The sequence below is a fragment of the Elgaria multicarinata genome, chromosome 3 (genome assembly GCF_023053635.1).
Source record: "Elgaria multicarinata webbii isolate HBS135686 ecotype San Diego chromosome 3, rElgMul1.1.pri, whole genome shotgun sequence".
Classification (NCBI taxonomy): domain Eukaryota; kingdom Metazoa; phylum Chordata; class Lepidosauria; order Squamata; family Anguidae; genus Elgaria; species Elgaria multicarinata.
The window spans coordinates 76732266-77885698 of NC_086173.1; the positions used below are offsets into that span (position 1 = coordinate 76732266).

The 1153433-nt window shown below is 42.2% G+C and overlaps 12 protein-coding genes and 1 pseudogene across 35 annotated transcripts; 9 read left to right on the top strand and 4 right to left on the bottom strand.

Moving 5' to 3' along the window:
- The first annotated feature begins 16764 nt into the window (after window positions 1-16764).
- PPP2R2B (protein phosphatase 2 regulatory subunit Bbeta) lies at window positions 16765-280520 on the top strand. 3 transcript variants are annotated; one of them, XM_063120655.1, is made up of 11 exons: window positions 16765-16865; window positions 17024-17101; window positions 28164-28259; window positions 207264-207361; window positions 210128-210293; window positions 216623-216735; window positions 249707-249884; window positions 267801-267965; window positions 275315-275484; window positions 277773-277864; window positions 279464-280520. In XM_063120655.1, exons 1-11 carry the CDS (start codon window positions 16856-16858, stop codon window positions 279741-279743), a joined length of 1446 nt encoding a protein of 481 aa, XP_062976725.1. In that variant the 5' UTR covers window positions 16765-16855; the 3' UTR covers window positions 279744-280520. The 3 variants fall into 3 exon arrangements, with proteins under 3 accessions (XP_062976725.1, XP_062976726.1, XP_062976727.1); XM_063120656.1 differs by lacking the exon at window positions 28164-28259; XM_063120657.1 differs by lacking the exons at window positions 16765-16865; window positions 28164-28259 and adding an exon at window positions 105787-105981 and having other exon boundaries at window positions 17032-17101.
- On the top strand, window positions 219108-598927 carry LARS1 (leucyl-tRNA synthetase 1). 2 transcript variants are annotated; one of them, XM_063120653.1, is made up of 32 exons: window positions 539737-539824; window positions 542403-542512; window positions 544330-544417; window positions 553509-553589; window positions 555103-555240; window positions 555805-555966; window positions 556529-556641; window positions 557593-557656; window positions 559036-559103; window positions 559772-559997; window positions 560595-560682; window positions 562288-562364; window positions 563913-563966; window positions 565674-565814; window positions 567685-567762; window positions 571369-571454; window positions 571661-571726; window positions 571814-571896; window positions 572526-572664; window positions 574651-574863; window positions 576002-576059; window positions 576968-577031; window positions 577553-577736; window positions 577919-578009; window positions 579273-579413; window positions 579804-579944; window positions 580122-580232; window positions 582754-582864; window positions 588437-588541; window positions 589323-589418; window positions 592509-592641; window positions 598541-598927. In XM_063120653.1, the coding sequence occupies exons 1-32, from the start codon at window positions 539819-539821 to the stop codon at window positions 598744-598746; spliced, it is 3522 nt and encodes a 1173-aa protein (XP_062976723.1). In that variant the 5' UTR covers window positions 539737-539818; the 3' UTR covers window positions 598747-598927. The 2 variants fall into 2 exon arrangements, with proteins under 2 accessions (XP_062976724.1, XP_062976723.1); XM_063120654.1 differs by lacking the exons at window positions 539737-539824; window positions 542403-542512; window positions 544330-544417; window positions 553509-553589; window positions 555103-555240 and adding an exon at window positions 219108-219113 and having other exon boundaries at window positions 555801-555966.
- LOC134395383 (uncharacterized) lies at window positions 323925-330087 on the top strand. Its single transcript, XM_063121546.1, has 5 exons — window positions 323925-324374; window positions 324588-325322; window positions 327416-327952; window positions 328631-329308; window positions 330073-330087. Exons 1-5 carry the CDS (start codon window positions 323925-323927, stop codon window positions 330085-330087), a joined length of 2415 nt encoding a protein of 804 aa, XP_062977616.1.
- On the top strand, window positions 330977-332227 carry GPR151 (G protein-coupled receptor 151). Its single transcript, XM_063121547.1, has one exon. The coding sequence runs from the start codon at window positions 330977-330979 to the stop codon at window positions 332225-332227; it is 1251 nt and encodes a 416-aa protein (XP_062977617.1).
- TCERG1 (transcription elongation regulator 1) lies at window positions 339733-386929 on the bottom strand. Of its 15 annotated transcripts, none has more exons than XM_063120643.1 (23): window positions 386828-386901; window positions 384003-384094; window positions 383280-383505; window positions 380975-381127; window positions 380493-380754; window positions 377068-377310; window positions 372639-372701; window positions 371054-371254; window positions 369697-369812; window positions 366366-366457; window positions 364441-364601; window positions 360946-361012; window positions 360646-360781; window positions 357961-358050; window positions 356759-356877; window positions 354438-354588; window positions 354098-354166; window positions 348567-348731; window positions 345907-346089; window positions 344795-344974; window positions 344013-344096; window positions 342409-342509; window positions 339733-340904 (listed from the first exon to the last, which is right to left on the bottom strand). In XM_063120643.1, the coding sequence occupies exons 3-23, from the start codon at window positions 383502-383504 to the stop codon at window positions 340703-340705; spliced, it is 3063 nt and encodes a 1020-aa protein (XP_062976713.1). In that variant the 5' UTR covers window position 383505; window positions 384003-384094; window positions 386828-386901; the 3' UTR covers window positions 339733-340702. The 15 variants fall into 15 exon arrangements, with proteins under 15 accessions (XP_062976713.1, XP_062976711.1, XP_062976706.1 ...); XM_063120641.1 differs by having other exon boundaries at window positions 366366-366490; XM_063120636.1 differs by having other exon boundaries at window positions 366366-366490; window positions 369664-369812.
- Window positions 445810-447126, bottom strand: POU4F3 (POU class 4 homeobox 3). Its single transcript, XM_063123293.1, has 2 exons — window positions 447094-447126; window positions 445810-446763 (listed from the first exon to the last, which is right to left on the bottom strand). The coding sequence occupies exons 1-2, from the start codon at window positions 447121-447123 to the stop codon at window positions 445810-445812; spliced, it is 984 nt and encodes a 327-aa protein (XP_062979363.1). The 5' UTR covers window positions 447124-447126.
- Window positions 474148-478581, top strand: LOC134395385 (uncharacterized; the record flags this gene model as incomplete). Its single annotated transcript, XM_063121548.1, is given in 4 exon segments — window positions 474148-474277; window positions 474280-475444; window positions 475577-476378; window positions 478447-478581. Coding segments are annotated over 4 exon segments (2232 nt in total), but the record flags the coding sequence as incomplete, so codon positions are not given.
- On the bottom strand, window positions 489445-536329 carry RBM27 (RNA binding motif protein 27). 4 transcript variants are annotated; one of them, XM_063120650.1, is made up of 22 exons: window positions 536153-536329; window positions 531860-531978; window positions 530191-530315; window positions 526168-526308; window positions 525121-525212; window positions 523800-524011; window positions 522840-523100; window positions 521322-521552; window positions 517433-517567; window positions 512381-512530; window positions 509899-510046; window positions 507186-507336; window positions 503803-504066; window positions 503518-503658; window positions 500634-500753; window positions 499310-499384; window positions 499027-499191; window positions 497156-497260; window positions 496858-497049; window positions 494023-494109; window positions 493528-493638; window positions 489445-492725 (listed from the first exon to the last, which is right to left on the bottom strand). In XM_063120650.1, the coding sequence occupies exons 1-22, from the start codon at window positions 536209-536211 to the stop codon at window positions 492639-492641; spliced, it is 3171 nt and encodes a 1056-aa protein (XP_062976720.1). In that variant the 5' UTR covers window positions 536212-536329; the 3' UTR covers window positions 489445-492638. The 4 variants fall into 4 exon arrangements, with proteins under 4 accessions (XP_062976720.1, XP_062976718.1, XP_062976722.1 ...); XM_063120648.1 differs by having other exon boundaries at window positions 522840-523103; XM_063120652.1 differs by lacking the exon at window positions 526168-526308.
- Window positions 598928-612529: 13602 nt separating the features above from the next.
- PLAC8L1 (PLAC8 like 1) lies at window positions 612530-625267 on the top strand. Its single transcript, XM_063123294.1, has 4 exons — window positions 612530-612657; window positions 620177-620319; window positions 621176-621312; window positions 625106-625267. The coding sequence occupies exons 1-4, from the start codon at window positions 612530-612532 to the stop codon at window positions 625256-625258; spliced, it is 561 nt and encodes a 186-aa protein (XP_062979364.1). The 3' UTR covers window positions 625259-625267.
- Window positions 625268-639123: 13856 nt separating this feature from the next.
- On the bottom strand, window positions 639124-737272 carry SH3RF2 (SH3 domain containing ring finger 2). Of its 2 annotated transcripts, none has more exons than XM_063120659.1 (10): window positions 737181-737272; window positions 735520-736049; window positions 694878-695147; window positions 689329-689424; window positions 687338-687664; window positions 656181-656275; window positions 655064-655234; window positions 645313-645548; window positions 641360-641715; window positions 639124-639692 (listed from the first exon to the last, which is right to left on the bottom strand). In XM_063120659.1, the coding sequence occupies exons 2-10, from the start codon at window positions 735898-735900 to the stop codon at window positions 639411-639413; spliced, it is 2214 nt and encodes a 737-aa protein (XP_062976729.1). In that variant the 5' UTR covers window positions 735901-736049; window positions 737181-737272; the 3' UTR covers window positions 639124-639410. The 2 variants fall into 2 exon arrangements, with proteins under 2 accessions (XP_062976729.1, XP_062976728.1); XM_063120658.1 differs by lacking the exon at window positions 737181-737272 and adding an exon at window positions 737042-737085.
- Window positions 737273-751856: 14584 nt separating this feature from the next.
- GRXCR2 (glutaredoxin and cysteine rich domain containing 2) lies at window positions 751857-758729 on the top strand. The gene is made up of 3 exons (XM_063123295.1): window positions 751857-752207; window positions 753537-753764; window positions 758550-758729. Exons 1-3 carry the CDS (start codon window positions 751857-751859, stop codon window positions 758727-758729), a joined length of 759 nt encoding a protein of 252 aa, XP_062979365.1.
- Window positions 758730-767294: 8565 nt separating this feature from the next.
- PRELID2 (PRELI domain containing 2) lies at window positions 767295-810490 on the top strand. 3 transcript variants are annotated; one of them, XM_063120660.1, is made up of 7 exons: window positions 767295-767417; window positions 782002-782059; window positions 784882-784955; window positions 785824-785984; window positions 796747-796852; window positions 807147-807212; window positions 808540-810490. In XM_063120660.1, exons 1-6 carry the CDS (start codon window positions 767343-767345, stop codon window positions 807201-807203), a joined length of 531 nt encoding a protein of 176 aa, XP_062976730.1. In that variant the 5' UTR covers window positions 767295-767342; the 3' UTR covers window positions 807204-807212; window positions 808540-810490. The 3 variants fall into 3 exon arrangements, with proteins under 3 accessions (XP_062976730.1, XP_062976731.1, XP_062976732.1); XM_063120661.1 differs by having other exon boundaries at window positions 808543-810490; XM_063120662.1 differs by lacking the exons at window positions 767295-767417; window positions 782002-782059 and adding an exon at window positions 783463-783659.
- Window positions 810491-1061202: 250712 nt separating this feature from the next.
- LOC134395386 (NFATC2-interacting protein-like) lies at window positions 1061203-1061996 on the top strand (annotated as a pseudogene).
- The last annotated feature ends 91437 nt before the right edge of the window (window positions 1061997-1153433 follow it).

Genomic DNA, 1153433 nt, shown 5'->3' on the forward strand with positions numbered 1-1153433 from the left:
TCATATTTCCAGTCAAATGCCTTTATTATGCAAACTACAGACAGATGAGTATTGGCTCAGACTACAGACATAGTCTACACACAGCAATTCACACAGACTTCACTTCCTGGCTTTGCATAACACATAAGTTATATTTAGCTATCCTGGGGTACAACATTATGAGAGATGCAACAAAATGCCACGAGCTGCTCTGAGCATCCCATCACAACCTCAGTGGGCTATTAAGTCTTGCCTGCTAGGTGGGTCTTTCTAGGGGGTCACCTCCCTGGCTACAAGCCTCTTAGAACATCTCATGACTATGCATTGCTCCTCCCTTTTCATCTGATTTGGGTCCCTTACTCCCAGTCTATCCTCCTTGTTAGGAACCCACACTCCCATGAGTTCAAAGGGCGCTGGCTGGCTGTCCTCCAGATGATTAGGCTCCAGCTGAGCATCCTCCTCTGTCACTGTTATTCTCAAAGATCTCCTGCTCCTGCAACCGTGATGAGTCAAGAACACTTGCCCCTTCTCCTCCCAATCAGACTCAAAATTGGCTGCCATGTCTACTTGGAGTGCATCTACAGAGGTAAGGGGCCCAATCCCTACTCTACCATTTAAGAAGGTTGCTGAAAACATTGTTGTTTTAAAGCATTGTCTTTTTATCTATTCTATATGTGATTTTAAAAAGCATTTTTATTATCATCAAATTTAGTTTCACTGATTTTTTAAAAATTGAGATGCAGGATATAAAAAAGTAAAATGAAATAAAGTAATAAATAAAGGACTCATGTACAGGGAAAAGACAGTTCTTCTTCGTGGTCTCTATGCATCACACATATGGGCTTTGCGCCTGCGCAGAGACCAGACCGGAACCTTCTATAGCTGAGTGGAACGTTTTTGGCGGGAACCCCTCCCCCACGCTACTGTGCATGTCCATGGGGTTCCCGCCCTTACCTCAGTTCTTCGTCGTCCGCCATTGTGCACAGACCTGTTTAACCGAACCTCTAGCGTTTTTCTTATTAACTTTATTTTCTCTTTTACGATCTTCTTCGTTTTTCGATCTTTTTCTAAGACTCTTCTTACTACTTTTCTTATATTAAAAAAAAAAAAAAATTATTGTAGATAGTTTTCCTCAGCGACTTCGGTCGCGTGAGGCCTGTATGGCAGTTGAAGCCCCGTTTACGAAGTGTGTGAAGTGTGGGGCCAAGCTTCCACCTATTGACGGACACTCCCTCTGTGTCCTTTGTTTGTGCTAAGGCCATATCGTTGAGGCCTGCCATCATTGCATGTCGTTTACAAAACAAACGAGGAAAAGCAGAGCTGACGACCTCCCTCCATCTTGGGGGGGGAAAGCTCTCAGAGCCACGGAGGCTCCTACTATGGATAAAACGGCAGTCAGTAAGTCCGTTACCGACAAAACAGCAGCGAGTAAGTCCGTTACCGACAAAACGGCAGCCAGTAAGACCGTTGATGACCGTTGCACTGAGGTGCCTGAGAATTCCAGAGCGGCTAATAGGGCTCAGATACCCCTAACGCCTGGACGGTCACTGGTGAGTTCCGCGGCCAGGAAAATCTCCAAAAGGGCCCGGACTCCCAAATCTTCGATGATGGACAAAACGGCAGCCAGTAAGTCCGTTGATGACCGTTGCACTGAGGTGCCTGAATATTCCAGAGCGGCTAATAGGGCTCAGATACCCCTAACGCCTGGACGGTCACTGGCGAGTTCCGCGGCCAGGAAAATCTCCAAAAAAGGCCCGGGCTCCCAAATCTTCGACGATCGACAAAACGGCAGCCAGTAAGTCCGTTGATGACCGTTGCACTGAGGTGCCTGAGAATTCCAGAGCGGCTAATAGGGCTCAGATACCCCTAACGCCTGGACGGTCACTGGCGAGTTCCGCGGCCAGGAAAATCTTCAAAAGGGCCCGGACTCCCAAATCTTCGATGATGGACAAAACGGCAGCCAGTAAGTCCGTTGATGACCGTTGCACTGAGGTGCCTGAATATTCCAGAGCGGCTAATAGGGCTCAGATACCCCTAACGCCTGGACGGTCACTGGCGAGTCCCGCGGCCAGGAAAATCTCCAAAAAAGGCCCGGACTCCCAAATCTTCTTCGGAAATGGAGCGGCGGAACCGGCTAGGAGTCACTCTACTCCTCCTGCCATACCGACCGCTTCGATACCGAGGCCTCCCTCGGTATCGAGATTCCAGCCGCTACCGATGGCTACGGTACCGACGCAGCCTCCCAGTCTATCGGAGGGCGAGTTGCGGGATTCGGTTTCAGCGGCCTCTTTCCGAGAGCCTACCAGGCCGTGAGAGGTTCAGGGACTAATCCCTCTACCGCCTTCGGAATGGGATCGATATCGCCCACTTCCAGGGTGACCACCAGTACCCTCAAGAAGAGTATTATGCGCACCCTTCGCTTACATCGAGGGTGTGTCATCTACCGCTGCCTCCACCGCCCGCCCACCAATGTCCACAGTGTCGACGCCTCGACACCGTACACAGCCATCGGCATCGACTGCCGCGGTTACCACGATACCGACGGAGCATGTAGACCTCCAGGTGGTTACAGTATCCTTGCCTGAAGAAAATTATTCATCGGATTCTGAATTGGGGTTGTCGGCTACTCCATCGATGCCTTCACCATAAGATGAGGTTCATGACAATGACCCTTCTTCCCCTTCCGACGATATGGTCAGATCTTCTGACCATATGCTTAGAATGGCTCAGGCATTAGGACTGGTGATCCAGCACCACATGCTTTAAAGCAAATGGCTCAATTATTCTGGAAAACACCGGCTATGTCTCAAGCCACATCGTAAAGGCTAGAGACCCTCTATCGAGTCTAACAAGAAAATGTACAGTTTCTGGTCCAACATCCCAAACCTAATTTGATCGTAGGGAGTCGGCTCAAGGCCGCTCACAGAAGGCACATTCTGCACCCGTGGACAGAGAGGGCAGAAAGTTGGACCTTACGGGCCGGAGGATTTACTCCTCTGCTTCTTTGGGCATCAGCCTACGAGGCTACCATGGCACGATACCAGCTCTTCCTCTGGGAGAAAATAGGATCACTATGTGAACATCTCCCAGAGGACAAAAAAGAGCGGGCACGAGTCTTCCAAAGTGAAGCTTCAGCCATAGCCAGGCAGCAAGTGTCGACAGCGCGACACCAAGTTGACTGCCATTCCAAGTCGATGATGGGACCCGTGTCCTTGAGGAGACATGCTTGGCTCCGCTCCGCTAATCTGGCTCATGACACCAAAGCCAGGATTGAGAACATGCCTTACGATGGCGAGGGCTTGTTTAATAGCAAGACGGACAAGACCTTGGACTCTATATACAAGGCTTGCACAACAGCCAAGAAAATAAGTTTCTCTGCCCAGCCTGCCCAATACAAGCTGAGACGGTGAACAAGACCGCCTGCTCAACAACAACAGCAGCGGCCCTACTATCAAAGCCAACAGAGGCAGCAACAACAACAACTCCAGAGTAAGCGGCCATATCAGTCTACATTTCAACAAGACAAGCGTCAGCCTGACTTCACCAAGAAGCAGCGACTTTGACTTCTTTGTCCCACGTCCACCTCCCTTTGCGAACCGCCTAGCACCCCATTACCATCAATGGGAGTCAATGACATCAGACTCCTGCGTGCTCACTATCATCAACTCGGGGTATGCCATCGAGCTCGATGTCCTTCCTCCTTCTTCGGGGGTGAAAGTAACGGCGCCATCCCTTCCTCTGCTTCCGGAGGTACAGACCTCTGCTATCGAAGAGAGCCATCTCTCCCGTACCCGCAGAGGAACTCAACCAGGGTTTTTTCTCGCGCTACTTCACGGTCTCGAAGAAATATGAGGTCTTCGGCCGATCATGGACTTAAAGCAGTTAAACAAATTCATCATTCCAAGGAAGTTCCGTATGACAACGGTTACTTTTATTCTGCAGCTCCTACACTTGGACGATTGGCTTCTGGTAGCGGACAGCAGTTGCACGCTCCAGAAGGACATTTCAACCACCTTCAACCTGTTGGACTTGTTGGGTTTGTGGGTCAACGAGGAGAAATCCATCTTGACCCCACATCAGAAGCTCGACTTTATAGGGGTAACTCTGTCGTCTCGAGATGTGAGAGCATACTTACCGTCGACCAGAGCGAACACCTTACAGCAGTTAGCCATCGATACCGAGAGCCGCCGAAAAGTTTCGGCATGGACAATTCAGAGACTATTAGGCTTGATGCAGTCATCAGGTTTGCAAGACTCAGAATGAGAATATTGCAAGCCTGGGTTTTAAGAACTTTCGATCTTCGAAACACTCCTTCGGTAACGATCACAACGGATGCATCGTTGATCGGATGGGGAGCACACTGCGACTCCCTCACAACTCAGGGCCGTTGGCCTCCTTCACAGAGGGAACATCATATCTACCACCTAGAACTGCTAGCGGTGGAGAATGCAATAAGAACTTTTTCACAATTGATCGAGGGCTGAATCGTCCTGATCGCAACAGACAACACCACAGTAGTGGCGTACATCAACAGACAAGGTGGGACAAGGTCTCATCCTCTGAATCGATCGGCACTCAGGATTTGGAACTGGTGCATAAAGAGAAATACTCACCTGACGGCGACCCATGTAGCGGGCAATGAAAACATCATCGCGGACGCCTTCAGCAGGTCTTTCCACGTCGACCACGAATGGGAGCTCGATACCAAAGTAAGAGATGTTCTCTTTCGGTACTGGAGCCTCCCTGCTGTCGATGTCTTCGCTACCGAAGAAAACGCAGCTTGTTCCAGGTTCTGCAGCAGAGCAGGAAGAGGAAAGCACTCGCTAGGAGATGCTTTCACCAGAACCTGGAAAGGAAATCTTCTTTACATCTTTCCTCTGTTTCCACTGTTGACGAAGGTGCTGGCCAAAATCCAGTCGGACAGGTCGGACTGCATCTTTATCACACCGTGGTGGCCTCGACAGACGTGGTTCTCCACGCCCTTCGACTGTCGGACGGGAATTACATCAGACTCCCGCCGATACCGACACTGTTGTCTCGACACCAGGGCAGGGTTCGACACGCAAACCCGTCGACCCTCAAGATGATGGCATGGAGAATATCATCCACTCCTCCTCTCGTATCAAAGATTTATCTGTAGACCATATATTTTTGGCATCACTAAAGCCTTCAACAAGAAAATCTTTTGCGGCAAAGTGGCAAAGATTTCAAACTTTTGCCTTGGAAAACGATCAAGCACCTGAATCTTGCCCTTCAGCGTTAATCCTCAAATACCTACTGACACTTTATCAGCAGGGACTCGAACTCACTTCCATCAGAGTTCACTTAGCAGCTATTACGTCTTTCATCGAGGCATGATTGGTTTTACACCTTTTGTGCATCCAACATCGAGGAAATTTTTAAAAGGGCTTAAAAATATGATACCGACAGTAAAGAGTATCGTTCCACCATGGAGCCTATCAGTGGTGTTACAGGCATTGACAAAGAAGCCCTTCGAGCCCATGGCCTTATCTGACCTTAGGCTTCTAACATTCAATACAGTCTTTTTAGTAGCCATCACTTTTGCTAGACGTGCAAGTGAGCTTAGAGCTTTCAAGATAGTTGCTCCTTACACTATCTTTCACAAAGATAAGGTTGTGTTACGCACAGACCCTGCCTTCTTGCCTAAGGTAGTGTCAACCTTTCATCTGTCCCAATATATCACTCTACCAGCTTTCTTTCCGAATCCTACATCACCTGTAGAGTCTGCTTTACATACACTTGATGTAAGGAGAACTCTTGCCTTTTACAAGGCTAGGACAGGGAATTTTAGAAAAACAAAGCAATTGTTTATTTGTTATGGAGAGCCTTATAAGGGACTCCCTGTTTCATGCCGGCGTCTGTCATGCTGGATTGTAGAGACAATTGAACTTGCCTACTCTATCTCTAAACTAGAACTGGTGAAACCTGTGACAGCTCATTCTACCAGAGCCGTCACAACATCTGTGGTTTTCGGCAAAGGTGTTCCTTTGACAGAAGTCTGTACAGCTGCAACGTGGTCCACTCCATCCACGTTTGTTAGGCACTACAGTTTGGGCACCCGTGCGAGGCAGGACTGCTCATTTGAAGGACAGTGCTCTCGGAGATCTTCAGATGATGCACCAACCCACCTCCAAATATATGTCAGCTTGCTACTCGCCCATATGTGTGATGCATAGAGACCACGAAGAAGAAATGCAGGTTGCTTACCTGTAACTGTAGTTCTTCGAGTGGTCATCTATGCATTCACACAACCCACCCACCATCCCCACTTGGTGGTGTGAGACTTATAAATGACACAGTTATATGTGGAATGTACTTGTATTTTATTTACACTCATGTTTATGGGGGCACAATGTCGGACTCCTGTAAACTGAGGTAAGGGCGGGAACCCCATGGACATGCACAGTAGCGTGGGGGAGGGGTTCCCGCCAAAAACGTTCCACTCAGCTATAGAAGGTTCCGGTCTGGTCTCTGCGCAGGCGCAAAGCCCATATGTGTGAATGCATAGATGACCACTCGAAGAACTACAGTTACAGGTAAGCAACCTGCATTTCTTTCCTTATGAAACTTCCCAGTATAGCGCAAGGAAGGAAATGTTTTAACTTCATGGTGCACACCGCCAATCAATATGGGCTTCAGTAGGCCAATTCCATCTCTCAGTTTGCCGTTTTCCTCGCTGCATGCCCACCCTTTTGACCTGACATCCTGAACAACTATTAGGAGCAGCTATGTGTAAGTATTGTTTTTAAAAGCATTATTTCCATTTTCTATAGATTTTTTTTTAGATTTGTCAGGAATACATCAGAATTACTATGTATTACTTTGAAAGTTCCTTATTTGCATTTTGTAGCTCAATTCTGATAGGATACTTGGTTGTATGTAAATTGTAATATGCATATTTAATCTTATATCTGGTTTGTTTTTATGGATGTACTTTTACCTTATTTCCCTGTGCATTGGCAACACTAATCCTAGCTTGCTGTCCTTTTCCTGTGTGCTTCATTGTTTTTTTACAGTTGTTTTTGATTCTCCTTTTTTGTTTACCAACAATTATTTATTTGTAAAATGTATTACTTACTTTTCATGGTAAAATAATTCCACAGCAGGTACAATTATTAATAAAACACAGTAAAGTCATACAATTATAGACGAATAAAACAGGGGAGAACACAAAAACAAATCAATAGTTTACAGGATGCAGCAACACAGATTTAAACAAAAGCCTGATAAACAGTAATACAGAATCCTGACACATAGGATGAACAGAGGACAAGGGGGTATAAGAAACTAAATCATTGAGATTGACTAACATCCATAATTGACATAAGCATTTCATGCCAGTGAACACATAGCTTCAGCTACTGGGCGGTCTAAAAATGTAATAAATAAATAAATAAATAAATACTGTTTTTCACATCCACCCCTTACCAAGGGAGCCTCATATTTGCTCGGGTGCCTTCTGATCCTGAAAAACGGTCAGTTTCTTCCAAATTATTCAATCCAGTCCAAAAATTGTCCAAAGATAAATCTAAGATCCAGTTCTACAGAAAACAACAACACAGTTTAAGATTCTTGGCACAGAATTAGTATAAACAAAAACTTATTCATCTGGACCTCACATATCTATCTGCTTGTCCCCTCCAAACCTCCTAGATATTATATTCCTCCAATAAGACTGATTCTACTCATATAGTATCCTGCATATTTCCAAAGACACAAATATCCCCAACATTCCTAAGAAATAATACTTTTGCTGGCTCTGGCAGGTTAAATTATTTGTGATGTCATATGAGAGAACTGAGAAAAAGATCAGGAAGTTCTGGTTGCTCACCTGTTTCTAAGTGAGAACAAATTTGGTGTAAAGAAGTAGCTATATCCTACTTTGAGTTAAACTCAAGCCATTTCATATTTTATGATATTACACTGATTTAACTCAAGAGTACCTTCTGACTTACTGCTACAGAATTTATAGCAAAGAGTTCAATACTAAGCACACTATCAAAAGCATTCTACCAGGGACTTACCAGCTTCTCTGTACAATGATCATCCAGGTCAAAGCAATATGACTGGCTAAACCAGAAGCTGCAGAGGACACAAGTACTAATCCAATAGCTGCAAATTGTTTTTAGGAACCTGATTTTAACTAAAATCCCGAGTTGGGAAAGAGCAGTTTCAGAAAGTTATGCCCCCATAGCTGCTGCCTGTCGAGTATGGTCCTAGCAAGAGCAACAATCATGCTTACTAGCTGCTAGGTGCTGTTTCTTCGAGACTTAAGTCATTTCTTTCTATCCAAAAGAGGCCAGAATGAGGCCAAGAAGTATTACTTCCTGCTCCTGCCCTCACTCTGAAGATCCATGATGTTGCCACATAATAACTAGAAGAATTGAAGAAATGGCACCCTGCAGCAGATGTGTCTATTGCCAGAAGAAAGTGGGAAATACTTTTTGTGCTTCCCAAATTGCTGAAATGCCCCCTCCCAATGTCACACCCTGTAACAGTGTAAAAATGTAGGGGTGGGGGAGGGATGTTGAGCATTAGCAAATACACAAGACTCTGATATAAAACCTCAACTCCCAGATAAAGAAAGGACATCTTGGCATTTAATATTTTTAATTATACTTAACTATAAGCATTCTACAGAGGTTGTAATATTTTTATTTCTGTTTCTTTTGTCAATTCAACTACTCTAGTATTGCATTCCCAGTAATATGCCATCAGATAGCGTCAATTATTGTACTGTTGGAAATATTTTCCCTCTGTGCATGTTTGTTTAAAAATATTTTGTTTATATAGCCAATAGCTCTGCCAACCTTGGGATAAATGTTCTCTGCAATATTTCCTGCAATCAATTTTTAGCTAATAGTTTTAAGGAATAAGAAAGCAATCAACAGATAAATAAGGGGGAAATATGTCTAATCTTTGTAACCTGCCCAGAGAGTTTCAGCTGTGGGGCAATACAGAAATAATAATAATAATAATAATAATAATAATAATAATAATATTAAAAAAATATGCTGTGAATGTAATACCTGTTTTGAGGAAGTGTCCCCTACATATACATAAAAAAGACTTATACAACTTACTTTTTCCTCAATGCTAGCAAATGTTACTAACTCTGTAAATCTATATGTCTTGCAAAACTTTAATGCTTCATTCCAAGTCCTCTTTTCATTTGTCTCTAGGCAATAACAATTTTCATTCCAGTAGTGCCAACAGGGGGCTTGAGGACAATTCAGTTTGAACCTGGCTTTAGATTAAAAAGAGCGAGGGGGGGGGAGATGTAAAATGATAATATTCTAACTAAATTGAAGCTGTTTAATTTATACCGCCCTCTTATTCGTCTTGAAACTCTAATGCCATTTTTAAAAACCAAAATGGATTGTGATGGCCTTTGGCTATATGTAAAAAAGTTTGTAACAAGTAAAATTGTGCCAGAGCACTAACCCACACCAAGCTGTTTCAGAGAACAGCCCCACTTATTTGTATATCACATTTTCCAAATACCTTCAGCTGAAGGGCACAGAATAAACAAATGCAAGAGCTATAATTATAAACATTACAGTATAACATTAACAACTCAATTAAAACATATCAAAGTTTTAATTTTTTAATATTTTTAATGTTTACTGTTTTTAACTTTTATAAACCGCCCAGAAAGCTTCAGCTATGGGGCGGTATATAAATGTAATAAATAAAAAAAATGAATGAGCCTAAGATATACCAACTGGTCAGTTAACAATCACCAATACTAACATTATACTCATATTACACTCATTTTGCAAAATACAACAGCCAGATTGCTTTCAGGTGCACACTGTAAGAACATAAGATCCTAAGAAGAGCCATGCTGGATCAGACCAAGGGTCCATCTAGTCTAGCATTCTGTTCACACAGTGGCCAACCAGCCACAGGCCAGGGACCAACAAGGCAGGACACGGTACAACAGCACCCTCCCACCCATGTTCCCCAGCAACTGGTGCATACAGGCTTACTGCCTCAAATACTGGAGATAGCACATAACCATCAGGGCTAGTAGCCATTGATAGCCTTCGCCTCCAGGAATTTATCCAACCTTCCTTTTAAAGCCGTCCAAATTGGTGGCCATAGTTGTTTTCCATATTACACCAATCTTGTATCAACTGCACTAGCTGCAAATCAGTTGCAAGGCACAATTCAAGGCTCTTACCTCTAAAGACCTTAAGGCTGAAAGACTGTCTCACCCCACATGAAGCTGGCTGTAATTTAATACCGTCTTTGGACGTCCTTCTGCATTGTCCCACCACCAAAAAAGGTTAAGTTGGTGGGGAACTGGAGATCGGGCTATCTCTGTGACATCACCCCAACTCTCTTCCAAAAGCAGCTAGGTTAGTCACTTATTTGTTCAGTTTTAAGTGAGCTGTTAAAACCTATTTTGTTCCATATGGCTTTTTAATATTTTAAATTTTTTAGCTCTGCGCTCTGTTTTTAAGATTCACTCCTGCTCTCAATTTCTGCTGTTGGTGCTGTTTTAAAGCATTCTAATTGTTTTTAAAGTTTTATTTTTAATTGTTTAAATTGTTGCAAGTTTTATCTTTAAGACAGTCTAGGGGCCCTATTTGGACTGAAAAGTGACTCGTAAATTTATAAATAAATAAATTAAGCAATTCATTAAACAGTTTGTATTAAGAGAAACCTAACATAAGGTAACTTGCCCACATCAAAATAAAGCAAAATAACAAAGCACCTCAGTCAGCCCACCCTCAAGCTGACTGCCCCCCACCCCAAAATAATAAGCTCCCCACCGTTGCACCACACTGGATTAGCGCTTTACGCTTTGAATATTAGCAGAAGTTTACGCGTGTTTACTCGGAAGCAATTCTCGCTGTACTCAATGGGACTTACTCCCAGGAAAACGGGCTTGGGATGCAAAATTACGCCTTTACCGCTTTCCATATCCACACTGGTGGTTTCTGGTTTGTTAAAACGTCCACAGCACATTGTTATATCCGCGCCCCTTGGCTACTTACCTTCAGCTTCCCAAGTATCACCCGGCTGCATTTGCAAGTATATAATGAGGAGGAGGAAGAAAACGGAAGCCATGGCGATTTTACTACACGCGCCCGCAACCGCCTGCTTCTGCTTCAACTACCCGCCGCGGACTGAGTCGGCGCATGACCGCCAACGCTTTCCCTCAGGAACCCTCTCCTGCCCCAGTCTCAATGGCAGCCTTATGAAACCCTCATCATTCCTTCACATCTGCCAATTCAAGTTCCCCGACGTTCTATTCAGGAACCCCAATCCCCATTATCTTCCTCCCCTCATCCCCCACTAAATCCTATTAACCCCAGGAACCCCCTTCCTGTAGTTATGTGTTACATTTATATACCGCCCCACAGCCGAAGCTTGGTTTACAAAGATTTTCTGCATGAGACACACATTCCTCTCAGGAACCTCCACCAATCCCTATTCTTTTTTTCAGACGCCCCCACCCCCAGTCATATCCCCTATTAAATTCCCATTTTTCTCCTGAGACACCTCACCCAAGTCCCCATTTTCCAATTCAAAAACCTATCTGTATGCCCACAGGATAGCCCCAAATATCCACTACCACCAATAGCCTTTTATAGTTATTTTCAATACTATTTGGGCATTCCTTTCATCACATCCCACCCCACCGCCAACCCTACTAAGTTGGTTTAATAAGGGGAAATGTCCAATGAAAGCAATGGGATTCCAAGTAAATAATGGATGTGCAACCTGCACATCTGTGTTTGGATATTGTAGTGATGGATTTATGGTATTTTATCATATATTTGTAATCTCAGAGTTATGATTTTAATAACGTTCATGTGTTTTATCATTTTTAAATGGATTGTTAGCCACCTTGAGCCTCTTGTAGGGTAGTGTGGTATATAAATACCAGTGGCAATTTTTTATTATTATTATTAATAATAATAATAATAATAATAATAATAATAATAATAATAATAATAATTTATTGCATTTTTTATACCGCCCAACAGCCAAACCTCCCTGGGTGGTTCACAAACCACATTGGTGGTTTGTGAGTTGATGTGAACACACAAAAGCTGGGAAATCATTTTTGCAGCCATAATACCAGCCCCCTTTCAAATCACATATGCCTTGGGCAAAGGGACCAGCACATATGTGGCAAGTGACATAGGGCAGGAGCACACTGGGATGCACACATGACTGTTGAGCCACAGGGCTCTGGGATCTTATCAATCAACAGCCTGAGTGCTCAAACCTGTGAAAACAGTGAGGAAACTGGTGTTTATCAACACTGGAGCTGTAAAGGAAGATATCCCCACATTTAGAGCATGGCGACACACACACACAATAGGTTTGCTCAGAAGAATACCATAATCACAATAGATTCCATCTCTAAGGCATAGTTCTGGAGGTGAGAGCTCCAGACTGGGGGTACTGGTTTAGGGAGCAGCTCATGCCTTGGTCTGCTGGGTGAGGATTTGTGTGTTAGGGATAGGTGTCTGGGATCAGGCTTATGCCACGGGCTGTCAGGGGATGGGGGTTCATGCTGGGGGTTTGGGGTCTAGGGTCTCTGGGCTGGGGTGGCAGTTGGAAGGGCGGTTTGCAGGGTTTGTTGGCAGGTCTCAGCAGTAGAGGCTCATGGCCAATGTAACTGGTGGAGCAGAAAGGGGGGGTCACTGGAGGTGGACCCAGGGGCACCTGTTTTGCTATACACACAGCTCTTGCTACACAGTTCAAGCCACCGACCACCTCTCACAGACATTTCTCCAGAATGAGAAACAACTGTAGATTAGTGTGTCGTTTGAACTCAGTCAGAGAAAGTGGTTTGTGGCAGAAACCACTTATCGAAAGCAGGGGGTGGTCAGAAGAAATCCATTTCATACACAGGCAAACTAAATCAGCAGGCAATTAAAGTCAATGACTTCAAGAGAGAGAATCAGAGAGTATGTCACTACACAGAAAAAGTCAATTATAGACAAGTCCACTTCTCCAAGATTTTAATGAAAGGGAGATGGGACACCAGGAAACCTGTTACACACAGAGACAAACTGAGTTAGCAAACAAGTAAGAGTCAATAACTAAGCGAGAGAGTTTGGGTTACATAATCCCAGTTGTTTTTTAAGTGTGGCCCAGCAAACACTAAACAATCAGAATTTAGCCAGGAATATGTATTAAGGGAAGAAAGGATTTTTAAAACCACATGTTCACAATGTGACTCAGATTCATTATAAAGCAAAACAAAATGAATTCAAAGCCCAAATTTACATATTGTTCAACCCACCTCACCTCCCCCGCAAATGTATCCAGAGTAACAGCACAAATAAAGCAATTCCTAGCAGAACCAGCTTCTCCAACACTGAAAGCAAGTGGGAGAGGGGGGGAAACCATTTCTCACACAGATACGCATGCTTACCTGGAAGTAAGTCCACTGTATTCAGTGAGATGTACTTCTGAGTAGACCTACATAGGATTGCTGTACGTATCCCATCATTTAAAAGCACTTGGCACACACAAGCAAATAATGCCAATGTATATTCTATCACGATGATGATGTATAATCTTAAATTGCAGCACCATAAATTGAAAAGGATTATAGTATTAAGGATAAAATCCACCCACACCAAGCACTATATACAAACAGACACATGTAAGAATTTTATCAGTTTGGAAATCCCGCCCAGCCCAAATACACTGTTATACAACATGGCAGCGCAGACTTAAACGTATTCCCCTATTTATTCAGTCACAAACCCATGGAAACAAAAAATGTGATTCAACAACCCTTCTGCAGGGGCGGGGCCTCTCCCTGATGTAAAACTCAATTGGATCAAGCTGTTCTGCTGTGGGACTCCAGAGGCCCATTAAAACCCTCCACCCTCTGGCTGCATACCACAGCTCAATGCAAACATTTTGGAATCTCATAGGGACTTTCCTCAACACAAACAAATTAGTTTTTTGTGGGGAAGCTCTTATCTTCCTAATTAGGGTGAAAAGGAGGACAGGGCCCTTGTATCTTTACCAGTTGCATAGAAAAGGGAATTACAGCAGCTCTCTCTTTTTTTTTTTTATTATTATTATTATCATCATCATCATCATCATCCCACCTTTTGCTCAATACTGGGCCTCAAGGTGATCTTACAAAGTTTAAAGCATACATTGTAAAACCTAGGAAAAGAAATGAATAAATATATATATATATATATATATATATATATATATATATATAGTTTAAAATACACACAAAAAAATATAAGTCATTAACATAGATGGAGGACCAAATTACTCTCCAATGGCCTGCTGGGACAAACAAGTTTTAGCCTGCCTCAGAAAGCCCTTCAAGGAGGGAGCCAGTCTAGCTTCCCCGGGAAGAGAGTTCCAAAGCACTGGAGCAACCACCAAGAAGGCCCTCTCCCATGTTCCCATCAAGCACGCCTGTGAAGATGGTGGGACTGAAAGAAGGGCTTCTCCAGAAGATCCTAAAGCATGGGCAGGCTCATAAGGGAGAATATGGTCTTTCAAATAACCTGGACCCAAGCCATTTAGGGCTTTATAGGTCATAACCAGCACTTTGAATTGTGCCCGGAAACAGAATGGAAGCCAGTTGAGCTGTTGTATGCTCCCTGTAACCAGCTCCGGTCAACAATCTGGCTGCAGCTCTTTGAACCAGCTGGAGTTTCTGAACACTCTTTAAAGGAAGCCCCACGTAGAGTGTGTTACAGTAATCCAATCGGGATGTAACTAAGGCATGTGTCACTGTGGCCAGGTCTGACATCTCTAGGAACGGGCGCAGCTAGTGCACTAGCTTTAACTGTGCAAATGCACTCCCTCTTTAAATCTGATCACTTAGTATAGCTCCTGCACTTTAACTGTTGTGATGAAGAGAGAATTTCACCAGGTTCTCCATATATACAAATTACACCTGCTGAAATTCCCTTTTCTATGCGACTGTTGAAGATACAGGAGCCCTGTCCTCCTTTTCATATGGTCTCCATATTCCTTGACCAATCTTGCCGGATTTCAACCTCATATTTTGCATGACAGGTGGTTGGTCATGCTTGTTCATGCATTTTTCTTGAATTTCCACACCCAAAAAAATTCTATGAAAGCCTATACACTATAAGAACTCCCCATGGGCCTATATCTATCTATGAGGTCCTATATGGGTGGCTAATCCTTTTCCCCTATAGCATCCCATAATAAGCCTTGTTATGCATCAAACCTAGCTATGTGCAAAATTTGAGGGAGATGGGACAAGCTATGCCCCAAGACCTGACTTTTTGCCCCTATGGGAAACATGAAAAATGGTGTTCCCAACGATAACTATGGCAGAACGGGGCAGTTCAGCAGAGTTCGCAGTTGTTTGTGTTGAGGGGAGCTCCGCTGACTTATCCCCATATGAAAATGAACAATCCACCCATTTACAGGTTGTTTTTAAAAACGGCTCTTCCCCATTGCACAAGCCGTGGGACTTGCAAACACAACAAAACCAGTGGTGTGGCCCCATTGGATACTGCCCAGAATATAAGTAAAATAAATAATTCTAGTACATATTTAGCCAGAGACACCACATTTAATAGAAAAGTCTTGTATCTCAAAATGAAGGACAATAACATGTACATAGGTGGCCACTTATGAATCACCAAAATAGAGAACAGGGGATATTAATTGGCATAACATTTATGTGTGCTAATGGATAAGTATAGACGCAAATTTAGAATTATAATTTAAATAGAAATATAGTACATCTTACCATAGTATGGAACGCTCTGATTAAGTGGCCGGTGTGCCTTGCTCAGTCTCGAGGTGCTGTAGATGGGCAACATCAAGGCCCAGCTCTTCTTTTAGAGGGTTATTTATTTTTATGCTGGACTTGGACAGGTCAGCCCTTCCAACAAAGGCCTGTCCTCTGTAAAAGAAAGAAAAAAAGAAGAGATGGTCATCCCACATGCCCCCCCCCAATAGTTAATTTTACTTCAACGTTACCTAAAAAGCTACAATTTGTGTGGTCTCTTCCTAATTTTACTTCCTTTCATAGCTGGAATGCACCCTTCCCATGTACAGTGGTGCCATCCAGACAGGACTTTGGGCAGGAGTCCAGGGCTCAACTCATCTAAATTAGCAGAAAGGGCTCCAAAGACTGGTTTACCGCATTTTGAAATAAGTGTGTGTGTAAAAGGTGTGTGTGTAAGGCCACTAAATCTTGAATATAAAATTAGTTACATTACTGCTTATGCGGATGCCCTACACATTTGGGTGTGATAATGCAGGTGCCGGGTGTATAATAGCACACCTGCTCTTTATAGAGCATTTCACTGAGCAACATTATCTGTCTCGAGGGCCTCTTCGGGTCAAATGATGCATATAAATGTGAAAATAAAAACAATAATAAAAAAGACATGTCTCTGAACCACCAACATAGCAATTTAACTTTTGCTGGTGTTTGTGTGCATGTGTGTACTCAAGGAAGGGAGAGGCAAGAATCACCAAGAGCAGAGTGAGGGAATGGATTCTTTAAATATAATTTTAGTTTAATTCTATAAAGATAATTCAGCTGTTTAATTCAATATAGAAGAATGCCATTTTGTTGTACTAAAAAAAAAGAAAAGAACACTCATCAGATGGAACAGACATGACTGTGTGTGTATTAGTATTCTGATGAAGAGAGGCTGTGATAAAGAATGTGACTGCTGGCCTCCTGACTCCTCAGTGATGTTGCCAATGATGTATTGGGAGCTGACTCCGATTGCACCATTTTCAAAATAGCCTCAGATGGCACACAGAAAACAAACAGAGAGGCAATTCACAATGTGACCATAATGTTGCCGCTTCCCCAGGGGGCTAGGTTATCACTTTGCATTGCAGAATGATTCCAGGTGAGTAGTTTTCCTTAATTCTATTCAGAGCAAAGTGAGGATTGTACTGTATATATAGATGTATGTTTTTGTTATTTTTTAAAAGGAAAATCCTAATCACCCTGCTCATTTTATCTCTTTTTTTATTTGGGGTGGGTGGGGCATTTGTTTACCTGCAGGTTTTGAGAACTTCATGCAAGATGTACTGTGGTGCTTCAGTCAAGTGAAAGGAACTACTGACATCGGTCTGATAGAAGGTAGGTTTACTTTTATTCTTAGAATCAATTTCTTGTTGCCCAGTCAATGATGGCATTGTTTCTGTTCACATGCTGATAATGTATGCTGTGAACAGGTAGCATGGATTGGTTTCCTTTTTGGGGTGTGTTTCTTAAAGAAGCATCTCAATTAGCTTGTCCATAAAATGAGAACACCACGAACAGCTTCCATTCACAGCTTCTATGCAGAATAATGATTCAGTGCATTAATCATCAAGGCAGAAATCCTCTCCCCACCATTTCTGTCTTTTGGGGGGCGGGTGGGAGTATGCTTCTGTTTTGTTATGGAGACCATTCTAACATATTTAGTGTTGCACTGCATAAATTTTATTGCACTTCTTGTTGTAAGATAGGGGACAGGAAATGTGCTCAGGAATTACAGGTGTTGAAGGACTCACAAAAATCTTTTGCCTAGGTCTTCTGGGCCCAATAAAATCCCGTCCCCATCACTCTTAAGCTCAACATGCCATCTGCTTTTAACAGATGTGGGAACAAGCTGTGGGACAGGAATAACGGTGCCACTCGTTGCCCACCCTTTTTAAATAGCTGGCTAGATGTATGCTTCCAAACTGGAGCTCTGCCAGCCACCAGCCACAAGACTGCACATTCCAGGTGATTTTAGAGGGTTCTTTCTCTCTCTTCAAGTTAAACTGCTCATTATCACAAATATTTCATTTCCAACTATTTGTTGTTGTTGTTGTTGTTTCAATAAATTGCTCAACCAAGAAATTAACAAGGAGCTTGTTCTCCCCTCCCTCTCCCAAAAACTACTGGATTAGAATGTATTTGAATATCGCTGTTTCCAAATTCCTGGTACTGAACAGAATAGTTTCATGCTTACAGGCCTCAGTACATGGGCAATAGAGAAGGGCAGCAAGCCAGAGCTACTCTCAAGCAAACCCCATTTATAACAATGCACTGTGTAAGTTCATTGGCACTATTATCTTCTCCAATTCCCAGCCATTGAATATTGAAACTAGCCTGCTTATCTCAGGTCTTAGATCCTGGAAGCTCAGTCATCAGTGAGTGATGAGAGCAATCTGAGGGAATCTGGGAATCCTATCCAAATGTACCCATGTATGCAATATCAAAAAAATCAGCATAACCTGAATTTCTTAAAGCTGGCCAGTCTATGACACATTTCTTTTTATTTTACAATATAAATTAGGCTTTACTGATTAATACTTTATACTGTTAGTTTTACCCTACCCAGTGCCTGTTTACCCTACCCTGTGCCTGTTTGCATTCTCTTCCCCTCCTTATTGTTTTATTATGATTTTATTAGAATGTAAGCCTATGCGGCAGGGTCTTGCTATTTACTGTTTTACTCTGTACAGCACCATGTACATTGATGGTGCTATATAAATAAATAAATAAATAAATAAATAATAATTAACCTTTACTCTCCTCAGCTTCTAAATTTTCAAGAGAATAATACTCTAATCCTCTGAAAACCCCAAAGAACAGAAACAAACAAGTCTCTTTCATCTCCATTAAAATTATCAGATTTACTGTGGCATAAGCTTTCATGGACTAGAGTCCACTTCATCAGATGCATGAAATGTTATCCTAAATTGCAGGTGTATATATACACATTGGGAAGGAGGGAAGTTTAAATAGTACAGTCAAAGGGACATGAAATACAGAAAATATAGACAGTCACAAATATGTTAAAACATACAGATGACTATTTACAATCAATGCTGATAACAAAAACATCCTGGCATTTGTAAACTAATTGATATGTGTAGTGCAATAGAAAACCATTGTCCCGATTCAAGCCACAAGTAATAGAACTGAACTTCTTGATAAATTCTAATTCAGCAGTTTCATGCCTCAGTCTCCCTTTGAAGTCTTCCCCCCCGCCCCATTTTTTATATTTATTTATTTATTTATTTATTTAATTACATTTATATACTGCCCCACAGCCGAAGCTCTCTGGGCGGTTTACAACATTTAAAAATAGTAAACATTAAAAGTATACAATTTAAAAACACACACACACACACACACACACACACACACACACACAAAAACAGTATAAAAACAACAGTATCCATTTAAAAACAACAATTGTGGGGTCCATTAAAAACAAACTTAACATTGTTAAATGCTGTTAAAAATGCCTGGGAGAAGAGAAAAGTCTTGACCTGGCGCCGAAAAGATAACAATGTTGGCGCCAGGCGAGCCTCATCGGGGAGATCATTCCACAGTCGGGGGGCCACCACTGAAAAGGCCCTCTCCCTTGTTGCCATCCTCCGAGCTTCCCTTGGAGTAGGCACTCGGAGGAGGACCTTAGATGTTGAGCGCAGTGTACGGGTAGGTTCATGTCGGGAGAGGCGTTCCATCAGGTATTGTGGTCCCAAGCCATGTAGGGCTTTATAGGTTAAGACCAGCACCTTGAATTGGGCTCGGAAACATATAGGCAGCCAATGCAAGCGGGCCAGAATCGGCGTTACATGCTCAAACCTCCCTGTTCCAGCTATCAATCTGGCCGCCGCATTTTGCACAAGCTGCAGCTTCCGGACCGTCTTCAAAGGCAGCCCCATGTAGAGGGCATATTTATATTTATTCAACATAGAAGTTGTTTTCTTTTTTCTGCAACAAACTAACAAGACTGGAAACTATTCCAATGAATAAATGTAGCAGAGTTGTATTCACACAGTGTATTTTATCTTAATTCTTTTGGAATATTTTTTGAAGGACTCAAGGGCTTTGATCCCTCAGTTCTTAAGGTTCTGGAGAAATTAGGACACCACTCTTAATTTCCTTAACTGTTAGGAGTTTTGTATGTAACAAGGTTGTAATTTGCACTAGCTTTTGTGGGTTAAATGGAAGGGATATTGAATGGATGTAGCCCTTCCCCTTTCCTATCTTGAGGGCTTGGAAGATTTTAAAAGTAGGTCAGAGTAGGGAATTAAAATGGGGAGCATTACTACTGTCTTGCTACTGTCTGAGGAGGCTCTCACATGCATTATAGAGGATAATCATGTTAATCAATAATATTGAATGCAGGCTATTCATTTATATTAACTTTATGATATGTCGGGCCAATTGAGGAAAAAGCAAGTAACTACAAATAGACTGGTGTGCAGACTAGAGGTATACAGCCCATTTATTTATTTATTGCGATTCACCCACTAGTCAAATACAGCATAGTAGAACCACAAAATACAGCATAAAATACAATGTAAAACTACAGTAAAGAAGTACAACTAGAATAAAACCTAGCAGCAATGCAAAGATTTAAAGTACAATAGCAAATTTAAAACAACAAAGCTAAAAAACTAAATTTTAGAATTCTAAAATGCCTGGGAAAATAAAAAGGTCTTCACTTGTGTCGTAAGGGCATAACGTAGATGCCAGATGAACCTCTCCTTCAGATAACCTGGTCCCAAGCCATCTAGGGCTTTAAATGTTAGCACTAATTCTTTGAATCAGGCTCTGATATGGACTGGCAGACAGTACAGCTGGAAAAGTACTGGCATAATATGATCATGTTGGCCAGACCCCATTAAGAATCTTGCTGCCCTGTTTTGGACCAGCTGAAGTTTCTGAACTTTTTTCAAAGACAGCCCCATGTATAACACATTATAGTAATCCAGACAAGAGTTTATCAGAGCATGGATAACTGCAGAAATGGGCATAGTTGATATATCAGCCGAAGCAGATAAAAGGTACTCCATGCCACTGAGTCTACCTGTGCCTCAAGTGACAGTTCTGGGTCCAAGACTACCCCCAAACTATGAACCTGACCCTTTATGGGGAGTGCAACCTCCTCCAGAACAGGTTGAATATCACCTAGCCAGGTAGATGGCTCATCCAGTAAGTGTACCTCCGACTTCTCTGGATTGAATCTCAATTTATTTGCCCTTACCCAGTCCATTACCATGCCCGGGCACTGATTCAGAACAGCCACTTCCTCACCTAAATTTGATGAAAAAGTGAAGTAGAGCTGGGTGTCACTTGCATATTAATGACACCTCAGGATAACCTCCCCACAGCAGTTTCATGTAGATGTTGAACAGCATGGGTATAAAATAGTTCCCTGTGGAGCCCCGTAGCATAGTTGCCAAGGCATAGAGCAATAATCTCCCAGCAGCACTTTCTGGAATCGTCCATCCAAGTAGGATCAGAACCAGCGCAGTGCCTCCAACTCCCTGCCCAGCCAACCTGTCCAGAAGGATACCATGGTCGATGGTATTGAAAGCTGCTGAGAGGTTCAAGAGAATCAATAGGGTTGCACTCCCCCCATCCCTCTACCAGGAAAGGTCATCCCACAGGGGACTAAGGCACTTCTAAAGCATGATTGAAATGGATCTAGATAATCCGTTTCCTTCAAGAGTGCCTGGAGTTGTCCAGCAACCACCTGCCATTTTTAACGAGGCCACTCAGGCCAGCACAACTCCTCTCATTGAGGAGTTAACAATCTCCTGCACCCAGCTGGACATTCGCTCCTTATTAGATCTGATAAGCCATGAAGGGCAAGGGTCAAGCGCAGAAGTGTTTGACTGGATTTGGTCAAGCACCTTGTCCACAACTTTGGCTCAATAAGTCTTATATGCTCCTGAACTATTTTTATTTTAATGTCTACTACCCATCTTTATTTCTCTACCTACCACAGTTTCTAGGAAGAAGAAACCCCGTTGTACATTTTTGCTATGACTTTAGGGGATAAGCCCCACAACTGTTACCTGTTGTTGTTACAAAATTGTTTGAAGAGGTTAACTCTCAACCTCACACCCAATTCTGAGATAATTTCATGGACTGGGGAGTGTTTCCATTGGTTGAGCATTGTCTTCCCGTTGTTGTCTTGTCCTGCTTTTGATCAGAAATGCACAGGGCACTATGGAGCAATACAGTATGGAAAGTTTCAAATGAGTAACCTGTCTTAAAGTTTAAGACTGGGGCTTTAGCTTGGAGTCCTTTCTGACATGTCTCTCCAGACATGTAGCCAGGTTGATATGGGGAAGGAGGTCCCAGGAATGAAAGGAGTTGTTTCCTTGTGCAGACCCTGAGAGTACAGACTTCAGAGGTTCTGATTTAGTAACCATTGCTCAAGAGCCCACCTGGGCTCTGGTCTGGTTATTATGCTGGGGGCCGGGTTGTTTTCTAGCGCCTCATGTCACAGGACAAGTTGTGGCCCTCCAGATGTTTTTGCTTTCAACTTCCATGATCCCTCACCATTGACTATGCTGCTAAGGGCTGATGGGAGGCAAAGACCGAAACATCTGGAGAACCACTGGTCTAATGGATTTGGCCAGTCCCCCCTCCTCCTCATAGTCAGAACCCAGGCTGCTCAAGATATGGTCCCGAAAGTTGTTTCGAGTGCAGAAGCCCCTCTAAAGATGTCTATTCATAATTCTGCTATCAGCCCTTCCTGACAGGCTAGTTCCAATACCTGCTGCAACCTGTTGGCATTTGCTTTATTTTTTTCCAAAAGTACTGGAATTCTGAGGAATAAAATAGGGAGGTGCACTAAAGGAGTGATTGGGAAAGCTTAACAAAAGGTAGGGTAGAAGACTATTGTCAACAATTCTGCACCTCCATATATTTTAAGTGTGCAATCCTATGCATGTTTAGGGAGAAATAATTCCTACGAGCATTCCCCAGTCAGCCATGTTGGCTGGGGAATACTGGGAATTGTATGGGGTTTTTTTCTGTCTAAACATTCATAAGATAGTGCCCTAAAACAACTTTTTCCCAGCTGAGTCATCATTAGCAGTTAAGAAGAAAAGCTAAAATGTCTTTGGTTTATGAAGGCCTTTGGGATTTGCAACCTAGAACCATCATTGTTTAAAAGTACAATCAAGATGAGAGTAATTTCCCCCTGTTTGTAGGTGATGGCACAGGGAAACATTTTGTTCTTCATGAGCTATTCTTTTCCAAGAAGATCATAATGAGATTCAGGGATGCTTATTAACTTATCACCCAAATAGCAAGTGTTATTGGGTACTAACATTACAGCTTGTTGAATTACTCCTTTCAAGTATAAAACTGTTAAAGCATCCCAGGGACCATAAGATTGTTTGGAGTTCCCCTCCCAAGGCCATAAACATTTCTATAACCTTTAGAGGGGGACTCTGAGTTCAGATCCCCAGCCCCTTAAAACCACTGCAGAAAAAACTGAACTGTATGCTCCTTGATGTTGCAAATATGGCCTCAGAGAGAGAGAAATGGTGGCATTTAGATAGGTGGAGAGATAAGGGTCAGTATTCACAGCATCCCATGGCCTCTCTAGCCCTGGCTGGACCCTGCCAGTGGCCTTCTCTGGGTGGGCTCAAAGGAAATCAAATTATTGTGGATTCCAGTTCCTATTCAGGCCACCATAACTTTAAGGATTCATATAACCATGCAAACTTATTACTTGCTTCTTCCCAGGGATCTCCTGCAAACTATAGCTGTGTAAGAGAAGTTAGGATCTCTATTAGATTCTCAGCATCCTTATCAAACTAAATCTTCCAGGATTCCATGGGAGAAACCATTAATAGTTAAAACTTGTATAAAACCAATATAAATTTATGGTGGTGACGTGCCCCAAGACTGCTAGAGTAGAAACTTTTCCAATGCCCTGCACTTGTTTTGCAGATTGTGCCTTATATTTAGCATCTGGAGGATGCCTTTTGATTGTTAGTGCCAGCCCTGCCCCGCCCCGCCCCGCCCCGCCCCACCCCGCCCCATATGCTTGGAATAGGGTGACCATATGAAAAGGAGGACAGGGATCCTGTATCTTTAACAGTTGCATTGAAAAGGGAATTTCAGCAGGTGTCATTTGTATATATGAAGAACCTGGGAAAATTTCCTCTTCATCACAACAGCTAAAGCTGCAGGTGCCCTGCCCTCTTTTAAATCTGTCGCTCTAATATAGCTCCTGCACCTTTAACTGTTGTGATGAAGACGGAATTTCCCCAGGTTCTCCATATATACAAATGACACCTGCTGAAATTCCCTTTTCTATGCAACTATTAAAGATACAGGAGCCCTGTCCTCCTTTTCATATGGTCACCCTAGCTTGGAAGCACCCACTGAGGCCATGTGGCTTGAGAAGCAACATTTTCATTTTGTTCTTTAAACAAAAAAACACACACCATAATCTGAATCTACTAAATGTACTTACTTTTCATTATGTTTTCTTCTAGTACTACTTCCTCTCCCACTCTTTTTTCAAAGATACATTTCAAAGCAATTTCCCCCAAACAATGGCATAAACAACATGTTAGGAAAGTCTTTTTTAGCATTTTCCGTTGATCAAATACTGCAGGTAATTTCAAAGCTGACAATGCTAAACAAATGAGATTCAAGCAGCGATAATTTCCTTGAATTGATATTACACATTTATTTGTCAGGAAAGCTGGAGGCAATGTCATGAGTAGTACTAGAAGGAGAAGAAAAAGAAATTGAATGTCATCGTTCTATATAATTCCTTACCCAGGTTTATATAAAATATTTCAAATGCTCTGTGTGAAGTACAACATGCCAATTCAAGGAAAATTAATACTTGGTTTATTGCAGAGTTGTTCTTTTAATCAGATTTCTTCTTATGCTTGCATACATACTAAACACAGTATGTGGCTATAGATTTGTCACATTACAGATTGTGTCAGGTTAACCCTGAAAATTGTCAACATGCCTTGAATCATGAACTGTTATTTTCAAAAGGGAGGTGAATGCCTTAGGGCCAAACTAGATGTGATTTCATTTTCGCTTTCTCTATCACCATGATCCTGATCCCCCCTGAAAAAAATTCCCCCAAACTGCTATTAGCTTCAGAGAGGAATTAATTAGTGCTTGAAGACAGGTTTCCTAATATGGGAATATTAGTTCTAAAACAAACACCATCGTGTGTGTGAATTAGAGTAATAGTCCATCACATCCCAACATTACAAAAAGTCCTATTGCATCTCACTCAGAATCCAAACTATGCTAGTTTTTCAGTTAGCAAGTAGGTAAGATAGGACACCAATTGTTCATTTCCTTTGCACAGGACTATTAACTGTTTCTCTAGATTTAGGATGCACAATGGATTTGTGGTAGTGGATGCCATGTTCTGCCATACTCGTGTGATATTCTAGAGCCTATATTTGAGGATACCTTCACAAAATTTGTCTAGTTCTGGGTGGTTAAAATTCATGAATTATTTTCATGAAGCACAGCAAAAGGTAGCAATTTTTGTTCCAAGGCTGCAATCCTATGCACATTTACTTGGAAATAAGAACCATTGAAACTGGTGTTTTTTATAACCACACAGACATTATTAGGAAAGGATTTCATAAAAGAACTTTGTAACTGGCAAAAACTTAAAAGCCACATATCTAGAATAGACTTTGGTCATGTGTTACTCCTGTCCTCCACCATGTCCTTGCAGAAATGCTTAAATTGTACTATTGTTTCAAGAAAAATAACAGTAGAGTAAAAGTTATTTCCATAAAATATTTTTAGGAGGGGGCTTTTGATATTTATTTATTATTTATTGATTGCATTTTTATACCGCCCAATAGCCGAAGCTCCCTGGGCGGTTCACAAACACTAAAACCATTCGAAGTATAAAACAAACAGTATAAAAACATCATGTAAAATGCTCATTAAAACTGATTAAAAACATACCATACATGATTAAAACATCCTAAAAACATTCTAAAACCATCGAGTTAATATATTGGCTTAGAATGTAAGCTAGGATTCCTTGTTCAAACTCTTACCTTGGCCCCCATAGGTGGCAAGTCAGTGGATGTGTTTGTATCACTTTAAGCCATGCATTATAGATTTATAAACCAGAATTTGAACAAGCTTATGCATGCAGTCCTGCTTTTCCCCTCCCGTCACATAAATTGTTTGTTTATCTAAACCAGGAAAGTGAGAACTTTGCATAAACCCAAGTTTATGGTTTATTGTGCCCAACAAGCCAGGATGTGTAAGCCAACAACAAATACTGCTCAATGTAGGATTCCTGCATTGAGCAGGGGATTGGACTCGATGGCCTTATAGGCCCCTTCCAACTCTACTATTCTATGATTCTACTGGTTTAAAGCTGTTTTACAATCCTAGCATGCTTGGACACAATAATCTATAATCACAGTTTTGACATCACACAAAGATCTCATTTTTCTTATTTGTTGGCTTACACAAAGGATGTGTGTGCATGTGCAAATAGGCCACATGCACTAGCATATTGCTCTTTCACATTCTGTCTTATTAAGCCATAATTTAAGTCTTAAAGTGATGTGCAAATGTAGTGACTATCTCTCAGCTTTAATGCCCCATCCATATTATGGAAATAATAATACTGACCTACTCTATATGGTAAGATTACTGCGGAAATGTATGTGAAACACTTTAAATATGCGAAAAGTGTTACATTAAATGTGATTATTTCTGCTCCCTCGTCCAAAAATGTAGTGCTAAAAGAAACTAGGGCTGTAATCCTATAATCACTTACCTGAGAGTAAAACCTATTGAACTTAAACTGAACAGACATGTGCTGTAAGGCTGCAATCCTATAAACACCTGAAAGCCACATTGAACTCAGTAGGTCTTACTTCTGAGTAGTTATGGATAGGACTGCACTGTTAGGCTGCAATCCTATGGCCCATTCCTGGGTGTAAGCCTCATTGAATACAATAGAACTTAGTTTTGAGTAGGGTGACCATATGGAAAGGAGGACAGGGCTCCTGTATCTTTAACAGTTGTATAGAAAAGGGAATTTCAGCAGGTGTCATTTGTATGCATGCAGCACCTGATGAAATTCCTTCATTTCAACAGTTAAAGCTGCAGGAGCCCTACCCTCTTTTGTATCTGGTCACTCTAGTATAGCTCCTGCAGCTTTAACTGTTGTGATGAAGAGGGAATTTCCTCAGGTGCCGCATGCATACAAATGACACCTGCTGAAATTGCCTTTTCTCTACAACTGTTAAAAATACAGGAGCCCTGTCGTCCTTTTTATATGGTCACTCTAGTTTTGAGTAAACATGCAGAAGATTGTGCTGCATAACTATGTCCCATGTACAAGTACTTGGGAATAAGCTCTGTTCAACTCATTATGCTCAACTACTACATTTCCTAGTACAAGTGAATGTGGTGAAAGGTAGTTCACTCTAAGCAACTGCTTTTGTTGGGCAGGTGTACAAAAAAACTCAGTCTGGTTATTAAAAATTATGTTATTAATAATTAAGAGAAAAACAAACAGTAAGAAAAGTTGAGAAGAGAGCTACTTTTAATTCAGCTACATGCAATCCTATGGACATCTACTCGGAAGTAAGTCTCAATGGGATCAGGTAAGGGTTTTTACGATTGCAGCCCTAACGACCTTTTAACACGGAGATCTGCGGACCTTTTCTTTTTCAGCTTTGTAGCAGCTTTTGTGACTAGCCAACCCCCCTCCCCCCGTGACACTGCGGGGAAAGGGGGCGGGTGAGAACGCCTTTTACAACGCAAACCTAACCATGCTTACTTAGAGGCTGAGTTCGGACGACACGCTAATCAACGGGGGTGGGGGCTGTTAATAGGAACAGAATGGGAAACAACCGTTGATTAGCGTGTCGTCCGAACTCAGCCTGGAGTACGTCCCACTGAGTTCCTATATTACTTACTTCACCCTAAATGCGCCTAGGATTGCAGCCTCACTTTCTAAGGAGCTCTGCAGAGTTTGGGATGCTCTTCAGCGCCCTGCGCTATTAACGGTCGTTCTCCCAAAGAAGCAACGCTGGCGATTATTGCACGCAGCCTCCTTCAGTGTGTGTGTGCGTGTGCATGTTTACAGGCGGGAGGGACTTAGTCAGCAAATCCTGTTCTGATGAGCTTCAGCCAATGAGGAGCCGCGCCCTGCTTGCCTGGGGGCTTCAGAGTTGGAGCTGGATGCATGCAGAAATGCGAGGCGGTTCTTGCTGGTGTTGATGGCAAAATGGGGTCCGGCTACAGAGGTTACTTAGCTCTCCCAGCTCTGCAGCTCATGGAGGGATTGTGTAATGCACCCATCATGTAGCCTGCCTTGCAAGCTTGAGGATTCCTCATGGATTGAGGAGACTGTTTATCCCTTATTTTTATATAGATATATTTTGCTGGAAGATGAAATGCTTTTCTCGTTACCTGCCTTACCTCTTCAGACCTCCGAACACCATCCTCTCTTCCAGCTGCCACACTGAAGGTACAGATCAGAGAGGAGAGGGGCAGGATGATGGGTGGTACACAAGGTACAGATCAGAGCCGAGAGGAGGGGAAAGATGAAAAGTGGGAGGAGAACGTGGCTCCCCCTCCCAGTCGCTGCTGACATTGCCTTTTGCAGGCAGTGCGGGAGCGCGGGGGAGGGGGGGTACAAGCAAAAAGCTGGTCTTGTGACAAGATTTCAGGAATCAGCGTGGCCTTGTAGAAAGCCCGTTATTACGGGGGGAGTCAAGTCATTGATCAAGGTGAATGGTGCAAAACATGACAGTATTGAGAATGTCTTCCGGGCCCTTCAACGGCTCCAGGCGTGTTTTGTGTTTTGTTTTTAGAAAGGCGTGCATCGATGTTGCTATTAAGTTTTGTATGTATGTTTCATGTTTTCCCCCAAAAAGAAAGAAGTAGCGAAAATCGATTTTAAAATCCGCACTACAAAAGTGAATGTGTGTCACTATTTTCGTTTTTCTTTCATTCACATGCGCTTTTTTCAAAAAATACATTTGGTTTTCACTTATTCATACAAGTCTGTTTTCAGATCTCAAAGGGGGTGGGGCAGAAAAGCTGTGCAGGTCAGGTAATATACAATATATTTTAGTAAGGCTCAAACGTGATAGACGAGGTGAAAGCTATTCAGGGCCTGGGAGAATCCTATAAAGTTCTGGGCAAGTTTCTCCACTACTGATTTGCATGATGTACTTCTGTGTGTGAGAGGGAGATGTCAGGCGGTTTTGTGAATGATCATTGATGCCACATTCTAAAAGTTTGCATAGAGCTTACAGGAAGTATTATTGAAATGGTTATCATACACTATTAAAAAAAGGGCAGTGGGGAGAGCTCATGTACAAAAGCCGTAAGTAAAACATGCTTGTAAGAAGTAATCTAAGATCTATAATGATTTCTAAAGTGTAAGTGTTGTAGCAACTTTTGTGACTACCCAACCATCCCAGTGACACTGCCAGGTGGGGAGGGAAGAATGCCTTTTGTAATGCAAACCCTCTGTATAATTGAGATCAGCATCCATCTCTGTGGAAATTTTAAATGAGTTAAGTATTACTGTGATTGATACTGTCAAACCAGTTGCATAGTGCAAGGCGTGCAGGCACATCATCTAGCATATTATTAGAAGTAATTAAATGTTAAAGCAGTAGTACGGAGAGAACAATCCAATACTGAGTTGTCTTTAATCTATGTCTTCTAAAGCCATTTCATTTTAGCTGGATAATTTATGATTGGAACATGAGAGCATATAACAGGCAATACATTGGCATTTACTTGGCCCCATAGTTGTCATAGCATTCAAAAATGTGTCTGAAACAAGTTACTGAGGCCACCTGGTTATAATCCAATAAGACTGATTTTTACTGTTTCATATAGGAACCAGAGGGTTGGATGGCATTTCCATGCATTGGACTTTGGTTCATAGTTTGCAAGAACGCTTTACGCAAACAATATTAATTCAGTAAAACAATGTACTGTTATTAAACGATGACTAATCAGTATACTAAAGTTGTTGGGCTTTTTCCTTGCACAGGATCATTTTCTTTAACTATTAATTTCTGATCCACTAGTGCAAATCCCGTGTTGCCATGGGGATTAGTAGTCTGAGAATGATTGGATAAAAATATGTTTGCCCATTTCCCTTGCGACTTGAACAACTTTACATTTTTGAAATAAATGTACTACAAATGAACAGGCAAAGGCGAAAACAAAAAGTGTTCTTTTTAAAAAGATTGTTTACTATTTTTTGAAGTTTAAGGTCAAAAATTCGTGATGTAAGGTTTTTTCTCTCTCTCTTCCCTCTGGTGTCTTTTCAGCATTTCCCCCTCAGCTTCTCTTCCTCTTCCTCTGTCACCAACAGCCTTTTCTTCAGGCCCTTTCCCAAGGCACTCTAAGAACTCACAGGAGTAAGCATAATTACACATGCATAAACACACTGTGTCACATGTTACATTACAGGCACAGTGTGGGAGCATATGCATTAACTTCCCCTTTGCCTCATCCCTCTCCCTTGTTGAACTGCCCAAACTGAACTTTGGACTTTTTTGAAGTTTTAACATTTTGCGCATGTATACACTACTCAAGCTTCAGTTTAAAACAAAAATTAGCAAAATCGGTCTGGTAGATCTCGAGTAATAAGCCCGACACCACCGTATTATATAAGAAGATTTGTCTAAAAAAGACCTATAGTGTGTGTCCAAAGTTTGCTTATAACCCAAACCTGTCCTAGTGAATTCCCTAACTAATCCTCAGCTCCATCTTCTACCCTTCCATCTTGTCTCCCTTCTGTTGAAATTTTGATTGTAAACTCCTCAAGGCAGGACTTCTCTTTTTGCTTATGTTGTTCTCTAAGGACCGTGCATATTGATATGGCTGTATATTATTTATTTATTAACATCTACCCTGCTTTTCAGATAAATTGGCTCCCCAAGTGGCTTACAACATTAAAATCAATGCATACAAAGCAACCATTTTAAATATACCATAATAACGTAAAAGAAAACACCTTGATTATCCCCAAGGTTACCTAGGGGCAGTCCAGGTAGTAGTCAGTTTGGATCTGGAAATGTCATACTAAAACAAAACAGTAGTATGTCTATGGATTCACACATGTCCTTTAGTCTGCTAAAAGGGGGAAAAAGCCTCTAAAATATCAAGATGGCTATAGATGTTTTCATACCTGAAGCACAAAAATCAATTGACATTCTATGTTCATTGTTAAATAACAGATAGATGGTAGAGGCGGGGAAATGGTGTCCCCTTTGGAATCTGAAATCTGAAGCAACTGAATTATATTATCTCATGGAAGTAGCTAGTTTTCACATAAGGAGCCCCAAAAACATAATAAAAAATGTAAAAAAGTGGAGGTACAGAGTGCATTCCGCTTCTTCCTCCTTGTCCAAACAACACATTACTAAAAACTAGGGTGACCAGATGAAAAGGAGAACAGGGTTCCTGTATCTTTAATAGTTGTCTAGAAAAGGGAATTTCAGCATGTGTCATTTGTATGCATGCTGTACCTGATGAAATTCCCTCTTCATCACAACAGTTAAAGCTGCAGGAGTCCTGCCCTCTTTTGTATCTGGTCACTGACCAGATACAAGGATTAGTATCTGACCAGGATTAATTGTTAGGGTTGACAACAAGCAAAGAAATTTGACTTGAAAGTTTTCAAATACTTCTCTGTTGCTATGCAGCCCTTATAGATGCACCAGCTTCTTCCTTCTTGCATGTATTTGCTGAAAAGGAAACTTACCGTACAATCCTATATGTTTTTGCTTGGAAGTAAATCCCACTGAACGCAATGAAGTTTAACCCCAGGTAAGTGGGTATAGGATTATAGCCTTAGGGGGCAATCCTGTGCACACTAAACAAGTGCATAGAATTGTGCTGTTAATTATGTTTTTTTAATTTCATATGTTTCCAAAGTTAGCCCTAAGTTTGTCTTTAAAGCTGAAACCACTTTCTTTTAGACAACAAACATTGTTTATGAATCTAGATCTTCCACTATATTCCTGGTGATAGACCTTAACTTCTGTACAGCACCATGTACACTGATGGTACTATATAAATAAATGATAATAATAATTTAAAATAGTTTTCATGAGTTACGGAATAGTGACTATTCTAATTCCCAAATTAGATGGAGAAGAAAGTGTTAAAAGTTTTTTTTTGTAGCCAATAATAGGTTTTTTAAAAAAAATAAACATTTTTTTAAAAAATCCAAAGTCCATAGTTAAGACATACCTTTATTAGGGCCAACTAAAATTCCACAAAAGTATGCAAGCTTTTGTGTTTTCTAGAACTCTTAATAAGGTTGGGTGGGACAAAAGGGGATATGGGAAGAAATATATTTTGCCCAGATGTTGTGGCTATGAGGTCTGCAGTTGGAGCCCAGTCTCAAAACTGGGATTGCAGACTGATAAATTGGTAGGTGTATTCTGGGAGAGCGAAGCAATGGCTATTCTCTATAACTAGTCATCTTATACTTAGGAAAAACATGCCCACTCCTTCAGAATTCTCAAAATGGCTTCTTCATTGAGATTCAATGTAAGTTAATTATAATTGATAAATCAATTAATTTTATGAAAGTGAACAAGTTATTTAATTAAGGGTGCAATGCTGTGCATGTTTAGACAGAAAAAAGTCCATGCTGGCTGGAGAATGCTGGGAGTTGTAGGACTTTTTTTCTGTGTAAACATGCATAGGATTGCTCCCTAAGCAATCCTTCATTTCATCAACAACAATAATCATAAAACCTAGTTGACTGAATACTTTCAATATTCCTCTGATAGTACATTCCATTTTCCGTTCCATTTCAGAATCACAACCTTAGTTGATTGAGGCATCTTTCAGTGCAATCCTATCTATACTCAGAAGTAAGCCCCATTTTCAGTGGAGCATCAGATTACAGTCCTAGAGTGTTATTCTATGCCTGCTAAAAGTCCTGCAACTCTCAGCACTCCCAGCCAGACATTAGTTTGAAATGCTTATGTGTTTTTGAAGTATTTTTTTTCTTTACTGAAATGTAATCTTTGTACTTACATAGATTCTAAAACCAAATGTGCTATATACCTAGTTGGTTCAAGCGATGATCTGAGGCCACAGTGTTTATGTGAGTCTTAGCCTTGTATTGTTTTTCTTGTTTATCAGACAACCTTTGGAGGCCCATGAAATCCTATTAGTTCAGAAAGTTTGTCAAGTCCTTTGGATGGGAACCATCAAGATAATTTGCTGCTGGTCATATCTAGAATGACACATATAATGACTTTAGATGAGAGAAATCTGGGAAATTTGTGTATGCCATTGTGGAGGGAAGAGAAAAAATGTTTCAAGTTGATATATTAGGTGATGTATGTGCCATGCGAACCCAAGGGAATTCTTGAAGAAGAGCATAGCTATCTGAAGGTTTTTTAATAAGGGGGGAAATCTTTTGTCGAATTCTTTAATCTAAACCACTAAGTCACACTTCATGAATATGGTTATCATAAGCAAAATGATTCTAGACCAAATACTGAAGTGACATGTTTGCATGGCTTTGATTGGAGACAGCTTTGCTTTTACCAATCTCTGTAGACCTAATTAAAGGCATATTATGATGACTCCCACACCCTCCCACAAAGCTATGGCATGAATGAACCACTGAAAATGTTGTCTTTTGGAAGAGTATGTCATCCCAAGAGGCTAAAGGGGGATGTGTTGATGTGGAGAACATATTCATGTAGATATGGAGAATATAATGATACCCCACAACTTACCGTATTGATCCTTGTCCTGATGTATAGGAATAAAATCCAAATTGGTAGGGTGAGCAGATGCACATAAATGTCAGGTGTTTGTTTACTCCACAAAAAGCCCTAAGTGCCCTGGTCCAGATATCACAGTAACAAACTAAGAATGTGACATTTATAGGTTTTTGCTAGAAACGAGAAACAGCTCATGTGCGACACTCATCCCCACAGTTCATTGTTAATTAATCCACCATTACAAGTGAACAAGGTCTATGAAGTTTATCTATAGAAAGAAACTGTTGGCAATCTCCAGAGGACACAGTGGTATTCTATTACATTATTCCTAGGGTGGCCATATGAAAAGGAGGGCAGGGCTCCTGTATCTTTAACAGTTGTATTGAAAAGGAAATTTCAGCAGGTGTCATTTGTATATATGGGGAACCTGGTGAAATTTCCTCTTCATCACAACAGTTAAAGGTGGAGGTGCCCTGCCCTCTTTTAAATCTGGTCACGCTAGTATACCTCCTGCACCTTTAACTGTTGTGATGAAGAGGGAATTTCACCAGGTTCTCCATATACACATTTTTATTTATAGCATTTTATGCAACTCCTGAGCCAAATAGGCTCCCAGAGCGGCTTACATATTATCAATTAAACAAGACAGTCCCTCCCCACAGGCTTACAATCTAAAATCACATGAAACATAATGAAAAACGAAAGGGGATGGAAGACCGGGGGCGGTGGGGGGGATAGTTCTTTTAGCCAGACTTGGGAGTGGCTCTGCTCTCTTTCTCAACTCCCTCTGTTCAGCCTACTGGTATGGCCGCTGAACAAGTGACACCTGCTGAAATTTCCTTTTCAATACAACTGTTAAAGATACAAGAGCCCTGTCCTCCTTTTCATATGGTCACCCTAGATTTGTGCTTTTGCCTTCGGTTTGTGCCACAACAAAACACATCTTGAGTTGTAATCCTGTGTACATATATTTGATTGTAAGTGCTCTTGAATTCTGTGGGACTTAATGCATAGACTCAGGATGCATTCATCTAAAGATAATACAAGGAATTGAGGATTCACCTTCAGCTCTTTCCACATCTCTGAAGTTGTTATAATTGTAGTTAAAAATAATTTATGGATTGTCCTGGAATCCACAAAATGTGCTTCTTTGCCTTTTTGTGTCTGCAAAATACAGACACAAAAGTGAAAAGTAAAAAAATGGTATGTGGGACTAGATTAAGAACACACATGCATGGGAGTAAGCCCCATTTAACTCAATAGGACTTATTTCTGAGTAATATGGTTACTTTTGAAGTCTCACTGAATACAGTGGGACTTATTTCTGAGTAAACATATAGAATCAGGCTGTTAAATAACTCATTAATGCCAAAGTTTTTATCTCTATAAAAATAAAGAGATAAAACAAAAATCAATAGTCAACTTAAGCTCTTTCAAATCCCATATTTCTAATTCTCCCATTGATGTTAATGCAGTTCGAAAGGCATTGTCTTTGGTAAGATCATGCCCATTAATAATATAAAATTGCTTTTCACATGGAGGTTTCAATTTAGCGTCAGACTAAATTTGGGATTAGAAGAACACATTTCCATCATATAAGAGAAAAAGACAATAAGAAGCTGACCCCTCCAAGGAAAAAAAGCACATTAGGGTGCTTATTAAGACCCTTAATAAGATCTAAGGGCGTAAAATTCATCCAAAGAGCTGTTTTGATTTGAGAGTCAATGAGATTTACTTCTGATTAAACATATATAGTTTGACCTGCATATGTTCCATTAATTTCAATGGATTCCTATATATGTCTACTCTGAAATAACATCCACTGGTACTTACTCTCAAGTAAGTGTGCATAGGTTTGCCCCATCAAGCATGTGGTTAATTCTAAGTAGGAATTAGTAGGACAAAGCTAATTAACCATAATTGGATTGTTCTTAAGTCTTTTAACAACTAAATTTAAGTTACAAATGCTGTTACTGAAACCATCATGTAAATCAGAGAAAGGCAACTAGCTATCGCATAAGCTAGAGCCAGCTCCCTCAAAGTAATTTTGTTTGTTTATTTAGTAGATTTATATCCCATGCTTTGACTCCTCCGAGCAGCTCGCACTTATAATTATAAAATACAATGGGTACTTTAAGAGGAAGAGAGCCCCCTTCCCCACAAGAAGAATAGAGAGCTAGGGAAGGCTGGTATAACAGTCCTAACTGAAATAGACAGAATCTAGTGGGGTGCTTGTGCCTCCGCTGATTTTCTTAAAGCCACACTAATTCCTGTCCACAAGCAGCCCCTACTGCTTGCACAATGAAGATTTAGAGATTCTGGGGCAACTGGAAATGAGCGAAAACTCTTGACACTCCAGGTCTCCCTTTGGGAAGCATTACATCTCTATTGTGCAAGTGATGGGTCCCGCTTGTGCAACAGAATGTGCAAGGCACAGAAAAATCGGTGGAGGTATAAATACCCTGATTCCTCCCAAAGCTTATACTGAAGCAGGTGCTTCAGGGATGTATTTCAATTTCTAACCTGCCTATCCCCATAGGCTCAGAGCGGGTAACAATATTGGAAATTAAAGTTTAATTAAAACAATAACATGAACATATATCTTGAAATAAAACTAACATAAAACCTCCCCCACTTCTGTTATCCATGATCAATTTTTTTTGCTTCAAATAGAGTTTGTAGAGCTTTTTGAATAAACTCTTCAGAGCTTGGATGATGGAGGAAGTTCTAGAGCTTGGAAGATGTCGCAGAAATATATGTCCCTACATGTCTTTCCTGTTTCAACTTGTTAACGTTAGGAGGCCATTCCTAGCAACCCATGATGTGACAAGAGAAAGAGATGGTTTGTAGAGCTGCTTTGAAATGGTGCTGGTGACTCCTGAGCTGGTTCCATGAGATCTACGTTATATTTGAACTTTGATCCCCATATAATATTTTCATTGATTCTGCTATTTCTGTATTTTTTTAAAACTGGACATTTCATCAGTGATTGAGAGAAAGTATTATTGTCACATACTCTCTCACACACATATGTGAAATGGCAAATAACTATCACAGCAATAAATACAAATTGTTTTTGCATTAATGCAGTTGCTTCATGTCAGTACTGATATATCCATCCTACTAACATTCCATATTCAAACACCTTTGTGAGCAAAATCTCGTCTATATAGCTCAGTGTGATAAGCACATGCAGAAGGTCCCAGATTCGATCCCCAGCTTCTCCAGGTAAGGTAAGGAAATGAATACCATCTGAAACCCTTGAGAGCCACTGCCAGTCAAATGTCAACAGTACTGGGCTAGGTGGACCAAGAGTTTGACTCATTATAAGCCAGCTTGCTATGTTCTAATATTCAGCTATAAAACAGCTGCTTGACTGAATAGCCAAATAGATGTTCATAGACTTGGTTCCAATGTCTTCCGCTAGTACTCACTGCCCGAGTAAATCCCTTTATATATCCTTTTTAGTATTTAAATCTGGTACACCTGGAAGAATGGTAAGGATAGCACAATGTAGCTCTACAATGCATATGTCTATATACTGAACCACAGAATAATTCAGAGGCTTTATTTTGTTTTGTTTATTTATTTGTGCCATTTATAAATCACTGAGTATAGTAAAATATCTCAGTGGTTCACAATATTAAATTATAATACGCAGTTTGTTAGTGGTACAAGAGAACCAAACAAAGTTGTCAGATGAGATGGCATACCACGAATAAGTGCTAGTTGCTGTTCTAGGTTTGCAAGAGCAAGTGAAAAGCCATGAAACAAGGAACAAGACTACAGCAGAGTTGAGATCAAGAACAGAACAAAATTGGAGAGAAGAAAAGGTTACCATCCACTGTAGCAGGAAGGGATTCCAGTGGTGCTTTGTTATATCCCACAGATCAATCAATTGTGCACAAGGCCTCCCTAATCCTCAGAAACACCAATGGTACTTAAGGACCTATGGAAAATGTGGGCTTAGCCTCTCCACGTTGAGAAAGGCTGCTGGTGGAGTATCTTCCTAACCTGTTGTGGACATGATGCAGCTTACGTCCACCTCACAGCATGCTTTGGGCTGGAGTATGATGTCTGCTGCAAGTGCCTTCAGCTGTTCATTCATTTGTCTTCTTAAAATCATCACTCTTGTAAATTGCTTTGATCGTGGCACAGCAGTTATTTAAATATTTATGGCCATTTTGCTCCAGTATTGAGCAGAAAACACTAGAGGGGAGTTTAATAAATGGATGGAAGCCAGTTAGCCGAATATATATATCTGTGTTAGAAAAATATAAGCATTATTTTAAGGGTTTTGAAAAATCAGAGGCATTGGTACCTCAGAATCATTTCTCTGGCAGGAACAATAGCTTTCAAATGGAAACAGCCAATTGATTGTTATCTGCATCCTATTTGAGAGCTGGTATTTTCAGAACTCAGTGCTGAATAGCACAGCTTCAGAGTCTTCTAGGGACTCTAGAGTGGCCATGTGTCCTCTTTTACAGAGAACACTCCTCTGTTAGAAGAGCTGCCAGAGCTGTCTTCTATTTTGAAGGCATCTTCTGTTTGAAGGGCTGTTCAGTCCAAGCTTGGTTTAAAGATAAAGAACCATCAGAAGAAAGAGTTGGGCCTTGAAGAAGTTGCCCTCAACAGCACCAGGACAACAGATTGATGAAGGCACACAAGTCACCTGGTCATAGTCTCACACTGAAGAGATGTACTGTATTTCTACTTTAATGTCAGTCTTTTTTTTCTAAATTTCCTTCTATAAATATCAATTAGCATAGGCAAATTTCATGCAAATTTTGTGAGTAACCAAACTGAATCAAAAGACAAATGCTTCTTCAGTCTATGATCAAAGGTTAGGGCGGTGCAAGTGAATTGGTCCCATTCGCCCTTCTACACATTCACCATATTAAGTTAAATCCAAATATATTTTTCTGGCGACAGTGCCTTCAAAACCCCAGGATCATTCAGGCCTGAGTTAGCTTTTGTTGATCCTGATTATTTCTGTGAGTACAGGAGTGTCAGACTCTGATTTTTCTGCCAAGTTGGGGGCGAAGGGCCTTTGAGACAAAGGGTAGCAAACAGAGTCCCCTTGTTGCTCACTGAGGAGAGCTAATTTGATCCAGAAGCTTTGATGGCGTGCCCTGTGACACAAGCACACCCACCTACATGTACTGTGGGGCCAGACAGAAGCCTGTTGGCTCTAGGAAAGCTGGACATGTGAGCAACAAGAAGTTACGCAGGAGATATGATAACAGCAATAACTCACTCCAGGTTGCAACCCGGCAATCACCTGCAGAAATCTTCCATTGTATTGTTTGAGCTTGCTGCTCATAATTAAAAAAAGTGGTGAACTATTCTTTTTCTGATGACAGAGAAAAGAGGTAATGGGTTTGGTTAAGGGGTGACGAACATGTGGCCCTCCACATGTTGCTGGGCTGCAACTCCCATTATCCCTCACTATTGACTATGCTGGCAGGGGTGATGGGAATTGCAGTCCATTTGGAGGACCATGCGATCCCCATCTCAGATGCGGATCTTCCTAACCGTAAAAGCACAGGGCAAGGGAACATGGTAGCAGCAATCTCCATCTTTGATTCCAAATTCGCAGTCAGGCCTTTATTAGGATCACGTACATAGGTACAAAATTATGGGATTGCTTTCAAGATCTGTAGACCTCTTAATCAAGCAAGATAGTATAAAAAGAAAGTTGTGGTAAAGGAGGGGGAGGCGGGAAGCAGACTTGACATTCCTCATCGCTGAATTAGGGTCTGCCAAATGTTATGCAGGTTTCAGGTTAGAGACAAATTCATTGGTTGATCCCGAATTCTAATATTATGAGAGAGGAAGACCAAAAGAAAAGTCTGCCTGTGAATCCTTTTTTCAGTGTGTTACTTATATTGGCTTTGCTGGTTTATAAAGTGTTTGTTTCAATTTTTTATTGTGTAGCTGATGTTTTGTTGTTGCCTTGGTCCATGCAGTTTGGAAAGGGGCTGAATACGTTTTGTAAGAAATACATTTCTGTTGTTTCCTCCTCCGACTGATTAAGGCTACATAAAATCTGGTTCTTTTACAGTTTAAAAATGTCCAAAAAAACAAGGTGATAAATGCTTCAGCACAAGAGCCTGAGGGCCGAATTCCATTTCAAAGAAATTGGGGTGGGGGGTGGGGTCTGCATTCCAGTGGTAAGGGGGGCTGAAGGCAAAAGTAACAGGGCCAAAAATACCAGCCTATGTTAGCTTAAAGCTGTTACTGCCAGTAACTAAGGAGAGGCATTTTAGAACGGGGGAGAAGGCTGTGGCCTTCTGGCAGTGCTGGATTTAGGGACAAGCCAAGTAAGCCATGTCTCAGGGCCTCATATTTCATAAAATGTGTTGTTGTTTATTCGTTCAGTCGTTTCCGACTCTTCGTGACTTCATGGACCAGCCCACACCAGAGCTTTCTGTCGGCCGTCGCCACCCCCAGCTTCCCCAAGGTCAAGTCTGTCACCTCCAGAATATCATCCATCCATCTTGCCCTTGGTCGGCCCCTCTTCCTTTTGCCTTCCACTTTCCCTAGCATCAGCCTCTTCTCCAGGGTATCCTGTCTTCTCATTATGTGGCCAAAGTACTTCAGTTTTGCCTTTAATACCATTCCCTCAAGTGAGCAGTCTGGCTTTACTTCCTGGAGTATGGACTGGTTTGATCTTCTTGCAGTCCAAGGCACTCTCAGAATTTTCCTCCAACACCACAGTTCAAAAGCATCTATCTTCCTTCGCTCAGCCTTCCTTATGGTCCAGCTCTCGCAGCCATAGGTTACTACGGGGAATACCATTGCTTTAACTATGCGGACCTTTGTTGTCAGTGTGGTGTCTCTGCTCTTAACTATTTTATCGAGATTTGTCATTGCTCTCCTCCCAAGAAGTAAACGTCTTCTGATTTCCTGGCTGCAGTCAGCGTCTGCAGTAATCTTTGCGCCCAGAAATACAAAGTCTGTCACTGCCTCCACGTTTTCTCCCTCTGTTTGCCAGTTATCAATCAAGCTGGTTGCCATAATCTTGGTTTTTTTGAGGTTTAACTGCAACCCAGCTTTTGCACTTCCTTCTTTCACCTTTGTCATAAAGCTCCTCAGCTCCTCCTCGCTTTCAGCCATCAAAGTGGTGTCATCTGTATATCTGAGATTGTTAATGTTTCTTCCTGCAATTTTAACTCCAGCCTTGGATTCGTCAAGCCCAGCACGTCACATGATGTGTTCTGCATACAAGTTGAATAGGTAAGGTGAGAGTATACAGCCCTGCCGTACTCCTTTCCCAATCTTAAACCAGTCCGTTGTTCCGTGGTCTGTTCTTACCGTTGCTACTTGTTCGTTATACAGATTCCTCAGGAGGCAGACAAGATGATACCACCAAGAACTTGCCACAGTTTGTTATGATCCACACAGTCAAAGGCTTTAGAATAGTCAATAAAAGAGAAATAGATGTTTTTCTGGAACTCCCTGGCTTTCTCCATTATCCAGCAGATATTGGCAATTTGGTCTCTAGTTCCTCTGCCTTTTCTAAACCCAGCTTGTACATCTGGCAATTCTCGCTCCATGAATTGCTGGAGTCTACCTTGCAGGATCTTGAGCATTACCTTGCTGGCATGTGAATGACAGACCTCTAAATCCTTCGGAGATAACTAAGATTTAGTGTAATTGAAATTTCTTTGGCTTAAATAACATTCCAAAAGAAGTATATTTTATTTAGTTGTTTTGCATTGTATCTTTGACTACGTATATCTGCAAATATAATGGTTTGGATTTCTATTATAATGTAGTACACTTTTTTCTCTTTATTTTTCTACGGCATGGGGCCTCTGAATCTTGACATGGCTTAGGGCCTTGGCATGTTTCAATCTGGCCCTGCCCTCTGGAGAACCCTGCAGTGCCACTTTGGGACCCTGGAGGGCCAGTTTTGACCTCTTGGACATGAGGTGCCACAACCCTGATTTAGGGCCTTCAGAGGAATAGCATCTACATATTTAGGCCAGTATCTTTACATTTAATTTAAATTTTGCTCTCCCCTTCTTTGGTTGTCCTGATTCCAAGCCCTCCTGCTGGGATGTGAGACTTTAAGGCGGTCTAATAAACATCTCCTCACACCTGAAGGGAGTGAGAATGCTAGGAGCTTTCCTCAAAGCTTAATTAGACTAAGCTAGGCAATTGCCCTTTCAATTAAAAGGGAGAGTTTCCTGCACAGTCCAAGAACCACTTTAGCTCAGGGAGGGTCTTTCTGGAGAACTCTTCGGTAAGTGGCTAGCCTCCCACTCACCTGCTCACAACTTGTCTCGCTTTTCCCTGTGGCGGATTCCAGAATCTGTCAACTCCGGAGTCCCCTCTCTCCCTGACAAAAGCTGAGTTCCCAGGGACCGGTGGAGGATGGGCTCTCAGTTATTGGCATTCCCTCCATAAGTTCCTGGGAAGACCCTTAACTCCTGAAGATACTTGGAGGATCTCCTCCTCTGCTTCCTGTCTTGGCTGGTAAATTTCTACTCCTGCTTCTTCTTCTTCTGAGTCTGATTGGCTTCTTGAAAGCCATTTCCCCGCACTAGGGAGAACAGGCTTGATCCTGACAACAGTACTAATGTTTATACATTTCATGTTCATGTGTGGCCTTGGTTTTCAATCTTTCCCCTCTCTTAACTTATGTTTAATATGCACAGTTGCATCTGTTCACTCACTCAGTCCTAAATCAATTTGTTGTTACGTGCCAAAAAATGGAGAAAGACTTGGGCATTTTTACATGAGGCATGTATCACGCACTCTTGGTTCATTCATGGTGCCTCTCTGATCGTTTTTTAGGTTTATTCCACCATTTATAAATCACCGAAAATGCAGTAACACCCGCCCCCCCCGCCAAAACCCACCATCAAAGAGGTGGTGTAATTCAAGAATCATGTGATATTGTGGAAATCTTTTAGTGCCATCTACTGACTATATAAATGAAGCATATGAAAAGTGCCCACAAAGGAACTGGGGGGAAAACAAAGCGCAGGGAGGGGCGTGCATGTATCCACAACATAATCGGTACATTAAGCAAAAACCCGGTAAGGCTGTGGGATTTTTGCTTAATGTAGAGAAGCCCAAAACTTCCGAAGGGATCATGAAATATCTAGCTTCCAAGATTGTGAAATAGCCAAGATTAGCTTTTTCCAAAAGCAATTGAGTATGTGGGTTAGGGTAACTAGGTTCAAAAGAGGACAGGGCTAATGATTGTGCAGAAGAAGGCACTTCAGCAGATGTAGTTCATGACTTCAACACAAGTATTAATGGAAAAGGAGGCCTATCTAGCCATGCTACCCCTAATGTGGGAACATGGGTGTGAGTAGGTACAAATGCAACATAAAAATTAAGATGAAAGATAACGAGCGGAATAGAGTGAAAGAACAGACATTAGGGAGGACAGCTTTAAAATTCTGTCTAAACTAATTATTTGAAGGTTTCATCTCTAACAATGTACATGTTTTTATTCAAAAATCCTAAACAGGTAGTAGAACGTGTAACCTTTATGGATACTGTGAAGTCTGTTCCACTTCTGTGAACAAATATCTGTAACAGATCCTGCAAACACAAACACACATACACACACACACAACCTGCCAGTCTGGATGCACCCTTAGGGCCTATTTAGGCTGATTAAGGATTCCAAATGAGAACACAACTCTTTTGTGAAATCATTAAAGCTCTGACATTTTATGAAGTCTTCTCATCTGATTGCAGCACAGGGGAACTTACTTTGCTGGATATTATTGACTGTAAATTAAGGGGCAATGACAGACCCAGCTTCAGGAATAAAAACTGCTGGAAAAGAGCCAAATTTGGAAGCCGAGCTTAGATGTAGAGCTCTTTGGGGCATTGGCTCATTCTGCTAGAGGAAGAATGCAAAAGCTCCAGTATGGAAATCTCGTAGTTGAAAGCCGTCATCTGGATCCAAAAAGAAGCCCTTGTATGTTTCCTGATAAGTACAGTCTCCCTGTTTGCCTTGGTTTGGTCTGGGGAGCCACCACCAGTTCTGCTGGAAGGGGTTGTGTCGCAGAGTAGGGTTTAGTTTTTCTTCATTTTGTCTTTCCCCATAATGTAGCAATCTGGATGAGAGAATTGGATAGCCACATGAGATTTTATTTTAACGGTGAGTGAACAAAGGCTTAGCAGCCTAACTGCTTTGAATCACACTTCAAGTGCCTCATAGACTGCAATGCTAAATTATAATGTGTTGTACTTCATAGACTATTTTAAAAATACATGCACATTGGTTATTTTTTTAGCGTACAGGTTTGATCACTTCAAATTCCTTTCTACATTGTTTTCAGTATAACGACACTATTGATCCCATATGTTTGAATAGAAGTAGCTTATAAATAAAAAACATCATGACAGATGCTGGATAGTGGGAGTGCACTCTTTTGCAATAAACATTCAAAATGGAAATTAAGAGAGACAAAGAACTAATTAGCTTTGGGATCCAAAATTAATCAAGAAATCAGAGTTTCTCCTGCTGATTCTGCCTGCTATCTAGCTGGTGGAAGTGAGAATTGCACACACAGTCAAATGTTCCTTGGGGTCTTCAGTGCAGTCCTTTGAAATCAGTTTATGTGATGAAGCCATAGCTGTTCATCAGCTCAAATGTCTTCAGAAAGCATGTAGAAATGACCTCCTTTCTTCTTTTTTTCCTTCGCCATTGGATATCTTCTTCAGAAGCAGGATATCTTTCCAGCTCCAGAAATATGCCTCGCACATGCGTACGTCATGCCACCAGTGATGTAGGAGCTACTTCTTTTAGGGATAATGATGACGCAATCGTGTCGAGAGAGTCATTTGCATGTATTTCTGTTACCCTACACTGTCCTTGCCCTCAGTTGTGAGTTTGCAGCACAGGGATGTGGGGCCTATTAGTGATGGGGGAATCTATCAATTTTGTATCTCTGATCCTCATTTTCCCAAGCTTAAGTTCATTCCGTCTTGTCTCCACATCAGTTTGCAATGTTCCAAAAAAGTCTTCATGAAGATTCATACACATTTTCACATGCGTATCTACTAATGTATGCATTTTGCATGTAATTTTACTGAAAGTACACAATTTTTGCTTGCGGTTTTCCCAAATGCATTTTTGAACGTTCTTTTCATTTGTATATACATTTTTTGCACCTTTTTTTTTAACAGACTCATTTTTGTATGCGTTTAATCGGAGAACCATCGCAACTTTGAGAAAAGTGCAAAGTGAACAGCCCAGAGAGCTTTGGCTACGGGGCGGTATAAAAATGTAATAAATAAATAAATAAAAAGTGCAAATGAAAGACAAATCCCGCCTCCCCCCTCATCCCTAGTTTTTGTGCTGCTACAGTAGCATATGAATGGAACTAAATGTCTTGTCTCTTTTTAGAGAGTCTCAAACTTTGGTTGCCATCTTTTAAGACTACATCTTTATTCAGGTCCTTCATACAAGAAGGCAGAAGTTAAAGTTTTAAACAGAATCCTAGATAGTTGCCACCGATGTCAACTATCCCATTCAGTCAACAGCCATATCATCAGAAATTATCCACCACTACCTTTTGGGGTATGTCAGCTTGAGAGATACGTATTTAAAGGTAACCCATAAAGCTGATTGAATAGGCATTTTTCAACCATTATGTGCCAGATTCAAACCTAACACTTTATCCATGGATCAGAAACCTACTCATAGAATCCTAGAATAATAGGATAGTAGAGTTGGAAGGGGCCTACAAGGCCATCGAGTCCCACCTCCTCTTCAGTTTTTAGGCATAAAGAACTATATCCCTGCACTATTGTTAAATCCATAGGAGCTTAATCACTGCCTTTGTTTGGGAATGGATTAATGTGAACTTTGTGTTGGTCTGGAGTGGGCTTTCCCTGCAATAAAGCAGAAGGAAGTGGATTTCTCACTGGCTAAGCTTAGTAGAGGTATGGAATGATGAGTGAAGTAAAGTGAAGTCACTCTTCGCTAAGAACAAGTAAAATTATAGCTGTGTTTATGCGTGCTGACTCTTCGAATTCCTATTTGTGGCTTTAGGAAGCTGTAAGACTTCTTTTGAAAATATACAGTGTGGCAGAATTAGTTGCTGACCGTTGTGTATTCAGTCTTGCAGAACAAAACAAAATGGAGTCTGCTGAAGAGAAGGAAGTACTTCATATTTTTTGTCTTGGTGTCATATGCAGAGCATTACTTAACAGGATTTGTTTGCTAGTGTTACCTAAGACATCCACAGGGTGGTGGTGTTCATTAACATTCAATGATCATTCTAGAGTCTGTCCTTGCCATCTTACAAATACCTCAATTGTTCTTTGTTAGCAACATTCTGCCAAAAGGAAAGAAACGTATTCTACAATTTTTGTATTCAGAAAAAAGAAAGAAAAAATGTAGATTTCTTGTTACTATTAGATGTAGAGTAAATGACATTTTAGAAGGATGAGATTTTTTTTTAAAAAGGAAAATCTGTTATGCCCAAAATGAATTAACCAATTTGTAAACATGACGTTTCCTGCATCTTCATCTTTAAAACATTAGCCCGTGGGGCAAATGATTAGCATTTTCCCTTGACACTGGCATTGATACCTTAGCTGACTTGGCTGAGCCAGTAAATGCCTTGGCTGTTGCAAGAAGTTCGCTTTTTTAATGGCTGCACACTGCTAGAAAGGACTAGCACCATTCAGAGAAGCCAAAAGTGTGGAAATAATATATTGGCAGCTCATTTAATAAGGCAAACAAATAAGGCTACCTTAATCCTGGGAGCTGGCCCAGAGAGGCGGCAGCAAGCAAGGAATGCACCCTGCTGTGAAAATGTTTTCATAAAAGTGCTCTGAGCAGAAACATTATGATGACTTGTCAATATTGCTCTTTCAGGGAAAATAACAGCATTCATGCATTTTGTATAAGGGAGGTAGATCAAACAGACGATCAAAGTCATTTTATTATGTATAAGCTTTCCTCCTGTGTTGTTTTTAATGTCAGATGCTCAGGCATTGGAGAATGGGCTCATTTGCCCACAGTTACGATCAGTGTCATATTTCTGTGCCACCAAGGAAACTATTAAGTCTTTTAAGGCTGTATTTTGTCCATTTCTGCCCCATCCATCCAAATAACTGAATCTTTTCCAGTGACTTTAGCTGGGGTCCTTAAAAGAAGATCTTGTGCTGCAGAAAAAGTTTCACCGTACAGCACAATCCTATGCATGTCTGCGCAGAATTAAGTTTCATTGAGTTCAATAGGACTTTCCCCCAGGCAAGTGTATCTAGAATTGTAGTCTTAGTTTTTATTTGCACCTGTTGATATTCCATGGTTCTTAACCAGGGTGGGCAACCTGTGGCCCTCCAGATGTTTTGGCCTACAACTCCCATCAGCCAGCATAGCTAATGGTAAGGGATGATGGGAGTTGTAAGCGAAAACATCTGGAAGGCCACAAATTGCCCACCCTTCATTCTAAACTAGCAGTGTCTTAGTCCCATGCTATTTCCTCATACAGGAGCCTGGCTTCCCCCCCCCCCCCGACCCCCCGAAGGAGTGAATTGTTTCTTGACTGATTTCTAGCAGCCTCAAAGGAACGTTCATTTTAAAAGGTCCTGGTGTGGATGAGAAATACCTAGATGAGCAGTTCCTAAAATGATGCAGTACTGAAATCTGGAGCGGTCCCAGTGCCCTCTCTTATACATACTCAGCGGCACATACTCAGCAATATACGGCACTTATTTGCAGCAGAAGCATATGCTTACTCAGCGTTCCATCTGGCCTATTGCAAGAGGCTGGCTAAAAACGGAAAGCCTCCTTTCCCTTCGAAAGCTCAGCAGTTATAATGCTTTAAAAAAATCTCGTTCACACAGCAGCGTACGTTAGGGCCTTTTTAGATGCTGCTTCCCCTGTGTGCAGGCTAGGGTAAAAGCCTCGCTCGCCACAATGGTAAATGTTGGTAGAATAACATGTGAAAGAGTAAGATGTGTAGGAATCCTTAGCAAGTCTCCCGTCTGCCCACCAGTGCTGCGGCCTCAGCAGTAGCAGCACTGACGTGCAGCTGCTGTATGGGCTGTGATCGCATACATCTTTTAAACATATCTCTCTCTCTCTGCTTGTGGTGTCATCATGGATTGAGGGCTTTCTCCCTGTGCATGAAGGGCAAGTGAAGTCTAAACCAGCCAGACTATTTGACCTTTGGGCTTGGGACAGATTGCTTGCAGAGTCCATTCTGGCCTGCAGTGAAAGGTGGCAGGAGAAACCTCTCAGCTGTGTCAGGTTGCAGTTGTGGTTGCTGCTGGATAAAGGATAATTTAAAACGCAGAAAGAAATTCTGCTGGATTTTTACACGCAAATCTGGTAGTAATCTCTGCAAAAAAAGCAAACAAACCCAAAACTATGGTGGCAGTTTAATAATGTGGCATCCTATGACACTCCTATGGCCCAAGAAAGCTATAAAGACTGATCTCTTCTGGCAGGCCTATCCAGTGGAATTTTAAGATGTTTTTAGAATGTTTTTGAGGATGTTTTAACAATGTATATTATGTTTTAATTCAGTTTTATGTATTTTACCGTTTACTGTTGTTCCCCGCCTTGGTCAAAATGGAGAGGTGGGTAAGAAATAAAATGATGATGATGACGACAGGGTTGGGAATTTGTGACCCTCCAGATATTCTTGGACTGCAACTTACATCATTCCTCACTAATGGCTATGCTGGTTAGGGCTGATGGGAATTACAGTCCAACAACCTCTGGAAGGCCACATGTTATCCACCCTTAGACTTCAAGACAAAGTGTGTTCCTTCATTTTTCTTCTTCAACCTTAATGGCTTGTATCCTACCTGCACATATCTCATTACAATTTTAAAGATCAACCAAGAGATCAACCATATGTCTTCAGGATGTATCCGTGTATCATGGTTGCACAACAGCGGGTTGTGGAGGGACTTACCTGGCAGTTGCCTCCAAATTATGACAATCCCATGAAGAAACTTTGCAAGCTCAGGATCCCAAATATTTTAGGGGAAATAATCAAGTCATACTTTTTTTCTTTTTTCTTTTTTGGCTTGGCTTATAGTAGTTGGAGTAGGCATGTGTTATGCATGAAAGAAGAGTTTTAATTAAGCTAGTTTTTTTTATCTAGTGTTATGCTTTTTTCTTCTTATTTTAAAAGTGATCTCTGTGTTGTGGTTCTAAAAAATAAATGCAATATTGTGATGTGCCCTGAGATCTTAGTAAAGAGGAGGATAGAAAGTCAATTAAAACATAAATTAAAATTAAACACTTTTTTTTTGCTACTGTTAATGAGAATTCCATAATGTAAGCTGTGTAATGCAGCATGAGCTCTAATTAGCTTCTGGCTATATACAAGCACCTATGAATGTCATCACAATGTGCCATTGGAGACTGAAATCCAACCCCTACAGTTGGCAGAAGTCCCTGTCCTCCGAGATGAAAATGATTATGCATTGAATGCGGAGTTGTGCACTTTAGATTATATCCAGCAGAGGGCAAGAGCATTGATGTATTGTAATCAAATTGTGATGTTGTAGTACTTTCTATTTGTACAGCATGTTTAATTTGTATTGCATTGGACATATTTGGAAATTTATTTAAAATAGCAATGAGTACATAGTAATAACTAACTGGAGAGGATGGGGTTAATTTGGAGATCTACTTAGCACTTACAACCAGTAATATTGCATAGAACTACTTGCAGAGGAAGAATAGCCATATGTCTGTTTGCCTCTAGGCTATAATAAGGATATGATTGGTCAGGGTTCTTAATCTCTGCTTATCCCTAAACATCCCAGAAATTGGGTGATGTTCAGTTTGGAACTATTGGTGCAACTAAGGGTCAAAGACTATTCCAGAATTGGTACATGGAGATGCTGGTGCCAATTTCACAAGCGTGTTAATTTTGTTGAAAAGACCTCAAGGATGGTTCACTTGAAAATTTGTAAAAAGTCTTTGAGATTACCTAATGGATGAAACTTGTCCTTCAGCATATACAGGCAAATGCGCCTATCAGTCAAATCTCATTTGTTATTGTTGTGGCACTAATCATTATACATTGCGTTTAACAGAGGGCCATAAACAATAGACAGGCCCCTGCCCTGAGGAGCTAATGGAATCTAAGTTTAGGCTGGGGTGGAGAGAGAAAAGCATCATGGGGAGAGGAGGGAGAGGCAAAGCTGACAGGTTGGCATTTCTTTTTCTCTGCATTTTATTTCTATTTGTACCATGCTTAGCCATCCTGAGAGACCATTCCCTAATAAACTGAGAAAACACCTCAAAGTGGTTTTGCTAAAGTTTTGAATTGGTGAGCATTTGCAGCTGCTGTGGCTCCAGTTGCTTTCAGCGTCACTTGTGAAAGTGCTTGCAATTCTGCGTCTTTCCCCTTAGCTGTCCATATCCTTTGGTTTCATCGCCTCTCCGTAGAACACAAAAATCAGAAGACAGGTACTAAGAGGGCCAGTAGAAGGTCAAGGCTAGCAGCACCCTGTTTTCTCTGCACAAATGCATGTGGCCTCTTTAAACTTTCCAATTGTAGCATCGACTACTTGATATCCATCTAACACATGGCTCTCTCCCCTTGCACTTTGAATGATTTTCTAATTTGGATTAGAATGAGAAACAGACTGCCATAGGCTAATCTAGCTCGATTTGGGAAGCAAATGTATTATCAGCTTTATAAAAATCCATGGCAGGTTTATTCGTGATCAGCTATTCCATTCAAATGCAAGTTCACGGCTCTTGGTAATAAATTTTCCAGTACGCAACTCTGCGTGTTTTTACCCCCCTCACGTGACTCAGCAGGGCTCTGCTTGGTGTAATTTTTTACACTGACCATTGTTTGCTCAGTGCATGGACTGAAATATTACTTATCATTTACATTCGTGGTTCCCCAGCGACTGCTGCCTGCTTTATCTGTAATTTTTGACGCACCAGAGATTCATCACTGTAGGTGCTTCCCTGCCCCCCATCCCTTGCACAGCCTGTATAGATCCAAGCTGCATAATTACATTCAGATTTGATCCTGGTTTCGTATCTAATTGGTGAGCAAAAGAAATGCATTGCTAGTTGACTGTTTACTTTTGCTGATGGTGGAGTTTCCCTTCTCAGCACTGTCCTGATGGTGTTGGGAAGAGGGAGCAAGTGACTATGGGGCTGTCTTCATGGTGCTGGGTTGGCACCGTCGACCTCCAAAACCCCACGGTTTCCCTCTTGCGGGGTGGCGTCGGGTAATCCTGATGCCGAGGAGAGAAAGCAGGGTTTCTGGGCAGCCATACGAGTACTGGAGCCGCCCCTGGCCTTTTCCTGGTGGAAGGCAACCAATTGCTGGTCACCTTCCATCAGGCACCGCCCCTGGATTGGCCCTGGATAAATAAATAAATTGTACTGACGTCACTTTGATTGAGGCTAAACCTACGAGAAGTGGAGCACACTAGCCTTGCCTCTTCCTCCATTGCCCTGTACCTGCAGAAGGTGAAGTTCTGAAGAGGACTCCTTTCTTATATGTGGAGGCTCTCTATGCAATTGACAACACTGATTTCTCTAGTGCCATGGAGAGCTTCCATGGATGCAGGGGGCTCTCCTCTTAAAATGTCACTTTCCATGGGCACAGGGCGATGGATACATGGGAGGAGGGGGTGGGGCTAGTGCACTCTTTCTCCTCGCATGTGTAGCCTACTCAGATGGAGAGCACCAGAACAGGGCTTGAAAGTCAGACAGTTGTCGAATGAATAAAGTAACCAACCAGATACAGCGGAGAACAGGGCTTCTGTAGCCTTTAACAGTTGCATAGAAAAGAGAACTTGGGCTGCTTCGTTATATCATGTTGAAAAAAAGCAGGAAGCAAGCACTGGAATTTAATCTTTAAACTTTTTATTAAAAGTACAGAAGTTGTGCCCTGTTCTATTTTGCAATCTAGTCATCAAATAATTTATGTACACATTTAAAAATTGTAACTTGAAGGAATTACACTGCTTAACCGTGTGTATACCATGTCTTTGATCCATGCGACTCCACGTTCTGTGACATCTTAGCATGTATTTTTGAAAGTTATGGTTAATATATATTTACGATATTTCAGAAATATTACATACCAATTATCAAAAATGACCTTCTTATTTTACTAACCTCCACTTCCCTTCTGTCCTCTCAAAACATAAATAGTTAATAAAATAAACAGGCGACTGTGTGCTTGGAAAAAGCCGCCTGCTGATTGCAGTTCACAGGGTGTCCTGCAAACAGGACTGATCAATATGTTTGAGATGGAGCTAATCCAATGAGGAATGGTAAGCAACCTTTGTTGCTATTTTTAGCCTGAAAGGTGAATGAGTATTTTCCCAAGGTAAAATGCATTTTAAGTAAATAGTCTAAAAAAACCACCATTCCTTGAACAGATAATTTGCAAAATTGCCAGTCAAAGCAACAAACATATATACTTATCTTAAGAAAATGGTTTTTAAACTGTCAATATACATGTATGATTCCTTTCTATCCTCCCCCCCCACCACCACCACTACAATATGGCAAACAGATCTTCCCAGACAGCAATTACCTCCATGCTAAAGGCCATATGCTAAGGAGCCTTGAATGCCTGCTTCTCCCACTGACGTCACTGGGACCTCATTATCTCTTAGTATTTGATCTGAAATTCCTCCAGGGCATTCTGCAGCAAGCCTACTAGTTTTCTACTAAGTTATAATGGGGGGGAATATATGAAATCAGGCTCACCATCAATAGGGCAAAACATGTGTGTGTCTTTGTACACTGGCCCCTACCACAACAATGGTTTGATGATTTGATGCTACATCTTTCGTTTTCTGGCCCTTTCCGTGCATTCTGTCGAATCACATAGCACTTGAATTCCACACTTGATAGTGAAGATTGTGAATTTAAGCCTCATTAGTCTTGCAAGTTATTTGGCTATAACTTGCTTATTTATGTAGCGTATGACCCCAAAAGGATAGTGACCAAATCTTGCCCCAGAACTGCAGTGGAAAAGGGAGGAGACAGAGCCTCTTAGAAGTGCATCCTCTGCAAGCTAATCTTGCCTGGGAAAAGCCGAAACCCAAAGGGTGGTGTGGGACAACCTGCTGAGTGGCACACTTTATTGCTCCTTTGAGCTCAAGCCACCTACATGCCCCCACCATCTGCTTGCTGCTGTGCAGGCAACATATGTGCTAGCAGGAGGAGTTGGAGAAGGAAGAGGGAGGGGGCTAAATATGGCACTTCTTGTGAAGACCCCATTCCCTTGGGGGACACGGTGAGTGAGTCGGTGTATTAGCTAGACATGTCTTCTAGCACTCTCCTGGGTGTGATGGAAAGAAAGCCTTTCTGGCAGCCGTGATGTAAGGCAACACTTTGCATATGGAGATTCTAGCTGCCTGGTGTGTGGTGTGTTCTGTTTTCTAACTAGGGGCATCCTCCAATACGGAGGTAAGTAGCAGTAACAGTTAAGCAGTGCCTGGAGATGGTCCATCAAATACAGTTTCTTGAAGGGTCATGCAGGTTCACACTGAGTTTACTGTCAGCCCCTGCTTCAGATTAATTTGAAGAAAATTCTAAGACCACAGAATTTGCATCAGATTTATACCTTGTGGGAGTTTGCTAATAAAGATGGGAGTTTTACTATTAAGCTGTGCTATTTCTTTTTCTTTCCCCCCTTTTCTGTTTGTATTACTATGTCAGATCCTTATGGACCTGGGTCATGCAAGTGGTTGTGTTACACACGAGAGACAGTGTGGTGTAGTGGCTAGAGTGTCAGACTGGGAGTTGGGAGATCCTAGTCCCCACTTGGAGGTTCTAGTCCCCACTTGGCCATGGAAACCCACTGGGTAACTTTGGGCCAGTCACAGACTCTCAGCTTAACCCACCTCACAGGGTTGTTGTGAGGATAAAGTGGAGAGGAGGAGGATTATGTATGCCGCCTTGGGTTCCTTGCAGGAAAAAAGGCGGGATATAAATGTAAAAATAAATAAATAAATAAAATTTACATCCACCATAGTGTCTGCAGGTTTCAAAAACCTGATTTACCACAACACATCATTTCCCTGGACTGGATTGTGTGTGGAGTTTTTTTCCTTAGCCCTGTTCCATGTGGCGTCTTCCATATAATGAGCAAAATGGACTCTGCCATATTGACCCCAAGGCTTTACCTCCATTTCCCCCCTTTATTTTGACAGAAATATATTAAAATATTTCTGGGTCATTGGTGTATGTGCTGAGCTTTAAATTCCCAGTTTGCGATCCAGAGATTGCATGTTTATTTTTAACAATGGATGTGATGCAACTACACCTCCCAGCCCATTCTTCTCTGGGTTACATTGGTCATTGTCTTTCTCTGTCTGCTCTGGGACAAAAACAAAAGCCATTTTCTTCAGGTGGGGATAAACAATAGGACCCCAAAGGGAAGGGGTGGGAAGTGGCAGCAGCTCTCTCCAGCTGTCCTTTGCCAACTCCCAAACCGCCATCCAGGTAGATTCTTGCCTGCCCTGTATGACTCCAGCCTGTCCCCAGTGGAGCTCGACCCACTCTTGAAACCCTCACTCAGCAAAGGACACTCCTGCTGCATATGCATTGTTAAAGGCCTGATCTCTTGCGTATGTTATGGAAAGAGAGACACTGATATGTTTGCTCCATGTACAAAAAAAGAATGTGTCTTCATGCTGTTATGTGCCCTGTCTCAACCAGAAAAGTCTACAGGTTTGGTTTTGAATTCAGTCTAGCATTAGCTGCATTAGATGACACCTTGTAGTAGAGACAGACAGACATGATCAGTTTTCATGTAATGACGCCACACATCCCTAGAACGACAGCAATGTTTAATCCCCGATTAGATTACACAGGAAGTAAAGACTCAAAGATACAAATTTAAGGACAACGAACTAAGTAATCCAATGAAAGTCATGGAGGTGCTTCAGATGTTCAACCAGATGCTTTAGAATAGGAATTGATGGCAGAGGCTGCAGGAAGTACTTGTGGAAGAAAACTTTCCAAGGGTATGAATATTCAAGATTGAGGAACAATCTGTACTATTGATGTCTGCTTATGGTTCATCAGTCATCACATAACAGATGATGCAGCTTCTGACACCTACAAATACATCCACACCTTTGCTGGTTGTAATGGTGATGATGATGATGATGTAGATGTGTTTTTCTTCAACTGAAAATTTTCAAGATATAAATTCAAATTGCAAAGGGAAAAAGTACTGTTCTCAAACTGAAACAAAGGAAGCAAGATACCATAATCTTGCTAGTCAAACCTTAGAGGGAAAGCATAATAGAATATTTATTAATACCATATTTCTCATTTCTGACTAAATTTAAATGGCAAGGCAAAAAGCTAGTAGTTTGTTTTAAATATGTATAATTTATTTGTATTCTTCACCAGCAGCAACTAGAAAGTTCTTACCCAATTCCCCTCCTCCTCAACCAGTTAAAGAAATTGGACTATTTTCTTCTTCTTCCCCCTTATTTCCAACCCCCCCAAAGCCTGGGGACATCATCACCATGGTTACCTGGATACCTGTTTAGAGGAGGATGTGCTGTAGCAATTTAGCTATTGAAACATCTTGTCATTTTGTCTTTAAATAGAAATTCGTCAATACCACCATGGGTTTAAATGAATGGCTGTCTAAGCAATGTTTATACTAAACCACAATATATTCTTATCAAGAACTATAAAAACTGAAATGAGTTTGGATCATTACTGGTCATTGATTAACTAGCTTTTTCAGTGGCACAGAGAGGTGGGAAAATTATAAGGTTAACATTATGGATAATGCCATGGGCAATTATGTAGGAGCCAACTTGGGCAGGTGGTAATGTAGTAGCTTTCTTTTGCTATTACTCTATCCTTTATGTTTCACACTAAAAAAACAGATATGCTTGTTTTACACATCACATCACTTTTGTGGGAAAGGCAAACAAAAGACAGCTTTAACATACTCTAAGGATTAACATTCTGCATTTCCTCATAATGAGAAATATTGCAAAGGAAATTTTAGCATTTTCTTTTGTGCTGCTGGTGTACATGGTAAAGATGCACAAAATTATGCATGGGTCCTCTCTTGAAGCTGATTGAGGGGAGATTCACAACAGATACATGAAAATACTTCTTCATGCAGTGCATAAACTATGGAATTTGCTACCACAAGACCTAGTGATGATCACCAGTTTGGATGGCTTTAAAAGGGGGTTAGACAAATTCATGGAGAAGAAGGCTATCAATGGCTACTAGTCCTGATGGCTATATGCTACCTCCAGTATTAGAGGAAGTATGCTGGGGGACATGGGTGGAAGGCTGCTGTTGTACTCATATCTTGCTTGTGGGTTTCCTATGGGCAGCTGGATGGCCACTGTGAACAGAATATTTAACTAGATGGACCCTTGGTCTGATCCAGCATAGGTTTTCTTATGTTATTAAAACCTTTCACATTTTCTTGTAAAGCATGGTCTTTTCTTTTGCTATTTGGCTAATGAAAAGTTATCTTTTTTCTCACCCCCTTCCTCTTCCCATAGTCTTGAACCAAATTTTGGACAAAGACAAATGCCTAATGATTTGTCTTGTGAATGAATCAGTGTGTAGTGGTTCCAGAAAAGTGAGAAGGAAGGGTTCGGCAAAAGGTAATGTAGGTGTCGGAAGGACTACATGCAATACTGAGTGTATCACTGAGAGACCCTGTGTCATCTCTGTTAGTATTACAACTCTTCCATCTAAATGGCTATTTTAGCATATAGATTAAAAGTGAAGTACTTTAAAGTCTCATTGATTTCAGTGGGTTGCTTGCTCAATGCTACCCCTGAAATAATCTAAGTCTCATTCATTTCAATGGGCCTACTCTAAGTATGTTGGACTTTACCCTATGTGTACTTAATATGGCTGGATTGTGCCCAACTTTCATCCAAAAAGTTTTAAGAATGTTTCAATGCTCAAATTATACAGGGGGCCTGGGGGTGGGGGCAGCCACCTTTCTTGATTGCTATTGTTTTTAGGAGGCTACCACAGAGCCATGTTTTCTCTAAAATTTCTCTTAAATGTTTTGAGCTAGGGCTTGTAAATTTCATTTAGGGCCTTCCTGCCTTTCCACCCATAATTTGAGCACTGTTTGCACTCTGTATGTCCCTCATGGAGTGTATTTCAGTAGTCTACAGTAGAGCTAGAATTGACCAGGACACCTCAGCATGTGTACATTTTGGCATAAGTGCATTTTCAGGCCATCTATTAAAAAGCAGCCTTTGTAGAAAAAAAGGGGGGGGGTATTTTTCAGTCGGAATAGGGAAACACTAGTGTTTCCTTTTTCATGCAACCCCCAGCAACTCCACAGTTTAAAAAGAACTTATTGGAAATCTTGAAAAGCTGCTGCCAGAGTAGATAATTAGTAATATTTGCCCCCTCCATCTCTTACCCTAAGGTACCCTGAAAAATCATTACATGGGGTGGTGGGTGAACCTCATTTTGGTTCAGTTATGGGCTAGGGTTAATTCACCTTTACAGGTAGGGCTTTTTATTATTATTATTATTATTTATTTATATAGCACCATCGATGTACATGGTGCTGTACAGATAACACAGTAAATAGCAAGACCCTGCCGCATAGGCTTACAATCTAATAAAGTTGTAGTAAACAATAAGAAGGGAAGGAGAATGCAAACAGGCACAGGGAAGTGTAAACAGGCACCGGGAAGGGTGAAGCTAACAGTATAGAGTCAGAACAAACTCAAAGTTTAAAAGCTATAGGGAAAAGAAAAGTTTTTAGCTGTGTTTTAAAAGCTGTGATTGAGTTGGTAGTTCTCAGGTGTTCTGGAAGAGCATTCCAGGCATGAGGGGCAGCAGAGGAAAATGGACGAAGCCGAGCAAGGGAAGTAGAGACCCTTGGGCAGGCAAGAAGCATGGCATCAGAGGAGCGAAGAGCACGAGCGGGGCAATAGTGTGAGATGAGAGAGGAGAGATAGGCAGGAGCTAGACCGTGAAAAGCTTTGAAGGTCAACAGGAGAAGTTTATATTGGATTCTGGAATGAATTGGGAGCCAATGAAGAGATTTCAGAAGCGGAGTGACATGGTCAGAGCGGCGGGCCAGGAAGATGATCTTAGCAGCAGAGTGGTGGACAGAGACCAGCGGACTGATGTGAGATGAGGGGAGGCCAGAGAGGAGGAGGTTGCAGTAGTCCAACCGAGAGATAACCAGTGCGTGAACGAGAGTCTTGGCAGAAGAGACAGACAAAAATGGTCGAATCCTGGCAATATTATACAGGAAGAAACGACAAGATTTAGCTACTGCCTCGATATGAGGAATAAAGGAGAGCGAGGAATCAAATATAAAGCCAAGGCTACGAGTTTCCTTGACCGGAGTAAGCATGACATCGTTGACAGTAAGAGAGAATGAGAGATGAGGAGAAGGTTTAGGAGGAAAAACAAGCAGTTCAGTTTTTGCCATATTGAGTTTCAAACGGCGATGAAGCAGCCAGGCTGAGATATCTGAAAGACATGCTGAGATACGATCGTGGACATCAGGAGAAAGTTCCGGAGATGAGAGGTATAGTTGTGTGTCATCGGCATACAGGTGATATTGGAGGCCATGAGATTGAATAAGTTTACCCAAGGGCAGCATGTATAGAGAAAACAGCAGCGGGCCAAGCACCGAGCCTTGCGGAACCCCTACTGAAAGGAGAAAGGAGGAGGACGAGCTGCCGTTAGCCGACACGCTGAAAGAGCGACCCTCTAGATAGGAGGCGAACCAGTTATAGACAGAGCCACAGAGTCCAAGGTCATGGAGGGAATCTAAGAGAAGATCGTGATCAACCGTGTCAAAGGCTGCAGTTAGATCAAGGAGAATAAGGACGGAATAATGGCCCTTAGACTTGGCAGTGAGAAGATCATTGGTGATCTTGGTAAGGGCTGTTTCAGTGGAATGCAAAGGACGGAATCCAGATTGAAAGGGATCCAGAGCAGAGTTACTAGAGAGAAAGTCAAGACAGCGAGAGTAGACCACACGTTCCAGAATCTTTGAGACAAGGGGCAACAGAGAGACAGGTCGGTAGTTAGACAGAGAAAGTCGATCAAGAGTGGGTTTTTTGAGAATGGGAGAGACAGTAGCATGTTTAAAAGCAGAGGGAAATGAGCCAGAGGACAGAGAAGAATTAATTATGTGAAGCAAGGACGGGAGGATAGCGGGGATAAGATTAATAAAGACGCGAGAGGGAATTGGATCACGGGAACAAGTGGAAGGCTTCGACGAGCGCAGTATTTTAGACAGTTCATCAGCTGAGACTGAGGGGAACGCCGAGAGAGTTGCAGGAGGAACTGACAGGTGAGGCACAGGAGCTGGGAGCGGAGCAGAGCTGGCCAGATCGGAGCGAATAGTTTGGATTTTAGCATTGAAGAAAGAGGCAAAGTCATTGGCAGACAGAGAGGCGGGGAGAGATGGTGGATTAGGTTTCAGGAGAGAATTGAAGGACTTGAAGAGCCGCTGAGGGTGTCTAGCATTTGACTGGATCAGCGTTGAGTAGTTTGGTTTGGTTTGGTTTGCATTTTGAACCTCCTCCCGTCTTAAATTTTGTCTAGACAATATTGGGCTAGATAGACAAATGATCTGACTCAGTATGAGACAGCTTCTTGTGTTGATATGTCTGGGGTGGTGGCTCATATATTGTGGGATGTGCTGATATATATATTTCTCACACAAGTCATCCTACTAGTCTCTGTGTATGTGATAGTTTGAATCACATTGAGAGCCGGTGTGGTGTAATGGTTAGAGTGTTGGAGTAGGGAGACCTGGGTGACTCTGGGTCAGTCACTGACACTCAGCACAACCTACCTCACAGGATTGTTATGAGGATAAAATGGAGAGGAGGAGGGTCATGTTGTATACCACTTTTGGCTCTTTGGAGGAAAAAGCCAGACTACTAATATAATATAAATAATAAACTGGGAGAAATGATGGTTGGGATGGCAGCAAGTGTTTCTGCAATCTTGAAGGTAGTGTTTTGCATCTCTGTTCCTGGAAGTCATTGATGGCCTATAAACACAATTGCCTGATACGTGCATTTGCACGTATGAGCGTTCATTTGGGGGTGGCCAAGATAACTTTCATGAACAAAAAAACAATATCTGTATCTAGGCTATAGGCCAGGACAACTGAGAATCAGATCCCATATCAGCGCTGATAAGTAACTCTTTGCATGCATTCACACAGCTTTGAAGGACTTCACTGCTCCAGTACAGTATTGTACGTGTTAAAGAAGGCTGATACTTTTTAAAAAAAATCATTTGTATCTCTGCAATCCTACTTCCATTCCTTATTTTGAATATCAAAGCCACTGCAGAGAATTGAGAGAAGTTGCATTGTTTGAGCAGCACTTTGAAAAATTCCAGCATTGACTACTTGTTTCTGAAGCCTCATATTCAGTATAATTCTAACAACAGCTGAAAGGAAAATTAAGTCCCCTGCTTATTGGCATCCCCTCAGCACCAAAGGTCAGCTATATACCAATGAGCCAGAAAGCAGTGTGTGATCAAACATATGTTTGCTCATTTTTGCCATTCATTTTTGAGGTAAAGGAGGCGGGATGGTGTCAATCTTCATTTTCCCTTGAGAGGACCACTTTCCACTCCTTATGAAGTCAGTAAATTATTCTCACAAATGCTTGCTCCAAGTCTTGTATCCATGAAAGAGCTAGAAATACAAAGCCTCTGTCAATTTTTACAGCTGTTTTGTTTTTAGATCTCTTGGAAACATCTCTGAGAAAAAAAAAGCTTCTCCATTATGGTTCTGGTGTTTGCTTCATTCATTTGGACAATTGTTTTGCCTGCAGTTCACATACCTTATAAAAGTGAACCATTTTATATGGAAGGGAAATTTCCAGTCTCTCTCACCACGTCCTAAATTTGCCAAGGGGAGGAATGGAAATTGGACACAGGGTCCAATTGGACACCGGCCATTTTTGGTAGCAATACATGGTCAGTCTGACTTCTAATTCTGTACCTCATAGTGATGTGCAATGATGGAATTTCCTTCCCCTCCTCTGTTCACCCAAAGTTTAGCATAATTTGGCATGCTAGCTTACTTTATTGAATGGAATTTGGAATTTTTATTTGTTATATGTCAGGAACTGGCAAGATCATAAACAATGTAAGGAGAGGAACACTTGGACAGCCATAGCATGAGGGTGCGATGTTGGGAGAAAGACTAGGGAGCAGGGAAAACCCACTTCACTGCTGCTTCTTACTCTACTTTCATCAGCCATGGAAACTATTGAACTCTGAAGTGGTCAGGCTGGAGGTGAACATTGGATCATGATGCGCCTTTAACCCTTCCAGTTGGACGTCGGCGGTTACAGTCCCCCATTGTTTCACTTTCTGAGGCAACATGCATTTTTGGTATTATTCTGTCATAGTTGCCACATTCTCTGAACGCTAATACAGTTGTTAAAGCTATAGGCATAATTATCCAGGCTGCCAATATTCAAGGAAATGTGTCCACACCCATGCTGTTTGGCGCCACTTTGAAGCTGCTGGCTGAGATCATGTGGAGCAGCAGTTCTCAACCTGTGGGTCGGGACCCCTTTGGGGGTCGAATGACCCTTTCACAGGGGTCGCCTAAGACCATCGGAAAACACATATTTCCAATGATCTTAGGAAACTGTATTGACTGAACTATGTCATGTATCATCTTTTGTATTATTAAAGCTATTGTTATGTATTATTTTCATTAGCAAACCATCCCATGACAATGGATCGTGTAGAGAAGAACGAAAATAATTTTATGGTTGGGGGTCACCACAACATGAGGAACTGTATTAAAGGGTCGCGGCATTAGGAAGGTTGAGAACCACTGATGTGGAGCTTTGGAACGTGGGTGCTATCATGCAGCTAACACTCAGCTCTAAATTTCGTTAATTAAGCAACCAGAAGTTGCTGTTTTGGTGACAAACCAGTGTTGGGAGATGGTAAGGAAAAGGAACATGTGCACAGAGAGAGAGAGAGAGAGAGAGAGAGATCTATTCAGATCTGAAACTGCAACGGGAAAGAGGGCTTCTAGGTAGGAAGATGATTTATAAATATTTTAATCAATTAAAAATGTAGAATTTCAACAGCAAATTTGGAACTACTTGGGGAGTAGTTCCCAAAGAACTACTTTGGGAAGGAGATGTTATCTTTTTGTATGTGTTGTTCTTCTGCAAATCTGTGACCTCTGAGCTTTCAAAGAACTTGGCAACTGCTTCAGAATGGCCTCCACACTGTAAAATCAAATCAGAAATACAATGGAGATTAAGTTTATTACACATCTAAATAGAAAGCTCTGGAGGTTCCTTGCAGCAGTGTTGCTTGGCATGTGTGTGTGTGTTGTGTGCACGAATTCCCCTTACCCAACATGCTATCTTTATTTCTCTTTAATCTGGTTTCTTAGTAACATTCCTTAAGTGGAAATTTCAGAACAAAACCAAGTGGCCACTAATAGCTTCAAGAAGAAAGGTTTCTAAGAAGGTTTGCCCCCCTTTCAATTGTCAACTGACTCCAACCAGAGAATAAGAGAAATTTGGAAGCAGAAATGAAGCAGTAAACCTGATTACAAAACCATCAAGGTATATTTTTACATCCTACTTGATCATTAAAATGGGTTTGCTGCACTGAAACAGATTAAGTGATGTAATTTAATCACAGTTTAGGTCCCTAAATAGGGTCCAATATTTTAATCAGAAATCTAAAAGCAGCAGAATGATGGGTTTGGAAACAATTCAAATTATAAAATCAGTATTAGTTCTTTTTGGCATTCTTAGCTGTTTAAAGAAGACTTAGGATACAAGACCAAGAGCAGAGTGTGTGGGCCAAAGTAAAATGGGCCGGGACAGATATATTCATAGCAATTTTCTTCGGCTGCCCCTTACGCCTGGAACGCTCTTCCAGAACATTTGAGAACTACAAGTTCAATCGCAGCTTTTAAAGCTCAGCTAAAACCTTTTCTTTTTCCTAAAGCTTTTAAAACTTGATTTTGTTCTGACTTTTATACTGCCTGTTTGGTGCATTCTCTTCCCCTCCTTATTGTTTTATTATGACTTTATTAGAATGTAAGCCTATGCGGCAGGGTCCTGCTATTTATTGTTTTACTCTGTACAGCACCATGTACATTGATGGTGCTATGTAAATAAATAAATAAATAAATAAATAATAATAATAATAATAATAATAATTTGGACTTTTGCCTGGCAAGCATACAACCCACAGCTCATATCTAGGCATGCTCTCCTCAGGAATTAACCCCAATGCAAGAGCTTTCGGGCATGCAAAGTACAGCTCAATTCTAAAATGCAAAGGTATTTCATACTACTTTGGGGGCTACTGCTGGTGGGAACACTCCTGGCAGTAGATTTACACCTGTGGAGCTTTCTGCGTGTGTATTTGCTCTCTCTCACGCCTCCCCCCCAGCTGGTAGAACTCCTTTCCATTGGCAGAGGGGCACATCTGCCCCATCCTAACCTCCACTAGCTAGTGGATCTAGATCAGTGGTTCCCAAAGTGGGCGGTATTGCCCCCTTGGGGGTGGTGGGATTGCATAGGGGGGCGTTAAGAGGCAAAGGGATGGCAGGGGGGCGCTGGCAGGGGGCACTAACAGGCAAAAGGGTGGCAGGGGGGCGCTCGACGTGGTCTCTCCAGAAGGTCCTAAAACCCAGGGACCGAGCAGGAAAGAGCTGCAAATTCAGCTGCTCTCCCCACACCACTCCTGCTCAGGAAGGACTTTCTCACTCACGCAGCCGCTCTCTCCTCCTATCTCAAGCCCACAGTGGCCCCACCAGAAGTAGGGGGTGGGGGAAGCGCCCACAGGAGGCAGCAGAGCAGGAAACAGCGGCAAATTCAGCTGCTCTGCCCACTCTTCTCCTGCCTAGGAGGGCCCAGGGCTTCTTTCCTGCTGGAGCCACCGCCGCCTGCTTGCTTGCTTGCTCGCTCGCTCCCTCGGCCAGAGCTGCTCCCTCCTACAAGCTGCCCCGGCAGACCTCTCACGATAGTTGCAGCACAAGGCGGGACCAGCAGCCATGTGGCGGAGAGGAAGGAGCATGTGGAGGACGGCGGGCGGCAGAGCAGCTCCCAAGAACAGCAGTCAGTGGGCAGGCTGGGTGGGGAGCAGGACTGCTTGTGCTGCTGCAAGGCATCACCAGGCTCCCTTCCCCTGTCAGGAGTTGCAGATTGGGGCCATCTCCCCTCTGAGCTGCTGCCCTCCTGTCATAATCAGCCCAGCAGCTATTGTGAGGCTTGGGGGGAGGGGGGGTTGGAGAGAGGGGGGGGGCTTGGAGGGAGGGGGGTTGGAGAGAGAGAGCTGCTGTGTGTCTGTGTGTGTGTTCCCACCCCCCAAAAAATCTGGACTATAACAGGATTGGGATTGAAAAGAAAAGGGGGAGGGAGAGAGAATCGCAATTCCCCAGGTCCTTCCTGGCTAAAGAAGATTCAGCAGCACCTTTTTCCAGAATGCTTGCTGAAACCATTCCTATCTGCCCTTGCTTATTTCAGGGTGTCCAACCCCCTTTTTTCAAGCGTTCTTTTGGTAAACATGGTATGTGTGTATCTTGTGTCACCATAAAAACAGAGCTGCAGCACAATCCTAAGTATGTCTACTCAGAAGTAAGCCCCACTGAGATCAATAGAACTTACTCTGAGGTAAATGTGCATAGGATTCATCCTGAAAATGAAGAGAGGGTGAAGAAAAGACAGGAGAAAATGAATTGTATTAATAGAATAGCAAGGTAACTGTGCCTCCCTAACTTATTTTACTGTACAATAAGTACAGTAAAATTAGTGCCCCTCTACTTCAGTCTCAGCCAGGTTTTCCATAGGAAAACTCTGTACCAGGTGACAGATAATTATTTTAAAATTTTAATTAAAATACATTATCCTTTCCTATAACAAAATGGTGCTTACTCCTAAGTAAGTGTGTTCCACTGAAGAAGGAAATCCTATTTGATTCCTGTATTCATGCTAGTGTGACATGATAAGTTAAAGGCACAATTTTATGCATGTTTAGACAGAAAAAAGTCCTTCAACTCCTAGAATCACCTCTAAATGGGAAGCACCCGCCCCAGGCTTGCCGAGGGAGGGAGGGAAAAGAGAGCGAACGCCTCTGTTTGCAGCCAGCATGGCGGGGCACACCAATTTGATTTTGAATAAAGTATTCAATTAATTGTTACTATTTTGAATTTTATTGTTATTATCTTCCTTGGTGGGTCGTTGAAAACCACTATTCTGAATAATGATTTTTATAGTGTAGGGTAGGGGGGCGCTGGGCATGAGTTTGTGGAACCAAGGGGGCGGTGACCTGAAAAAGTTTGGGAACCACTGATGTTAGGATTGTATCCCCGATCTATTTCTATAAGAAAGGATAAAAGCAAATTCCAGAATCTGCAATTTGGGCAAGATATATTCTGTACAAATTTGAACACAGTTCACTAGCCTCTGCTGTTTCTAGAGACTCTGTCGAACTTGGCAGGATTCACATGCAGATCCAAAAGTCAGCATTTAACTCTAGGAAGTCTACATGTCTGTTTTTCCCCTCAAATCATGCACGCATGTATAGCAAGCCCCTCCCCTCTCCAACAGTGTAAGTTTATATCTCCTTTCTGCTAGACCACATTTAGATCAGTTTTGCTGACTGGGCAGCTTTGCATGGGCAGTTGTCCTTGAGAGTGAAAGCAATCCTGGTCGTCAAATGTGCCACTTCAGCCTCCGTGTTACCTGTACTTAAAAGCCATAAAGATTATGCTCATAATATTCCATGTGTGCAAAGCAGAGCAAGAAGACTATTTTGTGGCATGTATTTATTTATTTATTTATTTATTTATTTATTACATTTTTATACCGCCCAATAGCCGAAGCTCTCTGGGCGGTTCACAAAAATGTACATGCCATATTTCTGAAAGGCTAGAGAAAAGAATGAGCGGATTTGTGTTTTATTTTGTTTTCATGTGATATATAGTTTTTACTACATAGTGCATGCCATCAATTGGAAACAGACATCTTCCAGAAGCAGGTTTGGGATGGTCTTCTTTTTGCTGATTAAGAAGTATGAGTTTGTTTAGAGGGGTGAGGAAAGAAAGAAGAAATGTGTAAAAAAAAAAATTGTATTGAAGGAATGACTTGAAAACAACAGGATTAATTTTGCAGGATATTCAGTTTAAAACAGAATACCAATTAAAATGGTGGTGGTCAGTTGAGGAATACTTCCTAGAAAATAGTTGGTTTCAGGAGGCTCCAGAAGCAGCACAGTGTTGGCATCTGCCTGACCTCCAGGGGCAGGGAGTTCCACAGAGAAGGGGCTACCGCACTAAAGGCCCTTATCCTGGTGGACTCTAGTAGGGCCAGAGGTCCATGCGGAACCACTATAAGCATGCCCTCGACCTCAGTGACCGGGCAGGTTGATAAGAGAAGGTGCTTTTTCTGGTACCCTGGTCCCACATATTTTAGCCCTTAAACATGAAATATTAAAGAAATCCAGAATTTCAACCCCATTTTATTACATAGACCTTCCTGAGTGCATACTGTGCTAATATATTCTGCTTTGGAATTCAAATGAGGAGTAGTATATAAATATTGCAAATAAATAAACAAACAAACATTATAGAAGCCTTTGTGTTAACTTTTCTAATCTACTGTGTTCTTTTTCATCTGTATCTCTATATATCTGTATCTTTCTGTGTATATATCTCATATCTATTAAAATACAATGTAGATGCATATATACCTTTGGGACCTCCTCTGTACTATATCGCATTCTTCAAGACTGACTAAACGTTCCAGCCAGGTTCATATAACAAAGGTGGGAAACCATCCTCCGTGGCTGGTCAGCAACGACAACAACAGAATGATTAAATTAAACAGGTGGGAGAAAGCAGGTTTGTAGTTCACTACATTTTACATTCCTGTGGGATAGGGTTGCCTAGAAATGGAGATGTATCTATGCTTGTATATGTATGTGTGTATACAAACGCACACACTTACATGATACCTTTTTGTATCACCTTTCCTTGAAAGAATGCAGTCTTCCAAAGTACATGGGACTTTGCTCAGGGAGAAGAAAAACACACACAGAAGAAGGTGCAGCAATTTTAGGCAGGAGTTGAACTTACATGCAAACCAATTTTAAAGTTGAGGTTAATGTTACTTGTCACATTGGATTAAACAAACCAGATTAACATCTGTGCAAAGAGAATGGGATATAATGTTGTTTGACAGAGAAGTTATGATTGTCTGGCTATGCCAAACAATCATAACTGTTGTTGTATACTGTTGTTTTATACTTTGAATGTTTTTAATTTTTGTGAACCGCCCAGAGAGCTCCGGCTATTGGGCAGTATAGAAATGTAATAAATAAATAAATAAATGCCATTTCAGGAAAGAAAATTGTGTTGGCCGTAAAGAGTAAAAAGGATTGATAAAATATTAGTGATTGTGTAATTTGTATTGAATATTGGCTTCCTATGATGTGTTGTCTATATGCAGAAGACAGCTGTATTTGCAGTATACTAAAATTATTTGACAATGGTAGCATGTGTAAATCAGGATATATGAGTGGATATATACGTGTGTGTGGATATACAAATTATGTGATAAAAGGGATTGTTGCTTGATTCCTGATCTAGCTGGAGCTATTAGATTTTCTTCCCTGAGGCATTTGATAATCGGTTTAACGGAATATAGTCATTTGTCTTGTTTGCTGACTACATAACAGATGGATTTGTGATTTTAGTAATTATGATATGAACATTAATAAGACGTGATATCTTTTATTAATTAACACTTTTCAATGTTTGTTCCCCCCCCCAAGTGATAAAGCTGCACACAAATACTGATAACATATGAATATTAGATTTATAAATTACAATTTGGAAAAGGGCTATTTTTTTTTTAAAAAAAAACACAGTTCAGAACATTACAGTACAATCCTATTGACATGCAATGCACCCCTCATTTGCTAAGCTCAGGTTCCAGAACCTACTAGTTATCTGAATTCACAAAGCTGAATTCACTTGACCTGAAGGAATAATGCTCAGGGTTTAGGATATCCTTAATCAAGGTACCCATTTCATTTGATTAATATCACTTGTCAGAACATGATGAGGCAAGTTCAAGTTTACAACCCTTTCTGTACACTAACAATATCCCCAAAGAATGATGTATTTCGCCACACAGCTAGTTTTAATAAGGATTCAGTCAACCCATGTCTGGATGCAGAATTGCACCACACATCTCCCTTGTCAATGTAAGCTTATGTAAATAGCACTCCTTTATATTCAGACTTTGATTACCCTGTAAGAGTACCCATGTTACCTGATTGCAGCAACATTCAAAGATTTCTGTGCCTTTTTGGCAGCTTAATCTGTGGGGTTTTTTTGTTTTTGTTTCTTTAATGGCTGCTTCTAGTTGTTGGCTGCATGAACCAGCCAATCAGGTGTGGTGACGTGATCAAGACACTATGTAGTCAGTGTTACAAAGCCCATTCAGAGTGAGGGCCAGAGGTAATTTCTTTTTAAGGGTGCATTGATGAGAAAGCCCATTATTTCTCCCTTCCAGAGAGAAGAACAAATCACTTGCCAGCTTTCTGTCTCCTCCTCCTCCTCCTCCCTTCACTCCCTGTAGAATTTTTCTAAGGTAGCAGCAGGCAGGTCCAGTAGGATTGCTGTGTCAGATTTCCATATGTGTTCCTTGTCTGTTCCTCCAAAGCCAATCAGGGCCAGGTATTTGCATCTGAAATGGGCAGACCTTCAAGATGCCCATAGCCAATCAGTTTGGGCTTTTATTTATTATTTCTGTGTCGCCTGGGGCAGAGAAAGAGGCTGAGATTGGAGAGAAGGAAGCAGAAGGAGCTGCAACCACAAGTTAAATTGCTTGCTTCTTCAATTTTAGTTGTGGAGGAGGGGGTTTGGAGCCCCTGGCTATTTTGCAACTTTAGAAAATTGTATGTCTATTTAAACTAGAGGTGTGGGGGCATGTAAGTAATCATGGTCAGGCCTTCTTCCAAACCCTTGTTTCCCCCCCTCCACCCCCATTTTCTTCTTCTTCTCTCTCTCTCCCTCTCTTTTTTATGGCCACCTAGGAGTCCGGGAGCAATTGTGTGTGTGTTTATAAGAGCCTCCACTATATTTCCCGGTTTTTCCATTTTTCTTCCCCCCCCCCCTATTTTTTTAGTTTGCTTTGCACTCATGATCCTGAAGTTACTTGCCAGAATTTCACTTTTTCTGTGCATTGGGCTCATGGTAGAACAGAAGAATGTGGGTTCGGAGGAATGCTTTATTGTGTTGCTGTGTGGGTCTCCCTTGCCTTCCGCATTGCGTGCATGATCTTGAAATTACTTGTAGTAGCTTGCCTTTTTCTGTGCAGTGGGTTGCTGGTGTATCCCACTTCCTCTCCACATGCCATGTAGGGGGTTAGAGATATACGATGAGCCATGAGTAACACCTCTGGATTCTCTATCACCATTCCTCTAAACGATCCTGACAGCAGCAGCATTAGTTGTCATTCTCCTGTTCCCATAAATACGCAGAAGGGCTGTATTTGTCATATCACCTATCTGCTCTGGGTAATTCAAGGAACTTTTCCTCATTTATTAGAGTTGCAATAATGGTGGCAGCTAAATTAGCAAGTACAAAGTTTTCTGAAAATATATTCAGGGAGAAGTTGAATGGCTGCTTATCATTTTTGTGGATGGCATAAAACTGTTGGCACAGTGATGAGGCCAGGGAAGATACACAGAGCAACTTGCAGTGCTAATTAACCAATCTGATTCCAGCAGCATTGGTCTTAATGTAGCCAAACTTAATAAAGCTAAATGGAATAGAGCCATCCCTGAGCTCACATATGGATTCTGCAACAAAAGAGGTCAGGATCATTAAGCTGAATGGTGATAGAGAATCCAGAGGTGTTACTCATGGCTCATAGTATATCTCTAACCCTCTACATGACATGTGGAGAGGAAGTGGAATCTTAGTAGGCCAATGTAGGGCTAACCCAATAAAGTCCAATCAAGAGTACAGAGAGGGAGCAAAGGTAGGTATTGACCCTGTTCAGATGACACACTAAGCTGTAACCCTTGGGTCGGTACCCAGGGCCGGGTTCTATGTCTAGGGGTTGTTTGTTTTTCCCTTAAGGTTAGCTCAGGCTCAAGCCCCCACCCAGGAAACCAGGGCCACCAATTTAGAGATGTCTGAGTAGCAACCTCACCCACACACCTGAGGTATAAGTACTGGTATTTATTCAGTTTGACAACAAGCAACAAAAATAGAACATGGGAAACAACCTTTTGATTAACACATTTCCCTCCCAAGGTCTAGGTAGGCTGATGGAAGCCTGTGTCCTTTAGCCTTATTCACAAGCCCAGGAGACAGTGAATGAATAGGGATCCTCCAGGCATGCAATAAGGTGGATGGTAGGTGGCAGCAACCGGAACTGGAGTGCGCTGCAAAGAGAGCTGATTCAGCAGCATCAGGAACTGGGGTGTGCTGCAAAGAGAACTGATTCAGTAGGCCCAAACCAGGAAATGGGGTGCGCTGCAAAAGAGAGCTGATTCAGCAGGCCCAAAAACAGGAACCACTTCCAACACTAACAATGTCGAAATTCAGCTCCTCCTTCTGCAGCAAGAGACTGTTGCATGCACAACACTGTATGCAAATGAGCTCCTTCATGTTAGGGCATGTTTTCCCTGCTCCCCCCCCCCCCCACCGGGTGGCGTGTACTCATTTCTCTACTGCTTTACAAAGCCACGGTGATTAAGCATTTTGAGTTAACCATGAACGCTTAGCGTGTCTCGTTTAGGGTGTTTTCCTAACCATGGTTGCTACATACCCACAGTTTAACCACCTCCACTAACCACATGCTGCAACAGGGTTAGCAGCCCTAACTGTGGCTTAGAGTGTTGACTGTAAGGGCCCTTGGTTAAATCAATGCTACCATAGAACTCCGCAGCAAGAACGGCCAAAATCGGCCAGGCTGCTCTGTCCAGCCAGTGGGATCTCTGCTGCCAAGATCTGCATAGCAGCTCTGAACATGCTGGTCACCATTTCATGTAATGGCTCTTGTAATGGCCGCTGGAAGCCATAGCAGGTCTTGTAGTGGGTGCTCGTGGGTGCCATAGCCTCAACATGGCCACCAGCAACAGCCAGGAAATGGCTACCCAGGGCTGTGCATGCCGCAAGGGATACTGGGATGCAGAACGGACCAGTTCGAGGACTACTGGGATTAGCAGAGAGGTACATGGTTAGTGTGTGGTAAGACAAACCATGCAGTGGGGTGTCGTTCCATCATGGTCGTGTGGCAGCAGCAATAGGAACGGTTAGTGATAGTCACTTTAACTGTGGTTAGCATAATGACGTTGCCCAAAGTGTCGTCTGAACAGGGTCATTGGTATGCTCTGTTTCTTTCCCTGAGTTGGCACTCTAGGCAGCAGTGCAAGACTCAATTAAGGGTGCAATCCTATGCCTGTTTCAACAGAAAGAAGACCTACAACTTACAGCATTCTTCAGCTGGCGAGGTTGGCTGGGGAATGTTGGGAATTGTATGACTTTTTTCTGACGAAACATGCATAGAGTTGCACCCTAAGAGGCAAACTAGGCTGCATCCTACTGGATGCAAGGAATCATATAAATCTGGGATGTTGATTTGAACTCTTTTTTCCTTTAAGTGTGAATTGGAATTGTCAAGTAACAGAAAGACATGAGGAACCATTGTAACAAACTTGACTGATTAAGATAACAACTGGAAAATAATAATTTGAAATAAATTCAAAATTAGAAATCCATTTACACCGACGATCAATTCTGAGGGAGTATTAATACCAAAATGATAGAAAATATTGAGTTACAAAATGCTTTAACAAAATGCTAATTAAAACAGGGGACTTTAAAGTAAACTAATGCAATATGCAATTAGGCTGTTTTATAAGTGATGGAGAAAACGAAGTCCTTTCAAATCAGCTGCCCAGGTGTAAGAGGAAAATTAGATTCTTGCTAAGCTAGTTATATTCAGATCCTTCTAAAGATCAGAGAGCATCTTAGAGCTAATTAAAATGCACCGGAAAATCATGTGATACATGTCTCCTGGGACTGTACCACTTCAGACTGCAATTAGGGGGTTGTATATTCGGATGTTCCCTTGCAAGAAAAACTCTGTGCTCATGAAAACCTCCTAGATTGAGGAGAAGGATTTGAGTTTAAACTAGTCTCTGACATGTTGACTTTTCAGACTTTGGTGGTTGTTGTAAAGGGGAGGAGCACTGAAACTTGCAATCCCAAGCTGCAGGATTCTGGTTCATTACTAGGGTTGTGCCAAATACGTGCTGAGTTTAAGAGCTATTACAGCCTCGTGTGGCGCAGAGTGGTAAGCGGCAGTTACTGCAGCCGAAACTCTCCCCACGGCCTGAGTTCGATCCCAGCGGAAGCTGGTTCTCAGGCAGCTGGCTCAGGTCGACTCAGCCTTCCATCTTTCCGAGGTTGATAAAATGAGTACCCAGCTAGCTGGGGGAAAGGTAACTGCCACTGGGGAAGGCAACGGCAAACCACCCCACAAAGTCTGCCAAGAAAATGTCAGCGAAAGCAGGCGTCCCTCTAGGAGTCAGCAATGACTCAAGTGCTTGCACGAGAGGTTCCTTTCCTTTCCCTTAAGAGCTATTAAAAGCTGTATTAAAATACTCAACTCACTGCACTTTCACACTGAATGCTACTCAGCACGCTTTTGTTCCCCTTTGCTTCCCCTCAGCCCTATTTTATGTACTTTTTAATATGACCTCACTGTCCTGGGCTTCATTTCCCTGACTGCCATTTAATCCAATTGGCTGTGGCAATTCACATGATTTTGTCTCCGGCCCCTCTGTACTGCCACTACATAAGACAGCCTTCCCTGACCTGGTGTCCTCCAGATGTGTTGGACTGTAACTCCCAGCATTCTTACCCAGCATGATGGGAGTTGTAGTCCTACTCATTTGGATGCACCAGTTTGAGGAAGGCTGACATAAGATGCAGCATTGTGAAATTATTGGCTGTGGTGGCCTGTACGATGTTATCAATATCAATCAGATCAAACTGTAGCAAGGACAAACGTGGCTGAAAGCACTGAAGAAGAAGTTGCCTTTTATTGATCCAACCTGGAATCTTCTAAAAGAATACGGTAGTGTGACGCTTATTTACTTGAGATCCACAAGAATGATTTTGCTCAATTTTGTTTTAAACTGTAACTTGTGCAGTGTAGACATGCAGAAGTTTTTGAAAGTGCAAAAGAAGTTCTAATAGCAGTTAATTTTCTCTGTGGCAAACAGAAAAGGCAGTCCTTCTGCCAGCGGGATGACGGATAGCCCTGCTTGGCTTATCAATGTGGCACAAATGCGAGTCCCAAAATCCGGCTTGAAAGAGATAAATTTAAATATTCCCATCTTTTTATATCAACAACAATTTTCCCCCATAACACTCCATAGTTAACCTTATAAAGTGATGATCCTCCCTAAGCTCACATTTCTCTTTTATGTACTCCCTCTGGAAATATCAATTGGATGCTTTAAAAGATAGCAGGCTAGGACTGAAAATTTTATTTTCAAAAGTAAGAAACCTTGGGTGTCAAAGACATCCCGATATAGAACAATGACAGAGGGAGGGTGAAGTATTCCACAATTACGACTTTATTATGAAGCTTATCAGCTTTGACATCTATTGACATTTATGGCTGATAATCAAAATAACCATTAGTCAAATATCGAAATGGCTTTATTAAATCAAGAAAATGCTCATTCCATTTGTTAAAAAGGAACTTAAAAGAAATTTAATGAACCAAAATTCTGGCATACTCCTAATATTTAAGATCTGGAAATGTCATAAAGAACAATTAACGCCAGGAATATCACCTTTGATTCTGATCCATATTCATCCCAAACTCAAAAACAAAGATAGGAAAATTAAGGCAAAACCACAACAGAACCTATATAGATTAAGAGATTATTATGAAAACCTGCAGCCATAGCATAAGAGACTTGGAGGCTTCAGTTACAACAATATAACACAAATTGGCTAATGTGGTACCAGTTGAGTACCTTTATAAGGCAACCCAATATTAAAGAACAAGGAATCAAGCCCCTTACTCAGTCTTCTGAAGATGCGGAAAAGGGATTAATCTCCGTGATTTGTGATATTTTTCTGAGTATAGATATGGGCTCTATGAACAATTTTTTAAAAGTATGGGAAAGAGACTGGAATATTGAAATTAAACAGGAGGAATGGTCTTATCTTTGGGTGCAATTTCGCTACAAGTCCACATCAGCCATGTTTCGAGAAAGATCAATAAAAATAGCTCAGAAATAGTATCTCACCCCTTTGAGGATTTCTTATATGTCTAGGAACAGTTCTTCTAAATGTTGGCAGGGCTGTGATATGGCGGGGTCATTCCCATATATGTGGTGTGACTATAAAAAGATCTCAGATTTTTGGGACCAAGTATTTTTTGGAAATTTCAAACATAATGGGAATAACTATAACTAAATCTCCAGAAATGGTGCTTCTAAACTTATTCCATGACCAACATAAAGGCCTATTACATAAGGAACTGGCGGGATATCTATTAATACCAGCGCGAGTGCTTATTGCCAGATACTGGAAAGATTTACAAGGAATCTCGATTACTAAATGGTACAATAAGGTATGGGAAATAGCACTAATAGAAAAACTGACTCAAAAGTTACGTATAGCAAAAGGACAAAAAAATCAGATATGTTTGCTGCTGAGTGGGGGACTTTTATTACATATATGAATAAAGATTGTAATACTCATCTAGTCTCAAAAGCCTTCAGAAATATTTGGTTCTCTCAAGATATCATCATTCCTTTAAATACAGCATCTATGTTTATATTGGTGTGTGTGATATCCCCCTAAGATTTTTATTTTATCTTCCATGACCATGTTCTGTACTAAATATCCATATGTTGTTTGAATTACTGTGGTATCTTGTTTTCTCTCTCTGCCCCCCTTTTCTTTTTTCTTTCTCCCCCCTCCTTTTCTCACTTTTGTCTCTCTCTTTGCGTGTGTATACATTTTCTTGGTCATTTTCATTGTATTTCATGTCTATTGTCAATAAAATAAAAATAAAAAAACATAAAAAAACAAAGGTGAGCCCCAGGTGCAGCTACCGGGGAAGGGGACAGAGGTGGCAGTGACACACTGCCTGCAAATTTCGGAAGGGGGGTTCACTATGCATGAGCCACATTTACATTATTCATGAGCCCCTCTGTGGTGAGGGGACTGAGTGGCAACAAAAGTGAGAAAGGAGTACACTTTTGGGCTTTACACTAGCTGTAGTGTAAGACCTGGGTTGGTCGATTGATTCTGGAAAGACAGTGACCTTTCTCTACCAGCTAAAAGTACCTGGGAAATCTGCCAAAGGTGAATTCTACTCTGTGCCAGTTAATTTTACTGCAAGTCTTTCTTCTTTTTATTCCTCCTTGTTGCCTCATGGCAAAATCCCAGCACTTTAGCACCTCTTGGCTGAAGTATCACAGTTCTGCATTGCATCACACTGTATGCACTTAGGAAGAGGAAGCCAGAATTTATCTCATGCGAACTGCCGTATGCATTGCCTGTCTATGCACTTATTAAGCAGCATTGTTCTAAAAGGGGTCGGGTTGGCAGTGTGATGGTATAATAGTGGTAAAGCATTCCAGATCTGAGGTCAGAGAAAGCATGAAGCAATTGATTCTATTCCCCCTTTATTCTATTCCCCCCCATTTTGCAGTATCAAGGAGACTGGCAAATAAATAGAGAAAGCAAAAAGCCTCATTTGTGGAAGTGCTTAGAAAGGGCAATTTGAAAGCAAAAGATAAGCTTCTGCTAAGGAACCTATGTTTCAGCCATTCAAATGCACACAGGGACAACAGCATATGGCTTTGCGCTTTGCAAATAGCAAATCCTATTTACTATATAAGTAGTTAAGCTAATTACTGTTCTGATGCAAGGGTGTGTGTGACAGGGGTTTGCACTATCCCCTCTAAAAGACATTAAAGTGCTGTTTGATCCACTGGAAACATTCCATATTTCATTCTCTTGATTAGCAAGGATTATATGCTTTTTGCAGCACAGAACCAGCTACAACAAGCCGGAAACGAACACACTTTGTATAATTCTATATACAGTCGTGTTGATAATATGTTTAAAAGTAGCATTCTTTACCTAGCCTACATGGTTTGTTAAAACCAAAAAGATGTTTGCATTTTGTCTCTCAGTCATGTTGGAGATCTTTATGTGGCATGGTTTAGTTAAGAGAATGTTGGACTTGGAACAATTGAATTCAACTCCTTGGTTAGATATGAAGATCAGTGCTGGCCTTCGTTCCCAGTATCTCTCAACCTGACATAAGTATGACATGGGATAAGCCATCTGTCGTTATTGCTATTGTTATTATTTCTATACAGCCTCATAACAGTTTACAAAGATTTTATCTGTAGTGTACTGAGCTCCTTAGAATCATAGAATCACAGAATAGTAGAGTCGGAAGGGGCCTATAATGCCATCAAGTTGAACCCCCTGCTGAATGCAGGAATCTACATTAAAGCATACCTGACAGATGACTGTGTAGCTGCCTCTTGAATGTCTCTAGTGTGGGAGAGACCATGGTCTTCCTAGGTCATTCGTTCCATTGTCATACTGCTCTAACAGGAAGTTTTTCCTGATGTCCATCCGGAATCTAGCTTCCTGTAATTTGAGCCCATTATTCTGTGTGCTGCACTCTGGGATAATCAAGAAGAGATTCTGGCCCTCCTCTGTGTGACAACCTTTCAAGTATTTGAAGAGTGCTATCATGTCTCCCCACAGTCTTCGCTTCTCCAGGCTAAACATGCCCAGTTCTTTCAGTCTTTCCTCATAGAACCATCTTTGTCACTTGAGGCTCAGGTGGCCTCGGTGGCACGGAGTGCTTTCTACCAACTTCGGTTGGTGGCCCAGCTACGCCCCTATCTGGACAGGGATAACCTAGCTTCAGTTGTCCATACTCTAGTAACTTCCAAATTAGATTACTGCAATGCCCTCTACATGGGGCAGCCTTTGAAGACGGTCCGGAAGCTGCAGCTTGTGCAAAATGCGGCGGCCAGATTGATAGCTGGAACAGGGAGGTTTGAGCATGTAACACCGATTCTGGCCCGCTTGCATTGGCTGCCTATATGTTTCCGAGCCCAATTCAAGGTGCTGGTCTTAACCTATAAAGCCCTACATGGCTTGGGACCACAATACCTGGTGGAACGCCTCTCCCGACATGAACCTACCCGTACACTGCGCTCAACATCTAAGGTCCTCCTCCGAGTGCCTACTCCAAGGGAAGCTCGGAGGATGGCAACAAGGGAGAGGGCCTTTTCAGTGGTGGCCCCCCGACTGTGGAATGATCTCCCCGATGAGGCTCGCCTGGCGCCAACATTGTTATCTTTTCGGCGCCAGGTCAAGACTTTTCTCTTCTCCCAGGCATTTTTAACAGCATTTTAACAGCATTTAACAACGTTAAGTTTGTTTTTAATGGACCCCACAATTGTTGTTTTAAATGGATACTGTTGTTTTTATACTGTTTGTTTATGTGTGTGTGTGTGTGTGTTTTAAATTGTATACTTTTAATGTTTACTATTTTTAAATGTTGTAAACCGCCCAGAGAGCTTCGGCTGTGGGGCGGTATATAAATGTAAATAAATAAATAAATAAATAAATAAATAAATAAATAGGGCTTTGTTTCCAGACCCATGGTCGTCCTTGTTGCCCTCCTTTGAACACGCTCCAGCTTGTCTGCATCCTTCTTGAAGTGTGGTGTCCAGAACTGGATGCAATCCTCAAGATGAGGCCTAACCAGTGCTGAATAGATTGGAACCAGTCCCCTCCAAGTCATTAATAAAAATGCTGAAGAGCACTGGGCCCAGGACTGAGCCCTGCGGTACCCTGCTCGTTATCTCCCCCCAGTTTGAGAAGGTACCACTGATAAGCACTGTTTGAATCCAATTCTGTAGCCAACTGTGGATCCACCTAATACAGTTGTTCCATCTAGCCCACTTTTAGCTAGTTTGCTGGTCAGAATGTCACAGGGTACTTTGTCAACAGCTTTGCTGAAGTCAAGATATATTATGTCCACAGCATTCCCACAGTCCACAAGGGAGGTTACCTGATCAAAGAATGAGATCAGATTAGTCTGGCAGGATTTGTTCTTGACAAATCCATGCTGGCTTCTAGCAATCACTGCATTGTTTTCAAGGTGCTTACAGACTGACTTTATAATCTACTCCAAAAATTTCCCAGGGATTGATGTGAGACTAACCGAGCACTTCACCTGTCTTCCATGATTTTGCAAAGATAATAGACCCTATAGTTTATATTCCTGGTGGGCAATATATATTTAAAATTTTATTATTCCTATTTAGGACTGTTATAATCATTATTGTTTTCTTGATCTGTAGGGTAATTAGTTTTGCTCTGGCTGATGTGTGTTCTTATCTGACTTTGTGATGACTGTGAGTATAATAAAGATTGTTTCATTCACAGTTATTCCCATTTCAAAGATGGTGAATTGAGGCTCAGAAAGAATTATGTGCTGAAAGTGTAAAATGGCTGAGGTAAAATTTGAACTCAGATTTTTGAGACCTAATTGTAGTACTTTTGGTAAATCAGTAAATTCACTCAGGCATGCACAATTGCTCTAAGCCAATAATATCAACTTAGCCAGCTCTATCCCTTTCCTCTGTCCCTTCATGTTTCAAACTTTAATTACATCTTGCCTCAAAATAACATGCCTAACTTAGTTCCCAACCTCTATTCTATCAATGAAAATTGAAAATAATACCAAGTGCTTTCAGTGAATGATCTGCATTTCTTTTCTCTGTGTTACATCCTATACGCCTTCATGTAGATAACTATTGCTCTCTGACTGGGCTGGGCTGGGCTGTATAGTCCAGGGTTATAGTCTGCCAATTTTTCAGCCACCCTAAATGCAAAGAGCCCAACTTGCTTTGATCAGGACTCCGATATTTATGCCTATTTAGGGCTACATCTAAACAGAAGGCTTGATTTATATTTGATGTAGGATTCTAAAAACATAAATGAAATGATAATCTGTGATACAATACAGAACAGAGATCACAGAACAGAGATTACAAAATGCAAAAGAGCAAAAAGTGACATTATCAAGCAAGCAAGTTTGCCAATAATATCAGTCAAGCAATAAAACATTCTGCAGATTGAGATACCCTTAAATAAAGAGTAGATACAAAACTGTTATACCTAATGTATGTAGAATGAACAAAAAAGGCAACAGAATTTAGACAATAGAAAAGCTTCCTCCAAACTGGAGCCCTCCAGATGTTCTGGACTATAACTCCCAGCATTTCTGAGCATTGACTATGCAGTCTGGGACTGATGGGAGTTGAAGTCCAAAGCATCTGGTGGGCTCCAAGCTGGGGAAGGCTGCAAATTATAACATTATACAGTACTTAAGCATCCTGCCTTAAACAAAAGACTTGTACAAATCGGTTCAAGCCACTCCATCCATCCATCATTCTCCACAGTTAGATTGTAAGCCTATGCGGCAGGGTCTTGCTATTTACTGTGTAATCTGTACAGCACCATGTACATTGATGGTGCTATATAAATAAATAAATAATAATAATAATAATAATAATAATAATAATAATAATAATAATAATAATTTTGGTCATGGCTGTAGCTATGTTGAAAGCAAGCAATGTGGCCCACACACTGTGTCATGGTGCCTGCTTTTTATGTGGGATAGAGTAAGAAGGCTTCTGGAAGGAATATCAGATTAAGTCTGTTATCAAAAGGATTTTTTGCCAATGGACATGGACTTCGTCTGGGTACATTTTCTCTGGGGAAGCAATTATGATTTTGATGGGTTTCACAGGCTAGGAGATAGCAACCTGAAAAAAGGGAACATTGCAGATTGCATCCTTTACTGCTGCTTTAATGATGATTCTCTCTTTTTTTTTTACATACCATTATCACTACTCTAGTCTCTCACCATTGTTTCATGCCAATTCTACATGTGACGATAATAACTGCATGTGTGGGTAATAATCACAGCCACATTTCATGATGGATTGGATGGAAAAAACTATCATCATCTGCACAGTACAGTGCTAATGGAAATCACATTGGCCCATCCACATTTTTGTGATGTATTTTCGCAAATGAGGTGGTATAGACATGTTAATAAACAAATATATCTGCACTTGTTTGCACATATTGCAAAGATCTCTTCCATGTGCAGTCCCATGTCAACAGATATGCTCTGAAGATACATCCACTCTACCTCTCCGTGTACATGGGACATAGTACATTTCCGTGCATGGAATAGCTATTCTGCCTGGGCCGACCTTCTTCTATGTGAGTAATGGTACAATCCCATATACATCTACTTATACGTAAGCCCCATTAAGGCTAAACAGCCATGACTTTAAATCCGTGTCTAGCAGTTATGTCTTTTTTTGTATTCATTTTTACTCTAGAGTAGGTTAAGGGGGCCCAATCTAGATCTTAAAAGCCCCCCCCCTTATTTTCCCACACTAGGATCCCATTCCAGATTAGGCCCACTGCATTTACCCTAGAATAAAAATGGGAGACCAGGAACTATTGCTGCTAAACACAGATTTAAAGTAATGTCTTGTTTGGGCTTGAGTTCAATGGCACGTACTCCCAGGTAAGTGCGTGTATGGGTTTCGGCTGGATTGGGGCAATTGGCACTGTGTTCAAGATGTTATGAGAAAAGATGCTATTTTGTTAACAGTCCATTAAACTATCATTTATTTCATTATTTTAATTCATATGACACCTTTCCACTCAGTTTGCTGCCCAGGGCAGCTTGCTTTGCTCCACCCCTTAATATCACAGTAATTAAAAACAGCCTTATAAAGGTAATAAAGTATCAGCAAAGCTGGCAACTTGAGAGAAGCATCGTGTGAATAGCAAAGTATGCTCTGGAAATCCGCTTTGATAAAATGTTTGTTAAAAAAATGGGTTTTATACTAGAAGGTACAATATATCAATTAGCAATTGAGCTTTGAAATAAAGGTGGTGCTGCTGCTGCTGGTGAAAATACTTTTTTAAATGCTAAAATAAATCTGCAGTGGTAATGACTTTGACTGTATATCACTGGGAGAAAAATCTTGTAGCACATTACTTAATGTGAGAGCCTGTGTGGTATAGTGGTTGGAACATTGGACTGAGATGTGAGTTCTAGTCCTCACTCAGCCATGAAGCTCATTTGGGTGACTTTGGGCCTGACACTGACTCTCAGCCTGACCTACTTCACAGTGTTGTTGTTGTTGTGAGGATAAATTGGATAGGAGGAGGACCAGATAAGCCTCTTTGGGTTCCTTGCAAGAGGAAAAAAGGCAGGGTGTGAGTGTGATCAATAATAATTGTAACAACAACAACAACATTTATCATTTCTTTCTAGTGGTACAAATATCTGAATCACTAATAAATTGTGATTTCATTCTTTCTCAGTCTGAACATTTCCTTTGCGATCCCCACCCCCCAGTCCCCAATCTTAAAAGGACGATTTTGTCATTAAATGGCATGTCTCTTCTGAATCTATAATGAGGTATGATCTCTGACTAAATCTTTTTGTTGTTGCTGCTGCAAAACTTTAACCGTTTCACCCACATGGGTAAGTTAATAATAACATATAATAAAGCATGGACTACTTTATAATAAACTAGTATCAAATAACTGGCTGGTTTAGTTCAAAACAATATGGAAAATTCATTTCCACCCACAACTTGTTGTTGTTGTTGTCTTGATGGTTCCTTTGTAGTAGGCAAGTCAGAAGGCTGCAGTGAAAGTCCAAGCCGTAAGGGGCAGAATTTTCCTTCCAGGGTCTAAACTCTTGATGTAGTGGCAGTAGGACTCATTCATCTCCCTGGCTCAGAATCCTAGCCTGCCCATCTTCTACCTGCCGATAATCATATCCCGTCTTGTCTCTAGGCTCAATGTATCTTTCATATATTTATTTAGAATACATATCCTACTTTATAGCTGCAAGGGCTCCCAAAATGGCTTATAAAAGGTGTTTCCAACACTACCACATTCTGATACTGAACAGAAATCCAGTATCAGAGGCAGTAGGCCTATATACACCAGTTGCTGGGGAACATGGGTGCTGTTGCACCTTGACCTACTTGTCGTTCGACTGCTAGATGGCCACTGTGTCAACAGAGTGCTGAACTAGATGGACCCATGGTCTGATCCAGCACGGCTCTTCTTACGTTCTTATGATAGAAAATGGTATTCCTGTAATATTTCATGCCCAGTTTTCTGCCAGTCCTATTTTCTTCTTAATTTGTTTTTTTCTTTAACTCTTTGTTTCCCTAGATTCCTGTTCTTCAGGTTCCTCCTGCTTACTTTATTCCAGCTACCATAGCACCCCTCTCACCACCCCCCATAGCATATAGTTCCATCTGATCTTAAGTGCTTTGTTGTTGTTTTTTGAGATCCTTCTCTGATTAGCCATTTTTGCTTCAGCTCCCTGCCTCCTTTGCCCACCGTAACAAGCCTTATTCTCTTTCTCCTTATTCTTCCTTTCCTTTACTTCGGGTTCTTGTTTCTCAGCCCAGTATCTACTTCATACCTTTCCTTCATCCTCCTTGCCTCTGGGCTCTCTGCCTCCTGAGACCTCTTTCCATTCCTTAGTCATCCCTTGTGTGACATTTTAATTGCAATTCCCCTTCCTTTTCAGAAGCTGGACTGCAAACCACTTTGTTCCCTATGCAACTGAACATTTGGAGTCAGCTCAGCCAATCAGTGTCAGAGGCTTAATGGGCAGAAGCATAACATATTTAAATAATAATAAATGCAGTAAAAACATCAACATAAAATGCAGAAATGAGAATAAGAATTCTTCTATCCCACCCACCCACAAAACTTCTAATTCTAGGACACGGTCTGAGAATCCCTGGCTATGGGCTGAAAACATGTGATACAGAAACCTTACTAAAGATAACCAAGTCTGAGTCTGACCAGTTCCTGAATCAAAGACTTTTTGGAAACCTTTTGCACGTTGCCTTGGTTCCATGATGGAGGAATGGTGGGATATAAATGAAATAAATAATTCAGACACATTATTTCATAGCCACTTCTCTTGTACATATTCTCAATAATTATTAATGCCTGTTTTATAATATTCCCTTCGTAGAATATTACAAGTATCTAAATAGCTGTGCTGAGTTCTTTACAGTGCAATCCTATACATGTCTACCCCGAAGTAAGAAGTGATTGTAGTTCAGGGGTTGAGCACCAGCTTTACATGTGGAAGATCCCGGGTTCAGTTTCAGGCTTCTCCAGGTAGGGCTGGAAAAACCTGGAGAGTTGCTGCCAGTCTATGTCAACAATACTGGGCCAGATGGACCAATGGTCTGACTCTTGTAAAAGGCAACTTCCTCAGTAATGAACCCATTGAGCTCAATTGGACATACTTCTATGTAATTGCACATAGGATTGAAGTTTTAACCTTGTTTGTAAACATAACAGTGCCTTTTGGACACTGAATTTACTTTCATTTTAAGACTTGATGCCAAACTGACACATGTTTTTTGTATTTGTTTTCTGCTGTACAGAAAACATGATGATGGGTGGTATTAAAATGTTTTCAATAAATAAAAATCAATAAATGATATGTCCCTTTCCTTTCTGTAAAGGTGCAGAGTAAACAAATAGCCTTGAGCCTCACTCACACACACACACACCAACAATTCTTGACTGTGATAGTTTAGAATGACCTAAATAAGTGGAAGATTAACCTATGAAAGGCCTTTGCAGAAAGACCTCAAAGACCTTTGGAAAACATTATCGGAGCTTGTGGGTTGCCCATCTGTTGCAGTCCACAGTGTAACTCTTTAGGTCAGGTGAGCATTTATTACACATAATAGGTAAGAGGAATGGTATTCTTAAGGTGAGCCTTCTGAATGATGTCAGAACTGTCAGAAATTGATTTTGTGGGGTGAACGAAGGTTTTGCAGGCTATTTGTGCATGGAAGACATCTTCAAACATGGCAAAGAGAGAACGCTGTTCAGGGCTGTAAATCCTTTAAATGTACATTCAACCAAGAGGGATGGATCAGACTAATGGGGTGTAGCCCATTTTTGTGAACTGCCCAGAGAGCTTTGGCTGTTGGGCAGTATAGAAATGCAATAAATAAATAAATAGATAGATAGATAGACTCTTTTCTAAAGGGATCCACCAGCTTTCAGATTTGATCTCCCCTGGATGTAACATATATTTTGCCTTCTGTGCTGCATCTTCCTCCCCTGCTGATAGTCTCTCAGTGGATCTCTGACTCCCTTGACACTCTGATATGCCCTGGCTTCATCACATAGGAGTAACTAGCACCACAAGGCTGCACTGGTGTTTGTCATGTAAGGGAGCGACAGGATGAATGCTAATATGTACCATAACTAGAGCCCAGAAATGGAAATTAAAACAATAAAGGTCTTCAGGAGATCCAAAACAACTTCTATCGAATGTTGATTCTTGCCACCCTTGATAGAATGTTGATTGCCAGATCAAATGTGGCTAAACTACATGGCAAAGTTGTTAGCCAGCTAAGGATAAAAGAATAGAGTGGAACCTTGATGTGTTAATGGGAAATCTGTTCAGGATTGCTGTAGAATAAGTCATTTGATCGCATGCATAACCCAGGAATGGATGATTACAAATGAAGAAAGGCATGAAAAAAATGTCACAGGACAATGGTCAGCTTAATTGAAGTTTGTAATAAACTCTCCAAGACTGTGACTCCACTGAGCCAGGGCAGTGGTGAGTCCATAATGGTGTTCATTAACTGGATACTGTTTATCGTAGGCAACTTGTGACTGTGAAGTTGTTCTAGTTATCATATGACCTTTGGGAGGTAGAAAATCTGTACCTATTTTGCATTCAATGAACTGATTTTTTTCTTATGCTGTTTGAAGGTCCTGACCCTCATTCTTCTTCTCATCCATGAAGAAGAAGAAGTACTTCGGCTCTCTCCTTTTGTGTGACTTGTCTTCCTAATTTTGCTAATCTCGGGCCTGACTATGAGATACTGAGTGATTTTGGAAATGTCACTGAAAATCAGTCATGCTGTTGGTCTGTGTACTAGGGGATTTCGGTTCACTAAGTTTCCACCCTTTTGTTCTTCCCGTACTATAAAACTAGAGATGAAATTAGAGCCCCAGCATTCAGTAATGATATTAGAAAACTCATATTCCATGTTCTGAATGTACTGCTTCAGAACTTGAAGGGCAAGGATACATACTATAAAGCATTCATGAGAACCTTAGACATTTTGTTATTTATAAAATGATTTGTACGTGCACTTAGTTCTGAATCATACTCATCAAACGCTTTACCCCTCCCTCGCGACTGGGTACTTACAGATCTTAGCAGGTCAGTTTGACAACACAGTGATCTTGCCGCACATCACCCGCTCCATTTCCCTGTTTTCATGTCTTAAAAATAAGCCACACAAAACCCGACTTTTTTGAAATATGTCGGGATTTCCTGCTGTGTACTATAGGGTGCTGTTCCTATTGTTCTGTAGGGAACATGTGATCTCTGTGCACTCCCCTATGTAATTTGAGCTTGTCCCCAATGTGGAAGTGAAGCGGGGAGCAGAGCAACAGCACGTGACGGTAGGGAAATGTGATTTCCCCCCATCTGATGATCCTCTTAGAATGTATAACCAACCTCTTTCAAATATTAAAAATCCCTGTAGCTACTAACAGGCCAAATTGTTACCCTTTGCATCCTTGTAGGGAATGCCACTTCCTTGAACTGAATTTGCATAAGGGAAAACCAGTGAAGACTGCTGTAATGGTGGGAGGACTGTTCTCGTCCTATTTTTTCCATCTGGAAATGAATTGTACCCAGCTCATATATTATCTAAGCACTGTGTGAGCTGTACTTGCTTTGCACACCACTCCAGGCTAATGGTTTAAGGGAAGGAATCCTGTGGACTGGTTGAATGGTATGGTTACTTCCCCAGCTAACAAGTGGGGTAAATGCTGAAGTGGGAAGTGCCACTCACCAGATCTCTTCCATTCAAATTCAATACATAACACAATACATAACACTGAACTGTGTGCATGCCCATCCGTTATTGTGGCATTCACATTGATTTGAATTCTTCTGCTTTATGGCAACTCTTTCCATCACTGTTGCTTGAACCTGAGTTCTTTACCCGTATTTTAGCATCTAGGTGACTGCTCCCCGTTGGGTTTCAATGAAAGATCACTTAGGTTATAGAGGAAGCAGCAGCCAGGCACCTCTCCACCGTGCCTGGGTCCAGCTCCAGCTGGGAGCCCCCTCCCTCCTGCTACCAACTGTCTCTGCAGAGGCCACCAGTGAGGGAGGAAGCAGCAGCCAGGCACCTCTCCACCGTGCCTGGGTCCAGCTCCAGCTGAGAGCCCCCTCCCTCCTGCTACCAACTGTCTCTGCAGAGGCCACCAGTGAGGGAGGAAGCAGCAGCCAGGCACCTCTCCACCGTGCCTGGGTCCAGCTCCAGCTGAGAGCCCCCTCCCTCCTGCTGTCACCTGTAACTGCTGAACTTTCCAACTAAGATTGTAGTGCCTGAATTTGCTTTCCTTTTCCCCCTCCTCCTCCTCCCTCCCAATCCCCTTTCCTTTTGTGTCATGTCTTTTAGATTGTAAGCCTGTGGGCAGGGACTGTCAAGAAATACTTTTGTAAGCCGCCATGAGAGCCTTTTTTTGGCTGAATGGCGGCATAAAAATCCTTAAATAAATAAATAAATAAATAAATAAAAGGTTTGTAATTGATTAACTGATTAATCAATTACTGTTGCCGCCTTATGCACACTGAACTGGGAGTAAGTTTCATTGAGCATTCAAGTAAACCTGTATAGGATTGCATGTATGTATGTATGTATGTATGTATGTATTGTATTTATATACCGCCCCATAGCTGAAGCACTCTGGGCGGTTTACAAAAGTTAAAAACAGTAAACATTAAAAACAAATATACAAAGTTTAAAAACATAAAAAGCATAAAAACAACAGTATCCTTATAAAAACAGCTATTCTGGGGTCCGTTAAAAACAAACTCATTGTATTGCATTGTAACTATTGTAACACTAATTTTAAGATTAGAAGAACCAGCCACTCAATCTTGCAAATGTAAATTAGTTTTCTTGAAAAACTAGGGTGACCATATGAAAAGGAGGACAGGGCTCTTGTATCTTTAACAGTTGCATAGAAAAGGGAATTTCAGCAGGTGTCATTTGTATATATGGAGAACCTGGTGAAATTCCCTCTTCATCACACCAGTTAAAGCTGAGTGACCAGATTTAAAAGAGGCCATGGCACATGCAGCTTTAACTGGTGTGATGAAGAGGAAATTTCACCAGGTTCTCCATATATGCAAATGACTCCTGAAATTCCCTTTTCAGTATAACTGTTAAAGATACAGGAGCCCTGTCCTCCTTTTCATATGGTCACCCTAGAAAAACTAAATAAAAAATTAACCAGGCTCAAAGGTGGCAGTGCTAATACTATAGTCTGTAGGGGGAGGGGAATTATAGGCAGTTAAGAAGGGTAGATACTCAAGCAAGCAGGTTTGACTTTTTAGTACAAAATATTTCTGCATATTGGTGGGGGCTCCTTTTTTTGAAGACCCATTTGTGTGTGTCTGCACGTGCATTCATGCGCCCTTTTCCGATACCTAGTCTAGTCAGCTTTGTGCCTATGATCCTTGAGACATGCCCTTGAGCATGGCCATTAACTCAAAAACATTGTGATCCTTTGTACACAGATACTGTCATTGCAATGTTGCTTCGATTTAAGCTTACTATCCAGTCAGTTAATTGTCTTTGATGCTAACGTGCTCAGCAAACTGCAGTCACAGAACATAAGGAATTAGTTTTAGGAATTAGTGTGTGCACGCTTGGGAAGAGCATAGGAATCACACTATTTAAAGGTGAGCCTTCTAGTGTGATTTTTACCCATTCTAAAAAGGGGGTCTTAGTAAGTGTTCCATTCTATTAACTATCTACATAATCCCCATGTCATGCCACTGCTTACATTACTGAAGCATGTGTGGTGGGTGGCTTCCTGGTGCTCCTGCGACTCCTAATTCATTCAAATATGGTTAATATAAACTCGGGTGATTAACATCTGCACTTTATAATTCACTTTGAAAATATTCTAGTTCTGCTTGGTTGAGAGTCTTCCTTGTACTCAGCTACGTTTTCAAAGCTACAGTTTCATTTGAGGTGGTGAAAGTCAATATTGGTTTAAAATGATTGTATTGCTTTATGAAATAATAATTGGTGCAATGAATGTCAGGAATTCTAATTAATTTACATACGCATTAGAGTCCACTATCATGAAAGACCTTACTTGGCTTTCCAACACATGAAATTAAATATTTATTCCTGTTGTGATTTCATATATACAGAGTTAATACTTCTCCTCCAGTACCACCTGCTCACCACCATATGTCATATACCTTAAAGATCATATGTAACACAACCTAATGGCATTAAGGCTAACATGTTCCTGGAACGAGAACAGACAATTAGGTGAAATTGCTCTGATCTTCAGGATATATCTACTTACATTATACTAGTTCACAGAAGTATAAAAAACCCGCTGAAAGCCTCAGGACACGATTATCTACAAGCCACTTCAACTAAGATATTTGCACTTAATTTGATTTATGGTTCATGCTCCTATGAACTGCTATATTGGGATAGCTGAGCATAATGTTGGCGTTATGGGTCTTAGCACCCATGAGAGAGCACAATATGGCCCCAACATAGCCATAAGGCAGCAGGCTATGCCCCCACTATAGCCAAAGCCTGTTGGACTGGATTTCATATCCTATGGAAGGCAATTAAGTTAATGTATTTTACATGTACCTACACATTTTTAAGCGGTTAGGGCGCAATCCTATTGTTTCCGCCCTCGATGATCGTAGGCCTCAGAATTTGGAGGTTTCTGATCATCCAGTGCAGAGTGGGAAATGCGGTGGAGGCAATCTTTGTTTCCTCGTTCTCCCGCTCTGCATTTTCGCTAAATGGGCTTTTTTTTGCCCATCTAGCTGTTGCATTTCAGAGAGGGAGAGAAGGAGCCTGGAGAGGCGTCAGGATATCTCGTATTCTGGCCTCGCCTGTCTCCTCTCCTCCCCACTGACCTTGAACAGCAGCTGGTGCATTTGTTTTCTATACTGGCTGCAATGGAGAGGGAGAACTTTTTAAGAGAAAAGGTTGTGTTGGCACCTATCAGGAAAACTTTAGGAATGGACGGTGAGAAGGCAGACTCACTGAGGGAGGAAGCCCATTGAGGGTGTCTTTACCAAGCCCCCCAAAAAACTTGGAGCTGGCATTGCATGAGTGTCCAAGACCAGAGGCCTTAAAGATGAGGTCTCCATTGCTATTGAAAAGAATAGTTCCAAGAGGCATTTGGAGTTTAATTTCCCCCCTAAAAGCAATGGATGTGCCTGACCATGCAAGCACCTAGTCAATGTAAGCACCTAGTCCTTCAGCACAGTCCTTTGCATGTCTACTCAGGAGTGAGTTCCACTGTGTTCAAGAGGGCTTGCTCCCAAGTAAGTGTGCATAGAATTGCAGCCTGATTCCTTCAGTGGCAAACACTTTTCGCAGATTAAGAAAGGCCAGCACATTGCAGAGGATGGAATGGTGACAATTAAGTCTTTGAAATAGAAGAGAAGCATTGGAAACAATGCATAAATGGGAAGAAAAATACCCTAAATATTTTTTGCTAATCTAGAATAATCTTCCTTCGCTTGTTTCAATTGGATTTATTCCACAAGGTAGAAAAATATATTGTGAGTATGGAAAGTAAAAAGCAGATTGGTTGAGGTAATTTGTCACCTGTCTTTTAGTGAAAAGGGTGAAATGCTGGAGCTCTTTACATGTGTTGAACTGGAAGTTAAAATAATGATTTGATTGCACTATTTTAGCCCTATGCAAGATAATACACAAAGGCTCTTAAAGCTAATCTAAATAGAGGTTAAAACCACTGGAGTGAAAACTGCCCCCAATCTTCAAGATATGCCAAAGAATGGGACATGGTGGACACCTGGGGAGGTTGGACAACAGTGACAGCTACATGCTGACCTTTAGTGAATTTTAATCTGCAAATGCATTTGTGCCTAGAACGGCTAATGCTTTTAGTTACTGTCAAGGCTTGTTCCTTGATTTTTAGAGAGCTGAGAATAAATGAATTTCAAGAATCAGCACTATGCATGTTGCATAACAAACAGGTTGACCATGGCTATATCCAAGTTATATGGAGGCTTGATTCAAAGCCTTTGGTAGGCAATGGAAATGGTTTCTATTAAATTGAATGGATGGAGGTTTATGAATGTTAGAAAACAAGAAGCCACATAGAATTTACAAATATTGCCCAATTATGCGAACAGTTCAAGGTGGAAGAATATTGTAGACAGAAACTTGTAGAAAGGGTAGGAGGTGGGTGAGGGAGGGGGACCCATTTCCCAACAATAACCCATGAGTTATTTGAGGGTTGCTGCCCCCTCAAACAAGCCATGCTGCCTGGGTTCAGATGACACGGCAAGCTGTGCTAGTGAGGGTAATTAGGAAAATCTGGCTGGCGGCAGGCACAGTGGGGGAAATAAGTCACCATGATTTGTTAATCACACTGTGGTTATTGTGTGTGTGTGTTTGATTAATCAATGTATAGATTGCTTACCATATCTAAAAGACATCTTGTCATGCTTTACAGTACAAAAAAGGAAATACAAACCATTAAAATAATTAAAATAAAGCAACTACCACCATTAAACTAGGAAGCAGAATCAATCGGGGAGGGCTTGGGAAGAGAGAGGTTTCCAACTGGTCCCTAAATCAAGCCACAGTTGGTGCCTCTCAAATGCCAGGGGAAGGCATTCTACAAAATGGATGCTTCCAGACTGCCACTGGATGGCAATCTGTAGGACACAGTACAAAGCAGCAAGGGTTCCATCTTAGCTATTCCAGTGGGCTATATCAGAGAAGGCAATGTGCCAGGTTCAGGGCTTTATTTGTTCTTGTACAAAGGTGGACTACAATCTTGCAAATCATTAGGCTGCTCATATCCTATTGACTTCAGTGTGTGTGCAATAGCCCCTATAATCTCCATGCAGGAAAAACATCAGATGTGAAAATTGGTTGGCTTCTATATCTCTTACAGATTATCTGTTAAATTCCTGAGTTGATGCCACTGATTTCAGTGGCCTTCTGTCTTTAGTAGGAATTCCTTAGTAGAGCAGTATTTTTTTGCAAAATGTTTCTCATATTACAAAATGAGGGCTTTTGCTTACAGGCACCCAAGCACAAGGTGACTGTAATGGGATTCTTTAAATAAACTGATCAATATTTAATGACGGATGTGGTAGTAAGTGCAAGATACACAAATTATATCTCTTAATAACCAATGCACAATTTTGCAAATGAACAAAATACCCATTAAAATCTATTTTTCAGTGTGCTTCTAGATGGAGGCATTCTAGTGATAAAAATGCTCAAATAAATAAATAAATAAATAAACTAAGCCAGCACTATGCAAGAATTGCCACCTTCCCCCCACCCAAACAGATTTTCTGGGGTACAGATACAGGAAAAGTGGTGGGAAAACAAGGAAGGTTATGAGTAGAAGATGTTGTCTGGACAGTGGACACACATACACCCCTCCAAAAGAAAGAAAAAAATCCATGAATGAGTCAAGATCATTAAAATCCCCACCTGGAAGCATCCAAGATCCATATTAGAATTAGGGGTTCCTATTCCTTTAATAGTGTCAAAAAGAGACTTTCTGCAGGTGTAACATGTCATGTCAAGGTGCTTAAAGGATGAAAAAATATCTACCTTCCAAAGTTACTTCAGCTACACTACATAAGGGTAGGTTCTTTCAGCATTAAATAGTATGGGACAGATATGAATGATATTGAGATTAATCTCACACGACTCCAAATTTACATTAGCACAAATATCAACAGAATGTATTCCTAAACAGGACTATATCCATTGTGCTTTGAGTACCTGCTGACTGATTTTCATCAGTGATCAAACATGGATTTTGTGGCATGTGAAATTTCTGTCTTGGGGTTTATGAGGTGGAACACCTCCAGAAGGATACTTACGGTTTGCCATGTCAGTAATTTTGATATTACAAAATCCCTGAATGTGAAATGGCACGATCACCTAATAAATCCTTAAAACTATAACGGCCATTAACAGGTCAAGGTGAACTGGGCACAGTTTTATACTACACCATGTTAATGTACAATTAAAGGATATACAAAGGGGGAAATATGATGGGGGGTTTTCCTATGAGAAGGGTATGACAGACTGCTCCTTCTGACATGCACTGAATGCTGTTCAAAGAAATCCATTTCACAAAGCATAATGTTATGGCCAGAAAGAAGGTATGTTTTATTGTTGGTCCATGTGTACTAGATTTCTTAAGCCCTTAGAGTTGGCAACCATTTCCTGATTTGCCTCTTAAATAGGTGGGTGATTCATTCCTGCAGTTTATCAATAGATTATTACAATCCAGCAGTAAGTCTCATAGCCACGTATGACCAGCGATGCTGGTCATATGTGGCATCTGGTTGTGACTTTGGCATTATCCTTATCATGGTGGCAAGCTACCTAGGAGACTGCTGTAGAAGTTAAAGCCCTGGAGTGAATCATTTGATTCTGAGGTCTCTTAGAAACAGCTGTCTCCAATGTGAAATTGTATCATGTGCAGGCTAGACCTCAGCGTTAAAGAGACGTGCAGCTAAAAGATACCTGATAGTTACCAGTAAGTGTACCAGCAGTGACATGGTCAAGTATCAGTTAGAAGTCTCTGCCATTTTGTGATGAGGTCAACACATACAGTTTATTGCAAAGTTATGCTGTATTTCCAGAAGCTAGAAACCACAACTTGCTATGTGGAACAAATAATAGGGCTGCTAGGGCAGGATAGGTGCAGTGTAGCAAAGAGTTCTCTCTTTCACCCCGGACCTCTTCATGCAGTATAGTATTTATTTATTTATTTATTTATTTATTTATTGCATTTCTATACCGCCCAATAGCCAAAGCTCTCTGGGCGGTTTACAAAATTAAAACAATTCAAAACGAAACAACAGTATAAAACCATCATATAAAATACAATATGAAAGCACAACAGCAGCAATGCAAAAATACAAATTTAAAATACAAATTTAAAACAGCAAGGTTAAGATTGTTAAAATACTGGGAGAATAAAAAGGTCTTCACCTGGCGTCTAAAAGAATATAATGTAGGTGCCAAGTGAACCTCCTTAGGGAGCTCATTCCACAGCAGAGAAGGCCCTCCTCCTGGTAGCCACCTGCCTCACCTCCTTTGGCAGGGACTCACGGAGAAGGACCCCTGAGGATGACTTTAGGGTCCGGGCAGGTACATATGGGAGGAGGCGTTCCTTCAGATAGCCTGGCCCCAAGCCGTTTAGGGCTTTAAATGTTAATACCAGCACTTTGAATTGGGCCCGGACCTGGACTGGCAGCCAATGAAGCTGGAAGAGGACTGGCGTGATGTGGTGCAGAAGATCTTTACTGCAGAAGATCACCCATAACTACTAGAAACAAAGAGAAAAGAGGGAAAGTTTTGAGAAAATTTATTTATTTATTTATTACATTTTTATACTGCCCAATAGCCAAAGCTCTCTGGGCACAGTTTTTCGGGTTTAGAACATTGAAGGCTATATTTAAAATGTTAGCTCAGGTCTTCTCCCTGCAGCAGTGCCACAAGCAGTGGCATAGTGGAGCCTGGGCTCACAGGGGTGCAGCACCAGCACTTCCTTTGTTAGCAGAGATGCTGATGTCATCTGCCACCCTCCTCAGAATTCCCTGTTCCTTGTAGTAAAGTTAAATATTTGGGGGGTGATTGCGCTTGAATGGGCAATTAAGACCCATTGGCTTTACAAATCACTTGCTCCTAGCATATGAAAACTCCTAGAACTGGTTTGCTGATATGGGGAGCTACACAGTGGCCTGCAATTTTGGATCATCCTTAGGGGTGGGTACGTGGCTATGGGACTGTCATGATGCCCCCCTGCAAAATTTACCATTACACCAGACCACAAGTAGCATTCAGCTGCTGGAATAATTGTAAAAATATGTCCAGAATAACAGAAAGGGCAGAATCCAAGGGGGCTCTTATGCCTCTGCCGATTTGTTTGCTCCCCGCTGAATCCCTTCTGCAAGCAGGACCCACTGCATACGCAAGGGAGATTTTGCACTTCCCAAAGGAAGCCCTGAAACAAGTGGAAATGGTTGTTTCTGGAAAGAGGCAGGTCAATCAATAGTGATGCCAAGGGTCTCTAGCCAAATGGTTTCCCTGATTGTCATGTGGCGACATTCCATAATGCACTCAACTTTCAAAGGACACACTAGCTAGGAATGAAATGTCACCGTTTGAGTACTAGGCAAATGTGATTTCACATTTACAGATGCAGTTGAACAACATAGGAACATAGGAAGCTGCCTTATACAGTGTCAGACCCATGGTCCAGCTATCCCTGTATTATCAACATTGACTTTCAGCTGTTGTCCAGGGTATCAGGTAGGATTCTTTCCTAGCTCCACCTGGAGATGCCAGGTATTGAACCTGGGAGCTTCTGTATGCAAAACAGGGGCTCTACCACTAAGCTACTGCCTCCATGCCACATCACTACTTAGTAACTACTACACATACTTTTTGCTAAAAGAACATCATTTGGAAGGGACCGTTGACAATCATAATGTCTTGCACACCAGCTCTATTGCAAAGTTATGAGGCATAGGTGCTTAGAAAGGGGAAATGAATTCTTTCCAACTATTCTTCTACACATGATAGCAAGAAAGACATATTTGAATAATTAACTTCCATCAGAGCCCTCTTTGGCACCGTGCTTTAAGAGTGTGCAATAAATAGATTCCGAAACAGGAATATCTGGCATGGCAATATCATTTGAATTAGAATGCCCAAGGCTCTTGTGGTGTTAAGCTCAAATTTTGACAGTCTAGCTAGATGTAAGATCAACTTCTTTCCCCCTGGAGTTTGGCGATGAATAATGGCGGGGTGGGGGGAACAGTGGAAGAAATAGTGCTCTGGCAGAAAGAGGAAGCATATAGACTGGGCTTGCAAAAACTGACTTGAAAGATAATATACCAAAACCTAATGACAATTTGCAACTGATGAAAATTCCACTGAAAGCAGACTTGACAATTTTATCTCTTTGTTTGTTGCTGTTGTAAATTCATTCAGGATTAGAAATGAAGCAAAGGAAAGGAAACATAGATTGACACTCGTAGCGTCTTCAGAGGTCTTGCGTCTTTGACCTTAGCACTCCAGAAGTCATTGGTAAACTATATATTGAGCGAGGAATAGAAACTCTTAGTATTGGGGAGAGCTCATTGGGTTACAGAGTTGTGACTGCCAGCTTCTAGTTTCTGACCACCCACCTAACAATCCCGAAGAGTTATCATACCCTTTCACAGTAACTTGGCTAAAATAACAAAATACATTCAGATAAGATAGGATAAGCTTCCTACCAAATCAGAAGTTTTTCTTCATCAAGAATTTAGGCATGTGATTTAGCACAAGGAACATAGTTTTGAAGTTGAAAAGCTCAAGAACAAACTTTGTTCCAACATGCCTGAAATACAGTCACAGGCAGGCAGTTTATAACTTACTTCATTTGAGACAATCCATAGCAAGCAGTAAAGATGTGGGAAACCTTCCCTTTATTTCTACAGTTTTTGTTCCCATTGCTCTATTTACAGAACAGCTGCAGACCAGAGTGTCTCCCACATATTATTGCATTTCTGAACAATTTATGTGCATATGGGATATTGCTTTTTGTTCTCATGAAAATGCTGTCAGAGGCAGTAAGCCTATATACAGCAGTTGCTGGGGAACATGGGTGGGAGGGTGCTGTTGCACTGTGCCCTGCTTGTGGGTCCCTAATCAGCAGCTCATTGGCCACTCTGTGAGCAGAGTGCTGGATTAGATGGACCCTTCATCTGATCCAGCATGGCTCTTCTTATGTTTTTATCTTCTTATCAGAGGCTGCACAAATTATATCAGTAGACTAGTACATGTGAGTTGATCATTGTGGATGGGGACACACACCCCATTGAAAGTAATGCAATGCTGACAAACATCTGCATTTGGATGCCTTTCCGATGTGCATTTGGTCTCTCTCTTCCCTGCTCTGTTGCTTCCACAAGAGTTTACATATCTAGCTGTCAGTTATTATTTTACCCAATAAAAAGTAAATGAGACAGAATCAGACAGAAGGAAGATTCAGGATAATTGTCTGCCTCAGCAGAAGAGCAATATTTGCATCAGAACTGTGGCATCCCTAGCAAGAATCAAGAGCTCCCAAGTTGGAAATCTAACAATTGCTCTGCCAAGAATGGTACAGCATCAAAGCCAGTGGCCAGGCATGGCTTTATCCAGCTCCATGACTGGAGAGCCGTGTAGAAACAACCTTGACTATTCTGGGAAATTAACTCTAAGGCACAATGAGATCTAGGGAAGCCAACAATAGACATAGCAAGTGTGGGCTTGTCCTAGCAGGCAGTGCACCTCAGGAGTTGTTTTGGCACTGTCTGAGTTTATCAGGAACAAAAGGCAGGAAAAGATAGGGGTTCGTTGCTAGGAGCAGACCTTAGCTATGTGTCATGTAGCCCCCTTGTTGTCAAACTTGTGAAATGTAGGGTTACAGATGGATAAGCTCTGACCTGCACCACCATCACCACCCGCATTGGTAAGATAACTCAGATCATTTTTCCAAGCCTATCAGAGATCTGGAAAAATGACATCTCTGTCCTCCCAGCCCAGCCCCTTCCCTAGCAAACAGCAGTGGGAATAGACACACAGGGAGAGGAGAGGGAGTTTGTCCCTTTCCTCCCTCCATACATCTTCATTACTCTGGTCCTCTGATTAGTAGTATACTGGACTGCAAGGCCCATGAGGCCCATGGGAGACATAGTCCTGATAGTATAGTAGCCCTCCCTCATTTTTTCCTCACTGCTACTTCTGCCACCACTTACCAAGAAAGGGAATGGGAGAGATGTTTTGGGTGGGTGCTGGCTGTGATGCTTCAGAAGATGGGGAGGATTGGTGGGAATTGGGATGGAGAAGGAGGGAATTCTTCTTAGGCTTGGATCTTGAACTCAGGCGGAAAATAATTTAGAGGTTTTAAACACTTTCCTCCTGTTTGAGGCAAGCTTTTAACAATCTCCACATTTCTTTTCCAAGGCTCACCTAGGAAAATTTCTCAAAGAAGGTCTATTTAGGATGAGTCAATCTAAGGAAAGAAGGACAGTTGTCTAGCAGAGGGTGATGCATACTTAAGCAGGGAATATCTGGAGGCAATTTATGTCTCACAGGAGAACTGAATGGATAAGGAATTTATGCAATGCACATGTGGAAGGAAAACATAGTAGCCCGGACTGGCAAGGTGAAACTTAACCCTGAGCTCTAGCATACCTTTAAGTTGTACTTTGGGCAAGAGGAATACCAAACGGACCATAAGAAAGAGCATATATACCTTCTCTGCCACAGCTACACACACACCCTTTCCACACACAAGTCACGGTAAAGGAATTGTGGCAATTTGCAGTGGAAAATTGATTGCAGTCAGACCCTGAAGAGAAAAGCAGCAGCCTGAAATCGGGAAGACTACTCTCTGACCAGTCTTTGTTACTGGTAGCTTCCTCTGTTTCCTAACGGCCTAGTTTTGCTCCCGATTTCCCTTTCCTTGTTCAATTAAGCCATTGATCCCAGAAACTTCCTTGTTGGATATCTTGTTAATGACCTGGGATCTCTAACTGCTTCCTGGGATTTCCTTCTTATGTACCGAATGAATAGCTTTCATAGAGCCTGCATAATATTCATTTCTCCATGAGCAACAAGAGCTTTTTCTCCCCAATTAGTACTGCTGTAACACTGGCTCTGCTTCTACAACAGTTGTGTTCTCACTGTACAAATGTAATTGGGGTCAAAGCGGGGTGGGGGTGGGAATGAAGCTTCAGTGCTGTACGTCAGCCTTTCCGTGGAGCAATGCCTCATTCAGATCTTTTAAAAGGGAGAGTGAAGATCATCACTCTATGACCCGAAGAGGAAATAAATATCTTTCAAAGGGAAAAAAAAGCACTGATTAAAATGCGAGGTCACTGCTGTGGAAGGATTGCCTTGCATCTTTTCCTTTTCCTGTTGAAAGCTACATGAGTAAGAGAGCTGTGGGTAAGCGAGCTCACCCTCTACTGAAATAAATGCCGTCCCCCGTGCAGATTTTATAAAGCCTTTACAGTCTATTCCAAGTCTATGGGATCAGGGAGAGAACAGGCCTGTTCAGAAAAGATGCTAAGCCATGGTTAAGCTGCTAACCCTTTGCAGCACAGGGTTAGTAAGTGTGTTTAAATAATGCTTATGTAGCTACTATGGTTAGGAATGGTTCACACAATACGCTAAGTCATGGTTCACGTGACATGCTAAGCCATAATGTTTAGCTCAAATTGCTTAACCACCATGGCTTTGCATGTCATCTGAACAGGGTCAATGTGTCATCATCACAGGTACTGTCCAACTGGTACCCAGTCATGTTCCTGGCTCTTCACTGCCACTTCTACCACTCACCAGAGACATTGCTGAGGAGGAGATGGGGTGGCCTGACTGCAGCCAACGGTGCCTAGAACTGACATCACGTGGTAGCTGCAGAAGGGGCCTGAGCTGGAAGCCATGGCCTGGAGGGCCAAAGATGAAGCTGACTGGTGGGGGCACATAAAAGGTCAGAGTAGGAGTAGGGAACGGTCCGCCAGGCCAAAGCTCCTGGCAGAGTATTTATTTATTTATTTATTACGTTTTTGAATCACCACTCCACTCAGTTGAGTGCTCAAAGTGATTGACAATAAAATATTTACAGACAAACAAACAAACCCTAAAACAAAAGTGATAAAATAATGCATTGCAACAAAATGGGAACCTTCTAAAATTAGAGTGGCTGCATTAATCACTAAAAGCTCAGCAAAACACTAGAGATCATCTTCCTGTAGGGAAAATGCCAGGTGTGAAGCTACTCTGATTTATTGCTGATACTGATTCAGTTTGCCACCATACAGCAGGGCCTTCTCTGCTGTGGCACCCCGGCTGTGGAATGAGCTCCCTAAGGAGGCTCACTTGGCACCTACACTATATGCTTTTAGACGCCAGGTGAAGACCTTTTTATTCTCCCAGCATTTTAACAGTCTATAAATAAATTTTAACTTGGTGTTTTAAATTTGTAATTTTGCATTGCTGCTGTTTTTATCTGGTTGAGCTTTTATATTGTATTTTATGTTATGGTTTTATACTGTTGTTTTATACTTTGAATGGTTTTAATTTTTGTGAACCGCCCAGAGAAATCCAGCTATTGGGCGGTATAGAAATGTAATAAATAAATAAATAAATAAATGTTCAGGACAAACCCTGTAACCACTGTTGGTATGCTGTTTAGTCTTTACCCAAGTAACCTTGTTGACACCCATTGAAGTACCCCACCACCAGTACTCCCCTCCAGATGGCTTCAAATTATTATTAGAGCTCATAGGTATGCGCATAGATTTCTGGGTTTGTTTTGGCTGGAAGTTTTAGTCCAAATGCCCAGCCATGGAAGTTGTTTTTCCAGTATGGCATCTGGTTCCTTGGCACTCACACCTGGCTTGGATAGAAGTAGGGACACTTAGCACACTGGCTACCCACTTAGTAACCATTAAAAGGAAATGAATACTGCATTGTGTTGGCCTCATGCCTGTTATTTATTATAATAGCTGCTGGGATACAATCTATAGGAGGGCTGAGATAAGGACTGGCTATAGAACAGAAAGGCCCTTCCATGATTTAGCAAGAATCCTTCTAAGGGTCGCAGATGCTAAATAGCATCTTTTCAATGATGACAGCCCACATTAACCATATCCTCCTCTAGAGGCAGGTGCAACAGGCAGGAGATTCCATGGCTTTTACTGTGTTCATTTTGGCACACTAGAAATTCAAGGACTGAAACTCTTGACTACACTGTGATGATACACAAGACGCTGGAGGCTGGAATACTCTTCCTATTTTCCTAAGGAATGTAACTTTATCTGTGCACATCCCTCACAGATACTAAAGTTCACCTGTTTTGGAAGTGTGGTTCTGGTGGTCTGCATTATGTCACTGCATATCCTTTTCCAGTGGGGCCTAGTTTGTAATATGTTGGATATCACTAGAATCAGGTGGCAAGCTACAGTTATCCATGCTCTGATAACCTCTTGTTTGGATTACTGCAATGCGTTATACGTGGGGCTGCCTTTGAAAATGGTCCAGAAACTTCAGCTGGTACAAAACAGGGCAGCCCGTTTACTAACAGGGACTGGCCAGCGAGACCACATCACACCAGTCCTTCTACAACTTCATTGGCTGCCAGTCCAGGTCCAGGCCCGATTCAAAGTGCTGGTACTAACATTCAAAGCCCTAAATGGCTTGGAGCCAGGTTATTTGAAGGAACGCCTCCTCCCATATGTACCTGTCTGGACCTTAAGATCATCCACAGGGGTCCTTCTCCGTGAGCCTCTACCAAAGGAAGTGAGGCAGGTGGCTACTAGGAGGAGGGCCTTCTCTGCTGTGACACCCTGGCTGTGGAATGAGCTCCCCAGAGAGGTTTGCCTGGTGCCTACACTGTATTCCTTCCATCGCCAGGTGACCTTTAAATTTTCTCAGTATTTTAACACCTAATTTAACTTAAATTTAAACTTCGCTGTTTTAATTCTGTATTTTAATCTATATCAGTTGTGCTTTTTATATTGTATTTTGTATTTGTGTTTTTAGACAGTTGGTCGTTTTATTATGCTTTTCATGGTTTTAATTTTTGTGAACCGCCCAGAGAGCATCGGCTATTGGGCGGTATAAAAATGTAATAAATAAATAAATATAAGCCGCTTCAAAACAAATAAACACCTCCTCCAGCAGCCACCATTTCATAGTTTGTATGTGTGTATTGGCTTTTCTATGAAGGGCCCAGATCATGCTCAGTGGTAGAGCAGGTCCCAGGTTCAGTCTGCATCTCCAGGTAGGTTTGGGAAAACCTTAAATTCTGGAGAGCTTCTGCCTGTGAATGTAAACAGTACTGCACTACATGGACTTTGACTCAGTACAAGGCAACTTCTATGCTCCATGGTTTCAGTCAATGTGATAACCCTGAAGTGCTGCAGCTCCTGGGCAATTTAGTATGTCAAGATTGGGAAACCTGTGGCTTTCCAGGTGATACATTCCAATGCCCATCAACCCCAGGTAATGGCCAGGGGATGATGGAACTTGTAGGTTGACAACATCAGGATGGGCCACACATTCCCCACCCCTGCACCATGTAGCCTAGCAAGAGCTTCTTTACCCCAACTGCTTTCAGCACCATCAATTACAAGGTTTCTTTGGACAGCTCCCTATTTTCAAGTGCTGATGTTAGGTCATCAGCAGCCATGATAGTCAGCTCTGACTAGAATTACTATTGCCATTCTTTCGGTTCTCTCCGCCCTTTCTTTGCCTGGAAGGGCAGGAGCGCAGTCTGCTGTTGGGTCTTACTCTCCCTTTCACACATTCATTGTTGTTCTTAAAATCACCCTTTCTCCTCCGCTGGCTTCCATATTCTTTGATTACATGCTGTGGGGTGTGGCTCTCCAGGAATGACAGAAAATCCCAGTCATGTTAATATTTTGGTTCTCCTGTTTTATTTGTCAATACAGATTTACACCCTGCCCTTTAGCATGGATACTATCAGGATGGCCAACACTAAAAAACAAAGTAAAGAATTCACAATAAAACAATCATTATTAAATACAGTAGATTTAAAAAACAGAGCAGCAGATAAATGAATTTCATACACATTTATTCCAGTGTATTAGGAAGCCAAGTGCTGGAACATCTGAATATGAGCAGAGGAAGAAAAAGGATCCCTCCCCGCCCCAATGTTCAAAATGATTCCCATTGTTAAAAGTACAGTTTCTCCAGCCTATTAATAAAATACCCATGTAAATCACAGAGGTGACATTTTTGTGGAAATTCTCCCAACAGAGTTGTGTGGCATAATTGCTGACTCACAGCTGAATAATGATTCTGAATAAAAGGTGAAGTTGCAAGAGCCAGACCATTTGTCCATTCAGCCCTGTCATCTACTCCAACTGGTAGTATAACTCCAAAGCTTCTGGCTGAGGTTCCTTTTAACTGGAGATGCCAGGAACTAAACCTAACATTTCATGAATGCCAAAACATGTGCTCTACCACATGCCTAATAATAATAATAATATAGGGAAAGGTTCACAGATTTATATGTCATACTTGAGTAGTGGATATGTTGTATCATCCCAAGTATATGTGCTGCTGAAGCAAGCATAATCAGTGTTTTTAGGTGTTTGTTTCTAATACGTAACAATTATAAAATTTATTAAATAATCAATATCTCAACTTACATTTCCCACTTAAATTATGGTTCTGCACAGTGTAGTTTCAGATGAGAGCTTGAAAGTTTAAAAAGCAATTAACACTGCAATTCTTTATACGTCTACACAGACGTAAGTCCCATTGAGTTCAATGGGGCTTGCTCCCAGATAAGGTGATAAAGGATTACAGCCAAAGTAATCCTCTGTCATTTGGTGATAATACTGGCACAAGCCTCTGGTGATCTTTAAATCACATCCTCCAGTTTTACTGCATGTGGAGCTCTAAGTGAAACCTTTAAAGAGGTCAACTGCATTCAAAGTAACTGCAGTATTAGACCCTCAAGCCACAAAACTGCAGGCAAACATTTCTGCTATAAGTAGCAGAGCCACAATGCCTCATGATTTGTTCTTTTTAGTTAATTAAAAACAATGATTAAAGTGAATTCAGTAATGCCACTTTTTCAATGAAAAATGACTATTATTCTGCTACAGTGTGCATCACAAACACACAGGCAAACAATTGCAACAAATTATATGACACAGCACACCCTGTGACTGATAACAGTGTTGGTTTGGTCAAAAATGGAGGGCAACTCTTAGGATGCAATCCTATCGGGATGCCCATCAGCTTTCTAACTCGGATGCTGACGAGCACCCTATGCAGGGAAGAAGGTGTGCGGAAGCCCCTGTGCTCCTCTCACCCAACATTTTTGCTGGATTGGTGATTTTGCCTGTCTAGCTGGGGCTCTGTGAAACAGGAAGGAAGGAGCGGCTGGAGGATTCTTGGTGAACTGGCTGCCCCAGTTTCCTCCCCTCCTACAGAACCTCCCCCTTTCCCTTCTCTCTGAGCTTGTGTTTGTGACCTGGTAGAGGCAGCCGGATCGGTTCTCCCTGCGCTGGCAGTGAGGGGGAGGGAACAGGGAGCCTAGAACGCCTGGGTCCAAGGTCGGAGTGTTGTGACTTGAATCCAGGAATACGAAGTATCCTATGCCTCTCCCAACTCTGTCTAGCGGCCATAGGATTGGTGTTTGCATTAGCAGTTAAATGTAATATTAAATAGCAGCAGACAGAAATGTTAAAATGTTCAAAAAGACAGAAAATGTGAGTAGTAGAGAGAATCTGTTATTTCATGTTCCCTACTTTCCTGACTGGTGAATTTGGGCAACCCTTTCTTTGCAAGCTTTGACTTTTTACTTAAATGATAATGTGATGGACTGTTTGTTTCCTTAATGGAAGTGGTTATTGTTTTCTAACAACTTGACAGATATAGAAGAACATGGAAAGTCGGCATTCTTTGCTTGGTAAGATGCTGTGCTTTCACTGGGACTTGCAATCCACTAGATCAGTGGTTCTCAACCTTCCTAATGCCGCGACCCTTTAATACAGTTCCTCATGTTGTGGTGACCCCCAACCATAAAATTATTTTCGTTCTTCTCTACACGATCCATTGTCATGGGATGGTTTGCTAATGAAAATAATACATAACAATAGCTTTAATAATACAAAAGATGATACATGACATAGTTCAGTCAATACAGTTTCCTAAGACCATCGGAAATATGTGTTTTCCGATGGTCTTAGGTGACCCCTGTGAAAGGGTCATTCGACCCCCAAAGGGGTCCCGACCCACAGGTTGAGAACCGCTGCACTAGATGGACCAGCCTGCCTTGTGTAGCATTTACAACCATTTTAGAACATGAGATCTAGCCTGCGAGGGGAGCCTCATTTTGACTTTTAATTTCAAGTGTGGAAATATCTGAGGCCAACACGGCCTTGCAATCTTCCAGGCAGCAATTTTCATCAACATGTAGGACTCTCATCTTTCTGGGTGAGGTTGGATGGTTGGCAATGGGGAGGAGTTTAAAATGTAGCCCAACAATACAATCCTATGCATGTCTAGTCCGAAGTAAGACTCACTGCAGAAGGTCACAGGTTCAGTTCATGGCATCTCCAGTTAGGGCAGAAAATATTCCTGCCTGAAACCCTGGAGAGCTGCTGCCAGTCAGTGTTGATAGCACTGGCCTAGATGAATCAATGGACTGCCTCAACATAAGGCAAGCTTCCTTGGTTTCTAAGTGGGGATAGGATTGTGCCCAAAGGCTGAAACCCTACGCATGTTTGGAGAAAGAAAAAAAAACATTTCCCAAAATTTCTCTCTCTAAACATGCATAGGATTGCACCATTAGAAGTGTTCTTAAAAATCCTCCTCCTTAAGGTTTCGCAGATACACCTCTTAAATATAACAGAAACAATTCCAAACACCTGAAGATGCAGATATGTAAAAATGTTCACACACAAGTAATAAATATGGAGAAACGTCTAACTCGGGAAGGCTAAGATTTTTTCTTGCCAAAAGTGGCCAACACATTTCAAAACCTTTTGGCTGCTTAAGTCCCACTGCTGGGTTTGGGGGTGGGGGACATTCTGCAAGAAGAGCCCTTGTGCAGAAAATACAAGTGCATTTAGATGAATATCGAACCTGGCTTTGCTCAAGATTTTGGACTTCCTTCTTTCGTTTAGTGCAGCATTCCCCTCCAGGCGCTTTGGACTTCTGCTCCCATGAGCCCCAGCCCGCACGGCCAATGTTCAGGAATGCTGGGAGCTGCAGTCCAAAACATCTGGAGAGCCCCGGGTCGAAGACGGTACCTTCAGCATTTCTGTTCTCTGTTAACCAAACGCGGGAGGCAGCGGGAAGAGCCCTTCACACGACAGCCTTGCCTCGTCGCGCCTCCGCCGAGACTCCTCCACGTGAACCGCCTGATCGCTCGAGACCCTCTCGCCTGGGGCGCCACCTCGCCTCCCCAGCCCCCCCCCCTTGACTCTGCCCTGGCGCCCTTCGCCCTTCCCTCTCGCTCGCCGGCCTCCCCCCGTGTCTTTCTCGCGCCTCCTTCGAGTTTGTCCCTCCGGGGGTGGTCCTGGGAAGCTCCACTGCAGCAGAAAAAGCTGCTCCCGCTGCCGAGGGAGAGTCCCCAGGCCGCCGCCGCCGCGGTTGGCCAAAGCCGAACTGTATGGGAGGAGCCTGGGCTTTAATGCACCATAAGGTTCCAGCAAGCCGCCGCCGCCGCCGTTCCCGCACAAGCCTGAACAGCCTCCTGCAGCAACAGCAGCAGCAGCAGCAGCACCACCACGCTCTCCCTCCGCCAGCCTGTGCTTCTCAGCGGCGCTTTGCAGCAGAGGCGAGCCAAGCCCGCGGCACCCGCCTAGCCTGCCGCAGCGGCGCCAGTCCTGCCCCTTGAGAGAGACGCCCCCTCCCTCCGCGGCCGCACCGCACAGGGCCCAGGCTTCCCGGCGCAGTCCGCCCCCTCCCCGCTGAAATCCCCCCCGCCCCGAGAGAGAAAGAGCATTGACGCCGGAGCTGTGATCTTTGCAGTAACGGACACCATTTTGTGGCTAGCGGTTTCTTGACTTGGGCAGCCCCGGGAATTGCTGCATGCGGAGGAGAGCTCGCCAGCCACAAGGGGAACCTGTTGGGCGTCGCGATCGGGAAGTAGCCCAGCTGCGGCACTTCGCCTTGGAATTGGGGGTTGCTGCAGCGTCGCTGGGAATCGGATCGTGCGCGGCAGCGGCAGCCTTGGGAGGAGGGAATTTGGAGCTTGTGCAGCAGCAACCGCAACTGCAGCGGCGGCGGCAACAGCAGCAGCAGGCGAAGGGGAATTGGACCTTGCGCATCCCTATTCCTGGGTGGAGACGAAGGAGATTTGCCCCTTTGCGTCAACGGCAAGAAGAGAAAGGGATTTGGACCTTTGCGACAGCAGCGTCCCTGGCAGGAGGAGGAGGAGGTGAAAGCTTGCTTGCATTTTTTTTTTTTTTTAGTTTTATTTTTTCTTGCAGGGCAGGAGCATGTTGGCCTCAATGCAGCTCCCCTTCCCTCCTCTCCGCTGATCCCAGTCGTGGTGAGGCGATGATGGATACTTGCCTGCTTGTTCTCACTTCCCACAAAAGTAAGCCCGCTGTCAATGGAGGAGGACATTGATACCCGCAAGATAAACAACAGTTTCCTGCGCGATCACAGCTATGCAACAGAAGGTAATGGAAGGCCCCGGGAGGGGGGGGGAATAAAAAATTTAAAAAGCAACCCCATTCCACTGCGGGGAGGCGCCTTGCCAAAGCTCAACCCAAAGGCACGGATCCTGCAGTAGAATGGCGTTGTGCTGGTTGACGATCCAACCTAGGGCAAATCGCAGGGCGGCGGCGGAATTAGGGAAGCGTCTTGGAGTTGTACCGGGAAGACACGCCATAACGCAGCGATGCCTGGAGAGGTTGGGCCCCCAGCAGCAGGTGGATCAAGACGGAAGGTCCCTCGGGCACTATGAGCACTTCCCTCCCTGGGTGATGTCAGCTCCGATTCATTTGGGCCCTGATCACACCTTGATGTGTCAGCAGCAGCCTAGCCTCTCCCTACTCCCCAGGTGTCGACAGCCTCCCTTGAAATCAGCACTTGCACTTTTGCTTACTCTTATTGCTCAGGGAAGTATCAGTCAATTGATGGTTGCTTACAGGCAGGGTTTATGCCAATTCTCTCTTCTGGCTTGGTACCTCAGCAATGCAACAATCCCCCCCCCCCTTCCCCAGCAAAGCCTTGGATGCTTCATGATGGTGACAGATCAAAGCTGTGTCCAATGAAACAGCAAAAGAGCTTTAAGACAGGTGGTGACATGTTTCTGGAAGAAGAATGCCATGGTGATTCTGCAGCAGTCGATTCTGCTGAATCAACTGCGAGCGGAAATGAATGTGGGGGCTAAAGTGAGCAATCTGCTGAGAAGTGTCATGAAAGGAAGAAAAAGAGGCCTGGGTGTGCGGTGGAAGGGATAGCTTCGCTGGGCCTGGGTTGTTTTTTTTTTTTTTTTGGTTTTTTTTTTGCTGATGATGAGTTGCTCTTGTCTTGTTCACCCACTGATCAGCCTTGTGTGAACGAGGACTGAAGATTTTTAGCCTTGGCATGGAGGATAAAATGGAGAGGAAGGGTGATCATGAGGGCAAGACAAGAATGTACCTGGAATGGGATGGGAAATATAATTTGGTATCATGTGAAATATCTGTCATTTGTCTAATCTGCAAATAAAGATCAGAACTAGGGCTTGGGGAATTCACAAATGTGGATGAATATGGTGCTCTCTTGTGCTTCAGTAGTCATAGAAATTAATGTGCTTCCTAAGTGTGTAAACTCACCACTGAGCCATATGCTGTGATGAAACAGAAACAGGATCTGATGTAAGAAAATGGAACTAGTATTTCCCACCCACCCCACCCCGCCCCCTGAATTCAGTTGAAATCTGTAGGGTTTAGCCAAAAATTTTAGATTGTCAGTGGAGTTGGTGGCAGACTGCTAAGTTGCTTTAACTAGGGTAAATGCTGAACTAGATACATTAACCACTTTGAACTATTTTGCACTGTGTAACATTCTATTCTTTTAGTGTGTGCTACAATTGTTGGCCTGAAGGAACTAGCTGCTAGCTTTTAATGCTTCACTTATCCATCTATAAAATGGGTGCAATAATAAGATGCAATAATAAAATGTGTATGGTGCTCTTCAAAGGCTGTAAAATATTTTGTCATATGGTGGCCTAGCTATGTTTATTTGCTATTGTGGTCTATAGGACATTGCAGGAGGACATAATTATAACATGAATTGAAAACTTTTGTTTTTCTTTATGGTATATGTAGGGCATAAATGGGAAATTTATTGTGAAGAACATAGCTACCTCATCTGCACAATATAGAAACCCATTGGGCCAAAAGCTACATTCTTCTGCTTGGAATAAATGTTTATTTTCCAAGACAAGGAGCTTCAAAAAAAAGTCCTCAGATGCCACAATATCTGGGCTTCTAAACATTTAAGTTAGCACATGGGCAAGTTTGAAAGGTTCTATGAACATTTGGTTCAGTCATCTAAAAGAAATGATGTTTGGTTTTTTGGGGGGCAGGGGGGTTAAAGGAGCTTTGCCAGAGATGTTTGTAAGAATTGCAAATGGAGAAAGGATCACTCTTGTAGGCAGCTTAGGATCACTAGCCTTATGATCTATTTGTGAAAGTGATTTCCCTACCATTGCTTCTTAACCATTTAAAAAAACAGGACCACTAGTGCCACTGAATTTTTCATTGTGGGCAATGTTAATGGGCTTTGTTTGTTCCAAGCAAACTATAGTTAACTACAAACCCTGGGTTATGAAGCTGGTTTGTTTCAATAAACTATAGTGAAGATTAATTATAGTTTGTCAGCTTCAGACATAAAGCAAAGTTGTGGTTTTTTTAAAAATGAAGTGGAAGCTTCCAATCTCCCTGCCATTTCAGAGGAGGAGAGAGAAGAGAAGGATAGTTCCATGGTTTATTGTGACATTGAAATTGAAATGCAGACATATAGAACTTTTAAAGCATGATTTGTCAGCTGAAATTAGATCACGACTGAAATCTTCCATGGGTTTAGATCAGGGATTCCCAAACTTTTTGGGTCAGTGGACACTTTGGAAATACTACAAGTATTTTGGGTGCTCTCACAAAATGACTGCTGGAGGGTGGGGCTTGGCCATTCATAAAATGGTTGCCCTGGTAGGCATGGCCAGTCACAAAGCACTCATTTCCCAGAAGGCAAACTGGTGAGACTAAAAGAAAAATAACTTGCTCAAGAACCTATGAACAAGGCAGAGGTAGGGTCTGAGCTTCAAAACAGAGAACCACACTGTTGAAACCAAATAAACTTGGTGTTGGAGGGATGGAGGCCACACTTTGCTTTGTAGAATGGCAGCCTCCCAGTAACTTTTTGTAAAAAAAATCTTAAGGAATAAAATTTAAATCAGGAGGGGCAGGGTGCCTGGTGGCCACCAAGAGAGGTGTCAATAGCACAACGATGCCCTTGAACACCACATTGGAGACCCCAGGTGTAGATGAAGTGGCTTCTTGGAGGCAGTTTTATGTAGGCAAGTCATAATATTCCATTTAAAACTTCATAGTTAATTGGGCAATATTTAAATGGGTGATCTTCAAGTGATCTTGTGATTCTGCTTTGGACACCAAGAAGGGCATAATCTGCACTTGAATCTCCTAAGTCATCTCCTCCTTCTAGTACTTGGCAGGTTCTCCCAAGGGATGTTCTAAGAACTAAAAGAGGGAGAACTGTAGTATAGGGCATTTCTTTCCTAGGAATCAATTTCTTATCGTCCATTTCTGCAGTGATTTTAAATGACAACTCTGAATATCCTGTACCTATTAAATGTCTGGATATTAGCTAATGTATGTATGCCTGCCGCTTACGAATACTGCCTGCTGCTTACGAATACTGAACAATGTTGCAGTTCAGTATTTTAGCAGTTTCTTGACCATGACAATGAAAGGAAAAAATCCAATGAATTCAGTATTTTCCCTTGCTGCATAGAGTCAGATTGATACATCAGCTTCCAGTGAATGCTTTTCGATAGTGGTTCTGTAGGAAGAATTGGTTTTTGAATGAAGGTGCCCACATTGTATTAACAAAGGAGCATATTGTAGTTTTCTTTGGTAACTGGTTGAATAATATGAGAATTGTTGATTGTACTTAAGGCATACCTTGAATGCTAACTTTCTGTGTAGTGCTGAAAATGGATAGACCATAAGCATTCATGGGTAATAGTTACAATCATACCTTTAAGTAAATCCATCCATTTTCAGTGGAAGCCCTGCCTGTCCTGTCTGACTTGGTTCAAGGCACACAGAGGTGCTAAAACTAGCAATGCACATGAAGGGAAGACTTGACAAGTGAGGTCAGATCAGGTCAAGTCAAATCCAGTTCGAGGTGCTGAACAGCCAGGCACGTTAGACCACGTGGAGTCTTCCAGGACCTTGGCCAGTTGCATGTTAGCTGAGACTCAAGCAAGAGAAGCTGTTGACTCAGCATCAGTCAAAGGCTTTCTGAAGCTTTATAAAGGCCAGCACCTCAAAACCTGCAGTTAACTCCACCCCTTCAGAGAAGCAGTTTGTTTCTTAAAGAGCTATTGCTTATTTGTAGCTGCTGGCTCCTACGGGTGGAGGTAGTGAAGGCTGTAATATAGGAGTGTCCTCTGCATCTGAGGAGTCAGGCAGAGGCACGTCCTCTGGTCTTTTTGGATTAATGGAGGGAATCTCCTCTTCCTCCGAGTCCTCCTCAGAGCCAGAAGATGGGTCAAGGCTGGGGAGCATGGCTACACTGCCCACATCGATGTAGTTACATAATGCCACAGGGATTTTATCAATGGAGGCAGAAAATGTACCTTTTAAAGCTTGGAAGTCTTTACAGGTCTCTCTGAAACTCACATGTCTCAATGAAATGCAGCAGATATTGCTTTGGTCCCTAGAGGCTCATCTCATTTCCTTTTTGTTTTGTTTTTGGTATACTTCAGATCACATTTGGCATTAATGAAATAAATGCATCTGCACTGTAAAACTTCAGATCTCTTCTCTTATATCCATAATCTCCATATCCAGGATATTTCATACCATGAAGCAAAAATAGAATAATTTCATTTATGGGAGGGGTAGGAAGAGCGACAGAGTGGTTTAGATCTGGATCTTCTGGTAGATCTCTGGATGGTTTTCAGTAGATCAGCAAATATTTCTGATTCCCAGTAGTTCAACAACAAAAACCCACCTCCCCTCCCCTGCCTGTAGAATTATACTGCTGAAATAAAGAAATCTTACAGCAACCAAAAGTGGATATTTGTGAGGAAGGGCTGTGAGCTCCATCAACTTCTAGTACTCCAAACAAATTCCTTGGGTCAGAATTCTTTAAATATAAGCGTATATCTTGCACCTGTTTTTGATTGGTCGACCTCAAAGTTCTAGGAAGAAACAAAGAAAATTCCACAGGTCTGAAGCCACCCATGTTCTAGTGTATGCATTAATGTATTTCATTTCTTTCTTGCTCCCAAAGTGGCTTACAATAAAAACCACTGTCGATTGACCCAGTACCATCTTGGATAAATTTGCAGCTACTTTTTAGGCACACTCTGTGTCCTACTGCTGCAGTTAGTGGTCTGAATCATCTTAATAACGATGATGCAGGAACGATGAACAGGTATTTGTGCTTGTCCTTCTAACTGCTACGTATGTTATCCCTCTCTCCAGTTCTGGTGCAGCAAAGAGGAAGGCCTCTTAACTCGTTCAGGGTAGTTAGTTGTTATCCATGTGGATGCTTTCCTAATTTTAAGCCTGTGAAAGCAACTATTCTCCAGAACCAAGCATTCTTCTCAGTACATGCGGGTCATTAATGCTTATCAAATAGCCTCATGACACTCAAAACCCTGAGGTCACATATGTATATGTGGCTGTTAGTTGTGACTCAGAAACTAGCACATTTTCCAAATAGACAATGCAGAGCTTTAGATCATTTAGTCAGCTGTCAGTGCTCAGAATAGTATGAGGTAAGCAGCATATAACCCCAATTTGTCTTGGCTTAGCTTATAGTTTCCACCATCATACTCAGCATATTTTCACTGTTGTTGCCCAAACTGCAACCAAGAGAGGAATCTTAACATTCACAGAGCTAATAGGGCAGCAAACATCATCAGTGTGTCTAGGATGCTGCAGGGTGTAGCAGAAAAAACATTACAAAATGATAGAAAAGTGTGTTTATAGGACTTTTTAGCAGAATTTAGTAGCTTAACAAAATGGCGACAAATTGGCTGACTTCCACTAAGGAAATAGTTGAAATGTCCATGAATTGTTACTAAAGTTTACAGATCAAAATTTTAGTTCCTGGGTAGACATTGGATACGATAATCTGAAGAACATGATTGGTTTGTTTTTAAGGATTTGTATCCCACCTTTTAAGATAAAACCCACCCACGATAGCTAACAAGAGTTAATAAATAATGACTATTAATCATATATAATAAAATGTTTGCCTGAAATAAGAGTCAATAAAATACCAAGCAACAAGGCATTAAACACACACTGGACAAAAAAAGTTAAAATCCACTTTAGAATCATCAGTGAGGGGCCATACACACTTGTGGGGGAGGATATTCCAAAGATGTGGGGCCACCACTGAAAAGCCTCTGTCCATGGTACCTTTAATCTTGTCCTCCATTCTCACAAATTGAGTATAAGTGCAAATTTATTTATTTATTTTTATTTAAGGATTTTTATGCCGCCATTCAGCCAAAAAAGGCTCTCACGCGGCTTACAAAAGTATTTCTTGACAGTCCCTGCCCACAGGCTTACAATCTAAAAGACATGACAAAAGGAAAGGGGATTGGTAGGGAGGAGGAGGAGGAGGAGGAGGAGGGGGAAAAGGAAAGCAAATTCAGGCACTACAATCTTAGTTGCAAAGTTCAGCAGTTACAGTTGACAGCAGGAGGGAGGGGGCTCTCAGCTGGAGCTGGACCCAGGCACGGTGGAGAGGTGCCTGGCTGCTGCTTCCTCCCTCACTGGTGGCCTCTGCAGAGACAGTTGGTAGCAGGAGGGAGGGGGCTCTCAGCTGGAGCTGGACCCAGGCACGGTGGAGAGGTGCCTGGGTGGTGCTTCCTCCCTCACTGGTGGCCTCTGCAGAGACAGTTGGTAGCAGGAGGGAGGGGGCTCTCAGCTGGAGCTGGACCCAGGCACGGTGGAGAGGTGCCTGGCTGCTGCTTCCTCCCTCACTGGTGGCCTCTGCAGAGACAGTTGACAGCAGGAGGGAGGGGGCTCTCAGCTGGAGCTGGACCCAGGCATGGTGGAGAGGTGCCTGGCTGCTGCTTCCTCCCTCACTGGTGGCCTCTGTAGAGACAGTTGACAGCAGGAGGGAGGGGGCTCTCAACTGGAGCTAGACCCAGGCATGGTGGAGAGGTGCCTGGCTGCTGCTTCCTCCCTCACTGGTGGCCTCTGCAGAGACAGTTGGTAGCAGGAAGGAGGGGGCTCTCAACTGGAGCTGGACCCAGGCACGGTGGAGAGGTGCCTGGGTGCTGCTTCCTCCCTCACTGGTGGCCTCTGCAGTGACAGTTGGTAGCAGGAGGGAGGGGGCTCTCAACTGGAGCTGGACCCAGGCACGGTGGAGAGGTGCCTGGCTGCTGCTTCCTCCCTCACTGGTGGCCTCTGTAGAGACAGTTGACAGCAGGAGGGAGGGGGCTCTCAACTGGAGCTGGACCCAGGCATGGTGGAGAGGTGCCTGGCTGCTGCTTCCTCCCTCACTGGTGGCCTCTGCAGAGACAATTGACAGCAGGAGGGAGGGGGCTCTCAACTGGAGCTGGACCCAGGCATGGTGGAGAGGTGCCTGGCTGCTGCTTCCTCCCTCACTGGTGGCCTCTGCAGAGACAGTTGGTAGCAGGAGGGAGGGGGCTCTCAACTGGAGCTGGACCCAGGCACGGTGGAGAGGTGCCTGGGTGGTGCTTCCTCCCTCACTGGTGGCCTCTGCAGTGACAGTTGGTCGTAGGAGGGAGGGGGCTCTCAGCTGGAGCTGGACCCAGGCACGGTGGAGAGGTGCCTGGCTGCTGCTTCCTCCCTCACTGGTGGCCTCTGCAGTCTCTCCCCTCTAACTGATTTTGGGGTGGTGTTTTTTAAAATGGGGTCTTTAAGAAGATTTTAGGATCCACCAGCCTGAGTCTTATAGTCCCCATTCATGCTTGGACCAGGAGGAGTTGGCACCCCTAGAGGGAACTCTGGGACCGCATTGATAGAAGAAATGACACCAAGCCCATGAAATGATATACACACCATTCCCCATGCTACTTACCCTATGCTATAGGATCAGCTACAATGACATTCTGGATACCAATAACACAACCAACAAAGATAGAGAGTTTATCTGAGAGCACAGAGCCTATTTTTCACAAGCTCTGTTCTGAAGGTGAGGGTGAGACTTTGATGTAAGTGCTGCCAGGATCAGGGCCTCTACAGATGTGCCAGGAAGGATGCAAGTCTTGAATCTAAGAATTCTCAGCTGCTGCTTGGCTGGTGTTGTTACAGTACCTTTTCTGTCCAGCTCTTTGTCTTGTGCAATGGCTTCAGCTATCTGGCCAGACATCTCCCTTGGTTTCTCAGGGCCAAATCACATGTGATGACAGGAGATCTGTGACACACCCCTCCGTCCCCAATATTAAAGCAAATTTGAATTGGGGCTGCAGTGCTGGGGAGGAGGGCTTAACCCTTTCCTTCTTGTGCTCTTCTAAACCATCTCCCCAACCTCAGGGCTTTTGCCCCGAACAGAAAAAAAGATATAGGCAGCATAGCCTGTAGCTTTGCCCTCAGCAACCTTGCCTTGGAACCTGCTCGTTGCACTGGTGGACAGTGCTAATGTTCATGGGAATAGGGCAGAAGAAGATAAAAGTGTGCTCTTATATCAGGAGTTTCCAGGCTTGGGAACAAATGCGGACCAAACACTCGGAGTAGAATCCTGGAAGGTTTTGCCATCACCTGCCTATTTTGTGGTCTGTCAGGAAGCACGTTACCATGTTTGTGCCAATGCCAAGAAATCATATCTGAAACAATAAACCTTTTCTCTTCTGTTCAACTCTCAAGCAGCTGTCCAGAATAATCATTTTTGGCAAGGGCTCGCAGAATGAGTAGCACGCTGAGGCACTGGGCGAATTATGAGTAAATTGAGGAGTGAGGGTATCATGGAAGCAATTCTAGGTATAGCTGACATCTTTGGGGGAAAGAGCTATTATGAGCTTAGTAAGGAGTAAATTGATATTTTATGGAAGCAACCACTAGGTGGCCCTTCTGGAGGTAGTCTGGTCCCTGCCAATATAATTTTATTGGGGATTCAGAACATATAATCCAAATGCAGAACCCCAGCTGTTATTGTGGGTGTTTTCTTAGTATATATTCCAATAAATATCCTTCCACTTCTGTTTTGTTGCAGGGTTTTTTTAAAAAGGAAATCAAACCAAACCCACAGTTTGTCTCCCAAGACTGGATTGAATGTGGTACACGATTGCTTCTGCCACATGAGTACTTCAGAGTGATTCATGTGGGAACACATGTGGAAGATGTTGCATTGGGTTGAACAAGCTGTGTGGACTTTTTAGGAAGCATCTGGGAACAGAAGCCTTTTCAAAGCACTTTCATAATAGAAAAATGTTACATTGGAATTGGCCCAGAGAGCAGGAGTTGGGAAGGTGTGGCCCTCCAGGTGTTGCTTAACTGCAACTCCCATCATCCTTCACATTGGCTGTGTTGGCTGGGACTGATGGGAATTGCAGCCCAACAGCAGCTGGACGGTCACACATTCCCCACCACTGCTACAGAGTTTGTTATATGTGAGAAATTGGCACTTACTCTTTGCTGGTTTAAATCCCAATACTTATTTCACCCCACGTCTGTGCTGTTATAAATGTCGGGTAATTTAATATTTGTTGAGTTGTGCTGATCTGAGAGGAGCATTGGCACTTGCGTATCAGTTAGTTGAGCCACAATAAACTCAAGCGTGTTCTGCAGGCATTACTCTTGCTTCCTTTCATAAAAGAACTTCACCCAGAGAAAATAAGTTTCAGGAAAAGGTCAGCAATGCACATGGACAACTTTGAAATGTTTAAGAGTATGACAGAAGAGGGAGGACAATTGTTAACCATATTTGCTGAGCAGTATATAAAGGAGTCAGTTTAAGATACGTGAAATGAGGAAAAAAAATCAAGAGTCTCAATGAAGAAACATTTTAATGGTAGCTCACAGGTTTTGTTTTGTTTATATCATTCTTTTCTAATTTTAAGGGGATTCTGGACAGGATTGGCTAAAGAGTTCTTAAGCTATAGGGTAATCAACCTCAGGGAAACCAATTTGGATGCCCCTTCTTATTCCCTGCTGATAGGACTCTTCCTCCAATTTTCCTTTTGCTCAAATATTCTGCAATTGAATGCGCTCACTTTAACATTTTTATCTTTCTCTTGCAATCTGCTGCAAAGCCTAATCTTTCACGTTTAATCCAGCCGTTTTCTTCTGAGTCCCTCATTTTCTCATCTTAATTCTTGACCTGTTTGAGCTAAATGTTCTAGTTTTGTTGAGAAAGCTTTCATAACATGCATTCCCCCTTCCTCTGACCCTTCCTACCATCAGATGCTTCTGAGCAACCTTTAAAACATCTACTTAGAATTTGTTCTCACATTGAGGGTGGCTCAAGTTATCCTTAACCTGTCAGAAACACAATCTTCCCCTCACATATTGTAAAGGACAGCTTTAGATACTATGATTCTGGCAAGAGAATAAAGTCATCTGCAAGTCATCTGTGGTTGAACAGCCATCATTTTTTTGAAGATAGCAGCTACTGAGACTATAGCATTTGTGCTGTGCTGCATGTACCCTTCTAAATTGCCCGGCAACCTTGCTAGCCATCGATTCTGTTAGCTTGTGTTGCATCTATTGCTGCTGGCAGGCATTCTAGGATGTTCTGCAGAGAGCAAATTAATGCACTTCCCTTACATTGACAGAATTTTAAAATGATTATTCTTCTAAAAGGGGTTGGATTTTGCTGCGCTGGAAACTTTAAAGCTTTTTACTTTGGGAGCTGACTTGAAAAGAGCTTTCTCTGGCTATGATAGCAACTTCTTCCTTTTAAAGAAGCCTGCCTCTGCAAAATCTTATATTAACTTTCTCTTTTTCATATTTTTGAATTGAAGGGCAGAGCTGTGTGACTGCAGTTCCTTAATAATTATATAACTCAAGAAGGTTATTTCCATTTTAATCTCCCTTTTCTGCCTGAAGATCATTTCTGTGGATCTCCCAGCTTGCACAGTCTCAAATAACAGAAATACACCCTGTTTCATGTATTTGTAAGTCCCATATAAACCCAGGGCTGTGTGTATTCCACAATTCTACTATGTAAGTGTATTCTCTTTAGAATGCAACATCCTGAGGATTTAGCGTTTTCTAAAAAAAGAAAGTAAAACATTTCCTAGATCTTAAGGCTGGAAAGATAGGGGGGATCTACACTACTGCTTTAAAGTGCTTTATAACAGTTTTGACAACTGTTGGGGTCCAGCACACACTGCATATACAGGTTTCAAAACGTTTTCAAAGCGCTTTAAAAGCAGTAGTGTAGATCCCCCCAGGATTTAAAATGTGTAGGCAATTGGTAAGGAAATCCCAGAAGGCCGAGAAGAGCTAAGTAGGACTTCCACAGGCCAGGGGAATGGGGCTTCACTGCACTTCATAATCTCTTACTTTGCCCCATGTCTTGGAGGAACAGAATAAATTATGCAGAATAAGGAACTCTGTACACAGTTTTGCTTATTTTATACAGGCCAGAGAATTTAACTTTCTTGATGCAGATTTGTGTGTTTTTTAAAAGCACAGAATATACATAGACGTCTATAACCCTTACTGAAATTAATTGGGATTGTGTGGCTGCAGAAGGAGAAAGAGGAAGTAGAGAACAGCAACAAACGAAAAGGTGACAAAAAAGGAAAGAAGTAAAGCCTTTTAAGTGCTGAAAAATGTGTTTATTTACATAATCATCCCACCCTGTGTGAGCTCCCAACTTTCTTTCTCCCAAAATAATCTACCTTGAGAACTAACTGACACTGCCTTCTTTTTTGTATTGTGTAGTAGCCACCATGGCTGGTCCTTCTGGATTGGGTTTCATTACCAGATGCCCAGGTCATGGCTGTAACCAGAAAAGCTTTTTACCAGTTATTTCTACTACCAACTAAAAAAATAAGGATCTTGACACATACCTTTCTTAAAACCTTCAGTTGCACTCTATCAGCTAATCCTATCCATGTTTATCTGAAACATCTATCAATTTCAATAGGTCTGAATTCCAAGGGCATGTTTATAAAATAGTAGGCTTTGTGGAATTTGCTCTTGAAGATTAGCACATATGGCACGTAGTGGTTACCTGCTTTTTAGCTGATATGGGCTATAGACCTGATATTGCACCTGCTCTATCATTGGCAGTACATTATTTTACAGGCACGATTCAAGGTTCTGGTTTGGAATTTTAAAGCTGAAAATGTCAACATCTCAATATATCTTGGCTTTCTGCTTTGGCTTGTGCTGGAGATTAAAATTTCCAGGAGTCAATGCAATAAAGCACATGAATGGTAGCATATTCTAACATTAGGAGCCTGGAGAAAACTCTCAGAAAACAGGCACACTTTTTCTGGAGGCTCACCAAGAAAGCTCGTAAATATGTCAGACCAGTTACACATTTAGCTTATCAATAATTGCTGAAGTTGGATTATGGGTAGTATTTGTTTAGGGGTGATCACACACAGCAACAAAATATATTCATATGTTTCCCACACTTAGCAGGTGAAAGTGATGATACTAGAAAAGCTATTTGCAAATCTCGGCTTTCACTTCAAGATTGTGGGGAATGGGCTGGTCCAGGTTGTTAAGACAGGAGCTGTGGAGGTGGTGATGCTGCTGTTCCCCACATTGCCATGGGAAATGCTGGAGAGGATGCAGCAGAAAACCTTGCTTGCCCTAAGCCTTGGTCAATCTGCCATGGATAGGATCAGGCAGGCAGAAGTAATTCAGCTCTTTTACAGGTCTCTTTAGATACCAGCTATTTGGCATCAAGCCAAACAGATGTTATATCAAATAGCTTGGCTTTGGGGGTCTGAGTAGTGGATAAAAGGATTGATAAAATTAGTTTGCTTGCATTGCCTGAAGGCCACCCTGCATCCATGGATGAACGGAGTAAGAACATTGTCACCCAGCACTTTGTGTAGTGTCAAAACTGGCAGGAAATCTGTTTTCAGCCAATCTTTTAACAGCTTCTTCACTTCCAGATAAGCTATGGAAATATCTATCATCATTAACGTTTTTGTTCTGGTTGAGGAAAAGCTAGGAAATTGCAGAAATGGAGGAGTTGATTAGAATTGGACTTTCAAAGGGAAGGAAGAACATGTGTGGAAGCAAATATGAATAAAGAGAATTTTGAATATTGGCAATACACATTCAATTCATGCATTAACTTTCTTTTAATTAATAATTTCAACATGTAAACACAAAGAATTATTAGTTTTTAAAACACTGGTCTTAAGAAAACATTGATCTTTAACAAAATATAAAGATTTTGCAATTGCCTACCTACGGTATCAAGGTTGCTATGCTTTTCAATTCAAGGAATGGAAGGTGATAGAATTTTTATCTTACAAATTCTCATAGCACGCCTATCAGGAATGTCATTATTATTCCCGTTTTACAGATGAGGAATGTAGGTGGACAGAGGATAAAAAACAACTTGCTCAAACTAGATCCATGTCTAAGATGGCTTTTGACTTTAGATACTGAAGACACAACTACGCCCAATTTCTATTCACTGGGCCATTTTGCTCCCACATACAAGGTGTATGGCAAATTACTGGAGTAGTCTATACCAGGCACTGCCAGTTCCACCAATACATGCCTGTAACTAAAATTAACTTTGCTGAGTAAGTTTTATGTTCCTGAGAGCTGCAAAGTGAGCTACAGTAGTGCAGTTCACACAACAAAACAGAAATAAAGCTTCAGTAAGCATGGCAGATTACTGATTAGTTTGCTAAAAATAGATGCATCTACATCTTCTTTTTATACAATTTGGATATGGCTGTCGATGGGCCGTATAATTGGCTGGCAAGGGTTTGCTGAGCAACACAGAAAACTGTAGTATAGGACTAGGTTAAAATGTAGCAATACATCTGTCCATGTATATCAGCCTTTCTCAACCTGGGGCGCTCCAGATGTGTTGGACTACAACTCCCAGAATGCCCCAGCCAGCTCTGGCTGGGGCATTCTGGGAGATGCAGTCCAACACATCTGGAGTGCCCCAGGTTGAGAAAGGCTGGTGTATATGCTGATACAGGGCAGTCAGTAACTTCTGAGGCAGTCAGTGAGAGTTTGCAACTGATATAAGATTCTGAAGAAGGAAAGTAGCACCAAATTTTATGACCTTTGGAGGGAATTGTCATTGGCAAACGTGCTGTACAATTTTAAAATGTTGGTAAACCTCCCAAAATACCGGACTCAGATTTGTCATTTTCTTTCCATTGTTGCTGCAGTCCTAGCAACAAAAATGGTGCACATCACCGTTCAGCCAATCACAGCTAATACATGGAGATTAACTATGGACACAGTGTCTCAGTGCTTTCGCTTGAAAGATGCTTCTGTGTCTTTAAGAGCTGCACAAGTGGGCAAAGCTGGACAGAGGTAGCTGGCACAAAATAAATGGTATCTGCTGAACTTCTGCTTGCCATGCAAGTCTACAGGCAACCTTCCTTTCATCTTTTCGCTCTGCACATCTCCATGTCAGCATTGTTTCTAATAATGCTGACATTATTAGAATATCCTTCCGGAGCCAGGTTAAGAGTTTCCTCTTTGCCCAGGCATATGGCGGCACATCCTAATTACCCACATGTTTAGTTTTTAATCGGTTTTTAATGCTTTATGTGTGTATGTTCTGTGTTTTAGAGTTTTAAATTTTGTATACTTGTTTTTACCTCAATTTTAGAATTTCTGTAAACCGCCCAGAGAGCCCTGGCTATGGGAGCGGTATATAAGTTTAATAAATAAATAAATAAACTCGGATTTGGAAGCCAATTGTCCAAAAGTAAGATAATGGTCCTGTCCCTGCACTATAGAGGAAAAGGGAAAGGGGAAAAGGAACCTCCTTCCCCATTCTCCAAAATTTGGAGGAGGCAGTCTCTAAATGGCTGTACCCTACCATGAAACTATGCTGGCAGAGGCTGACAACACAGCTCAAGTGTTCCACGAAATGAGGCCTGGCTCTTCTTTCCTTCTGCAAGGACTGAATAAGAGAGCCAGTGTGGTGTAGTGGCTAAAGTGTTGGACTGGGAGTCGGGAGATCTGGGTTCTAGTCCCCACTTGGCCATGGAAGCCTACTGGGTGACTTTGGGCCAGTCACACACTCTCAGCCCAACCCACCTCACAGGGTTATTGTTGTGAGGTAGAATGGAGAGGAGGAGGAAGTACACCGCCTTGGGTTCCTTGGAGGAAAAAAGACAGGATATAAATGCAATAATAAATAAATAAGTTGCCTTGTGTGCCGCCTATGAACTGAATTGTCCATCCTGCACCCCACTCCATAAAATCACATATGAATTCATCTGTATTTAAGTCAATGTTGCATTCTCTAATACAGACACATAATAGAGCCATTAGGGTTGGTATCCCCTTCTGAGCAATTATTCTGTTGGAGTTTTTGTTCCTTATATTGTGTGCTTGATTTCTTGAGGGGAAACACTTTGAAGCAGCTGTAATTCCCATGATTTAGAGGTTTTGTTCTCCATTTTGCCACTCCTTAATGATAGGGAGAGGTCATCACAGATGTGCAATGAATAACATCCTGTTGCCTTGGCGTTACACTGTATTAGGAATGTTGACATAAGTGCTTAGTGCCTTTACACCAGTCAAATAAACAGAGCTTGAGGAGAGGGTGAAGTATGGCTATTCTTTGGTTCGAAGGGGAAAGTGGTGAGGGACAGCAGGGAGAAAGCCAGCCCCAAGGGGCTCAGGTAACTATTGCCTTCTATCACTGTCTTCAAAAACCAATTGTAAAAAAAAGCATTTATTTTTCCAACCAAAGTGTGAATTAAAAATGTCTAATGTAATAGATTAGCTATTGTAATCCTTTAAAAACTCCTAAGAAAAAGAATCTGCTACCTTGGGAAATGTTTCTTGTGACTTAGAAGGATGTACAAAGAATTATTTTGCTTGCATTTATATGCTTTAAAGTACTTTAGTAGGATAGCCCTGAAGAAAAGCTCAGATTTGTTATGATTTCTGCCCCCCACCTCACCCTGGTTCCCATTTTGGGCAGTAAATACTTTAATTGAAACTTTGGTTTTATTGGCTTTGATTGGCTGGCATTTGCTGGTGTGTGTGTGTGTAATTTGTCTCATACATCCTTCAATGGTCAGCAACCTGTAGTACTAGTTAGTTGCCATAGCAACACCCAGAAGGTTTTCGGAGCCTGGAGTCCTAGAGCACTGGTCAACCTCTGCCTAAAGCCAAAGTGTGTGTGTGTGTGTGTGTGTGTGTGTAAAACATCAGAGGGGAGGCTTCATAAAAGCAATACAGATAGCACAGCAGCTCACAGACATGCTTCAACTGCAGGGGTAAGACAGAGCACTTGCTCACATGATATGTACATCCCATTCCCTCCTCCTTTTGTATAGCTATGACTATGTTCAACATATAAAATCTCAATGTGATGTGTGTGTCCCCACAAAAAAAACCCCAACAACAGCAACAACGAAGGAGTAAAAAAGGAAAATTCAACATTTCCAACCCTCATTCTTCTGCATGTCTACCTGACAAATAACTGTGATGTTTCTATGTGAATGTAATATCTATGTGGAATTCAGTTTCTGAGAATTTTATTTTCTACTGAAATAAATATCAGCTGATTTCAGGGCCATGCTTTTATTGAAATGTATAGGCCATGTCTGAAGAACAAAAATCCCAGAGACTTGAGTCCCTCTCTGTGAAAGTATCAGATCCTATTCGTTTCAAGGAGTTTATGCAGTAACCTCTTTGTGGGTTGTGCCTGTTGTCAGCAAGGGTGATTTGGGGCCAAGTTACATGGTATGATCAATGCATAGAATGAGCTTTGCCTTCCAATTTAGAATCATAGAATTGGAAGGGGCCTACAAGGCCATCGAGTCCAACCCCATTACATGGGGTTCCCAGGTAGCCACCCCTCCAGAAACTGACCATGCCTAGACCATGCCATCACACCAGATATTTCTTATTAGTAATTGCAAGCAGAGGGGCAGTTTTGAGGGGAATGCTTGGGCAGGGGTGGTTTATCCTTTCACAGCCATGTCCCCTGAAAATCCCTCCCCCCTGGGGGGTGGGAATAGAAACATTAGTTAAGAAAATCCCATTGGTGCCAGTGGGAACTGCCTTATCCATGTCCTTTAGTATGCCAGCAATTACTTAAAGAGAGCCAAAAGGCAAAGCTGCATGCTTTGCTTTAAGGATAATCTATAGCTTGGTCCTAAGCATTTGTTCTTGGGAGCCTTGAGCTGGATTGCCTTTATGCATCAGAATTCTTTTACATTTGAAGGGATTGTAGGAACGTACAGTTGCCTCCAGTCAAGATGTGAGAAGAGGGTTCAGCTTTCATCCGTGAACGTTATGAACAGATTATGAATAATTTTCAAGTCAGTATCAGGTTTCCATTGTCTCTGAGACTAAACTTCATATTGTCCTTATACAGCCCAGTGAAGCCACAGAATATTAGACCCTTGGATTTTATGGAAACTCGAGAACGACTATGCATCCTTAAGCGTGTCTCTACCTGCATTTAGACAATTCATTCTCGCCTCTGGCGCTCTGAGTTATGGAGTTCACTTTGTATTTTATTTTTAAACTATTTTCTTTGCCTGCAGAGACATTAGTGGCACATGTGGTGTGTAAAACTGAGAGGCATTATGAAGTTAGCTATACAAATATACTAATAGCTTTTGGATACCTGCATATCATTTTTTTTTACAAGCCCTCAAGCTGTTCTTTTAGCAAGCAAGCCAAGATTATGCCATTTTTGGAACCTGCCCTTTCGGTTTTCCTCTATTCCAGAGCATTCATTGGCATAATTGTCACTTTAATCATTTTGTTCTCCTTGCTGGTATAGCAAAGTGGCTGTTTAGATAACAAGCCATGAGCATTACTCTGAAGCTGCAGTAATTCCCCATGCAAAGGCAAGTGTATCTCACAAAAATCTAACCAAAGAATTGTTTCACCCTTAATGACAGCAAACTTCTCAATTTGATCTTTGTTTTACGGCATTTGGGCTGGCCTCTGTGCAGTCATAAAACACAGCTATTATCTGAGCCTTCTGAATATCTGAACAAATTACTGCAACTTTCCTACGCTTGGTTCGGTCTCTGTCTGTAGTCTCTGAATAACAATAAAATGTTAATGGAGATAAATACAGTTATCTCCCTGATGTCTAGTTTGTCAGTGGAATAACAGTTTCAGATATTGGAAGTGCATGAATTTATATTGCTTGGACAGCTCAGCAAAAATATAAATCTACTGTACTGAGCACAGTAACATCTTGCATCACACACATGGTTAGGTTCAAAATATAAGGGGAGGGTTGATATTATGTTCAGGGTCTAAACTGATCAGCAGTTTGCAGATGTGGAAGGAATAATTCCAACATTTTAAATTGGGCTGTCTCTGTCTTCTCTGCATGGAGTAGTCCTACTTTAGTTCCACACTGACAACTTCAAAGTGTCCCGTGGGTTATTGGCAGTAAATACGCCCGATGGGCATTTTTACATGCACAGAAGATCATAGGGTGATGCTTCAGTAGAAGAATATTAAAGTAGGAGATTTTGACAAAAAATACCAATGAGTAATTTGTTTAGTAAAGGTAGGTAAACATTTAGGGTGTGTGCAAGGTAAGTATTTTACTAATTAAGTTTGAGAGGGTGTAGAGGGGTGAGAAGAAGGTGCGCCTTGTTTTGTTTTTATTTATTTATTACATTTTTATATTGCCCAATACCCAAGGTTCTCTGGGCAGTTCACAATTAAAACCATAAAATACAGCATGTCAAGACCCAATAAAAAGTTTGTAAGTACCACATAAAAACAAGATCCATGCAGGGAAGGCCAAAACAGACATCACCCCAAATATATGTCTGGCAGTTTCGTCTCCCTTCCACTCCCATTCTAGATCAGGTGCAGCCCCCCTACTTCCCAGTCTGGACTGGGGACCCCGCACCTTCTCCAGAGTAAAAACGAAAAGAAGACATAACTGCTAATCACACATCTAAGGTAATGTCCGATTCAGACCAGAGCCTACCTTGCTTTATGTAGATTGATAATGACTCCAATGAAACAAATATTATTAAACAGCAAATTGTTCATCAGTTTGATGATCTGCATCTGCAAGAGGAAGTGTGCTGTTGCCCCTGGCCTTACCCTCAGCTGTGGAAGCTGCCAGGGGGGCTGCAGAAGCAGAGTAATTGCAGTCTCCTTCTCTAAAGCCTTTGCCATCACATGGCAGGCATTGGAGAACCAAGGATTTCCCCATCTCCCCTCACTGCCATTCAGCAACCTGGAAAAGGGGGGAAGCATCAAGATGTATCAGATGCATCATCCCTTGATTATGCTCACACCTCCAGTCTTCATAGCCCCCTAGAGGACCGAGGAGCACATTAATTGGAAAGCCAGCAGGATCAAGGAACTGAAGCCAGAAACCTGCTTTTACATATGGTAATAAACAGTGATCATGTTTGAACAGTATCTTGCTAAGATGGCTAAAATCATAGTATGGGCAGGGTAAGATTGCAGATAAATTATGCTTCTAGAAGCCTAACCCAAAGACTTTATTTATTCATTCATTTTCTTACACTTATATTCCACTTTTCCATATGTAATGCACAAGGTGACTAAAAAACCCTATGTTAAAACGCATAACAGTAAACAAATCCAATCAACATTACAATGAACATAGCAACATTTTTATTTAAACAAGCCTTCCTTGACTAACCAGCCACGGTTTTATTGGTACAATCTGATTTTAAAGGTTTTAGTTCTGTATTCCAATTATTGTTACTATTTTCTCCCTTTTTGTTCTCTGCTTAGATATTTTATTGGACATAGAACCATATGTAAATCATGTGAATAAATAATAAACAAACAAATAAATGGTAGCATAATAAAATAATATAACAATTAAATAAGGACATATAAAACAACAGCTAGTTGAAAACATATTAAGCTGTAAATTAAAATGCATGTTAAAATACAGAGCAGCAGGAACAAGAGTAAATAATCTCAGGGTACAATCCTATGCATGTTTGCACATAAATAAGTCCTACAAGACCCAGCATACCACAGCCGCTCATGCTGCCTGAGGAATGCTGGAAGTTGTAGGACTTATTTCTGTCTAAACATGGATAGGATTGCACCTTCAATTACTGCATTTATATCCCGCCTTTTTTCCTCCAAGGATCCAAAGGCAGCATACATAATCCTCCTCTCCATTTTATCCTCACAACAACAACCCTGTGAGGTAGGTTGACCTGAGAGGCTGTGACTGGCCCAAAGTCACCCAGTGGGTTTCCATGGTCAAATGGGGACTAGATCTCCTGACTCCCAGTCCAACACTTTAGCCACTACACCACACTGAATTCTGTTTTGAGCCTCCAGCGGAAGCAAATTTTACACTGCAAACCTGTACCTATAAGAGGAAAATTAGTTGAATGCAAGATGACTGAGATATCCTGCATGCCTCTGAAGTGGACTCACTGGAGTATGCAATAGACTGGCAAAACCTTAATTACAGAGCAGTGCTTTTTATATGACCTGTTCCCTACTGGAAATTTTTGGCTGACAAAAAAATGGGATGGCAGATGTCTGCTTGTGATTATCTTTGGTCCTGAAGGACAGTTTGGAAGGAGCCCTCTCCGCTGGAGAATGTAAATAATGCACATACCAAGGCTCTTATTGGTTGGCACAGCCAAAGTTCTGTAGAGTGGTCCTGTCTAAATAATTATAACTATCTCCTTCGAGTTGACCATAATTATTTAGATACTCCTCTGATGAACAAGGATGAATATCTGTATAAATGGTGAAATGCTTTGACATGCTGTGTTGGTCCATGTCTGCAGGAATTTATCTGAGCCAGGATCTACACTACTGCTTTAAAACAGTTTAGACCAGTAGTGACAACTCCATATACAGTGGGACACACTCCATATACAGTTTTCAAAATATTTTTAAAGTGTTATATCTGCTTGGTGTAGCTCTGGCTCCAGTTGTTTAGTGGAAAGTAGACTAAGGCTGCAGTCTTCCAGATTCAGTGGGTCTTAATTCGGAGTAAATGTGCATAGGACCTTAGGGATTCTACTAGCAGTGAAACATGTCTTAAGAGCCCTTACCTAGGATGGAGGTGGGGGTATGACAGGCTATTTACCCTTGTTGTTCCAAGCACACACACACCTTGGCATTGACCTTGGAGGCTGCTGGGGTGCAAGCGGCAGGTTAGTTCCTCCCATTTTATATTGTGTGTGTGGGAGGAGATGAACGCATCAGAGTATACCATCCTGTCTTGTTTCCAAAGGCCTTCAGACCACATGATCAACGGGGTGGGTGGGTGTCACAGCACATGTGACGTCTCCATTAACACCTGCGTTTTGAAGCCACCACTTGGATCAGAATCCTCCTTCTATTAGCTGTACCACCTTGGACAGAACAATTAGAGAATTTGTCCATCCTGCCCAGTATTGGCTATTCTTACTGGCAGTGGTTCTCCAGGATCTCCAGCAGACAAGGGTCTTTACCATCACCTGATGCTTCATGCTTTTACCTGGTAATGCCAGAGATTGAACATGGGATGTTCCGTATGTAAAGCATGTGCTGAAGTGAAGCAAGTCTGGTACCTCTATGGAAAACTGTCTAGGAATCATGAATGCCATCTTCCATCATGGAAGAAAGACAGGATATAAATGGAAAAAGTAAAATTTTAAACCCTGCACTGGGTCATTTGTTTTTTTGAACCCTGTTTTTCTGGGACAATGTGCACATCCATGCTGTATCCCTTGTTTTGACTTATAAAGCCTTACATGGCTAGGGATCGCAATACTTGATGGAGTGCCTCTTCCAGCATGGACCTATCCATATGCTACACTCATTGTCTAAGGTCCCCATCCAGGTGCCTCCTCCAAGGAAGGCTTGGAAGGCGGCACTGCCTTCTCAGTGGCAGCCCCCCAATTATGGAATGAACTCCTCAGTGAGGCCCACCTGGTACCTACCGTTTCAGTGCCAGATCAAGACTTTCCTCTACTCCCAGGCATTTGCAAGCATATTATAGGTTTTTACCAGGTCATGGGATATTGTTTGTATATATGGGTATGTGTGTTTGCTCTTTATATTTTTGGAGCTAAACTGTTTTTATGTTATGCATAATAAACCCAAAGAGCTTTGGCTATTGGGTGGTATAGGAATGTAATAAATGAAATAAAATGAAATGTATCCCAACTTGCTTCATGCCCTGTACTGCACTAGTGATGTGTAGGCCTTGTTTGTTTCCAGCAGGTTTAGCCAACTGTTGTTTGACCGAAACTGACATAACAAGAAATGCGCCCATTAGTATCCTTCAGACTGTAGATATATTTGTGCAGTTGTGTGCGAGAGGGACAATCTAATGGTTGTATTATTGTTTATGAACTTGCTTGTGACCTGGTGCAGTATAAAACTGACCTTGGGGCCTGTCTCTCTTGCTGGCTCCCAGTGGGAATTCCTCCCACAGAATGACAGCAAAATCTGGCCATTAGTTGAAAAAGCAAATGGATGGAATGGTTCCAAAAATAATAATAATAACAATGCTGCAAGTTGCCTTCCATACTGATTTCCCAAATGGGCGAAACAGCTAGCCATCAACATGCATCATGCATTTTTAATGGCTCAAGATTCGTTGTCTCAATTTTGTCTTGTCATTTTGTTTGGACAGGCAGGGCCAGCTGCTACATCAGTTGACATTAAGTTTCTATATGTGTGGGACTCCAGTGACTTATTCTAGTAGAGTGAGTTCTGGATTAAAATAAGTAAGAGCTGAATATGTCCCACCGAAGGCTGACCTAGTTGTTCAGCAGCAGAGCAGGGTCTGAAAACATCCCCTCCCCCACCAATTTTTTTTGCAGCTGCATAGCAGTATCCTGGTTTTCATGAGTCTGGTCTGCCTCTCAACATCTAGCTCGACCTGTCTCCATTGGGAAAGGTGACAGTTATTTAGAACTCAAATGGCTGAAGTTCGATTTCTTTGAAAATGTGAATTGTGTATAGAAAAAGCACATGTGCTCCAAAGCTGCCAATCTTGGTCCACCTGCTTTATCTTTGGACAGGACTTCATATCCTATGACTGATTTCAAAAATTACAATTTTAAAAAAGTTTGGTGGCATATTGTTTAAATTACGAGTCGCTACATTTGTGTTTAGTTTTGGACCACAACAACAGGAGAAAAAAGCCTCTTTAAAAATTGGAAAAGGAAGTGTTTGATATTGCTCTTGTATTTTTTTAAAAAAACTTTAATCCCAAATTTTGCAACAAATTCACAAGAGTAATTAAGTACTTACTTACTCATAGGCAATTGATTGACACTACAGCTGGCATCTTTCCCACCATAATAGTATGGTATTCCTTTAGTATTTTTCATTTCTTTGGCAGACACCAGTAGGGATGTTCTGTCTACATCCTATCTGCCTTCCTTTTCTTGAAAAATAAGCTGGCAGACCTATTACTCTTTGTTAGGTTGGTAGAGATCCAAACTGTTGATTAGATTGGATGTTAATCTACTTGAAGCTTTGAGTTACCAAGTTGAGAATATGCCCGGTCATTTGAAGACTCCTCATTGTCACAGACAACTGCCTGGCCATCTGACAAAGGGCTCTTTTTCAAAGTACTCGTCCAAGATTTTAATATGGTCTAAGAACAAGAGAGCCCTGCTGAATCCGACCAAAGGCGTATTTAGACCAGCATTCTGTTCACACAGTGGCCAGTTAGCTGTCTGTGAGAAGCCCACAAGTAAGATGTGAGTACCGTAGCACTCTCCTGCTCATATTGCCCTGCAAAGAGTATATAGAAGCATAGTGCCTTCAAATCAGGAGGTAATATATAGCCTGTCATGTCTAACCCTACTGCCCCTGTTTCGGGAGAAGGGGTTTCAGGTAATCAATCAGAATCAGATTCAGAACTAGAAGACGCAGCGCCAGACACCAGCCAGACCATACCAGTGGGGGAGGAAACTCTCACAGGAGATTCCTCAGCTGGGAATCAGCCCACTCCAGAGCTTATCTCCTTAAGGCCAATTCCTACACCCTCAGAGGGAAACGAGGGAGCTTCCGGGAGTGAGCATTCTGAAACACTAACTGATGCTAGAATCCGCCGGAAGCTCAAACGCACAGCACGTAAAGAAGACGTGAGAAAGTCGGAGAGATTGGTCCAGAACCTACCACTGCCCTTTGAAGTATGGGCATTTGAGAAGTAACTTCTCTGTCTCTCTCTTCTTGAACGGACAATTGTCTTGCTTAGTTTGCATAGTAATTGCTTAAGGCGTCATTACAAAGAGGTAAACTCTATTCAAGTTAAAGAGATGTTTGTTGCTTAATAAAAGCTTTGTGGATTACTTAGCAAACCTCATCATTTGCCTCCCATTTATAGCATTTTTCTCTATGAATCTGTCTTAACCTTTTAAAGCCATACAAATTGGTGCCCATCACTACATCTTGTGGTGGCAAATTCCATAGTTTAACTATGTGCTATGTGAAGAAGCTTCACCGGATGACCATAGGAAATGTTGACCATAGGAAATGATGACCATAGGAAACCATCGCCCTTTTGTTGCTGTGAAGAAATGTTTAACGATCTGATATCATCCCAGGGATAAAATCTTTCTTGGAAGAGAGCAGGGTCAGCATCAGGGATTGGAATTGTTGGGTATCTGACAAGGCCCACACTCCAGTAAGGGGTCCAGTGCCATTCCCTGGACTCTCTTAGTTCTGCTGCTGCTCCTCTTTGTTGTTGCTGCCTGTTCACCTGCCCTCAGCAGCAAGCAGGGGGAGGTGCCAGCAGGACCTGGAATTCTGCTCATCTTCTCCTCTCCTTCTGGCAAGTGATACAGATTGGTTCCAGAGGGAGAAGAAAGTGAATGGACAGCAGCAACAGTACTGAGGAGGTGGGCTTACTCAGAGAGTGGGGCCCACTGAGGGCATCTTGCCCAAGGGCCTCAAAAACATATAACTGTCATTAGAAGAAGACCTATCTCTATGTGTACTCAGTAAATCAACTAGCCTCTGTGTATGCTCTCGGTAGCATATAGAGCACCAGGCTTGGATGTACATAGCTTGTTTCCCTTGAGATTGGTTGAGGATTTGCTATGTTTACTTAGCATCTAGAAGGGTTGGGTATTAGTTGACTGTAAGTTAACAAAACCCATTTCCCCCCTTTGTCTGTAACATCCGATGGTTTTCATTCAGACTTTTGAGTCCAGACTGTTCCTGTAGTGTAGGTTATTTTGTTAATTTATATTTCTTGGAAGTGATAATGCTTGGAACAGTCCAAGAGGAAATGATCCTGCCTTAATATATCATCTTGAAGGAGTGCCAGAATTCCAGAACAGATGGAACACTCTGAAGTGAAGTTTAACAGTAATTGATAACAGCTCACTCATAGCTAGTTTTGACATTCAGCCTGATGATAAGATCTATACATAGTAATGAGACACCCTGGGTTCTGGGAACATTTGCACTCACGATCACACAAATGAATCATGTGTGGACTGGGTGTCCAGTGAACTTGCAATTCATCCAGTAACACTGATCCTTTCAGTTGTTTGGGAAAAAGAAACAATGATAGGTGTCAGGTGAATTGCTGGTGGGTGTGAACATCCAACTTTCCCATCACATCATTTGTAGAGATATGGGCATGCATATTCCTAAGGACCAGACTTTCCTCCATCATTTGTAGGACCTTATTTTTGGACCAAATGTGTTCACTGGCCGTAAGGATCAGGTGGAAAAAAAAATCTGTTCTGTACTATGACGTGTGTATTTTCCAAATAGAAGCCTAGGCAGATCCTCTTTCACAGGTTTGCTTCACAACTTGGTATAATTATTTCTTTAAAGTGCAACAAGACATGCACAGCCTTAACAAACTGATGAAGTGAGTTTGGTCAATGGCTATCTATTCTGTCTTACATAAATGCCGAAACATAATGCCAAAACATCCCCTCTAATGCATTACTTAGTGGAAATAACTGGTCTAAGAGGCATTATTTTGATCCGCAAACTGTTTAATTTGCTGAAGTCTCTGTATTAAAAGTAGCTTGGAAGCTTTCACATCCCCCCTGATTAGTTTTTCCCACTGGGAGGCTTTACCATTTAATTTTAATAGTCCTATAATGCAGAGTGGGCAACTTGTGAACTTCCAGAAATTCTGGCCTGCAGCTCGCATCATTCATCACCATTGGCTATGCTGGAGGGTCACAAGTTGCCTATTCATGTCCTAATGGAAATTATTTTTTTAAAGCAGCCAGTGTATGTTTATAGTAAATTTCAATCAAGAATGTGACATGCATTTTCATCCAGCAGAACCTATTGACCTTCTAAGATTCCATCCAGATGGCTTATGGTACTTGGTTGGGAACTGAAGGTGCAGATATATCTTCACACCCTTCTATAAAAGCAGCTGCTTGGTAGTTGGAAGGAATGACTGGTTCCGGAGTTGTGCGGTTTCAGATTAATATATGGTATTTTTAGTTTCCCATTTTATGATGGGATAGGGATGCATCATCTTATTGGCAGCAAGTCAGTCAATGCATTATTTCCATCCATCTGCTTGTCTATTCCATGCTCATGCCTCTCATTTGGAAATAAGAAGTATATACCAGCAGCTATTATTAGCTAAATCCTGCAGCAATCTGCTACCACAGATGGTATTCAGAGTTTTTGAAGCCCAAAGCCATAGAAAATGATTACAAATAAAGAAAGATGGTTATGACCCTTCCCCATGCAGGTGCAGCACCTGTACAAGCAGCATTCCCTGTAGGGCTCAATAGAGCCTTCAGTCTTTCTTCCCTCCTCAGTCACAAGTGCAGGAAGTATTATGAGACCGTTACAGGGAATGGGAGACCTGTGCATATTTCCCATATTCCCCTACAGCCCTCCGTCTCCACACATTGTACATGGAATTGCTTTCTTTGGAAAATAATGTGTCGAGAAGATGTTTTTGCTCTATAAATGTATACTACATATCATAAGGTGATACGATTCTGAAAAGGAATGAGAGAGAAATTCCTGTCAAGACAGTAACTTCTCAAGGACTAAAATCAAAAGCTGGTTCATAAGAAATGAGAATGAAAGTTGACCTCATGCATGTCAAAACTAGCTAGTTAACATTTCTTCGATGAGGCTTGCCTTATTACCAGCCCATTATTTGCCCCAAGAGTGACCATGCTAGATAAACTGCTCCCACTTGGCTTAAAGTTGCACATGTGAAATATGACTTTCAGTTATGTCAGCTATATTTTATTGCATTCTTTTATGCAGGGAGGAAACCCACTGTGTTTCTGCCCTTTGAGATTTATTTTAGAATAGTTTCAGCAAGAGAGTCTTTATATTCCACTTCTGAAATGTCGTGTGGTGAAAACTAGGGCCTGTTCTTAGAAGCAAATCAACCACTTACTTTCTCCATGTGATCTCTTCCATGCATGGGGCCACACAGAGAAACATCACTGTTAACCAAAATAAATGGATGTCCCACTGGTCATTTCAGTTCATATACAAAATATTGCTCTTTTGCAAATGCAAACAAATTCCAGTTAAATGAAACGTAAATTCCAGTTAAGTGAAGACTTGTTAGTTCATTGTGTTCTAAGGCAGCTGTGCTTGAGATGTTTTGGATCACAACTCTAATATGTCCCAGCCAGCATGGCCTATGGTCAGGGATTATGGAAGCTGTAGTCCAAAACATCTGGAGGGCACCAAGTTGGCTTGAATTACCTCTGAACTAAGGCTATGAGAGGGTGACTTAAGTGCCTGTCTAATGGCTTAGCTGACTTCAGATGACAATTCTTGGGTTGGTTCTCACAAAGTTGGAAACTTTGGGCTGCATGCCTGCTACAATTTGCACATTCCTATATAGAATTCCAATTATCCTTCCACCATAGAAGAAAAATATGCATATTACACCTATATGTTCACTCATATACCCAATGCATATCAAATGTCTTACGTGATTGCATGCGTGCCCCATCACAAATGAAGTATTTCTACATTTCTGGCCATATGAGTTAGCCCTTTAATGGGCTGTCTTAAAGCTGGAATTTTACAAAAAGTTAACAATCAAGAATGTGACGTGCATTAATTTTGTTAATTATTTTAGGATTTTCTTACTGCTTGTATTATATTCAATTGCTGTAATATTAGCTCTTACTCTCAGTCTCTGTTGTGATAATAATGTTGTTAAATTTCGGGTTGACTTCATCTATTTAAGCTACATCTTGGAATGTTGGAGCTCATGTTCCAGTACCATGGACAGCTCAATGACAGTAATTCCTGTGCCTTGTAGAGCACAGCGTATCAATCCATTTGATAATAATTTTCAGGGAGAGTGAGAAATTCCTTGGAATCTAACAAATCCAGAGATCTGTAAACACCTCCCTTGATTATAAAACAAAAACAAAGGCAGATCCTCCAGGAACAGAAGCCATTGAAAACACTTCTGCTATGTTTGCTGGACTTGCACAGATTTCAGTGAATTCTTGGTCACAACATGATGTTCCTCTAAGCAGCTGAGGGTGTCCCTGATCACTAGTGTTCTGAATGGGACTTCATCAATAGACATTGCAGGTAGACATAGATCTAGGCTTAGAATTTCCCTCTGCTTTCAGTGGACTATCTGCTACTATATTCTTTGTGAAGACCAGTAATACTGGTGTGAGTCCAAAGGAGAGGGGTACTAGCACTATATTCATGAAAAGGTGAATCACAGTTACCTGTTATAGGCCAACAACATTGGAATATTTAGGTAGGCTTTGGTCTGTGGGGGTAGAACTGGCAGAGGAACTCTAGAAGACATGCATAGAGCGGGCCAAGAGGAATGAAAGTTGTGGCATCTACTTTCAATAGGACCAATGTATTAATTTTCTTATTCAGCAGGGAGAACAGTCAGCAGGAACTGGGAGCTTAGGACTTAACTCTGCCTGGGAGTCTGTAAGCCAATGCAAAATAGAAGTTGTGTGTTTGTGGTGGTGGGAGATGGAAAAGAATACTCATGTGAGGCAGGTTCATTTCAGAATTAGCCCTAGAAATTTCTCCAAGCCGGCTCAGAAAGGGAAGGATCTGGGTTCCTTGAGGCAAGGAAAATGCCTCCCTTGAGAGTTTTGATTCCCTCATCCAGAGGAGAGGTACCATTCTGTAGCTGGGAGTGAAATGGTTCTTGAAACTTAGGTAAGGGCACACATTAGCTCCTGCCCAAACTCATAGGCACTGACTTTGAGACTAATTTTTTAGCCCTGTGGGCTTAATCATGGCTGCCCTGTAACACTCAAGTTGATGGCATTCAAGAGGTACCTTCCTCCACAATAAATCTGAGGGTTCCTTTCCTAACATCGCAGAGAACCTCTTAAGAAATCCTTCATCCTTTGCCCCATTCTGAGCCTAGAGATTTAAGGAAATACTTAGTTTGCAAGTGCTGTGCTTTTTAGTTCTCTGCATCTCTCCCACGTTGGAGGGTGAAATCACTGGACCAATTTATGTTTTCATAGCTGGCTAGGAGTAACGATAAAGATCAACTTGCAGCTGTCCCCGACAAAGTCTTGACATGTCTCCAGAGCATCCACACAACATCTGAATGCATATTGGGAGCAAAAAGCTGTATCTGAAGAGGAGGATAATACTATACCAGTTGTTTTGATCTCTGTTGACAGACATGTTTCCTTGCAGCAGAGAACTTCATTTTAATGATGCATACTACTTCCCTCTTAATTTCTGGAATGACCGTTTCACAAGCAACCCAAAGTATTTGTTTTAAATAGATTGAAATGTGAGAGTTTACATCTAGGAGTGTTCGAACTTGCTTTTATCTGCTTTTATCTCAGGATATAGGAAAGCTATTTGCATCCATTGCTGGCATGAAAAAAATTAAATGAATAGTTGGCAGGATCGTGGAATAACACAGTTTAAAGCCTTTTTGTTTTCACTGTAGTTATCCAGCCAACCCTTTCATTTCTTCATTTGATAGGTTAAAAAAAGGATAGGCTATGAAGCTGGGAATTCCATCTCCATTGTGGAAATGATACAACTAATATTTGTCTAAGAACATAGTCTTCTATAGTCATTTTTTTATGGTAGTAGGGTGGCAGTCCACAACAATAGTTTACTTTTTGTCCCTGTTCCTATTATTATCCAGTTTTTATCAAGTTATACACCCAAAGATTTCTGTACAAGTTCATGATTACAGGAAGATCCCCAAAATTCATTACCTGATAGGTTCCCCCCTTTAAATATGTTCTCACTGCTAAAATAGGACCCAGAGTTCTGATAAATGGGAGTTTATTTTGGTATAATTGTACTATATGAGATACGTGTTAGATAAATTCTGAACTTTATTAACTAGTTATTTGGGGTATGTGTGTAACATGCTTGGGTTCTTCTGGGTTTTGTAGTACTTTGGAAATGACCAACGTCTGATACTAAGAGATGAATATATGTAAAATGAGGAAGACATCAATATATTGTCCTAATTCCTTCATCATTTTTATGCCAATGAGAAAAATGTTCAAAGCTGAAGCATCCATTTGAAGAAGTGGATGATCTTAGATGTCTCTTTAAGAAATCGATTATTAGTATGGTGTAATAGGCACTAGTCCTTTAAAAGCTCTAAGACAAATTTGGGGAGGAGGCCATAGCTCGGTGGTAGAGCATCTGCATTGCATGTAGAAAGTCACAGGTTCCATCCCTGGCATCTCCAGGTAGCGCTAGGAAAACATCCTGCCTGAAACCCTGGACAGCCACTGGCTAGTCATTATTGACAATAATTGGGCTAGCTGGACCAATGGTCTGACTTAGTGGCTGAGTTCAGACAATCAGCGAGGAAAACAATGCATTGTTGGTTGTTTCCCCCACCCCACCCCACACACTAGTTGTGCAACCGGGATTACCCTAATTACCTGTGCCACAGGTTGCCATATCATCTGAGCATGGCTTAGGTGTAGTTCATTTTCACCCACTCTACAACCTGTGTCTTGCATTATGAGTTGTAGAATGGGTGAAAATGAACTATGTCCATGCCAGATTCAGACAACATGGCAACTTGTGACACATGTGGCTAATTAGGGTAATCTCAGGTGTGTGACCAGCAGGGGCAGGGGGAAGCAACCAAAGTTGAATTGTTCCTCCCTCTGATCATCCGATTTCACTCAGTATAAGGCAGCTTCTTGCGTCCCTAAATTGCCACCTGTAGAAATAAGCTGTGGCTTGTTCTCCTAGCAGTATTGGGGACTGCATATTTTATGGGGGTTGATGGTAGCCAAAAAAAGTTCACCCTGTCTAGCATGTTGCATGCAGAAAGCAACAGCTGTTCCTCTTTTTAGCTGCCAAGCCCAATCGTTTTTCTCCTTTGGTGATACAATTGGAGATATATATAAAAAAACCTCACCATATTGGAACCATTACTATGAGAACATTGTGAAATGAGAGGAACAGAATATCCATATAAATAGAAGACTTCAGGTACTGATTGTACTATTCATATTCATGTTTTAATTTAATACAACCTACCCCTTATTAAATCTAAATGGGGCTGCTGCACAATATCTAACCCTCTGCAGTGGAGCACATTAGTACCGAAGGACCTGGCTTGTGTATTTTGGGTCTAAATGAGTCTGAAATATGAACCAGATCTGGGGTATTGGACAGTGCTTAGACTTGTTCTTAGTTTCAATGGCCTAATAGATCCATTAGTTTCATATTAGGATACAATTACGCTGCTATCTTGCATTAAAAGGAGGAAACACATCATGAGGCATCCAAATGAGCTGCAAATCAGAGCTGCACAACAGCTGAACTCATCATCTTTGTCTTTTTGTTGTTGTTCTTTCCCCATTTTCAAACATTATGGCTATAGCTTCCAAGCTACCCTGATCTTAGGACAGAGAGAAATATCACTAGAAATTTCAAAAACGAATTGTCCTTTATATGGTTTGTAAAGATTTGAAGCAATATCCATTGATTGCATTGTGTATGATTGCTGCCTCATTTTGGCTACATTATATTAAAAAAAAATTGGGGGATAAAGGACCAAAAATAGATCAGTATAATGTGATGGAGAAAAGGATTTTTTTGGTCATGGCAGTGGAATGATTAGATGTGGGAAGCAGACTAATCCAAAGAGCTAGTTAACTCAGACTCTGAAAGTTGGCTAATTTGCAGATCTCTGTGGTACTGAGAAAAGTAGAAGGGTGTTGATGAGCTATGCGGGGAATCATGTTTGCCAAGACAGAATGAGCTGGGAGACCAACAGACGGCAGGTAAAATCATGTGGTCAGACAGCAGGAAGTGTGATCACACTCCGTTCATAGAGAAAGAACCTCATTGTGAAATTGCCAGAGAATTGGCATGTATTGAGGAATCTGAGGACACCCTGAGAACAAGACTTTTAAAAATTTAATGCTTTGTTAAATGAAGGAAAATAAATTTTGATTGTATCTATTCACCCCTGCAACTTCTCTTGGTGCTATAAAACAGAGATATCATTCTGATGCTTATACTTTTATGGCTTGCAGAACCCATTCCAGCTGTAAAGAGCAGCAGGGGAGAATGTTCATTTGTACACATTTAGTTGAAACTAGAAAAAGCACCATCTTTTCTTGAAACTCTTCCTGGAGAGATCAGATGTTGTGCTTGGGTAGCCTTCTAGGGAAACATAGTTGTCATCAGTTCTTCCTAGCCCCTTAATGTATTCATTTCTTGAACTATTTTTCTTGAGATTGCACCATGTCTTTTTCCTGTCTTCTTCCCCAATTTATTTTCCCTTTGGGGTGGGTTTCTTATTTTTGTTCTTCTTGATAACTTGATATGGGGAGAGTATTCCATATTTGGATCACCACAACAGAGAATACTCCCTTGTCACTGTATATTTCTCCTAATGAGAGTACTTGGAGAAGAGCCTGTCCTGCAGATCATCAGACACAGGCAAGCTGTTATAGGGAAAGGTGCTCTCTTTGGGTTCCAAGCCATTTAAGGCTTATAAAGTAGCCACATTTGAATTTGGCTCAGAAATGAATAGGCAGTCAGTGCAGTGCCTTCAGAATCAATGTAACATGATTCCACCAGGCTGCATGAGTTCAGTTTCTTGTAGCCGTGCACAGAATTATCCAAAGCTTCTGAGACAACTTCAAGGAAGACTCCACATTTACTGTATTAACAGTAATCCAATTGGGAGGTTACCAGAGTGCAGTTCACCACAGCTAGACTATCCCTGCCTGGGAATGGTCATAACTTTCAAACCAGCCAAACCTGGTAAAGGGCACACCAAACCACAGGGCCTTAAGTGACAAGGCTGGATCAAGGAGTGCACACAAGTTACATACCTGCTCTTTCAGGAGGGGAGATAATCCCATCTAGAATAGGTTTCACACCCATTGCTGGAGATGAGAACTACTTAGCCACTGTGTCTCCATCTTATCAGGATTCAGTATCCAATCTTGAATTCCAAGAGTCTGCTAATGCCTTGCGATACATGTTTGTGCACTTGTATCCACAGATTAAGGTGTATGCAGGGATTTGCCTCCCCACACATAGACCTAAAGTTGCACTTGCAATCCCTACCTCCAAACATCCTCATGCCCCCAGCTGCCTTGAAGATCTTTCTGCATTGAGTGCAAAGATATGAAGGGGGCTTTGTAAGTGTGTTCAACTGAATGTGCTTACAAAGCTCCTATGATCAGAAACCTTGATAAGGCAGGGGCCTGTCTAGCCCTAGGTTCCCAGGGGAACCAAACTGAAGCAGTTGCGCTTATTGGAAGCATGAAGCAGAGTCAAGTCGAGCCAATCAGGATGGCCAGGGCAGATCTTTCAGGACCCTGGACAGCTGTACGCTGGCTGGAACTCACTCAGGAAGTGTTGCTGCCTCAGCAAAATGGAGGGTCCTTCTGGTTGGCAGTCTGGCCCTGTGCTTAACTCCACCTCCTCTGAGGATGTGTGTATTGATTTAAGTGCCATTGGCTCTTTATGACATGGGTCCTCTGAGTCTGAGGAGTCCAATAAAGCCATGTCTTCCAGCCTGGAAGGTCCTAAAGCAATAGTAGGAGGTTTCATTAGGACCAGTTGATGAAGCCGCCTCCCCCTCTGAGCCTTCCTCTAACCCAGAAGGGAAATTGAGGCGGATATTTTACTGTGTTGGGAAGCCTTTGATAAACAAAAGCACCGTGAGTTAGTGCTCCACTGCTGCTTTTCTGCATGTGAAAAGTACAGTGCAAAAGAACATATTTTAAAAAGAGATTGCCAACAGTAACTGCGTGCAACAAATGACGGTTCGTTTTATTGAAGTATAAAAATTCTTTCATTACAAAAGTGGTTTTTTGTTTTCGTTGCTGATTGTGAAGAACTGTAATTTCAGCTGAGGAGTGTTTTTTTTTTTAATTTTAAGTCTGCCAATTTTCAGAATGGTCTGACCTGTCTTTCTCTTGTCATAGTTTGGTACCGTTAGGTCCTCTAATTTCAGAAACTGCCAAATATGGAGCAGAGTTCTCCATTGTGAACTGAGTTGGAGTGAGTGCCAGGGAACCATTCATCTGGAAGGGAGAATGGCCCACTCTGATGCTGCATTGATGCATTTGCTGGGCTTTAGAACATTCTGCTCTTGTGTTGTAGAGTTCAGATGGTGCAGAAAAACCACATTCCAAAAATACCAAAAAACAAACAAAAAAACCCACATGCATATCCCCCGCCCCATTACTTCTTCTTTGATTCCAGCATTGAACATAAATCCATGGGCATAAACTAGAGTTGCTGCCATTACAATTTTTAAAAATGCATTTTCTAAATACAAAGTGTGTATAAATATAGAAAACTATATACCAACTGATGTGTTCCATGGTGGACATCTATCGCCATGTGGAAGGCTGCTCATTTGCAGCTTTCATCCACATTATGAGGATAACTGGACCATAGGTCCATAATTCATCAGAAATGTGGGGCATCAGGCAATAGGTAAAATTATCTCATCCCATAGGCAGATGTTGCTATAACAAGTAGCTTGTCTTATAGTTGTATGCCCACTAGGATATCTTGCTACTTGATAAGTGGCTGCTTATTTTACTCTGTATATTTTGAAATAGGAAGGCCTTTTATTTTCTGGTAAACTTCCCCCATCTCCCACCCCACGACTTGTTACATGCAAAAGTAAAGTAGCAGTATATGTACCAAAGATAGGACAAGATGCATGAGCTTATTCCTTTCCAGACATTAACTTTCTGCACCTTCTATTTTAAATTCCTCCACATGGTGATGCAGCATTCTTAAAACTTTTCACCATATCTACATGATAAGGCAGATAGTTTATTACTCTCCTTATCTGAGATCTAAATCTTTAATTCTTTAATTCTTTGTTTTCACCTCCTGCAATACCTCTTGCCTTGTCTTAGAAGTTAAAATGCCGCCTAGGGTATTTTGTATATAGGCGGGATATAAATTGAATCAGAAATAATAAATAATAATACAATTCTAATGCACAGGTATTTGCATCCTTTGTACCACAAGTCCTTACTTAATCGGCAATCTTTCCTGTCTGAAACGCCTATATGAATTCCTAGAATTGACATTGAACAAACATTTCAGATAGGTTTGTATTTGTCTTAGCCATTTTATAGCTAGACAGACATTACAAGCATTCTCTTTTGATCATGTAGGATAAGAAACTTCTGCAGATTTAGATGTTTCTGTGCCCTGTTTGGCAGCCGCTCTCCTAAATGTACTGCAAAGGGTTTGTTCAGGTTTGTAGGTGTCGCTGTTCATTAGCTTTGTACCCAGACTGCCGCTAGTGCCCCTATACAGTTCTACATATGAATGACTGCCTCTGGGCTCAAACCTATTACTTCCTCTTAATTTTATTGATTTAACTTGCAGCAATTCTCCAGGTGTCCCTTAATCCTCTCTGGGTTAATTAATAGGCACAGCTCAGCTTATCATATGACCATTGCATAGATAGGTAATTTCTTCCCCCTAAGAAACCTAAGTTATTTCATGTCCATTACATCTTGGTTTTCAATCCCAATTTAAGAGAATGAAAAGCAACATGGAAACCTGCAGTTGTGCGAGAAGGATTTATTTTGTGTGTGGGGAGATACTATTTTCCGAAAATGGAAGAGGCAAGGCGATTATCAAATAGAAGAATGGTATAAAGAAGTATGGGATATTGCTATTAATGATAAGTTAACGTGTTGTATTAAAGTTAAAAGAGGATTATTGAATCCAAATGAATTTGAAGAGATATGAAGATTATTTGTAGAGTTTGTTTTAATAAAGGGGGAAGGGTGCACACCTTCACAAGAGTCGTTACAATTTTGGAAAGTAGAATAATGGTCCCGGGGGTGGGGTGCACTTATTATTATCATTAATTATTACTATTATTATCATTTATTATTACTGTTTTGTGTTTATGTGTAAGATTTATCTGTTTGTCATATAATGTTAAAAAATTAAATAAAATCAAAAGAGAAAAGCAATTTGGATGGCAATTTTGGGTTGTAAAATGGTAAGCAGTACCTGCTCTCATTCTTTTGTAAAACAAAGCAAAACACCATCCTCTCACGGAGCTATTTTTCATTTAAAATCAAGTTTGGGAGACAGATACAGGCATTGGTCATATAAAGTCAAGGTTGTTTTTGAAGCTTAATGGAAGTTGGGGAACTAGATACACTTTATTCATTATTGAGATCCTGGTTTGGGAAGTGTTTGCAGTAGGATTTCTTCTGGGAAGGTTATCCTGTCAGCAGAAACAGTTGCAGAAAGCATTGTTCTAAATCAGCCTTCTTCGACCTGGGGGGCTGTCTATACATGGGGAAAGCCATGCAGTCACTATGGATAATCTTCACAGCCACTGTGGGGCTTTCTCCCAGTGCTGGGATATGAAAAAGTCAGGGATTTACCTGGATTTTTTTCAAAGGGAGCGCTGTCAACACTGTGCTTTGGCAATGTGACAGCGCTCCAGGGTCAACCTGCAGGGCAGGCCTAGTGGAAGGCGATCAGCAATTGGTCGCCTTCCACCAGGAAGAGGGCGGGTGCGGCTCCAGGACCTGGATGGCCATCTAGAAACCCCATGTTCCCTCCTCAGCGTCGGGATTACCTGACATCTCCCTGGAAGTGGGAGTGAAGAGGGAGGCAGCACGAACCTGGTACTGTGAAGACAGCCCCCTGTTGTTGGACTACAACTCACATCATCCCTACCCAGTATGGCCATTTAAGCTGGACTTAATAGTTCCTTGTTAACAACTTGATATCTTTTTCTCCCCATTGTGGTTTACTTATACATAATAAATAGCATCTTTGGCTAAGGTATCTTACTCAAAGTTTTTTTTTAAAAAATTATTCTTATATTTGAACTCTTATCTTAAGTGGAGGTGTATTTTTGCTATGGCAGGTGAATTATTCCCCCTCCCCACAATATCATTAGTCATTCATTTACTGAGAAAGTAATTCTGTAGACTTCTATGGTCGGATTTAAGGCCGATCTTGATGTTATGAAAGGTGTTTGATTCCCTTCCACCCAAAATGGCTGGCGAGGTGGAGGAACCCAGAGCACAATGACAGTACCTTACAATTTTCTTTTACTACGTTAGTGGTGGGGAGAAGTCAAGGAGGCTTGTTTCTTAACGGCAGGTAGCCACATATCTTCTATAGCGTCTAGTTCCTCCCTTTAAAACACAAGTAAACAAAAAGAAATCTAAAATGTTGCCTTTCCTCTCAGTGTGTGTTGTTTGTTTTTATACTTGTTTTCAGTCTTGGTACTCAGTTCTCTCTCTTTTGTAAAGGCAGAAGATGCGGTTGTTACATTTTCTGCACTGTGGCTCTGTACATTTTTAAAGCAATAAAAGTTGCATTGACATTTACATTACCTGAGACTTATGGATTGGATGTTACAAAATAGGGCTCAATTCATTAACTTTGTTGCTAACTGGAGTTATTGCAGCACAATGTGAACATATGTTCCACTGTGAATAGTCTTGCAAAGAAGACGTTGACCACTAGTTGTCACTAGTAGAAAAACTGCGGGGAAAACTTGACAGTGTGTCTGTGATTGATTAGGCAGGTTTTTTACTTCCAAGTAAAATATGAATGGAAAAAAATAGGGTTACATTCAGTGTGCGAGATCATCTCATTGCTAGCAATCAATATTTATTTGTTTATTAAAAGTTTCAGATCCTATCGGCCTTTCTGTTAACATATGCTCAGGGTGTATCACAATCACAAATATTTTATATTTATTTGTTATTACATTTATATCCTTCCCTTCCCTTCTTATTTGTTATTACATTTATATCCTTCCTCTCCCAAGGAACTCAAATCAGCTTACACAGTCCTCCACTTCATTTTATCCTTACAACAACAACCTTGTGAGGTAGGTTAGGCTGACAGGCAGTAAGTGTCTCAAAGTCACCCAGTGAGCTTCATGGCTATGTGGGGACTAGAACCCAGATCTCCTGAGTGCCAGTCCAACTCTCTAACCACTGCACCACACTGGCTGTTTTAAAGATTAAAAATAATGGGTGAGATTCAGACTAAATCATCCTTTGAATACACCCATTGAAATAAATGGAATGTAGGTCAGTCATGACTGAACTAAGTACTATTGATTTCAGTAAGCATACTCTAACCCATTCAATCTAAAAACAGCAGCAACAGAAGAAAAGGAAAACAATCAGGAACTACTGGGCAATAGGAATTAAATGAAGCCAGTTGCTTTCCTAAAAAGCCAAGTTTTAACTGCTCGCCAAAGGAAAAGTCAGGTGGCAAAAGAGAGGCAAAATATACCTCCTTGGATACACGTTTTACGCTGTTGGAAAACATGACAGGTTTTGTGGGAAAACCTGTCATGTGTCCCCTTCTGCCAAACATCACACAGTGGAGGCATCAGGCTGTTGAGCAGAGCTCCATACAGAAGGTGATCCTTGAAGCTTCAGACTAGCACTTTAAATTGAGCCTGGATGATTAGATGAAATAACACTGGACCTTTGTTGTTCTTAATTCCATTATTATTCTTAACAATCATTAATTTCTGCAACAGCACCAGACTGGAAAACATTCTTTTCCAAACAAATCCACTACAAATCCATAGAAACCATCTCTCAAGCTCTAGCACCTGCCCACCCACCTCCACTATGGAACAATACTTGAAGCTGCAGGTTGTTACTGGTTATGAAGTAGCAGGTTGTTACTGGTTTGCCCTGCCTAGCTTAGGCTCATGGTTTTGCTGATATCAAATGTCTCCCAATACAATGCCTATACCCACCCACCCCTCCAGGCTTTGAGTTTTTTGTCTGTTTAAAACAAACTGCTAGAACTGCAAACTGAGCACAGTTTGTTCTATGCTTGCATTGATCAGGAGCACTTTCCTAATCACTTCCTGTAATTAAATTCTTCGAAGCAATAAAGTTAATCTTCTTAGTGCATGTAAAAAGCTGACCCACAGCTTGAACTGGAAGAATCACAGTTGTTTATAGGCATGCTTTTTCAGGCCCAACAGTTTCATTCTACACCAGAAGCAATTAATATAATCAAGTTCATTTCCCTCTGCCAGAGATATGGTAGCAGTAATACTTTCTGCTGATGATGCAGGTCTTGTACTTCTGAACTCTTGGGACAGGTAAATGTCATTCAGCAGTTTTATAGGTTGGTGAAGGGTGAAACAACACAGGATGCTGAGAAGCTAAGCCTGAAAGACCTATATACTTTGTAGGCATTGGCAACAAGATCAGTTTACATATGAAAGCCATGCATCTCCCCTTCCTGCCATGAATACAGGTAAATAAGCCTGTAGAGAAACATTAGTGGAAATGATGGTATAGTAAAATTGTCACAGTGATTCTTATGAGTGTAGTGGATGGGGGAAAGGCTCAAAGTTACCTGTGAATCTATGATACAGTAGTGACTGAGCCCTGCTTCATGCATAGCCTGCAATAGCATGGGTTCTACTGCCCTATGGTGCTCCTGCAACATGAGCAACTTCTACTGATTTGTTTAGGCTGGATTGCTTGATATATATGATGCTATTCCATACCATGAGAGTATATGCCTTTAATACTGTGATTTATATAATCACATGATCTTTATTGACTTCTTCGGCAGAAATTGCCTAGGCTATTATCAGCAGCACGGGATTAGTTTCAGGTCAGTGGCAACATATAGAATAAATTTGTGTCTTTGGATCATTGATGGTGTCTGGTTTTATAACTGTTATTCCCTTGTCCCACAAGGGACATATTCTCCTGTGTTGCCCATTAATACTAGGAAGAAGTGCAGCCCATCTGTGTAACACATCATTTCTCCGTCGAGAAGCAGAATATTTACATTGGTGAGTCTTAGTTGCCAATTTTGATTTAGAGAGTCAAAGTCCTTGATACCTCCAACCCACCTCTCTCCCTCTGATGACTAGTATATTCCATTTAGCCAACTTTACTTGCTTCAAATGTTCAGCTATAGGTTGCATAACTCTTGCATAGGCATTTTGTGTACTTTTCTCACCGTCTCCAGCCCCAAAAGAGTCGTGAAGTGTGAAAGCTCGTCTAACTCTTCAAACTATGCAAATAGTCAATATTCTTTATACCTTGGAATTACTTCCTCGAGGATACCTCACATTGCAATTAAGCCAAATCATTGGGAATCAACACCTTTTAATTCCAAGCCTACAAAGTATTTTGTAGATAGCAAATAGTTTATGGCGTTGCAGCTATGTTTGTCCTACAGGCTGAGCCCTACAAACAGTAGTAATTGTATACTTCATTTATAGGGGTTTGCTAACTTACTAATTTTAGGAAAGCCTCCCTGTATTTTCTGATATGTGTTGGCCACATATCGCCTGCAAATAGCAAGGAATTATGGGTGTACTGAGGATGTTTACTTCTTTATGCAGCATGCTGGCCACTTCACTGTCACCCCACGTGAACTCCGAACATAAAGCCCGCAGCTTTGCATTTTAGGTAATGGTAATCAGTACTGATAGGCATGTTGCCTTCAGTGAAGCTTGTCTACAGCATTACTGATATTCCCATTTAGGAACCCCTGATGAACTACTGGTTCCCCCTCCCCTTATTTCTTTTTCTTTCTTCTTTGCAAAAGGTAGTCTGAAAACTACTGTCCTCTTTGTACCAACTAGCACTTCAAAAGGTTTCTCTCTCTTTTTTAGGGTGGGGGGAGCTTTGAAAGGTTCTACTTCAGGCAAAGTTGTTTAGAGCAAAAATCAAGTAAGATGGTGGAGAACTAAGGAAATGTCTGAGAAGTTGTGTTTTGTTGAATCTGCTCCAGTCTATAGGCTTTGTCTAAAGAACTGCTATAATTGTGTACTCTATGCCTTTTTTCCAGTCAAGTGACAGGGTGATCTACTATGAGAAGATACGATTGGCAACGCTGAGGGATCCCATCTTATTTCCAGGTCATGTGAACTAGATCTAGATATGAAACTAAGATTGGATCAATCGTATCTGCCAATATTACAGATCTTCTGATTTCCATTATGACTAATAGGAAAGTGGTTGAGTTGGTAGATAGCGCAGTCTGTGCTGCGATTATACCTCAAATAGTTTATAATCATTGACGAAGAAAATAGTTAAACAATCCTGTCACATCCAATCAATTCTCCTTCCCCTGTTTTGCATCCTTTCAACCGGGTCTGAGTAAGTGGTTGGTATTTTGTTGCATGATACTGCATTCAGTAAAGTTCTGAGGACAGAACTAGTGGAATGCAGCCAAGCACGTAGTGAAACATAGCCAAGGCTATGTGTCAAGACTCAAGGACGGTTTGTCCCATCTGCTGGCACTCCAAACCAAACTTGTAAAATGCTGTTCTAGGACAGAGGCTTAGAGGCTTGAAGCAGAATGGGGCAGGAGTGGGCAGGAAGTGGTGACGGTGTGTGTGTGTGTGTGTGTCTTGGCGGTAGGCCATTGGATTCAAACGGTGCATCTTAGCAACCCTTTGTTCACTGAGTGGACTCAACACAGTGCCAAGAATTTTCTGTAGTAAAGGCTATTTCAGGACTTCTTTTTCACTGCAGGTGAGATGAAGGGTCATGATTCTGCCCTGCTTGATTAGCACAAAACCATGCTCCAACTGCAGCAGCACACACACGTCTGTTTAGCATCGCAGCGGCTGAAAAGGTCTGGGTAGGAGATGTGGGCTGCAGTTCTGGCAGGGAGTGTGTTTCAGAAGTGATTTTAACGCTGAGCTGTCTGAAGGCATCTGCAGTAAAGGCTGCTGAATAATTCATAAGAACTAATATATTCTATAAATTTCAGTAGATTATTCCTTCTGTGTTCTTCCAGGGATGTATTCATTATTTACCAAATCACTTTTATAGACCCTACTTGTTTTGTATCTCATTTAGTAGCAAATTGATGAACTAGTGGATGGCTAAAATCTGAACAATTTATTAGTATTTATTTCATTTTTAGACTGCCCCTCCTTTTAACTGAGGGCAACACCCATGGTTCTCCCCTATGCATGTTATCCTCACAACAAACTTGTGATGTAGGTTAGGCTGTGTGTCAGCATTTTTACGAGCATTGCATTTAGAGAGAATGTTAGTGATTTGGGGGGAGGGAAGGTGAATAATGTCTTCCTGTGAATAATCTTGCTCAGAGAGCATTGTTGAGCAACAAAAGTGGCAGATTTTCACTTTTTTCCCCCTACACTGTATTTTTGGAATGAAAGTATAGAAAAACTTTTGCTACTTTCCTTCGTGTGTATGAAAACCTGCTCATAAACTCATTGATCAAATCTTCGCTGCATTTGGAATTAAATTTCCTCTTGGTAACTAATCTCAACCATATGTTTTGGTCCCAAAGCTTCAGGAAAGGTTCAGAAGCGCCTGTTTGCATAATCTGAGGCATTTGAAATTCTGAGTGCTAATGATTTGTGCATAATTTATTACTCTTGCTGTGGAGCTCCATCACACCTACTCCCCCGCCCCGGTTTTCCTCCGCAATTTTTAGCTCCATTTCATTAGCGTATTAAGCGAATGTCCCCTTTCACGTGGGTTTGTGGTATCGTGCTATACTGATGAAATGTCCCTTTTGCTTGTTTGCTCTTCCATTCCGCCCCACCCCGCCCCGCCTCTTCTCCTTCCGCCTCCAGTTCATTGGTTGTAACATTATGATGGGTATGGGATCCTTCCCCCCTTCCCTCTGGCTTTGTTGTCTACCTATTTACTAACACAGTGCTGGAGGAGGAGAACTGCCCCATCCTCCCCTTTCATCAGCAAGCTCTCCCTTCAAAGCATATGCCCCCAACAAAGGAAATAGTGAGACGACGGCACTACATTGGGGCTGAAGGGTGCTTTAATTCCGTTTGGGGGAAATAATCCTGACTTCCCTTGCTCTAGGAAAACACAAAAAAGGGAGGGGGAAAGGTGGGGTGTCTACAGGACAGGCATGACATCACCTGAGTGCTGTGCTGGAAAACTGCAAACCAGGCATGACAAGAGTGCGATAAAACACTGGTGTGACGGAGCCCGTAATTTTGCTTGTATTGTAACTTGCTTTCGATATACCTTTAATGAGATGGTTGGTTCCAGATTTGTTGTCTGCAAACTTGCACCCACCCACCCACACAGAGCCACGAAGAAGTCTAGAACTTGAATTGTGATTTTTTCACAATTTTTGTTGCATTTTTGTTAAGTTTTAGAAAAACGTACAGTGAAGCTTGCATAAAAATGGCAAGTTGGTAACCCTGTTACCTGAATCATTGATTAGTCTTTCATGCAACAGATATTTCACTTGACATTTCAAGGTGCATCATGCAGCTATAAAGGCAGAATTGATTAGAATTTTAGCAGAATGGAGTGTTAGCATTGGAATAGTATAATTTCTTACAACAAAGCATTACAGATTCAACGGACACAATCCAGTAAACATTTATATGCCATCACTTCATGACACTGAAAATTGAAGAAAAGTGGAATAAATAATTCTTATGTTATACAGAACCATACTCCATTCTGTCTCAATTCCAATTTGTTGCAAATGGATCTGATAGTAATATCAAATTCCAATCAATCCCATTGCTAATCAATAATAGAGTATGTTTCCATATTTGCTTGCTTCTCAACTTCAGGCTTAGTTTTTTAAACTGATTTCTAAACATGATTGATCCTCTTCACAGATGCAAATTCAAACAGTGCTCATCAGCCTTTAATATGTGTACAGTAAAAAGTCATTTTCATAGCAATTATATTTAGCATTTGAATTATCCTCACAATGGATAATTGTAAATGAACATTGTAAAAGTTACAATGCTAGTATAGCATATATGCTGGAATCAGGAGTATGCTACTTATTTACCCCTGAAATTGAATGTAATCATTGCTTCAATATTCCATATTTCTCCTTTTTCTCAAGAGCTTAGTTTTCTTCCTACTCAGTCCTTCCCTACATAATGAACTATCATATAGAGCAATGGGGAACTGTTCTCCTAATCTGCATCCCTCCAATCATTTTGAGGATGCTAATGAACAATGCTAGGGAGACGTCAACCATTATGGTACACAGGGCCTGAATAAATCAGTGTGCATGGATCATTGACCATCTTTGTTGTAAAACAAATGGCCTGTGGTCAGTTAATCATATAAAGAAACATGTGGGGTGGGGGCGGGAGACATTCTGTGTAAGCCCCAGATCATCTTGTAGTTTTATAAACACAACAGCTGTTAAAACATGGAGACACTACAGTTACACATTATTGATACAAATGCAATCCTTGCTGATTGATGAGGTTGCCGTATTAGCATTTGATTTTCGGAGTAGCCTTTTCCCTCCCCTCCAATTCATGCTTTATCTTTGGAACTACCTTAGTCAGTCATTGACATCTCTTTATCTCCAAGGTTTAAATGCAGAAAAGATACTCTGATCTTGCAATTATGGGAACACTATCAGTTGAGAAGTGGCCAGCCTCATTCCCTCTTGCTTGCTGGCCAGAGGCCCGAAAACAAGTATTTAGCTTGCTCAGCCTTAAGTAGCCTGAAGCAAGATTTCCTTATTGACCTTGGATGCTAATGCACCATGAACTGGCTTTACAGACTTAGCCAAGTTGAAATTCTATGTTTTGTTGATGTTCATGTAGCCTTCAGGTACAATTAACCTTCTGGTTTAACATCTTATGGGAGTTCATGCTGTTGGTGTGTGAACCTTTGCGGATTTGATTTTTCTCTTTGGTTATGTGTTGTTTTTTTCATTTAGATGGAATTATTTTGCTTACCAACGAACTCCTTTTTGTTGTCTCTCTTGTGTCTTCGTCATTCATGTTAAAGATCTGCAGGCACATTGATGGGCATTTAAAGGTCACCAGCTCTGACAATGAAATTAATTAAATACGTCTGTTATCATCTGCTTAAAAGTAGGCTTTGTAACTTACAAATATATATATATATATATATATATATATATATATATATATCCAGTGCAATGCAGTCACATGAATGGGATTTATTTCCCTCTGTAGGTTAGGCCAACCTTTCCTAACCTGTTTCCCTCCAGATGTTTTAAACTACAACTACCATCAGCCCCAGCCAACAGTGCCAGTGGTTGGGGTGATGGGAGTTGTAGTCTAAAATATCTGGAGAGCACCTGGTTGGGGAAGGCTGGGTTAGGCTGCATGCCCAGAAAACCGAAAGGGTCAATCCAATGCTTGGGTGCACAGTTCATGTAGGATTCTTCTCCTCTCCCTTTTAAGAAGAGTTTGGGTGAATTGATTGGTCCTGATAACTAAATAAGGCCTGTCTACATATACACCATGGAGTGAGAATTATGTGGTGTACTGTAGAAATTGTAAAATGGATTGTGTCACTTTAACCTTAAGGTAGGATGATTGCATTTTTAATGCCTGTGTTTGTTGTTTAAAGAGGAGAACCCTGCAAGTAGAAAACTGGTATAGGATGGCCTCTGGAAGGATCAAACTAGGCTAAAAGCTCTCTCCTTGGAATACTAATTTTCTGTTTGCCCAGAGTCTTTTACATGGGCAAACACTCCACCCTGACTCTCTTGTATCTGTAGTAAACCAAGCCTTGGCCCTTCAGCTTAACGGTTAAGTGTCCTTGTTTTGGTGTACACAGCAGACGGTATTCTCTAAAAGACAAAAGCAAGACGTGTTGGCAAAGTGTTTTCTCAGCCCATCAGATGATATTGCTCCTTCTATTCTTGGGAGAATAATTGAAAAATTTCCCTATTTTCCACAAATTTCCAACTACAAAACTTGGTACTGCTGTGCCTACTACCTGCAAAACAATGTTGAGCAATGTGCCTGCATTACCAATGTGCCTGCATTACCATTACTGAAGGACCATTCCCACAGCCATCCAAGGAGGGCTTAATTGAACGGATGCTTTTTCTCACTAAATTAGTCCTGTGAATTTGATCCATGCTGTAGGAATCCTGGCGATAAAGACTGGAGGTTCTTTACAACCTTTTTCACAACCGGGAGCTTGAAAGCTTTGGAGATGAGAGGCATGATTCCCCCCCTCCCTTTGGGCAAAATTTCTTCTCTCCCATCCATGAAAGGGGTCCTAAAATTCCCAGAGTCACTGGAGGGGATACATCCCACCTACTGAAAATAAAGGGAGGCAGCAAGGCCAAACTAATCAGTGGTGCCCTGAGGCTTTTTCAGTTCCTGTGACAAATTAAAAGAGGTGAGGGGTGAGCTGCAGAGGGGGGACTGGAGGGGATTGTAGGAGATGAGGCAGCAGAGTGTAAAAAGTTTGGGCAAATTAGGTTGCCTGAAAGATCCAATTTGCATGTTGAAGAGGCATGAAAGGATCAGAGGGTGAAAGCCAATTAACAGATCAAAGGCAGGGGAAACAACCCCACCCCCTACCCCTAGAATGGTAGTTGGTGGAAGAAGTTACGGACAGGAGTAAGATGTGGTCTTAAAAAATGCGTTGGTCTCTTCATATGGTAGAACAGAATAAATGCTGAGAGGATTTCTGGATTAAAGAGCATCCGTTGCTGGGTACATCCTTCTTCAAGCTTACACGCTGAACTTGTTCCAGCTGGACATCCATATTCATGCCAATCCCTTGGTGTGAGTAACTGTACAGCTAATGTACTGGGCAAACCTAGAGTTACTAGCGCAGTAGGTTTACTCAGGCTATAGCTGTTTAACATAAACTTCTGGCTGGCAGCCCAATTTTCAGGGATCAAGGGAAGGAACAAAATAAGGGGGAAAGAACATGAGATGGATTTCAAATACAGGACCTCTCCCTTTTCTGCTGTGTATATTTCAAGACAGGTGAGGTCTACACTTGATACATTCCATAACAACAACAACAACAACAAATCCCTATGAAACATTTTTTTGAAAATGGAGCAGGGTGAGGAGAGAGACATTTATTAAACACACACTGAAGCTATTCTTAATTGTGGGCCATAACTATCATTATATGGTGAAACACCCATGGGTGGATGGGAGGGTAAACCTTCCCTATATGAACCTTCTCTAACCTTGTGCCTTCCAAATGTTCATGACCTCAGGAATAGCATAGAGGTAGCTGATGGAGGTTGGGAAAAAGACGTGGGGGATAGGGGAACTGTTAGGGCAAGAGAAAGGTATAAATGTGGTAAATAGGCTTTGATGGGAAGAGGAAAGAGGGGTAAGTGAAAGGAAATGAATTAAGTTAATCGGGAACAAAGTAGGATAACACGCATATCAAAATTTGAAAGGGCGGAGAAAGACTCCTTGGCCATCTGATGACCTCTCTGGTCCTCACAACAAACCTAACTAAAGTAATCTCTCTTCAGCCTGTCATATCCTTCTGACACAGTTGAATAATCCTTCCAGTCAATCCCTAGTGCTCTTTTATTTTATTTTCCTAAGCATTGAACCTGGTTCCTACCCAACATGTATTCTGTATAACAGTCCAGATTAGGCCCCAGTAATGAACATTTGATACTGGTTATGATGCAGTCACTGCCATTACCTCACAGCAGCCTGCCCTTTGCCAAGGCTAGCCCATGTTCTGGCCAACCCTTCACACCACAGCACACTGATGTGCATTAATGTAAAGTGGCATTGATAGTACCATGTGCTGAATTCGGGTATTTTACTATCCCTGAAATGCCCTTCATAAATACATCTCTGCCTCCAAGGAGACCACAAAATTGTAACAGTCAGTGCATCAGCTTTGATAGGGCCAGAAGGAAATCTGGCCCTATCAAAGGTATCTTGGTAATTGTGCTTTAAAAGAACTTCAGTTTTTAGTTTGTTTTGGGTTGTGGTTGGGGGGCGGCAGTAGGCTGTGTTCCATACTGCAGCACAGAATGGTGTCAAACATGATTATGGCAAAAGCTTTGCCTCTGGTTGCTGGCAGTCCAAAGAACACACACACTAATTAGTAGAAATAATTATGCCCATGAATAGCAAATAGCAAACCTCCAAAGCAGTGTACCTTGAAGTTTTAGATGCTGATTGTTGGATGTTACATTTTTGGTCCAAAGTTTTTTGAGCACCAGCCCTGGAGTCTGTAGTGTCATGCTAATCATGTGAAATGCTTCAGTATGTTGTGCCAGTGCAGCAGCATGGGTCACTGCTGGAACGTTACGCTGGCAACAGCCAACCTGCCAGATGGTGGCATGGTGGCTTTTGCAAAGTTGTTTATCTAGCACAGAATAGAGAAGAGATGGGTGGGGGGGAAGTCAGGCCTAAATACGATGGGGAAAAAGAGTGATGAGAGAGAGATTTAACAAGCAAGAGACCAAAACAGTCTGCAGTACTTAAATCTAGCAATGGACAAACTTACCCCATAGAAATTCTAACTTACGTTTAAGTTACGAATTCCTCTGTCTAACCTCAGATTAATGGTTCTCCATTATTCCAATACCTCATTGTGTATATATGAATTGTTGGCCATGTGCATCAACAAGGTGTGTTTTGGGAACTGCTATCCCCTCTGATTGGTTCTTATCATGTATCCTACTGTCAGTATGGAATCAATGGAGCTGAGAAAAAGCCACTTCCATCCGCCAAAGCCCAGTTCTCCCCCTTGCCTGCCAGTTTCTCAGGGCTGCACCACTCTCCTCCTGACTTCCTCCTCAGATTTTCTTTCCAGTGAGTGTCCCTCACAGTGCCACCTATCAGCACCCAGGTCTTAAAGCAAACTTTTACTTGCCAAACAAGAGAAATAATTCTGTCTAATACTAAAAAGAAATGGCCTTGGTTAACTAGCTGGCCACAGAAAGGAAACAAAGACATGAATGAAAAAGAAATGTTGAACAAAAGGTGCATTCCAACCTAGATGGCTGTTTCTTTGGATTTTACACTGTTTGGTTTGGAAAACTAACTAAAGGGACTTCATTCCATGAACACGAGCCTTGCAAATGGGATGTTTACATTTCCCACAGGAAGTGAAGGGTTAAATCAATCAATAGTAGGACTTTTGCAGAAATGGTGGAGTTTAGATGCTTTTGAATGCAGTGCTATGCATGTTTAGACAAAAAAAAGTCCTACTGGCTGGGGAATGCTGGGAATTGTAGGACTTTTTTTCTGTCTAAACATGCATAGGATTGTGCCTTTGGTCATGCAGAGTGGGCAGGCTTTTGTAATCAATGTCAGTTTGAATAACAAAAATATGAAAGTTATTTAGATAGCCAGCCAAGCTTAGGACACATAGGGGCATTATGAACATAACATCCTACCAGTGAACTAATTTTGAATTTTGGCGACATCCAGTTTAAACCACATATAATTATTTTCCTTTTTTTGCCAAATGAATCTCCTTTCCATGTCTAAATTCAGTTTTCTGCGATTACAAAGGTTGGTTTCCCTTTTCTTGTTTTATTCTTTCTCTGCTTTACAGAAGTGGAAACCTACAACCAAATGGTCCAGTGTACTCTCAACTCCTAACAAGAATACATCTGTTCAAGGCTCTAGCCACCCTGGGAGCCTTATAGTGCTGTTGAAAGCTTGCCAGGGGTCGGAGAATCAGTGTCAGAAAGGAAAAAAAGTCACCTTCTTTTCTTTCCCACCTTCCTCAAACCTGCCCCTATTGTGCTAAATCACTACCTTGTCTGTGGGTGATCTTCACTTCACTGCTCTAAATTATGCAAAAGCCTCTAAGTTTGGTTAGAAGGAATTACACTGACAAATATTTCACCTTACATACTTGGATATTCTTGGGGTACCGGAGGACAGACAAAGTCCTACAAAGTACCCTTATGTGAGATCTGAGATCTTTTAACTTTTTTGGTTTCTGGAATTGACTATACTTATAATTTTCTAGGTTTAATTAATTATCATGGGCAATCAATTATCCACATGAGGAACTGATTTTATTATATTAGATGACAGCCCATCTTAGCATTTGTTAAAACTCTCTTGAATAGATAATGTTAGTGTATGCATGGAGTCTTTCACTTGCTTTTTGTTCATTATTAAAGTGGTATGAAAAATGTACTATGTGCTATTGATTCATATTGATCAATACAAGACCCAGTAATAATTAGGAATCCAGTCTTTTTCTCTTTGACTAGCCCACTTCTTTCCCCTTATGTCTTTGTACAATTGATCTCGTTACTTTTTCCACCATGATTAAAATCTCTTAAGTGTGGCCACCTCAATTTACAGTTCACATTTCAAGAAGGGGTCTCTTATGTCTTGCCAGTCCTCTGCATGTTCACTCATTAAATTATACATATGCTAATGAAGTGTGAAAATCAGCCAAATAACAACTCTCTGTAATCGCTTAATGTCCCCAGAGCACTGTGGCTTTTTTATTATTATCTTATGATTTGCAACCTATTCTGAGTCACTTTTAGGGCGTCATTCCAACAGCTGAGGTTAATTAGCATTTTCACTCTTACCCCTTCGGAGAGAAGCTCAGCTGAGTGCTAGTCGTCACCCACCAAACTGTTCACGTTTTCCATTTTGAATTGACAATCTATTCTAGCCTGCAATGGCTTCCTGCTGTGGTGACAGGGTGCTGCTCTCTGCTTGAGCCTGAGGGTATTCAGTTTGGTGGGCAAGTTAAAATACTTAGCATTTTTAAGGTCATTTATTTATTTTGATCGAAATTTCTTTGGAATATACTTCCCTCCTTCACCTTGCTAACAATAGAATGATCGCTTTTAAAATTCAAATATGTATAGCTACCACCCCAGAAATAACTCGACGATCATACTGTATTGAATATTTAAATCTTTTAGCTGTATTTTCATAGAAAGTTTAATACATGTCACTTACAATTTGGCTTGAATTTTACTGGTCTGGAATGTTATGAAGGTTATTTACAACTTTACACACCCCTTCGTACACTGCTGTAATCCTGCCAGATTTTGCAGGTTTCTGTGTGAATCTCCTGCCCTCCTCCAAAAAATTTATTATAGTTGTGCCTGGTAGCCTCTTCTCATACCTCAAGCTAACGTTCAGGAAAATACATGTTCAAATCGTCTTAACTTAAAGGATCCCCTAGGAGAAATGCTATGAGTGACATATGAAGTGCAGGTTACACTTGATGGGGATGGCACTGAAAATAGCCAGTATTCTAAGCCCATACTGCTAAGAATTATCCACATAGCTCAGGAAGCCAGGAACCTGCTCCTAACCCAGGTTCCTGGCTGGTTGTAGCGGTGTGGGAATTTGTAATACAGTGGTGACAACCTATGTATCAAGTCATTCTAAATCTTACATTCCAAGACAAGGTAATCCGTTGGGCTTTGCCATGTGCATTGCGTATGACACTTATTTCCATTTCCTACTCACTCAGTCTCTGTCTTTTAACTTATATAAAGCTTAGCGTTTTTGTTTCACGACTGCTGTAATACTTCAGAACTTTGCATCAGCGTTTCCCTTTGTGGAAACTGGTCCTATAGTGGATATCTGGAACATTCCTTCAGTTTGGTAAGAGGTAACATAATAGAACTTCCTTTCCTAGGGGTACCCTAATTCCCAGTACCCTTTTAAATATCATTTTGTCCTGGAAGTAATTGCTTGTATATGCATCATATTGATGGGATTGCAAAGCATAAGATGGAATTGTACTAGAACTTTACACAATGCTGAAAATAGACCACCTTGTATAATGATGGTCCTATATTTAGCGCTATGTTGATTTGCATTGGAGGCAGAACCATCAATATTCTTCCACACTCCCATGAATGCCCTTTAGTCCTTAAAATTGCAATGCATTGACTCGTGTGAGGAATTGAATTTGGTTTATCCCTTTTCAGCTAGATCTATGATAGGTCAGTATCTGAAAGAGTTTAGACTCTAAACCTTAGAACAAGGTGTGAATATCAGCCATTATCTCCCTTTTAGGTCCATGGAAAAGTGTGAAAAAAGGAGAGCTTCAGAGAGCACTGAAACATTTCTTTGCCTGCTATACTAGACGGTCAAACTCTAGCTAGCATATTGGTCAGAGGTACTCTTGGGCTCTGAACTGTTCACATGCCTGCTAATCTTCTACTTCAGGCTGCCGTCCCTGGGACATTGCTCCAGCAGACCGACTTACAAAGGCATTGCTTGGGGCCTTGTAAGTTATTTACATTTTCTCTGTGTGTGAGCTTGATTTCTCTCTATGTACACACATCCATTCATTCCTCCCCAGGGTAAATCTGCCGAATGCCCTCATGTGCACACTGATGGAATGGAGCCCAGTTTTCTCTTGCAGTTGCTACACAAGCATTTGAGATATGGTATTGATGAGCCATTTGGTCTCTTCTTCTCTCTATCTTTCTGATTAAGAATGATGGGCTTTACATTCTTAACAGCACTAATGTCTTTTGAGAATGGCCATTATATTCCTTAGAAGAGCAGCCATTTGCCAAAATTCAAATGCTGCTGATAACCCACCTGACAGCACCTGAGGCAACTTCAACGTTTCACAGAACTGCCTGAGGCACAATAGGCATGGGAGAGGTTGGCTGGCCAGCTGGATATAGAGCTGCTTTCTGTTCCACTCCTCAGTTACTACCCAGATCAGGGGAGAGAATAGGATTAAAAAAAATGATCCTCTGCCATCATAGTAAGTGTTTTTCTCTTTAGTCTAAATTGTCCAAAAAAAACACCCCACATCCATTTTTTATTACATTCCTTTTCTTCCAGGTCCCCTTCTGTAAAATGGGAATTATTAGTAGTATAAGGTAGGTACCTTTTATCAAACGAAAAGTGACCCCACTGACCTGTTACTTTTCGTTTGATGAAAGGTACCTACCTTATACTACTGTTATTTTCTCATGCAATTTGTGATAAGGAGAAATGGTTTACACTCCTGTTTACTCTCACGTAAGATGCAAAGAATTCAGCAGGCTGTACTCCCTAACCTGGAAAATTAGTTTGAAAAGTGGAAGATAAATGACCTAAGGCTGAATCCTATGAACATTTAGACAGAACAAGTCCTACAATTCCTTCCATTCCCCAGGCAATCAAGCTGGCTGAGGGAATGCTGGTAGGACTTTTTTCAGTCTAAAAGTTCATAGGATTGTGCCCTTAAACAAGTAAGCAAACGTAGGACTGCAGGCTCACAGCTCAGTCTTTAGTTTCCTCAGAAATATATCTTTCTGAATTCACTGGTAAGCCTGCTTAAGATGTCAACCTTAATATTGTAAAGCACTTGGAACAGTAACATGCCACATTGATAATTAAAAAATTAGAACTCTTCATTATTCCCACAACTGCTTACAAAGTGCCGATAGCGCTAAAACTCCATGGCTACCACAGAAAGAAATCATTTATGAGCCATCTACTTTTAATGTTGAATGGAAACTTGCTTCTTTGGGAGTGGGAGCTGATGCAGGGAAACCTGCAAAGTAAGCTTTGGCTGCATGCGTAGTCTGTTCTTGTAAATGACTAATTTGGATCCCAGCCGAAATGCGTTTAATGGATGCCATATGAATCCATCACCTTCTACTTTTATAAAGCCAGCTAACTGACCAAGTCCTTGAAACGCTAATGTTCCAGAATAATGTGGTTCCCGCAATATAAAGGGCATTAAAAATTAAAATGGTTTTCTTTTATTCACTCTAGAAATACCACAGTTGCAATGTCATAGGCCAGGCTAGGTGTATTTCAGAAAAAAGGCATCAAGGAATGTGTCTTCAACTTGCCCTTGTGAAAATCCTCTGTAGCTTTTCTATTTGACATGATAAATTTCCAACTCCCTGGTTACATGTTGTAAAATGGTGTGTAAAATGACAAGTCTCTGTGCAGCTAAGAAGCTTGCTTATTCTGACCATCTTCATAAGACCTTTATCTTTAGAATTCACAGCAACCTCTGGTTATTTCAGCCTTCCAGCAGGGATCACACAGTGTAACAGGAGATCACTTGCCTAGTCACACATGGGCCAGATGTCTTGCGTCCTTCTTAGCTTGTCTGTTACCTATGTGAAAGTGAGAACAGAGCAAATTGCCTCCTGGCTCAGGAAAGAAAATCTAGAGTGTTTTTCTCTTGACGCTTGTTGCCATTTTTGTATCCAGCAAAGATAAGAAGAATAACATAGGTTATACTTTAAAAAAGAAAGAAAGGAAAAGGAATCTGAAAATTCTGGAAAGGACTTGTACTGCAGTGAACTATAATTTCTACATGAGTAGCTTGCCTAGGACAGGTGCATTAGCTGCATTTTAACTGGAGAGTTTATGATTGCAGTATCTGCCTGGGGAAATGATTACAGCGTCTTACAGAAGTTGCTGGGAAATATACTATGGTGCGTTCTCAGTACATGCAGAGCACAAGCCACTGCTGAGCCTCAGTGTTTCCCTATTTGAATGTGGACGCATGCTAGAATACACCCAACATCCCTCCCTTGCAGTTGAGCAGTGCAAAGAAAATATCAGCATTGGTGGGCAAGGTATCTTTTAGGGGCAATTGTCTGCCATTATTGCACTTTTCATTGAGGAACACTTGAGAGGCTACTGAGGAACCCCAGAGCTCCATGGTACATGTTTTGGAAACGTGTCTATGTTTATGTAGAAGCACACTCCTTGGATCATATTAGCATCCTATCCAACCTAGTATGGGAAGGCCCCGTAACTTTGCTGTAGAGCACCTGCTTTGGATTCAGTCCCAGGTTGAATCTTTGGCATCTCCCAGTAGGGCTGGAGAAACATGGAGAGCCACTGCCAGTCAGTGTCGACAGTACTGGGCTAGATGGATCAATGGTCTGACTTGGCATAAGGCACTTTCCTGTGTTCCTATCCTATCTAAAGAAAGTATGCAAACATATTATTAGCTCAGGCATGATATTCCTCATCTTCTTTTATCCATACTCTGCTTCTAACACTTTATGATAGCATGTTTCATAGAATATATTTACCAAGTCATTGTTATCCCTTTATTGCAATTCTTATTCTTCACCAGTTTGGGAAAACTTGTTGTTGTTGTTGTTGTTGTTGTTGTTGTTGTTATTATTATTATTATTATTATTATTATTACAATTGTGGGGCAGGGTTCCTTTTGGAAATATTTTAGTAAGCTGTTAATATACTGTATAATAGCTTCATCTTATTTCTCTGGTTCTATTGTAGGAAGTTACATGACTGTAGCTCTTTTTATTTTGAATATATTGATAGTCATTGGCATTCTGAATTGCATGACTTGGAAATAAATCCCATGTATTTCAGTGAAATTCACTTCTATAGCTGTGTGCTTAGAATTGCTGCTTTAGTTGTTGCTTGGTTTATCCAGACCTCTGACGCCATCTAAAGAAGCTGTCTTACTGTGTTCCCATGACTATTCTGTGTTTTCAGAATTTATCTTCTCTTTAGTGCAAGACCAGGAGTAATTAGAGGATAAGTGTTATGAGGCTCTACATGCTGTAGATTTCTATCATTAGTTGCTACTGACCAATGTTTTATTGGAACAAATTATAATCTTTGGAAATACAGAGAAAATACTTGTCTACCTTTCTTCTGTGACATGGCCTTAACCCTTGGGAAATTACATTTTATATTCTGTGCACAGTGCATAGCAAAAAGAGAATCTCTTTATGCAAAGCATATGAGGCTTTCAGTGGGAGCCTTGGAAGAGCTTCCATTTAAGTCTAGCTAATTATGACTTGCAACCTGTGCCATAAATTAAAGCTCACGATGAGCTCATGACCAGTCAAGGTCTGTAATGTTTACAAGTCGTAAGGTCATGGTGGAAAACAGCAAGGAACAGCCATTTAATAGGCTGTTGGCCTAGCTGTCAAAATTATTAATTAAATTTTATCTCCTCTCCTACATGCTTGAGTGCCACCAGTATGAATCTTCAGACACGAGGAACCCATGCACAGTAATAATTGGGTGCTTATCACAGGCCAAGCAGTCTTTTAATATGATCCTTTGTTTGACAGCTATCATAATGCACTGATGGAAGATATCAAGATTTCTGAAAATGCCAATAGAATGCATCACTGTGCATCAGACCCTCAGGTTTTAGATCTTAGGATAAAGAAGGCAACTAAGAATCAATAGAATGTGAACTAATACATTTATCCATAATTAGCTTCAGGGGGAAAAATAACTCCCAGTGAGAGCACCAAGGGCATCGCCTACAATTTGTCTTATGCAGGGAGAGGTGCTTTTTTTAAATATAGAATTGGCATACCAGCAGGAATGACTGTGTTGCTGTTCCTTTTGCATGCCTTTTTAGATGGATTTTTAAAAAGACTTGTCCTACCCATGCCCCATTTTAACCGACTAGTTATCACTGATCAGGAAAAGCTCTTATCTCCAATCAGCAGCTGTTTGGAGATAACAACATTTGCCTGTGGATAAGGAGCAGGGCGAAGAAGAAGAAGCTGGCAGGCCACCTTCCATGGACTAGAGGTTCCCTATGTCTGTGTTAACAGAATGATCTAAAGTCAGATTCAATTAGAAAACTGTAATAGCCACAAAGCCTTTCCTCAGAAGGTTTATTTGCTAGCTGCACTACAGCAATGTTTGACACAGTACTGCCTATTGGACAGAGCAGGTCTGCACAACTTTGATCCATTAATCTCAATGCAGCCAATTAGGAAAATTGCTGTTATGGGTGCTGTTATGTATAGCTGCACCCTACCCCTCAAAGGCTCAATAAACCTGCTATGTTTACTGAGTTTTGTTGCCTGCCTAAGACTGAACAAATAGATGTGTTGTCCTGAGTTTGGGAGGCCATTATACATTGCTAGTGGGAAGCTTTTGACTTAGTGGGACACAAGATGGAATTGAGCATTAGATTTGGGCCTGGGTGCTACTCTGGATTTCCACCACATACTCAGGTAAGTTTCAAGCTTTGCCCAGATCCAGTAAAACAGGTTGTAATTTGCACTTTCTGTTTTCCCACAGTTGATTAATATTCAGCCACTTTTAGAATGTTTAAAAGTTCTGGGTGAAAAATCATCTTAGGATTTATATCCTGCTCTTCTTCTGAGGAGTTCAGGATGGCATACATGCTGCAACAGCAGGAAACATGTGAATTGCACTTCCTGGCTCCTTCATCCTCATGATAATCCTGTGAGGTAGGTCAAGCTGAGCAACTGACTCAAGGTCACCTGCTGAGCTGAATGTCTGAGTGGGAATTTGAATCTGGATCTCCACAGTACACAACTCTAAATACTTCACCATGCAGGTTTTCAAGCTTGCGCACTTCCATCTCACAAATTCCTGTACAAACATTACTCATGCCACACTAAAATAAGAACAAGGATTCATAGGACGGTCGAAATAGTTCTGCGTGCCCAAGAGGACTTATTTTTCTTAGGCAGCAGTCCTTCCATTCCATGTGGCAAACTGATTTTTCAACTGAGGGGAACTTCAAAAGTATTTTGAGTCACTTATGCAGAGAAAAAGAGAATTAAAGAGTTGTACTGTGATAATGTGGTTTTAAATGTGGTTTTGTATTTTGGGCGGGGTGGCTATATCGGGGGCTTGCTTTGAGCTTCTGGAAACATATTGTGAAAATATTTTAATAAATACAACTAATAAAAAGGCTAATGCAAGCTCTTTGCATATGCCTAAGTAACCCCTTGGATCATACCAGGAAGTGCAATTCACATGCTTCCTGTTGTTGCAGCACTAGATAAACATCTGACCAGTTCCCTTCCTTGTTTCATTTTAAGCTTCAGTCCCCCATTTGTTAAATAAGAACAGGAAGGACCCACTCAGAGAGATACTGCAAATCACACACACGATCGCGTAATGCATTTGCACATTAAACATGCTGTATAAATAACTTATAGTAATAAATACAAAGAGGCTTGGCCATTCGTTTCAAATCAGACACTGTAAGTAATGAGATAAGAGCTGCATACCCTTGAAATGGTGAATCTTTCCATAGCTCCTTCATAATTCATGTCCAAGTGTCTGTCCCTGGGATTGGTTATTTGGATGGAACTGCCAGAAACATCTCATTTTCTAGGTCATCTAAGAAGCTGCACAAATGCAGCTGATACCTTCCAACTTCTGCAGACTCTGAAAATCCTGGGTGAGTAAATATGACAGAGGAATGTAGTACATGGAAGGGCAAGGGTGACCTCTGCTTCTAGTCAAGTGGTAATAGAATAGCCCCCCTTTATGGCTTCTGACTCACTGATCCAATTCACCTAATCAAGTTGTGTTTGGTGGTGTTGGTCAACTCAAGGCTAGTTTTGCAGAAGACTTCCTCAATGCCAGTATGAGAATGGACAGGCTGTGCTGCCAGTAATAATCTTATAGGTGACATCCATAGGTGACATAGCATGAAGCATCGAACCTAAAACACGGCCAAACAAGCCACAGGGTTCTATAGTATGTCAGTGTAATAGTGGAACACGGTGGGTTTTCAAGTTACAGCTATGATACTACAGTTGGTTCAGCAAGAATTGTCCCAATTTGTTGTATGGCTTTATACCAGGGGTGGGCTACATGTGGCCCTCCAGATGATGATGCACTGCAACTCCCATCATCCATCAGAATTAGCTATGCTGGGTGGGGACAATGGGAATTGCTATCCAACAACATCTGGAGGGCCACAAGTTGTCAGTCTCCAGTTTGTGAAAATGTGGAGGCTTACTTTCAGTGGAATCTATAGATTATTTATTTATTTATTTATTTATTTATTTATTTATTTATTTATTGCATTTATATCCTAACTTTTTTCCTCCAAGGAACCCAAGGCGGCATACGTAATCCTCCTCCTCTCCATTTTATCCTCACAACAATAACCCTGTGAGGTAGATCGGGCTGAGAGTCTGTAACTGGCCCAAAGTCACCCAGTGGGTTTCCATGGCCGAGTGGAGACTAGAACCCGGATCTCCTGACTCCCAGTCCAACACTTTAGCCACTACACCACATAATAGGTCCAGTTATAACAAATGGTGACATTTAGAACTTGATCTATTTTAGATGTGTATCCTTTTACCCCTACTGCTTTAGTCAAAGGGATAATTTGTTAGCCATATAGCAGGCCTTTGTGTCGCAAGACAGTTTCCGTTCCATTCTGCAGGAGGAAGCAGTGGTGTGTAAACCAATTGAATACGATATCTTTTCTATCAGTTTTCTTGTTCCTTTCCCACCTCAGTGACTATTGGATCAGAAAATCCACACGCTAATTTACAATACATCTGTCACTCTCCTCTCGTAATGAGTTGGCAGCTGATGCAGCAGCAAGCTTGAGAAGGTCTTTTAGATTCCAAGGTGCCCTCCTAGAGGAGCACTGAATGCTCAGTATGATTTCATTAGCCTCTTGGGGCTCTGAATTTGCTAGTTTATTGTCAGTGGTGCTGTCATGGCGACTGTGTAGCAAACCTTTTAAGAGTACCTTTGCTGATTAGTATCTGTGTGGCCAGGTCTGGGCCACAGCGCCGAGGAACTGATGCTGATGAGAAGCTGATGTTGACATTTCACACCTGTTCCATCCTGGCCCAGTTTCTTTACAGTGCTGTTCTAACAATTCATCATTGAAGTAACAGCATAGAGACTTGCTCAGCAAGCACATGCATTTAAACAGATGACAGGGATTAAGAGTGAAATACAATATTACAAGCTGTGTGCATTACCATCCATGCCTGGCCCTGCTAACCTTTACTTAATGCAATCCATTCATAGTAGTCCCATTGAAATCATAAGCACAGCCCATGTGGGCACCTGAGAGTTAAGCACCATTCCTAGAATACAAATAGCGGAGCAAATAATGGTCATTACCCACAATCCATTGTGTCTTTCCAAGTCCCTATCATCAGCTCAGTAATACTGTTTAATCCCTTACGCAGATTTAAAAATTCCATCAGAGGAAAGTAATGTGTTTCTGTTCTGGGGTTTACTCTGGTAAAAACATTACTGGATTAACTTTATCTTTGCTATTACAGAGGTCTTTTAGGAGTACCGCAGACTTTAAAAAATATGAAAACTGGATAACATAAAAAGTACAAGCAAACTGGTAATATCTGCAGGTGCCTATCAGTGGGAAATGCACTTTACTTGAATCAATTTCAAATGTTTACATAGATCCTATTTGTACTCCAGAGAATGGCTACTATTAAATTTTTATTTATTTATTTATTTCATTTTTATACTGCCCAATAGCCGAAGCTCTCTGGGCGGTTCACAAAAAAGAAAAAAAGAAAGAACTAGCAATTTTCTTTGCTTATAATAAATCCATAAATAAACCTGGATTAGTTAAGTTTATGCCCATGTTGTGGCTTGCTAAACATGTTCTAGACCAGTGGTTCTTAACCTTTTTTGAGTCACGGACCCCTTTGAAAATCTGGTGAAAGCTATGGACCCCGTCCCTAGAAAAATGCACATAAGCACAACTTTGCATGCAATGAATATACTTTATTTTATTGAAAATTAATTGCCTCATACAGTGTATGACATACACAAAGTATGAATAAATTTATTTGACTTTCACGGACCCCCTGAAGCCAGGTTAAGAACTCCTATTCTAGACAGATCCAACATTTTCATAAAAACTTTCCCATTTTGTTTGTTTACAGAATTGGACCCCATTTTCTGAACTCTATTTGTCCAAAATACCTGATAAAATAATATTCACAATGTGTTCCTCATACCGTCCAATGTCCACATAACACTAAGAATAAGACTACTTATGCTTGAGAACTCAACTAAGCTAAGAAATATGCCTGGTTCTTTTTGTGCAAATCCTGCCATATTCCCTATATCCACAGTTATAGTTCAGTGCAGTTCATTTACTTTCCACCATTTGTTCTGTGAGACAAAAGAAACCCTGTCCTTCACCTCTGACACTAGCGTTTCCAGGAGCAATGCACAGCTTTATCCTCCCCACACACCCTTCACTCCAAAGGTATCCCCAGGTTTGGCCTTTATTTATATGGATGGGAGCTAGTGCTGCACTTGAGGATTCTGTATTGGAGGTGGAAAACATGCCACTGACATTGGATGGTCCCCCCAAATGCTGTATCAAGGGGGCTGAGGTCAAACATATGCCTCTGCCATTACATTTTGTTAGTAGGTAAATCAGGGGTGGACAACTGTGAGAGGTCCAGGGGCCATTTTCTCCCCCTGGATTCCTCTTGTGGGCTGCACCCACACACAAGCACCCAATTTTTTAAAATGGCATTTGTAGCAACTATGGAGTGCCAGAAGGGTAAAATTTAGCATGTTTGCAAGCTAAATTTGATGCTTTTGGTGCTCTGTAGCTGAAATTTTAGATGCAGGGGTGGGGGACTGCATGCAGTCTGCAGGCTGTGTGTTGCCCACCCCTGAGATAAATAATATCAATTTTGGGTGGAGGAGACAAGAAAGAGTTCTACATTCAGAATATTGTTTTGCCATGCCCACTAGCAGAAGGAGTGATTGAGCATCATGTACTACCATGTTGGCTTGTCCACAGCAATCTCAGGCCCTAAAATAAGGCCTGGGTTGTTGTCCTTATATATGGACCAGGCCAGCTTCCTTGAGCTCCATCAGATGAGCATTTTATTGCATGCTCATTACTGCATTTTATTGCATGCTCATTACTGCATTTTATTGCATGCTCACAGATTTTTGCGGATCCCTCTCATGACGTCGTCTGCCTCCCATGCACCTTCCTCCCCTTCTAGCCTTCTTCGCCTGACAAAATAACACCCCAGTAAGTCTTATTTTTAAAGACGGAAGTTGCTGCTATCCCCTGCTGTGTGCAGGAGAAGCAGCGCGATCAAAACGTCCCACTGAGTGGCCACATGCAAGTTGTTTACTTCCTCTTTTGAAAGAGGAAGTAATGAAAGACAAACGTGCGGGCGGAGAAGCGATGGTAAGCAAATGCTCTTAGTGAAAGAAAGATTTCTGAAGGATACCCAGGAAGCTGCTGCAGTCTTAGTTGAGCTTTCCAACAAGAAACAAGGTGGCAGCTTGCAAATGACAGTGGAGCACTCAGGGATGCACCAGCAATCTGTTGCAAGTTGGCTTGAGATAAAACTACTATGCTCTTGGTAAAGATCAAATAATTTCCTTCATTCCGTTCCTTCATTGTTCTGTGGGTTCACTCTGCCTTGCATTTACATTCCTTCTGAATTTAGGCTTAACTTGTACTAAAAAAAGATCAGATCTGGAACTGAAGCATGCATCACTTGCTGCAGTCCTTACTTCTTTCATATGTTCCCTTCTGTGCTGATGCAGACCTGTGCATGGATAAAACATTCTATGATGTTATCATTATACATATAATTGCTTCAAGCTACTTTTTTTGCCAACTTTTCAAGTATTTGAAGAATGCTATCATGTTTCCCCTCAATCTTCTCTTCTCCAGGCTAAACATGCTCAGTTCTTTCGGTCTCTCTTCATAGGGCTTTGTTTTCAGAACCCTGATCATCCTTGTAGCCCTCCAGCTTGCCTGCATCCTTCTTGAAGTGTGGTGCCCAGAACTGGATGCAATACTTAAGCCAAGGCCTAACTGGTGCTGAATAGAGGGGAACCAGTACTTTGCGCAATATGGAAGCTATACTTCTAGTAATGCATCCCAAAATAGCATTTGCTTTTTTTGCAGCCACATCAACTGTTCGCTCATATTCAGCTTGTGATCTACAATAATTCCAAGATCCTTCTTGCTTGTAGTATTGCTGAGCCAAGTATCCCCCACCTTGTAACTGTGCATTTGGTTTCTTTTTCCTAGGTGTAGAACTTGGCATTTAGCCCTATTAAATTTCATTTTGTGGTTTTCAGCCCAGTGCTCCAGCCTATCAAGATCACTTTGAAGTTTGCTTCTGTCTTCTGGGGTATTAGCTATCCCACCCAATTTTGTGTCATCTGCAAATTTGATAAGCATTCCCTGCACCTCCTCATCCAAATCATTAATAAAAATGTTGAAGAGCACTGGGCCCAGGACTGAGCCCTGTGGTACCCCACTTGCTACCTCACCCCAGTTTGAGAAGGTTCCATTGATAAGCACTATTTAAATCTGATTCTGTAGCCAATTGTGGATCCACCTAATAGTTGTTCCATCTAGCCCACTTTTAGCTAGTTTGTTGCTCACAACTACACATGAATATTGCTAAAACAAAAACATACTTTAAAAAAAGCTGCACATTGTAATGCGTAGTGTGTTTGTGTGTGTGTGTGTGTGTGTGTGAGTGAAGAAAATAAAAGCTACAGAACTTGGTACAATATTTAGGAAAAACAACACAAAATGGAACAGTGGAGAATTCCTAATGTGTTGCTTCTGTTTCAGAAACAATACCAAGGAATTCAGAAACAGAGTTTGGGGAGTAATTCAGATTCTGAGAATTTCAGAAGCATCCCTAGCTCTTGATGCTATGGCATGTGTTTTAAAAACTTTTTCAAATGTTTGGGTCCAGTTTAGGGATTGGCCTAAATTTTGCCCTGGTTAGAATCTATGCAGGAACTCTAGCAGGGCTCTGTGCATTCCTAGAATGGATTGTTGTATCCTGTCCATCTTCTGCACTCCACTCTGGAGTTTGGCAGTTCCTCCCCCAAACATTTTGTAACTAAAGTCTATGTAGAACACCAGGGTTTTTTTTTGGAAATCCAAGGGGTAGAGATGATTTTTAAAAAATGTGTGAAAAAGGTTTGCAAAGGAGACTGGCAGTAATACAACTTAGTTCAAATGGAAATCTATGGACGTAGCACCTTCTCCTCATGGTGGAACTTCCTCATGAAGTACTGCAACTGTCAATAGAAAGTTCACATTGATTAAATGAGCAGCAAGTTGGGGACAAAGTTATAAGCATCTCTAATCCAAACAGGAACATCTCTTTTTAAAGGCAAATGACCTCTGTTTGTACACACATTGTTATGCCATAGTTTTACTTCCAAATAGCTAAGCTATATCATTGTTCCTATCCATGTACTTTCTGAGTGTTTAAGCTACTTTGAAATTGGCAGAATTTACTTGGAAGGCGGCCATAATGGAGGCAGGGTTGGGTTAAACAAGAGTTCTTTTTAAATGCGTAAAGAAAGCCTTATTTTGCATTCTCTTTCAGTCTTTGGAAGGGACAAGGGTGCAGGTGTATATGCTGTATGGTGAGATCAAAGTAAACAGAAGGGGAACTATTGAAAGTTAGATAGTTGTGATCCATTCAATGGAATTCTTGCGCAGCAGGCTTTATTGTAACCACCCTTTGCCTTACCGCAGACACCTCTCACTTTCTGCTTTGAGATGGAGATTAAAAGTGGATTCTGACATCTCTTCCAGAGCAATGAGCTTTAGTTAAAACAGGCAGTGTGCAGTTGCTGTAAGATTTATTGCACAGTAGCTCTAGATAAGTTCTCTCTCCTTTTTTTTCCTCTTTGAAAATGCTTTACTTTTGGCAGGCGTATTAATAAGAAAATCGGCCTTTCTGTATTCAAGATGGAATTCATTTCCATGGACAAAGGCCCTTTGTTGAGAGCTGGCTCTTTTCCTGAAGACGCGATAGAGATTATTCTGAAGATAACATTGATTTTTGTCCTTCAGAAGCCTCTAGTAAGAGTAAGAATTTTTGTTATTTTTGGATTACTTTAAAGGTCTGATGCAGCAAGTTGAAAAGAAAATTGTTGTTCAAAGTTCAAATCTATAGGCTGGTAGACTACATATAGGAGGACAGAACCATCTGATGCACAACTTCCATCAGCAGCTCCAAGAAGCTGTGTGAGTGTAGTGCTGATGTTTTAATCTGATCAACAATATCTTTGTCACTCATCTCGGTGTGTTAACGTGCCAAAATGCAACTGACATTAAATGAGGTCAGGAATAAACTCCCTATTCTAGGAAACTACTGCCACCTTTCAAGAGGATGCCTTGTGCTTCTACTAGCAGAGAAAAATACCTTATCATCGACTTCCAGGTTGTCAAGGCATTTAATCATAACCTTTGAGATGTGCCCACTCGCACTCCGCTGGTGCAAAGAGCCATGAATGAGTATCAAATAAGCATTTCACTTGCTGTTTTCAATCTTCTTATCCATTGATGAACCCTGGTCTATTGGATTAGGCCTTTCCCCAGGAATATTAGCAACGGGGAGTTTAAGGTTTGAGATGTAAGATAATAACCTTTTACCCACTTGCTTTACCAGCTGATGTTATCTGCAGGCTAATCTGCAATGCTTCTATTTTATTCAGGCTATCTCCTTTGTAACAGGAAGCATAGGGAAAAGACTGGCAAGATTTTGCAGGTACAATGTAAAAGAAACAAATCCACTGTTAACACTGGAGACTCAACAGTGCCAAACAAGATGAGAGCAAAACGGAGATTAGTTTAAGAAAGAAATGTGCAACATTTAATTTTTTTTCTGGATGGTCTGCTGAGGGGGAAAATCTTTCTGAAAATGTTTGGAGGACCAGGGTTAGAAGAGAGGATGTGCAGGAATGCCCCACTGCTATTTCAGATTAATCTCTGCAGTATTTGAATTTTGAATGACGTTCTGGTGAGATTAGTTCAGGACAAGTTGTAGGCATTTGCCTTTCTCGGGAGCAGGGAAGAATGATAGTTCTTTAAGTATCCACAGAAAATACAGGTCGTTTGAGAATCTTTCCACAATAGCAACCAACCAAATCTATCATCTTGACAGTTCAGAGGCAAACAGCAACTCTCCAAGGGAACGGGTCCAAGTCCCACTGAAATTTTTTCCACTGAGTCTAATGGATATTGCACTAGCTCCTCAGATGCCTTCCAAAATCAAATTGTGTGTCTCCTAAAGCCTCTGCAGCAGAAATGGTAAAACCTCCTTGCCCCATTTCTTACATATTTTTTTCTAGTCTCAAAAGGGTATATCTGGGTGAAGTGGCAAAATTTCAAGCAGCTAGCGGCGCATTTCCTGGTCATGGGCCCTCCATCCAGAGATCAATCCAGTTGGTTGCTATGGATGCAGCCCACACACAACCTTGCTTCAACTTTCTTGGTCTGGGTGGGTGCAGGATGCTTTCTGTTTTGATTCAACATAGTGGACACACTTCATCCCATTCTGCATGCATGATGTCTGAGAGAAGAACGTAACTCCACAAAGGAAGTGTGAAGGTGTGATCAACATTCATCATACCTGGCAAAATATACGAGTAATAGGAATGGAACTTTTGCCCTTTCCTATTATTAAACTCACCGGCAAGTCTTGAGTTTCTGCTTTAATCATAATTGCACCTGCTTGAATGAAAACAATCTTTGGAGTCAATTTGCAGGTGAACATTTCATTAGAGATGCAGAATACATCTCTGACTGCTCACATTTTTTACCTGCTGCTATTTTTAAAGCAGCGATTTAAAACCTGCGCATAGGCTTACACTGGACACACATGGCAACTACTCTGCAGTTTCTCAATTTAACGGCACCATTGAGAAGACAGGATACCCTGGAGAAGAGGCTGATGCTAGGGAAAGTGGAAGGCAAAAGGAAGAGGGGCCGACCAAGGGCAAGATGGATGGATGATATTCTGCAGGTGACAGACTTGACCTTGGGGGAGCTAGGGGTGGCGACAGCCGACAGAAAGCTCTGGCGTGGGCTGGTCCATGAAGTCACGAAGAGTCGGAAACGACTGAACGAATAAACAACAACAACCCCCTTGGAATTAGGAAATCTTTGAATACATAATGCATCTTTCTCATGCATCCTAATTAACTTTGAGGTGGTTCAAAAGTAACAATAAGATTTCACCAGAGGCAACCAGATCAAACTGACAGTGGAGATTCCTGATGTGTGGTTAGCAAGCAAGGATGTGCTTACATTGGTCTAACAACTTTGCCGCAGTGCTTTTATACTAATAGTGACTGAGGAAGCTCTATGTTTAGATTCAGAGCTGCATTCCCCAACACCAGCAGTGAAGCTTCCAGCAAAGCTCTTTAATTCCTTGTCAGAAGGAACTTAATTAAATCCCCTCTGGTTTTTTTTTAAGTAATCTAATAAATATGCAAGTCTAAATTAGTAAATTCATTATATTCTACATTTTATTGTATAGCTTTCCTCAGTAAGGCAAATAATTGCGCCATCTCCTCCTTCCCTACCTTATCCTGCAATTTATGAGTAATTATTTTAAAGGAAAAGAAATATCCAGAAACAAGTCATGCGTTCTTGTGTGGGTGGGATAGGCACATGTAATCCATAGCACTGAGATGAGCTAAAAATGGAATGCAAATCAACACTTCGGATTTGTAGGATTGACATTTTAAGCTCAGAGTTTCTGAGGTATAGTGCATGTTTAAAATAGGGGCAAACTCCTTACTCCAGTCATACAGGAAGTAGGTCGCCGTGCAGCTGGCCCAGTGAAAAAAGATTAAAAAGAATTTTGCCTTCCGCAGTTAGTCAAGGGGCAAAATATTAATAAGTACTTGCAGCCTCTTTGCACAGCATGATTTAAAGGCATGGCAAGTAATGCCAAGATACATGACAATGTAAAGAGAGATGTATAATATATCCACCTATCTTATTATTAAAATTGATTTATTGCTGAAGCGCCTCTTAAATTCAGGATTCAAGTTTGACACAAGTCCTGTGAGATTGGACAGCAAGCAGCCTTAATGGAGATGCTTTCCATTTTCCCTGCTACTGTACTTCTTGCTCAATGATAGAAGGGATCCTAGCAACCAATTCTTTGCAATTGTCTGTAGGGAATCTTTTCCTGTCCCAACATTCTCAGCTGCTTCTGAGGTTCCCAGCAGAGATAGCTTCAGTGAACTGTGCTTCCCCTTCCCGTGTGTGTGTGTGTCTGTTAGACAGGGTATATATTCTTCCTCCATGTTGGAACCATGGGGAGAGGAAGCACTAGTAACTCATGCTTCCTCTCTTATTCCATCTGTTAAAAGTCCAAAGCAGGTTTAAGGTGGTGCTGATGCTGACTGAGAAAGGGAAGAGGGCACTCTGCAATACCTTGGCATTGTAGCAGATCTTTAAAACTTTCACCAGTTTCTGAATCCTCTGAAACAGTAACATTAACATTGGCTTGTTTTACATTTGTACATTGCCCAACAGCTAAAGCTCTCTGGGGGTTCACAACAAGGTTCACTGTTGCCATCAGTGGGGGAGGGAGTAGCAGCCAGGCACCTCTCCATCGTGCCTGGGTCCAGCACCAGCTGAGAGCCCCCTCCCTCCTGCTACCAATGGTCTCTGCAGAGGCCACCAGTGAAGGAGGAAGCAGCAGCCAGGCACCTCTCCATCATGCCTGGGTCCAGCTCCAGCTGAGAGCCTCCTGCTACCAATGGTCTCTGCAGAGGCCACCAGTGAGGGAGGAAGCAGCAGCCAGGCACCTCTCCATCGTGCCTGGGTCCAGCTCCAGCTAAGAGCCCCCTCCCTCCTGCTGCCAACTGCCAACTGTAACTGCTGAACTTTGCAACTAAGATTGTAGTGCCTGAATTTGCTTTCCTTTCCCCCCTCCTCCTCCCTCCTGATCCCCTTTCCTTTTGTGTCATGTCTTTTAGATTGTAAGCCTGTGGGTAGGAACTGTCAAGAAATACTTTTGTCAGCCGCCATGAGAGCCTTTTTTGGCTGAATGGCGGCATAAAAATGCTTAAATAAATAAAATAAATAAAAATCTTCCAGACTATCACAGCCTCCTAAGTAGTTGTTTTGGCTGGGAAGCGGAGTAGAAATACAAATAATAAATAAATATAAAATAAATAAGTGATATGCCACTCTGTTTATTTACTAGCCTGCCTACCCATAAATATTATTAGTGGTGCCCAGAAAAAGAAACAGCCCTCTTCCAGCAAAAACATCTTTGCTTGCTTGCCTGGAGGTGACTCATACTTGGTACATGCGATTGGAAGAGTGGCTGTTTACAAGCCTGTACAAGCAGGGTAGGCAACACGTTGCCCGTGGACTACTTGCGGATCAATGTGGCCATTTGTGCAGACTCCACCTGGTCCCTGCTGCCTCCCCTGAGAGCCTAGTGTGCACCTTATTTCCCAGCAGAATGGGCTTCCCAAGAGGTGGGCTTTTGTGAGTGCGATTCTGCTAGGAACAAGGCATGTGCTTCCTTTCTGCCTTATTTCTCAGCAGACTCACTGGCAGATGCTTCTGCCAGAAGCATTACGGAAGAGTGTGGCTTCTCTCAGGGTTCTGGGGTGGGCATTGCAGCCTCCCCAAACCTCTGAAGCTCACCCCTGCTGTATTGTTTCATTAAGCAGAAGTTTATGAAGGTATAAAGTGGATTAACCTTGTGCTCTGTTTGCTATCAAACCTTTCCATATTTTGTGCTTTGTAATAGACTCTTTCCCCCAACTCTAAGATAATGTTGAAGAGTACATTTGGTCCACTAATTCTAGAATTCCCCAGTTGTTTAAGATGGATTCCTGTTATCACAGTCCGCAGATCCTAACAACAGCATGACCCATGACCTCTCCATTTGAAATATGGGGGAATAGAGGGTTTTTTAATACGATTTCTTTCTGGATAAACATAAAGGATACTGTATTAGGTTCTTATCTAAATCAGAAATAACAGTAGTGCAGTAGATTGATCCTTGTGTTTTTGGATCTGTTTGGGTAGTTTTGGAGACTTTTAAAATAAATAATATATAGTTTGTTCGTTTAGGATGGGAAAGCAGTTCTTGCCTAAATAGCTGAGGGAAAAATCCTTTTGTGGTTAGAGAGTTAATGCATTACAACCAAGTAGATCTTAAGTATGTCAGTACAGACAGTTCTGATGTATTTTAAAAAAGTGCTTCTGAATATATGTTAATTAAAGAGGTTCCACCCACCCACCCCCAAAAACTTCTTGAAATGTTACACCAAGGGTGGCCCAGGTGTGGCCTACAAACAGCACCTGGTGTGTGACATTGTTTTTCCTGGACCTTTTGCTCAAATCTGTGGCTCCTGAGGGAGAAATACCTCAGCTTCCACTTTCTGTTCTGAATTTGACTTCACCGTGGTTAAAGCCATGGTTTAAGGTGTCTTCTGAACAGAGCCAAAATGTCACACAGGGACAAAGGAGATTGTACAGCAGGCAGGGTGGTTATGAGGATGAAGTCTCATCAAGTGGCCTTGCCTAGTAAAGGAGCAGTTTACCCATAGGTGGTGGCAGTAGTGGGAAGAGGAAATCCCCCATAGCGACCATATGCAATATATCTGGATGAATAGAGACATTCCGCTGAGGAGCTTGATAAATACATTATGAACTGGTTCATTGTTTTAACAATGAAGGGGGAAAAGAGGTCAGCTTTAGGAGGAGTTACCAGATGATATTAAGTTGCAGATGTTTCGACCAAAAATAAATAAAATCCCTTTTGAACATTCTTTTACTTGTTGTAGCTCCAGACGTTGGCTAAGCTGCTTTTAGCTGATTAAATTCAAATCTAAGCAGAAAAATCTGGTATCTCTCTCTGTAGCTTTAGACTTACCCCTAAAATATAGATTTGTGATATTGTGCATATCCTCACACAAATTAGCATTATTTGAAATGCAGATTATTGTTGTGATTGCTGAACTAGTGTCTGTGCGACAACAAAAAAGTTTGCCTTTTTTCAAATGAATTCCATGCATCCCTTTCCATTTATTTCCCATTTAGATTGGTGATTGATGAAGCAATTTCTTTCAGATTCACTTTAATTCACTGGGGTTTCCTCACTTCTGCCCCTGGTATCTAACTATATTTCCAGCTTCTACTAAGGATTTTAGAATACAAACTTTCTAAAATGAATATGCCTCTGGCGCTAAAGTCTATTAGCTAGACTTTAGGCAAACGGCTGTCACTGTGGCACTGAATTGGGCAAAGGTGGATCTATTGAACTCCTCGCTGAGATACAAATATTAAAACTATTAAGCTTGGATACCATCCCTACTTGGCCCATGTTTCTTTCCCTTGTTAGGGTGAACACACAGGATCATGTTATTTTATTCTAGAGTTAATTACTATGGAATAATTAAGAACAGCAATAAGTTGGAATTATTATTAAAAAATAAAATCAATTCCATGAATATCCCTTTCTGTTCCTATGCTGTGCTGTTGTTAACCCTAGGCCCACAGGATAGGATGGAGGATATAAATACTGTAAAAATGAGGAACTTGTGAAATTGTTAAATGATCTTTTAAATTGTGAAGGACATTCTCCTTTAAAACTTACAAGCATCCTTCGTATACTTGCAGGTGTGTGGAGGAAACTAGCTCAGAAAAAGTGCAAAAGAGCATTCTCTTGAGGCCAGTTCACCTATGGATCCTGTAAACTGCAAAAAAGGCGATCTTCCCCCTCCCCCCAGTTTAAGAGATTCTTTGTTGGGAGGGGAGGAACAGCTGGCATATTCTGCGGCCAATTCCTCCATGACCCATGATCTTTTAATAAACTCTGAAAGAGCACTCCCCCCTTGCAGCTTAAAGGATCCTATTGAGAGATAGTGAAATTAAGGCTCAGGGGGATATGCAGCCTCTAATCTCAGTTCTCCCCTAAAGCATTGAAGCAGGAAGCGGGAAGATCTCCTCAGAGTTTAAGATATCGTTCTGGGATGGGTGGAAATTGGGTGCAAGGACCAACCCCAATTCTTTCCCTCCAGGTGTGGACACAATTCAGAGTACTGGTATTAATATTTAAAGCCCTAAACGGCTTGGGGCCAGGCTATCTGAAGGGACACCTCCTCCCATATGTACCTGCCCAGACCCTAAGGACATCCTCAGGTGTCCTTCTCTGTGAGCCCCTGCCGAAGGAAGTGAGCAGGTGGCTACCAGGAGGAGGGCCTTCTCTGCTGTGGGCACCATGGCTGTGGAATGAGCTCTCTAAAGAGGTTCGCCTGGTACCTACACTATACTCTTTTAGACCCTTTTTATTTTCTCTGCATTTTAACAGTCTAGCAACTTAATTTCAACTTTGCTGTTTTAAATTTGTATTTTAAACCTGAATTAAATATCTGCATTGGTGCTTGATTTTATCCCGGTTGTGTTTTTATATTGTATTTTATATTATGCTTTTATACTGTTTGTTTTATATTTTGAATGGTTTTTATGGTTTTAATTTTTGTAAATGGCTTCAGTTATGGGGCAGTATAAAAATGCAATAAATAAATAAATAAATAAATTTGAGGCCCCAGGCTGAAGGGAAGCAAGCCCAACTGCCAGGTCTGTCTTGCTGTGGGCCTGCTGCTCTCTGCTAACGTAGTTCTCTGGCAGTATGAGAGCAAGTTGTACAGCCATCAGCTTCCAGTGGTTTGAGATGTGTGTGTCTGTAATTCTGACCTTCCCAATGGTTTTGTACGAGGGAAGAGATCGCCTCCTCCCATGTCTTTCCCCCCAATCATGTCTACACACTCAACATTCACTTATACTAAATATAAGAAGATTTGGGGTTTTTGTTTTTTAAAAATGCCTAACAGTAGTGTAGAAGCCACGTATTGACAGTGCTCCTTCCCATGCCAGAGGGATGTGAACCCATCCCTAAAATAGATGCCTACCCATTAGCACTATGCAAGTATTTACAATTCTGCAAAATTTGCAGAACTCTCAAACCTTCTGTTAAATAGGATGCATGCTATAGAGACAGTGATGCTTTGCACTCTAAAGAGTAAGCAAAACTACTCAGCTGTCTGAAAGTTGCTATATGAAACATACAGCCAGAGGTTGTTCAAATGCTTCTCATCTCTATATCCCCTGCCCGCCCCACTATTGAGCAAGTTCAGATTCTTTTAGAGAGAGTATATGTTTTTCTGGCAAAGTTGTTGTACTTCTTATGGGGCCCTAATGTAGAGAAACCACATTAATTGATTTCACACAGATTAGCAGTGTAATTCTATACATGTCTGCTTAGAAGTGAGCCCCATTAAGTTCAATGGAATATACACCCAGATAAGTGTGCATAGGATTGCTCTATAAGACTGCCGTCCTGCAATTGCACTGTTAATCTGTGCACATTTCACTGGGAGTAAACTCTGCTGAACACAGTGCGACTTAACATCTGAGTAATAAGCATATGCTTGCCTTGTATGGCTTGCAGCCATAGGGTTTCAGATCACTTTATTACCACATTTAGACACAAAGGATGATATTAAAAGTACTGGGCTGGGGAATGTTACCAAACCATCTTGGAGAAAAGGTGGGAGGAGATGGAAGAAATCAAATTATGCTAACAGAACAAATAAAAGCTAAACCTTGTGTGAATAAAACCAATAGGATGGAAGAAGCAAAGGAATCTTTTCATTTACTGCACCATGATGTGTTAGTTATAATTCTATCAGAGACATCCTAATCCATTGGATAGAACTTTAGAAACTGGTTCCATCTCATCTTTGGACTTGCTAAGTCAGAACTTCAATAAGTTACCATCGTACAATCTCTTATTTATTTATTTATTTATTTATTTATTTATTGCATTTATATACCGCTCCATAGCTGAAGCTCTCTGAGCGGTTTACAAAAGTTAAAAACAGTAAACATCAAAACAAATATATAAAGTTTAAAAACATAAAAAGCATAAAAACACAGTATCCTTATAAAAACAGGTTATATAACCTGTGTAGACCTTCCTCGTAGGTTTGTTGTGAGGATAAACAAACCACAGGCTTAGTGTTGATTAAGTAACACAAACTAATAATAATCACTACTTCATAATAAAATTTATTTCATAATTAAGGGTATGCACTTTTCTTGAATCTCCTACAGACGCCTTTATTTTTAAGTGTATTATTATTTTTAAAAATAGCATTGCATAAATATCTGCATTTGTCCTTAAAACTACATGCCATGTGCTTCAAAATGGAATGAATATTCATTCAAAATGGAATGAATTTTCCATATAATGTGGAAAAGAAGATGGCATCAGTGTAAAATGATAGCAATCAAATGCTAAAAACAGCTGCTGGATATGAGAGGAAGGTGGCTGCTTCCAAATTTTAACACACTTACTTAGCTGACATTTGGGTACGACTCATTAAAATGTTTAGAAAATCAATAGGTTTTGCCTGATAAGCTACCAGATGGCTTCACTTGGATAGCCAAAAGACAGCCTCCATGGCAAACACTAAAACCTGGAACAATATATAAAAACCTTGACAGCTATAGATTGCCCATGCTGTGGTACATGTGCTTAAGTTTTCATGCTGTAGCTAAACAAAATGATATAAACCAGGAGTTATAGCTGGCCAGGACATAATTCCTTATGTTCATAGGACATGACCTTTAGAGATCAATTTCATTTCCTCTCATATAGATGCAATTTTATAGAGCAGATAAATTGTAGAATCCACTGCAGATGCTGTGCAAATAACAGAAGTGGGATATCCAGCCATTTCTCTTTGTTTTCCCAGGAAACGTAAAAATCTATCTCCTCCTATCAGCACTTTTAGAAAGTGGAAACTAGTTTACATGAAAATGTAGCTTTGCACCCAAACGTTAAAGGCTAAACTGAAAAAGGGATCTCAGGGAGACAGATTTTCTTTATATAGAGCTTTTCTGAAATGCATCATATTGTCTCAATAATCCTTAGAACCACCATAAAAGGTAGGTCAGTATCATTATCTCAGTTGTGTGTCTGAAGACTGGGGCTGAGATACAGTAGCTTACCTAAGGGTTGAGATTTGAATTGGGGAATTCCAGCTCATGACCTTAATTGCTAAAGTGGAATGGGTGTTCAGCATGGAAATTGCAGGAATGCAGTTTGAATGTAGGCATGAGGCTTAGTGGTGGCGCACATGCTTTGCATGGAGAGAGTACTAGGTTCAATCCCTGGTATCTTCATTTCAAAGGACCAGGAAGCAGGGGATGTGGAAGACTTGTGCAGGAGACCCAGGGCTCTTCCACACGTCGTTCTCGGGGCGCTTCCATCCGCCCCCAGTGCACCCCGAGAACGATCGTGTAACTTGCCTGGTGAAGAGACGAGGAAGACACGTCCTTGCCGCCGCCGCCACCCAGCTTCCTCCGCGCCGGCCAGCTCGGAGAGCTCTTTTTGAAGAAGGTGGGGTGGAGAGCTTCTTCCGCTCTCCACCCCGCCTTCTTCCGCCGAGCTATTCGTCCCGTCCGGCACAGAGGAAGCTGGGTGGCAGCGGTGCCAGCGAGGACGTGTCTTCCTCGTCTCTTCACCAGGCAAGTTACACGATCGTTCTCGGGGTGCACTGGGGGCGGATGGAAGCGCCCCGAGAACAACGTGTGGAAGAGCCCCCAAAAGCACTGTCATCAGAGTAGTATTGGGCTAGCTGAACAAATAGTCTGACTTGGTATAAGGCAGCTTCCAGTTATATCAGTCCTGCGTAAACACATACTAACCAGAAATTTGCCTTTAGAAATCAGGAATGAAAAGCCTAATAAGAGAAGAATAATTTCTTTGGAATTTTTTTTTGCAAGTTCTAAAGGTGTTGCCCTAAGAAACTATGGGAAATTCAAATATATGGAGCATGTCATAGAAGTTGAAAGGAGTTTCTTATGACATGAAATTTGCTGGAGGGAAATGTAACTGTCCTTTCCTGGAGAAAACAGATCTAGCCACTGTTGTACACATGTCTTAATAATATCCAGTTTAGATAACTGAAATGCAGTATATGCGGAGTTGCTCTTGAAAAGTGTCTGGAAACTGCAGCAATTGCAAAATACTGCAGCCAGAATTTGTGGTAGTACAGAATTTGTGGTAGTCTGCTGTACTACGGTCACTTTTCTGACTGTAGTACATCAGACATTTTTAATTGGCTTCCAGTTTTGTTTCTGAGCCCAATTCAAGATGACCTTAAAAAGTCTGAAACAGCCTGAGACCAGGATTATTTCTGTTGCCTAGTGAGGTGCGATTGGTAGGGACATGAGACAGGGTCTTTTCAGTGGTGGTACCCCCATTGTAGAACTCCCTCCCAATGGAAGTTAGATTGTCTGTCTTTTAAGTAGGCAGCTAAGCCTCTACCAAACTTTTAGTATATTTTAATATTGGTTTCCTAAATGCTCTCTTGTTTTCAGTTCCAATGTTATTTAGTTGTATTTTATATTCTTGTATTTTTCTTGCTATGAACTGAAAGGTGGTATATAAATATTTTTACAAATTTTAAATGATTATCTCTAACACACTTTACCAATAGCAGAGCCAAGAACAAAGTCCTGAGTCTGTTTCTTCTCTGGCCTTTTGTAAATTGTAGATAAAAGTTCTCTCCTTCTTTGTTGAGGCAAGATGACATGATAGTAACCATTTCTCACCTCTAAGATTGGGGGAAAGGTCTGTTTTGAAATTTAGGTCATTATCAATAGGATTGCCATTTTCTCTGACAAAGTACTTTGACTTTAATAGCGGCATAGCAGGCAGAAGTTCAGGAAGGTGCAGCTTTCGTATCACTATGACCTGGTCCGGACGTAACACTAACTTATGTTTTATTCAAACCACGGTTTGTTCCCCTACCCAGAATTTGCCTGACAGACAATTTAACAAACTCTGGTTTTTTTTCTCAATCCCTGGACTGTTTGTTTCCCTACTACATCACTTGCTCCCTCCCTATATCATGTAGAGTGGCTGGTGTTTGTGTTTGTGTGTGTTTACCACTCTTGCCTTCTGCCTCTGGAGTAAAAACCTATGAACAACCTATGCTTCTTGGTTTACACATAAGGACAAGCTGTCGTTTAAACAACACAGAGTTCACCACCCAACAACAAACCATGTGTTCTCTTTTTGGGTTGTTCATGGTTAACAAACCATGGTTTATTAGCCCGGCTAGATTTGCACATCCTGACAAAACAGAATTCAACAACCTTTGGATTAAATAAACCATGGATTCGGATTATATGCAAATCAGGTCTATATCTTTTTGATCGGGATGCTGTACTCGCACAATTCTTAAAGGACCAGGAGTCCTCCCCAGCAAAAAGAAAAAAGGTAAGAACCATGCTTATAAAGGTGCCTGACTTGACCCTAAAACTTGAAAATACTAAGGAAAATGATTTGCTCAAAGTCACAGTGACATAGTAGAGAACAGACCCAAGAGAGATTAATTCACAGGCATTAGTTTATGGAAAAGATTGCTTTCCCTCCTATCTCAAGATGTGGCACCTCAAAATCAGTAAGAAAGCATATTGAGTGTACTGTGGATAAACACAAAGTTTCACCAGTGCCAGCCAGCCTTGTCCTGCAAAATCTGGAATTCAGTTAATAATTCGTATTTCTGAAAATACTTATAGAAAGCTCATATGTTCTTCTTCAAAGTACTGTGAGAATAGTTGCTGTTTTAAATATACAGCCCATTTTTAAACAGCAATTATTGCAGTATGACTTAAATTGTGGTCAGTCAACCAGAAGATGTGCTGCAACTAAATCCTGGATACGTTCTGTCCATAAACAAAACATGCATGCCTTTCATGGACAATTGCAAAGGTGTTCTTGTATTCTGACTACCTTGACAGTGTCTTTCATAAGTATTGAATGCTATTAAAGGTCTATGTAAAATCAAATAAAAAATAGTAAGCAAAAAAACCAAGATTCTACTGCCGATCTCCATTGCATGGGTTGCTGAGTAACTTAAAATTTGGTGCAAAAGTGGAAGGGATCAGTATACCCTTCATTCAGCTTACCAGTGCAGTGGGGCAAATCAAAACATACCGATAAATAAGAGCCACTTCGAATACCAAAGAACTAATGTGATACTTCATCACTTGCCAAACAGATTTCCCCTAATTTGTGTGGATATGCATGAAAGAGAGAAAAATGTAACAGAGGAAATTACAAAATAAAAGTGATATAAAATGGATTTTCATAATTGTGCAATTAATCATTTGTTTCAAATTTACCGCATTACGGAGAACATATTTTCTCATTATGCTAAGCATACATACAGTAAGAATGTCTCTGTGGTTATGCATTATCAGGACAGCACATTCTTTAAAGTTTTGTGTTCAGCATTAGATGTCTTTGGCATTGTAAATCAGATGTATCATTTCCCATGCCTTGTATTATATTTTTAAACTTTGCCAAATGCATTCTGTGTGGTTCTACACTGGACTTGCTAAATTTGCAGGACAAAGAATCTAAGCTCTGATCTACATGCATCCAAATAAGGTGGGACAATGGATTGTACCACATCAAACCTTAGGTGTGAATTTTTGAGGAAAACCACTCTGCCTGTTAATTTAAAAACAAAACAAAATGCCTAGCACATCATTGAGAGAAGGTCTACCTCAGCCTACTTCCTTCTGTGCTAATTTTTGCAAAAAGGAATTATTCAAAAATATGATCCCATCCACCAGCAGACTGAAGTAATAAGTTCCTTCTATCCTCCCAGGACTTTGCCACCTTAAAGCAGGCTTCATGTTCTCTACTACAAGAGCAGGTAGTCATGGTTAAATACAGAAATTAAATACTGTACGTATTTTAAAACTTTCATTGTATAGCCTTATGAGAATATCGATTGATTTAAATCAGGCCTTGTAAAATGGCCTTCCCTCATGGCCAAAAGGAATAAGAAAAAGGACCAAAATCAGTTGTGCTCCAGCATTCACCGCTCAGACCAGCCACAGGAAGAGACGCATATGACTCAATAGCTCTATGTAGGTGGCAAACTCAGAAAGGGCAACTCACCCCTTGGAAACCGAATGCTGGACTAGAGGAACCTTAGTCAGATCCAACACGTTAGCTATTGAGTTTATGTGGTCTCTAGCCATTATCTGTGGTCTGCTAAGAACCTTGCAGAGTAAAACATCTTAATTTAAGGATTGGCAACTGCATCTACTGGGGTGGGAGGGGTTTTTCATTGGGACTGCTCTGTGTAGGGAGAAGAGATCTAACCAATTCCTTCTCTTCCCGCCCCCTCCTCCATGCAGTTCCAATGAAAGTCTCTCCCAAGCTATTAACACTGGAAGGGAAACTTCCATTGGTGCCAATGGAGGCATCCCAAACAGGGCTAATAGGTGGTGGTGGGTTAATTGAGATGGCTGTTTAAGACAGATAAGCAGGACCAGGGTTTTGGTGGCAACCGTAGGATTATCATGAGTGATGATGGTACGTGCATTGATTTTACTGAATGTCTATCTGCTGCCATACTGTTGTTCCTTGTGTAATATAATCACATGTAATGTTCTGCAGGTAGGTTGCATGATGATTCCTAGATGGAACTGCTTTGAGTGTAGGAAGTTTGACGCAGTCATTATCTCTAGACCATATTGTTAAAAAATTTACTGCTTCTTGTGGAGGTAATAAAAACTAGTAAAAGCCTACCCATTAATGGCATGAAAAGGGGAAATAACATTGTAAGGGCAAAACTGAGTGCATTTTTAGCCTTGTCCAGGGATTATTAATACCTTTATGCTACAATGACTAGCTGAAAAAAGGTACATTAAACTGAACTGTCATTAGCGGCCTTCTTGGATGGGTTTAAATTCTCTCTGGCTAAACACAGTGCTGAAGATAACATAAAATACTTCCCAGATTGAGTTTTGCCCATCTTGCTTTTAGAAATCTCTTTGCAGTGGTCTAAAAACGTACATCACTCATTCCTTGCCATGAGGCAACTATTGAGCCAAATCAGGACCTTGCGATGGTTTCCTGGACTCCACACAATAGGATTGATTCAAAATAAAAATAAATGAGGCTAATACTTCTTAGCAGATATTATTTCTCCCTATCATAAGAAGATGTACCGCTCACTTGATTCCAGTCTGATTTCAGGTTTCACACCCACAGAGATTTTAAACACTAAGAGGCAGCCATTAATTCCTCCCACAAAGATGGATTCTCCATAGCATAAAGAAGATTCACCAGGTTCCCATTCCAGTTCACTTGGTTTAACAGAATGTTCACTTAAAATAGAGGTGATGGATAATAACATTATCCATGGCCTGGCCAATTATCCAAAAAGCTAGCATGTTGCATGTTTTAAATGTGAAAGTTAAGACAATCTTCCATGACAAGTACATATCTGAAAGCAGTGTGGAACCGTGGCAACACAATTGTATATCCCACCTTTTGCCCAGTAGATTGCCAGTTAGTAATTGTAGGTCTCCATCATTTCCTGACAAAGGGAAGTAGAAGGAAGGGAGGCAAAGAGAACAAGAGGCTTAATAAAAAATGAATTCTGTAGTCTCAACCCTTGGCCTCCTGACCTCTTGATCTCTTTAGCACAGTCTGTGTTTGTTTAATGAAGGAACATATGTATAGCCTGGAGACACGTGCTTTACATCCTGAAGGGGCTGGTAGATTTGAAAGGACCAAAGCCCATATACTCAGTGGAGTGGAGGTGGGCGGGGGCACATAGGGAAATCCAAGAAGAAACTGAGATAGAAATAATTCAAGGCATGCAGTAGGGACCTAGCTGGGTGTTCCATGCACTTGAACATGCCACCATCATGGGGCCTAAATCTGAACTCTTTGCAAACCTGGCCCAGAAGCCTAAGAAAAAATAGACAACTACTCATGGTATGATTGGTCAATGACTCCTTTTCTGGGGTGGGGGGGGGGAACACATTCTATTTTACAGGAATTTATAATTTTTCTCTTAATTATCAAATGATCTCACCATTTAAACTTAATTTTTAAAATAAAATAATACAAATGGGTGTTGTTCCCCCCACCCAAATCTCACTTTCTATTGCTTATTTTGGCCCTGGTGTATTTTCATTTCTTCACTGTTCAGAACCGCATGCATTAAATAAAGTTAGGCAGCAATCCTATGCACACTTTCCTGGGACTAAGCAAGGAGACCTACTTCTGAATGCACAGAATGGCACCTTGCTATAGTAAATTATGCAAATTAAGCTAAGCATGCTTCCTTGGTCTGCATCATTCTTTCTACTTCTTCTAGTCATAAGTAATTACAAGGAGTTCTGCCTGACAGTAAACCCCATTCGCCTGGACAATTGGATATCCTACTCCATTTTTGTTAACCTCTTCTGTCTTTGGATATGTATTTTGTAACGGGTGAGGATTGGGCCTCTCTGACCTTGTGTGAGACAGAAAATATTTTAGCAAAGTTCTGTGGTACTCAAACTCATCCTCTATCATCTTCATCCTCATCATATTTCCATCCTATGTTTTGTACAATTGACCATTTACAATAAAAACAAAAGAGGACAAATCATTTAGGGAAATCGAAAGTGAATGTGTGAATTTAGACTGGAATTTTGTAGGATACATCCACAAAATGCATTTCCGATTATATATCGTCAGGAATTTTTGACCAAGGATCCAAACTTCTTTCACAGCTTGCAGGTATTTACCATTTTGAATGCTTCATTGTGTGACATTATATTTGGCATTAGAATGAAAATTCTTCAGAGTTCACCAAGTCTAATTAGGAGATTCGGTAGCAGTAGCAAGCAGAACGGTATGTATATACACATACTCGCACATCGTTGGGGTTGGGCAATGATGTTTTGAGCCATTTTTGCTGATGAGACCAGATGCATAGAGAGTTTAATGCAGTGGAATTGATTTCTGTTTGCTAGCCTATCATTCCCCTCAGCAGGGGAAAATCAATACAGATCAATCATGTGTGATTTTGCATGCCATTAGATCCTGATTTAACCTCTGTAGCCCCCTCCCCTACTGCGGACCACACAGTTTGAAAGAAGATTGATTGCTTCAGATAATCTGGGCATGACCCTTCCATTGAAACAGTGGGCATTGTTCCTTCATTTCCTAATACTTTTTAACCTAGTTATTTATACATAGGTCTCCTGAAATGATGCCCTTCCACTCTGACTAACTTGGAATTGTGGGCAGAAATCAAAGCGGGCAATGAGGGTGTATTAACCCTGAAAATGAAATTCACCTTTGTATAAAGAAGGGTTAATTTTACTAACCCCCAGACCCTATCAGCCTGACCCTAACAGCTTTCTACACTACATATTGTCATGGCCCCTGAGATAAGCTTATATAGCAGTTTGAGTTGCTTATCCCTCTGTGAAGTTTGTAGTACTTAACAGTATCTTACAAAAACATTTTAAGGCTTGACTTAAACATATTAGGCTTGACTTTTGAGGACCAAGAATAATCTATGTGACTTTAATTAGGGCTACATGTTTTAAGCAATTAATCATTCTGACTAGCAAGGACTTGGATGTTTTAAAGGAGCAGTTGCCATGCAGGCCACACTGAAATACAATCTCCCTTCTTTCTAAGTCAAATTTGGTAAAAAAAAAAAAAAAGAATAATAGTAAAGGTGACATTTTCTTCCAGTTTTATCTAAAATGATCAGATGAATTTGCTTCTCAGGGTGATACGTCTATGACTTTCCCCCTAATAAGTGTAATAAGACAACTGAACATAGCAGTGCTTGTTTGTGTGTGTGTGGGGGGGAGGGTTTAATATGTTTTTTAAAGACCTGGATCTTCCATAATGCTGTCAGACATTTAAACTTGTTTATTTTGAGGACAGCTTGGATCTGAATTATTACTGTAATAGGAAATATTATATATTTCCAAATTATTGAAAATTAATAATTATCATTTACATTTATACATTAATAATTATCATTTACATTTATTACATTATACAAATGTGTGATACCTTTAATTTGTTAAATTGTAAGTAAGTGTACACTGAAGAGAAGTTATCCCTTTCAATTTTCTACGAACTATGTAAATAGCATACATTATTGTAATGCAATGTTCGTTGTGGTCTGATGGAATTTGAAGTGGGGGCCTTCTAGTCTACATGCAGGTATTCTTTATGTGGAGGGGAAAGCGGCAGCATTGTCCTGTGCAGGTTCCAGCATGGTTCTACTGGCCCCTCTCCAAGCACTCCATTAATTTCCCCTCACATAACCTGGATACATGCTTCCAAGTCATAACTTAAGTCTTTACCTGGACAACAGATAGCATCTCCATCTGGGTACCAGCCATCTGTATTTTGTTCCTCTTGCGTTTTGACCCTGGCTTGTAAATGACTTTGTTTGTGCTGTCCTTTCTGTGTGATGCCTTGAACATCTTCAGAATGACTCCTAAAGCTCCCTGGCAATGCACAGATAGTCTACCTGTATCTCCTTTGGCTTCCGATGTGGCCCAACCCTTATCCCATCAGTGAAGGATACTGATACAGCATTCCATTTTGTTATATTTTGCATGTGTTCACCTGTCTCATGGCAATTATCACTAGGATGATTGTTCATGTATTTCTTCTTTAAGTAACTACTGCTCATGAGGGTGGAATCACATTTAGGAAAGTGCCTGCAAAAAGAGATGAGACGAGCAGCATATCCTGTATGTTTGGGCCACAGATGATGATTATAAGTGTCGGGGGCCACATGTGGAAACCTGAAAACACATTCTGTAGTTCAGACCAGTGCCAGGACTTTAAAATGCCTCACTGGTAAACTCTGAATTATTACTCACAAGCTCTTTGCAGAAGCATGAACATCATTTTCAAATGCTTTGACATATGGCCTTTGTTTCCTATTGCTGGCATTCAACTCAATATCTCTTCCTTTTTAAGAATGTCTTTTAAGAAAAGTTTTATGGGAGAGAATGAATATGTATCTTTTTGAGTAAGTGTTTTAAAAAAAAATCTGGCAATTTCATAAACTCTGCAGAGACGCTTCTGATCTATGCCTGCAGATCTTCAGAGCTGTCTTATACTGGCATTTGAACCACAGAAACTTCAAAGATTTATTCTGGTTTTATATATCTATTTTTTCATTTGGGAATTCCATAGTCACCTAGGCCCTTTCTACACCTAAGGATTATCCCAGGAAAATGAAGGGATTGTCCCTGCCTTCTCCTGGGATCCCCTGTGTGGCATTTGGATGCACAGGGATGATCCTGGGGGAAATGGGAGGTGTAGAAATCATCATTGAATACGGGTATATTCTAAGAATCTGTGGTGGCCTGTGTCAAGAGTCCTGCAGCCCTGACTGTTGTTCCTGTCCATTCCCTGTAAATTTTCCTTTACCTCCATGTTTTTTTTAAGCCATCATGATGCCACGAAGGCTGTGTCTAATTTAAATTCCCTTCTGCAGTTGCTGAAACTCTACAACATCTCATTGGTTGCCTTTATTACAAACAGAGTAGGCCTGGGACATGGAGGGGTTATAGTATAATAACTCACCCTGGTCAGTGTAGCATCCCTATTCTATAATAAATCTGTCATTGACCTTTTTCTATTTGGTGAGCTTGTGTGTGTGTGTGTGCGCGCGTGCCCATTTGCAATGAGTTATTATCCCACACTTATCAGCATTAAACTGGATTTGACAACTCATAGCTTGGGATTTGAATGATCTAAATCCTCTATCATTTAGCAGCCCAGTTTTATTTTTTTTTAAAAAAATGGTACTTCTCAATTTATCATCTGCTGATTTGGAATCCTTACTTAAGGTGTACATTTGTAATAAAAAAAAGAAGGAGTTTTTGAGGGCTGAAATCTAGAGGGAGGTTACTTTGCAATCTTTTCTGAAGAGATCAAGTCCATAGTAAAGATCAGCTTCAGACATTATGAAATGGGGCCGACTTAAAACAAGTGAATCACGCTTCCTATTTAACCTCCAGAGCAGAACTCCCACATCTTTTCCTCATTGTGAAACCTCAAAACTCCAGATGCAAAGGCTTTCTTCTCCAGGGAGAGAAGTACAAGTTCTTATTCTTTGGACACTACTACAACGTGTGGGAAGAGGAAGCATGGATCTTTCAATTCTCTGCATAACAACTGAAACTAATTTTAGAAATATACCCGTAACTCTACTTTAGACAGCTTATTCTATTTTTGACCTGTTCTTATACCTGTTTCCTAGTATACATGCTTGAAACCTTAGGCTTAAGCAGTTTCCCCAAGATTTCACTAAGCCCAAAAGACTCCTAGTGCAAAACAATGCTTCATGTCCTCTTCCATTGTAGACATTTACATCTTCCCCTAGATCATGACTTGTGTCTATTGGTAACTCTTTGTTACAGAGGTTGATGTAATTTTCTTCATGTATCTGGCAATGTTACAAATAAAATACAGATTTAAAAAAAAAATTGGCAAAGGATGTGTGGACTACCAGTTGAAATTTTAAATGGTTTTATTGTTGCGACTTGATTGGTATATTTTAACATCTTGTACACTAATTTGTGTGCTGCTTTGGTGGCAGAGAATGCAGTATAGAACTGCTAGGAATTATGTTGGGGGTGGCAACCCTATTAATCTGAATAAACATATTCATAATATATTTGGGGTACTGTGCTGTAGTGGGTAATTTTAAATGTGAACCCCTGGTTTTTATTGATGTGAGCTAGCTGATAATTAAAATGGGACAGCAATAACATCAATTTATTGCATTGAAATACGCATTGCAATACCTTGAAAATCTATGAAATCCAGACACCTGTGGTCCTTCATAAAAAAGGGGCAGGGATTGTGCAATGTGCAATTCTGGTGATTCCACCATGCATTGTATGCTATAAATGTCAACTCATCCCCATTGAGTTGAATGGGATTTGCTCTCAGGTAAGTATGTATAGAATTGAAGCCTAAGACAGCAACTCTATATACATTTGTGTTAAAGCACGTCTCACTGATCAAAACAGGACTGATTTCTGAGTAAACATGTTTAGGATTAGACTGTTAATGGGCAATAATCCTGTTTCCAGTTCTTTGTGTTCCTCCTTGTTGCCAGCCTGCCCTAATTTTGTCATGGTGCTAATTACTAGATGTGTGTGTGTGTGTGTGTGTTGTTGTTGTTGTTTTTTACAAAACTATTCAGTTTTTTAATGAGTACATTAATAAAATATGGTTATTTGACTACCTAATAATGATGAGGCTGACAGTTGAGCCAGCTGCTATAAAACATGTTGCCTATTTAAAATGGAAGCATTTATTAGCAACTTTTTTGCTCTTTGGCTTTGATGGCCACCAATCTGGATGACTTTAAAAGGGGGCTAGACAGATTCCTGGAGAAGGCTATCAATGGCTGCTAGTCTTGATGGTTAGGTGCTTCCCCCAGTATCAGAGGCCTAATCTACACCAAGAGGGATATAGCACTATGAAAGTGGTATATAAAAGGCAGGAGGCACACTACTGCTTTATAGCGGCACTGAAGTGCACTTTGGGGCCCTTTGATACATACCATATACCGCTTTCATACCGCTATATCCTGTTTGGTGTGCCTCCTGCCTTTTATATACCGCTTTCATACCACTTTCATAGTGCAGTGTCCTGCTTGGTGTAGATTAGGCCAGAGTCTGTATGCCTATATACACCACTTGCTGGGAACATGGATGGGAGGGAGCTGTTGCACTTGTGTCTTGCTTGTGGGTTTCTGGTCGACAGCTGGTTGGCCACATGGGCAGGATCTACACTACACTTTTGTGAACCACCCAGAGAGCTTCAGCTATTGGGCGGTATAAAAATGTAAACAATAAATAAATAAATAAATACTGATTTATAATAGTTTATAGCAGTTTTGACAACTGTTCAGGCCCAGGACACATTACATATACCATTTTCAAAGTGTTATATCCTGCTTGGTGTAGATCTGGCCTGGGTGAACAGAATGCTGGACTAGATGGATCCTGGGTCTGATCCAGCAGGATCAGACCCAGGATCTGATCCTGCTGGATTTGTAAGAACATCAGGATCGTATGTTCTTACAAATGCCCTTTCCCCTCCTCTCTCTCTCTCTCTCTCTGTGTGTGAGAGAGAGAGTGTGTGAGTGAGTGAGTGAGTGTGTTTATGCTTATTTATTATTACTGTTGCTTTTGAAATGTTTGCAATACCATAAATTCCAATGTGTTAATCCTACTGTACAGGAATGGATGGGGGCTAGCAAGCTTAAACACAATCTGGATAAGATGGAGGTGCTACTAACCAAGAATAGTTAAACCTGTTCTTGATGAGATTGGACTCCCCCTGAAAGTGTAGTTTGGGAGGTGGGTGCTTTTGGATCCATCACTTTCCCAGGATGACCAAGTGGCAGCAGTCACTGGGAAGTCCTTTTATTAACATTAGCTGCTGCCTTTTGTCTGGCAGCCATAAGATGGAATATATATATATATATATATATATATATATATATATATATATATATATATATATCATCCTTTGTCAGTTCCATTGACTTCTTACTTGATTCTTGGCCTGATTCAAAGAACTGGTTTGGGGATTTACAGCTGTAAATGGACCAGGTTACCTTAAGTACCCCCTACTCCTATATAAGCCTGCCTGGGCATTGCGGTCAATCTCAGCTCTGGAATACTCCCATGATTAAGGTCTGTCAGTCCCCTGTCTTTGAGCCTTTTTCAAGGCATTTTTATTTCAAAGGGCTTTTAGCATGTAATTTTAGATTTTACAGTGATACCTACTGTGTTATGTACCATCTGCTTTCTATTGTTGTTTTTAGTTAATTGTGTATTTGTATTGAATACTAGCTGATATGCCTGGTCTAATAATAATTCCTTCATCCTCATGGAAGTTAGATAGCTAGGCATCTTAAGAATATACTTACCTTGTACTGCACAGTTCTAATGCAAGCAAGTTACATTTTGATCAGTTTTCATGAGGTCAGGATTACATTTCATTAGGGTTATTTGCAATAGTGATTGGAGAAGGAGGATTGCTGATAGCCATCCCTTAAAGATATTTTTTCTGAATGTGGTGCCAGCCATCTTGTTTGCCTTCAACATTCGTTAATTTGAATTATTCTAGCTCTGAACTCAGAGGTTCCACTTAGCTGCAAAGCACCAGGCACTACTGGCAAGATATATGTAATAATTGAGGATATTTAAAGCCCAGGCTTCTCTTTCTAATGGTGACTAAAACCATATGCTACCATAATAGTGAACAAAAGGCTAACAAAGTTCATAAAAGCAAAAGAACACCCTGAATATCAGGCTATGTGGCATTAATAAGCATTAATATTGTTTGCAGCAGTGCAATAGCTGTATTTTGAGCCTCATTGTTGCATTAAACTAAAAATGCTGCAGTGTGTGTTATTATCACCGCTACTATACCCCATCTAATCACTGTCTGCAAATGGTTGGTTTGGTTTTCCAGCCCAAAGTACCACAACAAAGACATACCTCAGATCAGAACAAAGGTATGTGGTGACTACTCAGCAAAGCGTCACATGACCAACATCAACACCTAAACTAAGCAGTGTCTCACACGTGTTCCTGTTACTATGATGATAATCTGCTTTGTTTGTGCCACAGAGAGTTAGGATGCAACAGGTTAAATGGTAGAAACTTTTACATCAATTAAATCAATCAATAAGAAACTGTTTATAGTCTGAAAGTCTATGTCTTTCACACATACACTCAACCTGTCTTTCTGGGGGCAAAACGTGCATGGTGCTTATTTAGGGTGACCATATGGGCAGGGCTCCTGCAGCTTTAACTATGGTGGTGAAGAGAGAATTTCACCAGGTTCTGCATATATATACAAATGACATCTGCTGAAATTCCCTTTTCTATGCAACTGTTAAGGATACAGGAGCCCTGTACTTCTTTCCATATGGTCATCCTAGTTATTAGTGGTTGAACTTCGGTTTATCCTATTCCCAATATCCTAAAACAAATACTGTCACTGTCTCAGTTTTGCCAGAAGGGTCCTATGAATACGCAAACATGTCTTTTAGTAAAGGTTTTCTCTTGAATTTAGAAAAAGTTAGGATTCCTTTCTGGATTTCAAGCTGCATATTCTGCAAGGGGAGCAGGGACAGAATCCCTCTTGTGAATCTCCAAATTATTTCAGCCCATACCCATACATTCCACCTCCCTCCTCCTAACCCCAGATCCCATTCTCCCCATGATCCTAATCCCCTAATCTTTTCCCCTCTCTCTTAATCCCAGAACTACATTTCTTTCCATGCTGCTCCTAACCTCCAACCCTAAGGTACAGTATAGATTGAAGAAAAATACTTTATATTCAAAAAGATTGCATAAAATTTAGTAACTTATTTTTCAAATTGTGGTATCAGTATCAGAGTCAGAGATAAAAACTTCATTTAAAAGTGTTAAAACTGTCAAAGTACCAAAGTATACATGGACAAGAATATTATAAGAAAGCTGCCAGTTTAACAAAATTAAAAACAAGGCATGAAGGAAATTGCAGCCTTTGCAAATGAGTTGAGGGTTATTTATTAGTATAACAATGCAATCCTATACACGGTCACTGAGATCTATGCACAGTGACGCTTATTCTCCGGAAAGTATGCATAGCACAGCCACCTTAGATTTCTTACAATACGTGATTGTCTTCATTTTTCTTTAGCCTTTGAGGGTTCAAACAAACGTTACATGCAAAGGTATCTAAGAAAATCCAACCATCTGTTTCCCTCTTTTATAGTATAAAGTGATTTTGAAAGGGGTGATTTGGAGTGGGAAATCAGCAAGGAGGTTGCTTAACCCAATCCATCACAAGATTTTCCTAATTGCCAAATAATTTCCATAGTGTACAAATTTGGGGGACTGGAATATGGCAACCCTTTGTAAGAGGGGTGCATCGTCTCTCCTTTTGCACTCTTTCAAGTTTCTGTAGAAAAATTGGTGCAAATATTCATAGAGTGCAAGCCTCAGTTCAGTTCAGCTCTATTTGCAGATAAGCAAATATGAATGGGCAGTTTTTCACAGTCAAGACCTCTCTAGGACAGCCCAAATGTAGCCCCGTCCACTTTACCACCCGAGGGCATGGGATGGGCCACCCTTGTTGTATTTTTTGCCTGAAATAAAAAGACATTTTTCATGCTGAGTTCTAAGTCTACTTTTTACTTTCCATCTCCCCCGCCCCCTTCCTGATAAAAATGTATTGCTCCGGAGGAAATCAAATCCAATCTTCAATATATTTAGCATGAAAGCAATAAAGAACATTAATGCACTTCAGAAAAGGAGAGAACTGTGGGCTGGTATCATCTGCCACTTGGAGAAGGAAGGATCACCATGGAAACTGTTTTCATTGAAAGCCATGCACTCCAGGCACTGAATGTAGAGGAAAGCAAGTAGAAGGGGCGGGGTAGAAGAAAGAAGGAAATTTCTTGTTTCCCCCCCCCCTCCTCTGTTGCCACAAAACAGCTATTGGAGCCTTACGAGGCAGAATAATTAATTATAGATAATGCAATTATAAAACATGCACGAATTCGAATTAATATTATACTGCATTGGCTTTTAACGGGGGTGGGTTTGAAGTAGCAGGCGAAAAGCAGAATTATACTATAAAGTTAACCTGAAAAATAGCAATCCCTTGGCAGGAGCTTGTCTGCATTTTAATGATTTGCAGATATATCACTTAAAACAGCCTTCCCCAACTTGGTGCCCGCCAGATGTACTGGACCACAACTCTCAGTATGCCCACATGCCCCAGCCAGCCATGGTGGCTGGGGCATGCTAAGAGTTGCAGGCCAACACATCTGGAAGGTACCAGGTTGGGGAAGGCTGACTTAGGGCAGGTCTAGACCTGCCGATATCCTGGGGATTGCTCTGAGATCATCCCTGTGTGTGGGGTGGTGGTGGGGAGTGGGAAGATTTATTTATTTTTTTAAAAAAATACCTTACTGTTTGCATTCAAGCACTTGTGCGCTCTTTTTCAATAAAAAACAAAACAAAATGGCAGGCGTGACGTCCTCTTCCTCCCAGGACATTGCGCGCTGTGTGTAGACACAGGGCAACGATCCCTGAAGTAGGTAAGTCTGGGGTTGCCTCCTCTCTAGCCTTCTACATGTGTAGGTGTAGACATACCCATAGAAGAATCGAGAATAATTTCCAAACTAAGCAGGAGAGGAAATTGTAAATAGCAGAAAGACCACCTCTGCCCCTCTGGGGGTTGTGCACTGCCTTGTACGTCTCCCAAAGATGAGAACAACCTCAGTCGCTTGGTCTCTCTCACCTGCTCTTTTCCAGTGTAACAAGAAAGATGTAGCCAAAGAGGAACTGGGGTAGATCAATACAGGGTTTTCCCCTCTTCCTCTTTGTGCATTGTGTAAGGGTGACTGTCTGCCCTACTACAACTGGGAATTCCCAGTCACACCTCAACCTTTTTAAATAGTTCTTCTATTTAAAAACTATGTTGATACCTGCAGTTCCAAACAGCTACATGTCTCCTTAGCTGCATTTTTCTAGCTGCATCCTTCTCCAGTCTTCCACACCTGTGCAAACAGTGCTAAACCATTTAGAAAGAAAGTACAGTACTTCAAAGGTTGTGTGTCTAGATAAACAGTAAGGCACATCCTATTTTGGAGGGGCTGTTTACACATTGCACTCTGTTTTCTCTGTAGCATCTAGCTGTTACATTTATGGCAGCTGGCAAATTTCTGTAAGTCCTTCTTACAGAATTGTCAAGTTTTTCACTAGTATGATAATCATTCAGTGAAGAAAAACATTCATATCCAGCAGCCCAAGAAAGACTTTTTCACATGCTTTTGCAGAATGTTTGAAATGAGACTGAGTTTCATTTAAGCAAGTTTTGTGGGTCATGTAGGATGCTGGCGAGTGTGTTCCTTTAAGGATCTTATCCAGAAAGCACTCATTTTGTTGATAATTGACTTGACATAAAATATGGATTCTCTGATAATTGTTTCTTTGTTCCTATGAAAGTTGGTAATCCATTTCATATTGCTGGGCCTTGGTGTCCCATTTGTATCACAGGTCTGAAGCTCTTCAGATATTTTGGATTTCAATTATCTTCCATTTGACTTGGCAAACGATACTAATTTCATGATAATGACTATGTATTCACAAATGCTACCTATGGGCCACTCTGTATTCCGTGAACGACAGTATAGTTGATTCCAATGACGTTTGTGTACAGCTGATGCAAACTATAGTGGAATGTGGCCATTCAGTCAGTCCCTCTTACCAGATATAGGCCCTGTTCAGACAACACGCTAAACCATGCTGCTTAACCGCAAAATGGTTAATGGACTGCATTAAGGTTAATGCAGATGGTGCCATAGTGGCAGATGGTTTGCATAACCCTGATGAAACAGAATCCTTCAGTTCAATGAAACTTTTCAGTTCAACAGGTCCTCTTCCTATGCATTCACACATTTTTTTGTTCAGATAGGTGTGTATAAATTCTACTGCAACCCTCATGGGTGTCTCAGCTGTTGTCATAGTCCTGCCTAGAATGAAATTGTCTTCCTAAATCTATTCACAGCAAGCAAATGCTGTAAATTAGTTAAGACAAACTTCAGAACGCATTCATGTCTTGGTAAATATGCTTAGTGCTGAAGAGACAGGGCAATATGGAGAAAATTGTGCAAATATTAATAGAGGCAGCATGGAGCTCATTATTCACCTGCCTGATGCCATCTGGATGTTCATGGCCCAGCAAACATTGCAGGGGGGAAGAAAGTGGGGAGTGGGCTTCTTGCATAGAGAGTGGATGGATCTATGCAAAGTGGATCATAAAAAGAGTGAGTTGAAATGTATTCTTAAGAACACAAAACAATAGATGTAAATGGAAATCATGCTAGAGATTAACATGGGCTATCATCAACCAAGTGTAACTTGCTACAGTTACAGGTAACCACGTGGGGAGCCAATCATCTGTTAATGTCCCACCTAGTGGAGCAGAAGTGTATCACCTCTCTGCTTCTCTGTATTTCTGAGAGCAAAACTAGATATCATTAAGTAGGGATGTATTAGAATTTCATTTATGTTCACAAATCTTGCAAATGTGTCGCATCAGCAATGCTGAATGTAAGTAGGAGAGCATGTTCTCTGAAAATATTTGCAAATTCCTGAACTTGTATCCAGATTCAAAAAAATGTGCACTTTAAAATGAGCATTTTTTCAAAAATGTGCATTTTCATGCTTTATGGTGGGAAAATGTGCATTTGGGTGCACTTTACTAAAAAAGAAAGAAAGAAAAAAAAGTGCATTTTCCCCACTCAAATGAAACAACAAAAAAGAGCACAATTGAAGACAGGAAACAAGGGAAGGCAAGCTTCAGGTTGCATTAGGAGAGTCTTAGCAGTCACGAAATTCACTTGCTTGCTTGTTCCTATTATGAAGTACACTGGTGTGCAATTGCTTCGTGTCATGTCTCATTTCAGTAAGTAAAATTTTATTTATTTATTTATAAAAAAAATTCTGAGTTGCTTTTCAACTCAAAAAGTACCCTAAGCCAACTTACAATTTTAAACTTTTAAATCAGTTTAAAAACTTTAAAATATCACACACAGCAGCATTAGGAGCTGGAGAAAAATGAATTCATTGTGTTCTTCAGCCTTGCCTTCATCACTTATTATATGAGGCAGGAGTGGGGCATTGCACAATCTGAGGACGCCATATCACACAATGGCTGTGTTCAGACCACATGATAGTCTCAACGGTGGGGTAATGATCAGCTCAACAGTTGTTTATCCAGGGGGTACTCCCCACACAACATGATAATAATCAACCATATTGTGGATGAGGATCAGCATTGAGTTGACTATTAGTCCACCCGGAGTTAACTCACTCATTCCTCACTCTCTCTCTGCCCCCTCAGTCAGTCCTCCTGCTAGTATCCCATCAGTCATTGCTGCCAAAAAACTACCCTGCTGGCTGGATGAGAGCAGCAGCCACCTCTTTGTCCACTCTTGCCTTGCAACTCTGTGGCTGAGGAAATAACCAACGGTGCCCTCCATACAACATGATAACCAATGGTGGTTCAAATAGCCAACTCTGCACACTGTTGGTTATTTTGGCCAAATAACGAATTGTTGGTTTAAGAACTCTCTTCACACAACTCGACAACCCATAGTGGGTTAAATAACTAACCGTTGATTATTTAAACCACCATTGCTTCCGAGATCAGACGAGATTGGCCGTGTTCAAGGTAGTATGGCCGTAGGCGAAACCACCATTGGTTATCGTATTGTCTGAATCTAGTCAGTGCGTTACAATAAACCAGACTTCCCCAACCTGCTGTCCTCGAGAAGTGTTGGACTGCGATTCCCAGCCAGCGTGGACAATGTTCATGTTGGGAGGATATGTTTGGCATTTTAGTCCCGTCTGAAGGCCACTAGGTTGGGAGAGGCTGCAGTAGATATTAAGGGTAGGAGCACAGTGTCTCTCATAACATCTAGTTACACTCTTTAACAATATCCTGACAGTTGTGTCTTTTATGTTTTTTAGAGCAAGCGGCTTTGGGAGGGGGTGATTTAGAGTGCATGTTTGCACTACATTCCTAGTTAAAGTGCAAAAAAGTAGTGTGTTTTCAGAATATGTGTTTTGATTATGTTGCCATTTAATCAACACATTGCAAACAATTTCTTTTTTACCAAAGGTTTTGTGCTTTTGAATTGTTTTTCATTATATGTGCATAAACCTGTGACTTACAAAGACAAGATGCCAGAAATGCTAGTCCTATGTAGATAGAAATTGGCACTGTAAACGTTTTTACTGGTGTAATGAAAATAACAATTTTTACTGGTGTTATGAAAATAGCCATCTGATAGCAAGGCAGCACAATGAACCAGCTGGGGAGGAAGTAATATGTTGAAGAAAAAAACCAACAGATTGAAACATGATCACCAAAGTGAGAAATTACAACTCAAATCAAATTCATGTGGCCAGATGAAGTGGTACCAAGTGGTATGCTTATTTTAGCTGCTTCTCTATTGGCAGATATTACTGTATATGATTTTAAGAACTATCCATGCACAATAACAGCTGCTCCATCATGGCCAGGTACTAAGACTCTAATCTACTGTGCAAGATACAAAATTAATTGTTTGTAGTCAATATGTAGAACTAGTAAGCTGACTAGTGGTGCTTCTGGCTTGGTTTAACCATGGTTTAAACCAAGGGCCCATGGGCACTTTTTTTTTTTGTCTTGAAATTTAATTTTATTTTGAAATGAAGTTAACAAAGTAAAGGCAACAAAAAGAAGGGCATACATAATATTAAATCAAGCTCACTAAAGAAGCAACAGAATTCAGTGTTTATAATCTTAGCCTATAAACAATATGCTTATGGAACATCTACAGTAAAATGGCCTAAGTATGAGCTCATATCTAATAAAAGAATAAAAAATAAGATTTATACGTCATATAAAAGGAGTGTGAGCAAGTTTGTGTTATTATGTGTGTGTGTTAGGAAAAAACCAGACAACTCTACCTGGTTGGAATTTGATCAAATGTTTGGACTTCAACATGAAAATAAATGGAAACCATAGTGCCATAATGACTCAGTTCAGACAACACGTTTCTCTACACAGTGGGAAGACTCCACCCAGTGGTTGAATTTTTAGGAGGTACCACACAACGGTTGCGTTCAGATGACACTTTTGACATTGGTGGGTAGAGCAATCAACCCCTGATTGTTTTTTTGCTGGGTACTCCTCACACGACATGTTGCCACGTCCCGTGGAGGGGTTGAGGCTTGCGTGGAGTGAACTCAACCTGGCATTTGATTGACACAGCCTATGCCCCTCTCCTCGTCCAGTCCTCCTGATGCTATCCCATCAGCCATTGCTGAAGAAAAACAATCCCAGTGGCTCTCTTCACTGCCCTTTCCAGAGAACTCTGTAGCCAGTGGGAAAAGTTAACTCAGTGCAATGGAAAACTCAATGGAGCCCTCCACACAACACAATGGTTGTGCAGAAATTCTCCTCTGCATAGTGTGGATATTCAGCATGGGGTGGAGTTTTCCCTTCAGACAACACAAAAACTCCACTGTGGAGTTCTAAAACCACCATTCAGACAACCTCCGTGTTGTCTGAACTGAGCCAATATCTTTCTTAAGGTTAGGATTCTAAGATTGCTGCACTTGCTGGGTATGTTTATACATAGCTATAGTCTCTGAAATTATATGAACACACTGCTCTTCAGTTGGTTGCTTTAGAGACTTCCAATTCAGTTGGTTGCTTTGGAGACTTCCAATTACATGCTATACTTCCAATTACATGCTATACATGCTATACAATTACATGCTATTCAGTTCGTTGCTTTAGAGACTTCCAATTCAGTTGGTTGCTTTGGAGACTTCCAATTACATGCTATACATGACTTTGGAGCTGGATACAATTATAGTTGTTTACAATACATGACTTTATAGCTATATACAATTGCTTAAGATGGTTTTTATGCAGAAATCCAGTATCATTAGGTTCAAAAGCATAGCCTTAGGAGTTACCAGTGGTCTAATGTGAAGAAATTACGGCAGTAATTAGCAAGCATGTTCCAAAACTCTTGCATCATTGAACATTCCCACCAAAGATGAAAGCATGAACCAATCTAACCACACCCTTTCCAACAATATTGACTATAATTCAGATGTATTAGGTGAAGCCTTGCAGTGATAATCACTACCCCCCGAGCACATTTGGCAATTTGATCAACTGTCGTGGGCAACACCAGATATGGCTGCCATGTGAGGTGTGGCTAGTTACAAGGGACCAGTAACATGCCCCCAAAAACTGAGTACAAGGTAAAGATGGGGTCTGAGATTCAACATACTAAACAATTCTTTTGAACCCACAGTTTCAGAACCAATAGAAACCTATTTCTCCCCACACCCTCTGCCAGCCAACTCATTTCCTTATATCTCCTTTTCTCTCATTCTGGATCACCATTCACAAACTCTCTCTCTCTCTCTCTCTCTCACACACACACACACACACACACACACACTCCAGTGGTTGGAGGCCCTCACTTTTCTTTGAAGCAATTCCAGCTGCTAGTAAGAAAATCTGTTAATTAAAAAAAAAAGTGGGAAGAGTAGGCTACCTAGGTGGGTGCCAAGAAAGGGACTTGTGGGCACACTGGTGCACATGGGCATTATGTTGCCTACACTTGGTTTAAACTTTAAACTAACCACAGTTCTTTGAGTTTAGATAGGGAGCTGTGGTTAATTTTAAACCAGAAGCACCTGCTTCCTGTCTCCTTGTGGCCACACCACACAAGGGGAAAACAGGTGAGGGCATAGCACTTGGGTCCAAGGCTTGTGCTGAGTTTTTCACATAAACCAGTGGAGCAGAACGTGTCAACTTCCAGATGTTGTTGGACTGCTATCAACATGGTCAATGGACAGGGATGATGGGAGTTGCAGTCCAACAATATTTGGAGGGCCACACCTTCCCCATCCCTGATGTAAACCATAGTTTAGCCTTGCATCTGAACAAGCCCATAGTCTGAAATGTTTGTTGGGGAGGGCTTCTGCTTCTTTCCCACCCTCCCAAAAGGTTCAGAATCAGGAAATGTCCTTCATTGCAGGGCAATCATTCAGCATCTACTCATGTTTTTATGTTAGGCCTGAATATGCAAGCCATTGTGTGTATTCCTACATTCTTTGTAACAACAATACAGTAAGCTTGTGAAGAAACTGAGAAAGCTTATGTAAATCAGGGACTGAAAATAAACTATAGCAGCATTAAACCTAGTCTATAACACAATGGAAATGGATGGTAAAAGGTAAAAATGTGTAAAAGCATTCCTTTTTTAAAAGGAAACCCCTTACTGCTGTGTTGGAAGCCATTTTTTTCCTTCCTAGTCTTGCTTTGCATTCACTGCAAACTGCATTCAGATGCAATTGCTGAAGACAGTGTGAGGGTAATTGCAATGGAATTAACCTATGACATTTGTTTCTAAAAATAGCCCTGATAAATCCACCCGTCAGCAGGTTACCTGCTTACTTTGCTACATATTTTATTCTACCTATTTAAAGTGCAACGTTTGTAAGTTAACCATTCTCTGCACAAGGATCTGCCTGTCTTAGTAAATGTATTTGTATATTCCATTATATTTTTGTTTTAGAGATATTAAATATTTTTTAAGAATAATATGTTTCTAGTCACTGCACTAGGAAATTAGATTTGGGATGTGGATAAAATTGAGTGGCAGTCTTAGAACTTTAAATGTTGAAATGTTTGTAAAACATATTCTTGTGGATTACAAGAAAAAGCAAAGACATAGTGGAACAGGGACTAGACAATGTGATCATATTATGCCAGAACCTTTCCAGCTACATGGGTTGCCAGCACATTTGCAGGCCCAATTCCATGTGCTGGTATTAACATTCAAAACCCTAAACAGTCTGGGGACAGGTTATCTGAAGGATCATCTCTCCCATATGTACCGGCCTGCACCCTAAGATCATCTTCAGGGGTCCATCTTTTGGAGCCCCTGCTAAAGGAAGTGAGGTGGATGGCAACCAGGAAGAGGGCTGTGGAACCCTGGCCGTGGAATGAGCTCCCTAGAGAGGTTCTCTTGGCACCTACGTTGTATTCCTTTAAGTGCTATGTGAAGAGCTTTTTATTCCCCCAGGAATTTTAGCATTCTGGGGGGGGGGGAATCTACACTACTGCTTTTAAAGCGCTTTAAAGCGCTTAGAAAACGTTTTGAAACCTGTATATGCAGTGTGTCCTGGGCCTCAACAGTTGTCAAAACTGTTATAAAGCGCTTTAAAGCAGTAGTGTAGATCCCCCCCTAGTCTCTTAGCTCTGTTGTGTTAAGTTTGTTACTGTATTTTAAATCTCTGCCTTGCTGATAGCTTTTACTTTGGTCGTACTTTTATACTGTAGTTTTAAGCTTTTATACTAATGCTGGTTTTAATTTTTGTGAACTGCCCAGAGAGCTTCAGCTATTGGGTGATATAGAAATGTAATAACATACATACATACATACATACATACATACATACATATATGTGTAGTATCTGAGCAGCAATTTTAAGTACTAGGTCCCTGGTCTTCACTGCAAGGTCCGCGGGCCACTTGCAAACATGTCCAAGTGTGGCCCCTCTGACTCTCCATCCCTCTCTCTCTCTGTTCGATTTGACAGAAGCAGTGCCAGCCTCTCTGCTGCAGCCTTCCTGTCTCAGCAACTACAGTGCTCCCATGATTTTGCTGCTGCTAGTCCTTTGCTGCCAGGGCCCCATTGTTTCACCCACCTTCTCCTGTGCCTTAAGCCAGCTACAGAGCCACCTCCTCTGTTGCTGGCTGCCTTGTTGTGTTAATGTGGCTCTCACTTGAAAAATAGTGAAGACCCCCGCACTAGGAAGTAAATCACATTGAACTCAATGGACTTGAACATGTTTTGTTTCGCGCTGCATGCCTATATTTGGAAGATATGCTAGAAACCTGGTATGAGGTTCGTGACTGGTTCCAACTTTGTGGGGAGCCTCAAGTGGGAAATCTTTGTTGGGACAGTCTTCCTCTGTTTGGCTTCATAACCCCACAGTTTATCACTTTACCACTCCAGTGTGCTCTGTTCCCACCATTTGCATCTCCTCAGCTCTGCCTTTTTTTCTAGAGCAGAGGGCTGCCTATATGCTCTGAAAGCCCTGCAGTAGGTGCGCAGTGGCGCTGTGTCAGTTATATGCTGTAGCAGCCACATTGTAGCTATCGCAGGACTTTTCCGCGAAGCTGCGATTTAAAAAAGTCAGGGATTTAACCTGACTTTTTTGCCAGAGCGAGATGGTGTCACGGCAGAGGCATTCCCCAGGCAGATGGTGACCCCTAATTGGTTGCCATCTGCCAGGGCAAGGGGCAGGCCCAGTGAGCCAAAAGGCCACCAGAAACCCTGTGCCCTCCCTCTGCATTGGGATTAGCCTCCGCCACTCCACAGCAGAGAAAGCTCAGGGTTCTGTTTAACATGACAGTAACCCAGTGCCATATAGACAGCCCCCTGGTACTAGAGCATAGGAGCTTCTGCTCATTCCACCTTTTCATCCCTACCCTTCCAGGCTGAAGCCAAGGTTGCAGTAACTATGGTGGTGGATGGAAGGGAAAACTTGGAGTGCAACATTCTTGCTCTCTTTTTGGCCCTACCAGTGCTTACGTTGTTTGAAACAAAAAACTGGTGAAAGCAAGACCAAAAATAAGAAGAGTCATGCTCCACTCTCTCTGCTGACACCAGATGCCCTTTCCACTGGAAATGGGAGATCCACCGAGATGTCCCTGCAGAATTACCAAAAAGGTTCTTTGTTCCCTATTAGAATGAGAGAGAGAAAATGATAATGGGGACCTGTCTATACCGTTCCCATTAATAATACATTTTAATTAAAATATTAAATGGCCGTGTACACCCCCTTTGGTTTTCAGCATGTCCATTATATTGAACAGCATGATTTTTGAGACAAGATATTGGAGTGAAGCCAGGTGGTGGAATACAGTGATATCAGAGAGCATTCATTAATATTGTCTAAGGCTGTATTTTACCTGTTGCTGATTCCTGAGAATCTAAATGAAAGGCAGGGATAAATGGCACAGCTTTCCATTTTGCTTCACGGTTAAGTCTGAGGTCTGAGGAAGGGATATATATTTGCTGCGGGAGACATAAAGTCTTCCTACATCTGGGCCTGTGTTAATGTATTAGATTCTCTCCCCCTTTTTTATCTGTTACTGGGTTTTAAAAAAATAATAATTTGTTTTTAATTTTACTGTAGGTTTAATTCTATTTTAACTTTTGTACATTTATATTTATATGTTTAAATTGCACATGTTTTAATTTTGTAAAATGCCTTGAGTCCTAGTACTGGGGAAAAACTGGGATATAAATAAATAAATATAATAATAATAATAATAATAATAATAATAATAATAATAATAATTTTTAGCACAAGAAAGGTGCAGTTTTTACTCAGTTATTATAAGGTTTCCAGGTGTCCTTCTCCTAGAAAGTACCTCCATTGCAAACGCATTGCATTCTGTCAAACAGTAACCTTTCAAAACACAGGAAAATGTTGGCTGTGATTGTAATTGCAGTGTGAAATGTAGCTGCACAAATCTCAGGTGCCATGTTGTTTAGTAGCTGTGAGATGGCCTGCTCTTTCTTGGCACCATTTTATCAACATTTAAATGTGTTCTATAATTCCGTTACTGGGATTGCAGGAGCATTGACATAGCCATTAGAACAAGCGATTGAAGTGCTAAAGTGCAAGGCTTCTCCTTCATTTTCGGCAACACCCTGCTATGTCAGTGATACTTCACTTTTTCTCTCTTTTTAAAAAAATGGTAACAGCATTTAATGGCTGTATACTCCTCCTTTACAAAATACATACTTCCCTAGATACATATTTTTTAAGTGAAGAACAGACAATCCACTTGCAGGAAATGTATCTTCCCTCCCCCTATAGCAAGGCTCCAATGAGGTGGGATATTGCACCACTGGCTAGCACTAGTCCAGTGCGGTCTGTAAAGCAGGGATGGGGAATGTGTGGCCCTCCAGGTGTTATTAGACTGCCGCTCCCATCACCATTGGCTACTCTGCCTAGAGCTGATGGGGTTTGCAGTCGAGCAACATCTGGAGGGCCATACATTTCCCATCCCTGCTGTAAGACCCCACACGTTCTCCTCCCATCAGGCCCTCAGCCGACATTAACACTCCAAACTGATGACAAAAGAGGGAACGTAATGTCCAACTATTGAAGGTGTTCATGTGGAGTTTTAAATCCTGACAATTCTTTACTAATGATGACGTTTTTGAATTCCCTTAACGATATTCAAGTACAATAGAGGATCTAAGTGCTCCCTAGAAATTCCACTGGGAAGGCAAAGCCCTGACAGTAGTTGTTCCTGTAACCATATAGGCAACGAAGCCTTTAGATGCCTGCGCAAAGCCAGTCTGCAGTTAACTTAAATTGCCTTTGTCTTTTTCTTTTCAGCTGACATTATCTCTACAGTAGAATTCAACCACACAGGAGAATTACTAGCGACAGGGGACAAGGGGGGTCGCGTTGTAATATTTCAGCGTGAGCAGGAGGTAAGTGCTGGTGAATGCAAAAATGCCCATTTTTATCCTTTTAAAAGAAGCTTCCCGCTGCTGCCTAATCTTTGTGTGTCACTCTTCACCCTGCTTCTCTTCTAGCAAACTAAAAATTGCAAAAAAGGCCATTAACATCAATAGGCCAGTTTCTGTCTCAAAAAGCACCCTGCAAATGCTGGTTCCCCACCCCCCCTTCTGCATCCTTTTACTTTCCTTTAACAGTCATTGCAGGCTGAGAATCTAATGTAAAATGAATAGTGCTGAAACATCATAAATTCAGAGAGACCCAACTGCTTTATTTGCCCAGAGAAGTCATGCCTTTAAAGTCTGGTTTGTTTAATCATCAGCAGGACTCCCCACCCTCAACATACACAACTGGCTTTGCTTCGCATAGGTATGCATTGTTCCATTATGGTATATGCTGATGCAGGGCCCTAAACACTAATGGTGATGCTCTTGATTTATGCCATATATATATATATATATATATATATATATATATAATCAGAAAAAAGTATGCAAAGCTTTTATATCTAACTAAACACCACAGTGGGAGCACAGCAGTGCCGATTATTATTTTATTTATATAATTTATCACTGAAAAGGTACATTTCCCTTGTTTTTTGGCACATCTGTGTATGGGAGTGAAAGAAATTATGTTGTATTTGCTGAATCACACACAGACTCATACACAGCTTGGGCTTGTAGGTAGTATGCTCATGTGTCTTCCCCCACTATGTGTACATCTTTAATATGGGGTGGGGCATATGTGTGCAGGCCCCACCATATAATGTATCCACTGCAAACAATATGTTGATGGATTGTGAGCAAAGCCAGTTGGGGAAGTCATGTACTCTGGTTCTCACTGAACACAGTGGAAGAGGACATATGAGCCTGAAAGTCCAATCTACATGGCCAGGCTGAGTTTGAACTGACCCTTAGTAGTGGACGTATTGGTTGTAGGCTGTATATAAATCAGAGTTAGTTATGGAAAAGTTGGCCATAGATCACAATGCTTGCTGCTTTGTTTAACAGTTGTTATGATCAACTAAACATCCCTGAAACAATTATGTGAATTCTAGGTGATATATTACAAAACTAAGAATAGTTACATGTGTGATTGTTTTGGAGAATCCTTACCATCACACCCCAGGAGTCACCAGTAAACCAAGTAAGAATTGATTATTTCAGGGCTAATGTTATACCATAAAATATATTATAAATGGATACAGTTACTGAATCAGAAGTCTAGATGATCTCAAACTCCTTGGGCTTTCCAATATCTATCTACATTATCCATTATAGTACTATGGGCATGATCCAGGTAGAATTATATACTTTTAAGGCTCACTGATTTATATATGATTGTTAAGAATGTGCTTAAATATTTCCCATTGTAACCAATAAGACCTGAAGATCCTTATTGTGCTTGGATTGTATCCCCTGAGGGAGACTGAGCTTTTTAATTAGAATCACATCACGGGATGTATCTGTCATTACTCCCGATCCTTCCAGCACACCCACTCTGGGAAACTGACACAGGAATAGTAAGACTTCTTTATTTCAGGAAACGGTATGGCAAAAACTTTATGGTTGCACTCTTCAGAAATTGTATAGCTGGTGGCCAGTAGCTATAGGCACCATGTAATTCCAGAACAGTCAAAAACTAAAACTACAACCATGACACATTTCCCCATTGAAATCTCCAAGTCGCAAAACACAGGAGAGGAGTAGGCTGAAAGTTCCTGGAGTCAACCTTCCAAAGCAATCGAGGACAACAGTCAGTAACGAGAATAATGCGAGGGTCTGCCATTTGGAAGTGCTTTGCAATACTGTTCATCAGCCCTTTTGAGGATAAAGGCATCTCTGAGCCATTTTGCACTTCGAATTTAGGTATGGTGGTAATAATAATAATAATAATAATAATAATAATAATAATAATAATAGACAAAAAAGAAAAGCGCACATACATCATTGGTATAGCAATACCTAATAACAAAAGTGTTGTAGAAAAGGAAAAGAGAAAAATATACGCCACTGGCCATGGAAGTTAAAGAACTATGGCAACAGGAAAAAGTTACAACTATTCTGTTAATCACATCAGTCACCAGCATCACATCAATTTTATTTTTATTTTTTTACAAAAAACCTTCGGAAACTGGGCATACCAAAATACATCCACACTAACATCCAGAAAGGAGTCATAAAACATGCTCAATAGTCAGGAAATTCCGGAATCAGTAAAAGACAGCATGACTTGGCAAAGTCCGTCATGTCCATCTAGAAAAACTGCCACGAACAAGAAAAGAGATGAATAATAATAATAATAATAATAATAATAATTTGCTAAACTTTTGTAGAGTTGTAGTCAAAACCTGATCACTTTGTATTGGTCTGCATGGAGCTGATGCTATACGTAAGCCAAGTAGGATTTGTGCCTTGATTTGTGCCATTATCGCATCTTGCCAATTTGTCTCGGAGATAAATGATAGGGAGGCCTTCATTCATTCTTGAAACAAAACAAAACAAAGGTGCTCTTCCTGCTTCCTATCACCAGCCTGCAGAGAAACTGACACACGAGGAGAATGCATTGTGCAGGGAAGATCTCTTGTGCCTGCTTTGATATCTAAACTGTAATGTGTCACCATAATCAGACATTTCCCTGTCTTTTAACAATCCTCAGAGAACAAAAGAATCAATTGAAAATTTGCTAGCTCTGCCTCTTTTACGAATCCCTTTATTGTTTCTTTCCCACTCCCGCAGAGCAAAAATCAGCCCCATCGCAGGGGAGAATATAATGTTTACAGCACATTCCAGAGCCATGAACCTGAGTTCGATTACCTGAAGAGCTTAGAGATAGAGGAGAAGATCAATAAAATACGATGGCTCCCACAGCAAAATGCAGCCTACTTTCTTCTCTCTACCAATGGTACGTTGTGATCATGACAGGTAATTCTTTGCTTTCCAGCCAAATAGCCTGCAATTCTTTTCTGGCTTGCAATAATTCACATTTGTAATCCCACTACAAGGGCAGGTAAGTATTGCTCTATCTGTTGTACAATAGAGCAAGTGATAGTTTGTAAGAACACAAGACAACAGCAGTAGCTGAAATAAAGTATTTTTATGAAATAAGTCAACAGTGCATTGATATCAGATCTCACAAGGAAATGCTAAGTAGCTCTTTCCTCTGTAACATGTATTCTGGGTCCTAATGTCATCTAATTGTGCCTTTCTTCATCCCGTAAGTAACATTCAATGATGTGAAGTAGAGAAGGGGATGAGATGCAGTGTGTAGATGCATGATATATTTTAGGATACCTTACAGAAGGAGGACAAAGTGACATGAGATTTCCATATAATATGGAAGACTAGGGCTGCACTTAGTGCTCAGCAAAATGCACCCTGCTTATGCTCAGAAGTCCCCTTTCTCCTTCAGGAATTATTTCTAGGGTTTCCAACCAGCAAAATTTGACTGGACAGCTCAGAATTTCATCATCCCTAGTAGATGATAGAAATAAAAGCATCTTTATAATTTCCTTTCTACAGAATAAGGGGACTCCCTCCTTACACTGATTTCTTTTAAACAGCTGTTGACATACTGAGTGACAATTGGCCCTTGGGTCCTTAAAAATAATGAAATGTTGTCCTTCTTGGAGGAAAGTGTGTCTGCACATGCTTAGAGGCATTCAGCTTGAAGCAGCAACTTTTATTTAACACCCCCAATTACTTCACATGAGCAAACATTAAAACTTGTGAGAACAAAATTCCAGGCTATACCTCGGCATTATTATTCTATGCAAAAAACCACCACCACCACACACACAGAGGTACATTTTAATGGGTATATTTCAATTATACAGGCATGAAGGGACTCAAACGTGATTTCTGAAAGAAACAAACCTGAGAAATAAACTTTTGGCTTCTACCTGCAGAGCAACAAGTCTTGAGGATTTTGTTTTTAGGAGCTGCGTTTGTGAGGTGGGAGTAGTTTTACATGTGGGGGAAGGAACAGAGCATGCTTAGACCCTTCTAATTTTTTTTAGCGTCATACTATCAAATTCAATGTAATTTAAATTAAGGGGTAGGATTGCGGGAAATACAAATACCTATCCCTGGCAGAGAGTAAGCCCTCATCTCAACAGAATTCCAAGGGACTTGGAGAATCCTTTCAGTGAATGGGAAAGAGAACAGAGGATGGGTGGTTGAATGATTATTAGCAGTGGCTGCTTTTAAGGAACTTTTCCATTCTCTTTTTCAACAAAGTTCTAAAAACACACAGACAGACCCAGGCCAAGAGCTCAGCTCCTCCTTATCAGCTGCCATTGGGGTTATGTTAAAGGCACAGCAAGGCAAATCTGTTGCAGGCTGCTAACTAATCTCCTTTCCCCCAAAGAAGTTTGGAAAATAGTCCTAGGAAAACAAAAGGACAACTTGTGTAACAATGTGAAGGGCGTACTAGATTCGGCTTGAGTGGGTTGTGCTTCCTGGGAGGAATCGGGAAATGGTTGAGGGCAACATCCACTGCTTCTGATGCAAGTCAGGTTTTCGCAGCAAAACTATTAATCCTGCATCCTGCTCTAGCTCAATACTTTACCACCAGTAAGCTGTTCCCCACCCCTTCCTTCTCTACCAGACCAATTAGAAGGAGAGGGTGGAAGGCAGACCTATACACCAGCCAGTATGAGCACATGGATGAGGGAAAGAGGGAAGCCCTGGGTCACCTCCTCTCCTTTGCTGCAGAAATCAAGGAGCAATGCCAGTGGTCGTAGCTTCTAGAACCTGGCAGGCAGCTGTTCTTGCAATCAAAGCCTGACAGTAGGCTTCTCCTTCTGGCAAGTAGAGCAATGTAACAGCTAATGGCTGGAAAAGGAGGCACCTGGTCTCTCTTACATTGAAATTATATGTGTTGCTGTATGGCTGACAACCACCACACTTTAATCTAAGAAAGGAGAGCAAGCTGCCAGCAGACATGGAGCAACAGAGAGACACTCATTTTTTGTTTTTGTGTTTTGCTTCTTCTTTTTTTGGCAACAGGTGAGCACCGAGCAGCTAGGGGAAGCAGTGAGGAATGAGTTCTCCCCCCACCCCCAAAAGTGCCGTTCTCGCCAAGTCTGCTGCTTGATACTGTATAAACCCTTCACCTTGCTTCTTGAGAGTGCTGGCCCTGCACTTTTCTTAGCTCTCTAGTACATGCCCAACCTGCTCTATTACAACAACAGAAAGCAACATGCCTTTGACAGCTCAGATATAAGAAAATGACCCACACATTCCGATTTTGTCCTGATGCATTTTCTAATATGCCATTAGGTTTAAACACATAATGCAGTGATGCTAATCTAGTGATAACATCAGTAAGGTTCTTTGACTTCATGACTGTGCAAGGGAGACTATGGCGGAATTAGATTCCTCTGGTATAATGGAGCGGGCAGAAGTATTCCTAATTTGTTTCAGTTTTCAGTTGTGTTAAGCTTATGCTTCATGTTATGTTCAGATAAATATCATGAGGATCCAGTGATGTGACTAGGATGAATGAAACCTTAAGATGGATGTGACTTAATTACAACAGGGGGAAAAGGAGGGTCTAATTATCTTTCATAGTCAACTTACTTTGTGTTACAGAATTTAGCCTATTGATCATTGTAATAAAATTCTAAGAGTTATTAAACTCATTTGAGGGGAAGACTCACTGAAACACAATGAAGATTAATTATGTAGCCTAATGTTCTGTTAATTGAGTTTTTAAATAGTTTTTTGATTAACAGGGGTATTATCTTTCTATTCCGGAAAGTGTTTTCATATGCTAGAAAGACCTCAAAATGATTCAGATTTTCTCCTCCTACCATTTGCCTCCAAATATTCCTACATTATTTCAAAAATAACAAAATATGTGGAAGGCTCCTTAAATCAAAATAACTTAATCCAACAAAATTAATGAGAGTCAACTGGAATTCCCAGAAATGGGTGTGTGTGTGTGTGTGTGGAATGAAGATGAATAAGATTGTCTTTAAAGGCTGGTGGGAGCAATGACAAACTGCTGATAGAACACCCGCCAGGAGGGGGAAAAGAAAACACCATTATTCAGAATAAAAGCCACATGTTCCTGAGGCTCTTTCCCTAAAGGACTTCATGGCACACAATAAATGGGATGACAGCAAAATGATGAAGCCAATGGAAATATCCACCTGCCAGGCAAGCTGGCAATTGTGGAATTTAGCATGGATTCACAGTCAATGATAAAATGTCAGGTTTTATTCCTTTCACTGGAAGGAGGAAGTTGAAACTGACTTTTGAGTAAATTACAGACATGATTGGGCTCCTTTCTGGGTCCTACTTTGTCACCCTTTGCACTTGCAATGTAATCTGTCGCAATCAAAGCTCAGCTAAAGCAGTTAGCACTCATGTAACTCTTAAATTGCTTTTATGGGATATTGTGCATGCTAGTTTTCATGTCTGAGCTGTTCCCACTGCCTGGACCAAAGCAGAATTAATTTAGCTTGACATATGCAATGTACGAGTTGTTCAGTTTTAGAGTCCAGATTACAATAAGCAGCCTTTTGCAGACAGACACTGGAATTTAGCTTTGTGGTTTACTGTTTCAAAATCTGTTTGAAATCTTCAGAGACATGATAAGTAGACTGAGCAGGGATGAATGTTGTTCTTCCTTTTGCCAAATGGCAAGAATAACTGGTATGTGGGTATGTAGAAAACCAAAGATGAGTTTCTTGTAATTGTTCCTTTTAATTTTACACGAGAGTACTTTTATGCCTATGCTTAAATAAGATCAAATGTTTCATCCCACTAAGACCCCCTACCTAGAGAATTGCATGTGCAGTGAGTTCAGATCACTACTCTTGGATCAAAGTGTAAACACTTACAAACTTCGATTTGGAAGTTTGTATTGGTCTAAACAGTCTGCAAACTTTCCTGGAGAACTAGCTGTGTTTAATTAAATATACAGGAAGTAAAATTCTACATTGGAACCTTTATATGAATTATTTTAATGGTGGAAAAAAGATACATAAGGGACATAAATGAGAAAAATGTCCACAACTGGCTATTTTTTCTTATTAAATGGAAGGTTCTCATTTTAAGAATTTCCATATGTGCCCTAGCACCTGTATCTGAAGCTTCTATCGACCTTAGGCTACATCTAATTCAGCAAAAAAAAAGTTTCAGGTTTATTTAGTGGCAGCCTCACCTCTAACCGAGTGGGCCAGGAACAAGACACCTCTAGGAACAGGAAGGTTGCTGGGCACATGTAGGCCTGAGCTATGCATTCTGGTAGCCATCTAGCCAAAGAGGCTGCAGAGACTTTCCTAGCCCAGGATCTCTCTCTCTCTCTCTCTCTCTCTCTCTCTCTCTCTCTCTCTCTCTCTCTCTCTCTCTCTCTCTCTCTCTCTCTCACACACACACACACACACACACACACACACACACACACACACACACAGATTATGCTGCTGAATTGATTTCATTCTGTTACTGTAGAACTTGTGTGCCCTGTATGTACGAAGTATGTGCCATTCTCTCTCTAGAGAAGAAATAGAATAGGGGCAAAATGAAGGTAGGATCAGCCTTTGTGAAAGACTGAATTAATGTTTTCTTGAAACCAGAGTTAGGGTGAAGAATTACTTTGCCCCTGTGATTAATACATACATAAATTATCACTTTGGGGAGCTTCATTTTTTCTTACAATAGGATGCTCTGAGGCTGAGGAGGGTGCTCTTGATCACAAAAGCATCAAACACCCTACGCAGAGATGCCTCAGCCTTTCTGTTGAGCTGGTCTATGGGAAGTTTGTCTGATACTGAGGGAAATAGGTGCTTTCGATGTCAGAGCAGTCCACAGAGCATCCACGTTAGGAGTGTTGGAAACAGAACTTGCCATAAAACCTGTCATGGAGCATTAATTTAGAATGCCTTTGCAGTTCATTGTGGGGAATAGCATCAAAACTGGCTGGAACCAGGATAGATGGAGCTGAAGGAGGAGAGGCAAAGAAGGCCAAAGCAGTACCTCTTGGTTTAGACTGAGAGGCTAGTGGCTTTGGAGGTCCTTCTGTTGGCTCAGGGTGGAGGAACTCCACAGCTCTGGCCATCAGCTTGGGAAAACACTCCTAGGGGAAATGTCTTCCCTGTGCAGGTTTGTCCTTCACATTCTCTTCTTCACATATGCTTCCTTTTTTCTTTTTCTTTTTTCAGGGAAGCTTCAGATCTAATCAAGGTGAAGGACTAGAGGGAAGGTGGGAAAGAGGGAAGGAAGATTTGGATAGGAAGGTTAAGTTGTTTATGGGATTCTCCATGGGGAGTGTAGGGCTTGGACTACATACAGTGCGTGTTTGCTTCAACAGTATTTGGATTTGGAATGGCTGCATAAGTAGCAGCAATCTCTGGATCTGCTGTATTCCCTATACCTGTGGCAACGGCAGGAATGTTTGTGTCTGTTTTTAGAGTAATGGGGTGGAGTTGCTTGGCTGGAGCGAAGATGGCTGAGGCCTTTTCTCTTTCTGTTTTCTATGAGGTATTGTGTGCCTGCAACTCAAACACATGTATGGGCTGTCCACTGGGGTTGCCTAGCAGTGTGTGTGTGTGTGTGTGTGTGTGTGTGTGTGTGAGAGAGAGAGAGAGAGAGAGAGAGAGAGAGAGAGAGAGACCGACCTAAAGGACATCTCCTTCACCAGGTCAGGAATACCTCTTAAATCTCCTCTGTACGTATGCGTGCTGCTGTTCTTTTGTTTTTTTTTGTTCATTTGGGGTTGAGCTCATGGAAAGGCTGGGATCCCTGCTAAAGGGGAGAAGCTCCTCATTCTCTGGCTATGGAAGGGGAAGCTAGCTTTCCCCATGGTAGCTGGACACTTTGAAGGGTGAATATCAAAGTAATACTCTTTGACCCATAAAAGCTTTTGGATGAAGCAAGGAGATGATCTGTTTCTGCATCCCCCACAGAGCCCCTGGCCTTCAACTCTATGGAAGCTGGGTCTGATAAGGTAGTCCAGTAGGCAAAATTTTGGACATGCACCTTTTATGAGATTTTATTTTTCTTTAGCCATTGATTCTCTTGGTGGCCCTGGACAAGCCACTGTCCTTCAACCACAATTTCCCATCTATAAAATAATGATGATAAAGTAACATGATAACAAAAAGCTGTGTACATATAATGAGTTACGTAAATAAAACATTTAATAACAAATTGATAATTATTCAATTGTGTTCAGTATCTCTTCAGACAGTTTTTCAGCTGGATGTTTCTGTTCTCTTCCAGATAAAACTGTGAAACTATGGAAAGTCAGTGAACGAGACAAAAGACCAGAGGGCTACAATCTTAAAGATGAAGATGGACGGCTCCGAGACCCCTCTACAATTACCACACTACGGGTAAGGCAAATAAGACTTTCCTGCTTTTTTTCACCAAAAAAAAAAAGGTAGAATTTAACACTTTGTTTCTGGTAGCAGGTATCCTCACAGAAGGCACTCCTGTCTGAAGTACTCTGTTTCTTTACATATTATGTATATGTAGCATGAACCAATTGTTAATTGCCTATGTCATAGCCATAAAATAGTGTTTGATGACACTGTAGCTATTACTTGAAGCTGTCCTCCCCCAAATCTGTGAATTCTTTGGACTGTGGTAAATTTAACAATCACAGTGAGGTTGAAAGCAACAAGCACGAGGCTGTTTTGGATTCCCAGCTAGCTTCAGTCTCATGTTCTAGTTATCAGGGGCTATTTTTATTTGGAGTTGTTGGTCAACTCATTGAAAGCAAGTGGAACATCAGTGTCCACCATTCCTGACTGGTAGAGTAAAAGGTAGTTTCATACACAACTGTTTTCTTACATGGAGATTATCTCCATGAGCTGGCTCCCTGATTGGAGCACTCATATTTTCCAACATTGATACGTATCTGGTTGTAGAAGGTTTTGCTATGCATAGCAGAGGAAAGGTTCAGCATAAGGAATAGTAGTTCTTGTCTCAGCAAGACAGAAGGTATGTCAGTACTAATGGGATGGAGCATTTGGTTGCTATGGTACTAGAACCTCTCAAGAGAGATAGGTGGCTGGTTTGGGTTGCCAACACCTGACATAATGTGGCAATATAGTGGTAAGAACCCCTTCAGGACGTTTTAGCAGCAATTTACACTTCATTCCAAGTAATTAAGATAGCACATGGTTGCCTTTGTTGCTTTATTCAAAGTGTATTAGTGTTAACTGAATGACACTGTTGTGTATTATATGACCTCCTTTCCGTGTCAGTCAGTGGAGCTTTTGCTTTATTTTTCTATGGAAGAATGATGGTTAAAGAATAGTGAAGCAGTATGTTTGCTGCGGCTGGGCACTTGTTTGATTAGGATCTGAAGCTTAATCAGTGGTGGTTTGGGTTTCAGTGTTCACAAACCAACCTTTGTACTTTGTCTAACTACCACTGCCAGGAGAAGCTTTGAACTAGAAAGTGTACCATGGCATTTAAAGGATGTAGTTACATTTTTTCAGACTATTGTGAGATGTGTTTCGTAGTCCCATTACCTCGTATCGTACAAAATGGCTGGTTTAGTACTAGCCATAAGTCTAGCATATATTAATGTGGTTGCAAAATATTAATTTTGAACAGTTTTATATGTGGTGCTATGATTACTCTGGCTTGGCTTTTAGCTTCTGGTTTCATTGTCTTCCAGGCTAGCAAGGACATTTAATAACCTCAGACAGCTAATTAATTCCCACTAAGAAACAAATGGTTTCCATATTGCATTGTCCTTTCTTGCTAGTAGGTACATTGTTCAAGGCTGAGAAAATGGTTTTACTTTACTACAGTGCCTTTGCTTTCATTCATAGGGCCCATTAAAAGAATTTATCAAAGATTCTGTATGTCTGGACCAGTTTGTTGGGCCAACAATTGCTACTAGCTTGTTTTGTGTCTCTTAAAAGCTCTGTCAAAAGGTTATTACCCAAAGGCTGCCTTCCTCTATGTCTTAGTGCATTAGAGAAACTGAATCTAGTATGTAAAAGGCAAGGTCATGGCACAGTGGTACCGAACTGGAATGTTTTCTTTGTCTAAATCCAAATGGATATTCTCCATATTACAGAAGTGCCTGTTTGAGCCCGGGTGATACTGTTGTACTGACCTATTCCCGCAACGTCAAGAAGTGAACTCTTCCTAGACAATGTCTCTTTAAGACATACTGAATAGAGTGGGATTTACTTCAGAGTAAACATGCGTAGGCTTGTGAGACCTGACTGAATGTGAAGGAAATCACACACCCTTTAACTTGACACAGCATGCATCGGGTTGACTGTACTGCATTCTGTTTATTGTTTTTAATGTTCATTTTGGATGCCATTAAGGGTAATGGAGGGGAAGAGAGATGGATCTTGTGGGACACAATCCACAATCTAATGAAGGTTGTGAAGCCTCAGTTAAATGTATATTATTTAAATACTCAGTTAAATACTATTTTGTATTTTAAACAAACAAATAGAGGGGGAGTATACACACTGTTCCGAAGGCGCCCCGAAGCCCCTTGAGGACGCCCCGAAAACGTTCGTGTACTATGTACCTTAATCGTCCCCAGAAGAGAAGGAGGAGGAGGCGTGCTTCGGCATTCCGAAGGGCGAGGAAAGGGGGGGCGGCAGCGGCGGCCCCTGTGCGGTCCCGGGGGCGGGGGAGGTGCCCTCCCCTTTCCTCGCTCGTCCGCTCTCTTCCCTCCCATGACCCAGCCCCGCTGCTGGGAGCTCTCGCAGGGCCTGCTGGCTAAAGGGAAACGGAGCCTGGAGCAGCCCGCCTGCAGTCTGCGCTGCCGAAGCACGCCTCCTCCTCCTCCTCTTCTGGGGACGATTAAGGTACATAGTACACGAGCGTTTTCGGGGCGCCCTCAAGGGGCTTCGGGGAGCCTTCGGAACGGTGTGTAGACTCCCCCAGAGAGTAATATAATCAAAATGCTTCTATTCACTATTGATGTCATTGTGTACCTGCCTGTTGTGTTTTCAAATAGTCCTTAGGTTGCTCTAGGCCAACCTAATCTAATTTCCTCTTCCCTTCTTATCTGCTTTTTATTCTGATTTCATGGACCAATGAAAGAGAATTCGAGACACAAAATATGTGTTTTCTAGTAAGATTCACTGTGTCTACAGCAAGCTTAGAATGAACATAGGCCAGTTGTATTCACATGTCCTGGTTTGCTCATAACAGGCCCACCTGGGAGTGAGCAAGTGCATGGCCTCCTGCCTGCTTGCCACTTCGACTTTGCTTCCGGTTTAGAAAACAACCTATTCTTGAGTTATTTGGTGTGATGGAACTCTGGATGCTTGTTTCAATTCAACAGCAAACCATGGATTAAAGCGGAAGTGGAAAGCAGGTGGCGTGCATGCTCGCTCCTGCACCGCCCCCAAAACAATCCATAGGTTGCCATTATGTTTGAACCGGGCCAGAATCTGTACATGTACAAGAGTAGTTTTGAGAATGTCCTATTTGGCAGCTGCCCATGAAACCCCAAACTGCACTGCATCACTATCCAAAGATCGTTATGTTCATCATGTCGGTATCACTCATACAGCTACCCTTATCTATGGTATTTAAACGTTTCATTTCTGCAGATAGTTTTTAGGTTCTAGAATGTGAGGTTTAATGTTAGCAAAGGAGAAGAATATGAGGATATGAAGCCTTTCACCTTTTCCTGAGATTAGACTGTCATCACTAGCTTCTTGCTTTTCATAGTTGTGGACTGAGCTTTGAAATCTGTAACAAAAGCAGATTTTCATGTGAGCTTGTTCAGTGAATAGGCAAAACACACACACACACACACACACACCTGTGATTTCAGTTAGTAGAATTCCACCCACCCCCTTACCATGGTATACTTTTAGATTCTTCTTATATGACTTTTACCTTTTCTTAACCTTTTTTTTTTAACAGCCATTAAATTATCTGGAGGTTTGGGACCTGTGAAGGTCAAAGAGTTGGAAGAGAAACTGTGCCGTAGAGTACAGGGATTTTTCATGCCTGTGAGTTCAGTGATTTATCATTGTCGAAAAGATCTCTCCCACTGACCAAGGTGAACTTTTTCTGAATAACGAATGTGATATATTGGAAAAAGTTCTCAATCTTTCTGGCTGTTAAACCAGTAAAGAAGGAGCATGCTGTCTGCTGGACCAGTGCAGCTTTATGATATGTGAGGTATCATTAATGTTGCATGGAAAAGAATGGCATGTCACAAAGTACAGTCCAGAAATGGGCAAGGATGGAGTAAAAAAGAGCACATATCCAGAGATTCCTTTGGACCCTCTATGGATCCTGTTATTATTTATTTATTTACAATATTTATATACTGCTCCATATCTAAAATAGATTCTGAAGCAATGCATATATGAATGAAACAGGAAAAAGAAAGAAGATTAAAAGCAGCAAATTAAAATTGTTCAATTTAAAACAAAGCACCAATAAAAGCAGTGCCTGGTCAATTGAGGAATACTTCCTGGAAAAGAGTTGTTTTCAGGACGTGCTGGAAGTAGTACAGTGTTGGCGCCTGCCTGAGCTGCAGGGGCAGGAAGTCCCAAAGAGAAGGGGCCACCACACTAAAGGCTCTTCTCCTGGTGGACTCCAATCGGGTCAAAGGTCCATGCGTAACCACCAGGAGCATGCCCTCCAGTGACGTCAGTTATGCTTGGTACAATCTTATACATACTTGGTATGTATAGAATTATAGCTAATATGAGTTGATATTCTCAATTGCATGTTGTGATTTATTGTGAAATAGATGTTGGTGTGGATATATTTCGGTAGGCCTAGTTTCTGAAGGTTTTCTGTATAGTTTTTTTGATGTGATGTGAGTAACTGAATAATTGTGACCTTTTCCTGTTGCCATAGTTCTTTGACTTCCATGGCCAGCGGTGTATATTTTTCCTCTTCCTTTTAAAAAACATTTTTGTCATTCGGTATTGCTATGTTGCTGAGGCATGCGTGTTTTTCTTTTTTGTCTATGACCCTTATGTCTGGTCGGTTGCAAGGTATTGTTTTGTCAGTATGAATTGTTCTGTCCCAGTATATTTTAAGATCTGCATTTTCCAAGATTGTTTCGGGTGATTATGTATAGTATGGTGTAGGTTGTTTGATACGGTTGAATTTGATGGCCAGTTCTTGCTGAATTTTTTTTGCAGCTGTATTGTGTCTGTCCATATAGTCCATTCCTGCCAGAATTTTACATCCTCCTGTTACATGGTTTATTGTTTCTTGGAATTGATGGCATTTCCTGCATTGGTCTGTTGTTACATTGTTATCTTTTATTATGTATTTTTGGTAGTTCTTGGTTGCTATAACTTGACCCTGTATAGCTATTAGGAATCCTTCTGTTTCTGGAAATAGCTCACCCTTCCTGAGCCATTCGTACGATTGTTCTTTGTTTATTTGTGGGTTCTGTATTATGTTGTAGTATTTCCCATCGAGTGCTTTTTGTGCCCATTTTTATTTTTTCTATGTGAGTGAGAGTGGTTGTGTTTGATCTTTGTAGTGCTAGATAGAGTGGGGTGTAGTTTTTATCTGCTTTTACTATGGCTTTATGGATGGGGGTGTTTCTAGTGTGGAATTATTATTGTTGTTGTTGTTGTTGTTGTTGTTGTTGTTATTATGGGACTCAAGGCGGCAACATTGGCATGCAACCATTTGGCAACAACATTGTTGTCTGGATTCTCCATAATATCTAAGTGAGCAAATTCTATCAATTCCTGAGGAAGTGGGAGCACTTGTTCTCAAAAAATAGACTGGAGGAACGGTTACTCTGATTCAGAAAGGCTGTTCTTATGTGTCTATAGTTTAATGCCAAATCCTGTTTTGAGAAGATATATAATGCACTTTTAGCGTTGGAGTAGCATTTTTTAAGTTTTAAAAACAAACAGATGCATGAAATGTTAAACTTCTGGTGGCAAGTATATATGGGTGTTGAGGGGGGAAATGTAATCTGTAAAGTCAGATAAAAATTAAATGTAGAAATACAGTCTGTGACAATTGCATTAAAACAAATGTATGCAAAATAAGCACAGTAACTGTTAACGACAGGAGGAACTGATGACGAGAAAACATTCTAGCATTGCTAAGTAGGTTAAGAAATCATTATCATGATTCTGGCCATAGGTGATGGAATTGAACTTTTTGATACCTGCTAACTGAGGGTAGCACTTCATGCATTGCATTTAGTGGACAATAGTTTATGAAAGCTTATGCCATAATCAATTTGTTATCTTTAAGGTATTATTTTTGCTGCCATAGACTGATACAACCACCTTTCTGAAAATTTAAAGCTTTAATAATGCTTTTAATGCATTTATACATAACACAATTCTAACACGATCAGACTGGCATTTACTGTCTATATTTTCCCCTCCTAACATATATTGTATAGCAAGTTCCTATAATTTCCTGTTATTTGTAGCAGCCAACCCTAAGGGAATGCATAAACTCCTATATTAAAGCACTTTCAAGAAGCAGTGCACTTTCTAAATCCTAAGTCTGACAGTGCTTATTATGTGGCACAGGTGATGTCATCAATCTGTACAAGTAAAAGATCAGGATCTTTTTAAGCAAACCGTACTTTCCTGTTCTGTGGCTTACAGAAAGCAATAGATATTTAAGCCTATTTAGCTACTTTGCTGTTATTGCCTTTTTATATGGAGGTGTCTTTCAGGGATCTCATCTTCCACAGAGATCAAGAACAGCATGAGAGCTTTCTTAAACAAACCTCTCACTTCACTGCAGCAGGCTTTTACCCGTTGTTCCCAAGGATACCCATTTATTTGCAAAGCTCTGTTTTCCCCAAAGACTTAAATATAAATAAAGGTTTCTGCAAAGTTTTAGTATTTTTAGTGCCTTTTTGTTATCAGTAGCAAAGTCCATTTATTTAGCTATAACCATAATTTCAGTTGCTTAGAGATGCTTCAAACGTGACCAGGTCTCTAACTGCTATATGGAGATAATTCAGTGTAGGAAAAATGTGTATGTTACCTCTCATGGGAAATAGTGAGTGTTTATTTGCTGTACACAGATTGGGAAACCAATGTGTACAGCACTTTGATGACCATATACTTGTGATAAACACTGAGAACTCATTGAAAATGGCCATTTTTATGTGCAGCAGCAGTGAAAAGGGGAAATTCTATGTTAAATTTTTTTAAGGAAAGGTATTCAAAATAAAGCAGTCAATAGCATGATGCTTTAATATTAATTTATGGCACAACCCCCACTAGCAGAGTAAATTGTCTGCCCCATCCTAACCCCTGCTAGCTAGTGGATCTGGAGGTTAGGATTGCTCTGTTAGCTGGGAGAAACTCCCATTGAACTCAGGAAGACTTACCTCCAAGGAGACAAGCCTAGGGGAACATGTCTAAGGGTGTGTGAGGGACATAATACAGGTATATACCATTATGAATGGTGTGGGGAAAGTGAATAGAGATAAATATGTTACCCTCTTTATAACCTTCAGCCTGGCTTTATCCTGTGGAATTAATTGGCAGTGGGTTCAGGACAGTTTAAAGTAATTCACAGAATGAATGCATAATTAACTTACACAATTCTCTGCCACAAGATATGGTGACAACCACTAACCTTGGTGGATTTTTTTTTAAAGTATTAGACAAATTCATGGATGGCAGCTATTAACCAATGGCTATTAGCTATTAGGTAAATGGATCATCCATGTTTAGAGGCAGTATATCTTAGAGCTTGTAAAGCTTCCCACAGGCATCAAATTGCCCAGTGTTAGAAACAGAATGCTAAGTTAGATGGGCATTTGATCTGTTCCTGCATGACTCTGCTTATGTTCCTAGGTTGCATTTCTTATACAGGAATACAGTAGTGCAAGGCTTACTACTCGAGATTTACCAGACTGATTTTGCTGATTTTTGTTTTAAACTGAAGCTTGACGTACAGAAAATTTTGGAAATTTGAAAAAGTTCAAAGCTTGAGCTTTAATAGCAATTACTTTCTTCCATGCCAAACAAGTAGGGCAGCCCCTCAGGCAGTGGGATGACGGACAGCTCTGATCGGCCAATCAATGTGGTGTGAAGGTGGGTGCCAGGTGCAGCTGCATGGTTAGGCTGTTGCCATCAGCAGGGAGGGGGAAGGGGACGGAGATGGCTAATCAGAGCGCACAAGGAAGGGGTGGGGGTCAAACCACATGCACATTTCGGAGGGGAGAATTCACTATGCATGAGCCAAATTTGCATTATTCATGAGCCCCTCCGTGGTGAGGGGACTGAGGAGCAAAAAAGTAAAGAAGGAGTAGGACTACTAGTGTACATGGTGACATGGACTTTAGACTAATACATATATATCCCACACAGATAACGTTTCCATGTGGGAAAACTTCATTTGTGTGTGTGCGTGAATCCAAGCCACAATACATTTTATTGCTACGTTATTAATATATTATATAGAATCATAGAATAGCAGAGTTGGAAGGGGCCTACAAGGCCATCGAGTCCAACCCCCTGCTCAGTGCAGGAATCCACCCTAAAGCATCCCTGACAGATGATTGTCCAGCTGCCTCTTGAAGGCCTCTAGTGTGGGAGAGCCCACAACCTCCCTAGGTAACTGATTCCATTGTCGCACTGCTCTAACAGTCAGGAAGTTTTTCCTGATGTCCAACTGGAATCTGGCTTCCTTTAACTTGAGCCCGTTATTCCGTGTCCTGCACTCTGGGAGGATCGAGAAGAGATCCTGGCCCTCCTCTGTGTGACAACCTTTTAAGTATTTGAAGAGTGCTATCATGTCTCCCCTCAATCTTCCCTTCTCCAGGCTAAACATGCCCAGTTCTTTCAGTCTCTCTTCAAAGGGCTTTGTTTCCAGACCCCTGGTCATCCTGGTTGCCCTCCTCTGAACACGCTCCAGCTTGTCTGCACATGGCCCACCTACAGGCCCACCTATGGCTGTTTTTTTGTGGGTCCCCTTTGCCCTGTTGCCACAGAAATTCAGTGGCGGGGCAGGATCCAGGCAGGGCAATGAGGCCTTTCAACTCCTAGACGTCGCCCACTTTTTTGGTTATATTTCACCTTTCTGTAAAAATATGCAAGATGACAATAACAACAGTAATACAAACCATACAGAGATTAAAAGCAGTTGCATCCCAAATGTTTTAGGAATTTGAAACAGCATTTTAAAAAATCAGTTTCATAACAGCAGTAATCAAGCTTCATTTTAAAAGGCAGCGACGAGGAAATCCCATTGAAAAAATGTATGTCTTATCTGCTCTTTGGAAGGCAGGTAACGGGGACAGTCAGACATCTCAGCAGCTTCTAGGGACCAAATGAAAAAGGTCCTGTTCCTCATTCTTAACCCCTCATAAAGGGGGAGTGGGGGAAAAACCCAGGAAATAACAGAAGAGTGGCAAAATGAAGCTAGGAGTAAACAGGGGAGAGATATGCTGCTATTACAGGGAGTTGTTAACTTACAGTAGGGCATAGGAATTAGAGAGTTTGTGCCAAAACCGTCACAGAAAAGATGGCTTGGTCTGTGCTGTAAAGATATGAGCCACCGTGGCTTCTTGCATTTCTCCTCTGTAGAAGCAGCCCTAAAATCTTTGCTACGGGATTATGCCAGAACTCGGTTTAGCATAGTTGGGAGTCTCTAAAGTCTGCATGTGGTTTCATATATACTAGGGGATGTTTGCAATGAACAATTAGCACAAATAACGTCTAGGATTTAAATCTCTTTAAAGAAGAAATGTTTTGGCTTTGATCCTTGCACTCTGCAAATCAAGGTTCCACTGAAGCAGTGATAGAAGTATTTCCCCCTCACTTTTAACTACCCTTCCAGTTAGAAGAGAAGGTTTGCAAATGTCCCCCTGGGGTGCTTTGCACAGCAAGATGCTTTCTGTTTCCTTTGATGAATAAAAAAAGGGGGATATATGGGGCAAAACAACTTCCAGGACTAGTAGCAGCACATCTGATTTTGAAAATAATGAAAAGAAAGCAAGCCTTATTTTCTATATATTTTTCTATGTTTTATTTTGATGGCAAGTTGCATTTTCCAGAAGTGACAGTTGATTGACTCTCTCTCTCTCTCTGTGTGTGTGTGTGTGTGTGTGTGTGTGTGTGTGTGTGTGTGTGTGTGTGTATATATAAAATGCCTCAATCCTACAAAGGACTAATTGTTTTGAAGTTCACACTCTCTGATCCTGCACTAAAATCCTTCTGTATATATGTGCAGTTGATGCAGAGAATTTAATCCACTTACATATTGCTTTTGGGGCTGAGATATTTGGACAAATCTTGGAGAAAATGGCAAAACAATAGATGTAAACATGGCTCATAGTCAGTCTTACATTTTCTTCCTCCACCACCCCTCCTGATGGCAACTCTACCACATACCTATTATTATTACAGTTTTTTAGAAAGTGATAGCTTCTGCTGAATATCCTAAGTTGTGTCTCATTGTGAGCCTTCCTATCAGCAAGACTGATCTTTTTTTAAAAAAATTGGAATAAGTAGTACTGGCTAAAAGCAGAGACAGGATATTAGTTGTGGTAGTTCCATTATAGTCTCACTGGAGCATCACTGGAAAAATGTTTTCTGAATCACAGATCTTTAATGAAAATCCCGATCATAACAAAAGCATAACACACGAGATATAACTACAGATGTGCATGAGATATTAATGGGGTGGGGTGAAGTGGGGAAAAACAGGCCTTGAGATCACATCAAGGATCAAAGGTGATCTGTTAGGACATGGTCTATCTAATTACTATGCAAGGAGACTTAGATCAACAGGACTAGATAAATGGTGCACATTGTTAGGTTCTGCTCCTAAGGAGAACAGAACAATGTTTCTGTCATCGAAGGCAGACTTCCTCAATGTGATGTCCTCCAGATTTTTAACATTACAACTCCTGTCAGCCCCAATCAGGATGGTAAATGGATCAGGAATGCTGGGAGTTGTAGTGCAAAATATCTGGAGGGTGCCCGTAATTTCCATTCCTCCTGATAATAATAAAGATTCTCCTTAAACTTTCTTCAGAGAAAATTCTCCCTACAACTCAGCCTAGTAGGGTAGACAGCAAAGTTGCAGACAGCCTTTTAATTTGATGAAACAAATGTCATCCAATCAGCTGAACAAGCGTACCTATCAGTCTCATGTCACGGTGCAGTTCCTGTAGGCTCCTGGCCTTGTCTGAGCATGTGAAACATCAAGACGCCCAGGGTTCTGAGGTGAACTTTGGTGTCACTTACTGAATTGTTTGAAGGGCCTTGGAAGCTGACAGCTGGCCATTACACAAAGGGAGAGATAAGCTTCCGATTAGTTCGTGAGCCTCACCGAAGCTCAAGATGCAACATGCGTGTCAAAAAGGCCTGCAACATATAAATCATCATCTCAATTTTCTGTGCAATGTCACAGACTCAGACCAAAAAAAAAAGGAAAGGAAAAAAGAGACGTTTCTGAGGTTGACTGGTAGTGGGTAACCTTATTAAAAAGTCTTCAGTTTCCTTTTTAAACCAAGGGTTTGTCCATTATTGAAGCAAGGTTTGCCGCCTCTAGGAAGACAGAGATGAATGTCCATTGGTTTGTTTTCTGAGCCGTTTGTTTCTGTGACATTTACTAACAGCCAGTGTTGGATGCGAATGACTGACCACAACAGCTAAACCATCGCAATAGCAAACAAAGAGGCAGTACCACATAGAATTTTCCTGATTCTTGGTTCAGTCATGTCCCTAAAAAGGTTCCTAAAATACAGCAAAACCCCTCTTTTCAGCAAGGCAACTGTTTTGTACAGTAAATATTTCATTAGTTGAACATGTTTTCCTCGAGGTTGAACTTCTGTTGTGGGGATATTCCCAGCACTGGATGTGCTACAGTTTGTACTGTGGACATTCAAAATGTGGGTGGAGGGGAGCGTGTGTGCGTTGTTCTTTTGTATTTTTGAAGAGGGAGAATCCCCTTGGGCTTTCTTGGCAGTGAGAGGCAGCCGCACTCAGAGCAGCCCTAGTGACTGAGCACCAAGTGACTGAGTCTCAATGGATTTTAACATCCCAAAGTGATGCTATGATCACAGTGAGATCAAAGTGATCACAGGCATTGTGGAAAATTAATATGGCAGGTAGCTGCCCAAAATGCTACTGGGGTAGGGCAGGAAAAGGGGCAGACAGCTGGACAACCGTCTGTCTGGTATGCTTTAGGCGGATTCCTGCATTGAGCAGGGGGTTGGACTCGATGGCCTTACAGGCCCCTTCCAACTCTACTATTCTATGATTCTATGATGTCAGCACTGGGCCCTGCTGGGGTGCTGGGGCCCAGATAGCTGCTCAAGGAGCTGGTGCTGGCCTTGCACAGAATATTTCCAGGTTTAATTCCTTGCCCCTGCCTTGTCAACAGCTGTTCTGGGTTCTGATCACAGCAGTAGAACTCTGGATTTATAAGCTGATTGGCCAGCCAAAAAGCACTTTCATGATTTATTACAGAGAAGTTTTTTGCTACTGTAACCAGTTTACTATCAAAATGAGAGGGGCTCTCAGAGGGCATAGCTAGACCAGCCGATATCCCGGGCATTGCCCCGGGATCATCCCTGTGCGTCCAGATGATGCACAGGGCATCCCAGGAGCAGGGAGGGATGATCCCTCTCTTGCCCCGGGATATTGGCAGGCCAAGGAACTGGGACCCAGGCACAGGGCACAAAGCTCCTTCCGTGATTTTTTTTAACTTACAATTTTGGTGGAGTGCTTGTGTGTTTCTGTTTCTTTAAGAAAAATAAATTCAAAATGGTGGCCACGATGTCGCACACCGCGTGTAGATGAGGGCAACAATCTCACGATCATAAAATCATGAGATCGTTGCCGTACAACCCCCTTGTCTAGCCATGGCCAAAGTGTTTTTACTGACTAAAGACTGTGTTCTCATAGGTAGCTTATAGGAATACAGAAGATAGAATAATAGGTGAGTGCTGGGTGACAACGTTTCAGAGTTGCAACTAGCTGCACGCTCATGGTGATTGTAATGGCTTTGCTCAATTCACTTTCAGTTTCAGAAGGACACAAAGAAGTACAGTAGCAAAGGAATGTGATTTTCAAAATGACAACAACATGAAACCCCAGTTTGTTCATACATTTCATGCTTTTTAGTAGGGGTTGGCTCTGGAGATATGGTTTGAGTGCATTGCATCTACCCCCTATTGTGTAATCTTCTCATATTGGTTTTCGTTGGGACTGGGTTACAAAAGAGAACAATAGAAAGCCAAATGTCCTGTGTGGGCTGCACTGTAGATCTTTTGGACATTGGAGAGGAAGCTGTGGCTGCATCCTTCCTTGACTTCCTTCCTCAATTAAGGGCTAAACTACATGCTACGTTAAGTACATAGCACACAGCTGATCTTCACCTTTTTCTTTACCTCTGAGTAAGCATGCAGACATCCAATCTGGATCAGGACCAGTCTGCATGGGCAGGGAAGATTTAAACCTTCCACTTAGCTACTTCACCACTAAATTCTTCCCCCCACCGCTTCAAAGTCTAAAATACAGAGGAAGCCTCCAGTTAGACCAATGGTTCCCCACCCCCACCCCGTTTCCTTAGTCCCCACTAGAAAGGCCTTGCATTGCTTCTGTCTCAGTAGTGATTGCAATCATTACAATTCATCAAGCTTTGATGAATCAGTTTGCATTTAGGTTGATGGCTCTAGAAGAAAGGAGAGTAAATTCATCCTCTCCACTTTTCCTTGTGCCATGCAATGGCTCCCAAGCAAATCACCATGCCAGTGCACCTATACAAAGGAGGGCACATGAAGGGAGGATGTGCTTTCATTCTCCTTGTCATTGCATTTGCTCTCCTTGCCTTAAAATATCTCAGAAACCCATCCTGCTGCCAGTGGAATCCTCTGGGACAGAAGGAAGAAATGAAAAGTAGGTTATACTAATGCAGTGAAAATACAACACCACATAATCTGGAGAGACAGATCAGATGAGTGAGCAAGTAATACATTTTCTTTGCAATAGAACAGAAACATTGCCTGCTCTGCCTAAGTACAAGAGAAGGGTATTCCCTTGCCAGTAAGAGAGGAGATTTCCAAACCTCACTTGTGCACTCGAACCTATGCATGTTTACTGAGAAATACGTTGCAATGTGTTCAGTGGAGCTTACTCCCAAGTAAGTAAGTGTAAGTAAGAGTGTAGTGTTCATTCCCCTGCCTTTGTCAGCAGTTTCCCTAGGATAGGACAGGCAGTGAAGAATTCCTCTTCACAGTCCAGAAACCTTCTTTTCAAACCAGCTCAGCATCCAGTGTGTACTTTCAGAGGAGCTCAGGTTTTCTCAGGCAGTGTACACCCAACAGAGTAGCAGAGTTGGTATCGTAGAAGCATCATTGCCTAGTACCCACTCTTCTTGTTTCTTTCATGGTAGCAACAGAGGGAGCTGCCTTATATTGAGTCAGATCATTGGTGCATCTAGCTTAGTATTGTCTATTCTATACAAACTGGCAGTGGCTCTCTAGACAATTTAGGGAGATTGAGTCCTATGTTTGTCAGCGAAACCTTCACAGTTGGCAAGGGGTATCCACTATCCCAATAATGTGGACCAGTTAATGGTTGACAAGTCTTCTGAGGGCTAGGAATGGAAAAGGTTTATGAAGAACCAGTCATGGAAAAACAATTTTACCTTTGTAGCAACAGCAGATTAACATAAGCAAGGGAAACCATGATGGCAACTAGACAGAAACTATCTCTTGCATCTTGGGCCTATAAAAACCAGGAGCTGGCTAGGCCAGCCTTTAGCAATTTGGCCAATATGAGTCAGGTACATGAAACATATGCATAGTCTCACATTCCTTGGAACGTCTACTGCCTGTTGTAGTGAGAATATTTGATTGGAAACTGACACTTGATCCTCTCAAACCTGCAGTATCTGCCCTACAGTCTCTTTCTCTTGTCTGTATATCTCTTCTTGCCCAAGCATGCATTTCTCCTAGAATTAATAAGTCTCCCCCTTCTCCCACACACAACCATATAAAAACAGTTTAGATAATTCACTGTTTGTTGTATATTTTGGAAACTCATGCACACACCCCACCAGATTTTGTTCACACTCGTACAAAGGATGCTATGACTAAAAATGGTCATGTTGGAAGAAATATGGCTTTGTCTCCCCCACCCCACCCCAGTAGAGCATTTATTCTGCAGCACAGAAATGTATCTCCCCCCGCCCATATTCTCAGTAACATTATCATTTTAATGACAGATAGGGTAATTTGAAACATTTGGCTTTAAAAAAAACGAAGTGCCATAAAACCCATGTGGCAGAACTAATCAATTTTGAATGATCAGATCATCATCAAACCATTGCAACAAAAGTAATTAAAAAGAAAAAAAGGTTTCTTCCATTTGCAGCAAGCACTTAAAATGGTTCTAAAAGTGTTCAGTGGGCACCATTTGTATGCTCAACTGATCTCATCTAGAAATCCAATCCTTGCAAATATGCATTTTGTGGTCTATATCAGACTCATGCAAATATCTATTCTATGTGATGATTCTGGCCCACTTGATGTATCTTGAAAATTCATTTTGGAAGCAGCAAAGCTATAAGTCCTATGTGTATTTATTTTCTGTCACCTAGATAACAGTTGGCCAAACTCTCTGTTTCAACCTACACTTAAACATCCTGTTGTGCTATATGGTATTGTTACGTTGCTTTAATATGAAAAATTGCAAAGGAAATAATGCCTAGGAAGTTAAGAGAAAAGTAGGAATGGCCCGTTTGGTGTTGATGGCAACCGGAAAACCCACTGAGTGTGCAAGCATAGGAGGCTGATAAATATCCTTGTTTCCCACATGCAAACAGAAGCAAAGTTCTTCAATATTGAAGTTGATTATCTTGGGCCTTAGCTAGACCTTAGGTTTATCCCAGGATCTTCCCGGGGTTGTCCCTGCCTGCTCCCAGGATCCCCTGTGTGTCATTTACATGAACAGGGATGACCCCGGGACGATCCCGGGATAAACCTTAGGTCTAGCTAAGGCCTTGGTCAGGAAATAGCTAAGTATCTTAATTCAAGGCTTCATGACCATGTGAACTGCATGCTAAGTTTCTTCCAGACAAGGTTTTTATTGTGCAAGCTCCCTGCCTCAACATGGAATTTTATTAAATCTCCAGATGTCATCATCCATCTGTAACCCTCCTTTGTTTTCCCACTTCTTCTTGCATCTTTTTTCTCCCCCCCCCCCCGAAAAAATAGCCTTGAATAGTAGCGCTAGGAGCTGTTTGTGTGGAAGCACCTTTTGGGTACTAAAGGAACTTACTTATGTACTCAGAATCTCTCTTTCATTTTTTAAAAATATCCTGGGGAACACAGTACTGGTACCAAAGTACTGGAAACAAGCAAATGTTCTCCCTGACTTCAAAAAGGGAAATGTGAAGATCTGGGAAACTTTAGGCTTGCCAGTCTGACTTTGATACCATGGAAGATACTAGATGAGATTATAAATCAATCCATTTTAGGCTCTTGATAACAGTGCAATGGTTGGTAGGGCCCACTATGGATTTGTCAAGAATAAATCCTGCCAGGCTAACCTTATCTCTTTTAAATTGGGTTACTGATGTAATGGATTGTGGGGATGCTGGGGACATAATTTATCTTGATTTCAGGATACATTTGACAAAGTTCTTGTGCTATATTGGGTTATTAAGCTGGTTAAATGTGGACTGGATTATAATATGCTATGTGGTTTCATGGCTGGTTGGGAAACCATACTTGAAGACTGTTCATTAATGGTTCATAATCTGGAGAGAGATTTCAAGTGGGGTGCACAGGGCTTTATCCTGGGCCCATGATACTCTTCAACATTTTTGTCAGTGAAAGATGAAAGGATCCTTGCCCCCGTCCCTCTCTGCTGGTCTTTCTCTACCCCAAAATTTACCCTGCCAATTGGGGAGGGGGTGACAACAGCAGGGAGAGCTGATGTGGAGGGTTTCAGCAACTGCAAAGGCCTGGTCACTCTTGGATTCTTCTGAACATGCCATCATGAGGATTCACAGAATCATAGAATAGCAGAGTTGGAAGGGGCCTACAAGGCCATCTAGTCCAACCCCCTGCTCAATGCAGGAATCCACCCTAAAGCATCCCCGACAGATGGTTGTCCAGCTGCCTCTTGAATGCCTCTAGTGTGGGAGAGCCCACAACCTCCCTAGGTAACTGATTCCACCGTCGCACTGCTCTAACAGTCAGGAAGTTTTTCCTGATATCCAGCCGGAATCTGGCTTCCTTTAACTTGAGCCTGTTATTCCGTGTCCTGCACTCTGGGAGGATCAAGAAGAGATCCTGGCCCTCCTCTGTGTGACAACCTTTTAAGTATTTGAAGAGTGTTATCATGTCTCCCCTCAATCTTCTCTTCTCCAGGCTAAACATGCCCAGTTCTTTCAGTCTCTCTTCATAGGGCTTTGTTTCTAGACCCCTGATCATCTTGGTTGCCCTCCTCTGAACACGCTCCAGCTTGTCTGCATCCTTCTTGAATTGTGGAGCCCAGAACTGGACACAATACTCTAGATGAGGCCTAACCAGGGACGAATAGAGAGGAACCAGTACCTCACGTGATTTGGAAGCTATACTTCTATTAATGCAGCCCAAAATAGCATTTGCCTTTCTTGCAGCCATATCACACTGTTGGCTCATATTCAGTTTGCGATCTACAACAATTCCAAGATCTTTCTCGTTTGTAGTATTGCTGAGCCAAGTGTCCTCCATCTTGTAACTGTGCATTTGGTTTCTATTCCCTAAATGTAGAACTTGGCATTTATCCCTATTAAATTTCATTCTGTTGTTTTCAGCCCAGCACTCCAGCCTATCAAGATCACTTTGAAGTTTGTTTCTGTCTTCCAGGGTATTAGCTATCCCACCCAATTTTGTGTCATCTGCAAATTTGATCAGCGTTCCGTGCACCTCCTCGTCCAAATCATTAATAAAAATGTTGAAGAGCACTGGGCCCAGGACTGAGCCCTGCGGTACCCCACTCGTTGCCTCTCCCCAGTTTGAGAAGGTTCCATTGATAAGTACTCTTTGAGTCCGATTCTGTAGCCAACTGTGAATGCACCTAATAGTTGTTCCATCTAGCCCACTTTTAGCTAGTTTGTTAATCAGAATGTCATGTGGTACTTTGTCAAAAGCTTTGCTGCATTTTAAATAAGGCTTCTTACTGAGTAGGTGTACACTGTATATTTCGTAGTGAATACCATATTGGCATATCCTGTCAGTCGTAGAGAGATTACAATATTATCGATTTTTTTTATTTTTAGTTCCAGTTTTAACAAGAATGCAAAAAGCTTACTTGATAGGAATGCTCTTGAAAACAGATTCCCAGTGGAGGTTAAACAAACAAACAAACAGTCTGGAAATGTTTTAGGAATTTATCATGAAACCCCTTCAGAGAACTAGTCTGAGAGGAAGAGCATTCTTATCAATATATATACAACTTTGTAGGTGTTGATTTTAATTTTACAGCACCCATAGGTAACACTAAGGGCTCATCTACACCAAGCAGGATATTCCACTATGAAAGCAGTATATAAAAAGCAGGAGCCACACTACTGCTTTATAGTGGTATTGAAGTGCACTGAGAACTGTTGGGACCCAGTGACACATACCATATACCACTTTCATACCACTTTCATTGTTATATCCTGCTTGGGGTAGATGTGTCGTGGGCCCCAACAGTTGTCAGTGCACTTCAGTACCACTATAAAGCAGTAGTGTGGCTCCTGCATTTTATATACTGCTTTCATAGTGGAATATCCTGCTTGGTGTAGATGAGCCCATAGTCTCAGGTTGCAAATTCAAGAAACTGGTAGATAATTTGTCTTTTGTTAATAAGTTCCAATTTCCCCCCAAAACACAGGTCATGTCATAGATGGTGGAGGAGCTTTTTTTAGAAGTCAAATTGAATAAGCATTTATTGAATATGTTTGGGCCATTATTAACCACTATTTGTGGTGTTGAGTCTGGGATTTTGACAGCAACCCCAGTACCACAGGGACAAAGTTTGGAAGAAATTAATGAATTGAAGTTAGTGAGTGTAGCATCAGACTCAATGTCAAACTCCCTCCGGGCTCTATTACATATATTGAAAACAACTTGTAAAGATATTCTAAAGGGATGGAACATTGGTGAGTGATAATTGCAAGAAGGGGCATGCTCATATTCCAGATACGGGAAACCCAGCTAGGAAGTGTTGAGGAGCCCAACACTTGGTCCTCTGGTCCTCCCCTCCCATTTTCTTTCCAAAACACAGGAGAGGAGAGGTTCAGGAAAGAGGAGTTTCTAAAACCTTTTGCCTTCTGTTTCATTTGCTTGTTTTACTAGATATCACATTGCTTTTCATCTTCCAGGTGAAATGATACAAGTACCTATATCTTTGTGAGTACGTGTGTGCACACGCGCATACATTTATTTTACCATATGCTGTGGGATCATTTTATGTGCACTGCAGTTGTGTTTTCATGCTTTTTCTTGCAATTACAAGGGCTAGAAATTAATGTTAGCGAGGATTATCAGGGGAGGGAGGGAGCACCAAATGCCCATAGTTTTGCAGAAGGGGCACTGAGGTCGACCCTTTTCTGATGCATGATTTTACATACTGATATTTCTCTTCCAGCTTCACTTGCTTCTTTTGTAAAATAAAGAAGCATATTATACCAATATGAATAATAACTAGAACTGTGAAATTTGTATTTCAGAAAAAAGAAGGGAGAAAAAGAGGTTTTTATTGCCTCTTCGCATTTTTTATTGGCTCTTGCCCTTGTCATGAGCTGGAGCTTTTCTCCACTACATGCTTATTATTCATCCATTTAATATTTGTAAACTCAGCTTGGAGCTTCGATGACCAGAACTGACCTCCTGGAATTTTTCTCCTATTCATCTGATTTTCCACAGCAATTACACTGTCGGTATCTGTGTCTAGGCATACTGTAAAAACAATGTGCCCAACAGAATTATCAAGTGGAATTAGATTGCTATGACTTTGCATTTGATAACACAATTGGGCTTTTGCATAATTCTCCCTGATTAGTGAAACGAGAGGAAACTATCAATCTGGCAGATGAGTTTCCGTCTGCTGGCTCTTTTTGGATAGGAGAAATATATCAGTGAGATCATTTGAAAGAATCATGCCTTTTAGGGTCTGAATTGCTAAACAGTCCATAAATCTGTAGCTGTCGGGGGTGTGGGAGGAGAAGTGGCTCCAGTTGCTACATAACAGTGAAATTTTAGAATGTGAGAAGATACAGTAAAAATCGCCTGTAACTATCCTAAATCAATAAGAGGAATGTGAGGTATGTCTGAATGAAGCTTTCCAAAGTATAGATGAAAGCATTCAGCCCTTCCGTTTCCTCAGTCCACATGTGCTGGAGATTCAGCTCTTGCTTGGTCTGCCACCTGTCTGTATTGCTGAAGGGGGCTATTTTCTTTATTTTCATGCTAACGTTAGTTCCCCACCCCCATCTTTTTAAATATATATTTTAAAATGGTGTTTAAGTGTTTAGCTTTCCAATTCAAGAGAGCCATTGTGTACCTCCAGATAAAGCTCTTATTGTGCTATCGTGCTGCCTCATTCATAGAATTTTAGGGTGTGTGTGTGTGTGTGTGTGTGTGTGTGTGTGTGTAAGTAAGTCCACCTGATAGCTTCCATGGAAAGATGGAATAGCTTTCCATCTTTCCATGACCAGGTTCAGACAGTTGCGGGGGAAAAGAACCCATTGTCGGTTCTTCCCCTACCACCAACACGTGCCAGTTAGAATAATAGAATAGTAGAGTTGGAAGGGGCCTATAAGGCCATCGACACCAACCCCCTGCTCAATGCAGGAATCCACCTTAAAGTTGTATGACTGTGATTTACATAATTACCTACAATGCATTGCAGGTTGCCAAGTCATCCTAACCTGGAGCATGACGTGGCAGGGGTGGCTTGCTAACCACCCTACAATGCACAATTTGCAATAGCTACCCTTTGTTCCCTGATTGCTGACTTGGATCTTCTTGATCTCTGCTTGGGTTTCTGTTGTAGAACCTGACCCCATCCTGTTGTGAAACACACATGTGTTTCTGACCCAGTTGGACTGATAGCCAGGTTCCTTCTCCAACTCCACACTTTGACCGCCAAGAATGTGAACTTTGCCAAAGCCAAGCATTTGGTCACTCCACCCTTTTCCCCCTGCACAGAGCCATTACTCTTTCTAATTCCACTGCATAAAGTAGAGTGCAGCCTACAAAATGATATGCTACCATCCCACCCACCCCCACCCCCAAAAGAAGATCCTATTAATCTCTAAAGTACTTTTTGGTCATCCTTTATATTTAACATAAAGCAGTTCATTGCAGTGATTATTTCAACTTTTCTTTTATTTAAAACTAATAGAACAAATGACCACTCTCCACATTTTCATGGCTGGTAGCACCATTGCATCACACTCTCTTTAGCCCTGTTTTTGCTAGATAGGCTTAACTGCAGGGCTCAGAGATTAGCCTATGCTACTGAACATCTGTGTGGGAAGGCTTCAGAGACGTCAAAAGAGAAAGGAAACACAAGGGGCTAAGAACATCAAACCAAAGCGAAAGGACCCTTTTGAAAATTCATGACAGTGAAGAGTTTTTAGTGAAAGCTTCTCTTCAAGTAATGGGAGGACTTCAGTTGATGTTTGAGAGGCTCTGAAACACTGCAGGGGGCCAAAGACGAGAACTACAATGCCTGAGCTGTAATTGCTTGCAGTATTTTGGTCTGTAGAAAAGGGATTCTGAATGCAATATTCTCTTTAATATGGAGGAGCATAAATTCTGTGTGCCTTGAAGAGGAATGTGGGTCAGCAGAGTGGGATGCAGTAGATGGGGATGGGGGGGCACTCCAGCTCCTGGGGGCATATTATGGCATAGGGCTCCACGTGACTGTTTCGCCTCAGAATGCATGTGAGGGATCTTTTTCACAGTGAGGTTTTGCCTTCTTTCGAATGTGATTAAGGACATTTTTAATTGAGCAAACCCACACACGCATTTTGAGGCGGCACAGTTGTGAGGCAGACCCTGCCACATTCCCCTCTCCAACACACATGCAGTTATATTGGAATCAGCTCTTGAAGATCTTACCAGACATCAGCTCATTGCCTCAGGCTGTGTACAAAGTGACTACAGTGTCTAAACATGTGTGTTGCAGTATATTTTGGATTAATTAATCTACTCTAAATGATAGCCTAGGATGGTTTAACAATTTGCATTCCACTCATTAGCAAGCATTGTGTGATGCATCTTCAAGAAGGGCTGGATTATGTATGTTTATATAAGTGTGTCTCCATATATAACTACAGTTTTAAAATTCCCTGCTTGTGGTGTCTTGTGATAAATTTTTGTGAACCGCCCAGAGAGCTTCGGCTATTGGGCGGTATAAAAATGCAATAAATAAATAAATAGAATAAATAATAAATAAATACTCTCCTGTTTGTGCAGTGTACTGTTAAGCACCGTATACTGCACCACCTATAGTTATATTTGTTCCTAGAAAAGCCATTAATTGACCTTTGAATAAATATGTAGATGTTAAGGCCTAAGAAAAACAAAGATCTACCAGGCACTTTCATGTTGGAATATCCTGCTTGGTGTAGATGAGCCCTTAGCGATATGCTCTTCAAAATGATTTTTTACATCTTTTATTGTCTGCTTGCATCTCCTTTGTGCAAGTTTGTGCTCCCTGGTGTTCTTTTCGTCTGGACAAGTCTGCTATTTTCTGAAGAAAGCCTTATTTCTAATAGGTACCATGGCACTGCTTGTTAACCATGCTGGTGACTTCTTGGATTTGGTGCTACCTACCTAACCTGTGGTACATATTGTAGCTGAGCTTCTATTATTGTGGTGTTTAGTAACCTACAAACATTCTGTAGGAACTTAACCTTCTTGATGCCCCCTTTCAACTTCCTTTTTACAGCTTCTCTCATTTTAGAGAAGTTTCTTTTTTGGGAGTAAAACGTGACTGTGTTGGACTTCCTTGACAATTTCCCACTTATATATATATATTAAATCTGATAGCACCATGGTCACTGTTTCCAACTGGTTCAGCAACACTGAGAGCCAGTGTGGTGTAGTGGTTAGAGTGTTGGACTGGGACTTCGGAGGTCTGGATTCTAGTCCCCACTTGGTCATGAAGCTCACGCAGTGACTTTGGACTAGTCATTGACTCTCAGCCTAGACTACCTCAGTTGTTGTGGGGATAATATGGGGATAATATGGAGAGGGGGGAGGACCATGTAAACCGTCTTGGGTTCCTTGCAAGAGGAAAAAAGCCAGGATATAAATGTAATAATAAATAAATAAATAAATAAATAAATAAATAAATAACACATCTCTTACTAGGTCCTGGGTGACAGCACTTAGTAAATAATGCTATGTATGCATATTTTATACTCATTAATTGGTATAAAATATTGAAATGATCATGAGACTCTTCAGTAATATTACAATATTTTCAGTGAAAAATAACACAAAAGACTACTTCCTACCCCTACTCTAGAATAATCCAGTGTGAGCCTGGACTGACAGTGCAGGTTGATGGTGAGCAAGCAAGAGCTATGCAAATCTTCGTACTTCACTTTTCAATCGTGTCCCAGCACATCCTATTGGGCTGTGCATTACAGGAGGCCAGTTTGGGGCAAAAAGAGAGAAATGCCGCCTTCTTCTGTTTTAATTTTATTAGCTGTAGGTGTGCCCTGAATATCTGCCTGTGTTCCAAAGCTGGAGCAGTTCAGTGCGCTAGGAGCCCGCTCTGTAGTGAAATGGTAATTGAAAAGCTCAACAGGACTCCTGCTGGTAGGTCTGTCAAGAACTGCTAAGCACATTCATTAAAGCAAACAATGCTCCTTCTTCTGCTCGGCTTCACCATCCTTATTGTGTGCTTGGCAACTGTGGCTGCAGTCAGAAAAGGGCATATTGGAAGACTCAATCTATCAACCAAGCTCAGGTGGTTGTTCCCAGATAAATGCGATATATATATGCCTCTCTCTGCACACAAAAACTCTGTTCTGCTTTTAACCTCACCTTTCCCTTTCTGAACTATGAAGGTTTATAAATAGAAGAGTTTATCAGTTTTTTTTTTATCAGTTTATGATGTAATTTAATCCTTCCTATTGTTGATAGAGATTAATTAACATTCTACTTGGGGAAAGATGACGAAATAGTGGAAGGAATCTGCGCTAAAGACACACACACGCACACAGCCATTTTGGTATGGCTGTATTCATGCTGTGTTAAACATGTAAGGGCTTCTGGAGAGTTGTAAAACTTCGTTCAGGATGGGCATGCTGACTTGAAATGCATGATGATCTCTTCGATGGCCAGTTCATCAAATGCACCATTAGCTTTGTTGACATAAACTTTGGGTCAAATTCTACGTACATTAATTGCGTAGTGTGTAGCTGAGGCATATCTCTTTTTTCTTTTTTTCTCTAGAGTACATCCTCCTGGCTCCACTTCAGATTGGGACCAACAAGTACCAGAAGGGGTTTTTAAACATTCCCTCCCTCCACTGTTTGCTTTCCAAAATCTCTCCCACAGGGGGTTAAAAACAGTGGAGGGAACCCTCCATTAACACCAATGGAGACATCTAATTTTTGTTTAAACCCCTGCTTGTGTGTATGTGTGTGTAGAATTTTGGGAACTTTGGTGGGATTTAATCCTCCCCTCTGAGTCCATGGTGCTACCAATTCAACTCAAAGCTGCACACACTTTAAAAAGATAAGCCTTAGTTACATGCTATGCAATTAACATAATATGTAGTTTGACCCTTGTTGACTCTCAAGTAGGGTTGAACAGATTTCCTTAGTTTTGTTCCATGGGTTTCTTTGATTCAGCATTATGCTCTGTCTTCCTTCCAATGTGGATAATTTCTAAAATTAATTCCAGAGTGGGCTCATGTGCAATGTGCTGCAGCTTTCATTTCCTTCTGTTTGGAAACATTCTGGTCTGTATTCCCCTCTACCTTGTGCATAAGAGATAACTGATAAAAGCAACAGTGTGTATAGTCAGATGAGCATACAAACTCCTGAATTCTTTAAGATTCTATTTATTCATTTATGTATTAAAAATGTTTAAAAATGTATCTCACTTTAGGCAGCTAACATAAAAATTAAACCACCAACACCAGCAAGCAGAATAATATAATAAAGGAATGCAACAGCAGTCAGAAAAACACCCATCACAGCTACAGTAAAGTTCCCACTCAGCCTCCAACCCCACCAAAATCTCATTTTAAAAAAGCCCCTCACAACTTTAGCCAGACGGTCAAATATATAAAGATGGGGCCTGGTGAGCTTTCCTGGGGAAGGCTTTCTAAAGCAATGCTGCCATTACTGAAAAAGTCCTACTTCTTGTACCCATCACCGTCAGCAGGGGGCGCAAAACAGAACCTCTGGTGTTAGCTGGAGTACGTGGGAGAGAATATATAAGAAAAAGCAGTCCTTAAGATATCCTGATCCCAAGGCATTTAGTTCTTTATTAAAAGTAAGACTTTTTTTGCATAGTGTTTTACCTGTTTGTACACGTGTGCTTATGCATATTTGTAAGGGAGAAGGGAGAAAAGATTAAAGCATTTGGAAGTAAAGTTGTGGCAAACTGCATATGTTCAATGGTCTCTACAAAATTTAGAAATTAAAATGAAAGATGATGGATTCATGAGGGAATGATCCAAATCCTCAAGATCATGTAAATCAGAATCCTAAAGTCTGGAGAGAAATTTAGATTTGGAGAATATTGTATTTCTACTCCCAAGCTGTCATGTGTAGGTCTATTCACACTTCCAATCTAGTGTGCCTTCTTCTCAAGTTGCTGTCAGTAAACTTTGGATCAGGAACTTTGAGGGTGAGGGGTCTTCTCCTCTCAGTTGGGTGAATCAACCATCAAAGCAATAACAGCCTAAACACGCTCATCAGAGACTTTCTGTATTCTATAATGACACAACAATTTTAAAACTGCAAGCAAAAAATTACAGAAGAAGAAATAGCACTAGACTGAATGTGTGAGTTTAGAAGGAAGAAGAATGCCTGGGGAAACCAGGGGCTGGTAATTAGATTGCAAGTTTATCTTTGTGCAAGAAGGTGTCTTCTTTCACTTCATAGGGACAGCCCAGTAAGGCAGAAACACAGAGAGTGTGAAATTGTAAGCCTACCATGATAATAGTCTTTGATGAATACTCTGTCTGCAAAATATTAATCCTCCGGCAGCACTGGGCAGTTATTTCTACGGTTGGTAGCCTAGGCTGTGACTTCTGGAAAGAGAAAGGGAGAGGGAAAGACAGAGAAAATGGGGACTTAGTACCTACATCTGCACTGGAAGTTGCTACTCACTAGGTGACTTTTTACTTGTGCTTTGTGATGTTTGAGAAATTTGCTACAATTTGTTTCTGATCAGGATTTACACAGTTTGCATCTTCTGGATCGAACATGGACTCGGACGCAATCTGTCCATGGGAGAAGAAAGTGTACATTTCAAAGATGGGCACAATTGATGTATATATTTGGGGATATGCACATGGATTTTCCCATGAAAAAACAAAGTAAAAAACACAACTCACAACCTGATACGGACTGGAGGGAGAATGACCTTTGAGATGGAATTCGGAGAACCCAAGTTTTGACAATTTGCACATCCCTACGTATACTACAATAAAAAGATTCAGTTGAGTGTGGCAGGAGGGGGTATTATTTATTGTTGAATATCCAAAGCCATTTTCTGTAGGCATACTAAGTACTGAGTTCATGGCTGCACGTGGCTTGCTCCGCTGATGTTAATGGGGTCAAAATAAAGCTCAATAGGAGCTTGATCAATGCCATCTGGTGGCAAGCAGATCGATGATTGTACCGAGTGCTGCATTGTTTTTTAAAAATGGGTGCACTTTCACATGTTATTCTTGCAGCTAAAAATACATGTAGATGTAAATTGAGAGTGACAGTACATAAAACTAGGTAGCTGCAAAAGAAGTCTCATGAACAGTGAGATTCTAGAAGCATCTTTGAAGTTCGTTGACTCTTTCTCTTCGATGTTGTCATTCTCACGTTGTGTTTACATCCCTCAATTTTAAAATGTATGATGCTGGGTTTCAGAGGAAAAACAGTGTTTCTTCTCACAGAGATGCTATACACAGCAAAGAGGTACTGTGTGTCAAGTAGAATATGTAAGCACAACAATGAAATGGCTTGGACAAAGCCACACAGGAAATCTTGTGAGCAGATTTTAAAACTCAGAACAAAAGTAATAGAACAACAGTGATTACCCTGATTGGTTTGAGGGCTCCCCACCCCCTCCAATAGCTTTTCCCCTTTCAATTTGGGGTTGACTAAAGAAATGCAGTTCTGATAGGAGCAAATAGACCAGCTCCTTTGCTATTTGAACCACATCCACCATTGAACCATAGCGAAAAAATGAATTTTTGCAGCTCTAAAGAGCATTAGCGCTTCATTAACTTTGGAAGGGGGGACGCCTTCACTATACAGAAGGAAGGCACTGAAAGCTTCATGTGTATTGGTGGCATGTGATCATCACCTGCATGGAAAAATTCTTTTATTGGTATAATATTTTTGTCACTTTTTTTTTTTTAAAAAAAATAAGACATATATATTTAAATTTGAAAAATGGTTGCCATTTTTGACCCCTCCTGAAAACACAACATAATATAATTTGTTGGTTGTTTTATTTTATTTGACAGATTACATAGGTTCTTGATTTGGTTTGTTACACTGAATTACCCTTTAATAATGAGCATATAGAATACCAGATATCGCCCCCAGGTTACTCTTGTAATTGAATAAGGGAAGTGTTTAAGGAGCTGTCTGTATTGGTTAAGACTGTCATGATAATAGTACTAAGAGATGGGTGACTTTAAGTAGAAACGGAATGATTAAAGTGGTATGCTAAATAAGTATTAATTGTTATCCAATAAACACCATTTTACTTGTGACTGTCATTGGATTTTGCAAAATACTATGGGTGTGAGAGCCATTTCATATGCTAAGACACAATGACCCTGTTTGTATGATCACGACATAGTTAACAAGCCATGCTGGCTTGTTAGCCCTACCACATATGAGGGCTCAATTTCCCTAATTACACTTCCTGGTGCAGCTTGCTGTGTCATCGGAACCCAGTCAGCATGGCTTGTTTGAGGGGGCAGCAACCCTCAAATAACTCACAGGGTGTTGTTGGATTATTTGAGGGCTGCTGTCCCCTGCCTGCAACAAGCCATGCTATCTGGATTCAGACAACACAGCAAGCCACACCAGCAAGGGTAAGTAGGGAAACCCAGCCAGCATGCAACCGGCACGCACAGTGGGGAAAATAAGCTACTGTGACTTACTTCCCTCACTGTGATGGGGAAAAGAAGAGGAATAAAACTCAGCAGGAGAATGGGGACTGAAGTGTCTGCACAAAGAAGAAAACTGTGCTATTTTTCTGGGGCAGATTTTTAAATTGTTGCTATTTACACATCACATTTTACATGTTTTTCCCCCAACACAAATATCCCTCTCTGTACTGGAAATTTGTGACATGGCTTTCAGAGCCAAAGGAGATATGACAGGGGCGGACATGTTTGTTGGTCACATTTCTACCCTATTCATATCATAAGTGGAGGTGAGGGCTCAACTTTTTATATATAAAAAAAGAAAAAAAGAGGCATGTGGGTGAAGGGAGCTGAACTCTCCTCCCTCCCCACCTTCCCTTCCCACACGCCACCACTGTAGGCACTGCGTGTTGAATGGCGTCTGTGAGCATGGCCATACCTGCTGACATCCCCATATGCATTTTGCCTTTCTCCAGGTTGGAAAAGGCACCTCTCTCAGCACGGAGAAAGGGACTCAGCTTGTGCTGGAAGGAATAGCCACAAGTCACTGGCTTCAAGCAGTGTGGGAAGATTGAATGTTCCTCCCAATGTCATCTTAGTCCCACAACCCTGCTGCTATCTCCAGTCTCAGATCCGAGATAACAGTGGGGGTTTCTGGAGAGACAGGGCTTGGAGGCCACAGCCTGCCTCTTGGAAGAACCCAAGGAGGCTCCGTGAGCTGGATGTGGAACTTCTAAGGGCAGGAGGTTCCACATCCATGTATTAATAAGTTGGTTTTTTTAAGCAAAGAAACAAACAAATTGGGTTCTAGACACTCGCCATAATGTTCTAAATTCACGTATAAATGAACACTGTCCTGTATTTTTTTATTAGAGACCGGAACTTTTATTTAACATGTTATGCATGTGTATGTTCAGATTTGCTAAATTTTATTTATTTATTAAATGTATATACCGCCCCATAACCGAAGCTCTCTGGGCGGTTTACAAAAGTTAAAAACAGTGGACATTAAAAAAAAAATGTCGCAAAATGTGGAAGTTACAGTTTCTTTTTCTTGCTACCATTGATTTGTGGTCACATGCATTGTTCTTATAAGGAACCAGGCAAACTGCCTGCTATTGATTCTTATATTGCTACTCTAAAAACTTGCTTTACCTCTTTGTTGCCATTGACAAAGGACATTGAATTCTCCCATGGCACTAGGACAAGATGTTGTTGGACTGCAATGCCCATCATCCCTCATTGGCTATGCTGCCTAGGGTTGATGGGAGTTATAGTCCAGCAACAACTGGATGGCGACAAGTTGACCACCCCTGCACTAAAACTGGGGTTTTATGCTTGCAGCCATCACTGGATTAGTCACAAACAGCACAAATTACCCTGATATGCATTTACCTTCCCTAGACCTTTCACAGATGCTAAGAACAGCTGGTCACAGGGCATGCTATGAAGTCAGATGATTCAGAAAATGTGCTAAATCTAAGCAGTGTCTGGAATGTTTCCTACATAGAATTCACCCTATTAACATTTTTTGTTACGCAGTTACCGTATTGGATAAGAAAATGCATTCAAAAATGTGTATATTAGGGGAAAGTGCATACAAAAAGTTTGCATATTAAAGGAAAATGCATATACAAAAATTGCTTGAAAAGAATGTATATACTAGGAAAAATTGCATATTAGGTGAAATTCATACAAAAATGTGTAATTCTTTTATGAGGCCTTTTAAAATAATTTCAAAAAATAATACAGACATATGATGGAATGCATTTGAAAAAATGAGAAACTCAGAAAAAACTGAAAATGGCACATCCATCTATTCTTAGTCCTAGAGAACATTGTTGATCTGCCCACCATCACCCCCATCAATATTGATCATGGCAACTGCACAGATCAAACTCATCAGTATCCATTAATTTTAGTAAACCAATGCATGCCATTATGAGGGGCAGGATGTGTCTGGAGGGATGACCTGTACCTACTCACACACACCATGCATCTATGTATACTCTAAACATAGAGGCTCCACAACGTTGAGGAGGAGGTGTTGCCCCCACCCCCTGCAACACTGGCCTTAATTGCGGCATGTTACTTTTCTCCATAGAGGTGATTGGTAGCTATGCATTTACATGGGATGAGTTAAAGAGGTGCACTTTGGGACACCATTTGGGTGAAAAGCCTGTCTCCTGCCCCTGGTGACCCCGTGTGTCTTAGAACAAGAGCTGAGAGCTGAAGTAACTCCTGTCTGCATAGCTTCATAATTTCTCTATCCTGGACTCCATTTCTTGGTGTGAAACTAGAATGGAGGGACTCTCCAGGACAACCATAGCAATACCAATCAGCCACTTCCAGTCCCAACAAATGAAATCTTCCCTATAGCAGATATTTGGTTGAAGGTTTTGCACATTAGTCTTGCTGAAGTGATTTTTGACACATTTTTGTCAAATACTGCCTTGGCAACATCATCCAAATTTCTGTTCATCCTCTGTACCTGTCAGAACATTTGTAATTTGGCCATCCTTGTAGAAGTCTGAACACAATCCATGCTTTTGGCATATAGAAAGAGGCCTATACCCAGCTCCAGTATAAAATGTAGGTATAGACTGGCTCATTTGCCAGTGTATGTACTACTTTTAAGTTAATTTGCCCACCCTGCTCACTGATAGATTGCCTCTCATTAATTGTGGCAGACTCTGCTTTTGAGTGAATGTTTGGCCAGACCATGTGAGAAACTAGTTAAGATGTTCCTCTCCCAAATAGCTTTACAGAGCCGCATGAAATCTCATACCAAAACCTTTAATTTGGCTCTCTTGCTTTCTAGGGAAATCTGGTAGGTCTGTAGAACCCTTTACCTTTTGAAAACCACCATGTTTCTGACAGTCTGAGTGACTGCATGCTCCCTGCAGTCTGTGGGCAAAATGCTAGGCCAGGTCCCCAGATGGCTGAGCCAAGTCCTTCAACAGCAAACGATGCATCATTGAATATGTCAGGCTGAATTAGAAAGCAGGCTCATCACATTAATCTCAGACTCTGAGCTGGCAGTTCCTATGTTCTAGTGTCACTTGATCCTGGCTGTCATACTCCTGTCTCCACCGCCACAGCTATGGGAAATCTCCCTGGGCAGCAAACAGACAATAATGCACGGTAATGAAGTTGCCGGAGGAAATACTTTACTGGCACTGGCCACTATTGGCTGACACCTTTCCATTATATTAAGTTGCCTTATGGTGTTATGTAGCTGAAGGTATTATTTACGCTTCTACTCCTGTCTTCTGTCGCTGACCATCTCTGTTCATTGACTGGTACCTTATTGAATTATACTTAAGAAACATAAAGGGGAAAACATTATGCGGTGTGGTTATGTGTCCTCTCCCCCCACAAATTCTGGACAACCTTCCCCCTGAATTCTTAATACTGTGTTGCGCCTCCCTCCCCCTGAATTCTATCCACCCTCCCAATTTTGCATCCTCTTCTTCTTTTTGACTATCCCGACATCATGAGATAATGGAACTGCGGGTTAGTGAGAAGGGATAGAATCTATGTTAGCTTTAGTGTAGTTCCCTCAAAAATAAGTAATAACAGATGATGAAGGAAAAAATGATCTAAAATTACTTTGACTACTTGGGCAAAGGTCTGTAGCCTTTTCTGTCTCTTCCAGGGTTTTTCTTTTTGCAGTAATGCTTGCTTGTGTTTAGAAGAAATTTGAAAATCGCCATTAATAACCCACAGATAAGCAGATCCCTGCGCAGAATGAGCCCTATACAGATGTAGCACTTTGGATATGCCACCTCAAGTTTAACATAGAGAACCTAAGGTGGACTGACTTGGAGATGTCAAGATGGACTTGAGCACAGGATCGGAATTTTAGGGCTGTGCTCAAACTTGCATCTCCAGTTAGAAGGATCTCAGCGAGCAGAGTTCTGCCCAACAGGCAACTGCAGAGCTGGCCTGGATAGATTAACCCTGGGCAAACCAATGCTCTGACTCAATAAGATGTAATGTTTGTCAAATTTCTATCCCGCCTTTCCATCAAATGGTGTTTGAGGCGGCTAATACAAATACATAAAAATAATAAAGTACAGTAAAACAGCAATAAAACAAGAAGTAAAAACTCAGAAGCAGGGCAGGTAAAGCACACCAACAAAACCAATAAAATCAATTAAATTAATTGCACTGATTTGCAGTGGCAGCTGCTTTTGTTTTTAGTTTTTTGTATTTTTTATCCATAATGTTTTTAATTTTTAGTTTTTTGTATTTTTTATCCATGATGTTTTTAGTTTTTTGTATTTTTTATCCGTGATGTTTTTATTGAATTTGAATTTGTTGGCTGTATTGAACTTTTAAGAAATGGCAAAGTAAAAATATTTTAAATAAAATAAATAAAAGGAATACTTGATATATATAGGTTATTACTGCAATGCTAGAAATAATGTTCCAGTATTCTTGCTGTTCAGCTTATATTTTACTTCCATGGTATACAATCCTTCTTGTTATGCCATATATCGTCCACTGCTGTATTACTTTATGCTTTATGTCCCCCTCTCTTAAGACATCCCTTCACTGAAGACAAAGGGGTTAACTACACATTATGCGTAGACTCTTGTGATACAGCCCCGATGCTGTTACTTGTTTATTGAAGAAAAACTGTGGAAGGAGGAGGTTTTGAGGAGAAAAGTAGCAGGGGAGAGGTGCTTGACCCTTTGCCCACCTACTATTTCTACATTCAAATTTACTCCCTCTCTCACGGTGGCCTTTTCTTCTGCAGAATTCAGAACATGAGTAAACAAATATATGTGTTTGCATATAGAACAGATTTCATCTGAACTGAACAAAATTAATGGGAACTAAAGATGGTGATGCATATATATACATACTTTGTTATCTATTGTGTTCAAAATTTCAGGTGTAAGATAGGAATCTGAGAGCCATAGTTGTAAATTAGAGGCAAAATGGTTGCACAGCAGTTCACTGTGTGATACATCCTTTGATAATAGAATATATCTATTCTCTTTGATTAACTTCTTTTGTTTCTTGTCTTTGCCAGGTACCTGTACTAAGGCCCATGGATTTAATGGTGGAGGCAACTCCCAGGAGAGTATTCGCAAATGCACACACATATCACATCAACTCTATATCTGTGAACAGTGACTATGAAACCTACATGTCAGCAGATGACTTGAGGATAAACTTATGGAACTTTGAAATAACCAATCAAAGTTTTAGTATCCTTTGCTTCATGAATGTGGCTGGAGTTACCATCCAATCAGAAGAGCCCTGTTTTGAGAAGAAGCAGCTTGCTTGAACCTCCAGTTTCCATCTCTTGAATGGCTGGTTTGTTGCGTTCTACATTTCTACTTGTCCCTGTCCCACACCCACGTTTAGCATGTAGACACAGGTTTATTCAAAAATGTGACAAAGTTTGAGGTTCCAAGTTCAATGTGGGTCCATTAATTTGCTTATTGTCTTTTTTCTTGTTACGATTCTTCACAGAGTATGGTTTAATGCAGAATAGACAGTTTTTCTTCTCAGGAGCCAAATGCATTTGTTCCATACGAAGGTTGCACTAAGAAATGCAGGAAGAAAGGCAGAGCACTTTTAGGAGATCCTCTATGTAATAAGTATGGAGGGAGTCACCTGTATTTTTGCTTTGCATTTCAACCCTTCCAATAACACATACAAGTAGAGGCTGGATGATGAATAAAGTATTCATCATGCTGGTGGGCAAATGTTCCCATGCAATGAGTGACTTGACAGCTTTGCACAAGTGGCTAAAGAATACCCACAGTCTTGGTATTGGCTATATACTAACCATTTAAGGGTTGATTTCAATTCTGTGAAAGTACAGTTTGGTTATTCATAGGCATTCCATGGCACAAGCTCTTCCACACATTGGTCCAAACCAATGTATTCTTATGGCGAAGGCAGGCAAAGAAAAGGGCTGCATTCACATTTACCTTTAGTGACATACGAGCTGCATCATGGTTCTTCCTTTCTGGTTATTGCCCTCGTTTGTTGATTGGTGTTGGTCACCTAAGTCTTGTATGGCAGGGCTACCAAAGTTGAGAATCTGAGTGTGAACACTTTTGCACTCTTGTATGCAGCTATATACGAATTCAGTTCAGTGTTAGAACATCAGAACGTAAGAAGGGCCATGCTGGATCAACCAAGGCTCCATCCAGTCCAGCACTCCATCCCACAAGCAGGACACAAGTGAAACAGCACCCTCCTGCCTATATTCCCCACCAACTGGTACATATAGGCATACTGCCTCTGATCCTGGTGGTAGCACGTAGGCATCAGGACTAGCAGCCATTCATAGCCTTCCCTTCCAAGAATTTATCCACCCCCCTTTTAAAGCCATCCAAATTGGTGGCCATCACCACATCTTGTGGTAGTGAATTCCATAGTTTAACTATGAACTGTGTGAAGAAATACTTCCTTTTATCTGTCCTGAGTCCCCCACCAATCAGTTTCATTACCCCGGGTTCTAGTATTATGAGAGAGGAAGAATCCACATTCTCCCTATCCACATTCTCTACACAATGCATAATTTTGTACACCTCTATCAGGTCTCCCCTTACCCTCCTTTTTTCAAAGCTAAACAATCCCAGCAGTTGTAACCTTCCCTCAAAGGGGAGACGCTCCAGCCCATTGATCATTTTAGTTGTCATTTTCTTCACTTTTTTCCAGCTCTACCCAATTGTGGTTCCAAAATTAGTGTGGCCCTAATTTTGGTACCAACTATTTTTGTTGGAAAGGTTTCAGAGAAGCAGTTCCTAGCATGGCTTGGGTCAAGCTAAAGGGTAAGTGGGGAAATAGGCTGGATAGTTGGGAAAGGGACATTCCCCCCCTTCGCTGGAGCAGTTGTTATTGAGTGTGTCCCCCCTCTTGCATAGCGACCTCTTTGGGAAATTCTGGACTGAAGCACTGAAGAAGTGGTGTGGAAAAGTGCATTGTTTTGGCTACCTTAGATAAGGAATAGCTGGGGGATATGGCAGCCATGTGCTTCCAAGGCATTTTCTGGAGGTGAGGTGGTTTGTGCTTCTGTGAGAAAAAGAGAAGATGGTGCCAGAGCAGGCAGAGATTGGAGTTTTACTCTTTCCCCATCATACAGAGTTACGTTATGAGTGGGGATGTGCAAATTAGCAAAACTGGAGCGTGCCAAAATTCTCTGAATTCCATCTCAAAGCTCGTTCCGACTTGAGTCCATATCAGATTGCAAGCTTTTTGATTTGTTTTGTTTTCATGCGAAAATTTGTGCATATTTTTGTCCATATTTTTTTTCAAAATCTATGCATTAGTTGTGCAAATCTTTGGAATATATGCATTCTTCTCCCATTGATTTAAGCATATTTGGGTGCATTTCCAAAAGTGCACATGTTACCATGCACATTTTTCAAACATACACATACATTTTCAAGGGGGGGGGGGGTTTCTCCCACAAATCACATTGCAAATTTAGAAATGTATGGACTTCCAACCACAGATTGCATCCCAGTCCATGTCCGATACAGAAGGTGTGAACTGGTTAAATCCTGTTCAAAACCAAACTGAAACAAATTTCTCATGCATCCTTAGTTATGAATTATGAGAATTCTGAGGCTCTGGTACAAAGTTTCCCAGTTGATAATCAGGCAACGCTGCTTATTCAAATAATTGCCAGAGCAGTGTGGGAAGAGGTTACAGGGAAGCAGCTCCCACGCTGCTATGAATGGGGCTTAGTAACTTCAGATTTCACTCACAGTAGAATAAGACGCCTTGGCTGCTCTGAGCACTTCAGATAAAATGCTCTATGCCAAGCATATTGATAGTATTTTTATTAGCTTATCATATAATGCTATACTTTAAATTTGTATCCACATATTGGTTGAACAATTTGGGTGTCAAGTCTGCAGTCCCACACACATTTAGCTGAAGGGCTTATCCCTGACATCAGGCATACCTGCATCTTTGATTGTATTGCACTTGTGGCAACAGCACATGTATCACGGACAAGGTAAAATGGATGAAGAAGGGTGAGCCAGCATTGATAGCACATGCATTCGGGAAGAGGGAAGTGAGAGAGAAAGAGAAAGACCACATTCGGACAACACAATAGTCAATGCCGATTTAATAGTCAACTCCACAGTTGATTATCAAGGTGGTACTCCCCACACGACATGACTATAATCAACTATGGTGTGGATTAAGGCAACATCAAGTTGACTATTAGTCAACTGTGTGTTTGATTGACACATCCCCCCTCTTTCCCCCCATAGTCCTCCTGCTGGTATCCCATCAGCCATTGCAAGTTTGGCTGGCTGGACTAGACCAGCACCTGTCGCTTTGGCCAGTCTTGCCAGGGCACTCTGTAGTTGCTGAAAATAACCAACTATGTGCAACAAAGTAGTCAATAGTGCCCGACATGCAACACAATAACCAACAGTTGGCCAAATAGTTAGCTCTGCAGAGCGTTGGTTATTTGTGTTAGTTATTTCGGCCAAGTAATCAACCGTGGTGTGAAAAAGTCCTGACAGACAACACAATAACCCACCATTGACTATTTAACCCACCGTTGGTCATCGTGTGGTCAAAACCCAGTCAAAGAGAGAGAAAGATGGAGGATGATAGGGAGAGGGAAAGAGTAGGGCTGGAGATAAGGATCTTGAGGTAGGAATAAGGGAAAGAGGGGACTGGGAATTAAGAGTCAGTGGGAGAGACAGAGCGAGAGCGAGCACAACATGCAATTGGGTGGAGGGGATACTCTCCAATGGTTACTGCTTGGGGAGAAGCATATTCTACATGTAGGTATATATTTACCGAAAAGCTTGGCTGCAGACTTCCTCCTGTATTTACAACAGAGTGCAATTGCTAGAGGTCTTTCTCTTTTCTTTAGTTGTGTTTATATTAAGTGGCCCTGATTTTAAAATGTTAATTTCCTTGCACATGTGTGGTCTTTCTACTGACCACAGCTAGGTTCCCACTTCCTATAGCCAGGAATCTGAATGCAGCTCAGCTTAGCTGCTCATTATCACAAGGTGCTGCTTTCCAGCTCAGTTGACAAGTTGTTGGATTTTGCATACAGGATCAGCATCAGAGGTGGGTGGGGGAGGGTAATTGCAAGGTGTAATTTAGAAGACAGGTGCCTTTGGGGAGCATGTGGAGAAGAAATATTAATAGGTAGCTTTCATTGCATGCTACAGATGCATGACAGGCTGCCAGAAACATAAAACTATGCCAGTCATCTTTATAAAGCCACAACAGGAATAATGATAGGACCAATGGAAATTATTCACTTATATCAAGTGTGCCCAAAACATGACTGGAATACTTCAAACTGCTTTTAGACAGTGTTGCTCTCAAGTAAACAGATAAATGTAGGTTTCCTTTGTGGGTCTTGAAGATTAAGAAACAACAACGCTGACTCTCCTGGTGTTAGATGGGTTCATAAATCCTTCCTTAGTCATGAGTGAGTGTGTGCTTCTTCCTTCTCGTCTTCCAGCCAATGGCTTGGGGATTTGCCTGGATGGTATATCATCTCCTTCTCAGAAAATGGGGTACAATCAATGGGGTGAAGAGAGATGAAAGGATCAGTTGTCAAGAAATGCTGTCAGGGGAGAGTCGGAAATGAAGAACTAAACGACGTCCAGCTTATAACTAAGATGTGAGGTCTTAATTTACATGAATGCATCTTGAAATGTGGGTAGTCAGTCCACAGTGAAGCAATCATCTGATTTTACCATGTCAAGCCAACGGTCTGCAGACTTGTTTGCAAGTGCACAGTTTAAGCCTGCCGTGATACGCTTGCCACAGCATACTTTTTACGGTGCACCTTGACATTTCTTAAGCCTACAGTTGTCTCTCACACACTTCCTTTTCTCTGGGTCTGATTTTTGCACAAAGTGTACTGCAGCAACTACATCACCTCAGGCTTCAGTTGGCCACTTCAGACAAAAGAAAGGATTCTCTGCAGCACTAGAAAGATAAGACATCAGAAGGAGGACACATGCTTACATTACTGACCCAAAGGACCCAGCACTGTGTATTAATCTAGAACCTCATTTATTGCTTGAGTTTTGCTATTCATTGCATGCATTATTTTGTCCTTAAGAATTATCTATCTTTTGAAAGGGGTGGAGGTGGGGGTGTCCCAGTTGCTTTGATTTCCAAATCTGTTTTGGCCCTCTGTATCCATTTTAAGCAATAACAAGGGTGGAGAGTGTAGGTCTTGTGGTTTAGTAAAATCTTGTGGTGAAGCTGCAACACTTTATTCTTGGTAAGAACTGTAACAGCCCATCTTTTATCAACCTGGTATATTCTAAATGAAGGAGGCCTTCTGGTCTGTCAGTGAGTTATAGATGGAACATGTCAGCATGTGACAAATCCTATCCCATCGCTAAAGTGGCTGCCTGGCTACAGTGGTTTGAGTGTATAGATGCCTAGTTGAATTCTGTCCACTGGAGGACAGCAGACAGTTGCAAAATTGCCACTTACTTCTTTTTAGAAGAGGGAAAATACGTAATGGATATTGTATGTGATTTAGCCAAAGCTAAGCACTTTTAATAATTTATACAGCATCAAGGGTGAAGGCATAGTTATCTAAAAGATCCAGTTACTATATAAAAAATGAAAGCTTTATGCACGTACCTCAGGGTTTCTTCTTTATTAGGATTGTGGCCCATATGCTTCTGTGAAGTGGGTATATAGCTCTCACCAAACTCATTTGAAAACACCTCTTTTAGCCAATTTTAATATTTGGAGCGAGGAAAGACATGTATTCTAGACTCCAGAAGTGGTTACACTGGGGAAGGTACATGATGTCCTGTTTCTCTCTCCTTCCCCTCACCCCACCCTCACGTTGCAGCCATTTTAGAACTGTTCCACACGGCAGCCTATTTGCAGGGGCATTCATTCCACTAGTGTTTGCCATAGTAAGTGAGTAATGTTGAACAGCGTGTGTGTTTGCGCGCATGCATGCGTCTCTGAACATGATCTGGGCATGCACTGCGGGAGTGTAGCCAGTTGCACCTTTGGGAATCCAGTTGCTGCTCCTTAGATGTTTATGCAAGCAGCAAAAGAAGGAGGTTTATCAAGCCGTGGGTGGGTCACAAATTGTGCAAGCCTGTTCTATGTGTTGATGGCAACAAACCTGCAATTCTCACTCATACTTAGGATCCAGTGAAATAGCCTCAGCATCAGATCGAGAGTCCAGGCCATCACTTTGCTCTAGCATTTGTTCTGGACTGGATATACTAATTACAAAAATAGCTGCAGTTCTCTTGTCCATGTGATCCTTTTGCTCTTACAGTTGGGCCCACCACTTCCTGCTGAGTTTAAACAAACAGGCCTGCCACCACACATAGTGTAAGCCTGAGACAGAATGTTGGTTTAGCTGCAGCGGCACATGTCTCTGTTAACAATCCATCAATCATAAATATGTGTGTTATTAACATATGGGGGGGTGCAGACCAACTTTGGAAGCTGCATTATATTGAGTCAGATCATTGGCTTTACTTGTTCAGGATTGGGTGCACCAGGAGTCAGCAACCCAGCACCAACAGGTGCCATGACACCCCACCCCCAGGACCACCGTATATGCTTCCCCGGGACCTCCATTCCCCATCTCCACTCAACTTCACTGCTGCTTCTGCTGTCGCTGCTTCCTACCGTGCTCAGCAGCAAAGAAGCAGGAAATTGGCAGAGTTCCTGCTTCCTCATTCCTGAGGTAAATGCAGCATTAGGAAGAAATGGTAGGTGATGGAACCAGTGGCAGCAGAAGCATGCGGAGTGGCTTGGGGCGGTGAGTGGGCATGCGGCAGACTCTGCACTGATGGACAGCAGCTCTCCAGGTTTTCACACAGGGGCCTTTCCCAGCCATACCTAGATAAGCTGGGAATTGAATCTGGGTGGGGGTTTTATGCTCGTAAAACATGTGCTCTGTCACTGAGCTACAACCCTTCCCCTAAGTGTGTGTGTGTGTGTGTCCATTTGTGTGTGCCTGCTTGGAGATAGTGGTCACAGAACTGCAATTGCCAAACCACTTACAACCAGTTAGTCCTATTGAAGACAGTGAGTTGAAGATTTCAGTCTCAGGACTGCATCATGTGTATGGGCAGCTTGTCTTTGACTGATTGCAGTTCTGTTTAACAAGGTCTAAATTTCCCAGGGGCAGAAACATGCAGGGGTTAATGAACCTCCCCTTTATCCCTTACAAATCCAGGCCCAAATCCGACTTAAGTTGTAGGTGAAAATTATGTTATGGGGAAAGGTTCATTCTGATTAAGATTTGGTGTGTGTCATAAAACCTCCTTCATATGATTTGTTGTAGACAGTTTTAGCGAACCAAAACAGATTGACAAAGCTTCACAGGCCCATAATAATAATGCTATCTGACTTTTCTGAAGTTTTGGTGTAAGATCACAAATATTTTAAACTCTCTACAAAAGCTATATCTAATATCCACTAAAATAACTTCTTCCAGAGTAGTCTTACTGAAGTTTGTGAGGCTGCTCTATGTTACATAGCTTGAGAAGTGAAATCAAAGTGACTGTAGGCAGAATTCTAACACAGAATAAACAACTTCATTTCATTCTTAGCGCTATCAGTGACTTCCTATGTGATGTGCAACCGTGACTTCCTCTTTCTGGGCATTGGTTTTATTCCTGGATATTAGAAATATGAGCCTTTGTGATTTGTTGTGAGCAAAACTGACCAAAAGAAGTACTTGATGAAAGCAGTTTGTAGAATAAATGACTCCATATTTAAACATGCCAGTAGTAATGGAAATGGTGTAACTAAGGGAATTTTTTGGCTGTCTGGGTAAAGAGCCCATATTTTCTTAGTTTCTTGACTTGTGATTTTAATCACAGTCCTTCCAACTGACAGGAGAACTGGCAGCAGAGGTATTAAAGGCAAGTACTGAAGTATATTAGCAAGACTGGTTGGCTATAGGCAGGCTACGCAGTGGCACTGTTTGCTGGTCTAAACGTTATCATCTTCCCTTTTAGAAGCAACTTAAAACATGAGCTTGACCAGCATTACATGAAGTGTTTCCGCAACACCAAGCAGGATATGACACTTTGAAAACGCTTTGTGAACTGTACATGGAGTGTGTCCTGGGGCCCAACAGTTGTCACTACTGTTATAAACTGTTTTAAAGCAGTAGTGCAGATCCTGCCCAAGTCATGTAGCAGTGGTATGGAGGCACTATATGTGAAGGCGCATGGCACATTACAGCCACTGTGTGGAGCAGCCCACGGAGAGAGTGTTTTAAGGGGTTTCCCCTGAATAGTTAGTGTTCCTGGAAATTCAAAGCCATTTCCCACCCATTATCTCAGTACTCCTTAACAACAATGTAATATAGGTCAGTGTGATTATTCCAGTCTTGCAGCTGGGGGGATGAAAAAGAATGAATTGCTTATGACTACCTAATGACTCAGTGGTTAATTAAGATTTGAACTGGTGACTCCGCTGTACCAGTGTATACTTCATATTTCTAAAGCTCATAACGGTTTACTTGTCATTATCTCCATATTACATATTTGTGCTGGGGGGTGGAACTGAGGCTCAGTGGCTTGCCTCAGTGCATTGTGTATTCACAACTCAGTTTCTTAGGCTGCAATCCTATACACATTTCCTTGGGAATAAGTCCCATTGAACTCAAGAGACCCTTTGAAGTCAATGACACTAACCTCTGAGTAAATTGCGCTGTCAGCTGCAATGCTACATTGGTTTTCATGAGGGACTTAATGGACAGACTAGCCTTATTCATGTCTAAGACCAGTTGCTTTAGAATATGGCATGGCCACATGCCTTTTTACATGGGCCTGATTGATGTAACCTGTAGTAAAAAACACAAAAGCATGAGAAGAGCCCTGTTTGGTCAGATCAAGAGCCTATTTTGCCCAAAATCCTATTTCCCATAGTGGCCAACCAAATGCTCCTTGATCTAACCGCAGCCTTTGACACGGTTGATCACGATCTTCTCTTAGATTCCCTCCATGACCTTGGACTCTGTGGCTCTGTCTATAACTGGTTCGCCTCCTATCTAGAGGGTCGCTCTTTCAGCGTGTCGGCTAACGGCAGCTCGTCCTCCTCTTTTCCCCTTTCAGTTGGGGTTCCGCAAGGCTCGGTGCTTGGCCCATTGTTGTTCTCTCTATACATGCTGCCCTTGGGCAAGCTTATTCAATCTCACGGCCTCCAATATCACCTGTATGCCGATGATACACAATTATATCTTTCATCTCCGGAACTTTCTCCAGATGTTCACGATCGTATCTCGGCATGTCTTTCAATTATCTCAGCCTGGCTGCTTCATCGTCGTTTGAAACTTAACATGGCAAAGACTGAATTGCTTGTTTTTCCTCCTAAACCTTCTCCTCACCTCTCATTCTCTCTTACTGTCAACGATGTCACGCTTACTCCGGTCAAGGAAGCTCGTAGTCTTGGCTTTATATTTGACTCCTCGCTCTCCTTTACTCCTCACATCGAGGCAGTAGCTAAATCCTGTCGTTTCTTCCTATATAATATTGCCAGGATTCGACCATTTTTGTCTGTCTCTTCTGCCAAGACTCTCGTTCACGCACTGGTTATCTCTCGGCTGGACTACTGCAACCTTCTTCTCTCTGGCCTTCCTTCGTCTCACATCAGTCCGCTGGTCTCTGTCCACCACTCTGCCGCTAAGATCATCTTCCTGGCCCGCCGCTCTGACCATGTCACTCCACTTCTGAAATCTCTTCATTGGCTTCCAACTCACTCCAGAATCCAATATAAACTTCTCCTGCTGACCTTCAAAGCTCTTCACGGTCTAGCTCCTGCCTATCTCTCCTCTCTCATCTCACACTATCGCCCCGCTCGGGCTCTCCGCTCCTCTGATGCCATGCTTCTCGCCTGCCCAAGGACCTCCACTTCCCTTACTCGGCTTCGTCCTTTTTCTTCTGCTGCCCCTTACGCCTGGAACGCTCTTCCAGAACACTTGAGAACTACAAACTCAATCACTGCTTTTAAAACTCAGCTAAAAACTTTTCTTTCCCCTATAGCCTTCAAATATTGAGTTTGTTCTGACTCTATACTGTTAGCTTCACCCTACCCGGTGCCTGTTTACACTTCCCTGTGCCTGTTTGCATTCTCCTTCCCTCTTTATTGTTTACTACAACTTATTAGATTGTAAGCCTATGCGGCAGGGTCTTGCTATTTACTGTGTTATCTGTACAGCACCATGTACATTGATGGTGCTATATAAATAATAATAATAATAATAATAATAATAATAATAATAATAATTGCCTACAGGATATGAAGTGCACAACAGGATATGAAGGAAATAGACCTCTCCCATTATTATTCTCCTGACTATCATGACTTGTATTATTATTATTATTATTTATTTATTTATATAGCACCATCAATGTACATGGTGCTGTAAAGATTACACAGTAAATAGCAAGACCCTGCCGCATAGGCTTACAATCTAATAAAGTTGAAGTAAACGATAAGGAGGGAAAGAGAATGCAAACAGGCACAGGGAAGTGTAAACAGGCACTGGGTGGGGTGAAGCTAAACTGTATAGAGTCAGAACAAACTCAATATTTAAAAGCTATAGGGAACAGAAAAGTTTTTAACTGAGTTTTAAAAGCTGTGATTGAGTTTGTAGTTCTCAAGTGTTCTGGAAGAGCGTTCCAGGCGTAAGGGGCAGCAGAAGAAAAAGGACGAAGCCGAGTAAGGGAAGAAGAGGTCCTTGGGCAGGCGAGAAGCATGGCATCAGAGGAGCGGAGAGCACGAGCGGGGCAATAGTGTGAGATGAGAGAGGAAAGATAGGCAGGAGCTAGACCATGAAAAGCTTTGAAGGTCAACAGGAGAAGTTTATATTGGATTCTGGAATGAATTGGAAGCCAATGAAGAGATTTCAGAAGTGGAGTGACATGGTCAGAGCAGTGGGCCAAGAAGATGATCTTAGCGGCAGAGTGGTGGACAGAGACCAGCGGACTGATGTGAGATGAAGGAAGGCCAGAGAGAAGAAGGTTGCAGTAGTCCAACCGAGAGATAACCAGTGCGTGAACGAGAGTCTTGGCAGAAGAGACAGACAAAAATGGTCGAATCCTGGCAATATTATACAGGAAGAAACGACAGGATTTAGCTACTGCCTCGATATGAGGAATAAAGGAGAGCGAGGAATCAAATATAAAGCCAAGACTACAAGCTTCCTTGACCGGAGTAAGCGTGACATCGTTGACAGTAAGAGAGAATGAGAGGTGAGGAGAAGGTTTAGGAGGAAAAACAAGCAGTTCAGTTTTTGCCATATTAAGTTTCAAACGACGATGAAGCAGCCAAGCTTGTAGCCATTGATAGCCTAGTCTTCCATGAATTGGTCTAATCCCCTTTTAAAGCAGGTGAACATCACCACAGTTTAGGGTAGGAAATTCCATAGTTTAACTATGTGCTGCTTGAAGAAAAGTGTCCTGAATCTCCCACCAATCAGTTTCATTGGATGACCCTGGGTTCTAGTAATATGGGAGTGAGAGTGAGTTAAGAGTTCTCTCTATCCACTTTCTCCACCTCATGCAAAATTTTACAAACTTCACCTACTGGGCGGTATAGAAATGTAATAAATAAATAAATAAACCTCTGCCTTATGCTCCCTACTTGCTTTCCTAAATTAAAATGTCCCAAACACGGTAAACTTTCCTTGTAGAAGAATTGTTCCAGCCCAATGATAATTGTGGTTGCCTTTTTCTGCACCTTTCACACCTCTACAATACTTTTTTTGAGACGCAGTAACCAGAACTGTATACAGAGCTCCAAGTGTGTTCATGCCATAGCTTCGTACAAAAGCATTATATATACTGGAAGTTTTATTTTCAGTCCCTTTCCTAATGAACCTTAATATGACATGCCCTTTTTCACTGCACACCAGGTTGTCTTCTCATTGAGGTATCCACCGTGAACCCAAGATCCCTCAGTGACAACTGAGACCCATTATGCATCACTTTCCACATTCTTACAGCTCTTCACAACTGCTTTTGATTTTTAACCACCCTAGCCACTTTACTGCTCATCTCTAATTCTAAATCATTTATTACCTTAAAAAGCACTTGTTCCAACACAGATCCTTGAGGGATCCCACTTCTTAACTCCCTTCATTGTGAGAACTTCCCTTTTATTTCTACTTTCTACTTCCTGTTCTAACCAGTTACCAATCCATAAGAAGCCCCATTTTCTTATCCCAGGCTAATTTTACTCAGGAGCTTTTGTGAGCAACTTTGTCAAAAGCTTTTTAAAAGTCCAAATATAGAATGTCTACTGCGTTACCCATATGCACATACTTGTAGAGATTCTCAAAGAGCTAAGAGAAGTCTATTTATTTAAGTATTATTGGGCAGTATCCAGTATAGCTGCTACACCTTTGCTCACTCTGTTGCACTCATGGGACCAATCGCTAGTGCAACAGGAACTATAGCGCCTCCTAAAATAAATAAATAATGGATTGATGAAACACTATTTTCCAGAATGGAACAGGTCAGAACTCCCTTCTGTTTTTAAAATCCTGTCGTCAACTTCTAGCTTCTCATTGTGCTACCAATAGATACCACTAGCATTTGTAGCACTGGATATTGCCATTATTATTATTGTTGTTGTTGTTGTTGTTGTTGTTGAACATATACTCCATTTCCCCCCCAGAAAAGAAGTCACTCATACACTTTTATATTAATATATACTTTTATAGTTATATAAAAAGTATAAAAACAAAAATTAAAACACTTTTGCCATAAGCATGTAATTTCCTGAATCCATTTTTAAAAATTGGCATTACATTGGCTGCTTCATAGTCCTCAAGTACAGAGGCCAATTTTGGGGACTTTTTTTATTGGAAGATCAGCAATTTCGCTTATGTTTTCTTTAAGAACTTTTAGGTGGATATCATCTGAACCTCTTGATTGGTTATTTTTTTATTTATCCATAAGGCCTACAACTGGTAAACCCACTTGTTCATTCCAGTAGGTCTCATGCAGGGGACATGCTCGAGACCTACTGGAATTGGATCCCTTATCTCTCTCAAACAGAGTTTTCATTTGTGAGAGGATGAGGAGGGAGGTATATCCAACTATCCAATTTCCCCATCATATCACATTAAGGAAAGTATTTTTTCCACACAACCACATTTTCTCAGTAATCCCTACAGGAATGGGATGTTCCCACCCTCCCATTCCTCCTGTTAACAGCAGGGACGTAATTTGTTTTCCATATGGGGCAAAGGAAGCCTCTGTGCTTTTCTCTCCTCCCCTTCTTTCTCCAAACTAAGGCCTCACAAAGCCAATAGAATTGCCCCATGCTGGGTTTTTTGTAGTGTGAAATCTAAAACTGCTTGACACCAGTAGTCACCATCTCAAAGCGTGACTGAGGGAGCCAATCTTCAAAAGATCATCTGTACTAATCAGGGCTTTTGCTCTGAATAGTAAAGGCAACTAAAAATACCTAAATATCTAAGATAGCCTGAATCTTAGAATTATTTTCACCTGTGATTGTCTTGGATCAAAATTTGAAAGCAAAACCACCAATCCCAACAACAATTATTAACACTGGAAATTGCTTCTTGAATGATGCAATTTTATTTGTACTTTTATTTTGCTCCAAAGAAAAAAAAACAACAAAATCATGACTCTTCAGTCCTGGATTTATAATCTGAAGCAGTTGTAATCTTAAAGCCAGCAGATAATGTAGGGGAGATGAGATTTCCTGAACTCTTATTTTTACTGCTGGCTTTCTTTGTACTAAAATCAATAAAGAAGCACAGGCTAAGATTTAATTAGCATGGGCACTAACATCCCCATGAGACTTACTTTAAAAAAATCCTAGCCAATTTTCTGTTCTAGTGTACTTATTTTTCTTGGAAATAATATGGCCTGGAATCACCACATTGCATCCTGAAAATACCGTTCTTTTTCTTCTTCTTTTTTTCTTTGTCGTGGTTTTCATCATGAAATCTCAAAATACTCAAAACCTATTCCCAGCCACAATCTGAATGGTGCTGCAAATCTTTCTTGAGACAGTTGTAGCTCCTCTGCAAATGAATGGTTAACAACGCTCTTACCTCTGCTTCAGTGTATTGTGGTCTGGTGATTTAGCTCTTCTTAGACCTCGCTGTCTTTCACTGCCCTGCATTTTACGTTTTTGCCATACATATGCACTTCATCCTCCCCGCAAAAAGCTAAATTTGCGCCCAGGCAGCCAATTTTGATGGTGTGGAAAAGGGAAGAGTAGGAGGGAACCTTGACATATTTCTATGGGGTTGTGAACTAACTAGGATGTGCAAGGTTAAAAAATATCCTTCTCCCCTACTGAAAAGGAAATGAAGGATATAGTTTTAGGCACACTTACTAGGCAGTAAGCCCCACTGGACACAGGATTCCGCTATAATTAAAAGAAGCAATTCACCAAGTTTCTGTGGCGAATGAGCAGATATGAGCAAAGGGAAACTGCTTGGATAATGGAAGAATGTAACAAGCAAAACATTAACTGTTCAAGCTAAGCACAAGGAACAACACTGTGGAAAGTGTTGTTTCTTTGGGGCTCCTACAAAGAAATCTGGGCAGGGTCATGTGATGAAGAGAGGGCTGTATAAGGTATTCTTGGCACAAATTGCACAAACATTTGCTGGTATGGAATGCTCTAAGGTTAGTGTGTCTTCCTTCACAAATGACTGACTTCCCCACTTCTCTCTGTTGCTGTGTAGTCAGGACATTCTCCATTGGCTTTGCACAATGTTCCTTGAAGCTGTGCTATTCATAGGCATAGCACTGGCCATTAGAATCAAGCATCTTCTGGTTTATATTTATTTATTACACTTATATACCGCCCCCATAGCCAGGGCTCTCTGGGCGGTTTACAGAAATTCTAAAATTAAGATAAAAATGAGTATACAAAATTTAAAATTCTAAAACACAGAACATACACACATAAAGCATTAAAAACCGTTAAAAAAACCCTAAACATGTGGGTGATTAAGATGTGCCGCCCCTGAGCAAAGAGGAAAGCTTAACCGGGCGCAGGAAAGATAGCAGCATTGGTGCCAGGTGAGCCTCATCATGGAGATCATTCTATAGTCTGGGGGCCACCACCGAAAAGGCCCTGTCCCTTGTTGCCACACTCCGAGCCTCTCTCAGAGTAGGCATCCGGAGGAGGACCTTAGATGTTGAACGTAGTGACCAGGTATATTCACATCGAGAGAGGCGTTCCATCAGGTTTATAAAACCTTTGCCAGCAAAGATGTTCCTTTAGGACAGAAGGAGGAGGAGATCATGGACACAAGGGGAAAACAGGAAGGATCTGTTTGTTGGCCTGTCAAGGAAAACCATATTTTTAATCTTCCATCAGGTTTAAAACTTTTTCCAGTCCCAAATAGAGCACAAAACAAAGCATTTAAAGTTTCCTTTCAGCCAAAATGTTTGTCAAGGATAAACTATCCACCTGAAAGTTGGTTGTGGGTTGTTGTTGTTTTTACATGGAACATTCCATCACATTCTGATATTAATAAATTCATATTAGATTCTGTGAATCAAGGCCATAAGGGACACTTAACACACTGTGATCAGTGATCATCATTTCAACTGGTACACTTGATATGCCTTCTGTTTTTTACTACTATCTAGCTAATGAGCACTATTATATCATTGCTACTAAGCATATGTATGAAAAAGCATAAATTGCCTTCTTTTTTCAGTAGAAAAAAAATCCAAAATCCACGGTAGAACAATAGTTTTATTGGGATCAACCAGAATGTCAACATAGTGAGCAAAATTTCAAATTCTTCAATTTTTTTTTTTTTACTTAATATTTAGTCTGATTAAGAATTCTGGAAGCCGATTTTCTATTCTGTAACCTTTTGTTTGGTCCTAACAAAGGTATTGCCCTACTGTGGATTAAGCGTACAAGATTCCACAAGAAAATGGCATTGTACCCAGCCTTTTGTTATGAAAAGATTTTCATCCTAAAACTTCTCAGTGGGTATGATATAAATCAATGTGAAACATTGGACAAGTGAAAAGTAACTTTCGGTGAACTAACCAGACTTTAGTCTAATTGAGTAAATTTCCTGGTTCTGTGAAGCTAAACACTTGAAGGAACAATGTGGTTAATGTAAACCAAGATGTTTGCTAAGAGGAAAAGAAGGAAGGACACACTTAATAACATATAGCAGCACACCAAGTAGTACTTCGTTGAATGATTAAGATTATGAATGCTATATAGTAGTTCCCATATCCTAGTCAAAGCATCCTAGTCACTAGCATATCCTAGTCAAAGTAGTTCCCATATCCTAGTCAAGGCTTTGGTGTGATGGGCACCTCACTCTCTGTACAGCTTTAAAATCACCAGAATCTCCTCCCATTGAGGATATATGGAAATTTTACCCTACATATGCTAGGAGTTGCTAGCAGAAAATGGACAGTAGGCAATGTCAGCCAAGTATAAGACACAGGAAATGCAGGGGACAAGGGAGAAAAAACAGGAGCTAATAACTCCTAATTTTCATGAGGGTAAATGACTGGTATTTATGTGGCTTACCTCTCCCTTTCATTACCTCTGACCACCTTGTTTATTTTCTTCAGACAATTTCCCCTGGTGTTTCAGATTGATTTTGTTTTCTGAATTAGAAAATCTATTGCGCACCTACCATCAGCCAGGGGGCAACCTAGTTGACTAATGAGTTAGGAGCAATTTTGAATCAATGCCTAGCACATATTTGATGGCCAATAAAGTGAACGGTTTGTAAACCAGCATTCTCGCTAGCACCACTGGATGAGAAAGCAGGAGGATGCCAAGAGGCGAAATGATATACATTCCACCTGAAAAGTATGGAGCCAGGAAAACCCGTGGGTCCAGAAGGCGAGATTAAGGTGTGCCCAGATTTCTGAAGGGTACTGCCACATGCCCTCTGTGTTAATTAATACTTTTGTAATTAAGAAATACTTTTGTAAGCCACCATGAGAGCCTTTTTTGGCTGAACGGCGACATAAAAATCCTTAAATAAATAAAAATAAAAATAAATAATGTGGTACAACTAATAGTCCCTGTTCCCTGTGGTGCAGGTTAGAATCCCTATCCAATTCACCTACATATATTGAAGGAGTGAAAAATCTGTTTCATTTTTGCTGTCCTTTTACCAACCTGGTTGTGAACAGAAAAAGGAGAATGAACGGTAACCAATCTGTGTTAACTAAATATGAGTATGAAGTTTCTGTAGAATGGCTCAATGTGGGAAATCCTTTTCCTGGGACAAGAAAAGGAAAGAGGGCCATGGAAATAAGGGGTTGCTGAGAAGTGTGATTTATTTATTTTATTTACTTACAACATTTGTATGTTGCTCCATATTTGAAACAGATTCTGGAGTGGTGAACATAAGAAGAAAAACATTAAAAGATACAAAGATTAAAATATTATTAGAATTACACTTTTAAAAAATGCCAAAACAACAACACCACATGCCTGTCAGTTAAGGAACGCTTCCTGGACTAGAGCTGCTTTCAGGAGGTGCCAGAAGCAATACAGTTTTGACGCCTGCCTGACATCTGGGGGCAGGGAGTTCCAAAGGAAGGGGGCCATCACAGTGAAAGCTTTTCTCCAGTTGGACTCCACTAGGGCCAGAAGTCCATGTGGGATCGCCAGGATCATATCCTCTGATGACCTCAGTGAATGTATTTGAATCTCCATTGCTGTAAAGGGTTATGCCTATTACAGATCATTGTTTACTCACCCCTTCAATAAAATGTAGGCAATGACTCTTACACAAGAAATTCCCATAAAAAGTGTTGAAGGATGCTCTTTTCTAACGTGAAGTTGCAGCTATTTGAAAAGGGACAGTCCAGAACTTCAGCCAGATTTTAAATCCATTACACAAATAGGCTTTGAGGATAGCTGAAAACATGCTACTTCTCTTTTGGTCACTTATTCCATCTTATGCTCATAACACCCCTGTGAGGTTGGTTAGTCTGAGAGATAGTAACTGGTCCAGGGTTATCTGGTCAATTTTATGAATGGACATGAAGTTGAACCTAGTTCTTCCCAATCCAAATTTGACACTCTTTATCTCCTACACCACCCCGGATCTTAATGTTGAGAACCCCTACTTCTGTGCTGTTTGTTTTGCCTTGATTCACTTTTGCCAGATATTGTAGATATAAAACCAGCAAACATGGAGGAGCTGACAGAAGTGATTACAGCTGCAGAGTTCCATCCACACCACTGCAACACCTTTGTCTACAGCAGCAGCAAGGGGACGATAAGACTGTGTGACATGCGAGCATCCGCCCTGTGTGACAGGCACTCCAAATGTGAGTATTTCCTGGTCCTTCCACATGGAGGGAGGAATGGGGAGAATGTACTATGATAGGATCTCTCCTCCCATACAAAAGGAAGGAGGAGAAATATCCTTTATGATCAATTATTTAGTTTTCCTGGGACAAATTATACCAGCAGGAAGTTAATAGAATACATCCTTTCGTTGACCTGCTTCCTGTGGCCTGTTGCTTCTCCAAGGTCAAGAAAGCAACCTCAGAGAGATGGTTAGAGGCTTATTTGTGGCATTTATATACTGTTGAGTATAGTAAAATCTCTCAACAGTTCACAATATTAAAATACAATATTAAAAACACTTTCAACTGCAGTAAAAAAAAATCAACTAACAGTAAGATGGAGCAGCATAATTAATTTACTTACAGCCCAAGGAAAGCCTGTTACACCTGAACTGAGCCCAGGACTTCTCAGCTTTCTTCTCTTTTTCACTGACTCTTTACTACATGCTTTTATTTCTGCTTCCTGAAGTGGGACCATACTGACTTTTACTAATATTTAATGATCCCATTCTGTAAATATTATCCATTTCACAATGGTTTTGTGATAGCCAGTTCAAATTAGAACATTCTCCTATATATTGGTGTGTGTTTCTTTTATAAAATCAAATTCTAATGTATTTTATTTCCATCTTAAAGTGCAGGTGAGATATGAAATTGTTTCTTTTCAGAGGCTTTAAACCCGAAAGGTGATGTCCTCGTAGAAAACATCATTTTCCACCATCCATGATGCTGCAGTAGCTTGCTCTGGCTTTTTACTATTGAATCAATCCCTAACCCCTAATACCTGGGTTACAAAAATGACCCCTCCAGTCTTATCTCCTCCACTTAGTGCGAAATGTCATAGAAGCCAATTATTTAACAGTTCCAAGTCTATGATTATTCCTGATATCTATCACTAGAGTTTATTGAATAGCCACTATTTTTTTTTCATTCATTCCTCCCAGTGTCTGATTATTGCACCACACTAGAGTACAGCTCAGAATCATAATATATGTATTAAGAAGCAAGCCAGATTCATTTCTTTTGCTTTCCTGTACTGTAGACCTTGGCTTGGTTTGCTCCTTTGTTCTGCTGCTGCAGTGTCCTTTAGAGCGCATACAAGGCAATTCTGAAAACAAGTTCAATTTGACCTCTCCCTTGACGTCTGATATTGATTTTTCTCCATCCTTCAGAAGCATTGGCCCTCAGTCAATTGTGGTTCAGCAGACATACATGTCAGAATGGAGGCAGTTCATCAGGGTTCAAAACAAAAAGCAACTCTGGCGTTTAAAGATTAATCTCTTCAATAGAAAGATTTAATAACAGTTAATGTTTAATCAAAATGCAGATGATATTGCAGCACATCCTAATCATGGGTGTAATACACATGGGTGTAATACACCGGCTATGGGATGTGGGTATGGCAATGTAAACTGAACCTCTCCATGCTTTAGCAGAGTAGCGCAGTAGCATAAAATAGTTAGCAAAAGAAACCCTCTGCCTGTGGACATTGAAGCAACTCTATTGCTCAGCTTTCCTTATCCCATATTGTTCTGGTAGTAGCTCTTAGAGAGAAATCACTCTTTGGAGAACTGTTTCTTTCTTGGCAGGTAGCCATTGTAGAGGGAATAGTGGCGTAAAAAGTATAGCCAGATTTCCTGGCCTGTGCTATTCAAGTAGTATCAAAGAGACCTCGGGATATGTTTGTGAGAGCAGCCTTCCCCAACCTGGTGCCCTCCAGATGTTTTGGATTACAATTCCCAGCATTCCTGACCATTGGCCATCCAACCTGGGGCGAACTCCAAAATGTCTAGCTGGCACCAGGTTGGGAAAAGCTGTGTTAGAGAAATAAGACTCTTGGAAAAGTTCCAGTTGTCATGTTTCTAAGCCCTCCTACCAAGGTGTGAGACAATAAAGAGGTCTGCTGTGCAATCCACCAAAGCTTTATTCAGTAAATAGACACCTCTTTACACCTGAAGGGATGTGAATGCTAGGAGCTATACTCTAAGCTTAATTAGCTTATTAAAGCAAGGCAGTTACCTGTCAACTAAATGGACGGTTTCTGCTGTGCTCGACGGGCTTTTACCGGACCCCTCCTTCAGGGAGGGTCTTCAAGGTGTATCCTCTGCTGTGTGGCTATTCTAGTGGATTGCCTCCCAGCTTCTCTCAACTTCACCCACTGGACTCTGCAGTGGACTCTGGGATTTGTCAGTTCCGATGCTCCCTCTCCTCCAACAAGGACTGAGTTCCCAGGGAGGGGAGACGGGGGAAGATGATCTCTGAACTTGGGCCTCCTGTTCGATAAGCTTACCACTATTACTCAAAAGCTCTTTGTATTAGGACCAAAGCAGTCCCTTATTGTCTCAATTGGGGACTACTACCTGTATGGAATGGCAGCCTCCTCTGCCCAGAAAGACCCCCCCCCAATTGGAGTAGGCATCCATATTCATCCATTAGTATTTGATGATAAAGCCTTCCTATGTGCCAGTTGTCATGGTACCATCAAGTCTCCAAGCGTAAGAGTTTTTTGAGTGAAGGAGCACCATCTGGTCTTTGATAACAAGACAGTTCGCAGATTTCTGTATTTCCAATTTTCACTTTGCAGCGGTAGTAATTGCAGATAATGAAGATGGGAAATGTGGGAAGGAAGGTCTTTTATGTCATTCTTTTGATGAGTAAAGCACAAAGCAGGCATTGTTTCAAAGTGGCCTTGACTAAACATCTTGTTAAGAGGGGCTTTTGGAGCGGAGTTTGGATGGAAGCCCAATTTAAGGAGGTCTACATCCAAGCCCATTTCTCCATCCTGCTATCTGTACATGTAATTCTCATTCTGGACTGCTAGGCTGGGTGTAAAATGACATGCTGGCAAGTGGGCCTTGCACGTGTGTGTTTGTCATTTTACAACATTGTCCCTGTTACTTGAATCTTTTGCATAGCACCGCCATTTACCTGAGTGCCTAATTTTTAAGAATGATCTAACTTACACTACTTGCATATATGCACACACAATCTCATAAATAAAAACCAAGCAAGCATGACTGAAAGATGGGTGGATGCCTCTATTTTTTTAGATCAGGAAGATAAAGTGGGGAGGGGAGGATTAACCTAACCCCCTCCCCAGTGCTTCTGTTCCTATCAAATTCAGAGCCCCCAATTAAAAGAAAAATAGAAATGATCAGGAGATGTCACCGCAAAACATGTAGATGTTCCTACGTTTTTCACAAGCTCTAAGTTTAGACGCTTCGGTGGTGGTTGCAAATGTTCACTTTTCCCTCCCCATCAGCAGCCGTCAGCCCTACTATCATTTCAGAGCACTGCCAAGCTTGACTCTAGCTTACACATAGCAACTCAAAGAAAATATGCAGCTGTTAAAAATTCCTCCCAAATCATTCCCCCTGGTGTGCCAGAGCCCATAATTATTACAGCAGCGACAAGCTCTCGTGGAAGTTAGATGCTTTGCACAAGCCAGCTCAGATCTTGATTTTTTCCCCCTGGTTGTTGATGTTTTTATTTTCAAAAATCCCTTAAGTCATCAGATTTCCTGCTGGCAGCAAAGGACCTCAAGCTGGAGACTGCTGTGAGCAATGCCATTTCAGATTTGTAGAGAGATCATTTATCCTAGCGCCTTAGATTCCCCCCCCCCCCCCCTGCATATACCATATTCCAAAATTCAGGAGTTCATAGCTCAGCATTCAGTTAGGCTGTACTGTTAGCGGTTAATAAAGCTAACCAAATGTTTGTTGAGAAAGGAAATCCTGTTTTGGTGGGGGGTTGCAGTTTTTTCAAGATGGGAGGTTCCCCCCCCCCCCCCAGATTCAGATTTCCTTTTTTATTTTAATTGTCAAGTGTGTCCTTATCCTTCCAAGGGGATTGCAGCTGTTTCATATAACTTTACACTACGTATGCAGCTCAGAAGAAATGCTGATGTTACTGGCAAATTTTCTTACGCTTCATCTTGTTTTATCCACACTTCACATCTCCTGTCTCAGCCACAGAAATGTGATAGAGCCACTTTGACTGCTCTAGCCTTGCGACCCAGGGGCCAATGAAATGGCCAACAGTGGCTGAGGAAATAACCAATGGTGCCCTCCAAACAACATAATAACCAATGGTGGTTCAAATAGCAAACTCTGCACAGCGTTTGTTCTTTTTTGGCGGTTGTTTTGGCCAAATCACCAACCATTGGTTAAAAAAATCCCTCCACACAACCTAACTCACAGTGGGTTAAATAACCAACCATCAACTATTTAAATCACCGTTGGTTATTATGTTGTCTGAACCCAGTCACTGTGTTTTTGTGATGTAAAGTTTATTTACACACATATACAGGTTGAGCATAAGAAAAGCCAACTACGAGTCCATCTAGCCCAGCACTCTGTTCACACTGTGGCCAACCAGCTGTCAACTAGGAACCCACAAGAAGGGCACAAGTGAAACAGCACCCTCCCACCCATGTTCCCCAGCAACTGGTGTATGTAGGCTTACTGCTTCTGATAATGGAGGTAGCGCATAGCCATCAGGACTAGTAGCCTTTGAGAGTCTGTTCCTCTATGGAATCTGCCTAATCTCCTTTTAAAGCCATCCAAATTGGTTACCACCAATAATGATGATGATAATAATGATGATGATGATGATGATAATGATAATAATAATAATAATAATAATAATAATAATAATAATAGTAATAATTTATTTCTTACCCGCCTCTCCATTCTGATCGAGGCGGGGAACAACAGCAAATATAAAATACATAAAACTGAATTAAAACATAATATACATTGTTAAAACATCCTAAAATTGGATAGGCCTGCTGGAAGAGATCTTGTAGTAGCAAATTCCATAATTAAATTCTATAGTTTAATACAGTATGCACTGTGTGAAGAAGTACTCCCTTTTATCTGTCCTGAATCTCCCAGCAATCAGCTTCATGTCAGGTCACCCCTTAGCCTCCTTTTTTCCAAGCTCAACAATCCCAGCTGTTGTAACCTTCCCTCAAAGGGGAGATGCTCCAGCCCCCTTGATCGTTTTCGTTGCCCTGTTCTCTACTTTTCCCAGATTTACTCCAAAAATTTTTTAGTTGTGTTGATTAGAATTGTACGCAGTATTCTATAGAATTGTATGCTATTCTATATGCTATTGGCACTTTTGTTCTCATAAGCATAAGATGAGGGTCCACAACATTAACACTCCCCGCAGATCCCGTCCCCCCATCAGCTGTCTCTGGGACCCCATGGTGCCATAGGGCTCCCTGCAGAGAGCAAAGTCAGCCCTGTGTCTCCTTTTCAATCTAGTCACAGCACAGACTGACTGCTACATCTACAGCTTGTTTCCATTGTTCTCACAGACCACTGAGTTAACATCTTCCTTAGAGAAGGAGGAGAGGAAGGTAAGCCCCCTTCCAGAACCATCTACCTGAGGCCATCTCTTAGGATAGACACCACTGAGCTAATCTCCATAACCCTGTGGGGAAGAAGATGCGAGGGAGACTGGAGCAGGCAGGCACCATCAGGGCCTGCTTCAGTTGGACCCCCCCCCCCCCACAGGACTAACATCTTCACCTTGTGGGGAAGAAGGAGCTGTTGGTTTGCCCCTCCATTGGGAGATGAGAGGACGGAGCAGGGCCTTCCCACCAGGCTAAACAGTCTCCTTAATTTCTTTTTATTTTCTCCCTCTTCCCTCCCCATCCACTTTTCCTTGTGTGTCACGTCTTTTTTTTAGAATGTAAGCCTGAGGGTAGGGACTGTCTTCTTTATTGATACATTGTAAGCCGCTCCGAGAACCTTTTGGCTGAGGTGCGGGATAAAAATACTCTAAATAAATAAATAAATAAATAAATAAATAAATAAATAAATAAATAACAGTAGGGAATCCTCCAGGTTAAGGTTATGCAACTGGTTGGCTTGCTCTAGTAGTGTCTTTTCACAACCACAGACTTTTCACAATCACAGACAGGGTTGGGGGAATCCTTGAGTGATCGTTCAGGTTAACCCCAACACTATCTTGAGGACATGACGCAAGTTCTGTGCTTGCTCACATGAAAGCAAAGGCTGGCATATGGGCGGGCAGTTCAGTGAAGCAAGGCAAATGGGAGTGGAAGACTTAGGGAAGAAGGTCAGAAAGGTAGGGTGAAGAAGTCTGGGGTGTCAGGCAGGGTGGGATCACTCTAGCACAGAAGGATTTCTGTAAGCAACCTCAACAGAGCCTCTGCAATTACAGAGTAAGCTAGGAAGATTCAGTGCTTCTAAGCCTTGCATCATGCTGAATGGCTGTGGCCTCTGCCTTCTGGCACAGAGGACCTATGTTTGGTCTCTTAGAACCTAGCATAGCCAGTCAGATAAAGTGAGTTGCATTCATACTGCTTTTGAATCCCATGGTGGTTCTTTGCCTTGGATTGCTTCCAGCCATGCAGTCAGAGCCCAGGTGAAAGCTCATTTTGTACTGATGCATTTTAATTTAAGAAATTAATATTTTATACTCCAAGGTTGCTGCTTTTTTAATGACACTGAAGAGGACTGCCTTGTACGAAAATATTGAAATGCAAATAAAGCTAGCGTGATGGAGTTTGAGACTGTCAGATGAAGGAAAAGAGCATCAGCCATCTCTCTGGCAATTATACTTTAGGGGCTGCAAAACAAGATCTTGTTAAGACTTCAGTGTCACCACTAGTTTCTCTCCCCACCCCACCCACCCTGCTTTGTCATCAGGCAGGAGTTTGCAAAGAAGCTCGACTTTTTTTTTTTAAGGGAGGGGGAAACACCCACAACTTGTTTTTTTTATTTTTTATTTTTAAACCTTTTGGGTTTGTACTAAACTCAGAACGTTTAGGGTACATTTCACAAAATCATATAGTTTTTGTTAAAATAAAAACAAAACCATTATTTATTATTGTCCTTACTTAGAGGCATCTAGAATTTACTCACACGATATATATTTTTTAAAAGAGAGTTTATCTTTTTGTGTTGAGCTTGTTAAAATATACAGATCATCCTTCAATAAAACCTCCAGAACAACTTAAATTGTGACAGCACAATTCTGTATGATTCTATATTCAGAAGTAAGTTCCTCTAAGTTCAGTGAGACTTATTCCCAGGTAACTATATGTAGGATTACAGTATTAGTTGCATTATTTTTACGGGATTATGTCCACATTGTGTTCTCTTTCTTTCTGTGAAATGGCAGCTACTATATTATATCCGAATGCTATGTTAAACATTCACAATATGCCATTAAATATTTTTGCATGTAGAAACACGAACACTTTTTATTTACCACACTGACCCCAGACCTATTGACTTCTGTCTTGACCATGTTTTATTTTATGTTGCTTATTTTTTGTGTGTGTTGTGCAGTTTTCGAAGAGCCCGAGGACCCAAGTAACAGGTCATTTTTTTCTGAGATCATCTCTTCAATTTCTGATGTTAAGTTCAGTCACAGTGGGAGATACATCATGACCAGGGACTATCTCACCGTCAAAGTGTGGGACTTGAACATGGAGAATAGGCCTATTGAGACATACCAGGTACTTAACTCTTGCGGTTACTATGGTGCTGGGAATGAATGGGAGGGGAACGAAAGATAATGTATGTAAAACACTTTGAAACGTTCTAAAATGCTCTATAACTCCATATCTATTTACTGCTACTAATGTGGGATCTCTGAATTCACATATGCACATTGTTCAGGACCTTTCTTTCTATGAGGGAAATCATGAAGGTCTTTGCCATTGCTTTCAATGAGCGAAAATCTGTCACATCTGAATGTCATGGGAAGAGAAATAATTTAAGTGTGTTTGTAGAACACTATATTCAACCTAAGATTATAGAATTGACTGAGAAGATATTCGAATCAGAATACAGTTATATTTTCTGCCTAATAGTGTTGCTGCACCTTTGGGGTCCCTGAAGAAACATTTATTTGAAAGTTGAATCATATATGAAACAGCCTCTCACGCGGAGTCAGACCAGTGGTCCGTCAAGCCCAATATTGTCTACTTTGACTGGCAGCCCTATCGAAGGTCTCAGGCAAATATCTTTCCTAGCCTTGCTATCTGGCGTTCTTTAACTGGGATTACTGGGATTGAGTCTAGGGTCTTGTGCATGCTAAGCACATGTTCTACCATTGAGCCATGGAGTCTTTCGATGACTCAAAAGATTCTGATCGATTGAGATGCCATGGAATCCAAAGGTGGTGATGTTATAACTAGTGCTGGGCCGAATCCTACCCCCTATTTTGGGGAACTTTCTCTCTCCCTGCAAAAGAGGCATTGTTGTTTTTCTGCCTCTTTCATGAGGTGGGGGATTCGGAGAATTTTCTCCTTGGGTAGGGGGACAGGGTTTCCACATATCTTTTTTAAGTGTAGCTGATTGCTGAGGGACGTTTTTCCTATTTTTTAGGTTTTTTAAAAACAACAACAACAACAACAACAACCCCTTCCCCAAGCATTTGAAGGAGCCCAACAATTCTTAGTAAATGCCTGTTGGAGACCATGGCCTCATCTACACCAAGCAGGATATTGCAGTATGAAAGTGGTATATAAAAGGCAGGAGCCACACTACTGCTTAATAGTGGTATTGAAGTGCACTGACAACTGTTGCACTTCAATACCACTATGGGCCCATTGACATAGATCATATACCACTTTCATACCACTATATCCTGCTTGGTGTAGCTCCTGCCTTTTATATACTGCTTTCATAGTGCAATATCCTGCTTGGTGTAGATGAGGCCTAAGTGACCTCTCCCTCTCCAATAAGCATTCAGGAAGAACTCCTGGGCTCCTGAAAATTCCAGAGGTGTTTTTAAAAATGAAGAAGTAAGAAAGAAGACCCTTCAAAAACCAGCTACTTTTAAAAAGGCAAGTGGAAACCCTGTCACCCTTCCCCAAGGGGAATATTCTCTGAAATTATCACTTCTCCCAACCTCTTTTGCATGAGTTTTCGTTTTTTCCCCTTCCCCCCTTGAAATGCCGAAAATGGAATGGTTGGAATTCTTGGCACAGCACTAGTTACGATGTTCTGTACCTGCTGAAAATTCTGTTTCAAGCTTTCTAGGAAGAGGGAGGGGTATGTCTCCTTCTTGGGTTTCTTAATGACTTCCTCAATACCTCAGGTGCTTGATGGTGACAACTGAAGCTTCCAGAACAGAGAGTGGTGTGTGCAGCTTCTTCCACCACTGAATCTTTCTACTACCTAAATAAGATCTTCGAGTGGTTTCGTTCCTCCTTCTTTCCCCCATTGGCAAATTATTTTTGAGGTTTCCTACTCCTTTTCTTCACTTAGGTAATGGGGCTGCTCAATTCTTCCCAAGTATTTTAGTCACAAGCATAATTCCTTTGATTCATGTTTCTGGGTGAGGAATGAACTGCTTAATCTATCCACTGTACAACAAGAATCTAGATCTGTAAGATGCTAGCATGTGGAGAACTGGGGGAGTATCCAATTGTGTCATTCTGTTAGGGCAAATGACATTATGCTAGTGGAAACTAGGTTCGGAACTACGCACAAGAGAAGAATCCAACAAAAGTTACATTTGCTCAAGTGGTTGTGCATTATGCATGTGCAACCAGTTGCGCATAACTTTTGTGCAACTCGTGCAACCGGTTGGGCAAGTGTTATGGGCATCTGCTTGCACAACAGAAATATTCAATGGATCTCTGCTAGTGCTATTTGAGTTTGTGGAATGTCACAGCTAGATACTGCCCGTGGTTACAGTGGTTTGGTTCTTGACTGCTAGAAATCAAGCTTTAGCATGTGATTCCCACTGAACGCTATTTTCCTTTCCCTCTTTGTGTCTATGTCTCTTTCTTAGGTTCATGATTACCTCCGCAGCAAGCTGTGCTCCCTCTATGAAAACGATTGCATTTTTGATAAATTTGAATGTGTGTGGAATGGGTCTGACAGGTGAGGAGCTTCATCAATGGTTACACGGAAGATTTTCTTTTCATTTGGTGGTTCCTCAAGCTTCCCCTTGGTTCACACTCTCTTGCCTTTTATTTCTTTTGCTTCATGGGATGCGATGTAGAGGTAGATAGATTTAAACATGAAGCTGAATGAAACCATAACACTTCCAGGTGGCAGTTCTTCTAGTGACCTAGAGCGGCAATACAGGAAATGCAGCAGGAAGCACCTTGAAGCAGAGAGGCTTCCTTGGGCAGGGGGTTGGAGCTTGGGCGGCTGGGCTAGATGCTACTGATGCTTTGCCACCCATGTTGATCCTGCTGGTTGATTTGTTGTAGGACTGGTCAGCTTGGGGAATAACACAGTCCCAGTGTGATTTGTTGGCTGAAGTGTGCCTCACATATGTACTGTATCGAAAAATGCTTTTATTGTACTTATTCATCATTGGGTACGTGTTTTTTACCCCCTCAAACAGATCTTACGTTGATTTCTATCAGAATTTTAAAAATTCCTAGGCATGCAAAGCCAGTGTTAAATTGGCCATTCTTAAAATATACGTAATGTAGAATTGGAACTGACATGATCCATATGATGCTTTTCTAACTCTACTTTAACAAGTATTGCTAATTAAATTGGCACCTTTTTGGTCAACACGTAGCTCCTTTTTGTTTAAAATGTTCCTCATTAGAAAACTGAACTTTGGGAGTCCTGATTTTTAATGAATTAGGTGTCCTTCATCAAATCTGTCTCATCATCTAGAGCGTAAAATCAAACATGGAATTAGCTTGCTACTGTAATTCACTTTTTCGTTTTCAGTTATTGGGCTGGGCTTGCAACTGCTGCTTAGGGTTGTGAGGACAGGGACATTGCTCTGGATTCTCTAGTCATGGGAAAAGTCCTAGTTTCACAAAAGGTGCTGTGTCTTCAGATCCCCCCTTGTTTCCAAGCAGTGGACACCCTGATCCAGATATCTATGTGTGGCAGAAGATAGCATGTCAGCAACTGAGTTTGCTGGACCTACTAGTCTGTGTCCATGTCACTGCTATCTTAACTGATGGTTTATTATAACTCATGGTTATATGGATTGGAATGAAAGCATGCAAGAAAGTATGCAGCAAATCACTACACCTTGCCTCCCTGCAACCTTCTTGCATTACTGTAAGCCAGCTGCTCCCTGCTAGCTCCTTGTAGAACTAAAGCTTCCTCAGTCAGGAGCCAGGAAGTACAGCTCAGTAGCAACTGGTTCCTTCCCCCAATTCCTGGAGGCTTTTAAGTGGAGATCCAAGCTGCAGGAACCCAAGAGGTGAGACTTTTCTCAGCTGTGCATGTGCTGGCTGGACCCATCTCAATCATTAAGGGGAATTTTGACTGCCCCCAAAATTGGAAGGCAGCAAGCTCCGCCCATACCCTCAATATGCCTCCTTGTACCCCCTTTCTTGTTGGAGAAGCCTGGAGAGCTGGTACCATCAAGAAAGTGGGTGTGGCAGCAGATGTTTGGGAGGGGAAAGAATAAGATGCTGGGAGACTGGAAAAGGCTTTACATTTTACCTGGCATGACATATGGTACGATTTTTTTATCCACCCTCTTTGCTTGCTTCTCAGTGTCATCATGACCGGCTCATACAACAATTTCTTTAGAATGTTTGATCGCAACACCAAGCGAGATGTGACCCTGGAGGCCTCAAGGGAAAACAGCAAACCACGTGCCATCCTGAAGCCCCGCAAAGTTTGCGTGGGGGGCAAACGGAGGAAAGATGAAATTAGCGTGGACAGTCTGGACTTTAGCAAAAAGATCCTGCATACAGCTTGGCATCCTTCAGAAAATATCATAGCAGTGGCAGCAACAAATAACCTGTATATATTTCAGGACAAGGTTAACTAGGAGGGGAAAAAAAGATAATTCCTTAGGAATCTTATGTACTGAATACTAGCAAACACAAGTTTTTAAGTGTTTCTTCTGTTTTCTTCTCTTCCTCCTCCTTCTCCTCCTCCTCTTTGTTTATTTCATTATTCCTCTGCAGACATTAATTATGCAGAGGTAAGCATTCAGATTCCAGTGTCTATTGATTTTCCCCAAATCTTAAGAAATTGGGTTGGTAAAGCCCTATTAGGAACATTTGACTTCTCAGTATTGAGAGCTATCAAGTTACACCATTAATTCAACAGCAGGCTTGAATTACTTATGCTTTCATTTTACCCAGTACGCGCTAGTAGGTTTAGTTCCTTTACAAATATTGTTCTAGAGACACCTGCCAATTTATAATGCAGTTAAGATTATAGTAATATATTTACAAAAAAAAAATCCATCAAGGCCATAAACAAGGATGTATTGCATTAAGCTCTCCTATTTTTGATTTTGGAAATATCCTTTTGTTCTACGCCTACCCCCAAAGAGGAATTAAATTTCCTTTGCCAGTTCATTTCTTGTAATTGACCTTTCCCCTTTTTTACCTGGCATATTCCTTTTGTCAACTCAGGGCCTTTCCAGATGACTATTTATTGTGTACATTTATCACACAATGAGCATTTTACTGTAACTCAGTTGTTATGAGAAGTGCATATGTATTTTTGCCCCAGCTGGCTATTTTTGTCTGGGAAAATGCAATTTACATTCCCACTCCCCCACAACTAGAGGACTCGTCGTATTTTGAAGTACTATGTGTACTGTAGTTGCACGAGTGTCACAGACACCTATTGGCTAATAACTGTGACATCAGTGGTGACCAGTGACACTCTCCTCCACCATGGCCACAATATTGATTCCCCCCCCCCCCCCACTGCCCGAGGATACAATCCAGGCAACGCTAAAGCCTTTTAAGCACCATTGATGACAATGAGTCAGATTTAAGCATGTTGTTAACTCTTCCTTTGAAATCAGTAGGCTGCAAAAGTGCTTATGTTTGGTTGGATCTGAATGTTTGAGAGGCTGAATCCTCGCCCTCTACACCAATCAAGTCAGTGCCCTAGACTTTTCTTTAAAGAACTGGCAAACACCAGCAAGGCCAAGTTAGCCCTCTCCACACCCCACACCCCTTTAAATTTAGTTCCATTCTGTTAATTCTTCTGTTCTGGTGCTGGAGTGTAAATACAACCTTATTTAAACACACACCCTTTAAGAAAAAAATATCCGGCAAAATATATCTGTCCCTCCTGTACCAAGAGTCCCTTCCATTGCATGTGGACAGGATACTGCACTCCTGGTGCGGGATTCAGGCTTGGGCTGCTGCTAGTGCTGCTAAAGGGAAAAAAGCCCCCTTTTTGTTGTCTGGAAAGGCCCTCAGACAGGAAAAACAAAGACAAGTCGGAAGGAGCAGGTTTGCAGTAGGGACCTTTAAACTTCTCATTCATGAAGTACCATGTATGCTACTGAAGGCTGTTACCTTCCTCCATCACCCACCCACCCTCCACAAATGGCCTCTCATGGATTTCTCTGTGTTGATCCTGTGGTGCCTTTTGCTGGTATACAAAATACCTTAGAAACAATGCTTCCAAAATGCGATACTTGCAAACCAAAACGAATCTGAGCTTTCTTCTGCAATTCCTGTCACTTTAATTTATTTTTTTAATGTTACTTTTGCTTTGGATGAGAGAGCTGAAATTTGTTCTCTTTTATTCTCTTGCATGTCATAAATATGTATTTGTGGGGTTACTTTTCCTTTTTTTTTTTTTTTAGTAGTGAATTTTAAAAGTATTGTTTATTTATTTATTTATTCATTCATTCATTCCGACAGACATCTCTCCCCCCTTCTCCTTTTGGGGAACAAAAGAATTCTTAAGTTGCTAATTTATGGCATTTAAAACAACTCAAACAAAAATAACCACCAAGCCAACATGTTATGCTATTATCGCCTGGCTGCTTTTTAAGAGAGGTTGTCCATGGTTCTGCGGTATGAAGATTAGCTACAATAGCTCTTCGTCTTTGCATGGTAAACTGTCCTGTTCTACTACAAGGATAATCCCGGTCCCGCCTTTATTTGATCGGTTTGGGGGGGAAATTAAAATATAAATAAAAAATACAATCAGAGAACAGATCCTACAAGAAATAAACTCAATACTTTCTCTGACAAGGTGGATATTTGAGGATCAGTGTGCTGTGCATTTTCTCTGATTGTGAAAAGTGGAGCAATAGTTCCAACCTTTGTGATCGTTGCCATGAAGCATGCAAGAATTTCCAAATACACTCTCCAGTAAAGGATGATTGAAAGCCCAGCCTTTTCCTGTGGTGGCCCCTACCATACCAACTCTTACATCTTATAAGTGAGACTGTGACTCAAGAGACATCAAAATGCCACAAGGCTGCACAGATCCTGGGGAGGGGACATTGATTTAATAGTGCTGGGAACAAGAGGATGTTCAAATATTTTGGATCAAAGCTTTTAATTGTCACTAGACTTACTTAACACCCTGTCTGCTCTTCACAAGACTGCTCAGAACAGGGGGAAATTAGATGTTTGCCTTGTTTAAAGGAATGATTACAGGGGGGGGGGGAAGTATGCTGGCTTATACATTTATTACAAGTAATGAATATCAGGAGCAACTTCTTTTTTTACAAAAATAATAATCAAATGATAAAAATGGCAAGGGGTTAATGAGTCATTTTTCTTTTATTGTTTTTTTTTAAAAGCCTACACTCTGGAATCAGAAGTAAAATTGTCTCCAAGATGTTCTGATGTGGAGTTGCTCATTTCCAAATGCTGAGGTAACAGACCCCACACCATTGGCATTAAGATTGCCCACTGGCAGACTCAATGGGCTTGTTCAGACCAAGTATAATGTCTAGATTAAGATCTTCCTAATTGATTCTCACATTTGTTTCTGTGAGCAGAGAGGTGACACACTTTAAGGGGGTGGGGGTGGGGGGGATTTCCTTTCTGAATGTCAGAGGTTAATCCAGTCCAGCATTCAGCTATGGAAGCTTGTAAACCAAGTCATTGAAAGTAATAGCCACTCCATTTGTCACTAGTATTTGGTATTTTTATTTTATTATTGCATTTATATCCATCCTCTTCATTTTGTCCTCGCAACAACCCTGTGGGGTAGGTTAGGCTGAGAGTCAGAGACTGGGCCAAAATCACCCAGTGAGCTTCATGGCCAAATGGAGACTAGAACCTGAATCTCCTGAGTCCCAGTGCAGTACTCTAGCCACTACACTACACGGGCTCTCAGAGGCATACTGCCTGTGTACTAGGAAGTTAGAAACTGATAGAAGTGTTAATGATTATGATCCAGCAAAGGTTTTGGATGTGTGCAATGGTATTTCAGTTGCCTCCCCCCGTACACACACACACACACACACACACACACACACTCTATTAACATGAGTTCCTTTTGCTGTATCATAAATCACTTTTGAAACTCAATTTTTTTAAAAAAAAGCAGCTTGTCAAACTGTGCTGTGTTGTTGCCAAAATATTTAATAAGAATTAGAAGATCCATCGCATGGAAAGGGTTAACTGGACAGTTCTACGGTTCCCATCATGCACATATGTCCTTGGTGATACACAGTTCCATCGTGCACTACTGGATCCAGATTGTCTCCCATCATCCATTTCCTTTCAAGGGTCCCCCAGAGAACATAACACACACAAGCACTCAGGGACTATGAAAAATCCAAGGATATGTGACCACAGAGTGGGAAAGGATGACTCATATGTGAGCATGGGCACTATGATGTCAAGCAGTTTGAAGCTTTCTTCATACTCTTTTCTTCTTCTTATGCCATGATGATGCTCAAGTTTCCATGTGCCGGCAAACAGCAGAGCTGGGAAGATTCTTGATGATTGCAAACTAGACTCTCTGTTTCATCAGGGGTAGCTTATGCACCAGGTGGACATTTCTAGCTCGCAAGTGTCAAGCACTATTCCCTTTCCTCAGGGCTAGTCAAAAGATTTCCCACTTATGGATACAATTCTATGGGCATGAGAAGTAGGAAGGAAATCACTTAGGGCTAGCTCTCACGGCCACAGTCTTTAGGATTGTTTCTGACCATCTCTTGCCATTGCATCATCCCACAGCCTGCTAAAGCTGGATAGCCCCATGTAATAATAAATGGGGCTATCCAACTTTACTGGTGACAGCAGAACTAGTCAGGGTGAGCTCTTGAAGATTTCCCACTTATGGATAAAATTCTATGGGCATGAGAAGTAGGAAGGAAATCACTTAGGGGTGGAAGAAGCCCACCGCGTTCACAGAAAGTCCAGAGCACGGCTTGGATGACGGACTAGTGGAAGAGAAGCCTGGAGGAATAACTAATATGGGAATCAATGGATCTGATGTAGCCCAGGCATTTGAGGAGGATGTTTGAGGGGAGTGCATACCCTAGAGACCGTGTCTGTAGTTCTTAAAGCGATAATTATGGTCTTTGGGCAGGACCCTGCCAATTGGACCCTCGGGTAATAGCCTATTCTTGTCTGCCAAGAACAGCTTTGCAATTTCAAATACCGTAAGATCCTATCCATGAAGTTGGGCCAATTGATACATTGTATTAGACCACACTGCTGTGACTAATGTCTTTTTCGAGCAATTGGAAGGGATCGAACAATTACTGCAGTGGAAATCAATCTGAGGATTTTCCAGGTTTTTAATAAGGTGACTGGGCCGTATCCTACCACAGCTTGCTGGCATCATGGTTTGCTTTGAGAATACTTGTTCAAAGAAGTTGGTAGAATAGCTAGAGGGGTTCAGGAGCAACACCAGCTCTCATTTTTTGAATGTGGCTGCTTCTTTACTCTTGAGAAGTATGAACTTGCTCTGTCACCGGAATTTCTGACTCACTGCCGTGGGAGTGGATGGTTCCCTTGAGTCAGGGCCATACAAAAATCCATCAAAGTTTTGATAAGAGCATTAGGTAACAGTCCCGGACAGGCCATGTTTGAGGAGTTTGTAGGTTAATTTCTTGAATGCTTGCCTTATTCCAGAAGAGCTACAGAGATCTTTAAGAAGTGTACTAAAGAAGGACGGCCATCGCTCTCTTATGGCTGTTTTAGATAATGCAGCACATGAGGGATGTGGCATGATTCATTGTTGAAGACAACCTACTGGAGTGCCCAAGCCATGACAGCTCACAATCAATATGGTGCTCACTGATGCAGGAAGCAACATTAACACATCCTAGATACTACCCCTATAGCCCAGCCTCAGCACTAAATATCTCCAAGAACAAGGCTATGTGAAGTGACAAGGGCTATTATTTTTAACCCGCAGTCTAAACCTCTCTGAAAAGCTGAGCTGCCAAAATCTTCCATTTGAGTTTATCCGGGGACGCCTCCTCAGCCCCCTCATAATCCCACGTCAGGAGTCAAATGCTTGCCTAACACAGCCAAGATTGGCAGTTCTATTTAGTTGGGTTGCCATACAGCACGTTTGGTTGATGAGAGAGGTGAAATGTGGGATTTCTTTTATGGTGTTTGTAATCATCTTCTACAAGATGGAACTTTGATTTCAATGTATCAGGGAAAATGTACTCTAATAAATGAAACCTTCTCCCAGCTTGGGTTCATTATTTTGATTGTAGTGTCTGCCCTATGAATAAAAGTTATAGCCAGTCAAAAAAGAAAACCAACACTGTCCGCTGAACATGAAATAAAAAAGAATCAGTTCTACAGTACAAACCATGAACACAAATATCTCTGAAACCTTATGCATTTGTTTTAGTTCAGTCTAATCTTTTTACACAGGATTAAAATTTCAAACACACACACACACACACACACACTTGTATTCAAAATCTGATTTTGCAACTACTGAGATTGCCTGTTGTAATTTTCAGTGTATTGAGTAGTTACATGGATAAACATCATGATATTGAAAACATTCTGAAACTTCTAAAGATTGGGCTCCTTATAAGACTGTTTCCATTAATACACATTGACCTAGTTTGTATGTAACGGCAGGAGTTAATTAACCCATGATTTGTTGCAGCATGTGCTGAATGCGTTCCCCCACCATTTTGCATATGCAGCCTCCAATCGGGCCTATCAGAGGTTGCTACATGACATCCAAACTCAAACACTATAGGCTAATTGTGGGTTAACCTACAGTTCACCTATAGTGTCTGGGTTCAGACATCCTCTGTCTTGTCCAGTCGGAGATTGCTTATGCAAAGTGGTGGCAAAACTCACCTGGCATGCGCCACAGCACATTGTGAGTTAATTAACCCATGATTTGCATGTGAACAGGCCCAGTATCCTCTAAAGAGTGCGCACACCCGCCGCCACAATCCAGAACCAAAATTTACCTAACTGCACCACTGAGTCTGCAAGCTGTTTGTTCAAAGGTGATGCCTTAGGACAAAGATGTTTAAGTGGACATTCATGACTGTGTACACTCGTTTAGGAACATTGTAGGTTGACATCCCAGGTCAGAATACTTGTCCATCTAGGACAGTCTTGTCTTCTGTGGCAGCTGCTTCCCAGGGTCTCAGGTGGAGGCAAAGCAAAGGTATTTCCCATCACCCATTTCTACCTGAGATCATTTTAACTGGAGATGCCAAAAATTGAATCTGGATCCTTCATCATGCAAAGCATGTGTTCCATCACAGTTTTGGACAGCTTTTTAAAAAGCCTTTTCTGGTTTTGATTTGGGATTTTAAATGAATTTACGCCAAGCTCAAGTATCAGCATTTGATGGGGAATGTTCCGCAGGATGGGCTAATAAGTGTGCAATCTTGGGAATTGAAAAGGATGGGTGTGGTGGGAGAGGATCCCATTGGGTAAGAAGCCAGAAGTGAGTGAGCTTGGGTTAGAGACTGGCTGCACTTCTTCCTTTGAAGGTTGAGATAAGTATGAGCTATTAAAGAGGGAGGGCTGAATGGCAAAGAGTGGGAGTTTCCCCTTGTGAGAGGCAGGAGAGTGGTGGGAGAGAAGATCCTGGATAGAGTACTGGTGTTCCTTTAATGTATAAATGAAAACAAGGAAGTTGAGGAAACAGGTAAAAAATGCAATTTTATATACTGAAATATAATGTTAAAAATAATATACACAGAGCATTTCACAAGTACAATAATACAACAAGACAATCAGAATGCTAGACAGAAAATGCTCAGTAAACTTGACCATTTGGCCAGACGCGTTTCGACCCTTGGTCTTCCTCAATGGCCAGTTTGCCAAGCTGATTAGGTGATTTTCTCCCGTGGGTAACTTAAAAATTCCAAAAATTAAACAAAATCAGATGTCACTCCCCACAATATACGGAATGAGTCCAAATATTCAAAGGAAGCCCATGGAAGGTATTCCAAACAGCCATTGCTCGCAAACACAATAATGCTGGTATCTAACATTATATTTTAGTATATAAAATTGCATTTTTACCTGTTTCCTTAACTTCTTTGTTTTCATTTATACTGTGTTAGGTTAAGGTTATCACCTCTTTGTTGCAGTTGTTCCTTTAACGTAGCCTTTTATTTTCTGTAAGCAGATATAATAATGATGATCATGTGTGTGTGTGTGTGTGTCAACTCAAACCAAGTGTGGTTTACAGCAGGGGTGTAAAACCTCAGGCCCCGGGGGCCAATGCTGACCCAATATGGCCCCCAGAAGGCCATGGCCCCTTCTCTGGCTCCACCCCCTTGTCTCCAATTGAATGGTAGTTTTCCAGCTTTTGTGTAGTTTCCTCCCCTATGTTAAAAGATTGAAATGCCTCTCCTAAGCTTTTGCTAAGGTTTAAGCGAAGATTGACTGGTGTCTGGGGTATTTTGGCGTCACCCTTTTTGCCTTCAGTCCTACCCACCATTGGAATACAGCCGCTAAAATCTTCTCCAGAATGGAATTCGGCCCACGAACTGCAAGTGGTTCAACACTTCTGGTTTACATCTTCGACATGAAAGAATATGGCAAACTTCACTTAATAACATCCGGGTTAATAATAGGAATGGAAAGAAGTTCAAGGAATGAACAACAGCCAGGGTCCCAAGCACCCCTTGAAGGAGCTTCTATGTATTAACCAGGATTGTGGAGGCTTCCATGCCTAGCACAGCCTTCCAACAAACAGGATGATCAAAAGGGCAGTGGAGCCCTGCATGCAGGTACTACAGAAGCAAACGAATTCCCACAGGAGAAAAGGTATGTTCAAATGTGAAGCATATGCGGTGTCTTGTGCTGCATAGAGTAGTAGGGCTGGCTTTTACTCCCCATCTGCATACTTGCTCATTCCTACAGGTCCAGGGTTGCCAGCGTGGCACCCGTGAGTCCCATGATGCCCGCTGCCACCTCCAAGGATGTCCACAAAGTTCTCCACTCCTTGTCCTCCTTCAAAAAACCCAAAAACATACTGAATACACAAAAACATACATCTAAAAACAACTATAAGCTGCCAGCCGAACCTAAAAACAGATCTGGGGTTGGTTAAGCTCATCACATATTGCTAAATGCCTGGGAAAAGAGAAAAGTATTGACCTGGTGCTGAAAAGATAGCACTGTTAGCACCAGGTGGGCCTCATTGGGGAGATCATTCCATAATTGGAGGGCCACCACAGAGAAGGCCCTTTCCCTTGTTACTGTCTTCCGAGCCTCCCTCAGAGTAGGCACCTGGAGGAGGACCTTAGATGTTGAGCATAGTGTTTGGGTAGGTTCATGTTAGGAAAGGCATTCTGTCAGGTATTGTTCCCCTTTATAATGCAAAGAATTTTGGGATGGCCTGGTCTTGAATGGGCAATTAAGGGCCTTTAGCTTTACAAAAGATGTGCTTCTGGTGGGGGTGAAAACTGCTATAACTGGTTTGTTGATATCGATCAACACAGCTGCCTACACTTTTGGACTCTCCTTGGGGGCGTGACTGGGGGAAGGGCTGTCATGATGAGTGCCTACACTGCAAAACTTACCACTAAACACTGCACAGGGGTAACACTGAAATGCTCCCATCATATGGCTGGCTACAGTGGGTAAAAGATAACCACCGCATCAGTCCTTCCATCCACCAGGAGACAAAGCAGATCAGCCACCTGCAATACCCAGGCAGTGCACAAACAGCAAATGAAGCAACATTTATTTCCTAAGCCGCTAACCCATCCATCAGGTAAAATACCTGGGGTTCTAACTGCTGTGCACCTGGGGAATATCTGTTTGTAGGACCTGTTTGCTTTCCTGATCTGGATTCATTTATAATAATCTGAAATATCTGAATTCCGCAATAAAGTCATGACTATTAATGGCTTCTGTCCAAATATGCTTCACTTCCATCTCTGTGGCAAATTTCTCTATTCTTCCTTGCACAGTTACGAATCCAGTGAATACTTTGCCCGACTAATGATGATTCTTCACAGTGAATGGATAATGTGAATGTCCAGTTGGGATTTCAGACAGGTGAACCTGAAAAAAGCCTATTTGTTGATAAGAGCTGCATGTCTCCTGGTTCCATTTGAAGGCTGTATGAGCTCTGTCGCATTTTCCCCAAGTTAAAAAGAAAATGCTTCAAAATTCTGATCGCATTCATTTTGAATGCCTTGTGAGGTAGATGCGATTGTGAGAGATCGTAATTTGCCCAAAGCCGACTATGAATATCACACATGGGTCTTTAACTCCCAAACAAAGCACTCTGCCACCTGCATCTGGTGACAGATGTCAGTGGGGTGATGAAGCACCATGGATAGCTCCTTTAGAGTTCTGACTGAAACCCAGAGCACAGCCAATGCCCCACTCACCAGCCTCCACTGCCTGCATCACCCTGGCCCTGGTGATGGCACCTGTTCCCATGGAACCAGTGTGATTCTATAAGCCAGTGTGCCGGCAAAGAGATGTTTGGATTGGGTGCAAGGGCTTCGGTTAACAATGGGTTGGATGATCCAGGGATGATGCTTTTCCTAGCAGAGATCCTCTTGCACATGTTCATAGCAGGGCTTTTCCCAGCAAGGCATGAAAAAAGTGATCCCGACTGTTCCGTAAGACTTTGCACATGCTCATTCTTGAGCTCCTCCCACCGATGAAATGGCTTCCATCCGCAGATCAGGGAGCAAAACCTTCTCCCCCTGCAGCTCCCTGCACAAATTCAAAATTTGTTCCAGAGGGTTGGGGACCCCCAAGAACATATTCTTGGAGGCGCGGGGTGGGGGAATGAGTTGCTCAAGTGGAAGCCCACTCGCGTGATGTTGGAATTTGTTCAGTAAATGTAGTCTTTAAAGCTTCAAATGTTTTCCCAGGTGTAGAGTTAGGGCAAGAGTCCCCAACTTTTTGGGACCCGTGGGCACATGTGGGAATTTGAAAAACTGCTGTGGGCACCACTACAAAATGGCTCCCATGGAAGATGTGGCTAGTCACATGATGGCTACCGTCAGGGCCTGGCTAGTCAAAAGTGAGCTAAAGGAATGTATGTGTGGAAGAAATAGCAAGGTTAGAGGCTGGGAGTCGAGAGAAACAGCACGATAAAGGGGTAAGTGGAAGGGCAAGAGCAAGGCCCAGATGGGGAAGGGAGAGAAAGAACAAGGAGAGAAATAGCAAGCGTATGTAGAATTGCTAGAAAGATGTGTTTTTATACATAAGCATTTCATATGTATTCATTGCTATGGATATATACAAATCCATGTATATAAAACCGTCATTTTCTTTTTAAGAAAAAGCTTTGCAGGTACCCTCCTGAGACAGACTGTTAAGCAACTCTAACCATACAGAAGCTTCTCCTAATGTTTAGCTGAAATCTACTTCCCTGCAATTGGCACCCATTGATTCTAGTCCTGCCCTCCAGAGTGACAGAGAACCAAGTCTGCTCTGTCTTCTCCATGATAGCCCTTCAGATATTTGAGAACAGCTCTCATGTCTCCCTTTAATTTCATATAGGATTGGAGGAAGGGCTTCTGCAACCACAGCAATAGCTGTTGCTATGCCAGAATGAGGAATTGGGGTGGTTCCCAGCACCAAAGCAGAGGAGCAAATAGTCCTTTTGCACCAATTGCTCAGATCCTTATGCATGTGCTAATTAGATTATAGGCTGAGACTTTAGGAAGAAAAAACTTCTTGTAGATACTGACCTGATTTGTGCAATCATGGCAGCTCACCATGGCTTATGTAAGCCATGGTGGGTTGTGGCACATGCTGGCAGCCATTTTGAATATCCAAGCAACAGTGGGTTGTCACCATGGCTTATAGTGTCATGCAAACCCAGTAAGGTGGGTTGTTGGTGCAGATAACAAGCCACCCACAATCTATGGGCTGTATTTAGGTTTGGGTGGTTTGCTAACCATGCCAACAACCCACTCTTGCCAGGTTCAGATGCCACCATAAGCTACAGCGATTGCTTGGCATGGCTTATTCAAAATGGCCACTGGCATGCACCACAACCTACTGTGGCTTAAATAAGCCATGGTAGACAGTGGCAATCATGTGAACTGGCCTACTTTGTCAAAAGGTCTGTAGAATTGGACAAAGGAACAGTCAATTGCTGTATTACATCTTTCAATTGCCCTCTTTACTTTCTCAAACAGGATTTCAAAACAGCCATTGCAGCATTTCTTCCCCTATGATTGTAGGAGAAGTGGCTTCTGAATTGAAATTCCAGAGCTGTTCCAGTAAGTTACAGGATGTTTGTTACATTCGTGAAATGTTCATTGCATCAAGGTCAAAATACAGTCCATGGGTAAGCTTCACAATTAACTTCACTTGGATCAAGTGGCATCAGATTCTCTTCAAATGGAGCTGTGTTAATTCAAGTATCCTTGGATATAGAGAATCACATTGACTCTGGGTGGGATTTCTGCTTTTTGAGATTGCATTGAGGATGTGTGAAATCTATTACTAATGGATGAAAAATAATTCTTTTGGAAAGTAGCATTGCTCAACACAATGGGCCTGTGCGTGACTATATTCTGAGGTGCGGACGCTCGGTATATTGTGGCTGCATCACATTGGAACAGCTGCCAGTCTCAGAGCAGCAGAGGCACTGGTGTGGAAAGTCACCACATCGCACAACCTTCTCACATGACGGACCCATTAATGATGCTACCGGAGAAGCATCCAGGGTGGCCACTTACGCATCACCAGATAAAAGGAAATGTATCACCAAAACAAAGGACCAAAGAAGCCATAGATTTGCACGTTTGCCTATGCTGATTTTTGTGCTGTAATACGTATAGATCCAAATGTAGAAATACAATGTTTGAAATACATCTTGCCACAGTGAGATAGACTGTGACCAGGTGACCTGTGTGCTTGCTTAGTCTGTTGTCCAGATGCTAACTCAGGAGCGGGTGTGTGCATACTGCCTCTCTGAGTTGTACCCTTGCCTCCTGCCACCACCAAATTTGCCGTCAAAATTTTTACAGGAGAGGCAAAAATGAACCCCCCCCTTGCTTTTAAATTCCCTGCTCTGCTTCTTTCTAAGTAAACTTGCAGGGTTTTTTTTCCCCTGCCACCAATATGGCAAACCCAGTGGCATGAGGCCTGCATGCAGCTTATGGGCTACATGTTGCTCACCCCATAGCTCAGTGTGATAGAGCACTTGCTTTGCATGCAAAAAATCCCAAGTTCGATCCCTAGTTTCTCCAGGTAGGGAAAAGAAAATAATCCGGCCTGAAAACTTGGAGAGCCATTGCTGCCAGTCAGTATCGACAATGCTGGGCTAGATGGACCAAGGGTCTGACTCGGTATAAGGTAGATTCTTATGTTGCTTGACCTTCAAAGGGTTCTTGATCATTCAACTAGACTTGGCCTGGAAGCCCTTAGAATAAAGGACACCTTTAAATATAGGAATGCCCTCTGTAAAGTAGGATGCCTGGCCACCTTCGCTCAGGTATGAGGAGCAGCCAGGGCTGGCCCAAGGTATTTGGCTGCTGGAGGCAAAGAACAGGATGGCGCCATCCCTCCCCATTCCAGGCACAGAAGCCGACTGAATTGTACCTTAACACGGGTGAGTGGACAGCGTTTCCCACCACATTTGAGGGCAGCAGTTAGGCTGCCTGACATACCCAGCTCCATCCTCACACATTTCACCTGTGCTCCTGCCCCTCGCATTCACCGCCTGAGGTGGCTGCCCTGTTCCGCCTCATGCTAGGGCTGGTCATGGAAGCAGCCACGTGTAGAATCATAGAATCATAGATTCATAGAATAGCAGAGTTGGAAGGGGCCTACAAGGCCATTGAGTCCAACCCCCTGCTCAATGCAGGAATCCACCCTAAAGCATCCCCGACAGATGCTTGTCCAGCTGCCTCATGTAATAGGCAACAGTGGCATGGGGGAAAGGGGGAATCTGGCTTTGTAATATTGAAATAATCTATCGTTTCAGATCTCAAAAGGTGGCCCACCTATGCCAAAGTGCTCCTGGAATCTTAGCCTGTGCTTTCTCTTCTTTGTGATTAGATATGGGATGTGTTTTATTCAGGCTTCTCGAGGAAGGAAATCCTTCCTTGGTTTGGTGAAGTTCTGAGCAGCAGTTCAACAATTATTGAGGATTTCTCTCCTATGGTAAACTGCCCAGAGAGCTTCGGATATGGGGTGGTATATAAATGTAATAAATAAATAAATAAATAAATAAATAAATAAATAAATAAGGTAGCAAAGTTTTTTTCATGCAGGCTCAGTTTCATTCTGAAACTAGATTGCTGCCAGTACTCCCTTGTTTTTATAAAGATTCTATGCTGCTGAGGGAATCTAGCGGATTCTATGTGCAATGCCTATTTCTTTCGTTATAGAATGTGATCTCTTGGGTCAAACTCTATCCTACTATGTAGATTGGGACCCCAGCATGGGAGAGGGAGGGAGCTTTAACCCTTTGCTCCCTGCTATGTTCCCAATCTTGGTCACTCTCTCTCTCTCTCTCTCTCTCTCTCTCTCTCTCTCTCTCTCTCTCTCTCTCTCTCTCACTCACTCACACACACACACCCTGCAAATTACATTGCCCCCAAATGATCCAATTGTAATATAAATTGTAGGTACAGGGCCCCAGTACCAATCCACATTGGGGAACTTTCACATACTTTTGAGGGGAGGGGGAGATGTAGCTACTAGTTCCATCTTTAAAGTAATCTGTAATTAGGAGGTAGGTAATGCACAGGTGAGGGAAGTGGAAGGATCAGGGCTTCATGCTACCTTTTGCAAACAGAGATGGAGCATAAAGGTCCCAATCCCTGCTCTTCCCTTCTGTCTGGTGGGAAAAGTCAGTGTGCATTTTTGGAAGGTAGAAATACACAGGATTTTCAGACAGGTGAAAAAAATCTCATTTCCTTAATGACACTGTGCTTCCTGCTTCTCTTATGCAATAGGGACGAGCAGAATCACAGGGGGAAGAAAGCAGTGACCATGTGGCCCATTGAGTTTAGTGACAGTGTGAGGGTCTTGAGCTCTGCCGTTCCTTCCTGCATGGTGGGAAAAGGGATCAGGACTTACACTAGGAATCTCTACACATTACACTGAGTTTGTAATGTTCAAAGAAAATAGTAATAATAGATTAATAGGTAAGTACATGCCTAGCTGATGGCATTTGCTTGGATAAAACTGGGCTGCTTACATCACTTTAGAGATCCAAGGTTTATTAAGGGTTCTACCATGAAATGCTGATTACCCCCTTGAATGTTTTTTGTAGCTTTACATGCGGGTGTATGAATCAAAGCAAATAAGCTTTTAATGAGGGGATGTCACAGAGGGCAGGTGGGGGCCCTTTGAAGTTGCCTGTAATTCATTCCCACCCTTGGGCTAGAACTGACGGGCTGTCGAAAATGATTTGTGCTCCTCGGTGAGAAGGACGACGAATACACCTTTAATTTTGAGAAACACATTGCTTCGATTTATTCACTCTTGAGTTTGGCCAGTATTTCCTTGAACCTGGGGGGAAGAACATGACGTCCTCTTTCAATGCAGCCATCATAAACTGTATAGGGCCTGGGTACCCTTCTGCTTCCTCGCTAAAATTTGAGCGCTGACAGTGTGTAAAAACAATCTGTTGTCCAGAAATATAGCTGCTCCTGAGGAATAACCACACATGGTCTGAAATATGGGTGGGGGCAGCACTTTGATGCCACCCTCCCCCAGGAGGGCTCCTAAGGACGTTGGAAGAAGTTGCTGGGATTGGAGAGAAGAAAGCAGCCTTACCCAACCTGGGGACTACAACACCCAACCTTCCTGACTGGCTGAGGCTGATGGGAGCTGAAGTCCAAAACATCTGGAGGGCATCAGGTTTTGGGTGGCTGGAATAAAGGATCTCAGCTACGCTGCACACCCCACCCATGATGGGAGAACTAATATGAACTTGGCTTGATGTAATCGATTCAGACTTATTCCTCCTGGAGACCACCTCTCGGTTTCTCCATTTGCTTCTGGCGGTGCCATTTCCTTTGCATGGATGCCGCCTGCATCTCCATGACTAATCTAATGTGAAAGCTGGCTGCCTCTGTTGCACTTGACACCCTAGCCTAAAGCTGAGGTGGTCCATCACCCATCGGTGACAGGGATGCAGTAAGCACCGCTGGTTTGTTTTTAATTTGCAGGCCTTCGCTTTCTCATCCCTCCCTTAATGCAATTTGTCACTGGAGTAAGATTGCTGCGCCAGGCATAAGTGACATAACATATAACAAGTATTAAGCTCTCTATCATCCAAGCAGCTGGGTGATCAATTCTAATGCCAGCTTCTCCTCCCTGCCCCCTTTCGCCAGGTTTAAGCCCCAATTGCTGCCCACAGAGGAGATTGAGGAGATGGATTTGGGAATTGGAGACACTTCTACCACCTGCCCTGAGATATATATGTGTGTGTGTGTGTGTGTGTGTGTGTGTGTGTGTGTGAAGAGACAGCCTTGGGCTGACAGAAGGACCTTATCATCATGCAACATTATCAGTCAAATTTCCAGAGGATTTTAGGCTATGTAGCATCTTGTTAAGGCTCCCCAGGGAATCCCATGTCAGGCGGCCCCTGCTATTCCCCGTGATGTATGCGCTTCTCTTCTCCCATTAGGCTTTGCTCTTCTTCCTGCCCTACCAAGGAAAGAAATGGCAGATTGACGGCCCTTCGTTGCCATTACTCAGCTTGGAAAGGGACAGTTTGGTTTCACTGGCAGGCATCCTTAGTCTCCTTTTCATTTTGACAATATTTTCAGAGTGGATTAAGGACTGATGGACTCTTAGAGGCTATCTGTGGAATCATTTTTTTCCCTATATAGTAAAGTTACTTGCGATTCATTTGTTGTTCCCTCAAGATAGCAGGTTAAATATCACTTTTCCCCCCCTTTTCCTTTTCCTTTCCTTTTTGCCAGCACTTAAACCACAATATTTTGTCCCTGGAAAAAAAATGAGATTTACTTCTCTGACTAGTGAAATTTTGTCTTCTGGGGCACTCCCTCCCCCTGCAGATTTGGAGGGTGGAGAGGGATGTGCAGGGAGGAGCAGAGGACACGCAAGGCCTGGCCTGCAAGTGGTATTCTCTGTTTGCAGTATCAAGAGGCTAGATTCAATCCTGTGTTGGCAAATACTGTGAAGGATGTGTATCAGTAAGTGTCATCAGCTTCTATTGGATAGTGCCTGTGACATCATTGGTGAGAAGCAACACAATTCATTTCAAAACGTTGTTGTTATTCCATCGATTTGCACCACAATTTATATAGTGTTATTCCATCGATTTGCACCACAATTTATATTTATATATATAGCAGGTTGGGCCTAGTCTCACTTTGCATGTGTCTGGATGAGCCAGTCCAGTCTTCCTCCATTGGTCACAAACTCTGATCGTGGGTCCTCAATGGCAGAAGTACTTTCCCAAGTCTCTGTGTGTGCCTCCTCTGAGATGTTCTCTACAGTGGTTGCTGGCATGTTACGTCCAAACAGGAGCTTCTCCAACACAAGCTGCCCGTCCACTCTCCTCCCTCCACCTTCTTGCTTGACTACTAGAGCCCGATTTGCATATGCGAGCAGCTTCCGAAGCTGATAAATGTTTCTAATTTGTTCTTGAATGTCAGCATTTCAGTGCTGCTCACTGCCCTGGTGCTTGTAAAGATGAAGTTTTATGCTATTTGTTTTTTTAATTAGGGCCCTATATTTGAGAAACAAATAACTTGTATTTAATTAAAAATCACTCATGCGCCTCCATCAGCTGAAACTTGCTGAAAACGAGACTCCCAGACGGACCTGGGGCAGATTGATAACCAGAAGGAGAAGAAGATATCAGCGTCTTGTTATAGAGAAATAATTAAGAGATTAATAGTGAAAGTTGCTGCAGTGATGGGACTGGAAAGTGTGCATCATTCATCGCAGGACGTCAGGGGCAGGTCCATTACAATACTGCCACCCACTGTATTATTACAGCTAATCGTTTCTGTAGTATTTTAATGATGCTTTGCAATGCTGCTCTCATAACTAATAAGAAAATGATTATTCACATTTTTCAAAGGGGAAAGAGAAGCAGAGAGATGACCTGCTAAGACTACCCAGAGAGCTCCGGGCTGTGAAGGGAATTGAACCCAAGCCTTATAAATTCTACCATCTAATTGTTGGACCACACTGGAGTACAAATCAGTGTGCCCTCCTGCCCTAAGTATGATGTTTTTGCTTTACTCTCCACTTACCGAAAACATTAGGTTCTGGGAAGCAAACAGAGGGTTTCATTCCTGGTGCTAGTTATCCCCTGTCACAATCCATCCATCCATCTGTGGACACTAATGTTCTATTAAAAGGCTCAAACAACACACTTGAACCAAGAAGATATAGCACTCCATCACACCAGCGGTTTGTCACATTCCCGACATGCCTGGTTTGCTGTTTTGCAGCGCGGCACTCACATGATGTCATGCCTGTCTTGCATTCACCCCGCTTCTTCCCCTCCATTTTTTGCGTTTTTCTAAAGTGGGGAAAGTCTGATTTACTTCCTCCATGTGGGATTACAGCACCTTTCAGCCCCAAAGTATTGCGGTCCTCATGCTATGTCCTTTGTTGGGGGAGTGTGCTTTGAAGGAGGTCTTGCTGATGAAAGAGGAGAGCGGGGCGGTTCTCCTTCTCCAGCATGCTGTGTCGAATGAATGGGCTTGTGCTGAGTCAGTTGAATGGACTTTCACTGCTCCAAAATGCTTACAGCTCCCTCAGTTTTAAATATAAAGAGATGAAACTTGGCACCATGATAGCTCTTAAGTAGGGCTTTAGGCATGCCAAGTTTGAAGCAGGGGCCTTCATTTGTTAATTTTTAATGGATTTCTTAAAAAAACCCCACCCTCAAACCATTCCACCCCATAAACACACACACACCTCTGATTCTGCATTAATCCACCTTTGCTCATTTATGGAGGGAACTTTTATTTACTTTGCTGATGCATATCACAGGGGGAAAGTAGGTGTGATGGAGTTGATGATTGTTTCATTGGGCATTTGTCTGGCAAGAACAAACCAGCCTCGATTCAAGTGGGTGATTGGGAAGATGTGCTGAGATGGAAGAAAGAGAGAAAGAGAGCATGTGATACCTCTGCCGGTGTAGTGATCCTATGTTGTTAAGTGTTATTTATTGGGATTGGGAGAGTGGGGATAAAATGTCTAGGGTGTGGAGCATGAAAACAGGTGATGCGCTGAGATCTTTAAATGCCAAACAAGGGGCAGGGGACAGCCTTTGCAATGCTTTTCCAACAAGGCATGGAGAAAAGAGCGTGTGAAAGTTGGGGAGCTGGCTTGACATTAAGCAAAGAGGTGGCGAAAAAAGTCACCCATGTGCTGTCAGGAGGACTCTGTGCCTGGTTTAAAGTCCTCTTCGCTCCCCCTCCCCACATGCTTCCTAAACACTTTGGGGACTTCTGCGACATAAGAAAGTCCCTACCTGGTTATCAATCTGCCCACGTCCATCACTGGACAAGAACCAATGAACTGGAGAGGGAAGGAGAAGCGGCAGGCACAATAACGGGAGAGCAAACAAGTTGAAAGAGAGTCCCCTAGTATAGCAATGATCATGAAAGGGACCAGCCCTTGCCAAGTGAATGAAATGGAGGTCAAAATCACAGGTGCATACCAGGGGAAAAAAGTAGGTGTGATGATGCTCATAGTTCAAAAGCCAGCAGCATAAAAGGGAATATAGTTTAATAACAAAAGTTGCCCGTTAGCCTTGGTATTCTAGGTCCTAGCTTTTCTTTAGCATTCAGCTGCCTATCAGTACTCTACCTGCCCCAGCGTGACATCAGAGCATCTAAACCAATAGAATTGCGACAGCTCTGCCTGCCCACTGTGACATCAGAGCAGATCACAAAATTATACACCTTGACCATCTTATTTAAAAGTCATTGATATTACTATGGCATATGAATTTCTCTGCTCTCTGTTTTAAAGAGACCAATAGTTGCTTACTATATGCATTGGAGAGCACAGACTTCTGAAGATTACTGGATTGTCTGAAAGCAAATTGTGTTTCATTTAAGGCTATGGTTATTTCATCAGAGGTACCATATTTTCTATTATGGGGGGGAGTTTTCTAATTAATTCTTTACAAGCCATTCATAATCTCACACGCCTCTGTCTTATCCACTGGTAGGTTTTCTATTCTAAGCTGAAGAAATAATATTCCATTATTCTCTTTGAATAAAGCATATATGCTGCTATAGATAGAGCATTGGACTTGGTGACTACAGAGACCTAATTTTAAAATACGAAGAATTATAGAGCAATCCTACCTATGTATGTCTGCGATCATGAGTTCAATGGGACTTACTCCCAGGCACGTTTGTATACGATTGCAGCTTTTCTGTCTGAATTTGCTTGTTTTCCAGTTCTTTTCCCATCCCTTTTCCTCTGTTATCAAGTCTATTATCCCAATCCACATTTTTATGGTGCATTGGGCAAGTGGCCTCATAAGCACTGCCAAAAAAGAGGACAAAAGAGGGCACCAATTTGCCTAAAATATGCATATGCTTCTATGTATAGATGCATTTTTTTAAAGTCATTTAACTAGAAATACCATCCATCTCTTCATAGTAGGGGAGACTATGGCTCCATTCAGACAACACGCTAAACCATGCTGCATTCCATTAACCATTTTGTGGTTAAGCAGCGTGGTTTAGCATGTTGTCTGAACCAGCCCTATGACTGGGTGACCTGTGTGTCTCCTCAGTCTACTGTCCAGATGCTAACTTTGAATGGGCAGCTTCAGGTCTCCTGCTCCCCTTTCCATTGGCTCTTGAGCTTTAAATCAGACTTGGGTGGGACCATCCTTCAAAGAGAGGGCACTTTCAAGTAGAGGATTGTCTTATTTTTATTTATTTATTTTTATTTATTTATTTATTTATTTATTTATTTATTTATTTATTACATTTATAGCCTGCCCTTTTGTTGCCTCTTGCAAGGAACCCAAGGCAGGTTACATGCCCCCACTCCTCCTATTTTATTCTCACAACAATGCTGTTAAGGTAAGTTAGGCTGGGAGTCAGCGACTGGCCCAAACACACACACAGTGAGCTGCATGGCTAAGTGGGGTTTGTATAGTTTTGTAACACGATAAAACATAGAGATAAAATAGGAGAGAAAAGCTGACAGATAGCCCAGCTGAGGTTGATTAAAATGAGGTGTCTGTGAGTGTGAACATAAAAACATAAGAAGAGTCATGGTGGATCAAGCCAAGGGTCCATCTAGTCCAGTATTCTGTTAACACAGTGGCCAACCAGCTGCCGATGGAAAACCCAAAAGCCAGACACAAGTGCAACAGCACCCTCCCACCCATGTTCCCCAGCAACTGATGTACATAGCCATATTGCTACTAGCTGCAGCATATAGCCATTCATACTAGTAGTCTTCAAAAACCATGGATTTGTCCAGTCCCCTTTTGAAGCCGTCCAAATTGCCTGGAGTGAAGGAAACAAAGGGACAGACTGCAATTTGAGACCTAGCTTGGATCCAGATTTAGGCATGTGCAACTGGGCTGCGCACCCACCATCTACCACCACAGCATTCCCCCCCTCCCCAAAGGAAGGTTAGGGAGACTCTGCTTAATGGAGTGAGCTATGATCTGGGAAAGAAAGATCCCCAAAAAACAGGTGTAGGCACCTTCTGTGAGTGGAGCCCTCCATGCAAGAATCCAAGCCAGAAGCTAAGGAGGGTACGGAGAGCTTGGTTTGGGTCTGAGTAAGCTAACAGTAATTTGAAGAATTACTTCTCCCTGGAGATCTGATGCGAGAGTAGCGGCTTTTGGCTTCAGCCTTCCCCAACCCAACTCCCACCACCCCATCCAGCAGTCCATTGACCATGCTACCTAGGGATGCTGGGGACTTGAGTCCAATACCTCTGAAAGGCACTCTGAAAGGCTAGAAACTACACCTTTGTTCAACCCATATAGCTATGTAAAAGTGGTGAATTGCCACCACCAAATGTCAGCTTCAAATCACTGCTTTCCCCTATTGCCCTAGCAAGCATTAGCTATGTGATGTCATTTATGTTAGCGTTGGGGCATAGTTGGACCCTTCCCATTGGTGTGTAACTGGAGCCCTGTTTGGGCATTAGCAACTCACACATTGACCATTGTGTAAGGGTGGAGAATGATGGGGATGCACTTATTGGGCCTCCCACACCATTGGATCAAGTTCCTGCTTCCCACATGTTGGCTGAGAAGGTCTGAAGTAGAGAACATAGGTGGACCACATGCTTTAGAACTCTGCACCACCTGAGCTTTAGATCATGCAGGAAGTCCAGACACCCGGCACTAGCTTCTTTCTTCAGTGCATGGACTGTGGTGGGACTAGGCTGGTGGGGATGCAATGGGAAAAGTGGAACCAGCAAACATGGCCCCATTGTTCACAATCATGTGAACAACTAACTCCTGAATAGGACAAAGTACTTAAACCTTCCTAGTGAGTTCTGTGCAGCTAAAGAGTCTTGAAATTGAATGGCTCCAGCCACTAATGCAAAATTTGTATCCAAGGTCATCCTGAGGTTAATGCACTATTTGGAGCTCTTTAATTAAGACTAATACATTTATGCATTTGTTGGGCATCCAAAGTAGCACTGAAGCTAAATATTAGCCAAAACTATCTGTGCATAAAATGCTGTTGATGTGATTTCTTTGCTCCATATTTTACTCATCAAGAAATTATATGAACCTTAATTAGCATTAGTTTCTTAGCATGGTATAAGGGCAGAATTTATGAACTGAAAATTAACTGAGTGACCCTTGTCATTGGTGCCATTCATTTCAGTATTACGGCCTAAGGATGCGGCTTGGGGCACTTGGCTCATCCAGTTGGATCATCTGGAGGTCTTCGTTATCCTCTGGTTATAAACAACCCTTTGATCTTCATCTTCAAGACTAGGGTGAATCTATAGAAATTCCAACCTAGTATGTTACCTTTTTGCCTCGCTAAGTCCTATATTCAAAGAGCACCTTTTCCAGAGAAACAAAATAGAACAGAAGATGGTAAGCATGTAGAATGCTTCAAAGATTATATTAGTTGTGGGAAATCACCCCATGCTGGAAACATGATATCTTTCAACTAAGTCAACTGCCCAACTAAGTTCATGGAAAACAATAGAGGTAGAAAACAAGAAGGGAGAACTCTATCAAACCATCAGAACATCTGCAATCGTTATTGGTAAAGGCTAAGGTATGCCATTCAATCAATCAATCAGAGAATCAAATCTAATATGTTTTTTTTAAATGACATGAGGACATTCTCAATCCTTTTTTTGGCCTATCTTGATTCCATTTTGATGTGCTCAACTAATTCAGTGGCAAACCAGAGCAATTGCTGGACAATGGAGGAGGTGAGAAGGAGGGAAGAGCAGATGCCCCCGCTTACGTGTTCCTTAGCTCTCTGCCTGTCAAGCAAGCAAGTGGGAGTGAGGATGAGGATGAGGGCCAGGAGGGATCATAGCTGATGACAATGACAATGAGAAGATAGACTCAATGAAGGAGGGGGCCCATGGAGGGGGCCCCAAAGACCAGAAGCTGGCACTGCTTAGGATTGCAAGAGGTCCTCAGTGAAAAACTTTAAATCCCTGCTATAATGAAAGTGATGCTCCCATTTTGATCTCCTTGTAGTCCACATGGCAGATGAAGAGAGCCATGGCATGCAGGTGGATGAGTTCACAAAATGTCGAAAGGCGCAAAACCCTGCACTATATATAAATAGTGTCTCTTCCTATGTTTTTGGTGGAGCACTTTAGAGCATTGCACTAGGAACATGGGAAGCTTAGGTGAGATCAGGCTTTTTAACTTATACATTCGAACTGGGTATTTAGATGCAGATTTGCAACTCAGTACTTTTCTCTAATACCTGCAGTCTGGGATAATTGAGGACTCAATCCCTGGTGATTGCATCATGACGTTTAATTCAAACCTACGTTTTCAGAACAGGTTTGTTCTAAGGGCAGCATTGGCACTGGTCACCAATGATTACCCCCCCCCCCCCACAAACCCTTTCCTGTCTTTATAGAACTTCCAACAAGTCCAGCCAATAACCTACTCTGGTCTCCAATTATTCACAGTGATCAGGAACCTGGGGTGGGGTGTGGGAATGGAAACAGTTAGCGTATGACATGCACAGACTGTTCTTAGAAGGAGACCAGTCGGCAGCTAATGGGGGAGGAAACGGGCATGCAAAACACCATGACCGTCCAGATGCTATACTGGCTGAAAGGCAGAGAGTATTTTAATTTTAAATAATATGATATATTTATTTTGTAAGTGAAATATGCACCTGTCACGTAACTCCCTAGGGGCATTTGAAGGCTAACACACATAACTCACCGGCCAGCATGAATGGTTAGAGGCTCCTATCTCTCAGAGTAAATTATGTGCCTAGCCTATAACCTCCTCCCTGGGGTGAAAGCCTGCATGGGCAGATAGATCGCTCACTCTGTTCGGATGGCAACAAATCAAGGAGGACAGGGAGCAAATTCCAGAGCCAAAGGTGCTTGCAGGCATGTCCCACCCCTGCTTCCAGATGTTCAATTGTAAGGACTGTTTGAATGCCATTGATTTTACTGGTGTGCATGGGGGTGGGGGAGAATGGGGAGACAGTGATCCTGGTGGGGCTGTGTTCTGTCAGATAACCAGGGCTCAGTCGATGTATTTCTAAACTCTTGTGATAATTTATTGCTGCAGGGAAAGACATGGATGGAACCCATTTACAGAGCATGGGATGGGAGGCTATTAAAGTGGCTGTGTGTGATCAAAATAGGACAGAAGATGGAGGGTTACCCACAAAATGCTTTATACTTTCCAAGTTGGCTGGTGATCGATAAATCTTTCTTTCCTATATCATTCTTCCTCCAAGGAGCTCAGGTGAACATTGGATTTACTTTGTTATCCTCACAACAACCATCTGAGGTAGGTTAGGCTGGGTGACTGATCCATGGTCACCCCAGGGAGTTTCATAGCTGAGCAGGCATTTGAACTTGGGTCTCTCTCTTCCATGTCCTCTATCCACTCATGCACCCTGATTATCATTTATTTCAGACGATAGAGGAGGACAAATGTGGTGTTGGTTAAACAGAGAGAGACCCATCAAAAACCATATCCACAGGAGCTGTGACTGGAATTGTTTTTCACAACGGGCATGTTTGCAGGGCACCCTGGTCATAAATGCATGGAGGATTTTTTTCCCATATAATGGCCACCACCAAAGTGACATAACCATGCAATGACACCCCACCCACCCCAATATATATGCATGCATCCCTTGCCCTATAGGGAACAATGGAAGAGTTTGTGGTGCCCAACTGCACCATGAACAGTGTGTTTAGGATACAGATGTAGCTCTCATTAACACAATGGGTGTTTCAAGGTGGGTGGATTTTTTTAATGCTCCTATTGCCCTGCCTCATTCACAGAATTTTACAGGGGGATCCAGATGCTGCTGCTTTCCAGGAGCTGTCCATCTGGAAACATCCTATGTCTGCATGGATGCAGGTACACAAGCTTAAGGTGTTTTGGATCTAACTGCACATCAGAGTTCCTTGTCTGCAGAAATAGCTGATTTTTTAAGGTATCATATGTAAATTCTTCCTGGAAATTAGCCTGCAGACATCAGTGAGGTGATGGAGCTCAGAATTTGCGACCCTTGGCAAATCCTGCTACTTGAACCTCTTGAAAGCTGCTTCCTTTCAAAATTGTCTTTTCCTCCCCTAAAATGATTTTCACTTAAATCCCAATCTATTTGCCCATTTTCTGATAGATGAAATAGTAAATAATATCTATGATTATCAAGGAATGAGCTGGCAGGACTATTTCCCTTTAGGGGTAGTTTAGATAATGCAACACTCATTTTGAATACTGGACGGGTGATCCAGAGAAATGCTGCATGAAATGATATGGCAAAGATCCTCCTAGGCACATGGTTTCATTCCTCAGTTTGAGCAAGTGGCAAAGATGAACTTCTACGAGGAGTCACAATGCCATTGTACAGAATGGAGCTCATGAAGTACTCTAAATTTAGGAACGCATTAGGACCGGGCAAAGATACATGATTGATGCACAGTCTGTCTATATTTGATTCATTAAAAAGAAATAAGAAATAAAACCTGCACTCAGAGCCAGGTGGTCTGACTTCCACATGGAACTCCATACAAGTAAAGGATTTTCTATTTGGCTTAATGGAGAAGCAGAGGTTTTGCACATTTCCCAGGGAGTTTGGAATGGAAACCACACTATGTACACATACTCTGTTTTCTGCCGACAGAGCACTTCTATAATTGGATCGGATCTAGACTAACTATGAGCAGAGCTCCGCTCATGGGATGCTCCCGCCAAAAGAAGAGTAGCAGGGGTGTAGTGGAACAACAATTTCCTCAGCAGTAATATATCTTTCCCTGTTCTGATGCAAAATATTTTGTGATGGCTTAGGCTTGAATGGACAACTAAGACCTCTTAGCTTTACAAAAGATCTGCTCATGCTGGAGATGAAAAGTGCTAGAACTGGTTCATAGAATCATAGGATAGTAGAGTTGGAAGGGGCCTACAAGGCCATCGAGTCCAACCCCCTGCTCAATGCAGGGGGGTTGTTGATATGGATCAACCCAGCTGCCTGCATTTTTGGTTTCTCCTTGGGGGTGTGACATGGGGTGGCTGTGACGATGAGTGCCTGCACTTCAAAATTTACTGCTACATTATGGAAAGGTGTGGCGAGCCTATGTCTCTCAATCCTCCTTATTTCTGGGGTCCTTTGCGTCACAGTTATGGAGTTCAGGGGTGGGCAACTTTGGCCCTCCAGATGTTTCAGCCTACACCTCCAATCAGCCCTAGCTGGCTTAGACAATGGTAAGGGATATTGACAGCTGCAGGCCAAAACATCTGAGGACCGCACTTTGCTCACCTGTGCTGTAGGTGGTTTCACCTGTTTCTCTGCTTCCAGTGGTGTGGTAATGAAGCCACTCCCCAAAACACTAATTGTGAGACTCACTCGTCTGAGCCTTGCCTCACATTCTTACCTCATGTAGCCCACACAGGGATCCCAGACACACATCTTACACAGTAAGCAAACAACAAAATGTGGTTTGGGGCTCTTTTGATCAGTACCTGAAAACAACTAAGAGAGCAGACCATGGAGCCTAATAAAGAGTCACATTTCTATCTAGGTCTAGAGCTGTGGCAAAACCAGTGAAAGCTATTGTCAGGGTTCCATGGCCCCTGGATAGATACACAGAGACACATCTTGGTGTCAAAACGCAAAGGCCCTTCCTTAAGGTGGTCTTTCTGAAGCTTACATGTGCCTTGGAAAGCACCAGGGCACCAGTCTTCAGAAACAGTTTCGGTACTTAGGGCCCGTGAGTGTCTTTGTTTCACCCATGGCATGATTTAGCCAGAAGTAACTGTTGCATTTTCATCCTAAGACCTCCAAACCTACCTCTCTGGCAGGCTTACACAGCCTCAGATCTACTGAGCCAAATGCAGCTGGGTGAACAATCATGGAAGAGTCCTTGTCATGAACTCTCCTCCAACTGTCCAGTTAACACATGGAGACAGGGCAGCCACTTGTGAATTGCCAAAAAAAAAAAGATGACAAAAGATGACATCTACTTTCCTACAATTTGTATATGCTCAGTTATATGTATAGATACAAATTTAGAAATATGGACAGCAATTTTAATAGAAATACAGTACATCTCACCATAGTGTGGAAGATGGTGGCCATGTGACCTGTATCCTTTGCCCAGTCTGCTGTCCAGGTGCCAATTGTTGAACAACTGAAGGCCCAGCTCTTCCTTTTGATGATTCTTTATCTTGAAACGGGGCATGGATTGGACAGTCCTTCCAATAGAAGGCACCTTCAAAATAGAGGATAGTCCTCTGACAGCTCTTCAAATAGAGGACTTTGCTCTGTAAAAGAGTCCACCCAGAGGAGAGTGGTACTGTGGCTGGTCTACTGCTAAGAAGAATAAAACTATGCTCATATAACTCTGCACAGTTGGGAACCCTGGACATGGCAGCTTTGCCATGGCAGCACTTACTCACGTTAGGGTGGCCACATGTCCCACTTTACAGTGCACAGTCCTCTCTTTGAAAGCATCCTCTCTTTGAAGGGCTATTTAGTCCAAGTCTGGTTCTAAAGATAAAGAACCATCAGAAGGGAGAGCAGAGAGGGGCCTTGAAGTCAACACCTGGACAGCAGTCTGAGCAGGAACACAGGACACCTCGTCAGAGTCTTCCACACTACGGTCCAATAAATGTATTGGATTTCTCTTTAAAGTATAGTCATTATTTCCAAGTGGGCATCTATATGCATCAATTAGCATATGCAAACTTCATGCAAATTGGCACCCTTCTTTGTCTTTCTTTTTGTGACGATGCATTTCCTCTTTCTTGGTGATGTGTAAGGGGCCACTCTAAGTGATGTACAGTTGTATATGCTTCAGACCCATTCTGGCAAGCTACCCAATGTACAGAGGTCAGGGGCAGGTCTATTTGGCACATTCCTGCTCCACTCCAGGTGTTGAATGAGAATGTGAGGGGACAATACAGGAAGAGGATTATCACAATCAAAGGCAAATAGCAGCGAAAGGTTTATTTTTGCACGATATGCAAAAGGAGCCCTGCTTTTTTGGGTGCGGGGTGGGGGGTGGACATAGCAGTCCTAGTAAAAGCCAACTAGTGTAGGGTGAAATTACTTTATGCAAGGTTAAACACCATCAAAAAATTCACGGGAAGAGCAGCAAACTAACCCCTGTAATATGCCGTAAAACATACATATCTCATACATAAAATAATAATCTTTATGTGCTATCACAATCTTCTAAAAATGGCTACTGCAGCATTATCAAATTGGACAAATCAGTCCACAGCCAGCTGATGTATTTTGACCATTGGTCTTCATCAGCATTGTGCCTACAACCAGTCAAGTAATATTATTCAGAGCACACCCAGGAATCCCAAGTGTGAGAATTTTTACATAACAGTACATGAAAATTGATGCTTTGCTTATGGTGTCTTGATGAAATCAGTATGGGCAAATAAATTAATGGTGTAGTATAGTTTATTGTTAACCCTAATTTTGAATTTTTTAGAAAATAACTCAAAATTTTTATTCCCCCAAGTTCTTGATATTGTTCCTCCTTTTATGCCACGAGGACTCTCACCGATACAATGAAAAATCCCACAGAAAGATTTTATTTCTGCTAATGGACTGTGCAGTCCAAAATGGCAATGGCTCCCTGGGCATGAAACACGGCATATTTTACATAATTGGTTTAGCTGCAAAATAAGCAGATAAATAAATGTTAATGAACAGCTGGTCTCAATAAACAAGATAAATTAAAATTAATAATAATCTTATTCATTTAATGAACATGCTAACCATATTTTTAAAGGCAGGAATAAAAAATGCATGAACTCCTGCGAGGAGGTGCAAAGCGAAGCGAAAGAAATGTGTTTACAGGCACTCTAGGCCTCCCTTTGAGCTTCAGAGGGAGTAGGCATTTTGCCAAGAGCTTTGGGTTTTGGGGATTTTTTTAAAAAAAATCCCCAGTGGGGATGGCTGTAGGAGATTTGCTATTTCACTTTTTAGTTAGCATTTCCCTACCAAATCTATTAAATCATATATAAAATAAACTGGGTTATTTATTTATTTTAAAGCTTTATAAGCCACTTTTTAGGGAGAAGCTTTCCAAGCTGACCTATCAAAATTTTCAAACATGAAGCACAATAAAACAATGATAACAATAAAATCATGAGTAACAATTAAAACTAGATGACACCATCTACCACAATGGTACCCAACAAAGCTTTGACTCAATTATAGGCCAAATAAATAAGTTTTTAGGCCCTGCTTGAAGGCCTGTAATGATGGGACTGGTGGATATCAATTGGAACAGAGTTTCAAAAGTGGGCGGGGGGTCACTACTGAGAAGGCTCTGCCCCTTCTGCCTCTCAGCCTAATTGCTCTGACAGGCAAGCACACGAATAAAGCCTCTGATGTTGACCTTAGAATGGGGGAATGTTGGTATGGGTGAAAATGGTTCTTCAAGTAACTTGGAACCAAACCACTGAAGGTTTTAAAGGCTATTACTAGCACTTGAAACTTGAAACAGTTGAGTAGTTATGAGTGGGAAAAGATATGGAACCAACGTTTATTAAAGACTATGTTGGTAAGAATAAAGGAAAATTATTATAAATTGATATGGAGGTGGTATTTAACACCAGTAAGACTACACCAAATGGATAAAAAGTATTCCGTATATTGCTGAAGAGGTTGTCAGGAAAAAGGCACTTATTTCCATATGTGGTGGACTTGTGAAGTTATTCAGAGGTTTTGGCAAATGGTTTTCAAAGAGATAAATGATATAATGGGATGGAAGGTTAAGTTAGGGCCAAGGACAGCACTGTTATCAATACATGAAAGGGTTAAATGTACACAAAATAGTAAAGAATTAATAAACAATTTATTAACTGCAGCTAGATTAATAATTGCCAGGAATTGGAAGGAACAAAGGGATTATCAAATAGAAGAATGGTACAAAGACGTCTGGGATATACGTAGCTATTAATGACAAACTTACGTGCAGTATTAAAGTTAAGAGAGGATTATTGAAACGAAATGACTTTGATGAGGTTTGGAGCCCATTGTTAAATTTGTACTGGAAAAAGGGAAAGAGAGTAAACCGGTGCAGGATACATTACAATTTTGGAAAGGCGAATAAGGGTCCCGGGGGCGTGGGGTGCACGAGATAGTTCTATATTACTTTATCTAGTTTTTAAAATTTTATTATTGTGGTATATTAAGTTGATGTAACGTGATTATTGTATGTGTAATAAAATTCAAATAAAAACTATTATTAGAGAGCTTCGGCTATTGGGCGGTATAAAAATGTAATAAATAAAATAAAAATAAAATAAATTAAAAGAAAAAAAAAAGAAAGAAACTGGGCCCAGAAAGGTACTGGCAACGGGTGCAGTTGATACAATATAGGTGTCACATGATCCACCTGTACTTGAGTGGCCACATTTTGTAGCAGTTTCCAAACTATCTTTAAAGGCACCCCCCCCCCCCCCAGAGTGCATTATAGTAATCCAGCCTGGATGTTACTCAACTCTGATATCGAGAGGATGGAGAACTGAAACAAGGTCCATCCTCTCCAGATAGGGTTGCAGTTCAGCCTAAGCTGATAAAAGCACTCCCGGCCACTGTCACCACCTAAGATTTCCCAGTTAGCGCTGTATCCAAGTGAACTCCTAAACTGCATATTTCATCGTTCAAGGGGAGTGCAACCTGCACAAAGTATTCCCAGCTTGTCCTCCATCCCAAAAGTGCATTCCAGAGCACCACAAACTCCTTGGGATGAGAAAATGGAAATGCACCCTCCCTTTTAATTTTTTGTTTGTTTGATTTTTTGTTTGGTTTGGTTTTACAGATCCTGCTCTTGTGCATTTAGCAGCTGAAATGTTGCCCATCATTTATCTCCAGCCCAGGTAAAGCTCAGCCTACTTAATTTCTCTTTGTTGGGCTTCCTTTACAAGAGGCCCAGAGGGTGTTTTGGACTACTGTTCCCATCTGCACCCAGCCAGCATAGTCAATAGCCAGGGATCTTGGCCTCACTGATGGGGCATCTTGGGATGAACCGAACTGCTTTGAACTCACGTTTGACAAGTTCTGACACAATGAAGTAGGGGCGCTGACCCTCAGAATCCCCAGGCCAAAGCCAGCCTGCCTGGTTTCCCCAGATGGCCACACTCCTTCCCCCGTTCCGCATTTAGTGGTTTCATGGCATTTGCACAATTTCTTCGATTGTAAGAGGTTGAAATATTTCTCCTGAGGCTTCTTTATGGGCAGTTAGAACTTTAAACTAAAAGGTGCTGATATTTTTGGTATTTTGCCCCACCTCCCTTTGCCCTGTCCTGTTTTGCCTTTGGCCATGCCCACCTTTGGAATGAATCCCCCCCCTCCTGTTATGACAGGGTAGCATACTTTGATTTTTGAATTAGAAGATTGATGTTTGGCACGCTAATTTATGCAATGCTGGTTCTTGACATTGTCAGTGGATTTCACCCCAGGGCATGGGAAATTGAAAGACACTGATCTATTTGTATAGCAGTACATTGCTGCTTGAGTTGATTGCAGCTTTCTAAGTCCCTGATCAGCAATAGAACTCAATGGTTTCTTAATGAACTAATTGATTTGCCCTTCAACTAGTGCATTTAAAATTGGCACTAGTCTGGTTAACCAATGGTAATCCTGGGTCATCCTAGCAGAAAGGCAGGAACTGACAGAGGCTGAGATTCTTTTAGCATAATCACAATGGCAAGTTACTAATTAGAAGTTTATCAGTAGGTGTTGGTAGTAAAAGAGAGAGAGAGAGAGAAAACAGAGAGTGAGAAAGTAGGAAAACCAGAATTGACCTAATAATGAAGATAAATTAACAGAAGCCCTGAGAAGGTTGTGATTATGTAAATCAACTAGGTTATGATTGATATTTTTCAAGGAAATGATACCTTGTCATCATTGTCAGAAAAAAATATCCTGAAACAAACCTTGGACTTTACACGAAATTGAAACTGGTTTTGGGCTCTTGTGTACCCAGGGCGTGGCACAATGACAGAAGATCCATTGAAATCAATGGAACAATCCACAGTGAGATGCTTAACAGTCCAAATACAATTGTTGTCGGCACATAATAGTTGCTGTCTGAACATAGCACATAATTAACCCATGATTTACTGCAGCATGTACTGGATGCATTCTGCAGCTGTTTTTAATGGGCCGATCAGGGGTTGCTATGTGACTACTACAATTAGTAGTTAGGTTAACTGTGGATTGATTAACCTATAATTTCCAGGTTTGGACATCAAGTAGCAAGGAGTTGAATATTTTAAAAGGCTGTGGAATGTGCCCTGTACACACTGCAGCAAACCGTGGGTTAACCCAGGATTGGCCACTTCTATGTGCAAACCAAATCTTATGCACCTCACTACTTATGGAAACAGAGTTTTAAAGAGAGATTTTTAAGTGGTTTGGGAGAGGCTTTGCTTCCCATATTATAGTTTTATTCTGCCCTCCCTCCTTCCAAGGAGTTTAGGGTGGGATACATGTTTCATCCCTCCCTCTTGCCACTTTATTCTTACTAGGGCTGTGCACGGACCCCCTGATCCGCTCCTCACCCGATCCGCCCCAGATCGATTTGCCTATGGTCCGGTCCGCTCCGCTGCGGAGCTCCGACTCTGAATCGGAGCTCCACAGCGGCGGTGGCGGCGCCAGGTAAGCACCCCCTCTCTCCTTATCTGAGTCCATCGCATTCTGGCGGCTGCTTCAACTGAGCCCAAGGACTCAAATAGGAAGACCAGGCCGCAGTCGCGGCCTGGTCTTCCGGTTTGAATCCTCGAGCTCACTTGAAGCCGCTGGTGGAATGCAATGGACACAGGTAAGACCCTTCCCCCTGCCCACTTACCTGGCTCTGCTGCCGGCGCCGCATGGACTGCGGTGGCACTGGTGCCAGGTAAGGCCCCCTTTCCTCTTTACCTGCATCCGTTGTGGCCCGTCACCAGCTTCACTTCAGCCTGCAGCTCAACCCGGAACTGTAGGCCCCGCTTGGGGCCTACACTTCCGGGTTGAGCCGTGAGCTCAAGTGAAGCCAGTGACGGACCCCAACGGACCAGGTAAGACCCCCCCTGCCCACTTACCTGGCTCAGCCACCGTCGCTGCACAGGCGGCGGCGGCAGGGCCAGGTAACCCCCCTCATGCACACCACTTACCTGGTCTGTCGCGGCCCGTCGCCAGCTTCATTTCAGCCCGCAGCTCAACCCGGAACTGTGGGCCCCGCTTGGGTTGAGCCACGAACTCAAGTGAAGCCAGTGACAGGCTGCGATGGACCAGGTAAGACCCCCTCTCCCCTTATCTGGCTCTGCCACCGTCCCTGCACTTTTTTCAGAGCTCCGGATCGAGGTGAAGGATCCGCCTTCATCTCGATCCACTCCGTGACGCTCCGCTGCCCCCCCCGATCCTCTTCGCCGCCTTAAGGGGAGGCAAAGCATCCTGATCGGCTTCTGCTTCTTCGATCTGAAGAGAAGCAGAGCACAGCTCTAATTCTTACAACAACCCTGTGAGATGGGTTAGGCTGAGAGAGAAAGGGAGAGAGAGAGACTGGTTCATCATCACTTAGTGAGCTTCATACCTGAGTGAAGACTTGGCACTTGGGTTGGCTCAGTCCTAGTCTGACACTCTAACTCAGGCGTGTTGAAACTCCAGTTTACCTGGGGTCCCAGTTCGTCATTCTCAAGGTGGCCATCCCCCCCCCCTTTCCCCTTGAAAGCCGGTCATTTAGTGTTTTTCCAAACTGGGAATTTTTTCCCCATTCTGAAAGGTTGAAATGCTTCCTCTAAGGCTTCATTACTGGCAGTAAGTGCTCTAAACTAATATAATATGTTTGTGTTTTGGCTCCACCTCTTTTGATTTAGCCCCACCCTTTTTGACTTCACCCCCCACCCACAACTGGAATATGGCTCCCAAGAGTTTCTCTGGAATGGGATTCTGTTCCGGATGAAAGAAGTTCCCTTCGCCTGCCTTACATCATGACCGGACCCTGTTGTTTTCATGCACGTCCCTGTCCCAGGATGAGCCTACAGAGGGAGGAATTTAAAATAAATCTCAAATCCTCCCAAGGGTTGGACAAGCAATGGTTTAGCAAGGGAGCATGGAAGGTCCTCATTTATATGGGCAGACTCAAGCCCTACTGCTGTGGTTGCTTAACTCAGGTCCCTTGCTATCTTCTCTGAATCGGGAAGAATTCCCCCTCATTGCCCCATTATTGCCAGTGACTGCACTGGCATGTGTAATATATTTAAAAGGTGGGGGGAAGGAAAAGGAGGCGTCTCTTGTTTATACAGCCCAGCTAACTCTTTCTCTTCCCCATCTCCCCTCCCTCTCCATCAGTACAGATTAATGAGAATCATCATGGCAGGTCAAACCTGAGACAAAGTACTTGATGGTTTCTTTTTAAGTGCAGCAATTCGATTACAGATACCGCACTTTGCCGGTTTTCCATCTTCTTCGCCGCCTTTGTAGAAGCTAAAAATATCGCAATCGCTGAAGAGGGATACTTTTGATCGGAGAGCTTTGTGTTATTTTGAATAGGCTGAATTTAACTGGTTTAGCTGCCACAAAGGGGATGCAAAATATCAACCTAGTTATCTCCAATTGCATGGCTGGACCACATCACTGGAGGAGACTTGATTGGTGTAGCCACAATATGGATTATGCTGTCCCGTGTAAAGGAAAGTAATTAACACATGGTGTTAAGAACCTAGAATGGGATCTTGGGAGGGACGCACTATAATTATAAATGTACACTGGAAATCTTTGCTATGGCAGACACCAATTAATTTAACCTGAAAACCACCATTAATAACTTCCCAAGGAAACAAACACAACCTATGGGTCAGATGCTAATTAAAGCTAGGGCTGAAAAATGATCCAGAGGTACCACCTTGATGCTAAATCCCAGCATTTGGCATTCTAACTCAGCCTTCCTCACCCTGGAACTCTCCAGATGTTTTGTACTTCAACTCCTATCAGCCCCAGCTAGCTTGCCCAAAACATCTGGAGGACACGTTGGGGAATGCTGCTCTAACTTAATGATTCCATGTCATATTTTCACTTTGAACAGTGATTTTTGTACCGAACGCCTAAAACTTGGCATTTGATTAGAATTATTATATGAGGTGTGAAATCAGGGCCAAGTCCCTGGTTTAATGCTACTGTGGAAGTCAGAGCAAAAATTGTCACTTGTTTCAGTAGGTTCTCTGTATCATTCCTTACCAAATGTCAGAGACTCTTTATGTGCACCACGAATATATCAAAAGATGAAATGAGGTGCTCTTGGTTTAAATTGTCTGATGTTACTGTGCCCGTGAGACTAGAATTCCAAATTACTAGGTTGGATCCAGGCTTAGTCAAACTTAAACGTAGGGCCACTGAAATCAATGGGGACAAGTGAGTCATGATTCATTAAGTCCCATTAATTTCAATGGATATACATATTCTAAGCGTTAGATACACAGGATCTCCCTTCTCCAAGAGGAAGGGATCTGCTTGCAGAACGTCCCCCCACCTGATTTTTGGGGATCCTGCCCCCCTCCCCATAGATCACCCCAGCAGGGCCTCCTGACTCCCCGTGGAGCATTTTCAGGGGGCTGGAGAAGCTGCTGTGGGAAGTAGGAGTGGGGAAGTCCACTTCTTCCAGCGCAGTTGATCCAGCGTAAATCTAGATCCAACCTGAAGTCTGGATCCAACCAATGGCTTTGTAGCTATCAGAAATTTTCCTTGGACACTTCGAAATTATTAGGTTAAAAAAAAGTATTTACTTCAATTTGTAAAGGGCACATTTACCTTTCCATTGGCTAGTTTCATGCCCTGATGCTGGCAGTGCCCACCTTTGATGTCGCTCTCAAGTCTGCGGCCTAAATGCATTCCTCTCTGTCACAAATCTATGAAGAAACTCTGCCATCTAGTGGATTTCTTTTGCTCATAAAACCAGAGCATGTTCTCCTAGAGCAGATTCTAGCCAGCTAGCAGCAAAAGCAAGAAAGACAAATAATTGAAAAATGGTTGGTCTTTAAGACTGTTTGTTATTGCCTTTCCTAGATCATAGATCCTCAAGCTTTGCCACAGTGTACCTGTTCACTTGAGCGAAGTAAGGCTGTCGAAGTAAGCAACGGAGGGCTCACCATGTGCTTGCATGGTCATGTGATGATGGCTAAACCTCATGTTCAGCACTATCATAAAGCTGCCAGGGACGGGCACAATAAATATGACCAGAGTCAGTCACTCACCCAAGCAATCATTGGATCTCCGATATCTTATCCTAAGCCGGAATGTTGTGGGCACTACTCCGGCAAGGAGCATAAATACAGCATCAATAAGTGAGAAGTCCCCATGGCATAACAGTACTTAAGAATGTCTGAGTGAGGGGGTACAAGGTCACCTGTCATTGTTTGGACATACTGGAGAGCAGCCTTCCTCAGCCTGTTGCTCGCCAGATGTTTGGATCACAATGCCTAGCATTCCTGACTGTTGGCCATGTTGGCTTGGGCTGATGGGAGTTGAAGTTCAAAATATCTGGAGACCCCCCATTTGGGAAGAGTGCTGAACAGGTTGGAGCAAATAAAAACATGGGCTTTATTTCTCAAAGGCTTATTTATTTACATATTTATCTGTTTATTTACTATCTATCTATCTTTACACACACACACACACACACACACACACTATTTCTACTTCTAGGTCAACTAACAATGTAGTTTTTTTTAAAAAAAATGTAAGTGACATATTAAAAGAACAAATAAACCCATTAAAGCAGCAGACACAGCGGGCTGATTCACATGACATGACAGCCCACCACGAGTTAATAGACCTGCAGGGGCTGTCATGTTATGCCGAGCGCTCATGAGCTTATTTTATTGCTTAGCCAGAGGAAGGCAGAGCACGAGGCAGAGGCAGACTACAGTGGATTTGGCCAGGCCAAATCTAGCTCCCCTAGAGCCTTAACAATGTTGTTCTGGGCCTCATGGTTCATCCGTTTGAACTGCTCTATTTTGACGGTTTCCTCTGGGGGGTGTTGGGCAGCCTGAATTAGGCTATCAAATTAGGGAACAATGACTCTTTTCCAGTCAGTCAATGGAGGCCTTAGAGCAGGGCTGGGGAACTTCTTTCCGCCTGAGGGCAGAACTCAATTTCATAGAAGGCAAAGGGACAAAAATACAAACAACACCAGCAACATTGTAGCTTAAAGCTCTTACTGCCAGTAACTAAGCCTTAGGAGAGATAATTTGACATATGGAATGTGGAAAATACACAATAGCTGGGAAGCCCCACAATGACCAACGGTTGGGAAAAAAGGGGCAGGGCCATTTTCTAGTGGGTCAGACTGGGTGTCCCAGGAAAGCCAAATTTGCCCCTTGGGTCTGAAGTCCCCTAGCCCTGCCTCAGAGAAAGTCCATTGTAGTTGATGGGAAATAGAATCATAGAATAGTAGAGATGGAAGGGGTCTAAAAGGTCATCGAGTCCAACCCCCTGCTCAATGCAGGAATCCACCCTACAGCGTACTTGACAGATGGTTGTCCAGCTGCCTCTTGAATGCCTCTAGTGTGGGAGAGTCCACAACCTCCCTAGGTAACTGGTTCCATTGTCATACTGCTCTAACATATATATATCTAATTCATATATACATATCTATCTATCTAATTCACAGATTTTAAAGTTCATTCTAAGATTGTAGTGCCTGAGTTTGCTTTCCTTTTCCCCCTCCTCCTCCTCCCTCCCAATCCCCTTTCCTTTTGTGTCATGTCTTTTAGATTGTAAGCCTGTGGGCAGGGACTGTCAAGAAATACTTTTGTAAGCCGCCATGAGAGCCTTTTTTGGCTGAATGGCGGCATAAAAATCCTTAAATAAATAAATAAATAAATAAATTCTAACCTTGATGCAACCCTGAGAAGAATCCTACCTTGTCTTGAGTGTCCATGGAAAATGGAGACGTCCCTCAGTCTCCTTCCTTATCCTGGTGCCCTCCAGATGTTTTAGACTAAACTCCCAGAATAAGCCCAGCCAGCCTTGGGAATCTGGAAGTTGTAGTCCAACACCCCTGGAGGACACCAGGCTGGGGAACACTAGTCTAAGATATAAAAAACTACAATAGAAATGAAGTCTTTTTTTTTTTAAAAAAAATTGTGGCCTCTCAGTGAGGAGAAAAATCTGCAGAAGAGGCACCTGAGCTGTATGGGATATGCCAGTTGCTGGGGAACATCGGTGGGACGGTGGTGTTGCACTGTGTCCTGCTTGTGCGCCCCTGGTAGACAGCTGGTCGGCCACTATGTGAATGGAATGCTGGACTGGATGGACCCTTGGTCTGATCCAGTATGGCTTTTATGTTCTTATGTCTATGACCATTAGAAGGAAACCAATCAGGAAGGTGCTTGTCCCATGCCTTGGCACCTAAGTGAAGATATAGCTCAGTATTCAGCCATTGGTGTAGTGGCAAATTTTTGGAATGCAGGAGGTCATAGCAGTCCCCCTGGCCACCCTCCTCTCAAGGAGAGTCCAAAGATTCAGGAAGCTCTGTTGATCCTTCTCAACAAACTAGTTCTAGAACAGCGTATTTCTAGCATAAGCAGAGTCTAGAAGAGTATTCTATTACAGAAGCCAATAATGGGCATTGGACAACAACATATAATGGATGGATCGGCCCAGAGATAAGACTATGCTGAAAGAAGGAGGAAGAAGATTCATTTATGCCCATTCCTTTATTAGTTGCATTTATAGCCTGCTTTTCCTCCAAGGAGCCCATGGTGGTGTACACAATCCTCTTCCTCACCTTTCCATTTTATCCTCACATCAAGCCTGTGGGGTAGGTTAGACTGAGAGTTTGTGACTTGCCCAGAGTCACCTAGTGAGCTGCAAGACCGAGCAGGGGCTAAAAGCTGGGTCTCCCAAGTCCCAGTCCAACACTCAAACCACTGCGCTGCACTGACTTTCTCCGTCTTACCATGTTTCCTCACAGCAGCATGGATCCATTTCTTTCAAACATTTCTTTCATACACACACTATCTCACACACTATTTCCAGTCATACTGGAGTGTTATGGAAAAGTAATGCAATCTTTCATGTGCAAATTTCAATCAAACTATTATTTTTAAAAGGTATCACTACTTCATAACAAAGTAAGATCATGATTGCTGTCGGAGTAATCAGACTTGCTTATATGCTTTAATGGCATATATTTAGTGTTCTTTTTCTTTTTTTAAAGAATGTGTTATTACATGTATTTGAGTCAAACATGCATTGCTATGGAATATTTTATTGCATTGTATGTGAGTGCATAAAAGTTCTGCATTATGAAAATCAAAGATTCCGTCCCCACTATGCTAATGTTGCTGCATCAGGTTGAAATTCAAATTTTCTGTAAAAGAAACCTCTTACCTGCAATCTTTTTGGGGGTGCTGGGGGTGGGAAGAGAGGGACAGAAATAAGCACATTGGCACTATTCTTGAGGAAAAGTGTCTGTTGAGAAATGAAGCCACTGACTCATCAATACACTTGGGAATATGAGCCATGCTCTCACAAACCACCATCTGCACCTTCAGTTTCAGGCAAAATATTGTGCGCAAAAATGAGCAGCAGGTAGCGCTGCCTCGGCTTTCTAAGGAGAAATGAATTACATACACACTAAACATGCTGCAACGAGAATAATGTCCCTTGTCACTGGGGAAAAAGTGGCTCATTTGTAACACCAGCTGGGGAGCAAAGAGTGAATAATAAATAGATAATCCACTTCACTTTATTCCCTGGATCAGGAGTGAAAAGAATCCTTCCTTCCTTCCTTCCTTCTGTGATCCCTTCAGTAGAGGTAGGAAGAGCAAGCCATGCGACACTGACAGCCTTATTAAAATAATGGCAGCAGACATGGCCCTTTCACAGGCATGACCAAAGCCTCATTTTCTACCCATTTGTTTTTCCACATGATACTCAGTATTAGTTCTTAGCAGGACTGAACTGGTTAAGCATATTAATAAGAACAAATATCACACCAATAGGACTGGTATGGACCAGCCCAGAGTGAAGATTGACCACAGAGGCCCTTGCTAATATTCCCGTTGTTAGGATCAACTACAAGGGTGGGCAACAGGCACCCCTGTCCTCTTCAGTGGCCCCTGCTGACACTGAATTTGGCAGCAAATTATTATTGTTGTTGTTGTTGTTGTTGTTGTTGTTGTTGAGAAATCTACACCACTGTATATTGAAGTTAAAGAACTATGGCAACAGGAAAAGGTCACAATTATTCCGTTAGTCACATCAGTCACTGGCATCACATCAAAAAACTATACCGAAAATCTTCAGAAACTGAGCCTACCAAAATACATTTAACCAAACATCCAGAAAGCAGTCATATTTAAAACAGGCTCAATAGTCAGGAAATTCTAGAATCAGTAAAAGACAGCATGGCTTAGCAAAGCCTGTCATGTCCGTTTAGAAAAACTGCCACGAGCAAGAAGAGAGAGATGATGATGATGATCATCATCAGTTTGCTGCTAAAATTTGGTGGCAAACTGCTACAGAATCTTAGAAAGGTTGTTTTCTAGCAAAGTTTGGCTTTTCTAAAATTCTGTAGTGGTTTGCTGCCAAATTTCAGCAGCAAACCATCCATTTTTCATCCTAGTCAGCAGGAGTGCAGCTCGTGGGCTGTAGGATATGGCTGGGGTTGGCAGGTGATGTCAGCACCCTGGCTAATCGAAAGGTCCCAGCGTATGACCCTGTGAGCCCCGGCTCCACGACGACACGACACCTAGTTTCAGCTTTCGCACTCAAGCAGAAGTCTCAGCTCCTACAATATCATCCAAAAGGAAAGCTCTTGCAGCAGGGGGCTTTGGAAATGTTCCTTGGTAGGGCATAGATGAATTTGTGGAAGATGGAACATCTTTTGTTATTCATACCCATAATCCTTCCCACTTGAGCTCTGTCTAGGAAAGAGTCATGAGTGAATGCTTTGTTATACAAATCCGCTAAGAAGAAACATGGCTGGGGCAATGAATGTTCCCAAAGGGTTTGAGGGGCCAGTTTCAAATCCTAGTTCCTTGGAGGGCTTCTGTGTAGCTTGGCTGCAGCCATGGAGCTAGTGTAGCACAGCTCCAACCTGTCAGGTTTTCGTGTTAACCTTAACAGTAATTAAGGTTAGATTATTGGCTGAGACTTGCAAGCTCAGCACACCTGTTGGTGTTTGAATGAAGGGAGTAAAAAGCTCGCTCTTTCACACCAATATGCAGTCAGCCAGTGGAGGTTTGAGGGTATGGCGTAAGCTGCTGCCGCTGCCAGAAAAAGGAGTATGCTGTTTTGATGCAAAGCCAACTTTTGTCAAGGAGAACCGTAAAGCTGTTATGCTTACTTTGATTTATGGTGAGACAATTGCTTTGTTATAATTTGCTGCTACAAGCCTGGTTGTTTTGTTTTGAAGAACTTCTCTAAATAAATTGCGTTGAAGATTCAAAACTCACGCTTGCATTTATCTGCATGGAGGAATTTGTACAACAATACTTATTTCCCCCAACATCTCCCCCAGGAGAAGAATTTTGAACTTTAATGCAGTCCCAGGAGAAGATTTCTGGAACCTTGGATGCTGTACCAGAGAGGCTTCGGGACGGCAGAGTGAGTTTGTTGAAACGTGAGTGCTGGACATTTGGCTGCTCTTCTGGCTACTGTTTAATTGCTTGATTGCTGGCTGTTAATGCAAGGCTCAATGGCGGAACGTAAAGACAGCGGCTTTTATTTCCCTCAGCTTGATGACTCCAATTTCTCTATTTGGTGTTACCGGATGGAGGCATATCTGGTTAAAGAAAAAGTTTGGAGAGTCATAGCAGAAGATCCTCCCGCACCCGTTACGCAGGCATGGAGTAATGATGACGCCAAAGCAAAGGCTCTAATTATTTTGGCTGTCTCAGACCAACAATTGGTTAATATCCGTGGAAAACAAACTGCAAAACTAATGTGGACAGCATTAGAGACAATTCATCTTCGTCGTGGAACAGGGTCGACCATTGTGTATTTTAAACAAATGTATCGAGCTGAACTTGCTCCAGATGGTGACCTAGCTAAACATCTGAGGAATTTAAGGTCGCTCCGAGATGAGTTATTACGACGTGAAATAGAAATTCCTGACCGGCAATTCTGCTACGTTGTATTGAGCAGTTTAAATGAAAGTTATGAAAGTATCGCTGCTCAATTAGCTGCTTTGCCCCCAGCACAGCTGACTCTTGAACTTATTCAAGCAAGGCTCATGGCTGAAGTAGATAGGTGTGTGGCTTCCAGGTGTAATGATGCAGTTGCAACTTCACAAAAGCACATATCAAACAGCAGGAGTAATTTAACTGCTGAGAGTGAGAAGATAGCGGCACTAAAAGTACGTCGTTGTTTTTCTTGTGGAGAGATAGGGCATCTACGTAGCAATTGTAAAAAAAGGAATAAACAAGGACAAGGAAAACAGCAAGGGGTGTTTAAGCGACAAGTTAAAGCGCTTGTTGCTGTGTCCACTTCAAAGAAAAGGTGGGACCATTTTGTGATAGACAGTGGTGCTACCCGCAATATGTGCAAAGATAAGAGTTTGTTTACAGGTTTAACTAAACAAAAGGGGAATATCCATCTTGCCAATGGGGAAGTAATTGAGAGTAAAGGGCTTGGAACTGTGTTCCTTAAAAGCCTAAATGCCTCAATTAAGAACGTACTATATGCTCCGGAGTTATCTGAAAATTTATTGAGTGTGTCACAACTAACTGAGCAAAATGTTGTTGTTAAATTCTCAAAGTTCAAATGTGAATTGATAAAAAACAACAAAGTGATTTTGTATGCTAAAAAGAGAAATGGGCTGTTTCTATTATCATACTGGAAAGAAAAAGAGGAGGATGATAGTCAGTGTCGTGAGGTTAAAACTTTGAAATCAAAGTCAAATGCTCAATTACATGATAATTGTATTTACTCTTATCATAGGCTGTTTGGTCATTTAAATTTTAAAGCGGTATCCAAAATGCAGCCTATAGTAGAAGGGATGAAACTGAAAAGTTGTAAGTACCACATGAAATGTGTATCTTGTGCAAAGCATAAGGTTAAGCAAGCCCCTAAGGGAAAAATGACAAATAGAAAAGCTGAAAAAACATTTCAGATTGTTCATGGAGATCTTGTTGGACCCCTTAAGGTTTCCAGAGGTGGAGCAAATTACTTTATGGTCCTCATAGATCAATATACGAGATATTCTTTTGTATATATGCTTCAGAAGAAAAATGAGGCATTTGAAAAGTTTAAATCATTTTGTGCTTGGGTTAATAATAAGCATAATACCCAAGTCACCTGTTTTTTCACTGATAGAGGTGGAGAATTCTGCTCTGCAGAATTTGAAAGTTTTCTTTCACAGTAGGGGATAGGGCACATGATTGCCACCCCACGTTCTCCATGGCAAAACGGTTTGTGTGAGAGAATGAACCAAACCCTGTTGCAGGGGTTAAAAACACTTCTGCACGATGCCAACTTAGGAGATGAGTTCTGGGCGGAGGCACTGAACTGTTTTAACTATGTGCGTAATAGAAGCATAAGTTCAGTAATAGAGTGCACTCCTTATCAAAAATTGTACAACAAAAAACCTTCTGTGAGTCATTTTAAGATTTTTGGATCTGGCATGTGGGTGCATACACCACAAAGTCAGAAGTTACAAGAAAAAGGTCAACATGGAATATTTCTTGGTTATGAAAAAGGGTCATATAGAGTGCTAATGACAAATACTCAAAATATAAGATTAACAAGGAGTGTTGAGTATAATGTTAATTGGGAACGAGTTGGAATTTTCCAATCCACTCCTGTTGACGAAAGTGAAACAGAAAGTGAGGATAGTGATAGTGATGAAAGTGGGGATAGCAGTAATGAAAGGGACAGTTTAAAACAATCAGAAGAATCAGGGAGTGATGCAGAAGATAAAAAACCATTGCATACTATGGACACAGTGGAAAAGGATAGTGATGCTGATAGTTCTAAGGATGAGCATGTTGTAGTGCGTAAGTCAGAACGTTCTACCAAAGGTATACCTCCTGTGAGATACTCTGATGAATTTGCTGGTAGAGCCATTTATGAACCTCAAAGTTATAAAGATGTACAGAAACTGAAGAAAAAGCTAAACCTTGGCTTCAAGCCATGCAAACTGAATTAAATTCACTAGATAAGAATAAAACCTGGAGGTTGGTTAAAAAACAACCTTTCATGGAACTTCTTGACAGCAGGTGGATTTTTAAAGTAAAAACTGATCAATTTGGAAAAATAGTATGCCACAAGGCAAGGTTAGTTGCTCGTGGTTTCGCCCAAATAGAAGGGCAAGATTATCATGAAATTTTTGCCCCTACAATACGCTTTGAAAGCATAAGAATGATGTTTAAACTTGCTGCACAAAAAAATATGCAAGTATCACATCAAGATGTAACTACCGCATATTTAAATGCAAAACTTGATGAGGATATTTACATGTTACCACCTGAAGGTGTTAAAGTTGACAAAGACATTGTATGCAAACTGGAAAAATGCCTTTATGGATTGAAACAGTCTGCAAGAGCATGGAATGCTAAATTGTCAAAAACACTCAGAGACATGGGATTTAAGCAAGGGCAAGCAGATCAATGTTTATTTGTTAAACATGAAAAAGAGCACAAGTTGTATGTATTGTGTTATGTTGATGATTTGTTAATATTTTGGTCTGATAAAGAAAAATATAACAGGTTTGTACAAAATTTAAAAGAACAATTTGAGTTAAAAGACTTGGGTAATGTAACTAATTATCTTTCTTTAGAAGTAGAAAAAGACCAAGAGGGCAATATTTATTTGCATCAATCAAAGAAAATAAGGGATGTAATTGACAAACTTAATTTGCAGAATGCTAATTCTGTCGATACTCCAATGGTGCAGAATTTCCAAGCAGATGGTCAAAGTAAACATTTTGAAAATGCTACCTTGTACAGAAGTATACTAGGGCAACTAAGTTTTATTGCCAATGCTACCCGACCAGATATTTCTGTGAGTGTAAATTTATTGAGTAGGCAAACTGCTAAACCCACAGAACACACTTGGAAAGCTATGAAGCGAATAGCACGTTATTTAAAGGGCACTTTGAACTACAGGCTGAAGTTCACAAAGGAATGCACTGGAGGTTTAGAAATTCATGTGGATGCTAGTTTTGGAGATGATATAAATGACAGAAAAAGTACATCTGGAGTTTGTTACATGTTAAATCACAGTTTATTTGATTGGTCCTGTAAAAAACAGTCTACAGTTTCATTAAGTTCTTGTGAAGCAGAACTGAATGCTTTTAACTATGCCATTGTAAACATTGAATGGTTATTACAATTGTTAATGGATGCCGAGATTGATGTACCAAAACCTGTTGTTTATCAAGACAATCAATCAAGTATCTCTATCTTAAAAACTGATAGTTGTAAGCAAAGAACCAAATATTTGCAAATCAAATTGTGTCATGCAAAAGAATGTATAAGAAATGGTTTATTGCAAGTTCAATATTTAGCTGGAAAAGGCATTCCTGCGGATTTGTTGTCTAAACCGATAAGTAAGGAACAACATCAGAAGTTGACAAAATACTTACAATTAAATGAGGTAATTACTGTATTGGTGTCCACAAAAAGCAGGGGGATGTCAGGTTTTCGTGTTAACCTTAACAGTAATTAAGGTTAGATTATTGGCTGAGACTTGCAAGCTCAGCACACCTGTTGGTGTTTGAATGAAGGGAGTAAAAAGCTCGCTCTTTCACACCAATATGCAGTCAGCCAGTGGAGGTTTAAGGGTATGGCGTAAGCTGCTGCCGCTGCCAGAGAAAGGAGTATGCTGTTTTGATGCAAAGCCAACTTTTGTCAAGGAGAACCGTAAAGCTGTTATGCTTACTTTGATTTATGGTGAGACAATTGCTTTGTTATAATTTGCTGCTACAAGCCTGGTTGTTTTGTTTTGAAGAACTTCTCTAAATAAACTGCGTTGAAGATTCAAAACTCACGCTTGCGTTTATTTGCGAGCTGCGGAGGAATTTGTACAACAATACTTATTTCCCCCAACACAACCCTCACCTTAGGCAAACCGCTCAGCCTCAGAGCCTCCTCTCTTTTGTGTAATACGGGCATGATCTTACTACTGGCCTACCTAGAACCAAATATATCCATCCACTGTTAAGAGAGTTGAAGGGAAGGCGACCCCTTGTTTCCTATTGTCTGAGAAATTTCTTGCCAACGCTCTGCAAATACGTTGCAAAAATAGAGACAAGCTCTGGTGCTGATGAAAATTCTTATCTTTAATAATTTCTTCAATAGGCTCAACGTTTCGGATAAAAAGCCTTCCTCAGGAACTGAAGAGAGATGCAATCTACTATAATGTACACTAATAAAAAGAATAGTAATAGTTAAAAAGTCCTCTGCTTTTTCTTGCTCTTTCGGGTGTCCCCCGCCGAGAGCTGCGTTATCTGAGAGAATTCTGACTACTGGCCTACCTATTCACGCACTGCTAGAATGCTCTGCTTATAATGATCTTAGAACCAAATATATCCATCCGCTGTTAAGATAGTTGAAGGGAAGGCCACCCCTTGTTAAGGCTTGTTTCCTATTATCTGAAAAATAGGAAACAAGCCTTAACAAGGGGTGGCCTTGTTAAGCCTATTATCTACAAATATGTGCCATAAAGTTTAAAGGCTGTACGGAAAATTATTCAACTCCTAATGGTCTAAGTAGAGTTCTAAATTGTATCGTTCCCACCCTCCACCTGTGTTTGTGTATAATGGCGCTTGGCTAAGACACAATAAACTATGATTGATTGATTGAAATAATGGCCTACCTTATAGCATTAGTGTAACATTTACGGAGGTATTTGCACATCCAGAAAGCAGGGGCAACTGGTGGCTCTGATTTCAGTGGGGCTGTGATTCCGCTCAGGGTTTCAGTCAGAACTCTGTTGGAGCTGTACAGGGTGCTGAACCTGGACAGTTCTTTTGGAGTTCTGACTGAAACCCAGAGCAGATTTACAGCCCCGCTGAAATGGGAGTCGCCAGCCTCCACTGCCCCAAAGTAATAATAAAGTGCTAAAATGTTACCACCTCCAGCAAAGGAGATCGTTACCTTGTCGTGGTGCTGGAGCTTGAGCACCTCAAGGATGCCATGAGCTAAACCGTGAAGGGACACCCAAGACGGGAAGGTCATGGTAGAGAGGTCAGACTAAATACGATCCCTGGGGAAGGTAATGGTAACCCACCCCAGTACTCTTGCCATGAAAACTAAATGGATCAGTACAACCAGAGATATGTCAGTATACCATCGGAAGATGGGACCCCCAGGTTGGAAGATGGTCAAAATGCTACTGGGGAGGAACAGAGGATAAGTTCAACTAGCCCCAGACGTGATGACGCAGCTAGCTCAAAGCTGAAAGGACGGCTAGCGGCCGACAGTGCTGGTGGTGAACGACGAATCCGATGTTCTAAAGGTCAACACACCATAGGAACCTGGAATGTAAGATCTATGAGCCAGGGCAAATTGGACGTGGTGATTGGTGAGATGTCAAGATTAAATATAGATATATTGGGTGTCAGCGAACTGAAATGGACCGGAATGGGCCACTTCACATCAGATCAGCACCAGATCTACTACTGTGGACAAGAGGATCACAGAAGAAACGGAGTAGCCTTCATAATTAATAATAAAGTGGCTAAAGCAGTGCTTGGATATAATCCAAAAAATGATAGAATGATCTCAATTCGAATTCAGGGTAAGCCATTTAACATCACAGTGATCCAAATATATGCCCCAACCACAGATGCTGAAGAAGTAGAAGTAGATCAGTTCTATGAGGATCTGCAGCACCTACTGGATAATACACCAAAAAGAGATGTTATTTTCGTTACAGGAGACTGGAACGCTAAGGTGGGCAGTCAAATGACATCTGGAATTACAGGTAAGCATGGTCTAGGAGAACAAAATGAAGCGGGACATAGGCTGATAGAATTCTGCCAGGACAACTCACTGTGCATAACAAACACTCTCTTCCAACAACCTAAAAGATGGCTTTATACATGGACTTCACCAGATGGCCGACACCGAAATCAGATTGACTACATCCTTTGCAGCCAAAGGTGGCGGACATCTATACAGACAGTAAAAACAAGACCTGGAGCTGACTGTAGTTCAGATCACGAACTTCTTATTGCACAATTTAGAAGCAAACTAAAGAGAACAGGGAAGACCCACAGATCAGTTAGATATGAGCTCACTAATATTCCTAATGAATATGCAGTGGAAGTGAAGAACAGATTTAAGGGGCTAGATTTAGTAGACAGGGTCCCGGAAGAACTATGGACAGAAGTTCGCAACATTGTCCAAGAGGTGGCAACAGAAAACATCCCAAAGAAAAAGAAAACCAAGAAGGCAAGATGGCTGTCTGCTGAGACACTGGAAGTAGCCCAAGAAAGAAGGAATGCAAAAGGCAACAGTGATAGGGGGAGATATGCCCAATTAAATGCAAAATTCCAGAGGTTAGCCAGAAGAGATAAGGAATTATTTTTAAACAAGCAATGTGTGGAAGTGGAAGAAGACAATAGAATAGGAAGGACAAGAGACCTCTTCCAGAAAATTAGAAACATTGGAGGTAAATTCCAGGCAAAAATGGGTATGATCAAAAACAAAGATGGCAAGGACCTAACAGAAACAGAAGAGATCAAGAAAAGGTGGCAAGAATATACGGAAGATCTGTATAGGAAGGATAATAACATCGGGGATAGCTCAGACGGTGTGGTCAGTGAGTTAGAGCCAGACATCCTGAAGAGTGAGGTCGAATGGGCCTTAAGAAGCATTGCTAATAACAAGGCAGCAGGAGACGACGGTATCCCAGCTGAACTGTTTACATTATTGCAAGATGATGCTGTCAAGGTGATGCATGCCATATGCCAGCAAATTTGGAAAACACAAGAATGGCCATCAGACTGGAAAAAATCAACTTATATTCCCATACCAAAAAAGGGAAACACTAAAGAATGTTCCAACTATCGTACAGTGGCACTTATTTCACATGCCAGCAAGGTAATGCTCAAGATCCTGCAAGGTAGACTCCAGCAATTCATGGAGCGAGAATTGCCAGATGTACAAGCTGGGTTTAGAAAAGGCAGAGGAACTAGAGACCAAATTGCCAATATCTGCTGGATAATGGAGAAAGCCAGGGAGTTCCAGAAAAACATCTATTTCTGTTTTATCGACTATTCTAAAGCCTTTGACTGTGTGGATCATAACAAACTGTGGCAAGTTATTGGTGGTATGGGGATACCAAGTCATCTTGTCTGCCTCCTGAGGAATCTGTATAACGAACAAGTAGCAACGGTAAGAACAGACCACGGAACAACAGACTGGTTTAAGATTGGGAAAGGAATACGGCAAGGTTGTATACTCTCACCTTACCTATTCAACTTGTATGCAGAACACATCATGCGACGTGCTGAGCTTGACGAATCCAAGGCTGGAGTTAAAATCGCAGGAAGAAACATTAACAATCTCAGATATGCAGATGACACCACTTTGATGGCTGAAAGCGAGGAGGAGCTGAGGAGCCTTATGACAAAGGTGAAAGAAGAAAGTGCAAAAGCCGGGTTGCAGTTAAACCTCAAAAAAACCAAGATTATGGCAACTAGCTTGATTGATAACTGGCAAATAGAGGGAGAAAACGTGGACACAGTGACAGACTTTGTATTTCTGGGCGCAAAGATTACTGCAGACGCTGACTGCAGCCAGGAAATCAGAAGACGTTTACTTCTTGGGAGGAGAGCAATGACAAATCTTGATAAAATAGTTAAGAGCAGAGACACCACACTGACAACAAAGGTCCACATAGTTAAAGCAATGGTATTCCCCGTAGTAACCTATGGCTGCGAGAGCTGGACCATAAGGAAAGCTGAGCGAAGGAAGATAGATGCTTCTGAACTGTGGTGTTGGAGGAAAATTCTGAGAGTGCCTTGGACTGCAAGATGATCAAACCAGTCCATACTCCAGGAAATAAAGCCAGACTGCTCACTTGAGGGAATGATATTAAAGGCAAAACTGAAGTACTTTGGCCACATAACGAGAAGACAGGATACCCTGGAGAAGAGGCTGATGCTAGGGAAAGTGGAAGGCAAAAGGAAGAGGGGCCGACCAAGGGCAAGATGGATGGATGATATTCTGGAGGTGACAGACTTGACCTTGGGGAAGCTGGGGGTGGCGACAGCCGACAGAAAGCTCTGGCGTGGGCTGGTCCATGAAGTCACGAAGAGTCGGAAACGACTGAACGAATAAACAACAAACAAACAAAATGTTACCACACCCATTCTAACAATGCTTCATTCTTATAGCAACATCAGGCTTAAAATATCAGAGAGGTCTGGTCACAAATAAGACCTCTTTACAAACCCGCCAACCTGTGGAAGCACCTGCATATGTCCCATGTAAAGCAAAAGGGCAAATCTGTAACCTGGGAAGCTTTCCAAATAATCGGAACAGCTGTCAGCTGCCTCTTTTCTCTCACGGGGTTGAAACTATTGACATGAGGTAACAAAAGATACAATTAAAAAAATAATAATCCTGGAAGAAAGCTAGAACTAGCTGTTCCTCAGAGTCAAATGTTGCTTAAATGCCTTCAAAAGGGTGAGCTTGCGCAACAACAACAACGCCCCGATCATTAAATCTCCCACCGAGGCAATTTTTTGCAAAGCCAAATGAGGTTTGCACCTGTAGCACCTGGAGTGGAGCTTTGCCATTTCTGACATGATCAGAATTACTTTGGGCTGTGGTCTATGTTTAAATTAGCACCAAAATTAGAGAACTATTCAGTCCCACTGTTTCCTCTAATAAATGTCTAGAACCGACATAAATTACTTTTAAAAAAGGGGGGGGGGAGGACGACCAGGCACAGTATTTTTTGAGTTTTACATCATTTATAGAAGAATCATTTTAATTACTCCATGGGGCTGCTACACTGGTTATTAGACTTGCTAATAAGCAGCAGGCTATGTGCTCACACTGGGGGACTGTCAATCAAAGCGGTAGCAGTTATATAGCAACGAGAAGGTCTGGCTAGTTCCACATGTATTGTATCGAGGCTTCTTGCAGAGGTTTTGTATTCCATGCGGAATGACAGATCTGTTTCAACCACAGAGGGTTTAGAAAAGACAGAACGGAGAAAGAAGCGATTTGAGTCTCATTGGCGCGCATCAACAACAGCAGATGCTTACCGCAAGACAATCTTCTTTCAGCATCATGAACAGCTCTCTGGCTCAACCACTCCATTATGCAGGAGGCTACGAACCCCAAGATTCCAAGGAGTGGAAGGTGGTGATCCCAGCCTTCTTGGGGGTGATCTGCCTGGCTGGTTTTGCAGGGAATGTGTGTGTCATTGGAATCCTACTGTACAACTCAAAGAAAGGGAAACCTTCCATGATCCACTCCTTGATCCTCAACCTCAGCCTGGCAGATCTGTTCCTTATCCTCTTTGTGGTGCCCTTCAGGGCTGCTGCATACTCCAAGGGAGCCTGGTACCTGGGCTGGTTTCTTTGCAAAACCTCTGACTGGTTCCGACACGCCTGCATGGCAGCCAAGAGCTTGACCATTGCGGTGGTAGCCAAGACGTGCTTCATGTATGCAAACAACCCGGCTAAACAGGTGAACATTAAGTGGCACACCATCTGTGCAGTGCTGTTGGCCATTTGGCTGGTGGCCTTGGGGATTCCGCTGCCCTTGTGGTTCTTCAGCAGCCTCTGGCAGCCAGAGGCTGGCTCAGCTCTGTGCATCGTGGTCATTCCAGCCCATGCTCACGAGTTCATGTCAGCCTTCGTCAAGTTCTATCCCCTGCTGGTATTTTTCATACCCCTCACCTTTGCTTTCTTTTATTTCTGGAGAGCTTATGGCAGATGCCAGCGCAGGGGGACCAAGACTCAAAACCTGAGGAATCAAATCCGATCCAGGTGCCTGACTATGATGCTGCTGAGCATTACTATCACCTCTGCTGTGATGTGGCTTCCCGACTGGATATCTTGGCTGTGGCTCTGGCACCTGAAGAAGGACAGCCCTGCTCCTCCGCAAGGGTTTATGGCCACTACGCAAGTCTTGATGTTTGCCATCTCTTCAGCCAATCCTCTTATCTTCGTACTTATGTCCGAAGAGTTCAGAGAGGGTTTTAAAGGCTTGTGGAAACGGCTTACTCTGAAAAAGCCTCCGCCTACCCCAGAAGACGAGGAGGAAACAGCAGCCGATAACTTGGAGGGAGTGCCAGATACCACCCCTTCACCAGAGGCAGTGACTCCTGATCAAGAGGAAGAGACTCCACCACTCCCCCATACCTCAGAAAGCATGGAAATAAAGAAGGAAATGCCTATTTTTCCAGATGTTGAGCAATTCTGGCATGATCGGGAAGCAGTCCCTGATGCTCAAGACAATGACCCTATTCCTTGGGAACATGAAGAACAAGAGACAGTAGGTTGTGATAAAAAGACCCTGAAATTAGAAAGTTGAAAAGGCAAGCAAAAAATAAAAATAAAATAGGGTTAGTTTCAGACTTAGTCATACTTAAAGTAGACTGAATTAAATAAATGGGACTTGAGTTAATTATTAATTTAAGTCCCATTGAAATTAATGAGTCTATGTATGCCTACATCTGGATCCAACCTAATATAATTTTGTTGCTTCCTTGGGGTAATGTTCAACTGGTATGTGAGGCATGTATAGCATTGTTAAATTGTCTTTAGATCTTTGCATATGTTTAGTAGTGCTTGGGACTTATCAAGTTCCACAAAATTCACGTTATGTACAAATGCAGCAATCATTGCAGCCCCTCTGCTCTTAACGTTTTATGAATCATCGTACTTAAAATTCATGTTCTGCACTTTCAGGAGACGAATTAAGTTAAAATTTCAGAAGGGGAAAAAGCTTTAAATTGGTTAAATTTGCAAAGTAGCTTTGCTTCAATAAGTGAGCTGAAACTGCATGATCTGACTATAAAGCAGGAGGGCTTTTGTGCTTCTTTGTAATACACATATAGCAGGTTTTGTGTGCATGCTTTGGGTGAAAAGTTAGGGTTTTGAACAGGTTTTCTACAATTCAAATAGGTGCAGAGCAAAGGTATAATTTGTTTTTTTGCTTATGAAAGAGTATGCATTACAGGTTTTCTTGCAATTACTGCACCAAATATGCATTAAATGTGCTCAAAGAAAGAGTGGATCATTTTTTTCTGGTAAAACATCATCAACCTTTTTACCATGGTAGCTGCCCTACTGCTGTACGTGAGTGACAGAGGTGGGCTTTATATTTAAGATACCATGTTCCAAGACGGATGTGAAGAAATATTTCTACCCTGCATTATGATTAGTAGACAACTACAGAATTAGATATTAGGTAATTATGTAATATTTGCAGCTGTCAGTAAGGCTAAGTTTGAACAGGAAGAAAAATCAAGTTATTTTGTTATGGGTGGTATCACTTCAAGTTGCATCAAAATGCTCAAGGATTTCACATTAAGCAATTAAAAAGTCCCCCACCCCAAAACTACACCATAAAGTTATAGCTATATATCTCACTTGCCCGATTTGCATTTTCATCTTAACACAAGGATTCATTCTTGTTTTATGTATTTTTTAAAAAAAGCAACTGAGTTGCTGACTAAATAATACAATGCCTATCATCAGGTGCTAGAAATGCTGTAATGTTGTCTTTCTACATTACTTTACAGTTCTATAAATATCAACTGGTATATATGCAGCATAGAATTAGTAGTGTTCCATTGTCGGGGCAACATGCATTATCCAACACATGGCAGCACAGTTCACAACTTCTGAACTACGTATTTATTCAAAAGGCTGAACTGACTTCAGCAACCTGCTTTTTAAAAGGGACAATACTTTTTAGTGCTATTTATGTATATACATTTTTCTGAGTGTTTCAGGCTCCAAGTGTGCATACAGCAAAAAGTTTAGGGGCTTAAATTTAAAAGTTATCATGCTGATCATGTAAGTAACTATTTGCTTCTGTTATATATATGGAATTTAACTTGAACAAATCCCTCTAGAACAAACAAGAGCAAAACTATTCCTGGTAACATCCCCTATGTATTATGCCCCCCTTGCAAACATGGCTTACCAAAGAAAAAAAATTGTCAAAATACACACACCTAACTTCACATATATACAGATGGGTCAGATCTCATAGTCTGATCAGGAAAGGTATCTTGGGGGTGGAAACGTCGACCCAGTGTGAAAAAGGGCAAATTCCAAAAGGAATTAAAAAGTAGAACTAACAATATTGTAATACCCTTATATAACCACGCTTGAAATACTGTGCAGTGTTTTGGGCACCACACCTCAAAAAGGATTATTGTAGAAGTGGGAAAGGTGCAGAACGGGGCAAGCAAAACGATCAAGGGGCTGGTGCAATACTCCATTGAGTAAGAGTGACATTCAGGATTTTTAACTCAAAGATGGGGAATTGAGGGGTGCAGGGAGATGCTAGAAGTGTATAAAATTACACCTGTTGTGGAGAAAGTGGATCAAGAGATGCTTTTCTCTCTCTTTCATAATGCTACAACGTAGGCAGATGACTGGCCACTATGGGGACTGAATGCTGGACTATATGCTTTTGGGCTGATCTAGCATGGCTTTCATGTCACCCCATGCAGCTACAGAATCATCCAATGAACCTAAATGGTGGGAGATTGAGGACAGACAAAAGGAAGCACTTTTGCATAGAGCACATAGTTAAACTACAGAATTTGCTATCACAATGTGTTAACCAACTTGGACAGCTTTAAAGGAGATTATGCATGGAGAATAAAGATATCAATAGCTGTTAGTCATGATAGCTACATTATCTCAAGTATCAGAAGCAATCAGAGGGGAGACATGATAGCAATTCTCAATCACCCCAGAATGCAGGACACAGAATAATGGGCTCAAGTTACAGGAAGACATCAGGGAAAACTTCTTGTTAGAGCAGTACAACAATGGAACCAATTACCTAGGGAGGTCGTGGGTTCTCCCACATTAGAGGCATTCAAGAGGCAGCTTGTCAGCCGTCTGCCAGGGAGGCTTTAAGGTGGATTCCTGAATTGAGCAGAGGGTTGGACTGGATGGCCTTATAGGTTCCTCCCAACTCTATTCTATGATTCTATGAATATGCCTCTCAATACCAGTTGTTGGGGAACATGAGCGGGAGGTCACTCCTGCAGTCACGTCCTGCTTGTGCACTTCTCACAGGCAGTTGGTTGCCCACTATGGAACTGAATACTGCACTACATGTGCTTTCCAGCACGGCTTTTCTTATGTCAAGGAGCTACACTGTGCAATTCAAGATCCGATATTGCTAACAAAATAACAGCTGTATACAGGAAGAGTTGCACTCCAGCACCTTATTTGACATTGCAAAATATCCCGAGATGAAGCTCTTGAATCACATGCCACTTCATTTATGCCCATAAAATACCGCCATCCCCAGCAACTACTTGGATAACATGTGTGGTCAGCCATGTCGGTGTAAATACGCTTCACAGAGGATCAGCTGTCAGGAAGTGTATGCATATTCACTTGGTGTGTATAGAACATTGTTTCCTCACTAACAAGCTTATGTCTATGCTGGCTACAAATTTGATTTTATCTGCATTGGCTATTGTTTGTGCAACACTTCCTCTTCGAAGATGTTTAAACACTGGTATACAAGATGTTCCTCCTACACCTTGAAAAGCATTATTTGGGCAAATGTTGTATTTGAGAACACCACAATTCCTATCCTACATTATCCCCTCCACTCTTTCTAGAGGGAATTTCATGAAGTCAAGCATATAGCAGGGATAAGATTTGGCTTCTGAACTTTAATAAGCACTGTATAACAACACCTCAAATTAAAATGCTGTACTATAAGTCTGACAGCCATTGCAAATGTAATATTTAAATATCCGTAGGATAGCTCCTAGAGTTATACATAGTAAATATACTAGAAGTCATTCTTTGAGGTGGGCTCTTTGAGAAGTACGGCTCACAGAGATGAACTATGAGCAAGTTGTATAGATAACCTATTTGTGGAAAAAAGTTTATTAATATATACACAGAGCCCTGGTTCAGACAACACACTAAACCATGCGTGTGAACCACCCAGAGAGCTTCGGCTATTGGGCGGTATAAAAATGTAATAAATAAATAAATGCCGCTTAACCACAAAATGGTTAAGAGAATGGTTTAGCGAGTTGTCTGAACTAGGCCATAGGAAACATAGGAACTTGCCTTACACTGAATCAGACCCTAGGTCCATCTAGCCTAGTACTGTTGACAGTGGCTGTGGTTCTCCATTGGCTTCAGCCGGGATTGTTATTAGCCTTATTTGGAGAGGCCGGAGATCAAATCTGGGACCTTCTGCATGCAAACCATGTGTTCTTACCTCTGAGCTACACACCCTCTTATTGCTATACACAACCTAGAGCAATAGCACTAGGAACTGTGATTCTAAAGAGAAAAACACTGCAGAACTCATTGAGTTTAATCAGTGGGGGTTCGAAAACATGTTTGTTATACTTGGGGCTAAAGTCTTCTGAAATTAAAGATGTAATTTTCCTTGCAGTTTAAAACTCTTAAAAATACAGTAATGTTAGTATTTTATTCTATCCTTTAAGAGATCTTTCTTCTAAATATGAGAACAATCTAGAAGATGGGGAGGATGGAATATTGTTCTTAAATCTAAAATAGTGAATTATTTCTAATGGAGGCCTCTGACCAAATGTTGTGGATTACCTAGCGTCCATAGCCTTAGAATTTAGGAAAAAAGAGCCTCTTGCTTCCTGTTTGATTCAAGCCAACAGGCTTTCAGGACGTTTATTTTATAAATTTATATCCTGCCTTTCTGTTTCTTGTGAAATGCCCAAGATGGCTAATTGCAGCAAAATTTTAAAACAGGCACAATTAAAGGCAAATTGAGAAAACACGACAGCAGTAAGTAAAAAATCAACAATAATAAGAGAGCCAAGCATAATCAATGCAATACTGGCGAAACCAAAGGCCTGCAGGAAATAGTTTTCAGCTGGCATCACAACACCATCAGGGAAGGGGGCAGAAAGATCTCCCAGGACAGAGATTTGCAAAGGAAAGAAGGCCCCTTTCACTTGTGCCAACATGAGATGTAAAATTTCCGGAAATTTTGAAGCCATGGGGGGAGTTTTTTTCTGGGGGGTTTCAGGGGGAAAAAACAACTTTTGGAAAAATTGAACAAGAAAAAGCAATATTAGCACTTTTTACAGATTGAAAGCCACTTTGTTACTTTAGGAATATAAAATGTAATTATGTACAAGTTGGTCTGGCATAAAATTATCACATTTGGTATATTAAAAGTACAGTGTATTCAAACAATTACAAATTGTATTTACTTTTAAAAAAATTACTTGTGTGTGTGTGTGTGTGTGTGTGTGTGTGTGTGTGTGTAATGGAGCTACAAGCTCTTGAACTGTACGGAACACCTGAACTGTAAGGAACCTCTTTGGTTTTGCTAGTTTATGAGCAAGCAAAAAAACATTAAAACAAACAAAAACAAAACAGAAGAAACCATCAACATTAGTAACAAAGAAAATTATTTATGTCTTTGCTAGTCTTCCACAGTGTCAAGCAGACATAAACCACCCATTCCCATAAAAAGAACTGAGAAAAACAGGGTACCAAGACTCAATGAATAGGCATGAAATTTAATCAGACTCGTTTTCTGAAGTATAACTATCACTATCAGTTTCAATCTCTGCTTCAATGGCAGTGCCCCCTAGAGGCAGAAATGCATCTTGCTCTTGCATTTGAGAGTTGTAGTCTCTGGCCTCATCTACACCTACTGCCCTTTCGCAAGGGAGGAGGGATGGTTGCGAGTTTTCCTGTTGCACAACCGTCGCTCACGGGGCACACATGAGGGAAGTTTTCCACAAGTAAAGGAGAGCCATTGCGGGAGAACGTGTCCCCCCTGATGGTGCTTCCGCATATGGATCAGGAAACGTGGGCAGGGATACGCAGATGACACGCCTACGAGGTATTTTTTTTATGAATCGGGAGGAATGTGCACGAGCGCAAAATCACAGCTACGAATGGGGCGGATAGGAGGTCCAGTGATTACGTAATGCTGCGCAGTGTTTTTTTTTTTTTATAAATAAACACAGTCAGCGCCACAACACGCCAACAGCCACTCAAAAACTGTGCCAAAAATGGCAGACGGTCCACTCCTGCACACCTCCGAAACTGCTGGACACGCCCCTGACAGCGGGTTGGCTGCTTGCTGAGCTGGGAGCTCGCTCTGAACAGCAACAGCGTCACAAAGTGGGGCCCACCAGCCATGGATGTTGAGATTGTAGCGAGATACCGGAAGAACTGCTACAAAACCATTAAGTGATATTCCTGAATAACTGAGGAGTCGACCCGAGACCACAGCAGGATCAGCTGTGCATCATGTGGCCCAGTAGGAACAGCTTCAATATTATCCTGGAAGAAACGGCTGGTGTAGAAAAGGCCTCAGTTTGCAACCTAGGACTTGCTTGTCCTCGGAGCACAGAAATTGTAATAATCTGATACTGGACATAGTTTTTAGAAATCATTTGGACAAGTAAATATATGAACACCTCATCTTAAACATTTTATTAATCATGCTAAAATAAAAACATTCCATAATCCATTTTTTCCTATTTTTTCCCCAATTTTTCAGAAAAAAAAGAAAAAGTTTTCAGGGGAAAAAAGGGGGGGATTTCCCCCAATTTTTTCTTTCTTTTTCCTGAGCCTTCACATCTCTAGGGCCAACCATTCCTCAGATGGAAGCAAGATATGCACAGCTGACCATATCCCGATAATGCCAACTGACCTATATGGACAAGCAGTATAATGTAGGAGATAACCTTTTAGATATTCTAGTCACAAGTTGTTTAGGGCCTTAAGGTAATAACTAGCATGTTGAACTGAGTCCAGAAATGGACTGTCAGCCAGTGAAGTTCATATAAAATGGTGACATTCTTCAACAAATGAACAAATCAGAACTTTAGCTACTGCTTTGAATCAGCTTAAGTTTCTGAGTGCTTTTCAAAGTCAGTGCACATTACAAGCCAGATGGAGAGATCACATTACATTATTCCCAACTTGGTATAACAAAGGTGTATGTGACAACGGGCTCAATTGGACACACACACTCCTGGATGCACCTGGATTCTGGGCATTCAGGAATAGGATTTGTTCAGGAATACCCCAAACTGATTTTTTTAAGGGGAGTGCTACCCATTCAAAACAGACTGAACCCTTATCACAGGATTAGCAGTCCAATTGATTCTTATACTGCCAGAAATGAACTTTTAATGTACTTGCTGACATTTAGCTTATTATTGATCTCAGAAACAGGTTCAGAACCTCTCACTCGGATAACTTGAAAAGGAGAGCACAGAGTACCATCACGCATATGGATGACATCGAATTCCAGATCTCTGGATAATCTTGTCCTGTTTTCATGTACATGTTGAACAGTACGTGGCACAAGTTGGAACCCTAGGGGACATCAGAGGCCAAAAGCCAAGACATTGAGCAATACTTCCTGAGCACCAATTCCTGAAACCTATCCTCCAGGAAGGACCAGAAACAATGAAATGCTGGTCCCATGGCCCATTCCAGCCAGGCAGTTCAGAAGCATACCATAGTCAATGGTGCCAAATGTCACTGACAGAGCCAGCAGAACCAGTAGGGATGCATCCCCCACACACATTTCCAGAAAATATATAAAAAAAGAAAAAAGACGAAGCTTCAACCTTCCACACAAACTTTTAAAATTTGAAACAACAAAATATGTTACTAGCAGGACTAAAGTAAGCAACAACCTCCAGTGTATGAACTCTAAGGCAGAAAACAATTGTATTTTCTTTTAAAGATTGGAATTATGTTCTTATCTTGCAATTAACCTTGTAGGACGTTAACTGCATATATGAGAACTCAATGGGGTTTAGAAACATATGATGTAATAAACCATTGCTGAGCATGTACAATCCATATATAAAAAGGGTTGGTTTATTGTCGTTCAAATACGTAAACTGAACAATCCCAACATTTCAAAATTAAACTTTAGAAACACAAGTTTAACATTCAAAACAGGAATATAGTTTACAAGAAATACCCAGAAGGGAAGTCCATATTCTAATTCAGAGGTTGGTAGATATCACTTTATGGTAAATAAAAGTGTATTTGTACAACCGTGCTATCCTGGGGAAGAAACTTTTTTTCCCCCCCTGTGCATTTCCAATTTACAGCAAAACATTACCAGACTACCGGGCAAAGCAACTTGATTGTGCCTATTGGGGAGGAGGGGAAGAGAGGGGAATCAAAGCAGGCCTGTGAACAAGATCAAATGGTGTTTATTCAATTTGGTCACTGCAAGGTTCATTCTCCTCTCATGCTGGAACTGACATTAATGGAGTTAGTCCTGATTTATACAGGAAAGGCCACGCATGAGCTGAGAATTAGGCCCTATATTTTCAGGTTCATGAAGGGGCATAATCTTACTGCGGTCTTCAGCAGTCAATAGTTTAATCATCAGAACGCCTGACCTTGGCTCTCCCATTAGGATATCTGTGGTGTTTTGTAGTTCTTAACTTCAAACCACAAATATCAATCATCCCAAGGCTTTCACACATAACACTGCTGAGAAGAACGCCTCCAAACGCTACCAACATCCACATCTTGTACACAGATATCGCATTGTTCTAGGATCTAAAAATCACTGGAAATAGCTGCATGGATAGAATATTTGTCAGTCATGCGGCAAAGAGAAAAAGCATCAATAATGCAAATGTTCTCTCTGTACAGAGACTGCTTTATGTTCACAAATGCTGCTTTTCTCTCTGCTCATTGGATGGTTTTGCAATAGGTTCACAGTAATGTATATGATTAAACCTGACAGATGGCTCATGCAATCTTCTTGACTTAACAGATATTCTTGCTCAAGAGTACTTCATAATTATTTTGTTGTTCGTCTTGTAGGCTCTGAAGCTGTGGGAGGTGGAGGGGGACCTCTGCGATCTAAGTCATCTACATAGGACACGATGAGTTTGCGTCTCTCCTCTGGTACACAGTCAAGTACCAGATAACGTTTGTCATTCTGTAATATCTTTTCTATATCCTTCAGGTGCTGGTCAGATTCTTGGATCAACTTTTTGGATCTGCAATTAAGTGTAAACATTACCATCATCATACTGGGCATTATATAAATGAACTTGAATCTTGGTGAAGACACTAGTGGACAGGTGTCCCAATAACAATTCCACCCACCAAAATAAATCTCTCTTGACATTGCAATCAGGTAGGCCAAATGCTCAAAAGGACACAGAGACTGGGCTATCCTCTCACCTATAAGGTTGCCCCTTCAGGTCAGGGGTGAGGCAAAATGGCAGGGATGTGTGAGTGTAAAAAATCTTGCACTGCCACTGCCTGTGCTGTATCTGTTCTGCAGGTAAACAGAAGACTTCAGTCTCAAGGGCTGCCAGTACCTTTTAAAATCAGCACTAAGTTAAACTACAAAAATGTAAAATAAGAAAAATGAGCACATTTCAAATTAAACACTGTAGTTGAAGAACACCTGTAGAAAATGGATTCCAATATCCCAGTGGTCATCCAGCCCAACTGAGGCATTCATCTGATCATTACATTCATTTGAGACAGCACTCTATTTCAAAGGCAACAATAATCTGACCTCAATACAACAAGCATGTAGAAGAGGAGCAGCACAGACCACGGGATTCTTCTCACCAGCTCCTGAAGAAACCACCACTAGCCTGAGATAAATTTTGTCTTTTAACATTTGGCAACTTTTTGTTTTTGCTTTAGTATTTTAAATTTCAAACTACATTGAATACCTTGGCAGAAAGGTAGTATATGAAGGCAATCAATCAATACTGCATAAAAACACTAACTGCAAAGAAAAAGGTAACTTATTAGGATCAAATTAACCCTTTTTTGTAACTGGATAGCATTGTACAGCTTTTGGGGATTGCTGTTAAACAAAACAATGAAAGGCTTGGATCCAAAGAACGATGAGTAGAGGAGGGAATAGTGCTATTCTATGAACTCTTATTTAAAAGCTAGAAGAAGACTTCTCACAGAGTGGCATTACAATGTCTCAGGCTTTGCATTGCAGTATGAGAAACAGTGAATCAGAAAAATACAGGCTTAAGAACGTCTGCAAATAAAAGGACCCTTCTGGATCTGTGGTCCCTTTTCTCATGCAAACTGTTCCGCTAATTTAGAAACAACCCTTTGGATCCAAACGAATCCGTTCACAGATAAAAGTAAAATTTCAGTACCAATTTTCCATTTTAGCATATCTGGGAGTAGGCTACATAGTACACAGGATAGACATCTCAAATTTTCCATCTCTAATTTAAAAATTAATTCATCGATCATCACTGAATTAGATTAGACAATCTAAAATTGATCCTGGATTTCCAGAAATAGCCATCGTGATTTTATTTTATTTCAACAAAAATATTGAAAACCATGATTTGGCATTTTCAATTCTTGTAACTAATTGATGGCAGTCCATTTTTTCCCCATTTAAAAAAAATCTGCTAAATTAATTAAGCTACTGAGATATTTGACATAGAAATAAAAAAGGAGCTGAAAATGGAATGTTAAAAACCCATATCTATGCTGTATTTAAATACACACCTGTATGTTATAAATTTGGTCTCTTTCAAAAGCGTTCTGAAATCTGCTTTGGCTGTAATATATTTGTCTCTGATGTACTCTTCAAACTCCCTTTGCTTTTTCTGCACAAAAAGAAGCAAATTTGAAAATTTATTTATTTATTAAAACATTCATATCCCGCTGCAATCACTGGGATCTCAGAGCAGTGTACAGATAAAATCATACAAATAATATGACATAATATACACAACTAAAAAAAATCTCATCCTCATTGCAACACTGACTTCCTAATTTATGTTAGACTCGCTGATATACCCGGTGTTGCTCGGGTCCATGAATAATGTTTACAACATTTATTTGATATATAATAAATTTCTATACAACTTATTCATCTTTAGGTTGGTTGGTTTTCTTAGTTTGGTTGAGTTAGTAAATAGTTTTGTTAGAATAAATGGAAAATTATGTTAATAAGAACTGTATTTTAAATTAGAGCTTCGTGATAAACCTCATTTTTTGTTTTACCTGAAAAAGCTACACCTCTCTTCATGCCTAGGCTGGAGCAGGGAGTTGTAAGCATAAGCCTGTTTTTTTATTAAATTCTTTAAAAATATTTAAAATCCAAAATTTCATGTTTTTACATTTTTCTGGCACATTGTACAGCCAAACCTATCAGTGTGTCAAATTTCAAGTTTCTACCCAGTTTTGCTCGGGTCCCCTTATATGTCTGTGAGGTAATCATCTTAAAGTAGCAGGCTTTAAATTCATTCACTCCCCTCTTACATTCATGACAACCCTGCAAGGTAGGCCTGTCCTAATCCTTGTGAAGTAACTTTAAAACAAATTAAATTAGTTTCGTTTTTCTCTCTCTCTCACCCTCAACGCCTGGCCAGGGCTGCCTTGAAGCTGTCATCATGATTTTCCTTGTCCCCACAGAAAACAAAAACTACAACTCCCAGCATGCCTTTTGCCCAGAGCTGGGACCTCTTTCCCTTCTGCTCTTGATGGGGCCTAGTAACTGAGGCAGCCAATGAAGGTGCTCTCCCTTCAGTCCCAGGATGGCGAGCCACTTCCAGATGATGGCTCCCAAAGCCTGATAAATCTTCCCTCCCACCCAAGGCATGCTGGGAGTTATAGGCATAAGCCTAGGTCCTGAATAATGTGTTATCTTTGAACACCTTCTGAGGTGTGGTGGAAGACTTGAGAGCAGGCCATCTTAGTTGTGGCACCCTGCTTATGGATTTCTTTTTCCCAGGCAAGCTTGCCTAGTGACTGCATTAATGGCTTTTAAGTGCCAAGTGATTTTTTTTTTTTTTAAAAAAAAGGCATGCTGGGAGTTGTAGGTGTAAACCTAGGTATTTTATTAAATTCTTTAAAAATACTTTAAACCCCAAAATTCATGTTTTTAGATTTTTTCTGATCCATATACATGAAGTCCTTTCTGTGTGAACAGCATGTGGAAGTGGGTAAACATTTAGGAACATACGTGACACACACATACTTTCCGCTTTATAGGTAGAGATGTTATCTGTTGCCGTTGAATGAAATATTACAATGAGGAGGGAAAATTGCACCTGGTTTTAACTATACATGGGAAGGCTAAAAAATATAATTACATGGCTTCTTACCCTGTCACTGGAAGAGAATTTAATGCATCTGGGATCTTCTTTAATTATTTTCTTTACTTCTTTCCATGTTGATGTTAAGGTAATCTTTTAAAACAGAAAGATACAGACTGATATATGAAATGCAAACATCCAGAGTGAGCTCAAAATCTTTGCAATATCTAACAGACCAAGCTCAAGGGATAGATCCTGATCTGATCTAACCTATGATGACCCATGATTAGATGTGCGCACACACAAAGTATCGGGGCAATTGTTTTTACACTTATGAGCTCGATATTATTTTATTGTACAAGTCTTTTCAAAAAGGAAATTCCGAAATTGAATTAATTAATAAATAGTGTTTAAACTAGGTAAAATGTGAGATACTTAACCTGACAAAATGTATATCAGCACGGGCCACTGCACCTGTCAACAAGCTCTTCACATTTATGCATATAAGTTCAAATCTATTCAAACTCCCACCAGTGAACATACTCTCGAGATTTTGTGAAATTTCCCTTCCCAAAGGGATCATAAATATGATTAACAAACATCTCCTATCTCCTCCTACCCTCAATAGCTCAGCCCTAGAAGTAGGAGCACATCAGTGAGCCTGAACACAGATTTATTACCATCCCCCCTAGACTTTTCTAAGCAAAAAACAACGGAGCATAGAACAACAGCAGAAGATACCAATTGCATTTCACAAACAATTCTAGTAAGAATGTATACATATAAAGTGAGAAAGAGCTAAGGAAACGAAAAAGTTAAAGCCCAGGGGAGAATGCAAAGCATCTCCTTACTGATGAAGTTTCATCCAGAAGCTGCCGAAAATGCTCTTTCTTCTTCTTCGTAAGTGCCTCTATGTGTTCATTGAATAATTTTTCCTTCTCTTCTCGTTCCAGAAGGGAGCCGGATTCCCACCGATGATCCTTTCGAAGTGTCCTTCTGGTATCAGACCATGACACATCTGAAGATCGCACCTAATAGAGGAAAACATTTAGATCACTAAGCAGCTACTCCTTTTGTTTTAAAACTGACACTTCAATGGTTTTAATTTTCATGTTTGCAAAAACATTTGAAGATATGCAAAAAGTTTCTACTGAAAGCACAGGTACAAAATAGGGCACACAGAAATTGCCTACACTCTTGCGGGTGGCAGGGTGTCTGCACTTTCCTCACTCTCTTTCATTCTCCAGCCCGTTTTTTTCATTTTTATTACTATCTAATACTTTACTTCCCCACCCCCCAGAATTATGAAGTCATCAATTTTATGTAAATATGAATTGGTTGCATCATTCATATAGAACTTAGAATTCAGGTTTGGATACAAACACATTTCAATATTGATATGGATTTTCCCCCCCTACTCAGTGGAAAATAGAATCACTCTACATTCTTGGCTTCATTTTGTGCAGATGGTAGGGCTCGGCAACTTATAGCCCTCCAGATGTTTTGGCCTACAACTCTCTTCATCCCTCACCACTGTCTGCATCAGCAAAGACTGATGCAAGTTGTACTCCAACACATCTGGAGGACAACTAGTTACCACCCTGCTCTGAGCTGCTATAAAATTGCCTTTCCCACTGGGTGCTCTCCGAGTGTATTGGACTACAACTCATTCCCAGCCAACATGGCCACCGAGATAATCAGTTGTAGTTCAACATGTCAGGAGGGCCCCAGGTTAGGAAAGGTGGCTACAAAATTACTGATTACACTGGTCATTGTCTTCCCTCTGCCTTCAAGGACAGAGGATTTGTAATTAACTCTCCTTTTCAAATTATAGGGTTTTAGCTCAGAAATCCAAGTACTCTCCAGTACTTCACATATTAAAACCAAATAGAAACAATTTTGTATCTCCTCTTTACAGTCGTGCACGCTTGCCCTTGTAAACTTTAACACAGAGGAGCCTCACCATATCAGATAGGAGAGCTTTGAAATTCTGGATGGCCTCTTCTCGTTTGTGCTGTTCTCGCTCTCTGTCAATCTCCTTTGTCTGCTCAGAACGAGCTTTCTGAACTTCTCTCTCCCGTTCACGCAAGCTTGCCTCAATGCGAGCCTGTCTTTCCATTTCTTTTTCTTTTTCCGAGTCCACATTCTGAAACAGAAGCCAAAATAATAATAATGCTGATTGAACTATCAACTGCATGTATTAACACAAAGCGAACTTAAGATTAAGTCTGATGAAGCAACCTAATGTTAACATGCTTAAAATATGAACCATGTAGTGGAACAATTTTGGAAAATATTATTGCTGTTACCAATGTAAGGGTTCAACTTAATTATTTGAAATTGTCTTGTACATAGCCATCACAGATTCCAATGGCCAGATAATTAGAGCTACAAACATAAGACTTTCTTTTGCAAACTGAAAGAGGTGAAGGACAAACTACCTGCAAATCAGCTTCATATTATCAGTGGAGAACAAACAATAGCTGGGATTCAAAGAATTGCATGACTAACTGCGTGCTCAAGGACTTTGGATTTACGTTTATCAAAGAGCAGCTGTCGATGCCAGATGGCAAGCCATCTCTGAAACTTTCAAAAGCAGTTTGTAAGATAACATGGGAGATTGGAGTTTCCTTATGCTTATTTGTTGTTTCATCCATCATGGTCATATCAAGCACAACAGTTTGAAGACGACAAATTAAAAACTGCACCGGGCACATCCAAGTCCTTTGGCACACCTAAACTACCTTTACATGCCAGCCCACAGCTTGGGAACCTTATTCTAGTTGAATAAGTGACTAGAAATTGGCTACAACTCCACACACTGGTAAGGCCAGGAATTGTAGCTCAGATTGGAGGAGGATGAGAAGGACCAGCAATGGTCCATGAGGTTAAAATAATGGAGAAGCAATAAATCTCATGGCTTATGCCCAGCCTTTAGGATTAGTAGCCTTGGTCATACTTCAATCACACGTATAAATCAAAAACCAAATTTATGAAGGATCCATATACGAGCCAGGTTTCATAATGAACAGAAAATAAGTAAACTGAAAATATGTACTATTTCCAGGAGATAAAAGTTCGTCCTAGAGATAATAACTAACCAAGCAGCTCTTCCAGGCACAATTCAAGGTGCTGGTTCTTTAGCATTGTTGATGTTTAGGTGCATCAACAATGTTCAATCATTGTTGATGTTTAGGTGTATAGAGTTTAGTGTATGGTATTTAAAGATGAAGGTTTTTAGCTGCTTGATTGTTTTAATGAAACCCTGATAAATCTGTTTAAGTGTTTTTAACATTGCTTTTATTGTATACTGTTCCAATTGTAAGACTTCTTGCAGTTCTGCCACTGAAAGGAGGAATACACAATGAATAAACAATTGTATAAATAATGATGTTACTCCGGCTGTTGTCCAAAGCTGCCCCTTTCCAGCATGTAACTCCTCTGCTGAGGGAACTGCACTGGCTGCCTATTGGCTACCAGGCCAGGGTTAAGGTTCTTGTACTTGTATACAAAGTCCTAAACAACTTGGGACCAGGAAACCTGAGAGAGCGCCTTCTCCCCTACCAAAATGCCCGTTCACTGAGGTCATCCAAGGGCATGGTGGTTCCACATAGACCTATTGTGCGATTGGAGTCCACCAGGGGAACAGCCTTCAGTGTGGTGACCCCCCCTCCTATGGAATTCCCTGCCTCTGGAGGTCAAGCAGGCGCCAACTTTGTATTCCTTCCGGCACCTCCTGAAAATGTTGTTCCAGGAAGCCTTCCCTTAGCAACCAGACATGGTTTATTTTGCACCTTATTTCTTTTAAAATGTACTTTTAATGTGTTTTTATTCTATTTTATTTTGTCCACCACTCTGAAATTATGAATGGGGAGCGGTATAAAAATATTGTAAATAAATGAATAGTTTCTGGGTTGTGAATGACTGCTCTAAAGATATTCTTCAATTGGCAGCTCACAGTCCCAGCAGACAGGGACAAAGGAAGGTTTAACATAGGTTGTAAAATGGGGGTTGTGTGGAAAAGCAAATACTCAGGAGTGGAGAGGAATTTATAAGGGGAGAATGTTCAAAACTACAAATGAATTCCATGGTGTAACTCAGGTTTTACTATAATGTAGCCCATCTATACATATATCCTGTGACCACTGCATGCCCTATTCACATACACAGTCTATTTCTAGTGCAGCTTCCCCTAATCTGGTACCCTCGAGATGTATTTAATCTTTGCATACCGCCCAGAGAGCTTTGGCTATGGGGCAGCATATAAGTGTAATAAATAATAATAATAATAATAATGAACTACAGCTCCCAGTTGTAGTCCAACTGCAGTGCCAGTTTTAGTCCAACTGATCTAGAGACCACTATGTTGGAAAATGCTGTTCTAATGTATTATAATGCTGTATGTTTCCATAATCCAAAGCTTTCCGACTTTTTAAAATTATTAATCTATCAACAAGGATACCAGTCTGAGAATAATGGCAATGCTTATCACCAATAAACCATTAAAAACAGCATTACATATTAAATATTTACACTAGTGGGAGTACTTCAAAGTTTATGTCAATTGCTTCAGCAGTGAACCACTAAAGAAATTTGAAGCAGTTTTGTCAGTAGCACACATACTTTGGCTATTTTTTCAATGTACTGTTTAAAAAGATCCTCTCTTTGTGAAGAGCTATCCACAGCTTTGTAGCGGGGGTCAGTCTCTACTTTGTCCTTTACTTTGCTCCAGCGAGACTGACTGTCCAAGTGGTGATTAGATAACAGTTCAAAGAAGTCCATTTTGATCTATATTTTAAACAGAAGACAAAAGGAAGAAAAAGGGGAAATTAAGAGGTAGTTTGTTTTCTGAATGCTTGCATAAGCAGACTTACCGTGATGACAAAAACTATTTAATATTTTCAAAATTAGATTTTTCATAAGGATACTAAATTTTACATTTGAGTGTGTCTAACTTACGGCCATTTTAGATGAAACTTTAGTAAATGCATTTAAACACAGTAATACCTGGTCAAAACCTTATAATTTTTGCAACTAAGAATCAAATGCCTGAATTTGCTTCCCCTCCTCCCTCCCAATCCCCTTTCCTTTTGTGTCATGTTTTTTAGATTGTAAGTCTGTGGGCAGGGACTGTCTTAAGAAATATTTTTGTAAGCCGTCTTGACAGCCTTTTTGGCTAAAGGGCGGGATAAAAGTACTATAGTAAATAAATATAAATGAATAATACAGAAGCCTTCAAAATGCAAGCTGAATAGTTCCTTAAAGGATACTGTACAGTCATTACAGTCTTAGGCCACAATATAGAAGGGATGTTTACACAAGTGCAAGAGAACGGCATCAGTGTTTGTGGTTTTCTTGGGAGGTTGGCACTCCAGCAATGCCAACCTGCTATTCCATTTAAGAAGCAGTGTACATCACACACAGTTGGTATTGCTCTTGCAAAAACTGACAGGGAACCCAGATTGCAAACTTGGGGACAGTCCACTCATTTACTGAAATGAGCCCTCTATATTTATGGTGGTGGTGGGACTATCAATGAGTAGTGTGCGATATGGAGCAATCCTTCTTTTATAAGGAATTCGGGGTCTGTTTATGCATGTGGGGGACCACTCCACTATTCAATCCCCCATCACTTGCACTGAGGGCTTGCTTTGATAACTAGTCTATAGCCCTGTCACACTTGTATAAATTGCAATTTCAAGTGCCAATTCACTGAGCTTGTGAATTAAAGAATAAACTATCAAAATGTACATGCATGCATTAAAATGGGCAAGTTAATGTACTTAAAACAGCATGGGTAGCAGGTAGTGGTGGATACTGATTATAAAAATCAGTATGAAGGTCACAGTTAAGTTTAAGGATAACGAGAAGTTGTTTGAATATGGTTATCTCAATGAAGTTCAAGCAAAAAGTATAAAACCTAAGAATATTGCCAATATAAGTAACATTTGGCAAATTGCTTACATATGTGCTTTAATGTGTGTTTGCCACAGTTCTTTAAGAAAACACAAAAGTATAACATGAATTATGGCAATGCCTCTTTTTAGGATTAACGTTGGATACAACCCAATACAGTTCAGTCTACACTGACATTTTTCAGAAAACAATTCCCTCTCCATGTGAACAAAAGGAGCAAAAACATAATGGTTCTTCTCCCCACTCTGGTTATTTCCTCACTGGCATCCCTTGGAATTTATAGGATTTTCTCCAATTTATATATGACAGAGTTGGAACTACAGAACATCTGGCCAGTTCACACATCCTGCCACTGCATGGTTGAATGCTTGCAACACTCTGACATAGGCACAGCTTCACATTATAACTGGTCTGTGTGATTCAACCTTTCATGTGGTTGCACCAATTTCAACTACACCAGTGCAAAATCACTTTTTTTGAAAGGGTTATGATTGGGAGAGCACAACTGCTGCAATCACACAGGGAGGTGCTTCACACAAACATATGCAAAGGTGTGCTCACACATAACAAAGCCTCTGCACCCATGGGAAAAAGCCTTTCACCGAGTCCAGTCATTTTATCCTGCTGAATGGCCAAGACCTGCCCATGGGGCTAAGTATATAGCCTTCAGAACATTCCCAAGTTCTTTTGAGGCCAGGTGGAGAGATTACGTTACTTTGGCTGTAAAATAGTTATTATTCAGTTGTGAGGCTGACCAGAACTTACATTTTTAACATCCTCCCCATAACCCCACATCATAGATGCAGAGGGTGCCACTAAACCCCCCAAACCTCAATGCTTTATAAGAACCCAAATCCCATTGAATTAAGTATGCTTAATACTGCAGCCAATTAAAACTTAGGTTCTAGCTCACTTCAAGTATTGACAGTAATTATTACATATAAAATGAAGTATATTTTTAATAATCTGTAGATTTCTCTCAACTTTAACATTTAGTTCTTGGCACAGTATTTAGACACAGAACATCAATGCATGTTTTGAAGCCCAAAGGCAAATAATATAAGAAAAGTGTCTGTCACTGTTGTGTACTGCAGTTTTCTCAACTCCCCGTCAATTTTAGTGGTATGCTCTACCACAGAAGTGTTTAAGAAGATGCACAGTAACCTTATAACTAATTTTTAAAAATACTGCCCTGGATCCAGAGATAACTTGCACTTCTGTTTGCGCAAGGCACCTCCAATTTCTTTATCGTGCTGCAGCCTCCAAGCCCCATCACATGGCGCTCCAGAAGGTCCCTCAACTCCCAGGAGTAGCTTTGGGAGGGGGCACAGGGGGATACAGCGGGAAGGAGGACTCATTGTGCAAGCAGAGTTCTGCTCATTATCTCTGGAGCCAACCCAATATCTGTCATTTCAAAGATGAACTTCAACATCATATGCAAATATTATCAAAATAAAGCTTTCTCAGCCAGTTGTAAGATGATTATACTCAAGAAAGCAAAAAAACCAAGGTGTTTCTGTAGAAATCTTTAAAGTAAGGGTACTTGAACAGGCACGCAAAATGGATTAATCCTTCTTTTCTATTATCATTTAATAATGTCCAGTAAGCTTTATTTGCCAATTTTCAAGTCAAAATGTAGGTAGAGTTCATTTAGAAGAACTCAGAACATTACAACTGAAAAGTAGCTGAGAAAACAATCCCATCTGACATCCATACAGCATGCATCTAGGTCTCTATTGAAACTAGCAGCTGTCATTCTCATTCTAACTTGAAAGCCAGCATGGTCCCACCACCTACTGCTATTTTTTTGTGCCAAAAAGAGAACAGACAATATTTCAGCTAAGGGCGACCCTACTACCATCTTGTCTAATAAAGTTAGTAAATCAATTCTGCTAACTAATTTTGATATAAATCTAAGTTTTAGGAAACATGTGAGATTTCTGGCTTCGTACAAGTTGTAAGAATACCTTATTTTACTGTTCACCCTTTAAGGAAAAGCAAAGTAGAAAATGAAAAGCACAAACACTTAAAGCTAAGAACAAAGATACTAATCCATAAGCACAACAACACAGCAGAAAGAGTTAGTGGATATCTCTTGACTCTGTCTTTTTTTAAAAAAAACTAACTTCTGGGGTGGGGTACTGTTGAACTGCTCAGGGAGGTTAACAGCCTGGCAATATTCAACTTTGCCAGACTTTTCTATAAGCAATGATATATTTGCATTCCTGAAAGATTCCTCTCCTGCTCCCCAAAAGGTGCAGCTAAACAACAGGCACTTTAACTTGAACATCTTACATCTCTTGGTTCAGCATAAAATCTGGTCACATCTCTAGTCTTAAAGGACCTTGACTATTTTCTCTCTTTAGACTCACTAAATCAGAACATAAAAAAGAGTCATGCTGGATTAGGCCAAGGGTCCATCTAGTCCAGCATTTGGTTCACACAGTGGCTAACCAGCTGCCAATGAGAAACCCAAAAGCAGGACATGATCGGTACAGCACCCGTCAGCCCATGCTCCTCAGCAACTGGTGAACATAGGCTATCAGGACTAGCAGTCATTGATCGCCTTCTCCTCCAGGAATTTATCTAACCCCCTTTTAAAGCCACCCAACTGGAGACCATCACTACAGCTTGTGGTAGAGAATTCCCTTTATTATCATTCTCCATCGTATTTGGAAAATGACAATAAAGAATTAATCAAAGTGTGATATTTCAAATCCTTACTTTAAAGGCTCATAAGAAGATAATCTAATTCTTGTTTTAAACTTCTTTTCTGAAAAACTGGCTGAGGAAGCTTCAAAACACTTTAGGTACATGTTAACCTTTAGCTCTTTTATGGAAACACAACAAAAGCAAATAAGGCTGAAACTATTTTGTGTGTATTTAGGAGTATTTTTCTCCTTTTTGCAGTTTACACATTGTTGGCACAACTCTCATCACTTCACAAGGAAAAAAACTGAAAAAATGTAAAGTACCGGAACTGCGGGAGGCTAAAGTCACCACACAGAGATACCAATTCTTTCCTCACTAGGGAATCCCATAATACTTTGCGTGTCAGTGATTGACAGCTGTCAGACTGAACTGATTGACAGGCCGCACAGCACAAAACTGTAAAATCTATCCACTTGTTATAAAACAGAATACATAAAATGGTTACAAGAGGCTTTGGGAGAAAAGAAATAATTAGTTTCAAATGCAAAAATAAATACAATATTTAACACAAAATCTTGTTTCATGTAGCTCATGCAATATTAAAGAATTTACTTATGAATTATTCACTTTGATTATGGCTAAGATGCTACAATAATGTTTAAACCATGACTTACATATTAGAACAAATAGCAGTTTAGGATGAACTTTGAGATTACATATACTCTAGAAAGCTAATCATTCTGGTGTAGCATAGTGTCTAAAAGTGCAATCTTATATATATATGCTCAGAAATAAGATGCATTAAGTTCAATGAGTGTTACCGTCAGATAAGTGGGTACAGCAGCCGAAAAGACTGAGATGCATCAGAAAGTTCCCAGTTTGAATCTCACTTCTGCTATGAAATCAGCAGAGGCCTTAAGCAAGCACTTTTTCTTATATTCAGTTCCTTATCTGCTACAATATGCGGTTAACAGTACTGACCTACTGTATAGCATTGTTGTATTAAAGCATTGCAGTGAGATAGTACATATGAAGTGTTTTCATGAGAAAAAATGAAGTGTTTTTTGGGGGTGTGTGTTTTACTTTTGTAAGTATTTATAGCAAGTTTGCATTTCAATTGTGAAGGTTTTTCTTTCCTATATGACAAAGGCGCTTTTGTATGAAATATGACATGGCTCTATCTACTGTCATTTATTATTGAAAGGAAAGTGTCTTTGCTTCACTTATAGGGTATGTTAAGAAATAGTAATACCAGAAATGATTAGGTTTCAGAGGTATGCCTTTCCCTACATTCACACAGCACACAAGGATGCTGAAGAAAGCTGCTATTTTGACGCTAAAACCGTTGAAGACATTTCGTAGCTTCTGCCTTCCCCAGTGATGTGCACTTTGTCTCTTGTACTGACAGTGCAGACAAATGACATTTGAAAATCATTAATCTTTAATAGGCGACCTTTAATTCTGATAAGTAGTCATAACTAAAATACATTTACTGGCAGATTAAAAAAAACCACTGAAGTGTTAGCATTTAGAGGTAAAGCAACTATTTGAAATTTGTCCACAAAGAGTTCTCAAATCTTACTCACATCAGCGACAGAATGGGTATGTAAAGGTCTGTTTGGAGTTTTCCAGCCAGACACTTCTTTTTTCGAACTCTAGGATTTTAAAACTTAGATATTAATTTAAAGAAAATAATTGTATGGTACATTTTCATTCAGCATAGTCATTCTGAGTTTAGAGAAAAATTTGAGAGATCAAACACACCCCAAACAAACGTGATATATCAGGAAATAATTCAACAAGGAAAAAGTGAAGGCAGGGAAATGCAATTTCGAGGGTGGCGTGGGAACCTGAAAGATTTTCATGGGCCCTCTTCCCACCCCTCTCATTCATACTACTTTCACACGCTTGATATGAAAAAATCACCTTCTCTCCTCTGGTCTTCGAATCTTCTTTTTCCTTCTTTCGTGCTGCTGTGATAAACTCATTAAACAAGGCCTCTCGATCTTTCATTTTTTCAATTGCTTTGAAACGCGAGTCTTTAGCATGCTTGGCTGCAAATTCACTAAAAGTAGTTCTGTAACAAAACGGCAAGTGTACTGATTTGGCAGAGCTTTCTTAAGATGGAAAATGCATTCAAAAGCAAAACCGTGTTTTGGGTCTTTTGAAATATAGGCACCAAACACCAACACACCAGTATCCTCACCACAGATGCAGGTCCGAGAAGCAAAGTTTATATATTTTTTTCTTAAAAGTTGCTTTGTATTGTATTTTTAAGAAATATATATTACTGAATGCAGTTCTTCCAAGGTAGCATATCTCTTGTAAAATGAGCTCCATTACCTCCCTGCCCTGATAATTCATGGTTATGCAATAAAAAGCTAAAATTTCCTCATCTGCCAACCAGCTCTACAGGAGTGAAATTAACGTAACATAAATATCCAGTTTTTTTTAAGACTAGGAGATGAATGTCTTCAGGGCTTACTACTCTTTCTTCCTGCAGTATTTATCTCCTTACAATACTCTCACCTCCAGGGCCAGATTCCAAATCTCAGATGTGCAGTAGATATAGTACTGCCACTTACCTCGAAAAAACCCCCACTACTGTGCTTTTTCCAAGATCTGATGCTAATCTGGCCCCAAGATTACGTGAGACATTATAATCCTACGAATGTTTTCATCACAGCATGGAAATAATTAGACTTGGGAAATCCCGCCTACTGTTGCTGTAGGGTAAATTAACACAAGAGAAGAATTTGGTAGCTTATTCAATTGTTTGGAAGTGAATGTAAACCTAGACTAAAGAAAGTGAGCTGCAAAAGCATAGCTGGACATAAATTCTTGAGCACACAAAGCACAGAGATGATTTCCAAGGAGTGCAAACATCCAAAATGGCATCATTACCTTGGACAAAAAAAAAGTGGAGTTAGATGACGAAGTTAACAAGACATGCAAGTCCTTTGGAGATTGCCTTCCTTACTCATTGTCGAATAAAGCCAAACAAAATGTATAACAGATAGAAATAATGGCTAGTATCCAGACAACCCATGGAATTCTGCCCACAGGAGTGTGCTATTGGAGAAAGGTGTTATTGATGACACCCGCCTCCTTCCTCCAGTGGGAGCCTCTGCTGGATCTCAGTACCTTCCATGAAGGGAAAGAGCCTTTCTGTTCACAGAAGGGCATGTTTGGATCAAATCCTATGACTCCCATGTTCTTTGGGATGCAAAAAGCAATTAGAAATGGTTGAGGCTAAATATACACTAACAGCAATTATTTTTAAGCTCAGTACTACATTCACTCCAAATATTAATAGACCTTTATTGAGTGAGGAAACTACAGAACAGCCCACAGTATAAACCTATGTGTGTTTATCCAGAATTAAGCCCTAAGGTGTTCAGCAGGGCTTATTCCCTATTAAGTGTGTTTAAGATTGCAGCCCTAGCTGGTTATAAACATCAAAGTAATCCCAGCAAAGTACTATAACATTTGAAAACAAGTTTGCCCTTCCTGTATATTTCACTGCATTTTATGGAAACAAAATGATTGAACTAAAGCCAATCAACAGTTAATGCAAAATAAATCCTACCTGCTTTAGGCAAAAAGGACAATCATAAGTCTTTAAAAAGGGAAATAACTACACATTGTTAAAACACGTATTAGCAGTGTCTTGCTTACAAGGTGTTTGAACTGTGAAAACCCACTTGGCCATTTATAATAAAAGGTTGCAGTCCAGGAGCTAAGCATAGAATCCACAGGGGCTTTCCTACAATTGACAATGGAATGGGTTATGGATCCCTGCCTTTTATAGCTGTGTCCCACTTGAATATACTGTTTGCTGAAGTGGGGCAAAGATCTTTTAAAAAGATGCACTACAGACCATACCATGATTGAGAGCGATATACTTCATATTCACATAATGCTGAAAAAGCACAAGTTATATTGGATATTTCGTATGTTAGTGTTTTCAACAGCTAGTCAGAATTGGAAAGCTACACATTGGCGGACATGGCTTGTGAATGTTTATGGCTAATAAATTTATCTTTCACACCATGTGAAATGTTTGTGACTGCTTCATATCCTGAAATAGCTAGTAAGTATTAGAATCTCAGTTAAAATGACAATAAACTTGCAGAGAAGAGTGCTGACAACTTCAAACAAAACAAAGGCTTTGAAAGGAACCCAGAACATATAAATGTTGTGGAGAAGAAAGAAGTTTAAACATAAAAAGGGGGAAATATTCTTACCTGGGATTAATCTTTGCTTCTTCCATCATTTTCTTAAAATCTTCCTTGGCCTGCATTATCTTATTTTTCTTTTCTTTACGCTCTTCTTCTGCCCTGGTTTTCACATATTGGTCAAATACCTATAGAAATACCAGATAGTATATCATGTGGAACATTATCATCTGTTAAGTGGAGAGAACCCAGGAGAGCAAAGCAAAGATTAGGATGCACCTATTTGCAGTAATGTAGATAAGATACCAATGAACAGAAAAACGGAGGGTATTGCTTCACTATTATTATTTATTACGTATATAGTGCCATTGATGAACCTGGTGGTTTGCAAAGAACAGGTATGAGAGGTCCCTACTCTAAGGAAATCGCAAACTAAACAGACACAGGGAAACAACAGAGGAATGGGGGATTGAGACATGAGTAAGTAGAGAAGAATATATGATTGCTTCAATTACTTGTGCTCTTGCTTAGGCAATATAAGGACTAGGAGAATGATCCAAAGACACACACACACACACACACACACACACACACACACTTCAACAGGGTTCCCCAACCCTCTAAAGCACTTTCAGGGAAATGGAGGGGCTATGAAGAAGGGAAGTCCACTTCCACCAGCCCTGTTGCATGTGTCTGAACCCAGTAGTATATTCTCTCATAGAATTTACTACTATGAACAAAGTTGGGACAAAGTCTATCTTGAGAAACGTGGCATGACAAAGGGGAGTTTCGGCATGACAAAGGGGAGATTCTGCAGTTCAAGACAGTCAAAAAAAGGTACTGATTCTCAGAAAGAAAAAAGGTACTGCTGCATTTCTATCAATGATAAAAGGTGTAATTCTTGCATAGGATCAGCTTCTCCTGCCAAGTACCAGTAAACAAAGGACTGGCTCTTTCTTTTTTCACGCTACATATTGACTGAAATCCTAATTTAAGGAAATATACTATCCACAACATTTGATAATGAGTGGTTTAGCTAAATGAAGTTCCATCTAACATGGGGATATAAGCACATAACTCAGCATGGGAGACAAGCAAGTGATCCCCTTTGTTCAATACTGGTGGTTTCACTAATGCCGCTTGAAAAAGTTCAGTGCAAAAAGTCTCAAACATTTCCAAAAAGACCTCAAAATTCAGCTTCTATTGACTGATTTTTAAAATTTATTTTATCTAATAAAGTAAGAGTTTTTACATATAGGCATTTATTTTACCTGTTTTCTTTCTTTAGGATTAAGAAGCAGGTATCGGGGATCAAAAACTATCTTGTGTAGCTCCTTCTCCCAAGTAGAAAAAGCAGAAACCTAAGAAAGAAAAAGAAAGAAAGGTGAAGGGGGAAAAGTGCTGATTTTCCTGGCAATTAAATTCATGCAAAGACATGCAAGTTGTGCAATTCTGCTTGAAACCTACAGGACATCTGTTAGAAAGGAGCCATAACTGAAAACCTTACAGTGGTTTCATCACTAATAGATGATGAGCTGCAGGAGGTCAGCATGGCAAATTTCCACACTAATTGGCTCTGAAAACGTCTACATAATTACACAGAACTAACACACACCTAATTACTCATTAAAATAACCACTACTGTGTGACATTTAAAAATTGCTACATCAAAAGAAAGCCTTGAAGTTTGCTATTCTGATTTCCTATGCCTTCATAGCTCTTTTTCTAAATGATCCAATATCTCCCCCACCCCCGGTTCAATAAACTGGAAGGTTTTGCACAGGATTCGACTCTGGGGCACTTAAAGGGAAAAAAAAAGGCTGAAAGTTTAACAAGACAGACCTGTGACATATGGAAATCGCATTGGAAAATAAAGAATTTTCCTTATCTGCGAATTCTCCTTCTGTTTGCCAGACAGTGGCCCAAACATTGGGATGCTCTCTGTTCCATCCCATAGGAACAGGACAGTTTCTGCCACTTCCTCCTAGTTCTGCCTCTCAGACTGGTCTTTTTCAATTAAAAAAGATCCTGCCTCCTACTAGGTGAAGCAAAGAGCATCCCAATGTCTGGACCACTGGACCACCAAGTACAGTCAACCACAAGGATGGACCACTCGATAATAACAAGTAGAGTTGTTCATTGGAAAGGAGAAATCTACCATTCCTAATTCCATCACCACTCCTTGCCTCTGACATCACACATCAGGGTTCCGGTTATAGAGAAGATGGCTGCCCCAAAACTCCACTGTCCTGAACTGTTCCTGGTAGACAACCCTTATTTGTTTCATTTCACATGAAGAACATATGCCAAGGAAGTCCAATGAGATCTATCTCCAGAAAATACACAAAAGGAGTACGTGAGGTTTTCAAATGTGAAGATACAGTGGGAATTACAAGGCTTAGAATGGGAGTTAAAACTGAAAGGTGTGGGCTGCTGAGCAGATTAAGCTATAATCTCCCTACAAATGATTGTGCACAATGATCACACAATGGCCCTATGTAAATGTAATGCTGCTAAATTGTGAATTAATTAACCCATGATTTGACACAGAACGTGCCAACATCATTTTGAATATGTAACTTCCAATGAGAGGCTGCTCCATGACATGCAAACCCGATACTACTGGTTAATCATGCATTAAACAACACACAGTTAACCTTACAACTAATTGTAGGTTAACAACGGATTATTTAGTCCACAATTAATCCACAGTGTACAGGTTTGCATGTAGGGAGCAACTTTCGTTCGGGCTGAGAGGAAATAGTTCCCCACCTCCATGGTTGTGCCTAGTGATTAGACAATGGGCCAGTTTGTATATAAGGCAGCAAACCATGAATTAATTAAGCCACGATTTGTCAGTCAAATAAGAAATGGGTCATTATGAAACTTCAAGAGATGGGTAGGGGGATTGTGAAGGTTTGAGGCCTACACAGGCTTGGGTTTTGTTAAGCCTGAAGGCCCAAAAATCTCCTGATAGGAGGGGGCATTCCTGAGTTTCATTTCCCCCCTAAAGGAGTTAAGTTTTATTTCCCCAGTTTTAGGTTACCTGATTGTATGGTTTCAGTTCTGGGGGAGGGTATAAAAAGGGGTAGAGTTAACTGTTCAGGAGGAGAGAGAGGAAGAACTAGAGAGAGAGAGAGCTGCAGAGGGAGCCACTCTGAAGAAGAACAGCCAGGAGAAGGCGGGAAGGGACTCTAGGCCAAAACCTACAGGTGGAAGAGTAGCTAGGCTAGAGGAAACTGCGTTTTTATTTCTTTTATGCCTTTTAAAGTCTTACCCTCTGTTTGAGTAAATGCCTTAAGTTTATGTGTCTTTGCCTTATGTCATATCTAGTAAATAGTTATTGTTAAAACCTGGTGTTCAGGAGTGTCATTTACACCAGGCCTAAGGCCTAAACCCCACATTACTAAGAGTGAAAGGTAAAAGCTTTACATCAGAGGAGAAGGGCTCTTAAAGAGGCAAGATATCTTTAAGGAGATGATCAAGGGGGTTCTGATAACGGAGGAACCTTGACAGGGATATTTTAATTTGGGAATTCACTGAGTGTGCGCATCAGTTTTATCTTTGGGCAGTTATTCTGCACATTTGCCAAACAAGAATAAATTATCAGAGCCTGGAAGTTCCTTAACATTAGCATCCATAAAGTGTTGGGATATCTTATCAGTAAACAGAAAATCTTATTTAGCATACTGATAATCAATATCCTTAAATCCTGACAATATTGTGCAAGTATTACCTGTCAGGTGGAGAGAGCAGATATATGGATATAAAAATTATCAATTACATTTTCCATTATTCAGGCTAACATTTCATATAACAAAATGTGAGCTTCCTAGTGAGCCCCCAATCCTGTTTCATTTTCTTATCTAATTCCAGAATGTATGTGTGAATCCAAATTAACAGTCACGAGCAAAGAAAAAGCTTGCAAGGTCCATAATACAGGAATAGCTTCTGACCCCTCTCTCTAGCAGCATGTCCTTGAACTGCTTCATGCGAGCCTCCAGCGGGACAATGGCTCTCTCTCGAGCAGCTTTGATTTCAGCTTCCATGGCAGCTTCCTTCTCTGAATCAATGTCTTTGTTATCTTCTTTCCTATAAAAATAAAAGTATACCAGATTGAACAAAGAACCAACACTACCATTAAACCTCTGGTTTTCCACACACACAGGCCTAAGGCCTGGCTCAGAACTAGTTAATCCTAACATAAAGGTTCAACACTGAGTCGATTGTACACTCTCCTTTCATACACAACTTACTTTCGTTTCTTTGCTTTAATAGGCTCATCATCATTGGCTTCTTCTAGCATTTCATGCTCTTCTTTAACTGTAAAAAAGATTTCTATTAGCATCCATGTAGGTACAGTCCATACAAACTTTACCACTTATGCCAGCTTGTTACTCAAATAAAGTTGTAAAGACTGCAAACTGGACAGAAAGATACTCTATGGAAACACATTAGTGTCTCAAGCTTAATATAATAAAATGTTTAATCAATAATGTACGTCTCTTAATATATAGATTAACAATTCTTCCAGCTCTAGCGCAGCTGGGAGAATCTAATACCTGTCAACCTCTGGGATAGAGCTTCACATCAGTTGCAACAGCTAATCATAGTTTGGTGCTACACCTGAAAAATAAGCCACTGGCTGAAGAATGAGGTTCTGGGATGATACCCCAGGCACACTTTTGTAGGATGCTGGAATTCTGTTACGCCGCACTCTAATAAGGATGCTTAGTAGGCTGTGGGTTGAAACCAAGGCTCAACCTAAGCATCTGTTTTCTATGTCAGGGCTAACATATGCAGTATGAACATAGGAAGTTTTTTTTTGTTTATCACCGATGAATAAACAAAGAAATTACGCATGCATTAAGGGTAAGGGCTTCTAGATCAGAGTGATGTTTCTGGACAGCCTTGATTCCTGGCATCTTTTTCTAGAAAAGAAGTGCTATCTGAGCCCAAAGGTTCACAATGATGGCCCTAAAGATTATCAACCAGGCTATGAGATACCCCACCCAAAGAAAGGCAGTATAGAGTGTGGCTATTCCAGGCTTAGGAAGTATGGTTTGGTCAGGCAACCATCTATTGAAAGCAATCTCATCCAAAGTGAACACAATAGTGAAAATGTAGAGTCTGAATATTGATCCTATATCACTGAGAAGGTTTTGAAGCTGAAACAAAAAAAGTAAAGACCTTGAATCAAAAAGGGAAAGATAAATATGATTCTGGAACACATTTGAATTGAGAAGTGTTTAATAGTTTACTCCCAGCAGGAATCAATACTAAGATCAGACAGTGCTTCTGCTTCTATCAGTGGAGGACCTTTTCCATCCAGAGGGCCATATGCAGGGCTAATTGTGGGTTGGAGGCCACACCCATGCATGCACACATACACACACACACAGGGAAGGGATTACTGTCTGAGTGCTGCTAATAGCAAGAAAGTGGATGGGGCTTCCTACATTGCACAGAACTACTGTGGGTTGCCCACCCCTGATCTATATGTTGGTGGGGGGTTATGGGAATTGTAGTCCTACACAACTGGAGGGCACCAGGTTGGAGAAGGCTGATCCATACCATTAAAGGCAACTGGAATGCATGAGTAATAGGTAAATAATTCAGGAATCATTTGCATATGCCCTCTAAAAAAGAATCTGGGGTGTGAAATGGAACCTGGAATACTTGAGGTGATATAAATGTAAACAACAACAACAACAACAACAACGTGGCTAAATCCTTCAAACCAGCCAACAGACTTTGCCAATGTCAAAGAAAAAATCAGTTCAATAGATTCTCTGACCAAGTTATTATCGCTAGACAAACATATGATCCTGCTGATGACAAGGCAGCCAGAGATGTGGCCCCTGGCAACTGTATTAGATATATTTATTTAGCATATTTAGATGGACATCCATCAACAGATATTCCCTGGGCAGCTACAAGATGCATTCTGACCAATGGCTGATTTAGTCTAGCATCCTATTTCCAGTAAATGGACAGATAGGTGCTTTCAAGAAACCCAAGTGGAGCCATGAAAGCAACAGCATTTATCCATTTCTTACCCTCCAACAACTGCCTCAGAACATTGTCACGGACTGACCTAATGCCCATGAATTTGCCTCATCTATTTCTAAAACGGGACAGGGACCGCTGGCCTCTGGGCTGCCCACATGCCTTTCAAGCCAACCCACAGCCTCTTCTCTGTCTATCCTGCCTCCTTCTCCCATCCCCACTGTTTCTCCTAGCAGCTTCTGATGTTTCTTCTCTTCCCCTTTTCTGATGTTTTGTTAGGAGAAAAATAGTTCCCCACAAAATCACTATAAAATGATTTTGGAATCAATTGTGTATGGATAGGGATAGACTCTATATCCTTGCATACTGAAAGACTTATCTTTATTTGTTCTTCTCATACTCTATCGAGCGTGACAAAAGCGAGAGCCAGGCATCTCCTGAACAGATGAGAGCCAGGCATCGCTCTTTCATAGTAAGCCTTCAGCTCTGGGTTAAAGTACCCTATTCAGTCTCTACCAGGCTGCTGTGTGAACAACGTTAAGTATCAGCAGATGACGGCACCCTTGCAAGACCCTTTAGCCACCTGAAGCAAAAAGCTTTGTCTTGGTACCATGCTCAAAAGGAACTCCTTACTCCATGGCTAGACTTCAGGAAATGAGTATCCTAGAACACAGCCTTTGTAAGGCTATAGCAAGCTTATGTTTGTTAGGAGTAGATAATGGAGCCCAGAATTTGTCTCACTTTTATTATACTCTTATGACTCATCGTCTTGTAAAACCTGAGATCAAGATAGAGGTAGTGGTGCTAACTGAAGCCACAGAATCAGTCAACACAAAAAAAAACACTTCAATGTTCCAAGTATTTACACAAGACTTTTCAGTAATCCTTACCACCATGCTAACAGCTAGGTCTCCCTAACACAAAGGAAAACAGAGGGAGGAAGACAGTGACATGTCTAGGGCTCTTGAATGAGTTCATGGCTGTGAAGAGGTATGAACCAGAGAGTCCCTGGCTCACAGTTGCATGTCCTAGATATTGGTGGGTGTACAACAAGATAGGCAAGGATTCATTAAAAGAAAGCACTATTATTTGAAACACTGGAAAACAACAAGGAGAGAACACCTACTTTGGGAGTTTGGGTATTTCTTTCAGGCCTGTCTAGGGTGGTCAGAGGGCAATGAGGAAGCTGGCAGCAATGGAAAGATCATCTCTGAGGGTAGCTGTAATATCTTTCTCCTCTCCAAGAGCCATACAACTGCTATGGCAGGCCTAGAGCAGCCAGGAAGAGCTGGACACTTGTGGGTAAAGACCAGTTCTGGAGATTTCCCTTTAAATATAATTGTTTTGGTATCTTTTTACTTGCCTGGGCCCATTATTGTGTAGGTTTTGCTGTAAGAGGGACGTGGCAGTGGGGCTGGGCAGGCTATTACAGGGAACGGGAGTCTAACCATGTGTTGGTTGTTCCCCTTCCGGTCAACAGGACCCAAGAAGAACTAGTGGCACTACCTGTCAGTTGAAGATATTGCTGTTGAATGACAGGTCAGTCAATGGAAAACAGCCTGCAAGGACTTGATCCTGGATGAGAATGATGATGTGGCTTGAATTACAGAGACCTGGTTGGACAAAGCTGTAGGTGTTTGAAGCATTGTCTCTACTTAAATGCAGATAAAATATGTAAACTGTGATATATTCAAAGATACAAAATACTGAATAAATAAGGGCAACACTGGCTTTATCCTTACTTTGTTTTTTCCCTTCATCCATTCCCTTTTTGTGAGGAGGCTCCTGAATAATTTTGTCCACATCTGCTCTTCCTATTAAGTCATCTGGTCGGTCCCACATAGACAGACGAGTGGTAGGATTGTAAAAAAACACCCGTTCATCTCCAGTCCACACCACACACCTAGAGAAAAGCAATAAATCCTAGATTATTTACCTGTAGTGTATCAGTTTAATTCCCATAAGTAATCCACAGACAATTTTGCACAATTTCTGCAATCCACAGGTATTCCTCTTCATAAAACATGGGAGGGGGCAGTCCCCTATATTATACACACTTAAACTCCAAACACCACACACCTAATCATGTGGTTTACTCAGAAATAAGGCACTTCAGGTTGGCACTTCAGGTTTAGATAGGTGCAACTGGGCTGACAAAAGTGGATTTGCTCACCCTCCTCTTCATATCAGCCCTGTCAGCCCCACTGAAAATGCTACAGGGTCAGAAAACTCTGCTGAATGGGGGGAGCTGTCATGGGAAAGAGGGCTTCCTAAACAATCAGGTGAAGGCATCTTCCGTGAATAAAGCCCTTCTGTTCACTGAAGGCAGATCCTGGATCCAACCAACTGCAATCAGTGGGCTCACTTCCAGAGAAGTGTGTATGGGATTATAGTTGAAATTATGGCATTTAACTGCACTTGACTCTGCATTAGATAGTGGGCCCTATGTTTTGTGGCTTGGGTTCAGAGTCCTCCTCATGCAGATGGAAGGGCTCCTCCTATTCATGGAAGGCTTTTGATTCAGTGGAGATTTTCCACTGGCAGAGCTGTGGAGGATGTGATCTTCACTGATTTTCCCACCTTCCTCCTCCCAATCTGCTCCAAAGGGTTGGGGGAGTCCCTGAAACACTGTGGGAAGCTGTGCTGGGGTCTGCAGAGGAAGGAGGCAACTGGCAAAGATTGTGTCCCCCATCTTCTTATGAGCTGGAGTATCCTGAGTGGAACTCTGCTTAGACATTGATCCTATTGGCAGGGGGAAAGCTAGGCCCCAAAAAGCAGGTGAAAAGCAGGTGTGAATGCTGTTGATTCAAGACCTGGTCTAATAGAAAATAGAAAAATAAATTAAAGACCACTTTTCCTTCATTATGAAATTCACTACAAAAACCTGCAGTTAAATATTAATACAATTTCTCTAGGATTTTAAAATCAAACCTTTATTTTCTTGTTTAGTGATTTTAATGTAAATTTCCCACTATATTAGTAGTGTTAAGGCTGAATGTAATAATAAGTTGGCTTGCTGGTTGAACCTTGCGTTCACAGTGCTCACCTTTCTGATATGACTCGACCAGCATTCTATGAATTTGCTAGTAAATTTGGTATTTGAACGTGAGTTTCTGAGCATATGGCCTGCATTTAAGCAATGCTATTTCCATGCATGTGCTTTGTTGGTTGTAGTAACTCTTTTTCTTGCTTACAGTAAAATGTGATGGCACTTTATCCCACAACCAATCATGTCAGCACATTCTCTCTCTTACTTTCATCAGACTGGAATTGGGTCATTATTGTTCCTAAAGTACGTTCTTTTATTTTGTTCAGTAAATAAATGCGTACTTTACTTACTGCTGCTGGTGGGTGGAATGTTTCTGTGAGAAGCCAGGTAAAACAACCAATCAGGAAGGGGGTACACAACATGGTGATCCATGATTATGAGGACACATACTACAAACTACAGCTGTCATTGCACATGCGGAAAAGCTCGTTTACATGGAACGAGAGTTCACTTTAAGAGAGCATTCTTGTCGAGGTTATATGGGTGAGCTCATTATTATCTGAGGAAATCACAAATTCACCCAGGATAAGATCACCCATCTCTACATATTAGTAGGGGTAAACTTAGAAATTATTTATAATACATTAGTCTTTTAATTTGAGAAAGACGGCTACATACCATGGAGTACCAGGAATAGGGGTAGTAGCCACAGGTTTTGCTTTCTGAGCTGCCTTTTCTTCTTCAGTCATTTCCTCTTCTTTTGGCTCCTGCTGAGACCAAAGGTTGAAAAAATCAGTTATAGTCTAAGACCAACTACTGGGTTGTATCCAATGTAGTGCTTTGCAGCAATGTTTCACTACTGGTTGCAAAAGCACTAGTAGAACTATTAGCATAAGCAGCACCTAGCATTACTTACTCATTCCCATATCACCTTTCCAGGACCAACTAAGGCAGTTTACAAAGGCTGCATTCGGACAACACAATAGTCAATGGTGCGTTTGATTAACACATTCCCTGCTCTCCCCCACCCTACCAGTCCTCTACTTGTATCCCATAAGCCATTGCAAGTTCCACCAGCTAGAGTGGCAACCACCTCTTTGATTGCTCTTGCCAGGGGCCTCTGTAGTCGCCGAAAATAACCAATTGTGTGCGATGAAATAGTCAAAGTGCCTAAGACATGACACGATAACCAAAAGTAGTTCAAATAATCAACTCCACACAGCAGTGGTTATTTGTGTTGGTTATTTCGGCTGAATAACCAACCATGGTGTGAAAAAGTCCTGATAGCTGACACAATAACCAACCGTTGACTATTTAATGCACTGTTGGTTATTGTGTTGTCCAAACACAGTCAAAGAGTAATGAAGTCAAAATGAGCTGTGAAAGTGCTTATGCAAATGGAATCAAAGTATTAGATTTGATATTTGTGCAAAGGTGAAAACTGGGCTTCTGCAAGCTGTAGAAGCTTTGTGTTAGTGGAATGAAACTGTTGGATACAACCCTTCGTATTTGTTTTGAAACTAACAAGAATAAGAATAAAGAGGCATTATTCAGAACAGAATAAATGTGAAGGATTCATATGTAAGACAATTATATGTATAAGACAATTTTCTGAGTCAAAATCGTTTGTTCATACTGAGGTTTAATACACACTTTGTAAACATTTAGAAAAATAATTCCTATGTTAAAACCTCAACAATATAAAAGTCGTTAAAAGTTGTAACTATCTTTTGCTTTCTGTTCTGTCACTTGCAAAAACTGTACAATACCATTTGTTTTTGATGTTCTAATTTCTAAATGCAATTAATAAGTTTTAAAAATTTAAGATATTGCAACTGTGCTTTCAAAAAGAACAGATCCCCCCCACACTCTCTAACTTAAAAACTCTGCCACCATCCACATTACTGGTTTTCTCTCTTATTTTTAAAAATAACTTCTAGAAGTAAAAGACTGCTTCTAATCAGTTCCTAAAGTAACTTAATCAATTAGACAGCTGTCAATAGGTTTTGGACATTAAACAAAGTGAAGAGCAAGTATGTTCCATTTTATTTCGAGATGATTTAATTAAGTTGAACTCTTTCTCAATTACACTCTTTGTTTGCAGCTTTATGTTTTTACATATCATACTATTCTCATTCTGAATGTCCCTCCTAGAAGAAGTGGGGACCCAATAAGGTGGTTTGCTCCTGGACACTTATAGAATCTGATGGATTCCTAAACGCTAGTGATGATTCTGTTGAAATCCATCTCATGCTGGGGTGGGGGGAGGCGCTGGCTGGTTTAAGGGAGCAGGGAATAATATATCATTGTATGATGGCGTGGTCTGCGCTGCCTTGAAGGAAGCGGTGGCATGACCACTCCTGAAAAAAACTCTCCCTGGACTGCTGTATGGTCACAAATACCCCATTCTTGGGTAAGGTGCTTGAGAGTGGTGACACCTCAACTGCAGGTGCTCTTGAATGAAAATGATTATCCAGTCTGGTTCAGGCCCAGTTTTAGGATGGAATCAGTCCTGGTTGCCCTGATGGATGACCTTCTTCCGTAGAGGGACAGCAACTTTCTATAGCATTGATTCCTGTATCCTCCTGGACAGTCTCCATCAGTTAGGAGTTGGGGGCACTGTTCTACAATGGCTTGGCTCGCTTCCAGAGAACAGTGCATGACTGTACCTCGGCTCTCTGACAGTTGAACTGTGGGGTGCCAAAGGACACTAGGAACATAGGAAGCTGCTTTATACGGAGTCAGACCGTTGGTCAATCGAGCCAAATACTGTTGACACTGACTGGTAGCCACTCTCCAGGGAGTCAGACTCCTGTCTTTCCTAAGTCCTACCTGAAGAACCTGGGCTTTGAACCTGGGACTTTCTGTATGCAAGGTGGTGTTCTACCACTGAACTACAGCTCCTCCCTCTACTTTGTGCCAAGTTTTGTTCAACATCTATATAGTCATTGAGAGCGGTCATTAGATCTAAGGCAAGGTGTTATCAGTATGCTGACAATACTCAGCTCTATTTCTCTGTGACATCTAAATCAGGAGACCATGCATTTTATGAACTGAGGCCTAGATGAAATTACTGGCTGGATGAGGGTTAATAAACTGAATTCTGGTAAGACAGGGACCCCATGAGTAGGTGGTTCTCAGGTCTGGGAACTGGGTTTCTTTCCTGCACTGGATGGAAGGAACAGGTATGCATTTTGGGGAGCTCCTGGACCCATCTTTATCACCAGAAGCCCAGGTGGCCTCAATAACCCATTAACAACTTTGACTGGTGCGCCAAGTACACCTGTTCCTGGATAGGAATAGCCAACTCACTGTGATCCATACATAGGTAACCTCACAACTGGACAACTGTAATGTGCTCTATGTGGGGCTGCCCTTGAGCCTGGTTCAAAAGCTGTAGCTAGTGCAGAATGCAGCACCTAGGGCACTCAGTGGCATGTCTAACTTACACATATTATGTGTGTTTAAAAAACTGCACTGCTGCCTATTAGCTACCAAATCATGTTCAAGGTCCTGTTGTTAATATACAAAGCCCTAAATAACTTGGTGATAGGATATCTAGACTGCTTCCTCTTATACGTACTGAGCTGACAAAAGAGCTTCTGAGGGAGCCTTACTGGTGGTTAAGCAACAAACAGAACATCACCAGGTAACAGCATGTATGCGGCCCTTCTCAATAGTGGCATCCACTCTTTGGAACACTCCTGCATATAGTTGAAGAGGCAGAAAACTGGCAGGTTTCAAATGCCTCTCAAAAATGACTTGTTCACACAGGCCTTCCCGACCTGTCATGGGTCCTGTTTGATTTTCATATTTATTGTCAAGGTTTTTTTTAATGATTTATCATTTTATACTGTATTACACACACACATACACACTTTAATGTGAACCACTTAATTCTTTTAAATAATATATCAAGTGGTATAGAAGTATAATAAATGAATAAATAAATGAATAAATAAATAAATAAATTAACCTGTAGATGTGTTAGCTGCGTTAGGTCTTTTACCTCCTTTATAAGTTCCTTGATAGGTTCAACTTTGGGTTCCTCCTCTTCTGTTTCCATAGGCAAAGGTTCCTCAGGAGGTTCTTTAATGCTTTCTTTCATCTTCTCTTCTACTTTTTCTAAGACAAAGTATCATTTATTTACTTTCCACTTTCTGTAAATTCAAAATTACTAAACCTATTTTCTTATCAGCATAATTTTCATAATCACTCTTCAGCAAAGCCACTCATGAACAAGCCAGGGACGAAAAAGACTTTTATCTTGGTGAACAAGTATGTCCAGGGAGGGAGGTTGTAGTATAGCAGCTAAATTTTGCTGCCAGAAATAGATTTTTCAGAAAGACTCTGCTTTCCATAATTGCTGCCACTAGAACAAACCCTCTCTACCTAAAAGAAATTCAGTAGCTTGGTTCCTACATAGTAGGCATGGGACTGACATTACCAATAGAGGCCACCTTTCAAAATGAACAAAATAAGATGTTCATTAGCAGAAATTATTTTAAAAAATGAATAAAATACCACTCTTCAAATAATAAGTCGAGATTGCTTAAAGGTTCTTTAACTGAATATTGTTGCTTACCATTTCTAAGCTAAATCTTTCCAAGCTAAATAAAATCTCGATAGCTTTTCCTTCAGATCAGATTTCCCTAAGCTTCACCCAACTAACAGGAACAGGTTTAGGAATTTCCCTAAAGTTTCTTACAAATAGGAACAAATGCTATACACCAGTCTTCCTCTGCCTCCAGTTCATCCTGCTTCTTATGCCTTCTAATGATTAAGATGTTTCGGGGACTACTTGTTGATGTTCTCTCTGGTCAGACATTAAATAGGAATGTAAAATATGTAATATATATCTTACTTTGCTCATAAAATTACCTTGTGTGCTATATTAAATTTAAAAGTATAGTTTATCGAGACAATAATTACAAATTTACTAATTAAGTTGACTTTAAAAAGTTTTTAAGTATAATGATAATTTTATGATCAAGCCAAGTTATACATAATATAACTTAAGGAACATAAAGGCTGCTTTATGTTCCTAAAGCAACTCTACCCAATCTGGAGCCCTACAATGCCCATCATTCTGCCTGAGGCTAAATGGGAGCTGAAGTCCAAAATATCTGGTGGGCCCCAAGGTTGGGGAAGGCTATCCTAAAGCAACAACATGATTTAGACCTGTAAAAAGTGCTTTAAAAGTATAATTTTTCAATTTCCATTTTTAAAAAATGAACAAACAAACAAACAGGAAAAATGTTTTCCCATGGTTTCAACCTTTCTGGAAATTTTACATCTTCAGTAAGAACAGGATGTCAACAGTGTAATTACAGTGGATAGTACTACTCCAAAACTGAACACTATACCTTTCTCCTTCAGTTCTTGAGGCTTCTCCCATGTTGATTCCAGTGTTCTATTGTTATAGTAGTAAGTCTTCCCATCAGCTGTTTTGTACTCTGTCCATTCAGAGACTGCTGTTGCTCCAGCCAATGTAGCAGGTGAAGCGGCAATAGCAACCTGAGGATGGATCATAGGTACAATAGGAGGAGCCATTCCTGGCAAGACACCTACATAAGAAGGAGCAATAAAAAAGCAAGTACTGATAAAGTATCATTTTGTGAATTGGAAGCCCAAATTGAAATTAGTGAATAGAAGAGCTTATAAAAGAAAATGAAGCTATTAATGTGGAACGTATATACCATCTAAACTGTATCCCCATGTAAGCGAACTATACTGCTTGAACATTACCTAACGACTAGTGCCCCTTGGTCAGCTGTTTGCAGCACTAAATGTACTCAGTATTCCACATATTGTGTGAAGTTACACCATTTTATCAGAGTTGAGAAATAGGTTATTTCCAATTCCATACACTGTATATAAGGATCAGGATTAAATGAAGATGAGAAGTGATTTACTTCTCTTCAAAGTGAAAACACTGGCAAGGAGTAGTAAAGCAAAAAGCCAGCTTCTCCAGTGTAGCTACAAAGCTAATATTTGTCAGCAAATCACTTGTCTTTTTTCTCTAGCAAGTCAGACCCATACATGCAAGATTTCCCCAGTGCCAAGGAATGGGACAGAGCCTTGGGCACTTACTGAACTCCATCTACCACTGGCGGCACAAGCCGTTTTTTGGAGTTAGGATCAAATGTTTATGTGCCATGCAGCCTAGTAGCTGGTTGGGTTTCCAGCCTTTGTTTAATGTATTTGAAAGCTTTATAGTGACTTCTAGAGAAATTTGTTTCTTCTAAAAGATAAAATACATTTTATTTCTTGACCTGAACTTTACAAGGACAAAAAGATGTCAAGTTAAATTAAGGACAAAATGTTCACTCTGCTTAGCTACAATAAAGTGCAAGGTATGTACTGATTTAAGTTTTCTCCGTCATTGGATTGTGGATTTTTTGTTTTGTTTTTAAGGGCTTTAAAACTTTATATAAAGTTTGATTTTTGAAGGTAACAGAACAGGCTTAGTGCCACTTAGTTTTTCAACTGAGTGAACGTCCAGTCTACAAACTGCTTTTTCTTTGAAAATAATATTTATCTAGTATGACCTTTAAAATGTCGGTTTAAAAATCAGACATACACATGTATACACATACACAAGCACACAAACATGCAAACAAAGTCTGATCACTGTACAGATGGCAGGAGAGAAAAACCAAATACTGTATCCCACACAGAAAAACAAAAACAAAATATGGACATGGTAGAGATTCACATGAATAGAGTAATTTAAACTTGCAGAGGTTTTGTACTAATTAAGCTAATAATGTCAGTCAATTGGGAAAGTGTCTTGCTAGCTATATGTGAAATCTGTATTTATAAGTGTACTTTGAAAATAAAGATAGAGATCCAGTTATTTGGGAAAAGCAAATAAAAGGTAAAAACAACCACATTCACTACCATGCCAACTTACAGACAAAACAGACTAAGATTGTTTTAAAAAATTACCGGTCTTGGTGGTAGCGACTGTCTTTACATACGGGCAGCTGACTATTTGCATCATTGCTACACCTGTAAAATGGATAAGCAAGCATGTTGGAAAGCTGCCACTGTATGTCAGCTACCACTGGGAATCTGAGCTGTATCAGTTTCCTGCTACAAATTTAGCACGCCATTTTTTTCAATGGCAATAAGAAGCAAGCAGGAAGGTCTTAACTCAGTTTTGCGCTTAACATTTTATCAAAGTGATGTCAGATCAATTACACATTCCTGCAATAATTTCTGTTTATCCAGAACAAAATTATCCAAAGGACAATGCATCAGTCCTTTTAAGGGAAAAAAGGTGGGGTAGGGAGATGACCCAAGGATGTAAATGCAGCGTGGGCAGCTTTCTCCACCCTCTTATAAGATAACACTGAGAAAAAAGCTTATTCTTGTTTTGCTCTCTCTCTATTTACAGAACTTTAGCATTTAGGCAAAACTGCTCATGCAGATGAATCCTATGCATGTTTACTTGGAAGGAAGCCCCATTATGTTCAACAGGGCTGAGTTCCAAATATTCAGAGGATTGCAGCTTTAAGAACGTATTGATTTGGGAAAAGAAAAGAATGGTGGTGTTGAAAATACAAAATCATGTAAGAGGCACAGGATTATCAGTTTAGAAGTGGTGAGGGGGAGAGACAAGGTTGAAGGTAAGGAAGTGAACTGAAGTAAAGGGGGATAAGGTAAGGGGGACAAAAAAGAAAAGGAAGAAGCTGAGTTGATGGCTCATTAGCAGCTTATATTTGCTCTCCCTTATATCTCCCCTCATCTCTCCCACTCCTATCTCCATTCCAGCGCCAACATGAATTGCAAGTTAACCATTACCCAAGCCACACAAGAGCTGCTTTTCTGCATGCATTTCCCTTGTGGCTAGGATGACCTTTACAGGGTTCCCATTAAGTTTATTCGCTGAGAAAAACAAGAGTCAAGAATTGCTTTCTAACTTAAAATGATATTGACAGGGTCACAGAGGATGAGGGATCCAGCAAATGGGGCAAGTTGGGGCGGGGGGGGGGGGGGGGGAGGAAGAACAGGAAGTAGAGTGAGATCCAAGACAAGAGATCATTTAAAGGAGGCAATTGCATGAGAGGTACCAAGCTTTTACAGTACCTTCTAACACTTGAAAAGCAAAAATAATAAATAAACACTTCCTAGATCCCTTTTGGAATATTTTCACTCTCATAATTTGGGATATACAAAATGAAACTAATTCAAGTTCAAAACACACACAAAAAAACCAAGAACGAAATGATTCTCCAAGAGCGTCCAATACAAAAACATTAAAATATCATTCAAAAGTTTTTGTATCGTATCAGTCCTCCTGGAAATGTCTTTTCTATTAAGATTCCCAAGCTTTATTCATGCATGGAACAAAATGCAAACTGCTGAGTCAAGCAGAGTATTTGCTACAGAGATTTATGCTACAAGCTTGTAATGAATGCAAAGGTTAATCTTGCTAACCATGTTTTGAACATGCCTGAAAATTAAGGCTAGGGCTGCAATCCTAAACACACTTACTAGGGAGTAAGTCCCATTGCATATAGTGGAACTTACTTCTGTGTAAACATGCATAAGATTGAACTGGAAGTTATTATGAACACAGATGTGTTGAAGATCACTGGACTTGGTTAAGATTTTAGCCGATAAATTCCCACTGCCAAACTTATTGAGTTAAATACACAACTAGCTTTTCACATATATACTAAGAGAAACAGACCTACTGTTCAACATCTACAAGTATTATTATATAAAGTTGTTTGCCTACACAATATGTACTGAGCTAGACTGATCTTTTTTTAGCCATAGGGGAATTAGAAATCTACATGCCAGCAGCTATGCAGGGGAGTGAAGATAAAGCTTAATCATGCATACTCTAAGCTTTAATTATTTTATAAGAATAGTAAAGTTTCTAGCTACAAAAAAATAGTGTGCTTTCAAATAACAAAAGCTTCAAAGGGCGTGGGGGTGGGTGGATAATCTGAACTAGCATTTCTTCACTTACCATCGTAGTGGCAAGACGGAACATATTTTCAGTACTTAGAATGCTTTATTGGATGTTCCAGCTGCTTATTTTTTTCTCTACAGATTTGTATTAACTTAACTATATCGTTTTTTTCCCCTGTTAGGAAAACAAGGTTCAAAGGCAGCACACAGATAGGAAAACACCATGGTGGCAAAAGGAAAAAAACTACACTATGATGGCACAGCAAATCTAGCCTATGTTGCCCAAATGTGATTGCATTACTCAGTGGATCAGAAGGACAAGATGCATATTTTAAGGCTTTGGCCCATCATTTACACTTCGATGGAAGGCTTAATAAAAACCTCCTTTTGTTCCAGTACAAGATAGCTTGTATGTTTTAGCAATCACTCACATTGATATTTTACAGAATAACTAATGGAACTTCATCTAGCCTATTTTAAGATCCCTGAGGTTTCACTACAAAGGCAAGCAGCTTGGCAAGTATCACTGTTAGCCAAATCAGAAGTGCTTTTGTGAAATGGAAAAACAACTCTCAAGATAAATGCACAAGCACGACATCGGCATTGGCTACATCTTCTCTTAAGAAGTCAACTTTCTCCAGCCAGCTGAGGTGATAACACTAGCCCCAAATGATCAAATTTGTGATTAATATCCTTGAAATAAGGGACAGGGCCTACGTAATGACATTTGGCAAAAGACTACAAGATTATTCACTTTCTAATAAAATGTTCAAATATGCTTCCCACACAGGCCAAATTTGGATGATTAAATCCTGGCTTAATACATCAGGATATGCATGAGCTTCATGCACTGGATTGCAGCTCGACTCTTCCTTCGCACAAATGAGAGAACAAACCAGTTTGCCATAACTTCTTGTTACATCTGAACCAGGAAACTACAGATAATAGCTTCTGAACAAGCCAGTCTCTGAAGCCATGGTTAAAATGTTACTTTTGAATCCTGGCTTGTTAGGAAGCACATAACCAAAGTACTCAGTTGGCACATAATTGATTAACTGCAGCTTCATGGCTTGTTTCTGTGCTTGTGCAAGGTGAAGAGCGAAGTAATAGCAAAGGTGCTGCATGTGGATGCAATAATGTTCATGCACATCCTGCAGGACCAATGAACTGTGCTTTTTAAAAGCAGAAATTATATTCTGCTTGTGCTAAAAATAGTGATTTTCATGACTGAATGTGATTTAAGGTTTGATCACCCAAACGTAGCATCAAGATTCTCTCTTCAACCATAAAAGTCTGAAACTTTACTCCACTTAAAGAATAAAAGCAGGGTATCTCAGGAATTTAAACTGGTGTGTGGACCACTCAAGTTTGATTTAAAGATTACACTATTCCACATACTTTGCCAATGCTACTTGAAATTTGAAGTCTAATAAGGACTTTAAAAATAATAATATATCTATCCTGTGTACTCAAATCTCTTTACAACAGTCTTTAAATTGAAACTATATGGTTGAGATCCAAAGAGCCCTGTGCATGACCAGTATTCTCTCTCTGTGAAACCTGGAATCCTCTCCCTGACCAAACCACATTCTGTCTCTCAGTTTTCAATTGGTTCAAGGTACTGCGGCGAGAGAGAAGAACCCTGCAGATGGAACCCTGGAAAATGTTCTTGCAGAGGCAAATACTTAAATCCAAGGCCTAACCTTGAACTTATTTAATAAATTTTGTTATACCACCCTTTAGCAAATGTCCTCATTTTACCTGGCAATTATCACTTGCAACAGAACTATTGAAATTTAAAGTCTTCTGCAATTCATTAATTTAATCTCTATCAAGTACATATATACATCTATGGCCTAAACTTGATGTTGTTACTGATTGCATTTTAAGCTACAACTTTACAGCTAATGCTTTGAAGAGCTTAAAAAAAGGTAATAAGCCAGCTTGATAGTTCATCATAGAAGCTGTTCTCATCTTCAAGGTAGCCTACCTCTACCCAAGACAACACCTATTTTTAAAATATGTAATATCTAACCAGATTTTTATGGTGCAATCCTATGCATGTCTCTCAGAACTTAGTACCACCGAGTTTAATGGAACTTACTCTCAGAGAAGTGTCTATGGGATTGTAAGTACCAGACATTAGGTGAATTTCTTCCAACCATTAATTGTAGGATTAATATATTGCGTTTTTAGAAGCACAAGATGTATTCTGTTCATGCCAAAAATAGTGTTTTTCATGACTGAAGGTGGCTTCTTTTCAATAAAAAAATATATTGGTTGGTTTTTTTGTTTACTTTAAAAAGCCTGTCTAATAACTCCAAATTTGTTGACAAATATATTTTGAATGAAGAGGGTTCAGGCAAATTCCATACACAGTGGACACATGAGTGCAAACAAATTGACAACATGGACATGTGGCTGACAAGACAGTTATAGTTTCCCAATTTACCTGGTAGTGGAATAGGCATGCCAGGAAGGGGAACACGAAATGGAGGTACCATTACTGGTGGAAAAGCAGGAATTGCTGCAGTTGGCTGAGGTACTGCGTGAGGAACTGCAGGAGGCAATGTCTGTGGGACTGGCTGGGGTACAGTCTGCACAGGCGTAGCAGAAGGAGCAGAGGTTGAAACACTGACTGAAGGTGTGGCAACTGAAACGGCTGAGCTGGGGGTCTGGTCTTGTGTTGTAGGTGCTGATAAAGAAAACAAACATCTGAAACCCTGCATCATACAGTATGAGTTGTATATTTAAAAGAACTCACCAACATATCAACGAAAAGTTGGTTATACTCCCATTAGTGATTTATGAACATATATACAGTTTTCAGAGAAGCCACTTAAGAGTTTGCATATTATTTCATTTACGTAAAAACGGCTGCCATAAAAAGTGTTTTACAAAATTAGAGCTAGGGTCCTCAAGGTGCTTTGCCAGTGGAGCCCACTTCAAAAGACTTTCTGCTGTGAGCAACAAATAATGAAATAATATCTGCATCTCTGAACATTTACCCCATACACACACGCACACACTCACCTCAAGAGCACATGTAAAGTAAATTTCTGAAAAGAGCTGATACTGAGATTTTTTCAGCTTTCTTCAAAGGACAGTTATAGCATTTTATTTCACCTCCACATTTTCCATACAATGCACCTAACAAACCTCCAGAGTAGTGGCAGGAGTTTTCTGTTGATTCACCAAACAGCAAATATAGTCAGTTCAAGAATGGATGTATTAAGAACTTACATTATGCCAAGCCAAAATAAAGAACAAGAAAACTACCCTGTCCCTAGACTTACAAATGTACATATCATGTGTAATATGAAACATAACTTTAAAACATCATTAGAGCAATAGAGCATATGCATGGCCATAGCATAATGTAAATATATTCAACTTTTCCCTCTTGAATTTAGCCATTGTAAGTATTCTAGAATCCTATAGCACCTCCAAGTGGCACCAGAATTTAATATTAAATTCTGCAGCACGACTGGAAACTGCATTTAATAAGCTAACATTGCTTATTACACCGTGTGATATTAGGACAACAAGCTATTTGATCTTGGTTGTGATCTGGAGTCACTTACTCAAAGAAACCATTAAAAACAAATCCATAATAGGTCATGAAAACTTTTGCCATTTAAAAAAGAAAAATAATGTCTTTACAACAGAATGTTAAGGTAAGTTTTTCACATTGTTGCACAAGATCCTGCTATTTTCTATGGGCACTATTTAAAGCTGCCCTTGCGCTAATGAGAACCACCGCGACCCCGCTAGTGCAATGGAAACCTAGCACTTCTAAGAACAGCTGGAATCAAGCTGAAACTAGTATTTCCAGAACAGGACAAGTTACCGTATTTCTTTGATTGTAAGATGCCATCGATCGTAAGACGCACACTAATTTCAGTACCACCAACAGAAAACAAACCCTAAGACACACCTGCGATTCTAAGACGCACCCCATTTTTAGAGATGTTTATATGGAAAAAAAGTGCATCTTAGAATCGAAGAAATAGGGTAGTAGAGCTCGCAGAAGGGAGCCCTGCTGACCTTTCCCATTCCAGAAATGCTAGTTTTGGCTAGCTTCTGAGGTTGCTCTAGGAAGCACTAGTTTCTCATTGCACTAGCCATCATTTCTGCTAGTGCAGAGGTGGGCAACTTATGGCCCTCCAGATGTTTTGGCCTACACCTCCCGTCAGCCCTAGCCAGTACAGCCAATGATGAGGGATGAGACTGGGGTTGTAGGCCAAAACATCTGGAGGACTGGAAGTTGCCCATCCCTGTGCTAGCGCAACCTAATGAGTGCTGTCTGATTGCCAGTTTTGGATATGGTTCTAGGATCTCTCTTCTAGTATAAACACTTCAACAAGGAATGGAAAGTACAGGAAGATAGTTATGAACCCATTAGCTCATATACAAACTGAATCCTGAATTTTTCAGATACTTTCCTTTGATTTAAAAACATTGCATGGGCCAGAAAAAGACAACTACACTATGGATGTGCTTAGACAATCTATTTTTCATTTAAGGAATGTACAACACAATTCAGTCTTTTTACTGTATACTAGGAGCAACCAGCAACAGGCCTGGAAACTTTAATGTATTAAGTAACTTATGAACTAATGCCATCTATCCATCTTTATGCTACTGTGAGTACTCAAACTGCCATGATATAAGCTAAACATGGTGACCATACTGTAGATATAGGCGCTTTGGCTGCTATACTTCTATTCTGCAAGCTCAAACTCTGCTTCCCTTGAATTGTCATGAGTTTGGAGTACTGCAGAGTCATCAAACTCAGGAGGAAGAGTACAGGGAAGAGAAAGAAGAAAGAAATGCATTTCAAGAGCAGTAAGGGCTAAAAGTAGGGAGAAGAAATGGATTTCAGAGTTTTTATTTTCCAGAGTTTATTTTATGAAGCCAGCACAAAAAGCTTTCAATGTAGTAGTTTATCAACTCTGAATGTATGGGGCCTGGTAACAATCTAACATTATCAACGGCGTTTTGTTATTAATCCTTTTAGTTTTCTCCTATATGAGCTCATGTAGATGTGGACATAATTTTATACAATTGTCAAGGCTGTCAGTAAGTGTTTCCTTAATAACAAATGCATAGGGAAGGGAAGGCCATCCTTACAGCTTTTGAAGAAGTTTCATACTGACAAACTATTATTTCATTCACCTCTGTTGAGGCAATGCGTACATGCCGCCAGCAATTCAGATTAAAAATTTGAAGTCTACAAGACAGGATTATTGAACGAATTGCAAACAAATAGGGAATCGTTCATCTTCCTGTTGATAACATTAAGTGTCATAACCAAGAAGAGAATTTACCCTAGCATCTGGATATTAAGGGGAAATTTCCTCAAATGTTCTAAGTGAAGCATTCACCAGACATATAGGGATCCTGATGCCCATGGCCTGTCAGAATTAGCACCTGTGTCAGAAGATAAACGAGTGAGAAAAATCCCAAAGGAAGATCCCCTGCCTTGTAAAAAAAGAAGAAGTGCTTTTTCTCATCTACATGGAGGCAATTGTTCCCACCAATGGTGCCTCCATGTGAACACAAATTAACAGCAAGCATGGTGAGGCACTCCTGTGAGGATCACTACATATCTGAAGTAGCCTAAGAATTAAGAGTAATGTAAAAACAAGTACTGCGCAAGAGAGAGCCAGTTTACATGTGTGAACCAATCCCTGTTCCCACATGATCCTGTACATGGAAGGGGCCATGTGAAGAGGAATAAAGGAGGAGCATCAATGTACAAGTCATTTGGCCTTCAGATGGAGGGTACCATTCCCACCCCCCAAAATACCATTTATTTCTCATCCACTCAAAACCTAACCCTCTCCCTGCCCACATCCTGCATAATTTACTCACTGGAAACGGTTTGTGAAACAGAAGTTGATGTAGTAGTAGTAGAAGTTGTAGAGGACTGAGCACTTGACGATGTAGACGGAGATACTGCTGACGCAGGACTGCTAGTAGTAGGTGTGGAGGCACCTACAGCCTGGGCCTGGGCCTGGGCTTGAGCCTGGGCCTGGGCAGCCAGAATTGGTGTCAGTTCAGACTGCTGAATAACTTTTACTCCATCAGGCTTGGTCCAAGCTGACTCACGTGTTCGTGCATTATAGTAATAAACCTAGAGAAAAATGAGACAATTTTAAGTTATTGTCTGTAACCTAATTTACAGCTAAAAACTCTCCAAATCTACATATTTATTGGAGTTTTTAGCATTCTGAAGAAAACATTATATTACTCAGTCACCTCAGTCAATTAGGTTACTACGTTTTATAATGCAGTATGTAGCTTAGGCGGGCATGACAACAATTACAGCTATTGTTACTAGAGATATAGCTGACCTTTCCATCTGGAGTTTTATTTTCTACCCATATTTCTTCAGTAGGTGGCATTGTTGGTGTTCCAGGGGCAGAGACAGGTGGCATTCCTGGAGGAAACATCATACCCGGAGGTGGTGGCATGTTACCCATGGGAGGAGGCATGAAAGGTGGTCTCTATAAATATACACAATACAAATAGATATTATAAGGTACGCTCCAATCCACAGTGCCTTCATAACTAAGGAGCTACAGCGTAAACTCTACTGAACCTTTAAAAGTTGTATTTAATGTAGAAATGACCGGGTCCTCAATGCAGAGAGCACGCACCTTTCCCCATTGTAAGAAAAAAGATGTAGCAAAACTTGTGTAGTGTAAGTTGTGAGCAAAGCACTACAAGTAAACCTACAAATAAAACTCAGACTGGGTCAGCAACAAAGCCAGAACAATTTATAAAGGTAAACTTTTTACTCGTAGTTAATCCCACATGAATTCCAAGCTACTTAAGAACAGTTTAAGAATAGCATGGTTCAGCTTCCTAATCGTACTAAAACCAGAGTGCTCACAGAATTTGATGTAATTCCTCACATTCATCTTCTCACATTTACAGGCTTGTCATATATAAAACTGGAAGTGAGTATTCCATTAATGACCACTGCAGAAAATTCCATATACCGATCAATAAATTGCCTGCTAATGTTTTAAAATCACTGTTCTGAAGTTAAAAAGAGCTGCAAATTCTACACCATTGACTTTTATTTATTTATTTATGACATGTTTATATTTCACATCAACCAAATCATCTGAATGTTTACAAAACATATACATAAATAAAAACCCCAAATATCAAAAGAGATTTAAAACATTAATACAATTTACAAAGTCTACAAAACCCAGCATCAAAATCAGAACAAGAAGAAGTGAATCAATATAATACCAGCCTAAAAAAACAGCAAGGGGGAAAAATGGCAAGCGGCAAAAACCTAAAGTGCATTAGATCATCACCTAAAAGGCCAGGGGAACTAAAAAAAGGTCTTCACCTGATGCCCCAAAGAACATAAATTAGGTGTCAGGCAAGCCTCTTCGGGGAGAGTAATCTATAACCATGTAATATTTTCGGTAGAACTTTAAATTTGCCAGCAAATAATTATTTCAACTTAGTATAATTATTGCAGGTATTATACTAACTTACACAAGAAAAAACAATAGTCTGTAAGTCATTCTCTTGACAATGGCAGAGCTCACTGATATCACAGAATGTTCATAAACTTTCTAAATGTCCAAGAAACAGCTAACAATACGATGTTACAAACAATGACACTTTTGTGAGGGAAGTGAAAGATTAGTTGTCTAGAAAACTATCTCTCACAGGCCCTACATCAGCGATGGAAAAGAAAATTCCGTTATCACACAAAAACTTGGGAAATCAATAGCAGTGGAGTTGCTTGTTGGGAAACACAACATGGCTGGGCTGGCAATTTATAGAAGTGATGCCAACTGCCCATCTCTGGCCTAGGGACAGCTAGAAGCTGTGAAGAAATGTACCCAATTAAATCATTAAATCAAATTAGAAAGTAAGAAGCCTAACCTCAAAGTGGCAGAAGAGGGAGAAGAATGCAATTGGCAGTAAAACAGAAGCCTAAGGGAAGCACAGATGAAAAGGAAAGAGTAAAGAGATTGAAGGAAAAGAAGCCCAAAGGGGGCAGAAAGCGCAGGGAAATGGGTGAAAATAAAATGAGGCCTGGGTAACAATAAAATGAGGCCTGGGGAAAACTTCACGTAGAGCTCACTTCAGACAAGAGAGACTATTGTTAGGAAAGGGGTTACAAAGAGAACAGAGGTGCTGGGCTTGCAGGGAGGTTGAGAGCAAAACAGAAATGACAGTGAGCTGAAAAGTAGGAAGCTTTTAGAAACAATGGCAGAGGAACTACAGATCTGAAAGAAAGGAGGAAACAAAAGTTGAGTAAATGAGTAGTGAAATAGGAAGAAAGGCTGAGGAAAATACTCACAAAGGCCTAGGGACAAAAGGCTATGTGCTGTTGCCAGAAACAAAGGGAAGAGACAGAAGTTCTATGCAGGCAGGAAGGCTGAAAGGTGGGAGGTTGAGTGAAAAAAGAGCAAAAATTAGGATAGCTTGAGGAAAATTATTAAGAGTAGTCAGTAAGAAAAAAGCAAACACCTAATATTAACTGATTTTACAGCAATCCTTTGGACAGATGAGATCCTCATCACTACAGACAAATGGATGACAACATACTTCACCCTGGGAAAAGGAATCCATCATCCTTTAAAAATAACTTGCAAAAGTACAGTCCATGCACATTTTTACCTGCAGATGCGGAGGTCCCATAGGAGGAGGAATTCCTCCCGGAGGTGGCATCGGAGGCATATTTGGATCAAATGGAGGACGTCCAAAAGGAGGCCGGGGTGGTGGAGGTGGTCCTCGCATCATACCGAAAGGTGGAGGGGGACGCATAAGAGGTGGTGGGCCTCTCATGACAGTGTTTGGTGGAGGAGCTGGACCACGAAATCTCAGTGCTTGCTGTTGAGCCATTCTGTGAGCAAAACCAAAGACAAACAGTTTTGTCTTCAAACTTGCTGATCAACAAAAGGGTACTGGTGTTAAAAACGAGTCAAAACTTTGTGACGTAAGTTCTAATGAACAATATTGGGGCTCCAAACTTTTTGAGAGGCGTTGGCCTCACAATTTAAAAGTATTAGAAATACTTCTAGACAAGGGCTACCTAGAATGGAAAGGCACTCTGCAAGATTCCCTCCCACAGGCCTAACTATAAAGCACCTCAGGAACAAGGTGCAATTCCCATACCTCTCCACTATACACCCAAGGCTTCTCAATCACTTTTCTGAAAATTAATACTAAGGCACCCAACAGTTTCATAATGTGAATAGGTGCCTAGGGTACACTTGAATGAGACCATCTTCACCCTTTTCACTTTTAACCTAAAGCAGAATTTGAGAATGCTAACCCACTGTGCCACCCAGCCCTCTATAGAGGTAGCTTAGTAAATGTATATATAGGAAAAACGTTCACCTTTGTAACCAACAAACGCTCTTCTGATGCTCTCAGGAAAACAATTTTGCCCACCATTTAGTGCCAGTGCAATACCAATGTTGGCATGATGACTCAAAATTGAAAAAAACAAAGGTTATAAGGTGGTGAACGACAACAGACATATAATTCAACACTCATTATTCAAACACCTTCTAATTTAGGGAGTAGCACAGCACAAAGGTGTTTAAGAATTCTGCTATATATAAATTGCAATGTGACAACTTAAGTGGACACTGCCAGCTTAACTGAGGTGCTCAAGGGCCACAACAGATTACTGTATTCTTGATAAAGGTAATACAGGACATAATACATGCATATTGCATCAGTTATGAGTAGCTCACACATGTAAATATTTCAGGTTACACCTTCAAAATATCAGCAAACTCAGGGCCATTTTCAGCAACCGCTCACAAGTATTTTAAAAAGAAAATGCTACAACGCAAACATGTGCATAACTGAATGATATACATGCATTCTGTACTAAGTCAACAACATTAATGTACAAAATATCTTATTAACAGGGCCCCCTAGACATACTCACTAAGAAAGTTCTTCTGCCAGTTCTGGAAAATACTGTCTACAGAACTAAGAGCATTAGTATTGTAGCTCACAATATTAGAATGAGAACCAACAAGTGGACTCAGGACTGATTTTAATGTGACATTTTGTACTTGCAAATTTACTTTCTGTGATTCTAACAGCACCTACATATGCAGATGGTACACAGGAACTATAAATTTTCAAAAACAGAACCACAACCAGATCCCTGTTGAGTGCTATTTGTGGATTCAACGTTTGCTTATTTATCTGGAAAGCATTCTCAAAATATTTTCACATATGAGCATTTACCCTTAAAATAAGTATAAATCATGAAATCCATTTGTATGGTCTCTTCCAACATGTACATTTTTAGTTACTAATTGGAGAAAATTAAACTGAAATAGTTATTTGAAAGTTGGCAGCAAGTGATTAACTCCTAAGCCAACACTAATAAGATAAATTAGAATTTTGCTGTTTGTGTGAAATTCAATACTCATTTCATCACTACTTCTATTTTATCCCACGAGATACTGACAAGAAAAGCAAATGTGTTCTGGGACAAAATGCTTCTTTGAATCCATTTGGGAAAAATAAATGGTCAGAGATCCAAGAGAGCATACAGCTTTTATTACTTTCTAGGCATATGAGTTCTTTAGTTCACACTAGGCTTATGGAAATGCCTCCCTTCCGAGCTCAGGTATGGTATGGGTCTTTCTTCCCCCACCCCCATTGGTCATTGAGCACTTCCTCTGCCCAAACCTGGTACATGAGAGAGAAGTTGGCAGTTGCTTAAATTGAGGGCTTCTGGAGTGCAAAGTAAGAAGCACAAGATCTTGATTTCTGTTGGGCTTCATTATGATCCAACATTAAACACTACTCCAAATAATAAACATATATACAAGATTATTTGAATAAAGATCTTTCACTCCTCTCAGGGCTACTTTATATATTTTATTTCCATGTATAGAAAAGCATGGAGCTGGCATGTAAACTACAATATATTACAATCACACACATGTATTTTGCTCTACATCCACAAGCTGAAAAACTGCAATTTGACACAGCTTTCTAGCGTATGAACTTTATCCCAAGCAAAACGCAAGCATATGCAAATACGACATATGCCAGCTCCAGTGTTTCCTACACGGAACTGCCTCCTTATACAGAACAAGGAGTGCTGCGTGGATAAAATTTTAGATGTGCTTCGTTTATATTGGAGGGAAACAGAAATAATGGTGGCAAGTTAGGTCAACCTTTTACACTTGGGAGGTTCAAGAGGCTGTGTTTTATGCACAAACCTGCATTTAAAAAAGTCACTCTGCTTATATTAATACAAATGCACAATACTGCTGCTTATCAAGACATTATTATTATTATAGCACCATCAGTGTCATCTTGGGTCACCTTGTCCAGTATTGCAGCCAACTGTGTTGGACTACACCCCCCCACCATTCCCAGAAAGCATGCTGGCTAGGGATAATGGGAATTGGAGTGAAACACAGCGGCTCTCCTGTGACAGGCACCTGCTCTAAAGCCTCAGGGAGGTTCTCTCCCGCCACCTCTTTTACCTGAACGACTGAACCCTCCCGCATACAGAGCGTGTGGCCTTACCACAACCGAACTATGGTTCGTCCCCATAAGCCACTGCTCCAGGTGAGGCAATTCAACACCAGAACTGCGAGGCTAACTCGCGTATCAAGCCCCCCCCCCCCGCCTCCCACCGGCCCCGGGGCAGCCTTCCTAGTACGTCAGCGCGTACGGCAGCCACGATCTCATTGGCAAAAGCCGAGTGCGTGAAAAATCCTCCACAGACAAAATGGGAATCCCGCTCTCGGAGGAAGAAAACGCTTCAGTCTCTCCCCAGCATCCCCCCACTTCCGAAATCACAGGCGAAGAGCCATTTGAAAGGGGGGGTGGGGTGAGGAGGGAGACTAAAAAAATAAAATGTGAGCTACGCCCAACGGCTTCGTCCTGAGAGATGTGGAGGGTGAAAAGGTCTGAGCAGCTAACGGGGAACCTCACCATGGGCAGAAGTGAAGCTGGAGGCAGGGAGGAGGTGGAGGAAGAGGAGGAGGGGCGAAGGCTGAACGGCCGCTTCCGCCTCGAGCGAGAGGAGGAGGGGGGAGGGGCGGAGAGAGGAACCACCGAGGTAGACGCCGAGCGGGAGAAGGCGCGCGCGCGCTCACAAAGGCCTCGTGCTCCCGGCTCACGCCAGTCCCTCCCCGCGCGTCGGGCGGCCGTTTGAGAGGAGGAGCTCGCCTTACCTGATCTCATTATTGTACCGCTCCGCCGCCCCAGCGTCCCCGTCGCCGCCGCCGGCTCCGCTGCCGCCACTAGCACCACCACTTCCAGCGCCGCCACCGCCTCCTCTTTCCGCCATCACCAGCCGACTCTGCCGCCGCACACGCCCACCCTCGCCAGGCCAAGCTCCTCGCCAGTGGCTGCTCGGCACGTCAATCATAGAACGAAAGCGGCTCAGCCTAGCCTGCATTGGTCGGTGTCGCCGCCGATTTTGAATGAGGGGCGGAGGGCGAGCGATGACTGGCTGTGTTTGTTGAAAGGCCATCGAGGAGCGCCGCCGAGCGCGCCCTCTTCTGTCCCAGTTTGTTTCACGTCACGCGACCTATAACCCGGAACTGACCCATTTATTAACAGAAAAAGTAGCTTTGACCACAGAGATAAAAACATGAAGAAGGTCACTTTATTTGGATGTAAAATATCCGGGTTCATGTTGGAGAAGCCATTTTTAGTCGAGCGGTACTACTTTTTCGGTTCTGAAAAGGGCACACAAGTTGACCAATCACAGCTGCTGATTTCTATGGGCGGCCGTTACTTAACGCCACGGGGGAGCAGGAGAGAGGCTAGTTAACCTGGAACTTCAGCCTGTGCATCTGCGCTTTTCCTATATTAGCCAGGCGCGCAGTACTAAGAGGGTCGGAGGCGGAGTCCGCTGTGTAACTTGAACTCCTTTTGCGCTATTTGCGTTAGGAGGCCGAAACCTTGGGCTGAGTTTTCTGAAATGGTTTTACGTAGTTAAAATCAGATTAATTTAATTCTCAATGTCTAGTCAGGAAAAAAAGTCCTACAACTCCCAGCATCCCCAGCAAGCATGGTTTCATCTATGACCACAATTTTCTCTAGCAGGGGTAGGCAGTGAGGTGTCCTCCAGAAGTTCTGGACGATTCCTCTCAACCACAGCAGCATTGTAATGCAAATAGAAAGTAAGTTGATTTAGAAATGGATGTTCTAGGTATGACTGTCAGAACGGAAGCTAAGGAGTACCTGACTACTTTCAGTTTTGTATATAGGTGGCTAGCAGCATGCTTCTAATTGTTCCTTCTAATTCAGTCTCTATGGTTCTTTTTATAATCTTGCCAATACTACAAGCATCGTTAATGGATGGAAGTTATGATGCCAACCTGTGTGGAGGGCCCCAGGTTGGAGAAGGCTGCTCTAAGGCTACTGTCAACACACCTACCTGGGAGCAAGCATCATTGGTCCTGGAGCACCTGAAAATGGGATTTTGCTTTTAGAGGGTTACATGCCCCTCCAACCACTGGATTATACTACTTGGGTTCTGGAGTCCTATAAGGCTAGTTTGCTATTTTGTGGAAGAAAGTAAAAGCTGGATCCATGAAATAAAAAACATCCTCTTGATTTCACATGATTTTTAGACGGCATAGCCTGCAAGCAACCACCCAATCACAGAGCACATCTGCCTCCACAGGCAAAACAACAAAAATTGTGGATCCAGAACTCATTGGCACCACCATTGCACAAAAATATGGATTTGAGGCACATATCCTCATGATTTTCACATGGAAAATCCCCCAAGCTACCATCAAATCACAGAGCACATCTGCCTCAATGGACTGAACCATGAAAATCACAAGAGTACCCAATCAGTGGCACTGTCACAGTGCAAAAACATGGATCTGAGGCATGGGTCCTCATGGATACTCATTTTTACAGAGAAAATTATCCAAACCACAGTCAAATCACAACACATTTGCCTCCATGGACTGAACCAGGTCTTGCATTCATTGGTGCCACTGTGGAGCAATAACAGGAAGAAAGTAAAACCTGGACCCCCCCCCGATTCTCTTGATTTCAAATGATTTCAAAGAGTAAATCCCCAAAACCACAATCAAATCAGCACATTTGCGTCCATGAACTGAAGTATGAAAAGTCATAGATCTACCACTTGTGCTGGATATGTGATTTGTGGTTAGTCCGAAGCAGATGTCCCATGTGATATCATAGTTTGGGGGATTTTTTCTTAAAAAATAATGAGTATTCATGAAAATCTGTCCACCGGATCCATGTTTGCCCCTTGTCATTGCCAAAAAGCACCGCATCCATGATTTTCCTGGTTTAGGCTGTGGAAGCAGATATGCTCTGTGATTGAATAGTGGTTTGGGGGATTTTCCCTGGCAAAATGCAGAGAATCCATGAGGGTATGTGCCTCCAATCCTTGTTTTTGTGGGCTGGTTGCACCAACTAGTGCCAGATCCATGATTTTTGTGATGCAGCCCATGAAGGCAGGTGTACTCTGAGATTTGATGGAAGATTGGAGGATTTACCCAATCGGATCCATGTTTTTTGAGCTGTGATGGAGCCAATGAGTGGTTATCTGAAAGACTACATTCTCCCTTATGAGACTGCCTGTGCTTTGAGATCTTCAGGGCAGGCCCTTCTCTCAGTCCCACCACCATCACTGGCATGGTGAGAACATGGGAAAAGGTCTAGGTGGCTGCTCCAGGGCTCTGGAACTCCCTTCCCAGAGAAGCTTGACTGGCTTGCTCCATGTGCTTTTGGAAGCAGGCAAAACCTTTTGTTCCGGCAGGCCTTTGGCAAATAGTCTGGACCTCCGTCTATGCACAGGACTCTTAAAGTTATGTATTTTAAATGTTTTAATATTGAAGCATATTTAATTATATTTTAACTTTGTATATTTCTATTTATAGGTTTTAACTGTACATGTTTTAATTTTGTAAAGCCGCCTTGAGGCCCAGCATTGAGCAAAAGGTGGGAAATAATAATAATAATAATAATAATAATAATAATAATAATAATAATAAACATAATATGGTGGATCCAAGCATTTCATGGTTCAGTCGGTGTTCTATGATTTGATGGTGGTTTGGGGGATTTTCCCTGTTAAAATAATGAGGATCCATTCTTTCGATCCACGTTTTTCCACTGTGGCAGTGCCCACAAGTGGTGGATCCTTCATTTTCATTGTTCAGCCCCTGGAGGCAGATGTACTCTGTGATATGACTATGGTTTGGGTGTGTGTGTATGTCCCCTTTAAAAATCATATGAAATCATGAGGATATGTTTTGATTTCATGGGTCTAGATTTTACTCAGTTCCTTGGATACAACCCATAATACAGGGGGTTGTGGTCCAACACACCCAGAGGACACCAGGTTGCAGAAGGCTGGTGGATAGGATTGCAGCCTAAAATCGTTTAACACATTATGAACTCTGAACACATACATGAACTCTGTTGTTGCCGCCAGAGTACTATCTTACTGGTTATCCTTTAAATCCTTAGTGGCATAAGCATTGGGGAGGAAGATCAGGAACTGCACTCCTTTTTGAAAAGTTTGCAAGACACAAGCCCTCATACATCTAACTTGGAAACCTTAGTAGATGGGATAGGGACGCTAAACACCAGCCCTCAAAAAACATCCTTGATTTATAGTCCAGCCTTGTATTTAAGTCCTCACCTGCTCGCCATAGGCGACAAAGAATTCCATGCAAGCGTGTGGGCTGACAGAGGAGGGCCTACCATAATTCATATTTTTTCTTTCTCCAGCCTACTGTGCTACTTGATTGTTGCCTCCTCCTTGCTGTGCCTCTCTCTCTCTCTCTTTCTCTTTTAATGCCTGGTTCGCACATACATAGAGGTGGTGATAGATTTATTTATTATTTATTTATTTGAAGAATGTTTATCCTACTCTTCAGCCAAAAAGGTTCTCAGAGTGGCTTACATAAAAGCAGTAAAAGAAGACAGTCTGTGCCTGCAGGCTTACAATTTAAAAAAGACATGACACGCAAGGAAAAAGGAATGGGGAGGGAAGAGGGGCAAAAGTGAGGAAGCCGTGGAATGGTCCTGTTTTCCCTCTCATCTCCCTCTATACAGCCTGCCAGAATGGGTGGTGGTGGTGACAGTTGAGGGAGGAGGAGATGAAGGCATCAAAGAATTTTACTTGGAAGAGAACAGCCATGGATGGGTCAAGTGCTCTCTGAAGGTCAGCAGAGGTGGTGATTATATGTAGGGGTTTTATGGGCACCATAGACCTGCCCCAGTTCCCAAGACTCAGTGGGGTGGGTGTGGGTGGCACTGTTGGCATGCAGACTCCCACCTTGCCCAGAGAGGAGAAGAAACAGAATCAGAGGTGTGTGTGTGTTTTAATTGCATTACTTTATTGTTTTAATAATTTCATGTAAACTGCTTTGTGAGGTCAGGCTATAAAGCTATATATAAATACCTTTAATAAATCAATATCCAATTGCTCAATCTAGTTTGGCCCTTAGATTGAGAGTTTCTGAAATGGGTTGGGTGAGTGAGAAATTTGCTGACCCCAAACTACACTGAATAGCCCCTCTAGTCAAAGGGACCTTAAATAGAGGACTGACAGTTGTTTTGGAATTGCATATTTTTCTTTTGGAATGGTTGCACATTTTTTAAAAAAATCCCTGACAGTATCAGACCACAGAATTCCATATCTACTTCTGGTAGATATGGTGACTGAGTAGCTGAGATAACCTTGCTCAATCCTGAAACATTTACAGTCAGGACTGTGGGCTCTTTACAACACTGGATTGACTTTGTTCCTTGAGAGCAGATGGGACCCTTGGCCAGATCTACACTCCTGCTTTAAAGCGCTTTATAACAGTTTTGACAACGGTATATGGCGTGTGTCCTGGTCCCCAACAGTTATCAAAACTGTTATAAAGCGCTTTAAGCAGTAGTGTAGATCCGGCCCTAGAACAAGATGGAATAATACTACAGCTTTCTGTTGCAAGTGTGAATGTGGCTGAAGGAAGGGAGTGGGCTGCCCATGAATACCCAGAAAGTGTATTTTGGATGTGTATTAGCTGCACTTAACTCTAGGCTTCCTGCTATTATTGTAGCCATAGTAGGGTGCATGGAGCAGTGATTGTGGGCCAAGAAAAACCCTCTAACTAGAGTACTGTAGGTATAATTGCCATTGTTACCTTGCCTGCAGCATAAGAAAAAGTTTTACATACTGCTACAAGATCTCATAGAATCATAGAATAGCAGAGTTGGAGGGGGCCTACAAGGCCATCGAGTCCAACCCCCTGCTCAATGCTTCCATTTCATGGAAGCTGATTGGTAGGAGATTCAGGAAAAACAAAAGGAAGTGCTTCTACACTTAATCTATGGAATTTGCTACCAAAAGATGTGATGCCTTTAAAAGGGGATTAGGCACATACAATGGCTATTAGTCCTGATGGCTATATGCTACCTTCAGTATCATAGGCAGGCAGTATGTCTATGTATCGCTGGGGAATATGAGCAGGAGGTTGCTAATGCATTTATGTCCTACTTGTGGGTTTCCCACAGGCAGCTGGTTGGCAACTGAGTGAACAGAATGCTGGACTAGATGGACCCTTGGTCTGATCTAGCAGGGCTCTTTTTATGTTATGTTCTTCTTGAAATTGGGTTGTATTCCAGAGCAATTCAGTCACCAAAGTCACCCTACAATATTTGCATTAAATGATTTTCAGTCTTCCTTTTAGCCACTAGGAGATCCCCTTCATCAGCTTTAGTATATGCAGATGGAAGTTTTCATCAGCATAATAATGCAGATCTTCTCAGGATTCCTGTGCTTGTTGCTTCTGTCTGTCTCTCTTCCTGGGTTGTCCAGTGGAATGCTTTGAAGACTGAACTGAACTGAACTGAACTGAACTGAAGGAGCATGAATGAACTGAACTGAACTGAAGGAGCATGAATGAAATCTCCTGATATTCATGTCCCTTTGGTGTTAGGTAGGGTGACCATATGAAAAGGAGGACAGGGCTCCTGTATCTTTAACAGTTTTGTAGAAAAGTGAATTTTCTACAACCCTCTCTTCATCACAACAATTAAAGCTGCAGAAGCCCTGCCCTCTTTTGCATTTGGTCAAGACAAGATGGCAAGGTTCCTGCAGCTTTAACTGTTGTGATGAAGAGGGAATTTCACCAGGTGCTGCACTGCATACAAAGCACACCTCCTGAAATTCTCTTTTCTATAGACCTGTTAAAGATACAGGAGACCTGCCCTCCTTTCCATATTGTCAACCTTAGGTCTTTCCTTTGGATAACTTTACTATATATCTATACTGGTTTAATGACCTCAGATTTAGTTCAGCCTTGTAATCTACCACTCATCCGCTGTTTGGAAAGAGTAGCACTTATCTCTGGGCAAGTACTCACGAAACAGATAACACACCATCATTAATGGCTAGTACCCTTTTCATTGTGGAAGCCCCTAAGATTTCAATATTCTAGGTGCCTAATTCTTTCTATGTGCTGAGACTCACTCATTTTACTGTATGGATATGAGACTTCAATTCTGTACTTACCTACTTACTTGGAAGTAAACCCCAGTGAACACAATCGGATCTATTTATGGACATGTAAAAGGGATTGCACTGTTATTCGTTTAGCATCCTCGTTGTTATCCAGTGCTATCGCAAGATTACAGATTTGTTGGGGGGAAAGGAATGTGTTCAGTAACAGCAACATTGAAATAAAATTGGGGGGATGTGTATGGTTGTTAGGTAATTTATTTATTAAAATACCTGTTGTTATGAGAGTTGGATATGTATGTATGGAGGGCTAATATATTGCTGAGGGTGGGTGCACTGCATCCCCACTGGACGAACAATGGTAGCTGACCTACCCAATATCATGACTGGTTGGAAGGTTTTTAAACATATTGCACAGTTGTCCTGAAGAATAACACTTTACTTTCCGCCATACAAATGAATGGTAGGCATCTACATATATACAAGGAAAAAAATGGTGTATATTTGGAGATGCTGTTGGGATGGGAACAAAACCTTACCCCTGATGTCTACCTTGTGTGAAGTAGCAGGAAATTCTCCCCCCACCCCACAAGGATGTTTATTAAAGAGTACAGTTCATTTACTCTATTTTGTAAAATTCAGTGATAGCCATTATAGGGTGGCCATATGGAAAGGAGGACAGGGCTCCTGTATTTTTAACAGTTATATAGAAAGGGAATTTCAGCAGGTGTCATCTGTATGCATGCAGCACCTGGTGAAATTCCCTCTTCATCACAACAGTTAAAACTTCAAGAGCCCTGCCGTCTTTTTCTGGAGTGACCAGATACAAAAGAAGGCAGGGTTCCCACAACTTTCTAAGGGTGCAATCCTATGAATGTTTAGACAGAGAAAAGGCCTACATGCATGCTGGGAGTTGTAGGGCTTTTCTTTGTCTAAACAGCCCTAGGGTTGTGCCTTTAGTCATTCAAGGCTGCTCACAGTGACTAAAACCACAACCATAAAAAGTCAGTATAACTCAGCGGAGTATATAATGTAACTCAATGCAAGATGAGGCCCTACTCTCAAAACAAGTGTATGTTCTTTTCTAAAAGATGATTTCCCTTGTTTTATTCAAGTATGTTGTATGTCTGACGCTGAACAGCCTCTAGGCAGGCAGTGTTTCCAGCAGCTAGTTCTTACACTTGCAAGATGACATTGGCACAGATTTTAGATAATATAGGACAGGAGCAGATAAGGAACATTCAGGGAAGACAAAAAAGCTAAATAAGGGGAGTAAGAGAGATGAAAAGAGGGGTGTGTGTAAAGGGATAGTTATGTTTATTGAATGGATACCCTCTGTTAAACTATATTGCATTCCAAAAAGGTGAATTGGTTAGCTGAACAGGCTTGTTTAACTGTCCACCTTTAAAACCAATGAAATTCTCTCTCTCTCTCTCTCTCTCTCTCTCTCTCTCTCTCTCTGTGTGTGTGTGTGTGTGTGTGTGTGTTTATGTATGTGTACACACACACATATCTGCTTCTTTGATGTTACTAATGAATGAGCTCTTTTTAACTTGCTCTGATGGCTGATAATTGTGCTCTAGCTCCTGGGCAAAAGTTATCAGTAATGTGGGTATGTAGAGTGGCCACTGGCATCAAATATTCATAGAGTCACAGATGGGAATCTACAAAGAGTTAGTACAGAAATCAAGCATATTCCCAAGCATTCTGTGGTGATCATGTCAAACCATCAAGAGGAACTGGTGATTTGTTGCTACAGCTACATAGATTGGTGTGGTTTGGCTTTTTGGAAAAAAGGATAAGGAAGTGCCCTTGCCAGCTGGTGTTTCTAGTGGAAGTAGGTCAAGATGCACCCAAAATGTTCAGTGGGTTTAGAAGAACAGAAGATGCTGTTTACACCTTGCTCTTCTCCAGACGGTGGTTAGTCATATCTTGTTTGCTTCTCACAGGACGAGGGGTTGCCAAAAAGACTGTGCCTCTCAAACCAGGGGGGCTATAACACAAAACAACCCGCTGTGTGAACGTTATTTCTTTAGCGAACCTCAGGCCTAGAGTCCAAACCTGCCCCTTTGGGGCTCCCCAGAGGCCACACCATCTTTCTTTCGACCACTGATAGTTTGGTGGTTTCCCAGTGTTTCCTCAGGAGCTTCTCTGAAACTGCATTCGAGCCTCAAGCCACTGCTGCTTTATAGTGCAATCTGATCCTTAATTTAAGGCATCTGGATGGGCATAGGATTCCATGTGAAGCCCGATGTGCTTGTGGATCATATATGCCAGTGTTAGGGACTATGCTGGCAAAGCACCACAGTAATGTTGGTGCAGTGGTGTGACTCCATGCTGTCATCATTCTGCAAGCACAAAGGGCAAAAAGTCGTGTCAGGGATGTGGTGGGGAGGACTTAGTTGGAAATGTATGGCACTTACAAGTTGATCCTGCCTTCAGTAGCAGCATAATGTTACACTAGTGAAAGGGATAGTATTATATCATCACTCCCTATGAAGTAAATGGAGCACACGCGCACACACACACATACCACCTCCTGGTCTCCTTCCTCAGCCATGATTCCAACTAATTCCAATGCCAATCAAGGTTCACCAGGAGTGATACAGTACATAAGGCCCGGCATGTAACATGCATCTCAGATAATAGGGCATGCAACTATATTCAATGATCAAAAGACCTGCAAGTTCAAGACCAGAATTAAGGTTCTCTCATGTTGGCTCAAGCTCCACAAAGCCAGGAAATTGGAAGCGTAGGCATGCCCCATGCCCAGTAATTTTCATTTCATTTATTATATTTCTATACTGCCCCATAGCTGAAGCTCTCTGGGCAGTTTACAAAAATTAGAAACAATTAAAAACACATTATACAAAACACAAAAAGAAAAGCATTTACATAAAACCACAGACAACATACAGTATATCTAAAACAATTTGCTAAACCTTTAGCCAAGATGATCCAAGAATTTAATCTCAGTAACGATGTTGTGCAATGTCACAACCTGTGTTTGCTTACAACTTACTCTTCATGCACCCACACTTTCCTTGGTGGATGGCATGTCTGGGACCAGCAAAGATGGCCAACATTGTCCTGGTCCTGTATTGCCCTATAAAGCATCTGAGCCTTACTTTATTGCTAGAGAAATCCTCCTTTGAGTTGACTTACCTGGGAGTGAACCCCACTTAAAACTCTGGGTTTTATTTCCAAGTAAGCATTTATTTACTTATTACTGGCTGATATGCCCAGCATATGCTCAGGTCCGTGAGCCTATAGGTAGGGATTGTTCTGTTTTATTGATTTAATATAAGCCGCTCTTGGAGTCCTTTCAGCTGAACAGTGGGTCAAGAAATGCTTTAAATCTAGATCAAGGCTCCAGGGCCTTGATCTGGATTGGGGCTACAGTGCCTGGTATTTGCTTTTTTAAAGTCACAAAATTGCTAACTGGCATTTCAACTTATTCACACAACTGGTTTAGAGATTTGGAACTATCTGCTGCCCCTGTAGTTCCCATGGGACCCATCAGCCATTATTATCACATTCTAATAAATGCAAGTGCCTTTGAGCTGAATGTAAGGTGACCATATGGAAAGGAGGACAGGGCTCCTGTATCTTTAACAGTTGCATAGAAAAGGGAATTTCAGCAGGTGTCGTTTGTATGCATGCAGCACCTGATGAAATTCCCTCTTCATCACAACAGTTAAAGCTGCAGGAGCCCTGCCATCTTTTTGTAGAGTGACCAGATACAAAAGAGGGCAGGGCTCCTGCAGCTTTAACTGTTGTGATGAAGAGGAAATTTCCCCAGGTGCTGCATACATACGAATGATATCTGCTGAAATTTCCTTTTCTATACAACTGTTAAAGTTACAGGAGCCCTGTCCTGTTTTTCATATGGTCACCCTAACAGAATGTACATGGAACCTTGAGATCTTTCCATCCATAAACCCAGTGAAAATCTTAGCTACTGGTTCAGCAAGCAGAGGAACACTATTTATATGTGATTCAAAGCTCCTGACCCAAAGCCCCTGTTTAAAAGAAGGAGAATGTTCTTGGCTTTGCACAGCATTGTGGGAAACCTATTCAAGTATCAAATTCACCACCCATCTAAAACCTAGCCATCAGGATTGCCTGAGGATAGGAAGGGCCCATTTGGCTTTCTGGCTACCACGAGGTCACTGGATTGCATTTTGTGACTGAAGCGTGGTGTTTGGGGAATCAGTGCATTGCACGAAGCCTTCTGTGGGAGCCAGAGGCAGGATAAGCCTCAGGCAGACAGTGTTGAACTTGGCAGATTTCCCCTTTCAGCCATGTGTCAGCTTGTCAACCCCATCATCCAAAACAGTTAAGCAAACAATTTATTAGCATGGCATTTGGTCTGACCACTGACCTGTTATTCTAATAGCAATACAATTTTTTTTTTGCTTTCTTTCTTTCTGTTTCTATTCAGCAGCCTGACCTTATGCATGGTTCCAAAGCAAATGTGGACAGGACTGCAGCCTTCTGCCCCTGACCCAACACGCTTACTTGGAAATGGGTCTCATTGGGTTCAATTGGACTTACTCCCTCGGACAGGGATCCCAACTTTTTGGCCCTGTCAGCACATTTGGGAATTTGAGACCATGCTGCTGTGGGCACCATCACAAAATGTCTAATCGGTGCGTCCGCATTTTGACATTTACCTGTCACATCTATGGATCTCAGGCTGTGTTTTATTCAGCAAAAATCAAATACATGGAATTAAAAAAAAGGAAATTGCAGGTTGCAGGGAGGAAACTTGATCAAGCAGCAGCAATGATCAAATTAAGAACACACACACTATCCTGCACTAGCTGTAGCATTCTTGGTTATACAGCTGACCATCACCCACCAAGTCTCAGCTGCTGTCCATCACAGCTCTCTGGCCAGAGCCCTACTCTGGAGGAGTTGCTTTCTCCCGATGAGACCATTTTTGCAACTGAACACTTCTTAAAGGAGGCCTACTGGCTTGTCGCTTTAGGCGAAGGCGCTCTTGAGGGTCAGGAGGTTTCTCAGCCTCTGCTCCAGAGTCAGAGTCCCCTCTGCCTGTCAGGGAAGGACCTGGAGCTGTCTCCCCTGAAGGCCCTGCAGTTGTCTCCCCTAAAGGCCCAGGCTCTTCCTGGTCTGGTGCCACTACTTGATGTGACTCCCTGGCTTCTGAGGGCTTTGCTTCCTCCTCTGAGAAGGATTTCTGTAGCAGGGGCATCACACACACACACACAGTGTAAGCAAGTTGTTAATTGTAGGATTATTGTGCTGGAAAGGAGAGGAAATTCTCAGTAATATCTCTCACAATCCCCATTCCAAGGTTCCAGGCAGTTTTAAAAAGGCTACAACCCCCTACACACTTACCTGGGAGTAAGACAATTACGGTCAATGGAACTTACTTCTGAGAAGACACTGATGATTCCACTAAGGAAATGCCTGTGCTAGAGGAAGCAGGCGGGCATTTTATTTTCAACATTCTAATTTATCGGAGGCAGGAGGGAGGGGGAGAGCAACGCTACTGAGCATGTGCCACGCTATCCCTGAAGAAGGCCTATGTATTCACTCTAATAGGATGAATAAATATTAATTAAAAATCAACCAAAGAATTTTTTTAAAAAAGAAAAGCTATTCCACCAACTACAATGAAGGAGGAAGAAGACAACACCACTGGATTAATGGGTAATGGGCTGAATACTCCCAATTTCATGGATAAAAAAATTACCAGCTTAAATTATCAGTACCATTTTGATTCAGAAAGGTTTTTTTCTTTCTTTTGTACTTTAAACTAGGGGTGTGCATGGACCCCCTGCTCCGCTTCACTTCCAGATCCGCGATTTGCGGATCGGGCCGCTCCGCCCCGCCCTCGCTCCGCCTATGTCCACTCCGCTCCGCTCAGAGCTCCGGATCCGGATCGGAGCTCTGTTTTCCCCCCCCCATAGGCTTGCATTAAGCTAAAAAAGTATACAACTTTTTTTCTGTTAAAGTTAGAAACCTCAAGTTTGGCACCATGACACCTCATGGAGGTATACACACGCACGCCAAGACTCAAGGCAATCCCATCATCACCTGATTTTTGGGGAATTTATGAAAACCGGGCACCCCATTCACACCCCTTTCCATAGCTCCATCAATTTGCACTTTAGAAACCTCAAACTCGCCACCATGATAGCTTGTCCAGGGATACATACGCACGCCAAGACTCAAGGCAGTCCCAGCAGCAGAGCCCGGTAAAGGACCAAGGGAGAGGGGAACCTTACCTGCCTTTGTCCGTGGTCCGTCTCCGTCTTCAATTGAGCCCGCGGTTCCACCAGGAAGTCTGGGCCGCAAGCGGTCTTCAAGCGGCCCAGACTTCCTGGTGGAACCGCGGGCTCAATTGAAGATGCGGACGGACCGCGGACGAAGGCAGGTAAGGGAGAGGAGGGCGGGGAGGGGGTTACCGGGCCCTGCCGCCGTCGCCGTATGGGCGACAGCGACAGCGGCAGGGCCCGGTAAACCCCGCTTACCTTTCCGGCGGAGCTCCGGATCGAGGCGAAGGATCCACCTTCACCTCGATCCTCTTCGCCATGCTCCGCCGGCTCCCCAATCCTCTTCGCCTCCGCCTTAAGGGCAGGCGAAGCCCCCCGCTCTGCTCCTGCTTCTCCGGTCCGATAAGAAGCGGAGCACATCCCTACTTTAAACTGCTCTCTTTCACACAGTCTTTCACCAATGTTCTTGAAATTTTCAGGGTATGAAAAACCAACATTTCTTTCTGGCACATGTAAATTTCAGTAAGATTGATGAAACATTTTCGACTTTATGAATGTTAGAATGACCCCCCCCCATTACTCATTTAAGATGGTAGAATGCTTTATCTACTCTCCGACCTTAACTACAAGGACACTGCCATGTCCCTGTAAATATATTGTAAGCCAACTGGGTTCAGTGAGACACCAGACTGACTGAGAAAATCTTTTGCCAGGACTTCCGTTATATGAAAATCTGAGAGAAAAAGAAAATGGTTGCGCTATTACATAATTTTGGTTTGCCAGTATGCAAGTGTTCTGGAAATATTGGGCAGTATCCTACAATGCCCCCATGCCAGTGAAACAGACCCCTAGCACAACTAGAACTACTGGTTCCTGAAACAACCCTGAAAACAAGTGAATACATCTGTTTCTGGATGGGGCAGGGCTGCAGAGCTCACAGAAAAGAGTTTTGCTGATCTGCCTCGATCCAGAGACAAGTGTAGGCTGTGACAAATAAATAGACAGTAGCATTTAACTTTTTCATAGAATGTAGAATATTTCCCCAAAGTGGTGTTTAGGGGAGAGGTGTAAATACCCTGGCCACAGAGAAATGCACACATGGGGGCACAAACGTGGCCAGAAAGAAAGGTTCAGCAGCCTGCCTGCCTCCTGCCACTTTCCCCGCTGCTGTTCTGTCCTTCTAACATCACTTTGCAGTGGACAACAGGAGTCCACTGGCACAAGTTGCTGGCAGAGTGTATGGACGTGCCTCTAGAGCAGCCTTCCCCAAGTTGATGCTCTCCAGATAGCTTGGACTGCAACCCCTAGCATCCCCAACCATGCTATGCCAACTAGAGATGATGGGAATTATAGTGCATGCCCGATTCTACAGACTGTACTTCATGGCTCACAGGCTGCACACACCTGAGGCGCCCCCCCCCCCCCACACCACGTAGAGGCTGTTATGCAGTTTGCTTACTTGTGTCCTACTGTCCCTCACCTACAAAGAGCTGTCTTCCTTGAATAATCAGAATGACTGAGGGAGCTTTTGATGGGACTGTGATAAAACAGTTCTGTGTTACTTTCACTTTGATATTGTGGTTTGCTCCCTTTCATTTTATTCATGTATTTTGCTTAAAACCACTGGCACTACAAGAGTGTTGACAGTTCAGAGAGTGATTGTCAGGCGGCAGAATGGATCGAACAATCCACTCTGCTCCTCTCCCGTTCAAAGAGGCCCCTCAAGTCCCAGAAGCCTGTTCTTTATCAGTTGCCACATCTACAGCGGGTGACATACTGCTGCTGGCATTGGAGAAGTCTCCAGAGAGGATGAGATTCAGAAGTAGCCTCCAAGGATCAGCAGGAAGGAAATTGGGAGCTAATTTGACTGGTTCTGCCGTTGCATTGAGATGAGAAGTATCTGTCCTGACCTGCAAAGAAAAAAGGAGATGGGAAAAGTCTACACAGGCTACCTGCCTCCAATTGCCATCAGTCAGAGCTGTCTGCTCCAGCTCAAAACTTCCCAAGGTGGGAGATTAAAACAGTCTTTGATTCCTTTATCCCACAATTTCAGAATTACCTTAATAAATGATTAATTATAGTTAGGGGCATCTCGAAGGCCTGCTCCCCCTTCCCACCCCACCCTACCCATTGCCTGATTTAGGAACAAACCAAGGAACCCGTGGCGTAGGGCCTTGTATTATGTGGGCCCTCTAAATATGTTGGATATTATTATTATTATTATTATTATTATTATTATTATTATTATTTCTTACCCGCCTCCCCATTTTGATCGATGCGGGGAACAACAGTAAATATAAAATATATAAAACTGAATTAAGAAAATAATATACATTGTTAAAACATCCTAAAATTAAGAGGTAAAATAACTAAGATGAAATCGCTTTGGCTTAAGTATGTTGGAAAGTCTGGTGTGACTTAGAGCACAGTTGACTTACAGCACAGTTACTTTACATCAGTGGTCCCCAAACTTTCTCAGGTAACTGCCCCCTTGGTTCCACAAACTCATGTCCAGTGCCCCCTACCCTACCCTATAAAAATCACTATTCAGAATAGCAGTTTTCAACGACCCACTAAAGAAGATAATAACAATAAAATTCAAAACAGTAACAACTAACTGAATATTTATTCAAAATCTGAAGTACCAGCTGCAGGCTTGCCGAGTGAGGGAGGGAAAAGAGAGCGAACACCTCTGTTTTGCAGCCAGCGTGGTGTGGCACACCAAGCAGGGTATGTCTCTTCATTAGCATTTTGGTGCTTTTGAAACATTTTAATTCACCGTTAAAAGAACTCTTCTTAAATGGTATTAATACATGTATGGATTCTTTACCTATATGGCTAGGGACCAAACTATCTTCTTCCATAAAAATGTCCCTGGGTTTTAAGACCTTCTGGAGAAGCGCTTCTCGGAAAAGTCCACCTTGAGCGCCCCCTGCTGCCCCTTTGCCTCTTAGCGCCCCCCTGCCGCCCCCTTGCCTCTTAATGCCCCCCTATGCAATCCCACTGCCCCCAAGGGGGCGGTACTGCCCACTTTGGGAACCACTGCTTTACATAGAGAAAACGTGGCAACTCTGCATTTAACATTGGAGGCAATAAGCGCAAGTTTAAAAGAAGTTCAAATCGACTTACTTCATTAGTCCTTTTATACGCATCTTCAGAGAAGGCCATCTAACACTGTTTAAATACAAGCACCCCCGAATGCTGGGTGTAGCCTTTCATTACCTTTCCTGTTATAATTTAATACAGTTTTTATTTTTATGGCATAGGGCCTCTGAATCGTGACATGCTATTAAGGCTTAGGGCCTCAGCATGTCTTAATCCAACTCTAACTCCATCCTCAACCCTGTTGTTTCCCATTCAATGTCTCTCCATAGCTAATTTTCTTGCAAGCAAATTGTGGGAAGAAACAGCACAGGTCAAATATTCTTAGGCTGATCTGTCAGCATTTGGCTGTTTTCACAAGTGCCACTTAGGGCAGGGGCAGGCAGACATTAAGATCTTCTTTGTACCTGCTGTTTGTTTATTAAATTTATATGTGATCCAACTGGAAGATGCCCTCAGAGCAGTTTAATAGAGTGGCTACTCATGAATCATAAAAAAGGACACAAATTCGCATAATTTCTGCATATGCTAATTTATAGGCATATATGCAAATTTAGAAATAATCGTTTAAATTTCAATTGAAATACAGTACATTTCATCATAGTGCGGAAGTCTATGACCATGTGACCTGAGCAAAATGCTGGTTCCAGAGCAGATCGGGGGAGGTCCGGATCGGCCCGAAGCGGTTCGGAACAATCTGAAGCGATTCAGACCGTTCCAAAGCTTTGGATCCAGGTAAGTGGGGAAGGGAGCTTATTTGGCTCCCCTGTCTGCCGCCGCTGCGGTCCATGCAACGGCGGCGGCAGAGCCAGGTAATAAGGGAGGGGGGCTTACCTGGGTCCGCCGCCGCCGCAGTCCGTGTGGCGACAGCAGCAGAGCCAGGTAAAGGGGGAAGGGGGCTTACCTGGGTCCGTCGTCTGCCATGATCCAAGTGGCAGCTTCAACTGCCGCCCAGGCCTAAGGCCAGAAATAGTTGAAGCCACCACACGGACCGCAGCGGATGACGGACCCAGGTAAGGGGGAAGGGAGGAGGGGGGCTTACCTGGCTCCATTGGGGCTTACCTGGCTCCATCAACTGCCTCCCAGGCTTAAGGCTGGAAATAGGCTCGGCCTATTTCCGGCATTAGGCCTGGGTGGCAGTCGAAGCCACTGCATAGACTGTGGTGGCGGCAGACAACAAAGACAGGTAAGGGGGGAGGGAGGCTTATTCAGCCCCCATTTTGTCCCCCCTTCCCCACTTACCTGCCTTCGCCGCCCGCCGTGGAGGCAAGTAAGTGGGGAAGGGGGGGCAAAATGGCATCCGAATATTGATCCGGACCTCCGTATCTCGCTCTGGATCCGGTTCTGGATTGGGGGAGGTCTGGATCAACCTGAAGCGGTTCGGGCCCGATCCGGGAGGTCCAGATTGGGATCTGAAGCGGTTCGGGGAAGGGGTGCACAGCCCTAGTTTTGTAATCCAACACAACTGGAGGGAAACTTGGGGAAAGTTGCTGTTCACAGTGGATGTTAGTGACACATCTTGTACTAAACTGCAGAATGCATCTGCTTGGCAGAAAAGGGTATAGAGGAATGCAGGGGAGATGATCCCGGAATTTCTGGCTCCCAGGATCGTCGCCCTGCATTCAGACAGCCGTGTGACGTCCCGGAAGTAAAGAGGGAGGGGATCTTCACTAGTATATGAAACGTTGTTTTTACAGTCATTGAACGTTGTTGTTGTTTTTTTGAACGACTTAAAACATAGCAGTTTTTAAAACATTTACTTACTTTCCTCTTTTCGTGGGAATGCATTCCTTTTGGCCACACTAAGAAAAGAAATCCGTTTGTTCTTTTTCCCCCGTCTGCCAATTTCCCCTCCCACTTCCTCTTCTCTCTGAGAATCCTCCACTTACAAACGATCCAGCCAGCAGCCTCCCAAAAGTGAAACTAAAACTGTCTGCACAAAAGAGGCTTGAAAGAGGAAAAAAAAAACAGCTACAACTTTGGGCACGGAAATTACATAAACATGCCCCCCAGGAATGTGATTGGTTAATTAAGAACTACAGGAAACCCATTTAATACGATGAAATTGGCCACATCATACCAACAAGAACGACTTATTTCAGAGAAGTTCAAAATAAAAACCGAGAACAGACAACAATAAAACGTCACAAACTGAACGTCATGTCGCAAAATACTACTAAACGCACACTTAAAAACAGTAAGACACGTTCTAACTTGACTAGTGTAGATCCCCTCAGGGACGTTGTGCCCATCTCAGCTGCCTATTTTTTTTGGGGGGGGGCAGGATATTTTTTTTTAAAAAAAAGCAATAGGAGCCAGAACGCACTTGTGCTCCAGCAAAATATAAGGTGTTTTTTTTTTTTTTTAAAAAAAAAAGCCCTGACCCTGCTCCCCACCCCCGATATCCCTGGAGAGCCCCTGGCCCAGCTCCGTCCCTCTGCTGACCCCCATTACTTGCGGGGAGGAGGGAAGAAGCTGGGATGGACGCCACCTGCAGTCCTTGAGGTTGTCTCAGGACTGCGGGAAGAATCGGGGTTTCCCAGGGTTTCTTTATCCCTGAGAAAATCCCTGCCCATTCCCCCCCATACCCCCGGGAGTCCCTATGCTTCATTTGGATGCACAGGGACTCAGCTGTGACCAGCCTGTGCTATCGGGCTGATGTAGAAACGGCCTGACAGTGTGTGTGAGAGAGAACTTCTCAAAGCTTTCCTAGCTAACACTTCATCTCTAGGTAATTCCCAATTGATAAATATGTGCTACTAAGCTACTATGAGGAACTCCACATGTTTTGGCCTACAGTACAACTCCCATCAGCCCCAGCCAGGATAGGCAATGGTGAGGAACAACACACCGAGAGGGCCAGAAGGTTCTCATCCCTGTACTAAGACAACTGAGGTTTGAAGTATTGCTCTTGTCCCAGGGCCCCACATCCTTCAAGGACTTACTTCTGAATGACAGCTTTGGTTTTGAGAGGCTTGGGCCACAGCTAGACCTAAGGTTTATCCTGGGATCATCCAGGGTTCACCCCTGCCTGAGCACTGGATCCCCTGTGTGTCACCTAGATGAACAGGTTCGACCCCTGGACAATCCAGGGATAAAACTTAGGTCTAGCTATGGCCTTGGTTGTTGAATATTGGAGAAATTGCTCTCTCTCTCTCTCTCTCTCTCTCTCTCTCTCTCTCTCTCATTCTCTCTGATTTCCCCATCTGGGAAACACAAACTATAGCAGTTCACCTGGCTGGTAGAGTTGTTATGAGAGTGGAATACAATGAAAAGATTATAAAACACTCTGTAAAAATATTCTATGGATAAGATGCATCATTAGTATCAAATGGCTGTTATGTCCCTACTGGCTTCATGAGGACATTTTAAGCCCAAGTGCCTGGCTCTTGCTCTTTTCATTACCAAAGCTATTTGTTTTGGCTCCCCGTGCAAAGAAACAGTGTTACAAAACCCTCCCTGTCATATTGACCTTCAAGGCAATGGGCATCAAGGCACAAAGCTCACAGTGCCTCAGAATAGCTTCTGATTATAACCCATTATCTGAAGTTCTGTGATCCAGATCAGTGAAAGTTTCCAGCACAGTGAAATAGGTTCAGAGACACTGACATCTTGTCAGTTTTCCCCCAGATTTCAGGTTGAAGTTTGATGTTGAATTAAATTTTTTGCCCTGGGCTGTCTGGAGGGCCTCAAGACTACAGCAGTGGCAGCATCTGCCATGGGAGACCCACAGGTCCTATTTCGGACTGTGGCAACCTTCAGCTGGCAGATGAACACAATAAGGAGGGGGAGGGGGCTGACAAGAAGCTAGTTTGGGAAGGGTAGAGCAGGCATCTGCTTCTCTGACTACATGACCCCTGATTTGCAACTTCCAGAATGAAATAATATTTCAAGGTATGTTTTTTGGATTGGTGCTGAAAATGCTGTGATCAGCATCCAATGCATGAATTGGCTGAGGTAAACTAATGGCCAGGTATAAGGTAAATCAAAACGATAGATAGATAGATAGATAGATAGATAGATAGATAGATAGATAACAGCTGTGTACAGCTGACCAAATGGGTTTCTGGGATTATTCTGAATCTGTATAATGAATGAGATTAAGAGATTATCCACAATTCTCCCCAACTAATGTGCTTGGCCACAAGAATTTGTGAATACAATGTGTCAATTATTAATGCTGAATTTTATTTTATTTTTTACCAGGAAAAAGTGAGGGGGGGATATTTGGGTACAATAGCATTTCCCCCTTTATTGGCACCATCTCTTGATGCTTATCCCTCATTTTGCAAATCAAAACATCCTTCTTGCCAGTCTTTTAGCACTGTCAGTGATGTGCTTAATGGATGCTCCCAGTAGAATTCATGACAGAATGCTCAGCAGACATTTGCTGTGAATAGGAAAGCAAAAGAAAACAAAGAGTGGTTTTAGCTTGTATATTTAGGACTGATCCATTCCTGTTTGTTTAGATTATGAACTACTTTTCTTCTTGAGTATTGACCAGGGATTGCTCCTAGCTACATGTGTTCAATGATAAACCTGTTCATGTATAGTAGCAGCGTAAAAAATAAATAAAATCATGTACATTATTAAGTAGGTTATGCAATTGGCAGCCTTTAGCCTGAAAGCTGCCCATCAGCTACCTTGGCATCCTATACAAAACAAGCAGAGCAGAGTTGGACAGCTTTACCTGCCTGCCTCTAAGGGACTTTCCAGGATATGTTTTATTTATATTCCGCTGCAATAAGGGATTCAGTCATTTTCATCAAGTTAATGCTTCTATTGAAGATAAATTGCATTTCCCCAGCATTCAAATTGCAGTATTTTGTTTCTGAGAAAATCTGACACCCCCTTTCTCTTAGCTAGCATGTCTACTGAGATTTGAAGCACTGTGTGGAATGTGTTTGCATGTTGGCGAATGCCCATTGCCGACTCAGGTAAAGAGCATTACAACTGTTGGTTCACGTTCCCATGATGAATCTGTTTTATAAATGTTTGAAAGGTTTCATGGTTCAATTGCCAATTGTTAATTGTTGTAAAGGAGCAATAGTCTGACGTATCAGCCTGGATACTTGGGATCAGTCACACCTACTCACTAAGTGCGAAAGCAAGGAAAACCCCGTAGGGGAGTAAAAAATAGCCAAAGGCAAGGGCAGAACCAAGTAATCTTCTACAATAATATTATTAGTAAAAGGTTTATTAAAGTGCCATCTGGCACTATTTTTTACATTATTTTTTACACACCTACTCACTACCTGACCACTATTTTGCTGTATACTGTATTTACAGAATGTGCACAGCATGAAACCCATCCAGGGCCAGTCTCATGTTTTTTGCATCCCTGTGGTTTCATGTAAAAAGGCCTATAATCAGATCACAGTATCTCTCTCTCTCTCTCTCTCTCTCTCTCTCTCTCTCTCTCTCTCTCTCTCTCTCTCTCTCTCTGTGTGTGTGTGTGTTTGTGTGTGTGTGTGTGTGTGTGTGTAGGGCAGGGGCAGGCAGACATTAGGCTTCAAGGATCTACTTTGTGCCTGCTTCCTTGTTTATTAAATTTATGTGCCACCCAACTGGCAGATGCCCTCAAGGTGTTTAATAGGGTGGCCACTTATGAATCCCCCAAAAGGAGGGCAAAAGTGGACATTGATGTGCAAACAATATAATTCAGAAATAATTATTATAATTTCATTAGCAATACAGTACGTCTCCCCATAATGTGGAAGGCTGTGACCAGGTGACCTGAGTGCTTTGCCCAGTTGCTGTCCAGGTGCCAATTGTTGATGAACCACTTCAAGGCCCAGCTCTTCCTTCTGATGATTCTTTATCTTTAAACTAGACATGGAGGACATCTTCCAATAGAGGCCACCTTCCAATAGAGGACACCTTCAAAACAGAGGACAATCCTCGGTAAAAAAGGACACATGGCCACCCTGTGAACTCAGGCAAACTCTCAGATCGTAGATGAGTGTTTTGAATGCTTGCCAAACAAGTTCAGCATTACTGAACCAATGCTATGGCTGAACTGAAAACGTAGATGGTGAATGTGGAGGCCATTTTGGTGATTTTTTCATTTGTTGTGAAAAACTCTGCAAATGTTTTAGTGGGATGGGGGGATTTATTTTGGCAGTACTTTTTAGCCTCCCCTCCCCTTTAATTTAAATGTAAACCTCTTTTTTTGCACCAACAGTGGAATTCCTCCATGGCAGCTGCCTTCCAGTAGCCACCACTCTTTCTCACGACTCCCCTTCATGCCTCTTGGAATGGTGCTCTATCATGACTAGTGTGGTGTAGGGGTTAAAGTGTTGGCCTAGGACTGGAGAGACTCAGGTTCAAGTTCCCACTCAGCCATGTAGCTCACTGGGTGACTTTGGACCAGTCACTGACTCTCAGCCTAACCTACCTCACAGGCTTGTTGTGAGGATAAAAATGGAGAGGAGGAGGGTTATGTATGCCACTTTGGGCTCTTGGGAGGAAGAGGTGGGATATAAAAGTGGGTCACCAAAAACGAAAGGGAACCCCAAGTAGCGAGTGAAAAAAAGCAAAGGGCAAGGGGTGGAAATGGAGATATGTCTTAGAAAATATTTATTTGTTGTGGCCAATGCGTTTTGGACTTATGAGGTCCTTCTTCAGGGCAATTAAAGTAAGAGTAATTTCAATTTTCTCCAGAGCAAAATGATCTCCTATTGGCTTTTTTCACTCATTCGGGATATTAATGTGACAAATATGTAAAAAGTAATGGTATAATGTCATTCTGAGAGTTGCCAGCTTGGACCACCATCACCCCCGCCCCCAAGAAGATCCCTTGAAGTGACCATATTTCATTAAGTACAAGGTTTTTTTTCCTTGTATGTGTGGTGGTGGTGGTGGTGGTGGGAATGGTAGATGCTGAGCAGAAGCTTGGTCATTGCTGCTGCTTGCAGCCACAGTGAAAGGAAAAAACCAAACAAACAACCGATTTTAAAGCACTGCTGCCGCCACTGCTTCTGCCCTGAAAGGCGGCCTAGAAATATTTTAAATAAAAATAAATAAATAAATAAAATAGTAAGTTCCTCTCCTGAAACTTCAGAAAGATTTCTCCCCTAGGTTTGAGGGGAGCTTTTTCACACCTACTTCACCAAAAATTTAGAAGTTGGGTTTTCTGTCCAACCCTAGCTGATACTAAACCAAACTGAGGAGAGTTTGGCTGAGAGAATGAAAAGCAATGGCAGCAGGTACTAATGGCAGTGAGAAGGCAGACTCACTGAGGGAGGGGACTCATTCAGGTGTCTTGCCCAGGGGGCCTCAAAAACCTGGAACTAGCACTGAAAATAAGATTCTCCCCTGCCCCATTTTGTATCAGTTTAGCAATTTTGGTTAGCTACCTTGAGCCTGCGAGTGGAAAGGCAGGATAGAACTGAGACAAAAACAACCAAACCAAAGACTTCTGAGTATATGTGCTTCACCACCACCACCACCGTTCTCCGCTGCAACACCACCGGTTATTGTGTCTCTTGTCCTCTGATGAATGCGCCAATTGCCAAGTCGTCCTTTAAAGTGCCTTCTTAAATTCAGAGAGGCCTTTATATAGCAATGACCCCCTCCAGTCACACCAATCATATTTCACTGCTGAGACCCTGAAGTGTAGCTGCAGGGCGGTGTGTGCGTGTGGGGACACAGTTTAGCTTTTGTCGCTGAATTCCGTCAGAGTTTTGGAAAACTTCCCCCCCTCCCCTCGAAAGATGGTCACCGAGCTGACGTTAATAGAAAAAGACCATTAAAAAGCTTTATGATATTCCGTTCTCCTAGTTCTGGTCCCTCTTTCCCTTTGTTGCTGCTGGCGTTGTATGAATTATTGATGTGTCTAGGTGCTTCTGCTCTCCCAGTTCCGCTGCCGTGCTGCTCCTTATGCCGGCTTCACATCCTTCCTCTGAGCAACGGATCACACCACGTAGAACCCAGATCAGTTTAATTAGCGCCTGTCAGAGCTGCCATGTCAGGATTGCTTCTCCTTGCTGATGTGGGTGGCACTTGCAGCCTGCCACACTTTTGCAACCAGAGTTCCTTATTTATTTATTTATTTATTTATTTATTACATTTCTATACCGCCCAATAGCCGGAGCTCTCTGGGCGGTTCACAAAAATTAAAACCATTCAAAGTATAAAACAACAGTATAAAACCATAATATAAAATACAATATAAAAGCTCAACTAGATAAAAACAGCAGCAATGCAAAATTACAAATTTAAAACACCAAGTTAAAATGTATTTATAGATTGTTAAAATGCTGGGAGAATAAAAAGGTCTTCACCTGGCTTCTAAAAGCATATAATGTAGGTGCCAAGCGAACCTCCTTAGGGAGCTCATTCCACAGCCGGGGTGCCACAGCAGAGAAGGCCCTCCTCTTGGTAGCCACCTGCCTCACTTCCTTTGGCAGGGGCTCACGGAGAAGGACCCCTGAGGATGACTTTAGGGTCCGCGCAGATACATATGGGAGGAGGCCTTCCTTCAGATAACCTGGCCCCAAGCCGTTTAGGGCTTTAAATGTTAATACCAGCATTTTGAATCGGGCCCGGACCTGGACTGGCAGCCAATGAAGCTGGAAAAGGACTGGCGTAATGTGGTCTCGTCGGCCAGTCCCTGGTAGTAAGCGTGCTGCCCTGTTTTGTACCAGTTGAAGTTTCCGGACAGTTTCCTTGCATTGGTTTGCAAAGCCACCAGGCATGAGTGGCAGAGACTTCACTGCATCCGGCCATCAGGACCACTCCGCACCTTTACGACTCACCCACCGAAGTTCAAACACCATGCTGGGCTGCTTTAAGACATTGGGCAGTATCCAGTGCTGCCACACCATTAGGGCTAATGATGTAGTGCTAGTGCAAGGATGGGCAACTTGGGTCACTCCAGATGTTTAGGCCTTCAACCCCATGATCCCTCAGCACTGGCTATGGTGGCTAGCACTGATGGGAATTATAGGCCAATACAGTTGAAGGACCACAGGTTGCTCACCACTAAACTAGTTAAATCAATACTAGCATAACATCATTCGTGTTTGCTAGGCAAAGGAAAAAAGTGGTGATTTGCTGCCAAAATTCGGTAGCAAATCACTTGTCATCATCCCCCTCCACTTGCCTAGCAGGTGCTAATGACGATGTGCTAGCTCATTGGTTACACTAGCACAGTGTCATTAGCTCTAGCACTGTGGCAGCATTGGATACTGCCCATCATTCCAGTCCAGTTCTGATAACGGAAGTGAACTGGACTGGAGGGAAAATGGGTTAAAGCAGCACAGCATGGAGAAGGCGGGAGAAAGTGCACTTTTTTCTCTATAAAAAATTGGTTCCACGATTTTAATAAACAGATGCGCATCTCAGTAGGAAGAATCAGGGACACCAGAGCCATGGTGTATATTTTATATAGTACAAGAGTTTTGAAATGAAAGGCAGTATTAATCTCACCCTGTAAGGGTATAATATTCTAAAATAAATATTTATTTATCACACTTTTATCCTACCTTTGCTCCATGGAGCACAAGGCAGAATAGATGAGTTTATCCCATTTAGTCTTCAGAACAACCCTGCAAGGTTGGCTAGGTTGAGAGATGGTGACTCAGCCAGACTACCCAGTGAGCTTCATGGCTGATCAAGGATTAGAACCCACTGCATGGCAATGGCTCAAAATTGCATTGCATCAGTACAGGGATGGAGCACAGTCCTGGAAGCAGAGTATTCAGAGGAAGATGAAGGGTTACCCTACTGCCAGATCTTGGCAATGAGAATTAATTATCACTTTGTATACCTCCTTCAAGTTTCCAGGCGAAAGTCTCTGACTCTTTGATCCAGTGTATCAATGTAATGTTCTCCCACGTGTGCTTTTCTTCTACTCTTGAACCTTAGAGAATAGCACAGTCAACAGGCAAGCACCACATTGGCAGCTTGGAGTTGAAAAAATTGGATTTGGAGTGTGAAAAAGTTTGGAAGAGATTTGGAGTAGAAAAAAGGGACGTGGGGAAAGGATCACACATCCATTCTATCTCCACTTTCCACGTCAACCCCCTTGAAATTGCTCTTTGAAAGCTGCTTTTCTTGCAACAATAAAATAATGCTGCCAGGGTTAGACATGGTTAAACACATTGTAGTTCATGCCAGGCATGTCCTTTGCTTTCATCCTTATTCTCAAATAGTCAGAGTTCCTCCTGGGTTATTATCCCCCAATTATCCCCCAGGCTTCTGCCCATGGCCTAGACTTCACTGCTCCTTGTGAGAATTCAGCTGTCCTGAGCATGGATGGGTGCTTGGATCGTCAGTCGTAGAATAGACAGCAGAAAGGTATCAATACATGCTGCTGCCTTGTCTTGAATCAGATCACTGATCTGTCTGCATTACTGATTATTGTTTACTCTGATTGGGAGAGGCTGCCCTAGATCTCAGACATAGCTCTATCCCCGTTACATGGGGCCTGTTCCTTTTAACTGGAGATACCAGTGATTGAACATGGGGCCTTCTCCATTCAAAAACACATGCTCTACCGCTGTGTGGTGGCCCCTCCAGTGGAGGCTGGTGGTTCTGATGTCATGGGGCAGGGAACCCGCTCTGAGTTTCAGTCAGGACCAGTCAGAACTCTAATGGAGCTATCTAAGGTGCTGAACCCCAAACTCATAGGTTCAGCACCTTGGATAGTTCCATTAGAGTTCTGACTGGTTCTCACTGAAACTCAGAGCAGATCCACTGATCCACTGACATAGGGACCACCAGCCTCCACTGGGCCCCTCCCCAGAACAGCAAACCCCCAAACAAACCACAATCCTTTAAAACAGGGATGGGAAACCTCCATCCTGCAGGCTGGATATGGCCTGTGGGAGGTCCCCATTCAGCCCTTGCTCTTATGTAATCAGAAATAAGGGAATTCCCATCCTCCCTCCTACACTACAATTGAAGCTTGAAAAGTTCAGAGTTTAAAATAAGACATCCCTCCCACTTCCACCCCAAATGCAGACCATTTGATAACTCTGTCCTTCCTTGGGAGGCTCCCTGCAAGGCCTTGGCCTTCCATGCAGAGTGCTACTAGTGTTGTGTAGGGTGCCTGTATGTTGCCCCTTGTTCCTTCCATCCTGGGGCAAGCTGCAAAGGTTCTTCCCAGCTGCAGCAGTGACGTGAGAAAGTTGGAACAGACTCCTTCCCCATCGGGGTTGACGAAACCTGAAAGCGGCTTCTCCAGATTCCCCCTGCTTTCTCCCTACCTGCCAAATCAGATACATTTCAAAGCCCAGAATAGTCAGGAGATGGGACTACTTAGCCCTTCAGAGCTGTGATGATTCCTTGTCTTCAGTAGGACTCCCTATGATTCCCTTCAAACCCAGCTCCCCATACTAAAGAGGTAGCAGCCCAGGACTATATTGGCTCCTCTGATGAAATCCCTTGTACCCCAGGCGTCCAAGTATCCCAGTGCTTCTGTGTTTGCTCTGAGCTTGGCTGTAATACAAATAAATAATACTCATTGTTCACTAGATGCCCCTCAGCCAAGTGATTCATCTTTGCTTTGTTCCTTGGGGGCATTTCAGCTGAGGTGCATCTTGGGAAGAGATTCTTCGAAATAGCAAGCGGCAGTCAGTTTTGATGTCAATCTAATAACAGGGCTCAAGAAGCCAAAAGGGAGGAAAGGGGTTAGAGCTGGTGGGTGGACCAGGCCTTGTGCAGGTTTAATTCTACTGATTTCAAAAGAGTCGGCTTTCATAGCAATAAAGCGGAATGGAATAATTTTGACCTTGTAAAGGAATAATGCTCACAGCACTGCAACAGCAACTCAGGGGGAGTTGGGGCTTTTCATTTCTCTTTCCACCGCAGTGTACCTTATGCTTCTTCTGCCTGCTTTGGTTCCATTGCCTTTTTAAAAATTCAATATAGCTTTTTCACTTTTAGAAATGTACATTCTGTGAGGCATTCTGAGTGGTACGGGTAAAATTGAAGTCTTTTCTAAGAGGCTATAAAATGTGCACTGTTTCCTAGAGAAAGAAGACATTTTCTGACTCTTGGGTTAATATTAAATTAAGCACTTTTTAAAAATGCATTTTATTTACCCCAGGGAGCAGAAGGCTCTGCTCTTTCTTTGCTCCTACCAACTCAATCACCTCCTCCTGAATTAGTATTGGAGACATGTACCCAGCCAATTACTCAGGCTACATTTTATTACCATATAAAGTTATGTTGCCCATAACTTTTTTTCACTGAATGATTATACAATTCCTGGAAGAGAAGACTATCAGTGACTACTAGTCCTGATGGCTACTAGTCCTGATGACTATGTGCTACCTCCAGTATTACAGGCAATAAGCCTATGTACATGAGTTGCTGGGGAACATGGGTGGGAGGATGCTGTTGCACTGTGTCCTGCTTGTGGGCCTCTGGTTGACAGTTGGTTGGCCACAGTGTGAACAGAGTGCTGGACTAGATGGTCTGATCCTTGGTCTGATCCAGCAAGGGTCTTCTTATATACAATGATGATTAATTAAACATATGCAATATGGCCATAAATAATAATAAAAGATCTCTCCTTGCACACTGAGATTTGGATCCCTATTTAATCTGGATCCATTGTGCTGGTGGAAGTGGACTTCTCAACACCCTCCTGCTCATGGTAGCCCCCTGAAAATGTTACACAGAGAGTCAGGAGACCCTGCTAACTGGAGTGTGATGGAGCCATTTCTGCCAATAGAGGTGAGGCTGTGGCAGCCAGTGAAGTATCGTTTCAGTCTTTGCTTCCAGGCTTTCCTTGGCAAAAACTGAAGCCATTATCCAGCTCCCTTCTACCACCACCCAGGCAGAGGGAAAGGATGTGGTGGATGGAAAATCAGGAGTGTCAATGTGGCCAGGGCTGTCCCAAAACATTTTGCTGCCCGAGGCAAAAGATAGATAAGATCCACCACCATCCCACATACATAAGAATGTAAGAAGAGCCCTGCTGGATCAGACCAAGGATCCATCTAGTCCAGCATTTTGTTCACACAGTGGCCAACCAGCAACCCATTGAAAATCCGCAAGTAGGACACGAGTGCAACAGCACCATCCCACCCATGTTCCCTAGCAACCAGTATACAGGGATACTTCTGATACTGGAGGTAGCATTTAGCCATCAGGGCAAGTAGCTATACAGAAGTTGACCAGAGCGGCTGCTGAATCTTATTTCAACAATGGTGATGTGACAGCGTGCTCCACTGTACTTAAGGGCAGCAGGGGGTGCAGGACATGTTGTGTGGCGTACATAGCTCTGTCCTTGTTTCCACTCTTTAGCCTCTGCTACCTGAGGTGGATGCCTCGCTCTGCCTAATGGTAGGGATGGCTCTTAATGTTGCTGTGGATGGAGGGAGAAGTCTGAGAAGGAAAGGGATTAGCACTAATGTAGGCATTTCAACTGAAGGGATTTTATCAGCAACAGAAAGGCCTGAGCTCTAGCATGAGTGACAGTGGGGTTGGATCAAGCAGAGGCCAAGTGGAAGAAGGAATTTCATTGAAAAAACCCTTTCAATTGACCAAGAAGTTAATAATCTGTAGCTATTAGCCATGGTAGGTCAATGGAGCCTACCTTTCCAGTGGCAGCATATCTCAGAGGCTGGAGACAAAACAACAGAGAGGTGCTGCTAGTGAGTGGTTCTTGCCAACAGAGCACTCACTGGATGGACCTGTTTAAAGTTCTTATGCTCTGAGAAGAGATTGGCTTGGCTGGGAAAAGGAATTGATTGCTTTGTGTAGTGTTTACTCCACTGCCCTCTGTTAAGATTCGCTCAGGGTTACTAATGTTGGCATGGCTTCTCTCTCTCTCTCTCTCTCTCTCTCTCTCTCTCTCTCTCTCTCTCTCTCTCTCTCTCTCTCTCTCTCTTATAGACTTAGGCATAGAAATGGAACAGCATGATCACAAGCCCTTGTAGAGCCAGGTCATAGCAGGGGATGAGGGAAGACAGCCTAACCTATCTGCTCTCTCTCTCTCTCTCTCTCTCTCTCTCTCTCTCTGTGTGTGTGTGTGTGTGTGTGATCTGGTTCACACATTGAAAACAACCCACCATGGCCATTTTGAATATTTAAGCCCCAGCCATGGCTTGTCATGTCACCTGAACCCGGGGTTCATTGTTCATACAAAGATTAAATGACCTTCTCATAACACATGGTCTGTTGTTGGGTTATGTGAAGGTTATTTAACCCTCACATATAGATTCCAGGCTTGAATGATGTGACAAGCCCTGGCTGGGGCTTGAATAATATTCACAATGGCCTGCATGTGCTGCAACCCCCCATAGCTTAAATAAGCCACGATAGGCTGTTTGACAGTGCAAACCAGCCTTCTCTCTCCTTTAACTTTTTTTGCAGCTCCCAAGTGTAGGTTGAACAGCAAAAGCATGAGTTCCCTAGTGATAAGTCAAGTGACATCATAGGAGGATTTGGTAGAGAAGGATAAACACTGGCTAAACCAATGATTCTGAAGGTGGTTCAGCGCGGGGTTTGGTGGTGGAGCTGTGCCAACCTGGTGCCGTGAAGATAGCCTCCAGGACTCACTGAAGGCTTGAGTTCTCACAACAGGGCATTTCTCTAAGGAGCTTTTAGAGAAGATTGGTGCATATGATTCTACAGGCCACCATTGACCTGAGATGAGCATGCTAGTTTCTTCCTCCCCCACTCCCCAAATCTCGGAAGGGAGCCGTAGGGTGATTAACAATGTTAGTAATTCAGCACAGCTGCAAACAAGGCAGCCAGTGCATGCCAAGGAGACCATTTCCCCATGTCTTTCCTCCTGAAGGACTCCCTACCTGTCTGCACTGTTCAACTGTTCACAGGTCTGTGGCTGATGCTTAACAAGCCCCTGCCTGTTTGATTCCTGTCTCCTCTCTCTCTCTCTCTCTCTCTTCACATCATTATGTACCCAAACAAAGAAATAAAAAGGAGAGGCAGGAAGAAAGTTCTGTAGTGCGGTTCTTCAACTTGTGCCGGTCTCTGGCTGCCGGCTGCCAGCCCTTCTCAGTGTAACAGAGGAGAAACAAGCTGTACAGACCACCAGGGACTACATTTGCTGCCGCCTCGTCATTAGCCATCATTCTCACTTCTGAAGCTTGCCAAACAATGACAAATGCCTGACACTGGGGGAATTCAAGTGGGGACATCTCTCTATCTCTTGCGTTTGTGTACACCTTCTTTCCTTCCTGCATTCATTTGTTTGTTCGTTCATTTGTTCTCTCCTTCCTTCTTTTTTCCAGGGAGAGAACGGAGGTCAGAAAAGGATGTGACTTCAAGATACATAACATGTCTATGCAAATGAAAAAGGGAATGTACCATTGTTATTGGATGATGTCTATCAGACTCCCCACACCCGGGGGGGGGGGGGCTGGGGAAATGGAGTTTAGAAGAGTTCTTGTACCTGTAGATGGGTAAATTACATGAGGTTGACAACAGCCAGGATGTCTCCTGCCCTTTTCTGCGCTTATCCCTCTTTCAAAAAGATCAGAGATAAGCTGGAATAAACCCTTAATGGTGCGAAAATGGCAGCATGTAAAGCTGGCATTGCACTATGAACTTGCCAAGATCAGAGGGAGAGGGGGGTAAAACACTTCCCTGCAACAAAAGGAGACCGATCTGATTCATCCCACCAAGAGCACCCCTTTAAGTACAATAGGGCTTACTCCCAGGTAAATGTGCCAAGGGTTGTAGACATACAGCACGATCTTATATCTGTACAGAAGTAAGTCCTGGCTTTCCTGGGGCTGCAAGAAAACAGTACAGCACAAGATACGTGACAAAAACCAGACTCCCCCACCCCACATCCTTTGCACACATGCTACGGAGGGACGGAGGCACTCCCTCAGTTCAAACCATGTGCCTGCCATTTAAAGGAGTCCATCGTAATACCGCAAAGAACCCTAAAGCAGAAAGCCGCAGTAAATATATGGGGGATTAGCTTAATGTAAAGACACCCCAAGAGGATAAAAAGTGCTGCATTGTCTTAAACACAAATAGTGCAATTGAGGAAAGTTGGGGATCACCAAATGGGAAGCACTGGGCCAGGCACAGGGAATTATTTTTTCACCCCAAGGGTTGCATTCCTATCTGGGAAAAGTCCCAGGGACGTCATTTCATCTGGGGTTGTGGCCAAAAGTGGGGTGGGCCCAAAATGTGATTATTACTGGTCTTAAGCCTATCATCATCATCATCATCATCATCATCATCATCATCATCATCATCATCATTATTATTTATTACATTTATATACCACCCCATAGCTGAAGCACTCTGGGCGGTTTACACAGAAATAAGAAGGAGAAGGCTTCTTTCATCTATTCAGAAGTAAGCAGGCCTGAATCAATCAGCAGCACCGTCAAGTAGCATTCTGTGTCCCAAGCCTCATGCTCACAAGTAAACATGAGCAACATGTCTGCACATAAGTAAGCAGGACAAGCCTCAGTACCAATACAGCAGCTTCTTCTCTGACTCCTCTCACCCCTGCAGGGAAAAGCTCTTACCTCTGATTAGTTCCCGATTGGAGATAAGAGCTTTTCTCTGCCGGGAGGGGAGGCGGGATTTAGGGAAGAAGCTAGCTGGCCAGATGGGGAACCTGCACAGGCTGCATGTGGCCTATGGGGCTGGAAGTTCCCCGTCCTTGCCGTAGGCCAATCCAAGCACTGATGGGTATCATCTGGCTTCCTATTACTTGATGCAAAAGTGAGAAAGAAGAGGGATCCACGGCCATGTAATGTGCCTGAAGTGAGGGGTGATGCTGGTGTCGGTGGTAAGGCCTTGATCCACCATCCTCCCTGCTCTCCTGACTCTCAGGCTTCTTTCCCCCCAGCCATTAACTATCCAGCTGTACTGCAGGTTAAAACAGAGATCAGCAACTGGCAACCCCTAGACCAAACCCAGTCCACCAAAGGTGCTGCCCAGCGCCAGCCAAAGTTGCAGAGAGAAAAAAGACAGGAACTTACTGTGACTTTTTTCTCTGGAGCGAAGTGAGGATCCACAAGCCAACGTCAAGACAGACCCTTGCCTCACTCCGGAGTTTCAGTGGAGGCACGGCCAGGCAGTGTCTGGTGGAAGGTGAGCTGAAATTGGTCGCCTTCCACCAGGAAAAGAGTGGGGACGGCCCCAATCCCTGGATGGTTGTCCAGAAACCCTGCACTCCCTCCTCGGCATTGTCATTACCCGGTAAAATCCTGGGGTAGGGAAGATGTGGGTTTTCCAAGGGACATGGCACCAACCCAGCGCTGTTAAGACAGCCCCCTAGACACAAGAAGAGTGTAGGTGCAAGGGCTGTAGAAGTCTTGCTGGCACGCCATGGGAGCTTTGGCCATTCATCTTCCACTCCTTACCCCAAATGGCCATTTGGCGAAACTTGTTGCACACCAGGCAGGTGAAGGCAATAGCAGTAAAATTCAGTATTCTAGTTGTCCATACTGCATTCTCTCTCTCTCTCTCTCTCTCTCTCTTTTCTTAATTGTTTTGTTTTGTTTTTATAAGGGAATGAAATCAGAAGCAATATGTGATATTGACTGTAGCATAAGCTGTGCTGATTAGAGAGAAAAGAAGACGTTTGAAATAACCAAGCTATCAAACTTTTAAGTACTGTCTGTCTGGGCTGAACCATATTCTTGTCCTTTTTCCTGGAGCGGGATGACCACAATTTCACGAAGTGCTTCGACCAGTTATTGCAAAGATAAGATTTTTGAGAAGAACTTTCAGGTCAACTAAAGCTAGACTCCAAGCTCAGTGCTATCAATGGGTTCACTGAATTCAGCAGGCAAGCCTCATAAAGTGTCCCCCATTCCCCAGCTGTTCAATTGATGCAGGATTGTTCTTTAATGTATATTGAAATCATTATACTGTAACATAATCCAGGGAGACGGATGGCTCAAATAATGGATCAGCCACAGCATCTTTCATCATTCAATAGACTGTGATGCTGAATTTCTGCCATGATGGTTAGCACCCCAAATTTGTCTCTGTCCAGCAGCTGCTTTTGTATATTCCTGTAAAAGGATCATAGGGGTTTCCACCTTGGGCCCATTGCATGTGTGCCTGTCACGCCCATCACTTTTTAAAAAACCAACAAACGGCTCCAGCGAAAAGTAAGTAAAAAACAAACAAACAAAGCCCTGAGCCCTCTCCCCCAGGCCAGGAGGAGCCCCTGGACTCCTCCCGGCCTGGCTCCTTCCCTCTGCTGACCCCCTCTACTCATGGGGAAGAGGAAAGAAGCTGGGACAGGTGCTCACACTGCCCGCAGTCCTCAGGATCATCCCTGGACCACGGGTAAAACCAGGATAACAGGTCTCGGTTATCCCGGGAAAATGGAGGCATCATCCCTGTCTGCTCCCGGGATCAACTGTGTGTCATTTGGACACACAGGGACGATCCAGGGATGATCCTAGTAAAAAAGGCAGGTGTAGAAAAGGCCTCAGTAATTCCCTGCCTCTGGAGGTCAGGCAGGCGCCAACCTTGTACTCCTTTCGGCGCCTCCTGAAAACATCTTTATTCCAAGAAGCCTTTCTTTAACATGCAGCCTTGGATTACTGTTATTGCTTCTTTTAAATTTTGTTTTAACTGTTTTTATTCTGGTTTTTTTTTCATTTTACCTTGTACACCACTCTGAAATTTTTCAATGGGGAGCGGTATATAAATATTCCAAAATAAATAAATAATAAATAATAAAAAATACAGCAGTGCCAAAATCATTCCCTTTTGGCACCGGGTGTGGCCAGAGCTCAAAATGGGTGGAGTTACTCATGTGGCTTTTACTTTCGTTCAGTACACATCAAGGGAAAAATGCATCCAATCATTTCCCATCCCTAACTTATTATTTATTTAGAATAATTTTTAAAACCCCACCCCCTAGGGCATGTGCTGTGATGGCAGCCTTGCTGTTGGCTTGAATGGGCTGCATCAGGTCCTGGCAGGGAAAAGCGATCTCTCCCAGCAGCCAGCTCCCAAGCCCCAATATAAAACCCAAACTTTGCATCCCAGGCTCAAAAGCATTTTTTTTTAAAAATCATACAATGCCCAAATCTCTGCAGAGCCAGGACTGTAGTCCCTCGATGTCCCCAAAGAGCCAGACTAAAGAGTGGTTCCATTTTTGCCAGACAGAAAGGTGGTCTGGTTGAAGTACTCAACTCACAGGAACTATCTTGTTAAAAGGGGGGAAGGAGCAACCAATGAACTGGAGGAAGAAAGAGAAAGGGTGGGGTGGAGTGGAAGAGCAAACAAGCGAAAGAGAATTGGAGGTAAAAAAAATGTGGAGACAAAGCAGGGGGAGCAATTATGTGTGATGGAGCTTTCCATATACTGCTTTCATGGTGTTTTTTCCTGCTTTTTATTCCACATTATCCAAAATACTGCAACAATTGTCATTAGCCAGACCTACTCTGCTGCTTTATAGCAGTATTGAAGTGCACTGATAACTGTTGGGGCACATTACACATTCCATATACTGCTTTCGTAGTGTTATTTCCTGCTTTTTATTCCACATTATCCAAAATAAAGCAACAAATGTCATTGTGTGTCCTACAAGGTATAAATGCACAAGAAGAATAGAGCGTTATGATGGAATCGTAATGATTTGACACAAGGTGTACTGTAGATCTGGCCCATGTGTAATGTGTGTTTGTCTGTGTACTCACAAAAGATATCGCAGGAATTGTGACGAGGAGGACACATCAGGGAAAGAGATAGCTCTGCTCACAAAAATGTTCACTGCATCTTTTAAGCGTACTCTCTATTCCTACATTATAATGTTGATGTAAACAGCTGGCATGTACTTTCTCCCTTCCTCACCCCTTCACCCTGCTGTAGTCTGTGCTGTTTCATAATGTAATTATCCAATTTGCAATCTTTGTAGCATTAAAGATTATGTAATCTTACATAAACATCTTTGTTTACTCCCTCTGTTGTTCTTGGACATCAAAAGTGCATGCACTGTACGGGCACAAAGAAGAGAAATGGTCTTCTCTGTGTTGTAGCAACCTTCAAAGTGCTGCCATAGGCAGTCACCTGTTAGCTTAAGCCATGCTCCTGAGGGATTACCTTGTTAGCTGAAATACATAGATATAAGAATATTCTTACTTAAGGCAGAGATGAACGTACATCTAGCTTGTATCCGGTTCTCAAATGCATAATCTTTCCTTTCTAAATCACAGTTGCTTGTCTTCTGGTGGGTTTATCTCCCAAGCACATTTTATTTTAGGTAGTTTCAGTTGTGTGAATCATACAGCATATTCAGGCAAGCTCTGTGCATTGTTTTCCCACAGGTAACACTGAAAGAAATTTCAAACACCAGAGATGAAAGAGATGTTCGCCTGTCTCCCATAAATACTGCAGTCGCTACTTTGGGCTCTGCTCTTTATGCATATGAAAGGAATACCTACAATCTCCTTTCTTGTCTTCCTTTTTAAACTCAGGTGGTACAGGGGAAGCCCAAATATATTAATGTCTGATCAGAATGTGTTATGCTTTTTTAATGTTTTCCCAGGGAACCAGGCTGCAGGTGAGTCCCAAGGAACAAATATTTTATTGAAAGCTAGATGTGGAACTTACACTCGTGTTGCTAACCTTATTCTCCCATCATCCCTTGCTGGCAAAATTGGATTTGACTGTTTTCAGACATTACACTGAGGATAGCTAAATGTCAGCCATGCAAATGGGCAGTAAGGTACATGGACCTTATTCTATAAAACAAGTCTAAAAACACAGCGTCCAACTGGCTGGTCTCTGCCCCTCCTGATAAGGTAGATATATTTGGTTGCCCCAACTTCCTGGAGCCTCTTTGAATTGTGGTCATAGGAACATAGGAAGCTGCCTTACACTGAGTGAGACCATTGGTCCATCTAGCCCAGGGTTGTCAACACTGACTGGCAGTAATGGCTCTCCAGGGTTTCAGGCATGAATTTTCCCAGTCCTATCTGGAAATGCCAGGGATTCTGCATGCAGAGCAGATGCTCTACTATTGAGCCACAGACCCTCTGTGATTTAATACAATTTAATACATTTTTTTCATGCAGAGAGCACCATGTCTCCAAAGCCTGCAAAATTGTTGCTTTTACTCATGCAAATAGTTGTGAATGCCTGCTTTCACTATGGTTTTCGGTAGTCTAGCAGAGGAGAGTACAATTTTTAGGGGCATTGCTGGGCGTGTAAACTTCCAATATATCAGGGAATGTGAACTCTGCTCAAAGCCTACCAATGCTTCTTTTGAAGGAGAAAGCGGAATTGCTTGGACTACTCCTGTGAACTTTTTTGTTATGATATGCCTAGTTCCCCACTTAACAGGGAGCAGTGAATTGTGAGGCGTGCTGGCCGGCAGCGAAGGGAGAAAGGCTGGTGGAGAGCAGTGCGGTACTACAGCCACTGCAGCAAAACTGACCCAGCTGCATCATCTCCTTCCCAGGAGGGGCCTGCTGAGCCAATCAGTGCGATGATGGGTGTGGCCAAAGAGGCCTCCAGGTCAGTCTCAGGCAGTCCTCCCGTGTGGCTCCAGGATTGCAGTGGCTGGCTTCAGCAGTTGTTTACTTTCCCAAGAGTAAATCCATGGGGGGAAAGAGATCACTGAGCTCTCAAAAGAGCTCCAGAAAATGGGCTCAAGAAGGAGTAACGCACCCACCCACCCCGCTACAAAACAGGAGCAGGCAGAAGACCTCAGAAAGCCAAGCAGGGAAGAGCTCCATTAGTTTTCCTGTGTGTTTCCCAATTCAAGGTGCATGGCTAGGAGGAGGGGGTTAAACCTTCCCACACAGTCACTTTCCCCTGCTAAATTCACCCCATACTCCATGCATGGGGTCCAAGTTCTTTTTTCGCCCTTTAGCCTTCATATGGGGGTGGTGGAATTTAAGGGGGAAAGTGGTTGTGTTGAGAAGTTTAACCTCTCCTACCTGAAAGCAGTTTCCTAATCTGGATCAGAGAGAGACGGTCATCTACAAATTATGCATTTAATGTAATATGTAATTTATCCCTAAAACATGGCTGTTCACAAACGCCTTTGGCTGAATAACTTTGGTTTAGTTTAGTTTAGTTTATATATGTTTAATGCTGTCACCTTCTGGTTTTCATATACTGGCTTTTATTATTATATATATATATATATATATATATATATATATATATATATATATATCTTGTTGATCTTGTTCTTGTTTATTTTGTGAGCTACTTTAAGCCCACCTGGTAGGAAGAAAGGAGGATATAAGCTATTAAAATCAACCAATCAATCTAAAATATATATGGTAATAATGAAACAACTCAGGATCATCCCAATTAACCCAGTTCATTTGGTACCAGAATAGTTTTCTGTGTCCTGTCTGCTGATTATTACATTCATAAACAGAGCCCCTGCTCCATCTTCAGAGTTTAGGGATCTAAGGAAGGGTGTTTTTACTGTCAACACCCAGCATGTGAAATCTTCTTCTTCTTCTTCTTCTTCTTCTTCTTCTTCTTCTTCTTCTTCTTCTTCTTCTTATTTATTTATTTATTTATTTATATAGCACCATCAATGTACATGGTGCTGTACAGAGTAAAACAATAAATAGCAAGACCCTGCCACATAGGCTTACATTCTAATAAAATCATAATAAAACAATAAGGAGGGGAAGAGAATGCAAACAGGCACAGGGTAGGGTAAACAGGCACTGGGTAGGGTAAAACTAACAGTATAAAGTCAGAACAAAATCAGGTTTTAAAAGCTTTAGGAAAAAGAAAAGTTTTTAGCTGAGCTTTAAAAGCTGAGGTTGAACTTGTAGTTCTCAAATGTTCTGGAAGAGCGTTCCAGGCATAAGGGGCAGCAGAAGAAAATGGACGAAGCCGAGCAAGGGAAGTAGAGACCCTTGGGCAGGCGAGAAACATGGCATCAGAGGAGCGAAGAGTATGAGCGGGGCGATAGTATGAGAGGAGAGAGGAGAAATAGGAAGGAGCTAGACAGTGAAAAGCTTTGAAGGTCAACAGGAGAAGTTTATATTGGATTCTGAAGTGAATTGGAAGCCAATGAAGAGATTTCAGAAGTGGAGTTACATGGTCAGAGCGGCGAGCCAAGAAGATGATCTTAGCAGCAGAGTGGTGAACAGAAACCAACGGACTGATGTGAGAAGAAGGAAGGCCAGTGAGAAGAAGGTTGCAGTAGTCCAACCGAGAAATAACCAATGCATGAACAAGAGTCTTGGCAGAAGAGACAGACAAAAATGATCGAATCTTGGCAATGTTATACAGGAAAAAACGACAGGATTTAGCTACTGTCTCAATATGAGGAATAAAGGAGAGCGAGGAATCAAATATAAAGCCAAGACTACGAGCTTCCTTGACTGGAGTAAGTGTAACATCATTGACAGTAAGAGAGAATGAGAGATGAGGAGAAGATTTAGGAGGAAAAACAAACAATTCAGTCTTTGCCATATTAAGTTTCAAACGACGATGAAGCAACCAAGCTGAGATATCTGAAAGACATGCCGAGATACGATCGTGAACATCAGGAGAAAGATCCGGAGATGAAAGATATAATTGTGTATCATCGGCATACAGATGATATTGGAGGCCATGAGATTGAATAAGATTACCCAAGGGCAACATGTATAAAGAAAACAACAACGGACCAAGCACCGAGCCTTGCAGAACTCCTACTGAAAGGGGAAAAGAAGAAGACGAGCTGCCATTAGCCAACACGCTGAAAAAGCGACCCGCTAGATAGGAGGCAAACCAGTTATAGACAGAGCCACAAAATCCAAGGTCATGAAGGGACTCTAAAAGAAGATCATGATAAACCGTGTCAAAGGCTGCAGTTAGATCAAGGAGAATAAGAATGGAGATTATCAGGGAGATTCTCCTCTGGCACCAAATTTGATAATTTTCAGTGCCAGCCAAATGCCTTTTTATTTGACCAGATCTTCCAATCTAGCTACTTTCAGTCTGGTAAACTTTTAATTTTCTTTCTTTCTTTCTTTTTCTTTTTGCTGGTTTTATTCCTTGCCATTTTATACCATTGCAATTTGTACTTTTTAAAAGATATTGTTTCATGATTATAAAAGCCACCTTAAGAGTTTTTTAGTTCTGCCCAACCATTTGGAAGGGACTTCTCACTGGTGGCCCCCTGATTGTAGAATGCTCTGCCCACTATTTGATGGCATATGATGGAGCATTTATGTCAGTTATACTACTGTAACTGATTTAGCTTTTTAAATTGTTTTTAAAGTTTGCATGTTAAAGATTTTATATTATGTTTTTATTATGTATGTATTTGTAGCTTGCAATTTTTGTGAACTCAGATTTGGTCATATAGAAAGAAATGAGCATCTTTGTTTTTCACCTTCTATAGTTCCTGGACATCAAACATGCATGCTTAGATTTTTGTGAATCGCTCAGAGAGCTCCGGCTATTGGGCGGTATAGAAATGTAATAAATAAATAAATAAATAAATAAATAAATAAATAAATGCTTTGGAAATGAAATAACTAATAATATTACTCCTGGTAGCACCTCTGCTGCTGGCACCACACCACCAAAACTCGCAGTTTGCCACTGAAATGTTATATGCATCTTTTACTGCCATCATGGAGCATGGGGGGAAATCTGTGCAGTGCCCTCAGTACTCATATACACTAAAAATGGTAGTTCTGTGCTACATGGACATACTGGGCTGAATTCAGAGTTAGACATACATAGAACAGACCCATTGAAATCAACGAGACTAAGTCATGGCAAACGTAAGTCCCATTGCTTTTGATTGATCTGCTCTAAGAATGACTAAATCTGGATCCAGCTTTTTGTCAGCTGCCAAACCAATTTTCTAGATCTTATTAATTGTTATTGAACTGTTACTGAATTCAGGGCCCCAGAATGGGATACACATGCAAATTTAAACCAAGGTGTTGCGCACAGAAACACTAAGGAAAACCAATATCTCCAAGAGGTCCATGGCAGAGTTATAGTGAACAAAAAGACCATTCTCCTTTTAAGCCGTTGCTAGATAATTAACTTTGCACTGCCCAAATGCTGTGCTCTTTTGGCAGGTGATGGCTGAGTTTGCTTCCCAGATCTTATGTTCTGAGTAATGGGGATATGGCACTCCTCAGTAATTTATAAATAATAATTCACATTAAGGATCATACTCATACTCAACAGTCAGGGTGAAATTTGGAGCAATCATACAGTAGAACTTTTACTTAAATCTAGAAATGTCCTCTAGATTTTTTCTCTCTCCTGTGTGTTTGGTTTTTATTTTCTCTTCTATTGAACCTAACCAGATGCAGCTGTATGGGCATAATAGAAAATGTGAAGAGTCAAATTGATCAATTACCAACACAACATTTAGGAGAACACAGGAAGCTGCCTCACACTGAGTCAGACCATGGATCCATCTCTCCCAATTGGCAGCAGCTCTCCAGGGTTTCAGGCAAGGACTCACCCTACCTGGAGATGGTGGTGATTGAACCTGGGACTTTCTGCATGCAATGTAGGTGCTCTACCACTGATCTACAACATGCTACCTTAATAAAGACACTGGAAATCAGCATGGCTATGCTGGAAAGATCATGAACTAAAATTGCCAATGTAGTCAATGTAGTGAGAGCCAGTGTGGTTGGACTGGGAGTTGGGAGATCTGGGTTCTACTCCCACTTGGTCATGGAGGCTGACTGGGTGACTTGGGTCCAGTCACAGACTCTCAGTCCAACCTTTCTCACAGGCTTGTTATGGTGAGGATAAAATGGATAGGATGAGGATTAAATATGCTGCCTTGAAGGGGGGAAAAGCAGGATGTGGATGCAATGAATAAATAATAAATTAATTGCTGATTCTGCAGCGAATCCGGACCAGCTCAGCTTTTAAAACAAAAATACACTGGTCTTGATGCAGGGATCAGGGAGTGTAGTAGAAGCTTAATGTTTGCTGTTGCATTTGCTCATTTCTCCCCACCATCTGAAACAGATGTCAATTAGGCCAGATCTACACCAAGCAGGATTTGACACTATGAAAGCAGTTGGAAAATGGTATATGGCATATGTCAATGGGCCCCAACAGTTGTCAGTGCACTTCAATACCGTTATAAAACAATAGTTTAGGTCCTGGCTTAGTTTCTGCTTTCTTGAGGCAGAACATTTTATCAATGATTTTGTTAACAAACATGCAATTCTATATGCACGTGGCTGAAAATGCAGATTGCCACCTGGGCAGGATCTACACTACTGCTTTAAAGTGCTTTATAACAGTTTTGACAACTGTTGGGGCCCAGGACCCACTCCATATACAGTTGTCAAAACTGTTATAAAGTCCATAAAGCATTAGTGTAGATCTGGCCCTGATCACCACTGAAAGGATGGATGTCATTTGGTGTTCGGGGTGGGGATGGGGTGGGGAAGTAATGGAACTTAGACTAAGTTTAGAAACGAGGAGCCATGTTGAAAAAGTTTGAGAAATGCCTCTAAAGTACAAAACCAGAGTGGAGAAAGTGGCAAAAGGTAATTTCCATCCCATGCCAAAAGCATGGAATTGCACCATTCAGACTCTAGTGCACAACCCATGCGGTGGAGACGTCAAATCCATTTTGCAGTTGAGCCCCATACACATGTGACCTGGCTTCCTCCCAAAGATCTGATCCTAGAGAAAATTCCACTGTGTCTATAGGAAAGTTTCCTGAACCAAAATGAATGGCAATTATCGGAACTCTCTCCAGTCAAATTTCTTTCTGAATCCAAATCCTCAATTGCTTGGACAAGAGCATGCAGATAGGTAGGCATCTGAATATGCCAAGTTCCAGTAGTATAGCCTAAGGTAGCTGATTTCTAGCCTAGTGGGATGATAACCAATAGTGAGGTGATAGGATGGGAATACGCTCTCTTTCATTTAACATCAGTGCAGAATAAGACTTCCTCCCTCAGCTTTTTCTGCATCTCCACACTGTTTGCTCTAGATGAACACTTCTGCCTGTAGCAAAATGTGCTTAGTGTCCCAAGACTGATTAAGCTGAAACAACAGGTGGAATGGAAGGAAGTCTCATTTTCAATAGTGGAGATGTGAGTGAAGCTCACGTCAACAAAGATGATGTCACAATTTTACATTCTGGTGTCTTACATATTTGTCTGCTGAATGTAACATTGCAGATACATATTTTAGAACCACTAGGGAGCATATTTCCTCCCCATTTTAGCTTAGCCGCTGTCATATGTCTTGTTTTTCTCATCAGGGTTTTAAAAGATAGGGAGTGGTGCTGGTGGTGCTGGGGCTGTGTGTGTCTGTTTGTGTGAAATCTGAGGAGAATATCAATGACAACAGCCACGTTTCAACAAAGGATTAAATAAACTTCTTAAACCCACTAGAAATGAATTGGCTGAAGTTCTCGTAATTGTCTCGTATTGTGGCTTGTTCTGAGAACATAACAAATGAGGAGAAGCTGGAGGAACTTGCCATCATTAGCTTACTAGAGACTGTTGTAGGACCAGTTCACAAATCCAGCCACAGCCATATGCTGTTGAGCTGTCTCCAGAGGGGGAGAGGATGACACTCTATGACAGTTGATAGCTGGTACCTTTATGGCGATGTGTTTCAATGAGAGCTAGGATGGCCCAAGAAGGCACAGGTGATGGGGGAGATGGCTCATCTTTCTTTCCCCCACTAAGCAAGGGGCCAGGGAGGTTGAGATTGAGGTCTGTTTGTGTAGCTAAAAGGGAGGCAGAGAACATACTTTATCACTGCAGGAAATCCTACAGCACTATGGATTTCCCTAGAAATCTTCTGGGAAGCAGATTTCATCTTCTACTCAGATAATCTCATTTTATTCTCAGCATGGATATATGTGAAATGCCATAAGTCTCAGTGGCCTTCTTCTAAGGAAATTGAATCCTGGGTGCCCCTGGAACTTCTCACCACTCCAAATAAGGCCATCGATTCCAACTCCCTGCTCAATGCATACATTCCAATTCAACAGGCAGATCGAAACTTAACTAAATCTAAACCACTGTACCCTATATTGGTTTTATGCCAGTTTAACGGCCATGCTTTCCCCCAAAGCATTCTGGAAATTGCAGTTTGGTGACTTCAGTTAAACACTCTCAGCTATCCTGTGATCTAGTCAGAGGCCCATAATTCCCCTTTATAGAACTACAGTTCCCAGGTTTCCCTAGTGGGAGGGACTGGCAATTAAACCAGGCCAAGTATTTAAATGTAGGTGTAACAAAAAAAGAATCACAATGTATCTATCAGTTTCGTCCCACCTTTGTAGTTTCACTGAGAAGTGAACATACCTATGAATTGAAGGTTGGTTTAATGCTGTCTTGCTTCTCCTCTACTCTTGCTTCAGGAGAGCTGCTTTTTTCTTTACAGGAGCCCTGTCCTCCTTTTCATAATCTGCGCCTCCAGTCCGCCCTCAAAACGATGGTGTAGACGGAGAAAGAAGAGGCGGAGGAGGAGGCGGCTAGGGAACCGGCCGCGTCCTTGCCGCTGTCGCCGCCGCCTCCCCGCCGGCCTCCTGCTGCCAGGGTAAGAGCCACCCGGGTCAGAGAGCTCGGCTTCTGCTTCTGCTGAGCTCTCCGTCCTGGGTGGCTCTTACCCCGGCAGCAGGAGACCGGCGGGGAGGCGGCGGTGGCAGCGGCAAGGACGCGGCTGGTTCCCCAGCCTCCTCCTCCTCTGCCTCTTCCTCCGTCTCTTCTTTCTCCGTCTACACCATCGTTTTGAGGGCGGACTGGAGGTGCATGCAGGCGCCTTCAGTACGACGTGTAGATTCTTTCCCGGGTCACCCTAAACCTGGGACCTTCTACATGCAAAGTGTGTAGTTCTATCACTGAGCTACAACGTCTCTGAGCAGGCACTTTGAAAATGGGCACACAGCTCCAAAAAGTGCTTTGAGTCTTTGCTTATCATTCTCAAATGTTTTTGTAGTTTAAATTTTGTATATTGTTTTTAAGTCTTATGTAAACCACCCAGAGAGCTTCAGCAATGGGGCAGTATGCAAATAATAATAATAATAATAATAATAATAATAATAATAATAATAATAATAATAATAATAAGGCTGAATCTCCCAGGTGTGGTTTTGGCTAGCATGCTTCCTAGATGTCACACTGTGGGGAGTGTGCATCCCTTTCTACCTTTGTGCATCTCTTTCTACCTGTGCTCCCCCACCCAGCAGCTTCTCCCCCTGGGCATATCTCTGTGATGCATATCACAGAAAAAGGCTACATCCTCCTTTGCCCCCAAAAGGTCCCTACTGCATAATGCAGCCAAAGCACACACCTCTGTGTTGCTAATTGGATGTTTGTAGCGAGATTTCCCTTCCCACCACTTCTCCTCATCTCCCTATGACACCAAATGCGCCTCTATTGATTTCCTCCCCACATTTGTTTTCCCGATTCATTATTAATGGTATCATTTTTCCATCCTTCGAGCATGAAGGCAAATTTTGTGTAAAAATCAATTGAGTGAACGCCGCCGATGGCGTGTTTGGTTTTCGTTGCTTTCATCTCCCGTCTGCTGTCCTCGGGAGACACCGAGCAGGATATTAGGAAACAAGCACAGAACAGAGGTAGGAAAAATCCATTGTTAGTGGCTCACATGGAAAGGAGCCTCCTGTGCTCAATTTTAAGCTTGCAAGCTCTCTCTCTCTCTCTCTCTCTCTCTCTCTCTCTCTCTCTCTCTCTCTCTCTCTCTCTCCTGCACACACACTTTACATATATGCATTATTTCAGGGACCGAACAACCCACTCTTCCATCCTGCCCAGCATGGAATTGTCTTTCCTCTTTGGGTCACGGCCAGAGAAAGGTTTATTTGCTAATGGGATTATTATTGTGGGACATTTCCACAGAACACACAGGATATTTTACACTGGTTGTCGCATTTCCTTCATCTGTAAATTGGAGGGGTGGGTGGGAAGATCTCAGTAATGAATAACATGTTGCATCCTGGGTTACAAGTTGCATTTAATGCAATAAATGCTTGACAGTCTTTGGGTAGAGAGGGCAAGGTCGCTCATTCAGGAGTAAGTCCTCCTGATTTCACTTACAGTGCAATGCTATGCATGTCTACTCAGAAGTAAGCCTCCTTGAGCTAAATTACTCCCAAGCAAGTGGGTATTTGATTGCAGCCTTACTTAGTAATAAGTACACTCACCATGCAATCACCATGCAGTGAGAAGTACATCCCCACTGAGTTCAATGGGACACAATCTCGGTGGGTAGAGGATTACAACTTTCGAGATTGTGCTGCTAATCCCACTGATGTCAACAAAAGTTCCTTCAGTGGAAAGTAGTCCTAGAATCACAGCCTTTGGGCTTTCCCAACTGAAGCACAAACTTCAAGGCAGTACTGAGTTAGTTCATTTAATCAGCAATTGACCTTTGAAAGCCTTATGGGAATTGTTGTGGACACCACTTGTGGCTGTATTGGTACAGGTCATGTTGCACCATCTGGAAGATCAGCAGAAGTTTCTTCTGAACCTTAAGGAGATGTCTGGAGACAAACATCTCAGTTAATCTCTCTTACTCATTGTTTTCTGGAGCTGGCTTGTTGTTTTTGTTGTTGCTTTTTCTCTGTTTCATTTCTAAAAATTCCACCTGCCCAGAGAAGGGGGACACATGGCAGAGAGCCATGCTTATTTTTATTCTGGTTGATAAGGGGTAACAGCGGTATGCTATAAACCGTTATAGGTCTAGACCTTCGTACTGTACAAACCTGAGCAGTGGTGAGATAGGTAGACAAACTGTACATTGCTTAAATCTCTGCCAGTAATTAAAATACCCCGATCCTTAAAAAAGAAGTTTATTTTGAATTAGGTCCCTTGGGCTGTAATTCTGAAGCCATTTCTTCTGGAGAGATGCCAGGTTTCTATCTGGCGGGGGGGGGGGGGGAGGATGCATTTTTAAAAGAGGCATGTCCTGCAAGTAAGACTGGCCCAGGCCAACATCAGCTGGATCAGAGAAGACTCAGACTTCATAGAGATCCTGTTCCTTTGAGAAACTTGCACAATCCATGGCACATACAATGGCACAAAATAGAGTAAGGTGGGAGCAACATGTGGGCTATGGGCTGCATGCATCTCTGCCCCCCCCCCCATATCCCACACCGAACCACTGAATTCAGCAGTGGCAACCACCCCCACCACCCACCACATGCAAATTGGGCATTTGGTTGTTGTTTTTAAAATGGCAGCTTTAGTGCTACATAGCACCAAAAGGGCCAAATTGAGCTTCAGAAGGTTCAGCATCAGCATTGGTCCTTTGCATCACATCCTCTAGTTTGGAACAAGCCTTCACATCCAGCTCGCAAGTTTTCTAATGATATCATCAGATTCCTAGCTTGGCAGCTCTAACTTTCAAATTCTGCATCCGCAGATCTTGAAAAATTCACCTGTGTGCCAGGCCTAGAGAATTCTCACTTGGTCTCTGTGCTTCAAAGAAGCCTTTTCTCCTTCTACTGCATGTCAGAGTCTATTGAACATAATATTTAATTTTGAAAGTTCATGGGCTATTTAATTTTAAAGCAGAGCAGTCAACGCTGATAAAAACAGTCAGCTGAAGAAATTACAATTTATTCAGCCGTATGGAAGTTCCAGCCAGGACCTGGCCCAGATTGTGGTACCAGGCAAGGTCAACCAGCCAATTTTGGTTGTTGTTGTTGTTGTTAAATTTTATTAGACACCTTTCTCTAAAAAAAGAAAGAAAATACAATGCATCAGCAGTTTGGATAGCTCCTTTAGAGTTCTGGCTGGTTTGGACTGAAACCCAAAGTAGATTCGCAGCCCCACTGAAATTGGTGCCATCAGCCGCCACTGCCTTACAGTGAGATGACAAATGGGACAACTTTTATAAGCCACCCTCAGCTCCTTGGAGGAAGCATGAGACAAGTCTAATAGCTTCATGGCAGGCAGAAATTCGACAGGTGAAGCTTCCCGCATCAATGCATTGACATGTAAAGAAAAGCCTCATCTGGTGAATTTCTACTTGACACATAGCAATAAAACGCACAGGAGCCCCATCAGTAGAACAAATTAGCAACATTGGTGCAATGTTGCTAATTTGCAGTGATCTCACCTGAGATCACTGCATATGAGTTCATTTCACTGAATCAGTTCAATATAAACTATATTTTTGTTATATTAATTGAACTCTAACATTTTTTGTTGGCCACTCAGCTAGACATGATAGCTCTATGACTTTTAGTCTGTACAAGAATCTCCTCTGCTACAAGAATGCCCTTTGCAGAAAGAAAAAGAAAAAGTGAGAAAACTAAAATAAAATTCACAAGCAGTTCTATTATTATTATTATTATTATTATTATTATTATTATTATTATTATTATTTTCTAGATTGACAGGACAGGCTTTGCCAGATCATTCTGTCTTTTACTGTTTCAGAATTTTGTGATAATTGAGCATGTTTTAAGTATGACTGCTTTCTGGATGTTTGTGTGGATGTATATTGGTAGGCCCAGTTTCTGAAGATTTTCTGTATAGTTTTTTGATGTGCTGCTGGTGACTGATTTGACTAATGGAATAATTGTGACCTTTTCCTGTTGCCATAGTTCTTTAACTTCCATGGCCAGTGGTGTATATTTTTCTCTCTTTTCCTCTTCCTTTTCTACAACATTTTTGTCATTAGGTATTGCTATATCAATGAGGTAAGTGTGTATTTCTTTTTTGTCTATAACTGTTATATCTGGTCGGTTGCAAGGTATTGTCTTGTCTGTATGAATTGTTCTGTCCCAGTATATTTTATTATCTTCATTTCCCAAGATTGTTTCGAGTGAGTATGTATAGTATCGTGTCGGTTGTTTGATGAGGTTGAATTTGATGGCCAGTTCTTGCTGAATTATTTTAGCAGCTGCATTGTGTCTGGCCGTATAGTCCATTCCTGCCAGAATTTTACACCCTCCTGTTACATGGTCATTTGTTTCTTGGAATTGATGACATTTCCTACATGAATCTGCTGTTACACTGTTATCTTTTATGTTGTATTTTTGATAGTTCTTCGTTGCTATAACTTGATCCTGTATAGCTATTAGGAATCCTTCTCCTTCAGGAAGTAGTTCACCCTTCCTGAGCCACTCATACGATTGTTCTTTGTTTATTTGTGGGTTCTGTATTGTAGTATTATTATTATTATTATTATTATTATTATTATTATTATTATTATTATAATAATTTTTAAACTGCCCCATAGACGAAGCTTTCTGAGCAGTTTACAAGTTATCAGGGGCAATTAGGACTCCCTCATGGTATTAAAGTAAGGAGTTCTGTTTTGATTGAGTCTGCAAACTGATTTTGCTGCTCTTTCTCCTGTACTTTTTATCTGCAGTCTGACTTTTAGCACATGGAGCTTTCTCCCCCTAACTTTCTCTCCATGCCAGGAAAAGCTTCTTTGGATAAATGTTCTTGTCCAGCTATTGTGAAAAACACAGGAGCATGGTCAGGATATATGGGGAAGAATTGTAAGCAGTGAGGTCAGAAGGAAATCTGTCTACCTTTGTACCTGGTAACCTTATACCTATTGCAGCCTTCTCCAACCTGGTGCTGTTCACATGGTTTGGACTACAACTCCTACCATCCCCAAACAGCATGCCCATTGGCTTACCAGTTAGGGATGATGGGAGTTGTAGTCCCAACCCAACTGGAGGGTGCGTTTTGGCAAGGCCAACCTATTAGATTAAAAAAAAAATGCTCCCTGCTTTCTGACTGTTGCCATGTTGATGTAAAGATTTCTTAAAACAAAATCCTTTCTGGACTGACTCCTCTAATGGAATGAAGAAATAGCCCTCGCACATTGCAGGCCTCATGCAGAAGGAATGCTTTATGTTTCACATCTTTAGTACTTTTGCTAAAGAAATAGTGGGCCAGCTGCTTTGTTCAAGTGTCTTTCATGAAGAGTAAAAATGAATATTATAAGGTTTGTAGCAGACATGCTATCATGTCTCCATCTGGAGGATTGACTTGACCACCATGGAGAGTAGACTCTTATCTCACGGGTGAGCTAGTATGATTGAGAATGCTAAATTTTGCCTTGAGTTGGATTCCACTCTCTCTAATGTGCTTTTATGCTAGATTCCCTCTTGTATAAACCAGACCATCTGTTTGTTTGTGTCATTTATATCCCATCCTTCATATAAAGAACTCTGAGGGGCATACATGATTCTTCCCCACCCACATTCCATCAACTCAGCAACCCTGTGAGTTAGGTTAGGCTGAGAGATAGTGATGGGCTCAAGGTCACCCAGTGAGCTTCATGGTCACCCAATGAGATTTGAACTCTGGATTCCTAAGTCCTAGTCCAGCACCTTAACCGCTATAGCACAGTGGCTCCCAGTTCTGCCGTAGCAGCAGCAACAAAACCAGATGTAGCGCTACCTAGGGATGGGTGAATCTATCAGTTTCTCTTTCTCCCACTTTCAAAATGGTTAAATATCAAGTTCTTTCTTCTGAATATGAAAAAACTTTGTGAGTTTTGATCTTATAAAAAGACAAACAAACAAAAAACTGAGATGACATTCTCAACCAGCCAAATTCAATATCAGAGCTATTCCTAGAATAGAGAGGACCATGTTGTACCTGTAGCTGTTAAAGATCAAGAAAAGAGATGGCAACTCTAATTCAGTACCGCAAAGATGGTTGAATACACAGAGATTCAGGCTCAGACTTTTAAGAGCAAAACATTCAATGGCCTAGATGCACCAATCAGACAGTTTCAGTTTCTTCCACATTCATTCTTTTTTAAAAAATGTCAAGTTTTTTAAAATCTCTAATATGGAGAACTTTGCAAATCTAGGGAAATCCTTATGAAAACCAATCTGAAACAAAATTCTCATCCATCCCTAGCCCCACCATGAGGCAAAGTGGTCTGGCTGCTTTAGATGCCAGATTTTGGATGTCAGGAATGATTGGCATAGCGAGAGACAGAGATATCTCTGGGCACAATCTCCTGGGGAGTGCACCGCCCCAGCTTCCATGAATTTCATAGAGGAGAGCTTCCTGAGTTTCATTTGTTCATGGGAGTAGAGGTTCTTTTGGGTATTCTGCCTTAGACTCCAAAATAAACAGCCCCCCGCCCCCAAGCACTGCAGTTTAATACACAGTGTTACTAATCTATCTTCCTTTGAATTAAAGCTCTGGAAGGCAATTGGAAGGCATCTGAAAATCAACTAGCCCAATCAGCTGGACAGCCAGAGGCAAGACAGTCGGCCAATATCCATGATGCACCTTGATGACATGAAGACTGTCATTCTCTGTGGCTGCTCCTCAACTCTGGGATGCAGCCCCCATCTCTCTAAAGCAGGGGTGGGCAACTTGTGGCCCTCCAGATGTTTTGGCTGTCAACTCCAATCAGCCCTAATCAGCATAGCCAATGGTGAGGGATGATGGGAGTTGTAGGCCAAAACAACGGGAGGGCCATATGTTACCCAACTCTCCCATAGATATCTGACAAATTCTTTGACTTTGGACACTTGTCCACAAAATACAAGAAAAAGAGGTGTTTGCAGTGTGTCTACTATGTGTCCTCATGTATGTGTCTGTACACATGTGCCTGAAATCCAAGACAGGGCAAAGTTTCCATGTATGTGTTTACCATGTTTACAGACATACACCTCTCCATCAAATATTTTAATATTTAGAATTGCGATTACACGATTGGCTCACAGCTGTCCTTTAGGTCTGTTGAAGTGTGTGTGTGTGTGAAAGAGAGAGAGAGAGAGGGGGGGGTTCACACCTGTGATTTGTGATGCTCTCACTAGCTAGTTTGAAATATAGCTTCTCCACCTCTTAGGAACTGCACAAAGCCATTAAGGGCACAATTCTATGCATGTTTAGACAGAAAAAAACTCATACAACTACCAGCATTCCCCAGCCATATTGCATTCTAAGTTGTCTTGGCTACAAGCAAGGAACATGATGTTTGGTGGATTAACCCAGCAAAATTGCGGGGGAAGCTGGTGTATATGGTATATACCAGCCTTCCCTAGCTTGGTGCCCTCCAGATGTTTTGGACGACAACTTCCATCATACCTGACCATTGACCATGATGGCTGGGGCTGATGGGAAAGCCTGACACATCAGGATAGCACCAGATTGGGGAAGGCTGCTATATACTGAAAAGCATGTATTTATCCATTGTAGTTCAATCAGTGGAGGCTGGTGGCTCTTATTTAGATGGGGCTGTGATTTAATTCTGGATTTCAGTTAGAATCAGCCAGAATTCTAAAGGAGCTATTCAAGTGCTGAACAGAATTCTCAGAATAGGTTCAGCACCTTGGATATCTTCTTTAGAGTTCTGGCTGGTTCTGACTGAAACCCAGAGTGGATTCAAAGCTCCACCGAAAGTGAAGCCACCAGCTTCCACTGATTTTAATATAATAAATTGTACATGGTTATGTGCTGTAAGTGCAAATGTGCATTCTGATATGCCTACACAATCTTTCTTTTCAACACCAAGCGGCTGACAGAACCCTTTATCTATTTTCCCACTTTTAAGATAGTTCAGTTACGTGTTGATTTTCCTTGTTGGACTGTGCCCCAAAGCGGCTCACAACAAACATGGATTCTGTTTCATGAACCAAATAACCTCCTTTATTGTGGGGGGGGGGATAAGTGAAATAGGGACAGAAACAACCCCTCTATGTCCTTGATTGCACGTTTGATTGACTGAGAACTGGGCTGTAACCTTTAGAAAATTTCCTTAGGAACTTTCTGGACTGGACTATTGTAGAAATTAATGCATTGTGGATTGCAACTTTCCTCCGTTCATATCTCAGCCCCGTTCCCTTCTTATGATGGAATTCATACTTGCCCAAACAGCCACCCATCACTTGTCCTAATTACCTCCTTGTCATTAACAGCACAATTTAGAAACAAATTAGCATTGTTTCTTTTATTTCCATAATTTATTCTTTTTGTGTGTGTGCATCATTTGGATTTCGCCCCCTATCTTTCTTTCTTTTCTTTTTTCCCCTGGAGGCAGAATTCAAGTTCTCAGAAATATCGTTCATTTCTTCATTTAGAGCCACCCTTGGCATGACTGCAAACGGGCCAGGCTTCGGCTTGCAAGCCCCCCCTCCCCCCCAATTAGAATGAAAGGCAATTTAATAACAGACTTTCCATTTAGAAGGAATCAATTTTGGGGCAGGCTTTTAAAAACATGCTAACGTAGTGTCTCTCACCCCACCTATACCCCTGCCGGCTGTTCTCTTCTTACGGCCCCTGCAGCCCGATCTCATGCATGCTTACTCGGAAGTAAATCCCAAGGCATTCAATAGGGCTTCCTTTTCCAAATACATGCGCACGGGATTGCTGGGTTGGCTTCCCCCCATCCCCGCGCGCCTGCTAACTGGAAGCTGCTGGTGGCCGCAGTCTAGAAGTTCTAGTGGCAGCCGTTTCAGTGGAGGCTGGTGGCTCCGAGTTCGGTAGGGCTATGAATCCATTCTAGGTTCCAGTCAGAACCAGCCAGACCTCCAAAGGAGCTATCCAAGGTGCCAAAACTAATGGGGGTTCAGCACCTTGGACAGCTCCTTTGGAGTTCTGACTGGTTCTGACAAGAATAGAATCAAAGCCCCATTGAAATCAGAGCCACCAGCCTCCACTGAGCAGTTCTATATAGGCATTTCCTTCCGGATGGAATCAAACTTTCCCTACTCAGTTCTAGACAGGGTAAGGTAGACCTCCCCGTGGCTTTTGGGCAGCAGCGACGGGTCCGCAGTGCTGCGCTGCTTCCCCCACCCCACTCTGTCTTTGCACTAATCATTGTATTGGTTTAATTCATTCGCATACAAGAGAATTGACACGAGACATTTGTATTAAGGGGCTAATGGAGCCGCCTAATGACTAATTGATTCGATCCCCCGAGAGTGACTCCAGCTCAGAGTGGCCCATAGGAATAGATGCAATTACAAGGTTGGGTGGTTTGGAAACGACTTGATCAGCGCCTTGGGCGGGGTGGGGAGGGGGAGGGCGAAGTGGTGGTGGATGAGCCCAGTGGAGGCTGGTGGCTCCGATGTCAAGGGGCCCTAAATCCGCTCTAGTTTCAGTCAGGCTCAGCCAGAACCATAAAAGAGCTGTCCAAAGTGCTTAACCCCATCGCCAAAACGGGTTCAGTACCTTGGATAGCTCCTTTAGTGTTCTGACTGAAACCCAGAGCGGGTTGCCTGCCCCACTGACATCGGAGCTGAGCCTTTAACTGCCTTGATTTAGGAGACGTGGACATGAGGAGGAGGAGGAGGAGGAAAGCAAACCCGGAGAAGACATGAACACGCATGCACAGCGGGAGAGAAAGGGAAGAGCAGGTTCATTGGGGGAGGGCAGGCAGAAGGATCGCTTAGCTAGATCAGAGGAGGGACACTCCCAAAACAGGGTTTCCTCAAGCATGCGAGAGCTGAAACAAGTCCCGACGGCAGAATTTGGTTACCAGCTCACCCTTCCCCTCTTTTAAAGTAAAAAAGTTATTTTATAAAGTAGACAAAAGCAAGAGATTGTACTGAATACACTGGAACTCTCTCTCTCTCTCTCTCTCTCTCTCTCTCTCTCTCTCTCTCTCTCTCTCTCTCTCTCTCACACACACACACACACACACACACACACACACACACTAACCGAGTTATAAAACTACTCACCTATTTTATAAACTAGACAAGGACAAGTAGATCTTGTTGAATACAATGGATCTCTCTCTCCCTCTCCCTCCCTCTCTCTCTCTCTCTCTCTCTCTCTGTGTGTGATATATATATATATATATATATATATATATATATATATATATATATATATTCCACAAGATCTGCTTGAACGTGTCTAGTTTATAATATAACTGCGGTGAACGAGAAAGATCGGCCAGACAGAAACTCTCCTAGGTTATTTGAAGCCTATCACAAGAAAGTGATTAAAGAGAGAGAAAGAGAGAGAGAATGAATTGAATTCTCTCCCTTCATCCTCCGTTTCATACACAGAAACATTGCCGGCCTCGCAGCTCCTGGGAAATTTGGGCAAGTAACAAGTGTAGGCTGCTGAGCGTTATGTCGTCAAAACACTACGTCAAAAGTTGTGGGTGGAAGGAGAAATCGAACACCAAATCGCCTTTGGCAGCGCAGTACAACAGAGAAACTCAAGGATTCGCTCACACTTTCGCAGCAGTAAGTGTTTTTGAAGTCACCTGGGTTTACACCCGAATAAGCATGCATTGGATCGCTTTGTAGAAGAACGAAATAGGAGCCGATCAAAGTTTTAGACCAAACAAAACTCAGACATAACACTTCTATTGTCCATAAACGTAAATAGGTAGCAGTGTTCAATACATATCAAAAGCTGAGAAATGTAACACAGAGATGGCTCTTTCTTCTGTCCTTTTTAATTCTTTCTTTCTCTCCTCCCCACCCCCACCCCAAGATCGCTTTTGTTCTGCTTTGTCTTTCACCTGATCCACTCTGATCTTGCTCACCCAGACTCACCCAGAAGATCATAGTCAGCGAACTATGTAGACGAGAAAGTAAATGCGAAACAGATACCAACTTTATTCCAGTTTGCTGTTTTACTAACTCAACATAGCTACCAGCCTGTCTTCACTTTAGAGACAGGCTAACTGCAGTGCAAGGCTGTGTTTGCACGGGTGCACAATAAAAACGGAGAAGCTAATAAAATCCAACAACTATTTATAAATAAAAGAGTTCCTTTGTTTTGAAAGGGACATCTAGGACGCAATAAAGACAGAACCGGGAGTAAAACTGGATAATTCAGTAGAAAAGGAAATCACCTTGTAACCGTGGAATGCTCTGAGGTTTCTTCGGTAGCTGTTTTTGTTTTTACGTTTTTTTTAATTAAATCATTGGGAGCTGTCCTGGTGCTGAAACCCACCAACTTTGGACAGCCAGAGGAGAAACGAAGCAGAGTTTCAGAAATCTGCTTCTGCTAATGTGAAAATTTGGGGAAGTTTTTGGTTCTAAAAATCGTACCAGAGAGAGACAGACAGACAGAGAGACAGAGAATAATGGGATAGTTTCCCAGGTTTTTCTTTTAATGGACTGCGATTCCATATTTGTTCCATATTTTTCAAGCTTCTCAAATCAATCTTCATATAGGACTGCTGTAAGTTCCCCCTGAAAATCTCAGTCTGACAAGTAAGTTCTTCATTTGAAAAGCTGAATGTTATTGAAGGTGAGTGAGGAACTAGGTAGCAGCAAAAACATTTTGGGACTTGACAGGAATGGTATATATTAAATGGTGTGTGTGTGTGTGTGTGTGTGTGTGTAGACTCACAATAAAATACAACAGGTTAAGTTAACAGGGATGTTATTGAGAAAATCATTAGAGATATCTTACCTGGAGTTTTAAAAACAGCAACAATAGGCATCCCTTAAAAGAGCCTTTCTTCAAATCCTAGCAGTGAGTGGAGAGAGGATGCAGGCAACGTTGCTTTCAGCCCTTTTTATACCACGTTACCCAATTAATATTGCATCAACCTTATTTTAAAATTTCAGAACCCACAATATAATGTAATGACACAAGGGCATTTATTATTAAAGGACATTTGATTGAGGGGGGGAGAGGAATCATCGGGGCTCATTGAGAATAAATAAATAAATAAAACCGGGATGTTTAAAGGAACTTGGTGATCTTTCTATTGACTCCCACCACGAACTAAAAAAGACTTGATGGGGTGCTTTAAAACAAAAACAGGGTGTAGAATCTAGCCTGAGTTTTATGGCTAGATATTCATGGAAATGCCAAGGCGAGATATTCAGAAGATCACTGGGCTTCGAGCATTAATTTTTAATCATTTAAGGTGCTTCTGGGATTTATAAACAAAAGCCCTCTTTTTCTTTTAAACAGAATTCCAAATGAACCTTTGATAGCAGCGGTTTCTTCTTCTTTTATAAAAATGATACTTCCGAGAATGAAGTGTCATTCCTGTCATGATGAGAAAGAAGGACTCTGGCTAAACTCTGTTGCTTGGCTTGATGATGATGATGATGATGATGATGATGATGAACTGCGATATGTTTTGCATGTATACTTTTCAAGATTAGTAAGCTTTAACCACAAGACAGTGTAAGACTAGCAATGGGTATTGTTGTATAATTCATTCTCTCTCTCTCTCTCTCCTTCTCCAGAACTTTGATAGTCCAATAAAAAGTGCACACTTGAGAAGAGTGGTAAACAATATATGAAAACAAAAAACAAAAATATAATTCCAGGGAATTTAGTGTTATTATCACGAGCAGCCAAAATATGATATAACATAAAAAAGGAGATCTGATTTGCAAGGAAGAAAATCTGGTTGCAAACTAAGTACAACATAAATATATTAAGCAATAGATAAATAATCCTAATGAATAGCTTGACAGCTAAATCTACCAAAGTAGCAGAAGCTATAAAGAAAGTCAGTGGTTTCTGTCCCCTTTCAGGTGCATCTTTTTCTGTACCGCTGTCTTCACTTTTTGCCACGTCTAAAACTTTTCTCTTTTCTAAATAACAGCAGCAGCAACAACAACAAGTTGGGAATTTGGGCAGAGAAGAAAACGTCCATTCGGGTTGAAAAATAAAGCATTTTATTAGAGAAGTTTCAGAATGTAATTCCGAGAGAGAGGGAAGGGGGAGGGAAGATCATAGAGGAGCACAAAATGCCCAAATTATAGGAAGGAATTATAAAATGTCGGGCGGGGTGGGGGGGGGAGAGGAAGAAAGGGCGAATTCCTCGAGATGTTTGACAACCCCTTGTTTAGTACAGAGACGGGTTTACATTTAAAACAAACAAACAAACAAACAACCGGAAGAGGACTGACATCTCTTTTAGAAGGACTCCTCTCCCGTGCAAGTCCGTACTGGTGGACGGAGGTTCAACGGTGTTTCGAGGTTCAGTGCAAAAAAACTCGTCTGCAGCCCGTCCAAGTGAAAGTGGTTAGATTTCAAGCCGACCAGACCCACGTAAGTCAATCAGCTGAAACCCCTCGAATTTCGACTCACACAATTAGTCTGGCGGGTCGCCCTATGTGCGTGCAAGCCTGGCTTACTAAAAAAAAAAAAAAAAAAAAGGAAAAGGGAAAAAAAAAGACCCAATGGAAGTGTATCCTTTCGACCAGGGAGAGGTTTGGGGGCGGGGGGGGGGGGGCTGGAAACGAAGTTGCATCCAATGGATCGCAACCCTCACCTCATGGAGGTCAATGTCAAATGTCCATTTAATGGCTCGGGATTATCTTAAAATACTTGTTTGGTTCCCATTGAAATAAATGAGTCCCTTGTAAACGTGCCTAGAATCGGGGTGTTAAACTGTTTTTTGCTTTGCTTTCTCTCTCCAGCTTTAAATCTACTTTCCTTCCCCCTCCAAGAAAATAAAGAACTTCATCTGGAGATAGTCGTGCTTGTGTTAACAGGAACAACCCGAGGAGCAGTCCAGTTATTATGTCACCGGCTTAAAATAGAGTCCTTTCTCTCTCTCTCTCTCTCTCTCTCTCTCCCTTTAAGAAACCACCAGAGTATTTTAAAAAGTATCAATGGATCTCAGACAGCATGCAGTTGGCCACGCAAGTAAAGGGTGGTGGACCAGGGCAAGTTACCCCAAACTTGAACTAAGATTAGAACATATGGCTTTCAAGAAAATAGCCATATATATCTATATATCTATATATATCTCACAAATCTGAATAAATCTTCACTCTCTGGTGGCCCCCTCTTTAAATTAAAATTATATAAACCCAGAGGTGACATATTTCCCTGCTACCACCAAACTTACATCTACTATATTTCTTATTGCATTTTTAAAATTATTATTTTAAGAAACGAGTACCTTTCAAGTTTCAACTCTCCCAACAAAAGTGACAAGCGTCATACACTCTAGTGCACAAGAAGACACACAATCAAGTGAATCGGAACCCAGAAAGATGAGAGGGGCGGGCGGCGGGGGCGGGGAATAATAAATACACTTCGCTTTTTGTTTTTGTTTTTTATCAATGGGTCGCTTGCTAGTCTTGTTTTTCATCCGATAACCCCGCGAAGCGCAACGGAAGGCAGACCAAAGGAAATGACGGAGCGGCGGCTGCACTGGCAAGAAGAAGGTTAAGGAAGGGACGTTTAAGGTCAATGGCTTTGTGGCTTGGTCGGGCTGCCCTTTCCGAGTTGATCCCTGCTGTTGGTCGGTTGCCTGTTTTACTTGTACTATAGGTTTTCAGTTCATCGATCTCTGGTTCTTGCTTACGTCCAGTGGGGGCTGGGGGCTTCGATTTCGGCGGGGCTGTGAATCCATTCTGCGTTTCTGACCGAACCGGCCTGGACTCCAAAGGAGCGCTCCACGGTGCCGAGCCCTCGCCCCCAAAGAGGCTCGGCCCCTCGGCTAGCCCCTTCAGTGCCCCGCCGGCTCTGCCCAGAGCCCAGCGCGGACTCGCCGCCCCACCGGAACCGGAGCCCCCAGCCTCCCGCGCCGCGGCCGCGTCTCAGTGCACGGCCGAGTACTTCATGCGCTTCTGCTTCTGCCTCTGGTTGCAGAACCAGACGCGCACCACGTTCTTCTTGAGGTCGAGCTTCTCGGCGATGGCGGCGATCTTCTCGGAGGAGGGCCGCGGCTGGATGGCGAAGTAGGCTTCGAGCGAGCGCTTCTCGGGCGCGGCGATGGAGGTGCGCTTGCGCTTGCGCTCGGCGCCGCTGAAGAGCTCGGGCTTGGCGTTCTTCTCGCGGTAGGCGGCCTCCGCCTCCTCCAGCCACGCCTGCAGCACCGGCTTGAGCGCGATCATGTTGTTGTGCGACAGCGTGAGCGACTCGAAGCGGCAGATGGTGCTCTGGCTGAGCGAGCCCACGCCGGGGATCTTCAGGTTGGCCAGCGCCGCGCCCACGTCGGCCTGCGTGACGCCCAGCTTGATCCGCCGCTGCTTGAAGCGCTCGGCGAACGCCTCCAGCTCCCGCGGATCCGACTCGACGTCGCTCAGGCACGCCAGCCCGTTGTGGGACGCCGCCGAGACCTGGGCGGCGGCGGCGGCGGCGGCGGCCGAGGGCGGCGGCGGCGGGTGGCCCATGCTGGCCATGGCTTGGTGCAGGTGGCCCATGGCGGCGCCCAGGTGCGGGTGGGCGTGCGGGTGGATTTGCGCGGCCATGACGGCGCCGTGCTCGGGGCCCCCCATCAGCGCGGGCGAGAGGTGGTCCAGCAGGTCGCCGTCCAGGCCTTGGTGCGCCACGGCGTGGTGGTGGTGGTGATGGTGGTGGTGGTGGTGCGGCGCGGGCGCCGAGATGGGCACGGTGGGCGACGAGGTAGACGTGCAGGGGACGCTGCTCATGGTATGGTAGGTGGCGTCTGGTTTGAAAGGGTGGCTCTTGCCGTGGGAGACCAGGTCCACAGCCGCCAGAGCTTCAGCCCGGGCCAGCAGAGTCTCATCAAAGCTTCCAAATATATTGCCCTGGAGCTGCAAGCAAGAACGCGCAGAGCGCAGTCAGTGGGGAATACTGTCAAGTCTGGATTCAAAAACATTCTCTCTCTCTCTCTCTCTCTCTCTCTCTCTCTCTCAAGCACAGAGATTCCTCCTCAAAGCTCAGGTCATAAAAATTAATATGAAGGCAGAAGATGCTTTGCTTGAATAGACATGTGGATCAGAGAGGGAGGGGTCGGGGAAAGAGAGAGAGAGAGAGAGAGAGAGAGGCGCGATTGTTCTGGCGACATGAAAAAAACATTAAGCTGGGGCCTGTCAAAAAATGTGCCTTAAAGCAGTAATTATGCTTCATCTACATACCTGCGGGGCTGGGAGGCACACGCGGCGCATCGCCTCCGAGCTGGAGTGCAGGCTGGAATACTTGGCTTCCTGCAGGGCAGGGTGCATGCTGAACGGCTGCTTGGCCATCATCCTGGCGCACCTTGCAGGTAGGCAGCCCCTGACATCGAGTCAGGGTTGGCTCTCTGGCTGGCGACTGTCAAAGTGAGCGATTTTCAATGACAAAGCTTCGCTTCCCTTCCCTCCCCCGCCACCCCACCCCGCCTGCTTCCATCTCGGCTTCTTCACTCATCTTACAAGCAGCTCTGCCTGTGATGGGACCAGCACCCTGTGCGCACGCGTGCTTGGACTGGCAGCAAGAGGAAAGGGGAAGGGAGCCCCACAGGGATGGGAACCAGGCACTCAGGAGGGAGACGCCGCGCGGAGTGGGAGGAGGGGGGCGCTCAGCTGTCCCGCTGGCCGGCCGAGAACCCAGGAAGGGTTCTGACAAAGCCGAGCAAGCGGAGCTTGTCTAACAAGGGTGGCTGCTCGCATTGGCTGAGGACGGAAAACTTTCGGGTCGTGTGTGTCAAGTGCAGTGGAGACGGGTGGCTCCCATGTCAGTGGGGCTGTGAATCCCCTCCGCATTTCAGTCAGAACCAGGCAGAGGGTAGGCAGGGTCTCGCTATTTACTGTTTTACTCTGTACAGCACCATGTACATTGATGGTGCTATATAAATAATAATAATAATAATAATTCAATGTTAGCCGTACTTAGAGTAGACTCATTGAAATAAGTGGGACTTCGGTTAGTCATGACTTACCTACGCCATGTTCATTTTCATGGGTCTGCTCTAAGTAGGGCTAACATTGAAAACTACCCAGAACTTTAAAGAAGCTATCCAAGGTGCTGGAACATGGGCCAACAAGCGTTCAGCTTCTTGGATAGCTCCCTTAGAGGTCTGACTGGTTCTGATTGCAACCCAGAGCGGATTCACTGCCCCACTGACAACGGAGCCACCAGCCTCCACTGATCAATCTCCCAAAGATCTCACCTGCCACAGTCCCAAGGTGGCCAGAGGGGAGTTGATCTGCCTTTTCTCCCCCCCCCACCCGCCCACCTGTTGTTGTTGTTGTTGTTGTTGTTGTTTCGAATGGTTGCTAAGATTCCAGCGGGATTGGCCAGGGGCTGCCTCGGGCAGAGGCGTTTCAAAGGAGCCCAAGACAGAATCGAACGTGGCGACGCGCGGAAGAGGCCAAGACGCACCCGGCGCCTCTGTGCTGGGGCGGCCCATTGCGCATCGACCTGTTGCGAAACGACGAGCCGAAAGTCTTGCTCGCGACCAGAGTTAACTAAGTCCCACTTATACTTGGCTTAAAAAACTCACAACCCAACTTGCTGATGTACACGCCTGGGCCGCATTCTAAACGGTGGAGGCTGATGGGTCCGATTTCGGTGAGGCTGTGAATCCACTCTGGGTTTTAGTTAGAACCAGCCGGACCTCCAAAGGAGCTATCCGAGGTGCTAAATCCAGTTTAAGGATAGGGTTCAGCACCTTGGATAGCTCCTTCAGAGGTCCGTCTAGTTCTAACTGAAACCCAGAGTGGATTCACAGCCCCACCAAAATCGAAGCCACCGGCCTCCACTGATTCTAAGTCCAAGTGAATATACACTGTTCCCCTTGCGCTCCCATCTCCCAAATCACATTCTCTCCGATGTCAAATGGGATTGGCTTTCGCTAGAATCGAGGCAAATCTCTAACCTAAGCCGAGCACTGCGGATTCTTTCCTCCCACGGAAGAAAAAGCTATAATCCTCGATCCCCTGACACCCCTTCTTCCTGGGTTTTGTAGTCTGACTATACTAAAGACATGCTGAAACTGATTTCTGAATTGATCAGTTGCACAATGATCTGACTCTTTTAATGAAAGACAAAGAGCTTGCTTCGGCTTGATGCTGCTTTTAAAAAGTAAACTGCAGAAATTCCTGAAGGGAAGTCAAGTTGACTTCAGCTCTAGACTTGCTGTGCTGTGGACAACTTTCATGGGTAGTGTAGGGTGTTAGCCCGGGAAACACAAACATAGGAGCCTCCTGACAATGGAATGATGGGAGAGAAATTATTATGCGGCTTGTGTGTGTGGGGGTGTTAATTAAGGAGACTTGACTGTTCAAGGGGGAATTATAAGAATATACAAACAGGCATTGCGGGAAGATATTAGATCCCAGATATGTTAATATCCATTAAACATTCTGGGTTATCTCTGAAAAGAACTCTTACGAACAGAGAAGGGTTGAGGTAAGTTCATTTATTGTGACCTCTCCTGCCCCAAACACATCACTCTTCTCCTGCAAGGGTCTCTGGGTAACTATTCCAGATTTGTGGAGGTGGAGAGGTGCCAAGTGAGGTAGTTACCATGGTGGAGTTACTCCAAACGCGTGGTTCCAGGCGAGGGGAGTTGGGCAGGATCTACACTACTGCTTTAAAATGGTTTATAACACTAGTGACAACTGTTGAGGTCAAGGAGACACTCCATAAACAGTTTTCAAAATGTTTTCAAAGTTTCATATCCTGCTTGGTGTAGATCTGGCCTTGTTTTGTACTTACAAGCCCGGAGGAGACAGAGCAACTCCCCTGGATGGATTCACCCTGAAGGCAGAAAGCAGAAAAGAAAGCAAATAACCAAAATAGTCAAAGCCCTGTTACTGGTGGCAGCAATTGGTACAATGACCACCCCCAGAAGCGACCAGGCCCGGCTCCTGACTGTCAACGAGGATCAAGATCTTTGTTCAGGTTTAGACTCTGGCCCATGCTGCCTGTTTTCATTTATTTCCAGAGGAAGGGAGTGGGGAGAGGCTTCCCTCCTGTCTGGCAAACTCTCTGCTCAGCTATGGGGAGCCAAGCTGTCTCTGCCACCCGCAAAAGCATCCAATGCCCAAACTTTCCCCCTCTTTTCCATCCCTGGGAGCAAGCACAGGGGAACCAGAGAGAAACGAGCATCAATACTGGATGTGGAAGCCAGGGAAAGTTGGCAGCCACATGGGCAGAGCCACAGCCCTGGGCAAAGGGGAGAGACGTCAGAGAGGCTTGGAGCCAGGGCAGAGCATGGCCAGGGGAAGTGGCCACCAAGCGTGCATGGGGGGGGGGGGAGGGGGGAGGTGGCCCTGCCCAGGTTGAGCAGAAAGTAGAACTCCAGATGGTTTGGATGACAACCCCCAGCATTCCTGACCATTGACCATGCTGTCAGTGGCTTCTGGGAGTTGAAGTTCCAAACATCAGGACATATGCCTTCTGCCCACCCTGCTCTACATGGCAGCGATTGGTGTCATTTGTGGGAGGCTTTCAAACTTGACTTCTCAATTGTGCCGGCAAAGGTATACAGTCGGTATTTCCTTTTATCTGTCCTGAATCTCCCATCATGGTTAGTTGCAGAATGCTGTGAGTTGTAGTCCAACATATCTGGAGGGCATCAGCAGGGAAGGCTGCTCTAAGGAGAAGTCCCTGATGGGTGTTTCAGGAAGAAGAGGACTTTGTGGTGCTTGGCATCCTTCTCTCCTACCTCCATCCTTAATGGTGGGAAATGAATACCAATCTTGTTAAATAACACCCTAGTTTAGCACCTGGATCAGAGAGCAAAGAGTTAGTGACTGAGAAGGGTAAGAGGCATGTTGGATGTTGCCTGCATGCATCCACTCAAAGATGTTTGCTTTGATAAGAAGAATGTCCCTAGCTATGTCCCTAGCTATGGTTTCTCAAGATTGGGGACCACTACCCAAAAAGGCTTTCAAAGGCAGGAACTGGAGATAATTGCATTGCCTGCCTGCAATGTATTAGCCACTCTTAAGCTGAAACTCAAATCCAGTAAAACATACTTAAACCCTAGCATAACATTCATGTAACTAACAGTTCAAGGTTCTAGAACATAAGAAGAGCCCTGCTGGATCAGACCAAGGGCCCATCTAGTCCAGCATTCTGTTCACACAGTGGCCAACCAGCTGTCGACCCACAAGCAGGATACAGTGCAACAGCATCCTCCCATCCATGTTCCCCAGCAACTGGCTTATGTAGGCTTACTGCCTATATAGCTTTTCATCTGGCACTGAAAAGAGAACAGGGGCAGCACTAGGTGAACTTACCTCAGGAGGGAATTACAAGGGCAAGGTGCCAGCATTAAGAAGGCCATATCACTGTTCCTGAGGCTCAGAGATGGCTCTCAAATGGTGATCTTAATGTCCAAGTGGGTCCATGTGGGTGATCCTTTAGGCACCCATATTTCAAGCTATCTAGGGCTTTAAAGCAGGGTCGATGAACCTGTAGCCCTCCAGATGTTGTTGAATGGTCATCAGACTCAGTCAGTATAGCCAATGGTCAGGGGTAATGGATGTTGTAGTTCAGCAACACCTGGAAGGCCACCCCTGCTCTAAAGGTTAAAAACAGCAGTTGGGATTGCGCTTTCTCAATTGACTTAGCTAGATCAAGAGAGAAAGATTCCTCCTGTAAATGGGTATGGTCTGGAGGGAAGATTTTAATGTAGGAATTTCTCCATGAGGGCAGAGCACAGGGGGTGTCACTCAGGGCAGGAAAGGACAAGCAAATGCTCTGCCAAGGTTTGAGGTTCAGGACAGCCCAGGATGCTGCTGATATTGGAGCTCATGAAAACTGAAACCCAACATACAGAGGTAAGACATTGATCTTAAAGATAGGATGTGACATGGTTTAATTCCTTTTCATCCTGTCTTTTCTTTTTATTACTTACTATATTAGGCTGCAAACTTGGAAGTATAATTGTGTTTATCATAATATTTTACACAGTGCTAGTTATTAGATTAGGCAATTTAGAAATAACAATGTATAGCACAAATCTGCGTATCGGTGAGGGATTTTGTGTTACATTTATGGTTGTTTGCTAATTTTATTTCATGACTCCATACCTTCCTTAAACTACATAATATTATAACAGTTGGACTTCTAAAAGCAATTCCCAGATTGCAGCCAACAAACTACTTTGCAGGAGGACGTGATTCTTTGGAGCAAATATGACTGTGATACATCTGGATGATTCTGCAGTGTAATTCAGAATGCAGAATGCACTATTTTATAATTTATTTATTATTAAAATTTATATATCACCTTATCTGCTAAAAAAGAAAAGAAAAGCTGTCAAGGCCATTTAAAACAATTTAAAGATAAAACTTTAGAACAGAAAAAACATTAAATTATTTGTCATGGTTCCAAGTCCTCCCACTGAGATGTGAGCCAATAAAGAGGTCTGCCATGCAATCCACAAAGCTTTATTCAGTAAATAGACTCTCTTCACAACTAAAAGGAGTGTGTATGCTAGGTGCTATCCCCTAAGCTTAATTAGCCTAACAAAGCAGGCAGTTGCCTATCAACAGACTGGACAGTATCCCGCAGAGCTCAACAGGCTTTTTTCTGAATCTCTCCGTCAAGGAGGCTCCTTAAGATGAAGCCTCTGCCATGTGACCAAACTTGTAGAGCACCTCCCACCTCCTCTCAAAGCCACCTACTTGACCCTGCAGTGGACTCTGGGGTCTATCAACTCCTATGTTCCCTCCCCTCTGACAGAAACTGAGTTCCCAGGGGGGAGGGTGATCCTGTCTGATAAGCTCCTGTCTGTTAAGCTCCTGGGAAGATTCCTCCTTGACTTCTGAAGAGTCTTGGAGAATTTCATCCTCCACTTCCTGTCTAGACTGGTGTACAACTGCTTCTTCCCCTTCAGCCTCTGAGTCCTATTCAGGTTCTGAAATCCAGTACCCCACACTAGGGAGAATCCTAACATTATTAAAACTACATATTTTAAAAGGCTAAATGGAAATGATGCATCTTTACACCCTTTTGAAGTGCATTATTTCATACTTTGGGGGCAAAACCAAGAGAAACAAACAGGACTCTGGAGGTAATAGTGCCCCCAAAAGGGCCTCTCCTTTATGTCTTAATACTCAGGCAGGTTCATAGTGAGACAAGTGGTGCCTTAGCCAGGTCCTAAACCATTTAAAGCTTTAGAAGTCAAAATCAACACCTCCAATTGCACCCGAAATTGGCATGCAACCAGTGCAGGTCTTTCAGGACAGGTTTCGATACTGTGCCCTGGGTAGCAGTCTAGCTGACACAACTTGCACGAATTTAACCTCTGGACACTTTTCAAGGGTAGCCCCATGTAGAATGCATTGGAATAGTCTAAGCATGATGCTTTATGAGGAACTGATTTAGGGCTGCTGCTTGTGATCTGAGAGGAGCTGCTTGCTGCTGAAAAGATCAAGGTCAGCATTTCTGATACCAAGAAGGGCAGCAAGTGAGGCTTGACTGTGCTAGCTTTTGGAGGGGTGGGGAGCCTCGTTCGAACAGGGTTTTATGTACACCATGTGAACTAGAGCAGTGTGAATACAATAGTAAAAGTTCTGCTTTACACTTTGACCACAGGCTTTTTGTATCCCACATACAGTGTTTGGTATCCCAATGTGCTTAAAAATACACACACAACTGAGTGAAAATTTCACATCCATTATCCTGTTGCATTTATTATATACTGGCTGATTAGGGAATGCTGGGAGATGTGAGGCTTTTTTCTGTCTAAACATGCATGTGGTGAGTTTGAAAGGATTGTCCTTATATTGACCTCACCTGAGAAATCAGCACCTATGTTTGTCTTGTCATGGATGCCTATCATAGGATGTCTCTTTCCAAACTGGAAGAGATTAAGAACACCTACAACTATTAGAAGTTAAGAAGAATCAAGTTGAAATCTGACATCACAGAGCCCCAAGGTGAGATGATGAAGGTTTAATTTTAAATGGTTTATAGCTAGAAAAACAAAATCTGCCAGTTTTCACAAGTACTGAAATACACTTCCTCCCATAAATTATTCTCCAATCTCACCTCCACAAATCTGATATCAAAACTTTCACAAAAATGTTTTAATTCAATATCTTATGAATTAATTATTTACTTTTTTTACATTTATATCCCACCTTCTTTGCACAACAGAGGTGTACAAAATTATGCATGGTGGGGAGAAAGAGGTTAGGGAGACATTTTTCTTCCTCTCTCATAATATTAGAACCCAGGCTCATCCCATGAAGCTGATAGGTGGGAGATTCAGGACAGAGAAAAGGAAGCATTTCTTCACACAGTCCATAGTTAAACTATGGCATTCACACAAGATGTAGGGATGGCCATGAATTTGGATTGCTTTAAAAGGCAGTTAAATAAATCCCTGGAGGGGAAGGCGATCAATGCTTACTAGTCCTGATGGCTATGTGCTACCTCCAATATCAGAGGCAGTAAGCCTATGTACGCCAGTTGCTGGGGATCACAAACGGGAGGATACTATTGCATTCATGTCCTACTTGTGGGTTTCCCTCAGGCAGCTGGTTTACCACCAAGAGAAACTCATTTCTATTCACCAGTTCTATTCCATTAATTTGTCTAATCCCCTTTAAAGCCATCCAAATTTGTAGCCATCCCTACGACTTGTGTGAATTATGTGAAGAAGTACTTCCTTTTATCTTTCCTGATTCTCCCATCAATCAGTTTTATGGAATGAGCTCAGGTTCCAGTATTATATGAGAGAGAGAGAGAGAGAGAGAGAGAGAGAGAGAGAGAGAGAGAGAGAGAGAGATCCCTATTCACTTTCTCCACACTATGCCTAATTTTGTACACCTCTAGGATGTCTCCCATCACTCACCTTTTTTCTAAACTAAACACTTCCAGAGCAACTCCTGTCTATCAATCATTTTAGTTGCCCTTTTCTGCACTTTCCCCAACTCTATAAATTCCTTTTTTAAGGTGCAGTGACCAGAACTGTACAGTATTCCAAGTGTCATCACACCCTAGATTGGTAGTACACGGGTGATATTTGTAGTTTTATTTTTGATTCCCGTCTTAATTATGCCTAACAATTATGCCTAACCTACCAGCTAGTGGAGGAAGAGAGAAACAATAACATACATTTGTGAGTACAGAGAGTTGTTGTATATTTCCATAAAACGATGGAATGGCAACCAGTCTGGATGTAGTGGTGCTACTGGGTTGAGATGTTTTCTACCCAAACAAGGACCAGGGAAAGAGTCTATGTCTGCCCTGGAAACAGGTTGTTCTTCCTTAGGGAGGCTGCTTTATACTTGGGGAGCCATGTGTTTAAATATACCAAAGTGAACAAATGTTCCAGCTGTATGATTCTATGAAGGTGAACATTCAATGGTTAAAATGAGTGTGGGTAGACAAACACAACATTTTGGATAGATAAATATACAGCCTTCCCCAACCTGGTGCTCTCCAGGTGTTTTGGACAACAGCTCCCATCATCCCCAGCAGTGGTCAGAAAAGGGCCACCTTCCCAGGGTGTGGCTGCAGTAGCTCTCTGTTGTCCCCTGGTTTAGGGCCAGGGAAATTATCCCTTCTCTGGTATTCCTCTCCCTTTAAATTCCCAAGAACTGCTGGCAAAATGGCAAGGCAGCCAAGAGAGCAGAAGGCCGGATGACGAAGTTGCTGCATGCCATCACTTCGTATCAAGCCCAAGAGCTGGGCAAATGGATGTGGAACATGAACTGGGCTTTGAAAGGCAAAAGGCAGAGAGATGGAGCAGAGCCGCTTCCTCCCATCAGGGGGGAAATCGGCGTGTTGTCGCATAGCTCCATGCCTTGATTTATGATAAAAAATTTAAAGGAAATCATTTATATTTCAAAGGGCCTAAATAGCAGCATGAAAGTTTTATCTAAAGTGGCACTGTATTTACAGTCGGCCCCACCATGCTAGAGGTAATTAATAGATGGGTAAATTTCAGGCCTTTGTCTTCGTCTTTTCTTTTAAAAAAACCCCCACAACTCACCCTCCTGCTATTTGGGACTTGTGGATTAAAGTAAATAAATAGAAGAGGAAATGTAGAATTGTTGCACGAACCCTTCGAGATGGTTTCTCATGCTCGGCTTTCTGCTGTTAACCACACTGATAAAGAAACTGACACTTGATCTTCAGATTTTCATGCACCAGAAATTACAATAACCCTTTAACCAAGAATATTGGGCAGAGGCCCCTTGTAAACAGTCCATATTTCTTAGGGATCTTAAAAGCAAGACATTGTTTTAAGGATAAATTCCATTTAAACATTGCAAGCTTAAATGTGATATTCCATTGTAAACTATGTCCTGTTAGCCACGTTTTGTTTTATAGCAAATTCCAACCAAGCGCCTCCTCTTTCTCTCTCTCTCTGAATGAGTTTTCAGTTTATTTAATTTTCGTTTCCAAAACAAACTGCTGAGTCTAACTGAACGGACTCTTCATTACACATGTAAAATATTGATGTCTCTGGCCCTGTCTGTTCTGTCTACACCTTACAAGCAGGGGAGTCCAAAGGATAAAGAGGAACAAGTTGAGAGCCCAGATGGTTTGCCATCAAGGAATGATATTCACATGAATAAAGGGGACATTGCCATAGATTTGAGAGATCATTCACCTCCGGGTAAATTATTGATGGCATTTCTGAAGGAGGGCGGGGCAAGTGGGGGAGAAAACAGCATGCTGATGAAGTTCCAGTGATGGCTTGCCATGAACATAAAATTAGATTAGAAGTGTATAGATCTTTCCCCTTGGGTTATTTTATTCTGTGACCCAATTCAGAGACTAGAAGGAAACAGGTAATAGGGTAATGGAAGACTCTCCCAACGGTTGCAGCTATGCAAAGGATAGAACTGGAGATTCAGAACTTTCATTGCCACATGGCAATTGATATAAATTCAGAAAAATACTGATCTTTCCATGTCTGAATCTCCCATTATACATCCCATTTAAGTGTTCTGAGTCATCAGTAGCACTCACATTTACCTGACCTGATATCCTATGGCTATTGTTGTGTTGTAGGATCACCAATTCTCAAACTGGCTATGAGTACTGTTACAGGGAACCAAATACTCGCTGTCTTTATTTTCCGCTACCTAGCAAACAAGCCCAATGGATCACCCTTCCCAATTAGTTTTTAAATAGGACACCCTGTGGAGGTGAATTCAGATATATATTTTTTCAATGTTGGAGCCCAACCCTAGAACAATTGAAGCAATGGGCATGCCAAAAGTGACTTTCTTTGACCAGTACCCACAAGTACTCTTCCCAATTTGGTAATACAGAGGAAGGCCACCCACATGGAGAGGTCAACTTTGAAATTGTTCAACCCCATGCATTCCACATTTTAGGAATGAAACATTTACAGCCATCCATACTACTAACATAGATGGCAATATTTAGGGTGTGCAGAAAGCTGGGCTTGATGGTTCTTTTGCATGAGCTTATTTCCATGGAGAATGGCAGCATGTGTTGGTTGTTTTTTTCCATTTTTATTTTGAGGGCTATTATTGTTTTAGATTGTTTTTTAATTGTGATTTTTGCTTTATTTCTGTAAAACACTTTGTAGATGATGCAGAAAGGTAGGATAAGGAATTATTCTTGTGAATATAGTTGGGTTTCATATCTGTATTGATAGAGGACTTCATATCTGGTTTGATATTGCATTGATGGTGTTTTATTGCCAACATACCTGAGCTTAAAAAAACAAGTAATAAACATGACAATTATATTCATGGCAATTTCCTCTTCTCTCTAACCACAGTTGCTCCTTGGCTTTTCTACTTGCCATCAACAAAGTATTGCTTTTCTCAGTGTAAAAATTAGAACATACTTTGAAAAATCCTGTAGTACCCCCCCCCCCATACACCCACACTTCTATGTTGCCACATACTGTATATCGCCTTTTAGAAAGTAGACAGTATGATACGTCCAAGAACAGGATAGTAGCATAAAATGAAACCACATATACAGTGTTCAGATTCAATATCTATCTTGATTCAGTAGATCTGAATATTCTGTACCTTGGCAAGTGGATTATTCCCTTGCTTGTTCTCTGTTTTGGGAGAAGAGAAAGAAAAGACTAGCATTTTCAAGCAATGAACTGAGCACCATATTTTTGCTATGAGTTTCGGATACATTTATTTACTTCTGCTGTTCAATCCGTAGCAGGTTTACTCAGATGTAATTCCCATAAGCTTTAATCAGACTTACTCCTAAATAAAGGAGCATAGGACTACAGCCTAAAGCACACCTTTCCAAGGAGTTGTTAAAGTGCATTTTGTCTGATCATAATTTGTCTTATGCTGTTCAATTTGAAAAGCAGATTTTCTTGATATTAGAAAACGGAGAGAAAGACAGCACAAAAGATGACATGGCTATTCCATTGTACAATCTGATCGAGGAAATGTCTAGTGTTACCCAGACTGTCAATTATTCAACAGCTAAATAGCCAAGCATCAATTACCTGGCTTGATTCTCTTATTCATTAAGGAGATTGAACAGCCTAATATAACAAAGCAAAAGGAAAGTTGCTAAGTTACAGGGGCTACCTGGCGAAGCTGCCAGTGCATGATGAAACTTCCTAGTCCCAGAGAGGGAAAAGTCTGGCAAACTACAAGGGTATGGAATTCTGGGAACATTTATGAAAGACAACAGCCACCAGCCTACACAGTCCAACTGGAGCATCTTTCCTGAGAAATTGGGGCTCAGAAAATCAGGGGAAAGCAAGAATGCAATTAGTTGATATATCAAAGTGTTATTTAGAGCTTGAAACAGATACTAAATGGATATACTAAAGGGGTGCCCATTAATTATGTAATGTCTTTGCAGGTGCTTTTTTTCAGAACCCACCCTCACGTGATCTGGAATATACACCATAAGGAAAGTAGCCCAGTGGTGAGGCAAGATATCCCATGGCTAAAGTGACCCCTGGCAGGTGTCATTTTAAACAAAGGAAATATTACTTTAAATATTTTTTCAAAAATTCCCAGAAAGAAATTCCGCTATCTTCAGAGGTGGTTTGATTTGACTCTGAATAGAATAGACTTGTCATCCTAGAATAGATGACAAAACCCCAAATGGTTACATTGCTGATTTTGGCCTTAGCTAGACCTACCTGTTAATACGCGATGGAGAGGTGACAATCTCATGATGTTTTCAATGCGAGATTCCCCCTCTGTTTACATGCAGCGTGTGACAACCTCAGAGGGAGAGGCGTTGCGCCTGCCATTTTTTTTTAATTTTTAAAGAGACTGGAGCGCACATGCAGAGAAAAAAGTATTTTTTAAAAAAAATAAAATAAAATTCCCCAGTACCCCCCACCCCCTGATGCACGGGTCCACGTTCCTTGCGAGGAACCACGAGGAGCCGGGACAAACCGTGGCACCTGGCCACACATCCTGCGGTCTTGGGCTCAGCCCGAGACCATGGAAGAAGCAGGCCTAAAGGCAAGGGAGGGATCCCAGGATTGGATCCCTCCTTGATCCCAGGATCCCCTGTGCATCATGTGGATGCACAGAGATGATCCTGGCCATTGCTCCTGGATTTTGCCCTGTCTAGCTAAGGCCTTTGATACCAAAGTTCATTTCCAAACCAAAATGCCACAGCGGGGGGTGGGATGGAGAGATTTCAATAACAAAATGTAGATTACAGAATTTTAAACTGACCAAATATGGATTACAAAATTCAAAATTCAAAACTATTCCCTCCCCCTTTCATTTCTGCTCTGTCTTGTATTGGAAGTCTTTCTTTTTCTCTTATTCTGAATTCGCCATCACAGGTAAGAGCTCTACACATGAAGGTCAGTGCGGGCACAGGGACCCTTTTCGTGGTGGCTGAGTGCCCAACTGATAGGTGGGCTTAGCCAGCAGGCACATCAGCCTTAGGGGCAAGATTAACCCAAGTAGCCCTCTAACCATCTCTCATGTATGTTTTTAATGTGAAGGGTTTTTGTTGTTGTTGGACCTCATGTTGTCCAATGATATGAGAAAATAAGAAAAAGAAAGCTGAGGCGCATTTCATTGAATCAAAGAACAGAAACAAGAACCCCCTCCATAAGGCCGAAGTTCCCAGTAAGTACCCAAGTTGTCAGTGGTATCGATCTGTTTGGGAAACACACATTCACATGCTGTGTCATTCAAGAAGTTATTGTCAAAACAGATCAGTGGGCGGTGCAAGCAACAGGAGGCTTTCACCAGCAATTGAATAGTACTTCTTTCTCACTGGCCCTGTGATGCAGCTTGTGTGTAATTCACTTGGCTGTAAATGATAAAATAGCTTTTCAAATGCAACTGCAGTGGCTTTCTTCCAGGTAACATTTGCTGCAACTGATGGGCTGGGATCATATTCAGCATGGCTGTGTATTTTTAGATATTTTACTTTCTACTCCAGTTAATGATAGGCAACAATGGAAACATAATGATCTGCCCTTTTGTACATGATAGTATTCATATCCAAATGTTGCCCAACGGAGTTTTGTGAGTGATGCCATGAGGATGTATTTCCAACAGAATCTTGAGATGTGTCCCCGTGATTTCTCTTTGCCTAACAGTCCTGGAAATGCTTGACTTCTTTATAATGATCCTCCAGAACAATGAAGATGTTTACAGATGTATGCAGAATAGCCTTATGAATGTTGACCTGAAATGAAAATTCTACTGAGGTCAGTGAGGTTTACAACCAACTAAGTGTGCATAGGGTTGTAGTCATATGATGGTTTCGTTGTAACCTCTGTCAAAAATAAATAAGTAAATAAATAAGGAACCTTTCACCAAAACATTAATGTGTAGATGAGCATGAATTGCTGAAACTATCAGGATTAACCAAAGGAGGAAAGAAATTTCTCCAAGTTTTTTAAAAAGAGTAACACTATGTCTTAGATCCTAAATTGCTTTTCAGTTGAACCGTAGAGGGGATATTTCTGCCAATTCCCCTTCCAACTGAAGTCTGCACAAATTCCCAAGGGTTTCCCAACATCCAGGAGCAGTGTTTGAGGGGCACAGAAAGTTGCAGAAGGAAAATGGTAGGTAAGAGCCGGTGTGGTGTAGTGTCTAAGGTGTTGGACTGGGAGTCGGGAGATCCGGGTTCTAGTCCCCACTTGGCCATGGAAACCCACTAGGTGACTTTGGGCCAGTCACAGACTCTCAGCCCAACCTACCTCACACTGTTACTGTTGTGAGGATAATATGGAGAGGAGGAGAATTATGTACACCGCCTTGGTTTCCTTGGAGGAAAAAAGGCGGGATATAAATGTAATCAATCAATCAATCAATTAATAAGAAAGCCCCATTCTGAGAAGGTGAACCCTAGTCTATTCACAGAATTGAAGTGAGGATCCAAGCCGATATCATTAAGTTTCTGTTCTCGCCTTCTTTTCTGTTCATGGTTCTTGATTCCACCCAGTGCCATGTGGACAGACTCAGTCTTTGAAATTCCCTGATTTGACAAAATTGTCATGTGTGTCTGTCATGGTGTGTGTGTCTGTGTTCACTAAACATCAGTACAGCTATAAATAAATGCTAGAAAAGATAAGTGTGTCACATGATAATAAAAAGGTGGGCACACTTCCCATTTTGACAAGCAACTGGAAGTTCTAGGGATGGCATCTTTTTAGGATCTTATGGGTTCCTTGGAAATTGGCTCCTGAGAGCTCATCGACAATGTATGATGTCCTAGTTACTGACCAAGAAAGAGCTCTTGCTGTTGTGGTGGACCTCGATGAAAATGTCGACCCAGAGTGCGGCTACTGTAAAGAAGGCAAACTCCATGTTAGGCATTATTAGAAGAGGAAATGGGAATAAAACTGCCAGTATCATACTGCCTTTAAACAAATCTATGGTGTGGCCACAGTTAGAATACTGTGTACAGTTCTGGTCACCATACCTAAAAAAAAGGTATTGTAGAGTTGGAAAAAGGGCAGAAAAGGGGCTGGAGCATCTCCCTTTTGAGGGAAGGTTACATCAGCTAGGATTGTTTAGCTTGGAAAAAAGGAGGCTAACGGGAGACCAGATAGAGGTGTACAAAATTATGCATGGTGTGGAGAATGTGGGTAGGGAGACATTTTTCTCCTGGAGTCATCCCGTGAAGCTTATTGGTGGGGGATTCAGGACAGAGAAAAGGAAGTACTTCTTCACGCAAAGTTAAATTATTGAACTCATTATCACAAGATGTGGTGATGCCCACCAATTTGGATGGCTTTAAAAGGGGGTTGGATAAATTCCTGGGGGAGAAGGCTATCAATGCTTACTAGTCCTGATGGCTATGTGCAACCTCCAGTATCAGAAGCAGTAAGCCTATATACACCAGTTGCTGGGGAACATGGTTGGGAAGGTGCTGTTGCACTGTGTCCTGCTTGTGGTATCCTGGTTGACAGCTGGTTGGCCACCGTGTGAACAGAATGCTGGATGAGAGGGTCCCTTGGTCTAATCCAACATGGCTCTTCTTATGTTCTTATATTTTGGTAAATCTTTATGCAAGAAGATCATATGGGCAGTAAGAAGATTCCCAAAGCAGGGAGCACAACTACTGATCCTACATCAGCAGGACCAAAGAAAAATTATTGCAGCCAGCTCTGTTTGGCACAGGCTAGCAGCCTCCTACCCTATGTAAGGGCCCTTTGGCCCAAGCACTGTGCTTGCAGTTGGGCATTTTCTTTACTGCTGGCCATCAACCATGCTTGCGATTACAGCAGCCTTCCCCAGCCTAGTGCCCGCCAAATGTTCTGGACTACAACTCCCAGTAGTCCCAGTCATTGGCCATGCAGATTGGGGCTGATGGAACTTAAGCCCCAAACATCTGGCGGGCCCCTGGTTGGAGAAGACTGGAGAAGTGGATCCTCTGGCGATGTTCACTATGAACACCAAGTTTGAATTTTACATCCTATTATCAAATATTTCAAAAGGACAATATCGTGGTGATAGGTACGGTATGCAGTTGTGGCACATTTAGACAGCTTGTTTCCCCAACAAGGGTGGTAAATCTGGAGGCTAAAAAAAGTGGCCCACTGCAAGCAGAGCGACTGTGCACTTATTACGTAGTATTTATTAAAACATTTGTTGCTGCCCCTCTTGTCCCGCAGGCACGATACACAAACTAAAACGTTGATGTGTCGTCCCGTATATCTGATCGACGTGCCTGGCATTCGTGATAGATTTGGAAGCCTGTTACATCCACGCTCACTGAAACCTTCATTAAAATTTGAAACTCAAATGTAACAATCAAACTGGGAAGAGAAGAAATCCTTTACACCTGAAATTAAAGTAATCTATTTGCGTTTGCATGCTAACTTCTTTAATTGATGTTAGAGAGCCAAATATGACACTGTGCGGGGGGGGGGGGGTGCGCGAGAGTTTGGGGGAGAATCAGCAGAATAAGCCATTGCTCATAGGCCCCCAACCACCCCCACCCCCGTGCATTGTTTGTCACATGCTTCTTGAATTCCCATGTATGGTGTCAGTGCTGACAAGCCAGCGTTTCCTATGCCATTTAACTATGTTTTATTAAGGACCCAAATCTGCTGGGCCTTGTTGCTGGCACTGCTTCCTTCTCACACCCCAGCTGAATTCCCAGGGCTGCCTCAGACACTCTCCGGCTGGATGCATTACACAGTATTTTTAGAAGCCCTGCGTGCCATTTTCTGCCAAATGCCTCTCAGGATTTTGCACTGTTTTTCACCCATCCAACGTATCCTGTTCTTTTAGGTGGGCTTCAATGTTTGGGGAAGCAAGCAAGTGAGTCTTAGATCACTGATCAGCCTTCTCCATCCTGGTGCCCTCCAGATGTTTGGGACTACAATTCCCATCTTCCCTTATCTTGTTACATTAGCATGTAAACAGGGCAGCTAAATGTAAAGCAATGAGATGTTTGTGACACAAGGTCATGACAGAAAATACTTCTCTGTTTGTTTGTTTGTTTTACTTTAAATGCCCACAAATTCAACAGGACATGGGCATGTTTGCTCACAGTTTTGATCTTTGGCTCCGGGTTCGAAAACATGGGGAAACTGAACTTGCCAGAGCCTGTGGAATGTGGCCAGGTTATGTGCAAGTGTCTATGTGGTAGCACACCGGTAAGGAGGAAATGACTATACGTTATCCTGCAAGAGGTCACTGTGCCAGAGGGCTTTGGGGGTAGTTTTCCCATAATCACTTATAACCTTGGGGCATTATCCAATAACGCTGCTCCACTCCCGCCATTTCTGTTGCACTCACGGGACCCACCACAAGTGCAACAGGAACTAACAGTAGCAACTTCTAAGTAAACAGAAGTAAGACCTCAGAAGTAAGCATATGGTTTCAGAGCACTTCTTTCCAGTTTGATGTTTTAGACTTTTAAAAAAAGCTTCTTGGTGACCACACTATTAAAAGTCAGTTCTATATGTGTTTACTCAGAAGTAAGTTTCTGTCTGCTCAATGGGGTTTACTCAAAGGTAAGCATTCAACAGATTTTAGTATGAATTGGATGTAAATGCAGTTGAAATCAATGGGCTTTACTCTTGAGAAAGGGAATCAAGCCCAGGCAATTAATGAGCTCCATTGAACACAAACACACACACCCCTCCAATTTTGCCTTAATCCACCCCTGTGCAGAATTGGAGAGGTGTGTGCATGTTAATGGGAAGGAATGACATAAAAGGGAGGAATTAAAAATTCCTAAAAAATCAAGGGATGAACCTATCTGATTCAAACTTGGCATGCCTAAAGCCCTACTTAGGAGCTCTTGTAGTCCCAAATTTCATTTCTTTATCTTTAAAAATGAGGGAGCTGTGGGCAAGGAGGATGGGGTTGGACCAGCAAAAGTCCAATTCAACACAGGCTTGGAGGATGAGAACTGCCCCGCCCTCCTCTTTCATCAGTAAGCTCTCCCTTCAAAGCACACTCCCCCAGCAAAAGAAATTGTGAGATGGCAGCATTATACTGGAGCTGAAGGGCACTTTAATTCCATTTGGGGAAAATAATCCAGACTTTCCCTGCTCTAGGAAAACATGAAAAAAAGAAAGGGAAGAGGCAGGGTGTCTGCAGGGGTGGGGGGAATCTACACTACTGCTTTAAAGCGCTTTATAACAGTTTTGACAACTGTTGGGGCCCAGGACACACTGCATATACAGTTTTCAAAATGTTTTCAAAGTGCTTTAAAGTGCTTTAAAAGCAGTTGTGTAGATCCCCCCCTGGACAGGCATGATGTCAGTTGAGTGCTGTGCTGCAAAACCACAAACCAGGCATGACGAGAGTGCGATAAAATGCTGGTGTGATGGGGCCCTTTGTTTTTGACATTTATTTTGAAATGGGCTGCCCCTCAAAACGTGTCTCCATGAAGCCAAAAACCATTAAATAAAAACAATGAAATACCAAAAACCAAATACACATAAAAACAATTACACATAAAACCAACATCCACATATAATCCAGCAACAGAACATGATGATGATGATAACAACAACAGCAGATGCATTGTGGGAGAAAATAGTGGCCCACCTGGCTGAAGCTCACAGTAACTCCAAGTCACTTGAAGTAGTAGGGGAAATGTTTTAAAGCAAGGAAAACCAACCACCACAGCTTTTCTAGTAAGCCCCTGCTCCTGAAAACTGCTCAGTTGCCTCTGTTCCCAACTCCCCTTTCAGCTACCTGCAATAGGGTGACCACATGAAAAGAAGGACAGGGCTCCTGTATCTTTAACAGTTGCATAGAAAAGGGAATTTCAGCAGGTGTCATTTGTATGCATGCAGCACCTGGTGAAATTTCCTCTTCATCACAACAGTTAAAGCTGAAGGAGCTATACTGCAGCTGTACTGTGACCAGATTTAAAAGATGGCAGGGCTCCTGCAGCTTTAACTGTTGTGATGAAGAGGAAATTTCACCAGGTTCTCCATATATACAAATGACACCTGTGTTAAGTATATGAAAAGAAATACTTGCTTAGTCATTAAAATTGTGTGTGTATGGCTATCTCAGGGTTAAACAGAGAAAGTATATCTGTGGGCAATTACCTTGAGATAGAGGCTGTTCTGGGAAGCTTGCCAAGATTCTAAGTTAGCCTCATCACAGCTGTATGTAATGTAGATAAGAATTGTGTAGATCTGTATATAGTTTCTCACTTGTGTAAAATGGAACTGATCACTGCTTACTGATCACTGCTCTCTGTGCATGCCTCAGTGTGCTGATCTGAACTGATCTGAATTGAACTGCACAGAAGCCTGAAGGAAATAAACCAGCTCTGCTGTGTAAGACCTGTGTGATGTGTGTTTGTTTCTGAGAACAAACAGAGTTCCAGAGAGAGAAAAGTTCTGGCACAATAACCCAACAAAGGTTATGGGCCCAGCCCAGTCCAGGCCAGGCCAGCCTACACCAGCCTAATCCAGGCAGAAGAACCAGAACTTGATGGGAACGGTGCAGTATCAGAACCAGGAGTCTGCTAAAACAGAAAACTGTTGATGAAGGAAGACATCAAGCTAAAGCCAGTGCTGCAAAGTGAGGAAAAATCTCAGTCGGCTGACTCTGAGGAGGACTCTGAGCAGGAGGACGGTGAGATACCAATTCCTAAAGCAGAGGAAATGGCAGGAGCTAATATGTCTGGTTTGTATCAATTGTTGGAAAAGCTGAATGACTCTAACTATGCATTATGGTCTTACAAAATGCAAATGTATCTGATTCAGGCTGAACTGTGGTATGTAGTCACAGAGGATCCACCAGATAGAGCAGATCCACAGAATGCTAAATGGTTTAAGGACGATGCAAAAGCAATGGCAGTTATTGCATTAGCTGTGGAAGACTCTCAAATTTCCTTCATTCAGTTTTTGAATACATCAAAAGAGTGCTGGAATACGCTACAAGCTGTATATCAAAGAGAAACAGCGGGCAGTAAAATAATTCTAACCCGGAAGCTGTATGGAATGAAGCTGAAACCAGGGGAGTCTATGTCAAACCATTTGAAAAGCATGAGAGAAATCTTCAATCAACTCAGGGCACGAGGGATGGAGTTTACAACTGTACACCAAGTCTATGTGATTTTGTCAAGTCTTGATTCATCGTACGACGCGGTTGTCACCATGATGGAAAGTCAAGAGGAGAAAAATTTAACCCTCGAGTATGTAGCTGGAAAACTACTGGAAACCTATGAAAGAAGACAAGCTTCAAAACAACAGAGCCTTAAACATCCTGTGGCTGAATTTCAACAAAGCCATAAATCTTCTGACGTGGTGGCTGCATTAAAGGCAAGGAAATGCTTTAATTGTGGTTCCACAGAACACTTAAGGCGGGATTGCAACAACAAAAAGAAAAAGCTGTTGACAGCAAAGTGGAGAGAAGAAAACAACATGAATGAAGCTGAATCAACAAAGAAGTGTCTTCTAGCAAGAGTCAAAGAGACAATGAATCCTTGGTTTTTGGACTCTGGGGCTTCAATAAGTATGGCAAAAGACAAACTTTCATTTGTAACCTTGGAAACTTCTACTTCAGAGCAAAAGTGTGTTACCCTTGCAAATGGAACAAAAATCCAGATTTGTGGTGTGGGTAATGTATATTTTGATTGTCTGGGAGTTGAACTACAAAGTGTTTTATATGTACCAGAATTAGAAACAAACCTTCTAAGTGTGTTTCAGTTAACAGAAATGGGGTATGAGGTTTGTTTTACTGAAGAAAATTGTACTATAAAACAGGGAAACAAGGTGTGTGTGCAGGGAATAATGAAAGAATCTTTGTATGTGATTAATACTTGTACAAAAAATGAAGTTGTAGCCAGCAAAGTCACAACAAAAACAATAGCCAATTGCAAACCACACCAAGAGTGTATCCATTTAACTCATAAAAGGTTTGGTCATGCTAACTATAAAACAATTTCTAAGATTCCAGAATTGTGTGAAGGGGTGAAAATCAAACCATGTTCTAACTATGTAGAATGTAATGTATGCAGTGAAACCAAGTGTCATAAGTCAAACATTCCAAAACATAGTGAGAGAACAACAAAAAGAATTTTTGAATTAATTCATGCAGATCTTGCAGGTCCTTTTGAGACAAGTCAAGGAGGAAACAGATTTTTCTTGTCTATTGTTGATGATTACAGTAGATTTGGATTTGTGTATGTGTTAAAACAGAAGAGTGAAACTTTTGGAAAGTTCAAAGCCTTTGTTAAGTGGAGTAAAAATAGATTTAAAGAACCTATAGCTAATCTAAGAACGGACCGGGGAGGTGAATTTCTTAGCAACCAATTAAAAAAATTCCTCAGTGATGAGGGTATACAACATGACCTTACTGCTCCATATTCACCATTTCAAAATGGAGTTGCAGAAAGGAAAAACAGAACCTTGCAGAACATGTTAAGAGCTCTATTGAAAGAGTCAGGATTGTCTAATCTGTTCTGGGCAGAAGCTTTGTCCACTTCAAATTATTTGTTAAACAGGCTTTACCACTCTGTACATGAAAAAACCCCATATGAAATGTTTTACAAAAGAAAACCTAGAGTGTCACATATACGGGTTTTTGGAAGTAAATGTTTTGCTCATATTCAGAAAGAAAACAGACCAGGAAAACTAGCTCAAAGAGGTTTGGAATGTAAACTGTTGGGATATGATACACAAACAAAAGGCTATCGTTTGTGGTCTCCATATCACAAAAGTGTAATTGTGAGCAGAGATGTAGTTTTTCATGAACAAATGCAGGAAACAAAACAGTATGTAAGTTTGCCTGTAGAACAGAAAGCTGTAGAAACAGAAGAAATTCCTGAACAATCTCAGCAAGAGAGGGAGGGGGAAGAAACTGTAAAGGAGGAAACTATGCCTGTAACTATGCCAAGACGATCAGAAAGGGAACGCAAAGCTCCAATTCGTTACTCAGATGAATACCAAAGCAAACAGGTTTCTCATAGAGCTTTACTAATAGCCTATGAACCTACTTCATTTGAGGAAATTCAGGAAATGGAACCTACAGAAGCTCAGGGCTGGCATGAAGCAATGTCAGAGGAAATCAGAGCAATGGAAAAAAATGAAACGTGGGAGCTAGTACCTTTACCCGAAGGTCGTAAAGCCATTACCTGTAAATGGGTATTCAAAGTAAAACAAAATGAGAAAGGACAGGTGGAATGTTCAATGGTAAAACACAAAGAGATGCTTTAAAGCTAGGTCTCAGATTGTAACACAATTTAAACAACATGCGCAAGAGGAGGACTGTTAAGTATATGAAAAGAAATACTTGCTTAGTCATTAAAATTGTGTGTGTATGGCTATCTCAGGGTTAAACAGAGAAAGTATATCTGTGGGCAATTACCTTGAGATAGAGGCTGTTCTGGGAAGCTTGCCAAGATTCTAAGTTAGCCTCATCACAGCTGTATGTAATGTAGATAAGAATTGTGTAGATCTGTATATAGTTTCTCACTTGTGTAAAATGGAACTGATCACTGCTTACTGATCACTGCTCTATGATCACTGCTCTCTGTGCATGCCTCAGTGTGCTGATCTGAACTGATCTGAATTGAACTGCACAGAAGCCTGAAGGAAATAAACCAGCTCTGCTGTGTAAGACCTGTGTGATGTGTGTTTGTTTCTGAGCACAAACAGAGTTCCAGAGAGAGAAAAGTTCTGGCACAATAACCCAACAACCTGCTGAAATTCCCCTTTCAATGCAACCGTTAAAGATACAGGAGCCCTGTCCTCCTTTTCATATGGTCACCCTACCTGTAACCACGCTGGCTATTGCGGGGTCCTCAGACTGAAGAACTCATTGCTCATAACTGAGCTGCTCTCAGACTGGCTGTACTCACTTGTTGGCTTAATGGACCAACCTGCAAAGCTGCTTCCTAGCTCAGTAACCTGCCTTGCCAATCCCTGCTTACTAGACGACAAGCCCTGAAATAGTAAATAAGACAATAGGGCCAGCAACACCCTTTCGTATCAGCTCCCTCCCTCCTGCTGTTATATTTAGAGCCAGTGTGCAGTAGGGATTTGGGTTCCAATCACATTATGGCCATGAAACACTGTGTGGCCTTGAAACAAGTTGCTCTCTCGGTTTAAACCTACCCCACTTAAGACTGAAGAGTTTGCAGCCTCTTATTCAAGTGTTTTCAGTCCATGAGCTGAATTCCAATTTGAGAAAAGTCTTGCAGGGTAGGACACATTCCATCTGTGGGTGTTGCCAAATGCGAAGTGGGCATGACCAAAATGTGATTCTTACAAATGTTACACTTACTCAGAAGAAAGCAAAACAATCCTTGTATGTCTACTTAGAAATAAGCAGTAAGTAAGCTAGAATCTACATTGCCCTTATTTTAGTTATTTAGTTTTTGTAGAAACATATGAGTTCTTTGGAAGATGGATGGGATTAAAGTATAAATGAATAAATAAATATAAACAAACAAATTAAAAAGGAATTCCACTAGGTAATGAAGAAAAAGAGCCAGGAAAACCTTTCAAACAAAAGGCAATGCAATTCTGAACACAAGAACCGCAAAGGTATAGAACAATGTGAATAAGGGGAGAATGCTAACCCTCAGTATTCAGCAAATGGATTTTAAATGTTCAAGGCCTGCTATGCTAAAAAGTGTTTTTTACCTTTCCCTGACCTGTGCATAACCCAAAGTCACTTTAAAATGTGAATCCAGAAAGTGGATGGAATTGTTGTTTGACATATTTTTGGCCACAGGAGACCACACCAGCAGTACATTATAGTGAGTTGACTCCAAATAATTTTCACATGAATTACTAAAGTGCCAGAAATGCATAATTTATTAGCATTTAAATAAATCACAGAGACTAGGAGTGCTTTAAGGTTATCAGTATAAAGATGCACAGAATAATAAATTATAATTACTTGGGGAAAAAAGGTTAGCCAGTACGATAGTTTCATGTATATTGTGCTGCATGATCAAAACAAGATGAACAGATTTAAGCATCGAGATGATAGGACAGTCACTTTCAAACTGTGCTCTGGGGAACCCTGCAGTAAGTTTATCTAAGTTTACCAGTGTGAGGGAACTGGCTGTCATTTCCGCGCACGCAATTCCTTTGTGTAAAAGTGTGGGCGTTTCCTCTGCATGAGGGGCGTGTATAAAAAGCCCCTCCTCCCAGTCCCCAGGGCAGCTGCCCGTGGACTCATCCCGGGCTGCTGTTTCGCTAGCGAATAAAGCTATCTGTTTGGACAAGAACATTGGTGTGGACTCCGGTTTCTCCGTGTGGGCTCCAGTTTTTCCGTAACATTCCTGGCGCCCAACGTGGGGCCGCTTCCTTCAACAAGGAAACCTCACGGAGTATTGGACAGCCTGCCAGGGAGATTTCCCCCACTCCAGCTTGCCTCCTCGCAGCTCCCCCCCAGGCGTCCGCCGACACTCATCGGGAGCGCGCCATCAGCTTGCCTTCGGCTTCGCTGATGCCTGGTGATCTGGAGACGGACCAACCTGAGGGGGCGGCGTGGACGCAGCTGAACCTCTGTGGAAGTTTTGCTACAGATACCTTTCTAACCGGCGCCGGAACTTCAAACAGGCAAGTAACAATGAGCTCTCTGTAATCTGTTTCTGTTCTGTTCAGCCAGCTCCCAGGAGCTGAAGGAGGGGCTGGATCAACCCCTCAGAAGCCGGAATGTTTCTCTCTGTAATCTGTTTCTGTTCTGTTCAGCCGGCTCCCAGGAGCTGAAGGAGGGGCTGGATCAACCCCTCAGAAGCCGGAAGGTTTCTCTGTTTTCTGTTTCTCTGCTGGGCTGGATTTGGGAAAGAGGGTGTTGTCTCTGTGTAATTGGTGTGTGAATGGCAGCCTGATTTCCATAGTTGGCCGTTGGATCCATCAGTCCTCTGGTGCCATTTGGTACCTGGAAATTCCGGCAACGTGGGCTGGCAGCGTGTGATTGTGAACCTATTGTTTCACCAGCTGACTCCCCCACTACCGATAGCCAGTTGGTTCCCCGTCTACCCACCTGATTTGTCTGTCTGTCTGGTGAATTTAGAAAGTTAGGATGGGGGGAGGTTCTTCCACTCCATTAGATCTCATGGTAGAGCATTTTGCACAAGTTTTTGATACTTCGCAGTGTAATGTTCAAACCATGACTTATAAGTGCCATTGGACTTGGCCGAGCCTAGGCCCCCTTGTGGCCTGGCCGCCACAAGGCACCTTTTCTGAATCCTATATTACCAGAATATATAATTTAGCTATAGTAGAAGGGGGGCCTCTGACTCCAGAAGATATCCCATACATTGAAGGGTGGCTGAAAGTGGCTAAGCTCCCCCCACCATGGGCGAAAAAGATGGTTGAAAAGGCAGCCCTAATAATGATGAACCAGGCGAAGAAAGATAAAAGAATCCAACCCCACCGCCTGAAGCAGCTCACTTACACTGCTTCAAAGGACAAACCAATCATACCTTGTCCTCCAGAAGAACTGCCGCCGCCTTATGTTTCGCCTACGGTGCCCCAGATGAGGCCCCCACCAACAATGCCCACTGTTCAGTTCCGCTACTACAGAAAAGTTGGTGTTGTGTTAAAGTGAAAAAAAAAATTGTCAGTTTATGTTTTCCACCCGGCCCAAGTGAAAAGAGAACGTTTTTTTTGTTTCCCTCCTACGGATCCCCCTTCGCCTCCTCCCTAGTGGTTTTTTTTTGCTTCTCTATGCTTAGCAGCTAGAGATAAGCAGTTTTGTTTCAGTAAAAGTTTTGTTCTCAGTGGAAGTAGTCCAAAGATTTTGAAGACTTTGTGTATTTTGTCTTTCACTAACCTCAGATAATTAGAAATGTAGAACCCCATTTCACGGAAGAAATGTCTTCCATAGCTTTGAAGATTCACTGCCTGAGTTAAAAAGCTCCTTGTAAGCACAAATAGTTTTGCCAACCATTGTGCCAAGATGGGAGAAAGAAAAAGTATGTTGCTAAATGCCAGAAGTATGTAAAAGTATGTGAATACAAGACGTAAAGAAAGATAAGAAGTTGAAACATAGGGGAGGAAGAAAAAGAAAAAAAAGGAAAGTGTTTGAAGGTTAGTGTACGTGGCATGGTTTTTGACCAGAAGGAAAAGGGGGGTGAAGAAGCCCTGCCTTGAAAAAGTTAGTGAATGGACAATCTTGCGTCCTCTGCTGACGAAGATTGGAAATACTGAATTGCTATATTTTTGTGTGTGTTTTGAACGTTGTGTTCTGAAAATTGCCCAGTGGCTTTTTTTTTGGGGGGGACAGAGATATTCTAACTTTGGCCTAATAGAACTTTTGAAATGCTTTGAGCCCTGAGCCTGAGCCCTAAATGCAACTACAATTGAAATCTAAAAGCACCCCTGTGTTCTTGCATCAGTATCCTTTGAAATTAGAAGCCAGAAGAAGAACACAGCTATTGCTTTTTAAAAATGGACTTGTGAAATGATTAAAGCAATTAAAAACTCCAGCTTGCATTACTGTGTTTGCAATACCAGCCTCAAGCGTGCTGTGCCAAAAACGTGGCACAGACCAGTGGAGTACAGTGGAAGAAGCTGACACCTGAACCCCACCTGCCAGTCCAGATATGAGATCAACCTCCTTGTGGACCCAAGGCTTGCCTCATTGAATCCTGCCACATTGATACCTGAACTACAAAGAAGAAGTTCCAGAGCATGACTTGAAGTCTTGCAACTTGGCACCAAACCTCGCCCAGACCTATACGATGACCTCGAGTTGTTTACTGATGGATCCAGCTACAATTGTACAACAAGCAGCTGAACTCGTAGTATGCACAGAAGCCCTGATGCTTGTTTCAGGCAAAAGACTATATTTACTGATTCAAAATATCACATGGACAGATTTGGAAAGAAAGAAGATTTGTGACTGCCTATAGAGCAGTGACCCATGGAGAATTAACAGTTGATCTGTTAGAAGCCCTGATGTTGCCAAAAGAATTGGCTAATTTGTCTACAAACAGCTGCCATAATTGGAGCTAGCCCATTTCTCAGTATTTGAATCCACCTTATGCATAAGAAGACTTGGAATTAGCACAATAACTCAAAGTTTTCAAGAACCCAGAAAGATGGGATTTGTTACCCCTGATGTGCCAAGAATCATCATGACCTCCCTGTTTAAAGACCAGGTGTTTAAAGACCTCACAAGATGGACATTGATCAGACTCTTCAATGACTGAAAGACTTTTTTTTTGAGAACCATGATCAGCCAAGGAATATAAATGCTCAGTGAATTGTTTTTACTGGCTTCATTTGTAAATGCATCAAAAGAAAAGCCCCTGCAGACATGGACTTGTTACCTTTTTTTTTAAGAATCCAGAACACCATCGCCCTGCTCAGACATCTGGAGACTGCAGGTTACCGTGCTAGTCAAGCCAAAGCCCAAATCTGCAAACAAGAAGTGACATATCTGGGCTTTATCATCAAGAAGAACACTCAACTTTTAGCTGCCAGCAGGACCCAGGCAATCAATTGTATACCCCAGCCCCGGAACAAAAAGAATTACGAGTTTTCCTGGGCATGGCAGGGTACTGCCAGATCTGGATCCTGAACTACGCTGCCCTGACACAGTCCCTCTATGAACTCTTGAAACAGAAAGTCCCTGAATCCGGGACCCTAGACTGGACATCTAAAGCAAAAGAGAGCCTCCGGAATCTTAAATCAGCCCTTACCAGTCCACCCGCTCTAGGACTACCTGATATCAGCAAGCCCTTCCACCTCTATGTAGACGAAAAGAAGGGCACAGCCGTGGGCGTTCTGACCCAGAGAGTGGGTTCGTGGAATCGGCCTGTAGCATACCTAAGCAAGAATACTGATCCTGTGAGCAGAGGTTGGCCAGGATGTCTCCGATGTATCGCCGCCGCATGCCTGCCCTTAACTGAAGCCATTAAACTTACCTATGGGCAGCACATAGAAATCACTGCCTCACACTCCATGAAAGCTCTGCTGGAAACCCACGGACCAAAGTGGATGACCAACTCCCGACTTGTCAAATACCGAGCACTGCTGTGTGAGAACCCTAACGTGCAAGTGAATGACTGCGTAGCCCTGAACCCTGCGACTCTGATGCGCTTGCCTGAGCCAGTTATACATGATTGCCAAGAAATAATGGACACCGTCCATTCTAGCAGACCCGACCTAAAAGACAGTCCTGTGCCTGGCAGCATCGTCCTTTTCACTGATGGAAGCAGTTTTGTCCAGCACGGTGTCAGAAAGGCGGGTTACGCCATAGTAACAGAAGATGAGGTCCTAATCGCTGAAGCGCTTCCACCTGGCACGTCCGCTCAGAAAGCTGAACTCTTAGCTTTAATCGCTGCACTAGAATGGGGAAGAGAAAAGAAGATCACGGTCTACACAGATTCAAAATATGCATTTCTTACTCTCCAAGTACACGGAGCATTGTACCGAGAGCGAGGGTTCCTCACAGCCGAAGGAAGAGAAATAGCACATTCACAAGAGATCCAGAGGCTCTTACAAGCTGTATGGCTACCAGAGAAGGTTGCGGTGATTCACTGCAGAGCACACACCGGGAAATCTAACCCAATTGCTCGAGGGAACCAGAGGGCGGATCAGGCTGCCAAAGACGCCGCCAACCAGCCAGTACGAGAAACAAGCCACGCCCTCTTGATTTCCCTGCCACCTCTTGCCATGACGCCTCCGTATAGCCAAGAAGAAGAGAAAGAAGCTGAAGAACATAAATACAGAAAAGAAAAAGGCTTCTACATTTTGCCGGACGGCCGAGTTTGGGTGCCAGAACGTCTTGCCAGAACTGCGGTGTACCACATGCACAGACAATGCCATCTAGGCAAAGAAGCCCTTCGGCATCTGATCGAAAAGACCATGTACATAGACAAGTTAGCCACCCACTGCATGGAAGCTTCCAAAAGATGTGTCACCTGTGCACGAAATAACCCAAAGAAAGGACCTGTGCTTCCCCCAGGCCAGATACTCCTAGGCAGCCGACCCTTTCAAGTTATGCAAATTGACTTCACCCACATGCCGCCAGCTGGAGGCTACAAGGTCGCCCTCGTAGCCGTATGCACGTTCTCGGGATGGGTAGAAGCATGGCCAGTCAGATCAGAAGGGGCAAGAGAAGTAGCGAAACACCTGATCCAAGACCTCATCCCTCGCTATGGCCTGCCCCAGCAGCTGAACTCTGACAATGGACCAGCTTTCCAAGCCGAGCTCACTGAAAAACTTAGCAAAGCACTTCATATAGACTGGAAGCTACACTGTGCTTGGAGACCGCAGAGCAGCGGGGCAGTAGAAAGAGCCAACCAGACCCTGAAACTACACCTTCGCAAAATGTGCGCAGAAACACACTCTAAATGGACTCAGATGCTCCCTGTTGCCTTGCTCCACATGAGGTGCACCCCCCGAAGTAACGGGCTGACTCCATATGAACTAGTCTATGCCAGGCCTCCGCCGCTGCCAGCTACAGTCGAGACCCTGCCACTTCGTGGCAAGATCAACCTTAATCGGATTCTAAAAGAACTGAATCAGACAGTGCTAGAAATGAGCCAGCATACTGAACAGACTCCCTTAGGAATAGTTATCCCTGTTCATGGCTTCAAGCCTGGGGATGAAGTCTGGGTAAAGAGTTATAAAGAAAGCCTGTTAGGGAAGACATGGGACGGGCCATATACCATTATACTGACTACTCCTACTGCTTTAAAGGTCCAAGGGAATTCCAGTTGGATTCATTGGAGCCGAGCAAAATTAGCCGCACCCGAGAGATGGCAGGCCACGAAAGGTGCGGGCCTAAAGCTCACCCTGAGGAAACAGCCCTCACCGCTGGACGCGACGGGAGAAGACTCCTCGGGACCGGCAACCGAGGGAGCGAAATAACTGGGGGCGCTGCATCCCCTCTCAACCTGGAAAGAAGAGGTGGACACCGCCCGAAGCATGTTCTGCCTATTTTGCTCTTCCTTTTGACCCTGAGCATATCATCCCAGAAGTCAAAACTTGATCTCTGCTCCTCTTGTATACAAACAGTGAAACTGCATAACCAAATCAAACAGACTATTATATATCAGAGTAAATTGCAGTGTACTGAGACCAAAACGTCTTGCACTTTCCGTAATGTTTCTTTCTCAGTATGTTCACTGAATAACAAAGTCACATGTTTTGATCCCAGAGAAAATCCTGTTAAATGGCACTTAGAGGTCAGAGATGCTAACAAGCAGGGTACACTATTGCAGAAAATACCCCTTAGAACCCCAAATTCTCCAGCTTCTGTGATCATAGACCCTTGCAAGATCTCCCACTGGCCAGATCAGTGTGGGGATCTCAGCTGGGAGAAGACATACATGCACGAAGACAAATATATATGTCCCTCCACAGACCCGATGCGGTCTACCATCCCCAAACAAGCCAATTGCGATAACAGCTGTCCTTATTGGAACTGTGTATGGTGGGCCACTTATTCAACAACACCCCCCCTCGGTAAAATCCACGCCTCCTTAACCAAAGTGCCAGTCCTCAGTAACTGCAAGGCACAACAGTGCAACTTGGTGAATTTTACCGTTTTTAACCCACAACAGTTCGTGACCACTTTTGGGAACCAATTCGGGCTCCGCATCCATGGACGGGGAGCAGATCCCCTGGGGCGGATTTACCTAAAACTCGCTCAGTTTGTAGAAACAGGCCACACCATACAAGAGCACTTCTTCCAAGACTTTTGGAAAGAAGTCGAACAGCCTTTTGAAGTGCCAGAGATAGCGCGCAACCTCTTTGTCACTTTTGCAGAAACTGTCGCTGCAACGCTGAATGTATCAAATTGTTATGTATGTGGAGGAACCAACCTAGGAGACCAATGGCCTTGGGAAGCCCAAGAATACAATGTCAGCCAGCCGTATAATGAGACCACTGACCCCAACCCCCATAGTCAGTGGATGCTGACAGACACCCTAATTGGAAGGTGGTGCATCCAAAGAATATCTTCCGGGGCTCCCAAGATCGGAGAAACCCCGTGTCAGACCATTACCACGCTGAACCAAACTATCTTGTCCTATTGACCAAATCAAACCGTCATACCTCCTAATCGCCCATGGCCAAGCTCACTTCAGGCCAGGGCTTAGGCTCATGGTTCAATTAGTTTGGTGGGCTAAAAGAGATGATCAGTATTGTTGTTATAAGAATTATGTTATGCTTGCTGTTACCCTGTCTTATGCCAATGATTATACAAAGTTTGAAGGACATGATAGAGCAAATTGCAGATAAACGTACTGCAGTGCATCTAATGGCCTTGCAGGATTACAGGCCAGTCCCTGTCAATGATGACAATCTAGGATAATGATAGCACTCTGTGCCTTCGCTAAGAGTGTATCAAAGGGGGGAATGTGAGGGAACTGGCTGTCATTTCCGGTTATGACCTTAATGAAGGCCGTGTTCTTTGCGCATGCCTGAAGTCCGAGGCAGACATTCCTACCGAACAGGTTTGAACCGGTTGTGCTATGCTGTCAAGATGCGCACGCAATTCCTTTGTGTAAAAGTGTGGGCGTTTCCTCTGCATGAGGGGCGTGTATAAAAAGCCCCTCCTCCCAGTCCCCAGGGCAGCTGCCCGTGGACTCATCCCGGGCTGCTGTTTCGCTAGCGAATAAAGCTATCTGTTTGGACAAGAACATTGGTGTGGACTCCGGTTTCTCCGTGTGGGCTCCAGTTTTTCCGTAACACCAGGAGCTCCTTTCTCAACGAGAAGAGTGGTAATGGCAGGCTAGCTTCTCCGAAAAACATCAGATTCTTGCCTGCCTCCAGCTGCAGTTTGCAGCTGCTTTCAGGAGAACATACGTTCTAGAGCTGAGTTAGGCTGATGTGAGGATAAAAGGATCCACTTTGTTTTTCACCAATGAAGGGACCCAGCTTTACATGGGTAGGAATAGCCCTTTAGTTTGATACCTTGAGGCCTTCAAACAAACATACTCAGCTGTCAGAGTTGAACACATTGTGCCCACCCCATCTGAGTAAAACCATGCCTGCCCCATAGACCCCTAAGCCTCCTACAGGAGGGTCCTTTCCACTCTATTCCCCTAAAGAGGGGGGCTGCCCCACAGCACCGGGAAGGGACAGGCATACAACTCTGTCCCACAGCCTGTTAATCTCTCCTGGCTTCATGTTTGTATTAACCACCAAACTATACATAGGTTAGGAATGTCTGTCCCTAGTGGCTGAAAATGCTACAGCAGGCTTTAACCACATGAACCCATTTAAAGGCACGATGCTATGCATGTACAGACAGAAACACGTCCTACAACTCCCAGCTTTCTCAGACAGCTGGGGAATCCTGGGAGCTGTAGGGCTCTTTTCTGTCTAAACATGCATAGGATAGTGCCTTAAATGAATTAAAATTAATGAATGCATTTAAAAATCAAAATAACCCTACAGCGTGCTGCAGGCAAAAATGACAGAACACACGTGACCTTTTGAACTCCTCCTACGTATCCCGCAATGCACTGGTGAATGGCATTCAGTTGCATTATGGACACTGCACAGTGCACTGCATATTCATCAGCATGTGCCCTGAGAGCAATGATTACGTTATGAAAAAATGTGCTTCACACACGAATGGGTCTTTACTGTAGATTCTCCCCGTATCTTGGGATTCCCGTGTGGTCTGGGTGCTGGCGTACCATAATGACCCCTTTGGTGTTTTTTGGAAACATGCCCACAAAACATGAGGCTCTTTCTAAATGGCCTACCTGTGACTCATTCATCCAGTAGTGCCCAAGTGGTTTATGGTCAGGAAGTAAATACTACTACTACTACTACTACTACTAATAATAATAGGAAAAATCAGAACATACTACTAGCCAAGGAACTTGTCTACTGGTGCTGAGAGAATGGAAATCTCATTGACAGGAGGATCCTGTGTTATGTATGCTTTGTCAAGGAAGCCCAGCTAAACGTGCTACATCAGCCTTTTCGCTCCATGCAGTAATGCTGCCACCCAAAATTGAAATCCTCAATAACTCAAATAAATGTATGAATGTTCATTTTACAGTATGGTTAAAAGAAAAGACTGGCTGGAGAAATAATGTAAACCAGTACAGGCAATGCCTACAAAACTGAAAGATCATCATAATCTGCCTTGCTGCGGCAAAGGCGCATTTAAGTTTATATTGACAATTAAATAAAACCACCAAAATATTATCAAGTGCATTACATTTCTTGGGTGAACATCGCCAGGGTCACGGCAGATATTGCTTTTAAATATGTTTATCTACAGATTAACATAAAGACGGTTCTGTATGGTTTCCAATAAAAGGGATTTGTTGGGCGCTTCATCCTCCTCCCAAGGGACTGGTGCTCAGATTCAGCTTGCAGATGAAGATGGATGAAGTTAAGCCTGACAGACGTAGATAAAGTGACCTGCTGGGTGTGACACTCCAGGCACACCTCCTTGGAGGGAAGGTGGGATACAAATGGTGAGGATAACGCAGTCAGCGCTTTTCCGAAAGGCTCAGAGAGATTCAGATCTTCGGGTCCTATCCTATGGATGCTTAGACAGAAAAAAAAGCCCTATAACTTCCAGCATTCCCCAGCCAGACATGCTAAGTAAGTTTTATAACAACCCTCTATGGCAGGTCAGCATTATTATAGGAAAGAGGGTGGGGATGGCACAGTCCTCATGGGAGAAAGAATGTTGCCAGCACATACAACCACTCACCACCCTGTACCCTTCTATTATCAGGTTTTCTTTCCAATAGCCTTGGTTTTGTATGGAAAGGGCTCAAGAGTCGACAACCACACTGTGCCAGCCCAAGACATTTTGTTGCCTATAGCAGAGGCCAAATAGTGTCCCCCTCCATGTGCTCAGACCAACACTTGCTGCGTCATTCAGACATCAGTTCCTGCCTTCATCTATCCTTTCCACCACCACCACCCCATTGGTGCCACCTGAAGCAGGCTGTTTCACCCTACTGCATAGAAGAGCCAGTCTTGCAGTGCAGAATTAGAATTGAAAAGGCACTGAAAGGTCATCTCCTTCATCTCTCAATCAAAACAATACTTTCAGAATACACATAATGTTCTGGATCTTGTCTTTCCCACATTCTGAAATGGAACCATTCTCAACATTCTGTGGATCACTTTTGCCAAACAAGGTATAAACAGTGCCTGAGGTCCCTATTTGTATTTTACATTCCATTCCATGTTTGTTTCACCTCTAACATCCTGAGAATCAGATTAATCCATCAACTATTTCCTCCAACCACTCATGGCCTGACTGAGGCAGATAGTCAAGTTATTTTGACACCTAAAAACACCTCTTCCCTTTCCTTGCAGTAAAATACAACAACAATACATAAACAGCTGGCAATTTGCTGCCTGTTTATGAACATCCCAAATCAGCTGCCCCACTCTCCTCATGGTCGGACATCCTGTATGAAAATACCACAGGGCCCAAGCAGTCTCTTCTCAGAGCTCTAGAGTCTGTACAGCAAGAAGGTTACAAGTTATAGCAGAGCCGGTCTTGATCAAATGGCATTCAGGCAAGGTGTGTTAGCAATCCTTCCTATACTTGGATGACTTTGAATACTTTGTGTGCGTGTGGTTTTTTTTTATTCCATTTGTGTAATCCATTTCACAATTTTAAGTTGCTATTTACATGCATATTATAGAAACCCAGGGGTAGTATTCAACGGTGTCATTCCACAAACTGAAATAGCGTGTTAGCGGAGCTCTGCTGAATTTTTCCATTGTGCTTGCCCATTCTGCTTGTGCAACTGGTTGTGCAAGCAGTTGCACTAGTGGAATGTGCAACAGGTTGCACAACACGTTGCACAATTATGTACAACTGCTTGCACAATGGGTTGCACAAGCATAATGCACAATTGCACTTGCATAAATGTAACTTTTGTTGGATTCTTCCCTTGCGCATAGTTCAGAACCTAGTTTCCGCTAGCACAACGTCATTTGCGCTAACAGAATGACACAGTTGGCTATTGCCCTGGGAAGCTGCAATCTTATACCGTGTCATATCATTGTTCCATCTAGCTCAGTATTGTAGACTGGTAGCAGCTCTCCAGGGTGTCAGACAGGAGTCCTCCTCAGCCATGTCTGAAGATGCAGGAAAGGAACCTGGGACCTTTTACATGCAAAGCATGTACTCTACTGCTAAGCTATAGCCCTTTCCAGGCTACAGGAGCATCTACATCTCCATTTATTATGTGGTCTAAAAAGTAACCACCACCAATGGACTCAAAATACACCTTTCCCCTGGGTTTAGACTGCAGTCCTATAGTTCCTTAGACATTCAGGAGGAGTGTTTGCTGGAGAGGGACCAACATCAAGTGGTTGTGTATTTCCACAAGTTGCCACAACTGAGAAGTGTAAATGCCAACCTGTGCTTGTAACCTAACTGTGGAGAACCTTCATGTGGAATGGAGATTTATTTGTATTTGTTAATATGTTTGTATTTTGCTTTATTCTCTCTCCTGCTTAGTGTTCGGTTGTTGTATTAGTTTATTGTATTATATATATATATATATATATATATATATATATATTACAAATAAAATAAACTAATACAACATATTATTTCTATTGTGTATTTGTGAACACTATATTGGTGAGACACTGCAAGATTGGATCCCATCAACGTATAAGTGAAATTGAATATATCACTTTACACTTGCTTACATTGAACTGTGTTTGCTATTTTAATGCCCACTCTCCCAGTATGGAGAAATGCTTTTGAAACTCATGCTTTTCACAACCCTTTCTTTCTTTCTTTCTTTCTTTCTTTCTTTCTTTCTTTCTTTCTTTCTTTCTTTCTTTCTTTCTTTCTTTCCACTACATTATTTGGTGTCATCAGCAATCCTGCCACCTCACTGTTTACTCCTAATTCCAGATCATTTATGAACAAATTAAAAAGCACTGGTATGGATCCTTGTGGGACCTCACTGTTTACATTGTCCCATTTTGAAAACTGACCATATATTCCTATTCTCTGCTTTCTGTTCTTAACCAGTTATCAATCCCTGAGAAGACCTCTTATCCCATGACCATTATGTTTGCGGAAGCCATGTTGACTCTTTTCCAGACTTGTCCCTCTATGTGCTTGATTATTTTATCTTTAATAACACTTTCCACCAATTTACTCAGAACAGACACTAAGCTAATCACCCTGTAATTTTCCAAGTCTATAAGTAAAAAAAGTTGTGTTCAAATTATTGGTTTTATTGTATAGGCAACAAGCAGTGGGCAGAATTTGGTTACATTTAGATGGAATTACATTGTCAATTCTTCAGTCATCTTGTACAGTAGCTGTGCTACGGACATGTAACATATTTTTGTTAGAAGAGTTCTTTAGGGCACAGTCCTACCTGGCTGTTCATCAGCCTCCAAACTCTGGGCATCCTATGCAGAGTGGGAGGACCATGGAGGCAATCTTCTCCAGCTCTGCATTGTTGCTATGCAGATGTTTTTGCTGGTTTAGCTAGGGGGCTGGGCATAACTCACATCCCTGCTTCCCCAATCCCTTCCCTCCCCTTTCGCAGAAATGCCTTCTTTCCATTCTCTACCAGGTTTCTTTTGTGAGCTCCCTGCACTGTCTGTGAGGGGGCGGGGAGCTCGGGCTCCTGGTCTGAGGTCAGAGTGATGTTTCTGATCTCGAATCCAGGAATCTGAGCCATCCTATGCCCCCTCTTGATGCTCCGGGTTCTAGTCCCCACTCAGCCATGGAAACCCACTGGGTGACTTTGGGCCAGTCACAGGCTCTCAGCCCAACCCACCTAACAGGGTTGTTGTTGTGAGGATAAAAGTAGAGAGGAGGAGGATTATGTACGCCGCCTTGGGTTTCTTAAAAGGAAAAAGAACATGAGATATAAATGCAATCATAAATAATTAAAATCTAGAATGGATACCCATTGGCCCCAGCAATTTCTTAGTGTTCAATTTGTCACTAATGTCACCACTATTTGCCTCAATTCCCCTTCCTAAAAATTTTAGTTCATGCATGGGTATCTGCAGTGAAGATGGGTGAAAAGAATTCATTCAGTTTCACCTCTTACTCTCTGTTAGTACTCCTGTAGCTCTGTTTTCATCTAATGCTCCAACTGTCTCCCTAGCTGGTTTCTGTTTCTGTTCTATCTAAAGACTTCCTTGTTGTTGACCTTGACATTTATTTATTTATTTATTTATTTATTTATTGCTTTTATGTTTTTTTCTAAGTTGCCTAGCGTGGAATCCTATGCATGTTTAGTTCAAAAATAAGCCCTGCAACTTCCAACATTCCCCAGCCAGTATCGCATTACTGGATAGAATACACATTGGACAGAATTCAATGGGGCGCTTCCACCCATTTGTAGGTCTCTTTTTCTGTCTAAGCATGTATCAGATTTCACCCTTAGACGATTCTCAATATCAAAATCAAAGAGAGCCACTTTTGTGCGGGTGGCAGGGAGAAAGTCTGAGCAAACGTGGCAATAGCTGTCTCTTGCTGTGTGGATATCGGCATGGAAAACTGTGCCCTCTGCAGGTTAATTGTGGGAATTGCAAGGCAACTTCCTTCCACTCTCAATCGAGTTTATAAAGTGACTCCAGCAGCCCCATGCAGGACCCGTAAGTGTCAGGCATTTTGCAACTGATATCCCGCCCTATTTTCAAAATGAAACAAAAGAATAACTGGGATGACTGCATTGACAAAAGAAAAAACCTGAGGTCGGAAAGGAAATCTCCACATATTAGATTATCAAAAGGAGTCTGATGACATCATGCAATGGGCAACCTCAAATGATTTTATACAGAAGCGCTGAAGTCTCATGGAAATCTCATACATGATTTTTCTCATAAAATGTAAGTATCGGAAGCCATGCAGTCCAAGCTTATGTGTATTTATTCCAAAGTAAAGCCAGCTGAGTTCAATGAGTGAATGTGCAAAGGATCACAAGCATATTATTATGTATTATTATTTATTACATTTCTATACCACCCCATAACCGAAGCTCTCTGGGCAGTTCACAAAGATTAAAGCGTAGGCTCTTCTACAGAGGATCTAAGGAATAAACACAACAGAGGAGCTGTCCAAGGTGCTGATCCTATGGGGAGGGGTGTCAGCACCTTGGATAACTCCTTTAGAGTTCAGTCTAATTCTGACTGAAAGAATGGAATCACAGCCCCAAAGAAATCGGAGCCAACAGCCTCCGCTGACAAAGTCATAAACATTAATTATATAATTCACTAGGCTCATTAATAATCACCACAAAGGATACCCTTCCAAGATCCACAAGTAGATAAAGCTGTGTCCAAATTATTGGTTTTATTGTATAGACACCAAGCAGTGGGCAAAGTTTGGATGCATTTCAATGGTATTTGAGAAGTTGGAATGTAGGGCAGACAGCAGACAACCTCCCCTCAACCTGAACCTGTGCAGATGTTTTGGACCTCAGCTCCAATCAGCCCCAAGTAGCATATGGCCAATCATCAGAAATGCTAGGAGGTTTAGCCTCGTGTGGTGCAGAGCGGTAAAGCAGCAGTTTCTGCAGCTGAAACTGTCCCCACGGACTGAGTTCGATCCCAGCAGAAGCTGGTTTCAGGCAGCCGGCTCGGGTCGACTCAGCCTTCCATCCTCCCGAGGTCGGTAAAATGACTACCCAGTTAGCTGGGGGAAAGGTAATAACGGCCGGGGAAGGCAACGGCAAACCACCCCGCTATAAGGCCTGCCAAGAAAACGTCAGCGAAAGCTGGCGTCCCTCCAAGAGTCAGTAATGACTCAGTGCTTGCACAAGAGGTTCCTTTCCTTTCCTTTCCTTTCCTCCTTACCTGGTTGGGGAAGATTGCTGTAGGAACATACAAAACATACAAAACTTATACCAGCTCAGATACTTTGTCCATTTCACCTGGATGGGCAGCCTTCCCCCATTTGAATGTGAATGCTGTCCATCTGCGGTGCATTACTTTCAATGGAATATGTACTTGGATATGCATGTTCATAATCTGCCCCAGCTAATCAGCTAAAAATTACTAGATTGGGGCAAAGGAGCATCAGACCCATTTCTTGATAACAAGACGACATGTGTTCCCTCTCTCCTCAACCCACCATCTACTTTCGAACAGTGTCAAAGGAGTGCATTTAGGTGTGTGTGTGTGTGGTGTGGGGAGGGGAGGGGATATTGGGCATCATCAGATGAGCATTTTATTGCACATTCATTGCTGGGCACTCACGGATTTTCACGGGTCCCTCTCATGATGTTGTCTGCGTCCCGCACACCTCCCACCCCTTCTAGCTTTTTTCGCATGACAAAAAACACCCTAGTAAGTCCAACTTATTTTTTGAGCCAGAACTTGCTATCTTTTGCTGTGTGCAGGAGAAGCAGCGGGATCAAAACAGCCCACTGAATGGGCCAAATGCACGTTGTTTACTTCCTCTTTTGAAAGAGGAATTAATGAGGGGAAAACGTGCATGCAGAGAAGTGATGGTAAGCAAACACGATTTCCCCCCATGAGATGATGCTCATTGGCAAAATGTTTTTTGGCTCAGTGCTTGCTACCTCCAACCACAGATTCGCTATGTTCTCAGACCGTCCCATGTCCTATGTTGCTGCTTTCTCAGAAGATCTAAGTGAAATCTTATTAGCATATTGGTCCAGAATGAAAAGATGCAATCTTTCCACTTGTTTTAAAAAATGATATGAAAATTGAGAGAGAGAGAGAGAGAGAGAGAGAGAGAGAGAGAGAGAGAGGAAGTGTCCTTATTAATTAGCTTGATCCAGTACCCATGTGGCAGCCCACAGGTGCTGACGTTATGGCAAAAATCAAGAAAGGCTTTCTTAAATGAACAGCATTGTCTGTGGGGAGGGGTGAGTGGAAGCCAGAAACATTAGGGAGAAAAATCAGAATGGGAACAAGTGGGACATGCTCATGCTGACATCCTTCTTTAGAGTCTGCTGAGTTGGGGATGGTGGCTGCAGTAGATGTTTGAGAAATGCATTCCTGCCATCTGTTTACTGGCTGTAAAAAGGAAAAGGATTCAAGGTCTATGCTCAATTGGAGGACATCTTCCCAAGTGCCCGTTCATTCACTTACTGCCCAAAGTGGTTGGTTGTACTGTTCAGGAATCACTGAGTGGCAGACAAATGTTAGTGGTGGCAGTACTGACAATTTTGATCCTAAAGTTTCAAAAACAGATGGGGGTAAGCAGGACAGAAACATTAAAACTTCTAGGTGTGTATGCACAGGGCTTTTTAAGAGGCCCCAGAGATTTTGGACAGCTAAATGTGTCCAGAAACCAGGAAGGATTGAGCCAAAACACCTAAGCAAGCAGTGATAGGCCTCAGCCACTGTTCTGATTTCTGCCCTATATCATTTTTATCACTGTCTTTTACCCAGCAAACGGGCTGGGTACTACCATGGCTAAGGTCCCTGATTGCTAATTACCAGATTATTTGGATGTTCTAAGGAATACTAAAATGGTAGCCTATGTTCTTGCTAGGACCATGCACTGGCTCTTTATTCCTCTGCCACTGGAGATGCAAGTTGGTACATCAATATTAAAAACAGCACTTTCAAAAGATGCTCACAACTATGGATGTAAAGAAGATCCCAAAATTCACAGGGGCCATGCTAAACGGAATGTGCTTCTAGATTGTGGAAACCCTTTAAAAAGAACATGCATTTCTGCTAGTCCAAGGTTACTTTTAGAACTAATTCCCTGTTGCACAAGTGGTCACTCCCACTTGCACATGGGCATAATAGGATACAGCCCTATAATTGGTCGTGGTGCCCCCTTATTAAACATGGCATAGAGTGAGACACTATTACAGCAGTAGTAACTAATTGAAGGATATTGTTTATAATAAGTCTGAAACTCAGTACTTCATAAGAAAAGCAAGGAAGTTAATGACATGTAAAAGCGTTTATATCCTAGAACTCAGTGTGGTATAGATCAGCTCGTCCACTACCCAAAATGGCTTTTATATATCAAGTTCACCACTCTTAAGCTATTATATAAAAATAAATTGTATCTCAACTTTTTGTCATTGAGAACTTTCTGAGAACTGAGCTAGATCAGATTCTCTAAGTGTGACCATAGTGTGCTTTCTGTTTATCTATAAAAAAATCCTATACCAGGAATATGCTGAACGTCTTTTGAAAACCAAAAAGTGGTAAGTCAACACCAGGGCCAATTCATATTTCAGTAGAGTGAAGGGGTAAAGCTATTTCTGGATGGTGCCACTTAGGTACTGAGGGGAGACTACATTTTTACAGCTTTCTGTGAGGAGGGAACCAGTATATGGGAAAAAAGGAAGTTTTTTCCTCGTGGATAATGTAATTGTTGCACACTCAGAACCCCAATCCACAGGCAATATCCAACAGTGTCATTTCACCTCAAATGGTGCTAGAGGATCTCTGACAAATCTTTTAGTTGCACAAGCACTTGGGCATTGCTTGTGCAACTACACTTCCCTGAACTTAAGTTTAGTTGGATTCTCCTTTTGCACATCATTCGGAACCTAGTCTCCACTAGTGCAATGTCACTTAAGCTAGTAGAGTGAAAGTTGGATACTGCCTCAGGAAAAAACTTGTATTACTTTGTTCTTGAAAATGTTTGTTGGCCCTTACAACTCCAATCTTGTTCTCCAGTGCAGCTAAAAATAACACAGGTGAAATAATTCCGGGTTAAGAGTTAGCCTCGTTAGATTTGTACATTCTACGCCAGTGAGATATTGGGCCTGTTCAGAAAACACATTAAGCCATGGTTAGGCCTCTAACCCTTTTGCAGCAAATGGTTAGTGTTTAAATCATGGTTACGTAGCCACCATGGTTAGGAATGGTTCACACAACACACAAAGTCATGGTTTACATGATATGCGAAGACATAATGCTTAGCTCAAAATGTTTAACTGTGGCTGAGGGCTAATTTGAGAGGGTCAATTTGTTGACCAAGACCTTATTGGTGTGGCATGGTGAGGTGGGCCTAATTCATTCAGGGTTAAATAGAAATATATATTGACAAAGCCTGCCCATGCCACGGTCAAAAAAACATGCTAACTGCATACATTTTTGGGTGTACCCTTTATAACACTGTTTCCAGAAGAGAAGAGGCCCACTGATCTGTCCATATCTGGAAACTAGCACTTCTGCTAGTTTCTGGGGTTGCTTTTAGAACCAATAATTCTGTTGTGCCAGTGTTCACTCCTGCTGTCACAGCACAACCAACAGGAGTGGAGCAGCCCAGTTGGATACTGCCCTAAATACACAGTTAGGTTAGAGATGAATGTTGGGTGAAAAGCATAGTATTGACTTTAGAGACACATACACCTCAGTTTTAACAAGAGTGTTGTTGTTGTTGTTGTTGCTTTTAATTGTTGTAAGCTGCTCTGAGTAGTGCAAATGCACTGGAAATGTATATATTTTCAAAATAATTTCCCCCCAGCACACAATAGGTGAGTTGGCAGTGCAGGACAACACATGCCCAGGAATATTTCAAAAGATTCTCCAAGAACCGTTGCCCAAATGAAACTTCTCTTGCTCAGAGAGATGCTATCAGGAAAAGTCTAGGGGGAAACTGCCCATCTAGACCACAGGTTTAATTAGCTGCCTCTATTATTTCAATATCGATTTCCCAACTTTTGAGCATATAGTACTCTCCAGAGAACTAACTGCTTCTTCCCTTACTTTCATGAAATAACACACACACACACACACACACACACACACACACACAGTCATACAATAAACATCTCAGAAGAAAACAAGCAATACAGCTTTTTGTGATTATAATTTTTTTTGGAATGGTTCCCCCCCCCCCCCCATTTCAATTCAAATTGTTTTATGCCTTTTTTGTTTATAATTTTAAACCATTCCATATTATCTCTTTATTGCAAAAAGTCAACATGCATCTTAGAAATTCAGAGTGTAATCAATAAAACAAACATTACATGTATGAATTTAAATGTATAAACAGTTAGAAATCCAACAATATCTTCTAATATACTATTACACAAGTTCACATTCTTGTAAAAACTATAATACAAGTTTACTATACATTGAGAGGAATTTAATATTCCTTTTCACATGATTTTGTTAAAAACTGTTGAAGCATCTTCATTGTATGTGGGCATATGTTTTCCAAACCAGTTTTCTGATGCTGTTTTCTTATGCTCAAGGATTTTAAAAAACAAAGAAGTTTTTACACCACAGTTAAACTGACAGTTTATATAGTAGTAGCATTAATATCTGTAAAGCTTTAAGGGGGGTGAGTCACTGACCATTTACATTGTGGCATTCTTCTGGGTTGCAATGGGATTATACACTGCTAAGTAGTCAGTGAGGCATATTCCACATGTGGTAATACTTTATTTTAGATCGGCATAGTTTTCAAGTCACTTGGTAGGTATATATTTATGATATTAGGCTGTCCATTATGGCTTATGAATCTGAAAGTGACAATTACACATCAATTGGAAATAAAGTGTTACCAGAAGTTACCCACCTAGTAACATAAATGGTATCCTATTAAGCTCTAATACACAACATAGGGAGATCCATAGCCATGTCAAAATGAAGGTCACTTTGAACTAGTTTTCCCTTCTCCTTCATATTAAGTGAGTTACCACTATACTGCCCATCACTTACATTCTCAGTAACGCAATAGTATGCTTTCAATTCATGAGTTCAGGGGCACAACTCAGTTTTGTGCTTCTGGGCTGAGAAATTAAATTTAAGATGTCACTAGAGAATTTATGTAATCCAACATATACTAAAAAAAGAAAAGAAAAAACTCATTAAATAATAATCCCCCATTGCCCCCCCTTCTCTCCATGAAGAGAAGCCAACATTTGCAGCGAGGACATTCATCCTGTTTGGAACAGTGTGCTAACAAAATGTTATTTAAAACCATATGAAAAGGAATCCCATCCGGTCTACCTGTGCCAAAGGCTATGGAAATTTCTCTTACAGCTTCATTCACTCACTGTAATCTTCCGGATACAAAAATACAAGAATTCTTATGGAAATCTAGATGCTGGTAGTTTTAGTACACAAAAAAAGCAAAATATTTACAAAATTATACAGTTTTAAGAAAAACCCTGTACAATATGTATACATACATATATATATATATATAATATATATATATATATAAATCCTTTGTTCCCTCTATCATTTCATTAAATTGTTCAGATTCAAGCGTTCTGCTGTGATGGGTCAATGTATGTAATGGCCACATACTGAGCCACAGGCATTCCAGAGACGTTACAGGCAATGGGGGAAGAGCAAGGCTTTGCCTGCTAGGGTGTGCAATATTCGTGCTCCCCCCCACCCCCCGCATAACTTAATTCACTGAGACGCAACATTAGTAGGAATGTAGCAATAATCTAGAATACAAAGGCTTTCACGTAAAGGGCAAAAACTGTTGATAAATTAACACTTCCCCAAGTGGAATATAAATTTATACTTGTTTGTATTTTTCATACCACAATACACACACAACAGTACCCCAAATGAGAGGGGGAACAGAAATAGTGCTTGACTTCATGTCAACCTAATTTAGTATTTCAGATACTTGCAGTGAACCAAGTACCAGTTATGGTAATACATCTGAACAGAAGACTTCTGGAAAAGGTGAGAATTAGTTCTATTTGCTTACAGTAGTGTTTTAGTACCACAGGAGTTGATACAGTAATGTTTGCTCTGTTTCTTCGATCTTAACATTCACAATGCAGTCGGGTAGCGTTATCTCCTTATATAACATGGTGCTACTGTCTATGGGGTACAGTACAGAGGCACTAAGAGTGAAGGAAAAAACCTACAGCATAATGTGCTTAGGCTTAACAGCAGCAAGAGACACGTGAGTTATGAAGATCTATTGCTCAAAACATATCAAATGCAGTTTCTATCAAAATCTACACCAGTCACTATTTGGTGCTTTAGAAAAATGTGGGGAGGGGGAGAAGAAGTGATGATAAAATCAAACAGCATGCAGACAAAAAGTATCGAAGTCTGGGTCTCTTCAACTTAACATTCATTTCATGACAATTACTTTGCAACGAGTTAAGCGCACATCATTCCAAATGCTGGTTTCATATTTATTATTTTAAAATGTGATTATTTTAGACTTGGGACTTTGTGGGCTAAAGAGAGAGTAAGTTGCTTGGAATACTGTATAGGATTGGTCTAAAGTAAAATAAAAAGCTGATTTAGCCACAGAGAATGAGTTCTAATGGTTGGGGCACTTTAAAAAGGACAAACGCACAACTGCTGCTTTCATTCTAATAGGGTTTGTGTAGGAGGTCCACATATGTTCCACTGAAATATATGGATAATTGACAGCAGCTCTTGTTGGTCAATTGTACCAAAAAGTGATCAGGATTGAGAAGAATCAAAGTATCATGACAGGACTGGCTGACATCAATGCTGGCAAGGACTAATTTGAATATATGAGTTCAGTGGTTTTGCACTATAATTCTGCTCGATCTCCGATAGTGGAAATGCAGTAAAACTGGCCTCTTCCACAAGCATATTATGTGCAATTCTTGACATTTTTTAATGAATTTCACCTACAGCTCTCACCTCAGACTCCACATTACTAAATAAAGTCTGCAAATCATTGATAACCTTGTAAAACAATCCATTTTTTAAAAACAGAACTGAGACAAGTTGGGCTTGAAAGACTGACACATTTCATCTTTAGAGGATCACAACCATCTTTACAACTCTGTATAAGCTTTGGGCCTTTGGCTGATCATGGGTACTCATTTGCTAACTTCTATATCAAACTCACACTTGCTCTCTTGTGTATATGAAAATAAAAACAAAAACAAAAACAGATTTTTGGCTCATTGACTTCCTTTAAATAATTTTTAAAAGTTTTAGTTCAAACAATTCTAAAACTATATGATTCCACTTCAAGCTTCATCTTCTCCAGGAGCGAGATTCATCTTCATCTTCATCATCGTCATCATCATCTTCATGCAAAAATAAGTCTGATGTTTCGGTCTCCTGAATAATGACAAAATATAATATGCTTATTGAAAAAAGATATCACCAAGACAGATGACAGCCAAAGCAAACGTTTGGTTTGAGTCAGTGATTCTAATACACTTTTATTGGCTAAAATTGTTCTTAGATGACCCACACATAGGTTATACATTCTAGAGTCAAGTCATGCAAAGAACACACAGCAAAAAATGAATTTAGGTGGCGAAGTATGGGTGATACTGAATGCTGTGAAGTGACTGTAAGCACCTGTAAATTACCTGATCAATGCTGTGAAGTTACTTTATTTATTTATTAAATTTATATACCGCCCCATAGCCGAAGCTCTCTGGGTGGTTTATAAAAATTTAAAACAGTAAACATTAAAAAGTATGCAAAATTTAAAAACCATCAGAAACATAAAAACAACAGTATAAAAACAACAGTATCCATTTAAAAACAACAGTTCTGGGGTCCATTAAAAAACGAACTTAGCATTGTTAAATGCCTGGGAGAAGAGAAAAGTCTTGACCTGTCAAAGATAACAGTGTTGGGGCCAGGCGAGCCTCATCGGGGAGATCATTCCACAGTTGGTGGGGCCACCACCGAAAAGGCCCTCTCCCTTGTTACTTGTAATATTACTAAATCATTGATTAGAAGGATTCAGGCACAAAACAGGGAATACAGGCACGATGTAAGTTCTCTTAAACATGTTAAGTATCTAAGGATGCCCTTAAAATTGCTTCCATCAAAATATTTTGCATACAAATAAAGACGGCATAAAAGAAGTTTCGAAGGACAAGCTACTTAAACACTATTCCAATACCTCCTCCTTGGGTTCTTCTTCCTCAGTTTCTGTGGACACAGAGGGTACCTTGGGTTTATGCCATGATATCTGAAGTCGTCGGTCTTTGAACTTTAATCCTTGGTTGGCAGCCTAAAGTAGGATATTTGATTAAAAAAATACAGCAATTCATGTTATACGTTGAGATAAACAGTTGCTTTATGCCATCTGTTGCTATGTCAGGGCTATCCCTATTGAACCTATCAGCACTTACCAGAAAACTTTCCACTATATAATAATTGCTGCTTATTCTCTCTATTCCAAAGCCTTTTCTGATAATTTTAGCTGAAGGTTATTCATTGACTGAGTAATAAGCCAATAATCAATTTGAAAACAGCAAGAGCTGTTCAAGGCCTAGAAAATCATTTGATTGAAGCCAAAAGGAAAACTGCATATATTAACTAACACTTTCAGTTCAGGTGAGAAGTAGGGCAATGTTAGCTTAAAAATGTAAACTATTTGCCCGGCCTTACTTACATTTTCAGCTTCAGAGCGGGATTTAAATGTCAGAACAACACTTAAAGGAGAATCCTCCTCTTGAAGGCCTTCAATATCTCCAAATTTCTGTAGGAAACAGTAGGAAAAAGGTTCTTGCATGTTCTTCTAGTGCTGCATGCCAATACACTGGGGGTGGGTGGGTGAACCTCAGGCCCACAGGCCAAATTCAACTCATCTGTTGCCCCGATGTGGCCCTTTGGGTTTCTTCCCAGGTCCCACCATCTTTTGCCCTGACAGTTTGGTGATTTCCTTATTGTTTCCACACACCCACCCCATTCTAAAAGGTTGAAATTACTTTTAGAAGGTTTAGTGGCAATAAGGGCTTGAAACTAAAATATCCTGGTATTTTTGGTATTTTGACCCAACCCATTTTGCTTTTGGCACTGCCCTCTAGAACTGATTTCTAAAATGGTTTAGAAATCAGTTGAGATATTTGTGACATTCTGGGAATTGAATGCCCTCGCATAGACCTACTTTGAAATTGAATCAGAATGAAAAAAGTTCAGTGCCCAAGCAATACCACCATAATGTATTGAGATGTAGTGGTTAGACTGTCATGAGCAAGGCACCTGGCATTTTAATAAAACTTTTACTAATATTATTGTTGAAGATTACTTGGTTCCACCCTTGCCTTTGGCTATTTTTTACTCTCCCATGAGCAAGACAAGACAGACCCAGGACGAAATTCCTGTTCAGCCATGAAGCTCACTATGTGATCTTGAGCGTCACTTTTTCTCTTAGCCTAAGGATAACATATATGGTGTGCGGGAAAGAGGCAGAAGGGAGGGAGAGAGAATCACTGAGGGATGAATAAAAACATAAAGTAAGCCGGAAAAGTGTCAGAATAGGCTATTTCTGAAGAACAGACTATTTTGTCATGTGGGTTTTAAGGTTTCTTTACATATAGCTATCAAAGAAAATATATTCAGAATATTTTATTGGTGATATATCCTTGCTAAGATAAAGAATAAGTATGGGCTTCCCAAAATTAGATGTTGGAGGTGTTATGCGCAGAAAGCTGCTTTCATGAAATTTGGTTGAGCTATTATAAAATTAAAATGTTTAAGAAATCAGTTGACATATTTGTGACCTTCTGGGAATTGACTTTTTGTTATCTGCAAAAGTGGTATTACAAATAGACATGAGAGGTCAAGTGAAGAAAATCATTAAGATGATAACAAATGAACATCTAGAATGTTTACAGGGGGGGGGGGGGGGAAGTAATATACCTTCTTTAAAATGGCTCCGTAAAGTATGGTGTACAATGATTATGAGCAAGCTAACAACAACTGTAATTATAGTTGAGAAAAAATGAATGCCATGTCTAATTTTATTAATAACTGGATATCTTGTGGCTTTATGAGGAGTGCCATCTGTGCCATAGCACAGTCACATACTACTAGCTGTTGATACAGATTTGACTATGTTACTTTAAAGTGACCTACGGCATGTCTGACGCACAGGAGATCCCGGGGTCAACCAGGGACGACCAGAGACTTTGCCCGGAATAATTGAAGACGGGGATTTTCTGGTTTTCCCGAAGTCCCGGGACAACCCCAAGGATCATGTCCAGTGCTCCCTGGTCCTCCCTCCGAGTAGTGGAGCTCTTTCAATGGGCACAGAGCTGCACAGGGGAGCAATTTCGCCATTCCCAGGATGGCTGCTGGTGCTTTCGTTTAAAGTTTTTATTTACTTTTTCGGAGGATTGGGGCTATGCAACTGCACGACTGGCTCCTCCTTCCCAAAACAACCACCACCACCCTAAAACACACCGTGCCGGACGTCCCTCCTTCCTTCCGGGACATCACACTGGCATATGGACGCTGGGAGAGGATCGTGGAAGCCGGAAAGCCTGAGATCCTCCCCCCTGAGTCCCGGAAAGCCCGTAGGTATAGACAAGCCTCTAGTTTAAGTTGCCAGGCAGCCTAAACCTATGTGTGTATTCCTACAAGTCCCACTCTGTTCAGTTTAGCAAACTCTCAAGGAATCATGCACAAGATTCTAGCCAAAGTTACAAAGTATCTAACCTGTAGATTGATTGTGACTCATGTTTGTAGCCTGGCCTACTGCATTTTAACATATATGTTCAGGTTAAGAGTATTGACTGGATTACTACTTTAGGATTTTTTAAAAAATAAAATGTGCCTGAAGATGTTTTCTGTTTTCTTAATGAAATCTTGCTTTTGCTCATACTCTTGCCACTACAAAGGAGCAAGCTCAAGCCAAGTTATATAAATATAACAGAGAATAAAGTGGTGGTTTGTCAGCCAAACTGCTAATTGTTTGTAGATCCCCAGAAACCCCTACCTGCCTGTCTGTAAAGAAAGGGCTGAAGTGGTGGCATTTGCTTGGCATTAAGCTCTAGTATGAAAACTAGTTTCACTTGGGAGTGTAAAGTCAAGTCACCCTAGAGTGACTTCAAGGTTGTTGAATATGCAACGTTATCCAGAACAGCTTTGAACCCATGACAATTCCAATGAACTGTCCAACTGTTCCTTATCCAGACAGTTCCAACTGCATGGATAAGCAGTTTCCCATAGATCAGGGGTCTGAAAGGAAAGACAAAGTAGAAGCTACAGCCAAATATTGCTTGGGACAGTTCATTTCCTTTGAAAATAAACCAAACGTAGACGAAGGATGCAACTCCATTTCAATTAGGAAGCAGGTTAGTTCAACCATAAAACCAAGCAATACTGCAGTTAAAATGAAGGAAATTCACTTTTAGAGCATCCATGCCTTTATATAATTCCAGAGTACTGAAAAGAAACTGAATAGAGATTTTAATCACATTTGAATTGCAAAGTGTTGACTTACTGAAAAGTGCTGTAGCAATTCGTCTTTCTCCTCTTCCACAAAGCCCCCAATGGTTAGCGCTTTGGGACGGTGGTCCACTACCATGTGATTCACTACACCTCTCCCTCTCCCTCCACGACCTCGTCCTCTCCCTCTACTTTGAGCAGACATCACTTTTCCACGACCAACAGGCAGGATACCTAAACGGGCAGCCTACAGGGAAGAAAAAAAAGGAATACATTTCATCATACACCTTTGTGCTGTATAGTATATACTAGGAGTATTACAACCAAGATGGTAAGCAACTTTGTAAACTCACCTCCACCTGTAACTGGGTGAGCTTTTTCCTTAATTCTGTTGTATCTTCCCCTGAAGACAGCCTTTTATGGAAGTCCAATTCTGCATCGAGAAGTTCCTTTTGTGCCTTTGAAGTGTTTCAGGTGCAAGAAAAGAGAATAAAGCAATTTAGTTTGCATTTTATTCTACAACTGTCTATAATAAAATGTGTTGAGATGCTTCCTCTTGGATTTCAATTTCCCACCATTCAAGGGCTCAAAGTCCTTTCTGGAAGAAGTACTTGTAAGGTGTCTTGTGTGGAAAGTGTGGGATATCAAAAGTAAGAAATGAATATTTTTAGGTGGGGTAAAGTGCAACAAAAGCAGTTTCACAGTATTGATAATAGGGGTGAGCACATTGATTCAGATCATCTGTGGCTCCTGAAGGTCTTAGGCAAACTGCAGGCTCTCATTTGATGAGTCAAACTTTTAGCTTTATATGTATGCAATAGCACCTTCCCACACATGTCCTGCTTGTAGGCTTCACACAAAGATATATTACCTCTGATACTGGAGATAATACATAGCCATAATGATTAAAGGCCATTAATAGCCATATGCTCCATGAATTGGTCTAATTCTCCTTCAAAGAAGTTCAATTTGGTGGCCTTCACTTCATCGTGGTAGCAAATTCCATAGCTTATCTATGTGCTGGGTGAAGAAGTACTTTATCTGTTCTGAATCTCCCACCAATCAATTTCATTGGGTGACAACGGGCTCTAATATTATGAGGGAGAAAAACGTCTCCCTCTCCACGTTCTCCATACCATGCATAATTTTGTACACCTTTATTATGTTTCCCCTTCCTTGCTTTTTAATAAGCTAAAAAGCCCCAAACATTGTAACCTTTCCTTATAGGTGTGTTGCTCCCACCCCTTGATCACTTTGATCATTACCCTTTCCTGCACTTTTTCTAGCTCTACAATAACCATTTTGAGGTATGGTGGTCAGAACTGTATACTATTTCAAGTGAGGTTTCACATAGATTTGTATAAAGGCATTATGATATTGAAAGTCTGACTGTCGATTCCTTTCCTAATGTTCCTCAACATGGATCCTAGCTTCCTATTATTCAAATTATATCAAACTATTCATCATAACCCTATGACAGATTCCTTTGTCAGTCACCTCCTACTTGGCTGATTTTTTACTTCAAAAAGATGACACTGAAATATCAGCTGTAAATCTTGGTTTGCAAAAGCTGCTGGATATCATAATTTGTGGATTAGAATCCAAGAAATTCGTCAGATGTCAGGAGTTGCACTGGAATCTCATAGGTCAAAGGATAAAAACAGATTATTACTACTACAACCCCCTTCATGGATAATCCCCTTGAAGGGGATTCCATGCTTTGAAGGGGTCACAGGCTTGTGTAAGGTCCCAGATAGCATGGAAGTCAATGTGCAAAGTATTCTCCAATGCAGACATGCATGCTTGACATGTAGACATCAAGGCGGTGGGGGGTGGGAAAGAAGGGTCAGGGAACTGTGCAACATCAGTTTTTATTTATTTATTTAAAACATTTGTATCCCGCCCTATATCATTAAGATCTCAGGGCGGTGTACAGATAAAAGCATGCAGTATAAAACAATAAATATGCAGTTAAAAACAAATTAAACCATGAACCAAGTTAAAACAATATATAATTTCAAAGTTATGGAGGCAACTGGCCTTCAATGCATGGAACACCCTTCAAATGGATGATGTGTGAAGGGGTCTTCAATGTATGATCATACCTTAATAAAAAGACCCCTAATGTGGCTCTAATCATGTACAACAGCTGTCTATAGACAAATAGCCAATTTCAGCTTTTAAAATGAGAATATATTAAAACACATGTGTGAAGAAGCCCTACCTCTGTTTTAGACTTTAGCTTTGATGTTGTAGAAGTGGCAGATGAAGTTTTTAATTCGTCTTTCAACTGAGAAATTTTTACTGTTAGCTCTTTCAGAGTCTTCATGAGCGCTGCCCTTTCCTCTGGTTTCATAGCTTTATTCTTTTCCAATTTTGATATTAACATCTATGAAAGTCAAAATAAATATATCATATAGATTGGAAAGACTTCACCCAAATTACCTGCACATACACACACGTATGTTAATGATAAAGTTAAATATTTTTTTAAAATCCAGTTATACCTTTTGACATTCAATTTGTTTCTCTAGCATTTCTTGCTTTTTCTTCCTCATATCTTGCTGTAGTTTCATTGCCTCCTAAGGAAGAAACAAATGCTTTTAGCCTAATTACTATGGCTAGGAAAACAGATTTAAATCAGCATTTTAGGTGATATCATAAACAGTACAATTTTAATCATGATCCCAACTGCAGCATAATAGTTTACTGGAGAACATAATTATCTTCCACCACTGATGCAATTTGAGTGGCTGTTGGGAGAAGGATCTCATACTGATTGTATTTAAGCTTCCTAGAAAGCTGCTCCCACCTTTAAAATGCCTCACAGCCAGTTCAACCTGCCCAGCAGAGCTTTATTAACTTTTACCTCATTTCAACACCAGCCATTCTCTGCTGAATCACATGGTGTTTACTGAACTGGTGAAAGATTGTAAAACTGGGTTTTAATGTGGAATTAGGGAAATAGAAATAAGTAAGTCTTGCTGGGCATGCATAAATCCTTCCACAGGAATCAAAAGCTGGATTGGAGCTGAAAAGTTTACAGGGTTTGCTTAAGAACCACCCCCAGCCCCAAACTTCAGCTATTTTGCTTTATTCACCAACATAATGAGATGAAATTGTCAGAATCCTCACAACAATAGACTCAGGCCTGAAAGAAACATAGCTCATATGAACCAAAGAAAAAGAATGCTCCGTCTGCTGGATTTAGGTGCTGGTATTAACATTTAAAGCCCTAAACGGCTTGGGGCCAGGCTATCTGAAGGAACGCCTCCTCCCATATGTACAAGGTCATCCTCACGGGTCCTTCTCCGTAAGCCCCGCTAAAGGAAGTAAGGCAGGTGGCTATCAGGAGAAGGGCCCTTCTCTGCTGTGGCAGGCTATGGAATGAGGTCCCTGAGGAGGTTCGCCTGGCACCTACACTATATTATTTCAGATGCCAGGTGAAGACCTTTTTATTCTCTCAGCATTTTAACAGTCTATAAATTTAATTTTAACTTCGCTGTTTTAAATTTGTATTTTAAATTTGTATTTCTGCACTGTGGCTGATTTTATCCTGGTTGTGCATTTATATTGTATTCTATATCATGTTTTTATACAGTTTGTTTTATATTTTGAATGGTTTTAATTTTTGTGAACCGCCCAGGGAGCTTCGGCTATTGGGTGGTATAAAATGCAATAAATAGTTTGATGGCTATGCAAACAAGAATCCAGACACACTTAAATAAATGGTACATTCTATTCAAACTAAAATGAAAGCATGCCACATATTGTATTCTATTTTAAAAGCTCATGGATTCAAATAAAGTGCAATAATATGCATACAGTTACCTGTTTCTTTTTAAGAACTTCTTGGACATCATGAGATTTATTTGCTGCACCAGGTTTTATGGATGTCTTCAAATTAGAGGAACTATAAACCATCTTCGCATGGCTAGAAGTGGGAAATATCTGAAAAGCAGCAATACCATTTGTGATTAAATATTGGTTGTGCCATGAAGCTTTGCACAAGCAACCTACTTATACTGGTCAGAAACTATCCTTTTAAAGATGAAGCCAAACTATTGCCGTGTCAGATGTCATGACAAGCCAGGGTTCTGCAGGAAGCTTAGCTTATTTTTCTCAAGCAGCATATTAGTGCACCCTACCCTACCACTCTCGCTTGGCTCCTCCTACAAGTGGCGGAGCTCTTTCATGTGAACTTCACTGACCTGCCTCTTTCCAGAAATGAGCGTTTCTATATGTTTCAAGTTGCCATGGAAACACTAAATTGCCATTACACCAGACAAACAAACCATGGGGAGAACGTCTGTAGTTTGTTTAGCTGCTCCGACTGGCAAGGGGACCCCAGAACAAGTGAAAGGGCAATTATACCAGTATGCTGCCTGTGCACAATAAAGCTTTGTTACATCCAAACTGGGCTGATAAGCATTTCTCTGGTGATATTTTTCAGGTTATGCATCCCCAAGACTCCTATCAGATTCAGATGCACTTTTTAAAGAGATTAACAAAAAAACTTCCTGCGATCTCTACTTATGTTATCTAGAATGAACTATTATTGGATGAGAAGCCCCTGAACACACAAAACCACTCAAAGGAAGAACATAATTTCTGAGGTATTTTGAATGGACATTACTCCTAACTCTCTTAATTTCAGAAGCTTTCCCATAATTGCATTAACTACATATCCAAGGAGACACAGGACTCCTTTCTATTTATACTCAATAGGGTATATAAGGGGTAACAAGAATTGCTATGACTGTTACAGTTTAAAGAAAATGTACTTTACAGTTTGCCTGGCAGCAGCAGTGACACTGTCCTGAATCTTTTGAAAATAGTTGATTTTGTTTGTTGGAATTGCTAGGAAGGTTACTGAGAAATTGTTTTCTTACCTCCCTGAAAGCAATGTAAGATTTCTTGTTATGAAATGCAAATGCCAAATGTTTAATGATATTATTAAAAATTGGAGATCAATAAATAAAAAGTGGTGATTGTATTCAGACAGACATAAGCAAGTTCACTATGAATTCTGGGTAACTAATATAAAATAATAATGGGAAAGCTGACCTGGATGATATCCAAAGATAGAAAGCTGAGTTAAGGCTCATCATGAAAAATGAAAGGGGTTATGGGAGGAATGAGGAGACATGGAGCTGTATTATTCAAGGTCAATAGCGTATTTGGAGCTTTTGCTGATTAATTGATGAGCATTTTTTGTGTTAGGTACAGACATCATTATTTTATATGCTTAGGCTTAATTAGTAGATTTTGAGTAAGGAGTTGCTTTCTCAATGATTATTCAAAGTTAATTTCATCTAGGTTGAAAGATACATGTTTAACCTTCTTACATGTTTTAACTTTGTAGGAACGTTATAGAAATCAAGACTGGGATAGCAGATTTTGGCTATGACGTAGTCTTGACATAAACCTGGATAAATATGGTCTAACTTTGCAATGAGGTAGCTTCTTTATCATCCAGAAGCTACCCAGGCTTGTATAACTTCCACTTGGTGCAGTCCTTTGTTGAGCTGCAATAAAGGACATGTTGCTTAGATGAAAACTCTCCTTTTGGACTATTATGACTTGAAGTCTTTAACAAAAAATGCTTAGGAAATACTATTCCTCTTAAACTATTAAGATCTAAAAAAATTCTTCATAATAACATTTTAAAAAATATATATATTAAGTAATATGCTGTATCTTGATTATGCTTGGAGAGTCTATATTTATAATAAAAGTGAAAAGTGAATCCAAAGATTTTTTTCTTTACCAATGATTGTTTGTTAGGAATGTCAGAGGCCTAATCTACACCAAGCAGGATATTGCACTATGAAAGCGGTATATGGTATATGTCAATGGCCCCCAGCAGTTGTCAGTGCACTTCAATACTGCTATAAAGCAGTAGTGTGGCTCCTGCCTCTTATATACCACTTTCATAGTGCTATATCTTGCTTGGTGTAGATTTCTATATCTTGCTTGCTATATCTTGCTTGGCCAGAGAAATCTGTTTTGGGGTGGGGTGGAGTTCGATGGGTTTTCCTAGGTTTGCCCCACCCCCAGACTTCATTTCAATTCCTGCTGTGACACCTGACTCTATCTGCAGCAAGACAGGCCAATTTACAGATTTTTGTGGAATTTTGCAGTTTTTTGGGGGGAGAGGAGGTCCTGCAATTTGCGCAAATTACGACTTAGTTTGCACAATTTGTGCAAATTCGGTTCTAATTTTCACAATTTGTGCCTCCCCCAAATACGCAAAAAAGTTCCCAGAGCTTAGGGAAAAGGCTGCATCTTAGCCTAGAAATGCAAATCAGGTAATATACACTGCAGAACTCTGTCAAGCCGAAGAAGCAGATTCCCCAGCCACGGACATTGCTATTGTTAGTACAAAACCAAAGATAAAACAAAGCTGAAGCAGTTTTTGGTGTATTATTCATCTGAAATAGAGTAATCTACTACAGATGGTTAACTGGCAGCTAAAGGCTTCTTAAATACTGGAACAATACATTCCAGTATTCCAATAAATTTGAATACTCAGAAAAGACCAAAAAAAATAACAGTACCTCCTTTTAAAGATGTTATGAATCGTTAAAACTGCCTGAAAATTAATGACAGAACCAAACAAACAGCAACACACTAACCATGTACAAAATGTTTTAAGATTTAGCATTCATAGATGCTACCTAACATGTGGTGTTGCATGTTCACATATGCTTACTTGAGCATCCTCTGCAGAAGCACTGGACTGATTAAGTAATAAATGTTGCGAGTCTGTCTGATTTCCACCAGTTGCTCCAAGACGATGTTTAACTAAGGACTTGTTAAGGACATAGGCGCCTGATGTCAGTGGTTTAGTAACCTGCAAAGATGTATATTAAACAGAAAAAAACCTTGAGAATGTAGCTTAAAACATTTTCTATTTTTAAGCACCACAGACACAAAATATTCTCTGAAGGGCTTAGGAAAGAAGACAAGCCTTCAGGCTTGTACACAGGTACTACACCTTTGGCATACTGCTGTGCATTGTTACAGCTGGAGCCTGTGCGAACATTTGCTGCTGCAGGTGAAGCTGGTGCTGAAGAGCAGGAGGCGTCTGCTGCTGCTGTTGGGATGGCTGCAACGGCTGCTGGTCGCTGTTTTCCCGGTGCCATAGCACTCGTATAAACCGATTGTTCAGCACTGCCTCTGTGCTAGAAATTGCTTTCCTGGCTTCATCATTTGTTAAGTACTGAATCAGAGCTGCTTCAGGATCATTCTTGAAGGCAACCTAAGGAATTAATATTTGTAATATATGTCAGGCATTATCTAACAATACCATGTGTAAAAACCAAGCATACAACATGCTTTGGAAAACGTAGAAAGAGGAAGTGTAAGGTATAATACTGCCTTTAAAATAAGCTGGATAGCAAATTCCACATTTTTAATGTGTTTCTGAGCCCTTTTCCTACAAACTGCCAGAAAAACCATTCCTGAGTTTGCGAAATCTCAAAATAGTCTCCAATGAGAAATATAAAATTTCCAGAAATTAAAACCATAGGGAAAACAAGGTGCTTTCTATAATTTAACTATATATAAATACTTGCATTAATCAACATAAATCTTCACAGTTTTTAAAAGCATAAGATGCCTTAATTATAAGGCAGCTTGATATTTATACTGTTAAGCCTCCCGAGCTTAAGTGAGGCTGCTGTGGACCTCAGCAGCTGCTCAAATATTTGAAGAACGTTTTTTCTTTTTTAGCAAGCCCTGAACAACTTCATACTCCATGTACACCACAACAATTATGGGGCCAGTTGTTCTTTTATGTGTCATACCCCCATCTTCAATTTTAAAAGAATTACATTTAAAATTAAGCTATCAGGAGTCTGATTTACACCTACTGGAATGAATGGGAAAGCGGAACTACCCAATGTCTAATATAATTGGGGACTATTCTTTCCCTAGCAACATCTCAATATAGGGTAGGAAATAGCATTTTTCCTGTCTCATCATTTCCATTTTTCTGTGGTTATATCACTTGGACAGTGCTGGAGTAGACTTTTTTCCTGGTTTTTTTTCCTTTCATAAAAATTTCTGGTGTGCACAAAACCCCTGAAAAAGCACTGCAGGTTTCTCTTGAACTCCAGGAGTAAATTTTACTTTAGTGGGTTAATTCTGCTCCAAATTGGCTTTATGTTGCCACAACAGTTACACACACTCATACAATAAATATGCAACACTGATTTCATATTTGTAATGTTATTTTTTGTAAAAACAAAAAACAAACAAACCACTTTTCTGGGCTATTTGGGTACATTAGAACCCTTCCTTTAGTTACTATGCGGGTGTTCAGATGATCACAGCCATTGTGGCTTCTCCCCCCGCGTATGCTCCCATTGTTGACATAATTACCCACCCTGCAGCGTAGTTTGGCATGTGATGGGAACCTGCTGCGTAACACTGTGAGGGTGGCTTCCTATCCATCTTACAACCCCTTCTGCATGTCAAGGGTTGTAGCATGGCTACAAAGCCAACATGACACACACCCATGACACGCCAACCTGTGCTGCAGCATGAGTAGTTTTGTAAACAACAGGCGTGGCATGTGCGGGGGCAGGGGGAGAAGCCACGAATGCTTCTTTTCCCATCCAAATCCAGTATTTGAGTCTAGTATTTCACCTAGATGTTTATTTCTGTTTTGCCTTCTCATGTTTGCTCTTCAAAGGCTTTGAAGAAAGACTAATGTGGCATGTAAGCTAAAATAGTGGGGTACAATGTACTCCAATAGTTTGTGATAAACTATGCTTTTGAAATGCGATGCTAATTAAAAATTATTAATGCTAAATTGGTGTTATCTTGAATACATTTAAGTTTAATTTCAGCTATGGCTTTAAAGAGGTCTCTTAGACCCTAATAATAGATTGATACTGTTAAAAAAGGGTATGTGAGGGATATATTTATGGAATTTCAGAAAGTATGTCTTAACTAAACTAACTAACAATTAAAATATCCCCATTGTTAATGACACCTAGTGCTGCACCCTATTTTTGACAGTAGGAAAAAATAAAACAAACATTGAAAATAGGAATCAAAATTAAAGGAAGGTTTTAATTATCGGGCTTAGCTGCTATTTATTATGGGAATATATATCCAGCTCTTTAAGTAAATATCCAGAGTAGCTTACAATATAAAATAAAGAACACAAAAAAACCTTTAAAACACAAACACACTACAGATTAAAAGCAGCAGAATCAAAAATCTAAGAAAAACAGCATAAGAATCTCAGAGATAAAAGAGTTTATATTAAAAGATTCAGGGAGATAAAAATGTTTTCACCTGGCCTTCGAAAGACATCAACACAGGCACCAGGAGAGCCTCCCTAGGAAGTGTATTCTATACCTAGAGTGTCACCACTGAGAAGGGCTGTATGGTAATTACCCACCACCACAACCAAGATCGGGAAACTCAAAGTGTCTCTGGAGATTTCAGAATATGAACAGACACATGTGGAGACAGGAAATCCTTCAGATACCTTGTTCCAAAGCTATGAAGGGCTTTGAAAGTCAAACCTATATTTTCATCAAACAGAGCCATAATAGCTAAAGGCGAAAATAGAATAAAAAGGCTGGTAGAGGTAGGGGAGGACCAGCATTCATACGTTTGGCTCCTTCTGGGGGAAAAACATTATTTTGAATTGGGGCTGCTGACCTCAGCTTTTCTCCAGCATAACACATGAGAATGTCCAATCATTTAAATCCTGTCTCGCTTTTTAATTATAGGCTTTTGAACATCAGGAATTCTATTCATGTGTGTATGAGAAAAGTGGGGGGCATGTCCTGTAGAATGGGTTTTGCCTCAATGTCTACATAAAAAAATTAAAGTTACAAATTACTAAATTGATGCTATCTACATACAGCATTTCCCCCAAGGCATACCATTATAGTGTTATGAAGTTATGAATCAGCAACCTCCTCAACAAAACATAAATTTCACTGCTATAGTAATGAGCTAGCTTCCTAACATAACAGAAGTATTATGGGATCAATTAACTCCATGTGATTTTTGGATAAATAGTGCTTCTTCAAGAAATAATTTAGAGATAGATTTAATAATGTAGTTTGGGACAAAGAAGCATATGTAGCTTGGTCCCCAAATATTCCAACTGAGCTCTTCTTAACATGAAAGTATTATAGAAGGCACTTAGTCTACCCCCTGCTCAATGTAGGATCAAACATCATCCAGACTGTTTAAATACCTTCCACCCCTCCCAAGGCAATCTGTTCAACTATCCAGTTGCACTGTTAGGATGTTTCGCTTAATATTTGGCCAAAACCTGGTTCTCTCCAATTTCTACCCATTGGTTCTAATCTGCCCCCCTGCAGCAACACTGTAGCATAACTGCATTACCTGAATGTTGACAATTGTTCCAAATTTGCTGAAATGCTCATTAAGCTGAGTAATATTGTTTAGTTCTGGTGGTATTTTACGAACTTCCAATTTGGTATTTGTATACTGGTTCTTCTTCAGAAATCCTGGCTTATTCTGGTTATTAGCTTGCCTGAGGAAAAAAAACAAATGTAAAGCTTGTATCTTAACTTTAAAAAACAACAACATGAAATGTAAATGAAAAGTAGAAGAGTGATTTCCCACTCTCCCTTGCTATTGCCAATTAATTTTCTTCCTAGCTATCAAAGTATTCTTACCAATGGATTTGTAACAAAGAGTTGGGATTAAAGGGTGAGATATAAACCAAGACTCAAAACTTAAATGCAGTTTCTAGAACACATTTTATTTAGATAAAATGCAGTAAAATTCAATTCATTCACATTTTCCACATTCACTCCCACTGTAAGTGCATCATTCATTATCCACCTCTACTTGATTGCACTTTTTGTAACTTTGGTGCTAGTTGAATGAAACCAAAACCAAAAAACCCTTAAACTGATTTTCATTAATCATAATTCCCTTGCCCCTACACCTATCCTTCTGAAAATCTGCAGGTTTCCTGCCTAGGGACACCTCTATGATACATGCCATTTTCATACAAATCCCCCCAACACACCCACCCAAAAGAGGAAGGGAAAAATCACTTCCCAAAACCCACAACTGGAAGACTCTCCCACCACAAAACTAGTGCACTAGGCTTCCAGAAATTTATTTATTTATTACATTTTTATATCGCCCAATAGCCGAAGCTCTCTGAGCAGTTCACAAAAATTAAAACCATAATAAAACAACTAACAGATTAAAAGCACAAATACAAAATACAGTATAAAAAGCACAACCAGGATAAAACCACGCAGCAAAATTGATATAAGATTAAAATACAGAGTTAGAACAGAAAAATTTAAATTTAAGTTAAAATTAAGTGTTAAAATACTGAGAGAATAAAAAGGTCTTCAGCTGGCGACAAAAGGAGTACAGTGTAGGCGCCAGGCGGACCTCTCTGGGGAGCTCATTCCACAACCGGGGTGCCACAGCGGAGAAAGCCCTCCTCGTAGTAGCAAGTTTCTGCAGGTTTCTTACCTAGGGGCCACTTCCACTGCATGCTGTATGTTGATCTCTAATGAGATTCAAGGGGAAGCAAGAAGCTTTGGATTTCTGATTTGAGATTTGCATTTGGCCCACAGTAAAATTGGGCATGTCCATATCTGTTTCAGGTAAATCAAGCTGCTTTCTGAACCAGAATCCAAACTGAATTGTGTGGGTGGCCCACACCCCTAGTATGTAGCAGTATTTATTTTTGTTCAACCTGAAGTGCCTGTCAATTTCATTGTATAGTTTCATGTTCTAAGGGTGAAGTTGAATAATTTCTCTATTGATTCTCACCATAGCATTCATGACTTTGAATTTCACAGAGCTTTTTCTATAGAGGCAACCAGGTCGTAAAATTCATTTCCTAGATTGGTTCAGTTGGCTCCCTCTCTTTAAGACAGTTAATGAGAACTTTTCTTTGGGGGGGGGGGGAGTTTTTAGTGTGGGTCAAAGTGTTGTCTCTATGCTGAATTGTTTTATCCTGCTCTTACACAAAAGCATAAGCCACATTTAAGTTTATTTTATAAAGAAAAGCAGGATATGCATTTCTATACAGTTTTTATATGGCACTATGTCACCTTTCAGTTGTTTTATTTTTAAGAATTTTTAATTATTTCATAAAATAAAGGAAAATGTTCCACCTGGTGATGATTTTAGTTTCCTTTACCTGCAGACTTGCACACCTTATTTTCAATGTGGATGCACTACAAGTTTATCTAGCTGTATTGGTATCTATAGCACTGATGTTTTGTGTAATCTCCTTCCAGCCTTTTCAGCTTACTAGGTTTAATATTCTACATCAAGAATTAAAGGATCGGAGGTGGGCTATGGAAGGCCAGTTTTTCCTAGTTTTCAAGACCACCGGCTGAGTAATATGCCAACCATTAGGGAAGTATTTCAACCAGCACCCATATTATGTCCCAGCCACTGCACACAACATGGAGCCAGTTTACTGCTACAGAGAGCAAAACCTGAATATGAATAAATAAGTGAAAATTCTTGACCAGACAGATTCACTAGATAGTCCTGGACAAAGCCCTTCTCTTAGGGCCTCACCACAGTATTGAAGAGGAAATTTGTCAAAGTCACCAAACAAGGTAGCTAACTACATGAAGATACAGGCAAAGGAGCAGTGATTGGCCATTGGTCACCATTACATGGGTTTGCTGACACGTGCTTAAGTTTTAAACATGGTGTTTTCTGCACAAGCATGATGGGCATGCTGTAAACACATAAAACTAAGTGATCTTTAGTCTAATCTACCTCACAAGGTTGTTTTGAGAACAAAGTGAGATAAGGATATATGGTAACCTGTCCTGCCCCTGAGGACACAGTGAAAATTAAAACTCAACTAAATTGGCAATATCATGACATGGCACTGAAGGTGAGTAGGGTTATAGCATATACAAAATCAAAATACAAAATTCCAAGCCCCTTTCTATATATTCTCTGTAACGTTATTAAAACACAAGAGGAATTTTTCAATATTTCTCATAAAGATTCCCTCAAATCAGATCAAGTGATTTTCTTGCAGAGTGGAGCTGATTTCAGTTTGCCTACTTTTACCAACACATAAAACTCTTACTTTGCAATCCAAGGTTTCTTTGGAGATGGCCCTTCTACAGCGTTTGAAATTCGCTTCCTGTTGTCTGGCTCAAGCACCACTCTGGATACATTACTGCTGTTACTTGCAATGCCAATTGGAGGCTCAGTCTGGATGATAATATTGGCAGCTAGAAAGAAAGCAAAGGCTTGTATATTTGCAGTGGACTGGAAGCATTTCTTTATAAAATGAAAATGCATGAACAATGAAGAACAAACCTTTTTTAAAAAGAGGACTTATAGTTGTATTGGCTGCCTATGCATGAACTTCCTTAAGAAACACACAAATGGAGCTGAAGTCATTGCAGGGGCAGGGAGGGGGGCATTACAAACTCAATGGCCCAGTTTGCATGCAATAGTAACCTAGGCTTTTTTAAAAACTGTGAGAGCCAGTATGCCAGTTCACACAGCTCGATCACTCCCACTTGATTCATCCTGCCAGCAGGAGCAGATATAGAGATGCTCCATTCCTGGCTTGCTTAACGTTACATTCTCCCCTGTCAAGTCAGAGTTCCAGGCTTGGATGTAATGCTAAATAAGCCAGAGATGCTCCATTCCTGGCTTGTTTAGCTGCTCCCGCCAACAGGAGGAACCAAGTAGGAATGATCGAGCTGTATGAAATAGCACATTGGCTCACTCATGGTAACCCATGGTTCAAAAACAGCCTGAGTGCAAACTGGACCAATATTTCTAGTAGTTCTACAACAGGAAATACCAAAAAATGGATATCCTTGGGCTGGAGGTTCCTCCCACAAAGCACTTATTTCAGGACTGTTGTTTATGTGAAAGCCCGATCACGACTAAGAATTCTGATTACTTGAGCCATTGCACAGAGATAATGAAACAATGGCTGTGTCTGTAAATGAGGGCCAGATACTCACTGGAAGCTTTCCAAGACTGCTAATTAGTTATACTGGTTATCTCCTGGTACAGTTTGGCTTAGCAGGTTCAACAACCCCAGGGGGAGATTGAAGTATTGGTAGATACTTAAGATACCATAGCCAGCATTCACATTCCAGATTATCTTGATGACCAGAAATATAGGAGTCCTTGTATCCTCAACTTCAATAGGGAGATCTTCATAAACCGACTCATTTGACATATTATTAAAGTTGGCACAACTAAAAAATCATGCATCGAGTATATTGGACCTTAACATTGGATCCATGAATCCAGACCATTGCTGGAGATGCAGGGATTCTAATGCTTGTTTTACACACAGAGCCGGTCTGCATGTTACAGTGGCAAATTGTAGCTTAATTAACCCACAATTTGCCATGGCACATACTGGGCGTGCTCCGTGGCCATCTAGAATATTTTGTATCATGTCCAAACAGACACAATAGGTTAATTATGGGTTAAACAACCTACACGTGACCTATAATTAGTAGTTGGTTAACTGTGGGTTGTTTAACCCATGATTAACCTACAGTGTCCTGGTTCAGACATCATGTAGCAACTCCCGATTGGCTGTGGAGCATGCCCAGCATGCACCATGGCAAATCTTGGGTTAATTAACCCATGATTTGTTGCTGTTACATGTGAACAGTTATAGCGCCTTCAGGATAGATCAAGCTAGGCATCAAATACATTTTCAGTCTGTAATACTAAAAATATGGATCCTATCCTACAACAGAGAACAAGCAGCATGGCTATAAAGGTACTAGGCTTGATCTAGACCATTCTCCCCCAACCTGATTCCCCCAGAGGACTTCAACTTCCATCACCCTCAGCCAGCATGGCCAATGGTTAGGAATGCTAGGAGCTGTAGTGTCCCCCCCCACACACAAAAAAAATCTGTTCGGGGAAGGCTGAATTAGATTACCCATGGGAGAAATCTGGCTATGGCTCTTTCCACTAAAGAAGGAACACAGAGGTTCCCCGCCCCCCAACTGTATCTCCCTGAAAAGTTATTTCAGAGAGCATTTGAAGTGATTCTGGGGGAAGGGGGAAATTGGAGAAAATTAATTCAGGGGAACCCTCAACTGGATCATGGTCTCTTCTGTTTGTAAAAGGGAGCAAGTCTACATCCATCTGATAAGTTCTACAGCCTGGAAATGTGATTCTCTCACCAAGCCCTCGTCAAATTAAAAATGGAAGTAGTGGGGGAAGCATCATACATGGAATTCCAAGACAAGGACAGCACCTTCATTAGCATTGACTCCGTTCACACAACGTGGTAAGCCATGGTAGGTTGTAAGCCATGTTTGTTTCAGAGTGGCTTGTTGTGTTGTCTGAACCCAGCAGTGTGGTTTCTTAACTACAGACAACCCCTTCTGGCCAAATTCAGACAACACAAGCCACTCTAAAACAAATGTGTCTCAAAACCCACTGCTGCTTATTGTGTTTTGTGTACCTAGCCATTGGGTCCATTATCTAAGAATACCGAATCCTATAATGCTGCTTTACAAAGCAAATATCCAACCAAGCCTCTCAAAATTTAGATTCGAGAAACAAACTCTCACCTCTTGGATTGGTATCCATCTCACCAGATGTTAGGCCAATAAGATTTGGACGTTGCATTGGTGTCCTTGAAAAGAACTGGCGGTACTGAGATCTGCCAGTACTGGTAATACTAGGAGCTTCTGGATTATAGCCATCTGGTTCATATGTATCTATTGTAAAAGAAAGAAGAAAAATCTAGAATGGATTTCTGATTAATTTTTTTTTTAAAAAAATCCCTTATGTAACCTATAGATTAGGAATTTAATTTATTAATTAATTATATCCCATCTTTCTATTACAAATAGTGCTCAAGATAAAATACAAAATTATAATCAAGACATAAAAGCAAAACAGTTAAAACACATCAATAGAAAAAGACATAAAGAGCACCCACCAATTTTAGCAAACAGTTTAAAAACTCAAAGACTGGCAAGATACTCTTAAATTGTAATACATGTTATTTCAATAAAGTTTGACATCCTCTTTCAGAAATTTCTGCACCATTGTATGTTTTATATAGAATAGGGGCAACACAACTCTTCTGCCCTGAGGGCTGCTAAGATGCTGGCTCTGGGGTAGGCATATACCCACATGTATGCACACACATACCAGCAATCCTGATACAGATTGCTCTTCCCTTGCTAGTATTAGCAGCAGCAGGGAAAGAATAATCTGTTTGAGGATCTCTGGGTGGTGATGGTGGTATGAGTACAAGTGGTTGGGATTTGGTGATGGGATTAGTGAAGGGATTGGAGGGTTGTGTGTGGCCTCTGAGCCACTGGTTGTGCACCTCTGGTGCAAAAAGATCTAAATTTAAATCCATATAAACTACTTCTAAACAATAGCCCATAAACTGGAAATGTTCAATATACATCCCAATTCCAAAGAAAGGGGATTTTAGGTAACTACAGAACCATAGCATTATTTTCCCATGCCAGCAAAGTAATGTTGAAGAATCTACAACAAAGGCTTTTACCATATATGAAGCAAGAAATGGAAGTTCTCCAAGCTGGATTCAGGAAAGGCAGGGGCACTAGAGATCATATTGCAAATATACGTTGGATAATGGAATGGACTAAAGAATTCCAAAAGAAAGTCATTTTGTGCTTCGTAGACTACAGCAAAGCATTTGCTTGTGTAGATCACGGAAAGTTACAGAATGTTTTTAAAGAAATGGGGGTGCCACAACATCTGATTGTACTGATGTGTAATTTATACTCTGGGCAAGAAGCCACGGTAAGGACCGAATATGGAAAAAACAAATGGTTTCACATTGGCAAGGGCGTGAGACCGGGTTGTTTAATCTATACACAGAACATTTCATACGGAAAGTGGGTTTAGATCAAGATGAAGGAGGGGTGAAAATCGGACAGAGAAACATTAACAATTTAAGATATGCTGATGACAACATATTATTAGCAGAAACTAGCAATGATTTGAAATGTATGCTGAAGAAGGTTAAGGAAGAAAGCACAAAATCAGGACTTCAGCTAAACATCAATAAGACTAAAGCAATGGCAGAGGACTTACGTAATTTAAAGTTGAAAATGAGGAAATCAAACTAGTCAAGCATTATTATCTTGGCACAGTTATTAAACAAAATGGAGACAATAGTCAAGAAATCAAAAGGAGGTTTGGATTGGGAAGGGCAGCAATGAGAGATTTGGAAAAATCTTTACAAGATAGGAAACCAAAATCAGAATTATTCCAACCACGGTATTTCCAATCTCCATGTATGAATATGAAAGTTGGACAGTGAAAAAAGTGGATAGGAGGAAGATCCAACTCATCTGAAATGTGGTGTTGGAAGAGAGTTTTGCGGATACCCGAATAAGTGGGTTCTAGAACAAATATAAGCCAAAACTCTCACTAAAAGACAGGCTAAAACTCTGTTGTTTCGGCAGGCCTTTGGGGAGTAGGCTGGACCTCTGTTTATGTGTTATATGTATATACTGATTTTTTTTTTAAAAAATGTTGTATTTTAAACGTTTTAATATTGTAGTATGTTAATTATATTTAATTTTTTTGTATATTTCTATATGTTTTAATAATACATGTTTTAATTTGTAAGATTGCCTTGAGTCCCAATATTGGGAAAAAGGCATAATAATAATAATAATAATAATAATAATAATAATAATAATAATAATTGAGATTATCATACTTTGGATATATAATGAGAAAAATGATTCATTAGAAAAGACAACAATGCTAGGAAAAGAGGAAGACCAAAGAAGAGATGGATTGACTCCATAAAGGAAGATTTGGACATGAAGTTACAAGATCTGAATAGGGTGGTTTACAACAGATGCGACTGAAGGTCGCTGATTCATAGGGTCACCATAAGTCGAAGTCGACTTGAGGGCACATAACTACTGCTACTAAACTACTACTAGAGGAAGTCAACTGGAAAAAGGCTAGCCTATAGTGGATCTACCTAACAATATTCCCAGAAAATGTGGAGGTTCGTGGCTAATCTGACTGGGGTCATGGTGGACAGGTCAGCAGAGGCAGAGCCAAGGGGTCACAGGAGGGGGAACAGTCTCTGAATCCCCAACACCCAGCAACCCATACCACAGAAACGATGGACTGAAGCACATAAACTTTGAAGAGTATACATGCAAAGGAGGGAGTGGGGGAAATCACAGCCACACAAAAACATTCCTTTGGACTGTTGTTCCAGAAACAACTTTCATTCCACAGAGAATCATGCGTGAACAGTGGGGTGTTCACACAACTACTGAAAATATGATGCTTCCACTGCTAATAATGATATCCTCAGAGCCACACAACCAGGGCCACCTCAAGGCCATGATGGGCCCCAGGGTACCCATCTATACTGAACCTCCTACTCTGTTTCCAATACTAAACTCACACACAACACAACACACACACAGTCAACAATGTACAATAATAATGCAAAAACATTTTTCACTATGTGTTTTAGTGGAAATCAATTTCCATGCTTTCTTGGAAGTAAAAGACATATCTTTTCCATGGTTGAAAACTCAAAATACAAACATAAGCTTCTCCTTTTACAGCATAAAGCACACAGACACAGAAAACACACACATTGACAAACTCTCTCATACACTTACACTCAAGAAAGAGACATAGACTGACTCATTGCCTCATTCAGATGCAACAGCCAAACAAGACATACACAGCCCAGTGCTGGCCCAGGTCATTTTGCTGCCTGAGGAGGATAAGCTAATGCCCCCCACCCACCCACCCACTTTCTAATGAAAGTACATGTACACTGATGGTGCTATATAAATAAATTATTATTATTAGTAGTATTAATAATATTAATAATAATAATAATAATGAGATTATTTGGGCCAGTCACTACCTCTCAGCCTAAATTACCACACAGGATTGGCGTGAGGGTAAAAATGGGGAGGAAAAGCAGAACATAAATGTAATAAAATGAAGTAAATAATTTTATGCTAGTAAAACAGAATTGCTTTACACTATGTTCATAACAAGCCTCCATAGCATGTAAATGACAATCTGTGCATTGTATTGCTGTGTGCACATATCTACATGCATGTGCATTAGAGATGAGAAGCATCCTGTACTTGAATTGGATTATTTATTTTATACAAAGTCTGGGGAGGGAGCCTGAAGACTGACACCAACTCAAATTAAACATCCAAAACTTGCAAAATATCCTTTTGTTTTACAGATGCTCCACCCATATATATATATATATATATATATATATATATATATTACAATATTTGTATACCGCTCCAGATCCAAAAGATTTCAGAGAGGTGAACAGCAGATAGAATAAAAGGATAAAAGAATAAAAATGGCTATTCTGATAAAACCATGGTTGGTTACTCACAGAAGACTTCCTGAAATAACAATGTTTTCAGGAGGTGCCGGAATCAACTCAACTTTGGCCCCTGCCTAACCTCCAAAGACAGGGAATTCCACAGGAAGGGAAACACTACACTGGAGGCTCTTTTACTGGTGGACCATAGGTCCATGTGGAACTACCAGGAGCACGTCTCCATCTTCTGCATAAAAAAAACTTTATTAGTGGCCAAAACAATGAAGTATCTTGTGGCAACTTAAAGACTAACAAATTTATTCTGGCAAAAACTGTTGTGGACTATAGCCCACTTCATCAGATATATGGGGCACTATGGAGATTTTCAGGTTTTTATACAGTACACATGGTGTTTATAAACAGTGAGATCACAGTCCTATCCCTCCCCCTGCATTTCCCTAAAAACAACAACAAAGAAACAATGCAACACACTAGGCTTCTAGATAACAACTCTGGACTATACAGCAGTGATATCATACATCTCTCCCTCCCAACAATATATGTCTAACAATTATAGACTACTTGCAGTGCTGACATAACCCATCATAAGACACAGCATCAAGTTCTCAGAACATTCAAAATCCATCCTTTTGCATACTGTAACAACCCATGCAAAAGTACTCCTTTGAAGCCATTTTTTTCATTCCAACAACCCACATTGCACAGAGAAGGAAACGAAATAAGCTGTCTTTGAAATCATGAGTGCCATGTGTGTATGAATCAGACAACACAGCCCCCACAAAAAGCGCACTCACAAGCCCCAAGGCATTCATTCACATACACAAACATGAACCACAATGCACAGACACACACACACACTTGCACAACAAGACATTTATACCGAGAGACACATCTGTCCCCTTTCCTTAGGACTTCAACCCTATGCATACTTACATGGGATTAAGTCCCACTAAATTCATAATTTTAAACATGGTGAATATCCTGAACAGGTATCATTTTTATATAGGGCATTTAATTATTACACATAATCATATGTATGGTGCATATGACAAACATAGGTCCCGTGTACGCTCTGCCAATATGGCAGAAATCCCAACATAGGTTGATGCAGTATGAACATCATAAAAGGCAGGTAAACTTGTCACATATGGTAAAAACATTTTTTCTGTGAGGAGTGACCCTAACAAAAGATATGAGACCCCTGTGTTAATGACATTATAATGCTGGCACAATCCAAGATATATTTAAAAAAACAACTGTATTTGCTTACGTTCTGATACTGAATATAGTAGGTTTTGGGGTAGTGGAGGAGGTAGTCTTGCTCCCACTGGTGCAAGGCTGGGCACTGGAGTTGTTCCTGGCTGGTCACGACTGTTGATTAAACTCGACTGTGATAAAGGAGGCCCTAAAATGAAACATAAAAATGCTAAGAAGTCTAGTCACGTCACTTCTCTATTTACAATTCTTAAAAATATGCCCTTTCCTTTCAGGACTCCCAAGCAGAACGCTCTAGTCTAGTTCATGCCCTACTCCTCTCCCACCTTTCTTTGTTGATTCCTTTAGTCCCCATACCTATCATCACTCTGTCACCAAATTCATCTACACCCTAATTTTTCTGACCATGCAATATACTTCTCAATAGCTACATTGGCTTCCTATCCACTTCTACACGCAGTATAAGTTCCTTATTCGTTTCTTCAAAGCCTTCCATGGCCTTGTTCCCATCTCTGTTCCTATATTCCAATACATCCCTGCTTAGACATTCCTGTATTCTACTCCACCAGGCTCCTTGGCTCTCTCAAATGACTCCTTTTTCTCTGTAGCTGCCCCTTGTAGTTGAGCTGCCCTGAAAAAATCTGTATGATGCCACCTCCCCAAATTCCTCCTCCAAACCGTATTTTCTGTGAAGCCTCTGGCACAACCCATTAGTCCCCATACATTAATGAAACTAAGCACAAGTATGTGCAACAAATGCATATTCTTCCTTGTTTAGCCTTGCCTTTATTTCTCTCCCCTTCTTCTGCTATATTAGATTGTGAGCTCTTTACAGACAGGATCTGTTCTCCTGCACTTTGTAAAGTGTTACGCACAACATTATTTGTAACGTTTTAATGTATTTGTTTCTTATATTTTTAAAGTGAACAACAACTGAAGTTCCCTCATTGGTGTACATATAAATAAGAAATGAATATATATCGATATATATATCTTCCATGGAGCTCAGGGCAGTGTACATGATTCATCCCTGCCTTGTTACCATTTTTTTCTCACAACTCTGTGAGATACATTAGACTGTCAGATGTGGGTGACCTTGGGCCAGTCACTGAGTTTCATGGCTGAGCTGGGATCTGAATCTGGGTCTCTTAATCCACCAGAGCACAGTGGCTTATAAATGGTTTCAGTAACTAAGATCTGAACCTGCAGTTCTCGGAGTTCATATAAAGAAACATTAGGTTGAGAGGTCTGACTAATTTTTCAAAATGTTACTAACATTTTAACAAAAGTCAGAATGCCATGACAGAGCACCTGTTATTGTTACAGCTGATATCAGGAAAGCTGCCCCCCTCCCACTAGTGCCCTTAATTTTTTTCAGTATCCACTGTTAAAATTTCAAATTAAAATAACTGTCAAATTTCCTGATACAACCAGTACCTTAACATGCTTTACAGAAATGCATAAAGTTGAGGAGACTGCTCTTTCGCCACACATTGACCTGGTTCATGCATAATGCTAATCCATGGTTTATTGCCCTACTCAAGCTTTCTCTAGCAAGCAAATGATTTAACACTGTTTTCTCAATCTCTGGGTTGTTTGTTTACCTCCTCTTTCACCCCTTTCCTCCCTGTATTCCAAATGCCTATGTGATACTGTAACACTGGCATGTAGAGTGACTGTTTTGTTTTTGTTTTTTTACTACTCTTGCCCGCCACCTTTGTAGCTTGGCAAAATAACCCATGAACAATCCATGTAGTGAAAACTCATTGTTTAAACAAGCCAGAGTTCACAACCTCAAAACAAACCATGGATTCTCTTTCCAGGTTGTTAGTGGTTATCAAACCATGGTAATGCTTCTAAACATTCACAGTTGAGAAGAATACTTGAAGGCATGCCAGTGATATATAAAAGCAAGACAGTCAGACCCCCTGTTTGGCTGGAGAGCTAGCATTTACCAGCACCGCTTCAATGCAATTCTGCATCTGGGATCAACTGTTTCAACTAAGAACATTATAATGATTTCACTGGGATGCATTTTTTATTATTATTTTCTTTACAAAAAAACCCATCCAAGACATTTTAATAGAACACTGTTATGTTTACTCTGTATTCTGCTATACTGGTTTTTAAATGTCTGGAGCTTTTAAAAAATAGTATCACTTTACAGATGACCTAGAAATAGGAAGAGCCAGTGTCATGATTTTAAAATATCAATCTTAACAGTTGGCCATCTCCCTGACACCAAACCACACCTGCTCTTTCCACTATAGAAGCATTGACATACTATCTGAGTCCATAAATCTCATACCTCTCTTGCTAGCTTTCCCACCTGTCCATTCATAACACTTTTCCTTGTTATTTAATCAACATAATAACAAAGAGGTGAGACTGAGGGAAGACTGCAGGCTGAGCTTTTCCCATTTAAAGACAAGTTTTGAGCCATATGCACGTCCCTCTCCTTCCTCCTTAAACTGTTGTGCACTTTTCTTATAATTATCTATTGTTGTTTCCTGCTGTGTCAAATGAACCCAAACTCATTTTTGGCAGGCTGCGTTCTACATTATCAGCACTGCGCCAGATAAACTTTTTTTCTGCTTCCAATAGCTCTCACCCTTTTGTCCAGAGAGAATCCACATTTGCCAAGTGATCACAGCTTCAGTAAAGAGTGCACATAAAAACCTTAGCCCATTCTTTTCAATGCGAAGAGGAAGAGAGTCAAAGCAAGTCCACTTCAAACTCCAACTGAATTTCTCACACACACACACTTTTCCATGCTAGCTAAATGGAGCCTCCACGGTCCATTATGCCTCTAAATATGAGTAGTAACAGGAGGGGGAGGGGACAACCGGCCAGTCTTTTATCTCCGTGGCATTTGTATACTTCCTATAAGCATTTGGCTTGTCAGGGTTGGAAATGGGATTTAGGTTGAATTTTTCATTATTTATTTGCTCCAGTTCAGTGCCTTAATTTATATGTGTGTGTGTTCTCTCTCTCTCTCTCTCTCTCTCTGTGTGTGTGTGTGTGTGTGTGTTGTATTCATTCAAGCTTGATATTATCCTTATATAGCTATCCAGTCAAGCTGAACTTGTATTTTGTCCCCGTCCCCAAAAAGCAGTAAATAATTATTAGTGATACAATTTTCCTTTTTTTAAAAAAGAGCTACCAAGAGCTCAGCCCAAACCCTGCTATAGCAATACCAGGCAGGGCTGGACTAGGAAACAGGGTAGCCCATCCACCTGTAGAGGATCAAGCTATTGGACCCTGCTTGCCGACCAAAAGCAGGGGCTAATCTGAAAGCGTGGAATGCCTCCAGAAGGTACAGAGGAACATATCTATTTTTGGTTGTCTAGTCAATTTAATAGTCAATTCTCTTTACCATCTTTGGCTGTTTAAGAGAGAAAAGGGGAAAAGGTGTTTTTATTAGGCTCAAATCCCAGATAGCTGCCAATTGGGACAAACAAAAAAAGCTCTTATGCCACAAAGTAGTGAATAGGGGAATGCTGATACTATACTGAATGTCTCTGTCCTTTTTGCTGCAGTCTATGAAGTAACATCTCCTTGTCATCTGCCTTTCTTTGCTCCTTCTGCTGCTTTAGACATTCCTACCTCATTTAGAAATCCCACCAAAACCTAAACTAATTCAACTTTGGACAGTTCACTTTGAACAACATAAAAAAAATCAGCAAGCTCAAAGTTGTTCTTTCGGGCTTCAACTATATGGCTTTATTTGAACACCTGTCATAAAAAGCTTCACTTGTGCACGAGTACGATATATTTATACTGCAATCTTGCACATTTATGTATAGTATTAATTACATTTTCAGATTCTTGTAGTACTATAACATTCAGAAAAATTAAAGTATCATGTTTGCAATGTTCCTGTTACTGAGGTTATATATAATCGATTGAAGTACTTTAAAGTGCTATTTTAAAAGAAATCTTACTTGGTATAGGAATTCTAACAGGTGGCGGCGGCCGAGGATGTACTTGCGGACCTGGCATTCTCATGTTGTGTGTCGGGCCTCGCGTAGGGGGCATTAACATTCCAGGAGGAGGAAGTCCTGGAGGTGGTGGTGGAAAAGGAATCATGCTTGGCAAAGATACTTCATCAACAACTAGTGGGTCATTTCCATGATCAAATTGACAGAGATCACCAAGTACACAAAACCCTCGTTCTGCAAAAAAACAAAAAAGAAGATCACATAAAACTGTCATTTGTAATCATGCTAGCTCATCCATAAATGATTGGCTTGACTGTCTTCAAACAATTAAAGAAAGAGAGAGAGAAAGAGGGGTTTTTTTTTGGCCGCATGAAGTATCTATGAAGTTACTTAGAATAGATAAAATTTAAAAAATCAACATTAAGACAGCTCTGCATTGTTAATTTTTGTGACCTGCCCAGGGAGCTTCGGCGACTGGGCGGTATAAAAATACAATCAATCAATCAATAAAATAAATTTTCTGCAGACTGATGCTAATTCCAAAAACACACCCAATCTTGTGCAATTGGTACTGCAATGTGCAATAGCAATGCATAGTTCTGATACTTTCCATACTGTTTCAGAATGGAATAGGTACTGGCATTAATTTAGCTAGAGCTAAACATAGAATCTTTCTAAGAATATTTTTCATTATAAATACTTTACTGCTATATCATAAAAAAGTTATTAGGAAGGCATATATTGAAGGAATCAGTTGGGGGAGGGGGAAGGGAAACTGCCCCAAGAGCTTCAGCTATTGGGCGGTATAGAAATTTAATAAATAAATATAACCCTAAGTGCATGCCCTATAACAATGAACAAGACAGTTGCAGATTTTAACATGTGCTCACACTCCAAAATTGTCTAAGATAGACTCAAAAACATTATTTGACATGAGTACTACTAAAATATTTGCTATATTTGTGATCGCAAATTTTGAGTAAATATGACTCAGTCCAGCAAGTAATGCAGGTGACTTCCTAGAAGTCACCATCACTGGCACCTGCCAAGGCCTATTGCTCTGGTGGGGACAACTGCTGAACTACTGAGCTTCCTAGCTCTCCTGCTCTCCCTTATTGCTGCTGCTGTCTGTTCACCTGCCTTCTTCAAGCATGCGAACAGTGACAGGAGTGAGGAAATGGGAGAACATCCTCCATTTGCCTTGCACTCTCCTCCCTCTGGGTGGTTGGGTAGATTGGGCTCAGTGGGAGAGAGCAAGTGACAATGGTGAAGAAGTGGGCCCATTGAGGGCATCTTGCTCAAGAACCTGCCAAATTTGGAGCAAGGATGAAAAATAAAAAGTAAGACCCACTTGTTCAGCAACGCGCCCCCCCCCACAAAAAAACCCACAGAAGTAAACAAAGTACCATACAAATCCACATATATTCTCATTTATAATTTGTGTCTAGCAACATAAAAATGACTGTAATGAGAAATTAAAAAGAGAAATATCTAAGAAGAGCAAGCAGAATCAACACTTACCATCATAATCTCGACAACGCCGTTTCGGTGGGGCATTCCTGCCAAATGAGTTAGGAACAGAATGATTGCTATAGTAATTTGACCAGCTTTCTGTTGTGTTTTCAGGATGGTGAGCAGGTGCAATCACAGTAACGGCACTGGGAATACACTGTGCTCCAGAGGAATACTGCTCAGTAGAATTAACGGAAGACAAAGACACTGGATTATATGAGCTCTCCATATCACCCCTTTCACACTTGAACTTGGCTCGCTCTCTGTGCTCTACTTGAAAAAAAAATCACAATAAATTAGTTAAGTTTCTATGCTTTTCCTCAGATTCTGACAACATGCCAAAAATTTAACACCACCAAAATGCATGCTCAGTCAGTAAGAAAACTCTAAACAACACCTGGTTAACCTTGTGGTAATATGCAAATAGTATACTCAGGAAGGTTCTTATTACAGAATGTGAATGCTCCTCTTGCAACGTTTGCACTAACTAGTCCGATTTCCTTTAGAAAGAAAAACTTCCACTTACAAGTTATTTCAATTACTAGATTTCCCCCCTAAAAGACACTTATCTTTCATTTAAAGCAGAAAGGATCCTTTAAAAGGAAATAAATAGTATCCAGCACCTCTTCCCTGCTGAAAGAAACCCAGCAGTTTAAAATGGCATCCTCTACCAACAGGCAAAGTGTAATAGAAGGTACTGATCTACCAGAATACACTCGAGAACAAATTAAAAATAATAATAATTCCCTTGATTAGGAGGACACTCTACATAACACAGCTCTTAGAATGCTTTAATATTGTCAGCAATCACTATTTTTTAATAAACCACTACTTTTCTAAACCAATTTGATTCGTTTGGTACATTTGTCAGAAATCTATGTAAAAATAATATATTCTTAACAAGCATGCTATATCATTTGTATCCACAAAACTAGGAACAGACATTATTTGGCTGTAAATAATACTTGCCAACATTTCTATTTGCATCCCTGTCTTTGCTTGCATCCTGGTCTTTGCTTCTACCCCGACTGCGGCTACGACTCCGGCTTAGTCCTCTGCTTTTACTACGACTCTTACTTCTTCCCCTTCGCCAGTCATATTTGTCTCTGTATACGTCATTCCGATCATAGTATCTATCGTAGTCTCTCCATTTGCCATCATCTCTTTTTCTTTCTCTAGTTCTATAAAAACACACACACCACATATACATCAAGAGTGGACTTCAATAACAAAAATCCTAAAATGCTTATAGCATCAAAACATAACAATCAGGTTTTGACAGAAGGCAACTTGTGTCAAACTCCAAGAGATATTTTTATACTGTAAATCCAGTTACTTCTCAATACTAATGTGGCCAACGTAGGAAGTAATAGAAAAGAAAGCCCTGAATTGGATAGAAGCATTTCTGGCTGGTGTACTATTCCTAAAGCAACTTAAAGCAATCCTAAAGTATTCCTTGAGTTCTTTGTACTAATACAGGATGCTAATATTTCCCTCCCAATCCCCTTTCCTTTTGTGTCATGTTGTTTAGATTGTAAGCCTGTGGGCATGAACTGTCTTAAGAAATATTTTTGTAAACCGCCTTGAGAGTCTCTTTGGCTAAAGGACGGGATAAATGTGCTTAAATAAATAAATATTACATAAAAACAATTATTTGTATCAGAAGAGCTGGAAAAATATTTCGCCCATACAACAACCATTTGTATCCTTGTGCTCAGCAGAAACAATATAGTTAACTACAAGTGAATCACTCTAATGAATCTATAGCAGGACAATCTGATCATAAACCAAAAGGAGATACATACATTTAATTCCTTAAGAAGAAGGAACGCCTCCTCCCATATGTACCTGCCCGGACCTTAAGGTCATCCACAGGGGCCCTTCTCCGTGAGCCCCTGCCAAAGGAAGTGAGGCAGGTGGCTACTAGGAGGAGGGCTTTCTCCGCTGTGGCACCCCAGTTGTGGAATGAGCTCCCCAGAGAGGTCCGCCTGGCGCCTACACTGTACTCCTTTCGTCGCCAACTGAGGACCTTTTTATTCTCTCAGTATTTTAACACTTAATTTTAACTTAAATTTAAATTTTATTGTTTTAACTCCGTATTTTAATTTTATACCAATTTTGCTGCGTGGTTTTTTATTCTGGTTGTGCTTTTTATATTGTATTTCGTATTTGTGCTTTTAATCTGTTGGTTGTCTTATTATGGTTTTAATTTTTGTGAACTGCCCAGAGAGCTTCGGCTATTGGGTGGTATAGAAATGTAATAAATTCATAAATAAATAAGAATACTAACCTTTGTTCATTAGAATCTGAACGAGTCTTCTGAGGGCTAGTATATTTCTTCTTTTTGCCCTCTCGTTCTTCTTCAAAAGATTCCTGAAATGTCTAAAGACAAACAGCAAATGATTACTTTGCACCCCTCCCCAAAGAAAATACAAAAGAAATTAAATCCCAGTAAACCAAGGAGAAATAAAGGCCTGAGGCAAGTTACTACAACACAGGGATTTAAATATGCATGTGGAGTGCAAACAGAGGACTACTACAAAATGCCCATATTGCATATTATTATTAACAACAACAACAACAATTTCTGTAATGCCTAATAGCCACAACAGTCTGGGTGGTTTACAAAAAATGCACAATATATATATTTTAAGGCATGGCATTTTCATTTTGTAATTATGGAAGCTAAAAGCTAAATAAATGTGGGATACTCATGATTTGTTGCAGCATTCCTTGTGTTATATCAAGATGGGATACTGCTTCAGTTATAGAGAAATGCAGCAGGAGCTAGGAGGGCACAAATCTGCATACTTTGTTACAATTTTATGCCACCTTCATTAGGGTTCAGAGGAGCAGGCATGGGATTTTCCATGCAAGCACTGGTCACTCCCAAACCTGCTTGGTTTTAGGTATGGAACTATATCATGTGCCTTCTGAACCATAACAGTGTACTTACTATTTTATACGAACTGTTGCTGTCCTCAAATATGAAAAAAGTAAGCCAGCCTTGAAAAACCTTGAAATATGAACTCCGAAATCAAATGAAGTTGGGTTTTACTTTCATTTGCATCTCTATGTCTTACCCTTTAGCTTTTTGCCCTCACATTTTAAAGCTACACTCTACAAGTATACAATTGCTCTATTCTAGCAAACACAGCAGATATACTAAACAATATTCATCTGAGTATCATTTTGGACTGTATATATGAGCCAGTGCAAACCCTGAGTTGGGTGTATTTGGTACGTTAAAGCAGGGGTAGGCAACCCAGACACATTTCTTGGCACCCACCGAGGTTCCCTACCCTTCCCAGTTTTTTTTAATTAAAATTTTTCTTACCAGCACCTGGGATTGCTTCAAAGCAAAGTGTGGGCCTCCAGTCATTGTCATCTTCATTCCCCACAAATGCCTCTGGGCCACACATGCGCTCCCGCACATAGGAAATGAAGATGGCGGGTGGCTGCAGGGTGATGCTTTCCTCTGCAAGCGTGTCCAGCCACCAAGAAAAAGAAGGGGGGAAAAGGAAAATGGATTCCTATCACTTCAGTCTGGTAAGCTGGAGGGAGTGGCTAAAGAGAGCAGCGGGGGGTAAGGGAGAGCAGTAGAAAGCCAACTTGGAGGCAGGGTTCAGGAAAGCCAGTGGGAAAGGAGAGCAGCAAGAAGCCAGCGGGAGCTGGGGAAGGAAGCTGGGAGCAATGGGGGTGGGTTGTGTGCTAGTATGTCTGAACAGAGGGTGTCTGCATGTGTGTAAGAAAGAGAGAGGGAGCGAGAAAGGGTTTGGGTGGTGGTTGGAGGGATCCTGAAAGAGTGTGCTGTGTGAATGGCTGGAGGATGGCTGAGGGCATGTGCTGTGTGCATGTGTATGAGAGCAAGAGAGGGTGTGCATGTCTATGAATGGTGAACTGAGGTGAGAGACAGAAAGAGAGAATGTATGAGTGGTGATCCAGACTGAGAGAAAAGGAGTGGGGGTGGGGAGAAAAGTTGGCTGGTGAAGGAGGGGGTACAGTCTGCCATCTGTGAAATAGGTTTCTGTTGGCACTGAAAACCACTAGTTCAAAGGAGTTGTTTAATGTGTTGGGGCTCAAACCCCACCTCTGCCTTGTAGTCAGTCTTTTGTGAAGGTTACTTGTCCTTGGTGACTAGCGACACCTCTCAGGATAGCTATTTTGTACTGGTTCCTACAACAGTTCCTCAAATTGCCAAATGTGCCCATGGGCCCCAAAAAGTTGCCTACCCCTGTGTTAAAGAGATAGGACTACTACATTTGCATGAATCCCGTTTCTTTCAGACCAACACTGTCATGGAGAACTTTTTAAATTTTTTAAATCAAGTTTAGCATGTTAATTTTAATCTCGAAACTGCCCACAGCCAAACAGAAGAGCCTGGATCAGACATACTGCTTCAACTTTTAAAAGTAGATGTCATTAGCTAAGAAATCAAAAGCTACTTTGGAGGTTATTAGTCTAAAGCCACTAACTTCCATTACATAATACAATTTATATTTCCCCCAAATATTTGTGGAAGCAGAGCACCAAGAGTGTGAAAAATACTAATCTATCTACAGAAAGGGCGTAAGTCTGATGATCTAAACATAACTGAAATATTCCCCAATTAATTATCTGATTTTATTTAACTGATAGCAAAGAAGAGGATTAGAACTAGATATAAAAATCATTGCTAATATTAAATGACATACATGCATATGACAGTCAGTGGAGCAGGACTGTGTGGTACGAGGATATCATCTCTCATTTGACCTTATCTAAGTATAGCAAAGAGCTTTACTGTAATATGTTCATTACTTAAATCAGGACAGGCTGACTGAATTAAAACATGTTAAATACTGGTTTATTTTCTCCACTACATTTACTCCTAAACAAGGCAGCCACCGCACACTGTTCAATCTTAGAACAGTTGCCTCTGGCCGGATAGTCAAGGAATCAAATTGGAATAAGAGACAAGGGAGAACAGGCAGAATGAATAACCTTCTATACCACCCAGAGAGCTCTGGCTATTGGGCGGTACAGAAATGTAATAAATAAATAAATAAATAAATAAATAAACAAACAAACAAACCAGGGGTGCAGAACCATAGGCCTGAGGGCCAAATCTGGTTCTCTGAGGTTCCCCAAAGGCCCCACCGCTTTCCCCTAACCACCGATCCTTGGGTGGTGTTCTGGCTTTCGTGCCTTTTTTACCCAATTCTAAAAGGTGCAAATGCTTGTCCTAAGACTTAGTTACTGGAAGTAAGAGCTTTAAGCTAAAATATGCTGGCATTTGGGGCTTTTTGCCCCTACTCCTTTTGTTCTTGGCCTGGCTCACTACTGGATTGGAGCCCTGTATGCTTCTGCAAAATGGAATTTGGCCCTTCAGCCAAAAGTGGTTCTGGACCCCTGCCTGTGGAATTGAACCATGCAGCCTCTAGTATATGTGTCTTGCTACATTTCACACATACCAGTCAACTCGTAGGCCTATGCTTTCTTTTTAGCGCGATGAGTATTTCTTTCACCCATAAAGCGTGCCATGGCAGGCAGTGATGGAGCTATCACTGAAAGTAGACAGAACCCTGCCAGTTCCATAGAAGACATCTCACACTTAGGTGGCACATGTGAATAGGTGTTCACCTTCTGATTAGAATATAACAGTCTCATAACTGAACTCTAGGTAAGATCATAAATCAAGATCACAATTTTAGTCCCAAATCTGTATCTGTGCTGGAAATCAAACTAGCAGAAGTCACGATAGATAACACCATTAATATATACCTGAAACTATACATCAGGAGTTGGCAGCTCCCAGAGATCCAGGGGATACACCCCTCCCAACTCCATGCACCTCTGAAACTTAGTAGCAAATCCGTGGTGAAAGAACGGCAATCTCTTTTAAACAAGGCACATGGGGATCATGTGCACTGTTTTAAAGCAAAAACACTCCTGGGAATCTCCCAGGAGTGTGATTTTTCTTTAAAATAATGTGAGTTCTCCCTGCACACCTTGTTTTAAACAGAGATCACAATATCTTTTGCCGCAGAATTTCAGCAGCACATTCAATGGTGAGGATTACAAAAATGGCCATATGGAACACATGTGGCAACTGTGTTGTACACTCCTGCTGTAGATTCTTGTAGAGGAACTATTCAAATGTTGTAAATGGATGAGTAACTGACGTCATGATCAAGTGTAAACTAGGGTTCAACCTGCTCTGGAAAGGGTTGCGCTTCCTCTATATGACCAGGTTCATAGTCTGGCAAGTTCATTCATCTTTGTCATTAGATGCCTAAGTACCACACAGTACTTTCTACCAGCTTAGTCTTATACTTTATCTACAATTCTATTGGACAGAGATAGCCTGGTTTCAGTTATTCATTCTCTGACAGCCTCCTGTTTGGATTACTGCAATATGCTGCATGCAAGGCTATCTTTGAAAGTGGTCCAGAAAGTTCAGTCCAGAGTATGGCTGAGATATTGCTAACTGGGACTAGACCATATGACTACTAGTGGGTGATACGAACTCATTACTCCAGTGCTTCATCATCTTTATTGCCTTCTAGTGATCTTCAAGGTCTTTCATGGCTTGGGGGCCATGGTACCTTAAGGATCACCTGCTCCCATATGTACCTACTCAAAGATAATCTTCAGAGGCCCTTATCTGAGTGCTATGGTGAGGTGAATGCAATGGGCGCGTATTTTTTCTTCTTTTAAATGCTTTTAAAGTGTTTTATTCTGTTTTTATTTTATTTTATCTTGTACACTGCTCCAAAATTTTGAATGGGGAGTGGTATATAAATATTGTAAATACAATAAATAAAATTAGTGCCCCTTGCCCCAGAGAGGCCTGCCCAACAGCCATGTTACCTTTTCAGTGCCAGGTGAAAACCTTTTTATTTTCACAGTCCTTTAAATTCTTTTGAATTTTTAACTACGTTTCAACCTTGGTGTTTTACGATCATCTCCTTGCATTTTAGGATGCATTATTTTTTAACATTACTTTTTCTTTTACTGTTCATGATTTCCCCACTTTTTTTATTTTTTTCCATATATATTACTTACACACACACACACACAATCAAGATTACAAAGACTATAATCACCTAAAAGGGCTCCACTATTGTAGTGAAAAAGGAGAAAATTGCCATCTACAAGCAAAAACATCCACCCTTAATGTGTTTACTTGCTTCCTTTGGGTATTAAACAAAACAACAACTGCACATCATGCATTTAGAAAAGACAGACTAAGGCTGCAATCCTGTGCTCCCTTACCTGGAAATAAGCCCCACTGAATACAGTGGGAATTACTTCTGAATAAAAATACATAGGATTGCTCTGGGTCACAAGCAAAAGATGGTGAGAAACGTAGTATTACCTCTTCTTTGATTTCTTCTTTTCCCTGACCTGCAGGCTTCAACTCTGGTTTTACTGGCTCATTGGGAGCTAGGTAATCCTTGGTGTACAGGCTCTCAAAGAGTTTATCGACAAAACCTGATGTTTCTGAGAGAGAGATACAGAAAATAATAATCAGTTTTTACCTACCCACTAGTTTTGTATTAAAAGCACAGTTTTGTTCTTTTGATCCTGGCCAATTAGATCCATGTGCCTCAAAAAGCTTTGGACTTATTTTTGCATCAACAGGAGCTCCCCATGCCACATTGCAAACCTCTTTTGAAACGGTGGGTTATTTTAAAAGCAATTTGTGATATGACATAGAGATCTCCCTTTTGAAGGCATGAAGTCAAACACTCCACATCCTTGCATTGTGTTGGCTTGGGCATGCCTAAAGTAGGTCTTGGCTGTATGTTCTCACACATACAGTAAGATTCTGGTTGTTGATAATTTTGTGTGCAGAAAAGGACTGTGTAAATGTTCTTTTGGAGTCAGTATAATTTCTTCATGGCACCAGTCTCGACAGGGTTGAAATGAAAATTTCAAATTCATAATATGCCATAACAACTCTCCACCTCCCTCTCTACTTTGGAGGTGGAGTAGGGAGGTGGAGGGCTTGCCTCTGTGTCTGATGAACACTCAGGGCTTAGGTCACCCATCAAGTGTAGAGCAAGCCAACATGCCTCTGCCTCCCTGCTTCAGTTCAGAGCTGGAGATGGGAGGTGAAAACACACTGGCTTGCTCTGCCTCTGATGGGCACTTAAGAGTTTGAATGGCAGTCAGGCACAGAGTAAACTGATGCCCCTTTGCCTGCAGCTCTAGAAACAGGAATTTGGGGCTTTCCCATACACTTGACAGGTGCTCCCAGCACCCAGCAAAGCCAAAGCAATCCTCCACCCCCATCCAGCTCTTTAGTGCTGGCTTGAGTTATTTTCACAATGGACAGAGTTCACCTCCCCACTCCAAACTCAGTGCTAGAGAGAGAAGCAGGGGATTTCCCCTGACTTCATATTGCATTTCAGAGGTACTGAGAATCCTCGAGATGTGCAAGTCCAGAGGGAAGGGTATGCTCATTCTTGTAACGTTAAAGTCCAATGGTTAAACCATGGCTTAACATTACGTTTGTATGCAGTCAAATTCTAGCACTTTATATTATATTTTATATCTGACGAAATGTACCAATTCCTTCTTAGAGGTTAATTGGTTTATGCCACAATTAATCAATTGTGTTCTAGTATCTTGAGACTTTTTTGAAGAAATTAACAGGGATACCCTTTGCGAAATTTAAAGATGCCTTTTCTGAGCGACTGTACTTAGAAATCAAAAATATTTGTGGTGATAACTAATTATTTCAGACTGTATACACAGTGTAGCTGAGCTTCCTAACAAGTACAGTATGTTTTGTAGAACGGGCCAAGCATTTTAATACTTGCCATGCTACAATTCAGCTGTTTGCCTAGCTTCCTAACTTAAAAGATCAGCCTTTCCCAAGTTGGTGCCCTCCATATGTGTTGGGCTACTATTCCAGTGCTGGCTGGGGAGTTGAGATCCAATACATGTGAAGAGCATAAGCTTGATGAAGCCTGTAAAGGACCCTATCACCATATTCATGAAATATTACCATACACCCACACACCCACACCCACACCCACCTTTTTGCAGAAATACATCCAGCTGATCAGCACAGAAAGCCTTCAGTTCTTTCTCTGGTTTGTCTTTCTTGACCAATGCCACAACATAGTTTGCCAAAGCTGAAGGATCAGCGTCACATCTAAGGAAAAAGTACTTTGATCAGGTATGAAACTTAGCACTTTTACAAGCCTAATACACAAATTACAATGGCTTCATCATCAGTGAAGGCATGTCACCAAACATGCATATCCCCATTCTTTTAAAAACATTTTTAGTGGTATCCCCTAACATATTTCAGTCGGACACACTTTCAAGAACATGTACTTAGCTTTGCAGCCTTAGAAGTCCTATAATTCAATGGTACTGAGTCTCCTTTAATCCAAAGGCTGGTATAATTTCTACTCATGATTTCATTTTATTATTCCTGACCAATATTGAATAAATACAAAATAGAAATTATAGTGAACAAATTCTATATAAACAACCACGCAAGCAAAACATTACTATGGAGTATATCTGACACCTTATAGTTAGAAACATAGATTATTGGAATTACATATTCCAGTAGAATCCGTGGAAGTCCAGATGCAAATGAGATTATATATTATAATCCCATTTGCATCAGGACCTCCAGAGATTCTAACTCAAAATTTCTGAAGCTGTACATTCCCTATTAAAAATAGACTAGAAACTTGTATTCAAATAACTGACTGGCTAATTCAAATCAAGATGTGAAATTTAGCCCCTCCATTCCCACTTCTTGGCTGCTATTGCATCCTCGGAGTTCCCAGGTCACAACAATGCAGATGACAATAGAAGCTGTAACTAGCAGAATTCCCCTGTCATGGTCTAGATGCCATTTCTGCGCCTTTGTCAGCCCACTTTCTTCCTGACCATAGTGCATAACTCCTGTCTGTAGGTCACAAATGAAGTTTGCCCCTGCTTATATTATCCTTAGTTCTTTCTTTACTCCAAATCATCTCTTCCCTTAGGCATTTGTTTCCAGGACACTATCTATTTTGCCCCATTTTTTTTTAGCCATCCTGTCTTTTGACCAGCTTCTCTGACACTGCTGTTGTTTTTCATCCCGACTCCTCAGGTGCCATAAGGTTTCTTCAGAACCTCTTTTCTAATTAGTCTCTTCTTACCCTCAATTCTCCATTTCTGCCCTTTTCCTCAAGCCTTATTTTTCATCTACGCTTTGTTGAGGTTCTTCTTCCTCAATCCATCACCACTCTGCAAACTTCAGGCCACTGGGATTCTTGTCTTTATCTTCCCTACCTTTCCTGGGGCCTCTCCTCATACCTCAGACTGCCCCTCTGTGAGGTTTTAATCCCAGTGAAAATTGAAAACTTTCCCTTTAACTTCTGGACACTGACTATAAATGGTTTAGCAATTCCCTGAGCGACTGAGCATTGGCTGAACTGGTGTGAAGTCAACCATTACCAAAGGATTTATTCATCACAATCCCACTTCTATATTATCTTGTACACAAGGGTTAGGAGGGAACAGGGTGGATAAAAATTGGATTTTTTTTTATTTAAATCGGATTTTTTTAATAAAATGCTTTTTGAGGAAAAATCTATCTAAAGATAGTTTTCTCTTTAAGATACATTATAGTCCAAAGGATTAGTTTTTAATTATGTAGCATGAGGATGTTTACATTTTTTGGTAAATGAATTCCACTAATCCATTCACAATGTCATGCTCTTCCAGAGGTTTCTGAAAGATTATTTTTCTCTTTCCAATAAAGTACAGCAGAAAAGTTGTCCAAATATGAATGATTAACCTATTAAACTAGAGATAGTTCACCTCACAGTAATTTCATAATTATCTATCTATGATGTGTTTCTAATAGTATAACCAAATCAGTTTTTTTTGCTATAACTGTAAAACTAATCTGAAAACTTGCTATTCTAAAAATGAAACCTTCATCTGGTTGTAAATATTAACTCTGAGTTGTGTAAAATATAGCGAGGAAGAGTGCTATACTGCGGGGGGGGGGGAAGTCACATGATTAAATCGAGTCTTTCTGAGTAGTGACTTAAATCATGATTTAAATTATGATTTAAATCAAATCCACACTGGGAGGGAACATATTTTTTTTGTCTGTAGTCTTTTAAAGACAACTCTTAAAAACTGTCCTGCTTTCATTTCATTTGAAAACTATATACTATGATTTAAACAGAACATAAAAGAACAAAATAGAAATACAAAATTCCAATTGGCAAAATAATTTTCAGAAATTGTATCTCCCCCTGCTGTTTTGTCTCCTGATGTATTTCAAACTTCCTCAGCGCTGATATCAACATTTAGAAGTCTTGGTAACCAGGTCTTATGGATTTGTTCAGCTATGCAATTGGTGCATGCGCACCCACATCTATTTCCGTAAGCTACCTTTAAAAATAAGTTGGAAAACTTATGTGTTACAAAAAGAGGCACTTTCTGTTACCATAGCAAAATAATAAATGCTTATTTCAGTCATGCGAAAATCATATAGATATTTGTAGTGAAGATTCCCCATTATATTTATAAACTATTCTATTGTTGAATAATAAATTAGAATTGTGCGGAACGAAATGATTAAAGAAGCCAACAAAAATACAAAGGCAGGATAATTAGTCACTGAAATGACTTCCAGGACTGGGTTCACACTTGTAAATTAATCGTCCACAAACCTATGTGGCCAAAAAAAAGGTGCATGATAAGATCACCAATGAATTGCTGACTGCCTATTTCTAAGACAGTATAGTTCAAGATTACTTTTAACTCAGCAAAGCCTCCTAATTCTGGCATATTTAAATGTATAAGGAGGGAGGAATCTAATTCACTATTCAGTACTCTAAATTCAAAATATAGCATGTGGAATATCAAATAGATGCTCCCAAGTTTAGCACAGAATAGTTCAGAGAGAGAATTAAGAGCTTAACTGCAAACATTTAGGCGTTAGGACCATTTAAGGATCCTGTCTAGAATCTCTGCCTATGTATCACTAGAAGTCTAATGTAGTGATGTACACTTAGAAATATTAAGTGTCAGCTTGACAAACGCATGAAATTATTAAGAAACAATCCCCAGTTATAAGCACATATATACACTAGTGTAATGACATAACACAGCTATTTGAGAAATGATTTCCCTCCACCAAAACGATGGAGTTTACAGAATATCTTTTAAAACATCATCCAAAAATGTGTTAGGCTGCAACCCTATATGCACTTATCTGGAGTAGTAAGATCCACTGAACTTAATATAACTTAATTCCAATTAAACATGGCCAGAATTGTACTGTAAGATGCACTATCTTGTATATGGTAAAAACTAATTGATTGGTAAGACTGGGTACTTGCCAAGACCAATAAAATAAAAGAATGTGCCAGAATCTGCTCTGCTGTCAAAGGGGATTCAGGGATGCACCCCAACATTTTGCAGGGGCTCATCCAGATTATAGGCAGAGGGGCTGGCATCAGCAATGCCACAATCCTGAGAAAGGAAAAATTATTATGCAGCAGGCGCTTCCCTTTCCTCTGAAGATCATGTCTAAACACTTGTCAGTACATAACTCAACAAATGCCACCATTTCAGATTATGGTGAGGTGAACACAAAACAGGATGGGACATTCCATCTCTACCATAGAGTTCCTGCAGTGAAGCCCAACCAGCCCAACACTGAACATTTTTCGTTTTCAAGCAGCAGTAGTTTCCCTGTCAAATGATATACTACAGTAGTTATATGCTATTAAACAATTAGTCACTAGGCAGTTTAGCAGTACTACCAGAAAACAAAATACAAGAAAGGAAGGAAGAAGCCAGCATCCTTTAGAAAAAATAATTGTAACCCTTTATAGCTCAAGCACGTCAACACTGACTCGCTTCGTCCTCCCTTCCACACGTGCCTTCTGAGTGCTCTACCCCTTTCCACCAGTTACACTGTTATTCTGTAGTAGTTACCAAGACGCATTCCTGGGAGCAGAGTTGCCCCCTCCCCTCCCCTCCCCTCCCCCTCACGAAAAGAGACACACATACTCGCACTCTCCCCTCACGGTACCAACTCCCCCCCCCCCCGCACCTGTACCCGGGAGTCCCAGCCCCCTTCACACACACACACCCCGAGCCCTACAGTCATCCCATTGAGCCTTTCACGAGCCCCCCTTCCCGTCTCCCCCTCCCCCAACCCTTCCTTAGGACAACCCGCCGTCCCCCGTCAAAATCTCACCCCTCAGTTTCCTCCTCGCGCATGGGAGCCCCCTGCCCCCACCCGGCCAGGCGGGTTCCCTCTTTCTCCTCTCCCCACAACCACCCGCCGTACTCACATTGGCTCCAGTAACTTAGCCAGCCAGGACTTGAGCGCGTCCACGTTCTCTATGATCATGGTGGAGGTGACGGGGCTGCAGCAGCTACACTCCGGGCAACATGGCCCTGCGCCTGTGCCGCGTCTCTTGCCACTGAGCGGTTACTCGACAGCAGCAGCAACTCCCACCCCTCCCCCTTCTCGCCGAGTTAGGGCCTAGAGTCAGACCAGGAACTAGCTAACCGAGAGCGCAACCGAACCTGCTGGGTGCCGGAGAGGAGGCGGGCACCCGGTCTTACGGCGGAGCCAATCGCGCGAGAGGGCCCCCGAGGAAAGCGAGCCAATCCAATGCTGCTGAGAGGAGGAGGTGGGGGGTCATTGGTGAAAGGCCTTAGCAAGTTCGGTCGAGTCAGCATGCGTGAAATCCTTGTGGTGCAGCCGCGAACTGAAGGGAAAACGAAAGATTTGTAAAGGGCCGACGTCTCTCCCAAGGGGGGTGGCTGGTTTTGAACAAGGCCTCAACACGGTGCCTGGGAAACACGTGAAGCAGCAATGAAGAGGCACGCATACTAAGCACGTGCAGGATGTATTCCCCTGCATAACACAATATATATTCGTGGGTTAAAGTGTTTCCCGTTAAGGCTGAGCACTTAATAGGTGTAATTTTTATTGAACTCAATGGGACTTACGAGTAAATGTGCAAAGGATCGGACTGTTTAACAGCATCACGCTATGCATGTATACTCAGGAGTAAATCCCGTGAATTTCAATGGAACATAGGTAGGTAGGTATAGGACTATGGCCTTATATTGCAAGCCTATGCATGACTGCTCAGAAGTAAGCCCCGTTGAATTCAGTGTAGTTTACTCCTAGGAAAGTGTATACGATTGCAGTCTTACTTAGACTTATTTTTGAGTAACCATGTGCTGGATTGAGCAGTAAGAATGCAATTCTAAATACCATTAATTAAAAGTTTCCCATTATCCAGTGATCGAATTGGAGATGGGGTGGGGATATAAGGTAAGGTGGCCTTCACGAAATCCACAAGACCCTTCCCTTGACTCTTGCCATCTGATGATAAAGTGGCTTCTTGCCAACTAAAGCATATGCCTTAATAAATTCGTTAGTCTTTAGAAATGTCACAATAATTGACAAAAATAACTGTTCACAATATGTACTATAAGAAAAATGTGAACATGATAAAAGTCCAATCAATGCAATATTATTAAAGTTTCATTAGAACTTCTATTGAAATCTTTGGGATTTAGTAATTTTAGATAATAAAACTGGGTATCCCACCCTCAAACAGCATCTTATAAAGCTAACAAAACTCGATATAGTGAAAATTTGGTACACCACACTAGGGACACCAAAACAATCCATGATTAAAAAAAGAAATAAAACCTTGAAATTTTACACAAACCCAATTTGTTTAATTAAACATTTTATTATGGGCCATTCCAAGTAATTCTGGAAAAGACATTTAAATGCTAAAATTCATTTTAACTGTCCTTAAACACCTAATAGAAAAGCATAGAAACAGTGACAAAGTAAATTAGTCAGCAGGTGTTGTGACAGCCATCTTGAAATTAGATTCTACCCATAACAGTGTGCTATAAGAGTTACTGGCTGAGTTCGGACAACACGCTAATCAACGGTTGTTTCCCATTCTGTTCCTATTATCCCCCCCCCCCCAGTTTATTAGCGTGTCGTCCAAACTCAGCCACATAACGTGATTATGTGAGTCAGAGTAATCTTACCCCCTCATATGTCACTATTTTAAATAGGTTATCAAATATTGTTGGACTTTCAATGGTTCTATTAGTTTATTTATTTATTACATTTATATACCACCCCATAGTTGAAGCTCTCTGAGCGGTTTACAAAAGTTAAAAACAGTAAACATTAAAAAGTATACAAAATTTAAAACCATCAAAACAACAGTATAAAAACAACAGTATCCATTTAAAAACAACAGTTCTGGGGTCCGTTAAAAAACAAACTGTTGTTAAATGCTGTTAAATGCATTTATTAGTTCATATAATCAATACAAACTCTCACCATCTGACATAGTAAAACTTGTGTCCTGTAAATATATTAGCTACACCTGGCTAAACAATAAAAATATTCAAAGTAAAAATTACAGGCTAGCTTGCAAATTTATTTTTTATTTTTAACACGATTTACCGGAGTTCTTATGTGAGCTTTCTGCTATAGATCTGGATTAATAATGTGAATGGCATTTATGAACTGCCATTTTATGTGGTTGTACAATTATATCATGTGAGTTTCCCATCATCCCTTTTATTATATATTATTAAAATGCAGGTTTTGACAAGGGTTCCTCATAGTTCCAGCCTATTTTTCCCCTTAAAACAACATTTTAACATGACTACGCAAAAGTATGTCAGATGCTTTAGGGCTTTGTGGGAAATTAAAAAGGCAGCGCCCAATTGCCTTTGGAGTCCTGCTACTACCAATATCAGGTAAGCCTGATGGTTCTAATTAATGTAAGACGCACCCCTTAAAACCTAGAGCTGACCTTGGTTAAGCCCATGTATGTAATCCGCATTGATTTTAGTGGAAGTGTATTAAACACCTGCTTAAGGCTTGCCTAGAATCGGTGGGGCTTCTTGGGCTTAACTTTGTGGCTGGCTAATATTCCAACAGTATTTTGTGTGTCAGCGTTACTGCTCTGCTTCACTGTACATTATGCACGTCTTAACAAAATTAACAGCATGCTTACGCATTAGTAAATCCTACTGAGTTCAATGGGATTTACTTTCTAATAAGTGTCCTGTATTTGACTGCGTGCAACTCTGAAGGTGCAGAAACTGTTTTGTTTCTAGAGTTTTTCTAAAGTTCAGGTAACAAAGGTGCCTTTGATACCTGTGACAAAACAATGTGGAAGCCATTGTGAGCATAGTTGAATTTTTCTAGAAATATCTATTTTTATCCTCATGTATGGTCTTCCTCGCTCTCTGCATTCTATGTGAACTAGGGCAGGAGGGCATGTACTTCGTAACAACAGGCCCATATAGACTTCCGTGCACTGTATAAAATCCTCTTTTACCTTTAATAGAATGCATGCTATTTTTTACGAGTAAAACGGCCACAACTTGTCTATACAAAACATGTGTTTTGTTTATGGGGCAGCAATAAATCTAGTGGCATCAAAGAGGTTCTTCAAAAACACATTTTCGCTGCTGTTTTTACGCTCATCCGAAGGAAGCCAGAACGCAACTCCAATCTTGCATAGCCTAACCCGGCTCCCGAAAACTAAGGCCGCCTTTAGCATCTAGCAGGAATAAAAGACGTTAGTTTTAGTGCCCCTCCCCCCCGCTACAGGTTCAAACGAAGAAGTTTAACTATCCCCTTTTCTAGCCATTGGTATGACTCAGCGCTGTGCATTAGGGGAAGCGTAGTATTCAATTCCAGGTGCGTACGGCTTTGTAAAGAACTACACGCTGAGATCGGGCAGCGCTGTGATTTTCGGGAGCTGTAGTTCCACAGCCCGTCAGAGTTAACCTTAGGTCCGTGCGAATTCTGCCTCCCAATAGCCTTTGCGAGGGAACCGGATCCCACCTTTGTTTCCGTTGCATTGTGGGGGCACCGGCGGCGTGGAGTGGAAAAGGATATAGTCGAGAGAGCAGCTGTTGGTTGAAAACGCTCAGAGTGACACGGAGCGATGACGGCGAGTACAGGCGGGGATGAGCGTCGAGCTCCCGGTGTTGGTTTTGGGTGGGCAGTTTGGGTTCGAATGTGTACAGAGAATGGGCTTTTCTCTGTAAGGCGGGGATGGGGGAGGTGTGGCTCTCCAGATGTTGGATTGCAGTTCCCATTATCCGTCAGCATTGGTTATGCTGGCTGGGGCTGATGGGAATTGTAGTCCACCAATATCTGGAGCGCCGTACATTCTTCACTCCTGTTGTAAGGAGAAGGGGTGGGGAAGGGAGACAGCTGGCACACATGCTACTGCTTTGACACTTCTATTCGGTTAGAATGGGTTTTGCTGAGCCTTTCGGTGTCAAATGGCTAAACACATTCTATGCTCAGCAAGGAAGCTACAAGCTTATTTAGGATAAATACTATCAAATCGTTCATTTTTCGAATTGTAATTAAACTGCAAACCAATATCTTCATTGTAGCATTAGCTTTCATGGATCAGAATTGACTTCTTCTCATCAGATTTGCCGTAGCCTGTACAACTAAACCACCTGAGGACCAATATAATGCAATGAAAGAGAGCTGAGTTTGTTATGTTTGAAACACTTTCTATACCCCCTTGCTCAGCCATGAACTTAGGGAGACTGGATACAAAATATGGATCCCTGTGCTGTTTATAGCTATGTAGCAGAGGGAGACATGACAAATACAGTTTGCCATGCAGTGTTGAACAAAGCTGTACTTGTTGAAGTTACATCATCTATTTCCAGGTACAAAAGCCCCGCCCTCTTCTGCATCTGGTCATCTTGTAAGACTCTATTCTTTATGGGGAAAGTGGCCACTATGAAATCTCTCTTTATCAAAATGTGGTGTGTTCATTGAGGTCTTCAGATGCAATTTGTTGTCACTGTGTTGTTGGGCAGTTTGTTATTAAATCTGGTAACTTGTAGGGAGGCTTTTAAAAAATTAAATTAAATAAAAATTTATTAGCACCATTAGTACTTTTGTAAACCGCCCAGAGAGCTTCAGCTATGGGGCGGTATATAAATGTAATAAATAAATAAATAAATAAGAGCCCTTTGCCTGAGAGGGTTATGGGCCAGCCCTTCGCTTTTTTGATGTAATTGTTCAACTGCTGGAAGTGGATATAATTAGCTTTAATTTTGAGGCAACATACAACGTGCAAAAAATGGTGGGCCTATGTCGAAGAGTAGCTTTGGGCTGACATGGCTGTCATTTGAAGACACAACCCTGAAGACTCTCACAAGTTTCCCTTTCACTCCAAGGACCTTACTGGTTGCTTCCCCTTAGAAGTTTCACATGGCTTCTGAATGGTGTATATATAACAAAGACTGCATTGCAGTGCTTTCTGCCGTTCATCTCCTATGCAATGTGCTGTTACCTACTTCAGACGTGCCCAGCCTGATGTGCTGGTGGTGAATGTGATTCTTTTTTGACGCTGCCCTTTGGCTTATTAACCACTAATATGACAGTCTGGGTTTGAAGCTCTCATGCTTCTCTAATCAGAAAGAACTGCCACATTGTTCTGTCAGCTTGCATAACACCTCAGCTTCTCATGTAAAGGCACTAAGACTATTCAGTTGGCAAAATGTAAGTAGGCTATGACTGATTAAAGTTATTTTAGGTTAACAGTTCATACGTTGCAGATTGATTTTGTGATGTTGTGCATTCTGTAGCTAAATGCATTGTCAACATATGTCGTGTGTGTGTGTGTTTTCTCTGGGAACTTCAAACAAAAAGTCCTGCACATTTAAAGCCCCTTGCTTTCCCACTTTCTATGGAGCCAATAGTACTTTGTGTAGGCATTACTTTAATTTTTAAGAAGTGCCTTTTTATCACAGAACCTTTTCACTTAAACTTCTTGCTTTAAAAACCAACTCCAAACAACTGTTTTGTTGCATTGCATACACATTGATTTGTCTGCTATGATAACATGTCATATTTCAGGTATTATGGGCAGGGACTATGAATGTGTGCAATTTTCTAACTACCGTGTGGCATGGAACATGCTGTCTGAGATGAAATCCAGTATCTTGCTTCAAATGCTGTGAAACTCAGCTTCCATTTTAAAAAGGCATTTTTTTTGTTTAGTTTTCGTATTTAGCCCAATACAATATTATAAATGCTATAAACCCTCCCCTACAATAGTGCAGCCTATTGTAATTGAGCAAACATATGCAAATATGCCCACTTTGCATAATTTCACTTGCTTCCTCTTCAAATTATTGCTCTTTGGTCTATCTATCCCATATTGGGGGCTCTAGATATTAGTGTCCAACTGATTGTTAAGGGAGGTTTTAAAAGTGTGGCAGCAACTGATAAATGAGTTTTCAGACTAGCAAGCCTTGGCATCTTTCAGGCTTTATAATCTGAACTCATGTGAAAAGGTGGATAGAAGTAAATGTTCATGATTTTCATTTAATGCATTTGTCTTGGACTTTGTATAAAAAGCATTTTATTCAAGCAGTATTATGGTGTTCATGTTCAAGATGTGTGTTCGGTTTTGTTTATAAAGGAAAAATTCTATTATATTCTAGGTTATTAAAGTCAATCATTCTAATAAGAGAATCTTCTTCTTTCTTAAGGAACGGAAGGGGACAGCTAAATTAGACTTCTTAAGGAAGATTGAAAAGGAAGTCCAACAGAAGTGGCAGGATGATGGAGCATTTGAGGTTAATGCTGCAAGCCACCAAAGGTTGGAAAACTCTCTCCAGGGATAGAAGAAAACTGGTGGGAAGGGGGAGGTGTTGGTGGTGCAAAATATTGGAGTTTGGGGGAAACATTAGCTGTGTAACCACTTCAATATTTAAGATTATGATTTAAAGGTTTTTTACATGTATGTGTGGAGAATATGGATAGGGAGACATTTTTATCACTATCTCGTAATACTAGAATCTAGGGCCATCCCATGAAGCTGATTGGTGGGAAATTCAGGACAGATAAAAGGAAGTACTTCTTCACACAGTGCATAGTTAAACTATGGAAATCACTACCATAGGATGTATGGATGGCCACCAATTTGGCTGACTTTAAAAGAGGGTTGGATGAATTTCTGGAGGAGGAGGCTACCAATGGCTGCTAGTGCTGATGGCTATGTTCTGCCTCCATTATTCTATGTACACCAGTTGCTGGGGAACATGGGCAGGAGGATGCTGTTGCGTCCTGCTTGTGGGTTCCTGGTTGATGGCTGGCTGGCCCCTGTGTGAACAGAGTGCTGAATTGGGTGGACTTTGGTCTGATCCAGTATAGCTCTTCTTATGTTCTTATTTTCTTACATCATTAGGAAATCAGCTTAGTTTTGGATTAGGTATGCAATTTCTGGATTTAATCTTCTGCATACTAGTATGCTCCTGGATGGTATCATGGGACACACAGAATATAGTACACATAGAAGTCCTTATATACTGAGGAAACCAATTATAGGCATCCCTTAGCAGAGAGTGGGTGGGATTTCACACTTCCCTAGAAGGATTAAAGCCCCACTGGAAGGGTGAAGTCTACATGAGATTTAGACAAACACGAAGGCAGATTAGGAGCTAGAGCTGGGAAAACAGAAGGTTTCATCCAGTATAAACATTCACTAAGAATCTATCTAGATAGCACAATGAATAAACAAAGTCCCGAGTTGGGCTGTATTTGTGATACCAGCAAATTGTATTAACAGATGTTGAGATACTGAGAATGGGTATCCTGGATTGTGCTTCTCCAGCTCGTACCAGAAGTATATTTCTAAAAGTTCTCAAGATGATGCAAGATGATGAAGAGAATGTCCATCAGAAATACATGCTAGAATCAGATAACGGTTGGCACAATATGGTGGGCAATAATTATATCAAGCTAACCAGCAGAGCCACTTACGGTCTGATCCAGCATGGCTCTTCTTTTGAGATTGAGTTGAGACTAGTGTCAGGTAGAGGACTTTTGCGCCACTCATGCAAGGTTCTTGATTTTGATAGCTTTCCCATCCCACTGCAACCCTAAAAAATAGGGGTGGGCAGAAGATAGATGATTGCTAGATGTTTTGGACTTCAGCTCCCAGAAGCCCCTGCCAGCATGGTCAATTGTTAGACATGCTGGAGTTGAAGTCCAGAATATCTGGCGATCTACCTTCTGCCTATCCCTGATTTTAAGATACAGCCCACAGTATTTGGTAGGTTCCCCTGGCCTTTGGGGGAGGAGGGGAAAGGAAAGAGCTGTTGTGTGATCTTTCCTCCTGCTCACGCAGCATTGGATTAATTGAGTAAAACTCACATTTAATTGACAAACATTTCTTTAATTGGATTTCAGTCCTAATTTGTGACATTTTTAGTCTTTATACATGATTTGCTGCATTGGTTTCAAATGAAATGCCTGTTGGGAGGGTGTGTTGTGGTTATATTCAACATCTTCCTTGAAGACTTCCATGTCACAGCCCTGAACACTGGAGAATAGGAATACAGCCTTATGCATCTTTCAGTTTAATTACTCCAAATCAGTTGATGCATGTTTTATTGTTTTATAATCTCTACTCAGCTCTGGAAAATACTTTGCCACCTTTCCATATCCATACATGAATGGCCGACTTCACCTGGGACACACGTTTTCCTTATCTAAGTGTGAGGTAAGGATTTTCCTTTGTGAGAAACTCCAACAAGCTCCTCCAAAGAAAATGAAGCTTTTGCCTTCAGTCCTCCAGCCTGTTGAGTACCTACTCACACATTTATTATTCAAAAATAACAATTGGATGCTATCTCTGGTGTATCTTCTTTTCAGAGACGATTAATGACAGTTTGAGAGTTCCACTTGTGTAGCTGGGGAGACTAGCTGGCAGCACTCTACTGTAATGATGTGTGTGCATTTCGTTTGTGTTGCTTAAGGAGACTTATTTGAGTGTCACACTGATTAGTATAATTTATTTATATTTATTTATTGCATTTGTATACCGCCCCATAGCCGAAGCTCTCTGGGTAGTTCACATAAGATAAAAACACTTAAAAACAATATGGAAAAATTAAAAGCACAAAAACATGCAAAATGCATTTACACTTAAAACTGCTATAACAATTTTACAAACGATGAGCCAAAAAACAGACCCAGGCTCATTACATATTGCTAAATGCCTGGGAGAAGAGAAAAATCTTGACCTGGCACCGAAAATATGACAATGTCAGTGCCAGGCATTGTTCCACAGTCGGGGGGGTGGGGTGGGGGCAACACAGAGAAGGCCCTCTCTCTTGTTGCCACCCTCTGAACTTCCCTCGGAGTAGGCCCTTAGATGTTGGACGTAGTGTTTGGGTAGGTTTATGTCGGGAAAAGCATTCCGTCAGGTATTGTATAAAAGGACTCACCTAATATTGCAGTGAGTCTTGTATGTTAGTTTGTATTGTGACTCAGTAAAAAGCTATCTTTCGTATCCCATGTCTGGAGTGTTCTGTATATGCTTAGGAACCCCAAGCATTGCACCTATGACAGTGCTGCTGCCGCTATGATGGTTCCCTGCTGGTTTTTCCTGAATCATGGCTTTGGTTCCAGCGTGCTTGAGCGACCACCATTTCTTTGGTATTCATCACAAGCTTGTCCAGCTAATACTCACTGAGGTGGTAAACCTGTGTTTTGGCTTTATTACTTCGAGGTTCATATGACTGAATACTCGTCCATATAAAATTTGATGTCATTGGCATGTTTATTAGTTCTGTATTGTTGTGATGATGATGATGAATTGTAAACCACCTCAAAAAGTTATTTTACGAGGCATTTAATATTTTTAGGGTGCAATCCTAAATGTATTAAATGGTTTGCGCCGTGAGTACTCATAAGCCTCCCAGCTTAGAGACTTACAACTGTCCAGTGCAGGGCGACTGCAGCATGGAGGGGATCCTCTTCTCTATGCTCCATCCATCCTGCTTTTTTGGCTAGGTGGAACGCCGCCTTTTCACCCTCTCTGTGCTCGGTTTACCCAGCGTGGAGAGGCAGCCCTCACAGTTCACTCCACACTGGCTGCAAGGGGGAGGGGGTGACGAATGTGGTTTCCTGGCGCCCAGCTCAGAGCACTGTGTATGGGCTTGGAGCCAAAAAACTGAAAAAAATCTTATGCCGTCTCCTGCCCCCAAAATGCTGGCTAGGGGACATAGGATAGTTCCCTTAATAAAATAAATAAAATATCAGGAAGTTCTAGCCTAGCCTTTTCTATGACGTACTCATATTCTGTGTGCAAGGAATTGTTTTGTATGGACAAATATTCAGCCATGTGGATCCCTACCTGCAGTCCAAACATAGGTTTGCCACCTCTATTTTATTTATTTCAAATAAAAATTCCTAAAGTAGAGAACAAAAGAACAATAATTTAAAACAAAATTTAAAGAACAATAATTTAAAACAAAAAGCAGAGCACACCATTGCTGTTTCGATACTGTATTGGGTGGGTTGAATTTTTTTTTAAATTTTTTTTTAAATTTTTTCATTGATTGTGTCAACCATGAGATGTTTTGATATAAGGGTGGGTTAGAAATATTTTAATAAATGACAAGAAATAAAAATAATTATTATTATCATTTAAAACAGATTCAGAAAGCTAGCCAACGAAAATATACACAGCACAATGGACTAAAAATCCTCCTCAACCAAAAGTGCACTGAAATAAAGAAGGGTCTTAAGGTCCCATCTAAAAACTGACAGAGTGAGGGAATTCTTATAAATTAACGAGCTGAGAGAGGTAGACTCAGTTCAGTCAACACGTTTCTCAATGCTGGTTTTAGAACTCCACAATGGAGGGTTGTTTTTTTAATTCTTTTTATTAACTTTTACAACAGTTAACAAAAATAAAAAAACATAATACATAAACATAAAATAGCATTTGCATCATATATTCAAACTAGTCTATTAAACATATTCATGCTAAACATAAAAATGCACCCCTCACCTCGGGATCTCATTCCTGCTTCCAGAAACTCATAGTTTCTTCTGTTGGTGGTTTCCCGCTTCCCTTAGAAAACACAAATACTAAGAACTTTTTCCAAATTCCCTCAAAATCATTCTTTTTTACTATACCTCTTTTCATTTTAATATTACATGTCAATTTATCGTTAATAGCAATATCCCACACTTCTTTATACCATTCTTCAATACAATAATCTCCTTGTGTCTTCCAGTTCCTAGCTACGATTAACCTTGCAGCCGTCAGCAAATTCGTTATCAGTTCCTTAGTTTCTTTAGTACATTTAAGATCTTCTTGCAGTGAGAGTAATGCAATCCTTGGTGTGTCCTCTATTTTCATTCCAACAATCTGCTCAATCTCGGTGAACACCATCTTCCACAACTTTTGCACATAATTACAATCCTTCCATATATGTAAATACGTTCCTTTTTCACCACAACCCCTCCAACAATCTGCTGAATGCTGATTATTAATCTTGTTTAATCTAACCGGCGTTAGATACCACCTCCATAAAATTTTATAATAATTCTCCTATGCGGCAGAGTCTTGCTATTTACTGTTTTACTCTGTACAGCACCATGTACATTGATGGTGCTATATAAATAAATAAATAAATAAATAATAATAATAATAATAATAATTATTCTTACTGACATATTTCTCAACACTCTCTGTTTCCATAGTCCTTCCCAACTCTGCTGTCCTATCTGTATCTTTAAATCTGTCTCCCAAACCAATTTTCCTACGCTATCCGACACTCCTTTCTCAGTTAATATATTATATAATTGACTCATTAACCCTTTTGTCCCTATATTTTGTCCCTTATCGATTTCTTTTTTTCAATTAGTTGCTCAAACTTCGTCATCTCTCCACACTCTCCATTTTCTCTTACCCAATTTTAGTCCATTGTTCCAATTGCCCATAGTTTAACCACGTTAATTTTATATCTTTCAAAACCTCCTCCATCTTCTCTCTTGTATTCATCCCTCTTAACCATTCTCTTAATTTCATTTTATTTTTCTCTATTAAAACTTTACTTAATCTATTCTTTAAATCTTCAGGGAAATTCTTTAACATTATCACCGGTGTTAAAAAGGAGCTGCTTGAGAGCAATTCCTTTTTATATTTGTTCCAAAGTTCCCAATGGAACTTCAGAAACTGATTACCTAAATCATCAACCCATTTTCTTTCCCCTCTTTCCTTAAAAAATACATTCTGCAACTTTAATTCTATATTACTTATGCTTTTTTCCTCCATCCAATCTAAATCATCTACACCTAAAATTGCTTCAACAATATGTCTTAACCTATTTGCTACATAATAAGAATTAATGTTTGGGAGTCCCAGTCCTCCCTATCTTTGGCTTAAATACCATTTACTTTTATTAATCCTTGATTTCTTCTCTGCATTACAATAATTATTTATAATATTCTGCCAACTTTTTAACTCTAAATCTGAAATTCTTATTGGTAGCATCCTAAAAACAAAATTAATCTTAGGTAAAATCTTCATCTTTATTAAAGCTATTCTTCCAAACCAAGAAAGGTTCAATCTCTTATATTTTTTAAATTTTTCTAATATCTCTTTTTTCAAACCACTTAAATTCTCGTTTTCTAAATCTTCTAAATTTTTAGTAATCCTAATTCCCAAATATTTAATTTTTTCTTTACTTTTCAAATCTGTAACATTCCCTTCCCACTCCTTTTCTTCCTTTTTAGTATAGTTAAATAACATCAATTCCGATTTTGCCCAATTTATTCTTAACCCCGTAACTTCTTCAAATTCTTTCAACTGCTGTTTAATTCTTTCCATCTTATCAATAGGATCTTTAATAGTTATCAAAGTATCATCTGCAAACATATTCAGTTTAATTTTATTACTGCTACGTATCCCCTCTATCTCCCCATCCTCTCTTATTACATTTGCCAATAATTCCATAACCAATACAAACAGGACAGGCGAGAGTGGGCAACCTTGTCTTGTCCCTCTGGCTAGTCGTACCTTGTCCGTAACTCCATCATTTACTACCACTACGGCTGTATTTTGGGAATATAACTGCTCTATTATTGCTTTAAATTTGTTTCCAAATCCCATTTTATTTAGAACCATCTTTAGCGCTTGCCAACTCACACAATCAAAAGCCTTAAAAATATCTAATGCTAAGATACCCGCTTTAATCTTTGACTTTCTTATCTCCTGAATTACATTCAGAACTCTACCTACTAGAGTGTGCATCTGTCTTCCTGCTATAAAACCACATTGGTCTTCCCCTACATACTTAGCTATAAATTTATTTTATCTTTTAGCCAAAATAGTTGAAATTTTTTTTGCATCTTGATTTATTAGCGAAATCGGTCTATATGAATCAGGGAGAGCCAGATCCTTATCCGGCTTCGGAGTTTTTAGACCGCTGTTGAGAAATGTGTTGTCTGGTGGGAAAACTCTGTGCAATGGTGGAGTTCTTCTGGAAAACACTCCACACAGAATATCCATGCTGTGCATAGGAGAGTTCCTGCACAACTGTTGTGTTGCATGTTGTGTGGTGGTCACTGTGGAGTTTTCCGTTGCATTGGGTTGACTTTTCCCACTCGCTGCAGAGTTCCCTGGCAAGAGTGGCGAAAGGAGGAAGTGCTGCTCTAAGAGAGCCACTGGGATTGGTTTTCTGCAGCAGTGGCTGATGGGATACCATCAGGAGGACCAGTGGAAGAACTGACAGTCAAACATCTGTCAGTTTTATTCAACTCCATGGTAGCCTACAGTGACACAACGGTGGAGTTAGAACATATTGTGTTGGGAGGGCACCCTAAAAACTCAACCGTTGAGTGGAGTTTTCACACTGTGTTGACAAATTTGTCTGTACTGAGCTGTAGTTTGTAGATTGATCCACAGATCTCACTCTTGTGTATTATCCCCGTACTAGTTCAGCTATCATAGGCATGTAGAGAGTTATCCTCAAATGTTGTACCAGTGCTGAAGTTCTTTTCTCTGGAGCAGCCTTCCCTTGACCTGGTGCCTTCCAGTTTATTATTTATTTATTTATTGCATTTTTATACCGCCCAATAGCCGAAGCTCCCTGTTGTTTTGGATCAACTTCCATCAACTCCACCCAGCATAGCTAAAGTTCAAGAATGATAGGAGTTGTAATCCAAAACATCTGAAGAGCCCCAGGTTGGGGAATGCTGTTCTACAGGCTCACTTGCTCAGCTGGGGACGTTTGCCCTTGGGCTTCCCTTCCCTGGGTGTTAGCTGGAGGCATCAACGTTTTGTTAAAGCTTCATCTGTTTTAACCTGATCCAAATAAGTGTTTTGTACAAACTTTAAGAATGAATCATTCTCTGTCCAGAGCCTTTGAGACTGCGGTCCTATATTATTATTATTATTATTATTATTATTATTATTATTATTTGCATTTTTATACCGCCCAATAGCCGAAGCTCCCTGGGCGGTTCACAAAATCTAAAACAATTCAAAGTGTAAAACAAACAGTATAAAAACTTGATATAAAATACACGTTAAAATGAATTAAAACATACCATACATGATTAAAACATCCTGAAAACATTCTAAAATTTCACTGGATAGGCCTGCCGGAATAGATCAGTCTTTATTGCTTTTTTAATTTCTAAAAGACTGTCAAGTTGACGAATCTCCTCCGGCAGGCCATTCCACAGTCTGGGAGCAGCAGAAGAGAAGGTCCTCTGGGTAACAGTTGTTAATTTGCTAGCTGAAGTGGATTCTTCCCAGAGGACCTGAGTGTGTGGGGCGGATTGTACTGGAGAAGGCGATCCCGCAGGTAGCCTGGACCCAAACCATGTAGGGCTTTAAAGGTAATAACCAACACATTGTACTTCGCCCGGAAACTAATCGGCAGCCAGTGAAGAGATTTTAAAACTGGTGTAATGTGGTCACCCCTAGGTGTACCAGTGACCAGCCTGGCTGCCATAGTTTGGACTAATTGAAGTTTCTGGACTAGGCACGGAGATAGCCCCATGTAGAGCGCATTACAGAAGTCAAGCCTCGAAGTTACCAGTGCGTGCACTACCGTCTTTAGGTCTTCCAACTCTAGGAAGGGGTGCATCCGGCGTATCAGCCGAAGCTGATAGTAGGCACTCCTGGCCGTTGCATCTATCTGGGCTGTCATTTGGAGCGACGGATCCAGAAGCACCCCCAAGCTGCGAACACAGTCTTTCAGGGGGAGTGTAGCCCCATCCAGAACCGGTTGACACACTTCCAAATCCAGGTTGTGGCCTTTGACAGCGAGCACTTCCGTCTTGTCTGGATTCAGCTTCCGTTTGTTTTTCCTCATCCAGCCCATTACCGCCTCCAAGCATTCATTCAGAGGAGACACACTATCCTTAGCTGACGCTGTTGTCAAAGGCATAGAGAAATATATTTGGGTGTCATCAGCATACTGATAGCATCCCGCCCCATGCCTCCAGATGATCTCTCCCAGCGGTTTCATGTAAATATGAAATAGCATTGGGGAAAGGGTGGCACCTTGCGGTACGCCACACAGCAGCTCCTTTTTTGAGGAGTAGCTATCCCCAAGCATCACCATCTGGAACCTCCCCGAGAGGTAGGACTGGAACCACCGAAGGACAGTGCCCCGGATTCCCAATCCCCTCAGGTGATCCAGAAGGATACCATGGTCAATGGTATCAAAAGCCACTGAGAGGTCCAAGAGTACCAGCAGAACACACTCCCCCTGTCAGTACTCAGGCGTAGATCGTTCGCTAAGGCGACCATGGCGGTCTCAACTCCGTATCCTGCTCTAAAGCCAGTTTGAAATGGGTCTAGAAAATCTGTGTCATCCAAAACTGCTTGGAGTTGGTGAGCAACCACCCTCTCGATCAACTTGCCCAGAAATGGAAGATTTGATACTGGTCGATAGTTGTTAAGATCCAGAGGGTCCAGGGAGGACTTTTTTAGAAGTGGCCGTACCACCGCTTCTTTTAAACATGATGGAAATCTCCCCTCCCTGAGAGATGCATTAATAATACATTGTAGTTGTAATCTAACTGCATCTCCTCCCTGGGCGACCAACCAAGAAGGACAGGGATCGAGAGGGCAAGTCGTCTTCCTCACTCTTCCAAGCAGCTTGTCCACGTCCTCGGTACTCACCAACTGAAACTGATTCAGTGTAATCCTGCTCGCAGAGTTGCTGGACACTCCATTGTCAGCTTCTGCTATAATGCGTGTGTCTAAGTCGGCTCTTATCCGAGAGATTTTATCTGTGAAATGATCATTAAAGGCATCACAGCAATCTACCAAAGGCTCTAAAGTCAGGTTCAGGGGTGAAGGTGTCTGCGTTAGACCCCTCACCACCCTGAACAGTTCAGCTGGACATGAATTCGCAGACGCAATGCGGGCAGAGAAGAAAGCTTTCTTTGCTGCGCGTATTGCCACCCCATAGGAATGAAGATGTTCTCTATGTCGTGTCTCGTCGGATATAAGTCGAGTTTTCCGCCATCGGCGCTCTAGTCGTCGTCCTTCCCGCTTCATCACCCTGAGTTCTTCTGTATACCAGGGTGCCCGGTTAGAAATGGGCCAGAGAGGACATTTGGGGGCGATCGTGTCAATAGCCCTAGTTAGGTCTTGATTCCATCTGTTAACCCGGGCTTCAACAGGATCGTCGACGATACCAGCCATAGAACCTTCTAAGTTCTATGCTACAGAAGCCTTCGAGGGCAGACCATACTAATAGGTCCGCCACCCCTGCAGGGGCGGATAGTAGCTGCGATACTAACCCTGACCAGAAAATGATCTGTCCATGACAACGCAGAGGTATTTATCACCTCTGCCCACAGATCTGTCTGTTCGGAACTGAAAACAGCATCGAGAGTGTGACCTGCTGAATGTGTGGGTCCAGAGACCAATTGGGATAGGCCCATGTTTGTCATGGATGCCATGAACTCCCGAGCTGCACCTGACAAACTGGCCTCGAATGGGATGTTGAAGTCGCCCAGGACCAAAAGCCTGGGTGACTCCAACACCAGCTCTGAGACCAGTTCCATGAGCTCGGCCAGGGAGTCTGTTAGGCAGCGGGGTGGCCGGTACACTACAGAATCCCCAGTCTATCCCTGGTCTTTAGACTCAGGTACACACACTCGATGTGATTCAATTCACGGACTGGAAGCCTGGTCAGGTTAAGATGATCCCTGTAGACTACAGCTACTCCGCCCCCCCCACCCACTTTTCCTCACCTGCTCACTAACACAATACCCAGCTGGGAGGGCCTGGGCCCATGTCGGGCCGCTGTCATCTTCCAGCCAGGTCTCTGTGAAGCATGCCAGGTCAGCCTCCTCGTCTAAAAGGAGGTCATAGATGATATTTGGTTTATTTTTTACTGACCTGGCATTGCATAAGAGCAAGGAGAGGTTCTGTGGGTGGCCTGGTTCGTTCTCCAAGTTCCCCGGGGTGGGAGAGCGACCGGAAGGAAAGATGGGTGTTAAATAATACACACCTACATTGGAGTAATACTTTGGAGTAGGCTCATACAGGTTTGAACAATCAATAGCAATGGAATTTAAATCACTTCTAATCCCTGAATTGTAAAGATGTTGGAATGAATTGCATTACTTTTTCTGTTCCTTTCAAATTCTGTTTTGTGGCTGACTGCATAAGGGCCAGTGTGCACCTTCAAAGCACTGTGACCTTTTGCCACTCAGTGCAAGCACTTCTTAATGCTTCTAACCCCACACTTGTATTTGCCCTCTCCCTTTTTCTCCCATTCAACTTATACTAATAATGCTTGGCATTGTTTTCATGTTTACCACAGTTTGCCATTGGGTACCAGAAGCTAAAAGGAAAAAGCTGCCTGTTCCCTTTTGGACTGCATTGTACTGGCATGCCCATTAAGGTATTTATTTACTTATTTATTAAATTTATACACTGCCCCATAGCCGAAGCTCTCTGAGTGGTTTACAAAAGTTAAAAACAGTGAGCATTAAAAAGTATACAAAATTTAAAACCATCAAAAATATGAAAACGACAGTATAAAACAACAGTATCCATTTAAATCCGGGCTTTGTCTCCTGAAAGCGACAAAAAAGCCATTCAATTTCTGTTTGAAGGAACCGCACATTCTGCATTGCGACGCAAAGTATTGTCCTTGGCATATTACGGATCTGGGGGTCAAAAGGCGTATCATGTGTGCATTCTGTTGTGGTGCAGTGAAATGTTTGAGCATCTCTGGTGTAGCATCCCATTGCGAATTGATTCTCTGCCACAGTAATCTGTGCTCATGTGATAACAGAGCCTTCCCCCCAACCTGGTACCCTCCAGATGTTTCGGGCTAACATTCTTCACTATTGCCCAGGCTGTTTGGGGCTGATGAGAGTTGGTCCAAAACATCTGGAGGGCATCAAGTTGGGGCAAGGCTGGCATAATAGTTCCTTTCATAAAAAATATATTATTGGTTTGCTTAAAGGGAAAGGCTGGGATCTACATAGCTGCTTTTGATGTACCCTCAGGATTTGGGTATGCCCTGCCCTGTAGCATTGTTTACCTCTTTTTCTTGGAACAGCAGACCCACAATCTCAAAAGCTATTGGCTATGGGGAGGGGGGAGTTAGGGGGCAGTTGTTCAAGTGAACAAGCCCTGCTGCCGGCACAGAAGGCGTTGCATCGGTCTTTGGGTCACAGCCTCACAGTATCCTGTGGCTTGACTGAGCCTGTGTCTCACTCTGCTGCATTTCTTGTATTATGGTGGGACAGAATGGCCTTTTATATGAAAGAGCTGCTGTCCTTCAGCATCTGCAAATATTAACAGAACTTGGGATGTAGCTGCTAGGATTTGTTTGTCCCCTACAGCTGACATATATCAATAGTAGATTAACGTCTTGTTTATCTCAATGGCTTCTAGTCCCTTTGCTCACTTGCTGCTGATCCTCAGAATCTGTTTTCAATGCGTTGGATCCAGACTTGTGCTCAGCAGAGTTTTCTGCTGGTGCTGGAGGAAAAGGGGAGGATGGTGACTTGCTCTGGTCCCCACCTTTCCACCCCAGCACACCCTCTCATGCTGTTCTGGAGGGATGGGGAGCACTCTTGGACAGCGTGGGGTGGTGGTACTTGGGTCTACAGGGGGAGCTGGAGAAAACAGCCACCTCACTTCCTCCAGCAGGAAGCCTCCCCTGGATCTCATTTCCCTCCGTGTATGAAAGTGCTGTTCAGTTTGTGGATCCAAACCATCATCACCTTTGGAAGCTAAAATGGAAGATGGGTCACTCGCCCAGCATGAGCTGCTTTAACTGTTGCCCTAGAAAAGCGATCACATGCCACGTCCGGGACTGCCGATGTCACTGATCTGAAATTTTGCACGCAAGAATCGTTGCCCTAACTGTAGTCCCTGAGTCACTGCGAATTTCCCCATAGGCATGTGCAGATAAGTTGAAAAGAGAAATGGAGCTGTATGGATGTCCACCGGAATTCCCTGATGAAGAGGAGGAGGAGGAAGAGGAGGAGACGAAGGGGGAAGAAATGGTCATCAAAGACAAGGCTAAAGGAAAAAAGGTACAATTCATAGTGGGGGTGGGAAACCTGCCCCCCTGCCCCATTACGGGGCTGCATTTCTTTGGGGATAATTGATTGGGTTGAAGCCCACGGTGGGCAGGGCCAGAAGCCTCCCTCTATTTCTCTTTCTCTTTCTCTCTCTCTCTTCTCTCTCTCTCTCTCTCTCTCTCTCTCTCTCTCTCTCTCTTTCTCTCTCTCTCTCTCTGTTTCTCCTTGCCCACTAGACTAGACTGTTGTGTGGAGGGATACATTGCTCTTGGGAGAGTCCTGAACTGATCGATTGCAGGGGCTCTCCAAATTAGTCCCAGGACCACAGGTTGCCACCCCTGATTCAAAGTGTCAGTGCTTTATTGAAAGATTATTTGTGTCTCAGAAGTGTTTGTGTGTATACATAAATCATATATTCTCATATAATATATGATTCTCATATTACCTTTAACTGTGAAAAAATCATGGATCTATTCAACCTGCATTTCTTCTATCAAGTTTGTTTTGTGAACATAATGAAGCTGCCACGCTAGGTCTGCTAGGTATTTCCTTTGTGTTTTCTCGTTTTCTTTAAAGAGTAAGGCTGCTGCCAAGACTGGCTCTTCCAAATATCAATGGGGAATCATGAAGTCTTTGGGCCTCTCTGATGAAGAAATAGTGAAGTTTTCAGAGGCTGAACATTGGCTTGAATACTTCCCACCTCTGGCTATTCAAGATTTAAAGAGTATGGGACTGAAGGTACCTGCTGCTTTAAAACTATTATTGAACAGAAATGTTGGTCTTATGTCGATGGTCAGATTTTTTTTTACCTTTTTGTGTTACTGTAATGCTTTATTGTGCTGTAGATCTTTTTAAAAAATAAATGAACTCTGAACTGTAAGAACGTTTCTTAAATATATCTGCGTGTTCCTGGCAAGTGTTTTGATTTTTTTCTATTTAGGTTGAAAATAGCTTTTGTGGAATGGAGTAAATTCAGCCTGCTGCTTAGGCTCATGCAAGGGGTTTGTGCTAGCCCTGTTGGAAACATTTTCTTTTCCCTCAGTTGAACAGTTGCCGCTCATGCTATATCACATTCTACGTTTCGAAATCCCCTAGGTTTTAAAAGTAGTTTCTCATGTGGAATGGGGGACTGCTGTTCCAGAAATTCATGTCTAAAGCCCTCTTGTGAGCCTCGAATTAATTTTACAGCTCTTTTGATTCTGGCCTATGAGTGAAGTGGTGGTGGGAACTCCTGATGGTGGTTCGGAATTTCACACGGACTTTTGGGATGCTAATAAACTTCCTTTTTCTGAATGTCCAGGTGGATTGGAGGCGTTCTTTCATTACCACTGATGTCAACCCATACTATGATTCTTTTGTACGATGGCAATTTTTAACCCTGAGGGAAAGAAATAAAATTAAATTTGGAAAAAGGTAAATAGATGGGTCCATTCTATAAAATTTAATGGTGGCTTGAAAACTCTGCTTGCTTAGCTATTAGCACTGCTCCGGAAATGTGGCCTGGGGGAGCATTTGAGGTTGGGCTCTCTGAACACACATATCCAATTTCCATGGGGTTCCTTTTGGTGTGAAACATTGGGGAATACCAGAACAGCTTTAAACCGTGAATGAGTTATCCCAGTGATGAAATCGGGATTCTTGATCTGCTTAAAAAAATGGCTTCTTCATTAAGTGAAATTAAATAATTGTGGGTGCTGTCCTATGGATCAGGTGTCTGAAGGATGGAAGCCTTTGAGATTGGAAGCTTCCAAATATGCTATGCCCTGCTAGACGCTTGCCTCTCCATCTTTGCGGTATTTTTCACTAGACAGGCCTCTGAGTGAAAAAAACCAGTGGGTTTCCATGGCTGAGTTGGGACTAGAACCCAGATCTCCCAACTCCCAGTCTGACACTCTAGCCACTACACCACACTGACAGTAAACCTGTAGGTAATGCTTTCCTGTTTGTGGGTAAACGAGTAGATCGTCAATTATACAGGGGCTGTCCTTTTGCATCTGCAGAGCAGTAGCTCCTGCAAATGCAGGAGGAACCTAAGATATACACTGGGTTCTTTAACGGCTTAGTATAGGACAAGCTAATTCAACACAGTTATAAGTAGGGCTATATTAGCCAGTTATGGTGGCCTAGTTTGAAGATTTTCTGTGGGAGTAGTAAGCCAAATGGACAATCAGGAACAGCTTCCCTCTGCTTCTTTTAAACAGCAGCTTTCAGCTTGGAATTACTCTGCACAGGGCCCATCTAACTGGGAACTATTCGTGGCAGGTGGGTTTGATATTAAGCTGCCCTTGCGACCTCAAAACAGAAAGCGTTCCCTTCTCAGTCTTTGGCACACAAACCTATGTAATGCTTTAATTTCTCTTTTAGATACACTATTTATTCACCAAAAGATGGACAGCCGTGCATGGATCATGACAGGCAAACAGGGGAGGTAATGAATGAGTTTTGATCCATTTAACGATCAATGACACGCTGCCTTTGAGCTGAGGACAGAGGTGTCACTAGAGTCAGGCCACTGGGTGGAGCTCCCTCACCCCAAAAGGCATTCTGTTCGTTCTGTGCTGGCAATTCCTCTCCCCCACTCTCAATTCCCCCCCCCCCCACCAGCACCTTTTCTTTTGCAATTGTTTCTTAGTTTAAAATGTAGTGCAGTTTGGGCAGCCTTGGGAGGAAGCTGCAGTCCTGCCCTGCATCTTCGTTTCTCTAGATGGCCACCTGGCCCCAGAGGCGCATGGCAGAACTCAAGATGCCTGGTGCAATTTCCCCTTTAGCCCACCCAGCCTATTATAGAAATTTTAGAGGGGGGGGGGAACAGAAAGAAAATGTGTTGCCTTGGGAGACAGAGCAAGAAGGAAAACATGCTGCTGCCTGGTAAGGGAGATCGTAGAATCATAGAATAGTAGAGCTGGAAGGGGCCCATAAGGCCATCGAGGCCAACCCCCTGCTCAGTGCAGGAATCCACCCTAAAGCATCTCTGACAGATGGTTGCCCAGCTGCCTCTTGAAGGCCTCTAGTGTGGGAGAGCCCACAACCTCACGAGGCAACTGATTCCATTGTCGTACTTCTCTAACAGTCAGGAGGTTTTTCCTGATGTCCAGCCGGAGAGGAGCAGGTGTGGGCCAAGGGGAGAAAGGTCAGATAGAGTTGTGACTGGGGTGAGGAAAGAAACAGAGCAGAGAGAAGGAGAAGAAGCATGGTGTGGTGGTGGGAAGAGTGCGCTGGAAGTGAGAGGGCAGGAGAGAGCAAGTGGGGGGTGGGGGGGAGCAGCAGAGAAAAGGCATGGAGGGAAGAAATCTGGGCAGGAGTGGCCCAGGAGTGTGTGTTTTGGCTCCCAAAGGCTGTCTTGCCTGGGGCCACCTCAACGCAGTCAGTGCCACTGGCTGAGGCAGGGAAAGTATAGAATGAATTGGATCCAGGCTTGTGCTTAGCAGAACAGCTTAGCAGGGAACTGCAGGCAGAAGGAGAAGATCAGAAAACCACCACCCAACCCGCTTCCTCTACTGGAGCCCTGTGTTATCTGAATGCTCCCTTGTCTCAATGCAAACGGGGACTTAGGCAAAATCTATACAGTATCAGGATCCAAATAGCTTACTGGGCTTACTGAAGATGTGGTTGTCTTGAAATACACACATCATTACTTAGCTGAGCAAGCATCAATTAGCAGGAATAGTGCAAGTGTTGGCCTTGTTGTTGATATACCGTATAGACCACTCTAGTATATGAAAGCTAGTTTAAATTGGGGACACCTGATGGTTCTCTGAGAGCCAGATGTGGATGTAATGTACTCATTTTTTGTGTTTTGGTTCATAGGGTGTAGGACCTCAGGAATACACTCTTATCAAAATGAAGGTGGTCGAACCTTATCCTGTGAAATTAAGGTAAGGCTCCTGAGTAATTACTGGTGTTCACGTTGGGGATGGGGGGAAAGAGCTCTCAAGGTCACTTAATAAATGTTTAAAAGGGTTTTCAGCAGAAACGTAGGGAGGCGAAACCATATATTATATTTTATCACTGGTCAAGCTTTACATTTTCTAGAACTAAATGTTGTGATGGGCGACTTAGACAACTTCAGAAGGTGAAAATTAGACAACTTCAGAAGGTGAAAATGAATTGTTTATCTGCGAAACATGATGTGCTCCATTTGCTTTTCAAATAGGTTTGGGTAGGTTGGGTGCGTAGGTTTGGGTGCCAGATTGGAAACTGCGTCCTGCCAACAGAGTGTACGATTTTAGGATAAATTGTGCTCTAAAAAGCACATTATATAAACAACAACCTGATCGCTGTGGGTGGTTGAGCTCTCTTGGTGCCTTCCTTGATCCCAACCTGTTTGTCCAGTGTATTGGTGGCTAATAGGTCTCAGTTGCATTGCCAGGTTAATGCGACTGGAGCTCTCAAAGATGGAGTACACTTTACTTGAGTAATGCCATTGGCAGTAGGCTATAGAATTTGTACTATGTAGCTCTTTGGATTTTATTTCGTGGGGGCTTCTTTGGAGGTTATTCTGTTCTAAGTGATTTTCCTAGTCTCCTTTTCTTTTCTTCTACAGTGGCCTTAAAGGAAAGAATATCTTCTTGGTAGCTGCTACTCTCAGACCAGAGACCATGTTTGGGCAGACTAACTGCTGGGTTCGCCCCGATATGAAGTACATTGGCTTTGAGACCCTGAATGGGGATATTTTTATTTGCACGCAGAGAGCTGCCAGGAATATGTCCTACCAGGGCTTCACAAAAACCAATGGAGTGGTGCCTGTTGTGAAGGAGCTGATGGGAGAGGTGAGCATCTTTAGTTCTGTGGCCAAAGGGTTTGCATGGCAGGGGCTCCCTACTGTCAGGCAAACTTTGAGGAACGTTCAACTCAGGGTGATGTATTCCTCTATTGCGTTATGTCAGTGCTAACCTTAAAAGTTCCTTTCTCATGGAATCTCTATGTAGTCTTGGGGCATCAGTGCAGTCACCCCCAAAACCAGTGTTTGTTACAAAAATGTCAATCTACAAAACCGTTTGGGAAAAGAGATCTACTATTTATTGCCTTCCTCCGCTGTTGTGGCTGCATTGTGGTTTTGGCCTGGTCCCTTTTCCCTGGCATTCTGCCTACTGCATTTGGCCTTTTGTCTTACCAAAGGTAATTAAATATTTCCCGAGACCACTGGATTTAGAATCCCCTCCAAAAGTCTGTGGTTTTGATGTGTGCAAGCTGTCGTTATTTCTGCAAGTACACTGGGGCTTTTCCCAACTCAGCTTCTTGTGACACCCCCACCATCACTCTTGAGGTCTAATGGGTATTATAGACTCATTGGCTGTCAGCAATTCACTTGGGCCATAATGTACTGCCAACATTTAATAATATTACTCTTCTTTACATTTTTGTAGGAGATCCTTGGAGCTGCACTCTATGCCCCTCTAACATCCTACAAAGTTATCTATACTCTTCCTATGCTGACTATTAAGGAAGATAAAGGTAAGGCTGTTAAAGGTATTTGATTTTTCAAGTGCCTTTCTGCAGGGTCTGCTTATGACACATTGGCCCCGATCAGAAAACACCTTAAACCACGGTGGTTAAGCCAGAAAGCCGGGATGTGTTCAGAAGAGAGCTTAAACCACGGCTTTAACCACGGTGGTTAAGCCAGAAAGCCGGGCTGGGTTCAGAAGATACCTTAAACCATGGCTTTAACCATGGTGAATAAGGCAAAAGGCCATGGTTTAAGGTGTCTTCTGAATGGGGCTTCTGTGGTCTGGATTTGATACATTGGTGTAAAGAGGGTTTATGGCTGGATTATTTTTGTAGGATTGGCTGCACTTTTGCTCCCCTTACAAAACTGATTCTTCTTTTTAAACACTGGAAGGCATTGAAATGTCACCCTTCCTTCTTCTTTGTCTTCCTTTTTTGCTCTATGCTTACCGGCTTCCTTCATGCTGCTTTGTGTGACATCACTCTTTGTCATCCTCACGGAACTCTGCCCAAGTCATCAGCCCAGTTCCTTCCTCTGTATTCCTGTTCCTGTGTTGGGACTACAGGGAGGAAGCTGGTAGCAACCACATTTGGTTGGGGAAAGCACAAAATATTTGAGGCTGCTTTCTAGCTGTTACTACAGTGTATTAGCCCCGTCCAGGAGTTATTGGTGTGGAGGAGTAACGTGCGTTCAAGGAGTTGCAGGGCCCTGAATGTAGCGCCACCCCTGAGTTTACATGGCTCCTCCCAGCCCCTGATGTGCTAAAGGATTTGTTCTGCAACAAGGGGCCTCTTCTATCCATAAAGCAGGGGTGCAGAACCTCTTTCAGTCCAAGGGCCAAATTCCATCTTAGAGAAGCTTTTGGGAGCTGTTTTCCAGTGGTGGCTGGGGCCACAGGGAAAAGGGCAGGACCAAAGTACCAAAAAATGCCAGCCTAGTTTAGCTTGAAGATCTTATGGCCTGTAGCTAAGTTTTAGGAGAGGCTTTTCAAACTTTGATAATGGGGAGGGGGGGATTGCACAAAACCCCAGAAACGACCAAATGAATGGTGGTCAGGGGGCTCAAATGAATGGTGGCTATCTGCAGAACCACGGGGAGACCAGGTGGGAGGCTCTTGCACAATTTAGTATCTTGATTTTCCAGGATTCTGAACTGTGCAGAAAGCCTCAAGAGAGGCTGTTTAACTCTAGTGCAGGGTGTGTGTGTGCAAAGAGTGTGCAAAGAGCCAATGTGGTGTAGTGGCTAAAGTGTTGGACTGGGAGTTGGGAGACCTGGGTTCTAGTCCTCACTCAGCCATGGAAACCCACTGGGTGACTTTGGGTTAGTCACAGACTCTCAGACCAGCCTACCTCGCGGGGTTGTTGTTGTGAGGATCAAATGGAGAGGAGGAGGATTATGTATGTCACCTTGGGTTCCTAGGAAGAAAAAAAGTAAATGTGTGTTTCTGCAACCCCTTGTGGCTGATGTTTTGATTTGATTTGCGTTTACACATTTGTGAACTTGGTGGTCCCTATTCATTGAAAAGCCCTTCTTGAAAATGTGCAGTTTTAGTGTGAATTTTGCCATAACGATACAAGGGGGCTAATCTGTGCTTCCTAAATGTTGCTTACAAGGCACCGGAGTGGTCACAAGTGTTCCATCCGATTCCCCAGATGACATTGCGGCCCTGAGAGACTTGAAGAAAAAACAGGTGAGCCTGTGCAGCCCGAGAACGTCTCAGCATGCTTGCAACTGGTTGGTGCAAGCACATCGTGTTACTGATACTAGGACAAGTTGATTAGAAAGATATGGGGCAAAGAGACAACTGTTTTTATAGTAAAAGCAGAGACTGCATAACTCTAGTCAGTGTGTGTCAGCCGCATTCCAGGTACACAATAAGGCTAATGTTGAGCCGACATCCTTAAACGTGGTTCACAGAACAAGTGCCCCTTCAGGGTGGGGGTTGCTTTTCTGTAGGCTCAGTTAGCTGGGTTTGGAGCATTGGTTGGCTGGTCCTTAGGGATGCTGCATGGATTTTGTAAAAACCGTTCTGTCTGCGTTTCATGGGGCCTTTTGTTCTGTCAACCGCTCATTGATGGGATCATTCCCCCCCCCCCCCAGTTTCCCGAATTTGCGCAAAGCTACATTTATACAAATTCACAGTTGGGAAAATGCATATCCTGCCCCCCTCCCCTCCAATTACCAAAACCCTTTCACAAGCACATTTTCATTCTTTAGCCTATGGGGGGAAAGTGCAATGTTCGGCCGATTATTATTTTTTTTTGTATTTTTCTGCGACTTAATCTGCATATAATTCTTGTTTCCGCATGGGGAACAAGAAGCAAGTGTTAGCTGAACGGACAGGGTCTGGGAGGTGGGAATCCTTTTATTCTCTTCCATCACAAAGAGGATTCCCCTTGCCACCTCCTCCCCAAGCCCCTGCTGACCTCCAGGCCATGGGGTGGGGATTGGGAATGGATTGGGGTCCGTGGAGGGAGCCCAAGCCCTCACAAGCTGCGTGGGGGACCTCTGTGTGCCGTATTAGGCCTGCATCCTGGAGGTTCCCCATCCCTGCTGTACAGCATCCAAGATGTGCTGCATCTTCTACATAATAAGCAAGCTTTTCCCTCTCCCATGTTATTCTTAAGAGTTAAATATCTAGTGTACAACAATGCTAGTGATCAGCAATTGATTGGGTGTTTCTTTTATCACTTCTCATCTACCTATGGCCAACACAGATGTAATAGATTTATTTGTGTAGGATATAAGACAGTAGTGGAACTTGTCCTTGATTTTTCTGGTTAGCAGATTAAAGAACTTAGTGGATTGACTATATGGGATCTTCTAATACAAATATTGATCTATTCCCTTTGAGTGAGAATAATAGTTCTGAAACCAAAAGCAACTTCCTTTGTTTTTAGATGATGCATGTTTGTGTTGTAACAGAAATCATAATAGAAGAATCATTCTTCCCTCGTGTGTGTGAGAAAGAAGGGCGAGTGCCTCTTCCAAGATCACCTGCTCCCCAGTTAATCAGAGCATCTTTTGTAGTTGATCAAATCGTTGTGAACCGCCCAGAGAGCTTCGGCTGTGGGGTTGTATATAAATGTAATAGAATAAATAAATAAATAAATAAATAAAAGTGTGCTCGATTCCTCATGCTGATGCATCATGTAAACATGGCAGCAAGAGCAAACCTGTTCAAGTTAGTTTTTTGTCTTCTTTGTTTTTTCACATTTTGTTTCCAATTCCTTCGTAGGCATTTCGGGCAAAGTATGGCATCAAAGATGAAATGGTCCTCCCTTTTGAACCAGTAAGTGCAGCAGAGAATGGTGACATTGAACGTTCATACTGACAAACCTGCAACAGTGTCACTAGCACAGGAGTGGGAGAACAGCGGCCTTCCAGTTGTTGTTGGACTCCAGCTTGCGTCGTACCTTTCTAAGCTGGCCGGGGCCGATGAAGTAACCAGCAGTGGATTTTTATATGGGGAAGACTAGGAGCTCCCTTCAGTTCTGCATCACGGAACAAATTCCTGGGCTCAGAATTCTTTAATTCTAAGTGTCTGACTTTTGCACCGGGCTTTGGTTGGTGGATTTTGGAGTTCTAGTTAACAACCGAAGCAGATCCCACGAGCCTGAATCACCCTTGGCGTACAGAATCCTCAAATTATATGTAAATAGGCCATTGTGACACACATCTGTTCACCACCCCACCCCAATATATTTCAGATGCCCAATTTTGCTTTATGGGGGTATTTTGGGAAGGGTGGAGAGATGGCTGACCAGGGACCTATATGTCAAGAAGAGCTACGAGTTAATGCTCTAGGTTGGAAGGGACCCCTCCAAAACACACACACACACACACACACACCACCAAGAATCATGTGTTAAGCAATCACAGGGTTGGGAATCAATTCCATCCTGTGCTTTAAACCCTGGAAACCTCCTGCCAGTCAGTATCCGCAGTACTCGACTAGATGAGCCAATGGTCTGACTCAGTACAAGGCAGCTTCCTCTCTCTCCCTGAGCAACCAGAGCCCAAGGAAACAGGCTGACTTCAATTTGCCACTGTTGGCTTATTTCGTTTTGAAAGCACATCCCATCAACCTCGCATGTTGTGTGCTTAATGTACCAGGGTATTGCAAATGTACAGCTAATGGATTATTGGGTGGAAAATTCTCTTAAGGGCCCCTCCGAGTGCTGTTTTACGGTGTGTCAATTATTCTTTCCTGTTGTCGCATGCACCCTCTATGCAAAGGGCATGGCCGAAAAGTTGCTTTCATAAGGATTTTCTGGCTCCGCTGAAGTGCTAGTCTGCTTTTTCAATTAAGCAGGTAAAAGTTCTTTGCCCTGCTCAGCCATAGCACAGCCAGGAGAGATCTGAGAATTGTTATGGATCCCCAAAGCCTTATCTCTTCATCCGTCTGGAGGACTGAGAAGGAAGTCAGTTCCAGTAATTATTTAAGGAGCAATGTTCAGCTGTGCAACTCCATTTGAAAGTCAAATCTGTCTGTCTGATCTGGGGCTTTGCTTTCATTCAGGCTTTTGGTGTTTGTTGCATGTTGCTAACACAGGCCAGGCAGTGGTGCTTTCGATGCAAGATTAAAAACGGAATGCCACTGGGTATTTTGCCACTGCATAGAATGTTTGTGGCTACTCCATAGAATGTTGATTGCCTCTATAAATTCAATCAGTGACTGATCACTGAAGAATAACATGGCTTAGAAATATCCCATCTTTGGGATTTCAAATACCTATATTCTAGCTCAATATCAACCAGTCTAAGATTTTTTTGGGTCGGGGTGGAACTAACAGCCTTGTCTTCATCTTTTTCCCACTATCATTTTTATTCCCAGCCCATCTGACTGCAAACAAGACATGTGCTGCTGATAAAACCATAGAATGTGGATCCTTTTTCTTTGAAAGCTACAGGAGTCAGGACTGAATTCCTTGAAGGGCTCTTGATTCCCTTGCATGATTGAAAACACGTGCTTTAAAGTGCTACTTTATATTCCCAGATGCCCATCATTGAGATCCCAGGCTACGGCAACCTTTCTGCTCCAGTACTGTGTGACGAGCTTAAGATACAGAGTCAAAATGACAGAGAGAAGCTTGCAGAAGCCAAGGAGAAACTATACCTGAAAGGATTTTATGAAGGAGTAAGTAAAAGTTAAGATTTTCACAATGGTCTTATGAGAAAAAGTTTCTTATGACAGGAAGTCCCCCCCCCCTTTCTAGTAGAATCTAAGAAGAAAGTTTCGTCTCAGGTAGATGTATGTGATCTGTTTTGCTTTTGCATGTAGGGATGAGAAGGAATTGTTGGTGACAATAGAGACCTGGTCTTCTCTTTATATACTAAATAGGTTTGTTTTGTTTTTTACTAAATGACTTGCCCAGAAGGCGTCTCTGTAATAATGCACCTTCTTCTGTTTTGGTGGTAGTGTGGCAGCAGCAAAAAAGTGGCAGTTTCACTTTGAAACCATCTAAAACTGCACTCCCCCAGAGCCTCTAGAGGGCAATTTTACATTAAAATGGGGGCGGGTCTTCCCCACATGCACTTTTGAAAAAGTGAAAACGCTGCTTCACTTCATTTTCCTTCCCCAGGAGAGGTGGTCCTAGGTGGGTTCAGGGTTTCCGAAACTGCCCACCCCTGCTTTGGGGTGCCTACATTTCTGCCTGTACAGACTTTTTTAAAAAGTACGGTGCTGCCTTCTGGTGAGGCCACTGAGCCCAATGCTGACCTGGATAAAAAATGCACACACCTGGAAATGGGAGGAAAATAAGCACAGCGTTGGTGTGCTCACACCTGCACAAATGCTAGCAAGAATGTTCATGGATGCTATCTAGATAAGTTTTACAGCAGTTCTCATGCTTGCAAAAATGTGTTTAGTTTAACTTTCCTGATGCAGTGCTCTAGTGTGGTATTCAAAAACGAACATTTTTCTGTGTGTGAAAGGCTCCCTTAGCATGCAGATGGGCACCTTTGGAGGTAACGCTGCCTGCCTTTACTAGCAGTAGCTTTCAAGCAGAGGTCTTTCCGAGACATGGGTCTGGTTATCTTTTCGCTGGAGATGCCAGTACTGGAGCCGAATATGTTATCCATGCAAGGCATGTTCCCTGCCAGTCAAGCATGGCTGAGCGTCATTTAAATCCTTCTAGCTTTCTGCAATAAAGTATATCCTTACTATTGATGACAACTGCAACTCCGTTTGCCTTAGTATCAGAAGATGGTAGATAATTGTTATTTAATCCTGGATTACCGAGGTACTTTTCATGCTGCTTTAAACAGACAGGTCTCCTTAAAGAGTAACAGCTTGTTTTCATCAGACATCTAATTTAAATATCCCCTTCACATTTAAGACCACAGCACTGAAATCTAATTTACTTGCAGGTTAATTTACCCAGGGTGTGTGAGCATGTCTAAAACTGCACATAGTTTTTATTAAAAATCAATTGCAATTACTTATTATTCAACAAGGTGCTCTGATCCTTTTCTATTTGGCTGTTATTTGTCACTGTTGCCACATTGTCCTACATCCACAATTTTCAAGTTACCAGTCACAGCATTCTTTTTATCTTTGGACTTCCTATTATCCACCTTTCTCTACTATTACACAAGGATATGGTAGCCCTTTTACTCATCTATAATAAATAACATATCTCTACATACACTATGGAGAATTCTAGATCTTTTGCGGTCGGAAGGTAAAATTATCTAGATTAAATCCTCTGATCCATTTACTGTTATTGGACTGAGGGTGCAATCCTATGCATGTTTAGACAGAAAAAAGCCCTCCAACTCCCAGCATGGCTGGGAACTGTAGGATTTTCCCCCTGTCTAAACATGCATAGGATTGTGCCCTAAGTCCAATAATAGTAAATGGGTCAGAGGTTTGTGCCTTGAGGTGGGTTTCTGGAGAGACACTTGTAGTTACGCTCTGGAAAGTAAAGGGAGGGAGACCACCTATCCTGCACAGATACTAAACACCTAAAGGAAATTGTAATCTCTACAATGACTTCCCTTTGTAGATAATGCTTGTGGATGAATTCAAGGGTCAGAAGGTCCAGGATGTTAAGAAGCCTATTCAGAAGAAGATGGTGGACAATGTGGGTCGTGGTTTGTATTGCTTTTTAAAGATTACACGGTGACCTCCACAACACTGGCTTGTTTCTACAAATCACTGCTTGGTTCCTTGGAACAGAATCATAGCCACAATGAAACGAAGCAGCGCTAAGTCAAGCGCTTTGGGTTTTTTTGTAAAGAGAAATTATTACGCTTGACCTATCAAATAGAAATAAGTCCTTTTTTTTTATGACCGTGCTTTGTAGGCTGCAGAGCTCGCTGTTTGTGAACTAACCTGTTTGCTAAAGACAAGCTTTATAACCTTGAAAGAACTCTTTGCAGAGAGGTGAGGAATGTGGTGCCTCTGAAACTGGACAGCTGCTGTAAGATTTCAGTCTATAGAGTTTTGAAGAGGAAATGCAATTGCCGCTTCCATAGCCTTGTCATTCCTGAATTCTACCTGTTGTGTTACGTGATGGTTAATCTAGTTAATGTATGCATTCCATTCCCGAGAGGGTAGCTGAAGTACTGAGACGCCTGGCGTCTCTCAGTGTGGTGTGAAGGGTGCCTACGACAGTGTGGTGACAACTCCTCGTTTCGCCCAGGAAAGGCAGGGATTGTAGGACCGAGATCAGGGCTGCACAACCTTTTTAGCCCTGAGGGCTGCGTATGAGGCTGGGTCAGGCTCGGGGGCTGTGTGTGTGCACAGCTACCCTTGCACGCGCACACAGGCATCCCAGGGGTCCTGAGCTAGATGGTTCTTTACTCGCTGGTAGCAGCAGTTGGGAAAAAGCGATCTCTATCAGGATTGCTAGGGCAGGGGGTGAAGAGAAGGCCGGCTCCACGGGGAGCCACACTTAAGGCTGAGGAGAGCCGTGGGTTGTGCACCCCTTACCTCTGTTGTGCACCCCCTACCCTTTAGTTGTTCGGCTTGGTGCTTTGGAGCCTCTCCCCATTTTTTGGCCTGCTCTTGCCCAGGGCAGACCCCTGCTACTCCGGCTCCTCTCTGATCAGGCTGTGCTCTTACCTTTTGGCTGTTTCCAGCTATCTGGAGAAAAAATGGAGAGCAAAGCTCTGGTGCTTTGAATCTTTACTTTTGTTTTCAAATCTTCAGTGTATGCACTCTACGCGTTTCGTACAAGTGTCCTTCGTCAGGAGCTGAAGAAGGAAATAGAGGAGAAAAACATCAAACAGCAGTGGTGCGGGTCAAAGTAAAACAGCCCAAACAATAAAAAATGATAAAACTTGGTTATAAAAGAAGCTCTTGGCCTGCACGCCAAGCATCCGTTACTTTGTCTTCCTGACAAAGGACACTTGTCTGAAATGCGTAGAGTAAGTACATTGAAGATTTGAAAACAAAAATAAAGATTCAAAGCACCAGAGCGTCGCTCTCCATTTTTTCTATGTTTGGTGGTGCTTCTTTCCCTCACTTTTGCATCTGTTTCCAGCTCCTTGCCTTACCCTTGTTCCAAGTTTTCTCTCCTTTCAAGCCCTTCTGTATTCTCAAAAACAAAACCTCTCCCGCCTGCTCCTGGCTTCAACTGGGCAATAGAGCAGTCTCCAAACAGAAAAGCCGACCAGTAATCAAAGCAACGTGTTTTGCATCGTTAGAAGCGAAAAAGCAAACTGTTCCGGCTGCTCCAGGGACTCCCACTGTGAGTACCCACAGTGTGCGTATTTATGTGGAACCAGATCAAAGAGAACCCCCTCCGGAGCCCGTGCATACTGGTTCTTGATGACATCCGGGCAACCGGGTGCTGGAGCAGCAAAGGAGCCAAAGCAAGGAGCCAGAATCCTCCACCCCATGGGTAAAAGAACAGGAACACAGCAAGCCTCCCTTGCTCCTGAATCTGTCATCCTTTCCTTGACTTTCCCTCCCTGTGTGCCAAAGCAAATGTCTGCTTTAGATGCTGATACTGAGTGCAGCTCTATTTCTGACCACCAGATGGCAGTACATTTTAGGGAACAACGCGCTAGTGCGGAGCTTTCCAAACTTTTCATGTTGGTGACACACTTTTTAGACATGCATCATTTCGCGACACAGTAATTCAGTTTTACTAGCAGACCGGAGGTTAACCTAACCCCTTATAAGAGATACGGACACATACATAAATTGTAATAACGAAATGTATGGGGACACAACATATCTCATGAAAACCTTTCATTTATATTTTTTAAAATATATGATTTGCAAGATAATAACATACATTTCCAAGACTTTTCACATTGAGCCAATTTTGTCGAGCTGCGATCGAGCGGCAGTTGAGACGGTGTTCTATCAAAAAACTGGACCCATGGAATTTCTCAAATGCGTCACTTCAGGTGCAGCCGTGTCACTGGAAGTGACGCGGAATCAGCTGTTTCGACCCGATTTTGCATACTGCGCATGCGCAGTACCTGTATGATCCCTCAACTGTGGTGTGCATACACGGATACAACGGAAGGGGAATATACTAGTGCACCATACTAATCGGCACCTTTGCTTGGTAAAAATACCAAGTTGGTATTGCTTAGTTCACATAGACTCAGAGGTTTCTCGTTACATTCACGTGACACACTTACACACTGCAGCTGACACACTAACGTGTTGCGACACGCAGTTTGGAAAGCTCTACTCTAGTGGTTCTCAAATGGCTGGGAAAGACAGAGGTTTGTCTATCTTAGCTTTCTCCAGCCTGGCTGGGAACTCTGAGAGTTACAGTCCAAAACATCTGGAGAGCACCAGGTTGGGGAAGGCTGCTGCAGTTCTTCCACTGTTTTCTCCGAATCCTCTAGCAACCGACTTTGGACTTCTGCAGAGCTGACTTCATCTACCAAGGCTGGCAGCCTGGGTTTCCCACCATTTATTTTCGTGAGCCGGTTTATACAAAACCTTTTAAAAAGTTGTAAGCTGTGAGTTCACTGATTAATTGCTGCAGCAAAATTGGTGGAGATGCTCCCGTAACTACTCAGAGTCTGTGGCAACTCAGCAATCCTCTGAGGGGGCAGTGACTTCAGAGTTGACCGATCCCAGAGTCCATCGCAGATTCAAATGGGCAGAACTAAAAGAAGGCGAGAGGTGGCTAGCTTCTCGCCAAAGGCTTCTTTGGAGGAATCCTCCTTGAAGTTAAAGGACTCGGGGAAAAGACCTTCCCTTTTGTTGAAAGGGCAATTGTCTTGCTTAGTTAGCCAAGTTTTAACCTAGAGGAAAGTTCCTAGTGTTTAAACTCTCTTCAGGTGTGAAGAGATGTTTGCTGAAAAGTTTTCTGGGTTACTTGGCAGCCCTCTTTATTGTCTTACACTACAGTGAGAGGACTCGGAAACACGACACTAGCCTTATCAGACCTAGTGGTGAAAATCTAGGTTGCATGATCCTTGCCTTTCCAGGGCAGTAGAAGGAGACACCTGAAACACCTCGTAAATGTCCCAAAGCACCCCCTGATGTCAGGGAAGCACCAGCTGGGGACCTTTCCATGGCTTTACAGAGAGGAGAGGTCAGATCTCCCTCCCAGAGGTCTTGGGATGCCCTCCCAGATATCATAAGATTATATTTGCATGGCTAAAGCCAGTTTCTAATTTCATATGACTCCTTTTTGTTACAGATTGTTCTTCTTCTATTATTATTATTATTATTATTATTATTATTATTATTATTATTATTATTATTTCAGGGTGAAGCAATGATTTATATGGAGCCAGAGAAACAAGTCACATCTAGATCTGCCGATGAGTGTGTGGTGGCTCTTTGTGACCAATGGTGAGTTGGAAGTAAAAAGACAGCTGCATTTGTTGCATGTCCCTCCCTCCCCGTCAGCTCTATCTCCCTTCCAGATGAGTTGAGCATCAACTCCCAGAATCTCCCATGGTGGCTGAGGGATGCTGGGAGTTGCAGTCCAATACATCGGGAATGTGCCAGGTTGAGGAAGGCTGCCCTAAGTTGCAATTATTTTTGTCTGGTTTTAGGTACTTGGACTATGGTGAGGAAACGTGGAAGCAGCAGGCTTATGAGTGCCTGAAAAACCTTGAGACGTGAGTTGTGGGCAGTAAGGGCAGGGAAGGTGTGGGTTAACGTTGAGCCAGGAGATCCTGCAAAGATGCATGCTCTACTCCTCCCAGGTTTTGTGAAGAGACCAGAAGGAACTTTGAAGCTACTCTAGGCTGGCTGCAGGAACATGCCTGCTCAAGGACCTATGGATTAGGTAGGGAGAGAATCCAACTTTTCTGTTGCTTAATTAGAAATACCACTTTGCCACAAGAATTTTAGTCTTTTTTTAAAGCATACTTAATTGCATCATCATCATCATCATCATCATCATTGCACATAGTGATCTCAGGACACTGCTGTTTTTCATGTAGAAGCACTTTGTAGAACAGCCTTCCCCAAGCCATCGATTGACCATGCTGGCTGGGGATTTGGGGATTTGTAGTCCAATAGATCTGGAGGGTGCTGGGTTGTGGAAACTGTTTTAGAGATTCCTAGTACTTAATTGAGAGTGTTGGTTCAAAACTGGCTTAGTGTTCATCGGTACAGCTTCCTAAAGACCCTAAGCACGTACCTTTCAGGTTTCCATTTAAGCAGTGCATAGAGCTGCTTCCATCAGCTCCTAAGATGATGATTCAAACACTGCCATGCTAGGGACTGCAAACAGCAACAATCTGATACCTGCTGAATTACCATAGGATGAAATGTAGGAAGCCATTAAAAAAAGCATGTTTTGTTGACAACTAAGGCATTTAATAACTACAGCCCCAATAAATGCCACCCATCCCAATAATTCTAGGTAATTAGAATGCTGATTTGTAACGAGCACATTTTGTCATCTTGTAGGTACTCGTTTGCCTTGGGATGAGCACTGGTTGATAGAATCTCTCTCTGATTCGACTATCTACATGGCCTTCTATACGGTTGCTCATCTCCTCCAGCAGGGAGATCTCCGTGGACAAGGCGAGTCTCCGTCAGGCATTAGGTGAGAAGGAGAGGGTGCTAAGGCAGGGTCTGCGTGTTCTTTTTCAGGGTGCTTCATGGAGTGTAATTAAAGATAATGAAACCCACTTCACGTACGTTCACATTGCACTGCAGCAGGGATATCTGCTCCTTGCTGCTGTGGTCCATTGAAGTTTGAAATTTTTGGAGTCAGCTCGATGGAGCAGGCCTGCCTTGGGTGAAGCCACAGATGGATGCTTTAGAAATGGGGATTTTAGCCATCTTCCAGCCCCTGCTTTCCTTTTTAAAGCTGAAGGAAAATTGAAGCCAAGAGGATTGGTTTAAATTGCAGCTATTTTTCATGTGATGAATTTTCTTTTAAAATGGCGTGCCTGATGAGCCTTAATTAGACTGCCTGGTGGTTCATGTTTCTTTCTCTCTCTCTCTCTCTCTCCCCTTATTTATAAAAAACAACAAACTGAAATGAACAGAATTTAGCTTGGCAGCAACAGTGCTCTTTGCTGCTGCTGCTACTCCTGTCAAATACTGTGGCTATCGAAGGGGTCTTTGTGCCAAAGCAGCTGTTACTTTAAATGTGTGTCTAGCAGCTATGTCTTTTTCATTTTCTAGAGTAGGTGCAGTGGACCTAATCTGGATCTTAAAATCCCTCCTTAGCCTACTCTAGGGCCCCAATCTGTCTCGGGGGCTCTGCACCTACTCTTGAATGGAACAAAGAGAGACATGACTATTAAACACACCTTTAAACAAATGTCTGTTTTGGCTCTTTACAGGAACTGTTCTGTTGCATTTGATGTCTTGAGTCAAACGTATTGATTGAAGTTCTAAAGGGAAATGGAAAATTGAATTCATGTTAATTCAAGCTGCTTCTCTAATAACATATCAAAGGTTGTTTGTACAATGCAAAACAAGGAAGCCTTCATAATAAGCTATCTCGCAGTGTGGTATGGGGATCTTAATTTTGAATTCTGTGAAATTTACCATGGTATGCTTTTCCCACTTACGTTATGTGTGCTCCCCAAGCTGTTTCCAAAGATGGCTTTTTCAAAAAACACACACCAAGAAACAAGAGTGTTTGCAATTAAGTGCAAAGCTGGGATGGTAACAGAAGATCGCCGTCTGAGTGAACTCTAATGATAGATATTGGCATTAGGACTAGTCAGGCTATAGGGTAAATTCAAAATGGAGTGGTTGCAGGGAGTCAGCAGGTGGTAACCTTGGTCACTACCTTTCATTTGGTGTAGTGGCTAAAGTGTTGGACTGGGAGTTGGGACACCCGGGTTCTAGTCCTCACTTGGCCATGGAAACCCACTGGGTGACTTTGGGCCAGTCACAAACTTTCAGCCCAACCCACCTCACAGGATTGTTGTTGTGAGGATAAAACGGAGAGGAGGAGGTTTATGTATGCCGCCTTGGGTTCCTTGGAGGAAAAAAGGCGGGATATAAATGCAATAATAAATAATAAATAAATATATGTATTACATTTCCATTCCGCCCAATAACTAATGTTCTCTGGGCAGATCAGAAATGTAATACTTCACTATGTTTTTTTATTTATATACATATCTAATTTTGAAAAGTCAGGGGGCAATCTGTCTGTATTGTGGTTCTAGTCCCCTCTCTAGCTTGATAATGCCTAACTGCAGGTATGTTTCATTTCTGCTTTGTCTTATCACTGCCTTTTAAGCAATTGCCAATCAGCACCGCATTATGAGAATTGCTATAAAATGGGGTTTTTTTGCTCTGTCTTCAGATTTCCACTATTATTATTATTATTATTATTATTATTATTATTATTATTAAAAAATGAAAGCAGAGAGCAAGAGCAGAGAGAACTTGTCGTGGTCCTGCATGAAACATAGAAACCTGACACTAAGCGAAATTGAATGAACCTGTCAAATGAAATGCAGGGGCTGCACGGGGTACACTTAGTTAGCAGGATAATAGAGGGTTAAGTTTAACTTTCACGATCTCCTTCGTTTTGTAAGTCTTTTTTTCCTAATATACACAGGGCAAACCAGATGTCCAAAGAAGTGTGGGACTACATCTTCTTTAAGACGGCTCCATTTCCTGCAACAAGAATCCCCAAGGAAACTTTGAATAAACTAAAGGAGGAGTTTGAATTTTGGTATCCAGTGGATCTCCGTGCTTCTGGCAAGGACCTCGTTCCAAACCACTTGTCATACTACCTTTATAACCATGTGGCCATGTGGCCGGATCAAAGGTTGGTTTGACATAATATGAAGCCCTATCAAAATAGGGTTGCATCCTTGGTTGCATTTATTGAAATAACACCAGGTTATCCAAGCAGACGCCTGAACGGACAGGATAGCATGAAAAGTAAATAGCTCCTGTGTGCTGGAATAGACCCATGAGATATCATTCTGGGATTAAACTAAGGCTGCCAATTTATTAAAAGTAGCTGATATGCCGGTTGTGTGCAGGTGGGGTGGGGTGGCGGGGTCGTTCTTTCAGCTTGAGTGCTGAATTCAGTTTCAGAGAAGCTCTCAGGGACTGCATTCCAATGGTGGGCAAGACTGAAGGCCGAAGGGGTGGAGCATAATTTAGCTTAATACCAGCATATTTTAGTTTAAAGTGCTTACTGCTGGTAATAAAGCCTAAGGAAAGGCATTTCAACCTTTTAGAAGGGGCGGGGGGAGAGAGAAAATGTGCAAAAGCCAGAACACCACCAAATGATTGATGTGGAGTGGGGACTAGGTCTGGCCGGCCATCTGGGGAACCTCAGAGGACTCCATTGGGACAGCAGGAGGGCCGGATTTGGCTGTCCTTCCTTCCGAAAACAAAAGGAGGAGAGCATCCAACACAGGCCAGAAAATGGAGAAAAGGGTTCTCAGGATGCACAATGTTTATTTTCACAAACTTTTTCAGCCTGTACTTTATCCAAAGGCCTTCCTCAGGGGGTTGATAAAAGGTAGTGTCTGCAGAATTTCTTCTAGCAAAATAATGATGCTCCGTGATGTTCTGAGTGTGATATAAGACAGGTGTATTGTGATATATGTATTTGGTCCCCTTGTTCGACTTGAGGCCCAGCATTGGGCAAAAAGCGGGATGATGATGATGATGATGTGCCATTGGTTCTGTTAAGGGTTGTATTCTGTTAACACAGACATAGACTGTAACAGGCTCTTGAGCCTTAGCAGTTTTTGAGCCTTAACATTTTAGCAAAGATAAAGTGCTTGTGCTGCATCCCTTATTGTCTTGAGGAGTGTGGTCATCCACATGGCAGCTCTTGTGGGCAGACCTTTTGTTGGCACCTAACTAAACATTAGATGTTTGATTTAAAGGTAGCAAATAAAGAACGTTTTTTAAAATTATTACCATTTTTTGGTCTTTGGATGCAGTGAAAAATGGCCTCTAGCTGTAAGAGCAAATGGACATCTCCTCCTGAATTCAGAGAAGGTACATCATTTTGTTTCATCTATATTACACATTTGTGATTGGCAGGAGTGGTAGGACGGGAACAGTTTCAGAAATCATGTAATTGTCAGACTTGCTAGTACATCTTATTTTCAGTACATTTATTCAACAGATATCCATCCACTTGCTTTCCCATGTCATCAATTCCAGTGTGGTGTAGCAGCTAAAGTGTCAGACTGGGAGTCAGGAGATCTGGGTTCTAGTCCCCACTCAGCCATGGAAACCCACTGGGTGACTTTGGGCCAGTCACAGACTCTCAGTCCAACCTGCCTCACAGGGTTGTTGTTGTGAGGATGAAGTGGAGAAGAGAAGGATTCTGTTCGCCCCTTTGGGTTCCTTGGAGAAAAAAAGACGGGATATAAATTCAATAATAAAAAATAAAATCAAGTAGAAACTCCATAGTGACTGTCGAAGAATATATATTTCTTTGCTGTCCTTAATATATGAATTTCATTTTTTCCAGAATTTATTAAAACCTCTGTTTCTACCAAAGCTGCTTTATCTGTCCTTGAATGGTCAAGAGAAAAATCTGCAGGACTTTTAAGGCACAGAATCATAAGATGAAATGTTCCAGAACCTCTAACAGTGAAGATCCTTTAGCTCAAGAACAACTAGATCTGACTTTTAGAACTTAACCATCACAACCTTTTACCTTGGTAGTGTAGGTAGGACCCGAGATTACACCTCACCCCATGTTTGTTTTGCTCATCTCCCATACTTGGGATGTAGCAGATGTTCACCCATTTAGAATCAAATCACAATGTTGATATCACTAGTCGCTGTCTTTTCAACTAATTTGTATTTCAGGGAGTTGAATTTGCTATGGTTCTCATGGATAGTCATCCTTTAAGCTGGCTCACCTGTCTCTCTTTCGTCTTCCCTTACCACAGATGTCTAAATCTACAGGCAACTTTCTCACTTTGAGCGAAGCTGTTGAGAAGTTTTCTGCTGATGGTAAGAAAGCATATGAGGATGGAATTTGAAAAACTCTGCTAACCTAATGGCTGGGTTATCAATGGCATAATAGCTGTCTTAATGTCATGTTTGGAAATGGAGCACACAAACATGTGTCTGAATAATCAACAGCTTTCCCTGTGCATGGAAAAGGTTGACCTTTTGGGGTTGTATAGACAGGTCATTCTGCATGTCCTTTTGAGGCAGGTGGCCTAGCACAATGCTGCATGTCCTTGTTGCTTTAAGCACACACTGTGCTCTTCTGCACTGAAAATCATTCTAGTGTGTTGTGACCCAACAATTTCACCCCATGGGACGTCTGATGTTTTTCTCCTCGATTGTTTGCATTTTGGGGGTGGGGGGATCAGTTTGTAATGGTGCATGTACTTTTGTCTCAGGAACAGGGACATTTTTAGCTTGCTCCTGGATCTCAGTTAGAAAAATAGTTGGGAGTCTAGCCTTACTGCCCATAGTAACTGATTTGTTGTTGCTCTAGACCTTAAAACCTGTTTTCCTTCTAGGCATGCGGCTGGCGTTAGCTGATGCAGGTGATACTGTTGAAGATGCAAACTTCGTGGAAGCCGTGGCAGATGCTGGCATCCTCCGCCTGTACACATGGGTGGAATGGGTGAAGGAAATGCTTGCCAACTGGGACAGTTTAAGAAGCGGGCCTGCCACCACTTTCAATGACAGGGTCTTTGCCAGGTACAAGGAAGAAGCGCCAAGTTTCTGGGTTTAAAAAAGCATGCCAGTGTGACCCCCCCCCCTTTTTTTTTTGCCTGTCTCAGCACAATTTTGCCCAGTCCCATTGCAGCTTGGTGCTTCTGCTTTATCTGGTTTAACCCTAGCTTTTTCTTGTTCTCCTCTTCCTACCCGAATCCGCCCAGTGAAATGAATGCAGGTATAATGAAGACAGATCAAAACTATGAGAAGATGATGTTTAAGGAAGCTCTTAAAACCGGGTTCTTTGAATTTCAGGTAGGCAGCCAACTCTCCAGAGCACAGGACCTTAACATTTCTATTTTACCTTCTAGCCCAAAGACTCAAGGCAACTTACTATACATTTAAAGTGTACAATAACAGCACAGTGAAATGCCAGTATTAAACCAGCAGATAAAACAACAATAATGCTGCCGTGCTCTTTCAATTGAACCTTGTGTGTGTGTGTCTAAAGTCAGAAACTGCCTTATATGAGTCAGAACATCTGTCAGTCAACCTGAGTATTATCTACTCTGTCTGTTAACAAATCGGCTTGAGCTAGACTGATGGTCTAAAAACTTGTGCCTTGCCTCAAGAGGACAAATGGTCTTACTCTGCCCTGCTATTTGACATCCTTGAGTGGGAGATGAATTTGATTGACCTTGGACCTTACACATCATTTGTCACTGAACTGTGGCCCCTCCCATAATGGCTTCCCTAATTTCGCAATATGGTGGAGCTCAGATTCGGCCTTGTGCTAAATGGGAAGGTATAAATAAATTAATATCCCTGCAGTCAGTGGTCTGCCTTTGGGCATTATGCTTCCACAGGACGTGACTTCCACTTTGGCAAGCAAAAAGTTACTGGCATTTGGCGGGCAGTAACGAGGGAAAGCAAATAATTAAAAGGCAACGAGTTTCCTTTATCTCTTTTCCTCTTTTTATTTTTAACAAAGCAAATTTTCATCAAGTGTAGATGGATCAGAAAATCCATTCCTGCTTTCATGATAAAGCAGGATGTGTTTCACAATAGTCCATAAGATGTCAGTAACTCTCCAACCTATCTGCTCGGCATATTGCTTTGGTTAGTAATGAATTGCTCTCACTCCTTTACACAACTGACATTCAGGAGTATGGTGCGGCTGGCTGAACTATGTGCATAATAATAGATCATATTTATTGCCTCTTTTTTCGCTACTACTTAATGGTAGCTTTTTATGTGGGCCATTCAGAACGTTAGTGCCTAATATACAGTTACAGTTATCCTTGACTTTTATGCCTGTGCCGATAGATGTCTCTTTTAAGAGCCATAATAATGTAAAGCTATATAATGTCCAACTGACAGAATTTCATTTGGTCCTAATGCCAGCTGTTTGGTTTGTTTTTTTTAAAATAAAAAATATGGCCCTTTTAATAATCCACTATAGGATTATAAGTATTTTATGTTTTAAGGACAGATTAAAGCGGGGAAATGGTCTTTTATGCTATGCTTTTCTGTGACAGTCAGAGTGTTTTAATTTCGCTTATGCTGGCTCTCTTTCAGGCAGCAAAAGACAAGTACCGCGAGCTAGCTATAGAAGGGATGCACAGGGACCTGGTGCTCCAATTTATTGAATCTCAGACGCTCTTGTTAGCTCCTGTCTGCCCCCATGTGTGTGAACATATTTGGACATTGCTGGGCAAGGTACTGTTGTTTATTTCACCGGTGAAATGTGCATGTGTATGCATAGGGGTGTGCGTGTCTGGTTGTGGATATGTATAACTGTATGTGTATATTGTGTGTGTGTATGTGCGCGCCCATGCGCGCCCATATATATGATGTTTTAATAATGTATATTACGTTTTTAATTCAGTTTGATGCATTTTATACTGCTTGTTGTTCCCCGCCTCAGTCCAGACGGAGAGGCGGGTAAGAAATAAATTATTATTTATGAGAGGTGTGTGTGAGAGAGAGAGAGAGAAAGAGAGAATGTAGAAGGAGGACTTCTATATTGTAGAGACCGGGTGGTGGGGTGGTATTGCCGAATATTTCTTCTCTCTCTAAATTGCGTTTGTTGTTAACTGCAATCAAAAGGCGGGCTCCATCATGAAAACATCCTGGCCAGTGCCTGGCCCTGTGGATGAAATACTCATCCGCTCCTCCCAGTACCTCACAGAGGTAGCCCATGAACTCCGTCTGCGCCTCAAAAGCTACATGGCACCAGCGAAAGGAAAGGTAAGTGCTTGTGACTGTCTTCTCCTTCGTCTAAGGCTGCCTCCCCAACCTGGTGCCAGGCTAGCTGGGGCATGCTGGGAGTTGTAGTCAACACATCTGGCGGGCACCCAGTTGGGGAAGGCTGCTCCAAGTACTTCCTGCGCTCTCCTAAGGAAGACCTGCCTTACTGTTTTCTAGAAGGGCAATAAAGAAGCACCTCAGAAGCCTTCCCACTGTACCGTTTACGTGGCCAAGAACTACCCACCATGGCAGCACACGACTCTGTCTGTCCTGCGCAAGCATTATCGGGTGACTATCCTGTTTTTTGTATATTTAGAATACTTATAGCCTTCTCTTCTATCAATTGTTCTGCAAAGTGGTTTACACACAGTTAAGAACTGCATTAAACCCAGCCCAATAAAACAGGTAAATGCGCAGAATAACAGTCACATTGAAAAAGCAAGAGTATCACTCATCCCCATCCCCTCATTTTATTTCATTATTCTCTGTAGTTACTTGATTCCTCCACCCACCCCAATTAATTATTGACAATAAAATTAACTTGGCATCAACTTCATTGAACCTAAGAGGAAAATATGTATTTCTTCTTCATGGTCTCTGTGCATCACACATATGTACGGGCTATGTGCCTGCTCATAGCTCGTTTCGGGAAACTTCCATAGCTGAGGCAAACAATTTTGGCGGGAACCCCTCCCCCCCACTACGATGACTCCGGGTTCCAATTAACTTGGCATCAACTTGATTGAATCTAAGAGGAAAAATATGTATTTCCTCTCCTTTTAATGCGATGGTGCAAGTGTTGCCATGTTTAGTAATAATGTCCTTTTGAGTACCTGATTAAGTTTGCAGTAAAACCTCATTCCTAGTAACACTTTGGAAATGGTTTACTGCCTCGGTTTGTTATTAATCTTTTGCACATGCAAAGCTTAATAGCTGTTTATTTCCGTACTGATTATGCTGCAGAAATACTGGCTTTGTGAGTCTAGTGCAGCTTCCTTATTAGGTAAGCTGTATACGCTCCACTCCAGTCTTTGAGTGTGATCATTCTTTGGCTTTATGGGAAATGTATGGGAGCACAATGCAATTCTTCTGTCTTATTACACAATGCAAAGAAATCTGACTTTAAAAGCTGCAGTCCCTGAATTCTAGAGCTGCTGGAACTGATCCTTTAAGTGTTGTGGGGCTTAGGAACATCAGTACTGCTCAAGCAGAACCACTAAGTACCCAGAGTTGATTTGTGAACTCACTGTGTGTTTTCTAGCTGCAGTAATGTAGTTAAATGAATTTGCTTTTTATTGGAAACAAGCATATCTTTGCAACTTGATTTTTTATTGCCATCAATCCATATTGGAGAGAGAGAGACTCTGAATCTTCTGAACAAAACAGGATGAACTGTCATGTTCCATCTATTTTGGAGCTTAAATGGAAGGGAGGTTAAATGGAAATGAGAGGAAGTCGAGGCACGTTACTGGCTGATTGTAGGTAAAACCCCACAACGCTAGTATCTGAGCTGACTGAAGCCCAGTCCAAGGTGAGACTCTGGTACTCATAAGACATCTATTTTACTTAGTTGTAAAAATTAATTAATTCTTACACTTAGGAGCATCGGGTATAAGGCAGCTTCCAATGGGTAGTATCCTGTGTTAGTCATACTTAGAGTAGATCCATTGAAATGAATGAGAGGTAAATTAGTCACAACTGATTTGTCACATTCATTTCATTGGGTCTACTCTATGAAGGATTAACATTGGATACTAGCCATTGGAAGCTGCCTTATCCTGAGTCAGATTCTTGGTCCTTCTAGCCCAGTATTGTCAACACTGACTGGCAGCGGCTCTCCAGGGTTCCAGGCAGGAGTTTTTCTTAGCCCTTCCAGGAGATGCAGTGGACTGAACCTGGGACCTTCTGCATGCAAAGCGTGTGCTCTATCACCAAGCTATGGGTCCTCCCCTTAGCCCAGGACCTTTTGCCTGTAAAATTTAAAATCCCGTCCTTCATTCCAGAAGCTGAATGCAGCTCAGCAGATCTCCCTGATTCTAGTCTGTCACTCTCTAGCAACTACACCACACCTTTGCTCACCTTACTTTTGCTGCAGCTCTACATATCTGACAGGTGAGGAGGGAGGGCAGATAGCTGTAGTGGGAGTGGAAGCAGGGAGAGAAATAGGTGCCTGAAATGCAAGCATCTTCCCACTGTGAAGGCAGGCTGAGCTGTCTCCAAGCACAGGTCTTCACAACTTACGACCCGCCATACTAAAAGCAACTCACCAGCCTTGAATTATGGACTCACAGGTGTTGGATTAAACTGCCTCCCTCCCCTTCCTGTTTCTGTATTTCTTAGTGTCCATTAAGAACCTGGAGGCTTCTGGAGCTCCTTCTGAGCTGTGATACATAACTGCCAAGCTGTGTGAAGCTGGCTGGATTACAGTTTGCGAAGGCTCAAGCTCCTATCTGTTCCTAAATAATTTAGGGCAAGGCAAGATATTTCAGGTGTAGAATATATGGGGAAAAAATCTTTACAAAAGTAACTCTTGTGGTTTTCTGTATGATTTTCTCTATTCATGAGAAGAACTTTCTAAAAAGTGATATTTAAAGATAACTGGACTTTGCAGAACTCTTCTGAGGGGAAAAAATGGATGTCATGGAAATGTGAAGGGGAGTGTAAGGGCAGCATCTTTGGGGTATAGAATTACAAAACCAAATTGACCATCATCTGGAGGAAGCTAAGTGAGGGATGTATGCACTTACCTCTCCAACTAGAACTGTCACATAGTAGTATAATTGGGTCTCTTGTATGTGTTTTGTCATAGACCAACGGAGGGCAGCTACCAGACAACAAAATAATTGCCAGCGAACTCAATTCCTTGCCAGAGTTGAAGAAATACATGAAAAGGGTTATGCCTTTTGTTGCGATGATTAAGGTCAGCTTTTGTGCAACTTACTTCTAAACTATTGGGAGGGGGGAAATGCCCTGTTTACTTAAATGCTTGTTACTAATCTATGTACAGTGCCTTGCATACGTATACACCCCCCTTTGACTTGTCCACATTTTGTTGTGTTACAACCTGGAATTAACTTGGAGGAAATTACCATTTCTTTTACACAACATACTTAACACATTGATGGTGCAAAATAGTTTTATCGTGGCACAAAAGTTAAGTAAACAAAAACAAACTGGCATTTGTTGGCTACATAAGTATTTGTATTTACACGCACACCTTGAGTCAAAACTTGGTAGAAGCAGCTTTGGCAGCAATTACAGCTTGTGAGTCTTTTGGGGTAAGGTTTTACCAGCTTTACGCACCTGGATCTTGCAATATTTGGCCATCCTTCTTGGCAAAGAGGGATTGCTCAAGCTCTGTCAAGTTGGATGGGGACTATTGGTGAACAGCAGTTTTCAAGTCTTGCCATAGATTCTCAACCTGATTGGGGTCTGGGCTTTGAATGGGCCATTCTGAGACATTCAAGCTCTTGTTTTCGAACCACTCCAGTGTAACTTTAGCTGTGTGTTAAGGGCCATTGTACTGTGGGAAGGTGAACCTCTGCCGCAATCCCAGGTCCCTTGCAGACTGAAATAGGTTTTCCTCTAGAATTGCCCTGTATTTGGCTCCATCCATCTTGCCCTCAATCCTGAGGAGCTTCAGTCTCTGCTGATGAAAAGCATCTCCACAACATGATGCTCCCACCACAACATGATGCTCCCACAACATGATGCTTCACTGTGGGAATGGTGTTCACAGGGCAATGAGCCCTTTTGGCTTTGCGCCACGCATAGCGTTTTGCGCTAAGGCCAAAAAATTCAGTTTTGGTCTCATCAAACCAGAGAACCTTTTTTCACATGTTTGCTTTGTCTCCCACATGCCTTTTGGCAAATTCCAAACAGGATTTGATATGGGGGTCTTCAGCAGTGGCTTTCTTCTTGCCCCTCTTCCATAAAATTCCGTTTTGTGGAGCGTCCAAGTGATAGTTGTCCCGTGGACGGTTTCTTACATTTCAGCTGTGGCTCTCTCCAGCTCCTCCAGAGTTCCTACTGGCCTCTTGGTTGCTTCCCTGACTAATGTTTTTCTTAAATGGTTACTGCATTTTGGTGGACGGCCTTCTTTAGGCAGAGTTGTGGTTGTGCCTTACTCTTTCCATTTTGTAATAATGGATTTAACAGTGCTTTGGGGGATAGTCATAGTTTGGGATATTTTTCGTAACCCAACCCTGATTAGTGCTTCACCAGAACTTTATCACAGACTTGTTTCGATAGTTCCTTTGTCTTCATGATTCTGTTTGTTAAGATATGCTGTCCAACAAACTCTGGGGCCTTGCTGAAACAGGTGTTTTATCTGTGACACTTGAATTGTACACAGGTGGACTCCGTTGAACTAATTATATGACTTCTGGAGGCAGTTGCTTGCATCAGAGCTTATTTAGGGGTGTCACAGCACAGGGGGAGGGGGAATACTTATGCAATCAACAAATGCCCATTTGTTTTTCTCTATTTAACTTTTGTGCCACAATAAAAAGTATTTTGCATCTTCAAAGTGTTAAGTATATTGTGTAGATCAAATGGTAAACATGTTTGTTGACTTCATTTTAATTCCAAGTTGTAACACAACAAAATGTGAACAAATCAAAGAGGGGTGACTACGTATGCAAGGAAATGTAAAAGAACCCCTAGAAATTATGCAAATATTTCAGTTAAAGTGGCACACAGAAGTGAAAGCAAATCTCAACACAGGAAATGTGTTCAAAGCTGGAGGGCAGGGGATGTCATTTATTTATTTATTTATTTGTGAGGAAATAAATAGGGAATTTAGGAAAGTGATAACTGTAGAATCCAGGTGGCCTTTGAAGTAGAATTTTCTGGGCTGCTGCAGCGTGATGGTTTTATCACCATTCTGATAGCTCTGGATAGCTATTCATCAAAATGCTTTCATTGATTGCCAATATGTCTACAACTATTCATGCATAAGAACATTTATGTGATTTGCTCTGCTTTTTAAGAGCACAAGGCCTTGTTTCTGGCAATAGGTCTATTTCCTCCATTAAGCACTCATTATGGCTTAATTTTAAACCCATTTCCTAATTGAACTTCTGCTCTCGTAGTCCTAATAGGACTGTGTTTTAAATTCAAACAAGCACTCGGTCCAGTTAATAATTGCAATATTTATCTGTAGGCCCCATCAAACTTGAACCAAAATAGGAAATTATTTTAGTGACCTCATTTTATTTAGCCCGGTTGCTTGGACTGAGAAGCCCACTTCACGGTTCTCAGTAGAAATGAGACCCCACCCCAGTCCTCATGGTTCAGGGGGGAAAGCTCCCATTCTTCTCCATAATTGGGGGCCACAATAAAGCAAACTAATCTCTCTACTGTAATGGAGCAAATAATTAAAGCATGGCTGTTTTATCTTGGTCATATTTTAAAGCTCTCATCAGTGAAGCCTCCCTCTAATGCAAATTAGTTGAAGTACATGAGTAGTATCACTAGATTGTAGCTAATACATTGAAAGCAATCATTATTCTGTAATGATAACGCATGTATGGCACTGGGCTGTGGGTGCAGAACAAAATGAGAATGTGAGAAGGTGTTGCAACTTAGACATCGGTCTATTCTTAATGAGTACTGCTAAGAGTGTGATTAGTCCGATGCTTTTGTTAAAAGGTAGCAATCCAAAAGAACAATGGACTGTGAACTTCAGAAAGTGTTGTTTTTACTTTCCCACCCCACTCCCCATATTAGAGGTAAGGTTGTTTAGGGTGCAGTCGGACCTTTCACGCTCTAAAAATGCCCATCACCCAGTCTTTCCTCTTCTGAATTCAAGACTGATATATTAAGTGCAAAGCTTGCAGAATGGCAGAAGAAGGGTGAAGCAGCTGTTGCTGTCATTGTTTGCTCTCTTAAGTCAAAGTTACTCTATCTCAAACACTGTTAAGCCTTATTCAAGCATTCAGTAATTCTAAGCGTATAGGGGAATACCTCCTCCATCCACAATCTTCCTGTGTTGACTGGGGAAGATCTGAAGAGGAAATGTGACGGCATTCACCTGAGTGTGTTTACAGAGCTCCATGCTATCGGGAACCCTAATAGAGTGTGTAAGAGATAAAACATATGTGAAGGTACTCAACTCCTTTGCCTTGGAACACTTGATCCAGTTCACACGTAATGGCAGCAAATTGTGGGTTAATTAGTCCACAATTTGCAGTGGCATGTGCTGAGTGTGGACTGATGCTATTTGAGTATGCAACCTCCATGATTAACACTATGGGTTAATCATGGTTTAAACAACCCACATTTGACCTAATGACTAATTGTAGTTGTTAAAATGGTGTGAGGCATGGCAAATTGTGGGTTAATTAACCCAATATTTGCCTCTGCTATGTGCAACTGTTGAGTTGCTTACCAATCCTGTTGTTGGCAGAAAGGGTCCATCAGATAGTCACTGCACGTACATTGTGAGTTGGCAAAAGGAAGCAATTATAGAACAAGACCGAGAGACCTTGAGCACTAATTCCTTGGGCCAGGACTGAAAGCAGCAAAGCAGATTGCCTGGCAATTAAAATTCACCACGCTATTTCGATTTGTTAGTTCTGTTAGGTCAAAGAAGACTTTGGCAAAACAAAATGATTTACTGTCTTACAACGTGGAGTAAAACCACACTTGGTTTCTAAAGCATATTGGGGAGGCAGCGATTTAAGGATTTGGTTTTTGGTCTTGGGTCAGAGTGAACGTGTTGATCTCTAGATATTCAGCAGGGAAGGAAACTATGCAGAGGTGAGAAAGAGGCCCCTCGGAAGGAAGGGGAAGCTTCACAACTGGAGGTTCCACCAAGGATCAATAGAGCTCTGGCTATTGGGAAGCAATGACATTTAAAGCCCTAAATGGCTTGGTACCTCAATACAATACCCTATGTATGCCTGCCCGGGACTTGAGACCTATTGGAGGATCTTTCCTCCGCGTCCCACCAACACAAGACATAAGCTATGGTGGGATGTGGGAGAGGGCTTTCCCTGTTGCGGCACCCTGACTGTGCAATGCCCTCCCCCTGGAGGCTCGGCTGGCGCTGGCACTGGCTTCATTTCAGGGCCAAGTTAAGACATGGCTTTTTAACAAAGCCTTTGAGGGCTAAATTTACCAAACCTGCACATAGTTTTAATTGCTTTCATCGTTTTTTGCTGCTTTTAAATTCCATACTGGTTTTAGTTTGATTAATGGTTTAATTTGTTTTTAGTTGTGTTTATTGTTTTATATTGTTCGTATGTTATCTGTATGCCACCCTGAGATCCTAGTGATACAAGTGTTTTAATAAATAAAATAAAGCATAGAAATGAATATGTACATCCTTCCAATATCTGCTCCCCCTCCTGCTTGTCTGGGTCATGATAGCTTCATGCCAGTCTCCTTGGGCAAAGCCAGTCAGATGATAGGAGGTCCTTCACCCCTCTACTTGTTGCACTTTTAGCCAGCCCTTCTGAGTCAGGGGGGTCGACAACCAGCAAGAAATACCATTGGCCCTAGTTTCCAGATAAATGGAAGATTGGCCGGAATATTTCATGAGTTCTGTTTGGCTTGTTTGGACCTACAGATCTGGGAACGCTGGATAAAGTGCCCATTCTGTGACTTAAAGCGCATTGCTCTCGTGGCTATTTCTTGGTCAGTGCAGATCTTGGTTTCTCACCAAACTGGATGTAAGTTTTTTGGGTGGGGGTGAGGGGGATTGCCATTTGGTCCACAGTATTTATTAGCTGCCCAAACCACAGAATTAGGAGAAGGGCAGTGGGTCTGTGCCACGACCGGTCCAGATGTTCTAACGCAGCTCGTTAGCTGGATCTTGGTGACTTTGCTCCCATAAATGGCTCCCGGTGCAGGCATTCTGTCTGCAGAGGCAATGAAAGGTTCCATGGATTAAGATATGATCATGTCAACTGGCCCTCCAGCCCAGTCCCAATGGACAACTTGGTGTAAAGGAAGAATGAAATGACAGCTTGCTGAACAGACTTGCAGCCTGCTTATTCTAAATAAGTTTCTAAATGTATTGTTGCAAAACGTCTCGGAGACAAAAACACTGTGATCATTTAAGGGTGTAATTCATGCATGTTTAAATAGGAAAAAAGTCTCACAGTGCTCAGCATTCCCCAGTCAGCCATGCTGGCTGGGGAATGTTGGGAGTGGTAAGATTTTATTTATTTATTTATTACATTTTTATACCGCCCAATAGCCGAAGCGCTCTAGGTGGTTCACAAGATGCTTTTCTGTCTAAACGTGCATAGGATTGCACCTTTAAATGTTTTAAGCTTTTAGTTTCTTTCGCATTCAGTGATGGGAACTTCCATGCTTCTGTCAACTGTGATGGCTCTGCGAGGGGCTTGGGACCCATTTTCTGCCTGCAGTGAAGTCTGTTGGAAGTTTTCTGTTCTGGCAAAGGCTGGCTCAGCCATGCTATTCAGTTTCACCGTGATGACCCAATTTTAAAATATATGCTTTTCCTACTTTGGACATGACAGGAAAATCTGGAGAAGAAAGGGCCACGTGTCCTTGATCTACAGCTGGAGTTCGACGAACGGGCTGTCCTTGTGGAGAACATTGTCTACCTGACAAATTCTTTGGAGGTGAGCACTTTTCAAAGAAGACTAATGCTTCAACACATGGAAAGAGCCTGAAGGCAGAAGTGTTGCCTGAACGGCTGCATATAGTTTTTCCGTTGTGAGGTTGCCTGCGTTCATTGGATGTTTCAACAGGGTTTCAGCTTGCAGTAATTAGTGGTCTCACTAGCTCCAGGTACTGTGTTGGTGCAGGGATGGGTGGGACTCTAAAAGGGAGACGTGTTGTTAATCATCTTATTTGAGTCATGACGGTGAAATTCTACCTGGTACGCTGAATGTTGGAAAGACTCTGTGAAAGAGGTCACCCAGTATTGGACTTCGGTAGTCAATATCATTGACATTCCACAAGAGAGATGACTTTCATCATATGTAGTCAGATGTTTTATGTTCTATTATTATCTCGCTGTGTAGGTACTTAGCACTGTTATCCACATTTAGGTTGCTCTTCTCCCAAGGTGAGCATATTGTCTGGGAGTTCTCAACGATTTTAGTGGAGCACTTATTCAGGATCCCTTCTCCAAGCATAATAATATCTGGTTGCAAGTGAGAACTACTGCAGGCTACTTGGAAATATATTTTACGTTTGCAGTAAAGGTGCCAGATTTGAGTCTTTCTTGAGCACAACTTCCCTGAAGTATTTTTAATTAGAACCCTCATTGTTACAAATAGGAAAATCACAAATTTGCTGAAATCGAAGGTTTATTTGCTATATCCCTGGTCCAGCCGGTCTATTCTTCCTTCTAAACTACTAATGTGCTGGGTGGATTTCTTCCCTCTTTTTCCAAAGCTGGAACATATAGAGTTGAAGTTTGCTTCTGAAGGAGATGAGAAAATTAAAGAAGATTGCTGTCCCGGAAAACCATTCTGCACGTTCAGAGTAGAAGTAAGTTTGTGAGTCGACAGCAACTGTTGCTTTCTTGTTTTGCTCCCACAGAAACTTGGTCCCCAAGTGCATCGCTTTGTTGCTCCCTGAATGAATCAATGGAAGCTGTTCACTTACATGAGAGAAAGCAAACGGATGTATCTGCATGAAACGGCTGGGGGAAGTCATCCGGAGGTTTGGACTGAAGTGTCATCAGTGTGCCGATGACACTCAGCCAGGAAGGAGCGCTTTCTGCCAGCTGCAGCCCTATCTGGAGAATTCTGGTCTTGCCTCAATTAGACATGTACCAGTGGCATCCAGGCTGAACTATGTAGCTGTGCTCTGTGTGGGGCTGCCTTTTAAGATGGTTTGGAAATTTCAGGCTGATTCCGGACCCAGTTGCCCAAGTACAGTATGTGCTCCAGCTGCACTGGTTGCTGGTGCATTTCTGAGTCCAATTTAAAATGCTGTTTTAACCCTTTAAAGCTTTAAATGTTTCTTCAATGACCTCCTGTACCCATACTTGCCTGTACACGCTTTAAGATTGGCAGTAGAGGCCCTGCCTCTGAGAGCAGTCAGGTTGGTGGGTACGAGGTGGAGGGCCTTTTCTGCAGTGGCCCCACATCTCTGGAATTCACTACCAACTCAAGTCTGTCAAGTCCCATCACTACAGGCCTTCAGGAAAGCCCTCCTTTCTCCCCCATGGCCTTCTCCTGAGTTGTTTATTTTATAGGACTGCTGACTGATTCTGACTGTGGTTCTTCTGTTTTTAGTATTTAGGGGATGAGTGTCTGTTTTATTGTTGTCACTGGATTTTATTAATTTTGATTATTGTGTTTTATCTTGCAAGCTGCCTTGGGAGGGTTTGTACCTTAAAAGACAGCCTAAAGATATTTTGAAGTAAATAAAATTAACAGCATGACTGGGGTGGGGGCTGCACCTGATCCTGATGAAGAGAGTGGTGCTTAGGATGCATCAGGCTTCTCCTCCTCCTCAATAGCATCTCCTGTTAATTTCCCAATAGAGCTCATTAAGAGCCACTGGGAGCTGAGCTAGTCCCTATCTTACGATGTGGATATTCCACCCCATCCCCAGACCTCCATTTCTTGGATTCACCTAAGTGTGATGCTGTGGTGGAGGGTGACTTTTTTTAAATAGCTGGACTAATGACTCTGTGGGCCTGTTGAGACAACACACTAAGCCATGGTTAGGCCGCTAACCCTTTCGCAGCAACTGGTCATTGAGCGTGTTTAAACCATGGTTATATAGCCACCATGATTAGGGATGGGTCATGCCACATGTTAAGTCATGGTTCACATGACACACTAAGCCATAATGTTTAGCTTAAATGCTTAACCACCATGGTTTAGCGTGTTGTCTGAACAGGGTCTTTGTATGTATATTGGAAGAACTGGTGCGTAGGTGCTCTGGCCCAGCTGTCCATTGATAGTAGTGGTGGGTTCGGTTTGCTCTCACCGAAACCTTGTCCATATATGGTTCTTTATTTTCCCCCATGTGAGTGAACGTTAGTGATTCTGCAGAGACTGAAGGGATGCACTTGGCAATACTAAGGGCGGTGGGCAGGGGAGTGGGGGCTGAATATGCCCTCTGTGTTCAGAAAAGGACCTGGTTGTGCCCCTCTCAACAGTATCTGGTTGCAGCCCGTTCATGTTGTCCCGTAGAACTTGGCCCCTGCTGACCAAGTTTATGTTTAGATGGATAATGTCTAAACATTTCAGCTGCAGATGATACGCTCAGTATTTATTTAAAGTATCATACTAAGTATGATGGTGGAGCGTTATGGCCTTCTGGGAACCAGCTTTTAGATATATTAACATCTAGTGTTGGATATTTTTACACTGTAATCTCTAACTTGTGTTGAATGGGAGACCCTGGAATCTTACTGAGTTTGGTCAATCGCAGATGCCAGCAAGGACATTGTGGTTTCAGGAGGTGGAATAATCTTTCCTTGGCGTTTGGAAGGGATAAGCTTTTGGCTTTATTTCTCACACTTTTGTGAACAACTGTGGCTTAGTGCTCTTGGGGGTTGGATTCAATGTCAGATTCCTTTATTAAGAACAGCATTGCTTCAACCATGGGAAAAGGGAATTACTGGGGCCTCAACCAGAAATAATGCAATGTATGCCTTAGTGCTGGGATTCGGATTATGGTCCAGCATGGCACAGAAAGTAGGTGTCAAGCCTCCAGTTGAGAGCCACTGTGAGGTAGTGGTTAGAGAACTCAACTAGGAACAGGGAAATCCAGGTTCAAATCCCCACAAAGTTACAAAGCTCACTAAGTAATCTTGGGGCAATTCGCTCTCTCCAAGCACCTAAGAGAGAAGACTTAGCCTAGTTAACTGAACAGGCTTGTTATGAGGGTAACATGAGTGGGAAAGAACCATGATTACTGCCCCGAGTTCCTTGAAGGAAGAGCAGAATAAAAATGAAACTTACTATTTATTTCATTTCTATCCCACCCGATAGCCGAAGCTCTCTGGGAAGTTTACAACAATTCATAAAAATATAATATGCAGCATAATAAAAATAGTCTAAACATTTTAACACAGAAAAATTAAAACAATGTGAACAGCTAAAAACAATGTTTTCCTAATAGACCTGTTCTAAAACAGCAGACATAGATGCCTCATTGTAGACCGTTAAATGCCTGGGAGTAGAGGATGGTTTTTACCTGGCACCAAAAAGATGACAGCCAATTCCCACGGAATGTCCTGAGGGAGTTTAGAGGCAGGATCAGGGCCTTTCCACTAGCCCTGCTGAAAGACTTATTGCCTCCCCCCCACCCTCTGTTCATTTTTCCTTGTGTGTCATGCCTTTTTAGATTGTAAGTCTGCAAGCAGAGCACTGTCCTCTTTTACTGATTGCCTGTAAACCTCTCCAGGAGTCTTTTTGGCTGAGGAGTGGGATAAAAATACTTTAAATAATACTGAGCATATCAACTGCAGCTGAAATGTTTAGACATTATCTGTGTATCATTTTGTACAGATGGAAGCAAGCAATATTTCCAAGTTGGGATCGAAGATATATAGTGATGAGTTGGCTACTATTTTACATCTAGCTGAGTTTGTTCTGCCTATTTATTTTCCTACAGCCTGGCGTGTCTGTCTTTTTGGTAAATCCTCAACCAGCAAATGGCCACTTTTCTACCAAAATTGAGGTCAGGCAAGGAGATGGTCGAGATGCAATAATCAGACGCTTGATGAAGGTGGACAGAGGAATCAAAGGTAACATTTAGGCTTAGCTTCAGGTTTATACTTAAGCCATCTAGGTTTCTGCATTCCTACAAAGCGGCTTGTCTACTCAGTGCTGCTTGTCAAAAGTTTATTTTCTTGCTCACTTGTTATCTCATAATGAATCTAATTAACAGGAGAACACACACAAAAGCAAATCCCTTGGTGTGTTTTATAAAGAAGATTTTATTAGTTTTTCAAAGCAAAATTAAACAAACCAACAGAAAGAAAATAAATAAAAAGAAATACATTGGATTTAAATCTACTTATTGCCAGAGGGGCTGTTCATGCACACACTAACCCACACTTAGTAGTGGTTGAGTGTGAGTTGTTTTGAACCATGGGTTGTTTGTTGAACCTTGGGTTAGCATGTTGTCTGAACCCAGGGTGCGTTCTGCAGGATGGGTTAGTGTGTTGTCTGAACACAACTAAGGGTGGCTTCTTAACCACCCTGAACAATCCAACAACAAACCATAGTTCTTATACTGGCTTGTTCAAGAAAATAAACCACACTACATGGTTAATAAGTCACCATGGCTGCATTTAGATGACATGCTAACCCATGGTTTAATACAAAATCCATGATTCAAAACAACACATACTCAACTACTGAGTGTGTGCATTAGCATGTTGTGTGAACAGTCTCAGAGAGTAGTACATTTGACATGTATATTTTCCTCTTTACCTTTCAAACCAAGATATATGTGGAATCCATAAGCTGAATGGAGTTTGTCTTTATTATTTATTTTATATAATTTACTTACAATGCATACTGCTCAATTATCTGACACTGATTCCAGACCTGTGATAGAATAATTCTTCACCATAACAGATTGTTTTTTGTTATAGCAACCAAGAACTACCAAAAATACATCTTAAAAGATAACAGTGTAACAACAGACTCATGTAGGAAATGCCATCAATCCCAAGAAGCAATAGACCATGTAACAGGAGGATGTAAAATTCTGGAAGGAATGGACTATACAGACAGACACAATATGGCTGCAAAAATAATTCACTAACAACTGGCCATCAAATTCAACCTCATCAAACAACCTACACAATACTATACACACTCACCCAAAACAGTCTTGGAAAATGCAGATAATAAAATATATTGGATAGAACAGTTCATATGGACAAGACAGTACTTTGCAATTGACCAGACTGGGGCTGTGTGTTTGTGTGTCTGGTACTAGCCCCTCCATTGCGCTCTAGAACGTTGCTGCTGGAGTACACCAGTATCTCTGGGTTATGAGCTGGGCCTGAACTTCAGAGGGGGAGTTTCTGAACCCCCAAAGCCTGAAATTCACCACCACTGCAAGTTACTACCTGCTTATGTCGGACTTGATCCTACGGCTTAGATGTGAAAGATCCATTAATCCATTACAAGTCTCCTGAGCCTCCCACTCAACTCACATTTCCCTAATGCATGAACTGCATTATTTTCACATCTTAAATTTCAGGCAATGCAGTGTCACAGATAGCAAATATTAGCTCCATGTCTCTGAAAGCACTTAGGGTTCACTGGCAGTAATGACTTGCAGCATAAAGGCATTAAAGCAAATGTAGTTTCTCACTTAAGAGCCAGATTTCATACCCACAGCTACTGTGAAAAGGTTTCTCTTTTTAGCTCACAATATGGTAGTTAAGTTAGCTTTAACAAATTACCTCTCATCAGTGAAGGCTGAAATCTGGTTTGTTATTTTAGATTATGGTAAAACTAGTTTGTGTGTTTTAAAAAAAACAAAAAATGTTTCCAAGCCCATGTTGGGACAATAATCTTCTTGGATTCTGGATCTGGAGATTGCTTTGTCACCGTTCTCCTTTCTGACACTAAATCTTGGATTAGGTGACTGTGTGTTTAAATGCTGATTAAAAACATTAATTAAAAAATCTGCTCACAATCCCCCTTCCCCATACTAGTATTCTGGCTACCAAATGCCCCTGACCCAATTAAAATGATCAAGCTTTATTCTGAAAGATGCTGAAGCTTTGACAAACCTCCAGGGGGAAGTTTCAGTGGCTCATGGATGGTCTTAGATTGCAATGAAGTGTGCAAACACACACATACAGTTTAGTTTTTAAGCCATGGTAGGTTGTAGTGTGTGCCAGCCACTCTTTTGAATATTCAAGCTGGCACAGGCAGGTACTGTGGCTTTTCGTGTCATGCAAAACCAGTGAGGGTTAAACAACCTTTGCATAATCCTAAAATAGTCCATGGCTTGCATAAGCCACCCTCGCCAGGTTCACCCGATACAATAAGCCACAAAATGAATATTCAACCATTTTGAATATTCAAAATGGCTGCCAAGCACAAATCACAACCCACCATGGCTTAAATAAGCTATGGTGGGCTGTGGCATTGATGCAAACCGACCCAGTGTGTACCTAAGGGTCAGCATCTGAGCAATGAGTTCTGCTCCCTCCATATTTCTAACCCTAGAAGGAAAAGAGGAGGTATGGATGAGCAGTACCTTGTGCATTGCTCCCTTCCCCCAGTCTCCCTTGTTTGTCTGGTCTTCTAACAAAAGTAGATGCTCATCAGGAGTGAATTGTTTTTTAAGTAGTTGGATGCCTCTTGAGGTGACTTTCCATTCCATTTACATTTTTAAGTTAGCCCCCAAATTAGAGCGTTTTGTGTTCAACACTATTAGCCAATAGCTGCTGGCCTCACTCAGTAGGTTTTGCCCCTTTCTAGTTAAAGCAAGGGAAACCTCAATTGTGAATCACAGGGTTGTGATGGTGGATATAGCTGACAAGATTCCTTTTATAAAGCAGAGATAATTTCCTGCTTGCTCAATGGCTTTGCTGATTCAAGCAATTGTGAACCAAGTGAGAGAATTATGTCTTAGTCCAAACTTTCGAAGTACGGGAGATAATTTATTTCCTCATCACTTTAACAGCTTGTGTGTTTTGATCTCGGGAAAAGAGACAATTTTTATATTACAGTGTGAAGCTGTGTTTTGAGAAAAGAGCCGAGAGGAAGAAATATAGAGCTTGTCTTGCAAAGCAAAAACAGAGTATAACACGTTTCAAGCTTGGGCAGGCAATTACTAGAGATCCACAACCTGATAGTTTGAAGTGAATGAAAAACAATTGAGAGTAAATCAGTAATTCTTCTAAATCGTTGTTTCCAGAAGATGTCACTGTTAGGCAGGCACTTGAAAAGATTGCCTGATAAAAGCGAGCTGTGGAAGAGGAGCAACTCCGGCAGACTAAAATAGCTGGCTCATTAGGAAAGTTGTGCTTAGCAGCTCTTACTGAGAAATCGTTTGAACTTTTTAAAAGGACTTCTTTTAAAAAGAAAAGGAAAAAAATGCATCTGATGACAAAACTGAGACAACTCTGCATTTTTATTGAAATACTTCCTTGTTTTATGGAGTGAACAATCCATAATTCCCTGTAACACCACCGCCTTCTCTTCATAGTAGAATGCAAGCTATGTTGCTTGTAAATCCAAGCTTCCCTTCCCCCTCTCTCCCCCTTCATATATTAAATATTTCTTACACAAAAGGACATTTCTTACCTATTTTTCTATGTAAATATGTAAGAACATATTTATCACATAGTTCTAATCTTCCCAATAACAAATGTTCTCTGGATTACAAACAGTTCAAAGATTAAAATCCAGTACAAACAGTTAAAAATATAAAATATAATGCAAATATTTCATAGAGTAAATGCAATACAAAAAAAACCCCGCAGCACAGGAATTGATAAAACAGTCAAAAATTCAGAACTAGCTCTCTAAACTGCCTAAGAGAAAAGAGATGTCTTTGACTGGGTTCAGACAACACGATAACCAATGGTTTAAATAGTCAGATTGGAATGTCCTTTTTTGCCTAATCAATGCACTGTTGCTCTAGCATCTGTATCTGAAGCTTCTATGGACCGTAGGCTATGTCTTATTCAGAAAAAAAAATGTTTTCAATAAAGATCTGTCTAACTTGCACAGTTGTTGGAGATGTAATACATCTAATGTTTCCTTAACTCATATGTTTTGGCAATGTCCCATAGTCACCCCTTTTTGGGAGGAGGTTATAATAAGGATAAACTTTGTGCTGAAACAATCTATAATATGGAACAATGTGCATATCCTCCTAAATTACCTACCAGCTTCTTGGAAATTAACACATGGTCAGTGCAGATGGATCTTCAGGACCCTTACGACAGCCAAAAAAATTATACTATCACGTTGGAAGGACAAATGCTCAGCTCCCATAATGCAATAGACTGAGAACCTAATAACACAATCAACTTTTGAACGGCTGTTATATAGGCGTAATTTGCAAGTAGAGAAATACCTAGATATCTGGTCTGCTTTTTTGAAACTTATGTATAACTTTCTACCTTTGTTTTTCTTTTTGAACGAATGGTACATGATGAAAAATGATATTCCTATATATGTAATGTGTGTTTTTTCTTTACACGATGTATTTTCTGTTTTATTTTGTTGATATTCACAACAAAAAAGGGGGGACCCCACCATGGGTTATTATGTTGTGTAGAGAGAGGTTTTAACCAATGGTTGGTTATTTGGCCAAAATAACCAACTCTGTGAGGAGTTGGCTCTTTGAACTACCGTTGGTTATCATGTTGTGTAGATGGTACCGTTGATTATTTCCTTGGCCACCGTTGGTTATTTCTTCAGCCACAGAGTCACAAGGCAATCCTTACACAAACACACACAATTCAATCCTGGTTACCATCAAGCTTTTCTTCATTTCAGCAGTATAATTTGCAGAAGGGTGGGGAGGCACTTTGTTGTTGCTATTGTTAAATAATTGGCAGTCAGAAATCCTTGCTGATCTACTGCAAATCACCCAGAGATCTACCACTAGATTGAGATCTACTTCCTTCCCATTCCTGTTCTACTGTGTAAGTTCAATAATATGCAGTTTAGTGTTTAAAACTTCGTTGATAGCTGCTTTCAAGTCTCTATCCATGTCTTGTTTAGTTGTTACATTTTTATTCTGCTCAGTCAATCTGACTCCCAAAGTAGCTTACAACAGGTACCCAAATCAGTCCATAAAAATATCAGTTAAAATGTACACTACCAATACTCTAGGGTGCTCTTCACTCTGTCCACTAGGAGGCAGGCTCCTGGGCAGGATTGAACAAGGGCGGCACCTCCCAGTTTTTCCTCTGGAGCCAGTGGACTGATGCAATCACTGAAGAGCTAATTTACAACAACCGAATCTATCGACAGGTGACACAATTGTAGGGTAGTAATTCAGGTTCCTAATAAATCCTACTTTGCATGGAGAAAAACAAACAAATACGAATAGGGTGTTTTCGTGTTCTGCATTTCTGAAAAACCATTTTATTTCATACTTGGTCAAAATGCAAAATCTTATATAGTAAATTTATTAAAGGGCATATTAAAACATCCATAAAATTTATGATAGTTTCCCCCAAAATCCAAGTGTTACAAATATTAGATTGCAAGTCTGCAAGCATGGACTGTCTAGTTTTACTGGTTATATGTAAGCTGCTCTAGGATAAAAAAAAATACATAAATAATGAAAAATATCCGGTTGTTGAAGACTAATAGAAATGCTCTGAGAACTGGACAACTTCAGGCATCTGTCTATAGTTGGAAGAAATTGCATCCTTCTTTAGTTCACTCTTAATGTTGAGGCATTCGTGCTGTATATACTTGACCCCACCTTGTCTTTTAATTAATCCTTACTAATTAAAGGCTCCCATAGCCTTTGAAGCCATTGACCTGAATAGCAACTTATAAACATCTGTCAGGGCACTGTTTTAAATAGTGTAGGCAATGCTGTTAACTCATTGTTAGGTATATTGCTTCGCCCTTCTTATGATATGCATAGTCATATAAACATGTACCTGTCTTTACACTTGCATTCTTGGACTTCTTTTTCAGATCTTTCCAAAGTGAGATTAATGCGCTTTGACGATCCTCTCCAGGGCCCTCGTCGTGTTCCTGTCCTCGGAAAAGAAGATGCTGAGAAATCCCCCATTTTAGAGCAAGCTGTCTTTCACATAGACCTCGCTGAAAAGCGGGTCCGGCTCACTGAGAATGGGCGGACAACAGATATTGGGGATACGCTTGTCTATATAGTTAATTAGGTTTTGCACAGAGGGCTTTATCAGTGATGAATCTTTAAATAACATCAGTGGCTTCTAAGCTGTCTAGTGGACCACAGCAAGTTTGAATTTCCAGGTTGGGGTGGGGAAGGGAATTAAACTTTGCATGTAGATCAAGCTCCTGCAATTTTTAAATGTGCTTATAATAAATCTATTTTCCATCCCTGCGGCTTTTCTTGAAAATAATCTAACCCAAATCAAGATGCGGTTGGGACATTGCTTTGAGGCATGTTTTAAATGTAATGCACAAGATAGCACAGTATTTCCATATTGTGGCCACATTGGACTTCTGGAGTGCACACTGGGACGTTCACAGTCGAGAATTGGTGAAGCCACACTACCCTTCACTTAAGTCTGCCTTTTCCCCTCAGGAGAGGCAGTCCCAGTAGGGTGATGTTCCCTGCAGCTGTCACTTGTAATGAAAAACTAAAAGGCACAGGAAATGAGAGAATTGTTTCTCTGGACTAATCCTTGAAATTCCTGCTGCTGGCTGATGGAATGTCCCCATTGACACTGCTGGAAACAAAGGTCTCCAGCTGCAGGAAGAGCATGGACAGGTGAATGAAGAAATGAGAGCCATTTCTCACCATAGAATCATAGAAGAGCAGAGTTGGAAGGGGCCTACAAGGCCATTGAGTCCAACCCCCTGCTCAATGCACGAATTCACCCTAAAGCATCCCTGACAGATAGTTGTCCAACTGCCTCTTGAATGCCTCTAGTGTGGGAGAGCCCACAACCTCCCTAGGTAACTGATTCCATTGTCATACTGCTCTAACAGACAGGAAGTTTCTCCTGATGTCCAGCCAGAATCTGGCTTCCTATAACTTGAGCCCATTATTCTGTGTCCTGCACTCTGGGAGGATCGAGAAGAGATCCTGGCCCTCTTCTGTGTGACAACCTTTTAAGTATTTGAAGAGTGCTATCATGTCTCCCCTCAATCTTCTCTTCTCCAGGCTAAACATGCCCAGTTCTTTCAGTCTCTCTTCATAGGGCTTTGTTTCCAGACCCCTGATCATCCTGGTTGCCCTCCTCTGAACACGCTTCAGCTTGTCTGCGTCCTTGAATTGTGGAGCACAGAACTGGATGCAATACTCTAGATGCTTCACTGATATTTATTCTAGATACTTCACTGCAGTATGGTGGGCCATCGCCTCTCTTCGTAACACATTCTACACCAGTGGTCTTCAACTGGTGGGTCACAACCCTAAAGTTGGTTGCAAGATGATTCCAGATAGGTTGTGGCAATGCTGTCACTGCCATGTTGGGCATGGAGAAAATTGTGAAAGTGGGTCCCATGTTTCAGATTTGGAGTCCAAAGCAGGTCTCGGGTCTGGAACAGTTGAAGACCAATGTTCTACACCACAGAACCACTCAGTCGCCTGCTTCTCTTCCCAACAAAGCTGAAGATAGGACGAGACTGATATATTCCATTATAGATGGAAGGATCTTGAAAGGGCACTGACACCCCTCCCTTTCCGGCTGTACTGTTCCTGAGGTGCTGCACTAAGGACCAGTACAACTGGTCAGCCAGTTCTAGGCTATGATGACAAAAGGGTGTGCTGTGGAGTACAGGTGATATAAAAGGTGGAGTTCTGCTCTCTGCCCCATTAAGGGAGCACATGTTTGTATTTTAGTTAAATGAATTGAGATGCTTTGCTAGGACTGTATCCAAAGTGGCAAACAAAATGCCGATATCAGAACCTGTTCCAGTTGGACTGTCCCGTCCCCTCCACAGGGCCAGTTACCACCAGCTGCTTTGTAGAAAGGAGCATTAGATGCCATGTCCTGTTCCAGGGAGGCTGGCTTTTGTTAATTTTGTTTGTTTTTGAGCACGTGGCGTATTTTCTAAACGTCAGCTACTTTGAGCTCGCTATTCAAAAAGGTTATAAATCTACTAAAATGAATAAATATTACCAATAAGATGCATCATTGTAATACTAAAACAGTCAAGCAATTGCAAAACAAGCAGTAGCACCAATAATCGGCAAAGTAGATAAGACTTGAAAACACTAAAACAGCAAAGCACAATTTAAAAGGCCTTAAAAAAAATTAACCTAGCATGTGCATGCTGTTAATGAAGGTACCACCCAGATTTGTTTGGGGAAGGTGTTCCCAAGATGACATGCCATCAATGGAAAAAAAAAGGATTTATTTTTACTCTGCCACAAGACACTATTGCCATTTAAGAATATAAGAGCCATGCTGGATCTGACCAAAGGACTAAATGAGCCGACATTCTGTTACTATGAGGAGCCCACAAACAGGAGCACAATAGCAGCTGTCACTCATGTACCCCAATTCAAAGGCATACCCTCACTGATCGTAGAGGCAATGTATAGCCAGCATGACTGCAGCCATTGGTGCCCTTAACTTCCAATACGGATCCTTGGGGGACCCTACTTGACATATCTCCTTTTGAAAATCCAAGTAAATGTCTATTGGATTATCCCTATACATACGCTTGCTGATACTTTCAAAAAAATGCTAAAGAGTTAGTGAGACGATTCTTCAGCAAGATTTGTCCTATATGATTGATAATTTTATCTTTAAAAATAGTTCCTACCAATTTACCTGGAACCAATGTTAAGGTAACTGCCTGTGATTTCCTGGATCCTCCCCTGTTCGCTTTTTTAAAAAATGATGTTACATTGGAAGCTTCCCATTTGGTACAGAGCCCAACCTTAAGAGACATTTTTGTTGTTAAAAGAGCATTTTTTTAGAATATGAGAGCCAGTGTGTGTTGTAGTTGTTAAATTAGGGCTTGGGAGATCTGGGTTCCAATTCCCATTCAGCCATGAAGCTCACTGAGTGACTTTGGGCCAATCACTGACTCTCAACCTAACCTACCACACAGGGTTCCTTGCAGAAGGGGGAAAATGTTGGAATGTAAATGTGATTATTATTTCACATTTTAGTTCTTTAAGAACTCTCGGACAGATACCAACTGAATTTTGTGTTATGTTAGCTTTGCTAGAGATCTTATGTTATCAAGCAGCATATATGTAGTTTAAATACATAAATTTGTCATATGATCTAGAATGCCATCTCTTGTCACTATTTTCCTCGGTTCCTCAGACTCCCATCCTGAAAATGTCCATTCAAGCACAGATATCTGTCCTAGATTTTCTGCAGTTAAGACAGACATAAATAATTCATTCAACTACTCTACTATCTTCTTACCCCCCCCTTTAGTACTTCTTCTTTATTGTCCAATTGTACCCCTAACCAGTTTCCTGCCTCTGGTGTATTTAAAGATTTTTTTTTTATTATTGTTGGTCTTAGTATTTATTAGTGATATGCTCCTCAAAATCCATTTTAGCATCCCTTATTTGCAGCTTGCATTTATTGTGTGCAAATTGGTGTTGCTTTTTGTTCTCATTTGGGCAACATTACTGAAGGAAGACTTTTTTTTCTCTAATAGCTTCCTTGACATTGTTTTTTAACCATGCTGGTGACCTCTTGGACTTGGTGCTACCTTTCCTTCCTTACACGCGGCATACATTCGTGCTGAATTCCTATTACTGTGATTTTGAGTAACCTCCAAGCATTCTGGGAAGATGTGACCCTCTTGACTTTCCCTTTCAACTTCCTTTCAGTCCCCTTATTTTTGAGAAGCTTCCTGTTTTTAATTCAGAAGTGATTGTAATGGACTTCCTTGTTCCAAAAGGTGAGGTTGTTTGAAAATAAAAGTTGGAACGTTCTCCATCGTTGAAGCTTAGAAATCATATTAAAGTGCTAGTTGTAGAATGTTCCTCAAATGGGAAAGATCTTTTCATATATTGTTCGAGGATTGCTAATTTTCAGCCAGTAGTCAAAAACTGTGTCTCCCATTTTTGGACTTGCTCCAATTGGTTTTGTGAAAGAAGGGGGAAAGAGCCAGCAAATTCCTCCAACCATAAAAGAAAAGAACAAAGCAAGATATACTAAGTGCCAACTATTTAGGGGTCAATACAGTACAAGTAATAAGGGGAAAGGTTGGTGCAGAATTCTTTACATCAGATTTGAAGCAAAGGGTTCTGCCATTGTGAATAAGAACATAAGAGCCATGCTGGATCAGACCAAGGTCCATCTACTCCAGCATTCTGTTCACACAGTGGCCAACCAGCTGCCCAGAAGGAAACCCACAAGCAGGACATGAAAGGGGCAATAGCACCCTCCTGCCCATGTTCCCCAGCAACTGGCACACATAGGCATATTGCCCCTGATACTGGAGGTAGCACATAGCTACCAGGACCTTGTGGTAGTGAATTCCATATAACTATATGTTGTGTGAAGAAGTATTTCCTTTTATCTGTACTGAATCTCCCACCAATCAGCTTCATGGGATGACCCATTCAGTTCTAGTATTATGAAAGAGGAAGAAAAATGTCTCCTGATCCACTCACTCCACACCATGCATGATTTTGTACACCATTGTTATGTCATGGACGTATATAATGCAATTTGTACAAATTCGCAGCCATAAATATTTCATTTGTGCAAATAAGATTTATGTTCATGATTTTGTGCAAACTGCACTATTCAATGCTGTGATTTTGCACAAATTGCAATTTGCAAACAACAAAACAGAAAATCTGTGAGTTGGCCCAACTTGTGCACCAAATTAAGCCAGCCTGTAGGTGATCAAGCTGAAGTTTGGGGAGTTGAGCTGGTGAGATCCCGCCGAGCTCCACCCCACAAATGGATTCCTCTGACATTCCTACTCCTTTAAGTCCATTATGATCCAATGGTACAACTGTCTCCCTAGCTGATTTCCTGCTTCTGAAATGTTTAAATGATTATTTATTGTTGGCCTTGATGATGTTAGTGATATGCTACTCAAAAACATTTTGGGCATCTCCTTTGTGCAAGCTTGTTTTCCCTTTTGTTTTCCTTATTTGGGCAACACTTCATTTTCTGAAGAAGTCCTCTTTTCTCTAATAGCTTCCTTGACTGCTTATTAACCTTGCTAATGACCTCTTGGACTTGATGCTGCCTTTCCTAACTTGTGGTATAATTTTTTAGCTGAACTTCTGTTATTTTTGGTTTTGAGTAACGTCAAGCAGTTTGACAGGATTTAACCCTCTTGACTCCCCTCTTTAAATTACTTTTTACTCATCCCCTCAGTTTAGAGATGTTTCCTGTTTTGAAGTCTAATGTTATCTGTGTTGGACTTCCTGGGCAATTCTCCACTTAAATATATATTAAATCTGATAGTACCGTGTCTTTGTTTCCAATTAGCTCAACAATATTTACATCTCGTACTAGGTCCTGGGCGACGGCATTTAGGATTAAAACCAGGGTTTCCTCCCCTCTGGCCGGTTCTATGACCAGTCTTTGGATATCTTTGGTTACTGATATTCCATCCACAGATATGAAGCTGGCAGCTGAGTTACTTATTAAGCATTTTTTCTAGTCTGAAAAAAGATGAGAATAGAAGACTACATCCCCTCTTCTCTCCTTTTCCTCCCCTTTTCAACTCTTTGATCAGTCGCTTTGCAGCCAGCCAGGCGCCTTCCGCATAGCTCTCTAACTATAGTGTGCCAATAAGAAAACGAGCAGTTCTAACTCTGCAATTACACAGCCTAGTGAATGCCTACCTTTGTAGTGAAAGGAGCGCACACTGTGTAGGGAGACGAAATTACAGCCAGGGCAGAACACGAACTGTGCCCTATAGCTGTGAAATGAAGGAGCCGTTGACCCAGATCCCCTGTTGGCGCATAAAACACAGAGAAATGCAGTGCAGATTTTCAAACCGGCCGAGGGAATTGTGAGCGTAAGCAACACCAGTGTTTTGCATGTTCTGTTCACTATAAAAAGAAATGAGTACTTTAAAGGAGAGAAAAAGGATGACAATATACTTAGCATCTAGTATCCACAGGTATATACTACATCTACAATGATGACTCTGTAAACAGTGCATAATGCTGACTAACTCACTGGCTGTCAGAGTGCCCCCTCCATTCATAACCCTCATAATTTGCTCACATCCCCCTGTCCCTCTTATTGCATGTTTGAAGACAGCCATATTCCTAGTGCATCCTGTAACAAAATGCAGTGTGCAGTGCTCAGACTTCCAGCCAGCCATTTATTTTACATGTATATATTGCCTTATTTGCTAAAAAGCCATCAAGGCAGTGTACAACAATTTAAAATAATAATAAATAAAGCACCAACAATGTAACCTATTGCTGTACAGAATATACAAATAAAACAGCAATACCCTGCCTAGAGGCTTACAGTCTAAAATCACATTAAAACATATGAAGCGGGGAAGGGGTTACACAAAACAGAAATAAAGGAATAATCATAGCAATGAGTACAGTAACTCAGGCTAAAATACCAAAAGCTATGGAAAACAGATGAGTTTTCAAACGCGTTTTAAAATGTAAGATGGAAAATCTAAGCAAACGGGGCAGCCAAAGAGAACGGGCGAAGCCGGGCAAGAGAGATAGAAACTCTTGGGCGGGAGAGCAACATAGCATTTGAAGAATGGAGGATACGAGGGGGGTGGTAGAGTGAAATGAGAGAGGAGAGATAAAAAGGCGCAAGACCATGGCATGTTTTAAATGTTAGCAAAAGAAGCTTATATTGAATTCTATAAGGAATTGGAAGCCAATGGAGAGATTTTAACAAAGGAGAAACATGATCAAAGTGACGAGCCAAGAAAGTAATCTTGGCTGCAGAATGGTGAAGAGAGACCAAAGAGGAAAGATGAACAGAAGGAAGACCAGTCAAGAGAAGATTACAAAAGTCCAAACGGGAGATAACCAAGGCATGTACAAGAGTCTTAGCAGAAGATACAGATAAGAGAGCAATCCTATGGTGTCTAGACAGAGTCATGGGGGGGGGGGCATAGGATACTTTAGAACCCTGGATTTGAAGTCAGAGACAGTGCTCTGATGTTGGAGCCAGGAGTTGGAGCTCCCCACTTCCTCCCCTTTCCCCTCACAGCGCAGAGAGAACTGTGCTGGCTGCCTCTCTGAGATCACAAAGGAGCCCTTGGAGAGGACAGAAAGGGGTACTCCTGTGGGTGGGGCTCCCTAGCCTTCCCCAGCCTCTTTTCCCTCCCCACTCCCTGATGCCTCAGCTAGAGCTCCATCAGACAGGGGAAACCACGCTTCCCTACCGTTGCTTCTCTAAATCCGCTTTCATTGCTCGATACTTGATCTTTCAAAAGAGGAAGTAAACAACATGCACGTGGCCCATTCAGTGGGCTGTTCTGATCGCGCTGCTTCTCCTACACACAGCAAAAGATGGCATCAACTTCCATTTTTAAAAATATATATCGGACTTTCTGGGTATTTTTTTGTGGTGGGAGGAAGGCCAGAAGGGATGGGAGGCAGACGTCATCATGAGAGGGACCTGCGAAAATCTGTGAGTGCCCAGCAATGAGCGTGCATTAAAGCGCTTTTCTGATGGAGCTTGTAGACAGGCTTACAGCCATCCCCATAAGATTGCTTTCTAAAACCGTAAAACAATTCAAAAAATACCTAAGAATATTAAAAACAGCAAAGCATTAAAAGTATGTAATTTAAAAGGCTAAATTAAAATTAAAATAATGTCTTAACCTGCCCTTTTCCAGGATATGCCCTCCCCTAACACACACACACACACACCCTTTGCTTTTACTATGTTTGGTACTTCTACAAACCTTGGGATTCTGCTGATATTTCCCTCTTTTGTGTGCCTGGTACTCTTTTAACCTACGCAAGAGAATGAGCTTGCAGGTAGCATATATAGGTTAACTTTAGGTCTGATGCTCCTGTGCCTGTAATGCACTGCAGTACTATGGTGTTGTTGCTGAGCTCTCTGCCTTCCCATGCAAATATTGAAGACACAGGTAGGAGGAGCAGGCTTTGAAATCTCTCTTGACTAAATGATATTCTATGCTGTGCATCTTCTCTCTCTACTAGCCTGTTCGCAAATCCAGCAGATTCTAAATGTACTTAAATAAATGGAGGCCTCAAACTGGCCAATTTAATTGCCACTCTAATCTATATTGTTTCCCTCTCGCGCAACCCCCCCCATCTGCACCTTTTATGCTTTGGAGGCTTGGCCTTGTTAAAAATGTGTCAGTTCCCCTCAGTTTGCATTAGTATTCCTTGTCAACCTGTGTTACTCACGATTCTCTTGCTCCCAGTTCCTCCGGGCCAGGTCAGTTCAAGACAGAGCTGCCGTGTAGTCATTAACAGGTCATAGACCAAACTGCATTTCTGTTGTGTAGCCACAGTGCTTAGTTGCCGGTGGGAATGGTCAACTTACAGTCTATTTACTGCAAAAGATAACCTTTCCTTGTTTTCTAAAATGGATGTGCTAATGGCTTTCACGCTTTCCAAAGTGTATAGAACATAATCAATTTCTGCCCTTTGCAATATTTATTTCCTTGAATATCCTGTCTAAGACAGCTAATAGCATTAAAGAAATCTGTTTCAAACAATAAAAACAGTAAAAACATAAAAACAGTAAGAAGTAAGAGCTAAAGCAATGAGTAGCACCAATGGCAACGTTAAAATATACAGTGGTGGCCAAAATTGTGGACACTTCTTGAAATTTTCATGTTTTGCAACTTTGCATGCTGATAGAAAATGTTCTGTTTCACAAAATTCAGATGTTTATATGTCAATTGAAAGACCTGACTTCGGCTGGAGGATGCGTTCCTGGAAGTCTTCCAGCCCTTTTCCCCGGTAAATTGGGGCCCAGTCCCGGTTGCCCTGGAGATCTCTGTTTTTCCGGAGGTCTCCGGGGTTTTCCGGTTCATCTGGTCACCCTACTACTGTAATGCACTCTATGCCATATATATAATATGTTCTAGAAACCTTTGTTAATAGAAAATGCCTGTCAACAGGCAACCATTTCTGCAATCATGAAACATCTATATTTCACAAACTCTGCTGGTTACTATTTGTTTGTTTCCAAGCCTAATTCAAAGCACTGTTTTTAACTTTTCAACCTGTTTGAGAGCCATAGCAGGATCTACACTAATGCTTTAAAATGGTTTATAACAGTAGTGACAACTCTTCAGGCCCAGGACACACTCCATATACAGTTTTTAAACCATTTTCAAAGTGTCCTATCCTGCTTGATGTAGATCTGACCTAGGACTGCCTCTGTCCATATGAACTTGCCCTCACACTTCTTTATTCTGTGGAGGCGTCATTGCATATTCTGCCTCCATCTGAGGTGCAGTTGGTGGGCATGAGGGACAAGGCCTTCTCTATAGTGTAGGCTGGTGACTTTCAGTACAGATAAAAGGAAGTACACAGTGCATAGTTAAACTATGGAACTCACTACCACAATATGTAGTGACACCCCATTGTTGAGCAAACTGTCCAGAAGTTCAGACAAATTTTATGTTAAGTTTCTGTTGGAAGAAGTCCTCAAGAGTAACCTTGGCTGTTGCTAAATTTCTTACAGTGGCGGCCAGGATTAGAGCTCTTTTGTGTGTTAGACTAAAGTTGATAATAGCTCTAACTGTATGATTTCATGTTTGATTCTTGTTTTTTTTATGGATCTATGGATCGCAATAAAGAAGTATGAAATATGTAGTGACGGCCACCAATTTGGATGGCTTTAAAAGTGGGTTGGGTAAATTCCTGGAGGCAAAGGCAATCAATGGCTACTAGTCCTGATGGCAATGTGCTACCTCCAGTATCAGAGACAGTAAGTTTATATACCCCATTTGTTGGGGAACATGGGCGGGAGGGTGTAGTTACACCTGTATTCTTCTTGTGGGTTCCTGGTCGACCCCTGTGAACATAGTACTGGAGTAGATGAACCCTTGGTCTAGGGTGACCATATTTTGGAAACCAAAAAGGAGGACAACATGGTCGCCATGTTAAAATTATTTTTTAAAAATAATTTTAAAACCTCAAACTTTTTTAAAAAAACCCTAAAACTCAATGGTTGGACAGATCTGTTTCAAACTTGGCATAGCTAAAGTCCTTGTTAAGAGCAATAATGGTGCCAAGTTTCATCTCTTTATCTTTAAAAATAACTTTTTTTTAAAAAAATTAAATCCTCAAATTTTAAAAAATTCCTAGAAATCAATGGATGAATAGATCTGTTTCAAATTTGGTATGGCTAAAGCTCTACCTAAAAGCTATCATGGTGCCAACTTTCATCTCTTTATCTTTAAAAATGACAATTTTAAAAATAATAATTTTGAAACCTCAATTTTTAAAAAATTCCTAAAAAATCAATGGATGAACGGATCTGCTTCAAATTTGGTATGACTAAAGCCCTTCCTAAGAGCTACCATCGTGCCAAGTTTCATGGCTTTATCTTAAAAAAATGATGGAGTTATAAGCATTTTTATTAATTCCCATTAGAGCTGCTCTTTGGGGGGAAATCCGGATTTCCCCTCCCCCTCCCGGATTTGTCAGCAAAAACCCGGTCATATGGTCACCCTACCTTGGTCTGAACCAGCATGGCTTTTCTTATGTCCTTATGAATTGCATCACCAAAACAGAAGATAAAAGAAGATACCAATTTGCATAAGATTTGCATATGAAAATGTATATGTTTAGGTACTAATGTAGAAAAAAATATGATAAATATAAATGCAATACATCCCACCACTGTGAAGAAGACTGCTCACACAACTGGTGCGCCTGCTCAGTCTGCTGACCAGGTGCTAAGTGTTGATGGGCAACTTAAAGGCCCCTGCTGAAATCCCTCCTTATGGTTCTTTGAACCAGATATGGACTGGGTAGCCCACCAAATGGATGACATCTTCAAGCAGAGGACTGTCCTCTGTCAGCTCTGCAAAATAGAGGACTGTTTTCTTTAAAATAAGATACTTGGTCACTGGTTTATTATAGTTAGCACAGGGCAGAATGTCAAATGCATCTTGATTTGGGCACACTGTTGTTTCATGAAAACCTTTTGTTAAAGTAACTATAACATAATTTCCCTTCACCATGGGGAATTGGGGGATTAGATGCAGTAGCGGCGATGGCAGAGTCTCTCATCCTTGTCTACTGGGCTCTCCTCACAGCCCACACCTACAGCAGGATTCCAATGGATGGGCCTGATCTCTCTTTAGAGAGCTTTGTTCTGCTTTGGAAGTCGTTACAAGTACACATTCCTGCCCTGCAAATAAACTGAGTTCAAAGCTAGAGTGTTTATGGGTTGAGGCTGGTAGAAAGCATTTTTCCCCCTTAAGGAACAGAACTTCTCTGTGTTTGGCGTCAGCCTCTGCTTGCTGTAGAAAATTGGAAACCAATGTGAAAATATCTCGAGTCATTGCAAACAGCCAGCAAGATAAGCAGGGCAGACTGGACTTCGTCCAGCAGCTGAGGTGGCTGCTTTATCTTTGTCATTTAACAGCTTGTGTTTGTATCAACACACCCAGAAAGGAAGAGATGCTTTTATATTGATGTTAGAGCTGCAAATTGTATTAGTGCCTTTTTAGAAGGCTCGAAGGACTGATATCCGCTGTGTGTTTTTTCATTAGGGAGAAAAACTGGCAAAAGAAATCTGCCTTGTGCTCTGCAGGCAATGCAGCTGGGTTTTGTTTTTGAGAGAAAAACAGTTGCTTTAAAGACTCGAGGAACCAAATGGATTGCCCTGTGTCTTTTATTTATTTCCAAGAGGTGGCACTGTTAGTCAGGCACTTAGCTGTTTGGGACTGACAAGATTTAGTGATAATGGAAGAGAGAGGGGGGGGGCGTTATTAGAGAATATAAAAAGCCCTATTCAGGGGTTGCTAAATTGTGCCCATGGAGGGAGAGCTGGGCCATGCATGCTGCCCCTGCCCCTGCCCCCAATGGCTTCCATGCATGCCCCTGATCTTCCCGAATTGTGCGGCAAAGTCTGAAGGGATATTCTAAGCATGTTCAGCGGACCACACTTAGAATTCTCCTCACAATCAGCAACCCAAATTGGGCTGGGATTGCAGGAAGGATTCTAACTTAAACATGTTCATCCAAAAGTTCTTCAGATCTTCCCTCTCAACTCAGGAAGATGAGGGGGAGTGCTGATGCATATGCCCCACTCCCACCCTCCACAACGCAGGTAGAATTTAATTACATCTGAATAATGTCTCCACACTAATTGCAAAGCGATTGCTACTACATAAGTGGCCACTTGGAAGAAACTTTGGTTAGTCAACCTTATCAAGGACTAGCTTTTTCTTTTTCTTTTTCTTTTTTAAGCAGATTTTTGAAACTAATTTCTCCAAATGTAAACTAAACCTGAGGTAAATGAGATAAAGTGAATTCCTGTTTCATACTCAAGCATACTTTTGACTGGGAACCAGCAAAAATAGGGAAATGGGGAAAGCCTTAGACACAGTGACAAGGAAAGGCAACAAAGGTGCAATCCTATGCATTTTGAGATGGACAGAAGTCCTACAACTCCTAGCATTCTGCAGCCAATAGTGCATAGGATTGCACCCTAGACCATATCCTTTAGCTGTTCCTCTCTATTTACTAGGGACACTTCGTAACTTCCAGGTATTTTCCCTGTTTTGTCACTTTTTAGCTTTTTGCGGAGATTTTGGAATGCCTTTTTATACTTTTATTTTTTAAAAAATTATGTACAATCTTAGTTTCTGTCCCCTTTCCTAGGTGTCTAGAAATTAAGGGCAGGTACACTCAATAGTGAATTACAACAAAATCTCATTGGAACGAAGAGGACTTCAGTTAGTCATGGCTAACTGAACCATTGATTTTGATAGGACTACGTAGCAACTAACATGTTGTGGGTTTTGTGCCCTAGGGTCTCTAAATAGAAAGTAGATATATCAACTCTAGTGTGTATGCATGTAAATGGACATACAAATACCAGTGTGCTGCATTAGAAGACTAATACAATGTAAGATAAATTTGCTAGGTGTATGTAGGCCATGTTGAGGACAAAAAATAATAATCATTGCTTAGGTAGTGAATTTTGTGTACCTGGCTGGTAAAAGAGTTTGGGGCTATAATTTTCATACCTTTTGCCCAATTTGGGCCACAGAGGGTTCAAAATGACTGATGAGATCCATAATGTTTTGAAATAATTTTTGGAAGCATCATGGAATAGATGCACAATACATGGTGCAAAATGTATATAATATGTGTGGAAGAAAGCTTGATTTGCAGATTTCTCTTAAGGGAAAAATAGGTCCTGGAGCCCTGAGGCATTGTCTTTCAATTGCATATTAAACATAAAGGTTTCTCCTTTTAACCCGCATTCTGAAACTTGGCAACAATCAGGCAGTGATCTACTGGGGTATAACAACTCCAGAGCAAAATATCACAAGCACACACACTCATTTTCTAACAACATCAATTTTCATATTATCTTACTTCAGTGTGTGTGCTCCATTTTCACTCTATGTAAAGTAGTTCAAGGGTTAATGCACTAACATTTTAGAATAATTTCTTGACTTTGAGAATAATCACAACAGCACATTTGTTCACAAGAGAATAATAATTTCCTTATTTGGTGGCATTTAAGGAAATTTGTATGCACAAAAACCAATAAACAAAGTCAATATGTCAAACTGTCTAACAAGGATAGGTTCAGTGCTCCCCCACCAGTGAGGATATATAATCCAGGGGAAAACTGTTGCTGGAATGTATATAACTGTTTATATTTTATGTTTTAATTTACATTTTACTGAATAGGAGTGGTTGCAGTTCACAGCAGTAATTTATGGAATGGGGTTTTTCAACTTTATTGTGACACTAAAATGAAGAATGTTGTGATGTCAGCATCCTTCAGATGCAAACATTCTAGAAACTTTCTTTCCTTTCTTCAGTCAAAGCTGGATCTTCTGCCTACTTCTTAATTCCCAATGGACAAGCTCATAAGCTGTTGTTTTACAGTGACTGAGAAAAATCCATTGTCTGATGCAACACAATCTCCACTGATCCTTTCCCTGCCAGCATCTGAAAACTGGAATGACTTCCTTTTTACACTGAGGTAATGAGCTCTCTAACCTTTGGGGAATCAAGCTTGGGTCTGTGTTTGAGGTATGGCAAAATACAGAGTGGGCCATTCTACGTATTTATTTACGTTGTGTCATATCCTGCACTTTGGGCTTTGGAAGGGACTCCCAAGGCAGCTTACAAAACATTGTTTAAAACAACATAAGATAGTAAGAATATCAAAAGCATAACAAAATTCCCTCAGAGAGGAAATTCCACAATTCTGGTGCCACAGTTGAAAAGGCTCTTCATGCTCCACCCGCCCTCTCCACCTCACTTCTGAAGCTCAGTCACCAGAGGCTTGTTTCTCAGTAACTTGGTGGTATTCTCCTTTTGAAAAAGAAAACAAAAAACAAATCTAGCACTAAAAGAAATCAGATATTGTAGAGTTGGAGGGGGGAAAAGTGCAGAAAAGGGCAACTAAAATGATCAAAGGGATGGAGCATCTCCCCTGTGAGGAAAGGTTACAACATCTGGGACTGTTTCTTTAGAAAAAAAGGCAAGTAAGGGGAGACATGATAGAGGCGTACAGAATTATGTATGGTGTGGAGACTGTGGATAGGGAGACATTTTTCTCCCTCTCTCATAATATTAGAACCCAAGATCATCCCATGAAGCTGATTGGTGGAGATTCAGGATAGATAAAAGGAGTACTCTTTCACACAGCTCATAGTTAAACCATGGAATTTGCTACCACAAGGTGTAGTGATGGCTACCACTTTGGAGGGCTTTAAAAATTGTTAAACAAATTCCTGAAAGAGAAGGCTGTCAATGGCTTCTAGTCTTGATGGCTATATGCTACCTCCATATCAGAAAGCGTTTGCATATGTGCACAAGTTGCTGTTGGCCATAAATGGGAGGGTGGTATTACATTCATGTCCTATTTGTGGGTTTTCCACTGGCAGCTCGTTGGCCAATGTGTGAACAGAGTGCTGGACTAGATGAACTCTAGTGTGATCTAAAATGACTTTTCTTACGTGCTTATGTTCATATTTTCTTAACCAAATCCCATTCTGTGCACACAAAAAAGATATGCTATTAATTTGCATAAGGCAGATAATCCAAGGTGTTATCATAGTTCTAATTGGTTATTCTTTATAATAGGTTGGATCCAGACTTATAATTAGAGTATACCCATTGAAATTAATGGTGTTTCATTGATTTCAGTGAGTCCACTCTAAGTACGACTAGGTTGGAAAGTTCTATATTCTTATCCTGCCCTTTCTCTAAGGAGCTCAGGGTGATGTACAATATTTTCCCTTCACTTTATTATTACAACAACCCAGTTAAGTAGATTTAGCTCAGAGAAGAGCTGGCCCAAGATCACCCACTGAGCTTCATGGCCGAGTTGGGATTTGAACCTGGGTCTTGCTGGATCCAGTTTGGCACTAACTATTGTGCCACATTGTATACACTGCCTGTGTGCTTTCAAAAATGTCTCCCTGAGGACTAGACATTTTCTTAAAAATATGAAAATTGTTAATCCTGGGATTCTAACAAAATCTAAATAACATTTCATGAATGTAATCAACATAGCTCTGCATAAGTTTTCTAGGTGACCTTTCTTTTTTAGCCCACATCCATTGGATTCCACTGCTTACATGAACACAGGCATATTTTATCTCAGATGGTCAAAATATCTTTCAAGCCATTATCAGACTCTATTGTGTTTCACGCAAACTAATGTTCAAAAACACCAAGGTCTGTGTACAGGGCTTCCCTCCAGGGTGTTATAGTTTAAGACCCAAACCTATTGGTATTGGCATATGAGGCAGCTACTACCTTGATTTAATGCTACTTTGGGATGACTATGTTCTTCCACTGCTGTGGGGGAAATGGTCCCTGTGGGGCATGTCAGTGTCAGTTTAACTATGATGATTTACGGAGCTCATACAGCTACACAAAAGTGCCAAAAAAGACAATTCAGGAGTAAAAAGAGAGAGAGATTATTTTTCCAGAAAAGCCAGAGGTGTTCAGTCATCTTGTTATTAACATTCTTGAATGTTTCACACACATGCAAGAATTTGATTTCCTGAGAAATTTGCCTTTCATTTAAAACAAACAAAAAACCTTCAGTTGACTTGTTGCCAGGAGGAAGTTTCAGACTGCATGTGACTCAAACTTTGCTTTCCACAGCTCCTGCTCCTTTTTGTTCATAAGATACCACAGAGTTGGTTCCAAACATAAACTATGAGTCTTTTAGCACTGCAATCCTGGGCATGTCTCCTCAGAAGTAAGTCCCATTGAATTCTATGTAGCTTACTCCTAGGTAAATGGGTGGAGAAGCCCAGCCATGAACTCACTGGATGACAAACATGCCGCCTCTTTCATCCACTGCCTCTCCAATGTATGATGAGGATAATACAAGCAGTCTACTTGAAAGGGATGTTGTATGGATTACAGGGATCATGAATGTGAAGGACGAAGGGGGAAGTGCTATATAATTGCTAAGTGGTAATCAAGTGAATTGTGTGTTGTTTGACAGGATATGTGTGTGCAGGAGGGAGAAATGAAAGGGAGGATCTTATATGGGGCACTACTGGAGGGTAACACATTTCTATACACTCTGCATGTGACAGATAAGACTATTTACAGACTGTGTCAGGTTTAGATCTGTTCATTCATAGCATTTGGTATTTTTATGACTAGTATATGTTTAATTGTTTCATTACTTCATCACAACGTGTAACATAGTTAGCCTACACCAGTAAGATCAAACAATAATTGGTTTATTTCTTCATACAGTTCCCAGTTTGGCATCCATCCTAGAACCACACCCAAAAGCAGGTTTGGAGCATGTTCAGTTGCAACTTTTGTAAAAGAGACACTCTTGTCTTTTTGGCACTGGGTGGCAACAACATACACATACACTACACAATCTACTGGTGGTGCTGGGAGGCATCAGGCTGGAGGCATAAAGAGGATCCAGTTTTGGAAGGAGCATAGGTTGTGGGATCCTGCTCCCCAAAACAGGGCTCCGTAAGGAGACTAGGATGTGCAGCTGTGAAGCTCCAGCCAAGCTCGGCCTGGCATGCCTGTCATTCAGATAGTGTGAAGGGCCTATGAGAAGAGTGCATGCCATCATGGGTCTGTTACTTTTGTCACTCTCAAGGTGGCCCCATAGTAGTCAAGCAGGAGGTATGTGGACATTGGCCAGCAGTCGGGCTACCCAGTTACAGGATCTAGTCCTGTACTATGCCAAACTAGGGATGTGCAGTCTTAAGTTAATTTAATTTAATTTATTAAATTAATGTCCGTCGGAGCTCAGATCCTGCGGAGTAGACATTGGATGGTTTTAAAACCACCAGATCCCTGTGGTGCAGAGCAAAAGTCGTTCAGATCTGTGAAGGTATCCGAAGTATGTGAAGGTATTTAGGCTTTGTGAGGGGTAGGCTGACCATATGGAAAGGAGGTCAGGGCTTCTGAATCTTTAACAGTTGTATAGAAAAGGGAATTTCAGCAGGTGTCATTTGTATGAATGCAGCACCTGGTGAAATTCCCTCTTCATCACAACAGTTAAAGCTACAGGAGCCCTGTCCTATTTTGTTTCTGGTCAAGAGGGCAAGGATCCTGCAGCTTTAACTGTTGTGATGAAGAGGGAATTTCACCAGGTGCTGCATACATACAAATGCGACCCGCTGAAATTCCTTTTTCTCTACAACTGTTAAAGATACAGGAGCCTTGTCCTTCTTTCCATATGGTCAGTCTAGTGAGGGGTCATTTTAAGTTGATGGACTAACTGAACACTTTTCCATATTAGGAAGATGCTGACGGGTGAGGGAGAGGTAGTTTTGAGATTGACATCTGTGGCTAACCAATAGCCACAGTGTCCTCCCTGCCCCCCTCAAATCACAGTGATTAGGGGGAGGGATTGCAAATGATATAACCCATTTGTCCCTGCCCTGGAACTCATTGCTTTGCCAGCTCGTGGAGCATTAGGAAGGAAGGAGGAGAGAAAGAGAGAATCATTGAGAGAGAGCTCCTGCTTGCTTTCTGTTTGCTCTCTCTCTCTCTCTCTTTCTGTTTCTTTTTGCTTTTCTTTGGTTCTTGTATGTGCTAGCTCTTCTTGTTTTCTCTATTCCAAGTTCCACTCACCTTTTGTGTGTTATTGTGTGTGTGTTTGTTACCCCGACTAAGGCCATAGCTAGACGGGGCGAAATCCCTGGGATCGTCCCTGTGTGTCCACATGATGCACAGGGGATCCCAGGATCAGGGAGGGATGATCCCTTCCTTGCCCGGGATCCCGCCCTCCCCTTTAGCCCCAGTTTTTCCGTGGTCTCAAGCTGAGCCCGAGACCGCAGAACATGTGGCTGGGCACCGCGGGTTGATCCGGCTCCTCACGAGGAGCCGGAAGCCGCGCACCCTTACCATTGGGGGTACGGTAGGGGGAGCGGAGGAAATAATTTAAATTAAAAAATACTTACCTTTCGCGCACGACCGTTCGTGCGCTGCTGGCCCTTTAATATTAAAAAAATGGCAGGCGCGACGCCTCTCCTTGTGAGATCATCACGTGTCGCATGTAAACAGAGGAGGGATCTTGTGATAAACACATCACGAGATCTTCCCTCCTCCGTTGTGTGCTAACAGGTAGGTCTAGCTAAGGCCTAAAAATATATTTCAAATCCTTCTTTAAATCCCTGTCTGTCTCTGTCTGTCTGTCTGTCTGTCTGTCTCGTACTAGTTTCTTTGGTTTAAAATTATGAAACCCACTACCACAAGATGTAGTGATGGCCACCAATTTGGATGGTTTTAAAAGGGGGTTGGATAAATCCCTGGAGGCGAAGGCTATCAATGGTTACTAGCCCTGATGGTTGTGTGCTATCTCCACTATTTGAGGCAGTAAGCCTGTATGCACCAGTTGCTGGGGAACATGGGTGGGAGGGTGCTATTGCACCATGTCCTACTTTGTTGGACCCTGGCCGACAGTTGGGCCAGATCTACGCGTCGTTGTGAAGTCGCTTCCGTGCGCGGTTTTTTAAGACGCACCTAAATGCAGCGCGTCTTTCTTTGCTGTCTCTGGCGCTTTTCTTTCGTTTCCTTCTGTTGGAGTGGTTCACACTCCTCTAAATTGCTGTCCCTTCCGGATGGTTGTGGTGGGGGTGGGGGGACCGGCATTGTTGAGCTGAAAGCCAGCTCAACACATTCCTGAGCATCAGAGTAACTGACTCTGTTCTCCCTTGCTCCCCCCCCCTTTTTAAATCTGTCTCAGGGAGCTTAGGATCGGGCTATACATATCTTTAGGACTGAAATGGAATTTCGCTTGAAGTAGGGGCTGGTGGGTAGAGCCATTGAAACACACGTTTCAGGATTGCTGCTGTGCAATCCTGTGCGTGCCTTCTCTAAAGTAAGTCCCATTGAACTCAATGGGCTTTACTCCAAGGAAAGTGTCTATAGGATTGCAGTCCTTATAATTGGAAGAATAACATCGAGGCAATCGAGCTTAGAAACTAGGACTCTTTTATTGCTGGAGAGATTGATTGCTGAAATCAATGGGACTGAGGACGGTGGGCTTTAGAAGAACACCTCCAGAAAATAGAGGGGACCCTCAAGAGTTCCAGCGCCTCCTCAACGTTGTTTCCTCAAATCCCGGAAATTTCTCCGTGTGTGTCCTTTGTCTCTCCCCATCCCTCCCTCCCTGCTATAATTAGCCCCGTCCCCAAACACAGAGCCAGCTTGGTTTGGTTACAGCTGGGGTAGCCCCCTCTCTCCTCCCCATAGGCCTGGCGGGTTGCACGGATTAGCCCGCTGGGTCGACCTGATATAAACGCGATGGGGGGGGGAGGAAAGCAGGTGTTGGAAGGTTAAGGTTGCTTCTCATAGCTTGTGTCCTTAGTTGAAGGTTACCCAGCGGTGATAATGATTGACCAGGCTGAGGCGCGGGGAAAGAGCCTGGCTGGGATCGGAAGTGGAAAGGCAACAAAAAATCTGGGCGGAGCGGGGCGGTGAGGAAACAGCGAAGAAATGTCACACGTGTTGGAGGAAGGAACGCATTAAATTCACTTAAGACAGAGTAAATAACAGCACTCAAAAGCCGGGAAACTGCGATTTGAAAGTAAGGCTGTATGTCTTGAGAAGCTTTCGGGCGCACTCAAGGCGCACGGAAGCGACTTCACAACGACGTGTAGATCGTCCCCTGGTTGACCACTGTGTGAACGAAGTGCTGGACTAGATCGATCGATCCTTGGCCTGATCCACCATGGCAATTCTAATGTTCTTAAGTTCCTTTCAAGCATCCCACCCCACACCCCCCCTTAATTGTTATTGTGTGTGTGTATATATATTTTTTGTACTGTTACCCCACTATATCTACATCTATATAAACTTTTTATCTTTCCATCCCAATCCTTTACCTTACATTTCATTCCACACCCCAATGCCTGCTGTTAGTGTGTGTGTCTGTGTCTTTAAAGTCTACTGCCTCCCACTAAAAAATCTTTTAACCTGCCCAAATAATCTTTTGTGAGTTCTGTGTTGTGTTTTCTACAGTCTGTCAGTGTTTTCTAGTTTGTGTGTGTGTTTCTTTCTGTGCTGTTTGTGCGTTTGTGTGCTAGTTCTGCACATTGCAGCACACATTTTTTCAAAACTCATGCACAAGCAGCACACATTTTTCTCTGGTAAATAATACTTTCCCCATCGAATTCCTAGACCCCAAAGAGGAGGTTTCACAACCTGAGTTTGAAATTTTAAAAAATCCTAAAAATCAAGGGATGAAGGGCTCTGCTTCCAACTTAGCATGGCTAAAGCCCTACTTAAGAGCTATTATAGTGCCAATTTTCATTCTTTATCTTTAAAAATGAGGGAGCTGTAAGCATTTGATTAATTTCCATTGAATGTAATAGGGTGGTTATCCAAAAATGGAGTGATTCTCTGATAGAGAATCTGACGGGGCAGAGCAAGGGAGCCGCTCTGAAAATCAGAGTGGAGACCATGATAATTGGAGCTCCTGTCCTAGGCAACACTACAAAATGGCTGCTATGGGAAGTGTGGCAAAGCACAAGTATAAGGCAGAAGTGGGGGGGGGGTCTCAGTTCCTTTGAACCCACCTTTTTCAGCACCAACAGAAACTTATTTCACAGCAATCCCAACTGCTGCTAAGACTGTGTGTGTGTTAAGTGGGAGGGAAAGAGCACTTAAGCAAGAAATGTGCAGCAAGAAAGGTGTCCAGGGGCACATTGGTGCCTGTGGGTGCCATGTTACCTACCCCTGCTATAAAGAGATTGTAAATTTATACTTGAAGTGCTTCGATAGCTCTTCATTTCATTTTTTCATTAGAAACTACAGCACTGAGAATCTGGCTTTTTGTTGTTGTCTTTTCTGGAAGGCTGGTCTCACAAACAAGGAGAAATGAATCTGCAAAAGGGGATGATTGCTATAAAACAACGCATATTGGTGGCACTAAAACCTCTTTCTTCTCACCTCCTTCAGACAGAAGATTGCTTGGTTTATGTGCTACCTTGTTGCTAAACCCGAGGCTGCCTTTTATTTTAGTCTCTGTGTGTTCTTGTTTTAATCAGGAGCAAAGACTCTACAGAGCCCGTGACAACTCAACCGTGTCCTGCTAGTGCTGCTGCTGCTACCTCCAGCGTGACAACCATCCTGCGAACTGGAGGCAACTGGTCCACAGGCTTGTTTGACATCTGCAGCGACAAGGGAGTTTGTAAGAGTTGCCATTGTTCCTTTTAAATCTTCTGTCCAGGCGGCATTCTCAGGTGTGCTGTGGGAGAAATGAGTTTTTATAGACTTATAAAAGGCTACAGGACTGGTGATTGATGAACTTCATCCCATCAAAGTCGCTGTTGAGATAATGAAGTTGAGATGCTGTAGGAGCAAAAAAAGGAGCAAAGAGTTGGCCTTGAATCCTTGACCCAGGGCCATCTATGTCTTCACCTCCCCCATGTCATAAGAAAATTCCCTTCTTGTAGCAGCCTCCTTTGAAGCCAGCTTTTGTGTTGTGCTACGTTCATGCCTTCAGCCTGTTGGCAGTGTGCTTATGATCTGAATCATGTGGATTGTCTCCAGATGTCTAGTGTGTTGTGTACCTGATAGCAGGGCCGGCATCAAGAGTAGGCATGGTCAGGCACCTGACATGGGCCCACACTCCAGCAGGGGTCCCCTAATAAGAGTCCCCTGGAGTTGCTCCTCTTCTTTATCATTGCAGTCTGCTTGTCTACCTGCCTTTCACTCTGATCCAGAGATTGAGGAGAAGGAGGAGGAGCCATGGATGCCACTGCCTATTTGCTCTCTTGGTTGTCAAGCAAGCCAGTAGTAGCAATGCTCAGAAAGAGGGTGAGAAGCAATAGGACCTGGTGACAATGGCAGTGAGAACTCACTGAGGGAGGGGGCATGTTGATGTCATCCTACCCAAGGGCCTGCCAAAACCTGGAGCCGGCACTGCCTGAGAGTGAGGCATATTGTGTACCCAATACTGAGGAGTTGGACGTAGTGACATATTCACTGTCCATCCAGCTGTCATCGCCTGATCACAGCCTCCCCATGGTTGTGTTTCATGACAGGTGTGTATGGCTCATTATGCAGCCTGTGTCTGGAATGTGGTCTTGCAAGCCGCTATGGGGAGTGCTTCTGTTTCCCACTGCTGCTTGGTTCCACCATGGCATTAAGGGTCGGCACCAGAGGGAGACACAGAATACGGGTAAGTGTTTTCTCTAGCTCCCATAATGCCCTGGACCATGGGCCTCAGATCGTGTCCCTCTCCCCCAACTCCTTCCTGGTGGAGGCCATCACTGTTGTTTTAAACCTGTTGGCATGGCAGTGAGGCAGTGCACTAATTCATGCTAATGAATAGTGATGACTTGAAATCTTTGTGAGGGTGAAAAGTTCAGCTGAAGCAGAGCGTAAAAAAACTCGGGGCTTTAGAGTACACATACCTGCCACTCTCCTCACCTTTCTGAAAGTCCCACATCTCTGCTCTTTTGGGGCCAAAGATTTCTTATGCTGCTAGTGTCAGGCCTTCCTTAAAGCAGAACAAATGCATTAAACCTTTCAAATGGCTGCTGTTTTAGCACAGAAGAAAAGGCAGTGTTTATTTTCTAATAGCATGTCAACACCAAGCAAATCCCCATGTTTTTAAAGGATTGTTTAAGAGCAGCTCTGTCTTTCTTCACTATGGCTGCAAAATTACATTGTGCAGATGTTCATTGTGAGGAAAAAGTATATACCAGCCATGTAATCAGGAAAATGGGGAACAAAAGGTCAGAATCTAATTGTAGATTCTGTGTTGAAGTATACTTTAAAGCCATGACCATCCGGGTTATGGAGTTTTCTTAAGATTTCAGCTGAAATTTAAAAAGCATGTGTTTTCTCATGTAGCCTTAGTCCTTATTTGCAACGTTGCCACACAAATAATTTTTCGCCCACTTAGTTCACCATTTCGAATTATGAGTGTATTGTGATCTTGAAAGCATAACTGTTCTGGAGTGTCTCCAGAAGCTGATGCAGACAAAACGGATGCTTAATAGGACATAACTGGAAAGAAACTTCACTGCTTCTTAGTAGAGTAAACAAACTGGAGGCTAAGAAGATCTCCTCCCAAGGAGGTATGATGTGGGACTGGAGCATTTGCTTGGCACTGTGTATTGGGTGGGGAAGAAGGGTGTAGAGCCCATTATGGTTCAGCTCAGAATGTGTGTGAGAGGCAGGGCATGAGCTCTATGAATGATGAGCACACCATCTTAGTTTCATTCAAAAGTGCATGCGGTGCTACATCTTAATCATCCTAAGCGGTAAGGCAAAGGAGAGGATGTGCAAACTTGGAATGTGGTACATGAGCTTACCAACACCCACAGCATTTGCATCATGCACTGGATAATGTCATAGTGAATGTCTTCCAGGGAAAAACTACCGCACACAAAAATATCATGTCCTCCACCCCTGCTTTATATATTTACCCACAGTTCAGAAAATGGGGAGGAGGGCATGGGACAGAAGATGTCTCCTAGGGAAAGATGGGAGTGGAACTGTCTCTGCAAAACAGTCTTCTCTAGCCTCTTGCCAATACAGTAACTGGGGATCAAGGCAGCAAACACCCCCTCTTTTGGCTTTTCCGGAAATCAGAAAATCTCTCAGTATTTTAACACTTAATTTTAACTTAAATTTAAATTTTATTCTTCTAATTCTGTATTTTAATCTTATATCAATTTCTGCTGCGTGGTTTTATCCTGGTTGTGCTTTTTATACCGTATTTTGTATTTGTGTTTTTAGACTGTTGGTTGTTTTATTTTGTTTCTAATTTTTGTGAATAGAGCTTCGGCTATTGGGCAGTATAAAAATGAAATAAATAAATAAATAAAATAAAATAATTAAATTTTCTGGTCCATAATTTAATAGGGATAATTCATCCCCAATGGGAAATATTCTATCCTGGCCTGAGTCATGTGACCCCTCAGAAGATGTGCTTTCCCGTGCCTATTCCTTCAGCAAGGGTGAAATCCTCTGCCTGTTTAGACAGAAAAATGTCGACATGGCTGGCTGGGGAGTGCTGGGGCTTGTAGGACTTTCTTCTGTCTCAACAGGTATTGGATTGTACCCTCAAAGGCTGAAAGTCATGTACAAGCTGTCTGTTATGCACAAGGGCTGTGCTGTGTGGGGAGGGTTCTGGAGCCCAGCTCAACTGCTGTGTTGCTGGGGAGGAGGAACACCATAGCCCTTTGTCCCTCCTGGTGAGACTGAGGGCTACAACAGACATAACATTAAACCAGTGTCTCCAGCTATGTCTTTTTCCCTTGCATTTTTACTCTAGAGTGGCCTCGGGAGTGGCAATCTGGATAGTAACACAAACCCCTACCCTCATGCTTGGGCCCCATTCCTGTTTGGGTTCATTTTACCTATTCCAGAGTTAAAATGAAGGGTGGGGAGACATAGGGCTCCTCTAAAAGAGTGATTTATTGCACGCTTGTGATTGGCCACTCATGGAAGTTTTGGGGTTGATGTCATGACATTGTCACCAACCAGGATGTCTCTTGCGAAATCCTCCAGAAATCGTGGGATAAAACTTTTAATGTGGTAATAGCTGGGAAACAGCAGGATTTCCCCCCACTTGATGGTGCTGTCTCAGTAGAACTCAATGGAACTGAATGGAGGGGAAGAATTCAATTGTGAACCGCCCAGAGAGCTTCGGCTATTGGGCGGTATAAAAAATGTAATAAATAAATAAATAAATAAATAAATTCAAGCCCCTCACTGCCCCTGTAAGGCAGCCCATAACAATTGTGCCAAAGAACCAGGAAGTACAAAAGACCTGGGTAAACAACACAATTTCCCTTAATGTAGAAATGGCTCTGGAACTCCCTTCCCAGGGAAGCTAGACTGGCTTCCTCCTTGGTGTGTTTCTGGAGGCAGACAAAAACTTTTTTGTTCCAGCAGGGCTTTGGCAAATAGTCTGGACCTCTGTTTATGAATTGGATTTTAAAATTGTTATTTGTATTTTAAATGGTTTAATATTGAAGCACATTTAACTATATTTTTAACTTTTGTATATTTCTATTTATATGTTTTAACTGTATGTGTTTTAATTTTGTAAAGCTGCCTTGAGGCCCAGTATTGGAAAAAAGGTGGGATACAACAACAACAGCAGCAGCAGCTCATAGCTGCTAGACACACACATAAAGGAATGTCTGTTTTGGTCCTCCTCCAATTCTCTAACTAAAACCCCATTGAACACAATGGGTTTTACTTCTGAGTAAACAGGCATAGGATTGCATGGACAGTGTCTGGTTGCAGAACAGAGAGGTAGCGTTGCTAAAGTTGGGTCACTTGTGCTGCTAAGGGACGGGGGAGTCGGGAAATAGTTTGTTTACTACCTTAAAAACAAAAGAAAAAAGGTTGATATGCACTCCAGCACTGGAAAGTATGAGCACAGCCTTGAAAGTAAAAAAAAAGGTTAATGAAACAGCCAAGCATTGCTGTGTGGAAGACTGCACAATTACACTCATAAAAAAGAAAACTAAAATAATAATAATGAGGAATAATCAGGCTGCAAAGAGAAAGCCCTTGCTGTGGCATGGGCGGGGGACAGTGACACCAGAATTGACTAATTAAGGGCCAATTCAGGTATCTTATTGCTTCTGAATTGAAAGAGGAAGCAGCTAGTTAAAGTGTCAGAAGCTGCGGAGCAGATGCTATGGTGGAAAATGGAAGCGGCAGCCCTGGGAAACCTGAATAATGCTGGAAGACTGGTTCCTGCTATGATGATGATGATGATGATGATGATGATGGGTTGGCAATGTTATCATCTGAATAGAGTCTCTTCAAGATGAACTGGAGAGCGTGGAAGCAACCTGTGATTTCCCTCTCTCTCTCTTTTAAGGTTAGAAGCTGGGTGAAAAACTAGTGAGGAGAGATTCTAATTAGATCAGTGCTTAGTGACATGGAAAAATGTTTCTCAGACATCCTAACGTGGAGAGCTCCTCTTCCTGTTTTCCCCCCAGGGAACCCTCTGCGAAGACTGGATGGCAGTTCATTGCTGCTGGCCCTTTGTAATCTGTCAAATGGCCCGAGAAATGAAGAGGAGACCCACTTTCCAGGTCTACGAAATACACCAATCTCCCCCTCCCCCTCCAGCCAAAGATGCCTTTATTTAAAAACTTCCAGAAGAGCTTGACCTGTGGTGCTTTCTCCCCTTTCCCTTGCATTGGTTATTTACAATTAAAAATGTTAAAAAATGCATGTGTGTGTATGTGTGTGTGTGTTTGCCTTGTGTTCCTATGAGGAGGGTATTAAGTGCCAGTCACACCCAGCTTTGAGAGTTGGCATTGCTGGGCACCTCTTGAGGCCTACATCCCAGCAGGGCCATCAGATCTGACCCCCAGGACCCCTCTTTGTGGTTGCTCTCCACTCACTTAACCTCTTGTTACCATGTGTGAGTAGTGACAAGAGCAAAGAGCAGCCTCCCTCTTGCCATCTGCTTCTTAGGCAGTGGTGTGGATTGGACCCTGAGGGCAAGGGCAAGCTAATGGGAAATGACTATTGTGGCCAGCAATGGGGAGGCCCACTGAGGGCACATTGCCCAGACTTTAGGACCAATATTGGTGCCAGTTTTCAGAGTTTAATCGCCAAAGAGGCTTTGCTCACACCAAGGTCAATTAAGTTGTCTGGGCACAAGAGTCAGGGCCTTTTCTGTAGCAGCCCCTTCTTTGTGGAAGTCCCTCCCATCGATGTCTTTCAATGGGCCTTAAAGAGCACAAAAATATCAAAACAAATACTTATTTTTTACAGGATTGGTGCTAGCATTCCTGAACTGATTTATGTAAAGCTTTTGAGTACCCCAAAAGGTATTTAAATGCTGAGTGTGGTACTATGCTTCTTCGTTTATGTCACTCAGCCTTTAATCTGGTAACCTTCAATGATGCATTGGTGGTGAACCTGCCTTTGAAGACTGTTGGGAAAATGAAATACAGTTGCTGGACTCCTAACTCTGAACAGGCAATGATATGAGGAAGTAACATTATCACCTCCCACATCTAAGCAGTGACTGAGATAATGTGTGTGTGTTCAATCTATAAGGTGGAGACCCATGGTAAATAGAGTCTATGTAGACCCGGGAGGACTGTGAGCTTTTCTACCCAAGGCATTTATTTTGCAATCATTATTCTCTACCCTCAGTTGTTTACAGGTTCTTCAGATGATGTCATGATCCTCCACTTTTGTTTCTGTGTCTAAAGAGCACTTTTGGCAATTTTTAGAGCAGGGAAAATGTGTTATTACTTGTGAAAGCGAAAGAAGACACTTTCACTTGTGTAATTGTGCTATTCTGCTACACCACACTGCCACCTAGAGGTTATGTAGCAGAAAAGCAGGAAAGGAAATGCTGTTTGTGTACTGCTCGGATCTCAGTTCTGCAATGAAACTGAAAGTAGATACAATAGATTAACAGCCTTAAGTAGAAAAGCCCTGTATTGTGTCCTTTTCCTCTGTGTTTGAATTGGATGAAACATGGGTGGTAAAGGAGGAACATCTTTAGTTGTGCAGTCTGTATGGTTGATTTTCCTAATGGCCTGGGGCAGAAACATACCTGCACAAACTAACCACTGATGTTTGGATGTTTCTTACTCCACTGCCTTTTCTGCTCCGATCAGTAGTAACACATGCCTGGGTTTGCAATATTATGACTAGCATGTTATACTGTGTTCAGCTTTATGGATTTTCTACAGCCTTTCTAGAAAAAACAAGTCTTTTTGTGGGTGGGGGAGAGGGGGACCTATTAATATGTTTGTTCTCTTTCCCATGTAAAACTAGGCAGCTTGACTGTGGTTTCAAGCTCACAGGGTTAATAGGTCCTTAAGGAGTTTATACAGGCAATTCCAAGACTGACAAATGATCTCCAGCTCTGGCAATTCATTAACTAATCATATCAGGAGAGTTCAAATTGTGCTCATCATGAGCCTGAGCTGCTTCCATCATTCCCCAAATGCTACACTTAGCCCACATCTGCAAGGCTTCTTTCTCTACTTCCAGCACAAGCAAATTCGGGCTGCTCCATATTCCCTACATGGGATCAACAATGTGCAACCATTTACTGGGGGAAGACAAGGTGTCACAATACCACGGCAGCTGGCCATGCAGATTTCAATGTGTGGGGCATGCAGACTGTTGGAAAGGAAAGGAACCTTTTGTGCAAGCACTGAGTCATTACTGACTCTTGGAGGGACACCAGCTTTCGCTGACGTTTTCTTGGCAGGCCTTATAGTGGGGTCGTTTGCCGTTGCCTTCCCTGGCCGTTATTCCCTTTCCCCCAGCTAACTGGATACTCATTTTACTGACCTCGGGAGGATGGAAGGCTGAGTCAACCCGAGCCGGCTGCCTGAAACCAGCTTCCACTGGGATCAAACTCAGGCCATGGGGAGAGTTTCAGCTGCAGAAACTGCTGCTTTACCGCTCTGCACCACACGAGGCTCTATGCAGACTGTTATGTCCTATTTATTTATTTGTTTGTTTGTTTCATTTCTATCCCACCCTTTTTCCTCCAAGGAACCCAAAGTGGCATACATAATCTTCCTCCTCTCCATTTTATCGTCACAACAACAACCCTGTGAGGTAGGTGAACCGCCCAGAGAGCTCCGGCTATTGGGCGGTATAGAAATGTAATAAATAAATAAATAAATAAATAAATAAATAGGTTAGGTTGAGAGTCTGTGATTGGCCCAAAGGCACCCAGTGAGCTTCCATGGCCGAGTGGGGACTAGAACCCAGAACTCCTGACTCCCAGTCCAACACTGTAGCCGCTACACCACACTGGCTCTCTAAGCAAATTCAGCTGTGTGGTGGCAATGTTGGGCATGGCAAAAAGGTACAGCAGGTCTGCATATTGCTCAACCTTGTGCTAGGAAGTGATTGGCAAGAGCACAGGTGCCCTTCTTCCCCAACTTGGTTCCAGATGTGTTGGAGTACAGTTCCCATCATCAGCTGACTGGAGATGGAGGAAGTTGTATTCTAACACATCCGGCAGGCACCAGGTTGTAGGAGGTCTGAACACCTCCTACAACCTGGCCTGAACACCTCCGTGAGTGCAGGGGTGTGCTTTGTTGGGTAGAATAATTATTTATCACATCCAGTCTTTAGTGCTCTTCATTGGGAGATCTAGAGATGTATTTTCATATGGCCACCTGTTACACTTGTGCAGCTCTTAGCACCATTCTCTCAATGTATTTCATAAAAAATGGTTATGTACTACCCTTTTAAAAAGAAAGAAAGAATTCAAGGCAGTTTACAAATTAAAGCATCATAGAAAATATAAAAGAATGCAAACCCACAATGTCAAATACAATTCCTAAAACAACAAACATAGAGGAACCGCGTTAACCAAGCAAGGCAAAGAAAAATTAACCAATAAAAGAAAATAATTCTACTCCCACCCCCAGATCATTTTCTCCTTATCCAAAACAAAGAACAGGCCAAGAGTACACTCTGCAACATGCACAGGTCCAGATACCAAATGGGACAGGCACGTGGTTGTCACAGCGGGCTTCTTCACATGAGCAAAATAAGGCACGCTCATGACAGGCCACTCACAGACGTTTGCAGGTCCTTTTGATGATGATGGCAATCTCCTGCATGTCTCCCGCTCCTTCCTCCAGTAATTCTGTTTAAAAAACAACAACACCCTGTGATATCCTGATTCTGCTGAAATATCTCGGGATTTCCTACCATGTACAGTGGAAGTTGCACTACAAATCACCCACTAGAGGGTGCTGTCCCATTCAGGGCTATGAGCAGCAAGAGGAGGGGAAGTTTTCCATTATAGACCACATGGTCGTCCCTCTCTGGCCATGTAATGCAGCTCCATTATGATTGCACAAGAGGAACAGGAAGAGAAGCCCCTGTAAGGAAACACAGTTTCCCCTTAATCTAAAGAAGACCACTTCATAGTAGACACTGAAGTCTCCCAAAACACTAGGCCTCTGGAACTCCCTGGAGACCCCCTCTGTGTCTACGTCAGTAGGGAGACTTTTAGGCAGAGGGATGGGTGGTACACCAACAGAATCACTATCCTGCCCTGAACTCCCAACATGAGGTGCTGGCATCAACATAAGATGCAAAGATCAACTCCATAGACTGTTGTACAGGATGTCTATAAAGAGCAATGGCATTCTTGCCTTCCAAACAATTTGGACTATGTTGTGGTCAATTCTCTGCTTCAGTGGGATGAGGAAGAAGGAGGACATTCTAAGCATGCAGCAGGATTTGTGGGTTTTCTGGGCAAAGCCTGGCACAGACACAAAAAATAGACACATGCATAATGATACATGTGTGACACAGTTGAGTTGCACATTAATTCCTACATGGTCATGTTTTCTTTATGGGGGGTTGTGTGAAGCAGCCCTTCCTCTGCACATAATACAAGCCTCTTCTGGAAAACACACTGCTTTTTCATCCAGCTGGATAAAATACAGGGAATGCATTTTAAAGTAAAAAGCATAGGGTAATGTCGTGCCAAACCAGGAATGACATCTCGGGTTTGCTTAGAGCTTAATCACACCAGCGTTATAGTGTGCATTCACTGCGAATTGTATGCAAAGGACTCAGAAGTTTTCCACCTTATAATCTGCTTTGATTGTGAAGTACTCCCATGCATCCTGCCTTAACTGTGCAACAAAGCAAAAAGATTCGCCCTATTTAGCCCCTACTTTTTGAGCTTATCTTCCGAGCCGCCACTGGGGTGCAGGAGCAGGATTTTAAAGAAATGCTTACATCTGCGTAAGTTTTAAAGATAAAGACACCAAAATTGGCACAGTAATAGATATTAGGGAGAGCTTTAAGCATACCAAATTTGAATTGGATTGGCTCATGCATTGATTTTTTAATGGTTTTTTTACATTTACCCCCTTAAACTCACTACCTAGTATGCAAAGGATCGCTGTCACCCAGTAGCAAAAACAACAACCGTGAAAGCTTAGCGCTACGGGAATAATCCGAGGGAAGCAAGTAAGTGGGATGAAGCCCTTAATGTGTAGTCTAATGTGTAGTCTCTTTAATATGGTCTACACTACTTTGTCAGCTCCCTGAAGGCTAAATTGCTTATAGTTTTAAATGCATGTTTTGGCATTTAGTGTATCTCCCCCACCCCCAGTAAATAGCAGCTGCTGGGGGCCCTGATCAACATCAGGACCACTGTGTGTGCGGATGGAGGTTTTTTTCCTAACCATTTCCTCCTTCACTGTGGTCCAGATGAATATCCCCGCCCCCCAAACTGGTCTTTGGCACTGCTACCAATGAGTATACAAGCAATTCCTGATATATAAAACACTAATACATAAAAGTATTGACAATAATGAATTGTGGCTTGTGGTTGACCCAACATGACCATATCCTCTTTGATCTTTTGGCTCTTCTCATAAAAAGAGAAATAAATTTGTATAACATACAAAAGTAAATGCATATCTATCACGAGAGAGAGAGAGAGAGAGAGAGAGAGAGAGAGAGAGAGAGAGAGAGAGATTGTCTTGCTGAATATTGAGGCAAATTGATTGAAGCAAGATGGAGATTGCGGAGTTCTTTCAAGCGTGTCATATCTTGCTTGTTCTTCTTTGTTTCTGAAGTTTTAAATGTTTTATGACGGGGTCCTGATCTGAATGAGGTGATGGAAGAGAATTTGCATAAGGCCATTATCTTGCCTTCAGTATTCCTGCTAACAGGATGCCCCTTTTCCCCTGCCTGCTGAAGACTTACACAACCCTCCAAAGTGTTCATACCTTTCAACCAGTGGAGGCAGATGGCTCTGATTTCAGTGGGGCTATGAATTCTCTCCAGGTTTCAGTCGGAACCAGTCAGAACTCTAAAGGAAGTATCCAAGGTGCTGAGCCCAATCCCCAAATTGGGTTCAGCACTTTGGATAACTCTTTTAGAGTTCTGACTGGTCCTGACTGAAACTTGGAGTGGAGTCACAGCCCCACTGACATCTGAATTACCAGCTTCCACTGCTTTCAACTGTTCTACGTTGGTGCAAGATATCCCCTTAGAAGTTCTTATTACTTATCTATTTCCTTATATGACCTATGACATCTTTCCCCCCAACCTGATGCCCCCAGATGTCCTGGACTACAACTCCAATAATCCCCATGCAGCATAGTCAGTGCTGGCCAGGAATTACTGGAATTGTAGTCCCAAGCACCTGGAAGGCACCAGGTGGGGGAAGGCTGATCCTGACTGTGACAGGAAGCAGTGGAAATGGCATGACTGGCAAGGCAGAACTACTAATCTTGATTTCCTTCCCCCTCCCTTGTGATCAATGTGGAACATATCCTGAATTAGAAAGCCTGCTCTGGTGTGGACGCACTGTGCACACCAGCAGGAAACCTACCACCACCTTGTGTGACTCATTAGCCTTAATGCTTCATTAGATAGCCACAAAGCCAACCACAGTGGAGAGGGCAGACAACTTGGGAATACTTTCTTGAGTGGTGGGGTGCTGAGGAGATAACGTTAATAAATGCTGAAGGCCTAACCTTGAGCCTTGAAGAATTCTGGCTTGGTCTTCTTTGTTTTACTGCTCTAGGCATATCAGGTTTGGTCCAAGTGGAAGGGCAGAAGAAGTTGGGGGCCTTATGTAAGAATTTGTCCTTCCAAATTGTTAGTGGGTGGCATGTTCACTGCATTACGGATTCCTTTCCAGCAAAGGTGCAGCAGGCATCTTAATACCATTCTTTTTTCTTCTCTTCCCTCCTAAAGGATAAGGCACTTATTAAACAGGAAAGTGGGTGTATTTTTGCAGTCTTTAAAAAAGATCCATCACTGTAAAACATGTCCACCCTCACTCTGAGCAACTCTCATCCATCTTGCTCTATTTTGGTCTTCCTACAGAGCCTATCACCATGGCATCCGAGCACTGAAGCATTCACCATAAGCACCCTGCCTTCAGTATCTCCTGCCCCAGCTCAAAATAGTTCCATGCTGTTCTACAAAAAGCACCGGCTTCATCATCTTTTTCCTTCCCCTCTTCCTGCTCTTAAATTCACGTGAGTCTCCATGTAAGCCAAACCCCTCGTTTTGATTCTGACACTCCTGCGTGCTGTCACAAGGTAGTGAGTGGGAACTGGTTCTAGGGCACTCATATTAAATTGGTGATGACAGGAGTGCATTCATCAATGTTTTGACACCCAGCTGATTAGACTGAATGTATAAACCGGTATTTGTCATATAGATCGTATGAAACTTTTCTTATTTCTTAGTAGAGTGTGAACATATTAATCACCAAAAAAAAGGACAAAAAAGGTGCCAATCTGCAGATGCATATATATATATATATATATATATATATATATATATATATGCGCAAATTTAGGAATAATAAAAAAATATTTAAATAGAAAAACAGTACATCTCACAACAGCATGGAATACTGTGACCTGAGTACCTTGCTCTGTCTGCTGTCCAAGAGCTGTTGATGGGCAGCTTCAGGCCCTGCTCTTCCTTCTCGCATTTCTTTATCTTCATACCGGCTATGGGTTGGACAAACGTTGCCTTCAAAATAGCAGCCCTTCAAATAGAGGACTGTCAACTGTAAAAGAGGTCACATGGTCCACCCTATTTCTTAGGGTGTATCTGAATATTTCTGTACTGTAGATGGATGAGCTGTCATTGCAGCAGCGGAAAAGGTGCTTTTGCTGGCTATGCTCCATTTTTATATTTTGATCTGTATTTTAGGACTTCTGGTACCCTGCAACCTTTATACCTGTCTTTGGGGGGGGGGGCTTAAAGTTTCTCAGTACTTCTGAAAACTAAGTCCTCAGGGGCTCCTTTGAAATCTCTCAGCAAGACTGGTTAGACTGAAGACATAGAGAGAGCTTAGACTATTTCTATTTAGTTATCTTATTTTAATCCCTTAGAACGAACATTTTGGTCTAGGAGCTTCTCCCATAATCCCTTTCTGCCTGGTATTTCTGGAGGGTAAATCCACTACAACTGCAGGTTAACTTTGACCAATTATTATTTCTGTTTGCCTGTAGGTATTGGTAAAATGTTTTTGGATGTGTTTGACAGAATTCCCCTCAAGGTTGTGAGAGGGCCTTATAAGCTTTCTTTCCCTTGTCCTCTTGCTCATATCTTGCTGGTTTCCCCTCTCTGTCTCAGGGCAGTAGGTAGCTGCTTCCCCCATAGGGGTAAAAATACTTCACAAAAGAGATACTAACAATATGGTATTTGGTAATATGGTCAGTTACTGTTTGTGTGCCACAATTGTTGCATCAACCATGCTGGTCTTTCTAGGCGCAGGGGCTGAATATATCCTTCCTGGGGTAAAATCCCCCCTTTGGGGTTCCTCAGAGGCTCCCACCCACTTCCTCTGCCCCACCCCCTTTCCTCCAAACAATAATAGTTCAGTGGTCTCCTGTCTTTTGTGCAGTTTTCCTCCATCCTCAAAAGGTTGAAATGTAGAGTGGCCATATGGTAAGGAGGTCAGGGCTCCTGTATCTTTAACACTTATGTAGTAAAGGGAATTTCAGCAGGTGTCATTTGCATGCATGCAGCACCTGGTGAAATTCTCTCTTTATCACAACAGTTAAAGCTGCACTCTAGTATAGCTAGAGTGACCAGATACAAAAGAGGGCAGGACCAGCCCCAGCAAAACTTTGCTTTGGTAGTGGCCTAGCATCCTTCAAGTGAAAGATGTCCCCCTTCTTCTTCCACTTCTGGTGCCATCTCACCCACCTTCAGAAGTTATGGTGCAGTGCATACAACTCACCTCAAGGTGCTCTTGTGTTCATGCACCAAAAGTGTTCAGCCTTTTCCAGCCCTGGAATCTACCTTTGACTTCAACCTGCATGGCACCCACTTTAATTGCTGATCTGCATTGCTGGTCCACCCACCACCCCTGCTAAGAAACAACAGCCACCACCTTGGACACACAAATAAGAAGTTTGAACCAGACCCTGTTGCTCTCCCTTTAGCAGCATATTCATATGCAGCAAGTAGCAAATCATCACATTGATTTCCAGATCCTGAAAAGTGTCACCTTCTGACGTTGGCATATCAACCCTCCAATAAAGCAACAGTAGCAGACAGGGTCAGGTTTGCAACTCGTCCCCAAAGGTTAGTGTACCACTCACTTATGTTTTGTGAGCCCCTAGTGAAATATATAACCTGGACCAACAATACCTCCCTGCACTTTGAGTTTCATACTCATGATTAGTAATATAGATTATAATCTCTACCACACATAGCAATATACCAAAATGGTAGAAAAAATGGAAATATTAATCCAGTTGCATTTCTTTTTTAGCCCACTGTGACTGTTATATCAGTACGCTAAAGAAAGTATCGGGGTACCCAAAATCACCTGATAATTAAGGCCTCCAAACCACAGGGAACTCTCAGACTCCCTTGAAGAGGGTTGTTTATTATTATTGGCTTCTGTTTTCCCTTTTCTTGTGAGCCCCCTTGACTATTTTATAGAAAAAGAACCCATAAACATGTCACAGGGCCAGGGAAGCACAGAACAAAATAATACAAGATGCAGCCTCAGCTGCTGGGCTGGAATGCTTGAGCTGGCTTTTAGGTGCTTGTGAATTTCCATCTGCTGTTCAAAGTCCTGCTTTTCAAGTGAGATAAATCTCACTGAGCACAACTGTACCTAATGAAAAGGATTGCATCCCAAAATCTAAGTAGCAACAATCGCTTTTGAGCATTGCAACCTTTTGTGTATTTTAGTGTCTTAGGGTTCTTGTGAAGTCAGCTGGTGGGATCTAGTTCTTAGAGCTTCACTTGGGATCTAGGAGACCTGTGTTCTAATCCAGTTTTGCCTCAGCGTGCAAAGCGATCCCCCCAGGAGAAGGCACACTCAGACAGGATCTGCACTACTACTTTAAAACGGTTTCTAACAGTAGTGACAACTGTTGGGGCCCAGGACCCACTCCCTATACTGTTTTCAAACTGTTTTCAAAGTGTCATGTCCTGCTTGCTGTAGATCTGGCCTCAGCCTCCGTTCTTTTCTGCAGCCTATCTCACAGGTTGTGGAGGTGAGATAATGAGTTTAAAGCGGCATGTAAATGAAAAGTGATGTGTAAATGGCAAATCATAGCCGCTTAGTAATTCTTGATAGCTCCTTCACCCTTTAGCATAATCTATTCTGCCCTCAGGGGAGTGCTGGTTTTAGGAAGGCAGTGGGTTTTGTTTTGATATCTACCATGGCAGCAGCACCGAACAGCTGCTTCTGTTGGACTGGAAAGGCTTTTCTTTGTTTTCAAATAACTCCTCTTGGCGAATAATTACAGTAGCATGTAGTAAGCGAAAGCTTTCCCACTGCCAATGCTCCTGCTGCTTAAAGGCAAGCAATCATAAGGTTGTCATGGTTTTGCATCAGGGCTGTCAGATCTTTGGCCCATGGGCTCCATCGGATGCAGCCAAAGTGCCCCTCTGGCTCCGCAAAATCCGCCATCATTAAGTCAGCCAGCGTTGGCTTTGAAAACAAGCATGTTAATGCAAATGAATGAAAGCAGGGGTGTTGTTTTTCCTCCCTTCCCAAGGTACTAAAATGCCAGCCTCACTTTTCCATTTTTTTTGGGGGGGGGGTCTATTTTCCCAGCTGGCATCTACCCACCACTATTTTCAGTGAACAGAACATTTGCCAGTGCCTCCATCTGCATATGTTTGTTCTCGAGCAATGGCTATTTTTGGCTCAAGTGAGTCTCATGAATGTGCATATGCACATTTATATGACTAAGGTATAAATAGGCAAAAGCACCCCAAACGATTTGCCCACCCCCACCCCAAGAGTTGGTTTCGGAAAGAGTTCAATGATGTGATTAGATGCTATTGTGGGCACTGAAGGAAGGCTGATTATTCTTGCCTGATTATCTTTGGTGCAGGAATGCTATTTTGTTCGTTATATTTAAAAGGAGCTTTGCTTGATATAGATATTTCCCTCTTCCAAAATATTCATTAGTCATCATTAGGCAAAAACTAGACATGACGCCTTTTGCACAATTAGCAATTCCATTAATTGTGTGTGTTTCTTAAAATAGTAAATAGTAAGAGGGCTGTGACCTGGATTGGGACCTTGGCATGTGTGAGGGGAATATGGGGCTTTAACTTTTTTCCTCTCACTGTGGCCCTGATCCAGATCACTCCTCTACCCATAGCTGCTACTTGCATTGAAAGGAAAGCGGCTGCATTTATCAGTTTCCCATTTGCATTATCTTGCTTGCTTCTAAAGCTAAACCTGGCTGACAATTATGAAGTTTGCACATGTATAGCACACTTCTTTTGAAAGAAAGATGTTGGTGCACACAGATTTACATGTGCAAAAATGGCAGCCCCCATCCTCAGATTGGATCAGCATCATGGCACTGGGAGGGGTTACACACATAACCATAGCTTTTCCTTAACAAGACAAAAAGTTGCATTGGGGGGTATTTATACCAGGGAAATGACATGGGGGAAAGGGTTAACTGCCACCCTCCACCCAGCACTGCAGTCCAAATCCAATTAGCTCCTCAGTATCTGCTTCTTTAAAACGATGTTATAGTTTACCTCTGTGCCACCTTTTGGTCCCAGTGCCCCCCAAGAAACAGGGGTTTTGATCACAGATCTCCAGCACCTCATCTGCCCCTCAATGGAGTGGACAGAATATTGATGCTTAGGCCAGGGAGGGCTGGATTCAAACCCCGCTCAGTCATGAAGCTCACTGGAGGTCAATAGACCAGCCTAACTTGCCTCACAAGGTTTTGGAGACAGCATAAGATAACCTCAGCATATCACCATGAGGTTCTTGGAAGAAGAGCAGGCTAAACCATAAGGGCTGGCCCTGCCATGCAGCAGGATGGAGCCACCTACTCAGGTGACACCATGACAGGTGGCAGGGGAGAGATGAAGGCCGTAACTGGTGTCTGAGTAGCGCAACAAGATGACCTTAGTGGAAGAGGTCAACATTTTGGCTCCTCTTCAGGCAGCAAAATGTCTTGGGCCAACATTGACAAACAGTATCAGAGTCAGTAAGCCTTTATACACTAGTTGTTGGGGAACATGGGTGGGAGCACTCATGTCCTGCTTGTGGGTTGGCCACTGTGTGAACAGAGTGCTGGACTAGATGGACCCCTGGTTTGATCTGGCTTGGCTCTTATGTTCTTAACATGCTAGTAATTCCTCCCTGTTTTGTCTGTGGTACAGCCCCCTTGATCTCTTCACACTGCAAAGTTGACACTGGTGTGATTTTTCACACATTATTCTGTTCGGAGTTGTATCTTGCCCAGGCCCAGCCACACTAAAAAACACACTTGTGTACCAAAGTCATGCAGATCATGTATTAAACGTCAGTTAATAGGAACCATCCATTGAATTAATCCTTTGGATCGATGTCTGGTGTGTGTTCCATATGTTGTAAACTCCCACCTGCTCTGTAATGCAATGGGAAGGTTTCAGAGTACTTACCTTCTGCAAAGCTAATGTGAGGAAAGAAGAGAGCACAGTTCTACAAACGGCCAGAAAAGAACTAGCTTTGCATACAATACAGGGATTAAACTGGGGCCCAAAAGATATGTTAAATCTGAAAGATTGAATGTTATTGGATTTTGCTATAAACTAAAATAAAACTATGGTTGGTGCATGACAATAGATTAGCCTTTCCCAATCTGGCACCTTCCAGCTGCATAGGACTACAACCCCCATCCCTCATGGGGGTTGTAATCCAACTCACTTGGAGGGCCCCAGCTTGGAGAAAGCTGCCATCCACTTGCTCTCGATTCCAAAGGAAAACATTTTCCTCAGGTGCTGTCCAAATGCTGTAGGTATACCACTAGCAAACATCCATTGTGTCAGTTTCATTGGTTCTGTGCAGTCATCCGAGAATGTTAGCTCCCAACCTTTATTGAAATGACACAGCAGGAGGCATAACACAATCTCATGCTCCCTGACTTTGGCTGGAATGCACGGCCTTTGAACTAGTGGTGGGAACAAAATAAACAAAGCTCTATCATATAGCACTAATCTAAACATCAGTCACAGCTGGATTAATAGGATATGGCATTCTGATTCTGCTTATTGCTGAGGCTAGGTAGCCAGAGAGAATGAGAGGGATTGGGAGGGAGCCAGCACTGTGCAGATGAGGCCTGCTGAAGACAGGAAGGTGAGAGTGGGGGGAGGAGAGGCCTTCTGCAGGGAGGGACAGACTGGTCCTCCTATGACACCGTGCTGCTGGCTGTGCATGGGGATTGAGGGCAGGCAAAAGAGTGGTTAGAGATTAGTGGGATCTGGACGGACACTAGATGTTCAATGTGTTCTCCAATATGATGGGCTTTCAGTTCTAAGATGACAGCCCACTTTTATGTTTGTTTTCTCAAAAGTAAGTCCCATTGGGCTCTATGAGGCTTGCTCCCAAGTAAATCACAACACAGGGGTGCAGTCTTTGGCCATGAATTTGTCCAAATAGGCTGACAATGTTATGAGCTTCTTGTATCTTAAAATATTCGCAATTTCATATTTTTAATGACATAGAATTAGTTTTGCTTTTCAATCATAGGGCTACTGTTGTCTACTATAATTACTCCAATCAGCCGATCCATAGAAACAGGATCCAAAACACATGATGGGGGAGATCTGGTGGATGGGTTGTGTTGCATGATCTCCTTTGATTGGCTGCCTTTGAAGCTGGGAAACAGTATATTTCTTAAAAAACCAACATCCCGCATTCCAAATCCTTATATAAATTCCAGTCTTTAAATGCAAACAGAGAAGTTAAACAAATTATAAAGAGAAGGTGGGGAAGAAAAGGTGCAGTTTCATCCACTGTGAAATTGTTTGAGATAGAGAAGACCAAAGCAATCTATCTTTTTTCTGACAGTTTTCCCTTTGCTACTTCCAGTTGTGCTGTACTGGAACTTACTTAGAGCAATATAGCTTTTGAATAGCCCTCCATACTCATCATTTTTCTTCCTCCGCCCCAATCATATTTGGATCTACATTGCCATTGTGGTAGTCTTTGCATATGGAGAGAAATGCACACCCACAACACACGCTTGCAGTTTTGAGTTGTAGATCAAAGTCACACAAAAGAAGACCCTTCCATACAAATGTGGGATAAATGGTACCCAGTAATCATCAGTGGTTGTGTCGATTCCTAAAAGAGGGTTCTACCGCTTCTGTGAGATGTAAACTTTTTTAAAGGTATTGGCAGATTGGACCTGAGATCCACGGCATATCTAGTTGCCGTACTTCTTGTTTGTTTGCTTACAAACAAAGAATGATAGCAAATTTCCAAAGTGAACCAATTTAAGTAGGATGAACCTTTTCCAGTTCTCAGCAATGCTATTATAATTCTTTTTTTGTCAGAAAGGTCAGGTAGCCTGACTGTCCAGAAAGGTCCAGTGATGAGGTCTTAGGATGGGACATCCTTCTTTGATGAACTGGACTAGAGATAATTCGGTGGGAATAGAGAGCTGACATTTCAGGGCTCTTGTTTGCTTCTGGCTGCATGGCTTCTGTAACGCTTCCTTGCTCAGGTTTGCCATTGGAGAGGTTTGGTGAAGACAGAGAACTGTGTCTCTTGGATGGTGGTGGGCTGTAGTTCTGAAATCTCACTGTTTTCACTTGCTGAAATAGAACAGATATCAGGAGTTATTTTATGCCCGGAAGACTGCCAGCAGCACTGTCTTTGTTCTGTGATCACCAAAGAGTTTGGGAAGTTCCCAAGCAATGTAGTGGAAGGCATGATAACTTGCCCTCCTCTCCCATAAAGTATCATCTCTGAAGCTGTGGGGAATGGCACATTGCCACCTATTTGAAAGAGGTGTTAGTGGAATACTGGTTTTTACAGAACTGCATTCTCAGAAGTTATTTACGAAGGAGCACACATTTCTGTAAAGTATATTATACTTTAGAGGTTATATGGTTAGCACTGTTTAGTCACGTTTGCCACAATCTCAGCAGATTACCTATCCATTTACAGCAGAGTTTATTTGAAAGGAACATCTAACATAAAGTCAAATGACATTTTAGTTGAGACTTTGCAGAGAGTAATCAGACCTTCCCAAACCACCTGCCCATGCTGCACTCCCCTTCTAGATGAGAGCAAGTAGTGCTGCACCAAATATTTTTATTCTTCCATTTTCAGAAATTTGTGGGGGAGGGGGCAAAATGAAAACTCCAGTGAAAGAGTCTGGGAAGGTAAGAATTTCAAATAATTTTCTCCTTGGGGAGGGGGTTTCATTTACTCTTTTAAATGTAGGAGGTGATTCAGGGATCTTCCTCATCTTCACTCGAGGACATTGGGCCTTAGGAGGCCTTTTATTCTTTTACTATGTACAGCACCATGTACATTGATGGTGTTATATAAATATATAAATAATAATAAATAATTATGCATCATTCTTCTGATTTATTATAGGAGTAATACTAGCCTACCTTACAGGTTCTTGTAAGGATCACTGAAATAATCTATGCAAAGGGTTTTGAACCCTCAAAAATACTATATAAATGCTTAGTCCTTATTAGGGTATTAAGAACATAGGTTTTGGGTTGTACCTGAATTTAGACAATTCAGAAAATAGCCTGATTTGCTTCTGACACACTGCCAGAGTCTCTGTGTACCTCTGAATCTGAATAGCTAGTGAAGCTTCTGGAGGATTCAGATTTGGTCCACTTTGGAGGAGCCCTGCTTCAATTTGGACAACTGCCAAATCTTTCCAAATCAGCCTGCTTTGATTTAGAATTTCACCAAATCTGAAACACACCCTTGGTAATTACTATTTTGCCTTTGTCCTATCACTCTACATTTGGTATCGTCTAGTTCCTTTTGGCCTGGGCCTATCAAAAAATTGCAACCCAGAGCCTGACCTATAGGAAAAGGAGGATGTCTTCATGCGCTACCCTGTTTAACCACTAGACTTCCTATGGCAATCACAAGTCACTTCTACATTTCCCATATTTCCAATTTAATCCACAAAGACATGGTTGATCTTTCCCCTTAAGTAACAGATAGTGGCAAGGAAACATTTAGTATGCTGGAAGAAAACATCACTAGCTGGTGATGATGTGTTAATAAGAATAAGATGTTGTAACCCACTTGGGATCTATTCCTTGAGAAGTCATGAATGATACAGGTAGAGCGTAAAACAGGTATAGGCTTAACCCCTATGCAGTTTTAAATTGACTGGGATTTGTCCCATCCTGCAACTCTAATACCATTTTCAAGGATTTCCATAATCATAACTTTTGACATATAAAACTACCCCTGCATGTTGAATAGACTCCTTGGTTACCTTCTCCATGGTGTTTCTGGAGGTGTCTGGTTTCACCAAAATGGAGGGTGGAGCAGATGCAGGTGGCTTTAGACTCAATTCGCTTTTTGTCAGTAATTCTTTGGTGTCCAACATTACAGAACTACACACAGAAGGAGCTCTGCTGCTTCCACTTCGGGGCACTTGCACTAATGAAGAATCATGGGAGGAATTCAGCCTGGCTCCTGTGTCAGCCGTGCCAGCTCCTCGGGGCAGAGTGGAGATCGGTTGATATATCGGAGATTGCTGGGGTCGTGTTTGGGTGGCAGGAGTCCGCCTAAGGGAGCTGATGAAGGGCATAAGAGCTCCCGGTTGCAAAGGTTTCTGTAAAGATCCATCTGGGGAGGCAGAATTCAGGAAGAGATGAGGGTTAAGGTGGACAATAAACCCTTAACAGTTAATTGCTGAACATTCATATATCAAAAAGGATAGGAGAAAACTGCAGTCCTTAGCTCTATTTCAGTCTTTAGGCTTATTGGCACCATACCATGTACTGCTAGAATTTTAAGGGCTAAGAGACAGTGGCAAGGGAGCTATAATGCAGTTGGTGGTGCACGTGCTTTGCATGCAGAAAGGATGTGTTGATCTACAAGTCCCATCATGCCCACCCAATTGCCCCCTTGCTGTCTGTGGATGGTAGGGTTTGTAGTCTAGCACATCCAGAGGGCACCAGATTGGGGAAGGCTGTTCCACCCAGGCTCCTCATCCCCTCCTATCCACAGTGAAAAGAAGCTCAAGTAGCAGTGCACAGATGGGCTGTGTTCAGAAGACACCTTAAACCACGGCTTTAACCATGGTGAATAAAGCAAAAAGCCTTCTTCACTGTTGTTAAAGCCATGGTTTAAGGTGTCTTCTGAACACGGCCATGGTTTTGTTGCAACTGGCAGCAGTGGCAGGATAACCTGTGGTATTTCCCTCACATGAGGGTTTTAGAACTATATTCATTGGCTGTTACAGCATCTAACCAGAACAAACCCAGAAACACCAGACTCTATAGAACAAAACCCAGTTAAGAATGCACATTTTCTTGGCATATTATTATACCGTGACTCCAGTCACATGTTCAGAAATTGAGCATGACTTCAAGCATTCTAAATATCTGTCAGTAAAACACAATTAGATCAATAATCATAATAATGTTTGGAAGCAATAACTATGCTGGGAATCTTACAGGGAGAGCTAAAATAACATTTCCCCTCCATGGCTTCAAAATTATCAGTAGTTTTTAGACATCATTTTGGGGGTGTAGAGGTTGGGTAAATTTATGAATACCTTGTCAACTCCTCTCTGAATACCTTGTCAACTCCTTTCTGAACCATTGCCACCATACTGGGCTAGATAGACCCACGGTCTGATTCAGTTCAAGGCAGGATGCCCCCTTCCTTCAACTACCTTCTCAAAATCCATGTCTTGCAGTGAAGTCTTCGATTTAAACCCTTTAAAGGCACAATCCTATGCTTGTTAAATCCACATATTGCAGTTAGGGAATGCTGGGAATTGTAGGACCTTTTCCCCATCTAAGCATACATAGGATTGACCCTAAGACTTCCAACTAAAATAAAGCCAAAGTAAGTGTTCACATTTGCTCACATTTATCAATTAACCTTGCATCCCTTTCCTTTCCTCCGTGTTGTTGTCTTTCACTGTCGAAACATAGACATATCTTTTAACCTATGTTACTCTGCAGGTGTGTGCATGGAATTTTGTTTTGCTTCATTACTCAATTTGTTTCTGGTATTAAAGACACCATTTATTTTATTATCTATTCATAGAAATTATATTCATGTCATTATCCATTTGTTGAGATCACATTTGTTTTGTTACTCATGATTGTTTTTGGTGTTTTTCTTTTTTTCTTATCATTCCCCCCCCCCCCCCCCCCCGCTGCCTGCAGCAGATTTGAATTCAGTAGCCAGTCCTGGTGGCTGCCATTTCATTTTCTCACAGTGCCCTCAACACTACATTGTCCTGGGTCACTGTGGGGAACAATGTTAGCCAGCACACATACAAAAATGGTGCCCTGCCCAGTGGCAGCTTCCATTTCCCCCCAGAATGCTACAACACCCAGGGCATTGTGGGTAAAAAAAGGTGCTAAGAGTGGCCACTGAATACTGCCCCTGGAGAGATGTAAGAACCTGCCATCCCACAAAGAGTACAAATGACCAGAGCTGGCTCTAGGTTTCGGAGGGGCACTGGGCAAGACCACTTCAATAGGCCCCTCCCTCAGTGAGTCTATCTTCTCACTGCCATTGCCACCAGCTCTTACTGCACCTCATCCTCTTTCTCATCATTGCTACCACTTAGTAAAAAAGTGGGCAGGGGCATAGAACCATAGAATTATAGAGTTGGCCTATAAGGCCATCGAGTCCAACCCCTTGCTTAATGTAGGAATCCACCTTAAAGCATACCTGGCATCTATTCCTTCTCCCTCTCACCACCACCATTGTCTGGATCAGTGTGAATGGAGGTAAAAAACCCACAGGTTTCAATGATGAAGGGGGCTTTGGTTAGAGGGCTCCTGCTGGGGTGGAGGCCTTCAATAGGTGTCCAAGCATGCCTATCCTTGATAACAGCCCTGCAAAAGAGTACTAATTGGAGTCCTGAATGGGAATCCAATTCCTACTCATCCACACCTTTCTTCATTCATTGCTTTGGAATTAGTGCTGGGCCAAAATTTCTATCATTCCATTTTTGGCATTTTGTGTATGTGTGTGGGGTGGGTGGGAATGAAAACTCAGGCAAAAGAGGTTGGGAGAGGTGAGAATTTCAGAGATTTTTTTCCTTGGGGAGGTGACAGGGTTTACACATAACTTTTTAAATGTAGCCTGTCGTTGAGGGGTCTTCTTTCTTTCTTTCTTTCTTTCTTTCTTTCTTTCTTTCTTTCTTTCTTTCTTTCTTTCTTTCAAACACTGCTGGCACTTGCAGGAGCCCAATTGTTCTTCCTGAGTGCTTATTGGAGAGGACAACGTCACCTGGTCTCCAATAGCATTCACTTAGAATTGCTGGGCTCCTCCAAATGCCAAGTTAAGTGTGTGTGTGTGTGTGTATATATATATATTGAAAAACTTAAAAAAAAAAGAAATCCCCTCAGCAACCAGCTACACATGTTGAAACCCTGGCCCTCTCCTCTAGAAGAAAATTCTTTGAATCCCTCCCCCATCCCTGTGAAAGAGGCAGAAAAAACAATGCCTCTTTCGCAGGGAGAAAGTTCCTGAAAATAGGGGGCAGGATTCGGCCTAGCACTATTTGGAATGAATGAAAACTGAACCAAATGGGCCCAAGTGAACCAATTTTTCCCTTGTTCTGAAATGAATGTGTGGCTCTATTACACTGTAAAGTACCAGGTACAATAATGGTGCTATATAAATAATGATAGTTACTATTGTCATCCAAATGCTTTGGTGTACTATCAGATTGTTTAGTGCCAACACCATTCTATATAAAGATTAACATTTTGGATACCTTTGCAGAGTAAACACTGCTCTGTTGAGACTTTGGTGAACCCCAAATAACTACACGACAGCAAATTTGCGAAGTTGCTGCCAAAGCTTCTTCTTTATCTCCACAACCTCAGTTTCACTTAATGAGAGAGAAGAATTAACGCAGATTCTGAAAAAGCCATTGAGATTTACAACTTCAGCTTGGATTTCTGAAGACATAAAAATGTATCTCTAGATAGCGTCTGAACAATTAATCCCGTCACACATTTTTTTTGATTGTCTAAGGCTGTAGCTAGTACATCCATGCCTTTGGCAAGGCAGACTTTCAATTCAGCTGTCTGCATGCAATCAGGTTTGCAGCTCTTCAGGAGGCTTAGCTGAGCATTTATGTTCATTGCATCAGCTCTGAGTTTCAGTGTGCTAATTAAAGGCTTCTAGTCATTTCTCTGCCACTTGGGAACGGGTTCACATCTCTCCTCTCTCACCAGGACTTACTCTTCCTACTGCTGCCACGTCCTCTCCTCTGTGACGCTGCTTGCCCTGAGGCATTTGGCACAGAGAGATTCCTCACCGGTGAGGCCAAAGATGTGGGCATGGAGGCAGATTTCAAAGGCCTGCTTTGCCTTGGGCCGTTCTCTGAGATGCTTCCCTGGGACGTAAGTGAGGAAGTGGATAACGTCCAAGTCGCATAGAGGGAAGGCACCCTCGCATCAGAGAAGCTTGAGGACTTCCTGCTTTAGGAGAGGCAAATAAAAGGGAGAGAGGGTGGGAAGGAAGGAGTGAGACAGAGAGAATCTAATTTCAGATGGTTAGAGAGCAAACACAGCTGCACAATTCAGATCCAGGAGGTTTGTTATACGATGAGAAAAAAAACCAAACCCAGTCAACATATGCAATCAAGCATTCATACGTTCTGAAATCAAAGTTCTTTCTATTTCTTTTTAATCTTGCATTTTAATCTTTTTCCATGTTGCTGATCAAACTCCAGAATTCTCTTTTAACACCGCGGTGCCAGAATTCCATGACAGCAATATTAATGACAGAGGCTGTGTTCCTCCAAAATAAAACAATACTCACATCATCTTTTAATTATATATATGGCCCTATTATTATAAACTGCACATAACAAAGGGGCATTTGTATCGCAAATCAGAATGTTAAGAGTTCAAGAATATCTCCCGCAATTACTTACCATTCTGGTTCAAACCAAGAGCAAAAATGTTTCTGTGGGCTGAGCATTCAGTGACTGGGGGAAAAGCTTCCAGTGCTTGCATGACTGACAACAGCTCTACTATTCTGAACAAATCACCAGGTTTTAAAATGTGATCTTAACGGTTGGCTTTGCTCTCCTGTCATTGATGCCACAATGCCTGACACTAGTGCTCTCGTCCCTGCTGGTTCTCTAAGCCAGCTGCAATGTTCCTTGTCATTTTGTCCACTTGCTCCTGACCCTCAGTGTCACATTTTCAGGGGGCAAGAGAGGCTGCCACGGGGACGGGGGGATGGGGAAATCTTCTCCCACCAGCCCAGTTGCAAACACCTAAATCTGGATCCAACCCAGTGACCATTTTTCTAATGGTGTATACATAGTGACAAAAGAAACATAGCCACTGGGCTGTCTGTCTGGCAGGCATGGGGTGATGGTTTGAGTGGAGGTGGTAGTGGGGCTTGTCTCTCCCATTGCCATTTTCTGACATTGGCAGGTATTTACCTGAGAGCAAGAAATGCTAGATAATAGGAACTGGGGAGAAGAGTAAATAATGTAGACAGTCTTTTTTATGTACAAATGAATCAGTAGCAAAGTAAATAACTCGGAAATAAAACTCCAGGGAGGGAGAAATGTAGTGAAGGTAATAAGTATGTGCAAACACATCCAGAGCTAATTTCATGTTTTCGGGTTTGTATAGAGAGGTGAGCAGGAGAGCAGCTGCAGGATTTATTCTGTCTATTGGAATATAATATGGCAGGAAAGTAGATAAAAAATGAAAAAAAAACCCCGAACTGTGGCACTTGTTATCAGGAAATGGGGAGCACTGCAGCAGCTGAAAGAGGTCCCAGGTGTCCTTAGCCATTATGTGGTCAATTCTGCAGTGGAAATGGGAAAGGTGGCAAAATGGCACTCAGACACCTGTAGGGGCTACATAAGGAAGACAGAAGAGTGCAGGGTTCAAGAGATATCTGGAAGAAGGGCTGTACCCCTCGCAGACAATGCCATTGGAGGCTTACATTGACTAGTATCTCTGTTTCAGGGTACCACTATGGGGCATTTGAACCTGCAATCTCAGCACCCGTTTTTAGGAAGAGAAACATGTGGCCACCACGAATCCATATGCTTTCCTTGGTATTGGTGATCCAGCTGCCATCAGATGGTTTGGTAAGAGGGGCATGCAGTGGAATACCTTGATGTTGTTTTATTGAATTGACTGTGATGATAGCCCCACTGCAGATACTGGTCATTCACCTTGGGGAGAATGTCCTTGGAAAAATATCTGGTCTTCAGCATCACCTCTGTCTTCATGACATGAAGAAACTGTCCCTTGATATAAAGATTATATGGATAGCAATGCCTCTGAGTCAGAGTTGTTGTGGAGCCAAAAGACCCTCTGCTGTAAACAAGGGGTGAAAATAGGGATAAATTTGCCTTGTTTGTGGGGCTAAACCACCAGGCAGCCAGGCTTCACTTGAGGGGATGCTCATCTGTTTCAGGTTGATGGCACCCACATTTCCCTCGTGGGCCAAGGGCATTGCAGTCTTCATTACTAGGTCAAGTGAGTGTATGAAGGGAGTCAAACAAAAGCTGAGCCCCTTCTTGTGGCAGGTGGGACAGTAAGTGTGTGTGTGTGTGTGTGTGTGTGGGTGGGTGGGTTTGACAATAAAGCCAATAAACTGGAGATGTGCTCCTGCTAGTGACCCAGGGCCAGAAGGGGCTCTCTCAAGGAGGGGGAGGTGCCTGTATTTGATTAGTGGGCAGAACAGTGGAGCAAGGGCTGGTCAGTTGATCTTGGCAGCTGCTGAAGATAGTACCTGCTCACAGCCTAAGCATCCCACAAAGCTCAAGACTTTAAACTCAAGCTGGAGTGCAACACCAGAAAGACAGCCACACATGGTACGAACAACCAGTCTCAGTTGCAGAGACTAGGGAATGCTCCATACTCAAAAAAGGAGCCCCATCTGATCTTTAAGTGACTGAATATAATAAAGATTATGACAGTAGTTCAATGTAATATCATTGTCCACCTCTTTATTGTTGCCGCAAACGTGAGCTCGTGTGCGTTGGATTCAAGCTGTCATAAAGCAAAGCATTTGTTTTTCAAAGAGGAGAGCACCACTCAGGAGCAAATTAGCCTTGGTAAATTAATCTTACTTCATTTTATAAATGGCTGCTCTTTTTACTGTTAAAATTTCATGGCGGGGGAAGAAAAAACACCCCAGCTGTGCTTTCTCATAGGCGAAAACAATGAGCTGTACCCTACTGATTCTCCTGAACTGCCTGAGTGGCTGAGGAAGCTTTTAAACTCAAATAGACTTCCTGATGGGACACTAAGGAAAGCAGCGAACCTGAAGGAAAAGTTCGAGGGAGTTTTTCTACTCTTTTGCTATTTGTAATCCCATTTACCCAGCTGAGGTTTTTTATCCCCTCCCCAATGTGTGTCGCTGTCACTTCCGATTATTTCTTCCCCCATCTGTGAGGCTGACGAGGCTGCATAGCTCTTTCACCTAAATCCGTTAAATTGCTGAGAAGGCCATCAATCTTCCACATGAACAGGGTGCTTAAATAACCTTCCTAAGTGCTCCTAATTTTCTTGGAACCTGAGCCATGGAGAAGCGTCTGTGCCAACTCCTCTGAGAGAGGGGGGTGGGAAGCAGCGACTCCTGGCTCTTTTTGTTATCTTCCCCTGCCTGTTCTGTGCTTTGAAAAAATGATTTATGGTTTAATAATGGGGCAGTGATTCATCAAAATAACCAAGGCATCAATTTATTATGAGGCGATTTCCAAAGGAAGACACACAACAGCAAGGCTTAAAGTTGGTGTTCATGACTGAGGTATTTTATGAAGCTACTTCCGATGTCTCTGGGCTATGCTTTTGATTGTTTGTTTGTTCAGATTATGGGTGAGGTGGGGCCATGGCATTATCTGAGGCCAAATCATGGAGAAATGAGGCAGAGAGATGAAGAATAATCACTGGCTCTCCTTAATGTGAGGGTTTTAGTGGATATCAGAAGGAATAATTCTGGGCCCAAAGTGGCATTGGTGTCTCCAATTTAAGCGCTGCAATCTAACATGGTAAAATATAAGCAAGGGAAGAAATGAGTAAGTGTGTCTTCAGTAAAAAGCAATAACAAGGGCAGTTAGGTTTCTGCTAGAGCATTCTATATCTCTGACAGCAAACTAAAACCTGGCATTTTTCACTCAGTTTTCCTATAGTTCATAATATTATCAAGGATTACAACATCTTAAGGTTGTACAAACTTTATGGCTGTGGTTGATGACAACCATCTCACTATTCTCAAGCTACATTATTCTGAAAAACGACAAGTGATCCTCCAGTCAAGGTACATGGAGAGAACCATGCAAACTTGGGATGGACAAATCTGTCAGTTTTGCCTCCTCCCATGTTCGAATTTTTTAAGATCTGGTGCATTTCTGTCCCGGTTCTGAAGAAATGTGTGGCTTTTGCTAAGTTCTTGTCAAGAATGGCCCAAAATAAAATCCTCATCCATCCCTCATCCAAAGTAACTCTTCGTTCCGCTGTCATGGTGGAGATGCACTGGCCAAGAGTGTCTTTCCTTTCCCCTGTAGCCATTGTGCATTCTGCCTGGCACAAAAGATGGTTAGGCATTGAACAAGACTATTATCTACTTAGTGGCAGGTTTTGTTTTTTATTTGTACGGTGTTCTGTAAAACTGTACATCTCTTTAAAAATTTCACAATTGTGCAACTTTGCATTTGTGTCTATAAAACTGATCTATGAGGGACATAGATGACTGAAATCCCATCATTGGGGCAGGGGAGGAGTCTATGGCCAGCTATGTTTTAGAATAACACTTTTGCATGCTTTAACTGCTTTGGTATTTATTTCTCCTTTAAAGAGTATTTTAAAGTATTGATGTTGCTCTTAAATTCTTTTAAAGAGCAATTTTAGGTCCTTTGGAGGTGTTCTGGGGCCATAGGATATCGCAGATTCCCTTCATCTCCAAGGCTGCATTCAGAGCTATGACCTGCCAGATCATTATTATTATTTTTACCATTGGTTTTATTGTTTTCGTTTTTAATATCACCCTCTGGGTTTAGGGTGACTCATAAACTGAATGAATTGCATCGCAAATGCCAGAAACATATGGATTACAAGGATAAACTGCATTCTGATTCACACTTAAGATCAGGAAGGGATAATTTCGTAATTCTACATTAAAATGTGATAGCAATAAAATTCTCAAACATCCAGGCTATAGCTAAGCATCAGCTTCTAGGAGGATCGTGGTGGTGGTGGTGGTGGGAAAGATACCCAAACGTAGATGTTAATGGCTTCACTCTGCCCAACTATGTCCATTTTCCCACTACCACCTCGAAAAAACTTATATGACTTTGCTGAAATATAAATGACTGTATTTTCTATATGGCTGATCTCCATGTAGGTAATCTGTGTGTTTTTCACTTGTCAGTTTACGATGATGGCAGGCAGAATTTTGTTTACTATTAAGAAGAAGCCTTTCAAGCATTGGTTGAAAGTCCATGTCACAGTTTTCGTTGGGATACTGATTTAGAAATAGCGATGGGATGAAAATCTTCCTGGGCCTGCAAGGGTAGCGGATGCCCTCATATCCTGGGCTCCGACAGATGTGCCCGGTGGATTTTCACCCCATCGGTGGCTGTAGGACAAAGTGGGTGCAGGTCCAGGCAGGACTCCAGACACACGCCCTTTGTCCTTTCCCCTTCGGCCACCATTAACACAGTGGGGGAGGGGAATTGTGTCTCCCCTCCCCCACAAGCCAATAATGGTCTTATAGGTATTTTAGATTAAGAAAGCCATTAATTTTATTTATTTATTTATTTATTTATTTATTTAAAGCATTTTTATAGTGCCGCCTCACCATTTCTGGCATCGAGGCGCTTTACAATTTTATTTATTTATTTATTACATTTCTATACCGCCCAATAGCCGAAGCTCTCTGGGCGGTTCACAATAACACTTTACAATAACGCTTTACAATAACAATCGTTAAGGCAACGATTGTCATGGAGTGGGGTGGGGGAGGCAAAGCACACTTTCCAGGGCCTTGGGAAAATGCACAATTCCTCTAGGGTGCCAGGGGAATTGTGCACTTTCCAGAGGCCCTGGAAAGTGTGCATTGCTGAAGGCTCGGCCGGCCCAGCTCCCAGAACAGGTCCGATTGAGTAGTGCTCGGTGAACTTGTGCGGTGAGCACCCCACGAGTTCTCTAATCCCTATTTAGAAATATATTGATTTCTCCATTAAAAAAAATTCCTCCCTTATTTCTTCTCCATGCCATCTCTTCACTTCCTTGGATTTGATTCGACAATTCACCTTTTACCATGGCACTCAAGTTTCCTAAATATGTTCAGAGTACCATGAGAGAGCGAGAGAGAGCTGTGTTATTTTGTTGTGATTTCACAGGAAAGCAGAGTTCAATGATCTGGGGATGTATCCTCACAGGCCTTCAATTGTTCATCCTTGCCCAGCACTCTGTCATATATCCATCCATATCTAACCCATAATAAGAGCTATTGGAAGCTACAACAATCCACAGTTAATTTTTAGGAGTCCAACAGGCTGAAACTGAGAACTTTCCTAAGTTACTATTTATTGCAATTATCTGTCCCTTTGGGGGAACAAAAATATATAGAAAATATTTCTATGCCTTCCTTTAATCTAATTCAAGGTATCAGCAAAGATAACAGACTCCATGTAATGATTTCTGATTGGTTTTGGCATTTATTTTAATGTGTTAGTTTGCATATTTTAGCATGTTTATTTGTTTAGAGTATCCTTCCTCAAGCTGGCACCGTCCAGATGTTTTGGACTACAACTACCATTGGCCATATTGGCTGGAGTTGATGGAAGCTTAAGTCTAAAACAGCTGGAGGTCACCAGATTGACAAAGGCCGGGTGGTTTTTTTGGAAAGGTTTTGCTATCCCCCCCTCCCCCCAATGAGAACATATGAAGTGCCATCTTAGATCAGATGGAGGCTCCATTTAGTCCAACAACATGTTTCCAAGAGTGATTCCTCTGGGCATCCTATAAGTAGGGCTCTTCTCTACTGTGTTCCTTCCAGGATCTGGTATTCTGTGGTAAGCTGCCCCTGAACATGAAGTTCTATCTAGCTATCATGGCTAATAACCACTGATAGGCCAGTTAATTTATCTTGTTCCAGGCAAGGAGGACACAGTAGGCAAAGCTTGGACACATGTGATTTCTTTGTTTCTTTCAGTTTGTGATGTTTCTTTCTCTCTTCCATTTTATTTCTCTCTCTACTTATTTCTCCTTCCCTTCCTTTCTACCAGGGACTTCAAAATTCTGAAAAACAAACTGGGAAGTGACTAAAGCTATAAAGGTACAACATCCATTATCCATTAATTTGTTTAGCCTTATTCTGAAGCTATGAAAGTTACTGCCAATCACCACATCCTGTGGTAGTGAATGCCATAGATTAACAATATACAATGTGAAATGGTACTTCCTTTTGTCCAATCTGTCTCTACTGCATTACTGGGTGACAGTAACCCTGCACAGCTGCTTTAAAGGGTCTATGGCAGCTTCTGTAATTCCATTGGCTGCTAGTAATAGTACTAATGCTAGTAGTAACCACTAGTAACTACTGTTCTGGACGGGGTTACATTCTCTCTAAAGGATTGGGTCTGTAGCTTGCGGGTGCTCTTGGATCCAGAACTGTCACTTGAGGCACAGGTGAACTCAGTGGCAAAGAACACCTTTTATCAGCTTAGGTTGATATACCAACTGCGTCCTTATCTGGACAGAGATAGCCTAGCTACAGTTATCCATGCTCTGATAACCTCTTGTATGGATAACTGCAATGCGTTATATGTGGGGCGGCCTTTGAAAACGGTCCGGTTTGTACAGCTGGTACAAAACAGGGCAGCCCGTTTACTAACAGGGACTGGCCAGCAAGACCACATCACACCAGTCCTTTTACAACTTCATTGGCTGCCAGTCCAGGTCCAGGCCTGATTCAAAGTGCTGGTACTAGCATCCAAAGCCCTAAATGGCTTGGGGCCAGGTTATTTGAAGGAACGCCTCCTCCCATATGTACCTGCCCGGACCTTAAGATCATCCACAGGGGTCATTCTCCGTGAGCCCCTGCCAAAGGAAGTGAGGCAAGTGGCTACTAGGAGGAGGGCCTTCTCTGCTGTGGCACCCCGGCTGTTGAATGAGTTCCCCAGAGAGGTTCACCTGGTGCCTACATTGTATTCCTTCTGTTGCCAGCTGAAGGCCTTTCCATTTTCTCAGTATTTTAACACCTAATTTAACTTAAATTTAAACTTTGCTGTTTTAATTCTGTATTTTAATCTATATCAATTTCTGCAGTGTGGTTTTATCCTGGTTGTGCTTTTTATATTGTATTTTGTATTTGTGTTTTTAAACTGTTGTTTGTTTTATTATGCTTTTCATGGTTTTAATTTTTATGAACTGCCCACAGAGTTTTGGCTATTGGGCGGTATAAAAATGTAATAAATAAATAAATAAATAAATAAATAAATAAATAAATAAATAAATAAATAAATATTTCATCTTTCAGCCTGGGGTAATCATAATTGTTACTTTCTGTTCTTTCTGCATTTAATTTCCCTCTCACCACCCCCACAATGATGTGTATTTATAATTATATCTCTGTCTATACTTATATCTATCTACATGTTAAGATAACACTTCATGCATCTGATGAAGTGGACTGTAGTCCACAAATGCCATAATAAAATTGATAGTCTTTAAAAGGCCACAAGACTCTCTATTGTTGAGAGTAAGTAAAGCTCATATAAAGGTTACGTAATCACCTTCAAAATATATGGAATATCGAGTATTATTCTGCATAAAGTGTAATTGACCATTCACCCAGTTCTTGGATGAACTCATTGTGGTCTCTGGGTACTATGTTCCCACAAACAAAATTCGCCCTGCCTTTTGCCTGGTGCTGAGCCACGACAAAGCTGCTTTGTATTAGATTGATGATTGTAACTGATTGGACCCTTAGGTAGTCTTGGGAGGCCCTCCTCTGGGTGCCCCACTGAAGGAACTTAGGCAGGTAGCTACAAGACAAAGGGTCTTCTTAGTTATGGCACCCAGTTTACTGAACGCCATCTCCAAGGAGGCTTGCCTGGCACCTACATTGTTATCTTTTCAATGCCATGAGAAGACCTTTCTCCCCCCACCCCACATTTTAGAATTTAGTTGTCTAGATTTTATGGCTTTATATACTTTATATTCATTTCTGTGCTGTTTGTTGTTTAGTATTACTTTTTATTATTTTAGCTTTTATGGTTTTATAGTGTATTTTATCCTCTTAGTTTTTGTAATCTGCTCAGAAAACATATGTTATTGAGCAGATTACAGATATAATAAACAAATAAATGAATAAATAAATAAAAATTAATCATTAGTTGGGGTGGCCTGATTCCTTAGGATTTTGGTACTGTACTAATTGAGGATACTATTCATTGGAAAAAGAAGAAATAGGAATTCTTTCTTCAGTTCAGGACAACAGGGAGGTCTGGCCTTTGGGTGTTTTGTAGGGTACTCTGGCTATATGGACAATATGTGACTACATATATGAGTAGTCACAGAGGGGATTGTCCTTATAGCCAGAGTACTCTAAACACACACTTCCTATATAAGTTTTGTATACTGGTACTATATAGAAATGGGCTCCTATTCATCCTCATTTCTTCTAGGCACCATTCTTTTTAGGAGCTCTGGGCCCACTTTTATTTCAGGCTATGGAAAAGAAGAAGCACATCACATGATTGTTAGGAAGCCATAATATGTGACCCTTTTCTTCATTCCAGGAACATAAAAGTCCAAGCATGGAATCCTACAATGGGGTGGGGAACTTTAGCATTTCTAAACTACATGTGGGCAGCTCTGCCACCCAATCATTATCCATGCATATTGAGCCAATTAAAGTCTGTGGAAAAGTCCCCATTGCACGTTTTTGGTTTTACCTGCAGATACATTTCTCTCTATAGACATAAACGAATCATAAGTCAAACCTGAAAAGTGGAGCAACGTAATGGCTTGGGAAGATCCCGACTTTTCCTGTGACCAGCGATACTCCTTTCAGCCAACCTTCATGGTGTTTCCCCAAAACACGAATGCCTTCTCCTTTCTGCAACTCGAGTTCTTCCATACCGTGAGGTGTGTAGGAGTGCAAAGCCACACACCTGAGAAATCATAAGGAATGAAAGAGCATTGCTAGGTACTCTGAGGAGGCAGTTCCATTTATGGAACATAATGAGGATATGACACAACAACCTGCTTTAAAACCACACTGGGAACGGTTGTTGTGATTTTTGCTACACCAAAAGCAATGTGTCTGAGGCCTCTTCGAATAACACCTCTGTCATACAATGTGAGAATGCCCCACTGGCTACTGAATCAGATTAATAAACAGACAAGTCATCCCAAATGATGATTTAATGGATAACAATGTATGGGCTACTCCTCCCATGTGAGATGCTATAATGTGTACAATACTGAAGAAGTAAATTCAGAATTCAGAAATATACTAAGGCCCTGGAGAGGGGCAGGTGGAGGACCCCACCCAAAATTGGACGAGTGTTGATGAACAATACAAAAGAATATTAGGCTGTTTGCAGAATAACTGCATAGTTCAGTGGTATCCCAGAATGTCTTTCAAAGCCTGTTGGAGATTGTATCCTAAGGTTCAGCACCAGCACACTTCAGTAATGAGCTGTTCCAAATTGCTCCCTCAGAAACATCATTAATATTTTCCTACAACTTGAAAGTGATCACACTTACTGTTGTGCCTAATAATTCTGGCAGCTGAATTTAAATGGAGCTGTCTTCCCTTGTTTTTTTTTGTTTTTGTTTTGTTTTCATGCGAGATTCTCGGAAGCCAGTTTAAATTGCAGATTAACCGACTGGACTGCCTCCATAAAGAGGGCTATCTCAATAACAGCAACTAATATGTTATACTTATGCGAAGTTTTATATCATTTTGTACTCGGTTCAGGGAGGTCTGGCCCAGCCTTTATTCCAGGCTGGGATGAAAATATAACAGCATGTGCTACGGTTGCTAAGAAACAACATCTCTAGCCCTAGCAAAATGCCCTCCCCACATAACGAATAAGGATTTAGTTTACGTACATATTCACCGACAGGTGTTGCTGTAAATGGGGAAGGGTGACAATGGCCGTAGACTGTCCCATGGATGCAGGTGCAGAGTAATAAGAGGCGCTGACCTGTAAATGAGAAGAAAAGAATTCAGATGAGGGCCATTAGATTCTCCCTTCAGAGGAAATGTGTCTGACATCTAGGCAAAGCAGAATATTATGTTAAATGGATACCTCATTTACCTCATTAGTAGAACTGATTCACTATGCTGTCCATATGGCCAAATATGTAAACGGAACTTTAAAAAACGTAGTCACCAGTGTAGCAATGAACATGTTGGACTGGTTTGCTTGTCAGTCAGTGATGAGGAGGGATGATTATTGGACATCCCTGAGAGACTTAAAATGTGGCATCCCTTAAGATCCCAATCTATCACCCACACTGATCACATATGTACATCCTCTGGGTTGCCACAGTTATTAAGCACAGGACTAAGCATCCTCCATGTTTTGCTATAACTTGCAACTCTTAAGAAATAAGGCAGCAAAGCCTGCTTGTCACTTAATTCCAGAGTTCTTTTGCATTTAACTAAGCATTTTAGTCCCATTTTCAATGGGATTTACGTGTGATGAACGTCCTTTTCACTGCTCTTTTCAATGAATGTGTAGAGGGCACAATGGCAGACCCCCACCTTACTTGTTGCAAACATTTAACATATGAAAGAGCCTCAATATCTGTCACTGAGTTGGAGTGCAAATTTGTTGTCCTTGCAAAGAGGTATATCAGCCTCCCCAACCTTGTCCCACCTAGATGTTCTAGACTACAACCCTCATCAGGCCCAGCCAGTATGAGCAATGGGCAGGGACAATAGGAGGTAGTCCAAAACATCTGGAGGGTACAAGTTTGGAGATGTCTGTTGTAGATTATGGGATATAGTAGTCTCTTCAGTCCAACTAATCCTGACTCTTGGTGATATGAAGAAAATTGAGTGTTGGTTAGGGTGCTGAACTGGGACTCGGGACATCCGGGTTCTAGTCCCCATTCGGCCATGAAGCTCAGTGCATGTCTTTGAGCCAGTCACTGTCTGTCAGCCTAACCTACCTCACAGGGTTGTTGTGAGGATAAAATTAGAGAGGAGGAGGCCCATGTAAGCTGCCTTCGGTTTCTTGCAATAGGAAAAAAGGTGGGATATAAATGTAATCACAACAACAACAACAACAACAGATACTCATGTAACAGGGCCTTTTCTATCACAGCAACCAGATTGTGGAACTACAATTTCTAGATAGGTTGCTGAACATTCCCCATCATTTTGGAGATGTCTCAGATACGCTGGGAATTGCCTTCTCTGGGTCAATGTAAATCTCAATCTATGTGTCTTTGGAGCCCAGTTGTGCCCTGCCAACTTCCTGAAAAATCTGCTATGTTTCCCTAGCTGTTCTTTCTTCGATTATCTTGCACTTTCTTCTGTTGGAGATCACAGTGGCCAACCAGGTGCCTTTGGGAAGCCCCAAAGGTGGACCTGAAGGCATTAACCATTTCCTGCTGTTCTCTCCAGCAACGGGGGTTCTGAAACATTTTGCCTCTGATCCTAGACATTCCACATACCCATCATGACTATTCTCCCTTCATTTGTTTAATCCCCCTTTAAAGCCACCTAAGCTATAAATTTAACAGTGTTGTGCGAAGTACTTTCTGTCCTGCATTACATGTACTATTTATTTTGAATAAAGCAATGTATGAAAGAGGTTTGACACCCTTATTTTAAGCCTGGGAGTAGGGATTTTGATCAAATACTGAGAAGAAAATATATCCTGACCCAGAGAGTGATGGCCATTTTTTTTTTACATTGGAAAATTAAGACGAAAAAAGACATATAATGGAAACTGGAACACATTTCTTCTCTCCAGATGAGTGTTCAACCAGCTGTCATAGAATAGTAGAGTTGGAAGGGGCCTATAAGGCCATCGAGTCCAACCCCCTGCTCAATGCAGGAATTCACTTTAAGGTATCCCTGACAGATGGTTGTCCAGCTGCCTCTTGAATACCTCTAGTGTGGGAGAGCCCATGACCGCCCTAGGTCATTGGTTCCATTGTCGTACTGCTGTAACAGTCAGGAAGTTTTTTCTGATGTCCAGCTGGAATCTGGTTTCCCCTAACTTGAGCCCATTATTCCATGTCCTGCACTCTGGGATGATTGAGAAGAGATCCTGGCCCTCCTCTGTATGACAACCTTTCAAGTATTTGAAGAGTGCTATCATGTCTCCCCTCAATTTTCTCTTCTTCAGGCTAAACATGCCCTGTTCTTTCAGTCTCTCCTCATAGGGCTTTGTTTCCAGACCCCTGATCATCCTCATTGCCCTCTTCTGAACACACTCCAGCTTGTCTGCATCGATTCTTGAAGTCTGGTGCCCAGAACTGGATGCAATATTCAATTTGAGGCCTAACCAGTGCTGAATATAGGAGAACCATTACCTCACGTGACCAAGGGTCTGATGCTACTTCTTGAAAATATGACAAAAGAAGTGCTAAGATCTCAGATGCTTTATGATGTTGATCTAAAAGCTAGGAGTGGCTGAACAAAATGTAAGGTTCCTTTTAAAAATGGTGATTTCTAAGTACCTGCAATATTAGTATAAATAAGAGCTAGAAACATAAATGTTGAAAAGAAAGAAAGAAAGAAAGAAAGAAAGAAAAGGTGCTCTTTGAATCCCAACAGGAAACTCAGAGAAAAGTGCATTTATCTTGTAGGCTACATAAACTCTGCCAACACAACTGCCTTTTCATCCAAAGTAGATGCCTTGTTTATCTTCTTTTCATTCTTTCACCCTGCTATCTTGAAATTAAAGAGTACATTAAAAGAAGGCCCTAACCAATGATAGGTTATTGCAACTGAAGTTGAGGGAAAGCAACTCTGGTTGTCCTCCCTTCCTCCATTTCTGATGGGTTTCAACCCTCCCATTCCAGCCTTATGTCAAGTGTAAATTCTAATGCTTAAGGAAACATTGTGGGACCCAGCAAGCAAGTCCACCATATTTAGCAGCCCACATTTTTCTAGGCTGCAAAACATTTTGTAATCGACAGGGGTTAAGGCAACAAAATTCCCACACATCCATTATATTGCGTTCTTCAGCTTCTAGTGCTTATTCAGCTGTACAGCCGTTAAAAGGAAGAGGCAGCCCTTTCTCACCCCATATTCCTCAATAGCTTCTTACTGAAGATCATCCATTGTGAAATATAGTGGATTCACAGTACGGAAGGAGTTTAGGCACATTGATGGCAAATAAGCAGAAACTGTCTTATGTTGAAATGATTATCAAGATGGCTTTCGAATGCTAGTAACAGAGAACTGCTTTTCATCGGGGAAGAAAATGTCTTAGTATTTCAGGGTGCATCCATGTTATCATTATTGCAGATTATATTGTCACCCATTTTGTGCAAGTTGGCTATGCAGGATCATTGCCTCTTTCTGTGCTTAACGCTGCTGGTCCAAATGTGTGACCATAACTAATGGCAGCCATCACACAAAAGCTGCAATGGCAGCATCAACAAGTCTTATGTTGTAAAAGCCATAGTGCAGAGGTTGAAGAAGCTTACAGTTTCACTCCTTGGCATTTCGAATTACAATTAGCAAGTCTATCTAGCCCAAAATAATACTGGGCTAAATAGGACTAGTGGGATTCAGTGTAAAGCAGTGTGGGGAACCCCAGTTCCGGGTGCCATCTTCAGGTCTCCAGAGTTCCCCCTTTTCTCCCAACCACCAAGCTTCCTGGCTTTTGTGAAGCCCCCTCCCCCATTCTAAAAGGCTGAGATGCCCCTCTAAGACTTAGTGGCTTTCCACACCATGGATTTTCCCCAGGGTCATCCTTGGGTTCTCCCTGTGCTTCTAAATGATGCACAGGGGATCCTGGGAGCAGGCAGGGATGACCCCTCCATTTTCCTGGGACAATCCCAAGGACCATGGGAAGTGTGGGTGCCCATTCTGGTGGGGTTGAGCAGAGGAAGGAGCCAGGCCGGGGGGAGTCCAGGGACATCGGGGGGGGGAGCGGGGTCGGGCTTTTTGTTTTTGTTTATTCACGTTTCACTGGAGCACAATTGCGCTCCCGGCTCCTGCCTCTTTAAAAAAAAAATGGTGGGGATGATGGGTGTGACGTCCCTCTTCCCTTCTGGGACATTGTGCTTCCATTTGGACACCCAGGGATGATCACAGAAGCAGGCAAATCCATGATCCTCCCCCTCCCGTCCTCTACCTCCTTAGGTGTAGAAAGGGCCTTAGTTACTGGCAGTAAGTTCTTTAAGCTTCAATATGCCAGTATTTTTGTACTTTTAGACCTCATCCCCTTTCTCTTCAGCCTGATGCACCTTTGGAAGCACTCCAAAATTGAATTTGGCCCATCATCACACTTTGGTATGACCAGGAGACAGATTTTAGGCTGGTACCATAGAGACAAACATTACTTCCATGGAAAAAGTAAACAACAAGACTCTGATGGGTGGTGCTGCCCTTAAGAAACACGTGGGAGAAATTACTCTTCGCATGAAAATATAAGTGAACCGCATTCTACGCTCTTTAAGGTACCCTTCCATGGCTGCAGAACAGGACCCATCCAAGACATTTGGCTGCCTGAGACAAATGACAAGAAGGCGCCCTCTCCATTTCCATGTACAGAAGTCAACTACACTGCTATTGAGTCTTAATTTAACACCAGTGACATGGCAGCTTCCTCCACCATACCTGAGGTCAGCAGTGTAGCTTAGTAGGAACTGGCACAGCTCTGTCTTCTAACATCTTGCCATCACTCCTTGCTTCCCCCCCCCCAACTGCAGCAACTGCTGCTTGAGGTGAGTTCCTTATTCTGCCTAATGATAGGGCCAGCCCTACTGCAGACATTTCATGAATCCCAAACCCCATCTTGCATTGCTCACATGAACAGATCACTTCCACAGGGGACGGAAGCCCACTCCCACAAGGGACACAATGTGTGAACTTGCCTGCCCTTTTGCTACTTTATTTATTTATTTATTTATTTATTTATTTATTTATATAGCACCAACAATGTACTTGGTGCTGTACAAAACATACAAATAAATCAGCGATACCCTGCCTAGAGGCTTACAATCTAAAATCACATTAAAACATATGAAAAGGGGGGGCAGCCATTAAACTGGTGATTTCTCACAAGGATACCCTCAATGGGACCTATATTTGCATCATGGTTCTTGAGAAACACAGAAGGAGAGAAAAAGAAACTCTAGCCCAACCAGAACGTTCCACTCTTTATTTGCACAGAAGCAGTAGATAGGGGTCATCAAGCCAAGCGGTCATGTCACTCATTTTCTTATCTGTATTTATCCCACTGCTAGCACCATCTGCTAAACTAGCTAGGACTTTTATTGGCTTTTAACAGATAACTGATGTTGCTTGCCTGCCTTGAAAGAAGAATGGTCACTGAACAGTACAGTTAACTTATCAGAGAAGGCACAGGCAGGTTCGGGTCTCTGAGATGAAGCTAAATCAAATATAAATTTCCCAGGAAATACAGCTGAAAAGTCGGTTGTATAAAACCATAAAGGATACCACCAATGTTGCCCTTTAGCAGATAACTAGAGGGCCTCAGCAATTACTCATCTCATGAACTGCAGTTGTTTGTTTTGTGAACTTAAGCTTTAGGAAAGCTTAAGCCATATAAATGTTGAAGAAAAAACTACACCCACTCAAAGCCAGGATTATTACAATGAATTCTGAATAGAGGATGACGTGATTCAGCACATAAAAATGCAATTTACTATTGAAATGTATATCAGGCTTCGTTAAGCAGAACTTGGTCAGTGTGGTACTCGTACCCTTAAGAACCTGATAATGAGAACAAACTTGTCCACCCCTCCTTGATTTAGTTCCCAGCACTATGCTCTCTCTCTCTGTGTAGGGTGGGGAGAGATAATAATAATAAAACATAGTTGCTTGCCTAATGATTGTTCACAGTGCAGATTTGTCCAATCAAATACATTATTTTCTATATATGTCCTTGACAAGGCAAAGTCTGCTTTGAATAATCTTGGTAAAGTTGTAGACAGACAAATGAAGTAGCAAACTGAAGCCCAGAAAGGCTCTTCACACATATATTGAACATGTTGGGGGGTGGGGTGGGGTGGGGGGTGGAGAGACGGATCGTTTCCAAGATTCAAACTGCATGGACAGAGCGGCCTGGTTTGCTCATAACACTTGCCCATGGTTTACTTTATCCAGGATTGGTCTGGGAGACAATCGAGCAAACTGTAGTTCTGTTTATTCAAGCACTGGGTTTCCCTCCACCTTTGCCCACTCCTTCCTGGTATCCACAATGCTTTGCAGGGCTGAAGTACTACTATGTAGAGCAGGTGGCTTTTTTGACAACCACTTCAGTAGCCTGGTGAAACAACCCATGAACATCCCACACAGTTCTGGCTTTGCACATGATGGCAACCCAGAGTTCACAACTAGGGTGACCATATTTTGGAAACCAAAAAGGAGGACGACATGGTCGCCCCCAAGGGGGCGTGTCCAGTACCAAGGGGGCGTGCCCACCCAAACATAGCCTTGGTCACATGTCTGATTTTACAGCACACATTTAAGACAAATCTGTTCTACATAACATCTTAATGTTAAAATCGCTGAAATAAAGAACAAGTGAGAGATTCAATGTACCTGAAATTAACTTCACTCACTCCTACTTTTGTAGGTTTTGCTGTACTTTGAAGCTTTTGCTATACTCTGTGTGTTACATTCTCCCCTTCCCTCAAATATCTTTTCTGACTGTATCTTCACTCATTGCAAGCTGCTGTTGTTGTTAACAGGGTTTGCTACTGGCCCCAGATCTGTTTCAAATTTGGTAAGGCTAAAGCTCTACCTAAAAGCTATCATGGTGCCAACTTTCAGCTCTTTATCTTTAAAAATGACAGTTTAAAAATTAATAATTTTAAAACCTCATTTTTTAAAAAAATTCCTAAAAAATCAATGGATGAATGGGTCTGTTTCAAATTTGGTGTGGCTAAAGCTCTACCTAAATCCTATCATGGTACAAAGTTTCATCTCCTTATCTTTAAAAATGACGATTTTAAAAATAATAATTTTAAAACCTAAATTTTTTAAAAATTCCTAAAAAAAATCAATGGATGAACAGATCTGTTTCAAATTTGGTGTGGCTAAAGCTCTACCTAAATCCTTTCATGGTGCAAAGTTTCATCTCTTTATCTTTAAAATTGACAATTTAAAAAATAATTTTAAAAAATCAATTTTTAAACAATTCCTAAAAAATCAATGGATGAACGGATCTGTTTCAAATTTGGTATGACTAAAGCCCTTCCTAAGATCTACCATTGTGCCAAGTTTCATGTCTTTATCTTAAAAAATGACGGAGTTATAAGCATTTTTGTTAATTCCCGTTAGAGCTGCTCTTTGGGGAAAAAAGAATCCGGATTTCCCCTCCCCCTCCCGGATTTGCCATCAAAAACCTGGACAGATCCGGGCAAATCCGGTCAAATGGTCACCCTTTCACAACCCAACAACAATCCATGGGTTCTCTTTTTGGGTTGTTCATGGTTAGCAAACCATGGTTTGTTAGCACAGCTGCATTCACACATCATGATAACTCATGATTCAACTACCCATACCATGGGTTAGTGTTGTGTGTGAACCAGGCCACTGGCTTCTAGTTGTACACACCTCAGGCTCTCTACAGCTGAATGTGTGAAGATGAAGGATAGAGCTTCCCTGCCACTACAACCTTGCCCCCCTTCATGTTAATGAATGAGTTGCATGTGATGGGGTTACAGATTGCCAGGTTACTCTCCAATTGGATAAATGGGAGGAAAAATAATTTGGTTCTGACAGTTGTCTTTATTTGGCTTAAATCCTTCCTAAAATAGGCTCAAGGCTAAATTACATGTTGCACACAACTGCATGTATTAATTAAAGCCCAAATTCTCTTTACCAGAACCTTCAGTTTTGAGGAGAGATGCGGCAAGGAAAGGGAGATGCTTAACCTTTCTAAGGTGGCTACTTTTCCACTCAAAATTCCCCCAGCTGCTTTTCAGTTAAAAAAAGGAAAGGCCGGGGCTTTGTTATGCTGTATGTAATGAGTCATTTGTCCCTCAGCTGCTAAGGCAGAGGTGTTGAACCTCCATCCTGAAAGCCAGATTCCATTTTGGAGGAACTCTTGGGGGCTGCAGTGTTAGTGCTGGGCAGGGCTGAGGGCAAATGGAGCCGGGCCATAAATACCAAAAATGCCAGCAAGCTCTTCCTGCCAGTAATGAAGCCTTAGGAGAGGCATTTCAACCTTTTAGAATGGGGGGAAAAAACTGCACCAAAGGGAGCATGGTCATCTGGGGGAACCCTTTTTAGACTGTAAGCCTGTGGGCAGGGACTGTCTTAAGAAATATTTTTTGTAAGCTGCCTTGAGAGCCTTTTTGGCTAAAAATGCTAAAACAAACAAACGAACCCTGGAAGGTTGTATTGGGACTCCAGGCAGGCCGGATTTGGCCCCTAGGCCTGAGGTTCTGCACCCTTGAGCTCAGGGGTTTGGGAATGTTTATGAGCATTTTAATGGCTCCTCAAAATTTTAAAAGTTAACATGGCATTGCTATAAAAGGCCTAGGAACAGATGGGGCGACATGCTGTTGAAAAGGCAGCGAAGGCAGTAAGCAGAACAGTCAAAGTACTGTTCAATGGCCAATGATTTGTTTGACACTTCTGCATGAGTAAGAAAGTGGTATGTGAATGGTATTTACGAATAGTGCCTGCATAACAAGCATGGTGTGTAACTATTCTTGTGAAGGGGTGTGTACCAAATGGGGAGCATGCATGTGAGAAGGTGAAGGGGGAGGTACGAAGAACCCCACATTTGGGAGTGGCCTTGTCAATAGTGTACATTTCAGAGGGACAAAATCAACTTCAAAAGTAATAATCATTGACTGGCTAAACTCTGAAGTGCCTGTTTCAACAAGAAGCTCATGGGTCCCTATTAATTCCAGGGAGATATTAGCAATCCTTATGCATAGGGTAGCATAGCTAGCACCAATCAAAAGACAACATCTCATATTAGCATTTTCAGTGCACAAATAAGTCAGTCCCATGATGGAAGCTGTAATGTTGTAAGGACTTATGTAAATATCTGACATAGGATGTTTGTTTGTTAGTTTTAAGTATTATTTAAGGAGACACTTGCAGGCACACTCCCAGGAATAAAGAGTGCAGTGCTTGAAGCAGGCGTGTTTCATAAGGGTTATATCGTTTCTTCTCTGTCATCTCCCTGTTCCTCCCCGTATGCTTTTCCTCCACCCTAAGGCCTTCCCTGCTCCCACAGACCTAATAGTTTCCAGTTCATTGTATGACACACTGCATCACGCCATTGGTAATGCTGTCACACACTTTGCTCTAACCTTAGGTTGACATTACTTCAGCACCAGGTATTGCAGCAGTGAGGGAAAAAGTAGGAGCTACATTGTACCAGGCAAACTGTTAGCAGGACAGGAGGGAGGGGTAAAGATGGATTGCCAGTAGGCATGTGCTCCGCTCCGATTAGAAGCGCAGAAGCAGGAGCGAATTGGCCTGCTCCGCCTTGCCCAGAGGCGGAGTAGAAGCGGACCGTGGACCCCTAGAAGCAAGGCGAAGAGAAACGCCCATTTTCGGAGCGCTCCGGTTTCCGCGTTCCGCTTCTATCGCCATCTTGAAACATTTCGCCCATAGGATTGCATTGTGGAAAAGAAAGGGGGATAACTGTGTTATTTTTGATGCTATCTTTCTGAAAATTCTTGTGCTTAGAGACTCGTGGATGGGTCATTTTGAGACTACTCTCACCTCTCTGCGTGGTGCGGGTTGCGTGCTAGAATTTTTTAAAAAACCGGCGGGAAAAATACCTTTTCCGAAGGGCTGAGGGGCAGAGTCAACTCCCGGTCACGATCACATGATCCCAAAGTTGGAGGAGGGGATAGGCAAATCGGGTAACTTGGGATTCTGGGAACTTCTCTTTCTTAGTCTGAACGGACTTTTCCCAGTGTTTTTTAAAACATTAGCCCCACCAAATGCAGAAACACAACCTGAAATCATATACTAAGCCAATAATAAGAGATAGAAACACAGCACTGCTACCCACCCTAACTTTGGGGAACAACTGAATACATGTGGTGCAAAGGGATGAGCTCCCCTAGGGCATCCCATGTGGACGTGCCCCCACTCCCCCCTGTACTTGGAGGGCCATTAGAGCCTTCTAAAGAGAGTAACCCGGTGGAGCAATGCCTATCATGAGTTGAAGTGACAGTTCCACTTTTCAGAGCTCTCGTGGTGGAGCAATGGCTTTCATGAGTTGAACTGACAGCCTTGCTTCTTAAAAGACTGGTTGACCAGTCAAATTGGCAGCTGCTGCTTCCCCTTCCCCTGGGCACGTCCCCCTATTGCTGGTAAAAGACAGATATAGCCTCTTTTAAAAAGTTCTTCTTGTTGTTTATTGAGCAACACTGCTGCTTTTAATTCCACCCCTCCTTTGTTTATTTATTTATTTATTCCATTTTATATGCATTACTGGCTTATCCTTGGCTCACTTCCTTATGCCCCCAGAAATGTCTGCTGCCTGGCTGCCTGCCTTCCCTCTCTTCTCCCCTGCCCGCCTCGCAGGGATGTTGTGTGTGTCTGGCTTTGACTCAGGGGAGAAGTCCTTCCTGCACTCACTTGGAGTTTTGGAAGTTCCAAAGCCATTTTTCAAGTGTGGAAGAAGATTCATAGGTTTATCTCTACTCCCCAATTCATGGCATGTTGGGATTTCCTTTGAAATGGCCCCATTGAGATGTCTGCACGTTTAAGCCCCACCAAAAATCAGGGGATGATGGGACTGCCTTGAGTCTGGGTGTGCGTGTGTATCCCTGGATAAGCTATCATGGTGGTGAGTTTGAGGTTTTACTTTCTAACGTGCAAATTGACGGAGCTATGGAAAGGGGTGTGAATGGGGTGTTGGATTTTCATAAATTCCCCAAAAATCAGGGGATGATGGGACTTCCTTGAGTCTTGGCGTGCATGTGTATCCCTGGATAAGCTGTCATGGTGGTGTGTTTGAGGTTTCTAACGTGCAAATTGACGGAGCTATGGAAAGGGGTGTGAATGGGGTGCCCGATTTTCATAAATTCCCCAAAAATCAGGGGATGATGGGATTGCCTTGAGTCTTGGCATGCGTGTGTATACCTCCATGAGGTGTCATGGTGCCAAACTTGAGGTTTCTAACTTTCACAGAAAAAAAGTTGTATACTTTTTTAGCTTAATGCAAGCCTATGGGGGGGGGGAAACGGAGCTCCGAGCGGAGCGGAGCGGACATGGGCGGAGCGAAGCGGCCCGATCCGCAAATCGCGGATCTGGAAGTGAAGCGGAGCGGGGGGTCCGTGCACACCACTAATTGCCAGGAAATGTAGCCAGGACACCAGAGTTAATATTTCTCATGCATTCTCTCCCTGGTCTCTCTTTCTCTTGCCAAGGTAGTTGGAGCTTGGCCTTTTGCCTCTCAAAAGATGTGCCTTAATTATCATGCGGCTGCATTTATTCTTTGCTGGCATTTGAAGCTAGTACTTATTATTCAGTCACAAATTCTACTAACCTTACCTACTGCTTGACTGGAGTAACAAAATATAAAACTGTGAAGTTCATTTCATGTTGTTCTTGAACTTAAGAGTGAGGCAAGATTAGGCAGCCGGCACTGCATTTTGTATTCAAGAACATTTACGGGACTTATCTGAACCACCCTGCAAGAGTGGTTTGAGTTATGGGAGAACTCTGCAGAATGTTTCAGACACACATTTGGTCGGATTTATGTCTTCTGTTCTTCCCCACAGTAAGCTTTTACACAAAATGGCAGGATGTTAGTGCAAGGGAAAGGAGAACGTTGCTGGCATCCATCATTCTTTTTTAAAGGGATGACCACTCCAGGGTTTAAATAGGCTAACAACAAAAGCAACCCCACCAAAACTTTAAAATGGGTCAAAAATGGCATGACCAATGATGAGAAGAAGAGTTATATGCTTGGTTTAGCCTAGTATGTTATAGGCCAATAAGTCTCATAACACATGTGCTGCCTTAATTTATAGAGCAGAGCACAATCACAATGGAAGTGCTCATATTTCCCAGCGCCAAAAAATTGTTTGAGTGCTGGAAACATAAAATATACCCAGCACAGAAGTGCAACCTTGAACAAGGATGCCTAGATGTCATTCAGCAGTTGAAGAATTATTATTCCCTAATAACACCATCTAGAAAATTTCAGAGTTGATGGCTGGGAGTCATCTTTCATACCTGATAGTCCAGTATTTTAAAGGTTGCCCAGGATGATGTCTGTTTTCTGTATGGCTCATACTAGACATGCAGAAAGAGACAAGGTGATCAATGGGTGGTCTGTCTGTCTGTCTGTCTGTCTGTCTGCCTCTCCCTCCATTCATCAAAGGCACAATCCTATGCAGGTTTAGACAGAAAAAGTCCTACAACTCCCAGCAAGCCCCATAAGCCAAGGACAAGCATATGTAAAGATAGGCACTCTCCCACCCCCCAATATTCCTAGAAAAGACACGGAAGGAAAATCAGTTCTCAGGGGCATTTGCGGCCTCATTTCACAGCATGAAGGGCAAGCTGGAAGCTCAGCGGTCAACTTGCCTTTAGTGTAATATTAAGCAGGGGTGGGGGGAAGAAAAGAAAAACCACCTGGCAGCCACCTGATCTCATAACAAGAATCCACCACCACACCCTAAGGGAAGTGTGTGCCCTGGCTATTCTTAATTTAATTTAGGGGGTATAATAATTTGATGATTGATGAATGAAGGCTATTAATTGAAGGGAAAATAATTCTGGTGTAGGATCTGGATCACCTGTCTGGGAAATTAATCTGTGGCAAATTAATTGAAGAAAAGCTGGTTTTGGGTGCTCTGGGGGTGTGCAGTAATTGAGGCTTTTTGGGGAGGTGATTTGGATGGGAAATTAAGCGGGTTGTCTTCTCTAAAATTTAAATTCTAGTAATTATTTCAACATTTGCATGCATACATACAAATTAGCCCATGGAAATTCTACACGCATTTATATCGTTGTTTGGTCTCTTTTTTGATGATGCATAAGTGGTCATCATTAGGCATGTGCTCCGCTCCGATTAGAAGCGCAGAAGCAGGAGCGAATTGGCCTGCTCCGCCTTGCCCAGAGGCAGAGTAGAAGCGGACCGCAGACCCCTAGAAGCAAGGCGAAGAGAAGCGCCCATTTTCGGAGCGCTCCGGTTTCCGTGTTCCGCTTCTATTGCCATCTTGAAACATTTCGCCCATAGGATTGCATTGCGGAAAAGAAAGGGGGATAACTGTGTTGTTTTTGAAGCTATCTTTCTAAAAATTCTTGTGCTTAGAGACTCGTGGATGGGGTCATTTTGAGACTACTCTCACCTCTCTGCGTGGTGCGGGTCGCGCGCTAGAATTTTTAAAAAACCTGGCGGGAAAAATACCTTTTCCGAAGGGCTGAGGGGCAGAGTCAACTCCCGGTCATGATCCCATGATCCCAAAGTTGGAGGAGGGGATAGGCAAAACGGGTAACTTGGGATTCTGGGAACTTCTCTTTCTTAGTCTGAACGGACTTTTCCCAGTGTTTTTTAAAACAGTAGCCCCACCAAATGCACAAACACAACCTGTGAAATCATATACTAAGCCAATAATAAGAGATAGAAACACAGCACTGCTACCCACCCTAACTTTGGGGAACAACTGAAAAGATGTGGTGCAAGGGGATGAGCTCCCCTAGGGCATCCCATGTGGACGTGCCCCCACTCTCTCCTGTACTTGGAGGGCCATTAGAGCCTTCCAAAGAGAGTAACCCGGTGGAGCGATGCCTATCATGAGTTGAAGTGACAGTTCCACTTTTCAGAGCTCTCGTGGTGGAGCAATGGCTTTCATGAGTTGAACTGACAGCCTTGCTTCTTAAAAGACTGGTTGACCAGTCAAATTGGCAGCTGCTGCTTCCCCCTCCCCTGGGCACGTCCCCCTATTGCTGGTAAAAGACAGATATAGCCTTTTTTAAAAAGTTCTTCTTGTTGTTTATTCAGCAACACTGCTGCTTTTAATTCCACCCCTCCTTTGTTTATTTATTTATTTATTCCATTTTATATGCATTACTGGCTTATCCTTGGCTCACTTCCTTATGCCCCCAGAAATGTCTGCTGCCTGCCTGCCTGCCTTCCCTCTCTCCTCCCCTGCTGGGATGTTGTGTGTGTCTGGCTTTGACTCAGGGGAGAAGTCCTTCCTGCGCTCACTTAGACTTATTCCATTTTATATGCATTACTGGCTTATCCTTGGCTCACTTCCTTATGCCCCCAGAAATGTCTGCTGACATCCCTGGATAAGCTGTCATGGTGGCGAGTTTGAGGTTTCTAACGTGCAAATTGATGGAGCTATGGAAAGGGGTGTGAATGGGGTGTTGGATTTTCATAAATTCCCCAAAAATCAGGGGATGATGGGATTGCCTTGAGTCTTGGCATGCGTGTGTATACCTCCATGAGGTCTCAGGGTGCCAAACTTGAGGTTTCTAACTTTCACAGAAAAAAAGTTGTATACTTTTTTAGCTTAATGCAATCCTATGGGGGGGGGGAAACGGAGCTCTGATCCGGATCTGGAGCTCCGAGCGGACATGGGCGGAGCGGGGGCGGAGCGAAGCGGCCCGATCCGCAAATCACGGATCTGGAAGTGAAGCGGAGCGGGGGGTCCGTGCACACCCCTAGTCATCATAGATCAGGCACAGTCAATTTCCTGGAGCTTTCAGTTTGATCTCAATCCACTTTGGATCCATGTGCTATAAGACACAGTTCAGCTTCACTGGGGTATCTCAGCTAATAACGGAGAGCACAACTTCTTGCTTGGGGTTTTAGGTCTACAATGAAGATCTAATTCATCTGTAATGGGAGAATTAGCAATATATTTAACAAGTGCGACCTGCAGCACAAAGGTGCGGTGTGTCTCACTTCCTGGAAGGACTGCTCCTGTTCAGGGTTATTATTATTATTATTATTTATTTATATAGCACCATCAACCTGCTAACTAACCATGTCCTCCTTCAGGATACTGTACAGAGGCTCCTAGCACTACCTGTGAGAAGGCATTGGGCAGCAATTCCATCTTTTCTTTCTTAATGGATTTTCTACAGTAAGAGAAAAGACAGAAGCATCTGTGGGAAAACACGAGAGGATTGTGAGTTGAAGACTATGATGTCTGGACCACCCCATAAAATTTCATGAATGAAGCAGGATAATGCAGCCATAAAAACTTCATCTGGAAGTATCCTAAGTTGTAAGGAGCTCAGGACACTTCTCTCTCCGCTCCTCAATTTTCCATTTTTCCCTTTCCAACTGACACTCAAGCTTACTAGACTTCTCAATCATCCTTGGCTTATTTTGTCCCATTTTTTTTTAAAGAAAAGAGAAAGCTTATTTGTACTTTTGCAAGTCTAGGGGTGACCCTGAGTATGCTGACACCTCTCTCTTGTTTCTCAGAGGCCCATTTTGGTTTCACTTCTGTTGTCGCTCACCACCTGAGCTTGCTATTAGACGGAGCAACCACCATCAGCATCATAGGGCTTGATTTAATCATCAAGTATTTAATCAATATTCATGCCAACATACTTCCCTATTATCCTGATTCAGTCAGGATAGCCACATTTGTCGTAGATCCGCCCTAGCAAGAACTGCACTTGCCAACTATCCCAATGTTCAAGATGCATCTTACACCTTTGGTTTCTACTTCCTATTTGAAATGCAGTTGCATCTGGATTGTATTGGCCCCAAAATGGTCCACCATGCCATGCCCTTGGGCTCCCAGCCTCCACCCCTCATCCCGACCATCCATACACAGGAATGCCCCTATTTCCATCTGTGGAATGTTGGGTGGTATGCTTTCAGTTAAGGCCCAGGGCAGTGTAATAACAGTATTTCTCTCTTTGGAGTAATAATATGATTCCTTCGCTGGTTCCTGCTTTCCTTTCAAGTTTTTCCCTCAGATGTACCTTTCATCTTCTGTTAACCCAAATTCCTAAAGCTAACCTTTGTTTCTTTCAGCACATCAGATTAATTTGGCCTCTTTTCTTCTTCCATTTATTCAGAATAATGAAAACAATCAAAATGAGGAGGGGTGGAAAGAAAAAGTCATATTTGAATACTTTCAAAACCAATTGGTTTCAATGCAGTGGTAAGTAGCTGCCAGAGAGAAAACCAAAGGGAGCAAAAGACTTGTGGGCGGTGCTGAAATCAGGAAGTTTCTAGCATTTATAGGAGCATATATATGGCTTCCTCTTCTCAGGTGTGACACCCTGGGGAAGAGAGTACATGTTGACTTATAGGACTTTGAATGCCAGCCTCACCTATTCTGAGCGGGGATTCCCTGCCCCCCTGCTTCTTATTCCCAACCCCACAGAGGGAATATGGTCAATTTGGACATGTCCCACATATTATCCTGGTTGTACTTTTATATTGTATTTTATATCATGTTTTATACTGTTTGTTTTATACTTTGAATGGTTTTAATTTTTGTGAACTGCCCAGAGAGCTTCTGCTATTGGGTGTTATAAAAATGCAATAAATAAAGTTACGCAGGGTAGTATTAAACACAGCATGCAGAATGACTTCAACACTGTCATTCACTCCTTTTGTTCTGAGCCTGTTTCCTACTTAATCCATCTCCCTTTAGCAAAATGTAGGATTTCAGCAGTCCCCTAGAGAATAAATTGAAAGCTCAAAGAGGGTAGCAAGAGCCGTGAATTGTTGCGATACCTTCCTTCCTTCTTTCCCTCCCCACAGCTGTACCTCATTTTATTCTAGCACCATTTATTCAGGGCCAGTGCCAGACTATTTTGCACCCTAGGCAAGGTGAGCTACTTTCACCCCACCCCCACCCCAAAAATGCCAACTTTGATTTTTAAGAACATATGTTTTCTGGAAAAAATAAGAAGCACAAAACTTGAAACTGCTAAATTTATTTTAAAGTGCAAGAAATACGTCATGCCAATTATAGCAAACAAATTGGAAAGGAACATCTATGGGTCTAAAATGCATTATTTAATAGGAATATCACCTCCAAATCATCCCCCACCCAACTCACACACGCACGCACACACACACACACTCAGCATCACTCACTCCAAACAAATACACGCATGAACACATGCATTCACTCAAAGACCCCATGCACCCCATTCACCCATACATTATCTCTCTCTCTCTCTCTCTCTCTTCCGGGCGTGTTCTGGAAGTCCGAATGTGGAGCCGCCCCACCCCCACCCCAGCGTCCCTGGCTTCGCTTCAGCTGGGCGGACGCGGGGCGCCATCTCGTTTGCCCAGGCCCAGCTGAATCCTTGGGCTGGGCCGGCTCACAGCCAACACACGTTAGTGCTGCACTGTACCCGGCTCCCCTCTTAGCTTGGCGCTCTAGGCGGCCGCCTGAGTGGCCTTTATGGTAGCACTGGCCCTGTATTTATTATAATGAAAGGGTGTATGTCCTCAATTGCTAAAGGCTTATTTGTGTATTTGAAAAGAGTCGACAGATAAGTGTAAATACTTAGATGTTTTGCACTCAGATTCAGGTACCCAGTAGGAAATATACACGTATCTCATCAGCTACATATTAAAAAGCATGTATATAAATCATGGAGTTTTTCTTCTAAAGTAGCTGTGAGTGATGCAAGGTATGGCCTGAATGCAAATGATGTGGCAAACTTGCTGAAGTTAAGTAGATCAGGGCCAGATCCATGCCTGAATGGGAGACAGCTAGGGAATCCCATATATGCCATCCCAAGCTTCTAGGAGGAAATGTAAAAAATAAACCAGAAAGGATTTGGCCTCTATTTATGTGCACCTAGATGCTCATTGTATTTATTCAAGCCCTTTTGAGTTCAGTGAGACTTCCCATGAAGTGTGCTTAGGAACCCAAACACCCGTTTTCTATATCTCCGTCAATTTTCACATTAGAAAGTAAAACCTCAAACTCGGCACCATGATTATCCATGCTTGCCGAGCCTCAAGCCAATCCCATCATCCCCTGATTTTTGGGGAATTTATGAGGGGGAATCATTGCGCCAATTTGACTGTCCCTGTCTAGGGACCAGTCTTTAAGAAGCAAACTTTCACTTCAACTCATTACAGGCATTGCTTCTCCACTGGTTTACCTTTGGAGGGCTCTGATGGCCCTCCAAGGACAGGAGTGTGCACTGGGCATGTCCACATGCCCTAGGGGAGCTCATCCCCTTGCACCACATCTATTCAGTTGTTCCCCAAGTTTAGGGTGGGGAGCAGTGCTGTGTTTCCTATCTGTTATTTATTGGCTTAGTATATGATTTCAGGTTGTGTTTGTGCATTTGGTGGGGCTACTGTTTTAAAAAACACTGGGAAAAGTCCGTTCAGACTAAGAAAGAGAAGTTCCCAGAATCCCAAGTTACCCATTTTGCCTATCCCCTCCTCCAACTTTGGGATCATGTGATCATGACCGGGAGTTGACTCTGCCCCTCAGCACTTCGAAAAGGTACCTTTTCACGCTTTTTTAACGCGATTTTTAAAAAAATTCTAGCGCGTGACCCGCACCACGCAGAGCTGAGAGTAGGCTCAAAATGACCCCCAGCCATGACTCTCTAAGCACAAGAAGTTTCAGAAAGATAGCTTAAAAAACAACACAGTTATCCCCTATTCTTTTCTGCAATGCAATCCTATGGGCGAAATTTTTCAAAATGGCGATCGGATCGCACCGCGAAAAGAGAAGCGCTCCGCCTATGGGCGCTTCTCTTCATCGTGCTTCTACAGGTCCCCGGTCCGCTTCTACTCCGCCTCTGGGCAAGGCGGAGCAGGCCAATTCGCTTCTGATTCTCCGCTTCTAATCGGAGCGGAGCACATCCCTAGTGTTAATGCATTGATTTTTTTTATTGTTATTGCCTTTTAAAATGTTTAAAATATTTTAATATTACAGTTGGTTTAATTCTATTTTAACTTTTGTATATGTCTATTATATGTTGAATTGTATATATTTTAGTTTTGTAAAGCCGCCTTGAATTCCAGTATTGGGAAAAGGTAGAATATAAACATCATCATCATCATCATCATCATCATCATCAATAACACTAATATGTTTAATAGAATGTGTAGTTTGGCCATGTGTCTGCTGTAGCAGCAAAGAAGATAAAGTCTGGGGCCATCTGAAAGACTAACAGTGCAATGGTGCACACATTGCCTCAGACCTATGTTCCACTGTGTTTAATGGAGCTTCCTCCGCAGTTAGTGTTCACTGCAGCCTAACTCAATCCTACTTGAGCTTTTGTAGACAAAAAACTGCTTCATAATGATGATACATCAAATGAAACCGCTCTTTGCCTTCAAACATTTGTGCTGCAATAAAGCGATAGTGGCTTCCTTGAGGTTTAATTTGCAGTTGAGCTTCTCCCTTGCTATCTATCTGAATGTGTGGTCACGCTTCATGACGAAGCGGAGAGGCATTTGTAAGGCGAGTAAGCATCTGGCTGATGCAAGTTTTTTATTTGCATTTCAAAGGAGACAAACCCCTTTAGGGCTGCTTTCTAACACGTACTCATCTGAGCTTAAGCCCTACTGAATTCAGTAGAATTTACTTCTGAGTAAACACAGGCAAGATTGGGCTTGTTCCTACTGTGAAAATGTCCCCAGGCTGTGGTCCTATGTCGTTTTACTAGAAAGTAATTCCCACTCAACTGAGTATGCAAGTTTTAAGATCATGCCGCATAAGAGTCATTGCTTCCTTATCGACATGTAAGCAGTAGGCAGGCATCCCGTGGCTCAGGAGTAGATCCAGTATTATTGTGGCCTTCTAAGTCATCATGCATAAAATGATAGCCACGTGTGGCAAATTACAGTAGATGAACTTGGCTCTACCCAGGTGGAATGGAAAGGACTAATTGGTCCTTGCCAGCGAGGTGGGAGAGCATTTGAAAGTCCCTCAGAGACGGTCTGTGGTTTGCAAGTGGGTGTCAAGTGACAATTTCACAGCATATTCATCTGTCTCTTTTGCCTGGTCCAGCTGGGAGAAGAGATGTGACAGCTGGCTAAATTGCGTGGAGAATCCTAATCAGAAAACAAATGGATGTTTTCAAGATACCACCTTTGGGGTTCTTGAGCTAAAGGCAGAGATAATGGAGTCACAGCTGGTGTTAATTAAACAAAAGGACTGCCAAGGCCAAAGATTAAGAAATTATGAGTTGACACCTCCCCCCTACACACACACACTTTTTGAAGCATGAGCTTTAGATTAGAATAATAAGATTTACAGTGCACGGTGGGTTTTTCATTTGGAGTCTTGTCACTTATTCATGCATTTCTCTGCAACTACAAAGACTAGAAAGTTAAACTTCTATTTTGAGGGAAAGCTGAAGTGTTAGCGATTGCATTTTCACAGGGTAACCATGCTAAAAGAATAAGCACTGGCATTGTTAAATATGCCTTTGTCAAACCCCTTCTGGGTGCAATTTATTCCAGGGCCCACTCAACATCCTAGTTGGACTTACCTTTATTTACATGAACAGATTAAGGATTAGGACATGAGCTAGATATTGCTCAATATCCATGCAGCTGCTGACCAGTAACTTGTATCTTTTTGTCTGATCAACTCTGAAATACTGTTCAGTTGTCCTTAACCTAAATAGGGCAAACACGTGGAGAGAAGGAGCACTCCAGCCCCACTCTTCTCCCATGCTCTGGTTCGCCTGGGGAGCCTCCAAATACAGGAGTTCTCCACTTCAGATTGTCACCCTCCATGGGTTGAGGGCAACAAACTTTATAAGGGAGAGAGGTGGGGCTGCTTCACACCTTCTCCTCATGCGTTTGCCCTATTCATGTTGAGAACATCTGAATAGGGCTTGAATGTAACCCATTGGTTTCAAGGGAATGAACTCAAGGCAAGATCCAATAGTGTAATTCCACAAATTCAAATAGTGCTAGTGAAGCGCTCTGAATCGTTCCATTGTGCAACTGGTTGTGGATTACATTTGTGCAAGCAGGTACACAGCTGGTTGCACAACAGATTGTGCAAGCATAGTGGACAACTGGTTGTACAAGGGCAATCTGAAATCAATTGCACAACTGTGTTTGTGCAAGCATAACCAGTTGCATTCTCTTCTCACACATAGTTCAGAACCTAGTTTTCACTCATGCAACGTCATTTACACTAATGGAATGACATGGTTGGATACTGCCCCAAATTACTAGAATGGCTGGTGAAAGATGCAAGTAAGACAAACTTAGATGAACATTAGTTCATGCAGGAGATGTCTAAAGGACAAATTCTCAGTTGAAGAGCTCCATGTTCACTTAGAAGTGGGTACAAAACTCTCTTGTGCGCATGGACTGCCACATTCGTTTCAACTGAAGAAGCTACTCTGAGTGCACAAAGGCATGTATGCAGAGCTGAAAGTTGGGCACCCTGGCGCCACCTCTGAATAGAGGCATTGTAGGGATTCCCTTGAGGGTGGGGGATACCTGACAAAGAATGGGGGACATTGGGATTGGTGTTACATTGCTAGTTATGAATTGCCACAGAAGAGGAAATGCACCACCAAGAGCTCCATTAGATGAGCATTTTATTGCACTCTCATTACTGGGTACTCACGGATTTTCGTGGGTCCCGCTCATGATGTCTTCTGCCTTCCATGCGCCTCCCGCCCCTTCTAGCCTTCTTCGCGCCACAAAAAACCCACGCAACCCAGTAAGTCCGACTTATTTTTAAAGAAGGAAGATGCCACTGTCTCCTGCTGTGTGCAGAAGAAGCAGCGTGATCAAAACCGCCCACTGAATGGGCCATGTGCACGTTGCTTATTTTAAAAGAAGTAATGAGAGACAAACAGACAGGCAGAGAAGCAATAGTAAGGAAACACAATTTTCCTCCATGTGATGACGCTTCAAAAAAGAGGACAAAATTGCATGTGTTAATTTGTATGTATAGATATAAATTTAGAAATCATTATTGTAATTTAAATGGAAAATAGTGTGGAAGGCTGTGACCAGATAATGTTCAGTCTGCTGCACAAGTGCAAACTGTTGATGGGCAACAGTCCTTATTTATGGTTCTTTATTTTCAAATCAGAATTACACAGGGCAACCTTTCAAGTAGAGGATGCCTTCAAATTCAGGACACAGGGCCATAGAAATCACAATCTGTGCTTCAGGTGGAAACGAACACCAGTGAAAAATGGTAGGAGTGAGATTAAGTCATCCTCCCCCCTCCCCGCCTTGTCTGGATTAAGCAACATTAGTTTATAAATAAACACACAGTGTTAACTTGTGTTACCTATTTTTATTCATGTTAATTGGATATTTTAGGTATGCTTTAAAAACACAGCATTGGAACGTGGTGAGCTAGAAGCTGAAATAAGTAAATCTATTTATTTATTAATTACTTTCCTATGCGGCCTTCTAGCTGAAGCTCTCTTGGCAGTTCACAACAACTGAGATGTCGGCACATGCCAACGGGTGAGTTATGTACATCATGGGCAAACAGTATTGCAAACCTATCGGACATCTTGCCCTTTTTGTGAAACCCCTGGCATAGGGGGTAACTGGCTGTTATTCATATGCATATACCCCCAAAAGTTTGGCAGGAGGTGGAGTATCTAAGTCTGCAAGGTGTCCTGGATGCTATGCATGCACTCTAAAGGCCAACCTTAACATTATCTTGGCAAATGTGTGTGTGTGTGTGTGTGTGTGTGACAGAAGGCAGAATCAGCCAACAGGAGAGGAGGGCTTAACCTCTCCACACCATCTGATTCTCCCCTGATGATGATTCCCAACACCGTTCTCCAGCCCTGTCCAGCTAGATGGAAAAAACATCACAAAAGGTACAGAGGGTAAAGAGTAGAACTGGCGGTTTGACAAAGAGTTAAGTACCCCTGGCAGCCCATCCATTTTCTCCTGCAAATGGCCCCTGGCAGTAGTGTTGTGAGGGAAATATGGGTTTCCCTCATAACATCTAGCCTGGCCTTAATGCTCAGTTCAGCCATAGTCCAAAAACCATTGCATCTGGCAAGGTGATCTCATACATTTCCCATATGTGTATGGACCACCCACTTTCCAAGAGGCTCATCTACTGACCTTCCTCATGTCCTGTGGGCTCTTCTGTGATTCTTATGCCAAGTAATAGACAGAACAGTGCTGAACAGTGTACACCTAGCCTGTTTCTTGCACAGGGCTTCTCTGTACTTCATTGCAGCTCAGTATCCAGTGGCTGCTCCCTCCGTTACATGGCGACATAGTAGCGCCCCTTCCCCCGAGGCCTCTAACAACCTGGCCACAATGAGGGGAGGAACACTGGATAATCCAAAGGATTTCAAGGGGAAATAACAAGATGGTGTGAAGGTTTATGGGTGAGGGGTTGTGTGTGTGTGTGTGAAAGGGGGGAATGGTGGATCCCAGAATATTGTTCAACAAAGCATCCCAAGCTGCTTAAACATCTGTTCCTGGGTGGATCATAACCCACAGAGCACTATGGATACTCTTAAAGTACAGTTCAAAATAAAGTATCACCATCCTTGAGAAGAGAAAGCCAGATACAAGTTTGGCTGGAAAGGTGTTATTTGAAGTTGTGCCTATTTGGCATGAACCAGCGGGTGCCTTTTAAGTCCCACACAATACGAGCCAATCCATGCCCACTCAGAAGTAAATCTCACTGAATTCAATGGGACTTGTTCCTGGGTAAGTGTGAGAAGACTGATGCCTGAGAGTTCCCAAGCTTATTTCCTCCAGAAAGTAACAACCTCGATAACAAGGACAAATACCACCCGGGCTTATTCTTCCAAGGCTGGGCAAACAAGGACAAACACCAAATCAAACCTTGGAAAATTGTTTCTTTTTTACACTTGAAATCTGAATCATCATATTACTTTCTCATTACGTTTTTCAACCTATAGACAAAACTGCAGTAATAAAACACAGACACACCTTTTAAAAGGGGGGGGGGGAAAGGATTTATCCTTAAAATCAACAATTGGTTATGAAAAGAAAAACTAACCTCTCAGGAGAGCCAAAGCTGCCCATTCCATAAAGCTGACATCGATGCGGTCAGTCTCAAGGTATGCAACTGGGGAGACTGGCAGGCTCACTGCTTATCCGAGAACAAAAAACAATTCACCAAGTCCACGCCCAAACCTTAGGAATGCAGTGAAGGCCAAACACCTCTTGAGTGCCTCCAGGAGGTAAAGCTTCCTTATTAAATCTCTAAGGTAGCTGGGATTCAGAGGAAGCATTTAGAAGCAGCCTGAATGAGGATCCCTCCCAGTTCTTTCCCCACAAAAAGGGTTGCCTAGCAGAACACTTCTGCCTTTAACAGCTGCGTGACAGGCAGAAGTTGATCAGCTGAAACTTTTCCCAGCATGGAACTGCACCTGTTGATTTTCTGCAGTCTTGAAAGCTCAGGAGTCCTGCTGCGTGATTTTATCCTGGTTGTGCTTTTCATACTGTATTTTGTATTGGTGTTTTTAGACTATTGGTTGTTTTATTATGGTTTTAATTTTTGTGAACCGCCCAGAGAGCTTGGGCTATTGGGCAGTATAAAAATGTAATAAATAAAATAAAATAAATAGAGAATTGGCGGCAGCTCTTGCCAGATCTATAAAGGATCTTATAAACCGTGCAAAATCCAGCCAAGTTACAATCTGAACTCCGCTCCTGATTTTGGGATCCTTTTTTATATAGCCAACTCATCCACCCGCAAAGGTTTTTGTTCAAAAAAAGAAAAAAGAAAAAGCAACTGTCAGTAATTTTCTTTGTATTATTTGACGGCTAATTGGTGCCTAGAGTTGGCATCCGGGCACAGAAGGAAATAACAAGGAGCTTCAAATGGGCCTGCTAGAAAGGACAATAATTTCCAACTGAGAATTATGTAGGTGGGAAGGAAGGGAGGAACTGTATTCATTTATTCTCTGTTTCCCTAGTAGAAGCACCACACAAGTTGATATGCTATAAACTGCAGGAGCCTGACCCTTGGCACAGACCCACTGCTGATTTTTTTTTTTTTTAAAAATGGGTATGAATTTGCTAGAGCTACTGTAGTTATCATTGCATTTTATATCTGCATCTCTAGAAAGATTTCTGCAAGAAAAGAAGTGCCTTTCCTCTTCTGCCACCTTTGGCTCTTTCTTCTCAAATGACTGTAAGAAGTACAGATTTGTAATTAAGGTGAATTATCTAAATGAGCAAAAATTGCTAGCCGAGCCTGAATAAAGCTGGAGTAAATATGTATCTCTCGCTATGTAATTACTGATTTTTGTGAAACACATTATCATGGGGCATGTGCTAGTATATACTATATAATGACACCAAGACCTTCAACAACAAGCTGGCTCTTTTTGTGCATTATATTTTTGTTAGTGGCCAAAATATCACCCCCTTTCTCATTAGACATATAGTTTAGTTGTGGGTTCCCCAAATTTGGGAGTCCTGAGCAGTAACACAGTTTATTCCAGCCTGCTCTCAGATCATTAATTCAGCTTCAGGAAAGCGCTGCATTGACTGGAGTCTCAGAGTTTTGCTGTCTTTTTTAAACTATTGCTGGGCTTGCCTATGTGGGAGAAGATGGCCTGCTAACTGTTGTGCCAGCCCCCTTACAATTCCTATTGCTTTTGAAGGCTACAGGGCCCCCATGATTTGGCTGAAATGGGGATGGGGGAGGATTTAAGGCTGGAGACAGACACACATACCTTGATTACATAAAAACATAAGAGCCCTGCTGGAGCAGATCGCCCAGAGAGCTTCGGCTATTGGGTGGTATAAAAATATAATAAATAAATAAATAAACAAAGAAGGAAAGGAAAGGAACCTCTTGTGCAAGCACTGAGTCATTACTGACTCTTGGAGGAACACCAGCTTTCGCTGATGTTTTCTTGGCAGGCCTTATAGTGGGGTGGTTTGCCATTGCCTTCCCCGGCCATTATTACCTTTCCCCCAGCTAACTGGGTACTCATTTTACCGACCTCAGGAGGATGGAAGGCTGAGTCGACCTGAGCCGGCTGCCTGAAACCAGCTTCCGCTGGGATCGAACTCAGGCCGTGGGGAGAGTTTCAGCTGCAGAAACTGCTCTGCTCACACAGTAGCCAACCTGCTGTCGAACTGGGACCCACAAGCATGACACGGTACAACAGCACCCTCCCGCCCATGTTTCCTAGCAACTGGTGTGTATAGGCTTACTGCCTCTGATACGTCCAGGTTAGATTACTGTAACATGATCTGCCCTGGGCTGCCCTTAAAGATGGCTCCAAAACTATAGCTTCAACCAGTGATGGCTCCACATTTCCGAGGGCCCTTGGGCTAGACGCTATCAGTGGACCCCTCCTTCAGTGAGCCTACCTTCTCAATGGCATTGTCACCAGCCACTATTGCCTGTCATCTTTTTCATTATTGCTGCTGCTTTTTTTAAAAAAAATGGTGGCTAGTGAGCCAGTAGGCAGTGGCATCTCCTGCTCCTCCTTCTCACCACCACAGTTATCGGGGCCAGAGTGTGAGGCAGGTGAACAAGCAGGTTGCAATGGTGAAGAGGAGGAGCAAGACCAGGGGCTGTTGTCGGTGGAGAGGAACCTCGGCAGGTGCCCAACTATGCTTACTCTAAACGCTGGTCTGGCTAGTTTTTCAAAAATGGTGGCAGCTAGAACACTTGTGAGATCCAGTGCTTGGTTCATAGTACACCTATTCTGCATTGGTTTCATTGGATGGGTTGGGACTTTAAAGTCTGAAATGGTTTGGGACCATTTGTCTGAAGGACCACCTATAGTTTGTATGAGCCTGCCCAAGTATTAAGATCTGCATTGAGCCCTATTGTCTAGCCCTTCAATGACAGTCATTAGGTCAGCAAGTATTAGGGACAGGGATTTCTCAGTACTGGCCCCACAGCACTGGATCGTCCTCCCTATGGAGATACTTATGGCCTCATCACTGCTGGTTTTTTTTTAAGCACTGTGAAGGCAAAATTGGTGCTTGATTTTTTTTTTTTTTTAGCTGCTGCTGTTTGTTTTAAGTATAACTGTATTTCCATTAATTTTGTAATCTTTTAAACTGTCTTGTGAGGGCAGTGCACCCTGAAAGGTGATTAAAATCCTTTAATAAACGATTAATGATCCCCATAAAATGAACCCTGATATTGCATATATGAGCAATACATACAGTAAAGACCTGCAAACCAATTTTGGAGTGTTACAATTCATGTGTCTCTTTTGCAGTCCGTTGGGTTTTACCCATTTGTCTATTTATCCATGAAGCCTGTGCATTTCCACGGAGAAAATGGTAACGTGATGTGAATTGCCCCAGGGGGTGAAACCTTGTTGCTGATAGTGTGCTAGAAAAGCCACCCACTTAATTGGACGTGCCTCGTGACCTGTTTCAAATGCCAGGGGCAGAGAAATGGCATGTGCTTCCAAGCACACGTGGAGTGCCTTTCCCACACACTACGAGTAAAGGCCACACATCTAGGAGTAGAAAGCACCACTTCCACACATACTAGAATGGCTCCCATGCCTCACCAGGGGGGATTCCACATGTCGTACTGAGGGCGCTTGCATGCGCCCCCAGTGTGACCCCAAAGCGATCGTGTAACTTGCCTGGTGAAGAGACGAGGAAGAGGCGTTCTTGCTGCCGCCGCCGCCACCCACCTGCCTCCTCGCTGGCCGGGACGGAGAGCTCGGCGGAAGAAGGCGGTGTGGAGAGCTTCTCTCCACCCTGCCTTCTTCCGCCAAGCTCTCTGAGCCGGCCGGCGAGGAGGTAGGTGGGTGGCGGTGGCGGTAAGGACGCCTCTTCCTCGTCTCTTCGCCAGGCAAGTTACACGATCGCTTTGGGGTCGCACTGGGGGTGCATGCAAGCGCCCTCAGTACGACGTGTGGAATCCCCCTCCCAGGTAACATTGCCTGGTTGCAACCTGGAGGTTCCTGTTTACATTTAGAACTGCTGCTGAATGGGAAGAAGGTGGAACTGCAGTTTCTCTTGTGTATTCCCCTCTTTGCCCCATGGTCCTATCATTTCCACAAACACACACCTTTACCTGCAGAAGTAAGAATGACTCCAGGAATGCCATACAGCTGGCTCACTAGAGCAGATTGGGGGGAGGGGGCTTCAGAAAGAAGGGGGAATCAGCAAAACTCTCACCATCCCTTTCTACGCATGGAAAGCCTCCAATGGATCAAAAAGTCTTAAATCAACACTACTGGATAGAACCCTATGGGTGGATGACAGGACTATGGGGCAGAAGACTTCTAGACTGCCTGGTCTCCTGACACAGAAGCAGATCTAAAGGTCATAGAATTATAGAATAGTAGAGTTGGAACGGGCCTATAAAGCCATCGAGTCCAACCCCTGCTCATTGCAGGAATCCACTCTAAAGGGGGGATTTCTGGGTTGAAACCTGGCATGCCAAATCCCAGCGCTATCCACTACCCTGTGCCCCTCAAGTGAAAGCCCCTCAAGTGGACCATCTGAGTATGACCCATCTTCTTTAGAGGTTACTGGGGAAATGGGGAGAGAAGATAAAGGCCAGTGATACCCACACTTTACTTGCAAACATGTCATTTTGCTCAAAAATAAATAGTCCAAAAATAGTGTTAGGGCTTATGCTGCATTTCAAAGGTCCCTTTTAGCTTTAGCATAGGTTAATTGGTAAGTTAAGATGAATTAATGAGCAATTGTGGCTCGCTAGAGATGTTGTAAGTGACTCCCCAGGTGGGAGCTGAAACAGTTCAAAGCCTAATCCTGAGGAGGGTAAAAGTCAGCTTTGAATTTGACTAGGAAAAAAATTAAACAGTTTACTTTTTGGGAGCTAGCTGGTAAAAAACAGAATCTGAAGGTCTAGCAAAAAAGTTTTGGTCTGAGAGGACCAGTGCAGCTATAGGCCTAACAGTGCTTGCCTCTGTGTAGCCTTGCTCTGCTCCTGGTCCCCCAAACAGATGTTATAAAAGTACCTTTGGATTGGATGCAGGGATCATCGCCTTCCGTAGAGTTCCCATGGCGTTCCCCCTGTCTAATTTTGGGGAAGCCCCACTCTCTCCTCCACACCACAGCTCACCCTATTCAACAGGGTCCCCTGGTTCTGTGTTGCATTTTGTGAAGGGGTTACCCTGGGGAAGAAGGGATTGGAAGTCCACTTCCACCAGCCCAACTGCACATGCCTAAATCTGGATCCAACCCCTCAAGTCTCCATCGATTCCTCTTCACAATGGAACTGGCCCCAGAGATCTGGGGCCTCCTAGTATTTGGGGATGTGGAGAATGCAAAACAAATAGATATTTCAATTCATAATGGACTCTCCTGTTTCGAAATGTAATCTTCACTGTCTTCCCTTTCCATTTTCCCAATCTTGCCAAATGACAAAGAATGCCCAGATGAACAAAATGCATTAGCCCTTAATTTCAGCTCCTCCTTTATGAGTCACTGGTGACTGAAGTGACTCATGAGGCAGAACTTTCAATTTCAATGGGTGCAACAACAAAAGGTGCCTCAGTTTTTGGGATGGCACTGTTGTCTTGTGGGCATTGTTAATGTTAGTGATTTATCTCCCTCCTCTGAGTTGTCTGACACATACAACTTAAATGGAGTCTTTAATCTTTATTATTCTTGCTCTAGTGGTTTTAAGAATTAGAAATGAGCACTGATAAAGAAGAGTGAGTAGGCTCTTATGTTGGTTAATGGGCCTACTCTTAGTCAGCTAACCTTTCTGCTGAGGTAAATGAATGTATGTAACAGGGTGAGCTTGTTCTACAACAGTTAAAGGACTTTCAAACCAATGCACCAACATATATAGTGATCGATAGAAAGTACCATTGATTTCAATGGAACTTATTGCCATGGAATGCTTGTTGAGTTGGAAAGGACTCAAATGGATCATCTACTGCAACCTTCTTTAACCTGTTGGCCTCCTGGGCTTGATTCGAGATCTGCCTTCCTCTAGAGGAAGGGCTCTGCTCACATAAGGTTCCTCAGCTCCATTTCTCGCATAACCCTCACATACCCCATGGTCTGTTTTAGAGTTATGTGAAGGTTGTGTAACTTTCAAATAACTCCTGCAACCCTGGTTCAGATGACACAACAAGCCACGGCAACCCCAGCTGGAGTTTGCATATTCATAATGGAGTGAGCGCGGGGTTTGCCTCAGGAGCTGCCCCACCCCTGCACAATTACACGTCACTGCACAGGTGCCACAGGGCAGGCCCCCCCTCCCCCCGTGGTTTTTTTTTTTAAAAAACCCTTTTCTGTTTTTAACTTCTATGCACTTCTCCAGTGTGGCGTCCTTCTGCCCACACCGGAGAAGTGTGGAGGTGTTCCAGTGGCCATTTGGCTTGCTGGTCCACCCCTCCCCCTCCTCCCTTTCTGGCGATGACTGGACATGCCCCTGAAGTAACCCCAAGATGCTGTCATCGCCTCGCTGAAAGAGGAAAAAGCCGGGGTAAGTCCCCAACTTTCTAAATTGAAAGCATCAGGGGAAAGCCCTGGGATGGTTCTGCAATGGCCTCTGCATAATATAAATGACCTAGCACCACTGCAGATCCATCCTGGGGCTTTCTCGTCATCAAGACAAGCCCTAAGTTAGAAAGGACACTATTTTTTAAAAAACAAACAAAACATATAAACACTGATGGTCATACTTTTTGAGGAAGAAATGGATCTTCAAGAAAAACAACTGCACCCTGTGCATCATTTCAGATAACCCAGCAAGTTTGTCACCGTTCCTTTAAGAGTGCACGCCACTCATTTTCCATCTGGAGGCGGTGAGGAGAGGAATCACCTTGTGATCTCCAGTCACAGATCAGAGATAACAAAGTGAATCCCAACCACCTCTGGGCCAGGGGGCAAGGATTGGGACGGGGAGGGAAGGTGTCCTGTGGAGGATGCCATGTCTTCCTTGGTTCAGATTGGCAGCCTCCACAGGCTAGATATTCACTGCCCCCTCTTTAAATTGTAGCCCAGAGTTTCTATCACAAGAGAGAGAAATTAATCCAGAATTAATCTTTGCCTAGGAGAATGCTCCTCTGGCAGATATGGTTGATTATTGAAGCCACCACCTGCCTGCCAAACAAAAGACTGTGTCAGTGCAGTGTCTACTGCTAAGCTGATTGTTTGCTTGCTTATTGTTTGTTCAGTGTTTTCATTACAAGCAGCACCCCAAAGAAATAAAGAATAGAAATCAGGATTTACCTGAATGGGAGCGCTATGTGGCAATTCTATTTTCTCATAGTTCTGGGTAGTCACAGAAGGATTGCTAGAGCTGATGAGCACCGGGGAGCTGATATCCAGAGTCTGTCGTCTCGTGGGTGAATGGACCATCCTGTTGAGCGTATTTAAGGCAGTTGTGATGGAGAATTGCTTCATGCTCTTCCTTCTAGATTCAGATCCTTTGCTGAAAGTGGGTGATTCCATGCCTTTTGCCCTGGGCAAGGACTTCCACAAAGGTGGAGCATATTTCAGCTGGGAAGATTGGTAACTTTGGCTTGTCTGAAGGAGTTGCCGGGCTGTCGTATTTGGCTGGAAGAGAAAGAAAGGGAGATGAAACTTGGTTGTCAAAGAAGACCAAATATTCTAATACACACACACACACACACACACACTTCCCAAATAATGCATATGCAAATCAGTCTCAAGTCTAGATTTGGGCCTCCTTTCCATGTTGTATATTTTTTAACTATCTGGGAACATTTGTACAAGTCATATCTCAAGTTAAAAATATCACCAAGGAAGAGTTATTGTGTTTCAGAGAGGTCCAGGTATGGCCAAGCTCCCCTTTCATCCTACCATCATATATTAACCTCTAGCAGACATACATTCATGCCCTGAAGTGTGTTCACATAGGGATTTCCTGGTTTGGCATGTTAGCAGAGCTGGATGTTCCTATGTAAGGACTTTGTCATCTGTATGAATAACAGGTAAATGTTGCCTTGGGAATTCTGCAGATGGACAACACCGATTTCCTCTTCAGAAGACTACACAGCTCATGACACAGTGCAGATGTGATAGGGTGACCATATGGAAAGGAGGACTTGCCAAACAGCTCCCTGCAGAACAACTCCACCTCTTGTACTTTTCCCGCTTGCCCAACATTGGATACCATCCCAAATTAGGAAATAAGTTCATTAACATCAGCCTCAATTCTTTTAGGAGCCTCAGCCACAAGCAGGATATACATTTAAAATGAAAATAAGAACCTAAGAACATAAGAAGAGCCATGCTGGATCAGACCAAGGGTCCATCTAGTCATAGAATCATAGAATAGCAGAGTTGGAAGGGGCCTACAAGGCCATCGAGTCCAACCCCCTGCTCAATGCAGGAATCCACCCTAAAGCATCCCTGACAGATGGTTGTCCAGCTGCCTCTTGAAGGCCTCTAGGGTGGGAGTCCAGCACTCTGTTCACACAGTGGCCAACCATCTATCAACCAGGAACCCAGAAGCAGGGATGAACAAGCAGGACATGGGTGCAACAGTACCCTCCTGTCCATGTTCCCCAGCAACTGGTGTATATAGGTTTACTGCCTCTGATACCGAAGTAGCACATAGCCATCAGGGCTAGTAGCCATTGATAGCCTTCTCCTCCAGGAATTTATCCAACCCACTTTTAAAGCCATTCAAACTGGTGGCCATCCATACATCCAGTAGTAGTATATTCCATAGTTTAACTATGTGCTGTGTGAAGAAGTGCTTCCTTTTATCTGTCCTGAATCTCCCACCAATCAGTTTCATGGGTTCTCATATTATGGAAGAGGGAGAAAGATGTCTCCCTATCCACATTCTCCACATCATGCATAATTTTGCACACCACTATCATGTCTCCCCTCAGCCTTCTTCCACCCACCCCCCGCCAAGCTAAACAATCCCAGATGTTGTAACCTTCCCTCATTGGGGAGATGCTCCAGACCCTTGATTGTTTTAGTTGCCCTTTTCTGCTCCTCTCACAAGTCCCAACACCTCAGTCATTTGGCTAGTGGTGGCCTCAGTCAGTCCTGTTCTCTGTTCGTTCCCTTCCAAGCGATGGATGGCCTTAATGTAGCCTGTATTTCTTCTACTGGAAGTGTCCTCCTCCTTACATTGGCACTGCAGGACCATTGTTTGTTACCGCTCATAGAGATCAACCCTGAGATCATGTGGCGCAAGAAGAGGTGTTGACTTTGGGTATATTTAATATAGGTGTCCTTACCTCCACAAACAAGATTGGGAAAATTCCAGTTCTGTCACCTATCTTGCCCTCTGCCCAGTTCTCATCCACTCGGCTGATTACAGTGATTATATCACCCTGAAAGATAATAATCACAGACAGTTACCAACATAGTTGCCTGTGCTTCATAGATAACAGGTAGGTTTGTCTCCTGAACTATAGTGAGAGATGAACTACACTAACCTTGGGTTCTATACTATTAAAATAAGAAAGAATAAATCCAACAATGATCTGTCTAAAGCAAAGAAAACACTCACTCATTTTTTTTCTCTCGGTGACTTTGATGAATCTCACTTTCCTTTCCGTTTAATAAGGGAGTAAATCAACAGTTAACCAAAGCAGTTTTACTAGTTTTTAAAAAATATGTTGATTGTATTGATAGGTACATTTACAGCTTTCAAAACTGATCCTAGTTTGGCCCAGTGGATGGGTGGAATGAAAGGCTATTAAGCACACTTTCAGCCCATCACAGCTCTCACCATCTTTGGCCAAGTATTGGAATTATTGAGTTTTGTCTTATCTTTACACATGCTTAGTAAGACTAAAGTTAGGCTGATTTTGGCCTCATATCCATGTCCCAGAACCTGCTCGCAAAACCACAGTTACAGATACAGGACACGACACACAAGCAGATGACTTGCGAGGCAGTGGCCACATTAAATGTATGACTCTTTAATGTACATGGGCTAGAATCCAAAGTGTTGTTTAGGCTCCTGCAAGGAGCCTAAACTTTTATCGATTGGTTCACTGTTGAGAGCTTGTGGCCAAGATCCCTTCTCTGAGTGGACCCCCTCACCACTGTCACCACTGCCCATTTACTTGGGGGCTGTCTAAATGCATGAAAAGCCCTGGGGTAGGTGCATAGTGGCACTGCGTCGATTCTAAGATTTAGCAGCCACCGTGCACCCAGCCTGGGGCTTTATTATTTATTTATTTAGCACCATCAGTGTACATGGTGCTGTACAGAGTAAAACAATAAAATAGCAAAACCCTGCCGCATAGGCTTACATCCGGCGAAACTGCAGAGAAAAAAACCTCCAGGACTTATCCCGACTTTTCTCTCTGAGGCAAGGTGAGTATGGCACTTCAGCCTTCTGTCCTTGCTCCGGAGTTGTGGCAGAGGTGTGGCTGGCCGGATGGTGACCCCTGATTAGTCAATGTCCACCCAGAAAGAGGGAAATGGGGAGGCCTGGTGAACCTAATGGTTGTTGGAAAGCCTGCGCTGCCTCCCTTCATGGATATTACTCACTGCCACCCTGCACCAGCAATACTGTGGGGTTTGCCAGTGGAGCAGTGCCAACTGGGCACTGTGAAGACAGCCCCTTGCTCTCTTCCTGGGGACTTCATTCCCAAAAACTGTCCAGAAGGAGAGAGCAAGGCAAGCAAACACCTTTCTTGGTGCCCGTCAAGGTGTGCTATCCCTCTTACTTTTTAAAAATAAAAAAAATTAACCCATTTTTTTTTTTACTGGCAGCTGGGATTGCTGTGAAATAGATCCCTGTTGATGCTGAAAATGGTGACTTCAAAGGAGTCATTTAGTGTCCCACTGTTGCTCCTTCTCTCTGCTCTTGTCATTGCTCTCATGCTTGGAGGGGGAGGGGTTGTAGCTGGCAGAGAAAGTGAGGTGGAGGAGGAGGAGGAGGAGGAGGAGGAGGAGGATCAGAGCCAGGTGGCTCTGGAGATCAGCAGTGGGCCACCTGCTGGGGTGTGGATCTCAGCAGGTGCCAAACGTTGTCAATGTTTGGTGTTAGACCTGGATTGGTCACTTAATTATTTCCCTTTTTTTTTGCAGAAATAAGAACAATTTAAAAAAGAGCATAGAACAATAAAACATAATGGTGTAACACTAAATCATAGTGTTAAAAACAAATAAGCAAACAAACATGATTACAAAACAAGAACAAGGTAATCTTATTGTAGGGTCATTGTAAGTGCAGTGCAGTACGCGTTTAGCCCCGCAGCTGCGAATGAGTGAGGCAGGAAAAAAAGTAGAAGCAGCAGCAAAGAAGCAACCCACAGCAGTGATGTACGCCCTGAACACACTCCTAGGCACACCCACCATACTGAACTGAATTAATTTCAGGGAATCGGGGCATGCTCTACATGAACTGCATTGAAGCGCCAGCAAAAAGAAAATCCAGGGCAGAAACGCCTTTACGAAAATGCGGATTTTCAGGCACGAAACCGTGCTGGTTCGTGCGAAGTGGCAGCTGTGTCGTACGTCCCTAATGAGGCTGAGATGCAGCAGCGTTGGAATGAATCGCTCATGTAGATGGGTCCCAGTAAAGCCCAGTGTTCAAACTGTGTGGTAGAAGTGGAGATGAGCTCTGTCTACAGCTGCAACAAAGAGAATGAGTAACCACCGAAACAAAGACAAATAAAGGAAGCCAAAAAAAGGAAAAGAAAAGAAAACACCGGTGCGAAAGGAGCAAAACAAAACAAAAGCAGATGGCATGAAGCAGAGACAATGTCTGAGGCTACCAAAAGAAATGGTCCCTTTTGCACATCCCCTCTGTTGTTGTCAGTGATGTGGAAAGCCACTTTTAGAAGTGTTGATACTCACGAAATGAGCAACAGCAGATGTCGCAGTGAAAAATGGTGCTCACAGCTGGTTTCTCCTCATCTCAGGCTGCGGTAACAACTGGCTATTCGATATTTGAACTGTCCTCCTGCAGTTCCCCCCGCCCCATGCCCACTCTAATCTCAGTGTTGGATGGAAACATCCTTTATAAGTGTAACTTGGCCTCACCGTTCCATTTGTCACACCGCACTGCCATGTACCTGAAACACGAGCCTTGTGCATTATTATGCCACGAGCCACTTGCTCATTAACCCTGCAAAGTGTCGCTTTTATCGTCCTCCAGATGCTAAAGGGCTTAAGCACTAACGGCAGCCCTGCTAATTAAGCTTTGGTAGGAGCAGTGGTGATGAGACAAATGGCAAATATCTGGAGGATATATGCAGAGTGCTTTAGAGGATGAAATGGCTCCTTATGCCTACCTATTCTGGAAGAACAATAAAGAATCTTGTAGCATCTGAAAGATGAATCTTGTAGCACCTTATGGCCTAAGCTTTTGATCCAGGGGCCTGCAAGGCCTGGCCAAGTCAGGATGCTTCTTCCTGTGCAACTCAAGTCCCCGATTCGGGCATGAGCAGTCTGAGAAGAGACTCAGCCAGGGCTTTCAACCTCTGATCAGAATAACAAAGTTCTTTGCACAGCTCAGCCTTTGATGGAGGGTGAGCAATGCAACAGAGAATACAGTTGTTTTCTCCAACTGGAGATAACATGAGGATATCTCTCCTTCCCAGGGGGCAGGGCTTGGGGAGGGCAGGGGCCATGGAAGGTGCTCAACCCTCTGCAGGCTGGATTGAGTCCCAGTGCAGGCTGGATTAGACCACAGGGTAGAAGTTGCTGGGATAAGCTTTTGTGAACATGGTCCACTTCATCAAATGCATTCTCTCTCTTCTTATTTAATCCTAAATAGTTTTCCTTTATAATTGGGGTGGGCAACTTATAGCCCTCCAGATGTTTTGGCCTGCAACTCCCCCATCAGCCCTTGCTAACATAGCCAATGGTGAGGGATCGTGGGAATTGTAAGCCAAGACATTCAGAGGGCCTCAAGTTGCCCATCCCTGATTTATAACAACATTAGATTTATTGCATGGTTTTTCAGTGCTGGAATCCATTGTGGAGAATGGATAATTATGCAGAAGGATACTGTCACAAGTCATGAAATCTAACCAAAGGTGGCCTGATATAAGAACTCACAGAACTAGGGGCCATGATATACAATTCAGTAAAGGTGGAGCAATGTGGTAATAGAAAGGAGAGATTGACCAGACTCAAAAGAGGGCAGAGCTCCTGCAGCTCTAATTGTTGTGATGAAGAGGGAATTTCACCAGGTGCTGCAGCGTTAATTGTTGTGATGAAGAGGGAATTTTACCAGGAGCTGCATGCATACAAATGTCACCCGCTGAAATTCTCTTTTCTATGCAACTGTTAAAGATAAAGGAGCCTTGACCTCCTTTCCATATGGTCACCCTAACCAATGGCCTGACTCAGTAAGGCAGCTTCCTATGTTTCTCCACCTCCACCCCCAGGGCCTGGCTCTTCATCAGCTTTTTCAGTGAGGTGGCTTCACTCCTAAGAACTGGTTGAATGAAGTTGTTTAATCCTTTGATGAAAGGGGTGTTGTTTGTTTGTTTGTTTGTTCAGAGATACCTAAATCTATTGCAATGAGGAATGATAAAACATGCTCTGGATTATTTAGTACAAATATGAAGGCTGTACCTAAAACATGGGTGGGCTAACTTGCATCATAGATGCAGTAAGGTCCTGGAAATCTGCAGCACGCCTTGGGTTGGATCCAATTCCGTTGTTCTGCCAGCGGAATCATACTGCTTGTGGGATGGGACAAACATGTCCTTGACTCCCCACTTCAGTCCCCCCATGTCCCCTCCAAATCTGCTCTGGAGTGAACTACAGCCATTCGGAGCAGATTTGGAGGGTGCAAAGTGGGAAGAGGAGACATGAAGTCTTGTTCTGGAAATGGTATCCTTATGCTGGCAGATCGGGGTCCAGCAGACTCCTCTCAGCCTCTCCAGTACTGCACTGATGCCCAAACCTCAGTTCAACAGATCAGGCAGAACATGTGGCTGCGTATACACTGTCAGGGCTGGCATCAAGAGTAGGCACGGTCGGGCACCTGCCAGGGGACTGCACCTTAGCAGGGGCTCACAGACAATCACCCCCTGGATGTGCTCCTCATCACCACTGCAACCTGCCTCTTACTCTGGCCCAGACAACAGTGGTGGCGAGAGGGATAAGCAGTCGATGCCACTGCTTACTTGCTCAGTGGCTCTCTGCCTGTCAGGCAAGCAAGTAGCAGCAATGATGAGAAAGAGGATAAGGAGCAATAGCAGCTGGTGACTATATGGGCGAGAAGGTAAGGCTCCCTGAGTGAGGGGAGCCATGGATGGAGTGTTGCCCACGGGCTCTCAAAAACCTGGAGCCAGCACTGTATGTTGTAGAGTGCTTTTAAAATGGCTCTATTTCATACTGTAGAAGGAACATGTGGCACATTTTCTAAAATGGTTGGCCACCACGGCCTTAGCCTGTAGTAATCCGGACAGGGTTTGACACAGATGGTAGAGATTGACCAAGGCAGCATGTCTGCTATATTGCCCTCTTTCGCATTGTACTCTTTAATTATAATAATAATAATAATAATAATAATTCTTGCCCGCCTTGCCATTCTGATCAAAGCGGGGAACAACAATAAATGATAAAATACATAATACTCAATTAAAATATAATATACATTGTTAAAAACATCCTAAAAAACATCCTAAAAACATTTTTAAAAATCTTAAAATTCTAATAATAATAATAATAATAATAATAATAATAATAATAATAGACTGTATCTTAAAGTATCCATAAATAGGTACAGGCCATGTTGAATCACTGATTGTCATCTGATATTGCTTTAATGAGTTCTCCACTGTTGGTTGGTGAACGCCAGACTTACCTTATGAAATGGCAGGCAGTCGTCGTTTTCGTTTTTATTCCTGGACTTCAGATCAAAGTTGTAAAGTGCTCTGCAGAGGGGAAGGGGCTGTGGCAGCTGTTTGATAACTTGCACAGAGTCGGTTGGGAAAACTCCACTGACCCTATTAATCTCTCCTAGGTACCAGTTTTCATCCAGCTGACGGTGCAATATGATGATGTCCCCTTTGTTGAACCTCAGTTCTCCAGGGTTGTGTCCTCTGTAGCTGTACAAGGCTTTAGCCCGGGGAATCTTCACATAAAAGAAACAAAGAAGTGAGTTGGCTTATGACCAATTGACACAGTGTTGAACCATGTGCGATTTGGGGCAGTTTATGTTGACTTCAAGATCAGGGCCAGCAACATAAAAGCTAAAACAATTCCTCAGGACCTAAACAGGCAATTCCGGATGCATATTGATGTCTAATGCAACTGCTACCAGTAAGTAACTTCTTCTCAAGCAATTTTGTGGAGCTGAAATTTCCCCTGTGAGCTTAAAGCAACTCTAATAATAGTTGGGAGTTTAACAAAATTGCTTTGTTTGGATTTTTGCTATTTAGTTTTAAATACTCTGTTATTTTTATACAAGAATTAGAACTAGAAGTAGGCATTTTTGGTAGTGCTTTATAAGCAGCGATGTTTTTAACTTCAAATCTATGTGTGACAGCAGCATAGCAAGCAATGGAAGCAGTCACTCCCATGGAAGTATTCTGAGAGTGCAATCTGAGCTTTCTGGTTAACATTAAGGGTGCTATCCTATGCATGTTTAGACAGAAAAAAGTCCTACAACTCCTAGCATTCCCCAGCCAGCAAGACTTCTGTCTAAATAAACACAAGGTTATGCCATAAGCAAATTTAACAGTACATTTCTATGCATATCTACACAGAATTAAGCCCCACTGAATGCAATGGGACTTACTCCAAAGTAAGTGGGTATTGGATTGCAGCTTTAATCCCATTGATTTTCGGTAGAATAATTAATTGTCTGAAATGCCAGACTTTGACTGAATTATGCTTTCAATATTTGATTCCCCCCATGTATTGAACAAACAATGAAATGATGAAGGCCAAGAGGGATGACAGGGAGAGGAAGGTGTGGGATGTAACAGGTACCTGCAGAGATAAAGGGAATAAGATAAGAATCACTGAGATAGGGCCATATGGAAAGGAGGACAGGGCTCCTGTTTCCTTAACAGTTGTATAGAAAAGGGAATTTCAGCAGGAGTCATTTGTATGCATGCAGCACTTAGTGATATTCCCTCTTCGTCACAACAGTTTAAGCTGCAGGAGCCCTGCCCTCTTTTGTATCTGGTCAAGAGGGCAGGGCTCCTGAAGCTTTAACTGTTGTGACGAAGAGAGACTTTCAAAAGGGGCTGCATGCATACAAATGACCCCTGCTGAAATTCCCTTTTCCATACAACTGTTAAAGATAAAGGAGCCATGTCCTCCTTTCCATATGGTCACCTTACACTGAGAGGGATGTGTGTGAGGGTGTAACACTGGTCATTGCAATCCCCACCCAATCCCTCTTGGCTTCAGAGCCTTTCATCAAGCACTGGCACATCCTTCTCACTTGGCATGAGCTAGAAATGTTTTGTAACTGAAAGTGGAAGTACTTGAGTTGTTTCATTGGAGGCTTTGCACATTTCTTGTTTCAGGCATACACCCTGATTCATAAACTGCATACATGCTTTAGTACATGCAGGCCTCCCCATTTACTGCACAGGATTAGCAGCTCTCTGCCTGGTGCCTTCTCGTTTATTATGGAACTTTCTCCTCCATTGAAGTGAATGGGGCAGCTCCGGTGAGTGGGGATTCCAGATTTGAATCCGAGCCCTCTTTTTGGCCAGGGATATTTGGAAGACAGCAACAAAAGTCTTGGCACTGCCTCGGTGGCCTGATCCGACCCAGAGTGGCATTTGTCACAGGAGTGCTAGCAGTGACTTGCACTGCGGCAGGACTTACGCTTGCCAAGTAGGAAAGGGATGACCATATCGGCCTTCCTTTCCAGGAAATGCCAACCTGTCACTGGCACAGAAGGCTGGCTCGGTGTGATAGAGCACATGCTGTGCATGCAGAAGGTCCCAGGTTTCTCCACGTCGGGCAAGGAAAAAATCCTGCCTGAAACCCTGGAGAGCCACTGCCAGTCAGAGTCAACAATACTGGGCTAGATGGACTCATGGTCTGACTCAGTATAAGGCAGCTTCCTTTGTTGTATACTACTACATTCGTGCTGTGTCTTAGATTAAATGTCTCAGGAAAATTTGAATTTGAACCCATTTTTCAGTCCCAGATTGTTGTTTATGTATCAAACCAAAGTATGCTTTATATTTCATAAGGGCATTGCTGTTATTCACTATAAAAATAAACTGTGGTGAATTTCTTTGCAAAAATTAGGAGAATAGAGGGATCTGCCTCTTTTTTTCTCCCCGCCCCCTGCCCACAAATGTACAGGTTGTTTTTTGCCAGTCTCTGTGATAAAATGACTGTCGGGTTACAATATCCACTTTACTGAACTGAATCCTATTTTATCCACTCCAAAAATTCCAATTTAATATATGATAGGCCAGATCATTTAGACTGCTGGAGCAAACCCAGAGAGCCTACATTGGGTTCACTGTCCCTGACGCAGCGATAATCTCAGAGCAGCCACGCATCCCCTCTCCCCTCCCGAAGAAGCATAGTGGAGATAAACAGAAGGGTGGTGTTCACAGCTACGCAGTGGCTCCAAGGGGAGGCCTCCCTTGGTGCATCACGCAGGTTGTACAAGTACCTGCGTTCATTCAGAAAATGAGGTTGCTAGTGCCAGAGTGACTAAAGGACACAGGGGGATGGAGACATTGGGCAGCGTAGGAGCTCTTCTGGTGTTCCTCTTGAAAGTAAATGGCACGTTGCCCCTTCCATTACATGCATCATATGCAAAGGTGTTCTAGATGGAACCTGAAAATGTGGATTGAAATATAAGCTAGCTACAAAGATGGAAGTGCTGCCTGGAAGGTACCAACCATCACGCACCACTTTCTGTCTATAAAGAGGATTAGACGTGTTGGCTCAGTTCAGACAACACAATAGCCAAGGGTGGTTTAAGTAGTCAGTTGTTAGTTAAATAGTCAGCCATTGGTTATTGTGTTGTCTATTAGGCAAAAACTACCCCATGGTTAACTACTTCACCAAAATAACCAACGGAGAAATGCAATGCTCTGCAGAGCTGACTATCTGCAAAACCATTGGTTAGCGTGTTGCCTGTCTGGCTCAGTTGTCTATTTTGCAAGGTTGAGTGCAAAATCTTGGCTGGCTATAGAGTTCCCAGGCAAGAGTGGCCAAAGCAGCAGCTGCCACTCTAGCCCAGTCAGTAGAACAGAGGAGGGCCAGGATCTCTTCTTGATCCAACCCCCTGCTCAATGTAGGAATCCACCTTAAAGCAACCCTGACAGATGGTTGTCCAGCTGCCTCTTGAAGGCCTCTAATGTGGGAGTGCCCACAACCTCCCTAGGTAATTGGTTTCATTGTTGTACTGCTCTAACAGGATGTCCACCTGGAATCTGGCTTCCTGTAACTAGAGCCCATTATTCCATGTCTTGCACTGTGCGATGAGTGAGGGAGAAGTGAGGGTGGGGAGAGGGGCATGGGCTGTGTCAATCAAATACTGAATTGACTACTTTCAAGTATTTGAAGAGTGCTATTATGCCTCCCCTCAATCGTCTCTTCTACATGCTAAACATGCCTAGTTCTTTCAGTCTCTCCTCATAGGGCTTTGTTTCCAGACCCCTGATCATCCCTGTTGCCCTCCTCTGAACACACTCCAGCTTGTCTGCATCCTTCTTGCGGTGTTGTGCCCAGAACTGGATGCAATACTCAAAATGAGGCCTAACCAGTGCTGAATAGAGGGGAACTAGTACCTTGCATGATTTGGAAGCTATTCTTCTATTAATGCAGCCCAGAATAGCATTTTCTTTTTTTGCAGCCACATCACACTGTGGCTGGCTCATATTCAGCTTGTGATCTACAACAATTCCAAGATCCTTCTCGCTTGTAGTATTGCTGAGCCAAGTACCCCCCATATTGTAACTGTGCCTTTGGTTTCTTTTTCCTAGGTGTAGAATGTGGCATTTATCCCTATTACATTTCATTCCGTTGTTTTCAGCCCAGCACTCCAGCCCATCAAGTTCACTTTGAAGTTTGCTTCTATCTTCCAGGATATTAGCTCTCCCACCCAATTTGGTGTCATCCGCAAATTTGATAAGCGTTCCCTGCACCTCCATAGTAAGTTGCTATGGTGAAGAGGAGGAGCAATTGCAAGGAGGCTTTTGTCCGTGGACCCAACCATGTCTACCCTTGAGGCCAGCCCTGGATAGCGTGGAAGCCACCCAGTTCTCTAGCTGCTAATTGACATTGGCATCTGAGCCCAGGCTGCTCCTTCCCAGGCACAGATCCACCCAAAACAGTCTAGATGAGCAGCAGCAGGATCAAAGCACACTCCCTTCTTTCTTTCCAAGCAGAAAGTTCTACAGGACTTAGAGACTGTAACTGGCCCAGCTTTTCCTTCTCTCTAAAGGGGTTGTCCCAATTTTCCCCACCTGTGGATTCCTGATCCATCTTAAAATACAACTCATGCCCTATGCTTTTAAAAGACATTTGGAGCTCAGGAGTGGCATAACCTAAAAATATTGTTGGCTCTACAAATGCCAAACTTTCCACCTCCTATGTTTTAGAGATCAGATTGATATTAACTGTTCATGCCAAAGACAGCAGATGTGAATGCCTCCTGCTTTTTATAGCATCTTTAATTTCCGAAGCCCTCGCACTTAACCCTCACCTTCCTTGCATTTTGCAGCTTGAGAGGAGAAATCCTATTTTCCGTATACAGTTGCTGTTGGCAGGGAAGCAACATGTTTTATAGCATCAGGAAAGCTAAACCAGTCAGAGAACCCCAAAAGCATGCAAGGAAAATGGAATGCTGTGTAACAAAGGAGTCCCCTCAAGAAGAAATCCAATGTTCAGTCTGATCCCGTGCATGCATACTTGACTGGAAGTAAGCACTCCTGAATTCCGGGAGGTTTACTCCCAAGGAAGTACAAACAGAATTGCAGCCTTATGGCAACTCCATATATTATGATTATTGCAGGAACACTGGTATTTCCTGAAGCAAAGATGTACTGGACAGGACATTTCTGTTTCCTGAGCAATTGCTTGTGATCTGCAGCAAGGGTGGGCAGAACGTAGATCTCCAGATGTTTTGGACTTCAACTCCCAGTCCCTTGGGCGGGGCTCTCACTCTGAGGGAGGGCTAGAGAAGAAACAGCTACAGAAAGAGAGAACCAGTTGTTCTGCTGAAAGCTGAATGTTAGAAGAGTTGCTGTTTAATTATGGGCTCTTATCACCTTGTATAAGGTAAATTGAACTGTTAATTGTGTACAGTGGAATTTCAAGGAGATATGGAATCATTTTTTTGCATCCTTGATATTTGTCCTAATTATATTATTGCAGGGCTAATACTTTGAACTACAATGTTGAGTTACTGAGCGGGGCTTGCCCTGGGAAATTAAAGTTAAGAAAAATCTACAAAAGGGACTTCCAAAATACTCAGCACCTGGAGATAAAGAACCACAAGAGATCCATATTTTTTTGTTTGCACATAGAAGGGCAATTTGTGGCATATCTCTGTAAATTGATGTTTACTAAAGACATATTTTGTTCAAGATATATAGTTTATTCTAGGTGACAGACTTGACCTTGGGGGAGCTGAGGGTGGCAACGGCCGACAGAAAGCTCTGGTGTGGGCTGGTCCATGAAGTCACGAAGAGTCGGAAACGACTGAACGAATAAACAACAACAACAAGTTTATTCTAATGAAGCTCATAGAACCCACACGTGTATAAGCTATACTGGTGGGGGCTTCTGGGAGTTGGTTCCAAACATCTGGACATCTACTTTCTCCTCACTCTGGGTTTACAGCAGACTTAGACTTGCAGGTTATATTTTGTTTCTTAATAGAATCCTGATATCCACCAATTATAACCCAGTGCAAAAGACACACACCAGGGATGGAGAATGAATGGCCTTCCAGATGCTAGAATGCAACTTCCATCATCCCTCACCATTGCCTAAGCTACCTAGGCCTGATGGGAGTTGCAATCCAACAACATCTGGAGGGCCCCATGTTCCTCACTCCTGATGTACACTTAGAATTAAAAACATAAGAATATAAGAGCTTTGCAGACCAAGGGTCCATCTAGTCCAGCGTTCTGTTCATACAGTGGCCAACCAGCTGTTGACCAGGAACCAAGAGTGCAATAGTACCCTCCCGCCCATGTTCCCCAGCGACTGGTGTATTTATTTATTACACTTATATAGCGCCCCCATAGCCAAAGCTCTCTGGGCGGTTTACAGAAATTCTAAAATTGAGATAAAAACAAGTATACAAAATTTAAAATTTTAAAACACAGAACATACACACATAAAGCATTAAAAGCCATTAAAAAAATAAACGTGGGTGATTAAGATGTGCTGCCATATGCCTGGGCAAAGAGGAAAGTCTTAACCTGGCGCCAAAAAGATAGCAGCATTGGCACCAGACGAGCCTCATCAGGGAGATCATTCCATAGTCTGGGGGCCACCACCGAAAAGGCCCTGTCCCTCGTTGCCACACTCCGAGTCTCTCTCGGAGTAGGCACCCGGAGGAGGACCTTAGATGTTGAACGTAGTGACCGGGTATATTCACATTGCGTTCTATCAGGTATTGTGGTCCCAAGCCGTGTAAGGCTTTATAAAAACCAGCACCTTGAATTGGGCTCTGAAACATACAGGCAGCCAGTGCAAGCGGACCAGAGCAGGTGTTAAATGGTTGAACCTTCTGGTTCCCGAAATCAATCTGGCCGCTGCATTTTGCACCAGCTGCAGCCTCCGAACCGTCTTCAAAGGCAGCCCTACGTAGAGTGGATTGCAGTAATCTAACTTGGAGGTTACCAGAGCATGGACAACTGAAGCCAGGTTATCCCTGTCCAGATAGGGGCGTAGCTGGGCCACCAACCGGAGTTTGTAGAAGGCACTCCGTGCCACTGAGGTCACCTGAGCCTCAAGTGACAATGATGGATCTAAAAGAACCCCCAAACTACGAACCTGTTCCTTCAGGGTGAGTGCAATCCCACCCAGTACCGGTAGAACACCCCCCATCCTGTCAGCAGAATCACCTACTAACAGCATCTCAGTCTTGTCTGGATTGAGTTTCAGTTTATTAGCCCTCATCCAGTCCATTGTCGCAGCCAGGCACTGGTTCAACACATCCACAGCCTCTCCTGCTGAAGATGAAAAGGAGAAATAGAGCTGCATGTCATCAGCATACTGATGACAGCACACTTCAAAGCTCTGGATGACCACACCCAGCAGCTTCATGTAAATGTTAAACAACATGGGGGACAAAACCGAGCCCTGCGGGACCCCATACTTGAGAGTCCATGGTGCCGAATAATGTTCCCCAAGCACTATCTTCTGTATCTGACCCGCCAAATAGGAGCGGAACCACTGCAAAGCAGTACCTCCCACTCCCAGCTCAGCAAGTCGTCCCAGAAAAATACCATGGTCAATGGTATCGGAAGCCGCTGAGAGGTCGAGGAGAATCAACGGAGTCACACTCCCTCTCCTGTCTTTCTCCCGACATAGGTCATCATACCAAGACTGTTTCCGTGCCAAAACCAGGCCTGAAGCCCAACTAAAATGGATCCAGATAATCAGTCTCATCCAAGAGTGTCTGTAACTGGTATGGAGGCTTACTGCCTCTGCTACTGGAGGCAGTAAAGAATCCTGAGATGAGGAATTTGTTCTGAGTACCAGAACAGAATGGAATTCACAGTCCTTCCACCCCAAAATCCACTCCTAGTTACTCCCAAGCTTTCTACATTTCAGCTGCATAATAGGGCAGCAGGGAACAGTTATGATGTTACTGTTATTATTAAACAATTAGAAGTTGGGAGTCCTTGCTGATCTATGGCAAATCAGACAGAGGCCTAGCAGCAGATTCAAATGTGCTATCTGCCCACCTCTGCTTTTGAGCACCTTGCTCTGACCATTGGCAACTATGGTTTCAATGAGCCCAAAATTATCGCCACTCACAAAGGTACTTGTTGGAGAGATGGAGTATTGATGTTGAAAATGGATGAAGATGAATCAAACTGGTTTTTTTTAAAAAAATAACATCTGATTATTTCTCCCTTTAAATATTTCTAAACTGCTCACACAGTGATTCACTGTTTCCAAATTGCCCTCCTACCATCCAGAACTAACACAGCCTGTCAAAACTGAAGCTGAGAGCACAGGTTTTTGTTTAAAAATAACAGTTCTTGGAAAATGTGGCATTGTGCAGAATGAAACCAAATATGCCTAGCAAACTTTGAATCTGATGCATTTCACAAGTATGCAGCCTGGTATAAAGGGTTTGTGTTGGTTGTTTCAGTATAACTGTATAGTTTTTTTGATAACATGTTACCTGTTGATTTGATGGATATTTTGGGGCATCTTTTGTAATTTTAACTACTGCCTCCCCCACCTTGGGAATCACTGCAATTAAAAAGTTTTATAAAAATAAAGCTGTAAAATGATGCATTTGGCATCGCCATACAAGCTGTGAGTGCGGCTGGCTCATACTGAGCCAAAACCTTGGTCCATCTAGCTCAAAATTGCTAGGGACCACTTTTGAATCCCATACAGCCCACAAGTTGTACTCCTGCCACTGCTGCCACTGCTGCCACTGTGCTGCTGAATTCAGTGGTGGCGGCCAAAACACCCAGCAGCACACTGGTACAAAATGCTAAAATTTAATTGCATTGTACTGGTTTGTCGTCCCCCCCCCCCCCAATGGTGTTTTTTTTCCCCTGCCATGAATTTCAGTGGCATGGCAGTGCAGACCACCTGCAAACCGTGTTGCCTACCTGTCTTATTAGTATTATGATCAATGTTAATATTATTATTACAGTGTTGTGAAATTGCAGTATACATTAGAGGTATTGAACTTCTTTCAGGTCAAGGCCCAAATTCCATTTTGGAGAAGCTCGAGGGGACCACATTCTAGTGGTGGATGGGGTCAAAGGCAAAAGGGTCACGTCTCCAAATCCCAAAAACACTAGCATATTTTAATGAAAAGCTCTTACTGCCACTATTTAAGCCTTAAGAGAGGGATCTGAACCTTTTAGAATGGGGGAAAAGTCAACAAAAAGTGAGTAACTACCAAACGATTGGTGGTTGGAAAAAGTGGGGGGGGGGGAGGGAGATGCGGTGTGACCGTATGGGGACCCCAGGAGGGCTGGATTTGGCCCCCGAGCCTGAGGTTCTGCAGTCCTGATATACATCAGTGCTACATAGTTATTGTTATTGAAAAAAATGCTACGTACCTAAATAAATGTTATTCTTATCATGTGAATGTATCCCTGTCCTAGTTATGTGCAGAGCAAACGTACAGACTGGTAGAAATAATGAATGTTAGAAAGATAACTCATGTGTATATTATTCAATTTGCTTCACACTGTGGGTTTGTCAACACTGGGACTATCTAATGGCATTTTTAACTGGTATCATTTCTCAGGAATGGTTGTGCACTGATACCCCAGAGAATGAATAGCAGCCCGGCAGCACTAGTGCTACTACAAACACACTGCTGCCATCTGCAGAGGAGGCAGGAAAGTGGCAATATCAGGCCCTCTGGATCTTCACCATTTTTTCTTTATGGGATGTAAAGCAGCTTGTAGCCCCTTCAACTTCTTCCTTTTAGGTTAGGTGAGGCCACGGAGAGGGGTTCACAGGAGGGCAACAGGAATAATCAGGGGTCTGGAAACAAAGCCCTATGAGGAGAGATTGAAACAACTGGGCATGTTTAGCCTTGAGACCGAGACAAGACATGATTAGGGTGACCATACGTCCCGTTTTAACTGGACATGTTGGACATGGGGGGGAGGCAAACCATGTCAGGGAAAAACTGCTTTTGGGGGGGGGGGAACCTGTTGAAGGCCCTCCAGGCTTCTATCCAGGGCTCTCCTTGGTCGATGTCACGCAGCGACCAAGGAGAGGCCCAGATAAAAGCCTGGAGGACCTTCAACAGCGCATTTCTGAAACGCGGAAACGTGTCTGTTTAAGCCTTGCCCATGCTTCCATCTGAAGCTCTTCCTGGTTGCCGTGGTGATGTCGACCAGGGAGAGCCCCGGATGGACACGTGGGCTGGTTTTAAAACATGCATCTCGGGAACTGATGGTTTAAGGCCTGCCCAAGCTTACATCCAGGCTTCTCTTTGGTCGCCGCCATGACATCACCGTGGCAACCAAGGAGAACCCCGGATGTAAGCTTGGGTGGGCCTTAAACTGCACGTTCCCGAGACGCGCGGTTTAAAGCCTGCCCATGCTTTCATCCAAGGAGAGTCCTGGATGAAAGCATGGGTGGGCCTTAAACTGTGCGTCTCGGGAATGCACGATTTAAGGCCTGCCCAAGCTTACATCCAGGACTCTTCTTGGTCACTGCCGTGATGTCACCGCAGCGACCAAGGAGAGCCCCAGATCGATGCAAGGCAATGGGCTGGGAGCCACATTCCCGCACTTCTGGGAATGAGTCCTCCAGCCCCCACCCCCAGTGCACAGTAAGAAGAAGAGGAGGAAGAAAGAGAAGAGGAGGAAGAAGAAGCAAGTAGAAGGTAAGACAAAGGTGTGTGTGTGTGTGTGTGTGTGTGTCTGTGTGTAAGAGAGAGAGTGTATGGGTGTGTGTGTATTGATGTCTGAATGGGATGCCTGGTTGTTTGACTATGAATGGATGTGTGTGTGTGTGTGTGTGTTGGCAGTGTCTCTCTCTGTGTGTATTGATGTCTTTATGGGATGCCTGGTTGTTTGACTATGAATGGATGTGTGTGCGTGTTTCCGTTGGCAGTGTCTGTGTATTGATGTCTGAATAGGATGCCTTGCTTTGAGTGAAAGGATGCATGTGCATGCTTGCAGTGTGTGTGTGTGTGTGTGTGTAGTTTTCTGTGAGTTGGGGGGATGATTTGGAGGTGCTATTCCTATTAAATAATGATTTGGAGGTGCTATTCCAATTAAATTATATTATTGTTATTATTATTATTATAAAATTTGATATAATTCGCATGACGTATATTTTCTAAAAATTGTTGATAATTGTTCATCCTTCTTCAAACCCTTTAAAAAATTTAACAGGGTTGCCATTATTATTATTATCATCATTATCATCATTATTTAGCTCTCTTTTCTTGCTCGTGGTGGGTTTTTTTTTAGTAAAAGTAATGTTTATCAAGGCCATGTTTGGGTGGGCACGCCCCCTTGGGGGCTGGGCATGTTGGTGAGCATGCCCCTTTGGGGGCTGGACATGTTCGTGGGCATGCCCCCTTGGGGCGGCCATGTTGTCCTTCTTTTGGGTTTCCAAAATATGGTCACCCTAGACATGATAGCACTCTTGAGAGGTTGTCACACAGAGGAGGGCCAGGACCTCTTCTCAATCATCCCACAGTGCAGAACATGGAATAATGGGCTCAAATTACAGGAAGCCAGATTCCAGCTGGACATCAGGAAATACCTTGTTAGAGCAGTATGACAATAGAACCAATGACCTAGGGAGGTTGTGGGCTCTCCCACACTAGAGGCCTTCAAGAGGCAGCTGGTCAATCATCTGTCAGGTATCCTTTAAGGTGAATTCCTGCATTGAGCAGGGGGTTGGATTTGATGGCCTTATAGGCCCCTCCCAACTCTACTATTCTATGATTCCATCTGTAGAACATCCACTCCAGACAAATTCATAAGATACCAGTTAGGGATGTTGGAGAAATCTGCAGAGGATTCAAATGAGTTCAGATATCTATGAATCTGACCTGCAATTTTTTCAATGGACTGGCTTTTTCCAAGTCATGTGAATTCTGTGGACTTGCAGACTGTTTTTTCATATTAGAAGGGGATTTGGCATAAGGAGAAGGCCGCATGAGGACAAGAGTGCAATAGTTCAAGTGCGAATTAATGCTAATGCACATTAGTGCAAGTGGAATGAAATTCTTGAACATCCCTAAAAAAAAAAATCCAATTCCATTAAAAAGTGGATGATGGAACAAAAGATGCCTGACAATTCATGAAACACAGACAGAATGGATGTAATAAAGTGTTGTTGTTTTTTCAACACCTGGGATTTCCCCAAGCACATGACACCTCACCCTTTTGTGTGGGTGGTGCCATTTTGTCTCCATAAGCATTGGCACTCACACCTTGCACACTGGAAATAAAGGGAATTATGCTGATCACTTTTGAGCCTGCATATAATGAAAATAGCCTGATGCTTCAGCTTTTGAAGCATACAAAAACCGGCAGAGCTTTAAAAATTTAGTAACATATCATGTAAAAGCTTGAACCAATTCATTTTACATGCAAATCTGGATATAAAAAGGACTAAAACATGACAGGCTTTAATCCACAACAACAAGGCATTCGTAAGTGCCGACCTGAAGCAAGATTAGCTTTTGGATTGTGTTCAGTGTAGCATACAAATAAAACAAAAACCAAAAAAGTGTTTGAGATGCTGTACGACTACAGACAAAAAGAGATTTTGCTAATTTCTACCTATACTTCCTTGGAGGTTTTAGAGGAGCTTCACTACAAAAATGCCCTCTGAATGGGCCACGTGGTCATTGCTTGCTTCCTCTTTCTTCCTCGTGTGAAGAAAGAGGAAGCTGTTCATCCCTATTGTGGGATGGAAGTAGAAGGTAAAGCGACAGTAGGGAAACGTGATCCCCCCGCCCCCCGTCTGAAAATGCTCTTAATCAAGTTAGCTACGTTTCACTTATTCAGAAAGGGTTCCTGGGATAATGATGCACCGCATTCCTAACCCAGAGTTCCAAGTACATGCTGTGATTTTGCTTGGGCCAAATCCTTTTTTTCCTACCTCACCCATTTTAAAAGAAGAGACCCCTTGCTAAACGGTTTGCTCCAGTTTGGTAACGTTTAGATTTTTAAACAGCATTTTTCTCTCTGATCCTACAGTGATCTTTCCAATCTGTTACTGGTACTGTTTCGTGTTGTTTTCGGTAGAACAGTACTTCCATTTCTTGCTTTGTATATAAGATTTATACACAAAGTTATATAAGATTCAGGCAGCAGCATCTCAGAAATGGAACTAGTGAAGGCTTCTTGGAACTTCGCAGGAAGCCTGATTTCAATTTCCCTCGCCAGCACACTGCCACCTCATCCTCTCTAACGTTGATTAGAATTCTGCAATTCATTGCTGCCGTGCGTGTAATAAAACTGTCACAGATGGCTTCTAAAAAAGAGTGGCATTGGGATGGGGTGGTGGAGAGAGGCAGTACTTAACCCTTTCCCCACTTGCCCACTTTTCTGTTGCAACATGCCCTCCTCAAATTGTTTCTTCCCCCACCCCTTTGGGGATTTGAGAAACACGTCTGTGCAGGTAAATGGCTGGCCATGTGGGGAAGTGTCGAAGTGAGGAAATGAAGCAGTGGGGAAAGGAATAAGCACCCCTCACCCCTTAGTTGAAATTCCCCCGTCCTGGAGCGGTTTCTTTCAGAGCAGCGGGTAGAATTTTGCTGCAACTATTATTTATTTATTTGAGTTGTACCCTGCCAGAAATGGCTTTCAAGGTGGCTTACAATCATTAATAAAACTTGATAAAAACAATAATAAAGCAAATACATTAAACACAATTGAAAGCGCCCAACAGTAACAGAATTAAAACAGCCTCCAACCCAACAGACCTGCTTATGCCCCCAAAGCCTACTTGAATATAGCAGCCTTTGTCTCCCGGCAGAAGGGCAGCAGACACGGAGTCAGCCTAGCCTGCCTCGGCAGGCAGTCCCACCATCTGGGAGCAGCCACTGAGAAGGCCCTTTTACATTGCTACCAAATACACCTCTCAAGGTGGCAGTCTCAAAAGAAGGGCTTCTTCAGTCATGTGTAACACATAGAGCCACTTTTCCCAATATGATGCCCTCCAGATGTTTTGGACTTAAACTTCCATCAGTGCCAGCCAGCATGGCCAATGGCCAGGAATGCTGAGTTATAGTCCAAAATATCTAGGATTGTGGGAGGCAGACATGGAATAGCATAGAGTACTGGTATAATAAAATGGAAGTTCTGGTAAAATAAAATACTTTTTAGCAGTTGGTTGCATCTGCACATACAATGTAAGTTTGTCACTAGAACCCTTTTATTACAGTCCTTGTGCTAGGTAGCGGAGGCTGTGAATGGATTCCCTAATAACTGTGATGCCACTTTTAATAATGGGATTGGTTCTCTTGCATGAATTATACTAGACAGAGCCTGTGTAAATACGCGTATAAAGTCTGGCAGATTGAAGAGGAGACTTGGCACACAAGATGGCTCCATTAAGAGTATCTAAAGACAAATTTAGGAAAACCTTTTTCTATTTAGAAAAAAAAAGAGACAATTAAGGGAAGCCATGACAGAGGTTAAAAAATATATGAATGGTTTGGGAGAATGACAAGAGAGATTTTTCTCCATCTCTCATAATATTAGGATTTGGGCTCATCCAAAGAAACTGATGAGCAGTAGGCTGAGAAGGGACTTAAGCGAGGGTGGGCAATGGTGGTCTTCCAGATGTTTTGGCCTACAGCTCCAAACATTTCTCACCATTGGCTACGCTGATGAGAGTTGTAGGCTAAAACATCTGGAAGGCCACAAATGAGCTAATGTTTCACATGATAATAGCTAGTTCACTGTCACAGGAACTGGCATGGCTGCTAGTTTAGATGACTTTTAAAATGGGTTAGATATGGACTTCCCAAAGAACAATTTGCTCACGCTCTCTAAGGGCTATACACACATTATGCAGCCCAAACCTGGGTTTTGTACTGAACATACACTGAAAAAGAAAAAGCAGCCAATCTTGGGTCCCCGATCATTGCATACAGGCTAAAATGGTTTTTAAATAAATAAATAAATAAATAAATAAATAAATAAAATTGCATCCATACGAAAAGTAAAATGTGAAAAAGCTCTTTGATCTACTGGTTCCTGGTCACCTGAGGACCCAAAAGAGACAGTCTTTGCAACACACCCTCTGAAAAGTCCTGGAGGCAGAAACTTTCTTGAAGAACACACCTGTGATACTGTGAACCAGATCAAAATCAGTTGCTAAGTATGTATCAATTCTCATAGTGCAATGTCAAGAACTATTGGAATGCAAATAATAATAGCTAATTTAGGGTGACCATATTTTGGAAACCAAAAAGGAGGACAGCATGGTCACCCCCAAGGGGGCGTGTCCAGCACCTAGGGGGCGTGCCCACCTGAACATAGCCTTCGTCACATGTCTGATTTTACAGCACACATTTAAGACAAATCTGTTCTACATAACATCTTAATGTTAAAATCACTGAAATAAAGAACAAGTGAGAGATTCAATGTATCTGAAATTAACTTCACTCATTCCTACTTTTGTAGGTTTTGCTGTACTTTGAAGCTTTTGCTATACTCTGTGTGTTACATTCTCCCCTTCCCTCAAATACCTTTTCTGACTGTATCTTCACTCATTGCAAGCTGCTGTTGTTGTTAACAGGGTTTGCTGCTGGCCCCAGATCTGTTTCAAATTTGGTATGGCTAAAGCTCCACCTAAAAGCTATCATGGTGCCAACTTTCAGCTCTTTATCTTTAAAAATGACAGTTTAAAAATAATTTTAAAACCTCATTTTTTAAAAAAAATCCTAAAAAATCAATGGATGAACGTATCTGTTTCAAATTTGGTGTGGCTAAAGCTCTACCTAAATCCTATCATGGTACAAAGTTTCATCTCTTTAGCTTTAAAAATGACAATTTTAAAAATAATAATTTTAAAACCTCAATTTTTAAAAAAAATCCTAAAAAATCAATGGATGAATGGATCTGTTTCAAATTTGGTGTGGCTAAAGCTCTACCTAAATCCTATCATGGTACAAAGTTTCATCTCTTTAACTTTAAAAATGACGATTTTAAAAATAATTTTAAAACCTCCATTTTTAAAAAATTCCTAAAAAATCAATGGATGAATGGATTTGGTATGACTAAAGCCCTTCCTAAGAGCTACCATTGTGCCAAGTTTCATGTCTTTATCTTAAAAAATGACAGAGTTATAAGCATTTTTGTTAATTCCTATTAGAGCTGTTCTTTGGAAAAATCCGGATTTCCCCTCCCCTCCTGGATTTGCCATCAAAAACCCAGACAAATCCGGGCAAATCCGGTCATATGGTCACCCTAGCTAATTAAGTATCCTGCAATTCCTAGCATATATTCTTGGAAGTAAATACTTTTCAGAATAATGGGATTTGACTTCTGAATAAACATGGCTAGAAATGGGCTGTACTAATATTCCACTCTATTTTCCACTACTTTCATACATACACCAGATGTCTGTATCACATCCTGCCCTTCAGAGAAGGAGGCTTGTTGAGCTGGAGAGGATGGTAGCACAATCTTCTAATGAGTTTGAAATTCAGACTGAAAAACAAAACTTCAAAGTATTTGTTCTACTTGAGTAAGGCATTGCAAGAAGGAGAAATGCTAGGGAGATAAATGTTGATAAAAAGGGAAGGGAAAGTTTAGTGTTAGCATGCCCTCTTGATAAAAGTGATGCTACTGAAATGCAATGTTAGGGCAGTATTGAATGGTACTCCTACACAGAGTAGACCCATTGAAGTGGATACTGTGTTCTTAGAATAAGCATTTACCCATCTAGTAATGTCTAGATGTATTTTGAGGAGAGCTGATTTGCTCTGAAATACTTCCTGTAGCTCAAAATGTAAATTGGTATTGTTTCAACTATTTATGTCAAATTTGCACCTTCACAGCCTGTATCCATACTAGGCCCTCAAAGACATCAGCCAGTTTTGCTGCATAGGAACACAAGAACAAAGGAAGTTGCCTTATACTAAGTCAGACCCTTGGTCCATCAAGCCCAGTATTGTCGACACTGACTGGCAGCGGCTCTCCAGGGTTCTTTCCTCACCCTACCTGGAAAATCTGAGGATCAAACTTGGACCTTCTGCATGTGAAGCATGTGCTCTATCACACTGAGCTATGGCCCCTCCCGCTGCTCAGAAGTTGAATACTTTTAACTCATTACTGTCAATGAAACTCCAGTTGATTGCTCAAATTTACTCCATTTTTTTTTAAAAAAGTGAAATGAATAATTTACAGAAGCTTTGCTTTGAGCAATCCATATGGTCACAAGTTTGACTGGTCATTATAAACAAACACACATGTTGCCTCATGACCAACAAACACATGGTTTTAAAGTTCAAAAGGTGACATTCATGATGATGTCATCATGCCAATCAAGATATATGGGCACATCTGACTTTGGATTTGAGCCCTGTCTACTTTTCAGCAATTTCAATTATACAATTTATTTACCATTGGAAGAAGCAACCATTTTGGTGGCTATGTCATCGTGCTATGGCCATTTCACTCATGGTTAAGCCCTGCTACCGGGAGGTTTCTGGGTGGTTTCCAGAAAGTTTCCCAATGTTTGCAGTGGCTTTGCTTGTGTATGCATTGACAAAGAATTAGAAGTCAATAAAGAACTCTTGAACAGAATCAATCCCATCCCATAGTGCTCTCCAACGACATTAGTAATTGCTGACCCAATTCCGAATTGAGATGAGGAGAGTTCAGCTATCACTAGCTGAGAAGAAGGATATGTCTCTAATGCTTGTTTGGGTCTCACTAAGGACCAATCCTGAACTAATTACACGAGTCTGTTTTTAAACGGAGTTGATGGGAAATGTTGACCTAATTTGGTTCTTGCTTGTGTGCTTACCACTTCCCTAATCACACACACACACACACACACACACACACACACACACACACACACACCTTTGTTTAGTCAAATTCAAACTGCACAAACATTCCTTTTCAACCTCAGGCAGTGTGATGCATTCCAATAGCTTGGAATCACTGCTGTGAATCAGTGACCATTTCCCACCAAGGTTTAGCAGGCTATACGACTACAAGGGGTGGGGGTGGGGCATTTTATAGCGAAAGGACAAGGTCTGTGAATTGGTCATTTCAGTGGTTTCCTATGAACCCAATTAATTTACTCTAGGGGTGTCGCTAGGCACTTAAAAGATTCAGGCCCCAGGCCCCGAGGACACAAATGTGCATAAAAATGAGCATATACTGATTTATATCTATATATACACATTTAAAAATATTTTCTGGAATTCATTTAAATTACACAGAAGGCAAAGCTAGCAAATTAATTTCTCATCCAATCACCTCAAATAATAATAAAAATTCCTCTGTCAATTTGCACCCCACTCCAGTTCATCCCAAATCAATAGTTCCTCTTCAATTACAGTTAATTTGCAATCTCTCACTGTCCCTTCCCATACTTCTCTCCCTAACCCCCATTTCTGGAGGAAAATTCCCCTCACCTCATGCAATTAAGCTTGGAAGAAAAGCTTCCATTGAGACCCATAGAAGGCATGCCCCCCCCCCAATCCGAATTGCCATGCGGGGGATGGTTAACTCTTCCATCCCCATCTACATGGCAATAAAGCTGATAAATAAAAACTTCCAATGGCATTAATGGGCACTTTAGGCTCTGGAGAATAGTTTTGAGATCCTGGGAAACAGATTCAGGGCTGGGGACCCATGGCCACTGCTTCCCTCACAACTCATCAGAGGCTTGCTGGTGATCTGACGTCACACGCTTGGGCACATGGTATTAGCATATCTTTATGTCAAGGGTGGGGAACATCTGTGGGTCTTGGGGGCCAGTTTACCACAGAACCCACTGAGAACCACACCTCTCCCATCCCAAAATTGCCACTGCTGTGCTGCTGATTTTGCCACCCAAACTTGGTGGTGGTGTGGCAGCAAAAAGCAGCAATTTTCCTTTAAAACAATGTGCACGGGGAGCACCCGTCTTCTTGGGAAGGAAAATTGCTTCTGGGAACACAATTCTGCTTCTCAACAAGGCACAGGGTTATTTTAAAGAAAATGGTGGCTTTTTGTGCAGGTCGCTGCTGCCAATTTAGCAATGGTTGAAAGAGAGTGGAAGGGTCCACAAAAATGCCCGGGGAGGGCTGCAGGTGACTGCATGTTGCCCACCCCTGCTTTATGTGCAACATTCCCCTCTCAGTAACTGTCAACATTTTCTAATGCTGTATTTGCCATTTGTATGCACTGACGTTAGTAGGGTTGTACCAAATTGTATTTGACTTGTGATTATTACAGCTGAAACGAAACTTCACAAGCATTCAAAATCTGGCAAAATTTCTAATTTAAACATTATATATCGACGTGTAAAATCTGAAAGTTTGTTAGTACGGCTTGATTACGTCAATGTTTGCAAATATCAAATAGGAACTATGCAGTCAGTTGGCTGATACTAAGTGATGCATGATATCTATCAAATACTGCCAAATATGAAATACTATTTCATGTCAAAATTGCATGTGAATGGCCAACTACAGTCAAATGTTAAGTCAATATTATTTCAGGTTGTCTATCAGATATTGTTGCATATCAACTGCCTAATATCAGAAAATGAAATAAAAGTCAAATATCGAAATCATATCATTGGACATTAAATACAGTTATCAAATAATTGGCAAAGACAAAAATCCAGAGAATATCCAGTAAATATTTGAATCAAAATTTGCAGAGGAGAAGTTTTGGGGCCAAATTCATTTCACCTCTACATGTAACGGTTTTTGTTTTGCTTTGTTTTGCTATCTCTGGCAAAGCAAAGGCTTCCAATGAAACAGAACTAATTTTCTGCCTCGACTGAGCAGTGGTGATGATCCAATAAGTCTGAATTTCCATATATATATATATATATATATATATATATATATATGGGGTGAGAGACAATTACTGTGTGAAGAAAGTTGTTCAGAGATTCTCTTCATAGCTGCAAGAAAGATGCACTATAATTATGCTTAATGAGTTAGTGCAGACATCCTGTTTTGTTGGCATTAGATTTATTATAAGATTTCCAGCTCATAGTATTAGAATTAAAGAGAGAGGAGGGTCACTAAATTAAGAGAGACAAATAAAAGGACATCAATGTGGTGCAGACAGAGAGCTAACTGGGTTGATCATCCAGGAGTTCACCCACAAAGTATAGAGTAATTGTCCCTGACTGCCATCTTTATGACCCTACCTAAGGTACTCTGGGATGGGATCTGAAGGAAGAAGCTGAGCCAGAAGCACAATCACATGAGTGGACAAACGTCTTTATTCCCTTGCTTATATACAGGGATGGCCCAGGATATTTTGCTGCCTGAAGCAAAGGACAAGATGGCAACACCCATTCCACGTATGGAAGCCAACTAGATTGGACTGGCAGTTGAATCTTACTTTGGGGACACAGGGCAAGCTGAGCAGCATAAATAGCTCCAATACCTTGCTGTAATTCTCTGCCTGAGGCTGATGCTTCACTATACCTAATGGTAGGGCTGACCCTGTTTATACAATTTACAACTGTTCTACACATTGCCACAGATTGAGGTTGTTAGATGACATGGTATAATTCTGATTTGTGTTGCCTGAGATTACCATATTGTTAAAAACTTCCCTCCCTGCCCTATGTAAAGAAACTTCATAGAAGTAGAAAGCTTTAGGCTGCAATCCTATGCACACTATGCAATCCTATGCGCAGTAAGCCCCACAGAATTTATCATTTCCCTCTGACCTCATTGTTTACTTCTACTCTCCCCCATGTGTATATATATCCTTGCAGGTCAGATAAAACTTCATCCATTGAAGAAATGAATTCTAGTCCATGAAAGTGTGCCATAATAAAATTGGTAGTCTTTAAGGAGCCACAAGATGGACTACCATGACAGCCCCTCTAGAAATTATCCCATAGACTGCGCTTCCTTGATGAAGGGAGAGGTTGTTATTTACATTGCTTGTGTGATCAGCTTGGAAAATGCCCCCATCGCTAGTGTGGGGGAGCAATGTGCCATTTTATAGCAACTTCATCATAATTTCAATTCTATTTTCTGGTTTTTAGCTGTTGAGATAACTTCAGTCTTGTCACATAGAACAATACTGTCAAAAAGTTAACTTGGCATTTCAATCTCTTCCTATAATTATATTCTGAGAATTCAAGACACTTTCAGTGTCTTTAACTTTGATTTTTTCCCTTAGGAAAAAAAAAACACGCCGATCCTCCCGCAAGCAGACAGTAGAGAATAAAGCCCATCCCCTGTGGATGAGTCTTCATATGGTGAACCAAATGTTTTAGTGTCCCTTTGCTTCATTTTAGACCTAAGGCCAAAACTGTAGGTACTAAAGGGGGAAAGCTAATAAGAGACACAAAGAAGTCAAATTGATTCCTTTTATTGCACCAATTTCAGTCAACCTAGATTTCAGTCCAGTCTATGGAGGCCTACAGCTTCAAAGATTTACACACAAGGGAGCACAAGCAGAAATTTTCCTTCCTCTCCTCCCCTCCAGAGCAGATTGGTGTGTATGTATGTATATATGTATGTATGTCAGTGGAGGCTTCCCCTAATGAAGGCACTAACTGGATTTCACCCAAAGAGACTTGGACCAAAATGTTTGCATTTGTGTAAGGACACATTGACTAGGTGCTTCTTTGGTTAACAGGCATTCTGTAGGCAAGGATTAGGGAGTCTTTTTGGGTCCAGGAGCTAAACTGCCCCCTCAGACCCTCTCGTGCAAGCTGGATGACATCAAAGGATGGGTATCAGACAATGATATCTGGAGCTGCTGGTCCCTGGCTGAAGCACTGGCTGGAGATCCTCCAGTCAACGCCTCAGCTGGGGAGCCTACTTTTCTATGCATAGGCCTTTCCCAGCTGGGGAAAGCCCAGGTAGAGTGAAGTGGCTCCCAAACTGAGACACCGCTGGAGAAGCACCCCTCCTGTGGCCAACACCTTGGTCAAGGAGCTGGTTTCGCTCCACACAAAGCTGTCCCCAGCTAGCACCCGGATCTCCTGACTCTCAGTCCAATACTCTAACCACTACATCACACTGGCTTTCTTGAGTTTTAAAGCCAATGAGTTTTGTGTAACTCCTGACCATATTTCAACAGAGGATCAAGTAATATACAGATGTTAAACAGTTCATGTCAGTGACAAAAGACGACATACCATATTTCCTTTACAATTTACAAGTCAGACCCACACTCATGTGCCTTGTAGGATCCTCCGGATATTTTGTAAACATTATAAGCAATTAATATACTAACAGATTGTATATTAACAATGAACCCAATTCTCTGTGTGGTGCATCTCATGTAATCAAAACAGCACTAATTCACCACACACAAAAGGGAGGTATCAGGAAGTTTGGGGAAACTCAAAGTTTGCAGAAGTACACCTTCCACCTCACAACAGCCCAGTGAGGATGAGTACAAGCAATCAGTGGCTATGGAATGATGGCTATTAGAGAGGGGCAGGGCATGGGATAGAGTGTACTTGCTGGCTGGCTGGCATCTTCCAGTGGTTTTTTAAAATTGGTCCCCAAACTAAAGGCAGGTTAAACTCACACAAATTCTTCTCCCTGCAGGTCTGCTATAGAAATGAAATCTGGAAAATCAGGCTGCTTCCAGACGAAGGGCTCCTAGTCCAGACAATCAAAAGGCATTGTGCAACTATTCTATCTTCTCCCCCACCCCCTTAGTGGAAAAAGATAGAAGAAGCTGTGGGAAAGCATGGGAAGTTTACACAGATGGAGACGGACCCCCTGTAAAATTCCATGAACAAGGCAGGGCGACTGCACAATAAAAGCATCATTGCACCCTGGAGGGTGCAAACACTTTAGCCGTGCATTTACCTGTTCTCCACCTGCTGGGAGAGTCTGAAACTAGGACAAGGAATCTACTAGGATATGGAAGATTGCTAGCTTCTTGCAACCACAGCTTGCGCTGTTATTAGTCTAATATACGTATCTGCTAATCCTCTTCCATTTCTGACTTTCTGTCTGAGTCATTACCTTGGTAACGAAGGGAACACTTTTGTATTTTCAAGTCAATGCTTTGTTCTGCAAAACCAAGGAAACCAGCTCCTGAGGTTTTAACTGTTCCAGTACCTTTCCCCCTACTTTCTCCACTTTGCCTCAGACCTCCTCCCTCTATTTTTCCTATGTATTTTCCTAAGTAGCTATTTCAGTGTGGTAAGGTGGGGTTCCCGAGAGAGTGCTTGTTCTTCACTTCATCATGGATCAGCACATACTACTCAGTCTAGTATCTCATACTACTTGGTTCATCCTTGCCATCATCATCATGATCATATTCATCTTCCCCCTAGCTGTTAGCTTGATTGCTAATGATTGACCCAAGGCCAACCACTGAGCTACTTTGCTGGATGGAAATTGAACCCAGGTCTCCCAGGTACCAAATAGAACTCTACCCACTATGATACATTGGCTCATTTTTTCTTTGGGCACTATGTCACAATGGTAGTATGAAAATGTATTGAAAATTTACTGCAAACAGGGAGTTGGGAACAATCCTGTGTCCCAGCCTCTAGGGTGCCCCCCTCAACTTATCCTTCACTGCTAGGATAGTTGAAGTGAATGGAATGGTTGTTCTTGTCCTATTTTTTTAAAAAATTCTATTAATATGTTGTCATGGGATTGGAGCTGAGCTGGATGATCTCCCATGGTTCCTTCTTACTTGGCAGTTCTTGATGCTAAGAGAGAGGATGAGTCTGAAACCTGTCAGTCAGGTTTGGTCCAGGTACATCTTACCCTGGCGCATTCTATTGTTAAGTAAACTAAGGTGATAGGTTGCCACAGGGACTAATAGGTAGGCCATCTTCCAGTGAGGAAGAAATAAAGAGAAGCCTCTGACTGCTGCACTCTGCTAAAAATGTGTGTCCCTTGCCAGAGAAAGACTTTTTTTCAGAATTTCTCCAGACAACCTGAGAATGTGAAAGAAGTGCGTTCTCCATTTCTTCTGAAAGGACACAGTAATTCTGAGGTGGAGCTCAATTCTCTATGTAGCTTTGTGATTCTTTCTACAGATCTCCTGATTTTCTAAAATGCAAAGGGTGCAATTTGAAAGGGGAGACTAGCATGAGAGGAGAGGCATTTCTTAACCCTTTCCTTTCATGCTGTTTTCCCACTGAACCTGCTCCCCGCCCAGCAGCTTTTACTCTCAGCAATGGAATAGATGCAATACCTACTCTTTGAGCTCCATCACACCAGTGATTTTTCACACATTCGCCATTCCTCGTACGTGGATTTGCAGTGCGGTACTCACATGACGTTGTCCCTGTCCTGTACTGATCTCGCCCCTTCCCCCCTTGTTGTGTTTTATTTTGGTGCAGGGAAAATCTGGATTATTTCCCCCTCTTGTTTTTTTCCTTTGTTGGGGGCGTGTGCTAATTGGGTCTTGATGAAAGGGGAGGGTGGGGCAGTTCTCCTCCTCCAGCATAGTTGTCGTAGGGACTTGTTAGTCGGTTAAATGGACTTTTTAGTGCCCCAACCGCCCCCTCCTCATTGCCTGCAGAAATGGAGCCCAGATAAAATCTTAAAAGTAATTGCTAGATAACAATGCCAGAGCGGGGTTGGGGAAAAGAGCCTATACCCATCAGAGTACCACAACCAATGAACTGGAGGAGGAAGGAGAAGAGGCAGGGTGGAATGGAAGAGCAAACAAGCGAAAACCCACGTGAAAGGGGTCATGGGAGGGAGCCCTTGCAGCTCTTATGAAATGGAGGTAAAAAAACATGGTGACAAACCAGAGGGGAAAAAATAGGTGTGATGGAGCCCGATGTGTACTTTAAAGCCTGTGTTAAAACTTAGCACCAAATATTGCCTCCCTTTATAGAGTGATGTCCCTCAGTAAAATACTTTTCCAATCTTCAGGTTGTCACAATTTCCATATTTTAATGAATCCCTTCCTAATTACAGTACACAACAGTAACATGCCAAAACTGGGTGCGGAAAGAAAGAATACAAAGCAAAGACTGTTAAGATGTACGTTGATATAATACAAATAACTGTGTTGATTCTGAAGCTAAGAAATATATTTGTCAAGCCCAATGTGCCATTCTTGTCACCAAGACTTCTTGGCAATACCATGGGAAAGTGTTTATTGGGTGCGTCCTCTGCAGCAGTGGAACAAAGGATGGTGGGAAATTAATCACGCTCAAAAATGTCTTGACAGTCTTTCCAATAATGCCAAGTCCAACCCAAAGTCATTGGAGCCTATTCAATGGATTCCTGGCTTAAGCCTGTTCATGTCACATTGGATCATCAGGGAAGAGCATGAAGGGGTTGTGGAGCAGGATCACCACCTGTGTTGGCTCTGCTCCTTCAGTGGAAGGCCTGCATGTGGGTAAGCTCTGTATATGTGAAGGCAGCATTCAGATGTTCTATTCAACATGCAGAGGTAAGTGCATGCAAAGCCAGCAAGCAAGATCTTGCTCCTGTGCCTTCCCCAGCATGTATTCTGGTGTCTCCTGTGTTGCATGAACATAAACAAACAAGAGGGGAAGGGAAAAGATCTGGACGGTATCACCACTCTCCTAGGCAAACTGATACTGGAGAGAGTAACTCTTTCTTTCCTGCCGAACATTGATTTAGATCACTCAAAAGTAGTAGGTAAGCCTGCTAATGGGATGATTTTATCCTTCCTTTGGACAGCTCTATGTTCAGGGTGGCCACTTCCTCATCGCCAAAAAAGAGCACAAAAGACAATACAGATCTGCATAACACTGTGAATCTGTTAATTTATATGTAACAATAAACTTTTAGAAATAATTACATCCCTTTAAATAGAATTACAGCATGTCTCACTATAGGGGTGTGTGTGTGGGGGGGGGAGGTTGACTGTCCTGTGTGTGCCTGCTCAGTCTGCTGCCCAGATGCAGTTGCTGGGCGAATTCAAGGTGCTTGCTTGCTCTCCATTCTGATGGTTCTTTCTCTTTAAACTGGAAGCCCTTCAAATAGAGGGCTGTCTTCTATACCAATCTACACCAGCGCAATGATTGGAGCATTGTTTGGGCAGGAGAAATGGAGTAGTGGGGGCTAAGCACAGCAATGTGCAGCGATGGCAGCTTTAACAGAATCAGAATGGGGATGTGGAGGCATCCAAGGTTGTCCCACATTCCCTGGGAGGGTTAGAAAAGGGAGGAAGAAGTTCCCTGCCAACTTTCACAAGGTCAAAGGGAGGGATGTGGGTGGCTGTATTCTTGCCTAAATGGCCTGCAGCTTTCCCCTGAAGTAACACAACTAAATTCTTATTGATTAGCTTGTATATTGCCAGTTAGCAATTAGCTTTTCTGGAAGACTACTTTAATGGCGGGGCGGGGCAAGGCCTAGCTTCTCAGACCTCCTTTGGCCCTTGTTCTCTCCATACGTACTCCTCTGTCTTCCATGGCCTGGTTCAGGTAGCACCCTGCCCAACCACTAAATCCTGGCTTCTTATAGGGAGCAATCTCAGGGCTCTCTATTTCTCCTCCTCTTACTTCCCCTCAGGATTCTATACTCTTCCCCCTTCCCATTCCTGATGGTGAATGATAATTATGGTTTATTGTGACTGCAGAACTGGGGCAATCGTACCAGCAGATTTTGAATGGTTGATAACACATTGTGTAACACATATTTTTCAAATATATATTTAGCAGTTCTTGCTTGCTGCCTAGGATGTTCTGGTGATGAGACTTCAATCACTAGAATCACAAAGCCCATTCCTAAAGCAGGTTTTCTTTTTCTATTTTCAGCAGTGGTGGAGGGAAGCGAAGGGTTAAAGCTGTGAGTAGGTAAGTGTATGTGAGTAGGGGTTGTGTCATGAGTAATGGAACTAAGTGGAGAGCTGGAACAGGAAGTGTTGGGACAGTATATAGAACAGGAAGTCTGAGGGAGGGCCTCTCACTCAGTGCACCTTGCCTAGAATAGACTGGTTGAGCACACCTAGAAGAGAATAAAGACCTGTCTTCTAATCTAAAGCTGACTTGAAGGTGCCATCTGTTTGATGGTCCTTCTAATAAAGAACGCCTTTAAATAGGACACATGCTACCACCCTAGGGAAGAGTGGTCTTGACTGTCAAACTATGAATCAGAATGCTGTCTGCAACCAACCTATGGCCTAGTCTTCACTGGTGTAACCAACCAATAGTTTGGACTGTACCACTTCGGAATGCATGTGGTGCTCAGGTGATGTAATGCTCCTCCATTTTAAAAAATAAATCCTTCCATATAGAATAGTAGATGTCAGAGAGAAGAGTTCTAACCTGGCCTTCCTGACTAGCTAGTTTATTTTATCTGCAGGGATTTGAATGAAGGAATGAATGAATAAATAAATAAATACAAAGGAGAATTGAGTCATGTTAAGCCTCCTTCTGTGGCTGGAAATAGTAGCGCCTACATTTACCACCTAAGCGAGACATAGGCTGATGTGTTGGCAACTGGAAGGAAGGAGTTGCAGGCAAGGTCAAATAGTTACTAGCATTCTGGGAGTTGCAATCCAGCACATCTGGAGAGTACCGGGTTGGGGAGGCCTCCATCTACACAACGGGATCATGCTGTAATAGTGGGTCGAGCCGCTCATTGTCTTCCGCTTTTTTATTATGAACCGTTATTCTAGCACAGCAACCATCTTCACTTCCATCAGCCTGTGTTTTATTTAGCTGGTCAAAGGATGACTTAGAGGCAGAAGGGAGCTGAAAGAGTGTGAAAGAACTCCTTTCGTTCATGTTGGGACTGAGAACTGAGATAAACTCATCACCGCATGCGGTTTCCAGCTTGTACATGGCATCCTGGGTGCTTGATAAGTGGTCCCCTGTTGCTTCAGTCAGACAAGCTGCAGAACCAGAAGGTTTATCAATCGTCTGGCAGGCCCCAATAGCCCTGCATAGCTTGGGGGCTGCATGTTGTGACATGTCAAGAATAGCAAATTGTTCTTTCAGGATGCAAAACTTGGTGAAGCATAGAGGCTGGCCGCTTATGAATGGACAACAAAGAGGACAGCGATTTGTTCATTTATATGTACAGAATGCAAATTTAGATATAATTATTAGAATTATACACATCTCACTATAGTGTGTGAGACTATGACCAGGGTCTTCTCTTGACAAGGTGAGCCCCCAAAACCCTGTGGTTTTGCTCCTGCAGGGTTTATTTATTTATTTGCAATATTTATATATCTCTCCCCATTCAAAATTTTAGAGTAGTGTACAAGATGAAATAAAATAAAAGTAGAATAAAACACCTTAAATTAGATTCTTTAAAAGAAGCAAAATGAAAAGTGAACCATGAACTGTGGCTGGTCTTTAAGGAAAGTCTTCCTGGAACAATAACGTTTTTAGGAGATGCTGAAAGGAATACAAAGCTGGTGCCTGCTGAAGGCTCTTCCCCTGGTGGACTCCAATCAGAGGATGGTTCTATGTGGAACTACCAGGAGCATGCCCTCGGATGACCTCAGTGACTGGGCAGGTTAGTAGGGGAGAAGGTGCTCTCTCAGGTATCCTGGTCCCAAGTTGTTTAGGGACTTCTTGTACACTACAAGAACCTTAAACCTCACCCGGTAGTGAATAGGCAGCCAGTGCAGTTCCCTCAACAGCCAAGCTGCAGCATTCTGTACGCTAGCTCCAGCTTCCGGAGCAGCTTTAAGGGCAGCCCCTCATGAGCGCATTGCAGTAATCCAATCTTGGGGCAATGCCTGTACCACCGTTGCCAAGCTAACCGTGGCCACTTGGGCCTCCAGTGACAGAGATGGATTTAGGAATATCCCCCAAACTACGAACCTGACCTTTCAGAGGGAGTGCAACTCCATCTAGAACAGGCAATGAGCCTATCTCTCAGACTCTGAACCCACGCACCCACAAGGATTCCATCTTGCCAGGATTCAGTTTCAGTTTATTGGCCCTCATCCTGGGTTGCGCAACAGTATCCCCACACCAAGGAGTGAGTGCAGGGTTTATATGGATCATCAGGGGAGTAAAAGCTGCTGCCATTGCCACCACAACTGCCTGTCCCTCCCTGGCTTTCCCCCCTTTCTTTGCAGGAATTGAAGCCAAGGGAACAGAGAACTCTCCCCCAGCAAAAGGGAGACTCTTGCTGGGGGAAATGGGGGCATTCGGGTGGCCATTCAGCTTACCAGCTCACCTTCTTTCCCCTGCCTGGGAAGTTGGTGACTGATCAGGGGTCGCCATCCATACCTCCATCTCGCTCCGGATCAGCAATAGATGGCAGATGCACCATCCTTGCCTTGCTCTGGAGAAAAAAAGTCAGAGTAAGTCCCTGACTCTTTTACTTCTTTTACTCTCCCACACTAGAGGCCTTCAAGAGGCAGTTGGACAACCATCTGTCAGGGATGCTTTAGGGTGGATTCCTGCATTGAGCAGGGGGTTGGACTCGATGGCCTTGTAGGCCCCTTCCAACTCTGCTATTCTATGATTCAGAACTTTGGGGTAAAGCCCCGGGATGGGTCCACAGTGGCTGCTGCATCATGTAAGTGACACAGCACCACTGTGGGGCTTTCCCCACTTATAGACAGCCCCCAGGTGACCAGTGTATTTGTTCAGCTAAACGTCTGTTCAGGTGCTAAATGTTGATTGAAAACAGTTCTTATGGATCATTATGGAACTCTTCTTGCTCATCTCAGAGTGCAGGACACGGAATAATGGGCTCAAGTTACAGGAAGCCAGATTCCAGCTGGGCATCAGGAAAAACTTCCTGTTAGAGCAGTACGACAATGGAAGCAATTACCTAGGGAGGCCGTGATCTCTCCCACATTAGAGGCATTCTGGAGGCAGCTGGACAGCCATCTGTCAGGGATGCTTTAAGGTGGCTTACTGCATTGACCAAGGGTTTGGATTTGATGACCTTGTAGGCCCCTTCCAACTCTACTATTCTATGGTTTTATGATTATCTTTAAATTGGAATTGGACAGCCCAGCGCTTCAAATAGAGAATGCCTTTAAATAGTGGACAGTCCTCTGTAAAGAGGGCACCTGGCCACCCTAGCATGCCAAGACAAGTAGGGCAGTTTTGAAAGAACAAGTTAGGCAAATCCCATTTGTGCCTTTAAAAAAAAGGGGGGTTGGGAAGCTTTTTTTCAAAAGAGAAGAAAGTATTAAAGTACATATACAGAGATTTGTGGGAAGGTGGCAATGTTGTTGTGGAGTGTATTTTTATCTTGGTAGATTCATTACCCATCTCATCAGTAGCCTGGGAGGGATGCTGTTCTCTTGTTCGTAAGTGGAGAGTGCAGCAGAGGATTTTTTATGATTTTTTTTTCCCTCTCAAAGGATCTTTGACATCGCTTTGAGATTGCAGTGGGATTTTTTTTTTCTTATGGACTGCCCCAGTTTGATCCAGTGTTTCTTTCTGACCTATATACTGTTCATAACAACCCAGAGAGCTCTTTGTAATTCATGAACCAAATTCTTGGCTGGAAGAAGGCCGGAGAAGGGGAGGAGGAGTGATCACTGCTCTATCCACTGAGGCAATTCTTGTGCAGGGACCCTCATCCAGTAACTATTCTCTATTTGTGCCATTAGCTTATGAAATAGTTGTATTCCTTCTTCTGCCTTTCCTTTGATTTGAGGCTGTTCTTCCTTAGAATGTTACTATATATTGCACGGGGAGAGAATGGATTTAATGGTTGGGAAGCATCATCTTTTAAATTATTTAAATTCCCTTGTGTTCTGCTCTTTCCAAATCCTTTATTCATCTTGGCTAGATAAATTGAGTTTCTGCAATATACTTTCTCTTATAGAAGACTTTTTAAAAGCAAAATCTTGTTTCTCTGCCGAGGCTTTAAAGATCTAAAGAAGGTGTGTTTTGGGGGTAACAGTTGATGATTGCCCTGATTTTTGTGTGTGCTAAAATTCCTCCTGTCCTTATGGTTGAGTCACACAATATACATTATTAAAGGAACTCTGTCCTCCATTTAGAGGTGACTGCACATCCATGATGCGAATGTACTGATCAAAGCAGCACAAAAAAACAGGAAACTCTTAAGAAAGGTCCAAATATGTTTCAGATGATAACCCTGTATCAGAATAAAAACCTACAACATTATTTTCTGTGGAAGGAAAATTTCTAAAGTTTTTTCTCCTTCTTTCTCTTCCTCCATATAGCATTTTGTGTTCATAATGTGTTATGTATTTCAGTAATTTTACAACAGCCTTGCAAGGCAGGTCAGTATCATTATTCCAGATATGTGGTGGTCTGAGAAACAGTGACTTTCCATATGCCACTTAGGCTACAAATCTATACCTGTTTACTTGGAAGTAAGGCCCACTGAACACAGTAGCACTTACTTCAGAGTAAGCACACATAGGCCCCATTTAGACAACACGCTAAACCATGCTGCTTAACCACAAAATCCGTTAAATCCACAGTTTAACTATGTGCTGTGTGAAAAGGTACTTCCTTTTTATCTGTCCTGTGTCCCACCAATTAGCTTCATGGGATGACCCTAAGTGCTAGTATTATGAGAGAGGGAGAAAAATGTCTCCCTCTCTACATTCTCCACATCATGCATAATTCTGTTTTTCTATCATGTCTCCCTTTAATCTCCTTTTTTTCCAAGCTAAACAATTACAACTGTTGTAACGTTTCTTCATAGGGGAGTTGCTCCATTCCGTTGATCATTTTAATTTTTAATAGCCATTATCCTAGTAACGTTTGCCTTGGAATTGGACAACATAATGCTCTCCATCAATCTAAACTTATAATGTACAATTTGCCTCTGTTCTTGTGTCCAAGAAGCTCTTCTCCCACCTCAATTGTATTCATTCCTAGGATGCATCAAAACAAAACCTGGCATTTCAGTTGATTTTTAGCACTTTCTGAAAACAGTGTCAGGTTTTCAGAGGGCTTTTGGAAATTTTGAGCAGTATGTTTTCCCACACTAGTACCGTTGCATGATGAACTCAATCTGTTCATTATTACTGTGTGCTGACATTATTTTCTCTTTCCTGAAGAGACAGTGAAAAAGGAAAGTGACGAAGGCAAAAGGAACAGCAGCAGTCCAACACAACAGCAACCTTCAGCATCAGGAAGCACAGAAACATATAATGGGGAAATGATGTGACATCAGACAAAGCTTTGAGAATAGCTTTGTGGAAATTTATAGGGTGTTTCAAAGATTTTTGAAAGAGTCCAAATGTTTGGGTTCATTCTAAACTATCACAAACAATTCCGATTGCTCAAATTGCACAAAAAATAAACATTAACATTTTATGTATTTCAGAATTAATTCCTCCAGTGTATCTGTAGAATGCAAACACATCCCTTTTCACCCTCCTTTTGGGGCTAAGCCAACGGTACTCACAAGTTTTGGGGTGAACATTTGCAGCACCGTACTGAAAAATGCTTTCCTATTTGACAGTTTTCCAGCATTCTTTTAAAGAGGTATTCTCCCATTTATCATTCTCCATTCTCATTCTCAACTGTGTTCAACTTGCATTATCATGTAACCTCTTCTGATGAACTGCCTCATGTTATGATGTCAACTTATTGACTATGTGATCTCGGATTAGCTCATCTTTACGGCCACGTGGAAAGAGAAAGAAGCAGCAGCTAAGGGAGAAAGATGGCAATGCAGCAGCAACTAGGAGGCTGTCTATATGTTCTAAAAACCCTGCGGTAGCTGCGGGGTGGCACTGCATCGGTTATACAATGCAGCAGCCACCTCGAAGCCACCATGGGGCTTTCCCGCAAAGCTCTGAACTGAAAAAGTCACGGACTTACCCTGACTTTTTACGCTGGAGTGAGGTGACTATGGCCCTTCCACCATCTGACCTCTCTCCGGTGACAAGGCGGAGGCATTCCCAGGTGGATGGCGACCCCTGATTGGTTGCCAGAAGCCCGGGCAGAGCCTCTGTTCCAGAGCAAAGGGACATTTGCAGTTTCAATAGAGCAGGAGCAACAAAGCAGGGTTAGTTCAAAGAAGAAAAATAACCAGCTTGGGTCGCTGTCTTTCTGCTTCGCCCTGGTCCAGAAGGCAGAACATCCCCCCCGCCCCCACCACACAGCTGCTGCTGCTGTCACTGTTTGCAAAAGCAATGCCAACCCATTTGTTTCTGACCTCCATTCTTTCCACCCTGTTCTCCTTATGCATACATGGACTAATACACAGACCAACCCACTGACAAAGTTGCTGTTCTAAATTTTCCTCAAGGTGCAGGGGTGGGAAGCAGCAGAAAACAGGAAATCTCCCACCCAACCTAAACTACGCTATCTAGAAAGCAAATGAGAGTCCAAAACCAGCACTGAAGGATTGCTCACCTATGCAAGTCAGGGGGCAAAGCAGCCACAACCAACCAACCAGAGATCACATGGCCTTCTGCATTTGGGATTAGCCACCACCTCGCAGCAGCAAAAGTTTTCTCAAAAGTAGTGGCAGCCCGGTGCCGTGAAGGCAGCCTCTAGAGGAAATGATTGTACTAATACCATAGAGGGGAAATGAATATTTGCCATAGTCATAAAAGAAAAAAATTCTGTTACACTCAAGTTGCTATTTTTGATCTGTAAACAAAAAAGAGAAACTATTTGGTGCAGCCCTGATTTCTAGGCTTAACCGGACCCAGCTTTCTGACAGCTCTCGCCAACCCTTACAAAAAGGATCCTTACAAAAGGGAGGGCACTTTTCCAAGTTCTCTGCTGCTGTGATGTACAAACCACTTCCATTTGTTTATATGTGCCTAAGCTGGCTTCATTTTTCGATTCATTTTACTAAGTCTAAGTGGGCTTAAGTGGCGGTATAGTATAGTCATCTTGTAAGCACTTTCTGTTCCACATCTAAGAAACTGATGCTTTTGCAGCCCAGGTGATTCATCAAGGTTTTTGAGTGTGTCCTGATATCAACAATATTTTCAGTGGAAATAAAATGAGAATGAGCTTAACTCTCCACAGAGAGCTGCCTTCTGAGAAATCATGGATGTGTGAATTGAATGTGGTACCAACTTTGCAGTGTTCACTTTCACTCCCATTGCTAAAACTGTGAAGAGGTCAATTTCCCCAGTGTCACTCTGTACAAAGCCGTTCTCACAGATCTAGCTTGCAAGCTAGCAACCCGCTGAGATCCAGGAAGGAGCTGTTTTACTGCACGCAGGAATGTGTGGTGCCTGCATGGTGCCAAAAGACTGCGGTACAAAATATAACTTGGAATGGTGGGAGAGAAGCTGAGTTTGGTGTGGTTGGAGCTGCCTTCTTGCAGGGCTGGAGCCAGGGAAGGAGAGGAAGCAAGAGGGCAAAGGTGACCGAAGGGGTCTTTAAGAGTTCTTTAAAACAAAAACCAGCAAGAGGAAACCAGGTGGGCAAATCTGCACCAAGCAGCAAATTTCTGCAAAGGCAAGAAAGGCAACAGGACTTCTTGGAATAGAACGCTCTTTTTCATGAGCTCTAGTAACTTCTTTTTGACAAATATTAACAGTGAATCATTGAAGCAGTTTATGAAAATGCAGACACAAAATCAGAAATAAATATAATTTAAATTATTGCCTTTCTTATTACAGTATGTAATATGTGTGTATGTATGTATATATATTCTTATATATATACATACATACATACATACACACACACACACACACACACACACACACACACACACACACACACACACACTTCAAAGCAAGGCCATTATCTGAGTCATCTGGAATGGAAGGGGAAATTATCACAGAGCTTCTGACAAACATAAGGAGCTAAAATCATTCTAGGGAGCCGAAGCCGTTCTCTTGCAAGGTTCCTTGCTTTTGGGTATAGAGCAACACCTGATGGCTCTAATGACCTTTGGTGTGGTCTAAAATCAACTGAAAAGGCCTTGCTGACTTGAAAGGGATTTTGAAATGCCTTGTGTATGGTATGTTATACTCTTGCTTATCTGAAGGACCACATCAGATAATCTGAGCGTTTGGAAGCAGTTCACACAGACTTATGGGAGAGGACACACTGCAGATTAGATAACTAGAATTTTTGGGTTAGCAGTCACCCTATGGCAATGTGACTGGTAGGATTTGGTGCTGAGGTAACACCAAAGGGTGAGGCAAAGTCCTGAGCACACGGCTCCCAACAGCTAATCTGCAGGCATCGAAAGCAGGGTGCTTATTATTACTTCTAGCGATAAAATGCTCTTCTATTAGCAACCCTCCCACTTAGTTTGCTCACTGGTCACCTACAGGGATACTAGGATTCCTTATAAGGCAGAAGGCTTGCAAGGCCTTACAATATGAATAGCTCACAGTCAGAACTTCTGCTGCTGCTTTGATGTGTTCCTTCATACACCTCAGAGCACAATTCTTCTTCCTGCAACCCTGCCTGTGAACCACAGAATGGCTTTGGATTGGCTAGCAAAGTTCTAGATCACTATCAGTTCTTTGGTGGTGGCTTGAAGGGATTCAATGGCTATTGCTGAAAGCAAATCTGGTACCCTCTTTGATGCCATCACCATCACCTCTTCCGTGTATTCCCAACTAGAGAAAATTATGGTAACTGACTTGTCATCTCCAAAATTCCATTTTTTACTTCTGATCCATCCTCACAATTTAAAAAGGTACCTATGTTCCAGAAATTTAAATATGAGGGCATTCATAGTGCCATTAAGCAGAAATATTAATTTCACAAGGTGCTTCTTAGAACTCATATTGTCTATTTCTTCATTATGTTATATGTTAGCCCTCTTGCTAATACCCAGGACCCATTTATGTGTGTAGACCAGGGGATAGGAAAGATGGTGCCCATGGGCACCAGTGGACCCCCCGCCCCAGACACCCTAAAACAAAAACAAAATACATTTTCTTACCCACGGCTGGGATTGCTGTGAAATAGTTTCTGTTCATGCTGAAAACTGTGGGTTCAAGTGAATTGTTAGGACTCCTACCCCACTGCCTTGTACTCAGACTTTTGTGCAGGATACTTGCCCTTTTTCATCCCTACCATAGCAGCCATTTTGTGGTGGTGCCCAGGAAAGTTTCTCAAATTGCCAAATCTGCCCATGGCCCATGGAGGTTGCAAAATCCCGATGTGAACAAGGCTGTACATAGAACCAGACTGCAGCAAAGTCAACAATCTTATGGAAATGGCTCTGGCTCTGCCTATGTACAGACCAGTGCATACTGAAGTTTTGTGACATAATATCATACGTGGAAAGACTGCAGTTGCATGATAAAAATACAGGGCCAGTTTGCATGTGTGAAAGAACCTGAAGGTTTCTTCCTAGGTGGCACATGTTCTTTCTTTCCTCTAGGCCTTGCCAACAAATGAAATGTCCCTCTAAAGCCTAGATCTTGCAAGGACATTTATGCAAACGGATGCAATATATCCTAATTATGGAATTGGGGTTGGTAATACGATTTTGAGCACTGAAATCTTACTACATTCAACAAAAATGGTTTCTTTCTCTTGCAATCTTACTTTGTGTGTATCTCGACAATAATTTGGGTCACTTACAGTGCAATCCTATACTTATGTTACACCAGCTGCGTAGGGACGTAGGGTTCAGCAGAAACCCTGATACGTTGGTGGGATGCCAGATATGCAACCACCATAAAAAAAAAATGCTAGAACTTCTCAGATATGCCAGGAAAATGGCTGAAATGGGGCAAAGACAGGATGTGAGTGGCACACCAGAGGAGCACACTTGCACCATATACTGAACCCCTTCAGTTCACACCAGTGTGCCTGCTTTGTAGACTGCACTACGTAGTTCTCTTGTTTGTTGCTGCTGCCTGGTTGTATATCTTTCTTCGTTAGGGGATGGGGAAGATAAAATGTTTTGTCCATAGGGGGATTCAAACCAGCATCCTCCTAGGGTGTGTGCTGTGGCTTTAACAGTGCCACAGGGCTCCCTTACCTGAGTTGGTGGCTGTTGCTTAGTTCTCCGTGTTTTTTGCATGTTGAGGATGTAGCAACTAGATGCACGTGTCCCGCTCTCAGCCCCTGCAGATTGGCTCCCTCTGTGACTGTATCACAGGTGGGCTTTGAGGCTGGCATGGTCCCTGATTGGTGGGGCGGTGACAGAATTTCCGGGGATGCTGAGGGGTGTGCCTCTTGTTGTTCTTCCACCATTTTTGTATGTTCTACTTGTGCGTTTTCTTTCTACAGTGGGGTAGGCAACCTTTTGGGGCTGTGGGCTTTTTGGCCATTTGAGAAACTGTCCTGGGCACCCCTACAAAATAGCTGCTCTGGGAGGCATGGCAAAGGACAAGTAACCTGCCCAAAAGACTCAGGCCAGATCTACACCAAGCAGGATATAACACTATGAAAGCAGTACGAAAGTGGTATATGGTATGTGTCATGGGCCTCCACAGTTGTCAGTGCACTTCAATACCACTATAAAGCAGTACTGTGGTTCCTGCCTCTTATATACTGCTTTCATATTGCAATATCCTGCCAGGTGTGGATCTGGCAAGGCAGGGGTGGGGTCTGAGACCCAACACAGTAAACAACTCCTTTGAACTTAGTTTTCAGCACCAACAGAAACCTATTTCACAGAAATCCCAGCTGCAGGTAAAAAAGTGTGTTCCTTTCTTTTTTTAAAAAAAAAAGTGGGAGGGTTAGTTATTTCGGCAGGTGCTAAGAAAAGTGCCAGTAGGTACTAGAGAGCTTCGGCTATTGGGTGGTATAAAAATGTAATAAATAAAATAAATAAAATTAAAATAAATACTATGTTGCCTATCCCCAGTCCTAGTGTAATGTGAGCATAGGATTGTGCTGTTAAAGATTCAGCCATTCTGATAAGTGTGATCTGGTGCAATGCCTTATTTTGTGAGAATGTGTGCATGCCGGCTAAAGAAATATAGGTTACAGAGACATGTATAGATAGCTACCAATCAATAATGCATCACATTCTCTAGCAGTTCATAGCTCAAGTTCATCATCTATTTTTGTCAAGTACATGTATAATCCTTACTGCTCTCTTGCGTTATGTAAGTTTCTATTCACCAAACCAATCATCTTGTAATCCTGAAATGTGCTTTTTTAAATAAGAAAAAACTTCTGTAATACCTTTTATGCTTTATGTTTTCCTTCTTGAGAATCTCTCCAACCTCATTGGAAAATTATCCCAGTTCCCCACTCCTCAATTTGGTGTGTCATGTTTGCAAGTGAATAAAATAGGACACAGGTACAAGATGTCACGATCTTGTCTCCTGAGACTTTTATACTTCAGTGGTTTATCCTTCTATTGTCATTTTGACAACTGATTTTTTAAAGCCCTTAATTTTGGTAGCTGAACAATATATAATTTTATGATGCAATTACATATTATTAACAGGAGGCCTCTATTTGTCCTGAGTGATAACAAACATTAATTATAAGGCCCCCAAAAAATAAAAATAAAATTACAGGACTTAAATGCAGTCTTTTTTGCAACTACTTTGGAGTAAGCACCATTCAACACAGTGGCATTTACTCCTGAGTAAACATGAATCGGATTTTCCTGTTAACACAAGGGTGTGAGAAGATAGGATTTCAAATGAGTAGAGTTTCGGTTAGCTCAGTAGGTCAAATTTGGCCTTTAGGGGCTGGGATTTACTTCAGTTTTCATTATTACTATATATTCCTGCAACTTCCTCTTAACCTTGGCTCTTCTACTATTAACATTTACAGTTATCTCTTGTTGACCAGATATTACATGGTAATCAAGTTGTACAAGCCATGAATTCTTTTGAATTTCCCCCTTGCCATGTATTGCTGGTGGACGTTTATATACAGCTGCATCTAATCTTTAGCCTAAGCATTTTGAAATGCTTGACTTCAAATCCAATTTGAAATGGAGTTTTTATTTTTACTTTCTAGAAGTAGGACACTGGCATTGTTTAGCTGTTCTAAATATTTGTTTATTAAAATGAAACCACAATGTAATTAGTCTAGTTGAATTACATTTTTCTCTTCTTCTTTTCGTTAGTCCAGTTTTCCAAACAGTGTCATGCTTTTTTCGATGGCACTTGCACAGGAGTACCATGGGGTGATTCCACCCTTCATGAATAAGCAGAATTGCATAAGGAAGATTGCAGCTGCCTTTGCAACGTGAATGTGATAAGGTGGGTGAAACTAGATTGTAACCAATCACTGACTGATTTAGGTTAGAGATAATTTCAGGTGTGACAGGTGTGGGGAGAAGACACTTAGTTGTTTTTACATATTGTGACTTGCTCTGGCTACTTTTCTTGGGCTGCTGCCCTAGGGCTCGTCCACAGGGGCGCTTTGCCCCTGGATTGCTTCAGAGTGGCGGCACATGATCTACATGACGCCATTCCGAATCAATCCGGGGGCAAAGCCCCGAAGCTCTGCACTAAAGAAGTCGGGGATTTACTCCAACTTTTTTAGATTGGAGCAAGGCTCTGCGCCACCGTGGAGCCTTGTTAAGGAAAAATAAATAAAATTTAAAGGGGGGGTTTGGAAATCCTGCCATGGAGGGAGCACCCCATTCCTCCCCCCTTGTCCCCCCCATTAGCTGTAAATGCAATCCTTCACATTTACAGCTAACCCCCCCACAAAAAAGAACCCACGTCAGCCTCATTTTCCCATTAAAACCCCCACTAACCAGCACAGATGCTCCCAGGTGCCCCCAGACCAGCCTTGTGAACGCTTGGGTGGGCGGGTGCGGTGGCACCTGGAAACCCTCAACTGTGCTCCTTCCCATGTAGATGCTGGGAAGGGGCGTCAATGTAGCTGCACCCTGGTTTGCACCGCTGGGCACAGCATTATTGAAGTCATATAGACGAGGGCCTAATGAACTGAAATCAAGGATGACATCACATCTTTGATTAAGAGCCCAACCTGCAATAAAAAAAAATGTTTGAGGTTTCTTTAAAACATCCTCCTGTTGAATAGAGATTTCTGTGAACCTAAATAGCCACGGATGAAAGAAAATTACAACAGGACTCCTCAAGAGTCATCTGCTCCCCATGGCATGTACTTACACAAGTCAAAGCAGGCTGAATAAGGCAAGAGCTTTGCCTAATCATCATGCTCTTCCAAAACTGTTTAAGAAGCATATACAATTATAGGTACATATGTAATCCTTATATTGAAGTCTGTGCCTTTCCCAAGCATGCAAGTCCACACTTGGTGCCTTCACATGTGTATGAAGTCAAACATAGGCGAGGAAAAAGCTCACGATGAACTTTTGTGAAAGGCCCTTGGCAACAGAAGGACTGGTATGACTAGGAACAGGACAAATGTAGGACACAGCTGACCTATTTTTTATCCATATTCAGATCAAGTCACATCTTTTTAAAGGATCGACACCCCCCCCCCCCATATTGTAACAGCAGAGGACAAAGCATTACTTTTTTTTTTTTAAGTACTGTGAAAATCAAACCTTCCTCAGTCCTTGACAGGTGTGAAAGTAGTTTTGCTCTCTCATATGTATAAATTCTCTATTCCCTGATTTAATCTAGGACTGGAAATAGAAGTACTACAATGTCACTTGAAAAGTCGCAGCACAATTTCGGGCTCAGCTGGAGATGGCAATCCCTCAAAAACTCAGGAGCCAGATTCCCAGTTTGAAATTGTTCCAGCCAGAATACGTTTAAACTTAAAGGGAGACTTGCTGAATAAATCCAGTTAAGATAGCTAGGTAGCTTGAGGAGAAACCAGACCTCTCTGGAATTAATGGAATGCATTCAACCCCTCAAAATGAAAAGCGGCCTGAAAATATCCTGCTAATAAAATTAGTGATACAAGAAACGAGCCCTCCTTACCCCTTCCGTAGGGATCCTGGGGCTGGGAGTCAGCCTATATGGATTGAGTTGTAAAGCTCTTGGCTCTCCTCGGACTCTCCTGATGGAGGCAGGGGAGGAGAGAACCCCCGATCTTTGGAGCGAGCCAAACTTCATCACACTTGGTCCAAATCTGATTCCATCCAACAAACGGGTCAAAAACAAGTTGGCAGGAAGCTCTTCAATACTGCAGAGGACGAGGGTTCGACATTCGGGACACCTCAGTTCCTTGTGCAATTTCAAGATTCTCCGGAGGCAAGGTTTGCAGAAGGTGTGCTGGCATGGGAGCACCTTGGCTGAGACATCCAACTTCTCCAGGCACATTGGGCACTCTAACATGTCAAATAAAGCTAAATCCTCCATGGTTTGGTTTTTTGTTTTTGTTTTTAATGAAAACCTCGCGTTGCAAGTAGAGCCAGAAAAATCCACATGATGTTTACTGGAACAAAGGGGGTGGCTCAGGAATGTTCCATGAAGGTTACTTGTAATTTTAGAATCTGAAAGTCACCATCCTGTGTGAAGAAAAGAACAGAGAGGTGGAAACTGCAAAACTTTACTATTTGAGTATTACGACATGTATGCCACCACCTACAATGTAAAGCAATGCTACATGAGCCAATTTGTATGGTGTCTCCCCCACTCCCCTCTTCTAGCCCAAGTTTAGTGTTAGTCATTTGTGAATAAGTACCGGTAAGCAGAATTATACCCAATGGCCAACGTGCGTCAGGAGAGACCCACGTTCCATTCACAGGCACAGATCAGTATCGCTCAAATTGTGAGCACCTTGTTCCTTCCATTCAAAGTTAGAACAGGGCAAGATGCTCCTTTTTAGATGTATTGTAGAGGGATCAGTCTATCTTAAAAGAATGTGATACAAACAATAAATGAATTGTGAATGCCTTAAAATGATCCCACCAGTTAAAGACAGAAGGTGTTCTGTTAAAACACACGGCTGCACACACAGGGGCACACACACACACGCCTCCACCCTCCTCTCCCCCTTTCTAAACACACATTCTTTTGGAACCACCCACGGTGTTGCACATTATCTTAAAAAGGCATCCTTGAGTTCTCGCTGTCTCCCTCCATATACGAATTACTCTGATGGCAAACATTACTTCAGCATACCTGGAAGTAAAACAGCCGTTCTCGACTTCTGGAGAGTGGCAATTTTGTAGCTTGCCTTGCCTTAGCTGATCATCCAAAAAACAACCTGGGGGAAAAAAAGTATTCCTCCCACGGCATGAAAGTAACTCAACCTGTTTAGCACCTTTCATAACTGTATGCCAAGCCGAAGTGAAACAGACATTTAATCCCAAATTCAAGTCACGGCCTGCGAAAATAAGCACCATCCCAGATCACACAAAGGTGCATGTGTGTTAAGACTGAATAAAATCTACCTTGATTATATTTTCAAATGTTGCTAGCTCTGAGACGCTTCCCAATCCCTCCTCACCCCAGCCTCGAAAAATCCAGCTTTTATATACTTCAAATCATTACTCACTGAAGAAGTTTCACACTGAAGAGGAAGGGTCACAAGCTTTGGGAGCTAAACCTTCTTCCAGTGTGCTTCCTCTATCTGAAGCTGTGAAAAAAATAAAAGAATCTGGAGCAAGCTACTAATTTTTGCGAGGACTACTGACCTTGCGTTTGTGACCCCTTCAAAACGGGTTCGGCTCATGAAATAACAGCTCCTGATCTCGCTTTCCCCTTTCTCTCACTCTCCAAATTGCAGCCGCATTGAAAACTTTAACTAGGTGCATTACTCACTTAGCTCAACTTCACACACGCTGCCTTGTTAACTCATCTGTTGCCAGGCTGCTTCCTCCTGCACAGATTTCAGACACGAGGGAATGGTGAAGTTTGAATATGAACCAGGAAGGGGGCTGGTTGGTGAAGGTTTAAAAAACACAAAACTTGACTCAAGCTATTCTGGCTTTATGCCAGTGCATCTCGGATCAATTATTTGGCTCAGCTACTATTTTTGTATGAAGCTGGTCTTGCTTAGGAACAGAGGAGGAGGACTGTAAAAGGAAAGAACAACAAAAAGCACTACGAGTCTCCGCACAAAGGCATAGAAAATGCCAACAGGAAAGAGAAATACATTTTGAATGGATTAATGCAGCAACCCTATGGTCACTTACCTGGGACTAAGCCCCACTGATCAATGGGATTTCCTTGTAAGAAAATGAAATGAAACTTGACATGTAACAGACATCTGCTTGCAAAGTGTGTGTTTATATAGAATTCATCCACTTTGCTTTTAAAACTCCGCTCCTTGCAACAAACTCTAAGCAGAATGTTTCATTTAAGGAGTTGGCAGCCCTATAGTTTAATTCGCGGTGATTCAACTGCAGACCATCTAAGAACAGTAGGGGATGAAAATGGAGAAAAAGATTTCCAAGTGATGCAAATGAGCTATCAGCTGTTCATCTTCCAAGATGGTGCCAACAGCATTTTTTATTTCAGAACTAGCACTAGTCTGAAGACAGTGTTATTAGGACAGTATCCCATCTCAATGCAAAAAATAAAATATAAAAAAATTAAAAATTAAAAATTAAATGAACGCTACTTACCCATGGGAAGTAGTGTGTTCATTTGTTTAATGAATACCCCCACCTTTCTGCCATTACGTGCTCAAGGCAGCTAATGACAGAAACATACAATACTTAAATAAAACCATAAAAATATAAATGAAAACATTATTATCATTGCTGTTGGCTGGATAACGCTTAAAGTTGCAGAACTTTTTTCTGTCTAAACTTGTCTCCCAACCTCCTAGGGAATGAAGGTGAGGAACACCCTCCCTCCCCCCGCCTCTATGATGTCACCAATGCACCCCCCTCTAACTTTCCCGCCCACCCAAAGCAAGTCATGAAGCAAAGGTTGACAAACAAAACATACATTAGACCATTCTTTCATTCAACCAGCAGCCAGGAAGCAGGAGGAGGAAAGGATTTGAATTTGAATTTAAAAACATCCACTGGAAAAAAGGCATGCCTCTCTCTTTCATCATCAATACTGTCCCTTGAACACATGCCCACAGAACATCAGATTGAAAATGATGGATGAAAATACACGTTGAAGTTTGAGCAGTGTGCTTTCGCATTACCAGAAGAATCGGACTTTATGCACGCCAAAAAACATAATTAAGAGAGGGGGCAGAACCGTAATCACAGCAGGACATGGACAATGTCATCTGAGTCCTTTGCATACAACAAACGGTGACAGTAAGCTATAATGCTGGTGTGATGGAGCCCATAGTATCTTAAGGCACAATCCTATGGGAAAGGTTACCTGGCATGCTCTCTGGGCTGGTTTCCCCATCAAGGTGTTAAGCTGGACTGGGCTGGCTGTGTAGCTTCTCTCCCTTCCCTCCCCTTTCCCTCTCTCCCTTCCCTCCTTCCTCCAGCATCTCTTTCTCTACCTCTAACAACCCAAAAGCCTCCAGCGATTCATGCAGACTTGGCAATTAACTGCCCTTTACTTCTGAGTAAATGTGGCTTGGGTTGGGCTGCAGCCTGAGCCACGCTTGCTTAGGAGTAGAAGCAACCCTACTGAGGGGGGGAGCTGCCAGACAAGTTCTTTCCACTTTAGGCAGCCCACCTTGCACATGACCCAGCCAGGGATCCTGTGCCCCCTACTGTGCCTTCTCCCCATCCTTTTCAATAAAAAGGGGGCTGCAAGTCACCCTCAGTCCAAAACTCTGATGTGGCTTACTCCCAAGTAAGCACACACAGGATTGCAGCTGGGCTCCCCCCTCCCGCGAAGCAAGCCATCCCTTCCTTCTTGCCTTCCCTCAGTCCAGTATCCAAAGGCAGGGGGGGCGGGGTTGAGCCCATTGAAATGAACAAGATGCAACTGTGAATGAGTGCGCCCATGCACCTGCAGTCTTTTGTGCGATTGGAAGTGTGTGACAAGGGGAACACTATGCAATCTCCAGTGGCAGCTGATAGGAGTTTTAGTTGATTAATTAATTAATCTATGAATTAAATTTGCATGTGGGTTATAAGCAGTCCCTCTGGATCAAGACGAGGTCCCATTGAACTCTGTGTTCTTACTCCTGAGTAGGCATTTTCTCCTTGAAAGAAATGTGGAAAATGCACCCTCCTTGCCAGCAGCGCCCTCATTTTTAAATTGGCACAGTGATAGCTCTTAAGGCGGGCTTTCAGCATGCCAAGTTTGAATCCGATTGGGTCATCCCTTGATTTTTTATGATTTTATAATTTTCCCCCAACTTAAACCCTTTTCCTAGTAGTTCACTAGTTTGAAGGATCGATCTTCCATTCCTTTGATCATGGGAAGCTGTGCATCTTCAAGTTCATAAACTACAGATCTGCTAGTTCCCTTAATCAAAAGTAAATCCCATTGATTTCAACTGCATTTACATCCCAACCATACTAAAATCCTATGCATGCTTCCCTTTGAGTAAACCCCATTAAACAGAGACAGACTTACTTCTGAGTAAACACATATAGAACTGATTTTTAATAGTGTGGTCACTCAGAAGCTTTCTTTTTTAAGTCTTAAAACAGCAAACTTGAAAGAAGTGCTCTTCAACCCCATGCTTACTTCTGAGGTCTTACTTCCATTTACTCAGAAGTAAGTCTCTCTCTGTTCAATGGGGTTTACTCAAAGATAAGCCTGCATCTTATCATTAATAAGATGGTCATTAGGGGATTTGGAGCTAAATGCCATCAATACGCTGATGACACGCAGCTCTATCTCCCTGTGACAACTGAATCAGGTGAGGCTGTGCAGGTCCTGGACCAGTGCCTAGACTCAGTAATGGGCTGGATGAGGGCCAATAAACTGAGACTGAATCCTGGCAAGACGGAAGCCCTGTGGGTGAGTGGTTCCAGAGTCCGGGAGACAGGCTCATTGCCTGTTCTGGATGGGGTTGCTCTGCCTCTGAAAGAACAGGTTTGTAGTTTGGGGGTACTCTTAGACCCATTTCTGTCGTTGGAGGCTCAAGTAGCCGCCACGGCTTGGAGTGCCTTTTACCATCTTTACCAGGAGAGGCTGTAGTTGGTTTGCCAACTACAGCCTCTCCTGGACAGGGATAGCTTGACCACGGTGGTACAGGCATTGGTAACCTCAAGATTGAATTACTGCAACGCGCTCTATGTGGGGCTGCCCTTGAAGCTGCTCCGGAAGCTGGAGCTAGTGCAGAATGCTGCAGCTCGGCTGTTGTCTGGTGCTGCCCTTTTCCAGCATGTAACTCCTCTGCTGAGGGAACTGCACTGGCTGCCTATTCGCTACCGGGCCAGGTTTAAGGTTCTTGTACTTGTGTACAAAGCCCTAAACAACTTGGGACCAGGATACCTGAGAGAGCGCCTTCTCCCTTACCAACCTGCCTGGTCACTGAGGTCATCCGAGGGCCTGCTCCTGGTGGTTCCACCTAGATCCATCCTCTGATTGGAATCCACCAGGGGAAGAGCCTTCAGCGTGGTGGCACCCCTCCTGTGGAATTCCCTGCCTCTGGAGGTCAGGCAGGCTCCGACCTTGTACTCCTTTCAGCGCCTCCTGAAAACATCTTTATTCCAAGAAGCCTTTCTTTAACATGCAGCCTTGGATTTCTGATTTTTGCTTCTTTTTACATTTTGTTTTAACTGTTTCATTCTGTTTTTATTTTCATTTTACCTTGTACACCACTCTGAAATTTTTCAATGGGGAGTGGTATATAAATATTCTAAATAAATAAAATCATCATCATCATCATCATCATCATCATCTGTCTTTAGTATGTTCATGCTCCAAAGCTTCCAGGCAGGGTGAGGAGAACAGGCATAGCCTAGGCAACAGGGAATAACCATGTAGGAAGGGAGGGCGCGATGTCCAACTACCACCAACCAATGAACTGTAGGGGGAGGTACAGAGGAGATCTGGTGGGGTGATGTGCATCTCAATGGAAGAATAGCGATACGATGGTGCGCACGAGAGGAAAGGTGTAAAGATGAATTAAACGTAAAAGCGCAAAGGTGTAAGTTGATCAGGCTTTCACACACTATGCAAACGAGGGCGGATAATTTGAGGGTAAACCAGGGCAAACGTGCAGGTGTGATGGAGCTTTATATCTCATAGGAATGCACACTACTCTCTCTCTCTCTCTCTCTTACTTTCGCTCCTCAATAAGACACACACACATACTCTGCTATATAACTTGTATTTTACATTCACTAGATAGTGGGCTTCTACTCAGGCTGTTTCGCTCTAGTTGTTCCACAAGCATATTAGTGGTAGACTACAAAGTATAATTAGTGAGTTTGTTTAAGTGATCCTGTCATACTATTATGCATTTTTCTTGTTTTGTTGTTGTTGCCTTTATTTTCTTTAAATTTATTTCAAAGGAAAATAAAAATTTCATGGGGGTCTCTCTCAACTTTCGAAAGTACTTTGCCATTCTGGGAGGCAGAGGGGTGGGGATTTAACAGCATTGCTAGACAGCAGGTAGGAGGCCAGTTTATTTGAATGAGAATGATGCTCCAAGTCAAAGTTGTGTGTATTCAGAACTTCAGATGCATACAAGGGACTCCAGTGGAATCTTGACTCATTGTTGGCTTCAGTGCCAGGAACTGTTTCATTCAGGCAAGGCAAAATGGGCATTGAATTGCTCCCAACACTGAAATCAGGGAAGAAGTCCTTGCACATACAAGAATGCTGTGGGTATGTCAGAGCTCACATGAATGTAAAGAGGCCCTTTATTAGGCTTGCAGTGTTACGACCAGTCTTCCCCAAATTTTGGACTACACTTCCTATCATCCCAAGCCAGCCATTGGTCGTAGCTGCTAGGGATGATGAGAGTCCAAAACATCTGGGAGCTACAAACAGTGCTGGCTCCAGATTTTTGAGGGCACTTGCGCAATGCATCCTCAATGCATTGCCCAAGTCTACCGCATAAGTCTACCTTCTCACCACATTGTCACCAGCTGCTATTGCTCCTCACTCTCTTTCTCATCACTGAGGCAGTAAGAAGGAAGGCAATGGCAGCTACTGCTCCTCCTTCTAACCACCTGTTGTCTCAGCAAGAGAAAGAGGCAGCTGAACAGGTAGGTTGCAATGATTCAGAAGAAGAGCAACTCCAGGAGGCTCTTACCAGTGGCTGCTGCTGGGCCACGGGCCCTCAGTAGGTGCCCAATTATGCCTACTCTTGATGCTGGCCCTGGCCATCAGATTGAGGAAAACTGTTCTAGAGATTAATTATGTAGGTTACATTGCTAATAGAAGTGTTGCCTTCACACAATGTTAGGTGTGAGCTGTTCACCCAGATCTTCTAGCATACTGGTTACTGGAAGAGGCCTTCCATTAAAATGCAACGGAACCTGCTTAGACTTCTGCTAAAGACAGTGTTGCTTCACAGGCTTGTTTTTTTTAATTGCTTTTGATTGGGAGAATGGTAATGTGAGCTTTCAGTGTCCAAGTGCCCTTGTCTGCCCCAAAACTCAGACAACATCAAGTCAAGATATTTGGAGACAGGCCTAAAATATAGAAAGGGAGATGGCTGAAAGTTTTCACCACTCCTTTCTCTCCCTCATGCAATCATGGATAAGTACACAGGCAGATCAAAAACTACATTCTGTGATGTTTTCATTGTGGTGATCCTGGGGAAATGCAACACACACTCTGGAATATTGCATGGGAATTCAAGTGTGAGCAGAAACATGCTTGTTGTTGACAGCCCATCATAATATTTCAGGTATGATGAAGGGGCATCTGAATATTTCCTAGAAATAAGCGGGTGATTGTTTTGCATCCACTTCTGCTTAAGCATAATGTATAACCTGAAAAGAAGGGGATCCTTCTGTAAGGGAGAGGGTTTGCTCATTAGGAGTTTTTTTTTAATCTATGCACACACATACACCACCACCGCACAATTCAGAGATTGTCCATATTGCAGTAGAAATTGTTCCCCCTTACTGAGACGTTAGCATCCATGTGCATCCATTCCTCATTCCAGTCCATACCGAAATGAATGTGTGCAAATGGGGACTGTTCAACGGGCCATTTGCAAAGAAGCCCAAGCCCATGAACTCGTGTGTGTGTGTGTGTGTGGGCTGACTGATGTAGATTTGGGTGTATGCTGCTGTGCAACTGTCGCCTTGGATACAAGGAGTTAAGAGAGATCCCCACTCCATAGGCATTCATTTCTACATGGAAATAAATGACCCCACAGGATCTTTCCCATACATCTTAGGTATGCCTTAAGGCAGCAATAAATTTGTTTATTGTGAATAAATTTTTATTCACTCAGTATTTTAACACTTAATTTTAACTTAAATTTAAATTTTACTGTTTTAACTCTGTATTTTAATCTTATATCAATTTTGCTGCGTGGTTTTATCCTGGTTGTGCTTTTGATACTGTATTTTGTATTTGTGCTTTTAACCTGTTGGTTGTTTTATCATGGTTTTAATTTTTGTGAACCGCCCAGAGAGCTTCGGCTATTGGGCGATATAAAAATGTAATAAATAAATAAATAAATAAATAAATGTATTGGCAATCATGGAGAAAACAATGGTGGGGTAGGAAAGACAGGCAGGATGGCATTTCTCTTGGGAATTTACATAAAATTATATTATAAAGTGGTCCAGTCCTCTCTTTGGGGAAATCTTAGTAGCCTTGTTTTTTCTTCTTTTCAGTTTTTAAAGATACCAAAGGTTAGGACATGTAGAGTGGTAGTTACAAGATGCTACAAATTACAGATCTAATACTAGCTGCTTGTCCTCCCAGCCATAAATAAACACTGCACACAAAGCCCTCTGTATTTGCTTCCTTTGAAGGCTGGCAGGAAACAAAAGATGCTACTTACCTGTGTCTTCAGACTTTCTTACTAATGTCTTGGGGAGGAGCACTGAATCGTACTGGTCCGCAAGAGCAATTGCTCCAGACTCCTGACACTTGTAATTTGGGTGTGTTTTCTCCAGTTGAAAATTATAAAGCAGATATAATGTTGCATTTTACAGTGCATTTGCACCGGTTGTGTCCCCCCACCCCACCCACAAAACACACCCAAGACCATACAAGGAACATTACCCTGCAAATTTCTGGCCTGACACGGCAGCTGAAAATGGTACAATAAATCCTTTGTAGTGTTGTGTTGAGCAGCCAGCAAACTACTGCACTTGCCTGACAGCAGATGTCCCAGAAAAGGTACATGCACTGTGGATGGGTTGTTACTTTGATGGAACGGCGAACTTACTTCGATGGTTCTGTGAGAGCAAATACCTGAAGCACCTAGAAATCAGGCATATCACTGCTTTGCATAGAAAGTGTGTGTGTGTGTGTGTGTGTGTGTGTGTGTGTGTGTGTGAGAGAGAGAGAGAGAGAGAGAGAGAGAGAGAGAGAGAGAGAGAGAGAGAGAGAAACCCCATTCAGAAGACACGTTAAACCACGACTTTAATCATGGTGAATAAGGCTTATTCATTTGTTTTGTTTTATTTATTTATTACATATTTATACTGCCCATCAGCTGGGACTGTCTGGCCAGCTAAATCATAGTATAAGAACAATCCATATTAAAACTTTAAAATTCACATAAAACCAGAATAAGTTACAGTCCAGGGGAGGCTTGTCTAAAAAGATATGTTTTTAGGAGGCATTTAAAAGATATTACGTTTTCCACCTCCCAAGCCGCACGAGGGAGGGTGTTCCAGAGGGTGGGTGCCACTACAGAGAAGGCCCGCTGTCGAGGTTCTTCATGACAACATTCTCTTCATCTCGGAAAGGCCTCCTCTGATGATCGTAAAGAAGGAAACTTTTTTTTCCTTGTTGACTTTTCTGTCATTATGACTTTTACAAGATATTTATGGTTTGGGGGAAATTTCTTCTCACCAGAATGGAAATTTTACATGCACCAAAGAGCCCATGCCATGACTTACTTCTTATAGTGGTTGTTCATGGAGCTTCCAGTAGCTGTCTCAGTGGGCAATTGATCACAAGATTCCGGGAATTGGGAGGCTGGGGAATTCTAATTGAACAGAAGTATTTCATTCATTCATTATATTTTTGTTTATTTGTTACATTTGTATCCCCCCTTTTCCTCCAAGGACCCCAAGGCAGGGTACATAATCCTTTTCTCCATTTTATCCCCACAGCAACAACCCTGTGAGGTAGGCTAGGCTGAGCAGCAGTGACTGGCCCAAAGTCACCCAGTGAGCTTCATGGCTGAGTGGGGATTGGAAAGTCTCCCCAGTCCTAGTCCAACACTCTAATCACTATGCCGCATGGTGGTCTAATAAAGAGCCATGTTTCCTTTCTGAAACACTCGAGTAAACTTCTAGATTATCTCAGTACTGGGGGTTTTCCTGGGCAGTTTAATATGGAATTCTCTACTGAATCTCAGTTCCTTCCTGAAAATACACAACACGCTATCTCAGTGTTAGCACTATAGGTGACAGAACATGGTACTGGACACTTTGGGGGATACAACCTGATTCTATTCCAATACTAATCTCAACTGTGAGAAACATTTTCAATTAATTTTGTATAACCTGGCCTTAAAAATTAGTACCTGAACTGATTACTAATCACTTCTAAGAAGCTGTACATGAGCAGCAGGGAGCTTGGCCAGAGCTAGTAGAGCTGGTGAGAACCATGTTACCACTTTCAAAAATGGGGTGGAGGCCGTGGGACTAAACTACAAGAAACATATACATCTCATACCAGTTTAACTGCTGTAGGTGCTCTGAACCTTGCACATCTTGCCACAATTCCTCCTACACAGTTCCTTCTACGTACATCTATTGGAAGCATGAGAAAGAGACATGCAAGGAAATGCATATCTCTTCTTTCTTACCTCCCAAACTCTCTCTCTCTCTGTGTGTTTGCCACTTCTAATAATATGCACAACTATCTCTAGGGAATCAGGTCAGCAAAGTGTTGTCTAAACCTCAATGGGAACACAGAAATAAATATTTATGCAAAATAATATCACACACATTTTGAATGCCCTGAACCAGCTGCTCAGACTGAGGAATGAAGACAGAGTGAGCATATTTGCAGAACCAGGAAGCCTTTTAACTCCAGTGCCAGTTGAATTAGCAGCAGCAGCAGCAGCAGCAGCAGCAGCAGCAGCAGTACCACCCTCTGGCCAATGGCAGTGATGGCGCTGCAGCACTGAAGAGAGTGACGCAGGGTAGCAGCTTCCTGCTCTAACAAGCCGCCATGATGGTGGAGAGAGAAAGGCCCCTGGGTCTCACTGCTGGTCGCCAATTGGAGACTCCTAGCACTTTAGCAAGGTTGAATAATAAGCCCAGAGAGCTTTGGCTATTGGGTGGTACAGAAATGTAATAATAAATAAAATAAAATAAAACTAGTAACAGTAGCAACAACACCAATTAATAAAGTAAAATGTAAATTTTCATTAGCGTGTGATAGCCACTGACATTAGAGCAGCCATTTTTATCAATCTAATCAATCCAGATAAAAAGTCAGACATTGGACACCAAGAAAAGTCTGAACAACAGTTTAAACTGTCTGTGTTCCACTCACACCTACAGAAACTGGTAGCTCGCTTCTGTGAAAAGGGTTTGTGGTAAGGCAGAATTTCCTCTTTCACCCAACGGCAAGAAAGCTGCGGTTAGCTAGAGATTCCCGCTGTTGCATATGGCTTTCTGCGCATGCTCTATTTTCTTGTCAAATTGACTAATAAAAAGCTGACACACCCAGAAATGCTCAGAGAAGAATTTTGTTGGCAAAAGGATAATGTCTTCTCCCATTGCAATATGAATGCCACCCTTTCTGTCAATAATAAATGTGTGTTGAACCGTAGGAAGCGTCTTCGTAATGTTTGGGCCACAATAAGAGCTGCACCCCGAGAAAGGACATTTATTACTGAGCACATTAAACAAATGCTTGAAGTGATTTTCTAAATAAATGACTTATCAGTGTTGGCCAACAGATTCTAGGTGTTGGATAGGAGTGGACTTTACCCTCCTAACATCCCTTTCCATTGGTTGTGCTGGCTGGGGCAGATGGGAGTTGTAGGTCAAAATGTCTGGAGGGCTCCAAATTGCCCAACCCTGCTGTGGAGCAAGTAGTGGGGAAACATAATTACCCCTTGACAAAACACATGATTTCTAAGTGGAACATATGGTCTATGTGCCTAGCCTATTCTTTTGTCTGTTGCTTATTGTTCAGAGTTACTCCTTCAATCCCAATGAATCCTGTACTATTAAAAATGTATGAAGGAATTGAGATAGTCATCATGTATTCCTCCTTCTGTTGTAGTCTTCTGATGAGTAAATGTCTCAATGGAAGTTTGGTTTCTTAAACTTAATTATTTCAAAAATAATAATAAAAATTATTCATTCATCTGATATCTTCTCATTTTCTTATATTCAGGGGCAATGTGATGATCCTGCGTTTTCTTGGCAACTGTACTGCCATTTCACAGCATCCAAACTCCATTTGGGAAGCTAACAAAGCTTCCTCAGCAGTCGATCCTAACTGGAAAATGTGTTTGTTTAAATCCTAGCTGTCACACATGGGGAGTAAGGTTGTGTCCATTTTGTTTAACCTCGTTGTCCCTCCTAAGACTCTTTGAATCCATCAGGGTTACTTAACAGCCAGATATAACCAATGCAGTCCAACACACACACACACACACACATATGACTGTGCCCAGCCCACTACACTAACTGGTCTTTACTACATGAGACACTTATCATGCAGTCATCACTCCCTACTTACAGTTGTTTATGGGTTCTTTAGACAATTATGTAACCTTCCAGTTTCACTTCTGTGTCTAATGAGCACTTCTGGCAAGGTTTTTTCTTTCTTTCCTTAGAGCAGGGGAAATGCGGCATTTAATTGCGAAAGCAACACCTTTTTATTTGTGCAATTCTGCTATATCATAGCGTCATCTAGAGGTTATGTGGTGGGAAAGCAGGAAACAAAATGCTCTTCGTGTAGTGCTCAGATCTAACAGCCGGTGAATATCCTCAAGTAGAAAAGCTCACTGTCTTTCTGAAAGGGGTTGCAGGGCTCTCCCTTGCTCCTGCCCTTCATGACGTGCTGCTGCCACTTGCTCCCCTTCCAATTGTGCTGCTGCAGTGAGGTGAAATGGTGGTTCAGCTGCAGAAATGGTGGTTCAACTGCTTAGTGAGGGTGGCAAATTGATAACAGTTGACAAAGAAAAGGCTGAAGTGCTCAATTCCTACTTTGGTCAGTCTCCTCTAAAAAGCGGGTCTATGACCCCCCCTGACAAAAGTGAAGTACAAGCTGAAGGGTCAGGGTTGCAGCTTGAGATTGATAAACAAATGGTCAAGGAACACCTAATTTCCTTGAATGAGTTCAACTCTCCAGGGTCCAGTGAACTGCATCCTAGAGTAATAAAGGAGCTAGCAGAAGAACTCTCAGAACCACTGTCTATTATCTCTGTGAAATCATGGAACATGGGTGAAGTGCCGGATGACTGGAGGAGGGCTAACATTGCCCCTATCTTCCAAAAGGGCAAAAAAGGAGGAATCTGAGAACGACAGACTAGTCAGTCTGGCATCCGTCCCTGGGAATTTTTTGGAGCAGATTATAAAGAAGTCAATCTGTAAGCACCTTGAAAACAATGCAGTGATTACTAGAAGCCAACATGAATTGAGCGCTGGGCTGAAAACAACAGAATTAAATTTAATAGAGACAAATGCCAAGTTCTACACCTAGGAAAAAGAAACTAAATGCACAGTTACAAGATGGTGGATACTTGGCTCAGCAATACTACAAGCAGGAAAGATCTTGGAATTGTTGTAGATCACAAACTGAATATGAGCTAACAGTGTGATGTGGCTGCAAAAAAAGCAAATGCTATTTTGAGCTGCATTAATAGAAGTATAGCCTCTAAAACGCATGAGGTAGTGGTTCCCCTCTATTTGGCACTGGTTAGGCCTCATCTTGAGTATTATGTCTGGGCACCACACTTCAAGAAGGATGCAGACAAGTTGGAGTGTGTTCAGAGGAGGGCAACAAGGATGATCAGGGGTCTGGAAACAAAGCCCTATGAGGAAAGACTGAAAGAACTGGGCATGTCTAGCCTTGAGAAGAGAAGACTGAGGGAAGACATGATAGCACTCTTCAAATACTTGAAAGGTGGTCACACAGAGGAGGGCCAGGTTCTCATCTCAATCATCCAACAGTACAGGGCATGGAATAATGGGTTCAAGTTACAGGAAGCCAGATTCTGGCTGGACAGCAGGAAAAACATCCTGACTATTAGAGCAGTACGATAATGGAAAGTGGGCTCTCCCACACTAGAAGCCTTCAAGAGGCAGCTGGACAGCCATCTGTCAGGTATGCTTTAAGGTGGATTCATGCAATGAGGAGGGGATTGGACTTGATGGTCTCAAAGGCCCCTTCCAACTCTACTATTCTATGATTCTATGAGTGGAGCGATAGCTGCAGCAACTGGATCTGGGTGTGAAGACAGCGGTTTTATTTTGAAGTGTGGAAACAGCTAGCCAGTTGGCAGCCACCACTCTTCAATCCGAGAGAAAGCCAGCTGCCAGTGGCTACTCACAATCTACACAAACACAGTTTTCTCTTGCGGAGGGAATGGCAGGATGGCCAGTGGCACCAATGGGCAGGTGGGTGGTTAGTGAATGGTTGGCATAAATAGTTGGCATAAATAGATGTTCAATTTGCTTCATGGCAGGGCTGACGCTGAGTTTACCAGCGACTTAGGGCTTGGGATTGGACTAAATGGGTTTTTTGTTTTGCTCCAGGGCAAATACAGCCAGGGAGTTTAAAGGCAATAACTGCTGCAGATGATATTTAGGAAAGGTCTGGAGATAGCCACCCAGCCCAACACACACACACACACACACACACACACACACACACACACACACACACACACCACACAGTGATCTAAACCATATGTGATTATTCCTCAGGAACTCTGAATATCCTGTTATTCTCAGGTATGAAAAAGGAACTACAACAATTGCCTTTAAAATACACTGCTTTTTGAAATTTTATCTGGGGATATATTGAAAGCAGGCCTTTGAATTTTGAATCTTATTCTGATTATCTCAAGGCATGGTCTAAAGGCACATAATGCAGCAAATCTCTCAGAAACTCACCAGTGTGGGTTTGGTCCGAGCATGGATGAGACACCTGGGAAAGGCCACTTTAAATTCCATGAAAGAAATGTGGGACATAAATGTAATAAAATAAATTCATTACTGGCTCCCATCTGAAACGGTGCCCTGGTTTAATGTCCTACCCCAGGGTGGGGAACTTCTTTCATCCTGAAGGCCAAATTTGGTTTTGGAGAAGCTTCCAGGAGCTGCATTATACTGGTGGGGCAAGGCTGAAGGGAAAAGCAATAGGGCCCAAAATACAAAATATTTTCAGCATATTGTGGCTTAAATCTCTTACTGCCAGTTACAAAGCCTTATTTAATTTATATTATTACATTTTTTCCTCCAAGGAACCCAAGGCGGCATACAGAATAATCCTCCTCCTCCTCCTCCTCCTCCTCCTCTCCTTTTTATCCTCATAACAACTCTGAGAGGCAGGTCAGGCTGAGAGTCTGTGACTGGCCCAAAGTCACCCAGTGAGCTTCCATGGCTGAGTGAGGACTCCCTGTCCAACATTCTAACCACTACACCACACTGGCTCTCCTTAGGAGATGCTTTCAGTTTTTTAGAATGGGAAAAAAGTGCGCAAATCCAGGAAAGGGGCTTGGGCTGGGGTGCAGCCATCTGAAAATCCCTGGAGGAACATATTGGGATCCTATATATGTCTACTCAGAATTAAGTTCCATTGCATTTAATGAGTATAGGGTTAGAACAGCAGCCATAGCCTTTTCTGTCTCTCGTGAAAATCAAGACAATATTTTGCCTGGTGTTGATTCCTTCTTCTTTAATACTGTGCTGTGTGCTCCCCTAATTCATTTAAGGCAGAATGGCATCGCTTAGCCTTTAAATAATGTCTAAGAGTGTAGGAACTGTGTGTTTGAAATGATTCCTGCCACTATGAAATGTGTGCACTCCTGTAAGTGGGTTTACTTTTCTTCGGGTTATAAATCACTTTCAGAAAAATGTTGTCTTTTAAAAGACAATATAATTTTACGTCTTATAAACCAACTAATTCACCGTTCACTTGAGTAAATTTCTCCTTGCATTTCACCACAGCAATTGTTTCTTCTTGTGAAGCTCTATCAATGTTTAATATCAAGGTATCCTCTTAAACTGTAATCTGAGAGGGCCCGACAGAACCTTTGAATTATACATTGCCTAAGTGCGCTGCTTGCTTGCTTTTTTTGCAAGTCCAAGGCTATCTTTGCTGAACTAATTTCTGGAAAGCACTGCGAAAAAACCATACCTATGGATGAGCTTCAGAAGAAACTGAGCCAGAGGCATGATGTAAGATCCCGAAAAGTGAGATTTAAAATCTCCTCAGCATACAGTGGTCGCCTCTTGAAGCAGGTCTATGAAGATGGGCAGGAGCTTGAAATCCCACAGGCAGAATATCCTCATAGTTTTCGGCACTGGAACTTTGAACCTAGAGACGATTTATTTGGGATTGGCGAAACCTCCGAATCCAAGTTTTGTCCACCAGCTAAACTGAATGCGCAGAGGATCAGTGTATTCAGAGAGGGGAACAAATATACCCTCACAGGTAGCCCTTCCATCTTAAATGACTACCAGGAAGAGGAAAGTCGTATGGTAAGTCATGTTTCTTACTGGTTCTGCTGACTCAAAAAGTATTGGCATTTGAGTTTATTAAGTGAATATGGAAATGTTTAACAACAGTCCAGTTGACCATCTAATTGCTCATTCAAATCTTATTTGCCAGCCAGCTTTACAGAAATCATTTCAATGTTTCCATATTTGAACAATTCTTAACCCAATGCAGGAGCAGGCTAAGACCTCTGCTAAAGAGCTGTTTCCGGTTAGATTACGAAATATGGAGATCTGGGACTGCAAAAGCACTTAGAAAGTCACATTACGTGGCTGGTGGCCTACATTCTGCTTGCTGGGTCACAAGTTGCACACACAGCAATTGACCCATTATGGAGATTTTGATACATTTAAAATGAGAAATGTGGAAGTCAGAAACAGCATACCATATTGTTTTTCTGCTTTATTCAGGGCTATTGGAATTTCATTTCCGGTAAGTAAAGCTCGTGCAGTGTGAGAGCAAAGTTGAGTGTCATGAAGGTGAGGGAGTTGATGGAGTTCTGAGTTTCAAATCCAGGGTCAGAATTTTCCCATGTCACACACATCCTTTCAATTGTTTTATTACGGTTATGGCATCATGAGGTTACTTTGAATTTGCATATGGAAATTAAAGATGGAGGTAGGCTTTAGTGAGATGTGAGTATGCAAAGAACTTGCAAGACGATGAGAGACTTAGGCCATAGCTAGACCTAAGGTTTATCCCTGGATCATCCAGGGGTCAAACCTGTTCATCTAGGTGACACACAGGGGATCCAGTGCTCAGGCAGGAGCGAACCCTGGATGATCCCAGGATAAACCTTAGGTCTAGCTGTGGCCTTAGAGATGTGTGAATCTGCAAAACATGATTTTTCTTAAGTTCTCCAAATTCCATCTTGATTCTCGTTCCAACTCAAGTCCTTATCAGATTGTAAGCTTTTTAAAAAAATTGCATGTAAATCCAGGCATATTTTCATGCTTATTCCAAATGCACGCATACATTGTGTGCATTGAAATATATGCATTCTTCTTTCATTGGTAAAGCACATTTGTGCATATATATTTTTTCAAAAGTATACATTTTTATGCACATTGTTCAAATGTTAACATATGGTGGAACACATTTCTTTGGTTCTGCAAATCACATTGCAAGCTTGGAAATGTTTGAGTCCGTGTTCGGTCCAGAAGATACGAACAGGGTAAATCCTGGTCAACAAATGAATTTCTCACACACCCCTAGCTCTGATAAAAAGCAATTTTGTAAGAACTGAGCACTAATTACACCTTGTTAAACAGTTGTTGGTCTTTCTAGTCTTTTAGACTTATTGGTACCCCATTCCATTTTAGCATCCCCCTATTTTAGATTTTGGGAAGATTATCATCTATACCAGCAATCTGAAAATCATACGAACACCAATGACCAAGAAAGAGTTGGTGAGAAAAATCATGCAGAATGAAGGTATTGATGACTGCTCCTTCATGTACCGTGAAGAAAGAAGAGGACACCAAAGTAAGGAACGTGAGGGGAACATGAAGGATATTGAAAATGAGCTTGCTCACAACCAGCAAGTGCCGGTAAGGCAAAATACTTCTTTCTCTCTTAATCAAGATCCACCTAGATGTGGCGAGAACTTCAATCATTATTGCGTCATCATTCCCTCTAATAGAGGATGGTTTAGTTAGTCCCTATACATTTGGAAGCAGAAAGGGGGCCATTTAAAAAGAAAAAAAAAGAAAAAAGGTAAGTTTCTACTTATTGGAGGGATGTAGGCAGGCAAAAGTATATACATTTTTAAATTAAAAGAAAAAGGGAAATGTTTTAAACGCCCCCCCCATGCACACACATGGCCTAATAAGGGCCTGTGAGCTTCCAAGACATAAGGAATATTAATGGCACCTGAGCTGAAAGAGATAAGATAACTCACCCCATTGTCTGGAAATAGAGCCTCCAGATTTACCACATCAGAATTAATAAAGGTATAGATGACACCTTGAATGCATAAACGTGTTCCGCATATTTATGACTGCTGCCAAACGTTTTAGTAAAATCTATGCACACATGGGAGGAACTTGCTGTTACACATGTTTTGCAACTACAAACAAATGTATACAGAAGCATCTAACAGAAGCCTAATTATCCCTAGCCATATCCTTTTAAAGCATGGCGTTGCATGTGCCGCTCTGGCACAATGGGTCCCTTTTGCATATACAGATGGCTAGACAACTGGTCTCTTTTATGTCCTTGTCATAGCCATTCATTCTGTTCCCTGTTTGTTAGCATGCAGCCTTAACCGAGGCAGGTATAAAGTGTTCAAAAGTAGGTAGCACACAGAGTCCTCTAAGCAGAAAAGTGGTTGTTCTTCTCTTGCCTAGTTAACACACGGAGAGACCCTGTCTTTCTGGGCAAGTACAGAATACTGATCGAACTCAATGGGAAGCAGAGCCAGGCCAAGATATTTTGTTGGCTGAGGGCAAGTCCCCTCCACCTTCATTCCCCTACAGAAGCCAGCCACACTGGCAGCTGAACCTAACTGCAACACTTGTGACGGGGCGGCATCTTCTACCCTGGGCCGGCCCTCCCATGATATGAGGTGAATCCCTCACTTCAGGTGGTAAACTGGGATGAATGGCAAACTCCATACTCCCCATCCCACAATTATGCATGGTATGGAGAATGTGGCTAGGGAGACATTTTTCTCCTTCTCTCAAAATACTTGAACCCGGGGTCATCCCATGAAACTCATTGGTGGGAGATCCAGGACAAATGAAGTACTTTTTCACACAACACATAGTTAAATTATGGAATTCACTACCACAAGATATAGTGATGGCCACCAATTTGGATGGCTTTAAAAGGGGGTTGGATAAATTCCTGGAGGCGAAGGCCATGGCTACTAGCCCTGATGGTTGTGTGCTATCTCCAGTATTCGAGGCAGTAAGCCTGTGTGCACCAGTTGCTGGGGAACATGGGTGGGAGGGTGCTGTTGCACCATGTCCTGCTTGTTCATCCCTGGCCAATCACTGGTTGGCCACTGTGTGAACAGAGTGCTGGACTAGATGGACCCTTGGTCTGATCCAGCAGGGCACTTCTTATGTTTATCATTGTATCTGTGAAAACAAGTAATCTCAACTTTAGAAGAACAAACCTGAATAAACACCTCCCTTTTTCCCTCCAGCTTGCGATAAACCAGCCGTCCTGCCTCCCTCAGGTAGGTGGAGTTGTAGGCTATTAAGGCTGAGGCCTCTGCTATTTGCAGCTCCAGATCAGAATGAAAAATATCTGTCCTTTTTCCTTTTTACTTAACAGGAAGCACTATATCATTTTAGATTGTTAATCAAGGCTACTATGGAAGTGCTCTTCCAAAGTGTCACTGTGTACAATTGCCTAGATGTGCCTACTGGCAAAGCTGTCCCGACCAGCCAAGTGCCCCCATTTTTTCCAGGTTGTTTCTCAAAACACTGAGGACAGTAAGCAACATCCTCTTCGCCAACACAATGCTCCAAGTCCTAGATTCTCAATGAAATTACCAGATTATGTGTGAAAGGCTGAGTCCCCCAATTCACAGTGCAAATTCTATTTCCTCTAGGTTCTTTGCCTATCAAAAAGGCTTGGAGGGAGTTCAACGCTGTCGCAATTCTAACCTGCCCATCTACCAGCCTGGATGTACATAGCCCTAAAAATGGAACCCCATGAGCTTTTGAACCATCCCCCTGCCCATAACAGCAAAATGCTGCGATGTCATGGAGTTCTGAGAAAGTTAGCGCTATGACAATAATGTCTTCCACATTATTTTCAACCATTCTCATTCAATTTCATAGGAAAATTTCGGAAAGAAATTTCAGAGAAATACCAATAGAGTCAGGGTTCTTGTGTTTACCTTACCTATGAAATAATAATAATAATAATAATAATAATAATAATAATAATAATAATAATAATAATATCCCACCTTTTTTACTCCAAGGAACCCAAAGCGGTGTACATAATCCTCCTCCTCTCCATTTTGTCTTCATGATAATAACCCTGTGAGGTGGGTTGGGCTGAGAGTCACCCAGTGGGTTTCCATGGCCGAGTGGGGACTAGAACCCGGATCTTCCAACTCCCAGTCTGACACTTTAGCCACTATACCACACTGGCTTAGGAGTGTGTACAAGGCTCCTGTCTTCCCCATTTTTTCTTCCCCATTTTTAGGTGGCTTTTGCCTCTCCCTCCGACATGGAATGATGCTATGTATGGGGTATTGCGGAGAATGCTAATTGGAGCCAGGCTGCCAACACAGCTGCTGCTCCTGCCACTTGAAACGGCATTTCAAATAAACAAAGCACCTTAGAAAAAGAGAAGGAAGCTGGGCTACAAACCTTTCCAGTGGTGAGCCCTACCTGTCAGAAATTGTTGGAGAATTTCTCTTCACACTGGAGAAATTCGGCGAAACTGTCCCCTCACCCTCTCTGCTCACAAATAGGGTTGAGAATTTCAAGAGATCATTTAAGGCAAAAAAAATTTGCTGAGTCATTATTCTAAATCTGAATGTAATGATGGAGCATCAGATCAGTGCCAGCCATAAATGTGATATCATGGCCACTCTCTCCTATTATGCAAATGGAGAGATGTTTGACAATCCCTGCATCTGCCAATGCCATTCAAACCCCGCTGGAGAAGTCTGAAATAGGTTTACCTAGGTGCTTTCTTGATGCCAGGTTGCTGCAGTGTTTAGGGAGATCCCAAGCTTTCTCTGCTGTGGGCTGGTGGTGGCTAATCCTGATGCAGAGAGAGGGTGCGGGATTTCCAGCAGCCACTTGGCTCACTGGGCCCATCTTCTGCCTGAATGGACGGCAACCAATCAGGGGTTGCTGTCCACCCTGGAACGCCTCTGCTGCAATGCTGGAGCAAGTTTGATGGTGGATGCATTGTACTCACCTCGCTCCAGCGAAAAAGTCAGGTTAAGTTCCCGACTTCTTTAATTCGCAGCTTCACAGGAAAGCTTCACAATGGCTGTGAGGTGGCTGCTGTATCGTATAACTGATGCACAGCCATTGCGCAGCCACCGCAGGGCTTTCAAAGCATATAGACAGCCCTTCTAACCTGAGTCTAGAGCAGGGGTAGGCAATCTGGTGCCATCCAAATGTTTTAGACCATAGTTACCCTAATCCTTGACCATTGGCCCTACTGGCTGGAGTTTATGGGAGTTGTAGTCCAAAATTAAGGGCATCAGGTTGCCCATCCCTGATCTAGAGTCTACATGAATGGAGAGGTGAATAGGAACATTATGGATTAGGCTGGCAGATTGCTGAAGGTGCATTATGACTAGCATCTTTGCCTGTGTCTTTGCTTCTTTACTTCACCTCCAGAACAACTGCTTAATGTGTATGTTTGTCAATAAACAGAACATGGCAATGGCACTATTAAATCATGAGCATCCTAGCTTCCAAAAGAAGCATACCCTTTAAAGGCTGTCTTGAGTTATTATTATTATTATTATTATTTATTTATATAGCACCATCAATGTACATGGGTTCCCCATCACTTGAGGAAAAGGAAAATGCTCAAGTAGATATGCTGCCCAAGATCTGCCACAAGGTTAATAAATCAGCAAGGAATCTGTGGTTCTGGACACTCGTCCAGTGTGGTAGGTCTCACTACACATGAGCAGAGTTCTCCTGCTTTGATATAGTACAATGAGATCAGTGTATTGCTTCAGTACGGGGGGGGGGGGGGGCTCTGCTCACACTTAGAGAGGTCTACTGTGCCACAGTAACCACTAAGCCTTAGATGCTGGCAAAGTTAGCAGATTCTGGAAGGCGAGGTTTGTCAGAAATCTAGGTCTACTGAAACTTCCAGGGCATAAATGGCTCAGAGCACCTCTATGGTCAACGGTTTCATCCCTTGAAGACAGCAAAGTGTGTATTATGTATGTGGAGTCTTTTAAATTCTGAAATCGGAACTGAACAAATAAAAGAAATGTGCATTCATTTATTGTGCATAATTTCTAGAAGAAACAGAGGGTGGAGAAAGGTTGGCAGGGGACTCAGATCACAGAGAGGAATGGCTATTAGCAGAATATGAATCAAGCAAACAGAAAAGGGAGCTGTACAAGCTCCGATAACCATCACACGTTAGAGGAATTTATTCTGCCAATTGGATTCAGTTTGGCTGAAGTAGGGATGCGGAATGTGAGGTCCTCCAGACATCGTTGAACTGCAATTCCCATCATCCATCGCCACTGGCTATGCCAGCTGGGGCTGAGAGGAGTTGCAGTCCACAAACATTTGGACGGCCACACAGTCCCCACCCCCTGGGCTAAAGGGTTGTTGTGAACTGGTGTTAAGCAAGCTTGGTTTGATCGGTCCTTTCTATTTTAGGAAGGAGAGGATGAGAACAGTTGCCCCCAGTGTAAGGGATCCGGTTCTGCGCCCTGCTCTGTCTGCCATGGAAGCAAGTTTTCAATGTTGGCTAACAGATTTAAAGAGTCCTACCGAGCTCTGCGATGCCCTGCTTGCAATGAAAACGGCCGGCAACCCTGCCAGACCTGTGTTCAGTGACTGTACCTGTTATTTGGCTTCTCTTGACTTCAGTTGTTTGTATACTTTGTGCAGGAAAAAAAGCCTGACAAACTTAATGTCTATGTACCTCTTTAACTATGATGCATACTCAGTCTACATTCTTATGTCTGGTGGTAAGATATTATGGGTTGGATCCAGATTTAGGCACACACAGGCAATTTTGGATCCAATCCCTTATAACAGGAGTGCAGAACCACTGTCGCCCCAAGGGCCAAATTTCATTTTGGATAAATCCTTGGGGGCCGCATTCCATGGTGGATAAAGGGCGAAAGCAAAAGGGGCGGGAGCAAAACCCCAAAGTACCATCTTATTTTAGCTTAAAGCTCTTAGTGCTAGTGATTAAGCCTTAGGAAAGGCATTTCAATCTCTTAGAATGGGGAACAAATGCTAAAAAAAACAAAAAACAAAAAACAAAAAAAGCCATGAAAACATGAAAAAGCCATGAAACCATTAGGGGAAAGGAGTGGGGCCTTTTGGGGTACCCTGGGGCACCTGGAGGGCCTGTGGTCCTGCACCCTTGTCTTATAAGGAGCAAACATTTTAAAGAGCACCACTGTTCCATGGCAGTGCTGCTGTGTTCTGTTAGCTTGTTAACAAATCAGGCCATGTTCTGGCCAGAAAAAGTATTCTTAAGTCTCACTGATTCTGTGGGTGAGATTTAAGCTTTCTTCTTCAAGTAAAATCAATAAAACATAATAAGGGCTTACCTTTAGTTGGTTCATGTTCTGGGTTCTTATTCTTTAATTTTCACTCTCTTGATATAAATTAGGAATTCTAACCTGTTTTAATAAAGAAGCAGTGTTGATCACTTATTATGCTATCACCAACAGTGCCAGACCCTGGTGAGGAAGGAAATGAAGATTTTTCTTTGTTGCAGAAATTGGGTTCTTTTCAATAGAAATCATCCCATCCTTTTCCATACCCCTTCTTCCAGAGATACTGAAGCTGTGCATCTATTGATAGATAGCTATCTTGCAATTCTTGAGCACATGTTTACCCAAACAATGTGCTTTTAATTTCTTGAATCTCCTGGCTTTAGGTTATGAGTGTTGTAGGGCAGAAATTAATTAGACTTCTGCAGCTTGCTAGGATAGGGATGCACCAATCCCTAAATCAGTATGACTGGTAATAAGAAGCAAATGCTCCTCAACCCCTGAAATAAATGGCAAGAGATTGTATGATTACAATTTCAGTTGCCTAGCAAAACATCCTGTTACGTTTAACATTCATGGGCATTTTCAATTTACATACCATTTTGCAATTAGCTGTACATTTATCCCTCCAGTGGTGCATGGCTTTTTCTGCAAATCTGGCTCATTTCAAATTTACTGTTATTAGAGAACACTGTTTTCTTCTGTTGTATGATTTAGGCAGCATTTCCCAATTCTAAACATTACAGCAGAGAAAGGGGGAAATCAAAAACAGAGCACTAGTGCACTTGGAAAAAAAGAGAGGGGTACTGTGTTTTATGGCCTTATTCAGAGAGCTGCTATCACTGATGTTAATGGGGAAGCGGTGTCTCTCCCAGGATTTGGTTGTTAACAAATGGAGCTCATGTTCTTTAAAATGAATCCCCAGTTGTAATTTCTAAACCATGATCTCTAATTAGTTCAGATGAAGAAGCAGTGCTGAATACTTAGCATGCTACTACTTGCAGCAGCAGAACTGTTACAAATAAGTAGGCAAATAAGAGAGCTTTCTCCCAAAGCCTGTAGTTTTAGTTTATTGTAACTGAGTTAATGTCAATGCTAGCTTTGCTTGCATATGAGATCTAAGGCTCTTGATGAGTTAAGAGATTTCTCACATTTTTTATCTGCTGAGGTTGCAAATGTAGCTGGACTAATTTAATGGCCAAGTGTGTATTTTGGGATGTATATGTTAGACAGTTTCCCTAGAACAGATGTATTAGTAGCTCTTAACATAATCATATTTCTAAGATCTGCCTGGATTCTCTAATATTGAAATTCACTAGTCTGTTTTTCTCATTGATATAAATGCAGTTTGAAGAACGTCTTGTAGATGTATAACTACAAGTAAGACTATTTTCAGTTCTTAAAAAATGCAATACCTAGATGCTTTGAATTTTAATGGAAGCATAGCTAGTGCATGGTATGGGAACTGCTCCATATGTTACCTCTTCATTCACATAACTCTTTAGGCCCCTATTGTATTTCACTCCTATGTATGTCAGTCTTACTTCATGGCTGAGACTAAAGTAGGATCTGAGAGAAATCCGCCAAATGAGTTTGGGTTTCTATGTATCTGATCTTTGGATTCTGCAGTGGAACAGGTTTTTCCAAGCTGTGTGGATTCCAGAGACATGCAGACCTTTTCTTTACCTTTTTTTGTGTGTGTGTGGGGGTGTCCGCACAAATTTGCACTTGCACTAATGTGCACTTGCCCAAGTAGAACAAAATTCTTGTATATCCCTAACACACACACACAGCTCCATCAGATGAGTGTTTTATTGCGCGCTCATTACTGGGCACTCACAGATTCCTTGGAGGTAGCTCACATGACGTCGTCTGCCTCTCTCGTGCCTTCCGCTCCTTCTGGTCTTCTTTGCGCCACAAGAAAAGACAGAAAAACTCTGAAATATTTTTTAAACCAAAGTTGATGCTCTCTCCTGCTGTGTATGGGAGAAACAGGGTGTTCACAACGAGGGACTGAATGGCCCTTGTGCACCATGTTTACTTCATGTTTGAAAACAGGAAGTAAATGAGTGTCCATGGAGAAGCACCAGTAGCCAGCGTTAGCCAGCGCTTCTTCCAAGGTGTGTTGGAGCGCTCTCTCTCTCTCTCTCTCTCTCTCTCTCTCTCTCTCTCACACACACACACACACACACACACACAGATTCCATCTGTGGGCAGATGACAGAGTGAAAGATGCCTGACAATCCATGAAACACAAAGGATTTAACAACATCCATACATCCCTAGACCGAACCTTACTTCACTTTTTATCCACATGGCCTGTGACTGCGAAACTGGAAGTACACCAGTTTACTACCGAAGAGGAAATATCTATGAAAATCCTATGTGACTGTGGAAACATCTTTCCATTAACAGAAACACAAGTCTGTTCTGCTCTTAGGGTCCAGTCTCTCCAGAATTTTAGGGCTTAATGCAGGGATAGTAAACATGGGAGTGGGGGCACCACTTGGAAATCACAGCCCAGGTTGGCTCCCAGCCAGCAGCCAGCTGCTTGTATGCTTCAATTGCCATGTGCAGGACTCAGCTTTAGATACACCACTATAACATGGCAAAAGGGATTTTTCTGTGGCACCCCAAATATGGAATCCTGCACATGTAACCTGCACAGGTTTGGTTTGCATTGGCTTCGAGTCAAGAGGGGAAAGCTTTTCTTGTAGCTGCCACACTCTTAAACAGGCCATTTGGATTGGGCTATTTGCTTTGTTTAAAAAAAAAAGAAAGAAAAGAAAATCGTGGTGATGGTGCTGCTGCAATTTGATAAGATGGGAAAGCAAGCAGGGAAGGAGACCAATCAGGTGGCGGGAAAGGAATGGGTTGGTCCCATTTCTATTTAAAATCCTTTTTATGGAGGTTGCCAGCCAGCCCAGTGTGCTGGACAACCTCTGTAAAAGGTTTTTGAAAAAGGGACCACTACGTTTCTTTCCTGCTGGCTGGTAAGATCTATCAGGAACAGCGCAAGCGCAGCAGTGGGAGGACAAAGCAAGACAATGGAATTCACAGGACAGCACAGAGGAGGGCTTTGAGGACCTCTTGCCCACGGTATCCCTGGCAGTGCCACTGCCCACAGGCCTAAAACCTCATCAGTGGAATCTGGATGGTGTGTGTGTGTGTATAGCATGTGCTCTGCAGCCTGTCGTCTCTACCACGGGAAATATAGAACTAACTATGGATCCAATTCTGTACATTAAGCAAGCTCCATGCCCTTGCCAGTGGTGCTGGCAATGATTCTGATGCCAGGCTGCAGAACAACACTCACCTCTCCATTGCAACAGATATTCCACTAATAAATTTTCATTATTAGACAAAAGCAGAACATTGTGACCCTCACTGTCTCCCCCTCTCCCCCTTTATCTATAAAAAGCCAGAGCCCAACACACTCCATTATGACCAAGAAATCGAATTCAGAATGGTTGCCAGTAAAGGGGAATCAGGCTATGTACATAGGAGCAGGCTTAATGGCGGTGGCGGTGCTAAAGACAAGAAGCAAGTTAAGCCACTACTTTAATGGTGTCTCTGAGTATATCCGTTTACTTTCTCCATGTATGTAAATGGCTGCCACCCACTTCAGAGCTCTGAACTTAGGATTTTGCTACCCGTCACCTTTGACTCTGTCCTTGTTGCTGCTCTCAGGGGCAGGGCTTCCCCTCCAGAGTGCATCTGCTTGCCTCCCCTGCTTACATTATTGCAGCAAACAAGCCTGTACATCCAGCACTGATCATGGGGATGGGCCTTCTGCTAGTTGTATAAAACGAATAGAAGTGCGATGAAAGTGTGATGAAAATCCAGTCATTGGGGGAAGTCCCAAAGTTTGAGGTGCGTTACACATGATACTGCTGGGTCTGATGACTGGATGAAGGATGGAGCTAGATGACACTGATTCTGCTATGACTCCACTGCAATCTTACATGACAAGGAACTGCTGGCTGTAGCGGAAGCAGGAAGCCCATTAAAAGTGCTTTTGATAAAATACCTCAGCCTGTATCTTTTTTCCTAGGGCTGGGAAGGCAGCTTGGGGCAGGGGTGATTTTGAGTTAAGCAACGCTCTCCCCCGCTTCTCAGGCCTCGAGTCCACTCTGCAGCCTCTTGTGGCGGCCGCTTTTAAAAGCAAACGAACAAGGGGAACATACAGGTGACTGCATGCCACATACAGTTTCCGCCTGAGTACTTCGCTCACTGAAAACACATAACCTCTATAAAGCAAGGTGTCAGGAAGGGACAATGGTCAGGAGCAGAAAGATCATTTTCCGACTGGAACTAAACTAGTAAGACTAAAAGTGGGTAGTAACAGTGGAATACACAACCTCTATAAAGCAAGGTGTCAGGAAGGGACAATGGTCAGGAGCAGAAAGATCATTTTCCGACTGGAACTAAACTAGTAAGACTAAAAGTGGGTAGTAACAGTGGAATACACAATGCATGGAAGGTGATGGCACAGGCAACAGGAGAACTCTGTGATTTAATATATGGTGGTGGTGTGTCCTGTTTAGGGTTCCATCCAGGCTCTCCCCTGCCTCCACCTTGCCCAGTTTTCCTCCCCTGCAATATTCACTCAACATTCCATGGTCACAGAGCATGCTCAGTCCTCATTGGGCTGTCCCCCCCCCCCCCAATTTAAGATTTTTATAGTTTGGTTGGAATTCCCCTGAACTTTCCTCATGTGTGTGTGTGTGGTGTCATTTTGGCTACTCACCCCTGAACACGTTTAATAGAATGATATTTTTTGACAGCATTTTTGTGTACTCCAGACTTAATTGCATGCAAAACGACACTGTGTACAATTAGCAGCGCATGTGATACTTTGTTGCCAGTATGCACTTGCCCCTGCAGTATGATGTCAATTGCCCAGACTTGCAGTTTCCACTCAGATAGCAAACTATTCAAAAAGTAGGCACTGCCAATGGAGCATTGTTGTCAGCTGCAAGTGTGGCTTCAGAGAGAAAGGAAGGACTGAGCACCATAATCTCAGATGCTGCTTTCCGCTCACCTGCTTGAAGGGTTTCTGGCTTCAAAGGCTAAGTTCACAGCCTGATGTGGCAGAACCTAGTTTATGTATTTATATATTACATTTCTATACTGCCCAATAGCTGAAGCTCTCTAGTTCTAGCCAGCAGTTGATAGATGACCCTGCTGTGTTTTTCAGCCAGAAAACAAAGCGGGCATCATGACAGGCTGACAGGTTTTTCACTTTCTGTCTTAATAACAGAGAAAGGAAGATCATGGAGGTTAGTGATGAAGCAATGAAGTAGCTTGGTTCATAATGCTAGGAGAACCAGGCAGAGTCTCACTACTTGAAAATGGGTAGTTATCTGAAGATAACTAATAAAACTAAAGTCATCTGACGATTACTGCCCAGTCATCCAAAGGACACCATCTCCCATATTAGGCTGCTTGCACGCTTGAGTTCAATGTCTGAGGCTGTGCTTATGTGCCCACCTGTAAAAAGAGGTTTGTGGGGAGAAGGGAGAGAGGGCCTTTTCAACAATGGCCCCACTTTAGTGGAACTCTGTGCCATTTGGCATACATCACTGTCAGGTCCTATCATTGCAGGTCTTTAAAGACCAATTTGTTTACCAATGATTTTTCTTAAAGGATTTTATTGGGTTGCTGCTTGTATGATGTGGCTTTAGCTAAGATTTAATTATTGGATTTGGGTGTTTTACTGCTGATCCTTACTATTTATTATTTAAAATATTATTTTCAATTTTTTTTATATATACTTGTATATTAGAAGCAACCTTGGGAGGGGTTTTTACTCCAAACGTTAGAGTCTAAAATAAGCCTACAACATGTTTTAAATAAATAAATGAATAAATAAATATATAAATGCTGGGTGGTGGTGGGGAAGCTACATTGTCTTGCTTTCCTGGGACACTATAATGTTATTATTATTATTATTTATTTATATAGCACCATCGATGTACATGGTGCTGTACAGATAACACAGTAAATAGCAAGACCCTGCCGCATAGGCTTACAATCTAATAAAGTTGTAGTAAACAATAAGAAGGGAAGGAGAATGCAAACAGGCACAGGGAAGTGTAAACAGGCACCGGGAAGGGTGAAGCTAACAGTATAGAGTCAGAACAAACTCAAAGTTTAAAAGCTATAGGGAAAAGAAAAGTTTTTAGCTGTGTTTTAAAAGCTGTGATTGAGTTGGTAGTTCTCAGGTGTTCTGGAAGAGCATTCCAGGCATGAGGGGCAGCAGAGGAAAATGGACGAAGCCGAGCAAGGGAAGTAGAGACCCTTGGGCAGGCAAGAAGCATGGCATCAGACAACATGGCATGTTGTCACACACAATCACACTAAGGGCACACAGACTGGAAAGCAAAAGGAAAGGGATCTACATATCGCAGCAAAAAGTATATTGATACTGCAGGACAAAACAGAACATAGAATTATAGAATAGTGGAGTTGGAACGGGCCAATAAGGCCATCGAGTCCAACCCTCTGCTCAATGAAGGAATCCACCTTAAAGCATTCCTGATAAATGGATGTCCAGCTGCTCCTTGAATGCCTCTTGCTACATGTTCCTTCCTCTTCAGTGAGAAGGCTATGAATGGCTACTAGTCCTGATGGCTTAAATGCAACCTCCAGTATCAGAGGCAGTAAACCAGTATACACCAGCTGCTGGGGAACAGCGGTGGAAGGCTGCTGTTGCACTGTGTCCTGCTTGTGGGTCCCTGGTCAACAACCGTCTGGCCACTGTGTGAACAGAATGCTGGACTAGATGGACCCTTGGTCTGATCCAGCAGGGCTCTTCTTATGTACACCTCCAATTGGATGCAACTACAGTAGCTTCACCAGGCTCCTCTAAGGGTGAGGACACACATGCATATATACAACCAGATTGGGTCTGATCTAATCAGGTCTTTGGTTGGGTTCCACCCTTAGTCTGATTAAATTATAATTAGTTACTCTAATTAATTATATATTTTTAATATTTTAATGTTTTCATTCTTGTATTGATTGTTCTGGTTGTTATTTCATTCTTTTTGGGTTTTTATGATTGCAAACCACCCCAAGGGCATGTGCCAGTTGGGTGGTAAATAAATAAATTAAATAAATAAGGCTATACAGACTTGGCTGGAAGTATGCCCCATTGAAATCAATGGGGCTTCTGAATAAAAGACTGCACTGTACGTGGGTCTTTCTGACTCAGCCTGACGCTTCCCACGATGCTTGTGGGAAACGGGACACGATGGCTATTTTTAGTGACACATTTCCGTTCACATTAGGCCCTGGCGGCGTGTTGTTACATTTTTGCTGAAGCAGCCGCACAAACTTTGACCCGTAAAACTGAAGCTGGAGAGATATGGGGAGGAAGAGGTGCGGCTGGAGGCACGTGGGAGAAAGCGGAGACATAATTGGACTCTAAGCGGGCTCCTCTTCCGTTCAAACGCTATTCAATGTCCTACGGAGGAAGCCCTTTCACGTGAGATAGGGACGTGCAAACCGAACATTTGGACGGCCCCGTCGCGCTATATAATCACACACGTGTCAATTTTGTTTTGTTCCGGCGTTCTTAAGTCACGGATGGCCATGGCCGCTCAAAGCAAACCCATTCTTTGCGCTTACGCCGCGAAGCAAGACGCACGGAGTCCACCGTTCGTCGCCCTCAACGCCTTTCCGTTCTCCCTGCCAATAAAAGCCAAACTGCTCCCGCGTTTACATTGTGACCTAGGAAAGGGTTTCTCCGCAGGCTGGGCTAGAGAGCCCGCGGTAAAACTACGTAGCTCAAGCGGCGGCTGTTGGGCAGCGAGGGGGAGGCGGGTGCTGGAGCCTGCGCTGGGAGGGGACCGGCCTGCAGGCGAGCGCCGCCGGAGTTCGGGAAGAAGTTCGCCGGAGGGGGCCGCACGGGCGGCTCTGCTCCTCTCCCACCATGGGCGTGACCGTGGAGGCGCACAAGGTTTACAGATACCCCTTTGAGCAGGTGGTGGCCAGCTACCTCCGCAAGGTAAAACGGGGAGCCGCCTGGCCTGAAGCTAACGGGGGCCAGGCCCCAGTTGCCCCGGGCTCCGCCTCTGCCCATGCGTCTTCCAGCGCTCTGCTCGCGTTTTTCCACCCGTCTTTGCAAAGGCACGGAGGAAGAGGGGGGCAAAGCAAGCGTTAGCTGCTTTGCCTTTGAAACAGTGCAGCCCAGGAGCATCTAAGCCCTACTCGGGAGGAGGAGGGGAAGAAATGGCGGCAGCGGAGTCTCTCTGAATCCCCCATTCGTCTGCCTTAACATCCTTTATTTTGTGTGTGCTCCCTGCCCAAAACTTTTTTGTGGGTACGGTTCCGGTTTTGATGAGAAAGCTCCCGTTGTTTTCAACGGAGGCTGCCTTTGTTCTCCAAGTATCTTTCTGACGCCCTCAGCTTTTCTCTTTCGGCTGTTTCTTCTTGCCTCCTTAACTCCTTTTTATTGCTGATCGTCAAGTATGTCATCAGCCCTTGTCCCTCCGTTGCCTTTTGGATTTTTGGGGGTGCGTGGGGAGGGAATGATTTTCCTCCTTCGATCCTCCTTTGAGACTTCTGTGTTCATCTGCTGCGTGTGCACGCGGCTTCCTACCAGATTTCTGTTGTGCATGTGCTCTCTCCAGCACGTTTCCCCCACGCCCGTCCCACGAACAATTTCTGGTGGGTGCAGTTTGTTTCTGGCATGTTCTGCTGGTTGCCTCTTAATAGCCACTGTATCAGATCGTCTGTTACCACAACACCTGTGCCGCCTTTCGTTTTTGTAGATTTTTGTGGCTCTTCCAAGGTGTTTATCTTTGTCATATTGGAACAGTCAGAAACAAAGGTGATGCATCCTGTAAATGGTAACAGTGTAAAGGCTCCCTGGTTGTATAGGTGTTGCATGTGAGGTTCTCCTTTGGCTACTTCATTGTTAAAATCATGTATTTGGAATTGTTTTCATTGTGATTGTGTGCAGAGATAAAACAAAGAGATCTCTGAGTGGAGAACTCATCTGTGGGTAATGTATCTGCAAAGGCACCCTGGGCCCAGGATTCAGTGTTTTCAATTGGGTTTTATAGAGAAATTGCTTGTTCACTGGGCAATTCCACCTATAGAGTTTCTTTTCTTAATAATAGCAATGTTTATATTTCAGAGTCTAAGGAACTCCTTGACTGTATAAGGTCCTTTCTACACCTTGGATTTTTCCTGGGATCATCCCTGTGTGGCCAAACGGATCCCGGTAGCAGGCAGGGATGATTCCTCCATTTTCCTGGGATAACCGAGACCTCGGCTATCCCGGTTTTACCTGTAGTCCTAGTGGGGGGGGGCAGCAGAGGGAAGGAGCTGGACCAGGCTGGGGGGAGTCCACGGACATCAGTGCGGGGGAGTGGGGCCAGGCCTTTCCCCCCCTTGCTTTTTTGCTGGAGCGCAAGTGTGCTCCAGCTCCTGGTGGTTTTTTTTAAATATAAATAAATAATGGCAGGACATTGTGCTTCCATTTAGACGCCATGGGACGATCCTGGAAGCAGGTAAGTCCGGGATCATCCCCCCTGCCTCCCTGAAGGCCCTTAGGTGTAGAAAGGGCCTAACTTAGAGTTCCACAAGTGGACACTTTTCCACTGCCATCAGTTATTTTAGAATACTTTAAAATTTCCTAGTACCTTGGTATAAGAAACTTAAGTGTGAGATGAAGGGCCAGCCCTACCATTATGCTGAGTGAGGCAGTTGCCTTAGACAGTAGATACTGGGAGGTGGTAGCAAGGTGTTGATAGACAGGGCTGTGTGCCCCCCCCCCCCAGCTTGCCAAGTGGCCCCTAAGCTAGCCTGCTGCCTTCAGGTGCAGTGGAGAATGCTGTCTCATCTCTAGTATTGAAGTAAGAATCAGCTGCCAGTACTGTTTATTTATTTATTACATTTATATACCGCCTCACAGCCGAAGCTCTCTGGGTGGTTCACAAAAGTTAAAACAGTAAACATTAAAAACTATACAACATTTAAAAACCACCAGAAACATAAAAACAACATTATAAAAACAACAGTATCCATTTAAAAAACAACAGTTCTGGGGTCCGTTAGAAAACAAACTTAGCGTTGTTAAATGCTGTTAAATGCCCGGGAGAAGAGAAAAGTCTTGGCCTGAAAGATAACAGTGCTGGCGCCAGGTGAGCCTCATCAGGGAGATCATTCCACAGTCAGGGGGCCACCACCGAAAAGGCCCTCTCCCTTGTTGCCATCCTCCGAGCTTCCCTCGGAGTAGGCACTTGGAGGAGGACCTTAGATGTTGAGCGCAGTGTACGGGTAGGTTCATGTCGGGAGAGGCGTTCCATCAGGTATTGCAGTCCCAAGCCATGTAGGGCTTTATCGGTTAAAACCAGCACCTTGAATTGGGCTCAGAAACGTATAGGCAGCCAATGCATGTGAGCCAGAATCGGTGTTATATGCTCAAACCTCCATGTTCCAGCTATCAATCTGGCTGCTGCGTTCTGCATGAGCTGCAGCTTCCGAACCGTCTTCAAAGGCTTCCCCATGTAGAGGGCATTGCAGTAATCTAATTTGGAGGTGACCAGAGTATGGACAACTGAAGCTAGGTTATCCCTGTCCAGATAGGGGCGTAGCTGGGCCACCAACAGGCCTTTAACAAAGTAGCCATGTAAGACTTCAGGCCTACACAGATATATGACCTTACAGAGGCCACACAAATTATTCAAACGTTCAGTTATTTACATGGCATTTCTTCACAGGCATGGAATCCAACTGGTATCTAATTCAGGTCATGTAAGACTGATGTATATCATCCTACTGGATCACCTTAGGCAAGGAAGTAGCTGACCATTCTGAACACATCTAGGGAAGCCCCGCAAAGCATGAATTAATGGTGATCAAGCCTGGAGGTTACAAAAACATAGATGATGGTCCCCAAATCCCGGTGCTCCAGATAAGGTGGCAATCAATAAAAATTATGGAACTGATAAAATGCACGCATGACCTTGAGTGAAATCTGGTGCCACCCTGGAAAAAATATTCATAAAAATGCTAAAAAGAGTTATTTTATCATGTGCAGACCTGGAAATTCTGGGTTGTTTTGCCCAGAGTTAACTCATACTGGCCTTGTTTAGACAATATGCTAAGCCATGGTTAGGCTGATAACCTGTTTGCAGCAAATGATTCATGAGCATGTTTAAACTGTTATGCAGCCACCATGGTTAGGAATGGTTCACACGACATTCTAAGGCCTTAGCTAGACCTACCTTTTGTTCTGGGGGAGAGGAGGGGAGACCTCGTGTTGCAATTAACTCGAGATCTCGCCCCTGTTTACACGTAAGGCGTAATGACCTCAGGAAGAGAGACGTTGCACTCACCATTTTTATTTTTAAAGGGAGAGGAGCGCACGAACGCTTGTGTGCTAAAGGTTGGTGCTTTTTAAAAATTAATTTCATTTTCCCGCTCCCTCCACCCTAACCTTGATGGGCGCAGCGCTCGGCTCCACGTGAGTAATCGCGCGGAGCGGGGTCAAGCCGCGGAAATGGGGCAGATGTTCCGCGGTCTCGTGCTCAGCCTGGAACCGCGGAAAAAGTGAGCCCAAAGGGGAGGGCGAGATCCTGGGGCAAGGGAGGGATGATCTCTCCCTTATCCCGGGATCCCCTGTGTGTCACAGGGATGATCCTGGGGTTCACCCCAGGATATAGCCTGGTCTAGCTAAGGCCTAAGCCATGGTTCACATAACATGCTAAACCATAATGTTTAGTTCAAAATGTTTAACCATTGTGGCTTAGCGTGTCATCTGAACAGGGTCATTTTGTTGTTGGGTTAAGTCTGAGTTGTCTAGAACTGGATTCTGCTTCTAAACCTTGGTTCAAATTAAGCTGCAACCCTACACACACTTACCCAGGAGTAAGTCACACAGAACCCAGCGGGACTTAGTTTTGAGTAAACATGCAAAGGATTGTGTTAAACCCCTTTCTTGGGTTAGCTAAGAACACTGAGGCTAGAGACCAGAGCTGATAACTACCATTTTTTAAAATGTCATATTTCCAAAGTGGAATTCTTGGAGCACACCTATGAGGGAGTAAGGCCTGTTGAAATTAATGCAGAGTGTTTAAAGAAGAATGGCAGTGGAATTGTGGGTAAGCAGTTGATGGTGAGGACTAATAGAAGCTGGCTATATTTTCAGAACCCTGGGTTAAGCGCTATTGTCCATTAACTTCTAATTCCCATGTATTTATACCTGTTCTCCTTTTGTTTGAGTTGAAGTGTATAAGTTGTTTAATTATAGATGTTTATAATATGCTGACTTTATTGCCCTCTAGCTGTGATTTTTTAGAAATGACACTGAAATTTAAAATTAATTACTCTTTCTTTGTCTGTTTTCCGTTCTGCATACTAAGATTTTTCACTTACTATACTAAGGTCAGATTACGTTGCTCAATACCATCTTTTCTCTGTTCAAGGTGTACAAGCTTTTCAAACAACCAGGTACCCTTGATTTTGTGGAGGTCTTATTCCATCTTTGCCTTTACAGGCAGTCTTATATTTGTGTACTATCCTTGTTTCTTTCTAGTTGTTTCTTGATACTATCTCATTTTGAAAATATAAGTATATAGATATTTACTGCTGTTGAGATTTTCCCTCCATGTTACATCTAGCTGTGTCAAGCTATTATCACATTCATCTTTTTATCCAATCTTTTTTCTTAATATCATTCTCCATTTCAACATATGCATTTCCCTTTTTGCTAATGTGCCATCCTGTTAAAAGATCTCAATTATATCCTGCAATTTTGTCTGGTGTAACTTACTTTTAGTTTCATCTACATCTGTCTGCCAGGCATTGTTAAGAACATAAGAAGAGCCCTGCTGAATCAGACCAAAGGCCTATATAGTTCAGCATTCTGTTTACACAGTGGTCAAGCAGCTGTCTATGGGAAGCCTACAAGCAGGACATGAGTGCAATAGCCCCGTCTCAGTTGTGGTCCTCAGGAACTGGTATTCAGAGAAATATTCCCTCCAGTACTGGAGGTATTATATAGCCATCATGACAAGTAGCCTTATCGAAGCCATCCAAATTGGTGGCCATCACTACATCATGTGGTAGTGAATACCATAGTTTATGTGCTACGTGGAGAAATACCTGCTTGATCCTTGTGAGAAAATTGCATTTTCCCAGCACTTAAGATAAAAAGACCTATGGTCTCTCGAAAAAGACAATTCTTCTCAGTTTAGCCCAGTCAGTGCCAGAGAATGGGATGTGTAAGCATGTTGTGAGACAACCGTGAATATTTGCATAGTGCATAAACATCACTGTTGATGAGTGTCAAACCTCACACATATGTGATGCTCCTACAACTGGTTTTAAGGCAGTGTTTAAATGATCTTATAAATAAACACGTTCATTCCTCACAGTCCCAAATAAATGTTGACCTAGGTCTGTCTTGTTTGAGGGCTGTTGCACTTTCCTTCCCCAGCACAAATGTGCTTTTCTTCTGTAGTTGTTTTAAGCAGTCGTTCCCAACCAGATGGTGTAGCCCAGACATTACTGGAATGCAATTCCCATCAACCCCAGGCAGCATGGCTAATGGCTGGGGATGATTAGACTTGTTATCCAACAACAACTGGGGTCCAAAGGTTGGGAACTATTTAAGGGACAAGCAGTCTTTCCTCCTATAGCAAGTCTTTCCATTATGTCTGTACTGTTATCACTCTACTTGAGATAGTATGAAGGCAGCATTAATAACAAACTTGGTTCCATTGCTGAAAAAGAAAAGAAAAAATATATAGAAACCTATAATTGCACAGTTACACTACCACTGTATCATGAATAGGCTCTGAAAAGTGGGGTGGGGAGGAAACTTCATTTTGAGTGAGATATTACTTTTGAATATTTTTGAAAATACCTTTAAAAAACTTTGTTTTTTAAAATCTAACCAACCCCGTTACTATATTTCATGTATGTTCACTTACTAGTTGCACCATGCATTTACTGGAATTTATTTTACAAAGTACACAGTCATTTTCTGCAACATTCGGGAAGTCTGAAATTGTTGAACGGATTTCTTTCTTTCCCCCCCGGGATTTTAAGAGAGAATGCTTCAAATATATATTGCAATATTGTGATATTTTCATTTCCCCGCCTTGTGCTGAAGGATTTTAGTTATCACTACGGATTATATTAACCCATGATGAGTTCTCCCTCCACTCGAGATACAAGACTAAAGAGTTGTCTTCTTGTGTTTTAATTTAAGCCTTCTCTTGGCAACCGTGATGTAGTGTGCTCACTTTAACATTATATTTCAGTTTTCATAGTATTCTCTCTTAATGTCCTTAGTGGAGACCCTGGTTGAACAGTGAATTTATTGCTGGTTCCTCGTGACATTTATTTTTATTTTGGCTGAGGGCTGTATGTTGTAAATAAATACATTTTTTAGAAAGAGAAGCGCATAAAAAGATAACTGCAGCCCTTTTCAGGTGTTCATTCTTCCATGTTGAATGAATGGGTGAGGAGTGTTCTAGCCCCATCCATTGTTACAGCCATCACCTTGTACGTGTGGAAGGAAATGGTTTGAAGAGGAGAGCCTCTCAAAACACTGGGGGCTCTCCATGTGATTAAGAACCATGTGATTTTCCAAGGTTCTTCATCGTGTGGAGACCCTCCATGGGTACAGGAGGCTGTCCTCTTCAGTCACCCTCCATGAGTAGAGGGCCACGAACAGTGACAAGCAGGGCTCGAGTGCCTCCTCCCTTCATATGCTTAGCCTATTTGGGTTTAGCACACCTGAATAGGGCTAATTTTAATTGATACTTACATACTGTGTTGACACTAACTCAAAGTCATACATCCTTTTCAATAGAAGACAAAGCCAAGACAATCACCAGCATAACTCATAATATGTCAGGATTGAGAAAAAGAACACTTATTAGCTCTTCACACCAAGCAGTGTTTTCAACTCTTAACCCACCCCCCCACCCCACCGCAAAGTGAAGTGAATCATGAAACACTACTAATTGTGATTTATCAAAGAAATTGCCCTGACTTCTGGTGATGAAGAATCATAGAATAATAGAACAGTAGAGTTGGAAGGGGCCTACAAGGCCATCGAGTCCAATGCTCTGCTCATTGCAGGAATCCACCTTAAAGCATACCTGACAGATGGCTGTCCAGATGTCTCTTGAAGGCCTCTAGGGTGGGAGAGCCCATGACCTCCCTAGGTAATTGATTCCATTGTTGTACTGCTCTTACAGTCAGGAAAGTTTTTCCTGATGTCCAGCCAGAATCTGGCTTCCTGTAACATGAGCCCAGAGATCCTGGCTCTCCTCTGTGTGACAACCTTTCAAGTATTTGAAGAGTGCTATCATGCCTCCCCTCAATCTTTTCTTCTCCAAGCTAAACATGCCCAGTTCTTTCAGTCTCTCCTCATAGGGCTTTGTTTCCAGACCCCTGACCATCCTTGTTGCCCTCCTCTGAACACTCTCCAGCTTGTCTGCATTCTTCTTGAATGGACACAATACTAAAGATGAGACCTAACCAGTGCCTAATAGAGGGGAACCAGTACCTCGCGTGATTTGAAAGCTATACTTCCACAATATCTGACATATGCTCATTATATACCATAATCCTTTCTACAAACAACTACTTGGGCCATAGCTAGATGGGGCAAAATCCCGGGGCGATCCCCGGGATTGTCCCTGTGCGTTCACATGACGCACAGGGGATCCCGGATCAGGGAGGGATGATCCCTCCCTTGCCCTGGGATCTCGACCTACCCTGGTTTTTCCGTGGTCTTGGGCTGAGCCCAAGATGGCCGGGCGCTGTGGTTTGTCCCGGCTCCTTGCGGTCCCTCATGAGGAGCTGGGACCCGCGCATGGGGCGCAGAGCTCCTCAGGAGCACTGCGCCCATTGGAGGTAGGGTGGGGGGAGCGGGGAATATACACACACACACACACCTTTTGTGCACGAGCACTCATGCCCATCTTCTCTTTTAAGTAAAAAATGGCAGGCATGATGCCTCTCTTTCTGAGGCCATCACGCATCGCGTGTAAATGGGGGATTTCGTGATAAAAACATCGCAGGATCTTCACCCCTCCATCGCGCAATAACAGGTAGGTCTAGTTAAGGCCTTAGTCTGGCCAGAAACTGATACCATTTTATATGGAGTGATAGTTTAAGAAGTCATTTGCCACCACCTATTATGACAGATTATGCTGGAGATTATGCTGGAAGAAGCTACAGGGAAGCAGCTCCCATGACACTACAACAAACAAGTGAATTTGGTCTTATCCTGGGTCCACATAAAGCATTTCCATTTTATTTTGGATATCTGAAGAAAGGAGAGGTGTACTGTATACCTTATACACAAAGTTTATGATACAGTGCAGAATGTGATTGATATATGAGATTATTGTGATTGGCTGCTAATTTGTAGCAGATTATAAGACTTTCTAGTTTATACCAGAAATAAGTAATCATTTAAAAAAACTTTGTTAGACTGGCTGAGCAAAAGCTCTATAGAATTTGCTAGCAATGGTATGAATAAGTCTAGCCATAGCCACAGTGCATGTTTTCCTCATTTTCTGTTGCTCATTCATGTGTACACTGGCACACACATACGCACACACCTTGTTTTGTTCTCACATATATATCTATAGTTGACCACAAGATGGCATTAAATCATTTTGAAGGTGGTGGTCTGCTTAAAGAAGTTTGTGGTTTTGAAAAATGTTAACAGTGCTCTCTAGTAATAAAGCAGAGAACTTTTCGCTAAGCTCACTTATCTGTATTTTTCACTTATAGAAAGCAAATACTTAACAAGCAGTGAAGTACACCACCACTCCACATGCCTCTTAAGCTTTCTTCCCCCTTTTAATCTCCCTTTCTTTATAATATAGCTAACTGCTACCTCCAGCTATTATGTTGTAGAAGCAGTGGTTGACCACGGCTCTTCATTGCTCTTCTCTTTTTCTTGTAAGCGTTGGCAGTTCATATCTATCTACAGTGCACGGATACCATTAAGATGTTTGCCTCCCTAAAAGTAGTTGAGATGGCTGCTAGATGTGACTAATCTTATCTGAACTAGGGAAGAGTGAGAATTTTGTTTCAGTTCAGTTTCAATAAGAATTTACCAAAATGTGCAAATTTCTTTGTATTCAGGAAGGAAAGAATTTGGGACTTAACAAATTCTGAAACCAAAGCCCTATTTGGGCATCCAGAATCTGTGTAGAACCCAAACTGCATGAGCACTCTAGCCTCACCCCCTCCTCATGTGTTCCCATTATCCTGTATTTGTGTAGGGTGTATTATCTGTATCTGTGGAGGTGCTCCATGTGATTGAGAACATTGGAAAATCAGAGATCTTAAGTCATGTGGAGCACTTCCATGGATACAGAAGGTGCTCCTCTTCAGAATGTCACCTTACATGAGTACAAGGTGATGGAAACATGTGAGGCAGAGGACTGGGCTAGAGGGAGGAGGAGGAGGCAGGGCTAGAGCTCTCCTTTCTCATGAACTATTGAGTAGGGCTCCAAACAGAGAGATTTATCCATCCAGGCTCTTAGAGGTCTAGGCTTGAATTCTTAAGTATTTCTCTCTCTCAGCAATATAGCAGGCAGGTACGACATGGTCTCTCGGTGCTGGGAATAGTTGTGCCTATTGAATTTGCCCGATGTGGATGGGTGAGAACTTTGTTTCAGTTCTGTTTTGATGAGAATATACTCAAATCCCCAAATTTCTTCATATTTGGGAAGGAAAGAACTTGTGGGAGAAAGTGAAACTGACAGATCCACTTGTCCCTAAAACCTGTGCTGTTGTAAATGGCATATTCCTGATCTACTGGGATGCAAATGCGGAAAGGCTTGGCTTTGACAATGACTCTGCATGTGCCTGCGTGGAGTGGTTTGGAGAAGAAGGCTAGGGAATGTGGCCTCTGTTGTGCTTCATCTGATTCAGATCAGAAAATTTCCTGTGAGCTCTGTGACATGTTTTATACACAGCCTGTCTGATTCTCCAGTGGTCTGTGCAGCTGCCTGCGGGGATTTGCAGCATGAAAGCACAGTTCTTTTGGGGAAGGGCCTGTCCAATGCGGCAAAACCTGGGGCAAAACTCTCCTAATACATTTTGGAAGAACTGTTAGCCAGCTGCAGGGTGGATTTGATTTAAATCAATTTGATTTAAATCATGATTTAAATCATAATTTAAATCACTACTCAGAAAGTCTTGATTTAATCATGTGAAACCCCCCCCCCAAAAAAGTGCACTCTTCCTCGCTATATTTTACACAACTCAGAGTTACCAAAGACTCATTCTTGCTGGTACAATCTTAATATTTACAACCAGATGAAGGTTTCATTTTTAAAATAGCAACTTTTCAGTTAGTTTTACAGCTATATCAAAAAATACTGATTTGGTTATACTATTAGAAACACATCATAGATAGATAATTATGAAATTATTGTGAGGTGAACTATCTCCAGTTTAATAGGTTAATCATTCATAGTTGGACAACTTTTCTGCTGTACTTTATTGGAAAGAGAAAAATAATCTTACAGAAACCTCTGGAAGATCATGACATTGTGAATGGATTAATAGAATTCATTTACCAAAAAGTTTAAACAGCCTCATGCTACATAATTAAAAACTAATCCTTATTTCATGATGAATAACCTTTGGACTATAATATATCTTAAATAGAAAACTATCTTTAGGTAGATTTTTCCTCAAAAAGCATTTTATTAAAAAATCCAATTTAAATAAAAAAATCCGATTTAAATAAAAAAAAATCTGATTTAAAATTTTAAAAATCATTTTTTTTTAAAAAAAAACCCATTGATTTTTATCCACTGTGGCTAGCTGTACGTTTTCAAAGCTGTGGTGGAATTTTTTCCACTTTCCTTAAATATTATTATAGTAGTCTTTGATGATCTTTTAACAAAATGCATAGGGAGCTCCCCATATCTGTCACAGAAGAAAATACAAATAATTCCTGCTGTTCTGCTGCAAAACAAAGTGCCTGGCAGGACACAAAACTATGTAGGGGGAGGGATCCACCACATGCCCACCAGTGGCCGGTTAAAACACATATAATTTGTGTTAGAGCAAACATAGTTTTATGGCTGATAGCAGTCAAAGAAGGTGCTCCAACTTGTGCCATTCTAAACCTCCTTAACAAAAGGGCAGTCAATAAGTATAAGAATAATTGTACATTTTCATAGCAGCAAAAGCAGGAAGAGCCATAGCTCAGTGGTAGACCACATGTGTTGCGTATGGAATGGCCGAGGTACAAACACTGGCATCTCCAGTTTAAAAAGGGTCAGGCAGCAAGTGATGGGAGCATACTTTTCACTGCCCGAGATCTTGGGTACTCTGACTGGGAGCAGGTCTCCAAGGACCAACCTAATACTGGTGACAAATAGTCTTGGTATAAGGCTGCTTCATGTGTTCTATTCTATCTATCTATCTATCTATCTATCTATCTATCTATCTATCTTTGAGGGAATAAGCTGTAATAGTCTAAAAGCAGGAGTAGAATGTTGAGAAAAGCACAAAGAAAATTTCAAGGAGTACAGAAAGCCCTGCAGCAAAACCAAAGCATGCCAAAATCACCCCCACAAAGGTGATAAAATGGCCTATGGGGTACTTTAAGGCAAACAATGGATTGGATACTAAGGTTGCCGTCTAAAAATGGAATGGACTCTCCTATTTGGAGAAGGGCTTCTGACACTGCCAGCAGAAGGGGAAGGAGTAATATTCACTGATTTTCCATGCAGGCCCCAGCACCAGTCCCTCTGTTCTCTGTGTGTATGTGTCGGGGGGAGGTGTTCCCAAACATTTGGAGCAAACGTTGGGGCATAAGGAGCTGCAAAGGGAAGGCAATTGGCAAAAATATCCTCCCTATCCTGTGAGTGGAGTTCTGCTCAGAGATTCTCAGGATCCAAGCCAATGTTTTATATTTCTATCTCTTACCTTCTGTCAGGATCACATGTGGTAGGGTAGTGGGGCTGATCTACTTTCTCTGTAGCTCCACTTAATTCTGGCTTATATTACTTTTTCTCCAAGGTTCTCTTTCCATTTGGATGGGGTTTCCTACGTGCTTCAAAAGATAGTCAAATTGTCTTGCAAATTCCCATCAAAATTCCTACAAAATTCCCTGAAATTATTACAGAGGTTTTGCCTCATATACTGCAGCTTTGAAATTCTCCTGGAAACCCTGCCATTTTCTTAAGAGCCACTTCCTGCATTTTCACAAAAAAGCCAAACTGGGAGCATACTTTATGCATCCCACGGAGAGTTACTCCTACTAACCAGGCAATGGGCCTTGCTAGACGATGGAGTAGCCTGGTGCGAGCCCTGAGCTGGCCCCTGTGCGTCCAGATGATGCACAGGGGATCCCAGGCTCAGGCAGGGGTAACCTTCCCTTGGCCCGGGATAACCAGCACCGGTTGTGGCCCGGTATTTCCCATGGTCTCGGGTTGAGCCCGAGACTGCAGGTGTGTAGCCCATTCCACCGCTTTTCCCGGCTCCTGCAATTACTCGCGAGTAGCTGAGAAAAGTGGTGTGCAGCGCTCCACAGGAGCACTGTGGCCATCAAGGCTGGGGGGGGGGGGGAGATAGGGGGAAAACCGGAGCCAGGGGGATGAGGGGAATCAGAGATCGCTGGGGATTGGAGATCTGGGGGGATCGGAGATCGGGGGCAGGCGCTTTGCAGCCGGGGGGGGGAAATCAGGGGTGGGGGTCAGGGAACCCTTTATTTTATTTTTTTTTAAAAAAACCCTACCTTTATTGTTGGTGCACATGGCCCCTTTAAGGAAGAAACAAAATGGCTGACGCAACGGGGCTTTCCTTTACCCAGTCTTGTCGATTTGTGGATAGGAGTAACAGCCCGCGCTACTTGTAGCGTGGGCTGGCCCCTCCATATGCCTGGATTTTAAGGTAGGTCTAGCAAGGCCCAATGTATTTCATCTTTCGTTGTCAGTTTTCTGTAATTTGAGGATATAACAGGTTAAGGAAAGCTTGTCTGGTTTTATGGAGACGGATGAGGAATCTATAGTATTGTTAATAGTTAAATCTTCCACCTACCCACATGCTTTTAACTCATTCCCCTTATACTAGACTGTGTACAAAATTGAGTCTATTCGTGGTTAAATACTTGGGTAATAGAGGCTGCTATTTAGTGGAAGATTTATGCAAATGGCTTTTTTGTTTCACACGAATGGGTCTTATAGACTGTAAGTTTCATTGATAATGTAATTACACTATTACTTGCCATTTGAAAGCAGCAAGCTGCATGAAAGCATCCAATTTAACTGCTGTATAGGAATGTTTTAACACTTATACATCACTTAATAAAACTTTTCTGCAATAAACATTGAAATGCATATATTACTATTTTGTTCTGGATTTTACTGGGCTTTTTTAAATGACATTCATGATTACTTATATATTTGGATGTATCATCATTGTACGACTCATGTACTAGTACTAGCTTAGATTTAATTTGTTCTCCATTCTTTGTTCCTTCTTGTTGTTCCTCATTACTTTTTGATGTACTGATGTGAATTTTCATTCGAGTCTATGCTTATACATTTGTGCACTAATTTAGTGTAGTGAGGTATCACTTGATTTATGTTTTAAAATACATTCATATGAATAGGCACAATCTCAAATTAGTTTTTGAGATCACAAAGTGATTGACATAAAGAAGAATACTACAATGGAGAAATCAAATTGAGAGGGAATTAATAAACCCCTGTAGAATCTTCCTATGCCCAGAAATGTGAAATAATGGCTATGGGAGAAAAATCACTTGTTTTAAGAAAAAACATCCGGTATTATGCACCGTTGTTCGCCATTTTGTCTTCCAGGGCCCTCAACAAGTTGTACACTAGGGGCCAAACCTTATGTCAGTAGTCATTTATTAGCTTTTCAATTTCCAGGAAATATACTAAACTATCACTTTTATAAGTTAAGCTTTGCAAATAAGCAGTGTCACGAATACTGTCCTGGTTACTATTTACACATGAGGAACAGGACTTATAACTTTTCAAGCAACGTGTTTGCATATTTCTTTATAGTAATGGAAAATACAAGTTGACTGTGTTAAGCAAACAAATAAATGATTAAAAAATTCCCTCCCAAACTTCACTATTGCACAATGATATTCATAGGCACAACTAGGAGAAAGATATAATTTATTCCAAGAAAATGCAACAGTAAGATTTAGATGGCTTAATGGTGAGATTCAGATGTAATAGGAAGCCATGGTTTTCCATGACATGAATGACCTGAAGTGAACTTCAGTCCTCTGCTCTTCGTTATTGTTGTTGTTGTTGTTTACATTTCTATACCGCCCCATAGCTGAAGCTCTCTGGGCAATTTACATAAGATTAAAACAATTAAAAACAATTTACAAAATTTAAAACCACAAAAACGTGCAACAAACACAGAGATATACATCTGAAAACAGCTATAAACAACTTTATAAACAACTTCTGTTTAGTAGATGGCAATGCCATAGGATCTGGGCTAGAGGGAGGAGGATTCTGCCCTAAGTAAGTGTTCAGAATTTTCTTCCACCTGTATAATAATCTGTGTTATGTACTCTTTGCATTTCCCTCTAGTATCCAAGTCCCATGGAGAAACATGTTAAGGCTGTAAAAACAGTAGAGGAAAAAACAGGTAAGCTGGACATTTCCCCCTTTATTTGCAATACTCAACCAAGTTTTCACATGTTTACATGTGCTTTTGAAATGCTATTCAGAATTACTTTGCTTAACCTCCTGGTTATCGTACATCCATCCACTTGTAGAATGCACATAAGCATTTTGATGGCCAGTGATTAAGGTTTCGCTTTTGACTTCAACTAGTCTTAAAATGGTATGAAGGTGTGCAACATAGGTTATTGTGAGGCAAGGATCTTGGGTGAAAGCTCTGCCACATCTCTTACTACACAGTCCTTCAGCCCTTATTGCTGCCTGCCTGCCTGGGGCATAGGTATACCAGTTGCCCTATATTGCCTCTCCATCCCTTTTAATTCAGGAGAGTTCAACCTCTTTCAACGTGGGCCAAATTCAAATTTGAAGAAGGCCTCGGGGGCTGCATTCCAGGGATGGGCTGAGCTGATGGCGAAAGGGGTGGGACAAAGGCAAACGGGGTGGGGCCAAAATGCCAGCAACTTTTAGTTGAAAAGTCTTACTGTCGTAACTAAGCCTTAGAAGCGGCATTTCAACATTTTAGAATAGAAAAAAAAAACACATATGTGGAATCCAGGAAACCACCAAATAGTCTGGGGAAAAGAGGGGTATGACCATCTGGGAAACCCTGGAGCACTAAAATTACACCCTAGGCCTGATGTTCAACAAATAATAATAATAATAATAACAACAACAACAACAACCTGCCTCTCCCTCTAGATCGAGGTGGGGAACAATATAGAATGCAAAAATATTTTAAAATGCATAAAACTGATTAAAACATATAAAACGAATAAATTATTAAAACAACAGCCAGACATCTTCAAATTCGACTGGGGTGGCCTGCCGGAAGAGATTCTGTTTTAACTCATTTCTGAGCAGACAGCAGATGCTCTGTACGCACTGCCAGCCCACCTTGAGCACTGGCAGAGGGGAAGTGCAACAGGTATATTTTTTCTATTAGTTTTTGACATCAACTGGTAACAATTCACATGGTACCTACTAGTAACAGTGGAATGTTTGATACCTGGCAGCTGCCATTAAAATGGGACCAGCTTGTTACCAGTAGGTATGATTCTGTTCAGATATGCATAAATATTCTATTATATTCTTTATGGTAGACTTAGCTTCTGCATACTTCTGTAAGCAAAACTTCTGAAAATTCCGCTAGAGTTGAAATATCAATAGGATTTAGGGAAAGCTGAAGAATTCCTATTGCCAAATTTCTAAAGTAGAGTATCACCTTACTAAAAAGTTGCATTCAGAATAAATTAATATTCACCTCAGTCCACAGTTCTTGAGATTCAAACTCTGGGGTTCAGAGCAGCCCAGAAATAACAATTTGTGAACTGTGCTGAAGTTTTATATTCTTTCTTTCCATTGCCCACAAACCTTGACTGGCTTTTGAAGACAAATTGCCCAGTTACCCTCCTTAGGTGAGTTACTGCTGAAAGTTACCATGGCTGCTGTTTCTCCTCCCTGGGCATCTGCGAGAGTCCTTTCCCTGAGAGCCAATCTCTTATCAGCTGGGTCTTTCAGACTGGAATGGCAAAAGAACAGTAGGAATACCCTGGGCAGAGGAAAAGGTAACATGTAGTAGTGCCCCTCCAATGCAAATATATATAAGGAGATCTCACCTGTGAGGAAATTCAGCTGAGGTGGACAGGGTTCCCACCTCTCACTTTTTTCTCCTGCATTTTAGTCTTTATAGAGGCCCAGGAGTGGTGGTGGAGAGTTTGCAAGAACCAAGTTATTTTTTCAGCCGTACAAATTGTGTTCTTTCCATTGCATATTATTATATACGACAGTTTTATCCATCTTTTCCTCTTGGGAAATACCCATTTATGAACCCTTGTAAATGTGTCACATTGGGAAAGCCAAATGTACTGCCGGTGTGGTTATTTAAAATCTACTGCAAAATGCTGCCTCCCAGCAAAAAAATCCAGATAAACTTTATGTGGAAAAGATTTGTCTCTTCCTAAGGACTCTTTTTCCAGTGGGCTATTTGACCACTTGGAACATCAATTAACATTATCCCAAGGCTTCTGAACTTGATGGGGATCATTGCATATTAAAATGCAAAAGGAATTTGGAAGCCAGACGCAGTCTTATTGTAGATCAATAACTATAATTTGTTAAGGTTTATGGTGTGCGTGCGTGTGTGTGCGTATGTTTGAAGTGAGCTTTGCTTGTATCACTGGCCCAACTCAGTACAAAAATAAATTTTAATTGTCCAAAAGAATTGCTTTAGGCCTCAAACATTGACAACGGTGCATGGTGGAGAAGTATTTTGTGCTCTTAGGATATACTGCAGAGTGCAGAGTGAGCAAAATGAGCCTTTTTTATCTGAAGTGCTGACCCAGGAAGATATTTGAAGCTTGTAGCTAACAACTTGAGTGCCTCAGAAATTAACTCCCCAACTGCTGTATGCTAAATCTTACAGTGGTTTCAGTATAGTCCCAGCAAGCTCTGTAAAGGCTTCATTCAGCATTGTGTATTATGCTTTGCCTCTCCAGCAAAGATGCCAATAAAATGTTGATCCAAACCATCTGTTCCCAGGCTGGTTGGGTGTTTTGGTGTGTTGAGGTGGGCAAAGATACTTCCCTTTTTGGGCTAAGCATCCTTTAAACTTTTTCATCATGGTCCATCTGGCAAATGGGCTGGAATATTTTGGCTGCTAAAACGGAAAGGGAAACTTAAATCGTTCCTCTGCATGCAGGCTTCCCAGCCTTCCTGCTTATACCTGCAGTACAATTGTTTGACTTTGTTTTGTTGTTATGAAAACTTGCTTTGTTCTTCTGTGCTCAGATTTGTCTACAGGAATCATATACCGGAAAAGGATTGCAACATGCCAGAATGTAATTCCACAGATTTTAAGGAAGGTAATTAATTTCAGTCAGTAATGAAACTTGCTGGGTTTTAAGGATATAGAGAAACTACCCAAGTTTGAGCTTGCACAGGAAAACTGTTCACTGGGCTTGTGAACTAAGAATTTTAACTATCTTGTGTGGTCCAAATGATTGCATAATAGCACAGCAAATTTCTAAAATAAGGCTTAACCCTCAACATAAAAGCTTGAAGAGGAAATTGTAGCAACATCCTTATAGTCTAAAGAATCTTGTTCTAGAATCATGGCAAGATGATGACTTCTTCCCTTTAAACTTCTTGTGTCCTAAAGTTTGAGATTAACAACCTTTCAGATTTATGTTTTGCTTTGCATCATGTTCTATTTTGTGAACCGATGACTTTTAATCTTGATCCTATATCCTGAAATGTAAATAATTTCTTTCTGTCACATTTCTGTTTGCCTTTTCCATGCCTCATCCAGATGGGAAAACATAAAATTTCCAGGTACCAAACAGAATATAAAATGAACCAAGTGTTTTGGCTGATTTTGTTTTGTGTGTAACTCTCTGCTAGACTTCTGCTAGAATCCATTTCTTTAAACAGGACATATAGGGGACTAAAATGACACAAAAATTAAGTCTCTGCTTTACTTAAAACATTGCAGTTTGCAAAATCTAACCATGCATTGAGCAGTGACAATAAGTCTTTAAATGTTTGCATGATTTCATCACTAACTACTATTAATTTATGTATTAGTGTCAAGGGATACATGTTATTGAACAGTTTTATCCTTAGTATAGCTATTAATATTTATTATATGAGGGTGGAAATAAATGCCAAATATAAGGAAAGTATTCTTTCTTCAAGTACCTTATCAAGAAATTTAACTGTTATATCTAACAGATCAGTGTCCTAAAAGTGCCTGAGGTTTACTTAGAAGAAGAATCTTGGCTTAATATGCAGGAAAGAATTATGTCTATGAAGACTCGGTGTCTTACTTGGACAGAGTATGCCAGTCTGAAAGAAGAGTCCATCTTCAGAGAAAGCTCGGAGAATCCAAATTGGTAAGGTGCAGATACTTAGTGTGTATATAATTGTGCATCAGGGATAGGGAACCTCAGGCCCAGAGGCCAAATCCAATCCTCCCCCAGTCTGGCCCTTCAGGTTTCCTTAGTTGGCCCCACCCCTTTTCCCCAGTCCCTGCTCCTTTCCCCACAACTACCAATTGTTGCATGGTTCCCCAGCTTTTGTGCAGTCCCCCCCCCCGCATTCTAAAAGATTGATCACTTCTGCTACAGCTTTGTTACTGGTAATAAGAGATGTAAGCTACAATATGCTGATACCTTGTATTTTTGGTTCCACCACTTTTGCCTTTGGCCCTGCTCTACCAGGGTAATGGGGCCCCTGGGAGATTTTCCAAAATTGAATTTGGCCCTTGGGCTAAAAGAGGTTCACCACCCATGTTGTACATGAACTTCTAGTTAATTTTCAATTACTGTGTATGTCAGGTTACACCAGGGCCAGATCTACACCAAGCAGGATATGACACTTTGAAAACAGTTTGAAAACTGTACATGGAGCGTGTCCTGGCCCCCAACAGTTGTCACTACTGTTAAAAACCATTTTAAAGCAGTAGTGTAGATCCTGCCCTAGAGGATCTGATGCCTTGGAGAATATGGGAGCCATAACGTAACCGGTAGCCTTCAAGGCATAATTTCATTGCTGACAGATAATTTAGGCCAGCACAAATTGTAACCCACCAAGTCAAGTGCAGCCTGATTGCTGTGTATGCTTGACAGGCGGCTGGGGCTGTCTAGGACTTCAAGAACAGGCTCCATGTGTTTGTCACAAAAATATATGGCTGCTGTGTTGTGTCATAAATGGGCTGGTCAGAATTTGTGCAGGCAAATGTCATTTAAGAGGCATAAGCAAATGTGGGAAAGTATCTTTTAAACCATGGATGGGCAACATATAGCCCTCCAGATGTTGTTGGACTGCAGCTTCCGCGGGGCTGTACATGTATTCAGTTCCAAGCCCATATTTATTCTTATGAAACTGTCCTGCATAAATTCAGTCTCATAATTTCTCAGTCTAGACCAGGGGTAAACAACATATGGTCCTCCAAATGTTGGACTGCAGTTCCCATCAGCCCTAGTCAGCATAGCCAATGAGGATAGGTGATTGGAGCTGAAGTCCAACATCATTGGGAGGACCGCACATTCACCATCTATGTTTTAAACATATATGTTCCCTGTTTATCTCTAAAGCCATGTTTTTACCTTTTTACTATTATAATGTGGAAGGAAATAGAAGAAAGGGTTGCCAGCTGAGTTTTGCATAGTTGACTCTAAAAAGAATAACTCTTGCAATTCTGGGGCCAAAGTAATCATGATATTGTCTCCAGTATAGCACATGCAATATTTTTACATTGTTTTTATTCTTCTGTATAACTTATTCTGATTTTGCTAATTCAGGGGGGAGGGGGAGTAGATTCTGCAGACCACTAAAACCCTTCCCCAAACCATTGGAAATCTTACTCTACCACCTTTCTAACTCCATTCAGCTTTTGGGCTTGTTCAATCTCTCTCTCTCTCTCTCTCTCTTTGTGACTGTTATCTCTTTTCTGATCAAATTGTGCAATAAAACCAACTGACTAGTATGAATGACTTACACACTTTCAAAGTTTCCTCCTTAAACACAAGGCCAGAAACTTGCTGGTTTTGTTAAAATGGAATGTGACATTTTCAGGAACATAAGAAGTGCCCTGATGCTGGATCAGACCAATGGTCCATCTAGTCCAGCACTCTGTTCACACAGTGGCCAAGCAGCTGTTGACCAGGGACACACAAGCAGGACATGATGCAACAGCACCCTCCCACCCATGTTCCCTAGCAACTGGTGCATACAGGCTTACTGCCTCAAATACTGGAGATAACACACAGCCATCAGGGCTAGTAGCCATTGATAGCCTTCGCCTCCAAGAATTTATCCAACCCCCTTTTAAAGCCATCCAAATTGGTGGCCATCGCTACATCTTGTGGTAGTGAGTTCCATAATTTAACTATGCGCTGTGTGAAGAAGGACTTCCTCTTATTTGTCCTGGATCTCCCACCAATCAGCTTCATGGGACGACCCCAAGTTCTAGTATTTTGAGAGAGGGAGAAAAATGTCTTCCTACCCACATTCTCCATTCCATGCTGCATCAAATAACACATTCCTTGGTTTTTCTGTGCTTTCATTGAATTGCAGTACAAATACAAACCAGGGAGTGGGAGGCATGGGAAAACCCAGTGCTAACAACAGTGCTGAAAGTGTTTAGCGATCTATGGGCCTTGCTAGACCAGGTCTTAGCGCGCCTTCCGACCCGGTTTCCCTGCTGTGCGTCCACATGACGCACAGGGGAATCCGGCCTCAGGCCGGAGCTGGGGAACGTCTAGGGACTTCCGCGGCTTTTCGCAGCTACTCGCGTACTCGCGAGTAGCCGCGAAAAGCCGCGGACCTGCCTGGCACAGCGCTCATACGAGCGCTGTGCCCATCAGCCCGGGGGGGGGGAGAGGGGAGGGGGAAGGATGGCAGGGTGGGTGGCAAGGGGGCAGGGCGGGTGCGATCGCGCCACACGCTGCCCGAGCAAGCAGGCATTGCCCGGGCAAGCGCCGCTCGCCTGCTTGCTCGGGCGGCGAGCGGCGCGATCGCACCTGCCCTGCCCCCTTGCCACCCCCCCTGCCATCCTTCCCCCCCCCCGTTTAAAAAACCCCCCACTTACCTTCTCGGAGTCTTCGGGCTGCACCCGGCCCCTTTAACAACAACAACAAAAAATGGCGGATGCCGCAGGGACTCGACGTCCCTGCGCGTCGTGCGTGTGGAAGCCTGGGGGAGGCGCGCTAACGTTAGCGTACCTCAGCCCCACCTCCCTGCCGGCATAAGCTGGCAGGTCTAGCAAAGCCCTATGTGTCTTGCCAGTTATATGAATCTTCTGCTTTCAGTGTATTTTTTAATTATTAAATCTGCAAAATACATTTTTATTTCAAAACTATTCAAAGCAGTAGATATAAAATCTGTTACAAAAAGAATATATGTTACAAGCGATAAAATGATGTGGGGCAAATCATAATGGGCAAAAAAGATGCCCAGCTGACTTGTGCAAAAACATTGGTGCAGGGTATCTTTTTCATAGGCAGGGTAGTTTTATAATACTTTAGCTGCTTTATTAAACAAAAACATTCAGTTGTGTGATGTGTGTTTTTTAAAATCATATTATTTTCAAAACCAAATACATTTATATTCTGCTGGCTGGATGTTTTTAGCCAAACTCAGGTTTTTGTGTGTGATTTATTTGTTTATTGCCTTTGTTCTGGAGAAAAGCAACAAATGTAACAAAGACTTGATAAGAATAGGAATTGGACCTAGGCATAATTGCAATGCAAAAGAAGAAAAGTGTGGTGGAGCGTAAAATGATCCTAAACGGAATGATCCACTCAAGCATCTACTGCCTCACTGCAATAATGCTTCTTTACAAAGCCACAGCAAGTATAAATCAAACAAAATAATAATCTTTCCCAAGTTAATTAAACATATTGTGGAAAAAATATAGGAGTTGGCAGTGCAAATGCACATGGAATTTTTTTTTTTTTTTTGGATAGCTGTTCTTATGCTCACTCAGTTTTATTCCAGATTCCGTTCAATAGCTTATTGGAATCTAAACCAAAGTCCTGTCACTTTTGCTCATTTAGCCTCATATATGAAGAACTAGGGCAATCTTCACCCAGGCACACCTTCAGTGGAGTGGGAGCTGCTTTCCCAGGATGTGATCCTATTCTTTTGAAGGGTGTGTGCATAGGTATTCTAACCAGTTGGTTGGAGAGAAACAATGTATCATTAATCTATTCAAATTTCTACAGATGTTACATAACACCAGCATACTCCCAGGATCTAATTGTTAAGAGGGCAAGCAGAATGAACTACCAAACCGAGCAGGTTGAAATGTGATTTTAACAGAATGCTGATCTACATTGGTAGAAAAATATCCCTACTATCAAACAATACCTAGGCTGCTATATGGGAACTAAGCTTTGCTCCCTGAAATCCCTGGAGACTGGGGCCATAGCTAGACCTAAGGTTTATCCCTGGATCGTCCAGGGGTCAAACCTGTTCATCTAAGTGACACACAGGGGATCCAGTGCTCAGGCAGGGGTGAACCCTGGATGAGGCCAGGATAAACCTTAGGTCTAGCTGTGGCCTGGGAGAAGCAAACCATGTCGCTTTGGTTCAAAATCCTGGGCAGTATTTTCTCATTTGGGTCTTGTGATGCATTTCTTCTAGCTAGCTAGTTTCCTTCTTAAGTTTCCTTCTTCTTGATAAATCACATCAGGTGATACAAAGTTGACCCACAGTCTCTGTTAAGTGTATGAATAATCGTTTGTTGTTGTATATCCTGGAGAGATGCTAAGAGATTCAGTGAACCGCTAAGTTGCATTGCAGTTTGCAAATAAACACATCACTGGTAACTTTATACTTGTTTTTACCTCAATTTTAGAATTTCTGTAAACCGCCCAGAGAGCCCTGGCTATGGGAACGGTATATAAGTGTAATAAATAAATAAATAAATAAATAAATAAATAAATATAAATAAATAAATAAATACCCCTTTAATCTGTGAAAATTATAAGCTGATCCTGCCCAAGTGGAATAGTCCTGCTGGTTTTCTCGGCATACGTAATGTTGGCAATATAAATATTCAGTGTGAACATCAAAGGGGTTATTAATGTGTGTACTTCCGTTTTATATATATGCTGGTGGCCAGCTGCATTGAAGAGCAAGCTTCTTCAGTATTATTGGGTAGTACAAATGGCCAGGTGCATTTTCCCCCTTTCAGCCTTTCCTCAGACATCTGCTGAAAGTCATTATTGGGCGGGAGGAGGACAGCTAATGTTCTGCTAATTTGTTCCAAGATAGTGTTCCTATGCAACACAAATGACATACAAATTCACAGATTCTGTGTGTAATATTAATAACAGGTGGGACCTGCAGCAACCTTAAAAGAAATGCTCCTGTTCAGGGTTCCAGCCAACCATTTCCTCCAAGCAGGGCATTCCACTCTCTCTCTCTCTCTCTCTCTCTGTGTGTGTGTGTATTTAATAAAATGCTTTTTACATCACTTCCTAAAGATGCTCTAGGTCGATAGGGAGAGAAACCAATGAGCTGGAGAGTGGCCACTGTACGTTGTTTGTTGCACATACTGAAAATTGCTTCTGGTGCTTCCATTTTGTTGATTTCACTTCAAGAAACCTCTGCACTTGCATAAGCTAGCTTTCAGCAGTAGGAAAGAGCCATTGATAGTAAGGGAGAAATACTAAGGAAGTGGTATAATTGGAGGGTAACACTGGTAAAAATAGCCTTCACAAAAGTTATGACTAAAGATATTGGTAGCTGCATATGTGAATTGAAAACAACTTAAAACAAAAACAAACCCTCAGCTATTAGAGGCAACCCTGGCTCCTTGAAGTCTCTTGGTGATGACTTACTTGGTTACCAGTTCATTTAGAATAACGGTGTGACAATTGACAATTCCTGTGAAAATGTTGGTAATTTATATTTACCAGGCATCTTTGGTTCTTTTTGTTTATCTTATATCCATTAATGGCTTAAACAATTGTGATTTATTTATTTATGCAGTGGCTTATACACTATGGCTTATAAGTTTGTGGGGTGTGTGTGTGGAAACAGTTTTTTGCAGTGTGAATGCTTCCTCTTTATTCTTCTCGCCTACCCTGCTTTTTAAAGTATGCTGGTGTCACTTTTGACAGAGCATCCGAAATGCACCCCTTGAATTTACAGCAGCAGCTCTTGTTCTCTTTGAAATTATACCTTGCCAAAGCTTTGTTCTGTGCCATTAACTGAACCTTGCCCCTAATCTGCATTGCATAAGATAACATATCTTTCTCAATAGTCATAAAAAACAAGAAGGCAGAACGTCAAAGTTAGTGTGCTCCCTGCTGCTAAAAGCTCACCATGTACCTGATATGAAAGTAGAAACATATCTGATAGGGAGATCAGACAAATTGGCCTTTGGTCCTTGTTCTTGGGAAGAAGAGTTTCTAGACATTCTATCCTAATCCCCAGGGGGATTTGCTGGGCTTGAAAAGGCCAAACTGATGACCAAGCCAAACGCTGATGTACATTCAAAGCTATATAAGCTTTTGTAAACCGCCCAGAGAGCTTCGGCTATGGGGCAGTATATAAATGTAATAAAATAAATAAATAAATAAATTGACAAATTTTTGTTAGGCTGGTAGAACGAAAGGGAGCTGTTGTTGTTGTTTATTTATTTTTAAACCCTAAGTTTTAAGCTTTAATTTGTTGTCAATGCAGCTACAAAGGCTAAAAGGTTGGCTATTTTCTTTTGAATTTGTTGAGCATTCCACATTTTGGGATAAATGAAGCAGGCAGGTTGAATCCTAGAATTTAATCCAAATTCGCTTTTCATGATATCTAATTGATATTAAGATTAGCCTCCATATTTTGTCTCCAGGTTTTGTAATTTATGAAAGCATGGCTTAGGACCAGCTACTATATGTCAGATCATGACTATCACTGTTTGTACACCATAATTCTAGGAGTGCAGACTGTGGAATTCACAAAAGAATTCAGTTTTCTAAGAATCATTGCTTTGAATGGTTTGTTCGTTTTTTTAAAAGAAATTTACTATTCCTTATGACTGCAAATATGCTTGAAGGTTTACTTGCAGTGCCTGGCAAAATCTCAGAAGCTAGGGATGTGCATCAGGTTCAGCCCAATCCCAAGCCAAATCGGGCCTCTTTGGGGCATTACTGGTTCTTCCCAAGGTGAAGCAGGTTTCCCTCCGAAATGACCAGAAATGAAGCTGGACCCTGGATGAAGCTTTGTTCAGGATTCAGCTTTGCAAAGGCAGACAATGTGTCTCCAAAAGTAGCATATTTTGTTTTCTTTCTCTTAATACTGATGTGGGGAGAGAGGGGATGGGGTTGCATGACCAGTCCACTTTCTAATCATAGGTCATGTTTTACCAGAGGCTCTCCAGTTACTGTGCTTTGGGGGAGGACAAGGATGGGACTGTCAGATGGCCATTCTCCCAATGTCACCGGGCTTCGCTATTAAAAAAAACACCTGCTTTTCAGTCATTCTAATTCCATAGCTGTTGCACCTATCCTTCTGAAACTTCACAGGTTTTCTGCCTGGAGGCATCTCTATGTTGTGTGCCATTTTGTTCCCAAAACACAGGGGAGGGGGAAGAAAGTGAAGCAAATCACTCACATCACCCTAAATTTGAGGAATCCCCTTCCACATATATAGCACTGCACCTATCCTTCTGAAACGTAATAGTTTTTTTTTTATACTTAGGACCACCTTTATGCTGTATGCCATTTTCAGAAGAATGGTGCACAGTGTATACTCCCCCCCCCCGTTTTTTGTTTTTGGCTATCCTCAAAATATAAATACTACTCCTGCACAAAAATCCCTGCAACTGTTCACCTGAAATTTGCCAGGCACAATCTTCTCAGAAAGGGCAACTATCCCTGGAAATTTCATCTATTGCCAAGAAAAAAAAAGTGATTGGCAGTTACCTTAAAGAGAAAAAGAAAAGAAATATAAAAGTGCGTGGTACAAAAAACGCTGCACCTTTATTTCTAGAATTTGGCTGGCATTATCCTCTCCTAAGGGCTACTATACCAACAAATTTCAACCATTTCTGAAAAACAGAAAAAATAGCAGGTGTTTTTCTCTCCCCCCCCATTATAGTGAGAGACACAAAGCCCCAGTTTTCTGAATCTCAACTAAGGTCCAGTCCTTGAGTTGCAGCAGATCACCTCCAAATAGGTTTGAATAGAAACGGGTCATTTTCGAAAGTTCGAGTCAAATCTTCTGGTCGGTGCACATGTCTACTAGAAGCCCATTGGAGCTGCTAAGGTTTCCAGGGAGCAGAGTTTCAGTGCTTTGCTCATCCACATGATTAGCAGAAGCAAAATAATGATAGAAAATAGGAAGGAACAGGGAGGAAAGCCTGGTGCTACAAATTATGCAAGAGGAAACATACAGACTCGCATAATTTATGCAGGTTGCATATGCAGGGTTCGTATTTAATTCTTTTAAACACAAAATGCACACAGAACTGAACATGATTCTCTCCATAGAGGTATTGTACTGGGTTGAGAAATCTATTTCCCCAGTGACTGTTTGCATAAAGTGGTTTTCCATTAAAACGTTCAGAATTTCTAGTTCAGGTGAGAGAACCTCTCCTTCAAGCCCTCTTGTGTTGCACACACTGAAATGTATTTGTCACTATACAACTTCTAAAATTATTATATGCAAGAAAAACTTTGTCAGGTTCTAAGGGCTGTATATTTACCCAAATGCCAATCTTGTCTGTTTCCTTTAGATTTGTCTTTCTCTCCAGGCTGATTGACGCACTGTGAAATTGTCCTGATTCGTGTGCATAACAATATGTGCAAATAGCCTGCTCTGATGAGTAGTGTGACATACAGGAGGAAAAGTTATGGAAGGCAAAGCAGAAACTTTCTTGAGTAAGGGTTTCCATTGCATCTTCCTTAAGGGTGCAATCCTATGCATGGCTGGTTGGGGCGTGTTGGTAGCGCTAGGACTTTTGTCTATCTAAGCATGCATAAGTTGCCTTTCCCTCCAGTTTGGTAGATCAGGCAAATGGTCTGCTAACACTCATCAGAGCAATTTTATAACATGAAACTGATGATGCACAATTCATGGTGGACAGAAGAACCAGGGGGTGTTCAGAATCCACACTTAACATTTAATCCAGGGCTTTTTCTTAATGGCGATACATTTTAAAGCAGTTTTTTTTAAAAAAAGATGTTAGTGGCGAGAAACTAAAATGCCAGCAAGAGTTTTATACTGAAGATACTTTAATTAAATTCCAATCACAAAAACAATTAAGCCGAATTTGCTATACTTTTAATGAGTCAATAATTTAGTAGTTGAATCTCGCTAATAGACTTCTCTCTGGGACTGTGTTGTTGTAATGATGTTGCATCACCCAGCTGTGTTCTGTGAGAATCAATCTGAGATCAATATTTCCTGTGAGCTTGTTGTGTCTTTCAGAGACTATGAAGCAAGAAAAACAGCAACATGGGGCTTCTTCTCATGTTTACTTTATCAGGTTAAATAACCTGCTAAAACCTATTTGCCTTCAGCTGCCACCTCTCTGAGGGAAAACAAAAGGTCATTGATTGATTGACTAGAGGGGCACTTTTAGTAGGCAAAGAATCTTACAGCCCTTATAACTCCATGCAACAATGGAAGCTGGATTGTTAAGCCCTCAATTTTCAGGCATTTTCAGGCATGCTAGGGCTTGATTTGGGAGATGGCTTTGAGATTAATCTGGGATTGGGTCAACTCAGGCCTTAGCTAGATCAGCGATTATCCCAGGCTGATACCTGGGATGACTCACAGGGGATCCCGGGATCAAGGAGGGATCATCCCTTCCTGGCCCTGGGATGCAGCCCTTCACTTTGGTCCCAGTTTTTCCCACGGTCTCGGGCTGAGCCCGAGACCATGAGCGTGTGGCCTGTTTCCACAGCGTTTCCCAGCTCTGCGTGATTACTCATGCAGAGCCAGGAGTTGCGCCCATCGGGGCTAGGGTGGGGGGAGCTGGGAAATCTTTTTTTTTTTTTAAACTACCGTTAGTCGCTCGAGCACTTGTGCATAGCCGGCCCTTTAAAAAATAAAAAAAATGGCGGGCACATCGCACCTTACGTGTAAACGACGGCGAGATCTGGCGTTATTCACAATGCGAGGTCTCCCCTGGTCTGGCAAAGGCCTCTGTGCTCCAAACCTCTTCAGGTGCATAAAGATATGCAGCATTGGCACATGTGATTGGATGGCAGTATGAAAGCTCTGGATTGGCCATGCCTAATATAAATAGGCTTTTGCATATGCCTAGTTGCAGCATTTCAGTTTTAAGCCAGCTCAAGCCACTGACCTCAGGGATCCAGAGCCGGAGACATGCCCAATCTAAACATTCAAGTACAACTACTCATGGTGATCATGACACTTCACAGGTGGTTGGATCAACTGTGCAAGCAACTCAAGCAGTGCCTTAGGAACAACAGTGAAAAGGTGTGAAGTTTGAGAGGTGCACCCTGGCACTTCTTCATTGGGACTGATGGCTTGCCAAGGAATTCAAAATAATATTTATACATTGTAGGTTTATAATTTATTGTTCCTTTTTTCTCATTTTAAAAATTGGCTAATGTATTGGCAAATTCACTTGCCTTCCCTTTAAATCCTGTATTCATCTTTAAGTGGTAGGTGTTACTATATAGCTAATATCTCTCAAGACATCCAATTTTTGAGGGGTATTTACAGGCTTCCACCATGATCCCAAAACTATTCTGGCACAGAAAGTAAAATGGGCCTGAGTGATTTTTTTGGTATCTGTAATTCTGTAATGTTAAGCAAATGGGCACACTTTTATATCCCTGCGATTTAAGCTACTGTGTTAGATGTGCTATAATGTATAGGGCAACAACATTAAGTCACTCACATCAATAATTAATACACTGTGATTCACCAAAAAGCCGCCCGCAGTTAATCAGGCAGCAGCTTTAATTTTTGTGATAGTTTGAAATGCAATTGCTGATAAAAACTGCAGGTGGCAAGTGTTGCACATTATAACAAATTGGTACATTTTGATACTACTAGAGTATGTCTTTTTGGTCTTTTGTACTATGCAGTTTTCTACAGTGTAGTTTTATTACAGAATCACAGTACCTACTACTGGAGGAAAAGTGAGAGTTCAATTGTATTCTTTTTTTGTAGGACAGAGTTCATTCAGAAAGGGAGAATATCAATAAAAGGGGCAGGACTGCTGAATTGCTTCCTGGAAGTTTTTGCACAAACCTTTTTAAATCAAGGAGTCAAAAAGGTAAGCATTTTTTTTAAAAAAATTGTAATCTTCTACACGTTCCTGCCATCTTATGTTTCACTCTCTACATTTAGTAATTTCAGATGATTGTAGAAGGCAGTTACATGTACAAGAGAAACCCTATTATGTATTAATTTAGATTCATAGCCTATGTGTACTGTTGTTTGAATTTCATTTATTTGAAATTTCATTCTGATGGTGTTGGGGCAAATGGTTTGAAGCAGAGGTCTCCAGTAGGCAAGAGCCCCACCTTGAATGTCTTTGAGCAGAATCAAACTGGACACATCCCACCTTGAGTGCCCCCCCCTCCCCAATTTCTTGACTGCCCATCCAATATTGGGTGAACTGCTAGAATGGTGTAAAAGTGATTTCTTAATTTTAATTCATTATTCATTCTATACTTGAGGCATCTAGCAGGCAAGAAAATAAGCAGTGGAAGAGGAAAATACTATTTAATCTATATATATGGAAATAAGTTAAACAGATAGTTTAACTGGATAAGTTAACTTATCCAGACACTATATACTGACATAAGTAAATGTCTTCCATTGCTTGTCGGAGGTATAGAATATGAGAGGTTGTGTAATTCATTGCTAGAATACTGAGCAGTAAACCAAGAAGTGCATGCTTCACTGAATGGCCTTAGGGAAGCCACTGGAGTTGTTCAAATGGCATGACAGCCCACCATGGGTTATGTAACCCACGGTGAGGCTGTGGGGCATATGCACCCATCATTTTGAATATGCAACCCCTGCTTGGGTGTTGTCATGTCATGTGAACAGGTGAGTGTGGACGGTGCAAGGATTAAACAATCCTTGCATAATCTATGGTCCGTTTTAGGGTTATGCGAGGGTTATTTAACCCTCGCATAACCCATATTCACTGGATTTTCGCAACATGAAAACCCCCAAATGGGGCTTGCATCTGCAACTTGGTGCTTGTCACGACCCCGCTCACCTGGGAACTCCTTTTTACCTTTTCCCGATGATGAACACGATCGGCTTACGGCTGCCCACTCTGTGGATTATGTTTTCCCAATGTTCTTTTTCTGTGTCCACCTCTGGGCATCACCATTTACTCTCCCACTGGTACTGTGGCCTCTGACTCCTTTTTGGTCCCACAGCAAACAGCTTGGTGCTTTGTACACAACTAGTGTCCCTTTTCCACTGAGCACACCAGTGTCCCTTGATGCAGTGTCTCACCTGAGCATCTGACTCTTTTATACCCCAAAGCTGAGTACCCCTGCAACCACTTAAGCACCTTGCAATTCCCCCTTCACTTGTATGCCGCCATACAACTCAGTACCTTCCCCCTAGTACTCAAAGAATCCAATCCAGTGTGAAACAAGATAACATTTTATTAACAAGAAGTACATTCACTCATTTTATCAAGCTTATGGTTACGTTTTGTTCCGTGCTCAATTGTTACAATAAAGATGTCATACACCTCTGCCTACTCGACCCCTACTGTTGTTTTATACTGTTGTTTTTATATTTTTGATGGTTTAAAAATTTGTATACTTTTTAATGTTCACTGTTTTTAACTTTTGTAAACCGCCCAGAGAGCTTCGACTATGGGGCGGTATATAAATTTAATAAATAAATAAAATCCTAAACTACCTCCTCCTGTTCCCTCTTATTCCCAAAACAGTAAACTGCAGACCCTACTCTCATCTATCTTCTTCAGCAGACCAATCCCAACTGACTCACCAACTGATTTTTTACTGTCCTTATTTATTTATTTATTTATTTATTACATTTTTATACCGCCCAATAGCTGAAGCTCTCTGGGCGGTTCACAAAAATTAAAACCATTAAGAACATAATAAAACATCCAACAATCTAAAAACCCAAATACAAAATACAATATAAAAAGCACAACCAGGATAAAACCACACAGCAGAAATTGGTATAGGATTAAAATACAGAATTAAAAGAGCAAAGTTTAAATTTAGGTGTTAACATACAGAGAAAATAAAAAAGTATTCAGCTGGCGATGAAAAGAATACAGTGTAGGCGCCAGGCGGACCTCTCTGGGGAGCTCGTTACACAGCTGGGGTGCCACAGCAGAGAAAGCCCTCCTCCTAGTAGCCACCTGCCTCACTTCCTTTGGCAGGGGCTCATAGAGAAGGACCCCCATGGATGATCTTAATGTCCGGGCAGGTACATATGGGAGGAGGCGTTCCTTCAAATAACCTGGCCCCAAGCCGTTTAGGGCTTTGTATGTTAGTATGTCCTTCTCTTTCACACTCAAATCCAACAGCCAATCAACATTCACTCCAAAGTTCCATTCACTCACTCTACCTCCCCACAGAATTATCCACTAACCAGCCTTATCATGCAAAGTCTAAACAGCCTTTACATAGCAGATAAACAGCATAAACCTGTGAAACGTCAGAGTGCTCATGGGTGCTGTGGTTCGTTGTGGGTTAAAAAGGCCACAGCTTGTCATCCAAACCCGGTCACTCTCTCTTAGGCTCAACTTGCCATCTTCATTATTGCTCCCTCTAACAGTGAACCAGTGGTGAATGCTGATAGAAATAGAACCAACATGGGACTACTGAGAAACAAGAGGGAGAAGCTCAAAGGAACCACAAGATTTGCCAGGGAAAACAAAATATCTTTTAAAGCCCAAAACCAAGCCCTATTATCTCCACAAAAAAACACCTCAATGAGGACCAAACATGCTCCACAGCCTTGGAATATTGAATGTCAGTTGGAAAAAAAATGGGGGCTGGAGAGGAATAGAATAGAAAGGCCTGCTGGGGGGAAGGGTGCTGACTGGCTAGGACTACTTATAGGAGGCAAGAATACATTGGGACACTTTGTTGTAGTTCTCACTTGTGTAGATAATAATACTGATCTACCTTACAAGTGTGTTGTAAGATTGCTGAAATAATGAAGGTGCAGTGCCCAGAACAGTAAAATAATAATAATGGTGCTATATAAATGCTATTTACTTGCTGCAATATTTTTTAAAATTTAGTAAAATGGATTTCTAAAACTGAGAAATTGTATGTTCCTGCTGTTTCTACTTTGTGCAAAACAAAGGTGTTGTAGAGTGGCTATTTTTGGCTGACTACACTTAGTTTGGTAAGCAAACTGAAATAAAACAAATGATAAAGCCATGGAGAAGTGGCGTAAAACAAATACATCTAGCTTTATTTTACCTAGATAGCTAGCTTGTTGTTAACATGCTGTTATGGGCTGTTGAAGGCGAACTCCCCCACCCCCATGATATTACTTGGAATTGTTGTCATGAGCCTTTTTTTTTAAGTTTTAGTTTGTGCTTTATTTCTACAGGTCCATAGAGGTTTTAGCTGGACGGTAGCCTACCTATGAGATAGAATGCATATTTATAATGTCAGGAAAATATTCTGTGAAAATAATAAAACCGCAACAACCAAAATGGTTCTAAAGTTTGAGAGTAAACACATTTGACTAGCCCAGACTAGGGAATATTGTATATTCCCTAGTCTGGGCTAGCCAAATACATAAAATGTCATGTCCAAATTCTGCTAGGTGAGACCACTTAATCTATAAGTAGAATATCTTTGTCAGAACCAGAACATGTATAGTACTGCTTCTCCATGCCTTATTCCATGGCACTGCTAGTACAACCTGCACAACATGGTATAAGGCTTTTAAGTGCTACCGGGTGGGAGCAGTAGAATCTTTATGTCCTATTGAGCTAGGAGACGATGAGGAATGTGTTAAGGCAGGGTAAGCAAAGAATTAAATTCCCTTTATTCCCTTCTAGATTATATATGTATATTATAAACGAGATCTTGTCGATTTCATTCATCCTCCTGGTAGTATATATATATATATATATATATATATATATATATATGAATTATTGAAAAGTCTTGGCACAATAAATCAGAGAACTGAAAACAATTGATTTTGGCACCTTTTTTTGGGGGGGGGGGCGTTTCTCTGGATAAATGTCAGAATAGGAAAGTATTTTAAGATTGTGCAGCTAGAGCTGCTCTACATCATGAGCGGAAGTGATCGCTGCCATGTCAGCTCTTCTTCATATATATATTTAAAAACACCTCTATACTGCCAGATAAACTTGGAAGCTCACTTTATTTCACTGTGTACTTGGCATTCTTTTTTGTTGTAGAAGGTTCAAATCTTCCTTTATCCATAAGCATTTTCAGTTTTTGGATGGCTAGCCTTTCTTTTCTTCCTTCCCATTACATCTATGTTCAGCACAGGCAAGATAAGGCATACATGATCAACCAGTTGTTTCGGCCAGAAATAGGTGGATGCAGTTGGATATATGTGGAACATACCTCAGATTTCAAAACAGAAAAGTTGCCTAATGCAGGTTTTATATGAAAACCAAGTAGGGAGAATTGCCATGTCAGAGAACATTTGCATTTACAACATTTGAATGGTGGCAAAAGTCACATTTGTCTATCACATCATGCTGAGGAGTAGGGAATCGGCAGGTGAGAGAGCAGGAGGGAAAGTGATTGGAGGATTGGTGTGTGACATCTGAGCCAGGCAGTAATGGGAAGGGAAGGTCTTTCTCTTGAAAACCTTCACATTACTCCATGACTTATTAGTTAGAAAAGCATTGCAGAAAACATTGCAGGTGATATTGTGAACAGTCAACAGTTCACATCCAAGAGAAGTGAAAATATTGTTTAAAATATCAAATTTGTTAAAATAAAATTTGAGACAGGAATAGAATGGATAAGCCCATGGAAGTCACTGACAGCTTTTGTAATAGATGATCTATGAACTATAGAGCAAGGAAAATTTAAGATCTAGTGAGAACATGGGATATATAAATATAAGGATTTAATTGACAATGACAAGGTGACACAACCCGAGATCCAAATGAATGGCTTGAATCCCCTTTAGTTTGAGTGCTTTTAGATTAGAGCTCATTTGCTCTCCTTTTAAAGATCAAACTGAGAAATCCAATACATTTTGAGAAACTGGTTATCAGTGATAGCTAACATTTACCTTGTCATGATTCCACAAAAACCGTTTTAGAATATGGATACGAGTTTTAACAAGTGAGAGATTATATGTTGGAGAAGATACACCTCCATAAACAGAGAATATTGATGGATAACTGGTTAAGGTTTTTCCTTGAATATGAACATTAGAGAGAATTGTTTTAAGATGTTGTCTAGATGGTACATTACAGCTGAAATCTTATATACGCTGTCCTGGGACTAAGTTCATATTTATCACATGCATAGGATTGTGTTTGGCCCCACAGTTTATAAAGTTATAAATAAAAGTTATAGTTCGAATAATAAGTTTTCCAGAAAGTTTCAGAAAGGAAGGTGATTTATCATTTAAGACAGATATTACTGCTAGCTTCAAAAATATTGTGGAGAAGATAAATTATAATGGAGAGAATTTTAGGATCAATTTATAACTTGGTCCATCTATTTTGCCCCTTAACACATGCAAGAGAGAGAATACTTTCTGGAAACATCTGCAGTGCAGTGTAATCCAATTCATATTTACTCAAAAGCCCCACTGTCTTCAGTGGTGCTACTCCCAGGTTAGTGGACACAGTAAGTCCCATTGAACTCAGTAGAACGTAAGCCTTAGCTAGACCGGGCTTTATCACGGGGTGAACCCTGGGATCATCCCTGTGCGTCCACATGACACACAGGGGATCCTGGAATCAGGGAGCGATGATTTCTCCCTTGCCCTGGGATAGAGTCCTCCACTTTGGGCCCACTTTTCCTGCGGTCTCGGGATGAGCCTGAGACCGCAGAACATGTGGCTCATTGCCGCGGTCTGACCTGGCTCCATGCGATTCCTCGCATGGAGCCAGGAGCGCTGCATCCATCGAGGGTAGGGTGGGGGGAGCGGGCAAATGAAATTATTTTTTTAAAAGCACCTACCTTTAGCGCACGAGCGTTTGTGTGCTCCTCTTCCTTTAAAAATAAAAAATGGCGGGCGTGGTGCCTCTCTTCCTGAGGTCGTCGCGCCTCACATGTAAACGGAGGAGGGATCTCGTGTTAATCGCACTGCGAGATCTTCCCTCCTCTGTCGCAGACTATCAGGTAGTTCTAGCTAAGGCCTTAGTTATCAGTAAACAGGATTACGATTGTGCTGTTAGGCTCATGTGGTAGCAAGAACTGCATATGCTAGATATTGAGGACAAATAGAAATTCAAGCAGGTAAAGTATAATTAGTAATATATTTCCTTGGCTAAATAAATTAAATTAGATAACTTACAGCCAGGTGAAAGAGATAAAAAGACAAAATGGATGGATTTGATAAAGACAACTGAACTCGGTGTGTTATTAACGTTTTGACTTATAAAATGAGAATAGTGAAAGCAAGCAAGCAAGAAAGAACAAAAAGAGTTTAAACTATATGTGAAAAAGTAGCATCTTAATGGTTAGGTAAAGTTAGTTCTGCATTTTAAGTACATCATTGCATTGTAAGTGTTGCAAATTTAGCACTTTTAAACTTAGGAACATAGGAAGCTGCCTTATACTGAGTCAGACCATTGGCTCATCTAAATCTAGTATTGTGGGGCAAGTTTTAAACTTCAACTAGCACAGAATTCAGCTAGTCAGAATTCTGGCTGGTCTATTTGTAAGGGGCCATGTTACTACAGTTTGGAAACAAGTACATTAGTTGCTTGTTCACTTCTGAGCCTAATTCAAGGTACTGGTGCTTACCTTTAAAGCCCTATACTGTTTGGGGACTGGAGGAGCGCCTCCTGTCATATCAACATGCCCATGCATTACAATTGTCAGAGGTGGCCCTTCTCCATGTCCTATCTTTAGGTAAAGTACATGGTGCAGGTAAAAGAAGAGAGGGCCTTCTCTGTAGTAGCAACCTAAATTTGAATGCTCTACCGAGGGAGGTATGCCTGCTACCAACACTCCATTCTTTTCAGCTTATGGTTAATTTGTCAAGGTGTTTTAAATTATTGTATTTTCTGTTGGTGGAATAGTTATTCCTTCCAATGTTGTTATGTTATGTTTTTGCTTCTTCATGTATTCATTTGTTATGTATATGACCATGAGATCCATTCATTGTTTGGTCTATAAATTCTTAAAATAAATAGATACGCTTAAGAACTTTTGTTGAAAGGAATATATTGATTAGACTTACATAATTGAAAAGAACAGAAATGCTGACTTCCAACTGCCCTTTTTTCCTTATTTATTTCATAAATTATCCCCCTTCTGTCCTGCCCCAGCCCGTCTATCCCCATAAGACAGCTGTGCTATAAGGAAGAAAGAAAAAACAATTGACACACTTTGAACATAATTGATTCAATAAATAACATTTTAAAATTCCCAAAGCAAACCTCAGATTTTCCACATGTCAATTAGTGCTCTACTTAGTAAATGGTGGCAAACGTAATGTAGATTGATAGGCTGTGTTAGCCAGTTCTCACTTCCTGTGGAGATGAAGGAGACAGAAAAGGAAACCACTTGCCTGATTATTGTTTTTGAAAGCAAAGTTCAGCCCGATTTTGCAAACATGTTTGCAAAAGAGCACTCTGAAAACAATTGCTGTTTTAAACATTTGCTTGACGAGAAACCAAACTGAAAGACAGTCCGATCTGGTTGTTCAAGTTATTGGCATTGGTAGTGATCTATGGTAATGATCCATGGTATGCATTGCAATGATGCCTCCATTTGCATTGCTTACCATATTCCTTTATAAGGAGAAAGGAGGAAACTTGGCTGTGGTTTTGGGTGGTGGTGGTGGGCGGTGGCATTCTTCACAATAAGTGCTGAATTTCCCCTTTTCCTAGAATGGGACAAAGAGATCCGATGAGTGTAAGGTTTTGGCTCTTGGCCACTGTTGAACACTCACCCAGATTTCTGATGCTGGTGACAAAGCACTGTGTGTAAATACTACCACCAAAGTCCCAGGTTCTAGTTGGCACGGTGGCCATAATTCCCACACACTTATCAAAACTGCTACAGTCCAGAGCTGAAATATTATTCCACGCAATGTGGATATGCGACTAAATAAAGAGATCCCGCAGCCATGCAATCCACAAATGGGCCACTAGATGCTGTAGCTCTAGTTTTACTGTATTATTTTTTTTAAAGCATGTATGAGTTGTGAGCATGCACTTTGGAATGTTCCAAGGTGTGGCCAGCTGGCCATCAAGAGGTTCCTGCCCTATTTAAACTACCAGAAGCAACCAGGAACTCTTCAAATACTTGAAAGTTTGTCACACAGAAGAGGGCCAGGATCTCTTCTCAGTCATCTCAGAGTACAGGACATGGAATAATGGGCTCAAATTACAGGAAGACAGATTCCCACTGAACATCAGCTATTTTGGGCTGCATTTAGAAGTATAGCTTCCAAATCGCATAAGGTACTAGTTCCTCTCTATTCGGCCCTGGTTAGGCCTCATCTAGAGTATTACGTCCAGTTCTGGGCTCCACAATTCAAGAAGGACGCAGACAAGCTGGAGCATGTTCAGAGGAGGGAAACCAGGATGATCAGGGATCTGGAAACAAAGCCCTATGAAGAGAGACTGAAACAACTGGGCACGTTTAGCCTGGAGAAGAGAAGATTGAGAGGAGACATGATAGCACTCTTCAAATACTTAAAAGGTTGTCACACAGAGGAGGGCCAAGATCTCTTCTCAATCATCCCAGAGTGCAGGACACGGAATAACGGGCTCAAATTACAGGAAGCCAGATTCCGGCTGGACATCAGGAAAAACTTCCTGACTGTTAGAGCAGTAAGACAATGGAATCAGTTACCTAGGGAGGTTGTGGGCTCTCCCACGCTAGAGGCATTCAAAAGGCAGCTGGACAACCATCTGTCAGGTATGCTTTAGGGTGGATTCCTGCGTTGAGCAGGGGGTTGGACTCGATGGCCTTATAGGCCTCTTCCAACTCTTACTATTCTATGATTCTATGAAATTCCTTGTTAGAGCAGTATGACAATAGAACCAATTGCCTAGGGAGCTCATGCGTTCTCCTACACTAGAGGCATTCAAGATGCAACTGGACAGCCATCTGTCAGGGATGCTTTAAGGTGGATTCCTGCATTGAGTAGAGGGTTGGACTTCATGGCCTTTTAGTGCTTATCACTTTGTTAGGCAAAGCTGTGGTTTCATCTGGGCGCCTTCCCCCAAGCTATTGGACAGGGCTGGGCAGGATCTGCAGATTCTGTGTCTACCTCTTCTACCATCAGCCTGACACTCATGTGATAATTTCATGGCTTCTTACTTTTTCCTGCTATGTGACCCAGTAGGGCAGCTGTGGTGTGTGGCTAGAGATGTGAAGGCCAGGGGAAAATTGGGGTGGGGGGAACAGAACAATTTGGTAAACTCATCCTTCTTGTTTTTCCAAAAAAAGAAAACCTGGAAAAAAACCAGGAAAATGTTTGCTTTTTTTTTTAAAGTCTCCCCCTCTTCCATTTTGGTGTTTTTTTGGGGGTGGGGGAGCCTTCACATCTGTACCTGTAACATATTATGAATATTGGGGGCTGGCTCTAAGACTAAAAACATTTATAACCCTGAAAATGTTCCCATCCCTTGACTGTTCATGTGTGTTCTCCCACTAGCTCTCCAAATACTCCATCTTCTAGCCAATGAAGTGGTGTCTTCTGATAGCCTCTGTTCAGGGTGCTACATGGATAAAGCAGCAGGTGCTTGGAGGAGTAGAGCGACTGATGCGAACAATCTATGAAAGAAATGTGATTTCTTAGGCCCTGTTCAGAAGACACCATAAACCATGGCTTTAACCACAGTGAATATGGTCCCCCCCCCCACTTATTCATTGTGGTTAAAGCCATGATTTAAGGTGTCTTCTGAACAGGGCCTTAGTCACCTTAAGCCTTTGGGCAATGATCCATTTTGAATGCTAACATAAAATGGAGTGTTGTCAGTATAACATACGAAACTGCCTTATAACAGGTCAGACTATTTGTTCGTCTAGCCCATATTATCTATTCTGATTGACAGCAACTCTCCGTGGTCTCCAGTTCCCATTGTCTGCTACTTGATCCTTTCAGTGAAAGACGTTGAAGATTCAAGCTGGGTTTTTCTGCATTCAAAGCACATGTGCTTCTACCACTGAGCTATGGCCCACCCTAAATGTGCAAATAAATGTCCTATAGGACTCCTCTGTCAACAGGAAGTCCACCACTGACTGACTTAGTTGCAAAGCAGTCAAGCTGGAGATAACTCTTCCTACTGCTGTGATTAGTCTCAGACTGACTAGATGACCTCTAAACAGGGATGCTCCATTTGTGAAGATCGTGCACAACTTTATATATTTATAGTGCAACATTACTGGCCTGTGTTCTTTTTATAGAGTATTTCAATAATGGAGAAACTTCTACAAGAACAGTGTGGGAGCCCGTTTTTGTAACCGGAAAAAGTGAGTATGGATATACAAAAGAGCACAGTATACTGGATATACTGTGGATATACTGTTCTTTGTGTCATTATGTGATCATGAACAATAATAAAGACATAGAGTTATATCCAGTAGTGTCATTCCTCTAGTGCAGTTGTCTTCGCTATCCTCCCTACCCCCACACCTGCTGCAATTACCTCCCATCTCTCACCCCTGCTGCATCTGTCTCCCTTCTCTGGCTGGCTGCTACACCTGTCTCCTCTCACACTCCATTTCTGTCTCCCCCACCTACTGTATCTGTCTCTCTTCTCGCCCCCCCTACTGCATCTGGCTTCCTCTTACCCCTATGCTCCATGTCTGTCTCCCCACTCTGCTGTGTCTGTCTCCCTTCTCTCCCACCTCCTTGCCTGCTGCATCTGTCTCCCCCCACCATCCATGTCTGTCTCCCTCTGACTGCTGCATATGTCTTTCTCCTCTCCCAACCCATCCTCCGTGTCTGCCTCCCCACTTACCTGCCTGCTGCATTTGTCTCCCTTCTCTTTTGTTTTCCCTCCTCCTGCCTGCCCATCCATCCAGTCTGTTTCTTCCTTCCTGCCCACCTGGCAGCAGCATCTGCCTCCCTTCCACCCTCCCTCCCTCCGTCCCGCCGCCTGTTCTGAAGGGCAGCCAAGCCCTTTGAAGAGCCTCATTAGCTGGGAAAGCAACCAGTGCAGCTCTTCAGACTGCTGGATCTGGGGGTCCTTCCTTAGAGCATTTAGGGAGAAGAGGTATCCCTGGAGATTCTCTGTAGTCCGGGTGATCTCCAGAGACACTCCTCCTCCACAAAGAGAGGGAGCTCAGCAGCAGGTCCTACTGGTGGTGGAAGAGTACACAATTCGCCACTCCTCCTGCTCTGCCACCTGAGCTTTTGCAAGCTGCTGGTGGAGTTTTAGCGAGCCACTACAGGTCCACGGGGCTTGCAGTGAAGACCAGGGTGCTAGCGGAAAGCTTCTACGGCTTGCAGAAACCCTATTTTCATCTTTGTACAAGTGTCAAATCCAGTACTTTCTGCTTGCACAAGCACTTGTTCAAGTGCTTTCATAACTCATTACTTAGTTACAGTAGGTGTTACATGGCCTAGGTGCACTAATTTGCACAACCACTAGTGAAAAACACACTGTTTTGTATGTTTTCCAATAACGTTAAGTTGGATACAACCCATAGACTTTAGAAAAGTATTTTCCCCTCAAATATTGTCCATGGAGGATTATATTTGCACTCTTACAGTAGTTCCAGAAAAGGAAGAAAATGCCTATTGATTTGTTTGTAATAAATGTTCTTCTATGAGATGCTTTTTTGTACTTTTCAGCAGGAGAAATCTCCATGTGTCTGAAGTTGAACCACAGCAATATGTCCTTATTACCAAACCTGATTCTTCATGAAGTTAACTTTATGGGTTATTCTAACGCAGGAAGAAAGAATGGGCAAAATAAGACAATGGTCTACAAACTACTTTCAATAACGTCATTTAAAAGAGCATGCTTCAGTATAATCACGGATAATGGAAGGGTATTTTGAAAAATGCATCTGTGTGTACTTCTGCTATCTCCAAAGACTTAAGTGTTCACGGAAAATCATCAAAATGAAAAATAACCCTTTGGTTTTGTGGAGAGACTTATCAGGCAAGAGGAACAGAATTTTCCTTTATTTTAATATATTCACTTTTGCCCAGGACAGAGAATCTATTCCATAGCAGTGCAACTGAAACTGAGATATTTTATTAGCAGGTACTGTGAATTTATATCACATGAAAACTCCACAAGAATTCAAGATTTTAAATTTTTCTAGTTTCTCGTATTCTGCAAAAACATTCTTAATACAAGTGCTATTCATGTATTTCAAGTTTGCCAGTATATTCCTCTAAAGTAGCTTTCTTAGGCCTTAGCTAGACCTAAGGATTATCCCAGGCAAATGGAGGGGTCGTCCCTGCCTACTCCTGGGATCCCCTGCGTGTCATTTGGATGCACAGGGATGATCCCGGGACAATCCCAGGATATAGGCCTGGTCTAGCCATGGCCTGAGTCTGTTAAAGCTTTGAAACTAAGGACCTTTAAATTTTCTGTCTTAATACTGAACTCCAGTGGCAACACTTCTTAGATGGCAACCTTGTTCAGTCTTTCTGTGCTGATATGTTTAATAGGTAGGTTTAAAGTACGCTCAAAATATATTGGCCTCTTAATTAAATGGTAGGTTTACTTGAGGGCTCAGGTTCTAGTTTTCTAACATAAACCTTGTATGTTCCCCCCCCCCCTTCATTTTGTGTTCTTAAACCATTCTGTCTACATGAACTATGAAATTTTATAGGAATATCCTCATCTAAAATGAAAGCAAACCAAAGCCAGATTCTAAAACACTTAGTAGTCCATAATAGAGTTTGCCCAGTTGAATCTATTGGGGGGATCATGCTGCTAATAAGTATTTAAATGTCTCCATGTACAACATAATACTGTTAGCTGAAATGCCGGGAGGAGTGTTTATATCTGTCCAGAGTTGGTAACTCCTCTGCATTGGGTAGACATTGTAAATATGATATGGTCTGTGGAGTGATACTAAGGGTAAACTCCCAGTGTTAGAAATATTTTAGTCTTGGCTAAATAAAATTGTGTCCTGGAGTAGTGGAGAGGATTATGTTGTTTTGGCATAAAATCATGTCCGTTTCAACCTTGTCACCAGCAGTTTTATGACTGAGATTACTGGAGCAGTCTGGATTAAATTTATATTTACCAGGCACAGCAGTTATGTCAGGTCACTTTTAATTCATTTCCTTCAGCAATAAGCCAGCCTAACCAGTCATTTGAACAGCTATTTGATGACAGCTGGCTAATGGGACTGAAAAGTGTGCCAGCTCCCCTGCTGGTTGCATCCCCTTCCTGTTTTTTCTTGCTAAACATGTTGAGGGCAGGAAGTGGGAAAGAGGGACACATCTTTATAGGCTGTGCTACAGTTGTGGCCTTCCTCCCTTGATCTACAAGTATTAAAATAGAAAGAAGACACGGGAAGATTCATGTGTATTTGAACTCAAATGAAAACAGGGCTGGGATACGGGTGTTGCCGCTGATAGTATACCTGAAACTATGGAGAGCAAATGAAGAACCCACTTCACTTTGAAACAAAATCACTTCCCCACCCCCCACTCTATCCATTACTATCCAAAAACAAGGCAGAAGCAGCTTTCATGTGATTGAGCCCCCATGGGAAGTTGTTAAGACGTGAATCACCTTGTTAAACAATTGTGAATAAATTTCAGTATTGTACCAACAGTTGCATATGCCTGTCAATTCATAATTAATAGTAATGAATGGTGTGTGTGTGTGCATGTGTATGTAGGTCCCGTGTGAATGTAATATTTTCTTCCAAATCCTGTCAATGGAATTATCTCTGGTGATCTTACTGGAGTAGATCATTACTGATGGTACTGTCATGGACTGATCTCCAGGTGCCTTGCTAATGACCCAAAGCAGAGTGGACCTTTACAGGGCAGCAGAAGTTTATTTCAGGGATCCCACAGCCCAAGCTAGTCCAAGGACTATATCATCACAGCATTTTTCAAACATGGAGGACCTCCCATAATAAGGCATTTATCACTCCCATCAATCACTCAGCCATTCCACCTCTAGCTGTTCTTATGAGTCAGGCTGCAAAGTTGTAGTTGGTCTGACCTCTCCAAGAATCCTTTCCTTATCCTAGGCTCCATAAACTGAAATGTTTCCAATTTAACTGGACGCACAGATACCAGAGGTACATCTAGTTGTACTGTTCTGATGGCAGTGTTGAAGTTGGAATAAACATGAGTGACTTCGTCTGCAAAAGGCCTTACAAATTGGTCACAGCAGGATACTGAGCAGTTTTCTGCACCATCTTGAAAGCCAAGATGTTAAAAACCTCTAACCACTTGAACCAGCTCCATTGGTTAGCTTAAAGCAGCTGCAAAGATGGTGGAAAAGTAACATTATTTGCTGATATCACCGCCACAGAGTAGACTGAAATATGAGCTCTAGCCTGAATTGAATCATATTCATCATAAATCTTCCTCCAATGTTGCTCTAGTCATCTTCTTTCTTATTTCATTGTTACCATCTCCTCAGACCACCAAGGAGCTAGTTTAATTCTATGTTCAGGAAGAAGTTGTTTAAGAGAAAGTGTGTCAACCACCCAGACCATTTCCTCATTTCAAAGGTTCACCAGGACTTCCAACAGCTTGTGTGACAGGAAATCCCCAAGAACCATCTGAAAAATATTTGGATTCATCCTTGGGTGGACCATCTCTATGGGTTTCATGCTCCTTTAAATGCTTTGGGTGCAACTGAGTCTTAAACGTGATCAGGAAGTGATCTGTCTATCTATGCTAAGTTGCCCCACAACAAGATCAACCTCATCACATCCAGCAGGGGAAAGGGTCTAAGGTGTGTCCAGTTGAATATGTGGGGCCAGAAATCACTTGAAACAGGCTATAGCAGCCATGAATTTCTGAGCCACTCCTGATAGGGAGGCCTTGGCATGGATATTGATGTGCCCCACGAAATCACTCTGGGGGACTCCAACATCATCCCTGAATCCACCTCAATCAGCTCAGGTAGAGACATTGTTGGGCAGCAGGGCGTATGGTACATCAGGTAATTCCTATCCTGTCCTGATCACTGGAATTCAGGAAAAAACATTCAAAACCTAGTTAAGGCTGGATGCAACACCTGGAATTCTGATTCACCCCATCTCTCTGTACCCCAGATTCAGCCTGATGCTGCACAGGAAAAAAAATGTGGTGGACATAACTGAGATAGTCACCTCTCCTATTTCATCCAACCTGGTCTCTGTGTTATATGCCGGGTTAGTATGTTCATCCTCGATGACATCTTTCCCCATTAACTGACCTGGGATTCAGCAGCAGGACTTTCAAGTCTTGGCGGCTATCACACAAGTTGCCAGAACATGTCTGGTTGGGAGATATCCATAAGGAAGAGTGACCAATATACAGTCAGATGGTCTTCCTGTATGATGGCCCAATCATGTCTCATTGCCATGTCTCTCCTGTTCTATCAGTGGTTTTGCTTGGGTCCCTGAAATACATAGTCCTTCTTTCAGCACCATCCCACTCCAAAACAGCTCTTCAAACCAATCAAGGCTGTCATAACACTTCAATCACATAATCTCACCCCTTCCCCAAACCTTCTGACACTGTGCTCAAATTTTTGTGGCTTAAGAGAAGGGTTTCTTCAAAGGGTCCACCTATGGCTGTTGCCTGGGTTAATAGTACTCCCCATTGGAAATAGCTGTGGCAGCTGCCTTATTCAGCGGTTGAGGTTCTCCTCCTGGCTGCTGGTCTCTCACCACCAGCTGCCAGTTGCTCATTCTAGCTGCATTTTAATCCAGAGTGAAAATTGTCGAAAAGCATTTCCTGGATCATCATCGTTATTTCATTATATTTAGTGAGGTATGAGAAATTAGTTTGGGTAAATTCTGGTCTAAAACAAACACTGTACACCTCCTGGATCCGAACATAGATTCAAATGTAGTCTGTGGTTCTGAGCATGCAATGTGTTTTACGGACCAAAACAAACAAATTCAATGACTTGTAAACTTTTGAAAAATGCTCACTAAAAATGGGTTCTTTTAAAGAATGCACAACAATACACTTGAATCAATGAGAGAAGAATGTGTACATTAAAAAAGAAGAAGAAGAAGAAGAAGAAGAAGAAGAAGAAGAAGAAGAAGAAGAAGAAGAAGAAGAAGAAGAAGCAGCAGCAGCAGCAGCAGCAGCAGCAGCAGCATACAATTTACATGTACATTTGGGAAAATACATATGGAAATATGATTTTTTGTTCCAAAAGAAAAGATCACAATCTGATATGGACACAAATTGGAACAAGCTTCAGGGTGTAATTCAGAGAATCTCATTGAGCTCACGTTTGATGCTTCACACATCTCTATATTTTATCGTTCTAACATCATGTTTTTTAGGTTGCATGCGATTCTTCATTTTCTTTCTGTTTGTGCAAACGGTTACGCAATGGGAAGATTTGACAGAGCTCTGCCAGCACTATTTGAATTTGCAGAATGGCATTGTTGGATATTGCCCAATATAACAAATTATTCCACTTAACCACTGGCAAGGTTGTTGGGGAGGCTTGTCAACTACATGTTTGTTTGCAGATTACAGTGTTGGCTGCTGGCAGTTAAATGCTTGGATACACTAATACCTAGAATACAATGTAATGTACAATGCCTTGAGTTCAACACTGAGCTCTTTAGATGTCTAAATGTTCCTGGATTTGGCTATGTTTAAGTGCTTGTGTTCTTTAAAAATGTGATCTTGAAAGATATTCAGACTATATATCTTAAACGTAAATAATATTTCAAGACTCTGATTCTTAAGCCACAAATCATTTGCAATATTTTAACATCAACAGTTATCTTTCATTATGCTAGAATTTGCTTCATGGTATGTATGTGCTGAAAAATCAATCACTAAGGAATGGCTAATGAAATAATAAATGATGTTTTTTACTTCCATTTCTGTAATAAATGTACAGCTTGATTTAAAAAATGGCTTGTGATCCTTCATAATGTTTGCCCTTCAAATAGTCTATTGGTATTCTCTACACTCTGTTTCTCTGCTAAAATGTGTAACAAAAAAACACACTAAACCAGGTTTCAAAATGAGTTACTTAGAAATTATAGGCAAACGGCATAAAGGATGACTGCTGAGCAAATAGGAGGAGGGGTGAGGAATAATAAACTGGCCACAAGGTTATTCTAACTTCTCAGGATTATGGATTGAATATATTACTGAGGATTTTTTTTTTTACCTTTCTTAGAATTTTGGCCCCAGTTTTTCATTTAATCTCATAATCATGTGCGTAAAATTATTCTGTTAAAAATGCAGTAGAAGAAGCACAAACCTACATCTAGGAGCTTAGTACCCTTTGTTAAATTCTCGATGGGTTGGTAAGTAATAAAAAGGATTAACTTTCTTTAGAAAAAACAAAACTTTCCCAGTACAACGTATCCCAAAATTAATAATTTAGAGGACAAAAGGTGATCACACAGACAAATAAGATATGATTTCAAAAGGGAGTCTTAACTCTCCATTGTTAAATGGCTTAGTAATTAACTGATTGTTCCTAAAACTGTTTACTCAAAAGCAATTCTCATTGAATTCAACAGGACTGTTTTCCTATTAAATATGGCTATGCATGTATTTGGGGGGGGTAAACCCATTCAGTCGCTGGGAATTACTTCTAAGTAAACATGTATAGGATTGCACTGTAGTATTAATGTGTGGGCCTCTCAAGTGGATTCCACTTCAGGAGATCTAGGATGTTTTGATTTTCAGAGACATCCTTCTCACCCACTGGATGGATTGGATCCAGATATAAGCTGGATCACCTGTGCTGATGGAGGTAGGATTCCCTGCACCCTTCTTTCCACAGCAGCCCCTCCAGCCCCGTGAAAATGCTACACAGAGACTCAGGAGATCCTGCTCCATGTGGTGGGTTATGGAAGGGGGAGGGGGATCCATCAAAATCAGGTGGAGGGATCTTCTGTGAGCAGAGTCCAGCCTGTCATGGACAGTCCCTTCCTGCTGAAGACAGGTCTTGTCCAATATATTTTGTATAAAATTTAGTGGCACTGGCATCTAATGGTAAGGGAAAGGAGAGGGACTTTGTGAGCTCTGACATTTCAGTGAAACTAGGAGGAAGGACTGCTAACAAGCATTACATTTTTAGAATGTAAGCCTGAGGGTAGGGACTGTCTTCTTTATTGATACATTGTAAGCCGCTCCGAGAGCCTTTTGGCTGAGGTGCGGGATAAAAATACTCTAAATAAATAAATAAATAAATAAATAAACAAACAAGCTAGGCACGCATGGGATCTTGGCAGAGGAATAGGAGGGAGAGGACTGAGGTGACTGGATTGAGGAGATTTGCTAGATCAAATTAGGGGTGCACAACACACAGCCCATGGGCTGCATGTGCCCCCCCACTGATGCCCCCCAAACTCATTTTTTTAAAACAACAACAACATAAATTAGGAGATGACTGACATCATCTTTGATCTTTTGGAGTGCCCAAAGGATCAAAAATTGCTTATTTGCAAGCTGATTTCGACCCTTTAAGCACTTTATAGCCCATGCAGAAACCATTTTTATTTTTAAAATATTTTGCCCCCCACAGGGGTGTAACCCACTGGGGATGGGATGGGGGTGAAAATGTGCCCTGGACTTCCTGAAATTGCCCACCCTTAAATTAAATTATTGCGCAGAGGTTTATGGCCTAAATGTGTGAAAATTAGCAGGCTTTACTTTTGCAGAAACAATACATATAAGACAACTTACCTCATCCCGTATTTATGTCCTTGCAAGGTTGTTGTGAGGGTAAGAGAGTTATTCAGATATCTGGGAAATGCTGGGTATATTTTGAAAACATATTTTTTTAGGTTTGGATCTTTTTTAGCTGGTAGAGAGGGTGTTGTGTGTCCTGATTATTTTTGAAGTTTAGATGGCTGCTCCAGCCAAGGCATGATGGGAGGTGTAGGCTTTTCAGGTAAAGCATACATTGGCCCTGTTCAGACAACACGCTTAACCACAAAATGGTTAACGGAATGCAAGCATTCCATTAACCATTTTGTGGTTAAGCAGCATAGTTCAGCGTGTTGTCTGAACGAGGTCAATGTGGTTTATCACAAAGCTCTAATTTAAAATACAGTTCTTATTAACACAATTTCCCATTTAGTCTAACAAAACAATTTACTAACTCAAGCAAACTAAAAAAACCAACCAATCTGGAGATGACTAAGTTGCATAGAAATTTATTATATATCAAATAAATGTTATAAACATTATTCACAGATCTGAGCAATGCCAAGCATATCAGCTAGTAATAATATATACCAGAGGTGGGCAATTGGAGTCCCCAAAGATGTTTTTGGCCTATAAATCCCAACATCCTTAGCCAGCATAGCCAATGGTGATTATGGGAGTTGAGCAGACAACTGCAAAAACCTTGTTGAATAAGCCCTGAGGAAGGACGTTTTCATTAAACCCTTTTCTATATAAACATTTTGCAAGATTATCCTTGGTTCTGCCCCTGCCTTTGGCTTGTTTTTTCACTCCCAAACATCTAAAAGGACACAATTTGCCCTCCTGTGAAGTATAATGAGATTATTAGCTTCATCCCACGTACCTGCTTCCCTCGGATTATCCCCAGAGCGCTAAACTTTCGCGGTTGTTGTTTTTGCTACTGAGCGACAGCGATCCTTTGCATACCAGGAAGTGAGTTTAAGGGGGGAAATGTAAAAAAATCATAAAAAATCAATGGATGACCCAATCCAATTCAAATTTGGTATGCTTAAAGCTCTCCCTAATATCTATTACTGTGCCAATTTTGGTGTCTTTATCTTTAAAGCTTACACAGATGTAACCATTTCTTTAAAATCCTGTTCCTGCGCCCCAGCAGCGGCTCGGAAGATACGCTCAAAAAGTAGGGGTTAAATACAGTGAATCTTTTGGCTTTATAGCACAATTAAAGCAGGATGCATGGGAGTACTTCACAATCAAAGCAGATTATAAAGTGGAAAACTTCTGAGTCCTTTGCATGCAATTCACAGTGATTGCACAGTATAACGCTGGTGTGATAAAGCCCTATGTTTAAAAAGGCTCTGCATCGCAATACTAAGCAGATGTACGGAGAAGTCAGTCTGACCGTGCTTGATACCACTTACCCCCAGGAAAGCTTGCATAAGCCTTAATTCTTTTTTCAAGAAACTCTTCCTTAGGGAAACAATCTCTTCTCATTCGGAGGGGTATCAAAGACTGTGTCGGGATCATTTTGACAGTGAGCTTGATGTGCCATCAGTAACTGTAGAGGTTAGACTGTAACATGCGATTATATTCGTTTGTAACGTTACGGAAGGGAGTGACAACCTGTCATGTAACAGAGCCAAATGAGAGAATAGAGGGATCTTGCCCATCGTAGAAAAAATACCAAGCTTCATGGATGAATAAGAGAAAATGAGAGTAAAATCAGTCTGAAGGCAGGATTTGCCAGAGCTTTGGGGGAAGGGGTTGGAGAAAGCCTTGTGTTGGAAGAATCTGCCTCTTGGAGGATGGGAAGTATGTTATTGGGGAATTAGCCTGGGCATTTGGAGGAGAGAGACAAAGTGAAAGAGGAACACTGAGGGGGGAATCTGACAAATAAGTGACAAGCAATTTGGAACATGCTGGGAGACCTGGTAGACAAAAAAACATTAGCAAAAAGATTGCCTAGAGTCATTTTCATGGGTTCACATTCACTGCATTCAAATTACAGCCCTTGAATTAGGAAAACATTCTGTACTATATTTTTGTGAAGATGCATGCACTTGGAAATGCCTGAGTAGCACACATGCGTGCACATGTATCAGTGTTCATATGTTATGATGGGGGTGGTGGTATGACAGTCAAAGACAAGATGGTTCCATGATAACCCAGCCTTCCCCAATCTGGGGCCCTACAGATATTTTGCACTACAACTCCCAACATCCCTGAGCGTTGGCCATGCTGATGGATTTATGTTTCACATAGCTGAGTCCCAGTGCCAGTCAAGTCCCATTCTCTCTGCTGAGGCATGGAACTCAGTGCCTCTCTCAGCACAGAGGAAGGCTAAAATGCGGGAGGGGTGCAACAACATCAGTGGATATGGTTACGCCTACCAATGTCATCCAGCCCACGGAGGGTCTGATCTGCCACTGGAGCTAAGGCCCTTCCCCTAGCCAAGGTTTTAGTGATCAATCAGAGTATTTATACAACGTACATAGAATTTCCAAATGTAGCAGGCATTAGGACAGGTGAGTTGTTAGGTGGCTTTCATCATTGGTCTGGTGACTCTGAAGAGCATGAATCAGTGTATTGGTAATCAGACAGGGCATTTGACTTGTTTAAAAAGAGCAAGTCATTCGACCAGTTAAATAGTCTCAAATGACAACTTCTGACACATCCAATGGCATCCATGAAGCAATTAAAAGAATGCCTACATAAGAGTACACTTGGATTCATTAGGCCATGACTATTTGTTAACATTTGACTGGTCATTTGACTCATGTCTCTACCCTTTGTTTGAGCCATGGTGGTTGAAATCAAGGTTCGAGAGGTGGTAATTAACCCCTCAGTGGAATGGGGAGGCGCCCTCCATCCTGCAGTCTCCTGTGCATACTCAAAATTTGCTTTGCAGGGTTGGGGGACCCTCCAGATTTGGTAGGGCATGGGGGGTGCATGGGGCAGAAAGGGAAGTCCCACTGCATGAGCAGAAGCCCATTCACAGAATGTTTGATGGACTGGAATGAAGAGCTGTTGTTAATGAGTGGCTTCTCCAGATACATGTGTAAGGATATGCACATTCCAAGGTACAGGTATATAAAGGAACTTTTAACTTTGGCAGTGCCGTATCTTGGCAGATTTGTCCCAGTGATGCATGCATACATGCAAACCTATTCCAAACATGTTGGAAATTAGCTCGCTCAAAATAGGAACTATATGAACTTACAACAGGGAATTAATTAGTTCATATACAACAATCTCTTCTCACGACAACGACTGCCTCCCACCCCTTCTAGCCTTCTTCACCTGACAAAAAAGACCCCAGTAAGTCTGACTTATTTTTAAAGGCGGAAGTTGCCGCTACCTCCTGCTGTGCGCAGGAGAAGCAGCAGGATCAAAATGGCCCACTGAATGGGCCACGTGCATGTTGTTTACTTCCTCTTTCGAAAGAGGAAGTAATGAAGGACAAACATGCGGGTGGAGAAGCAATGGTAAGCAAACACTATTTTCCCCTGTGAGATGACATAAGGAAAGTGGAACTGGCCAACGGAACCAGCCAATCTGGAAAAGTGTAGAAAGGAAAAATCTTGAACATATATAAGGACAAATCACTAGAGTATATGGGGGAAGAAGGGGAAAATCTATTTTCAGTAAATGTCTTTGATTCAGTGCAGCTTTCATGGTTTGCATGGGTGAACTTCTAACAAGCAAAAAATTGCAGGTAAATTAAGTTTTAGGACTGCAAGCGCCTTTCATTTATTGGTCCAAATCAATTGACTACAACCGCAAACTCCATGATTGCTTTGTCCTTCAGTGAGCAACCTAAATTGTGTTCCTGTTTTAACTGTACCTTTTTTTTTTTTGCATGTGAGCAAATGACATGGAAATCAAAGGAATTCTAGTCAACAAGGGCAGAAGGAGTGCCTGAGGATGCTACAACCTGAGCACAGGAGAAAAATAGAAGATCTGACAGATGAATTCCTGAGGGTGAGTTACTTACAAAGAAGACAGGAGCTTGGTGAAAAGAGAGGTTACATTTCTCACAATATTGTTTATTGTGAAGGCTTTAAAAGCTTCCTTCTGTAATATTTTTACAGTTAAAAGTGCAGTGAATTGTGGCGCGGTTTCTTGGGATACACTAAAGCCATAATGCTATAAAATGAACAATTTGAGGATGTACAGCTCCTGGCATAGAAACACAGGGGGAAAATCCATGGACATACAGAGGGCTTCGTGTTGCACAGTAATGTTAATGTCAAAGTGAAAATCAAGGTCAAGGAAATCTTTGTGTGTGTGTGTGTGTGTGTGTGTGTGTGTGTGTGTTTATAATTATTGCAAACTGAGAGGTTTTATAATGTTGCCATTGTAATGTGTTTGTTTATTTTTGAGCAGTGTAACAGAAAAGACTGAAAAACAATCACAAACAATGAAAAAAAAAATAGAATATCTAAAACCAATAAAACTTACAAACACACTTTATCCATTTTAAAACATCCCTTAACACATCACCTTAAACTCAATTTGTGTTCACATATATGTTCATCTTAAACAGAGAAAAAAATAACGTTAACATTGTCTTTTGGGGATTTTTTTTTAAAAAAGAAGCTCAAATAAATTCACTTTCCAAAATTCTAAAAAAAAAAAAAAAAAAAAAAAATTCTTTGAAAATTGGACATTGTAAACCTTCCAAATCCCTGACTACTTAGTGAATGTTCACTGGACATTTGATATTAGCTTTTGATATCTGCTGATATTTGATTTCAGTATTTGATGTGACAGTATTGGATAGATGACATTTGATTGTGCTTATCAGCTGTAACCGCCATTGTTTTTACACCTTTACCTATAGTTTACTAGTTTAGGAAGCCATCCAACTGCAGATTGCTAATTAAAGCAAATCTGGGCTGAAAATTCATTCAATGCCGTAGGTTGCAATCCCGTGCTTACATCTCTGGGAAGAAGCTCCAGTGCATTGAATTCAGACTTCGTCATACATAGAATAGACCACTGAAATCAATCGGACTCAATTTAGGTATGACTAACTTGTCCCATTGACTTAATAGGTCTGTCCAAGTATGAGTAAGTCTGGATCCAACCCATTGAATGGAGTCGGACTTACTTCCAAACTAACATGCGTATAATTACATTGTTAATACGTTTTTAAGAATGAAGCCAAGTTTCTACATTTTGGACATTGAACTAAAAATGATTTCATTCAGTTGTCAGGTTGTAAAGCATCCAGCCTCCACCCCAAGCCAGTCCTCAAGGCCACAGTAAATCTTTATGGTTCTTCTTTTTATGGAGCATTTGATGAATAACAAGCTGTCAGACCTGATGATGGTTTGTCAGGATTTGAAGTGCATGATCAGTCATGTATGAAGAAATAAACTTGAGCATGCCATCTGAATTAAAACGCTGTGAACAGTCACTGTTTCTGTTATTATTCACTTTTGGAGTTTAACAAATTTGCTGCATACAGTTAATCAAGAACTAGATATGAATTAAAATTACATTATAGTTTTCTATTAACTACAGTTTTCTTTTGGAGATGGATTTGCTGCTAAACTATTGCACTGTTTGAAATCCTTTTTGTGCAAAAATTCAAAAGTGTGTGATTAGTTACCATACAGGAGGCGTCTTTGCATGTGTTTTAATAACCTTCTGAAACTTTATTTATTGCTCTAAATGTCCATAATACACTCTGGAGAAGGGTGTTTCTGAATGAGACTTCTATAGTGCAATCACCCTGCTTTTTCATGGAAATGTACAGGGGTCCAGATAATAATAATAATAATAATAATAATAATAATAATAATATAATTTATTATATTAAATATAATTTATAATTTATTTATTTCTTATATAATTTATTTCTTACCCGACTCTCCACTTGGATCAAGGTGGGGAACAACAATGAATATAAAACACATTAAAAACTGATTAAAAACATAGCATACATGATTAAAACATCCTTAAAACATCCTAAAAATATTCTAAAAACGTCTTGTAATCCTGCAATGTTTTCCCCCTACTTCTTGCTATTTGTCTTTCCAGAAAAAATATGTTTAGGAGAATAAGACAGAATAGCTGCACAGTGTATTTTGATTGGTAATGCCAGGAGGAGCCCTCCGTCTGGAAGCACCCAATAGTAGGTATCCCTACATCTTCTGGAAATAAAGTCATACAAGGTCGCAGTCCTCTGTACACTTGTGAATATGCCCTGTTGGAATCAATAAGTAAATATACTAATTTCTCAAGCTTGGATTTCCTTCTGAATTATACCAATAATAGTTGGATGTATTTAGCTCATAGTTCCATGCACATTTCACAGTTCCACCAGTAAAAATTGTGCAAGATGCTCCACTAGAGATTAATTGCACAGACACACTCTATCACTTCAGTCCAGGGATATTCCTTATACTTCCAGTGTAGTCCATAAGAACATACAAAGTGCTATGCTGGATTAGACCAAGCATCCATTCTGTTCATACAGTGCCCAACCATCTGTTGACCAGGAACCTATAAGCAGGACATGGGTGCAACAACACCTTCTGACCCATGTTCCCCAGCAGCTGGTGTATATAGGCTGACTGCCTTTAGGGGAAGCACACTTAACTGGGCTTGGGTAAAGGCTAACCTGAGCTCTCTCAGCATCAGGTGCTTAAAATACTGAGGGGGTCTACAAAATGTAATTACAGAACAATTATTTTGGAATGAAACATGTTTCCAACGTTGCAATATTACCCCCTTGGCCTTCCCAGTTATGTAGATCAGGAATTAAAAACTTCAAGTTCAGAGCTGCAGCAAGGAGATTATGGCACGAAGAATGAGTATCTACCTCCTCAAAGGCTTCTACAGAAAATCCAGAGCTAGAGCATGCCCAACAAATGGCTGTCTAGTCTCTGATTGGAGACCTCCAGAGAGGGAGAATCAGCCTAACGCTTCTTTAGGAAATTGGTTCCATTGTTGAATAGCTCTTCCCATGACCAAGAAGCTCCTAACGTTCAGGTGAAATCTACCTTCTTGTAACTTAAGCCCACTTGATGTGCGCCTACAATCTGTGGTAGCAGAGAACAAGTGTTTACCTTCTTTTGTGGGACAACACTTCATGTATTTGAAGAGTGCTGTCATGTACCCCCTCAGGCCTCTCTTCTCTTCTCTTCTCTTCTCTTCTCTTCTCTTCTCTTCTCTTCTCTTCTCTTCTCCATATCCAGCTCCTTCGGTTTCCATTGCACTGATAATCTTTGCTGTCCTCCTCTGAACCTATTCTAATTTATTAACATTCTTCTTAAAATGTCATGCCCAGAGCTGAACACAATATTCTGGATGAGCAATGACTGGTGCAGAAAAATGTAAGGTGATTACTTCTCATGACTTCCAAAATTCACAGCAGGGCAATACTTGTATTAGGACCAACCAAAATGTCACAAAATAGTGGGGGGAAATTCAGGTCCTTCAGAACTCTTTATCAGGCTGCTTTTTTATTGTGGGGTTTTCTAAGCCCTGCCACAATCCCCCATTTTCTCCAGGGGCACCCAAGTCTCCATCTTTAGTGCTTACCTGTGAATTTACCTTCAAGGTAGCAATTGTTTCCATTCCCCACAGGATTGAGCCTAAAGCCATCAAGATCAGGTTCACCATGCTTCTGCCAAACACATTTGTCCTAATTCTTATGAGAGGCAACCCCATCTGTATAGTCCATGATTATCTACAAGTGTTCTTCCTTCACTTGTAGTCCTCTACCTTGTACAGGAGGTATCGACAAGAACTCCACCTGAGCCCCAAGGCCCTTTATCTTCCTTCCCAGAGCTTTGTTACTTGTGCCTAGTGGTGTTATTCATTTCCATATGGATGACCATGAAGGAAGAGTAATGATCAGTGGGCTTGATAAGTTTTAGCAACTTGCCCATCATTTCCTGGATCCACACATTGGGATACTTCGCAGCATACTTCACTAGTTAACTGATCTGGTGAGCACACAGCCACCTCTCTGGAGGGGTCCCTGACTATCAGCAACCTTTTCCTGTTCCTGCAGGTGATGGCTGAGTCAACTGTATCTCTGAAGGGTTGAGAGTCTTTCTTCCCCCTCTTAGTGTAGCTTGTGTCATCTGTACCCCATCAAGATCCTTGGAGCCATTCTCATTGGATAGATATGGAAAGTGATTTCTTAATTCCATTGGCTCTGATTCTCCTGGCTCTTGCAGCCACTGATTTCCATGCACTTTGCTCCTTGCTACTGTTCTCTTCCTCTCTGCTGACAGCCACTTCCTGTTTTTGTCCTTGCTGTAGTGCCCCCTACACTCAGCCCTGTCTGAGAACTCCTTGGGCATGGCTAGATGGGGCAATATTCCAGGGATTGTCCTGGGATCATCCCTGTGCATCCTCATGCATGTCTAGATGGGGTGATATCCTAGGATCATCCCTGTGTGTCCACAAGATGCACAGGGCATCCCAGGGGCAGGGAGGGAAGATCCCTCCCTTGGCCTGGGATAGTGCCCTACCAATCAATTCTGATTTTTCCATGGTCTTGGGATGTCGCTGTTTTGTCTTGGCTCCTTGTGAGTAAACGCAAGGTGCTGGGAACTGGGCACAGAGCTCCTCAGGAGTTCTGTGCCCATCGGGGGAGGAGGCAAGGGTTTTGATTTTTTTAAAAAACCTTACTGTTATGTTCGAGCACTCCTGCGCTCTTTTCCGATTAAAAAACACAAAACAAAATGGTGGCTGCCCCGTCCTCTTCCTCCTGGGACATCCCATATCACGTGTAGATGAGCGTGACTATCTCGTCGCCCTCCACCCCCCTCGTCTAGCCATGCCCCTTGTCTCTACAAAGTGAGGAAACATGTTCCTCCAATCCTCTTGCCTAGCCTCTTTCTCAGCTGATGAAGGACATCATGGCTTGGATTCAGATTTAAGCTAGATCAGCTGCACTGGTGTGAGTGGACTTCCTTGCCCCGTCCTTCCTAGGGCAGCCTCTCCACCCACCCCTCCAAAGAAAATGCTGCACAGATGGCCTGTTCAGACAACATGCTGAGCCATGGTTAGGCCTCTAACCCTTTTGCAGCAAATGGGTAGTGAACATGTTTAAACCATGATAATGTAGCCATCATGGTTAGCAATGGTTCTCAAGACATGGTAGGTCATGGTTCACACAACATGCTAAGTCATAATGTTTAGTTCAAAATGCTTAACCACCAGGGCTTAGTGTGTTGTCTGAACAGGGTAAGCTATTGTGTGTGTGTGGGAACGGGTATCCCCCCAAATTGGGCAGAGGGACATTCTGTGAGCAGAGCCCTTCTTCCCATGGAAGGCAGATCCTGCATCCAACCTATGTTGCTATATGCAATGCTGTGTATTCAAGAGAATGTGGTTACCAATTCTGATGGAAGATCAACACAATTATAGCAGGGCATATTGGTGAAAACTTGTATCAAATTATCTAACATCAACAGATTTAAAAATAATCAGAAGCATAGACCTAAGATATACAAAGTTGGCAGGGGGCGGGTGGAGGGAGGAAGGTGAGAAAGGGTGGGGGGAAGAGAAAATCATGTATAAGACATTCACTCCATACCAAAATTATTTTACAAAACTCATCCAAATTCTCGGTGTTGCCAGAGTTGTCACTATTCATCCAGTGGTTTTCATATTTGATTGAATAGCAATTTTTACAGTAAAACAAATTGGGAACTCTATTCTTCCCAAACACAGCATATGTATTTAATCTGACAATCTGAAACATGCAAATGAATTAAATTACAAGTGCTTTACAGTAGGCCAATTGACAGCCAGCATTTAAAGTGTGTGTTATTCAGCGCTCTGGCAAGTTCTGTCTATTTTGCAAATGATGTGTTTTGTTTTTGTTTTACTAATGACACAAACATTCCAGCATGGAGTCAAGATGGAACATTTTAATATTAATGATCCCTTATTTAAGGCTTACTTAAATCAGGCATTTAAGCTGAGCCCGAGGTTATTGGATTTCCAGCTACCCTGATGGCCTTGAAGACTTTGCTCTCTCCAGGGAATACAGATAAGGAACAAGCCATTTGCCCTGTTTTCAAGCTCTGTGAGCTCAACAGATTGAGCACCAAATTGAGTAGCCTGATTTCTGTCCCATGTCATCCCTTCTTAGGGCTCTTCTTAATGGAGAGTTGTTCAGGCATGAGGTACACTGAGTCAAGGTGCCTGACACCAGCAAGGTCTCACAGGGATTCTGCCAGACCTCGAACTCATCCATCTGTATTGGCCCATTAGAGACCACCAACATATAGTAGGTAGTACAAAAAAGAGTGAATTCACTGCAACCCACACCCTCCATTTGTTAGTTGGTCTAATGCAGAGGTGAGGAACCTCTTTCAGCCCAAGGGCCGGAGAAGCTCTCAGGGGCCGCCTTCCAGTGGTGGATGGGGACCCATGGCAAGAGGAGTGGGGCAAAGATACCATCATTTTGTAGATAAAAGCCCTTAGTGCCAGTCATTAAGCCTTAGGAGAGGTATTTCAACCTTTCAGAATGGGAAAAACTGCACCAAAGCTGGGAGACCACCAAATGATCAGGGGGAAGGGGAAAAGGGTCATGGTCAGCTGAAAGGGGAGCGTGTCTATCAAGGGAAACCTTGAGGGCTGACCCTGGCCCCTGGGCCTGAGGTTCCCCACCCCTGGTCTCGTCTGATGGTTTTGTGGTACTGTATTCCCCACTTTCAGTTAAGTGTTACAGTGATTCAAGTGGCTACTAGGCAGGTATGAGGTTATTCAGCTGCAAACACATGGGGGCTCCTTGCACTGGTTCAATGCCATTTCTGTGCAGTACCAACAGTTCTGATGTCAGGAATCTGGGCACTATTCACTGATGGCCTTGCCCTCCGTTGCACCTCCTAAGGCCTGCAGTGCCTGCAAATTGTCAGTTGTATGATGCAGCCACAGATTTGCAGCCACCATGGGGCTTTTCCGTGAAGCTGCGTGGTTAAAAAGTCAGGGACTTACCCTGACTTTTTCGCTGGGAGCAAGGTAAGTATGGCTTTTCTGTCATCTGACCATGCTCCATGGTCAATCCAGGAGTGGGGGCAGTCAGAGCAGATGGCGAATGGCAATTGATGACCTGAAGCTAGTAAGGGGGGCTCCAGTACCTGGACGACTGCCGGAAACTCAACATTCCCCCCTTGACATGGGGATTACCCAGCGCAATCCGCAGGAGCGAAACCCTGGGGTCCAGGGGAATGTGTCGCCAATGCGCCACCATCAAGGCATCCCCAGTGTCTTTGTATGAGAGAGCTAGTTTATCCAAGATGGCAATGGATTCCATGCTGTAGCTTCCAAAGCATGTTCTATGCATCTATCCCAGTTCTGTATACATATTATGGTTTACTGTCTGCAAGTTGCACATCATGTCTGACTGCTATGCCTGCTATTTGGGGAAAAAGGGAGAGGGTGTCAAAGAAGGGGGATATGTAGCATTTTTGAGTGCATGTCAATCATACAGAAATGCCCCTATGGTTGTTTTTTTAAAGTGGTAATTGGATTTGAGCAACATCCCTGCTTGAAGGGCCTCTCCAGACCTGCATTTCCAATCACTGGTTCACATTACCTTGTTTGATACACATAAGGAATCCTAACTGTTCTCGGGCTCTGCTCCTGCGTAGAGCATCTTCGGGAAAAACTTCTATAGCTAGAGGCATTTTAGGCAGGAACCCCTCCCCCACCGTCAACTAGGCATGTTCCAACGGTTCCCGCCTTCCCCTCAGTCTCATGAGACCACCACAGCAATGTCAACACTTCAGGGATCCATCCCTAGTATCAAAGAAATATATTCCCTGACACCAGAGAGGGAACGGTGGGTGGTGGGTGGGTTGTTTGAATGCACAGATGACCACTTGAAAAACTACGGTTACAGGTAAGCAACCTGTCCTCCTTCTTCGTGGTCTCTGTGCTTCACACACATGGGCTCTGCGCCTGTGTAGAGCATCTTTGAGCTCATGAAGTAGACTGTGCAGAGCAATTAAGGATGCAGTTTGGGACAGTTTCCATGATTGTGACAACAATTTCCCCCCAGTCACTGCAATTGCAGGGATTACTGCAGACCACGTCCGCTTCCAGTGGATTGGATCCAGAGTTGGGCTCCTTCCATTGGCCAGGAAAACAAGGATACAATGGAGGCACTAAAGGAAGGGGCGGGGCAGTGGTTTAAACTGGTTGTTCCTTCCCAGTGCAATCCTCGAGCACCCTCAAACAATTGTTCTGGAGGTAGGGTGGCCACTTGTGAATTGCCCCCAAAGGGGGCATGCATAATTAAAATAGAGAACAAAATAGTATACAGGTATAGAAAAGGCAGGAGCCACTCTACTGCTTAATAGCGGCATTGAAGTGCACTGGCAACTGTTGGGGCCCATTGACACATACTATACACCACTTTCATACTGCTATATCCTGCATGGTGTGGCTCCTGCCTTTTATATACCGCTTTCATACCACTTTCATAGTACAGTGTCCTGCTTGGTGTAGATGCCAGCTATACCACACACCGAAAACAATAATATCCTGCATTAGCATTGGAAGCAGAGTCCTGACTGAAGGAAGACCGGAGGACTGCCGACAGCTTCCCGTACTCCCCCCATCCACCACAGGAAAGCCAGTTTGAAAATGTGGGTGGACAGCAATAATGTGAGCACCTCCCTGTCAAGGGAAAAATGAAAAGAATTCTTTTGTATTTCAGAAACCAGCCAAGAATAATTTTGGTTGATCTTAGAAGAAAACAAAATTATACTTGCTGTAAAAGGAGCCAATTATAAAGGGTTGATCAAAAGGAGACACTGCTATCAAGATACACTTTGAAGCACTCTGATTGTTTGCTTTTTTTTTTTTAAAAAATTGCACATTCCTTGTTACCTTGTAAACAACAAATGCTTTAAAAAGTTACTGCTAAGGGAGGGGGGACATCAATGAAATCGCAGGTCACTAATACTGTCTTTGAAGTGAAGAGGCTGTAAATTTCCACCATTTTATTTTATTTTATTTTTTTATTGCTACCTGCCAGGTATCTGAAATATCATCTCTTTCAAAAGCTTTTACTTGATGCCTCAAGACGCAAATATTACTCCCCCACCCTGCTTGAATGTCAAAGCTGCATCCTAATAGCTGTGTTGGACTGCATTTTTGTATCACAAGTATTGGAAGACCACTTAGCATCCCCACTAGGGAGTCTGGATGCAAAAGAAGACCGGGGTCCTGCTCCTTGAATGGTTGTGGCAGAAACGGCTCATTCTGCAAGCTACACCTGTTGAAACTACCTCTTTTGCACAGCTACTAAAGGTGCGGGAGCTCTGTCCTCTTTTGCATCTGGGCATCCTACTCATAAACAGCCTTCCCCAACCTGTTGCCCACCAGATGTTTTGGATTACAACTCCCATAATCCTTGTCCACTGGCCAAGATGGCACATGCTAATGGGAGCTGAAGTCCAAAACACCTGGAAATCACTAGGTTGGAGAAGGCTGTTAAAGGTAATGCATTTTACAACCCTGTTTCCCTTTTCTTATTCCCCACCTCCTTTGCATGCTGCAATTCTGGTCTTAAATTCATTTCCCACTCCCTAGGGTGACCATATGGAAAGGAGGATGGGGCTCCTCCGTAACTTTAACAGTTGTATTGAAAGGGTAATTTCAGCAGGTATTTATTTGTATGCATGCAGCACCTGGTGAAAGTCCCTCTTCATCAGAACAGTTAGAGCTGCAGGAGCTATACTAGAGTGACCAGATACAAAAGAGGGCAGGGCTCCAGCAGCTTTAACTTGTGATGAAGAGGGAATTTCACCAGGTGCTGCACTGCATACAAATGACACCTGTTGAAATTCCCTTTTTGCTACAACTGTTAAAGATATAGAAGCGCTGTCCTCCTTTCCATATGGTCACCCTACCCCTTTCTCCTTGCGCCCCAACTACCAATCCCTCCTCTCTCCATTTTCAGGTTAGAAGTAAGCTTTTCAGGTTGTTTTGTTCAGAAAAGAACTTTTTCAGGTTGTTTTGTTCTAATATAATATAAATTAAGGATACATTGTGCCATTTACCATCACTAGGGTTGCCAACTTTTCAAATGTTCCATGTAGCTGTCCCTTTAACAGCAGCTTGATCTGCCGGTCTTTGCAGATGCTAAACCTCTCTAACCTGTTGGTTTCTGTAAGTCAAGGATGAGGAACATGTGACCATCTGGATTTTGTTGGACTGCAACTGCCATCATCCCTCACCATTGGTTATGCCTGCTAGGGCTGATGGGAATTGCTGTCCAACAACATCTGGAGAGCCACATGTTCCTCATCCCTGCCTCTAACAAGAAAAAAACAGGCCTGGCTATGATTTTGGTCAGTTGGCAACCGTACTTCTGCATAGGATAGCCAAGGTCTTCTTTTGTGGGGAGGTCTCCTTAGCCTTTACACAAACAGAAATGGAGGGATTGAAGCTTTGCCTAACACTGCATCTCCATGACAGAAGAGCTTCACCAGCTGATTGTTTGTTTTGTTGTGCTTGTCACACAACAGTTAAAGGCACAGGAACTCTGTCAGAAAAAAGGTGGCACCCTAGTTGTTTTAGTTACAGTTGGGATTATGAAACCAGGTTTACATTGAGTGATTTAAAGCAATGGCTATAAGGAACATTCCATAAAAGAGAAAAGCAGAGGATTTATGGATCACAATTTATCCCGGGGTGACCACAATGACAGGGGTCTATTGTTCACAAATGTGTCAATTCTGCAAAGACACACTTTTTCAAAAAGTCCATAGGAAATACTGTTTTGCTATTTGAATAATCCTGCCAATGAGTTGTCCTTTTCCAGTTGATTCCATGCCATTTTGAAAACCAGGGCAGAGCTGTTCCAGGAAACACACCATCAAATGAAGACAAAGAAAAAATTCTCCTAGGTGAGCTAAGTGCGCCTTTCATCCTCGCTGGCTCTAATGACCTATTTGCAGCTGGAAGTCAGGAGGGCTCACCTTTGTAGTAACCTTCCACATGTTATCTTTGTTCATAGGAGGACTCTTTTCTTGTAGGTTTAAAAGGAACTGACTTCATCCTTACAGTCTCTTTTCTCATGTTTCTTTTCTGCAAATAAGCTTCTGTCCAAGCCTCTCTCTGATGGCTTAGACAAGGGCAAGTGAACCACCACAGGTGATGTTTTCTTCTAAATGGGACCACCTCATGGGACGCTGATGGTCATTCCTTAAGTGGCTTGTCTGCCCTGACTACATCTTCTCTTTTTCTGAGTCTGATTCAAGCGCTGTTTTGAAATCACTGGTCAAATATGGAGTCTTGTGATAAATAAAGATGGCCAAGCACCAATCCCCCTTCCCTCCCTTCTCAGGTTAGAAGTAAGCTTTTCAGGTTGTCTTATTCAGAAAGGAAAGAGATGTTTCCAAAAATCTATTCAAGTATAAATATCCTAGGGATTCTGTGGGGGATTCTATTGTTTGAAATGTGCCAAAACAAACACCAAATCATATTTGGTAACGGCGAATGAAAATATTTTACGAGTTGGGCATGTGCAATTTGGGTGGGTGGGGGATATGATTGTAGTGATATTCTCTCCCCCCCCCCCAAAGTTTTTCCCACCTGTCTAATATGTTTTATTATTAGGTCAGGTCAGCCCTTCCATGTTTTTTTTAAAAAAATAATATTTAGAAATTAAATATGATGACTCTAAGGGTGCAATCTGATCTGGATGAATTCAGAGGCTGATGGGCATCCTAAGCAGTGGGGGGAAGAGATTATTGCCTGCACGCTCCCCCCCCAGCCTGCATTTTAGCTAGACGGGCATCAGGGAGTGGGAGGGAAGGTGGCTAAGGCGGATAGAGGATTGTTCTTTAACCGGTTTTAAATCTCCTCCTCTCCCACTCACAGAACCACCCCCTTTCCCTTATCTCGGAGCTCGTGTTTGTGAGCTTGTAGAGGGGTAGGGGTGGGGGTGGGGAGCTCAGACTCCTGGGTCCAAGGTCAAAGCACTGTCTGTGACCTCAGACCCAGGAATCCGAAGTCTCCTATGCACCCCAAGATGCTGTCTAGGGACTGTAGGATTGCTCTCAAAAGTACTTTTACAATATCCTAGAATTACCCCATACAAGGGTGTGTTTTATGAGTGAAGCCCTGGGGAAGACTGTAATGATCCTATTGCAAGTCTCTCTTCTGTCTGGGTAGGCTCTGTCACTTGTCACCAACCACCTTCAGAAGGTACAGAGGGACTTGCCTGGAGGAGAGGCCCCGGGTGATGATCTAAGCACCTGGGCAACTTATGCAGGAGAAGGTGACCCTTCAGATATCCACGTCTCAATACCCACCTTTAAAGGTGTTCATCGGCACTTAGAGATGTGTTCGGAAATGGAGAGGCAGCCAACTGTTTAAAAGCTGGTGAGAGGTGCCCCACTTGGCTATTTTCAGTTATTGGCTTAGCAGCTGTTATTTGGCCTAACTGAACTTTTTAGCAGGTCTTGAAAAGCATGCCCATGCATTGCAGTAGTCTAACCTGGAGTTACCAGAGCAGAGATAACCGTGACGAGGGCAGAAGCTACACTACTGCTTTCTAATGGTATCGACAGCTGTTGGGGTCCATGACACATTCCATATACTGTTTTCAAACAATTTTCTAAGTGTTATATCCTGCTTGGTGTAGGTCTGGCACAGGTGACCTCTCTCCAAGAAGTGATTGTAACTGGCACAACATCATTAGCTGGTGAAAGATTCTTCAAGGCATGGAAGTCACTAGGGTATGGAAGATGTTCTTGCAGTTCCTGCTGCCCACTGTATTTCATGGGCTCCTTCCATGCAATGCTAATGTAAGAGCATCATTTATGACAGAGATGGGCAACCATTTTGCCCCTGAGGGTTGCTTGCTGGGGATGGGTGTGGCCAGAAGTGTGGTGGGTGGAACTTGGGCTCCCTGGCTGCTTGTGCTTTCTGAAATGGCCCCTAGAGGACTTAGCCAGGACTTTCTCTCTTGGGGCTGCAGTGCTGCTTCCTAATGAATGCCTGAAGGCATTTTTGTTTTTGTATTTAAAAAGACATAACTGCCCCTCCCCCTCCTCACTCAGCTTTCAGGTAATCAGTAGGCAGCAGTACCAGAATGTCTGAAGTCCTCTAAGGGCTGCAAAGCACAGGAGAACAGAACCTAAGTTGAAAAAGAAAGAGTACATGGATTGACCACCATGTTACAGTAAAGCAAGCCCTGAAGCACTCTCCAAAATTCTCACCATCTCTGTGAAGGAAGCAGAGAAAACAATGGCCTCTTTTGCAGAGAAGCAAAAAGGTTGTGAAAGTCTAGGAGAGATTCAGCACAGTGTTATCCTCGAGGGACCAACAGCATATGGTGGCTTAACATGTTCCTCACGATTGGTGGGTGGTGATATGATTGCCGTGGGATTGGCTGGCGTAGTTGTTACATGAGCTGTTTCATTCTGTGGCTCTTTTTTGTGCTTCGTACTTTGCGACTGAGGGGACATAGAATCTCAAGGATGTTGTGTGATGTCAAGCCTTGGCATGGAGGCAACGATCTTGACTGGACCATACGTTTGCATTGTTAGTGTCTTAGCCAATGCACTAACCCTTCATTAGTACGGTTTCATTTCATTTCTTTGTTTTTAACATTTTAACATTTTATATATTGCTTTTCAGGCTCTCACAGGACAATTGTTAGAGAAATTTACTGAAGATTCTTTTAAGAAAAAGTTCAGCTTTCCTGTATGATGTATACATATTCCAGAACTATCTGTCTTACTTGTGTTTTGTTGGCTTCATGATCTTGGTCAGCTCGCAGTTCAACTTGGTCTTATTTTTCTTTTCTCTCCCATCCTTTGTTTCCTCTTTCCTTTTTATAACCTCCCAAAGGCAGCCTTTTGATGAAGGAAATTGGAGTGGATCCCTGAAGCTTCCCTTCTCAGATATACAACAGCCCAGAAGAAGCTGTTCCAGTACAGCCATTTGTGCTCCATTTTCCCAGCCTTCTCCTGGAGGGGAGCCCCTGGATGCATTCACTGTGCCACACTGCTTCATTCTCATTAGCACCCTTGAATTATGTATGTGCCGAAGGAAAGGGCATGGCTTTATTTTCTGGGGCCGCTTTATCTTTACAAAATTACATTTCAGCAAAAAGTTGGAAATGGAAAAAGCTTTTAACCTTCGGAGGCAGCAGGTGATCTTTGTCCATCTGCATTAGTACAGTGACATTCTAATGGAACAGATGCCACATGCCAGAGAAGGTTCCTGCTGCTGCTGGCTCTGTTTCTCTGCTTCTCTTTGGTGATCAGGAGACCTAATGGTAACCCCTGGGCAGTTCTATCTCAGAATGTGATGTTGCTTTAGCTTTCCATCTTTGTTCAAATTAATTGCCCTGCTAAGGATGGGCAAATCTGATGGTTTCGCTTTCTCTTGCAGCTGGATTTTTTTTTTAAAAAAATCTTTCTTTCCCCGAAGATGAAGAAATTCTTGAATTGTGGTAAATTCTGATGAAATACAATTTCAATGAAGTTCTCACCCATCCCCATGCCTTGCTGTTTCAATCATTGGCCAGACACATGGACAGAGATGGGGACTCTGTGGTCCTTAAGATGTTCTTGGACTCCAACTCCCATCAGCCCCAGCCAGCATGACTAATGGTTGTGGAGAATGGGAACTATAGTCCAACCACATCTGGAAGGGCACAGGGTCCCCACCCTTGTCCTAGAACCATGTGCCTGACTAGGGGTGGAAGCAGCGCTGGGCTGGGAGGATCTTGGCGTAATCTAGCAAGGCAGGTTCTCCCCGCCGCCTTGTTTTTGTTAAAACTGAGCCAGTTCAGCTGGAATGTGTCAGTCTAACAATAGATTCAGATCTATGAGGGATTACAGTGTTTGTGAACCACATTAACACATTGACCAAGTCAAGGATCTGGAAGCTGAGCAGCTGCTATACACAACTGTAGATGAGACTGTCCCTTAAGGACCAATCAATTGACTTTAGTTCTTGGGAAGTAGTGATGAGTATATCCCTAAATTTATTTATTAACACAAAATTCATCCCACTTTTCCTCAAGAGTTCAAGGCAATTCACAAACCAAATGGCTTGTTTGGGTGTTATATTTCTTAATGTGCCCAATAACAACAAAATCAAAGCAAAGAAATTAAAAAGCTAGTGGGGAAAAACACACAAGTACAGCAGAAAAAAAAGACTTCATCCTTAAAACACCATGATAGCTGAAGTGGGAAAATCCATTGGTTTCAAGCATAAGAAGATAGAGAATAAATGTCTATCCAGTCCAGCATTCTGTTCCCACGGTGGTCACACAGATGCCTACAGGAAGCCCACAAGCAGGCCAGGAGTGCAACAGCAACCTCCCGCTCATGTTCCCCAGCAACTAGCATACTGCTTCCGGAACAGGAGGTGGCAGCTATGTCTAACAGCCATGAATAGCCTTAGGCCTAATCTACACCAAACAGGATATTGCACTATGAAAGTGGTATATAAAAGGCTGGAGCCACACCAAGCAGGATATAGTGGTATGAAAGCGGTATACGGTCTGTGTCAATGGGCCCCAACAGTTGTCAGTGTATTTCAATACTGCTTTGAAGCAGTAGTGTGGTTCCTGCCTCTTATATACTGCTTTCATAGTGTAATATCCAGCTTGGTGTAGATTAGGGCAGGATCTACACTACTGCTTTAAAATGGTTTATAACTGGTTTGAAAACTGTTGGGCCCATGACACATTCCATATACAGTTTTCAAAAATGTTTTCAAAGTGTTTTACCCTCCTTGGTGTAGATCTGGCCTTATCCTCTATGGATTTGTCTAATTCCCTTATAAAGCTCTCCAACTTGGTGAGTTGCCACATCGTCTTGTGATGCCCCTGTGATGAGAGTGGTCCACTGACACATAAAAGAAAGAGAGAAGTGCCTGTGAATACAATCCTAAGCATAAATATATATAAAATGAGTCCCTTAAAATTCAATAGGGCTTCTCTTTGAGCCAACTTGGTTATAACTGAGTAACTAGCTTCTTTCAGCTATTTATTTCTTGGTGCCCAAACCAGTACACAGCTAAAACCCGCTCTCTAGAGTGGTTGCATATTCTTACGTAATCAAGATGTAATTCTTTCAAACAATTGCTAATAAATGAAAGAAAACGGTTGGTTTGCATTCCAGTATCATTGTTGAGGTGAGATATTGTCACACATTTCAAGGACACTTCATATTCAAGGGCTGGGAGCTCAATGGCTGACTTCAAGTGCAAACTCATTTCAGAAAACTAAATATGATATTGATGAAGTCTTCACGCTCAATGTTGCCATCAGTATATAGCCTATTAGGTTCAAACTACACATTACTTTAAAGACGGCAATTTGCATTGTCAAAAAAAAATCCATTTGCTTCGCTTCCATGGATATTTTTTTGGGCAATGGAAATTGCAGGCACCCCTCCCTCCACACAAATCCAGGTCAGGACTGCAAAACAGGCCAAAAGTTTAAAGCCCCCTACACCTCCATGCTAGGTTATTAATCCCGATTGAGATCTCTATGCTTGCTTTGGAGTAAAGGGGGAAAAAGGTGTCGCTTTTATCTATGTTTCTAAAAGTCCTTTCTACACCTAAGGGTGTAGAGGGGAGCGATCCCAGACTTACCTGTTTCTGGGATTGTCCCAGGGCATCTAGACAACAGCACAATGTCCCAGAAGGGGAGAGGGGCATCACGCCCATCGTGGCCACCATTTTTTTTAAAGAAGAGCTAGAGCACACTTGCGCACACTTGCGCTCCAGCGAAAGCTAAGGTTAAAAAAAAAGCAGCCCCCTCCCTCTCCCGCCCACCCAGATGTCCCTGCATCCCTCCCTGCCCGGCTCCTTCCCTCTGTTGACCCCCACTACTCGAGGGGAGGAGGGTAGAAACCAGGATGGGTGCCCACACCTCTCTGGTCTCGGAACCTGAGATCGTGGGAAGAATTGGGTTTACCCAGGGTTTTTTATCCCTGGGAAAACCTGTGCCCATCCCCCCTGCCCCTGGGAGTCCCTGTGTATCATTTGGATTCACAGGGACTCAGCCATGACCAGCCCGGACTCTTGGGCTGGTGTAGAAAGGGCTGCTTTGATTTCCTTTGGATGTGTTTCCCAAGTAAGGCAGAGGGGGGGGGGCAATGAACTGGAGGGGGAAGAAGAAAGGGCAGGGTGGGGGCGGGGTGTAGTGAGAGAGTGAAAAAGCAACGAGATGAAATAGCGCAACAATGCACGCACATGAAAAGTGACCAGCGCTTGATGAACTGCGCTAATGAAACGGAGGTCAAACTCACAGGTGCATATCGGAGGGAAAGTAGGTGTGATGGAGCTCTCTGTCCCACTTGAAAACTGCCAACTGCTTTCATTTCTGACACAGCCCAGGGGACCACTTGCCTATTCAGGAAAACAATATATCTCCTAACTAGTAGCTCTTCCTGAATTCTTCTACTGATCACCCCTGCCCTGACTATTAATAAGCAATCAGCTTAACAAAGGATAGTTTCCCAGGAGCTGACAACCGTTCTCAGAAAAAAACATTTCTTCCTTGAAAAGTTGGCTTTTCAACACATGTGGCTGCAAAGCTTCTCAAGGAAAGGCAATTAAAAATGTTAACAAGGATTAAGAAGATACATGATGAGACCTGGCTAGCTATTAAAATATTTACAAGGGTTTATGATGTCTTCCTGTTGCCAAGCACTTCAGTAACTCTGACCTCAGCTAGACCTACCGGTCTAGTGCGACAGAGGGGTGAGGATCTCATGATACTTTTAGTGCAAGATCTCCCCCTCTGTTTACACGTGGTGTACGACGACCTCGGAGGGAGAGGACATCACGGCAGCCATTTTTTTAAATTAAAGAGCGCATGAATGGTTGTGCGCAAAAGATAATTAATTAAAAAATCAATTTCCCCACTCTCCCACTCCACCCGCTATGGGCACAGAGCTCCTGAGGAGCTCTGCACCCCATGCGCAGGTCCTGGCTTCTCGCGAGGAACTGGGACAAACCGCGACGCCCACACACACGTTCTGTGGTATCGGGATCAGCCCGATACTGTGGAAAAAGCGGGCTCGAAGGGGAGGGAGAGATCCCGGGGCAAGGGAGGGATCATCCCTCGCTTCTCCCAGGATCCCCCATGTGTCATGTGGACACACAGGGATGATCCCGGGGATTGCCCCCAGGATTTCACCCCATCTAGCTATGGCCTGTGTCACAAGTAAATTATGCTCTCTAGGCTAAATTGCCATTCCAACCATTACATAACAAAATGAAAACTATAATCTATGTTCCTCCACTCCTTGGGGGTGGGTGTCAGAGAACTGTCCAGTTTCAGTCTTTGGTACATGATAACAGAAATCTTTTTATCATCTAATTGTGCAATCTTATACTTGCCTTCTCAGAAGTAAGTCCCATTGAGTTTAATGGAGCTTACTCTCAGGTAAGTGAGTTTAGGATTGAAGTCCCATATTCTTTCTTTCTGGTCCCAAACACAACTTAGGAATTCCTGAGCCTAGATGGATAGCCCATCCCACTTACCTATTACCTGGCCAATTTTCTAAGATGAGTAAAGTTTGGACATGGGTAGAGTAAGAAGAGCATTTCATCTGAGCCATCAGAACTGCCTCCTAGAATGAAACGCTCCAGCATTCACCAGGACATTCTAAATACCCCCCATTCATCTATTGTACGGAAAATGCAAAAAGAAATAAAACAGCCCTATTAAAACCCCAAACCCAGCCACAAACTACACATTTCTCCACACAAGAGAAATCAATTTCTATTAGCACATGTGATTCTTTATGTTAGACCTCCTTCAAATGGATAACAGCAATTTCTTTAGAGTCCATTTTTGTTAGGTACTTTCCCCATGAAATCTTTCGCTATTATCAATTCACCTAAGTTTTCTTTCTGTTCCAAACCAACTGAGAAATTTGAATCCACCTCAGATATCAGGAACCTCATCAGATTGTTGCGCACCGCATTCAAATTAGAACATTTTTGCTGGCTTGAGGTTTTCTAATGGGCCTTCAGAGAGACACCCTCCATGAGCCCCCCTCCCTCAGTGAGTCACTGCCATGGCCACCAGTTGCTGTTGGGTCCCCTCCCTCAGTGAGTCTACTTTGTCACTGCCATGGCCACCAGATGCTTTTGCTCTTCATCTTCTTTCTCACCATTGCTACCACTTGTTTACTTGACAAACAGAGACAAGGGATTGAGTAGACAGGGGCATCTCCTGTGCTTCCTTCTCACCACCACTGTTATCTGGGCCAGAGCGTGAGGCAGGTGAACAAGCAGGTTGCAATGGTGAAGAGGAGCAGCAGCTCCAAGGGGCTTTTGTGAATGAGCCACTGCTGGTGTGTGGGCCCTCAGTAACTGCTCAACCAGGCCTACCTTTGATGCTGGCCCTGCCCAGTGCCTTGATGAGCTGCTTTGCTCTTCATCCAGAGGCTAAGCAGCAAGACTCCATTCATGTACCAATTCCTACAGATTGGCAAAGGACTGCTGAGCTCCATTCCATGAAAATCATATGAACATCCCCATCAAATAGTCCCTCATGAAGAGGCCCTCTGCCAGGATCTCTCTCTGCTGGCATCTTATCATGCCCAGCTTTCAAATCTCCTCAAATCTCCTGCCAATTCTATATTGGATTTTTATTTATTTCCCCCTCCCCTAGCTGTTCCTACATCGATGCCCAGCTTGTGTTGACAAGCCTGAATCCAAACATCAGATTCGAGGCCTTTATCCAGGAGTATATTTGGCCAGATAAGCAGGACTGAGCCGCTCAGTGGCTGAAGATAATTCCCCTTTCTCTTTATCACCCTGATCCCTTATATTTGGGATAATCTCACATCAGGACAGAAAGGCTTCCTCTGTAGGAGTTCCTTTCATCATGGCTCCTCTAAGCTGGTCCCCTCCAAAAGACTTGCTGCCAGGTGTGGTCAGCAACTCTTGCTTCTGCTACTGCATCTTCCTTTGCTGGCAGGCTCCAAATAATAATAATAATAATAATAATAATAATAATAATAATAATAATAATAATAATAATAATTTCTTACCCACCTCTCTCTCTGGATCAAGGTGCAGAACAACATTGAATAAAATATATATAAAATTAAATCTGATTAAAAACATAAAACCAATACATTATTAAAATCTTAAAATCTTTTAAGACATCTTAAAATTTGACTGGGTACGCCTGTTAAAGCCTGTTAACAGTTATTTACTGATGGCAATACTCTTCAGTCAGCTGCTCATTAATTTTTCCAGTCCCAGCCAGTGTCTCTCTGATGGTCTTCTGGGTCATTGTTGACCCACTACAGTTGCTTTTGCCTCCTGGTGCATAGCTGCTTTTGGAAGGTTTATAATCTGTTTCTGCTCACTTTAGGGCTGCTGTTAAACCATTTCTGCTAAGTTTCCATAGACTGCTGTGCTTGCTGACCTTGACTCCTATTATTTGTTCCATCTTGATTCATTCAGCACCTTACTTAGGGTGGCCATGTGTCTTCCTTTGCAGTCCTCCATTTGACGGGATGAAAGAGGACTGTCCTCTATTTGAGGGCATCTTCTGTTTGAAGGGCTATCCTTTCCAAGTCCAGTTTAAAGATAAAGAACCATCAGAAGAAAGAGCTGGGCCCATCAGCAATTGCCCTTCGACAGTTAGCCCATCAACTAGACAGCAGACTGAGCTGGGTCACCTGGACACAGTCTTCAACACTATGGTGAGATGTCCTGCATTTCTAACAATCATTTCTAAATTTGCATTTAGACTTATAAATTTGCATCTAGACATATGCAAGTGTTTATGTAGATGGATGCCCTATTTTTTTCTCTTTTGGGGAGATGCATGTCCTCTTCTTTGGCGATTCACAGCTGCTCATCTCGTACAGCAGTAGCCACCCTAAAACACTGGCCATGGTCTAATCTTGCCCACAGAGGTTCCCTTTCTGACCCACAGAGCCTCCGTGGATTCCTCCATGGGGCAGGCATGGCATCCAAAACACCAGATGCCCCAAATAACAATATAGCTTCCTACAGCTTCCCCCCACCCACCAGCTAATACAGTCCTCTCCATCTACCCTGACTTAAAAATGGGCAACTCTGCAGAGCCCTGGACTCAGCAGATCAATTGCTTATCCAGGGGGAAATGATTCCCAGTGAAGAAATATCTACATATGGAGCATCCCTGATTGCTTGCTAACAATCAGCTTATGAAAGGAGTGTCACCCAGCAGCTATGTTACTATAGTGCGGCACAAGCATAATAGAAATAGAAGGATCCTAACATTTGCATGGAGAATCAAACTCCTGGAAGGGGTCTTTCAGTGAGCAGGAGGAGTTGTTCTGCAAATGCAATTTCCTTTCCATGAATGGAGCAAATGTTAGGATCCAAGCCTCTAACAGTTTGTTAGATTTTCACTGGCCAGGCTCTGGGCTTTCTTTCATCCCACCCAAGGCAAGTGCAAGTGCACAGGAGACAGAATGACATTATTTTTATGCTACAAGTGAATAATATACTCCAAGGTACTTGCCCCGCAGGGGCAGGTGCTGGCTCGTTAGGAAATCATTAAAGTGTTAACCTCAAGGTGGCTTTTGTCACCAAAGGGCTGCTTTTTAATTTCATTCGGCAGCACTCAGCATGTGCTTTGTCTGCCAAACAGCAGCTCCCACCCTCCACTCCATCCAGAGCTTAGCCTAGTTAGAGGGAAGGAAGAATGACCACTGAGTGGCTGATTTTCACAACAGACGGCTACACAATTGGAACCAGAGACAACACCATCACTGGACGAAAAACTGTTGAAGCATCAAAGGGCCCCAAGCTCAATTTTTCTTAAAAGGTGTTGGCTGGGTGTCGACAAGGGGAAAACATAACATTTAAAATAATGTTTAATATTTAAAGAATGGTTTTTTTAATAAGAGAAATAAGAGTAGGCTGTGCACCAAACATATAACCACCCATCTAAATAGCCTGCAGGGATTAACAGATGATTTCATTTTTTGTAGAAGAATAACCTTTCAAAGGGACAGTGAACTGTTAGCAGGATTGCCAGCTTGCCACCTGGAGGCAAATACTATATCTTCAAGAAAACTATAAAGACTGATCTCTTCCAGCAGGCCTATCCAGTGGATTTTTAGGATGTTTTAGGATGTTTTTAACAACGTATATTGTGTTTTAATTCAGTTTTTAAGAATTTTATTGTTTATTGTTGTTCCCTGCCTCAATCAGAATGGAGAGGCGGGTAAGAAATAAATTTATCCTCCTCCTCCTCCTCCTCCTTGAAACTGTGGCTTCTCTTCCTTGTCTCTCCTCCTGCCCCACTCCCATGCCTGTCATCTGACACTCCCCCCTGCCTGCTGTGCAGTGTACCTGCAGTGGTGCTCACTGTTACAGGTGTGCAGAAACAGCCAGCTCCAGGTTTTGAGGGCCCTTCGGTGGCTCTTGTCCTTCATCTCCTCACTGCCACCAGCTGCTATTGCTCCTCCTCCTCTTTCTCACCATTGTTGCCACTTGTTTGCTTGACATGCAGATAAGCCAGTAAGCAAGAGGGCTTCTCCCTCTCCCCACCACCATTGTCTGCTTTGGAGGAAGAGGCAAGGGAACAAAGACATTGCAATGGTGAAGACGAGCAGCAGGCCCAGGGGACTTTTGCCAGAGGGCCCAGCTGGAAATTGAGCTCAACCATCTCTTCCTTTGACATTGGCCCATGGGAGAAGTGGGGAGAAAGGGGGAATGGAAGGCTTGGAAGAAAACGGAGTGGATGAACCTCTGGTTTCCTCGTTGCTCACTTCAACAGGGATCTCAAAGTCTGTATGACCTTTGGATGATTTCTGATCTAAGTAGCTTGCTTGGATTTAGAAGTGACTGATAATATAAAGCAATGACCTTGCCAATAATTGGCTTGAAGTCTAATGCTATTGAAACGCACCATGCTGACAGAGTTCCGAAATTAAAAATAATAACAATGCAGTATCTCAATATATGTCAATGGTGCATTAAATAAAATGAGTCTGGGCAATAGTCACTAACACAGTTTAAAATGACAATGTCGATTTGTCTGTTCTTGCATTACGTCTTCATAGTAATTGATAGGGAAAAGAACCCACACATAGCGATAATCCAAGGAGAGTCTTTGCTACAGTTGCTGTGGGAACCACACTCTTGAACACTGCAATATTATACATTTCAAAATCTCTCCATTCATGAGACGTTCACCTTTTACATTAAAGGCATATCTAATATCAGCCCCTCTTTGAAAATGCAGGTTGATTTCCATTAATTCCCTGCTGTTTGTGTGTATGCATATGTATATATTATTCACACAATCTTTCATGGAACTTGCAGGAAAACGATTATTATTATTATTATTATTATTATTATTATTATTATTATTATTAATTTGCCCTCCAAATCCACTTACATATAGTAAATTCCCATTTCTACCACTGTTTGCTAGATTTACAAGGAATTAAGAGAGCAACAGATTGGTAACATATTAAAAGACATTACTACGGGACTAATGTTGGTAATTCAATCTTGTGTTACTTGTAAAAGCAGCAATTAATATTTCCGGTATCATATATTAGTGATAGGCAAACTCTCCTTGAGTCAATTCAGAATGGGCAGCATGCAGTTAGGAAGTTATTTTTCAAATCCTCAGAAAATAACTCATTTCTTTTGAACCATTACAAAGTTGGGGCTCTTACACAGACCCCTGAGAACATTATTGGTAGTGTTTTAAGGCCCAGACACCTGCCCCCAACCTCACCCCACAAATCTCCAATTCCTATGAATCCCTGAACAATGTAAAAGGTGAACTGTTTCCTTCCTAAAAATGTATCTGGTGGTGATAATGATAAGGCCTGTCTTCAAGTCTTCATTTCCATCTTGGTATCTTGAATGCATAAACTACAGTGTCCCAAGTGCCATGACCACATGACAACATTCCACGGTGTTAGTTGCCCTGGAATATATAGCGTGAAATCCATGCTAAATATTCAGGTGCCAAGGAGAACTACATTTCTCCATGGCACCGTGGGTGTTATCATGTCAATATTCAGGACAACAGGACATAATTGACATTTGAAAAGGAGGTCTCCCTGCCACTGCAGTCATCACTAGGTGGAAAGGGCAGGGAACATCTACTTCCCAGTGTGTCTTCCATCTGGGATGCCACCATTTCAGTGTCCAAGATGTTATGGGTAAATGAAGGCCTTGTTGATGCCTCACCACCACTGCAGCCACCACTAGGAACATTTTGAGGGAAATGGGAGACTGTGGTGGTGGTTAGGAATGAATTCAGTTGGGAAGAACTCATTATGAGGTTGGTGTATGTTTTGCTAGAATTTGGACATGGCTTGCAACAGATCCAGTGAAGTGAATTCTTAGGTTTGCCATTATGAGCTTCCCAACCAGTGATGCTATTGGGTGTCTCATTGAAAGTGGGATATGGCTGGCTTAAATTCATGGTCTTTACCTCATTCCACAATGCTGCTAATCACTTTACCCAATGTTTGCTGATTTAGGGGCACTCAACCTCCCTCCCCCCCTCCGATTTTGATTTAGACATCCTTTAACAGCACCCTCACCATCCTCCCCTTCCTTCAGCTCCTTCAGTTCAACCACCACCTTTTGTTGATCGCTTGGGGGCTCATGAGCCCTCTAAGCCCTGCGTTTGCACTCCTGTGGGGTTGTCCCCACAAAAAGGAGCAAGTGCAAGGGTTTGCATGTGAGAATAATAATAATAATAATAATAATAATAATAATAATAATAATAATAATTTCTTGCCAGCCTCTCCATTTTGATCGAGGCAGGTAACAACAATAAACGATAACAATAAACACCTGCACCTCCTCACATCCGAGTTTTTTGTTTACCTTTTCTTTGGAGGAGGCACGGAGGCAGCCATTCGACCCATGCCTGTGCACCGTGCTGCCCGTGCCTCATCGCATCTCCGTCTTTTAAAACTTTTTTTGGGAGGGGTTCTCCTTACACGGGAGAAGCACGGAGGCAGGCCAGCAGCCATTTGGAGGCCCACCCCATCCTCCCTGACTGGGCAGATGGCAATCAATCAGGGTTTGCCATCTGCCCAGACACACCTCTGAAGCAGCTCCGGAGCAAGGCAACAGAAGGCACATGACATTGTCACCTCGCTCCAAGAGAAAAAAGTCGGGGTAAGTCCCCAACTTTTTAAACTCGGAGGTTCAGGAGAAAGCCCTGGGATGGCTCTGCAATGGCTGCTGTGCCACCAAAATGCCACTGTGGATCCACACCAGGGCTTTCTCCTCATCAAGACAGGGCCTTGCTGTTGTCTTAGCAGGTTTTGTAGAAATGTTGACTGGGGCATGGGTGGTCATTTTGGGCCCTGCATCTCATTACTAGAGCCAAACAACTGTATCAGAAATAAAATAAGAGCTTTCGCCACTTTTTTTAAAAAATCTTTTTTCAGCTTAGCTTCTGAAATGACAATTTATCCTAAGTTGGCAGAACAGATGGTGAAAAAAATATATTAGGAAAATTAGTTGAATCCATTAATACCATACAGATGTCTTTGTTCTATTATGATGCATTTTTGCAAAACCGAGAGGACATGGAACAAAAAGTGTCTGTTCTGGGTTTTTAAAAGAAACACATTTCTTTTTAAAGCTGAAAAATACTCTTTTTAATTTATCATCTTACAAATACATGGCATTTTATTACATATCAGGAACCTTTGGATTTTAAAAAATTAAACTTTGGATGCCCATAGGAATTTGGTTGTTTCCTGTAGACGTTGGGGCTGTTGCCCTCTTGCTGTGTGTATTTTATTACACTGACACAATATGAGCTAGCTCCCTACATTTATAACAAATGGGGATGTGGCAAAGAGGTTAAGGAGCTAGAATGTAGGGGCCATTATCTCTAATTTGTCTCTTTAGAATTACACATAGCCAGGACATTCTAGAAACCAGTGTAGATAGAGTATTTCTTTACAGGTCCCCGCCCCTCTTTCCTTTGGTCTGCTTTTCAGAGATGGATTGGGATTCCAATAGTGGGCCAGTGCACATAAAAGATCCTTTAAGGGAAAAATAGTGGGCCAGTGCACATAAAAGATCCTTTAAGGGAAAAACCCTTCTATTTTGACAGCAGCAATGCACCCTTCTATTTCCCTACTGTTCAGTCGTTATAACATTATTATTACTATTATAAAATCTTTCCTGGCTCCCTAGCTAGAGCTGATTATGGGCAAGCCAGGTCTGCTTGACAGAGTTCAGCCCCATGCCATGGGGACCCTTCTCAATGACTTCAGCACACATTCCTCCACAATGAATTCTTGAATAGTCACCTCTTTGGACACACCTGGCTCACAGGTGATCAATTGGTCTTCAGTGGGGCATTTGTGGTATTATCTCTAGCAATCTACTAGCCAAATGGAGGACACCTTGTTGCACAATGACTTAAAGTAAAGCTAAAGAAGAACAGTCTAAAAATACTTTAAATAAATAAAAATAAAATGTATGAATGTACACCTATATTTGTGTGTATGAGTATTGGGCAGGTAGCTTTTGTTCTGTCAAGGGGCGCATTCCCTCATGGTAATCTGCTGGGGCCCACATAGCAGGGGTGGGCAGGGCTGAAGCCAGCAGTGGGCAGGGCCAGAGCCAAAGGTAGGTGAGTCACCCCTTTTCTCTCTCTCCATCTTCATTACTGCCGAGTGGTCAGCCAGGGAAGGGGCAGGTCACTCTCGCCAGAAGTCTGAAGTGATTGCAAGCAGTGGGCTTTTGAAATTAGACTGAGGGCTGGATGAATTTAAGCCGGGGGCCACACGTGACTCTAGGGCTGCAGGTTTCCCACTCCTGATGTAATAGATGGATACATAGAATGTTATGTAAAAGAACCAAGGGTTGGTCTAGCTGTGTGGCCATCCTGGACCTGATGCTGCCAAAGTTTTCAGCAGCAGTGGCTGTGAAGAAGGTTCCTATGCCGTAAGGTTATGCATGGTCATACTTGAAGAGCTTCCACATGCCTCTTTCAATGTGTGCATATACTGAGGGTCTGTGTCCAATTGCTACTTCCTACTGTAACTACCCACACGCCATGAAATAGATGCCTGTAGCTACGTGATAGTATGCACCACTTGTACGCTGATGTCTCCCCATAATCCCTCTCATTCCTCCCACTTTTCTTCTGTTGCTAATGGATTATGGATCTCTGGGTCTCATAAGTATTTCTTAAAAGCTCACAAATGATTCCCTTATGCATTTTGCAGTAAAGAGCTGCGTAGTGGAACGTTCTCGTTCCGCCTGTGTCAGCCATTAAGGCCTGTGTAGTAGTCATTTGCACCATCTCCAAGCCACTAATAGTGCAATCCTGTAAACTCAGAGGTAAGTCTCATTGTATTCCATGGGGCTTTCTCCTAGGTAGGTGTGTAATGCCTAAGGCATACACACATGCATACACACCCACACCACATGGCTTATTCAAAGTCTCTTAAAGCCAATCGAAATTACTTTTGACCACCTGGAAATCATCAGTGAAAGAAGTCAGAATTTGGGCTTTGCACAGCAGCGGTTTGGTTGTGATAGAAAAGTAAAACAAGGTGGATCTTGGCAAATCTTTCAATACCTTTTAGAACTGCAGACCAAGGGAAGTTTATTACTATCATGCTTCTAAACCCGGAAGGTTCTGCTTTGTATTTCTGAAATTATCCCTTTCCAATCCTACTAGGAATCATGTTCTTTGGAGGGTTTTGATCAAGAGTTTTAGCATGCAGTTGCTGGAACAATTCTATAAATAGCTCAACTGAACCAGGTGCACAAAATGCATAAGGAGAACATTTTTATTGATCAAGCTTTGTTCCAGGGTGTATGCAATTTTTTTTTATTGTTCACAATTTATTGTTCCTGCAGAACTGGAAAGCTAGGCTAAGGATGGAGGGAATCAATTGGGGGCAGGATGTACTCCCCCCTCCTGTTTGTCCCATTTAGTATATAAAATTATCCCCAAACAGGCAAGTAGATGTTTGATAAACATGTACACATTTGCTTTGGCCCTAAGCACAGCTATCAAGCAGCTATTTGAATCACTTTACCTAGATCACCATTAGCAATGGCAGCATCATCATCATTGTTTTAGTCCATTGGATTTTTTAAAAAGGTGTTGTGTCAATTCAGTTCATATTTTTGTGCTGAACACTGATGCTTGACAAAGGATAAATGGTTTGAAAACATCCATTATTTTGCACAAAACAGTTGGCCAGCTTATGAATCACCAAAAAAGAGGACCAAGAGAGGGCAGTGATTGGCCAAACGTCAGCATATGCTAATTTATATGTATAGATGCAAATTTAGAAAGAACTATTATCATTTAAATACAGCACATCTCACTATAGTGGGGAAAACTGTGACCAGGAAGACTTTGACCATAGCTAGACCAGGCCTATATCCCGGGATCATCCCTGTGTATCCAAATGACCCACAGGGGATCCCGGGAGCAGGCAGAGATGACCCCTCCATTTGCCTGGGATAATTCTTAGGTCTAGCTAAGGCTGCTGTGCGTGCCCTCTCAGTCTGCGGTCCAGGTACTGAGTCTTGATGGGCAACAGTCCTGAAGGTGGAGCTCATGACAACTATAATGCAGCTAAATTACATATGGGCAGGGCTCTTAGGATTTTAATATTTATACAGAAGGGAGAATTTCAGCAGGCACAACTTCTCCCAACAAAGTGCTGCTAAGTGGGGGAAATGTACACCAATAAAATCTCTCCTCTACGCAGCTATTAAGGTACCAAGCACCCCAGCTTCCAATCCTCCAATCCTACAAGATAGATACCAGCAAATTCACATGGAGAAAATCTTGTCTTTCCTTGGTACCATCTTCAGTAGTTTCCAAAGCAAGAATAAGTGGCTGTTCTGTTTTCTTTCTTGGCAAGGTGTTTAATATCACGATATGCAAATCTTAAGCAAACACTCTGGTAACATTTTAGCTCAAGCAGATGCCAGCCAGGCATTTACTGCTGTGCTTTTCAACAGGAATGTTATTGATAACACTACCTTGCCTGCCATCATATCTGGCAGCTGAAAATATTGTTCTAATAGAAAGTCCCTTGTACTGAACTCCTTTTTCTTCATCACAGAACAGATTCAGTTATTTGAGATTGTTATTCATTACTAGCCTCAATTTATTCCATAGTTCCTCACAGCACAGGGCAATTTATGAGCCTTGTATACCTTTCCGAGGCAAGGAATTCAAGTCAGTGTTTGACAGGTAGACAGGGATTTATAGGACATTGAAAATAAAATGTATTATATCTACTTGCTAATAAAATTAATACTCATATTTGGCATTATTTATAGCATCGTGATTCTGAACTTGAGCTGCCATTACAAGGTAGCTTTAAAAAAAGTTTTAAACATATTAAAACCTTTTCTTCAAACTACTGCGAATGGAAACAGAGTAAGAAAAGTTTGGCCATGTATACAGATAATGGGGTAGGAGGTGTTAAATTGGAGATCTAATCTGAGGTCAGATTTGCACCTTTGCGAGCCAGTGGGTCAGAATAAAGCTGCATCAGGGAACCTCAAGGCCAGAGGTCAAACCTGCCCATTCTGGGGTGTCAATCTGGCTGTCGAGGGCTCCCCATGAGGCCATGGCCCCTTCCCCTGCCCACTTCCCCGTGCCCTAACCATCAGTGAAAGCTGGTTGCTACGATTACCGTGGCCTTCTCATCATGAGTGCTGCTATTGCCACTGTTGTTGCTGATTTGATGGTTGGCTTTTATTGTATTTAGTTGCTATTTTATTGTGTTTGTTTTTACTGGGTTTTTTTTTAACATTTTAGCTATTTTTATGTATTACTGTTGTCATCTCGCTTGCGAGGGCTTCTGCCCTAAAAGACGGCCAAGACAGGTTTTAAAATAAATAAAAATTTTTTGGTGGGGCTGTGAATCCATTCTGGGTTTTAGTTGGAACCAGCCAGAACTCTAAAGGAGCTGTCCAAGGGGCTGAAGCCTAATCCCCAAAATAGGGTCTGCACCATGGACAGCTCCTTTAGAGATCTGGCTGGTTCTGACTGAAACCCTAAATGGATTCACAGCCCCACTGAAATTGGAGCCACCAGCATCACTGCCAACCCCCAATCATTTGGTGATTCCCAAATTTTAGTGTCCCCGCCCCGAGAACATAAATAGAGCTCTGCACCCAATGGGGGTGGGGAGTGGGGAAAATTGTAAAAAACAACAACTTACCTTTTGTGCACAAGCATTTGTGCACTCTGGTCCTTTAAGAATGACGGGTGCAAAGTCCTCCCCCTCTGAGGTCATAGTGCGCTGTGTGTAAACAGAAGTGGAGATCTTGTTATAAAAAAAATCGTGATATCTTCACCCCTCTGTTGTGCTAGACCAGGTATTATATTATTATTATTATTATTATTATTATTATTATTATTATTATTTATATAGCACCATCAATGTACATGGTGCTGTACAGAGTAAAACAGTAAATAGCAAGACCCTGCTGCATAGGCTTATATTCTAATAAAATCATAATAAAACAATAAGGAGGGGAAGAGAATGCACCAAACAGGCACAGGGTAGGGTAAAACTAGCAGTATAAAGTCAGAACAAAATCAAGTTTTAAAAGCTTTAGGAAAAGGAAAAGTTTTTAGCTGAGGCCTGATTTGTTTGGACCTTTCCTAGATTGCTTGCCTTTGATTGCCTGAGAAGGAAGAGCCAAGCATCATTCTAGTTCCTTGTGCCATTTGTGGAAATCTGAGGCTTTGATTAACTGAGAAGGATGAGCCCAAGAATCCTGAGTCCCTTCCCTTGAGTTACAGAGATTTCAATAGGGAAACCCATTGTATGGATCTCTGACACAGCTGTAGTTTTTTGCTTTGGACTATTCTGGAATTATATGGAGCCTATATCTATTGATCATCAGCTGTATGATTTCTGAAGAGTACAACCATTAACCTTTTGCTATAGGATTTCCTGCAATAAAGATGACTCACTGATTTGTCTGTCCTGTGTCAGTGGGTGTGCTGGAAAGATTGGGAGTCATGACAGGGGAGCCAATTCTGCCACAACTATTAATTCAACTTAAAACTGGATCCAACTCTGTGCCTATAGGATGTCTGCACCGGACTGTGCATGTAAAGAGGAGATACACAGAAATTGTTAATGAGTTTCATGCCAGAGGAATTTGCTTTTCCCCTTTTTGTTGTTGTTTATTCGTTCAGTCGTTTCCGACTCTTCGTGACTTCATGGACCAGCCCACGCCAGAGCTTTCTGTCGGCCGTTGCCACCCCTAGCTCCCCCAAGGTCAAGTCTGTCAATTCCAGAATATCATCCATCCATCTTGCCCTTGGTCGGCCCCTCTTCCTTTTGCCTTCCACTTTCCCTAGCATCAGCCTCTTCTCCAGGGTATCCTGTCTTCTCATTATGTGGCCAAAGTACTTCAGTTTTGCCTTTAATACCACTCCCTCAAGTGAGCAGTCTGGCTTTATTTCCTGGAGTATGGACTGGTTTGATCCCCTTACATATATACATTTGTGATATCCATGTTTTCTGACTCTAAATGATACCCTCTTCCTTCTGCAGTACATTATTTGTACTAAACATGGGTGAACTGCCCTAGGCCAGAATAAAATAGACTGGGGGAGAAAGTGAAATGGTTTATTAGCACAGCATGTCCTTCAATGAAAATAAATGTGTGCCTGGTGATGGCTCATTTTGTGCGCTCTGTGTGCCATCGTGCCAAGAATAAATATTCCACGTTCGGTAACAAATGGCACCTCCATTTGATGGCTAGTCAGACGGTTGATGATTGCTCTTGATTTCAGAGCTTGCCCTTTCCATGCTTTGCTTGTTGCGCTTGTGCGTTATAGAGGCGCATTCATTCAAGGCTGCTTCAGCCTCAGCATGACAACTTCCCCACATAAAAAGCCCTTTCTTGAAGGAAAATGCATGAACAGCCCAAAGTGAATGATGGCTTATGTGCCTTGCTTAGATGTTATGCTTGTGTAGGCAACGTCGCACATGAACATCCACATGCATCTTTCATGCAGTTTTCAGTGTTGAAGTGCTTTCCAAACAGTAAAATGGTGACAGGTGAAGGGGCCCTGAGAGACAAACATGTTATCACATCACATTCAGGGCCCAAGAAAGTTCAAAGTTGTAACACAGGCCTCCTCTGACACACGTACTCATCCCATGCATCACAAAGTAAAAGTTCCTATTTTGATTCGTACCTCTAGTATCAGAGGCAGACAGTAAGCCTATATACATCAGCTGCTGGGGAACATGGGTGGGAGCGTGCTGTTGCACCATTGTCTTGCTTGTTGGTCTCTGGTTGACAGTTGGTTGACCACTGTGTGAACAGAGTGCTGAACTAGATGGACTCTTGGTCTAAACCAGCAGAGCTCTTCGTATACGTTTTTGAAATTTCTACATATGTTTATATGTCTCTGAAATTTCTTCATTTCTACTCCAGAGCCCTCACTGTGATTGTTCTTTCATGCCCCCAACAATATCTGCTGGTTTTTGGTGGGGTGTTTTTTGGGGGGCTATTTTTCTTCAGCGTAATGCCAGAAAAAGAGTTTGACAATGCTGAATTACTATTTTGTAACTTTTTGGTCAGTTCTAATAAAGGTATTCTCTTGTCGATAGCTTAATTTTATTTTTATTCGAATGGACCAACACAGCTGCAAACACTTTATAAACAAATTGATTCTCTTTAAAGCTGTACTTTTCTGGCTTTTCTTCACTCCAAAATCATTATTTATCTTCCCTTATAGCAAGACATGGTGTGTGTGTGTGTGTGTGTGTGTGTGTGTGTGTGTGTGTGTGTACACATGAGACATCTACTTTGGGCCTGCAAATCCTACAATCAGCAGAGGCTCCCACTTTTTCTGGGATCTTTGTCCCAGATTATTACAGTGCTTGGTCCCTCCTACCAGTTGTAGCTGTCTATGTACAAGAAACTCTAGGACTTGTAGTTCTTGAGAGAGCATGTTACACTGAGAAACACTAATTTCTCTGTCTCCTAGTTTAAATGCACAAGCACACTCCTCCTGTGCCAGAGAATGACCTAGGTGAAGAACTCACTGTTCAAAATGTACTATTTGGAATGTTGTTTCTGATTGGCTCCAGAAGATGTCACAAGATCTGGACAATAGGGAAAAAGATACCTAGAAATATATTTCATAAATATCTTCAAGCATGATCTACAATTTAGCTTCAGTTTCTCCTCCCCACCTCACCCCATTGTAATAGGGTTGCAGCCAAAACTGGCCTTCCCTGGATCTTGAGTCCCGTTAAAGTGTACCCCGCCACGCCTCCATGCTTATGCCCTGATTAATCACAATTACATTTATATTCCTCACCTCCCAAAGGAACTCAGGTCAGTTTATCCCCACACCAAGCCTGTGATAGTAGTGTAGTATTTACAATTTCAGAGAGGCAGTGGAGGATTCAAACCCAGGGCTGAGCATGGATTTGAATCCTCCACTGCCTCTCCAGAATTCTATATACTATGGTACTCTGGCTCTTAAACAGAAAGAATGTCCTCTCTGTCATTGGATGAAGTGAAATCAACTTGGAGGATGGTGCTCTTCCCATCTAACTTCTGGATGGGCTGCCTTTTGTGTGCCTTAGGCTGGAAAAGCTGCCTACCTGGCCGTGCTTATGGCACCCAATTTGTTTCCATAGACTGAGAGCATGTACCAGAAGTAGGGTTGTCAAGCTGTTAACTGGAGAGCTGCACTGGACCTTTCCCACTTCACAACATCGAGGGAGACAAACTTCTCCCAGCTATTCCTTCTCTGATCCTCCTTCCCTCCCTGCAGTAATGTCCACAGCAGGGAAGGGATGGCAGGAAAACTGGAGAAAGGGGTGGGAGGAGCCACCTCTGCCACCTCTGCTGCTACATCAGAGATGTAAAGAGGCAGTGTGTAGGTCCCCTACCATAAGATGTAGTGATGGCCGCCAACTTGCATGGCTTTAAAAGGGGATTAGATCGATTCATGATGGAGAAGGCTCTCAGTGGCTACCAGTCAGGATGGCTATACCATAGGCAGTATGCCTTCCAACAGCAGTTGCTGGGAAACACAGATGTGAGTGTGCTGTTGCATTCATGTCCTGTTTCTGGGCTTCCCAAGACAGCTGGACTAGAAGGCTCTTTGGCCTGATCCATTGTGGCTTTTATATTTGTATGCCTTGCTTTCAAAAATGTGCTGGTAGTGCACTTCCTTTGCATTCAAGCTCCAATGTACCCCCGGTTGTTACCCTGGTTTCTGAGCGAACTTTCATGTCTTTGATAGTAGCATGAACATAACAGGATTTCCCTTTCCCCATCTTTGCATCTCCGTGTGACGAAGAGTGTCACCAGCTAGATGTCTACCCATCAGGCAGTGATTAAAGGCACACAGTCGCCCTGCCAAGAAAGCCAGCAACTATGATGCTGCTTGTCATGAAAATCAAAGTGCGTTTCCAGATGTTGGGAACAATGCTCTGGATCATTGATATTTGTGTTGTAGCTATTGTGGAGCGAGTGGGTTCAGTGGGCAGAGGGCATTTTTATCCATGGCTTTAGGCTGAAATCCTATGAATGTTTAGACAGAAAAAAACAACCTCATGCCTAGACAATTTCCCCCATGGTGGCTGGAGAATGCTGGGAGCTGTAGGACTTTTTTTCTGTCTAGACATGCAAAGGATTTACCAGTAGAGATGGATGATGAAAATGGTACAGGAGAGAAAATTAAATGAGTTCAGCTTCGGAAAAGGTGGACAGAAATTGAGTAACTGCATCAAGGCTCTTTTCTTCCACTCAGAAACTTGTTATTTATCTAGTCGCTGACCAAAGTGACAGAGGCTACAATTTTCAATCCAATTACCCCGGAGCGGTTCAGGAAAGTCCCACTGACTTTCAATAGGACTGTATCAAAATAAGGTAGTCGTCATCAACATGGCATTTATTCCGGACTAGTAGACTGAATGCCATCAAAACAACTATTGAGTAAGTCACCTGGGGAGGTTGTATACTTAGCTACAATCCTACAGAAGCAGGTTTTGGCACCGGGATGAGATACACTGCATACACAGACGACTGTGGAGTGGTGAAGAAGGATTGCATGAAGTGACCCAGGAACACATTCATTTATTCATGTGTATCCATGTAAAACAATGTATGGAACAAGCTGCCTTGTGGTGTGTCAGCAATTCTCTGGATTGTAATGATAGTATGGGGGAAAGGGAAGTCATTTGTTTGTTTATCTGCCTAATTATCAATTTACATATCGCCCAACTGACAAGTCTCCTCAGGGTGGTTTGCAGTCATAAAAACAAACAATAAATACAACATGTATTTGCAACAATAAATATATAAAAATAATTATATGGGCAGTAGGGCTGCGTTGAAACAATCTCATTGTCTCTTGGGTATGGTGACCCTATTTAGTTTCATTTTTAAAAAACAGTCTTCAAACCACTGACTGCAGCATGATCCATGCCCTCCATGGTACAGCACATGCTTTGCATGAAAAGGTTTTCCAGGTACAAACACCAGTATCTTCAAATATGTCTGGAAAAGTCTCCTTTCTGAAAACCTAGAGAGCTGTTACCAATCAGCATGGACAATACTGAACTAGATAGACCAATGTTCTGCCTTGTTATAAGGCTGCTGCCAATGTTCCTAAGAATGCCCCATTCTTGCCCCATAAACCTATATGAATGTTACCTGTGGTTGTTCAGGTAGCTGAAGGAGCAGTGACCATCTCTAATATTCATTAAACAAAAAACCTATGGTTTACAAAACAACGTTAAGGCTCTACAGTTTTCAACCATGCACCAAAAAGCAAGGAAATTGGGAGTTAACGCTCACAAGCCTTAACACCACACCCTACCTAACGAGGCAGAAAGTGAAAGTGAAATTCTCATTCTCCCAAAGCAGATAAACCATTGGGACAGGATGGAGACTATGATATGCAGAGGTGACTGTGGGGTTGTGAAAAATTCAGTATGTCCCATAGAGCAGTTAGTGACATACTGAATTTTTGGGACATACTGAATTTTTCACAGCTGCTAGCTGCTAGTAAACCCCATTGAACAGTAAACCCCTTTGAACAGAGAGAGCTACCAGTAAATCTCATTGAATGGAGAGAGACTTACTTTTGAGTAAACACATATAGAACTGACATTGAATAATATGGTCACTCAGAAGCTTTTTTAAAAAGTCTAAAACAGCAAACTGGAAAGATGTGTTCTGCAACCCTATGCTTACTTCTGAAGTCTTACTTCTGTTTACTCAGAAGTAAGTCTCTCTCTGTTCAATGGGGTTTACTCAAAGGGAGGCATGCATGGGATTTTAGTATGACTTGGATGTAAATGCCATTGAAATCAATGGGATTTACTCTTGAGTATAAGGGAACCAGCAGATCTGTAGTTTTTGAACTTGAAGATGCACAGCTTCACATGATCAAAGGAATGGAAGATTCATCCTTCGTACTTGTGGACTACCACAAGTACGAAAATGGGTTTAAGGGGGGGGATTTAAAAATTCATAAAACATCATGGGATGAACCAATATGACTTAAACTTGGCATGCTAAAAACCCTCTGCTATCACTATACCAATTTTGATCAATTTATCTTTGAAACTTAGCAGATGTAAGCATTTTGGTTACCTTGGAGCAAAGGAGTGGACCTGACCACATTTACAAAAGAAATTAAAATGGTTGGTCATCTGCCCACCCTTTGAAAGAAGCAAAACAAAGCTTTGCTCTTCCTCCCCAGTAAACCTTTCCCAAGGAAGGTTTGAGATTTCACTGGCATAGTATAGCTCCAGGTGAAAAGATACATGAGCTGAATGAGTGCAACAATGCACAGAGGTGAAAGTGCCCCAGCACTCTACTCGCTCAGGAAACGGAGGGGGAAACCTCAGATAAAAAAAGTAGGTGTGATGGAGCATTAAGTACCCGAGGAAAGAGCTGCTTGCAGCTGCTTTGTAAGGGAGGGCAACAACAAACGCACACAGGTCTCCTCCAATTCAAACCCAACTCTCTCTCAGGAAATAGAAATCATCAAGATTTTAATTAGGTAAGCTGTAATTTCACCAGGGAATGTGGATAAAAAAATCACCAATGGAAATCTTCAGAACCATTTTGATTGAGATTTTTTTTCTTTTCTACTTTAAACTGCCCTCCTTCCCTCAATCTTTCACCAATCTTGGAATTTTCAGGGTATGTAAAACCAACATTTCTTTCTGGCACATGTAAATTTCAGGAAGATTGGTAAAACATTTTCAATTCTATGAATGCTTTTTTTTTTTTTTACTGTCCAGCCTTAACTAAAGGGATATTACCATGTCCCTTTAAATTTAGGAAGATCATTTATTGCTTAGGCCCACATATCTTAAAGCAGGTGTGCACTACCTCAGGGCCAAATCCTGCTTCCCCTGGCCCCACCATCATTCATCGGACCACTGAGTGTTTGGTGATTTCCTGGCTTTTGTGCAGTCCCCCCATTCAGATTTGGCTGCTTTCATTCACCCTCATGCTATTTGACCTCAGCCATACTAATACATTTGTGAGCTGTGCTGTAACTATTAGCTTGAGCTCTACTCAGGATCTCCCTACCCGCCTACTCCTCATCCGAGTGAAACATTCAGGTGAAACATTATGGGAGGAATGGAGAACGCATGGCTTCACTATGGTGTTGCAGCTTCCTGGCTTCACATCAGAGGTCCACAGAAGCAAACAGATAAATCTGCCTTGAACATGATTTATCGCTTGGTATTGAAATAGTATGATGCAGAAATGCAGAAGAACTATTACTAGGCCATCTAGTCAATTCCCCTGCCAGTGGAAGACTCCATTCCTCCTGAAAATGTATCTTGTAGTATTTAGTCATTGTCTGGTGAATTGGAACAGTGTTTTCACAGAACTTAGGTCTGATTCTCCATTAGTTACATTCTTTTCATTGGAGTTGCACAAACATGTTCAACCCCTTTAGTTTTTCAAATGAGTCACCTCTTTGTTTTTTGTTTATAAAATTCACAAAAAATTATATATAATCAGATTAAATCACCCTGCCTTCCCCCTGTAAATGTGTACAACTAAGTTTGAAGATGCTGGCTCTTTCCTTCCTCTTGTGGATTGGATGGCAAGATACTTGAATTAGGGTGATCATATGAAAAGGAGGACCGGGCTCCTGTATCTTTAACAGTTGCATAGAAAAGAGAATTTCAGCTGGTGTCATTTTTATATATGGGGAATCTGGTGAAATTCCCTCTTCATCACAACAGTTAAAGCTGCAGGTGCCCTGCTCTCTTTTAAATCTGGTCACTCTAGTATAGCTCCTGCAGCTTTAACTGTTGTGGTGAAGAGGAAATTTAACCAGGTTCTCCATATATACAAACGACAAAAGCTGAAATTCTCTTTTCTGTGCAACTGTTAAAGATACAGGAGCCTTGTCCTCCTTTTTATATGGTCACCTACTTGAATGCAAGGTTTACATGCCGTGAAAAGGTTCCACTGAAGAGTGTAACCATTAAGCTTTTGCCCTGAGATTTCCTGCAATAAAGATGTCTCACTGATTTGCTTGTCCCATGTCAGTTTGCCAGAATGAGTGCTTGCCTGAGGGACAGGGGAACCTGACAGTCATTGGGTTATCAGGGGCAGCACCTACTGACCCCTCTCTGTCATTTACAGACAGTCTCCTTCAGCTTCTTTTCTTGCTGCACTCTTTAACATATCACCATAAGGTTACGTTTGCTGCTGAGCAGCTTAGAAAGAAGATAATAGGTCCTTAACAGGAAAAGGGACAGGTGTTTTTTTTAAAAAATATTATTTACATGTGGTATTTATATATTGCTAAATATAATACAATCCCTATATGGTGAGAGATTGCAGTGTTAAGTTCTACAGTTGTATTCCCTGCACACATTTCCTGTAGGGTGACCATATGCAAAGGAGGACAGCAGTCCTGTATCTTCAACAGTTGTATAGAAAAGGGAATTTCAGCAGGGGTCATTCGTATGCATGCAGCACCTGGTGAAATCCCCTCTTCATCACAACAGTTAAAGCTGAAGGAGCCCTGCCCTCTTTTGTATCTGGTCATTCTAGCTTTTCTTCCTTTCTCTCTTTTGTGCAAACCTGATTGAGCTACAAATCATTCCAACCTTCTAAAGCCATCATAAAGCCCTCAAGTGCCCCCACCCCACCCCGGAATACATAGCACTTAAAAGTCTTTGGTGTCCTGGCAGTCAGTTCTTATAATTGCATTATTTAAAACCCTATTGAGCTGCAGTACAAATGCATGCCTCCCCGGCATAGCTCCATAAAGAGGCTGGAATTAAACTTCACGGGATTGATGTAATCTCTGTTGGAGTTTATCAGTCAAAAGGAGGAGGGAAAATGGGAGTGAGGGGGTATCAATGGATGATCGTGGGAGAATCAGGTTGGTGATGGGTATGAGAGCTGGCTGAAGATTTGAAATCTTTCTATGACTTGGAAAATAAAACCGACTCCTGGTATCTTCTTTGTTTTGTTTTGTTTACACCTTCTGTTCGTCCTTGGCAGCGTGCTCCAGGAAGTGTCTTCACAGAAACGGCTACTTTTTAAAGGTAACAGAGAGTGGCACTGGTGTGTCAAACTGCAGGTTTGCTGTTCACGTCTCGCTTGGCACAACCCAGAGAGTTTGGAGGCTGCTGTGGGGACCGGGGAGGGGCTGCAGGTCAATGGTGGAGCACAAGCTTTGCAGGCAGAAATCCCCAGGTCTGTTGATGGCATCTCCAGTTAAAATGTGCTTGGCGTGGAGACCCTACAGGGAAGCTGCCAGTCTGAATACACACTGGTAGATAGCTTGGCCACAGTGGTACAGGCATTAGTAATCTCAAGGATGGATTACTGCAATGCGCTCTATGTGGGGCTGCCCTTAAGGCTGTTCTGGAAGCTGAAGCTAGTGCAGAATACAGCAGCTTGGCAGTTCTCAGGAGATACCTCTTTTCTGCATGTAACTCCTTTGCTGAGGGAACTGCACTGGCTGCCTATGGCTACCGGGCCAGGTTTAAAGTTTTGGTACTAGTGTAAAAAGCCCTAAATAACTTGATACCAGGATACCAGAGACAGTGCCTTCTCCATTACCAACCTGCCCAGTCACTGAGGACATTGGAGGGCATGCTCCTGGTGGTTCCAAATGGACCTTTGGCCCAATTGGAGTCCACTAGGAGAAGAGCCTTTAGTGTGGTAGCCCCTTCTCTTTGGAACTTCCTGCCCCCGGTAGGTCAGGCAGGCACCAACACTAGGCTGCTTCTGGCACCTCCTAAAAACAACTCTATTCCAGGAAACCTTCCTCAACTAACCAGCCACTGTTTTTATTGGTCCTTTGTTTTAAATTGAACAATTTTAATTTGCTGTTTTTAATCTCCTTTCTTTTTACTGTTTATTCCTATGTGCACTACTTGATATTGAGTGGTATATAAATATTGTAAATAAATAAATAAATCTGTCTCTCTCCAGATCAGAGGGTGCAGAACCTTTTGGGTCCCAAGGGCCATGTTTTTGTAAACCACCCAGAGAGCTTTGGCTATGGGGCGGTATATAAATTTAATAAATAAATGTGTGATGTTGGGGTGGGGACTGGGAGCTACATGCACACCCACACCCACACATGTTCTAGTGAACATGAGGCAGATTGCAGCGGGGAAAGGGCGATCTATATGGGGATCAGTGGGGGAGAGTTTGGAACACCCCCAGAAAATCTGACACAAATCGATCTTTCCTCACTGGTGCCAGGAATGGTAAAAGAGTGATCTGTATCAGGGTCACTGAGGGAGTGGAGAGAAGGCTAGCCCCACAGGGGAGCGGGGGCACAGTTAAAGCCTGGCTGGCTCCCAGACTGTGGGTTGTGTATCCCTGCTCCAGAGGTGCTGTTGGCCACTGTGTGAACAGAACACTGGACTGGAAGGACCTTTGGTCTGATCCAGCAGGGCTCCTCTTCTTATGTTCTTATGACTAGAGTTGGAGATCAGCAACAGGGCTGCAGCTTTCCACCCCCCTTCTCGGGACAACATTTGCCATAGTACTTTGATTCTGAATTGGCCAAAGGCAGTTTCACAGGCTGGACTTGCCTTCTCATGGAACAGAAAGACCATGTGACTCAGTAGCCATCTCAGTATAACCGCCAGCAGTCACTGGGTGACAAAGGTGGTGATTTCCCCCCTTACCTATTGGTGCTGGGAGGCAGTGACAGGGCACTGTAGCCAGTACTGTGTAAGTTCAAGGTTGCTGACAGCTACTGCTGTCAGCAGGGGAGACATCAGCAACCACATTCTTGCATGGTGTCTCTGACCGCTGCCTCACCCTTATGATACTGAAAGATAAAGGCAGCAATTTCCTGCCCTCTCCCCTCAATTTTGCCTCATGCCCCATTTCTATGCTTTAAGGTGGATTCCTGCATTGAGCAGGGGGGGTTGGATTCGATGACCTTATAGGCCCCTTTCAACTCTGCAATTCTGTGATTCTATAATTCCTCCAGCCGCCTACTGATTATAAATGAGGGTCAGGTTCAGCATCTAGGGATTATTATCTTGCTTTTATACTCAGTTCCCACTCAAGCCCCACTCAGGAAAACCCAAGACCCCAATTTGGGTCTGCAGTCCCACCACCATAAACATATGACATAGCAACAGTATTTATTGAAATTAACCAACAACAGCAGCCACAGAAAATAGCAGCATAGACAAAATCACAAAGGTATCCCTAGTTCAAAACTTCCCACTTCCTCCGCTGTCTAGATCAGAAGTAGGCAATGTTTTTGGCCGGATTGCCAAAAATCTGAGAAAATGTCTCTGGCATAATTACAAAATGGCTGCCATGAGAGTTGTGGCCCACCAGGCAGAAATGACAGGAGTCCCTTTTTCCTTTTGTCCTACTTTTTATTGGCAGCTAGACACGCTGCAGAGGAAAGCATGGGCCTGCAGCTGCCCGCCATCTTCACTTCCCAAGAATGACTCTGAGGCCCATTTGTGGCCCAAAGGCATTCATGGGGAAATGAACATACAGTGGCTGGAGGCTCTTATTTTGCTTTAAAACGATCCCACCTACCCATATAAAAATGCATAAATTTCAATATTGCCTTACCCTGGTCTACATCCTTTGGCCATACTTATGGTTAATCCAGGTATGGAGTTGACGGTGACTTGATGTCCCTTGCTTGCTCTATCAATTCATGCATGGTGGGCCTTTTACACATGCACTAGAAACTGCCTCACTGTAGTCATCAAATAAGGAACATGCAAGTGTGAGCCAAGTCTCAGTAACTGGTAGTAAAACATGAGATCTAACTGCTGAAAAGCATTGAATTTGAGGTGACGCATGGAGATATTGGCTGCATTCAGACAATATATTAGGCAATGGAGGAAGGAAGAAGCAACCTACCATTCGTTATTTTTCTGGTACTTCCCACATGACATGTTGCTCCTCCCCCAGTCACATGGCTGAAAGTCCCGGCGTCCTTTTGGGCTGCTGGTGCTCCTCCTTCCCTCCTCCTAGCCCTATCCCATCACTGAAAATTCTGCTGGCTGTACTGGAGTGACCCAGGTGCTTTCAGCCACTCCTGCCAGAGGACTCTATGACCTTCTAGAATAGTACACTCGATGGGGGCTGCAATCAACGGCTGCATTCAGACAACTCAATAGTCAATGGTGGGTTAATAGTCAACTCCAGGGTTGATTATTGAAGGGGTACTCCCCACACAGCATGTTCTGACACAGCTGTGGAGTGGTTGGGGCTGGTGTTGAGTGGACTAATAGTCAACCCAGCATTTGACTGACACAGCCCCCTCCCCACCCACCCTCCTCCCTGAATCCTCCTAGTGCGATCCCAGCAGCCTCTGTGAGTTGTGCCAGCTGTAGCAGAGAAGCCAGCATGGTTTTGGCCAGGTCTCTGAGCCCGACAGACAACACGCTAACCAACTGTTGTGCAGATAGTCAACTCTGTAAAGCGTTGGTTATCTCTGTTGGTTATTTTGAGGAAATAGTCAACAGTGAGGTGGTTTTTACCTGACAGACAGCACAATACCCAACCATTGACTATTTTAACCAATGGTTGACTACTTAAAACACCATGAGTTGTCTGAAAGCAGCCAATGGGTCTCCAAATAAGCAACAGAGCAGCCTGTTGTTTCCCCTGTTGTTTAAATTGACAAAATAACATACTGTGTGTTGTGTGCCTGTTGTGTCCCCTCCACGACACAATAATAAACACAAAATATGGTTGCCTCCCCCCATTGATTATTGTGTAGTCTAAACAAGGCCATTGTCATTCTATCTGCAGTATTAATTCTATCATGCCCCATTCCCACCTGTAAACCATTGCTTGATTTGTCAATAAAGCGAGTAATATGCATGTGTGGAGTATGCTGTAGAGCAGGTGTGGGCAATGTGTGGGCACTCAGATGTTCTTGGACTGGAACTCCCATCATTCCTCACCATTGGCTGTGTGACTAAGGTTGGTGGATGCTGCAGTCCAATAATATCTGCCCACTGTTGCTCTAGAAGGAGAGAATATGAGACTGAATTTATGAAGGACAGTTTCATAAGGACAAATATGGGCATGAATCTGAATATAGGTTCTCTTACCATTTGATAACAAAGGACATGTCATCATAATTTTTGTTGTTAATTAGTTCTGCCATTTAAATGGGTTAGTGTTGCAGGCCTTGCAGTGAAATCCTCCATATGCCATTATCCATTGCCCAAGCCATTCATTATTTCTTTTATTCCTAAAGCATGTTAACTCTGATATATCTAACCAATTTCTTCTTATCATAGAGAGAAAACAATTAGAGCTAATTAGAACAAGTTATTCAAGTCATCAAGATTCCTCAAATGGAAAAAAATAGTAAGTCCTAACTGCTGTAAGATTATTACAAGCTGAGAGTTAATATAATGACTAACATAAAGGAAATGAGAATATCAGTGATCATGTTAAGATCTATTTAGCAGAACTGACAGTAGTATTTACTAAAGGCAGAATAAGGATAAATTACACAGGGTATTGTTGGCTGGAGCATTCATTCACTGAATCCTCATATAATTACTGGAACATATAAAATTACTCTCTTTTTTTGGTTATTGACACACACCTTACATTTATTTTTGAAGTCACTAGTTTTGCAATGGAGTTTGCATTTAAATTTATCCATGGGAATCAGTAAAGTATTGAAGCATTGCAGATGCCTTTCAAAACACATTTGCTTCAAATAATAGTGGTGCTGTTAAACTTACATGGTGCTTTTCAGTGAAAGAGTTCCACACATCATATCTGAAAGATACCAGTAGTTGTAATATGTATGTTCCTTTACCGAGTACAATTGGAACAGATTATGGCTGCAATCCCTTGCACACTTACCTGCAATTAAGGCTCACTGAGCAAAGTAGGATTTATTTCTGAGCAAACACACTCATTCTTTGTAGGCAATTTGCAGAGGGTCCAAAACAACACCATTTGAATTCATTTTGAAATCCTGAATTAGGGAGAAAACATTGAGTTGGATCCAGATTTGGTCATACTTAGAATAGCCCCATGGAACTCAGCCATGACTTATTGATCACGTACAGTTAATTAACTTCTCCTCCTCCTCCTCTAAATAGCTACGACTCACTTTTTTCTCTTTTCAATGGTTCAGTGTTGGAAGCAACAATAACAACAGTTCCCATCATACTGTTGTTATTGGGGTTGACTGGTTAAATAAGACATTGTTTGGGGCTTTACTGGCTAAATGGGACATTTTCCCCCCTCCATGGTGTAAAATTTCAGCCATGGTTGGCATGATCCAGATTGGGACCATGGGGATGGGGCTCCAAAGAATTAAAGTGCCCCATCTCCTATGAGAGGCTCCTGGCAGTGTGTGTGTGGTCGGCCTGGTAGGTGATGAACACCTCCTTACAAGAGGGAGTGATTTTCTGAACCCACGTCAGTCAGGTTTCAGGCCTGGTTTTGGTACTGAGACTGCCTTGGTTGTCGGAGACAGGGAGAGTGTGTCCCTGTTGATACTCCTCGATCTTTCAGCAGCATTTGGTTTTATTGGCCCCAATATCTCAAGGACTCCCCCTTCTAGTATGAACCTATCCAGTCCAGAGGCCCTTCTCTGTGTGTCCCCTCTGAAAGAAGCTTGGATGGTGTCAGTTCAGGATCAGGCCTTTTCTGTTTTTATGGAATGCTCTCCTCAAGGAAACTCACCTGGCACTGAAAGCATCATCTTTTTGATGTTGGGCAAAGATGTACTTGTTTCCCCAGGCATTTGGACACTAGTTATGGCCCAAATGGTGTGGGCTGCTTTTGTGATGTTCATTCGAGGCTGTGACTGGGGATAGATTTGTGTATGTGCGTATACTTTTCATATTGCATTGTTTTCAGATTATCTCTTTATGCCATTTAATTTTATTCTGATTACAGTTCATTGTGCTGATTACAGTTTATATTCACACACACACACACACACACACACTATATTAATCATGGATTTCTGTATTGTGTGTGTCAGTTGTTTTGAGACTGCTTTTTACGTAAATTTAATAAATACTACTACTAAAATAGACTTAGGCCTTAGCTAGATGACAGGTTAGCCCGGGCTGATACCCAGGATCGTCCCTGTGTGTCCAGATGACACACAGGGGATCTCAGGCTCAGGCAGGGCTCAACCCTCCTGGTAACAGGCACCACTTTTGGCCTGGTATTTCCCATAGCCTCGGGCTGAGCCCGAGACCGCGAGCGTGTAGACCGTTCCGCCGTTTCCCCCGGCTACCGCAATTACTTGCAAGTAGCCAGGAGAAGCAGCGGACGGGGTGCAGCACTCCTTAGGAGCACTGTGGCCATCAGGGCTAGGGTGGGGGTGGGGAGTGGGGAAAGCCATCAATTTTTTTTAAAAAAACACTTACCTGAGTGCACCAGCGTTCATGAGCATGGCCCCTTTAAGACAAAAGAAATGGCGGATGCGACGGGGTCCTTTCTTGACCTCGTCGCACCTGAGGTGCAGACTATGTTGAGAGCCCGCAATAGTTGCATCATGGGCTCTCCTCTCCTCACCACCGGATTATCAGGTAGGTCTAGCAAAGGCCTTAGTTGCTTCTCTCTGCTTTAAATGAATGTCCAGGTTAAAATACATCCACTTTGCTTAGAAGTCTCAAAGGCAAATGGTAGATAATGTGGTTGGTTCAGTCTTCCGTTCATGAAATTCATATTAAGAAATGACTTTGTGATAAAATGGTACCCACTCTATTGAATGCCCTTCTAACTGAGAGCAGGTTTGCACCTGTACTACTTTTTTCTGGTGTTTGCTGAAGGCAAGCATTTCCTGACCGATGAGTAAATTCCAGCGGCTGTTTTATTGATCCATTTGCTTTTACTGTAACTTTTTGTATTTTATGTTTTAATTTATTGGAAACTAATATCTTTGGTATTTCCCAGTGTAGAGCAGTTTATAAATGATACAATCTTATATAAGAATACCATAGTGTAAGAATTATTACTTGAGATCTACCAGGCGGATTTCGCTCATTTTTGTTTTAAACTGAAGCTTGAGCAGTGTGGATGTGGAGAAAAAAATGAAACTTGGAAAAAAGTTCAAAGCTCAAGATTTGGGCAGCTTGGGAGGAGAGAAGAGAGAGGGATGAGGCAAACGGGTAGTTAATGCATATGCCCCACACATGTGATATACTGTGTATATGCACATATGATATACTGTGTGTATGCACATGTAATAATGCTTACTCTTGTGAGCTCTTAACGTCCTGGGCCAATCAAAGGACAGGTACGGAATGTTGGGAAAGGGGCTGAAGAAAAGTTGAAGGAAGAGAAGCTGAGGAGAAAGAGCTGAAAGGGCTGAAGAAAAGTCAGTTGGTGATAGTTGGAGGAGGAGGAAGAGAAGCTGAGGAGAAAGAGATAAAAGGACGCCAGAGGGAGAAGACAGCGAAAAATCTTACATCATGTGTTTTCGACCACAAACTTCAAGAAATGGTAAATGATCTTTTTACAAAAAACATCTTTTGTTTTCTCCTTTGCAAATTTATTTGTAGTATATTTATTTTAAAAGAGTAAAGTTATTCCAATTGCATGGAAAACAGGAAAAAAAAATTATCCAATCATTCTCAGACTACTAGCTCCTGTGGTGACATTGAATTTGCACTAGTAAATAAATAAATAAATAAATAAATCCCTTTTGTCCCATGTCTACCTTTTGTTTTAATCATGCACATTGCATGAAGTTAGAGTTTACAAAAGTTCAGTTTGGAGGGAGGTGGAAGTGATGTAAGGAATGTCGGTTCATCTGAAATGAGTTTCAGATATTTGCATCTTCCTATGCTCTGTTGACTCAAACACAATAATTAAAGGCTAACTCCAACGGCCACTGAAGCCCATGGGAATGTTCTGATTGATTTCAACTGACAAGACATAGAAGATTCAGGGTGGTGTTTATCCAGCTTAAAGTAGCTGAGAGTGGGCCCCAAAGAAAGCCAATTCATGATAACTCATATTTCAGAGCCAGAAACTAGAGCTAAATTAATTCTTTGGTGTGCATTAGACTTCTGTAACCCAAGGGAAAATGTGTGAAAGGCTGATTCTTACTACTACACCTAATATTCCAGCAGTGAATATCAAAATCCTCAGCCCAGATTTCCAGTGCCAATATTTTATTCATTTATGTCCAATGCATATAAAGTGAATGCTAAGCAGATTTCATGGAATACATAATACTGAATCCTCCCATTTAGCATAGTCTATTGTATATATTCATTAAACAATAGTATATATTCATTAAACAATAGTCTATTGTATATATTCATTAAACAAAACAACAACAACAACAACTATGGTTTACAAAACATTAAGGCTCTACAGTTTTCAACCAAGTAGCAAAAAGCAGGGAAATTGGGAGTTAAGGCTCACAAGCCTTAACCACACATCCTCCCTAAGGAGGGAGAAAGTACAAGTGAAATTCTCATTTTCCCAAAGCAGATAAACCATGAGGACAGGATGGAGACTCTGATATGCAGAGGTGACTGTGGAGTTGTGGAAGACTGATGGCGAACAATTTAGGGTCAGTTACTTCTCTTTTGTTTAAAGCAGCCCTTCCCCAATCTGGTGCCCTCCAAAGGTGTTGGACTACAACTCCCATCTATCTGAGGCAGGAGGGAGGGGGAGAGTGATGCTACTGAGCGTGTGTCACACTATGGGTGAAGCAGGCCTCTGTATTCACTCTAATGGGGCAAAGAAATATTCATTAAAAATCAACCAAAGGGAATTAAAAAAGAAAGAAAAGCCATTCCACCAACTAGAAAGAAGGAGGAAGAAGACGCCTCCACTGGGTTAATTACTAAGGATTACCTGACTTCAGAAACCGTGAGCACATATACTCACCACCCTATGTTATCAGTGTCATTTTGATTCAGAGACATTTATTTTTCTGTTCGGACAACACACTAAGCCATGGTGGTTCAGCATTTTGAGCTGAACATTATAGCTTAGCATGTCAGCTAAACTGTTCCTATCCATGGTGGCTAGATAACCATGGTTTAAACATGCTTACTAACCATTTGCTGCAAAAAGGTTAGCGGCCTAACCCTGGCTTAGCGTGTTGTCTGAACAGGCCCTTTGTGTGGTTCCTGTGCTTTGGGCTTCCTTCCTTCCAATTTTGAACCTTGGATGGGCTTTGTTCCGTCTACAGAACATTTCACTGTGGTACATATTGCTGTTGTTAGGCCTGCCTGATATCCTGACCTCTTTCTTGAAAAAATCATATCCCACACTTATGGGTCAGTAGCTTTTGCTCAGCATCAGCACTCTGCCTTGTGCTTCTTTAGCAAGAACATGCATCATGGCAAACAAACACACTTTATTGCTGTGACACAAGAGTGTGATGGGTGATGATGGATTCAGAAATGGTTATGGATCAAGCATCTATTCCCTCTCAGCATCTGTGTCTGGGGCAGGGTGGAGGAGGATAGCCTGCACGGAAAGAAACCCTGCACCCTCCAAACTCTGATGCCTTCAGCAATACACGCCTGAAGTCATCAATCAGATTCCTGGTGGAAAATTTCAGAAAAATAATAAGATGGGTAAGGGGCAAGGTAGATGGAGGAGGGAGAGGGGAGAAGAATTTGAGCATCATCAGATGAGCGTTTTAAAGCATGCTTATTACTGGCCACTCACGAATGTTCGTGGGTCCTTTTAATGACGCTGTCTGCCCCCCGCTCTTTTTGTACATTTTAGAGTCACAAAATAGACCCCTTTTATTCCGACTCTTCTGAGGTTGCGCTATAAAATGCCCACTAGAGGATGCTATTCTCATTAAAATCTACAGGCCAAGTGGCCACTGCTCTCTTCTCTGTGAAAAGTGCTTGGTTTGAACGCAGAAGAGAGCCCCCGGTAAGGAGATGCGATCCCCCCCCACGTCTGATGATGCTCTTTGTCTCCCATATTCCAGTGTTCCCAAACAGAAAGAAATCTTTGTTTCATAGCTTGCGTTTCTAATTCCGACAGGGCAGGCAGTTTTTAAAATGAGCATTCCTTTCCCTTGGTGCTGCCCATGCAAATCTCCCTTCTAGCATAGCATGACAGGATGGCACTTTGCTTTGCTGGTCGGGATTTACCCCGGAGAGTGCAATCGTGGGGAGACCGGTCTTTGCTTACAGCCAGTCTCCTTTCATAATGTGCAAAGAGAAAGAGAGTGAGTGAGTCCTTGGAAATGAAGGGGTTATGTCAGGCCAGCCCATGGCATTCAGATCTCCACTTCCTTGCTGAACTGAAGACAAGGGACTTAGTTTGGTTTGCTGTCAAGAAATAACACCGCTTAATTTTAGGGCAAAGATTGCTGAGTTTCTCTCTCTCTCTCGGTGCAATTCAAACACATTATTTTCTGCAGCCATCTTTGACTTCCATTGGAAAGCTAAATTAGCTGCTGGGAAAGCGATGCTACTTAAATAGCTCTAATTAAGCAGAGGCTCCAGTTTAAGTTCTTGCAGCGCAGGTAATTTATACAAACTACTGGCAGCACTTTGGATGCATTAGCTTGATGGGGAGGAAAAGGAGGTCAGTATTCACTTGAAATATGCCTGTTATTAGCAGCGCTTCTCAGCATCTCTGCAAGGCATACTTTAAAAACAATTTTTTTCTCAATTGCACCATCTGGAAGAAGAAGAAGAATCAATAATATATTTACACGAGGCTCACTTGCTCCAGATGACTATAACTTGAGTGTATGTAGTGCTTATTGCTTCACCATTTGCAAATATGGATCCAGATAACATATCGTCTTGGCACAGGGACAAAGAAACAAAGTCTGTATTAGAGTGCAGCTACCCAGTAATGCCATCAGCTTCAATGAAGGGAAATCTTTCTTCCTGCAGTTTCTTTGATTTGTGTTAAGTACATCAATCTCAATACAATGGTGGTGGGTAATGCTTGAACTGAGGATGGCAGGAAGAACCTTGTGTGCCTAACCATGCCTAGGGTGACCATACGAAAAGGAGGGCAGGGCTCCTGTATCTAACAGATAGAAAAGGGGATTTCAGCAGGTGTCATTTGTATGCATGCAGCACCTGCTTAAATTCCCTCTTCATCACAACAGTTAAAGCTGCAGGAGCCCTGCCCTCTTGACCAGATACAAAAGAGGGCAGGGCTCCTGCAGCTTTAACTGTTGTGATGAAGAGGGAATTTCACCAGGTGCTGCCTGCATACAAATGACACCTGCTGAAATTCCCTCTTCATCACAACTGTTAAAGATACAGGAGCCCTGTCCTCCTTTTCATATGATCACCCTATCCATGCCAATATGAGTGTGCAGAGTCATGCAAGCATGCATGTGAGTAATCAAGCATTCACACAACCCCATCCTCATGCCTGAGATCTTAATGATATAGGCGGGATACAAATGTTTTAAATAAATAAATAAATGCTTCCCTTTATTATTAATCAGTATTAATGCAGGGTGAGCAACAATGAAGTAAAAAAACACAGCATCTACTGCTCATAGCCCCTGTTATGTCAACCTTGCCTTTGCTTTGCTTTGTTCCTCTCCCATTACCAATCCAGGAAAGGAAGACGAAAGCTTGTTTAGGGACATTATGTTCCACAAAGTCTATTTACACATCACAATAGGAAGGAGAGTTGGGGGGGGGGGGCTGGAAATGCTCCTTGAGCTTCTTCCTCCAGGGGCCGATCTACACCAAGCAGGATATAACACTTTTAAAATGGTATGAAAACTGTATATGTAATGTGTCCTGGGCCTGAACAGTTGTCATAATCATTATAAACCGTTATAAGCAGTAGTGTAGATCCTGCCCAGGCTTCACATGACTTATTTATTTATTTATTTATTTATTTATTTATTTAATTGCATTTATATACCACCCCACAGCCGAAGCTCTCTGGGCAGTTTACAACAATTAAAAATAGTAAACATTAAAAGTATACAAAATTTAAAAACCATCAAAAACATAAAACACAGTATAAAAACAACAGTATCCATTTAAAAACAACAATTCTGGGGTCCATTAAAAACAAACTTAACATTGCTAAATGCTGTTAAAATGCCTGGGAGAAGAGAAAAGTCTTGACCTGGCGCCGAAAAGATAACAATGTTGGCGCCAGGCGAGCCTCATCGGGAAGATCGTTCCACAGTCGGGGGGCAACCACTGAAAAGGCCCTCTCCTTTGTTGCCATCCTCCAAGCTTCCCTCAGAGTAGGCACTCGGAGGAGGACCTCAGATGTTGAGCGCAGTGTACGGGTAGGTTCATGTCGGGAGAGGCGTTCCATCAGGTATTGCAGTCCCAAGCCATGTAGGGCTTTATCGGTTAAAACCAGCACCTTGAATTGGGGTCAGAAACATATAGGCAGCCAATGCAAGCGGGCCAGAATCGGTGTGATATGCTCAAACCTCCCTGTTCCAGCTATCAATCTGGCCGCCGCATTTTGCACAAGCTGCAGCTTCCAGACCATCTTCAAAGGCTGCCCCATGTAGAGGGCTTTGCAGTAATCTAATTTGGAAGTTACCAAAGTATGGACAACTGAAGCTAGGTTATCCCTGTCCAGATAGGGGCGTAGCTGGGCCACCAACCGAAGCTGGTAGAAAGCACTCCGTGCCACCGAGGCCGCCTGAGCCTCAAGTGACAGAAATGGTTCTAGGAGAACCCCCAAGCTACAAACCTGCTCCTTCAGGGGGAGTGCAACCCCATCCAGAACCGGTTGAACTCCCCCCCATCCGATCAGAGGAACCACCCACCAGCAACATCTCAGGCCGTTGCTAGACGAGGCGTTAGCGCGGTGTGAGGCCCAGTTTCCCTCCTGTGCATCCAGATGACGCACAGGGGAATCCGGGGTCAGGCCGCGCTAAAACCTCCCTTAACCCAGCATATAAGTGGATTCGCTTATGGCCCGGTTTCTTGAGGCTGCGGAACGTCTAGCAGGGGCCGTGGCTTTTTGCAGCTGCTCGCTTACTCGCGAGTAGCCGGGAGAAGCCACGGACTGGGCCGGGGGGGATCTGGGGGGGGGAGATAGGGGCCGCGGGGAAAAGGCCGGACCTGGCAGGAGAGAGGGTGGGGGAGAAGGACGGGCATCGGCCCTGGCAAGTGGTGGACGGGGGCGGGCGGGGGAAGAGCAAGCATAGGGCATCGGCCCTGGTAAGCGGTGGACGGGGGTGGGCGGGGGAAGAGCGAGCATAGGGCATCGGCCCTGGCAAGCGGTGGATGGGGCGGGCGGGGGAAGAGCGGGCATAGGGAATGGCAAGTGGACAGGGGCTGAGAGTAGAGCGGGCATCAGGCATGGCGGATGGGGGCTGGGGGGCGAGGGAAGAAGGACGGGCCTGGCAAGCAGGGGGGGGAGAAGATCGGGGACGGGGACAGGCCTGGCGGATGGGGGGAGGACAAGCGAGCAGGCAGGGGGGGAATCAGGGGCAGGGGGAGCGGGGGGGCTTTATTATTATTTTTTTTAAAAAACACTTACCTTCTCTGGTGGCTCTCCAGCGCACATGGCCCCTTTAACTGAAAAAAAAATGGCTGACGCGATGGGGCTTCCCCTTGCTCCATCGCGTGTTGGGTGTAGAAGACGGCGATGGCGCCGTTAGCTGTAGCGTGCCGTCGCCCCGACTCCCAGACACATTATAAGGTAGGTCTAGCAAGGCCCTCAGTCTTGTCTGGATTGAGTTTCAGTTTATTAGCCCTCATCCAGTCCATTGTCGCAGTCAAGCACCAGTTCAGCACATCCACAGCCACACCTGAGCAGTAGAGCTGCGTGTCATAGAATCATAGAATAGTAGAGTTGGAAGGGGCCTACAAGGCCATCGAGTCCAACCCCCTGCTCAATGCAGGAATCCACCCTAAAGCATCCCTGACAGATGGTTGTCCAGCTGCCTCTTGAATGCCTCTAGTGTGGGAGCGCCCACAACCTCCCTAGGTAACTGATTCCACCGTCGCACTGCTCTAACAGTTAGGAAGTTTTTCCTGATGTCCAGCCGGAATCTGGCTTCCTTTAACTTGAGCCCGTTATTCCGTGTCCTGCACTCTGGGAGGATCGAGAAGAGATCCTGGCCCTCGTGTCGTCAGCGTACTGATAACAGCGCACTCCAAAACTCCGGATGACCGCACTCAATGGTTTCATGTACATGTTAAACAGCATGGGGGACAAGACCGACCCCTGCGAAACCCCATACTGGAGAGTCCACGGGGCCGAGCAATGTCCCCCAAGCACCACCTTCTGGAGCCGTCCTGCTAAGTAGGAGCGGAACCACTGCAATGCAGTGCCCCCCACTCCCAACTCAGCCAGACGTTCCAGAAGGATACCATAGTCGATGGTATCGAAAGCCACTAAGAGATCAAGGAAAATCAACAGAGTCACACACATCCTGTCTTTCTCCCGACATAGGTCATCATACAGGGCAACCAAGGCTGTTTCCGTGCCAAAGCCAGGCCTGAAACCCGACTGAAATGGATCCAGATAATCAGTCTCATCCAAGAGTGTCTGGAGCTGGCCCGCCACCACCCGCTCAAGGACCTTGCCCAGGAATAGAACATTTGCTACCGGCCTGTAGTTACTAAGATTTTCCGGGTCCAAGGAAGTTTTCTTCAGGAGTGGTCTCACTACCGCCTCTTCAGATGGTCTGGGACCACTCCCTCTCGTAGAGAGGCATTAATCACCTCCTTGGCCCAGCCGGCTGTTCCATCCCTACTAGCTTTTATTAGCCAAGAGGGGCAAGGATCCAGAGCAGAGGTGGTTGCGCGGACCTGTCCAAGCACCTTGTCAACATCCTCGAGCTGTACCAACTGAAACTGATCCAAGGAAACTGGACAAGACTGTACTCTGGACACTTCACTAGATTCACCTGCTATAACACTGGAGTCTAAGTCCTGGCAGATGCAAAAGATTTTGTTCTGGAAGTGCCTAGAAAATTCATTACAGCGGGCCTCAGATGATTCTACCATGTCCTTGTGGCCAGCATGTAATAGCCCCCGGACAACTCTAAAAAGCTCCACTGGGCGGCAAATTGAAGATTTAATAGTGGCAGCAAAGTGTTGTTTTTTTGCTGCCCTCAGTGCCCCAGAATATGCCTTACTATAGGCACTTACCAATATTTGATTGCATCCACTAGGAGTTCGTCTCCACCTGCCCTCAAGCCGTCTCCTATTTTGTTTCATCGCTCTCAGCTCTAGGGTATACCACGGAGCCGTACGAGCTCTACTCAGGAGAGGGCGCTGGAGAGCAATCCTGTCAACCGCCCGGGTTATTTCTGCATTCCACAGATCAACCAGGGTTTCGACAGGAGAACCAGCCCTATCAGCCGGAAAACTCCTCAGAGCCCTTTGGAAACCATCCAGATCCATTAGTCTCCAGGGGCGGACCATCTTAATAGGTCCCCCACCCTTGCAGAGGGGAAAAGCTGCTGTAAGTCTAAACCTCAGCAAGCAGTGATCCGAGCATGACAAAGGGACTGATGTAAGGTCCCCCACTTCCAGATCACCATCTCCATGTCCAGTTGTGAAAACTAGGTCAAGAGTGTGCCCCGCTACATGTGTTGGGCCGATGACATGTTGGGACAGTCCCATGGTTGTCATGGAGACCATGAAATCCTGAGCCGCCCCGGATAAGGCACCCTCGGCATGAATGTTGACATCCCCTAGAACCAACTGTCTGGGGGGAATCTCAGCAGTGCAGCTGAGACCACCTCCGTCAGCTCACCTAGGGAGTCTGTTGAGCAGCAGGGTGGGCGGTACACCAACAGAATCCCTAATCTGTCCCGCTGACCCAACATAAGGTGCAAACACTCCAGACCAGTAGTCACATGGACAAGGAGCCTGCAGAGGGAGATAGAATTCCTATAGACCACAGCAACCCCCCTCCCCGGCCCTCAGGTCTACCCTGATGCTGAAGCAGGTACCCCGGTGGGCATAGCTGGGAGAGACTGACTCCTCCCTGCTCACCCACCCAGGTCTCGGTTATACATGCCAGATCGGCTGCCTCATCCACAATTAAGTCGTGGATGAGGGAGATCTTATTATGCACCAATCTGGCATTAAAGAGCAGCATCAGGAGGCCCGAGGGCTGGCTGATAGAGCAACCAACAAACCTGCGGGTGCAAGGAGCCATTAATTGTCTGGGCCGCGTTTCCCTTACCTGGCACATCCTCCTCACAACACCGTATCTCCCCCTACCCATCACTACACTAATTAGGGCCCCCTCAGATCCCCCCTCCCGGCTCTGTATCCTCCCTCCCAGGCACATATTTTCAGAAACCCCAGAAAAGAGCAGCAACAACAACAGGCAGGCAGCTCTCCTCTCCCCAGAAGGTGCAGGTGTTCCCTTCTTCACATTGTGCCCAGCTGGGCTGCAGGCTGCCTTGGGTCTTTTAGTGGAGAGGGTGGCCATGACACTCTCCAATCCTTCAATTCTTCTCCCAAAGCAAGATGACTAGCTTCCTGCCCATGGCGGAGAGCCTCAGGTGGAGAGCCCTTTGGCTCGTGGCTCCAGAGCTCTCCAGGCTAAAATACCTGCACAGATGGGTGGGGCAAAAAAAACAAAACAGTCAGCTGAAGCAGCAGGCCACACCTCCCATCACTCTTCCAGCCCTCCACTTTCTTCCAGAGCTTACTTACTCCTGACTTACTCTTTCTCTCTCCAGCGTATGTTTTACATAGGGATGGAAGAACCAGCAATTTTCAGGCTTGCCTGAATTCTCTGAAAATCACCCCAAACCTCATTTTGGCTCACTCACATTTATGTTTTTGACCTGTTTTTTAGATCCTTCGAACAGGAAAAGGGCGCATTTCTGGGTGTGGTTTTCAAAAGTGTGCACTTCCCTCCAGTGACTAAAGCATGAAAATGAGTGTGTGTGTGTTTTAAAATGAACATTTTAAAATACATTTTTTAAAAATAAAATAAAATGTGCATTTTTTTGAAACTGTGTCCAGAAATGTGGGAATTTGCTAAGAATAAGTGCTCCTGGTCACATTTGTGTTCAGGATGTGAATTGGTTCATGTTTGCACAATCTGTAAACAGAAATGAAATTATTGTACACACCTAGTTTTAGGGCAGGGGCAGATTTTGGATTGGGGTTTTCTAGTAAATCTTTGGGTGATTTTTGACTCACAACTGTTTAATAAAGGCATCAACAGAAGGTCTTGCCACCCCTGCAAAAAATTATACTGCTGACATAAAGTAAGTGGTTGTGGGGGTGCAAAGTTAGAATGCTTGTTCTCAGTCCCATGAGGGAAATTAAAATGCCTGAATAGGGTTTCTGGCCATTTCCAACAGCAATACTTTAAAGCATTCCCCCCTCCCATTTCCTTGTGGATAACCGGGTCCACCCTACCTTGGTTAGAATATACATTTTAAAAATAGCTCATTTTCTCTTCTCGTTCTGCATTGACAAGTGATATATCTCAATGCAAAGGCAAGCCTCATTTATGAAAACATCTGTCATTGGAAAAGTGAAAAGTGATCTATTTATGGGTGCTCTATCTTGTTTCTTCTCCTGGCAAAGGGAACGTAGGGATAGTAGGAAGAGGCAGCCACGCTCGGCTCCAGTTATGAGAAGGGAAAAGATGCTATTTTCTTTCTTCCCTTATTCAGTAGATGTAAAAAATCAGAGAGTCGGGCGAGGGACAAAAATCTTGCACTGAAATATGCATTTGGCAGGTCATTACAGCTTCAGGGCTCCTTAGCAAAAGTTACATCTGTATAAAACCTGTATGATTTATTCAAGTGGGTAATAGATATGAATGCTGTGTCTTCCTGATTCAAAAACATCTGCATGGCCTTTTGTTGTAAAATCCCAAATATCACATTGCCCCCCCACTTTACAATAATAATAATAATAATAATAATAATAATAAGAATAAGAATAATAATAATAATAAGAATAAGAATACAAACTTGGTTTCCAAATAGCACCGTTTTACTGAGTAGCAATGAACGTTACACACATTTACTACTTTGTGGGACTTTTCATTTTAGAGAACAAAATGTTTCACAGTTATGTAATTTACTTTCATGGATACGTAAGTACACGTTAAAAAAAATCTATTTAAGATATTTGTATGCTACTTTTTTGGCATAGGCCCCCAAAGGGACTTAGCATCAATGTTAAAAAACAATACATGAAATAAGTGCACTACTTAATAAATAGGGGGAGGGGGAAATAAACACAACTGAGAGTTCGTAATTAATGCTTTTATGGTTTTTAAATTTTGTGCTTTTATGGTTTAAATTTTGTATATTGATTTTTAATGTTCATTGTTTCAAACTTTGTAAACCGCCCAGAGAGCTTTAGCTATGGGGCGGTATATAAATAATAATAATAATAATAATAATAATAATAATAATAATAATAATAATAATAATAGGAATGCAATAACAATGCCCCAGAAGAATATCCAGGGCTGGATCTACACTACTGCTTTAAAGTGCTTTATAACAGTTTTGACAACTGCATATGGAGTGTGTCCTGGGCCCCAACAGTTGTCAAAACTGCTATAAAGCACTTTAAAGTAGTAGTGTAGATCCTGCCCTGGAGACTGGTGAAATCTACCATGCCCTGAAAACTCTCTGAAATAGAATAACTTTGAAATAGAATCAGAAAGTCAACAAATAAGTTCCTGACTTGCCTTGTTGACAATTTCATGTTCCAGAAGAAACAAAGAGATCAATTATCCTAGACATTAGGAAAGCTAATTTCAACAAGTTTAAATGTGGGTTAGATGCTGCTGCTGCTGCTGCTAAGTGGATTTGTAGTTGGTTGATAGACTGTACCCAATGGGTGTTTATCAATGAGTTGTCATTAATCTGGAGACAAGTGCGGTGCTGCAGAGTTCTGTTGTGGGGCAAGGGTTTAACATCTTTATAAATAATATGGAGAAAGGAATAGAGTCGATGTTTGCCAAAATTGCAGTTGACACCAGGTTAGGTGGGGTAGCTAATATTTTAGAAGATAGAAACAGAAACTGTGTAAAGTGATGTGTATTGGGGCAAAATATCCCAGCTTCATCTTGATGGGATCTGAGCTAGCAGTGACCAACCACCAAGAAAGAGATCTTGGTATTATGGTGGTGGACGGCTTGATGAAAATGTCAACCCAGTGTGCAGCTGCTGTAAAGAAGGCAAACTCCATGTTGGGCATAATTAGAAAAAGAATTGAGAATAAAACTGCGAATGTCATACGGCTTTTATACAAATTCATGGTGTGGCCACATGTGGACTACTGTGTACAGTTCTGGCCACCATACTTTAAAAAAAGATATTGTAGAGCTAGTGCAGAAAAGGACAACTAAAATAATCAAGGGGCTGAAGCATATCCCCTGTGAGGGAAGGTTACAATAGCTGGGATTGTTTAGCTTGGGAAAAAGGAGACATGAAAGAGATGTGGAGAATGTGGATAGGGAGATCCCCCCCCCCCGCTCTCTCATAATACTAGAACCCAGGGTCATCCCATGAAGCTGATTGGTGGGAGGTTCAGGACAGATCAAAAGAAGTACTTCTTCACACAGGGCATAGTTAAACTATAGAATTCACTGCCAGAAGACGTAGTGATGGCCACCAATTTGGATGGCTTTAAAGGGGGTTGGATATTCCCAGAAGAGAAGGCTATCAAATGGCTACTAGTCCTGATGGCTATGTTCTGCCTCTAGTAGCAGAGGCAGTAAGCCCTTGTACACCAGTTGCTTGGGAACACGGGTGGGAGAGTGCTGTTGCACTTGTGTCCTGCTTGTATGTTCCTGCTCAACAGCTGGTTGGCCACTGTGTGAACATAATGTTGGACTAGATGGATCCTTGGTCTGATCTAGCAAGGAGAAATGCAAAGCTCTTCATTTAGTTAGGAAGAGTCAGATACACTAATACAGGATGGAGAGAGGGGCCTGGAGACCAAGTCCTATGAAGGAAGGAGGTTAGCCTGTAGAAGAGATGACTCAAGGTGATATGCTAGCTAGCGTCATATGTCTGAAGGTTTGTCACATAGAAGATGTGGCCATTTTGTTTTCTCTTGCTCCAGAAGGTTGAACACAAACCAAAAGGTACAAATTACAAGAAAAAAAAAGATTTAGATCAAACGTAAGGATGGAATGAGCTGTTTGACAATGGAACAGACTGCCTTAGCAAGTGATGGCTATAATGTGAGGGGTGCTGCAGTCTCAGATTTCCTGTACAGGGAGGGGGTTGGACTAGATGCTCTGGGAGGTCCCTTGTAAATCTATGAAAAGGTAAAGCTGCCATATTCTGAGCCAGACCACTAATCTATCTGCCCTACTACCATCCATTCTCCAAGGCCTCATACAGAAGTCTTTCTTAACCCTGCCGAGGTACTGCAGTTGGAGATCTCAGTGATAGATCCAGGGATCTTAAGAATGCAAAGCACATGCTCCACCACTGACTTCTAGGACTCTCTGTACAGGTGCAGTTTTCTTCCCACTACAAGGCCTGAACCAGTTACCTTCTGGCCTGTATGCAATGCTACTCACCAACAAAGCAATCTGCACATGCAAACCCTCACCAAAACCAACTTGCCCAAGGCTACTTAGGGCATGTCCACACCTATGGGTGTAGAGGGCCAGAGAGGGGGTGATCCTGGACTTACCTACTTCTGGGATTGTCTCCCTCTGTCTACATGCGGCGCGCGACATCCCAGGAGGATGAAGGATGTTGTGCCTGCCATTGTGGTTTTTTTTTTTTATCGAAAAAGAGTGCAAGAGCCCTCCTGCGCAAAGGTAAGTTACTTGCGAGGAGCCAGAACGAAAATGGGATGCCTGGCCACACGTCCCGCTGTCTTGGGATTATCCCAGAACCGCGGGAAAAGTCAGGATAGAAGGGTAGGGCAAGGGAGGGATCATCCCTCCCTGCTTCCGGAATCCCCTGTGTGGATACACAGGGATGATCCCGGGGTGATCCCCAGGCTATCGCTCCGTCTAGCCATGCCCCTAGTGAGTATTATGGCTAAGAGGTGACATGTACCTGGGTCTACTATTGCCTTCATTGCTAACCCTCTGTCCTTTGTACCACATCTTTTTTCTTTGTTTGGCTTTGAGTTTCCTCTCTTTCTCTCTTAAAACCCATAATACTTTAATGGCATAAGAATGGCTTTCTTGCTCTCTACAACTGACAAGCTGGATTCTCTGTCGATTATATTATGATACATTCACTCTTTTACCGGCAATGATTCAGTAGACTCCAGACCCTATTGACAGTTGCCATAGTGAGCATATTAATAACAATATTCAATGAGCTGTTGCAGTCCTGCAGCACTGCTAATGGTAATAGAAATGCACAGAGTACATTGGCATTGGAGGGTGGGGTGGGGGAAAGACCTTCAAGCTGCATCCCTATTACAAATCTGTTTCCACTTTTACATCAATACTGGAATGTTCTATATGGTCCCATTTATTATTTTGTCAAATGCTGAAAGCTTCTGAAAAACTGGGAGATGGGCAATCAGGTGTCTGCAGAGAGAGAGAGTGAAAGGAGGAATTTGACAGGTCTATAATAGGGGAAATGCTGGGCTGTAACAAGCAAGCAGAGAGGTAGCTGAAAGGTTAGCTGTGCCTTGGCATTGCACTGATTCATCTGTTGAAAAAGGGGTGGGGGAAGGCAGCAGTTGTAGAACTTAAGTTGTTATATATTTATGCACTTATGTATTTATTAATTTATTTCATATTTATACTGCCCAACAGCCGAGGCTGTCTGGGCAGTTTACAATTAAGACCATAATATAACAGTCCAGATTAAAACTTCAAACTTCAAAAATCACATAAAACCAGAATAAGTTACAGTCCAGGGGAGGCTTATCTAAAAAGATGTCTTTAGGAGGTGTTTCAAAGATATTACATTTTCCGCCTCCAGAACCGCACGAGGGAGGGTGTTCCAGAGGGTGGGTGCCACTACAGAGAAGGCCCACCGTCGAGGATCTTCACACTGGCGTTCTCTTTGTCTCGGAATGACGAGCTTTGACAGGCCAATGGCAGATTAAATCATTGAGAGGACATTTTTATGGACGGCCTCCAGATGGCAGAAGTAATGCATTGTACATCTCAGCTTCATGGCTGCGCTAGAGTCATTCCATCACAACCCCTTCATCAAGGAGATCCATTTTCATTTCTCTGCAATCAGACCTACAACAAGTTTAAGGGAAGAGAGTTTGGAGAGAAACCTGAGCGACCAGCCCTCACTAGTGCTAGGGCAATCGGGATTTTCAAGCCACTTATAGGGACTTGGAGATGTTGCGGGGTGCTAAGGGGGCATCTTTCTTGCCTTCTGAAATAAATATGTCCAAATGATTGTCAAACCTCTCTGCAAAAATTAGACAGGTGTTCAGTTGAGCTCCAAAGCTGCAGTTGAACTATGAATTTATCTGGAGCCGTTTGTTCGGTAAGGGCCTCTGTTTTGCGCTCTGAAGCAATCTCTTCTCTGTTCTCCTCTCTGCTGATATGTCCCATTTTCTTGTCATAAGGCGAATCACCGTTTTATAATCTTTCCCAACAAGGAGCACACATCTTGTTTGAGTCTGATTACACTGAAGTGTTGAGATGTGCTTCTTTATTCACTCTTGCACTGAGCTTCAGCTGCAGCTGTTCATTGCCTACACCTGTTTAGCACTTTGGGGAAAAATAATGTGAATTCCAAGGGTGCTTGAAGACGTCATTTCATTCCTCCCTGTTGTAAAATATATTATGACAAAAATGTGTCTTTTGTATCGAACTAATCAGTGACTAGAATGAAAGTCCAAGATGTCCTGGTGATTTTCCAGATTTTATATTCCACTTTTCATCTCATCCATTTTCCAAAGGCACGTACGATACAATGAAAATAATAATAAAAAACACACAACAGAAAATAAAAACCAGATGAGACAAAACTAAAAATAATATAGAGCAGAGGGTAGGCAACTTGTAGCACTCCAGATGCTTTGGTCTATCCCCATTAGCCAGCAGAACCTATGGTGAGGGATCATGAGATTTGTAGGCCAGACATTTGGAGGGCCACAAGTTGCCCAGTCTTGCTTTAGAGTAACAAAGCACCTAATTTAACAGCAGGCCGAACTCTGCAAAATAGCAAACAAAACCCCTCCAATACTCTTCACCTGCTGTGATTTCAATCCTGAATAGGTTCCCCCCTCCCCAGAATTCCTTTTTTAAAATAAAAATAAAAATGAATGTACTAAATTTGATTTAATATGATATGTAGTCTCCCCCCCCCCCGAGCCTGCCACACTGCTGCATTCAGAGTAGAACCATTACATGAGAACAGTAGTAGAAAGACACTATGAATTCCAAAATCTTGGCAAAATAAACCTTTTTTTCACTCTGCACCACAAGTAGGGATAACCTGGATTTGTCTTTAAAGATGTCTAGGGTGCAACCCTGTGCTCGGTTAGACAAGAAAAAAGTCCTACAACTTCCAGCATTCCCCAGCCAGCATGACTAGCTGGGGAATGCTGGGTGTTATAGGACTTTCCCTCCCTCCCCTGTCTTAACATGCTAGGATTATGCCCTATAGTTATAGAGGTAGGTATCTGTTTAATGTTCTGACATGAGTGGGCAATAAAAAGGTGGAATTGTGGGTGAAACTCTCAAGTGAAAGGTTCTTTAATCCTACTTGTAGGGTTAAGATGCCCATAGAGACATAAGGGCTCCTAAACATTAGGGCAGAGGTGGGAAACCTTTCCCCGCCATGCGGCCAAATTCAGTTTCAAGAGAAGCTCTCGGGGCCTGCATTCCAGCAGTGGGAGGGGCCAAGAGCAAAAGGGGTGGGGCCAAAATACCAGCATATTTTAGCTGCAAGCCCCAATGTCAGGACGTAACCCTTAGGAGAGTCCTTTCAACCTTCAAAATGCCCTCCCAAAATGCCCCAAAGCTGGGAAATCACCATTCAGTGGTCATATGAAAAGGGTGGGACCAGGGGAGCGGGTATGGCAATCTGGGGACGTCTGAGGGGCTGAATTTGGACCCCAGGAGGGGCAGATTTGGTTAGTAGGTTCTCCACCATGTATTAGCGGTTTCTATCATGTGTCAAAGGCCCTTCATTTGGGAATTTCACCTAGGATTCCACCTTTTCATTTTGCAAGAAGAACACTAAATAAATAGCTGTTTCTATAATGGTATATTTAAGGAAAATGTCATGCTACCCTTCTTGATATAGGGTTGGTTGCAGGATCTCAAGAGGAAGGGGTCTGTTCATGCAAGATTCCTCCAACCAATTTTTTGGGATCCCTCATTCTCCCCCCACGGCACAGGTCATCCCATTCAGCAGTGTCTCTGGGCAGTATCCAACACTGTCATTCTGCAAGCTCAAATAATGCCAGTGGAGGTCCACTGACCCTTCCATTGCGCAAGCGTTTGCCCTTTATGCTTGTGCAACCTGTTGTACAAATAGTTTCACAAGTGGTTTCACAATAGGTTGCACAAGAGTTATGTACAATGGGTTGCACAAGCATAATGCAGAACCACTTGCACAACTATGCCTGCACAAATGTAAATTTAGATGGATTCTTCTCTTGCGCATAGTTCAGAACTTAGTTTCTACTTACACAACATCATCTGTGCTAACAGAATGTCACAATTGAATACTGCCCTATGTGTAGCATTTTCTAGGGACCAGAGGGGCTGCCATGGGAAGGAGGGTGTGGAAGTTCACTTCCACTACTCAATTTTGCCAGGATTTGGAAATTCAGAAGAGTCTTTCTACTAGTTTCCCATGGGATGTTTGTAACTCTGGATGCAGCACAGTTTCATAGACTGACAGAAGTCTGTGAAACAGGGATGTACAAATTTTTAATTCCAGGCTTATAGTCTATAAAAAAATACTTCTATGTCTCTCTGTCCCTTCCTCCCCAACCTCCAGCAAGAACATTAGTTTGCCTGTTTGGGAGATTTGTTATTGACAATAAAATAATTCAAATGTATTTTCGACACCATCAGGCTCATATCAAATGAGATGGGAGGTCTCATCTGCATTGCCAAAAACACAGGATATTATAAAAATCTAGTCGCTCATAGCAGCTATATAACAAAGCAACACTAGTTACTACAGGCAAGGCAGGGAGAAAGCAGCATCCATTTTCAGGAATGATAGTGAATCCTGTTGATTTGATGCCCACTGAATGTGCTTGTGTATTTTATATTTCTAAAATCAAGAGAGCAAAGAGCATGTTTTCTTTTCTGATCTCCCTGATAGATAGCATTGTGTCTGAATGTTGTTGAGTGCCTTTGTCAGCCAGAACAGCTAGCGGGATTTGTGGGAGAAGATTTGAAATGCCTCTCTCGATGTCCCGAAAACAGCATTTCTGAGGGATTTCCATTTGGCTGGAATTGTAGATAAACCTAAGGTGAACAAAGGAAGGATTTGGCAGAGACTAAATCCAGCTTTACCTTTTGCTGGCTTTCTGTACCGTTTCTCAAATATATATATATATATATATATATATATATATATATATATATATATTGTATCTAGCTATTCATATTGAACACACCATTATTACTGTTTCTTTGAGTTTGGAGACTATTACGTTGGCGTTAAATGGAGAAAGAAGGCCACACCATATGTACATTTTCTCAAAAGAACTGCTTAATGAAGTGAACAAAATTGAAATGTCCATGCTTTAGCATTCAACACTTATTTTGTATTTGTCTATCATATAAATGGAGAGTTGGCAAGATTTAAGTATCGAAGGCATTTATTTTTGCTTTCAAAATTACATTGTGCTAAATGTCATATAACAAGCATGAAAACTTTAGGCCAAAATGAACTGTTGTGCATTTTGCTCATAATTCATAACTCCATACTTTAAGGACCGGGTCAGCAAAACATTATCCTATGGTTTGATTGTAGTATTCTATCCTATCCTATTATTGTAATGGGAGGTGTCATGAGCCATCCCCATCTGTTAATGGGGCCTGGTGCCAAGTTGGATTACCACCGATGATGTGGGCAATGTGTAGTCCTCCCAGGGGACAAGTCCCATCAGTCCTCACCACTGGCTCTGCTGACCTGGGCTGATGGGAATTATAGGCCATACCATCCAGAGGGCTACAAGTTGCTCACTCCTGAGCCATGCCGCACTCTCCACCCTTTTTCTAAGTTGCAACTGAGGGGACCAGGCTGAGATATATGAAGAAGCCCACTTCCTTTGGTGTGTGTGTGTTTAATTCCCTCTCACTAAGCGTAATCTCATGAGCATCAATGAGTGGCTCCCATTGTTTCTTCTGTTGCCGCTGCAACATCGCTTCCTGAAAACAGGAAGTAATTAGCACCATAGGGTCAGGTAGGGGAGAGCTCTAACTGGCCTTTTACTGGTTCTTTTTGCTGCGCGTCTTCCGCCAGGAGGGGCACAAGATGCACAAGAGGTGGACGACGTCATGTAAGTATTTCGTGAGTGCCCAATAACAAGCGTGCATTAAAACACTTGTCGGATGAAGCTAACTGTCAGCCATGTGCTAAGCTTTGTTATCATTGGACATGTGCTGGTAGTATAGGATAGGACTATTGCATATATGATAACAGCACCAGAGTTCTTCAACAACAACCACAAAAATCACCCTGCTTATATTATTACAACTCAATGGAAAAGCCTAGGGCAGGAAATGATGATTGTAGATAAGGAAAACAAGTGCACCCTAACTGAAAATTGTCTCTAGTTACTGGTCCATATAAGTCCAAGATTGTTCAGATTCTGGGATGATTATGCAGGCCCAACCATTCAAGTGGGAAAGAAATTTAATAAATAAGTATCTCTATGAAGAACAGCAGGTGTAGCATTTCCCCCTGGCATCTCATGTCGTGGTGCTTAGGTCTTGAGCTCATTACTCGGCTCTTTTGAAAGCTTTCTAGTCACATGGAAATGACTACTTATTATTGGAAGATTATGCTCTTTTAATGTTGTTTTAATTGAAGGGCTGGGTCTATATTTTTTTTGTGTGTGTGCCCTTATTTTTCAACATTGCCTTTGACCTATACAAAACACTTCTATAATGACCGGTGCTCATATCTCCTCCTCTAAGAATGGAGCTCTGTTCAAGGCAGCCTGTGATGATCAAAGGGTTATTTTTAGTGATAGCAGGTGATCATTCAGAATGCCATTAGGCATACAATTTCAGGGTATTGTAGTGGTTCACAAGTAACGAAAAAGCACCAGATAGAGGACATTTCTTTGTCTCAAGCTCAGCAAAAAAAAAAAAAAGTCTCGAGAGAGAGCTACAGAATGTGAGTAGCATTTCCTTAGCAGATCGACTGATGGGATTTCGTTGACCGTGTTAACATTGAAGCAACGTGCAATTGCCAGCAAGATATGGAATGTGATTTCTTTTTTAGCTCATTCTTTGGAATCTTATATAGGAGTGGCTGTATTTCAAATGAAATGAACATGTAATCTTTACATCTATCTTGGGATTAGTGGTTTAAAAGAGAGAGAGAGAGAGAGAGAAATAAACTCATCTTCTGAAGGTTATATGCCCTTTAATTTTCTTGCAGGATTGTTGCATAGCATGATGTGTGTGTGTGTGTAGTCTGGTGGCTCCATTGTCAGTGGGATGGTGAATCTGCTCTGGGTTTCAGTCAGAACTTTAGAGTTCTGCCTGGTTCTGACTAAAGCCAGAGTGGATTCACCACCCCTCATGGCTATTATTTTATTTGTTATTTATTTATTTACACGTTTGAATAAATATCTATATAGATTCCAGAGTGGTGAAAAGAAAAGGTACAATTGTACAAAAGCAAAAAGATTAAAACACCGTATTAAAATTATTAAAAACAGAATGCCAGTAAGACCGTGGTTGGTCATTTAAGGAATGCTTCCTGGAACAGAACTGTTTTCAGGAGGTGTCAGGAGCAACACAATGTTGGCTCCTGCCTGACCTCCAAAGGCAGGGAATTCCATAGGAAGAGGCCACCACACTAAAGGCTCTTCTCCTGGTGGACTCCAGTCAGATCATAGGTCCTTGTGGAACTACCAGAGCATGCCCTCTGATGACCTCAGTGACCGGGCAGGCTGGTAAGGAAGAGGCACTCTCTCAGATATCCTGGTCCCAATGTATGCATGTGTGTGTGTGTGTTTATGTGTGAATGGATTCTTCTATTGACCACTAAGCCAGTGAGTATCCACACAGGTGCTGAGATTCCAAAGAAATAAGATCATCATAAGGCTACACTGTGAGACAACTGTGACGCATTGTGGAAATTGGAAGAGAAGTAGTGAGGTGCAAATGCCTTTGGAATGAATTCCTCCAACCCTTCCCAAACTTCTCCACAACTCCTTGGCTTTGCATCCATCTGGCTATACTCACACTTGTGGGCTCTCCGATGCAGATATCTCCTCTGCTGTTGGAGGTCTCTCCTTCCTGTAATTGCATTTACCAGGGCTGAGGAATATGTGGCCCTCCAGATGCTGTTGGACTGCAACTTTCATCAGTCTTAGCTAGCACAGCCAATGATGAGGGATGATGGGAGTTGCAGTGCAACAACATCTAGAGAGCCACAGGTCCCTCACCGTAGCATACATCACTGTGCAGTGGGAGGAAAGAGCAGTTGCTACTCTGGCTACTATTACACATCAGCTCATGTGCACAAAGTGAGGGCAATGTTGGTTCCACACACAAAGCATTCTTGTTCACCTTAGGTGAGCCTTCCCTAACCTGGTGCCCTCCAGAAGTGTTGGACCACAACTCCCATGATTCACATTATTGGCTGGGGGATTATGGGAGTTATAGTCCAACTCACCTAGAGGGCACCACATTGGGGAAGGCTACCTTAGATCATGCTAAGGGAGAAGACCACCAGTCCATTAGGTACAGCTCATTGCGCAGTTGCAACAAGGTAAACCCAAAGAACTGCAAACCCAAATGTTTTCCATTGTTGTGTCCAAGCAGTTCAAATGCTTATCAGATTATGAAACCAGGATGGTCACCTTTGGGAAAGAAGAAAAATAATAGTGGGATGTTTTTGATTTAAGGCAGGGATGAAGCACATGATTTGCATGCAGAAGGACCCAAGTACAGTCCCTGGCACCTTCAGTTCAAAGGGACAGCTAGCAGGTGATGAGAATAGCATGGTACGAAGGACAGGGCTCTTGCAGCTTTAATACCTCCAATATCAGAGGCAGTAAGCCTATATACACCAGTTGCTGGGGAACATGGGTGGGAGGCTGCTGTTGCACCGTGTCTTGCTTGTAGGTTGGCCACTGTGTGACTAGATGGACCCTTGCTCTGATCCAGCAGTGCTCTTCTTATGTTCTTAGTGGAGGGAATTTCAGCAGGTGTAGTCTGTGCTCATGCCAACTACACCTGCCCACTTCTATATCTGGCTTCCCTGAATGGGGGAAGATGTCTGCTGGAGACTCTGAAGAGCCTCTGCTTGCCAGATTGGACAATATTGGTTTAGATGGACAAACAGTCTGTCTTCGTATAAGGCAGCAGCTTCCTTTTAATTTTTTTCCTCTTGTATTTACATTTGATAAGAAATATTCCCTAGAACGTGAATATATTGTGATTCAACGAATCTTCTGCACTCATCTATAATAATCATAGTTACTATGAAAAACAACCCCAGGGCTCTGTACAAAACACTTACAAAGTCCGGCCCTGCCTACCAGCTTACAATCAAATGTAGACCAAAATAAAACTAAATGTAAAACTGCATTGCTATGGCTTGTACGTGATAAAAGCTATTTTCCCAACTGGTGTCCTTCCTTTCTTAAGTTGCTGGAAAATCTGTGAGGAGTGGTGACAGCATGAAAGGGAGGATGCCAGGGGACATGACCAGCCCTGAACTGTGGAAGGCCATGTGGATGGACTTGGGTGGGGGGAGCGGGTGGTGGTGGTTCGAAGAAGGATAGCCTAATGAACTCTGCCTGGGCAGTGCTATTCTACAGACACCTGCATAGGAACGGTCTCCTTCCAGGCCATGAGTTCCCTGTGGCCACTCATGAGAGTGAAGATACAATCCTAGGCATGTTTAGATGGAAAACAGCAACAATAAAGCAGAGCAACTGGATTGGGTCCACTGGAGCAACTGGGTTATGTGCACTGGTGACAAAATAATAATAATAATAATAATAATAATAATAATAATAATAATAATAATAATAATAATAATTTTTGCAGTCTAGTTAAAACACACACAAACACAGAGGAAACAAATACATGATATATATTGGACCAATAAAACACACTATTGTAATATTTAAAAACTATCTTTACCTACAAAAACTTTACTAATACCAAACAACCTGTGGCCTTCCTCAGTGGTAAAATGAACATTCTGCTTTATTGTTGTATTTCTAAGGTGTTGGGAGCAATTTCCTGTTCTGTTTAAGCTTGTAGATGGAAAAAAGGCCTACAACACCCAGCTGGCTGGGGCATGCTGGGAGTTGTAGGCTTTTTCTGTCTAAACATGCATAAGATTGTGCCCAAAGCAACTGAAATCATTACATCTATTTTCCAGGAGTTGCTGACAGTTGCAGGCCCCTTACTGCATGGTGCATTTCCTTAGTCTCTCTGCCTACTTGGATGTGCCATTTTTATTTTCCACTTTCTGGAAAAGTTACCATGACCAATGCTGTGCGCCTGTGTTTTCTGGTGCATAGCTGTCTTCCTCCCCACCTTCTATGATGTAGAGATGGGGATATCGCAGCAGGAGTCTAACTCTTGTTCGACACTAACCATCTGTAGCATTACTGCCAGAGGCAGGCTTTGAAGAGCCCTAAGGACATGTTGAGGTAGTTCTTATTTCGTGGTTTGGAAGAGCACTTTCAGAACTTTTAATCCCTGTTGTGCCAATGTATAGTGTATATCAGCCCAATCTGGCACCCCTGTAGGCTCACATGACTGACAGGAGTTGAAATGGACCTTGCAGTCTACCCTGATTTCATGTTCCCAGTTGTGTGCTGCAGTGTTGGGAGAGATATCTAAGCAACATGAGTGAAAGCTGATCAACTGTTTAAATGTTCAAAGAAAAAACATTGGGAATATTTTAAAGGAACTCCCACTTCTTCTGAAGATCTCTGAGGTACTGTTCTTATTAGTTACTTAAGAAAACTATGATTGAAACACATTTGCCACTGTATATGAATCTTTTCAAATTATTCATGATGACTCTGTCAATTTGCACCCATCATATGCTAAGTAAATGAAAGTATTTTAAATGTTGAAATGACTATGAAGTGGGCATATATGTATGAATATTTTTTTCATGAATTAGGGGAAAAACTTGTTGGGAGCAGTTAAGATATAATAAAAATGAAAATATGTTTACTGTCTGATTTCTCTTCACACATTATAGTGTATTAAGTGCAATACTGCTCATTTCTGCCCATGTAGATGGGAGTGAGTCCCATTGAATGCAGTAGGACTTACTGCTGAGTAGGCACACATACATGATGTCATCCCTGCCCTGCACCCATCTCACCACTTTTCCTCTGTTTTGCATATTATTTTGGTGTGAGGAAAGTCTGAATTATTTTCCCCAAGAGGATTTAATGTGTCCTTAAGCCTCTGTGTAGTGCTGTCCTCTTGCTTTTTCCTTTGTTGAGGGTGTGTGCTTTGAATGGAGTCTTGCTGACTAAAGGGTAGGGTAGGGCAGTTCTTCTCCTCCAGCATGCCGTTGAATGGACTTTTTACTGCTCCAGCTCCACCCTCATTGCCTGCAGAAATGGAGCCCAGCCGATGAAACATTAAATCAGTAAATTGCTAGAGAACAAAGCCAGAGCAAGTGGGGAGGGGGAGCCCATGTCCCTGAGGACTCCAGCAGATCTCTATTTTTATGAACTGTATATGCACAGCTGTGCATTATCAAATTAAAGGAAAACAGATCCTTCACAAATGCAAACTGGGAAATTTCGCATTGGTGGAGTATCAGGAGAAAGGCTTGAGGGGGGAAAATAAATTTAAAAATCCTAAAAATCAAGGCATTAACAGATCTGATTCAAGCTTGGCATGGACAAAGCTCTCCTTAAGAGCTATCATAGTGCCAATTTCTTTCACTATCTTTAAATGTAGATGTAAGCATTTAAATTACCATTTAAGAATTCTTTAAAATCAAGGCACGAACAGATCTGATTCAAACTTGGCATGGCTACAGCTCTCCTTAAGAGCTATCACCCTGCCAAGTTTCATCTCTTCAGCTTTAAAAAATATGCAGATGTAAGCATTTTGGTTAGCCACAGATGTCAATATCAAAGCTACCCCTCACCCCACTCAGCCTCTTCCAAATATGGAGAGAGATTTACTTCTGAGTAAACACATAAAGAACTGACTTTTAATAGTGTGGTCACTCCGACGCTTTTTTAAAAAGTCTAAAATGGAAAACTGGAAAGAAGTGCTCTGCAACCCTATACTTACTTTTGAGGTCTTATTTCTGTTTACTCAGAAGTAAGTCTTTCTCTGTTCAGCAGGGTTTACTCAAAGGTAAGCATGCATTGAATTTTAGTATGACTTGGAGGTAAATGCAGTTGAAATCAATGGGATTTACTCTTGAAAATGAGCTCCATTGAATGCACACACACACCTTGGATTTTGCCTTATTATTACACCCCTGTGCAGAATATTAGAGGTGTGTGTGTGTGTGTGTGTGTGTATGTTAATGGGAAGGAATGACGGGGGGAATTAAATTCCTAAAAAATTAAGGGATGAACCAATCTGATTCAAACTTGGCATGCTTAAAGCCCTACTTACAATCTCTCAAAGTCCCAAATTTAATTTCTTTATCTTTAAAAATGAGGTAGCTGTAAGCATTTTTGTTAATTCCCATAGGAGCTTCAATGAGCAAGGGGGGAAGGCAGCCATTTGATCATAATGTCCATCAACAACAAGAACCAATGAACTGGAGGGGGAAGGAGAAGGGGCGGAGCGGGGCAGAGCAGGGTAGGGTGCAATAGCAGTGGGAGAGCAAACAAGTGAAAAGAGAGTTCACCAGTATGGCGACGATCATGAAAAGGAGGAACACTTGCCACGCTTATGAAATAGAGGTAAAAAATGCGGAGGCAAACCAGGGGGGGAAAATAGATATAATGGAGCTCTTACTTAACTCCAACACATGCACAATGTTATTGTTGCTGTTTACTCATATGATGGTGGCTTGGCACAAAATGTACTCTGCATATGAATTTGCATCTGGATTTTGTGAAATTTTTAATATGCAATGAGCTATTTTTGGCTATATGTATTTCTAATCTAATCTTTGCTTGTGTGTTCAAACTGTAATGAACCTGGGATAATAGCTTGGATGTAGCATCTTTGTTCCACCAGCAGGACAGAATGGGATGTCCACATCCCTCCTGCCCCCACAGCCTCTTACATATACCTTCTAGATCTGCTCTAGAGGGTTGGGGGCATCTGGAGGAGATTTGGAGAACTCACTGGTGGGGGGTGCAGGAGAGAGGAAAGGATGCATAAGTCCCATTCCACAAGTGGTATCATTCTGCTAGCAGAACATCGATGCTGGATACAACCCACTGTCATCAGCTTTTCCGTGTCTGTCATTTTCCCTTGTCCCCAATCTATAGCCAGGCCATTTGATGTCTGTGTGTGGTTTTGTTTTTTTGTTTTTTTAAAAAAACTGTTAAAATGGCACCATTTCAAAATGGTTCTTTGGGCCATGTTTTAAAAATTAGAATTGCACTGAGTAGAAATGGCAGAGTCATTATTATCTACTTTGCTTTCTGTATTTTTTCTATCAACTGTGGAGATTTTCACCAGCATGTCTGCGAAACCTTTAGCGATTATGTGCAACAAAATCAGTGGGGTGCTATAGGATATAAATGGTTATTTTTGTAGCAGTGTGCTTTGGGGGTTTGTTATACAGCAATTAAGGCTTGAACTACTAATTGTGTTTACATCTCTCCAAGCTGTGCTGTGATAAATAACTGTATTTTAGAAACACTCCTACAATTTGGAGGAAGCAAGAGAGATTACGAAAAATACAGAACCTTTTCTGATAAACGGGATAGATTAGGGCTGTGTATATGTGATGTACTATACTTGAGAAGTCCACAATGAACAGTGGCTTCACTGGGAATAATTCATACCTGCAGCTAAATCAGTCACAGGTGCTTAACACATAGACCATTGCAACTGTGTGGAGGGTTTCCATGCATCTATAAGGTGTCTTATGGTCATTCCACTCACAATGGCTGTTGTCTAAGGCTTAGGCAATGTGTAGATGCAATATACTTAGTGAGTTACATTTCTAGTAAGAGGCAATGTAGACATTGCCATGGCTGCTGCATGGAAGTTGTAAATAGCTTCCTCATGGCTCCAAGTGATTCTTGCACTGTAATGTCTATTTATTTATTTATTATTACATTTTTATACCGCCCAATAGCCGAAGCTCTCTGGGCGGTTCACAAAAATTAATGTCTAAAATCATCTGGATCACTAGGGGAATGTTCCTGCTAAGGCCACACATGCAACTAAGAAATATAGAACTCTTAGAAGTATAGATTCTGTTAGAAGGAAGCCTCCAATCTGATTCTTCTCGGCTACAATGAAAATTGGTGCCACTTCCTGCTGTGTGCCATAAAAATGCCCCCTGAATGGGCCACGTGCTCACTGCTTGCTTCCTCTTTCTTCCCCGTGTGATTCTGCCCAGCCCTATTGTGGAAGAGATGCAGGAAGCAAAGAGAGAGGAAGGAAATGCAATTTTATTTATTATTTATTTAAAACATTTATATCCCGCCCTATGTCATTAAGATCTCAGAGCGGCGTACAGATATTCCTCCACCCACCCACCCCACATCTGAAAACACTCTTTATCTTAAAGTTCTTACTGCCAGTAAATAACCTTTGGAGAGGCTTTTCAATTTTTGAGAATGGGAAAAAAACTGCACAAAAGTTGGAAAGCCATCAAATGATGAATGGTTGGGTTCGTAAGAGGGCTGGATTCTGCCCCTGAGCCTGAGTTGTGTAACCCTGCACTAAACTTAACCAAGAGAAATCAGCAGGAGCCATTGACTCCTAATGGGGTAGCTAAATTAGCTGCAGTTGGGAGTCATAGGTACAGTGGAGTCTGGTGGCTCTGATGTCAGTGGGGCAGTCAATCACCTTGGATAGCTCCTTTAGAGTTCTGACTGAAACGCAGAGTGGATTCGTAGCCCCACTGGCATCGGAGCTACCAGCCTCCACTGCATAGCTGTGGTGGGGGAAGAATCTGCTTGTGGTCAAGATACTATTGTACCCAGTATAAGGGGAGGAGGTAAACTATTCCCTCCCTTCAACAGGTCTTCCCAGTTAGGAAAGGAAAGGAAACTCTCGTACAAGCACTTGAGTCATTGCTGACTCCTAGAGGGACGCCTGCTTTCGCTGACGTTTTCTTGGCAGACTTTGTAGCGGGGTGGTTTGCCATTGTCTTCCCCAGTCACACTTACCTTTCCCCAGCTAGCTGGGTACTCATTTTACCGACCTCGGAAGGATGGAAGGCTGAGTCAACCTGAGCTGGCTGCCTGAGAACCAGCTTCCGCTGGGATCAAACTCAGGCCGTGGGGAGAGTTTCGGCTGCAGTAACTGCCGCTTACCACTCTGCGCCACACGAGGCTTCCCAGTTAGCAGCCCCGACATCCTGATATTGTGTTTTACTTATTCTGTATTTAGCAAATTGCGTTGGGACTTAAAACTCTCCCATAAAAGTCAAAGGAAGTTGCTGTTTTAAACAATATAGGACGTGAATGTACTAAAGTGGGGAGAAGGAAAACCGGGCAGGGCTCCTTCACCCTAATAGTTGTGTAGAAGAGGGAATTTCAGCAGGCAAACCTTGGCAGGATCTGCACTACAACTTTAAAGTGGTTTAGAACAGTAGTGACAACTGTTGGCGCCCAGGACCCACTCCCTATACAGTCTCCAATCCGTTTTCAAAGTGTCGTTTCCTGCTTGCTATAGATCTGGCCCTTGTCATCACGCAAACTACACCTGCTGAAATGTCCTCTTCTAGACAATAACTAAAGGTGGAGGGTCCCTGACCCATTTTTGCAGCTGGCCACCTGCTTGGATGGGTTGGATCCAAATGTGCCTTTTGCAAGCTGAAATAACAAACAGCACTAGCCTATATCTGTCTACTCAGAAGCAAGTCCTGTTGAGTTCAGTGGTGCTTATTCCCAAAGAAGCAGGTATATGACTCAAGCCACTGTTTTAGTATGCTTGGCAGTGATACTTAAAGGTTCTGTGGGGTAGGGGGAAGAAAAATTACCTTTTTGAGGATATGTATCTGTGAAAGTATATTTGAATAAACTCTAGATAAGTAGCTAAATTAAAATAGTTACAGTTTGAAGCTTTTTGTAAACCTGATGACCTTCAATGGCATTTCATTATTTAGCATGGAAAATTAGTTTTATTTTAACTGAAGCATAGAGAAATTTTTCAGCTTCGAGTGAAATGTTATAGATTCTTTGAAAGGGAAGCATAGCCTGAATCCTAACTACAGGTTATATGTCATATACTACACCATGTCATATACTATATGCATACATGGGTAAACAGCTGCTTCATGATGATGAACCTGAATTTTAACTCTCTTCCACATGGATTAGGAAAATGAAACCTAGTGTATTTATAAGACTTTTACAAATAATGATGTGAAAAATCTAAAAAATAATAATTGCAGAAACTAAATAAAGTGGCTGACACAACTTGCTAGGATTATTTAAATGTGAAGGAGAGGGAAAAGGGGAATAACTTTATTGAAAGTTTTTACATGTATTTTTTATTATAAAATGTAAAAAAAAAGATAAAAAGAAAAAAGTAGTTACATAGATTTGAAGATATCAATTTAAATGTATATGTATCAAATTTGTGTGTATTTGTGTGTATGAAAATGTAGGTTTCTAAGAATTATACAAAAACTTCAACAAAAGAGGAACAAATATCCAAATAAGTATCCGTTTGCAGGTGGTGTCTATATACCACCCATTCAAATATTAAAAATGTTGTAAGGTCTTCAATCCATTGTATTATAGGAGATGACAGTTAATCTTTCCAATGTTGTGATATCAGTCTTTTAGCTGTCAAAAGGGTGAAGAAATCCATTTGCGCTGACTATGCATTAACTTCCAGGAGGCAAGTAGATAATCTTATTTAAGAATACGGTACTGTAAGGCTTATTACTGAAGATCTACCAGACTGATTTTGCTCATTTTTGTTTTAAACTGAAACTTGAGCAATGTAGATGTACAGAAAAGTTTGAAAGTTCGAAAAAGCAATTAATAGCAATTTGTTTCCTCTGCGTCACATGGACAAGGATCCCCCTCTACCAGCGGGATACAAGACAGCCCTGCTTGGCCAATCAGTGTGGCATAAAGACGGGCTCCAAGTGCAACTCTGCGGTTAGGCTTTTGCCACCAGCAGGGAGGGGGAAAGGGACAGAGGCGACTAATTGAGGGAAGTTAGGGAGGGGCTGGGGCCACACCACATGCAAACTTCGGAGGGGGGATTCACTATGAATGAGCCACGTTTACATTATTCATGAGCTCCCCTGGCATGAGGGGACAGAGGGGCAAAAAGTGAGAATGGAACAGGACTACTAGCGCCTATGGCAACATGGGCTTTACACCAGTAAATATTAACATCAGTAAATATTAAGGAGGTTTCTAATACAAAATATATCTGATAATGACTTCCATGATAATCTACCATGATAATCATTAATGATAATGATAATAGGGGCAACTATTGGGCATTGTCAAAACTACTTCTTCTTCTTCTTCTTCTTCTTCTTCTTCTTCTTCTTCTTCTTCTTCTTCTTCTTCTTCTTCTTCTTCTGATGTAGATGTAGTAATCCTGACAAAGGCACCTATGTTCTATGAAAAGAAACAAAACCATTGAGGCATGGCATAACATTGTTCCTTCAGTCAGTAGCTGTGTCTGTGCTTATTACCCAGAGGTATGAATGAACCCTGTACCCTTACACACAACCCTTTCTCCCTTTGGAGCACTGCATTAAATCCAGATATCCTGAATTAACTATAGTTTCATCTCAACCAGGAACTGGTTTGTGATAAGACAGAATCTTAGAACAAGTTCAAACCACAGTTTAAGAAGAAAAAGCAAGAGCAAGTCTATTTTAGGACACTGAACAAATTTTGTTTTAGAATTGGCAAACACTTTTTTTTCTTTTGTTCTTCATTCTTATGGAAAACATTTCTTTCTAACATTCATACATGTTCATATACATTCATTTAAAATATACACTAGTGCATTGAAGTGCACTGATAACTGTTGGGGCTCATTACACATTCCGTATACTGGTTTTCTAGCATTATTTCCTGCTTTTTATTTCCCATCATCCCAAATACCACAACAGATGTCAGCATAGGTTCGGTATGAGGTATAAATGCTGGGATATAACGTCATCATGAAGGGATCATATTGATGTGACATGAGGTGTAGTTCTGGCCTATCCTGGTTTGTTCCAAACCTGATAAGCATTGCTTCCCAGTTCGGATGAAATGGCAAACAATGGTTAAGCATGCTGAGAAAGGAGGAAAAAAGGGTGGTACGGGGAATGGAGCATGGGAGAAAAATGTCATGCATATCAGCTGAGATATGATCATCCAAATGCACCTATCATGTTAAACACTAATTTGAGCTCTAGCAAAGTACACTGAGAGAAATGTAAATGGTACCATATTCATTAAATCATCATCATACTAGCTTTATAACATAAAAGTTCAAAAGAAGTCTGTTGCACCAATATCTATCTATCTATATGCAGGCTTTTGAGTTTTGCAGAGCTGATCTGGATCACAAGTTTCTTTCTTTTCTTTTTATAGATTTCCTTCCTCCTCTGTACCAATGGGACCTTGATGCCGCTGGCTGTGCTATAGGCAGTGATACTGTTCAACAGAGGTAAAGACTCCTGTAATGATTTTGGATCCATAAAAATCACAGAATGATGTGGACTGACATAAACCACAACTTGTATCAGTAGGGATGGTCAACCGTTTGTATAGCAGTCCCAGGCCTTCCTCTCCTCCAACAGCCCTGTGTGACCTTAGGGCATGTCCACAAATTGCCAGCTTTTAAGGAGATGACCAGCATCTCAAATAAGGGAATGTCTCTGAACGATAAGTTATCACTACAATGCCTTAGTGTGGAAAAGAACAGAAATTTCGGACCTGGGAACAGTTGAAGAAAAAGCAAGAGCAAGTCTGTTTTAGGAGAACTGAACAAATTTTTAGAATTGGCAAATACTTTTTTAAAACGTTTGTGCTTCATTCTTATGGAAAACATTTCTTTCTAACATTCTTTCTTTCTAACATTCATACACGTTCATACTCATTCATTTAAAAAAGAAAAGAAAAAGTCCTTCCATGGCTTTTTTTTGGGGGGGGGGGGAATATTGTTGCATTTTTGTAAGGCTCAGTCTGAAATGTGTGGTTGATCAGTGGAAATAGTATGTCACACAAGACATTTTCTGTAAAATCAAAGGTTATTTAATTTATTTATTTACTACATCTCTATTCCACCCAGTAGCTGAAACCCTCTGGGCACAATTAAACAACAATTAAAACCATAAAATGCAAAATCATGAAAATATAAAAGTTTACAGCTACAGTATAAAATAAAATAAAACAATAATAACCAAATAAAACCTAGCAGCAGTTCAAAGATTTAAAATACAGGAACCGATTTAAAACAAAAGAACCGGAAAAATTGAAACAACTGGAAAAATTGCAATGACTGGAAAAATTGCCTGGTGCTGAAAGGAACGCAACGTAGGCAACAGTGAGCCTCCCTGTGAAGTTCATTCCATAACTGTGGTACCACAAAAGAAAAGTCCCTCTTTTTAATAGCTGCCCACCTCATTTTTTAGCAGGTGCTCTTGGAGAAGGACTGCTGAAGATGATCTTAGGTCTGGGCAGGTGATGCTCGTATTTCCTGATCAAGTGCCATGGGGAATTTTGCTAAGTTGTCCAGTCTTTGATATTTACCCTTGGTGTTGTGTCAACCGCCATGGGACTGATTTATTTTCTGGCTCAGACATCTGCATTTTGCTCTCTGCAAGTCAGGGGTGCTGCTGAACATCTTCCAGCCTGCATACCGAATGGCATTTCTGAAAAGCTCTTGAGGGCTGGCTGGGGCCAAGGGCAACATCTGTGGGGCCCAAAGAGACAAAAATAGCTGCATTATTTCAGACCCTGTTCAGATGACACACTAAGCCATGGTGGTTAAGCATTTTGAGCTAAGCATTATGTCTTAGCGTGTCATGTGAACTATTCCTAACTATGGTGGCTATGGCCTTTGCTAGACCTACCTGAAAGTCTGGTTGGGAGGAGGGGTGAGCCCGCTGTACAAGTAGCATGGGCTGCCACCCCAGTCTATAAGTCAGACGCGATGGGCTAAAGGAAAGCCCAGTCGCGTCCACCATTTTTTTTCATTTTTAAAGGGCCAGGTACGCAAGAGCGCATGATCGACAAAGGTGAGTGTTGTGGGGTTTTTTATAAAAAGGTTTCCCTGCTCCCCCCACCCTGCCCCTGATGGGTGCAGCACTTCTGGGGAGTGCTGCGGACCATGCACGGCTTCTCCCACCTACACGTGAGTAAGCATGCGTAGGTGGGAAAAGCGGAGGAATGGTCTACACCTTCCACAGTTGCAGGCTCAGCCCGGGACTGCAGAAATACCAGGCTACAAGTGGAGCCCATTGCCCCGGGGCAAAGGAGGGTTGACCCCTACCTAAACCCGGGATCCCCTGTGCGTCATCTGGACGCACAGGGGCAATCCCAGGTATCAGCCCGGGCTAACCCCTCATCTAGCAAAGCCCTATGTGACCATGGTTTAAACACACTGACTAACCATTTGCTATAAAAGGGTTAGTGGCCTAACCATGGCTTTGCATGTTGTCTGAACAGGCCCACTGCCAGCAACTAAGCTGCAAAAGAGGCATTGGGAAAACTGCACAAGAGACAGGAAACAACCAAACTATCAGTGGTTGGAAGAAGGGGGTGGGCAAGGGAAAGGGGGTGGGGCCTCTTGGGGAAGCCTGGAGGGCTAGACTAGGTTGCCCAGGGGGCTGAATTTGGCCCCCGGGCCTGAGGTTCTACACCCATGCTGTAACTAATGCTTAATGCAATCCAATAGGCATACAAGGTCGACTCAAACGTAAGGCCCACTGAGTTCAATGGCATGTCCCCCCAGGACTGTGTGTATATAGGATAGGGTGACCAACTGTCAGGATTTCCCCGGATTTGTCCTGGTTTTTGTTCTTTCCATGGTGTCAGGGGGGATTTTCTATAATTTTCAATAATGGCCTGGAATGACACACCTTCCCCTTTAAGGCTGCCATTAGCATGGCAGGAGGGAATGACATGCTTTCTTGAGGCACATCATTCCCCCACCCCGAGCTCCAATTGAGGTCTTAAAGGGGAAAGTGGGTCATTCGTGGACATTATAGAAAAGGCCCCAATTGGAGTGGATGGTGGTGGTGCAGAATGAAATCCTTTCCCCTCCTCCACTCCAATCGGGTTCTTTAAGGTGGCGGGGGAATAACGTACTTTCTGCAGGACTCAGAAAGCTGCTTCCCCACACACACACTAGGTGTCCTCTTTTTTGGTTTCCCAAATATGGTCACCCTAATAAAGGATTACATACTAAGCCTTCTAAAAGCTCTACAGAGTGCAAAGTATGTTGCTCTTAAATTTCATTTTTTCTCTTTAAGCTTTGCAATATCATTAAGCCCTGACCTAATAAAAAATTAGGTCTGCTTTAAGGAAAGGCTCTATAGTTAAGAGAATGATGTTGCCAGTCCTACCATGTTTGCTCTTTGCTTGGGGGGTCCCATGTGAGAAAAAAAGGCCACAAGCCTTGATATACGTGTTCAGTATGTAGGCCTCTGTATGTAGTTTGGTTCTTGTAAGTGAACTGCATGATGAGATTGGAATGATGTAAGTGCCTGATTGTGTTGTAATGCTGAAACTGTTTGGAAGGCAATGCTTAATTGGAATTTCTAACTGTCAAGACCTTTTGATATAGTATAAGACAAATAAGCTAGCTTGATAAGGAGGACTGACCATCCAGGTCAATCCGACATTGCTAGAAGAGTCATCTGTTGATAAAGTATAATGAAGAAGTTTTCTTTGATCTGTCTTTGTTTTGCTTTAGAAATTTGCCAGCTGCTAATTGGTTAAGATGCTACTGTATATAAATATACCTGCTTTTCACACTGCCAGGAGAGAAGTTCTTTGTACAACTCTCTCTGTACAGCTATATAACATGCAATAAAACAGAGTTGCCTTACAACCAAAGTGGATTTTTATCCTTGACACATGGCTGCATGAAGTCAGGCTTACATGCCTCCAAAGTTTAGCTGTTAGGGTAACATTCGGCAGTGATGGGAATGTTGATAAATAACTTCCTTTTCATTAGGAACAAAACATGGAAAAGTCATTTTCTGATAGCAAAGCAAAGCAGCTTATGCAGACTTCCACATGGCATTTCAGTAGGGAACAAAATGTTGCAGTGTACTGTGCTCATCCTAAGGATTTCAGCCAGCCAGTCATATACCCTCCTCCAAGATACCCCATTTCCATTCTCCCTCCTACCTAGCTTGCCATCCCCTCCCCAATAAAGACTCAATGGTCCATGGCTCCTAAGCATGCTCAATCCTCACTGGGTTGTTTTGATAGCATTCCCCCCCCCCCCGTTTTTGTCATCCTCCTCCCAATATTTTCTGTACTTCTGCAAAGCTTGAGATTCCCCTGAGCATACTGTTGCTTCCCTTTTATTTCTCAGTGATTCTGTTTTGTTTACAGTCCTGTTGGCACTCACCAGAGGGGTTAGTTATTAGACGGCACGATGATAAACACCTTGAATTTGACCTGGAAACAAACTAGCAGCCACCACAGCTGGTGAAGTATTGATCTAATATGCAGTTTCTGATTTTTATTTGCTGAGAGGAAAGTGCTGCATTTTATACATGCTGCCATCACCAAACCATCTTCAATGAAATAATGCAGATTAAAAATAATAATAATAAGTTGTGGATGGAAGGTGAAAGAATGAGACGAGACAAGAAGATAGATTTAAAATAGGGCCACATTTATTTATGAATACCTGCAAAGGAAGATGGAGGCCTAGGTGGGCATCCTAACTTGGCCAGCGTCTTGGCCATTATTGGGATTGAGTGAGCCATTCATATCCTGACTGGTGAGGTGTGTCTATTGCCACCTGTCAGGATTCCCCTTTTGGGGTAGGTAGGCCTTCCGATGTCACTCCCCCTCAGGTTGCAAAACTCTGAGTGAGTGAGTAAGGTTGGCATAAGAGGTAACCCTTATCCCATCTTCTGGTGCCTCAGGACTCCTAGGTGAGGGCCTCAGGTGTTACCAAACACCACAATAGTGCCTAAGAATGCTCACCAACCTTATCCTTGTTCCCGATGCCCGCACGCCTGCCCCCAGTCAAATGCAACCAAATTCAACCAGTTAGCCTAGTTAATACTCCCCTGTTGTCTTTCAGTGTAAAGTAGGTGAAAAAACTCCCAAAAGAAATGATTGAGAGCAAAAAAATCCTACTTGGCCCCCCAAGGGGCAACTGTCGAACCCACACTGTCTATATGGAGGGAGGGAGCCACAAAAGATGCTGAAAAGGCTGGGGAGGGGAAGCACTCCATAAATACGGTTTCCTGTTCCCTCCCCACATCCGTGGTGCAAATGGAGGCAGCCAATGGCTAGCCTCCACTCGTCTCTCTCCCCACCCCCACAATTGCCTCACCACACCCAAGCAAGCTGGGTGTGGTTTTAAGGTCTGTCTTTTAGATACACAGAAAAGCTTTGTGTTTCTAACCTTTTCTATATTCACCACAACAGAAGTTTTCAGGTGGGGCAAAATCAATGTCAGTTCACTGCCCTATCCAGCAAAACAGCAAGGATATATTTAATGTTAGGGGCACAGATAAAATATTCAGCCGAGATCAAAGGAGGCATTGAACAACGTTCCCAGGGGTTCTCTTGGCGGAGCCCCAGAAATTCTGCTGGGGCAAACTGTTTTTGGACAAAATGTGCACGTGCATGCTTTCACTCCCTGGACACATATGTGGGCAGAGTCATGTGTGAAGTCAAAGGAATCAGGGTGTACAGTGCCTAACCCATTTCTCTTGCTACAGAGGAGGGCTTTATAATGGAAAATGTTCAACTGCATAGTGGCATGTGATTAATGCAAGTGTATAGCACATGGCTACAACTTGAGCTGGGTGTAAATAGCCTCTCCAAATTCTCCACACTATTTTCTGGTCAGAGAAATTGTGGGGTGGGATTTCACTGAATTTCTCCAGGGCAAGGAGAAATTCTCCAACAGTTTCTCACAGGTGGGGCTCACCATTGGCAGGGGTTGTAGCACAACTTTTTTTCCCCTTTTGCCCCCCCCCCCAGGGTTTGTTTTCTGCCACATTATTTTGAATTTAGTTTGGTGGTGCTTTTGAGCTTCCCTAATCACTGTGAGGTGGCCAAGAGGGCTGTGTGTATTTTCTTTCTTTATCATACATCTCTCCATTGGCTGCTTGCACTTACTAATCTAAAATAGTCCCATGGGAGAAGAGTTACCTCACCCCATCTTTAAGGCAGTGCTTTGGTGCCACGAGGTGCCTTGCGCCCACACTTGCATTACTTCCTGAAATCTGCATGGGAAGGAATGCAAGTGCGAACTTTCCCTGTCTTTAAAAGTAAAAATAAAAAAAGGGGGAAGGAGAGGAACGGGGCTGCTCCTCTCCCCTTTTTTCAAATTTTATTATCTGTATCTCTGCTTCTGCGCAGATATAGGTAACAAAAATAAAAAGAAATGAGTGGGGAGAGGAACAGGCAGCCAGAGGGAGAATGTGAGTAGAGGGGGCAGGGACTTGGGGCGACCCACCTCTCCTCTCCTCTCTCTGGCTGCACGTTTGTCCCCCCATTTATTTTAATTTTTATTATCTGTATCTGTGCAACTGTGGAACTACAGATAATAAAAATTAAAAAAGGGGGAGGAATAGCTCCGTTCCTCTCCTCCCCCCTCCTTGGTTTTTTTTAGTTTTCCAGATCAGGGGGCGCTGTGGGCTCGACTGCCAAAAAAGTTGGGGTAAGTGCCCGACTTTTTTGGAGCAGCGTTTCCAAGGTATGCCCCGGATGGCTTTGCAATGGCAGCTGCATCATGTAGATGACGTGCTGCTACTGCGAAGCCACCCCGGGGCAAACCCTTCATGTAGACGTGCCCCTCATGATGTCTTTCCCTGGGCTTTAATTGAAGTGTAGGAAGCTGAGGATGCATCAGCCTGCTTGGGATGATTGTACAATGCAAGAAAAGACCTCTTAGTCAACTCATATGTAAAGGTAAGCACAAGAACCCTGAGCCCAACCCATGAGAATATCTCAAAAATTGTCTTCAGCTTTTCAAAAGCAATTTATTTTCTATCAGCTTAAATAAAGATGGTAAGGGTAAAAAACGTGAAAGATTTTTTTTGGCACAGCACTAGCTACAGCACACTGGTGCACTTTCCTTGCGTGTGTGTGTGTGTGTGTTTTGTTGTTTAGAGTCACATTCCTTTACATTTTAAAGCCTACACAGGGTGGCAGAAAATCCTCAGAACTGGGAATTTGACAGCATAATGCAGAAATGTGATATTCAAACTTCATACAAGAAGCACCATGAACTCCCCAAAATACATTATTTGGAGTGAAGTGTGTGTGTATGTGTGTGTGTGTGTGTGTGTGTGTGTGTGTGTGTGTATATATATATATATTCACCCTAAGAACAAGAGGGAGGAAAAAGATGCACAAACACAGTACAACAGCCCCTGTTAAGAATGTCATATTAGATATTTTCTGGCATCGCCACCCTTATCATAGCATTGACAAGATCTCATGACTTGTCAGGAATTGTAGTAGTGCGATATTTTCCTTGTCAAAATTATTTTTGAAGCCCTGATTTTACTAAGGAACGGCTGTGCTTTTCTCTCAAGCTCTTTGCATTCATTCTTCATGCAGCTTTGGTTTTTTTGTTCAGGTTCCAGCAAGGAATGCATATTTTTTTCTGTTGGGCCATGTCTGTGCTATTATATTACAAACCTGTGGTATCAGAGCTACAAACATCGGCATTAGAGTGTTGGACTAGGAAATGGAAGGCCCAGGTTCAAACCCCTGCTCAGCCATGAAGATCACTAGATCTTGGGCCGGTCACTCTCATCACCTAATCTACCTCACAGGGTTGTTGGGAGAATAAAGCTGTGTATATGTCTGGGGACTGAGCTATGGAAGCTGTCTTGAGTTACTTGGAGGAAAAGCAGCTAAGAGGACAAATCAATGTTCCGTCTGGAAGGTGGTAAATCCTGATCAAAAATGAATTGAAATGAATTTCTCATACAAACCCTAATCCCGTGACAAACAGTGCATTGTCAAGTAATGGCACATAAGCCGGGCTTTCTCAGTAGTGGCACCCACTTTCTGGAATACTTTCTCATGTGTTATTTGAGAGGTGGAAATTGTAGTGAACGTTAAATGCCTCTTGACGACGCACCTATTTACTCAGGCTTTCCGGGACATATAATTGTACTGCTCTGTTTTTATAATGCATTTCATGTGCTTATTGTTTTAGATTCTTCTTATTTTGGATTTTATATTGTATTTTATATATTTTTTACAATATAAAATGGTATATAAGGAGTTTAAACAAACAAACAAACAAAGTTCATATATTATATCTGCACTACTTATGATCCACTGAGCCAAACACAATTTATCAAGTAGAAACGATGTGGTGTAGTGGCTAGAGTATTGGGCTGGCGATCCTGTTCTAGATCTCACTCAGCCATGGAAGCTCACTGGGTGACTTTGGGCTAGTCACAAACTATTAGCCCAACCTACCTTACAAAGTTCTTGTTGTGAAGATAAAAATGGAGAGGAGGAGGATTATGTACACTGCTTTGGGTTCCTTGGAAGAAAAAAAGGCATGATATAAATGCAATAATAAATTAATAAATAAATAAGCATGGCAGTCCCCCACAGACAATTTAATAAAACTTTTCTTTATGCATGGGCCTGCAAAATTAGGTGGTTTGTTAAGCACTGGACAGGCCACGGTAGATGTTTGGGGGTGATGAGAGTTATAATGCTGGCTGAGGATGATGTAGTTGTAACTCAAGATATATGGAGGACACAAGATTGGGAAAGGCTGCCCTAATTCTTACATGAGTGACATTCCTTAATAGAGTTTCCCCAGTGTCTAGGGTGACCACATGGAAAAGAGGACAGGACTACTGTATCTTTAACAGTTGTAGTGAAAGGGGAATTTCAGCAGGTGTCATTTGTATGCATGCAGCACCTGGTGAAATTCCCTCTTCATCACAACAGTTAAAGCTGCAGGAGCCTTGCCCAGATACAAAAGAGAGCAGGGCTCCTGCAGCTTTAACTGTTGTGATAAAGAGGAAATTTCCCCAGGTGCTACATGCATACAAATGACACCTGCTGAAATTCCCTTTTCTATACAACGGTTAAGGATGCAGGAGCCCTGTCCTCCTTTCCTTATAGTCACCCTACCATTGTCCACATCCTTGAGAAGGACACATGCATTTGACCTGTAAACAGGAACTTTGCATATGCAAGCTGCTTCTCCCCCCCACCCCATATTTTGCTGTTCATTATCAGGACCTCCACAGAAGTGTTTGTGCTGCATGCAGTGTGATTTGCAGGCACTGGTGTTTTTTGTTTAGGTTTACACATGGCGATGTAATTCACGTTCCTTTGAAAAAAGCTACCAGGGTTCATTCCTCAAGTCTAAAAGATTTCACCCAGCAATGACAGAGATGCAAAAGGCTGTGTTGCTTTCTGGCAGTAACAATAAAATATCAGCCACCAGGGAGTGTAAATCTTGCTTCCGGTGCGGTATAATCCCACGTTGCTGCACTCTCTCTGCGCCCCTGGTGTTTCCCTATGAGTGATTATCATGTGCATGATGATTGGCTACCTGAGTAGCTCATAAATAAAACCAGCTGGCGAACCACAAGTCAGTGATTCTGAGCTTGTATATTATTTATGAGTTAGACCAGCCTTGCAAATGTTTTAAAAATACAATGATAACCAACGAGGCCTTAATTTTATTTGCTTTTTTTTTAAAAAATATTTTTTAGAAAACTGCTGGTGTGGAAAAGGCGTTCATATCTGCCTCACACAATCCAATTCTACTGTTGCGAGTGGAGAAGGAAGCATGGACTAAAGACACGGACACCAGAGTTTGGGATAAACTAGGCCTCTTTATTTAAACAATAACGGATATTCAACCCTTCCTGGATCTGCATGTGAAAAGTGCGGGAATCTATATGTCCTTACCTCAGGCAACTTGCCTGGCATTATGGGCAAGCCACTCTCTTATGAGGGACAAATGCAATGTATACTCTGCTAGTTATATCCAGGAAGATCAACTTCAAAAGAATATTTCAGACATATGGTTGGGACATCATTAGTTCAAGAGCCTATAGAAGCCTTTGCATTAGAAGTACAATTTGCATATGTTTGAACAACAGATGGGGGGCAGGTTACAGAGGACAGTCCTCTGTTTTGTAGCGATGCAGGGAACAATCCTCTATTCAAAGGTGTCCTCTATTTGAAGAGGTGTCCAGTCCAAGTCCAAGAGCCCTAAGGCCAGGGAGCATGGGCCTTGAAGCTGCCCACCAACAGTTAGCAATAGGCCACCCAGTCTTTCTTCTCCACTATGGTGAGATGCATTATATTTCTATTTAAATTATACTTATTTGCACCTATGCATATAAATTAGCATATGCAAATATTGCTATCCTCTTTTGCCCTGTTTTTGGGGTGAAGCAATCCCTCCTTTTGGAGAATGCGCAAATAGCCGTCCTACATAATAGCAAGCTAAGTTTTGAAAATAGCATGGCAATTTTGATGATGTCTTACGTCGTTAATGCTGATTTTGCAATAGGCAATTTCCCCCTATGGTAGGAATATTTCCTGTGAAAGGCCATCAGACTGAGATGACAACACCCCCACTCTCTCTTCCTTCTATTCTGCCTGGCTTTCTGGCTGCTTCTTTAATGTTAGTTTAATTCTAACTGTCACTGCTTACATAACCGTTTACTTTTTGCCTGCAGTCTTCAAAGTCAGACAAAGGTCTGGGTTGAATAAAGTATTCAGCACATGAAGAAGATCAGCTTCTGGAAGATGTTGTTGTTGTTGTTGTTGTTGTTGTTGTTGTTATTATTATTATTATTATTATGTCAATTTTGTCAGTTTGAAAGTCTTCAATATCTGCTTTTCAGTTTAGAGATTTAAGACTTTTCATGTTGATGATGAGAACAATTCAATAGTTCCAATGTTCTGCTATATTGGTGCAGTTTGGAGATAGAAATGCTTGAGGAATTAGATCTCTGCAAATTCCTATATAGATCTAAAATTCCAGCACACTATTAATGTCAATCTTATTGAGTTCAATGGGGCTTATTCCTAGTCAGGTGGATATAGGATTGAAGCCTTAGCTATCCACAGGATTTTACACTGATCTTGTAGTTGAAATGTACAAACTACATATTTAAATGTGTATTTTAAAACTCTCATATTTTGAACGGATTAAGGAAACGTGGAAGCAGAACAAAGTTATAGGTAAAAACATAGAAGAGTGACTCAAACTAGAAATGGATATATTTACTCACCCCTATTTGGAGATTTTGCGAGAGAGCTTTTAAAAGGGGGAAAGACTACTGGCATCATAGACTATTTCTCCTCCTCCCCTCCCCTTTATAAAGCTCTCACACCTGATCCTCAAACTGTCTTTTGAACTTAGGGGAACTCTAATAGCAATATGTATGTGGAGCAGTTTCTGAGACAATGAGCGTCATCAGACGAGTGTTTTATTACACACTTGTTACTGCCCACTTACGGATGTTTGTGAGTCCTTTTGACAATAACGTCCACCTTCTATGCATCACCCGCTCCTTCTGGCCTTCTTTCTGTCACATTTTGGAGAAGATGTCTCCTTCTTCAGGAGCTGTTTTTAGTTCTTTTGAGATTCATAAACTACAAGAACGACAATATTTTCTTCTTTTTAGATGCTTTTATACATTGTTTTTTGAGCATTTATAAGTTATAAATGTTAGAAATGCTCTTTCTTTCTTTCTTTCTTTCTTTCTTTCTTTCTTTCTTTCTTTCTTTCTTTCTTTCTTTCTTTGAGCATCAGAGTTTGCCTCCTCCTCCGTCACTAGTTTATGGTGCCTTTCCCTCCACATATGTGCTTCTTTCTGTCACAAAATAGATCCTGGTAAATCTGAATATTATTTTTTTGAAACGAAATGTGCTGCCATTTCCTGCTGTGTGCAGGAAAAGTGGTGCGATAAAAACAGCCACTGAATGGGCTATGTGATCATTGTTTACTTCCTCTTTCTTCCCCTGTGTGAAGAAAGAGGAAGTATTGTGGGACAGAGATGGGGGAAAGTGATGGTAAGGAAACGTGATTCTCCCCCCCCCCCCATCTGATGATGCTCAGAAAGGCATAAAAAAACACCCAGATGTATATACAGAAGATGCATGCATGACACTCTTACTGATGGCTTTTGATATTAATGTAACTAAACTGGTAGATATCCAAGTATTTTAACCAGCTGTGGATTATGCAGCTTACATGGCAACAGAAAATGTGAGGATCAGTTCTAAAATAATATTTTGCTTCATGGGAATGGTTTAGGATCCCCAGAGTACCAAAAACATGGAATGGGTCATGAACTGGGAGGAAGGAGCTATGAGTAACATACTAGATTGCTTTCTGCTCATGGGATCCTTCCATACAAAATACACGTAGAAAACAATCTCTGACATAAGGCATTTCATGTTTATGCTGACAGATGAATCATTCTAAAGCTCTCTCACAAGTTATCCAAATGGCTTGAATCCTATAACCGTTTGTCCCAGAATAAGCCCCATTGAACTCAGTTGGCCGCTCTGCTGAGTAATACGTATAGGATCACGCTGTAAAGGTGAAGTTTTGTGCACCCTTCCTATGGAGTGAGTCCCATTGAAATCAGTGAAATGTAATTCTAAGCTCCATCTGATGAGCGTTTCATTGCACGCTCGTTACTGGGCACTCACGGAGTTCACTCAGGTCCCTCACATGACGTCGTCTGCCTCCTGCCCCTTCTGGCCTTCCTTGTGCGACAAAAAAAACCTCATTATGTCTGATATTTTTTAAACTCACAATTGCTGCTCTCTCCTGCTGTGTGCAAAGAAGCACTGCCATTAGAACAGCAGACTCAATGGGCCTTATTCTCATTCTCTACTTCCTCTTTTGAAAAGAGGAAGTAACTGAGGAATGAAAACTCGGGCGGAGAAGTGAAGGTAGGGACAGGGCCGGCGCTGCCATAGAGGCAGCTCAGGCAGCAGCCTAGAGCGCCAAAGTAAGGGGGCGCCGAATGGCGCACCCGGAAGCCGCCCTCCCATAGTGGCTTTGGGAGAGTGGCTTCAGGGTGTGCTGTTCCAAAGCTGCCCCCCGCCCCCCAACCCTAGCATCCTGGCTTTGAAGCCAGGAGCGGCTTCTGGGTGGGCGCTGACTTCAAAGCCAGGAGGCTGGGGTTGGGGGGCGGCTTCAGAATGGCGCACCCAGCTGGAAGCTGCTCACCTGCCTAGGGCGCAAAATAGTCTGGCACCGGCCCTGGGTAGGGAGCGTGTTAATCCCCGGTGTGATGGAGCTGAGCAAACATCCTTAGGGTTGTACTATAAAAGTACAAGCCCAGAAATATTTATGAGCTCCACTGTGTCCAGCAGAGCTTACTCCCAGCATCTAAGTGTGCACAGGATTGCAGCATCAACTATTTGCTCAGCTTTGCAAGGCACTTTAAGGGTGATGGTAGTTTATTTAATACAGTTAGGGATTATTTGAACAGCAGTAGAAAGATATTATTTATTCATGGATGATTAAATCTAGAATGAGTGATTTTTATTCTAATTGTACCAAATAGTTATACAGAGCTTTTTCTTGAGTGGTCAAAAGAGACTGCGCATATAGTATATATTTGTTTATTTGATTGGTTTCTATCCCATTGGTTCACTTTTAATGGACCCATGTGGCACCCTACAGTTGTAGAATCTCAAAATTATAAAACAATTGGTATAAAGCCATTAAACCCCCCTGTACTTAAATAATAAAATATTCAAGAAAATCAAGGAAAGGAAGAAACATTAAGCTTGTATCCGATGCTGTCCTTTTGTTGATCGAAGTCTCTTTGATCCCTGAATGGAATGGGGAAAGGGGAGGACAGTGAGTTTTGCAATTCCCCTGTTACCTGCAGCCTATGACATTTGCTGCACTGTTCTGTATGTCCCCCAACACTCTTGAGCAGATTGAGGGGGTGCAGGGTGGTCTTATTTAGGTGGCTCAGAGTGGGCTATCATGACATCTGAATCCAGTCATTCACACAAAATTCAGCAACAGAGGCCTTAGCTAGAAATCCTGGGGCGAACCCCGGGATCATCTCTGTGCATCCACATGACACACAGGGGATCCTGGGATCAGGGAGGGATGATCCCTCCCTTGCCCTGGGATGTTGCCCTCCCTTTTGGGCCCACTTTTTCCACAGTCCTGGAATGAGCCCGAGACCGCGGAACGTGTAGTCCGTTGCTGTGGTTTGACCTGGCTCAGTGTGATTCCTCACGCAGAGCAGGGAGCTGCCTATTGGGGGTGGGGGTGGGAGCGGGAAAAGTAATTAAAATTTAAAAAACCTTACTTTTTGCACACGAGCGTTCGTGTGTTCCTTCCTCTTTAAGGAAAAAAATGCTGGGTGCAATGCCTCTCCTTGTGATGGAGGAGGGATCTCATGTTAATCACAATGCGAGATCTTCCCTCCTCCATCACGGACTATGAGGTAGGTCTAGCTAAGGCCAGAGACAAATGGCAGCAAATCGGTATGTGAATTTGATCCACTTTTCCAGCATTATATGGATCTAAATGGCATATTTTTTAATGCTTTGCTGCTGGAAATACATAAAAGAGTGAGAAATGCTCTAGCATGAGAACAGCAAAGAGCTTTTTAACCTGTAAAAAACGTAGGGTAAATACGGCTAAAACATGTTTGGGAAGGAATCCTTCCAGCTACGCAGAAGTCTAGGCAGTAGAGACCAAATTAAGCTATTTGGACTGTTGCTAAATCCCCAGCTTGTGTCAGACATCTCATCAGAACACAACCTCAAGGCAACTGAAAACTCAGAAAAGACAGAGTTGGAGTCATAAGGCAGGGAAGGGGAGGGAAATACATCTAAAGTCAAATATGTTAGGCAGTGGCCACCACTACAAATTAATGAATGATTAAAATCCATCAGGTTAAGTACATCCACTTGTGGGCATGGCTCTATCTTACTTTGAAATATGCTCCTACCTGATAAGAAACTCCAAGTGGAAATAATCAGAGCTCTTCTTTCCAGCTGTGCATTAGTTTCACCCTGTACCTGGTTCTCTCAGGAGATTCAGTGCAGTAAGTGAACTAATGTACAAATGTTCAGAAAGCTCGGCTGAAGCCCTGACTTCCCAGATGCAGCACTGCCTCCTTAGAAATGGCCACGCATTTCAAAGGTGGTGAATCGTGAGGTAAGCTGAAAAGGCAGAAGGAGGTAAGGATGTGCACACCACATATGGTGATTTCGGTACTGACCTTCCAGCAGCCCCTCCTCCTTTGAGTTGTAGTACTGATTTGGTCCACATGACGCACAGGGGATCCTGGGATCAGGGAGGGATCATACAGCCCTACACTTTAGGCCCGCTTTTTCTGTGGTCCTGGGCTGAGTCCGGGACTGCGGAAGGTGTGGCCCATTGCCGTAGCTCGAGACGGATCCGCACGATAACTCGTGCGGAGCTGGGAGCAGCACTCCTCAGGAATGCTGCGCCCATCGGGGTTAGGGTGGGGGGAGTGGGGAAATCAATTTTTTTTTTAAAAAAACTTACATTCTGTTGATTCAGCACTCATGCGCAGCCAGCCCTTTAAAAATGTAAAAAAATGGTGGGCGCTTAGTGTGTGTTTATACCCTTTTCCCCCCAGAGAAAAATCACCATTTGATGACTTTACCTATCAGCTTCCCAGTTCCCTTTGATTGAGGATGGATTTAAATGAGCAGCTGAGGTTATTATTATTTTGGTGTGATGTGACTGGTCATTTGAATGCAGAAGGCAAGAGATGAGACTGCAGCTAACCACCTTCTGGCTCCCCATACGTTTCAAAGGGAATTGAGCACTGAGCTCAGTGCTAAAGCACTCACTTTGCATGGAAAAAGTCCCAGGTTGAGTCCATGGTATTTCCAGTTAAAAGGATCAGGTAGCAAGTGGTGTGAACGACCTCTTTCTGAGACTCTGGAGTAGGCATGTGCTCTGCTCCTATTAGAAGCGCAGAAGCAGGAGCGAATTGGCCTGCTCCGCCTTGCCCAGAGGCGGAGTAGAAGCGGACCACGGACCCCTAGAAGCAAGGCGAAGAGAAGCAACCATTTTCGGAGCGCTTCTCTTTCTACGGAGCGCTCCGATCGCCATCTTGAAACATTACGCCCATAGATAACTGGGATGTTTTTGAAACTACCGTTCTGAAAATTCTTGTGCTTAGACAGTCGTGGATGGGGGTCATTTTGAGACTACTCTCACCTCTCTGCGTAGTGCGGGTCACGTGCTATATTTTTTAAAAAATCAGGTCAACAAACGGACAGCGCGGGTCAAACGGCGGTTTTCGCCCATAGGATTGCATTGCGGAAAAAAATCGGGGATAACTGGGTTGTTTTTGAAGCTATCGTTCTGAAAATTCTTGTGCTTAGACAGTCATGGATGGGGGTCATTTTGAGACTACTCTCACCTCTCTGCGTGGTGCGGGTCGCGCGCTAGAATTTTTTAAAAAGTAGGGTAAAGGCGGGAAAAAGATTACCTTTTCGATTGCTGAGGGGCAGAGTCAACTTAATCTGAACGGATTTTTCCCAGTGTTTTTTAAAACAGTAGCCCCACCAAATGCACAAACACAACCTGAAATCATATACTAAGCCAATAATAAGAGATAGAAACACAGCACTGCTACCCACCCTAACTTTGGGGAACAACTGAAAATATGTGGTGCAAGGGGATGAGCTCCCCTAGGGCATCTCATTGTGGACGTGCCCCCACTCTCTCCTGTACTTGGAAGGCCATCAGAGCCTTCCAAAGAGAGTAACCCGGTGGAGCAATGCCTATCATGAGTTGAAGTGAGCGGTCTACTTCTCTTAGTGGTGGAGCGATGCCTATCATGAGTTGAAGTGACAGTTCCACTTTTCAGAGCTCTCGTGGTACAGCAATGGCTTTCATGAGTTGAACTGACAGCCTTGCTTCTTAAAAGACTGGTTGACTAGTCAAATTGGCAGCTGCTGCTTCCTCCTCCCCTGGGCACGTCCCCCTATTGCAGGTAAAAGACAGATATAGCCTTTTTAAAAAAGTTCTTCTTGTTGTTTATTCAGCAACACTGCTGCTTTTAATTCCACCCCTCCTTCGTTTATTTATTTATTTATTTATTTATTCCATTTTATATGCATTACTGGCATATCTTTGGCTCACTTCCTTATGCCCCCAGAAATGTCTGCTGCCTGCCTGCCTGCCTTCCCTCTCTCCTCCCCTGCCCACTTTGCAGGGATGTTGTGTGTGTCTGGCTTTGACTCAGGGGAGAAGTCCTTCCTGCGCTCACTTGGAGTTTTGGAAGTTCCAAATCCATTTTTCAAGTGTGGAAGAAGATTCATATAGGTTTATCTCTACTCCCCAATTCATGGCATGTTGGGATTTCCTTTGAAATGGCCCCATTGAGAGGTCTGCAGGTTTAAGCCCCGCCAAAAAACGGGATGATGGGACTGCCTTGAGTCTCGGCGTGCGGCGTATGTATCCCTGGATAAGCTGTCATGGTGGTGAGTTTGAGGGGGTTTTTTTACGTGCAAATTGACGGAGCTATTGGAAAGGGGTGTGAATGGGTGTTGGATTTTCATAAATTCCCCAAAAATCAGGGGATGATGGGACTGCCTTGAGTCTCGGCATGCGTATGTATCCCTGGATAAGCTTTCATGGTGGCGAGTTTGAGGTTTCTAACATGCAAATTGACGGAGCTATCGAAAGGGGTGTGAATGGGGTGCCCGATTTTCAAAAATTCCTCAAAAATCAGGGGATGATGGGATTGCCTTGAAACTTGGCGTCCATGTGGACACGTGGATAAGCTATCATGGTGCCGAGTTTGAGGTTTCGAACGTGCAAATTGATGGAGCTATCGAAAGGGGTGTGACTTAGGGTTATGGGTGGTGCGTTAGAGGTTAGAGCCCCGCCAAAAATCAGGGGATGATGGGACTGCCTTGAGTCTGGGCGTCCATGTGGACACATGGATAAGCTGTCATGGTGGCGAGTTCGAGGTTTCTAACGTGCAAATTGACGGAGCTATCCCAAGGGGTCTGAATGGGGTGCCCGATTTTCATAAATTCCCCAAAAATCAGGGGATGATGGGATTGCCTTGAAACTTGGCGTGCGTGTGTATACGTCCATGAGGTGTCATGGTACCAAACGTGAGGTTTCTAACTTGAACAGAAAAAAAGTTGTTTACTTTTTTAGCTTTCAATGCAACCCTATGGGGGGGAAAAACGGAGCTCCGATCCGGATCCGGAGCTCCAAGCGGAGCGGAGTGGATATGGGCGGAGCGGGGGCGGGGCGAAGCGGCCCGCTCCAAAAATCGCGGATCTGGAAGTGAAGCGGAGCGGGGAGTCCATGCACACCCCTACTCTGGAGAGATGTTGCCCATTAAGTAGACAATATAGGGTGAAATGGATAGATTGTCTCAAATGATGCAGGGCAATTTCTTCCATTTGTAGAACTAGGTGAGCTGAGTTCCACAAAGTACTGCTAGCCTTTCATTAGAGGTGTTCTATATAGTTCATTGCCATATGCTAAACAAACTCAAATAGATCCCCTGCTTTCCTTCCATTTTGTGTGTTTTTGCTCTTAAGCTTGGCTTCCGTGTCACTATAATGAGAAATTTTAAATAGCACAGGTGAAATGAATTAATATATGAGCAAATGAGCAACCATCCTTCTGTTTCTCCTAATTAAATCTTTTGAGCCAGTGCATTAATGATTTACATGTGTAAACACTGAAATACTTTTGCTCACTCTGTGTTTGTTTATTTGTTTGAACTTTGCAGCTCTAAATATTAGCATATTTGTGGATTACAGGCCAGCAAATAAATAGGCACAAAGAGTAACAGCTGAAATGCTGAACTCCGCCAGCTTAGAGTGCTTCATCCATAATGCTGGAGTTGACAGCTTACTGTTTTCAATAACCTAAAGAGCGGCGTTATAGAATTTCAATCACACTGTATCTCACCAAGAGTTTGCAAATAACTTGGAGGAATTGGTCCAGTCTAATTCCCCCCTCCCCATTTTCCCCAAACGAGCGGAGCAGGGCTATGGAAATTACAAAGGAATGGGAAATAAGACAAATGTCCCATCTCTTTCTAAGGCACTGAAGGTCAAAAGGCGTACTTCTCTTAAAGAGGTTTCTCTCCCAAACGGCTTGTAAATAAGAGCAGAGGCAAATACAATTAGCTGAGAGCACACCTTGTTTTGATTTTTCTTTTAAAGGGGCTGACTGCCTGGGATGTGTGTTTTGTTGTTTTTTTGGCTTCATTTTACTGTTCCAGAATCTGCGTTTGTGGAATTGCAGATCCACATGGCACTGTGCATTGCAACAGTGGTTGATGCTGCTAGAACTAAAGCAAAAATATCTCTGTGGTGATTTGCCTTTTCATGCAATGAAATCCATTCCAAATTAATGTAAATCCAGTACCAAAAAGTATTTGTCAGTTTCTACAAAAAGTCCTAACAGCTATATTTCATAATGACATTGGTTTATACTTTTTTTGCAGCATTGTTCACAGGCATAGAGCCAGCCCTGCCTGAATCCTTGTGTTTTGGGGTATAGTGCAGAAGCAAGGACAACCTATCAAGAAGATCATGGCGTGCCCAAGACATTTTGCTGCCTGCAGAAAATGATGGCCCCTGCTCTCCCAAGTCAAGGGGCATAGTAGTATCCAAAACAAATAAGTTAGAAAATCCCACATGGACCTCTCCTCCACTCTGACAGTAAAAATACAAAAATGACAGAGTAAACAACTAACAATTTGCTGTCTTTTCATTACAACCCAAATCTGTTGCCTGACGTGGATGCCTCACTCTACCTAATGGTAGGGCTGGCCCGAAAGAACATTCTAGCATCAATAAATTAGAATGGAGCCCAAATGGTGTTGCTATTTTTTTTATATAGATTTGTAGGTAGTGAAATGGTGGTGGTGGAATTTGGTTCATTTTGTCAGAGGACTTCAACAACTTCTGACCAGATGGAGGGTGTTCAACCTGTTCTGGATGGGGTTGCACTCCCGCTGAAAAAGCAGGTTCGTAGCTTGGGGGTTCTCCTAGAACCATCTCCATCACTAGAGGCTCATGTGGCCTTCTACCAGCTTTAGTTGATGGCCCAGCTATGTCACTATCTGGTTAGGGATAATCTTGCTTCAGTCGTCTATACTCTCATAACCTCCAAGGCAGATTACTGCAATACACTCTACGTGGAGCTGGCTTTGAAGATGATTCAGGAGCTGCAGCTTGTGCAAAATGCAGCATCCAGATTGGTAACAGGTACCAGAAGGTTTGAACATATAAGACTGGCCCTGGCCTGCTTGCATTGGCTGCCTGTATGTTTCTGAGCCAGATTTAAGGTGCTGGTTTTAACCTATGTAGCCTTACATGGCTTGGGACCACAATACCTGACGGAACGTCTCTCCTGACATGAACCTACCCATACGCTATGCTCAACATCTAAGGTTCTTCTCCAGGTGCCTACTCTGAGGGAGGCTCAGAGGACAGCAACAAGGGAGAGGGCCTTCTCTGTGGTGGCCCCCCAATTATGGAATGATCTCCCCGACAAGGTCCGCCTGGTGCCAGCAGTGCTATCTTTTTGGCACCAGGTCAAGATTTTTCCCAGGCATTTAACAGCATATGTTGAGTTTTAACTGACTCCAGATCTGTCCTTGGCCTGGCTGAGAGTTTAAAATTGTTTTAAATGTTAGCTGTTATTATGTTTTAAAATTTTGTATATTGATTTTTAATGTTTAGTCTTTTAATCTTTGTAAACTGGCCAGAGAACTTTGATAATAATAATAATAATAATAATAATAATAATAATAATAATAACAACAACAACAATAATAATAACCATAATATTTCTCTGCTGTGGCACCCTGGTTGTGGAACGAGCTCCCCAGAGAGTTCCGCCTGGTGCCTACACTGTACTGCTTTCGTCGCCAGCGGAAGACCTTTTTATTCACTCAGTATTTTAACACTTAATTTTAACTTAAATTTAAATTTTACTGTTTTAACTCTGTATTTTAATCTTATATCAATTTTGCTGCGTGGTTTTATCCTGGTTGCGCTTTTTATACTGTATTTTGTAATTGTGCTTTTAACCTGTTGGTTGTTTTATTATGGTTTTAATTTTTGTGAACCGCCCAGAGAGCTTCGGCTATTGGGCGGTATAAAAATGAAATAAATAAATAAATAAATAAATAAATAAAATAAAATAAAATAAATAATAATAGTAACAACAACAACAACAACAACTGTTTTGGGCCCTCCATTACTTTGGTCATGGTGGCAGCAGTAGCAAATAATTTCATTTTTAAAATAACTTATTCTTGCCACTTTCTGAACGGTGCTATTCTTGGGGTTCAAAAACAGCTGGTCACTGTCCCCCTCCCCTCAGGTGCCCCTGGAATGATGCTATGCTATGATGTAGCATGATTTTGAGAGGGTTGCTAGGGGAAAAATACTACCCACCCCTAGAAGTGTGATTCTTGAACCTGCAGAGGAAGAGAAGTGAGAATGAAAGACTGAAGGAATGTGTACATCCATGGAGGCTAAATCAGAATGTTCAAAGCAAATAGAATATAAACTCACCTTTAAGCTGAGAAACGCATTTCAAGCAGAAACAGTATCTTATGGTGATTCCGATTTTTCCTTTTCAAGCTCAACAAGCTTCCCCTTGATCAACCAGAACTCAGTGGTAAAGCACATTTTTTGCATGATGAAGGTCCCACCACTTCCTTCACTTTATCATCGGAAGGAGCCTCCTGGAGAGCTGCTGATAGTGAGAGTAGACAATTGTGGCTCAATGGGCCAGTGGCCTGAACTTGGTAGAAAGCAGGTAATGGAGACAAACACGTAAGTCAAAGCCAGAAATGACATTATACACTTCAGACTATTTCTAACAAAATGGTTCTGGGGCTCTCATAGAAAACGTCATACAGCTCTCTAAAAAAATGACCTTCCCTTTCCCATTGCAATTCAGGAGCTAGCCAGAGTCTTCAAGCCTCACTGGCTTGGGTGTTTTCATCATTTGCTTGGGAAGCTGTATCCCCGAAGCTTTTCAAACATAGGTTGCTTAGCAGCTTTTGCTTATTAGCACACTTGAGACTTGGTGAACCAAGCTAACTCAGGCTTTGGGGCTGGGGGGGCTTCAGAATATAAATGCATTGCAGGATTTTTTTTAAAAAATAATTATTACTAAAGAAAGAACAGTATTTATGCTGCGATCCACTCTACTTTACTGTTGACTGCATGTAGTAACGTAGCTTCTGACCTTCCTGGAATATCTTCTGCTACTTCTCATAAAGTAAAGGAGGTTATTTAAGTACAGAGGAGCATATGTCCCTCTGCAAAATGCATTTCCTGTGCTCCCTATAAAGCGTACATACTGGTCATTACTGAAGGATTTTAAACTTCTCCAAGGGCATGTATGGCTCATTAGGAAGTTAACTATGTAGTTAACTTGATTTAGGGATGCACGAACCAGCAAAGCTCAAGCTTGAATTGAGGTGCTCCAATTTCTACCTCAAAGCTCCTTCTGACTCATGTCCGTATCAGGATGGTTTTTTTTTTCAATCCAAAATGTGTGTGTATTTTCATGTGCAGCCCTTCAAACATACATATCAGTTGTGCCCATTTTTAAATGTGCAGATTTTTCTCCTATTAAGGTGTGTTTGCATGCATTTTTAAAAATGTGCAGCTTTTCATGGCCATTTTTCAAAGGCATGCATTTTCGAACACTTTTTTTGCAGATGGTGGTGGTGGTGGTGAGGTTTCTGTGAATTGCATCACAAATTTGGAAATGTATGGACTTCCACCATAGATTATATTTGGGTCTGTGGCCTTAGCTAGACCTAAGGATTATCCCAGGCAAATGGAAGGGTCGTCCCTGCCTGCTCCTGGGATCCCCTGTGTGTCATTTGGATGCACAGGGATGATCCCGGGACATATAGGCCTGGTCTAGCAATGGCCTGTGTTTGGGTCCCAGAGGTATGTTCTGGTCAAAAATCCATTGACCTGAATTTCTCATACATCCCTAACTTGTACTAAATAACTAATAATGCACCTGGCTTCCTTTAGCAAAAATCTCTTGGCCCAAAGTTTCTATAGATGAAGGCTAAACTAGATAGGTCAGTGGAAGCTGTATTTGATTGTTCACATGTTTGCCCTGTTCATGTATAAACAGGGCCAGAGGGTTATCATTTTAACATCATATTGCCATACTTCCTCCTCTCCCCACAATCCATTGCCCTGGGCACTTCTCTTCAAGGCTGACGTACTTCTACCATTGAAACTGATCTGGGAGAATTGAGTTTGGAAAACACATCACTCCATCAGTGGCTACGAGTCATGCTGGTTATAGGCATCCTACATATCAGGGGCAGGAAATCGGTGATTCATGGACCAGAACTGGCCTGCAAGCCTTTTCAACCAGCTCACCAGTCTCTTGCCACAAGTCTTGCCTTCTTAGCCAGCTTGAACCTCATTGCTTATCTTCCTCTGCAGCACCCACATTGTTCCTTGTTATGAAACCTCTTCCTGGAGCACTCAGAAGCATCAGAGCACTCTAACGATATTGGAAGCACTTTAAAACTCTTTAGATCCTAAGAAACTCATGACACTTTTCTGCAACTGAGCCCTGTCCCTGATTCATCAACTCAACAGCCTTGTCCTCTGCAGATGAAAGTTTGGGGTCCTCAACCATGACAGTCCAAGCCGCAACACTGATATCTTCCTTTCTCCTCTGTTCTGTAGACTTTACCTAGGTAAATATGCACGATTTGCTCACCTTTCTTGGTTGGACTGGACCTATGAAACTCACAAAGCATACAAGAAAATGAAGGAAACTTTCGAAAGGTTTGGAGCCTTGTTGACATAATGTGCCTTTATTCACAATTATTACTTTCAAGGGTGACACATTATAATTTGATGCCCCGCATTCTTCTGCAGGAGATGAAGGGCAGGAACATGGCAACTAGGAGGAGGGCTACTAGGCTACTAGGAGGAGGGCTTTCTCCTCTGTGGCACTCCGGTTGTGGAATGAGCTCCCCAGAGAGGTCCGCCTGGCGCCTACACTGTACTCTTTTCATCGCCAACTGAAGACCTTTTTATTCTCTCAGTATTTTAACACTTAATTTTAACTTAAATTTAAATTTTACTGTTCTAACTCTGTATTTTAATCTTATATCAATTTTGCTGCGTGGTTTTATCCTGGTTGTGCTTTTTATACTGTATTTTGTATTTGTGCTTTTAACCTGTTGGTTGTTTTATTATGGTTTTAATTTTTGTGAACTGCCCAGTGAGCTTCGGCTATTGGGTGGTATAAACGTGTAATAAATAAATAAATAAAAACATTCATGGTTTTGCTTCCACCTGAATCCATGGCAAGTCATGGATATTGAATACCCTTTTTGGTCTGGTACTGGCACTCCATCTACAATGCAGAGAGGTCAGTAGGTTGAGGATCAACTGCAGTTTGAACTGTAGTTGTCACCCTGAATGAACACAATGATAAAAACTAGGGATGGGGAAGAAATTCATTCATTTCACATTAATGAAACCATACGCAATCTCATGGTTTCAAACCACTAAGCGAATCAAAACTCACTTATCCTTAGAAATGTGCACTTTTTTGATTTTTGCAATGGATTTTTGCAATTTCAAAAAATGCATATGCATATATCTGAGGAAATAGTAGTTTCCAAATATGCATATTTGGAAACTGCTTAAAATGTGTATATTACACAAAAATCCATACAAAATTGGATGTGTTAGGAAACATGTGCTTAACAATGCTTATGATTTTTCATGTAAACTTTTTTTTTCATGCAATCTTAAAAAAAAAAGTCGAGGAGCAATCCAACTCAAAACTAGAAAAATGAAAAATGGAGAAAAAACAAAACTGATGTATTTGTCCATTCTTAGAAAGAAGTCCTGGAAGTCTCCCACATAGTCAGAGTTTACTATCCAGATGAAATGAGATGGTTGCAGGTTTTGATTCTACAAGGATACATGATTAGTAGATCTAGGCAGGATCTACACTACTGCTTTAAAGCACTTTATAACAGTTTTGACAACTGTTGGGGCCCAGGATACACTCCATATACAGTTGTCAAAACTGTTATAAAGCGCTTTAAACCAGTAGTGTAGATCCGGCCCTATTTTGAATTAGCACAGAGTCTGAATGAATGGAAGCAGGAATTAGAACGTGGTACCATTACCTGAACATTGTAGCTGATTAGTGGTATCATTTTTTCTTTCTGCTGAAGCCTCAACAATTCCTAATGAATTTGAATTCCACTTTGGTCTTTCCAAATGTCTCCATCTGCTGCCTGTTTTCACTTTTATGTCTGTTTACTTCATCTTTTTTAGATAAAGTTATTGCAGGGGGGGAAAAAAAACCTAGAATCCAGAACTCTAGTTAACTGTGACAAAATAAATGCACAAGTATTTAAGTCAGTGGCTAGAAGACACAACTTTTAGAATGCAAACCTGTGAGCAGGAATGGTTGGGTTTGTCTTGATCTTATGGAAGCTGCTCTCTGGCAATCTGTTCATCTGAAGAGGGAGAGAATGCATTTGACTTTAAATTTCCATTAATTATATTAATCATCAAAAAACCTGCAGGTTTAAAAGACCAGAAAATAAGGCTATTTCATGTTGATCCAAACTCCACAAAGCCAGGAAATTGGAAGCTAAGGCTGATGCCTTCTGATGTGCCCCGTGATCAGTCATGATGTTGTGCAATATCACAAATTGTGTTGGCTTGCAACTAACCCTCCATGCACCACCACTTTTCCTGGGTCTTTCCATTTCAAATCCAGATGGGGAAGATGGAGTGCCTGGGACCAGCAAAGATGCTCTGTGCTATCCTGGTCCTGTATTGCCTTGTGAAGCACTTGTATTGCTAGAAGAATCCTACTGTGTGCCTCACACCTTTATTCTGTGAGCCAACCCATGACTTTACTGGGTGAGTTGTTAGTGAGAGATGGGTGTCTCCTCTAATGTAGCTGGGCTGAGAGCAATATTAATATTGAAGTATTTTCTGTTTTTATCTATACTCTATTTTTCAGTGTTTTTCCATTCCTGATATCAAGCAACACAGATAATTAGAACTGTTTTGAAATGCCGTACATGGCAAATGGTTATTCATTTTTAATAGAAATTCATGCAAAGGAACATATTGCCTCCTTCCCCACAAGCCTGGAGCTACCTTCAGAATGGGGAGGTCTCAGTTTTTATTATATAAATGGGTCAACATTGTGTCCTTTCAGACATTAGCCTCCAAAGAATGCAGGGGCAGTGTGGTGTAGTGGTTAGAGTGTTGGACTGGGCCTCAGGACACCTGGGCAGGAACTACACTATTACTTTAAAATGGTTTATAACAGTAGTGACAACTGTTGGGGCCCAGGACACACCCCATGTACAGTTTTCAAACTGTCATATTCTGCTTGGTGTAGATCTGGTTTCCATTCCCCACTCAGTCATGAAGCTTACTGAGTGACTTTGGGCCGGTCACTGACTGTTAGCCTAACCAGCTTCATAAGGTTGTTGTGAGGATAAAATGGAGAGGAGTAATATATGTTTGTTGCCTTGGGTTCCTTGGAGGAAAGGCAGGATATTAATGTAACTATTAAAATAAATAAACTTCACACCGGTGTTTAAAACAAGCAAACAAACCAACATTTGTTAGTAGCCTGCCTCCAGTATCTAACAGCTCTTTACGCCTCACCCCTTTTCTTTATATACGTAAATCTGTGAAGGGATGTGTGTGGAGGGGAGAAACAAAAGAGAATTATATGTGATGAGAAAAGACACACAGACTCCTTGAATGTCACTTCCCCATAGTCCAGTAAGTATCTGTAACAGCACCTTTCCCCATCTTGGTGCCTTCCAGATGTGGTGGACAACAACTCCCAGCATTCCCATCTAGCAGCTGGCTGGGGGTATGCTGGGAGTTATTCTCCAACACATCTGGAGGGCACCAGGTTGGGGAAGACTGCTTTGCAGCCACACGGGAGCTTCTAATTTACAACAGAAAAGGCTTATTTGCATTCATTTCGTAGATCCTTTCTTTAGCGCTTCCACAACTGTATCCAGGGGGGATTCCACACGTCGTACTGAGGCCGCTTCCATGCGGCCCCAGTGCGACCCCAAAGTGATCGTGTAACTTGCCTGGAGAAGTGACGAGGAAGAGGCGTCCTTGCCGCCGCCGCCGCCACCCACCTACCTCCGACCCGGCTGCCTTCTTCTGCCGAGCTCTCCGTCCCGGCCGGCAAGGAAGTAGGTGGGTGGCGGTGGCGGCGGCAAGGACGCCTCTTCCTTGTCGCTTCTCCAGGCAAGTTACATGATTGCTTTGGAGCCACACTGGGGGCGCATGGAAGCGCCCTCAGTACAGCGTGTAGAATCCCCCCAAGCCTGACTTTTATAACCGTGTGCAAATTGCGGAGATAAGGGATGCTCTGGCCTCTCTCGCTTTCAATCCCAGTCCTTTTGTCAAAGTCACTCATCAGCATCAGTTTCTTTTACAAAGTAATGTAAGAGACCAGAGGTCCTGAAAATAAATAAATCTCCAGTCAGGTCAATCCGACATAACAAATGAGGATAAGATTAAACATGTTCACATTGTTTACTGAATGTCTAGGCGATAACATGTTCAAATATCAAAATCAACAGGTTTTTTTTTAATCTACTTGCTTCCACATCTCTTTAAATATTCAGCGAGTATAAACAGATAAGCTCATCATATTCTCTGTCATGACTAAGGGTTCAATTCAACACTATGCTAGGGGAAGGCCGGCAGCACCCCAGGACTTTCTCCCTTTCACCTCCCTCTCCCCTGCACAGCTCTACACTGCCCAAAAATTTGCTCAGAGGGTTCCCAACTCTCTCTCTCTCTCTCTCTCTCTCTCTCTGCAGCAGCTTTTGAGGGTGCATGGGGTCCTGCCAGTTCTGCTGACAGAGCTACTTCTGCCTGCAGAATGATACCATTGGAGAAAATCCCTATAGAATAAATGTAAATATACACTAAATATATAAAAAGTGAGTAAGATAACCTGTTAGTTCAAAATATGGCTAAACAGTGATGAGCCTAGACATTTTGCTGCCTGAAGAGGAATACCACACAGCAACACCCTTTCCTTGTTTTTCCCCCGAGTCAAACCGAAAGGCTGGTAAAGCAAGAATAAAAAAAGTACTATACAATAACATTACCACATAATTTGTGTACAACCCCACATTCTGAACATACTACTTGCTTCTCTCCCTCTAAATGCACTTTTTCTCCCACACAATTTAATCTTGCTTACTTTCCCTGAATTTTCTTCCTGCCTACACAATTAATTTCTCTCTTTGCAGAACTCTGTTTACATAGAATGTAAACACATCATTCCTTCCCTCTCTCTATTTCTTCTTCTTCCTTGCTTGGATTCTATCTCTTAAGCACAATACTGGATGCTCAAAACACTGCACACTGGGAATATATTTAAAAGAAAATGGAGGAAAGAAATTAGCTCCCTTTAGAAATGGGCTTTCACACATTCAAAGTATATGTGGAGGGGGAGAGTGGAGCCATGTACACTGCCCCTGCCCACAAAGTTACTGTTCCCACTGATTCCACCCCTTTTTGACCTTCATGTGTTGAGTGGAATGGCTGAAGTAGGAACCTTCCCCTGAGCATGTGTAGGCTTTTCCTTGTAATGTTCTCTCTCATGTCATTATTATTATTATTATTATTATTATTATTATTATTATTATTATTTACATTTATGTACCGCCCCATAGCCGAAGCTCTCTGGGCAGTTTACAAAAGTTAAAAAGTTATTCATTTATAGTTATAGCCTTCTTCTTCTTCTTCTTCTTCTACTCAAGGCAGCTTACATGGTCCTTCCTCTTACCCATTTTATCATCACAACAATAACCTTGTGAGGTAGGTTAGGCTGAAAGTTAGTTATATAAGTGGGGCCTAGAACCCAGATCTGCTGAGTCATAGCTTAACATTCTAACCACTACACCACACTCTCCTGCATTCTCTGGAGGCTAATTCCTGAAGGGGTGACATTGTTAATCCATTTATTCCAAAACTGAGACCTCCCCTTTCTGAAGGTATCTCCAGGGTTGTGGAAGGACCAATATGTTCCTTTGCATGTATTTCCATTAAAATGCCACTCCATTTTACTGGTCTTTTATTGTGGTTGGAAGTGTTTTAATGCTATGTTATAATACTTTGTTTTAATATAGTATTTTAATGTTGTGAACTGCTGAGAGTTTTTATTATATTCAGTGGTATATAAATGTTACAAATAAATAAATAAATGTTTGCCATCTAGGGCACTTTAAAAACAGTTCTAATTATCTGTGTAGTGTAATATCAGGGAATGGAGAAACACTGAGAAGTAGACTATAGATAATCACTGAAAATACTGCAATGCAGTGACTTCTGAACTGGAAAACACACATACACACACTTAATGGAAATTTAAAGCCAAATGCACTCTCCCCCTCATTAGTTTTGTTTTGATTGGACCTTGTCGTATTTTTTGTCACATGCTTTCCAAGAACATTTTATGTATTTTGAGGTTTCATCAACATGGATACTAATGAAAATGATATTTTCTGAGGTGGATATCATCGGGTGAATTCATGATAAAAATAAGGAATGCAATCCTGCAGTCAAGTTGCTGAAGTCAGTGGGATTTAAGGAGACCAGCTGTGTGGAGCTAAAACATTTATCAAGTTGGTGGAAAGGTGATAAGGCCCCCTGACGAGCAAAGCATGCTGAGTCCCTTGGAGAGGAACAGATCCAAAGTAATCTAGGGAGTGAGAAAAAAAAAGGCTAGAACTCAGCCTACCTATCTTAGTACAATTGCATGGACACAACTTAGTTTATCTTAGAGCTGAGCCGAAACTAAGCTAGAAACCAGGTTTGCAAGCTGTTAAATCACACCTTCATTTCATTGACGGTTGAGGAGGGTGCAAAGTTTAAAACATAAGAAAAACTGTGCTGGATCAAATGCATATCTAGTCCATCATCCTGCTTCCTACAATGGCCAACCAGATGCCTTATGGGAATCTTACAAACAGGACCTGAGCACAGAAGCATTGCACTGATGTTTCCTAACCACTGATTCTGAGAGGCATACTGCATCTGATACTCATAGGCATTCACAAGGGGTGTGCCGGGTGTGCCCAGGCACACCCTAATGTCTCAAGAAATAAGTGCTGAATTGAGGGGGCACTGACAAGGGATCCAAAGGGGGATCCAGACATAGCTAGAATGGCTCTCTGGCTGCTCTCCAGCTGCTCCACCACCACGCCAAAGAACCGCTGCCTCCAAGAGAGCATCATTGCTCCCAGCAGCAAAAATGAAAAGGCCAGTGTCACCACAATGCCTCGCCAATGCTGGGGCTTGAGGAGCATCTCCTCATCCCTACCCTGCACTGGCCCCCCCATGGTCAGGCGGGCCGAACGCAGAGTAGGGCATCAGTGTCTATAGTGTTTAACAAATAGATAAATAAAAATAATGTTCTTTATGACTGAACATTCAATAAATGTTCATCTTTAAAAAGAAAATCCCTGGGTGCACACCCTAATGAAATGTGCTGCACACACCTATGCTGATACTGGAGGTAATATATAGCAATCATGACTAAAAGCCATTGATAGCTGTATCTTCCATGAGTTTGCTCATTGCACTATATAAAACATCCCTCCTAACTCAGCTTGCCCACCTGATTTCTTCTATGGCTGTTCACTCCCATAGATCTTCTAGTACAAAAAGACTGGGGCATGATCTACACTATTGCATTATAACAGTGTATTGACAACTGTTGGGGCCCAGGACACATTCCATATACAGTTTTCAAACTGCTTTCAAAGTGTTATATTTTGCTTGGTGTAGATCTGGCCCCAAGAGCCATCTGACTGCCATCCTAGGCAATGTGGGGAAACTGCCCAGTCATCTCTGCTGCAGTGCATGGCCCTAGAAGACAGGAAGCATCTCCATGTTGGCTAGATGATTGGGCCACCCATCCAGTACAATGGAGGTGATAACTAAGAACATAAGAAGATAAGAAGAGCCATGCTGGATCAGACCAAGGGTCCATCTAGTCCAGCACTCTGTTCACACAGTGGCCAACCAGCCATCGGCCAGGGACCAACAAGCAGGACATGGTGCAACAGCACCCTTCCACCCATGTTTCCCAGCAACTGGTGCACACAGGCTTACTGCCTCAAATACTGGAGATACCACACAACCACCAGGGCTAGTAGACATTGATAACCTTTGCCTCCAGGAATTTATCCAACACCCCTTTAAAGCCATCCAAATTGGTGGCCATCACTACATCTTGTGGTAGTGAGTTCCATAATTTAACTATGCGCTGTGTGAAGAAGTACTTCCTTTTATTTCTCCTGAATCTCCCACCAATCAGCTTCATGGGATGACCCTGAGTTCTAGTATTTTGATAGAGGGAGAAAAATGTCTCCCATATCATTGTGGCTTTGAAACTCAGAAGAACCAAACCCAAAAGTAAAATTGCTTTTCTTCAGAGGGTATGTCACATCTTTCACACCTCCAATTTCACCGATGAAATTCCTGCTGGTTAATACTTTGGCTCAGTCTTAGTTTATATCAGATGTGAATATGGCCACTTCTGTTAGTAAAGGGATGAAATAGAAATGTGACCCATCAAAGATTGCACATATAAAATGGATAAGTTGACATTATCTTGAAAAAAACTGTGACTCAGCGGCCCTTAAAGAGGCATAAACCAATAATCAATAAAATAATAAATAAAAAAAATTCAAGTATAACAATATGAGCAGTACCACGAGTGGATCTGTGAAGCTCAGTCTCATTGAGATTCTCATTTTATCCACTGCCAAGCCTGTTCCATCCCAGTTCTGTTAACGGTTTTCCTTCAGTACAGAAATTCACACGTATCTTGTCTGCATTTTTCAGGTATATGAATTTTTATATTCATGCACCCATTGACTAAAGCATATTTGTGCACATATTAGTAATGCACATTTCTTTGTGCATTTTTCAAAATGTGCACGTTAATGGACACTTCTTTATTTTTGTTTTTTTCTTCTCAGAACGCATCACAAGCTTGGAAATGTATGGACTTCCAAACCCAAATTGCATTCAGCTCCACATTTGGCTCCACTAGATACAAATTTATTTTGTATCTAGCTATTTCTGCAAAACACAGTTAATGGAGCAATTTTTCAGCTGTCCCTGATGAACACAACAGGGACCTGTGAGTCAGGGCCAAGCTCACTAGAGCGGATGAGTATGCAACACCTATTTTATCATCATATTGGGGAGTGTGTATCATCTTAGCCTCTGAGTAACCAGTTGGGTAAAGGGGTGGTTCGAAAGATAGGTTCCAATCAGTGAATAGAACTTAGGCTTTTCCTCAGTTGTTGGAGGCTGCATACCTAGGAAGGTCACTATCTTTGGATGCTCAGATCCCCACCTCAGTTTAAGTAATAAGAACAGCCATTCCAAGTGCAGCTAACACTTGATTAATGCAGGCTACCACGGTGGGGAGACTTCCTTTTGAGGCCTTTCTCAGTTCTTTGTTCTTTCAATTTGTTTTGTAGTCATAGGCTAGACCAGGCTTTATCACGGGGCAAACCCCAGGATCATCCCTGTGTGTCCACATGATGCACAGGGGAACCCGGGATCAGGGTGGGATCATCCCTCCCTTGCCCCGGGATAGAGCACTCCCCTTTGGTCTGGGTTTTTCCATGGTCTCGGGCTGAGCCTGAGACCGTAGAATGTGTGGCCCGTTGCCACGATTATTCGCATGGAGCCGGGAGGATTGCTGCGCCCATCAGGGGTAGGGTGGGGGTGGGGGAGCGGGGAAATGATTTTTTTTTAAAAAAAGCATCTACATTTAGTGTATGAGTGTTTGTGCACTCCTCTTCCTTTAAAAATAAAAAATGGAAGGCATGACGTCTCTCTTCCTGAGGTTGTTGTACCTCGCGTATAAACGGAGGAGGGATCTCGCTTTAATCGCAACGCAAGATCTTCCCACCTCCATCGCGGACTATCAGGTAGGTCTAGCTAAGGCCATAGTCCTAGATTTGCTGAAGCCATAGATCTTCTGACAAGACCACAGAACACTGTGTACAGTTCTGGTCACCACACCTAAAAAGGATATTTTAGAGATGGGAAAAGTGCAAAAAAGGGCAACTAAAATGATTAAGGGGCTGGAGCATCCCCCCTATGAGGGAAGGTTACAACAACTGGGATTGTTTAGCTTGGAAAAAAGGAGGCTAAGGGGAGACATGATAGAGGTATACAAATTATGCATGGTATGGAGGATGTAGACAGGGAGACATTTTTCTCCCTCTCTCAAAATACCTGAACCTGGGATCATCCCATGAAGCTAATTGGTGGGAGATTCAGGACAAATAAGAGGAAGTACTTCTTCACACAGCACATAATTAAATTATAGAACTCACTACCACAAAATGTAGTGATGGCCACCCATTTGGATGGCTTTAAAAGGGCGTTGGATAAATTCCTGGAGGCGAAGGCTATCAATGGCTACTAACTCTAATGGTTGTGTGGTATCTCCAGTATTTGAGTCAGCAAGCCTGTGTGCACCAGTTGCTGGGGAACAATGGTGGGAGGGTGCTGTTGCACCATATCCTGCTTGTTTATCCCTGGCCAATGGCTGGTTGGCCACTGTGTGAACAGAGTGCTGGACTAGATGGACCCTTGGTCTGATCCAGCATGACACTTCTTACGTTCTTATGGCTCTCCAGAATAGCTATGTGGCTAATCTTCTCAGTGGCTAAACTTGAATATCTAAAGGATTGTGGCTGTCCTTTGGTCAGGCTTTTTGTTAAACAAACAAACAAACAAACAAACAAGCCAGTCCACTGGAAACCAAAGTGATTACACAACTTTAACTGGCAATGTTCAAGGACCCAATAGAGATTCTACTTTATGAAAATGTCTGATATTTACCAATGACACATTCAGGGGCTGCCTAAATGCTTGGAAATCCCCAGGGTGTGTGTGCAGTGGCGCCGGTGTCCATTATACAATGCAACTGCAATTGTGCACCCAGCCCTGGGGCTTTCCGCCGAAGCTGCAGAGAAAAAAGTCAGGGACTTATGCTGACTTTTTTCTCTGGAGTGAGGTGAGGTCACACAAGACAGCATCAAGGAGTCACAGCAGAGGAATGTCTGGGTGGTGCTTGGCGGAAGGCGAACTGTGATTGGTCACCTTCCCACAGGAAGAAGGTGGGGGTGGCTCTGATCCCTGAATAGCCACCCTGAAACCCCATGTTCCCTCTTTGGATTTGGGATTACCTGACATCATTCCAGGTGAGGGAAAGCACAGGTTTTCAAGAGATGTGGTGCCATTCCGGCGCTGTGAAGACACCTCCTCAGTGTCAGCACTTTATATACACCATCATTTAGAACACACGTCCCTCCCTCACAATATTTCTTTATTATAGTTCCAAGAGGCTAGATGGTTCCCTGGCTCTTCTAAAGTGGCTATTACCTATGTTCCATTCCTATTGCTCTTTAAATATTTACTGCTAACTAAAAGACTCCAAACTGTTTTGCTGCTGTTCCATTAAAGGTTGCTCTTTTGACATTTGCTCCATGCTAACAGGGAACAGAAATCCATTTAGAAGCCCTGAGCAGAAAGGGCAATAACATCTATGGTTTGACCTCTGAACTTTGTCTCTAGCCCAATAAAAGCTGATGGCAGCAAAACGTAGAAACGGGGATTTCTTTTCCTCTGCTGTGGACAACTGGATGGAAAAAGACACCAAGAACCCCTCATTTCACATCACTTCACTGTATTTACTAACCACATACTGAAACATACGATTTTATTTATTTCTTTGTTTGTTTATAGAAGCATTCACATCTTTAAACAAGTTGTATGACATAAAAATGCAAGGCATGAAAAATGTGTATTGGCCTCTGTGGTCAGTGTGATCAATGTGCATCTCAACAATTTTAATTTGACTTGTCTGATATATTAGGGACCCACCAATGGCTGAAGGTAGCCATGAAATCTCTTAATGTGGGGATTGCAAATGTGTCTCCATGTATATATTTTTCCACAGGATGCATGGATCTCATGATTTCTGTGAATACTTTAGAGCAGGGGTAGGAAACATGGTCCCCACAGCCACCAATGCGCCTCTGAGTACTTTTCTTGGTGCCTACCCTCCCCCGCTTTGTTGTTAACACATTTTCTTACCGGCAGCTGGGATTGCTGTGAAACAGGTTTTTGATGATGTTGAAAACTGCATCTTCAAAGCAGTTGTTAGTGTGTTGGGGATCAGACCCCACCTCAGTCTTTGGCCAGGTTACTTGTCCTTTGCCATGACTTCCATGGCAGCCATTTTGTGGTGGTGCCCAGGATAATTTCTCAAATTTCCAATTGTGCCCATGAGCCCAGAAAGGTTGATTCTCCATGCTATAGAATATATTGAAAATGTGGGCCAGGTCATATGATCAAAATAAGCCACCTTAGCTTATTGAAATCATGCCACATGCTGGGTGAATGTGAGGTGTGATTTCTAGCTCACTGGTTGTTAGACTGTTGTTTCCCCATCCAAAAAACCATGCTGCCCAGGTTCGGATGATATGACAAGCCGTGTCTGGGTAACGATTATGGAAATTGTGCCCGGCATACACTGCAATTTAAATAAACTATGGTAGATAAAATAATTTTGTATAATTATTGTCGCTGTGTTGTTATGTATACATTTTAATGTTGTGAACCACTGAGAGATTATGTTATATTCAGTGGTATATAAATATTACAAATAAATAAATAAATAAATAATAAATAAATAATAAATAATATATACATTTATTAAATGTTTCTTCTATGACAGCCTTTCCTTACTTGGTGTCTTTCAGATGTTTTGGACTACAGTTCCCAGCATGCTTGACTATTGGCCATGCTGGTTGGGGCTGATGGGAAATGAAGTCCAAAACATCTGAACTGGAGGGAACTAGGCTGGGGAAGGCTGCTGTATGCATTGCAAATCTTACTCAGGTCTATAAGGTGGGCACCAACACAACATCGCATCTTACAATTTAGCATGATACGTTATCTATCTGTCTCTATATCTAGATAGATAGATAGATAGATAGATAGATAGATCTTTCTCCAGGTATGTTAGGAATCTAATTTGGTACGGAAAACCTGGCAACATATTTCTGTATGGAACATTCCATGCAGTAAATACTCTCTGTGGTTGATACATTGTCTTCTGTGTTTCCATGGCATTTCAGTTGTAATTCAGAAGGGCACAGGATATTCTGCCCTTCTTCTTCTAAACAATGTATAAACACATGAAATAAATCCATAATGAAATGGTTCAGCACATCCAATTAATGTTAATGATCTGCTGTTTTCAACCTAATTAGATTAGAGCCTGAGAAGGGAGAAGTAGTTCAGCTTGACTGTTCCTTTTTATATAAACACTTGGAAATCTTGTTCTGCATAATGGACCTGATTTGATGGATGCAAGTGAAAGAAAAGCTCACTAGCAGTTTCAGTCTACCTTGATACTAGGTGTCTTCTGTGTTTAACTTCGGTAATGAAGAAGTCAGCTCATAAGGACAGCAACGCCTCGAAAGGCAAAAGGCTGCTGTCATGAATTAATTGTTCTTAAATACTCTTAATTAAGTGAAGCTGGGGAGGCGTGTCCCCTAGTGTTGGGCCAAATCTGCCCTGTCCTCCAATTTCTCAAAAGTTGTCTCCCCTAATGCTTCATTCTCAGGGCACTTAAGAATTTTTTTTGAATTTTTTTTTGGGTGGTATTTTTGAGCTGAGGGTGCTGCGTGCTTTCTGGCCTTCTCATGACCCATCTCTCCATTGCTCTGCAACCTCCCTAGCTGCCTGCGCTTCCTAGGTTGGCCACTTGTGAACTACCAAGAAAGATCTGAGTCACCAAAAAGGAGGACAAAAGAGGACACTGATTTGCATATAATTTACATTGGCTAACTTCTATATATAGATGCCAATTAAGAAATAAGTATTATAATTTCAATAGTGGTGGTACCTTATGTACCACCACTACATAATGGTGGTACCTTATGTACCACCATAGTGTGGAAGACTGTGCTCATATGACCTGTGTGCCTTGCTCAGTTTGCTATCCATGGCAGTCCTGGTACATGGGCAACTTTAAGGCTCTTCCTTCTGATGGTTCTTTATCTTTATACCAGACACCTTCAAATAGAGGACTGCCCTCTGTTAAAAAGAAAAAGAAAAAAGGATACATGGCCATTCCAGCACTGCTTCCTGATCTGAAATAGTTCCAGGGGAGGGGTTCCCTCATGTCGTCTTCCCCTAAGCTTTAAGTGTAGTGTGGACACCTGGGAAGGCTGCACACTGCTGGAGGGATGATTGAATAAGGAAAGACAAGTCCCTCACCCCCACCCCCATGTGTGCACCCCCACACACACCCTTCAGCCACTTTGAACCTAAGGTAAGCACATTAACCCTACCCATCAGAATTTCACCAAAAGGTTCTTCCCCTTTGATTTTTTTTAAAAATTTCCTATCAAATTGAAAGACATTCCAATATGGAATGCTTTTTTGACACAGCAGTAGCCATCAAAAGGAAAGGTTTTTTTTAATAAGTAGATCCTCCTCCCCTTTTCTGGTTATTTCCTAGCAATTCAGGGCGTTACTAGACGTGGGTGTAGCGCTCGTTACCTTCCGCAGTCGTGTCGAGGCTTCCAGATGACGTTCACCAGGATCCGTCGTTATCCTGCGGTGAAGCCTCTTTATCCTGTCTTTAAAAAAGTGAGTTCTAGTGCGCCTTTTCCTGCCGGCCCGCGCTAATTCGGAGTAGGTGTGGGAGGATGTGAGGTCACTGCGGTCTGCACTGGTCAGGAAAAGGCGTGCTAAGGGGAGTGGCCAGCGGCTTCGGTCAAGCCGCCTCCGCCATTTGCGCCCAGCCCGCAGCTGGGGCAGCGTAGCTGAGCAGCTTTTTTTTTTATTCCCACAGTGGCAGTTTGCACAGGAACGGAGGACCGGAAAAGTGGCTGGTGTGCTGCTGGGGGTGGGTGGGGGATGGGTGGGGGATGTGCGCCTGTTTTTTCTACTTCAAGCTCTGCGTGGGTCACTTTTTGGAAAGGCGGGCATCCCACAGTAATGGGAAGTTGGTGACTCCTCACGGTGGGCAGCCACAGCGGCCGCATAATGGCGGTGCTGTACGCTGCGCCGAAGATGTAAAGGCTAGCGGGGACTGAGGGGGACGGTCCAGACATGAAGGGCTGTGTGCCTGTTGGTGTGGGTACGCAGCTGGAAGAGGGCACAGCTGTTTCTGGGCTGCTGCCATGCCTACGCCCAGATGTGGGTTGGGTCCGTGGGATGGGGGGGAGGGCACAGAGGCGGTCATCACCACCGACACTTCAGAGGCATGATGGGAGATGTAGGCACAGAGTGCCCATGCAGACGACTGACCTCGGGTCATATTACAACCGCCACGACCCCATCAGGAAGTGACCGCATCAATGTTGACCCTCAACACTGGCACTCGCTGGTGCCTGAGGGGGCTGGTATGCAGCAGCAGCAGCAGCAGCAGCAACACTTCAGCTGGCACTGCCACTGCCGCCGCCGCCGCCGGTGCCGCGGCAGCATCGCTGACAGCTGCGCAAGCGATCTACGCTGTTTGCGGTCTTTCAGACTTGCGCAAACCGTTCGGCGAGCGAAACCCCCCCCACGGAAATCAGGCCGGTGTGGCTGTGCAACCGTGCTCGAGGCGGCAGCAGCACAACCGGCACAAACTTCCGCCACAAATCTAAGGAAGGTGTGGATCATGAGGTGTCACGACTGAATGGGAAAATCCGCTTTCACCGCTCCTCAACGACGGAACACCCGGTAGGTCTAGCCACGCCCTCAGTTAGTTCTGTCAAAGCCAATTTTCATATAAACATTAAACTTTTGTATAGGTTTGATTGGATGCTGGAAACTTTTGTTAACTTTTGTAAACCACCCAGAGAGCTTCGACTATGGGGCAGTATATAAATTTAATAAATAAATAAATAAAACACACTATTGAGAGGACATGCCGTCATTCATTCAGATTCCCCTTTGCCATCTTTCAAAAATAGGGATACGTGTGGTAGTCTTTCCTTCAAACCTTGAGGTGAGGGAAGGAAGGCTACACTAAAGCAAACTATAGTAAATCAAGGAATGACTCTCAAGAGCCAGCATGGCATAATGTTGGGTATGAATGTGAGAGACTGAGCTCCTCATGAAATCTCTTAGGCAAGCTTCTATTAATGAGACATTGTGAGAAACCATTGCAGAGTTGTGCTGGCCCTACCATCGGGCAGAGGGAGGCACTTGGCTCAGGCAGCAAATGCTGAGCGGTGTGGAGGGGGTGGTAGCAGCAACTGCCCCCTGGCCATTCCCTTCTGTTGGTGCTGCAAGGCTTGCCTTGCATCGTCTAAACTTGCCTGCTGCCCTCAGGTGCAGTGGCGTGAAGGACCGACCTCTGAATTAAAAAGAACAGACCTCTGAAAGATCAAGTGTAGAAGGAAGAGAAAGATATGAATGCAGATAATGATCTCTGAATAATAGCTTCATCACACCAGCGTTATACTGTGCAATCACTGCGAAATGTATGCAAAGGACTCCGAAGTTTTCCATTTTATAATCTGCTTTTACTGAGAAGTACTCCCATGCACCCTGCTTTACAAATTAAATTTGTAATTGCTGCTGTTTTTGTCTGGTTGAGCTTTTTATATTGTATTTTATACTATGGTTTTATACTGTTGTTTTATACTTTGAATGTTTTTAATTTTTGTGAACCGCCCAGCGAGCTCTGGCTATTGGGCGGTATAGAAATGTCATAAATAAAGAAAGAAAAATTAATTGTGCTTCAAAGCCAAAAGAAACATCATATTTTACTACCCCTTTAAGAGCAAATCTTTTGTTGTTCTCTGAGCGGCTACTGGGGGCGCAGGAGGATGATTTGATATGCTTAAACTACAAATTAAACAAATGCTTATATCTGCATAAGTTTTAAAGATAAAGACATCAAAACTGGCACTGTAATAGATATTAAGGAGTAGGGATGTGCTCCGCTTCTTCTCGAACTGGAGAAGCAGGAGCGGAGTGGGGGGCTTCACCTACCCTTAAGGCGGAGGTGAAGAGGATTGGGGGGCCGGCGGATCGAGGCGAAGAGGATCACCTCAATCCAGAGCTTCGCCTGAAGGTAGGTGGGGGGGAGGGGACTAATCTGGCACTGCCGGCACCGCCATCCATGCGGTGGTGGCGGCAGCAGCACCAGGTAAGGGAGCAGGGAGGAGGGACGCTTACCTTCCTCCGTCGCCGGCTTCAATTGAGGCCCCAGTTGAAGATGGAAGTGAAGGCCGAGGCCTCTTCCGGCTTCAACCAGGGCCTCAATTGAATCCGCGACAGAGGAAGGTAAGGGGGGGGGCGGCGGCTGGGCCGGGGGCCGGGGCAGGGTCTGGCCTACCTGGTGCTGCCGGCACCACCATCCATGCAGCGGCGGCGCCAGGTAAGGGAGCAGGGAGGAGGGACGCTTACCTTCCTCCGTCGCCGGCTTCAATTGAGGCCCCAGTTGAAGCTGGAAGTGAAGGCCGAGGCCTCTTCCGGCTTCAACCGGGGCCTCAATTGAATCCGCGACGGAGGAAGGTAAGGGGGCGGCGGCTGGGCCGGGGGCCGGGGCGGGGTCTGGCCTACCTGGTGCTGCCGGCACCACCATCCATGCAGCGGCGGCGCCAGGTAAGGGAGCAGGGAGGAGGGACGCTTACCTTCCTCTGTCGCCGGCTTCAATTGAGGTCCCGGTTGAAGCTGGAACTGAAGGCTGAGGCCTCTTCCGGCTTCAACCGGGGCCTCAATTGAATCCCGCGACGGAGGAAGGTAAGGGGGCAGGGTGGGTGGGTGGTTTCTCTGGCGCCGGTGCCGACGTCGATATAGTGCCGGCAGCGAAGCCGGATCTCGCTCCGCAGAGCGGAGCGGGAGACAGGCAGAGCGGCGCGAAGAGGATCGGGCCCAATCCGGATTTTTCGGATCGGGCCATGAAGCGGATTGGGGGGGTCTGTGCACACCCCTATTAAGGAGGGCTTTCAGCATACCAAATCCGAATTGGATTGGGTCATCCGTTGACTTTTTTAAAAATGATTTTTTACATTTCTCCCCCCTAAACCCTTTTCCTGGTATGCAAAGGATCTTAGCAGTGCTGCCGCCTGGGGTGTGATTTAGCTAACCACAACCACAACAACAACAGCAACAACAACAATGACAGCTTTACGCTAAGGGGATAATTCGAGGGAAACGGGTACGTGAGATGAAGCTTTAAGACACTATTGAATCGTTGCAGCTCTAAATTAAAATCTGGCAGGGATATCCTTCTCTCTGTATAAACATATAAAAAAGGGTTCCAGGAAAAATGGAATTTCTCTTGTTAATCTATCAGGGTTGCATGCCCATTGTAGAAGAAAAACCAAAATGGAGTCTGTATTGCATGTGAGAGAAATTCAAAATGAAGTTTGTGTTGTACCTGAAGGAACTTAAAGTTTGTTGTGTTGATCTATGTATGTGAAATCATAATGGAGCTTTGTGTAGAAACAGTGTATACTGAAAGAACTGACAGGCATGCTCAGAAACTTGTTATCTAGAAGAAACAGAACACAGGCTTCTAATCTGAAAGGCTGAGTTCATAATGTATTTAGCAAGTTCTTATGGAAAAGAAGACATGCACATTGAGATTGTTTACTCCGCATTATAAAAAGCCTGCTGTAATTGTTCTCAGGGCTTCCCCTCTCCTATTGGGGATCAGCCCACGTATATGAGCTAACTCTTATTTTGCTGCTGAAAGTAAAGCTGTTGCTAGTGCCTCACTAGTCTCTTTGTCAGTGCCTTGGAAATCCACGACACTCTCCTGTCTTTTCAGAAAAGACCCAGCTGTTGATTCTTCCATATATAACCGGAGTGCTGATAGTTAATTGCTTCTTATGTGGTAGCAGAAAAAGGAGCGTTTTCCCATGCAGAGCCTACGAGAATGGCAAAATGGTGTGCTAACGCTGCTGCATAAGTCCTTGTTCATGTGATGTGAGAGGGAGAAGGTCATACCTTCATTCTCTTTGCATATCCTTAGGAAGTCTTTTATGCAGGTACTCACTCAACTCGTGAGGTGTCTCCGAGGAATCCCAGCATAAAGTGCTATGTCTGTGGGCAAGTAATTAGCAGAAAGAGCTCAACGCGTAATTAGTGAAGACAGCTAAGTTCCCAACTAGCAGCAGTCAAAGCTAGACACTGATGTACAGGTAATGGGCACTCAGTTCGAGTTTGCCTGCATTGCTGACATGAAAAAAGCCCACCCTATTAATAGGGCTTTGAATCTGGCCCTGGCCATGCTGAAAAATAACATTACAATTTACAGCATCTGTTTCCCAGTGATTTATTATTATTATTATTATTATTATTATTATTATTATTATTATTATTATTATTTTCTGTCTTTCATCCCACGAGTCCCATTCAGTGTTCTGCCAGCTTTTTGTACGTTCTTTAAGCGCACCTGCTCCCTGGTCTGAGCTCCTCAGCAAAGCTGGGAAAGGTGCCGTGATAATGTGCCTGCCGGCTACAAACCAGCCTGCATCTACTCATCGGTATTGCAGCTCCTTAAATTGCAAAGAGAGCATTGGTCTATGGCTCTTCCAGTACAGTTTTAAAATAGCAACAATATCCTAAATGCTTCAAATTTAAATTATTGTTGGTTTAAAGAACCTACGTCCGGTACATTTATCAGTGATTTCAGAAGGCGTACCGCCCTGTCGTCTTCTTTACAACCCAGGATTATGCCCCAACAGTTTAAAATTATTACTTGTTGGATTCAAGTAATGTATTCAAAAGGCATTGCCTGAAATTCCTGGCACTCACTTATCAAAAGCAATAGCTAAGCAAATGAACAAAACAACAACAACAAGTGTTGAAGGAATTAAATTCTAAATAAACCTTCAAAATAGGGATCCAGAAAACAGATATTTACTTTCATATTTGACAGCCGCCTATGTACATGTAGAAAAGTCAAATATTCTCTTTAAAATATTAAAGTAAAAGAAAATGGCCTCGTTTGGATAATCATGGGGGAGGGGGGAAGAAGCCACTGTGACTTCTTCCCAATATCTATGTGTGCTGTGCGTGCAAGGCATTTGCACAATTACCCATGCCTCCAGTTGCCATGTCAGGCAAAACTGGCACGGTATGTGGCTGGGTGGCTTCTTACCCACCCCACAACCCCTACTACAAGCCATGAGTCATGCTGGGTTCGGACAACTGGCAATTCACACAACATCACAGGTAATTATGCACATGGCTATAGAACATGGTGTGCTCACTGAACAGGGATGCCATGGTGGCTTCTCTTCCCACCCGTCCAAACCCGGCCAATGAGTGGTAGCTCGCGCTGTTTGTGGCCTACATGAAACCACTGGGGAGATCATCCAGAGGCATGGGGCAGGGTGCTATCAGTATGTCGATGACACCCAAATATATTTCTCTATGCCTTTGATAACAGCATCAGCTAAGGATAGTGTGTCTCCTCTGAATGAACGCTTGAAGGCGGTAATGGGCTGGATGAGGAAAAACAAACTGAAGCTGAATCCAGACAAAATGGAGATGCTTTCTGTCAAGGGCCCTGACCTGGGTTTGGAGGTGTGTCAACCAGTTCTGGATGGGGCTACATCCCCCCTGAAAGACTGCATTCTCAGCTTGGGGGTGCTCCTGGATCCGGAACTCCAAATGACAGCCCAGGTAGATGCGATGGCCAGGAGTGCCTACTATCAGCTTTGGCTGTTGAGCCAGCTGTGCCCTTTTCTAGAGTTGGAAGACCTAAAGGCAGTAGTGCTCACGCTGGTAACCTCGAGGCTCAACTTCTGCAATGCCCTGTACATAGGGCTACCATTGTAACTAGTTTGGAAACTTCAATTAGTTCAAAATATGGCAGCCAAGTTGGTCACCAGTACATCTAGGGGTGGGCATACTACCCCAACATTAAAATCACTTCACTGGCTGCCAGTTTCTGGGTGAAGTACAAAGTGTTTAAAGTTCTACATGGTTTGGGTCCAGGTTACCTGTGGGAACCGCCCCACACACTCAGGTCCTCTGGGGAGAACTTATTTCAGTCAGCCAAAACTAGGCTGACAACTGTTACGGAGAGGACCTTTTCTTCTGTCGCCCCCAAACTGTGGAATGGCCTGCCGGATCATCAACTTAACACCCTCTCTGAGTTTAAGTCAGACATAAAGACTAATCTCTTCCGGCATTTCTACCCAGATGAATGTTAAACCAAGAATTTTTAAGATCTGTTGATTGTTGTTTTGATGCTGTTTTGATTTTATATGCTCTTTTAATTAATTTCATGTATCTGATTTATACTGTATTGTACTTATTTATTTATTACATTTTTATACCACCCAATAGCTGAAGCTCTCTGTTGTTGTTGTTATTATTGTTGTTATTATTACATTCTACCCTGGGAATTGGAATTTAGGAAAATTGAAGTACATGATTTCAAATAAACATCTCAATAATGTTTACAGATTAAGTTCCCTTAACTTTTCATTCTTTTCTCATCTACCTGGCAGGATGGGGAGTCAAAGGTCAGATCTATAGGTTGTGTTAAATCATTACGCTCCCATCATGGTAATGCTATATCCCTATACCTCATAGGACACACAATAACATTTGTTGTGGTATTTTGGATAATGTGGAATAAAAAGCAGGAAATAATGCTATGAAAACGGTACATGAAATATGTAATGTGCCCCAGTAGTTATCATTACACTTCAATACCGCAATAAAGCAGTAGTGTAGATATAGCCCAAGTTGATGTAGACCAGAAGGCAGAATCATGTAGACCAATGTCATGAAGCTAAGGAAAGGAGCAGGGTTGTGGAATGCCCTCCCCTTGGAGGCCCAATTGGCGCCAACATTGATTTCATTTCGACGCCAAGTAAAAACATGGCTTTTTAACAAAGCCTTTGATGGTTAAACTCACTGGCACATTGTTTTAACTGCTTTAACTGCTTTTACTGCTTTTAAATTATGTATTGTTTTAACTTGGATCATGGTTTAATTTGTTTTTAACTGTGCATATTTATTGTTTTATACTGTATGTTTTTATTTGTATGCTGCTCTGAGATCTTAATGATATAGGGCGGGATATAAATGTTTCAAATAAATAAATCAATAAGAGTAATCCCTTTACTGCTTCTCCTTCTCTTCTTCCCCTTCCTATTTACATTTCCCTTCTAAATTCCAAGACTGGGAGTTTAAATCCTTGGGTGGGAGGTTCACACAAGGCCCAATGACACCCACGAATTTGGATAAGCAATGATGGAAGCAGTCATGGCTGGATTGGGCCTAGGTTTGACAGGTTCCATCTGGGACTGGTCATCTATTTTCTAAGAGCTGTATGGAATGCGGATGTTTCAAGATTTTCCCACATGTTCAGAGTGAAGTGTTTCCCATAATTTTTCAGTGATGAGAATAACTAAGGGCCTTGCTAGACCTACCGGATAATCCGGTCGGGAGTTGGGGCGATGGCGTGCTGCAGCTAGCGTCCGCCGTCGCCCTTTTCTAGATGTAACACGGGACGGGGTAAGGGGAAGCCCCGTCTCGTCCTCCATTTTCTTTGGATCTTAAAGGGCCATATGCGCAGGATCGCACCAACAGAAAGGTAAGTCCTTTTTTTTTTAAAAAAATAAAGGGTTCCCTGCTCCCCCTGCCCCTGATTTCCCCCCCACAATACCTGATGCCCCCCCCTGCCCGCTTGCTCACCTGTCCTCCCCCGCTTGCCATGTCCGCCCCTGTTCTCCTGTGCACACCCCTTGGTTGCTTGCCGGTGCCCACCCCCTGGTCAAGTGAGGACTTAGTCCCGGGTCAAGTGAGGACTTAGCCTGGCCTGACCCTGGGATCCCCTGTGCGTCATCTGGATGCACAGGAGGGAGACCGGGCCTCACACCGCGCTAACTCCTCATCTAGCAACGGCCTAAATGTGCTTTAGAGCCTTTACAGCAGGGGCGGGCAACTTGTTGCCCTCCAGATGTTTTGGCGTACAACTCCCATCAGCCAGCGTAAACAATGGTGAGGGAACATGAGGGTCATCTGGAGGGCCATATGTTATTCACCCTTGCTTTACAGGAACAGTAGTCACATTCCAAACTTAACATAACATTCCTATCCATGGAATTACATGGGAAGTGAGCTGTGGACTAGTGTTACCCAGAGCTATGCATATTGAACTACTGGAACTCCCTTGCAAGGGACATTGTACTGGCTAGCTGTTGCTGGTTGTGTTCCCAGTGTGTTTCGGCATGAGTCTTTATCAAGGGAAAAACTCTTAAAAGCTTTTCAGGAGGATTCCCTCTCCCTTTCTTCATCCAAGAACACAACCACTACAGCTGTCTCTTGTTTATTTTTGGTTTCCAGCCTTACAGCTGTTTATCTGATCCCTATTGGCTCCATTTCAGTCCATGCTCAGTTTCAGGTGGGCAGTAAAAACAATTTTATTTTGTCTGGCTTTTAATAGTTTTTTTAATCTGGTTTAATTCCATTGACATGGTGTTAAGATATTTCTTTGCTCAGATTTTAGCATTGTTTAAAACCTGATTTTATCACTTCTTGTGGCGGGGGTTGGCTTAGAGCACTTGTTAGGGCTGAAAAGCAGTTTAAGAGCCCTGCTGGACCAGACAAAAAGCTTATCTACACCCACAGCTGCTCCAATTGGAAGTCCACAAGCAGGACATGAGCATGGTGGCACTCCCCGCCTTGTGTTTCCAAGCAACTGGTATTGAGAGGCATTCTGCTTCCAGTACTGCTGGACAAAGTCAGCCTGCCAGTGCTTCTTCTTTTGGCCTTGTGAGGACACAGAAGTAAGCCAGGAGATGCTCAGGATATGGAGAGTCTCCTGGCTCTCCAATAACAGTAATTACCACTTGGAGGATTATTTATTTATTTGAAAGACATATAAGTCTCCTTATACAACACACCCACACAGCGAAAGCCACATACAAAATTATGAACTATAAAGCCATTATGTCCCTGATGCTTGACAAGGCTAGTATTAGAATTTATTTATTTATTTCTGACTTTTGTGTGCCACCCATAACATGAAGTTCTCTAGTAAATAAACATAAAACAATGTAGATTCCCCTCCCAAAAGAACATAAAACCACAACATAAAATAGAGCAAGAAATAAAACTCACAGCAACACCAAAAATAAAAAACCCCAGACTTTAAGACCGAGAAGCCTATACTACATGAGTAATTTGAAAAGACCTGTGTGAACAGAAAGGTATTCACTTGGTACCAAAAACTCCCACAGGAATGGTACCAGGTGAACATCTCTGAGAAGGATGGTCTATAACTGGGGTGCCACTACTGACAGTTACCCACCTCACTTCATTTGGTGGGGGCACTTAGAGTAGGGCCTTTGAGAAGTTCACCACTAGATGTAGTGATGGACCTCAATTTAGATTAGACAAATTAGTCACATTCCTAGAGAAGAAGGCTATCAATGGCTACTAGTCCTGATGCCTTTATGCTATCTTCGGTATTCAAGGCAGTATGCTATCTACTGGGGAACACGAGTGGAAGAGTGTTGTCGCATTATGTCCTACTTATGCGTTTCCTATGGGCAGCTGGTTGGCCACTGTGAGAAAAGAATGCTGGACTAGATGGATCCTTGGTCTGATCCAGTTCTTAAGGTCCAGGTCTGTACATCTGGGAGAAGGAAGTTGTTCAGATAAGCCAGATCTACACCATGTATCATATCGATACAATCCCATCATGGTCATGCTATAACCTTCTGATGTGGTATTTTGGGTAATATGGAATAAAAAGCAGGAAATAATGCTAGAAAATCAGCATATGGAATGAATAATGTGCCCCAACAGTTATCAGTGCACTTCAATACTGATGAAAAGCACGACTGTGGATCTGGCCCTGGTTGCAAGTTGTTTAGGGCTTTAAAGCAAGGGTGCAGAGCCCGGCCCATCGAATCTGGCTCTCCAGAGTTTCCTGGATTGCCACTCCCCCTTTTCCTTTTCCTGGATTGCCACTCTCCCTTTTCTTCAGCCATTGAAAGTTTTGTGGTTTTCTGGCTTTTGTGCAGTTTTTCCCCCATTCTCAAAAGTTGAAATGCCTCTCCTAACGTTTAGTGGCTGACAATAGTAGCTTTAAAGATGGAAATATGGGTATTTTGGTCACTGTCATCAGACGAGCATTTTATAGCATGCTCGTTACTGGTCACTCAAGGATTTTCATGGGTCCTTCTCACGATTCCCTCCACCTCCCGCATGTCTGCCACTCATCCTGCTCTTTTTTCCATCACACACACACACAAGACCTGGAAAATAAAATTCTTTTGGTTATAACAAAATTTGTTGCTATTTTCTGTTGTGTGCAGGAGAAGCAACACGATAAAAACTCCCACTGAATGGGCCACGTGTAAAGAAAGACAAAGTTGTTCGTCCCTATTATGGGATGGAAGCAGGAGGCAAAGCGAAGGTAGGGGAACTCAATTTCCCCCTTGTTTGATGACACTCACTATCTTCCACGCCATGGTGAGATGTACTGCATTTCCATTTAAATTACAATTATTATTTCTAGATTTGCATCTATAACATATAAATTAATATATGCAAATTAGGGTCCTCTTTTTCAGTGATGCTTGTTCTCTCTCTCTCTCTCTCTCTCTCTCTCTCTCTCTCTCTCTGTGTGTGTGTGTGTGTTCCTAAGTGACCATCCTAGAGTAAACATTCATAGGAACAAGCTGTAGAAATATTAATTTTTCTTCCAAGAGCAAGGGAAATGAAATTCTCTTTTCCCTTTTGCTTTCGATATATGATTAACTTGATTTCTTTCTGGTTCCAAGATCATCATATTTTCCAAGAACTGAACAGATGGAGCCTTTTAGAAGGGACACATTTCATTAAGAAGTCTTGTTAAGTAACACTGTAATATTTTCACGAAATGTAGTTAAAATATCTGATAATCAAAGCGTACCCCAAAAATGATGAGTCTGGGCATGTGCAAGGAAGTATAATGTTAAGATCCTAGGAGATTTTAAAATGCCGTTAATACTCTAAGAGATTTACTATTTTAATAAATGAAGGTTGGTCTCAGTAATTCTGATTAAACAACAAAATGGATTCCAGTTTTGGTGAAATCTAGAATGTGAATTGAATCAGCACTGAAGCTTTCTCCTCTTTTTTCTTTTTCTGGAAACGAAGCAACAACAACAACAAAGTTATAAAAACTATAAAAACAAAGCTAAATGTCATTATAAAGTTGATTTGCTCAACTAAAAGAGAGATTCTGGGGTTCAGGTTTACCTGGACATTTTACCACTTAATGCCAACATACGGGATACGGCTTTTATTATTCCGTGGTAGTGTGTAGGGTTGCCAGTCTTTAGCCTTAACAGAAACTTTGTAACCATAGTCACATAGCCGGAAGCTATTCAACAGGCACAGTGCTTTTCCAGCACAGCTTTACCATGCTGGGGGAAAGCTGCAGCCTTTGAATTTCTGCCTGTCATGCTGCTGTTAGAGACATAGGAAAACAGGTGTTGTCCGTAACTACGGCATAAGAGAAAATATTATCTGCCCTCACATCATGTTGAAGCCATATGGCATTGGCATTCTCATGACTGACTTGGCACATAGCAGTACAACTGGCAGTGAGCATTGATGGGCTGTAAACTGTGGCTGCCACATGCAGAGAAAACCACTCAAAGAGACAGTGGGTCATTAAAGTACCTTTCTCCATAATATTCTAGGTTCTCTCCAAAAGGGCTGCCTTGGTGCTACTTTTTGCTTCAGCCTCAGTTCGTTAGAATCTGAGTTGCTTACAGTTATGACTTTCTGGAAGTGAAGTAAGAAGGAACATCCTGAGGATTGCAATGCTACCTACCTAGAGACTACAGAGGATGCTTCTGAAACCTTATTAGAAGCAGCACCACCAACAAAAACAGGGTGGACAAAAAGTAAGGATGCTTAGCTGGGTCATTTATTTATATTTTTGCTCATTGGTTGTTTTTTTGTTGGTGGTGGTGAGAAAGGCCTTTTAAAAAGAGGCTTTTAGATGTGCATGAGTATAGTTGGGGGAGGGGGGTTCACTCAAATTGCACCTCTCACCCCCATTCCCAATGTTTTTCTCCTCACAACATTATGCACCTCTTTAGTTCGGCCCTGCTATAAATGCCAGCTATGCTCTCCAGTGGGTATGTGAAGTAGCCCTACATTCATAGAGATGCATGTGCATGAGAGAGGCATGAGAAAATTCATGGCAGGGGGTGAAAGGGGCCAATTCCCCTCCCCCTGGACTGTGGACTGTGCTCCTGCTGCCATGACAGATTTTTGGGGGGATGGCAAACCACTACAGTACCTAAAATGAACAAGTTAGCTTGAAACCAACATGGGTGATGGTGGTGGTGGTGGGGGGCATGCATCCCATGGGCCTTGTGTTGCCCACCCCTGGAATAAAGATCCTTCACCACCAGGGTTCTGGCTTGTGAAGCTTTTGTGCAACTGTGTGTGCATAGGGCCACTTTATACTGATGCTGAATGCTCAGCTGCTGGAGTGTGTGGCCAATGCACACAGTAGTGTGCAGACGGTATGGCTACTGGGCATGATCCTGTTCCCTCTCATGTTTGGTGAACATGTAGTGGGGTGTTGTGTAGACATCCTTCATGGGGCACGTCTAGACAATGTGATATCCCGGGGATTGTCCCGGGATCGTCCCTGTGAATCCACATGATGCACAGGGCATCCCAGGAGCAGAGAGGGATGATTACTCCCTTTCCCCGGGATATTGCCCTACCCTTCAATTTCGATTTTTCCCATGGTCTCGGGATGATGTGTGGCCCACCGTCGTGGCTTTGTCCCAGCTCCTCTCAAGTAAATGTGAGGAGCCAAGACCTGGGCATGGGACACAGAGATCCTCAGGAGCTCAGTGCCAATCGGGGGTGGGGAGTGGGAGGGGTTTGTTTTTGTTTTAAAAACTTACAGTTTGTGCAGGAGCACTCCTGCACTCCTCTCCGATTAAAAAACAAAACAAAATGGTGGCCGTGATGTTCTCTTCCCCCTGGGACATTGCACACTGCGTGTAGACAAGCAGGACGATCTCACGATCATAAAATTGTGAGATCACCCCCTCACCACCCCCTCATCTAGCCATGGCCATGGTTAAATTGCTTCACTTCAGTGTGGTTTTTCACTGAGTGTTAATAAACTTGCAGTCTGCCACCAAGCCTTGATAATGTAGTTACTCAGTCTTTAAAAGGGCCATACGAAGCTTGCTGGAATTACATGACTCATGGTATGTATTTATTTCAGTGATGGTCCAATGGTCAAATACTAAAGCCATCAGCTAGGACAGGCTGAACTCCAGAGGGATGTGGAACAATATCTACCTGCCTATTTCCATATTGGCTCTTCAACACTACAAGGAAGAAAGATGGAGATAGTGGTGCTTAACCAGGACTGCCCCTACCATTAGAACAGATGCTAGGAGGTATCAGGAAGATGTTGGAGAAGAGAGTTGTATGTCATGTGGTCTGCCCTGCACTCCCAAAGCTGGCCTGCTGCCTTCAGGTGCAGTGGGGAAAGGTTTAACTGCCTGTCCATTCAGATTTTGTACATGGAAAGAGAGGGGCACCATCTTGTTCTTTGCCTCAGGTAGTTGGCTTGTCATTTCAGTTGGCTTGTTGTTTCAGTTGGCTTGTTGTGAATGTGTCAGACTTTGAGCTGATCCAGTTTTTCTGTCCCTCATAAGAACTGAAACAGAAAAAAGCACTTCGTTATTGAGACTGGAAGAGTTCCATGGAAAATATCTTCCTCGGAAGTTCCTTCGAAAGAACCGTTAGAATTCAGCCACTTGTTCTTGAGTGGAACGTTGAACGCAAAGTCAGTAGACATGGTGTGAGAACAGCTGTCCTTTAGAATAGATATGTTTCTCTCCTGCATTACATGTATGCGCAGAAGCCAATGGTTCACTCCACGTAGACCTCTTGGTCCATGTATTAGTAAGATATTTGCTATTATTTGTCAAGTAGGTCTGTCTGTGTGTTCCCACTACATAGCAATACCATTTAATTCAGCTGCTTAAGTAGTTAGAATGCTGATTTCCAGAATGGACCTACTCTTAGACCTTAGTAACAAAAACAAGACATGGTATGATTCAGACCCAAAGCAATCAGCTATGGCTTTAGGTCTCATTCATAAAATGTTTTATTTTTCTTTCATTCACATTGGAAAGGAAGAGATTACTCAAGCCAATCAGGAAATTGGAATCCTCTCCATTGCACATTTGACTGGCCAGCAGGTTTGGCAGAGTTAATAAACCACTTAAATGCATGCCTAATGTTAAGTACATGAACCAGCTTAACTGAACCTCGAAAATATGCATCGTGGGCTGTTGGAGGGAAGTTGATTAATCAATGGCTTGCAGCAAGACATTCAATGACTACTCTGAATTAATCAATAGAACCCTGTTAAAACTTTGGTGAAAAGGACAGTGTTTCCCAATATTAAGTGCAAAGGAAGTAGTTTTCAGGCTCTTTGATTTTATTGGCAGTCAGGACACATGCTCCTACACGCAAATTTAGAGATTGGAATCTGCACGTATTTTCTTCGCTGTAATGCTTAAGCTTTTAGAATGGGTAAAAGCTTAAGATGATCCTATTAGCCTGAAGAATGTAGGTAATAATTCCTGCAGTGGCTTGGCAATAAGGAAGAATAGGGATTAGAGAACAGGATGAGAATGAAGGCGCTCTGCAGGTCTTAATGAGAATAACCAGAGAGGGTGAGGAAAACATTGTTCATCTTCCATATATCTTTCAAATTGCAGCTGAACCAAATAATACACTGGCATATGGTGGGAAATAAGTCTAGGCAAGCAGCAGGGAGGAAAAATTGGGTTGTTCCTTGTATTATTTGTACATGAAGTCAGTTGCTGAGACTTTTTATAGAGCTTGTGTAGCACACGAGTGAGACAGGAGCAGTGTGCTTCCTTCATCGAGAGAATACGGCTTTTATCTGGACCTCTGCGCAGGGGATGTTCTTGCTGGCAAAAGGGAGGAGGGGTGATATTTGCCAATTCTTCCTTCACCCAGCTATCTGAAAATTTTCCTGGAGCAGCATGGGAGGCATCTTGGGGGGCTGCTGCAGGAGGAGTGGGGAATGGGTAAAAACAGCTTTCCACCAGCAGGCACCTCCACTGGATTGAAGACTTCTCCACAAGTGGAAGGAGCTCTTGGATCCAAGTTGGAGCTTTTCTCTAGTGATATAGTTGGAAGGTCAAGGAGCTGCTTTTTGCCCAGTGTAATGCTTCTCTGACGCATCCTACTTCCTGAAGTCATTCAGTAGGGAGGGAAAGACAGCCTGCAAAAGCTCAGGCACACATGCCTCCGACTACCATCACTTCATGTGCTCCGGTGATGAAAACAGGCACTAGTGATAAGAGTGAGAATGGGCTAGTCTTGAAGGCTCTGTGCTACCTCCAATATCAGAGGCAGTAAGTCTATATACACCAGTTGCTGGGGAACATGGGTGGGAGAGTGCTGTTGCACCTATGTCCTGCTTGTGGGTTCCTGTTCAATAGTTGGTTGGCCATTGTGTGAACAGAGTGGTGGACTAGATGGACCCTTGGTCTGATCCACCATGGCTCTCCTTATACTCTTAAATCCCCACATTTGCAGAGATCCTTTTACTCTTTTTACTATTTCAAAGGTTACAGAATCATGTCCTGGGCCTGAACTGAAAACATTAATTTCCTTCCTGGATTGAATCTGGCTCAGATTAAACTCTAGAGCCATTTCCCCCAATCTGGTGCCCTCTGGAAGTGTTGGACTCCAACTCCAATCATCCCCAACCATTCTCAAACATGGGGGTTGGGGCTAGTGGGAGTCATAGTCTAACACATCTGAATGGTACCAGGTTGGGAGAAACTGCTCTAGATTCTCCACCACTCACACTGGAGGTAAAGTAACCGGAGACAGAAGTTTCCCCTAAAAGAGCCAGTAGTTTATACAATTCTGGAGAATTCTTAGTAAAAAAAACACCAATGTTTGAGGATCATGAAGTCTAAACTCTGAACTTTTCATCATAGAGATTTATGTATGGAAAATATGATAGTACATATTTCCCCACAATTGTGAATTGGGGAAAGAAGAGGACATGTTAAATCTGCATATGTTAATTTATATGTATAGATGCAAATTTAGGAATAATTATTATAATCTAAATAGAAATGCAGTACATCTCACCATGGTGTAGAAAACTGTGAGCAGGTGACCGTATACCTTGCTCACTCTGCTGTGCAGGAGTTATAGCATGCTCCTTGTGCTTCCACATGGACCTATGGCCAGATTGGAGTCCGTCAGGAAAAAAGCCTTCAGTGTGGTAGCCCCCTTCCTATAGAATGCCCTGCAGTCCACCAAAGTTATGTTGCTTCTGACTCCTACTGAAAACATTCCTTGAGTCACCAGCCACACTTTTTCAAAATTCAAGTTTTATGAGAACTCTGTTTCTTTTTTAAAAATATTAATTATTTTGACATGATGGTTTTATGTTCATTGCTCCAAAATCTTTGGATGTGGAGTGGTATACAAATATTGTAACTAAAGGTCCAGCTCTTCCTTCTGATGGTTCTTATCTTTAAACTGGACTGGTTAGCCCTTCACACGGAGGACGCCTTCAAAATAGAGGACAGTCCTCTGGCAACTCTTCAGATACAGGGTTGTCCCATGGCCACCCTTCGATATCTCCTTCCTTGGAATGCCCAATGCCATGCTCTACCTTCATCGGATCAGCAGTGGAGATGAAGTTTCCAACTGCTGCAGTGAGAAGGTCTCTGCTGATGGTGGGGGAGGTTCACCACACCCTATGGCCCATTAGCTGTCCTCCCAGGAGCATTGGATACCTGTTCCTGATTTGGACTGTAAGTACAGAAGAGAGCTGGAAGCCAAGCAAAAACTCAATGAAAGAGACAGAGTGCTTAAAACAAATCCTTTTCTCCTGTGAATTTGGAGACAAATAGTTCTTTATTCTTAGAACTATTTTGACTTTTGAGTTGAATCAAAGTTTAATCTACCTTGAAATATAGGACAGAGATGCTTTGGGGTGAAGGAGCAGAGAGGTAAATCTGACAGACTTCAAACAAATGTTGTGGTGAGTAAATCCATATCTAATCCACATAAAATTGAGTTGGTTAGCAAGCTTTTGATGTTGTTGAAGGGCGTCACAGAACTTTCTCAACTGAAAGATTATCTATTAAGATTTTTAGTTCAGCCAAGCTATTTGGTGACAAAATGCCTCCGTGTTTCTTGCTAGTGAGTGTTACAGAATAATAGCAGTAAAGTGTGCTAATGCATACATTGTTCACATAGAAAATTTATATGTTTTTCTGTCTAGCATCCTTACCTTTTTCTTCTCAACAACACCATGATATTGTTAAGCTGGAATCCAATCACGTTGTAAACCAGATGGTGTTGGATAGCTCTATTCAAGCATTCAAAAGAACATCTTGGGTGTGTGTGTTCAAAATGGGCCCTTGGGTGGGGAGGTCTATGCTGGCTCTGTACCCTAAGCCTCTGGGCCTGCTAGCTCTACCCCAATCAGTTCAGACCTTGCAGTGTTGAACCAGCAAGGTCTGAAAGGGAGTTCCACTTGCGCATGCTTGAAGGTGAGTAGAACTCTCAGTGCAGTAGTAGAACATGCCCTGTCATGTTTATTTTTTATTTTGGCAAGGACCTAACAGAAACAGAAGAGATCAAGAAAAGGTGGCAAGAATATACGGAAGATCTGTATAGGAAGGATAATAATATCGGGGACAGCTCAGACGGTGTGGTCAGTAAGTTAGAGCCAGACATCCTGAAGAGTGAGATGAATGGGCCTTAAGAAGCATTGCTAATAACAAGGCAGCAGGAGACAACGGTATCCCAGCTGAACTGTTTAAAATATTGCTAGATGATGCTGTCAAGGTGATGCATGCCATATGCCAGCAAATCTGGAAAACACAAGAATGGCCATCAGACTGGAAAAAATCAACTTATATCCCCATACCAAAAAAGGGAAACACTAAAGAATGTTCCAACTATCGTACAGTGGCACTTATTTCACATGCCAGCAAGGTAATGCTCAAGATCCTGCAAGGTAGACTCCAGCAATTCATGGAGCGAGATTTGCCAGATGTACAAGCTGGGTTTAGAAAAGGCAGAGGAACTTGAGACCAAATTGCCAATATCCGCTGGATAATGGAGAAAGCCAGGGAGTTCCAGAAAAACATCTATTTCTGTTTTACTGACTATTCTAAAGCCTTTGACTGTGTGGATCATAACAAACTGTGGCAAGTTCTTGGTGGTATGGGGATACCAAGTCATCTTGTCTGCCTCCTGAGGAATCTGTATAATGAACAAGTAGCAACGGTAAGAACAGACCACGGAACAACGGACTGGTTTAAGATTGGGAAAGGAGTACGGCAGGGTTGTATACTCTCACCTTACCTATTCAACTTGTATGCAGAACACATCATGCGACGTGTTGGGCTTGACGAATCCAAGGCTGGAGTTAAAATCGCAGGAAGAAACATTAACAACCTCAGATATGCAGATGACACTACTTTGATGGCTGAAAGCGAGGAGTTGCTGAGGAGCCTTATGACAAAGGTGAAAGAAGAAAGTGCAAAAGCTGGGTTGCAGTTAAACCTCAAAAAAACCAAGATTATGGCAACCAGCTTGATTGATAACTGGCAAATAGAGGGAGAAAAATGTGGAGGCAGTGACAGACTTTGTATTTCTGAGCGCAAAGATTACTGCAGACGCTGACTGCAGCCAGGAAATCAGAAGACGTTTACTTCTTGGGAGGAGAGCAATGACAAATCTTGATAAAATAGTTAAGAGCAGAGACACCACACTGACAACAAAGGTCCACATAGTTAAAGCAATGGTATTCCCCGTAGTAACCTATGGCTGCGAGAGCTGGACCATAAGGAAAGCTGAACGAAGGAAGATAGATGCTTTTGAACTGTGGTGTTGGAGGAAAATTCTGAGAGTGCCGTGGACTGCAAGAAGATCAAACCAGTCCATACTCCAGGAAATAAAGCCAGACTGCTCACTTGAGGGAGTGGTATTAAAGGCAAAACTGAAGTACTTTGGCCACATAATGAGAAGACAGGATACCCTGGAGAAGAGGCTGATGCTAGGGAAAGTGGAAGGCAAAAGGAAGAGGGGCCGACCAAGGGCAAGATGGATGGATAATATTCGGGAGGTGACAGACTTGACCTTGGGGGAGCTAGGGGTGGCAACGGCCGACAGAAAGCTCTGGCATGGGCTGGTCCATGAAGTCACGAAGAGTCGGAAGCGACTGAACGAATAAACAACAAAGGGCAAAAATGTTTTGAACAAACAATAGGGGCTCATGAAGCAGCCATCTTCATATCATAAGCACATAAGAAGAGCGTTGCTGCATCAGACCAAAGTGGGCAACCAGATGCCCCATATGAATCTTTCTGCTCCTCTATTGATGGCTGAGCTCCATTGAAGAGAGAGGGAGGTCTCCTGGGCCCTAGTCTCTGCTCATGGCCCACAACTCAGCCAGATGATCTCCAAGGCCCAGCTAATGAAAAATGAACCAGAAGAGGGCAGAGAGGCTAAAAATGTTTTCCCCAACAGCCAAGCAGGGTGGTGCATTCTCAAAAGCCTCTGAGATTAGAGGCTATTGCTGTTTGGGTGGCAATCATGCAGGATCGTGAATCTTGTCTGAATAAGAGCTTATTTTACCTTCCTCTCATTTCAGGCAATTGGCTGTGGGTGCTTCATCATTACCCAATAGAAGTGATAAGCAAGCAGCTGTGCTACATACCACTTGGTAAAGAAAGGACTCAAAGTGTGTTCCTTTTGTGAGCAATGTCTGGCCCATAAATATACATTCTTCTTGTCACCATTCATACCTGTCTATAGTAAATGGTAAGGTAGAGGGAATGAATACCAACTTTCCTTTATCCAGTATAATATGTGAAAGTGACTAAGGGGCTGTCTATACATGGGGAAAGCCCCTGAGTTCTCCACAGTGGTGCTGTGGCATTTATGCAGCAGCCACTGCGGAGCTATCCCGAGGCTTTGCCCTGATGCTCCGAAGTAAAAAAGCCGTGAACTAATCCCGCTTTTTTCTTTGGAATGAGATGACGATGGTGCATCTGCCATCTTCCGCCACTCCAGAGCAAGGTGGAAGTGTGGCTGGGGGGATGGCGAACCCTGATGGGTTGCCATCTGCCCAGGAAGAGGGGAGGGGGCAGGCTGGCAAACTGAATAGCCACCGGAACACCCCTGTGCTGCCTATTACGTTTATTAGCCCAAGTCAAGGGTCAAAAATGGTGATGTTTTGAGTTGGTTTAATAAACTTATTACCCCCTATATGCATGTGAAATAAACACAGCTCGAGGAAGTGTGAGAATATAAGCCACACAGAGATTCCCAAGAAAGCTTAAGATCCCTAATGTGATATTGTTTCCTAAATGATGTTTGGTTCCCTTAGCAGAGTCCTCCAAAATTAAGAGATCAAGGTGTTCTTTTCCCCTTGTAGTTTTATACAGCGAAAAGTCTCTGGAGAAGCCCCTCTTTGTTTGGAGCAGACAGAGGCTGATGTTCCTACCTTTCCTTGTTCTGTTAAATGCATAACCAGATCCTTTGGGAAAGCACTTCAATTGCTGTTGTTTATGACAGTTCTGTTTGCCATTTGTCTGTGCACCTCATTAGCTTGATTACATGGACTGGTGCCTGTACAGTGCTGCCTAAAGCTGTGAATATAGCCTCAAAAGAATTTGTAGGAGAACAAAGTTCTGGGGAAAGGTCAGCACACAGGTCTCAGGACTTAAAATGCTTCACTCTGTTCCTATATCTACTTATATAAATCTATTTAGAGGGAGGTTTTTTTGGTCTGCATTTGCTCCTTGCATATTTTAATATATCCAGTATTTGAAGAGTTCTATCATGTCCACCCTCAGGCATTCTTCTGCATGTTAAATATGCCCAGTTCTTTTCATCTATCCTCATTGTTTTCCATACTGCTGTCTTCATTGACCATCTCTGAACCCGTTCCAGTTTGTCTATGTCGTTCTTAAAGTATTGTAACCAGAACTGGACACAGTATTCCCAAAGAGGTCTCAGTAGTGCAGAATAAAATGGAACAATCACTTTTCATTACTTCTATTAATGCATCCTGAACCCAGCATCCCTGCTTGAAAACCCCCTCCAGTCTGATGAGCAATTTTTGAGTAAAATTTTCCAGCCAGTTATGAAGGCACCTGTCAATATTCTGATCTAGCACACATTGGGACTGTTCAGACAACACATCAAGATTAGTAGCCATTGATAGCCTTCTCCTGAATCTATCTGAATCAGCCTGGTTTGGTACTATATTCAGGATTTCTACCTGGAAAGGTAACATTAAGTCAAAACATGCTATCCATAGATGAGAAAAATGGATCAATATATGCATTTTTTAAAATTCCAGGGCAAAACACTCAATTGTATTATTTAATGGCTCTATAGTAGAAGGCGGATTAATTATAGGAGATTTAGGTTTTATGAACAAAAATGCGGGGAAGCAAACCTAAGAGGCTGATCTATCGGCTCATAGATTCTTTTGCTGTAGAAACAGTTAATCAAGAGACCTATATGAATCTATCCTTCCCCCCTTCTTTTTCCAGTAAGTCATTAGGCTCTTAAGTGAAGCTGCTCCTGCCAGTTTTCCTTTTCATTAAATATTCATATTTACTAATGGATATTGTCTTGACAAATTGGTCAAATTGAGCAATTTATGAATTTATGTCACACCAAAAAATAATTTCTGTTTTGAGAATTCCCAGTGTGCCAAAGTAATGCTTAAATCATTAACACTTCATTGATTTCATAATTAAAAAGCTGGAGAGTAAATATAGCAGGCTTTCTGAATGGTATAATGGCTGTTTCTTTTTCTTTATTATTATGATTTTTTTTTAATCTTCTAGAGGCTGAGAACTGATTCCCCATCACGGTTGAAACTATGCAGTCACTTCTGCCAAATTTGGCCTTTTCAACATGTGGTTAAGTTTCAGAGGGAGATGTCTGCTATCTTGAAGCAGGAAAGAGAAGAGAATTCCAGGAAAATAAAACAAGAGAAATATCATTTACTCTGTTTGGATCTTCTGCACTGGGGACCTCAGAAGAAAAAAGAGACACGGGTCTCCATTACACCAGTGTGTTATCACACTCTCGTCATGCCTGTTTTGTGGTTTTTCAGTGCGGTGGGGAGGAAACACAAGAATGCAGCAGTCCATTTTAATCGGCTTGGTGACATTTCTGCAGGCAAGGAGGGTGGGGTTGGATCAGGAAAAGCCTGTTCAAATGGCTCAGAACCACCCCACCCTCCTCCTTCGCCAGCAAGCATACATTCAAAGCACACGCCCCCAACAAAGGACATAACACAAAGACGGCAATACATGGGGGCAGAAGGGCGCTTTAATCCAGCATGGAGGAAATAAACCAGGATTTTCCCACTCTAAAATAAGATGGAAAAGGGAGGGGAAGAGGCGAGATGAGTGCAGGACAATGATGGTGTCATGTGACTACCACATTGCAAAACCACAAACCAGGCATTCTGGCAGTGGGTGTGGCTAAGGTCATGGGGTGGAGCCAAGGAGAAAGCAAGCAAAGTGAGCAGGGCCCGATGTTAAAATTTGGACATTTTCTCACCAAGCATACAAAACTCAACTCAGTTCCAAATATGGCTATTCAGAAGTAAGCTCCCATGCAACAGCTCTCTCAGGGCTGCAAAGCACACCTCAATTCTTTGCAGGGTCTTTAAAGATCAATTGCCTGTAAATGGCCTCAATCATAGCAAAAGAAGCTTGCAGTGGGATGCAGACCCCTGGGGCCACATCCAGCATGCAGGCCAGAGGTCCCCATCCCTGCTATACATATCTACTCAGAAAGAAGCCCATTTGGGGCTTAACTCCCAGGTGAGTTGATATAGGATTACAGCCTGAATGGGAAAGAAATGAGTGCAGATATATGGTGCAGAGCAATGACTGAAAAACGGTGTTCTAGAAAATGCAAGAGAAGATCTTGGTTTCTCCTGCTTCATATTGCTAGACTCTTTGTTAGATCACTTCTCTCTTTTTGCAATAATTTAGAACTGTTGTACGGCATGAACTCTCCTTTCTACATCTCATGCCTCTAATAATCCCCGTTTCCCCCTCACAGCTTAAATAAGAAATCACTTAGAAGCAGAACAGTGCTGCTGCTGCTGCTGCAGCTACAGGAGAATCAAAGCTTGCTTTTGTTTCTCTGACGTCTCTTTTCCTGCTTAACGATAGCCTTCTGCTCTCAAGATATCAGTTTGATTTTGCTTTGCTTTGTTTTTTGGGTCCTGCTCACTTGCTAGGGGAATACTTTCAATAGCTATAAACTCTGAGCTGAGCTAGCAGACTAGCCTCAATAATGCTCCAGTAACAAAAGAACTCATGGCTATACATGTTTTGCGAGCAAAATCTGTTAAACAAGAAAAGAAAAAAGAGAGGAGAAAATCTCACACCCTTATAAGGAAGTACATCTTCACAGAGCACATAGTTAAATTGTGGAACTCACTACCACAGGATGTAGTGATGGCCACCAATTTGGGTGGTTTTAAAAGGGGGTTGGATAAATTCCTAGAGGCAAAGGCCATCAATGGCTACTAGCCAATGGTTGTGTGCTATCTCCAGTACTTGAGGCAGTAAGCCTGTGTGCACCAGTTTCTGGGAAACATGGGTGGGAGGGTGCTGTTAAACTATGTCTGCTTTGTTGGTCCCTGGCTGATGGCTGGTTGGCCACTGTGTGAACAGAGTTCTGGACTAGATGGACCCTTGGTCTGATCCAGCATGGCCCTTCTTATGTTCTTATGTTCATAGCGAGTAAATGACATGGTTTTTAAAAGAAACTGGTGACATCTGCTATTCAGAGATAATTTGCTGTGTATGCCCATCTGATAAGGAAGCTATTTTAGCCACAAATATTATATGAAGGAATGTCAGTCTGACTTATCAGTGTGCTATTTAAAAGTGATCAAACATGGCAAGAGCAAAGTGAAATATTTATAGTAGACACAGCCATGCTTACTTTTGTTTAAGAAATGAAAGCAATAATATCACATTCTAATTTGGGGTAGGGTGGTGGTTCTTTTTCTTCTTCTTCTTCTTTTGGCTCATTTTCCTAATTTAGTGGGCTAGGGTGATTCTGTGATGCATGTTACAATTGCAATCATTTGAATAGCCACAGGGTCCAGGACACTGTTCTGATTTGAGATTCTGTTTCTACTGGAACAAGGCTTCATCTGTGAAGCTGGGACAAATTGGTACCATGATTAGAAGGTCATACTAGACATCACACTAAATATGTAGGGGATTAAAAAAGTAATACCAAGGTCTGGATTCCCAGTTTTCATCAGGACCACTGCATATAGGGAGGGATAATAAACCTTCCCTCCATGGCCATGATCCGTTGGGGGAAGACTCCCATTGGGGGTAAGGCTCCCAGTGTCATCAATTGGAGGATTTTTCCTTACTTTTAATTGCAGTGTGGGGTAATACTTTTCCTTGAGATCGTGGCTCTCCTCCTTGCATGCTGCATGCTGTGATCCCACTGACTGAGAGGCCCTGTACATGATATTTTTAAAGTATTTCTAGTACCCTGATGTAGGTGCTACCTAACGTATTTATCACAACATATAGTTTGGACCTCAGAAGATAGGAAAAGTGCAAGTATTTGGAGTGGGCAGGGTGGATACATAGAATACTGTTATGGAATATACATGTACATCCATGGCAAATCCAAAATTGAGTTCAGTAATTTATGCTCAACTCTTCAACAATTTTTTCAGGTGGCTGTAAAAAACACCACTCTGAGCTGTACATAGCAGGCTACTGAATGGACATAGATCACAAACTGCACAAATCAATCTGTTTTATACAAAAATGGGCTGATGGTGAAACTGCACCCATGGACCCTACCCATAGGAAAATGTAAATGGCTCATGGCAACAGCCATTTCAGACCTAGGGCATATGTTTTGGCCTACAGCTATGCTCATCCCTCACCATTGGCTATGCTGGCTTGGGCTGATGGAAGTGGTGGCTCCTCAGATTTTCTTGGGGCTACAAATTGCCCACCCCTGGTGTACTGCTAAGTCAGTAGCTGTATTGCACTATTGCAAATCTCAAAGCGGGGAAATGCTAGAGAAGTATAATGTGTCTAGCTGTCTCTTCCTATAGCAGGTTTACCAATTATAGTGTGATGGATCCGGCTTTTGTTCTGCCAACAGGAGCAGCTCCTGAAAAGAGTTCAGCTCAATACCCTTTACCAGCAGAAGGGGTGGGGTGGGAGTGAGACATGATTTTCTCCAAATCCTCCTCCTCCTCCTCCTCCTCCTCCAGCTCCCAGCACCATTTCTCAGAAGGTCTTCAAACCACCTGGAGCCCAGGGGTCTGCATAGAGAGGAGGAAATGGCTGAAGATTGCATCCTTCCTTATCCACCACTGGATAAGATTTCACAGACAGAAGGAGCCCTTCCATCCATGGGAGGCTTATACTGGATCCAACCCAATAGGACTGACTTCCTCGTAAACATTGAAAAAATAAAATAAAGCAACAGTAAAATATAGACAAAAGTATGTGGGTATGATTTTCTAAAGAGCATAAGTCCTGGGGGAAGACAGTCTACTTTGTCTCCTGCTGAGAGCTGCATTGAAATTATTTTTGGTAAATACATTAAATGGAAAGGCCCATTAAAGCAATATAGAGAAACTATTCACTATAAAGGGAACTATTGCACACTGGTGATGAAGGAATCATTATTGTTGGTTATTCCTGTGTTCTGCTATCTATATAACTGTATATTATCTTTCTCGTATGAGAGTGAGTCAAGGTTTCCTGTTACAAGGAGATTGGTTTAGGTATGTCACAAAAGAGGACCCTTCTCTGTAACCATCCATAGTCTTTAAAAATAAGAGACAGGCCTGATGGCTAAGCTGCAGGAGTTAAACACAGTTTCTATCAACAGCTTGCTGAGTGTGGGAGGTTTGCAGCAAGATATTCGTGGAGAAGATCTAGGGGCTGCTATTTGAAATTGCTCAGAATGTGTGGCTAATGGGCAGTTATCTCGCAAAGGCTTTTTATATCTTGGTGCAGCTGGAGAAAAATGTACCAGGCTGGGGAGAATTGGGTGGGTGGGAGGTCATGGAAAACTCTTGTCTATTGCCTCTGTCCTCATTTTTGGGATCATGCCCAGATTGTTAGTATTGTTCTTAATGTAGCAGTCTAGAAGCTGATATGCCAGTGTATACCATAAAACTACTTAATAGGACAGAATATTAAATTTTAGTATAAGGATCCATGGGAAGTGCTTTGCTTTAGGCCATTTAGATGGATCTGACATAAAGGCAGGAGAGTGAGTGGGGAGAGAAGTTATATTCCTAGCTCCATGCAGTGCTGCCTTGACATGTGTCAGTTACAGAGCACACCACTTTTTTTCTCTTTCACTCAGGTGTCTAAATACATAGGAAGAGCCCTGCTGGATCAGATCGAAGGCATCTCTTCTCCAGCATTTTGTTCTCATAGAGGCCAACAAGATGTCTTAATGGAAAGTCCACAAGCAAGATATGAGCCCAATGGGCACAATGGTGATCTCCTGTGCATAGAATTATAGAGTTGGAAGAGACCATTTAGGTCCTCAGCTCAGCACAAGGATCCATTTTTTAAAAATCCCAGACAGATGGCTGTCCAGTCTCTGTTTGAATAGCTTCGATGACAGAGAGCACATCACCTCCCCAGCCAATGGCTACACTGTTCTGACAGGAAGGTTTTTCTTGATGCTAAACTGAAATCTACCTTCCTGTAACTTAAGCCTGTTATGCCCCCAGAAACTGGTATTTCTGCCTCTAATACTGGAGATAATATGTAGCCATCATGGCCAATAGTCACTGAGTTTTTCACAGCAAGGCCACAGCTAGACTAAGGTTTATCCTGGGATCATCCAGGGTTCGCCCCTGCCTGAGCACTGGATCCCCTGTGTGTCACCTAGATGAACAGGTTTGACCCCTGGATGATCCAGGGATAAACCTTAGGTCTAGCTATGGCCCAAATCTCAGTAGATTATCAAAATCATTATGAATGTAGAATATGTGTTTTTTGCTCATTGTGTACCACTCCTATTCTGAAATCAGAGGTATGAGCATGAGGCTCTACAACTGACTGAGGCCTTAGCTAGACCTAAGGTTTATCCCGGGGTCGTCCCTGCCTGCTCCTGGGATATCCTGTGTGTCATTTACATGAACAGGGATGACCCCGGGATGATCCTGGGATAAACCTTAGGTCTAGCTAAGGCCTGACTGGCTTTCAAAACTGTAGTGCAATAATACTGTTTCATCCAACAGTGCGATATGGCTGTAAGAAAGGCAAATGCTATTTTGGGCTGCATTAATAGAAGTATAGCTTCCAAATCACATAAGGTACTGGTTCCTCTCTATTTGGCCCTGGTTAGGCCTCATCTAGAGTATTGCGTCCCGGTCTGGGCTCCACAATTCAAGAAGGACGCAGACAAGCTGGAGCGTGTTCAGAGGAGGGCAACCAGGATGATCAGGAGTCTGGAAACAAAGCAATATGAAGAGAGACTGAAAGAACTGGGCATGTTTAGCCTGGAGAAGAGAAGATTGAGGGGAGACATGATAGCACTGTGTGACAACCTAAAAGATTGTCACACAGAGGAGGGCCAGGATCTCTTCTCGATCCTCCCAGAGTGCAGGACACGGAATAACGGGCTCAAGTTAAAGGAAGCAAGATTCCAGCTGGACATCAGGAAAAACTTCCTGACTGTTAGAGCAGTATGACAATGGAATCAGTTACCTAGGGAGGTTGTGGGCTCTCCCACCCTAGAGGCCTTCAAGAGGCAGCTGGACAACCATCTGTCAGGGATGCTTTAGGGTGGATTCCTGCATTGAGCAGGGAGTTGGACTCGATGGCCTTGTAGACCCCTTCCAACTCTGCTGTTCTATGATTCTATCCCCAAGAAGGAACAGATAGAGCGAAATCTTAATGTTTTGCCATCGAAGTTTCATCACTTCTAATAAAAGTGATAAAAAAAGCTCTGTTCAAATCCAAGATGTTATAGGCAGGGTAGCTATAGGAAAAGAACCAAGGGAAAACCTTCACTCTCCAGCCAAGTCTATCAGGGCCTACTGAGCATATCTCTCCTATGCTCAAATCTGCTTTGGGCTGTGGTGCATAAGAACATAAGAAGAGCCATGATGGATCACACTAAGGCACCATCTACTCCAGCATTCTGTTCACACAGCAGTCAATGTGGGGAAACCCACAAGTAGGACATGAGTGCAGCAGCACGCTCCCACTCATGTTTCTCAGCAACGGGTATAGGCATACTCCTTCTGATACTGGAGATAGCAAATAGCCATCAGGACTAGTAACCATTGATAACCTTCTCCTCCAGGAATTTGTCTAATCTCCCAGGTGAGTCCCATCTGGAGCCAATATTGTTATCTTTTCGCCACCAGGTCAAGACATTTCTCTTCTCCCAGGCATCTAGCAATATGTGATGAGCCTGGGTCTGTTTTTTAGGCTCATAGTCTTTTTAAGTTGTTATAACGGTTTTAAATGTATGTGCATATTGTATGTTTTTGTGGTTTAAAATTTTTGCATATTGTTTTTAAGTTTTTTCCCCATCTTATATAAACCCAGAGAGCCTTGGCTCTGTCGTGGTAAAGAAATGTAGCAGCAGCAGCAGCAGCAACAACAACAGCAACAGCAACAATTCCCTTTTAAAGCCATCCAAACTGGTGGCCATCACCATATCTTGTGGTACTGCACTGCATGAAAAAGTCCTTCCTTTTAACCATCCTGAATCTCCCACCATTCAGCTTCATGAGATGATCACACGTTCTAGTAAGTGTATACAGGATTGCAGCCTAACTGCATACCGAATTATGCCTTGGATCCAGTTCGGAAGGGTCTGAATCATCCCGATCCGCTTCAGATTCGGGGATCAGATCCGAGGTGGTGCACAGCCCTATTGCAAAGCCCAGTGGGGGTCTTAAAGGAGCTAATAAGTAAAAAGTGAATGACTGAGATGACCAATGAAATACCCCCCTCAATGGAGAAGGACCAACAGCAGGGGTGGAGAATGTGTTGTCCTCCAGTTTTTGCTGGACAGCAACTTCCGCCATCCATCACTATTCGCTATGCTGGCTAGAACTAATGGGAGCTACAGACCAACAACAGGAGGAGGAGGAGGAGGAGGAAGAGGAGGAGGAAGAGGAGAACACATTCCCCACCCCTGTCTACAAGAAATTGAATATTTCCTTCTCAGACTGTCTGTTAGATGTGAAGAATAATGGAATAGATCTAAATAAATAAATAAATAAATAAATAAATAAATAAATAAATAATAGATCTACTGACGCTAAGACGTATCAGTTTATCTTACTGAGGAAGACTACGACTGAGGGTGCAATCTCATGCCTATCTAGAAAGAACAACTTCTTCTTCTTCTTCTTCTTCTTCTTCTTCTTCTTCTTCTTCTTCTTCTTCTTCTTCTTCTTCTTCTCCTCCTCCTCCTTCTACTCCTCCTCCTCCTCCTCCTCCATTTCATTTCTATACTGCCAATAGCCAAAGCTCTCTGGGTGGTTCACAGCAATTCACAAGATAAAAATACAGCATAAAAATTTAAACACACAAATTTTTAAAAAACAATTTAAACAGCTAAAAACAATTTCAATAAAATATGAGACTTGCTCAGACTTGCTCAAACGCCCCAACATATGCTATTGAATGCCAGTGGGAATAGAGGGCAGCCTTAACCTGCCACCAAAAAGTTGACAATCCTATGCCTGAGAGTTGTAGGTCCTCTTTTGTAGGACTCTTTTCTGCCTTAACGGGCATAGGAGTGCACCCGTACACTGGGATGCTTACACTGGGATATGTTTTTACAGAAACCTCATCTACCCATGATGTTTTCTTAAGTGCAGGACATAAATGTCAATTGAACCAGACAGGAATTATGTAACTGCATTCACAATTCCCTATTTCCCAACACATTTTTCTTTTTCAAAACAGATTGGGAACTGAAATACAGCTCCCTGACGATTCCCATTATGCTTCATTGATTATCTCCCCCATCCCCTGCCCATCGCCCGATGTTTACTGTAGTGTTTCGCTACTACTAGAACCAACATTTGGCAAATGAAAAAGAGCTAAAGTGGAAGATAAACTGGGAAGTTTCTGTCGGGTAATTGGTTGTGGCATTTGTAAAGGAATCTCTGATGAAATTGAGTTGAAGGAAATACACCAGAGGGTGAAGTTAATCCTTCATTAGTTTGTTGGACCACAAAATTATTTTTACGAAGCCAGGCAGGCATGGCTAGCTGCCAGTCTGTAGGCCAGACCTTGCTCCTGCAGCAATTTTATCTGGCCGTTGGTAGCCCTGCCACCAATGTGGCAGGACATTTGCCTAGCTTCACTGAAAAAGAAAATCTATTCCGGAGAGAGACATCAAGGGAGATGCCCCACTCTCTAATGTCACAGCTTGTGTGTGGTGGTGGTTGGTTTGCAATGCTTTAGCTCAGGGATAGACAATGTGGTGTCTATGGGCACCAAAGTGCCCACAGACACCTTCCTTGGTGTCCACTGAGATATTCTACCTCTTTCAAATTTTATATATAAAAATGTTTTCAGATTTTCTTACTGGCACCTGGGATTGTTCAAAGTGAAGTGGGGCCCCCTGGCTGCTGCCACTTGAATTCCCTATGAATGCCTATGGGCAGGTTACTTGGCCTTGGTAACCAGCCATACCCATGCAGGTCAGCTGTTTCATGGTTGCACCCAGGACAGTTTCTTAAATTTCCAAATGTGCTCATAGGCCCCAAAGGCTGCCTACCCCTACTCTAGATATTCCTAAGTGCATGGGGTCCTTAATTGTTAGATTCATCACCCATGTGAGGATCAGGGGGATCAGTTTGTATAGCAAAACATTCTCCACTGTCTGGAGAATAAAGCAGCTGCCAAAAATACAAAGGTGGACCTTCAGGACAATAGGAAATTCAAGTTGGGATATTCATAACGGGATGCATACATGATGAAATACACATTTATATCAGTGCATGCATGTTTATTATTAATGAACTGCCACTAGGGTAGATTAATGAACTGCCTCTAGGGTTTCCCAATAACCTTTCAGTAAACAACAACAACAACAAGGATTATTGCATAAACTCAGAGGCTCAGTTCAGACATCGCAACATACCATGGTGGAGGGAGCAATCCTATGTCCCTTAGGAAGCATTTGGGATCGGGGAGGGGGACACATAGGATTGTTAAGTTTCCTGGCTCTGATCAGGGCTTTGAGCTGGGAGCCAGGGAACTGCATTCCCCTTCCTGTCCCCCTCCCTCTTGTAGCCAGCGCACAGAAAATCACACACACTACCCCCCTGCACATCCAAAACAGAGAATGGAGATGGGGAAAGGAGGTGTTCCTGGGGGCAGGAAGGAGAGGAGACTGTAGCAGCAGCCATAGGAGAAATCCTATGGCCATCCAAGCCTCCTTTCCTCCCCCTCCTCCCCAAAGCCTTTGCTAGATGGACAAAAATGCCCATCTAGCTAGGGTGACCATATGAAAAGGAGGACAGGGCTCCTGTATCTTTAACAGTTGCATAGAAAAGATACAGAAAACTGTATTTTTAACAGTTGCAGCAGCTATACTAGAGTGACCAGATTTAAAAGAGGGCAGGGCACCTGCAGCTTTAACTGTTGTGATGAAGAGGAAATTTCCCCAGGTTCCCCATATATACAAATGACACCTGCTGCAATTTCCTTTTCAATACAACTGTTAAAGATACAGGAGCCCTGTCCTCCTTTTCATATGGTCACCCTACATCTAGCTGAAATGCAGAGCAGGAGGTGCCAGGTGCCTCCCACTCTGCATAGGATACTTTTAAGCCTCTGATTTCAGGTAGTCCACAGGATTGCGCCCTATGGAGGGTTACCTATAACTTAGCGCAATGAATTGAAAAAAAACATGGTTTGTGATGAGCTGGCAAAAGGAAAGGAAACCCCAAGTAACACATGAGGAAAAGCCAAAGGCAAGGGGTGGAAATGGAGATATATTAGAAGTTATTTATTAGTAAGTTGCCGACACGTTTCGGAAGAAGTCCTTCTGCAAGGGAATAACGATTGTAATTTTCTCTGGAGCAGAAATGACCTCCTATGCGTGAACTCCAGAGAAAATTATAATCATTATTGCCTTGAAGAAGCACTTTGTCCGAAACGCGTTGGCAATTTACCAATAAATAACTTGTACTATATCTCTGTTTCCACCCCTTGCCTCTGGCTTTTCCTCATGTTGTGATCAGCTGGCAGACCAAAATAATAAATGAAATACTCAGTTCAGGCAATTCTCCAAATGGTGAACAGCACTGGAGCTCAGGTTAACATCCCCCATATCACCACTTGTGGAGTGAGGGTAGAAGTAAATCCTTCTAATTTATAGAGAAGGGTTATATGAAAACATTTCGTCCAAATACAGCAGACTATGTTTTACAAACCATAGTTAACTGTCAAGCCAGCATGCCAAACCAGGAACAAGCCAGGGTTTATAATCTTGGTTTGAAGGCAAATTGGTTTACATACAAGCCTTAGTTTGCATCTTTCAGCCCAAATGACAATCTGAAACTATTTGTCACAAACTCTTTATTTATTTAAAATATTTTTGAGCTGCCTTTTATCAGTGATTTCAAGGTGACTTACAAAAATAATAATAAAAAATTGTCCAGGGCCTATGGTGCCAAACAGACAGAAAATGACAACAGACATGGAGCTATGAAGCACAGTTTATAAAAACAAACAAACAAACCCTGCCTGGCCCTGAAGCTCTGTGTCCCCACCAATGACAAACTGATCTTTTGTTCTAATCTACTCTTTGTGGCTCTGCCAGAGAAGGAGAGGGGAGAGGAGCACAAAAGCCCGACAAACATACATGTAATGCTAATCTACAGTTTAGCATTATGCTGCAACAACCGATACCTTGCCCATGAAAATTTGGCTGACCCCAATGTTGATTGCCTTCCAGTGGAGAGTTAAGTCCCTATATTTTCCAACAGGGACTTTTAGTTGCTTTTTCAAGTGAGTTTTTACCACTCCTCTTTTTGTTGCATTCTGAACTGTACTGGGATATTTATTTTACTGATATTTATTTTGCTATAACTTTTCACCACCTTAATGTATTTTATACAGGAAAGTGAGTTAGACATGTCAGAAATACTAAAAAGCAAATAAATGACTGGCAATTCTGCATGCATATTTGGATACGCCAATCACAGTTTGGATTCTAAACCAGGGTAAGCACAAACCATGGTTTGGAATGATGTCTGAACTAGTTTGGTCTTGATGCCAAACTACACTTGATGTAGTTTGCAAAAAAACAGAAAATGCACATCTGCAAAAAACAGAAAGGGCAGCCTTGGGGGTGGAGAGGGGGATAGCAATTTGATCACAGCAATAGTGGTGGAGGAAAGGGTGTTTTATCCTTGTGCTATTTTCCCAGTCAAAATCATCCTGCAACCTACTGTTTGCTCTTCAAGGGAAAATATATCCATACAGCTACCTGCCCCAGGGAAACAGCAGTTTGGGAGGCAATTTTTCATTGTGAAAATGTGGTTAAGTTCTGCAAAATGGGTAACACTTTTCATTCTCCTCCTACTGCAGAGATCAATTTGGAAGTTCCTTGAGGCCGCTTCCCCCACCTTTTTTTTAAAGTCAAAGGAGATCAAGTACAGATCCCCTGCATAATATGTAGTTTGACCCTTAAATATAAATGCCCGGGGAATAGTCTTGGGCTGGGTGTGGAATCATTACAATGAAAATGTTGGCTGAGTTGCTGAAAACCCTCTATCATATTATTGACTTCAACTACAAAATTAAATCACATAGAAACCAGCAAAAGGGCAAACTTCATCTTCTGCGTTTGTCAGGTGATAAATTCCACTGTCACAATTACCTGAATGATGTGTGAAATTATTCTCTTAGACCAGCGACCACAAATTTTTGTCTCTCAGCCAATTACCCCACAATGCAAGACAGTGCGAGGGAAAGCTCATACCTATAAACATTATTCATTTTCTCTACATACAATCAGAAAACACTGTGGTAGCCAGGGTCCATTCACACACTTGTAGCTTCACTGTGGACCTATTGAGGCATTCTGAAAATGGTTCCACACACATAAAGCCTGAAGACAACCATGGCTCTATGTTTTCTTGTCTGTTTTATGTTTATTGACTGTTTATGTAAAGAAGTTGTGGGTATCTTCAAAATAATATATAATGGATAAATGCCAGGAAACCACAGTTGGGCAGGATCTAGACTACTGCTTTATAATGGTTTATAATGGGCCCAGGACACATTACATATACCATTTTCAAAGTGTTATATCCTGCTTAGTGTAGATCTGGCCCCAATTGCAGCTCTCCAGAGGATGTTTGGAACGTGTTCCTGACTGTTTTCCTTCACTTTTCTGTCTAAAGTTTGACTATAGTCATTCAGGCATTGACACTGGTATCTACTGCTTTAATCCAAAAGGTTTCTTTGAATTTAGCAATTCTACTTCTGTGTATCATAGTAAGGATAGCAGGAACCACCATGAAAAAAAGTTATATTGCTCCTTGCCTCCTCTTGATGTCATCCATGCACTTTGATATAACTACATTTCAATAAAGAATGTATTCTTTGTTAGTCACAGTATGTCTTTAACAGACACTTACTTCTCAGTATTAGTAGCTGATCATCTAAATCAGCCTTCTTCCACCCGGTGTCTTCCAGATGTGTTGGACTACATATCTTATCATTCCCTGCTGAATGGGGATGATAGGAGATGCATTCCAACCAATCTGGAGGGCACCATATTGGGGGAGACTGGTCCATGCTTTATCCATTATTTTTACTGTAGTTTTTCAACTCCGTAAGACCTTTTCATCTGACTAGTGGGGATATTGGCTCGATTATTCTCCCAAAACTTTCGTTAACAGTTCCCTTTGTTCTCACCTCCCTATGAGCCATTGATTGAGCTATTGGTTATGGCTACCCTGTGTCCAAGTGACAAGACTTCCCCACAGAGAAAAAGAGAATCCTGTCGTGTTGGTGAATACAAGATACCTTTTAGTGATTCGAGTTAATTGAAATTCCTGGACAGCTGCAACCAGCTATGGAAAAATGACAATGGGTGACTAATGACTTGTAGTGTTTGCAAGTAATTAGTGCTATTTGTTGTAAAGCATTATTTAAATTTGTTTCTGAAATACACTTAGCCATGGGGAATTTTCAGTACACACAGAAAAGAGTGGCACATACTTCAATGCCCATAGTAATGTCTATGGAAGATTCCCCTCCCTTCCTCCCTTTTTTTTGCTTCAGCTTCAAGATCACTATCCAGTGTGCTTTTATTCAACACAACTTTTATGTCTAACAAATTAAATTCCTGAGCTGAATAATTACACATAAATGCTGCCAGGCTATTACTCTCAAGGGGCCAATTTTCTAGCCATTTGTCAGCATCTGAAATGTCAAACATATTGCATTGAGAACGTAGGGCTACATACAACATATTCTTCAAAACAGAATATGAAAGGCATTCATCAACACTGCAGAAGTAAATTAGGAAGTGAGCTGGGCACTGCTACATTAAGTTAAAATCATTCAGGTTAAAGGAAATTGTCTTAGAGCGGGCAGAAAATGGGGTTAAAATAGCCTCTTAGGGTGCAATCCTGTGCATATTTAGACAGAAAAAAACCTTACAACTCTCAGCATTCTACAACCAGCTGTAGAATGGGGTATGCTGGGAGATGTAGGTCTTTTTTCCAGTCTAAGCATGTAAAGTAATGTGCCCTTAATAACATGAGATGACTGCCAACAACTGCTATATTTCAACAGGTTCCAGTACTGTTTAGTATCTGTATTTTCTGACCAATGGGTTGTAAGATACTGGTCCAGTTTGCACACTAGAGGCCTTCAAGAGGCAGCTGGACAAGCATCTGTCGGGGATGCTTTAGGGTGGATTCCTGCATTGAGCAGGGGGTTGGACTCGATGGCCTTGTAGGCCCCTTCCAACTCTGCTATTCTATGATTCTATGATTCTAAGTGCAGGGTAGTTAATAAGCCACAGTGCATGCCAGTCTCATGCCAGGAGGAAGTAGCATAATTACCCTTTGTAGTGCAGCTTGGCGGGTCATGTGAACTAGGTCAGGGTGGCTTGTTTCTCTGGGTAACAAGCCACCCAGAACCCTACAACAGCCTATGGCTGGAGGAAATAAGTCAATATGGCTTATTTCCCCAGCCACGATTGTGCAAGCCAGGTCATAGACACCAAACATAGGCATAGCCTTCTTTCTCTCCCTCCTTCCCTCTGGGTGTATGTCTTTAGCTGTTATGCTAAATATATTCTAGATGACACAGATCCAGTGCTCATTTATTTATCACATTATATCCCACATTTCCTGCAAGGAGCCCAGGATCTTTCTCCTCCTCTCCATTTTATCCTCACAACAACCCGGTGAAATAGGTTAGGCAGACAGTCAGTGCTTGACCCAAATTCACTCAGTGAATTTCATGGCTGAGTGGGGAATAGAACCCAGATCTTCTGAGGCCCAGTCCAACCACTCTAACCACTACACCACACTGGCTCTTCATTTGGGTATCTTGAAGATGAATTAGATATTACAAGAGAAACAAAGGTTTCAAACCCCATATTTCCCTCATAATACTAATGCAGAAACTATGGGGACGAACTCATGCTTGGAAGAACTGGTAGGTGGGAGGGAGGCATGTAACCTTGTCATATCCAACAAGTCTTCTGTGAAAATGGCCCCACAGTACTAATCCTGGTTAAGTAGTCCACAGTACTAGTCCTGGCTACTAGTCCTGATGGCTAAGTGCAACCTCCAGTATCAGAGGCAGGAAGCCTGTATACACCAGTTGTTGGGGAACATGGTTAGGAGGGTGCTGTTGCACTCAAGATCTGCTTGTGGGTCCCTGGTCAACAGCTAGTTGGCCACTGTTTGAATAGAGTGCTGGACTAAATGCACCCTTGGTCTGATCCAGCATGGCTCTTCTTCTGTTCTTCTGTTCTTAGTAGTTTTCAAATAAGTGGCTCATAAGCCAAAAGTGTGTCCAAAGTGAACATGGTTCCATACATTCCTGCAGTATGAGGGGCATGTGGGAAAACAAAGTGGTCTTGAGTGTGGGCAATGAATTGCTGGCATAATTTTCATTTTCCTGTTTGAAGAGCAGTGACAACAGAGATGTAATTAGGGACAACAGGTCAAATAACTTAGGGAAGATAATGGCTACTCTATTCTATCCCTTCCCTGCCCCTGCACTATCCACTTCAATTTTGCTAGAATTCAGCAAAACTCATGCAATCCTGCCAATCACAGATTTAAGTACCGGATTCAAGATATCAGGACATTTAAGTGTCTACTACTGCAACCCTATGCACACCTCTTTAGAAGGCAGCTCCATTGAACTCAGTGGGACTTATTTCTCAGTAAAGTTGCATAGGATTGGGCTGTGCAGCTGCAATCTTGAAGATGCATGCTAAAAAGTTAGCCCCATTGTAGTAAAGCATGGGTTTCTCCTGAGTAAACATGCTTAGGAATGAGCTTGTGCAGCAACATGTATAATAAATGTAGAAAGCAGCAACGTAGTGGGCAATGTAGGCAACAGCTGAGATTACTGGACTTCTTCTCCCACTAAGGAGCTCAAAAGGATCCAGGACACCAACCTGAGTTGTACCACACCAGATGGCTCCTATCCAAATGAGCACTATGAAAAATGTCCTTCTTGATTGCTCAGATCTCATTCCCTGGAATAGGTCTGATGACATGCAATTGAGAAGTGAGTTCATACAGCTCATGATAATTAATGTGGTGTCATTACTGAGGTCAAATGGGCTCAGGTCTGGGAGAAAGCTTTGAGTAAACGCTCGGAGCAAAGGTCTCCTGGACAATTAGCAAGCTAATGGCCAAGCGACAGTGCTGCAAAGAAATTTCACCTGTTCTAAATCTAGCAAATTCAATTTGACTTTCTGAATGTTGAATGTGTTCAGGTTTCTCTTTGAAACTTGACTTTGAGGGATGCTATTAGAAAACCACAGAGGAAGTGACAGGAGTACTGAAAATGATCCAATGCTCTTTCTGTCAGCTTTCCTTTTCTTCAAGACCATTTTTACCGTACAATATGGCTTACAATTTCCCATTTGAAACAAAGTCTAAGAAGTCAAATACACCCGTGATAGCAAGTGCCTCGTCTGATGCTATCTTCCTTTAAAGTGTCCATTTCAAAAGCCAATCAATACAAAACCCCATTTTCTCCTCGTAAGTTAGATAATTAATAAATTGCAATTGCCTCCTTATCCTAGAGGAAACTATTACTTGATATATTAAGAATTATCTTACTACATGTCCCTTGGAGGTTATTATTTCCAGGAAATTAATGTAATTAGTTCCAACCTATTAAAACTATTGAGAAAACAACAGAGAGCTGATAGAATAGCTGGACAGAGGAAAAAGCTGTGCTTATGTGAAATGTCAGGGCCTCAAGCAAAAGAAGGTGTCATAGCAGTTTTCATTTCCAGATGTGATTCTCCTTCACTTGTAAAACAAAAAAACAAACAAAACATACATGCTTATAAAACTGATATTTAGAGCACAATCCTAAACATCTTGGCTGGCTGGGGAATGCTTGGAGTAATCCTATGCATGTTTTTCTGTCTAAACATGCATAGGATTACACTCTTAAAAGTTAATTGCCCATACAAATACAAAATTCATTATCCAATTGTGTAGCCTTGTGTAGCCAAAACAGAGCCACTCACAAGAGGGAGATATCTCTCACCAAGATTTACAGAAGTACAACAAACAGGGCGGACCCTAAGAAGGCACCCTCCCAGAAACCTTGTTCATTGAGATCTGAGGGGCATCATTAGATGAGCGTTTTATCACACTCTTGCTACCCATGTGCCTCCCATTCCTTCCGCTTGTTTTTCTATTGCAAAATAGGCCCCTTTTAATCCAAAAGTGGCATGATAAAAATGGCCCCTGAATGGGCCGTGTGGTCTTTGTTTACTTCCTCTTTCCTCTCTGGGAAGAAAGAGGAAGTAATGAAGGGCAGAAGCAGGGGCAGAGAAATGATGGTAACGAATTGTGATTTCCCCCTGTATGATGACACTCTGAGTATGCTCAATGGCCACAGAATGCTGGCTGACTGCCTGTTGAAGAGAGGAGAAAACCAGGGAAGAGAGGAAACGGTATGGAGTTTCCTTAGTGACTCTGATTTCAGTGGGGCTATAAATCCATTCTGTGTCTGATTCAGAGCCAGCCAGAACTCTGAAGGAGCAATCCAAAGGACTGAAACTATTTTGCAGATGGGGTTCAGCACCTTAAATGGCCCCATTAGTGTTCTGGTTGGTTCTGACTGAAACCCAGAATGGATTTACAGCCCCACTGAAATCAGAGCCATCAACATCCACTATCCTGGAAAAGGGCATGAATAGGAGCACTCCACAATGCTACCTTTTGTTGAAGGTTCCTCTTGTTGCCCTGTTTGCCTTATAGAAGATACAGAAGAAATAACATGACGTCTTTTATAGGAACAAATACGACATGCTTTCTATATCCATAGGCCTCTTCATTAGTTTCCTTATCTCTGCTTCATGAAGAGAAAGATTCATTTTTGATGTATTTCATAACTTGGGTCTATTTCATTTTAGCATATTTATTAAGTTTATCACCATGTTGATCCATTCCAGCATATTTGGCATGCTTTTTACATTGCTTCTTAAATATATCCATATTTAGATGAATTTTGAAGGTTAGAGCATTTGATGATTTGGGGAACATCAACCTTGATAATGCTTTTCTCTGTGTCCTTGAAGTCTGAACTTGGTGGCAAGGATCCAACAAATGAACCAACTAGTCCCTGATGCTGATAGGAGTTTAGGACTTGTGTTTCTCAAAACAGGTCCCCCACCCACTTCCTGTCACATTAAACTGCTTTTGAACTGTAGGAGATTTTCAAAGATCATTGTGAAAGGACAATGGGATTAGTTGTTCAAAGGAAAAAAAGAGAGTAAAAAATCCCTCTGGGTTTACGAAACCTTTGGGGACTGCCTCAAATAGTTATTATTAAGATGGCAGAGACCATAACAGGACATGGATGTATTGTTTATTATATCTAAATTACCTCTGAGTACATCATTTAACCCAGTAACAGCAGAGGAGGCTGGTGGCTTCAAACTCGGTGGGGCTGCAATTCCATTCTGGGTTTCAGTCTGAACTGGGCAAAAATCTAAAGGAGCTCTCCAAGGTGATAAACCCATTTTGGAATCCCAGCCCCACCAAAATCAGAGCCACTAGCCTCCACTGCTTAACAATGTTTACTATCCCCCCGTTTTAAATACTCTTTCTCTACCAGTTCAGTGGAATCATTAATTCTTATGGCTCAAGTGCCTCGGGTTTAACCTTTTTTTGTTGTTATTTTTTTAAAATCCACTGAGATGTTGCAAGGATCTCCGCTTTGATCTAGAAATGTAAATACCTTATTTGCTTGGCTCAACAGCCCCAGTTCTTGAGAAATTACTCTCTTTGCTAATAATATTACTTACAAACTTCAGTAACATGAGTTAGGAGATAAAATTTCAAAGCAGGTGGGAGGGATATCAGACTTAAAATCAAGTATCTTGCTTGACGCTAGATAACTAGCAGACCATGTTTTGTTTTTCCTTTTGTTGAATGTTTAATTTCAAACTTTGATCTTTGCGAACTCTGAAAAAAACTTTATTTAACGTATACAGTCGTGGTATTAATCAAAGTCAAACCTCAGGATCAGTTAGCAGGGTAAGTTCAGTTAGCTCATTCAAAAATAACTAACTGAATTTATTCAATAACAAATCAAAGGCAAGGTGTCACTTTGATTAACATGTGTGAAACTAAAACATGTTACAAGGCAAACCAGCAATTGATTAGATTGGATTTGATTGAACGCACTAAGGAATTCTGCTAATATGAATCTCCATAGAAGACGCTGAATTAAAACCCTAATTGAATTCACTGGAATTGTATATGAAAAACATGGATGTTTTTGCAACTGTTTTGGAATTCTGGATTGACTTTGACTAACTTTCTCTGATATATTGAGTAAGGCTTTGAAGTAGTATTTGACGAAATTGTGGGATTTTTCAGTTGCACAAAAGCATGGGAGAACTTCAATCGACAAGGAATAGGACAAGAAATTGCTGAATTGATCCCTCCTCCCATGCTGAAACAGTTGGCATGGCATTGTAAACATTAGGAATGCTGCAATTCTATACACACTTACCTGGAAATACATGCTATTGAACTCAATGTAGCTTACTCTGAAGGAATATGTATAGGATTGTAAAGCATATTAAAGCTTCACAGTGTAACCAGATTAAGCATGCTTAATCCTGGGGCCATTATAGATAAGAATATATTTCTAGTGCTATAGTGTCACAAATACTGTAATCCTACATCTAGCAGCTGATTTAAGCATCAGCAACAAAGGATAGTTAGTAAATGCATTTTGGTGCAATGAGGTAAATGGATAATACCTTTCGTATTCAAATTAAAGGTTTAAGAACAGAGCACCAACCTGGGTTACAACACACCAGATGGCTCCTACCCAAATGAGCACTATGAAAAATGTCCTGCTTGATTGCTCAGATCTCATTCCCTTGAATAGGCCTGGTGACATGCAATTGAGAAGTGAGATCACATAGCTCATCATAATGAATGTGGTGTCATTAATGAGGTCAAATGGTCTCAGATGTGGGAGAAATCTTTGAGTAAACCCTCAGAGCAAAGGTCTCCTGGACAATTAGCAAGCTAATAGCCAAGCAAAAGTGCAGAGAAAAAAAAGTCACCTGTTCTGAATCTGGCAAATTTGATTGTGATTTTCTGAATGTCTAATGTTTTCTGATTTGTCTTTTGAAACTTGACTTTGAGGGATAATTTAGAAAAAAACACATATCTCATGTTGCTTCATTTTCAGGCATTAATGTTATCAGCTTGTCAAATTCAGTTCTGGTTCAAATTCAGTTCTGGTTCTGGTTTCTTGGGAAACTTGATGGCTTCACAAGTTAATGCAAATTTACTAAATTTGCACTTCCCAAAGCAGCACATAAACCAGAATGCAGTATTTGCACTTTTCAGAATTTTCTGATGCAGTTCACAAATCAAGAAATGTGTATAAAAATGCATAAAACAGGAAAAATGTGCACATTTAAATGTGCTAGGAGATAGCCATAGGGCCCAATGCACCATCTCTTCCATCTCTGCCCTCTTCATGTAAGTACACACACTCTGTGCAACTTGCAGCACCCCAGCTGAGTGGACTCCAGTGATCCAGTCCTCCATCTTCTTCCAGAGTTCCAGTTCTTAAGAATGAGATTCGATCATCAACCACTGTTTGCCAAGAAATTAAGAGAAGTAATGGATGGCACACTGGGAGATTGTTCAAGTTGGTTGACTACAAACCTGAAGATTTGTCTGTAGGTTAGAAAGCATGAAGATTGCTTTGCTTCAGTTCTCTTTCCCACAGTTCTGCCTTAAACCCACGGCAAAGAAAGAGAGAGAAATCTTTTAATTTGAAAAGCAAATTGCATTAATTGCAGTCTGAAATGAGTGCATAGATTCAATTACCCCGCAGAATGAACCTGCACATTGTACAGCTCTCTCTCTCTCTCTCGCTCTCCCTCTTTCTGTAATAAGGTAGCTTTCTCCCTTGGATCACAGAGAACATCTATACAAAGTATATCTCACAGTGATTTCAGAGTCACAGTGTCTGTCATAACAAAATCTGCTTTACTTTTGCTTTAAAAGGAACATGGAGAACATTAAGGTAATTAATTAACAGCCGGGAAATGGGAAACGGCTTTGCAGAAAGGCATTTCATTCAGAGCTGGCAGGAGAAAATGGTTAATAGCTGTGAAGGTTTCCCCCTCTCCACTGCTTATTTCCTGAATACAATACATTCCATCCAGTGCATCATTACTTTTAAGAAAACGGGGCACTCTTACAGTTGTTGAGCAGCAATTGAATGTGTCACACAATCTTCCAGCCCCCTAAATTTCAGTTAGCCCAATGGTTCCACAAACCGGCAGGAGTGGGCATTCTCTTGCCCTCCTCAGTCCTAGGGTGACCATATGGAAAGGAGGACAGGGCTCCTGTAACTTTAACAGTTGCATAGAAAAGGGAATTTCAGCAGCTGTCATTTGTATATATGGAGAACCTGGTGAAATTCCCGCTTCATCACAACAGTTAAAGCTGCAGGAGCTATATTTAAAAGATTTAAAAGAGGGCAGGGCACCTGCAACTTTAATTGTTGTGATGAAGAAGAAATTTCCCCAGGTTCTCCATATATACAAATGACACCTGCTGTAATTTCCTTTTCAATACAAGTGTTAAAGATACAGGAGCCCTGTCCTCCTTTTCATATGGTCACCCTACTCAGTCCCATCTGATGGATGGATTCCAGCTGCTCTTAGAGGCAAGCCAATTTCTCTAGGCCTCCATCCATATCTCCAGAGCCAGTGTCAGGGTAGGCATTGTTGGACACCTGCCAAGGGCCCACATCCCACAGGGACCCACTGACAAGAGCACTCTGGAGTTCCTCCTCCTCCCCATCATTGCAATGTGCCTTGTTCACCTTCTTCGTGCTTTGGACCAGACAATGGTGGTGGTGAAAAGGAACAGTAGATGCCACTGCTTATTTGCTCAATGGCTCCCTGCCTGGCAAGCGAGCAAGTGGTAGCAATGATGAGAGAAAGAGGAGCATGAACAGCTAGTAATAATGGAAGTGATAAGAGAAACTCACTGAGCAAGGGGCCCCTGTTGAGGGTATCTAGCCCAAAGGTCCTCAAAACACAAAGCTGACACTGCACAAGTCACTATAGCAATGGTCTCCAAACTTTTATTTCGTTTTTTTAAAAAAAATGTGTTCCATTTTTTTAATATATGGATTTGTGTGAAATGCATACAATGCTCTAGCAATTATACATAGGCTTCAACAAAAGCAGACCAAATATCCAAATAAGTATTCATTTGAATGTGGCATCTAAATGGCACATGTTCAAATGCTGAAAGCCTTGTAAGGTCCTCAATCCATTGCAATATAGGAGGAGACAGTTTATCCTTTCATTGTTATTATATCAAACTTTTTACTGTCAAAAGGGTTCAGAGAATCTATTCATACCAACCATTTGTTAATTTCCATAAAGCGGGTTGTTTTTTTCTTTTTAAAGAGTATGTTTTGTTGTTTATTCATTCAGTCGTTTCCGACTCTTCGTGACTTCATGGACCAGCCCATGCCAGAGCTTTCTGTCGGCTGTCGCCACCCCCAGCTCCCCCAAGGTCAAGTCTGTCACCTCCCGAATATCATCCATCCATCTTGCCCTTGGTCGGCCCCTCTTCCTTTTGCCTTCCACTTTCCCTAGCATCAGCCTCTTCTCCAGGGTATCCTGTCTTCTCGTTATGTGGCCAAAGTATTTCAGTTTTGCCTTTAATACCATTCCCTCAAGTGAGCAGTCTGGCTTTATTTCCTGGAGTATGGACTGGTTTGATCTTCTTGCAGTCCACGGCACTCTCAGAATTTTCCTCCAACACCACAGTTCAAAAGCATCTATCTTCCTTCGCTCAGCCTTCCTAATGGCCCAGCTCTCGCAGCCATAGGTTACTATGGGGAATACCATTGCTTTAACTATGCGGACCTTTGTTGTCAGTGTGGTGTCTCTGCTCTTAACTATTTTATCAAGATTTGTCATTGCTCTCCTCCCAAGAAGTAAACGTCTTCTGATTTCCTGGCTGCAATCAGCGTCTGCAGTAATCTTTGCGCCCAGAAATGCAAAGTCTGTCACTGCCTCCACGTTTTCTCCCTCTATTTGCCAGTTATCAATCAAGCTGGTTGCCATAATCTTGGTTTTTTTGAGGTTTAACTGCAACCCAGCTTTTGCACTTTCTTCTTTCACCTTTGTCATAAGGCTCCTCAGCTCCTCCTGGCTTTCAGCCATCAAAGTGGTGTCATCTGCATATCTGAGATTGTTAATGTTTCTTCCTGCGATTTTAACTCCAGCCTTGGATTCGTCAAGCCCAGCACGTCACATGATGTGTTCTGCATACAAGTTGAATAGGTAAGGTGAGAGTATACAACCCTGCCGTACTCCTTTCCCAATCTTAAACCAGTCCGTTGTTCCGTGGTCTGTTCTTACCGTTGCTACTTGTTCGTTATACAGATTCCTCAGGAGGCGGACAAGATGACTTGGTATCCCCATACCACCAAGAACTTGCCACAGTTTGTTATGATCCACACAGTCAAAGGCTTTAGAATAGTCAATAAAACAGAAATGTAGCAATGTTTTTCTGGAACACCCCGGCTTTCTCCATTATCCAGCGGATATTGGCAATTTGGTCTCTAGTTCCTCTGCCTTTTCTAAACCCAGCTTGTACATCTGGCAATTCTCGCTCCATGAATTGCTGGAGTCTACCTTGCAGGATCTTGAGCATTACCTTGCTGGCATGTGAAATAAGTGTCACTGTACGATAGTTGGAACATTCTTTAGTGTTTCCCTTTTTTGGTATGGGGATATAAGTTGATTTTTTCCAGTCTGATGGCCATTCTTGTGTTTTCCAAATTTGCTGGCATATGGCATGCATCACCTTGACAGCATCATCTAGCAATATTTTAAACAGTTCAGCTGGGATACCGTCGTCTCCTGCTGCCTTGTTATTAGCAATGCTTCTTAAGGCCCATTCAACCTCACTCTTCAGGATGTCTGGCTCTAACTCACTGACCACAACGTCTGAGCTATCCCCGATATTATTATCCTTCCTATACAGATCTTCCGTATATTCTTGCCACCTTTTCTTGATCTCTTCTGTTTCTGTTAGGTCCTTGCCATCTTTGTTTTTGATCATACCCATTTTTGCCTGGAATTTACCTCCGATGTTTCTAATTTTCTGGAAGAGGTCTCTTGTCCTTCCTATTCTATTGTCTTCTTCCACTTCCGTGCATTGCTTGTTTAAAAATAATTCCTTATCTCTTCTGGCTAACCTCTGGAATTTTGCATTTAATTGGGCATATCTCCCCCTATCACTGTTGCCTTTTGCTTTCCTTCTTTCTTGGGCTACTTCCAGTGTCTCAGCAGACAGCCATCTTGCCTTCTTGGTTTTCTTTTTCTCTGGGACGTTTTTTGTTGCCACCTCTTGGACAATGTTGCGAACTTCTGTCCGTAGTTCTTCCGGGACCCTTTCTACTAAATCTAGTCCCTTAAATCTATTCTTCACTTCCACTGCATATTCATTAGGAATATTAGTGAGCTCATATCTAACTGATCTGTGGGTCTTCCCTATTCTCTTTAGTTTGATTCTAAATTGTGCAATAAGAAGTTCGTGATCTGAACTACAGTCAGCTCCAGGTCTTGTTTTTACTGTCTGTATAGATGTCCGCCACCTTTGGCTGCAAAGGATGTAGTCAATCTGATTTCGGTGTCGGCCGTCTGGTGAAGTCCATGTATAAAGCCGTCTTTTAGGTTGTTGGAAGAGAGTGTTTGTTATGCACAGTGAGTTGTACTGGCAGAATTCTATCAGCCTATGTCCCGCTTCATTTTGTTCTCCTAGACCATGCTTACCTGTAATTCCAGATGTCATTTGACTGCCCATCTTAGCGTTCCAGTCTCCTGTAACGAAAATAACATCTCTTTTTGGTGTATTATCCAGTAGGTGCTGCAGATCTTCATAGAACTGATCTACTTCTACTTCTTCAGCATCTGTGGTTGGGGCATATATTTGGATCACTGTGATGTTAAATGGCTTACCCTGAAACGTTGGAGCAATCCCCACCACCAGCACTCCGCAGACAAAACTGTTTGTCAACCTGATCCAGCAAGAAATACTCTTATCACATGTGGTTTCACACTTTAAACTTATTTCCATCATAGCACCATCATGACGACAGGAATAAAACAGTGTTTGCTTCTACTACATCAACTGGGATTGTTTAGCATGGAAAAAGGAGGCTAATGGGAGACATGATAGAGGGGTACAAAATTATGCGTGGTGTGGAGAATGTGGGTAGGGAGACATTTTATACTAGAACCCAGGATCATCTCATGAAGCTGATTGGTGGGACATTCAGGACAAATAAAAAGAAGTACTTCTTCACACAGTGCATAGTTAAATTATGGAATTGACTACCACACAGGATGTAGTGATGGCCACCCATTAGGATGGCTTTAAAAGGGGGTTGATAAATTCTTGGAGGTGAAGGCTATCAATGGCTACTAGCCCTGATGGTTGTGTGCTACCTCCAGTATTCGAAGCAGTAAGCCTGTGTGCACCAGTTGCTGGGGAACATCGGTGGGAGGGTGTTGTTGAACCATGTCCTGCTTGTTCATCCCTGGCCGATGGCTAGTTGGTCACTGTGTGAACAGAGTGCTGGACTAGATGGACCCTTGGACTGATCCAATATGGCACTTCTTATGTTCTTATGTTCTTACCCTCATGATGACCACATTTACTGGCAGATACATAGTGCTCCAAAGTTGTCTGGGAGCTGCCATTTTAATTTCCCACAGTGCCACAGAGTGCTCAATATAGTGCCACTCTAGGGCATTGTGGGCAATTAAAATGGAGGCTGGTAGACCCAGTTGTCTGATGTGTCAGTGCTGATAGGCCGTTCTGAGGCACTGATGTCTCACCAGCTACACCAGGATGCCTGGACCTGATTCTAGGCCTGGAGGAGAGAAGTCATACCTGGTGACATTCTCCCTTCTGTGGAATGAAAAAAATAATCCAAATTACAGAATCCCTCCTAGGGTTCAGCCTTGTCAATTTTCTTTAAATTAGGAGAATATTATGTATGACAGCTATTAGCTACTACATATTTGGGGACATTTTCCCCCTTATACTTTTGGTATATTCTAAAAAGAAGATAATTTATTGAATGGGGTCATATGTGGCATTTTTTGACTTTATGGTCCCAAGCTGAGTGCATAATTCATGTAGCCAGTAATGTTGTCTCCTGCTGCTAACTGTAACAACAAAAATCTTCCATGCTTTCTGAAGATAACATTCCAAAAGAAACCACTGCTTTGTGACTCCCATCAGCAGAGGCAAAGTGATGGAAGAACATCTGTTGTCATTGCTTGCATTGGGTAAGTGGGTATCAGGCATGCATATATGTTAGATGAGAAAAGGGGTGGTCAGGAGTGGGTTTACTCAATAACAACTGCCTATATTATCTAGTAGGGCTGTGCTCTGCTTCTCCTTTGAACGGAGAAGCTGAAGCAGATTGGGGTGCTTTGCCTCCCCTTAAGGCGGAGGCGAAGAGGATTGGGGGAGCAGCGGAGCGTCGTGGAGCAGATCAAGGTGAAGGTGGATCCTTCGCCTCGATCCAAAGCTCCACAAAAAAGGTAAGGGGGTTTACTTGGCCCTGCCACTGCCGCCACCACCCGTGCGGCGACAGCGGCAGAGCCAGGTAAGGGGGAGGGGTGTCTTACCTCCGTCCATTGCAGCCCGTTGCCAGCTTCACTAGAGCCCGCGGCTCAACCCAGAAGTGTAAGCTGCAAGTGGGGCCTACAGTTCCTGGTTGAACCATGGGCTCTAGTGAAGCTAGCGGCGGGCTAAGACGGAAGCAGGTAAGGGGGAGGAGGGAGGGGGGCCTTACCTGGTGCCACCCCCCGCCGCTGCGGAGCTCCGATTCGGAGCCGGAGCTCTGCAGCGGAGCGGAGTGGACCCTAGGTGGATCAAGGCAGGGTGGAGCGGGGGGTCCGTGCACAGCCCTATTATCTAGATTAGTTAAGTAAACTTCCCCCTCACTGGTTAACAGTTGAGGATCAAAGAAGTATAACTTGAAGGATGGATGTATTCAGTGGAGGCTAGTGGCTCTGATTTAGTTGGGGCTGTGATTCCATTCTGGGTTTTAGTCAGAAGCAGCCAGAACTGTAAAGGAGCTATCCAAAGTGCTGAGCCCATTTTGGGGCTAGGGTTCAAGAGCATGGATAGTTCCTTTAGAGTTCTGACTACTTCTGATAAAAAACCCAGAATGGAATCACAGCCCCACTGTGACGTGGCTGCAAAAAAAGAGCAAATGCTGCATTAATAGAAGTATAGCTTCTAAATCGCACGAGGTACTGGTTCCTCTCTATTCAGCCCTGGTTAGGCCTCATCTTGAGTATTAAATCCAGTTCTGGGCACCAGTGCACCACACTTCAAGAAGGATGCAGACAAGCTGGAGCATGTTCAGAGGAGGGCAACAAGGATGATCAGGGGTCTGGAAACAAAGCCTTATGAAAAGAGACTGAAAGAACTGGGCATGTTTAGCCTGGAGAAGAGCAGATTGAGGGGAGACATGATAGCACTCTTCAAATACTTGAAAGGCTGTCACACAGAGAAGAGCCAGGATCTCTTTTCGATCATCCCAGAGTACAGGACATGGAATAATAGGCTCAAGTTACAGAAAGCCAGATTCCGGCAGGACATCAGGAAAAAAACTTCTTGACTGTTAGAATCAATTGTCCAGGGAAGTTGTGGGCTCTCCCACACTAGAGGCATTCAAGAGGCAGCTGGACAGCCATCTGTCAGGGATGCTTTATCATAGATTCCTGCGTTAAGCAAGGGGTTGGATCTGTTGGCGTTATAGGGCCCTTACAACTCTACTATTCTACAATTCTACGATTCTATGAAATTGGAACCACCAGCATCTATGGGGTGCCCTCAGATAAGGATCCTCCAAGCCCAGTTCCCAGCACATCCCTTTTGCTTGAATACAGAGTTGCCTAGCTGAAGCAGGGAGACTGCAGCAGGTGCTCTCAGAGCCTGCTCCAAAAGCTAGGTGCCCTGATCCAAATATGGAAATCCAAATAAGGAGGCTTCTGCATACTCACTGGTTGTTGGACGAAGAACTGGAAGCTAATCAAATGTGCATCCAAGGGTGCACCTGAGTGCAGATGGTTCCTACCTGCACTGCATTGCTTTCTATGGTATGCCTGCTCAGCGGTGCATCCAAATGCACATCTGCATTTGCATTGGTATGCACATTCCAATGCATGTTCTGTTGAAGGCAAAGCACTGTAGAGAGATGGTGTTTGCACTTGGATTTGGATTTGGATGTGTTACCAGTTTATGTTTACAACTCTTGGAAGGTTGCATAGTAGGAACAAGGCTGAGGAATCCTGGGGCGGGGGCAGCCTTGCCCTTCTGGACACCTTCTGCCCCCCCCCCAAAACAGGAATATAAACCCTCTGAATCTTTCTCAATCTAACCAAGGCTCTCTCTTTCACTCTTCCTAAATAAACTCTCACTGGATAGTGTTAGGCTGAGAAAGAACTTTGTGTTGGAAGAGGTTATAGATTTCTTTTTTAATCCATAGGCAAAAGAGAAATCAAGAGGACGTTATTATCTGTCATGAATCTTTTCAATTCTTCTATAGCAAATAGCTTCTATCTAGCAATTCGTCGGGATAGCAAGCAAGTGTTAAAATCATTCTTATCTCATTGGTTTTTATTACACTGATTTTTTTGTTATGGAAGTTTGTAATAGTATCTGATTAATGACTAGGGGGCAAAGACATAAATCCTGTGACCAACAGTGTCACCAAGTGCTGTATTCCTTTGCTGGAGATCAGAAGGGATTGACAGGGTTCTGACCAAAGTCATTGCCGTTTTCAGTGAAAGACCTTCAGAAACATCAGACCCTATTGGGGAAATTGAGCTGTAGCCTGTAGGAATGTTAATGGCACTAGGAGCCTCACATATGCTTGCAGCCTTCATTGGGCGGGTCTTGTACCCTGAAAAGGGGAAGTGATTACTGGTTTCCTTTCATTAACTTTTTAAAATGTATTTCACAATAAAAAAGAAGAATTTCCCTTCATATATATATATTAAGGTGATTGTAATTGGAGAAAGCACTTCTGAGAAGATAGAAGCCCATTCAGTTCCAGAGGGCTGAACAATAAGATCTTTGACAAGGCTGATACTTCAATAGTCTACTCTAGGCAACTTCATGACCACTTGGCATATTATGTTGTGGCATGTGTGTCTTAACCACATGTGCCACAATGTTCACCAAGGTTGAAATGTGCATATAAAATACTTTCCAGGAGTATCTTGGAACTTCTTCAAACCCAAGTCCTCCTTGGAAACTAAAAGCAGCAGACAGTGGATAAAGGCAAGCATTTGAAACCATATAGAAACAAACACCTAAACCCAACCCCTTGTTCAAAAGTTACAGTACCTGCCAGGTCTAGCTATATCAAAGACCAGGGAGATCCAAAACTATGTGCTAACTCCAGTATCAGAGGCACTAAGTTGCTGGGGGACATTGGTGGGAGGGTGCTGTTGCACCCGTGTCCTGCTTGTGGATTTCTGGTCGACAGCTGGTTGGCCACTGTGTGAACAGACTGCTGGACTAGATGGACCCTTGGTCTGATCCAGCAGGGCTCTTCTTATGTTCTTATAAGAAATATTTTTACAAAGGGTTATGTGTGTATGGTTGGATGGATGCCTCGGGAGCAATGGATTTAGAAAAACAAAGCTTCAGAGATCCTGGGGACAGACAACATAACTGTGTGCTATGTAGAGTCTACTTCCAGTTCATGTTACCTGTGCATGTGTTCCCACATTAGACTGTTGCATCCCATTTCTGCTGGATAAGGGCTTACAAATCGAGACAAGACAGAAGCACTCTGTATGAGGTGATGAGCTTCTGCTGCTGCTGTGATTTGGCTTGTTCACAGTAGGGTAGCACATCCCTTGAAAGATAAACTTTCCATTTAGAGGCCATCGTTCTACAGCTAGCCTTGCTGTTGGATGTTCAGATAGTGTCAATGGCTAGGATAGCATTTGTCCAGCCCAGTCTAGTATGCCAACTGGCCCTGTTTCTTGACATTCTCAAAGTTGGACTATTGTAATGGGTTCTACATGGGGCTGCACTTGAAGAATCTTGAAAAACTTCAATACATCAGCTAGTGGCTGCTGATGTGACCACAATTGTGAGTATATTACTCCCCATTTTAGAACATCTCCACTAGTTACCTATTTCAGGCACAATTGAATGCACCTGGAACCATATTGCGCATTTGGCTTTGTGCATACAGCTTTATAAGTTATACCAACCTGCCCATGTCCCAAGATCTTGTCTGTGGTCCAGTGCTGGGTGGGTGGTAGTCAGAATGCAGGAGAGCGCATTTTCTGTGGCCCGTAAATACAGGTGGTTGCCAGAGCCAGAGGGTGCAGTTGCAGCCCTCCTCTCCTTTTGCACATTCATATTTACACACGGGGTGGGGATGGGAATGGCAGAACAGGGCCTGAGAGCCATATATGGCCTTAGCTATACCTAAGGTTTATCCCGGGATCGTCCCGGGGTCGTCCCTGCCTGCTCCCAGGATATCCTGTGTGTCATTTACATGGATGACCCTGGGACGATCCCGGGATAAACCTTAGGTCTAGCTAAGGCCTCAATCTCAGCAATGTCGGTCCTGACAAGTCTTAAATCTTGCTCTACTTCATTTTTAACATTTAAAACAACAACAATAAAATGGCTTGGAGTGTCACTTGCATTCATTTGATAAGAGTTTTGCAGCTCACTTCAATGGCATGTAGGATGCATCCTATGTTTATTGCTTTAGGGTAGTAGCACAGAAGAAAGCATTGTGTAGATATAACGCAAGAGCACAGTTTGACCCAATAAACATTGGCCTTTAATGGATATGGTGGCCTGTGACTTGTCTTTATTATAATGGAAAACAAACAAACCAAGGCACACAAAACCCAAAAGCTTGAAATCTCCAAAGGTTTCTAAATATATCAGAGAATACTGTGTTCCCTAGTAGCTGTCAAAACCAAAGGAGAAGCCTAGGCTAAGTTAAAATATACATTTAACCATCTGTGTTTGAAAACAAACAGAGTTTGCTAGTTAACACATCAGCTAATAAACAGCTTATTTGCAAGTGAAGTCAATGCTTTGGAAACTTCCATCAACGTCAACGAAAATTTATTTAAAAATACTTGACTGACATTTCTTGTCCTTTCTAAACCAACACGTATTTGAATCCTTCTGGGTTTGCTAATTACTTACTTTGGATTCCCTCCCTTCCCCGCCCCCTCACAAAAATCCTGCACTTTGGATCGTAATTGGTGCAAATAGCAGGTTTAGCATTTGATTTGTGATCTCTGTGCACAGAATGCATTTATCAAGGGGAGTAGGAAGACAGGCTCTCAAATGGATTTTCATGCTTCGAGCTTCAAAACATAAGCACGGTGCAGCTTTGAATTTGTTTTGCAAATCCTTATCATATCATAGTTATTGCTTGTGAAGTGGAGCAAAAAAATAAAAATAAAATAACATCCACAGAGAGGGCTTAGAAGAAGCTGTTTCCCTGCTCAGCCAGACTTGCTGGCCCATTTCTCCTGAAGAGCTAAAACTACCAAAAGATTAAACCCTGCACATATGAGGCAATGAGTGACTCTGGATTTTATATAAATTAAGAACCTAGGTTTTCTGCTGCTGTCTGATTTTTAAGGACAGTTTATCTGGATTCCTCCACAATCACTTTCCCATTTTATTCTGGGTTATTCAGAATATTAAGGGGCTCATCAGAAAAGTGTGTTTCCTTACTGCATGCTCCCTTGTTGGTTCGCTTCTGCTTTCAAAATGAGCACTTTTCACGGGGAAGAGACCAGCGACCATGTGGCCTGAAGATTTTAATGGATTTCAATGGGGACAGTACCCTCTAGTGGGCAATTTTTAGTTCAGCCTCAGAAGACTCGCATTAAAACAGGTGTATTTTGTCACTCTAAAACTGAGGAATAGAGTGGGAGACATGTGGGAGACAAATGACGACATCAAAAGGACCTGTGGAAAACCATGAGTGGCCAGTAACGAGCATGCAATAAAATGCTCGTCTAATGACGCTCTTAGTGAGGGAAAGAATCTTTTACTAGGACTTGATTGTTATTACTGAGGACTGAAAAATAGTGAAGTCATTAACAAACAGCTTTAAACACATGGAACTGAGAGTTTTCATTGAAATATTGCTCTTCTGACAATAGGAGCATCATCAGTCAGGAGGGGAAATTGTGTTTTCTTACCGTTGTTTCCCCCCACCCTGCTTCTGTCCCACAATGCTTCCTCTTTCTTTACATGGGGAAGAAAAAGGAAGTAAACAATGACCACGTGGCCCATTCAGCGGGCATGTTTATCCTGCTGCTTCTACTGCACACAGCAGGAAATGGCGAGATGTTTCGCTACGGCCGAAAAAGTCAGATTTTCCAGGTCTTTTTTGGCGATCGGAAGATGAGCAGATGGGGCGGGAGATGCATAGGAGGCAGACAGCATCATCAAAAGGACCTGCGAAAAACCATGAATGGCCAGTAATGAGCATGCGATAAGACACTCATCTGATGATGCACCAGGTGGCGGTGCCTCCAGAGCTAGGCAGCTGCCTATGTAAGCAGAGCTGCGGTACTAGTTTGTTTTTGGCAATAAAGCCATTACAAAGCAGAAACTATGGAAAAATCTATAAATGTTCTTACAGATGCATGCACCCAATCCCTTCTCATTATCTCTTTGCATCTGTAATTGTACAAGAACAAGTGTGGTTTCTGCTCGTGTTCATGTAGTTATTTTTTTATTGAATTTATATTTTATTATCATTTATATTATATTATAGTTGTAACAATATACTTCCTTTTCTGTACCTATTGGTATTGATGCTTATCAGTGTGGGTTTCGTTGGGTATTAGGATTTTAGATGTCTTTCATTCTTATTCTTATTCTTATTCTTATTATTTATATAGCACCATCAATGTACATGGTACTGTACAGAGTAAAACAGTAAATAGCGAGACCCTGCCGCATAGGCTTACATTCTAATAAAACCATAATAAAACAATAAGGAGGGGAAGAGAATGCAAACAGGCACAGGGTAGGGTAAACAGGCACTGCGTAGGGTAAAACTAACAGTATAAAGTCAGAACAAAATCAAGTTTTAAAAGCTTTAGGAAAAAGAAAAGTTTTTAGCTGAGCTTTAAAAGCTGCGGTTGAACTTGTAGTTCTCAAATGTCCTGGAAGAGTGTTCCAGGCATAAGGGGCAGCAGAAGAAAATGGACGAAGCCGAGCAAGGGAAGTAGAGACCCTTGGGCAGGCGAGAAACATGGCATCAGAGGAGCGAAGAGCACGAGCTGGGCAATAGTGTGAGATGAGAGAGGAGAGATAGGAAGGAGCTAGACAGTGAAAAGATTCTGTTAAATGTCTTTTGTTCTCTCGCTCCAGAACCTGACAATATATTTTCAATAACTCATTCAATGCTCTTGCGCTCTAGATAAATTTGATTGTGGTGTCCAAGTCCTTCACCATTTCCAACGCATGCCTAAATTCTGGAACATTAGTAGAAACTGCCAATTCTCTGATTGCCTGCACCTTGCTTGGGCTTATGCTATCATTCTTATCTGGTCTAAACATTCAATGTAGTAAAGGTGGAAATTAATGCCCCCCACCCCGGGGGGCGGTGCTAAGGCTGAGTCCTAACTTGCCTATTCTCCTCTAGATTTTCTTAGAGGGTTTGCCACTTTCTTCCTCAGATACACATACTAAAATATTATTAATTAAAAAAAAACCGTTCTTAATAGCTAGTTCGGCCATTTTCCTTTGGTAGAATTTGGGGGCACTGGTGATCTCAAACAATTTATTTTTATTTATTTAAAATGATTTATTAGGCTGCCTTTAAGGGTAGAACCCTCTCAAGGAGGCATGTAAAAATTTGCAAAAGGGAGAAGAAAAGCGCTACATATGCAATAAAATTCTATGAAAATGGAACACCCATACAACAATCTTTTAAAACATTTTTTCAGATGGCTCATAAATGTGATAAGTTGGTTGTCTTTTGAGCTTAGCGGAATAGGCATTGGGCAGACCAGAAGGGGCAAGTCTTCTTTCTGGAAGTCAAGCCCCCAGGCTTGCCAGCCGGAGCCCTGATTAGCCCAACACACCTGCTTGAGCCAGCCAGCCAGAAGCGTCAAGGCACTGGTCCCATCACACCACACAATTCCCGGTGACCTCCCTGTTTTACCCACACCTGGCATCCTCTCAAACTCTAGCCTCCTGATAAGTCAGGAGCCATCTTCATTTGGGAGAGATTAACCGCTAACCACTGTTTCATTCTGTCTTTTTAAATCTATGCAGTTTCTAATTTTTTCATTTTTCTTCAGTACAGGTACCATAGGTGTGACACCATGCAGTTGATTCCTCCTCACAACACACACACACACACACACAGAGTCCACTTTATTCTATTATCTTTAACTCAACTTTTATTTTACAATGTTACTGAATGTTCTGTACGCATATAGTTCAACAGCAGTCTTAAAAATAATATTCATCACTGATTCTTCTATTATTATTGGATACTTTTAATATGCTTTTAGGATGTTTTTAAGATTTTTTTTAACAGTGTATGCTATGTTTTTAATCAGTATTTTGTGTATTTTATGCTTCTTGTTGTTCCTCGCCTTGATCCAGTCGGAGAGGTGGGTAAGAAATAAATTATTATTATTATTATTATTATTATTATTATTATTATTAGAACTCCACGAATCTCCAAATAATCCCTGGGGTTATCTGCATATATATATATATATATATATATATATATATATATATATATATATTGCAAACACACTGAAATTGAAAGTTCTGCCTTTACATTCTGTTTCTGTAAAGAATTGTCCAATACAATAATCCAACATAGTTCAAAGTACCTCCAGAACCTTTTAAACCTAGCTTTGATGAGATTCATAATGCCTTCTCCATCTTTTTCAGTAATAGCTGCTGTTGAGGAACACTGGCCTACACAATCTGCTGGAATATTGAAAAGGAATGCGCTGTTATTGATGCAACAGCTGACTTGGGCCACATCTTTAACTTGTCCTAATCTAGTTCAGAGAATGCAGTGGATTTTTCTACAGCAAAAACTCTCGTAAATATATCTGCTTGACTGGTAAATACCCATGCTGCTAAGTTCAAGGACATCTCTCTCTCTCTCTCTCTCTCTGGCAGCAGCATGTATTGTACCCTCCAGATGTTAGACTACAACTTCATCAACCCCAGCTAGTATGACCAATGGCAATGCTGGCAGGGGATGATGGAATTGCAGTGCAGTACATCTGGAGGGTACCAGGCTGGGGATGGCTGTCCTATGTTATTAAACACCTACAGACTGGAAACAGTGCAGGTGTCTCCCAAAGAGCTGACAGTTTCAATGTTGCTTTTGGCTGCTATTAACTCACCTGACAGAAATGGGAAAATATTGGATGTTAACCCACTAATGGTGCTGCGGCACTGCCACAGTTAGCTTAAATGGGATTGAGTGTAAATCAGTTGCAATGAAGGCCTGACGGATACTTAGCAGAAATAGATAGCCCAGGTCCTGAATTAGTAAAGCTACAATCCTAAACCTATGCCAGATCTACACCACTTTGAAGGTGGTTTGAAAACGGGGTATGGAATGTGTCGTGGGCCCCAACAGTTGTTGATACCATTATAAACTGTTATAATGCAGTAGTGTAGATCATGCCCCAGTTTCCCTGCAAGAAGCCCCATTGAACTCAATGGGGCTAACTGTAGTCTCAAAAGTGCACATATATTGTCAGGCTATTCCTGAGAAGAGAAACCAAACTGCCGTGGAAACGGAACAGAATAATATTATTGCTAAGAAACCAAAGCCCTGTTCGGCTGAAGAGCACTCAGTGAACACAAAGATAGCATTGCGGTTGTGACAATAAAGTGCTCTACATGTACAAATGGGGGTTCTCTGCACGTATTTGGTGAACACACACAGGCTGGGACAGAGTTTACCACTATGATGTCTTCTCCCCATTGAGTGTTCATTGAACTTGCTTTGAACAACTGATCAGAGTTTAAAGCAAGCTTCCCCAATGTGATGTCCTTCAGTTGTCATGGACTACAATTCCCAGTATTCCTGACCATTGGCTGTACTGGATGAGGCTGATAGGAGTTGAACTCCAACATCTGGAGGGCACTAGGTTAGGGAAGGCTGATTTAAAATAATAGCAGTAATATAGTTGGCTGCTTAGTTCTGGCCAGAAGATGATTTGCAACCCTAGACCTGATTCTCACCTACAGGAAAGAACTGGTAGATGAGATGAAAGACATGGGAACCTTGGATGGAAGTGACCACATTGTCTTGGGAGGAAAGGGGAAACTGAGCATAGTGAGACATGCACCCTGGACAGGCCTAGTCAGACAAGGCTAGAAATACACACACAGCTGCAGAGATCAGCTCCAACCACCGAGTCTGCATTGGAATGTAGGGGTGTCATGGCAAAACAACAGCCTTAAAAGTCACCCATCGTCCAGACCACACAGCATTCTCAGTAATCAAAGATGAAGGTACTCAGTTCATAACAAACAAAAATCCATGGCTTACGAGAAGACCTGCATTATATTCCATAGCAAGTTTAACAAAACAGGATTGATCAGACAAAAGTCCAGAGCAGATGATAAGTCCACAAAAAGAGAAGGTTTCAGTAGTCCAATTGAAGGAAATTCCAGACAGAAATTGTAGCAGGCAGTAAAGACAGAGCAGCTGTTCCCTTGGAGAGAACCAAACAAAGAGCTCATCTATACCAGCAGGATATCCCACTATGAAAGCGGTATGAAAACAGTATATAAAAGGCAGGAGCCACACTACTGCTTTATAGCAGTATTGAACTGTACTGCAGGAGCTACACTATTGCTTTATAGTGGTACTGAAGTGCACTGACAAGTGTTGGGGCCCATGATACCTCTACACCAAGCAGGATATAACACTATGAAAGTGGTATAAAAGCATATGGTATGTGTCAATGGGCCCCAACAGTTGTCAATGCACTTCAATACCACTATAAAGCAGTAGTGTGGCTCCTGTCTTTTACATACCACTTTCATACTGCTTTCAGAGTGCAATATTCTGCTTTGTGTAGATGAGCCCATAGTGCCAAATTCCTTGTGAAGCATTAGTTGCCAATTTGGCATTTTCTGGTGGAAGCACAAAGAGACCAGGCAGAAAGTGTTCAACAAAGGAAGACCATTGCAGATGAAGAACAAGTGTTCTAGGCAATACAAGACGTTGACACCAGTAAAAGCCTTTCCATTGGTGTATCAGCTTATAAATAGTGGAGTGGTTACTTAGCCCATTATTTATTACTTAGTACTGACCAAAGAATCTGACACATAAGTAATCAACGTAACACATCAAACCATGGCATTTTGACTCTGCCCTCTTCAATGGATGTGGAGATCTGAAAGATCCCCCTAAACAGCAACCACCACCCCATCTTGTTTTCCCATGGAAGTTCTCTCCATTAATAACTCAGAAATCAGCTCAAGGCCAAAATGCAGCTGTTTGATAAAGCGAACTGACTCTTTCAGGTTTTAAGAATACAAGAAGAGTTGTGCTAGATCAGACCAAGGATCCATCTAATCCAGCATTTCATTCTGTTCACACAGAGGCCAACTGGCTGTAGACCAGGAACCCACAAGCAGAACACAGGTGCAAAAGCACTGTCCTACCCATGTTCCTAAGCAACTGGTGTATATCAGCTTACTGCCTCAGATACCGGAGGTAACATATAGCCATCAGGGCTAGTAGCCATTGATAGCCTTCTCCTCTAGGAATTTATCCAACCCCCTTTTCAAGCCATCCAAATTGGTGGCCATCACTATATATTGTATAGTTTAACTGTGCACTGTGTGAAGAAGTTCTTCCTTTTATCTGTCCTGATTCTCCCACCAATCACCTTCATGGGATGACCCCAGGTTCTAATATTACTCCACCTTTCAACCGTAATTAGCTGAGAGGTGGAACAGTGATGCATTCCCATGGCAGCCACTTTCCCGAAGGCTGTACTGGAACCTACATTTTGGTTACTAAAAGCTGAAGCAGACTTTGGTTCAGAGATGGCAAGGCCCACTGAGCAAGGGCAAAATCCCGACAGTTCCCCACACCACAGTTATCAGCCACTTACTAAAACAGAAGGGGGAAATGGCCTGAATGATAATGCAAAAGAAGAGAAGAAGAGAGAAGAAGCCTAACAATCATGATGGCTGGAAAACAATCTGGCACAGGTATATTCGGGTATGGAACCTCGAAAAATGAGGAGGTGTGGTATTAGCAATATCACTGGGCATGTCTAAGACACACACATTCCTGAAAAGAAGGGAAATTAGCTGTAAAGAGACCATCCAGATCTGAGGAGATTGCATTTCTCGTCTGGCTTTTAAAAAATCATTGGCTTTTTTTTTTTTGCAGTAGTTTAAACACACACACACACACACAGAGAACAAGAACTACAAATGGATGATTACGCTGTGTGGATCTCCCATAAAATGTGAGTGAAGGAGGCACTCACAGTGACCACCTAGTGTGGAAGCAGACTTAGATCCATCTCCTGTATTGAGAACTACAGATAAAATGCATTGTCCAAATGGGCAACAGAGGGAAAGTATCCAACGTTGGAGGTGAATTGAAAAGTTTAGAATATTATATTCATTTCCAAGTGCTAGAATTAGGATACAAGGGGTGTTGGGGGGGCCCCTCCCCCCCACTTTAGAGAAGAGCCAGATAGTCCACTTTCTCCTTTGATGTTTTGTTATGTTTGGTACCCCTTCTGATTATAGCAAAGGCTCCATACTTGATATGAATCAGACACACACTTTAATTCTCCAACCTGCTTCAGGGACACACACACAAAATAGCCCAGTGGAGGCTGATGGCCCTGATTTCAGTGGGCTGTGATTCCATTCCATGTTTCAGTCAGAACCAGACAGAATTCTAAAGGGCTATCCAAGGTGCTGAACCTGTAGGTTTATATATTACAAATAAATTAAATACACTTTGGTCTGCTGCTTGTTATATTTCCCCTTCTCACTGTGCATGGGAATCAATGCATATGAGCCCAGGTTGGTTCGAACAATCTGTTATGACTCCCAGTATTGAAAGTATGTATCAGTTTGTGGGTGGAGAAGGAAGCATAGAATAAAGACACAGACACCAGAACTTGGGTTAAACTAGAACCTCTTCATTTGAATAATATGGGTAGTTTAACCCTCCCTGGATCCGCATGTGAAAGTGTGGGAATTGATGGGTCCTTCCTCAGGCCACTTGCCTGGCTTTATGGGCAAGCACTCTCCAAATCCAGGAGTCAGGTAAAATTTGGCCCCTTTCTTAGATGACACTCTGCAAGTGTGGGGAGACTGCCTCACGTCACCCCCTCCCTGTGCCTCTCAGCTCAGGGTAGATGAGGCAGGAGGCTCTCAAAAGGCAAACCATATCCTGACATGTGAGCCTCACAGTTCCCTGGAAGCAGGTCCTCCAGATATGCCAATCACCAAAAGGTGTCAAAGTCCTCACGATCCCTATTCTAATGTTGTCAATTCCTTATGAATGTGAGATGCCTTCATTCTCCTCCTCCCCACTGGCAATGACCGCTTCCCATCCAAGCTGTTCTGGCTGGGCGGATATAGGACTTCATATGATTGAAGTCTCATTTGGCCAGCTGTTCAATGTCACCACTAAAATGCACCCAAACTGATGTGTTATGCATAGTAACAGCAACAAGCCCCTGGTCCCCATTTACCAGGGGGACCTTATCATGTCTGGGAAGGAATAATAGAACCCTCTTCCCTGTGCAGCCAGAAGTGTACTGAGCAGGTTTAGCTGTGTTAGCAGGCTTCAGGGTGTGTGTGTGTGTGTGTGTGTGTGTGTGTGTGTGTGTGTGTGTGTATGTGCTTGGAACAGGCCTTAGAAGGAACCTTTCCCCTCTCGTCTGCTCCCAGGGCTTAAACAAGAGTTCTGACGTTGTCGTTTAAGCATATGTTTAAAATTCACAGTACACATTTTCTTTTTCACAGTCGCTCTTTCAAGGCGAGAAAGATTTCTTCCAATGCCGTGAACAATTCAATTTATTTAACAGAGACAGCAAAAAGGATTCTGTTTATAAAAGTTCTTGAAACTGTCCATGGGGTACACATAAATTGGTTTTAACTAGGTCAGCGCAGCTTCCAACAGAACACAATTCAGTGAATTCAGTTGCTACATTGTGAAAAGCTTATACGGAAGGAGCTGCATCGTAAGCAACTTCTTTTGCGCTCTCTGCTTAATCTCTCCAAGTCTGTTGAATCTTTAGAGACCTTAATTAACAATCAGAGGAGGCAATTCTTAAGATATTAAAAGACGCTTTAAACATCTGTTGTTCTTTTCTGGATTATTAGCACAGCTCTCTATTCCCCTGGCTTGCTTTATGCAAATCTCAGGAACCATTGCAGAAACAAATATATAGTGGACACATCTCTTTTGGTCATCGTTTTCATAAAGGCAGTAATAATGTAATCCGATGCTCGATGTCTTCAGGAGTGTAAGATACTAACAGGCCTGGCTCTGACATTAGGCAGAGTGAGGCAGTCACCCCAGATAGCATCTGCAGGGACTTAGAAGCAAGGTGTTAGAGGAGAGAGGGCGGGACCTCACAGCTTGCCTTGCATTCCCTACTCTAGCCTGCTGCCTTGTGTTGTCAGATCCTGAAAATGGAATTGGGGATTTAGGGTGGAGTTGGGGATCTATGCTAACATAGCATCAGAATTACACCTAGATAATCCTACTACAGACCCAACTCAGCTGGTGGGAGTAGAATAGCAGAACTGAAATTGTTATCCTATGTTCCTATTAAACATATCAAAAAATCCATACCCACAGCCCCTGACCTCCACTTGCTCCTCTCACACTGCCATGACTCAGTATAGCATTCTAACTAATTCTGCAGCCAATCATGGCATACTACCAGAATATGAACCTAGATAGGAAGCCCATCATTCAGAAGAAATGGCAGATGGCACGGAGTTACACCCTCATATCTAGAGAGGTGGGTTCTTTCACGATGGAAACTCTGTTGAAAAGTCGCTTGACGCAACTGTACTTCATACCAACCCCCCCCCACAAGGTTATAACACATATAATAAAGGTGGGCAACTTGTTGCCTTTCAAATGTTTTGGCCTACAACTCCCATCATCCCCCACCTTGGCTATGCTGTCTAGGGCTGATGGGAGTTGTAGGCCAAAACATCTGGGGGCCACAAGTTGTCCACCCTTGACATGCAGTAATGGAATATTGCTAACACTGATTTTCTCACTTCAGGCCCAAATACCCAACAGGAACCTTGGTGTGAGTTGTTCCAATGGGAATTCAAGAACAAGGCAATAACAAAAGGTGGATGTTGTAGGTTGCACGTGGTTTTTGTATAAGGGGATTCAAATCCTTCCTGGAGTGAGTCAATGACTTGACTTGTGGTGCTTGCATCCCAGTGGTTCACCCCACCACAGGTGTTATTTGTCTGCTGGGTTGTGTCTTGTTTGTATGGCGAGAAGACCTAATGGAGGCATTCTGCTGTTTCCCTGCATGGATAAATTCCTTCCAGGCCTGGCTGTGGTGTGTACTGTGCCAGGATGGGTCAGTGCTAGCAGTGTAGCCATTGAGCTGAGTGCCTGTCAGTGCACTTCATTCCTCCAGTTTAAAGTGCTATCATTTTGCTGTCGACAATGAAACATAAACTAGCAACTGAAAACTATCAAAGGGAAAGGGTTTTAAATGACCTGTGGAACTTCAGAAGGGAAGGAGCTCGTAGGTAACAGGCCTACTAGTAAAAATTTAAACAGCTTTGGATCATAAATCAGAGACTTCTCGATACGAATCTTATCCAAAGCTGCCTGCACAGCACTGTAGAGGGAGATAGATCTGTAGGACATGAACATACAAACCTCATAATACATGAATATGTCAACTTACAAAATGGAAGACTAAGGTGGGACTGAAGGGTAAAACTTCCCTAAATTATTGCGGAACTGATGAATAGGGCTGTGCACCCACCCCTGATCCACCTTGGAGGCCAACTCGGAACCCCTGAAGCAGCCCCAGTTTGGCTTGGGGTGCTTCAGGGGTTGCCTGACCCACCTCGGCCCCAAAGCTGAGGCTAGATTTGGGCCTCCAAGGCAACTCAGACTTTTCTGTGCAGCCGGGCTCTGAAGCGCTGAGGTGCCTCAAAGCCAGCCCTGTGTGCCCCTTGCCTTCTCCAATGAGGAAAGCTGAGGTGCCTGTGGAGACCTAATTAGGCCTGCAGACTGAGGGTTCCCTCACCAGCAGTGTTCTAAAGGTGACCTTCTCACAAGTGTGTCAGTTTTGGCAGGAAAATGGTTTTATCTTCCATCAGTGACTTTTGACAGGCTAAATCCCTACACAGAGGAAAGGTTGAGTGACTGTGTTTGCACTGCTATGTTAAAAATCACACCTGCATTTTTGAGCTTACCCTATCACCTTCTCAGTGATAGGGTAAACTCAAAAAGACCACCAAAAGGAATCCTAAAGCATCCTGAGAATGAAGAAGAAAAACAGATACGTCTTTCAGGGATGGGGTGGGGGAGAAAACTGTAATGAAATTGGAGGATGGAGTTTGGCACAGCAGTAGTTGCAGTGTTGAAAAGCTTTTTTCTTTGAAGGAGAAAAGCAAGATTAATAGTTTATTAAAGAAAGCCAAGGAGAAACTTTCTGATAGTTTGAAGCACATTCAGATAACAGAGAAGGAAAAGCAGCAGTTCACATCTGGCTACCAGTGACATGTACATGAATAACTTTTCCCATCTGAGTAATTTGATTGATTTCAGAAAGAACAGTTGGTGCCCAAGAATAATGCCACTCTACAGCAACACAGGAATCTTACATATGTATAAGTTTGCACTTGGTGTATTTTTGACTGAAAGAGCATAAGGAAAAAAAGACTTTAAAAAGGGAATTAAATACATGGGGAAAAGAGATGGCCACTTGATAAGCAGAGAATAAGAAAGTTTTAGGGCATGAAGGTAGGAAGCTTGTAACCACAGTACAAAATGGAAATTTTGGCTCTAAGGGCCTGTGTTGAGATAGCTTCCTTAGACAAGGGGAGGGGGGAATCGCGTTTCCCTACTGTTGTTTCTCCCCACTTCTGTCCCACAATATTTCCTCTTTCTTTACACAGGGAAGAAAGAGGAAGTAAACAATGACCATGGGGCCCATTCATGGGCATTTTTATCCTGCTGCTTCTCCTGCACACATCAGGAATTAACCCATCGGGAGGGAATCATCCACTCTCCATTCCACTGATGGAAGCTGTTGCCTCAGAAGGATGGGTTATTTATTTATTTATTATCATTATTACTATGTCTTAAATTTTTATACTGCCCCATAGCCAAAGCTCTCTGGGTTAATTCTGGAGTGCACAACCTGCAGTCCAAGGATTGCATATGTGAAGCCAGTTGGACCCCACCCACTTTCCCCTACAGCCTGGCAGATCAGCTGAGCTAGGGGTGGGAGGTAGTGTCCTCACACTGCCAGGAGCAGCACTGGGACAGTGATTGTACTGGTGATTGCTGGGGGATGGGTAGAGATGGTTCCTGCTTCCAAGATCACAGTTTCCCCACCACTAGTATTGGCAGAGAAACAACAGTTTCAGTGGTGAATGCTGGAGGATGGGAGAGGCTTTCACCTCCACCCCACTGTGATCCCTAGTTCTCAGTAGAGAGGGAAGGGAAGTTTAAACATCCCAACCTTGCATGCTGAGATGTGTGCATATGTTTGTGTGTGTACATGCGCAATCCCCCCACACCTGGCACAAGTTGTAGCCCTTGGGGTCAAACAGGATGTGCACTCCTGGGTTAATTGGATACCATCCAAAGTATTTTATAAAGTTTTCATGCCTTTTCTTGGAATATATAGAAATGGCAGCATGATAGATTTTCCTTTGTTTTTGTTTTTTAACTGAAATGATTGGTGCAGCCAAATACTGATAGCTACATGGTAGTTAGCTGTGGTAATTTACAAATATGGGTGCTGAAATGTAACTTTCTATGTAACTTTCTATGTGCAGTCTTGACTGCAATCAGATGTGATGTTTTAAATAAAAAATGTGCCTGGTGGAAAATGAGACCATGTGTCTGGAAGAAGGTGGCTAGTGCCATGCTTGGTGAAAGAGTAAGGGAAATGCAGGGAAGGGTCAGAGCTGAGTAGTAGGACACACATAGTTTGCATATAGAAGGTCCCATTTTCAATCAATGGCATCTTTGATGTAAACCAATATCAGGAGGCAACACTAGGGTAGGGTAAGAGTGTTGGCATCTTGAAGAGCTGTGTTTAGTCAGAGCCGATATTGCTAGACTGGCTGAGTCAACAGTCTTACACAATATATGGTAATCTCATATGCTCATGGCCATGCCTAAGGGCATACCTGCTTTAAGGTGGATTCCTGCATTGAGCAGGGGGTTGGACTCGATGGCCTTATAGGGCCCTTCCAACTCTATAATTCTATTTATTTATTTATTTATTTATTTATTTATTTATTTATTTAATTTATATACCGCCCCATAGTCAAAGCTCTCTGGGTGGTTTACAAAAGTTTAAAACAGTGAATATTAAAAAGTATACAAAATTTTAAACCATCAAAAATATAAAAACAACAGTATAAAACAACAGTATCCATTTAAATGGTATAAAACAACAGTATCCATTTCTATGATTCTATGACCTGGGCTCCACCTGGTTTACCTGCAGATCCTGGACATTATGGCTGGTTGGTAGTTTCTGGTCCTCCAGCTCTTCCTTCAAGGGAGAGATTTCTGGCAGGAGCATAGCAATAAGGTCAGGTTTCTCAGGGAAACAAGATGGGAAGAGATCAGCACCATAGCAAGATCTGAGTGGGGCTGGAGGCTAGACAGGGTTTTCTGTATGTTGCTCCAACTTGGAACGGGTTGAGACTGAGCCATATGTAACAGTTTGGTTGTATTTGAACTGGTTGGCTCTGCCTTTACACTGACTGAGGTGCAGGCCTGGCATGTTTTACCAGGCTCTGACAATGGGGAAGCAGCTGTGGCATGTGAGTGTCCTCATGGCTCGAGTCTTCAGAATCTGAAAATGGCAAGCCAATTGCCTCTGGATGCAGGAGAGCCAACCCCCCAGGGTCTTTCTAGGGAGCTAGGTCCTGGGGAGGTGGAAGCCTCATGATGCCTTTCCATGACTGAATCCTAATCCTGAATTGTTAATTCTGTAAGAGACTCCTCTGAGGACGTAGGTTTGAGGTCCTGCTCCATGACACTATCCTATAAGAAGAGCCATGCTGGGTCAGACCATGAATCCATCTAGTCCAGCACTCTGTTCACACAGTGGCCAACCAGCTGTCAACTAGGAAACCACAGCAGGACACGGGTGCAACGGTACCCTCCTGTCCATTGTCATTTCCATTTGATACACGTCAAGATTTGGTTGGACTTTGAGGAGGTAAGCTTGTCATGCCTCTGTTTAATGCTTGCACCATATTATTAGCATTCAATATATAGTATTCAATAAACATACACCGAATCACAGCTCTGTTGCTATGGTAATCTCAAAGAGAGACTATATGCCCAAACTGGATATCGAAACATGTGTAAGTGGGATGGGGCCATGCGTCCTGCCCAAATGGCCTGTGCTCACCAGCCCCACTCCATCAATAAGGATGTCAAAGAAATCCACAACAGATTCAAATGAGTTCAGATTTTTATGAATCCATCCCATGCATTCTGCAGCAGACCAGCTTTTTCTAAGTAGTGTGGACCAGTGTTGTTGTTGTTTTTACTGGGGGGGGATTTGCACTCATTTGCATTAGCACTCATTCACATTCACTAATGCACAACAACACAGCTCTGCATGTGCACACTTGCACTAATGCACTGATAGACACTTGCACTGTGTTGAGTTGGGTTCTGGTTCTGCCACGTCCATGTCATCAATCCGGTTCTTTTGGTTATGAAAATGAAACAAGCCACTTGTGCAAAAAGATGCCAGTTTATTGATGGAAAATGGATGCAAAATACATACATGCAAAGAAAGTCAGCACCTCCTTCCAGCTAATCAAGCTTTCATAGCTGGGTGTCTATCAGGCCTCCCACGGTAGGTGGAAGCCATCCCTTTGTGCCACAGCAGACTAGTTGCTCAGTTCTTCCTGAAGTGAGGCCAGAGCAGGAGGCCTATGCATTGGATCTTACAGGCTTCCCTGCTAGGTTTCTGCCTCTCTCTCAGGAACTGAGAGGCTGCATCCTTCCCCCTCCTCTGAGGAGAAGCGGTGTGTGTGTGTGTGTCCTTCTCACAGGTTCCCAAAGCATCTAAGCTGGGGCACTGATTGCCTTCCTTGGTGCCTTGTTAGGAGTGAACACCTCCCAGCTCATTCTTAGATAAGTCTCTATAAGAAAATGGTGACGTAACTATGAGCTATCATATCCAGGGAATGAGGCCTGCCCTTGTCAGCTAAAGCCTGGTAAAATCTACTCACTGTGTTAGGCTACACAAGTCTCTTAGCAGCATTTTGGAACTCGGTTAAGTCCATATTTCTGCTCACTAACAAACTCACTACATGCACTAATGTGCTAATGCACAGGTGCTAATGTGAATTAGCCCAAGTAGAACAAAATTCTTGTTAAATAAATAAATAAATAAATAAATCCAATTCAGTCAGGAAGCCTGACAGTCTGCGAAAGACCAATGGAACAGTTTTCACTAAATCCCTACCCCTCAGTCTCTGACCTCTCCACCCTGAGCTGAGAGGCTGGGAAGAGGCTTCAACTCTCATCCACATGAGCAAAAGGACAACCCTGCATAGCTGGAAACCTCTTTAAAGCGAGATCCCCAATCAGATGGAGAGTCAATGAGACTCACTTCTTAGTAGAAATATAGATAAGAGGGCAGTGTTAATTTATTAATATATTCATTAAAAAATACACCACCCAGCTGCCACTGGAAATGAGAAACTGCCCCAGGGAGACCATGTGGTGATGTATGAGTGGCAACCCTACCAGTCTGAGGGCTTACTTTAAAAAAACAAAAACAAAACTCTGATGCTATTCCTCCTTTTTTTATTCCTGAATGCTGAGATGGCAAAACCATCCCAATAATCTCGATAACACTTTAGTCTTGGCAGAGAACCATTGGAGCCCGTGCTGCCTTTTAACCTATTTGTCAAGACGGCAACACATTTTTTAAAGTCAAATTAATGTTCCTATTTTAATTTCCTCCAAAATTCAGGATTCAAAAGTGTGCCACAGATCGACATAGAGATATGATGACAAATGCACAGAAGCAATGGCTGTCTACCAAGTTTCTAAGTTACTGGCATACATTTTACTCTTGGTAATGTTTTCAACCTTCCATCAGAGTAACAAATGACTTATCTGTAGGAAGTACATTTTCCACGGTGTTAGCAAAAAAATAATAATGTGAATGTTTTGCTGTTAGGCAAGGTGAAAAATAAAGAGCTGGGAATATGATGTAGTAGTGTATTTTCAAATGGATGTTGCCATTGCAGTTAATGAAAACAGTCTGGAAAAGATGATTACCAATTAAGCTGCAATATGGTACAAAGAATTACATGGAATAGCAAACCCGAGATATTTTGCAGAACTTTTCCTCTTCGTCTCTCTCTCTCTCTCTCTCTCTCTCTCTCTCTCTCTGTGTGTGTCATGTCCCCTGCTCAAATGCCATGAGGCAATGAAAGGAGTTCCTGGTGGGATTTCAGTTCTGTGTGTTCTGCCAGGAAAGATGTCTTTGGAGGATAAATATAAATTAGCAACCTCAGGACCCTACTGCAAGCTGATGGCTGGAGGACACGTTGATAGCAGGAAGACAAGAACTGCAGTGGTATTAAGAGGTTGTGGATGAACAAATGACGGTGAGGTGAAGGATGGAGGGAAGAATCCCAAACATATGTTAAACAATTCTTCATAGGAATAACACTTTTAAAATTTATTTGACACATCTCTCATAATCCTGGCAACAGCTTTTCCTGCAATTAACATCTTTATTTTGTTGCACCATATTGATGTTGTAGTTTGTATATTGCTCAGAGGGATTTGGTATCTTAATTGCAGCTGGAGGAAGTGAAAAAGGCATAGGGATTTGATATTGTAAGGTGAAGACTTGGGAAGTCCAGCCAGCTGGGTAAAGCAAAGTACTGGCTGGCTGCCATGGATTTTACTTCGAGAATTCCTTTCCAGAGGATTTTGTCATATGGTATATTGATGTAAGTGAAACAAAGACAGCCAGAAAATGAGTTACTTCAGGTATGAATGTTGATAGATACATAAATGTTTGTCAGAAATAGGACCCTGTTCATCTTCCATCCTTGAGGCATAAAGGAATCCTACCAAAAGATCTAACATGAGCTTTGCCTACCATAGTAAGTCCACAAAAACAGAGGATGACAGACAGGAGATGCGGCAATGGAGAAACCAAAATGAATCCAATTAGAGTTAGGCCCAGACTCTAGAAAGGGGTCTGGATTCAATCCCAATTAGATTTTGGGGTATTGGGATAAGGTACAGGTGCCAAAGAGGTCCTAGCCTGGTCCTAATTGGATTGTGTGTTGGGGGAGGGAATGACAAGAATCTAGTGGGGCACTGCGGTAGGGTCTGGTCTCCATTAGACAGAATATTGGGCGATATGTTGGTAAATGTCTGGAGGTTACTCACCATTTCCCCAAATTATATTTGGTGCAGATTAGAGATGCAGGACTGGTCACAATGAACATGGATGAAGCTGCTAGTGGAGCATTCTTTCTTTCTTTTTTTCTTTCTTTCTTTCTTTCTTTCTTTCTTTCTTTCTTTCTTTCTTTCTTTCTTTCTTTCTTTCTTTCTTTCTTTCCTTCCTTCCTTCCTTCCTTCCTTCCTTCCTTCCTTCCTTCCTTTCTTTCTTTCTTTCTTTCTTTCTTTCTTTCTTTCCCTTTTCCCTGAAATTAGAGATGGGACCTTTATGATTTACTCAAAATAATACATTACAGGAGGAGTGCAGAAAGTGTGGCCCATGGGCTGCATGCAACCCCCAAGGCTTTTTGGCTGCACCCCTAAGACCGCTTGCCATTGCAAAAAATATCAAATAAATAAATAAATGTTGAGTTTAAAAAACAAAGAAGCTTACCAGATGCAATTTAGCCACTTAGAATGGTGAGGCAGACCTTCCTTCCACTACAGCAGAACTCAAATCAGATTTGTACAGATCCCCCCCTCCAAACTGAATGCCATATTCAGTGCAGTTGATAAATATTAATAATCTACACAGGTTTCCCCAATGACAATGATCCTTTTTGCACGGCTTTTTACTACCCTTAAATTTCAGACAGTGCTCTCCGTGTACATGGAAGGGCATTATGCCAAGATTCCCATTGTAATGTCTTGTGCTTCTCTGGGGAGCAGGTAACTGAAGATGCATGCCATTATCCCAGTTTATGCATCACCTAGGATGAAATATATCTTGCTAGTTATCGCTGGCTCAACTGAAGGATCTGACCTAAATAAACTCTGGGTCTTGCTAAACAATCAGGACACGTATATTGCTGGCAAGCGTGCATTGATAGTCAGAAGCTCAGGTTAACATTTGCCCTTACAAATACTGTGGAGTGCAATGATGGCTTTCTAATCTAAATGGTCATAGCTGAGTCTGTGGAGATAGAACATTGACATTTGTATAACCCACTGATCTTATTTTATTAATGTGTGAATTTTGTAAATTTCAAAGTAAATGTTTATATGCATTTTTATGTGTTTCTAGATACCTCCCGTGAAGGAATTTTAATTCAAAATGCTTTGGGTGTGAATAAACCACTTCGAGCTTTATCACACCAGTGTTATACTGTGCAATCACTGCAAATTGTATGCAAAGGACTTTTGAGATCTGTCACAGTCATAACATGCAGGTCAAGAAGTGTTGGGTAGCAATTCACACAGGTATCCTTTCTTATTTTTGTTGCTGCTGTTGTTTGGTGATTAAAAGTTCATTTTCAATCAAATGAGGTTCATTCAGCGGAGACACCCCACTTGGAAAAGGGGGAGGACAGGGTGGTAATTTTCACATATTCCTCTTTCCTCCAGCAGTCCCTGGCCTTAGCTAGACCTAAGGATTATCCCAGGCAAATGGAGGGGTCCTCCCTGCCTGCTCCCAGGATCCCCTGTGTGTCATTTGGATGCACAGGGATGATCCTGGGACAATCCCGGGATATAGGCCTGGTCTAGCCATGGCCTCAGTGTCCTTTTCCAAGTTATTCAGGAGGGTCTCCCGAACCCTCCAGAGCAGCTTTTCAGGGGGTGGAGGACTTCAGGGAGGAGAACCCATGGTACTCTGCTGAATGCAACTCTAGATTATTCAAAGCATTGTCTAGAACCTGTAAGCAAAAAATTTTCTAGTAGGAAATAGACGGCAACTCTCCTTCCTCCTGTTTTTCTGAAATGCTTTGCCTCCACTCTATTTGACGGCATGACCTAGTTAATGAATTGGCATGGAAACATGCATAAAAGTACAAGACTGAGGAGAAAGGGGAAAAAAAACAGGCCTCTATTTAAATTCCAAAAAGTTGATTGCTATTTTAATCTTTTTGGTACAGGAAGCATTTCACTCACAGAAAGACTGCAAATACATAACAGAAGATATAACTATAAAGGTGCTGTTTCTGCCCCTAAGGCTTGACAGTACCTGCTCTCAAGCAATTAAAATCAATTCAAATGTCTATAGTGCAGCTCTCCTATTTTCCAATTTCTCCTACCTATACAATTCAGAAACCAAAAGACTGCATTCATTCTCTTTTTTACGTGGGGGTTGCTTGGCTTCATTTTCTCTGATAGAAACAGGACATCAATCTACAGGTGGAATAATTTAATTAAATGAATCATGGAATGAATGTGTTCCATAGGGAATATAAAGCTGGAACTGCACATTAGTAAATGATAACATGCATGTACTTCCTTCTGTCCTTTGTAAAATGTAAGTCTTTCCTCTAAGCATTTCTGAATAGATTTAGAAAATGCACAAGATAGCAATACAGCAAAGGTTTGAACTGTGTGTCTTTTCAATGTGAAGTCTGACTATACTCATTTTTGTAGGCAGTGAGGACTAAACTGTAGGTTCAATATCCAAGAAAGGGAAGGTGAGGATCTGCATGTGATCATTTACTAAAAAGTCCTGTGCAACACATGGATCCTGAATTATGAAACCCAGATCCATTCTTTCTAATCTGTATAATACTTTGATTGAACTAGAACTTTTGAGTGGCAGCTGTATTCTGTACAAAAATTGCAGCATGGCAGAAAGGAGGTGGTGATGGTGGTGGTGATAAGGAAAATCCCCATTATGTTGAAACTGTTCTGTTCTTCTTTCTGTAGTTACAATAGAAAGAGCATAGCTATAAGGAACAGTTTGACTGAGGGCCTTGCTAGACCTACCAGAAAATCTGTCTGGGAGGTGGGGCGACAGCGCGCTACAGCTAGCGCACGCCGTCGCCCTTTTCCACATGTCAACACGCGACGGGGCAAGGGAAAGCCCCGTTGCGTGCTCCGCTGTTTCCCCCTTAAAGGGCCATGTGCGCAGGAGCGCACCACCGGAAAGGTAAGTACTTTTTAAAAAAAATTAAGGGTTCCCCGCTCCCCCTGATTTCCCTCCCCACAATGTGTGATGCCCCCCTGCCCACTCACTTGCCCGTCCTCCCCCGTCCGCCATGCCCTGTCCCCCGTCCTTCTTTCCCCCCATCCCCGATGCCCACTCGCTCGCCCGTCCTTCCCCCGCCCCCCGTCCGTCAGGCCCATGCCCATGCCTGTCTTTCTTCCCCCCCTCCTGCTGGGTCTGGCTTTTCCCCTGGCCCCTATCTCCCCCCCCATGATTCCCCCCGGCCCAATGGGCACAGCCCTCCTATGAGCGCTGTGCCCAGTCCGTGGCTTCTCCTGGCTACTTGCGAGTAAGCAAGCAGCCGGGAAAAGCCACGCCCCCTGCTAGATTTTCCGCAGCCCCGGCCTCAGGCCGGGGCTGCCGAAAAGCCGGGCCATAAGCGAATCCACATATCCCGGCTTAAGGGAGGTCTTAGCCCGGCCTGACCCTGGAATCCCCTGTGCGTCATCTGGATGCACAGGAGGGAGACCGGGCCTCACACCACGCTAAGACCTCGTCTAGCAATGGCCTGAGACTCAAACTAGACAGTAAGTAGATAGAAATTAGGCTTTCCTTCTTTCCTTCCTTCCTTCCTTCCTTCCTTCCTTCCTTCCTTCCTTCCTTCCTTCAAGTAAATGCAGAGGGCTCAATCTGGATCAGGATCAGAGTGTAAAGCAATGGGCAATGGGCTTCAACCCTTTTTCCCCCATGGTGGCCCTTCTTGGATCATCCCACTCCCCCCCCCACCCCGCAACTTATGTTGTCAAAAAGAGATCTATGAAAACAACTGGATTGTGTTTTGGCAATAAAATTGTAGGACTTGGGTCCACAGCTGAGTAAAGGAATAAATCCCCCCTGAATGCCATTTTTTGTTGGTAGAAGGGTGGGCTACAAATCAAATAAATAAATAAAGCCCCACGGCCACTTCCCACACTAGTGTTCTGATCTGAATTGGGTTTCCTGCACTATTCTAGAGTAAGAAAGAAAGACATACATGCTGGCTACATCTTTAAAGTGATGTGTAGCTTGACCCAAGTGACCATAGCTTTTGGAAGCAAGTCCTGGTGGTTCTGTGTGCCAAAACTGAGCAGAGATCACAGTCCTCATTCACAAGAATCCACTCCAGGAGACTTTTTGTTGTTGCCATTGTTAAAAACAGTTTAGAGTTACTTGCTGATCTACTGCAAATGAGCCAAAGATCTACCAGTGGATCCATATCTACCTTCTTCCCACCCCTGACTTAAAGCATATAGATCCCATTAAATCCAACAGATTATATACACATTCAGAATCAGAATGGGTAGGAATGGACATGATTCTGTTCCAGAAGAGATGTGTAAGTCCCTTTTGAATCAGAAGAAGCCTAGAAGAAACAGATGATTCTTTTTTAAAAAAAAATATCCAGAAGAACCTGAAGCAACTTCTACTCTACTACCTTTGCAGAATCTTCCAGGGTTCCAAGTCCCAGTATGTGCCAGTGACATCTTATCATTGATGCCTGACACCACCTTTAAGAGCCTTCCTAGATGGGGCTTTAGCCCGGTGCAAGCCCTGGGCTCACCCCGTGTGTCCAGATGACGCACAGGGTATCCTGGGCACAGGCAGGGGTGAACCCTCCCTGGGCCTGGGGTAACTGGCACCGCTTCAGGCCCAGTTCTTCCTGCAGCCTTGGGCTGAGCCCGAGACCACAGGCATGTAGCCATGTCCACCGCTTTTCCCGGCTACCAGATTTACTCCTGAGTAGCTGGGAAAAGTGACGGATGGGCCGCAGTGCCCCACAGGAGCACTGCGGCCATCAGGGCTACAGTGGGGACATGGGGGTGGGTAGGAAACGGAGGCCGGGGAGATCGGGGGGGAATCACAGCCCAGGGGACATCGGGGGGGATTGCAGGCGGGGGACATCGGGCAGGGGATCGGACATCGTAGGCGGGGTGGGCGGGCAGGGGATCGGACATTGTGGGTGGCAGGCGGGGGAAGGAGAATGGGGCTGGGGGGTGATCGCGGACAGGGGGAAGGAGAACAGGGGGGGAGATTGCAGATGGGGGAAGGAGAATTTTTTTAAAAACAAAAAAACCCTACTTACCTTTCCTGGCTCCTGCGCTGCTGCTGCCACTTTAAAAATAATAAAAAATGGCGGCCGTGACAGCTCTCTTCCAGAGCTCGTCACGGCTCACATGTGAATAAGGGCAAGTTCTTGCGTTATCCATAACGCGAGGTCTCCCCTCCTCTCCCCCGGATTTTCCATCAGGTCTAGCAAGGCCCTAAGTGTCTGCAAAGGCTAGTGAGGTTTCAAATGCATTCTGGTAAGTGAATTCTGAATTCTGTTGGCAAGCTGTCTGTCTGACCATCCAAAGCCTGTGCTAATCTCAGTTTGGGCCAGCCTTACTAACAGTACTGTTTAAAAACCTAGGGTTAGATCAAGGAGCTGCCTTTTGTGAGATTCTTGGTGAGGAAGGGCTCTGCATATGGATAGTCCCTCTGTCTGATTTTGGGGATCTCCCCTTGCTCCACACTACAATTCACCCCATTCAACAGGGTCTCCTGACTCTCTGTGTAGCATTTTCAGGGGGCTGGAGGAGCTACCATGGGAAGCAGAGGGCAGGGAAGTCCACTTCTGCCAGTGCAATTGATCCACATCAAATCATGATCCAACCTCTAGTTCCTTCTCTTCCTACCCTTTGTCATGAGACACAGGGATGATGCACCTACGACACTCTAGTGTATTGTAAGTGATAGACAACCAGGAATTATGGGGAGAATGAGTATTGCTGGGTCTTTGCAATAGCTTCTAAGAAAGTGCAATTGGCCATCACATCAGTGGCATGTGCTGACAGATCAGGTGGTAAAGCTCACTAGAACATCTGTCTTTCACTTGTGACTTAAACATCTTGAAATTTGGCCTGGCCAGTCTTCAATAGGCTAGCCCTGGGCATGTGGAAATGTACTTTCTACCCCCAGCACAGAGAAGAATAATTATACACAATTCCAGCTTTTGAAACTTGAAAGAGGAAGTATGAGTGGTGGTCTTCTTGCAGATCACAGCTAGATAGGGAAAGAAGCAATATCACTCCTTCCACAGCTATTCATTTGACAGATTGAGTGGCAGGTAGGTTGGTCTTCAGACAATATGATACACTGAAAGGCTTCAGTCAGAAATTTATATGATCAGAAGCCCTGATAACAGACATGATGTCATTTGAAGCAGAGACCTTCTGCCAAAAACATAATCTTATATACTAGTAGTGAACTCATTCTCCAAGTGCCAATCCTTATGTAGCCAAAAATGACAACCATCCATGCACAAGGTGGGGGTATGAGCAGGCTTGGGGGAACACCAGGACATGCAGAAGGAGGAGGAGGAGGAGGAGGAGGAGGAGGAGGAGGAGGAGGAGGAGGAGGAGAAGAAGAAGAAGAAGAAGAAGAGGAGGAGGAGGAGGAGGAGGAGGAGGAGGAGGAGGAGGAGGAGGAGGAGGAAGAAGAAGAAGAAGAAGAAGAAGAAGAAGAAGAAGAAGAAGAAGAAGAAGAAGAAGAAGAAGAAGAAGAAGAAGAAGAAGAAGAAGAAGAAGAAGAACCACCTCCTCCTAAGGGGAAGGGAATCAAAGCAATCCACTGAAGCCTGAGCAAGCTCAGTGGTTACAGAATATGGCTTGCCTGTTTAGGAGGGATGGAAAATTGAATGGTGGAGGAATGGAGTTTCCTGGGAAAGGGCATGGGCTGGAATCCTGAACAGGAGTATTCCACACTGCAAAGTTTTGTTACAGACCCCACTTTTATACTCTGCTAGGGCTCAATCTTATGCATGTTTAGACATCAAAACAGTCCTACCAACTCCCAGCATTCCCTAGCCAGCCATGCTGGGAGTTGTAGGACTTTTCTCAGTCTAAACATGCATAATATTGCACTGTCAGTCTTTTTTCTATTTGACACAGAAGCAAAGCAAAAGAATATATCAAGAAAGATGGCCAGCAATTTGCATGGCTTTAACAGGGGATTGGACAAATTCATGGAGGATGAAGCGATCAATGGCTACTTGTCCTGATGGCTATACATTAGTTCCAGTATTAGAGGCAGCATACCTATGTACACCAGTTGCTGGGGAACTTGGGTGGGAGGGAGCTGTTGCATTCATGTCCTGCTTTGTGGGTTTCCCATGGGCAGCTGGCTGGCCAGTGTGTGAACAGAATGCTGGACTAGATGGACCCTTTGTCTGATCCAGCAGGGCTGTTCTTATGTTCTAAAGAGTAATATTTCTGTTACAGTGGTCAGCAGCAAAGTAAGTAGAAGACCTATGTGCATGATGGCAAGCTTCCTCCCTTCGCACGGCCATGTTTTCAAAATCTCACCCCAAATTGTATGGTCCTGTTGCCATCTTCTGTATCTCACAGAGAGCTTCGGCTATTGGGCGGTATAGAAATGTAATAAATAAATAATAAATAAATAAACTGGGCTGTGATAATTCATGTCTCTGTTTTGATATGTCACTCTTTCTCTTGGCTTCTGTTCTATTAAAATACCATCCTCGCTGAAGCATTATTTTACCTTTTGTTCCCAAGTTTGTATCATTGTATTAGTGGGGATTCCTGTCACTGAATGGATTTCCTAGCAGCAGGTCATTTCATAATACATTTTGCATTTCTTTAATTTGGCTTTGGTAACTGTATCATAAAGGCTCAAGACCAAAAGAAGGAAATGACAGAACTGGCTGTAGAGCAGCTAATTGTGTGTTGCAACATAAATTATATAAACTGCTCGTTTGGGGGTTCCTAATAAGAGCAAATGTTGACTTATATTAGAATTAGCGAATGAACCTGATAACAGAAGAAGCTATATTTAGCTCTGTGCTAACCTCATTAAGTCTTCCATCAAGTTAGATTAAGACCTGAAGATAAAAACAGGAATCCTGCTGTTCTTCTGCTGCTTCAAAACATGCCCAAAACATCTTGCTTGCTTGCATAGCATGTGGGATAATCGGTAGCTGACGGGCATGGATTTTTGTGGTGTTTTAAGCAACACTTTCCCACATGGTGTATTAGTGAACTGACTTGTTGGTATTAATTAAAGGAGATGGCTCAAATTGTCTCTCCATCTTAGCAAGATGGACAAGTTAAGCATCCATGAAGGGGCTTATTTGGCCATTGTGGGGGGCAGGGGAAGTCAGATATATTTTCATAACAGAATATTGTAGAGCATAACTTACTGTTATTGTCAATCACTCCAAACTGAATTTTAACAAGACCAATGATTACATGAGTGTCTGCAGAGGTGGGTGGGCAAGGGGCGCAAAATAGATTTATTTATTTATTTTAGTGCACATAGACACATGCATATCCAGCTAGTCAAGAAGGGGCATAGAGTGATCTTTGAGACCACTCCTGTTGAGAGTGGTTGCCAGACCCAGACTCTCAGCACTTTTCTGAAGGAGAGACTTCCTGGGCCAGCAGGCAGCTCCGATGCCTGCTGCTGGTTTTCCTCTAATAATGCTACTTCTACAAACGTTACAAGATATGGAAACCCTAAAAATACAATGGCAATATAATCAAAGGGGTTGTGGTTCCTTTCTGTGATCAGGAGAGGACCTTGAGGGACCTGGCCCTGTTTTTTGCAGAGGGGTGTGTGGAGCAGATGGGTGGTGGTTGCCAAGAATAGAAGCCAAAAGCAAACCAGCAGAATAGAAAACAAAAGTGCTGACAAGGTTCTAAAGAAATGGGTAACAAAAACCCTTTTCTTGGGAAACGGAAACGTAGTGCTACTGTTTTGATTGGTTGAAGGTTGAAAGAAAGGCACAAGGGTTTTCTGTATAAGGTTGCTAGAGAGAGAGAAGGTAAAGAAGCTATTTCTACTTGTTTAGCTATGGATATCTGCAACTACTTCAAAAAGCAGAAGACAGCTAGTGAGCTCCAGACACATACTGAAGATAGTGCTTCATCAGACAGTATGCAAATTATTATTATTATTATTATTATTATTATTATTATTATTATTTATTTATTTATTTATTTATTTATATAGCACCATCAATGTACATGGTGCTGTACAGAGTAAAACAGTAAATCGCAAGGCCCTGCCGCATAGGCTTACAATCTAATAAAGTCATAGTAAAACAATAAGGAGGGGAAGAGAATGCCAACAGGCACAGGGTAGGGTAAAACTAACAGTATAAAGTCCGCACAACTTCACCCAATGGCCTGGTTCAGACAACACACTAAATCATGCTGCTTAACCACAAAATGGTTAATGGAATGTATTAAGGTCAATGCATTCCATTAACCATTTTGTGGTTAAGCAGCATGGTTTAGCGTGTTGTTTGAACCAGGCCATAGTGTCTCCCTCAAAAGAGACAGGTACAGGCAGGGTCAGGGCATGGGAAAGTCCCAACTGATAATACTGAGGCAGCGACAAGTACTGTACAACTTGAACAGGAAAAACTGGATATAGGAAACTATATATTGAAAACAAATTCCTTTGTCGGATGTGTTAACATTTGAGTGGAGCCCTACAGAAAGTTATAACTTCAGGCATGATGGTATAGGTCCAACAGCATTTTGCCCTGAATGGCTTTCTAAATGTTCATCTTTGTTAGCATACTCTACTGTTTTGAAAGGACCAGTATGTTGTTGTTGCATATTCTTTCCCAGGCCAGTAGTACGAGGTATGCAGATTCCTCATGGGAAGATGGGAATGCATCTTCCACATTTGGAAGTTGAGAATGCATCTTCCCATTCTGGAAGAAAGTGATGACAATGCATTAGTACTTGAGTTCATTTCAATGTCAGACCAAACTGTTGTAGGCATAGCCTACACAATCTTATCTGTGTGTTCTGATTTTGGACTAGATCTCAATAAGTTAGTTGAACAAGGATACAATGTTTCTTCAACCATGGCAGGAAATGAAGGTGGAATTCAAACACAAATCAGGCAAGCTTTGTCCACTGCTCATCCCATAGACTTAATATTACTGTAAAGGATCTGAACAGTGTAAGAGATGTGCATAATACAGCTGGCACAATTAAAGCCATCATAAAACTTTTCCATGAAAGCATCCAAGAATGATTTTTAATACTCAACATATCAATGATATGTGAAACTTGGTAAACTCAAAAATATGAGTATATGTATGTTTGCAGAAAATTACATAAGTATTGTCTCATGATTCAAACAATTAGCAGGATAAAACAATTTTTATAACAGTTGTTGCGCATCACAAACATCAACATTTATTGTTTTTCTTGTGATCATAAGCAAATATTCTTCAATGCCAGAGCCAGCCAGCCAAACTCTGCAATCTGTGAAGTTAGATGTAATGGATATAAAAAGCACATCTACAAGACTTACTGGGAATAATGAAGCAACATATAAAAGCTAGTGAGGAGGCCTTTAGCACACTATAACACAGAAGTGCAAGAAACTGGCAGGTGAAATGGATGTAGAACATAATGCACCTAGACAAACTATACAACCAAAAATCCATGCCAATCATCCCAACCAATCCACAGAAGAGTTCTACCTGTGGTCATCTACATTCCCTTCAAACAAAAGAAGGCAGTAGTGTGAATGATCTAATGTATATACAGTGCTCAAAACACACAACTACACAACATACATGCAGTGATAGACAGTAATTATCAACCCCATTTATTTACAAATATATAAAAAACTGATGCATAACACCTGCATGGTCATCAATAGCAAACTGGTTGCCTAACAAAACTGTGCGTGAAAAGTACTCCTGATACAATAATTCTTTTTCAATAATAATTTCCAATGTATAATATACATAAACCACAATCACAGTTTTTGGACACAATACAGTGCTGGTAATGGCATCAGTATGGTACCTTTTAGACATATATTTATAATAGGAAGTTATATTTATTATTTTCTAGTTCTTATCATATTTATTATTTTCTAGTTCTTATCAGCATTGTAGATTTTATTTATTGACAGGTCTCCGCGGTTTATTTTCCTGTTTTCACGAGAGCTTCATCAGAACAAATGCTGAAAGGATAAGATAACATACTTTGTTGAAAAACATGCTCTGTTACCACATAATTACCTCACTGCGGATTTGTTTCAGTGATAAAAACCAATCTGCTTACAGTTTGCTGAAACTACATCCATCTCAGATGCACCACATTGAAGAAAAATACTTCCAAGCCTATGTAAATTCCATTCAGAATTTTACAAATCCGAAAACTTTGGGGATGAATCTGTTCCTTCGTATGAGTTATGGGCATACCAAAGAAATACACCCATCAGTGTGAGCTATGCAACGTGACCCTTACTGAACTATTGAACCAAACCAAACTGTTTCCTGCTATTTAAATGGCCATCCTTATGTCACTTTCCCTCCCGGTTATAACATGCACGGTTGAACAATTCTTTAGCACTTTGTACAGACATGGCCATATTCAACAATTAGTGAAGATCAATTGTCTGGATTGTTAAGTGTACGTAGCGAAAAGTTAGAGACCTATCCCAAGGTGGGAAAGTATAAAATAAGTAATTGCCCATTTTGGCCAAGACCCTTGAAGATTCCAGTTTTTGTTTAAAGGACTTAAAGAATGATCCACTTTTTATAACATTTTTCTTCATGTTATGGATAGACAAATTTTAACAAAAAAAAAATCTGACTAGTTTCAGACCTTAAGTCTAGCATTCACTACAGCCAAAACAAATTCTGTGAAAAATGTGTGAAATTCAGCCTTAGACATTGTTTAAATTTCATTTAGAGTCCTACAGTATTGTTGCTCAATGGACAAATTGAAGCTGTATGTTTTTCTAGTGCTTCACTCTGTTATTGTTAAATGGGCAAATAAAGCAATTCGTTAGAAGTCGGTTTTGTTTGTTTTTCTTTTCGCATGAAAATCTGCATATATTTTTGTGTGCACATCTCCAAATGTATCCATCCATTGTGCACATACACATTCTTCTCCCATTGATTAAAGCTTATTTGTGCACAATTTTCAAAAGTACATTTTTCACACACATTTTTCAAATGTATGCATGCTGTCAAATGCATTTTTTGGTCTGCAAATCACATCCCAAGCTCAGAAATGTACAGACTTTGATCTTACACTGTGTACAAGTCCATGCTCTGTTCAGAAAGTGTGAATTGGGTTAATCCAGATCAAAAATGAACTGAACAGTAGGGTGACCATATGAAAAGGAGGTCAGGGCTCCTGTATCTTTCACAGTTGCATAGAAAATGGAATTTCAGCAGGTGTCATTTGTATATATGGAAAACCTGGTGAAATTCCCTCCATCACAACAGTTAAAGCTGCAGGAGCTATACTAGAGTGATCAGACTTAAAAGAGGGCAGGGCACCTGCAGCTTTAACTGTTGTGATGAAGAGGAAATTTCACCAGGTTCCCCATATATACAAACAACACCTGCTGAAATTTCCTTTTCAATACAGCTGTTAAAGATACAGGAGCCCTGTCCTCCTTTTCATATGGTCACCCTACTGAACAGCTGACCACTGTTTCTCATTGCTTCTCTTCAGCACTATGTAATGGTGTGAGAGTTCAGTCATATAAAAATTGTGAATAGTCAAGTCAACAACCTGTAGCTATACACACCCACCTACATGTGCACAAACACACACATACACACATGGGCTGTGAGGCCTGGTCAACTTTAGTTTAGCTCAGTTTCTCGTTTTCCTGATCATAAGTTCATTTCTGGCCTGCTTTCACATCAGCTTATGAATTAGGCAAAAAAAGAAGCCTGCACAAAAATTAATTCTAATTTTTGCACACATTTCTCCTAATATACACATGTTGGTATGCACTTTCCCTAGTTTATGCACTTCTTGCACATGATTTCTCTTAATATACACATTTTTGTGCACATTATTCCAAAATATATACATTTTTGTGCATGTTTCGAGTTGCATATTGCAGCACAGTGAGTATTTCAGCATGCAATTGCATTCTGGTTGGCATTTAGGTTCAGCAGGTAGAAATTGGGTAAGTCTGTATTAATTTGGGGGTTATAATACTGGAAGTTCCTTTATGGCCATTCAGGCAGTGTTTTTAAGTAATATGAAATCCCACCTTCAGGTTTCTCTCGTGGCAGTTCATGCAGTATTTATCAATAAAAAGAAATTATTCCACATTCAGTTTTCCAGTTGCAACCAAAGAATGTTCAGCCTGTGTTATGTAAGGCCTGTAAGGTCGAGATGTAGAGAAACTGAAAACAGGACTATGGATGGAAGCCTCCAACCCGAAGCAAAGGGTTATCGTCTGTCTGGAAGATCCTGCACTTCTCCCAACAACTGGCAGAAGGTGCTTTAGGGAATCCTCCCTGTTTGTTCAGAAACAAAAGTAGACCAAACTGCTGCTGTTTATGAAGCCCTCTGGTTGTCCCTTGTCAAATGTCTTCCTGAATTTCATTGTGCCCTGAGTAGGTAAATGCCTTGGAACCCCTCAGCTTGGCTGCATCTCTGATCTTGCTCAGCCACAGGCCCAAGATGAAAAGATGAAATTTGTAGTACGGAAGACAGAGCAGGAAAGAAACTTATTCAACCAGGTTCCTGCTAACACAAGACTGTTCTCATTATCTTTTGCAATCTGCTTTTATGTGGTCCTAGGAGATAATGCTCCTATCACTTCCTGTATCAGAGATAGGTTAGGTAGATCCTATCTAACCGATCTCTGTTGAAGAGGTCTTCTCTCTCTCTCTCTCTCTCTCTCTCTCTCTCTCTCTCTCTCTCTCTCTCTCTCTGTGTGTGTGTGTGTGTGTGTGTGTGTGAGAGAGAGAGAGAGAGAGAGAGAGAGGACTTAGCTAGACCTACCTTTTAATCCAGGATGGAGGAGGGAAGATCCCGTGATGTGATTATCACAAGATCCCTCCTCCGTTTACACGTGAGGCATGATGACCTCAGGAGGTGAGGCATCGCTCCCGCCATTATTTTGTTTTTAAAGCAACAGGAGTGCAGGAGCGCTCGAGCACTGAAAGGTGGTTTTTTTTAAAAAATACTTTAATTTCCCCGCTCCCCCCCCCCCCTACCCCTGATGGGCGCAGCTCCCAGCTCTGCGCGAGGAATCACGTGGAGCTGGGTCAAACCATGGCAACGGGCCACACATTCCATGGTTTCGGGCTCAGCCTGGGACCGTGGAAAAAGCAGGCACAAAGGGGAGGGCTTTATGAAGGGGCAAGGGAGGGATCATCCCTCCCTGATCCTGGGATCCCCTGTGCGTCATGTGGATGCACAGGGATGATCCCAGGGTTCGCCCCAGGATAAAGCCCAGTCTAGCTAAGGCCAGAGGTGGGGAGGGTAAGAGAGATGGAGAGACTACTCTTGCCAGAACACTGTATTCGGCATTTAATTTCATTGTGGGTCTTACTAAACATTGCTTCATCTGAATAATTTTGCATTAATATACTACTCATGTAAACCAAGGGGTACTTGCTCTTAGATCATTTTGATCAATCCAATGAGCTGGCTTAAATGGTTTGTGGATCTTTGCCTTCATGACACTTGGCCAATATAGTTGACAAGTGTTCGCTGCCGTGTGACAGATCTGCTTCTATAAATAGGATGCCTGTGTGAAAGGACTTGTTTACTGGCTGCTGAAAGATGTCAAGATATTAATCAGAGGCTGAGGAGAGTTGAAATGCTGAGGAAACGGAAAAACCTCTGTATCAGAAGCTTTTGATTTTCTCTACTTCACCTTGGGATAGGTGTTACACAATAACATCACCCTTATCTGGCTTGCCTGCAGGCCCCGCCCCCTTACCTGGCTCCACTGCCATCGTCGCATGGACTGTGGTGGTGGCAGGTAAGCCCCCCTCCCTCCCCACTTACCTGGCTCCATCACGATCTGGGCGGTGGCTTCAATTGAGGCCCAAGCCTCCCTCCCCCTTACCTGGCTTGCCCCCTGCCCCCCACCCCCTTACCTGGCTCTGCTGTGGTTCAGGTGGCGGCTTCAACTGAGGCCCAGGCCTCAAGCGGGAAGCAGGCCGTGGTTGAAGCCGCCACCCGGACTGTGACGGAGCCAGGTAAGCCCCCTCCTCCTTCCCCACTTACCTGGCTCTGCCGCTGTTGCTGCATGGACCACGGCAGCAGCAGATGGGGGAGCCAAGTAAACTCCCCTCCCCCACTTACCTGGGTCCGGAGCTTCGGAACAGTCCGAATCGCTTTGGGGATCCAAAACGGAGCAGAGCACACCCCCAGTATATAAATGTAATAAAATAAATAAATAAATAAATAAATAAATAAATAAATAATCACCATCTCTTTCTTCTAAGCGTACCCACCCTACCAGCCTGAGCCAAATGTGACCAAATTAACCAGAATCAGAATATTCTAATTCCTGAGACACTCTTCCCCCTCTTACAGTGTGAAGTAGGTGAAAAGACTCATAGCCCAGGCCAAATGGACTATTTGCCAAAAATTTCTATTCGGACCTCAAAAGGGTGACCAGGTAAAACCCATGCTGCATACAGGGGGGGAGGGAGCTGCACTACAAAGAGCCTGAAGGGCTGGGTGCCGATGCCTGATATAAGAGCAGTCGCCCAGCCCCCGGCCAAATATCCCCCAATGGGGAGGGAGCACGTCTCTCTTCCTCCAGCCTGCAACTACCTCTCAGCGGCCAGTGCCAGAATGGGGTGGAAGGGCATTTCTTTCAGTTTCAAATATGAAGAAATTTACAAATTTTGGCAAATTCTTTTCAAAAATGAACTGAAACCAATTTCCTACTCATTCATAAACATCACTGTTAATCTGTTTTATTAAATTCCAGTGGGATTGTCTACCCAGCCGCACACTGCACACCCTGCAATCTTGTCTATAGGTTTGTTCCCTCCTGGACTACTAAAGAGCAATCAGAAAGTTCTGGGGTCCAATCCAGTCCCCTTCCATTTCCCTTCAACTAGTGCAAATCTTGAGAGAAGCCCGTTTCTGATTTCTAAACTATATTCTGCAACACAACTTAATTTGTTTCATCCCCAATGATCATAAAGGAGAGTCAGTGTGGTGTAGTGGCTAGAGTGTCGGACTGGGAGTCGGGAGATCTGGGTTCTAGTCCCCACTCGGCCATGGAAACCCACTGGTTGACTTTGGGGCAAGTCACCCACTCTCATCCCAACCCACCTCACAGGGTTATTGTTGTGAGGATAAAGTGGAGAGGAGGAGGGTTATGTACGCCACCTTGGGTTCCTTGCAGGAAAAAGGCAGGATATAAATGCAATAATAAATAAAAATAAATAAATAACTCTTGCTCTTTACTTGAGTGAAATTGAGAAAACACACATGGGGATTTTACTCTTGTAGAAACGAAAATTCAAGAGAGTCTACTTTAACTGGAATAGCATCGTGCATGTCAATAGTTTGACAACTGTGAAGGGGAAGTGGGGAAGCACCAAACAGCAGATGATCTCTAGCGATGATGGAATAATCGCTTAGCTTTTAAACAGTTGTGTATACATATGAGTGGCTTGAAGGACTTGTGTTCCCTGTCAAGTCATCTCAGAGAAAGATATGGTGACATTATGGAATATGCCACTGTATTTTCATATCATTGAACTAATTTGTGTCAGTCGATAAATGGTATGTTTGAAAGAATCAATGTCAGTCACTGTAGGTTCACCATCGCTTTGCATATGTCAAGATTCTGTGCTTGAAATACTAACAGCAGTTCACGAAGCCTATTACTCTGCAGTATCTTGTCACGGCCATATTGAAAATGCCTCTTTTTTTTCTAGAAGATTTAATTCTGCTGTGTGTGAGAGAGAAAGCGGTGGGAGGAGAACGTGATGCATCAAGGTAGATATGCTGTTTTAATCACTCTGTTATTTCTTTAAATTGAGAGCGGGGGAATTTGAAGATCAAGGAGTTATTTCTTGTGGAAGTAAAGGCACACAGCTAAAGCCAAATGCACTCAGGATGTTCTCATAATTTATGTTTATCATTGGAGTATAAATGTGTTGGCTCTTTGGAAATGGCTCTAAATCCCTGGTTGGCAGAATATGGGATTCAGTTATGAGCTGGTTCGCTCTCTTGCTCCTTCAAAAAAGTTTCTGGGCTTACCTGAACTTTTAATTTGTTCAAGTGAGGAAAATGGACTAGTTGGGCCAGCATGGCAATTCTCATTCCTTCAAGAATAAATATTACTTCAAGAATAAATAAATTAGCCCTTATGGACTACAGTGAACTAACCATAATTATTTCTGGCCATAATATTGAATAAGGTTCATAAATATTTACAGTTGCAGCCTGTTTCTTTGGAAAACTTCACAGCTTAGGAAACAGTCCTGACCTGCAATTCTGCTTGTTGCTTCACAGATATTCTCAAAACAAAGGCTAGATTTTTAAATCTAGCTTAAAATTCTAGATTTTAGTCATCATTTTAAATATTACAGGTATGACTGTGACAGTGAACCGTGATTGGTACACAGAAAGCTGCCTTATACTGTGTTAGACCCTTGGTTCATCTAGCCCAGTATGGTTGACACTGACTGGCAGAGACTCTCCGGATTTTCAGGTAGGAATTTCCCTAGTCCTACCCGGAGATGCCTGGGATCAAACTTGGGACCTCCTGCATGCAGCGCAGAGTCTTTACGACTGAGCCATATGTGATGTAGCATATCTGTGTCTAAAAAGAAAGAAAGAAAGGAAAAAGCCCAGTTGGCTCAATGGTTGAATTATGAGAGGAAATGTAAGATTTAGCATAAGATTTGGGCCCAGGGTGGGTGGGTGAGGGCGGGAGAGATTAGAAGTGTGTGTATTGTATATATAAAGGGTTGGATCAGGCATGTGGACTAAAAATAGAGAATAGTGGCATTTAAAACAAACAAATGCAGTGCTAATTATTAATATTCCAAATATAGGATTTTGAAAATGTTTTGGTGCCTGTAAGGCTTATGACTTCCAGTATTCACTTCAGCTGTCAGCTTTTATTATTACCATGATAACATGATGGTCTTTGAATTAGACAAAAAACTGGACCCCGTTTTTCATTTCTGTATGATATACAGTAATGTGCTTTAGATAGAGTTTTTTTTTTAAAGGAACAGTTAAATAAATATAGCCTTTTTGAGCAGATTGGAAGACAAAAGCTGCTTTACATTTTTTCCTGATATTCCAGGTCTGTTTAATTTGAAATCCTAATGTTTGTCCTATAAACTATATCTACCTGCAGTATGGATTGAGATGAGTTCTCAACTTCTCACCCACCCACCTGCCACCCGGCCCAGCTGCCCCTGCAGTAAAGTGCAATCTCACTGTTCTAAGTACTTGAATTCACTAACTATCCTGTGCCAATCTATCTGACAATCCTATTATTTATTTGTTAGATATTTACAGCCATTTCATAACAAATGGCGGGCGGGGGTGGGGGTGGGGAAACCAAATCGGGGCCAATTGGTTGAGTTTCCATTTGTTATGAAACAAATACTGTGAGCAATGAATGGGTACCACTGAGTTTATTTTCGTTATTTAATTCATAACCATTTATTTGAGGATGGGTTGGGGGCTTACCTTTATCCAGGGGCAGCCACTGATTTCAGCAGCTGCCTTTTCTCCCTAGATGCTGAGCATCATCAGACAAGCATTTTAGAGCCGTCCGCCTCCCGCGGACCATGTGTGAAGAAAGCGGAAGCTATTCATCCCTATTGTGGGACAAAAGCGCGCGCGGGGGGGGAATACAACAGTAGGGGAACACAGTTCGCTCACCCCCTGTCTGATGATGCTCACTGTATTGTTCCAGGGCAATCTGAGGGAAAAAATATGGCTAGCAGTGGGAGCTGCCATTTATATATAAAAAATTGGGTGCTGGGCATCATTTTCTCTCTCTCTCAAATGCCCCTGAATGGCAGCACCATTGCCACAAATAAAAGAAATACAGCCAACATAAATGTGAGTTATGAGAATGGCCATACTTTGAACAAACTAATAGTTAACTTTTAAATTAACTGATTAATTTTTGAGCCTCAATGCAAGTTATACCACAGTTATTGATTAAAATTTGCCCACAATTTGCTTCTCCAGTCACTGTTGTGATTTTTGTTCTTCTTCTTATTGTTGTTATTATTATTATTATTATTATTATTATTATTATTATTTAACTGATTAACTTGCGAGGCTTAGTGAAAGTCATGCATGGGTTGCTCATTAAAATTATTTCTATTAATTACTCTGAGAAGTTTTGCTAACTAATCATTTTGTTTAGTAATTAATGGAAAGGTTTATCCCCTCCTTTCAAGGTGTTCATTGCTTGTTTACAAGTAACAAGATCTTTCCCAAAGTGACTGCTTTAACAACAAAATGGAACACCACTGCAGCCTCCCAAGAATGTATTTAGTTATTTAACAACAACTTAATTGCTTTTCAATTTTACAATGTAAACAAAGCAAAAGTTTATGTATGCTGGTAGTAAATGCCAGCCTGAGAAGTTTGTCACATATGAAATGACTGGAATATATTTTAAAAGGCTCACCTGATCAATACCAACTTTTCTCCCTTTACCCACAAGTGAGTCTCCAGTCAGTGCAATGATGTTGTTGATATTTTCTTACATGTCTTTTTCAAGAAATTCTCAAGATGACTTTCAACCAAAGTAAAATATACAAAATTAAGAACAATTATCCTCCTCATAATAAGAGATCCATCGTTTGGCCCCTAGATGACATCTGAGGGACCATAGGAGGCAGTGGATCTGCTCTGGTGAGGCTGAAGGCAGAGCTCTACTCTTGGAGGAGGAAACCCAAGCGTGGATCTTGCCCTGCCCCTGCTGGCCACCACAGAAAGCTCCACAGTGGCTCTCTCTCCAACATCAGGAAGGGAGGAAATGGATGTATTGGGGGTCAACCAATGAGCAGGAAGGGGAGAGATCATGGATCCACAGGATCCAATGGTCTCTCAGCCCTCATCTCTGACCCTAGCAGAAGCCTGCCTAATGTAAATAGTATTATGAGAGGGCGGAGAGGCAGAACTAGCTTAGCATCAGAAATAGCTTAGGGTCACAGTCATCTGTTATTTGGCCTAAACACCCATGAGGTTTATGCTTTTGTCATTGGTCTATAAAGCCCCACACAACTTGGAACCAGGATATTTGAGAGAGCATGTTTTCCCTTAACAACCTGCCTGGTCACTGAGGTCATCACACAAGATGCTCCTGGTGGTTCCACTTGGACCTGTGGTCTATTTGAAGTCCACTCACAGTAGAGCCTTCAGTGTATTGGCTCCCTCTCTGTGGAACTCCCTGCTTCTTGATGTCATGCCAGCACCAATATTTTCACTGCCTGCTGAGGACATTTTCATTTAAACAAGGCCTCCCTAATTTACCAGTCATGGTCATAATCTGATTTTAAATATTTTAATTCTGTATTTTGATTCTACTTCCCCCCTTTATTTTTCAGCACTCAGAATTCTTGTTAGATGTAGAACACTATATAAATCCTATAAAGAAATAAAGAAATAAAACACAACCTCCCCATAATGATGCATCAAAATGCAGTACACTTGAAGTTGTTGGATCAGTTGAAGTAAACGTTTGTTCACTTTGCAAATGTTGTGTGTGTACATTGGAGTGTGTGCAGACTAAGTCATGTGATTTTGGAAAATCTGAGCTAAAGGAATGACATTGTTTGAATTATTAGTGAATGAGAAGAAATTGTGTAAGTGGAATGCACTGTGTTATGTTCCATGCTCCAAAAAATTCATATCCTGTTGTGCAGCTACACTGTGGTTTAGATGTTTTGGCTGATTGTATCAGGAGTTGACTCATATTTGCCTAAACATCTGCTTTCCCATAGCTGACTGATAAAGACTTCTGTAAAACTTAAAAGCTTTTACCCTCTCACCAACAAAAATAAATAATAAATGAATAAGTAATAAATGCTGTTTTTCCTTTCCTACTTTGTCTCCTTCAGATTTAATGTGATGTCAAATCTCCCCCCTCCATTTGTTAAAAAAAATTCAAATATTAAATGTAATGGAGAGATGGTGCAATTAATACATACATTTGGGTGTGAGAATAGATATTTGGGTGTGAACATGGATAAGCAGCACTTCCCTGTGTGTTGCTGTGCCTGCACACATGTGGTAAATTATTGTTTGTCTATCTGCCAGTCAAGCTAGGAATGCAGCATGATTAATGGGACACTGGATTGTTCTGTTTCTGATAGAACAATTCCTATATTCTTATAATAGCATCTGCAACTGGGCTAGTTGGGGTAAAAACTGCAAGGGCTATCCATCATTGTGATCCAAGGCATTAGCTGATAACCAGCTGGGGTCAGGGACACATTCTCCGTGGTGTGGCTGGCCATGTGTACGGTTCTTTGTTGCTGTTTTCTTCTGCAACATCTCAAATAGGCCACTAAGAAACACGCTGGAGGAAAATGGGAGCATTGATCTGTTGCAGCATGGCTTTGCTGGAGCCCTAATGACAAAATCCATTAACTGGGGGGAAAAAAGCTGTCTCTCAACAAGAATTGAGGTTAGACTGTCATGTATTTGATTCCTGAAGATTTCAGTGCTTTCTTGCTAGCTGTCTGGTATGACTGCTGCATAGAAGTGGATCAGCTGGGAGAAGCAAGGATGATTGAGCTCACCAAAACCCTCCAAGCTTCCCCTCGAAGCTTGGTTTAGCTCCCTCGTGTTATAGCTTACAACCTGTTTTTCAGTTCCTTCGAAAGGGAAAGGTATGCCTTTCTGTGCATATTTTTTTTGAAAGTGCACACTTCCCTCCCCCCTCGACTAAAGCATGAAAATGCATATATTTGTTTAAAATACTCATTTTTTCAAATGTGACTGCAAGTTTGGGAATGCGCAAAATATGTTTGGAGAAAATGTGCTTGCATTTGGGGTTGCCAAGTTCAGATGATTTGAGAACTGGACTGAAATTCTTGTAAATTCCTGCCAGAGAATGCTTGCTGTAACATTCACACTAGGGTGGGGTGGGGTGGGGTGGGGGCTTTTTTCTATTGAGGACCAAATCCCCTATGGGATATTCTGTCAGGAGTCACATGCTGGCAATGGATGGGGCTGAAGCCACTAATGGATGAGGCCATCCGGTTTCTCTTTTTCTCTTTTTCTCATCCCTTTCTACTCCCTTCTCTCTTCCTCTTTATGCCATCCCTTTCCCTTCTCTTTATCACATAACTTCCTCTTCTCCACTGCCCAGCAGGCTGCTCAGAAAAGGACAGATCCAGAGGAGACTAGTGGCTCTGATTTTGAAGGGGCCTGTAAATCCATTCTAGGAGCTTTCCAAGGTGCTGGAACTGTTTTGGAGACAGGGTTCAGCACTTTAGACACTTTGCTATAGACTGAGGGCTCATCTACAACAAGCAGATATTCCACTATGAAAGCGGTATGAAAGCAGTATATAAAATGCAGGAGCCACACTACTGCTTTATAGTGGTATTGAAGTGCACTGACACCTGTTGGGACCCATTGACACCTACCATATACTGCTTTCATATCACTTTCATAGTGTTATATCCTGCTTGGTGAAGATGTGTCATGGACCCCAACAGTTGTCAGTGCACTTCATTACCACTATAAGGCATTAGTGTAGATCCTGCAGTGCACTTCAATGCTGCTATAAAGCAGTAGTGTGGCTCCTGCCTTTTATATACCGCTTTCATACTGCTTTCATTGTGGGATATCCTGCTTGGTGTAGATGAGCCCTGAGATTAGTGATGAATTGGTTGTGATATGCAAACCTCCACCATCATTCCATGTGCTTTCACCTTTATTTATTTATTTGTTGCATTTTTATACTGCCCAATAGCTGAAGCTCTCTGGGTGGTTTACAAAAATTAAAACCATGAAAACCATTCAAAATATAAAACAAACAGAATAAAAGCATAATATAAAATACAATATAAAAACACAACCAGGATAAATTCGAGCATCAGTGGAGAAATTAATACAGATTTACAATACCAATTTAAAACACCAATGTTAGAATTAAGTTGCTAGACTGTGAAAATGAGGAGAAACTAAAAAGGTCTTCACCTGGCATCTGAAAGAGAGGCCCTTTTAGCCCTGCTGCTGAATTTGAGAGGCTTCAGAATGGAGCCTCATTGTATAGGGAGGCACAGCCTGTCAAATAGGAGAATCTCTAGGACTAACGTGACTTAATGCAATAATTATGCAACTTATGCATGCTCAATGATTTTCTTCATATGCATAATATATTTTAGGTTTCTAGTCAGAAAAAAGTGGATTATTTTTTAAAAAGTATGAATAATCCTCCATAAAAAATATAGTTCATATTTGCTAACATAAAAAGGGTTTTTCCACCCTCTTAATAATGCATGGCAAGTGAACACTGAATTTAAGAATGCTACACATTACTGTATAAGTGTTTCGGAATGGTGTAGAATTGTGTTTTCTTTGAAGGAATCCACTGGCTTCGTAAATAGACCTTGCTATGTTTCAAAGTGTAAATTTCATGACACCTTATTTATTTTTAAACTAAATATGTGTTGCGTGATTGCAAGTCCTGGATGCCTATGGCTCCAGGTATGAATCCAGTAGTATTAATGATGAACATCTGACAATTGTTAACTTTGCCTGGCAATTCGCTCTGAGATATTCCTAGCCTAGTACAGGACACTGGATAGGTGTCTGCCTTTATTCATCAACGGGTGTCACGTAGGACATTCTCCTATTTTAGTTCTGCTGTGTCAGTTAAGGACCTTGCCAAGGTTAGCTTCTTCCTGACAAACACTTGCATAGTGGCAGCATATAGTGACTATATGCTTGAATGGTGCTGAGTGTTCAAACCATTCATGACATGAATGCCTCTTTCAGACATGGGGTTTTGTCCAATGTCTCTGCCATTGACACCAGTTATGTCTGCCAAGAGAGACTACTCCCCAAATAATCTCTGACATTTTTCTGAATCTTTTGTTTTTAATTTTCAGCAGGGCAAGTCCTTATGAAAATGCCTCTTGCAGTACAATCCCATGCTCATCTACTGAAAAATAAGGCCAGATCTACACAAATCAGGATATGAAAGTGGTTTGAAAACAGTATATGGAATGTATCATGGGCCCCAATGGTCTCAGTGCACTTCAATACTGTAATAAATAAAGCAGTAGTGTAGATCCTGCCTAACTCCCATTGAATTAAATGGGGCTTACTACTAGGTTAGTGGGTAAAATTGTTGTACACCACTTTGACAGCTTTTAGCAGATAAGCCGGTATATAAATATCAATGATAAATAAATAAATAAATAAATAAAATATTTAGTGGTGTGTTGAATCACCATTTTATTTCTGCATCCAGCTGATTGCAGGAAAGCATTGCCTCAGCAGCACTGATGGGTATTAGCAAAGAAACAGCTTTAGCTTCATTCTTAAAACATAGGCACATATGCCTGGCTCCTACAAGACCCCAGTGCCAAGGCATATGTAGCTTCACTTCCTAAAAAAAAGAGCTGTAAAAATCCATCTTGTCATAAACAAGTAATGTCAAAGGCAACTGTGACAGAGCAGGCTTGCTCCCATAACCTCATTTTCATGGGGTTACAGCACTGAGCTTCAAACCTAAAGTGATCCTTTTTTATTCATTGTAAAAAAAAAATCATATCCTTCATAGTTGGATTTTTTTTAATGCAGCCCTGCAGTAGTAATCCTAAAACGCCCCTCCCCACAAATCGCTAATATTCATGGCACTTGGTAAATCACTGGTAAACACCATCTTGTTGCCTGCTAATTCCTTATATGCCAGTGAAATCTGAACATGACAATGAGCCCTAACTAATAGTTATTTCTGTTGGTTTCTTTAACTGTTGATGGTGAACACTCTCCTTGCAGGCTTTCATTAAGGCCTTAAAAACATTTTATTTTACCATGGCTTTCCCATGATGAATACTGTTATTGCTGCTATTGTTGTTCCTACTGGTTTTATTGTTTTAATTGCTATTTTATTTATTTTTATTTATTTTAATATTTTATTTCTTTTATTGTTTTTAATATTTAATGTATTTTATTGTTGTAAGCTGGCTTGTGGGAACCTCTGCCCTGAAAGGCGGCCAAGAAATGTTTAACATAAATAAATAAACACTAGAAATATTAACATTTGAAATACCCTTCTTCATTCAGTCTCTACCGATGAAGTCGCTCTTTAAGTGGCAAATCACATTAGATGATACTAATAGACTATGGCCTTAGCTAGACCCAAGGTTTATCCCCGGATTGTCCCAGGTCATCCCTGTTCATGTAAATGACACACAGAGGATCCCGGGAGCAGGCAGGGATGACCCCAGGATGATCCCGGGATAAACCTTAGGTCAAGCTAAGGCCACACTCTTTCACGTTAGTTTTGATCCCGAATCCTCTATTTTATGTAAATTTTTGAATTTGTAGTCTGTAATTAAATTTATATTCTCCAGTTTCAATTTCATATTTTGTATTTCTAGTGATTGGTCTGTGACGGTAACTAATTAACTAAACGAATTAATGAATGAATGAACGAATATTTGAAATATTACTATTTTGTGATCATCTTTTTAATGACAAGTCACCTGGCTCTTTGGAAAGATGCCTTATTCTCTGAGAGTTTGCTAAGCAATCAATGCTAACCTCTTTCAGTCAGTTTATCATTAAGTTTTTTTGTCAAGTGCAGGATAAACCAACACATCTTAATGAACAGTAGCTTGTCATTAGTCACAGGATTAAAAGGTTTAAGGGAGTTAATGACAGGCTAAAGATCTTTTTTAATTTTAGGTCACTAGTGAGCCAGGTCAATCAATATCGACCAAAATCATTAAAGCCTGACAGCTGTTCTCCACCCTTCTGAATGATTCTATTTTTGCTTGGCCTTAGCACAACTCTTCTCCATGATACGAAATTCTCTAGTAATTAGCACTGTTTGACATTCTTTTTATCCACTGAGGAGGAACTTGTTCAGCATGAGGAGAACATTAGAACATTTAGTATGAGGAATAAATTCAATTTTGCCTACTGCAAACAGAAGAAAAGCGTTATTGGGTTTGAAATCATAACTAAGATGGTTTCAAATAGCTGCAGCTTCCATCAAGCTCATGGGATCAAAACAAACACACACACACACACACACACCACTTGGAAATATTTATTTATTTATTTATTTCATTTTTATATTGCCCAATAACCAAAGCTCTTTGGGCAGATCACAAAAATTAAAACCATTCAAAGTATAAAACAAACAGTATAAAAGCATGACATAAAATACAATATAAAAACACAACCAGGATAAAATCAGAAGCAGGGCAATTTAAGATGCAAATTTAAAATAGCAAAATTAAAATCAAGTTTATAGACTGTTAAAATGCTGTGAGAATAAAAAGGTCTTCACCTGGTGTCTAAAAGAGTATAGTGTAGGTGCCAGGCGATCCTCCTTAGGGAGCACATTCCACAGTTGGGGTGCCACAGCAGAGAAGGCCCACCTCCTAGTAGCCACCTGCCTCACTTCCTTTGGCAGGGGCTCATGGAGAAAGACCCCTGAGGATGACCTTAGGGTCCGGGAATATGAGAGGAGGCGTTCCTTCAGATAGCCTGGCCCCAAGCTGTTTAGGGCTTTAAATTTTAATACCAGCACTTTGAATCGGGCCCGGATCTGGACTGGCAGCCAATGAAGCTGGAAAAGGACTGGCATGATGTGGTCTCATTGGCCAGTCCCTGTTAGTAAACGTGCTGCCCTGTTTTGTACCAGTTGACCTTTCCAGACAATTTTCAAAGGCAGCCCCACGTATAACACATTGCAGTAATCCAAACGAGAGGATATGAGAGCATGGATAACTGTAGCTAGGCTATCTCTGTCCAGATAAGGGTGCAGTTAAAATATAAGACTAAGCTGATAAAAAGTGCTCTTTGCCACTGAGTTCACCTGTAGCCCAAGTGACAGTTCTGGATCCAAGAGCACCCCCAAGCTATGAACCTGATTCTTTAGGGGGAGTCAACCCCCTCCAGAACAGGGTGAACATCACCTAGCTGGACAGGCAAACCACCCACTAACAGTACCTTTGTCTTGTCTGGATTGAGTCTCAGTTTGTTGGCCCTCATCCTGTCCATTACCGTGCTAAGGCACTGATTCAGAACAGCCAATGCCTCACCTGGGTTTGTTGAAATGGAGAGGTAGAGCTGGGGGTCATCCGCATATTGATGACATCTCAACCCACATCTCTGGATAACCTCTCCCAGCAGTTTCATGTAAATGTTAAACAGCATAGGGGATAAAACAGCGCCCTGTGGAACCCTATGGCCTAAATGCCATCGCACAGAGTAATAATCCCCCAGCACCACCTTCTGGAATCAGCCATCCAAGTAGGTGCAGAACCACTGCAACACAGTGCCTCCAACTCCCAGCCCAGACAACCTTTCCAGAAGGATACCATGGTCAATGGTATCGAAAGCTGCTGAGAGGTCCAAGAGAATCAGCAGGGTTGCACTCCCCCTGTCCCTCTCCCAGCAAAGCTCATCCCACAGGGCGACCAAGGCAGTTTCCATTCCAAAACCAGGCCTGAAGCCAGATTGAAATGGATCTAGATAATCCATTTCATTCAAGAGTGCCTGGAGTTGTCCTGCAACCACCCGCTCAAGCACCTTGCCCAGGAAGGGGATATTAGCCACCGGCCTGTAATTGTTAACTTCCTCCAGGTCCAGGTTAGGCTTCTTTAGGAGTGGCCTAATTACCGCCTCTTTTAAAGAGGCCGGCACCACTCTCTCTCTCAAGGAGGCATTTACAACCTCCTGGACCCAGCCGGCGATCCCCTCCTTATTTGATGTAATGAGCCATGAAGGGCAAGGATCAAGCACACAGGTAGTTGACCAGACTTCGCCAAGCACCTTGTCCACATCCTTGGGCCTCAATAACTGAAACTCATCCAATAAAACTCTGTCAGCCGGTGCTCTGAACCCTCTACTAGTGGAACTGCATTAAATGTGGTGTCCAATTCATGACAAATCTGAGTGACTTTATCTTCAAAGTGCCGTGCAAACTTGTCCCAGCATGCTACCGAGGGTTCCACCATCTCTCACCCTGGCCCAGAGTGTAACAGGCCACAAACCACCCAGAAAAGCTCTGCTGGACAACACTGAGAAGATGCAATGCTTGTGGAAAAGAACTGTCTCTTTGTCACCCTCACTGCCACAGAGAAGCCTGGATAGTGAGCTCTAGCCTGTGTTCAATCAGACTCAGCATGAGTTTTCCTCCACCTGTGTTCTAGCCATCTCCCCTCTGGCTTCATTGCCCTCAGCTCAGGTGTATACCAAGGAGCTCGCTGGGCTCTGCTCAGAGGGAGAGGGCGCTTGGGCACAATCGTGTCAACCACCTGAGTCATCGCTGCATTCCACAGAGCAACCTGGGCTTCGACAGGAGCACCAGCCATACCAGCCGGAAAATCCCCCAGAGAGATTAAAGATCAATGGAGAGATTAAAGATCATGTCAAGCCTCCATATCATGAAAATATTGTGCCTTTCAAAACAGTCCAGTAAATTCAGCTGGTCTAAAACTGGGCAGCAAGATTGTTAATGGTGATGGGCCAATGAGTCCACATTACACCAGTACTTTTCCAGCTGCACTGGCTGCCAGTCCATGTCCGGGCCTGATTCAAAGTGCTGGTATTAATGTTCAAAGCAAGGATATGTGAAAGAATGCCTCTTCCCATATGTACCTGCCTGGACCCGAAGATCATCTTCAGGGGTCCTCCTCCATGAGCCCCTGCCAAAGGAAGTGAGGTGGGTGGCTTCCAAGAGGAGGGCCTTTTCTGCTGTGGCACCCTGGCTGTGAAATGAGTAAGAGAAAAGGCAGAGGAAGCAGTGGGAAAGCATGGGAGAGGTGCAGGTTGAAGATGATGTCATTTGGAGTCAGTGTAGAATTCTGCAAATGAGGCTGTGTGATTGCACAAGAAGAGCCTAATCTGGAAGCACCTGATGTATATGAAGCTCTTCTTGTGCTGTTAGTGATAGCACTATATCAGTAATGATGATTATTACCTGGGGACCAGATGAGTTTCATTATCCAGTATCAGAGGCAGTAAGCCTATATACATTAGTTGCTGCGGAACATGGGTTGGATAGTATTGTTGCACCATGTCCTGCTTGTGGATCCCTGGTTGACAGCTGGTTGGCCGCTGTGTGAACAGAGTGCTGTGTGAACAGATGGACCCTTGGTCTGATCCAGCATGGTTCTTCTTGTGTTCTTATTTTCCCCTTCAACATCTGGTTTTGTGCTTTCTTTTAAAAGTTATCAAGGCAAGTGCAAGCTGCTTATGCAGCAGAATATCCTGGTTCATAAAATTCTTCAAAGTAAACAATCAGGAAATGCTACCATTGAGGTACATAAAGGGAACATTATTAGTCTGATACAATGCATTTTTAAAAAACGATTGAAAGCTGGACCATAAATAACAGTGAGCGCCATAAATTATATTTATTAAAATACTAACTTTAATAAAAAGGCTCATTACTATACAGCTAGTGGCTAGTTCCAGAACTAATTTTCAACACACCATCAATTTTGTTTGGGATTTCAGCATCATAAGTTGAGCAATGTTCCATGGCTAAGGACACATAAATTAAAGCATAAGCATGCCATTTGAACCACACAAATGAATATAATAGGCCTGCATTGTAATTTAAGTGGAGGTGCTGAATTTGTCTTTGCCAACTTTCAAAAAAGGCAAAAGACAGGATGACAAGACCAAACATGATACATTGGATAATTAACTTGTTGTAAGGACACCCTCTATCTATTTATCTTTCCACCTTTAGAGCCTCTCACCCTTTCAGCAAATTGTTTGGCTTGTCAGCCTTTTGAATGCCAACGTTTTAAAAGGTTTGGTGGCACATTCACCACAATTGGCCAGCAGGGCTTGAGAAGGGCAGAGATCAACAAATCGATCTTCCCAGTGAGCATTCCACCATGAAAAGGAACCAGATGAGATGTCAGTTTATTTTCTGGGGGAATATCCTGAATGGCTTCTCTGTGGAACTGGGCAAAAATAATCTCTTTGACATGATGTTTCCCAGTCATACTGACTATGTCACCTTGTTTCCAGCATATACACACACAGACACACACACAGAGACACCTGAATCAAACAAGTGTTATGCGGTAGAATGACAGAGGACTTGAGTTTGAATTCAAACACAAGCATACACAACACAATCTTTGCTGTCCCATAATAATTAGGGCTGTGCATGGACACCCTGATCTGCTCTGGATCCCAATCCACAACTTCTGGATTGGGTCCGCTCCAACCCGCGCCGATCCGCCTATGGTCTGCTCTGCGGCGGGGCTCCGGATAAGGATTGGAGCTCCATGTTCACCCCCATAGACTTGCATTGAAAATCAAATGCCTATAACTTTTTACTTTTGAAGTTAGAAACCTCAAAATCAGCACCATGAGAGCTTATCCATGTATCCACTTTCATGGCCAGTTTGAAGCAAATCTGAGCATCCAGTGATTTTTGGCGAATATGTCAAAATCCCCCACCCCATTTTCAGAAATGCAAATATCTCTGTCATTTTTCAAGATACAAACTTGAAAATGGGCACTATCCCAGCTTCCACCTAGATCCACGTTCATGCAAAGTTTGCAGCAAATCCGAGTATGCCCTGATGATTTTTGGGGAATTTTTTAAAAAATATTTCCTCACTCTATTTACAGAAATGCAAATATCTCAGGGATTTTTCCAGATATAGACCTGTAAGTGGGCACCCTGAGAGCTTCCACCAAGATTGTTATTCATGGCCAGTTTGAAGAAATCTGATCATCCCCTGATTTTTGGCAAACATTTAAAAATAATATCCCCCCACCCCATTTTCAGAAATGCATCTATCTCAGGGATTTTGTAAGCTGCAGACAACTAAATGGGCCTCTAAATAAATAAAGTCCTATTCATGGCCATTTGAAAGGAAATCTGAACATGTCCTGAATTTGGGTGAATATTTAAAGGTAAACCTAAATAAGAATCTTCAACATTTCAAAAATTAACAAGGGTGAGCACAGCAGCAATACAGCTGTCTTTCATCACCAGGAAGGACTAATTCTCTGAGTCAAAGCAACACACACACAAACTGGCCCTGTGAGGCGGACACAGAGGAGGAGAGGCAGCAGGCAGCTATGCCCCTGTAGCACTGGGAGCAAGTATTTATTAGTTGTGGAAATGAGACAAGTGTATGCTTTGCCCAAACTTTGAATGGTCAAACTTTATTTGCTTTTTGCACTTAACAAGCAGTGCACAGCAAACACACTCACACAATCACACACAGTCCCAATAAACACACCCACACATAGTAAGAGAGAGAAATAGAGGATAGCTTTTTTTGTGGTAATTTTCTTTTTTACTCTTTTTTTATATAGAAGAAATAAGGAAAATGAATAAACACAGTTACAGAACACAGGGTTTAAAAGACAAGGGGAAGGGGTTGGGAAACAAACAAAGAAATACTCCAAAAGTTAACAATTATAAATTTATATAAATCAAATTAAGGAAAACACAGAGCACAGGAAAGCTAAGCAAGAAATCAGAAACAAACACAAAACCCAAGCTAAATCTTACCACCTCCAAACAAGCGCATCTAACAGCACAGAACTAACTAACCCTCCAGTCTCTATGAACTCCAACCCCCACAAAGAGAGAGAAAGGAAAGTGTATCTGGTGTCTCTGTCTTTGTGCCCCCTCTATCATTGGGATTGGAGGTTGCTTCACATCAGGTGATCACTTCTTATCATGATTGGGAGTTGAATCTGCCTCTCATCACTTCAAAAAAACATCACCCCCTCCCACTTTTACCCAATCTAAACAAATTAATAGCAAGCAAACCGCACAACGAAAGCTTCTGAAAATTGGCACAAATGACCCCCAATGATCACTCTCTAAGCACAGTAAGTTTCAAGGATGTAGCTTGAAAAACAAAAAAGTTACATGCGCATAGTTCGCACCATGCAATCCTATGGGGGAAAAGTTCCAAAATGGCACGCGGATTGCTCCGCTACAAGGGGAGCCCTTCGCTTGTGGGTGCTCCACTTTGTTATGCTTCGCTAACCCCCTGACTCACTTCTCCTCCGCCTTTAATGGAGGCAAATCAGGGTGCTCCGATGCCGCTTCTACGACCCTAAGTGAAGCGGAGCACAGCCTTAATAATAATGTAGCAAACAAAATGGAAGTAAAAAGCCATCATATAATCTCAATTATAGGCCCAACAGATAACTGGGGTGGTGTTTAACCAGAGTTTTGTATGGAGTATCTCATTGACTATCTGTCTGCTTGCTGGGCAGAGGAAGTGATTGTGTACTCATTTACAGAGCTCTGCTCCGATACGAAGTGCATTCCTGGTGGTCAGGATGAATGAGTAGGAAGAGCCAAAGAAAAAAGACAGGTGCCCAGTTAATATCATGGAAAGAATAAATCAGGAATGAGATGATTAGTTAAAAAGGAGCCCAAAGGGTAGACTTAGGAACTTACACATTCAGGGAGCTCGAAATGTATTTAAATCTACTATAACAAATATTCAAATAAATGGAATAAATACCACCTCTTTCATGCCTAGCTCCTAAGATCTACTGGAGAGGCCCTTATTTCAAGATCAGTACCTTCAGAGTTTCTCGAAACAAGTGTTTTATTGCACACTTGTGATTGGCCACTCATGGAAGTTTGGAGGTCAATTATATGACGTCGTCAGCATCCAGGACATCTCCTGTATCATCCTCTGAAAATCTCACTTTTTAAAAACAAACAAACAGAGATATTGTGGTATTATCTGGTAAACTGGAATCTTCCAGTGTGTAAACTCAGCATTGCACTATAATTCCACCACTAGATGGTGCTGTTTCATTAAATTCAATGGAGCCCTTCCAAGAAGGGAAGTTTTCAATTCAAAATCATATGGTCACATGAAATGGTTCACATCATCATGGTGGAAGACAGCAGAGGACAAAAGCTCCAATAAGGCTGTGTGTAGATAATCTCTCAAAGGCATATTTTGTGCAATCTGAGAGAGGTCCTTTTTAGCGGCTGCTCTCATGGTATATAACTAGGTTTGCTCTCTCTCTGCTGTCTTTCCTCTAGACTAGGGGTGTACACGGACCCCCCGATCCTCTTCACGCCTGATCCACAAATTGTGGATCAGGCCCTCGATCTGCCTGGGGGCCACTGTGGGGCTCCTGCTCAGAATCGGAGCTCCACAGTGGTGGGGAGTGGCGTCAGGTAAGGCCCCCTCCCTCCTCCCCCTTATCTGTGTCCGTCGCGGCCCATCCCAGCTTCACTAGAGCCTGCGGCTCAACCAGGAACTGAAGGCCCTGATTGCGGCCTACACTTCCTGGTTGAGCCGCGGGCTCTAGTGAAGGATGGGCCACAATGGACACAGGTAAACCCCCCTACCCCTTGCCCCCTTACCTGGCTCTGCCGCCGTCGCTGCATAGGCGGCAGCGGCGGCAGGGCCAGGTAAATCCCCTCCCTCCTCTCCCTTACCTGTGTCCGTTGCGGCCTAGTCTTCCTGGTTGAGTCCTCGAGCTCAATTGAAGCAGCTGCGGGACCACAGACAAACACAGGTAAGACCCCCTCCCCCTTGCTCCCTTAGCTGGTTCCCCCTTGCTCCCTTACGAAGGCGGAGGCAGGGTCAGGTAAAAAACCCCTCCCTCCTCTCCCTTACCTGCGTCCGTCCGCGGTCCCGTGGCTGCTTCAACTGAGCCCGAGGACTCAACTAGTCTTCCTGTTTGAGTCCTCGGGGTCAGTTGAAGCAGCCGCGGGACCGCGGACGGACACAGGTAAGACCCCCCTCCCCCTTGCTCCCTTACCTGGCTCTGCTGCCATCGCCACATGGGCAGCGGAGGTGGCAGGGCCAGGTAACCCCCTCCCTCCTCTCCCTTACCTGTCTCTGTCGGACGGACGTAGGTAAGGGAAAAGAGGGAGGGGGGTTACCTGGCCCTGCTGCCATCGCCGCATGGGCGGCAGCGGCAGCAGCAGGGCCAAGTAAACCCCACTTACCTTTTTTGCGGAGCTCCGGATCGAGGCGAAGGATCCACCTTCACCTCGATCAGCTCCGCAACGCTCCGCGGCTCCCCCGATCCTCTTCGCCTCCACCTTAAGGGGAGGTGAAGCCCCCCGATCCGCTCCTGCTTTCCGGAGAAAAATCTTATATTTTTTGCTTTCCCTACTCTAGACCACTTTATTTAAGATCTGGTGAGTTGTGTGCTATTTTTTTAAATAAATAAATAAATCTGTAAATGTTATGTTTTATTGTATTTTAACATATTCATTTTAATTGGTTCTGTAAGTGGCCTTGAGTGCCAAAGCAGGCCACAAATTAAAACTAAATAAATAAAAGAATATGCCAGCGTAGTTGAATAGCAAACTAACAGTGCAATCCTATGCATGCCTATTCAGTCGTAAATCCTATTAGATTCAATGGTGCTTAATCCCAGGTAAATGTATATGATTGCAGCTTCACTAGGTCTGAAAAAGGCAAGAACAGCTTCTTTATAAAGTGGAAATTTAGTGCAAATAAGCAGAGAAAATAAACATTAGGAAGCAAATTAAAATGATTGGGTAAATAAAAAAGATTGTACAGTAGGTACCAAGCATATCTCTTTAGGGGGAGTATTCTGAAGTCTGATTGCCACCACTGAGAATACTTTCTTCTCCATAATTACATGGTGCCTTGCCAATAATGAAGGCACTTGGAGTAAGACCTCAGTGAAAAATCTTAAGACACAGGCAGGCTAGTATGGGAGGAGGTGTTTTTTTCCCAGGTTTTTGGTTCCTAAACCATTAGAGTTTTAAAGGTAAATACCAGCAGCTTGAACTGGACCCAGAAAGAAATAGGAAGCCACTGCAGTTCTTTTAATACTGAAGGAACACGAGGAAACCTCGCTGTACCAGATGAAACTCGAGCAAGAAAATTCTACACCAATTACAACTACACCAAGTAATCTTCAAGGGCAGCCCCTTGTATAATGCATTACAGTAATCCAACCAGGAATCCTGTCCAGGAATAGCAACAGCAGACTACCTAAGAAGATCAGATGAATCCAATCAGGATTCTTAGTTTGCATATACTGCTTTTTGCAAGTTAGGGGAGCCCATTGTGCGTGCTATGCCCGAGGGCCCTCCAAAATCGTAGAGTCAGCACTGGCGTCAGCAAGAAGCAATTTGATGAGAAATTTCGGAAGCAGGAAATGAGCCCAAGAGGCAGTGATATTATTCAGCTACAAAGATGCAAAGTAACTGTGAAGGCAGGATGAAAAAAAAAAAAAAACACTTACAAATGGAAAGAATTAATTTTATCAATCTTCACCACAGAGAAGATGTTGGATGGATAGCCATACCTGGATTTGTTTTCAATTGTCAGATTAAAATGTAGCAAGTCAGCAGGGACCGATGGCATTCACCTCTGGCTTCTTCAGGAAATAAAACTAAAATAAATTACTGGACTGCTAGTGAAAACATGTAGCATATTTGTCAATGTCCTGTAGTCTCATTACTGGAAGACCTGGGCAAATGGACAATGTATCACCAGGTTCTGGATCCAGGAAAGTATGGGCCCATTAGCTTAACTTCTATCCTGGGGGAAAAGGCATTATAAAGGCTAGAGCTTTTAACTAAACCAAATTCTTTAAGGACCAAATATGATGTGATGGGCCTTCATTTTCATCTCTACCCATATAAAGCAGATAGTGATGGAAGATTTTATTTTAACAGTAAAAGCAGAAGATGGGAGAGGAATGCTAAACCTTCCTCCCTCACATTTCCTAGGTCAGTTGCTCCAGACACTCTTCAGTGACACTCTCCTGCACACTTTGTTTTTTTTTTTTAAGTACTATTTTTTATTGATTTTCAAGTAAGGACAAATACAATAAACACACAGAGTAAAAGAAAACACTCAACAACAATATAAATGTTCCCACAGCACCACTACTATGAAATAAGATAGCACAGCGCATAGCCCATGACCATGTTGAGTGGGATTCATGGGAACTATAGTCAACACATTTGGAGGGCATCAGGTTAAGACATGGAGGTTGGCACCCATTTGTCTGCTACCCAATCTCCATCTGTTAACCATTTGTAAACGTAGTTGCAATAATACAAAAGGCCCCACATTAATAACCATAACTATCAAAGATGCCCTCATTTCTTTGACACATGTAGACAATATTCTCTCTTGGTCAGAGAGAAGTGAATGGATATGTGTTCTTGAATACCTACATAACTCTACAAGTCTTCCAGTTGACAACACATACAGGAACACCTACATTCTTCCAAAGGAAAAAAAAGATATGAAACCCACTGACAGCGTAGTACAACCTTCCCCAACCTGGTGCCTTCCAGATGTTTTAGACTACATCTCCCATCAGCCTCAGATAGCATAGCCAATTGTCAGGGGGTGATGAGAGTTGTAAAACCATCTGGAGGGCACAGGTTGGGGAAGGCTGGAATAGTATGTTAGACAAGTTTATGCCAGTTTCATATATGATTTTAGTAAACCCAGAAGTTCTGGGATCTTTTCTGAACAGGCTTTAAATATGAATGTCTCTTAAAAGCGGTGGTGATTTCACCAGGAGAAGATGATGTCATATATTTTTCAAAGAATGAAGCTTCAATAAGTGGTTTGGAATGTGAATAGCTATGACAGCTCTTCTGTTTTTATGCTTTTCTTTTCCATATCTCTTTTTTAAAAAAATATTAGCATGTTCAGGATGTGTGCAATGAAACTACATCTTGTCCAGAACATGTTACTGTTGAGCATCAAAATACCATTCTGGGAATAGTCTGACAGGTTCTTTATTGGCAGTGAAGGTATTTAAATGAGAAACCTGTGGAAAGGATGAACTACTTGGCCCATGTGATAGCTCTCAGAAACTGATGAATTTTGCATGGGTAAACAGGTGACCTTTCCGCTTTCCACTCTAATTACTTTCCTGTCAGATGTTCAATTAGAGTGACAGGGTCCCAAATCCCCAAAGATCTCCATTTTGTCTTAGAAGATTAAAGGGTGGCAACTATTTTTCAATGTAATTATCATCATTATCTCAGGGAGATTTTATACTTCAGAAGTCAAAGTCATAATAGCCCAGCATACAGCAATTATTTGCAAATTGCCTTAATGTGTTTTCCAAAGGCACTTTTTGAGCTCAGTAATTTGTTTATTTGCTAAAGCCATTAGCACACGAAAATGATAACATTTCAGCAAGACAGCCTGACACTATTTTTGAAGTAGTTTTTTGCCAGTTTTGTCACTTCTTCCTCCCCAGAGAGACTTATTTATTTATTTGTCTATTCGCACGTTATGGAAGCAATTCGATTCACATCCGAGTTGCTAACATGTAAAGGTTCTTAATTTCATCAGCAAGTTGTGTGTGCAATTGTACCTTAGATCCCTTGATTGTAAATTTATTGATCTGAAAAATGTGACCTATGAACTTGAATAACTAAATGCTTTTTGTGAATTTATTAATAGAATGAAATCCAAACTGATTATCTTCTGAAAAAACTCCATTTGGTTCACTAGGGCCTCAGCTAGACCTACCGCGTCTAGCACGACGGAGGGGTGAGGATCTCGAGATATTTTTGTCACGAGATCTCCCCCTCTGTATACACACGACACACAATGACCTCGGAGGGAGAGCACATCGCACCCGCCATTTTGGTTTTTTCTTTAAAGGAGACGAGCGCTCGTGCACAAAAGGTAAGTTTTTTTTATTTTTAACAATTTTCCCTGCTTCCCCCATCCCACCCCTGATGGACAAACTGCGATGCCCGCCCACACATTCCATGGTCTTGGGATCAGCCTGAGACCATGGAAAAAGCAGGCTCAAAGGGTAGGGTGAGATCCAAGGGAAAGGGAGGGTTCATCCCTCTCTGCTCCCGGGATCCCCTGTGCGTCATGTAGATGCACAGGGATGATCCCGGGGATTGCCCTGGGATATCGCCCCATCTAGCTATGGCCTATGTCTTTGCTGAGTGCAATGGTAAAGGGTTACCACCTGACCAGAAAAGAAAAACAAAACCCTGGCCAGATCTGCTGGTCTTGTGTCTTTGAACAAAGTGGGCAGAAATTTAGCTGCTGATGTGTTGGAGATAAACATTATCATCTGCTACATGTTTTCTATCAAGCTATGGTTCAAGGCATAGGCTTGCTGAAAAGCTGGTATCTCTAGGAAATCACGTCACATGTTCATAGAAATCTTAATGCTGAAGTTCAGAACAATAATGGTTGTTGTTGTTTTCAACTTGCCCATATGCACCTACATTCAGGTTGATTAAACAAATATTAAAAGGAAATGGGAAAGTCCCTTTAGTTGAGATGACTCGTGTTTGCATAAAGCTAAAACTCCATGTACTCACACTTTTTCTTGGTCTTTCAAGCCCAAATCCAGATGGGGTGGGGATGGAGCACCTGGGATGAGATGCCATGACAGGCTGGTTTTGTTCTGCCTTATAAAACATACGAACCTTGCTATGTTGCTAGAGGAATTCTCCCATGAGTTGAACCATGCCTGTTGTTTGTTTGTAAGCAAGCATAATTTGCGACATTGCACATCATCATCACTGATCATACGGCATGTCAATTAAGGTATCAGCCTTAGCTTCCAGTTCCCTGGCTTTTTGGAGCTTGACCAACATGAGATGACAGCTGGACAACCATCAGTCAGGGATGCTTTAAGGTGGATTCCTGCACTGAGCAGGGGTTTGGACCCAATGGCCCTATAGGCTCCTTCCAACTCTACTATTCTATAATTCTATGAGATAGCCTCAACTCTAGTCTTAAACTGGCACATTAACAAACAAACAAAAGCATTGAGTTTTGTATTCCATTCCACTTATCCCACTGATGACAGTGAGCTTCATCCCATGTACCTGCTTCCCTCGGATTATCCTTGTAGCGCTAAGCTTTCGCAGTTGTTGTTGTTTTTGCTACTGGGCGACAGCGATCCTTTGCATACCAGGAAGTGAGTTCATGGGGGGAAATGTAAAAAATCATTAAAAAAATCAACGGATGACACAATTCAATTTAAATTTGGTATGCTTAAAGCTCTCCCTTATATCTATTACTGTGCCAATTTTTGGTGTCTTTATCTTTAAGGCTTACGCAGATGTAAGCAATTGTTTTAAATCCTGCTCCTGCGTCCCAGTGGTGGCTCGGAAGATACGCTCAAAAAGTAGGGGCTAAATACGGCGAATCTTTTTGCTTTATAGCACAATTAAGGCAGGATGCATGGGAGTGCTTCACAATCAAAGCAGATTATAAGGTGGAAAACTTCTGAGTCCTTTGCATGCAATTCACAGTGATTGCACAGTATAATGCTGGTGTGATAAAGCTCAATCTGGTCTTATTATTCCTGTGGTAGTTCTTTTTTGCCATTTGAAAAAAGCATTCTAGTGGTGGAGTTTAAAGCTCCACCCCAAATTCTGCTTACCCTTACCCTCATGCCCCATCCACTCACCCAAGCCCCATCTCTGGTCTTAATCCTTATTTTAAGAATATAAGAAGAGCCCTGCTGAATTGGACCAAGGGCCATCTAGTCCAGCATTCTGTTCAAACAGTATTCAACCAGCTGCCTGTTGGAGATTTTAAACTTTAAATTCTTTTATATCATCCATAGCTGTATTTTTCATGTCATTATTGTTATAAACCACTTGGAGGCTGGTAAAGCAATATAGCAGTATTTAAATTACATAAATCCTATCTGAATATATATTTTCTTCCTCTTCTATTCTGTCAATGCTAAAACACAAGGTCCATCAGAGGGGAACCAGGAGTTGAACCAAAGAGACAGAGCTGAAGAGACTGGAAGAAAGGGAGCAGCCACAACTAGAAAGTGGTTTGGGAATTTAAGGGATGTGTAGGAATTGGGGGGAGGGTTCCCTGTTGCTCCTAACCCATTCCTAATTTTTTAAAAAAATATTTGCAGTTTTTTATTATATATTTACATATTTTTACTGAAGGCCTGGTGCCATGGAAGAGATAGTGGGGTGTGTGTGTGTGTGTGTGTGTGTGTGTGTATGTGTTAGGGTTGCTACTTTAAAAAAATACCCCCAAAACCACCATTGCTATTTTAAAAAATATTTTCCTCTATTTTTTTCAGGATTTTAACCTGGGATTGTGGAAGTGATCATGATGTGTATTTGTGGGATGGCCCAGGAGCCTCCAAGCCCTTGTAATAATAATAATAATAATAATAATAATAATAATAATAATAATAATAATAATAATAATAATAATTTTGCTTTGCCATTGTCTTTTTCAGTGTGGTTTACAGGCATGATTGCTTCAGTTTCCCTTTTCCCTGCAATAGCTTACTACTACTGCAAATTCCAAAACACTATCTTTGGCCTTGCTGGGGGATCTCCGTCCCTTTCAAATGCTCTGCTTTGCAGACCTGGTCTTACAGTTAATTTAAGAACATAAGAACATACGAAGAGCCCTGCTGGATCAGACCAAGGGTCCATCTAGTCCAGTACTCTGTTCCCACAGTGGCCAACCAGCTGTCAATGAAGGACCCACAAGCAGGACATGGTGCAACAGCACCTACCACCCATGTTCCCCAGAAACTGTTGTATACAAGTTTACTGCCTCTGATACTGGAGGTAGCACAAAGCCATCAAACTAGTAGCCATTGATAGCCTTCTCCTCCAGGAATTTATCCAACCCTCAGTTGTACATTTTTGTTCTGTCTTGACTCCGCCTACTGAAATCACTTGAATCCATCTGCCATTAGTTGCCCTGCCTTTTGCCAATACCAATGAGTTCCAGCTGCCAGTGTTTCGAAACTGAATCTCTTCTGGGTCTAAACTCTAGTCCTGCCCTCCCCATCTCTTTCTTTCTCTTTGTCTATGAATTTTTGATGTTGAGGGACTTATACCCCATAGTTAATTTTATATTTTCTAGGAATGATATAATACTGCTGATGTAAGAGAAAAACTGCACTGCTAGACCATTTTTCCAAGGTCACTCATATTAAAAAGGATTTATTTATTTTATTGTTCCCCCAGAAACAGGTAATTGTTCCAAATTCATTGTTGTTGCCAAGGGAAGAAAACTGTGATGGGAAAAAAACATTTTTATTCAGAGATTGACCCCATCTCTTGGAATGCTGTCATTATCAGGAGAAATGGGCCATGAGCTCTGTCAGATCTGTTCTTTAAAAAATAAATAATTGGAGCTTTCTATGAAGGAATATTTTATAACATACAAGGGCTTGACCTATTAATACTGAGAAAAAACACTTTGCTTCATTTGACAGGAATCTGCCAGAGTTTAAAATTGACTTGTACTAGATCTTTCAAGATAAGCTATGGCATCTTATATGCTTTTTAGGGAAATTTGAATGATGATATAAATCACTTGCCATGAAATGTTTTCAGCAGGTAAGTAAGAAAAGCTGCGAGTTGCTGTGAGACTTTACCTATCAACCAAGAGTTTTTCTGAGTTGATTTGGTCAGACCTATAGGGCTCAGCAAGACAGCCTCAACAATGAGAGTCTACGATGCCCTGGAGTGTAGAAGACACATATTACTGTGTTTGTGGATTAAGCAACTGTATCTCAAATGTTTCTTCGCTCACCTTTTACAGATTATTTTATTTATTTATTTATTTATTTATTACGTTTCTATACCGCCCAATAGCTGAAGCTCTCTGGGCGGTTCACATTTACATGATGTTTCCATCAAATCATTGTTCTCCTGCCTTTTTCCTGTGACTCTTTGGGTTTTTTTTGGAGGGGGGCGGGTTTGTGGAGAAATCTGACTCTTTTGGAAGGAACAGAACAACAGTACAAGCTACACAGGTGGCATTCACTTTAGCCACTTTTTAAATAGGTGAGGTTTTGATGTATGCACTATTTCAAGCAATTGAGCCTTATTGCCACACCTCTTCACTCCAGCACACCTTTCTACCTTTCTGATGAACATTGTTTTAGCAACAGGTGTTGTTGTTTTTTAAACTGACTTTGACATTTTCATGAAATGATTACATTTGCACTTATGGGAAAGTACGTGCAAATTTAAAGTGAAAATTTTAAAACACACAGACACACACAATTTGCACTACCCTTAAACAAAAAAGACGTCAAGCACAATTTTAAAAAATGGATTAAAGAAATAAATATTAGGGCCTAATTTGGTTCCAAATCCAAAGCAGGCCAGGGATTGTGGTTTCCCAGGTACTTGATGGCTACTGAGAAACCTGGGTACAAGGCCCACAGGTAGGTGGGAGGGGAGGGGGCAGAGGCTGGCTATTAGGCCAAATCGGCCCAAAGCTGCTTCATCTGCTTTGGGCCAAGGCAGCCCAATCCATTCCCGAACTGGATTCGGGCCAAAGCTGGCCGAATCAGCCCACTTCCATTCAGATTCGGGGTTTAGGATTGAGGTGAAGCACGATACTGGCAAGCTGGTGTGTTAAAGTGCTTCACTACTGTAGTCACCTGGCCTTATGGCTATCCTTTGCACACTACGGTGGATGTAACATAGAGTGTTGTAGAAACACAAGAAAATGCTATGCTAACTGAAGTTTGAAAAGTTGGTAGTAATTCCACATGAGACTAGGGATGGACAAATCAGTCAGATTTGCTTCTCCTGCATTCATTTAAAAAATTAATTAAAAAATCTCAAGCTCTATTCTTCCTATATATGGAGACATTTTCAAATATTGGTAAATTTTTATTAAAAATGAACAGATACAAAATTCTCACCCAACTGCACACACCAAATTCAATAGATCCAGCTATTCCCAGCATGGTGAGGACCATGATGTACCAGCCTACCATATAGTTGTTAAAGATGAGGAGCCTACCAGAAAAAGAAGTGGCAACCCTTACCTGATTGAATACACTGGGATTCAAAACCAGATGTTTAAGAGCTAAGCATCCATCATAAGCCTGAGTCTGGATGGAAGAATCTGTTCATTTTGGTTTCTTCCATATTTTGTTATTCTCAAGTCCTTTCCATCCCCAATAAGAAGAGCTTTCTGAATTTGGGTTAGTTCTTATCTAAAGACCTGGCCAAATGAAATTGTTACCCACCCCTATGAGGGATGCATGAAAAATTTGTTAATGTTTTTTTCAATCAGTTTCCTGGAACTGAATGCAGAAACAGATGCAATTTGCAATAGAAAATCCATATATTTCTTTCCTTTGTCTTTTTTTTTATAATATTTTTATTTTTCAATACTTAAACATACATCAATACAATTAAAAGAAAAACAACATAATACATTAATGTTAAATCACATTAATATCATATATTCTCACTTAATCTTTTTAACATAATCATACTTAACCACCTTGGGATCTTATTCCTGTTTCCAAAATCTCATAGTTTCTTCTTCTGGTGGTTTCCTGCTTCCCTTAGGAAACACAAATATTAGGAACTGTTTCCAAATTCCCTCAAAATCATTCATTTTTGCTATACCTCTTCTCACTTTAATATTACATGTCAATTTATCATTAATAGCAATATCCCATACTTCTTTATACCATTCTTCAATACAATAATCACCTTGAATCTTCCAGTTCCTAGCTAGAATTAGCCTTGCTTCAGTCAGCAAATTTGTTATCAATTCCTTAATTTCTTTTTTACATTTTAAATCTTCATACAGTGAGAGTAATGCAACTCTTGGTGTTTCTTCTATCTTCATTCCAACAATTTCTTCAATCTCAGAAAACACCATCTTCCACAACTTTTGCAAATATTTACATTCCCACCACATATGTAAATACGTTCCTTTTCCCCCACATCCTCTCCAACAGTTTGCTGAAAGGAAATATTATTTCCATATATTTCTGAGCTTGCGATGCAGTCCACCAAAGATAAAAGTGTCTGGCTACATGCACACATTTGAAAAATGTGCAAAAAAACACTGTGTACATTGCTTCAGGCATTAGAGTCAAGTGTCCATGAATGTGTCCATTTGCACACAAAAAGACTATATATATTCTGTTAAATACCCCCCCCCCCCACAGTGCAGTATTCAATGCTGCCTAAGCACCAGTGGGACACACTGCTAGCACAATAGGCAGTGAGTGCTTTGGATAGGAACCGAAAACGCTCATTTCTAGAACTGGGCAGGTGAGTGGAGCTTGCATAATGGCGCTCCACTGACCTGTCCCAGTCCAGAAACGAGCCTTTCTGCTCATTTCAGGGCTTGCTGCCTGAAGCGCCTTATATGTATGTCTCACCCTTTGTCCTCATGCAAGGAACCCAAGGTGGCTTGCATGGTCCTCCTCTCCATTTAATTCTCACAACAACCTTGTGTAGTTGGTAGGTGGGGTCCACTTGCACAACAGAATCAGTGGGAGCGAGTAACTCTATTGGATACGACCATCAAGACGGAACAGACTTGGAGGTGGGAAAAGGAGTAAAAGGGAAAAGGAGTCTGTGGAAACAGTCTGGACAGATGGACCTACATCATGTAGCTTACAGTGGAACCACAGTGTCTCGGTAGAAGTAAAAGTTTGCAGTCTGCAAGTTCCCTGAGTTTGACGGCAACTTTGTCCAATGCTAGCACATGTCTGCCAAGTCCTCTCTTTTAGCAGTTGATGATTATGCTGATGACATTTTTCTCTGTGTTCCCTGATGGAGTTTGACCCTCATTAGAATGTTTTATTTTCAGGAACTGAAACAAAGGCATGAAAAGATGGAGATGCTTAATGAGCTCTGGCCAGGACTATATCCTGACTTGAAGGTGTGAGGAGCAGTAGAATCTTAAACTCACCCTGGCATAGAGCAGAGAAGGCATAAAGCGGCAGAATAAAGTGCACCATTTTATTCATGATGAACCAAGGCTGCACATGAAAGGGTCTCTTTTGAATATCTCAAATGTTAATAATGCGTATTTTATTTGCCTCCAGGAAATGTTGTACTCAGAAAGAGAGGGCTGATGAACGGAGCTTATTAAATAGACTTACCGGTGATGAAAATGGTATTGACAGCAAGGCTGCCTTACACTTCAAACACATTTATTGCTCTAATGAATAGGAAGTGAGAAAAGTTAGAAGTGCCTTATATGTACTGGCACAGGGGCTCAGTGAGAAGCTAATCATCTAAATAGAAGTTCATTTCAGGAAGAGGGAGCAGGGGCTAGCAATGGGGTCCTCTGCCCAGGGAACCATTTTGATACCTTCCAAGGATTGTTCTATGCAGTTCCTTCAATGTGTACAGTGCTTTGTAAAGTACAATAGTTCAAGACCCTGCCCCTAGGGGCTTGCAATCTAAAATTTGGAATTGGAAAGAAAACAGAGGAAGGGGAGGGAAATGAAGGCAGGGATAAACAGGGAAAGAATGAATTCCATTTACACATACTTACGCTTGGTTACAGTAGGGTATGGGGGGACTAAGGTAGTGATATGACTTCCCACTAGCTTTGCTTCTCCTTTATTTCTAACCATCTGATGCCACCCCCCTTTATGTGTTATAGGTTTTATGGTGCTGATCCCTGGAAAATTCTTCTGTACCAGCTCCATTGAAGCAAGTGGAAGCTGTGCAAAACCAGAGTGGGTTGGATCCAATCCTCATGTGAGCAGATGCAGCAGGGGAATCTCTTGAGCTGCCAGTGGCAGAACATTACACTGGATGCAACCCAGTTTCCAATTTTCTTAACAGAGCACAGAAGACCACATCTTGTGGATTACTCAGGAATCTTCTATTCCACTTATCTTGGAAAGCTGCTCCTGCCACTCTAAGAAATCATGGGCTTCAGTCCATTTTAATTGACTGTGCTTTGTAAAAGCAATACTATCGTTTAGGAGGTAGAATGCACTTTAGGGGACAATCCAATGGTATCTGGGAGGGCATGACACCCAGACAACATTTATGATCTTCAGAGGAGGCCCTGCTCGTCACTCCGAGATGACAAGACTGTCATCATGAAGGACCTCAACAGTGGGCCTTCTTTGTAGTGGCACCCACGCTTCGGAACACAATCCTTCGTGTGGTTCGGGAGGTGGAAAATGTAGTATTAAACGCTTCCTAAAAATATATCTCTTTAGACAAGCTTTCCCTGGACTGTAGCCTATTCTGGTTTTATGTGATTCTGAACTTTTCAATTGTCATATTTTAGTTCTAAACTGCCCAGAGAGCCTAGGCTGTTGGGCAGTATAAATATGTAAGAAATATATAAATATAAATGTAAATGACAGGGGACATAGGATCTCAGAGGGGAAGGGAGGGCTGGACTGTCCTTAGGAGCTGACTCCCAGCAGCCACAGGAATATCAGTCATCTGTGGCTGCTCCTTCTCCACCATTAGTTCTCTGACTGTGGGGAGGGCAAAAAGGAGGGATTGAAGGACCAGAATGGGAAAGCAGTGGGAAGGAAAAGTTAAAAAAGCAATGGTCGGGGGAAAAAACCCAAAGAAAGGAAAAGCACATCGATCACGCCTTCCACACTGCTGGTGCTAGTTCACTGAGCACTTTCCCCTCCTCCACCTCATTGGATTGCTCTGTAATCACCACTTTAAAAATGAGATGCATTAAACCTAAAACAATCTTTGCTCACCAGGACACCTAGCTCTGCCCACATAAAACCTGTGCTAAAAGAACTGCACTGGCCGCTTGTTACCTACCGAGCCAAATACAAGGTTATCCAGTAAAGCCCTAAACAACTTGAGACCAGGATACCTTCCCTTATACACACCCAGGCAACATTTACGATCATCAGAGGAAGCCCTGCTCATCATCCCAAAATGAAGGGAATGTCATCATGAAGAACCACGATGGCGGGCCTTCTCTGTGGCGGCACCCACCCTCTGGGAAACCCTCCCTCCTGCAGTTTGGGAGGTGGAAAATATAACATCTTTCAAACACCTCCATCTTTTTAGACAAGCTTTCCCTGGATTTTAACTTTTTCTGGTTTTATATGACTTTTTTTAAAAATAGTTTTAAATTTTGACCTCTATGTATTATGGTTTTAATTGTGAACTGCCCAGAGAGCCTCAGCTGTTAGGCAGTATACCGTATTTCTTCGATTGTAAGACGCCATCGATTGTAAGACGCACACTAATTTCAGTACCACCAACAGAAAAAAAAAAAACACCCTAAGACACACCCGCGATTCTAAGACGCACCCCATTTTTAGAGATTTTTATATGGGGAAAAAAGTGCGTCTTAGAATCGAAGAAATAGGGTAAACATGCAATAAATAAATATAAATAAATACAATCTTTAAAAAAATCTGTACAGTGCTAAATTGATTCTTTAAAATGGAAATAAGCACATCAAATACTGTCCATGTAACTTGATCTAGAAAGCTGTACCTCTATGTGTCTGACTTTTGTTTTGTAGAAAGGGGGTAGGGAGGAACGAATGAAAAGTGAAGCTGTGATGAATGTTGGTATTGCTTAACTTTTGCAGAAAAGCTTTCTATACTCCATTCCCCACTGGCATAAGTGTGTATTCAGATAACCTGTGAATAACACATGGTGATAATCTCATCACATTGCAGCTTTCTTCCTGCTGGCAGCTGCTGCTCTTAGGAGGGAGGGAGATTATCCTGCAGCAGGTCGACATGTGGAGAAAGCCTCCAACAGCCAGAATATTTGTGCACGTTATGTGAATAAGGAAAGTCTTTTCACTATCGGCTACTCATTCATTCTGGGAGTTCATTTCTTCCATTCAAAATGGTTGCAGGTAGCTGAAGAAGACAGAGTGGGTCCCAAACAACACTATTAACAGCTCTCCAATTTGATTTGATCACCTCAGTAACAAGGAGCAAAGATGGAGATATTTGTCTTGTGTAGCGGGTGGCTAATGGGGGATAGTGGGCATCAGCGTGTCTCAGATATAACATTGCAAAGTCTATGGCTGATCAAAAGGAACACTGGTAAGCATTGAAACTTCCTGTTTTATTTATTTAGGGCTCTGAGACTGCAGCCTACCATCTATCCTACGCATTACTGGGAAGAGCCAGACAGGACAGGAGGGATGACTGAGGCAATTTCATACACACCCATTCCTCCTCAAAAAAAGTCAGCTAGACTGGCACCTAGAGCCCATCTAGCTCAATTGTCAACAGTGGGCAGGATGAGCAACAGAGAGGTTGCAGGATCCTGTGGACTCTAATTTCTCCTCTCCTTTTACCTCTCCACCCCACCAAGCCACCAAATGCCCCTTTTCCTCTTTCCCACAGGTCTTCTGTTGTGACCTTGGAAGAGCAGTCACTGTGGTGCTTTCTGACAAGCTGGCCTCAGCATGTATGATGATGTTGTCCAGCACAACAAGCCATGGAGACTCCATCTCCAACCCTGAGGCCACGTTGGCTAGCTCAGGAAAGGAGACAGTTGAGCAGTGGGGCAGGTGGTACACAAAGAGAATCCTTATTCTGTCCGAAACAGATGCATACACTGAAACTGGAAGACTGCAGGATAGAGCAGCTGGATGGGGTTGGGGTGGGGTCGGGTAGAATCATGAGAGACCATTGTGATTCCATCTCCCTGCCCCCCAGGTCTTGCCTGCTGCATCATAAAGCAGCCAGGTGGGCAAAGCTGGGAGAGATTTACTCCCCTAGTCTCATCCAACTAGGCCTCCAAGATACTGGCCGGGTCAGCATGCTCATCCAGGAATCAAGTCCCGAATAGCTATTAACTGACCTGGCATACAACAAAGATTGAACCTTGGGCCTTCTGCATGCACAGTATGTGCGCTACCATATGATTTAAGAGGCCAATTGGAACAAAAAGAATGCACCAGGCAAACCTCTCTCAGTCAGCTATTCCACAACCAGGGTGCCACTACCATAAAGGCCCTCTCCCTAGTAGCCATCCACTTCTTTTCAGTTGGTAGGGGTAGGACCTCTGAAGTGAAACATAAGGTTCATGGAGGTATATATTGGAGAACATGATCTTTCAAGTAAACTGGTCCCAAGCCATTAAAGCATGGATAGGGAACCACCAGCTTGTGAGCCAGATGTAGGTTTTCCCTGTTTGGCCCACCATTTTCTTCCTTGGGCCCTGCCTCTCCCAGCATGGGAAATCCATGATCAGCAGCTTATCAGAGATAAAAGCTTTTCCTTGCTGTGTAGTGAGAAACGGAGCCTTTCTCACTGCACTCTATTATTATTATTATTATTATTATTATTATTATTATTATTATTATTATTTATTTATTTATATAGCACCATCAATGTACATGGTGCTGTACAGAGTAAAACAGTAAATAGCAAGACCCTGCCGCATAGGCTTACAATCTAATAAAATCATAGTAAAACAATAAGGAGGGGAAGAGAATGCAAACAGGTACAGGGTAGGGTAAGCAGGCACAGGGTAGGGTAAAACTAACAGTAGAAAGTAACAGTAGAAGTCTGCACAACATCAAGTTTTAAAAGCTTTAGGAAAAAGAAAAGTTTTTAGTTGAGCTTTAAAAGCTGCGGTTGAACTTGTAGTTCTCAAATGTTCTGGAAGAGCGTTCCAGGCGTAAGGGGCAGCAGACGAAAATGGACGAAGCCGAGCAAGGGAAGTAGAGGCCCTTGGGCAGGCGAGAAACATGGCATCAGAGGAGCGAAGAGCACGAGCGGGGCAATAGTGTGAGATGAGAGAGGAGAGATAGGAAGGAGCTAGACCGTGAAAAGCTTTGAAGGTTAACAGGAGAAGTTTATATTGGATTCTGAAGTGAATTGGAAGCCAATGAAGAGATTTCAGAAGCGGAGTAAATGGTCGGAGCGGCGAGCCAAGAAGATGATCTTTGCGGCAGAGTGGTGAACAGAAACCAACGGACTGATGTGAGAAGAAGGAAGGCCAGAGAGGGAACAGCTCTTATCTCTAAGGATGTTGCAGGTGTCCAGTTGCGGCTCAAGGTTTGGTGATTTCTCAGTGGCTCAGACCCCCAGATGCCAGGCAGCAGACCTCTATGCTTGCCCGACTTGTGGCAGTCCCCACTACTCTGCCTAACCACCATTTTGCAGAACGTGGTTGCTCATCCTTTTATGTAAAGGGCCCTTTTGTGCAAAGGCAGCCATAAATAGGCCCATTTATGCAATGTTACAGGCATAAATGGTCTTAATGGACCATTTACACCTCTTACGTTGGGTGAAGGGGCCTATTTACAGCTGCCCTTTGCGTGAAAGAGCCCTTTACATAAAAAGATGAGCTGCTATTTTCTGCAAAATGGCAGTTTGGCTTGCTGGGTGCCCACAAGCCACATGATGAGCAGGGTCAGGCAGTCAGCAAGAGGCCGGTGAGTCATGTTGTCTTGCTTAGGCTGTAGGATGCTCTACGTGCTTATCAGGCATATACAGAGGGATGATCAATCCAGGCCGAGGTCAGAGCACACACAGTCAATCGGGTCAGGCAAAAACAGGAGTAGTCACAATAACAGGCAAAGGTCAAAACAATCAGTATGTTACACAGTCTGAAGACAGAGTTGGTAGGCAGTCCAAAAGGTCAGTAACCAGGTCATCAGGCAAGGTTCAGGAAGCACGGTTCACGGCAGGATGGACCAAAGTTGTTCCAACGCTGGCTGATTCCAAATGCAGGCTTTTAAGCCCAAAGCCTGTTGGACCCACCCAGAGCCCAGCTGCAGTAATCAAAGCTCTCCTTTCAGAGCCCTACTCCCGAGGAGACCCTTTCTCCCTGAGGAGACCTTTTCTGCAGGCGAGTACTCCATTACACAGGAGCTTTACTCGCCTGTTGCTTGAGGCGACATTGCTCCCGGGGGTCAGGGGGATGCTCAGCCTCTGCCTCAGAAGCAGAGTCCCTTTCTCCTGGCAGGGATGGTCCTGCAACTACCTCCCCCGAGGGCTCAGGCTCCTGCGGGTCTGGTGGTGGTCTTGGGTCTGAGGCTTCGGCTTCTGGGGCACCCTGGGGCCTCTAGCTCCTCCTCTCAGGAGGACTCCTCAAGTAGGGGCATGACACATGTGCAAGGCAGGTTGAGGTGAGCTTGTCCATCCCTACTTATCTCTGATCAGTTAGTGATCAGAAATTAGAGTTTTTCTTTGCAGGGAAGAGTGGGCAGGGCCTGGGGAGGAAGCTGCTCAGTGATTCAGTCCTACTTACTTCTGAAGCTTGTCTTACAGAGACTTGTTATGTCTGCTTCTGAGTAGGCTTAAAATTGGTAATAAGCACATTGTGGCCATGTCCATTTTGCCTTTGTCCTTGCCACAGATGAAATGTGGCCCCTGAGATCTTCCCCAGATTGCAATTCAGCTCTGACATTGAAAAAGGTTTCCCTACCTCTGCATTAAGGGCTTTAAAGATTAAGAACATACTTTGAAGTGGGCCCAGGAGTGGACTGGGACATCCTAGGATCCCTGTAGATATCCATGCAGATATATCAGTCAATCCTAGGATCCCCAAGCCAGCAATGCACAGTCAGTACTTGTTCTGCATTTAGGATGGTGTGCTTTCCATCCTTTACAGCCATCAAGAAAGCAAATAGCAGATGGACTTGCTGCTGAACTGCAGTTTCACAGCTGCTCCTCAGCCAAATGACCTCTGATCCGCTGAGGATCAATTGCAGACTCTCTCCATGACCCATTCCTGAGCACCAATGGTGAGTTAGATAATGAGGTGTTAATGGGCACTGATGAGCACTTGGCCTACAGAGGAGCAAACAAATAATTTCCTGTTATTCATAAGGACAAGAAAGATGTGCCAGATGACATTAGAGCCAAACCTTGATGAATCCATGCTATCTGAGTCAACCTCTGACATCTGGCAAGTCTAACAAGAATTTAACTACACAAAGGCCTAATCTACACCAAGCAGGATATTTCACTACGAAAGCAGTATATAAAAACCAGGAGCCACACCAAGCAGAACATAGCAGTATGAAACTGGTATGAAACCGGTACATGGAATGTGTTAATGGGCCCCAACAGTTGTCAGTGCACTTCAATACTGCTATAAAGCAGTAGTGCGGCTCCTGCCTTTTATATACCGTTTTCATACCGCAATATCCTGCTTGGTGTAGATTAGGCCAAAGTCTGTTTGCAGTCTCAGGCCTCAGCTAGACCTAGCGGTCTAGCGTGATGGAGAGGTGAAGATCCTGTGATATTTTTATCGCGAAATCTCCCCCTCTGTTCACACATTGTGCGCGACGACCTCAGATGAGAGGCGTTGTGCCCACCATATTTTTTTTAAAAGACAGAAGCACATGAGCGCTAGTGTGCAAAAAAGTAAGTAATTTTTTAATATATATATATATATATATATATATATATATATATATTTCCCCCGCTCCCCCCACCCCCGATGGGCGCAGAGCTCCTGAGGAGCTCTGCGCCCCATGCACAGGTCCCAACTCCTCACAAGGAACTGCAAGGAACTGGGACAAACCACAATGCCCAGCCAGATGTTCTGCTCAGTCCGAGACTGCAGAAAAAATGGGCCTAAAATGTAGGGTGAAATCCCAGGGCAAGGGAGGGATCAGCCCTCTCAGATCCCGGGATCCCCTGTGCATCATGTGGACACACAGGGACAATCTCAGGGATCGCCCCGGGATAAAGCCCCATCTAGCTAAGGTCTCAGTTCCACCCCAACTTAGGTGTGCCCTTCTACAATTAGTTCAGACCAATATATTACTACTTTGGATAAGAATCTATATTATGATATGGGATTATTTGATAACTCGCTTATGAAGAGGGCTATAGTCATGGCATATATATTCAATTATCAAAAACTAAAAACAAAAACCCAAACCTGCTGGTTTAAAAGATCAGAAGATAAAGCTTTCTCATCTTGGTCCAAACTCCACAAAGCCAGAAAATTGGAAGCTAAGGCTGATGCCTTATCTGAGGTACCCCATGATCAGTCATGATGTTGTGCAATGTCACAACTTGTGCTTGCTTACAACTTACCCTCTATGCACCCACAATTTTCCCAGGTCTTTCAGTCCCAAATTCAGGATTGGCAGGCATTTGTGGCCTTGCCGCTGCAGCTGGCGCAATCGCCCACCCACCAGTGATCACTCATTTTGGCCCTGTGGAGGCTCTCAGGAGTGGCAAATCTATGATTTTTCTGATTCAGTACATGGATGCAGATATGCCCTGTAAGTGGATTCTGATTTGGAATATTTTTCCATGTAAAAATATCACGAGGATCTGAGGATCCCTGCCTTGAAGCCACATTTTTGCAGCATGTAAAAATCATAAAGACCAACTACAGTAGAAAGGGGATAAGAAAACAGAAATGGCATCACCTGAGATGGGCAGTTGACATGATGTTTTCTGAAACACTTTTGAGTGACCAAGTTTCCCCCACTTTCCTCCCCTGTTAACTGCCCCCTTTCCCTCAGTCTTTAACCAATCTTTCTGAAATCTTCAGGTTATGTAAAATAGGCATTTCTTTATGTCAAATGTAATTTTCATAGAATCATAGAATAGTAGAGTTGGAAGGGGCCTATAAGGCCATCGAGACCAACCCCCTGCTCAATGCAGGAATTCACCTTAAAGCATCCCCAACAGATGGCTGTCCAGCTGCCCCTTGAATGCCTCTAGTGTGGGAGAGCCCACAACCTCCCTAGGTAACTGGTTCCATTGTCATACTGCTCTAATAGTCAGGAAGTTTTTCCTGATGTCCAGACGGAATCTGGCTTCCTGTAATAACGTTACTAAAGGTTATGCTTGTTTTGTTGATCACCCTTATCTATTGGAGGCAAATTGTGCGTCAAGTAATAAATGTTTTTTGAAACATGTACACAAAGGTCTCCTATGTGTACATACTAAAAGTGCAACATATGCTCTTTTACCACTGGGCAAAAGATTGGGGTCACTTGAATTATTTTATTTTTGGAAATTTCAAACATAATTGGAACAACTATAACTAAATCTCCAGAACTGGCGCTTCTAAACTTATTCCTTGGCCAACACAAAGGCCTATTACATAAGGAACTGGTGGGATATCTATTAATAGCAGCGTGAGTGCTTATTGCCAGATACTGGAAAGATTTACAAGGAATCTCGATAACTAAATGGTACAATAAAGTATGGGAAGTAGCGGTAATAGAAAAACTGATGCAAAAGTTACATATAGCAAAAGGAAAAAAAAATCAGATACATTTGCCACTGGGTGGGGGACTTTTATTACATATATGAATAAAGATAGTACACATCTAGTCCCAAAAGCCTTCAGAAATATTTGTTTCACTTAGGATATAATCATTCCTTTAAGTACAACGTCCATGTCGGTATTGGAATGTGTAATATCACTCTACGATTTTTTTAAAAAAATCTTTCATGACCATGTTCTGTACTAAATCTCCATATGTTTTTGATTTACTGTGGAATCTTGTGGGTTTTTTTTTTAAGTTCTCTCTCCTTTTCTTTTTTCTTTCTTTTTTCTTTTGTCTCTCTGTGTTTGTGTGTGTGTATATTTTCATGGTCATTTTCATTGTGTTTCATGTATATTGTCAATAAAAAATAAATAAAAACAAAGAATTATTTTCATTTTATGGGTGCGAAATGAATATTTTGGATTTGGCTTTAATACGTTAAGCTTAACATCTCCCTCTGTGTGAAGGCTTTTATGCCTTCTTCTCTATTTCCCTTGCTGGTGTCCTAGCTGACTAGCTCCCATTCCCATATAAAAGATTTCCCCACCCCCACCTCCAAGCTATGCTTTCAAATCTCTTATCCCGAATTTAAAGTGTATTACTGCAAACGAGTGCCGTGCATTAGCACATGAAGCATCCCTTTCCACAAGGAAGCTATTTTATCATACCTCTTTATTGCTGGTCCTCTGAGGACTGAGAAGTGAAAGAGAAAATGGGCACAGCTAATTTGCTCTCCATTGAGTAAAACAAATGCTTAGATTTCCGAAGATTTATCAGTAAACGAGAGAGAGAGAAAGCTACATGCAGCTCATTTACATTATAATTTGGAACATGGCTAGCTGTAAGGAGCTGGTGTGTGTGCACGTGTGTGTGTGCACATGCTTATGTCTGAGAATACTGGGAAAGAGTGGAGAATAGAAACGGTGGATTATTTATTTTATTTCTATAGAAATTTCTACTATCCCTTCAAAACATTATCTTGGGGAAGGATTTTGGTGCCCAGATGATACCTCATCTCCGTTTGTTACCTGTTCCTCTCCCCAGTGCCCCCTTATAGATTCCTCACCAGCAATGACTCAGAGTAGGAGGGGACCCCCCTCCCAAGAAATCCCTTCTCAAGTGGGCCTCTCAAGCCTTTTCACTGACAGCACCATCCCCACAGTCCCTGTTTAAGAAGGTTCTGATTAGCCTTCAACTGTTCCTTTGCATCTGCTGATGTCGGCAGTCTCATGCCAGAATAATTTTTACTCCTTAAGGTGTCACATGACTCTTTGTTCTTTTGCTGCGACAGATAAACATGGTTGGAAGCTTTCCTTTGAGTCTTTGAAATGGCCAGTTGAAACATCTCAGGGCTGTCCTCCAAGCTCCTGGTCCTTCGTATATCAGATGAAGAGGAAGAGATTCCTACAGAGCAAGTGGTGCAAGAAACAAGAGGTCCGGATCAGTCACCTTCACTTCCAGCTCCAGTTCAGCTGAGGAAATAACACCATGGACCCCACATCTTTGACCAAAAGCACAGGAAACTGATCTCTCTCTCAGCTTCCAAAAGGAGCTTGTAGAATGAGGGGTCAGGAACTGATGGGGAAAACAAAATGATTGATACACCTGAGCTTTCTGAATTCCCAAAGTGGAGAGCTGGTGTCAGAAAGATCTCTATAGAATCTCAATTGGAATGATGAGCCCCCTTCCGTGGGTGGCTGAACACATGGGGCAGGGACTACAGGTTCAAGGACACAATACTTCTCCTGCACTGGTATTGTAAACTTGTAGCTGATGTCAGTCCTCATGGGCGGGGGCTGGGTGTGGCTGATATAATTAAATGCATAGTGGAAGCAACTAATAGAGCGAGTGATGACTCAGAAAACCTGCAACTCCAAGTACAAGGGAAAGACAAAAGCTCCCAGAAGAATATCACTGTCCTGAGTGGGGAGCCACGGGCAGTGCTTATGAATCACTGCTTTCAAGACCATGGCCTTGGCAGGTGCCAACTTGTCTTCCATTTTGATGGACAGCATGAGGTTGGAACTGGGACCACTGAAGAGTTAGGCCATAGCTAGACCTAAGATTTATCCCAGGATCATCCCAGGTTCGTCCCTGCCTAAGCGCTGGATGCCCTGTGTGGCACTTAGATGAACAGGTTTGACCCCAGGACAATCCTGGGATAAACCTTAGGTCTAGCTACGGCCTTAGAAATCCAGTGATGACATCTATGTGTGAAGTTAGAAACACTTCCATCTCTTCATGGAGGTTTTGTCTGGGGTTTCCTCTGTAAACCCACTTCTGACAGACTATCTTGCCCTTCTACTGCCTTTGCACTATTCAGGCCAGCTTACCGTTTAAAATCATGTTGTCATTAAAGACAATAAAATATATTAAAAATACAACAAAACCAGAGACATATCATGTTTATATAAAACAACAGATTTCTCAATGGAAGAAAAGCCTGCTGGAATACCAATGGGCAAAAGACAGCAAGAAGCAGTAAGCCTATGTACACTGGTTGTGGGGAACACGGGCAGGAAGGGTCTGTTGCACCCATGTCCTGCTTGTGGGACAAAATACAGGACTAGATGGATCCTTGGCCTGATCCAGCATGGCTCGTCTTATGTTGTTATGAGACGGGCCCAACCATAATTCACAGAGCAACATGTTCCACAGTATTGGTGCAGCCAGTGAAAAGGCCCTGTCTCTTCTGCTCAACAGTGCCTCTACCCTAGGTGGGCTACAGAGAAGGATCTCTCTTGATCAGAGGAAGTGAGCAGGAAGAGGGTATTATCACCACAGACAAATGGTAAAACGGGAGAAATTCAAAATAGGACTGAATTGGATGTGTATGTGAATATTTTCCCAAACTGAGCAACCCTCTGTGTGGATTCTATTGAAGCTACAGCAAGAACAATGTAAAATCACTAGCATTCAATCAACATTGGGTTTCCTTTCATAGCTTTATACTAGGAGCTTTGTGGTTGTAATGTATTTTTAAATGGTTCCTGTCAGGCTGTATCATAATTTGTAGCTTCAGGGGCTGAATAATTCCCCTGGAAGTCCTTGTTAAAGCAGCAGAAGGAAAGGGTTTGCCAGGAGTACAGCAGGGGAACTTCAGGACACACTGAGGTGCAGGGGATTCATGGAATTCACTGTCACAAGATGTACACACAATTACCTCATGGAATTCACTGCCACAAGATGTACTGATGGGCACTATCGAGTGTGAAGAGATACATAAAAGTTCATTTCTATTGAAATACATACTTTTGAAAATCATATAATGAATACCTTACATCATGGGTGGGCAGAAGGTACGTCAGGAGGTACTGATAGATCTCTGGATGATATGCAGTAAATGGGCAACTATTTTAAACTCCTAATTGTCTAAAATAAAATGTATTTATTTATAAATTATGAACTAACTAGAGCAAAATTAATTTTGATTCATTTAATCTAGAATTACATAGATTTTTTGAGGTCAAGCTTGTTGTGTCCTGTTTCCATACAAGCTCGCGATTAAATAAATAAGTACAGAAATTCATCCTTTTGTGTTTGTGTTTTACTTAATGTATGCATTTTTAAATGTACACATTTCTCCCAAGTATTTTACATTGCAGAAAAGCTGTTATGTTTGTGCTTTCCTCTAATATACACATTTAGTGGGCACATTTTCCTAACGTGCATTTTTGTTTGTGTGCATTTTACTCCCCTTAGCCTAAATGCAGGGGCGACTTCCCACGAGGAAGGAGGGTGTCACGCCCACGTGTTTTTTTTTTAAAGGGGCTGAGTGCACATGCACTCCAACGAAAAGTAAGTTTTTTAAAAAATAAAAAGCCCTGCCCCCGCTCCCCCCCACCCCCAATTCCTCCCGGCCCAGTTCCTTTCCTCTACTGATCCCCTCTACGCGTGGGGAGGAGGGAAGAAGCCAGGACAGGCAGCCACACCTCCTGCGTTCTCAGGATGATCCCAAGACCACAGGAAGAATAGGATTTTCCCAGGAGTACTTATCCCTGGGGAAACTCGTTCTTGTCCAAGGAGTCCCTGTGCATGACCAGCCTGCATTTTCGGGCCTTTGAAAGCAGTTTGAAAACTGCATATGAAGTGTGTCCTTGGCCCCAACAGTTGTCACTACTGTTGTAAACTGTTTAAAAGCAGTAGCGTAGATCCTGCTTAGCTGTGGCAAAGTTCCTTGCCATTGCGGCTCTCCAGAACAGCTGCTGCAGCCCCTGCCCCTGCCTACCATATGTCTCACTTTGATTGAGGCGTAGGGAGGTGGCGGCTCTGAAGAGCTGCACTGGTCGCTCCCCTGGTTGCAGCTAGAGAGTGTCTGGCCAGGCACTCCAAAGTGCCCACCCAGCCAAATCCCCTATTCTGAGGGGTCCTTTGTGAAAGCAAGGCATTGGCAGGGAAGTGACTGTGGTAGCTGCCAGTGCTGCCATGGCAGAAGCGGTCTCCAGGGCCACCTCCCCGCCAATGCTTCACTCTCACAAAGGACCCCTCAAGAGCAAGAGATTGAGGGGAAGGCAGGTGGATGGAAGATGAGAAGGGAGAAGAAGGGGAGTTTGGCAGCGGCTCACCCTCCTCTCATCCCGTGTAGCAACAGCAACTTCTGCTCCTCCTGTTCCTCCTCCCCCAGGTAGCAATAACAGCAGCTCAGGCTCCTCTTCTCTGTCCATCTGCATGTGAGCAGTTCAAGCTTCTCTTCTACCCTCCTGCTCTGGTGGAGGGAGGTCTTACTCCTGAAACTCCCCCCCTCTCCCTTTCTCTCACTGTCCACTTTCTCAGAAAATTCTCAGATACACTGTCACAAAGCAGTTCCCTACAGCTGCTCTAGGGATAATGCCATTCCACCTGCAACTTCTACCTTTTATGACTGCTTTCATGGTCCATCCCGGGGCCAGCAGATTGTATGTTCTAGGAGTACGTGGAATCACCAGAAGAGATTTGGTTGCCCTTATTGACAATACTAGGCTGGAGGGACTAATGGCCTGACATAAATATGGTAAGGCATAGTATGTACTAATGGTAAGGCATGAATATGTTCATAAGGAATCTTTTGAAATCTCCTCTGTTCCTTTGAACACAGCTGGGAGTCAGAAAACCCTTGCTGATCTACTGTAAATCACCCAGATATCTCCCAGTAGATCTTAATCTGCCTTCTGCCCATCCCAATATAAGGTATTCATTATAGGATTTAAAAACACGTGCATTTCAGCGGGAATGAACTTATAAGTACCTGCTTGCAGGTGACCATTTTCAATTTAAAAATGTGGAGGGGAAAGAACTGGTACACAATGCCGGAAACCCCAGGACTGGGCAAATCTCTCTGTGCTATCATTCCATTTATCTTTAAGGTGTTTATACCTGCCAGTCCCTGGAAATTAATTTCTTACTGTTCCTCACTGATTAATTAGACCATAGGTGTAACGTCTTTGCCAGTAGAAATGTGATGGCTGTTTAGCTGGAATCATGCTGTTCCCTTCCTTAATTAGTCACATACTTAACTCACTGAAGGATTCTTTGCTATAAAATGCACACATTTCTGCAATGAAATCCTGCTAAGGTCAGATCTTTCCTAATTTTGCCTCTAGGGGCTTTCGCTGAAGAACTGAACGAGCAATTACAGAGAGTCATTGCATATGTGTAGTGCCCAGTTTTGTGCACCCCATATGGTCCTGTCTGCACATGCTGACTGTAGGTTTGCCAGCTCTGCCACCAAACAGGGAACATTATTTAATTCCATTTATACAAAATGAGATAGGTAGTTAAGAAAGAAAATTCTAACCGATGAAGCACACCTCCAATGAAACCAGCAAATGAATGATAACTTAGTGAAAGTAGGGATGTATTTACATAGAAGTTTGGATGCCTAATGACATATGCAAGGATGTGAATTAATCTACCATTCTTTTTTTTTAAAAAAAGTCAGATTGATAGAGTTCTAATTCACTTGAAAAAGTAAAAACCCCAATGAATTCCTGAGAAAGCTTCATGTCTCTTTTATTAAATGTACTTCAAGTTATTAAATATCCACAAATGCAGGCCCACTCTTCACCTATGTTATTTATTTTCTAAAGGATGATATGGGGAAGGTGTACCAGTGGGAAGCTGCCATGTGCAAAGTAGAGATCATAGAATCATAGAATGGTAGAGTTGGAAGGGCCCTATAAGGCCACCAAGTCCAACCCCCTGCTCAATGCAGGAATCTACCTTAAAGTAGGGTGACCATATGAAAAGGAGGACAGGGCTCCTGTATCTTTAACAGTTGCATAGAAAAGATACAGAAAACTGTATTTTTAACAGTTGCAGCAGCTATACTAGAGTGACCAGATTTAAAAGAGGGCAGGGCACCTGCAGTGTTAATTGTTGTGATGGAGAGGAAATTTCACCAGGTTCCCCATATATACAAATAACACCTTGCTGAAATTTCTTTTTCACTACAATTGGTAAAGATACAGGAGCCCTGTCCTCCTTTTCATATGGTCACTCTACTTAAAGCATACCTGGCAGATGGCTGCCCAGGTGCCTCTTGAAGGCCTCTAGTGTGGGAGAGCCGACAGCCTCCCTAGGCAATTGGTTCCATTGTCAAATGGCTGTCCAGCTGGAATCTGGCTTCCTGTAACTTGAGCCCATTATTCTGTGTTCTGAACTCTGAGATAATTGAGAAGAGATCCTGGCCCTCCTCTGTGTGACAACCTTTCAAGTATTTGAAGAGTGCTATCATGTCTCTCTTCAATCTTTTTTCTTTGTTGGAATTGTTTGTAATTGTTCCTTTAAAATTTCCTTTTTAAAAAACTCCCACGCATCTTGGACTTGCCATGGGACCTTACTTATCTTAGTTCTGAGTTTATTAAAATGAGCTTTCATAAAATCCAGACTACACTCAGCTTTTGCTTCCTTTAAAATCAAGAGTTCAAGTATGATGTGGTCATTTTCCTCCAGAGTTCCCGTAACTGTCGCTTGATCCACTAAGTCATCCCTATTGGTCAATAGAACATTATAATGAATCTGAGCTTATCTGAGCTTATTAAGCAATCTCTAAAGATGTTCTGATTTCATTTGTTTTATGTTTAAAAGTTTGTTTTATTTGTACAAGCATCCCTGTTGAAAAGCATTGCTTGAAACATTTACCTATTGCATTTTTTAAGTTCAATAAATTTGTTTTGTATATCTGCATCCATTCCCCCCTTTTATTTTTGAGGAGGTGTAGTCCTCTTTACAAACAAAACAAATGTACTATTTAATACAGCATAGTGGCTGTATTTCATACCAACATAGGAGGCTGCCTTATACTGAGTCAGACCAGTGGTCCACCAAGCCCAGTATTGTCAACATTGACTGGCAGCATCAGCTCTCCAGGGTTTCAGATGGGAGTCTTTGCCGGCCCTACCTGGAGATGTCACAGACTGAACGTGGGACCTTGTGCAGCCAAAGCAGGGGCTCAAACATGCTGGATCAAGTTTAAGGCCTATCTTGCCCAGCATTCTGTCCTCACAGAGGCCAACTAGTGGCCACAAAATGGTACCATTCCACTCATGTCCCCTGAACAACTGGCATAGGGCATGTCTACACCAGCCCTATATCCTGGGATTGTCCTTGGCTTGTCCCTGTGCATCCAAATGATGCACTGAGGGCTCCGGGGGCATCCCGGGATGACTAGGGACTTTCCCTGGGATATCTGGGACCACGGAAAACCTGAGTTTTCCATGGTCCCAGGACCATCCTGAGGAGCATGGGCCATGTGGCTGCTGTTCCCAGGTCATCCTGTCCTCCCCATGAGTAGCGGGGCACTTAAAATGGGCATGGAGCTGTGCGGAGCAGTCTGTGTCCATTGGGGGTGGGGAGTGGGTTCAGGTTTGTTTGTTTGTTTAAAAAACCTCATATTTTGGTGGAGTGCAATAGCGCTCTTCTACTGTTATTTACAAAAAAATGGCAACTGTGCGATGTCCTTCCAGGACATAGCATGGCCGTCAAGATGCTGGGGGAGGATTGCAGAAGCAGGTAAGTCCACGATCCTCCCCCTCCCTCCCTCTACACCCTTAAGGTGCAGATATGCCTATAGAGAGGTGTATTGCCACTGATACTGGAGGTAATATGTAGCCATCATGACTAGTAGGCATTGATAACCTTATGTGCTACTGCCCTGCCTCAATCTTACTATACAGTATTTCTATACTCAGCTGTAGTTTTCTTTAGGAAAATGGTCAAATCCCATTATTTCTACAGAAAGGCCCAGGGTTTGTAAGTGACACATTCACGTCCATACAGTCCACCTGTCAGTGCTTGGGCCTCGTTCTCAAGCTGGTGGAGGGCCCACTTCACTCAGGTATATCTTCAAAAGACTATGCCTGCTATCCAGATCCAGGGAGAGTTATCTTGCAAGGAGGGTCATCTTGACGGCTGACTTAGGTGCTTCCTGGTCCTTTGGCTGCAGTCTGGGGCTGTGTTCATTGCTCACTGCTCTTATTCTCCTACTATCCACCACAGTGGGGAGCTGTGGCTTGAGAAGGGTCCAGTGGGATCATGGAGCCATTGAGAGATACCTCACAGTATGGCACCTAATGTCATGGTTTTAATTTTTGTGAAGCCCAGAGAGCTTTGGCTATTGGGCGGTATAAAAATGTAATAAATAAATAAATAAATAAATAAATAAATAAATAAATGTCTTATTACCTATATGAAGTTAGACAGTTAAAAATCTTTGAAAACATAATGGAAATTTATGTTATACAAAGAGTATTGTTCTTGCTGCTGCTGCTGGGTTTCCTCTCCCTCTTCTTATATCAGGAAAGTGCATGCACTTGACTAGAACAGAACACGCTCATAGTAATATTGCCAAAAAAAGAAATGCCCCATGTGGAAAGTGATTTATACCCTGCTGTATTTTTAATGTGGCCTTGCAACATTGCCACAATAATTTAACAGCTCAGGCACAAAATCATATTCCCTAGCCATTTCTGGGAGGAAGTTAATAATGAAGAAAATATCATTTACTTCCTAATCAAAAACATTTTTACATGTCATCAGAGAGTAGAACTTTTCAAAATGAAATTAACTGGATAGGGCATCCATTGTTATCACAGGTGAGTAACTATCACATTATTTTTTCAGATATCACTGCTGCATTCTTGCCAACTTTTACAAATTATTGAACAATAATGTACATGCAAGTTTCATTTTGCATTAAATCACCCTGAGCTAAACAACAGGCTTTTGATTATTATTGTGCTCCAGAATTTGTGATTTCATATCACTGAACATCAATACAGCTTTTCTGTTTCTTTTCATTTTCTGCCTAAAGTTTTCAGATGCTAAATGTTTCAGGACTTTCATTCGGTTTACCGCTTCATTGCATTTTGTTACTTTTTCTGGTTATCATTTATCACTGATTTCAGTAGGAGTTAAAGATGTATAGCTAGGTGCAAGTTTGCAGTTTGTGTGCTAAGTACTTCACAGTTTTGCAGCTTGTTAATTTTTACGACCCAGTGAACAATAAATATCTCATTATATTTTCCATTCTATGGCTAGAGAAAGAGATGAGAACCCGTCCAAGGCCACCCATTGTTTCAGTTACTGAGCTAAGATTGGAACCCAGGTCCATGAAGCCAGTGACATGTACAGTATTCCCTTTCCACTGCCAAATATATGGTTCAATCCTTTCATCCCCCCCTTCCCCCCAAAAGCTTCCAGGTGAACAAGTCCGTGCAGATGGTCAAAGTGTGCACCCCACTAATGGGGTGGGGATAGAAATTAACACTATCCTGGTTAGCCATGACCTGATTTTGCATGCTGATTTAGTCAGAGCTAGAGTAGACCCACTGAAATCAATGAGAAATAGATTAGTCATCAGCAACTTAAATCCCATTGATTTCAGTGGATCTATTGGCATTGTAATCATGCTGCTTCTGCCACACACAGGAGAGAGCAGCAACCAGACTTTTTCTGGTTTTTCTTGTGGCGCAAGGAAAGCCAGAAGGGGCGAGAGAGGCAGACAACATCATGTGAGGGACCTCCGAGAAATCCGTGAGTGCCCAGTAGCGAGTGTGCAATAAAATGCTTGTCGGATGGAGCTCTTTGTCTGCCCAGGGCAAATCCTGTATATAACAGAAGAGAGAGAAAGGGGGCAAGCCTAAAAATTATTTGTGATCTCTCTGTTGCCAATGCCACAAAGCACTCCCTGAACTCCCTAGAGAAGAATTTGCCTCTAAGGAAGTTTGAGAATTCGGGTAAACTCTTATAAAAATGAATTGAATTGACCTAATCTGCAGCTCCCCTGACCCAATTCGGATCTGACCTTGGCAGAGGCAGATTGGGTCGCTCCGCTCCGGATTCATGATCTGAATCGGAGCGGAGCACAGCCCTAACTGAAACCCAAACTTTTAAGAGCTAAGCATTCAAAGTCCCTACCTGTTTCTCCCACATTTATTTCTTTTAAATCTCAGTCTTTCTGCCCTGAATATGAAGACATTAGTAAGGTCTTATCAAAAAATGAAATGAATCAAAATTCTTTCCCATCCCTTAGAAATACAATAGATTTCAATATAGTGAGGATGACTGTGACCTGGTAACTTTTGTGCCTGCTCATTCTCCTGTCTACATGGTCATTGTTGCTGGGCAACTTCAGGTCTTCTGCTTGTTCTCCTTTCTTTTGGTTGGTTGTCTTTAAACCAGACTTGGACTGGACATCCCATCAAACAGAGGATGGTTACCTAACCACATCCTGCCCCTACACTTAAGGGATTCCAGGACAGAAGCTTTTCACAGAATGCAAGGTTTTCATTTCAGGTAAGCTTGTGCCTGGTGTCTTATGTGTAGCGCAAACTGACACCTGTCTTCTTGGAAGCAAGACTCATTGCCTTAGAAATTAAATATGGCCTCCTAACCTGACCCATTCTGACCTCGGCCTGACCCATTCTCCCCCACCCCCGCCAGAAGAGTAGGAGAGAGCTACTAGGAAAAATCAGTACTGCCCATGCCAAGTGAAATCCAAAATCCTTATCAGTTTTTTGAAACTGAGATCTTAGTGATGGTACTACCTTCAACAACTTGGGAGGAAGCAAAAACTACACACACACACACACACACACACACACACACACACACACACAGCATTCAGCAGTTTATACTCCAGAGTTTGGCTTCCTGGCATGTTGACTCTTGTTTCATCAAGCTCACTCTGCTCTTACTTCCAACTAGACCAGAGGATTGCATGTTAGACCATGGTACACTGTTGAGGATCCTACAGTAAAACCCAGCCATGAGAAACATTGATTTACTATGATGTGACGATTTGTTATATAAGCCAGTGGGTACATGGGATTTACTCCTAGTAGCTAAGTCATTATCTGGTCACCTAGCCATCAGACACTAACTAAAACAAACATGTTTCATTGCTTCTGTAAGATTTTCAGGCTTAGAATCTGGGCAGTTTTTTTGTTTTGTTTTTACAGAGCAGCTATAAGACATCAACTTGTGAACCAGAATAAGAGAGAATATCAAAGCTGGATTCAGTTTCACTGTGTTTTTAAGAAATCCGCTTCTAGCGGCAAGATGCTTTGCATACCTGAAGGTTGGGGGAGTGGGGAGTGGGAAGGAAAACAAAATATCAGAAAAGGAATATGAAAGGAGGAAACGTTAAACCCTTGACATATTGATGGCTTCTTCCACCATCTAAATCTTTTTGGATTAGCACATCTATTTAGTTTCCGCAGATATGTTTGCTTGTACTAAATCATCAGACCCAATCTGTAAGTGAAGGATATATATCCCTGAGCTGTGGGACATTTTATATTGTTCACCTGTCACTAAGAATAATGGGAGAGAGAGGAAAGATAATGTCAGCCATATTAAAGGCTAACATATGAGTATGCACACTGTGGTAATAGTGTACTGGTATATATTGCCAGGTTAAGTAGCTTTCAAAAAACAAACACCACCCCACATTTACTATTTTGGTATAATTTTTATATTATTATTATTATTATTATTATTATTATTATTATTATTGAGAGAGAGTGCAATAGAGTTGTATTACATTTGTTTTTATATAAATGTCACTGTAAGAGCTTTAGTTATTAAATGGTTCATAAATTGGAGGAAGAATAATAATTATGAAATGTGATTTTTTTATTATTATTATTATTATTATTATTATTATTATTATTATTATTATTATTATTATAAATTTATTTCTTGCCCACTTCTCCATTTTGATTGAGGCAGGGAACAACAATAAACGATAAAATACATATTTACCTTTATTTTCATGTCTGTTAAAATAATGTTGGTTAACAGTGCTGGTAAAGGTCTTTGCTTGAGACTCTCATCTGTGGCTGCTATTTATAGTGCACTGTACTCGGCTAAGTGGACCAATGGTTTGACTTGTTAATCTGGTTTTCCAGATACTCCAGATGCATTGTCTGTTGTGCTGTGCATTATGGGATGGATGGATTGTACTCTTTTTTACTGCAATCCCCTTCCTCCAAGTTCATACTAGCTTCCATTGAGATTTTTTTTTATATATTGATGTTGTTGTTTGGACTGAAAAGCTGTAAGAGCATCACAGGGCATAGCTAGATGAGGGTTTATCCCAGGGATCGCCCCGGGATTATCCCTGCACATCCACCTGAAGCACAGGGCATCCCGGGAGCAGGGAGGGATGATCCCTCCCTTGCCCTGGGAAATTGCCCTACCTGTTTTTCCCAATTTTTCCATGGTCTCCAGATGACCCCGAGACCGCAGAACATGTGGCCTGCTGTCACTGGTATGTCCCTGCTCCTCGTGAGTAAATGTGAGGACCTGGGACCCGGGCATGGGCACAGAGCTCTGTGCCCATTGGTGGTGGGTGGGGGGAATGGGAGGTGTTTTCTTTTTCTTTAAACACTCACATTTTGCGCAGGAACGCTCCTGTGCTTCTTTCCGATTAAAAAAAATGGCGGGCGTGACATCCTCTTCTCCTTGGGACATTGCGTGCCACGTAGAGAAAAGTGCAACGATCTCGCAATCATAAAATCACGCAATTGTCACCTTCCACTCCCCTTGTCTAGCCATGCCCAAGGAAACACACCACACCACATCCCTGCATGACCATTCTTCCCACATTCCTGCACCAAGTATATTTAAGGCACCATCCTATACATGTTTTGAGAGAGAAAAGGCCTACAGCAACCAGCATGGCTGGCTGTGGCATGCTGGGAGTTGTAGGTCTTTTCTCTTTCTAAACATGCATAGAATTGTGCCTTTAGAGGCTGATTGATGCCTGCTTTATCACTTCAGTGGGATCATTTAAGTAATAATCTCGCAAGGCTTTCATCTCCCAGTAGCACCACCACTATTTCATGAGCCTTTTCCTGTTTGTTGTATCTTTATTTCTTTTCTAAAGTGAGTTGAAGGCTGTGTAATTCTTTTCTTCAGTGCTGGAGTGAACATGGCCTATTTTAAATTAAATAGAAAGAAATATGAAAACTAGGAGCCAGGCAATTGCAAACAGGGTTGGAAATAAAGAGGTGAGACACATGTAAATGGGTTGAACTCAGGCCAGATTTATTTAAAGTTATAACAGGATCTTTAAGGGTAACTGTGCAGAAACACACAAGGGATATCTGCAGTCTGACTGTAGATCTGATACTCCCCTAGTGGGGAGGAGAGCGTCTGCATATCATTCATGACATGTCCTTTTGTGTCACTGAAAAGGTGAGTTAGCAAGATGCCATTGGATTCTTGCCCAATGTAGGTTAACTCGAAAAGGTCTCAATGAAGACATCAATTTCCTCCCTTCGTTGTGAATGTTAGGATTGTTTTTCATTATTGTTCTTCTGTGTCTTTTGGTCATGTGTTTTATGAATCCAATATATTCATCTATTTACTCAAAGGAACGTTTATGTCTATAAGGGCTTTATATTGTTTCTTCATTTTACTTATTTGTCCTAAAGCATTGCGACTGGTAAAAGTTCTCTTTAGTGTTTTGTGTCCTTGATAGCACCTGGTTGCATAGACAATTGGTTCCAGTTCATATAAAAGGTGGTTTGTTTGCTTTTTAGATGTTTCTTAATTGGAGTCAGGATGGTGTATTTCAGAAGTGCTGCTGGAAACAGTCAGTTCAATTTAAAACAAAACAAAACTTTATGTTTGTATTTAGATATCTTAAGGCCAAAACAGACTTTACTTTAAATGTCACCTTACTTTACATGGGGATTAGGAGCTGGCCTTCTCAGTGGTGGTACTCATGCTTTGGAACACTCTTCTATGTGTGGCTGGAGTAGCAGAAATTCTGGCAAATTTTAACCACTTTTTGAAAGTGGTGGGATTATTAGGTAGTGATATCTCCTGTTAGAAAGGCAGGTAGCAGAGAAAAACAAAAGGCAAATCAGAATGAGCACAGAAGGCTATTTAGAATAAAAGAAGGCCACACCCTCTTTGGTGAAGAAAATGTAAAATAGTTTTATTCACAAATGTTCTTGCTTATAAAATGCAGGTACAGGATAGAATTTCAAAAATAAGTTAGTCTGGTATGTTTTGTGTTCTATTATACAGGCAGGAACCATAGAGCAAACACATGTGCTCCCAGCAATGGAGGAGATCAGAGAGGGTGGTGGGAAGGAAAGGGGGGGGGAGCAAAAGGAAGAAATGATAGGAAACCACATTGTAGGCTATAGAGTCCCTGAGGTAGCTTTAGTCAAAATTACTATGAATTAATGAACTGCAACACTCCACCCTTCCAATAACTGGCAGATGAGAGTGTAATATTCTCAACAGAAAGCACACCTAGTCACACAGTCTTTCCCTGACCTGTGAAGGATTCTGTTACTCTCCTGTTGTTATTGTCATAGTATCGTAATATTTTGAAATGTTTTAATTACTTCTTATTTTATCTGGGCTGTTATATTGTAATGTTGAATTCTAATGTCAACTGCTTAGGGATTTTGATATATTAAGCAGTGTAGAAGTATTCTGTTAAACAAAGAAACCAACAAACCAACAAGTGTTGGAGAAGGACGAGGAGTTATTCTCCAGCACTGTGTACATTTCAGCTCCTCCGTCCTTTTTTTCTCGTTTTGATAGAGATTAGAAGTAGGCATGTGCTCCGCTCCGATTAGAAGCGCAGAAGCAGGAGCGAATTGGCCTGCTCCGCCTTGCCCAGAGGCGGAGTAGAAGCGGACCGCGGACCCCTAGAAGCAAGGCGAAGAGAAGCGCCCATTTTCAGAGCGCTCCGGTTTCCGCGTTCCGCTTCTATCGCCATCTTGAAACATTTCGCCCATAGGATTGCATTGCGGAAAAGAATCGCAGATAACTGTGTTGTTTTTGAAGCTATCTTTCTAAAAATTCTTGTGCTTGGAGAGTCGTGGATGGGGGTCATTTTGAGACTTCTCTCAGCTCTCTGCATGGTGCGGGTCGCGCACTAGAATTTTTTAAAAAACCGGCGGGAAAAATACCTTTTCCGAAGGGCTGAGGGGCAGAGTCAACTCCCGGTCATGATCACATGATCCCAAAGTTGGAGGAGGGGATAGGCAAAACGGGTAACTTGGGATTCTGGGAACTTCTCTTTCTTAGTCTGAACGGACTTTTCCCAGTGTTTTTTAAAACAGTAGCCCCACCAAATGCACAAACACAACCTGTGAAATCATATACTAAGCCAATAATAAGAGATAGAAACACAGCACTGCTACCCACCCTAACTTTGGGGAAAAACTGAAAAGATGTGGTGCAAGGGGATGAGCTCCCCTAGGGCATCCCATGTGGACATGCCCTCACTCTCTCCTGTACTTGGAAGGCCATCAGAGCCTTCCAAAGAGAGTAACCCGGTGGAGCAATGCCTATCATGAGTTGAAGTGACAGTTCTACTTCTTAGTGGTGGAGCAATGTCTTTCATGAGTTGAACTGACAGCCTTGCTTCTTAAAAGACTGGTTGACCAGTCAAATTGGCAGCTGCTGCTTCCCCTTCCCCTGGGCACGTCCCCCTATTGCTGGTAAAAGACAGATATAGCCTTTTTAAAAAAGTTCTTCTTGTTGTTTATTCAGCAACACTGCTGCTTTTAATTCCAGCCCTCCTTTGTTTATTTATTTATTTATTCCATTTTATATGCATTACTGGCTTATCCTTGGCTCACTTCCTTATGCCTCCAGAAATGTCTGCTGCCTACCTGCCTTCCTTTCCTCTCTCCTCCCCTGCCCGCCTCGCAGGGATGTTGTGTGTGTCTGTCTTTGACTCAGGGTAGAAGTCCTTCCTGCGCTCACTTGGAGTTTTGGAAGTTCCAAATCCATTTTTCAAGTGTGGAAGAAGATTCATACTCCCCAATTCATGGCATGTTGGGATTTCCTTTGAAATGGCCCCATTGAGATGTCTGCAGGTTTAAGCCCCGCCAAAAAACAGGGGATGATGGGACTGCCTTGAGTCTTGGCTTGCATGTGTATCCCTGGATAAGCTATCGTGGTGGTGAGTTTGAGGTTTCTAACGTGCAAATTGACGGAGCTATGGAAAGGGGTGTGAATGGGGGGTTGGATTTTCATAAATTCCCCAAAAATCAGGGGATGATGGGACTGCCTTGAGTCTTGGCTTGCATGTGTATCCCTGGATAAGCTGTCATGGTGGTGAGTTTGAGGTTTGTAACGTGCAAATTGACGGAGCTATGGAAAGGGGTGTGAATGGGGTGCCCGATTTTCATAAATTTCCCAAAAATCAGGGGATGATGGGACTGCCTTGAGTCTTGGCATGCATGTGTATCCCTGGATAAGCTGTCATGGTGGTGAGTTTGAGGTTTCTAACATGCAAATTGACGGAGCTATGGAAAGGGGTGTGAATGGGGTGCCCGATTTTCATAAATTCCCCCAAAATCAGGGGATGATGGGACTGCCTTGAGTCTTGGCATGAATGTGTATCCCTGGATAAGCTCTCATGATGGTGAGTTTGAGGTTTCTAACGTGCAAATTGACGGAGCTATGGAAAGGGGTGTGAATGGGGTGCCCAATTTTCATAAATTCCCCCAAAATCAGGGGATGATGGGACTGCCTTGAGTCTTGGCGTGCCTGTGTATCCCTGGATAAGCTGTCATGGTGGTGAGTTTGAGGTTTCTAACGTGCAAATTGACGGAGCTATCGAAAGGGGTGTGAATGGGGTGCCCGATTTTCATAAATTCCCCAAAAATCAGGGGATGATGGGATTGCCTTGAGTCTTGGCGTGCCTGTGTATACCTCCATGAGGTGTCATGGTGCCAAGCTTGAGGTTTCTAACTTTCACAGAAAAAAAGTTGTATACTTTTTTAGCTTAATGCAAGCCTATGGGGGGGGGAAAACGGAGCTCCAATTCGGATCCGGAGCTCCGAGCGGAGCGGAGTGGACATGGGCGGAGCGGGGGCGGAGCGAAGCGGGCCGATCTGAAAATCACAGATCTGGAAGTGAAGCGGAGCGGGGGGTCCGTGCACACCCCTAGTTAGAAGTGCTTGCTTGCCGAGGGCTTCTCTTCCATCACTCCATCCACTTTTGCTTGTTTCCCTGCTTCCCTCCTCCCTTTGGGCTCCCCCTACCTGCATGAAATTAGGCCAAGGGCTGCATGATATTGGCCCTGGGGGTTACATCCGCCCAAGGGTCATAGGGTGCCCTCCCTTGCTCTAAAAGACCAGCTACAACCTCACATCTGTTCCTCACTCTCAAGAGGACAAGGTTAAACTCAGCAACCACAGCCTGGTCCTTCTCTGTACTCCACTCCTGTCCGATGCTTAAATATTTGAAACTGATTTGCCCAAGTCATCCCTAAACAGGCTGAATTAATGGACAACTTCGAACGTACTTAAATTGCAGGACGTGCTACGGCGCTCTATGCGGCTTCATAGAACAAGCAAAGCTGTATACGAGACTGCTAAATGCTGGGCTGTCAGCTCTCCCCACCCCCCGCTGCATTTATAATTAATTTAATCTTAAATCAATTTAAAATATAAATAATGTAGCAGCATCTAATGGGCTTGAGGCTGATCAAGTGTTGTTTCGTGTTTCCTGGCTCACTCATCAAAATGATGGGGGAGGGATGAGAGGCTTCGTTATGTAAGTTCCTTGTAAAACATAAATAAAAGATTGTCTTTTGCGAGCGAATGTTTTATCCTGTTCTTAACTTTCCAGAATGGAACTTTTCCCTAATTCAGCCTCTGCCAGCATTCTTGCTTCCTCTTGCTCTCTCTTTTAAAAAGCCCATGAATACTCTGAATCTAGAGATGGGCAAATCAGCAAAACCCGAGCTCACCAAAAGGTCTCCAGATTCCTTCTCAGAACCTGTTCTGACTCAAGTCTGTATCAGATTGCAAGCATTTTCTTTCTGCGTGGAAACCCACACATATTTTCTCAAATGTACTCATGAATTGTGGGCATCTTTGAAATGCATGCATTCCTCTCCCATTGGTCAAAGTGTATTGGTGTGCATTTTTCAAAAGCATGCATTTTTCCATGCACGTTTTTCAAACGGATGCATGCTGTCAAACATATTTCTGGGAGTCCACGAATGCCATTGCAAGCTCGGAAACATATAAAGTTCAACCACAGAGTGTGTCTGAGAGCTTTATCACACCAGCGTTATAATGTGCAATCACTGCGAATTGCGTGCAAAGGACTCTGAAGTTTTCCAGTTTATAATCTGCTTTTATTGTGAAGTACTCCCATGCATCCTGCTTTAATTGTGCTTCTTAACCAAAAGAAGTGCAATATTTTGCTACTAGTTTTTGAGCGTATCGTTTGTTGTTTTCCAAGCGGCAGGAGCAGGATTTAAAGAAAAATCAAACAAATACTTACATCTGCGTAAGCTTTAAAGCTAAAGGCATCAAAATTGGCACAGTAATAGATATTAAAGAGAGCTTTAAGCACACCAAAATTGAATCAGATTGGGTCATCCGTTGATTTTTTATGATTTTTTTTTTACATTTACCCCCTTAAACACATTTCCTGGTATGGAAAGGATCTTGCCGCCCTGTAGCAACAACAACAACTGCGAAAACTTAGCGCTGTAGGGGATAATCCGAGGGAAACAGGTACATGGGATGAAGCTCTGAGTCTGTGCTCGGTCTGGAAGGTGCAAACTGGGTAAATCCTGATCAAAAATGAACTAAAACAAAAGTTGTCATTCATCACTTCTTGGATCCACTGTTTGGTTTCAAAGAATGTGTATTAATTTGGAAAAGGCAGTGTAAGTTGAAAGCAAGGGTTTTCAACTAGATGTCTCATAAATAGCTAATCACAGAAATCTTTATTTTTACTTCATTTTTACTTCATTGTCAAAATACTGTGAAACACGAACCTGGAAGAGGGGGTGGGTAGTAGGGGCTATATCGGCTGGGAAGACTGACTCTCTCCCCTCACTCCATTTGCTAGTATAATTTTGGGCAAAACAACTGCTGTTATATTCAAGGCTAAATGATAACACTCATTTTCTGCAAGCCGAGAACTGACTGCAATGTCTTGCTTGCTGTGCCTTGGGAGTGGTGGAGCTGTGCTGAGATGAGCAGTAATGAATGGAAGGAGAGAGATGGGGAGAGAAGGAGGCAGAATCCATGTTGAGAGTGAAGAGGCCAAGCCCTCATCACAGAGCTACCAGTTCTTCTCCCATTCTATAATACCCATGAGCTGCCTTTTCACTACAGCTGGGATCCCTTTGGAAATGTTTATTGGGCCACCCGCAGTCACTCCATCTTAAAAACCTTTCACGGTTCCTGGTGTGAGGCTTTCAAAGTGTCACGGTGAATAGCAACAGTAAGGAAATGAAATTTCCCCCATCTGATGACACCCTATATGTCTTTAAATCCTGCAATCACAGACGTACATATAACAAAAAATAGGGCAACTGCTGTGCATGATCATATTGATTATATATTTCACTGCTGCTCAACAACTGCCGTTATACAGTCTGCATATGTGGAGATTGTCATTAGAAAGAACTTCATCATCTGATCCAGCTAGAGAGATCCATGGGTGGAATCTCTTTGTTTTACTGAAATCCATGAATCTAGGATCGTGCTTGTGTGCACAGTGCCAACATTACATCAGAATCCACATGCATAGCACCAGACATTTTATGTGCACAGCTCAGACATATGCCATTCCCATTACCACCACACTGGGCATGAAATCCACCTTTCCATGAATCTTATAATATGGAGTGGATGTGCATTCCTATTCCCTATCTGAGGTCATGAACACATAGTTGTCACTTAGAGCTTCATTCCACATACCTGTTTCCCTCAAATTATCCCCTACAGTGCTAAGCTGTCACTGTTGTTGTTGTTGTTGTTGCTACCGGGCGGCTAGATCCTTTGCATACCAGGAAATGGGTTTAAGGGGGGAAATGTAAAAAAAACACATTAAAAAATCAATGAATGACCCAATCTGATTCAAATTTGGTATGCTTAAAGCTCTCCTTAATATCTATTACTGTGTCGATGTTGATGTCTTTATCTTGAAAACTTATGCAGATGTAAGAATTTGTTTAATTTTTCTTCAAATCCTTCTCCTGTGCCCGCTTGGAAAACAACAAATGATACGCTTGAAAACTAGTAGCAAAATACGTTGAGGCTTTTGGCTTTGAAGCTCAATTAAAGCAGGATGCACAATAAAAGCAGATTGTAAGCTGGAAATCTTTGGAGTCCTTTGCATGCAATTCGCAGTCATTGCACAGTATAACGCTGGTGTGATAAAGCACTTAGGCAAAACAAGCTTAGGCAATACTGAACACAATGCATGTAAATGTCTTGGGATAAGGATCTATACAGTTGAATTGGGAAACTTATTAATGGGACATGCCATTATCATTATATAAAATCATGGTATGTACATGCTATATCATGATCTTTTGTGACTGATGTTACACTGTTAGTAATGCTAATCAAGAACTGATACTCATAGGAAAACCGCACTGATTTCCAAAAGTATTTCATTTTCATTAGAAAATCCCAACACCTCAGCAAATTCTATCTGGATGTAAATTAGATTTGCAAGTCTGTTAAGAAAGATTCATAATTGGCTGTACTGTTGTTGTTTTGTTTGGTATTGTGATTGTTCATATAACCTGACCTGCTTTTTTTGAAAATGATAAAAAGTCAGCTGAAGAAGTATTACTTTTCATAATTAGGAACTAATTCCAGTGTCTGCTTTTGTAAAAACAAACAAACATTGAGTATCACCCCAAAGATCGTATCCTTCTAGAAAATTAAGTAGTAACAGAAGAGAGTAATGCTTGTATTCATAAAAAGAGAAGGTTATAGAACATTTTCATTGCTATTGAAGGGTGGGTGCATTTATTTCAATTTGTCAAGTTGTTTTGCTGTATGAGAGTTCTTCCGTGCCTTGGCCTAGCTATCTGTTAGCTGAGATATTAGGAAACATATATAGAATCTGTCATCTGTCTAGTTAAGATAAATAATGATTACAGTCAGAGGAGGTAACTGATCACAAGATGGAGTGTGCCTGGTATACACTTTTTCTTCTAATTTCTATTCTCTCATGACTGTAGAGCAATTATAAGCAACAGACTATTCCTGACCTCGGTGGCTGCTCATCACTTTATCTTTCTACTAGAGGAATGACTCATGAAGTAAATAAGTAACAGGAGCAAGTGAAAAGGGTTGATAGAGCCAACATTTTTCTTCATCATCTGATCGCTACACTGGCAAAGCAATCATTGTTATGGCAGTGGGAGCTAAAGAAAATTGACTCTTATTTACAGAGCTGAATGTGGAAACATTCAGTACAGGGTATAGGGGAAATCTCTCTGGCTTGCTACTGATCCTCCTCTAGGTCCCATGGAAAACTCCTTGGTGGCTCTCAGTCCCGAGTTTGGTGTCGCAACCTCAGGAGGGAAGGAAATAGATTGGCTTACCTCAGGAGGGTAAACCAATGGGCAGGGAGGTGCAGGGAGGATAAGGGTATCAATGACTACTACTCCTGATGGCTATACACTAGCTCCAGTATCAGAGCCAGTATGCCTATGTACCCCCACTTGCTGGAGAACATGGGTGGGAGGGAGCTGTTGCATTCATGTCCTGCTTTTGGGCTTTCTACAGGCAGCTGGTTGGCCACTGCGTGAAAAGAACATTGGATGAGATGGACCCTTGGTCTGATCCAGCAGAGCTCTCTTTATGTTCTTGTCGGCAGCAGGCCAGATCCACTGGCCAGTCAGCTCCTGTCTCCAGCCCCAGCAAAGTAAATAAGTTAGATGGGCTCAGAAGCCCATCTAATGTAAATAGGAGGCAAACACAAACAAACAAACAAACAAACAAAAATCCCTCTGCCATTCCTCCTTCTCTTGCATGCAGGGCTTAGGATGGACAGAGGACTTTGAAATTGGAGCCCTCGACCCTTTGAGCATCTACAGTATCCAAGCCAGGGAGTATCACAAGATGCAGAACCTTAGTTTTCAAACCAGAAACTGTAGAAAATATGCCCTTTAATTTTTGAAGGCTTATCAGGAACAGATACATTTGGAGTCCTGCCACCAATTTTACCACCTATTTGCTTAAACCAGGTGACTGATCATCACTACTCTAGCTTGTTAAAACTTTGACTTGTTAGTGTGACAAGGTGAAGGTACCCCATGGAGGTGGCTGATGACTGTCTGAAATATTTGGTGCTTAGAAAGTAACCCAGTACTGTCTAACTTCTGTTTTCAAATGGATATTAATTAGAAACATTCTGGGCTTTGCATCAACTAAATGGATATAGTAAGTAGGAATACCATCTAAGGAATGCAGTGAACTCATATATTAATGAGTTAATGGAACCATGTACATTGATGGTGCTATATAAATAAATAATAATAATAATAATAATAACTCATCCATTTGGTTTGATTCTTTTCACATATGGTAAACTGCTTCATGAGTACATTCTTCACTAACTTAAAAACAATCAGTTTGTTTATTTACTTATAGTTTTATGTTGGCAAATTTCAGAATCTAACTCAATATTGATATTTACTGGTAGTCTCAACATTTTATAATGCCAGTGGGAAATATCAGGAAATCATTTCAGTGCCAAGCTAAGAACTGTTACTCAAAATGCCAACTTTTTGAACCAGTGGATGACAAAAAGAAGGTGATGGCTAACAGGAAACTCCAGCATGACTCTCAAGGGCTGGCTTTTTGGAAAACTAGGCCTACCTTTTCTTAATGCCTTTTCTCTATGGAGTTTTATTTGACAGATGCCTACAGAATGAAAGCCATATCCCAGTACTAATGAAGTTTGTCCAGTGTTTGTCTTGAGCTGCAAGTGAATAAAATATAGTGAGTTATGTGTGTGTGTGTGTGTGTGTGTGTGTGGGCAGGCTCAACATAGATGAAAAGAGAAGAGGGCAGAGAACATTTTGAGACTGAGGCCTAATCTACACTTTCCAGTTATCCCGGGGTCAGCTCGAGGTCATCCCTGTGCATCCAAATGATGCACAGGGGATCTGGGTCAACTGGGGATGACCTCTCAGTTGTTCCGGGATAACTGGGACCACAGTTTCCCCAATTTTTCCCATGGTCCTGGGACAACCCCAAGGGCTGTGGGTAGTGTGGTGTAGGCTTCCGGGTCCTCCGTCTTCTCCGTAAGTAGTGGGGCTCTTCAAATGGGCATGGAGCTGTGTGGGGTGACTCATCGTGCCCATCGGGGGTGGGGGAAGCAATTTCACCATCACTGGGATGGCTGCCGGTGCTTTTCAGCACCGAGTTTTAGGTTTAGCTTTTTAACTTACTTTTTGCGCAGGATCGGGGCCATACAATTGTGTGACTGGCTCCTCCTTCAAAAAACAATCAAACAAAAGGCCATGTCCCTCTTAACTTCCAGGATGATGTGCTGGTGTATGGACCCAGGGGGATGATCCTGGAAGTGGTAAATCCTGAGATCCTCCCAAATACACCCACCTGAGTCCTGGAAGGCCTCAAGTTGTAGATGAAGCCTGAATGGTAAACTCAAGGCCAGCCAAGAGCCTTGGGCTAATGATCAACTTTCTTTCTCATTTTTATCATCCACGATTTTGGAGATTTCCCAGCCTCTTCTGGGAAACAAAGAGAATGACGTAAATGAGAATGAAATTTATCCATTATGCAGAAGTGTTGCATTGTCCTTAAGATCACTATAGTAGTACTTGTGCCTCTGGGCTTGTCTTGGGAATTTACCAACTTGCCATGGTAATTCAACATTTACCTTGCTAATGCATGCTAGCGTCAGCCTAACATACATGGCATCTGGTGTATGTTTGACAACTGGACAGTGGTGCCTTCATACAGCTGGTGCAGAATAGGCAGGAAGTTAATGCTGCAGCAAACTGATGGATTTCCAAACACCACTACATGGCTAGTGGTGGTGTTTTGCTGACTTTTCCCACAACCCTATCACGGCTACACGATTGACAATGAACTGATTAGCAAATTCCACTACAAAGTTCTTACTCTTTAGTTTGGGGAATGGGTAGCATCTCCTAACAATGAATTTAGCACTCAGTCATCTTCAGAGCAAAGAACACCCAAGAAAGAGTACCCCTCCCCCCAAAAAAATCCCTAATAAAAGTTGCCTGAAAAACTGCTGTGTGAGAAAGAGCAATACCCTTTGTGATTTTTTTTCTAGTCACCAATCTAAATTTTAATTCTATTAGCAACATCATTTTTCACAGATATGTACACACCTTTCACTAGTTTCAGAGCAAAGAAGTATCTATTCAATCCGTTGCTGAAATACAGAAGTTTGTTTAAATAGATTTCTAACACAATTTATCAAGGCTTTACGTTAAGAGGTCTGCAACCATTTAATCTGTAGCATTTTGGAGCTGACACTAAATCTATGGAAATAAATCACTTCAGAAAGCCCATTATTTCTTAATTACAGGATATATTAGTGTCTAGCTTTAGAAATCCCCAGTGTGCTGAAGGAATGTTTGGTTTAAAGGAAAGTTTTCACTTAACCTTCCTACAGTGCCAGACATCAATGAAACATCATTATCAGTTGAAAGAGATACAAAGGACATCAGTCTGGTCTTTAGCATTCATTAGAGTTTGCTTAAAGAAGGAGGAAAGAGAATAAGGTGCATTCTTCCTCCATATCAGAAAAAGAAAAGAAAAGGTACAGCAGGCCTTTTAAAGGCAGAATTAACTTTATTGAGGGGTAGAACGATAAAGAACTACACCTAAGGATGGTGTGGGGGAGAATTCATTCAGTTTTCACTTTAATTCACTTTTAGTTTTGCTCTTTCAATCCCATATGCGAGCTGAAATTCAGTAGCCTTTGAAATTCACACTTCTCTGAATTTTGCAATGGAATTCTCCAATATATTTTTTAAAGGATTATAAAAATGTGTACTTCATCCTGCTCTGTTTCTCAACAACAAAACAGATGGAGGGAACCTTGGTCAAGTTGGGGAAGGAGAACGCCTGCATGCAAATGACTTTTTCTCTGTTGCATTTTGACAAAATTTAGAACAGAGCCACATTTGTAACTCCACCAACATTTGCATCTGGACACCCCTCCCTGTTAGAATGCAGACCCTTGACAGTTTTTGAATGAGATGATGTGTACCTGCACAGTAAAAAAAAGGTCCACCCACCTAGAGAATGGTCCCTGCTTTCCAAGCAGCATAGCTTCACCAGAACATGAAGGGCCCAGTCCTGCTGTTATTCATCTTGTAGAAGTCCCATTGAATACAGTGGACTTTAATGACAAAGTTCCATTTATTTCAGTGGGACTGTCATGACTAGCGTCAGCTGGACTGGGGTTGAACTTTGTCCCTTCTTCAAAATACCACAAACCCACCGAGGTATGTGCAATCTAACAAGGGGTGGCATATTTAACACAACAGGTTTATTCTTGAACTAACGTCCTTCAGTCCAAGCTGCTTTTGGTGGGCCAGGGGGAAGGGGGCGAAAAGAGGCATCCTCATGCCTGCACTTCCACCACTGCATTTTATCTTCTTCCTTTACAAAGTCACTTCACCAAACCACATTGGCTTCTTAGGCAACCAATTTGTCAGCTGCAAGAGCCAAAGCTTGGCTCATCTCGTTCACATTCTCAAACACATGAGTCTTTTTTTAAAAAAAGGGAAAATTCACATTTTTAAAACCGTGTACCCAAAATATGCACTCCCCAACTCTTAGGCTAAAGCATGAAAATACAGATTTGGCAAGGGGAAGTGTGCCCTTGTACAAGAGTGCACTTTTGAATGTGAATGCTAGCTCAAGAAATTGTAAAAAATCCTTGAAAATTATGCTTCTGCTTGCGTTTGTGTTCAGTGGTTGCAAATGGAATATGTTCGTATAATTTGCGAAAAGCAAGAAAATTCTTGTACATACCACAATCATGATGAATACACAAGGATTCAAACCTAGACTGTAAAGAGTTATGCACTCAAAGCCCTGAGTCTGGTGGTCAAAACAGACATTATTTTAAATGTGAGTCTAGCAGGTATGCCTTCTTTTCATTTTTACTTTAGAGTAGGCACAGGGGACTTGATACAGTTATTCAAAACTTCCCTACAATCCACATCCTTCACCTAGTCTAGATTAAAAATGGAGGGAAAAGACACACATTCAAAGTATGAATCTGTCAGTTTTGGTTTCTCCCACATTCAAATGTCAAATTCCTTTTGTTGTGAATATGGAGAACTTTGTGAATTTTGGTAAATTCTTATCAGAACCTGCAATGAAATTCTCACCCATACCTAGCATCTGCTTTAGACTGTCACAGATTAAGAGACCAAAGGGTAGAAGTCCCACTTTCCTTGTAGGGTTCTTTAAGCCATGATGGGCACAATTAAAGATGAGGCAGAGGAAGCCAGCTGTGGTAAGCTGCCTGAATCTAGGAAATCTGTTTCTTTGCAAAAGCTACATCCCTACATATATATTTAACCTGTGGGTCACAATGTGAGATAATTATGTTACTTCCTACCGATTGCTATAGTGAGGTTTATAGTTTGCTCCTAAGCATAGAATCACTTCTAAGTAAGTTTGAGGTGTAAGATGGTGACTTACTTCAAAGGTTTTTAGACTGATTTCTTTTTTAAAGAGCTGGGTTACCTGAACAAAGGGATATTGTTTTTGTTGTTTAGCACTGCACAGAGAAGGGGTATGCTATATGATGAGTGTTTTGGAAGAAGGGACAGGGCTCAAAAGGGGGGGGTTCTGCTTAATATCAGTGACTTCTCTCAAAGTATGCAGGAAGGAGTTGCGCATATTCATCCATTGGAAGACGCTTCATAATTAGACATTCAAAATTAAAAGGTTCATTTGGGGTTTTTGGTATTGGCTTATGGGAGATGTAATTTCTGAAGTCCTGCTTGAACAGGTGAAATCCTCTCATTGAATATTATCAGACTTTTCACAAAGGAGCCTATGGAGCTGTTAATCAACCTCAGAGAGCATGCTGGTTAGAAAAACGCATGAGTTTTGTCAATTAGCCTTTTGGTCACCTTTATATTTATGAAGTCTGAGCCATTTAGAAATAACATTTTCCACTTCCTGATTTGACATACTAGTCATATTAAAAAAAAAATAACTAAGCCTTAGGGTTCAAAATGAGGGGCAATAAATTTATTTATTTTTCTTTTTGAAATGTGCACAATATATATGTAATACATGGTAAAACCTCATTTATTTAGACCACTCATACTAAGAACTTTCTATATATGGAACGTTCCTTATGTCTCCTGCTACTTTCAATCAGGAACCAAGCAGGGAGGCAGCAATAACCTTCCTTGTTTGAAAGTAGCAGGCACATAAAAAGCACATCCTGTCTGTTGTGGGCGAGGTTCAGTTGTTGATCCCCAAACAGCTGGGCAGCAAATCTATGATTGTGCTCAGTGATGAGTAGTTATTACATGTTGGTCATCCAAATTCAATGTTGAATAAATGAATTGTGGCCCAAAAGAACAAGGCAATATTAACAATGCAGTAATAGTAGTTCTTATTATTCCTAAAATCACTTGTAAGCTGTACAAAAGTTGGTGGAAAGGTTTGCCATCTTAAATTAAGGATAGGGTAACACTAGAGAAGAAAGACAAAATAAAAGGAAATCCAATGGGAAAAGCCAGAGCGAATAGATGAGTCTGATGGGTTGCCTGAATAGGCTAACAGAGGAAGAGTCTAATGTCAGCTGCAAGGGCAATCCTGTGGTAAGGAAGCTGCACGAGAACAGGGAGGCAGCTGGGGCGTGGAGAAGACTGGGCCTGTGGAGTGAAGATTCCAAAGAGGAACATACAAAATAAGACAAGAAGATAAATATAATGGAGCAAGATACTTAAAAGTATTTTGGAAGGTCTCATCAGAGGTCTTTTTCCTAGTTAAAAGAGAAAAAAATGGGCAGTGGATGAAATTGAAAAGGACCTGAAATTGGCAGGGAGCAACTTCAGGGTCACAGCAGGACACAAGAATAAAATTCAGAATGATCTTGATAGAATGGAAAGCTGGGCTTAAATTAGAGAAATTAAATTCAACAGACAGAAATACAATGTTCTGCATTTAGGAGGGAAATACATTCAAATTGAAAATTTAAAAAATCCCAAATGCACAGGTATAGGATAGGGGTGGCCGTTTTTAGGATTGTCGAGTTCTCCAAGTGGTGTGGCTTACATCTGCAAACTGAGCCACAGGCTTTACCCCAAGTTCCAGAACCTCTCCCTTAAATTGACATTTATGCAAACTGTGACAGCGATTTGTGTAATCTGGGCAAATTGCAGCTGTAATTCATGCAAATTTGTGCAAATTGCATGGGATGGGATAGTATTCTTCAAACACTGTAAAGGCAGTCACATAGTAGAGGGTAAAAACATGATCTTTAGTTCCCCAGAGTGTAGGTCTAGACTGGGTTTAAAGTATGAGGGTAGATTTCAGTTTAAACATTTAAACAATCAGAGCAATTCAACAATGGAACCAATTGCCTAGAGGGGTAGAGGGCTTCCAGATGCTAGTCAGCCATCTGTTGGGTATGCTCTATCTCTGGATTTCCTTCATTGATCAGGGGAGTGGGCAAGAAGGCCTACAAGCCCCTCTCCATTCTATGATAATGGTCTTTTATTCTCTTACCATCTCCTATATCATGAGGATTAGATATCTGCACTGAGGCCATAGCTAGACAGGGTGATATCCAGGGGAATGACCCAGGATCATCCCTGTGCATTCACATGATGCACAAGGGATCCCAGGAGCAGGGAGGGATGATTCCTCCCGTCCCCCCAGGATCTTGCCCTACATTTCTAGCCCGCTTTTTCTGCGGTCTCAGGATGATCACTGGCTGGGGTGGGGGGGATGCCGAGGTTTTGTTTTGTTTTGTTTTAAAAAAAACAACCCTCACCATTTGCGCACTAGCACCCATGCTCCTTCTCCTTTTTTAAAAAAAAATATGGCGGCCGCGATTTTGTGTGCTGCGTGTAAACCAGGGTGATGATCATGAAATCAAGAGATCGTCACCCTACTACCCCCTTCGTCTAGCCATGGCCTGAGGGTGGTTAGCTTGCTGCAGGTCCTTTGCTAATCAATAAAATTGTGGCTCTTTGTTTATCCAGTTTCTTGAATCTTGCCTTTTCATTTTGTCACATCATGTAAATAATTCTTTATGTATTACTGTGTTCCCATTAGTTTGGGTTTGTCTGGTCAATACTGTATCATTATATTGTGCTTTATTGGCTGTACCCAACTTTGGGATTATTTTACAATGAAGAGTGGGTAATGAATTTCAAAAATAAATACATGAATCCCTATGACCATGTGCAAGAGAACTTCTGGACAGGATCTAAAGGTCCATACTCATTGGCAGAGCCAGATCAAGACATTTTTCTGCCTGAGACAGTGCAGTGAATGGCTCCCTCTGCCTCCCAATTTATTTTGATAAATAATAATAATAAAAAAATGGGCAGAAAAATCCCACAAGTACCTTTTCTTCCCCCTGGAAGTACAAATACAGTAATAACAAATGAATCAAAATCTGATGTTTGAGGCAGCTGCCTCACTCTGCCTTATGACAGGGCTGGCCATATACTCGGGAGCTTGGGCTTCTGTTTTCCAAGCTGTAATCTTCTGTGTCACATTGCATACAGTTGTTTTTTAAAAAACACACAAAAACACAGAGCCATTCTTCTGGCAGGGGTTATGGGGTTGAAAGAAAAATGTCCAAGGCCTTTGGGCTCACTTAAAATTGTTCCTTGGGTCCTACCTGACCTGCAGACTAAATTTTACTTTTGTGCGAAGGCAAAGTTTACTCATGGTTCATTCCCCCTCCCCTTGTTCTCCTCCTTCCCTGTTAGTGCCTTTTGTGTTTTACTTCATGTTTTCACTGTAACACTTAATCTTATTATTTGGTGGTAGTTTCTGAACACAATGACTTAAGACTTAATGACTTAAGAAATGTAATTACAAGGATATTTCCTTGGGACAGGTTAGAATGAATCAAATGAAGTGTGGAGTGTTTGCTACTTTTTATATTAAACTGATTAGCTCATACTAGGGGTGTTTATTTATTGCTAAGAGTCTGGGAGATTGACTGCAAATTAATACATGGCACATATCTGCCTTTCCATGGAACATGTTGGGTTAGCATTATTTGCCTCAGATTCTGAGTTTAAGTCAGTTGAAGCACAAACTATTGCTCAAAAAGCAAAGTTCAATATTTCATGTGTACGAGTATAAAGGAAAAGTGCAGGGGAGTAAAGGGGAAAGGACGATGCCCCCCCTCCAGCTTTCCTTCTCTTCCCCCATCCCCATCAATCAAAAATATACCTTACCTTATGGAAGGGAAAGGGGGTAGAAAATAATGGGAATGCTTCTTCAGTATCAGAAAGACCCTCCAAGGCATTTCCTCAGCAGCAGCTGGTGCGAGGAACATGTTTTCCTGCAAGGGTCAAGGGGATTGACTACAAGCCCCATTATTCCCCACACTCTCTCTCAAGGAATAATACTCTGTACACCATTTGTAATCAATAAGAGGTCCACGGGCCTTCTTTTAGAGTGACAAATAGCATTGTAAAGTGTCCCAAATTGGATTACACTCTTTAATAAGAAGAGCTAGGCCAAAGCCACTTCAAGGCATCAGTGGATACTGACTACTTCATGGGTGTGTTTGACTTCCTACATGGTGGCAAATCTTCCCTCCCCCTTGCTACAGAACTTCAGAAATCTAACAGTCTAAGTTCAAAACATCTATTGAGCTGCGATTTCAGGAAGTATAAACTTTGGCAGGTATATGAAGTTGGAGGCATAAAGGCTTTTAAACAGATATTAAAAGTGACTGGATATGTTATATTTCAGTAGGGGAATCATTTTAGAGAATTCTAGAGAGAATTCACTTCAAAGCACTCAACAATGTATTTATTTTTCTTTACTGAAATGTATGGATCAGCCTGTATTAAAAGAAAAAAGTTAAGCAAATGTCTTTATTATTCAGTGATCCAACTGCTTGATCAGTAAGCAGCCTGGGGTTGTTCTGGCAGTATAATCAGGACATAAACCACATCTGAGGGGAAAGAAAATGGACATTTGTGAACACAATTTGAAATACAATACATAACCACCAGTTTAGATTGGAGGGTTTTGGAGTTAGAATAGTACATAAATCTATCTTACAAACATCTTATTTTTGAATTACACAGGGGCCATGCAAATTCGGGAGATACAAGAATCTCTGATAATTCTTTGGGTAGATAGTAGTCAAAAGAAATGACTGTATATTTATTCTTTCTGAAGTGAACTCAGGTGGTAGTGATCAAATGCTGTTACTGTCAGATACCCCTTTCATGTGCTGTAGCACAAGAAAGAAGGGGCAGGCAGATTTCCATATTATTCTGATTCCAGTTATGATATATGCAGTAGGCAAGAGTGTACATTCTTTTGTTCAAAACCACACAGAGCACACTCTTCAAAGAACTCTAAATATTTGGCTCCAACTATGGTTCATTCAGCCCAATACTAGTCCAAATTTAGAATGTTCCTTAAATTATCACCCTGAAAATCAATGGGCATTTTCAAGCATTCTTACAGATTACGTCATGGAACTGAGTATCAATGTGTACTTAAAACACATTTATTTTTGCCTCAACCTCTGTCATGTCCTCACTGGAGGAATCCTCCTTAGGGGAAGAGAAAGAACTCCAAGAAACTGAGGGCACCACCATAGATCAATCACTGTCACTAAACCTGGAGAACCTGGACACTTGGAGATGGCTGCAGGCCCATTCCTGTTGGTGGGAGGCAGAGACTGAACAAACCCCTGATCCCCAGGAGTAGTGTCACCTTGAGCAGCAGGCTAGTAGGGCTCCCATGATCTTGCTTTCAAAGAAGGACTTCTCAGGAGAAAATGAGTCCTCATGAGTAGTTCTTGGACCAGAGAGCTCTAATGCACTGGAGCTGAGTACTGGGTGGGGCTCAACAGGCTGCCTAGTCAGTGCTGGATGCAATGTCTTTACCAGCTCTTCTATCCTGTCTAGGGTGACCATAAAGGAGGACATATGGTCACAGATTTCCAGCGATCTTCTCTAATTTGGCCTTCAGATTAACCATGTAACCTAAATCCACAAAAGTGTTTTAATAGTAATCAAGTGTAACTGAAAGTGAAAGACAAAACACATGCCTACAGCACAGTCGTGCACTGACCAAGTTGTCCACCAAAGAGAAACAATGCTCACATCCTTTATAATGTTGCAGCCATCCCCAGAAATCTATACTACTGATTTGCCATTTATGCAGTACAGTAGGAGTAGGCAATCTGTAGTCCTCTAAATATCATTGGACTACAGTTCTCATCATTCCTGACAATGGCCACAGTGGCTAGGGCTGATAGGAGTTGGAGTCCAAGAGCATCCGGAAGGCCACAGGCTTTTTCCTCACCCTGCATTACAATAATGACATGGGACTTCTTTTCTGTGGCTTTATTCCACAGAGTTGCTGTAAAATTTACACCATCAAGTGAGCAGGGCCAATCCCAGAAGTCTTTCCCACTTGATTGTCAACTTGATCCCTGCCAGGAAACAATTGCACAGGAAGGAGCTCCTTGATATCCCCTGCCCACATTGCTGCCCTCAAAATGTAACAGCAGCTCTGTAGGGAGAAGGCATGGAAAAGCTGGTCCCCCAGACTGTTGTAACATAAAAAGGGCATCTTAGTGGTATGCAGTCCTGATAACAGTGGCCACATCAAGATTAGGAATGTCATGAGAAAACGAGTAGCACTGCTCATATAGGCCAACAACCCTGCTTGATTTTTGCCAGTAGACTCAGGGCAAGCAGTGCAGCCTGCTTGAAAGCGCCCTCCCCGCAAATATGTTGTACTGACCAATGCTGAGAATGTTTCACCTCCATGCTGGCCAGCATAAAAATGCATCATGCTGGCAGAGACGGGATAGAAAACCATCCACATACTCTATATTTCTACTGTCCAGTGTGGAGGAAGATATAAGGCTCAAAAAAACCAAAGTTTGACAAGGTTTGACAATTTCCACCTCAAAACTGGTCCCAGTTCATATCCATATTGAATTGTGAGTTTTTTTACCCACAGCTCATAAAAATGTGTGTGTGTTTTTGTGGGCATTTCCCCAAATGTACACCTCAATTGGGCATGTTTTTTTTTTAAAAAATGTGCACATTTCCACATGTTTGTACACATTTTTCAGATGTATGCATTTTTCAAATGCATATGTTTTCAAACACATTTTGCTGTGGTTGAGCATATCATATTGCAAGCTTCGAAATGTCTGAACATCACACTACAGATAGCATTCCACTCCGTGAGGTGAGGATTGAGTAAATTCTGGTTAAAAAATGAACCAAAATGAACCAAAATGAATTTCTCAGTGTAGTGTCTCCAACACTAGGCTATATTCAAGATCCACCAGTGCTGAAGAGTTAGCATCCTAAATCCTTCTACCTGGCATAAGTGGAGAATAGAACTGACAAGCATTACAATATGTGTATCAATGTTTGAATCATGTTTTTTTTAATAACTTTCTATTGAATCCTATGTTGATGGGAAACTCTGCTTTCTGGAAAGCCATTTTGTTTTAGAAATACTCTAATTACCACATACACACATACACATCACTGTTTAGATTGACAGCTCTTCTTTGCATGAGGTGAGCTTAATTCAAATCAATGTTATAACTCAGAAAAATATCTGAATTGATATTCCGGCATTTGGCCTCTTCATTAAGCACCTCCAAAAGGCGTTACTTTAAACCTTTGCAAACAAAGAAATGGAGCACAAATCCTTGGTACAGTCAATGTAGTATGCAAATAAGAAGAAATTTAAACAGTGGTAGCTGGTCATTAGCAAGAACAAACAGAAAGATTTGTGCTGCTCTTATTTTTGAGCCTTAGCACTTCCTCTAGGGGTTTGGTTCAATTAGTTATTTCATATTAATCACAGTCTGAACTGTTGATTTTAAAATTTTTATTTTTTGTGGACAGCAGCCTTCTACTATCAACTGAAGGAAAATTCAAATATTCCATCCTGTCATTCACTAGCAAGGAGGACAGTAGGTTGGCTATTGAGAAAAATCATGACAACTTCAAGTAGTCTACACACAAGAGAACAATTTGTATAATAATTGGTATAAGACCAATATAGAGATCACTACTTGGAAGAAGTGAATCAAATGCACTATATGTTCTCACCCAGAGATGCTGAATTCTTCCACTCTCCAAAGCATAGCTCTCCCCACCCCCTCCCCCACGCCCCATTGTCTTGCTATTTTGGCCCTGTTATAACAGTTACACTTTCCAGTCAAAATAGTGCAATGTACGCTTACAAGCTTATGCAGCCTCTAAGTAGAAGCTGGAACATCCAGAGTTAGGTTAGGAAAACATTTCTCACTCAGCCAATGGTTTGTCCAAATAGTATTCTCTTCACTCAGGAGGGAATAGAGGCCATCACTTATATGGGACAGAGTATAGGGCAGCCTTCCCCAGTGTGGTGCCCTCCAGATGTGTTGGACTACAACTCCCATCATCCCTAGCCAGTATGACCAGTGGGTATGTTGGGTGGGGCTGATGGGAATTGTAGTTAAAAACATCTGGAGGGCACCAGGCTGGGGAAGGCTGGTACACTTTGGAGTAAAACATAATATTTAGACATACAATGAAGTATGTCTAGGACATGACTTCCCTAAACCGACGATATGACTGGTACAATGCCAACTTGGGAGCTGGAAAGCACAGGCTTCTGGACCAGGCAATAATAATAATAATAATAATAATAATAATAATAATAATAATAATATATTTATTTGTTTGTTACCCGCCTCTCCCTCTGGATTGAGGCGGGGTACAACATAAATAAAAACACCATAAAATACATACAACTAATTATGCCTCTCTAGTAATGCTCTGTACATAGAGCTACTTTGTGCTTTCCATGAGGTTTTGCATTGGAGCAGGGGGTTGGACTCACTGGCCTTATAGGCCCCTTCCAACGCTACTATTCTATGATTCTATGAAATGGAGGCCAAGCTACCCAGTGTCAAGGGCAGGGAGACGTTTTGCTCCGATCTTGATAGTGTCTTCAAAAAAGAGCTTTACTTTTATGAAGAGCAGCTGGTTTTGCTCCATAAAACATAATTGAGACCATTAAGAACTCAGCCTACGTCTAATCTGCACAAGATACCACTTCATGAAATAACTCCATCCACCAGGGACTGGCTTTAAAAACAATTGGCTACTAAAGACCCTTTCAAAGAAAAGAGGGATCACTAAGTCAAGTGGTCCAGGAATAATAACCTGATATGATAACACTGTAGGTGGTCAGTAGAGTTTTATCCTACTGCGGCAGAGAAGAGCAACATACTCAAAAACATTCATGTCAGTGTCAAGGCAAGTTCTGCCCTCACCATAGCAACTCAAAATCTAATGAACCAATTCATGAATTCAAAAGCTCTCCATGTAATTTCCTGGACTTTTAACATATAAGCATCCAAGTGATTTCCTGTTGACTTCATCCTGGAAAGGGACTGAAATATAGTGGTAGAGTACATGGTTTCAGATTCAATCCCCGGTATGTTAAGATTAAACCTGCATGAATCTGCTTGGAGCATCAGATCAGAGTAGCTGCTGTAGAACGTTTGACTCCTTTCTACATTTTCTATCTGGGACATTTCTAACTAAGGATATATGGGAATTTCATTTTTGTTCACAAATCATGTGATCATATCCCATTCGCCATCCAGAAAATGACTGTGAGCAGGGCAGCTTTTTTTCAAGAAATATTTGCAAAATTCTGGATTTGCAATCATGTTAAAAAAAATGCATGTGTTTTGAAAATGTACTGTATGAAATGAGATTTTTTAAAAACAACACTTTTTTGTGCTTTAGTCAATATGGGCGAATTGCACACTTTTGAAAAATACACAAAGAATTGTGCACTTTCCTCCATTTGAAATGTTAATTTTCCCCATTTGAATGAGCCAAAAAAAGGAAAGGAAAGGAAAGGAAAGGAAAGGAAAGGAAAGGAAAGGAAAGAAAAGAAAAGAAAAGGGAGAATGAATTGAAATGAGCTCCAAAGAGAATTTTGGAGAATTTCAGCAAGCTCAAAAATCATTGGTTCTCCCATCCCTATGACTGGTGTTTTAAAACTGCTGTCAATGGATTAATCTTACAACAGTTTATTATATTTTGAATATAAAATAATATTTATTTGTTAGAAAATATGAATGGTACAAAAATACAGAAGAAACATAGAATCATAGAATAGCAGAGTTGGAAGGGGCCTACAAGGCCATCGAGTCCAACCCCCTGCTCAATGCAGGAATCCACCCTAAAGCATCCCTGACAGATGGTTGTCCATAATAGGGCTGCTTCTTTGCATGAGTAGTGGGCCTAGCAATAAAGTCTAGCAAACAAGCAGTGAATGGCCTAGCAGACAATAGCCTTAGCTAGACTTACCTTTTAGTCCACAACGGAGGGGTGAAGTTCTCGCGATGGTTTTATTGCAAGATCCCTTCTCTGTTTGCATGCAGCGCGCAATGACCTCAGACAGAGAGCCGTCACACCCGCCTTTTTTTTTTTTACAGTTAAAGGGCCAGCAGCTCACAAATGCTCGTGTGCAAAATGGAAGATTTTTTTTTAAAAAAAATACTCGCCCCACTCCTCCCACCCCAGCCCCGATGGGCACAGTGCTCCTGAGGAGCACTGTGCCCTGTGCGCAGGTCCCGGCTCCTCATGAGGAATCGCAAGGAGCTGGGACAAACCGCGGCACCCAGCCACATGTTCCGCGGTCTCAGGCTCAGCCCGAGACCACAGAAAAACTGGGCCTAAAGCGGAGGGCGAGATCCCGGGGCAAGGGAGGGATCATCCCTCCCTGATCCTGGGATCCCCTGTGCATTATCTGTGCATCATCAGAGGGTTGATCCTGGGGATCATCCTGGGGACTTCACCCCATCTAGCTATGGCCAATATCAGAGCCAATATAATCCAGACTTGGATGCGTCAGAAGGAAGAAGCAGGAAGTAGCAGGCAAATACATATTATGCACTTATAATTATTTTTATTATTTTATTTATTGCATTTATATCCCAAAGTCACCCAGTGAGCTTCCATGGCCAACTGGGGACTAGAACCTGGATCTTCCGACTCCCAGTCCAAAACTCTAGCCACTACACCACATTGGCTCTATTCTAACCACTACACCACAATATGTACCATACTGCAAATATATACCAGGTAGAGGACATTGAACCGTTTTACAGAGAAACATGAAAGTATAGCAATAAGTGAGTAGTCCAACATCAGTCAGTGAACAGTAACATGTTCTTGCCCTCAAAATGTGTTTTAGGGCTGAATTCTGACAAGATGAAGGGCTCATCTACACCAAGCAGATATTCCACTATGAAAGTGGTATGAAAGCGATATATAAAATGCAGGAGCCACACTACTTGAAGTGCACTGGCAACTGTTGGGGCCCATTGACACATACTATATACTGCTTTCATACCACTTTCATAGTGTTATATTCTGCTTGGTGTAGTTGTGTCATGGGCTCCACCAGTTGTCAGTGCACTTCATTACCACTATAAAGCAGTAATGTAGATCCTGCAGTGCACTTCAATATCACTATAAAGCAGTAGTGTGGCTCCTGCCTTTTATATACCGCTTTCATACCACTTTCATAGTGGAATATCTTGCTTGGTGTAGATGAGCCCTAGGTTTAAAACAAAAACTAGAATTATAAAAGTGCTGTAAAAGCCAAAAACAAACAAAAAGACAGTTGTACCAATATATTGTTCCCAACATATTTCAAGATGTGTTGTTTAAGAAAAGGAAATTCTTCACTTGCTTCTAAAGCTTTCTAATGAACTATTTGGGACTAAATCATTTCTGGCTTTTGGACGAGTCTCCATGGTCCTTCTGCCATGTGACCTTGCACCAGTATTGAGTCGGGTCGGGGCAGTCCAGGCGGATGGCAGCAGTTGATTGGTCGCTGGAAGCCAAAGAGGGCAGGGGGCTGGGCTCCAGCACCAGTTGGCTGCCGGAAAACCCTGTGTTCCCTCCAGCAGTCTGTATTATGTACTGCCACCCCGCAGCAGTGAAACTGTGGGGTTTAGCAGCAGAGCAGGGCCAAAATGGTGCTGTGAAGGCAGGCTCCTATCTTGAAACAAAGGCCATAGCTAGACCTCAGGTTTACCCCTGGATCGTCCAGGGGTCAAACCTGTTCATCTAGGTGACACACAGGGGATCCAGTGCTCAGACAGGGGCGAACCCTGGATGATCCCAGGATAAACCTTAGGTCTAGCTAAGGAGAGAGAAACCTATCTTGAAACATGTCAGGACAAGTATTCCAGTGCAGCTGTCTTTTTTGTTGTTGAATCCTGACAAGCCCAAATTAAGTCAGGTGTTTTGAATACAACTTTATCAACCAGGAGCAGCAATGTGGGGCATTTATACTTCAGATGATGTGAAGTCATAAAGAAATCTCTTACAGCAATAAATACCACATGAAATTATGACAAGGTATTTGCCTTCAGTTGTAAGGGACAGGGCAGACTCTCCTTGGTTTCATGTTCTTGTTGTGCTAAATGTCACGATTGACTGACTGCTGAAAATATTTTATCCTGCACTGATAGATGAAACCTTGATCTTCTGGCCCAATGTTCTGACAGATACAGAGTTGCAGGGCTTATTCCAGAGTTTTGTTCAATTTTTCTCACTGGCTTTTTGTTTTGTTTTGGTAACGTCAGTCGACTTCAGTGTATCACTTAGATGTAGCATGTGTAAATGTTCTCCACTGGTATTTTCAAGAGCAAACATTTCAAAGAGACTCACAGGCCCACCTGGTGTGCTGGAAAATAATGCCTTGCATCTAGGTATTTGCTAGAACATCTAAGGTATGCTCCAGGCATTTTGATTTTTAGCCTGTGGATATTAAAGTTCATTTGCATTCAATTTCTATTTTACTTTTCAATTGAATTTGATACTCATTTTAATTAGTGATCAATTCTAAGCAAAGGAGGGGGGAGTGTTCAAATCACATATCAACTGGATAGCAAATAAGAATACATTTTATTCACCTGTATGAATAAACCCAATAGTGAGTATCAAAAACAAAAGGATGATTGTAACCCATCCCAGGGCTTTTGCCAGCTGGGGGTGGTGGTATACAAATCTATCAAATAAATAAATATCCAGGTTCATTGCCTTTTGACTTGCTGTTTCAATAGGTGAATGTGTATATGCCATCATCTTGGATGTTGAAAGACACTCTCTCTAATCCACCATTGTTCTCTATTATTTGAAAGCTGACATTATTTGAAAGCCTATTCCTGCAAGATAGGGAACTCGGGGAATGCTTAGACATCATTTCTTCTTCTTCTTCTTCTTCTTCTTCTTCTTCTTCTTCTTCTTCTTCTTCTTCTTCTTCTTCTTCTTCTTCTTCTTCTTTTATTTATTTATTTATTTATATAGCACCATCAGTGTACATGCGATCATTTTCACTTTAGTGATCGCCCGCTGCTGGAGTTTTCCTGCAGCTGCTGCCCACTCATGTGCCACTCTTAAGCCAATCTCGGAGGCCCAGCTGAAGGCCAGAGCATCTTCTAGGAGATGCTTTGGACAATCCTGAGAGGGCTCTATGAATCTCTGGGTGTCAATGCTGTTACTTCTTCTACTGTGGCTGAAAAAAGAGTGAGAGGGGGAATTAGATGTGTGTGCATAACAAGATACTAGAGGTAAGAGGGGAATTAAATTAAAGTGGGGGATTGGTGGGGCATGGGGGTTAAACAAAGTAAATCAATGTATTACATTGAAATAAAATGGGGGGGGAACCAATTAAGAGTGCAGTCCTATGGTCCCTGGGAGAGCCATGAAAACAGATCTCTTCCAGCAGGCCTATCCAGTCAAATTGTAAGATGCCTGACTGTTATTTTAATAACGGATTGGTGTTATATGTTTTTAATCAGTTTTATGTGTTTTGTTTTATTTTTGTATCCAATGTTGTTCCCTGCCTCAATGCAGAGGGAGAGACGGGTAAGAAATAAATATGTTGTTGTTGTTGTTGTTGGAAACCCCTTCCAAGGTCGAGAAAGTGGAAACCTTGGAAGGGGTAGTCAGAGATCTCTCCCCTTCCACACACACGGTTAACATGGAGAGAACAGTGCCAGCTGTCACTCTGAGGTCAAAAAAGCAACCTTGGAGGAAAAGAGGTCTTACGTTGAGCGGGGAGGGAGATTGGAGAAGCCAAGACACAATTTATCTTGAGTCTACTGCAGCCTCCTTACATCCCATTCTAAAATACCCCTACTACAAGGGCTGAAAATCCCATCCAGGAGATAGGAGGAAGGGGACACAATTATTGCCTCTGCTGCTCCTCCTGCATTGGCAGGGATAGGAATCTCTCAAGCCTCCAAGTTCGCACACTTCCGAGCAGCAAGGGCACAGTTTGTAGGATTGTGCCATAACAATATTAAATTAATATTCCTTAGGAAAATGGCTGGCTGGGGAATGGTAGGGGTTGCAGGCCTTTTCCCCCCATCTAAACGTGCGCAGGTTTGTGCCCTAAATTAACTTTAATGAAATAACATTGGAAACTGGAAGGCATGCTGAGGGTGGAGGGAATGTTTGGAAAGCAATGGGAAAATTGCTGCCAAGGTCTCTAACAAGGAAGGTGAAATGGAATGATAGTGTATGTGCGCATACGCATTTAGGTGCAGCCCTCAGGGCCCCCACTAACAGTGAATGTGCTCCTTTGGGCCAAACATGTTGTGCATTCTGGGTTTGGACCTCTTGACCACTGATGCTTTAAACAGTGCTGCTTCACATTTGCCAGATGTACGTTCCACAAATGAACAATGATATGATCATCTAACCCAACCACTGGATTAAGATTGTCCTGGCAATCTTGTCAAACCCTAAAGAAGGTAAATTGAGATAGTTTCATTATGAAGAGAAAATAACCAATTCATTTGCATTGGCAGAAAGTCAGGCCATGAGAATATACACATAAGGTATAAAATATGCAGTTGCTTAAAGAAGCCCATTTCTAAGAAAAGTTATTTTTTTATTAAATATAATTTTTAATTTTCTAAACTTCCAAACAATTTATTTATTTATTTATTTATTACATTTTTATACCGTCCAATAGCCGAAGCTCTCTGTGCAGTTCACAAAAATTAAAACCATAATAAAACAACCAACATGTTAAAAACAATGCAAACAATACAGTATAAAACACTACCCCATAATACATAATAATACATACTAAACAAATTAATAAACATATATTTTAACTTAATTCCATTTAATATAATCATTGATTAACATTAACGTGCTCCCCCAACCCCAGGATCTTATTCTGATTTCCAAAATCTCATTAATTCCTCTGGAGGTGTTTTCCCTCTCCCCTTTAATAGTACAAAGTCTAAAAACTGTTTCCATATTACTTCAAAAACATTCGTTTTTATCATTCCTCTTCTGACTCTCATGTTACATGTTAATTTATTTTTAATAGCAATATCCCATATTTCTTTGTACCAATCTTCTATACCCCTTGAACCTTCCAGTTCCTGGATATCATTAATCTTGCATCTGTTAACAAATTCGTTATCAATTCTTTTATCTCTTGGTTACAATTCAATTCACTCTCCATTATCTTTTAACCATTTCTTTGTCCATTGTTCTAACTGAATACAATTTAACCACAATATATTTCCTCTTTTAAACTCTCCTTTATTTCTTCCCTAGTTTTCATCCTTTCTAACCAGTCTCTTAACTTCATTACCTTTCCTTCTTTTAAACTTTTTCCCAACCCTTTTTTTATTTTTTTCCGGAAAGTTCCTCGTTATTATCACTGGTGTTATTGGAGATATACTTGGGACTAAGTCCTTTTTATATATTCGCCAGATTTCCCAGTGATTTTTTAAAAGGGGGTTCTCTATTTCTTCCCCTTCTAAGAAAAGTTATAATTGATTGTTTTTCTCAGGCTTATTAAATGCCTCTTTCTCCACACACAATGAGGACATGCAATGGAAGAAGCATTGGTGCTGCTCTTTCTTATGCCACTTATTTGTACACCTCAATCACAACTCTTGTCATTCATTTTCTCAGAGAAAAGAGCTTATATTTTTATTCTCTTTTCAATCTCTGTATGTCTTTAATCATTTTTGCTGCCCATTCCTCGGCCCTTTCCTTTTTTTCAGTGATGCCTTTCTGAATAAACTGGACTGAGCACTGCTCTCCAGGAGAGGACATACCATTCACTTACATAATAACAGTATATTATTTCTGGTATCCATTTTCTTTTCCATGTTTTATACAACCTAATGCTTTGCTGGCTTTGATTTCCACCTAGCAAAGGGTTTTATTGAAAGATCTATAGTGATGCTTCCAGTATGGATACAGTTAATTTAGAACCTAGCCACTTGTGTGAAGAGTTCAAACTATTCTTTCTAAAGTACAATCTTACCTGACATTTGTCAATTGTATTTAATCTGCCATGAAGCTACTCTGCCTTTTTGATGGACTTCTGACATTCCTAACAGTATACTCTACACTGAGCATCAAAAGACACAACACTGCTTTTTCTTTTCTTTTTTAAAGACTCCTTTCATTCTGGCTTCACAAGTAGGATTTACAGATTTCTCTGTCCATGGGCTGCTTACTTATATTATCTTTAAATAATTTCATATATTATGAAAGATAATAGAAGAGAGATGGTAGCAGGAACTTGGTTTTTTGTTTGCTTGCTTGCTTGTTTTAAAAACCATCCCTGAACCCCACCATTATTTCTGGTTGATCTCCAGTATATCATTCTTGGACAAGTTATTGGACCATGTGGTTGCTTCTGAGCTCCAAGGATTTCTGGATGAAGCAGATTATATAGATCCATTTCATTCTGGCATCAGGGGAATTGGACAAGGAGAGTATGTCCCTGTTGGTTCTGCTGGATCTCTTGGTGGCTCTTGAAACCATTGACAGCCATCAAGAGATCCATTCTGAGGTATCTCTCTGAATGGAAGGCACTATTATACAGTTGCTCTCGTCCTTCTTCGAGGGCAGTCTCATAAGGTAGTGTTTACTTTAGTGTAAGGTTGTGGCAGAAGGGTTCATGTGTGATCTTCATTTTGCCATTTTTATCTCATTCTGTCCTTGCAGTTTCTCTGGCAGCTTGAGCTTTCTGAAAAGCCCCCTAAAAGATTTAGGCCAGATCTACACCAAGCTAGATATAACACTATGAAAGTGGTTTAAAAACAGCATATGGACTGTGTCATGGGGCCCAACAGTTCTCAGTGCACTTCCATACTCTTATAAAGCAGTAGTGTAGATCCTGCCTTAATCAGGATTTTCTCCCTGGGACTTTCCTGTGCTGCTCCTTGCTGAGCACCTGAAAGGTGAGCGAGGCATTTTTGGTATGGGTTTGTTGTTGTTAACAGACCTAAGAAGAAGTCTGCAACACTTCCCCAAAGGTAGTCAGGCCTCATGTTTCCCACCAAGAAGATCTGGAGCATCATTTGCAGTCAGAGAGAGCTATCAGTCAACCGGCTAGTTGCATGAATCAACATTGTGCCTGCCCCTGTCTTATGGTTTCTTATTTGTTGTTACATCTCAATTTCTGCACTTTGGCATTCCATCTTTAACTGAAATCTGAAAAATGTAGATATTAAGACATAAAATGCAAAAGAAAAGTGGGTTTCAAGTTGCTCTGAACATTGTCAAACCCATCACAACTTGCATCTAGTGTAGAGCTAAAGGAACGTATCATTTATCTCTGAACAAAGGTATTTATTTCCTATAATTCTAATGCTCATTATTTTCAGATTGATTACTCTTGGCTCTGTTGGCGTGTCTTTTTCTTCTTTTCCTTTCAAAAAGATGTTGAAAAATTATCCAGCCTTGTAATCAAATACTATTCTTAGAAGAAGAATGAACACAAGCATATTATTTATTGCTTTACTTTTCAGCCAAAGATAGATAATGGGTATTTAAATTATTTATCCTAGAACAATCATTTTCCCTCCCAAAATGCATCTTCTTATTCATAAAGAAAAGAGGGGTTGTCCTAGATGTAATTCTTATTCAGTCGGGGTGCTACTCTGAATCCACAATCTGACAGTGGCAGAGGTGAGGACTACAGGCAGAATAATAAGCCTTCAAAGTTCTCTCGTCTAGTAAGATCGAGGCAGCAGCAGAAACTCATGCACTGATTTACTCCTTGATGCTGCTTCTATATATTATTTTCCCCATTTGCAGGGGCACATTGAAATTCTGGCTTTCTATGAGCACGATGGTGATTTGCTCAAGACAGCCCATTTGTGGCCTTTCACTGAAGTGATAATGATTCAAGAAGCCTAAAAAGGAAACAACTCGGAGCAGCTGAACTCTGCATATCGAGAATGATTGCTGATAAATGGTATTCATTCCTCATGTCACATCATTTCCATGAAGATGAGCTAACAAACTGGCATAATACTACCAGTGGAGCTATAACTCTAACTTTGTTCTTTAGTCGTGTAAACATCTCCATCCTAATTTAACTGTGGAGATGGAAATTCTTGGCCTTTACAATTACTCCATGGCTGGAACAACAACATGGGGAATGGTGCTTATGGCCTATGCACTCAATTCAACAGAATCGTTTAAGAAATACAGAACATCTCCCAATAAGCCAGGACTCTGTCTAGTCATAACTTATTCTTATATCCTCAAACCTGAGTCAGCTTGGGGATAGTGTGCTTGGAAATCCTGCCTTTGGGACTATGTCCATCACCTAGGGCTCTTTGGCCTAGTTCATTCTTGAATCCCTGAACTTAGTTCAGTCAGAATGCCTGCCATGTAACAATCCTATCGAAGGGGCTATCCCATCAGTGAGAGCAGTGCCTAGCTCCAACTATTCCTGAACCTAAAGCCAAGTCAATTCAGGGTTCCTGAGCATAGAGATCCTACTTTTGGAGAATGTTTCCATTTTTGTCAGGGGCTCTCACCGTGACTCCATATTGTACACCATATTGTGAATTGTGAAATTGCTTTGAAACCCTAATGTTGTTCTAAGAGTGAAGTCTCTGACTATATGGCAATGTACTTGCTTCTGCACTGTTCCTTAACTTAACCCTTTGGTAGTTAGCTCTGGAGTTAACTGATTTGTAACTTCTAAGATTAAGCGCCATGACTTCTGAGTGCCATGACTTGCATAAACTTCACCTTCTCATCCATCTTCAAAGTTGGGTTGGGTTTCAGTACTCTAACTTGGAGGCTACTACTAGGGGTGTGCACGGACCCCCCGCTCCGCTTCACTTGCAGATCCGCCATTTTTCGGATCGGGCCGCTCCGCCCCGCCCCCGCTCCGCCCACTTCCGCTCCGCTCCGCTCGGAGCTCCGGATCCGGATCCGGAGCTCCGTTTCCCCCCCCCATAGGCTTGCATTGAAAGCTAAAAAAGTATACAACTTTTTTTCTGTTCAAGTTAGAAACCTCATGTTTGGCACCATGACACCTCATGGGGATATACACACGCACGCCAAGTTTCAAAGCAATCCCATCATCCCCTGATTTTTGGCGAATTTTTGAAAATCGGGCACCCCACACACAACATCCCTGCGAGGTGTGTTAAAAAACACGGGGAAAAGCCCATTCAGATGAAGAAAGAGAAGTTTCCCAGAATCCCAAGTTACCTGTTTTGCCTATGCCCTCCTCCAACTTTGGGATCATCATGACCGGGAGCTGACTCTGCCCCTCAGCCCTTTGAAAAAGGTATTTTTCCCGCCGATTTTTTAAAAAATTCTAGCCCGCGACCCGTACGATGCAGAAAGTTGAGAGTGGTCTCAAAATGACCCCCATCCACGACTCTCTGTGCACAAGAATTTTCAGAATGATAGCTTAACCCCCCCCCAGTTATCCCCGATTCTTTCCCTCAATGCAATCCTATGGGCAAAAAGCCGAAAACGCAGTTTGAGCCGCGCGGTTGACCCGATTTTCACAAAAATATAGCCCGCGACCCGTACGATGCAGAAAGTTGAGAGTGGTCTCAAAATGACCCCCATCCACGACTCTCTGTGCACAAGAATTTTCAGAATGATAGCTTAAACCCCCCCCCCAGTTATCCCCGATTCTTTCCCTCAATGCAATCCTATGGGCGAAAAGCCGAAAACGCAGTTTGAGCCGCGCGGTTGACCCGATTTTCACAAAAATATAGCCCGCGACCCGTACGATGCAGAAAGTTGAGAGTGGTCTCAAAATGACCCCCATCCACGACTCTCTGTGCACAAGAATTTTCAGAATGATAGCTTAAACCCCCCCCCAGTTATCCCCGATTCTTTCCCTCAATGCAATCCTATGGGCGAAAAGACGGAAACGCAGTTTGAGCCGCGCGGTTGACCCGATTTTCACAAAAATATAGCCCGTGACCCGTACGATGCAGAGAGGTGAGAGTGGTCTCAAAATGACCCCCATCCACGACTCTCTGTGCACAAGAATTTTCAGAATGATAGCTTCAAAAACAACGTAGTTATGCGCGATTATTTGCCGCAATGCAATCCTATGGCGAAATGTTTTCAAGATGGCGACCGGAGCGCTCCGCCTGAACTCGGAGCTCCGAAAAATGGCCGCTTCTCTTCGCCTTGCTTCTAGGGGGTCCGCGGTCCGCTCCTACTCCGCCTCTGGGTAAGGCGGAGCAGGCCAATCCGCTACTGCTTCTACGCTCCTAATCGGAGCGGAGCACATCCCTAGCTACTACTACCACAGCATAGACTACTGAATTCAGGTTATCCCTCTCCAGATAAGGGCATAGCTTAGGGTAACCATATGAAAAGGAGGACAGGGCTCCTGTATCTTTAGCAGTTGCATAGAAAAGGGAATTTCAGCAGGTGTCATTTGTATATATGGAGTACCTGGTGAAATTTCCTCTTCATCACAACAGTTAAAGCTGCTGGAGCTATACTAGAGTGACCAGATTTAAAAGGGGGCAGGGCACCTGCAGCTTTAACTGTTGTGATGATAAGGAAATTTCACCAGGTTCCCCATATATACAAATGACACGTGCTGAAATTCCCTTTTCAATACAACTGTTAAAGATACAGGAGCCCTGTCCTCCTTTTCATATGGTCACCCTACATCTAGCTGAAATGCAGAGCAGGAAGTGCCAGGTGCCTCCCATTCCGCATAGGATACTTTTAAGCCTCTGATTTCAGGTAGTCCACAGGATTACGCCCTATGGAAGGTTACCTATAACTTAGTGCAATGAATTGAAAAAACATGGTTTGTGATCAGCTGGCAAAAGGAAAGGAAACCCCAAGTAACACATGAGGAAAATCCAAAGGCAAGGGGTGGAAATGGAGATATATTAGAAGTTATTTATTAGTAAGTTGCCGACACGTTTCGGAAAAAGTCCTTCTGCAAGGGAATAACGATTGTAATTTTCTCTGGAGCAGAAATGACCTCCTATGCGTGAACTCCAGAGAAAATTATAATCATTATTCCTCTTCATCACAATAGTTAAAGCTGCTGGAGCTATACTAGAGTGACCAGATTTAAAAGAGGGCAGGGCACCTGCAGCTTTAACTGTTGTGATGAAGAGGAAATTTTACCAGGTTCTCCATATATACAAATGACACCTGCTGAAATTCCCTTTTCAATACAACTGTTAGAGATACAGGAGCCCGGTCCTCCTTTTCAGATGGTCACCCTAGCATAGCTGAGCCACCAGCTGAAGTTGGTGGAGGGCATTCCATGCCACTGGGGCACCTGAGCTTCCAGGAGAACCACCAAGCTATGAACCTGCTCCTTCAGAGGGAGTGTAGCCCAATCGAGAACAAATTGAGCACTCTCTATCATGTCAGAAGAAACACCCACTAACAGCATCTTTGTCTTGCCTGGATAGAGCATAGGGATGGACAGACTCAGCCACATCTGGGTCCATAGGATGCTTGCCAAGCTGCCATTCACTCCCACTTGCAGCACTCAGAACCTGCAGCTTATGGAAATGCAGCAACCAGATTGATAGTGGGGACCAGAAGTTCTGAACATGCAACATTGATACTGGCCCTCTGGCACTGGCTGTCTCTATGGCTCCAAGCCCAATTCAAGGTGCTGGTTTTGACCTATAAAGCTTTATATTGCTCAGGACTACAATATCTGGTGGAGCGCTTCACTCCAATCTTGCATCAATGGGGTCTTTACAGCTGCCATTCACACAACATGTGAAATATGCAATTTCTGGAGCCTCCATTGTTGCGCACATTAGAGGCTATGGACGAGGGCAGATAGCTGCTAGGTGGTCACCAAGCACTTGAAGAGCAGGCCCATGAATGTGCAAAGCTCAGCAAGCTGGGTCCAGGGAGGTGGACGCGGGGTAGTCTGCCAAACGTCCAGACTCAGTCAGACACCCATGACATCCCTAATAGAGCTGATATTGATCTAACATATCAGAAATATTGAAGCAGTTGTAAGGCATGGAGCGGTTGTTGGGAGAGAGATATTCATTTTCTAATATGCATGGCTGTCTGAACATGAAGGGGCATAAGATTATTAAGACCTGGGTCTAAATTTACCTAGCTGCACCACTGGATCAAGGTAGCTCTTTGTATTCAGTACAAGAGGAGTCTACATAGCCGTTCCTTTACCTGTTTTGTGGCCATGTAGTGGCAGTCTTTGAGGTCCCTTGGCCAAGATCCCCTCTCTCAATGAGTCTACCTTTCACTGTTTAGGTCACCAGCTGCTCATGTTCTTCCTCCACTTTCTCTTCATTGCTAACATTTGCAGAGAGCCCATGAGCAAGTAGGGAGTGGCATTTCATGTTCCTCCTTCTCACTACCAGCATTGTCTGGGCCAAAGCTAGAGGCAGGTAAACAAGCAGGTTGTACTGGTGAAGAGGAGGTCCCAGGAGCTCTTGTCATTCATTCCCAGCTGGGTTTGTGCCCTCAGCAGGTACCTGACTATGCCTAACCTTCATGATGGCCCTGTGCCCATTTCATGGTTGCAACAAAATAGTGATGGCTGTTTGGTCACTAATAGGATGGGGTCTCCACAATAGTGCAGTGAGTCAACCTATCCTTTTAATCCTAGTGTTTAGAACCTACTACCCAAATCCTCTGAACTGCATGTGTCAGACACACCAGCTCATAAGTTTGGAACAGTGGTTTATTCCTATTGGCTTTATGGACATAGTATCTTGATCAAAAGTACATGGAGTTTAGATCTACCTCTCTCTAAAGTTGGCTCATTACTGAAGCGAGTGGACTACCTAAAGTAAAGGATTTTGAAGTTTGTAGCTAAGATGTGGAAAGTTTATGGTCCACACTATAATGTCATTGTGTTCTCATTCTGAAATCTCTTCATTGGCTTCCAATTCACCTCAGAATCCAATATAAACTTCTCCTGTTGACCTACAAAGCTTTTCACAGTCTAGCTCCTTCCTATCTTTCCTCTCTCATCTCACACTATTGCCCCACTCATGCTCTTCGCTCCTCTGATGCCATGTTTCCCTTGCTCGGCTTCGTCCATTTTCTTCCACTGCCCCTTATGCCTGGAACGCTCTTCCAGAACATTTGCAAACTACAAGTTCAATCGCAGTTTTTAAAGCTCAGCTAAAAACTTTTCTTTTTTCTAAAGCTTTTAAAACTTGATTTTGATCTGACTTTTATACTGTTAGTTTTACTCTACCCTGTGCCTGTTTGGTGCATTCTCTTCCCCTTTTTATTGTTTTATTACGATTCTATTAGAATGTAAGCCTATGCGGCATGGTTTTGCTATTTTATTGTTTTACTCTGTACAGCACCATGTACACTGATGGTGCTATATAAATTAATAATAATAATAATAATAATAATAATAATAATAACAACAACAACAACAACAACAACAACAACAACAATTTTAGAGTGCAGTTGGATGGATAGTGGGTAATAACCATTCAGTTTTATCAACAGGGAACATATTATGATATCCTTCTGGGATGACTGTCTGAGTTGGGAGTGGGAGGTACTGCATTACAGTGGTTCTGCTCCTAGTTGGCAGGTCGGTTCCAAAAGGTGGTACTTGGGGAATATTCTTCAGCCCCGTGGATTCGCCAGTATGAGGTTCTGCAGGAGTCAGTTTTGTCTCCCATGCTATTCAACACCTACATGAACCCACTGAGTGTGGTCATCCAGAGTTTTGGAGTGCATTGTCATCAGTATGCTGATGACACATAGCTCTACTTCTTCTCATCTTCATCAGGTGATGCTGTGGATGTGGATGTGCCCCATCTGGACAGGGATAACCTGGCTTCAGTTGTCTATGCTCTAGTAACCTCTAAATTAGATTACTGCAATGTACTCTACGTGGGGCTGCCCTTGAAGATGGTTTGGAAGCTGCAGCTTGTGCAAAATGTGGCAGCCATATTAATAATGAGGATCAAGGGGTTCGAACGAGGCATGTGCTCCGCTCCAATTAGAAGCGCAGAAGCAGGAGCGAATTGGCCTGCTCCGCCTTGCCCAGAGGCGGAGTAGAAGCGGACCGCGGACCCCTAGAAGCAAGGTGAAGAGAAGCACCCATTTTCGGAGCGCTCCAGTTTCTGCTTCTATCGCCATCTTGAAACATTTTGCCCATAGGATTGCATTGTGGAAAAGAGAGGGGGGATAACTGTGTTGTTTTTGAAGCTATCTTCCTGAAAATTCTTGTGCTTGGAGAGTCGTGGATGGGGGTCATTTTGAGACTACTCTCAGCTCTCTGCGTGGTGCGGATCGCGCGCTAGAATTTTTTAAAAAACCAGTGGGAAATACCTTTTTCGAAGGGCTGAGGGGCAGAGTCAACTCCTGGTCATGATCACATGATCCCAAAGTTGGAGGAGGGGATAGGCAAAACGAGTAACTTGGGATTCTGGGAACTTCTCTTTCTACTCTGAACGGACTTTTCCCAGTGTTTTTTAAAACAGTAGCCCCACCAAATGCACAAACACAACCTGTGAAATCATATACTAAGCCAATAATAAGAGATAGAAACACAGCACTGCTACCCACCCTAACTTTGGGGAACAACTGAAAAGATGTGGTGCAAGGGGATGAGCTGCCCTAGGGCATCCCATGTGGACGTGCCCTCACTCTCTCCTGTACTTGGGGGGCCATCAGAGCCTTCCAAAGAGAGTAACCCGGTGGAGCAATGCCTATCATGAGTTGAAGTGAGAGTTCTATTTCTCAGAGCTCTCGTGGTGGAGCAATGGCTTTCATGAGTTGAACTGACAGCCTTGCTTCTTAAAAGACTGGTTACTAGGACCAGTCAAATTGGCAGCTGCTTCCCCCTCCCCTGGGCACGTCCCCCTATTGCTGGTAAAAGACAGATATAGCCTTTTTAAAAAAAGTTCTTCTTGTTGTTTATTCAGCAACACTGTTGCTTTTAATTCCACCCCTCCTTCGTTTATTTATTTATTTATTTATTTATTTATTTATTCCATTTTATATGCATTACTGTCTTATCCTTGGCTCACTTCCTTATGCCCCAAGAAATATCTGCTGCCTGCCTGCCTTCCCTCTCTCCTCCCCTGCCTGCCTCGCAGGGATGTTGTGTGTGTCTGGCTTTGACTCAGGGGAGAAGTCCCTCCTGCGCTCACTTGGAGTTTTGGAAGTTCCAAATCCATTTTTCAAGTGTGGAAGAAGATTCATATTAGGTTGATGATCTCTACTCCCCAATTCATGGCATGTTGGGATTTCCTTTGAAATGGCCCCATTGAGATGTCTGCAGGTTTAAGCCCCACCAAAAAAACAGGGGATGATGGGACTGCCTTGAGTCTGGGCATGTGTGTGTGTCCCTGGATAAGCTATCATGGTGGCAAGTTTGAGGTTTCTAACGTGCAAATTGACGGAGCTATCGAAAGGGGTGTGAATGGGGTGTTGGATTTTCATAAATTCCCCAAAAATCAGGGGATGATGGGACTGCCTTGAGTCTTGGCGTGCATCTGTATCCCTGGATAAACTATCATGGTGGCGAGTTTGAGATTTTTAACATGCAAATTGACGGAGCTATGGAAAGGGGTGTGAATGGGGTGCCCGATTTTCACAAATTCCCCAAAAATCAGGGGATGATGGGATTGGTTTAAAACTTGGTGTGCGTGTGTATACCTCCATGAGGTGTCATGGTGCCAAACTTGAGGTTTCTAACTTTCACAGAAAAAAAGTTGTATACTTTTTTAGCTTAATGCAAGCCTATGGGGGTGGGGGAAAACGGAGCTCCGATCCGGATCCAGAGCTCCGCAGCGGAGCGGAGTGGACATGGGCGGAGCGGGGGCGGAGCGAAGTGGGCCAATCCAAAAATCGCAGATCTGGAAGTGAAGCGGAGCGGGGGGTCCGTGCACACCCCTAGTTCGAGCATATAAGACGGACTCTGGCCTGCTTGCATTGGCTGCCTGTATGTTTCCAAACCCAATTCAAGGTACTGATCTTCTTGATCAACTCTACTATTCTATGATTCTATAAAGCCTTACACAGATTGGGACCACAATACCTGATGGAACACCTGTCCCGACATAAACCTACCTGTACACTACGCTCAACATCTAAGATCCTTCTTTGGGTGTCTACTCTGAGGGAAGCTCAGAGGATGGCAACAAGGGAGAGAGCCTTCTCAGTGGTGCGCCACCCCACAATTATGAAATGATCTCCCTGACAAGGCCTGCCTGGTGCCAACAGTGCTATCTTTTCAGTGACAGACAATAGATTCCAATTAGAACTAAAGTGTAAAGAAGATGGTGATGAAAGCAACTTATGCCTAGGGCCAAAACAGAGATAGTTTAAACTGTGTGTCAGATCAGGGGGTCTTGTGCCTACTCTAGAGTAAAACTGAAGAAATATATAGGTGCTACACAGACATATAAGATAATGTATTTTCTGGCCCTTTGTGACTCATTTCCATCTCATTTGGACTTCTCAGCACCCTGACCTGATGCAGAGCTCCATACGTAGTCCTTTGTAGGTATGGAATTTTGAATAAAAATAGGCTTTTCCATTCACTTCAGTGCTGGAGACTGGGTAGAAGGTCCAAAGAGGGAACCTGTACACATTTGGCTCTTCCATGCAATCAGCAACCCTGCATAATCCAGATTCCCCATCACATGGAGAAGCCGATGTGCATTCAGGCAAATGTGCAGAAACTTCTCCTTCAGACCTTCCACCCACCACTATTCAAAGATCTGGGTTTGGGGCCTATAAGGACTGGGACACTGGGGGTAGAACAAGCACATGAGGACCAGTTCCCCTCCCTCCACATGTTCCTTAAATGAATGGAAGCTGATTTCTGAAGGGGCCCTAGTTTCTTACAGACAATAGAAATATGCAACTAGAGTTGGCTCAACATCCTTTTAATTGAATAATGTTTTAAGTCTCAAGACGAGAAACATCAATAACTCAGTTTGGGGGAACAAATGAAATCTGTATATAGTGTAATCTATTTTTCTTAATTAAAACATTCACAATCTTTAAGCATTTCATACCAGAGATGTAGTAGTGTTTTAGCTGTGACTTTGATCTTAAAAGCTTCTGGGGCCGTTCAAAAAACATCAGGTAATTGGTAATTACATCACACCCTTTGATACACTTGTGATTAATGAAAGGGATGCTTTGCCCATTCCAAACAGAGTACATAGCATCTAGCTAATTGCTTTCGTCAGGATAACATCCCCTGCTTTCATTATTTATGTCCCACATGCCTATATAACCCCTCAAGTGTTTGGCTAAATTGGAGCGATATCGTGAAATGTTCACAAACCTCCTTAGACTATCCAATGAAGCAATTGGCTAAATGGCTGTAACTGGGATGCCACGGGATATTCACAAACTGCTGGGGGAGGAGGAGGAGGGACTGATGATAAGTAATGCAGGTCACAGAAGCAAAAGGTTAGCTGGGCATGGTGGGGGATCTCTGGCAAAGTGAGAAGGAGGTGTAGCGCATAGGTTGACCATATGAAAAGGAGGACAGGGCTCCTGTAACTTTAACAGTACTGTAGAAAAGGGAATTTCAGCAGCTGTCAATTGAAGAGGGTGAAATTCTCTCTTCATCACAACAGTTAAAGCTACGCTAGCTATAGTAGAGTGGCCAGATACAAAAGAGGGCAGGGCTTCTGCAGCTTTAAGTGTTGTGATGAAGAGGGAATTTCACCCTCTTCAATTCACACCTGCTGAAATTCCCTTTTCTATATTACTGCTAAAGATACAGGAGCCCTGTCCTCCTTTTCATATGGTCACCCTAGTAGCGCATGAGGTGCAGGGAGACAAATGAAGCCAGTTATGGGTAATGGGAGAAGGGGAAAGGAAGGATGGGGTCCCAGACCACTTGTTCTGTTGCTGAACAGCAATTCCTAATTATGGATTTTTCTTGATTATTTAACTTACATTCCTGCAATTTCTCTATTACATCTTGATGTATTCATAATGGCTTTAGCTTGTTCAAGTACTTAAGCTTTATTGTTTATATATCATGCAAGGGGGAGAAACAAGAATGAGGATGCTAGCTCTACCCCCTCCATCCTGTCACTGTTTTTTCACCTTCTCTGTGTTGAGGGCAAACTTCTCCAAACTTCTGTATAGCCTCCTTGCATGATTTAGGATCCAGGGAACCTAGACAAATAAAAAAATGGCTCCCTGCCCTTACCATGTGGAGGGTGATAAGGACAGTGATAGAAATGTGTGTGGGTCAGAGGTACTGTGTTCATCCTCCCCCTCCCTCTGCAAAGCCATGTGTTCTCTAGACCCTAAAGCTGAATGTCCAAGTATGGGTCATGATGAACTAGGCCAGATCTACACCAAGCAGGATATAACACTTGGAAAGCAGTTTGAAAATGGCATATGGAATATACTGTTATAAAGCAGTAGATCTTGTCCCAACGTTCTGTCTGTCTATGTTAAGGAAAGGAAGCAGCCCACCTACATGGTGAATGTATTCCTCTCCAGATGTTGTTGGACTGCATCTCCCATCAGTCCTAGCCATTCCAACAACATCTGGAGCACCCCATATTTCCCATCCCTGACGTCGGCCTTCTTTCATGCTCCCCATATATCTATGCTACAAATGTCTATCGTCTCACTCTGCACCCAGAATTTTCATCAAACCATCTCAAGTGTATTTATTTATCGGTAGGCTGTAACCACAGTCATTAATGACCCATGAAAATGGAATGGCCTAAAATTATCACATTTCAGGGCTATAAAATGTATTACAGCTAATTTTCATTTTTATGTTAAGTAAACATTCATTTGTTCAGATAACAAAGATACACTTAGCAAATCAGAGATACGTTAATTAACCCAGGGCGTTGCTAGACCTACCGGGTGTTCCGTCGTTGAGGAGCGGTGAAAGCGGATTTTCCCGTTCAGCCGTGACGCCTCATGATCCACACCTGCCTTCGATTTGTGGCGGAAGTTTGCGCTGGTTGTGCTGCTGCCGCCGCGAGCACGGTTGCGCAGCCACACCGGCCTGATTGCCGCGGCTTTTTTTTTCGCTCGCTGCACGGTTTGCGCACGTCCGAAAGACCGCAAACTTGCGCAGCCGTCAGCGATGCCGCCGCCGGCCCTGGCGGCGGCAGCGGCGGCAGTGCCAGTGCCAGCTGAAGTGCTGCTGGTGCTGTTGAGGGTCAACATTGATGCGCTCACTTCCTGATGGGGGTCGTGGCGGGTGTCATATGACCCGAGGTCAATCGTCTGCATGGCCACTCTGTGCCTACATCTCCCATCATGCCTCTGAGGTGTCGCCGCCGATGACCGCCTCTGTGCCCTGTGCCCCATCCCAAGGAGCCAACCCACATCTGGCCGTAGCCATGGCAGCAGCCCACAAACAGCTCTGCCCTCTGCCAGCCTGGTACCCACACTAACAGGCAGCGTACAGCACCGCCATTATGCGGCCACGGTAGCTGCCCACCGCAAGGAGTCACCAGCCACTTTTCCGGTCCTCCGGTCCTGCGCAAACTGTCACTGGGGGAATAAAAAAAAACCCACTAGAACAGGCGCACATCCCCCACCCATCCCCCACACACCCCAGCAGCACACTAGCCACTTTTCCGTTCCTCCGTTCCTGCGCAAACTGTCAGTGGGTGAGTAAAAAAAAAAAAGACGCTCCGCCGCGCTGCCCCAGCTGGCGGACTGCGCGCAAATGGCGGAGGCGGCTTGACCGAAGCCGCTGACCACTCCCCCTTAGCACGCCTTTTCCTGCCCAGTGCGGACCGCAGTGACCTCACATCCTCCCACACGTACTCCAAATTACCGCGGGACGGCAGGAAAAGGCGCCCTAAAACTCACTTTTTTAAAGTCGGGAGAAAGAGGCTTCACCGCAGGATAACGGCGGATCCTCGTGAACGTCATCTGGAAGCCTCGACGTGACTGCGGAAGGTAACGCGCGCTAGAGCCTCGTCTAGTAACGCCCCCAGAAAACCTGGATATCAAGCCGTATTGGGTGAGGGTGCTGTTCTGCTATCTCCACAGAAAATATTGCCATGTGTAGGATTAGCTCCCTGCTTTCATTGACGAACGAGAATTCTACTGTTTGCCAATCCAACCAGTATTTATGCTCTTTAAGGAAAGTGGGGTGGAGGGAAGGAAGTTTCCATACACTTTTGAAGCAACAAACTATATAAATAACTTGCGATATTCTCTGTAACTCCCTCTTCACATGTACAATGACATTAATTGTATGAAATTTGCACTTCACATCTAGGACTGCTGAAGGCATTTGCTGCAGTCTAAGCAAAGCATAGGCTTCCCTCAGTGAAAATTTGCTTAAATTATCGAACTATTTCTCAGGTTGAAATATTGTGATAAGATGTGAGTTTTGACTTTATCACTACAGAAACATCTTGTCCAGTAATTTTATTTTAGAGAACACAGTTTTGGTTGCTAATGCCTTGACACTCTGAAAACAATTAACTGAAAATCATAACTTTGAAATGAATTTGTGGTTTTTGATAGCCAAGAAATCTGCTTCCTAGAATTTAGCTGTGATTGTTCATTTAAACAGAGCTTTGGGAGTCTCTCCTCTGATCAATGTTCAATTTGTATCAGTAGTTAGAGCACTGCTTCAGATGAGCAAAACTCCTATTTCTAAGCTGAAAACTACCAATGATGCCCTAAATAATTTTCAATACAGGATGCCACTATAGCATCCTTGACAGCTAGCTATCTAGTCTTTGCTTAAAAGCCTTAACTACCTCTAGCAAAGGAGAACATACCACCCAGGACAGTTCAGGGACTGTGGGAAAAATTGGGGTAACTGGGGAACCAGTTATCCCAGGAAAATGGAAGGGTTGTCTCTGGTTGCCCTCGGGATCCCCTGTGTGTCATGTGGATGCACAGGGATGACCTAGGGACATCCTTGGGATAAAAGTCCCTGTAGACATGCCCTTGGACTGGACAACCCTCCAATACAAGATTCAGTCAAAATAGAGGACACTCCTCTGGCAGCCCATCAAATAGAGGCAGTGCTCCATTTTTTTTTTTTTAAAAAAAAGACAGATGGCTACCCTAGCTGAAATCAAGATATTCTTTGCCCATGATCTACCAAATTAGTAAGTCTTTTAAAATAAGAGATACAGTTGGCTTGGCTGCATGATTGACTTTTGCTGATCTATCTTACAAACACGTGAGAAGACATGCTAAACCACAGTGGTTAAGCACTTTGAGCTAAACATTGTGGCTCAGTGTATCACGTGAACCATTTCTAACCATGGTTGCTTTATAACCATGGTTTAAACACACTCACAAAAAAGTTAGCCATGGCTTAACATGCCCAATGTCTCCTAGTAATCAATTCCTTCTTTTCTATATGCCAACAAATTCACCACTTCATTATCTGAATTTTGTTTTGCATCGATGTCTGGCTCAATGGCCTGTAGTTTCCTGGATTTTCCTCCCTACCCCATTTTTGAAGTTAGAGACAACATTAGCCTGTTTCCCATCCTTTGGCACTTCGCTCATTCTTCAAGGGCATGGCTAGACGAGCGGGGTGGAGGGCAACGATCTCATGATTTTATGGTTGCGAGATCACTGCCCTCGTCTACACGCAGTGTGTGACATCGCGTTCGCCATTTTGGAAATTTTTAAAAATGGAAATGGAGCACACGAGTGCTAGAACAACAGGTAAGTTTTTTTAAAAAAACCTCCCCCTTCCCCACCCCACCCCGGATGTGTACAGAGCTCCTGATGAGCTCCATGCCCCATGCCCGGTTCTCAGCAGCTCACGTGGAGCTGGGACATACCAACGATAGCGGGCTACACGTTCCGAGGTCTTGGGATCATCCTGAGACTGCAGAAAAAACGGAATTAAATCTGTAGGGTGATATCTTGGGCAAAGGGAGGGGTCTTCCCTCCCTGCTCCCGGGATGCCCTGTGCATCATGTGGATGCACAGGGATGATCCCGGGGCAATAACCGGGATATGGCCCCTTCTAGGCATGCCCCAAGTATTCTCAAAGATTACAGACAGCAAATTAATCTGGGCCTAGAAATTCATTTAAGGGAGCTAGGGAGTCCTTATTTACCCAGGACTGCAAGTCTCCCCTTATGTTTGTCCAACTGTTCCTAAGTTAATCACAATTCCCCTTGTAGGAGAATACCATGGCAAAATAGGAGTTGAGTAGTTCTGCCTACCCTTTTTCACCTGCTAGCACTCCAAAGTTCTACACCTTCCCTGTTTTTAAATGTCACACTTTAAAGAATGATATTTAGGAGAACAATTTAATTATAATGGAATAAAAGTCAAACTTGTTTAAACTCTGCAATTATCTTTGAGAAAATACTGGGAATGTTTGAATTGTGACATCATATATAAAGTTAATATTTTGTATGCTACCATAATTCCTTTCTTTGGAAACTAACAATATTAATTTTGCATCATAGTATAAAAGGAGGCAAGTCTTTTCTATGAAGGGTTTTATATTACTCCTTTTATTTGCTTTTTTTTTTTTTTTGCAATGTATTGCATGCTATCAGATATGACTCTTGTTTCGATAGATTTCTGCTTTGACAACCTGGGCCTTCTGTTCTCTTCAGTATGAATTAAATTAAACTAGGATCCATAAACTAAGGCTTCAGCTGGTTAAGCATATTGATCTTGCTTACAAATCAATTAAACTAATCAGTGCAAATTAAGATGGATCCAACTATGTTCACATAAATTATTATTTATTTGGATAAAAGCCTGTGAATTGAAACTGAAAGAGTATACTAATTTGTATGACAGATTGGAAAAAATTATGAATAATTTCTGATGTAAATTTTAAGTTCTTATGATGTTTGTATTCAAGTAATTTACTAAAAGGGATAGTTAGCCCATAACAGAAAGTAACAGTTCAAGGTGATCTGGTATAAACCTGCCAAGAATTAATTTGCAGGTACATTATATATTTATTTATTTTATTTATTTATTTATTTATTTATTTATTTATTTATTACACTTATATACTGCCCCCATAGCCAGAGCTCTCTGGGCGGTTTACAGAAATTCTAAAATTGAGATAAAAACAAGTATACAAAATCTAAAATTTTAAAACACAGAACATACATAAAGTGTTAAAAACCATTAAAAAACTAAATGTGGGTGATTTAGATGTGCTGACATATGCCTGGGCAAACAGGAAAGTCTTAACCTGGTGCCGGAAAGATAGCAGCATTGGCGCCAGGCGAGCCTCGTCAGGGAGATCGTTCCATAGTCTGGGGGCCACCACCAAAAAGGCCCTGTCCCTCTTGGCCACACTCCGAGCCTCTCTCAGAGTAGGCACCCAGAGGAGGACCTTAGATGTTGAACGTAGTGACCGGGTATATTCACGTCAGGAGGGGCGTTTCATCAGGTATTGTGGTTCCAAGCCGTATAAGACTTTATACGTCAAAACCAGCACCTTGAATCATTGACCCATGCAGCAAAAATGTCTTCCAGCTAAGGTGGTCTACCTGTGCCCAAAAATTCATGTTTCCAATCTAGCAACTAGTGTGCATAGCTGCCATATCAGAATCTGTGGAGACTAACCTATACCTCCAGCCCTTTCAGAACAGAGGATGGATGATTGTGATGGTTCCCTGCTTCTGCGATTGCTGCTCATGGGGCACATGCAAAGGAAGTTTCCCACAATGACAGACATCCCATTGTAGGAGGAGGTGTTCTCCCTGATGGTGCTTCCACATGTGGATTGGGAGATGTGGGCAGGGATATGCAGATGATGCAGCTACAAGTTGTTGTTGTTTTATTAATTGGGAGGGATGCACACGAAAGCAAAATCACAGCTACGCATGGGGTGGATAGGAGGTCCAGGGAATATGCCATATTGTGCAGAGATATGTTTGTGTTAAAAATATATATATATATACACGCAGTCAGCACCAAAATACACTGATAACCAATCAAAAAATGTGCCAGAAATGATGGATGGGTCCACTCCCGCACATCTCTGAAACCGCTGGACATGCCCCTGACAGTGGGTTGGCTATTCGCCAAGCTGGGAACTCAACCTGAAAAGCAACAACTTTGTGAAGGGGGGCACAACAGCCACAGACTTCAGGATTGTAGCAAGAGAGCCCCCCAAAATGTGACAAAAGCAGTTAGCATTATTCCTGAATAACTGAGGAATCGACCTGAGATCACAGCGGGATCAGCTGTGCGTCATGTGGCCCAGTAGCGACAACTTCAACATTATCCTGGAAGCAATCCAAAGGAGAGGACAGAAGAGCAGCCAAGGTCAAAACACAGATAAACAGTCAGATACAATAAACACTCCAAGAAGCAGATTCAAGCAGGGTTCCAAAGTCAGTAGAATGGAGGTTCAATCACAAGACAGGATTAGGGTGACCATATGAAAAGGAACCAGGGCTCCTGTATCCTTAAGAGTGGCATAGAAAAGGGAATTTCAGCAGGTGTCATTTGTATGCATGTAGCACCTGGTGAAATTCCCTCTTCCTCTCAACAGAACTGCAGGAGGCCTGCCCTCTTTTGTATCTGGGCACTCTAGCTATACTCCTGCAGCTTTAACTGTTGTGATAAAGAGGGAATTTCACCAGGGGCTACATGTATACAAATGACACCTGCTGAAATTTCCTTTTCTTTACAACTGTTAAAATACAGGAGCCCTGTGTGTATATATAGGAAAAGTATGCAAAGATGTGCATATGAGAGAAAAATGAGCTCAAAATTACTATATATTAGGGGGGTGCTTACACTGGAAAAAGTGCACACAATAAAACATATATTAGGAGAAATGCACACCAAGAGATGTACACATCTTAATGTGGACTTTTAAAGACAAAAATCACCAAATTGCAGCAGAAACACAGCAGAATGAACATAACTGTGGGAATCTGACAAACTGAGTAAAAACAAACATGACAGAATCACCTATCTCTAGAACTCACCCAGGGCTCATCTACACCAAGCCAGATATTCCACTATGAAAGCAGTATATAAAAGGCAGGACCACACCAAGCAGGATACAGCGGTATGAAAATGGTATATGGTATGTGTCAAAGGGCCCCAATAGTGGTCAGTGCACTTCAATACCGATATAAAGCAGTAGTGTGGCTCCTGCCTTTTCTATACCGCTTTCATAGTGGAATATCCTGTTTGGTGTAGATGAGCCCTGAGGGTTATCTACCTTGGCTTTCTCAAACTGTGTTGTAACATCTACACTCACCTGGAGCAATCGCCAAGCACAGCTTGTGAATTAATTGTATGCAAGGCTTTGTTCTCAGTATGCTCTTGTTAGTAACTACATCAAAACTTCATAGTGTATTTAAACTATGTCTCAGCTCCTGGAAAACTAGAGATCCTTTCCGTATAATAAAGGGTGATTCTTGTGCCATTTCCCTGGTCAGGGCATCCTGTTCTGTCCAGAGCACAGATAATAAACCGATCTTGAGTTAAGAGTACATACGGCATGGCTCTCTGCCTCTTGATCAAGTGGAGGGTAGGTCAGAAACAAACAAAGAAATATCAGAAGAATATTTATTATTTTAGTCCTGGAAAAATGTACACAATATTATTGGTAGGAATCACAAAATATACATAAAATGAAATGAAATGGGGGGAAAACCACAGCTATACATAATTATGATACTGTTTTCAATGCACAGAAAAAGATAGATGCTATTCAAATTACACATTTAATGGAAAGGGATTGAAGATATGAATGCAAAGCAAGACTTGCTAGAGATGATGGAGAAAGGATGCCTAATTTGCTGAACAAATATCATGGGGAATCATCTTTTTTTTCTTTTTAATCTGCTTTTCTTGAAATACTAAAAAGCCAAAGAGAGCTATTAGGAGATTGAAAAATAAGACTGATGGTTTTAAATAAAAGAGTTTTTTTAGAAGTACATATGAATGAGTGAAAATACAAAAACGCTGGATCAATACATTATTGTTTTTAATTTTAAAAACAATAATGTATTGTTTTTAACATTAATGTTAAAATTAATGTTAAATTAATGTTTTTAATTTTAAAAATTATTGTTTTTAATTTAAACAAATATTTAAAATACATTTTATAATAATTTAATAAACAGTCAATAAACAGTACAACATGAAAGAGAAAAAGTAATAAAACCAAATAAAGATTGTGTAACTGTTATCAAAATCCAATTAATTGGTTTTAAATAATATATATGTAATAAAAATGAACTTCAAGTGTATAGTCAAAGCATGTATAGAATCAGCAATATAAATCAGCAATATAAATATGTAAAAAAGCAATACTTAAAATCAAAATAATGTAATATTTAGAGAGGGGAAAGAGGGAATAAAGGAAGCTGCTGCCTTATACTGAATCAGGCCATGGGTCCATACAACCCAATATCGTCAACACTGACAGGCAGCTGCTCTCCAGAATTCCAGGCAGGTGGTTTTCCAGTTCTACCTGAAGATGCTGGGGTTTGAACCTTTCTGGAACCTTTTGCAAGCCTTGTGCTCTGCCTCTGAGCCATGTGCAGGTATGTACGATCCATGAAATTTATTTATGCATCTGCACTTGTGTTCTTGGATCAACATGACACATTATTATTATTATTATTATTATTATTATTTATTTATTTATTTATATAGCACCATCAATGTACATGGTGCTGTACAGAGTAAAACAGTAAATAGCAAGACCCTGCCGCATAGGCTTACAATCCATGCTGTTGCCATTATGTTTCATCCCCCTTCCTCCGATGGGAGTCTTAGGGCCAAACTAGATGCGGCATGGGAAGGGCTATCCAAGGAGGACCATGAGGGGAGGGTATCTCTAACCCTTGCCTGCACCATGGTCCCAATCAGGAAGAAAGCTCCCATTGGCACCAATGGGAATATTCCTTCCAGTGCAAATATCATCAACAGGGGATGTGCAATTGAGATCATGACTGTAGTGAGGGATAGGAGTTAAAGACTGCATCCTTAATGCTGTGGTCTGAATCTTGACTACACACAAAAACTCAGAGCTTCTGTTTACTATATATGTACGCATGTAAACACACATGCCACAAAATGACAGTATGAATAAGTGTGTCCTTAGAACAGGGATCTGGCAATATGGTGCCATCCAGAAGACTTGGACTACAACTCCCATAAGTCACAGTCAGCATGGCAAATGGTCAGGGTTTATGGGAACTGTAGTTCAAAACATTTGGAGAATGCAGGCTTACCTATGCCTGGCTTAGGCTGTTGCTGTGCAGCAACACAGAAATCATTTCTGATGATTTATATATACTTAATTTATTTATTTATTTATTTATTTATTTATTTATTTATTTATCATATTTATACCCCGCTCCTCAGCCAAAAAAGGCTCTCAGAGCGGCTTACACTTAGCAAAAAAGACAGTCCCTGCCCTCAGGCTCACAGTCTAATAAAGACATGACACACAAGGAACAGGAGTTCAGGAGGGGGGGAGGAGAGAGAGAGAGTTCAACAGGAGCAGGCCATGATGTTTCTTCTGCCTGCTCCTGTCCCCTTGTTCTTTCTTCTTCCCTACAGGGCCAAGATGACAGTTTGCCCTGTGGGGGTTTCAGCAGACCTGCCTTGCAAACTCCGCTGACCTGGCCTACTCCCAAAAGGAGTGTTTTGCTTGTTTCCAATTCTTGCAGGACCTCCTAGCTTCCTGTTGTGCTAGTGGTGGGTCTCGCTAGTATGGGGCAGCATTGGATACTGCTCCTAGTATGGCACAGCATGTGATGTGACCTCATTGCACCATACATTGCCCTATCAATGTTTCAAAGCATTGGCTATTCTTGGGGAAATGCCAGCAGGATGGCATCACAACACATCTTATGAACAACATCAAGGACAAGAAGAGATACAGAGGGTAGGGTTGACCATACGAAGAGGAGGACAGGGCTCCTGTATCTTTAACAGTTGTATTGAAAAGGAAATTTCAGCAGGTGTCATTTGTATGCATGCAGCATCTGGTGAAATTCCCTCTTCATCACAACAGTTAAAGCTGCAGGTGCCCTGCCCTCTTTTAAATCTGGTCAGTCTAGTATAGCTCCTGCAGCTTTAACTGTTGTGATGAAGAGGGAATTTCACCAGGTTCTCCATATATACAAATGACACCTGCTGAAATTCCCTTTTCTATGCAACAGTTAAAGATACAGGAGCCCTGTCCTCCTTTTCATATAGTCACCCTAACAGAGGGTCAGCAGTTCCATTTCTCTTCTCGTCTTTAGTTTAGTGTAGGACTGATGTTTTCAGCTCAAACTTTTTCTCCATTTGGGGGTAGGGGTGGGGCAAAAACATTCCCCCAAAGTTGGATTAAACTTTGGGGGATGGGGTGAATCGAAGACCTTTCAGGTGGTGGTGTCAGGCTTACCTTCAGCAATGAGCAGTGGCACCACCAGGGCTGGACCATGGTGTGCAGGTCCTTGGAGGCCCCCAATGACCCCCTGATAGGTGGTGGTGGTGGTGGTACCTCCTCCCCCTCCTTTTGATTTACTGGTAAAAGGAAATGCTGTGGGAGCAGAGTGATCAAGGCTGCAGCCCCACAGCATGCCATTTTAAGGGAGGGGACTTTTTTTTAAAAAAAAAAATCTTAATGCTTGAGCAGCAGTGAGCTGAACCAAGCAGACACTACATTTAGATGAGGTATGGCCAATGAGGGTGGAATAGTGGCAAAAAGACTGCCCACTTCACTACTCCTATACCCTAATTGGCTGTGTCTCCATACCACCACCAATGGCAGCATCTGACCGGTTCAGCTCACTGCTACTCAAAAGTTAAGAAAGAAAGAAATCCTTTAAAATGGAATGCGGTGGGATTTCAGCCTTGACTGCACTTCCTTTTATCACTGAGGAGGTGGCAGAGGAGGAGGAGGAGGAGGAGGAGGAGGAGGAGGAGGAGCTACACTGTCCCCACCAGTAAAAAGTAAAAGAAGGGCTGGCAGGATAGCAGGAAAGCAACTTGCCTGGTGCCTCCACAAATCATGAGGCATGTCCGACAATGAGGTGCCCAAGTCTGTCTGCCTGTTTGCCTTTCTTTCTTTCTTTCTTTCTTTCTTTCTTTCTTTCTTTCTTTCTTTCTTTCTTTCTTTCTTGAGAGAAGCTTTGCCAAACGTCTTGGCTGCCCTTAATAATAATTTTAAATCTTAATGAGCCTTTCATGGCTAATACAACATTCTCTTGCATCTACATGCTGGATTACTTGGGGAGGCTGCCATGTTTTTAATTTTCTTTTTGGTACATCCCACAGAGATGTGCAAAGATCTGCTCAAACTATATGCCTGCTTTAGAATGAAGTTGCTCACTATTGAATTACATTCTCATAGTACGGAAGAAACATTCTTTGGTCTGCTGATTAAGACTCTCTTCCAATCTATTCTTCTATGGGAAGCAAAATATGTATTTAGAAAACATATGGTAATAAAAATTAATTTTATTAAGCTTTGGGGGCCCAGTCATATGCCATCTGGAACAGTGTCTATATGGTTTAAGCAATGCCAGAATTGTTGATTTTATTTTGTGCCATGTGTCTCATTGCTGTCCTTAATACATATCCTTAATAAATAATACAGGAAGCTGTCCTTAATACATATTCTCCCCCCCCCCCTTTTTTAAAGAAAGACACAGCACTGTATTGGGCAACACATGCTTTGCACATGCAGTTTGATCAGGTCTTAGGAGATTTTTTTTACTCTATGATATAACTGACTGGAAGTGACCCTGGGGAGGGTGGGGGGAGTGATAGTATATGGGACTCACAGAAGAAGCTAGCAAATCATGTAAGGTATACCAGGCTTTCACAATGTTTTGTTATATCAAAAGGTCTGATCCAGTGATCTTTGCATGCAGCCACAAGACACTGTATCTGCTGTCTGCAAGGATCTTCCCTATCAACAAATGCTGCTCTTGTCAGTTTTGACAGATGTGCTGCAGATTTGGAGCAAAAGAGTGCCTGGAGTCATTTCCACCAACATTCAATAAGTGATCAGTACTGTCATACCTGAAAACACTAACAATGTCTTTGGTGCTGTGCACCCAGGACAGGACCTTACATGTGCATGCATGGATGCCGCCACACACACAGAGAGAGAGAGAGAGCGATAGGGAGAGGGAGAGAGAGAGAGAGAGAAGTCAAACCATGATTAGGCAGCCTGGTACCTTTCAGACATTTTGGACTACAATTCTCATAACCCCCAGCCAGCATGGCCAATGGTCAGGGAAAGTACTTCTTCATGCAGCGCATAGTTAAACTATGGAGTTCGCTACCACAAGATGGATGTAGTGATGGCCACCAATCTGGATGGCTTTAAAAGTGTTTAGACAGATTCCTGGAGTATAAGGCTATCAATAGCTACTAGTCCTGATGGCTATATGCTACCTCCAGTATGAGAGGCAGTATGCCGATGCACATCAGTTTCTGGGGAACATGGGCAGGAGGGTACTGTTGCACTTGTGCCCTGTTTGTGGTTCCTTGTTGACAGCCTGTTGGCCACTGTGCGAACAGAATGCTGGACTAGATGGACCTTTGGTCTGATCCAGCAGGGCTCTTCTTAGATTCTTATGATTATGGAAGTAGTCATCAAAAACTTCTGGAGGTGCCAGCTTGCCTATCCCTGCTTCAGATAGAGGCTTATGGGAGGTGGGAAGAGTAGATGACTGAAGCTTTGTGACACACCCACTCCAAAAATTGAGGATAGAAAAATATTTTTGGAAAAATTTGAATTCTTGTTAAGTACAGTGCACTTCTTAAAAAAAGAAGAAAAGAAAAAGTGAAAGAGAAAAAACAACAACCCTCCACCAGTGAGATATTAAAGTAGAGTTGTGAGAGATGGCAACCTTGGATAAGACAGCTAAAGTAGACTAGTTATATTAAATTGCTCCTTACATGAACAATTACCTACAGAGTAAACTAGTTATTAAAACCTAAAGGAAGATGGAAAGTTATCCCACACCAATAATGTACAAAACACAGTGTTTCTATGTAGTATCCTCTAACAAAATGCCAGCCTGAATAGGACACTTCTTTATAATGAGCATCCATCTGGATTGAGAACCCACATCCAGCTGGTCATTAATTGCTGTGAAATACCTTTCATCTTTCAGCCATTATCATTTAATCAATGTATACAAGAACATGAAGGGCCAAAAGCAAACTTTCCTGGCTAAAATGAATTGTGCTTAATGTCAGGGCCAAATCTCCACACAGTGTGGGGCATTTTTCTCAGCTTTTGCCAGGTGGTGTAGCTTTCCAATGATACCAAAGGTGGTTGCTGAAAAGAACTACGATTCGTGGCATGTGACAGTGACAGTTCAGCAGGGGATCAGAGATTGAAGGCATATGAAAACAAAGGGCATGGCATTGTTGTAGAACACACACACACACGCACACACTTCCCCCAAACAGTTGATGCTGTGTACATTCGCCATTTGGAAAATGGATTATGGCAGGTATCACAAAACCACATGGATTCTGCTTCATTAGCTTCCATATGGTGAGTGGCAAACTGTTTCCTCATTTCCATTTCCATAATCTCTAACTAGCACTTCCCTTCACTCTTGGAATTTACAAAAGGGTTCCCAGCCAAGCAGGTCGTGTTATTATGTCTTAGCTAGGCTGCCGTTCCACACTACTGCTGAGCACTTTTGCCTAATTGCAAATCAGATAATAATTAATGTCCCCGGAGGAAAACAAAATCAGTATGCAAATGAGTATTACCAATTGTTTGTCTCTCTGTGTGTGGTGTGTGTGTGTGTGTTAAAACAGGTATAAAAATGGCAGCATGAGTCAGCAATGATGTCCCCTTTGTTCAATTTTTCTTGTGCAGCCCCCTCTCCCTCCCAAATACACTCCAAAGTATTTTATGAAGTATAAGAGATGGCTCTTCAGATACTACAAGTACCTTGACATTGCTCATGGTGCTATTGACTGAAAATACACTTTTCCATATGTTGCTTTGAGATATCTCAGATTTACTATTGATTTCCTTGTTTGCTTATTTGTTGGATTTGCAGACCCCACTCTCCCAACTGGCAAATGCCCTTCTGATGGTTTACAAACGTAAAACCAAACAAGAACAACAACACAAATACAACAATAAAAGTACCAAAATAATGCAATATTAAACATCAAAAACATTTAAAACATTGAGGAGCCCAAAGTAAAATTAATATTCAGGGCAACAGCTTAAAGATTAAATGCTTGCCTGCAGAGGAAATTCTTAACTCGGTGACTAAATATATACAACGGAGATGCCACGTGGATCTCTCTGGGAAGGGCATTCCACAGACAGGGGGCCACTACCAAAAAGGCTCTTTCCTTGGTAGCCACATGTCACACCATTGTGGGGGGCAGCACCCACACTAGAACCCCCAAGGACGTTCTTAGCAATTGGGCAGTAATGTTTGGAAGAAGATGCTTCTTCAGTTAAACTGTACCTGAGTGCTTTGGGCTTTAAAGGTCAACACCAACACTTTGAATCGGGCCTGGAAACTAACTGGCAAGCAGTGCAGTTGATACAGCACTGGAATAATATGTTTGAAATAGTCAGTTCCAGTAATCATTTTCACTGCTCTGTTCTGCACTATAACTGAAATTTCCAGACCATCTTCAGAGATAGCCCTATGCATTGCAGGAATGCAGGTGGAAGGTTACCAGCGCATTGATAACTGTAACCAAGCTAACTCTGTCTAGGGAGGCTCATAGCTGGTATATCAGCTGAAGCCAATAAAAGGCACTTCCTTTAATACTTCAAAACATGCAAAGATCAAAGACGGTCTTTTAATACTGTGACACAAGATACATTAGGAGCATATGGGGTATGGCTTGGATCCAAAAGGTGCACTGTGTAAGCAGAAGGAAACTTCCACTCATACAAGGTGGCCCTTCCCTGATGTCCACTGAGGTCACCCCAATATGTCACATCACATACTATTCCAGAGCATCTCTCAACTGTCAGGAGGGGAGCACTGGGGCTGTAGTGGGGAAGAGGGGGGAAGGACCACTCTGTTATTCAAGCAGAGTACATTTCACCCTCCTTTGAATCTAAGGCTATGATTTCCCTTCCTATGTATATTAGAAGACTGTGGTGCTTTTCCCGGTGCCAGAGCAACTTTCATCTGGTAGGTAGCAGCATATTTGGAGTGTGGAGACATAGGTTCAAATTCGTAGCCACCCATAAAGCTCATTGGAGCAACAGAGCTTGTTAAAAACTGCAAGCCAGTTGCTGTCTCTCTGCCAAGGCTTCTTCATAGGGTTGTTTGGGGGACAAATTGAGATAAGGCCCAAGTATACTACTCTGAGCTCCCTGGAGCAGCAGTGGGATGAATAAATTATTATTCATGTTCTGCTTAGCTCATCTTTCCCAATCTGAAGCAGAGAATCTGTCACTATGATACAGCAATATTAGGGAGCTATGTCCTTCAGATGATGATGATGAAAATTGTTCTAAACTGCCAATAGAGCTTCGGCTATGGAGCTGTATACAAAGAAGGAGAAGGAGAATATTTCATATACTGAATATCTTGATTTAGTAAAATCTCATGTTTAAATGGGTAATGTGAGCACTTTGGGTTGTGATGTCAATGTGACTTCACTGTGTTTGTTTTCCAAAGATATCTACACTCTGTCCATAAGAGAAAAGCATATAAAGCTGCAAGCCTGGGTCACTTCGAAAGATATTTGAGATATATATTATATCCTTACTTTTAATAGATATTCCTCCAAGAGACATTCAGACATAGAGTTTTAACTCTATAGTTGGGTTGTATCATAACTCCAATCATAACTCTATGGTTGGGGTTGATTGGGGTCAAGAAGGAAGTTCCATAGCTCAGTGGTAGGAGGCATGGAGTAGGGATGTATATGAATTGTGTTTCAGTTCATGAACATGCAAACATAAACGGGTGGGTGTGTTTTTGAAAAATGTTCACACATTCCTAAACTTGTGATTGCATTTTGAAAAATCATTTATTTATTTATTGGAAAATGTGCACCTTGAAATGACAAACTTCAAATCAGACCACAAACAAAAATGGGAGTGAGCTGAACTGAGCTTCAAAGTGAAGTTTGGAGAATTTGGTGAGCTGTGGTTCTCCCATCCCTTGGATGGGTCTAGAGCCAAGTGCAGGATTGAGAGAGGCATCAACCCCCTGTTGTGGTGCCAATAATGTCACTGTGGTATGGCAATGTTTTATGTCATAGAATCCTAATAGCATCAGAGTTGGCAAGGATCCTCAGAGGTCATCTAATTCAACCACCTGCCAATGGAGGGAACCCATAACATCCCTCCACATCAAACTGGGGAAGGTGGGATCATCCATCACTAAGGAGGAGTGAGGAGAAGGGAACCAGGGCATTGAGGTGAGAATTTGAGATGGAGGGGATAATGATTTATTTGAAGAGTGGTGCGTTTTGAAAGAGACCACTTAGTGATTGAGGTTATGGTTGCAAAAAGGCCACAGGGTACAAGCTGCTAGTACTTACCTTTAAAGCCCTACATGGCTTTGAGTCCAAGTACCTCAATGAGAGCCTACTCCCATAACTGAAGACCATTGGAAGAAGCTCTTCTTTGTGGGGGATTCTCAGCTGAGATGAGGTGGGTGTCAATGAAGGAAAGAGCTTTTTTCAGCTGTGGCACCCTGGTCAAGGAACATCCTCTCCAGGGAGGATATGGAATGTCTTCTCCAAGGAGGCTCACCCAGCACCTATATTTTGCCTTAAGCACCTGGAAAAAGTACTCCTATTCACCCAGGTATTTTAAATTTTGCTGCTACTTTTAATGGATTTTAGTATTTAAAGTGACATGATTCCTTATTATAGAACACAGCTCTCCACAACCTGGTGTCCTGCGGATATTTTGGACTTCAACTCCCACCAGCTCTACCTAGCATTGTTAATGTTGTGCAATGCTTCAGTTATAGTCCAAAACAGGTTGGGGAAGATTGATATAGCCAGAGGAACAGCAGCATAAAAAAACCACTATGTTGGAAGGGACCTTGGAGGTCATCTAGTCCAACCTCCTGCTCAGTGCAGGGTCTGCTATGCAGAATGCAACTGCAGTCTTTCTGACAGATGCCCCCCTCCCCAGATTTTGCTTTAATATGTCCACTGAAGGAGAGCTCACCATCACACAAGGTCAGCCCTTACTATTAGGAAGTTCTTCTTTTGCTGGAAAACAAACAAAGACAGAACAACAACAATGCTCATAGGAAAGAAACAACAATGCAGTTAACTATTTCCGAATGTTACCATATGTAGATCAATATAGAATAATAATCCAGGGATCGAAAAGGCAAAATTAAGGACATGAATGCAGAGATGGTTTGCAAAATAGAACAATGTTATAACATATGGACTGGGCTCACTGTTAGGGAGTTATTTCTTTTTAAACCCCTCTCCCTTCTCCAGCTATGCAGAGGAATACCAACTAGTTGCTAAATTGTGTAGATGCTCCAGGAATAAAGAGCAATGAGAAAAATAACATTTCCTGGGTTCTTCTATGCCATGAGAAACCTCTAAATCAAAAGGCTATATATGAACAGGGAGGGTTTTTAATCAATGTAACCCTGCTGTGATTTCTGCCGCCCCCCCCCCTGCGCTTGCCACCCCTTTAAATCAAAAGTAGCTGATGGAAGTATTCATGCCGCTGGCAATTGTTAAACTTTCCATCCCCTTGCGTATAGTCCTGGCCTAAATCTAGCTTTTCCCCTGGAAAGGGGAAGATAAGTGCCAAAATGCCTCTAGGTTTCAAAAATAGAAAATGATGTGCCAAAAGTTGACTAAAGTTGAGCATTGACAGGGAAGCTGCAAGAATTAACCTGATCTGGCTGTTGCAGAACAATCAAAATTGACAGGACATGCTTTCCATGTCGAGCTAGAAGAGAATATATTTGTACAAAGGGTAACGAGAGTGCTGGCAACAAGTAGCAGGCAGGCAGTGATCCAGAATTGATCAGGCATGTTAACCAAAGAGATTCAGTATTGCTCAGTGTAGGCATCTCTACCTATAAAGGGGAAAGTATGTGTGTGGAATACATGTCTGGAAATGGTTACCCACTTTCAGATGAGTTAGGCCTCAGCTAGACCTACTGGTCTAGCGTGATGGAGGGGTGAGGATCTCATGATATTTTTAGCGCGAGATCTCCCCCTCTGTTTACATGTGCCGTGCAACAACCTCGGAGGGAGAGAACATCGCGACCGCCATTTTTTGTTGTTGTTAAAGAAGAAGAGCATATGAACGGAATGGTCATGCACTGCCTAATACTTTAAGATTATTACCTCACAGACATATATCTTAGGGGGCCCAAGCAATGCCAGGTATATCAGCTGGTGAAATCCTATCCATGTCTATTCAGAAGTAGCTCCCATTACTTCAATTGGACTTAGGCCTTAGCTATACCTAAAGTTTATCCTGGGATCGTCCCTGCCTGCTCCCGGGATATCCTGTGTGTTGTTTATATGAACAGGAATGACCCCGGAATGATTCCGGGATAAACCTTAGGTCTAGCTAAGGCCTTATTCTCAGCTAAGTGGCAGATGATGATGATGATGATGATGATGATGATGATGATGATGATTAAATATTTGAGAGGTAGGGCAAGCATAAAACTGTTTATGGGATATATTGATGAAGAGGTTACATGTTAAGCATCTGATTGAACAGAAAGTCTTGAGCCCAAATGTTGTTCATATGGATTTGTAAAAAATAAATAAAAAATCTGACATATCCCCTTTAACCACAGCAATAAAGGGAATAAGAGGGCGAGACCAAATATTACAGGAGATGTGGGATATTTAGTACAATAAGGTTGTGCGCTCCTCTCAGTTGCCTACCTATAAACATCCACAGATAGAAGACATTGACCACGATTTACTACATCACTGCTAACGCATTTCAGCATTGCAAGAATTTATCATATACTCCAGAAGATAATATATTGTCTTCTCAGGAACCTGGAATCCTGGTTCCCAGCTCATGGCTCATTCCAGACTACTGTCAACACTCAAGCACTGACAGTAGCAATGTGGGAGGGTCTTGGATGTGACATCCAACATTAATTGGGGGAAGGTGTTATTGTGGCTACTCTGTAATATCTCACAGCAACTATACCAATGTCATCTACAGGGGGTCAGAATCACTCCTTACATCAAAAACTAACACATGCACACCTTCAAAACAATCTGGGCTTGGAACTAGGCTTGAGAACACATTAAACTATATAAAAACATCATGACATGATCAAATATACAACTCTGGTCAAGACTCAAGTGACTGCATTTTATATGATCTAGATATGAGCAAGGCAAGCCAAGAATAAAGATATTTCAGATTAATTATTGTAAGTGATATTTTTCTGTTAATGTCATGCAATTATTTCAACCTGTTTGTTACTTGATTATAAATGGAAATTAATTCAAAATATAATTACATAAAAGGAAGAGAGCAACAGCCTGTTTTTTTCAAAGCAGGCATACCCAACGTTTCGAATCTGCTGTCTTCTTTACTTTGTGCATATTGACATTCTGTGAATCAAGTTGTTCCTGGGCAAACAGCGAACTTCATATTCTGCATGTGGAAAAATGTATGCAGTATCCTCTGACAAAAAGACATGTTCACATCCTGACAGAACATCAAGAAAAGGCAGGTTCCATTTGCAATACTGCATTGTGGGGGTGGAGAAAGCCGAAGCCAACTAAAATGCTAACATGACAGTCCTTCTGTTCCATGTGCAGTGAATGCCTGAGCTATAGATTGCCAGAGGAGAATGTCATATCAAAATTTATTTTTACTACTTATAACCATATTGCACAACTCTGAATCGTGGAGCGAAGCTAGCTCTCCAAAGACCAGAGTCGGCAAACCGATATCCTGTCTATTGTGCCCTTGGGGGCAGTAGAGGCCAGAGACATTGGAAAGCGGTCGAATGAAACGAACACACAAAGGTGTACTTAGAGACAAGGTGCAACAATGAAAATAGGATAGGTTGCGCTTGTTTACTGTGTGCTCTCTGGAGCTCGTCTACCTAGAAATGAATAGCGATGGCTAAATCATACTTAGTTTTATAAAATGACTGAAAGAGTAGGAGAGGAACTCAGCTCTTTGCAGAGATAAACAAAAGGAAGTCAAAATTTAACCTTAGGTATGGGCAGGGTACCAAATGTGTCCCCCTCGAAGGAAGACTGTTTGGATTCTTCTCACAGATCTTTTCATGTCCTAAGGACGGCAATTTTCTCAATCTAGCATGTGTTGTCTGTGGCTCTAATGCCTTGTTTAAAAAAGAAGAAGAAAGAGAGAAGTTCCTCTGGATAAAAGCTGCAGTAAGCGCTGCCAAGAAAATAATGAAGCATTCCAGTTCATTATGCTTTTGCAGAGTTTAATCAAAGAAGCAATGGACTGTACCAGCACCAGAGGCTTTCCGCAGTTAGGATTTCACGACCAAACCCACTTCTTTGTATGTGGCAACGACATTTAAAGAAACAAGGGAGGGAATGGGCTCAAGTTACAGGAAGCCAGATTCTGGCTGGACATCAGGAAAAACTTCCTGACTGTTAGAGCAGTATGACAATGGAACCAGTTACCTAGGGAGGTTGTGGGCTCTCCCACACTAGAGGCATTCAAGAGGCAGCTGGACAACCATCTGTCAGGTGTGCTTTAGGGTGGTTTCTGCATTGAGCAGGGGGGTTGGACTCGATGGCCTTATAGGCCCTTTCCAACTCTGTTATTCTATGATTCTATGAATGGCAATATTGGTTTGGATCAGGCGATGTTTGGTAGAAGAACTGAAACAGCTGTTTTGTAACAAGGGGGGATCAATAACAGTGACTCGATTCCAATGTTAGCTTTTAATTTATGAAAAATTAATGCCATTTTTTATTGTTTTTATTATTTTGCTGTCTTATGGTTCACTGGCTGGTAGCTAGAATCACTTAGCCAGTGTCTGCAAGGATTCACAAAGTAATTTGAGTTTTACTCCAAGAACCAGTTTATTGAACAGTATTAACTTGACAAGGAAACAAAGAAACAAACCCCCCAAAACAAAGAAACCTGAATTTATTATTATAAAAATAATAATGAAGGCATTCATGGATCCCATATGCAGACCCCCTGCTCTGCAATCAAGATGTTGTAGCTGTGAATATCCATGCCTCATTTGCCCTTAATGTGCTCCTACAATACAGAAATGCCAAAAATATTTACATGTTTGCACACTGCATTCTTATAGCTATTGCATTTATTCAGAAGGGACATGAGCACATAGAGACATGAAGACGCTTTGACAAATTTATTTTCCCCTCCCATACAAAGCAGCAGTTCCCCCACTATGCCACAATTCCAGCCTCATCTCTTCGAGCTCCACATGGCTGCTCTTCAGTTTGTTTGTTAGTTAGTTTTTTAAAACATGGCATATGTGCATTATTATTATTTTTAAAAGAATCAATGAACTTGCTTGCAGCATTTGGAAAAGTGCAAGTTCTGGCATGCAACTGCATCTGGGCTTGTGTAGAAGTTCAGGGGTGTGTGAGTTAGGTAGGTTTGCATCTGATTTAGAAAGCTGTATTCAGAGGGGCTTGACAGTTTCCCCCCAGGAGCAGGCATGGTCAGAGCACCAAATGCTTTTTGGGTAGGATCTACACTACAACTTTAAAGCGCTTTACAACAGTTTTGACAACTGTTGGGGCCCAGGACATGCTCCATATACCATTGTCAAAACTGTTATAAAGCACTTTAAAGCAGTAGTGTAGATCCACTCTTGGTAAGCTAACTGAAGAGGATGGGTCATAGCAGCAGCCTCTAGGAATCAGTTACTTATGCACTCCAAAATAGAATTTGGGGTTCAAATTGGAAAGGGAGAGACTTGAACAAGCCACAGGCTACATTCCCTACCAGACAAACATCGTACATACATTTTCTATGGCCTGAAAATGCAAAACAATGGCTTGGGTTTAGTTTAGCCATTCTCGGTGGAGGCTGGAGTCTCTGATTTTGGTAGGGCTGTCCACCCATTCTCAGTTTTAGCTAGAACCAGCTAGAATTCTAAAGGAGCTATCCAAGATGCTGAACTCATACATATACTGATAGGTTCAGCACCTTGGATAGCTCTTTTAGAGTTCAGGCTGGTGCTGACTAAAAGCCAGAATAGCTTTACAGCCCCATCAAATCAGAGCCTCCACTGGTCATCCTTAGGGTATACCCATTGATATCAATGGGACTTTAGTTAGTCACGAGTAATGTAAGCCCCACTGATTTCAATGGGCCTACTCTAAGTATGACTAGGCCTGGATCCAACCCAGGCAAGATCTACACTACTGCTTTAAAACCATTTATAACAGTAGTGACAACTGTTGGGGCCCAGGCTACACTCCATATACAGTTTTCAATCCATTTTCAAAGTGTTATATCCTGCTTGGTATAGATCTGGGCCCAGTTATACTTTGTGCCTTGTAAATAGACGGAAGAAATACTAAGAATGACTAGACACTAGTTCAGTTCTCTTGCCTTCTCTATTATGAAAATTACACAATAGTTTCCCACATACTGCTGCTTTCCTCTCTGATTCATGAAGGTCTATCAGTTGCATCTTCTGCCCAAGCTATCACCTTGTCTCTGAGCAATGCATCATACAGCACCACTTATCCGAAGGACAGCCAAATGAAGCCTTCCATTGATCATAGTTAAAGAAACAAAAGGTGATGAATTCCCACTTATCTCTTCACTCTGAAACATGTTTATAATCATTAAATTCCAGGATGTCTTTATTATAAGTGAAATTTACATCCAAAATCAATTATGGGAGGAGCTATGTGAGGAACATATAACTACTTTTGCATTAATTTTAGGTCAGTTTCCCTCAGGTGAGTCTTGCTAGTGATCTAGCCCCTGTCTATAAGACAACGGGATTGCTTCTCATTAAATATATATTTTTTTATAGTGAGTTATAAATGCGCATGTGTGCGTTATCGCATTATCACATATACGAAGCTACGGAGGAGAGAGGAGCGAAGCTATAAATTTTATATGCAGAGCTCCGCAGATTCATATAACACACAAACCAGGAGTGGTGGGCGGGGGGAAGGAACGAGGCTACAGAGGGAAAGGAACGAGGCAGCAGAACACGTCTCCTTCATCTGGCTGCCCATTTCCCCCTCTTTGTTTTTGTGAACCGCCCAGAGAGCTTTGCATATTGGGCAGTACAGAAATGTAATAAATATATAAATATTTGTTTGTTTTAAGAAGCTTTCTCTGCAGAGCTCCGCACGGAGACTTCAAACTAAAATCAGCGTGAACGAACAAGGCACCCAATTGGAGCAAAATTGGGAAATCGGCCAATCACATTCTCCTACCCTCAAATGTCCATCCACATGTCAAAATCCGATTTAACTCCCCCAAAGACACATAGCCATAACACGGTGCAAACTCCGACATGATCTAAAAGTCACAGTAAATTGTGAATGCGAAGATGCACATTATTGCTTTAAAAACCCAGCGCTGCAGTGAATGGACAGCTGCATCATGTAACCTAAAATACAAATATGTGCATTTAGGTCAGGGTAAACAAGCTGGGTTTAGAAAAGGCAGAGGAACTAGAGACCAAATTGCCAATATCCGCTGGATAATGGAGAAAGCCAGGGAGTTCCAGAAAAACATCTATTTCTGTTTTATTGACTATTCTAAAGCCTTTGACTGTGTGGATCATAACAAACTGTGGCAAGTTCTTGGTGGTATGGGGATACCAAGTCATCATGTCTGCCTCCTGAGGAATCTGTATAATGAACAAGTAGCAACGGTAAGAACAGACCACGGAACAACGGACTGGTTTAAGATTGGGAAAGGAGTACGGCAGGGTTGTATGCTCTCACCTTACCTATTCAACTTGTATGCAGAACACATCATGCGACGTGCTGGGCTTGACGAATCCAAGGCTGGAGTTAAAATTGCAGGAAGAAACATTAACAATCTCAGATATGCAGATGACACCACATTGATGGCTGAAAGCGAGGAGGAGCTGAGGAGCCTTATGACAAAGGTGAAAGAAGAAAGTGCAAAAGCTGGGTTGCAGTTAAACCTCAAAAAAACCAAGATTATGGCAACCAGCTTGATTGATAACTGGCAAATAGAGGGAGAAAACATGGAGGCAGTGACAGACTTTGTATTTCTGGGCGCAAAGATTACTGCAGACGCTGACTGCAGCCAGGAAATCAGAAGACGTTTACTTCTTGGGAGGAGAGCAATGACAAATCTCGATAAAATAGTTAAGAGCAGAGACACCACACTGACAACAAAGGTCCGCATAGTTAAAGCAATGGTATTCCCCGTAGTAACCTATGGCTGTGAGAGCTGGGCCATAAGGAAGGCTGAGCAAAGGAAGATAGATGCTTTTGAACTGTGGTGTTGGAGGAAAATTCTGAGAGTGCCTTGGACTGCAAGAAGATTAAACCAGTCCATACTCCAGGAAATAAAGCCAGACTGCTCACTTGAGGGAATGATACTAAAGGCAAAACTGAAGTACTTTGGCCACATAATGAGAAGACAGAACAGCCTGGAGAAGATGCTGATGCTAGGGAAAGTGGAAGGCAAAAGGAAGAGGGGCCGACCAAGGGCAAGATGGATGGATGATATTCTGGAGGTGACAGACTTGACCTTGGGGGAGCTAGGGGTGGCAACAGCCAACAGAAAGCTCTGGCGTGGGCTGGTCCATGAAGTCACGAAGAGTCAGAAGCGACTGAATGAATAAACAAGAAAACAAGCCATATAGACAAGCCCCTGGTAGATATTGCAAGTATCGTGATGCATCACAGCATGCATATGTTCATGGCCAAAGCCAGAATGAAAGGACTGCAGAAAATGGCATGCGAAACAAACTAATAGTGCTGAACGAACTGGTGATTCTGACCATTTTAGTTTATACAGACAGTCTGAGGGAATACATACCTTGAAAATGAAAAGTGTAGATAAATACATTGTATAATCACTAGCAGATCCATTATACTTAGGGTGACCACATGAAAAGGAGGACAGGGCTCCTGTATCTTTAACTTTTGTGATGAAGAGGGAGTTTCAGCAGGTGTCATTTGTATGCATACAGCCCCTGGTGAAATTCCCTCTTCATCACAATAGTTAAAGCTGCAGGAGCCCAGCCCTCTTTTGTCTCTGGTCAAGAGGATAGGGTTCCTGCAGCTCTACCTGTTGTGATGAAAAAGGACTTTCGCCAGGGACTGCATGCATACAAATGACCCCTGCTGAAATTCCCTTTTCTATACAGCTGTTAAAGATACAGGAGCCCTGTCCTCATTTCCATATGGTCACCATAATTATGTTTCTTTTGAAATCTGACATTCAGACATCCTTTTTTCCCAGCCACAGGAAAGATTGTTTGAAAAACAGATAAACTGAACTAAGGTGTGAAGCAGACCCTCTGCACCTTCGCAGCAATATTTGTTCCACATGTATGTTGGTGTTTGGGCAGGGGGTGGGTGATTATCAGTGACTTTACAGGAGAGGAAGAAAGTTGTCTCACTTTTGGAGGGGACGTACTTACAATTTGACAAGGTGGGTGAGGTTTTCTTTTTTTTACTTAAAACCAGCTCTAGCAGTTTTCATCTCCACCAGGAGCAGGCCTTTTCTAAAGCTAATATTTTTAATTGTCCATTCCAGACTGAACCACATGCCCCCCCCCCCCCAATAATGTGCAATATATTGCTGCTCGGAAAATTACATTCCCCTGCCTGTGCCAGCTCCTGTGAGGGCTGCAGCGAAGTTCAGAGGGGACAGGGAAGACTGAGGGTGGTGGCACATGATGTGTGCTTTTCATAAAGTCCTGGAGCTGCAATCCTGTGGACCTGGCTCCGCTATGCCACTGGCTGTCCCCATGGACATGCTTGGGGATTTTTGTACCGTTTCAATGTGTTAAAATAAAGAAGGTCAGAATGCTTCAGCCAAGCACCACATAATAGAACCCAGTTGTTAAAATGTATGTGGGGCGTGAAGATCGTACACATAGGTTGTTAGAAGAGTATAGATATTTCCCTATTTCAGTGGTATGCAGACACCTCAACCACCTTCCAAACCATGGTCTTTCCTCCAAATAACCCATATTTGCAGATTCCAGTGTTATTCCCATTTGCTGAAAGTGCGATAAGAGATTCCAGTGTGCCACAAAAATTGGTGCCAATTTAAGTATACTGCCGGGGGGGGGGGGGCAGGGAGAATTAATCAAAAGCCCATTTCTCCATGCAGTTTTCCTGCCCCGAAAGCTAACTAACCATGGCTCCCTATTATATAGCTGGTTGACTTGAATAATATTGCTTCTCGCCCTGTGCCTCTGTTGCCTTGCTTTACTTTCTGACTTGCTTAAACTAATCCTGCTTATTCGGATTCCTCTTGGCAGCTATTAAGTTTTATTTCAATTTCTCTCTAGCTGGATTCCTTCTCACTGCCTCATTTGAGCTTTTCCATCTGAGGTGAAACCCTCTGATCCAGCAGTAGGGTTCACTAGAGCAGAGGTTCCTTGCCTGTGGTTTTATTCTGGTTGTGCTTTTTATATTGTATTTTGTATTTGTGTTTTAAATTTGTTGGTTGTTTTTATGTTCTTCATGGTTTTAATTTTTGTGAAATGCCCAGAGAGCTTCGGCTATTGGGCAGTATAAAAATGTAATAAATAAATAAATAAATAAATAAATAAATAAATAAATAAATAAATAAATGCTGCTATCCTTATTTGCTCCAGTTGTCTATCCCTATGGAACATGGCTATAGTTCTGTGGCCCATTGTGCATTTCATTTTATAGACTTTCATACACATTCCCTTCATGTATGGAGCATTTAGTTTGTCATCTTCCTGCTCTGCAAGTATTAAAGCATTAACAGGAAAAAATAGAACGGATCATATTATTTAATCCAATTCAATCTCAATAGTTGAGATTATTCGCTTCTCTCATCATTCTGACCATGTTACTCCACTGCTGAAATCCCTTCAATGGATCTGTGTCAACTCCTAGATCCTTCACTATGGTGGTAGTGATTGGTTCCAGATTTAGTCACACTTGTAGAGTAGACCCATGGCTACCTTAAATCCCATTGATTGCAGTAGGTTTACTGCAAGTATTCCTAAATCCTGATCTAATCCAATATGTTTTGTATGATGGACTTGAAACAACTTATATGCAGGCGATGAGAAGTGCATGGTACAGCACTCCAGAAAACAAAACAAATGACCACTACTAGCACATGCAGTTTATGATTTCTTATAGATTTTAAAATTAGGCTTGGTTGGAGTAAAAAAGGCTGATGATGAAGTGTGCCCCCAATTTTCATTTCTCAAAATAAGTGTGACACCTCCATATAGCATTTGTCATTGTGCTTATTTCTTGTATATATTTATCTAGGGATGGTAAAATTCTAATCATTCTTCCTTCTTAAATGTTTGACATTCACACCAAATAATTGTACCACCCCTTACCATTTCTGCATAGGATAGACACTCTAAAATGTGATTCTGGCATTTCGGGGTTTGCTTTTCTCCCTCCACCCACCCAATCCTTTTTATTTTATTTCACATGAAACTAGTCTCTTCTACCCTCCTGCATGGTCTCCTCTGCTCACTCTATCATAACCTAAATTACGAGCTTCATTACAGTTTGATCTTTCAGCTTGAATTGAGTGTGGTTGATCTAGTTTCTGTACTGCGGTTGGGAAGAAGTGACCCTTGAGGTGCTTTTCAAACCTTTCATTGAATGGCCCTATGACAGTATAATCAAAATGGGGGTGAGGTTGAGTACCAATTCTGGGCAAGATATATGATGAAATTGAGTAAAAGTAAGAGCAGGCAAAGAACATTTTTCAAAATATCTGAAACAAAGAACAGACCAAAGATTACTAATCAACTACTTGAGAAACTCTCAAGGAACATTCTTATGCTGATACCCTTCTCCATAAAAACCATGCTAGGCAAGATACTCATATGTGAATTATTCTTTTTTCAGAAAATGAATCTTCGAAATATCATAAACTGAGGTATGCAGAGTGGAGATTATAGTACAAAATGGTAGATAACCTTGCTTTTCTCTACAGCCACGATTTCCAACAGAGGGCTGAAGTGTGGCAAATGCAATAGCAAGTCTTTAGAAAGGCTGCAGTGTTGATCCTGGATCCTGAACATGAACAGGGGAGTCAGCCAGACATAGGAATGCCTGAAGCAGAAGTGCAACTTCCATAAAGGAAAATTATGCTTCATAAATCTATTATTGAAGACTGCCATCATGTCTCCAGAGAAATCAGTCTCTCCAGGAGTGTCTTCAGTTGGGGGGGGGGGAGGTAATTATGTTTCCCTACTATTGCTTTGCCTCCTGCTGCTGCCCCACAATAGGGATGAGCAGCTTCCTGTTTTTTCACATGGGAAAGAAAGAGGAACCAAGCAACGATCATGTGGCCCATTCAGTGGGCATTTTTATCGCTCAGCTGCTCCTGCACACAGTAGGAAGCAGTGTCAAGTGTCACTTTGCCCCCCCACCCCCACCCCCCTACACGATTGGATTTTCTCAGACTTATTTTACGATGGAAAAAAGACCAGAAGGAGTGGGAGATGTGCGGGATGTGACTGGACAGCATTGTCAAAAGGACCCGCAAAAAACCATGAGTGGCCAGTAATGAGCATGCTATAAAATGCTTGTCTGATGACACTGCAGGTCAGGGATTGAATGCTTCCTCCACACCGGGGCGGGGGGAGTAAAACCAGCATGGAAGGGGCTAGAAGCCTTCCTCATGACTTGCCCCTCTTCTGCAGACTCAATGCTTTCTGCTGACACCCCAGCTGCATTCTGAAGTGACTCAATACCAGAAAGTTTGGACGATCCCATTTTTATTAATTTTTAAAAATGTAAATCTTCCCTCAGTATGGAGTTCTGAGTCTTGGCAAAGTAAACTTTAAATAAATAAATACAACCACAACAGCAGCAGCAATGAAAGCCACACCAGCAAATAGCATTGGCAATAAAGAGACTATCTTTTGGGCCAAAGTTTCCATTAGACAAGAGATAGGAGCTGCTCAGACTATATGCCCCCTTGCCCTCTTCTCAAGCACATTTCCCAATCACAGACTACATAAGTTTAAAAAGCTCTATTCCAGCGATAGGCAACTGGGTTTGTATCTAATGGGCATGGCTAGACCAGGGGGGTGTAGGGAGATGATCTCGCGATATGATGATCATGAGATCCTCCCCCTCAGTTTACATGCAGCGCGTGACATCCGGGAGGACAGAGGACGTCACGCCCGCCATTTTGTTTTTGTTTTAATCAGAACTGAGCACAGGAGCGCTCCAGGGCAAAAGGTATTTTTTAAAAAACCCTCTCACTTCCCCCACCCCACCCCCGGTTCCCGGCTGTTACTCGCGAGGAGCTGGGACAAGCCAGGATGGCTGCCCACATGTCCCGCGGTCCCGAGACAAGCCCGAGACCACAGGAAAAGTCAGGATTAAAGGGTATGCCAATATCCCAGGGAAAGGGGGGATCATCCCTTCCTGTTCCCAGGATCCCCTGTGTCTCATGTGGAAGCACAGGGATGACCCCGAGGTGATCCCCGGGATATTGCCCCGTCTAGCCATGCCCAATGTTAGTGCAGCTTGGTTCCATTCTTTTTATAGGGTCTACTCTAATGAGGAATAACATTGGGCCCGTTCAGAAGACTCCTTAAACCGTGTCTTTAACTATGTTGGTTAAGCCAGAAAGCCAGGCCGTGTTCAGAAGACACCTTAAACCATGGCTTTAACCACGCTGAATAAGGCTTTTTTGCTTTATTCATTGTGGTTAAAGCCATGGTTTAAGGTGTCTTCTGAACAGGGCCATTGAAAACACTCTGGTTATGTGGAGGAAGCCAGGCCAGCTTTATTTAAAGTGTTACAACGCAGAAGAATACCATGCACATTTTTTCGTGTTTCTGTGCCTGCAGTTTCTATTCTTGTTTGTAACATATGAGTCAATTTTCAGTTGCATATTCAAATTCCACACATGAATGTGCAGGAAGCTAACAATTCAAAGAACAATGCGTTCTGCTGACCAACATGAAATAAATTTAACTCTTTAATTGGCTAAAATAAATAGCCTTAGGGAAACACTCTAGTTTTTAACAGCCTCTCTTCAAATATACTGTTGATCAGTGCAGCCTTATCAAATGCTCCTCAAGTTTTGGAATTCAACATCCATCAGCCACAACCAGCTTGGTTAATGGCCAGGAATTCTGGGATTTGAAGTCCAAAACATCTGGAGGACACCAGGTTGGGAAAGGCTAATCTATAAGAAGCTGGGGTGTATTTCTCTCTCTCTCTCTCTCTCTCTCTCTCATTTGGCATTGGCTCCTTCCCTTCCATCTTCCAGCATTCTAGCCTGCCCCTTTCCATTGAGACATTGCCTGACAGGGGCCAGATCTACACCAAGCAGGATATTGCACTATGAAAGTGGTATATGGAATGTGTCATAGACCCCAACAGTTGTCAGTGCACTTCAATACCGCTATAAAGCAGTAGTGTGGCTCCTGCTACTTATATACTGCTTTCATAGTGGAATATCCTGCTTGGTGTAGATCTGGCCATGGTCCGAACAAGAGCTTTACTTGTGTTTGCTTGAACATGATAAAACAGGCTTCCTCTATCCAGTTTTAGCCCTCAGGCATTCAAGTGAAAGCCTGAACATGGCGTAAGGATGTCTAAAATGTTAATATTTTAGGAAATGGCCCAAAACAAAGATGAAAGTGCACTTTTAAGCAGATTGACCAAATGATTTTTGTTTTGTTTTCAATCCCTAGGCTATTCTACTAAAAAACAACAACATCCCACTTACATCTGAAGCTCAGTGGTAGTATCATTTTAGAATGGTTATTTATAAGAATGGAGCTTCAGATACCATTGATTATTTTTATTAGATCTTCAGTTTTCTTCCTTGATATTCTTTCCTCATAAGAATATATATAAAGATACTTTATATCTTAAAACCTGTGGCATCTGTTCTGTTTGCCCTGTACCATACTAGGAGTAATTGCATCATTATTAATCCAGAACGCAATACCAAATAAACTACATCGGGTAAGATCTAAGCAGTGCCTTACACTGCAAAAAGAAAGCATTCCTACTTGATTGATATGGTATTTCTTGTAGCAATAAAATCCAGCCTTTTTTTCTTTTTCTGTTTTGCTGTAGCTGCACATTAGAGTGAAGGCTTTATGAATTATTTTACAATATCTCCCAAATCATAAGTGTACATCTCTAACTGTCAGCCTTTGTTTCCCCACCCCCTGCATTTTGCAACACTGTTCTGTGCTTTCTTTTCTATCATCTGATCTTGATTTCTCACTCGCACCCCCACAACACCGATGTGACTGTAATACTTCAATATTGATTAGAGCAGTACTCCCAGGATTCAGCTTCTCGCTTTTAATACATTCCTTTCCTATTTATCTGGATCTTAATCTGAATTAAATGCTCACCCGTTTTTTATGCAATGGTGAATTGTAGGAAGACATTGAGCGTCAGCTTCTGAGTTTAATTTCCCATATTAAACCTGGAAAGGATGACAGTTCTCCTTTAATATCTCTTCTTCTTTTTTTTCTGTATACAGAGCTGGAAAGCATCCCCTGGTCAGCTTGCTAATTTTCTCCCCCCTTTGCTCTTTCCCTTTCACTGATGTTAGTTGTTTTGTAACTTTTTAAAAGTTGTGCTTGTTCCCCCCCCCCCCACTTTCTTCAACTGTTTTTGCCCAGACCCTAAAATAACGAGATGAGACACACGTTGTCAGGTTCAGAACATAAGAAGAGCCATGCTGGTCAGAACAAAGGGCTGTATCTACTCCAGCATCCTGTTTTCCACAATGGCCAAGCAGATGACTCAGTGGGAAGCCCACAAGCAGGACAAGAGGACAACAGAACCCTGCCACCCGTGTTTACCACTGAAATTGGAGATAACAATGGAGGTAGCCATTGATTTGTATCCGCTCTGAATTTGTGTAATGCCCTTTTAATGCCACTCAATTGGCAGCCATCTCTATATCTTGTGATAGAGAATTCCATTGTTCGACTGTGAAAAGAAGTACTTTGTTTTGTATGTCCTAAACCTGCCACTATTTTCCTTTATTGGCTGACTCTAGGTTCTAGTATGATGAGAGGGAATTATACACCCATGAACAGTTTGTACGTCTCTATCATGTGTAGGGACCCTGGAAAAATCCAAGGCAGACTAAAATGAGTTCGGATTTCTAAGAATCCGACCTGCATAATCCACTGAGGACTGTGCAGAGTCTGTGGAGTTTGGGGTGGCTTTTTTACTTTCCTGAAAATTATGAAAATTTATTTGTAGGAAACTGCACACATTTCTGTTGGGATATATGCAATTCTGAAAAAAATGTATACAGGGGAAGTTGAATGGAATGGAGGAACAGTACACTAAATGTTACATTTATTTATTACATTTTTATACCGCCCAATAGCTGAAGCTCTCTGGGCAGTTCACAAGCTCTCTGGGCGGTATCCTAACATACGTTGCACAAATTGTTCTGAATCCCCTTATGGAATTATTTGTAGGGCTGTGCTCTGCTCCGATTTGGATCCCCGAATCGGGAGCGGAGTGACCCGATCTGCTAAGGGTGGATCTGAATCGGGTTGGGGGAGCTCCAAATGCAGGTAAGTGGGGGGAGGGGGGCTTACCTGGTGCTACCGCTGCAGTCTGTGCAGCAACGATGGCGGAGCCAGGTAAGGGGGGAGGGGGCTTACCTGCCTCCATCGTGGTCCTGCGGTGGCTTCAACTGAGGCCCAGGCCTCAAAGTGGAAGCAGTCCGGCTTGAGGCCTGGGCCTCAGTTGAAGCTGCTGCCGGACCATGGTGGGTGCAGGTAAGTGAGGGGGAGGGGGGCTTACCTGGCTCCTCCACCTGCCGCAGTCTGTGCAGCGGCGGACGGCAGAGCCGGGTAAGGGGGGAGGGGAGCTTATTCAGCCCCCATTTTGTCCCCCCTTCATCACTTACCTGCCTCCACCGCCCGCTGCGGAGGCATGTAAGTGGGGAAGGGGGCAAAATGAGGGGCGAATCTCAATCCGACCCTTCGGATCTTGCTCCAGGTCTGATTCTGGAGCAGGTTGGGGGAGGGTCAGATTAACCCAAAGCAGTTTGGGCCTGATCTGAAAGTTTTGAATTGGGCCACGAAGTGGTTCAAGGGGCTGGTGCACAGCCCTAATTATTTGTGTATTTTTCTGCATACTGGGGGGAAAAATTGAATCCCTCTGTGAGCCAGAACAAACAACATCACACAATCCACAAAACACAGATGGGACATATTATTTTACAAAACCTAGACATTCTTAATCATGTCGTCCCCTTACTTTTTTTTAATCTAAAAAGCTCCAAACCTTTCCTTTTAGGAGAGATGTTCTAGCCCTTTGATCACTTTGGTCACTCTTTCCTGCAAATTTTTCTGCACTGCAAATATCCTTTTTGAGGTGTCTTAAGATAGCACCACAGATTTCAGAAATGGCATTATGATATTGGCTAGTATTCCAATGCGTTTTCTAATGGTGCCCAACATGGAATTTCCCTCTCTTGGCCAGATCCACATCAAGCAGGATATAACACTTTGAAAGCAGGTTGAAAATGGTATATGGAGTGTGTCCTGGGCCCCAACAGTTGGCAAAACTGTTACAAGCTGTTTTAAAGCAGTAATGAAGATCCAGCCTCTCCTTCTTTTATAATTGATTGCCTGCATCCATGTTTTCATCAAGCTAACCAGCACATCCCCAAGATCCCTTTCCTGGTCAGCCACTGCCAGTACAGACCCCATCATCTCAGAATTAGAACCACAGTATAATAATGAACTGCGTATATCCCTGCAGTATCCTGGGACCAGAGTCCTATGGGGGAAGCAATGTGTTGACTGCCTGCTTCCCATCTGACCACACCTTTTCAGGTGTTGAGGGAGACCTTCCTGAGTTACTAACTCCCGAGGGACACTAAGTATGTGATCCAGGGCCAGATCTACACCAAGCAGGATATAACACTTTGGAAACATTTTGAAAACTGTATATGTAGTGTGTCCTGGGCCTAAACAGTTGTCACTGCTGTTATAAACCATTATAAAACAGTAGTGCAGATACTGCCCAGGTTAGTGCCAGGGGTTCCTTCCTTCACCCCTGGGTCCCACAGCCCTGAGAGGTGGGTCTGGGAAATACCCTTTCACCATCTTAATGCCTCCATTGCTTTGTCTGTCAGTTTCCCGAATAGCAGTGCCATGTAAAAGGTCAACACTTTTGGTTAGTCCCCTTTGCTCTTCCTGCCTAGATTATCATGCCATAGACCATGCTGCAGCTCTCCCAAAAATAGAGCATTACTTCAATCAGACAGGTGAATCCCATCTCTACTATATAAGAAGTCCACTGAATATTGAATATCTAGCTGTGGAGAATAGCCAGCTAGCCATTGCCAATTAGATTTCCTATTTATTTTTCTTTTGGCACTCCAATCCTCTCCTTTTTTCAAACTTGTCTGGGCAGCAGCACAGATCAGATGATGTGTACACCCGGTCCCACAGTGCATCCCAGAGTGCAGCACATAGAACAATGGGCTCAAGTTACAGGAAGCCAGATTCTGTCTGGACATCAGAAAAAAATCCTACTGTTAGAGCAGTATGACAATGGAACCAATGACCTAGGGAGGTTGTGGACTCTTCCACTCTAGAGGCATTCAAGAGGCAGCTGGACAACCATCTGTCAAGGATGCTTTAAGGTAGATTCCTGCATTGAGCAGGGGGTTGGACTTGATGGCCTTATAGGACCTTTCCAATTCAACTATTCTATGATTCTATAATTCAATGAATTCTGAAGTCCTCCAGAATGAGGGTCTTGTCCTACAGCAGTCTGAATATGTGCCACCATGTTTATACCAGTTGCATCGTTTGCCTATATATTTCTGGGCCCAATTCAAAGTGATGGTATTAACCATTAAAGCCCTAAACAGGTCAGAAACTCAGGATCAGGTTACCTGAAGGACAACCTTCACCCACATGGTCCTGCCCATATATATCAGATTTGCTTTGAAGACCCTAAAGAGCAGCATATAAATAATTTGAATTAACAAACAAATTAACTTTATACTAAAAATAGGGAACACTTGTTACATCCCTAGATATAACTGGAATAAATCCATGACAGCCAAGTCTTCTTGGGGAAAGCTATACCAAAAAGCTCCCCCGCTAATCTTTCTGATGACTGTTTGTAATCCAGATCAACTTCATCTGATCTAATGGGAGTTTATCTAAGTACATTTTTCCTTAACCTTACTACTGTATATTGGTAATTCTCTCCCCTCCCCCCCCCCACAAATACACTTTTAATAGAACAGAGAAGAGAAAAATCAGGCCAGTGTTTCAGGAAGGCACTTAACTGAGCATAAATTCTATTGAACTCAATGGGATTTACTTCTTAGTAGACATGCATAAGACTGCACTGTAAATAACTAAAAATGTTCCATGAAGGTGTTGGGACGCAGCACTGCAATATTCTCATATCTGTGGCCATTGATGGCAAACCTGTGGAACTGTATGAGCCACAGGACGAACCCAACATAGAACCCTCCACTGTTACCATTTGCAAAGGAAGGAAATCATTTACAAACCATGGTTGATATTTTCTAGCTAAATGAAAAGCATTTTAATGAGAGTTGTACTAATGAAATGAGGTTCCCTATAATGTGCTGGAATTTCCTGGCATCTGAAATGAGTGGCTCTCTTAGCACATGCACCACCCAAATCTGAGAATGTCGACAATTTCTGTTGTCTCCTGAGAGCTGCATAATTTTACTGTTTAGGCTTCTCCCACTGTTCTGCAGTCCATTATGTTTGACAGGCTCTGTAGGAGGTTGTCCACTTGCCTGCTCCCTCAAGCTGGGAGTTAGCATTTATACTACTGGGCTGGCATGTAGTTGTCATCAAAAATCCAATAGGACTCCGACCGTTCACAGCATAATCCTATTTGATTGTAATAATAAGTGTTAATAGGTGATTTCTTTGTCTGTGGGTCTCCCCGCACCCTTACACAAACCAATTTAAAGGGGGAGGGGTAGCATAATAAGCATTCCTCTTCCCCACTTGTGTTGCACGGAATGAGCACCTCTGGAAAAAAAGAAAGAAAGAGCAGCAGCTTCCAGCAGAATATATCAATAAAGTTGGAGCAACTGAAGCAAAATGTTGTGGATGAAGTTCCCATTCATGAAATCAGATTAAGCCATTAGTTGCATCTCTTGTATCCTTGAAGCAAACGGCAGAGATGCATAATCATATGCCTCCTGCCCAAGCTGACTGGGTATTATTTCCAACAGCATGTGTTCAGGACTTTATCTTCTGTAGTATTTTTACAACTTTCTTTTCATAATTGGTTGGGGAAATCATCAAAGTATACAGTCTCTTCACTGAAAACGGAATAGAATTTCAGCCTAGGACCTTTTTCAGCAATGGCCTTCCCACTGTGTGTAGTAAGTAACAATTAATAGCAGTTAGTGGCTCATCTGCCATGGACAAATAACTAAGGCCTTAGCTAGACCTAAGGTTTATCCCGGGATTGTCCTAGGTTCGTCCCTGCCTGCTCCCGGGATATCCTGTGTGTCATTTATATGAACAGGGATGACCCCGGGACGATCCCGGGATAAACCTTAGGTCTAGCTAAGGCCTAAGATTCCATACATCTCCTCCCAGCCTAAGTACACATTCTATTCCATTATTCCCACACTGCTCCATTTCACTCAGTATTATTATAGATTATTGTGGGTTTTGGTTGACTATAGAGATGAATGGATCTCTCCCTTTCGCTTTCTACAACTTTTGAGTTTTTCTGAAGCACAACTTCATTTTATCCTGTTTCCACACCAGTTTGCACATTTTTGGGTAAAAGGTCTGCATAAAAATATGTACATGTTGTCATGGGCATTTCTCCTAACATGCACATTTCTGTTTGCCATTTTTCCCGATATACACTTCTTCTTTTTTTTGCAAACAATTTCCCAAAATATATGTCTTGTTGTATGCTATTTTTCCTAATGCATGGAATTATGTATGCAATTTCCCCCGATATATGCATATTTAGATTGGCAAACATCACAAAATTTGGAAAAGTGTGAAAACTGAAGATAATAGTATTCCAGTTTGCATACTAATTTGGGAAGTGCAAGTCAGGTCAGTTTGTATTAAAATATGAAACAAAATAATTTCTTCCCCATCCATAGTTGAATATATCAAAGGAAACATTAAATACTTATATTTATTGTTGCATTTATATCCTGCCTTTTTTCCTCCAAGGAACCCAAGTCGGCATACATAATCCTCCTCCTCTCCATTTTATCCTCACAACAACAAACCGATGAGGCAGGTTAGGTTGAGAGCCTGTGACTGGCCCAAAGTCACCCAGTGGGTTTCCATGGCCAGGTGGAGACTAGAACCCAGATCTTCCAACTCCCAGTCCGACACTTCAGCTACTACACCACACTGGCTCTGGATGGGCTTTACAATACACCTGAAACCCTTTCCTCCACAAACAGTCTGCTATCAGAATTTCTGCAATCCTCTTAATATCCCCTGTGCCTCTTGTACCCTCATGCAAGGAAAGAGAACGTCTTAGACAATATGATCATTTGCAAGTGGATAAGGGGAAATAAAGAGTCGAGACATATAAGTATGGTGTAAAACTGAGCTACTTTTGTGGCTGAGGGAGAGAGCCAATGGGTAGAGAAGGCCCTGAATAATCCTCCCTCAGCCTGCGGTGCCGCATTCTCCCCCTCCCCCCGCAACACAAGAGGCACCCTTGTGGCTAGGCAAGCCAGATGTGGGGTGTGGCCCTTCTGTGCTGTTGCTTGATTTCCAAACATTACAGATGGAAAACTAAAACCATTCTGTTATGGTTCGCCCTGATTCAGGAGGACCTTCTTTGATCACACTATAAGAATCATCCTACCATCTTGCTGTCTCTTCTGCCACATTTTGAGTGGTTTTGGTGTCAACCTGGGAACACAACAAACATAGTATAATGTCAGAAACTAAAACTGAAAATGAGCACCTTATGCAAAACAGTTTTACTGTACCAAAAAGTCCACTAACGTACACATATATTTTTAGTTCACACTTCTGTCTACCTACCATATCCAGCCTCATCTCTCTTCCAAGAACCTGCTGAACAGCTTCATTCATTGTTCTTCCACATTCTGCTCCTTTTTTCAGAGTCATTTTAAAACCTTGCTTTAAACAACACAAACTCTTCATTCCATTTCTTCTATTGCATTCTATTGTCTGCTCATACCACACTGGCCTTAGCTAGACCTAAGGTTTATCTCGGGGTCATCCCGGGGTCGTCCCTGCCTGCTCTCGGGATCCCGACCCCGGGACGATCCTGGGATAAACCTTAGGTCTAGCTAACGCCTATCACTAGTACTACTGGTGATGACATCTATAGCAGCAAACAAACCAGACTACCTAAACCTCAGAGATGATCGGTAAATAAAGGTTATTACTTCAGTGTCAATACACTCTTAAGGATGCAAGCCTCTACTCAGGCTTCAGCCTGAGGAGCTCTGCGCCCCGTGCACGGGTCCCAGCTCCTCGCGAGTAACTGCAAATAGCAGGGACGAAGTGCAATGCCCGCCCACACATTCTGCAGTCTCGGGATCAGCCCAAGACCATGGAAAAAGCGGGCTTAAAGTGTAGGGCTAAATCCCAGG

Excerpts from the sequence above, each read along its gene's own strand:
- POU4F3 (XM_063123293.1), bottom strand. The coding sequence starts at position 447,123 with ATGCGCCGCGTGTGCCTCCCAGCCCCGCAG. Across the intron at positions 446,764-447,093 it reads TGTGCCTCCCAGCCCCGCAG|GGCAATATATTTGGAAGCTT; the intron begins GTATGTAGATGA and ends TTGCAGCTCCAG.
- GPR151 (XM_063121547.1), top strand. The coding sequence starts at position 330,977 with ATGAACAGCTCTCTGGCTCAACCACTCCATTATGCAGGAGGCTACGAA.
- SH3RF2 (XM_063120659.1), bottom strand. The coding sequence starts at position 735,900 with ATGGAGGATTTAGCTTTATTTGACATGTTAGAGTGCCCAATGTGCCTG. Across the intron at positions 689,425-694,877 it reads ACTGCCTGCCATTTCATAAG|GGTGATATAATCACTGTAAT; the intron begins GTAAGTCTGGCG and ends ATTATCTTTCAG. Across the intron at positions 645,549-655,063 it reads TACGTTGCTCCACTTTTCAG|GAAGTCCTCAAGCTTCTCTG; the intron begins GTTTGACTTATG and ends CTCCTAAAGCAG.
- PLAC8L1 (XM_063123294.1), top strand. The coding sequence starts at position 612,530 with ATGGACAAGCTCATAAGCTGTTGTTTTACAGTGACTGAGAAAAATCCA. Across the intron at positions 612,658-620,176 it reads GACTTCCTTTTTACACTGAG|GAGCAAAGACTCTACAGAGC; the intron begins GTAATGAGCTCT and ends TGTTTTAATCAG. Across the intron at positions 621,313-625,105 it reads GAGGGAGACACAGAATACGG|GGAACCCTCTGCGAAGACTG; the intron begins GTAAGTGTTTTC and ends TTTTCCCCCCAG.
- PRELID2 (XM_063120660.1), top strand. The coding sequence starts at position 767,343 with ATGGGCGTGACCGTGGAGGCGCACAAGGTTTACAGATACCCCTTTGAG. Across the intron at positions 767,418-782,001 it reads TGGCCAGCTACCTCCGCAAG|TATCCAAGTCCCATGGAGAA; the intron begins GTAAAACGGGGA and ends ATTTCCCTCTAG. Across the intron at positions 782,060-784,881 it reads AACAGTAGAGGAAAAAACAG|ATTTGTCTACAGGAATCATA; the intron begins GTAAGCTGGACA and ends TTCTGTGCTCAG.
- LOC134395383 (XM_063121546.1), top strand. The coding sequence starts at position 323,925 with ATGGAACTTCTTGACAGCAGGTGGATTTTTAAAGTAAAAACTGATCAA. Across the intron at positions 325,323-327,415 it reads AATACTTACAATTAAATGAG|GTGCTTGGATATAATCCAAA; the intron begins GTAATTACTGTA and ends GTGGCTAAAGCA. Across the intron at positions 327,953-328,630 it reads CAGGGAAGACCCACAGATCA|CATGCCATATGCCAGCAAAT; the intron begins GTTAGATATGAG and ends GTCAAGGTGATG.
- RBM27 (XM_063120648.1), bottom strand. The coding sequence starts at position 536,211 with ATGATCATAGAGAACGTGGACGCGCTCAAGTCCTGGCTGGCTAAGTTA. Across the intron at positions 524,012-525,120 it reads TCAGATTCTAATGAACAAAG|AACTAGAGAAAGAAAAAGAG; the intron begins GTTAGTATTCTT and ends GTGTTTTTATAG. Across the intron at positions 500,754-503,517 it reads CTTCTGCAGAGGATGCTCAA|ATATTTCCCACTTCTAGCCA; the intron begins GTAAGCATATGT and ends GCTGCTTTTCAG.
- LARS1 (XM_063120653.1), top strand. Across the intron at positions 556,642-557,592 it reads AAAATTAAATTTGGAAAAAG|ATACACTATTTATTCACCAA; the intron begins GTAAATAGATGG and ends TTTCTCTTTTAG. Across the intron at positions 571,897-572,525 it reads CTCAAGGACCTATGGATTAG|GTACTCGTTTGCCTTGGGAT; the intron begins GTAGGGAGAGAA and ends GTCATCTTGTAG.
- TCERG1 (XM_063120632.1), bottom strand. The coding sequence starts at position 383,504 with ATGGCTCAACAGCAAGCACTGAGATTTCGTGGTCCAGCTCCTCCACCA. Across the intron at positions 356,878-357,960 it reads ATCCTAAAGAAAGAAAACAG|GTATTTGACCAATATGTGAA; the intron begins GTAAAATAAATG and ends GTATTTCTATAG. Across the intron at positions 346,090-348,566 it reads ACATTGAAAAAATAGCCAAA|AATGTGGACTCGGAAAAAGA; the intron begins GTATGTGTGCTA and ends CTTCTGTTTCAG.
- PPP2R2B (XM_063120655.1), top strand. Across the intron at positions 28,260-207,263 it reads TTCCAGCTGCCACACTGAAG|CTGACATTATCTCTACAGTA; the intron begins GTACAGATCAGA and ends TTTTCTTTTCAG. Across the intron at positions 267,966-275,314 it reads GTGTGACAGGCACTCCAAAT|TTTTCGAAGAGCCCGAGGAC; the intron begins GTGAGTATTTCC and ends TGTGTTGTGCAG.
- GRXCR2 (XM_063123295.1), top strand. The coding sequence starts at position 751,857 with ATGGATGAGCTTCAGAAGAAACTGAGCCAGAGGCATGATGTAAGATCC. Across the intron at positions 752,208-753,536 it reads AAAGTCGTATGGTAAGTCAT|CATCCCCCTATTTTAGATTT; the intron begins GTTTCTTACTGG and ends ATTCCATTTTAG. Across the intron at positions 753,765-758,549 it reads CTCACAACCAGCAAGTGCCG|GAAGGAGAGGATGAGAACAG; the intron begins GTAAGGCAAAAT and ends TTTCTATTTTAG.